This window comes from Salmo salar, chromosome 01, assembly GCF_965601325.2.
Source record: "Salmo salar chromosome 01, fSalSal1, whole genome shotgun sequence".
NCBI lineage: Eukaryota > Metazoa > Chordata > Actinopteri > Salmoniformes > Salmonidae > Salmo > Salmo salar.
In genome coordinates, this window is record NC_138291.1 from 71,008,332 (window position 1) to 72,108,907 (window position 1,100,576).

Consider the following 1,100,576-nt stretch of genomic DNA (forward strand, 5'->3'; position numbering starts at 1 on the left):
TAGCAGTAAAGCTAGCTAGCGGTCGGTCCAATCTATCAAAAAATGTAAAAACACTGTTAAAAAGAAATACTGCAGTGTACTACAGTCATGTCCGCTAAAAGACTACAGTAAATACTGCAGTGTACTACAGTATGTCCGCCAAAACACTACAGTGAATACTATAGTATACTTCAGTCATGTCCGGAAAAACACTACAGTAGTTTTGTATTTATTATGAATCACCATTAATTGCTGCCAAGGCAGAAGCTACTCTTCCTGGGGTCCAGCAAAATTAAGGCAGTTATACAATTTTAAAAACATTACAATACATTCACAATAAATTTCACAACACATTAAGTGTGTGCCCTCAGACCACTACTTGACTACAACACAACATCCATGTGTTTGTGTGTATATTGCTTATGTTATCGTGTGTGTTTGTATGCATGTGTCTGTGCCTGTGTTGGTGTCTCTTCATAGTGAATACAACAGTAAAGCCTGGAAAAACACTACACTGAATTCTATAATACATATATATTTATTTCAACCATAGTATACTATAGTATTTTTTCATATGGGTTAGCTGTTAATATGTAACACATTTGATGTTTGAACTAGCACTGCAATTGAAATACATTTTAATTTTTTTAAATTATTCTCAACAATATTTTTTATTTATTATTCTCTACAAATTTCTAAATGCATTGCATCCACATTTGTGGTTGTATTGGGTTTTTAAATAGTCAAATTAAATCAATCAATCAATCAATCAAATCAATCAATCAATCAATCAAGGGATTATAGTATTCTACAAAACTCTCCTTCCGGCCCACAGAGACAAGGCTGGGTGTGTTCCTGCATGGCTTCCTTAGCCAACCCTATCCTGAGCGCTGTTTTTTTTTATCCACCCCCATCAACAAGGAGGTGGAGACCTGTAACATGCAGGAGGGCACAGTCATCGCCCAGAGACTGGTGTGTGATTATGTCACAGTCTGGGGGGGAGCTGCTCTACTCTGTAAAGTCAAAATACAGAGCACACCTGGACCAGGAGAAGAGGGAGAGGGAAAGCGCTGTGCAAGGACAGAAGAGAAAAGCTGCAGAGGACCACAGCGTTACAGATACCTTGACCGTTTCAACATTTTGTTACAACCTTGTACTAAAATTGCTTAAATTGTTTTTTTCACTAATCAATCTACACACAGTACCCCATAATGACAAAGCAAAAACAGGTTTTATACATTTTTGTAAATGTATAAAAAAAAAACAGATATGACATTTACATAAGTATTCAGACCCTTAACTCAGTACTTTGTTGAAGCACCTTTTTTCAGCAATTACAGCCTCGAGTCTTCTTGGGTATGATTCATATACACACAAGTGTAAAGGAATGAATAAGAATATGTACATAAAAATATATGAATGAGCGATGGCCGAACGGCATAGGCAAGATTCAGTAGATGATATAGAGTACAGTATATACATATGAGATGAGTAATGTAGGGTATGTAAACATTATATAAAGTGGCATTGTTTAAAGTGGCTAGTGATACATTTATTACATCAATTGTCATTATCAAAGTGGCTAGAGATGAGTCAGTATGTTGGCAGCAGCCACTCAATGTTAGTGATGGCAGTCTGATGGCCTTGAGATAGAAGCTGTTTTTCAGTCTCTCGGTCACCGCTTTGATGCACCTGTACTGACCTCGCCTTCTGGATGATAGCGGGTTGAACAGGTAGTGGCTCGGGTGGTTGTTGTCCTTGATGATCTTTTTGGCCTTCCTGTGACATCGGGTGGTGTAGGTGTCCTGGAGGGCAGGTAGTTTGCCCTGGTGATGCGTTGTGCAGACCTCAATACCCTCTGGAGAGCCTTACGGTTGTGGGCGGAGTTGCCGTACCAGGCGGTGATGCAGCCCGACAGGGTACTCTCGATTGTGCATCTGTAACAGTTTGTGAGTGTTTTTGGTGACAGGTTGAATTTCTTCAGCCTCCTGAGGTTGAAGAGGCGCTGCTGCGCTTTCTTCACCACGCTGTCTGTGTGGGGGGACCATTTCCACCTTCTCCACTACTGTCCTGTCGATGTGGATAGGGGGCTGCTCCCTCTGCTGTTTCCTGAAGTCCACGATCATCTCCTTTGTTTTGTTGACATTGAGTATGAGGTTATTTTCCTGACACCACACTCCGAGGGCCCTCACCTCCTCCCTGTAGGCCGTCTCGTCGTTGTTGATAATCAAGCCTACCACTGTAGTGTCGTCTGCAAACTTGATGATTGAGTTGGAGGCGTGCTTGGCCACGCAGTCATGGGTGAACAGGGAGTACAGGAGAGGACTGAGAACGCACCCTTGTGGGGCCCCAGTGTTGAGGATCAGCGGGGGGGAGATGTTGTTACCTACCCTCACCACCTGGGGGCGGCCCGTTAGGAAGTCCAGGACCCAGTTGCACAGGGCGGGGTTGAGACCCAGGGTCTCGAGCTTAATGACGAGTTTGGAGGGTACTATGGTGTTAAATGCTGAGCTGTAGTCGATGAACAGTATTCTTACAAAGGTATTCCTCTTGTCCAGATGGGTTAGGGCAGTGTGATTGCGATTGCGTCGTCTGTGGACCTATTGAGGAGGTAAGCAAATTGGAGTGGGTCTAGGGTGTCAGGTAGGTTGGAGGAGATATGGTCCTTGACTAGTCTCTCAAAGCACTTCATGATGACGGAAGTGAGTGCTACGGGGCGATAGTCATTTAGCTCAGTTACCTTCGCTTTCTTGGGAACAGGAACAATGGTGGCCCTCTTGAAGCATGTGGGAACAGCAGACTGGGATAGGGATTGATTGAATGTCCGTAAACACACCAGCCAGCTGGTCTGCGCATGCTCTGAGGATGCGGCTGGGGATGTCGTCTGGGCCGGCAGCCTTGCGAGGGTTAACATGTTTAAATGTTTTACTCACGTTGGCTGCAGTGAAGGAGAGCCCGCAGGTTTTGGTAGAGGGCCGTGTCAGTGGCACAGTGTTGTCCTCAAAGCGAGCAAAGAAGTTGTTTAGTTTGTCTGGGAGCAAGACATCGTGGTCCACAACGGGGCTGGTGTTCCTTTTGTAGTCCGTGATTCACTGTAGACCCTGCCACATACCTCTCATGTCTGAGCCGTTGAATTGCGACTCTACTTTGTCTCTATACTGACGCTTAGCTTGTTTGATTGCCTACACTGTTAGCTACACTGTTTGTATTCGGTCATGTTTCCGGTCACCTGGCCCTGAGTAAAAGCAGTGGTTCACGCTTTCAGTTTTGCGCAAATGCTGCCGTCAATCCACAGTTTCTGGTTGGGGAATGTTTTAACCTCTTACATCTAGACGTTCCGCTAGCGGAACACCTGCTCCAATATCCAATGATAGGCGTGGCGCGAATTACAAATTCCTCAAAAATACAAAAACTTCAATTTTTCAAACATATGACTATTTCACAGCATTTTAAAGACAATACTCTCCTTTATCTAACCACACTGTCCGATTTCAAAAAGGCTTTACAGCGAAAGCAAAACATTAGATTATGTCAGCAGAGTACCCAGCCAGAAATAATCAGACACCCATTTTTCAAGCTAGCATATAATGTCACAAAAACCCAGAAGACAGCTAAATGCAGCACTAACCTTTGATGATCTTCATCAGATGACACACCTAGGACATTATGTTATACAATACATGCATGTTTTGTTCAATCAAGTTCATATTTATATCAAAAAACAGCTTTTTACATTAGCATGTGACGTTCAGAACTAGCATACCCCCCGCAAACTTCCGGGGAATTTGCTAACAATTTACTAAATTACTCACGATAAACGTTCACAAAAAGCATAACAATTATTTTAAGAATTATAGATACAGAACTCCTCTATGCACTCGATATGTCCGATTTTAAAATAGCTTTTTGGTGAAAGCACATGTTGCAATATTCTAAGTACATAGCCCAGCCATCACGGGCTAGCTATTTAGACACCCGGCAAGTTTAGCCTTCACCAAAATCAGATTTACTATTATAAAAGTTTGATTACCTTTTGTTGTCTTCGTCAGAATGCACTCCCAGGACTGCTACTTCAATAACAAATGTTGGTTTGGTCCAAAATAATCCATCGTTATATCCGAATAGCGGCGTTTGTTCGTGCGTCCCAGACACTATCCGAAATGGTAAATCAGGGTCGTGCGCATGGCGCAATTCGTGACAAAAAAATGCTAAATATTCCATTACCGTACTTCGAAGCATGTCAACCGCTGTTTAAAATAAATGTTTATGCAATTTATTTCGTAAAAAAGCGATAATATTCCGACCGGGAATCTCCTTTTCGGCAAACAGAGGAAAAATCACAAAGACGGGGGCGGCCAGGGCACGCGCCTAAGCCCACAGTCCCTTGATCGGCCACTTGAGAAAGGCGATAATGTGTTTCAGCCTGGGGCTGGGATGACGACATTCAGGTTTTTCCCGGGCTCTGAGCGCCCATGGAAGACGTAGGAAGTGTCACGTTAGAGCAGAGATCCTTTGTAAAAGATAGAGATGGCAAAGAAGTTCAAGAAATGGTTCAGACAGGCCACTTCCTGTAAAGGAATCTCTCAGGTTTTGACCTGCCATTTGAGTTCTGTTATACTCACAGACACCATTCAAACAGTTTTAGAAACGTTGGAGGGTTTTCTATCCAAAGCCAATAATTATATGCATATTCTAGTTACTGGGCAGGAGTAGTAACCAGATAAAATCGGGTACGTTTTTTATCCAGCCGTGAAAATACTGCCCCCTAGCCATAACAGGTCAATAGACGCTGTGGGTAAAACATCACCGATGCACTTGCTAATAAACTCGCTCACCAAATCAGTCAATCACCAATATTCATCAATGTTATTGTCCGACGCTATGCGGAACATATCCCAGTCCACGTGATCGAAGCAATCTTGACGCATGGAATCCGATTGTTCGGACCAGCATTGAACAGACCTGAGCACGGGCGCTTCCTGTTTTAGTTTCTGTCAAAAGGCTGGGAGCAACAAAATGGAGTCGTGATCAGATTTTCCTAAAGGAGGGCGGGGGAGGGCTTTATATGCATCGCAGAAGTTAGAATAACAATGATCCAGGGTTTTGCCAGCCCGGGTCGTGCATTCGATATGCTGATAAAATTTAGGGAGCCTTGTTTTCATATTAGCCTTGTTAAAATCCCCAGCTACAATAAATGCAGCCTCAGGATATGTGGTTTCCAGTTTACATAGAGTCAAATAAAGTTATTTCAGGGCCGTCGATGTGTCTGATTGGGGCGGGATATACACGACTGTGATGATGATTGAAGAGAATTCTCTTGGTAGATAATGCGGTCGGCATTTGATTGTAAGTAATTCTAGGTCAGGTGAACAAAAGGACTTGAGTTCCTCTAAGTTGTTATGATCACACCACGTCTCGTTAATCATAAGGCATACACCCCCGCCCTTCTTCTTACCAGAGAGATGTTTGTTTCTGTCGGCGCAATGCATAAAGAGGCCGGGTGGCTGTACCGACTCTGATGACGTATCCCGAGTGAGCCATGTTTCCGTGAAACAAAGAACGTTACAATCTCTGATGTCTCTCTGGAAGGCAACCCATGCTCAGATTTCGTCTACCTTGTTGTCAAGAAACTGGACATTGGTGAGTAGTATGCTCGGGAGCTGTGCGTGATGTGCCCGTCTACGTTGTCCTGTTACAAGGTGAAAGTTCACAACCGGGTTCATACCGCTCTGGAGCAGGTTATCATCAAGGATCTCTCTGTACTTTGCTCTGTTCCCCCCTACCCTCAATCCTGACAAGTCTCCCAGTCCCTGCCACTGAAAAACATCCCCACAGCATGATGCTGCCACCACCATGTTTCACCGTAGGGATGGTGCCAGGTTTCCTCCAGACGTGGTGCTAGGCATTCAGACCAAAGAGTTCAAGCTTGGTTTCATCAGACCAGAGAATCTTGTTTCTCATTGTCTGTGAGTTTTTAGGTGCCTTTTGGCAATCTCAAAGCGGGCTTTCATGTACCTTTACTGAGGAGAAGCTTCCATCTGGCCACTCTAACGTAAAGGCCTGATTGATGGAGTGCTGCAGAGATGGTTGACCTTCTGGAAGGTTCTCCCATATCCACAGAGGAACTCTGGAGCTCTGTCAGAGTGACCATCAGGTTCTTGGTCACCTCCCTGACCAAGGCCTCTCTCCCTTCGATTGCTCAGTTTGGCTGGGCGGTCAGCTCTAGGAAGAGTCTTGGTGGGTCCAAACTTCTTCCATTTAAGAATGATGGAGGCCACTATGTTCTTGGGGACCTTCAATGCTGCAGAACTTTTTAGGTACCCTTCCCCAGATCTATGTCTCGACACAATCCTGTCTCAGAGCTCTAGGGACAATTCCTTCGACATCAAGGCTTGGTTTTTGCTCTGACATGCACTATCAACTGTGGGACCTTATACAGGCAGGTGTGTGCTTTTCCAAATCATGCCCAATCAATTGAATCTACCGCAGGTGGACTCCAATCAAGTTGTAGAAACATCTCAAGGATGATCAATGGAAACAGAATGCATCTGAGCTCAATTTCGAGTCTCATAGCAAAAGGTCTGAAGACTTATATGAATAATGTATTTCTGTTTTTTATTCATTTGCAAACATTTCTTAAAACCTGTTTTCACTTTGCCATTATGGGGTAGTGTGTTTAGATTGATGAATTGTTTTAAATATTCAATCAATTTTCGAATAAGACTGTAATGTAACAGAATGTGGAAAAAGTCAAGGGGTCTGAATACTTTACAAATAAATTGTAGATGAGCTGGGAAAAAAAACTCTGCTGGGGGTATCTGCCAGCCTGGGGAAGGATGCGGACAAATTTGCAGAGCAAGCAGAGTTCAAATCCGGCACCTTGATGGCTCAGCTCATCAGCAAGTCCAACACCCTCAGGAGAAGATATAAGGAGAAAATATTAAAATTAAACAAGTTGAGGCAGAGTTGGAGAGTAAGGCTACAGAACTAAGACCATTACCATGATACAAGAGAGTGAGAGGAGAGCAAGTCAGAGAGGTTCTATTCTTATCGCTGCAGAATGCTGCAGAATGCTCTGGTATCCATGCTGGTTAAGTGTGCCTTGAATTTAAGATAAATCACAGACAGTCACTAGCAAAGCACCCCTACACCATTATACCTCCTCTCCCATGCTTCACAGTGGAAACCACACATGCGAAGATCATCTGATCACCTACACTGCATCTCACAAAGACATGGTGGTTGGAACAAAAGATCTCAAATTTGAACTCATCAGACCAAAGGACAGATTTCCACTGGTCTAATGTCCATTGCTCGTGTTTCTTGGCCGAAGCAAGTCTCTTCTTCTTATTGGTGTCCTTTAGTAGTGGTTTCTTGCAGCAATTCGACCATGAAGGCCTGATTCACCCAGTCTCCTCTGAACAGTTGATGTTGAGATGTGTCTGTTAAATGAACTCTGCAAAGCATTTATTTGGCTGCAATTTCTGAGGATGGTAACTCTAATGGACTTATCCTCTGCAGCAAAGGTAACTCTGGGTCTTCCTTTCCTGTGGCGGTCCTCATGAGAGCCAGTTTCATCATAGCGCTTGATGGTTGTTGCGACTACACTTGAAGAAATTTTAAAAGTTCTTGAAATTTTCCGTATTGACTGAACTTCATGTCTTAAAGTAATGATGGAGTGTTGGTTGAGCAGTTATTGCCATAATATGGACTTTGTCTTTTAGCAAATAGGGCTATCACCCCTACCTTGTCACAACACAACTGATTGGCTCAAATGCATTCTGAAGTTAAGAAATTTCACAAATTAACTTTTAACAAGGCACACTTGTTAATTGAAATGCATTCCAAGTGACTACCTCATGAAGCTGGTTGAGAGAATTCCAAGAGTGTGCAAAGCTGTTATCAAGGCAAAGGGTGGCTACTTTGAAGAATCTCAAATATAAAATCTAATTTGATTATGGATAGGGGGAAGCATTTTCACGGCCGGATGAAAAAACATACCCGATTTAAACTGGTTACTACTCTTGTCCAGAAATGAGAATATGCATATTATTAGTAGATTTGGATAGAAAACACTCTGTAGTTTCTAAAACTGTTAGAATGGTGTCTGTGAGTATAACAGAACTCATATGGCAGGCAAAAACCTGAGAAAAAGTCAACCAGGAAGTGGAGGATCTGAGAATTGTAGTTCTTCTTTCTAGTCCCATTCAAAACTACAGTATCTGTGCTGTTACGTTGCACTTTCTAAGGCTTCCATTGGCTGTCTAAAGCCTTCAGAATGTGGTTTGAGCCTTCTCCTGTCTCTGGGCAGAGTATAGGAGCTCAGTTACTGAGTGGTCTGCCTGGCAACAAAGGGATTGGATATGCACGTTCCCGCGAGCACGCTGTTTTTCTTTTTCTCCTTGAATGAATACGCTATTGTCCGGTTGGAATATAATCTCAATTTTACATAAAAAATACCTTAAATTTATTTTAAAAAGCGTTTGACATGCTTCTAAGTACAGTAATGGAACATTTTGACTTTTTGTGTCTCGAATTGCGCTCACGCATTACCCTTTGGATAGTGACCTGAACGCATAAACAAAACGGAAATATTTGGACATAACTATGGATTATTTCGAACAAAAACAACATTTGTTGTGGAAGTAGCAGTCCTGGGAGTGCATTCTGACGAAGATCAGCAAAGGTAAGAGCATATTTCTAATACTAATTCTGAGTTTAGGTTGCCCTGAACTTGGCGGGTGTCTGAATAGCTCACACGCTGAGCTATGTACTCAGAATATTGAAAAATGTGCTTTCTCCGTAAAGCTATTTTAAAATCTGACACAGCGGTTGCATCCAGGGGTAGTCTATCTATCATTCTTTAAATGATTCTTATATATATTGTCAACGTTTATGATGAGTATTTTTGTAAATTGATGTGCACATTCACTGGACGTTTTGGTGGGAATACATTTTCTGAACATCACGCACCAATGTAAAAAGCTGTTTTTGGATATAAATATGAACTTGATTGAACAAAACATACATGTATTGTGTAACAATGTCCTAGGAGTGTCATCTGATGAAGATCATCAAAGGTTAGTGCTTCATTTAGCTGTGTTTTGAGTTTTATTGACATATATGCTTGCTTGGAAAATGGCTGTGTGGTTATTTTGGTCTATGTACTCGCCTAACATAATCTAATGTTTTGCTTTCGCTGTAAAGCCTTTTTGAAATCGGACAATGTGGTTGGATTAAGGAGAACTGTATCTTTAAAATGGTGTAAAATAGTCGTATGTTTGAGAAATTGAAATTAATGGATTTTTGAGGTTTTTTGTATTTCGCGCCACGCTGTTCCATTGTATATTGGCTAGGCGTTCCGCTAGCGGAATGTCTGTCCTCAACAGGTTTTAACACTGTTTTGGTTACTGCATGATTCCATATGTGTTATTTCATAGGTTTAATGTTATCACTATTGTTCTACAATGTAGAAAATAGTAAAAATAAAGAAAAACCATGGAATGAGTAGCTGTGTCCTTCAGTACGTTTTTTGTAGTTTTTTTTGTAGTGAAATTGGTCTTATGTTGCATTCCAAGTGGCATTAAAAAGGTCTTAAAACTTTTTAGGGCTAGTCGTCGAACAAGTTCAGGTGAAACTGGAGGGTGCGCAATTCAAATAAATAATCAATACAATTATGGATATTAAACATTTAGGTAGATACAAGCATCTTATATCGGTTGAAAGCTTAAATTCTTGTTAATCTAACTGCACTGTCCGATTTACAGTAGCCATTACAGCAAAAGCATGCCATGCGATTGTTTGAGGATGGCGCCCCACATCAAAATATTTTTCCACCGGCACAGGTTTCATAAATTCACAAATAGCGATGCAATATTCACTTACTCTTTGAAAATCTTTCTCTGATTTGTCATCCAAAGGGTCCCAGCTATAACATGTAGTGTCGTTTTGTTAGATAAAATCCTTCATTATATCCCAAAAACTCAGTTTAGTTGGCGCCATCGATTTGAGTAATCCACTCTTTCAACATGCAGAGAAAGGAATCCAAAAATCTACCGCTAAACTTTGTTTCAACAAGTCAAAATACGTTTCTACTGACTCCTAAAATGTAATCAAACTATAATGTTTCATCCGGAAAGAAGTATGTTCAATAGGAAACCGATTTTAGCAGGTGCGTCTTGTCTTCATCGTGCGCCCGAACACGAATTTCCAAGATTGTCCCAGTACTAAAACTAATTTCTTACTAATTTTGGAAGAAACACGCCTGAAACCTTGAACATAGAGGGCTGACACCCTGTGTAAGCCATAGGAATTGCATACTGGGAGCTAGATGTCATTATTTCCCTATACTTTCCATTGTAAGACCATGGGCTGAAAACAAATAAATCTGGTTGGTTTTTCTTTGGATTTTCTCTAGCCATATCTATTGTGTTGTAGTTTCCTACATTATTTTAACATTTCTACAAACTTCAAAGTGTTTTATTTCCAATGGTACCAATTATAGTCATATCCTGGCTTCAGGGCCTGAGCAACAGGCAGTTTACTTTGGGCACGTCAGTCAGGCGTAATTTGAGAAAAACAGACCCTAGCCCTAACAAGAAAAAGTCTTAAATATAACTTTCTGAAAGCTGCAGATACCCTGAGTATACAGTCATGAGTGCAGCTTACTTTTCTGTGCTCTGGAGAGATCGCAGGTAGTTGGTCAACAAGCTCTGGAGCACCTTGGAATATTCTCTCTGTAGCACCTGTATAATTCTGCCTCTATTTCTCTGTTACTTATAAAAGTAATATATTGCTGTAAGTAACTATTACTGGCAACACTTGTCCCAAGTGATTCTCTTGCAATTTGTATATTTTTCCACCTTAAAACTTGGAGATGGAACTTATGCTGTGTATTGTTTTGGTATAACTGGCATCATCATTGCTTAAATGACAAATATGAGAAAGTACAGACATGCTACTGTAAATATACACATTTCTGATATTCTGAGAATATGGCAACCATGTTCTGGGTGGGTTTCTATCAGAAGCACTACTACCACCTGGACCATGTTTCGGCAACAAATTAGGAACGTTACAGATAGAAATGCAATGACAATAGCTGACGTGATTCCTTATCAGAGACACATTTGTTCTACGTGGTATATGTGAAGTAGATTTAAAAAAAAACACTCAAAGAGTGTTCTCTTGTAGATGGTCATCTATCTAGAATTCTACCGATTCCCATCTTTCAATGAGAAACACATTTTAATTAGATCAGATAGGTGTGTTGTAACTGTTGACAAATAATGACTTTAACATACATTGCTAAGAATGTGTGATTAGGGTGACTCCCTTAACAGGTCTCGAACCCTGTCCACCATAACCAATGACTAACACCCTAACCACTGTCCCAATAAGGGATATTTCTGAAGTATGTGCTTATTGGGCCCTGTCCAGAAGAAGCCCTAACCTCCCTTGGCACTTGTGTAGATCTGAAACAACTTGATAGGTGTAAGCAATAGGGTGAATACACTTTGAAGTAAATCTCAGCTCTGTTAAAAGTACACTCAAGAAAAACGTTTATTTCTTATAGTGATTCAGGAGTATCATTATAACAGGTTAATGTGCCCCACCAACATTAGATAACTATACAGAAAGCCCTTAAATTGTTGAAATAAGTTAATCAAATCAGTGATGAGGGCATAGTCAAATTAACTTATAACTGGTGTACAGCAATCTAAGTTATACCACAGATTCTGAATTGGATTGAGGTCTGGGCTTTGACTAGGCCATTCCAAGACATTTAAATGTTTCCCCTTAAACCACTGGAGTGTTGCTTTATCAGTATGCTTAGGGTCATTGTCCTGCTGGAAGGTGAACCTCCATCCCAGTCTGAAATCTCTTGAAGCAGGTTTCCCTGAAACAGGTTTCCCTCAAGAATTTCCCTGTAATTAGCGCCATCCATCATTCCTTCAATTTTGACCAGTTTCCCAGTCCCTGCCGATGAACAACATACCCACAGCATGATGCTGCCACCACCATGCTTCACTGTGGAGATGGTGTTCTCGGGGTGATGAGAGTTGTTGGTTTTGCGTCAGATATAGCATTTTCATTGATGGCCAAAAAGCTTCCATTTGCTTGGGGAGTATCCCACATGAATTTTGGCTAACACCAAACGTGTTTGCTTATTTCTTTCTTTAAGCAATGGCTTTTTTCTGGCCACTCTGCCGTAAAGCCCAGCTCTGTGGAGTGTACGGCTTAAAGTGGTCCTATGGACAGATGCTCCAATCTCTGCTGTGGAGCTTTGCAGCTCCTTCAGGGTTATCTTTGGGCGCTTTGTTGCCTCTCTGATTAATGCCCTCTTTGCCTGGTCTGTGAGTTTTGGTGGGCGGCCCTCTCTTGGCAGGTTTTTTTGTGGTGCCATATTCTTTCCATTTTCAATTAATGGTTTTAATGATGCTCTGTGGGATGTTCAAAGTTTTGGATTTTTTTTATAACCCAACCCTGATCTGTATTTCTTCACAACTTTGTCCCTGACCTGTTTGGTGAGCTCTTTGGTCTTCATGGTGTCGCTTGCTTGGTGTGAACCCTTGCTTAGTGGTGTTGCAAACTCTGGGGCCTTTCAGATGAGATGTATATATATATATACTGAGATCATGTGACAGATCACCTGACACTTAGATTGCACACAGGTGGACTTTATATAAGAAATTATGTGACATCTGAAGGTAATTGCTTACACCAGATCTTATTTAGGGGCTTAATAGCAAAGGGGGTGAATATATATGCACATTTTGAAACAATATATATTTTTTAATTTCACTTCACCAATTTGGACTATTTTGTGTATGTTCATTACATGAAATCCACCTAAAAATCTATTTAAATTACAGGTTGTAACGCAACAAAATAGGAAAAATGCCAAGGGTGTTAAATACATTTGCAAGGCACTGTAAGCACTGCTGCATGGATTCCACCTGGTGATCTGTTCACCGTCTGCCCTGGCCTGTCTCCCCGTCTGGTACAGGTACCTCCACCACACTCAACCCTCTCTCTCTCTCTCTCTCTCTCTCTCTCTCTCTCTCTCTCTCTCTCTCTCTCTCTCTCTCTCTCTCTCTCTCGAGCTTTCGCTCGCCTCCAGCACACACACACACTTTTGGGGAGAATGACTCTGAACTTAAAATGGCTAGCCCCAAGTCATTATATATTTTATTTTTTTATTGTGCATTTTGCGATTTGCCTCATGACTCCTGCATACTTTGTTGACTACAAACTTTCTTTACCCAACCGTGGGACAGACTATATTTGTTCCCACTCTCGGGACTCTGACTCGCTATTGGTTACACTGACTTTTGACCTCCCATCCTATTCTCACCACGTCTTGTCGGCTTTGAATTCATGTCAACTGATGGAATTGCTGTACAATATGTTCTTGCTTCTATCTGATGCACATTCAGATGTCATAAATCAGCACTGCAGAGCTCTCCCTGTACTATGCCGTGCCTTAATTGTATTACTGTTGATGATATATGGAAATATGCATGGACACCCTGGCCCACATACTGTTGCTAGCCCCAATTCTGACATGTGCTCTGATATCTGCTTCACTGATTTCTGCTCTCGTAAAAGTCTGGGTTTTCTGCATGTTAACACTAGAAGCGTATTACCTAAAATAGATCAATTGAAAGTTCACAGCTCCAATCCAGATGTGTTGGTTATTACTGAGACGTGGTTAAGGAAGAGAGTTTTGAATACTGATGTTAACTTTTCTGGTCATAACCTTTTTCGACAAGACAGAGCTTCCGAAGGTGGGGGAGTGGCAATCTTTACCAAGGATCAGCTTCAGTGCTCGGTTGTCTCCACCAAGTCTGTCCCCAAACAATTTTATTTGCTGGTTTTAAGAATTAAACTTTCAAATAGCTCTTGTTGACAGTTGCTGGGTGCTATCGTCCTCCATCAGCACCGGCCTGTACCCTACCTGCCCTAAGCTCTCTCCTGGCCCCTTACACTAAGTCTGAATTTGTCCTGCTAGGTGACCTAAACTGGGACATGCTTAAACCATCAGACCAGGTCCTAAAGCAATGGGACTCCCTAAATATTTCTCAGATTATCACCAATCCAACAAAGTATGACTCTAAACACCCAGAAAAGGCTACTTTCCTCGACGTTATCCTCACAAATAATCCTGATCAATCTGGTGTTTTCTGTAATGACCTTAGTGATCACTGTTTCACTGTTTTACAGCCTGTGTTCGTAATGGCTGTTCAGTGAAACGACATGTCTTGAGATGTCATAGACGCTTGCTAAAAAACATGAACTGGCCTCTGTAAAATGGTATAGAATCAGCTTGATCCCCTCTGCCAAAAACACTTGGACCTTCTTTTTTTATATTTTCAATGGTATTGTTAAAAAGCACACTCCCATAAAGAAAATTATAATTAGAAACAGGTTCAGCCCCTGGTTCGACCGTGATCTTGCAGAGTTACTCCACCTCAAGAATTGTATTTGGCAAAAGGCTCGGCACACGCATACTCAGGCTGACTGGCTATCGTTCAGGCAAATGAGAAATATGTGCACTCAGGTATATCAGGAAGGCCAAAGTTAGTTACTTTAAGGAGCAGTTTTCTCTCTGTGGGTCTAACCCCAAGAAGTTCTGTAAAACGGTTAAAGACCTGGAGAATAAACCCTCTTCACAGCTGCCCATATCCCTTAATGTTGACGATGTGGTTGTTACTGACAAGAAGCACATGGCTGAGCTCTTTAATCACCACTTCATTAAGTCAGGATTCCTATTTGACTTAGCCATGTCTCCTTGCCCGTCCAACATTTCCTCATCTCCCACCCCTTGTAATGTGACTATGCTCGATGCTTCTCCCTCTTTTTCCCCTGTCTCCCTGCAGGCGGTCACTGAGTCTGAGGTGCTAAAGGAGCTCCTTAAACTTGACCCCAAAAAACATCTGGGTCAGATGGTTTAGACCCTTTCTTCTTTAAGGTTGCTGCCCCTATCATCGCCAAGCCTATCTCCAACCTTTTAAACCTGTCTCTCTTTTCTGGGGAGCTTCCCATTGCTTGGAAGGCAGCCACAGTTCGTCCTTTATTTAAAGGGTCGAGATCGAGCTGATCCTAACTGTTATAGGCCTATTTCTGTTTTGCCCTGTTTATCAAAAGTGTTGGAAAAACTTGTCAATAATCAACTGACTTGGCTTTCTTGATGTCTATAGAATTCTCTCGGGTATGCAATCTGGTTTCTTCTCAGGTTACGGATGTGTCACCGCAACCTTAAAGGTCCTCAATGATGTCACCACCGTTTAGAGCTTGAGGTATTCACCTCATACAAGTACTTGGGAGTATGGCTAGACGGTGCACTGTCCTTCTCTCAGCACATATCAAAGCTGCAGGCTAAAGTTAAATCTAGACTTGGTTTCCTCTATCATAATCGCCCCTCTTTCACCCCAGTTGCCAAACTAACCCTGATTCAGATGACCATTCTACCCATGCTAGATTACGGAGACATCATTTATAGATTGGCAGGTAAGGGTGCTCTCGAGCGACTAGATGTTCTTTACCATTCGGCCATCAGATTTGCCACCAATGCTCCTTATAGGACATATCTCTATACTCCTCTTAGGCCTCACTCCCCCCTACCTGAGATATCTACTGGAGCCCTCATCCTCCACATACAATACACATTCTGCCAGTCACATTCTGTTAAAGGTCCCCAAAGCTCACACATCCCTGGGTCGCTCCTCTTTTCAGTTCGCTGCATCTAGCGACTGGAATGAGCTGAAAGAAACACTCAAACTGTACAGTTTTATCTCCATCTCTTCATTCAAAGACTCAATCATGGACACTCTTACTGTCAGTTGTGGCTGCTTTGTGTGATGTATTGTTGTCTCTACCTTCTTGCCCTTTGTGCTGTAGTATGTGCCCAATAATGTGTGTACCTTGTTTTGTGCTGCTACCATGTTGTGTTGCTACCATGTTGTTGTTATGTTGAGTTGCTACAATGCTGTGTTGTTATGTTGTTGTCTTAGGTCTCTCTTTATGTAGTGTTGTCTCTCTTGTTGTGATGTGTGTTTTGTCTTATATATATATATATATATATATTTCTATCCCAGGCCCCCGTCCCCGCAGGAGGCCTTTTGCTTTATGGTAGGCTGTCATTGTAAATAAGAATTTGTTATTAACTGACTTGCCTAGTTAAATAAAGGTTAAATAAAATAAAATAAACATATAAACATGGAAATGTTCTTGCAACGTTCCCATGAAACGTGTCTAGAACATTAATATTTCATATTCTGAGAACCCTGCATAATGGGCAGGGCAGTCTCACTGTCTGGAGGGTCTGGCTGCTATGATTTGATAGAGCACGCGCAGCTGATTGAGCGCAATCAGCAAAGCTGCTTCTCTCTTGTTAGTGTACACTGGGCAAGTGGGCATGAATGTAATCCATACCCAACACTACATTAAGTCTTGACAAACTCACTTACAAAACTCAGTTTTGAACTAGAAAAATTATCCTATTTACACTTTGTAGTCAACTTTGACACTATAATTAATGTTTCTGGCTCATATCGATGCTACATAGGCCATTTAAAACCAGATAAGTTGGTTCTAAGGGGCAGTTGACTTTTAAAGTTGGTAAGCCATACTCTCTCCCAGCTTACACAACCAAAAAATGGTGTCAATGCTGCGTCTCGCAGACAGCGGTGATTACTTCTCAAAACAACGTTGAACATGTCACTAAAACACAAATTATTGTTCTACATAGCTGTCATATACTTTAGCAAGCGGTAAAACATTCACAGAGGAAGAAACAAAAGTTAGCTTAGCCAAAGTTCGCCAAACTTTCACAAACACAGCCAACGCGTCAACAGGTAATGTGCACCGTTCCCTAACCTCCGGGGCGGAACAAATGTTCAAACCTTTACACCTGAGGTAAATATGCAAACTGCTCACCTCAGATCATAGCAGCCGCTAGGTGCCACTGGCTACAAAATAATGGAGGATCTTCTCTATTGATTGGAAGAAGGGGATGGGCTTGATGTCCCTCTTGAAGTTTTGATGGGGTCCGGAATGTCTGTGTTGATTTGTGGCTCACCTAGTAGAGTATAGTATAGGTGTTGTGGAAGGTGTCAGAGTGTGGAAGGTGTCAGAGTGTATTAGGAGTGTGATCTAGAGGTAAGAACTCTAGCTCTGTTTGTGCCTCTTTTAGAAACACACAATGCCGTGAGGATAAACCTTTCCTTACACGGCAAAGAGCTCTACCGTCCCTGGAACATCTAACCAAATGTTTCAGATTCTGAAAATGATCTTGTTAACAATGACAGTCTGTCTCGTGCTCGCTTTCCCCTTCACACTGTGCTCACCTGAGGCCTTACTAGAGCAACAGGTAATATAGTTATCAGTAATCACACTCCTAATACACTCCGACACATTATACAACACCTCTAATATCCTCTACTGGGTGAGCCACAAATCAACAGATAGACTTTCCCTCCATTATCGCCTAGGTAAAAGGAGAAAAGATATTGGGTTGATGGGATGTTGGAATACTATTGTATTTAGATTTTACCTGATTAGATTATTGTCAGTTTATGATTTTTGGGAGTATATTAATACCACTCTTAAATCACAGTTTATTCCAATCCTATCTAGTTGCTCAGGTGTGGTCAAATAACTATTTCCATTTGTGGCTTCCCCAGGCTTCCATTGAATGTGTTGATGAGGTAGAAACATCAGAGGGTGAGACAGGTTGACATGTTGTGAACAGAGCCCAGAGAAGAATGCAGACCACACAGTATTTAATTGAGGGGAGTATCTTCTCTTCTATTGATTTGGAAAAGTAGATGGTATTGACTGCACCTCCAAATCAATGTCCCTCTGGGAGTTTTGATGTGGCTCAGACTAGTATCCAAAATGGACAACAAAAATACAAAGAAAACTGCCGGTGTTACTTGAACGTGTGAAGAGAGAATAGATACATTACATGACCAAAAGTATGTGGATACCTGCTCGTCGAACCTCTTTCCAAAATCATGGGCACTAATATGAAGTTGGTCCCCCCCTTTGCTGCTATAACAGCATATACTCTTCTGGGAAGGCTTTCCACTAGATGTTGGAACATTGCTGTGGGGACTTGCTTCCATTCCGCCACAAGAGCATTAGTGAGGTTGGGCGATTAGGCCTGGCAGACGGTGTACCAATTCATTCCAAAGGTGGACGATGGGGTTGAGGTCAGGGGTCTGTGCAGGCTAGTGAAGTTGTTCCACACCAATCTCAACTAACCCTTTTTTTACCCCCTTTTTCTTACCAATTTCATGATATCCAATTGCGATCCAATTACAATCTTTTCTTATCATTGCAATTCCCCAACAGGCTCGGGAGAGTCGAAGGTCAAAACATGACCCGCCAAACTGCTTCTTAACACCCGCCTGCTTAAACCAGAAGCCAGCTGCATCAATATGTCGGAGGAAACATCGTCCATCTGACAACAGAAGTCAGCCTGCAGGCGACCGACCCGCCACAAGGAGTCGCTAGAGTGTGAGGAGCCAAGTAAAGCTCCCCCGGCCAAACCCTCCCCTAACTCCGATGACACTGAGCCAATTGTGTGCTGCCCTATGGGACTCCCGGTCACGGCTGGTTGTGACACAACCTGGGATCAAACCCAGGTCTGTAGTGACACCTCAAGCACTGTGATGCAGTGCCTTAGACAGCTACGCCACTTGGGAGGCTCAACAAACCATTTCTGTATGGACCTCGCTTTGTGCGTGGGGGCATTGTCATGCTGAAACAGGAAAGGGCCTTTCTGAAACTGTTGCCACAAAGTTGGAAGAACAAAATTGTCTAGAATTTCATTGTATGCATTAGAATTATGATTTCCCTTCACTGGAACAAAGGGGCCTAGCCCAAACCATGAAAATAGCCCAAGACCATTATTCCTCCTTCACCAATCTTTGCAGTTAGCATTATGCATTGGGGTAGGTAGCGTTCACCTGGCATCCTTCATACGGACTGCCAGATGGTGAAGCGTGATTCATCACTCCAGAGAATGCTCCAGTCACTCATTTCCACTGCTCCAGAGTCAAATGGTGGTGAGCTTTACACCACTCTAGCCGATGCTTGGTATTACGTATGGTGATCTTAGGCTTGTGTGCGGCTGCTCAGCTATGGAAACCCATTTCATGTAGCTCCCAATGAACAGTTCTTGTTGCTTCCAGAGGCAGTTTGGAACCTGTTAGTGAGTGTTGCAACCTAGGACAGAAGATTTTTAAGCTCTACGCGTTTCAGTACTCGGCGGTCCGGTTCTGTGAGCTTGTGTGGACTACCACTTGAGCCGTTGTTGCTCCTAGACGTTTCCACTTCACAATAACAGCACTTACAGTTGACCGGGGCAGCTCTAGGAGGGCACACATTTTATGAACTGACTTGTTGGAAGATGGCATCCTATGATGGTGCCATGTTGAAAGGCATTGAGCTCTTGGGTAAGGCCATTCTACGGCCAATGTTTGTCATTTGAGATTGCATGGCTCTGTGGTCAATTTTATACACCTGTCAGCAACGGGTGTGGCTGAAACAGCCAAATTCACTTATTAGAAAGGGTGTCCACATACTTTTGTATTTATAGTGTATATATTAGTGTGCCTGCGTGTGTGAGAAATACCAACTACAATGTATGGGCAAGGTAGTATGCTTGTACACTCCATAGTTTTTTTGTAAATACCTCTGCAGGTCCAGCAAATGTAGCAAGTTTGTGCTTGTGCATAAGCAACCCACTACCTATGACACTACCAACTGTTTGACAGTGAGTCTCCCTCCGTTTTTTTGGGAAGTAAAATAAATATGGTGCATAGCCCAGTCTGACCTCTTAGCTTCCTCAGTAGCTCCAGGTATAAACAGTAGATAAAGCAGTGTCCACAGGGCCTGGCTGTACATCCTGTTTAACAGAGTTCCAGCAGCCTGCTCCAGCCCTGACCCGCAGTGTCGGTCTGTCTATCACCCGACACGGTGAGCTCCAGCTGGGGTCAGCAGTAATAGAGGACACTGGGAAGTCTACAAAGCGCCACAGGAAAGATGACGTAAACATGTCTGGGTCTGATACTTCTGCCACCTTACTGAGCCTGTTCTACCTGTGTGGACAAATGTGATAAACATAAGACTTAGAGATAAAACATTTTAGTATCAGTATGGCCAGGAGCGGTGATATTGGAGAAGAGCTTACTATTTTCTTGCAAGAAATGTTGATACTCTGGGCAGTTTTAATCCTAGAAGATATCAATATATGTTTTGCTCTGTAGTTTCTCATTTATGATATAGACTAGAAGGCACACAATAATACAACCTTTGTCATGATTTAATTATGTTTAGAGAGGAGCATTCCTTGTAGCTATTTATGATATCAAGTCAAGATGGTCATAACAGGGAAACTCGAAATTATAGTTTGGCCTCTCCCATCCTTTTCTCTCCACCAAGTGCAGTTGCCATGCAGATGTAGGATCTTCATTTGATCACCCTGTTGCAGGAGAACTTTCCTATTTGAGGTTTAAAAAGGCTTCTGAAGTCAGTAATTTCCACTTTGATATGTCTGACTTGATTTCCCCTTACGGAAAATGTATCAACCCCTACAAAAATGCAGATTTAATTATAATTCACATAATAATTCACATTTCATGCTGCTGCAGGATAATTTTCCTTCTTTAGTAAACTGGCTCAAATTAAGGTCCTATACCTGTAGAAACCTTGTATTCTTCAACATAACTTGGTAACTGACACGATCAAATGGTCTCATTAATCATAAGCACCAACAGCGAAAAGAGGTTGACCAACCGGTGTGATTCAACAAAAACAAAAACTATTTGAAAGGGATTATAGGTTGTGTATTACAAGGACATTTGTGGTGTCAATTTGCTCGGACTTCTTGATGTGAAAACACTGTCTTGTGTCTTTTAAACTCAAGGCTCTACCCATCAATCCTCTCATTCTCACAAAGGTGAGACACAGAGACTCTCATGGTCGCAGTCGGCTTTGCCAAATGAGGCAGATACAATAGACTCTCAAGGTATATGTCATAAAATGCCAGGAAGAATGATGGCAGATAAACTGAGATGGAGCTACAGTGTTGACAACATTTCACAAGTATGTTTTAATCGTCTATGCTTCTTGCAATTTTTTTTATGTACTCCTATCAGTAATGTAATTATTACAGTGGTGATCAGATCTGGACTGCCTTATTCATGACAATGTAAACGGCCACAGTCTTTCAGAAGGCCATTTCGATTCGTCCTACCTATTGAGAAGCTGTAGAAGTGCTGGATCTGATGTGTACACAGGACACTTGGGTACGTTGAAGTCATGGAAGCACAACTTTTCATCCTTCAATTCAAACCATAGAAAGACACATAAAAGTGTGATAATTCTGTGATTCAACCTGTCTCAGCCTACATTTCAACATTTCAGGGCTACTGTCTCAAAACCATTCTCAGCAGGTGAGGGATACTGAAAGTAACCCTTTTCTCAGAGTGTTCCTGTGTGCGTGCTTTCACTCATTCATCTGTGAACGACCCCCTACTGGTCCAGGCCTGCTTTTAAGAGCTTCTGTGAAAGTCAGACAAATGTCAGGCAGTCAGAGTGGAGAAAAGTGTGAGGCTACACTGAACTCATTTATGTAAATACAATAAATACACGTGTCATCATTAAGAAATCCATCCAGACATTCTACTGAACTCAATATGACAACCGATACAATTCCTTTAGAGAGCATTCACAACTCTTGACCTTTTCCACATTTTGTTGTTACAGCCTGAATTTTAAACAGATTCAAATTCATTCAGATTCACACACAATACACCATAACGTCAAAGTGGAATTATGCTTTTCGAAATTTTTATTAATTCAAAATTAAAAGCTGAAATGTCTTGAGTCACTAAGTATTCAACCCCTTTGTTATGGCAAACCTAAATAATTTCAGGAGTAAAAATGTACTTAATAAGTTGCATGGACTCACACTGTGTGCAATCATAGTGTTTCATTTCTAATAATTATTTAGATTTTTTTTCTCCCCAATTTCATGATATCCAATTGGTAGTTACAGTCTTGTCCCATCGCTGTAACTCCCTGTGGACTCGGGAGAGGTGAAGGTCGAGAGCCGTGCGTTCTGCGAATCACGACCCCGCCAAGCTGCACTGCTTCTTAACACAATGCTCGCTTAACTTAAAAGCCAGCCGATCAATGTGTCGGGGGAAACACCGTAAACCTGGCAACCGTGTCAGCATGCACTGCGCCCAGCCCGCCACAGGAGTTGCTAGAGCGCGATGGGACAAGGACAACCCAGCCGTCCAACCCTCCCCTAACCCAGGTGATGCTGGGCCAATTGTGTGCCGCCTCATGGGTCTCCCGGTCGAGGCCGGCTGCAACACAGCCTGAGATCGAACCGGGATCTGTAGTGACGCAGCTAGCACTGCGATGCAGTGCCTTAGACTGCTGCACCCTTCTGGAGGCCACAATAATAGTGTTTAACATGATTTTTTATGACTACCTCATCTCTGTACCCACACATACAATTATCTTAACCCTTGTGTTGTCTTAAGGGTCAAAAATGATCCGCCACTATGTTTAACAGCAGAGAAAACCCCCTAAATTATATTTTTTCCAAAATAAATTTGATGACTTTTCCTAGAGTGACCCCAACATTAGAAAAAGTGAAACATCGCCCATGTTCATATTTCCATGAAAGCTGTACAAAACCAGGGTACAAAGATTGTCTTAGGGTCATTTTTGACACGGCAGTTACAAAATAGTGTACTCACCACACACACACACACACACACACACACACACACACACACACACACACACAATGAGAAATTGAGATGTGTGCTACTGATTGAACTTTCTTGTGCACGTGCAGCATCTCCCCTCCATGACCCCACACAACTCAAGTTCACAGACTAAATAAAAACAATTTCAGACAAAATAAACATTTCTTGAAAGAATTGTTTACTAATGGGGAAGGCAGTCAGAGGCTATAAAGGTGCTGCAGATGACAGTCCCCCCAGTTCTCTCTTTGCTGAAGCCATGAGTGCACGTTTCAGTGCCCAACAGGTTGTAGATCAGATGTTTTTCAGATGTCCTGGAGGAACAAGAGAACAATGATTTAGAAGAGGAGGATGTATCTGAAGAAGATGGGGAAGAATACAACCTAGAGCACGATGCATCTTCAGATGAAGAAGAAATCCTCCAAGCTGAAAGAGGATGAGATTGACCTGCGGGCCTACATAAGGCTGCTAATCTTAGCGGGTGTGTATAGGTCCCGAGGCGAGGCTACATGTAGTCTCTGCAAATTATAGCTCTGGGTTTGACATCCTTGTTCCACGCTAGTCACTCACCTATTAAAAACTTCTTAATGGATCAGACCCTTTTTTTCCCTTCAACTTTCGCCTAAAATTACATAACCAAATCTAACTGCCTGTAGCTCAGGACCTGAAGCAAGGATATGCATATTCTTGATAGCATCTGAAAGAAAACACTTAATCCATTCTTTACTTAGATTTACGTGTATTTTGGGTATATCTTCTGAAACTGTTAGATATTACTTGTTAAGATATTACTGCACTGTCAGCGCTAGAAGCACAAGCATTTCGCTACACCCGCAATAATATCTGCTAAACATGTGTACAGTTGAAGTCGGAAGTTTACATACACCTTAGCCAAATACATTTAAACTCAGTTTGTCACAATTCCTGACATTTAATCCTAGTAAAAAGTCCCTGTCTTAGGTCAGTTAGGATCAAATCAAATCAAATTACTTGTTCACCACTTTATGTTAAGAATGTGAAATGTTAGAATAATAGTACAGACAATTATTTATTTATTTCATCACATTCCCAGTGGGTCAGAAGTTTATATACACTCAATTAGTATTCGGTTGCATTGCCTTTAAATTGTTTAACTTGGGTCAAACGTTTCGGGAAGCCTTCCACAAGCTTCCCACAATACGTTGGGAGAATTGTAGCCCATTCCTCCTGACAGAGCTGGTGTAACTGAGTCAGGTTTGTAGGCCTCATTGCTCGCACACACTTTTTCAGTTCAGGCCACAAATGTCCTATAGGATTGAGGTCAGGGCTTTGTGATGGCCACTCAATTACCTTGACTTTGTTGTCTTTAGGTCATTTTACCACAACTTTGGAAGTATGCTTGGGGTTAATGTCCATTTGGAAGACGCATTTGCGACCAAGCTTTAACTTCCTGGCTGATGTCTTGAGATGTTGCTTCAATATATCGACATAATTTTCCACCCTAATGATGGCATCTATTTTGTGAAGTTCACCAGTCCCTCCTGCAGCAAAGCACCCCCACAACATGATGCTGCCACCCCCGTACTTCACAGTTGGATGGTGTTCTTCAGCTTGCAAGCATCCCTCTTTTCCCTCCAAACATAACGATGGTGATGATGGCCAAACAGTTATATTTATCGTTCATCAGACCAGAGGACATTTCTCCAAAAAGTACGATCTTTGTCCCCATGTGCAGTTGCAAACCGTAGTCTGGCTTTTTTCTGGCGGTTTTGGAGCAGTGGCTTCTTCCTTGCTGAGCGGCCTATCAGGTTATGTCGATATAGGACTCGTTTTACTGTGGATATAGATACTTTTGTACCTGTTTCCTCCAGATTGATTTGCACTTTTCGCATCAAAGTACGTTCATCTCTAGGAGACAGAACACGTCTCCTTCCTGAGCGGTATGACAGCTGCGTGGTCCCATGGTGTTTATACTTGCGTACTATTGTTTGTACAGATGAGCGTGGTACGTTCAGGCATTTGGAAATTGCTCTCAAGGATGAAGCAGAATTGTGGAGGTCTACAATTCTTTTTCTGAGGTCTTGGCTGATTTCTTTTGATTTTCCCATGATGTCAAGCAAAGAGGCACTGAGTTTCAAGGTAGGCCTTGAAATAAACCCACAGTTACACCTCCAGTTGACTCAAATTATGTCAATTAGCCTATCAGCAGCTTCTAAAGACATTACATCATTTTCTGGAATTTTCCAAGCTGTTTAAAGGCACAGTCATCTTAGTGTATGTAAACTTCTGACCCACTGGAATTGTGATATAATGATACAAGTGAAATAATCTGTCTGTAAACAATTGTTGGAAAAATTACTTGTGTCATGCACAAAGTAGATGTCCTAACCGACTTGCCAAAACTATAGTTTGTTAACAAGAAATGTGTGGAGTGGTTGAAAAATGAGTTTTCATGACTCCAACCTAAGTGTATGTAAACTTCCGACTTCAACTGTATGTGACCAATAATTTAGATTTGATTTGACTTTGAAGTTTGTGGAATTGTGAAATTAATGTATGAGAATATAACACATTAGATCTGGTCAAAGATAATACAAAGAAAACATTTGTTTTATTATTATTATTTTGTTCCATCATCTTTGAAATGCAAAAGAAAGGTCACAATGTACTATTCCAGGTTATGCGCAATTTAGATTTGGGCCACTAGATGGCAGCAGTGTATGCACTATGTTTTAGACTGATTCAATGAACCAATGCCTTTCTGTTCAAAATGTTGTATCAAGACCACCCAAATGGTCCTAACTGGTTTATTAATACATTTTCAAGTTCATAACCGTGCACTTTCCTCAATCAATAGCATGGTATTCTTTCACTGTAATAGCTACTGTAAATTGGACAGCACGGTTAGATCAACAAGAACTTAAGCTTTCTGCCCATATCAGATATGTCCTGGGAAATGTTCTTGTTACTTACAACATGCTAATCACATTAGCCTATGTTAGCTCAACCATCCCTCAGGGTGGACACCGATCCTGTAGAGGTTAATTATAAGCCGTTTAAGATAAATGTGTGTTATAGTTTCAAGTTAGAGCGGTGTGTGTGCATGCGTTTAAATGTCAATATGCATGTGTTTTCCTTTTTATACCTGTGCTATGTACCTGTGTATGAGTGTAAATGGGTGTGTTTAAGTGTGTATAGCTAGGGCTATGTCAAATAAACCAGTCGCCGACATATGGAGATTTGGTCGGGCTCTGTAATTGGTCCATGCTCCACCCGTGCGATTGGATGAGCTACCATTGGCCGAAATAAGCACATTTAACCTGTTGGGTCTAGGGGGCAGCATTTGCACGTCTGGATAAAAAAAATGTACCCGATTTAATCTGGTTACTAATCCTACCCAGTAACTAGAATATGCATATACTTATTATATATGGATAGAAAACACTCTAAAGTTTCCAAAACTGTTTGAATGGTGTCTGTGAGTATAACAGAACTCATTTGGCAGGCAAAACCCTGAGACATTTTCTGACAGGAAGTGGATACCTGATGTGTTGTATTGACTTTAAACCTATCCCATTGAAAAACACAGGGGTTTAGGGATATTTTGGCACTTCCTATTGCTTCCACTAGATGTCACCAGCCTTTACAAAGTGTTTTGAGTCTTCTGGAGGGAGATCTGACCGAACAAGAGCCATGGAACGATGATGTCCCATTAGACACCTGGCGCGCTAGTTCATGTTGGGTACCCTCGTTCCAATACGTTATAAAAGAGTATGCATTCGTCCACCTTGAATATTATTCATGTTCTGGTTAAAAAAGGCCCTAATGATTTATGCTATACAACGTTTGACATGTTTGAACGAACGGAAATATATTTTTTCCCCTCGTTCATGACGAGAAGTCCGGCTGGCTTACATCATGTGCTAACGAGACGGAGATTTTTGGACATAAATGATGAGCTTTTTTGAACAAAACTACATTCGTTATGGACCTGTGATACCTGGAAGTGACATCTGATGAAGAGAATCAAAGGTAATGGATTATTTACATAGTATTTTCGATTTTAGATCTCCCCAACATGACGTCTAGTCTGTATCGCAACGCGTATTTTTCTGGGCGCAGTGCTCAGATTATTGCAAAGTGTGATTTCCCAGTAAGGTTATTTTTAAATCTGGCAAGTTGATTGCGTTCAAGAGATGTAAATCTATAATTCTTTAAATGACAATATAATATTTTACCAATGTTTTCTAATTTTAATTATTTAATTTGTTACGCTGACTTGACTGCCGGTTATTGGAGGGAAACGATTTCCTCAACATCAATGCCATAGTAAAACGCTGTTTTTGGATATAAATATGAACTTGATAGAACTAAAAATGCATGCATTGTCTAACATAATGTCCTAGGAGTGTCATCTGATGGAGATTGTAAAAGGTTAGTGCATCATTTTAGCTGGTTTTATGGTTTTGGTGACCCTGTCTTTGACTTGACAAAACATTACACACAACTCTTGTAAATGTACTGTCCTAACATACTCTAAATTTATGCTTTCGCCGTAAAACCTTTTTGAAATCGTAAAACGTGGTTAGATTAAGGAGATGTTTATCTTTCAAATGGTGTAAAATAGTTGTATTTTTGAAAAATTTGAATTTTGACATTTATTTGGATTCAAATTTGCCGCTCTTGAAATGCACCTGCTGTTGATGGAGTGCACCACGGGTGGCACGCTAGCGTCCCACCTAGCCCCAAGAGGTTAATTAACCATAGGTAATGGAGTCACGATTGACTGCAGGCCAAACACACTTGGGAATGTGTAAATAAACAGAGTGAGTTACAGTAAGTACCCTATGGAGAGTGTATTGTATCCCTTAGTACAGTGGTAGTTGCTTATCCACCTCTCCATTCTCCCTTCTGTCACCCCCATCATCATCCTCATCATCCTAGCTTACAAATTACATCTCATTACATAAACCCAGACTCTTCAGTGCTTTTGGTCAGAGTTTAATGGGAAATATGCTCATGCAGAACATAGGACTTAATCAAAGTTGTTTGATCATTGGATTTAGAATATGAGGGATGAGAATGTCTGATGACATAAAAGAAGGTATGACCAAGTTTAAGAAAACAAGGTAATCCTACAATTCTGAACAATCGCTGTGTGATGTGGGGTGGGCATTCTATGCCAGTCTATGTTTTCTATTTCTTTGTATTGAGCCGAGTATGGTTCCTAATCAGAGGCAGCTGTCTATCGTTGTCTCTGATTAGGAATCATACTTAGGCAGCCCTTTTCCCTCCTTCTGTGTGGGATCTTGTTTTTGTATTGCTCAGTGAAGCCTGCTGAACGTGACGTTCGTGTTTCCTTGTTTATTGTTTTGTCTAGTGTTCTGAGTATAATAATAAATTACCATGAGCACTCACCACGCTGCACCTTGGTCTACTCCTTTTGACAAGCGTTACAGAAGATACCACCTCAATATGACAAGTGGACTTTTGAGGAAATTAGGAGGAATATATCGTGGACTTTGGAAGGAATAGTGGCAGGAGACAAGAGCCTGCCAGGGAAGCAGGTGGAAGCAGCGAAGGAGGGACAGCTACGAAGTCGGGAAGGAAGGCCACAGAAACCCCAATAATTTTTTGGGGAGGAGGCACATGGAGCAGTCGGCAGAGCCGAGGAGGGAACCAGAGCCAATCCAGGAGAAGAGAGATATGGGAGAGTTGTTGAGTTGGTGGAGGAAGCACAGATTCTTCCCAAAGGAACGTGTTATCAGTTTGGTGCCACCTGAGTCAGCTCCCTGTACTCGCCCTGAGGTGTGAGTTACCAGTCTGGCACCACCTGTTCCTGCTCCACGCACTCGGCCTCCAGTGAGTCTCTCCAGTCCGGGGTGTCCTGTTCCTGCTCCCCGCACTCGCCCTGAGGTGCGTGCTACTAGTCTGGCGCCACCTATGCCAGCCCCACGCATCAGGCCTCCAGTGCGCATTCCCAGTCCGGAGCTTCCGGCGACAGTTCCCAGTCCGGAGCTTCCGGCGACAGTTCCCAGTCCGGAGCTTCCGGCGACAGTTCCCAGTCCGGAGCCTCCGGCGACGGCCTGCAGTCCGGAACCTCCGACGACGGTCTGCAGTCCGGAACCTCCGGCGATGATCCCCGGTCCCCGGGGGAGACTGACAAGCCCTGACCTTAGATTGCCGTTTATTTGTCATTTTTGGGGGTTAGGTCAAGGTGTGATGTGCGGTGGGCATTCTATGCCAGTCTGTTTCTATTTCTTTGTGTTGAGCCGAGTATGGTTCCTAATCAGAGGCAGCTGTCTATCGTTGTCTCTGATTAGGAATCATACTTAGGCAGCCCTTTTCCCTCCTTCTGTGTGGGATCTTGTTGTTGTATTGCTCAGTGAAGCCTGCAGAACGTGACGTTCGTTTTTTTCCTTTGTTTATTTTTTTGTCTAGTGTTCTGAGTATAATAATAAATGATCATGAGCACTCAGGACGCTGCACCTTGGTCTACTCCTTTTGACGAGCGTTACACCTGGAATGCATTTCAATTAACTGATGTGCCTTGTTAATTTGTGGAATTTCTTTCCTTCTTAGCCAATCAGTTTTGTGACAAGGTAGTTGTGGTATACAGAAGATAGCCTTTCGAGTTAACTGCACATCTGATTGCAGCCCAAATAAATGCTTCACAGAGTTCAAGTAACAGACACATGTCAACATCAACTGTTCAGAGGAAACTACGTGAATCACCTTCATGGTCGAATTGCAGAAAAGAAACCACTACTAAATGACACCAATAAGAAGACAAGACTTGCTTGGGCCAAGAAACACGAGCAATGAATATTAGACCAGTCCAAGTATGAGATTTTTGGTTAGGTGAGTAGGTGAAAGGATGATCTCTGCATGTGTGGTTCTCTCTGTGAAGCATGGAGGAGGAGGTGTGATGGTGTGCTTTGCTGGTGACACCATCTGTGATTCATTTAGAATTCAATGCACACTTAACCAACATGGCTACCACAGCATTCTGAAGCAATATGCCATCCCATCTGGTTTGCGCTTAGTAGGACTATCATTTGTCCAGAATGTCCCCAGAGATCTGAGTTTCAGTCAATACCAGAATGTCTGGATTCGACTACATAGCCCAGATCTTGATATAATCTAGTTTCGGAAGTAAGCTCCTAAAGTTCAGATGCATCAACCCAAGTCCTTTACGATTTGTAAAATCACATGGTCTCCAACTCAAACAAGCTATGTTCAATAGGCGGTTGCAGGCGTTGTCTAATGGTTGATATTGATATAGTTAGTATAGCTATACGATTGCAAAGAACTGGCCCATTTGGTCCATCCCTATTAGTAATAGAGGAAAGAGTATAAATTGGAATTACTTTTCCAAAGTTGGAAATGGTCTATGTTGGGTGAATGGAAGTGTTCGTCGGGGTGAAGGAAAGGTTGAAAACAGCCAGACTCCACTCTTCCACTTAAGACCATGGCTAACATGTCTAAAAAGTGTACACACCAATTATTTACAGGAATGACTAATTGCATTATGTAGTTGATATATCGATTTGAATGAACAGGACATTTTGCCACAGAGAATCCCCTGGAGAAGGCCTTATTTCATTCCCTAGGATGTGTACAGAGATTTGATGTTATACAGCATGCCAATTGAATCCAAAAGTACAACAAATGACATTAAACTTGGGCTAGGATTCAATTAGATCAGCGGTAACCTGCGGTAACCGACAAACACATATCTTATCATTGGTTTCGCTTAGGCGGTGTTTGAGGTGTAACTTCCTTGGAGCTGTCAAATCCACAAGAGGCTCCCGGCGTTATACTGTACCCATCATAGACATTGCCATTGGATGCCATTGGAGTTGTATTAGTAGAAATCCCATCCAGCCGTGTAAATAGAGCGAGATCATTTTTTGTTTGTTAATTGGCAGTTAAGCACTTATCATCATGTCACTAGCATACAAATGTATATTTATTGTAAAGGAATATCAAGGTCATCACTTTCCCCACCCTGTAGCGGTAGCCTAAACTGTGCAACAATTGGATAATTCATTTTACAGACACAAAGAGATCCCACCATGTCGAACTAACAAATTTGACATTTACAAAATTGTACCTACACTTCCTTTTTCCATCACACTTTTTTATATGCCATGACTTACTCGCATAAAAACTAAGGATGGAAAAGGGGCTAGGAACATAAATCTTTCCAGTCTCCACTCACCCTCTACAGTCATATCACTTACAAGAGGCCTTGTGTTTCTGTGTCAGTGTTGACTGTGAGTAGAACTGTTTCTAACCACTTAGAACATGTTTTCTGCCAGAGAGGTCTTTGTCTCAACAGCCTATCTGTCCTCCCTAGGACATTAATGCAATGGAATCTGTGTGTGTCACCTCCAAAGTAGGCCTTTGACTAGGACTGGGGAGCTAATGCTAATACAGGGCAAACTTGCCATAGCCTTTCTTTCTGATAAGTGCACGCACTCCAGAATGGGCACAGATCTGGTCCCTCAGGCATTGGGGGCATGTCGCTATGTCACTTATTGATTTTGCACTTCATTCACATTCAAATGAGCACCTAGATCCATAATTGTTCCCCCTGCATCTCTTGGATCAATCCTTATTTTGTAATGGCTCACATGTTTATTGAAGAATAAGCATTGTAATGCCTTAGGATTGTAATCCAAAAGCCTTGAGTCAGAGCGGACTGCTGACAGTGGCAAAGCACGGTAACAGTGCCATGGAAAAATGTATAGATCCATTTTGATTTACTTGTTAGAACTTGGTGTGTTGCATTTAAAAAAAAAGCTTTTAGAAAACAATTTAACCCTGCGCTCATAGTAATGTGCTAATGACAGATTATATTATGTTACTGAATCAGGTCTCCATATAAATAATAGAACCAAATGTGCAACTCAGCTCTTACTAAACTGGAGTGAGTGTGTAATGTTTTCACTCCACTCATGTGGGCATTACATTTCATGTGAGCACTTAGATTTAACTAGATGCAATAAGCCGGTTGTCGAGTGTTTTCTGTTGGCCAAGGTAATTTCTGTTATGCTGTACAAATGGCTGTGTAGCGATAGAGACAACTGTGCTGATATCCCCAATTGCATTTGGGTTACCATCTGTAAGAGGAAATGGATCAGAGCCTTGGAATCGGAGGCTCATGCATGCCAAACATGAAAACAAGTCATGTATAACATGCTCCAGTGAGTGGTCTGATTGAAATTTCACATGCACAGGGGCTCCCATGCAATGTAATAGATGTTTCACACGTAAATGAGGACTACCCTTGCACACTAACACACACACACACACACACCCTGCACACAAACTAGCCAGGTCCCTGTGAACGGATGTCAGGAGATAATGTGGAAACCGTCCACTAGGGGCAACCGTTAGCGCTGTGACTTTGAAATAGGTTTCTGTTTTGCAAGGGCGATGGGGATGGCAGATTGGCGTAAGCATCTGCCTCTGGTGCAAAAGATTGCATGTTTGAATCCAGCGATAAACTTTTGTTTTTGAAAAAAAAATGTTTTAAGCCTATCCAAAACCTTAACCCTTACCTTAACCCTTTGGAGTTAATGCCTAAACTTAACCCTAACCTTAAAAATGTGGAGTTAATGCGTAAAGTTAACGTTAAACACTTAGAAATTTGACATTTGGAACAACTTAGAAATTTGATGTTTGAGAAACATGAATGAACGTCTAATTCTGACATGAGACTGTGAGAGCTTGTAGCACACACACACGCACGCACGCACGCACGCACGCACACACACAAAGACACATCCCTTTCCCTCTCCTGAGGTGTGATAAAGGTAATCTGATGTTATCCCTAATGACTGTCGCTTGGCTCACGTGTGTCCCTTTCATTCGCATGGAGGTACTGTATGTGGTGGCGATAGCTGACTGAAGCAGCATGTGTGGGGCCAAAGAGAGCAGAATTAAGTATTTTTAAAAGCCCTGTTTCTGAGATAAATGTCACTGTATCTGTATCATGTGACCTTACTTGATACTAGGCTCTCTCCTCACAGTGATGTTTGATAGGCTGTCCTAATTGTGTCTCTGAAGGAGAGTGCAGAACGCTGTCCTGTCACCAACTTGCCCTTTCCCACACGCAAACCCATCTCTCGCTGTCTGGCTATGACCAAAGTCCACAAAGCAGGCATTTTCTTCTCCATGTCTGACAGAGCGCATCAAAGACAATACTGTTAATGCTTTTTGAGTTATTTCACATACAATTCATTTTGGGCTCCAGGAGGAATTTGTCAATGAAACAGGTCTAAAGAAATACCCAATTTCAAGTTATTATTATTCAGCTTTAATGCATTGTCTCCTTTTGTAGCTTCAGTGTGTGCCTTTCCCTTCATTTGTACCAGCTGCCATGCTCTCCAGAGGCTTACAGAATAACACTGTAGTATTGAGTATAGTGGTCAGTTCCATTCCCACGGCACACTTCAGACTGTTAGGAAGTGGCAGTTAGCCAGCCAGCTTCATCCTCTGATATTTCCCCCCAAATATGTGATGTCTTTCCAAAAGAATGGTGAGAATTACTTGTTGTCCTTACATGGAACAGGTACTAACTTGTACTCTCTGACCTCATTATACACTGCGAAAAAGATCACGATAATATCCTCCACAGGGAAAAACAGGGTATTTCCCTCTAATTTGGAATAGAGATATTTCAAGCAGTGTGGCATTGCCTTCTTCATTTGGATTGGAGATAAGATGAGATGTATCATAGCCTAAGGGAAGTATACGGCATCACATTGCCTAAGACTCTTATCATCAGCCTGCAGTCCCTCCTGCTCTGCAAAATCGATAATAACCTGTTAGGAAGGAACCGGTTCATAAAAAGTGCTGAGTGTGAGTATGTTGCTCATGCGTATTAATGTGTTTGCCTGGATGAAGGCATACACATTTGTGTGTGTGTGTGTGTGTGCATAATTGGACATGTTTAACTATACTTGTGGGGACCAGAAGTCACCAACTGGAGACATTTTATTAGTCCCCACAAGGTCAAATGCTATTTCTAGTGGGTTTAGTGGTAAGGTTAGGATTAGGGTTAAGGTTAGGTTTTGGGGTTAGTGTTACGGTAAGGGTTAGAGTTAGGGTTAGGGGTGTCACACCCTGATCTGTCTCACCTGTCTCTGTAATGGTCTCCACCCCCCTCTACCCCATAATCCCCTGTGTATTTAAATCAAAGCAGCCGAGCGGAAATGGAGGAAAACTCGCCTCCCTGCGGACCTGGCATCCTTTCACTCCCTCCTCTCTACATTTTCCTCTTCTGTCTCTGCTGCTAAAGCCACTTTCTACCACTCTAAATTCCAAGCATCTGCCTCTAACCCTAGGAAGCTCTTTGCCACCTTCTCCTCCCTCCTGAATCCTCCTCCCCCTCCCCCCCCTCCTCCCTCTTTGCGGATGACTTCGTCAACCATTTTGAAAAGAAGGTCGACGACATCCGATCCTCGTTTGCTAACTCAAACGACACCGCTGGTCCTGCTCACACTGCCCTACCCTGTGCTTTGACCTCTTTCTCCCCTCTCTCTCCAGATGAAATCTCACGTCTTGTGACGGCCGGCCGCCCAACAACCTGCCCGCTTGACCCTATCCCCTCCTCTCTTCTCCAGACCATTTCCGGAGACCTTCTCCCTTACCTCACCTCGCTCATCAACTCATCCTTGACCGCTGGCTACGTCCCTTCTGTCTTCAAGAGAGCGAGAGTTGCACCCCTTCTGAAAAAACCTACACTCGATCCCTCCGATGTCAACAACTACAGACCAGTATCCCTTCTTTCTTTTCTCTCCAAAACTCTTGAACGTGCCGTCCTTGGCCAGCTCTCCTGCTATCTCTCTCAGAATGACCTTCTTGATCTAAATCAGTCAGGTTTCAAGACTGGTCATTCAACTGAGACTGCTCTTCTCTGTGTCACGGAGGCTCTCCGCACTGCTAAAGCTAACTCTCTCTCCTCTGCTCTCATCCTTCTAGACCTATCTGCTGCCTTTGATACTGTGAACCATCAGATCCTCCTCTCCACCCTCTCCGAGTTGGGCATCTCCGGTGCGGCCCACGCTTGGATTGGGTCCTACCTGACAGGTCGCTCCTACCAGGTGGCGTGGCGAGAATCTGTCTCCGCACCACGTGCTCTCACCACTGGTGTCCCCCAGGGCTCTGTTCTAGGCCCTCTCCTATTCTCGCTATACTCCAAGTCACTTGGCTCTGTCATATCCTCACATGGTCTCTCCTATCATTGCTATGCAGACAACACACAATTCATCTTCTCCTTTCCCCCTTCTGATAACCAGGTGGCGAATCGCATCTCTGCATGTCTGGCAGACATATCAGTGTGGATGACGGATCACCACCTCAAGCTGAACCTCGGCAAGACGGAGCTGCTCTTCCTCCCGGGGAAGGACTGCCCGTTCCATGATCTCGCCATCACGGTTGACAACTCCATTGTGTCCTCCTCCCAGAGTGCTAAGAACCTTGGCGTGACCCTGGACAACACCCTGTCGTTCTCCACTAACATCAAGGCGGTGACCCGATCCTGTAGGTTCATGCTCTACAACATTCGCAGAGTACGACCCTGCCTCACACAGGAAGCGGCGCAGGTCCTAATCCAGGCACTTGTCATCTCCCGTCTGGATTACTGCAACTCGCTGTTGGCTGGGCTCCCTGCCTGTGCCATTAAACCCCTACAACTCATCCAGAACGCCGCAGCCCGTCTGGTGTTCAACCTTCCCAAGTTCTCTCACGTCACCCCGCTCCTCCGCTCTCTCCACTGGCTTCCAGTTGAAGCTCGCATCCGCTACAAGACCATGGTGCTTGCCTACGGAGCTGTGAGGGGAACGGCACCTCCGTACCTTCAGGCTCTGATCAGGCCCTACACCCAAACGAGGGCACTGCGTTCATCCACCTCTGGCCTGCTGGCCCCCCTACCTCTGCGGAAGCACAGTTCCAGCTCAACCCAGTCAAACTGTTCGCTGCTCTGGCACTCCTATGGTGGAACAAGCTCCCTCACGACGCCAGGACAGCGGAGTCAATCACCACCTTCCGGAGACACCTGAAACCCCACCTCTTTAAGGAATACCTAGGATAGGATAAAGTAATCCTTCTAACCCCCCCCCCCCCCCTAAAAGATTTTGATGCACTATTGTAAAGTGGTTGTTCCACTGGATATCATAAGGTGAATGCACCAATTTGTAAGTCGCTCTGGATAAGAGCGTCTACTAAATGACTTAAATGTAAATGTAAATGAAATTGTATTGGTGACATACACATGGTTAGCAGATGGTAATGCGATTGTAGCGAAATGCTTGTGTTTCTAGGTCTGACCGTGCAGTATCCCCTGTGTATTTGTACCTGTGTTCTGTTTTTCTGTTGCCCGTTCGTTTTGTTTCGTCAAGCCTACCAGCATTTTTCCTTCTGCTCCTGTCTCTCGTTTGTTCTTGTTTTCCCGGTGTTGAGCCTGCCTGCTGTCCTGTACCTTTTCCCCACCTCTCTGGATTACTGACCCCTGCCTGCCCTTGACCGACATTTTGCTTGCCCTTTTTGGATGAATAAACTGTTGTTACTTCGACGTTGTCTGCATTTGGGTCTTACCTGAAACGTGATAAGGGGTTAGGGAAAATAGGATTTTGAACTGAAGTTGTATGTATTAGCATCCGTGTGTGTGTGTTAGAGAACAGCTTGACGCTGAGCTGGCTGAACAGGAGTGCAGGACTAACATCTTGTTATTTACATGCAAATTAGATAAGGCTGGCTCTGAGTAGAGTGCACCTTTCATTTGTAATGCTGCAGCTGAACGCTGTTGCAGTTCAAACTTGCGTGATGGTTTTGGATCCGGTATCAGGTTTGACAAGTTTGGGGGGTACCCCCCCCCCCCCCCTAAAAAATGTGTCCGAAAATATAAAGTGACTCTGCCCTTTGAAAATGTCTGTGTTCCTATTGGAATCGTATTGGAATTTGTGCACATTTAGAGCCAACATTAGGAAAAATATCAGATTTGTTTTCTTAAATGTATAATACTTTTGGAACAGTAATTGGTGACATATTTGATTTCAAACCTACTTTCAAAACCTTATGTATCCTATAGAGTTTCCATTTTCTATCAATATTAAATTATCAAATGGTTTAATGTGCTCTGGTGTATGAGTTTAAGCCTGTGTTAGTTTCCCCTAGGGAGGATACTATGTGAGAATGTGGGATCCTCTTGCATGAATGTGTCTTTAATGTAGCACTTTAGAGATGCCATTGTGTAAAGACCAATCTCTTCATGTCAAGTTGTGACTACTGGTGTGTGCATAGTGAGTAATGTGATATGAATTTGTAACTCGACTTCATACCGTCTTTACATTTTGCAGAGGTCTGCCATTGTGCTGGGTGATAAGAGCATAGTGTGTTCAGTGTTATGGAATAGACAGATTATTTATTCTGTGTCTAATATGTTGACCATGAAAATGAAATAAATTAACTACAGAATGCAATTTTTACAAAAGTATTTGAAACTAAACGTTGCTCAACAAGTGCTCGTTTTTCATTAAAGCTATTTGCTACACCCGTAAGAGATTAGCCTTAAATGGAGGGATGTGGATCCCATATGAAGAGCTGATATTCACATAAATGAGCCAACTGGGGAGTGAAAACGACACCCAATCCACACACAAACACCATCTGGAAGCCATCTTTTTAGAGCAAGATGGCTGAGTGGGAAGTATCATACTGTAGGACTAGAAATCAGTGTGGGAGGGGTTGGGTGAGTCTGTCTATGACAGTCTGTAAGAGCCATGAACCCATATATGGATCTCTGAAAGGAGAATGAACAAAGGCAGCCCTTGAGAGAGAAAGGAGGGACATTCGTGACTTTTTTCCTGGAATCTGGTCTAAACGTTATCGTATACGTTAGGTGGAAGTCCTTGAAGCTCTTCTTATTACCAGCTTTCATATGCTCTAGTCAGACAAACCCCTCACTTTCGCCCTCGCTCCTATTCTCCGTCTTTGTATCTCTCTCCCTACACTCTCTCAAATGAAAATACATCTGTCACCAGTTTCAAAAGCCATCCAGAGATTAAATGTGACTCGGATGTCATGATGAGGAAATGAAAATTCAATGGATTAAAGATAACCTTTTATATGGTGCAGCCATATTATCCTTCTAACAACATATAAGAAAGGTCTATATCACTGACATTCTAATTGTTTAAAATCAGAGGGTCATCTTAGACCAATTGCTTTCTTCCTGTCATTGTCTCACTTTTATTGGAAACTCATTGTGTATCTTAATTCACATCACAATTAAGTTGTCTGCTGCAATCTCTGTTTATGTACTGTATTTTCCTGTGATCGATATGGGGCATATGCCTCACCTGAAACAATGAGAAAAGTCATAAGTGCCAAAGGCTGAGAGCGAAGAATGAGTGATCAAGAGGCTGGAGAACAGCCTGTCTGTATGAGATTGGCGACTTACCAATAATGTGGAAGGAAAGTATGCAGTGGACTCCTGCTGCAGGAGAGAGTCATATTCACATGTTCCAATTTTACACACATGTAATCCTTTTGAGATTTGTTTTAGGTTGTTACATATTGTTATTGTTTTAGGTGAAAATTTAAAAAAGGGGTCTTTTAAGGATAAGCCCCTTTTTCCCCCATTTTTGCCTAAAATTACATACCCAAGTCTAACTGCGTGTAGCTCAGGCCCTGAAGCAAGGATATGCATATTCTTGGTACCATTTGAAAGGAATAACTTTTATGTTTATGGAAATGTGAAAGGAATGTAGGAGAATATAACACAATAGATCTGGTAAAAGATAATACAAAAAAACAACCGTTCTTCTGCATTTGTTTTGTACCATCATCTTTGAAATGCAAGAGAAAGGCCATAATGTATTATTCTAGCCCAGGTGCAATTTAGATTTTGCCCACTAGATGGCATCAGGGTATGTGCAAAGTTTTAGACTGATTCAATGAACCATTGCATTTGTGTAAAAAAAATGTATCAAGACCGCCCAAATTTGTTTATTAATACCTTTTCATGTTCAAAACTGTGCACTCTCCTCAAACAATAGCATGGTATTATTTCACTGTAATAGCTACTGTAAATTGGACAGTGCAGTTAGATTAACAAGAATTTAAGCTTTCTGCCAATATCAGATATGTCTATTTCCTGGGATATTTTCTTGTTACATACAACCTCATGCTAATTGCATTAGCCTACGTTAGCTCAACCGTCCCGTGGAAGGGACACCGATCCCGAAGAATAGCTCTTTGATGGTTAAGACATTACATGTCACCATGACACTGTCAGATTCCACATTAGCATATATTCATTATTTAGACTGGATGGCAGTGTGGGGTAAGGCAATGCCAGAGTGTGTGGTTACACACATTTCTCCTTTGCCAAGATAATCTATCCACCTGACAGGTGTGGCATATCAAGCAGCTGATTAAACAGCATGATCATTACACAGGTGCACCTTGTGCTGGGGACAATAAAGGCCACTCTAAAATGTGCAGTTTTGAGGGAGCGTGGAATTGGCAGCTGACTGCTCGAATGTCCAACAAAGCTGTTACCATAGAATTGTATGGTAATTTCTCTACCATAAGCCACCTCTAATGTCGTTTTAGAGAATTAGACAGTACGTCCAACCGGCCTCACAACCGCAGAACACGTGTAACCACGCCAGACCAGGACCTCCACATATAGCTTTCTTACCTGCAGGATCATCTGAGACCAGCCACCCGGACAGCTGATGAACCTGTGGGTTTGCACAACCAAAGAATTTCAGCACAACCTGTCAGAAACTGTCTCATGTTAGCTAAGTGGCTAAGTAATGAATATATGCTAATGTTGAATCTGACAGTGTCATGTCCCATGCATTAGTAGGCAAGTTGTATATGGTGACATGTCATGTCTTAACCATCAAAGAGATATGCAAGCAGATGATTATAACTATCATGCCCTCCAGCTTACAGAATGCTGAATGATGACTTCTTAAATTGCAGCATATCTAATATATCTTCAGTGATTTGTCAAGTTGACAGATATCTGCTTAACATGTAACAAGGTAGCAACCTAGCTTCAGCTCTAGAAATCCATCTGCCTGTAGTGTTTGCCATACATATATGTTGTCCCTGGATACTGTGTCTCAGTGCCCAGCTCTCTATCCCAGTGCCAACTCTTCTAACTGTGTACAGGATGATGCCACTGAATAATTCAATGTGGGCCTCTGTGTGTCTGCATTCAGACAGTAAAATAGCAGCCCACTGCAGTTCCATCAACATGTAAATAGCACGCCTTCCCATCACTTCTGACTCATTAATCTTAAGCGGGTTACGGCATTTGTGATCAATATCAGCTCCACTTGAGTGTTTAATCAACGTCGCCGCATTACCGGCTTGCATCATTCAGAAAGGCCCCTTGATAGCCCTCCACATTTTTAACCAGAGAGAAGAATCTGGATATTGATGACGTTCCCCTGGTGAATATTCTTCCATAAGAAAACACAGACTAATAAATGACGTTAAATGAAAACACATGTCCTAAGGTGATGTGTGGTGAGGAATTGGAAGCAGCCCCAGGGTGGGTCCCCTATAGGCAGGCCTTGGTAGGCTAAGCTAGCTGCACTTTATTGAGTCTCAATGTAGTAGGCTAATACTCAAGTAACAAAGCTATCTACATGACATTTGACCACATCTAACTTTAATAGCTGTATACTGAAGGTGAAAATCACAACAACCCTTCAGTGTGTCATGACATAGTATTGAGGGGGGAGAAAGAATTGGTGGGGGGTTGAGAGCTCACGCCCTATTGTAAATCAAGGGCCGAACATTCAGCTATCTTCCTCTCCAAATTCACCAAAGGAATGTGCCTTTGTCTACACAGACATTTTCCCGCTGAAACTCTAACACGTTCTAAAGCGAATACTGGAACAACATTTCTAACATAGAACGTGTGGAATGGGCAGAGATGACCTAAAAAAACACTGATGTCGGTTTGGTTACTATTTTGTGATTTCATCAAAAAAGATTTAGGTGGAAATACTGGAACTGAAAAGTATACACACTACATGTACGAATCCATCCTCTATGTTGTGTAAGAAATTATTTATATAACTTTGTACAAGTAAGTAGTCACCTCCCCTTGAGTGAGGTCAGAGAGTGCCAGCCTCAAGCACTGCCCCTTTTTGAACAAACTGTATAAAACAATGGGTTAAGAATTAACAAGTCAGACCAGAGAGACGTGGAGCTGCAACTCACGTCCAAAGTGGTTTGAACTCTGAATATCAACACGAGGAAGAGACAATAATGTCACCTGGCACGGCTGACTAGCTGTCCTAAGTAAAGTATCTAGAAAAGTGGGACCATTCTACTACTTTTCTCAAATCACCGTAGTACGCTACCTCATCACCACAATGGGAACCATCGACACGGCTGGCTAGCCTATCTTCAAAGAGGCAACTTCAGGAGCGAAAGGAAGGGAAATCAACTTTACACGACAAGTCACAGGATACCGGATGATGGCAGATGAGAACAACAGTAGAAGATGGGTGGGGACCCCTTTCGAACAATCAGAACCTTAAATGCGTGCCGGGGAAAGTCCCAACACCCTTTCCAAGAAGGCCTGGTTCAGACAGAAATACACGAAGAGCCAAGACATTTACACGTAAATACATTCATGATTTCTTACTCCAAACAGGCGGCGGTTCATGTGCAAAGTATATGATTACTGTGAGAGTAGTTTCTAAATTTACCAAAGTATTATGTCTTTGTCTGTCACAGCTGTCGTGGAAGAGAGAATGGGTCCAAGGCGCAGCGGGTTGCGTGCTCAACATATTTATTATACAAAAATGCGAACACCACGGAAAAACAAACAAACTAACGACAGGAACAGAGAAGCAGGCTCAACAAAAGCAGTGCTCACAAACAACTACCCACAAGTGACACACAAAAACACACACCTATTTATAGGACTCCCAACCAGAGGCAACTAGAAACACCTGCCTCCAATTGAGAGTCCAGCACCCAATCTACACATAGAAAACTACCCTAGAACAAACACAACACTGGGTTTCTGCCACGTCCTGACCAAAACGAATACAATTACTCCCTCTACTGGTCAGGACGTGACACTGTCCATCTCTCTCTCGCCCTCTCCATCTCTTCTGTAACAAGCCACCATATTGTCTCAGTCCACTAGGGCCTTGTTTCTAATGTATTAATGTGTTTGTTTATCCTGTGTTACCACTAGCTCCGGTTTTTGCAGATGCAGGAGGTTACGAATGTTCAGAATGATGATATGATACGAGGTTATGATTTGATTGATAAAACAGTACATTTATTAATCATATTTATTCATAAAGCCCTTCTTACATCCACTGATGTCACAAAGTGCTGTACAGAAACCCAGCCTAAAACCCCAAACAGCAAGCAATGCAGGTGTAGAAGCACGGTGGCTAGGAAAAACTCCCTAGAGAGGCCGGAAAGTGGATGTGGTAGGTAAAGACCTTTAGATTTTAATTTGGGAGATGGTAACTCTTTAAAGAACCACTCTCGTGGTGCCCCAAATCCTAATGAGTTAATTGTTACATGATTAATTTAATTGGGTAGCAATTAAACATAGTTAGTTGATTAGATAAATAACATTCATCAGATTAATTAAAGTCATGACAATACATACCAACAATTAGAGCCACATTCAATAAGACTCATTCTACAAAGTATCAGAGTGCAACCTAACTCCAAGACCCAAAATCCTGGTTAACATAAATGTATGAATGCGCGAAGGACCATCGAGACATGGATTCTACAAAAGTCTTTACAGGGGTATGGTTGAGCATCTTTCTTTCAAAATAAACTACAAATAAGATGCCCAATATTTTCCTCACGTTTGACATCTTAAGTTGAAATTAAAAATCCAATCTAATAACTGTAAACAGGTTAGAAAAATATTTTTGAAGTCAAGTCAATTGGAATTCTATCCAAAGAAGCCCACTACTGCCTTTTACTAAATCAATCAGGGATGGGCAGCTCCAGTCTTTGGGGGCCTGATTGGTGACACACTTTTGTCCCAGCCCCTGTTATCACACCTGATTCCAATCATCAACTAATCTTCAGTTTAGAATGCAATTAGTTTTATCAGGTATGTTGGCTACAGGGCTGGGGGGAAAGTGTAACACCAACCAGTCCCCTGAGGACTGGAGTTGCCCATCACTGAAATAAATGATAATAATTAAGATCAACTCGTTTTTGGTATGTAATTCTCACTTGCTGAGTGTGGGTCTTCCCAGTCTGTTTGTGGCTGCAAGAAGAAGCACAACTACACACATTCAATGGAGCGTTGATGGAGCTGCCACTAACATCTTTTTTTCAGTTGGAATATTGATTTTCTTTTTCCTTTTTTCAAATTCCTTTTACTTCAATATTCAGTCACTGTTATAGCCTCAGGCCTTTTTAATAGCAGCTTTATGGCTGTGTTTTTGGTGAACATGTTTTATTTAAACATAATCTATTAAATTTCACACAAATGCTGCTTTAGAAGCTCAGGGACATACTTATCAAGCGATGCATTTGAAGCTGCATTTGATGCCACTAATGAGTAAGAGCTGCAGTGATCATTGCGTGCGCGTGACAATTCTTCCTTCTTCTCCACATTTGATGCACATGCATTGGTAATGACTGTCCCCACTGCAATTAATTTATTCTCCACCCACAATAAAACATTGTGTAGGTATAGGATCTCATTTTACTGTAAGTGAGGGAAGATACGTGATTGACATAATAATGACTCACTAAATTATATCCGCAATGTCGCTGTCTCAAAAATATGAATTCTACATCTCAGAGGTCACACATGCATGCGTGCACACAGAAAACATGTCCCACACACACACACACACACACACACACACACACACACACCCTGTCAGAGATATTTTTGTCTGAGAACCCAGATGTGTCCCGGGTGGATATCTGTCAATGGAGAGGAAGCTGCAGGTGTCCTCCCTATCCCATCACTTCCATCGACGTGTCGTTCCTCCTGTCACCTGCTCAGAGACTTGCTCAGAGTCTCCCCTGCAGAAACCTGCTTTCTCCCCGCTGTCCCCTGAGTGAAAAGATGCATAACATAGAGTGTGGAGAAATGTATGATGCAGCCCAGCATTGCCTGAGGGCTTGGTGTCAATGACTTTTCCCCTTCACTTGGAAGGCATTACCCTGACAGGCAAATATGCAGATGCTGAATTGCACACAAATAATAAATAAGTGAATAAAGGAGAAAAGCCCGGGTAATGTGACCCAGAAATAATAATAGCAAATGTATGACACCTACTTTCCAGAGACAAAAAATTATGAACCCCCAGCGTTTTTAAGAAGCTGTGGCGGTTTGGATTTCATCAGAAAAAGCAAATTCCCCTCATCTCCTCCGCTTAAGTCTTCACCACAGGGGATAGCTTCAGCGTTTATATCTGATTGAGATTTAGGGCTGGATCCAATCCGTATAGCAAAAATATTGCGGAAGAGCCGCATTATACCTCGATTGAAATTTAAAGACAACGTTCCCGCTGATACAGTATGCAGTGTTTACCTTGAACGCAGTATGTCTGCTCAATCAGAAATTACCTTTACATTTTAACGCTGATCTTCCGCGATACTTCCGCAATACGGATTGAATCCAGCCCTTAGTCACCGTGCTGGTTGAACTTTTCAGGGATGGACGCTTTCTTCTGCATACTTTCTGTGTGATAGTCAAGGTTGGTGATGCTAAGATTCTCACTGAGAACAAAGATTACTTAAAGTACAAATATTTCTTAAACCAATTTATTTACAGGCCTACATTTTCTGATTTAAGTAAAATATGATTGCTTGATTTAACTCAGAGTAAAGCCTGTGAATGACCCTGCTTCTCCAGTTGGTCTACTTACCAAAACAAATCCTAGTTGCCAATTAATTTCTTAACCCTTTCACGCGTGAGTTCCAAATATCTCTAACGGTCGCCCCAGCGTGAGTTTTTTTATGCACGTGATGTTCGAACGTTCTCTCCAGTCCAGGATGTGATTGTTACATAAACAACAACACTGAATGGCTCAGAGTGGGAGTGAGAGGTTACCGTGATTGACTGCCTAAACGCGCAATTTGTATCAATAAATCACTATCAGAAAATGTTTTGTGTGGTATTATTGATATATTTACTATTTTATTTACGTTTTTCAATTACCCGTGATAAATCATGCGTTCCGATTTTTGCATAAATTGTAAAGGGCGCATAGTATGTGTGTAAAATAATGTTTTGAAGGTTGTACTGATTATGATGAGCTAAGCTAATTCCAGCTTTGTGTATGGAGCCATGTTTGTTGACATACAATGCCTTCTGGGTTTCACTTGATCGTCTGTCGGACCAAAGATGCTATAACAAAATGAGGTGAGTAAGGGTTCACTCATTTTTTGAGAACTTCAGGAAGTGAATGTGGGATGTGAATGATGGTAGACCACACCCCTTCAACAACTCATCTTGTCTTCTCTTATTATCTTTGGTTTCTGTGAGGTAAAAAAGCATGGCTGCGCGCTGAAACTAATCGTCGGATTACTTTCGATTTCTAGAAAGTGTTTTACTCAATTATTTTGATCAACGGTGAGCTCACCCGTGATGTGATTAATTGTACATAGTAATTGCTATTAGCTAATTCATAGTGTAGTTTATGTCAGCCGAGAGTTAGAAAATATGACCGCTTGTGTTGCGTCAATCTTTCCTCAGCGCTAGGACAAATGTAGCCTACATTTTTCCGGTTAGGATGATTGTGTTATGATATAGATACTTCTGTGAATATCTGAACATTGCATCCAAAAATAAACTGCTCACATTCTGGACATAACTTTGTAAGGACTGTGTTTGTGTAAATAGTTTCTGAAAAAAGTGTGGCCAGCTCAAATGTTGATTGTTGCGTCATTCGAAACTGGCCGTTCTAAATGAGCGTTCTAAATGAGTGTTCTAATCACACGGTGTGTGATCGTACGCTTCAGGGACCGCTGTAGAACGATCACACCCCGTGTGATGGTACGTGTGAAAGGGTTAAAACCTGAGAATCCCCCAAAAAACACGTAAGCATTAGCTCGTTGTGTTCTTAGATATCTCATTACCTTTAACTTTTATTCTACCCCAAATCTCAATCAAATGTATATGTTCACTGTTTTCTGCACAATGAAATAGTGACCCTTCTGAAGACCAGCTTAAATCCCATTGGCAACACTCTTGGGTTTGTGGAATGATTGGATATCTGTTGACTGTGTTACTCCTGTAAAGACTTTTTCATCCTTAGTGGACCAGAGTCATTTTGAAGTGACAGCCAGGCCTGCAACACGCAAATCAAAAGGTCTACGTCTAGACATAACAACAATAACAGGACAGTGAGAAAAGAAAAAACAATGCAGAAGAAAAAAAAATCCCATCCTCAAGCTTATCTTTCTTGTTCTGTCAGTGAATTGAAGAGAATGGGGCTGACCTAGCCCATTCATAGACGCTAACTACCTTTAGCATCTATTCATGAAGGTATCTTCTGACCAGGGGGAGTGTTGTTAAGAGCCCCGACACTCGTTCTGAATGTTAACATGCATCAGGTTTTTTTAAGGTTAAATTACTACACACTTTTATAGGGTTATAGTTCCCACACGGCCATATCTCCATGTTACAGCGCTTGTTTACGGAAGACAGATGGAAGACATGCTCGAACACGTGTGTAAGCTTAACTGCAGATGAAGTGTAGTTCGTTGGCTGGAGGCACACAGATCCATATGTTTCAAAAACCGTGTCGCAAGCGATGATTATTGACATTTCCAAACGTTAAAACAGTGTTGGGATTCTAGTTCACATGGTCCCAACAATAAGCAGTGCTTATAGCTGAGAATCTTTGGGATAAGGCAGAATGTGTTGGTTTCTTGAGAGCAAGGGCTGACCAATAGCTCAACACAATCCTCATCAGGATGTTGGCAGGATGGAGGGAGAAATAGCGTGAGTGGACAGGTGGATATGTGGTTGAAATTACTGCTAGAAGAAAAGAGCATCAGGTGAAAAGGGTAAGCTGAGGGCTAAAGCTATAGTAGGTCACTGATTTCACCAGACTAACAGACACAGAACAACAAATGCTCATGGCGGGCTGTCAGTCACGACAAGGCATTCCACCTAGAAGACCTGTGGTGATCTTGCCCTGGGCACTCACACCTCATGCCAAGAGGGAACATGAATTATATTGCCCATGCTACAGGTTAACCTCTATGGGCTAGGTGGGACGCTAGCGTGCCACCCGTGGTGCACTCCATCAACAGCAGGTGCATTTCAAGAGCGGCAAATTTGAATCCAAATAAATGTCAAAATTCAAATTTTTCTAAAATACAACTATTTTACACCATTTGAAAGATAAACATCTCCTTAATCTAACCACGTTTTACGATTTCAAAAAGGTTTTACGGCGAAAGCATAAATTTAGAGTATGTTAGGACAGTACATTTACAAGAGTTGTCTGTAATGTTTTGTCAAGTCAAAGACAGGGTCACCAAAACCATAAAACCAGCTAAAATGATGCACTAACCTTTTACAATCTCCATCAGATGACACTCCTAGGACATTATGTTAGACAATGCATGCATTTTTAGTTCTATCAAGTTCATATTTATATCCAAAAACAGCGTTTTACTATGGCATTGATGTTGAGGAAATCGTTTCCCTCCAATAACCGGCAGTCAAGTCAGTGTCACAAATTAAATAATTAAAATTAGAAAACATTGCTAAAATATTATATTGTCATTTAAAGAATTATAGATTTACATCTCTTGAACGCAATCAACTTGCCAGATTTAAAAATAACCTTACTGGGAAATCACACTTTGCAATAATCTGAGCACTGCGCCCAGAAAAATACGCGTTGCGATACAGACTAGACGTCATGTTGGGGAGATCTAAAATCGAAAATACTATGTAAATAATCCATTACCTTTGATTCTCTTCATCAGATGTCACTTCCAGGTATCACAGGTCCATAACGAATGTAGTTTTGTTCAAAAAAGCTCATCATTTATGTCCAAAAATCTCCGTCTTGTTAGCACATGATCTAAGCCAGCCGGACTTCTCGTCATGAACGAGGGGAAAAAATATATTTACGTTCGTTCAAACATGTCAAACGTTGTATAGCATAAATCATTAGGGCCTTTTTTAACCAGAACATGAATAATATTCAAGGTGGACGAATGCATACTCTTTTATAACGTATTGGAACGAGGGTACCCAACATGAACTCGCGCGCCAGGTGTCTAATGGGACATCATCGTTCCATGGCTCTTGTTCGGTCAGATCTCCCTCCAGAAGACTCAAAACACTTTGTAAAGGCTGGTGACATCTAGTGGAAGCAATAGGAAGTGCCAAAATATTCCTCAGCCCCTGTGTTTTTCAATGGGATAGGTTTAAAGTCAATACAACACATCAGGTATCCACTTCCTGTCAGAAAATGTCTCAGGGTTTTGCCTGCCAAATGAGTTCTGTTATACTCACAGACACCATTCAAACAGTTTTAGAAAATGTAGGGTGTTTTCTATCCATATGTAATAAGTATATGCATATTCTAGTTACTGGGTAGGAGTGGTAACCAGATTAAATCGGGTATGTTTTTTATCCAGCCGTGTCAATACTGCCCCCTAGCCCTAACAGGTTAAATTGGGTACGTTTTTTATCCGGACGTGAAAATACTGCCCCCTAGTCCAGACAGGTTAAAGGTTGCGAGCTTGCACCGTGGGTCTTTGAGGTACCCAGCGTCATGGCTTCATTTCTCCAGACCACCACAAGGGGGAGTTAGAGCACTCATTATGCATTTGGGTCCCAAGGTTATATGACCAATCATATTGAGTGGTTCCAATGACGAATTTTGATGCGAGCCACCCGTCCCTGGGTGAACATGGCTGACAAAAAGTACAATTCAGAGACAAATGTTTGTGCATATTTTTTTGTCATTAAGTTCATTTACGAATATCGCTATTTAGCAAGTTAGCTGCTGGGAGAATGAATTTGTAATTCATGTTGTTTAATGTTTTAGGTACTCCTGAGAAAACCAGCAAACCAGGCTGTCGTCTTGTGAAACAGTGGATGTAAAGAATCTAGCTAGCTAAAGCATTTACTGCAAATTGAATGTACAATTGTGTAAGCTTGCCTTGCAATGCAGCTGTAGTAACATAGCTAACTATTTTCTTGCTTATTGTGTAGTTTAGTATAAAAATAACTATGTCTGTGGATGTGTTGCTAGCTACAGTATGTAGCCGATCTGCGTATGGACCCTAAAACGTTTGGTATGAATATTAGTTCAGAACCTAGCTATGAACCTCAGCTATCATAGTTGTTTTATCAACTTCAAGACTGAATGGCATTAATGAAGCCTATGTGTGTGACGATCGTTGTAAGAAGTAGACCAAGGTGCAGCGTGTTGAGTGCTCATGATAAATATTTATTATTATACTCAGAACACTATACAAAAACAACAAAGAAACACGAACGTCGTGTTCTGCAGGCTTCACTGAGCAATACAAAAACAAGATCCCACAACACCAGATGGAAAAAACCCTATTTAAGTATGATCTCCAATTAGAGACAACGAGGACAAGCTGCCTCTAATTGGAGATCATCCCAAACAAAACCAACATAGAAATACAAAACTAGAACATGAACATAGAAATACAAAACATAGAAAAACACCCCCTGTCACACCCTGACCTACTCTACCATAGAAAATAACATCTTACTATGGTCAGGACGTGACAGTACCCCCCCGTAAACAAAAACAACAACCCCCCCCCAAAAAAAACAAAAAACAAAAGGGAGGGTAGGGTGGGTAACTAATGTCTATGGCGGCTCTGGTGCAGTACACAACCTTATCCCGCTGATCCCTCTGCTTCTGTGCCACCGGAAATGGATCATTGCCGGAGGTTCTGGGCTGCAGGCCGCCGCTGGAGGTTCTGGGTTGCAGGCCGCCGCTGGAGGTTCTGGGCTGCAGGCCGCCGCTGGAGGTTCTGGGCTGCAGGCCGCCGCTGGAGGTTCTGGGCTGCAGGCCGCCGCTGGAGGCCGGGTGCGCAGAGCAGGCACAGGGGATACTGGGCCGTGGAGGCACACTGGAAGTCTGGAGCTTATGGCTGGCACAACCCGTCCTGGCTGGATGCTTACTTTAGGCAAGGGCGGGTCGCTGGCACAGGACGAACTAGGCTGTGCAGGCGCACTGGCAACACAGTGCGTAGAACTGGCGCAGGATATACTGGGCCGTGAAGGCACACTGGAGGTCTGGAGCTAATGGCTGGCACAACCCGTCCTGGCTGGATACCCCCCGTAGCCCGGCAAGCGCAGAGCGTTAGAACAGTTCGCACAGGTTTGTGCTGCCGAACTGTGGTTACCGTGCGTAGAGCTGGCGCAGGATAACGTGGGCCGAAGAGACGCACCGGAGACCAGGAACGCTGAGCCGGCACAATCCTTCCTGGCTGAATGCCAACTCTAGCACGGCAACTGTGGGAAGCTTGCACCGAGCGCACTGGCTGTAGCTGCGCACTGGCGACACCATGTTATGCGCATCCCCGCATAACATGGTGCTTGCTCGATCACTCGCTCCCCACGGTAAGCACAGGGAGTTGGCTCAGGTCTCCAACCTGACTCTGCCAATCTCCCCGTGTGCCCCCCCCAAAAAAATGTTTTTGGGGCTGGCTCTCGCACTTGCCTCGTGGTTGGTATAGTGCCTCATAATAACGCCGCTCTGCTCTTGCTGCCTCAATCTCCTCCCTCGGGCGGCGATACTCCCCAGCATGACTCCAGGGTCCTTTTCCGTCCAGAATCTCCTCCCTCGGGCGGCGATACTCCCCAGCCTGACTCCAGGGTCCTTTCCCGTCCAGAATCTCCTCCCATGTCCAGTTGTCCTGACCACGCTGCTTGGTCCTTTTGTGGTGGGATCTTCTGTGACGATCGTCGTAAGAAGTAGACCAAGGTGCAGCGTGTTGAGTGCTCATGATAAATGTTTATTATTATACTCAGAACACTATACAAAAACAATAAACAAAGAAACACGAACGTCATGTTCTGCAGACTTCACTGAGCAATACAAAAACAAGATCCCACAACACCAGGTGGGAATAACCCCTACTTATGATCTCCAATTAGAGACAACGAGGACCAGCTTCCTCTAATTGGAGATCATCCCAAACAAAACCAACATAGAAATACAAAACTAGAACATGAACATCAAAATACAAAACATAGAAAATTACCCCCTGTCACACCCTGACCTACTCTACCATAGAAAATAACATCTTACTATGGTCAGGACGTGACAATGTGTAACCGGTGTGAAATGGCTAGCTAGTTAGCGGGGTGCGCGCTAATAGCGTTTCAATTGGTGACGTCATTCGCTCTGAGACCTTGAAGTAGTTGTTCCCCTTGCTCTGCAAAAGCCGCGGCTTTTTTTTTTTTTTTAATTAAATTTTTAAATTTTTTTTTTTTTTTATACACATGATCAGTGAATATATTCAATGTACAGGCTACAATGTGGGAATCTCATGCGTGGTAATAACTACAGTACATGTATATAGGACTTGCATCCCTGGCACAAAAAAGTTATTATATTCTACTCTATCCATATGTAACAGTATGGCTTCCGTCCCTCTCCTCGCCCCAACCTGGGCTCGAACTAGGGACCCTCTGTACACATTGACAACAGCCGCCCTCGAAGCATCGTTACCCATCGCTCCACAAAAGCCACGGCCCTTCTAGAGCAAGGGGAACAACTACTTCAAGGTCTCAGAGCGAGTGACATCACCAATTTGAAATGCTATTAGTGTGCACCCCGCTAACTAGCTAGCCATTTCACACCAGTTACACCCGACTTGAAATAAACAAAATATACACAGTGAGATATTTGACGAAATGCCTCTCCATAGGAAAACAATGGGGGGAGCTCAGTGAAAAATATTTTGGGGCTAGCATTTGATGACAACCGAACTAGCTGCCCAGGCTTACATAATTAGAAAGAGGAGATTCTCATGATTAAAATGGCGTCCGACTTGAAATAAATCAAATAAATCAAAATATTCACATTGCGAGATATTTGGCAAAATAGACAGACATGCCTATATTTCCCCCATAGGAAACAATGGGAAGACCGCGGAGTTCCAATATTTTTTGTTGTTTGCATTTTAACTATAAAACAACGTGAGCAGGTCTCATTGCCAACAATAGCGAAGCAGGCATTGTGACGTTGAATAATAAGCTGGGAATAGAACGTTCAGAAGGCGAGTTGGTGCCACGGTGCTCAATAGAACTAATAGGAGCTGGCAGGGTGAAAAATGCACTAAAATAAGGCCTGTTTTTTCACGATTACTTGAAAACGATGGAAAGCAGCTGGGAAATATGGTCATATCATGAAACTGGGCTCCACGGCGGATGCAATGAACTAGTTTTCATCAGAAAAGAACGTTGTTAAAATGTAATGTTTCCAGCCTACTATCTACATAGATTTCAGAGCACTCTCGTCTGAGTGTACCAGAGCACAGAATACCAGAGCACAGTAGCCTAATAAACAAATAACCACATTTCGTTAATAAAATAAAGATAAAGAAAATACTTTCAAATTTCAAAATGCAAGATGTTGATTTAGTTATGGATCCATCACAAATTACTATGGGATTAAATATCACTATTTTACAGAAATATTGGAACAAAGTTGTCTAATGAAGGCAAACAATTTAGAATCCTCCAATCCTGTAGCCTACTCCTGACAATCACGTTGTACAACGCCATATTTTTCATTCCATCCTAACGGAAACCCTTAGGCTTTCGTTTTTCTCTGAATGGAAACACCATAATATTAATCAAATTAATTAAGCCAAATTTCTTAAAATCATTTCCATATACTATGTTATTACAAAAAAGGTTTTAAATTCTCTGGTAACGCCAACACGGAATACTATCAATATCATTACACAAGGCGAGACCCAGATGTAGACACAGGAGGCAGATGGTTGGAGTCTTACAATGTTTATTAATCCAAAAGGAGTAGGCAAGAGAATGGTCGTGGACAGGCAAAAGGTCAAAACCAGATCAGAGTCCAGGAGGTACAGAGTGGCAGACAGGCTCATGGTCAAGGCAGGCAGAATGGTCAGCCAGGCGGGTGCAAAGTCCAGAAACAGGCAAGGGTCAAAACCAGGAGGACTAGAAAAAGGAGAAATGCAGGCGAACGGGACAACCGCTGGTTGACTTGGAAACATACAAGACGAACTGGCACAGAGAAACAGGAAACACAGGGATAAATACACTGGGGAAAACAAGCAACACCTGAAGGGGGTGGAGACAATCACAGGGACAGGTGAAACAGATCAGGGCGTGACAATCAAATGCTTCTCAAAGATACCCTCTGGTGATCAAACTAGCAATAACTTGCAGTAACAGAAGAAATGTCTGAGAATTAAATGACGTGCCACAGATTTCTGCAGCAGCACGCAGGGTGTGCCGCAGTACGACACAACTTTTAAAGGAGGAACCACTGTATTACTTTTTAGCTACTTTGCAACTGCTTAGCATGTTAGCTAACACTAAGCCTAAACTTAACCCTTTTAGGTTACCCTTCCCATAACCCAAATCTTAATCTAACTGGTAAACTTAACCCAAACTTTAACCCTAGCCTAGCTAACGTTAGCCAACTAGCTAGAATTTTCAACATATTGTATGTTTTGAAAAATCGTAACATATAATACAAATTGTAATTTGTAACATATCATACAAAATGTGTGCTGGCCATCCACAATATAAAGATACACTATATATACACAAAAATATGTGGACACCCCTTCAAATTAGTGAATTCGGCTATTTCAGTAACACCTGCTGCTAACAGGTGTAGAAAATCGAGCACACAGCCATGCAATCTCCATCGACAAACATTGACAGTAGAATGAAGAGCTCAGTGACATTCAACGTGGCACAGTCAAAGGATGCCACCATTCCAACAAGTCAGTTCATCAAATTTCTGCCCTGCTAGAGCTGCCCCGGTCAACTGTAAGTGCTGTTAATGTGAAGTGGAAACATCTAGGAGCAACAACGACTCAGCCGCGAAGTGGTAGGCTAAACAAGCTCACAGAACGCGACTGCCGAGTGCTGAAATGTGTAGCGTCTGTCCTCGGTTGCAACACTCACTACTGAGTTCCAAACTGCCTCTGGAAGCAATGTCACTACAATAACTTTTCTTCATGAGCTTCATGAAATGGGTTTCAATGGCCGAGCAGCTGCACACAAGCCCTAAGATCACTATGCGCAATGCCAAGCGCGGGCTGGAGTGGTGTAAAACTCAGACGGACAAATCTGGGTTTGGCGGATGCCAGGAGAACATTACCTGCCTCAATGCATAGTGCCAACTGTAAAGTTTGATGGAGGAGGAATAATGGTCTGGGGCTGGATTTCATGGTTTGGGCTTGGCCCCTTAGTTCCAGTAAAGGGAAATCGTAACGCTGCAGCTGTGAGCCAGGCCTAATCGCCCAACATCAGTGCCCAACCTCACTAATGCTCTTGTGGATGAATGGAAGCAAGTCCCTGCAGAAATGTTCCAACATCTAGTGGAAAGCCTTCCCAGAAGAGTGGAGGCTGTTATAGCAGCAAAGGGGGGACCAACTCATATGAATACCCATGATTTTGGAATGAGATGTTCGACGAGCAGGTGTCCATATACTTTTGGTCATGTAGTGTTCCATACGAAATGTAAAATATACCAAATGGAGTGTCTCAGATTTACGAATCCCCACCTTGAAGGATGAGACTGCACTTTTTTAAAGATTAGATGTGAATCCCCATGTAAGATGTTTTGCAAGTCAAGCTAAAGGTAATGAGAATACTTCCTGTGGTGTATATGATGAACAGACTCATTATTCATTTTAAGGCATGTGAGCAGTGGGAGTATTGGGATTTATCTCAGGGGTTGTCGTGGAATTATAATATACAAACTCCCATTTTCCAGAGGAACATTTCAGCACTCCAACAGAGAGAGATCCATACAAAGTTGTTCACATGAGGCCAGAGGGATTGCGTTTATTTAACTATTTGAAGCCCAGATGAGAAATATATTCCTAAAATCTCAACGCTAAGTAAGCGTTGAGGCACCCTGGCAATAACTGTACACAGAGTTTGGTTGTCATCAATATTCTACCACCATTAGGGTTATAATTGAACATGCAGCTTACACTTGGCTGGATTACAACCCTAACCATTGATCCTCTTGCAGTTTGTTATTTAACAAGGATGTAGTGAATGTTGGTTGGGTGAGCATTAAATCTAGCAGAGGCCTGAGTTTATTTTATTCGGTTTGAAACAGAATATTAAAAAAATGTAATTATCCTGGATCCATAAAAGATTACCCCTTTCTCTACAATTATACCATACTGATATATGAACTATGGAGCACTCTCCTGTGTGTGTGTGTGTGTGTGTGTGTGTGTGTGTGTGTGTGTGTGTGTGTGTGTGTGTGTGTTTGTACGTATGTGTGTTTGTGTACACGCACATTAACACGTACTGTATTTACACTTGTCAAAGTTTGTCTCATTACCCATGGTCATCTAATGTGTCTAATAAAAAGCATCACAAAAAAAGATTGTGGGCAAAAAATACATGCTGATAACGACAAGGCTTTGACCTAATCTATCCTTTTAAAATCCTGCTGGGTTGGTTAGACTTTGTTTTGTTTCTATTTCTTTAGTTTTTCTGTTGATAAAATCCTGTTATGGGATTGGGTTGTGTTATCCACATTAGCACGATCATGAATACATTGCAGATGTTAATGCCAGAGAAATTATGGTTTGGCCCTTAGTTCTCTTATTAGCTCTGAATAAGATCTTGGCGGCCTGTGACAGATCAAAAGTCTGGCCAAATCTGGCTTTAAAAAGGGATGTCCAGAAATTCCTCTATTCCTGATTTCAAATAAAATTATGCAACGCAATGGGCATGATGCCCCAAGCGAATCAACAAAAATGATGCCATCTGCATTGCTGAGTTACTTCCACCCACTCTGTGTTTTACATGATTAGCCAGACTAATCCCCGATTATGCTGGCTGCAGAGCTCTATCACCATAATGGAAGTTTTGCTGAACAAATGGCTGGAAGAGCCCAGAAGCAGAAGTGGACATATTTTAGGAAAAATGCATGGGTTTTTCTGGTTCACTTAATTCAAGCGTACAGTGTGTAGTCAAAAGTCATGAAAGCAGCTGGAAGATACATCTTTGAATTGTAAAATATAACATCATGGACCATTTATTAAAAGGGTGGCTATTAAATAAATAATACTTTAAATTGAGAGACATTTTGTTTTTTATACACAAAAACCCTGGCATAACCATTAGTCTACACTGAGTATACAAAACATTAGGAACACCTGCTCTTTCCATGACATTGACTGACCAGGTGAAAGCTATGATCCCTTATTGATGACACTTGTTACATCCACTTCAAATCAGTGTAGATGAAGGGAAAGGGGGATACCTAGTCAGTTGTCCAACTGAATATATTCAACTGAAATGCGTCTTCCACATTTAACCAAACCCTTCTGAATCAGAGAGGTGCAGGGGGCTGCCTTAATCGACATCCACGTCTTTGGCGCCCGGGGAACAGAGGGTTAACTCCCTTGCTTTACCTTGTCAGCTTGGGGATTCGATCCAGCAACCTTCTGGTTACTGACCCAATGCTCTAACCACTAGATGAAGGGGAACAGACAGGCTAAATAATGATTTTTAAGCCTTGAGACATGGATTGTGCATGTGTGTATTCAGAGTGTAAATGGGCAAGATGTAAGTGTCGTTGAACGGGGTAGTAGGTGCCAGCCACACCGGTTTGTGTCAAGAACTGCAATGCTGCTAGGTTTTTCTGTAGCAAGAATGGTCCACCACCCAAAGGACATCCAGCCAACTTGAAACAACTGTGGGAAGCATTGGAGTCAATCTAGAAAAAAGAAACGCACACCTTTAAAGGCGAGGTGCTGGCTAGCGGAGTAGAACACTAGAAAATAAAGGAAAGCCGCACACTCTAAGCCGCGCACTCTCAACAATGATCAGATTAATATTGCCATTGAGAAAATTCAAAACAAAACGAGACATGACCTTTTTCAAGGTCAGTCTCGCAATAAGACGCATTCTTGCGTTCTCACTACCCGCTATTCAAAGTGCTCTGAACAAATTAAAGGAATCGTTCACAAACATTGGCACATTCTGAAATATGATGATAGTCTCGTTAATGTGTTTTCTGATCTTCCCCTGGTCGTATTCTCGCGGGGAGGAAATCTCAGAGACCAATTGGTACATTCTGATTTACCACCCCAAGATATTCCTGAACAACGTCTATTTGCGCCCATACTGGATGGAAATTACAAGTGTAATGGCTGTGCTCAATGCAATGGCACTTATAAATGTAGATCCTTCAAACACCCCCAAACAGGGAAATCTATCCCAATTAAAGGTGTTATTACGTGTTCCACTAAGGCAGTTATTTATCTTATAACTTGTCCTTGTGGTAAAAATTATGTGGGTAAAACAAAGCGTGAATTAAAAGTACGTATCTCAGAGCATCGTAGCACCATTAGGTGCAAAAACTTAACTTACCCAGTTGCGGCCCACTTTTTGGAAGCAAACCATCCGATTTCGTCTCTGCGTTATATTGGTATCGAACATGTCACCCTCCCGAGGAGAGGGGGTGACCTTGATAATTTATTGTTGAAACGAGAGGCTGCCTGGATCTTTAATTTAAAGACCCTTGCTCCCTTCGGTCTCAACATAGACTTTGATCTGAAGCCATTCTTGTGATAATTGTTATTTTGCCATTGTAATTGTTTGTTAGATACATTTTAGACTACAAATGCTATGATTGTATGCTATCCATTTGTTTGTCTTTTTGTATGTTCTTTGTATGCCATTTTTTTTAATATTTGAGTTAACCAATGATATTAGGCCATACTTGGCCATGATTACAAACACCTGTGTGTCTCTTGACACTATATAAATGACTCATCTCGCAGTGTTTGATGATACCCTGATGAAGACAGCTTCGCTGTCGAAACGTTGGTGATAAAATTTTTGCATCTGAGCTCTTAGAGTGTGCGGCTTTCCTTTATTTTCTAGGAAGCATTGGAGTCAACATGGGCCAGCATCCCTATGGAACGCTTTTGAAATCTTGTAGAGTAACTCAATATTAGGAAGGTGTTCCTAATGTTTGGTATACTCAGTGTAAAAAAGCCTGAATTCACTACCAGGAGGACAAAAGTGGGCTGTGGCTACACAACCATATTAATCATCAACATTTCTGTTCACTTGAATGAATGTCAATAGACAAGTAATTAACTGAGAGTGGAAAAAAAGGGTTGGGAATGAAATGAAGCAAGCCTAGTACCATTATTCATCAAAATGGATACTTCCGGTCCTGCCTAATTCAGAATTGCAGTTTGATGTCAGAATAGTAAACTGGGGAATGCAAGCAAACACAATGTGTCCACTCCCATCTGGGCATGTCTGTCCTCAGAGCTGCCTGACCTGCCTGCTAGTAAACGTTTAATTACAGCTCTGTTGGCTTTTTACAAGCCTTAAAATGATCATTTGTGCATATACAGATGGCTTATGAGTATCAGTTTATATTTACATGTGGTTAAGAGATAGGATATAAGACTCTGGATGAAAATGGTGTGTGGGGGCACATGGTGCAGATACCATTGTTAGTATGAATGTGCCAGCTGGTTAGGTAAAAAAAAATCACATTCTATGATTCAAATATCTAAATCCACTGAAACGTATTAAAGTTCCCATAAATGGGCAGATTCCTTACTCCATTGAAAACTGGCAATTTCTTGGTTAAACTCGGTGTCCCGCCCTCGGGACGGTTGAGCTAATGTGCACTAATGTGATTATAATGACGTTGTAAGTAACAAGAACATTTGCCAGGACATAGACATATCTTATATGGGCAGAAAGCTTCAATTCTTGTTAATCTAACTGCACTGTCCAATTTACAGCGGCTATTACAGTGAAAACATACCATGCTATTGTTTGAGGAGAGTGCACAGTTATGTACTTGAAAATGTATATATTGACCAATTAGGCACATTTGGGCAGACTTGATACAACATTTTGAACAGAATTGCAATGGTTCATTGAATCAGTCTAAAACTTTGCACATACACTGCTGCCATCTAGTGGCCAAAATCTAAATTGTGCCTGAGCTTGAATAGTACATTATGGCCTTTCTCTTGCATCTCAAAGATGATGGAACATAAAAAAAATACAAAAGAACGCATGTTTTTTTCTTTGTATTATCTTCTACCAGATCTAATGTGTTATATTCTTCTACATTAATTTCACATTTCCACAAACTTCAAGGTGTTTCCTTTCAAATGGTTCAGGTCCTGAGCTACAGGCAGTTACATTTGGGTATGTCATTTTGGGTGGAAATTGAAGAAAAGTGTCCAATCCTTAAGAGGTATTAACATGAGACTTTTGCAGAGGATATACTCTGATGACAATGCTGTCAATTCATTAGTGTCTGAATGCCTCAGTCCCTCCTCTTGGTCCTGTTGGTGGTCATGAATCATCCTTTAACCTCTGCCACTTTCTGTTTTAACCCATTGCGTGGGAACTGTACTATTTTCCTTTATAGATTCATAATTATTAAGCACTCCTCTGCAGAATGGTGCTGACAGGATTAGTCATTGGTTGATGCAATAACCTCCCGTTGTCTCCGATAATCTGACAAACACAGAGTTATGTTTAGTGGCAGATGCTAGCGTCTCCGTGGCAACCTCATCACTTCTCATCTGGACTGACACCATGGTACAGCACCAGGATGAAATGTGAAATTTCCCTTTGCCAATGGCTCCCAGTCCTGTTATTCTACTGAAGGCCTCTACTAGTGATTTCCTCCAAAACATGTCTCCAACTGTTCCCATCTGTACTACTAGACTACAGTAGTCTACCGAGGTCTACAAAGTATCTACCCTGGCCTGTGAGGCATATCATTCCTCTGTATGCCTCCTCAGTACACTGTACTATACTATTAATGTCTTAGCCTTTTCATGAACCTATTGTGTAAGTGTAACTACAGTAGTGTCCCCTTATATATTTGTAAAAGTAAGTGTGGTGACAGGTCGAGGACACTAAGGTTATTATAGGAGCATAATATATAACTGTGTTCCTAGATCTGTTCAACGTGCATTAGGAAAGTGGATTTAAAGTGGATTTGCAATTAAAACTGTAGGCAGATGGTTTGAGTCTTGATATTTATTAAACAATCCAAAAGAGGTAGGCAAGAGAATGGTCATGGGCAGGCAAAAGGTCAAAACCAGTTCAGAGTCCAGGAGGTATAGTGTGGCAGGCAGGCTCGAGGACAGGGAAGGCAGATGGGTACAAATTCCAGAAAACAGGCAAGGGTCAAAAAAGTGAGGGAAGTGATCACCGACAACAACGAGACAGACTATAGGGAGGAGGTCAGAGACCTGGCCCTGTGGTGCCAGGACAACGACCTCTCCCTCAACGTGATCAAGACAAAGGAGATGATTGTGGACTACAGAAAAAAGAGGACCGAACACGCTCCCATTCTTATCGACGGGGCTGCAGTGGAGCAGGTTGAGAGCTTCAAATTCCTTGGTGTCCACATCACCAACAAACTAACATGGTCCAAGTACACCATGACAGTCGTGAAGCGTGCACAACAAAACCTATTCCCCCTCAGGAGACTGAAAAGATTTGGCATGAGTCCTCAGATCCTCAAAAGGTTCTACAGCTGCACCATCGAGAGCATCCTGACTGGTTGCATCCCTGCCTGGTATGGCAACTGCTCGCCCTCCGACCGCAAGGCACTACAGAGGGTAGTGCGAACGGCCCAGTACATCAGCGGGGCGAAGCTTCCTGCTATCCAGGACCAGTATATTCCAGGCAGTGTCAGAGGAAGGTCCTAAACATTTTCAAAGACTCCAGCCACCCTAGTCATAGACTGTTCTCTCTGCTACCACACGGCAAGCGGTACCGGATCACCAAGTCTAGGTTCAAGAGGCTTCTAAACAGCTGCCACTCTCTGTTGTCATCTATGCATAGTCACTTTAATTAACTCTACCTACATGTACATACTACCTCAACTAACTGGTGCCCCCGCACATTGACTCTGTACCGGGACCCCCTGTATATATTGTTATATTTTATTGCTGCTCTTTAATTACTTGTTACTTTTATCTCTTATACTTATCTGTATTTTTTTAAATTGCACTGTTGGTTAGGGGCTCATAAGTAAGCATTTCACTGTAAGGTCAACACCTGTTGTATTTGGTGCATGTGACTAATAACATTTGATTTGAATTTGATTTGATTTGAGTCCATGGCCCCATCCTTCCTGGTGTAAATGGTATAGGCTGATGGCGGTAGTGTAATGGTGTGGGGAATGTTTTCCTGGCACACGTTAGTTCCCTTGATACCAATTGAGCAACGTTTCCATGCTCCAGAGACTTCAGGATGTTCTGGAGGCAAAGAGGGGTCCGACCCACTCCTCGATGGGTGTACCTAATAAACTGGCCACTAAGTGTACATAACACCGGGAAAATCATGTTTTTGACTGCACTGGGCCTTTAAATAAAACCAATAATTCAGTTTTTACTCTCACTCCGTTCGAGCACTGCGGTCATGCCAGTTTCAGTTGAAAACTTTGTAGATCACAATCATGGAAAACACTTCCGCAAATGGTTTCAATATTTGAATGTATGTCCACTCCTGTCTTCTGTGAAATTGGAATGCAAACCCAAGGAAGAATGAAAAAAGGGGGACCTTGAAATGTATCTCTACGTTACCTCATCTCAGAGACAATGGGACTATAGAGTTATTGGAAAAGTGAATTATCTTCAGAATATGAATTGGATTCAGCTTAAAAGGATCCTAAGTAAAGGCTCAGTCAGTCTGGAGTATAAAATGTGCTGGACATGATGGCTAGATACAGGGGTGGAATTAGTAATTTGGAGGCCCCAGGCAGAAGCCTGTCTGTATCTGATGCTGTCTGGCCAAAAATAGGGTGACTTGCCTTCTTGGCCAGTGTCGTGTCTTTGGCTATGCCGGATTAAGTGATATGACATGCTATTCTATAAAATCCTTTCTCTGTAATTAATATTACCTGATTAAGCTAATCATGTAAATGTAATTTACTAGAAAGTCTGGGCACCACGAAAGAGTGTTTATAGAGCTGTTATCTTCCGAATAAACTCTTAAAGACCTAGTAATATTTTACATCAATAGTAGTCAATATTAATCGGCACCTTATTTCAGTCTCATCTGAAAGTTGTAAATTCTTGGTTATCTTCACGAACCCTTGCTAACAAGTTTAATCAGCAATACAAACTTTGGTTTAATTATTTATTTACTAAATACCTAAATAATCACACAGAATTACATATACACAGAATGCAAATTATGTCATACAGAAAACGTCCCTGGTGGACGGAGCCGAGATGACGGCTGGTTACACAAGGGAAAGGGGTTTGGGTTTGAGTAAAAGAGCGGGAAGACTGGGGAACAAAGGGAGAAGCTAGGTCTCTATCGGGCCGTAGGCAGCTATGCTATCGTAAATACAGAATCTTATGCATTCTAAATAACTGCCCATTTGGAAAAGGAAAATGCAATAAATATTTACTCTGAGCTGTGCTTCGGTAGGTTGGTCGTAGATGCTGGTCGTGTTGTCCAACAAAGATCTTCCTTGTCCTTTTAAGAGTGTTTCCTGTGGTAAACTGGATACTTGGCAGTGTTTGTTAGAAGAGATCCTTTGGCCGTCCTTTCCTAGCCCACATTTACAGCAGCCGCTGCTAACTCAACGGCTAGGAGGTATCACTTCTGTAGTGAATAAGAGTGTAAAGTTCATACCATTCGCAACCAAAGCTCACGCTGAGGTTGGCTTGTTTCTGCAGTTGACATGTTAGTCCTTTAACGTGGAACCGTCGTCCTCACGTCCTCGGAACAGCTTATTATCTGAATCCTTCTGACATCGGACTGTCGCCCTAATGTACCCGGAACAGCAAGTTATTTGCCCTTTTAACGCAGAGGCTGCAGGCCTCGCGTACTCAGAACAGGAGGTTACATTTTCGTCAAGGGCTTATATAGTGGAGGGAGAGAAGGGTGTGTTTCATAGTTTATAACCAATGTCTCTTCACAGGGGCGGGCCACTGATTGAGCAGAGCTCTAACCTTATGAAAACCCAATTCTCTCATTTGGAAGCTAAGATTACATTTCATCTTTTCAGAAATAGTTTCATATTTAAACATTTAAATTGCACAACAATTCCATGTGAATCTGATAACTAGAATGTGTAGACCTTCCCAGATACAGTTTATGTCGTCCTGTCATCAGTCAGAATGTCTCAGATGACAACCGAACTGGCATCATATTCATTAAGTACCAACGCATATTCTCCACTGGTTGGATTACCGAAATATGGTTCCTTTCCCCCCCACCGTTTGATGTTCCCAGACTCTCTATGTTTAACAAAGGCTATTTAAGAGTCCATCAGTAGAGTCGAGAGAGAGGGAAGGGAGAAAGGTATTTATGGGGGGGTCATAAACCTTACCCACAGGCCAACGTCATGACACCAGACAGCATCACATACTGTACATGGGTTACGCTACACATACATGTCCTCTGCCTCTGCCCCTGCCTTGACAACGATGGCAGTATTATCTAGAGCACCTGCCTTTTTACTAAAGAAATGCTTATCGTATCCTTCTAGAGCAGGCCTGGGCAATTATTTTCCATGGAGGGCCACATTAGAATATATTTTTGCCATCGCAGGCTAGAATCATATTATAGGATTACACATCATGTATGACTGTGTTGACAGATATATCTACTGTAAATCACGTCCAGATATGCTACTTACTTTACTTTTTTAACATACACAGAAATAAACCACATCCATGGTCTCCTTTTGGTAGGTATTTTCATTATTAAACATGCAATGAATTACATGGAGGGAAAAATACACTGTGCATTCAGCACCACGGACAGAACTCTTGTTAATGGGTATGCACAAAAACACAAGAACGAGAGAGAGCTCAACATTATATTTAAACTACTTAATCAGTGTGAGGAGTGAAGAATCTAATGGGCATTGACTAGAGCAGTGAAGTCAGGTATAATTTCTGACGTTGCTATGGGCAGGATTGCTGAGAGGTGAGAGTCAGTAAGAGATGCTCTATGCCGTGACCTGTTACATTTCATCACTGAAAATGTCTGTTCACATACATAAGTTGACCCAAAAAGTACAAACATCTTCTGAGCATGACTCCTAATCTTTGGAAAGTTTTGTTCATCGAGAGTTGCATAGAACCTCATCAGTGATATTGTTTTGAATAGTTCTCCAATCCCTGCATCAGACTGAAGATCGATAAACTCAAGTTGCAGGTCAGTGGGAACGTTATCCACATTGAAGGTGAAAGGAGAGGAAACCAACAGCATGTCATTTTCTAACACTTTGAAATCCTCAAAATGACGAGAAAACTCACTGTTCAAAGCATGCAGCAGCGACGTATACTTCTCTCGCTGGTCATCTGATAGGGAACAGACTAGTAGTGTCGGAAGTTGGGTGAGATTGTTGGCTTCTACTTGGCGGGTCAGGATTAGTAATTTTCCCTTGAAGGCTTTGACTAGGCTGTACATCTGAAGTGCAAAAAGGCCCTTCCCTTGTAGTTTGGAATTCAGTTCATTCATGAGGGCCATGATGTCCATGGTGAAAGAAAAATCAGCCAACCATTCTTTATATTGCAGTCGAGAGAAATCCACATATTTTCCTTTCATTTGCAAAAACTCAGTAATCTCCGACTTCAGGTCCCACACCCTTTTAACCTGTTGGGGGTAGGGGGCAGTATTGACACGGCCGGATAAAAAACGTACCCGATTTAATCTGGTTACTACTCCTGCCCAGTAACTAGAATATGCATATAATTATTGGCTTTGGATAGAAAACACCCTAAAGTTTCTAAAACTGTTTGAATGGTGTCTGTGAGTATAACAGAACTCATATGGCAGGCAAAAACCTGAGAAGATTCCATACAGGAAGTGGCCTGTCTGACAAGTTGTTGTTCATCTTGGCTCTTTTTATTGAAGACTGAGGATCTTTGCTGTAACGTGACACTTCCTACGGCTCCCATAGGCTCTCAGAGCCCAGGAAAAAGCTGAATGATATCGAGGCAGGCCCAGGCTGAAACACATTTACGCTTTTGGCAAGTGGCCGATCAGAGGACAATGGGCTTAGGCGCGTGCCCGAGTCGACCCCATGCTTTATTTTCTTTCGTCTGTTTACCTAAATGCAGATTCCCGGTCGGAATATTATCGCTTTTTTACGAGAAAAATGGCATAAAAATGGATTTTAAACAGCGGTTGACATGCTTCGAAGTACGGTAATGGAATATTTACAATTTTTTTGTCACGAAATGCGCCATGCTCGTCACCCTTCTTTACCCTTTCGGATAGTGTCTTGAACGCACGAACAAAACGTCGCTATTTGGATATAACAATGGATTATTTGGGACCAAACCAACATTTGTTATTGAAGTAGCAGTCCTGGGAGTGCATTCTGACGAAGAACACCAAAGGTAATAACATTTTTCTTATAGTAAATCTGACTTTGGTGAGTGCTAAACTTGCCGGGTGTCTAAATAGCTAGCCCCGTGATGCCTGGGCTATGTACTTAGAATATTGCAAAATGTGCTTTCACCAAAAAGCTATTTTAAAATCGGACATATCGAGTGCATAGAGGAGGTCTGTATCTATAATTCTTAAAATAATTGTTATGCTTTTTGTGAACGTTTATCGTGAGTAATTTAGTAAAATGTTAGCGAATTCCCCGGAAGTTTGCGGGGGGTATGCTAGTTCTGAACGTCACATGCTAATGTAAAAAGCTGTTTTTTGATATAAATATGAACTTGATTGAACAAAACATGCATGTATTGTATAACATAATGTCCTAGGGTTGTCATCTGATGAAGATCATCAAAGGTGAGTGCTGCATTTAGCTGTCTTCTGGGTTTTGGTGACATTATATGCTGGCTTGAAAAATGGGTGTCTGATTATTTCTGGCTTGGTACTCTGCTGACATAATCTAATGTTTTGCTTTCGTTGTAAAGCCTTTTTGAAATCGGACAGTGTGGTTAGATTAACGAGAGTCTTGTCTTTAAATAGCTGTAAAATAGTCATATGTTTGAGAAATTGAAGTAATAGGATTTTTAAGGTTTTGAAAATCGCGCCACAGGCTGCCAGTGGCTGTTACGTAGGTGGGACGCAAGCGTCCCACCTAGCCCATAGAGGTTAATCTAACTGCACTGTCCAAATTACAGTAGCTATTACATTGAAAGAATAAACAAATTAGGCATATTTGGCAGTCTTGATACAACATTTTTAACAGAAATGCAATGGTTCATTGGATCAGTCTAAAACTGCACATACACTGCTGCCATCTAGTGGCCAAAATGTATATTGCACCTGTGCTGAAATAATACATTATAGCCTTTCTCTTGCATTTCAAAGATGCATGACCCGACTCTGTCTCTTCAAACTGCCTGTGGTTTAAAGATTTTGCTCTTATGAAGTTTACCACTTTAGTGACTGTATCCACAACATGGCTCATTTTCAGAACACATTTATATAGCACCTCATGATGAATAATGCAACATTTTCTGATCTGGGTTCAACTCATCTACTTGATCTTGTATCCTATTCAAAAGGCCAATGTTTTTTCCTGTCAAGTTTGGGCACCCATCTCTGGCCACACTCGATAACTTTTCAAAACTCAGTCCCAGCTTTGCCACACACTTAGTAACCTCCTCCAATAAATCTTTCCCTGTTGTTGTGCTCTTCATTGACTGCACTGAAACAAGCTCCTCTGGAATTTCAAAGTCTAGGGTTATGCCAGTAAGAATATCAACAACTGCGCCGTGTCACGTGCATCACTGCTCTTATCCAGGGCCATGGTGAAATCCTTTACCTTGTTCCATATTCCATATTCTCTGCGATGTCCTCAACACGCAGTGTCACTGTTCGTCTTGACAGGGAAACATTTTCAAACAGCTCTTTCTTGTCGGGGCAAAGTATTGCTGCAGAGTCAATTAAACATTCTTTAATGAATTCGCCCTCAACGAATGGTTTGCTATGTTTAGCAATTTTGTGGGACAGTACATAGCTACTCTCGCAATTCCATCGTTTGCTGAATGCAGTTTTGTGAAAAGTCTTTGCTGCTTTTGCAACTGAGAAATCAACTCTTTTGATGCACTTGCCCCGTGCTCAGAATACATATTCCTATATTTCTCTGCATGTTTCGTCTGGAAGTGTCGGGCAAAGTTGTAATCTTTCAAGAGAGCGATGCTCTATTTGCACACTAAGCACACAGCTTTCCCTGATACCTCAAAAATAAATATTTCGATGTCCACTCTTGCTGGAACACCCTACATTCATTGTCTACATTTTTTGAAATCTTTAAAAAACAAATTTTTGAACATTTCTAGATAGATACTATTTGTAGCTGAGACGTGTGTCAGCCTGTCAGTCACTGTCTGTCCTCATGCAGTTGTTATTTATACGTGCCTTCAAAATAAATGCCCCACGAGCGATGGGAGTGAAACCATTACACAAAGCCGAGTATTCATTGGGCTTTTAATTTGAATATCAAATATGTTTTTCAAAACTTTACAATCGCAAATTCTTTATGTGATCTGAGCATGATTCAGCGGGCGGTATTGAATCAGGTTGCGGGGGCTGGGTTTATACTAAGTGAACATATGGAATTGTTTTAAGATGGTCATACCAAGGATAATTTAGCTATTTGATTTGGAATTTTTTGGACCCCCGTAAGTATAAAAAAATAAATATATAAAAAGTATTTGATGAAACGTTGAATTTGGCCTTGTTGCTCTTAGCCCATCGAAACGTACTGAATAACAGATTCATACATGGAAAAACAGATCGATTAATTTGTCTTTTTCCTTCATCGAGCTACACACATTAACTCCATAATGATGACGCAAAACAGTTTTTTTTTTATATTTGCACATTTATTATCAAGAAAAAACGGAAATATCACATTTACATAAGTATTTAGACCCTTTACTCACTACTTTGTGGAAGCATCTTTGGCAGCGATTACAGCCTCGAGTCTTCTTTGGTATGACGCTACAAGCTTGGCACACCTGTATTTGGGGCGCTTCTCCAATTCATCTCTGCAGATCCTCTCAAGCTCTGTCAGGTTGGATGGGGAGCGTCGCTGCACAGCTATTTTCATGTCTCAGAGACGTTAGATCACGTTCACGTCCGGGCTCTGGCTGGGCCACTCAAGGACATTCAGTGACTTGTCCCAAAGCCACTCCTGCATTGTCTTGGCTGTGTGCTTAGGGTTGTTGTCCTATTTGAGGTCCTGAGCACTCTGGAGCAGGTTTTCATCAAGGATCTCTCTGTACTTTGCTCTGTTCTTTAATCCTGACAACACTCCCAATCCCTGCCACTTAAAAACATCCCCACAGCATGATGCTGGAACCACCTTGCTTCACCGTAGGGATGGTGCCAGGTTTCCTCCAGACGTGACGCTTGGCAGTCAGGCCAAAGAGTTAAAACTTTGTTTCATCAGACCAAAGAATATTTTTTTATCATGGTCTGAGAGTCCTTTAGGTACCTTTTGACAAACTCCGAGCGGGCTTTCATGTGCCTTTTACTGAGGAGTGGCTTCTGTCTGACAACTAAACCATAAAGACCTGATTGGTAGAGTGCTGCAGAGATGGTTGTCCTTCTGTAAGATTTTCTGATCTTCACAGAGGAACTGTGGAGCTCTGTCAGAGTGACCATCGGGTTCTTTGTCACCTCCCTGACCAAGGCCCTTCTCCCTCGATTGCTCAGTTTGGCCGGCTGGCCAGCACTAGGAAGAATCTTGGTGGTTCCAAACTTCTTTCATTTAAGAATGATGGAGGCCACTGTGTTCTTGGGGACCTTTTTTTGATGCAGAAATTTTTTTGGTACACTTCCCCAGATCTGTGCCTCAACAAAATCCTGTCTTGGCTTCACGGCTTGATTTTTGTTCTGACATTCACTGCAAATTGTGGGACCTTACATAGACAGGTGTGTTTCTTTCCAAATCATGTCCAATCAATTGAATTTACCACAGGTGGACTCCAATCAAGTTGTAGAAATATCTCAAGGATGATCAAAGGAAACAGGATGCAACTGATTTCAATTTCGAGTCTCATCTCAAATGTCTGAATACTTCTGTAAATTATTATGGGGTTTTATGTGTATATTGATGAGGAAAATGTTTTATTTAATCCAATTTAGAATAAGGCTGTAATTTAACAAAATGTGGAAAAAGTGAAATGGTCTGAATACTTTCAGAATCCACTGTTTATACAGAAGTGTATGTGGACACCCATTCAAAATGTGTGGATTCGGGCACACACCCATTGCTGACAGGTGTATAAAATCGAGCACACAGCCATGCAATATCCATAGACAAACATAACCGTCATAGGATGCCACCTTTCCAACAAGTCAGTTTGTCAAATTCCTGCCCTGCTCGAGCTGCTTGGAGCAGTGGAAACGCGTTCTCTGGAGTGATGAATCACGCTTCACCATCTTACAGTCTGACACATGAATCTGGGTTCGGCGGATGCCAGGAGAACGCTACTTGACCCAATACATAGTGCCAACTGTAAAGTTTGGTGAAGGAGGAATATCAGTGTGGGGCTAGCTCCCTTAGTTCCAGTAAAGAGAAACCTTACCGCTACAGCATGCAATGACATTCTAGACAATTCTGTGCTTCCAACTTTGTGGCAACAGTTTGGGGAAGGCCCTTTCCTTTTTTAGCATGACAATGCCCCCGTGCACAAAGTGAGGTCCATACATAAATGGTTTGTCGAGATCATTGTGGAAGAACTTAACTGGCCTGCAGAGAGCCCTGACCTCAACTACTATATATCAAACACCTTTGGGATGAATTGAAACACCAACTGCGAACCAGGCATAATCGCACAACTTCAGTGCCCGACATCACTACTGCTTGTGGCTGAATGGAAGCAAGTCCCTGCAGCAATGTTCCAACATCTATTGGAAAGCCTTCCCAGAATAGTGGAGGCTGTTATAGCAGCAAAGGGGGACCAACTCCATATTAATGGCCATGATTTTAGAATGAGATGTTCGATGAGCATGTGTCCACATACCTTTGGTCATGTAATCTCTAGCTTAAACAGACTGATTTTAATAGGGATTTTTAAATGTATTATCCCTCGAGCAGAGCATGGAGGGGGGCTCAAGCGGAGAAAGTATTTCAATATTTAAAGAAAAAAAAAGAAAAAAATGATTATGTCCAGCTGACGAATACCCTTGATGATGTAAGGCCTGAGGCAATTCCTTATTCTGCCTAATGGTAAGTTCGCCAGTGGCTGGATAACATCCATCCACATATTGGTGCTTCAGCTCAAGCCTTTGGCCCGATAAGGGTTACATTTTATCTCTATTTTGAGTTTCCTCTCTACCTGTTCTAGTTGAATCTGGGGATTGAACATAAGGTGCTTGATAAGGGTAGCGCTTTCGAAGGGAAATGGTTGGAGCCCTGTAGGGCTAAGGGGAAGGAGAGCTGAGGTGGGGAGGGGGGGGGGGTGTGTGAGTGTGCTTGTGAAAACTATATGGTTGAGATGGTAACATGCAGAGCCATAAATAGAGATATAATCTAATATACAGTGAGGGAAAAAAGTATTTGATCCCCTGCTGATTTTGTACGTTTGCCCACTGACAAAGAAATTATCAGTCTATAATTTTAATGAAGGTTTATTTGAACAGTGAGAGACAGAATAACAACAAAAAAATCCAGAAAAACGCATGTCAAAAATGTTATAAATTGATTTGCATTTTCTTGGCGGTGAGACAGTGTTAGTTTCTTGGCGGTGAGACAGTGTGCAGGATCAGCTGACTCTGTGTGTGCACAGATGTCTGGACACCTGACCCTGGTGCACTGGGAACCTCATAGGCTGTCGCATAATATCTTGTCATTAGCTGGCTGCTCCATGTGGTTATTAACAAGCCAGGGTCTTCAATTATCAGCGGCAACCCTTGAGCAATTAAGGTTAAATGCCTTGCTCAAGGGCATATCGACAGATTTTCAATTTGTCGGCTCCGGATTACTGGCTTAATGCTCTAACCACTAGGCTACTTGCTGCCATTTGTTTGCTGGCTGTAGTTGCTGGAATTAAATCAGTTGCATTATCATGAACACAGGTAGGCTACAAAGATTATGGAAAAAATACTTGGCAGCCAGATATAATGAAATACATTTCTCTTAACCTTAGCTGACTGTTCTCTCTTATTGTGAAATTAATCCATTAAGAAATATAAGCCTGAGGCATTTCCATGGTTTTATGTCAGGGGGTGCAACAGGCAGTCTGAGTTGTACATCTATCACCCTGACCTAAACCCTGTATTGACGTGCTACTGATGGAGGCTCAACTGCTGTTATATGTGACCGACCGCCTCAAATCGGTTTTATGTAGCAACATTTGAAATTGTGTTTTTTTTACAATAAAAGTAGAGACTCATAGCTACAAATTGGTATATTCAACGGGTGTTGAGGGTTCGTAAATTCATCAGTTATTCTGCACTCTGGCACACTCAGATGAGAGTGCTCTGAAATCGGAGTAGATTGCAAAACTAAATTTATGAAGACACCCGAAATGGTAACTTGCATAGTGGAGTCTTTTGTTAACCTCTATGGGCTAGGTGGGACGCTTGATAAACGTTCACAAAAAGCATAACAATTATTTTAAGAATTATAGATACAGAACTCCTCTATGCACTCGATATGTCCGATTTTAAAATAGCTTTTCGGTGAAAGCCCATTTTGCAATATTCTCAGTAGATAGCCCGGCATCACAGGGCTAGCTATTTAGACACCCAGCAAGTTTAGCACTCACCAAAGTCAGATTTACTATAAGAAAAATGTTATTACCTTTGCTGTTCTTCGTCAGAATGCACTCCCAGGACTTCTACTTCAATAACAAATGTTGGTTTGGTCCCAAATAATCCATTGTTATATCCAAATAGCGGCGTTTTGTTCGTGCGTTCAAGACACTATCCGAAAGGGTAAAGAAGGGTGACGAGCATGGCGCATTTCGTGACAATTTTTTTTTAAATATTCCATTACCGTACTTCGAAGCATGTCAACCGCTGTTTAAAATCAATTTTTATGCCATTTTTCTCGTAAAAAAGCGATAATATTCCGACCGGGAATCTGCGTTTAGGTAAAAAGAGGAAAGAAAATAAAGCACGGGGTCGACTTGTGCACGCGCCTAAGCCCATAGTACTCTGATCGGCCACTTGCCAAACGCGATAATGTGTTTCAGCCAGAGGCTGCCGCGATATCATTCAATTTTTTCCCGGGCTCTGTGAGCCTATGGGAGCCGTAGGAAGTGTCACGTTATAGCAAAGACCCTCAGTCTTCAATAAAAAGAGCCAAGATGAACAACAACTTGTCAGACAGGCCACTTCCTGCATGGAATCTTCTCAGGTTTTTGCCTGCCATATTAGTTCTGTTATACTCACAGACACTATTCAAACAGTTTTAGAAACTTTAGGGTGTTTTCTATCCAAAGCCAATAATTATATGCATATTCTAGTTACTGGGCAGGAGTAGTAACCAGATTAAATTGGGTACGTTTTTTATCCGGCCGTGTCAATACTGCCCCCTAGCCCTAACAGGTTAAGACATGTAGCTAGCTAGGTAAACAATGACCTATAATCCCAACTCATGACGTTACTACCCTGCATGCATCTGCAGGTTGCTAACCAACCAGGTTCAATGATAGCTAGCAAACATTAGGCTATAGCTAGCCAAGCAAATGGCTCTGAGATACGAATAATAAGATCATACATGTAACGTTAGCTAGCGAGCCAGCCAGCTAACGTTAGCTAGCTAACTAACAGTACACTTGAACTTGAAATGAAACCACTTTCTGTCAAAATTAGGAACGTGTATTATCTGAAAATGTAGCTAGCTAGACTATCTTACCCATATACATAATTCATGGATGACTGCATCTCCTGTCAGATACCATGGTTGCCCTTAGTTTGAAGATGTAATCCGGAGACAGGTGTTTTCTGTATTTAGCACCATCCATCATTCCTTCAATTCTGACAAGTTTCCCAGTCCCTGCCGATGAAAACATCCCCACAGCATGATGCTGCCACCACCATGCTTCACTGTGGGGATGGTGTTCTCGGGGTGATAGGAGGTGTTGGGAGGCGCCTGACAGAGTTTTGCTTGATGGTCAAAAAGCTCAAGTTTAGTCTCATCTGACCAGATACCTTCTTCCATATGTTTGGGGAGTCTCCCACATGCCTTTTGGCGAACACCAAACGTGTTTGCTTATTTTTTTCTTGAAGTGATGACTTTTTCTGGCCAGTCTTCCATAAAGTCCAGCTCTGTGGAGTGTACGGCTTAAAGTGGTCCTATGGAAAGATACTCCAATCTCCCGTGTGGAACTTTTCAGCTCCTTCCGGGTTATATTTGGTCTCTTTGTTGCCTCTCTGATTAATGCCCTCTTTGCCTGGTCCGTGAGATTTGGTGGGCTGCCCTCTCTTGGCAGGTTTGTTGTGGTGCCAGTTCTTTCCATTTTTTAATAATGTATTTAATGGTGCTCCGTGGGATGTTCAAAGTTTCTGATGTTTTTTATAACCCAACCCTGATCTGTACTTCTCCAACTTTGTCCCTGACCTGTTTTGAGAGCTCCTTGGTCTTCATAGTGTCACTTGCTTAGTGGTGTTGCAGACTGTGGGGCCTTTCAGAACAGGTATCTATATATACTGAGATCATGTGACAGATCATGTGACACTTAAATAAAGTCCAGCTGTGTGAAATCTAACTAATTATGTGACTTCTGAAGGTTGCACCAGATCTTTTTAGAGGCTTCATAGCAAGGGGGTGAATACATATGCATGCCCCACTTTTCATTTTTTTTATTTTTTGAATTTTTTGAAACAAGTATTTTTTTTCATTTCACTTCACCAATTTGGACTATTTTGTGTATGTCCATTGCATGAAATCCAAATAAAAATCAATTTCAATTACGGTTTGTAATAAAACATAATACGAAAAACGCCAAGGGGGGTGAATACTTTTGCAAGGCACTGTATGAGGCTAACCATTAGACAGATTTTCTACATTATTTTTCTGACATGAAATTGATTAGTGCAAATCCAACCCTTGTATTCTAGGTTTGGTACTGTACCTGAAAATAAGGAGTTGGCAATTTGTAGACTAAAAGGAAAATAATCAGGCGTGGGGAGTGTTGTAATTATATCTTGTTTGTTTGCTGAGAACGATTTTAGAATACCGAGACAAAATCAGAAGGTCAATGGCATGGAGGTGGATTCCAGAGATGTTGATGTTGATTGTGGGTAAATAAATATTTGCACAACAATGTTTGCATGTCAAAGCCACAATTTCCCTTTTCTAAATGTACCAATTCATCTGCATGTATGTCTCGCCCTGGCCATAGAGAGGGTTTTATTCTCTATTTTGGTTAGGCCAGTGTGTGACTAGGGTGGGCATTCTATGTCCTTTTTTCTATGTTTTTGTATTTCTTTGTTTTGGCCTGGTATGGCTCTCAATCAGGGACAGCTGTACATCGTTGTCGCTGATTGGGAGCCATACTTAAGGAGCCGGTTTTCCTTTGGGGTTTTGTGGGTAGTTGTTTTCTGTCTTGTGTGTTCACCTGGCAGAACTGTTGGCTTTCGTTTTCTTGTTTTATTTAAAGTGTTTCATTATAATAAATTATGACCACTTACCACGCTGCATCTTGGTCCCCTCTTTCAGATGATCGTTACAATGTAGGCCCAGGTATTTTACAGGAAATTAGCTATAATCATCACTGTCATGACACAAGTATATTGAAAGAGCCATAAGTTATAATATATGTCAATCATAATGTTAAGAGCCAATCGGTAGCATATTACATGGGAAATAAATCCTTAGTGTATAATTTACAATATTATAATATGTGTTACTTGTGATTCACATTTTTTGATGGGTCAAATTAGCAATTTCATTTACTCAACATGTTCACAAACTATGTTTAAAACTGTTGGGGCTACAGGTTAGCAATGAACCCCGAGCCGGGATTGCTAACAAGGCTGGAAATTCAAAACATCAAAATTGTAATAATTTCAATTTCTCAAACAATCAACTATTTTACACAATTTAAATGATAAACATCTCCTTAATCTAACCACATTGTTCGATTTTCAAAGAGGCTTTACGGCAAAAGCATAAAGTTAGATTATGTTAGGACAGTACATAGCCACAAAAGTACAAACATCCATTTTCAATTCAAGGTCAGGCGTCACCAAAAGCAGAAACCAGCTTGAATTATGCACCAACTTTTGTCAATCTCCATCAGATGACACTCCTAGGACATTATGTTATACAATACATGCATTTTTTGTTCCATCAAGTTCATATTTATATCCAAAAACAGCATTTTACAGTAGCGTGAAATTCAGATTTTTTTCTTCTCTGAAATGCTTCCGGTGAACATAACAAAATTACTATTCGAAAACATTGGTAAATTATAATATTGTCATTCAAAGAATAATATATTATCATCTCGTAATTGCTACCGAATGGCCAGATCTCAAAATAACTTTACTGGGAAATCACATTTTGCAATAAACGGGGTGCTATGCTAAGAACAACAGGCTATGCTATACAGTTAGCATCATCTAAAATCGATAATAACATTGTAAATATCCCCTTACCTTTGATTATCTCCATCAAAAGACTGGCATCCCAGGTCCGGAAGGCATCACAGGTCCGGAACAAATGTGGTTTCTTTTGACAAAGTTCATAATTTATGTCCAAATAACACCAAGTACTTAGCGTTCATTATGCTCCCACAAAACGTGGTGGGGGACTGTAAAATCACGCCGAAAAGCTAAAAAAAACCTAGTAAATAATCTATTTATGTTCGTTCAAACATGTCAAATGTTGTTTAGCATTAATCTTTTGGTCCATTTTTAACGTTAAACATCAGTAATATTTTCACACAACCTATCCTATGTCGAGATAAACAATGAAGACAAAACTCACGTTTCTCAGATTTATGCGCAGGCGCAAAAAAATGAAGTGATGACATGTCAACTTCCTTGGATTCTAATTTGCTCTCTGTTTATCATAGACGCTTCAAACAACTTTATAAAGATCGTTGCCATCTAGTGGAAGCCGTAGGTGTTGCGAAATGAATCCTTTCTCACTATGGTATCTATAAAACAATGACACTAAATAGTACAGTCACAAAATTCACATTTTTTTAAATCTATTTTTCACAGGTTTTTGCCTGCAATATGAGTTTTGTTATACTTACAGACACCATTCAAACTGTTTTAGAAAATTCAGAGTGTTTTCTATCCGAATGTGTTAATAATATGCATATCCTAGCTTCTGAGTTGGTGTAGGAGGCAGTTAAAAATGGGCACATATTTTTTTCAAAATGTCTCAATAATGCCCCCGAGCCCCAACAGGTTATTAATGAACGGAAGATTTTCAAGCAAACATCTGCTCATCACCTGATTGGTTAACGGCAACGGTGGCCGCATGCAATTGACATAAAGTAGAGCAGAGCTTAACTTTTTATATTCCTCCGCAAGCAGGGTTCACACTGCTCATCTTCCCACAATCCCCTGCACATTTTTCTGCATGCTCCCAGTGAACATGAACGGGGGCAGAACTTTGTCTGACGAATTCAGAAGTGGTTGAAACCCTATGTAAGGCAGAAAAGGAACCAGGTGCTACTAATGGAAAGTGATGACTTCTGTTGGCTGCTCCCTGTGGCAAGCTAAAGCTTTGCTAATTTCCCTCCATCTTAATTCAGCTCCGTGCACTGCTCGCTGTCTTTAAGATATTTAAAATTGGGTATAGGCAGGTGTTAAGTAGAGAGCCAAGGAGAGTCGTTATACAGTACACAAGAGAGGGGCATTTGGCAGAGTGACAGGTCCAGAAGGTGTCTGTCTTAATGATTCCTCCTCAACGTTAGTGCTGTCTTTGGACAATTCTTATCAGACATTTGTCACCTTTGTTTTCCTCTTTAAATCTTCTCCCTAAGTGGTTAATGTCAGCGTCAACATCGGTCTCTCTGGCTGCTTAGCTGGGTTCTGCTGGTGATTTGGAGTGACACATTTAGCTGGTGCCTGTCACAGCAGCAAATAGACACACTCACACAAGAGTATCAACAGCCCATCCCCCGTTCCTCCTCTGAACACCCATCTAAGTTCTCGTCAAGAATTACTGTACCTGATCCACCTTCCTGTGTCCCTATCTTGCCAACCGCCTCCTTGTCAATAGAGAACGACTGGGAAAGCCGCATGAGGAGAGTGGCGGTTGGCTTTCACCTTTCACGTCACCTCAGTGACAGCTCTCATCACGCACTGCCAGGAGGTGAGGCTGTACCGTTCCAAGAGTTGACTTCCTATGGGAGTGGGACGAGAAGGAGATATTTACTCTAAATGCAGTGTGCTTTTCTTATGAGCTCAGTAAAGTAGACTGGAAAAGTTGTGCTACTCTGAGTTAGTCATCATCTCTCTGCCCCTCAGCACTTCTGGTCTTGGTCTCTGAACAATTATATAAAAAAGAACAAAGGGTCCACAGGGGGGATGGGGGATGGGGAGCCCATTTCAAACTAATCTATTCTGAGGAGCGCCCATGGTCAAATTCTAAGTTGACTTTGTGCCTTGGCCGTATGCAAGAAGTGTCTCAGCCGTGATAGCGGTTTTATTTTTATCCAATTCAAAATCTTCAATTGTGTTTGTATTTGTCTGTCATGATTTAATACTCTCCATTTGGAAAGCAAAACAGGTTTTTTAGAATTTTTGCAAATGTATTAAAAATAAAAAACGTACATATTACATTTACATAAATATTCAGACCCTTTACTCAGTACTTTGTTGAAGCACCTTTGGAAGCGATTACAGCCGTGAGTCTTCTTAGGTATGACGCTATATGCTTGGTAAACCTATATTTGGGGAGTTTCTCCCATTCTTCTCTGCAGATCCTCTCAAGCTCTGTCAGGTTGGATGGTGAGCGTTGCTGCGCCGTTATTTTCAGGTCTGGCTGGGCCACTCAAGGACATTCAGAGACTTGTCCCAAAGCCTCTCCTGCACTGTATTGGCTGTGTGCTTAGGGTCATTGTCCTGTTGGAAGGTAAATATTTGTCCCAGTCTGAGGCCCTGAGCACTCTGGAGCAGGTTTTCATCAAGGATCTCTCTGTACTTTAATCATTTCATATTTCCCTCGATCCTGATTAGTCTCCCAGTCCTTTCCACTGAAAAACACCCCCACAGCATGATGCTGCCACCATCATGCTTCACCGTAGGGATGGGGCCAGGTTTCCTCCAGAAGTGACACTTGGCATTCAGGCCAAAGAGTTCAATCTTGGTTTCATCTTACCAGATCATCTTTTTTCTCATGGTCTGAGAGTCCTTTAGGTGCCTTTTGGCAAACTCCAAGTGGGCTGTCATGCCTTTTACTGAGGAGTGGCTTCTGTCTGGCCACTCTACCATAAAGGCCTGATTGGTGAAGTACTTCAGAGATGGTTGTCCTTCTGGAGGGTTCTCCCATCTCCACAAAGGAATTGTGGAGCTCTGTCAGAGTGACCATTGGGATCTTGGTCACCTCCCTGACCAAGGCCCTTTCCTGGCAATTGCTCAGTTTGGCCGGGCGGCCAACTCGAGGAAGAGTATTGATGGTTCCAAACTTCTTCCATTTAAGAACGATGGAGGCCACTGTGCTCTTGGGGACCTTCAATGCTGCAGAATATTTTTTTGTACCTTTCCCCAGATCTGTGCCTCTAAGGAGTTCTACAGACAATTCCGTTGACCTCATGTGAAACCTTATATAGACAGGTGTAAGCCTTTCAAAATCATGTCCAATCAATTGAATTTACCACAGGTTGACTCCAATCAAGTTGTAGAAACATCTCAAGGATGATCAATGGAAACAGGATGCACCAGAGCTCAATTTCGAGTCTTATAGAAAAGGGACTGAATACTTATGTAAAGAAGGTATTTCAGTTTTTTATATTTAATACATTTGCAAAAACTTCTAAAAACCTGTTTTTGCTTTGTCATGGGGTATTGTGTGTAGATTTATGAGGACATTTTTTTATTTAATCTATTTTAGAATAAGACTGTAGCATAACAAAATGTGGAAAAAGTCAAGGGGTCTGAATACCTTCCGAATGCACTGTATTGACAGCATCAAATTCAAGTTTAGGGCTTCACTGACAAGGTATCTCTATTATGAAATGTGTGCTGAGTTTATACCTGGTTTCCATCTTTAGTTGGAACAATGATTAGGAGTGTCACACCCTGATCTGTTTCACCTGTCTTGTGATTGTCTCCACCCCCTCCAGGTGTCTCTTATTATCCCTGATGTATATATCCCTGTGTTTCCTGTCTCTCTGTGCCAGTTCGTCTTCTTTGTTTTTCAAGTTAACCAGCGGTTTTCCCGTACTCCTGCTTCTATTCTCTTTTGCTAGTCCTCACGGTTTTTGACCCTTGCCGGTTTTTGACCCTTGCCTGTTTTGTGGACTCCGTACCTGCCTGTCCACGACCATTCTCTTGCCTACCCCTTTTGAATTGTTTAATAAGTATCAAAACTCAAACTATCTGCCTTCCGTGTCTGCATCTGAGTCTCGCCTTGTGCCCTTATAAGAACCTTAGCTTATCCAAAACGTATCTTCATTGGCCTTTACAGCTTCATGCTCATTATGTAAAGCTCAGATATAACTCAATAATACTCTCAATAACCATTCCATTCAGAGTGAGACATCTATGAAAACAAATATTCTGTCATATCTCTGAAGCAATTCACACAGTTACTTCTGTCTTTGGATGTTTTGGTCCAAAATGTGTTTTTCTTTTTGACTAGATATTCCTTGCCAAGGTTTTTTTTTACCTCTAGCTGGAGGATTGAAAGGTTGGAGTGGCCCCAGTCAAATAGATGTATGTTCTTGACTAGAATGTTTTATTGAGCTGTGTTTTTTACCTGCTGTGCTGTCAATAATCGGAACTTTTGAAGACTGCCCTTGATTTCCTCACTCCAGTGACATTGCTTTGACCTATTATTAAGAGGAGTGTGCGTGCGTGTGCGTGCGTGTGCGTGCACGCGTGCGTGTGTGCATGTGAGTGCGTGTTTGTTTACTTTCCAACTCTCTTTGTGACATGTACATTTCAGCTTTTGTCACATAAAAATGTCAGAGTGCAGTTTTAAATACTGTGTTTGATTGTACATGGAATGGTAATGATGAACTTATGAATCCCCATTGGTAATTACATAGTTGAAACCCCATTAATGACATTTGTAAAAGCAAATGTATTCCACTAGCAACATTTATGCAACATGTTTCATTTCTTTAATCAACTCTAGAAACATTTCTTTAAACTCCTTGTCTTATCATCTTTAACGTCTCTCTCTTTATATTTTACTTTCCCCACCTCTTAGACCCATAGATCCAATACATTCAAACAGCTCGCCATTTCAAGAGTTTGCTACTGATTAATTCAACATTTACAGTAAGTGCAGTAACAGTTTCATATCTACTGTAGTGTTATTGAAACGGACATTCTATACATGTTTTCTGACTTGCCTCTTCCTTCTGTCCCGCTCCTTAAGTGTGTCCATATGTACTCTCCAATCAGCATGCATACCATATCCTGGTTAGTGCCTCTTAATTCCAGCCAACATGGTGTCGAAAATGTAGCCGTTTGGCTAACCTATGTTACACTACATGTATCTGTTCATGCTTGAAACTGATGTTGAAACTTGAATGGGTTAGTCAGTAGAAGTGCATAACATTTTCCAAAACCTAAATGCACGTTGTTCTAATTGTGGCAGGTTGTATGAACACTTCCCTCGTAATTCATGGTCATTCAACGTCACATTTCCATTGGCCTTGTAAACAAAATAAAGACATTTGTTTGATTCCATTCTGTAGCTGCAGCTTGCCTTCCCCCGCATAAGCCCCATCTATATCTAGTGCTAACATGCATCCTTTGTCGTGATCTTGTCCATATTCTGATTGTGCCGTTTCTACAGAAATGTTTGTTGATCAACAAGGAATGCTATCAACCGGTTGGTCACCACTGCTATATCATATTTTCACGCAACTACAGCCATTTTGTTAATGGGTTTTGTATAGGAGAGCCGTTTTGGCACAAGTAAATCTTCTCACATCAGACTTTACTATATACATGTCCTCCATAGCTCTGGGTGGTAAACGATAGAACAGGAGTGTCAGTGACAGTGACAACATGTCAATGCCTTCCCTGTAGCTCAGTTGGTAGAGCATAGTGTTTGCAACGCCAGGGTTGTGGGTTCGATTCCCACGGGGGGCCAGCACAGAAAAAAAAAAAAAAAATGTATGAAATTGTATGAAATGTATGCATTCACTACTGTAAGTCGCTCTGGATAAGAGCGTCTGCTAAATGACTAAAATGTAAAATGTAAATGTAATAGATCACCTGTAGGATGTTGTCCTCCACAGCCCTGGGCGGTAAAAGGAGCATCAGTGACAAAGTTACAACATGCCAATAGATCACCTGTAGGATGTTGTCCTCCACAGCCCTGGGTGGTAAAAGATAGAACAGGAGGGTCAGTGACAAAGTGACAAAATGCCAATAGATCACCTGCAGGATCTTAAGGTGCTTTGTAGAAGGAGGGGACAGGCTGTCGTTACTGAAACACCTGGGTCAATGGTGTCAGCAAAAGAAAGAGAGACAGACAGACAAAGGTGGTAGATACGTATTGTACAGTGAGGGAAAAAAGTATTTGATCCCCTGCTGATTTTGTACGTTTGCCCGCTGACAAAGAAATGATCAGTCTATAATTTTAATGGTAGGAGAATTTGAACAGTGAGAGACAGAATAACAACAAAAAAATTCAGAAAACGCATGTCAAAAATGTTATAAATTGATTTGCATTTTAATGAGGGAAATAAGTATTTGACCCCCTCTCAATCAGAAAGATTTCTGGTGTCTTTTATACAGGTAATGAGCTGAGATTAGGAGCACACTCTTAAAGGGAGTGCTCCTAATCTCAGCTTGTTACCTGTATAAAAGACGCATGTCCACAGAAGCAATCAATCAATCAGATTCCAAACTCTCCACCACGGCCAAGACCAAAGAGCTCTCCAAGGATGTCAGGGACAAGATTGTAGACCTACACAAGGCTGGAATGGGCTACAAGACCATCGCCAAGCAGCTTGGTAAGAAGGTGACAACAGTTGGTGCGATTATACGCAAATGGAAGAAACACAAAAGAACTGTCATTCTCCCTCGGCCTGGGGCTCCATGCAAGATCTCACCTCGTGGAGTTGCAATGATCATGAGAACGGTGAGGAATCAGCCCAGAACTACACGGGAGGATCTTGTCAATGATCTCAAGGCAGCTGGGACCATAGTCACCAAGAAAACAATTAGTAACACACTACGCCGTGAAGGACTGAAATCCTGCAGCACCCGCAAGGTCCCCCTGCTCAAGAAAGCACATATACAAGCCTGTCTGAAGTTTGCCAATGAACATCTGAATGATTCAGATGACAACTGGGTGAAAGTGTTGTGGTCAGATGAGACCAAAATTGAGCTCTTTAGCATCAACTCAACTCGCCGTGTTTGGAGGAGGAGGAATGCTGCTTATGACCCCAAGAACACCATACCCACTGTCAAACATGGAGGGGGAAACATTATGCTGTGGGAGTGTTTTTCTGCTAAGGGGACAGGACAACTTTACCGCATCAAAGGGACGATGGACGGGGCCATGTATCATCAAATCTTGGGTGAGAACCTCCTTCCCTCAGCCAGGGCATTGAAAATGGGTCGTGGATGGGTATTCCAGCATGACAATGACCCAAAACACACGGCCAAGGTAACAAAGGAGTTGCTGAAGATGAAACACATTAAGTTCCTGAATTGGCCTATCCAGTCTCCAGACCTTAAATAGAAAATCTGTGGAGGGAGCTGAAGGTTTGAGTTGGCAAACGTCAGCCTTAATGTGTGTCAACCTCAATGACTTGGAGAAGATCTGCAAAGAGGAGTTGGACAAAATCCCTCCTGAGATGTGTGCAAACCTGGTGGCCAACTACAAGAAACGTCTGACCTCTGTGATTGCCAACAAGGGTTTTGCCACCAAGTACTAAGTCATGTTTTGCAGAGGGGTCAAATACTTATTTCCCTCATTAAAATGCAAATCAATTTATAACATATTTGACATGTTTTCCTGGATTATTTTTTTTTGGTTATTATGTCTCTCACTGTTCAAATAAACCTACCATTAAAATTATAGACTGATCATTTCTTTGTCAGTGGGCAAACGTACAAAATCAGCAGGGGATCAAATACTTTTTTCCCTCACTGTATGACTCAAAAGTAATGTTTCTCTCAACAAACAACAGAACAAACTGTCAATAGAAAGAGCAGAGAGAGTAGATACTTATTTGCTAAGTGGCATCAAAGTATATTTGGTCTGTTTTTTTGTGAATACTGAGGTGGACATGACATGAGACTGCATGTTTTCTTTCCATTTGGCGGTCTGGCAAATCAACAGATTCTGATTGAACAAAAATTCTAGTAGAGCTTCACGACTATGAGAGAAGAAACATCTAAAGTGTCTTCAAAGAAAATGAAGGTGGCATCAGAAGCAATGGCTAAAGTACCAGCCTATATTGGAGGAGGAGAGTGCCTTTGGGTTCACCTAATGTTGTTCCAGCTGAAAATACAGCCAGTGCCTGAAACAAAAACAAATACGTTTGAAACAGAGCTTTTCTACTGAGCCAGGTGGGCAACTCACTCTGAAATAGTTACAGCTATCCTCCTGAAGTTAGTGGAAACAACCAATGTGATGTCGGCCAGACTAAGACAAAGCTTGACTCTGGGTAATAGATTTTAGGTGGTAAGAAATCAAAAGCATTTGTCAACATCAACAGTTGTGATGGCAGTAAAACTAGGCTACCCACAACATGCAGTAATGACTTAAGATGAGCTCTGCAACACACAGGCCTATTTTAAATGTTGAGGCAGATTTTACAAGTCCTTTTTAAATGCAGAGCAAATTTAGAGTGATTATACCTTACAAAAGCCAAATCGTGTTACGTTTCTGAAATATGGAGGCTGGGGGTGCTGTCCATGGTGCTGGACACTTGCGCTTGAGTGTTTTGAAACTCTGCTGTTGTGAATGTTTTCATGTCTGTGCATATAATAGATATTTTATTGACAGTTGATTTACCACAATTATCACAATTCAAAACCTATGTCAAAAAAATACTAAACTGTGAATTGCTCGGTATGTAGTCATTCTTATTGAAACAATGGACATTTTTTCGAACCATAGCTTAACTTATATGATATTATACTGTATGTAAAGATTACCTCACTGAACAGAGTGTGGATATATTGTTGAGGGCTTATTAAGTTGCAGAAACCATAAGAGTAGACCATTTGCCACAGCTTTAACCCACCCCAATTACCCACTAGAATATCAGACAGGTCTAGCATTGAACAAAAGTAACATCAATGTGATCCGATTAACAAGGGTTTGCTCAAACGATCTGAATCCTAATTAGGTTTTGTTGAACAAGGTAAAGCTTACTTGAAGCTGAAGTGATCAAGATTAATCAAAGACTGATGCTGCCAAAGATGGTGGTGTTTGGGCCTTTTTAATCCAATGTTAAGTATTTTCAACACACTCAAGCATGTGGGAGAGTTAATAAGATAGTATGCTCAATGTGCTAGCCTTCTAATGTGTAAGATGCCCTAGGGAGTGGTACAAGCTTTTACATAAATGTATTTATTACAAAAACAGGTTTAGGGGAAGCTTTTGAGGATTTTAGGGGGAGCTTTTCAGGCTTGTACGATGCCATTGCCTGATGCCCTCAAATGTGTATTTGTTATATTAGCCGAATACCACAGGTGTAGACGTACCGTGAAATACTTACAAGACCTTAACCAACAATGCAGTTTTAAGAAAATAGAGTGAAGAAAATATTTACTAAATTAACTAAAGTTAAAAATATATATATTTTTTAAAGTAACACAATAAAATAACAATAATGAGGCTATCTACAGGGAGTACTGGTACCGAGTCAAAATGCGGGGGTACAGGTTAGTCGAGGTAGTTTGTAGGACGGGGTAAAGTGACTATGCATAGATAGAAAACAGCGAGTAGCAGCAGTGTGAAAACAAAGGGGGAGGGGTTGTCAATGCAAATAGTCCGGGTGGCCATTTGATTAATTGTTCAACAATCTTATTGCTTGGGGGTAGAAGTTGTTAAGGATCCTTTTGGACCTAGAGTTGGCACTCCGATACCGCTTACCGTACGGTAAGAGAGAACAGTCTACGACTTGGGTGACTGGGGTCTTGGACAATTTTTTGGGCCTTCCTCTGACACCTAGTATATACATAGGTCCTGGATGGCAGGCAGCTTGGCCCCAGTGATATACTGGTGTGTACGCACTACCCTCTGTAGCGCCTTATGGTCAAATGCAAAGCACTTGCCATACCAAGCGGTGATGTAACCGGTCAGGGTGCACTCAATGGTGCAGCTGTATACATTTTTGAGGATCTGGGGACCCATGCCAAATCTTTTCAGTCTCCTGAGGGGGAAAAGGCATTGTTGTGCCTCTTCACGACTTTCTTGCTGTGTTTGGACCATGATAGTTTGTTGGTGATGTGGACATCAAGGCAGTTGAAACTCTCAACCCGCTCCACTACAGCCTAGTAGATGTGATCACATTGAGGGAGAGGTTGTTATCCTGGCACCACACTGCCAGGTCTCTAACCTCCTCCCTATTGGCTGTCTCATCGTTGTTGGTGATCAGGCCTACCGCCGTTGTCATCAGCAAACTTAATAATGGTGTTGGAGTCATGCTTGGCCACGCAGTCGTGGGTGAACAGGGAGTAGAGGAGGGGACTAAGCACGCACCCCTGAGGGGCCCCCTGTGTTGAGGATCAGCGTGGCAGATGTGTTGTTGTCTACCCTTACCACCTGGGTCGGCCCGTCAGGAAGTCCAGGATCCAGTTGCAGAGGGAGGTGTTTAGTCCCAAGGTCCTTAGATTAGTGATAAGCTTTGTCGGCACTATGGTGTTGAACGCTGAGCTGTAGTCAATGAACAGCATTCTCACATAGGTGTTCCTTTTGTCCAGGTGGGAAAGGGCAGTGTGGAGTGTGACTAAGATTGTGTGATCTGTTAGGCCAGTATGCAAATTGGAGTGGGTCTAGGGTTTCCAGGATGATGATGTTGATGTGAGCCATGACCAGCCTTTCAAAGTACTTCATGGCTATCGACGTGAGTGTTACTAGGCGGTAGTCATTTAGGCAGGTTACCTTCGTTTTCTTGGGCACAGGGACTATTACAGACTCGGTCACACTCTCACGCTCTCTCTCTCTTGCTGTTTCTCTCTCTCTCACACGCTCTCACACACACACATACACACACACACGCTCATATTGCACATAGCATGCTTGTACACCATTTCCACCTTCATGCTAAATAAATATTTTTTAAATTATAGATGTGCTGCCTGGGCAATCATCCATTATCCTCTGCATTGTCAAGAAATGTGGAGGGATTATATATCGCAGTCAGAAGATCTCCTTATTTTGGCAAAAATTGAGACCCGAGTTATGCATGTGTAAATGCAACATAATTCCCTTTTTATTCTCCCTATACGTATTCTGACCTTAAACTTAAGTATGAGAATATGCTATTCACCTGCTATTTGTTTGAGGTGGAGCTCGAATAAATTAAGGTGTGGCAGAGGTGTGTCTACAGATCTGCCGTAATCTGTCATTTATTTCATTCCCTAATAATTCTACCACCTTTACACACGAGGAAACGATGAACAAGGTCTAGCAAACCTACCGGTTCCAAGTGGAAAGAGCGTCTACTTAATTCTTTCCGAAATAAATAACACAATTCTCCATGTACTGTCATTTACATCTTGATAAGATCTATTGATAAGATCTCGGTAAATGACTAATCAATTTGAAGAAGGGGATTGTAAAGACACATAGCAATTATTTTATATTATTTTTCCATATAATCCCTGGAGACAAAGGTGAAACCAGCCATATGGAAACAGGCTCTGTTCCCTGATGGCGACAATGTTGCAGTAGAGGGACAGCATCCTCATGGGGAGCCTCTACATTTTTTATTTTTTATTTAACCTTTATTTAACGAGGCAAGTCAGTTATGAACAAATTCTTATTTACAATGACGGCCTAGGAACAGTGGGTTAACTGCCTTGTCCAGGGGCAGAATGACAGATTTTCATCTTGACAGCTCGGGAATTTGTTCTAGCAACCTTTCGGTTACTGGTCCAACGCTCAAACCACTAGGTTACCTTCCGCCCCCATGTCCTCAATTTGCTGGACATGGCCTCAATCTGCTGGACTCCCCAGTCCTTCTCTTCACGCCAGTGTGTGGCCTGGTCTGAGGCATGACATGCGGCATGAACTGCATCCTTTCACTAGTGGTCATAGTCCAGGACAATTGCACCTATTCGGATCGAAGGACCATGAAAAAGAGCATCACCATGTTGTGGTCTCTGATAGAGGTGCCGGTTTAGATATATGTGCAACTGTCCCGGCGTCTCCCGGTAAGAGGATGGAAATGATCAGTAGGGAACAGGGATACAATTCACACTTTATTTCCATACATCAAACACACACACACACACACACACACACACACACACACACACACACAGCAAAGAGAAGGAGGACTGATAGTAGTGAATAATGATAGTAATAGTGGTTTTATGTTCAGTGACGCGCTAACACATGGTTGGGGAAGTCCAGGGAAGGCCAGAGAGAAGGTTAAGGAGAAAAAAGTTTGTTCTGCTTTTGATATTTTATTCATCCTTGGAACTAACAGATCTGCAAAACAATTGTAAACCGTAAATACTTAAGCTGTCCCCAAGTATTAAATGATGTGACGCACATGTAGAATAACTTTACTGTAGTGCTAATAGAGAGTAGCATGTAAGCACTTTTGATGGGAGTAACCAAATACAATAATTTTTTTAATGAAAGTGCTTGACGTTTTTTTCATCATATTTTATAAATGAATGATAATCTAAATCCTTCTGAGTAGCTCTCTGCTTCAGCTCTAACCACATGCATGCAGTACTTGCTCAGTAAGGCCACAATCTCCAATCAGATTTTCCCAAGCCTCATTCGTATGAGTGTTCCTCAGTGCACAGTGTCCTTCTATTTCATTCCTCCCCCTAATTGTCAATCATCCTTATCGCTCCGTGAGCAGCGAGGCGAGCCGCTATTTCTTCCCCTCCTAGTTTCCTGTGTCTCATTATCCCTATTGCATCTGTGCTTTCATTTGGTTAGATGTGAGGAGGTCTGATTTGGTCTCTTGCTCACTATCTCTCTCTCTCTTGCTCAGTCTTAAAGTGTGAGCATGTCTGTCTGTGTATTACTGCTTGCTTGATTCAGTCTAGCCTGAATTGTAGTATTTACGTAGTAGATTTAGGGAAAACTGTGGTCAAATAAAGCCACAAAATGGTTTGACTGTAATAACCTTTTCCTCTTTTCCGCCTCCTCCTCATCTTCCTCCTCTACAACAAAGCTTTCTTAGTGCCCTTAACCTTGTTCTGAACACCTCCAAAACAAAGGTAATGTGGTTTGGTAAGAAGAATGCCCCTCTCCCCACAGGTGTGATTACTACCTGTGAGGGTTTAGAACTTGAGGTAGTCACCTCATAGAAGTACTTGGCAGTATGACTAAACGGTACACTGTCCTTTTCTCAGCACATATCAAAGCTGCAGGCTAAGTTTAAATCTAGACTTGGTTTCCTCTATCGTAATCGCTCCTCTTTCACCCCAGCTGCCAAACTAACCCTGATTCAGATGACCATCCTACCCATGCTAGATTACGAAGACGTAATTTATAGATTGGCAAGTAAGGGTGCTCTCGAGCGACTAGATGTTCTTTACCATTCGGCCATCAGACTTGCCACCAATGCTCCTTATAGGACACATCACTGCACTCTTTATTCCTCTGTAAACTGGTCATCTCTGTATACCTGTCGCAAGACCCACTGGTTGATGCTTATTTATAAAACCCTCTTAGGCCTCACTCCCCCCTATTTGAGATACCTACTGCAGCCCTCATCCTTCACAAGCAACACCCATTCTGCCAATCACATTCTGTTAAAGGTCCCCAAAGCACACACATCCCTAGGTCGCTCCTCTTTTCAGTTTGCTGCAGCTTGCGACTGGAATGAGCTGCAAATAAACACTCAAACTGGACAGTTTTATCTCCATCTCTTGATTCAAAGACTCAATCATGGACACTCTTACTGACAGTTGTGGGTGTTTTGCGTGATGTATTGTTGTCTCTACCTTCTTGTCCTTAATGCTGTAGTCTGTGCCCAATAATGTGTGTACCATATTTTGTGTTGCTACTATGTTGTGCTGCTGCCATGTTGTGTTTCTACCATTCTGTGTTGTCATGTGTTGCTGCCATGCTACGTTGTTGTCTTAGGTCTCTCTTTATGCAGTGTTTTGGTGTCTCTTGTCTTGATGTGTGTTTTGTCCTATATTTGTATTACATTTTTTTTTTTATTCCCAGGAGGACTTTTGCCTTTTCGCAGGAGGCCTTTTATCTTTTGGTAGGCCATCATTGTAAATAAAAATGTGTTGACTAGTTAAATAAAGGTCAAATAAAAAATAATAAATACTCCTTCTACTAGCCTACTCATCCTGGTCATCCTCCTCCTTCTACTACCACTACTACTACTACTACTACAACTACTTCTTTCAGGTTTCTAAATAAGTGAGTGTACAGTACAAGAGCAGTAGTTTGCAAACAAAGACACTTTGTAAACATTGCTATGATGTGTTCGATTGATTTTCCACCAGAGTGTAGCTGTTGTCCTCTCTCACATATTAAAGGCCATGTTGCAAGTTACATTTGTCAATATAAATATAATATATTGGGTATTTTTTCCCTGGGGTGGTATGTGTGAAGAACGTGCGCTTAAAAGAAACGGCCCTTCAAGTGCATGACGCAGCCTGTGATTTTGACTGTGATGTTCATACAGGTGAAGACTCAGGAGTGGACTGGAGACAACATCTGGTGATGACGCCGGTTCTACAAACAAGTAGCTATTACTCCTCGGTCTGAATTCCTAGAATAAAACTACAATGATCTGCTTGTCTCTTTTATACGTGTACATGATTTTTGTTGGTAAAAGGCATGAACTTGGCATTGCTAGCTGGCTTCTAACTTATTTATCCTACTTTACTAGCACTGGCAAGCTGTATCAGGCAGCTTTAAATAAGAGGGAAACACTAATAGCTATATTTGCTAAGCTATCCATCTGATTGATAACGTTAATAAAAATGCCATTAGCTAGCTAGATAGCTTGAACCTGCTGGGAGAAAGTTAGCTAACGTTAGCCAACTCCCACCATCAGTCTGAGTTCACCACCACTAGCTAAGTGGACTATAGCTTTGTTTCTAGAAAATAACAACTATGTATTTGATAGCTATAATATTGATTTTTGTGAAATGCTTTTTGTCAAACTACTTCGTTCCCCTACCCGTTTATTGACGCACTGGTGACTGAAAAAGGTGGCAAGAGAAATGCCCCTCTTGATTTCACTGCAAATAGGCTGTTGTTTTTGTGTAATTTGGCTGAATATGCTTGTGCACATTTACATGAGTGTTTCATTAGATAACTACATTACTGACTTACTAGTCTAATTCTTATTCATGTTTTTGGTGTTGTTGCATTTCAGATTAAGAGGAAGTTAGAGCTCTAGAAAGCAGCATGCAGACAGACCAGGGCCCGTATTCACAAAGCATTTCAGAGTAGGAGTACTGATTTTAGGATCAGTTTTGCCTTTTATATCACAATGAATGATTACATTGACAAGGGGGAGCTTGTCCTAGATCACTATTCCCACTCTGAAGATGCTTTGTGAATATGGGCCCGAGAAGAAAGCTGTTGCCAAATACCTTGCACACCATTCTTTCACCACAGGACCCTAGAGTGGTTCCGGAAGCAAAGCCCTTACTTGAGAGTACAGCAACAGTCTCTGTCTCGCAACTATCCTGTCAACATGTACTGTATGTAAAACACTCAAATTCATACAAACTACTATGGACCCAAGCACCGACTTATATTCACTTTGTCCCATTGTTTAATCTTGTCTGAGACATACATTTTAGTTGAGACACCTGTATGATATACATTAATAAAAATGTATTCACTCAGACTTGCATTTATTTATTTGAAACATAGCTTTCAAGTATTCTATTCAATATGGCACACTCAAATCTCACAAATATAATGACTATAATTACTATTTATGATAACAATAATTGTCATTTTTGAACAGGTACAGTGAGGGAAAAAGGTATTTGATCCCCTGCTGATTTTGTACGTTTGCCCACTGACAAAGAAATGATCAGTCTATAATTTTAATGGTAGGTTTATTTCAACAGTGAGAGACAGAATAACAACAAAAAAATCCAGAAAAACACATGTCAAAAATGTTATAAATTGATTTGCATTTTAATGAGGGAAATAAGTATTTGACCCCCTCTCAATCAGAAAGATTTCTGTCTCCCAGGTGTCTTTTATACAGGTAACGAGCTGAGATTAGGAGCACACTCTTAAAGGGAGTGCTCCTAATCTCAGTTTGTTACCTGTATAAAAGACACCTGTCCACAGAAGCAATCAATCAGATTCCAAACTCTCCACCATGGCCAAGACCAAAGAGCTCTCCAAGGATGTCAGGGACATGATTGTAGACCTACACAAGGCTGGAATGGGCTGCAAGACCATCGCCAAGCAGCTTGGTGAGAAAAGGTGACAACAGTTGGTGCGATTATTCGCAAATGGAAGAAACACAAAAGAACTGTCAATCTCCCTCGGCCTGGGGATCCATGCAAGATCTCACCTCGTGGAGTTGCAATGATCATGAGAACGGTGAGGAATCAGCCCAGAACTACACGGGAGGATCTTGTCAATGATCTCAAGGCAGCTGGGACCATAGTCACCAAGAAAACAATTGGTAACACACTACGCCGTGAAGGACTGAAATCCTGCAGCGCCCGCAAGGTCCCCCTGCTCAAGAAAGCACATATACATGCCCGACTGAAGTTTTCCAATGAACATCTGAATGATTCAGAGGATAACTGGGTGAAAGTGTTGTGGTCAGATGATACCAAAATGGAGCTCCTTGGCATCAACTCAACTCGCCGTGTTTGGAGGAGGAGGAATGCTGCCTATGACCCCAAGAACACAATCCCCACCGTCAAACATGGAGGTGGAAACATTATGCTTTGGGGGTGTTTTTCTGCTAAAGGGACAGGACAACTTCACCTCATCAAAGGGACGATGGACGGGGCCATGTACCGTCAATTATTGGGTGAGATCCTCCTTCCCTCAGCCAGGGCATTGAAAATGGGTCTTGGATTGGTATTCCAGCATGACAATGACCCAAAACACACGGCCAAGGCAACAAAGGAGTGTCTCAAGAAGAAACACATTAAGGTCCTGGAGTGGCCTAGCCAGTTTCCAGACCTTAATCCCATAGAAAATCTGTGGAGGGAGCTGAAGGTTCGAGTTGCCAAACGTCAGCCTCGAAACCTTAATGACTTGGAGAAGATCTGCAAAGAAGAGTGGGACAAAATCCCTCCTGAGATGTGTGCAAACCTGGTGGCCAACTACAAGAAGCATCTGACCTCTGTGATTGCCAACAAGGGTTTTGCCACCAAGTACTAAGTCATGTTTTGCAGAGGGGTCAAATACTTATTTCCCTCATTAAAATGCAAATCATTTTATAACATTTTTGAAATGCGTTTTTCTAGATTTTTGTTGTTGTTCTGTCTCTCACTGTTCAAATAAACCTGATCATTTCTTTGTCAGTGGGCAAACGTACAAAATCAGCAGGGGATCAAATACTTTTTTCCCTCACTGTAAATAATATGTTTTTGTTCTCTAAAAAAGCTTGTCAAAATGTAACAAATTAAACTAAAGCCTCCTCATCAAACACAAGTGTTAATTACTGTCCTCTTCAGAAAATCACAAGGTAATTAAGAGCTAAAACATGATGGGAATGCAAAATCAAAATGGAATACATTTCAACTATATCTGACATGGTACAGGTGTCTTCTTTTTAAGCCCATAACCATGTGTATGAGGTGTATACTTTTGTTTCAAAGTAGATTTGTTTAAATTCCTGACTACTTTGTGCAACACAATGCCACAAAATCTTCCAGAGATTTTTCTCATTTTCATAGCCTCCTTGCGGGTGCCTAATGTGCCTTAACCAAAGTGGCATTTAAAAACAGATATTTCTATTCACCTCAACCCAAGTCAATTGTATGAGCATGTAATGTTCTGGGACTTTTAAACAATTTATTTTTCAAGTTCCAGTATTTCTACACTGCTTAATTATTGTATTGTTTTTGCTTTGAAACCTCCCGTTTGGTATTCCAAGATTGAAAGTCTTCTGCCTCCTTTTATGAAATTGTCTTTTACATGATTTTATTAGCTAGCATGCGCTGTCCAATTACCAGCCTGCTCTGTCACTTGAGAGCGGGGATTCCAAATCAAAAAGGCAAAGGAGGCCATGTTGTTAAGCTGATGAATCCAACAAGAGGGAGGCCAATTTCCTAGCCTATCAGACTATCAGGAGAGGGGTAGACAAAGACCCGAAGAGAAAAGGGGGATTGGGGGTTAAATGTGGTTAGATGTGGGGGAACTATAGGCCTATGTACTCTATTATCACTTTCCAAATCTGCTGTTTTTACCCTATGTTTGGTTCAAGTAGCGGGAGTCTCACTGCAGGGAAATTCCCCTCTTAAATTCTGATTTGCCTTCTGGAATGTGCAAGAACGAAATGTGTTTCTTGGAGGACTTTACAGAAGGGTTTTGAAAATTATCCAGCCCTTCACCCCCTCCCTCTCACATGCTGGCAGTTTAGCACCAATCCCCCCCCCCCCACTCCACCGAGCGTACAACTCACTTCCCAGTAGCAGGGGGCGTGTGAGCTGCTTTGATGGGACCTCATCACACTCTCTCTGTGTCAAATCATATCCCTGACCTCATTACTCAGTTGCAGTGAGCACACGGAATAGAGGAGTAGGAGGAGGGTGGATTAGAGAGGAGGTGGGATGGAGAAAGATGAGAGAGAGGAGGAGAAACCCTCTCTAAACCTAAAACACAGGCTTTCTTTCCTGATCTGCCCATCATCCTGGAGCATGTTACAGATTCCAGACGAAAGGCTGCATCTCAGCCCACCATCACCCTCTCGTTGACCCAGTCTAGGAGGAGAGCAGACATGGGTGGCCTGGGTGATTATTCTACTCCCTCCTTTTACGGCTGTTTCTGTGACTGGACTGGTGTGGAATGAGAGGGATGCCACGTCCAGAGCCAAGAGAGAAAGTGATGGAGGTTGTGATGGAGATGGATAAAGAGGGAACATTGAACAAGGAAGCAGGGAGTGATAGAGAGGCTCCCTATAGTGAGACTGAGTGTCATTATGGCCATTCCTGGGACCCTCGCCTGTAATTACAGCACTGTTGTGTGTGTGTGTGTGTGTGTGTGTGTGTGTGTGTGTGTGTGTGTGTGTGTGTGTGTGGTGTGTGTACATTCACAATGTGCCCAAAAACCTGCCCAAATCATTGATTTCTGAAGATTTTATGATAAAAAATTGCAATATTTAATCTTCAAACAACAAATGTATATTTACATAGTCATTGATGTGAGCTATTTAAAATTATATACAATGTCACCCTATTAACTGTTTTCATAAAACAGAGGACTAGAATCTTGTAAAATGCCATATGACTGCCAATATGTTTTAACCATTACACATAGTTAGTTTAAATTAAGATGTATTCTTACTATGGGGCCATTGCAGATTGGTATGTTACTAGAATACTAAAAGTATCAAGGGACACACGTTATTTGGATAGTCTGAATAGTCCGTCTGTAGATGCTCTACAGATGGTCATACTATCAACAAACTATCTGTTGATATGCAACTGCTTGCTAAGCTCACGGTTAGGGTTAAAATTAGAATAAGGGTTAGGGTAAGGTTTAAGGTTAGGGTTAGTGCTAGGGTAAGGATTAACTTTACGTTTAGGATAAGGTTGAAGGTTAGGGCTAGGGTTAGTAGATAGTTCGTTGAAATGTTACTGATAGTCTGTAGAGCATCTAAAGATGACTATCCAAATAAAGTGTTACAATTGGCCTCATCATGCACAACATCAGATTTTACTACATTGCAATGGAATGTAAGGGGCAGGTTTATAGTCCTCATAATGAAAACAGTTAATAGGATAACATTCTATATTTTAATCAGTCCATGTATAAATCTATTTTAAATGTTTGAAGATGAAATAGGATTGAAACATATTCAGAAATCAGCAATTCAGACAGTTGTTTGGGCACATTCTTACCACAATTCTGTAAATAATTTAACATCTTTATATATTTGGCAGGCCTGTATTTGGAACACTCATTTGGTTGTGTATTCGACATCACTATGAATATACTACAATTATATTTCATACACATATGATCATGCGAAATTGATCCAATAAGATGCACTTGAGGGAGTATTTTTCTCCGCTCGTAATGGAGTAATAAAAGCCTAGTTCACAAATGTTTTTGTTGTTGTTTTTGTTGATATATTATTATTATTTGATTTATCAGGGGGTGCTGCAGCTTCCCGCGGCTATAGTCGCGTGGAATGGTTTGGGCAACAAACTATGACCCTACTATCGAAAGCTGAGACTCACGAACACACGAACAGTTTTGCTCAATGACACCCCAGAAGCTTCACGGGACTCGTCTGAAGTCGGTACCACCAATGTGTCAACTTCTGTCTGTAGCGTGCAAACGGTTTGGGCTACAAATTAATATGACCCCACTGTTGAAAGCTGAGACTCTCACAAATGCCCATACGATGCCCACTAACCTAACAAAACTCATTTGAAGGTAACCCAGTACAAGTTTAAAACTTGAATGAAAGTTTGGGAAAAAATTGGTAAATATGGGTAAAGAAATACAGTATATAAATAATTTCCTGAGCTTTCTTATATCTCATAGATTTAGGACACACATTTCAAAACATACTTCCTTTTGATTTATTTTTTGATGATCTTTTTTGCCATTTCTATGGGCTAATAGCAGTAGCAGTCCAAATTCAATGTTAAATCAAATATGTCTTTTTTTTTTTTTAAATGCATATCGGCAAGGGTCCTAAAATTCCAAATCAAATAGCTAAATGATCCTTGGTATGTCCATCTTAAAACAATTCCATATGTTAGCTTAGTAGAAACCCAGCCCCGGGCCCTTGGGCCCTTAGACTCTGTGCTGTGCTTGCTAATACCTAATTGCTGTAGGCTATGGCATGTTCTAGAATGTATGTCCCTTATTGACTGAGAAAAATGAAGCTACAGCAGCCACGGTGATAAATAAATACATTTTCAACACTAGGTGATAAAAGTACATTTTCAACACTAGGTGATACAATTTGCTGATTTCCCATGGCTACCAATGACTGGTTCTTCGTCCTCCATAGGCCACCCCATAAAACAAATCCTAGAATCGCACTGCCCTGCAGATGACATGGAGCCCACAGGAGTGTTGATTAAGTGATTTTGCTGAACAGCAGCAAACAAAACAGCTCAGAAAGAGGAGCCTAGCAGGTGATAGGATTTTGTAGCCATTATAGCCTAAGCACTGGCAAAGAGAATATTATTATAGATTTTTATCTTGAGTTACAGGCTATTGAATGCACCTACTTGTTTTTCTATAGCTAACAACAGGACTGGGAGCTATCGCTCAGGAGTAATGATGTCATTTGCAAGGAGCTTCTCTTTTGCATGGGCCATAAATGCCTTCTTGGGAGGAGATTATCCATCCAAATGATTTGCTACAATGAATGCTGTGTATCATGTTCATGTATTATGTGATGTGTAAATTAAACACATTTTACAATCTCTGTCACAATTTAAAAATAGCAACAAAAAAAAAGTGTCATGTCTTAATTTATTAAAATACATGAGGATTATGAAAAACATTTGTTGGTATTGGAGATGTTCTTTTAGATCTGCTTACGCAAGCCCCACCTGTCCTTTCTTTTTCACCTGGCGGATGCTCTTTTGTTTCCCCTCATTCTCTTCCTATTCCCAGAGAGATAATCATGTATCATGTACAATTTCTATTTCAGGAAATGCTTTTCTATTTCCAGAATGAACACATTTAGATTCAACAAACTCTAGGGAGTTTTTCCTAGCTACCGTGCTTCTACACCTGCATTGCTTGCTGTTTGGGGTTTTAGGCTGGGTTTCTGTACAACACTTTGAGATATCAGCTGATGTAAGAAGGGCTTTATAAATACATTTGATTTGATTTGACATTGGAGGTTGTGTAAGCAACAAAAAACGGATTAAAAAAAAGACTGACAACTCACGTGAAATCTTTTAGCCCTAATCACCTGTAGTTGTGTTTCCTGATACCTGTACTATTTTATGTGAATCAGAATGCAGCTTAATAATGAATTCCATCCCTTGAAACACACACAATTCCTCAGAATCCACCTACAGTGCACTTATGAACTCTGTGTGTGCGCATGCATGTTTAAGAATAGTAAACAAACAAAAATTTGACCAACTGGGGACATTTTGTTGGTCTCCACAAGGTCAAATGCTACTTCTAGGGGGGGTTAAGGTTAGAATTAGGTTTAGGGGTAGGGTTAGTTTTAGGGATAGGGATGGGAGCTAGGGTTAAAGTTATGTTTTTGGGTTAAGGTTAGGGTAAGAGTGTGGGTTAGGGTTAGGGTTATGGCTTGTTAAAAAAATTACTATATTTGGGAGATTATTTCATTTTCAAATAACCAAAAGTGAGGGTTTGTAATTGGGATAAAAGGCATTCTTGAACATGGGGTGAGACATACTTACTAATTTGCTAGAGAACCAGTTCGGGTTTAAGTACAACTTTTGTATGACTCCTTTAGTAAGAGCTTTAATAAATGCTTTAATATTTAATCCTTTCTGCCCTCCAATGTTTTCTTTTCCTTTCCATGGTAGCAAGATTGTATCTATTTTTGCTACATTTCTATTACAATGTATTGAAGTGAGATTAAAAAAAAATATTCGGGATATGTATACCGAGTATGTCCACATCCCCGACAAACTATTTTATTGGTAAACTACTGTCCCGGCCGTCGTTGAAGAGAGAAGGGAACCAAGGCGTAGCGGGTTGCGCGCTCATAATTATATTTATTTTATAGCGAACACGGAAAAAACAATAAACAAAGAACGACAGCTAACAGATTTGCAGGCTAAACAAACAGCAGTGCAAATACAACTACCCACAAAGAGGCAGGTGAAAACAAGCTCCCTAAGTATGACTCCCAATCAGGAACAATGATGTACAGCTGTTCCTGATTGAGAGCCACACCAGGCCAACAAAGAAATACAAACCTAGAAAACCTAGAAACCCAAAACAAGAACATACACCAAAAACCCCGGAACACATAAATACAATACCCCTCTACATACACATAACCCCTGAACGATATAAAACAAATACCCTCTGCCACGTCCTGACCAAACTACCATAACCAATAACCCCTATACTGGTCAGGACGTGACAGTACCCCCCCCCCCCCCCCCCCAAAGGTGCAGATCCCGGATGCACCTCACAACAAAAAAAACCAAAATAAACCCCTAACTAAAGGGAGAGAAGGGAGGGTGGCTGCCGTCACCAACGGCTCCTGTGCTACACCCCCCCTCCCCAAACCTCCTACAATGGAGGTGGCTCCGGCTCAGGCCTCAGTCCCCAACCTGACCCATCCACCCCCACTGAAATCCTCTGCCTGAGGCCATTCACTGATGACCCTGGACTGTAGGGCGACTCTGGGAGCTCCGGGCTGTAGGACGACTCACTCGGCTCACAAATATAAACCCACCGAAATCAGAAAAACAAGACACAGGTGTGTAAAACCAGACAGAACTAAATGAAAAGGAAAATGGGATAGTAGGCCGGTGACGACGACCGCCGAGCACCGCCCGAACAGGGAGAGGAGCCACCGTCGGTGGAAGTCGTGACACTCAGCCATGTATATCTCACTAGGTCAGGATATTTAAGCCACCATATATCCACAAATTCCAATATATCCATGACATTCATGATTTCCTTAAGTGCATGAGGGTGATAGTTTGGAGTGTGATTTCCTTTACGGTCCATAGAGGTATTTAAAACCGTCTTATAATCTCCCACCATAATAATAGTCTTGCATTGCTTGTAGGTTTGATAAATTATTATATATATTTTCAAAGAAGCGTTAATCACCATTATTTGGACCATATAGGTTAATGAGCCATATCTATTTATGGTCCAATAACATATTTAAAATCATCCATCTACCTTGAAATCTCTTTGGACAATTTGCATATTTGGATCAAAATTACTGTTTATTAATATCATCACCCTTTTGAATTTCTTTGCCCATTGGAGAAATATATTTTGCCCCCCTTAGTCCTTTCTCCACACAACTTCATCTAAAATTGTTAATGAGTTTCCTGTAAAAAAATTGATATTATATTCCTTCTCATTTTGCCAGGTAAATACTGACCTTCTTTTGTTATCTGCTAAGCCATTACAATTATAACTGGCTATACTTATTTCACCATTTACCATAATAAAATAAAAGTTGAACTTGTTATGGATAGGGGGCAGTATTTTCACGGCCGGATAAAAAAACGTACCCGATTTAATCTGATTATTACTCCTGCCCAGAAACAAGAATATGCATATAATTATTAGCTTTGGATAGAAAACACTCCAAAGTTTCTAAAACTGTTTGAATGGTGTCTGTGAGTATAACAGAACTCATTTGGCAGGCCAAAACCTGAGAAGATTCCAAACAGGAAGCGCCCTCTCTGATCATTTCTTGGCCTTCTTGATCATCTCTATCCAAAACAGGGGATCTCTGCTGTAACGTGACATTTTCTAACGCTCCCATAGGCTCTCAGAAGGCGCCAGAACGTTGAATGATGACTTTGCAGGCCATGGCTGAAAAACAGTAGCGCATTTGGATAGTGGTCGATCTGAGAACAATGAGACTGGCGTGCGCGTGCACGAGAAGAGTCCATTTTACTTTCTCTGTCTTTGAACGAAAACAACGACTCCCGGTCTGAATATTATCGCTTTTTTTACGAGAAAAATTGCATAAAAATAGATTTTAAACAGTGTTTGACATGCTTCGAAGTACGGTAACGGAATATTTTGAATTTTTTTGTCACGAAACACGCCGGGCGCGTCACCCTTCGTTACCCTTCGGATAGTGTCTTGAACACACAACAAAATGCCGCTATTTGGATATAACTATGGATTATTTGGAACCAAACCAACATTTGTTATTGAAGTAGAAGTCCTGGGAGTGCATTCTGACGAAGAACAGCAAAGGTAATAACATTTTTCTTATAGTAAATCTGAGTTTGGTGAGTACTAAACTTGGTGGGTGTCAAAATAGCTAGCTAGCCATGATGTCACCCTATCTACTCAGAATATTGCAAAATGTGCTTTCACCGAAAAGCTATTTTAACCTCTCTAGGCTAGGCGGGACGAATTCGTCCCACCTACGTAACAGCCACTGCCAGCCTGTGGCGCGATTTTCAAAACCTTAAAAATCCTATTACTTCAATTTCTCAAACATATGACTATTTTACAGCCATTTAAAGATAAGACTCTCGTTAATCTAACCACACTGTCCGATTTCAAAAAGGCTTTACAACGAAAGCAAAACATTAGATTATGTCAGCAGAGTACCAAGCCAGAAATAATCAGACACCCATTTTTCAAGCCAGCATATAATGTCACCAAAACCCAGAAGACAGCTAAATGCAGCACTCACCTTTGATGATCTTCATCAGATGACAACCCTAGGACATTATGTTATACAATACATGCATGTTTTGTTCAATCAAGTTCATATTTATATCAAAAACCAGCTTTTTACATTAGCATGTGACGTTCAGAACTAGCATACCCCCCGCAAACTTCCGGGGAATTCGCTAACATTTTACTAAATTACTCACGATAAACGTTCACAAAAAGCATAACAATTATTTTAAGAATTATAGATACAGACCTCCTCTATGCACTCGATATGTCCGATTTTAAAATAGCTTTTTGGTGAAAGCACATTTTGCAATATTCTAAGTACATAGCCCAGGCATCACGGGCTCGCTATTTAGACACCCGGCAAGTTTAGCACTCACCATAATCATATATACTATTATAAAAATGTCATTACCTTTTGTTGTCTTCGTCAGAATGCACACCCAGGACAGCTACTTCAATAACAAATGTTGGTTTCGTCCAAAATAATCCATCGTTATATCCGAATAGCGGCGTTTTGTTCGTGCGTTCCAGACACTATCCGAAATAGTAAAGAAGTGTCACGCGCTTGGCGCAATTCCTGACAATAAAATTCAAAGTATTCCATTACCGTACGTCGAAGCATGTCAACCGCTGTTTAAAATCAATTTTTACGTAATTTTTCTCGTAGAAAAGCGATAATATTCCGACAGGGAATCTCCTTTTCGGCAAACAGAGGAAAAAATCCCAAAGGCGGGGGCGGTCGGGGTCACGCGCATAAGCTAGTGTCTCTTGATGGGCCACTTGAGAAAGGCGATAATGTGTTTCAGCCTGGGGCTGGAATGATGACATTCTGTTTTTTCCCGGGCTCTGAGCGCCTATGGAAGACGTGGGAAGTGTCACGTTAGAGCAGAGATCCTTAGTAAATGATAGAGATGGAAAACAAGTTCAACAAATGGTCAGACAGGCCACTTCCTGTAAAGGAATCTCTCAGGTTTTGACCTGCCATTTGAGTTCTGTTATACTCACAGACACCATTCAAACAGTTTTAGAAAATTTAGGGTGTTTTCTATCCATATGTAATAAGTATATGCATATTCTAGTTACTGAGTAGGAGTGGTAACCAGATTAAATCGGGTATGTTTTTTATCCAGCCGTGTCAATGCTGCCCCCTAGCCCTAACAGGTTAAAATCGGACACCGCGATTGCATAAAGGAGTTCTGTATCTATAATTCTTAAAATAATTGTTATGTTTTTTGTGAACGTTTATCGTGAGTAATTTAGTAAATTCACCGGAAGTGTTCGGTGGGAATGCTAGTTCTGAACGTCACATGCTAATGTAAAAATATGTTTTTGATATAAATATGAACTTGATTGAACAAAACATGCATGTATTGTATAACATAATGTCCTAGGAGTGTCATCTGATGAAGATCATCAAAGGTTAGTGCTGCATTTAGCTGTGGTTTTGTTTTTTGTGACATTATATGCTAGCTTGAAAAATGGGTGTCTGATTATTTCTGGCTGGGTACTCTGCTGACATAATCTAATGTTTTGCTTTCGCTGTAAAGCCTTTTTGAAATCGGACAGTGTGGTTAGATAAAGGAGAGTCTTGTCTTTAAAATGGTGTAAAATAGTAATATGTTTGAAAAATTGACGTTTTCGGATTTTCGAGGAATTTGTATTTCGCGCCACGCCCATCATTGGATATTGGAGCAGGTGTTCCGCTAGCGGAACGTCTAGATGTATTAACATCCATTTATCGTAATATATGTTTGTAAACTCAACATTAAAAAGTACCATAGTGATATAGTTAGTGTCCATATAGCACTCTCATTTGTTGACTTCTGTAACCGAAAAAGCCTTTGTTTCATGCATCAGAAGCTTCCTCCCTAAGTTTGTTTTACTCACTGCTTTAGCACACTCCGCCAAGCCTGATATCCTTGCCGTGTCTAAATCCTGGTTTAGGAAGGCCACCAAAAATTTGGAGATTTCCATCCCCAACTACAACATTTTACGTGAAGATAGAACTGCCAAAGGGGGAGGAGTTGCAATCTACTGCAGAGATAGATTGCAAAGTTCTGTCATACTTTCCAGGTCTATAATTAAAAAAAAATATCTCTCCAGAAATACATCTCTCATTGTTGTCGCCTGTTATAGTTATAGACCCCCCTTAGCTCCTAGCTGTGCCCTGGACACCATACGTGAATTGAATGCCCCTCATCTATCTTCAGAGTTTGTTCTGTTAGGTGACCTAAACTGGGATATGTTTAACCCCCTAGGCAGTCCTACAATCTAAGCTAGATGCCCTCAATCTCACACAAATTATCAAGGAACCCACCAGGTACAACCCTAAATCCGTAAACATGGGCACCCTCATAGACATTATCCTGACCAACTTGCCCTCCAAATACACCTCTGCTGTTTTCAATCAGGATCTCAGCAATCACTGCCTCATTGCCTGCATCCGCTATGGGTCCGCGGTCAAACGACCACCCCTCATCACTGTCAAACGCTCCCTAAAACACTTCTGCGAGCAGGCCTTTCAAATCGACCTGACCCGGATATCCTGGAAGGATATTGACCTCATCCCGTCAGTCGAGGATAACTGGTTGTTCTTTAAAATTAATTTCCTCACCATCTTAAATAAGCATGCCCCTTTCAAAAAATGTAGAATTAAGAATAGATATAGCCCTTGGTTCACTCCAGAACTGACTGCCCTTGACCAGCACAAAAACATCCTGTGGCGGACTGCAATAGCATCGGATAGTCCCCATGATATGCAACTGTTCAGGGAAGTGAGGAACCAATACACGCAGTCAGTCAGGAAAGCAAAGGCTAGCTTTGCAAACAGAAATGCGCATCATGTAGCTCTAACTCTAAAACGTTTTGGGACACTGTAAAGTCCATGGAGAACAAGAGCACCTCCTCACAGCTGAGGCTAGGTAACACTGCACTGAGGCTAGGTAACCCTGTCACCACCGATTAATCCACAATAATCGAGGATTTCAATAAGCATTTCTCTATGGCTGGCCATGCTTTCCTCCAGGCTACCCCAACCCCGGCCAACAGCTCCACACCCCCCGCAGCTACTTGCCCAAATCCAGATAGCAGATGTTCTGAAAGAGCTGCAAATCCTGGACCCGTACAAATCAGCTGGGCTAGACAATCTGGACCCTCTCTTTCTAAAGTTATACGCCGCCATTGTTGCAACCCCTATTACCAGTCTGTTCAACCTCTCTTTCGTATCGTCCGAGATCCCTAAAGATTGGAAAGCTGCCACGGTCACCCCCCTTTTCAAAAGGGGTGACACTCTAGACCCAAACTGTTATAGATCTATATCCATCCTGCCCTGCCTTTCTAAAGTCTTCGAAAGCCAAGTTAATAAACAGATCACTGACCATTTCAAATCACACAGTACCTTCTCAGCTGTGCAATCCCGTTTCCGAGCTGGTCACGGGTGTACCTAAGCCACGCTCAAGGTACTAAACAATATCATAACCGCCATTGATAAAAGATTGTACTGTGCAGCTGTCTTCATCGACCTGGCCAAGGCTTTCGACTCTGTCAATCATCGTATTCCTATCGGCAGACTCAACAGCTGTCACGATTTACCAGGAGCAGTAGAGAGGCAGAGTCAATTGCAGGAGACATAGGTCTGTTAGTGCGATAGCGTTTAATAACAACCCAAAAACAACACAAGAAGCCGAAAGGCATAGGGCGCACACTATACCCAAAGAGGGAACACGTTCCCAAAACAATTGACGCACGGGGCGCAGCCTGGCCAATACTAGAATAGGGAGCAGCGCTTACTAACGTCTGTCCTGAATAGACATAAAACAATCTCGCACGAAATCCTGAACTGAAAAGACACACTAAATACCCCCCCCCCCCCCCCCAATAATGACAGACAAGGAACAGGTGCGGATCAGACAGACAAAACCAAAAGACACAGAAACATGGATCGGTGGCAGCTAGTAGGCCGGCGACGACGACCGCCGAGCGCCGCCCAACCGAGGAGGGGCACCACCTGCTGTGGATACTGTGACAACAGCCTTAGTTTCTCAAATGACTGCCTCACCTGGTTCACCAACTACTTCTCAGAAAGAGTTCAGTGTGTCAAATCTGAGGGCCTGTTGTCTGGACCTCTGGCAGTCTCTATGGGGGTACCACAGGGTTCAATTCTCGGGCCGACTCTTTTCTCTGTATATATCAATGATGTCGCTCTTGCTGCGGGTGATTCCCTGATCCACCTCTATGCAGACGACACCATTCTGTATACATCTGGCCTTTCTTTGGACACTGTGTTAACAAACCTCCAAACAACCTTCAATGCCATACAACACTCCTTCCGTGGCCTCTAACTGCTCTTAAACGCTAGGAAAACTAAACGCATGCTTTTCAATCATTTGCTGCCCGCACCCACCCGCCCGTCTAGCATCACTACTCTGGACGTTTCTGACTTAGAATATGTGGACAACTACAAATACCTAGGTGTCTGGCTAGACTGTAAACTCTCCTTCCAGACTCATATTAAAAATCTCCAATCCAAAATCCACAACAAAGCCTCCTTCACTCACGCCGCCAAAAATACCCTAGTAAAACTGACTATCCTACCGATCCTCGACTTTGGCAATGTCATTTACAAAATAGCCTCCAACACTCTACTCAGCAAACTGGATGCAGTCTAACACAGTGCCATCCGTTTTGTCACCAAAGCCCCTTATACCACCTACCACTGCGACCTGTATGCTCTAATCGGCTGGCCCTCGCTACATATTCGTCGCCAGACCCACTGGATCCAGGTCATCTATAAGTCTTTGCTAGGTAAAGCTCCACCTTATCTCAGCTCACTGGTCACGATAACAACACCCACCCGTAGCACGCGCTCCAGCAGGTATATCTCACTGGTCATCCCCAAAGCCAACCCCTCCACTGCCAATGACTGAAACGAATAGCAAAAATTGCTGAAGCTGGAGATTTATATTTCCCTCACTAATTTTAAACATCAGCTATCCGAGCAGCTAACAGATCGCTGCAGCTGTACATAGTCCATCTGTAAATAGCCCATCCAATCTACCTACCTCATCCCCATATTGTTTTTATTTACTTTTCTGCTCTTTTGCACACCATTATTTCTACTTGCACATCATCATCTCCACATCTATCACTCCAGTGTTAATTTTGCTAAATTGTAATTACTTGCTACTATGGCCTATTTATTGCCTTACCTCCTAATTGCACACACTGTATATTTACTTTTTTTCTATTGTGTTATTGACTATGCTTGTTTATTCCATGAGTAACTCTGTGTTGTTGTTTGTGTCGCACTGCTTTGCTTTATCTTGGCCAGGTTGCAGTTGTAAATGAGAACTTTTTCTCAACTAGCCTACCTGGTTAAATAAAGGTGAAATGAAATAAAATAAAAATAGCATGATATTTGCGTTGCTACTAAGTAAACTTCCAGTTGTTCCCCACTATTCCACCCGCTAAAACCCCTCCCCATCCCAAGTTTAGCGGTTATCCCAGTGACCGGCAGACCACCCCCGTCCCCCCGGATCCCAGGGCCACCGAGAGACCGGGACCCATCCTTCAAAAAGAGCATACAGTGCCACCCACAGAACCGAAGCAGATGAACCACCAAAAGCATTTCCATCACCCTCACCTCGATTTGTATTATATATAGCACCGGTTAAAAGTTTTAGAACACCTACTCATTCAAGGGTTTTTCTTTATTTTGACTATTTTCTACATTGTAGAATAATAGTGAAGTCATCAAAACTATGAAATAACACACATGGAATCATGTAGTAACCAAAAAATGGTTAAACAAATGAAAATATGATTTATACTTGAGATTCTTCAAAGTAACCACCCTTTGCCTTGATGACAGCTTTGCACACTCTTGGCATTCCCTCAACCAGCTTCATGAGGTAGTCCACTGGAATGCATTTCAAATAACAGGTGTGCCTTGTTAAAAGTTAATTTGTGAAATTCCTTTCCTTAATGAGTTTGAGCCAATCAATTGTGTTGTGACAAGGTGTGGGGGTAAACCGAAGATAGATCTATTTGGTAAAAGACCAAGACCATATTACGGCAAGAACAGCTCAAATAAGCAAAGAGAAATGACAGAACTTTGATATTTTCTTCAGTGCAGTTGCAAAAACCATCAAGCGCTATGATGAAACTGGCTCTCATGAGGGCTGCTACAGGAATGGAAGACCCAGAGTTACCTCTGCTGCAGAGGATAAATTCATTATCACTGTGTGAATCAGGCCTTCATGGTCGAATTTCCGCAAAGAAACCACTACTAAAGGACATCAATAATAAGAAGAGACTTGCTTGGGCCAAGAAACATGAGCAATGGACATTAGACCGGTGGAAATCTGTCCTTTGGTTTGATGAGTCCAAATTTGAGGTTTTCGGTTCCAACCACTGTGTCTTTGTGAGACGCGGTGTGAGTGAACGGATAATCTCCACATTTCCCACCGTAAAGCACGGAGGAGGAGGTGTTATGGTGTGGGGGTGCTTTGCTGGTGACACTGTCTGTGATTTATTTAGAATTCAAGGCACACTTAACCAGTATGGGTACCACAGCAACAGTTGTGGGAAATGTACACACACACTCATACACTCATACACACTCAACCCCTTTCCCCCGCAAACAACCATAAACTTAGATGCTCAACAGTCATTCCATCCCAGAGCTTAACTCAAGAAAGGACTTGATTAACGAATGCATGCAAAATTTAGCAAAAACGGGCAAACATGGGGAGATTTGATTAACCATTGTCAAGTACTAGGTGATGGAGATCAGATACACCACCTTCCCCTGAAACACCCACACGCTGGTCACATGTTGTGACCATATACCCAAGCATCTATAAGCAGTGAGACCTTTGATGATTTTGTGCCACCAAGGCCACAATAATGTGTACCCTCTCTGAATGTGTGACCCCCCTCCCCATGGGATACTGCAGCTAGTGTTGCCAGCACTGCCTGGGTGGGGGCACCCTACCGGAATCCCCACCGGCTGGGTACAAGGTCGTCAAGGTTCGCATTAGCAGCTTTGAGAATTTACTTGTATATTATGCTCTCCCCTCAGGGGGCTTTGGTTTTGTAGAACCAACCCTGCCAGGCAGGCTCAGAATCTTGAGGGGGCGTTGCTGCTTTAGTAGGTCTCCGACCACATTCATCTTTCTGATTTGGCTGCGTATAGGCTACTTACAGTAAGTCAATAAAACATATAAGGACTTCTCCTTAATGTATGGGTTGCTCAGGTGGGTGTCTAGGGTATAGGGTGGGGACCATTCCATCATGATAGGACAGTAAATAAATAAACTATATTCATCATTTATTTTAAAATGTATATCCCATATCTGCACAAAATTGAAAGCTCTCTCTCACAACCCCTGCTCACAAACACACATGGGCTCTGGGATTTGCAACCCATATCTTTTTTCACTCACTTAACTTAACACTTTTCCAAACACAAAAACACACACCCGACCTTCCATCACAATACATTCACACATACCCACATACTGTGCCTTCTATGTCCTCTGTGTTTTATCTATACCATGTTGATTGAGTACTTTTGTGTTCCAGTTCCTTATATTTGAAGATGTATTATTTTGCTAATTATCCTTTCTTCTAATGCTGCCTTATCAATTTATGAAATACTATAAATGGAAAGTCTAAAACTAATTATTTTCCAACATTCCCTATCTAGAATGTTATAGTGTAATTGTAGTTTATTTCTTTAACCATTGTTGTATTTTATAGCTTTTCTCTATATATTTTTTTATTACAATCCCTACCATGGCTAGTATTGTGTGTTCCATTATTCGACTCCTCTATGGGAACTTTCTAATATTTAGAATAACCATGGAGTGGTCTTTGTGTCTTGGAAAATGTGGTTATCAATATACAGTTTATCAACTACGAGAGCTACACGTTTCACTGTTAATCTATTTTCCTTGAAAATTGGGAACAAAACTTTGCGTAGTTGTGCAATTTCCTTTGGGAACTGATCATTCATGCTTATTTTCATGCCAGCAAGTCTTTCACCCAGGCTTTTAACCATTATTGTATTTTTAAAGAAAGCAAATTTGTCCAAAACGGTGCTCACGATTGAGTTGGATTTTGTCGACAGCTTCGTGTGGGATTTGAAGCTCTGCAAGGAGGAACACTCTACACGCTCAGGAACTTCTCCTTCTTTCTCTTGGATACCAGTAAGTACCAGATTCTCTCTCATGGATCTAGTCTGTATGTCAAGTAAGGCTTCTCTCAGAAAGATGTTCTCCTTTTTAAGTTCATTAACATCGGTTTCAATCTTATTGACTGTCCCTTTTAGCTTGTTTGTTTCTTTCTCCAATGTCGCAGCTTTTTCGTCACTCATCTTGAGGCTTGCCTTTAACTCCTTTATAGGCTCACTGATTCATTTGAGTATGCCCAGTATTGTCATTTATCGATTTTAACAGATCGGTCTCCACCCTTACCATTCCGGGTGGTGAAAAGCTTAAATTGTCTGTGTCAGTCGAAGAGTCGTGTTTTCTTTTCGGGATTGGTTCTCCATTATGTTTGGGTGTTGCTTGTTTTCATAATATTTGTCGATACATTTCTCCAGCCTTATGATTTGTTTTGTGTTGTTATCCAGATTTAAGGTTATTACCCACCAGTTTGTGAAGTGCTAATATTTAGTCTAACTTACTGATATTGAATATTACATGCTTATCTTGAGGTGCTCTACACTGCTGTGTTCAGTCCACCATCTTGCTGACCGGGACTATTGTGTCTTCGAAAAACCCATATTGCAGTGCTCTGTGGTTTTGGCAAAGGGAACTGATTGGTCAGGAGTAAAAGGTCCTACTCCCAGAGCTGCTCAAATCAAATGTTTTCATTGAAAATCTCTTTCTACAAATGTAGAAAACTTTTTACAGGCTTACGAATATCTTGGTAATGTGACAACGGTGACAGATCACTGAGCATGTGCAGATTTAAAATCTGCAAGTGTATTTTTGATTCACAGCAGAATAGTCATACTTGTAAATGGATTTGCAATAATTTTGAAAATAAATTATGCTAGCAAATCTTATTGAATGGATACAAATGGAAAGTTACAAGTTTGCGACCATTGTTAAATCTTTCACACATCATGATACAAGCTTGCAAAATGCAATAGCTAATTTACGAATCGTACTTGCAACCACGAATCTCAATATACAAACTTGCGTAGTTCTGTCATCATTATAATCCCATCTAGGAGAGAGTGGTTTTGTCAATATAGCACATTCTGAGCTGGATTTAAAGCTAACTTTATGAAAGTAATCTAAAATAATTGATCGATTTTTTTATAGATTTTAAACAAAAAACACTTTCTGTTTGTCAAGTATGGACAAGATTAATATGTGCTGAAAAGTGAGTTACTAAAGAGTTCAGGAGTTCTGTTTGACGTTCACAGTGGTGGGGGCAGACGTTTTGATCAAGAGAGACCTTTAGAAAATATGCATATTTTCTCTAACATTAAACATACAAATATGTATTTTCAAGTTATAAAGATTTTGAAATCTTATAGTTAGTAATTGTATACTTTTGATTGTACTATATTAATAAAGCATATGTCATTTAAATTCCTATTTGTACAGTTTTCTTAAATAGGAAATACTGTAGCTCTGGGCCATTACACCGGCTCATTGCAGCTAGCTAGCTACAACCGAGTGGCAACTGCTGGCTAACGCCTCTGTCCCGAAGCAAGCACCAGTTAGTCTTGAGCTAGCCTCCAGCTAGGCCCATCTCCCGGCTAGCTGAAGAGGTATACCCGCTAATTCGTCGGCTACAATACCTCATTTGCCAATTGGCCTGGACCCTTTATTGCCGACACGGAGCCCCGCCGATCCATTACGACTGGTCTGCCGACGTAATCGCCCATGTGGTTTCAACAGGCTTTTCCGTTGCGATGTCGCCGGAGACCCATCTGCTAGCCCCGGCAAGCTAGCTTTCTGAACATTGATCCTCCCGCTCGCCTAGCATAGTAGCGATTACCGAATGGCTCCCTGACTCACCTATTGCTGCTCATTGGACCCTATGATCACTCGGCTACACATGCCTCTCTCTAATGTCAATATGCCTTGTCTTCTGCTGTTTCGGTTAGTTATTGTTTTATTTCACTGTAGAGCCCCTAGTCCAGCTAAGCATGCCTTAGATAGCTCTTCTGTCACACACCCCACACATGGGGAGACCTCACCTGGCTTAGCTGGTGTCTCCAGAGATCCAAGCTCTCTCATCATCACTCAATGCCTAGGTTTACCCTCACTGTACTCACATCCTACCATACCCTTGTCTGTACATTATGACCTGAATCTATTCTACCACGCCCAGAAATCTGCCCCTTTTATTCTCTGTTCCCAATGCACTAGACGACCAGTTCTTATAGCCTTTAGCCGTACCCTTATCCTTCTCCTCCTCTGTTCCTCTGGTGATGTAGAGGTTAACCCAGGCCCTGTAGCCCCCAGCATCACACCTATTCCCCAGGGGCTCTCATTTGTTGACTTCTTTAACCGTAAAATCCTTGGTTTCATGCATGTTAACATCAGAAGCCTCCTCCTTAAATTTGTTTTATTCACTGCTTTAGCACACTCCGCCAAACCTGATGTCCTAGCTGTGTCTGAATCCTGGCATAGAAAGGCCACCAAAAATTCTGATATTTCCATCCCCAACTACATTTTCTGTCAAGATAGAACTACCAAAGGGGGCGGAGTTGCAATCTACTGCAGAGTTCTGTCATACTATCCAGGTCTGTGCCCAGTTCGAGCTTCTACTTTTAAAAATCCACCTTGCCAGAAATAAGTCTCTCACTGTTGCCACTTGTTATAGACATCCCTCAGCCCCCAGCTGTGCCCTGGACACCATATGTAAATTGATTGCCCCCCATTTATCTTCAGAGTTCGTACTGTTAGGTGACCTAAAATGGGATATGTTTGGCACCCCGGCAGTCCTACAATCTAAGCTAGATGCCCTCAATCTCACACAAACTATCAATGAACCTACCAGGTACAACCCTAAATCCGTAAACATGGGCACCCTCATAGATATCATCCTGACCAACTTGCCCTCTAAATACTTCTCTGCTGTCTTCAACCAGGATCTCAGCGATCATTGCCTCATTGCATGCGTCCGTAAAAGCCCACGGTCAAACGACCACTCCTCATCACTGTCAAACGCTCCCTAAAACACTTCTGCGAGCAGGCCTTTCTAATCGACCTAGCCCGGGTATCCTGGAAGGATATTGACCTCATCCCGTCAGTAGAGGATGCCTTTTTTGATGCCTTGTTCTTTAAAAGTGCTTTCCTCACCATCATAAATAAGCATGTCCCATTCAAAAAATGTAGAACTAAGAACAGATATAGCCCTTTGTTAACTCCAGACTTCACTGCCCTTGACCAGAACAAAAACATCCTGTGGCATACTGCATTTGCATCGAATAGCCCCCGCGATATGCAACTTTTCAGGGAAGTCAGGAACCAATATACACATTCAGTTAGGAAAGCTAAGGCTAGCTTTTTCAAACATAAATTTGCATCCTGTAGCACTAATTCCAAGAAGTTTTGGGACACTGTAAAGTCCATGGCGAATAAGAGCACCTCCTATCAGCTGCCCACTGCACTGAGGCTAGGAAACACTGTCACCACCAATAAATCCACGATAATCGATCATTTCAATAAGCATTTTTCTACGGATGGCCATGCTTTCTACCCCGGCCAACAGCTCTGCATCCCCTGCAGCAACTTACCATGCAGTAGTAAATGAGAACTTGTTCTCAACTGGCCTACCTGGTTAAATAAAGGTGAAATAAAATAAAACTATACTGAACAAAAACATAAACACTACATGTAATTTGTTGGTCCCATGTTTCATGAACTGAAATAAAAGATCCCAGAAATGTTCCATTTGCACAAAACTATTATTTGAATACATCACTGATAGTTAGCATTTCTCCTTTGTCAAAATAATCCATCCACCTGACTGGTGTGACATATCAAGAAGCTGATTAAATTATGATTATTACACAGGTGCATCTTGTGCTGGGGACAATAAAAGGAAACTCTGAAATGTGCACTTTTGTCACACAACACAATGGCACACATTGCTCAAGATTTTATGGAACGTGCAATTGATATGCTGACTGCAGGAATGTCCACCAGAGCTGTTGCCAGAGAATTTTATGTTAATTTCTCTACCAAAAGCTGCCTACAACTTCATTTTAGAGAATTTGGCAGTATCCAAATGACCTCACAACCGCAGACCACGTGTAACCACGCCAGCCCAGGACCTCCACTTCCGGCTTCCTCACCTGCGGGATCGTCTGAGACCAGCCATCCGGTCAGCTGATGAGACTGTGGGTTTGCAGATTTTCGACACAAACTGTCAGAAACCGTCTACGGGAAGCAAGTTCATCTGCGTGCTTGTTGTCCTCACCAGGGTCTCGACCTAACTGCAGTTTGGCGTTGTAGCTGACTTCACTGGGCAAATTCTCACCTTCGATGGCCACTGGCACACTGGAGAAATGTGAACTGTAACTCAGTAAAATATTTGAAATTGTTGCATGTTGTGTTAAAAAAAATGTTCAGTGTCATTTTTGTTTATGGCCCTTTCATGATAATTACCTTTGGACATTACGTGAATTACATTTTAGATTACATTTAGTTACATTTAACTGGTTTCAACCTTTGTGTGTTCCTATTGTATTTAGATTGGGATCAACCGTATATCAGTGATCCACAAACAGTAATCAAATGATCACATAATCCAGTGATGATTTATCCGTGAGGCACGCATGCACACACATATAATGGCCATGTGTTTGGTCATTTTCATATCCTATTCAATCATGTCCACTAAACAGATTTGCTTTCATTAAACAGAAAATAGCATAGTATGAGTATGTTATTAACTTTTGTATGCAGACTATAGGTAAGCCTAGGTTTGGTTAGCCTGTAATGTAATGTCTGAGTAAATCCTTCTGCATCTCTCCCCGTGTCTCTCTCTCATAGCCATTAACTAGTCTCCTGTGAGTTCCTGCATCCACCCACATCCTCCCCCACACTCTCCCAACTCCAGGTTGACCTCACCAGGAATCTTCAGATATTATGACTATTCTTTATATTCTATGGATCCCTGAGCTGTGCTTTATTTAACTTTATTAGATTTCATGAATTCTCAAGCACATGCATGAAAACGATGATGAATGATGAGCTGTAAGACTTTCTGTAGCTGATCGTTATTTTGGATCAAGCCCAAAGCATGGCAGGTCGTTCTATAATTTGCTGAATTTTCCATACTCTCCAAAAGATACACATTATTTTCATTTTCTTTGGATGCACTGAAATAAATAAGGCGTGCAACACTGAAGACTCATTTTTATTGAAAAAAATAATAAAAGAAACACAAACGAGAAAAAAAATCCATTATATCATTTTTTTAGGGGTATCACTGAAATAAGGTTTTTCACTACCATGAATAAAAATAAGACTGTTTTTCATATCACAACTGTAATATGTTTTAAATTAGCCAGGATCTTGTTGGAAAACTCTATAAGTTAACACACACACACTCGCATGGAACATCTCTTGAGTTAAAAACGTGGATTTCAAGACCCATTTTAGACCCATTCTTATTTCAAACATGAACATTTGCAGTGACATGATATGAAGCTAAAGGATAATGTATATATAGCCTAAATCATATAGTTGTCTGACCAGCCTGTCATAGAATGACTGGGTAATTCACACACATTGAGGCAACAGGGGGTCAAAAAACCTTAGTTCACACTTTATGTCCGGATGCTAAATCATCATGTAACTGCATGTCAATTGTATGTAATCATTGTGCAACAACCTCTTGTCACATACTTATAACAATGAAAAGGCTATCGGTTCAATTATCTATGATATTATTTTAGGGACACTTGGCTGAAACCAAGGTTATCATATCTGGTCTGACATTTTACATTACAAATCCATCTAGCTATAATCCCATGCTTATCTCAAATCTAGCTCTGCCCTGATTATTTTCATTAGAATGTATGTAACAGTTTTGTTGATTGGTTATTGTAACACTTTTACCATTTGAACACCTCTAAACCTTAATATTTGCGTGCAACAGTCAATTCAATATGTGACCTAGTCATTTCTGAATGAATAACTGAGTAATCAGAACATCCTGTGACTGAAGATGAGTTCCAGCACCAATAATGCATACATTGGTACACTGAGCCTGACGAACATTACTAATGCAGTTCACACTCACTCACACATGCACACACACTCGCACACAAACACACACATACAGTACACAGACTCAAGCACACAAGCGTTATCAAATGAGATGCAAACACACACTCAATAGGTAAAAGTACAGCCATAGTGGATTGTGTCTTTCCTTGCTCCGTCACTCTATTTTTAAAGGCAGATCAGCTTTACACAAAGGTTTACCCATCCACTGGCTCAGAATCTTCACAAAGGATTCATTTTTCTATATGCCTCACAGCACTGAACAAACTTTAGAGTAAGAAACACAGGCCTTTTGAAATGGAAATGAGCAATGATCAATAATTTTCCTGCTGTGAGATTGCACCTTGGACCCCCCCCCCCCCCCCCCCAACCTGGATTTGTCTCAGAAGAACAAACCTGATAAGGTATAATTTCACAAAAAACTCTCACAAAAACTCAGATTACACCCCCACATTTATCAGGGTATGGGATAAAAGGCCCTGCATCACTGGCGTTGGCTGTAAACTGCTCTAGCGATTTGTGGGGACAGTAGACAGTGTTTATGGCCTCCCAGTCTCTGATAGGCATGCAGTTCACACAGCCACGCTCTGATGGGGTTGCTTTCCCTGGCAGTCAGAGGTCTTTGTGGATCAAGCTAGACTCTTATCTGTCTGGCCCGTATGGTCTAACCCTGCCATCAACATCTAACCTCTCTACTGCTGTCTGTCCACTACTTAAACATACACTATGAGCCCACGTATACACTGTATTAACTCATATAACCACATGCATGCAAGGAGTCATGCGCACAAACACACAGACACACACACACTTACACACACACACACACACACGCACGCACGCACGCACATACCAATAAGCACTCTGGTTTGGAGAAGAAAAAAAACACACACACCCAGAAATGCATAAGCATACACATAGATTCACAGACATACAAATGTCTAGAGAAACTTCAAAAGTGAGGAACTCTAATATAGAAAGCCTGATGTGTTCACGCTAGTCTTGAATCATTTGCAGAAAAGGGCAATGAGTTTTTTTATAATTTCAAGACAGGCGGTTATATGGCTGGCCCTTTTTATTTAAAGTTAACGGAAATAAGTGGAGTGTAGCAGACAAGTGTTCAATTATTGGCACATGTAATGTAGTGTTCAGATGATCAGAGTGGAAACGAGAGATGCCAGACTTAAAATTAGTTTTCATGATTGCAAAACCCATTCAGCAGGGTGGATGTACATTAGCGCATGTATGATTTCAATACCCACCATTGAAAATGGATTGCAAATGGTTGCAGGTAAAGTAATAAGCTTTAGAGGTTTATAGATAATGGCACATTTCCACTTGATGTCTGATGACCAAAATGGGACTGTTGGTTGCCAATGCTTGAAGTACACCATGCAGCATGATTTACGTTCAGTTTGTTAAACATCAAATGGATATGCCCTACACATAAATCACTCGCTTTTATCTGTAAACCTCCAATGGTTATTATTACTGCTATGTCTCGCTTGACCTCATATCGGGAGATCCCTAGCAATAATATAACTTTAAAATAACATTTAAAAAACTTCTGTAAGGGTTGTTGGCTGTATGAAACCCTACCCCCTGCATCTACCAAAGCCCTGGACAACTATGACCTGCTTAAAAACCTCTCTGATAAGGGAATATTTGATATGAATGTGAAATTCCAGGCATCGTGAGCTAGATCAGTAACTCACTATGGAATATTGGTGTTAATCTGAAAACAAATAGTATCTGCATGCACAATTTCATGGGTCGGGGAGGGTAGGGGGGTAGAACCATTGAAAACAATCAAACAATCAACAGCTACAGAATCTCCATCATTATTCTTTTTTTTTTTTAAACATTTGATTGTAAATGAAACATTTTTATTCACGTCCGCAATCCATAGGTAGCACAGAAACGTTTTTCATTAACACCCCTCTCCAGGCTTCCCTTACCCCAGAAAGCAGCTGATTGTTCATCACGAACAATATGAAAAGAAAACACAGAAACTCCTCCACTTCCTCTGGCGTGTTGTCCTTGGTCCCTCCATCGCTGTGTACCCCCAACACACTGGTATATGTTGTTATGTGGTGAGGGAATGTGTTTGTGTGTGTACTCAGGGTTGTGTGGGGTTAAACAGAGGAAATAACACCCATGCTAAACATACGACGTGGTCAGCAGAGACGGAAATCCACTCACATACAAAAAAGGAATAAGACACCAAACTATCCAACCGTGTTACTATCAGGTTTGTCTTATCAACACTGGGTACACCTGGAGTAGTTTATCTGCAAAAGTCTCTTTATATCAGTCTGTAATGGTTCCTCAATGTACTGCTGTGGTATATCCAAGTCAAAGGAGGACTGTTATAATCCTTAGCTGGGTAGACTCACAATAGTAGTTAAAAGTTTGTTTTAGAGTAGACACTGTTGCTCTGGCAGCCATGTTTATCAGCATCTTCGGTTCACAACAGGTAGCAAAATGGAGGGGTAAGGCTGCATGGGGTACATACAACCTTGCTCAAAGCCTGTAAAATGTGGAGGAATTCTTACAAAAAAAGGAAAAAGGTACATCATTCCTGTATTCCTCAACTGAACTTGGTCACCTTTTAAATTCCATATATTTATAACCATATATATATATATATATATATATATATATATACTACCAGTCAGAAGTTTTAGAGCACCTACTCATTCCAGAGGTTTTCTTTATTTTGACTATTTTCTACATTGTAGAATAATAGTGAAGACATCAACACTATGAAATAACACATATGGAATCATGTAGTAACCAAAAAGGTGTTAAACAATATATTTTATACTTGAGATTTTTCAAAGTAGCCACCGTTTGCCTTGATGACAGCTTTGTACACTCTTGGCATTCCCTCAACCAGCTTCATGAGGTAGTCACCTGGAATGCATTTCAATTAACTGGTGTGCCTTGTTAAAAGTTAATTTGTGGAATTTCTTTCCTTCTTAATGAGTTTGAGCAAATCAGTTATGTTATGACAAGGTAGAGGTGGTATACAGAAGATAGCTCTATTTGGTAAAAGACCAAGTCCATATTATGTCAACAGCTGAAATAAGCAAAGAGAAATGATAGTCCATTACTTTAAGAAGGTCAGTCAATGCAGAAATCTTCTTCAAGTGCAGTCACACAAACCATCAAGCGCTATGATGAAGCTGGTTCTCATGAGGATCGCCACAGGGAAGGAAGACCCAGAGTTACCTCTGCTGCAGAGGACAAGTTCCTTAGAGTTACCAGCCTCAGAAATTGCAGCCCAAATAAATGCTTCACAGCCACATCTCAACATCAACTGTTCAGAGGAGACTGCGTGAATCAGACCTTCATGGTCGAATTGCTACAAAGAAACCTCTACTAAAGGACATCAATAATAAGAAGAGACTTGCTTAGGCCAAGAAACACAAAAAATGGATATTAGACTGGTGGAAATCTGTTCTTTGGTCCAAATTTGAGATTTTTGGTTCAAACCGCCGTGTCTTTGTGAGACGCAGAGTAGGTGAACGGATGTCTCCACATGTGTGATTCCCACCGGGAAGCATGGAGAAGGAGGTGTGATGGTGTGGGGATGCTTTTCTGGTGACACTGTCTGTGATTTATTTAGAATTTAAGGCACACTTAACCAGCATGGCTACCACAGCATTCTGTAGCGATACGTCATCCCATCTGGTTTGCGCTTAGTGGGACTTTCATTTGTTTTTCAACAGGACAATGACCCAACAAACCTCCAGGCTGTGTACGGGCTATTTGACCAAGAAGGAGAGTGACGGAGTGATGCATCAGATGACCTGGCCTCCACAATCACCCAACCTCAACCCAATTGAGATAGTTTGGGATGAGTTGAACTGCAGAGTGAAGGAAAAACAGCCAACAAGTGCTCCGCATATGTGGGTACTCCTTCAAGACTGTTAGAAAAGCATTCCAGGTGAAGGCGATTGAGAGAATGCAAAGAGTGTGCAAAGCGGTCATCAAGGCAAAGGGTGGCTACTTCGAAGAATCTCAAATATAAAATATATTTTATGGTTACTACATGATTTCATATGTGTTATTTCACAGTTTTGATGTCTTCAGTATTATTCTACAATGTAGAAAATTGTAAAAATATAGAAAAACCCTTGACAGAAAATATAGAAAAACCCTTGTCCAAACTTTTGACTGGAACTGTATATATACAGTTGAAGTTGGAAGTTTACATACGCTTAGGTTGGAGTCATTAAAACTCGTTTTTCAACCACTCCACAAATGTCATGTTAACAAACTATAGTTTTGGCATGTTGGTTAGGACATCTACTTTGTGCATGACACAAGTAATCTTTCCAATAATTTTTTACAGATGGATTATTTCACTTATAATTCACTGTATCACAATTCCAGTGGGTCAGAAGTTTACATACACTAAGTTGACTGTGCCTGTAAACAGCTTGGACAATTCCAGAAAATTATGTCATGGCTTTAGAAGCTTCTGATTGGCTAGTTGACATCATTTAAGTCAATAGGAGGTATACCTGTGGATGTTTTTCAAGACCTACCTTCAAACTTCGTGCCTCCTTGCTTAACATCATGGGAAAATCAAAAGAAATCAGCCAAGACCTCAGAAAGAAACAGTTTGACCTCCACAAGTCTGGTTCATCCTTGGGAGTAATTTCCAAACGCCTGAAGGTACCACGTTCATCTGTACAAACAACAGTACGCAAGTATAAACACCATGGGACCAGACAGCCGTCATAGCACTCAGGAAGGAGATGCGTTCTGTCTCCTAGAGATGGATGTACTTTTGTGCGAAAAGTGCAAATCAATCCCAGAACAACAGCAAAGGACTTTGTGAAGATGCTGGAGGAAACAGGTAGAAAAGTATCTATATCCACAGTAAAACGAGTCCTATATCGACATAACCTGAAAGGCCGCTCAGCAAGGAAGATGAAACTGCTCCAAAACCTCCATAAAAAAGCCAGACTACGGTTTGCAACTGCACATGGGGACAAAGATCATACTTTTTGAAGAAATGTCCTCTGGTCTGATGACAAAAATAGAACTGTTTGGCCATAATGACCATCGTTATGTTTGGAGGAAAAAGGGGGGGGGGGGCTTGCAAGCCGAAGAACACCATCCCAAAGCCATCCCGAAACATTTTACCCAAGTTAAACCATTTAAAGGAAATGTTACCAAATATTAACTGAGTGTATGTAAACTTCTGACCCACTGGGAATGTGATGAAAAAAATAAAAGCTGAAATAAATTATTCTCTCCACTATTATTCTGACATTTCACATTCTTAAAATAAAGTGGTGAACCTAACTGACTTAAGACATGGAATTTTTACTAGGATTAAATGTCGGGAATTGTGAAAAACTGAGTTTAAATGTATTTGGCTAAGGGTAATGGAAACTTCAGACTTCAACTATATATATTTTTTTTTAACAATTAAAAACACCATGGAGATGACAGACTATTTGGTTTATTTTGTCTAAGAAGAAGCATTAAATAAATGCATATACATAATTGCTCTCTTCATAACTTCATAGACCATCCCTCTGTTCATTCTTCCATACACATAGTTTTTTTTCATTATATTTTTTCTCTATTGAGTTTCATCTCATCCCTTTGATGAAGAAGTCTCTGCAGTCTGGATTTCAAGACACCAGGGTGGTTTTACTGTAGATCCAGACAGGACGTTAGGGCTTAAACAGTCTCATTGGCAGGGCTGAGTTGAGTCTGTGTGGGGTTCTCTAGGGCTCAGTAACTGGGTCTCAATAGGTCCATTAGGGATCAAACCCCTCACTCCTCCGCCATTGAGTGTCAGGAAGCACACAGTCTCTCTGGGTGTTGAAGGGGAAAAGCCGCCGCTTTCTTCCTGCTTCCTGTTGGCCAGAGTCAGAGCCCTGAGATGCTCCTGGGCCTCCTCCAGGATAAGGGCCATCTCATCCTGCTGCTGGCCCCCCGTAGAGGAGGAGCAGGAGGTGGAGGCGTGGTGCAGCGTGATGAGGGAGCATCCTCCTCCTACTTCCATACTGGGCGTGGCGCTGCAGGTGGCTGAGCCTGTGGTGGTCGTTTGCAAACAGGAGACCTCATCCTGGTTGCCCTGGACTGAGGGGATGATGGGGATGGAGCAGGTCTGAAATGGAGAAGGTGATGAGAGGCTGGGATGTCTGGGGCACCTGAGGGTCCTGGTAGAGGTGGAGATATCATGGTCCTGGCCCTGGTTCAGAAGACTGCAGCGCACCTCCACCCTGCTCTCCCATGACCGCTCAATCAACATGGGGGGTTGCATATTTAGAAAGGCATCCTGTTGCGGGTCGCTCCCAGCCCTCACAATCTGGTACCTGAAGGAGGGAAGAGTGGCAACACAGACAGACAGACAGACAGACAGACAGACAGACAGACAGACAGACAGACAGACAGACAGACAGACAGACAGACAGACAGACAGACAGACAGACAGACAGACAGACAGACAGACAGACAGACAGACAGACAGACAGACAGACAGACAGACAGACAGACAGACAGACAGACAAAGAGAAGGAAATTACAATTGCTGTCAATTCCCACAAGTGTACTCATTTCACTTCAAGAAAAGGTCATTGCTTTGAGTTTCATTTTAACTCTAGCCTTTAAAGCAACGCCCAAACAAAACAAGGATACTCAGGGAGACAAAATTCACCTTGCCATCTCAGAGGCATGAAGAGCACACAAAGGAAAAGATGAGCTTGACATTTCTCTTTCATGTCTTTATCTAGCCAAACTCTCACAAAGTATGAACTGGATTATTAGTTGGGAGAGGTAAGAGGGAGTTCAGACACTACATTATTCATTTGACACATGAAATGGGGATACTTTAATAAATGGAGCAACCATGAATATTTAATTCAGCAAGAATGTGTTTGACACATCTGAGTATCTAGAATTATTAATAAAGTAATCAACGTTCAATAATATCCCATTAATATCGCCATTTGTTCATGACTTCACAAAACACTTTCAAAGTGATTGTGTTGTGGATATCTAATATAGATTTTTTTTGCTCTCTCTTCTTTTTCTCTTTGTGACGTGGCATAAGCTACCTCACAATAGAGCAACACATCCTCTCTGTAATATCAGTCTCAATCGAGGAACAGTCTATGACTCCCAGCTCATTATCTTTGTATACACTCTTAGAAGAAAAAGGTTCCATATAGAACCAAAAAGAGTTCTATCACTTGCTTCATATCTGAAAACCTTAAAAGTTCTATATAGAAGTCTTTCATAGGGTTCTTTGGTCAGAACCCTAGGTGTGCTTCTTCACTGAACCAAAAATGGTTCAATATAGAAGCCTGTGTGGTGCAATTGATAAATTATGGCTACTAACAAATATAAATATTTCTATGAATATAATATATTAAACTATTAAATAATGGACAAAATAATGCCAGCATAGTTTTCAGAATGTATTGTCATTATATGCAAACATAGTTAGGAAACATGCACAGGTGGCCAGGGAGGAATCTTTGTTTGAATGCTGGACCTTTATGGAACAGTATAGTAGCCTATGGGTTGTTGCCTGGCTGGTTCCTGAGAAGAACAAAAAAAGAGCAAAAAACATGAGTGAATCTTCAGAAATAAACATGAGCTAATCTGCCAAAATAAAGACAAAAATGCTATGCAGACATATAATTATTATCAAATCAAATGTTATTTTTCACATGCGCAGAATACAACAGGTGTAGACCTTACAGTGAAATGCTCACTTACAAGCAGTTTTAAGAAAAATAAGTGTTAAGTAAAAAATAGAGAAGTAAAAAATAAAAGGAACAAATACTTAAAGAGCAGCAGTAAAATAACAAAAACGAGGCTGTATACAGGGGGTACTGGTACAGAGTCATTGTGTGGCGGAACCGGTTAGTCGAGGTAATTGAGGTAATATGTACATGTAGGGACTACGCATAGATAATAATCAGAGAGTAGTAGCAGCAGTGTAAAAGGGGGGTGATGCAAATACTCTCCGTAGCCATTTGATTAGGTGTTCAGGAGTCTTATGACTTGGGGGTAGAAGCTGTTAAGAAGTCTTTTGGACCTAGACTTAACGCTCTGGTACCGCTTGCCGTGCGGTAGCAGAGAGAACAGTCTATGACTAGGGTGGCTGGAGTCTTTGACAATGTTTAGGGCCTTTCTCTGACACCGCCTGGTATAGAGGTCCTGGATGGCAGGAAGCTTGGCCCCAGTGATGTACTGGGCTGTATGCACTACCCTCTGTAGTGCCTTGCGGTCGGAGGCCGAGCAGTTGCCATACCAGGCAGTAATGTAACCAGTCATGATGTTCTCGATGGTGCAGCTGTATAACTTTTTGAGGATCTGAGGACCCATGTAACATCTTTTCAGTCTCCTGTTGGGGAATAGGCTTTGTCGTGCCCTCTTCATGACTGTCTTGGTGTGTTTGGAACATGATAGTTTGTTGGTGATGTTGACACCAAGGAACTTGAAGCTCTCAACCTGCTCCACTACAGCCCCATCGATGAGAATGGGGGCATGCTTGGTCCTCCTTTTCCTGTAGTCCACAATCATCTCCTTTGTCTTGATCACGTTGAGGGAGAGGTTATGATGTACAAGAACAACTTACAAGCAGTTGTTGTCAGAGATCCCCAGTTGGTTAATACCAAACTGAGCTAAATATAGATAGTGTTTTAAAAGTAACATAATGATTAAATTGGCTATTGAATCACCAATACTTATTACAAATAATGTATTATAAATAATTTTCATAGCTACATACTGTTTCAGTCAGCCCACTTAACATCATGTGCATTCAACAGAGGTCAGCAACAAAGGTCTTCTAACTGCTTCATGAAACATAGTCCCCTCATCTGACTCAATGAAATACAGAAATAAAGTGACAATTAGCCGATTTTGTCAGGCTGTAGTCTATAGCTTTATTTGCCATATTCAATCAGAAAAATGCACATTTATTTGTAAGCGTTAGCTACCTAGCAAGCTAGCTTGTAAAGTGGTTAATTAAAGTAGCCTAACCTTTTTCCTGTCCAACGTTAGCTGATTCTGAAACAAACGTATCTAGCCTACACTCTCAGAAAAAAAGGGTTCCAAAAAGGTTCTTTGGCTGTCCCCACAGGATAACCATTTTTGGTTCCAGGTATAACTCTTTTGGGTTCCATGTAGAACCCTCTGTGTAAAATGTTCTACATGGAACCAAAAGGGTTTTACCTGGAACCAAAAAGGGTTCTTCAAAGGGTTCTTCTATGTTGACAGCCGAGTAACCCTTTTAGGTACTAGATAGCACCTTTTTTTTCATCATGTGATTATGGCTTAATATGTTTGAATTAAATAATCAACTTTGCTTACCTTAATAAATTGAAAAATAACATGCTAATTGGTAGAATATTTGCAAGCACAGTCCTCTTGCGTCTTCATGCAGGAATGGCAATTGATGCCGGGTGGAACGATAGAATTTAAATATTTTAATTGACCAAAAAGGTTCTATGTAGAACTCCTTTTTTATCTAACAGTGTATGCTTTTATTGAACTCATTATTTCCTTGTTCTTCTAGCTAGCATTTAGGAGGTTTGTATGAACCCTATTGTTTGCCATTTCGACCTCGGCAACAGTGTTGCAAAATACGAATTTGATCTCACCCTAACGGTGTCGGACGAAACAGCTAGCCATTTTTCTGACCAAACAAAATCATGCAGCACCATAATTAATATGCATATAAATGTTAATGCAAAAAAGCTAAACCAAATAAAAATGGTTCAAAAGGGGCGTGGCAAAATTTTTACATATCTTTTTTAGGGCCTGGAGTTTTTCCAGATCTAATGACCTGGTCAGGTAAAACTCTGGGTCCTATTTGTAGGCAATGGTCAAATATTATTATTATTATAGATAGCTTCCCTTTTCATTCAACCTTGTTATTATTGATTCTGAATCTGATATCAAAAAAGCCAGAGACAACAACTTCAATAGACAACATACTCTGTAGTTTAGTGAACTACTATAGAATGGCTGAGCTTTATGCAAAGAACAGTGACAATGTCTTTAAATATTAATTTCACTCCATACACACACACACACACACACACACACACACACACACACAGACAACATTAAGCAGTGGACTTTGAAACCTGTCTTTTTTATTTTTCAATGTAGAAAAGTATTTTAATTTTATCTCATAACTGACTTCTGTGGCAGCTGGTGGGTGGAGCTATAGGAGGACAGGCTCATTGTAATGTCAAGAATGGAATAAATGGAACGGTATAAAACACATCAAACATATGGAAACCACGTTTGACTCTGTTCCAATTATCCCATTCCAGAGGAGCTCTGGCCCACCAGAGGTTGGTTCTCTGCCACTGAACTGTAGGAACGAATTTCCTGTAAAATTGATATATTGAATGATTACATCAACTACTTTTAAAAAGTGAATTGAAATTAATATCCCCTTTCCATGAAGTAGAATTAATTTAATGTCACTCATTCTATTGCACTGTATTCTAACTAAGCCTGAATTACCAGTTCATAACTGTAGGTTTTACTATGCACTAGCTAGTTGAAAAAGACAGACACCCTGATGGCTGCTTGTCTCTGTATTTGTGAAAGTTATGATGGTGCTAGAATCCATCAATTCTCTCTTTACAGTGAGGGAAAAAAGTATTTGATCCCCTGCTGATTTTGAACGTTTGCCCACTGACAAAGAAATGATCAGTCTATAATTTTAATGGTAGGTTTATTTCAACAGTGAGAGACAGAATAACAACAAAAAAAATCCAGAAAAACACATGTCAAAAATGTTATAAATTGATTTGCATTTTAATGAGGGAAATAAGTATTTGACCCCCTCTCAATCAGAAAGATTTCTGGCTCCCAGGTGTCTTTTATACAGGTAACGAGCTGAGATTAGGAGCACACTCTTAAAGGGAGTGCGCTCCTAATCTCAGTTTGTTACCTGTATAAAAGACACATGTCCACAGAAGCAATCAATCAATCAGATTCCAAACTCTCCACCATGGCCAAGACCAAAGAGCTCTCCAAGGATGTCAGGGACAAGATTGTAGACCTACACAAGGCTGGAATGGGCTACAAGACCATCGCCAAGCAGCTTGGTGAGAAGGTGACAACAGTTGGTGCGATTATTCGCAAATGGAAGAAACACAAAAGAATTGTCAGTCTTCCACGGCCTGGGGCTCCATGCAAGATCTCACCTCGTGGAGTTGCAATGATCATGAGAACGGTGAGGAATCAGCCCAGGAGGGTCTTGTCAATGATCTCAAGGCAGCTGGGACCATAGTCACCAAGAAAACAATTAGTAACACACTACGCCGTGAAGGACTGAAATCCTGCAGCGCCCACAAGGTCCCCCTGCTCAAGAAAGCACATATACATGCCCGTCTGAAGTTTGCCAATGAACATCTGAATGATTCAGAGGACAACTGGGTGAAAGTGTTGTGGTCAGATGAGACCAAAATGGAGCTCTTTGGCATCAACTCAACTCGCCGTGTTTGGAGGAGGAGCAATGCTGCCTATGACCCCAAGAACATCATCCCCACCGTCAAACATGGAGGTGGAAACATTATGCTTTGGGGGTGTTTTTCTGCTAAGGGGACAGGACAACTTCACCGCATCAAAGGGACGATGGATGGGGCCATGTACCGTCAAATCTTGGATGAGAACCTCCTTCCCTCAGCCAGGGCATTGAAAATGGGTCGTGGATGGGTATTCCAGCATGACAATGGCCCAAAACACATGGCCAAGGCAACAAAGGAGTGGCTCAAGAAGAAACACATTAAGGTCCTGGAGTGGCCTAGCCAGTCTCCAGACCTTAATCCCATAGAAAATCTGAGGAGGGAGCTGATGGTTCGAGTTGCCAAACGTCAGCCTCGAAACCTTAATGACTTGGAGAAGATCTGCAAAGAGGAGTGGGACAAAATCCCTCCTGAGATGTGTGCAAACCTGGTGGCCAACTACAAGAAACGTCTGACCTCTGTGATTTGTAAATGACTTGTAAATGTTGTACTTGTTCACGTAATTCGAATCCCTTTCTAGTGAACACATGAGTTCCAATACCAGTAACCATTAATGATAGAAACATTGTTGAAAAATGGAAACCAAGCTATCTCGCTAGATACAGTACCTACCAAAGTTTTCCACTGCTGTTGGGAGGCACCGACTCGACACCGAAAAGTTCGGAACGCAAGATCTAGGATCCCTGTGTCAACACATGCTACCAGCTAGCCAGCTAGCTAGTTGCAATGGAGCCCGCTACGCTTGGAATAGCTAACGGACATTTCCAGCACACTATAAGCTGTGTTTATTACGGGGGACTACAGGAGTGAGATTGCTATGCTTAGCAAACAAACCTGAATTTTGCACAAACTTATGGGTTAAACGCAAATTGGAACTTTCTTGTTCTCAACTCCTAGGAAGGACGCTGCTCGGGCCTAATGGATGTTTTCCCCCTTGTCATCTGTCCCTATCCGAATGGCTTGTGCTACCTGGAACTAGCCTGCAAAGGAAATCATCTCCATCTGCTTCTCCTCCTCCATCCTGTAGTGAAGTAGACGGAGAACAGCAAGAAGAGTGTTCTAATCAGCGCTGGTCCCATGTCACAAGTCGTGGAAACCGAAGGCAGCAACATGCTGCTAAGTGGATGGGGGTGACTGCGAGAGGTTTTAGAGGAAATTGGCAAAAGAAATAGCTTCGCTGCACTCGTGCCTAATCTACCTGCTCCATCATCGCTGGGACTGCTTGTGTCTTGCGATGACGGTGCTAACTCCAACTACGCTGACTCCAGCAGCGGCTTCGTCGTCGAGTTTGGTTCCTTTCCCTCTTTCTGGATCTGACAGGGCACTGCCTGTTGTGGGAGGGTCTGGACCTATCACCGGGAGCAGCGGGCGTACGCTATTCTGCTTCTTGTCGGCCCGTGATAGGCTCAACGAATTGTGTGAGGGGTGGGAATGGGCGGATTTCTCAATTCCCTTCACTGGCCGTTGTATAGGGCAGTTCAATTGTGAGAAATGTCTCAGTCCCTGGAGCAAAAACTTTGTGCTATCCAGGAGCATGAGTACAGGACATCAATAAGCTGCTCGCAAACATTTTAAACCAGCATCAGGAAATTGAGTCTATCATAGTTCATGTGGGATTCAAATACATTATGAAGGGCAGCTCAGAACAGCTGAAGATGGATTTTAAAGAGCTGATTGGGTTACTACTTGACACCAACAAACGTCCCATAATATCTGGCCCCCTGTCCTCCCTAAATCGTGACATTGAATGGTTCAGCAGACATTGATCCCTCCATAACTGGCTACGAGACTTTTGCAGCTCTGTGGGTGTAACATTTATTGACAAATTTGATACCTTCTGGAAACAAAGATCTTATTAAGGAGGATTGGATCCACCCAAATCATTTGGGATCCTGGATCCTTTCACAGCATTATAAGGCTGCCTTGAAACAATGAGTTTGGACACACCTACTCATTCAAGCGTTTTTCTTTATTTTTACTATTTTCTAAATTGTAGAATAATGGTGAAGACATCAAAACTATGAAATAACACATATGGAATCATGTTGTAACCAAAAACGTGTTAACAAAAATCAAGATATATTTAATATTTTAGAATCTTAAAAGTAGACACCCTTTGCCTTGATGACGTCTTTGCACACTCTCTCCACCAGCTTCACCTCGAATGCTTTTCAAACAGTCTTGAGTTCCCACATATTCTGAGCACTTGTTGGCTGCTATTCCTTCACTTTGCCGTCCAACTCATCATCTCAATGATCATCTCAAACCATCTCAACTGGGTTGAGGTTGGGTGATTGTGGAGGCCAGGTCATCTGATCCAACATTCCATCACTCTCCTTCTTGGTCAAGTAGCCCTTACACAGCCTGGAGGTGTGTTGGGTCATTGACCTGTTAAAAAACAAATGATAGTCCCACTAAGCGCAAACCAGATGGGATGGCGTATCTCTGCAGAATGCTGTGGTAGCCATGCTGAATAAGTGTGCCTTGAATTATAAGTAAATCACTGACAGTCTCACCAGCAAAGCACCCCCACACCATCACACCTCCTCCTCCATGCTTCATGGTGTGAACCACACATGCAGAGATCATCTGATCACCTACTCTGCGTCTCACAAAGACACAGTGGTTGGAACCAAAATTCTCAAATTTGGACTCAGACTAAAGGACAGATTTCCACCAGTCTAATGTCCATTGCTCGTTTTTCTTGGCCCAAGCAAGTCTCTTCTTCTTATTGGTGTCCTTTAGTAGTGATTTCTTTGCCACAATTCAACCATGAAGGCCAGATTCACACAGTCTCTTCTGAACAGTTGTTTTTTGAGATGTGTCTCTTACTTGAACTCTGTGAAGCATTTATTTTGGCTGCAATTTCTGAGGCTGGTAACTCTTTTTTATTTATTTCACCTTTATTTAATTAGGTAGGCAAGTTGAGAACAAGTTCTCATTTACAACGGCGACCTGGCCAAGATAAAGAAAGCAGTGTGACACAGACAACAACACAGAGTTACACATGGAGTAAACAATAAAAAGTCAATGACACAGTAGAAAAAAAAAAGTCTATATACAGTGTGTGCAAAAGGCATGAGGAGGTAGGCAATAAATAGGCCATAGGAGCGAATAATTACAATTTAGCAGATTAACACTGGAGTGATAAATGAGCAGATGATGATGTGCAAATAGAAATACTGGTGTGCAAAAGAGCAGAAAAGTAAATAAAATAAAAACAGTATGGGGATGAGGTAGGTAGATTGGATGGGCAATTTACAGATGGACTATGTACAGCTGCAGCGATCGGTTAGCAGCTCAGGTAGCTGATGTTTAAAGTTGGTGAGGGAAATAAAAGTCTCCAACTTCAGCGATTTTTGCAATTCGTTCCAGTCACTGGCAGCAGAGAACTGGAAGGAAAGGCGGCCAAAAGAGGTGTTGGCTTTGGGGATGATCAGTGAGATATACCTGCTGGAACGTGTCCTACGGGTGGGTGTTGTTATCGTGACCAGTGAACTGAGATAAGGCGGAGCTTTACCTAGCATAGACTTATAGATGACCTGGAGCCAGTGGGTCTGGCGACGAATATGTAGCGAGGGCCAGCCGACTAGAGCATACAGGTCGCAGTGGTGGGTGGTATAAGGTGATTTGGTAACAAAACGGATGGCACTGTGATAGACTGCATCTAGTTTGCTAAGTAGAGTACTGGAAGCTATTTTGTAGATGACATCGCCGAAGTCGAGGATCGGTAGGATAGTCAGTTTTACTAGGGTAAGTTTGGCGGCGTGAGTGAAGGAGGCTTTGTTGCAAAATAGAAATCCGATTCTAGATTTGATTTTGGATTGGAGATGTTTAATATGAGTCTGGAAGGAGAGTTTACAGTCTAACCAGACACCTAGGTATTTATAGTTGTCCACATATTCTAGGTCGGAACCGTCCAGGGTGGTGATGCTAGCCAGGCGGGCAGGTGCGGGCAACGAACGGTTGAAAAGCATGCATTTTGTTTTCCTAGCGTTTCAGAGCAGTTGGAGGCCACGGAAGGAGTGTTGTATGGCATTGAAGCTCGTTTGGATGAACTTATACTCTGCAGCAGAGGTAACTCTGGGTCTTCCTTTCCTGTGGTGGTCCTCATGAGAGCCAGTTTCATCATAGCACTTGATGGTTTTTACAATTGTACTTAAAGAAACTTTCAAAGTTCTTGACATTTTTCTCATTGACTGACCTTAATATCTTAAAGTAATGATGCACTGTCATTCTCTTTGCTTATTTGAGCTGTTATTGTCATAATAAAAAAAAAGTAAACAAGCGCGAAAAAACACTCACAAAAATATACAAATGTATGACAAATACATACAACGGGTCAAAATACAATACCCATGGGAAAACCAGTCTAGCGTATCACACTAAACACGTAACAAAACAATTCCACACAATGACATGGGGGAGGAACAAATACATGCAGTGTGATTTGGGAATGCAAACCAATTGTGCAGGGAACAAGACAAAACAAATGGAACAATGAAAAAGTGGAGCGATGGCTAGAAAGCCGGTGACGTCGACCGCCGCCCGAACAAGGAGACGAGCCGACTTCGGCGGAAGTCGTGACAATGTCTTTACCTAAATTATGCATTTCCTCATCGTCTGATTCATTTCAGAATCAAAGTCAGCAAGGAACAATCGTCCTCCAGAAAGTGGTCCATCACAACTGTTTCCTTTGTCGATAGCATTATTAACTCCAGGGCAGCAATGTTGAGAGCAGTAGCAAAACTTTTTCAGTTCTTCATGATATCTTTCAGAAGAAGCTGCGGTAGAAAGGATTATCCACACATACTGACCAGCTCATGTTATAGAAAGAATCATGCTACATGGCAGACCAATCCGAACTCATCTCTCGGCATATCCAGCCCATCCATTATCTCAGCCAATCATGATGACATACAAGTGTGTTACTAAGGCACATGAAAGTCCAAATGTTCCAGAAGGCATTTCTGCCAAAAAAAAACAAATGTTCATAAAAAATACATTAAAATGCCTCTCCTGTGAAGTAGTGACGTGTTTTTTTTATAGTTTATTTTATATTTGGATTCCACTTTGTATTATGATCTATATAGATTTATAGAGATATCTATATGGGTGTTATGGATATTTAGATAACACTGTGGTGTTTAATTATGGTTTCTGAATGCAAATGACAAAGAGCTTGGGATAATAGAGCCTGAGATAGTAGTGATGATTTTCCAAATTGAACTGATGAATGAACAAGCTATTGCAGCAGTCAGACAGGAGCGTTCCAGAAAATTCTGGGACAGACTATTGGCCGGTTCATTCAGGGGTAATATCCTGAGTAAATGAATCCCTAAATAATTAGAAGACCATTAAAGATAGACAGAATAGTGTATTAGAATGCTATTGACCAGTGATGTGTAGGCCCGCGGAGGGTGAGGGACTTACGACCCAGTCTGACGGGGCCAGAACAGCCAAGGTCGATCATCAACGCTTCCTTATACTGTATAAGTGACCTTGTCAGAGGAATCAATTACAGTGATAATGACCTTGTAGAAAGGAGCCAAGTTACAGCTAAGGCAGGTACTTTGATATCTGATTTATGCTGAAGTATCTCTACACTCTGTCTGCAACACTTTCACTGCAATGACAGACAGGTATTTGCATATTTCAACTTTGCCTCTGTGAATTCTTCACCTGGGGGATTCAGAGAAAGCCACTGAGAAACCTGACAGGTTTATCTAAAAATACTAGTAACAATAGAACACAAGTGCAGTTCTGTGTCCGTGTAAGTCATTTTGGAGAGATAACGGCAGGTTTTCTGACAGGCATGGAAGAAGAGGGATAGCACTTCTTCCTGGTTTGTTTGACTATTGTATGCAAAACATGTAGTTTCTACATCCCTCCTCTCACTCTCTTTATCTCTCTCTATCTCTCCCTCTTCTCTCACACTATCATTGTGCTCTCACATGTCTCCCTTTACCGCAGAGTCTCCATGGCAACTCAAGCTTGCACTTGAACAGGGATTCTCTATCTCTCTACGCTCATTGTCTGTAATCTGGAAATAGGTCAGTCTTTCCAACTAATCATGTGCTTCTGCCTTCGGGCCAGCTGGAGCCCATGTCTAGCACCTGGTATGTCAGCAGAGTTAGGCAGTTCCCCTGTAATTGCTTATTCTACAAGCACTTGACAGTGGTCTGGTCACCAAGTTGTAGAGTACAAGACATACGTACAATATCAACCAATTAGTTGACTGGAAGAGTCCCTGTAACATGTGACCAACCTTATCCACATTTCTAAAGCATTGCCCTCTATTTAGAAGTTCCTGCTCAGATGGAACACCCCCAGAGCCTGTCTGTTTTAGTGAGTCATGCCTGGTGTCAAGGTCTCGCTGTTCAGCTGCCCACTGAATCCCTCTCCTCTGTAAGGCACTGACAAACTAAGAGAGAAGAATGGCAGCGCATGACCATCATTAAAAAGACAATCCACAGCCGACAGGCCAAACACTCCCTTTGAACTAATGACATTTTACTGCTGATCATAACATAACCTTATATGTATCTTTGCTCAGCACATTGAAAAACAAAGAGAAGGAGCAAAAAACTTGTGTGCAGAGGGTCCCCTCCTTTATTCAGTTCTTAAAACAAGCTGCCTCTGAAATTTCTCCCCTTGAAATGAAATCTAAAGCTTTGTCGGAGCCGAGGCAACAGCGTTCCACATAATTTTTTTAGAATGACTCGGCGAGGAGAGAAAGAGAAACAAAGAGAGAAACAGAGAGCGAGAGAGTGAGAGATAATACGGGAGGAAGAGAGAGAGAGAGAGAGAGAGAGAAAGAGAGAGTGACTTGAAAAGGAGAGAATTAAATGGAGAGGGAAGGGACTTGAGAAGAGAGCTAGAAAGGAAACAGGATGGAGAGAGGGAGCGAGACAGAGAGGCAGACAGAGAGAGAGAGAAAGAGTGACAAAAAGAGAGAGATAGAGCGAGAGAGAGCTAGAGCAAGTGAAGGAGAGAAAGCAGCCATCGCCCTGTGGGATTTGGAGAAAGGGACTCTTGTTAAAAGAGTACAGGTGGATCCATAAATCAGAGATGAAAGCTGTCGGAGGTGTGATGACGGAGGCAAACAGAAGGGCCGCACAGCCTGGGATAAGAGCCCGGGATAGGCTGGGCTCATTATGCACCATTCCTCCTCTCCAAAACAGCCACAGCAGTGCTTTCTTTCTGCTACAAAATAATGACTCCGACACCACTGCAGCGAACGGAAACAATCTGAATGTACAAGTACCTAAACTCTGGGAGTCTGAGGCTGTGTGTAATCCATTTTGCTGTTATATGTTGCTCTGTCAAAAAAAAACATTGTTTTATATGTTTTGCTTGGCACACTTGTTGGTAGACAAAATTTACAAACACATGATTTCTGAGTTAAGTCATGGTTGCAGAAGTATTATTCAAGGTGAAGGACATGATGTACATGTTTCCACTATTACTGCTAAATTGAGTGACAATTGACATGTAGTCATTACTAAATGTATCTGATAAACCAATAGTTTAACTTACCCTTTCAATAATTCAACCTCCCTCTCAGACGACTCCAATTCCTGGAGGTGTTGGTAGGCGGGGCCAGAATTTTTGGATCCTCCAATTGGATTTCGTCTTCCTCTGGGTATGGGCGGAGTTTTACGAGGTACTGACCAATGGGTGGCTTTACTTATCTGGTCTGGACTATGAGACAGGGAGCTGCTTCTAAAATCAAACACAGGGACAAGGATCAAAAGTGATTTGTCACTTAAAAGTATTCTGTATGATACATCACATTAACTGTAGCCTACCATGGTTATGTTACTATCTCTATTGTGAGCCATCACATGGCTGTGGATGAGAAGATTTAACACCAGGAGTTCCATCGTCCAGAAAATGAACAACTGAAAATTCACATCAAAACTGCCACAAGGCAACACACAGCTAGAAGGCCCTCGCTGTTCAGAGGAACAACATAAACTACTAAAGACAGATTATTGAACAAGTGTGGCTGATTGCCACTCCATCTAGGGATAAAATTAATCATGCCATTTCTTCAGTCAATTAAACTAGAGTTTCCCTTGTCACACAACTTTTTTGTCCCTCTGATAACATTTCCTGTTTCCTGCTGCAGTGTGGGTTTCTGGGTTTCTGCTGTGTTTTGACATGATTGAGGTTTTGGGTGTGAAGTGATTGATTTATCATGTGCAGTGAGGACTTTGAAGACTTCTCTCTGTGTGCCAGATCATATCTTTATCGGTAGTTTATCTCCAGTGCACATAAAATGCTTATAGACAATTAAAGCCTATGTCATTTGATTTCAGATAAGCCTTGCAACTAACCAGCTGCCAAAGGAGTGAGGATAGAACAATGTGATGCACAAATAGTTCCTAGACACAAAATCCACTTAAGAGCTTGTCAAGTTTCAAGCTGTTTTGGAAACATATCTTCACTTCCATTTGCTGAAAACTGTATCCAAATCCCCCCTAAGCCGACACAATTGCAATCATACAAACTGAGATGATCCTTTAAAGTCCACTTATGGCAAGGTCAAGGACTGTAAGCAAACAATATACAATCCAGCCACTGAAAAAAAAGGGGAATCAAATTGTTGTCGGATCTTAAAACGTAAAAAAGAGCCGGGTGTGGATTAAGCCAAACAAACATAAAAGGATTTGTTTATCTGTAATCCCAACAGACACGAATGGAAGGCAAGGCACATACACACACACACACACACACACACACACACACACACACACACACACACACACACACACACACACACACACACACACACACACACACACGGAAAGGTAGATCTCTAGAGCCACCATAATGACCTTGTAATTATGCAGGCAGGTTGGTGTGCTGGCGAAATTCACAATGCGATATGAGTGAGTGCGGTTTCCCTAGTCCTGAAGTCATGTAAAGTCAATAGCATTCCCTGGGTCCCGACTCGCATGCAGCTCACTGAATACAAATGGAATACGAAAGCAGAGGATAGCAGGAAATACCACTGAGCAGTTAATGATGGATATCGGGCCTTTGAGTGAGAGAGATCAGCTTGACTGTGATTGGACTTCATTGTAATGCTAAGGACTAGCTGTTCCCAGAGCTTTATATATGGCTAGCACTGACATTTGAATCATATGGGATTTTGAATAATGTAAGTCTACGCAGTTATACATCTATAGCCTACATGTGGTCTTCCAGTAAGCTAATGTCGTATAATGATTTAAGCCACAACAGATCATTCCATTAGCGCATTATTCCGCAATGTGGAAATTAGCTCAATGTAATACAGCAGTTGGCTCATAAAGAACATTTAATGTAGTTGGAGTCAGATCTCTGACCCTTTGCTGGCATGTTCAGCCCGGTTACAGATATGCACATTAAAATGTTTATCAACAATTAGAATTACTATCATTCATTAAAACATTCAATAAATCCACAATTATCTCCGGCTGCACTGTAATGTGGTTAATTTGATTTCTCTCTTCACTGCGTCTCTGTGAATTACTGTAAGGGGCACAGAACCAATCCTCATAGCACATTATTATGATAATCATTATGATTTTTGTCCTTGTAAGATGTTGTTCCACAGAGAAGTATTCATCATTCAGACCACTGAATTCTATGTGTGGACATCATACCTGTAATGTTTTCCTGTGCCTGGACCTCTGGAGTAGTTGGTAGGGGTGGCGTTGCACTGGGAAAAGCTGGACTTACAAACAGCTCCCTCATGTGGCTGGGAGGACCTCTTACAATACTGCAAAATAAACAAAGACATTTAAATATATATAACCTATTACTGTATTAGCATTAATCTATATTGATTAGACTGATCATATTGCTTGTTTATGCATACAATAAAAATACGTTTGGACTATGCAAATAGTTAAGTACAGGTAAGCACAGATGTTTTCTTTTTAGCACTCCATTTCCAGAGTCAGTATGGAATGGCCATGTTCTTTTGGAGGCATATCTAAAAATGTACATCACTTAACATAACCCAGTGTGCTCACACACAATCCCCCTTTGACTGCCACAGCGTGAGGTAGACCATTACGTGAGTAGAGAAGAATGATTACAGGAATCTAAATGGCATTCCTCTGATCTATTCCACTCTCCTTCCGCTATTTTGCTGTGTCAATGAGGGAGAACGGAAGAGAAATTGAAATTGAAGTAGAACTATACATCTCAAGTGTAGCATAGGAATGCTGATAGTTGATAAAGGAGTGGTATAGAGGAGGAGAGCCACTATAATTGGATATTACGCCTGGACAGACAGCAGGAGACCCAAGGAGGTTCTTGGTACCACTATCCCTGATAGCAACCATGCATTAATCCAAGATAAGATTATATTAAATAATTTCTCAGATTTCTTTTATTATTGTCGCCCAGAGCCTAGAGCACGAGCATGATTTAATAGGAATTCCTCACACTGAAAGCCATTACTGATAATGGAGCTCCAATAATGAATTCACTGACACAATAGAAATAATACTAGGTCAAATATAAATGGTGCCAATAAGGGTGTAAGAATCTGGGTTAAATAGATGGACTCATGCAGCAATTTGCCATCCAACCAGTTTAACTTGTTGGTGAGCTCATTTAACAGTACACGCAGACAATGATATTCTAGAATTACAGAAAAAGCTATTGGTGTAAGGACAGACGCTTGGAGACAGGAAGCAAGTACAGGAAGTGAACATTTAATAAATAACTGACAAGAAACAAACAAGGACAGCGTCTGAACAGGGGAAACATAATGACAATAATGCTGACACGGGGAACAAACTGAGGAACAGACAGATATAGAAGGGACAATTAACAGGTGAGTCCAATATTGCACTTATGCGCTTAATGATGGGGACAGATGTGCATAATGATGGGCAGCCTGGTGCCCTCGAGCGCCAGGGAGGGGAGCGGTAGCAGGCGAGCCTGACGGGCCGGTCGAAACATAGGAGTCGGACGAGCCGTCTGAGGCGTGGAAGCCCGACAAGCCGGCTAAGGCGTGGGAGCCCGACGAAACGGCTGAGACGTGGGAGCCCGACGAGCATGACGTGGGGTGGGAGCCTGCCGAGCCAACCGAGGCAAGGAAACCTCTTGAGCCTGCTAAGGCGTGGGAGCCCGATGAGCCAGCTGAGGCACCCCCGGTTCCTTTGGCAGAGGCACCCGACGTCACCAACAAAACAAAAAACTCCTTGATGCTTCAAATTGTGGTGTCAGCATTCTGTAAGTACAGACGCTTGGAGACGAGAAGCAAGTACAGGGAGTGAATATTTAATTAATAAAACAAGTACAGGGAGTGAATATTTAATTAATAAAACATGAAACAAGACAGGACAGCTTCTGGACATGAAAAACATAATGACAATAATGCTGACACAGGGAACAAACTGAGGAACAGACAGATATAGGAGGGGCAATCAACAAAGTGAAGGAGTCCAGGTGAGTCCAATATTGTGCTGTTGCGTGTAATGATGGTTACATGTGTGCGTAATGATGGGCAGCCTGGCGCCCTCGAGCGCCATGGAGGGGGAGCGGGAGCAGGTGTGACAATTGGAGGTATTTCAACAGAGACCTGGATGACTCCTTGAACTTAAGACTAGACAGGTCTCTGAGTCTGAACCACCTTTTAAAGTATCCAGTGTGCACATTGGCATGACCAAAATGAGAGATGTGTAACTTTTTTCTTAAAACCTCTCTGGGGTAGGGGGCAGTATTTTGAGTTTTTATGGATATAAATAAGGACATTATCGAAAAAAGGACCATTTGTGATGTAACTGGGACCTTTTGGAGTGCCATCAAAGGTAAGGCATTTTTATATCGCTATTTCTGACTTTTGTGTCGCATCTGCCTGGTTGAAATATGATTTTCATGTGTTTGTATGCGGGGCGCTGTCCTCAGATAATCGCATGGTTTGCTTTAATCTTAAAGCCTTACTGAAATCTGACACGGCAGCTGGATTAACAAGAAGTTAAGCTTTATTTTGATGTATAACCTGTTGGGGCTAGGGGGCAGTATTTGCACGGCCGGATAAAAAACGTACCCGATTTAATCTGGTTACTACTCCTGCACAGTAACTAGAATATGCATATACTTAGTAGATTTGGATAGAAAACACTCTAAAGTTTCTAAAACTGTTTGAATGGTGTCTGTGAGTATAACAGAACTCATATGGCAGGCAAAAACCTGAGAAGATTCCATGCAGGAAGTGGAAATCTGATTTGTGGAATCACCTTCAACACTTTGCCTATGAAACACACCATGAGTTAGGATTCATTTAGCACTTCCTAAGGCTTCCACTAGATGTCAACAGTCTTTACAAAGTGGTTTGAGTCTTCTCCGGTAAAAACTGACCGAACGAGAGGCCTGGAAAGTTGGTCATAGGGGGAGGGCCAGTACTACTATGACGCAGGCGCCCGTGGGTACCCTTTCGTTCCGAAACGTTTAGTAAGACAATGCAATCGTCCGCCTTGAATATTATTGAAGCTCTGATTGAAAAAGGCCCTAAAGATTTATGTTATACAATGTTTGACATGTTTGAACGAACGTAAATATATATTTTTTGCACATTCGTGATGACAGGCGCGGGCGCCTCGCACATTATGAGTAGCCTTCGGAACGAGCTAACAAGAAGGAGCTATTGGGACATAAATTATTAACTTTTTCGAACAAAACTACATTTGTTGTGGACCTGGGATTCCTGGAAGTGCCTTCTGATGAAGATAATCAAAGGTAAGGGAATATTTACAATAGTATATTTGATTTTAGATGGTTGCAAGATGGCGCTAACCTGTATCGCCTAGCCTATTTTTCTGAGCATAGCACCTCGTTTATTGCAAAGTGTGATTTCCCAGTAAAGTTATTTTTAAATCTGGCAATGCGGTTGCATTCACGAGATGTTAATCTATAATTCTTTGAATGACAATATTATATTTTAACAATGTTTTCGAATAGTCATTTTGTAAATTGTAGTGCTGATTCACCGGAAGCATTTGAGGGAAAATATTTTCTGAACATCACGCGCCGATGTAAAATGCTGTTTTTATATATAAATATGAACTTTATCGAACAAAAAATCCATATATTGTGTAACATGATGTCCTAGGAGTGTCATCTGATGAAGATTGTCAAAGGTTAGTGCTGCATTTAGCTGTGTTTTGGGTATTGGTGATGCATGCTAGTTGCTTTGAAAATGGCAGTGTGACTATTTTTGGCAGGGTACTCTCCAAACATAATCTAATGTTTTGCTTTTGCTATAAAGCCTTTTTGAAATCGGACAACGTGGTTCGATTCAGGAGAGGTGTATCTATAAAATGGTGTAAAATAGTCATATGTTTGAGAAATTGAAGTTATAGCATTTATGAGGTATTTGTATTTCGCGCAACGCGATTCCACTGGCTATTGACTAGGGTGGGATGCAAACGTCCCAGGTTCCCAGACAGGATAACACATATATTTTCAAGAATGTTAAATATTTGAATTTAGTATTTTTGAATTTCGCACTCTGCAATTTCACTGGATGTTGGCCAGGTGGGACGCTAGCATCCCACCTACCCTAGAGAGGTTTTAATAGCAAGAAGATGACCAAGGGTTTCCTGCAGATCTATGGCATTCTCATTATATTTACACCACATCTATGGTGCCTACTACTGTGCCCTGTCTACCCTCTTCCTGTCCACTGCTGCCAGGGCTGACTTTGTCATTTTGATGGGGAAACAGCATGAGCCCTGACTAAGTAAAGGAGATATCATCATGACTTCTCAGCTGTATGACTAATAGCAGGATAGTGAGCTCATTAGGTAGACTCTTGCTATCTATTCCTTGTCCTAAGCTGATCTTCCATTTGGATACTTGGATCTTGGACAAATATGGATCCTTGACTTGTACCTGGTTCTTTCAGAACAATCAATACCGATACATTCATCACGACATTAATAAGGAGGCATGGATTTCAAATACACAACATTAAATTAATGCAGCCAGATTAAAAAGGTTACTATAATTCAAATGTGATTTTGAATTAATAAAGCCAAATTAATGTATTATTCAGGGTAGCAACTTTGGTTTTAGAAGTGTGGGGGGAGGGGGGGGGGGGCATAACCTGGCAGGGGGTCTTCCCTCAGAATTTTTTTTGGGGCATCTAAAGCTAATTTCCTGCATGAGTAGTCTTTTCTTTCAACCAATCGATTGGTCGAAAATTTTAAACGTGTATTTTTCCATATATAGAAACACCCTATGTGTTTTAATAAAATCAACTGTAAGTATTGAACTTGTCTGATGCATTAAGCACGCCGTTTGATTAAATAATGAAGACACACAAATGAGATCAAGATAGCTGAACCAGAAGAAAAAAGCCTTTTCCCGACCTTCCTTCTCCCGCTGCTGCTAGCCTTCGTAGATTCTGCTCTCATGACTCTCTCTCCTGGGTGAGGATCAAAAGGGCCCATCAGCAAGGCCAATGGCTGACAGACTCTTTCTCCTGGGGGAGTTGGCCCGGTTTTATGACTTAAAACCCTCATCGTAAATACCTGGCATAAACTCTCCCTTTAGCTCTGCAGTATTGAGAATGGAACGTCTGAGTGTTACAGAGAGACTCTTGCCAAAGAACTTAAACATCAAACATGGGACATTGAAACAATATAATTCAACATCCAAATGTTGGTAATGATGAGAAATGGAAAATGTATGTATATTTTGTGAGTCATAAAAAATATCCGAAAGACTGTATAACAACATAACTGTATCTCTGAGGGTGTACACATTCTAGTTAGGTTTGCATCTAAATGTTGTATAAAATAAATGATTAAGTACAAGAATACTTTTGTGGAGATAACAATGTGATTTTAGCCATCTAAATAACAATTGTTTTTCATATCAACTTTTGCTCAGTCAGTAACCACGCCCCAGTGAGTATAGACATTGTGTCGGCGTGATGGAATGCCCCCTTTTTACCCAAGGAAAAAAGGAGTCGTAACCAAATGTACATTAGACCAGAGAAAGTGAGGACGTGGTCCACACGCTGAAGTGGTTGAAATTTAAATACAGACCAGACAGCGTGGAGCGGTAGCTACACAGCTGACAAATGGTTTAAAACTACAACACCAGAAAATGGTAAGACCCTCCGAAACTCTCGAGTGAAGAAGATAAAGACTACACCAGAACATTCAGTCTGCAGCTGTTTAAGTACAGGTAGTCTAGTAAACTCGACCAAAGACCACCGCGTGTGTAACAGCTGGATTATTCATTCTAACGAGCACTCAGACAAAGAAGCCTACATCTGCAAAGAACAGTTTCCTCTCACCACCATTGGTACTCTGAAGGATACTTTCTAAGATCAATTTTAAAGGACACTCTAACACGGAACCCAAACCGGCTGAGCGTGTGCGCCATCGTGCGCTATCGTGCATACATTTATTTTGTCCCTCTACACCAAACACGATCACGACACGCAGGTTAAAATATCAAAACAAACTCTGAACCAATGACATTAATTTGGGGACAGGTCGAAAAGCATTAAACATGTATGGCAATTTAGCTAGTTAGCTTGCACATGCTAGCTAATTTGTCATATTTAGCTAGCTTGCTGTTGCTAGCTAATTTGTCCTGGGATATAAACATTGAGTTGTTATTTTACCTGAAATGCACAAGGTACTCTACTCCGATAATTAATCCACACATAAAATGGTCAACCGAATCGTTTCTAGTCATCTCTCCTCCTTCCAGGCTTTTTTATCTTTGAACTTATATGGTGATTGGCATCTACACTTTCATAGTATTACCACGACAACTGGCAAAACAGTTTGTCTTTCACCCACGTGGGTATAACCAATGAGGAGATGGCACGTGGGTACCAGCTTCTATAAACCAATGAGGAGATGGGAGAGGCAGGACTTGCAGCGCGATCTGCGTCAGAAATAGGAATGACTTCTATTTTAGCCCTTGGCAACGCAGACGCTCGTTGGCGCAATAATTGAATAACATATATTCCTAAATTTATTTTGCAACGCTCGGCGCACGCGACGCGAGCTGTGTAGTCAGGGTATTACGATAAAGAAGCCTACTATAGCAAAGAAGAACATTGTGACCTCTGGTGGACAACCAGAGACTTACACAACCAGAGATACATCGAACCACTTCCCATAGACGGATTGAATTCAACAGAGAGACGACAAAGACATCCACACGTAACTATATACATTGCAATTATTTTCTGAATGAGCGGTCATTCATGTGCAAAGTATCCATTCCCATGAGCATAACTTCTACATGTATGTACGATAAGTCACTCTTTGTCTCTCCCGCTCTTTCTTTCCCCACACCCTTTCCGTTGTGTAACAAGTCGTCATTTCATTGCATTATGTTAGTAATCAATATAACCTATACCATGTGTGTTTATGTAATCCTGTGTGATTATTGAAGTTAGTTAGTAAAATAATTAAGCCAATTTGTGTACCGCTGATTCATGACTTAGGCTAGGGTTCGTGCAGATTTACGAGGTAGGTCAACAACGTTCAGAATGAGACTGATATGAGGAAATTATTAATTGATGACTGTTATGATGTCGATATATTCTGATATATTCTTGTGTTAATTTGGGAAATGTTAACTCATTAAACAAACTTTTCCTGTTGTGCCCCAGATTCCTAATGAGTTAATTGTTATATGATTAATTTAATCGGGTAATAACTAAACATAGGAGGTAATTATTTGATGAATAGCAGTTATCACATTAATGTAGTCACGTCACGACACTGCCATTATTCTCCTGACGTTGCCGGTAATAGGCTACACCAGCGGTCAGCAACCTTTTCCAGTTGGAGTGCCAATGTATCTTACCATTTATACCAATCTGGGTGACAGTGATGATTTTCATATGCACATGTTCGTGGAACAGTTTAATTTCATTTAGAATAGTCTTGTATTTCAAAATCATTGTCTGTGGTTAATATAAATCTAAATGAAAATTATTCAAATCTAAAAGTAACTTTTATTGCCATTGCCAACTATGTAATAATAATCTACATAAAGCCACCACATAAAAACATTGCAGCGTGCAGGTAGAAAATATCAGAATAAAAATAAATATCCTATAAATCACATTGGCTACTCATGGCCTGTCTGCAATGATCAACTGGGTCACCCCAAAACTCACGCTAGCAAACATGAAACATATTTTTCAGTGTTTTACACTTACAGCAGAGGAATTACATTTCTGAGTGCATGATATTCAGTTTCACTGGCATATAGTATGTTCTATGGATGGTCTTAAACTGCAGTAATTTATGTCTGAGATTATATGAACATGACTGGGCATTCAAACAAATCTGTATCCATTCATCATCATAAATATTGTGCTGTGTACTGACTGTGCACCATGACAGTGTAGTCTGTAGAGCTGTTTATATTATGACTGTGTGAAAAGTAGGGAATTAGCTACAAGTAGTATCTAGCCAGTTAGCTTTATTGAATTACTATGGGTTTATGTCCTACGCACACTTCAGTGGGTATTGTAGGCAGGTAACCATGCCAAAATGAAGATAAAATATTGTAGACAGGCAACATATGTGAATAGACAACATTTCATTCTGAAATCAGAGTCTATTTTCTCTCGCTTCAGCTCAAATAAGGACCACCATTGATTAAGAACATTTGCCTAATTGTACATGGTTGCATGCTGCATACATAATTGTGCATTCTTTGCATACTGTCTGTTGAAGCTTGCATCGATAAATGCTTCAAAATATGTAAAAATGGAGTACGCATTCGAGAAGTGCCCTCTGTGCTCCATTTCACATACTTCAATTTGGACTCATTTGCGTGCTCGTAGTACGGTAGTATGCATTTTGAGAAACACCCATTAGCTAACATTACACGTCAGTTACAATACTAGCGCAGCACTGGGAATAAATACTCAAACAGCAGTTGCCTTGCCAGCTAGATCAGTCAAATAACCTGTTGGGGCTAGGGGGCAGTATTGAGAATTTTGAAAAAAATATGTGCCCATTTTTAACTGCCTCCTACACCAACTCAGAAGCTAGGATATGCATATTATTGTTCAGGTTTGGATAGAAAACACTCTGAATTTTCTAAAACTGTTTGAATGGTGTCTGTAAGTATAACAGAACTCATATGGCAGTCAAAACCCTGAGACAAATTCTGACAGGAAGTGGATACCTGATGTGTTGAATTACCTTTAAGGCTATGCCATTGAAACACACAGGGGCTTATTAATTTTTGAGCACATCCTATGGCTTCCACTAGATGTCACCAGTCTTTAGAAAGTGTTTTGAGTCTTATACTGTGAGAACTGAACGAACAAGAGCCTTGGAACGGTGGTGGCCGATTAGACTCTGGCGCGCGAGTTCATGTTTGGTACTCTCGTTCCAAAACGTTTTAAAAGAGAATGCAAACGTCCGCCTTGAATATTATTCATGTTCTGGTTAAAAAAGGCACTAATGATTTATGCTATACAACGTTTGACATGTTTGAACGAACGTCAATATTTTTTTTCCCCTCGTTCATGACAAGAAGTCCGGCTGCCATAGATCATGTGCTAACAACACAGAGCTTTTTGGACATAAATTATGAGCTTTTTCGAACAAAAATACATTTGTTATGGACCTGGGATTCCTGGAAGTGACATCTGATGAAGAGAATCAAAGGTATTGGATTATTTACATAGTATTTTCGATCTCTCCAACATGGCGGTTAGTCTGTATCGCAAAGCGTATTTTTCTGGGCGCAGTGCTCAGATTATTGCAAAGTGTGATTTCCCAGTAAGGTTATTTTTAAATCTGGCAATCCGGTTGCGTTCAAGAGATGTAAATCTATAATTCTTTGAATGACAATATAATATTTTACCAATGTTTTTGAATAGTAATTATTTAATTTGTTGTGCCGCTTGACTGGCGGTTATTGGAGGGAAACGATTTCCTCAACATCAACGCCATAGTAAAACGCTGTTTTTGGATATAAATATGAACTTGATAGACAATGTATGCATTTTTTGTTCTAACATAATGTCCTAGGAGTGTCATCTGATGGAGATTGTCAAAGGTTAGTGCATCATTTTAGCTGGTTTAATGCTTTTGGTGACGCCTGTCTTTGAATTGGCAAAACATTACACACAGCTATTGTCAATGTACTCTCCTAACATAATCTAACTTTATGCTTTTGCCGTAAAGCTTTTTTGAAATCGGACAACGTGGTTAGATTAAGGAGATGTTTATCTTTCAAAGGGTGTAAGATAGTTGTATGTTTGAGAAATTTGAATTATGACATTTAATTGTTTTCAAATTTGCCGCTCTTGATATTTCACCTGTTGTTGATTGGGTGTACCAGGGGTGGGACGCTTGCGTCCCACATAGCCCATAGAGGATAAAAAGCATCCAGTTTCTGCTCTGCTTGTTTTTACAACTTTGAGAAAAAATGCAACACACATAGACAGCAGTAGCAAACAGCAGCACCGTGCTGGTCAGAAGCTTTGCCTTCATACAGCCTGTCCGCAAACTCGGTGGTGTCTGTGTGGTCCTAAATAATCCAGCCCGGTTGAAACCGCCAAACAGTCTACCTGACTGCTCTGAGGCCTCCACGTATTCCTAAAGCACACCGATGCCACTTTTTTTAAATTTAATTTTTATAACAGTGCAATGATAAAACTGAGGAGACAAATTCAATTTTAGAATGTTGGGGGGGGTCATGTCCCCCCCATCCCCATTGAAAGTTGCGCCCCTGTTATTATTGTTTGCTGAATGCAATATTTATTTTCAAGTTGATGGTAATAAAGTGTTAAGACATTTCAGAAATCTCTAAACTAGAGGGAGGGAGGAAGGAAATTAGGATGCATGAAAAAATGTGACACGCTCCCACACAATGGGACTATGAAATGTCTTATTTTCAAAATAGACAGCTTCAAGGGATAAATATTACACAAGGAAGAGTTGCACCATGTCTGCTTTGTAAAAAATAGAGAGAGAAGCTCATGGTTTTAAAGCTTTTAAAAGAGAGTTAGACATGGCTGCAGACAAGCATCACCTCACTGTTAAGTTTAGGATTAACTCCACATTTTTAAGGTTAGGTTTAAGTTTCGGCATTAACCACTAGAGTCAATTGACACACTGGTGCATCAGTCTAAATTACATAACAAAAAAATCCCCATCAAAATCAGTCAGTTTAAGCTAGAGAAATCTTGTTGTTTTGCATTGGATGCGTCTCAATCAACCGCATCTGCCAGTTTCGCACTTCCACATCTGCGGTGAAAGGTGGCAGACCATGAGACATCCCTAAAATCGGTCTTCTCACAAAAATGGTCCACAAGTGTCACGGGACTCGTCTGAAGGTAACCGGTATCGGTTGTAAAAAAAAATGTATGAAGGTAGTTTTATGCCTAACCCAAAAAATGGTTGAAATACGTGTCAAATAAATAAATATATATATATATATATATATATATATATATATATATATATATATATATATATATATATATATAGTATCAGTCAAAAGTTTGGACACACCAACTCATTAAAGGGTTTTTCCAACAGTCTTGAAGGAGTTCCCACATATGCTGAGCACTTGTTGGCTTCTTTTCCTTCACCCTGCAGTCCAACTCATCCCAAACCATCTCAATTGGGTTGAGGTCGAGTGATTGTGGAGGCCAGGTCATCTGATGTAGCACTCCATCTCTCTCCTTGTTCGAATAACCCTTACACAGCCTTGAGGTGTGTTTTGGGTCATTGTCCTGTTGAAAAACAAGTGATAGCTCACTAAGCGCAAACCAGATGGGATGGTATATAGATTCAGAATGCTGTGGTAGCCATGCTGGTTAAATGTGCCTTGATTTCTAAGTAAATCACTGACAGTGTCACCAGCAAAGCACCCCCACACCATCACACCTCCTCCTCCGTGCTTCACGGTGAAAACCACACATACCGAGATCATCCATTCACCTACTCTGCGTCTCACAAACATACGGTGGTTGGAACCAAAAATCTCAAATTTGGACTATCAGACCAAAGGACAGATTACCTTGTTTCTTGGCCCAAGCAAGTCTCTCCTTATTATTGGTGTCCTTTTGTAATGGTTTCTTTGCAGCAATTTGACCATGAAGGCCTGATTCACGCAGTCTCCTCTGAACAGTTGATGTTGAGATGTGTCTGTTACTTGAACTCTGTGAAGCATTTATTTGGGCTGCAATCGGAGGCGCAGTTAACTCTAATGAACTTATCCTCTGCAGCAGAGGTAACTCTGGGTCTTCCTTTGCTGTGGCGATCCTCATGAGAGCCAGTTTCATCATAGCGCTTGATGGTTTTTGTGACTGCACTTGAAGAAACGTTCAAAGTTCTTGACTGACTGACCTTCATCTCTTAAAGTAATGATGGACTGTTGTTTTTATTTGCTTATTTGAGCTGTTCTTGCCATAATATGGACTTAATAGGGCTATCTTCTGTATACCACCCCTACTTTGTCATAACACAACTGATTGGCTCAAATGCATCTTAGGGCAAGGCCCTTTTTTTCTCAATTGCGGCCTGAATGACGTGCACAAAGTAAACTGCCTGTTGCTCAGGCCCTGAAGCCAGGATATGCTGTGCGTTTTGTTGCTAACCTTACTTAGCTACCTGACAACATACAGTTTTTACTTTGTAGATAATTGGCCCTCTTTCTGGGACTCACCCACAAACAGGACCAGGCCTGGCCTGTTGAGGAGTGACGTACTCCACCCTAGCTGGAGGGTGCTCTCATCTTATCTACGAACATAGACAGGGCTCTAACTCCCCTAGCTCCACAATGAAATAGGGTGCAGGCCAGGCAGCAGGCTGTTAGCCAGCCTGTCAGCTTAGTGGAGTTTGCCACTAGCACATTCAGTGTAGTCAGCTCAGCTATCCCCATTGAGACCGTGTCTGTGCCTCGACCTAGGTTGGGAAAAACTAAACATGGCGGTGTTCGCCTTAGCAATCTCACTGGAATAAAGACCTCTCAAAATAGGGCTACTTAATGTTAGATCCCTCACTTCGAAGGCAGTTATAGTCAATGAACTAATCACTGATCATAATCTTGATGTGATTGGCCTGACTGAAACATGACTTAAGCCTGATGAATTTACTGTGTTAAATGAGGCCTCACCTCCTGGTTACACTAGTGACCATATCCCCCGCGCATCTGCAAAGGCGGAGGTGTTGCTAACATTTACGATAGCAAATTTCAATTTACAATAAAAAAACAACGTTTTCGTCTTTTGAGCTTCTAGTCATGAAATCTATGCAGCCTACTCAATCACTTTTTATAGCTACTGTTTACAGGCCTCCTGGGCCATAAACAGCGTTCCTCACTGAGTTCCCTGAATTCCTATCGGACCTTGTAGTCATAGCTGTTACGAACCGGCTCAGAGTTCGCAACAAAAGGGAGACAACGTGGAGACAAGGAAAATCAAAATATATATTTATTAAATCAAGTAAGGTAAGAACAATGAACAATGGTGTGTGTAATCAGTAATCAGTAGTGTAAGTGAGTGTTTTGCATGCCTGAACGTAATAATGCAGGGTGTTGAAAGGTGCCAAAGCAAATAACCAAAAAGCCACAAAACTACCACAACAGAAATCAAGCAAGGTGTCTGCATGGAGAGAGTCTCCCCAATCAATGTGGAATAGGTCTATTTATCCTGGGAGACACCCGGGCTCAGGTGTTTCCCATGTAGCTGACGACCCTCCCAACTCCGCCCACCAGCATCCTAATAATGAAACAAGAGCAAAGAGGGAGAATACGGAGGACAAAGTGGGAGGGTCGTCACATAGCAGATAATATTCACATTTTTGGTGACTTTAATATTCACATGGAAAAGTCCACAGACCCACACCAAAAGGCTTTCGGAGCCATCATCGACTCAGTGGGTTTTGTCCAACACGTCTCTGGACCTACTCACTGCCACAGTCATACTCTGGACCTAGTTTTGTCCCGTGGAATAAATGTTGTGGATCTTAATGTTTTTCCTCATAATCCTGACTATTGGATCACCATTTTATTACGTTTGCAATCGCAACAAATAATCTGCTCCGACCCCAACCAAGGATAATCAAAAGTCGTGCTATAATTTCTCAGACAACTCAAAGATTCCTTGATGCCCTTCCAGACTCCCTCTGCCTACCCAAGGACATCAGAGGACAAAAATCAGTTAACCACCTAACTGAGGAACTCAATTTAACCTTGCACAATACCCTAGCTGCAGTCGCACCCCTAAAAACTAAAAACATTTGTCATAAGAAACTAGCTCCCTGGTATACAGAAAATACCCAAGCTCTGAAGCAAGCTTCCAGAAAATTGGAACGGAAATGGCGCCACACCAAACTGGAAGTCTTCCGACTAGCTTGGAAAGACAGTACCGTGCAGTATCGAAGAGCCCTCACTGCTGCTCGATCATCCTATTTTTCCAACTTAACCTGTTGGGTCTAGGGGGCAGCATTTGCACGTCTGGATAAAAAAAATGTACCCGATTTAATCTGGTTACTAATCCTACCCAGTAACTAGAATATGCATATACTTATTATATATGGATAGAAAACACTCTAAAGTTTCCAAAACTGTTTGAATGGTGTCTGTGAGTATAACAGAACTCATTTGGCAGGCAAAACCCTGAGACATTTTCTGACAGGAAGTGGATACCTGATGTGTTGTATTGACTTTAAACCTATCCCATTGAAAAACACAGGGGTTTAGGAATATTTTGGCACTTCCTATTGCTTCCACTAGATGTCACCAGCCTTTACAAAGTGTTTTGAGTCTTCTGGAGGGAGATCTGACCGAACAAGAGCCATGGAACGATGATGTCCCATTAGACACCTGGCGCGCGAGTTCATGTTGGGTACCCTCGTTCCAATACGTTATAAAAGAGTATGCATTCGTCCACCTTGAATATTATTCATGTTCTGGTTAAAAAAGGCCCTAATGATTTATGCTATACAACGTTTGACATGTTTGAACGAACGGAAATATATTTTTTCCCCTCGTTCATGACGAGAAGTCCGGCTGGCTTACATCATGTGCTAACGACACGGAGATTTTTGGACATAAATGATGAGCTTTTTTGAACAAAACTACATTCGTTATGGACCTGTGATACCTGGAAGTGACATCTGATGAAGAGAATCAAAGGTAATGGATTATTTACATAGTATTTTCGATTTTAGATCTCCCCAACATGACGTCTAGTCTGTATCGCAACGCGTATTTTTCTGGGCGCAGTGCTCAGATTATTGCAAAGTGTGATTTCCCAGTAAGGTTATTTTTAAATCTGGCAAGTTGATTGAGTTCAAGAGATGTAAATCTATAATTCTTTAAATGACAATATAATATTTTACCAATGTTTTCTAATTTTAATTATTTAATTTGTTACGCTGACTTGACTGCCGGTTATTGGAGGGAAACGATTTCCTCAACATCAATGCCATAGTAAAACGCTGTTTTTGGATATAAATATGAACTTGATAGAACTAAAAATGCATGCATTGTCTAACATAATGTCCTAGGAGTGTCATCTGATGGAGATTGTAAAAGGTTAGTGCATCATTTTAGCTGGTTTTATGGTTTTGGTGACCCTGTCTTTGACTTGACAAAACATTACACACAACTCTTGTAAATGTACTGTCCTAACATACTCTAAATTTATGCTTTCGCCGTAAAACCTTTTTGAAATCGTAAAACGTGGTTAGATTAAGGAGATGTTTATCTTTCAAATGGTGTAAAATAGTTGTATTTTTGAAAAATTTGAATTTTGACATTTATTTGGATTCAAATTTGCCGCTCTTGAAATGCACCTGCTGTTGATGGAGTGCACCACGGGTGGCACGCTAGCGTCCCACCTAGCCCCAAGAGGTTAATTGAGGAAAATAAGAACAATCCAAAATGTATTTTTGATACTGTCGCAAAGCTAACTAAAATGCAGCATTCCCCAAGAGAGGATGGCTTTCAATTCAGCAGTAATAAATTCATGAACTTCTTTGAGGAAAAGATCATGATCATTAGAAAGCAAATCACAGACTCCTCTTTAAATCTGCATATTCCTCCAAAGCTCAGCTGTCGTGAGTCTGCACAACTCTGCCAGGACCTAGGAGCAAGGGAGACACTCAAGTGTTTTAGTACTATATCTCTTGACACAATGATGAAAATAATCATGGCCTCTAAACCTTCAAGCTGCATACTGGACCCTTTTCCAACTAAACTACTGAAAGAGCTGCTTCCTGTGCTTGGCCCTCCTATGTTGAACATAATAAACGGCTCTCTATCCACTGGATGTGTACCAAACTCACTAAAAGTGGCAGTAAAAAAGCCTCTCTTGAAAAAGCCAAACCTTGACCCAGAAAATATAAAAAACTATTGGCCTATATCGAATCTCCCATTCCTCTCAAAATTTTTTGAAAAAGCTGTTGCGCAGCAACTCACTGCCTTCCTGAAGACAAACAATGTATACAAAATGCTTCAGTCTGGTTTTAGACCCCATCATGGCACTGAGACTGCACTTGTGAAGGTGGTAAATGACCTTTAAATGGCATCATACCGAGGCTCTGCATCTGTCTTCGTGCTCCTAGACCTTACCGCTGCTTTTGATACCATTGATCACCACATTCGTTTGGAGAGATTGGAAACCCAAATTGGTCTACACGGACAAGTTCTGGCCTGGTTTAGATCTTATCTGTCGGAAAGATATCAGTTTGTCTCTGTGGATGGTTTGTCCTCTGACAAATCAACTGTAAATTTCATTGTTCCTCAAGGTTCCGTTTTAGGACCACTATTGTTTTCACAATATATTTTACCTCTTGGGGATGTAATTCGAAAACATAATGTTAACTTTCACTGCTATGCGGATGACACACAGCTGTACATTTCGATGAAACATGGTGAAGCCCCAAAATTGCCCCTGCTGGAAGCCTGTGTTTCAGACATAAGGAAGTAGATGGCTGCAAACGTTCTACTTTTAAACTCGGACAAAACAGAGATGTTTGTTCTAGGTCCCAAGAAACAAAGAGATCTTCTGTTGAATCTGACAATTGATCTTAATGGTTGTACAGTCGTCTCAAATAAAACTGTGAAGGACCTCGGCGTTACTCTGGACCCTGATCTCTCTTTTGACGAACATATCAAGACTGTTTCAAGGACAGCTTTTTTCCATCTACGTAACATTGCAAAAATTAGAAATTTTCTGTCCAAAAATGATGCAAAAAAACTTAATCCATGCTTTTGTCACTTCTTGGTTAGACTACTGCAATGCTCTACTTTCCAGCTACCCGGATAAAGCACTAAATAAACTTCAGTTAGTGCTAAATACTGCTGCTAGAATCCTGACTGGAACCAAAACATTTTATCATATTACTCCAGTGCTAGCCTCCCTACACTGGCTTCCTGTTAACCTGTTATGGCTAGGGGGCAGTATTTTCACGGCTGGATAAAAAACGTACCCGATTTAATCTGGTAACTACTCCTGCCCAGTAACTAGAATATGCATATAATTATTGGCTTTGGATAGAAAACACTCCAATGTTTCTAAAACTGTTTGAATGGTGTCTGTGAGTATAAAAGAACTCAAATGGCAGGTCAAAACCTGAGAGATTCCTTTACAGGAAGTGGCCTGTCTGACCATTTCTTGAACTTCTTTGCCATCTCTATCTTTTACAAAGGATCTCTGCTCTAACGTGACACTTCCTACGTCTTCCATGGGCGCTCAGAGCCCGGGAAAAAACAGAATGTCGTCATCCCAGCCCCAGGCTGAAACACATTATCGCCTTTCTCAAGTGGCCGATCAAGGGACTGTGGGCTTAGGCGCGTGCCCTGGCCGCCCCCGTCTTTGTGATTTTTCCTCTGTTTGCCGAAAAGGAGATTCCCGGTCGGAATATTATCGCTTTTTTACGAGATAAATTGCATAAAAATTGATTTTAAACAGCGGTTGACATGCTTCGAGGTACGGTTATGGAATATTTAGACATTTTTTGTCACGAATTGCGCCATGCGCACGACCCTGATTTACCATTTCGGATAGTGTCTGGGACGCACGAACAAAACGCCGCTATTCGGATATAACGATGGATTATTTTGGAAAACCAGCTTTTTACATTAGCATGTGACTTTCAGAACTAGCATACCCCCCGCAAACTTCCGGGGAATTCGCTAATATTTTACTAAATTACTCACGATAAATGTTCACAAAAAGCATAACAATTATTTTAAGAATTATAGATACAGACCTCCTCTATGCACTCGGTATGTCCGATTTTAAAATAGCTTTTTGGTGAAAGCACATTTTGCAATATTCTAAGTACATAGCCCAGGCATCACGGGCTAGCTATTTAGACACCCGGCAAGTTTAGCACTCACCATAATCATATTTACTATTATAAAAGTTTGATTACCTTTTGTTGTCTTCGTCAGAATGCACTCCCAGGACTGCTACTTCAATAACAAATGTTGGTTTGGTCCAAAATAATCCATCGTTATATCCGAATAGCGGCGTTTTGTTCGTGCGTCCCAGACACTATCTGAAATGGTAAATCAGGGTCGTGCGCATGGCGCAATTCGTGACAAAAAAAATCTAAATATTCCATTACCGTACTTCGAAGCATGTCAACCGCTGTTTAAAATCCATTTTTTATGCCATTTTTCTCGTAAAAAAGCGATAAGATTCCGACCCGGAATCTCCTTTTAGCTAAACAGAGGAAAGTAAACAAAGCTTTCGGTCGACGCGGGCACGAGCCTGAGTCTCACAGTACTGTAACCAGCCACTACCCAAACGCGCTACTTTTTTTCAGCCAGAGCCTGCAAAGCCACGATTCAGCTTTTTACCGCCTTCTGAGACCCTATGGCAGCCGTAGGAAGTGTCACGGGACAGCTAAGATCCTCACTCTTCAATAAACAGAGACAAGAAGAACGACACCTTGTCAGACAGGCCACTTCCTGAATGAAACCTTCTCACATTTTTGCCTGCCAAATGAGTTCTGTTATACTCACAGACACCATTCAAACAGTTTTAGAAACTTTAGGGTGTTTTCTATCCATATGTAATAAGTATATGCATATTCTAGTTACTGGGTAGGAGTGGTAACCAGATTAAATCGGGTACGTTTTTTATCCGGCGGTGTAAATACTGCCCCCTAGCCCTAACAGGTTAACATTAAGAATACTATTTACAGATAGAAAATAACATAGCTGTTTGTTGACCAATGATTCAAGTATTTTTGCAAGACAAGGGAGCCTAGAAATGGATAGATACAGTGCATTGGGAAAATATTTAGATCCCTTGACTTTTTCAACGTTTTGTTACGTTGCAGCCTTATTCTAAAATGGATAAAAGTATTTTATTTCCTCATCAATCTACAGACAATACCCCATAATGACAAAGCAAAAAAATATTTTTGGAACTCAGTACTTTGTTGAAGCACCTATGGCAGCGATTACAGCTTTGATTATTCTTGGGTATGATGCTACAAGCTTGGCAAACCTGCATTTGGGGAGTTTCTCCCGTTATTCTCTCTTCTTCTTCCTCTCAAGCTCTGTCAGGTTGGATGGAGAGCGTCGCTCCACAGCTATTTTCAGGTATATCCAGAGATGTTCGATTGGGTTCAAGTCCGGGGTCTGGCTGGGCCACTCAACGACATTCAGAGACTTGTACCGAAGCCACTACTGTGTTGTCTTGGCTGTGTGCTTAGGGTCGTTGTCCCGTTGGAAGGTGAACCTTCACCCCAGTCTGAGGTCCTGAGAGCTCTGGAGCAGGTTTTCATCAAGGATCTCTCTGTACTTTGCTCTGTTCATCTTTCCCTTGATCCTGACTGGTCTCCTAGTCCCTGCCGCTGAAAAACATCCCCACAGCATGACACTGCCACCACCATGCTTCACCGTAGGGATGGTGCCAGGTTTCCTCCAGAGGGGATGCTTGGCATTCAGGCCAAAGAGTTCAATCTTGGTTTCATCAGACCAGAGAATCTTGTTTCTCATGGTTTGAGTCCTTTAGGTGCCTCTAAGCAGGCAGTCAACTACCTTTTCCTAAGGAGTGGCTTCCGTCTGGCCACTCTACCATAAAGGCCTGATTGGTGGAGTGCTGCAGAGATGGTTGTCCTTCTGGAAGGTTCTCCCAGCTCAGTCAGAATGATTATCGGGTTCTTGTTCACCTCCCTGACGAAGGCACTTCTCCCCCGATTGCTCAGTTTGGCCTGGCGGCCAGCTCTAGGAATTATTTTGGTCGTTTCAAACTTCTTCCATTTAAGAATTTTCTTGGGGACCTTCAATGCTGCAGAATGTATTTGGTATCTTTCCCCAGATCTGTCTCGACACAATCCTGTCTTGGAGTTCTACGGACAATTCCTTCGACCTCATGGCTTGCTTTTACCTTATTTACACAGGTGTGTGCCTTTCCAAATCCTGTCATATCATTTGAATTTACCACAGCTGGACTCCAATCAAGTTGTCAAAATATCTCAACAATGATAAATTGAAACATGATGCACCTGAGCTCTGATTTTGAGTCTCAAAGAAAAGGGTCTGAATAGTTATATAAATCGCTATTTCAGTTACATTCTTTATAAATTTGCAAAAGAATGTAACTTTTTTCACCTTTTCATTATGGGGTATTGTCTGTAAATTGATGAGGAAATAAAATACTTTTATCCATTTTAGAATAAGGCTGTAACGTAACCAAATGTGGAAAAGATCAAGGGGTCTGAATACTTTCCGAATGCACTGTGATTATCAAGATCACTACAATCCCCACACGTATGGAGTGGTAGTACAAAACCTGCTTTCCACACTTTTGGAATATTTCTTGATACTGAAGTTAAATACAAAATGTGTGTTACTGAGCCAGCATTGAGGGGTGCTGCATACTTAAGCAAAGACGGGCCAAATTGTCAGCCCCTAATGACTTCTTGCTGTCAATAGCTAATAAGGCAGCGAGAACAGCTGTTTCTGTGAGTTACCAAAAATTAAAAACCCTGACTTCTATTTCCCATGTCACGTGAGGTTGACTGATCATCGATCGAGGCAACTGGAGGCTGTCTGTGGGAAGAACAGTCAACTGGCTGGCCAAGAACAGTATGACGACCATTTTATTTTAAAAAGGAAACCAGCTGAGATAAAATGATTAAAATAATCACAAATCTTGACTTTTTCAGTAATGATGCAGGAGTCTAAAACTACTTGCTTAGGCAAGGAAGTAGAGGAATTACCCCACTTCAACGAATTCATAGTTTTCCAGAATTTAGAGGGCTCACTAACATAATCTGTCATAGTGCTAAGGATGTAGTTTGATTTGGCCTATTTAAGCAAGGCAGTGCACCTATTTCTCAATTACCTAAATAGCTGCCAATAAGCTAACGAGCCAGTTTGTCTGACCTTGGCCCAGGCTAGATTTCTTGTCAAGAGGAGGCCTGAGAGTACAGGAGAGTACCATGGGATCGTTTGTTTTTTGGCTCTGAGTCGCTTGGAAGGGGTATGTTTATCAGCAATAGAGGTAAAAATGCATGAGAAAAATGTAAGCGCCAAAACAGGGTCTGGTCCGCATCTAGTAGAAAAAAGCTCTGAATAATATACATCATGAAGGAACACCTGTGGAGTGAATTTGAGAAAGAAAAATCCCAATTTTACGAGGGACACAGATTTTCAATTTGGTATCTGAAATGCAAGCAATAGGGCAGTGGTCGCTGATATTGTTTGCAAAAACACTACTCGCCAAATACTTATGGGGACGGTTAGTCAGGATAAGTTCAATCAATGAGGAGTTTGCTCGATTTTTTATATTCATCTGAGTTGGTTTAAATAATCAGAAATACTGCCAACAGCCTCCGCCGAAGCTGCTGGGTGGCGGTAGACCGCAGCAATATATATATGCATATGTTGGCTTACGGCAACTTTTATAACCAACAGCTCACTTATTTTAGGGACAGAAATGCTAAGAGAGCATGATGCCATAAGAGAAAATCTTAGATAAATAGCCACCCCTCCCCCACCTTTTCACATGTGAAAAAGTCCAGACTTATAAATGCTTTTTTATTAAAGGGGTACTTCAGGATTTTGGCTTTATCTACCTCCCCAGAGTCAGAATTTGTACCATTTTTATGTCTCTGTGCAGTTCGGAGGAAGTTGCTAATTAGCATGAACTCAATTACTAACTAGCGTTAGTGCATTGTCTAGAAGTCTATGGGAACAGCTAGCATGCTATCTGTTCCTGTAGACTACCAGATATTGTGCTAACACTAGTTAGCATTGGCTTGCAAAACTACCTCTAACATCCTTCATACTGGACGCAGATACATAAAAATGGTATCCACAAGTTCATCTGACTCATCTGGGGAAGTAGATAAAGGGCTTCTTTTTCCAAAATCCCAAAGTATCGCTTTAAATTTACTGAGGGAAACCCCATGAATTCAGTACTCACAACAAATATACTGTTAATCCTTTGGACTTCAGACCAAAATGAGGACAGTCTATACACAAGACTGCTCATCTAATACCAATATGCTTTTCTCTAGAACTAATCTAATGGATAAAAGAGTACCAGACACTGGTAGCAGATGTGTCCTGCAGTCAGTCCAGTAGTTTTGCTCTTTTTAAGAACCAATCAGAGACTTTGCACATAGCCCAATACATCAGCACTGTTTCATGAAATCAAGCCAGGTATTCATCTCAATAAAGAGAGGAGTAATGCAACATGTAATAGATGTGGCGCGCACGGCGGTGACTGTTATGGCACAGCGGGGAGCGTGTTAGTGTAATGGATGTTTTAATCTAGGTGAGATAGTGGCCGCCAGCAGGTTTCAGCTGCGACCACCCAGAGCAGAAACAGCTTTTATGATTTTGTGAAGACGTCAGGAACATCTAATTGTTTTCTTTCACCCTAGCAGACTGCTGTAGCCAGAGTGGTTCTGGGGGAGAGAGTGAGCCATCATTTAGCCTAGTACCTCCACAGAGTGCTGCTGCAGGTAGGGAGAAAAGGGTGACCTTGTAATTGTTTTAAAATCAGACTGCGAGACGCTAGATCAATTGTATCATTTGACGGAAAGTAGGTGGTTGGGAGGGCGGGTCGAGGTGTGTGTGTCTGTCTGCGTGTGTCTTACTATCACTGACCCACCCCCAGCAGCGGGCAGGCATGTTGTGAAATCCTGGTAACTGATAGCTTGCAGACACAAATCAACATGAATATTTGCATGAAACAAATAGCCCACATTAGCATAAATTCCCAATAGATTCCATTGGAAAGAAAACAGTCTCAGAAGATGCATGGAAAGTGGAACAGCCATACTCTGTTATTAAAACAAATTACAATAGTATCGACTTGAATCCCAAGGTAATATAGCGATACCTAAATTCTGTGACGAGATGTGTGTTGTGTTACATGTGTGCAATGTTGAGTATTTATGTTACCAACATCTTTGGTAATTTAGGTAATTAACAGAAAATCTATGGCAATCTATGGTAGTTTTGGTAATTTATTCTTGAATAACTTGAATAAAAATCTATATTCATATATTGTTGTCACGTCCTGACCATAGAGAGCTCTTATTTTCTATGGTAGAGTAGGTCAGGGTGTGACTGGGGGGGTTTATCTAGTCTATTTAGTTCTATGTTGTTTGGTTCTAGTTTCTGTTTTTCTATGTTGGGGTTTTTGGATGATCCCCAATTAGAGGTCATCGTTGTCTCTAATTGGGGATCATATTTAAGTAGTTGTTTTTCCCACCTTTGTTTGTGGGAGATTATTTTGAGTTAGTGCATGTTGCACCGCTGTCGTCACGGTTTGTTGTTTTGTTTATTGTTTCAAATATTAATAAAGATGTGGAACGATACGCACGCTGCGCCTTGGTCTCCTTCCTACGACGAATGTGACATATTGTATTCATTTTCTATATCTGTGTCCATATTGTCCATGAGTTTCTAGTAGACACACCATATGGTTCAAGAGAAAATAGCCTAATTGATACCAAAAAATGCATCTAATCAACAATGGTATTATTTTCAATTAACTCTGCAACAAGTCCAACTATTGACTTTTTTCACATCTGCCACCAGTTTGACGCGAAAACATTGACAATAAATACTTATTGACATAGTAAAATAAATAAGTGTGTTAAAAAATACAATAAAAAATAGTTTCATGCTGAAACCCTCATATCAAACACCAATGGTATTCACTAAGTTGATAGTTTATTAAGGATGATGTTTTACAGCTTTGTCATTACATTTTTCTATTTTAAAATCATCTTATTTAATGATTTCATATAATGTATTTTACATGTTATAAGGCCACACAGAGGGACAGCAATAATTACAGACACCTGTGATAATCTGAAGTACCCAAAAAGGCCAAAATATGTTTTCTTATAAAATTCCAAATAAATCTTGAAAGTTACACACATTCTGGTAGTTTACTGGTAAACTTAGGTTTTCCGTAATATACCCTCCCTTTGCAACCCTACGCGTATCACATTAAAACAATGCCTTCATTAGTGGCTAGATCTATAAGAAACCTTGAGAGCCATATCCTCAGGACTTAGTTGATGGTGAGTCTGAATGGAGCAGATCTATGGAGTGGTGTGTGCTACCCAGACATCCCCCATCTTTCTCCCGTGCACAGGCACTAACTTCGACAGATATTCAAATGAACGCAGTGTTTGCATGAAAACGGCTCAGATTGGAATATTGGACATAGATCTGTTGACAGAGGCTGATGCAGATGATAGCAGATGATGAATGACAACAATACACAGCCTAGGGTCCCAAATGACTGAGCAGTGTTCTCTGAAAGACTTCTCTGCTAACAGCGCTAACTCTGAACAGTTTGGGTTGGGTGGAAGGGGTGGAATAGGCAGTTGTTTAGCATGCCAAACTTCAAAGACTGCTTGCTGCTGCAGCCCTGAGCGAACAACATATCTCCAACAGTTCTGCAGGAAAAAGACACTCTGCATAACTGGGTTATGAGATGTAAGCCGACAGCATGATCAGTCACCCTAGATACATGAAGGATGCAGAGGAAAAGGAGAATCCCCTCAGCATACTCACATTCTGCAGCTGCAGGCCCGTGTCAGGCCTCAGGCTGGATTTGGACTCCAAAGCAGAGGCGTTGCCGCTGTAGTTTTTGAGGCTGCGACTCTCTTTCAAGTGGGCCTGGAGTTTTTCTCTGCATCTCCTGAGGGGGCGGGGGAGTACATATACGTGACATGTTAACTAAATCACGACATTGCCTTGACCTTTAACCCTCAGACCCCACTCTGTGCCTCTTCACCCCTAGTCGTTGCTGTGAAGAAGTGTAAATTGAGCGGCTCTGATGAAGCTGATAGGTTCCTGTGCTGTAACTCCATTATAGATTCCTTCCAAATGGCACTAGATCATGGTGTTATCCGATTATCTTGTTGTCAGGCTGCTCACTCACTCACATCATTATATTACAGACCCTATAAAATTACAATGCAATTTATCAGAGGGCTTTCTGCTCCGTATACCATGAATGACAGTTTGCCATTACAGCTTTGATGTTTGGCCCAGCGTGCTGGATGAATATATAAAGGATATACATACTAGACAGGTGCTTTCAGGCGTAAACAGGATGTAAAACATACATAGACAAATATTGTGTGCAGGGCCCATACCAACACAATAAAACAAATTGTCAAGAGCTTTCTTTCCTTATCGGTTCCTTAAAATGATGTACATGTATTAATGTTAATTGGAAGGATACAATTGTGAATCCAGACTCTTACAGTAGGCTCTTTGACATGGAGTGGCAGTTGAAGCTAGATCAATAGCCAATTGCCTGTGGTGTGTGCTATGGGTTTAGGTGTATGAACTGAAATCCGACCCTATGGGTGCTCGTGTCCACCCACTTGTTCCGACAGTAGAGAGCCATACAGAGAATGCCCAGAACACTGATCCCCATGGTGATGCAGGTGATTGACAGCACTTGTCTCTTGTACACCTCCTTGCTCTCTGTTGAAATGAAGAGAAGAGGAAGAGCTGACATTGACAGAGGAACAAAGAGCACAAAATAGGAAAAACTGGGAGAGAAGTTATGGAACACATGTCCATAAGGAGATGATCACAGAGAATAAAACATAGCTCTTAGCTCGCTGTAATAATAATGTCTTATTTTCAAATGCCACTTTACAAACCCAAACTACCCCCCAGTTACTCTTAACGTCATATCATCAGCCCCATTGGATGCAAAGCCTTGTCATAGATGCTAGTTGTAATGTAGCCATGTCTGATTACAGAAAATAAGAGTTATAGCTGTAATGGGCCTCGAGGAACCCCCCCTTAAAGCTCATGAGCAGTCATTCTGATTGCAACATACTAACAGTGTAATTTCATATAAGTTATTGCAAAAATAATCATTTGGTTGTGTTTATGAAGGTCTTAGGTAATATTAGAATACAGAAAATATATATATATTTCAAATAACATGAAGCATTTTCATTAGTTTATTTTACTGTAGGCTATATGAAAAAAACTAAAAAACACAAAACACCACAATTCATGTGTTCAATAAATTATATTAGTGGAGTGCCTTTGTTACAACTATGAAACAGAAAGCATATGTGTTGGAACATGGTAACAGCTTCTTTTTATAAAGACACAATAAATAAAAAATACCCCAACCACCAAGACTCACGGTCAGCAAGACGAGCGGACAAATGAACATCATTAGACTAAACATCATTATAAGAGCCAAGTGTCCTACATAAATTGTGAAAATCAGTACCAAAACAGTAATGGCATTATAACGAATATACTGTACAGTAAGTGTCTATATGACAGCAGTAAAATATTTTTCATTATTGTCAGCTTGTGCTCACATGGTGTGGGTCTTCACAGAATGGCATCAGTTGGAGCATGTTCATGTCACATAAACAGCGAAAGCTGGTGAGTGCATTGCTGATGTTTTTTGCTTGAGATGTAGGGTCTGCTCTCTCAGTGATGACATTTTGTGCTGATAATCGGCCTGTAGCATTGTCACCGGCTTGCTCTATCCAAACAGTGCTGTCTCCTGTCTCACCGTTTCATTTGGTACCACGGGCACCTGCTCAGTGTGTGCTTTTCTGGATTTTTTTGCACTTAGGCCACGAAGGTTTAGGCTGAGGCTCTGAATAAGAAGAAAAATCATCAGAGATGTCATGATTCATTTCTTCCCCACCATCTGAGTTATTCATTCAGATTTTGTAGCAACGCTAACGCAGAATCTGCATCCATTTGTCTTGGACTGTGTCCATTCGTCTTTCACTATGTACTTCAAGTGGGCCAGAATAGACTGATAAGACCGCTTGGATTTGGTGGTCTGATATAGAGTACATACCACCTTGAGATTATAATTAGAATAGACAGTGTGAATTACACCGTAATTATAATAAATACATAATTTATAACACACTGGTTGTGTTAATGTGGCATTAAATAGACATCTCTTACAAAACACCAAAAAGTGTTCCTAATGACATTGGGCCATTGATTAGGACTACATTAATTGATGCGTCTTGCTGACAAAATGTACCTTTTTTGTAGCTTGAAAAGTCGGGACACCTGAAATGGGGCTGAAACTATCTCGTGAAAAATGGGATAGTCACCCTAACACACATGGTCAATTTACTAGACTAGGCTACAATGTGCAGGCCTATTACTATGAACTTCAAATAGGTCTACCGGTAGACAGTGATCTAGTAGCAAAAAATAATAATAATAGGTGTCACGTCCTGACCAGTAAAGGGGACATTTGTAATTGTAGTATGGTCAGGGCGTGGCAGGGGGTGTTTGTTTTGTGTGTTTTTTTGGTTCTAGGGGATTTTGCTTCTAGTTTTCTATTTCTATGTTTCTTTTTCTATGTGTGGCCAGGTATGGCTTCCAATCAGAGGCAGGTGTCTTTCGTTGTCTCTGATTGGAAGCCATACTTAGGCAGCCTGTTTTTCCTGTGTTTTTATGGGTGGTTATTTTCTGTATACCCTGTGTGCCTTATGGAACTGTTTTGTCATCTGTTTATTTTGTTTTGAGTGTTCTTTCTAATAAAGTAAGAAGATGAGCACTATAACCGCTGCGCCTTGGTCTGTCCCTTACGACGCTTGTGACAATAGGTTGGTAAACTCTGATTGGCGGTTGTGGTGAAAAAAGTAACACTGCCTATATTTCAATGCATTTTTCTGAAAAAGGCCTACACCACTGCCGGTAGCCTACCCTCTCAGCCGAGGCAATTTTACACACAGATTAACACACGCAGAGCAGGAAGCCTACATTCAATAGAATACACAAGTTTAATCAAATTGTTTACACCCTAGTTCATGAGTTGTCAATAATTCATGAGTTAAATAGTTTGAGTCTTCACAGATCGTGTTACATAAAACAGTACCTTTATTTCCTTACATTAATGACAGTGTTCTTTGTAATTATTAAGCATATAACAATTTAATTAGAACATTGAATTTAAACCCTGTACTATTCCTGGATCATGGAGATTTCAGAAAATGCACTGTAATTGTAACTATACCTATGTAACATTTCATTATGTTTTGCCACAAAAACAGTTCTCATGAGTACACAAATCCCAAATAATGTAGGCCTATGCCAACGCAAAATCAAATGCTTCTAACCGAAAGAGTCAACTATAGGCCTACTGTCATAAATATTGGATGGATTGGATGTGCATTGGTGTCACATTCTTCACCTTCATCTGAAGATATCTCGAAATCACTGTCAGACCAATACGCAGCGGGTTGCGTGCTCCACATAATTTTATTTAAATATGATGTACACGAAAAAAACTATAAACATGACAGATGACAGTTTCACAGGCTGAACAGACAGCAATGCAAAAGATAACTACCCACAAACTACAAACCAAACACACACCTACTTATAGGACTCTCAATCAGAGGCAACTAAAAACACCTGCCTCCAATTGAGAGTCCAGCACCCAAACCGACACATAGAAAAACTAACCTAGAACATACTAACCCAGAACATACACCCAAAACCCAGGAACACATAAATAAAACACCCCTCTACACCACACACAAAAAACCCCACCATACAAAACAAACATACCTCTACCATGCCCTGACCAAATATAATACAAATAATACCTAAATACTGGTCAGGACGTGACAATTGGTGTCTAGCTGTAGGCAAGTAGTCAAGTGATATTGGCGACCATCATCAGCTAATCCAGGAAGGAAAACATATATTGCTAGAAAATAATAACGCCAAATAAATGGTCTATTTTTTCTGACCACGGACGGCACAGAGAACATCAATACCCGCGAGCACCTGAAAAAGAAAGCAATGAGTGCTCCGAACAGCTGACTGACAAAAGCAAACAATGATAAATCAACGGATAAATCTAATGCATTGGAATAAAGGCATAGGCTATTTTTATCAAGGGCGCATGGCAAGAAAATGGCGAAAACGAGAAAGTAGCCCTCAAAGGAAAATCTATGAGTTGAAAGGAGCTCAGCTGAGGCCGAAATTCAGCACTACTGCGCTGTGGACAGGGAGGCGGTTTGTGCTGCCACACAGAACTAAATGGTTTAAACTATGATATGAGAGGTGGGGTTGTTCGTTTCATTTGGAAGCTTTTATTTTCATATTTACCACTGTAAAACATATATACCACTGCATTTCAAACAAATAGGATAATGACATTTTTTTTATTTTTTACTTTTGCTACATTTAGGTGACTAATGTCTCATTCAGGGGAGCTGAGTACCCCCTGGCTCCCCCGTATTTCGTACCCTGAGAATAGATCAATACAATAGAATGGCACACCCTGTTCTTCATTCATAATTGGTGATAATATAATTATGCATAGTTTGCTTCCCCTCTCTCAACCCATTCTCCCCCTTTCCCTCCCATCATTTACTTCATTTATTAAATCTTATATGTGTGAAAGTAGTTTCGGTATAGTTTAGGTTCAGTTGTGAGGCAATTATCAGTGTGATTATCACCTGGGCACGGCATCTTCAACTATCAGGAGAAGGAGCAGAATAAGAAAAGGCAATGGGGGAAAACCATTCAAAATATGAAATGCCCTCCTAAAACTGGGTATAACTCCAGTTCTGTTTGTGATATTAAGATTCTAACAATGACAGTGTGTTATATAGACTTATTTAGGAAAGGTCAGGGACAGATGGGGGCATGACTTTAAGAATGGCTGAGTAATATTTATTTATTTATTCATGAGCAGTCCAAATGACTGTTTTAGCGGTTCTACTGTTAAGGGTGAAAAATTGCAGCTGCCTCTTTTCATATGAAAAACTAAATCATAGTTGCCTTCAGAAGCATTTATAGGCAATCAATCAGATATTGGCCGCACATTCTGTAAGATGGATTGTCCTTTTGATCAATTTAAAAGTAAATGCTATGTCCTGCCTTGGTATAGAATCTGAAATTAGATAGGCTAGGCTATTACAGTCCTACACACAACAAAATGTGGGTTCTTCAAGGGTTCTTTGGGAAGGGTGATGGTTCTATCTGGAACCATACTGACCAAAATAACCCTTTGTGCCCTTCAATGGTTTGTTGCAGTTCAATAAAGGGTTCTGTCCTCTTTTAGTAATAATGTAGGGGTGGCGGATCATTCAAATATTTTGGGGAGTGGTTTACTGACAGATCTTTTTGTGCAACCATGAGTGAGAGTGTCATTCCAGTTTATCTAATGTTGGGTGTTATGTTATTAAATATGATATATGAGTATAGTTACAGTGTATTGTGAAAGACTCACATATGGAATGTGTCAATTGAGAACAGTTGACTAAGTCAGTAGTTCTCAATTCTCTCCTCAGGGACGCCAGCTGTTCCAGAGCTAGCACACCAGATTAAACTTGTTAATAAACACAGTAATAAAACCTAGGGAATTTTAACAATATAATAAAGCTATTAAACCAGAATAAATAACCCTGTATGGTTCTACAACGAACCTTTTGAGATTGAGAAAGTTTCTTTATAGAGCCATTCTACATAAAGGTTCTATATGGAACCATAAACAAGTGTTTTATATAGCCCGCAAAATGGCTGTAACCATGGCGAAACCCTTTTTTGGTGCTTTATAAAACCTTTTTTTAATGGTTCTTTATAGAACCTTAGGAAAAGGTTCTTTAGAGCACCATACAGGTTCCATTTAGAATTGTATGAGCATGGTTCTTTATAGAACCTTAAAAAAAAGGTTCCATAGAAGCACCAAAAAGGGTTCTGCTATTGTTACAAGCCAAATAACCCTTATTTGGCACTATATACACTGTAGAACCATTTGTTTTTAGTGTGTATCAAACAGGAATAAGCCTACTGTAGCCAACCCATACTGTCAAGGCTCACTGCCTATTTACTTACGAGCATGCTTGGCTATTGAATGGATGATTGAAAAAATTGTAGTCTACTATTTGTGTAGCCGGAATAATTTGAACCAGTTATGTCAGAAAAGGAGAGACATCCTGTAGATTATGATTTAGGTCTATAAACTAAAACTTATTTTTACTTTTTGTATTATAATTCCTGTGCATCAAACACCTCCCATTTTACCCAAACGAACAATAAGCCTATTTGCTTGCAATACAGTTGATCAACCTTTAACAAGTTGTTTGCACGCATGGTTTGAGATTTGTCTGGAGATACACATACTTTCCCATCCAGTTAAACATTTCTAAATACCAATCTTTGCGGGAAAACTGTTTAGAGGTTTAGAGTATTTTTTGTGCGAACGTGCCTTTGATAAATAGAGCCTCGGGCTCCTATTGGCCTTTGCAGCCAACTGTAGAACACGCCACACATGAACCAGTAATACATTCATTTACTTTATCTTATCAAAATCAATATCGAAGCCAAAAGACGAGAGCTAGGCTAATTAACCAACCTCTCCCTCCCTCCCTCCTCCTACCCTCCTCCCTCCCCTTCCTCCTCCCACCAGTAGTTTCCAGGGTCAGTATTGTTGTTTTGATGTCTCTCAACCGGAGTCATCACATCACCACATTTACTGTAATTAGAAGAGAAGAAGAGAGGAACACTGTTGTAGACGTAGGTAAGTGGCATCTGTAATTCCATGACAGCTAACACTCCATGTCACTCACAATATTACCATGCTACCAAACAACCTCACTGATCGTGGTCTATTTTATGTCCATAATTTCCCTGCATAGTATTATGATACACCAATGGGAAAAGGTTTTACGCTCTTCCTCTGATGCACGTCATAAATGCTGTGTGTACAAGCCCTGCTTGGAGGTAATTAAATTCTGTTGTCAAGGTCAGCCGACATTACATGAAGATGTAGCCTACAGTACACAATCCCCTGTGCTCTGATTCACTGATTCAGAAAAATATTGTATTTATTTGCAGGCGTACAAGGCAATCATTTGTTTTCATTCCACTTTGAAGAACAAATGTGACTCGTTTCAGGAAACTACTTCACAGGAGAGTCATTTGAACGTAAAATGTTTTTAAATCAAAATGTGTATTTTGGCAGAAAATGCCTTCTGGAACAAATTGTTAAATTACAAGCCTAGTTGGTTTAGCCACAGAAATATATCACGTAGTAGAACTGCATAAGTGTTGCTCTCCATTTTCTGGAGGACCAAGTTTTGAAATCAGTAGAATTAGAGTATGATAGCTAAGATGGAGAAAATTCTGGCGTTTGATTGCAAATATGCAGACGGAGTTAAAAAGAGAACACACAGAAGGCTGTGTTGTATAAAACACCTATCTCCGGATTACATCTTCAAACTAAGGGCAAACATGGCATCCATGACAGAGGGAGAAGAGTCCATTCATGCATATGGGTAAGAGAGTCTAGTTAGCTACATTTTCAGATATTACACAATTCTAATTTTGTCAGAAAGTCATTTTCATTTCAAGTTAATGTGTACTGCTAGCTAGCTAGCTAACGTTAGCTGGCCGGCTAACGTTAGCTGGCTGGCTAGCTGGCTGGCTTGCTAACGTTACATATATGATCTGTGTAGTAATATTATTTTTACCTCAGAGACATTTGCATTGCTAGTTATAGCCTAATGTTAGCTACCTAACATTGAACCTGGCTGGTTAGTTACCTGCAGCTTCATGCAGGGTAGTAATGTTATGAGTTGGGATTATGATTAATTGTTTAGCTAGCTAGCTACATGTCTAAACAAAAGACTCCGCTTAGCAAAGTAACTATTTCAATGTCACTGAGACAACTGTCGATAGACATAGCTGGTAAATATGCTCTGGCAATCGACTCCGATTTCAGAGCACTCTCATCTGAGTGTGCCAGAGCGCAGAATAACTGAAGTATTTACGAACGCTCAACACCCGTTGAATATGGCTGGTGTCAGTAAATGTTGGCAAAAAAGCTAAATTAAATTGTTGCCAGCAGCACAGGTGCAGTCACCAACGCTCTGGATAACATAAAAACAGCCTAACCAGATCTGCTACGGCGAGTAAAATGGTCAGAGTAAGCTGTTCTCTCATTTGTGTCTGAATGTAGCTAGCCAACATTATCAAGTTAGCTTGGGTGCTTGACTGCTGTTGTTAGGTCAGAACGCTCAGATCAACCCTACTTTTCGGCCAGAGTGTCCAATGTGTGCTCTGAACACTCCGAGATCGAAACACTCTGAATTTACGAATGGCCAATCTGATGCTCTGAGTTTACAAACACCCAGAGTACACTCTGGCACTCAGATTAAATTTATGAACTAACCCATAGTACAAGCTAGCATTTAGTCTTGAAATATTTGGTTGTTTAGTACATATCCTCACATGTGAATCATGTGAATCATTAAAGACATAGGTGAAGCTAAAGCTTAAAAGGGTGTGAATGATGCTGAATGGTTGTAGACAAAGAAGAGCTCTCCAGTATGCACTCAAACAATTCAAGGGCCATTTTCTCAAAAGTGAGGTTACAACTTTATCAACTTTCAAAGCAGAATTACTTTCCCATATGTTCCTCAACTACGTATAGTGTATGAAATATATATTTCTAGCTCTGAGGCTGTACTTTTATCCAATGTAAAAAACACAGTTTCAAATTTTGATACATAAGACCGAATCGAGCTGGTCGGTCACAAATTAGCAATGTGGTTTAACAGGGAAATGCCAAAACCATGCAGTAAGGATTATGTCAAGTAAGAGTGACAGTAAATATGCCAAAATAAAATAATTGCTTGAGTAAATGAGGTATACAAAGTATATTGAAAGCAGATGCTTCCACACAGGTGTGGTTCCTGAGTTAATTAAGCAATTAACATCCCATTATGCTTAGGGTCATGTAAAAAAATGCCCAGTTGCCTGTTATTTTGGCTACCAAGGCTGGAAGAAGAGATCTCAGTGACTTTAAAAGAAGGGTCACAAATGAGCATAGGAGGATTAAAGGGTGTGTGTGTGTGTGTGTGTGTGTGTGTGTGTGTGTGTGTGTGTGTGTGTGTGTGTGTGTGTGTGTGTGTGTGTGTGTGTGTGTGTGTGTGTGTGTGTGTGTGTCTTTGTGAGAGAGAGTCATTCAGTCACCAGATCTCATCCCAATTGAACACTTTTGGGAGATTTTGGAGCGGCGCCTGAGACAGCGTTTTCCACCACCATCAACAAAACACCAAATGAGGGAATTTTTTGTGGAAGAATATTGTTGCATCCTTCAAATAGAGTTTGAGACAAATCTTTGCAAAGGTGTTTTGAAGCTGTTCTCGCGGCTCATGGAGGCCCAACGCAAGATTAAGACACTTTATGTTGGTGTTTCCTTTATTTTGGCAGTTAGCTGTATATATCTACATGTATTTTATTTATATACTGTACATAAATATAAAACGCAACACGTAAAGTGTCCCATTTTTCATGAGCTGAAATAAAAGAGCCCAGAAATTGACCATATGCACAAAAAGCTTATTTCTCACAAAATTTGTGAACAAATATTTTTACATCCTTGTTAGTGAGCATTTCTCCTTTGCCAAAATAATCCATCCACCTGACAGGTGTGGCATATCAAGAAGCTGATTAAACAGCATGATCATTACAGCATGCATCTTGTGATGGGGGCAATTAAAGGTAGCTCTAAAACTGGCATGCTCACTGCAGGAATGTCCAATAGAGCTGATGCCAGAGAAGTCAATGTTAATTTCTCTACCATAAGCCGCCTCCAATGTCGTTTAAGAACATTTTGGCAGAACATCCATCCGGCCTCACAACCACAGACCAAGTGTAACCACGCCAGCCTAGGACCTCCACATTTGGCTTCTTCACCTGCGGGATCGCCTGAGGAGAGGATGGGGGTGGGGGGTTCTGAGGAATATTTCGGACTTTAATAAAGTGGGGAAAAACTCATTTATATTGGCTGGGCCTGGCTCCCCAGTGGGTGGGCCTATGAACTCCTAGTCCCACCCATGGCTGTGTCATGTGAGATTCATAGATTAGGGCCAAACTAATTTATTTAAAATTAACTAATTTACTTTTGTGAACAGTTAACTAAGTAAAATCTCTTGAAATAGTAGTATTTATATTTTTGTTCAGTATATATACAGTACCAGTCAAACGTTTGGACACACCTACTCATTCCAGGGTTTTTCTTAATTTTTTTGTATTTTCTACATTGTAGAATAGTAGTGAACACATGAAAAATATGAAATGACTCACATGGAATCATGTAGTAACCAAAAAATTGTTAAACAAATCAAAATATATTTTATATTTGAGATTCTTCAAAGTAGCCACCCTTTGTGACACTCTCCCAACCAGTAACATGAGGTAGTCACCTGAATGCATTTCCATTTTTATTTAACTAGGCAAGTCAATGACGGTCTACTGGGGAACTGTGGGTTAACTGCCGTGTTCAGGGGCAGAATGACAGGTTTTTACCTTGTCAGCTTGGGATTCGATCCAGCAACCTTTCGGGTTACTGGCCCAATGCACTAACCCCTAGGCTACCTGCTGCCCCAATTAACAGGTGTGCCTTGTTAAAAGTTAATTTGTGGACCGTCTTTCCTTCTTAATGCATTTGAGCCAATCAGTTGTATTGTGACAAGGTAGGCATAGCCCTATTTGGTAAAAGACTAAGTCCATATTATGGCAAGAACAGCTCAAATAAGCAAATGAAACGACAGTCCATCATTACTTTAAGACATGAAGGTCAGTCAATCAAGTTTCTTTAAGTACAGTCGCAAAAACCATCAAGAGCTATGATGAAACTGGCGCTCATGAGGACCAACACAGGAAAGGAAGCCCCAGAGGTACCTCTGCTGCCAAGGATACGTTCATTAGAGTTACCAGCCTCAGAAAATGCAGCCCAAATAAATGCTTCACAGTTGGTAGAGCATGGTGTTTGCAACGCCAGGGTTGTGGGTTCGATTCCCACGGGGGGCCAGCACAGAAAAAATAAAAAATAAAATGTATGAAATGTATGCATTCACTACTGTAAGTCGCTCTGGACAAGAGCGTCTGCTAAATGACTAAAATGTAAAAAAAAAATGTAAGTTCAAGTAACAGACACATCTCAACATCAACTGTTTAGAGGAGACTGTCTGAATCAGGCCTTCATGGTCGAATTGCTGCAAATAAATCACTACTTGAGGTCACCAATAAGAAGAAGAGACTTACTTGGGCCAAGAAGCACGAGCAATGGACATTAGACCGGTGGAAATCTGTCCTTTGGTCTGATGAGTCCAAATTTGAGATTTTTGGTTCCAAGCACTGTGTCTTTATGAGACGCAGAGTTGGTGAAATGAATTATCTCCACACGTGTTTCCCACAGTGAAGCATGGAGGAGGAGGTGTGGGGTGCTTTTCTGATGACACCGTCAGTGATTTATTTAGAATTCAAGGCACACTTAAGCAGCATGGCTACCATAGCATTCTGCATCGATACGCCATTCCATCTGGTTTGCGCTTAGTGGGACTATCATTTGTTTTTCAACAGGACAATGACCCAACACACTTCCAGGCTGTGTAAGGGCTATTTGACCAAGACGGAGCATGATGGAGTGCTGCATCAGATGACCTGGCCTCCACAATCTCCTGACTTCAACACAATTCAGATGGTTTGGGATGAGTTGGACAACAGAGTGAAGGAAAAGCAGCCAACAAGTGTTCAGCATATGTTGGGAACTCCTTCAAAACTTTTGGAAAAGCATTCCAGGTGAAGCTGGTTGAGAAAATGCCAAGAGTGTGCAAAGCTGTCATCAAGGCAATAGGTGGCTACTTTGAAAAATCTCAAATCTCAAATATATTTTGATTTGCTTAATACTCTAAGTTACTACATGATTCCATGTGTGTTATTTCATAGTTTTGATGTCTTCACAATTTTTCTACAATGTAGAAAATAGTAAAAAATAAAGAAAAACCCTTGAATGAGTTGGTGAATCCAAACTTGCCCATGACATGGCCATCTTAACCCCCCCCCCCCCCCCCCCCCCCCCAGCTTAGACTTTTAGAGAAAACTCTGTATGTATAGCATGTGGTAGGGTGCCACCAGAAAACTCTGATTCTGTTACATGATTCAGTGCATTATTTTAATATGAATATATTACTCTTCCTCTGTAGCTTGTGCAGGAACTGTAATCACAAAGAAGGAGCCCCTTAATCACATACAGATGTTGCTGAGAATTTTTGTGCAATGCAGGAAATGCAGATGAACTTCATGATTCACATAAATTAACTGAAAATCCACACTAACACACAATTACATTACCTGTATTGCACTTTTCATGTAGCCTACGTTTGGCCAGCTAATATCCTAACCACCAATCAAGCAACATTATGGAGTAAACATTTATTTAGCTGTGACAAAGGTCAAATTAAGATCCTACATCTGTAGCTTATGCCTATATGTTTGGAAACAAATCAAATCAATTTGAGAGAAACACATTACAATTTTGACATTATTATAGACCATTATTCTACTAATAAAATGCAATTACGCTGGAATAACTATGTAGCTAACAACTATATATACCTCCTGATGCATGGGAACGAATATGAATGGTAAAACTTGTATCTGTGTCGATTCTCTCCACTGTGTCTGATACCGTTCCCTATGACTGTGAAACAGACAGAAAACCCAAAACAACGTTTTTATCACAGAGCCCCTGCTGTTCCTAGTTTCAGCTGACAGACAGCAGCCTTCTCCACCTTGCCATTAAAGGACTTGATTTACGGGAAGAACAGAAAGCTATATCCCTATATAGATGAAGATTTGAGCCAGATTGCTACAGCAGGAAAATAATCCTGGAGCAACAGGAAATTTGAATTATTATGTTGATTAATTGATATAAAAAAACATTTATTTTTTGGGGGGGGTTATAAATATTTTGTTAGGGCAAATCAAGTCTGACATTTTAAAGTGGAAATGAAAACTTTAGATGCCTTTTTAAACCTTAAATACTCTACAAGTTTGCATTTCCTGCAGTACATCAGTGCGAGTACATTGTTTATTTGACCTGCCATGCCTTGGAGTAGAGGCTTTGGTGGGGAAATAATAAAATAATGCTTGTGTGCACGTACAGGACTGTCCAAAAGTCAGTGCTATTTATGGACATTGGCCTTGGATGGTATCAACTCCTCTATCTTACAGATAACTTTCTTTAACTGGATAATGACAGAGGAGACTGATATTTCACTCTCACTCCAGGAATCACATCAAAGAACATAACCCCCTCAATACATGCACACAAACAAGCGCGCCTACACACACTCTCTCTCTCTCTCAGAATAATTCTGCTTTCTTTTTCTTCACAGGGTCTCTTTGCAGACAGCATTCGACTTGCAAATGCAGTGTGAGTGATTGTAATCAAAATTACAATACCAGAGCTGTAGGAGCCAGGCAGTCTCCTCATTCCTGTGTCCATTGTGAAGCTGTACCTCAGAGAGCAACATGACATTCTCTTCCCAGTTATCACTTTGAGCCCCTTGCATATGCATGGCCAGGATCAAGCAAACAAACCAAGCAAACAGAAGAAAATGCACAATGAAGCAAACTGTCACTTCTTCAGTCCTGCCAGTTGGAATGCATGCCTCACAGTGGACGTAGGTAACAGTCTGCTGAGGGAATGACGTGCGTTGACAAGCAAATACTTTTTATTGGCCAACAAAATCAAACATTATTACTCTCCCTACTGACGGAGGGCCTGGAGCAGCACACCTCTTTTATCTACTTGAGATCTCTCTCCACCTTCAACTGTCACTGCCCCTCTCATTCTGTTTCTCACACCATTCCTCTACATCCCTTTTTCTATCCTCTCATCTGGAACTTCCCTCATTCTTTTTTCTCTCTCTTTCTGCAATATCTCTGTTCCCTTCAAACAGAAAAACAATTAGATTTCCCCCCATTGTATCACAGACGTATGTTAGCCAGCAATACACAGTATGGGTTTCAGTAGATACACTAAAGTTAGCTAGCTAGGTGGCTTGCAGGAAAAATAACCTAGGTAGGCACCATACTTGTCATCTGCCCTCTTGGAGCTGGCATCGGCTTAGCTACCTGAGTTTCTAACGTTAACTCTTTGTTTGGAATCCTCTTCGCTATATTCCGACTGAGACATGAATGGTTAAATGTCACCCCACCAATCATAGGGTGTATCATTCAGCGCCTGATGCCCAGACCTGCCTTCCTCTTGGGCAATTATGTGTGAAACACATCTCACTGTCCTAGAAATGTCTCGGACATGATGAAAACATCCCTAGATTCCCCCAGGGTGAAATTCCCATTTAAGTAGAGTGCATTGCAGTGGACTAGATTGGAAAGGAGATGTTATAGAATCTCCCTGCCGAGGGCACTGTAGGACTATTTTCCAGTGTGTGTTGTTTATTTGTCCGGCCGGCGCCACAGAGTCTAGCTCTCACTCACCCTCACCCTTTCTCCCCATCACATGAGAGAATCAACATCACCTCCAGCTCGTGGCCCCAGCCAATCAGACTGTCCCCCATGCACCCCACACTCTGGCCATGCACCGGTCATACATCCTCTGATTGGCCAGATGCTAGCTAGCGTTGCACTGGCAGGACAGATCCATGGCGAGCTTTGGTATATGTACATCGGATGCATGACTACAAAGTAAGTTGATGTTGTTTAGCTTGGCTTTGTATATCTCTACCTAGCTATTACTTTGTTATATGCTGGAGTTGTTATTAGTATTGGCTATTGTTACCTCTAGTGTCATTTCTATGTGTAATACTTGCTATTTATGTTGCCCATTTGAACAGCCTCATTGTATGATATTAGGTAACATGTTTACACCAACTCTGTTGTTGTTATTATTGTTAGCAATCATGCTAGTAATATTTCCTATATTACTATGTAATACCTGGTTATTAGATACAGTCCTTACTAGGGCTGTGGCGGTCATTACATTTTGTCAGCTGGTAATTGCCATGCAAATGACTGCCGGTCTCACGGTAATTGACCATCAATTAACAAACACGTTTAACATCTCCAGGCCTGCACGCAAACACGCTGCTGATGCGCGCCTTTGGAACATCGACATTTAAAAAAGTGTTATAAATCAATATAATATACATCACAATAAATCCATTATTTATTTCAGGCGGATCTTAAGAAACATTATGATATGAAGATGTAATTCAGAAGAACAAAATTTGAGTCAGCCTACTGTATGTTATCTAACTACAGTTGAAGTCGGAAGTTTACATACACTGAGGTTGGAATCATTAAAACTCGTTTTTCAACCACTCCACAAATTTCTTGTTAACAAACTATAGTTTTGGCAAGTTGGTTAGGACATCTACTTTGTGATTGACACAAGTAATTTCTCCAACAATTGTTTACAGACAGATTATTTCACTTAAAATTCACTGTATCACAATTCCAATGGGTCAGAAGTTTACATACACTAAGTTGACTGTGCCTTTAAACAGCTTGGAAAATTCTAGAAAATTATGTCATGGCTTTAGAAGCTTCTGATAGGCTAATTGACATAATTTGAGTCATACTTTGGTGCGAAAAGTACTTTGTTGCGAAAAGTGCACATCAATCCCAGAACAACAGCAAAGGACCTTTTGAAGATGCTGGAGGAAACAGGTTCAGGCTGCATGATACGACTATAGGCTATCGATGATTCGAAAAAGTAGCAAAAAAATAGTGCTGTTCCTTGCCTCTCATCAAGTAATCATATTTTCACCCGTCAAACTATTCTCAAATTAACTTTCTTTACTAATATGTAAAATTTGCTTCGATTTAGAATGGCCCATTATCACATGGGGAAGAACAGGAGCAGGGAAAACAATACAGTGAATTGCAAATGGAGGGCTCTTTCCCGCAGTTAGTTTTTTTAATCATGCGGGTAGCCTCCCCTGTTTTTATAGCAGAGCAATGCTTAATATTAGCAGCTGAGAAATAAATACACTGTAAGCCGTGGCATTTCTATAACACCATACAAACACAATCTTTGAAAGTAAGTTTGACATAATATATGCGACTTACAGTAATATGTGCATACATTGTCGTGTTACCAAAGAGCTCTATTTTCATGTCATCCAACAAATGTAAATGTCTGGAGTTTTCTAAATGGCATTGGCACTTGGATTGGAACTAGTGCTTTGGCCATGCACACTAGCAGTTGGTTTGGCGTCGCAATGAGAATGCATGAGCAGAAAAGAACACCATACCTCCTGTAAATTGGCTGCAAGTGGCTCTTCAAGCAAGGCAATAACAGAAGGCACACATCTAAATCCACAAATAAATGGTTAATTGACCACAAAACATCTCCGGAATTGAACCCCATTGAAAACCTGTGGTTTGAATTGAAGAGTGCAGCGCAGATGAAGGATTGTGTAATGAATACTCAGGGAGAAAAAGGTCTAGCGGGAGGTGTTTAATGTGCCTTCGCAGAAGGGAGGAATCGTGGTCACAGGCAGGCAATGGTCATACACAGGTAGGACTAAAGGCTATAACTGGTTCTCACAAACGAGCTAGGAAAAGGCTTAGTAGAGTCAAAACGAACAATATCTCACAAAGGCACAAACAGAACGAACTGAACTAAATAAGGAGCTGATGAGACCAGGTGAGTAACCAACACAGGTGAAATCAATAAACAAAAATGAAAGACAGGGCTACGTCCAAGAACACAACGAAACAGAACACAAGGTTGACTTAGAAAATAAATACAGAACCTTACAGTACCCCCCCAAGGGAGGCTTCTGACGACCCAACGGTACTAGAGGGTGGATTGGGCGGGCGGGGGAGCATAGGCGGCCACCTACATCAAGGGTGAGGTCCGGCAGGCTGGTTCGACAAGGTCGTGGACTGATCCGACGTTCTGCGTCGACGCTGATGTCCAGTGGGCCTTTTCGGGGGTCGACCCCGAGGTCAGGGAGCGGGACGATCCAGACGGTTATGGTGGAATGCCTGAATCATCTCCGGGTCGAGGATGTCCTTATCGGAGTCCCAGGAATGGTCTTCAGGCTCATAACTTTCCCAGTCCACTAGATAGTGGATGCAACCTCTCAGGCGTTTGGAATCAAGGATGGCCTGAATGGCGTAGGCAGGTTCCCCTCCGATGTCCAACGGTGGGGCGCACTGCGGTTTGAGACTGGAGGATGAAGAGGACTGTAGGTGACTGGTTTTAACAGAGACACATGGAAGGACGAGAAGATTTTATACTGACGCGGTAACTGGAGGTAGTACATGTCAGGGTTGATACGATGGGTTATCTTGAAAGGACCAATAAAGCGAGGATAGAACTTTTTGCAGGGGAGGCGGAGCCGGATGTCTCTGGTAGAGAGCCACACGCTGTCCTGGGTGAAAGAGTGGCATAGGTCAGCGGCGTCTGTCGGCAAAGCGTTTCTGGGTATTAGAGTCTCCCATACCGCTCACTATGCCGAAACCAGTCGTCGACAGCTGGAACGGTACCAGGCTCCGCCTTCCAGGGAAACATGGAGTGGTTGGGAACCAAGTACACACTGAGCGTATTTGGCCCAGGCCATATACCGACTCCAGTCGTGTGGAGAGGCAGAACATTGTTGGCAGAGGTACTTCCCTATTTCTTAATTCAGGTGTTCCATCTGCCCGTTGGTCTGGGGATGGTACCCGGAGGAGAGGCTGAGGGCGACCACCAGTCAGTCACAGAAGGCTCGCCACACCCGGGAGACAAACTGGGGCCCGCGGTCAGAGACGATGTCCTCCAGAATCCCATACAGAAGGAACACATGTTGCAACAAAGACTCAGCCAATTCCATGGCATTAGGTAAGTGAGGAAGAGGAACCAGACGACACATTTTTGAAAAACGCTCTACTAAGACAAGGATGGTGGTGTTACCAGAGGATTCAGGAAGGTCTGTGATGAAGTCAACAGCTATGTGGGACCAGGGTCTGTGAGGGATTGGCCAAGGTTGAAGCTTACCGGAAGGGAGATGATGAGGGCTTTTGGTTTGGGCGCAGACTGGACAGGAGGCTACATAATCCCCTTACGTCGGATGCCAGTGAGGACCACCAGAATTTACGGGCTAGAAGTTCGGTGGTTCGTGTAATGCCCGGATGTCCTGACCCCAAGGACGTGTGACACCATTGCATCAGTTGGGGTCTAACAGCTACTGGTACATAATTCTTCCCAGCTGGTGTCTCAGGAGGAGCCGGGGCATGAGGTTAGGGCTGCTTGTATGGCAGAGTGAACCTCCCACTGTACCAGTCCTATAATGCAAGAGGAAGGAAGAATGGGTGTATGGTCTGAGTTACTGGTCGGAAGGTCAAACTAGCGGGAGAGAGCATCAGCTTTTCCTTTTTTTTTCCAGGGATGTATGTAACATGAAAATGGAAGCATGTGATGAAGACAGCCCAGCGGGCTTGTCTGGAGTTTAACCTCTTGGCTCCTCTGATATATTCCAGATTACAATGATCTGTTAGGACGAGAAAGCGATGTGCGCCCTCCAACCAGTGGCGCCACTCCTCGAGGGCCAGCTTGATGGCGAGGAGTTCTCTGTTCCCCACATCGCAATTCCTCTCAGTGGAGGATAACTTCCTGGAGAAGAAGGCACAGGGATGTGATTTTGGAGGGGTTCCCACCCACCGAGAGAGTATGGCTCCTACTCCTACTTCGGAGGCATCCACCTCCAGGGTGAAGGGAATGGTCGGATTAGGTTGGCGAAGGACAGGAGCTGAGGTGAAGTGGCGTTTCAAGTTGTTGAAAGCAGTCAGGGCGGTTTCAGTCCATTGAAGGGTCCGGGTCTTTTGGCTGGTAAGGGCAGTGAGGGGAGTGGCAGTAGACCTGAAGTTCTGAATGAACCGGCGATAGTAGTTGGAGAACCCAATGAAACATTGGAGTTCCTTAATGGTGGTGAATTTGGGCCAGTTACTGACAGTGGTGACTTTGTTCTCATCCATGCTGACCCCTCCAGGTGTCAGTACGAAACCGAGGAAGTTTACCGAGGTTATATGGAAGGTGCACTTTCAGACTTCACATAAAGGTTATGGTCAAGGAGCCATTGAAGAACCTTTTGCACATGCTGTATGTGTTCCTTCAGGGATTGGGAGTAAATCAGGATGTCATCAATGTAGACGATGAGAAAGCAGTTGATCATATCCTGGAATACCTTGTTCATAAAGGATTGGAAGACGGCGGGGGCATTAGTAAGTCCGTAGGACATGACCAGGTATTTGTAGTGCCCTCGTGCGGAGATAAAGGCCGTCTTCCATTCGTCGCCTTCACGTATACGGATAAGGTTATATGCACTTCGCAGGTCGAGTTTTGTATAGATGTTGGCACGGCCCACTTGTTCAAGGGTCGCAAGGATCAGAGGAAGAGGGAAACGGTTCTTGACCGTGACGTCATTCAGGGAACATTAATCAATACATGGACGGAGACCACCGTCCTTTTTTCCAACAAAGAAGAAGCTGGACGCAGCCTGGGAAGAAGAAGGACGAATGAAACCGTTTGTGTGTTTCATCAATGTAGTTCTCCATTGCCTCATTTTCCGGGATAGATGGGGGTAAACATGGCTCTTCAGTGGGGACACTCCAGGGAGTAAGTCAATAGCACAGTCCCCTGGGCGATGTGGTGGCAGAGTGGAGGCCTTGATTTTACTGAAGACATTGCTGTACTGGGCGTATTCAGATAGTATGGTGGGTGGCACTGGAGGCAGAGTCCTCAATGGTGGTTGCTCTGCAGGGTAGGCTGAGACAACCGGTGAAGCAGGTAGAAGACCAGGACAGAAGTTCACCTTGTTGCCACGAGATGGCAGGGTCGTGACGACAAAGCCAGGGGTGTCCAAGGATGAGTGGCTGTTTGGGGGATGAGAGTTCCATGAGTTTTATGGTTTCGGTGGGGAAGACTCCAATCTGGAGAGTGACGCTCTGTGTCTGGTGCGTAATGAAGCCTGTGCCCAATGGCTGCCCGTCCAGGGTGTTAATCCTTAAGGGAGGGGTGACAGGTGTTAGATCAATGTCAAGCTCTTGTACTAGCTGGTGATCAATAAAATGACCTGCTGCTCCCGAATCTATTAAACCCTCTACGTACTTAGTAACACCCTTCACGGTTATCAATACTGGGATGGAGGATTGCTTCTGGGAGATATTTAGAAATAAGGACACGCCTACCTGCATGGCAGAGGAGGGAGCCTTCTCATCTCTCCGTGGAGAACAGGGCAATGGCTGAGTAGATGATCTTTCCCTCCACAGTATTGGCAGAGCCCTTCTTGGATCCGCCTTTGACGTTCGATACACGGGAGAGGAGCATGGCCCAACTGCATGGTCTCTGGAAGACTTGGACGGGACGGCAGGAATCATGGAAAGAGAAGGTTTCGGGTGGTCAATGAGTTCTTCAGCGGTGAGGTGGTCAATGGAGATGGACATACGAATGTATTGATTTAAATCCTGAAGAACACCTCTACAGGAGGTCTCCTATAGGACGACCGGAAGGAGAGGGATCGAATACCTCTTTGAAGAGGGTGGAAATGGGTCTCGGATCCGAGTTCTGTGCTAGTGGCAGTCCATATGGAGGTGGCCCAATCCAAGGCTTTGCCTGTGAGTAGAGACACAACAAAATCCACCCTGCTCTTGTCGGTGGCGAAGTTAGTGGGGTTGTGCTCAATGTATTTGCTGCATTGCATCAGAAGTCCCTGACATTTCCCAGGTGAACCGTCATATTTTCCAGGCATGGATATGAATGAAGGAGGGCTATGGGTTACGATACCTGGCACCGGAGGAGTAGGAATGGGCTGGTGGAGAAGATGGCAGATTTCCTCCATACACTCCTCTTGCTGGGTTAGGCGCCGCTGTAGCTCTGCTGAATCCATTCTGTTTTTTGGGTGAGGTATTCTGTAGTGAATACTCAGGGAGAAAAATGTGTAGATTCACGCGCAGAGTGCGGCAGGTGTTTAATACACTTTCGCAGAAGGCAGGAATCGTGGTCACAGGCAGGCAATGGTCATACACAGGTAGGCAAACAGGCAGGTGAATCAAAATAAGGAGCTGATGAGACCAGGTTAGTAACTAACACAGGCGAAATCAATGAACAAAAATGAAAGACAGGGCTACGTCCAAGAACACAACGAAACAGAACACAAGGTTGACTTAGAAAATAAATACAGAACCTTACAGATATCAAGGATCTGGAAATATTCTGTATGAAGGAATGGTCCAAGATCTCTCCCAGTGAGTTTTCCAATCTCATAAAACATTTTAGAAAAAGGCTCAGTGTAGTTATCCTCTCAAGGGGATAACAACACTGGGGATACAACACAGAGGGGATACAATATTTTTGTTAAACAAAATATATTTCTCTGAGTAATTAAATTGGCAAAAAATAACATTTTTTTTATATATATATATATATTTTTTATTATTATTATTATTATTTTTTTATGTACAATTATACAACATAGTATTTGTATTTTATTTAAATTTGTTGCTAATCTCTATCAGGGGATCCAATAATTCCGGACCCCACTGAATATAGGGTCTCCCGAGTGGCGCAGCTGTCTAAGGCACTGCATCTCAGTGCTTGAGGCGTCATTACAGACACCCTTGTTCGAATCCAGGCTTGGGAGTCCCGTAGGGTGGCGCACAATTGGCCCAGTGTCTGGCCGGTGTAGGCCGCCATTGTAAATAAGAACTTGTCCTTAACTGACTTGCCTAGTTAAAAATCAGGTTAAATTATATATATATATATATATATATATATGTATAATGATCCTGATGGTTGATAATTTGTGGGTAGATATGTCTATTTCCCAGGTATCTATGGTCATGTGTTTCTAAGGAGAGTCATTAACAATGTCTCGCAGTACATCGTCATTAACTACAGCTGATGTGCCAAACGGAGAGAGGCTGGCAGAATGGGGACACACTCTCCCTACAGACACACGTACAGGCAGTGTCAGTGTGCAAGGATGCTGGTAGTTACTGTGCCAACAGTAATAAATCTCCCTCACTGTCTCCTGCCTCTCTGTTCTCTGCTGTTTCCAAGGAGACGAGAGAGAGGAAGGGGAGTTGCCATATCCCTCTGTGTAAAGGAAATTGCCTCCCTGTCCTCTAAATTACATTACATACATTATGGGATAGTGAAAAGTTCCCATCAAAACTAACTAAAAAGGTAAGTTATGTATAAAATAGAAATGTGATTTATAATTAAAAAGGTGAAAAACAAACTAACAAACATGAAGGGTATGCACGACATACCAATATGGATCATAAACATTATACACATCTCGTGGTTGCACAACCTGATTTCAGTAAACATGACTCATAGCAGTAAAAAAAAGAAGCTTTCTTACCCATAAACTCAATGCCCAAGTGATCTGCTGTTCCGGTGAAGAGAAGAGAGGAGGGGAGACAAGGACAACGGAGGGAGGGAGGAAGAGAGACAGAGATAAAGCTATTAGAAACAATGCACTTTAACATCCTGTCACAGCATATAGTAACAATGTCTGTGACTTGTTGTTTCATGTAAGGAAGCTCCATAGCCTTCTGTATTCACGTCACATAACTTCAGTAGACACATGCTCTGGGCATAATCGGAGCTGACACTCAGCATGACTGCACCAAGAGACTCTGTGGCTCATTTTCCATGCTCGAAAAACACACCGTGCATGAGTTGAATTCTAGTCAATGACATGTATAAACCCTGGATGACTTACAATGTGCACTGTATTGAAGCCACGGCACAGCCATCTTGGTAATCCTCCTCCTCCTCCTCAAGACATCTTGGTAATCCACCTCCTCAAGATATGTATTCTATTACAGATCTCACTCTCTCTCTCTCTCTCTCTCAGGACCTGAGCCCTAAGACCATGCCTCAGGACTACCTGGCCTGATGACTCCTGGCTGTCCCCAGTCCACCTGGTCGTGCTGCTGACCCAGTTTCGGCTGTTTTGCCTGTGACTATGGAACCCTGACCTGTTCACCGGACGTGCTACTTTGTCCCAGACCTGCTGTTTTCGACCCTCTCTCTCTCTCCCTCTGTCCCTCTCTCTCTCTACCACTCCTGCGGTCTCGACCTCTGAATGCTCAGCTATGAAAACCCAACTGACATTTAGTCCTGAGGTGCTGACCTGTTACACCCTCTACAACCACTGTGCTTTTTATTTGAACCTGCTGGTAATCTATGAACTTTTCAACATCTTGAAGAACGATCTGGCCTTAATGGCCATGGACTGTTATAATCTCCGCCCGGCACAGCCAGAAGAGGACAGGACACGCCTCCAAGCCTGGTTCCTCTCTAGCATGTCTTCCAAGGTTCCTGACTTTCTATGGAGTTTTTAGTAGCCACTGTGCTTCTACATCTGCATTACTTGCTGTTTGGGGTTTTAGGCTGGGTCTCTGTATAAGCACTTTGTGACATCTGCTGGTTTAAAAATGGCTTTATAAATACATTTGATTTGGATGTTACTGTCCCCACTACAACAAAACACATAATTTAATACATGTAATTTTGTCCTTGAATCAGTTAATTGAAATACTGTAGAACGCTATTCATTCTTATTGAGGACTGGTCGACAAGGGAGTGACCATATGGCCGAAGGGTGACTTCAAAGCCTCTCAATGGCCAATACATAGCATCAGCAATACAGGGTTTATATATGTCATTGGTTCTAGTGTGTTACAGTTTGGAAAATAAATCAGTGCGTAGTGAGATATCCTGGCATAAGACCTTGCATACATCTTTGTTTACAGAAAGTGGAAGTTTCTTTACACAGTTTTGTTGCCATTTAATATACAATTCTGTTTACATTCTTTATGTTCTACAGTGCATTCGATAAGTATTCAGACCCCTCGATCATTCCCAAATTTTGTTAATAAGTTAGTCTTATTCTAAAATGGATTAAATCGTTTTTTTCCCCTCATCAATCTACACACAATACCCCATAATGACAAAGCAAAAACAGGTTTTTATAAATTTTAGCAAATGTATTAAAAATAAAACTTCATCACATTTACATAAATATTCAGACCCTTTACTCAGTACTTTGTCGAAGCACCTTAACCAGTGATTACAACTTTGAGTCTTATTGGGAATGATGCTACAAGCTTGGTACACCTGTATTTGGGGAGTTTCTCCTATTCTTCTCTGCATATCCTCTCAAGCTCTGACAGGTTGGTTGGGGAGCGTCGCTGCACAGTTATTTTCAGGTCTCTCCAGAGATGTTAAATCTGGTTCAAGTCCGGGCTTTGGCTGGGCCACTCAAGTACATTCAGATACTTGTCCCAGAAACCACTCCTGCATTGTCTTGGCTGTGTGCTGTCATGACTGGCCTGTGCGGGTCAGGTTACTGTGGACCATAAACCTACGGAGATATCTCTCACATCCACCAGCGGGTAAGAGATCGAGTGGTATGGAGATGGGTGGGGGGGGGGGGGGTTTATGACACCTACCACCCATTGTAAATCTTAAGGCAGCAGACAAAATCCCTTTGTCCTCTTAGTATGGAGGAATGGAATGGATGATGGGCCTATGGAGAACCTACCTCTGAACAGTAACATGCAATAAATGGACTTTGGGACAATATGTTTCGTCAGCCAACATATTGATGGAATATGAAAATTAAGGTTGTTTTTTGTTATGTTATTAAAAGTTAAATGACAACGTTATAATGAAAACATTGTAACTTGAAGAGTTTTCACAATATGTACTTGATGTTTGCCAACTGTACATTGTGTGGAAAATGTCCAGATCAAAGAGAATGTGTTTGTGAAGATAAAATGTGAAATTGGTTGTCTAAATTGGATCTGAGTAAAATCCAGACCTTGCCTCGTAACTAGTTACACCCAGAGAACTTGCCCTAAAGGCGGAAACGCCCATTTCTGACCAGAGGGTATAACACATGTGAGTTAAGAATTAACATTATGACTAAGTGACCACGAGCTGCAGCCAAGGTCCAATTAGTTGTAACCCCAAAACACAACACGAGGTTGAAGAAGACAAAGGAACCTCTTATTCTATGCTACGGATGAGTAGCTGTGTCTAAGAGGGTGAATTCAAGCAAGACCACCCAGTTACCGCTCTTCAAGGAATCATGTGTCTACACTGTTTTCATTCCCACGCTGGAACCATCTACACAGCTGATTAGCCGTCCTCAGAAGACCCCTCTTTCAGAACAAGGGCGAGGAAACAGACCACTAAGAGAAAGGACACTGACATTGTGAGGACAAACAGAGAGTTACACCCGGTAATCAAAGACGTGCCACTATCAGAGAAGAGGTCGGAACCCGGTCCATGAAGAGACACCCCATTGGAGACCTTCGACACGTAATTACATCATTATATTCTGACCCATAAGAGCAGCAGTTCGGGCCAAGGTTAGGGTTAAACTAAGCATAGTTTACAAATGTAGTGTTCTTTTCTCTCTCTCTCTTTTGAAATCCCTATTTTGTTTAACACGTGTCATATTGTGTTGGCCCGGTAGGGACCTGTTTCAATGTACTAAGTTCTAATCAATAGCCTAGACTGTGTGTTTGAGTATGTGTATCTTATATTATCATTTTAGCTTGTTAGTAAATAAATAATCAACTCAATTGGTGTGGTACGGACTAATTTAGTGAGACTCAGGTTTGTGAAGATTCCCAGATTATGCAACGTTCTGAATGAGACTGTAGAGAAAATTAATTAATTAGCGACTGTTGTAAAATCGATATTCTGATATTCTTTGAGTTCATTTGGGAAATCATTCGATGAACATCAGTCGTCACATTAATCAATACAACGTTACAACAGTGCTTAGGGTTGTTATCCTATTGGAAGGTGAACCTTCACCCCAGTCTGAGGTCCTGAGCACTCTAGAGCAGATTTTCATCAAGGATCTCTCTGTACTTTGCTCCGTTCATCTTTCCCTCGATCCTGACTAGTCTCCCAGTCCCTGCCGCTGAAAAACATCCCCACAGCATGATGCTGCCACAACCATGTTTCTCTGTAGAGAGGGTGCCAGGTTACCTCCTGGTGCGACGCTTGGCATTCAGGCCAAAAAGTTTAATCTTGGTTTCATCAGACTAGAGACACTTGTTTCTCATAGTCTGAGAGTCCTTTAGGTGCCTTTTGACAAACTCCAAGCAGCTGTCATTGACCTTTTACTGAGGAGTGGCTTTTGCTACCCTTCCCCAGATCTGTGCCTCGACACAGTCCTGTCTCTGAGCTCTACGAACAATTCCTTCAACCTCAGGACTTGGTTTTTGCTCTGACATGCACTGTCAACTTTGGGACCTTAGATAAACAGGTGTGTGCCTTTCCAAATCATGTCTAAACAATCACATTTACCACAGGTGGACTCCAATCAAGTTGTAGAAACATCTCAAGGATGATCAATGGATACTGTGTGCAGTCTCATAGCAAAAGGTTTGAATACTTATGTAAATAAAGTATTTTGTTTACTCTCTGAAAATGTGGTTGGTTATTGCTCTGAGTTTGGGAGATAATGAGAGGTAGACAGGGGAAATTAAAGGATGCAGTGGTGCGTCAGATCCATTGAACACTAATGAGGAGACCTCTCCATCTCTCCCTTCAATACACAGTGGACGGGAGAGGAACGCAACAGAATATGTATTCTATGAAAATACTGTCGATGTACTGTATTGTACTTGTGAATAGAGAGAAAGGGAAAACTGTACTGCAGCCCTATCTGGATATACTTTTCGTTTTTCATAAACTATGGTTATTCATGATCTGTCATTGCCTGTGATCTCGTGTTTAAGTTTGAAAATAACAAGTGTGTACAACAACATTTATCTAAATCCAGAGGTGTGGCAGTAAGGCAACAGACAGCGCAAACATATGGTACCATTCACCCAGTTTGAACTGAACTGAGAGCTGTAGAACATGTTGTACAAATCTAAACTAGGTGTGCTGTAACAGTGCGAGAAGCAAGTAGTATAAGAATGGTCCTACACGGTAACCATAGCAGCCATGCCAAAGGGAAAAATAATCTATATTTTTCCAAAATCTTTATTATATCAACGTCATGTGTTCTACACCGTAGTGTCTGAGGCAGAAGAAAAGTTAACTTTGTTATTCGACTGGAGGTGACATTTGCGAATGCCATCTCCCCTGAACCAGTGTGGGCGGGACGACGCAGAGCCCCAGGTAGAACAATATGGCAGTGTTTAGAACAGTGTATGTTTGATTGTGGCCAGACGGAGAGGCAGGTGCAGCCGGTGGGGTACCTGTGACGGCAGGTAATCCTGCTTCCCTTCCACCCCCCGTCTCCCTGAAGAACATCACTCACCATGCCAACATAGCCCGTCCACCTGTATGCAGGTTAATGTGTACTTAGGCAAAAGCCACTAAAAAAGCCCAGAAAACAGCATCAAAATACAGACTCCCTAAAGCGGATCTTCTTGGAAAAAGCACCTCTGTGATGGGTTTGAGCCCTGGTTGGCTGACATGTTGTCCCATGGTGCATTTGCATTTTCCTCATTTTTCTTCTTGTTACTGCTTCCCCCATCCACCAAGGTAGCCAGAGTAGCCTGTCAAGGCCAAGCCTTTGCGAGTATTATTTAGCCTGTCAAGGTCAAGCCTTTGTGGTGAACCCTATCACGTGGTGAAAGAATGCTGAAGTACAAATACAGGAAAAGTAAAGTATTAATAGCAGTTTATTTTTTATTGGCAATTCATTGTAACTATTCACTATAATTGTCTTCTAATGGCAATAATATCTAGAGAAAGTCCCTATGTCTACTTGCAAAGGTGTTTAAAGTTCATTACCTGAACTGTAATTAAGAACAGCAAACACGAGGAACAAGCAAATACCGTCTCTTAGACTACATCAGTACCTGTGAATTGCCCTTCTGCCCATAGTGAAGAGACGCTATACAGTCATTATTTCAACAACTGTACTTAATAATTCCAGAGGCTGCCCCGCACTCTCAGTTGACGTTGGGTAGAGAGAAGTGATCTGCTAAAGTCACAACTTCTCTGGTTTAGATCTCAGGTCAGGCAAAGCCTCTGTTGCACCCTTGACCTTGAAACTTCAGATGTCATTGTCTACTGTAGCAGGATAAATGGATTCTGCTTCTTTCATAACTTTGGTATTTTGGATACCCCCCCCCCCCCGTTGATATGGTACCATCAAATAAGTTACTACATATTCAGAGTGCAGTTCATGGGAAGTTTTGTTTTACCGTTTTATCTTTGAGAGGTGAATACTTCTTTAGTATGAGTTCTCATCAGGTGAAAGCGAGACAGCTGACTTTCTCCAAGTCAATAACCTTCCTCTATTGTCCGCAGACTGTGAATCTTCGAGTTTCTAGAGTTGCTATCAGCAAGGGAAAACTCCAGCCCTGACTCTCTTATTCTGTCTGACAAAATAAATTACTGTATCAACGTGCATCATGTTCAGATTTTCAGAATACAAATGGTACGAGTATATGGTTTTTGACATAAAACTGTTTTCAATTGAAGTGTTCTAATTTCTAGCAAAGAAGTCAATGTGTTGATAGACAGCCTCCTCTTATAAGCTGAAATTACTTGAATTGATAGGTGATCCGGGGTAATACTCTAGTTTAAGACGTCACTCTGAGGTAAAAAAAATATCTTTGAGATTAAAGATGGATAGACTAGATAAAAGAAACACATTGGCTTTGACTATTTCTCTTTCACACACGCACATCCATTCTTTCTCTCTCTGTCAAGGTTTCTGACGCCATTGTGCGGGTCGTTGAGACTAGCCGTCCTTCAGTGTACTGATGCCTGGAGGCTAGCATGTCCTTGCCTATGTCTCTCTCTGTTTCCATCTCTTTCTCTGTTGTGTCTGGAGGTGTTGCTATGGGAACCTGGTCCGCCTGAGAGCCTGCACACACCTTGTTTTGCCAGAGTCTCTCTGACACCCATTCCCCACATCATAAATAAGTCAAACCCTAACTCAGGCTTTGAGACCTATGTATTTTACAGTGCGTCCACATCCTTTGAAACTTCTGTCACATTTTGTCCCAGGAGCATATGCAATTTAAAGTACTGAGTCTAGAGATTATTATTTTATATGTTTAAAAAAAAAAATGTTCTGGCCCAATTTGTCAGAGGACAAAAGTAACTTTGTTTTATATACAGTGCCTTCAGAAAGTATTCAGACCACTTGAGTTTTTTCTCATTTTGTTACATTACAGCTTTGTTCTAAAATTTATTAAATTAATTGGTTTCCTTATCAATCTACACACAGTACCCAATAATGACTAAGTGAAAACAGGTTTTCAGATATTTTTGCAAATGTATTAAAAATAAAAAACTGAAATACCTTACATAAGTATTCAGACCTTTTGCTATGAGACTCGAAATTGAGCTCAGGTGCACAATGTATCCATTGATCATCCTTTCTACAGCTTGATTGGAGTACCCTGTGGTAAATTCAATTGATTGGACATGATTTGGAAAGGCACACACCTGTCTATTTAAGGTCCCACAGTTGACAGTGCATGTCAGAGCAAAAACCAAGCCATGAGGTAGAAGGAATTGTCCGTAGAGCTCCATGACAGGATTTTGTAGAGGCACAGATCTGCGGAAGGGTACCAAAACATTTCTGCAGTATTGAAGGACCCCAAGAACACAGTGGTCTCCATCATTCTTAAATAGAAGACGCTTGGAACCACCAAGACTCTTCATAGAGATGGCCCAACTGAGCGATCGGGGGAGAAGGGCCTTAGTCAGGGAGGTGACCAAGAACCCGATGGTCACTCTGACAGAGCTCCAGAGTTCCACTGTGGGGATGGGAGAAACTTCCAGAAGGACAACCATGTCTGCAGCACTCCACCAATCAGGCCTTTATGGTAGTGGCCAGATGGAAGGCACTCCTCAGTAAAAGGCAATCCCGCTTGGAGTTTGCCAAAAGGCACCTAAAGACTCTCAGACCATGAGAAAAGATTCTCTAGTCTGATGAAACCAAGATTGAACTCTTTGGCCTGAATGCCAAGCGTCAGACCTGGAGGAAACCAGGCACCATCCCTACGGTGAAGCATGGTTATGGCAGTAACCCGATTGAACATCTCTGGAGAGATCTGAAAATAGCTGTGCAGCGACGCTCCCCATCCAACCTGACAGAGCTTGAGAGGATCTGCAGAGAAGAATGGGAGAAAGTCCCTAAATACAGGTGTGCCAAGCTTGTAGCGTCATACCCAAGAAGACTTGGCTGTAATCGCTGCCAAAGGTGCTTCAACAATGTACTGAGTAAAGGGTCTAAATACTTATGTAAACGTGATATTAAAGTTTAACTTGTTTTTTATACATTTGCCAAAATTTCTAAAACACCTTTTTCTGCTTTGTCATTATGGGGTATTGTGTGTAGACTGAAGAGGGAAAAAAACAATTGAATCAATTTTAGAATAAGGCTGTAACATAACAAAATGTGGAAAAAAGTCAAGGGGTCTGAATACTTTCAGAATGCACTGTATATATATATTTTTTTACAAATATGGTACATTTATACGCAGTAGTTATCGAATAAATATATAGTTTTTGTGATATGTTGGATAGATAGTAATGAGTTTGAGTCTAGAGTAAGTTGCTGGTGGGTTTGAAGGGGAAGAACGCTAAGAACCACAACCCCCCCACGAACACAGTCTCTTCCCAAACTCTAATCCATCCATTCGATAACTAACAATATTGTGGCCCTCATCATCTTAGTTTGCCAGTGTAACACAGCAGTTTCCCCCTCAGGTTAACGGTTATAGGAGTCAGTGCTACAGGATGTGAGTCAGGACTTGCTGACAGTGCTGAGATTCTGTCTCATTGGCCATGGGTTGGTCGTCCTCTAAATAGAGGATCTGGGGACAGTTATCTATGATGGGGAAGGAGAGAGGGCTTGGTTAGGCAGACAATTATATAAATGTGTTGAAGCAGGAGGAGGACAGAGTGGTTGTGCTACTCTGCTGTGTTCGGTTGTGTGTGTCGGTGCAAGGCTCACATTGTCCAATCAGAAGTGTCATTCTGCAATATTGACTCAGAGCACCTTAACTAGAAATAAGTTAATAATGACTGATGAACTGTCATTTACATTTTAGTCACTTAGCGAACACTCTTATCCAGAGCAAGTGCATGAGAGTGCATGTCCCCCATGGGAATCAAACCCACAACCCTGGCGTTGCAAGCATCATGCTCTACCAACTAGGCTCCGCATGTACGTACTCAGAAAGATAGGCACGCAATGTAGCTACATCAGTTTTCTACATCATGTGCTGTGTATCAGTGTGCTGCTGTTTTAGATGTAATCAACTCAAAAGGGAACCATGACAGCGAGACATGATTGGGATCACACATACTAACACATATGCATGCAAAATGTGGTCTAAGGGCAATTTGTATTATTATCTACGTACTGTGAATCTGTGACACTCCATTTAGTATAATATATTATGTTTGGTTACATTATGAATTGAATAGCGGTTGTACAATATCATACAAATTTTGGATATATAGTATCATATGTCTTACCCGGTCATACAATAGCATACGAATTGGATGACGTACCTTAACATACACCACAATATGTCTTGGCGTATGCATGGTATTACAGTGCCTTACAAAGGTATTCACACCCCTTGGAGTTTTTGCTATTTTGTTGCATTACAACCTGTCATTTAAATGGAATTTTATTTGGATTTCATGTAATGGACATACACAAAATAGTCAAAATTGGTGAAGTGAAATTAAAAAAATATCTGGTTTCAAAAAAAAATCTAAAAAAGAAAAATGGAAAAGCGGTGCGTGCATATGTATTCACCCCCTTTTCTATGAAGACCCTAAAAAAGATCTGGTGCAACTAATTACCTTCAAAAGTCACATAATTAGTTCAATAAAGTCCACCTGTCTGCAATCTAAGTGTCACATGATGTCACATGATCTTAGTATATATACACTGCTCAAAAAAATAAAGGGAACACTTAAACAACACAATGTAACTCCAAGTCAATCACACTTCTGTGAAATCAAACTGTCCACTTAGGAAGCAACACTGATTGACAATACATTTCACATGCTGTTGTGCAAATGGAATAGACAACAGGTGGAAATTATAGGCAATAAGCAAGACACCCCCAATAAAGGAGTGGTTCTGCAGGTGGGGACCACAGACCACTTCTCAGTTCCTATGCTTCCTGGCTGATGGTTTGTTCACTTTTGAATGCTGGCGGTGCTTTCACTCTAGTGGTAGCATGAGACGGAGTCTACAACCCACACAAGTGGCTCAGGTAGTGCAGCTCATCCAGGATGGCACATCAATGCGAGCTGTGGCAAGAAGGTTTGCTGTGTCTGTCAGCGTAGTGTCCAGAGCATGGAGGCGCTACCAGGAGACAGGCCAGTACATGACGTGGAGGAAGCCGTAGGAGGGAAACAACCCAGCAGCAGGACCGCTACCTCCGCCTTTGTGCAAGGAGGAGCAGGAGAAGCACTGCCAGAGCCCTGCAAAATTACCTCCAGCAGGCCACAAATGTGCATGTGTCTGCTCAAACGGTCAGAAACAGACTCCATGAGGGTGGTATGAGGGCCCGACGTCCACAGGTGGGGGTTGTGCTTACAGCCCAACACCGTGCAGGACGTTTGGCATTTGCCAGAGAACACCAAGATTGGCAAATTCGCCACTGGCGCCCTGTGCTCTTCACAGATGAAAGCAGGTTCACACTGAGCACGTGACAGACATGACAGAGTCTGGAGCTGCCGTGGAGAACGTTCTGCTGCCTGCAACATCCTCCAGCATGACCGGTTTGGCGGTGGGTCAGTCATGGTGTGGGGTGGCATTTCTTTGGGGGGCCGCACAGCCCTCCATGTGCTCGCCAGAGGTAGCCTGACTGCCATTAGGTACCGAGATGAGATCCTCAGACCCCTTGTGAGACCATATGCTGGTGTGGTTGGCCCTGGGTTCCTCCTAATGCAAGACAATGCTAGACCTCATGTGGCTGGAGTGTGTCAGCAGTTCCTGCAAGAGGAAGGCATTGATGCTATGGACTGGCCCGCCCGTTCCCCAGACCTGAATCCAATTGAGCACATCTGGGACATCATGTCTCGCTCCATCCACCAACGCCACGTTGCACCACAGACTGTCCAGGAGTTGGTGGATGCTTTAGTCCAGGTCTGGGAGGAGATCCCTCAGGAGACCATCCGCCACCTCATCAGGAGCATGCCCAGGCATTGTAGGGAGGTCATACAGGCACGTGGAGGCCACACACACTACTGAGCCTCATTTTGACTTGTTTTAAGGACATTACATCAAAGTTGGATCAGCCTGTAGTGTGGTTTTCCACTTTCATTTTGAGTGTGACTCCAAATCCAGACCTCCATGGGTTGATAAATTGGATTTCCATTGATTATTTTTGTGTGATTTTGTTGTCAGCACATTCAACTATGTAAAGAAAAAAGTATTTAATAAGATTATTTCTTTCATTCAGATCTATGATGTGTTGTTTAAGTGTTCCCTTTATTTTTTTGAGCAGTATATATACACCTGTTCTGAAAAGCCCCAGAGTCTGCAACACCACTAAGCAAGGGGCACCACCAAGCAAGAAGTACTATGAAGACCAAGGAGCTCTCCAAACAGGTCAGGGACAAAGTTGTGGAGAAGTACAGATCAAGGTTGGGTTATAAAAAAATATACAAAACTTTGAACATCCCACGGAGCACCATTAAATCCATTATTAAAAAATGGACAGAATAGGGCACCACAACAAACCTGCCAAGAGAGGGCGCCCATCAAAACTCACGGACCACGCAAGGAGGGAATTAATCAGAGAGGCAACAAAGAGACCAAGGATAACCCTGAAGGAGCTGCAAAGCTCCACAGCGGAGATTGGAGTATCTGTCCATAGGACCACTTTAAGCCGTACACTCCACAAAGCTGGGCTTTATGACAGAGTGACAAGAAAAAAATAAGCAAACATGTTTGGTGTTCACCAAAAGGCATGTGGGAGACTCCCCAAACATATGGAAGAAGGTACTCTGATCAGATGAGCCTAAAATTGAGCTTTTTGGCCATCAAGGAAAACGCTATGTCTGTGGCAAACCCAACACCTCTCATCACCCCGAGAATACCATCCCCACAGTGAAGCATGGCAGCATCATGCTGTGGGGATGTTTTTCATCGGCAGGGACTGAGAAACTGATCAGAATTGAAGGAATGATGGATGGCGCTAATTACAGGGAAATTCTTGAGGGAAACCTGTTTCAGTCTTCCAGAGATTTGAGAGTGGGATGGAGGTTCACCTTCCAGCAGGACAATGACCCTACGCATACTGCTAAAGCAACACTCGAGTGGTTTAAGGGGAAACATGTAAATGTCTTGGAATGGCCTAGTCAAAGTCCTGACCTCAATGCAATTGAGAATCTGTGGTATGACTTAAAGATTGCTGTACACCAGCGGAACCCATCCAACTTGAAGGAGCTGGAGCAGTTTGCCTTGAAGAATGGGCAAAAAACCCAGTGGCTAGATGTGCCAAGCTCATAGAGACATACCCCAAGAGACTTGCAGCTGTAATTGCTGCAAAAGGTGGCTCTACAAAGTATTGACTATGGGGGGGGTGAATAGTTATGCACGCTCAAGTTTTCTGTTTTTTTGTCTTATTTCTTGTTTGTTTCACAATAAATATTTTGCATCTTCAAAGTGATAGGCATGTTGTGTAAATAAAATGATACAAACCACCAAAAAATCAATTTTAATTACAGGTCGTAAGGCAACAAAACAGGAAAAATGTCAAGGGGGGTGGATACTATCAAGCCAGTGTATATGTCTTTCTCTGAGACCAGGTTGCTTGTTGCACCATAAGAACAAAGGAAAATTACAGGCAGAATTTATGTTGGTGGTTAGGGGAACTAATAATTTATGTAAAAGGTTATGATACCTAAAATGACAAAGGTATAGAGAATTTACATGAAATAGGTTATTTTTAGAATAAGGGTTAGCTAAAATCCTACAATTGTCTCCAACGTGACTTAAACACGCAACCTTCAGATTGCTAGACGGCCGCGGAATACAACTACCCATCTTCCCCGACCAATCTCCTTTCTTTTGTTCCTGTCTAAAGTAACTAGACCACTGTTTTTTTACGGCACGGAGGCAAGGCTGGCACATATTGTTAACTGTGGGTTGTTCACTGACAATTGGCTTGTGCTGACCACATGTGACACATCTGCCCTGTTACCTATGATAGACTATTGGTAGAGGGAATCAGAAGACTATTTTGTCTGAATGAGATACCTGTCACGACACCTACGGAAGGTGGCGCCCCTCCTCGCCCTGGCGGCGTTCGGCGGTCGTCGTCGCCGGCCTACTAGCTGCCACCGATCCTCTGTTTCACGTTCCGTTAGTTAGGTTTATGATAGGCACGCACCTGTTTTGTATGAGTTGTTAGTGTGTGGGGGGGGGGGGGTATTTAGGCTAGCTAGGTAGGTTTGTGTTTTGTGCGGGATTGTTTTTGTCAGGGCTCATGTTTGGAAGTGAGGGTCTGTGTTTTTCCTCTGCCAGCGTTTTACGCGGAGTTTATATTGGGCTGCGTCCCAGCGTTATGTTTAGAGAGGGTGGTGCGTTTTATTTATACGCCCTGCCCGACCGTGCTTGTATTTTTTTCGTGTGGATATATTAACCTGTTTGGGATAGGGGGCAGTATTTTCACGTCCGGATAAAAAACGTACCCGATTTAATCTGGTTACCACTCCTACCCAGTAACTAGAATATGCATATACTTATTACATATGGATAGAAAACACCCTAAAGTTTCTAAAACTGTTTGAATGGTGTCTGTGAGTATAACAGAACTCATTTGGCAGGCAAAAATCTGAGAAGGTTTCATGCAGGAAGTGGCCTGTCTGACAAGGTGTTGTTGTTCTTGCTTCTGTTTATTGAAGAGTCAGGATCTTAGCTGTAACGTGACATTTTCCACGGCTCCAATAGGCTCTCAGAGCCCGGGAAAAACCTGAACGATGACAAGGCAGCCTCAGGCTGAAACACATTATCGCCTTTTCCAAGTGGCCCATCAGAGGACAATGGAATTAGGCGCGTGCCCGATTCGACCCAGTGATATATTTTCCTTCGGCTGTTTATCTAATTGCAGATTCCCGGTCGGAATATTATCGCTCTTTTACGAGAAAAATTGCATAAAAATTTATTTTAAACAGCGGTTGACATGCTTCGAAGTACGGTAATGAAATATTTAGAAATCTTTTGTCACGAAATGCGCCGTGCGCACGACCGTTATTTACCATTGGGATAGTGTCTGGGACGCACGAACAAAACGTCGCTGTTGGAACATAACTATGGATTATTTTGGACCAAACCTACATTTGTTATTGAAGTAGAAGTCCTGGGAGTGCATTCTGACGAAGAACAGGAAAGGTAAGACCATTTTTCTTATAGTAAATCTGATATTGGTGAGTGCTAAACCTGCTGGGTGTCTAAATATCTAGCCCTGTGATGCCGGGCTATGTACTTAGAATATTGCAAAATGTGCTTTCACCGAAAAGCTATTTTAAAATCGAACATATCGAGTGCATAGAGGAGTAATGTATCTATAATTCTTAAAATAATTGTTATGCTTTTTGTGAACGTTTATCGTGAGTAATTTAGTAAATTGTTAGTAAATTCGCCGGAAGTTTGCGGGGGGTATGCTAGTTCTGAACATCACATGCTAATGTAAAAAGCTGTTTTTTGATATAAATATGAACTTGATTGAACAAAACATGCATGTATTGTATAACATAATGTCCTAGGTGTGTCATCTGATGAAGATCATCAAAGGTTAGTGCTGCATTTAGCTGTCTTCTGGGTTTTTGTGACATTATATGCTAGCTTGAAAAATGGGTGTCTGATTATTTCTGGCTTGGTACTCTGCTGACATAATCTAATGTTTTGCTTTCGTTGTAAAGCCTTTTTGAAATTGGACAGTGTGGTTAGATTAACGAGAGTCTTGTCTTTAAATAGCTGTAAAATAGTCATTTGTTTGAGAAATTGAAGTAATAGGATTTTTAAGGTATTTGAAAATCGCGCCACAGGCTTCAACTGGCTGTTACGTAGGTGGGACGAATTCGTCCCGCCTAGCCCATAGAGGTTAAAGAAGTATTCACGGAATCATCTGTCTCCTGCGCTTGACTCTACCTCTCCTGCTTCCTTGAGCCACACCTTGTGACAATACCTTTACAACCCTAGGATGAAAATAGTACACTGCCAAATCAGTGTGCTAATGTGGCTATTGCTAATAGGCAATGGTAATAGTCATGGTATAAATTATTATAACAGAAGTGATGACACTAATGTTCATCATTTACTAGATTAAGTAGTGAAATTTCATTTAATAAATGACGACGTAATAAATGATGTGCTTTGTGCGCACGTGTACACACAGGCACGCACGCATGCACACACACGCATGCACGCCTCAGTGTCTTTATTCTCTCACATTACATTAGTCAGCTAGTTTCTCTACTGCTGAGGTCTCTCTTTGCCGGATAGCACTGTACAAATATAGTGTTTGAAAAAAGGGTCCCAGTAGAGTAGGAGGTATAGTAACACTGTCTCAGAGTGCACTGCCTGAACCCACCACAACCCCACTCTCCTGAGACGCAAATGGAAAAATGCATCTTTCATTCTCATCCATTTGCAATGTGGGAATAAACAGTGGAGCTGACCCAGCACTACGTACAATAGCAAGTTCCTCTGTGAGGGGGGGAAGAGGCAGCTTTTGAGTTCAGCAAGTGCATGCTCCTTTGCTATAGAATCACAATCCCATATAGTCTCCATCGCTTTCCCAGTCTCAGCTGCAGCAGATAAGGCTACAAGAGGCAACCATTTTGAAGGCTGTGATTCTTTGTGACTGGCTGAGGCGAGGAGGAGGAGTAAATGAAGCCCACTGAGACAGGTGTCTCTGCAATGGGGATCTACCCCAAGCTTCAACCATGCACTGAGCCCCTGCTACCACTTACACACACGGACAGTGTCAAGCCCACTGGCACAGCCAGATTGTCTCTATGTGCAGCACGTGTGTAACTGTGCTTGTTTGAAGTGCTAAGTTAATGGCAGTGCATTATCCTCAATACTCAGCAAGAGGCATTTATTTTCCATTGTCTTTACTTGCCCTCTGTGAATACCCATACAATCACATTTGTATTTGGTGTCATCAAAAGTCTGAATTAATTAGCATCCTGCTTTACCAATATGCTTCTTCTGCAATTCAGAATATTGTCTATACACTGCATCACTATCATACCACCATTTCAACCACAATTACAAGTACTGTAAGATGCGTAGTAATATTTACCAGTAATAATACAGTGCACATGACCTCAGCCATAACAGCCATAAAGCAAAACACATGCGCACACGCACATGCACATCACTGGGGCCGAGCTCCCTGCCATCCAGGACCTCTCTACCAGGTGGTGTCAAAGGAAGGCCCGGAAAATTGTCAAAGAACACAGCCACGCAAGCCATAGACTGTTCACTCTGCTACCATATGGTAAAGATGTCGCCGAAAAACATGGCTGACGTTTTACATTCTCCCAAACAATTGTACTTTTTTTGTAATTTTTTTGCTTTTTGTATAACTTACTTTTTTTTATTATTGTGTACATAATGTTGCTGCTATCGTCTTTTATAACCGAAAAGAACTTCTGGACATCAGAAAAGCGATTACTCACCGCGGACTGGAAGAAACTCTTCGCTTTAACTTCTTATGGCTTGAGGGCGCTATTTTCACGTCCGAATGAAAAGTGTGCCCAAAGTTTACTGCCTGCTACTCAGGCCCAGAAGATAGGATATGCATATAATTGATAGATTCGGAGAGAAAACACTCTAAGGTTTCTAAAACTGTTTGAATGATGTCTGTGAGTATAACAGAACTTATTTGGCAGGCGAAACACCGAGGACAAACCATCCAGGATTTCTTTTTTTTTTAGGTCACTCTCTTTTCAATGAGGTTTCATTGAGAATCCATAATTCTAAGGCAGTTGCTTGCAGTTCCTATCGCTTCCACTGGATGTCAACAGTCTTTAGAAATTGGTTGATGTTTTTCCTTTGTGTAATGAAGAAGTAGCCCTGTTCAGAATGAGGCTCGAGGGAAGTGTACTGTTTGATAGAGGCACGTGACCTGAAAAGCACTCTCCACTTTGTTTTCCTCCAGTATTGAATGCAGTTTATCCCGTCTTAAATTTTATCGATTATTTACGTAAAGAAATACCTAAAGTTGTATTAGGAAAGTTGTTTGAAATGTTTGGACAAAGATTACAGGTAACTTGAGATATTTTGTAGTCATGTTGCGAGAGTTGGAACCGGTGTTTTTCTGGATCAAACGCGCCAAATAAATGGACATTTTGGATATATAACGACGGAATTAATCGAACAAACGGACAGGAGTTTTGTGTCGAGCCTGGCGGGATGAAATATGATTGTCTGTGTTGTTTGATGGGGTGCTGTCCTCACATAATAGCATTGTTTGCTTTCGCCGTAAAGCCTTTTTGAAATCTGACACTGTGGCTCGATTAGCAAGAAGTTCAGCTTTAATTTGGTGTATTGCACTTGTGAATGTATGAAAGTTAAATATTTTTTATAATTTGTTTTGAATTTGGCGCTCTGCCATTTCACCGGATGTTGTCAAATCGATCCCGTTAACGGGATTTGAGCCATAAGAAGTTTTAACTAGTCTGATGACAAGGATATCCTGCTTTCACAGGAACAGGCCCAGATCCACGTCTTTTGCATAAAGTAAAGACACCGGAAAAGGGGCCGCAGATCGGGCATCTTCTGAGAATCCGGACGCGAGCGAGTAAACTCCAACTGCCTTCCATGGTGCGCGATGGCTAATATTAAAGAAGACTCAAGGTATTGCTCGCCTGAGGTAGAGTATATTATGATAAGCTGTAGACTACATTGTCTACCAAGAGCGTTTTCATCTGTATTATTCGTAGCCATCTATTTACCACCACAAAATGAAGCTGGCACTAAGACTGCTCTCAACCAACTCTATAATGCCATAAGCAAAGAAGAAAATGCTCACCCAGAAGCGGTGCTCCTAGTGGCCGGGGACTTTAATGCAGGCAAACTTAAATCAGTTTTACCACGTTTTTACCAGCATGTCACATGTGCAACCAGGGGGAAAAAATTCCTAGACCACCTTTACTCCACACACAGAGATGCATACAAAGCTCTCCCCCGCCCTCCATTTGGTAAATCTGACCATAATTCTATCCTCCTGATTCCTGCTTACAAGCAAAAACTAAAGCTGGAAGTACCAGTGACTCACTCAATACGGAAGTGGTCAGATGACCCGGATGCTACACTACAGGACTGTTTTGCTAGCACAGACTGGAATATGTTCCGGGATTCATCCAATGGCATTAACCTGTTGGGTCTAGGGGGCAGCATTTGCACGTCTGGATAAAAAAAATGTACCCGATTTAATCTGGTTACTAATCCTACCCAGTAACTAGAATATGCATATACTTATTATATATGGATAGAAAACACTCTAAAGTTTCCAAAACTGTTTGAATGGTGTCTGTGAGTATAACAGAACTCATTTGGCAGGCAAAACCCTGAGACATTTTCTGACAGGAAGTGGATACCTGATGTGTTGTATTGACTTTAAACCTATCCCATTGAAAAACACAGGGGTTTAGGAATATTTTGGCACTTCCTATTGCTTCCACTAGATGTCACCAGCCTTTACAAAGTGTTTTGAGTCTTCTGGAGGGAGATCTGACCGAACAAGAGCCATGGAACGGTGATGTCCCATTAGACACCTGGCGCGCTAGTTCATGTTGGGTACCCTCGTTCCAATACGTTATAAAAGAGTATGCATTCGTCCACCTTGAATATTATTCATGTTCTGGTTAAAAAAGGCCCTAATGATTTATGCTATACAACGTTTGACATGTTTGAACGAACGGAAATATATTTTTTCCCCTCGTTCATGACGAGAAGTCCGGCTGGCTTACATCATGTGCTAACGAGACGGAGATTTTTGGACATAAATGATGAGCTTTTTTGAACAAAACTACATTCGTTATGGACCTGTGATACCTGGAAGTGACATCTGATGAAGAGAATCAAAGGTAATGGATTATTTACATAGTATTTTCGATTTTAGATCTCCCCAACATGACGTCTAGTCTGTATCGCAACGCGTATTTTTCTGGGCGCAGTGCTCAGATTATTGCAAAGTGTGATTTCCCAGTAAGGTTATTTTTAAATCTGGCAAGTTGATTGCGTTCAAGAGATGTAAATCTATAATTCTTTAAATGACAATATAATATTTTACCAATGTTTTCTAATTTTAATTATTTAATTTCTGACGCTGACTTGACTGCCGGTTATTGGAGGGAAACGATTTCCTCAACATCAATGCCATAGTAAAACGCTGTTTTTGTATATAAATATGAACTTGATAGAACTAAAAATGCATGCATTGTCTAACATAATGTCCTAGGAGTGTCATCTGATGGAGATTGTAAAAGGTTAGTGCATCATTTTAGCTGGTTTTATGGTTTTGGTGACCCTGTCTTTGACTTGACAAAACATTACACACAACTCTTGTAAATGTACTGTCCTAACATACTCTAAATTTATGCTTTCGCCGTAAAACCTTTTTGAAATCGTAAAACGTGGTTAGATTAAGGAGATGTTTATCTTTCAAATGGTGTAACATAGTTGTATTTTTGAAAAATTAGAATTTTGACATTTATTTGGATTCAAATTTGCCGCTCTTGAAATGCACCTGCTGTTGATGGAGTGCACCACGGGTGGCACGCTAGCGTCCCACCTAGCCCCAAGAGGTTAAGGAATACACCACCTCAGTCATCGGCTTCATCAATTAGTGCATCGATGACGTCGTCCCCATAGAGACAGTGCGTACATATCCCAACCAGAAGCCATGGATTACAGGCATCATCCTCATCGAGCTAAAGGCTAGAGCTACCGCTTTCAAGGAGCGGGAAACTAATCCGGACGCTTATAAGAATTCCCGCTATGCCCTCAGATGAACCATCAAACAAGCAAAGCGTCACTGCAGGATTAAGATTGAATCCTACTACACCGGCTCTGACGCTCGTCGGATGTGGCAGGGCTTGAAAACTATTACAGACTACAAAGGGAAACCCAGACACGAGCTGCCCAGTGACGCGAGCCTACCAAACAAGCAAAATGCCTTTTATGCTCGCTTCGAGGCAAGCAGCACTGAAGCTTGCACGGTTCTGGATGACTGTGTGATAACGCTCTCGGTAGCCGATGTGAACTAAACCTTTAAACAGGTCAACATTCACAAAGCCGCTGGGCCAGATGGATTACCAGGATGTGTACTCAAAGCATGCGCGGACCAACTGTCAAGTGTCTTCACCGACATTTTCAACCTCTCCCTGACCGAGTCTGTAATACCTACATGTTTCAAGCAGACCACCACAGTCCCTGTGCCCAAGGAAGTGAAGGTAACCTGCCCAAATGATTACCGCCCCGTGGCACTCACATCGGTAGTCATGAAGTGCTTTGAAAGGCTGGTCATGGCTCACATCAACAGCATCCTCCCGGGAACACTAGACCAACTCCAATTTGCATACCGCCCCAACAGATCCACAGATGACGCAATCGCACTCCACACTTCCCTTTCTCACCTGGACATAAGGAACACCTATGTGAGAATGCTGTTCATTGACTACAGCTCAGCGATCAAACCAAAGTGTCCACGAAGCTAAAGCTAAGGACTCTGGGACTAAACACCTCCCTCTGCAACTGGATCCTGGACTTCCAGACGGGCCGCCCCCAGATGGTAAGAGTAGGCAACAACACGTCGGCCTATAGGGAGAAGTTCAGAGAACTGGCACTGTGGTGCCAGGACAACAACCTCTCCCTCAATGTGAGCAAGACTAAAGGAGCTGATCGTGGACTACAGGAAAAGGCGGGTCGGCGGGGCAATAATTGAGCGGGTCGAGAGTTTCAAGTTCCGTGGTGTCCACATCACCAACTAACTATCATGTTCCAAACATAGCAAGACAGTCGTGAAGAGGGCACGACAAAACCTTTTCCCCCTCAGAAGACCGAAAAGATTTGGCATGGGTCCCCAGATCCTCAAAAGGTTCTACAGCTGCACCATCGACAGCATCCTGACCGGTTGCATTACCGCCTGGTATGGCAACTGCTCGGCATCTGACCGTAAGGCGCTACAGAGGGTAGTGCGAACGGCCCAGTACATCACTGGGGCCAAGCTCCCTGCCATCCAGGACCTATATATTAGGAGGTGTCAGAGGAAAGCCCATAAAATTGTAAGAGACTCCAGTCACACAAATTAACCTCTATGGGCTAGGTGGGACGCTAGCGTGCCACCCGTGGTGCACTCCATCAAGAGCAGGTGCATTTCAAGAGCGGCAAATTTGAATCCAAATAAATGTCAAAATTCAAATTTTTCAAAAATACAACTATTTTACACCATTTGAAAGATAAACATCTCCTTAATCTAACCACGTTTTACGATTTCAAAAAGGTTTTACAGCGAAAGCATAAATTTAGAGTATGTTAGGACAGTACATTTACAAGAGTTGTGTGTAATGTTTTGTCAAGTCAAAGACAGGGTCACCAAAACCATAAAACCAGCTAAAATGATGCACTAACCTTTTACAATCTCCATCAGATGACACTCCTAGGACATTATGTTAGACAATGCATGCATTTTTAGTTCTATCAAGTTCATATTTATATCCAAAAACAGCGTTTTACTATGGCATTGATGTTGAGGAAATCGTTTCCCTCCAATAACCGGCAGTCAAGTCAGCGTCACAAATTAAATAATTAAAATTAGAAAACATTGGTAAAATATTATATTGTCATTTAAAGAATTATAGATTTACATCTCTTGAACGCAATCAACTTGCCAGATTTAAAAATAACCTTACTGGGAAATCACACTTTGCAATAATCTGAGCACTGCGCCCAGAAAAATACGCGTTGCGATACAGACTAGACGTCATGTTGGGGAGATCTAAAATCGAAAATACTATGTAAATAATCCATTACCTTTGATTCTCTTCATCAGATGTCACTTCCAGGTATCACAGGTCCATAACGAATGTAGTTTTGTTCAAAAAAGCTCATCATTTATGTCCAAAAATCTCCGTCTTGTTAGCACATGATCTAAGCCAGCCGGACTTCTCGTCATGAACGAGGGGAAAAAATATATTTACGTTCGTTCAAACATGTCAAACGTTGTATAGCATAAATCATTAGGGCCTTTTTTAACCAGAACATGAATAATATTCAAGGTGGACGAATGCATACTCTTTTATAACGTATTGGAACGAGGGTACCCAACTTGAACTCGCGCGCCAGGTGTCTAATGGGACATCATCGTTCCATGGCTCTTGTTCGGTCAGATCTCCCTCCAGAAGACTCAAAACACTTTGTAAAGGCTGGTGACATCTAGTGGAAGCAATAGGAAGTGCCAAAATATTCCTCAGCCCCTGTGTTTTTCAATGGGATAGGTTTAAAGTCAATACAACACATCAGGTATCCACTTCCTGTCAGAAAATGTCTCAGGGTTTTGCCTGCCAAATGAGTTCTGTTATACTCACAGACACCATTCAAACAGTTTTAGAAACTTTAGAGTGTTTTCTATCCATATATAATAAGTATATGCATATTCTAGTTACTGGGTAGGATTAGTAACCAGATTAAATCGGGTACATTTTTTTATCCAGACGTGCAAATGCTGCCCCCTAGCCCTAACAGGTTAAAGACTGTTTTCTCTGCTACCACATGGCAAGTGGTACCGGAGCGTCATGTCCAGGACCAAAAGGCTCCTCAACAGCTTCTACCCCCAAGCCATAAGACTGCTGAACAATTAATTAAATCGCCCCCGGACAATTTACATTGACCCCCCATCCCTTTTGTACACTGCTGCTACTTGCTGTTTACTATCTATGCATAGTCACTTCACCCCCACCTACATGTATAAATTACCTCAACTAACCTGTACACATTGACTCGGTACCGGTGTCCCCTGTATATAGCCTTGTTTTTGTTATTCTTATTGAGTTACTTTTTATTATTACCTTTTATTTTAGTCTACTTGGTAAATATTTTCTTTAACTCTTCTTGAACTGCACTGTTGGTTAAGGGCTTGTAAGTAAGCATTTCACGGTAAAGTCTACACTTGTTGTATTCTGCGCATGTGACAAAGTTTGATTTGATTTGGTAAGTGATATCGGAGTGCCAATTCTGGGACCAAAAGGCTACGGAATAGCTTCTACCCCAAAGCCATAAAACTACAGAACAGTTAATGAAATGGCTACCCAGGCTTTCTTTGCTCTGACTCTATGCACACTCAATGGACTCTACCCACGTACACACACACACACACACACACACACACACACACACACACACACACACACTGTTACACTCTTCGCTTATGCTGCTACAACTACTCTGTTTATTACACTGAACAAAAATATAAACGCAACATGTAAAGTGTTGGTCACATGTTTCATGAGCTGAAATAAAAGATCCCAGAAATTATCCATACGCACAAAAAACATATTTCTCTGAAACGTTTTGGACAAATTTGTTTACAGCAGAGTTAGTGAGCATTTCTTCTTTGTAAAAATAATCCATCCACTTGACAAGTGTGGCATATCAAGAAGCTGATTAAACAGCATGATCATCACATAGGTGCACCTTGTGCTGAGGACAATAAAAGGACACTGTAAAATGTGAAGCTTTGTTACACAACACAATGCCAGAGATGTTTCAAGTTTTTAAGGAGTTTGTAATTGGCATGCTGGCTGCAGGAATGTCCACCAGAGCTGTTGCCAAATAATATAATGTTCATTTCTCGACCATAAGCCGTTTTAGAGAATTGGGCAGTTCGTCCAACCAGCCTCACAACCGCAGAAATTGTGAAGTCAACGTTGTGAACAGAGTGCCCTATGGTGGCGTTGCGGTTATGGTATGGGCAGGCATAAGCAATACATACAGACAATGAACACAATTGTATTTTATTGATGGCAATTTGAATGCACAGAGATACCGTGACAAGATCCTGAGGCCCATTGTGAGGCCCATTTTTTTTATGGTATCTGTGACTAACAGAGGCATATCTGTATTCCCAGTCTTTGGAAATGCATAGATTAGGGCCTAATTCATTTATTTAAATTGACTGATTTCCTTATATGAAATGTAATTCAGTAAAACCTTAAAAAATGTTGCATGTTGCTGTTACATTTTTGTTCAGTATATCTATTCTGTTTGCCTAGTCACTTTTACCACTACTTACATGCTCGTTGGATGTGGCAGGGCTTGAAAACTATTATTGACTACAAAAGGAAACCCAGTCGCGAGCTGTCCAGTGACGCGAGCCTACCAGATGACCTAAATGCCTTTTATGCTCGCTTCAAGGCAAGCAACACTGAAGCATGCATGAGAGCACAAGCTGTTCCGGATGACTGTGTGATCACACTCTCCGTAGCCCTCCCTTTATTTTTACAGTGCTGCTACTCGCTGTTTATTATCTATGCATAGTTACTTTACAAATTACCACGACTATCATGTACCCTGCACATTGACTTGGTATCGATACACCTGTTGTATTCAGCGCATGTGACAAATAAAATTGTATTTGATTTGATAATTTTTTTTTGTCCACAGACCTGGAGGGATGAATGAGTTATGGCTTTACATGGTTCCTTTTCGAATGTAAAACATTTAAAGTGTGGTATTTCACAATGGGGCTGCCTTCGCCTTTCCCACTGGGCATAGACGTCAATTCAATGTCTATTCCACGATGCTTCAACGTCATTTCATTGAAATGATGTGGAAACAACATTGATTCAACCAGTGTGAGCCCAGTTGGTTTACTGTACTCTATTTTTACTAATGATCTAGCACTAACCTTAAATAAAGCTTGTATGTCTATGTACACAGATGATTCAACACTATACATACACCCACAGCTAGTTGTAAAATTGGTTGCTATGAATAAACAGGTCCTGAACATAACTAAAACCAAAAGCATTGCATTTGATACAAATCATTCCTTAATTACTAGACCTCAGCTGAATCTGGTAATGAATGATGTGGCTGTTGAGCAAGTAGAGGAGACTAAATGTATTTGTGTTACCTTAGATTGTAAACTGTCATAGTCAAGGCATATTGATTATATTGTTGTAAAGATGGGAAGAAGTCTGTCTGTGGTAAAGAGGTACTCTGCATTTTTAACTGTAACGCCCTGGCCATAGAGAGGGGTTTTTTGTTCTTTATTTTGGTTAGGCCAGGGTGTTACATTATTCTATGTTCATTTTCTATGTTGTCTGTTTCATTGATTTTGGCGTTGTGGCTTCCAATCAGGCACAGCTGTTGTTGGTTGTTGCTGATTGGGAGTCACACATAAGTGCCTGTTTTTCCGTTGGGGTTTTGTGGGTAATTGTTTCTGTTTAGATTATTTCCGAACAGGACTGTTTTGCTGTTGGTAATCTTGTTTTTGTAAAGTGTTCTTACGTTAATTAAATACAATCATGATGAACACTAACTCCGCTGCGCCTTGGTCTACTCTCTCTCCCGACAGCCGTTACATTAACACAACATTCGACCAAACAAGTCCTGCATGCTCTAGTTTGATCACATCTTGACTATTGTCTGGTTATATAGTAAGGCACTGCAACAAAAAAAGGACCTTGCACATTCTGCTCCTCACTTTAATCAGAGGGCAAATATCAGCAAGATGCATGCCAGTCTCTCCTGGCTCAAAGTAGAGGAAAACTGCACCGCTTCTTGTTTTCATCAGAAATGTTACTGTGTAGAAAATCCCAAATTGTCTGTAAAATCAACTTACATATAGCTCTGACAGACATAATTACCCCACCAGACATGCCACCAGGGGCCTCTTCACAGTCCCCAAGTCCAAAATAAGAGTGTGAACGTTTAAATGTTCAAACAAAATTGGGAGCCTTAACAAAAAATCCCTAACGGAAAAACAATTACTTTTTATATATTTTTACAACAATATTTAAATCATGGTGCAGCTGGCTCACATGCTCTTTCTCTTCGCTAATGATGCAAGTGTGTTCAGTCTTCGGTCTGTTGCGTGTAGAATATCCTAGCCAATTCATTGATAGGCCCTGCTTTACTGAAGTTGTGAGACAATGCAAGCCAAGAAATGGTAAAATACAGTATTCCATTGCAAGATACAGCTTTTGATTGCCTATAGATAGGCCTAGTGCACGGTTCTGACTCTGTCTGCCTGGTGGCCGACCTGCCTATACTGTGCCCTTCCCTATCTCTCTCCATCTCTCGCTAGCTTACTATGAAAGATGCAAGTGTTTGTGTTCCTCAGAAGTACAGCAACTAATCAGTCTCCTCAGTTCCAAAAATACTGAATCTTTCAGAGCTTAAATGGCAAAAATGATTAGTCACAGGAATCAGGACTAATAAAGCCAATGCAACTGCCTGTTTACAAACTGTAGGCCTACCACATGGATGGGTATTCATAAAATTCCATTGCAGCCGATACTGTAGGCTACATCCCAGTAAGCACGGGCTGACGCTGACGTTTTTTTTTTTTTTTGTGCCTTGATTTCAACATCTATGGACCGGACCAAATCTAAACCAATCATAGACGTCTATATTTGGTTCAGATTATGTCCGGTATGGACCGGCCTTGATTTCAACATCCACAGACACCCAGTCCGGACCGGCCTATATTTGGCCCAAACATAGAAATCAATTATTGGTTCTGATTTGGTTCAGCACTACACAGCTGAATCAAATAATCAAAGCTTGCTGATGAGTTGGTTATTTGAATCAGCTGTGTAGTGCTAGGGTAAAAACCAAAATGTTCACCCAGGGGGGCCAGGACCGAGTTTGGGAAACCCCCAGGACTGTACATGCTCGTTATCTTGCTCCCGGCTGGAGGACCACTCTCAGCCAGAACAAATCTCTGCCACCATGACACACAGCACTGATCACCCTTTGCCCAAAATAACATCTAATGCCTATCAGTTATCAGTTGTTGATGCTGCTTAACACACTAGTGTTTAATTAATAGGGTTGTTTTATTTAGGTGTTCCTTCCTGTCAGCTCGGATCTATCAGAATGGGCAGTGAACTGGGATTATCCAGATGCCTCGTTGACAAGGATGGGAGTGTAACTGCCAGAGTCGGTCTCTGATTTACATTTAGAGGGGTGATGTAAGCCTGTTCACCGGTTCTTTTCTTTAAACCCTGCTCTTACTTTATCCGGCAGATTAAATCTGACTAGTGATGTGTGTACAAGGCTTAATAGCCCCTGAGAGAATGTCCTTAATAAGGGCCTGCATTGTCCTTCTCTTCTTTTATTCTTCCCTCTCTTTCTTTCTCTTGCTCTCTCTTTCACAATTTCTCTCCCCCACTCTCGCTCCCCCACATCTCTATCAATTCAATTCAAGGGGCTTTATTGGCATGGGAAACATATGCTAACATTGCCAAAGCAAGTGAAGTAGATAATATACATAAGTGAAATAAACAATAAAAATGAACAGTAACATTACACTCACAGAAGTCCAAAAGAATAAAGACATTACAAATGTCATATTATGTATATATACAGTGTTGTAACAACGTGCAAATGGTTAAAGTACAAAAGGGAAAATAAATAAACATAAATATGGGTTGTATTTACAATGGTGTTTGTTCTTCACTGGTTGCCCTTTTCTTGTGGCAACAGGTCCCAAATCTTGCTGCTGTGATGGCACACGGTGGGAGTTTATCAAAATCGGAATTGATTTCGAATTCTTTGTGTATCTGTGTAATCTGAGGGAAATATGTGTCTCTAATATGGTCTTACATCTCTCCCCCATCTCTCTCTCCCCATCTCTCTCTCTCTCCAACATATCTCTCTCTCTCCCCCATCTTTCTCTCTCTCTCTCCCCCATCTTTCTCTGTCTACCCCTCTCTCCCTCTTTCTCTTTTTGTCAGTAAGACTGGAAATTCTCCATAATCGTTCTGCCCTTGTTCTGTGGGCACAGCTGGACTTCAACAATGTTTTACTGCCACCACTTCTGTAAGTCAAATGGTTGGCACACAATGTACATTTATATCCCGACTAATCATCCTCCCTATACACCTGCTTAATGCATAAATGGAAATGCCATCACTAACTGAAGATGCCTAAGTGTAAAGGACAGCCCAAAGCTTGGTAAGCGAGTACTGCTTCCTCTTGATTTGGCTCATACTGTGGCTAGAACCCAGGACCTCTCCCTCGCAAACACACGTCTTAGCCAGTCCCGCCCTCAAAAAGCTAGCTCTTCGGCAGTGCAAGTAGAGACACTTGAGGCTAAGGAGTGAGTTACACACCTCCCCATCTGCTACACCAGCTCCAAGATGTCAGAGGGGCAGGCATGACATCCTAAACATGGTGGAACCCACATTTTCACCTCACCTTTTACTTTCTCCATCCTTATTTTTCAAGTCAATTCAAACAAAATATTACTTTTTGAGGTAGAAATAATACATTTTCCCATAAATTGAGGAGCATGAGCTCTTCAGCTCCTTTTTCTCTAGGACTTGTGACTCTATCTCACAGAGGCTTGAGGCAGGTGTCAATCATCATCAGAATAATTCCTCTACAGACAACCATCTTCGACCCAAGCAACCCCATAGGTCTTGTGCACACACCATAGGGTCATCAAAACACATTAGTTACAAAGACATGGCTAGAGACAGTACATGTGACTCAATAGTCCGACATCTATGGTCATCAACTGTCGTCTCTATTAATGCAGAGAGAAGATATTATTATGATGACACCTGACTGAGGTTAGTCCTACTCCCATTGAAGAGATCTGAAGACGGTTTGAACCCACATGGAAAAGATATAGAATAATTTAGCAACATTCCTGCATGTTCTACCCGGAACTTGTAAGTAATACATATGGCAGCAAATACACATACATGGTTCATAGAAGATTCTTGTATCTAATTTATATGAGTGGGTAACATTTAGACCTAACAGAAATATTGCATCTATTGTATAAAATAACATACAAAATACATTCTCACGATAGCACATTGGTAGTAATCAGTGACAAATATTAAAGCTGGGTTTGGTTAAAACGCTGGATGGGAGATCAAAGGCATATCTGTCAATAAATCAACTGTCCAATAGGAGGTACTGCCCAGCCTTAACCATAGAAACTCGAAAATGAAATATTGTATTTCTTAGTTGTTTTATCTGTTAAATTATGAAAACAGTGTGAAACCTAGATGGAAATAATTTCTTTTGTAGAAGTTATATTATCAGAACATACACTTTTCTTATAATATTCATAGATATATCATATAATTAATATATTTTCCTTCAAATATGTCATAGTATATCTATGTAGGAAATTCACCACAGTCATGTAGTGAATTGTGCATGTCATATAAGGCATATAAGTTAACATATACACAAATACACTACTGACATACAGTACCAGTCAAAAGTTTGGACAACCAACTTATTCCAGGATTTTTCTATATTTTTACTATTTTCTACATTGTAGAATAAGTGAAGAACTATGCAACTATGAAATAACACATATGGAATCATGTAGTTACCAAAAAAGTGTTAAGCAAACCAACATATATTTTAATGTAGCCACCCCTTGCCATGATGACAGCTTTGCACACTCTTGGCATTCTCTCAACCAGCTTCATGAGGTAGTCATCTGGAATGCATTTCAATTAACAGGTGTGCCTTGTTAAAAGTACATTTCTGGAATTTCTTTCCTTCTTAATGAGTCTGAGCCAATCAGTTGTGTTGTGACAAGTAGGGATGGTAGTCAGAAGATAGCCCTATTTGGTAAGTCCATATTATGGCAAGAACAGCTCAAATAAGCAAAGAGAAACGACAGCCTTTCATTACTTTAAGACATGAAGGTCAGTCAACCCGGAAAATTTCAAGAACTTTGAAAGTTTCTTCAAGTGCAGTCGCAAAAACCATCAAGCGCTATGATGAAACTGGCTCTCATAAGGACCACCACAGGAAAGGAAGACCCAGAGTTTCCTCTGTTGCAGAGTATACATTCATTAGAGTTAACTGCACCTCAGATTGCATCCCAAATGAATGATTCACAAAGTTCAAGTAACATACACATCTCAACATCAACTGTTCAGAGGAGACTGCGTGAATCAGGCCTTCATGGGTAAATTGCTGCAAATAAACCACTACTAAAGGACACCAATAACAATAAGAGACTTGCTTGGGGCAAGAAACACGAGCAATGGACATTAGAACGGTGGAAATATATGTCTTTGTGAGATGCAGAGTCGGTGAACGGATGATCTCCACATGTGTGGTTCCCACCGTGTAGCATGGAGGAGGAGATTTGCTGGTGACACTGTCTGTGATTTATTTAAAATTCAAGGCACACTTAACCTGTATGGCTACCACAGCATTCTGCAGCGATAAGCCATCCCATCTGATTTGTGCTTAGTGGGACTATAATTTGTTTTTAAACAGGACAATGACCCAACACACCTCCAGGCTGTGTAAGGTCTTGACCAAGAAAGAGAGTGATGGAGTGCTGCACCAGATGACCTGGTCTCCACAATCACCCAACCTCAACCCAATTGAGATGGTTTGGGATGAGTTGGATTGCAGAGTGAAGGAAAAGCAGCCAACAAGTGCTCAGCATATGTGGGAACTCTTTCAAGACTTTTTGAAAAGTATTCTCCATGAAGCTGGTTGAGAGAATGCCAATTGTCTGCAAAGCTGTCATCAAGGCAAAGGGTGGCTACTTTGAAGAATCTAAGATATTACATGTATCCTTGTGTTATTTCATAGTTTTGATGTAAAAAAAAAGAAAATCTTTGAATGAGTAGGTGCGTCCAAACTTTTGACTGGTACTGTATATGGAAAAATATACAATATTTTATCAGATACTAATTAGAGGATTTATTATACTTTTTTATGTAATCTTCTTCAGCCATACAAGAGTCTTATTTATTTTTCATTAATCTTTTCCATATGGGAAGACCGTTTGAAGTATTTGAGCAATTTGAAAGGCATACGAAAAGGTGTGAAAATTACGTGACCACAGAGATATCTTCACATTTCAAAAAAATGTATTAAGATAACTCTCTGGTGACTTGTTCAACTTACTTGCTTCAAATTCACTGAACAAAGACACTTGCTAATTGCAGTGTGTCTCATTTACAGTACAAATACACTGGTGTTTGCTTCAAGCAAATTGACTTCTGACATTAAACAAATATCATCTCTCTCAGTGAGTGTAAAGTGCCATAAAGGGATCACGTGAATTATATTTTAATTGGCAAGGATAACTTCTACATAATGGGAGCTGCTTGAGGCATAATGTTCCATTTCAATCCAAAACAGTTGTCTCACAGCCCTTTGCAGTCACTGACTCCCCTTTGAACAATCTGACAGCATTTGATAGGTGAAAACAGTAGAAGTTATATTAAGGACCTTTGGTAGGCTAGAACTTACCCCTTTGTTTTAAATCCATGAACAAGAGTAAACAAGGACAGAAGAGAGGGGACAACTTTTTGGATTGGAATGCAGCCCCTGAGTCAACTCCTTACGTATTCCCTCATCCAAGTATGTTAGTTTGGCCCATGTGAGAGTGATAATGATAGACAGGCTGGCCGCTCCAGCAGCCCTGTGCAGGGTGAGAGGGAGGGAGGGTGATTGAACGGTGAGTTGGGCGGTGACTGCCCGCCAAGCCTGTGAGACTGTGTGCCTGTACCTGCAGGGCAGTGGGACCTGGAGGGAATCCAGGAAGACTATTAAATGAGCTTCCCTTAATTCAGTAAGACACCAGTCTGTCTGAGTGGAACCGTCTGCAAGGAGAGGTGGAGAATGCCGGATTCAGCCTGAGGTATTAGAGATTGAGGTAGAGGCCTTTCAAAGAGAGCTGCTCACTTCAAGTTGGTTTGAGGATCCATGTTAAGTCCCAGCTACTGTATGAGCAAGGAGAAACAAATGGGTGTGACGATGTAGCTATACTCATATCTATAACTTAAATTCTATACTCCGGATCATATTGAGTGACGGGGGGAGTAATGTGTTCTTACATATTGACATGACAGCTGATAATGTCATATAGTGTAGGTGACCAGCAGTGTTGGGGGTAACGCAAAGTTACAAAGTAACGCGTTAAAGCAATAATATAATTTTTTTTGTGGTAATATAGCAGAGTAATATAACAGAGTACACTTAAAAGGGGTTATTCAGCTGTCTTTCCTCCCAAGGTCTTATCTGGAACCGGAAAAGCTTCTACCTGGACCAAAAGGGTTCTACCTGGAACAAAAAAGGGTTCTCTTGTGGGGACAGACAAATAACCCTTTTTTTAAAGTGTGCTCCGTTATATTACTCGTTACTGCAAAAAAATTATATTATTACTGTAACATTATTATTACTGAAAGAGTTCTACCTGGAACCAAAAAAAGGTTCTTCACAGGGTTCTCCTACCTTTTTATCCATTTCAAGAAGTGAAATAGGCAAAGGCTGGCGTTTCAGATTAGAAAAAAAAGACTACATTATAACCTCCTTAAGTTAATCAGTAAAACATAGTGCTCACGATCACCATCCCTGAGTGCCGAAAATACGTAACTCAACCTTCCCTCTCTAGTCTTATTTGTCTCAAAGCCAAACAGCTGCCTCCTATTCTCCACTGATTCTCTTCCACTCTAAACTCTTACTTCAACTCCCACACTGCAGCCTCTGGGAGCAGCCTGCCTCCTGAAGCTATTGGCCAATAATGTAACAGTGAGTTGGCTTGGAGCAGCAGAGGAGGATAGAGAAACACATCTGACTACAATCATTACCACAGAGCTGTGTGGGGCAACTCAGGACAAGAACAGAGGCCTGGATTTCTTTTTTACTGAAGTCCCTGAGGCTTTTTTTTATCACTCATTTGGATAGCCATGTTCCCCCAAAGTACTGCAAAAGCAAGTGATTGCAGACAATTGCTAAATAGTTTAATTTAAAGGAGATAGTTTAATTATATTAAATAGCTTACTATGCAGCTCTTTGCTCAGCTGACATGTGTACTTACAAAGGTACACTCTAATGATAATCACACCCCAGTCCTCTATAAGAAACTAACAATGGTACCACAGTGTCAACTTGTAAAACTTCTAAAGAAAAGCATTAAAAGGCTATTTTGATCTATACTGAACAAAAATACAAACGTAACATGTAAAGAGTTGGTTCCATGTTTCATGAGCTGAAATAAAAGATCCCAGACATTTTCCATATGCATAAAAAGTTTAGTTCTCAAAAATGTTGTGCACAAATGTGTTTACATCCCTGTTAGTGAGCATTTCTCCTTTGCTAAGATAATCCATCCACCTGACAGGTGTGGCATATCAAGAAACTGATTAAACAGCATGATCATTACACATTACACAGGGCCTTAATAAAGCCCCTTTGTGGGGAAAAACTCATTCTGATTGGCTGGGCCTGGCTCCCCAGTGGGTGGGCCTATGCCCTCCCAGACCCACCCATGGCTGTATCCCTGCCCAGTCATGTAAAATCATAGATTAGGGCCTAATGAATGTATTTCAATTGACTTATTTCCTTAAATGAACTGTAACTCAGTAAAATCTTTGAAATTGCTGCATGTTGCATTAATATTTTTGTTCAGTATAAAACTATGCAATTCTCTGTAGCATTCCTAACCATTCACATATCCCAGCCATGCAAATCACAGAGCCAGACAATTATCACTGTTTTCACCAGTCGACCTGGCAGGCTGTCATTATTACTTTGCAGCTTCTGACTGCTGTGGTTTTTACTGGGGACACGCACAACAGTGGATAAGAGAGGAGACAGTTATAACACAGCCAGGGGTGAAAGTAAACTGATACTGTCCAGTACGGCATCCCGGCAAAATAAATAGTGGGCTATGCCATACCGGTAAAACATGAGCCTATCACAATAAATAAATCAAAATGTCAAGAAAACTGCAGGCTTTTACAACATTATTTACCATGGCTGCATGTCAGCTGCATGAAAAATGTGCGAATGGACTTGAAAACGGGTGGTAGAGACTACGCTCCAAAATGTGGTGTGGTTTGATGAGAACACTGACCTTTTTCCAAGGCAGAGATGACTGGCCGAGACTGACGCACGTGGACGCATCAATTCAGGCAACAAGTGTTAAGTGGTGGGCCGTAGATCGATCCCCATCGAGGGAGGAGCGGATTTCTTGTATATGACAGTAAAACATTCTTATGATAACTATAGCAATTGTTGGTACGTTCAATTATAATCATGTTTTGGCATGATTATATGCCTAATTTCAAGTAACTAGCTGCAGGCTTAAAGCTGCAATATATAACTTTTTGGGTGACCCGATCAACTCAATTGCAAGCAAGTCTAAGAAGCGGTAGATATGTTCGATGTGCACTATTTCTATGCTTCCCGTCTTTTACTTTCAGTTTTGAACACCTGCTTCAAACAGCTGAACATACAATATTTTTGGTTATGGAAAATATATTTCACAGTGGTTTAGATGGTACAATGACTCTCTACACTATGCTTGCTTGTTTTGCCACATAAACTGAAATTAGGTGAACTATTAGAATTTTAGCAACTAGGAAATGGTGGAGCGATATCTGCATAGTGCATTGCTAAAGAAACATTCAATCCTATACTGTGCATAAATCCCCCCAAAAAGCATTTAGTTCCGTTTTAGGACCACTATTGTTTTCACTATATATTTTACCTCTTGGGGATGTCATTCGAAAACATAATGTTAAATTTCACTGCTATGCGGACGACACACAGCTGTACATTTCAATGAAACATGGTGAAGCCCCAAAATTGCCCTCGCTAGAAGCCTGTGTTTCAGACATAAAGAAGTGGATGGCTGCAAACTTTCTACTTTTAAACTCGGACAAAACAGAGATGCTTGTTCTAGGTCCCAAGAAACAAAGAGATCTTCTGTTGAATCTGACAATTAATCTGGATGGTTGTACAGTCGTCTCAAATAAAACTGTGAAGGACCTCGGCGTTACTCTGGACCCTGATCTCTCTTTTGAAGAACATATTAAGACTGTTTCAAGGACAGCTTTTTTCCATCTACGTAACATTGCAAAAATCAGAAACTTTCTGTCCAAAAATGACGCAGAAAAATTAATCCATGCTTTTGTTACTTCTAGGCTGGACTACTGCAATGCTCTACTTTCCGGCTACCCGGATAAAGCACTAAACAAACTTCAGTTAGTGCTAAATACGGCTGCTAGAATCCTGACTAGAACCAAAAAATTTTATCATATTACTCCAGTGCTAGCCTCCCTACACTGGCTTCCTGTTAAGGCAAGGGCTGATTTCAAGGTTTTACTGCTAACCTACAAAGCATTACATGGGCTTGCTCCAACCTATCTTTCCGATTTGGTCCTGCCGTACATACCTACACGTACGCTACGGTCACAAGACGCAGGCCTCCTAATTGTCCCTAGAATTTCTAAGCAAATGGCTGGAGGTAGGGCTTTCTCCTATAGAGCTCCATTTTTATGGAATGGTCTGCCTACCAATGTGAGAGACGCAGACTCAGTCTCAACCTTTAAGTCTTTACTGAAGACTTATAATTTTCCCCCACGTAGGTATTTCATTTGGAACAATACAGATATTTGTTTAGAAACATGTCTTTATTTTTTAAGAACTGGTTTAATAATCATATCCTGCTGGTGAGTCAACTTTTTAATGCAGAAGGCTTGTTACTAAATTATTAGGAATGTTTATCTCATTACAATATCCCTTTTACACCTAGAGAGTTAGCCAGGTCTTTGATGCTACTCCATCTGGAACTCTCATATTGTTTAGAAGTGTAACCATACCTCACCTCACTTTTTTAATTGAACCTTTATTTAGCTAGGCAAGTCAGTTAAGAACAAATTCTTATTTACAATGACAGCCTACCAGGAAACAGTGGGTTAACTGCCTTCTTCAGGTGCAGAATGACAGATTGTTACCTTGTCAGCTCGGGGATTCGATCCAGCAACCTTTCAGTAACTGGCCCAACTCTCTACCCACTAAGCTACCTGCTGCCCCATTTAAGCCTGTTGACTCTTCAATAGGAAAAATGTGTTTCTCCTTGCTCCCTCAGAACAACAGATCTATATGTGCTTTATTTCAAAGGGATATTGTACCCATTCCTTATGTCACAACTTACTGGAATACATTTGTCAATAATATCTGTTAGAAAAAAGTCTGATTATTATCACACAAATACCTGCTTGTTAACAAGGTCAAAGAGGTCTCTTGCAGAATGATCCATAAGTATTACCCTGTGAATCATTACCTGACGAAACTTAAAAAATACATTAACATTAACTGTACTTTTTCTGTTGAGCATCCAGGAACAGTTTTGCATTCATTTTGGCATTGTCTACATGTAAAGAAATGATGCCAAGATATTCATAGTTTTATAATTGTTAATATTCTTGATGGCTTTTGTTTTTTTTTATGGGAGAATGTGCTGCTCAGTTTCCTTAACTATAATAAGGATAAAGAAAAACCATTATACCTAATACATCTAAATGTGCCAATGGAGAGATTTCCTATTCATAAATGTAAATTCACCAAAAAAACTCTTCTGTGTTTTCTGTAAGGATTTTGAGCAGTACATTAAGACCATTCTACATTATTCTAATAAGAAAGCTGTTAAAACAATCAATACATGTGTATCTTTAAGGTCTTTGTATAATGTGTAATTTGTTGTACCCCCTAGCATATGTTATCATTGTCTGTTTGTATACCTCTTGTATGTATACTGATTTTTCTGCAAAAAAAAAATATTACAAAAAATAAGATTGACAGAAAGGGAACGCTGCTATCGGATCAGCTTTATCCATTCAAATCTTACCTTAACATTAGAATTATTTCACAACACTGACAAAGGATCAGCTGCTGGAGAGATATTACCACCAAGGACTGCAAATATTGAGGTGGCTTATTCTAATGCTTAACCAAAAATAAATGACTAAATCAGGAATTTGGCACATCATTGCGCGCATGTTAGGCTACACATCATGAAATATATTGAGACAAATCACAGGCAGTAGCCTAGAAGTCGCAAAATAGAACTCAATTGATTTAACATGAAATATATTTCAATATGACTGAATAAATAGGCCTATAGCCAACTGTTTATATTTTAATGCAGTCATCTCGGTTTTCATTTTAAACATATTTTTAAACATCACTTGTTTGTATCAACTGCAAAGACATTGGCAACTTTGTATTTGTAGTCAACTTTGTTCTGAATTTATCGCTGGTCAGAGACGATGCTCCTATGAAGGTTCTAACGATAAACTTAGCCTTAAGGTGCTTTTGGGAAACTGGGCCCAGATGAGTTCTCAAATAGCAGCTGCCCAATACCATGGTGGGCATGCATCATTTTTTACTCTACCTCAGGGAAGCAAAACCTTGAGACTTCCTTGATATTAGCACCAGCTGTTATTAAAAAATAAACACAGACAACCACCCATCGTCTTACCTGAAGTAGCTGTTCTGTCGTGCCAATGCACAGAAAACCCAGCCAACTTTATATTATCCATGTTGTCGTTCAACCATGACTCGATAAGACATAAGTTAATACAGTTAATGTCCCGTTGGTAGGATAGTCTCCAAAGGAGCTCATCCCGTTTATTTTTGCACGTTGGCCAATAGAACGGATGGTAGCGGCAGGTTACCCACTCACTGACAAATTCTCACAAGGCAGTTCTGCGGCGCATGTATCGGCGTCTCCTCTTCATGTGAATAATGGGGATTTGGGTCTTGTCCAGGAGCAGCAATAAATCCTTTGCATCATTAAAGTAAAAATCTTCATTCAGTTCGAGGTGAGTAATCGCTGTTCTGATATCAAGAAGCTCTTTTCGGTCATAAGAGACGGTGGCAGAAACATTACGTCGAAAATAAATTACACACAAAATAGCAACATTTCTTTGGAGCCCGTAAAACAGCAGGCATCCCCTCCGCCGCGTCAATCTAAGTAACCTAATAAAAAAGTCCCCATCAAAATCCGTAAATTTAAGCTAAAGATACACTATATATACAAAAGTATGTGGATTCGGCTATTTCAGTCACACCTGTTGCTGGCAGGTATATAAAATCAACTTTCCAACAAGTTAGTTTGTCAAATTTCTGCCCTGCTAGAGCTTCCCCGGTCAATTGTCAGTGCTGTTATTGTAAAGTGGTGTCAAGTGGCAGAAGAGAAGTGTGTGTTTTGATTGTTTCGTTTATTTTGGCCGTGTGACTTCCAATCAGGCACAGCTGTAGAGGGTTGTGGCTGACTGGGAGTCACACATAAGTAGTCTACTTTTCCTTTGGGGGTTGTGGGTAATTGTTCTTGTTACAGTGTTTGCACCTGACAGGACTGTGTTGGCTGTCAGTTTATTGTTTTTGTAATTGTATAGTGTTCCGTTTCATTAAATATATCATGAACACTAACTCCGCTGCATTTTGGTCCAGTCTCTCTAAAGGCAGCCGTTACAGAATTACCCACCAACAACTGACCAAGCAGCGGAGGAAGGAGAAGCGACAGGAGTACAGCTTGATGGACTCGTGGACATGGGAACAAATCCTGGACGGAGAGGGACCATGGACTCAGGCTGGGGATTATCGCCTCCCGCAGTGGGAGATTGAAGCGGCGAGAGCGGAGAGGCGATACTATGAGGAGAGAGAGCGCAACGAGCACGAGGGCAGCCCCAATAATTTTTTTTGGGGGGGCACACGGGACAGTCGGCGGAGCCGAGGTCGGAACCAGAGCCAGCCGGGTTGACATTGGAGGTGAGCGAGGGGTACGAGGCAGAGACTGTGACGGAGTTAATGGGAAAATTAAAGGAGAGAGAGATGAGAGAGCTGCTAGTTTGGTGCATAAGGCACGGCATTCGCCCTACGAAGTGTGTCGTGGAAATGATGTCACCTGAGGCAGCTCTCCATACTCGTCCTGAGGTGCGTGCTGGTTGTCTGGTGAAGACTGTGCCTGCGCCCAGAAACAGGCCTCCTGCATGTCTTCCCAGCCCTGCACGTCCTGTGCCTACGCCCAGAACCAGGCCTCCTGCATGTCTTCCCATCCTGGTCAAGCCCGTGCCTCCTCCACGGACCAGTCCTCCAGTGGGTCTCCCTATCCTGGTCAAGCCCGTGCCTCCTCCAAGGACCAGTCCTCCGGTGGATCCCTCCACCGTGGTCTCTGCTGTGTCGCCTCCTCAGACCAGGCCTCCAGCGGGTCTCCCCAGCCTGGTGAGTCCAGGGCCTGCACCCAGAGCCAGGCCTCCCTCATGTCTCCCCAGCCTGGTGAATCCTGCCCGGAGCTGCCAGAGTGGCCCGTCTGCCCGGAGCTGCCAGAGTGGCCGTCTGCCCTCCGGCCCAGCCCGAGTGGCCCGTCTGCCCTCCGGCCCAGCCCGAGTGGCCCGCCTGTCCTCCGGCGCAGCCCGAGTGGCCCGCCTGTCCTCCGGCGCAGCCCGAGTGGCCCGCCTGTCCTCCGGCGCAGCCAGAGTCGCCCGCCTGTCCTCCGGCACAGCCAGAGTCACCTGCCAGCCGGGCGCAACCAGGGTCGCCCACCAGTCCTCCGGCGCGGCCAGGGGCGCAACCTAAGTGGGCGACGCCAAGGGTGCAGCGGAGGCCACGTCCCGCACCTGACCACCTCCAGGTTAGGTGGGTTGGGGAGGGGGGGTGTAGCACAGTGCCGTCGTTGATGGCAGCCAGCCTCCCTTCCCTCCCTTATTGTTTAGGGGGGAGAATAATTTTTTGGGGGGGGGATTTTTTTTTTGTTTCAGTGTAGGTGCATTCGGAGTATGCACCTTTGAGGGGGGGTACTATCACGTCCTGACCAGTAGAGGGTGTAGTTGGGTGAGGACGTGGCAGAAGAGAAGTGTGTGTTTTGATTGTTTCGTTTATTTTGGCCGTGTGACTTCCAATCAGGCACAGCTGTAGAGGGTTGTGGCTGATTGGGAGTCACACATAAGTAGCCTACTTTTCCTTTGGGGGTTGTGGGTAATTGTTCTTGTTACAGTGTTTGCACCTGACAGGACTGTGTTGGCTGTCAGTTTATTGTTTTTGTAATTGTATAGTGTTCCGTTTCATTAAATATATCATGAACACTAACTCCGCTGCATTTTGGTCCAGTCTCTCTAAAGGCAGCCGTTACAAGTGGAAATGCCTAGGAGCAACAACGGCTTAGCCGTAAGCTCAAAGAACGGGACCGCAGAGTGCTGAAGCATGTAGTACATAAAAATCGTCTGTCATCTCAATACTGAGTTCCAAACTGCCTCTGGAAGCAACATCAGCACAATAACTGTTTGTCGGGAGTTTCATGAAATGGGTTTCCATGGTCGAGCAGCTACACACAAGCCTAAGATTACCATACTCAATGCCAAGCGTCGACTGGAGTGGTGTAAATCTCACCACCATTGGACTCTGGAGCAGAGGAAACTCGTTCTCTGGATGATGAATCACCATCTGGCAGTCCGACAAACGAATCTGGGTTTGGCGGATGCCAGGAGAATGCTAAATGCCTGAATGCATAGTGCCAACTGTAAAGTTTGGCGGAGGAGGAATAATGGTCTGGGGCTGTTTTTCATGATTCAGACTAGGCCCCTTAGTTCCAGTGAAGGGAAATCTTAACGCTACAGCAGACAATGAAATTCTAGACGATTCTGTACCTCCAATTTTGTGACAAAAGTTTGTGGAAGACCCTTTCCTGTTTCAGCATGACAATGCCCAGTGGACAAAGCGAGGTACATACAGAAATGGTTTGTTGAGATCAGTGTGGAAGAACTTAACTGGCCTGCACAGAGCCCTGAACTCAACCCCATCGAACACCTTTGGGATGAATTGGAACGCCGACTGCGAGTCAGGCCTAATCACCCAATATCAGTGCCCAATGTCACTAATGCTCTTGTAACTGAATGGAAGCAAGTCTCCGCAGCAATGTTTCAACATCTAGTGGAATGCCTTCCCAGAAGAATGGAGGCTGTTATAGCAGCAAATGGGGGACAAACTCCATATTAATGCCCAGGATTTTGGAATGAAATATTTGACGAGCAGGTGTCCACATACTGTTGGTCATGTAGTGTATCTGCAAATTTGTGACGTAGTAGTATGCAATTTTAGGGGACCACTTTTGGCTCGTGAGCACTACTTTCAGAACAACTGTCTAAAAAGTATATACAAATACTGGAGAATCTCGTTATCACAGTCATAGTAAGTACATTTTTCCTCAATAAAGAAGTTATCAGCAAAGTCAGTGCTATTATGAAAAGACAAGTACATTTACTCACATTTCTATTTATATAAGCTTGACAACACTGGATCTCCATAATGCAGCATTCTCAGTGCATGGCACTTGCTTTATGTGTGCTACAGTACAACAGCTTTGAGCTTTCAGATTCTCTGAATCACATACATAGAAAGAAACATTCTATATTGAACCAAAAGGAACATTCCACATAAAACGTACAAATACATTAATACACAGTAATAGACAATAACAACATAAGATACTACATTATATTCAAAATAATACATTAAATAACAGTTATATATAGGAAAGACAGCAAGAGACAACAAAAATACTATTTACACACTATTCATATATATATATATATATATTCATTTTATTGTATACCCTACAGTTACATTTGATCTTTAGAAAGAGGAGAGGCACTGTGATACAGTAAGTTTTTTAACTTTTTTTTTAAGCTAAACTTGCTTTTTGCCTGAGTGACCTCTGGTGGCAGAGCATTCCATGACTACATGACACTATACATAACTGAGTGCAGGCTAAATGTTGAGCTAACCCATACATTATCTAAAACAGAAATTACTACTACTGTATTACTGGGTCCTGCAAAAATCACTGGTGGATTTCAAGACATTAGAACACTGTGAACATTGGCTTCAGTCTTCCTCCACTGGTTAGCTCTCCACCATCAGAGAGCGAGAAGGAGGGAGAGAACAACCTCCCATCCTCACTCATCCCAGCTTTAATGGCCCATCACTTGGGAGAGCGCAATCCCCATGCAGCAAGCCGTTACAAAGCCCTAGTACCATCTGCATAGAACTCCCATATTCTTCATTACAGTCCAGATGACAATATCCATATGTCACTGTAAATGGCCCATCTAAAACCATTACCATGAACTTGTATAAATATTTTACAAGTATGAACAAGCAGAATCGCACAGAGCCTCGCCAGATGAATTGCCGCAATCAATATGAATTTACTTGTGCGCCTGTGTTATTCTTTTCCCATGCAGAAAAGGTAAATTGGCTTCAGCAATTGCAATCCATTAAGCCTATTGCATCAACATTCTATATTTACCAATGGGGGAGGAATGTGATTTATAGGACATAGATGCCTGGCTTGTTTTGGTCTAATTCTATACAGGCATAATAGATTTGGTCATCGGAAGCACATAATTCTCATATGGGGACATTAAGGTATTATCTAATACTTTGCTGACCTTGCTGGAAAGCATCTCCTGAGGAATGATTCATGTGAGTAACTACTTATTTTGTATCCTCAGGAATCTTAAAACTGATCCAAGACTGTGCATAACACAAAAATGAATATGTTGCATAAGCTTTTCTCTAACATTGTAATTTGATTGACTTGAAGGATTACTGTACAGATGAAATGCTCTTTCGGAGGGATTATTCCTTTGTACAGCCTTAGCCCACCTTTGTTGTTTATTATTAATACTGCAGCTCATTTTTATACACCACAGGCCTACCATTCATCAAGACACATTTTAATTGTGACAGCAATTTCTGGGAGTTTTGCTTTGTAGTCTGTTGAATTTCAATGGCCTTCTATTATGGGATCTGTCCTCACACCTTCCAATGTTCATAAATGTACTTGCTGCTAATGTATAGTGATAGGGTTACATACAAGTAGAAAGTTACTCAGATGCTTGTCTCTCTGAAAAGGTGGGAGTACATAATAGTAGGAAGGCAGGAATACAATGGGCGGGGGTTTTGACAGAACGGTGCTGAGTGCTGCTAAACCACCTCTTTCCATTCTTGACAATTTGAACGCGGCATGGCGACGTCTCCAGAGATCAGCCTTTACACTTTTCACTCCTTTGTGGGAGAGGTGAGACTGTGCTTAAAGGAGTCTGCAGACATGCGGGGCCCCTTGCTCTATTTCAGGTGAATGAAAGGGGATAGAAGCGTTCTGCTGCAGATAGAGGACTGTTCAGTTTAGAACATGTGTTTGATATGAAACAGCACAGTGTCATAAAGTAACATGTGGCATTCACCTGTTACTGAATCCTCAGGTTCATCTAAAGTGGAGTATGTTGTAGAACCTGACTGAATATATAGTAGTTAAAAGACCACGAATACATACGTTAATTGTAACATAAAAAATGTTAACATCTGGACTGAGACTGATAGGCTATGAGAGCACCTTGTGGTGGGGACAATAAAAGGCCACTCTAAAATGTGCAGTTTTGACACACAGCACCATGCCACAGATGTCTCAAGTTTTGAGGGAGCATGCAATTGTCATGCTGACTGCAGGAATGTCCACCAGAGCTGTTGTCAGAGAATGTATTGTTAATTTCTCTACCATAAGCCACCTCCAATATAGTTTTAGAGAATTTGGCAGTATGTCCAACCGGCCTCACAACCGCAGACCACGTGTAACCAAGCCAGCCCAGGACCTCCTCATCCGGCTTCTTCACCTGCGGGATCATCTAAGACCAGCCACCCGGACATCTAATGAAATTAAGAATATTTCTGTCTGTAATAAAGCCCTTTTGTGGGGAAAAACTAATTCTGATTGGCTGTGCCTGGCTCCCCAGCGGGTGGGCCTATGCCCTCCCAGACCCATCCATGGCTGCGCCCCTGCCCAGTCATGTGAAATCCATAGATTAGGGCCTAATGAATTTAGTTCAGTTGACTGATTTCCTGTAAATCATTGAAATTGTTGCATGTTGCATTTATATTTTTGTTCAGTTTAGATATGGATTACAATGCGACTCAGGGCTCAAATGGCTGTGAGAGGTGGAGCCCCAATGTGGTAGGAGTGCAGTGGTGCACTAACGACTGACCACTAGGAGTTGAGACTCCATAGTGAGCTCACCCTTGAAGTCATCTGAAAGCCTATTCTCTACAACCTAATCGGCCCAGTTGATTTATACTTTGCCTTTTCCATTATGGGAACGTGGGAATTAAACACATGAAGGCCTTTCTGCATTCAGACATGACTTTAAGGACTTTTTATTCATTCGTAACCTGCAATCAAATATGCAAGTTGTATTCTTCGAAATGGGAATTGTGCTGTGCTACAGATTTACTCTACATGGCCAAAAGTATGTGGACACCTGCTTGTCGAAAATCTCATTCCAAAATCATGGGCATTAATATGGAGTTGGTCCCCCATTTGCTGCTATAACAACCTAAATTCTTCTCGGAAGGCCTTCCACTAGATGTTGGAACATTGCTGCAGGGACGTGCTTCCATTCAGCCACAACAGCATTAGTGAGGTCAGGCGCTGATGTTGGGTGATTAGGCCTGGCTCGCAGTCGGTGTTCCAATTCATTCCAAAGGTGTTCGATGGGGTTGAGGTTAGGGTCAGGGCTCTGTGCAGGCCAGTCAAGTTCTTCCACACTGATCTCAACAAATAATTTCTGTATGGACCCCACTTTGTGCACTGGGCATTGTGATGCTGAAACACGAAAGGGCCTTCCCCAAATTGTTTCCACAAAGTTCGTCTATAATGTCATTGTCTGCTGTAGCATTAAGATTTCCCTTCACTGGAACTAAGGGGCCTAGCCCGAACCATGAAAAACAGCGCCAGACCATTATTCCTCCTCCACCAAACTTTACAGTTGGCACTATGCATTCAGGCAGGTAGCGTTCTCCTGGCATCCGCCAAACTCCGTGCTTTTGCTGTTCATTAGGCCTACTCATCTTGTTGGCTGACGAAAAGTAAATGTGTACAGTTATTCCAATATCTTCAATGCGCACCTCGGAATAGGATGAGGACATGCGCAGTTGCATCCCTGATGTGTCTGTCTTCACTTGTAGCCTGTGATAAAGACCCGATCACATGATGGAAAGCTATGTGAGCGAGAGGTGATTCTGGCCGCAAAAGGCATGGATTTTTTTAAGGTGCATTAAGGCCACACAAAAGGGATGCCGCCATGAAATAGGCATTATCAAGTGCATGTCAAATTGTGAATGAGTGACTGATGTAGTATGTGCAGCCTGCGCAAAAAAACAAAGCAGAGCTCATGCCTTTCAACCAACTTTTTTCAAATCATCATTAGTTATATCATGCAGCCTTACAATGTATTAAAAATCAAAACATATAGCCCAACATTTGTAGAACAACCAAAGTTACATTAATAACTCTAAATTAGACATATAGCAGTACCTATTTCTTTGTTTACCACTAAACACAGAATAGCCGCATGTGCCCACTCCCTCAAATCGTTTGGAGAAAATATCCTTTCTTTTTCATTCAGCTTTGTTCAATTGTATTCTTCATACTATTATATAATGCCATGGAATTCTAAGCAAATCTTGTCTGCTAAATGAACTAGCGTAGCCCACAGTCATTTGGCATAGAGAGATCAGTACCTAACATAAGGACAACTCAGAGCATGCTATTTTGTTCTTCTGAAATAGATTACATTTTCTTCATATCTTGCTTCTTAAGACCTGTGTAAAATAAATAATAGATTTATTGTGGTGTATGCTATATTACATGGATTTATTAGACTTTTAAAATGTACAAGTTCCAAAGGTCTGGATCAGTGGCTTGTAGACTGTGTGGAAGCCAGGAGATGCTAAATCTGTATGTTAATTAACGGTCAATAACCGTGAGGTTGACAGTTATTTGCTTGACAATCACCGGCTGACAAAATTTCGTGACCGCCGTTGCAACCGAGGACAGACGACGTTTACGCGCTTCAGCACTCGGAGGTCCAGCGTTCTGTGAGCTTGTGTAACCTATCATTTTGCTGCTAAGCTGTTTTTGACCATTGCGCCAGCGGTCAGAAATTTGAAGAACTGAGTTGTTGGAAAGGAGGCATCCTATGACGGTGCCATGTCTTCAGTACCGGCCATTCTACTGCCATTGTTTGTTTTTGGAGATTGCATGGCTGTGTGCTCAAATTTTATATACATGTCAGCAACAGGTGTGGCTGAAACAGCCAAATCCACTAATTTGAAGCGATGTCCACATACTTTTATATAAAGTATATTGTGTATCATAGGCCTGCAGTAGCTAAAGCTGAACAATATCCAAACCACACCAAACCTTCACAAATGTTTCTAAACTTTATTAGGGTCATATCAAAAGTAAGTCAAGCCATTGTTTATATGGAAAATACGAGCAGAAGAGCAAACGTAAACCAGAGAAAAAACGCATTACCCTCCGCTGTGACCCTACACCCCAAAAAAACTCAATCCTCCCCAAAGCAACCAAAAAAATTGGACAACCCTCCCCTATTTTGGACCACCCCTCCCCCCAAGTACATTTTGATATGTCCCTTAGAGCCATGCAAATGAGTGTGTCTCAACAGCCCAGCCTAGAGTTTTCCTCAGCAATTTACCAGGTTGAAATGTTATTCTGTACCCAAGACACTGGGAGCGGAGGAGTGCTGGAGATGAAAGGAAGGGTGTTTAACATGGAAGGATAGAGAAACGGATGGTGATTACATTCCCTATTCAAACAGAATACATTTGGTTTCACTTGACTCCTGCATGGCACATTATACTGTGAATGTTCCTACAAATAGAGTGTGCCAAGCAGTGAGATATTCTTTTCACAAACAAATAAAGTATATGTTAAAGCATATCTATTCTGTTCCCTTACTGGAAGAATTTTGGCTGAATATAATACTGCACTGGGAACTAACCTGGGCCAATCTGTTATTATCACTTTTTGGCCAAATGACAGGAGAAACCCAATAACCCAAGAACTTAGATCTAGAGTAGCAGAGTAAAACTATCAGCAGTTTGAAGCCATATTCCTGCAACAGATAATGGGTCTAATCAGTGAAAGGCTCCTTGAACTTGTAGTAAGATTTGTCTTGGCGGGCAGAGTTATCCGAGGATCCCAACAGGCTAGTTCCAGAGGGAGACTTTGTCCTGCTTTGATGGAGAGATTAAGCCATGACCAGCATCTCAGTGGAGCTTTTGAGGATGATGACAGTTCTTTTGAAAGCTTCCACCTCTCTCAGACCCACTGTGCCACTCATGACAGCCTTGGTGAGCCAAAGGCCTTGGCAGAATCAACCTGGCCTACCAGTGAGGCCCTGTATGTAGTATTAGTTTACCTGGGGCACAGTGTGTGGAGGAAAGGAAGGAGAAGGAGGGGAGAGGCTGGGACAGTTTGAGCTGTAGGGGGCTGTTGGGGCAATGGAAGCCCAGTTAATTTCTAATTGGGAGAAGGAGAATAGGGGTGAATAATATAACTGTTTAAACTGCATGGTCCAAATGCCATGGTTGACAATAAAACACACCCTGCGCTTTTGGCTGAATGGATTTGGACTTCTGCAAGGATTGTCGGTGCCAGTTTAATTTGGGCAATAACTTACACTCACTCTGTCAAATGACCACTCTTATGAATCTGTCACAGCTCTCAAACTAATCTTTTTTGCATTAAGTTTATTTATGGTCAAAAAGCCAAACAAGATATAATCAATTGAAATCACTTCTCGGTAGATGATGTCTTTAATTAACGTCTTTATTAAAAGCCGTGAGGAATAAAAGTTACACAACGATTCAAGATGAATCTGTGGCTAAAGGTCTTAAAGCGATGAAAGAGACAATTGGAAAGGGATATAATGGAGAGGATGGTGAGATAATAGCCGAGCTCTATACTGTGCACAATCTGTCCCTCACTTTTGATCTCACAATGACAAAGTTCACAGAGATAGGAGGTGGCCCCCCCTCGATACCATGATCAATACGGAAAAAGACAATATATCAAATTACTTTTAAGAACATGACACCCATGGAGCTTCCTTGGACAAACTCAATTAAAATCTCCGTAGACAGACACTTAAAATGGCCGTGCATATGGACCAGGTGGATTTTGATGCTTTCTTCTAATTTCCCCTCAAAACAAGTAAAAAATGCAACATATGGACACCAGTCTGTAGTACTGCTGAGCCTAGTAGGCTGACTCACTGAGGTTAGTGAAAGAACCAAGACATCAATGGCCCGGTATTGTGAGAGGCAGTATGACCCTAACATAGGGTTGTTGCGGTCATGACATTTTGTCAGCTGGTTATTGTAATGGAAAAGACTGCCTGTCTCACTGCAATTGACCGTTATTTAACATAAACACAGAAGAAACACAGTAGGGCGGCAGGGTAGCCTCGTGCTAGTAACCAAAAGGTTGCAAGTTCGAATCCCTGAGCTGACAAGGTACAAATCTGTCGTTCTGCCCCTGAACAAGGCAGTTAAAATAAGAATTTGTTCTTAACTGACTTGCCTAGTTAAATGAAGGTAAAATATATTTTTTTTAAAGAACAGAATATGAGTCGGCCTACCGTATGTTATCTGACTATGCGCCATGCCATAGGCTGTAGGCTTGTTCATTCAGCAGACAAGACAGGCCTATTGCTTACAAGTTCCGTGCCATTATTTTATATGATTTTATAGTAAGTAGAATGTAATTGAACTTAGCTGAATAAAATAGAAAGGAATTTTTCCCATTCTGGAGCAAGTGCGCATATGAAGTGACTATGTTGTGTGTAGAAGTGATCATCGAAACAGGTCACAAACACTAGATTTACAGTTATTTGGCAACTTTAGTTGTGGATGATACAAACCTTAGAATGTCTTATAAATCAAAACATATATGGCTGCATGGTGCAACTATAGGCTATTTGTAACGTCTGCTATCAATCACACTATCAAACACATAGATCCCCTGAACGCAGCTCACTCTCCAGATCCCAATCACCTGAATTCTGATCACCTGTTCACACACCTGTATGTCATTATCACACACTATTTAGTTCAGTTCTTTGCACCCTATCATTGTGAGGTATTGTTTGTTTTGTGACACACTTCTATTCGGAGCTCTGTTTTTCCCGTAATTTACTCCTCCCGTGTATGATAGTTTTTGCCTGCCTCACTTACGAAGCCTTTTGCCTATTCCCTGCCTGTACTTTAGCCTATTGGATTTCCTGTTATCACCCTATTGCCTGATCTCCCGGACGACGTTACTAGCCTTTTCACTGCCTGTACTGTTGCCTTTTTGGACCCCCTGTGTATGACCTTCTGCCTGCCCCTGGACCCAGCTACCTGCCTCCTCCTGTGGTCCTTTACAATAAACTCCTACTCCGCACCCTGCGCTTGAAACCAGCTCTCTGTCTCCCATCATGTTCATTACACTATTGATGATTTAAGAAAGTCGCAAAATAAGCTTGAGCTCTGTTCCTTGCCTCAGGCTGCACAGCTGTTCTCTCATCAAGTGATCATATTTTCACCCATCTGACTATTCTCAATTTAATATTGTCTTTATTAATATGTGACCCGTTTCAGGAAACTAGGCGTATGTACTACTTCACACAAGAGCCATTTGAACGTAATATATTTTTTTCTTTTTTTGGCAGAAATGTCTTCTGAAACATGTGAACTTTCATGTGCCTTAATAACAAAGACAATGAGTGGCATGGACATGCCCAGAGATGAGTTTGGATTGGTCTGCCGTATAGCCTGCTTCTGTCTGTTTGAGCTGGTTAGTATATGTAGGTAATCCTGTCAAACGCGGCTTTAAAAAAATATACACTGCTCAAAAAAATAAAGGGAACACTAAAATAACACATCCTAGATCTGAATGAATGAAATAATCTTATTAAATACTTTTTTCTTTACATAGTTGAATGTGCTGACAACAAAATCACACAAAAATAATCAATGGAAATCCAATTTATCAACCCATGGAGGTCTGGATTTGGAGTCACACTCAAAATTAAAGTGGAAAACCACACTACAGGCTGATCCAACTTTGATGTAATGTCCTTAAAACAAGTCAAAATGAGGCTCAGTAGTGTGTGTGGCCTCCACGTGCCTGTATGACCTCCCTACAACGCCTGGGCATGCTCCTGATGAGGTGGCGGATAGTCTCCTGAGGGATCTCCTCCCAGACCTGGACTAAAGCATCCGCCAACTCCTGGACAGTCTGTGGTGCAACGTGGCGTTGGTGGATGGAGCGAGACATGATGTCCCAGATGTGCTCAATTGGATTCAGGTCTGGGGAACAGGCGGGCCGTCCATAGCATCAATGTCTTCCTCTTGCAGGAACTGCTGACACACTCCAGCCACATGAGGTCTAGCATTTTCTTGCATTAGGAGGAACCCAGGGCCAACCGCACCAGCATATGGTCTCACAAGGGGTCTGAGGATCTCATCTCGGTACCAAATGGCAGTCAGGCTACCTCTGGCGAGCACATAGAGGGCTGTGCGGCCCCCCAAAGAAATGCCACCCCACACCATGACTGACCCACCGCCAAACCGGTCATGCTGGAGGATGTTGCAGGCAGCAGAACGTCCTCCACGGCGTCTCCAGACTGTCACGTCTGTCACATGTGCTCAGTGTGAACCTGCTTTCATCTGTGAAGAGCACAGGGCGCCAGTGGCGAATTTGCCAATCTTGGTGATCTCTGGCAAATGCCAAACGTCCTGCACGGTGTTGGGCTGTAAGCACAACCCCCACCTGTGGACGTCAGGCCCTCATACCACCCTCATGGACTCTGTTTCTGACCGTTTGAGCAGACACATGCACATTTGTGGCCTGCTGGAGGTCATTTTGCAGGGCTCTGGCAGTGCTCCCCCTGCACCTCCGTGCGCAGGAAGGCGGAGGTAGCGGTCCTGCTGCTGGGTTGTTGCCCTCCTACGGCCTCCTCCACGTCTCCTGATGTACTGGCCTGTCTCCTGGTAGCGCCTCCATGCTCTGGACACTACGCTGACAGACACAGCAAACCTTCTTGCCACAGCTCGCATTGATGTGCCATCCTGGATGAGCTGCACTACCTGAGCCACTTGTGTGGGTTGTAGACTCCGTCTCATGCTACCACTAGAGTGAAAGCACCGCCAGCATTCAAAAGTGACCAAAACATCAGCCAGGAAGCATAGGAACTGAGAAGTGGTCTGTGGTTACCACCTGCAGAACCACTCCTTTATTTGGGGTGTCTTGCTAATTGCCTATAATTTCCACCTGTTGTCTATTCCATTTGCACAACAGCATGTGAAATTTATTGTCAATCAGTGTTGCTTCCTAAGTGGACAGTTTGATTTCACAGAAGTGTGATTGACTTGGAGTTACATTGTGTTGTTTAAGTGTTCCCTTTATTTTTTTGAGCAGTATATATTGCTTAGTAGAACTGTATAAGTGTTGCGCTCCACTTTCTGGAGAACGGGGTTTTGAAATCAGTGGAATTACAGTATGATAGGGCTAGGCCCCATTTTTGTCAATTCCCGCCTGAATGATGTGTCCAAAGTAAACTGCCTGTTGCTCAGGCCCTGAAGCCAGGATATGCATATAATTGGTACCATTGGAAAGAAAACACTTTGAAGTTTGTAGAAATGTTATAATGTAGGAGAATATGCACGTGACCATATTTTAGCACCCCAAAAATGAACACTTCCAGGTCAACTGTAATATGAATACCATTGTAAATCACAATTTCTCCGCTTTCCAGCTAAATCAATGACGTGACCTTCATGCTGCCCTTCTCTGCACGACTGAAGAAGGCAATGGCGCTCCGCCTGATTTTTTTTTAAATTGAGGGGGAAGCGAAGGCTACTGAGTAATAGTGACATGGGGAGATATGTCCAACTTATCACCTCTAAAATGTTAACAAAACACTATAAAGAGCTGATAATGTGTCATTACATACCTATTTGAAGGTTTGTGTTGAATTTGAATAGGGTTTTTAGGTTGATGCTAAAGTTATCTTCACAAGTATACCGCGGCTGTTGCGGCTTTTGAGAGTCATGATGGCTTGCAGTGATGACACAAAATATGTATGCATCAGTTGTACAATTGACTAGGTATCTCCCTTTCCCTGTCCCTTGGTAGAAAGCACTACCCCTGGTAGAAAGAAGCTGTATGGCACACAATGTGTTGAGTAATGAGTGCCGTATGTGACGTCGTTATTTGTCACAATGTATCGTAAGGGTCAGCGGGGTCAGTTTGTTCAACTTTTCTCTAATACTATTGGTCTGTTACCATGTCAATCAACGCTTGAATAGAAACGTAGTTTACACCCAACACAGTCGCTACAGTCCCATTAGTTTTCATCGCAGCCTCGTTTGAATGCTGCGGGAACACAAAAACTGTACCGAACAGTGTTAGCTACCGTTACATCTTCAAACTAAGGGCAACCATGGCATCTGTGATGTATACGGGTAAGATAGTCTAGCCAGCTACATTTTTAGATATTATACATTTCTAATTTCGACAAAGTTGTTTTCATTTCAAGTTAAAGTGTACTGTTAGCTAGCTAGCTAACATTAGCTGGCTGGCTCACTCTCTAACATTACGTGTATGATCTTATTATTCGTATCTCAGAGCCATTTGCTTGGCTAGTTTTAGCCTACTGTTAGATTGCTAATATTCAACCTGGTTGGTTAGCTCCCTGCAGATTCATGCAGGGTAGTAAAGTCATGAGTTGGGATTGTGGTTCATTGTTTAGCTAGCTAGCTAGCTACATGTCTTAACAAAAGACTCCACTATGCAAGCATGCATTTCAATAGAATGTCACAACGACAACTGTTGATAGATGTAGCTGGTAAATTCGCTCTGGCTATCTACTCCAATTTCAGACCACAGGTAAGATAGTCTAGCTAGCTACATTTTCAGATATTACACGTTTCTAATTTTGACATAAAGTCTTTTAATTTCAAGTTAAAGTGTACCGTTAGCTAGCTAACATTAGCTGGCTGGCACATTAGCTAACATTACATGTATGATCTTATTATTCGTATCTTTGAGCCATTTGTTTGGCAAGTTATAGCCTAATTTTAGCTAGCTAACATTGAATCTGGTTGGTTGGCTACCTGAAGATTCATGCAGGGTAGTAACGTCACGAGTTGGGATTATGGTTCTTTGTTTAGCTAGCTAGCTACATGTCTTAGCAAAATTCTCCACTATCCAAGTATCCATTTCAATAGAATGTCACAAAGACAACTGTTGATAGACGTAGCTGGTAAATACGGTCTGGCTATCTACTCCGATTTCAGACCACGGGCAACACAGTCTAACTAGCTACATTTTCAGATATTACACGTTTCTAATGTTGACAAAGTCTTTCATTTCAAGTTAAAGTGTACTGTTAGCTAGCTAGCTAACATTAGCTGGCTGGCAAGCTAGCTAAAGTTACGTGTATGATCTTATTATCCGTACCTCAGATCCATTTGCTTTGCTTGTTATAGTCTAATGTTAGCTAACTAACATTGAACCTGGTTGGTTTGCTACCTGCAGATTCATGCAGGGTAGCAATGCCATGAGTTGTGATTATGGTTAATTGTTTAGCTAGCTAGCTAGCTGCATGTCTTAACAAATGACCACTATGCAAGTGTCCATTTTAATAGAATGTCACTGTGATAACGGTTAGCCAGTTAGCTTGGGTGCTTGATTGCTGTTGTCAGGACAGAACGCTCGGATCAACCCTTAAAGAGATTGGTGGAGTTAACGATGGTGTGAACGATGGGTGTGAACGATGCTGAAAGGGTGTAGACAAAGAAGAGCTCTCCAGCAGGTACCAAAATATTCAAAGGCCATTTTCTCACAATTGAAATTGATCAACTTTCAAAGCAGAAATACTTTCCCATTGCTCCTCAATTGCAGTTTATGATATAACTTTTTGTAGCTAGGTGTCTCTGCTTTTATACAATGTAAAAAACACAATTTCATATTGTGCTACAAAAGACCGAAACAAGGCGGTTGGTCACATATGTCAAATTAGTTTTGATTGAGAATGGCCTATTATCAAATGGGCAGGAACAGGTGCAGGGGAATAGCTCGAAAAGCTAATTGAGGCCACTTTGCCACCTGTTCGTTTTCCAATAATATGCTTGCTAGGCTTATTTCACTCAGCATCAACCACTGTTTGGTGAGCATGCATCCTCTTGCTGGACGACAGGTGATATTCCGCCCCAAACTCTGTATGCTATGGGCTCTCCAACCGTGTTCCTGCAGACACCTAGTGCTTAATTTGGGAAATCTTTTTGTGAACATCGATAGGAACATGTTTTCACAACAAAATATATTTAAACAACTGTTGACAGCCCCTCTCTTTGCACACTCAAGAGAGGAATGAAGGAGAGAGGGGAGGACATGGAAATGCACGGTCGTGAGATATTCTGTAGCTAAAGGTAATGTGTCAGACCATCAATTATGCAAATATAAAAAAATCCCATATTACTAGGCTATTCAAAATCAAATAGAAGGGAGGCTATCTTTGTAAGCCTGCACATCAATGAACCAACAACATCAGCAAGGCCTATACGTTCTCTCCCAGACTCATGGATACAAACTTTGGAGCGTAGTATAAGGTAACCAGTCCAGCCAGTATGCATTATAATACAGTCCACACTCAAAGGTGATTACTAGAATTTGTACAATTTTGGAGTATAGGCTAAACCAATTATGTACCAAAGAGATCTTAATTCATTTTTTCTTTTAAATATTTTTCTGCCATGTGTAATATGTGGTAGGCTTTGTATTGTATATCGGCACCAGTGGTGACCCGTCATTCAGGGCAGGGAGCTTGGGGCTTGGGCCCCACCTGTTTTGAACCCCACCTTTTGGGTTGCCTGTTTTGCATGTTATTTTGACATTAATATGTGTCACATATCAGTTTGCAAACAATGTAATAAAAAATGTTAATAAAGCCGCATACAAACTTGGTCTCTTTTTTGCTTTCTTGAGTAAGGCACCTCCAAAATGCAGGTGTTTCAGCCTACCTCAGTGCTTTCTGTGGTGGTGGGGAAGTCAGTGGAAATACGAAGCGGGGGGTTGGTAATGTTCTCTAGTTGCGCCGTGATTTGGTAATGTTCTCTAGTTGAGCCGTGATTGGCTCAGTGTTCTATCACTCATGGGGACACTACGTCACCGCCAAATGTAAGGGTAGAGCTTGAAAATTCAAGCTCCTTGGGTGCTGCCATAGAGTTACATTAGAAGTGCCCATCTAAGAAAGCTCAAGGTCATTGGCCACAGATAAAATTACGTCAAATCACGTTATATCTATAATAGCTTTGATTGGACTGATCATGTCAACATCATTCTTTCAAAATATTAGCTAGCAAGCTAGCAGACATCATCATGAATAAAGTCAACAATCGAATGTACTGGCAAATGCTTTTTAATCCATGTTATATGAAGAGAAATAATGAAGAGAAATTATAGATAAAACATATCAGTGCTCATCGACCATTGAACATAAACATTACACAACAAGTTGGAAATAGCAAATTCAACAATGAGTGGTTTAGAAGGAATTAGTGGTTAACTGCAAGCATTGCAAAGCAATCACAAGCCTGCTATTCAGTGGAGTGGGTGTGTGTCCACGGTCCGGAACCCCCTGCGACGGTCCACGGTCCGGAACCTCCTGCGACGGTCCACGGTCCGGAACCTCCTGCGACGGTCCACGGTCCGGAACCTCCTGCGACGGTCCACGGTCCGGATCCTCCTGCGACGGTCCACGGTCCGGAACCCTCTGCGACAGTGACCAGTCCAGGCACAGCGTCCAGTCCAGCTCCAATGCCAGAGGCTTCATCTGCGCCGGTGCCCAGTCCAGGCACGGAGGCCAGTCACGCTCCATGGCAGGAGCCTTCCTCTGCGCCGGTGCCCAGACCAGGCACGGTGGCCAGTCCCACTCCATGGCGGGAGCCTTCCTCTGCGCCGGTGTCCAGTCTAAACATGGCGTCCAGTCCTGCTCCATGGCCGGAGTCTTCTTCTGCGCCGGTACTCAGTCCAGGTACGGCGTCCAGTCCCGCTCCATGGCAGGAGCCTTCATCGGCACCGATGTCCAGGCCAGGGCTGGTGTCCAGTCCCGCTCCATGGCGGGAGCCTTCCTCTGCGCCGGTGTCCAGTCCAAACATGGCGTCCAGTCCTGCTCCATGGCCGGAGTCTTCTTCTGCGCCGGTGCTCAGTCCGGGTACGGCGTCCAGTCCCGCTCCATGGCAGGAGCCTTCCTTGACACCGAGGTCCAGTTCAGACACAGTGTTCAGCCAGGGTCCATGGCTCAATCCGCGGGATGAGCGGGTTCTTCGGCTCGCACCAGAGCCGCCCCCGATGCTGGTGGATCTGCGGGATGATCGGGTTCTTCGTCCCGCACCAGAGCCGCCACAGATGCTGGCGGATCCGCGAGCTGAGTGGGTACTTCGCCCCGCACCGGAGACACTAGTCACCCCCCCACCCTCCCCATTTGGTTTCAGGTTTTGCGGCCAGAGTCCGCACCTTTGGGGGGGGGGGGGGGTACTATCACGCCCTGACCATAGAGAGCCATTGTTTCTCTATGGCGTAGTAGGTCAGGGCGTGACTAGGGGGTGATCTAGTATATCTATGTCTGTTGTGTTCTAGTTTCTTTTTCTATGTTGGTGTTTTGTATGATTCCGAATTAGAGGCAGCTTGTAATCGTTATCTCTAATTGGGGATCATATTTAAGTAGTTATTTTTCCCACCTGTGTTTGTGGGATCTTGTTTATGTGTAGTTGCCTGTGAGCACTCCATAGCTTCACGTGTTTGTTTGTTCTTTAATGAGAGTTTCATTTTATAAATATGTGGAACCCAGATCACGCTGCACCTTGGTCCGCTCATTACAACGATCGTGACACTTATCCGCTCGTTGTCCCCTTATGCCATAGTTTGTACATCGCAATTGTCATTAGAACCCACATTTGTTTAAGCAAGTCAGCCATGTTTTTTTTAAAGGCTGTAAATTAGGCTGAATGAACTGTTTCGCTGCCAGACAAGGCTCCACTGATAACTAGGTGTGTTAGGTGTTATGGTGTTGGGACAGCTTTATATAGGCACATTGTTTGTCACCGTTATAGAGCATTTAATGTATTCTTTATAGTTGAGTTGTGGAATTTTTTATTTATTTTTATTTTACTAGGCAAAACAGTTAAGAACAAATTCTTATTTTCAATGACGGCCTAGGAACAGTGGGTTAACTGCCTTGTTCAGGGGTAGAACAACAGGTTTTTACCTTGTCAGCTCAGGGATTCGATCTTACAACCTTTGCAGTTATTAGTCCAACGCTCTAACCACTAGGCTACCTGCCACTTTGCTGACATGCATATTAAAAGAAAATGTTGCCGGGTTTGCACCACCAAGATTTACATGCTGAAATCGCCACTGAACGGCACAATCATTATTTGAATTCAGGTTCTTGTTTTTTTGGGCTTGGGCTCATATATATAGGCCTATGCATATGTATACACTCTAATATGCCTATGGGGGTTTTGAATTAATCATCACCTTAGAAAGTGCTGTCCATTTCGTTGTTAGGCTTCGAAAAACAACATCCATAATGACAATGTTTTTCAATCAGGTTCAACCTTTTGTTGAATTTCTTTCTTCAAATTGATCAAGCACATTGAGGGTAGTTTAAAAGCAAGATACTGATTGTGATTTTCAATTGTATTTGCATTGATGTCAGAGTGGTTAGAGGGACAATAGAGCCATGAGTACCAGGCCATTAGTGACCTGATGGTTGTTAGTGAGTTGTGTACTACCAAAGCATGTCCAAAGTGCATAAAAGGAGATTACCGTGCCTTAACGGTCACGTGGTATTTTACTGCGGTCATGACTTGTGACCGCCAGTGCGGCGGTAATACGGTCACCATAACAGCCCTACTCATGACTACCGGCGTGGTGGTAATATTGTCAACGCAACAGCCCTACTCTAGCACACATACTCAAATGAAAGAAACAACTCTGTTCCTTTCAAACTGTTTTTTAACTTTTCTTTTATCTCACTGTACAGTACAGCCACCCACACATTGTGCACTCACTAATGAAAGGAGATAGACAGCTATTGAGAATAAATGTAATATTTTTCAAGGACCATTTTCCTGTGCCTCTGTTATATTCCAGAGGGCATTTTATCACTTCATCATGAAGGCAGGACATATCTGCTTTGATAGGACTGTACTAGCGTAACTATTATGTTCTGTTGGGGGGAGTTTCAACCTGGTCTCAGAGCATTTCATATTATTCTGAATGTAAATCGGTAACACTCCATTTAGAATGATAGATTACGTTTCGCATGGTATGTATTAATTTGTGGATGTCCATCCCCTATTACATGTTATGTTACAAATTTGCAAAACATACAATATGTTACAAATTTGCTAAACATTTGAAATTTTATGAATTCTAGCTAGGTGGTTAACTTTAGCTAGCTGGCTAACATTAGCGAGGTTTTAGGGTTAGGGGTTAGAGTTACGTTTAGGAGTTAGTTTAAAGGATTAAGGTTAGGGGAAGGGTTAGCTAAAATAGTTAGGTGAAGGGTTAGCTAACATGCGAAGTAGTTGCAAAGTAGCTAAAAGTAGTAAGTAGCTGAAAAGTTGATATTTTGCTAAAATGCTAAAATTATCCATGATAAGATTCAAATCCGCATCCTTTGGGTTGCTATACATTTGCATTATATGCCCCCCATCCCCCCAACCAACCACCCTACTTTCATTTTTGCCTTATGTCACAATATGTCTTATGTAACCATACCAAACGTAACATGTCACACTAATTTAAGTGTCCCAGATTTACATTTACAATGTTAAGTCTAGTCTATAAAACCAGGCTGGGAGTTTAGGTGTGATGAATAGAGAGACCATCCACAGTTAGAGACAGATTGATTTCTTCAGAAACTGGCAATGAGATGGTTTTATTAATGTGTTTTTTTCCCCCTAATCATGGCAAACATGAGCATACTGTACATAGAGCATCAGTGGGGACCCACAGTCAAAGTGTTTCTATTACAACACGGTAATCAAACTGAGAAAGATTACTGATTAGAACCTTCCCTCTAAGTACAGCCTATGCACTTTTGATACTTGAGAAGAGACAATGCCGTTTAATGTTCATGTTTATCGTATCTGATATGAATGTAGACCTGAAACCATGAAAACAAATAGGTGCAATGACTATCTCCGGAGTTTGTCTTTATTTCTCATTAGATGATTAAGGAAAGGTTCTTACTCGGATCAGATAAGATGGAGTCGGTCTTCGGCAGGAACTGGTCGCACCGTATACCTTGGTAGCCTTCTTTACACCTGTAAATAAAAATACATGTCAGTCAACACATTGTGAACTTGGGGTGAAGCAGGGTTTGAGAAATTTGGTTAAAGGTTATAGTAGATTGCTGGCAATTGAATATGCTGTTTCATGATACAAGTATCGTTCAAGCTCAACTATATCTGTGTCAGATGGCCAGGAGCAAAAAAAAAATATGCATTGAATCCATCTTCCTTTTCTATTTGCTCACTCTTTCCCTCTTGCTCTTCCACTTCTCAGAAGCTCTCAGCCCCAATCCCGGTGTCAGGCAGTAACTTACTATAGAAACATGTCCTCAGGACCAACCTCTGAAGCACACACAGATTGCACATAATGCATGACCTTTCCACACAGAGCATAACAACTGCATATATGCTAAGGAGCTTACACCAGGTCTAGGTTTGACATATCCAAGCTCGAGCAATCCTCCAAAGACTCAGAGCTCGTTTAAACTCAGCTTCTTTTGTCTCGATTTTTCTGTTGGTGCTAAAGCTTCATTTTCAATCATTAAGCAGACATGCTATTTCACACATAGTCATGCATTAAACCTATGCATTGATAAGTATGAGCATTGCTGGAAAATGTGCCCACACCAAGACTGAGTAAAGCACGATTCATGAACATTTATTTAAAGCTATATGTAAATGAAGTCAGGGTTGTGGCCCGATCACATATATTATATGAGTCATATTTGTTCAGCATTAGACATTTCCCATAGTCCAGGAGGCAGACGGAGGTTCATTTTCTGAAGCCACATAGTGATGGAGACTATCCCCAATCAGAAAGTACAGTCCTACCAGGATCAGAGAACATAATATGAAACTTGCAAACCGGTGACTTTTAACGAAAATGTATTTTTCATTCTCTGGAATCTCTGTCAATCAGCAGTTCCCCTGACAGCCATTAGGACCAACTGTGCAAGCGAGGGAGCAAGACGCTGTGATTAAACAGTCTAAAAAAAACAGGGGGTGGTAAAGAGGAGAGACAGAGAGCTTAATACACACTCACGCACACACACACCACGGTGCACACGACTTTGACAGATTTAACATGTTACCATTCAGAAAAGTGTGTCCACTCCGATTCCTTGAGAGAGGTGCAACACAATAAAACAGCAGGGTGTTTCAAATGGGCACAGCAGGTTGCTTAGCAAGCAGGTGTATCTACGTAATTATTATCTCTCTCTATCTTTTCTAATGTCTGTCTGTTTTGGACCCAAGACCAAACAATGTAAATGTTTTCTCTGGTGAATGCATGAGAAAGTTATAAGAATCGGTATCCTTTGAATGTATATTTGTGTATGGTCATTGTATTTATTTGTATAATGGGAAATGTATGTGCATATATTTTTGTGGATTATGTAAATGTATTTTTCCTTGGCCATAATTACATTTTCGGCCCGTCTCCTGCCTGTGTCTTTGTCAAGTTGCCACACTCTCTCCCACTCCCACTTGGCACAGTTTCCTGCCACTGCGTTTCTCGCCTGAAAACCTGCACCAGAATATTCATTAGGCTCTGGGACAAGTAAATGGAAATGTGAATGTTTCTCTGAAGGAGGCAGAAGGTATTGAGAGCAGCTCTGGTTTTAATTAGTGTCACAGTCATTAATTAGCAGGAACAAATAGGGGAGGGGGTTTGTAGAACGAGGTGTAGATATCACTAACCAATGGAGCCTGATGCACAAAGCTCAGTAGACAGGAAATAAATATAAATACAAGGCCTCAAGCTGTCGGGTTTAGCCGAGGATGTGGAGAACACACACATCACAACATATGCAGGGCATCAACAGACTCAAGGAGCACCGCAAGTCACACTGAAATGGAAAAGTTCAGATGTTGACATATGGAAAACAATTTTGTGTAGTATGAAACAATATTCTTCAGTCTACTGTACTATCATATTGTATTACAGTGTATAATTTCTTGTTGTTCAGATATTTTCATGACTTTAGAGACAAACATCAAAATGGTATGACAATATTGCATTTTATCATTGCATAGCCTACAATTATGATTTAGCCTATTAAAGCACAAAAGTGCATTCATTGCATTGGTAGTATACTTGTATTTAATTTTCATTACGAAATGGTGGACACTGGGAAATGTCAGTTTAGTGCCTTAAGTTTGATCTGGTGAAAAGAACATTTAGCCTGGTTAGCATCTGAGAGCTTTGTGCTGCTTTAGGCAGTGGGCCTTTAATTAGGCTGAGGTGGTATAATCCCAGGGGGCTGAGAGGTGTTACCTTTGAACACTGATTTAAGGAGATAATCTTGTTACAGCCAGGTAGCTACACATAGTAACAGATACAAGTTAGGAAGATCTGCTAATAGCTGTCGGATTCAATCAAACCCGCCTTAGTAATGCTTACACTATAGCACACAAGTATACATGCCATATTTCCAAAACTGAAGCATCTGGAGGAGAGGCCGCCTAGTGTATGAGTGTGTGTGAGACCGAGAGAGAGAGAGGGAGAATGTGCATGCGTGCAAGAGAGAGAGAGAGCAGCAAATTACTTTCTGGCTACTCGTGTACTTTATGCTCTGTATTTTGGTCAATAATTCTTCCTCTTTATTGTTTAAGTGCTATTCTGGGTTTGTGTGCCTTTAAAAGACAGTAGACATTCATCGTGCCCCATGATTTAACATCAGATGTTAAAAATCTCAGTGCCAAGCAACACAAAATAGATTATGGATCTAAACCATTTCCACTCATGTTAGCGTCTGGACATTTTGTCTGCAGTCGGATGTACAGCAACTGCCCTGAGTCAAGAGTGAAGGTCTATATAAAGACGGGGCACTACAATACATTTCTACAACGTTGACAGGACTTTTCAATGATGGTGTAACCTATCAGATTGCAGGCCAATTTTTGAGAATAACATTTCATTTTGGGCAAAGTGGGCAATGGATATATAGTATATTGTCTTGACTCTGTCCTCTTAGCCGCTTCACTTCACAAAACCTTATACTGCATGACCAAGTGGGCTTGACCCAGCGCAAGGGTAGCAATAACTGTTAGCCACAAGACTAGTGTTCATTCCCCCTCAGGTTAGGAGACCTACTGGAACAGTTGGTGCCGAAGAAGCACTCTCAGAGAGTCATTTTCTCAAGAGTGGACGAGCCATCATGCTCAACGGGGAAGCTTGACACCTACACAGGGATGACAAGAGTGAAGACAATGACCCCAGCATGAAAGCCGGAGGTCCCACGCCTAGTGGTGGGGAAGAAAAAGTGGCACACCAAGATGATAAATTCTACGTTCCTATCAGAGAATTTTGCCTTTCCAACAGTGAGAGGAGACATTTAACGTTCTATAGACGGCTTGCAGTTGCATCACAAATCACCTAGCAACCGCACCAGGCGCCATGTTAGAATACCAGAGACTACTGTCTAGTGGAAGTCCTCCAATTGTCCACATGGCTGGCTGCGTTCCGCTTCCACCGGAAATATTGGGAAGAGGCAGTGTTTACTTACCTATTCAAGTAAGTAAACATATTTTGAAAATGATCAAAAACAATGTATTATTAGCTAGCCAGCTAGCTAGCTAACAGCCATGGAAGAGGGTGATAGGATTAACTAGCAGTTCGAGCTGTCCGAGAAGGGAGAGTAGGCTCCTCTGGATAGGGTTGGTACCTTTGTGGGAGGACATTAGGAAAATATTATCCAGTACCAGCCCTTGGCGAGAAAAACTATGAGGAAAGAGATATATAGCAAAATAATATTTAGTGCTGTCTAATTTTAGTATAATGCAGCCTGTTTCTTTGTGATGTTTTCTGTCCTCAGATACAGAGAGACGTGAAACCTTGAATGCAGATAAAAAGGTCCCAATGAATGTCCCAAGAGAATAAGGGCACAACCTTGTGTACCATGTATTATATGTGTACCTATGTTAGCAAAGTTTATAAACAAAAATGCAGTTTAAAAGTCACACACAATGTATAAACCTATTACAACTGGAGCAGGCCAACCCTGCTGGGTGTACAGGCTTCTGTTCCAGCCCAGCAATAACACACCCGATTCAATTTATCAAACCTAATTAGTTGTTAACCAAGTGTGCTATTGCTGTACTGGAATAGAATTCTGCTCACCCAGTAGATCAGGGATCAGTGCAGTGATGTTGGCCACCTCTGGTATTAACTTTTTTTGTTCACCTAAAACTATGCTTCAGTAATAATAGCCTACTTGTTACTAAGACATCTAATCTTTACATATTAGTTAGCTTACTTGTACACTTTGAAATTATATGAAATAGTGTTGATTCTTTGAAATTACTAAGTGTTTAAACTTGTTTTCATTGTCAACTTAAAAGTATTATTCAAGCTGAATTAGTGTCGATATTGATTAATCACAGATCACAATCCTGCAATAATGAGGGGAAGGGAATCTGTCTCTAATTTTTCTGTGTTTCTGTGTTATATTCTCAAATGAACATGACCTTTTTGTTCAGTCATAAGGTCTCCAATTAGTTTTATTTGATTGCAACTCTTTTTTTAGGATATCAGCCATGTGAACCAATTTTGCTGTTGATAATGGAATGCAACGCCAATGCACCCATAGGCCTACAGCAGTGGTTCAAAACTCCAGTCCTCGAGTACTCCAACAGCACACATTTGTGTCGTAGCCCCGGACAAAAATGCCCGATTCATCTCATTGAGGGCCTGATGATTGGTTGACAAATTTAATCAGGTGGGCTTGTCCGGGGCTACAATATAATGGTGTACTTTTTTTGTACCCGAGGACGGGAGTTGGGAACCGCTGGCCTACAGTATGATGGCATTAGCCTTATGGGCATTTGCAATGCACCCCTTGACATTGTGCATCTGTAGCAGATAATAGCTTAATTCACACAAATGAATGATACCATTAGACAATGTACAGTGCATTCGAAAAGTATTCAGACTCCTTCCCTTTTTCCAGATTGTTACATTTTAGCCTTATTCTAAAATTAAATACATTTTTTTCCTCATCAATCTACACACAATACCCCATAATGACAAAGCAAAGACAGGATTATAAAAAATATATACAAAATAAAAAACTGAAATACCTTATTTACATAAGTATTCAGACCCTTTGCTATTACACTCGAAATTGAGCTCTGGTGCATCTTGTTTCCATTGATCATCCTTGAGATGTTTCTACATCTTGATTGGAATCCACATGTGGTAAATTCAATTGATTGGACATGATTTGGAAAGGCACACACATGTCTATATAAGGTCCCACAGTTGACAGTATATGACAGAGCAAAAACCAAGCTATGAGGTCGAAGGGATTGTGCGTAGAGCTCCGAGACAGGATTGTGTCCAGGCCCAGATCTGCGGAAGGGTACCAAAATATTTATGCAGCATTGATGGTCCCCAAGAACACAGTGGCCTCTAACATTATTAAATGGAACAAGTTTGGAACCACCAAGACTCTTCCAAGAGCTGGCCGCCCAGCCAAACTGAGCAATCAGAGAGAAGGGTCTCGGTCAGGGAGGTGACCAAGAACCCGATGGTCACTCTGAAAGAGCTCCAGAGTTCCTCTGGTACAGTTGCCAGACGGAAGCCACTCCTAAGTAAAAGGCACATAACAGCCCGCTTGGAGTTTGCCAAAAGGCATCTAAAGGACACTCTGTCCAGGAGAAACAAGATTCTCTGATCTGATGAAACCAACATTGAACTCTTTGGCCTGAATGCGAAGCGTCACGTCTAGAGGAAACCTGGCAGGGACTGGGAGACTAGTAAGGATCGAGGGAAAGATGAATGGAGCAAAGTACAGAGAGATCCTTTGAAAAAAACCTGCTCCAGAACACTCAAGACCTCAGACTGATGCGAAGGTTCACCTTCAAACAGGACAATGACCCTAAGCAGACAGCTAAGACAACGCAGGAGTGGCTCCAGGAGAAGTCTCTGAATGTCCTTGACTGGCCCAGTCAGAGCCCGGACTAAAACCTGATCGAACATCTCTGAAGAGATCTTAAAATAGCTGTGCAGCAACCATCCCCATCCAACCTGACATTGAGAAGATCTGCAGAGAAAAATGGCTGTAATCGTGCCAAGCTTGTAGCATCACACCCAAGAAGATTTGAGGCTGTTTTCGCTGCCAAAGGTGCTTCAACAAAGTACTGAGTAAAGGGTCTGAATAGTTATGTCAAATTTACAATGTGATGTTTCAGTTTTTATTTTTTATGAATTTGCAAAAATGTCTAAAAACGTGTTTTTGCTTTGTCATTATGGTGTGTTGTGTGTAGATTGATGAGGAAAATAAATCATTTAATACATTTTAGAATAAGGCTGTAACATAACTAGATGTGGAAAAATGCACTGTTTATGGGGCCAATCATCATACTAGATTTTGTACATGCCTTTTGTGCCTACTGAAATGAAATTGTTTAGCGCAAATCCAACCCTTGTAATCTAGGTGGTGAAATGTCTGGAAGTAGGAGGTAATGGGATCCTTAGCTTAAAACATTCACACAACTACTCCTACCAAATTCAATGCCAGATACCTTTCTCCCAGATTGTCTGAGTGGCACTTGGAGGTGCCATTGTGATAAGACTACCACAACAATGACATTGTCTATGCTAAATGTTTTTACATTTTAAAATAAATAAAGATTAGATAGGCGATACGAAATACATATTACTCAATGGGGCAAGGCAAAGCAGAGATGACACACAAAAATACTTTTAATTTCATATAACAATATAGCTTATTACTAAAGTACAGTATGTTTACATGTTGTTCCAAATTACATTTTATATATTCATATGGTTTAAGGGGGCACTTTTGTCATGGTGACAAGGTGAAGGTACTCTCTACTCCAATGGCACAACAGAATCAGATTGACCAAAGCACAGCATAATGACAACCATCTTGTATAACAGAGGGATGTCTCTTTTATACTGTATCTGGAAAAGGACAAAGTAGTAGAAGTAGAAACTGATGGTACTACAGCATTGTTCATCTTTACAATGGGAATCCAGTCGACATGGGTGTCTTCATAGAGGTCAGCTGGTGAACCTACAGTACATAAACAAAATTAAAAGCACACCTGATATTAGAATATCACTTCTTCAGGTCACCTATACCATCACGGCACTGTAATTGTTTGGTTGTGTTTAATTCATTCAGGTGTTTTAGTGCTATACAAAGATTAAATATATTGTTGGGCTGGAACAACCAATAGTCAACACAGGAGGTTGTCCTATCCCATTGAGGCCTTTGTCCTATGATGTAATGCCCATACATTTTCACTTCTCTTATGAATAAAGTTCTCAGTAACACTTTACTTGACACCCAGCGTCATAACACATTCTAACACTGTCATAACCATGTATAACAGCTGACATAACTTGTCATAACCAGTCATAAAATGGTCATAACACTGTCATGACACTTATATTTAGACCTGTTGTGTCACATATTGCATTATTTTATTCACCTACATAAGAGTGTCAAAACCCACAAAACCTACCATGGTAGTTATTTTGTGGCTGATTATGACACCTACATAAGAGTGTCAAAACCCACAAAACCCACCACACAAGACAAAACATTACATTACACCGTAGCCTACAGTACTTGTTAACAGTATGTTATGTTTAAAAACATTTTCTAAACTTGACCATTTTAAATTATTATTGCAATTGCGCACACATTGACGTTACTTTTATTTAATATTTTTTATTTATCTATTTTTTACTTAACACTTATTTTTCTTAAAACTGCTTTGTTGGTTACGGGCTTGTAACATGCACCTACTCCAATGCTTTGTTTCTGATGACTGGGATGAATGCAGGAGCAGATTTCAGGAGCAGGACAAGACACCATCTTTTTGACCTAAGAAACAAACTTTCAAACGAAAGGAAACTTCTTGGCAGGGAAAAAAACTTTGACACTCTTACAGTATGTAGGTGTCATAACCAGCCATAAAATAACACAATATATGTCACAACAGGTGTAAATATACAGGTCATGACAGTGTTATGAACATATGACAGACTATGACAAGTTATATCAGCTGTTATGACAGATTATGATATGGTTATGACCGTGTCATAACATGTTATGATGCTTGATATCAAGTAAAGTGTTACCAAGTTCCCCCAAAAATATAATTGGGTCAGTACCACGGGAGTTCTTTGGGACAATAATGTCCTACAACTATATGGACGTCATATTGTACAATTTTTATCTCCCCTTTTCGTGGCTAGAAGGGATCCAGCTTTTGTCAAATTAAAGTCATATTTGAATTTTCGCAGCATATTAGAAGAACTTATGCAGCAGGTTAAGAGAATTAACATAGCAGCTTAGGAGAATTAGATTAAGGTTAGGAAAAGGGTTAGGGCTAGCTAAAATGCAAAAAACTTTGAAGTTAATTTGACAAAAGCTGGATCCCATCTAGCCATGAGCCCTTTTCATACACCTAGATTGCATGGTTGTATTCAAGACAAGGTTGTTTTTAGTGATCTGTTGTCAGTGTCAGCAGAGTAGACCTAGGCTACCATCAACTCTGCTAATGTCTCCAGTCACAAAGTGTAGTAAAATTGCATGAAATGTTTATTATAGGCCACATTTTTCCCATGCAAAGGAAAGAAACGTCTCTGATATAGCCTATAGGCCTTTGCCACTACGCTCTCATTAATAGCCTAAATTATGACTATCCAATCTACTAATCACATTAGGAATAGTAGGCTTACATTAGTCTGTAAATGCGATGATAGATGCATGCAATCCTTTGTTATAAAGGTGCAATTTCATGGTGAACAAAATAGCTTTCCCAAAACTTGAAACTCACGTGACACATGCTAATAGCTAGACTACAAGCTATCTAGCTAGCTAATGTTGACTAACTTAGTCTTGTTGTTAACACCTGATTAGAATAACAGCTAAACTAAACTTGAAATCGATCAGACTTACCGGTGATGAAATGATTGGAGCAGACCCTGTACTGATAGCCGTCTGGGTTCAGGTCTTGACGGGCAAAAAGGTTTCTTACCTTTTCTGACAGTTCTTGAGTCTTAACGCATTGGTGTTTCAGGTGATCTGTAAATACATTTGTTTCCAATTGTCTTTCCTGCCTTGTTAAAGCAAATACTTCAGAGAAATTGACCACAGTGATGAATCATCATGCAGCTTGGCGTAGCCACTCAGGGGTTATTGTCGAAAGAGTTGATACGGTGGTCTTTCAACATGGCTGCCAGGAGGTGGCAACCCTCTATAGTTGCAGGAAGTCACCAACAAATGCCACTACTTGAGTTCATTATTAGAAGCTGTATGATTATATCCCATTGTGAGGTTAAAATGCCATTAAAGTAGAAATTAATTATTTTAAATTCAGCCCTTATCTCTCCTTCATTCTCTCTCCCACTCTCCTGCCTATTAACACCTTATCAGTAGACCTCTTATCTTTGTGCTTAATATCACCCTCCTGCCTAACTTACTTTGATTCAATTTACCTTTTTTAAAATCTGTTCTATTAATCGAGTCGTTTATGGAAAGAGGGATATCTTTGGAGGCGACGTGCAACAAGCTAATAGTCTCTGTCTGAAGTGGTCTAGACCTTATCATGTTTCACCTATGCTGCTCCTAAACATTATCTAGTAGACCATTAGTATAGTGCAGTTGTCACAAAGGCGACAGTGGCTATTAAATACTATCCTAGGGAAGAAAAAAACTTTCAGAGGAACCTGGCTCTACAGAGGAAGCCAGTCTTTTTAAGATGCACCGCTTAAGAACATATTCTCTTCCTGGCACACACTGGTTCTGAGTAATACTCAGAAGGAGGTGTCAATAACCCAAAATATCTCCTCTGTCCATGAAGGCTCCAGCTGCAGTTTACAACTTCCCCAGGGGCAACTAGAAAAAGAACATACACATTCAGCCAAGAAGCAAAATAAATAAAATACATTTACATTCACCAAGACCCACCTCCTGAATTTACAAACAAGTGCAGGGGCAGCACTTTTCAGTTACAGGTTGCACTTTTAAACATACTTCATATCACACCCTCAGCTCAGTCAGAAGTGTTTGATGCTAACCCACTGGGCATACATTGTTTCCATGTCATTTCAATGAAATGATGTGGAACTAGGTGCGCAACTTTCACTGGGGAAAGTTGCGCACCCCCCCACATTCTGAAATGTCATTTTTGTCCCCCCCAGTTTTATTATTGCAATGTGATACAAAAAGCGTCAATGGTGTGCTTCAGGATCATGCGGACGCCTCAGAGTGGTCAGGTAGGCTGTTTGGAGTGTTCCGATGGCTGGATTTAGGACCGCGTGGACACCACAGAGCGGGCAAGCAGGCTGTGTGAAGGCAAAGCTTCTGGAAGGCTGGCTGAACCAGCACGGAGAGTGGAACATAGTTCAATGTGTATGTGTTGCGCAGAGCAGAAACTGGCTACTCTTTAGATGACTGATATAGCTGGCAAAGTAACTGCTGTTTAGCTGAAAGTAGTGTTTATTTGCATTGCTGAGCTAGTATTGTAACTGACATGTAATGTTAGCTAATGTTTAATCTCCTCTCAACTGAGGTGAATGAATTACCTACGCTAGCTAGTAGCTACCACAGCCATGGCAGTTCTAGCCACTAGCTATCTGTCAGATAGATAGTAGTTATAGCCACCTCATATTGCTAACAGCTGTTGTTTGTATGGACATATTTTGTAGCCTTTGTTTTGTCACATTTCAACAGAAGTACATGAACTTGGCTAGCTTTCACCAGTTATTGTACAGTTAGAGAGTTGGCCAAAAGTTGGCAAACGTTATAATTTTTTTTTGCCTCAATCACACTAGACCTGATTCAAACAATGAAACCATTGGCTAAACGATAAAATATTGTGACGTTTTGTCAGTGAAATGTGAGTTTGTATTAGTCAAGTTTGGCAATGTAATGTAAGTTTCCCTAGCTAATTCCCCACTTTTCACACTGACACAGTAATACACAGATCTAATGTTACAGTCTTCACTGTCATGGTGCAGTGTAGAGGTTTGCGCCAGATTTATTTCTTCATCCTGCTCCTGCGGCATCCGCAGCTTTTCATACTGCACCCTGCCCACACCTGCTGGCTTTCTGTCCGACTCCCACAAGAACTGGTCCCAATCCCAACCGCAGTCCCGCAATGTTATTTTAGTCTTATGTGACGCAGCTCACTTGCCAGCCATGGTCCCAGCCATTTTGCGCTCTATAGGTAATATCAAATGCCAAAAATAACTTAAATAGGTTAAATTAACAGAGATTATCACATGGCCCTTATATTAGGCTGTCTGTACTATTGGGCTAGATCAGCCAATATGCTGAATGTAGTTTGAAGAGAGCAAAGTAGGAGAGACTTGCACTTTCTCTTGAGCTGTTTTTATAGCCTACCTTTTAGGAGTGGGAAGGTTTTCAGATGTTTAAATATGGGTGATCAATATTTAGGCCATAAAGTAAACTATAGCATAATCTTAGGCCTATTTAGGAAGTACATTTTCTTGGAAAGATAACTGCCCCATGCTTCTCCGGCCATGGATAGGCTATATCCTACTCTATTTAAATGAGACCAAAACACGCACCTGATCACGCAGGTATGGCTACTGAACTTGAAGCAGCAAGAATAATGACAGCGACATTTGCATAGGCCTATAGGATATAGCCTACCTTTTAGGAGGACGATTTGCAGGCAGAGACACATAAATGGATAATCAGTACTTATTGAAAATTAAAAGGTGCAACGCCCGCTCGCAACACCCGCTCGCCATAGCTAACACGTGCACGTTGTGCCTTTTCCCTTTGAATGATCAAATAGATTTTTTGATTGTACTTCATCTCAAGTTGATTGAGCACCCTCCACTTCTTAATTCATAATCAATATTTATTTACAGACACTGTAGTAAAATACAGTCTAATCATATTTAAGTTAATTTCATATTTAAGTTAACTACCACGTCAATATCCACCCATGTCGGCAGCCTACTCTATTTCAATGAGACCACACATACTAGGCGCACTTGAACTCTCACGACCAACTGGAAGAGGAAGGCTACAGAAGTTGAAGTGTATGAATAATGTAAAAAATATGTGCTTTTAATACAATAGGTAGGCTAACGCATACAAAGCAGAAAGAGGTCCGTTTCCAAATAATCTGTGGGAGACAAATATACAATATTTTTATCCTAAAGTCATCTGTCTGACCGCCAGCTCCCACCCGCAGACCATGCTGCAATGATCTTTGTCAGGATCCACAGGTCCCGCAGGCATCCGGCAGGAATTCAGCCCTCTAGTGCATAGTCAGTACACAACACTATACTCATCATGCCTTAGCAGGATCAGACGGTGATAGGGGTCTCAGCAGGGTCAGGCAGCCTGGAAAGACCAATCAGTAATAGAGTTGAGGTGAATTCCTGCAGATACAACACTTTATTTTCTCTGTGCAGCAAACACTGGACAAGCCAGATGCTATTTTAAGGCAGTCTGAAAAACCTCCAAAGTTGATTTACAAACTGTATCAAGGGTTGATAGAGACTTTCCCCAATGACATAAAACATGTAAAACAGAAACGTGAGAAACACCTGGTAGAAGCTATTGATGATGATGAATGGACATAGATATGTGTGAATGCCCAGTCATGTTCATATCATCTCCGATATAAATTACTGCAGTTTAAGACCATCCATAGAGCTTACTATATGCCAGTGAAACTGAATTACATGCACTCAGAAATGTAAAACAGAAAAGAGGACACAGTTGAAGTCGGAGGTTTACATACACTTAGGTTGGAGTCATTAAAACTTGTTTTTCAACCACTCCACAAATTTCTTGTTAACAAACTATAGTTTTGGCAAGTCGGTTAGGACATCTACTTTGTGCATGATACAAGTATTTTTTCGAAAAATGGTTCACATATAATTCACTGTATCACAATTCCAGTGGGTCAGAAGTTTACATACACTAAGTTGACTGTGCCTTTATCATCATTTGAGTCAATTGGAGGTGTACCTGTGGATGTATTTCAAAGCCTACCTTCAAACTCAGTCCCTCTTTGCTTGACATCATGGGAAAATCAAAATAAATCAGCCAAGACCTCAGAAAAAAATTGTAGACCTCCACCGGTCTGGTTCATCCTTGGGAGCAATTTCCAAACGCCTGAAGGTACCACGGTCATCTGTACAAACAATAGCACGCAAGTATAAACACCATGGGACCACTCTGCCGTCATACCGCTCCGCAAGGAGACGCATTCTGTCTCCTAGAGATGAAGGTACTTTGGTGCGAAAAGCGCAAATCAATCCCAGAACAACAGCAAAGGACCTTGTGAAGATGCTGGAGGAAACAGGTACAAAAGTATCCATATCCTCAGTAAAAAGAGTCCTATATGGACATAATGTAACGAGGGTCGTCTAATGGGGACCAAGACGCGGCGTGTGACGTGCTCATAATTACTTTTATTTAACTCTCAAACAACAAAACAACAAAACGACAAAACGACCATAAACAGTCCTGTCAGGTGCAACATCCACAAAACAGGAAACAACCACCCACAAAACACAGGAAAAAACACCCCTACTAAATAGGACCTTCAATTAGAGGCAACGAGGAACAGCTGCCTCCAATTGAAGGTCAACCCAAGAAACTAAACATAGAAATAGACACACTAGAACAAACATAGAAATATACTAACATTGAACATAAACCAAAAACCCCGAAACACATTCATTTATTTATTTTGCTCCTTTGCACCCCATTATTTCTACTTTGCACTTTCTTCTACTACAAATCTACCATTCCAGTGTTTTACCTGCTATATTGTATTTACGTTGCCACCATGGCCGTTTTGCCTTTACCTCCCTTATCTCACCTCATTTGCTCATATTGTATATAGACTTATTTTTCTACTGTATTATTGACTGTATGTTTGTTTTACTCCATGTGTAACTCTGTGTTGTTGTATGTTGTCGAACTGCTTTGTTTTATTTTGGCCAGGTCGCAATTGTAAATGAGAACTTGTTCTCAACTTGCCTACCTGGTTAAATAAAGGTGAAATAAAAATAAAACACCCCCTGCCACGCCCTGACCAAACTACAATAACAAATAACCCCCTTTACTGGTCAGGATGTGACACATAACCTGAAAGGCCGCTCAGCAAAGAAGAAGCCACTGCTCCAAAACCGGCATAAAAAAAGCCAGACTACGGTTTGCAACTGCACATGGGGACAAAGATCGTACTTTTTGGAGAAATGTCCTCTGGTCTGATGAAACAAAAATAGAACTGTTTGGCCATCATGACCATCGTTATGTTTGGAGGAAAAAGGGGGAGGCTTGCAAGCCGAAGAACACCATCCCAAACGTGAAGCACGGGGGTGGCAGCATCATATTGTGGGGGTGCTTTGCTGCAGGAGGGACTGAGGCACTTCACAAAATAGACAGCATCATGAGGCAGGAAAATTATGTGGATATATTGAAGCAACATTTCAAGACATCAGTCAGGAAGTAAAAGCTTGGTCTCAAATGGCTCTTCCAAATGGACAATGAGCCCAAGCACACTTCCAAAGTTGTGGCAAAATGGCTTAAGGACAACAAAGTCAAGGTATTGGAGTGGCCATTACAAAGCCCTGACCTCAATCCTATAGAAAATGTGTGGGCAGAACTGAAAAAGCGTGTGTGAGCAGGCCTACAAGCCTGACTCAGTTACACCAGCTCTGTCAGGAGAATGGGGCGAAATTCACCCAACTTATTGTGGGAAGCTTGTGGAAGGCTACCCGAAGCATTTGACCCAATTTAAAGGCAATGCTACCAAATACTAACTGAGTGTATGTAAACTTGTGATGAAAGAAATAAAAGCTGAAATAAATCATTCTCTACTATTATTCTGAAATTTCACATTCTTAAAATAAAGTGGTGATCCTAACTGACCTAAAACAGGGGATTTTTACTAGGATTAAATGTCAGGAATTGTGAAAAACTGAGTTTTAATGTATTTGGCTAAGGTGTATGTAAACTTCCAACTTCAACGGTATTTGCATAGGTTATGGTCTTCTGAAGGCTGGTTGAATTCTGGCAAAGAGTATGTTCTTTTATGTCAGCATGTCTACATATTCTCCCTTCTCCCTGTTTTTGTTTGCTTGGAATTGTTGATACTGGAGACTTATCTGAAGAAATTGTGTAACCAAGCATTTATAGCAACAAAGAAATGAATTGCCATTAATTGGAAGTTTGGTTATCCTCCCACAATGTCAAGTTATGTATCACCAGCATTGAATTACTATCAGACTAAGGGTATACTGAGCAACTTTCATAAGGTCTGGATGCCTTATATGGGAACATGGCCACATCAGGGGAGATACCTATTTAGCTGCTGGGCTGCTCAGTCCTGGCCCTGGGGGTCAGCCATTCTTTGGGTTGTCACTCTGGTCTTGGCCTAACACACTCAACACCAATAATGAATGTTTCACTAAGATCCTAAAGTTGAGTGGGGTGTGTTGGGGTACTGCAGGGTGGTATCCCCCTAGGGACAGGACGGGGCGACCCAGCTATATTGTGTTCAAGTAAAAAGAGCTCTAGAGTACTATTAAGCCTATGAGATTAATTATATGGAGGATTTGCTATTTCTGTGTGTTAATGTATATTTGAGGTTTGTGTGTTTTTTTTTGTTTCCAAACCTTTCCCTTGGGAACAAAAAAAATAAAAGGTCAGAACTGGGAAGGAACTTGTGTTGGGAGAGAGTTTAGTTATTGACTAGACTGGTTGGGGTCGACCGTGCAGGCGGCTCGGGATAGCTGGTCCATCTAGCTGAAATTTGATATAGAAGATGTCCTAATAAAGACAATCAAAATTATTTGTATTTTTTCAAGAGTTGTTCATTTGTTAGGCTATTGGTTAAAGGTGCAACACAATATTTACTGTTGCCTTTGATCTAGTTCCGTCATTTTAATCACTTAAACATATTTAATAATGATCCCTTACCTAGCTTGATGACTGTGGGCATTTTTGCTTATTTTATGTTCTAAATGGAGACGGCATATTGGGTTGTGTAAAAATGCAGGAAATGAGCTTTAGATGCCCCAGAAAAGACCCTCGGTAGGTTATGTCCCCCTCACTTCTAAAACCAAAGTGGCACCCCTGCGTGGAACCAACATGTAGATGTTGAATTGAGATCTGTGCCCAGTGGGAATCCACTAGAATATTTTACAACGCTCCCTCCCTCTGATGTGTATCAAGGTGATGCTTGTAAAAGCAAGTCAGATATGGTCTTCTATCACAATGCTATGCATGAATCAAAACGTGTTTTTGCCACACTTTTAAATAACTCTAATCAGTGGCGTGTGTAAATTGCACACTCCAAATTGCTTTTCATTGCACTGAAATTACATATTCTTCTCTCAAGAGATGTAATGAGTTATTGGACCACAATGATTCAGATCAATAGCCACACAAGTTCATGCTTTACATTAGATGTATGTTGGAACCAGCAGACAAGGGAAATGGAATTACTTTCATTTATTTAAAAAATGTTTGGAATTACTTTAATCTGAACTAATTATTTGTATTGAATAAGCATGTGTATGTGGATAATGTGAGGACACATATTAAATAATTTTATTTCGATTTTTTGTTTTGTTTACTTTAACCAATAATGGCCTTAGCTGTCTGAGACTTGTGCTTTAGTGCAGAAATGGTCCATTAAAGCACATTTCGTCATCCATGTAGGCTACTTTTAATAAAGTATATTGTAAGCAGGTGCTTCCGAACAGGTGTGGTTCCTGAGTTAATTGAGCAATTAAAACATCTCACCATGCTTAGGGTCATGTTTAAAAATGCACAGTTGCCTATTATTTTGGTTACCATGGCTAGAAGAAGACATCTCAGTGACTTTGAAGGAGGGATCTTGAAGGAGGTTTAAAGGGTGTGTGTGTGTGAGAGAGACAGAAATTGCTCTTTGCTAAAAAAGCTATTTTTGTTTATTTTTCACAATTTTAATTTAAAACAATCACCGTAAGGTACTTAATTGCTACCCAGAAATTATTTGACATTGAGATAAAAACGACTGCATTGGACCTTTAATTATACAGGTGAAATGACTCAACTCACTAGTGTCATTACTGTGTTAATTACACCAGTCTATTTTGCCAGGGAGCACCAATCTTGCATTTGTCACCATGATGAGGTCAATGAGAAAAAGAGAGTGTGTGAGAGAAAGAGAGCTAGGCAGAGATAGGGAGAGATATGGAAAGAGAGGGAGACAGTGAGAAGCTGTGGGAAAGTGAGAAATATTCACAAGAGAGAGGGGGGAGCTCTCACCTCATCTGGGACCTGTCTCTTGTCTCTGACAGTGCCAGGCTGCAGCAGCTCCATCTGGCCTGTTAGCACTTGGTGCTCAGGGGTTCTTCAACTAACAACGCAAGCCTTCAGGACAGGTTGAGAGCTGCTGCCCATGGCTTAGTGTCAAGACAGAGCCCTCATCATCTCACTGAGGATGTCCACATTACCAGGTAGGTACATGGGGAGCCACAATTTGGAGTGGAAGAGGTAGCCTAGTGGTTATAGCGTTGGGCCACTAACCGAAAGGTCGCTGGATTGAATCCCTGAGCTGACAAGGTAAAAATCTGTTGTTCTGCCCCTGAACGAGACAGTTAACCCACTGTTCCCTGGTAGACTGTCATTGTAAATAAAAATTCTTAACAGACATGCCTAGTTAAATAAAGGTTAAAAAAAATACATTGAGTGTACAAAACTGCTCTTTCCATGACATAGACAGACCAGGTGAAAACTATGATCCCTTATTGATGTCACTTATTAAATCCACTTCAATCAGTGTATTTTTTAAATCTTTATTTAACTAGGCAAGTCAGTTAAAACCTGTTGAGGATCCCTGCCCGGTATTGGGATTTATTGTCAAGAGACCATGGCGGGAAATTCAAAACTGCAAGAATCTAATAATTTCAATTTCTCAAACAATCAACTATTTTTCACCATTTGAAAGATAAACATCTCCTAAATCCAACCACATTGTCCGATTTCAAAGAGGCTTTACGGCGAAAGCATAAAGTTAGGTTATGTTAGGAGAGTACATTGAAAATAGCTGTGTGTAATGTTTTGTCAATTCAAAGACAGGCGTCACCAAAAGCAGATAACCAGCTAAAATTATGCACTAACCTTTGACAATCTTCCTCAGATGACACTCCTAGGACATTATGTTATACAATACATGCATTTTTTGTTCAATCAAGTTCATATTTATATCCAAAAACAGCATTTTACAGTAGCGGTGAAATTCAGAATTTTTTTCCCCTCAAATGCTTCCGGTGAATCAACGTTACAATTTACAAAATTACTATTCGAAAAAATTGGTAAATTATAATATTGTCATTCAAATAATTATAGTTTAACATTTCGTAAATGCTACTGCATTGCCAGATTTCAAAATAACTTTACTGGGAAATCACACTTTGCAATAAATGGGTGCTGTGCTAAGAACAATAGGCTAGGATATACAGGTTAGCACCATCTAATATCAATAATACTATTGTCAATAATCCCTTACCTTTGATTATCTTCATTCATTGGCACTTCCAGGAATCCCAGGTCCACAACAAATGTGGTTTCTTTCGACAAAGTTCATAATTTATGTCCAAATAACTCCAAGTTATTCCATGTTGATAGCGCTTCGGTAGGCTCCTCAAAAGTAGGGCGGGGGGGGGAAAGTCACGACGAAAAGTAAAAAAATAATCTATTTATGTTCGTTCAAACATGTCAAACGTCGTTTAGCATTAATCTTTAGGCCCATTTTTAACGTGAAACATCATTAATGTTTCAACCCGACCTCTCCTGTGTCTTGAAAAACGTTTTTGAAAAATGTCTCGCCTCACATGAACTCACATGAATGCGCAGGTGCGGGCAATAATGAAGTGACGACATCCCAGGGACGTCAACTTCTCTTCCTTGTCATCCGGTCTCTGTTCATCATAGACGCTTCAAACAACTTTATAAAGATCGTTGACATCTAGTGGAAGCCGTAAGAAGTGCGAAATGAATCCTTTGTCACTGTGTGATCTATTAGCAATGACTCAAAAAATAGTACAGCCACAAAATTCTTTTGTTTTTCTCAGGTTTTTGCCTGCCATATGAGTTTTGTTATACTTACAGACACCATTCAAACAGTTTTAGAAAATTCAGAGTGTTTTCTATCCAAATCTGGTAATAATATGCATATCCTAGCTTCTGAGTTGGTGTAGGAGGCCGTTAAAAATGGGCACATATTTTTTTCAAAATTCTCAATACTGCCCCCTAGCCCCAACAGATTAAGAATAAATTCTTACTTACAATGACGGCATACACTGGCCAAACCTGGACGACGCTGGTCCAATTGTGTGTCACCCTATGGGACTCGGACGGATGTGATACAGCCTGGGTGTATATGAGAATGAGAGAGTTTAAAAACTTCTTAGGCTAGGGGGCAGTATTCGGAAGTTCGGATGACTGACATGCCCAAAGTAAACTGCCTGTTACTCAGGCCCAGAAGCTAGGATATGCATAGAATTGGTAGCATTGGATAGAAAACACTGTTTCTAAAACTATTAAAATAATGTCTGTGAGTATAACAGAACTGATATGGCAGGCGAAAACCCGAGGAGAATCCATCCGGATTTTCTTTTGAGATCACAGTCCATTAAATTGCTTGTCTATGGGATATTCAAAGGAATTCCTCCCAGATTGCAGTTCCTATGGCTTCCACTAGATGTCAACAGTCTTTAGAAAGGGTTTCAGGCTTGTTTTTTGAAAAATTAGTTAGTAGTTGTAGTTTTTCAAGGTGGCTCTCATTTTGTGTCTTGTGGCGCGACTGGATGAGGGTGCGCACTTCGTTATTTATCTCCGGTATTGAACATACTACATTCCATCTTAAATTGTATCGTTTATTTACATATTAGGGTACTTGAGGATTGATTAGAAATGTTGTTTGACTTGTTTGGACAAAGTTTATTGGTAACTTTTGGGATTCCTTTGAATGCATGTTGAACGAGGGGAATGGGTGGATTACTGAATCAAACGCGCCAACTAAACTGACTTTTTTGGGATATAAAGGAGGACTTTATCGAACAAAACTACCATTTGTTGTGTAGCTGGGACCCTTGGGATTGCAAACAGAGGAAGAGCTTCACAGGTAAGTGATTTATTTTATCACTATTTCTGATTTTTGTGACACCTCTGCTAGTTTGGAAAATATTTTTAATGCTGGTGTATGCGGGGCGCTGTCCTCAGATAATCGCATGGTATGCTTTCACTGTAAAGCCTTTTTGAAATCTAACAAAGTGGTTGGATTAACAAGAAGTTAACCTGTTGGGGCTAGGGGGCAGTATTTTCACGGCTGGATAAGAAAACGTACCCGATTTAATCTGGTTACTAATCCTACCCAGTAACTAGAATATGCATATACTTATTATATATGGATAGAAAACACCCTAAAGTTTCTAAAACTGTTTGAATAGTGTCTGTGAGTATAACAGAACTCATTTGGCAGGCAAAACCCTGAGACATTTTCTGACAGGAAGTGGATACCTGATGTGTTGAATTACCTTTAAGCCTATGCCATTGAAACACACAGGGGTTGATTAATGTTTTGGCACTCCCTATTGCTTCCACTAGATGTCACCAGCCTTTACAAAGTGTTTTGAGTCTTTTACTGTGAGATCTGACCGAACAAGAGCCATGGAACGGTGATGGCCGATTAGACTCTGGCGCGCGAGTTCATGTTGGGTACCCTCGTTCCAATACGTTATAAAAGAGAATGCATTCGTCCACCTTGAATATTATTCATGTTCTGGTTAACCTGTTAGGGCTAGGGGGCAGCATTGACACGGCTGGATAAAAAACATACCCGATTTAATCTGGTTACCACTCCTACTCAGTAACTAGAATATGCATATACTTATTACATATGGATAGAAAACACCCTAAATTTTCTAAAACTGTTTGAATGGTGTCTGTGAGTATAACAGAACTCAAATGGCAGGTCAAAACCTGAGAGATTCCTTTACAGGAAGTGGCCTGTCTGACCATTTCTTGAACTTCTTTTCCATCTCTATCATTTACTAAGGATCTCTGCTCTAACGTGACACTTCCCACGTCGTCCATAGGCTCTCATAGCCCGGGAAAAAAGAGAATGTCGTCATTCCAGCCCCAGGCTGAAACACATTATCGCCTTTCTCAAGTGGCCCATCAAGAGACACTAGCTTATGCGCGTGACCCCGACCGCCCCCGCCTTTGGGATTTTTTCCTCTGTTTGCCGAAAAGGAGATTCCCTGTCGGAATTTTATCGCTTTTCTACGAGAAAAATGACGTAAAAATTGATTTTAAACAGCGGTTGACATGCTTCGACGTACGGCAATGGAATACTTTGAATTTTATTGTCAGGAATTGCGCCAAGCGCGCGACACTTCTTTACTATTTCGGATAGTGTCTGGAACGCACGAACAAAACGCCGCTATTCGGATATAACGATGGATTATTTTGGACCAAACCAACATTTGTTATTGAAGTAGACGTCCTGGGTGTGCATTCTGACGAAGACAACAAAAGGTAATGACATTTTTATAATAGTAAATATGATTATGGTGAGTGCTAAACTTGCCGGGTGTCTAAATAGCGAGCCCGTGATGCCTGGGCTATATACTTAGAATATTGCAAAATGTGCTTTCACCAAAAAGCTATTTTAAAATCGGACATATCGAGTGCATAGAGGAGGTCTGTATCTATAATTCTTAAAATAATTGTTATGCTTTTTGTGAACGTTTATCGTGAGTAATTTAGTAAAATGTTAGCGAATTCCCCGTAAGTTTGCGGGGGGTATGCTAGTTCTGAACGTCACATGCTAATGTAAAAAGCTGGTTTTTGATATAAATATGAACTTGATTGAACAAAACATGCATGTATTGTATAACATAATGTCCTAGGGTTGTCATCTGATGAAGATCATCAAAGGTGAGTGCTGCATTTAGCTGTCTTCTGGGTTTTGGTGACATTATATGCTGGCTTGAAAAATGGGTGTCTGATTATTTCTGGCTTGGTACTCTGCTGACATAATCTAATGTTTTGCTTTCGTTGTAAAGCCTTTTTGAAATCGGACAGTGTGGTTAGATTAACGAGAGTCTTATCTTTAAATGGCTGTAAAATAGTCATATGTTTGAGAAATTGAAGTAATAGGATTTTGAAGATTTTGAAAATGGCGCCACAGGCTGGCAGTGGATGTTACGTAGGTGGGACGAATTCGTCCCGCCGGTCCCATAGAGGTTAAAAAAGGCCCTAATGATTTATGCTATACAACGTTTGACATGTTTGAACGAACGTAAATATATTTTTTCCCCTCGTTCATGAAGTGAAGTCCGGCGGGCTTAGATCATGTGCTAACAAGACGGAGATTTTTGGACATAAATGATGAGCTTTTTTGAACAAAACTACATTCGTTATGGACCTGTGATACCTGGAAGTGACATCTGATGAAGAGAATCAAAGGTAATGGATTATTTACATAGTATTTTCGATTTTAGATCTCCCCAACATGGCGGCTAGTCTGTATCGCAACGCGTATTTTTCTGGGCGCAGTGCTCAGATTATTGCAAAGTGTGATTTCCCAGTAAGGTTATTTTTAAATCTGGCAAGTTGATTGCGTTCAAGAGATGTAAATCTATAATTCTTTAAATGACAATATAATATTTTACCAATGTTTTCTAATTTGAATTATTTAATTTGTGGTGCTGACTTGACTGCCGGTTATTGGAGGGAAAAGATTTCCTCAACATCAATGCCATAGTAAAACGCTGTTTTTGGATATAAATATGAACTTGATAGAACTAAAAATGCATGCATTGTCTAACATAATGTCCTAGGAGTGTCATCTGATGGAGATTGTAAAAGGTTAGTGCATCATTTTAGCTGGTTTTATGGTTTTGGTGACCCTGTCTTTGAATTGACAAAACATTACACACAGCTATTGTCAATGTACTCTCCTAACATAATCTAACTTTATGCTTTCGCCGTAAAACCTTTTTGAAATCGGACAACGTGGTTAGATTAAGGAGATGTTTATCTTTCAAAGGGTGTAAGATAGTTGTATGTTTGAAAAATTTGAATTTTGACATTTATTTGGTTTCAAATTTGCCGCTCTTGAAATGCACCTGCTGTTGATGGAGTGCACCACGGGGGGGACGCTAGCGTCCCACCTAGCCCATAGAGGTTAAGCTTTTAAACGATGGAAGACACTTGTATTTTCATGAATGTTTAACTTGTTATGGATAGGGGGCAGTATTTTCACGGCCGGATAAAAAACGTACCCGATTTAATCTGGTTATTACTCCTGCCCAGAAACTAGAATATGCATATAATTAGTAGCTTCGGATAGAAAACACTCCAAAGTTTCTAAAACTGTTTGAATGGTGTCTGTGAGTATAACAGACTCAAATGGCAGGCCAAAACCTGAGAAGATTTTGTACAGGAAGTACCGTGTCTGACCATTTCTTGGCCTTCTTTGTCATCTCTATCCAAAACAAAGGATCTCTGCTGTAACGTGACATTTTCTAAGGCTCCCATAGGCTCTCAGAAGGCGCCAGAACGTTGAATGATGACTTTGCAGCCCATGGCTGAAAAACAGTAGCGCATTTGGTAAGTGGTCGATCTGAGAACAATGAGACGGGCGCACGTGCACGTGAAGAGTCCATTTTAGATTATCAGTCTTTGAACGAAAACAACGACTCCTGGTCGGAATATTATCGTTATTTTATGAGAAAAATCGCATAAAAATTGATTTTAAACAGCGTTTGACATGCTTCGAAGTACGGTAATGGAATATTTTTAATTTTTTTGTCACGATACGTGTCCGCGTGTCACCCTTCGTTACACTTCGGATAGTGTCTTGAACGCACGAACAAAACGCCGCTATTTGGATATAACTATGGATTATTTGGAACCAAACCAATATTTGTTATTGAAGTAGAAGTCCTGGGAGTGCATTCTGACGAAGAACAGCAAAGGTAATCCAATTTTTCTTATAGTAAATCTGAGTTTAGTGAGTACCAAACTTGGTGGGTGTCAAAATAGCTAGCCCGTGATGGCGAGCTATCTAATCAGAATATTGCAAAATGTGCTTTCACCGAAAAGCTATTTTAAAATCGGACACCGCGATTGCATAAAGGAATTCTGTATCTATAATTCTTAAAATAATTGTTATGTTTTTGGTGAACGTTTATCGTGAGTAATTTAGTAAATTCACCGGAAGTGTTCGGTGGGAATGCTAGTTCTGAACGTCACATGCTAATGTAAAAAGTTGGTTTTTGATATAAATATGAACTTGATTGAACAAAACATGCATGTATTGTATAACATAATGTCCTAGGAGTGTCATCTGATGAAGATCATCAAAGGTTAGTGCTGCATTTAGCTGTGGTTTTGTTTTTTTGTGACATTATATGCTAGCTTGAAAAATGGGTGTCTGATTATTTCTGTCTGGGTACTCTGCTGACATAATCAAATGTTTTGCTTTCATTGTAAAGCCTTTTTGAAATCGGACAGTGTGGTTAGATAAAGGAGAGTCTTGTCTTTAAAATGCTGTAAAATAGTCATATGTTTGAAAAATTGAAGTTTTGTATTTCGCGCCACGTTTGTATTTTTGTTTGTATTTCGCGCCACGCCCATCATTGGATATTGGAGCAGGTGTTCCGCTAGCGGAACGTCTAGATGTAAGAGGTTAATATTACGATTTTTGTATTTTGAATTTCGCGCTCTGCAATTTCACAGGATCTTGTCGAAGTGGGTCTTTTGCGGCACGCCTAGCCCAAAGAGGATTTATTAAAGGATTTTTAAGCCTTGAGACAATTGAGACATGGATTGTGTATGTGTGCCATTCAGAGGTTGAATGGGCAAGACAAAATATTTAGGTGACATTGAACAGGGTATGGTAGTAGGTGCCAGGCGAACCGGTTTGAGTGTGTTAAGAACTGCAACATGCATGTGTATGCCTGAGTACACTGCCTATACTCAGCAGCACTAAAGCATCTGTCACATGGTCCTAGATCTATAAAACGGCGAGACCTTCCATAGCTTTACTGAACCATGCTCTTCATATATTGATTGGTCTATAGGGGATAACAATGCCACTAATGATGGTGGCTCGGTCACACAATGATCTTCCTCTGTATTTTCTTATGGCAGTTGAATTTGCAACAAAACATGAGGCATAGGGGACCGCTGTGGCCCGTGGCACTGTCAAACAATGTTTATGGTTAGGGATGTGTGGCACTGTGTTTTGGGCTTTATTGCCATCCTCTTCCTTGATAACAGCCCTATAAACAGGCACAGAACAGATGGGGGCACACAACCCCAGAAGCCCAACACAACTTGTCTGCACAATTCTCTCCATTATTCCCATCCAAAGTCCAACAGTGGTGAAAGAGGGCATTGGAAGTGCAGGAATCAAGGGTGTCAAGGATAAGTGAAATTATAGAGCAGCAGTTCCCCCAGGGAGGTTTTGAATGGTTTGCGTTACATTTTGTAGTTTTTTTTGTGTTTGTGTGTGAGTGCTGTAAAAATATATATACTGTATATATAACAATATTATTTATTTATTTATTATTGATTCATTTTTTTTATTCTCCGGTCTGAACTTAAACGACTAAAAGTGTGTAGAAATGATAATGAACATGTATTTATTTTTTTATAATTTAACCTCAGAACAATTTTTCTTCATCAAATCTAAATATTTGTATAGATACTGTAGAGATAGTAGCAGCGCTATTTAGCAGATTTGGTTGATTTTGTGGTCTCAAACCAGTGAGCATAACATTATTCATCAAGAATATGGCTAAAATTGAATTATTGACAATGAAAAAGGTGGGACTGTATATACTAACAATATAGCATTAAACAAACAGTAGTTTTTACAGATTGAATTTTTGAAAAAAACAAAAAACACGACGCAAACATTGGGTCGCTGTCACAAGCGTCGTTGTATGTGGCCCAAACGCAGCGGGTATATGAATCATCTACAATTTATTAGAAGAAGAAAAAAACTTAAACAAAATAACGACGATAACAGTCCCAGACTATACAAGGAAATAACCACCCACGAACACAAGAGAAAATTAACCCACTTAAATATGGCCTCCAATTAGAGGCAACGACAACCAGCTGTCTCTAATTGGAGGTCGTTCCAAAACCCCAACATAGAAATAGAAAACCCAGATAAACACACAGAAATAGACAATATAGAACATACACCAAAAAACCCGAAACACACAAAACAAACACCCTCTGCCATGCCCTGACCACTCTACAATAACAAACAACCCCTTTTACTGGTCAGGACGTGACAGTCGCAACTGAGACAACCTGGTTCAATATGGCAAAACCAGTTGAGAACCACTGCTATAGAGTTCACAACCAAACAGCATTCCAGTGCATTCAAACCACGTGCACCACAACATTCCCACACTCCCAAAATCTATGTGAAAGAAAGGAAAATGATTAAAATCTATCCATTTAGAATCAAACCACACATTGCAGTTAATTCAATGTCAAGGGTTGTAATACAAAACGCATACATTTAAACAATCTATGTAATAACGTGAAGCTCAATAGATATGCACCAGTAGCTAGATGATTGAATGTAAAATATACAGCATCATTACATGCATATTTATGTGATTATTCTGGATATGCTGCAATCATATCCCCTCTGTGCTTTGCTAAGCCTGTTTTGCTCTAGGCATTGTATCACTGGTTTACTTGAATATATTGGTGTTAAGAAGACCTATATCTTTAAATAAAAATATCTTCAATATAATCTGTGTCCTAAACACTTGTTTTTTCCACTCAATCCACTGCAAGGATGATCTATGGATGATCTATGTTGTTTTTACATTGTTCCCACGCTTTTGCTGCCCATTGAAAGCATGATATGGCTAATTTAAAGCAGAAGACCCTCACTTATTGGTTGTAAATGTATTGCTCTGACATGGATGAAGGGGCATTATAGTATTATGGGCTCAGTTTGGGAGTTGTGCCAGTAGGTATAATTGTGGTCTACAGTCAAGCAGGCTCTCAAACTCTCCTGAAAGGCCTCATATTTACTGCCAGTTTCATTATCTTTATGGATGTACTGTAGCACCGCAGTCATTAGAGAAGCATCAGATCGCAAATTCTAACTCTCTGAGCACCTGCAACATCAGGATGTCTGACCTCCAATATTATGTACTTGATAAAATAAGAGTCCTTTATAAACTAGTCATGTGTTCATCAAAGTGAAGTCAGTTAATTTCATGTTTTGCTCTCAATGTCAGATTTCTGAAGCTTTTTTTTGCTATTTAGGGTACTGGATTTTTGGCTGCCATTGGATCAATTGCAAACAAAATGTATGCGTCATAACATCGCAATGATATTTGCATTTTTGTTTTATTATGTTACACCCTAAAAAGGAACAGTATGGTAGTAGTAGTAAAGCCATGTGTTTAGGATTTGAACACATAACTAAACACATTTCTGTAATACTTTTTAAATGTGTCAAGGCATTTAGAACTTCAATGAAAATGCATCAAAATGTTTAGAATGTAAACACCAAAACATTTTTTATTCGCTGTAACACTTTTTAAAGACATTAACACGTTTATTCAAGACAATGCGTTTAGGTTTTAAACACTGAACACTGGGGGTGTTGTTTTAACACTAAGATGTAAAGCTGTATTTGTATATTTCTCAGCATACATTTCGAGTGAATGTGAGACTGTGTTTGTTTGTGACAGAGATGTGGTTGTTCCTATCTGAATCCATCCAGAAGGAAAAAACACCAATTGGAATATTTTATCACCCACAACCTGCACTTAGAATGACTGCTATAGTAAAGGACTAAACAAGAAATACTACCTAAACTATATAAACTGCACCGACCATGTCAGTAGTGGGTGCAATAAATCCAACCCCTTCCAGATTGGATTTGTTTAGACTGTACGTTATTTATCTTTGTAAAGTATAAGATCAATTAATCAATTTGCATGAGGAATCATACAGTAGATATTAAAACAAACTATTCTAAAAATCAACCTGCAACAAAGCATGCTGGGAAATATGATAAAGTGGCCCCTCCCATGTCTCTTTCACTCTGAGTTAAAGGAAATTAAATCAACACAGTCGAGTAACAACAACAATACCACGCGACTGAAAATAACCAAATGTCCTGTTTTAGGCTGAAATGTAGGTAAGTTGACACTGCTAACACTGATCTGAATGAAACGCATTGAAAGTCACATGAATGTCGATTGACTAAATGCGTTCTAAACAGGGCGATGAGAAAGTAAACACTAGTGTTTAAAATCTGAACACTTAGGAGATATACAGTAGGTGTTCTCCAGGTTGGAAACTGAGTGGAAAAAGCTGACTATCATGTTTAATCTTGCATTCTAAACGCCTGTGTTGAAGATGAGAACACTTATTGTCAAATCTAAATGCCTAATGTTTAAGTTTTAAACACTAACGTTTAGCTTATAAATGTGTCACACGTTTCATGGTTTTACAGTGTAGTAGTAGTAGTAGTTGTAGTAGTATATAATTGGTCTTAGGAGGATAGCTCAGAGTATATCTGGAACACATCTGACAATGTTCCATGAAAAATCATTGCCCTATTACATTTTTTTCAGTAGGGCAAGAAGCTTAAATATGCATGTGATGAGAACTCCCACTGCCCCTCCCAAGTAGGTTTACAGTTTTTCTTCCAAGCTCATTAATGCTAGATGCAGCAATTGTTTCCATGGAAACCATTTAAGAACACTGCTTTTATACAGGTTCTAAATGATAAGAATAATATGTTCCGTCTTATTATGTCTTTGTGAGGTTGAATTTTGTTACGCCTAAAGCCCCTGGACCCTGAGCTGTTTAGGAGATGTCGGCTTTAATCCGGTTTAGGTTAAAATTAAACATGATGTGAACATTGCATCACTTGTTGATAGACACAAGCTATTGCATCAAGGACAGCAACTTCCCATATGTATAATTATCATAGATATTCTCTTTCCTAAAGGGTTTGAGAAATGATTAAGAAAGAATATTGATGTTCTTTTCTAGTATTGTTCCACTATCTTCCTTACATTATGAGAGATATATCATGTATTTTATTTTTATTTCACCTTTATTTAACCAGGTAGGCTAGTTGAGAACAAGTTCTCATTTACAACTGCGACCTGGCCAAGATAAAGCAAAGCAGTCTGACACAGACAACAACACAGAGTTACACATGGAATAACATGGAATAAACAATAAACAAGCCAATAACACAATAAACAAGTCAATGACTCAGTAGTGTGTGCAAAAGGCATGAGGAGGTAAGCAATAAATAGGCCATAGTAGCAAAGAACTACAATTTAACACTGGAGTGATAAATGAGCAGATGATGATGTGCAAGTAGAGATACTGGTGTGCAAAAGAGCAGAAAAGTAAATAAAAACAGTATGGGGATGAGGTAGGTAGATTGGGTGGGCTATTTACAGATGGACTATGTACAGCTGCAGCAATCGGTTAGCAGCTCAGATAGCTAATGTTTAAAGTTGGTGAGGGAAATATCAGTCTCCAGCTTCAGTGAATTTTGCAATTCTTTCCAGTCACTGGCAGCAGAGAACTCTAAGGAAAGGCGGCCAAATGAGGTGTTGGCTTTGGGGAAGATCAGTGAGATATACCTGCTGGAACGTGTGCTACGGGTGGGTGTTGTTATCGTGACCAGTGAACTGAGATAAGGCTGAGCTTTACCTAGCATAGACTAATTGATGACCTGGAGCCAGTGGGTCTGGCGACGAATATGTAGCGAGGGCCAGCCGACTAGAGCATACAGGTCGCAGTGGTGGGTGGTATAAGGTGATTTGGTAACAAAACGGATGGCAATGTGATAGACTGCATCCAGTTTGCTGAGTAGAGTATTGGAAGCTATTTGTAGATGACATCGCCGAAGTCGAGGATCGGTAGGATAGTCAGTTTTACTATGGTAAGTTTGGCGGCATGAGTGAAGGAGCCTTTGTTGCGAAATAGAAAGCCAATTCTAGATTTGATTTTGGATTGGAGATGTTTAATATGAGTCTGGAAGGAGAGTTTACAGTCTAGCCAGACACCTAGGTATTTAAAGTTGTCCACATTTTCTAGGTCAGAACTGTCCTGGGTGGTGATGCTAGTCAGGCAGGTGGGTGCGGGCAGCGAACGGTTGAAAATCATGCATTTTGTTTTACTAGCGTTTAAGAGCAGTTGGAGGCCACAGAAGGAGTGTTGTATGGCATTGAAGCTCGTTTGGAGGTTAGTTAGCACAGTGTCCAAGGAAGGGCCAAGAGTATACAGAATGGTGTCGTCTGCGTAGAGGTGGATCAGGGAATCTCCTGCAGCAAGAGCAACATCATTGATATATACAGAGAAAAGAGTCGGCCCGAGAATTGAACCCTGTGGTACCCCCATAGAGACTGCCAGAGGTACGGACAACAGGTCCTCCAATTTGACACACTGAACTCTGTCTGCAAAGTAGTTGGTGAACCAGGCGAAGCAGTCATTAGAGAAACCAAGGCTATTGAGTCTGCCGATAAGAATACAGTTATTGACAGAGTCGAAAGCCTTGGCCAGGTCGATGAAGACGGCTGCACAGTACTATCTTTTATCGATGGCGGTTATGATATCGTTTTGTACCTTGAGCGTGGCTGAGGTGCACCCGTGACCGGCTCGGAAACCAGATTGCACAGCGGAGAAGGTACGGTGGGATTCGAAATGGACAGTGATCTGTATATTAACTTTAGAGAGGCAGGGCAGGATAGATATAGGTCTATAACAGTTTGGGTCTAGAGTGTCACCCCCTTTGATGAGGGGGATGACCGCGGTAGATTTCCAATCTTTAGGGATCTCGGGCGATACGAAAGAGAGGTTGAACAGGCTGTAAATAAGGGTTGCAAAAATGGAGGCGGATAGTTTTAGAAAGAGAGGTTCCAGATTGTCTAGCCCAGCTGATTTGTATGGGTCCAGGTTTTGTAGCTCTATCAGAACATCTGCTATCTGGATTTGGGTGAAGGAGAAGGTGGGGAGGCTCAGGCGAGTAGCTGCGGGGTGGGGGCGGAGCTGTTGGCCGGGGTTGGAGTAGCCAGGAGGAAAGCATGACCAGCCGTAGAGAAATGCTTATTGAAATTTTCAATTATCATGGATTTATCGGTGGTGACCGTGTTACCATGGACTTTACAGTGTCCCAAAATCTTTGGGAGTTAGAGCTACAGGATGCAAATTTCTGCTTGAAAAAGCTAGCCTTTGCTTTCATGACTGACTGCGTGTATTGGTTCCTGACTTCCCTGAACAGTTGCATATCGCGGGGACTATTCGATGCTATTGCAGTCCGCCACAGGATGTTTTTGTGCTGGTCAAGGGCAGTCAGGTCTGGAGTGAACCAAGGGCTATATCTGTTCTTAGTTCTGCATTTTTTGAAAGGGGCATGCTTATCTAAGATGGTGAGGAAATGACTTTTAAAGAACGACCAGGCATCCTCGACTGACGGGATGAGGTCAATATCCTTCCAGGATACCCGGGCCAGGTCGATTTGAAAGGCCTGCTCACAGAAGTGTTTTAGAGAGCGTTTGACAGTAATGAGGGGTAGTTGTTTGACCGCGGACCCATAGCGGATACAGGCAATGAGGCAGTGATCGCTGAGATCATGATTGAAAACAGCAGAGGTGTATTTGGAGGGCAAGTTGGTCAGGATAATGTCTATGAGGGTGCCCATGTTTACGGACTTAGGGTTGTACCTGGTGGGTTCCTTGATGATTTGTGTGAGATTGAGGGCATCTAGCTTAGATTGTAGGACTGCCGGGGTGTTAAGCATATCCCAGTTTAGGTCACCTAACAGAACGAACTCTGAAGCTAGATGGGGGGCGATCAATTCACATATGGTGTCCAGGGCACAGCTGGGAGCGGAGGGGGGTCGATAACAGGCGGCAACAGTGAGAGACTTATTTCTGGAGAGATTAATTTTTAAAATTAAAAGTTCTAACTATTTGGGTAAAGATCTAGAAAGTATGACAGAACTTTGCAAGCTATCTCTGCAGTAGATTGCAACTCCTCCCACTTTGGCAGTTCTATCTTGACGGAAAATGTTGTAGTTGGATATGGAAATCTCAGAATTTTTGGTGACCTTCCTAAGCCAGGATTCAGACACGGCAAGGACATCAGGGTTGGTGGAGTGTGCTAAAGCAGTGAGTAAAACAAACTTAGGGAGGAGGCTTCTGATGTTAACATGCATGAAACCAAGGCTTTTTCGATCACAGAAGTCAACAAATGAGGGTGCCTGGGGACACGCAGGGCCTGGGTTTACCTCCACATCACCCGAGGAACAGAGGAGGAGTAGGATGAGGGTACGGCTAAAGGTTATCAAAACCGGTCGTCTTGAGCGTTGGGGACAAAGAATAAAAGGAGCCGATTTCTGGGCATGGTAGAATAGATTCAGGGCATAATGTGCAGACAGGGGTATGGTGGGGTGCGGGTACAGCGGAGGTAAGCCCAGGCACTGAGTGATGATAAGAGAGGTAGCATCGCTGGACATGCTGGTTATAATGGGTGAGATCACCACATGTGTGGGAGGTGGGACAAAGGAGGTATCAGAGGTATGAGTGGAACTAGGGGCTCCATTATAAACTAAAACAATGATAACTAACCTAAACAACAGTATACAAGGCATATTGACATTTGAGAGAGACATAAAGCGAGGCATAAAGCAATCACAGGTGTTGATTGGGAGACCTAGCTAAGACAACGGGTAAGACAACAACAGCTAATCAGCTAAAACAACAACAACAGGTAAAATGGCAATGAATGGGCAGAGAGGGTCGGTTAACTACACACGGGGCCGACAGATAAACAAAAATAAACAGAATGGAGCACCGTGATTAATGGACAGTCCAGCAGGCATCAGCTATGTAGCCAAGTGATCATAGGGTCCAGGGGACAGCAATAGATGGAACAGGGAAGCCGCGGAGTAGTCGCTACTACTCTAGCACACGGGCGACACAGCGTTTAAAGTTAGCAGCTCGGGGCTAGTAGAAGCGTCTGCTCCGACGTCCAACGGAGGCCGGTTGAAGGCACAGCGGGATGGAGTATTCGTCGGCAGACTAGTCGTGGTGGTGCGGCGGGGTGTCGACAAAGGATCCAAGCCAGATGGCGAAAGAGGTATTGTAGTTGTAGTAATTTAGTTTGCTAGCTGGGAGATGTGCCTGGCTCACGGCTAACTGGTGCTAGCTTCGGGGCAGGGGAATTTGCAACTGTAGTAGCAGCGGTGATCCGGTGCCAAGGTCCAGAGCTTACAGCAAGGATCCGGTGGAGTAGTGGACTCTAGTCGTGTTTGGGTGGAGTCCGGGTGAACAACTGAGTAGGCTGGGAGGTGGGCCTGGCCTGGCTCAGGGATAGCTTCGGTACTGGGTCACTCGGTGGCAGCTAGCTAGCTGTGAAGATCAGGAGTAATGGTCCAGGGTTTACGGCAGGAATCCGGCGTCGTAGTGGAGAAACAGTCCGATACTGGTAGGCTGGCGAGTATTATCGAGGCTAAAAAAAAGGGCTGGTATCTGTGCAGAAGGAAAAGGCCGCTAGCAGTGGCTAACAATGACTAAATAGCTTGTAGCTAATTAGCTGGTTAGCTGCTGATGGCTAGGTGGTTCTGGCTGTAAGGTCTAAAAATAAAAAATAATAGCGGTTCCGTATCACATTGGGTGAGGCAGGTTACTGGAAGGTATAATTGAATTAAAATGGAAAACATTGAAAATAAAGAGATTGAAAATAAAATTGAAATATATACAAAAAAGGACGAAAATACAAAAGTACACGAGAGGACGAACAAAACACGTAAAATAATCATTTTTCTTTCCCCAGATTTAAGGTCTCCGTGATTGGACTGTTTCTCTCGCTCCTCGATCTCTTTCTCGTCTTGTGAATTTATCGCTTCTCGGTGGGCCTTTGAAACAACCTTCTGCCTAATGAGCCCACGTGACCTTGGCTGGCTTTAGTTGAATAATAAATTACCAGATCTTATCGAATGCTCCGCTTGAGAAGCCTTGCTTTGGATAGGCATAGAAAGTGGACATGCAGGCAGACAGAAGGTGAGGCAGGGCACCTTCTATGACTGCTTATTAGGAATGGAGGGTGACTAACTCTCAGAGAGCACCTAAACCGTGTATTAATGTCATTTAAAGTGTGAGTGTTGATATCGTTATTATCATCATTATAATGCTGTGGTATAGGTAGTAGAAACAGTATATTATGCAGTAGTGTGAGGGGAAGCAGTATCTTATTTGTCGTGACGAGAAGAAAAAAGGCAGGAAAATGTAGACCATTTTTTCTTCTGCAGCAAAGAAAAAATGCATAGATTTTTGTGAGCAGTCACCCCCCACTGATTCAGCGACATACAGTACATACTGTAGATATGGTGTGCACATATCAAACATAGGCACCAGACATAATGGTCTGAAAACCCTGACTTAGCCAATCAGTGTTTGTCTTTCTCTCTTATCAAACCGACAACGGTGCAGATTTGTATTGTATGTAGGGCAAGCTACCGTAGATTTGGGAATGTCCAGTCCAAGCACTTGAGTGAGGATGGGAGGGTGAATGAGAGATGGCCAGTTAGCACTTAAAGGAGGGGAATTGGAGGGATCCAGTTTTATTTGAGCAGCTCAGAGCCTTATTACAGCCCCATAACTGGATTTCCAGTCCCAGCTCAACTAAATGGATGGATGGGGGCTTTCATCACTTCTCCACACATCTTTTAGTGCTGTAAGCTGACCGGGCACAACACATACACACTATTCAGGGACACAAACAAAACCTGATGCTAAGAGAAGTGTTGCAATTTTGAAAAGCGAGGGGGGACCAGACGGCTGAGAGTTTCAAGGAGGCTTGGCATTAACATCACTGATGCTACTCGCCATGGGGTGTCTAATTCCCTACAAAAACCAGACCCAAAATCCTAAGGCACACACTCAAGGACAACAGTGACTTCTTGTGACGCACTTCTGAGATGTTCCCTTATTAAAACTGGACAGTGCTGCTCCGATAGAGGGGGATATTCCCTTATAATGGCCAATGCCAGATGTGTAGCCCCCAGCATTGCTGTTTGCTTTCATAAAGTAGCATTTCATTTTTGCCCAAAACAACTCAGAGCAAAAAGCAGCGTGGGACTGTCCAGGTCACATGTCCAGTTGCCAAGAACGATAACCTTTGACCCTCAGATGCACACACAGTGACCCAGTCATAGTAGCACAGCTTTGGACCAACTCCCTTAGGAAACATTACTGGTTTTTGAAGTAGTGCATCTTAAATTTGTACTGATGGTTAGGGGTCATACCCCATCTACCAACCATCAAGGTTATGTGCTGTACAAGGTACAAAGACGTAACATGGACCACCTAACTTTTCTTCCTTACCTCTGTAATCTAATGGTGTTTCAATTCATTCCAATCTCAGAAGCAGCAGGCCTTGAAATCAATTAAATCCCCATTATTCACAGTAGCTTCATCATCAGCACTACATATTAAATGCATTAACTCTGAGTTCTGGAACAAAGTCTTTAGATAATCCCCCCTCCTCCCTTTGGAGCAGTGAATCTCCCACCTAGTTACCATAGCAACTAAATGTCAATGTGTCTGTAGGCGGATCGGCTACACTTACTTCCTCCCCATCTTTTCTGAGAAGTGTCTGTTAATGTCCTGCGAATACAAACAGCAGTAGGAAACTGTGACAGCGATCAACTCTCAGTCAGCTGATACTACTGAAGACTAAGGGCCCCAGTCCACTGTACCCGCTCCTCCGCTCTCTCCACTGGCTTCCAGTTGAAGCTCGCATCCGCTACAAGACCATGGTGATTGCCTACGGAGCTGTGAAGGGAACGGCACCTCCATACCTTCAGGCTCTGATCAGGCCCTACACCCAAACAAGGGCACTGCGTTCATCCACCTCTGGCCTGCTGGCCCCCCTACCTCTGAGGAAGCACAGTTCCCGCTCAGCCCAGTCAAAACTGTTCGCTGCTCTGGCACCCCAATGGTGGAACAAGCTCCCTCACGACGCCAGGACAGCGGAGTCAATCACCACCTTCCGGAGACACCTGAAACCCCACCTCTTTAAGGAATACCTAGGATAGGATAAAGTAATCCTTCTAACCCCCCCCCCCCCCCCCCCCCTTAAAAGATTTAGATGCACTATTGTAAAGTGGTTGTTCTACTGGATATCATAAGGTGAATGCACCAATTTGTAAGTCGCTCTGGATAAGAGCGTCTGCTAAATGACTTAAATGTAATGTAAATGTATCAGCCAGCACAGCTGGCACTGATCTCTCTAATTATGATCAGAGGCTTTAACCCATATCCTTGTCAGCATTCAGTAACGGAATCAAAAGCATTACGGATTGATTTGTATCTTCACACACTGCATTTACAAACACAGGTAAAAAAAAAACCTTACACACATAACACATAAATAGCTGAGATTTGCATTGGTAAAAGCATCTGACACACAACAGTGGAATGCATATACAGTATAGAGTAATGAGTCAAAGACTCACAACATGCATTATGAAAACACACATATACACATGCGGACATTCTGGGCTGGTACAGGCTATATATTGGCCTAATTTTCCAAACGTTGTTTGGCCTTATGGCATATTCACTAACAATGATGACACTATGCTGTCATTGTAATGAAACATCTATTAAGATACCTAAATATGAGCTCTTGCACAGCATGACCTGAATGTAGTATAGACATGCTATGGATATACACTGACTGTACAAAACATTAAGAACAACTTCCTAATATTGAGTTGCACCCCACCTTTGCCCTCTGAAAAGCCTCAATTTGTCGGGGCATGGACTCAAGGTGTCGAAAGCATTCCATGTTGACTTCAATGCTTCCCATAGTTGTGTTAAGTTGGCTGGATGTCCTTTGGGTGGTAGACCATTCTTGATAGACACAGGGAACTGTTGAGGATGAAAAACCCAGCAGCGTTGCAGTTCTTGAACCAAACCGGTGCGCCTGGCAGCTACTACCATACCCCATACAAAGACACTTAAATATTTTGTCTTGCCCATTCACCATCCAAACAGCACACATACACAATCAATGTCTCAAATGTCTCAATGCTTGAAAATCCTTCTTTAAATCTGTCTCCTCCCCTTCATCTACACTGATTGAAGTGAAATCAATAAGGGATCATAGCTTTCACCTAGATTAACCTGGTCAGTCTATGTCATGGAAAGGGCATGAAAAAGTGTTCTTAATGAAATACTCAGTGTATTTTATTAACCTTTAATAATGCGGTTGGGACCTGTTATAACATGTTCATGAAATGCTTATAGATGTGTAATACATACGTTATGAATATGTAGTCAAAGTAAATCATTACTGATGTAATGACAGTGCTTATCAACACTTTCTTTGCATCACGTTACCCAAACTACAAAGACGTCCTCTGGAAATAACATGACACTCAAAATCCATTCTCTCCCTCAACAAAACAACAGAACAGTGTGCACTTAGCTCTCCACACGAACATAATCATTATCCTTCATCATTTTGGGAGCTTTTTCATTTTTCATTCAGCCCCCAGGTTGAGGGGCTTAAAACCATTATTCCATCAACCAAAGTTATTGTAAGTAAATGTATAATATCAAAACACAATGCAAGAAACTCGAGACAAAAGTCCACTTGAGAAAGAAAAAAGTAAAGATGAGTTGGCTGGGGTTTGTGGCCAGAAGTCAGGTAAAGAGTTTAGTGCATTTAAAAGACTGGTACCAATACAGTGAGGTCAGATAAGTGGGGACACAGTGCAAGTACTGAAGGCCTGGACAGCTAGGTCTTGATGATTCTGAAGGTGGTTTTAGTGTGACAGCCCTCTACCACTTTGAAGAGGGGTCTGCTCAAAACAAATTACCCTGGTGGTTGTTAGGTATTGTAGGGTAAGAAGTGAGAGATCGAATCAGGTTAGTGTACTGGCCACAGGCTCAGGAAGAAATATAGGAAAGATGGGTATTACATAACTGGTGTAATACAGGGTTGGGGTAGTCTACTTTGTGATTGAATTCTGTCAATTCAGGAAGTGGATACACCTCTTTAAGAATTACTTTTAATTGGCTGATTGATCCTAAACCGTATACTCTCTGTAACTGGTCCTATACCATCTCCCATACACTTTACATATGATGTATATAAGCTCCTTGGATCCACAATATGAACTTATCTGTAGAGCTCTCAATATAAATAATATTGGCAACAGCAAAGCTGTTTTAACGTGAAATGTTATGTGTAATTGTGGGATTTTCAGTAAGGGTGACTTCTACATGAACACATATCACTGGTCCTATACCATCTCCCATTCATTTTACAACATTAAATAAGAGTACAGCATGCCCTATGAAGCCTATGATGTGCCAACACGGACATCATGTGACCCAGAAAGAAATCATGTTACTGATCATGCGTACGAAAATCCTCTCTGCAGCAGGAGATTACTGCACAGCCAGGGTATCTATTAACATGCAAATGTCCAGGGAAAAGGCCCCCTCTCCTTATCTCTGTTTACTTGGTTTAGCTGTCACTACCGTGGGGCAGAGTGTAGAGCGGGCAGAGCTTGTCTTTTCACGGCTTATTCAAATTAGATGCATTTCCGCATGAGTTACAGTGAACAGATCCACTTGGGCAACAAAGGCCCGTTGAAGGAAGGAAGGCCTCTGGGGTTGGAATATCTAAGGAGAGTAATGGGCTTAGTTCATGACATCAATGGGTTCGTAGTGTGATGTAGGGCTTCACTGACTGGGTGGTTGGTGTTGACTTTTCATGGGTGACTGCAGTGAATGGTGGTCTGTCTGTCATCGTGTTATATTATAGTACAGTAGCCGGCGCTGCAGTGTTTGGATCACCATGATTTCTGGGCCAGTGGGCTAAAACAGTTGAAATGGGTTGGAAGATTGGTAAGGATAGGCAGGGTGAGGATAGAAAGATGTACCTCAATGGCACCTACTAGTGGGCTTGAGACTTTTACTTTTATCATCATGTTGTAGTCATGGAAACAAACTATTATCCAACTAATTATATAGCTAATATAGGCCTACTGTCTACTGATTATCATATGATGGGAGACAGGCCCTATGATTACACACAATTGAAGAGTGTGTATTTATCTTTGGCTGCAGGCGCTTCGTTAGCAATAAGTACATAGAGCCCAGGAACTACTAATTAGCGGATTCATTTTTATTCATTAGTAAACGGTGTATGTTCTCGACGTAGGTTTGACACACCAGGAACCATAGCATGAAAGTGGATTACTCTTGTTTAAGCAGCCATGCTAGTGTTAATCTGCTAACATTGTCAGATGTAATAGGAGTAACACTGGGTCTTAGGCAGCCCAAGATTAGGCCACATTTTTTGCCACAATTGCATGGAGAAAGCCATTATCCTCTTCATAGTGTGTGTGTGTGTGTGTGTGTGTGTGTGTGTGTGTGTGTGTGTGTGTGTGTGTGTGTGAGAGTGAGAGAGAGAGAATGTGCATGCGTGCAAGACAGCGTGAGCAGCAAATCACTTGCTGGTTACTCGTGTACTATATGCTCGGTATTTTGGTCAATGATTCTTCCTCTGTATTGTTTAAGTGCTATTCTGCGGTTGTGTGCCTTTAAAAGACAGTAAACCGTCAACATGCCCCTTGATTTAAAATGATGTCATTGTACAGTGTAGCTTACTTGAATAGCATACATCCTTATCATAGGCTAGCTTGTCATATACACAACGTGACTGCAAAAGAGACAGGTTGGAATGTAAATTCTCATTAAATTAATGGGAAGTCTAACTGAAATACGTGATAAATCAACCTTATTTTGTAAATTAGTGGTGTTTTAAGTTGTTGATAAAATGCGGTACATGACTATTTGGTTGCGGGATGCGGGACAAAAGGCAAAAATGCGGAACTGTTCCGCACAACCTGGGACATGTGGTCACCCTACTTTAAAAATCTAAATAAATATTTAAAGCAACAATTAAAAATGGAGAATAGTGCATATTTTAGTGAGTTCCATGACAGGCAATTCTCCCGAAGGTCTAGGGAATACAATTTTGTAGGGCTGTGTCACAGTGATTTACTATCATACTACTCTCTTCAAAAGTTATGTGATGGTCACAGTCCACTATAAGTTGTTTTTAGCCTGGAGTGCAATCCTTCTGATCAGTACAATACGAATCACCTGTCATATCTCTAAGATCTCAATCACACAAATTTGACCGTACTGGTACATGTACTGTACGCTCATTATTTAACTTTCCTCCAACAGATGTTTCTCTCCAATCTTGATGTAACTGGAACTTAACAGACCACGTCAGGAAATGAAAGTAAACATTCCTACATTGTAATCACCTCTTGAACATCTGTAGTGGCTTCACGGTTGGGCACCAACAAGCTGAGAAACACAGGGATGATCACACCCAAGCACTTCTCAGGAACACGGCAAAGGTAAACAAAGAACTAGAGATGGTCTATCTAAGAAACCATGTAACCGTCAAGTGGAGGAAGATGACTGATATTATGAGCATTGTTGCCATTCACAATGGTGTTGATAGACACAATATATTAATGCAAAATAAATCATAGAGAAAAGCAGATACATGATGGAGAGCCAACATGCCAAGCCTGTTGCGCTCCTGGATGACAATGTCTCATTTAGCTGACGTAGTCCTTGTGGGCTGAAATGTTTTTTGTTCGATCTAAAGAAAATAAAAACATCATTGTGTGTGAGAGTATTGCCTATTTATCTTCTAAAATGTAAAACTCAACTTCAGCAGATCACTCGGATCAAGCTGCTACTCTTCTGTGATTCATTTCTAGGGGTCTCCTGTCAACCGTAGGGTGTTTGCGTATGTTCATTTGTTTTCCCCCATCAGGGGCCACTGGAGAAGCATGGAGCATCCCTGACATGTCTCCTTTTAAGAAGTTGTGCCTATCACGTCTCTTTCTTTCTCTCCTCCTCCGCTCTCTCGTTTCATACAGCCAGAGAGGCCAAGTTCAATAATTCAGACCAAGGAGCATTCTCAGAGATCAGACCAAAAAAAGAGAGAAGAAAGAAGCAAAAAAAGAAGTTGCTGAATTCTTGAAGCACAAATGAATATTTCAAGGAGGCGCTAACTTAGCTGTGCCCGGCCTCAATTTATTTATTTGATCTGCTCCAGCAAGCGCTGGCATCATGACGGAAATAACGGTGGCACTCTCATGCAAATTTTGCATTAACACTCTCTGCAGCCCTCCTCGTCCCGTCTGAATTCATTATAGCTTCTGTTGCCAGCAGTTCAAAGTCACCAGTCAAGCTTGACAATGTGGTCAGCACATTCAAAACACTGTGCTGGGGGATTCAATTTCCATCACAGAGCCAGCACTCATTGCAAATGCAGTTAAAGGAGTGTGGTGCAGCAATAGAACAGCACACTCATTCCCTCTCCACAAAGCCAATTATATGTTTAGCGTCAGGTGTGACACTACAGGTAAAATACAATCAAATCTAATTTTTATTTGTCACATGCGCTGAATACAACAGGTGTAGATCTTACAGTGAAATGCTTATTTATAAGCCCTTAACAAACAATGCAGTTTTAAGAAAATACCAACAACAGAGAAAAGCAGAAAGTCTGTTGTAGAACATGTCACCTCTTTTTCTTAAACTGAATCAGCCCCAAAATAATTTGTCATTTATATTTTATTGAACCTTTAATTAACTAGGCAAGTTAGTTAAGAACAAATTCTTATTTACAATGACGGCCAAACCCGGATGACGCCAATTGTGCGCTGCCCTATTGGACTCCCAATCACGGCCGGTTGTGATTCAGCCCGGAATCAAACCAGGGTCTGTAGTGACGCCTCTAGCACTGAGATGCAGTGCCTTAGACTGCTATGCCACTCGGGAGCCCAATTAAACTGAGGCAAGCACTGCCTCAGAAGTGGGACAGAGAGGAGGGCCAATGAAGCACTACCTTAGTCCACGCTTAGCTGAGTCGATATTACTGCATGTGGGGTTCATCCCCCCTTACCCCCTCCCCAGCTCTCCCATTTTTAATTTTGAAAATGATAAAGTGCCCAGACAGCTCCACCAGGGCTAAGTGCTGGCCAGGGCCATATACGCCTGGATGAAACATTAAAATACATTTTAAAATCACTCCTATCTGATCAGGTTGGGAGAGCTCAGACCAGGGGATGAACTAAAAGTACCCACCTCAGCACCTTTAGGCTGGCAGATGACCCATAAACCATAATATAACTTAAGATTACTGGGAGTTTCATTTTTCCATTTGCAGTGATGAGACTGCAGTTCTGATCAACAGCACCCCCCTTTGAAACAGTTCACACTTACACAGTTCAGATATCTAACTTGCATACCCTCATACTTTAGGCTACTCATGGCGAATAATTACTTCATACCAAATATTTCAGAATTCAATCAACTGCATTAACTGTATTATATCAATCCAATGGCTATTTTCATTCAGTCCAACCTTACCAACTTCTGTTGTCCATAAAATGTAGCCTACATTTTGCACTGCAGCACAAGGGAGTTTTGAATATCTGATCCATAGCCTGAGTCCCTAAATCTGAAAGAAATTGATTTGTAATTTCTCGCATTGGTTATACAAACGACTGAGGGCAGCTGATTAGTAAACAGGGTATTTGGGTGCTTGGCGTTGCAAAGCCTGGGGGAGTAGGTGGTGGGAGGCAACAGAGCGAGGCTTAGCCCAGCCTAAGCAATCACTCAGCCAGCAGGACCTTCATTACATGGCCCCTTAACAGCAACACACATCAAAACTGTAGTGTAACCAAGGCCGCTACGCACTCCCATAAACTCTTAAATCACACACCCCTGATGGGTGCTTATTTACAGTGCAACTATCACTTAGTTCTATGACTTGTCATCTATACTGGCTGTAGAGAGATAAAATATTGGATAGAGGGTGTTATAAGTTGTTTATTACAGCATTATGTCAGCATTAAAAAGGACTTGTATTGTATAAGGTTTCCAGACCTTAAATTCATTATGAGTCTGGTGCTGACATCAAAAGCCTTCTCCTTTTGAGACGGAATTTTATGTGACGTGCAAATAATGCATTAGAGTTATTCACAAAGATAACTAGTACTAAATATTAGCATATTATGCAACATCTTTGGGGATGGGTTTGATCATTTTATCACAATATTTTTGACAGTTTGAAGGAAAGCCATGGGTTTAGCTTCAAAGCTGTTTTAATTATTATTTTGAAATGTAAGGAAAAAAGATCTGACATTATGTCACCAGCGTGAAATAAATGTATATGGAGTCCATTAAGTTGAGAAGTCATGGAGGGAGAAGATAGCAACATCAAATATGAAACAACTCACCTATGTTGAAAACAAAATTGTATTTGATCCTTGTCAAAATTCTGCCTTTGGCAGAGCTACTTCTTCCAAAATCGGGCCAAGTTGGCCATGACGGACTGGAGATGCAAAAGGTCATGGCGTCACATTGGAATACGGTGTGTGTGTGTGTGTGTATGTGCGTGTGTATGCGTGTGTGCATGTGTGTGCGTGTCGGGGGTGTCAATGAACCATGACCCCCAATGAACAGTCTCAACAGGACACTTAGTTGAGATTTGATTTATTGACCCACAGAAACTATCAAACAGGCTTTGTTTTGTCCACAACACAGGGGTCAAATCAATTGGCATGGTTGGGAGATAGAGCTTACTGTATGAGGCTACATGGAGGACGAAGTCATTGGGGACAGCTGACTGTGAGCTTGCAGATTAATTGACTGACACTAAAACCTGGCCAGGAAGGGTAACCCACTTAAACTTTTGTTCTTATGCTTGAAAAGGACAGCATTTTTTTAGGGTGTTATATTTGAAAAGTTTATTACCAAAACACTATATCCACCAATTTTTCACAATTGTGTTTTTTCCATCAGAAATGATTGCTTGTGCATCCCTTCATGTGTGTGTAAAATATTACTGTTCTCAGATTTTGTATTAATATATTTTAGATGTGTATGAATATATATATTTTTGTGAAAAACGCTATATATAGTACATTGTTAAGCTGGAATTTAATGTTTGTGTCCTGTATATTTGACTGTGATATGTGGTTGTTTCACATAGATATCTTAAGATGAATGCACATTCTTTAAGTCGATCTGTACAAGATTATCTACAAAAATGTCAAATATTAATGTTTTACATACAGATCTCATATTACCGTATTGCATTATTATTTGTTTTATTTAATTTAAATATTGATGTTGAAAATGTATCATTTGTACATTTCTGTATTACAAAATACAGAACAATGACAGTATGAGTTTAGGTGAGAGCTGTTGAGAAATACGTTTGCTGAGCTCATTCGATCAGTGGTATAACAGCTGTAGACTGAGCCAGACACATCAAATATTTTGCTTGCAAACCCCAGCCCTACCCACACACATTGTTGGTTTTGGTATACTCTCCTCCTCATTCCTAACACACACACACTAACTCTCTCTTTTACACCCACACCCACATATGCATTCAGGCACGTACACAGGCACGCACTTAGCCAGGCAGGCAGGCAGGCAGGCACACTCACATACACACAGTAAGTCTATATACTGTATTAACGCCAGCTTCCACATTGCCACTGCTCATGATCTTTGGCCTCACCAAGTCCCATGAACATTGTATGTTGTCATGGTAACCCCCATTAGCGATGGTCCAGAGTAGGATAATGGGTCAGGCAAATCCCTCCGGTGCAACTATGTGCTACTACATAAAATTAGTTGAAACTCTGCTTTACTAAACAGCCTAGGATGGAGCGTTCACAGTTATGGTTTGCACACCGTGAAAAAACAAAACACTAGTAAAAAAATCACAGACAATTGGATTGGTTTGACTATCCCGAACTGGTCAGTAGTGAAAAACCGCTAAGGCATTTTGGCCTACGTCTTACATGCCCGGCTTACTGCTGTTTCAATGCTTCAGGTGGCGGGACACTGCTGGGGCTGCTTCCTTTTTTCCCTGCCTGATTTTAATTACAGTGTCACTGAGTCTGCAGAGAGCAGTAGTGTATAGCTCTGACCCCAACTCGCTATCGGTGGCTTGGGACTTGCATACTCTGTTGGGCTAACTTCCTCTAACTGCATATACCCAAGGCAGCACCCTGTGGCAATGCCATCAGGGGGGACTGCCAAGGGGACGACTCTGCCATGGCAGGATAATTGGGAGCAGGCAAATTAGAAGCTGTAATGAATAATCTAGTGGATTAAGTAATCTAGTGGAAGACAAAAGGAAGAGAGTACATACCTAGTGACAAATTGGACAGTATAGAGAGAGAGGTAGGGAGGGATGTTCTGAAGAGAAGAATATAGAGAAACAGATATAAGGAAAACAGAGTTTTGTTTACATGACAGGAGGGTGAAGAAAGAAGGAACAGCGGAGAGAGGAAAAAAAACAGCGGAGAGAGGAAGAATAGAATTGCTGATGGAGATAAAGTGTTTAATGGGGAAGGGGTTAAGAGAATATTAAATTAGCCCCAGCCTATCGATCGCTGGATTGCAGCTGTATTGGACGTGTTGCATATCAGAGGGATTCAATTACAGTCCAATAATCAGCTCTGATTCCCAGGACCCTGAACCAGAGATGGCTGGTTTGCTGGGCCAGGCTAGTGCTGAAACAGCCTCTGCTGCAGTGCATTCGGAAAGTATACAGACCCCTTGACTTTTTCATTACAGCCTTATTCTAAAATTGATTTTTTTAAATCTACACACAATACCTCATAATGACAGTGAAACAGGTTTTTAGATATAAAATGTATTAAAGATAAAGTACAGAAATATCTCATTTACATAAGAATTCAGACCTTTTGCTTAGTTGCATCCTGTTTCCATTGATCATCCTTAAGATGTTTCTACAATTTGATTGGAGTCCACCTGTTGTAAATTCAATTGATTGGACATGATTTGGAAAGGCACACACGTCTATATAAGGTTCCACAGTTGACAGTGCATGTCAGAGCAAAAACCAAGCCATGAGGTACAAGGAATTGTCCGTAGAGCTCCGAGACAGGATTGTGTCGAGGCACAGATCTGGGGAAAGGTACCAAAAAATATCTGAGGCATTGAAGGTCCCCAAGAACACAGAACCATCAACACTATTCCTAGAGCTGGCCGCTCAGCCAAACTGAGCAATCGGGAGAGAAGGGCCTTGGTCAGGGAGGTGACAGGAACCAGAGTTCCTGTGTGGAGATGGGAGAACCTTCCAGAAGGACAACCATCTCTGCAATACTCCACCAATCAGGCCTTTATGGTAGAGTGGCCAGATGGAAGCCACTCCTCAGTAAAAGGCACATAAATAGTTCACATGGAGTTTGCCAAAAGGCACCGAAAGGTTTCTCAGACCAGGATAAACAAGATTCTCTGGTCTGATGAAACCAACATTGAATTCTTTGGCCTGAATATCAAGAGTCACATCTGGAGGAAGCCTAGCACCACCCCTACGATGAAGCATGGTGGTGGCAGCATCATGCTGTGGTTGTGTTTTCAGAAGCAGGGACTGGGAGGCTAGTCAGGATTGAGGGAAAGATGAACGGAGCAAAGTACAGAGAGATCCTTGATGAAAACCTGCTCCAGAGCGCTCTCGACCTCAGACTGGGGCGATGGTTCACCTTCCAACAGGACAATGACCCTAAGCACACAGCCAAGACAACGCAGAAAGTCACCAAATAGAGGTGTGCCAAGCTTGTAGCGTCATGCCCAAGAAGACTCAAGGCTGTAATCGCTGCCAAAGGTGCTTCAACAAAGTACTGAGTAAAGGGTCTGAATACTTATGTAATTGTGATATTTCAGTTTTTGATTCTTAATAAAATTAGGAAACATTTCTAAACCTGTTTTTTCTTTGTCATTATGGGGTATTATGTGTAGACTGATGAAGGAAAAAAAACGATTTAACCCATTTTAGAATAAGGCTGTAACAAGACAAAAATTTGAAAATATAAAGGGGTCTGAATACTTTCCGAACGGACTGTATATGGTGATCCATTCTGTTTTCTCTCCACAAAGCTATTCATCTCCCTCTCTCTCTCTATCCAGCTCCCTTACTCTCTTCCTTTTCATCTTTCTTTCTCTCCATCTCTAATGTCACAGTCAATCTCTTTAAATCTCTTTCAATTCTCTGTCCCCTCTCTTCTATTTATGTATTTATGTCTATTCCCTGCTGTTTTATTCTCTCCTTCAGACTGGAGTGGAGTATTATGGCCATTGGTTCTTATTCTTTCTATCCTGTTTTTCATCAACACAATACTCCTCTCACTCCAAAAGCAATGTGTGCATGTTATTTTCCATTGGTCACCCCTCTCAACGCTTCCTTGCAATCATTTCAGACTTTTTCCTTCCTCTTTTCTCTCTTTGCTGTTATCCACCAGTTACAGTCACTACTGAATACACCTAATTATGTTCTCTGTTAAGACAGATTGCTCTTTTTTTCACCCTAAAGGGACACATTCATAGTCATAGGTTTAGCTCCAACATGATTAACTTTTAATTGACAGATGACTAAGTGTAGGCTACATCAGCGTGTATAATGCCATCCAATTAATCCCCTGCATGTGGTAGAATTGGCTTTGATACTACCCTTAACAAGATACAGTCTGCGATAGGATATATGCATAATGAATGGACCCACTCCAGGTTGCCTACAAATTGAATAGGTCCAATGACACTACAGGACTGTTTTGCTAGCAGACTGGAATAAGTTCCGGGATTCATCCAATGGCATTGAGGAGTACACCACCTCAGTCATCGGCTTCATCAATATGTGCATTGACAATGTCGTCCCCACAGTGACTGTACGTACATATCCAACCAGAAGCCATGGATTACAGGCATTATCCACATCGAGCTAAAGGCTAGAGCTGCCGCTTTCAAGGAGAGGGAGACTAATCCGGACACTTATAAGAAATCCCACTATGTCCTCAAATGAACCATCAAACAAGTAAAGCGTCAATACAGGATTAAGATTGAATCCTTCTGCACCAGCTCTGACGCTCGTCGGATGTGGTAGGGCTTGCAAACTATTACGGATTACAAAGAGAAACCCAGACACGAGTTGCCCAGTGACGCGATCCTACCAGACGAGCTAAATGCCTTTTATGCTCGCTTCGAGGCAAGCAACACTGAAGCATGCACGAGAGCACCAGCTGTTCTGGATGACTGTGTGATAATGCTCTCGGTAGCCGATGTGAACTAAACCTTTAAACAGGTCAACATTCACAAAGCCGCTGGGCCAGACGGATTACCAGGACGTGTACTCAAAGCATACGCGGATCAAATGTCAAGTGTCTTCACTGACATTTTCAACCTCTCCCTGACCGAGTCTGTAATACCTACATGTTTCAAGCAAACCACCATAGTCCCTGTGCCCAAGGAAGCGAAGGTAACCTGCCTAAATGATTACCACCCAGTGGCAGTCATGTCGGTAGACATGAAGCACCAAGTCTAGGACCAAAAGGCTTCTCAACAGCTTTTACCCCCAAGCCATAAGACTGCTGAATAATTCATTAAAATGCTACCGGACAATTTACATTGACGACCCCCCCCCCCCCCCCTTTTTGTACACTGCTGCTACTCGCTGTTTACTATCTATGCATAGTCACTTCACCCCCACCTACATGTACAAATTACCTCAACTAACCTGTACCCCGCACACTGACTTGGTACCAGGGCCCCTTTGTATATAGCCTCATTTTTGTTATTCTTATTGTGTTACTTTTTATTATTACTTTTTATTTTAGTCTACTTGGTAAGTATTTTCTTAACTCTTCTTGAACTGCACTGTTGGTTAAGGTATTTTTACTTTTACTCCAGTATGACATTTGAGTTATTTTTTCACCACTGCATCTCGGGAGACCTCAGTTATGGTTTTTAAATATGCTGACGACACCACCAGAATCAGCCTCATCATATACAATAATGAAACACAGTACCACCATGAAGTGGCTCGGGTTGTGACGTTTGAAGCTCAACGCCTCAAAAACCACGGACATAGACTAACAGAAGAACCCCGACAGATTCTTTCAAATTCCTTGGCACTTACATCAGCGACTCATTAAAATGGGACATCAACACCAACCACATCATCAAGAAGGCCTAGCAGTGACTGTACTTTCTAAGGCAACTTAAAAGTACAGGGTCATACAACAGCTGCTGGTTCGTTCAGTTTTACACAGCCATCATCCAGAGCATTCTCACACCATGCATTACAGTTTGATATGGGAACACGGACAGTCACACTAAGATGAGACTAGAGAGGGTTGTGTTGAAATCCTAAATGATCACTGGCTGTGACCTTCCCACTGTGAGCTCTCTGAACACAAAGCACACCTTGCTTTGTGCACAGGCCATTGTCATGCTCAAACTGGAAAGGGCCTTCCCCAAATTGTTGCCACAAAGTTGGAACCACAGAATCGTCTAGAATGGCATTTTATGCTGTAGCGTTAAGATTTCCCTTCACTGGAACTAAGGAAAAACAGCCCCTGACCATTTTTCCTCGACCAAACTTTACAGTTGGCACTATGCATTCAGGAAGGTAGCGTTCTCCTGGCATCCAGCATACCCAGATTCGTACGTAAAACTGCCAAATGGTGAAGCATAATTCATCACTCCAGAGTCAAATGGCGGCAAGCTTTACACCACTCCAGCCGACACTTGGCATTGGTGATCTTAGGCTTGTGTGCAGCTTCTCGGCCATGGAAACACATTTCATGAAGCTCCCGACAGTTCTTGTGCTGATGTAGCTTCAAGAGGCAGTTTTGGAACTCTGTAGTGAGTGTTGCAACCGAGGACGGACAAGTTTTACGCTCTACGTGATTCAGCACTCAGTGGTCCCGTTCTGTGAGCTTGTGTGGCCTACCACTTCGCGGCTGAGCCGTTGTTTCTCCTAGACAATAACAGCACTTACAGTTGACCTGGGCAGCTCTAGCAGGGCAGACATTTGACAAACTGACTTGTTGGAATGATGGCATCCTATGACGCTTCCTATGACGGTGCAATGTTGAAAGTCACTAAGCTCTTCAGTAAGGCCATTCTACTGCCAATGTTTGTCTATAGAGATTGCAAGGTTGTGTGCTCAATTTTCTACACCTGTCAGCAAAGGGTGTGGCTGAAATAGCCAAATCCACTAATTTGAATGGGTGTCTTCAAACTTTTGTATATATAGTGTACGTACACTATATATATATATATATATATATATATATATATATATATATATATATATATATATATATATATACAAAAGTATGTTGACACCCCACTCTTAAAACGGGACTGGAAGACATAATTCATATATTTTTAGTGTCCCTGTATGTTAACTGGTGAATGGGTAACTGCTAAGATTCAAAGCTACAGCACCGTTTTTGCCATGTCTTTCTGTTTCTCTCTCTTTTTCTTTCAGTCTTTTCTCCAAGCTGCGTACCGGGATTCAATTACTACCATATAATCGCTTTTCATCCCCAAGGCTTGACGTGTCCCCTGGTCTGGAGAGAGAAAAAAAGAATTATTCTCTGACCTTGACACTCTCTCGCTCTCGCTCTCTCTCTCACACACACACACACACACACACACACACACACACACACACACACACACACACACACACACACACACACACACACACACACACACACACACACACACACACACACACACACACACACACACAAATATTTAAATTGTGTAAATATTCCATAATAAATAATACATTGATAAATTAATAAATGTATTATGTTAAAATAAGTCATAGGAAACCTCAGAACATCGAATTTAAATTGTATCAGGCAGAAAATGTATTGATTGATCGAGATGCGCATAGATGAGCATGTAAATTCTAAAATATAATGATAGTGCATTTTCTGACTGTAAGACAACAGTTGCCTGTCCAGCTGGCTTGTCCAAACGAAATCTAAAGTATTTTTAAACTAATTTCACACATATAATAATAATGCTGTTTCCTGAAGTCCCCAATCAGCTCCTTCATTTTGTTGACATTGAGAGAGAGGTTATTTTCCTGGCCCCACTCTGCCAGGGCCCTCGCCTCCTCCCTGTATGCTGTCTAGTCATTGTTGGTAATCAGGCCTACTACTGTTGTGTCGTCTGCAAACTTGATGATTGAGTTGGAGGCGTGCGTGGCCACGCAGTCATGGGTGAACAGGGAGTACAGGAGGGGGCTGAGCGCACACTCTTCTGGGGCCCCTGTGTTGAGAATCTGCAGAAGTGGCGGTGTTGTTTCCTACCTTCACCACCTGGGGGCGGCCGGTCAGGAAGTCCAGGACTCAGTTGCACAGGGTGGGGTTCAGACCCAGGGCCCCGAGCTTAATGATGAGCTGGAGGGTACTACGGTGTTGAATGCTGAGCTATAGTCAATGAACAGCATTCTGACGTAAGTATTCCTCTTGTCCAGATGGGATAGGGCAGTGTGCAGTGCAATGGCAATTGCATCATCTGTGGATCTATTGGGGCAGTAAGCAAATTGGAGTGGGTCTAGGGTGTCTGGTAAGGTAGAGGTAATATGATCCTTAACTAGCCTCTCAAAGCACTTCATGATGACAGAAATGAGTGCTACAGGGAGATAGTAATTTGGTTGTTATATTTGCTTTCTTGGGTACAGGCACAATGGTGGACATATTGAAGCAAGTGGGGACAGCAGACTGGGATAGGGAGAGTTTGAATATGTCCGTAAACACTCCAGCAAGCTGGTCTGCGCATGCTCTGAGGACGTGGCTTGGGATACTCACGGAGAACGAGAGCCCACAGTCCTTGGGAGCGGGCAGCGTCGGTGACACTGTAGTATCCTCAAATCGGGTTAAGAAGGTTTTTAGCTTGGCTGGGAGTAAGACGTTGGTGTCCGTGACGTGGCTGGTTTTCCCTTTGTAATCCGTCATGCATACGTCTCGTGTCTGAGCCGTTGAATTGCGACTCCACTTTGTCTTTGTATTGACGTTTTGCCTGTTTGATTGCCTTAGGGAGAGAATAACTACACTGTTTGTATTCAACCATTTCCCAGTCAGCTTGGTGGTTCGCGCATTCAGTTTTGCGTGAATGCTAACATCTATCAACGGTTTAGGGTTTGGGTAAATTTTAATAGTCACCGTTGGAACAAGACATACACTTCCTGATGAACTCAGTCACCCTGTCAATGTTATTCTCAGAGGCTACCTGGAACATATCCCAGTTCGCGTGATCAAAGCAATCTTGAAGCATGGATTCCGATTGGTCAGGTACTTCCTGGTCAGGTACTTCCATGGGTACTTCCTGTTTGAATTTCTGCCTATAGAAAGGGAGGAGCAAAATGGAGTCGTGATCTGATTTGCCGAAGGGAGGGCGTGGTAGGGCCTTGTAGGCATCTCGAAAAGGCGAGTAGCAATGATCTAGTGTTTTCCCTAAACGAGTACTACAGTCAATGTGATTATAAAACTTCAGTAGCGTTTTCCTCAAATTTGCTTTGTTAAGATTCCCAGCTACAATAAATGCGGCCTCGGGATATGTGGTTTCCAGTTTGCATAAAGTCCAGTGTAGTTCCTTGAGGGACGTTGTGGTATCGGCTTGAGGGGGAATATACACGGCAGTGACTATAACCGAAGAGAATTCTCTTGGGAGGTTATACGGTCTGCATTTTATTGGTATTCAAGGTCGGGTGAACAAAAGGACTTGAGTTTCTGTATGTTATCACAATCACACCATGAGTTGTTAATCATGAAGCATACACCCTTGCCTTTCTTCTCCCCGAAGAGTTCTTTATTTATACCTCATCTCCGCCGGCGGCGATTTGGAGCAGACTCTGGGATAAGTTCAATTGCCCTGGGGGGTACGAACAAAGGATTCAATTCAGGAAAGTCGTATTCCTGGTCGTAATGCTGGTAATACTGGTGAGTTACCGCCGCTCTGATATCCAAGATGTTCTTTCCGGCTGTACGTAATAACACAAAAAAAAACGTTCTGGTCTAATAATGTAAGAAATAATACATTAAAAAACAAAATACTGCAAAGTTGCTTAGGAGCTAGAAGTAGAGTTGCCATGTCTGTCAACTGATGTTGATTTGTTTTGTAAAGTGTAGGCATACTGTCTTTATAAGCACATCAATATGATATTTACAGCTAAATATGTTTTGTCTTTGAAACATGAACACATCCATACATTTTAGTTGGTGATGTTTGTGCAATGTCCACATGTATTCTACACACGCTCTGGGATTTGTCTCCTGAGAAAGATCTAACAGTGGACATAAGGAGAAACGACTGAACAACTGAAGACAACTGAAGACCACAGGCATTCAACTCACAGTAGTTGATATCTTTTCCATGGTAACATGTAAAACATTGAAACTTTCTTAGCAAGGCATTGTAGAATAAGTGTCTTGTGAAACACATTCCTGACATTTATACAGTAAGACACACGAATATGGGTTCAAAAGGCACAGCCATGTTTACATTATATTCTCCTGAGAATATAATACTATGGTGTTCAAGAATGAGTGGATTATGCTCTTACCATAAATGATTTGACAGAGAAATATCAGTAAGATTAGACAGCTAGCTACCAAGCTATGCTACTGTAGCTAGCTGCTGTCAGCGTGGCTAAACACAATGTCAGCACAGGCTTTAGGCTACACATAAAACTGAATTAACTGACCATCTTGAGATGGCAAGTCATTCAGGAGGGGAGAAGTCCTCAACTTCAAAATGTAACGTTATGACTATAACTACTGTTCCCTGAAGGAGGGAGACAAAGTGCAACATACTATGGGGAGTCGGACTCATGCTACTTCGGTTGAAGGCTCTTCAATCACGCCTGACAAGGCCAATCCGCGCATCACTGGAAGCCCCGCCTTCCACGGGTGATAAGCGTGAGGCTCGCGTTCATTCATTCAAGTGGAAAATGCACATTCATTGGCAATTTCGACCTGTTAAATCCAGCGCTCTGCTATTTTCAAACTGTTGCGTAAGTATTGGTAATTTACCTGTCTTATATCAGCTCGCTTGTACTCATATTGGAGGGTTGGAAATATTTCAGGTGTGTCCTTATAAACATGATCCAAAGTGCTAATTTCAGGCAGCACTTGTAGGGATATTTAAGACCCATTAAAAGCTGGTTTTAACGGTAACGCGGTTGGTTATGGCATGAATATTGACAGCAGAAACGCAGTCTATCCAGCCATGATGCACACTGCCCATATGAGCATGGAACAAGAGTAATGTGCTTTAGGTGCCTGCATACTTTGTATTTCCCATTAATTTTTATTTGAATAAAAACCAAACATAGTCTCCCCTCCTCTCAATGAAGTTTGTTTTCTTTTTGTCCTGCCCAATGCAATCAAGTAATCAATACCGTGGATAAAGCATTTGGCTCATCAGAACGCTTGGAAATAAATCTTAATCACCAAAGCTTTATTAAAACAACAATTCTGAGAGAAGCAAAATAGTAAACTGATATTGGATTTTATCTATGTATTAGTCAGGACATAGATTATTTTAGCCATGCAGCTCCCATTTTCAACATGCGTAAAACCCCTTCCATGATGCAGTCTACATATGTCCATGCCCATCATGAAACAAATGTTGTATTTAAGTTTTTTTCCTGTAACAGTTGCTTGTTTTCTGTTTCATATGTTCAAAACCCAAGCGCTCTATATGCTACCCTTACCATAGGCCTACTAAAACAAAGGATGGTTCAACAGCAATGCCTTGTGTCTTTTTTATCCTGAAGATTTTATGATATATTCACATTTTACATTTCTTTATTGTTGTTGTTTTAAAAAAAAAATGATTGCTTGCTTTTTGTAGAATTTTATTAAAACCAAACTTATTTGAACAATTCACCGTCCCGGTTTTATGGTGAGACCGTCTGTGGTGAGCATGCAATGCAACTTCTGGAGAAGTGTGAATGCGATCTGTAAGATGTCTCCAATATCTTTATAAAACATTATATTTGGAAGCAGTACAACGGTGAGTGGACATTCTCCCTTTCTCTTGGTATTGGATCTTTGTCCAGTTACTAAGAAAAGTTTGGATGTGCATAAAACCCTCCATGGTCTGCATTTTGATATTATACTGTGTGCCCATGGGGAGCAATTATGGTGCCTGTAAATGTACTTCGACATAGCTTATTTATATGTTGTTTTATTTTGTTTAGAATTTGATTAGAATTATTCACTCGCTCTTTTTAGGCCTAATCAATAATGAATTTAATCTTGCTTATTGACAATGTTTGGATGCAATTTCCAGTAGGCCTTAGCCTCTATATCAGTGCGAATTCTATGTATATACACTGCTCAAAAAAATAAAGGGAACACTTAAACAACACAATGTAACTCCAAGTCAATCACACTTCTGTGAAATCAAACTGTCCACTTAGGAAGCAACACTGATTGACAATAAATTTCACATGCTGTTGTGCAAATGGAATAGACAACAGGTGGAAATTATAGGCAATTAGCAAGACACCCCCAATAAAGGAGTGGTTCTGCAGGTGGCGACCACAGACCACTTCTCAGTTCCTATGCTTCCTGGCTGATGTTTTGGTCACTTTTGAATGCTGGCGGTGCTTTCACTCTAGTGGTAGCATGAGACGGAGTCTACAACCCACACAAGTGGCTCAGGTAGTGCAGCTCATCCAGGATGGCACATCAATGCGAGCTGTGGCAAGAAGGTTTGCTGTGTCTGTCAGCGTAGTGTCCAGAGCATGGAGGCGCTACCAGGAGACAGGCCAGTACATCAGGAGATGTGGAGGAGGCCGTAGGAGGGCAACAACCCAGCAGCAGGACCGCTACCTCCGCCTTTGTGCAAGGAGGAGCAGGAGGAGCACTGCCAGAGCCCTGCAAAATGACCTCCAGCAGGCCACAAATGTGCATGTGTCTGCTCAAATGGTCAGAAACAGACTCCATGAGGGTGGTATGAGGGCCCGACGTCCACAGGTGGGGGTTGTGCTTACAGCCCAACACCGTGCAGGACGTTTGGCATTTGCCAGAGAACACCAAGATTGGCAAATTTGCCACTGGCGCCCTGTGCTCTTCACAGATGAAAGCAGGTTCACACTGAGCACATGTGACAGACGTGACAGAGTCTGAAGACGCCGTGGAGAACGTTCTGCTGCCTGCAACATCCTCCAGCATGACCGGTTTAGCGGTGGGTCAGTCATGGTGTGGCATTTCTTTGGGGGGCCGCACAGCCCTCCATGTGCTCGCCAGAGGTAGCCTGACTGCCATTAGGTACCGAGATGAGATCCTCAGACCCCTTGTGAGACCATATGCTGGTGCGGTTGGCCCTGGGTTCCTCCTAATGCAAGAAAATGCTAGACCTCATGTGGCTGGAGTGTGTCAGCAGTTCCTGCAAGAGGAAGACATTGATGCTATGGACTGGCCTGCCCGTTCCCCAGACCTGAATCAAATTGAGCACATCTGGGACATCATGTCTCGCTCCATCCACCAACGCCACGTTGCACCACACCACCACCGCCACCTCATCAGGAGCATGCCCAGGCGTTGTAGGGAGGTCATACAGGCACGTGGAGGCCACACACACTACTGAGCCTCATTTTGACTTGTTTTAAGGACATTACATCAAAGTTGGATCAGCCTGTAGTGTGGTTTTCCACTTTCATTTTGAGTGTGACTCCAAATCCAGGCCTCCATCGGTTGATAAATTGGATTTCCATTGATTATTTTTTTGTGACTTTGTTGTCAGCACATTCAACTATGTAAAGAAAAAAGTATTTAATGAGATTATTTCATTCATTCAGATCTAGGATGTGTTATTTTAGTGTTCCCTTTATTTTTTGGAGCAGTGTATTTCCACATTGACGCCATGCAATTACTTAGAACAATGTGGACTGCAAACAGGATTAAGTTAACATATTTATCAAAGATAAAGATAGGTAGGTCTACATTTTGTTATTTCGTTTCTGTAAGCTATTTAACAAACTATAATGGACAAATATTAGTATTGGAGTTGATTCCAAGGCAATACATAAAAGACTGAATACAAAACTTGAAGCAACCACATACATGCATTTAGCCATAGAGCACATTCTGATTGGCCAGTGAGGGGCCAAGCCTCGACACACCCAAACGTGTTTATTCCTCCAACATCCAGCCCTTTCACACCACCGCCAGCACTGCACTCATCATTAATGGTTGTGAAAATAGCACAAATATTTATGACACACCCCCGAAACCTAAAGCACTACCGCCAGTGCTTAGATTTACCATTGCGTTAGGTTTGTTAAAATAGAGCCCATAGTCTACTATCCATCGATTTTGTCAGCTAATTCCTTCATTCACCATGGACTTCTTAAATATCTCAGTGTCAGTGAATGGCTTGGTGTGTTAAGTTAATACCCTGGCTCGAATTGAGGGGGTATGTGATGGTATTGTGGCTTTTGTTACAGAAAAATGGTTAAACGGTTAGTTTAAGATTTTGAAAAGTAAATAGACCTGATTATTTAAAGCCGACGATAATGACTCTTTAGTCCGCAATGCTTTATGGTGGAAACAAGCTGTAAAATGCTGGGGAAAGATGTGACTCCGACACATATGGGATATCGTTGGTTTGTCTCTGACATTCAGAGGCTGCGCTACAACGGAGGAGCTAAAAAATGTACTTTGCTTGGGAAGTAATGTGTGATTACATCACTATCAATTGATTTCCAACATTTCAACAGGGTATTATTCAACATACTAACTCTAAATCAGTCAGGAGCAGGCCAGGTAGCCTAAGAAGGAATGAAAATGAATTATTTAGACTATATTATTAATATTTCAAGGCTATAGCCTGCCATTTAGAGACAAATTGTGAAGCATTTGTGACACGGTACAAGTTGGCACGAGAGCTCAGTATTTAAACAACACATCAACAAAAGCACTTCAACAACATGCCTATACATTTTGCATTTAGGCTGTATAAAATGAAATGTAAAAACAATAGTTACTTATAACTAAATAGTAATTAAACAAAAAAATGCCTTATTAAGCTACACAGTGCCTTTACACAAACACGAGTTTGGCCTGTCTTTTTTGAGAATCATGTGGTAGCCTATACATGCCTAGTTTGTCAATTTAGCCTTGTAGGAGCTGTTATATTCCCATGCCTTAATCACAGTCAATACAAATGTATGTTGTAACAACAATATCATTCAATAAAATAAATTAGAAAATTATAGCTTCCCAAATGAAAAAAGTTGCAAGTACATACAGTTGAAGTCGGAAGTTTACAAACACCATAGCCAAATACATTTCACAATTCCTGACATTTAATCCTAGTAAAAATTCCCTGTCTCAGGTCAGTTAGGATCACCACTTTATTTTAAGAATGTGAAATGTCCGAATAATAGTAGAAAGAATTATTTATTTCAGCTTTTATTTCTTTAATCACATTCCCCATGGGTCAGAAGTGTACATACACTCAATTAGTATTTGGCAGCATTGCCTTTAACCTGTTAGGGCTAGGGGGCAGCATTTGCACGTCTGGATAAAAAAAATTTACCCGATTTAATCTGGTTACTAATCCTACCCAGTAACTAGAATATGCATATACTTATTATATATGGATAGAAAACACTCTAAAGTTTCTAAAACTGTTTGAATGGTGTCTGTGAGTATAACAGAACTCATTTGGCAGGCAAAACCCTGAGACATTTTCTGACAGGAAGTGGATACCTGATGTGTTGTATTACCTTTAAACCTATCCCATTGAAAAGCACAGGGGCTGAGGAATATTTTGGCACTTCCTATTGCTTCCACTAGATGTCACCAGCCTTTACAAAGTGTTTTGAGTCTTCTGGAGGGAGATCTGACCGAACAAGAGCCATGGAACGATGATGTCCCATTAGACACCTGGCGCGCGAGTTCATGTTGGGTACCCTCGTTCCAATACGTTATAAAAGAGTATGCATTCGTCCACCTTGAATATTATTCATGTTCTGGTTAAAAAAGGCCCTAATGATTTATGCTATACAACGTTTGACATGTTTGAACGAACGTAAATATATTTTTTCCCCTCGTTCATGACGAGAAGTCCGGCTGGCTTAGATCATGTGCTAACAAGACGGAGATTTTTGGACATAAATGATGAGCTTTTTTGAACAAAACTACATTCGTTATGGACCTGTGATACCTGGAAGTGACATCTGATGAAGAGAATCAAAGGTAATGGATTATTTACATAGTATTTTCGATTTTAGATCTCCCCAACATGACGTCTAGTCTGTATCGCAACGCGTATTTTTCTGGGCGCAGTGCTCAGATTATTGCAAAGTGTGATTTCCCAGTAAGGTTATTTTTAAATCTGGCAAGTTGATTGCGTTCAAGAGATGTAAATCTATAATTCTTTAAATGACAATATAATATTTTACCAATGTTTTCTAATTTTAATTATTTAATTTGTGACGCTGACTTGACTGCCGGTTATTGGAGGGAAACGATTTCCTCAACATCAATGCCATAGTAAAACGCTGTTTTTGGATATAAATATGAACTTGATAGAACTAAAAATGCATGCATTGTCTAACATAATGTCCTAGGAGTGTCATCTGATGGAGATTGTAAAAGGTTAGTGCATCATTTTAGCTGGTTTTATGGTTTTGGTGACCCTGTCTTTGAATCGACAAAACATTACACACAACTCTTGTAAATGTACTGTCCTAACATACTCTAAATTTATGCTTTCGCCGTAAAACCTTTTTGAAATCGTAAAACGTGGTTAGATTAAGGAGATGTTTATCTTTCAAAGGGTGTAAAATAGTTGTATGTTTGAAAAATTTGAATTTTGACATTTATTTGGATTCAAATTTGCCGCTCTTGAAATGCACCTGCTGTTGATGGAGTGCACCACGGGTGGCACACTAGCATCCCACCTAGCCCATAGAGGTTAAACCATTTTGCCACAACTTTGGAAGTATGCTTGGGGTCATTGTCCATTTGGAAGACCCATTTGCAACCAAGCTATCGCTTCCTGACTGATGTCTTGAGATGTTGCTTCAAAATATCCACATAATTTTCGCACAGTGTGGTTAGATTAACGAGAGTCTTGTCTTTAACTTCTCTAGGGCCGGCGGGACGAAATCGTCCCACCTACGTAACCGCCAGTGGAATCCTGTGGCGCGTTATTCAAATACCTTAGAAATGCTATTACTTCAATTTCTCAAACATATGACTATTTTACACCATTTTAAAGACAAGCCTCTAGTTAATCTAACCACACTGTCCGATTTCAAAAAGGCTTTACAACGAAAGCAAAACATTAGATTATGTCAGCAGAGTACCCAGTCAGAAATAATCAGACACCCATTTTTCAAGCTAGCATATAATGTCACAAAAACCCAGAAGACAGCTAAATGCAGCACTAACCTTTGAGGATCTTCATCAGATGACACACCTAGGACATTATGTTATACAATACATGCATGTTTTGTTCAATCAAGTTCATATTTATATCAAAAACCAGCTTTTTACATTAGCATGTGACGTTCAGAACTAGCATACCCCCGCAAACTTCCGGTGAATTTACTAAATTACTCACGATAAACGTTCACAAAAAAACATAACAATTATTTTAAGAATTATAGATACAGAACTCCTCTATGCACTCGATATGTCCGATTTTAAAATAGCTTTTCGGTGAAAGCACATTTTGCAATATTCTAAGTAGATAGCCCGGCATCACAGGGCTAGCTATTTAGACACCCAGCAAGTTTAGCACTCACCAAAGTCAGATTTCCTATAAGCAAAATTTACATTTTACATTACATTTAAGTCATTTAGCAGACGCTCTTATCCAGAGCGACTTACAAAATGGTGCATTCACCTTATGATATCCAGTGGAACAACCACTTTACAATAGTGCATCTAAATCTTTTAAGGGGGGGGGGGGGGGGGGGGGTTAGAAGGATTACTTTATCCTATCCTAGGTATTCCTTAAAGAGGTGGGGTTTCAGGTGTCTCCGTAAGGTGGTGATTGACTCCGCTGTCCTGGCGTCGTGAGGGAGCTTGTTCCACCATTGGGGTGCCAGAGCAGCGAACAGTTTTGACTGGGCTGAGCGGGAACTGTGCTTCCTCAGAGGTAGGGGGGCCAGCAGGCCAGTGGTGGATGAACGCAGTGCCCTTGTTTGGGTGTAGGGCCTGATCAGAGCCTGAAGGTATGGAGGTGCCGTTCCCTTCACAGCTCCGTAGGCAATCACCATGGTCTTGTAGCGGATGCGAGCTTCAACTGGAAGCCAGTGGAGAGAGCGGAGGAGCGGGGTGACGTGAGAGAACTTGGGAAGGTTGAACACCAGACGGGCTGCGGCGTTCTGGATGAGTTGTAGGGGTTTAATGGCACAGGCAGGGAGCCCAGCCAACAGCGAGTTGCAGTAATCCAGACGGGAGATGACAAGTGCCTGGATTAGGACCTGCGCCGCTTCCTGTGTGAGGCAGGGTCGTACTCTGCGAATGTTGTAGAGCATGAACCTACAGGATCGGGTCACCGCCTTGATGTTAGTGGAGAACGACAGGGTGTTGTCCAGGATCACGCCAAGGTTCTTAGCACTCTGGGAGGAGGACACAAGGGAGTTGTCAACCGTGATGGCGAGATCATGGAACGGGCAGTCCTTCCCCGGGAGGAAGAGCAGCTCCGTCTTGCCGAGGTTCAGCTTGAGCTGGTGATCCGTCATCCACACTGATATGTCTGACAGACATGCAGAGATGCGATTCGCCGCCTGGTTATCAGAAGGGGGAAAGGAGAAGATTAATTGTGTGTCGTCTGCATAGCAATGATAGGAGAGACCATGTGAGGATATGACAGAGCCAAGTGACTTGGTGTATAGCGAGAATAGGAGAGGGCCTAGAACAGAGCCCTGGGGGACACCAGTGGTGAGAGCGCATGGTGCGGAGACAGATTCTCGCCACGCCACCTGGTAGGAGCGACCTGTCAGGTAGGACGCAATCCAAGCGTGGGCCGCGCCGGAGATGCCCAACTCGGAGAGGGTGGAGAGGAGGATCTGATGGTTCACAGTATCAAAGGCAGCAGATAGGTCTAGAAGGATGAGAGCAGAGGAGAGAGAGTTAGCTTTAGCAGTGCGGAGAGCCTCCGTGACACAGAGAAGAGCAGTCTCAGTTGAATGCCCAGTCTTGAAACCTGACTGATTAGGATCAAGAAGGTCATTCTGAGAGAGATAGCAGGAGAGCTGGCCAAGGACGGCACGTTCAAGAGTTTTGGAGAGAAAAGAAAGAAGGGATACTGGTCTGTAGTTGTTGACATCGGAGGGATCGAGTGTAGGTTTTTTCAGAAGGGGTGCAACTCTCGCTCTCTTGAAGACGGAAGGGACGTAGCCAGCGGTCAAGGATGAGTTGATGAGCGAGGTGAGGAACGGGAGAAGGTCTCCGGAAATGGTCTGGAGAAGAGAGGAGGGGATAGGGTCAAGTGGGCAGGTTGTTGGGCGGCCGGCCGTCACAAGACGCGAGATTTCATCTGGAGAGAGAGGGGAGAAAGAGGTCAAAGCACAGGGTAGGGCAGTGTGAGCAGGACCAGCGGTGTCGTTTGACTTAGCAAACGAGGATCGGATATCGTCAACCTTCTTTTCAAAATGGTTGACGAAGTCATCCGCAGAGAGGGAGGAGGGGGGGGGGAGGGGGAGGAGGATTCAGGAGGGAGGAGAAGGTAGCAAAGAGCTTCCTAGGGTTAGAGGCAGATGCTTGGAATTTAGAGTGGTAGAAAGTGGCTTTAGCAGCAGAGACAGAAGAGGAGAATGTAGAGAGGAGTGAGTGAAAGGATGCCAGGTCCGCAGGGAGGCGAGTTTTCCTCCATTTCCGCTCGGCTGCCCGGAGCCTTGTTCTGTGAGCTCGTAGTGAGTCGTCGAGCCACGGAGCAGGAGGGGAAGACCGAGCCGGCCTGGAGGATAGGGGACAGAGAAAATCAAAGGATGCAGAAAGGGAGGAGAGGAGGGTTGAGGAGGCAGAATCAGGAGATAGGTGGGAGAAGGTTTGAGCAGAGGGAAGAGATGATAGGATGGAAGAGGAGAGAGTAGCGGGAGAGAGAGAGCGAAGGTTGGGACGGCGCAATACCATCCGAGTAGGGGCAGAGTGAGAAGTGTTGGATGAGAGCAAGAGGGAAAAGGATACAAGGTAGTGGTCGGAGATTTGGAGGGGAGTTGCAATGAGATTAGTGGAAGAACAGCATCTAGTAAAGATGAGGTCAAGCGTATTGCCTGCCTTGTGAGTAGGGGGGGAAGGTGAGAGGGTGAGGTCAAAAGAGGAGAGGAGTGGAAAGAAGGAGGCAGAGAGGAATGAGTCAAAGGTAGACATGGGGAGGTTAACCTCTATGGGCTAGGTGGGACGCTAGCGTGCCACCCGTGGTGCACTCCATCAACAGCAGGTGCATTTCAAGAGCGGCAAATTTGAATCCAAATAAATGTCAAAATTCAAATTTTTCAAACATACAACTATTTTACACCCTTTGAAAGATAAACATCTCCTTAATCTAACCACGTTTTACGATTTCAAAAAGGTTTTACGGCGAAAGCATAAATTTACAGTATGTTAGGACAGTACATTTACAAGAGTTGTGTGTAATGTTTTGTCAATTCAAAGACAGGGTCACCAAAACCATAAAACCAGCTAAAATGATGCACTAACCTTTTACAATCTCCATCAGATGACACTCCTAGGACATTATGTTAGACAATGCATGCATTTTTAGTTCTATCAAGTTCATATTTATATCCAAAAACAGCGTTTTACTATGGCATTGATGTTGAGGAAATCGTTTCCCTCCAATAACCGGCAGTCAAGTCAGCGTCACAAATTAAATAATTAAAATGAGAAAACATTGGTAAAATATTATATTGTCATTTAAAGAATTATAGATTTACATCTCTTGAACGCAATCAACTTGCCAGATTTAAAAATAACCTTACTGGGAAATCACACTTTGCAATAATCTGAGCACTGCGCCCAGAAAAATACGCGTTGCGATACAGACTAGACGTCATGTTGGGGAGATCTAAAATCGAAAATACTATGTAAATAATCCATTACCTTTGATTCTCTTCATCAGATGTCACTTCCAGGTATCACAGGTCCATAACGAATGTAGTTTTGTTAAAAAAAAGCTCATCATTTATGTCCAGAAATCTCCGTCTCGTTAGCACATGATCTAAGCCAGCCGGACTTCTCGTCATGAACGAGGGGAAAAAATATATTTACGTTCGTTCAAACATGTCAAACGTTGTATAGCATAAATCATTAGGGCCTTTTTTAACCAGAACATGAATAATATTCAAGGTGGACGAATGCATACTCTTTTATAACGTATTGGAACGAGGGTACCCAACATGAACTCGCGCGCCAGGTGTCTAATGGGACATCATCGTTCCATGGCTCTTGTTCGGTCAGATCTCCCTCCAGAAGACTCAAAACACTTTGTAAAGGCTGGTGACATCTAGTGGAAGCAATAGGAAGTGCCAAAATATTCCTCAGCCCCTGTGTTTTTCAATGGGATAGGTTTAAAGGTAATACAACACATCAGGTTTCCACTTCCTGTCAGAAAATGTCTCAGGGTTTTGCCTGCCAAATGAGTTCTGTTATACTCACAGACACCATTCAAACAGTTTTAGAAACTTTAGAGTGTTTTCTATCCATATATAATAAGTATATGCATATTCTAGTTACTGGGTAGGATTAGTAACCAGATTAAATCGGGTACATTTTTTTATCCAGACGTGCAAATGCTGCCCCCTAGCCCTAACAGGTTAAAGTCACCCAGAACTGTGAGAGGTGAGCCATCCTCAGGAAAGGAACTTATCAAGGCGTCAAGCTCATTGATGAACTCTCCAAGGGAACCTGGAGGGCGATAAATGATAAGGATGTTAAGCTTGAAAGGGCTGGTAACTGTGACAGCATGGAATTCAAATGAGGAGATAGACAGATGGGTCAGGGGAGAAAGAGAGAATGTCCACTTGGGAGAGATGAGGATAGGATTAGTAACCAGATTAAATCGGGTACATTTTTTTTATCGAGACGTGCAAATGCTGCCCCCTAGCCCTAACAGGTTATGGTAGGCCTTGAAATACATCCACAGGTAAACCTCCAATTGACTCAAATGATGTCAACTGGCCTATCAGAAGCTTCTAAAGCATAGCATCATTTTCTGGAATTTTCCAAGTTGTTTAAAGGCACAGTCAAATTAGTGTATGTACACTTCTGACCCACTGGAATTGTGATACAGTGAATTATAAGTGAAATAATCTGTCTGTAAACAATTGTTGGAAATTACTTGTGTCATGCACAAAGTAGATGTCCTAACCAACTTGCCAAAACTATAGTTTGTTAACCTGTTAGGGCTAGGGGGCAGCATTTGCACGTCTGGATAAAAAAAATGTACCCGATTTAATCTGGTTACTAATCCTACCCAGTAACTAGAATATGCATATACTTATTATATATGGATAGAAAACACTCTAAAGTTTCTAAAACTGTTTGAATGGTGTCTGTGAGTATAACAGAACTCATTTGGCAGGCAAAACCCTGAGACATTTTCTGACAGGAAGTGGATACCTGATGTGTTGTATTACCTTTAAACCTATCCCATTGAAAAACACAGGGGCTGAGGAATATTTTGGCACTTCCTATTGCTTCCACTAGATGTCACCAGCCTTTACAAAGTGTTTTGAGTCTTCTGGAGGGAGATCTGACCGAACAAGAGCCATGGAACGATGATGTCCCATTAGACACCTGGCGCGCGAGTTCATGTTGGGTACCCTCGTTCCAATACGTTATAAAAGAGAATGCATTCGTCCACCTTGAATATTATTCATGTTCTGGTTAAAAAAGGCCCTAATGATTTATGCTATACAACGTTTGACATGTTTGAACGAACGTAAATATATTTTTTCCCCTCGTTCATGACGAGAAGTCCGGCTGGCTTAGATCATGTGCTAACAAGACGGAGATTTTTGGACATAAATGATGAGCTTTTTTGAACAAAACTACATTCGTTATGGACCTGTGATACCTGGAAGTGACATCTGATGAAGAGAATCAAAGGTAATGGATTATTTACATAGTATTTTCGATTTTAGATCTCCCCAACATGACGTCTAGTCTGTATCGCAACGCGTATTTTTCTGGGCGCAGTGCTCAGATTATTGCAAAGTGTGATTTCCCAGTAAGGTTATTTTTAAATCTGGCAAGTTGATTGCGTTCAAGAGATGTAAATCTATAATTCTTTAAATGACAATATAATATTTTACCAATGTTTTCTAATTTTAATTATTTAATTTGTGACGCTGACTTGACTGCCGGTTATTGGAGGGAAACGATTTCCTCAACATCAATGCCATAGTAAAACGCTGTTTTTGGATATAAATATGAACTTGATAGAACTAAAAATGCATGCATTGTCTAACATAATGTCCTAGGAGTGTCATCTGATGGAGATTGTAAAAGGTTAGTGCATCATTTTAGCTGGTTTTATGGTTTTGGTGACCCTGTCTTTGACTTGACAAAACATTACACACAACTCTTGTAAATGTACTGTCCTAACATACTCTAAATTTATGCTTTCGCCGTAAAACCTTTTTCAAATCGTAAAACGTGGTTAGATTAAGGAGATGTTTATCTTTCAAAGGGTGTAAAATAGTTGTATGTTTGAAAAATTTGAATTTTGACATTTATTTGGATTCAAATTTGCCGCTCTTGAAATGCACCTGCTGTTGATGGAGTGCACCACGGGTGGCACGCTAGCGTCCCACCTAGCCCATAGAGGTTAAGAAGAAATTTGTGGTGGTTGAAAAACAAGTTTTAATGACTCCAACCTAAGTGTATGTAAACTTCCGACTTCAACTGTAACCAGGTGCCCTCCAATATCTACAGTCCTTCAGTCCCTAGCTGATTTACAATGCATCATCAAAGGCAATATGTTACTTCTGTTCCACCGGCGCAACATATCGATAAGCTCCTTATCTTCATAAGCCACGCTGCCATTCACTAATAGGCTGTTATAAAGTAACTTTGTGACCCTAATAAAACCTTCAGGTCTGGCTCTTTATCTCACCACCCTGCTTAATTCTGGCCCATTGGCACCTCCACACTTATGCAAACAAGCCTCTTTGTTCTTCATTGTCAGTCGTAAATACACAATTGACCCTGAAGAAGTGTGCCTGACCCTGGTCATGGTGTATGGTGCCTTCCATGTGACCTGGGTCGTCCAAATCACAGCCCAGCGCAATGACATAATTACAGCAGCATCACAGCAGCCAGCAACACAGGCTTTACCAGGCCACACAATTACCCCTAATTACCCTGCCTCTGTCTACTCAATTACTGTGACACAGGCTCGTCAGGCCCTAACAGCCTACTAACAACCAATGTCCTCTAGGTAACCTGTCGCTTGTGTATGTGTGTGTGTGTGTGTGTATTTGTTAGTACAAGGTAAGCAGAGCATGGTGTGTTTGTGCGCACGCATGTGTGTGTGAGAGTATGCTGCCATTATACTGAAGGGATGTGGTTTATTTTCATTTCTCTGGGAAGCCAAGTAATAGTCAAGGAGACATCCTAATAGCATGCAAGATCTTAACCACAATACTGATGTGGTTTCACTAGGAAACACAGCCTTGTCAGGTTAGCTAATAAATAATCAAGATGTACATTATTTTCTCCTGGCTATTTTTGGCAGACTGAAGGGCAAAATGCAATTAACATGTTTTTGGGCTTCTCATTTCCTCTTTGATTCAAGTACAGTGAGGGAAAAACGTATTTGATCCCCTGCTGATTTTGTACGTTTGCCCACTGACAAAGAAATGATCAGTCTATAATTTTAATGGTAGGTTTATTTGAACAGTGAGAGACAGAATAACAACAAAAAAATCCAGAAAAACACATCAAAAATGTTATAAAATGATATGCATTTTAATGAGGGAAATAAGTATTTGACCCCTCTGCAAAACATGACTTAGTACTTGGTGGCAAAACCCTTGTTGGCAATCAGAGAGGTCAGATGTTTCTTGTAGTTGGCCACCAGGTTTGCACACATCTCAGGAAGGATTTTGTCCCACTCCTCTTTGCAGATCTTCTCCAAGTCATTAAGGTTTCGAGGCTGATGTTTGGCAACTCGAACCTTCAGCTCCCTCCACAGATTTTCTATGGGAATAAGGTCTGGAGACTGGCTAGGCCACTCCAGGACCTTAAATGTGCTTCTTCATGAGCCACTCCTTTATTGCCTTGGCCGTGTGTTTTGGGTCATTGTCATGCTGGGATACCCATCCACGACCCATTTTCAATGCCCTGGCTGGGGGAAGGAGGCTCTCACCCAAGATTAACGTTACATGGCCAAGTCCATCGTCCTTTTGATGCAGTGAAGTTGTCCTGTCCCCTTAGCAGAAAAACACCCCCAAAACATAATGTTTCCACCTCCATGTTTGATGGGGAGGATGGTGTTCTTGGGGTCATAGGCAGCATTCTTCCTCCTCAAAACACGGCGAGTTGAGTTGATGCCAAAGAGCTCCATTTTGGTCTCATCTGACCATAACACTTTCACCCAGTTGTCCTCTGAATCATTCAGATGTTCATTGGCAAACTTCAGACAGGCTTGTATATGTGCTTTCTTGAGCAGGGGGACCTTGCCGGCGCTGCAGGATTTCAGTCCTTCACGGCGTAGTGTGTTACAAATTGTTTTCTTGGAGACTATGGTCCCAGCTGCCTTGATATCATTGACAAGATCCTCCCGTGTAGTTCTGGGCTGATTCCTCACCATTCTCATGATCATTGCAACTCCACGAGGTGAGAACCTGCATGGAGCCCCAGGCCGAGGGAGATTGACAGTTTTGTGTTTCTTCCATTTGTGAATAATCACACCAACTGTTGTCATCTTCTCACCAAGCTGCTTGGCGATGGTCTTGTAGCCCATTCCAGCCTTGTGTAGGTCTACAATCTTGTCCCTGACATCCTTGGAGAGCTCTTTGGTCTTGGCCATGGTGGAGAGTTTGGAATCTGATTGATTGATTGCTTCTGTCGACAGGTGTCCTTTTTACAGGTAACAAGCTGAGATTAGGAGCACTCCCTATAAGAGTGTGCTCCTAATCTCAGCTCGTTACCTGTATAAAAGACACCTGGGAGCCAGAAATATTTCTGATTGAGAGGGGGTCAAATACTTATTTCCCTCAATAAAATGCAAATCAATTTATAACATTTTTGACATGCGTATTTCTGGATTTTTTTGTTGTTATTCTGTCTCACACTCTTCAAATAAATCTACCATTAAAATTGTTGACTGATCATTTCTTTGTCAGCGGGCAAACGTACAAAATCAGCAGGGGATCAATTACTTTTTTCCCCTCAGTGTAGCACAGCCAAAGAGGAAACGATTTCAGCCAAGGTGTCACGCCCTGACCATAGAGAGCCTTTCTATTTCTCTATTTGGTCAGGTCAGGGTGTGATTTGGTGGGCAATCTAGTTTTCTTAATTCTTTGTTTGGCCGGGTATGGTCCCCAATCAGAGGCAGCTGTCTATCGTTGTCTCTGATTGGGGATCATACAGCCCTTTTCATACCTGTGATTGTGGGATCTTGTTTTTGTGTAGCTGCCTGTGAGCAGCCCAGAACGTCACGTTTTTCATTTTTTTTTGTGAGTTTCATCTTAATTAACCTCTATGGGTGCACTCCATCAACAGCAGGTGCATTTCAAGAGCGGCAAATTTGAATCCAAATAAATGTCAAAATTCAAATTTTTCAAACATACAACTATTTTACACCCTTTGAAAGATAAACATCTCCTTAATCTAACCACGTTTTACGATTTCAAAAAGGTTTTACGGCGAAAGCATAAATTTAGAGTATGTTAGGACAGTACATTTACAAGAGTTGTGTGTAATGTTGTGCCAATTCAAAGACAGGCGTCACCAAAACCATAAATCAGCTAAAATTATGCACTAACCTTTTACAATCTCCAACAGATGACACTCCTAGGACATTGTGTTAGACAATGCATGCATTTTTAGTTCTATCAAGTTCATATTTATATCCAAAAACAGCGTTTTACTGTGGCGTTGATGTTCAGGAAATCGTTTCCCTCCAATAACCGGCATTCAAGTCAGCACCACAAATTAAATAATTAAAATTAGAAAACATTGGTAAAATATTATATTGTCATTTAAAGAATTATAGATTTACATCTCTTGAACGCAATCAACTTGCCAGATTTAAAAATAACCTTACTGGGAAATCACACTTTGCAATAATCTGAGCACTGCGCCCAGAAAAATACGCGTTGCGATACAGACTAGCCGCCATGTTGGGGAGATCTAAAATCGAAAATACTATGTAAATAATCCATTACCTTTGATTCTCTTCATCAGATGTCACTTCCAGGTATCACAGGTCCATAACGAATGTAGTTTTGTTCAAAAAAGCTCATCATTTATGTCCAAAAATCTCCATCTTGTTAGCACATGATCTAAGCCCGCCGGACTTCACTTCATGAACGAGGGGAAAAAATATATTTACGTTCGTTCAAACATGTCAAACGTTGTATAGCATAAATCATTAGGGCCTTTTTTAACCAGAACATGAATAATATTCAAGGTGGACGAATGCATTCTCTTTTATAACGTATTGGAACGAGGGTACCCAACATGAACTCGCGCGCCAGGTGTCTAATGGGCCATCATCGTTCCATGGCTCTTGTTCGGTCAGATCTCCCTCCAGAAGACTCAAAACACTTTGTAAAGGCTGGTGACATCTAGTGGAAGCAATAGAAAGTGCCAAAATATTCCTCAGCCCCTGTGTTTTTCAATGGCATAGGTTTAAATGTAATACAACACATCAGGTATCCACTTCCTTTCAGAAAATGTCTCAGGGTTTTGCCTGCCAAATGAGTTCTGTTATACTCACAGACACCATTCAAACAGTTTTAGAAACTTTAGGGTGTTTTCTATCCATATATAATAAGTATATGCATATTCTAGTTACTGGGTAGGATTAGTAACCAGATTAAATCGGGTAATTTTTTTTATCCAGCCGTGCAAATACTGCCCCCTAGCCCCAACAGGTTAAAATATGTGGAATTACATGCACGCTGTGCCTTGGCTTATTTACGACAGGGAGTTTGAAGACAGCAATCGTGACACAATGGATATTGTTTCCTGTCTCGTTCTCAAGAACCCCTTTGATTCCACAGCCACCCTTCTGACCCTCCCCTGGTTTAAAAAGGAAAATTGATTTCTTTGGGCCCTTCTATTCTCATTATCATCTGAGAATTAGAGCAAAAAACACAGCCTCACAAAAATAAGATAAACAAAGGAAAAACATACAATACTGTTCAAAAGTTAGAAATGTCCTTGTTTGTGAAAGACAAGCACGTTTTTTTGTCCATTAAAATAACATCAAATTGATCAAAAATACAGCACCGACATTGTTCATGTTGTAAATGACTATTGTAGCTGGAAACGGCAGATTTCTTATGGAATATCTGCATAGGCGTACAGAGGCCCATTGTCAGCAACCACCTCTCCTGTGTTCCAATGGCACGTTGTGTTAGCTAATCCAAGATTATAATTTTAAAAGGCTAATTGATCATTAGAAAACCATTTTGCAATTATGTTTGAAGCAATAGAACTGGCCTTCTTTGGACTAGTTGAGTATCTGGAGTATCAGCATTTGTGGGTTCAATTATAGGCTCAAAATGGCCAGAAACAACGAACTTTCTTCTGAAACTTGTCAGTCTATTCTTGTTCTGAGAAATTAAGGCTATTCCATGCGAGAAATTGCCAAGAAACTGAAGATCTCGTACAACGCTGTGTACTACTCCCTTCACAGAACAGTGCAAACTGGCTCTAACTAGAATAGAAAGAGGAGTGGGATGCTGCGATGCACAACTGAGCAAGAAGACAAGTACATTAGAGTGTCTAGTTTGAGAAACAGATGCCTCACAAGTCCTCAATTGGCAGCTTCATGAAATAGTACCCGCAAAACACCAGTCTCGACGTCAACAGTGAAGAGGCGACTCCGGGATACTGGCCTTCTAGGCAGAGTTGCAAAGAAAAGCCATATCTCAGACTGGCCAATAAAAATAAAATATTAAGATGGGCAAAAGAACACAGACAATGGACAGAGGAATTCTGCCTAGAAGGCCAGCATCCCGGAGTCGCCTCTTTACTGTTGACGTTGAGCCTGGTGTTTTGCAGAGGAACAAACTCCACTGGAGAACAAACTGGATGAGCTCTGTTTGAGACTCTCCTATCAACGGGACCTGAAGAACTGTAGTATCCTATGTCTCTCAGTAACTTGGCTGAACAAGGACATGGTTAATATTCTAGCTGTATTTCTATGCATTGGGTAAACTCAAGGGGGGTGATGTGTCTCTTTGTTAACAACAGCTAATGCGCAATCTCTAATATTAAGGAAGTCTCGTGGTTCTGCTGGCCTGAGTTAGACTACCTCAACATAAGCTGTAGACCATACAATTTACAAAGAGAGTTTTCATATATATATTTCGTAGCTGTCTAGTTACCACCACAAATCGATGATGGCACTAAGACCGCACTCAACAAGTTTTCTAGGGCCATAATCAAACAAGAAAATGCTCATCCAGATGCGTTGCTCCGAATGGCCGGTGATTTTAATGCAGGAAAACTGAAATCAGTTTGGCCTAATTTCTGACAGTATGTCACCTGTGCAAGTAGAGGTGAAAAAACATTCACCTTTACTCCATACATAGATGCATACAAAGCTCTCATTCACCCTCCATTTGGCAAATCTGACCATAACTCCATCCTCCTGCTTACAAGCAAAGACTCAAACAGGAAATACCAGTGACGCGCTCAATACGGAAGTGGTCCGATGAAGCGGATACTAAGCCACAGTACTGTTCCACTAGCACAGACTGGAATATGTTCCGGAACTCATCCGATGGCATTAAGGAGTTTACCACATCAGTCACAGCTTCATTAATAAGTGCATCAACGATGTCATCCTCACAGTGACTGTACGTACATATCCCAACTAGAAGCAATGGATTACAGGTAACATCCGCACTGAGCTAAAGGCTAGAGCTGCTGCTTCCAAGGAGCGGGACACTAACATGGACATTAACCTCTATGGGCTAGGTGGGACGCTAGCGTGCCACCCGTGGTGCACTCCATCAACAGCAGGTGCATTTCAAGAGCGGCAAATTTGAATCCAAATAAATGTCAAAATTCAAATTTTTCAAACATACAACTATTTTACACCCTTTGAAAGATAAACATCTCCTTAATCTAACCACGTTTTACGATTTCAAAAAGGTTTTACGGCGAAAGCATAAATTTAGAGTATGTTAGGACAGTACATTTACAAGAGTTGTGTGTAATGTTTTGTCAATTCAAAGACAGGGTCACCAAAACCATAAAACCAGCTAAAATGATGCACTAACCTTTTACAATCTCCATCAGATGACACTCCTAGGACATTATGTTAGACAATGCATGCATTTTTAGTTCTATCAAGTTCATATTTATATCCAAAAACAGCGTTTTACTATGGCATTGATGTTGAGGAAATCGTTTCCCTCCAATAACCGGCAGTCAAGTCAGCACCACTAATTAAATAATTAAAATTAGAAAACATTGGTAAAATATTATATTGTCATTTAAAGAATTATAGATTTACATCTCTTGAACGCAATCAACTTGCCAGATTTAAAAATAACCTTACTGGGAAATCACACTTTGCAATAATCTGAGCACTGCGCCCAGAAAAATACGCGTTGCGATACAGACTAGACGTCATGTTGGGGAGATCTAAAATCGAAAATACTATGTAAATAATCCATTACCTTTGATTCTCTTCATCAGATGTCACTTCCAGGTATCACAGGTCCATAACGAATGTAGTTTTGTTCAAAAAAGCTCATCATTTATGTCCAAAAATCTCCGTCTTGTTAGCACATGATCTAAGCCAGCCGGACTTCACTTCATGAACGAGGGGAAAAAATATATTTACGTTCGTTCAAACATGTCAAACGTTGTATAGCATAAATCATTAGGGCCTTTTTTAACCAGAACATGAATAATATTCAAGGTGGACGAATGCATACTCTTTTATAACGTATTGGAACGAGGGTACCCAACATGAACTCGCGCGCCAGGTGTCTAATGGGACATCATCGTTCCATGGCTCTTGTTCGGTCAGATCTCCCTCCAGAAGACTCAAAACACTTTGTAAAGGCTGGTGACATCTAGTGGAAGCAATAGGAAGTGCCAAAATATTCCTCAGCCCCTGTGTTTTTCAATGGGATAGGTTTAAAGGTAATACAACACATCAGGTATCCACTTCCTGTCAGAAAATGTCTCAGGGTTTTGCCTGCCAAATGAGTTCTGTTATACTCACAGACACCATTCAAACAGTTTTAGAAAATTTAGGGTGTTTTCTATCCATATGTAATAAGTATATGCATATTCTAGTTACTGGTAGGAGTGGTAACCAGATTAAATCGGGTATGTTTTTTTATCCAGCCGTGTCAATACTGCCCCCTAGCCCTAACAGGTTAAAAAGAAATCCCACTACGCCCTCCGACAAATCATCAAAAAGGCATAGCGTCAATACAGGACTAAGATCGAATCCACTGACGCTTGTTGGATGTGGCAGTTCTTGCTTGGAAACCCAGGCGTGAGCTGCCTAGTGACGTGAGCCTACCAGATGAGCTAAATGCCTTCTATGCTTACTTCTTTTGAAGCAACACTGACCCATGTGTAACAGCACCAGCTGTTCTGGACGACTGTGTGATCACGCTCTCTCTGTAGCCGATGTGAGTAAGACCTTTAAACAAGTTAACATTTAAAAGGCCACAGGGTCAGACGGTTTACCAGGATGCGTACTCAGAGCATATACTGACTAGCTGGCAAGTATCTTCGCTGACGTTTTCAACCTCTCCCTGACCCAGTCTGTAATACCTACATGTTTCAAGCAGACCACCATAGTCCCTGTGCCCAAGAAGGTCAAGGCAGCCTGTCTACATGACTATCACCCCGTAGTGCTCACATCTGTAGCCATGAAATGCTTTGAAAGGTTGGTCATGGCTCACATCAACACCATCATCCCAGACACCCTGGACTCACTCCAATTTACATACCGCCCCAACAGATCCACAGGTGAGGCAATCTCTATTGCAAGCCACACTGCCCTTTCCCACTTGGACAAATGGAACACCTTTGTGAGAATGCTATTCATTGACTACAGCTCAGCGTTCAACATCATTGTGCCCTCCAAGCTCATCACTTAGCTAAAGACCCTGGGACTGAACACCTCCCTCTGCAACTGGATCCTGGACTTCCTGACGGGACACCCCCAGGTGGTGAGGGTAGGCAACAACCCTCAACACGGGGCCCCTCGGGGGTACGTGCTTCGTCCCCTTCTGTACTCCATGTTCACTCATGACTGCGTGGCCTTGCATGACTCCAACATGATCATTAAGTTTGCCGATTACACAATGGTGGTAGGCCAGATCACCGACAACGATGAGACAGTCTTTTGGAGGAGGTTAGAGATCTGGCCATATGGTGCTAGGACAACAACCTCTCCCTCAACGTCAGCAAGAGAAAGGAGCTGATCGTGGACTACAGGAAACGGAGGGCTGAGCACGCCCCCATTTACATCGAAGAGGTTGTAGTGGAGCAGGTCGAGAGCTTCCAAGTTCCTCTGTGTCCACATCACTCAGGATCTACCATGGTCCAAATACACCAACACAGTCGTGACGAGGGCACAACAACACCTCTTCCCCCTCATGGGGCTGAAAAGATTTGGCATGGGCCCTCAGATCCTCAAAAAGTTCTACAGATGCACCACTGAGAGCATCATGACTGGCTACTTCACTGCTATTTGACCAAGAAGGAGAGTGATGGAGTGCTGCATCAGATGACCTGGCCTCCACAATCACCCAACCTCAACTCAATTTAGATGGTTTGGGATGAGTTGGACCGCGGAGTGAAGGAAAAGCAGACAAGTGCTCAGCATATGTGGGAACTACTTCAAAACTGTTGGAAAAGCATTCCTCGTGAAGCTGCTTGAGAGAATGCCAAGAGTGTGCAAAGCTGTCATCAAGGCAAAATGTGATTACTTTGAAGAATCTCAAATATAAAATATGTTTAAAACACTTTTTGGTTACTAGATGATTCCATATGTGTTACTTCATAGTTTTCATGTTTTCACTATTATTCTACAAGATGTGTCCAAACGTCTGACTAGTACTGTACATATCTACCTTAATTATCTTGTACCCCTGCACATCGACTTGGTACTTGTACCCCTTGTATATAGCCAAGTTATCATTACTCATTGTGTATCTATTATTACATGTTTTACTTTTCTATTATTTCTCTATTTTCTTTCTCTCTGCATTGTTGGGAAAGGCCCATAAGAAAGCATTTCACTGTTAGTCAACACCTGTTGTTTACGAAGCTAATGACAAATATTTGATTTAATTCCAGAAATATAATTTATAGCAACTGGTCAGGGAATGTAGCAGATCACCAGGTCAAACGGAATCAGATTAACAAAGATAATTCTCATTCAGGTTGTCATTGGTTCTCCAATTATGTCCATGAGCAACTTGTGGATCATAATATACTGTCTGACGTGTGGCTGCACAATACCATTAGCACCACTAATTGGTCATATCTCTCTCTCTCTCTCGTTAGCTGGAGAGAGTGATAGAGAACACAGAAAATTGTTAACAGATTGATGCCGTCTCAACCATTTTGGCATTTATAGCTAGGTTTACATCCAATTGGTGACAGATTTTCAAGCGAAAATTCAAAAATCTTTATAAAACATGATGTGCGTGTTTCCATTAAATTGACTTGTTTTGGATAAAAGGTTGTGCGTGATGACACAGTGCACATAAAAATAACTTTTCTGTTAAATTCCCATGTACCGAATAAAAAATACAAGTTAAATGGGTTTATCACATTTTCAACTCTACTGATGGTTTTGTAAAAAAATTGTTTTGCTTTATATAGCGAATGTGCCCACTCCAGTATTGGCACATGCACACTACGCAACAGCTTGCATAAACAGTGTGGGTATAGCCTGCATGTTGAGATTATTATAGACAAAAGAGCAAGAATATTTGTTTGTCAAATGGCAGCCAAGCACCGACCATCATCTCACCAGAATAAGACCCTCAATATTTATTGGAAAGGAGCATCAAGCTCAATGCCTTGCACTTTCCCCACCCTGTGAAGTTCATAACTTCTTTCATCAGTAGCCTAATAAACTACATAGTTTCCCAAGTTGTAATGGGAGAACCACACAACATGTCATCAAGTGACTCCAAGTTTACTTTAATATGATGGTTATTATATCAATATTTGCACAAAAAAGGCGTTTCAACCGTCATTTCTATAAAAATTTTACAGACACAAAAAGATCCCACCTTGTCTAACGTATTTCGTTTTTCAACATTTGGAAAGTTTACAGCCAAATCTGCTGTTTCTATCATGAAGGACTGTCGTAACATTTTTTATCCAACATGTACTTTACTCACATAAAAAGGTTGGATGTGTTGGATTGTAGTTTGAAATACTTGATATGCTAGAAGTTAATGGTTACATGTATGAGGAATGTACAGTTGAAGTCGGAAGTTTTCATATACACCTTAGCCAAATACATTTAAACTCAGTTTTTCACAATTCCTGACATTTAATCCTAGTAAAAATTCCCTGTCTCAGGTCAGTTAGGATCACCACTTTATTTTAAGAATGTGAAATGTCAGAATAATAGAAGCGAGAATGATTTATTTCAGCTTTTATTTCAAACATCACATTCCCAGTGGGTCAGAAGTTTACATACACTGAAATATACTGCTCAAAAAAATAAAGGGAACACTTAAACAACACAATGTAACTCCAAGTCAATCACACTTCTGTAAAATCAAACTGTCCACTTAGGAAGCAACACTGATTGACAATACATTTCACATGCTGTTGTGCAAATGGAATAGACAACAGGTGGAAATTATAGGCAATAAGCAAGACACCCCCAATAAAGGAGTGGTTCTGCAGGGGGTGACCACAGACCACTTCTCAGTTCCTATGCTTCCTGGCTGATGTTTTGGTCACTTTTGAATGCTGGCGGTGCTTTCAATCTAGTGGCAGCATGAGACGGTGTCTACAACCCACACAAGTGGCTCAGGTAGTGCAGCTCATCCAGGATGGCACGTCAATGCGAGCTGTGGCAAGAAGGTTTGCTGTGTCTGTCAGTGTAGTGTCCAGAGCATGGAGGTGCTACCAGGAGACAGGCCAGTACATCAGGAGATGTGGAGGAGGCCGTAGGAGGGCAACAACCCAGCAGCAGGACCGCTACCTCCGCCTTTGTGCAAGGAGGAGCAGGAGGAGCACTGCCAGAGCCCTGCAAAATGACCCCCAGCAGGCCACAAATGTGCATGTGTCTGCTCAAACGGTCAGAAACAGACTCCACGAGGGTGGTATGAGGGTCTGACGACCACAGGTGGGGGTTGTGCTTACAGCCCAACACCTTGCAGGACGTTTGGCATTTGCCAGAGAACACCAAGATTGGCAAATTCGCCACTGGCGCCCTGTGCTCTTCACAGATGAAAGCAGGTTCACACTGAGCACGTGACAGACGTGACAGAGTCTGGAGACACCGTGGAGAACGTTCTGCTGCCTGCAACATCCTCCAGCATGACCGGTTTGGCGGTGGGTCAGTCATGGTGTGGGGTGGCATTTCTTTGGGGGGCCGCAAAGCCCTCCATGTGCTCACCAGCGGTAGCCTGACTGTCATTAGGTACCGAGATGAGATCCTCAGACCCCTTGTGAGACCATATGCTGGTGCGGTTGGCCCTGGGTTCCTCCTAATGCAAGACAAGGCTAGACCTCATGTGGCTGGAGTGTGTCAGCAGTTCCTGCAAGAGGAAGGCATTGATGCTATGGACTGGCCCGCCCGTTCCCCAGACCCGAATCCAATTGAGCACATCTGGGACATCATGTCTCGCTCCATCCACCAACGCCACGTTGCACCACAGACTGTCCAGGAGTTGGCGGATGCTTTAGTCCAGGTCTGGGAGGAGATCCCTCAGGAGACCATCCGCCACCTCATCAGGAGCATGCCCAGGCGTTGTAGTGAGGTCATACAGGCACGTGGAGGCCACACACACTACTGAGCCTCATTTTGACTTAATTAAGGACATTACATCAAAGTTGGATCAGCCTGTAGTGTGGTTTTCCACTTTAATTTTGAGTGTGACTCCAAATCCAGACCTCCATGGGTTGATAAATTGGATTTCCATTGATTATTTTTGTGTGATTTTGTTGTCAGCACATTCAACTATGTAAAGAAAATTATTTATTTTGGTGAAGGCTAAACTTGCCGGGTGTCTAAATAGCTAGCCCGTGATGGCTGGGCTATGTACTTAGAATATTGCAAAATGTGCTTTCACCATAAAGCTATTTTAAAATCGGACATATCGAGTGCATAGAGGAGTTCTGTATCTATAATTCTTAAAATAATTGTTATGCTTTTTGTGAACGTTTATCGTGAGTAATTTAGTAAATTGTTAGCAAATTCCCCGGAAGTATGCTAGTTCTGAACGTCACATGCTAATGTAAAAAGCTGTTTTTTGATATAAATATGAACTTGATTGAACAAAACATGCATGTATTGTATAACATAATGTCCTAGGTGTGTCATCTGATGAAGATCATCAAAGGTTAGTGCTGCATTTAGCTGTCTTCTGGGTTTTTGTGACATTATATGCTAGCTTGAAAATGGGTGTCTGATTATTTCTGGCTTGGTACTCTGCTGACATAATCTAATGTTTTGCTTTCGCTGTAAAGCCTTTTTGAAATCGGACAGTGTGGTTAGATAAAGGAGAGTCTTGTCTTTAAAATGCTGTGAAATAGTCATATGTTTGAAAAATTGAAGTTTTTGTATTTTTGAGGAATTTGTAATTCGCGCCACGCCTATCATTGGATATTGGAGCAGGTGTTCTGCTAGCGGAACGTCTAGATGTAAGAGGTTAATCCTTTCACGCGTGAGTTCCAAATATCTCTAACGGTCGCCCCAGCGTGAGTTTTTCTATGCACGTGATGTTCGAACGTTCTCTCCATTCCAGGATGTGATTGTTACATAAACAACACTGAATGGCTCAGAGTGGGAGTGAGAGGTTACCGTGATTGACTGCCTGCACGTGCCATTTGTATCAATAAATCACTATCAGAAAATGTTTTGTGTGGTATTATTGATATATTTAGTATTTTATTGACGTTTTTCAATTACCCGTGATAAATCATGCATTCCGATTTTTGCATAAATTGTAATGGGCGCATAGTATGTGTGTAAAATAATGTTTTGAAGGTTGTACTGATTATGATGAGCTAAGCTAATTCCAGCTATGTGTATGGAGCCATGTTTGTTGACATACAATGCATTCTGGGTTTCACGTAATCATCCGTTTGATCAAAGATGTTATAACAAAATTAGGTGAGTAAGAGTTCACTCATTTTTTGAGGACTTCTGCAAATGAATGGTGGGATGTGAACGACAGTAGATGACACACCCCTTCAACATGCATACTGTAAACAGACCAAACTTGTCTAGTCTTCTCTTATTATCTTTGGTTTCTGTGAGGAAAAAAAGCATGGCTGCGCGCTGAAACTAATCGACGGATTACTTTCAATTTCTAGAAAGTGTTTTACCTAATTATTTTGATCAATGGTGAGCTCACTCGTGATGTGATTAATTATACATAGTAATTGCTATTAGCTAATTCATGGTATAGTTTACGTCAGCAGAGAGTTAGAAAATATGACCGCTTGTGTTGCGTCAATCTTTCCTCAGTTAGCGCTAGGACAAATGTAGCCTACATTTTTCCAGTTAGGATGATTGTATTATGCTATAGATACTTCTGTGAATATCTGAACATTGTATCCAAAAATAAACTGCTCACATTCTGGACATAACTTTGTAAGGACTGTTTGTGTAAATAGTTTCTGAAAAAAGTGTGGCCAGCTGCGCGCTGAAACTAATCGACAGATTACTTTCAATTTCTAGAAAGTGTTTTACCTAATCATTTCGATCAATGGTGAGCTCACTCGTGATGTGATTAATTATACATAGTAATTGCTATTAGCTAATTCATGGTATAGTTTACGTAAGGACTGTTTGTGTAAATAGTTTCTGAAAAAAGTGTGGCCAGCTCAAATGCTGATTGTTGCGTCATTCGAAACTGGCTGTTCTAAATGAGCGTTCTAAATGAGTGTTCTAATCACACGGGGTGTGATCGTACGCTTCAGTGACCGCTGTAGAACGATCACACCCCGTGTGATGGTACGTGTGAAAGGGTTAAAAAGGCCCTAAAGATTGATGCTATACATCGTTTGACATGTTTCTACGAACGTAAATATAACTTTTTTTGACTTTTCATCGTGAAATGTTCGGCGTGCTTCCTACATTTGGAGTAGCTTACTGAACGCGCTAACAACAAGGAGGTATTTGGACATAAATTATGGACTTTATCGAACAAAACAACACTTATTGTGGACCTGGGATTCCTGGGAGTGCATTCTGATGAAGATCAAAGGTAAGTGAATATTTATAATGCTATTTATGATTTTAGATGACTCCAAAATGGCGGGTATCTGTATTGCCTGCTATTGTTTTCTGAGCGTTGTATTCAGATTATTGCAAAGTGTGCTTTCCCCGTGAAGCTTTTTTGAAATCTGTCACAGCGGTTGCATTAAGGAGATGTTTATCTATAATTCTTTGAATAACAGTTTAATATTTTATCAACGTTTATGATGAGTATTTCTATAAATTGATGTGCTCATTCACCGGAAATTTTTGAAGGAAAAACATTTCTGAACATTACGGGCCATTATAAAAATGGGGTTTTTGGATATAAATATGAACTTTATCGAGCAAAACATACATGTATTGTGTAACATGAAGTCGTATGAGTGCCATCTGATGAAGATCATCAAAGGTTAGTGCTTAATTTTAGCTGTATTTCTGGTTTTTGTGACGCCTTTCCTTGGTTGGAAAATGGCTGTGTGGCTTTTATTTTTTAGGCGCTGTCCTAACATAATCTAATGTTTTACTTTCGCCGTAAAGCCTTTTTGAAATCAGACAATGTGGTTGGCTTAATTAACGAGAGTCTTATCTATAAAATGGTGTATAATACTTGTATGTGTGAGAAATTTGAATTGAGAATTTTGTCGTTTTGAATTTGCCGCCCTGCTATTTCACTGGCTGTTGAATAGTGTGTCCCGCAGGTGGGACAGTCACGTCCCAGCTACCCCAGAGAGGTTAACCTGTTAGGGCTAGGGGGCAGTATTGACACGGCTGGATAAAAAACATACCCGATTTAATCTGGTTACCACTCCTACCCAGTAACTAGAATATGCATATACTTATTACATATGGATAGAAAACACCCTACATTTTCTAAAACTGTTTGAATGGTGTCTGTGAGTATAACAGAACTCAAATGGCAGGTCAAAACCTGAGAGATTCCTTTACAGGAAGTGGCCTGTCTGACCATTTCTTGAACTTGTTTTCCATCTCTATCATTTACTAAGGATCTCTGCTCTAACGTGACACTTCCCACGTCGTCCATAGGCGCTCAGAGCCCGGGAAAAAACAGAATGTCGTCATTCCAGCCCCAGGCTGAAACACATTATCGCCTTTCTCAAGTGGCCGATCAAGGGACACTGGGCTTATGCTCGTGACCCCGACCGCCCCCGCCTTTGGGATTTTTTCCTCTGTTTGCCGAAAAGGAGATTCCCTGTCGGAATATTATCGCTTTTCTACGAGAAAAATGTCGTAAAAATTTATTTTAAACAGCGGTTGACATGCTTCGAAGTACGGTAATGGAATACTTAGAATTTTATTGTCACGAATTGCACCATGCGCGTGACACTTCTTTACTATTTCGGATAGTGTCTGGAACGCACGAACAAAACGCCGCTATTCGGATATAACGATGGATTATTTTGGACCAAACCAACATTTGTTATTGAAGTAGCAGTTCTGCGAGTGCATTCTGACGAAGACAACAAAAGGTAATCAAACTTTTATAATAGTAAATATGATTATGGTGAGTGCTAAACTTGCCGGGTGTCTAAATAGCGAGCCCGTGATGCCTGGGCTATGTACTTAGAATATTGCAAAATGTGCTTTCACCAAAAAGCTATTTTAAAATCGGACATATCGAGTGCATAGAGGAGGTCTGTATCTATAATTCTTAAAATAATTGTTATGCTTTTTTTGAACGTTTATCGTGAGTAATTTAGTAAAATGTTAGCGAATTCCCCGGAAGTTTGCGGGGGGTATGCTAGTTCTGAACGTCACATGCTAATGTAAAAAGCTGGTTTTTGATATAAATATGAACTTGATTGAACAAAACATGCATGTATTGTATAACATAATGTCCTAGGGTTGTCATCTGATGAAGATCATCAAAGGTGAGTGCTGCATTTAGCTGTCTTCTGGGTTTTGGTGACATTATATGCTGGCTTGAAAAATGGGTGTCTGATTATTTCTGGCTTGGTACTCTGCTGACATAATCTAATGTTTTGCTATCGTTGTAAAGCCTTTTTGAAATCGGACAGTGTGGTTAGATTAACCTCTCTAGGCTAGGCGGGACGAATTCGTCCCACCTACGTAACAGCCACTGCTATCCTGTGGCGCGATTTTCAAAACCTTAAAAATCCTATTACTTCAATTTCTCAAACATATGACTATTTTACAGCCATTTAAAGACAAGACTCTCGTTAATCTAACCACACTGTCCGATTTCAAAAAGGCTTTACAACGAAAGCAAAACATTAGATTATGTCAGCAGAGTACCAAACCAGAAATAATCAGACACCCATTTTTCAAGCCAGCATATAATGTCACCAAAACCCAGAAGACAGCTAAATGCAGCACTCACCTTTGATGATCTTCATCAGATGACAACCCTAGGACATTATGTTATACAATACATGCATGTTTTGTTCAATCAAGTTCATATTTATATCAAAAACCAGCTTTTTACATTAGCATGTGACGTTCAGAACTAGCATACCCCCCGCAAACTTCCGGGGAATTCGCTAACATTTTACTAAATTACTCACGATAAACGTTCACAAAAAGCATAACAATTATTTTAAGAATTATAGATACAGACCTCCTCTATGCACTCGATATGTCCGATTTTAAAATAGCTTTTTGGTGAAAGCACATTTTGCAATATTCTAAGTACATAGCCCAGGCATCACGGGCTCGCTATTTAGACACCCGGCAAGTTTAGCACTCACCATAATCATATTTACTATTATAAAAGTTTGATTACCTTTTGTTGTCTTCGTCAGAATACACACCCAGGACTGCTACTTCAATAACAAATGTTTGTTTGGTCCAAAATAATCCATCGTTATATCCGAATAGCGGCGTTTTGTTCGTGCGTTCCAGACACTATCCGAAATAGTAAAGAAGTGTCGCGCGCATGGCGCAATTCGTGACAATAAAATTCTAAGTATTCCATTACCGTACTTCGAAGCATGTCAACCGCTGTTTAAAATCAATTTTTACGACATTTTTCTCGTAGAAAAGCGATAATATTCCGACAGGGAATCTCCTTTTCGGCAAACAGAGGAAAAAATCCCAAAGGCGGGGGCGGTCGGGGTCACGCGCATAAGCCAGTGTCCCTTGATCGGCCACTTGAGAAAGGCGATAATGTGTTTCAGCCTGGGGCTGGAATGACGACATTCTGTTTTTTCCCGGGCTCTGAGCGCCTATGGACGACGTGGGAAGTGTCACGTTAGAGCAGAGATCCTTAGTAAATGATAGAGATGGAAAACAAGTTCAAGAAATGGTCAGACAGGCCACTTCCTGTAAAGGAATCTCTCAGGTTTTGACCTGCCATTTGAGTTCTGTTATACTCACAGACACCATTCAAACAGTTTTAGAAAATGTAGGGTGTTTTCTATCCATATGTAATAAGTATATGCATATTCTAGTTACTGGGTAGGAGTGGTAACCAGATTAAATCGGGTATGTTTTTTATCCAGCCGTGTAAATACTGCCCCCTATCCTAAACAGGTTAACGAGAGTCTTGTCTTTAAATGGCTGTAAAATAGTCATATGTTTGAGAAATTGAAGTAATAGGATTTTTAACGTTTTGAAAATCGTGCCACAGGCTTGCATTGGCTGTTACGTAGGTGGGACGAATTTGTCCCGCCTAGCCTAGAGAGGTTAACGTTAAATGGGGAAAATCTACAATTCCATAAAATTGGTATTTTGAATCCTGCATCGTTAATGCCGTTGCCTGGGGAGGGTGAATCGTATACATGTGACTCAGATCAAATTACTCCAAAGCCTAGGCCCTATTTGCAAGAGACAGCATTGGAATGGGAACAAGTATTGTATACAGATGGCTCTAGCTACATGACCATAGAAGGGAAGAGAGTAAAAAAGTACACTGTGTGTGATGACAGGGGTGTAGTAAAGACTGGCCCACTGCCAGCCTCTGTGTCAGCCCAGGGGGTGGAGTTATATGCATTAGCCGAGGCCTGTAGGTTGTCGGAAGGGGAGAATTTTACAATATACACTGATTGTCGATATGCATTTGGGGTAGTTCCTAATTTCGGAACATTGTGTTCCCAACTGGGAACGTTAACAGCGACAGGAACACCAATAAAACATGTACATGAGGTAGAGGCATTATTACAAGCATGTCAGCTACCCAGTAAATTAGCAGTGGTGAAATGAGAAGCTGAAGGTCAGTCGATAACTTTCAGACTAATGCAACCAGAACTAAAAACATTTCAGGAGGTTGAAAACGTTGACACAACCATTGCTGACGAAATAGCAGCAAAGGATAGTGTGGGGGAAGTGCTATTGCGTAAAATAAGGTTTTATTCACCAGTAATGCCCTTTAGTACTGCAACTAAGGGAGTGAAGTGGTCAGGGAAAGTTTAGACACCAGCAGACCACGAACCTGGGGAAAGATAGCTTGTTGGGGTAATTATACTCTGGACAACATCCTAAAGTGTGAATATGGGAACAAAATTATTCTTACGGTCAAACGTCAAGGGGAAGAAGAGGCATATGAGCAGATGAAGGCATATTTACAGACTCATTTAGGGACTGAACTAGTGACTGAGAATTATACATTATTTGCATGTATAATTAAGCACATCTTAACGTATTATTAATGCTTGTTATGTTTTGTGTTTATTTTTGCTTTACAAGTCTTGTGCTATCACTCTCTTAAGAACCCAAAGGAGGAAATGGATAAAGTCAAAAGCTCTAGCTGAAATGTAATTATTAGTTGTACGATGAGAGGGGGGAAAAAGAGTGTGCATAGTATGATGATAGATCAGAGGCCATAAGTCTCGGAGGTGTAAACATACTAATCAACTGTAGATTTTTGTTAATGTTCCATTTACTGTTAACCTCTATGGGCTACGTAACAGCCACTGCCAGCCTGTGGCGCGATTTTCAAAACCTTAAAAATCCTATTACTTCAATTTCTCAAACATATGACTATTTTACAGCTATTTAAAGACAAGACTCTCGTTAATCTAACCACACTGTCCGATTTCAAAAAGGCTTTACAACGAAAGCAAAACATTAGATTATGTCAGCAGAGTACCAAGCCAGAAATAATCAGACACCCATTTTTCAAGCCAGCATATAATGTCACCAAAACCCAGAAGACAGCTAAATGCAGCACTCACCTTTGATGATCTTCATCAGATGACAACCCTAGGACATTATGTTATACAATACATGCATGTTTTGTTCAATCAAGTTCATATTTATATCAAAAACCAGCTTTTTACATTAGCATGTGACGTTCAGAACTAGCATACCCCCCGCAAACTTCCGGGGAATTCGCTAACATTTTACTAAATTACTCACGATAAACGTTCAAAAAAAGCATAACAATTATTTTAAGAATTATAGATACAGACCTCCTCTATGCACTCGATATGTCCGATTTTAAAATAGCTTTTTGGTGAAAGCACATTTTGCAATATTCTAAGTACATAGCCCAGGCATCACGGGCTCGCTATTTAGACACCCGGCAAGTTTAGCACTCACCATAATCATATTTACTATTATAAAAGTTTGATTACCTTTTGTTGTCTTCGTCAGAATGCACACCCAGGACTGCTACTTCAATAACAAATGTTGGTTTGGTCCAAAATAATCCATCGTTATATCCGAATAGCGGCGTTTTGTTCGTGCGTTCCAGACACTATCCGAAATAGTAAAGAAGTGTCGCGCGCATGGCGCAATTCGTGACAATAAAATTCTAAATATTCCATTACCGTACTTCGAAGCATGTAAACCGCTGTTTAAAATCAATTTTTACGACATTTTTCTCGTAGAAAAGCGATAATATTCCGACAGGGAATCTCCTTTTCGGCAAACAGAGGAAAAAATCCCAAAGGCGGGGGCGGTCGGGGTCACGCGCATAAGCCCAGTGTCCCTTGATCGGCCACTTGAGAAAGGCGATAATGTGTTTCAGCCTGGGGCTGGAATGACGACATTCTGTTTTTTCCCGGGCTCTGAGCGCCTATGGAAGACGTGGGAAGTGTCACGTTAGAGCAGAGATCCTTAGTAAATGATAGAGATGGAAAAGAAGTTCAAGAAATGGTCAGACAGGCCACTTCCTGTAAAGGAATCTCTCAGGTTTTGACCTGCCATTTGAGTTCTGTTATACTCACAGACACCATTCAAACAGTTTTAGAAAATGTAGGGTGTTTTCTATCCATATGTAATAAGTATATGCATATTCTAGTTACTGGGTAGGAGTGGTAACCAGATTAAATCGGGTATGTTTTTTATCCAGCCGTGTCAATACTGCCCCCTAGCCCTAACAGGTTAATTTATAAGTCACTTCAAAGTGTATGTAATGTTGAACAGTATGGAGGAACTATTCAAAAAGGGGGGACTGTTGAATTGAAGTTTGAAATACTTGCTATACTATAAGTTATTAATGGTTACATGAGGAATGTATATGGTGGGGTCAATGGAGGTTGGATAAGAAGTAGGGGTTACTAAGTGAGGGAAAAGGCAATCACTTGGTTGCGGTCACTGATAAGGTTGGATAGCTGTGGATTAGTGAGGAATGTGGGCCTTAGGTCAGGTCAAGTTAGATGAAAGGAGAAGGAACAGTTTTATTACACACATCAATTAACTTCCTACCTAGCAACAAAGATGTACTGTTTAGAGGTGCAAGGAGAAGACTCTCCCATAAGGAGGGTATAAATACTTGTGCTGGTGGAAACATGTCTTTGTCTTTTCAGCTGTTTGATCCAGTGGGTGGATAAACTTGGTTTGAGCTTTGACTAGTTGTCTGTTAGTTTTCACTTTGTCTGAACCTAACAGACTGAAACCTGCTTACTGTCATCACTCAATCACAATAACAGCCCCCATTGTTTGTCCACGCACACAAATAACCTGGGGCTACGTCAAAAAGCTCCCCCACTTGTATTAAGCCCAAAATGAAAAATAATCATGCAATTATGACAATGTTTCTGGAGAAGATTATTATCTAATCATAGTGTAAACAATGCCAGGAGTTGTTTTGCTCCTGTTTGATCATTTCCCCAACTCCAATTGAGGTGATTCTACTATCATCAATCACATACTAGAACCTGCATAATTGCAGCAATCAGTGATAATAAGTAGAAAGTCCTTAAAACATGTTGGGGATAGGGGGCAGTATTTGCACGGCCGCATAAAAAACGTACCCGATTTAATCTGGTTATTACTACTGCCCAGAAACTAGAATATGCATATAATTGTTTGATTTGGATAGAAAACACCCTAAAGTTTCTAATACTGTTTGAATGGTGTCTGTGAGTATAACATAACTCATATGGCAGGCAAAAACCTGAGAAGATTCTGTACAGGAAGTGCCCTCTCTGACCATTTCTTGGCCTTCTACACTCTCTTTATTGAAAACAATGGATCTCTGCTGTAACGTGACACTTCCTAAGGCTCCCCCATAGGCTCTCAGAAGGCGCCAGAACGTTGAATGATGACTTTGCAGCCCATGGCTGAAAAACAGTAGCGCATTTGGATAGTGGTCGATCTGAGAACAATGAGACGGGCGCGCGCATGCGCGTGAAGAGTCCATTTTAGATTTTGAGTCTTTGAACGGAAAGGACGTTTCCCTTTCAGAATATTATCTCTTTTTTACGAGAAAAATCGCATAAAAATTTATTTTAAACAGCGTTTGACATGCTTCGAAGTACGGTAATGGAGTATTTAGAATTTTTTTGTCACGATACGCATCCGCGCGTCACCGTTCGGATAGTGTCTTGAATGCAAGAACAAAACAGAGGGTATTTGAACATAACTATGGATTATTTTGAACCAAAACAACATTTGTGGATGAAGTAGAAGTCCTGGGAGTGCATTCTGACGAAGAACAGCAAAGGTAATCCAATTTTTCTTATAGTAAATCTGAGTTTGGTGAGTGCCAAACTTGGTGGGTGTCAAAATAGCTAGCCCGTGATGGTGAGCTATCTACTCAGAATATAGCAAAATGTGCTTTTGCCGAAAAGCTATTTTAAAATCGGACACCGCGATTGCATAAAGGAGTTCTGTATCTATAATTCTTAAAATAATTGTTATGTTTTTTGTGAACGTTTATCGTGAGTAATTTAGTAAATTCACTGGAAGTGTTCGTTGGGAATGCAAGTCACATGCTAGTCACATGCTAATGTTAAAAGCTGGTTTTTGATATAAATATAAACTTGATTGAACAACACATGCATCTATTGTATAACATAATGTCCTAGGAGTGTCATCTGATTAAGATCATCAAAGGTTAGTGCTGCATTTAGCTGTGGTTTTGGTTTTTGTGACATTATATGCTAGCTTGAAAAATGGGTGTCTGATTATTTCTGTCTGGGTACTCTGCTGACATAATCTAATGTTTTGCTTTCGTTGTAAAGCCTTTTTGAAATCGGACAGTGTGGTTAGATTAACCTCTTGGGGCTAGGTGGGACGCTAGCGTGCCACCCGTGGTGCACTCCATCAACAGCAGGTGCATTTCAAGAGCGGCAAATTTGAATCCAAATAAATGTCAAAATTCAAATTTTTCAAAAATACAACTATTTTACACCATTTGAAAGATAAACATCTCCTTAATCTAACCACGTTTTACGATTTCAAAAAGGTTTTACGGCGAAAGCATAAATTTAGAGTATGTTAGGACAGTACATTTACAAGAGTTGTGTGTAATGTTTTGTCAAGTCAAAGACAGGGTCACCAAAACCATAAAACCAGCTAAAATGATGCACTAACCTTTTACAATCTCCATCAGATGACACTCCTAGGACATTATGTTAGACAATGCATGCATTTTTAGTTCTATCAAGTTCATATTTATATCCAAAAACAGCGTTTTACTATGGCATTGATGTTGAGGAAATCGTTTCCCTCCAATAACCGGCAGTCAAGTCAGCGTCACAAATTAAATAATTAAAATTAGAAAACATTGGTAAAATATTATATTGTCATTTAAAGAATTATAGATTTACATCTCTTGAACGCAATCAACTTGCCAGATTTAAAAATAACCTTACTGGGAAATCACACTTTGCAATAATCTGAGCACTGCGCCCAGAAAAATACGCGTTGCGATACAGACTAGACGTCATGTTGGGGAGATCTAAAATCGAAAATACTATGTAAATAATCCATTACCTTTGATTCTCTTCATCAGATGTCACTTCCAGGTATCACAGGTCCATAACGAATGTAGTTTTGTTCAAAAAATCTCATCATTTATGTCCAAAAATCTCCGTCTCGTTAGCACATGATGTAAGCCAGCCGGACTTCTCGTCATGAACGAGGGGAAAAAATATATTTCCGTTCGTTCAAACATGTCAAACGTTGTATAGCATAAATCATTAGGGCCTTTTTTAACCAGAACATGAATAATATTCAAGGTGGACGAATGCATACTCTTTTATAACGTATTGGAACGAGGGTACCCAACATGAACTCGCGCGCCAGGTGTCTAATGGGACATCATCGTTCCATGGCTCTTGTTCGGTCAGATCTCCCTCCAGAAGACTCAAAACACTTTGTAAAGGCTGGTGACATCTAGTGGAAGCAATAGGAAGTGCCAAAATATTCCTAAACCCCTGTGTTTTTCAATGGGATAGGTTTAAAGTCAATACAACACATCAGGTATCCACTTCCTGTCAGAAAATGTCTCAGGGTTTTGCCTGCCAAATGAGTTCTGTTATACTCACAGACACCATTCAAACAGTTTTAGAAACTTTAGAGTGTTTTCTATCCATATATAATAAGTATATGCATATTCTAGTTACTGGGTAGGATTAGTAACCAGATTAAATCGGGTACATTTTTTTTATCCAGACGTGCAAATGCTGCCCCCTAGCCCCAACAGGTTAACGAGAGTCTTATCTTTAAAATGGTGTAAAATAGTCATATGTTTGAGAAATTGAAGTAATAGCATTTCTAAGGTATTTGAATATCGCGCCACGGGATTCCACTGGCTGTTGACTAGGGTGGGACAACAAACGTCCCACTTAGCCCAGCGAGGTTATGTTCAAGTGTTTCATATTATTAAAACTTCAATATGAACACTCACCACACTGCATCTTGGTCCCCTCTGTCAGACGATCGTTACACTAAGAAAGTCCAGCAAGCACCAGGACCGTTGTCGTGGAAAACTGCAAGCTTATGTTATAATGCTTGTATTGCATAATATGTTTATGTGATATACGTGTCTATTAGAATGTATTTCTAATAGACTAGTGTTGGCAGTTGCATTTCATCCCTCAGCTGGGGCTCAGTCACTTGGGGCCCAGAGAGGGGAGAGGTCAGTCTTGTCTTTCACATGTCCCTGGTGCTATGCAGAATATCAGTATGGGAAAATGACAGGATGGAACATTGTCTTCATATGTGAATGTATCTGTTAAACCATGTGAAGGGATGGCGTGATTAACCTCTCTGGGCTAGGTGGGACGAAATCGTCCCACCTACGCAACAGCCAGTGTAATCCCGTGGCGCGATTTTCAAATACCTTAGAAATGCTATTACTTCAATTTCTCAAACATATGACTATTTTACACCATTTTAAAGACAAGACTCTCATTAATCTAACCACACTGTCCGATTTCAAAAAGGCTTTACAACGAAAGCAAAACATTAGATTATGTCAGCAGAGTACCCAGCCAGAAATAATCAGACACCCATTTTTCAAGCTAGCATATAATGTCACAAAAACCCAGAAGACAGCTAAATGCAGCACTAACCTTTGATGATCTTCATCAGATGACACACCTAGGACATTATGTTATACAATACATGCATGTTTTGTTCAATCAAGTTCATATTTATATCAAAAACCAGCTTTTTACATTAGCATGTGACGTTCAGAACTAGCATACCCCCCGCAAACCTCCGGTGAATTTACTAAATTACTCACGATAAACGTTCACAAAAAACATAACAATTATTTTAAGAATTATAGATACAGAACTCCTTTGTGCAATCGAGGTGTCCGATTTTAAAATAGCTTTTCGGTGAAAGCACATTTTGCAATATTCTGAGTACATAGCCCAGCCATCACGGGCTAGCTCTTTAGACACCTACCAAGTTTAGCCCTGACCAAACTCCGATTTACTATTACAAAAGTTTGATTACCTTTGGTGTTCTTCGTCAGAATGCACTCCCAGGACTGCTACTTCAATAACAAATGTTGGTTTGGTCCAAAATAATCCATAGTTATATCCAAATAGCGGCGTTTTGTTCGTGCGTTCAAGACACTATCCGAAGTGTAAATAAGGGTCACGAGCATGGCGCATTTCGTGACAAAAAATGTCTAAATATTCCATTACCGTACTTCGAAGCATGTCAACCGCTGTTTAAAATCCATTTTTATGCCATTTTTCTTGTAAAAAAGCGATAATATTCCGACCGGGAATCTGCGTTTAGGTAAACAGACGAAAGAAAACAAAGCATGAGGTCGACTCGGGCACGCGCCTGAGTCTCACAGTACTGTAACCAGCCACTATCCAAACGCGGTACTTTTTTTCAGCCAGAGCCGGCAAAGCCACGATTCAGCTTTTTGCCGCCTTCTGAGAGCCCATGGGAGCCGTAGGAAGTGTCACTTAACAGCAGAGATCCTCTGTAATGGATAGAGATAATCAAGAAGGGCAAGAAATTGTCAGACAGGGCACTTCCTGCATGGAATCTTCTCAGGTTTTGGCCTGCCAAATGAGTTGTGTTATACTCACAGACACCATTCAAACAGTTTTAGAAACTTTGGAGTGTTTTCTATCCAAAGCTAATAATTATATCCATATTCTAGTTTCTGGGCAGGAGTAGTAACCAGATTAAATCGGTACGTTTTTTATCCGGCCATGTCAATACTGCCCCCTAGCCCTAACAGGTTAATGAGGAACGAATTACTTGTCTCCACAATGTCTGTGCGCAAGTCACTCCCTCCTTTTGCATTGGGGGGAGGTGTATGGAACCATTGTATGTCCTCTCTGATGTTGCACTTATCCTGCGATAAGGCTCACTCCCCTCAGTGAGCTTGTCCAGGAGTGGGGTCAAGAGGGGGTTTACTTGAGATCTGAGTATCTAGAGTTGACAATTGATTTATGCCATTGGATGAGATTGTGTTTTTGTGCTATGAAGTACCAGAAATGGGATTAGAACCTCGTCTTAGGGACCAAACTGAACGATAATTTATAGCGAATGCTATCTGGCTATGGAACACTCATCGCTCAAGTAAAAGTCTTTCTTTGTGAACTGTTCCTAAGATCTGTTGTTCGTCATGTAGGTTGAGAGGGGTGTATCCTGGCTATAAAAGATCTTTGTACTTTTGTGTTGTCACTTTCAAATGGTTCATTAGAAATGGTGCATCATTGAAAGTCAGTGCTAATGCAAAGCTCTTATTATTAAAGATGTAGTTTAAGTATAACTCTGACTGGTGTGTGAAGTTTGTAACTCTCCTCATTTGGTAATGCAGAAATTAGCCACCACATTTGGCGACGAGGATGGGATGTGAATCTTCACTCGGTGACCGTCCTGACGACCTAGGTAAATCATGCACGAGGGATCCCTCAAACTTGGGATCTCAGGGAAACCACACTTCGGGAACGAAGCAGATGGACCCACCTTTGATCTGAGAGGCAGCGAGCCGAGTGGATACCACATCTCAAACTTAGTTTTTTTTAAAGAAAGAGGTGAGCAAACCACACTTGAAGTCGAGTTTTTAGAAAAGCCTCTGTTACGTAGGCTCTGAGTGTGTATTCCTTTGTGAGGGGGGCACCTTGGAGACGTAGAGTAATCTGAGAGTTTGCGGACTCAAAGATACTCTGCCACTGGTTGGTTGCGGGCGACCTAGAGCCGTCCTGACACTGAACTGATCACAGTGGGGATTGGTGCGGTCTGTGGGGGTGAGGGGCCAAGGTGACTGTGTGTTCTGTGTGAAACACGGTACTTGGTGAAGCCCTATTGGAAGAAGGACCTCGTTCAGAAAGTGTCTGTGTGACTGTCTAAGTGACTCTTAGAGGTGGCGAATTCCAATTATTTAAAATGTGCTAGCCAGGTATGCCCTGGGTTACTCTGTGAGTATTTTGTTTTGGGACCTCTAGGTAATATTTTGATTACATTATGGGTTTCCCTGTTCATATAGACAGGATTTGAAATCCCGTGTAGGTAATCTTTGTAGGAGCGTTCTGTGTGGGCACGGTAGGTTGACTCTGTGTGGGTAACCTTTCAATTATGTTCTGGTGTTTTGTGTGGACATCTGACCAGTTCTGTGTGGGTGATCATTAAAGTTCTGTGTGAGTACCTAAGAATTTCTAACGTTTTATATGGATTCTGTGGATATATGAAAATATGATCAATTGTATGTGTCTATAATCGATTGCTAGAGATTTGATAAAGTAATGCTGAGAATATAATTAGATACAATTTAAACCACCATTTCATAGACATACGTAGGTTTTGAGTTGGTATCTTTAATGGATAATTTGATAAAGATGAAGTTTTAAGCACTATTAAACTGTTTACAAAATCTGGGCACTTGTGCTCTAGAAACTGATTGGAGTGTGTCCACTTTTGGTTATCTTACCCTAACAATGTAACTATAAATGCTTTTTGGATTATCTCCTTCTGGGTACAACAGTTGAAATAAAACTGCCCTTAAGGTTTGAAACTGTTTTATTTTTTCTTCCCAGTATGAGATGAGTTGCTGGATTTATTGAATAAACCTTTTTACATAAAGTTAGAGCGAATTAAGATGGAATCTCGACGTAATTTATAATGTCGTACAAAACCTAGGGTATACATCAAACTAATTATTATTGCGTGATTAATGTGATGTAGTAAAGTAATTGAAATACGTTGCATGAGAAAACAATCTACTGTTATTAAAAGGCGCAAGATCTGTTTCCTAGTCAATGAATGGCGATTTTACGCTGAGTGCTAATCAATTCATTTGGCATGTGAGAATCATCGCCAGAGTAACGCTTGGACCTTTAAATTAGGACTATTTTCTGGGAATTGTCTCGGTAGTACGTGCCTGATTTTACGACTACAGACAATTGTAAATTGGTTTATTTGCGGGGAGTCTTTGTCATTTAAATAGCATTGGTGGTTCAGTGGTAGAATTTTCACCTGCCATGCGGGAGGCCTGGGTTCGTTTCCCGGCCAATGCACTAATTGACTAAAATCTGGGTTTCTGATTGTAATTCAACTATTGATATGTTTCGCCTGAAAAGATACAATCGTTAGTGTTTGTTTAAGATATAAACTGAATGTTTTAATAGCTGGCTTAGTTTAAATTGAAAGACTAATTCATTCAAAATAATAGCGAGTCGAATTTTGATGTAATACGTTGTCTGTTGCCTAAATGGTCTGCTGAAATAACATATTGAGAATAGGAGTCGTATTTAAATAACTGAATCAAAAAAGAGACAGTTAGCTAAATCTAATGAATTATAATAATAAGCGGATAGGTAACTGCGATAGAGTTGTGCCCACCGAAATGTGTTTTTTATTCTTCTGGGTTGACTGATGTATTTTATAAATTTGGCTCTTTACATGTTATTTTTAAAGTCTTGGACATTTCATAAGTGTGAAGCTGAAAGAGAAGAGAAAGTTGTAAAGTTTGTTTTTAATCTTATGATAGAGGTAAGGCAGAACGTTGTTTGAGTAGGGGTTATGTTTTTGCCTACTGGTAAGGATAGGAGAGTTGGTTGTGTGCGCAGTGCTATGTTGGACTGTAAGGGATTCAGGTGTAAATAAAGAAACATTTTGTGATAATGTATTCTGATGATTGTTGCTTGGTTTATAGTTTAGGTAACACCAGTGAATTTGAGCAGGAAGTTAATGTATTCTAACATTATAATCTGTTTCCATTACGTGGAACAATGTCAGGTCATAATAGTGGATTGCAGTATGAGTTTATTTTTACAGGGACAGTGCAAATTAATCACAGTTGTGTGTGTGTGTCTAATGGCAGGGTATTCCAGACATGGGAAGCTCTCACACTGAAAGCAGATTGACTAAAAGTGCTTTTCCTTAAGGGAACTATACAGTCATCTCTCATGGCGGACCTTGTGGATCTGCTGCCATAAGGTTTGGGTTTTCTGTTTAACAAAAGTACTGAGTGGAGGGGGAGCCTGGACACAAGATTTTTTCCAACTCAGAAGCTCATGCTTTCTGAAAATGTAACACTGATGATGGTTACTGGGCTTCCTATCAAGCACTTTGAGAGCCTGTTTGCAAACAGACTGAATGGCTTTCAATGTTATAAAGCAACCTTGGGCCAAACTAGTATGTTTAGTGGGGGAGTATCATAGATTAGAAGTATAGTTTTGTTACCTCTGTAGTCAAACAATTTCATATGTTTTGGAAGTTAGCTAGGTTGAATTTGGTTATTTGAGTTCTCTTTTTCATTTGCTTTTTAAAAGAGAGATTGGAATCAAGTATGATGCCATGGTTCTTAAAATCGGACACCACCTGGAGCTTTTCCCCTGATACATAGACGTCTCTCTCAGGGGCATCAGTTGTTTTCTTTGTGAGCAACATGCAGACTGTGTTTATTTTTATTTTTTATTGAGATGCAAACATGAGTCCCTGAGCAACTTTGTCATCTGAATCATTACAGTAGTGAGTTCTTGTGTAGCTTGTTGTTTGTTATTTGCATGCATTTATCACTGTATCATCTGCATACATTGGAACTTTCAGACCCTGTACAGACAGAAGGAAGATCATTAATGTACGAGCTGAACAGTATTGATCTTTGGGGAATGCAAACATTGTAGATATGAGTGGAAAAAAGTTAGTTTTGACTCTTACGCTGATGAGACAACAGCAACTTTTTAAAGGTTTTAGATTTGTTAAACAGATTGAGGCCGTAAGCTATGAAAATTGAAAAGGCCTGGAAATGTTGTTTGTTTTTACCTTAAGGTTTGCAAATACCCACACACACAACACATTTGTTATAACTATTTGTTGGTGTTTTTAAAATACTGTGTTTGATTTGTTTTTCTATTTCCTTTGGGTTTGGTGAGTTTTCCATTTGACTTAGTGCAAAGATATCTTAACCTGTTGGGGCTAGGGGGCAGTATTTTCACGGCTGGATAAAAAAACGTACCCGATTTAATCTGGTTACTAATCCTACCCAGTAACTAGAATATGCATATACTTATTATATATGGATAGAAAACACCCTAAAGTTTCTAAAACTGTTTGAATGGTGTCTGTGAGTATAACAGAACTCATTTGGCAGGCAAAACCCTGAGACATTTTCTGACAGGAAGTGGATACCTGATGTGTTGAATTACCTTTAAGCCTATGCCATTGAAACACACAGGGGTTGATTAATGTTTTGGCACTTCCTATTGCTTCCACTAGATGTCACCAGCCTTTACAAAGTGTTTTGAGTCTTTTACTGTGAGATCTGACCGAACAAGAGCCATGGAACGGTGATGGCCGATTAGACTCTGGCGCGCGAGTTGATGTTGGGTACCCTCGTTCCAATACGTTATAAAAGAGAATGCATTCGTCCACCTTGAATATTATTCATGTTCTGGTTAAAAAAAGGCCCTAATGATTTATGCTATACAACGTTTGACATGTTTGAACGAACGGAAATATATTTTTTCCCCTCGTTCATGACGAGAAGTCCGGCTGGCTTAGATCATGTGCTAACAAGACGGAGATTTTTGGACATAAATGATGAGCTTTTTTGAACAAAACTACATTCGTTATGGACCTGTGATACCTGGAAGTGACATCTGATGAAGAGAATCAAAGGTAATGGATTATTTACATAGTATTTTCGATTTTAGATCTCCCCAACATGACGTCTAGTCTGTATCGCAACGCGTATTTTTCTGGGCGCAGTGCTCAGATTATTGCAAAGTGTGATTTCCCAGTAAGGTTATTTTTAAATCTGGCAAGTTGATTGCGTTCAAGAGATGTAAATCTATAATTCTTTAAATGACAATATAATATTTTACCAATGTTTTCTAATTTTAATTATTTAATTTGTGACGCTGACTTGACTGCCGGTTATTGGAGGGAAACGATTTCCTCAACATCAATGCCATAGTAAAACGCTGTTTTTGGATATAAATATGAACTTGATAGAACTAAAAATGCATGCATTGTCTAACATAATGTCCTAGGAGTGTCATCTGATGGAGATTGTAAAAGGTTAGTGCATCATTTTAGCTGGTTTTATGGTTTTGGTGACCCTGTCTTTGACTTGACAAAACATTACACACAACTCTTGTAAATGTACTGTCCTAACATACTCTAAATTTATGCTTTCGCCGTAAAACCTTTTTGAAATCGTAAAACGTGGTTAGATTAAGGAGATGTTTATCTTTCAAATGGTGTAAAATAGTTGTATTTTTGAAAAATGTGAATTTTGACATTTATTTGGATTCAAATTTGCCGCTCTTGAAATGCACCTGCTGTTGATGGAGTGCACCACGGGTGGCACGCTAGCGTCCCACCTAGCCCATAGAGGTTAAAGGGGCACGCGCACACATGGAATTGTTATTTTCTGAGTTTTAATTAAACACTTGCATTCTTTTGATAAAGAAATGTTCTGGGAACCTGGGATACAAAATGTAGGAAATGTTTGATGGTTTTTCATTCATTTGTCTAATATATTAAGAAACACCTCTTTGAAGGGGTGGTATGACTTTTGACCTTTGTCAGGGCTTTCCTTTGTGGTCTGATCAGCCTCATTGGAAAGCCATTTGGATAATGAATTTAAGGTCATTTGTTATACTGATTTCAAGGTAATTCGTGAAATTGATAATTATGATGGAGTTTATAGTTCTTAGACATATTTGTAATTTGGACCAATGTGAAGAAGGAGAGGGCATTGCTTTTAACTAAGGGTAGGCTGCTTTAAGTCTATTTTCCTATGACAAAATGGGTACAACAATTTTTCTTTGTGGGGTTTTTCAGAGTAGTGATTTTAATTTGATTAAGTTATTTGAAATGTTGTTTCATCTTCTGACCAGTAGTAGTGTTGTTTTATACATTACTCTCATGGAGAGTTATGTGTTAAAAATGGGGGAGGATACAGTCCTTTGAGGTTTTGGATTCAGTTCTTTGAGGTTTTTGGATTGAAGTTTACACACCTTGAGTGATATGTGAAGGAGTGTATTGTTGTGTTGTTTGCTCTGTTCTATTCCCGATGGGTTATAGGTCTAACTTCCTGATTCTGTGGCTCTGCGATGGAGTTGACAGTGTGATGCGGAGTATAAGCCAATTTGAAAGAATAGTTTCAATAGAATGTGTTGTTATTCTCTTTGAAATATGTTTAGACATTTGTATTAAGAATAATTGCCAAAAGTAATAATTTATCATATAGTTAACCTCTATGGGCTAGGTGGGACGCTAGCGTGCCACCCGTGGTGCACTCCATCAACAGCAGGTGCATTTCAAGAGCGGCAAATTTGAATCCAAATAAATGTCAAAATTCAAATTTTTCAAAAATACAACTATTTTACACCATTTGAAAGATAAACATCTCCTTAATCTAACCACGTTTTACGATTTCAAAAAGGTTTTACGGCGAAAGCATAAATTTAGAGTATGTTAGGACAGTACATTTACAAGAGTTGTGTGTAATGTTTTGTCAAGTCAAAGACAGGGTCACCAAAACCATAAAACCAGCTAAAATGATGCACTAACCTTTTACAATCTCCATCAGATGACACTCCTAGGACATTATGTTAGACAATGCATGCATTTTTAGTTCTATCAAGTTCATATTTATATCCAAAAACAGCGTTTTACTATGGCATTGATGTTGAGGAAATCGTTTCCCTCCAATAACCGGCAGTCAAGTCAGCGTCACAAATTAAATAATTAAAATTAGAAAACATTGGTAAAATATTATATTGTCATTTAAAGAATTATAGATTTACATCTCTTGAACGCAATCAACTTGCCAGATTTAAAAATAACCTTACTGGGAAATCACACTTTGCAATAATCTGAGCACTGCGCCCAGAAAAATACGCGTTGCGATACAGACTAGACGTCATGTTGGGGAGATCTAAAATCGAAAATACTATGTAAATAATCCATTACCTTTGATTCTCTTCATCAGATGTCACTTCCAGGTATCACAGGTCCATAACGAATGTAGTTTTGTTCAAAAAAGCTCATCATTTATGTCCAAAAATCTCCGTCTTGTTAGCACATGATCTAAGCCAGCCGGACTTCTCGTCATGAACGAGGGGAAAAAATATATTTACGTTCGTTCAAACATGTCAAACGTTGTATAGCATAAATCATTAGGGCCTTTTTTAACCAGAACATGAATAATATTCAAGGTGGACGAATGCATACTCTTTTATAACGTATTGGAACGAGGGTACCCAACATGAACTCGCGCTCCAGGTGTCTAATGGGACATCATCGTTCCATGGCTCTTGTTCGGTCAGATCTCCCTCCAGAAGACTCAAAACACTTTGTAAAGGCTGGTGACATCTAGTGGAAGCAATAGGAAGTGCCAAAATATTCCTCAGCCCCTGTGTTTTTCAATGGGATAGGTTTAAAGTCAATACAACACATCAGGTATCCACTTCCTGTCAGAAAATGTCTCAGGGTTTTGCCTGCCAAATGAGTTCTGTTATACTCACAGACACCATTCAAACAGTTTTAGAAACTTTTGAGTGTTTTCTATCCATATATAATAAGTATATGCATATTCTAGTTACTGGGTAGGATTAGTAACCAGATTAAATCGGGTACATTTTTTTTATCCAGACGTGCAAATGCTGCCCCCTAGCCCTAACAGGTTAATGAACTGAACTAAACTGTTGTTTTGATCTGTTCTTTCGAGGTTATCATAAAAAGTGACATCAGACGGTGTCTTAATGCATGGAAGAGATAATTGGACCGAACAGTGTGTGTACCTCAAACCCCCTCTAACTGGCTGAAGAAAAGTGACAAAGGCGTCCGCACCACTTCTACCGAGAGAAAGGAGCCGAGCCAGAAATCGGTTTACAGTATCAGATCTAAGCTATCAACTGCTTTTCTCTCATGTTTGTCTCGGTAGTGTGAGAGGAGTCCACGTGGAGTTAGCATGGGGAAAGGTGCTGTTCTAAACTTCTCTTATGTTGCTGGTATACTGGTTGACGAATGGACAAGATATAAAGGTGATGGTGTCTAAGGTGAAACATTGAAATTGGGACATTATCATGGGCAATCCACTTTGAACTGTAAAGCTATCTGAAGAAGAATGAAAAGGACGCCAGAAGAATCAGTGCCTGAAGGAGGGGGTTGGTCAACTGTGCCCAAAAATAAAAATACATGTTTTAGACTTTTGGGGTATCAGGTTGATTGTAGAGGTCTACACCACGTAAAATTATAGTAATTTAGATTAAGAATGCATTGAGATACTGTGTTTTACCAACAGTAAAGCATCCTGAGACCATTCATGTGTGGGGTTGCTTCTCAGCCAAGGGAGTGGGCTCACTCACAATTTTGCCTAAGAACACAGCCATGAATAAAGAATGGTACTAACACATCCTCCGAGAGCAACTTCTCCCAACCATCCAGGAACAGTTTGGTGACAAACAATGCCTTTTACAGCATGATGGAGCACCTTGCCATAAGGCAAAAGTGATAACTAAGTGGCTCGGGGAACAAAACATCGATATTTTGGGTCCATGGCCAAGAAACTCCCCAGACCTTAATCCCATTGAGAACTTGTGGTCAATCCTCAAGAGGCGGGTGGACAAACAAAAACCCACAAATTCTGACAAACTCCAAGCATTGATTATGCAAGAATGGGCTGCCATCAGTCAGGATGTGGCTCAGAAGTTAATTGACAGCATGCCAGGGTGGATTGCAGAGGTCTTGAAAAAGTAGGGTCAAATATTGACTCTTTGCATCAACTTGTAAATAAAAGCCTTTGACACTTATGAAATGCTTGTGATTATACTTCAGTATTCCATAGTAACATCTGACAAAAATATCTAAAGACACTGAAGCAGCAAACTTTGTGGAAATTAATATTTGTGTAATTCTCAAAACTTTTGGCCACGACTGTATGTGTGCCATTCAAAGGGTGAATGGGCAACACAAAAGATTGAAGTGCCTTTGAACTGGGTATGGTAGTAGGTGCCAAGCGCACCGGTTTAAACGTGTCAAGAACTGCAACGCTGCAGGGTTTTTCACACTCAACAGTTTCCTGTGTGTGTCAAGAATGGTCCATCACCCAAAAGATATCCAGCCAACTCGACACAACTGTGGGAAGCAATGGAGTCAACAAGGGCCAGCATCCTGTGGAATGCTTTCGACACCTTGTCCATGGCGCGACTAATTGAGGCTGTTCTGAGGGCAAAATGGGGTGCAATCCTATATTAGGAAGGTGTTCTTAATATTTTCTACACTCAGTGTACATACAGTACATTGATTAGCTGGAATGGAATGTTTGTATACTGTATATTGGACTGTGAAATGTGGTTGTCTCACCTAGCTATCTTAACTTCTATGGGCTAGGTGGGACGCTTGCGTCCGACCTACTCAACAGCCAGTGTAATCCCGTGGCGCGTTATTCAAATACCTTAGAAATGCTATTACTTCAGTTTCTCAAACATATGACTATTTTATACCATTTTAAAGACAAGACTCTCGGTAATCTAACCACACTGTCCGATTTCAAAAAGGCTTTACAACGAAAGCAAAACATTAGATTATGTCAGCAGAGCACCCAGCCAGAAATAATCAGACACCCATTTTTCAAGCTAGCATATAATGTCACATAAACCCAAACTACAGCTAAATGCAGCACTAACCTTTGATGATCTTCATCAGATGACAATCCTAGGACATTATGTTATACAATACATGCATGTTTTGTTCAATCAAGTTCATATTTATATCAAAAACCAGCTTTTTACATTAGCATGTGACTAGCATGTGACTAGCATTCCCACCGAACACTGCCGGTGAATTTACTAAATTACTCACGATAAACGTTCACAAAAAAACATAACAATTATTTTAAGAATTATAGATACAGAACTCCTCTATGCACTCGATATGTCCGATTTTAAAATAGCTTTTCGGTGAAAGCACATTTTGCAATATTCTCAGTAGATAGCCCGGCATCACAGGGCTAGCTATTTAGACACCCAGCAAGTTTAGCACTCACCAAAGTCAGATTTACTATAAGAAAATTTTTATTACCTTTGCTGTTCTTCGTCAGAATGCACTCCCAGGACTTCTACTTCAATAACAAATGTTGGTTTGGTCCCAAATAATCCATTGATATATCCAAATAGCGGCGTTTTGTTCGTGCGTTCAAGACACTATCCGAAAGGGTAAATAAGGGTGACGAGCATGGCGCATTTCGTGACCAAAAAATTCTAAATATTCCATTACCGTACTTCGAAGCATGTCAACCTCTGTTTAAAATCAATTTTTATGCCATTTTTCTCGTAAAAAAGCGATAATATTCCGACCGGGAAAGCCTGTATACGTACAAAGAGAGAGAAAATAAATACATCTCGTTCCCTCGTGCATGAGCGTGAGTCTCAGAGTACTCTGACCAGCCACTATCCAAACGCGATAATGTGTTTCAGCCAGAGGCTGCCTCGATATCATTCAGCTTTTTCCCGGGCTCTGAGAGCCTATGGGAGCCGTAGGAAGTGTCACGTTATGGCAAAGATCCTCAGTCGTCAATAAAAAGAGCCAAGATGAACAACTTGTCAGAGAGGGCGCTTCCTGTTTGGAATCTTCTCAGGTTTTTGCCTGCCATATGAGTTCTGTTATACTCACAGACACCATTCAAACAGTTTTAGAAACTTTAGGGTGTTTTCTATCCAAAGCCAATAATTATATGCATATTCTAGTTACTGGGCAGGAGTAGTAACCAGATTAAATCGGGTACGTTTTTTATCCGGCCGTGTAAATACTGCCCCCTAGCCCTAACAGGTTAAATGTAAACTGTAAATGTTTTACATACAGTTCTCATAATACTGTATTGATTAATAAAAAAATTGATGTCACAAATGTTTCATTTGTACAGTTCTTTATTAAAATTGAGTTATGTGTTACATTTAACTGTGTAAAACCAAACAGTACTACTTATTTCTGAGAGTGAGGCGGGTACAGTTGCAAGAAAAAGTAAGTGAACCCTTTGGAAATACCTGGATTCTGCATAAATTGGTCATAAAATCTGATCTGTTCTTCATCTAGGTCACAACATTAAACAAACACAGTCTGCTTAAACTAATAACACACAAACAATTGCACGTTTTGATATCTTTATTGAACACACCGTGTAAACATTCACAGTGCAGGGGGGGAAAAGTATGTGGACCCTTGGATTTAATAAATGGTTGACCCTCCTTTGGCAGAAATAACCTCAACCAAATATTTTCTGTAGTTGCTGATCAGACCTGCACAACAGTCAGGAGGAATTTTGGTCCATTCCACTTTACAAAACTGTTTCAGTTCAGCAGTATTCTTGGGATGTCTGGTGTGAACTGCTCTCTTGAGGTCATGCCACAGCATCTCAATCGGGTTGAGGTCAGGACTCTGACTGGGCCTCTCCAGAAGGCTATTTTCTTCTGTTGAATCCATTCTGTTGTTGATTTACTTCTTTGTTTTGGGTCATTGTCCTGTTGCATCACCCAACTTCTGTTGATCTTCAATTGGCAGACAGCCTAACACTCTCCTGAAAAATGTCTTGATAAACTTGGGAATTCATTTTTCCGTCGATAATAACAAGCTGTCCAGGCCCTGAGGCAGCAAAGCAGCCCCAAACCATGATGCTCCCTCCACCATACTTTGCAGTTGGGATGAGGTTTTGATGTTGGTGTGCTGTGCCTTTTTTCTCCATACATAGTGTTGTGTGTTCCTTCCAAACAACTCAACTGTAGTTTCATCTGTCCACAGAATATTTTTCCAGTAGCGCTGTGGAACATCCAGGTGCGCTTTTGCAAATTTCAGACGTGCAGCAATATTTTTTTGGACAGCAGTGGCTTCTTCCGTGGTGTCCTCCCATGAACACCATTCTTGTTTAGTGTTTTACGTATCGTAGACTCGTCAACAGAGATGTTAGCATGTTCCAGAAATTTCTGAAGTCTTTAGCTGACACTCTAGGATTCTTTTCAACCTCATTGAGCATTCTGTGCTGTGCTCTTGCAGTCATCTTTGCAGGACAGCAACTCCTAGGGAGTGTAGCAACAGTGTTGAACTTTCTCAATTTATAGACAATTTGTCTTACCGTGGAGTGATAAACATCAAGGCTTTTAGAGATACTTTTGTAAACCTTTCCAGCGTTATGCAAGTAAACAATTCTTAATCTTAGGTCTTCTGAGATCACTTTTGTTCGTGACATGGTTCACCATCAGGCAATGCTTCTTGTGAACAGAAAACTCACATTTTGTGAGTGTTTTTTATAGGGCAAGGCAGCTCTAACCAACATCTCCAATCTCGTCTCATTGATTGGACTCCAGGCTAGCTGACTCCTGACTCCAAATAGCTTTTGGAGAAGTCATTAGCCTAGGGGTTCACATACTTTTTCCAACTTACACTGTGAATGTTTAAATGATGTATTCAATATAGACAAGAAAAATACAGTAATTTGTGTGTTATTAGTTTAAGCACACTACGTTTGTCTACTGTTGTGACTTAGATGAAGATCAGATCAAATTTGATGACCAATTAATTCAGAAATCCAGGTAATTCCAAAGGGTTCACATACTTTTTCTTGGCACTGTACATAGCTTTTTGCAAAAAGAAACATTATTATTTGTCTCTCTGAAATGAAACCATCAAGTGATAGATTTCAAACAAACACATGTCTGTCATTGAACAATCCCATGACATTATTAGATAGTGAAAAAAACAGCACTCTCTCGTAAATTCTTTAAACAATAAAAGCAAAATTACCAACATTTCTGAAAATGGATATATATTGTTCTGGAATTCAACTCTTCATATGTTTTGGGGGGAAAAGAGCTGACTTCCTACAATTCTACACATTTTGCCATGGGGCAGATGTGCAGTTTTATATCTAACCTTATGCTATTGTACACATTTTGCCATGAGGCAGATATTTGTTTTTGCTGTTTTAACCTCCCTGGGCAAGGTGGGACGCTTGCGTATTCCAACCGGGCGACGTTGTATTCATTCAAAGACTGAAAGAAAAACATGGAGTCATCTCGTGGACGCGCATCTCCAGTGTCATTGTTCCCTGCCTGACCACTCACAAAAACTCCTGCTGTTTTTCGCCCAGAGACTGCAGAGACGTCATTCCACTTTCTGGCGCCTTCTGAGAGCCAATGGAAGCCTTAGAAAATGTCACAGAGATGCTGTATTTTTGATAGAGATGCCACAGAAGGAGAACAAATTGTCAGACAGGGCACTTCCTGTATGGAATCTTCTCAGGTTTTGGCCTGCCATATGAGTTCTGTTATACTCACAGACACCATTCAAACAGTTTTAGAAACTTTAGAGTGTTTTCTATCCAAATCTACTAATTATATGCATATTCTCATTTCTGGGCAAGAGTAGTAACCAGTTTAAATCGGGTAAGTTTTTTATCCGGCCGTGCAAATACTGCCCCCTAAGCCCCAACAGGTTAAAGCTAATTTCCTGCAATTCTACACAAACTGCCATAGGGCAGAGAGCAAAAGGTGCCATTTTATTGCTAGTCTCATGCTATTCTATACATTTTGCAATGAGGCTGAAAGAAATTTCCTGTAATTCTATAAAAAGAAATCCATGGTTTATCATATGTTATCTGCGGAGGGGTGGGTTGCGACCTCAAGGTTAGAGAGGAGGGGGAGATGAAGACTCAGAAACACAGAGTAATGGATCTATTAATCAATGAAGTCCACACAATAGAAATAAGGATCTTGTGAGATGAGAAAATTAAATCCAAGAGCAAAACATATGCCTATATATACATTTTAAATCCCTGGAACAGATAGTCTCTTTTTCCCAGTCTTAATAGCCTGGGAAAAAGCCTGTCAAAATTTGATTTGATTTTGATATCCAAGGACCTTGACTGGTGATTTTGCCCAGGTTAAACCCCGCTTAGTGTATCTGTGAGAGTTTGGTCTAAACAACTTCTACAACTCTAACATCTGTAGCCGGCCAACATTACAACCCATAAATGAAAGGCACAAGACACTTTCAAATGACCTCCACAATGTGCTGTTTGTCTGAGACTAATAATAGAAACTAACTCTCCTCTCTGGTGCTCTTTCTCTTATTTTTATTTGTTGTGTTTGTGTATGCACAGTTGAAGTCGGAAGTTTACATACACTTCGGTTGGAGTTATTAAAACTAATTTTTCAACCACTCCACAACAAACTATAGTTTTGGCAAGTCGGTTAGGATCTACTTTGTGCATGACACAAGTCATTTTTCCAACAATTGTTTACAGACAGATTATTTCACTTACATTTCACTGTGTCACAATTCCAGTGGGTCAGAAGTTTACATACACTAAGTTGACTGTGCCTTTAAACAGTTTGTCAGCCTGTCAGGAGGAATGGGCCAAAAGTCACCCAACTTATTGTGGGAAGCTTGTGGAAGGCTACCCGAAACTTTTGACCCAAGTTAAACAATTTAAAGGCAATGTTACCAAATACTAATTCAGTGTATGTAAACATCTGACCCACTGGAAATGTGATGAAAGAAATAAAAACTGAAATGAATCACTCTCTCTACTATTATTCGGACATTTCACATTCTTAAAATAAAGTGGTAATCCTAACTGACCTAAGACAGGGAATTTGTACTAGGATTAAATGTCAGGAATTGTGAAAAACTGAGTTTAAATGTATTTGGCTAAGGTGTATGTAAACTTCCGACTTCAACTGTCAGTATTCAGACCCTTTGCTATGAGACTCGAAATTGAGCTCAGGTGCATCCTGTTTCCATTGATCATCCTTGAGATGTTTCTGGTAAGTTCAACTGATTATACATGATTTGGAAAGTCACACACCTGTCTGTATAATGTCCAACATTTGACAGTGCATTTCAGAGCAAAAACCAAACCATGAGGTCAAAGGAATTGTCCGTAGACCTCCGAGACCGGATTGTGTTTACATTTACATTTTACATTTAAGTCATTTAGCAGACGCTCTTATCCAGAGCGACTTACAAATTGGTGCATTCACCTTATGATATCCAGTGGAACAACCACTTTACAATAGTGCATCTAAATCTTTTAAGGGGGGGGGGGGGGGGGTTAGAAGGATTACTTTATCCTATCCTAGGTATTCCTTAAAGAGGTGGGGTTTCAGGTGTCTCCGGAAGGTGGTGATTGATTCCGCTGTCCTGGCGTCGTGAGGGAGCTTGTTCCACCATTGGGGTGCCAGAGCAGCGAACAGTTTTGACTGGGCTGAGCGGGAACTGTGCTTCCTCAGAGGTAGGGGGGCCAGCAGGCCAGAGGTGGATGAACGCAGTGCCCTTGTTTGGGTGTAGGGCCTGATCAGAGTCTGAAGGTATGGAGGTGCCGTTCCCTTCACAGCTCCGTAGGCAATCACCATGGTCTTGTAGCGGATGCGAGCATCAACTGGAAGCCAGTGGAGAGAGCGGAGGAGCGGGGTGACGTGAGAGAACTTGGGAAGGTTGAACACCAGACGGGCTGCGGCGTTCTGGATGAGTTGTAGGGGTTTAATGGCACAGGCAGGGAGCCCAGCCAACAGCGAGTTGCAGTGTTGAAGGAACAGATCTGGGGAAGGGCATCAAAATATTTCTACAGCATTGAAGGTCCAAGAACACAGTGGCCTCCATCATTCTTAAATGGAAGAAGACTGAAACCATCAAGACTCTTCCTAGAACTGGCCGAAAGGCCAAACTGAGCAATCGTTGGAGAAGGATCTTGGTCAGGGAGGTGACTCCTAAGTAAAAGGCACATGACAGCCCGCTTGTAGGTTGCCAAAGGCACCTAAAGACTATCAGACCATGAGAAACAAAATTCTCTGCTCTGATGAAACCAAGATTGAACTCTTTGATTCAGATTCATGCCAAGCGTCACGTCTGGAGGAACGTGGGAAAGATTAACAGAGCAAAGTATAGAGAGGTCCTTGATGAAACCTGCTCCAGAGCGCTCAGGACCTCAGGCTGGGGCAAAGATTCACCTTCCAACAGGACAACGATCCTAAGCACACAGCCAAGACAGTGCAGGAGTGGCTTCGGGACAAGTATCTGAATGTCCTTGAGTGGCCCAGCCAGAGTCCAGACTTGAAACAGATCGAACATCGCTGGAGAGAACTGAAAATAGCTGTGCAGCAACGCTCCCCGCATGAGAAGATCTGCAGAGAAGAATTTGGAGAAACTCCCCAAATACTGTGGTGGAAATTACAACATCATGTAATTCACATTACTTTATATTAGAATGTATTCTTATATTAGTACTTTCACACCCTGTCTGTTCTTCTGAGAGGAGCCTCTGAGGCTTAACTCCGACAGTTGATTTACGATGCCTTGGTGATAAAACCCAAAGACTGCATTCCATTCCATGATTAGTGTCTGTGAAATGTTGGCCTGTCTGCCAGTGCCAGGCAAACCTTCCCTCCAGTTTATTTCTCCCACATTGCAGATGAACACTGGACTTCATAATTTGAGGGAAGGACCTAGTGTCCTATGTTACATTAGTATTTCTGTATAAACAATTAGTACATGACCTAGAGACATACATTTGGTACCATGTAAATGTTGCTGTCTGTTGCATGAGAGCACAATGCACCCTTGTATAATTTTACATATCTGTTTTAGTCATGGAGACTCAGGAGGACTATAAAGAGTTGTAACCTTACCCTACTTATTTGGGCTATTGACAATCACCATTGGGTGACCATTAATGCTCCATTATTGCAATAATTATCTATAAAGTTTGATGGATTTAAGAAAATCTAAAAGTCTTTCTTTTGGTTAGAATAATTCCATGACAATACAGGTGTGTGAAGCTTGTAGCGTCATACCCAAGAAGACTAGAGGCTGTAATCGCTGCCAAAGGTCTTTCAACAAAGTACTGAGTAAACCTGTTTTTGTTTTGTCATTATGGGGTATTGTGTTTAGATTGATGAGGGGATTTTTTTTAATCAATTTTAGAATATGGCTGTAACGTTAAATTTTTTTGGAAAAAGTCAAGGGGTCTGAATACTTTACGAATGCTTTAGAACCCTCTGAGGAAAGGGTTCTACTTGGAAACAAAAGGGTTAAACCTGGGACCAAAACGGGTTCCTCAAAGGGTTCTGCTATGGGCACAGCTGAAGAAGCATTTTAGGTTCTAGATAACACCTTTTTTCTAAGAGTGTATAATGGAACAAGTCCACTCAGAGAATGGGCCCCAGTTGAGGTGTTAAAGGGAGAGTTTAGCGTTAGCACAATGACTGGCTTGTGAAACGACCTTTAACATCCTTTATACTTAGACGCAGATACATACAAATTGTAACCACGAGTTCATCTGACTCTGGGGAAGTAGATAAAGTCAGATGAACTCGTGATTACAATTTTTATGTATCTGCGTCCAAGTATGAAGGAAGTTAAAGGTAGTTTCGCATGCCAATGTTAACTAGTGTTAGTACAATGACTATAGACTTCCAGTCATTGTGTTAATGCTAGATAGCAACTGCTCTAACGCTAGTCAGCAACTTACTTCATACTGTACGCAGATACATAAAAATGGTGTCCACAAGTTCATCTGACTCATTGTCAAAATCACAAACTGTCCTTTTAAATTCAAATAAGCGCTGACAATAAAAATTATGAAAAAAAAGGTATGACTCATCACACTGGAGTGTGTTGATCTAACCTTGTACAGAAGGCTGATTAAAATTGGCAAGTGAACACCAGGTCTTTAACCTGTTATGGCTAGGGGGCAGTATTTTCACAGCCGGATAAAAAACGTACCCGATTTAATCTGATTATTACTCCTGCCCAGAAATTATTAGCTTTGGATAGAAAACACTCCAAAGTTTCTAAAACTGTTTGAATGGTGTCTGTGAGTATAACAGAACTCATTTGGCAGGCCAAAACCTGAGAAGATTCCATGCAGGAAGTGCCCTGTCTGACAATTTCTTGCCCTTCTTGATTATCTCTATCCATTACAGAGGATCTCTGCTGTTACGTGACACTTCCTACGGCTCCCATGGGCTCTCAGAAGGCGGCACAATAGTGGCTGGTCACAGTACTGTGAGACTCAGGCGCGTGCCCGCGTCGACCCCATGCTTTGTTTTCTTTCGTCTGTTTACCTAAACACAGATTCCCGGTCGGAATATTATCGCTTTTTATGAGAAAAATTGCATAAAAATGTATTTTAAACAGCGGTTGACATGCTTCGAAGTACGGTAATGGAATATTTAGAAATCTTTTGTCACGAAATGCGCCATGCTCGTGACCCTTATTTACCCTTTCGGATAGTGTCTTGAACGCACGAACAAAACGCCGCTGTTTGGATATAACTATGGATTATTTTGAACCAAACCAACATTTGTTATTGAAGTAGCAGTCCTGGGAGTGCATTCTGATGAAGAACAAAGCTAATCAAACTTTTCTAATAGTAAATCTGACTTTGGTCAGGGCTAAATTTGGTGGGTGTCTAAATAGCTAGCCGTGATGGCTGGGCTATCTACTCAGAATATTGCAAAATGTGCTTTCACCGAAAAGCTATTTTAAAATCGGACACCTCGATTGCACAAAGGAGTTCTGTATCTATAATTCTTAAAATAATTGTTATGTTTTTTGTGAACGTTTATCGTGAGTAATTTAGTAAATTCACCGGAGGTTTGCGGGGGGTATGCTAGTTCTGAACGTCACATGCTAATGTAAAAAGCTGGTTTTTGATATAAATATGAACTTGATTGAACAAAACATGCATGTATTGTATAACATAATGTCCTAGGTGTGTCATCTGATGAAGATCATCAAAGGTTAGTGCTGCATTTAGCTGTGGTTTTGTTTTTTGTGACATTATATGCTAGCTTGAAAAATGGGTGTCTGATTATTTCTGGCTGGGTACTCTGCTGACATAATCTAATGTTTTGCTTTCGCTGTAAAGCCTTTTTGAAATCGGACAGTGTGGTTAGATAAAGGAGTGTCTTGTCTTTAAAATGCTGTGAAATAGTCATATGTTTGAAAAATGGAATTTTTTGTATTTTTGAGGAATTTGTAATTCGCGCCACGCCTATCATTGGATATTGGAGCAGGTGTTCCGCTAGCGGAACGTCTAGATGTAAGAGGTTAATTACCAATAATTGTATTTGATTTAATCAGGTGCCTCTGATATTCAAGGCTATGAGCATATGCTCCGCAAGCATTACCATACCTAAATCAAAACACAGAGAAAGCTGATCCTCCCCTCTATCTGTCTATTCCCATCCTGGGCATCTCTCCCTTTTCCATTTTGCTGGCATAGTGAATGTCCTTAATCACATCTGTGGGGGTTCATTAGCAGACTCTCTGCCTAGATACAATATTTGGACTCTTATCCTAATTTTCTCCAACCTCGAAAACATGCATCTGCATCAGAAGCACTCATTATTCACAGAGAGGGCTCGTGTGAACCCCACTGATACACAATCAATTTCACACGCTGATGGTATTCAATACAGGCAGGAAAAAGAGGGGAGATATTTCAATTTTTTACTAAAGCAGATGGGTTTTTTAGGCACCTGAGATACAGACAACAGGGAGCAGAATGGATCTGCTGTTTGTTTACCGTACATGGCGCGCACACACACACACACACACACACACACACACACACACACACACACACACACACACACACACACACTTGGGATCAATCTACACAACACAAACCTTTATCCCCAAGGCTTCACCCGTGAAGGCTGAGTATATGAAATCACAGGGTGTCAAAAACAATACACCAGATAATACAATTGTCCCCCTCCATATACAGTACCTGACGCACCTGTGCTCAGGTGCATTGTGGGTACTCAGGAGCTGTGGACATTCTCAGGTGAGAGAAAGAGAGGTTATATATTGAAAGGCAGCAGCTTCACTCAACGTCCTCTAGCCTGGCGTCAATTCCAGTGTTATGGCAAGTGGAAAGTAGAAATGTTGGGAGAAATGGAACTGAATCCCTTTTTGTGTCTACGACAACAGTTTTCTATGGTGTGCCACAGTCAGAAAACCATTAGGAAGGAAGATCTGAACACATATGCTTTCCTTCCCTCCCTCTTCCCCCTGTACTCTCTGATCTTTGGTGTTTTCCAGAACAGCAGTTTGCTGCAAGAGTTACTCTGCTTTTTATCTAATGCAAATGTCAATCAAGATGAAGGGAAAAATGCAGTCGCACATGACTGAAAGGAGCCCAAACTGCCTCTGAAAAAAGTACTTCACCATCTGATAGAGAATGCAGGTCATACAAGGACATTTTGGGGCTTAAAGGGCCAATCTGCAGCTGAAACAATAAGTGAATGGCCACTCCACCTATTTGTTTGTTAAAAGCTGAGGGATGGGCCTGGATGAATGTAACCAATCTCAAATTCATAGACAGAGATATGGACTGACCATCCATGATATCAACCTTTTGTTTAAACCATGTTTTGAGGCTTTACAGTGTTTGTTTACATGTTCAATGTTTATAAACAATGGAGGAGAAAAAGCTGTTTGTAAACTAACTCTAACACTTGACTCCGCCCCCCCTGATAGCTACCTTATTGAGGAAAATGTACTTACTATTATCTGTGATATGTGGTTGTCCCACCTAGCTACAGTATCTTACGATGAATGCAGTAACTGTAAGTCACTTTGGATTAGAGCATCTGTTAATGACTAAAATGTAAATGTAAAATGAGTAAAACAAACGTAGATTTTGGGTTCTGACGGGGTACGACAGTTGAACAAAGCTCATGAGGCATTTATAAGTTATATTCTTCAAGAATAAATGGTTATATATCATTAATTTATAAGTCCAAAAATGGATGCAGCAACTGCAAATTGCCACTTTAAGAGGCTGCACACAGTAAATTACCTTATAGGACCTCCTCAGGGCATAGGATATGTCTTGGATATAAACCTTCACAATGCACCAACTATTTGACTTAAATTAAACTAAGGCTTCAAATGCCTAGCTCTGGGAAATTGATATTTGCAGCCCTTTCATCATGGACACAAACTCCTCAACACCACCGCCATTCCAGTTCCCCACATCAGTCTAACATGAGCAATTAGAACTCTTAGTAGTAGGCCTAGTTACTTTGTCTAAGCCCAAGACACCAGACTACTGCCAGACTACTGCTATTCCTCAGTGCAACTGATCAATGAATAACAAATGGCATGATGAGGCAATATAAAAGGCATTGATCTAAATTATTAGCCTGGCCCCAGATTTGTTTATGCTTTTGCAAATCTCATTGTCAAAGTCAGGCATGACAGTTCCATAAGGAGTTTCAGATTCATTTCAGATAACACCCTTATTCCACCAGGGAAAAGCAAACATCCCCAGCTGCGTGCACGGCGTCTCAGTCTCAATAATATTGACAGGGGCTTTGCATGGATCTCAGCTCTCGTTTCCAACCTGCACTTCCGCACAGAGACAGATGGGATTGCCTTTCTCCATTTCCACAACGGCGAGGAAAGGCTTAACGTCCCCTTGTTACTAACTAGATGGAGGCCCTTACAGTCGGTTGCAAAAAATAAATTGAATTCCTTCCCAACAGATAGAATAAATAAACGTGGTAGTGTGTTCAAGCCCTGTGTCTCTCTGGGAAGACCAAGCCTGGCCTGGTTGACACAATTAGGGATAGATTTGTATTCAAGTAACCACTAGAATACAGGGAGATGGAGAGAGAGAGAGGGGATGTAGAGAAAGAGAGAGAGAGTGATAGAGAGAGAAAAGGTAACAGAAAGAGAGAGTAAAACAGAAGCTATCTACGCAACCAGAAGCGATCTTCAAAACAAAACATTAGCCTGCAAAAATGTTGTATTGAAAAAATGTATTATTTAAATATTGAAAAAATGTGGGCTACAGAAAGAAACAAAATAGTACAATTTGAAGCCATATGGCATTAAGTATTACAAGCAATAGAAATGTCCATAGGATGAACAAAACTTGATTTGTTTTTATTATGAGACAAACAAGATGGGTATGAATTTGGTGTATGATGTCATCAAGGTTTGTTGAAATGTATGTAAGTCTGAGTTGGTGTTTTTGTCTTTACTCATCTTTTTTCTTCATGTTGAAGGTTGGGCATTAAGTCCCAGCCGACCTCATCTCTAGTTTAATGTATCTACGTTTGTGAAATGTTAAGTTGCCTATTGTCTTTGTATACAGTGTATGTTTGTATTGTCTAAAACCCAAATTAAAAATACATTTAAAAAAACTGAATTGCAAAGAACAAATACAGTTGCAGTACTTAACTCAAATTAGAGGGGTAATTTGAAACAAAATCCTGTGCTATAATTACCATAATCAACGTAGACCACTGAACTCCAAATAGCCATGTGTAAGTGTATATTCTCCAGTGAGTGCCTAGGGGTTTTGTTATGCAGATTTGTTTTTATATAACAGTACTGACTAATTTAGTGGTTAGATGAACACAAATGTTTTTGATAGTATGTTGCCCAAAGCAAGACGCTATTGTATGTTTCTGTTAGGGAGCACCCTCAGGTAAACAAACAATGTCCTTGTTTACTAAGAGTAGTAAACAGTGATTTGATAAACTGAATTAATAGTTTGGGAGGCAGTTTTCAGCTACTTGAGACTTGTAGGGAAAGGGACTTGATTCATGATTTATGATTCTATGGAAAATCGTTGAGCAGAGGATCAAGATTCATCTGAACATAAAAATGATGCATTCTGAGACAAACTGCATCTGGAATAACATACATTTGTCCCCGTTAATACAACGATTGATGATTAGTCTCAATTCTGTGTAAACTGAAATTGAATTAAACATGCATCGATCCAATGTTTCATGTGAAACTTGTCATTCTTTGTTGATTATTTGTATTTATTTTACCTCGAAGCATGCCAATAGAAAATACATTCTCATAATTCTTCCCTTTCAGATGCACTGCAGTGTTTTATCACTGATAGCCTCTCAGTCTGCTGAGGCTTTTGCCTGGAGATCATTGAATGATATGCCCTTACCCGTGCAGTTAGGCGAGGCATCATTAACCACGTAGAGAGATGAAACTGAACCGGTATTATCATTTCCAAAAAGCTCTCACAGTCTCAAATCAGAATTAGATGTTAATCCATGTTTCTCAAAAGTCAAATTTCTAAGTTGTTCCAAACTTCAGATTTCTTCTAAGTGTTGAAGGTTAAGTTTAGGCATTAACTCCGAAGTCTTAAGGTTAGGCATTAACTCCAAATGGTTAAGGTTTGGGATAGGCTTAAAATAAAAATAGATATTTTTTTTTGCGCTGGATTCGAACATACAATTTTTTGCCCATCCACCATCCCAGTCCACAATGCCCTCACAAAACCGAAACCTAAAAGGCTCCTTAACAGCTTCTACACCCAAGCCATAAGACTGCTAAACAAACTATTCGCATTGACCCCCTTTTTACGCTGCTGCTACTCGCTGTTTATTATCTATGCATAGTAACTTTTTCCCTACCTACATGTACATACAGTACCTCAATACCTCATACCTCGACTAACCTGTACCCCCACACATTGACTCGGTACCGGTGCCCCCTGACCTGGCTGATTATTTCATAGTTTTCCGGACATTTTACTGGAAACCATGACTGATTGTTGGGGTGACAGGTAGCCGAGTGGTTAGAGCGTTGGACTAGTAACCGGAAGGTTGCAAGATCGAATCCCTGAGCTGACAAGGTAAAACAAAATCTGTTCTTCTGCCCCTGAACAAGGCAGTTAACCCAGTGTTCCTAAGCTGTCATTAAGAATTTGTTCTTAACTGACTTGCCTAGTTAAATCAAGGAAAAATAAAATGGTTGAGAGTGCTTTCATTTCTAAGGCTAATAACAACCAACCATTTTCTGCTATGTTCCCAACAATCAAATCAGCCCTCTCTCACTTATTGTGTCATATAAATCATTCACACTCAATATTTCTAATCACTGCCCAGTGCCCAGTATAATCCACAACACCGTCAAAAGAGCTGCATTTCTGTTTGAGGCAAGGGTAAATCCCGAAGTATCCCGTTAATGCTGCGAAGAGTACTGCATACACACACAGTCATGCACACATCAAAGGGAATCTAAGAGAGCAGTGTATTTATTTAACCTTTATTTGGTCATACTGAGACCAAGGTCTATTTTACAGATGAGCCCTGAATTACATAAATTACAGAAAATACAAAATGCAAGCAGAAAGAACAACATGGTCATAAAAAACTAACACATTCATCAGTAATAAGGTCCTCAATCAGCCTTCTGAATTACACTACATTATTTTCAAGACCATTCAAGTGGTGGTTGTTCTTTGTTGCTGCCTGTTGCCATGGCAACACCATCTGAAAGGACTGTTGGAGGCTAAGGTTGCATTGCAGGCTGCTTGGCCTTGAACAAATTGATACAAGCGGAAAGAAAAGGCTGGAAAATACTAATTCTTCACACCAGATGTGTGTTAGGTTCCTCCGCGAAGCACCCGGATTGTCTTTGCGAGTTCGATGAGGCATATGGAATGAGGCATAGTTATCAAAGAAAGTTACTATTTGGCTTGCGGGGATGTCCCTTGGCCCTAAATGTATAAAACAACCCCCACTTGAATGGTCTTGAAAATAATGTAGTGTAATTCAGAAGGCTGATTGAGGACCTTATTACTGATGAATGTGTTAGTTGTTTATGACCATGTTGTTCTTTCTGCTTGCATTTTGTATTAATATTGATGTGTGTATTTTCTGTAATTTATGTAATTCAGGGCTCATCTGTAAAAGAGACCTTGGTCTCAGTATGACCAAATAAAGGTTAAATAAATACACTGCTCTCTTAGATTCCCTTTGATGTGTGCATGACTGTGTGTGTATGCAGTACTCTTCACAGCATTAACGGGATACTTCGGGATTTTGGCAATGAAGCCTTTTATCTATTTCCCCATATTCAGACGAACTCATGGATACCATTTTTGTGTCGCTGTGTCCAGTTTGAAGGAAATTAGAGGTAGTTCCAGGAGACAATTCTAACTAGTGTTAGCTCAATGACTGGACGTCTATGGGTATCTACTGCAGATACCCATAGACATCCAGTCATTGCGCTAACGCTGGTTAGCAAATGTGCTAGCTCTAGATAGCAACTTCCTTCAAAATCTACGCATAGACATAAAAATGGTAACCCCGAGTTCATCTGACTCTGGGGAAGTAGATAAAGGGCCCCATTGCCAAAATACCAAAGTTTCCCTTTAATCCTGTGTAAAACACATGTAACAGAGTTAAAAATGTAGTCTTGGTTATATGCGAGTTTCACCAAAATGAAGTTGTCTACCAGTGTTGATGGAGCCTCCTAGAGGTGTTACTGCAGATCTGGTACAACGTGTGTTGCTGATGTTCTCCAGCAGACAAAGCTTTTCCTATACTAGAGGTACATGTACATATCCTGAAACATGCTGTCTGCAATATTTCATACGATTTACAATAAATAATGTTTTCTAAGTTGAAAACGCTAATGCATTATAATTATTATCCATGTTGGGATGTGATGGTTCATGTCCAGTTCAGCTTGCTAACAATAACTTTATGGACTTTTTGCTCTACGCCACGTTTTTGTAAGCTAGATAGCAAGCTAGCTAGTGAGTGTTTGAAATCGGCACATTTCTGATGCAAGCTGCATATGTATGATGATTGTGCATTAAGTGATATATGAAAAGTAAATGTTTTATTTTATTTTACAAATCCAGATCCTGTCACGTTTGCAGTGACCCTTGGGCATGTGTGAAGACATTCACACATTGTGTCTGTCTTCCAGGTATGTTTTTAATATGTGTTGTGCATGCTTGTTGGTTCTCCTGCAGAGCTCACGGTTACTCTCTCACTCTCAATGCAAAGCAATGCAGTCGTTCTGATTTGGAATTCTGGTTGAATGTAATTGAATTGTTTATAAAATGTAGAAAATGCCTTTGACTTTAATTGGATAGAATTTAATTGGATTTATATTGTACTAAAAATATATGATCATTTGTTTAAATGTGTATTGTGGATTATGTATTAATTAATGTTAATATGTAAAGAACATTTTATTATGAGAAATGTGCTTTTAATTGTATAATAAAAATATACAAATCTAAAGCTATTCCTACGCTGGAGATCCTGTCATGTTTGCAGTGACCTTTGTGCATGTATGAAGACATTCATACGTTGTGTCTGTCTTCCAGGAATAAATAAGACCCGAAAGCAAGTCCTGTGTCTGTCATCCATCTGACCAGCCAAACAGAGTTACACATACTTTCACAGAATTCCATGGCTGACACATTTACCACTACTCAGCATTAAAACATCAGGCCTTCAGTGACCTTGTCCTTCCAGAGTGAGGCTACATAACAGAAGTCTTTGAACAGCCAGCCAACTGAAGTCCTCAGATTATGATTTGGAAGGAGTTTGTTCTAGGACGCAATTAGAGAGGCTCAGTGTTTGAACAGGCTAAGTAGTCAAATAAGTAGGATGACAAACTACTTCACCAATTACCACCGTTCAAACGAAGACACTTGGTCTCATGTTTTCTTGGCTCATTGGTTAGGATTATTAACTTATTCATTCCTCTACTCCATTGTAACATGGTGTGGGTAACTTGTAAAGAACCTGTTGCATTAATCACTCAGAAATGGTCCCGTGTGGCTCAGTTGGTAGAGCATGGTGTTTGCATTGCCAGGGTTGTGGGTTCAATTCCCACGGAGGGCCAGTACGGGGGGGAAAAAAATGTATGAAATGTATGCATTCACTACTGTAAGTCACTCTGGATAAGAGTGTCTGCTAAATGACTAAAGTAGAAATGTCTTCACTGAACTGCACAATAGGTCTAAGATGTCAACCTTTTAATCACAAGTGTTGCAAAAGATTACTATAACTTTTACTAAGACCACCCTGTGGGGACAAACTTCTGTAAAACTGACACTTTAAATCCGACTAGTAGAGTCACCATCAAACTAACTATCTGACAGAATACTGTTACTATCTGTCAATAACAGTAGACTCTTTCAATCTTTCCTCTGTTAAAGATGCACTCTGGGATCTTAAGCAAAACAAATTCATAACATATTGCACGAATTGGATTCATAACATATCACATGAAGTGCAAAATACGTATGATATCATACAAATTGCAAAATCATATCACACGAAATGGATGACATAGTACACAATTGGCTGAAATAGTACACAACAAACAGGGACCATTTTTGGCTCGTGAGCACCATTTTCAAAACTACTGGCTGAAGTTATACAAAAGTTTGAGAGTGCATCTTTAAGCCTCTTTCACACACATACACAGTCATCTTACCTGCAATGTTTGTGTGGGCCACTCAGCGTCTCGATGACAAAGCATTCTCCATCATTCAAGCAGTAGGCCAGGTCCTTCACGTGACATTGCTTGAAATGCTCTGAGCGCATTTGAGGAATGGTGGGTGACGCTGCAGAGAAAATATCAAAATTACAGAAAAGGGAGACAGAGAAAGAGAGAAAAAAGAAAGAGATCTTAGTTAAAAAAATAACAAGGAACACATTTCATCAGTTCATATTCAAATCATAACGATAAGACATATTTCTTACGCCTATCTACAACTAAGTAGTAAGCAACATTTAAGGCTCAAAAAGGTACTCTAAGAACAGAAAAAATCTAAATCAAATAAAACTCCCAACAGATTCCCCAGAAATGCACAGTAAGACCACACCCTGCACTGCTGCAGCAGGAGTAGCCATGTGTGTTTTCCTATTAGTCTCCTTTGCAGGTTTCATTACTGTAAAAGTGACAGTGGACGTGCTGTAATACACTGTATGTAAAGTTAATACAAAGCCCAGTGTTTGTTTAGCTCCTGGTACATCACTGAGAGAAGATGAATGAGGGATGCTGATAATCTGTCCTGCTATGATTAATACTGGAAGGTCTGCAGTGTTCAGGAACTTGACTCCTCAAAATGATTAATAACACCAAGCCTGCTGTACACAGAGCCTACGGTGTGGTGAGAATATCAACTTTGCCTAACTGATGACAGTCCTATTAAAACGCTAGACCATGCCTCAATGGTCCTTCATACATGGGGAGTTAGCCAGACTAAACCGGGGTTGAGCCATGCCTTTGTGTTTTTCATTTCACGTATGCTGACAGTACACATTCAGTACAGAGAACCCTGACTCGCACAGGTATGTGGTGCCAAACTTGATCACAACATCTACTGCTTTCTCAGTCAGTTTCTCAACCTCAAAAAGCATCTTGCATCAATCAGTGTATTCCAGTTCAGAATAAAAAGGATTACTTGTGTTTTAACAGCAACCGTTATCTTCCATCTTCATCTGTACTGTTACTTAGGGTTGCACTAGAAGCAAGATAGCTTGCTTTGGCTAACGTTAGCTAGCTAGCTATTGGCTGTGTACAAGGGGATTGTTTGAAAGAGAAACTCACATCGATTACTATGAGAGATGGTACTCCCTTATTTCTGCTTATCTTCACCTGTTATAAAAATCACAAAAATGCTTTGCGAGCTGACTTACTTTCCGCTGTCGAAGCACTGTTTCCTGAAGCATTCTGCCCTGTTCTGAAAGAGCTCCCTGGGTTTACTGTCATGCTGTGGATGTTTGGTCAGTTAATTTGTTCGTTTTGGGAGACTCATTACTAAGCACTTCCCTGCACAAAACACATTGTGGGCACTGTCTTGTTTTGCACGCTTTGTTCAAAATAATAAAATGCAGTACTACAGGAAATTTCTTAACGTTGCTCTTTATTAGCTAGCTACAACTGGCATGTTCACGTATCTCCAACCATGATCAACTGACCATGACCTAACCATCTGGGTGGTCTTAACCAATCATAGCACAGTATGATACGGTGGTAAAATGCATCCAATTATAATTCAGTATGTTTACACATATGAATATTACATCCCCCTTCTTTTAAAACAAAATAAAAATGTTTTACATATTCTAAGCGTTTCTTTTGAATACATGCTCTGTAGTTTGAACTCAAGGTAAGAAATCATTTATATTGCATACTACACCAACTGAATCAACATAGACTCTGAAATAATGATCCAACATACTGTTACTTTCCGAACAAGGGATTCTCAGCAACTCAGCTTTCACTGTAGAAATTACATCTTAACATTTCAAACAAATACAATACCAAAGCATTTCAAGTGAACTTTCAATAACAAGTTTACAGTCTGGAACTCTTTTAGGGCAGCGATCCGCCTACACCCTTTGACATTTCACAGGTCTAGGACAGCTCTGGGCTTGACCTCTCTTCCTGACCTTGTGCGATATGATGCTGAGCATGCTTCTGTGTCAGTCAACAGTTCTTGTGGTGTTGCAGGTAAGTATGGTGTATGTTGTGCTGTGTGTGTGTTTAGTCCATCACGTTCTCTTTCAGGGGAACAGTTCATCTCATCAGTGTGTTGTTATTTTGTGTTCAGTAGGTGACGACGATTGCGGTGGTACACCGTTCCTTCTGCGGTGCGGACGTGATATGAACGTTCAGTGTCAGCTGGCTGGATGACGACTGCTGGCTTCCAGAGGCCATGCTCCTGGATTCTAACTGACTCTCTGTCGATCAGTGGTGGCAGTGGTCTAGCTGACCTGTCATAGTATCGCTTTTTTTGATGTTGTCTGTGCACGTTTTTCATGCATTTCCTTTTAGCTGACGACTTCAGGTTGCAGCTGCTGGTTGGTGCTGGGAAGGATTGAGCGAAGTCGGCGGCTCATCAACAGCTGGGCTGGTGATTTGAAGTTGTCAACTGGAGTGTTGCGGTATTCAAGAAGACTGAGGTAGGGGTCTCGCTTGTCTGCTTTTGCTTTGTCCATGAGTGATTTAGCAATCTGCACAGATTTTTCAGCAAGGACATTACTTTGAGGGTAATGTGGGCCTGTGGTGACATGTGTAAACTCCCATGCTTTTGTGAAGGATTCAAACTAATTTGATTTGTAACAGGGCCCATTGTCAGATATTAAAGTCTCTACAATGCCATGCCTGGCAAAGGCTGCTTTCAGCTTGTGTATCACAGCTGCAGATGTGGTGCTGTGAAGCTTGTCGAGTTCGAAGTATCTGCTGTAGCAGTCCACTGTTATGATGTAGTCCTCGTTGTTCCAGGTGAACAGATCGGTTGCCACGACCTGCCAGGGTCTGTCTGGGATACAGTGAGGTAACATTGGCTCTTTGGTGTTTGAGGGGTGTCGTTCAAGACAGATGGCGCATTTACCAACAATGTCCTCTATTTGTTTGCACATTCCGGGCCAAAACAAAATGTCCCGTGCTCTCTGTTTGCACTTTTCCATACCCATGTGTCAGCATGGATCTTTGTCAAAATCTCTTCTCTGAGACTGGTAGGAATAATGATTTTCTCTCCTTTGAAAATTATTCCGTTGATCTGTGATAGTTCATCACGATGGTTCCAGTATTCTGAGACGCCCTGAGGGCATTTTCTGCTCTCCTCAGGCCATCCATCCTGTATGACTTTCCTCAGCTGTGTGAGTTGTGAGTCCTTTTCTGTTTCTGCTTGGATCTCCTTCAGTTTTGTGTCACTAACTGGTAAGTTGCTGTACACAGTGTGCACTTGCTTGTCCATGCCTTCACTGAGGCTGCTGTCCTTGTAGGTAAGAAACTTCCTGGGGAGTGTGTCTGCGACAGGGATGTCTTTGCCTGGACGGTGAGTGATTATGAAGTCGTATTTTTGTAGTTGAAGGATCATTCTCTGTAGCCTTGGCGGGGCTGCGGCTAGTGGTTTCCTCATGATTGACTCAAGGGGCTTGTGGTGATGTACTGATGGAAATGTTTACATCTGAACAGAATGGCATAGAGCTCCTTTTTGATTTGAGCATAGTTGATTTCACAGTCTGTGAGAGATTTGGAGGCGTAGCCGATGGGCTTTCCTTCTTGCAGTAGCACTGCACCAAGTCCATACTTCGACGTGTCCACTTGGAGTCTGAGCTCTTTGTTGGGGTCGTAGTAGGCAAGGATTGGTCCTGGTTTTCTCGTGATCAAGTCTTTCACATTCTGGAAAGCAATGTCGTGTTGCTTGTCCCAGAGAAACTCACTGGACTGCTTTAGCAGTTGACGCAGGGGTGCATTAGCATTGGAGAGGCTGGGTGTGAACTTGGCTAAGTAGTTGACCATGCCAAGCACTGTTTCCAGCTCTGCACGGTTCTTTGGTGGCTACATTTCTTTTATGGCTGAGATCTTCTGTGGATCTGGCTTGATTCCATTCACAATGAGAAGATATCCGAAGTAGCTGACCTCTTTAGCGCTGACTGTGCTCTTCTCGGAGTTGAGCCGGACTCCTCTCTCGCGGGACCTTTGCAGCATCGCAGAGGTTTCGGTCGTGCTCCTCTTTGTTTCAACCATAGACAAGGATGTTGCCCACAATTCCGTCGAGGCCTTCATACACTTCGTTGATCTTTCGCTGAAACTCGTCTTGGGCTGAGATAATCCCAAAAGGCAGGTGACGGAACCTGTAGCGTCCAAACGGTGTGTTGAATGTTGTGAGCCTAGATGACTCTTCTGTGAGCTTGATAGCCCAGTAGCCTAATCTAGCGTCCATGACACTGAAGTAGTGTGCTCCCGCTAGCTTGTGTGTGATGCCATCTAGCGTCGGTAAAGGGTAATGGGGGCGTTTGATAGCCTTGTTCACGTCTCTTGGGTCGAGACATATTCGGAGCTTGCCTGTGCATGGTTTCTCCACCACCACTCACGCGTTTACCCAGTCAGTCGGTTCTGTAACCTTGGTGACTATGTCAGATTGCTCCATGCTCTCTAACTCTTTCTTCAGACGGGCACGGAGAGCAAGGGGAATCTTTCTTGGTGGGTAGACCACAGGGTTTCCGTTTGGGTCAAGGTGAATGGTACATTCTCCTGGGAATAATCCTATTCCTGTAAAAACATCAGCAAACTCCTCCAGTACATTTTCTGTCTCTACTGGTGCTGTCACTGATAAAACTAGCTTGATGAGGTCCATGTCTAAACATGCTTTAAGACCTAGCACTGCAGGTGCTCTAGTGTCAACAACATAAAAGTCCAACATCATGTCACTTTCCTTGTATTTGCATTTGAAAGTGCATGTGCCTTTTACTGGGAGCTGTTCACCACCATAACCAGTCAGTCTGCGCATGGTGGGCTGTAGCTCACACTCAGATGTCAAGCTGCGGTACTTATTCAGAGGAATAATGTTTACTTGTGCACCAGTGTCTAGTTTGAACTTTAGCTCTGTGCCTTGTGTTCCTATCTCAATGTCAGCAATGGCTTGCTGTCTCTGATATTTGACTTTTCTGTGTCACTGAATCAATAAACAGTTCATCAGCGTTTGACTCTTTGATTGACATTTCATCTTCACTCACTGCGTGTACTATTTTTCCACGGTAAGCTCTGCACACTTTTGCAAACTGATTCCATTTACCACATTTAGTACACTGTTTGCCTTTCGCTAGGCAATTTCCTTGTTCACCATGCACTTTGTAACCACAATATCCACGTGTTTTGGGGCGTTTTGAGTCTGTGTCACTCTGTTTTGGAGTTATGTCTCTCTCCGTTCTAAAACGCCCTCTCTGGGCAACGGAGGTGTGCTTTGATGTCAGCCTGGCTGTGTGTTCACGTGATGCGCTCGTGCTGCCGCGCGAAATGGTTTTCATCTGAGCCTGTGCTAACTCGTGAGATCTGGCTATGTCGATAGCTTTGTCCAGCGTTAGCTCAGACCCAACATTCAAAAGTTTCTGTCTCACTCGCAGTCAGTGTATTCCAAATACAATACGGTCCCTGACCATCTTATCCTTGTTTGCATAATCACAGTCTTTCACAAGCAGACGCAGCTCAGTCACAAACTGTTCAAAAGACTCGCTTGCTCCTTGTACTTTCTCATGGAATTTGTACCTAACGAAAATCGTATTGGTCTTCGGCACAACATATGCTTCAAAACGATTGTAGTATGTTTTCAGTACCTTTCATTCAGCCTCGGTAAGTGTCCATGTGTTGTAAATATCTCTCCCTTTTTTACCGATCCAGAGGAGCAGGTAGCTGCACTTTTCCTCTTCTCCTCTTTCCTTCAGAGGACACGTGAACATTAGCTCCACATGCTGTTTGTACTTACGCCATGCATCGGGTAAGTTTGTAGACTCCCAGTCCATTCGAGGTGAAGGAACTCCAGAATAATCCACCTTTTAAGACCTTTTACTCTGACACCATGTCTTGTTTTGCACGCTTTGTACAAAATAATAAAATGCAGTACTACAGGATATTTCTTAACGTAGCTCTTTATTAGCTAGCTACAACATGCATGTTCACTTTTCTCCAGCCATGATCAACTGACCATGACCTAACCATCTGGGTGGTCTTAACCAATCATAGCACAGTATGATACGGTGGTAAAATGCATCCAATTATAATTCAGTATGTTTACACATATGAATATTACAGGCACTCCTCATTATTTCTCAAAGTTTGTATTAAACCAAGAGAGAGAAACTCATCGCTGTATTTGGTTTCATGACAATTGAGCTCAGTCAGAACTTGTTGCTATCTTCAGTCCATTTGATGACAGCAGTGAGTGATGGCGAGTAGGAGTTACAAGCCAGTGGCTGACAGCACATCATCTGCTGCTGAACAACAGCATTGCAGCGTGTGGGTCGCGTAGTAAAAAGATCCGTTAAACCATGAAGCACACGGGCATCTTCCACCCCCTCGCACAACTGCCAAACTGAGCAGAGCCACTGCTGCTAAGCAGAAAGTGCACTGAACAGAGAGTGCAGTTGCAGTAATTAATGCAATAAATGTACTCTGACACGTCGCGACCCACCATTAACAGGTCTGTGACCCACTGCGACCCATACTTTAAGAAAGGCTGGTCTAGACCTGTTGTTTAGAAAGCATGGGATGGATCACATTTGATTATGTGGACCTCTGGTTGAGTGTCTCTCTGCATGCAGAGTGTATGCCATCCAGAGGAACTGGGGCTAATTTCACTGGGTGTGTTGTTACAGAGAGGGGAACATCTCCAGTAAGAGTGCCTCTCTATAGCTGGCACAAAAAGGGAAGTGCTCTTCACCCACTATTAAATCTCTTTTTACGCCAGGGAATCCAAGTATAACACAACCAGAGCCAATGGAAAGGACTCTCAGGCAAGTTCCAGGGGACAGACGGTCACCATGATGTTGGAGCACCACCAAAGCATTGCTTTTAAAAGGACATGGATATGTATGCTGGCTGTCGTTATAAGCTTTATTCAGTGTTAATGACAGCCCTTTCTAAATCTACCCGGTTCTACTCCTTCTCCTATAGAACAACAGCAGTATTTGTGACCCCTCGGAAACTCATGTAAAATACAGGAACAGATTCTTTGACCTCGGACCCTTATGTATAATTACCACCATTGTTTGCGTCACTACTGCCTCCCCTACCAGACCTAATCCCCACGCGCACACACTCACACACTCACACACACACACACACACACACACACACACACACACACACACACACACACACACACACACACACACACACACACACACACACACACACACACACACACACACACACACACACACACACCACCTCAACTCCTCCACTCCTTTCCTTAATCAACCAGACCTGATGTGATGAGCTCTAGCCTTTGGAGTTGTTTTGTTTCAAATACTTTGAGTGTTTAAGGCTGCCTGAAGTGCAATATGGGTGGGTTTTGCACTTTTTGGACAAATTCATTGGTTATATAGCACCACACAAGCTCAATCAAGTGCAGTGAAAGTAATTGAACGAAAACAAATACTATTTGAACCTAGGTCTACTATCAACTGACAATGAATTGCCGGACTAAAGATATAAATTAGCTCCAGAGATACGTAACTCCAGTGCATTTACATGGATTTATAAGCTGAAGTGTTGGTTAAGAAACAAGTACAGAAACAGACTCGATGCTGAGCATGACCTCATGGTTGCACTGTCAGAAACTGATGCCAGAATAGACCTGCTTGTTGAAAGCTTGAACCTGTCACACACCTATCATTAGGACTGTGTGTGTGTGTGTGTGTGTGTGTGTGAAAAAATATTTATTGCATTTTAATAGCAACAGTTCCAACCTAGACTTGTTTTCAACAATAATTTCTACAGTATGATGTACTGTAGGTCTGATAATTTTTCATCTTTACTGTTGCTATTTTATTTCAATTTTATTTACTTAACCTTTATTTAACTAGGCAAGTCAGTGAAGAACAAATTCTTATTTACAGTGACGGACAACCAAAAGGCAAAAGGCCTGCAGGGACAGGGGCTGGGATTAAAAATAAAAATAAATTAATACCAATATAGGACAAAACACACATCACGACAAGAGAGACAACTCAACACTACATAAACACTCAACATCATATGTTTGGGGAGTCTCCGACATGCCTTTTGGCGAACACCAAACATGTTTGCTTGTTTTTTTCTGGCCTCTGTCGTAAAGCCCAGCTCTGTGGAGTGTACGGCTTAAAGTGGTCCTACGGACAGATACTCCAATCTCCGCTGTGGAGCTTTGCAGCTCCTTCAGTGTTATCTTTGGTCTCTTTGTTGCCTCTCTGATTAATGCCCTCCTTGCCTGGTCCGTGAGTTTTGGTGGGCGGCCCTCTCTTGGCAGGTTTGTTGTGGTGCCCTATTCTTTCCATTTTTTTATAATGGATTTAATGGTGCTCCGTGGGATGTTCAAAGTTTTGGATATTATTTTATAACCCAACCCTGATCTGTACTTCTCTACAACTTTGTCCCTGACCTGTTTGGAGAGCTCCTTGGTCTTCATAGTACCGCTTGCTTGGTGGTGCCCCTTGCTTAGTGGTGCTACGGACTCTGGGGCCTTTCAGAACAGGTGTATATATACTGAGATCATGTGACACTTAGATTGCACACACCTCTTTTCCGTATTTTATTTTTTAGAATATTTTGAGTTAGTTATTTTTTCCCCTGACACACCGAGGAACTTGAAGCTCTGGAGCCGCTTCACTACAGCCCCACCGTTGTGAAGGGGGGCGTGCTCTGTGTTGAATGCTGAGTCGTAGTCATTGAACAACATTCTTAAGTATGGGTTCCTCTTGTCCAGGTGGAAAAGGGCAGTGTGAAGTGCAATAGAGATTGCGTCATCTATGGATCTGTTGAGGCGGTATGCGAATTGGAGTGGGTCCAGGGTGTCTGGGATGATGGTGTTGATTTGAGCCATAACCAGCCTTTCAAAGTATTTCATGAATACATCCGCGAGTGCTATGGAGCGGTAGTCATTTAGACAGGCTACATTGGCGTTCTTGGGCACAGGGACTATGGTGGTCTGCTTGAAACATGTACAGTACCAGTCAAAAGTTTGGACACACCTACTCATTCAAGGGTTTTTCTTCATTTATACTATTTGACCAAGACAGAGTGATGGAATGCTGCATCAGATGACCTGGCCTCCACAATCACCCGACCTAAACCCAATTGAGATGGTTTGGGATGAGTTGGACCACAGAGTGAATGAAAAGCAGCCAACAAGTGCTCAGCATATGTGGGAACTCCTTCAAGACCGTTGGAAAAGTATTCCAAGTGAAGCTGGTTGAGAGAATGCCAAGAGCTTGCAATGCTGTCATCAAGGCAAAGTGTGGCTACTTTGAAGAATCTCAAAAGAAAAAATATTTTGATTTGTTTAACACTTTTTTGGTTACTACATGATTCGATATTTGTTATTTCATAGTTTTGATCAATTCACTATTATTCTACAATGTAGAACATAGTAAAAATAAAGAAAACCCTGGAATGAGTAGGTGTGTCCAAACTTTTGACTGGTAATACAGATATTACAGACTGGGTCAGGGAGTGGTTGAAAATGTCAGTGTAGACACACCAGCTGGTCAGCGCATGCTCTCAGTACACGTCCTGGTAATCCGTCTGGCTCTGCGGAGAGCGTGATCACACAGTTGTCAGAAACAGATGGTGCTCTCATGCATGGTTCAGTGTTGCTTGCATCAAAGCACGCATAGAAGACATTTAGCTAGTCTTGTAGGCTCACTTCAATAGGCAGATCGTAAGTGTCACTGTGGGGACACCTTCGTCAATGCACTTATTAATGAAGCCGGTAACTGATGTGATAAACTCCTCAATGCCATTAGAATAATCCCAGGACAGTCTGTGCGAAACAGTCCTGTAGCTTAGCATCCGCTTCATCAGACCACTTCGGTATTTAGCGCTTCACTGGTACTTCCTGTTTGATTTTTTGCTTATAAACAGGAATCAGGAGGATAAAGTTACGATTAGATTTTCCAAGGGTGAGCTTTGTATGCCTTTCTGTGTGTGGAGTAACACGTGACATGCTGGTAGAAATGAGGTAAGATTTCAGTTTTCCTGCATTAAAGTCACCGGCCATTAGGAGCGTCGCTTCTGGATGAGCATTTTCTTGTTTGCTTATGGCCTTGTACAGCTCATTGAGTGTGGTCTTAGTACCAGCATCAGTTTGTGGTGGTAAATCGACATCTACAAAAAATATAAATGAAAACTTTCTTGGTAAAAAGTGTGTTAAATAGTATGGTCTACAGCTTATCATTCAGTATTCTAACTCTGGCGAGCAGAACTTCGAGACATCCTTAATATTAGAGATTGAGCACCAGCTGTTGTTAAAGGGATACTTCGGCCTTTTGGCAATGATGCCCTTTATCTACTTCCCCAGAGTCGGTTGAACTCATGGATACCATGTTTATGTCTTTATGTCCAGTATGAAGGAAGTTAGAGGAAGTTTCACGAGCCAATGCTAACTACCATTAGCACAATGTCTAGAAGTCTATGGTATCTTCATCCAAATCGAGGTTAGTGAATGCTGTTCTGATGTCCAGAAGATATTTTCCGTCATCTGAAACGATGGCGTAAACATTATGTACAAAAATAGTTAAGAACGGTGCAAGAAAACACACAATATAGTGGTCAGGAGCCCGTAAAACAGCTGCTCTCCATTGCAGCGCCATTCTATTGCTTAAGTAGCCAACATCCATGAAGCACACTTGAGAGCCTCTACTGTTTTAATCGAAATAGACCTTTTAATTTAATACTTGGCTTGTTGGGTATTCAGCATGTCTAACTGCCAAGCATGATGGCAGTTCTGGAGTTTCTTTCCATCTTTCTAATGAATTATAGAGATGTCACGACTCTTTGAAAGAAAGTTGGGCATTCAAGGACAGATGATTTCATAAGGAGACAGCTGCCTGTCAATCCCAGAGGAACCCAGGCATCATCTGGGAAATCTGAGGAGAGTCCCTCCCAGCAGATCAATAGACCACTACTAGGTCATGGATAACACAGATTTCCACTCTTGCTTCCTATTTGTTTTCCCCTTTAGCGAAAGGCACAGCTCCTGCTCTAAAGTTACTCTACAGTATGTCACTGTGCTAATGATTGAGGCAGAGTGATGTCATGATGGCAGGGTGGGAAGGACAATTTAGGACATTGTGCTTTCTCAGGTGAGAAATTGACCTTATGCTCTCTGTCGCATCCTTCAGTCTCGATTTCTGTTTTTCTGGGAGTGTGTAAGTGTTGTGTGAGGACGTGTTGGAGGAGGTTAAGGGATGAGATCCTGTGGGCGCCATGGTAATAGTGTCCTTCAAAAGTAACGTTCCCCCAGAGTGCATTGCTTGGCAGGCTGACTGATAGAGAAGGTCGCTGAGTATTGATCGACCAAGGAACAGAGAGCAGAACAACAACACAGAAAGAACTAGGACAACAAACCAAACAGGATACAAGGTCTCCTGCAGTGAAATACTTTTTATAGCAGGAATAACCTGTACTATACTCTCAGAACGTTATCCTCTTCTATGACACACCAGAGTCAGTGATGTATATGAAAGGTATTCATTCTGTGTGATGATGCACGTTGCCTCCATCTAAAGAGATTACAGTACATCCGTAGGTGATACCAGCACACAGAAACTCATGCAGCTTTCATTTAAAAAAGGGGATGGTTAGATGGGTGTCCCCTGAGGGCACAGGAACAACCTATATTACATCTGTTTTAGGCTGTTTACTGTTTAGTTTTGTAACAGTAGAAAACGTTAATGGTTATGGTTTTGGTCTAAACCCCTTTCATGACCCATGAGTCTCATTGTATCAAATACTTTCACACTTCAAAGGACAACATTAGCTGAATAGTCTCAAGACAATGACTCAAGTAAAAACTAATATTTCACTTTTTTTTTTACAAAAATGTTACATGATACACAATGTGGGTTTAGGGTTCTCACATGGCCATATCTCCATGTTACAGCGCATTTGCGGAAGACCGACGGAAGACAAAGGCACCACCTGTGCTAATTAGCTATCTAGCATGCTCTGAACACCTGTGTGTAATGGAAGAAGGCCGCCAGAAATGTGTTGTCACAGAAAAATATTGTTTTTATGTGATATGAAGGTAATGGTCTTTATGTTTGTAGAACCGTATTGCAATTTAGAATTGATTCACGTTTAGATGGAGTATTTGGCTGTTTTGGCTGCCAGAGCCAGTCTACCTCTGAAGATATCATAAGGTCCTTGGACCTTACAGTTTTTCCCCAATTGTTTACGCACTAAAATTGGAACTTGAAACTCAATCACGAAACCTGAAACTCTTGTACTAAATCCCTAAACCAAGTCTGCAAAATTGCAAGCGCAATTCCTGCTCAACACTCAGTTTTCAATTCTATGTCACACTTTTTGCAAAACACTACACACAGTTCTCTACATTAGGCACAACATTCAAAATTAAAATCTCTTTAGTCCTTTTCGAAAGCAACGCCAATCACAATTCCAAGCTCTATAATTGGCAACACCCACAACTCACAGGTGTAAATACTAGTTGCTGAATTGTTCACTTACAAATCAGAGCTTTAGCACTATAAAGGCCACAGATGAGCTCTCCTGTTTTGGAGGAAAATGGAAGTCTATGGTGAAGCAAGAGCTAGAGGTGAAGGAGTGAGAGGAGTGGGAGGAGGAGGAAGAATAAGGTGGAGGAGGAGGAGGAGGAGGAGGAGGAGGAGGTTGTTGTCTCAGATGAGATCAGGGCCACATTGGTTGACAATGTGCTCGGCCATGGATTAAGTATGAGGGAGGCTGGGCAGAGTTCAGCCCAACCTGAGCCGCTACACTGTTGCATCTATCATCTGTACATTCAGAAATGAGAACCAGTAAGTTACTTACCATCTACACTATGCTCTTTAAGTAAGTATACCGCAGTCTGACATATCAATAGGCCTATGTTACTCATTGATTGTTGGCCAATGTTTCAGTAGTGTCATTTCATATTGAAAGAAAATAGATGATTTTAGCTTACTGTAACAAATCATATCATATTTGTGGATCTTCTGCAGAACTGAGAGACGGCCAGGCCATGGTGGAAGACACCGGCTGTCACACCAGAACAGGAGACCGCTATTGTGAATATGTTTGTGGCAAATAATACCATTGGACAACAAGAAATCCAGAACCACATAATTGCAGACAACAAAATATTCAATAACATTCACCAGGTGGGCTTGTCTACATTGGACTGTCTATTATAGTGCAACCGACTCCGGATGAAACAGGTCTACAGGGTGCCATTTGAGCGAAACTCAGAGGGTTAAGGAACAGCGCGATGAATATGTGCAGGTAAGTACTATACTGTGAATGTACTGTCATATCAGCACTGTATAGACACATTACATTACTATAATCCAGTGTATTGTGCCTCACCATATTGACTGCTCTAGGTCTATGTCACATTGTCTTGTCTGTTTCAGAGACAATATAAACGTGCAATTCAGCACGTTTATATTTACATTGAGGACGCTGGCTTCAACCTAGCCAAAAGAAGGGGTCGGGAACCAAACATTATTGGCCATTGTGAATGTCCCTGGACAGCGTGGAGGAAATATCACCATGTGTGCAGCCGTTAGCCAGCAAGGCGTCCTCCATCACCATGCCAACCTTGGTCCCTACAACACCACCCTTCATCACATTCCTGGACACACTACATGGAATCCTCATTCCAGCCAAGCAGAGGGGTGGACCAGAGCAGCACAGGTATGTTGTCATCTGAGACAACGTGAGTTTCCACCGAGCTGCTCTGGTCCGTAACTGGTTCATTGACCACCAACAATTTATTGTTATATACCTCCCACCATATTTCCCATTCCTAAACCCAATTGAATCGTTTTTTTTGGCATGGCAGTGGACGGTGTATGACCGCCATCCCCTCGCACGCATGCCTCTTCTCCAGGCAATGGAGGATGCATGTGGTGAAGTTGATGTGGGGCCTTTCGGCAGCTGTATCCGTTACTCCAGAAGATTATTTTCCTGTTTAGCCAAGGAGAACATCGCTTGTGATGTAGATGAGGTGCTGTGGCCAGACCAAAATAGGAGGCAGGATGTAGCCTAATGTCTTTCTTGCATTATGCATGTGTTTTGTCTTTTTGTGTTTAGAGTTTTGAAAGAATGAGCCACTTTCATTTTTTATTTTTGTAAAGAAAACCCTATCTTAGTGAATGTTTTCTCATTTTGGGTATCGAAAGTGTTACATACCAAACACAAGTTTTCAAAAATACTGCATTTTGGAATTAAATGAGAATGTTTTTGTTACTGTATTGCATGTGTGTTTATTTATGTAAACTAAAGGTTTAGACACTGTCTCCCATGTTTGTTCAATGAACCATAAACAATTAATGAACATGCACCTGTGGAACGGTTGTTAAGACACTAAGGCAATTAAGGTCACAGTTAGGAAAACTTATGATACCAAAGAGGCCTTTCTACTGACTCTGAAAAACACCAAAAGAAAGATGCCCAGGGTCCCTGCTCATCTGCGTGAATGTGCCTTAGGCATGCTGCAAGGAGGCATGAGGACTGCAAATGTGGCCAGGGTGTAACACCCTGGCCATAGAGAGGGGTTTTTTGTTCTTTATTTTGGTTAGGCCAGGGTGTTACATTGGGTGGGCGTTCTATGATCTGTTTCTATGTTTTTGGCCATGTGTGGCTCCCAATCAGGCACAGCTGAAGTTCGTTGTTGTTGATTGGGAGTCACACATAAGTGCATGTTTTTCCGTTGGGGTTTTGTGGGTTATTGTTTCTGTCATTGTGTTTCACCTGACAGGACTGTTTGGCTGTCGTTTTTTTTCTTGTTTTGTTTGTATAGTGTTCTCTCGTAATTAAATATGACGAACACTAACTCCGCTGCGTTTTGGTCCACTCTCTCTCATGGCAGTCGTTACAGAATTACCCACCAAACAAGGACCAAGCAGCGGAGGAAGGAGCAGCACCAGGAGAGCAGCATGATGAACTCATGGACGTGGGAACAAATACAGGACGGAGAGGGACCATGGACTCAGGCTGGGGAGTATCGCCTCCCGCAGTGGGAGATCGAAGCGGCGAGAGCGGAGAGGCAATGGTATGAGGAGAGAGAGCGCAACAGGCACGAGAGGCAGCCCCAAGATTTTTTCTGGGGGGGCACACGGGACAGTCGGCGGTGCCGAGGTCGGAACCAGAGCCAGTCGGGTTGACGTTGGAGGTGAGCGAAGGGTGCGAAGCAGAGACAGTGAAGGAGTTGATGGGGAGATTGGAGTGGAGAGAGATGAGAGAGCTGCTGGTTTGGAGCATAAGGCACGGCATTCGCCATACGGAGCGTGTCAGTGAATTGATGTCACCTGAGTCAGTTCTCCATACTCGTCCTGAGGTGCGTGCTGGCCGTCTGTTGAAGACTGTGCCTGCGCCCAGAAACAGGCCTCCTGCATGTCTTCCCAGCCCTGCACGTCCTGTGCCTGCGCCCAGAAACAGGCCTCCTGCATGTCTTCCCAGCCCTGCACGTCCTGTGCCTACGCCCAGAACCAGGTCTCCTGCATGTCTTCCCATCCTGGTCAAGCCCGTGCCTCCTCCTCGGACCAGTCCTCCAGTGGGTTTCCCCATCTTGGTTAAATTCTCTAGGGCAGGTGGCACCAAATCGTCCCACCTACATAACAGCCAGTTGAATCCTGTGGCGCGATTTTCAAATACCTTAGAAATGCTATTACTTCAATTTCTCAAACATATGACTATTTTACAGCTATTTAAAGACAAGACTCTCGTTAACCTGTTAGGGCTAGGGACAGTATTGACACGGCTGGATAAAAAACATACCCGATTTAATCTGGTTACCACTCCTACCCAGTAACTAGAATATGCATATACTTATTACATATGGATAGAAAACACCCTAAATTTTCTAAAACTGTTTGAATGGTGTCTGTGAGTATAACAGAACTCAAATGGCAGGTCAAAACCTGAGAGATTCCTTTACAGGAAGTGGCCTGTCTGACAGTTTCTTGAACTTCTTTTCCATCTCTATCATTTACTAAGGATCTCTGCTCTAACGTGACACTTCCCACGTCGTCCATAGGCGCTCAGAGCCCGGGAAAAAACAGAATGTCGTCATTCCAGCCCCAGGCTGAAACACATTATCGCCTTTCTCAAGTGGCCGATCAAGGGACACTGGGCTTATGCGCGTGACCCCGACCGCCCCCGCCTTTGGGATTTTTTCCTCTGTTTGCCGAAAAGGAGATTCCCTGTCGGAATGTTATCGCTTTTCTACGAGAAAAATGTCGTAAAAATTGATTTTAAACAGCGGTTGACATGCTTCGAAGTACGGTAATGGAATATTTAGAATTTTATTGTCACGAATTGCGCCATGCGCGTGACACTTCTTTACTATTTCGGATAGTGTCTGGAACGCACGAACAAAACGCCGCTATTCGGATATAACGATGGATTATTTTGGACCAAACCAACATTTGTTATTGAAGTAGCAGTCCTGGGTGTGCATTCTGACGAAGACGACAAAAGGTAATCAAACTTTTATAATAGTAAATATGATTATGGTGAGTGCTAAACTTGCCGGGTGTCTAAATAGCGAGCCCGTGATGCCTGGGCTATGTACTTAGAATATTGCAAAATGTGCTTTCACCAAAAAGCTATTTTAAAATCGGACATATCGAGTGCATAGAGGAGGTCTGTATCTATAATTCTTAAAATAATTGTTATGCTTTTTGTGAACGTTTATCGTGAGTAATTTAGTAAAATGTTAGCGAATTCCCCGGAAGTTTGCGGGGGGTATGCTAGTTCTGAACGTCACATGCTAATGTAAAAAGCTGGTTTTTGATATAAATATGAACTTGATTGAACAAAGCATGCATGTATTGTATAACATAATGTCCTAGGGTTGTCATCTGATGAAGATCATCAAAGGTGAGTGCTGCATTTAGCTGTCTTCTGGGTTTTGGTGACATTATATGCTGGCTTGAAAAATGGGTGTCTGATTATTTCTGGCTTGGTACTCTGCTGACATAATCTAATGTTTTGCTTTCGTTGTAAAGCCTTTTTGAAATCGGACAGTGTGGTTAGATTAACGAGAGTCTTGTCTTTAAATGGCTGTAAAATAGTCATATGTTTGAGAAATTGAAGTAATAGGATTTTTAACGTTTTGAAAATCGCGCCACAGGCTGGCAGTGGCGCAAGCGTCCCACCTAGCCCATAGAGGTTAATCTAACCACACTGTCCGATTTCAAAAAGGCTTTACAACGAATCTATTTTGTGTATGTCCATTGCATGAAATCCAAATAAAAATCCATGTAATTTACAGGTTGTAATATAACAACAAAAAAACACCAAGCGGGATGAAAAACGCCAAGGGGGATGAATACTTTTGCAAGACACTGTATGCTGGCGGTCCTCATGAGAGACAGTTTTCATCATAGCACTTGATGGTTTTTGCGACTGCACTTGAATAAACTTTCAGAGTTCTTGAATGTTCCAGATTTACTGACCTTCATGCCTTAAAGTAATGATGGACTGTCATTTCTCTTTGCTTATTTGAGCTATTCTTGCCATAATATGGACTTGGTCTTTTACCAAATAGGGCTATCTTCTGTATACCACGACTACCTTGTCACAACACAACTGATTGGCTCAAACGCATTAAAACCTGTTGGGGCTAGGGGGCAGTATTGAGAATTTTGAAAAAAATATGTGCCCATTTTTAACTGCCTCCTACACCAACTCAGAAGCTAGAATATGCATATTATTGTTCAGGTTTGGATAGAAAACACTCTGAATTTTCTAAAACTGTTTGAATGGTGTGTGTAAGTATAACAGAACTCATATGGCAGTCAAAACCCTGAGACAAATTCTGACAGGAAGTGGATACCTGATGTGTTGAATTACCTTTAAGCCTATGCCATTGAAACACACAGGGGCTTATTAATTGTTGAGCACTTCCTATGGCTTCCACTAGATGTCACCAGTCTTTAGAAAGTGTTATACTGTGAGAACTGAACGAACAAGAGCCTTGGAACAGTGGTGGCCGATTAGACTCTGGCGCGCGAGTTCATGTTGGGTACTCTCGTTCCAAAACGTTTTAAAAGAGAATGCAATCGTCCGCCTTGAATATTATTCATTTTCTGGTTAAAAAAGGCACTAATGATTTATGCTATACAACGTTTGACATGTTTGAACGAACGTAAATATTTTTTTTCCCCTCGTTCATGACGAGAAGTCCGGCTGGCATAGATCATGTGCTAACAACACGGAGCTTTTTGGACATAAATTATGAGCTTTTTCGAACAAAACTACATTTGTTATGGACCTGGGATTCCTGGAAGTGACATCTGATGAAGAGAATCAAAGGTAATGGATTATTTACATAGTATTTTCGATTTTAGATCTCTCCAACATGGCGGTTAGTTTGTATCGCAAAGCGTATTTTTCTGGGCGCAGTGCTCAGATTATTGCAAAGTGTGATTTCCCAGTAAGGTTATTTTTAAATCTGGCAATCCGGTTGCGTTCAAGAGATGTAAATCTATAATTCTTTGAATGACAATCTAATATTTTACCAATGTTTTCGAATAGTAATTATTTAATTTGTTGTGCTGCTTGACTGGCGGTTATTGGAGGGAAACGATTTCCTCAACATTAACGCCATAGTAAAACGCTGTTTTTGGATATAAATATGAACTTGATAGAACAAAAAATGCATGCATTGTCTAACATAATGTCCTAGGAGTGTCATCTGATGGAGATTGTCAAAAGTTAGTGCATCATTTTAGCTGGTTTTCTGCTTTTGGTGACGCATGTCTTTGAATTCACAAAACATTACACACAGCTATTGTCAATGTACTCCCCTAACATAATCTAACTTTATGCTTTTGCCGTAAAGCCTTTTTGAAATCGGACAACGTGGTTAGATTAAGGAGATGTTTATCTTTCAAAGGGTGTAAGATAGTTGTATGTTTGAGAAATTTGAATTATGACATTTAATTGTTTTCAAATTTGGCGCTCTTGATATTTCACCTGTTGTTGATAGGGTGTACCAGGGGTGGGACGCTTGACTTTTTTGGTTTCTACATGATTCCCAATGTGTATTTTGTAGTTGTGATGTCTTCACTATTATTCTACAATGTAGAAAATAGTAATATTAAAGAAAACCTTTGAATGAGTAGATCTGTCCAAACTTTTGACTGGTACTGTATACATTTAAAAAAAATACCAATCACAAATGGGATGCTGCCCCTAACGCCCTTATCGATGAGACACTGCTGATGAGAATACTTCTCATTGGAGATTGCCATATCAATTGAAACTGCCGCAAAAGATGCACCCGACGTCAATAGAAATCACAGGCATGCTTTCGGTGTGACAAATAGTTACATGACCCTGCCGATTGCTGGTTTAAAGTCAAAGACTGTAGACCAGGGGTAGGCAACCCTGTTCCTGGAGTGCCGCAGGTACTGTGGGATTTTGCTCCAACTACACACCACACCTGACCAACTGAGCTAATTGATCAGTTCAATGATTGCCAAATTCAACACCTGGTCTTCCAGGTCGGTTAAATCAACAACATGAAGTGCCAACGGCACTCCAGCACCAGGGTTGCCTACCCCTGCTGTAGACAATGTAATACAATTGGACACATACAGAACATTTGCAAATCATAGCAGAGTGATAAAAAGTCACACAAAACAGGAAAGAAAGACAGAAATGTCGATCAGATTACTGAAACTGATTCAAATGACTGTGACAAAGAAGACTTTTCTCTCTTAAAGAGACAGATCGCAAAATAATCTGGGTGACACCTGAGGTGGAGCTAAAACATTTACTAGACACAGGATCAGCTTTGTCTGTCATCTCAACCAAGGACTACAAGTGACACTTCCCAAATAAAAACATACACAGGTGCGAAAATCTTTCCAATGGGAAAACTCAAAGTGAATGTGTAACATGACAACAAAAGACACACTTTGGAGTTATATGTGCTACAAAGAGGAGGTTTACCTTTGCTTAGATGGAAATGGTTCAGGAGCATTTAGCTTAACTGGTCTGACTGGGCCACACATATTGTGCCCATAATCAAAAAGACTGGCACCTTTTGCGCATCTTTGGGGATTTCAAGGTCAAAGTCAATCCTGTACTGCAGGCAGAACAGTACCCGCTGCCACAGATAGAGGAAATCTTTACATCACTGACAGGTAGCAAGCGTATCTCAAAGAATGATCTGGCTCAAGCGTACCTGCAGATGGAAATGGAGGAGTCATCACAAAAATGATCTCACGATCAACACACAAGTGTCTTTACCAGTACAACCATCTAGTTTTTGGAGTCTCGAGTGCCCCAGCGATATGGCAACGAGTCATGGACCAAGTCCTCCAGGTCATTCCCAGCACACGAGTGCTATCTGGATGATATCATCGTGACAGTAGCTGCTGACGACGAACTTCTGGCGAACCTACACACTGTAAAATCGCAAGAGTTAATTCAACTCCTATAGAGTCAAATAAAACACTATTTTGGGGTTTATATTGTCCCACCCCCATGTTGTGTCAAATCTATTCTGGTCATGGTGTTGGTATTTTGGGAGTTAAAAAGACACTAAATTGAGTATATATGCAACTCACAAAAATGTGCTTAAATTTAACTCCAATTTACATTTTATAATTTCCAATGTAGTTTTTAATAAACACCCTTGCCATTTTACACTTTCTGTGTTGTTTTGAATTAATGATCAACTCCAGCAGAGTAGATTTCTCTTTAGGGTAACTTAAGGGTGTTATATTGAATACTTCTTAATGTGTCCCATTACAGTGGTTTGCAATTTGATATCCAATCTCTGTTAGATCCAACTTGCAGGAAGATATCCAGCACTTTCACATCCCCCACAACCTGCATATAGAATTCCTGTCAGAGTAGGGGGGAAAATACAATACATGGAGACTACCTACACCATGTAAACTGGAACAACTATTTCATTAACAGTTTTATAAATCCAACCACTTACATTTTTGATTAGTTTAGAAAAATGTATGTTGCTTATATTTGTGTAGCAAAAGATAAAAAACAATCGATGTACATGCGAAAACACAGATATTGAAACAAACAATAAAAATAATCTAACTACAGCAAAGCATTCTGGGAAATATTGACAATGAGGCCCCTCTCACATCTGTGGGTAACTCCATAGATATAACTCCCCATCTATGGTTACTGTTAATGGAGTTAAAAGTACTCCTTCCAAATCAACTCCAGTTATCAACAGTAATTGAGGGTTAAGATAACTCCCAGTAGAGTCAATTTAACACTACTTTTTTAACACTGTGAGTTCAACTATCCTTGATTTACTGTGCAGGTGGTTTTCACACGACTGGCAGAGTATGGCTTGAGAGCAAACGAGCGAATTCGAGTTCTTCAAGGACTCGATCGAGTACTGCAGACATTCAATTGACAGACATGGCCTTCACAAATGTCAGGACAAGATCGACGCTGTTCAGAAAGCACCAAAGATGTAAAATGTGAACCAGCACCGCACATTCCTGGGTTTTGTCAATTACTACCACAAATTCCTACACAACCTCTCCACTGTGTTGCACCCTCTGCACTGTTTGCTGCAACTGGAAAGCAGAATGGAAGTGGTCAAAAGACTGTGAACAAGCGTTCAAGAACGCAAAACAGCTGATCACTTCAGATCAGATATTAACACATTAAAACCTATCCTACCACTACGCCTAGCCTGCAATGCTTCTCTGCATGGCAGAGGGCTGTACTGTCCCACAAAATTAGTCTGTTATGGGGGGTGAAGTGGTTCAATCAGTAAACACTTAATTTTACAGTTCACCAACCCCTGGTCTCAATCTTCAACCCGCAGAAGTGTGTTCCAGTTATGGCAGCTGCACACTTACAGTGGTGTGCATTGTTCCTAGGCACTCAAGACTACACCATTGAGTCCAAGGGGACTGAACAACATGGAAATGCATATGGACTCTCAAGCCTTCCACTGGAGTTACTTCAAGCTGAGAGTGCTGCAGACCCAGCTGACTCAGATGGAGCCTATGCCTGTCACAAAAAGAGACTAACAGATACCCAACACTGGCTAAAGTCTACGAGGTGACTGTGAAAGGTTGGCCAGCACAAGGTGATATGTAGCTTCCTCAGTTCTCCACCCGACGTGACCAGTTGTCACTGAGTCAAGGCTGTGTCGTGGGGTGCACATGTCATTGTGCCACCAAAGATACATTCAGGAGTGCTTGAAGCACTCTCAAGATGGACACTTGGGAGTGGTTAAGATGAAGAGCTTAGCCAGAAGCAATGTCTGGTGGCCTGGAATCAACCATCAAATAGATGACCTGGCCAAGACATGCAGTGGATGTCAACAGAAAGAGTGACAGTCACAGACAGCACCCCTCCACACATGGCAACATGTTCACATTGACTACGTGTGACCGTTCCTGGAGAGGATGCTCCTCATCATGGTCAACGCTCACTCGAAATGGCCTAAGGTCTTCACTGTTAAAACCTCTACAGGATCGGTGTCCCCCCCCACGGGACGGTTGTGCTAATGTAGGCTAATGTGATTAGCATGAGTTTGTAAGTATCAAGAGAATTTCCCAGGAGATAGACATATCTGATATGGGCAGAAAGCTTAAATTCTTGTTAATCTAACTTCACTGTCCAATTTATAGTAACTTGAAAATTTACCAATAAACCAATTAGGCACATTTGGGCAGACTTGATACAACATTTTGAACATAAATGCAATGGTTCAGTCTAAAACTTTACACATACACTGCACAGAACTCACTGAAATTGCGCATAACCTGCAATAATACATTGTGACCTTTCTCTTGCATTTCAAAGAAGATAAAAAATATATATTAAAAAAATATTAAAATGTATTAGCTTTCACCAGATCTAATGTGTTATATTCTCCTACATTCATTTCAAATTTCCACAAACTTCAAAGTATTTCCTTTCAAATGGTTTCAAGAATATGCATATCCTTGCTTCAGGTCCTGAGCTACAGGCAGTTAGATTTGGCTATGTCATTTTAGGCAACAATTTTTAAAATGGGTCCGATCCTTAAAGAAAATGCAACATCAAGCAAGATGGTGAAAGTCCTTTGCACCCTGTTCACTCTCACAGACCTGCCTGAGCAGTTGGTTAGCAAAAATGGGTGTCAGTTCACTTCGGCGTGAACTAACACTCATTGTGTCAAAGACAGGAAACCTGACATACACTGTGAATGTAGGCCCCAACATGATCTGGCACAGCCAATTATCAGATGAAACAGTTTGAGGAGTCACAGCACAGGACAAAGCTGCTGGTGGCTTTTATCTCATCACAGAACTCAGATGAGGTGTTACCTGTTACGAGCGACACTAAACCTGAAGAGACTGTTAGACCCATAAGTTCTCAGAGTCCCACAACTACTGACTCTGGTTCTCAAGCTAAACAATACTCTAAGAGAAATCATAGAGCACCTCATAGAATTGACTTATAGTTGTCATGGTTGACAAGTGAAAAAGAAAACCTGAAGTACAGGTAAGTGTTGTTTTGATGAAGAATTGAACAGTGCCTTTTTTCTGTTATTGTTAGTTGTTGAATTGACATGCATATATATCTCTTTTGATGTTGACAGAGTACAATATAGCTGGAAGGGAGGAGTTGTTATGTATGATATAATGTGATACAAGTATACTGTACAGCATTTATCATAGGCACTACTTTGTTACCTGGAGCATTAACACTAATTGAGTACTGCATTTGCAAATTATTGTACTGTGCTTGAACATGATTTTTAACAATAAAGTCATGTCATCATTCTCTGTTTCAAGTATAATTTATTACAGTTTGCATAGTAGTAACAACACAACAGAATTGGTAACGAGTCTAATGAATCCCTACCATTCAATGGACACCAGAATCGGGCAGAAAATGGACTAAAATACCTTATTTGCTTGATATTGAGGAGTAGTAAGAACACAACCATAGCAATCAGTTACACTTACAGTATATTGAACTGTATGTTTCTCAAATTAAGTGTTGATAATTCAAACTATGTCAATTGTTGAGAAAAAATAACCAAGATACCTATTGAACATGGCAAACTCCAAGTAAAATGTAGATCTAATAAATGAGGACTGTATCTGCCATCTCTCCTATGACCAATAGCCCCTTTGGCTCACTTCAATTAAAACTAATGTGCTAATGTACTTAATGACATCATGATATTATACAGTTCTACTTTAGAGTGCAGCCCATAGAGATAATATTAAACTACTAGAGGGCCTGTATCATTAACCCTCAAAGTTCAAGAATAAGGTGAAAATGGCAGCCGTATTGGTCAGGGACAAATCCAAACCAGTCTAATTGAAATGAATAGCAATAGAGACATAATCCTGATTTTACTAATGCAGGAAAATAAAAGTAGGGTATATCAGATTGTGTAATAGAATTATTGTCAACCTAAAATATTGTCATATAATTATAAATACAATTTATATGGGTTTTATACACATTTTCTGTATAAATAGCCTCTCAAATATACACTGAGTTTACAAGACATTAAGAACACCTTCCTACTATTGAGTTGCACAGCCTCAATTCTGGACATGGACTGTTCAAGATGTCGAAAGCATTCCACAGGGATGCTGGCCCATGTTAACTCCAATGCTTCCCACAGTTGTGTCAAGTTGATGAAATATCCTTTAGGTGGTGATAGACACGGGAAACTGTTGAGCGTGAAAATCCCAGCAGCGATGAACCAAACCAGTGTGCCTGGCACCTACTACCATACCCTGTTCAAAGGGACTTCAATATTTTGTCTTGCCCATTCACCCTCTGAATGGCACACATGCACAATCCAAGTCTCAATTGTCTCAAGGCTTAAAAATCCTTCTTTAACGTGTCTCCTCCCATTCATCTACACTGATTGAAGTGGATTTAACAAGTGACATCAATAAGGGATCATAGCTTTCGCCTGGATTCACTTGGTCAGTCTAAGTGATAATGCCAGAGAAGGAGGATGTATTGGCACCTGATTTGAGGGCATTTTTCACTTTTATACAATGGGTTACCAACATATTCAAATAATTATTGACATATTTTCATTAAAATCGTTATTTTTATTAAATTATTCATACTATTTCATCCTTCTACAATATATAGTCCGAAACAAATCTAGGTATGCTACCCAAGCCGGCTGGTCGTTCGTTCTACTGGTTCGGTTGCCAGAGATGCAACCCAGTCGTTCAGTCTTTTTGTTCTGTATCTATGGATGGGACCCAGTCGTTCGTTCTAAATGTTCCATTGCCATACTGGCTGTCAACGTTCTTATCCCTTGCTTGCTAGCTAGCCAACCACGGCTAATTTACAGTCACGTTGTCACGACTTCCACCAAAGTCGTTTCCTCTCCTTGTTCGGGCAGCGTTCGGCGGTTGGCGTCACCTGTCTTCTAGCCATCATCGATCTTTTCATTTTCCATTTGTTTTGTCTTGTTTTCCTACACACCTGGTTTCCATTTCCCTCATTATTTGTTGTGTATTTAACCCTCTGTTCCCCCCATGTCTTTGTGTGGGATTGTTTGTTGTAAGTGCTTGTTTACTGCTGCACGTTGGGTTTTTGTACCCATATTCTGTTGTATTTTTATGCCGTTGGTTTTTGGATTAAACTGCTCCGGCTACTACCTAGTTCTGCTCTCCTGCGTCTGACTTCCCTGCCACCAGTTACGCACCCCTTTACACACGTCAAACAGTGCAGAAAGAATAATGACAGTAGCTGCATTTGTTTAAGCTGTTTTCTAGTGACATTTATTTGGATACATCCATAACAATGAGCTATTGAGGCACGATTTTGCCTGGCATTGAAAATGTGCTCTCTTATTAGGGCACTGTTGTTGAGAGGATCTAGCCAACAACACAGCTAACAAAATAACTTCAAACTGATGCTGAAAAGACTGAAAACGTTGTTTTGTTTACCTTTTTGCAATTTACATTTCTTTGTATACATCCATAAAAATGATGCCAGCTGATTCTTGATTTAGACTGGCTGAGAAACGCTGCCTGCCCCTCTCTCTCTCGTCCCGACTCCCGACCCCTACACCTTCGTTACTATGGGACAGTTGGTAACTTGTAACCAATCAGCATTCAGGATTAGACCCACCCATTGTATAAAATGTTTTGTCTACTTGGTGTAAGTAAACAGACCATAAATGTGTCAATTTGTTGTCTTTGAAAGCTGTGAGTGCTATTACTGTAAATGATACAATATCAGTACTTGTTGCATTAACCTCTTGGGGCTAGGGGGCAGTATTTTCACGGCTGGATAAAAAACGTACCCGATTTAATCTGGTTACTAATCCTACCCAGTAACTAGAATATGCATATACTTATTACATATGGATAGAAAACACCCTAAAGTTTCTAAAACTGTTTGAATGGTGTCTGTGAGTATAACAGAACTCAAATGGCAGGTCAAAACCTGAGAGATTCCTTTACAGGAAGTGGCCTGTCTGACCATTTCTGGAACTTCTTTGCCATCTCTATCTTTTACAAAGGATCTCTGCTCTTACGTGACACTTCCTACGTCGTCCATGGGCGCTCAGAGCCCGGGAAAAAACAGAATGTCGTCATCCCAGCCCCAGGCTGAAACACATTATCGCCTTTCTCAAGTGGCCGATCAAGGGACTGTGGGCTTAGGCGCGTGACCTGGCCGCCCCCGTCTTTGTGATTTTTTCCTCTGTTTGCCGAAAAGGAGATTCCCGGTCAGAATATTATCGCTTTTCTACGAGAAAAATGGCATAAAAATTGATTTTAAACAGCGGTTGACATGCTTCGAAGTACGGTAAAGGAATATTTAGAAATTTTTTGTCACGAAATGCGCCATGCGTGCGACCGTTATTTACCATTTCGGATAGTTTCTGGAACGCACGGACAAAACGACGCTATTCGGATATAACGATGGATTATTTGGGACCAAACCAACATTTGTTATTGAAGTAGAAGTCCTGGGAGTGCATTCTGACGAAGAACAGGAAAGGTAAGACCATTTTTCTTATAGTAAATCTGATTATGGTGAATGCTAAACTTGCTGGGTGTCTAAATAGCTAGCCCTGTGATGCCGGGCTATGTACTTAGAATATTGCAAAATGTGCTTCATCCGAAAAGCTATTTTAAAATCGGACATATCGAGTGCATAGAGGAGTTCTGTATCTATAATTCTTAAAATAATTGTTATGCTTTTTGTGAATGTTTATCGTGAGTAATTTAGTAAATTGTTAGCGAATTCCCCGGAAGTTTGCGGGGGGTATGCTTGTTCTGAACGTCACATGCTAATGTAAAAAGCTGTTTTTTGATATAAATATGAACTTGATTGAACAAAACATGCATGTATTGTATAACATAATGTCCTAGGGTTGTCATCTGATGAAGATCAAAGGTTAGTGCTGCATTTAGCTGTCTTCTGGGTTTTTGTGGCATTATATGCTAGCTTGAAAAATGGGTGTCTGATTATTTCTGGCTGGGTAGTCTGCTGACATAATCTAAATGTTTTGCTTTCGTTGTAAAGCCTTTTTGAAATCGGACAGTGTGGTTAGATTAACGAGAGTCTTGTCTTTAAATAGCTGTAAAATAGTCATATGTTTGAGAAATTGAAGTAATAGCATTTCAAACGTTTTGAAAATCGCGCCACAGGATTCAACTGGCTGTTACGTAGGTGGGACGAATTCGTCCACCTAGCCCAGAGAGGTTAACAACTTGTCTGTCCTAACATCAACTGATTTCAGGCAGTGTATGGATGGATTGATTGCGTTGTTTGAATGTAATGTTGGCATATTGGCAGTTAATTTGAAAAATAGATGGAATCATTCCTATATAACTGGCTGGCTAGGTTGCCAACAAACATACCGTGCAGATAAATTCTTCAAATTCATTATTTTACACAATATATAATCACAGCACTGGCAAACCATGGTTGACCAAAATGGTTTACCTTAATTCTATGGTGCAGCCTCTGTTTTACTGATGACAGTAGTCTGTCCTTGCCCACTCAGAGGTCATGCCAATCACTGATGTCACAAAGAGGCAAACGCTCAGGGAGCCAGAACATTACCAGCAAGCACTGGGGGAGACTTGTTTGTTGTGTGCGCTTTGGTGCTTCTTTTTTCACCCTCCACCCTTCCTGCCGTCATCCCTCTTTCCACCATTTCCCCCCTGCTATTCTGTTCACCTCACTCCAGCCTCCGATTTGAACTGAGGGGGTCACTGGCAATTTCCTGACACGAAAGAAAGGGCATCTCTCATCCCCTCTCTCCCCAGGCCACACGGAGCAGGTGGCCCACTCTCTCCAGATTGGCCCCCATCCTGTTTATGTAACTAATGATGTATAAAAGAACAGCAATCTCCCCAGCACAATGTTCTGGTCTATAGAATACCAACTTTGCCTAACTTATAACAGTCCTATTAAAACGCTAGACCATGCCTCAATGGTCCTTCATACATGGGGAGTTAGCCTAACTAAACCGGGGTTGAGCCAAGCCTTTGTGCTTTTCATTTCACGTATGCTGACAGTACACATTAACCAACATTTCAACGTACAAATCCATATAAATGCGCTGGAATTTACGTATCTATAGAGCTAATTTATATCTTTAGTCCGGCAATTCGTTTAGTCCGGCACTTCAGGCAGCCTTAAACACTCAAAGTATTTGAAACAAAACAACTCCAAAGGCTAGAGCTCATCACATCAGGTCTGGTAGATAAAGGGAAAGAGTGGGGGAGTTGAGTTGAGTTTGTGTGTGTGTGTGTGTGTGCGTGTGCGTGTGTGTGTGCGTGCGTGCGTGCAGGATGTCTGGGAGAAAGCAGTGCATACAGCTTTTTGTTTGTTTGAAAGCAGAGCCAACGATAACGCAGTGGAAAGAAGGTTGCAGAAGGGGCAACTTCAGTAGAGACGTGAGTGCACTGGTGAGGGAGTCTGGTATAAGGACTTTATTACTGCACAGCATGATCCAATAAAGATAGCATCGCACCTTCCTTGCCTCCGCTCAGAACCTTATATATCTGGCCGATACATTTCCAGTGAATCACCTTCCCAGAAATTGGGTCTGCTCATTTAAGCTGACCAACCTGGCCTGTATCTCTCTCTATATACTGAACCTGGCTTTCAACTTACAGGCACGCAGAGGAGCACACTCATCAAGTCCATTTTATATTCAGATCAATGCGAGCCAGGCAGCGTGGTAAAATGGGTCGATAGGGTAGAGAGAGACTTGAGAAAGGGGGAGATAAATAGAGAGAGAGATCACATGGGGCTAGGGGAATGGGCTGAGAGGTGAAAGCCTGTGGTGTCTCAGTGAAAACAGAAAGAACAACAGGACCTTCGTAGAGATGGACAGAAAACAGCAGGCAGAGAGAGAGAGAAAGACAGAGAGTGAAAGAGAGAAAGAAAAGGAGTATGTTGGCAGTAGGAGAACCAGCCTCTGTGCTGACTTAGGGTGCCCTGCCTGAAGACTGTCCAGAGGCTGTGTGTGTGTGTGTGTGTGTGTGTGTGTGTGTGTGTGTGTGTGTGTGTGTGTGTGTGTGTGTGTGTGTGTGTGTGTGTGTGTGTGTGTGTGTGTGTGTGTGTGTGTGTGTGTGTGTGTGTGTGTGTGACACTGCTCAGGCGAGTAGGGGGAATTAAATTACAAAGAGGCAGTGAAAAGCCATGGCTTCTACTGCATTGCAGATGTTTGGCCAATTGCATGAGAGGGACCTTGAACAAATCAATACATATAAGGAAATACACATCTTCAACAAATACAGTATATACAATTACTGACAATCACATGCACACGCTTTTAGCGACTCGGTTCCAAGCTCGCTTTGAGAACATCTGGCAGGTAGCGATAGGCTGACTAACTGCTTAATCTGTCTGTCTGTCTGCCCAGTCTAGCCACAAAGCTGACCTATCTCCTCTCTCTCTCTCTCTCTCTCTCTCTCTCTCTCTCTAATCCACCCTACTGACTATATATCCACCTGCACAGCCACAGCTAAATGTCCTTTAGCATTGCTCTATCCTTGTTCTCATCACCAGTCTTCATACATATCCCAAGCCTTTAGGCAAAGCACCTGTAAATATGCCAAATGCTCCATAATGCCACCATAAAGCCACATATGTTGTCAGAATCCACCTCTGGTCTCCTTTTATCTGACAGCTTAGTCCCACCTGGCTCATGCCATCAGGCCAAAGATTAGTGAGGGGAAAGGGGATAACTCTTTCCTTTTATCACGTCTGCCTCCCGTACGCCACTGTATAGAGGCCAACGTCCCAATAATACTGGCCTCGGCCTCAGAACCACTGTTTGGTTGTTCTGGAATAGTGGTCAGTTTGGGAGATGGGATTTACGAAATGGCTTTAATTTTGAGTGTTGTCCAAAGATCTTGTTTAGGTAGAGTGCAAAAGACCCTAAAGCTAGATACAGGGGTGTCAACACCAACAAAAATCCTTTGAAATTGATAAAACCAATTGAAGTTAAATCACATAAGTCAAGAGGCCAAGAGCTAGGAGGAGGTCAAACAATCTTAGGAAAGTTGTCTTCATGATGCAAGAGCACAGTTCCAACCCAGTTTGAGCAAACAGCCACTTGTCTAGTTAAATAAAGGTTACATTCTGAAAATGTGGAAGTCTTATCTTAGAAATGTTCTTTCTTAACATTTTCAATTCTTATCTTAGAAATGAAGGTAATGATTCTCAGAACTGTTCTAGGGAGTTCAGAACATCTGCTACCACATTTAATTTGTTTATGTCATCCATCTCCATTGTAACAGTACTGCAATGCTAACGTGTCAATTTGACATGGGGTTCCTCTGTTATTATATAGCTCCAACATCTTGATAATGTCTTGATAGTGTCAGCATTTGTGATGTTGGCATTGCATTGGGGATACTGATTGAAGAAATATTCCACTGAGATTCTACAAGCAAAAGTTTTTATTAGCTTAATCATTGCTAGAGGAAGCTGTGTTAGTAGTCTGCCTGTCAGTTCCTCCTCCGTAGCTTCAACCAGAATCATTAGATCATCAGTTGAAGGTTCTTGTAAAGATACAATTCCTCCTGTTTTTACTCTATTCTATCCCGCTATCGATTAAATGGACTAAGTATACTGGACTAAGTATTTCAGACTGAAAGTCACCTTCCCCTGAGTGTTAGTGGAACTTATCTGTTTCTAATTGGCAAATGATCACCTGATATGCATCTGGGCAATATGTAGCCTTTACTGTAGCTACATTACAAACCCAGAGAGACCTGGAGACCACTGATTTAATCAGACAGATTTAATTAGCGATGGGATGAGGATAAAGAGTGGACATTTCTACCCATCAACCTTCCTCGACTGTGTTTTCAAAGCAACAGATACAAATCTAACAGTCACTAGCTGTGTTTAAATACTCATACGAACCGCAGAGAGAGATTATATCACACTATTGAGAAAGAGAGAGAGTTTATAATCACACTATCGAGAGAGAGAGAGAGAGAGAGTTTATAATTACACTATCGAGAGAGCGAGAGAGAACGAGAGAGAGTTTATAATCACACTATCGAGAGAGAGATTATAATCACACTATCGAGAGAGAGAGAGAGAGAGCGAGAGAGAGTTTATAATCACACTATCAAGAGAGAGAGAGAGAGAGAGCGAAAGAGAGTTTATAATCACACTATCGAGAGAGAGAGAGAAAGAGAGAGAGAGAGAGAGAGATTATAATCACACTATCAAGAGAGAGAGAGAGTGCTTGTAATCACACTATCGAGAGAGAGATTATATCACACTATCGAGAAAGAGAGAGAGTTTATAATCACACTATCGAGAGAGAGACAGATAGAGAGCGAGAGAGAGTTTATAATTACACTATCGAGAGAGCGAGAGAGAGAGAGCGAGAGAGAGTTTATAATCACACTGTCAAGAGAGAGAGCGAGAGAGAGTTTATAATCACACTATCGAGAGAGAGATTATAATCACACTATCGAGAGAGAGAGAGAGAGAGAGAGAGAGAGAGAGCGAGAGAGAGTTTATAATCACACTATCGAGAGAGAGACAGAGAGAGCGAGAGAAAGTTTATAATCACACTATCGAGAGAGAGAGAGAGAGAGAGCGAGAGAGAGAGTTTATAATCACACTATCGAGAGAGAGAGAGAGAGAGAGATTATAATCACACTATCGAGAGCGAGAGAGAGAGAGATTATAATCACACTATCGAGAGAGAGAGAGAGAGAGGGCGAGAGAGAGAGATTATAATCACACTATCAAGAGAGAGAGAAAGAGAACAAGAGAGAGATGATATCACACTATCGAGAGAGAGAGAGAGAGAGAGAGAGAGAGCGAGAGAGAGAGAGTTTATAATCACACTATCGAGAGAGAGAGATTATAATCACACTCTCAAAGAGAGAGAGAGAGAGAGTTTATAATCACATAATTGAGAGAGAGAGAGTTTATAATCACACTATCGAGAGATTATAATCACACTATCGAGAGAGAGATTATATCACACTATCGAGAAAGAGAGAGAGTTTATAATCACACTATCGTGAGAGAGAGAGATTATAATCACACTATCGAGAGAGAGAGAGAGATTATAATCACACTATCGAGAGAGAGAGATATTAATCACACTATCGAGAGAGAGAGACATTATAATCACACTATCAAGAGAGAGAGAGACATTATAATCACACTATCGAGAGAGAGAGAGAGAGAGATTATAATCACACTATCGAGAGAGAGAGAGATTATAATCACACTATCAAGAGAGAGAGAGAGACATTATAATCACACTATCGAGAGAGAGAGATTATAATCACATAATTGAGAGAGAGAGAGTTTATAATCACATAATTGAGAGAGAGAGTTTATAATCACACTATCGAGAGATTATAATCACACTATCGAGAGAGAGATTATATCACACTATCGAGAAAGAGAGAGAGTTTATAATCACACTATCGAGAGAGAGATTATAATCACACTATCGAGAGAGAGAGAGATTATAATCACACTATCGAGAGAGAGAGATATTAATCACACTATCGAGAGAGAGAGATTATAATCACACTATCAAGAGAGAGAGAGACATTATAATCACACTATCGAGAGAGAGAGATTATAATCACACTATCGAGAGAGATTATAATCACACTATCGATAGAGAGAGAGATTATAATCACACTATCAAGAGAGAGAGAGAGACATTATAATCACACTATCGTGAGAGAGAGATTATAATCACACTATCGTGAGAGAGAGATTATAATCACACTATTGAGAGAGTTTGTAATCAGACAATGAAGAGAGAGAGAGTTTATAATCACACTATCGAGAGAGAGAGAAAGATTATAATCACACTATCGAGAGAGAGAGATTATATCACACTATTGAGAAAGAGAGAGAGTTTATAATCACACTATCGAAGGAGAGAAATAGAGAGCGAGAGAGAGTTTATAATTACACTATCGAGAGAGCGAGAGAGAGAGAGAACGAGAGAGAGTTTATAATCACACTGTCGAGAGAGAGAGCGAGAGAGAGTTTATAATCACACTATCGAGAGAGAGATTATAATCACACTATCGAGAGAGAGAGAGAGAGAGAGAGAGAGAGAGAGTTTATAATCACACTATCGAGAGAGAGAGAGAGAGAGCGAAAGAGAGTTTATAATCACACTATCGAGACAGAGAGAGAAAGAGAGAGAGAGAGAGATTATAATCACACTATCAAGAGAGAGAGAGAGTGTTTGTAATCACACTGTCGAGAGAGAGAGATTATAATCACACTATCGAGAGAGAGAGAGAGAGATTATAATCACACTATCGAGAGAGAGATTATATCACACTATCGAGAAAGAGAGAGAGTTTATAATCACACTATCGAGAGAGAGAGACAGATAGAGAGCGAGAGAGTTTATAATTACACTATCGAGAGAGCGAGAGAGAGAGAGCGAGAGAGAGTTTATAATCACACTGTCAAGAGAGAGAGCGAGAGAGAGTTTATAATCACACTATCGAGAGAGAGATTATAATCACACTATCGAGAGAGAGAGAGAGAGAGAGAGAGAGAGAGAGAGCGAGAGAGAGTTTATAATCACACTATCGAGAGAGAGACAGAGAGAGCGAGAGAAAGTTTATAATCACACTATCGAGAGAGAGAGAGAGAGAGAGAGAGAGAGAGAGAGAGAGAGAGAGAGTTTATAATCACACTATCGAGAGAGAGAGAGAGAGAGAGAGATTATAATCACACTATCGAGAGCAAGAGAGATTATAATCACACTATTGAGAGAGAGAGAGAGATTATATCACACTATCAAGAGAGAGAGAGAGATTTTAATCACACTATCGAGAGAGAGAGAGTTTATAATCACACTATCGAGAGAGAGAGAGAGAGAGCGAGAGAGAGAGATTATAATCACACTATCAAGAGAGAGAGAAAGAGAACGAGAGAGAGATGATATCACACTATCGAGAGAGAGAGAGAGAGAGAGCGAGAGAGAGAGAGTTTATAATCACACTATCGAGAGAGAGAGAAAGAGAACGAGAGAGAGATTATATCACACTATCGAGAGAGAGAGAGCAAGAGAGAGAGTTTATAATCACACTATCGAGAGAGAGAGAGAGAGAGATTATAATCACACTCTCAAAGAGAGAGAGAGAGAGAGAGAGAGAGTTTATAATCACATAATTGATAGAGAGAGAGTTTATAATCACACTATCGAGAGATTATAATCACACTATCGAGAGAGAGATTATATCACACTATCGAGAAAGAGAGAGAGTTTATAATCACACTATCGAGAGAGAGAGATTATAATCACACTATCGAGAGAGAGAGATATTAATCACACTATCGAGAGAGAGAGATTATAATCACACTATCAAGAGAGAGAGAGACATTATAATCACACTATCGAGAGAGAGAGAGAGATTATAATCACACTATCGAGAGAGATTATAATCACACTATCGATAGAGAGAGAGATTATAATCACACTATCAAGAGAGAGAGAGAGACATTATAATCACACTATCGTGAGAGAGAGATTATAATCACACTATCGTGAGAGAGAGATTATAATCACACTATTGAGAGAGTTTGTAATCAGACAATGAAGAGAGAGAGAGTTTATAATCACACTATCGAGAGAGAGAGAGAAAGATTATAATCACACTATCGAGAGAGAGAGATTATATCACACTATTGAGAAAGAGAGAGAGTTTATAATCACACTATCGAAGGAGAGAAATAGAGAGCGAGAGAGAGTTTATAATTACACTATCGAGAGAGCGAGAGAGAGAGAGAACGAGAGAGAGTTTATAATCACACTGTCGAGAGAGAGAGCGAGAGAGAGTTTATAATCACACTATCGAGAGAGAGATTATAATCACACTATCGAGAGAGAGAGAGAGAGAGAGAGAGAGAGAGAGAGTTTATAATCACACTATCGCGAGAGAGAGAGAGAGAGCGAAAGAGAGTTTATAATCACACTATCGAGACAGAGAGAGAAAGAGAGAGAGAGAGAGAGAGAGAGATTATAATCACACTATCGAGAGAGAGAGAGTGCTTGTAATCACACTGTCGAGAGAGAGAGATTATAATCACACTATCGAGAGAGAGAGAGAGAGATTATAATCACACTATCGAGAGAGAGATTATATCACACTATCGAGAAAGAGAGAGAGTTTATAATCACACTATCGAGAGAGAGAGACAGATAGAGAGCGAGAGAGAGTTTATAATTACACTATCGAGAGAGCGAGAGAGAGAGAGAGCGAGAGAGAGTTTATAATCACACTGTCAAGAGAGAGAGCGAGAGTTTATAATCACACTATCGAGAGAGAGATTATAATCACACTATCGAGAGAGAGAGAGAGAGAGAGAGAGAGAGCGAGAGAGAGTTTATAATCACACTATCGAGAGAGAGACAGAGAGAGCGAGAGAAAGTTTATAATCACACTATCGAGAGAGAGAGAGAGAGAGAGAGAGAGAGAGAGAGAGCGAGAGCGAGAGAGAGAGTTTATAATCACACTATCGAGAGAGAGAGAGAGAGAGAGAGAGAGATTATAATCACACTATCGAGAGCGAGAGAGATTATAATCACACTATTGAGAGAGAGAGAGAGATTATATCACACTATCAAGAGAGAGAGAGAGATTATAATCACACTATCGAGAGAGAGAGAGAGAGAGAGAGCGAGAGAGAGAGATTATAATCACACTATCAAGAGAGAGAGAAAGAGAACGAGAGAGAGATGATATCACACTATCGAGAGAGAGAGAGAGAGAGAGAGAGAGCGAGAGAGAGAGAGTTTATAATCACACTATCGAGAGAGAGAGAAAGAGAACGAGAGAGAGATTATATCACACTATCGAGAGAGAGAGAGCAAGAGAGAGAGTTTATAATCACACTATCGAGAGAGAGAGAGAGAGAGATTATAATCACACTCTCAAAGAGAGAGAGAGAGAGAGAGAGTTTATAATCACATAATTGATAGAGAGAGAGTTTATAATCACACTATCGAGAGATTATAATCACACTATCGAGAGAGAGATTATATCACACTATCGAGAAAGAGAGAGAGTTTATAATCACACTATCGAGAGAGAGAGAGATTATAATCACACTATCGAGAGAGAGAGAGAGATTATAATCACACTATCGAGAGAGAGAGATATTAATCACACTATCGAGAGAGAGAGAGATTATAATCACACTATCAAGAGAGAGAGAGACATTATAATCACACTATCGAGAGAGAGAGAGATTATAATCACACTATCGAGAGAGAGAGATTATAATCACACTATCGATAGAGAGAGAGATTATAATCACACTATCAAGAGAGAGAGAGAGACATTATAATCACACTATCGTGAGAGAGAGATTATAATCACACTATTGAGAGAGAGAGAGATTATAATCACACTATCGAGAGAGAGAGATATTAATCACACTATCGAGAGAGAGAGATTATAATCACACTATCAAGAGAGAGAGAGACATTATAATCACACTATCGAGAGAGAGAGATTATAATCACACTATCGAGAGAGATTATAATCACACTATCGATAGAGAGAGAGATTATAATCACACTATCAAGAGAGAGAGAGAGACATTATAATCACACTATCGTGAGAGAGAGATTATAATCACACTATCGTGAGAGAGAGATTATAATCACACTATTGAGAGAGTTTGTAATCAGACAATGAAGAGAGAGAGAGTTTATAATCACACTATCGAGAGAGAGAGAAAGATTATAATCACACTATCGAGAGAGAGAGATTATATCACACTATTGAGAAAGAGAGAGAGTTTATAATCACACTATCGAAGGAGAGAAATAGAGAGCGAGAGAGAGTTTATAATTACACTATCGAGAGAGCGAGAGAGAGAGAGAACGAGAGAGAGTTTATAATCACACTGTCGAGAGAGAGAGCGAGAGAGAGTTTATAATCACACTATCGAGAGAGAGATTATAATCACACTATCGAGAGAGAGAGAGAGAGAGAGAGAGAGAGAGAGTTTATAATCACACTATCGAGAGAGAGAGAGAGAGAGCGAAAGAGAGTTTATAATCACACTATCGAGACAGAGAGAGAAAGAGAGAGAGAGAGAGATTATAATCACACTATCAAGAGAGAGAGAGAGTGCTTGTAATCACACTGTCGAGAGAGAGAGATTATAATCACACTATCGAGAGAGAGAGAGAGAGATTATAATCACACTATCGAGAGAGAGATTATATCACACTATCGAGAAAGAGAGAGAGTTTATAATCACACTATCGAGAGAGAGAGACAGATAGAGAGCGAGAGAGTTTATAATTACACTATCGAGAGAGCGAGAGAGAGAGAGCGAGAGAGAGTTTATAATCACACTGTCAAGAGAGAGAGCGAGAGAGAGTTTATAATCACACTATCGAGAGAGAGATTATAATCACACTATCGAGAGAGAGAGAGAGAGAGAGAGAGAGAGAGAGAGCGAGAGAGAGTTTATAATCACACTATCGAGAGAGAGACAGAGAGAGCGAGAGAAAGTTTATAATCACACTATCGAGAGAGAGAGAGAGAGAGAGAGAGAGAGAGAGAGAGAGAGAGAGAGTTTATAATCACACTATCGAGAGAGAGAGAGAGAGAGAGAGATTATAATCACACTATCGAGAGCAAGAGAGATTATAATCACACTATTGAGAGAGAGAGAGAGATTATATCACACTATCAAGAGAGAGAGAGAGATTTTAATCACACTATCGAGAGAGAGAGTTTATAATCACACTATCGAGAGAGAGAGAGAGAGAGCGAGAGAGAGAGATTATAATCACACTATCAAGAGAGAGAGAAAGAGAACGAGAGAGAGATGATATCACACTATCGAGAGAGAGAGAGAGAGAGAGCGAGAGAGAGAGAGTTTATAATCACACTATCGAGAGAGAGAGAAAGAGAACGAGAGAGAGATTATATCACACTATCGAGAGAGAGAGAGCAAGAGAGAGAGTTTATAATCACACTATCGAGAGAGAGAGAGAGAGAGATTATAATCACACTCTCAAAGAGAGAGAGAGAGAGAGAGAGAGAGTTTATAATCACATAATTGATAGAGAGAGAGTTTATAATCACACTATCGAGAGATTATAATCACACTATCGAGAGAGAGATTATATCACACTATCGAGAAAGAGAGAGAGTTTATAATCACACTATCGAGAGAGAGAGATTATAATCACACTATCGAGAGAGAGAGATATTAATCACACTATCGAGAGAGAGAGATTATAATCACACTATCAAGAGAGAGAGAGACATTATAATCACACTATCGAGAGAGAGAGAGAGATTATAATCACACTATCGAGAGAGATTATAATCACACTATCGATAGAGAGAGAGATTATAATCACACTATCAAGAGAGAGAGAGAGACATTATAATCACACTATCGTGAGAGAGAGATTATAATCACACTATCGTGAGAGAGAGATTATAATCACACTATTGAGAGAGTTTGTAATCAGACAATGAAGAGAGAGAGAGTTTATAATCACACTATCGAGAGAGAGAGAGAAAGATTATAATCACACTATCGAGAGAGAGAGATTATATCACACTATTGAGAAAGAGAGAGAGTTTATAATCACACTATCGAAGGAGAGAAATAGAGAGCGAGAGAGAGTTTATAATTACACTATCGAGAGAGCGAGAGAGAGAGAGAACGAGAGAGAGTTTATAATCACACTGTCGAGAGAGAGAGCGAGAGAGAGTTTATAATCACACTATCGAGAGAGAGATTATAATCACACTATCGAGAGAGAGAGAGAGAGAGAGAGAGAGAGAGAGAGTTTATAATCACACTATCGCGAGAGAGAGAGAGAGAGCGAAAGAGAGTTTATAATCACACTATCGAGACAGAGAGAGAAAGAGAGAGAGAGAGAGAGAGAGAGATTATAATCACACTATCGAGAGAGAGAGAGTGCTTGTAATCACACTGTCGAGAGAGAGAGATTATAATCACACTATCGAGAGAGAGAGAGAGAGATTATAATCACACTATCGAGAGAGAGATTATATCACACTATCGAGAAAGAGAGAGAGTTTATAATCACACTATCGAGAGAGAGAGACAGATAGAGAGCGAGAGAGAGTTTATAATTACACTATCGAGAGAGCGAGAGAGAGAGAGAGCGAGAGAGAGTTTATAATCACACTGTCAAGAGAGAGAGCGAGAGTTTATAATCACACTATCGAGAGAGAGATTATAATCACACTATCGAGAGAGAGAGAGAGAGAGAGAGAGAGAGCGAGAGAGAGTTTATAATCACACTATCGAGAGAGAGACAGAGAGAGCGAGAGAAAGTTTATAATCACACTATCGAGAGAGAGAGAGAGAGAGAGAGAGAGAGAGAGAGAGAGCGAGAGCGAGAGAGAGAGTTTATAATCACACTATCGAGAGAGAGAGAGAGAGAGAGAGAGAGATTATAATCACACTATCGAGAGCGAGAGAGATTATAATCACACTATTGAGAGAGAGAGAGAGATTATATCACACTATCAAGAGAGAGAGAGAGATTATAATCACACTATCGAGAGAGAGAGAGAGAGAGAGAGGCGAGAGAGAGAGATTATAATCACACTATCAAGAGAGAGAGAAAGAGAACGAGAGAGAGATGATATCACACTATCGAGAGAGAGAGAGAGAGAGAGAGAGAGCGAGAGAGAGAGAGTTTATAATCACACTATCGAGAGAGAGAGAAAGAGAACGAGAGAGAGATTATATCACACTATCGAGAGAGAGAGAGCAAGAGAGAGAGTTTATAATCACACTCGAGAGAGAGAGAGAGAGAGATTATAATCACACTCTCAAAGAGAGAGAGAGAGAGAGAGAGTTTATAATCACATAATTGATAGAGAGAGAGTTTATAATCACACTATCGAGAGATTATAATCACACTATCGAGAGAGAGATTATATCACACTATCGAGAAAGAGAGAGAGTTTATAATCACACTATCGAGAGAGAGAGAGATTATAATCACACTATCGAGAGAGAGAGAGAGATTATAATCACACTATCGAGAGAGAGAGATATTAATCACACTATCGAGAGAGAGAGAGATTATAATCACACTATCAAGAGAGAGAGAGACATTATAATCACACTATCGAGAGAGAGAGAGATTATAATCACACTATCGAGAGAGAGAGATTATAATCACACTATCGATAGAGAGAGAGATTATAATCACACTATCAAGAGAGAGAGAGAGACATTATAATCACACTATCGTGAGAGAGAGATTATAATCACACTATTGAGAGAGTTTGTAATCAGACAATGAAGAGAGAGAGAGTTTATAATCACACTATCGAGAGAGAGAGAAAGATTATAATCACACTATCGAGTGAGAGAGATTATATCACACTATTGAGAAAGAGAGAGAGTTTATAATCACACTATCGAGAGAGAGAGAGAGAGAGATAGAGAGCGAGAGAGAGTTTATAATTACACTATCGAGAGAGCGAGAGAGAGAACGAGAGAGAGTTTATAATCACACTGTCGAGAGAGAGAGCGAGAGAGAGTTTATAATCACACTATCGAGAGAGAGATTATAATCACACTATCGAGAGAGAGAGAGCGAGAGAGAGTTTATAATCACACTATTGAGAGAGAGAGAGAGAGAGAGAGAGCGAGAGAGAGTTTATAATCACACTGTCAAGAGAGAGAGCGAGAGAGAGTTTATAATCACACTATCGAGAGAGATTATATCACACTATCGAGAGAGAGAAAGAGAGGTAGTTCATAATCACTATCGAGAGAGAGAGAGATTATATCACACTATCGAGAGAGAGAGATATTATAATCACACTATCGAGAGAGAGAGAGAAAGCTTATAATCACACTATGAAGAGAGAGAAAGAAAGAGAGAATGAGAGAAAGGGAGAGGACAGCTGGAGAAAGAGAGAAACAGACTGCTGCATAACTGCAATTAACCCCCTCTCCATTTTCTTACAAAACCCATTTTTCAAATCGGTCTAGAAACTAAGCTCTAGCAAGATCTACGCTTAGTCCTAAACAACCGGTGGCCAAATACAAAAAGATAGCTAAGTAAAGCAAGGCATTTGGGGAATTAGGAACATATTGAGTACAAGTAATGAAATGTAGTGTGGTGAGGTCTGAGTCCGAGTAGGCACTTTCTATTGAGCCCCCCCCCCCCCCCCCATCTCTCACTCATGCACACACACATATATATACACACACACACACACACTCATATCGCGCCACGGGATTACACTGGCTGTTGAGTAGGTGGGACGCTTGCTAGCCCATAGAGGTTAATAAAGCGCTGCTTTGCCTTCTTAACAACGCTGTCAACAAGGCAGGTCCTACAGGCCTTAGTTTTGTTGCACCTGGACTACTGTCCAGTTGTGTGGTCATTACAATTGGCCTAGAACAGGGCAGCACGGCTGGCCCTTAAATGTACACGGAGAGCTAACATGAATAATATGCATGTCAATCTCTCCTGGCTCATAGTAGAGGAGAGATTGACCTTATCACTCCTTGTATTTGTAAGAGGTTGAATACACCGAGTCTGTTTAAACTACTAGCACACAGCTCAGACACCCATTCATACCCCACAAGACATGCCACCAGAGGTCTCTTCAGAGTCCCCAAGCCCAGAACAGACTATGGGAGATGCACAGTACTACATAGAGCCATGACTACATGGAACTCTATTCCACATCAAGTAACTCATGCAAGCAGTAAAATCTGATGGAAAAAACAAATGCAAATACACTTTATGGAACAGCAGGGACTGAAAAGACACACACACACAGGAAATGACACCCCCATACACACAAACGATAGCATACACACTATACACACACATGGACTTTTGCTCACATCAATACCATTATCCCAGAAACCCTAGACCACTCCAATTTGCATTCCGCCCCAACAGATCTACAGATGATGCAATCTCTATTGCACTCCACACTGCCCTTTCACACCTGGACAAAAGGAACACCTATGTGAGAATGCTATTCATTGACTACAACTCAGCATTCAACACGATAGTGCCCTCAAAGCTCATCCCTAAGCTAAGGACCCTGGGACTAAACACCTCCCTCTGCAACTGGATCCTGGACTTCCTGACGGGACGCCCCCATCTGGTAAGGGTAGGTAACAACTCATACGCCACACTGATCCTCAACACGGGGGCCCCTCGCTATTGTTATTTTACTGCTGCTCTCTAATTATTTGTTACTTTTATCTCATACTTTTGTTGGTTAAGGGCTTGTAAGTAAGCATTTCACTGTTGTATTCGGCGCATGTGACAAATACAATTTGATTTGATTTGATTTAGTGTTCAAATCCAGAGTCCATGGCCAGGGTCTCACCGTCCCAGTCATCTGGAGTTTTCCTCATAATCCGGTACAGTGCACGTAGATCAGATTGGTAAAGGAGTTCCATCTGGTTGCCATGGCATCTGTTTCACCACCTCGTCTAGTAGATGGGTGCGTTTGGATCATTTGTTTAAAAATGTGACCCTAAACTGTCTTCAAAAATCTTTACACTCGGGAATGAATTTGGCAGACAGAGAGCACCAAGTTCAACTTGTGGGCATAACAATGGGTGAATGAGGCTTCAGGTACTCTCTCTTTTATCGTCGCCTGGACCCCATTCTGCTCTGATGCTATCACAGAGGCTACATTATAGGTTTGAGCTACCAATTTTTCAATGCAGTTTTAATTGCCCCATATATCCAAACGTATCCTCCAAACGTTGCCGCTGCAGGCAGGGGAAGCAGTAGAGTCGGCAGCTAGCAGCGCAGCCACAGAGCCAGTCTTTCCATTGATACCACTCAGATTGAAATTATTGTGTTATTTTCCATCCCTTCCTTTGATGTAGGTCCCTAAGCTCAACTTTGAAAACTGCTTCAGATGCAATATGTTAGCCATCCTGATATTTTTTTGCTAGCAGTAAAACGAGCCGCCTTGGCAGATGACATGTGTGGTCCATAGGCAGGAGCGAGCTCAGCCTATACCATTACTTTTTTCACTCCAATACACAATTTGTGTGCGCATTAGCTGGCAGTATAATGTACAAACACACATGCGCAAGTCATGTCAATGTCACGCATTGAGTTTGAAGGGCGAGAAAGGCACACGGCGGGGCTGCTTTTCTCCTGGCCTCCTTGCTCATGTTGTACCCCATCACCGCAAATTTGGAAAGTAGTACTAGAAATCGATTTTATAATGCAGAAAAAACATGAAGCAGACAAAATTATTATTGATAAATTGTGGCCTATATTTATTTATTTGTCATCACAGTTGTTATCATACATTTTCACAGGGCACTGCCTATCCTGAGTGCACATCACTGACATGTAGTCTCCAACATCCTTAAAGTTGGTGGAGTTGGGGCCTTTAGGGCAATTTATGTGGATGTTAGATGGGGTTTTTTTTACTGAAGAATGTGTTTGTTTCATATGATTGTATTTTTCTTTTCGTGCTTTTGTGTTTGTTTTTCATGTATTGTGTAGTTTATGTGTATATACTGTAGATATACTGTATAGTGAAATTGTTTTCTGCGAAAGAGGCTGTGTTCTCCCTGCTTAAATAAAGGTACAAATAAAATACAAATGCAGGCTGTCTATTTATTTGTCCTTCCTCATCTCCGTCACTATGTGATGTGTGGTGTGATGTCAATGAATGTCGACACATCATGTGTGTCACCCACTGATATAATTCATCTCCCTGTATGAGGTGGCCCAGACCCCCAAATCCAGAGCACAGAGGGCATAATCCTGCACACTATCTATAAACCTGTAGACAGGTAACAGGGAGAAGGCAGACAGAAAATCACATGAGAGCACGAATGCATAAGTACAGACGCTCATAGAGGTATAAATAAAACATCAACATTATGTGTACTACTATATAGAGTTGAAGTGGGAAGTATACATAAACTTAGGTTGGAGTCATTAAAACTCGTTTTTCAACCACTCCACAAATTTCTTGTTAACAAACTATAGTTTTGGCAAGTCGGTTAGGACATCTGCTTTATAATTTTTCCAACAATTGTTTACAGACAGATTATTTCACTTATAATTCACTGTATCACAATTCCAGTGGGTCAGAAGTGTACATACACTAAGATAACATGGCTTTTGAAGCTTCTGATGGGCTAATTGACATCATTTCAGTCAATTGGAGGTGTACCTGTGGATGTATTTCAAGGACTACCTTCAAACTCAGTGCCTCTTTGCTTGACATCATGGGAAAATCAAAAGAAATCAGCCAAGACCTCAGAAAAATTGGAGACCTCCACAAGTCTGGTTTATCCTTGGGAGCAATTTCCAAACACCTGAAGGTACCACGTTCATCTGTACAAACAATAGTACACAAGTATGAACACCATGGGACCACGCAGCTGCTTCATACTGCTCAGGAAGGAGACGCGTTCTGTCTCCTAGAGATGAACGTATTTTGGTGTGAAAAGTGCAAATCAATCCCAGAACAACAGCAAAGGACCTTGTGAAGATGCTGAAGGAAACAGGTACAGAAGTATCTATATCCACAGTAAAACGAGTCCCATATCGACATAACCTGAAAGGCCACTCAGCAAGGAAGAAGCCACTGCTCCAAAACCGCCATAAAAAAGCCAGACTACGGTTTGCAACTCCACATGGGGACAAATATCGTACTTTTTGGAGAAATGTCCTCTGGTCTGATGAAACAAAAATAGAACTGTTTGGCCATCATGACCATCGTTATGTTTGGAAGAAAAAGGGGGAGGCTTGCAAGCCGAAGAACACCATCCCAACCGTGAAGCACGGGGTGGCAGCATCATGTTGTGGGGGGTGCTTTGCTGCAGGAGGGGCTGGTGCACTTCACAAAATAGATGGCATCATGAGGGAGGAAAAGTATATGGATATATTGAAGCAACATCTCAAGACATCAGTCAGGAAGTTAAAGCTTGGTTGCAAATGGGTCTTCCAAATGGACAATGACTCCAAGCACACTTCCAAATTTGTGGCAAAATGACTTAAGGACAACAAGGTCAAGGTATTGGAGTGGCCATCACAAAGCCCTGACCTCAATCCTATAGAACATTTGTGGGCAGAACTGAAAAAGCATGTGTGAGCAAGGAGGCCTACAAACCTAACTCACTTACACCAGCTCTGTCAGGAGGAATGGGCCAACATTCACCCAACTTATTGTGGAAAGCTTGTGGAAGGCTACCCAAAATGTTTGACCCAAGTTAAACTATTTAATAGGAATGCTACCAAATACTAATTGAGTGTATGTAAACTTCTGACCCACTGGGAATGTGATTAAAGAAATAAAAGCTGAAATAAATCACTCTACTATTATTCTGACATTTCACGTTCTTAAAATAAAGTGGTGTTCCTAACTGACCTAAGACAGGGAATTTTTACTAGGATTAAATGTCAAGAATTGTGAAAAACTGAGTTTTAATGTATTTGGCTAAGGTGTATGTAGACTTCCTACTTCAACTGTACATGTTATCTTTGGTACAGTATCTTTATGTTTTGATGCTACACTTAGAAAAAAGGGTTCCAAAAGGGTTATTTGGCTGTCCCCATAGGAGAACCCTTTTGGTTCCAGTTAGAGCCCCTACTGGTTCCAGATAGAACCCGTTTGGGTCTGTGGATAGGTTACCTACCTGGAACCCAAAACGTTCTAGGTAAGGGGTTTACCATTCCTTAGCTGCTGAGAAGAACATCAAAACTAGCCAGTGTTAAAGGAAAATCCTCATTGACACCATGGTATCGTACATTTTATTTGATTTTTAACTTTAATATATCATACACATCATGCATGAAATGGGATCTCGTGTCAATATTAGAAGGGTGTATGACCGTACTATGTCTACATCGACTTTCAATATTTCCCCACACATATAGATATTCCTCTACACTTACACAAGTCTCCAATAACACTTGATGAGATTTTCCCCTTCGTATTGTCTCCACTTATCATGAGATGCTATTCATGCCTCGTCTCGTCTCTCACGCTCCTGGTGCCAGCACACACACACACACACTGTTAAACAGGGAAACGTACTCAAGCTCTTTTTCACCTCCCCTCTTCCTGCCCCCCATTATTACAGAGAAGGGCTGACTTGCTCAACCTTTCCAACAACCTCTACTTCCCATTCGTATACTGCTGCAAGGATGCAAGAACACGATTGAGCTATTTTATCCCATCACACACACTTGCACATTTAGATTTGACATTTTAGTCATTTAGCAAACTTTCTTATCCAGAGCGACTTACAATAGCGAGTGGATACATTTTCATATTTATTTCAGGAATGGTCCCCCGTGGGAATCGAACCCAACCCTGGCGTTTCAAGCGCAACGCTTTACCAAAACATACAGACAGTCACTTGCCTGGGCGTGTACATAAGTGTATGAGTCATTATGTGTATGTAGTGTTTGAAATGTGCAAATCTTTCTGTCCGTGCACAGTATGTGTTTGAATGTACAGTAGCACGTGTATTTTTGTGTGCGGGAGAGACAGACGGAAAAGAAAGGAGAGGGATGTAAAGATTTTCTTCCATTTCTCCCATAATGGCTGTCATCTGCAGAATCCCCGCAGAAGAACTGGCTCTGCTTCCATCAGTCAGAGAACACACGCCACAATTTATTTTACAGCGTGGCTGTTTCAGGGAGAATACAGCACCACTATAAATATACCTTCCCATGAACATAGCAATATAGTCGACAGTCGCAACAAACAGAAAACTGTAAATGTAAGAAACACTGAACCCATCACGATAACAGGTCCAGGAATATCATTATCTGAATCGCCTGGAAGGTGTTATATGGTATAGGAGGGTCTAAAGTACACTGTAAAAAGTAATTAGTTCTACATCTATTTTGTGGGAACCCGTTGCCTAGAACCCTTCGAGTAACCCAACTGAAAATATTTCAGTGTTCAATACTTAATAAAGTGATATCACCACGCATATGGTTATCTTTTTCAGTTGTAAATACTTAACCGTTTTGTGTTTAATTAACTTTTTAACATTAAATTGAATGATGTATTCTGAACTATAATGATGGAAGTTACTTGAACATTAATGTTTGTGGTAATGAAAATAAAAATGTAGGGTCCCTTCTAGTTAAAATATACTTCATAACTCATTTTTTTCCAGTATGTACTTCTGATTACTCATTTTTAGTGATTGTGACTTAATGACAATTTGGCATTTTAACCCACCTATGCAGGCGTTGTTCAGCACAATGCTCATTAATCTAGCAGTAACTGGAAGTAGAGCTGTAAGAATTACAGGATGCTGCATTAGCTTCTGTCATTAAGTTTGGTACACATTAGCTTTTTGATGGTGGGAATGACTATTGAATGTCAATTTGGCAAACAGTTTTGATATCCATTCATCATGACCAATTACACCTCATAGCACAACAAACTGCTGAATACTATTTTAGAAATATACTTTTCTTATTTCAAAAACGCGTACAACATTGTATAAAATAATTATAAAGTCTAAACATTTTGAATTATCCACAATCCTCTAAAAACAGAGCAACGTGGTGCTATTAAGTATTCATACCTTGCGAAATTGTAATAATTCTCTCAGCACAACACAGTTTTCACTCAAATATCAATGTGCCTAACTACATTTTATTATATTAAAGACTTAAAACATAATAAAATCACGTAAAAACAACTTGATTAAAATATAAAATAATCATAACTTGTAAAACTCTAACTTTAGAGTCCCAGTACGGGATTTTTTTTTTTTTATGAAATCTATGCATTCACTACTGTAAGTCGCTCTGGATAAGAGCGTCTGCTAAATGACTAAAATGTAAAATGTAAATGTGCAGAAATATCTAACATGTAATCTCACAATTCCACAACAACTACCTAATACACACAAATCTAAGTAATATATACATATAAATATATGGATGAGCAATGGGCAAGATGCAATAGATGGTATAAAATACAGTATATACATGTGAGATGAGTAATGCAAGATATGTAAACATTATTAAAGTGCCATTTTTAAAGTGACTAGTGATCCATTGTCACGACTTCTGCCGAAGTCGATGCCCCTCCTTGTTCGGGTGGTGCTCGGCGGTCGACGTCACCGGTATTCTAGCCATCACTGATCCATTTTTAATTTTCTATTGGTTTTGTCTTGTTTTCCTACACACCTGGTTCCAATCCCATTCATTACATGTTGTGTATTTAACCCTCTGTTTTCCATCATGTCCTTGTCCGAGAATGTGAGCTACGGGTATTTTTTTACCCATGTTATTTTATGTACGTTGGTTTTGGATTTCGTGTTTGTTTATTATTTATTAAACAACTCTAGCTATACCAAGTTGGTTTCTCCTGCGCCTGACTTCCTTGCCACCTACACACACGACGATGACATCCATTTATTAAAGTGGCCAATGATTTCAAGTCTGTATGTAGGCAGCAGCCTCTCTGTGTCAATGGATCAGTGTCACCAAGATGGCTAATTGATGGTTGGAGACATGAAGCTGATGTCTGGATTCGGCTCTTAATCAATAGAACAAGTAGGTAGTTACAAGACTTTAATCCAATAACGTATAGCAGTACATGCATGTGGTTAGCCTGCCAGCATTTATTATAGCGAAAAGTTCTTTGAGCGTATTCATATCCCTTCCTAGGTTACTTGACCTCTCCCAAACCCCCTCTGGCCCTCTTCTCCTCGTTCCCGTCAGTCAAGACGCTTTTGTTAAATCAATCAAAACATTGCGAATGGCATTCTGCTGACAATCCATACCACTTACTTGAGTTGACAACAACGGATTTGTTATGATTTAATTTATTGATTCCTTTCTTTCTCTGCACCTGCAGCAGAATCCTTAAGGTATCTGCGGGCTCACAGGGAAAGAGGCATTCATCCATGGCTGACATGTGAAAGGAAAAAGCAGGGTCCTCTTGACAGTCTGTCTGAGTCACGTGTGTGATGAGCCTGACATGTGCAAGCATGCGGAAGACGGGATAGAATAGGTGTGAGGGGGCATCATACTGCGCTTTTCTCTGAAACCAACAGGCCTGTATTGGGCAGAGGTGAAGTCAATGGCATCAGCAGGAAAAATGGGTGAATTAATCGTGGATCAGAATTTTCTTACAGTATCTGTCTCCAAAAAGCTGTGTGTGCAACTGTGTCAAAAGCCAAGATCAATGAAAGCTGTGAGATTGTGTTTATAGTTTTTCCATCAGTTAGTCAGTCAGTCGTCCGTCTATCCTGGTCTGCATACACAGGAATTATGCATCACTATATAATTCACTTACCAGCCTCCATTATAATAATTGCATTAGATTGGAACATTTATATATGTTTGACATCTTTGTGAAATGTTGCTGGTGGGATTTTGAGCGTGATATGTTCAACACCAACCTGCTCTCTCTCACTCGGCTTCCTACGTTCTCAGTTAATTCAGTCCAATCAGCCATGTGTGCTCAGTGTTCCTGCCATCCCAGCAGCACAGCACAGTTAATGATACGCTGCCAAGCTCTTGTGGCTGAGGAGCCAGTGCTGATTCCATCATATTCACACATAATAATGATATCTTTGATTCAATATAGATGGGAGTGGGATTCATAGTCTGGAAGATATTCATGTTTTCAGATCAACCAAATTGAGAGTTAAACATTTTGCCAAAAAGTATCGCTGGATGCAGCTGTGCCATCTTAAGTAAGCTCATTGTTATTCTTATCACATACGTGCCGGCCCTAACCATCATCACTTTGTAAGTCAGTGGATCTGTATCCTTACCTAGGAAAAACGCTGCTAATCTCCCAGTATAGATCTGAATCTAACCATCAATTCAATATTTTCTCACTATTGTTGGGCTAGGTAGGAGCCTCAAAGCAAGCATAAACAATTTACATGAAACAAATATGTCTTTGTATGTGTGCACATGTGCTTTCAAGGTTTGCCACTGCTTGGTTAAGTGATGTTTACGCTGGAAGGTTCCTCACAGATCAACACTATTTCAAAACACTTTGTATGATCGCAATACTTGCTTCCAGAAGCTCGTCATCTGTATTCTTCAGATGAATGATCCATGAAAGTATAATAATATAGTTAAGTGCAGGATACTACATGTACATGTCATCATCAACACACAGTGACAACATACAGTACAACACAAAGATTAGAAGAATCTTTGAAACAAAAGGTGCACCAATGCACGAGAGGTCTTGAGACTCCTCCACTCAGAGTCTGGAATGCCTGTTCAACAGGATTAGGCTGGAGTATTTTTAAGGAGATAATGTTTAATGAGCTAAATCTTGACATAGTGGTGTGACTAATTTGGCCAGCAGATTAACTAATTCATTTTAGCGATCTCCATGACAATGTTTTACCCTGGCAGAAACTCAAACATACATATGATCATGTGGAAGCACATACAAAAGTGGGAAAAGTACTGGACAATTGTCAGGATGAAAACATATTGTCTTCTTTTAAGTCCTCCTACGTTTTTAGAAAGCAGGAGAGCTAATTTAGCCTTGATCGATTGGGAAAGAAATAAGACCAAAATTGCTCAGTTGGTAAAATGCAATGAACAAGAAAAAAAAGAAAAGGGAATGAGAGAAATATTGAAGATAAGAAAAATTTGGCCATAGAGAATGACAGAGGAAGACATATGAACGGAAAGAGAGCGATGGAGTTACTGTAGGTGTAAAATTGAGAGTAGTAAATTAGAATGTCTGTGTTATTGCTGAATGTCGGGCTCACTTCAAATGATCTAATTTACACTTGGTGGGATTACAGTGACTGAAATACGATATGATGTTGGATAACTCCCCGTTCAGAGCTCTATTTTTAGAGGTTCTGGAATAACAGTGGCATTGAACGTTGGCATATGCAGCGACAACCATCTGTGGTTATACTGATCCACGTTGGGGAGTCAACTGACCACAGACGCAAGGCCCTGGGCCTGTGTCAAGAAGTACTGCTTAATAAAACATTTGCATGCCCAGACCATCAATTCTACATCAGTCTTTGGGCAGCACTGTGTATGCAGATATCTGATTCAGGTTTACCACACTCACCCAGAACTCTGGGCAAGTAGAATAAGAATGAATAAAGTCAATCTATGCTAGTCCACACTCTGCACATGTGATTCACAATGCTTGGTAAAAGCCAAATGAAATGCTTGTCAAAGCAATTAATGGGGATTTTACAAGAGAGCAGAGAGTTCAAATGCTTGACCACAAGTCAAGGAAAGGGCTGAACCACCACACAAAGATCAAGAGAGTAGAGATGCGGAGAGAGGAGAGGGAGAAAGAGAACCTTTTCCTATCTAGACTTTGTAAGCAGGTTTTGTTTGCTATGTTTTAGGAATGTGTCCCATTGAGAAAGAAAAAAATATGGAATTTCAGTGACATCCACAGTTTGAGAGAAAAGAGAACCATCTGCTATTGAACAGACTCCCACAAAAGAAAAGGTGAAGGTAAGATACTACAGACCTAGGTACCTCATACCTCATACCTTGTTTTAGTATGACACACATCTTGCTCTGTGCTCCCACAGAGCTCAAATAAATGAAACAAATTACAAAGACAAAAAGATGACAAGGAACAAAACCAGTAAGGCAAAAAAAACTAAAGAAACATCTTCATTGACAATCAACATCGACACACAGCAAGGAGAGACCTTGTTACTTGTGAGTGTTAAATATATTGCATTTATATAAGAAACAATGTATGAAATCCCAGTGTAAATGCCAAACATTGGTCTTGACACATCCCAGGGAATGAGTTCAGATGGCCCGAGCCGAATCTCCCAGAGGCAGGCAGCAGTCTAAGGTCATGTCCACTGGTCTCGTCACTGATCTTTTAAGACTTCAACCAGGAGTCCCCTGGCCATTTTTCTAAGGCCTGTCTATTCTCTTTAGCCCTCTGTGACCTGGACAGCCCCACATATCACAGCCTACTGTCACTGGAGAGCCCTGTTTGGCTGGGGGTCACATGGCCACTGTAGCTCTCACACATTCGACCAGACCACACACAATCACAGATACACACAAATGGATATGGCAAAAACACACAAAGAGAGTGTGTCTACGGTTGTGTGTCTCTACCACTTACAGTCTCTATCAACCCAATTATAAACTTTATTATCTCTGTTACGCACATGCACAAGCGCATGGCACACACACACACATGCACAGTCACATGCATGCGTATCTCTCATACATTTATATCTCATCTCTCATGTCATGTATATTTTTTAGCAGGATTAGGTTTGATTCCTCTACTAATGGGGTCTAGTCTTGCCAGACGAATACATCTTAGTGTGGCGGGTTATGCGCGTGCGTGTGTGTTGGGGTGAGTGTGGTTGGTACTGGGCCACAGCACACAGATACACAGCACTTCCAGACTGCTCTATTAGCCCCTATTGTCACACTCTCCGCCGCAAAATCAGAAAGAATGGCCCCTGTTTTCTGTGCACTGGACCACAACACCATGGGTCTGGAATGAGTGCCTCTCTTTTCATCTCTACTCTTTCTTCTTTTCCCTTTCACCTTCATCACCCCAACCCCCTCTCTCTGTCTGCTGTGCTCTCTTTCTTTCCTTGTCTATCACCTATTCTCTCTCTCCCTCATTTTTCTGTTCTGTGAACCCAATATATTTCTCTGAGGTGGACAGCAGACCAGAGCTGTAGATTACAGATGAGCTAAGGTTAGATGGGAGGACACATTGCAGATCCTGGCCCATGGAGCTTTCATCAGACCAAGCTGGGAATTAGGGAAAAAACAGCCAGGCTTAGCTTGACTGTTGGTGCACAGTTAAATTACTATGTTACCCTTTTTCTACCAGGTGTTGTGGTCAAGAGAGGGACACAAATACTATAACCATTTTCTTTTACTGCTCAGTAGTTTAATTTCCAAGTGCTGGCAGGCTTGAATTAGAATGACAAGATAACTTGAAAGTCTGTGTGACAAACTTAAAATCCTGTCAGAATATGAGAAGAGTTTATTTCCAAAAGTTCTGGACATTTGTGTTTTTTAATTAGAAATGATTGCTTAGGCACCTTCATGTGTGTGTAAAATATTACTGTTCTCAGAATTTGTATTCATCGTTTTGGATGTGTATGAAAATGTGTATTTTTGCAAAACGCTATATATCCATTGTTTGCCGGAATGGAATGTTTGTAGCCTGTATATTTGTCTGTTATTTATGGTTGTCTCACCTAGCTATATTAAGATGAGTGCACTTACTGTAAGTCGCTCTGGATAAGAGCATCTGCTATATTCCAAAATGTCAAATTAAAATATTTTACATACAGATCCAATATTACTGTATTGAATTTTTTAATAATAATATTGATGTCACAAATGTATCATTTGAAGAGTTCTTTATTAAAAAGTATGTTTTTTGTTACATTTGACTGTGTAAAACCTAGAAGTACTACTTATTAAGGTGGATATATAGCATTTTGCAAAAAAACATGATTATTTGTCTCTCTGAAATGAAACAATCAAGTTATAGATTTTAAACAAATACATGTCTGTCATTGAATAATTCCATGCCATGATTAGATAGTGAAAAGACACACTAATCTCTTTCATACTTTCTTTAAACAATAAAAGCCAATTTACCAACATTTCGGAAAATTGATATACAGTGCATTCGGAAAGTATTCAGAGCCCTTGACTTTTTCCACATTTTGATATGTTACAGCCTTATTCTAAAATGGAATCAATAAACAATTTTCCTCATCAATCTAAACACAATACCCCATAATGACAAAGCGAAAAAATGATTTTAGAAATTGTTGCAAATTTCTTAAAAATAAAAACCTCAAATACCTTATTTACATACTGTAAGTATTTAGACTCTTTGCTATGATACTCGAAATTGAGGTCAGGTGCATCCTGTTTCCATTGATCATCATTGAGATATTTCTACAACTTGATTGGAGTACACCTGTGGTAAATTCAATTGATTGGACATGATTTGGAAATGCACATACCTGTCTATATGAAGTCCCACAGTTGACAGTGCCTGTCAGAGCCAGGAGGTCGAAGGAATTGTCCGTAGAGCTCCAAGCCAGGACTGTGTTGAGGCACAGATCTGGGGAAGGGTACCAAAACATTTCTGCAGCATTGAAGGTCCCCAAAAACACAGTGGCCTCCATTATTAAATGGAAGAAGTTTGGAACCAGCATGATTCTTCCTAGAGCTGGTCGCCAGGCCAAACTGAGCAATCGGTGGAGAAGGGTCATGGAAGTGACCAAGAACCCGATGGTCACTCTGACAGAGCTATAGATTTCCTCTATGGAGATGGGAGAACCTTCAAGAAGGACAGACAATCTCTGCAGCACTCCACCAATCAGGCCTTTATGGTAGAGTGACCAGACGGAAGCCACTCCTTAGTAAAAGGCACATGACAGCCTGCTTGGAGTTTGCCAAAAGGCACTTGAAGACTCTCAGACCATGAGAAACAAGATTCTCTGGTCTGATGAAACCAAGATTGAACTCTTTGGCCTGAATGCCAAGTGGGGATCAAGCTGTGGGGATGTTTTTCAGTGGCAGGGACTGGGAGACTAGTCAGGATCAAGGGAAGGATGAACGGAGCAAAGTACAGAGAGATCCTTGATAAAAACCTGCAACAGAGTGCTCAGGACCTTAGACTGGGGCAATGGTTCACCTTCCAACAACGCAGGAGTGGCTTCGGGACAAGTCTCTGAATGTCCTTGAGTGGCCCAGCCAGAGCCCCTGACTTGAACCTGATCGAACATCTCTGGAAAGACCTGAAAATAGCTGTGCAGCGACACTCCCCAATCAACTTGACAGAGTTTGAGAGGATCTGAGAATAATGGCAGAAACTTCCCAAATACAGGTGTGCCAAGCTTATAGCGTCATACCCAAGAATACTCAAGGCTGTAATCACTGTCAAAAGTGCTTTAACAAAGTACTGAGTAAAGGGTCTTAATACCTATGTAAATGTAATATTTACGTTTTTTTGTTTTTATGAATTTGCAACAATTTCTAACAACCTGTTTTTGCTTTGTCATTTTGGGTTATTGTACGTAGATTGATGAGTGGGAAAAAAATGATTTAATTCATTTTAGAATAAGGCTGTAACGTAACAAAATGTGGAAAAAGTCAAGTGCTCTGAGAACTTTCCGAATGCACTGTATAGCCTTTTGGAATGGAACTCTTGATGTACAAACAGAATCCTATAATGGGCAAAGCATTGATTTCATCATAACATCAAAGCACATGGAGGGTATACAAATGGAATGCGACTGGACATATTTTGCTTGCAACACGTTGTTTAATATTTGTGCTGGAAAGACCGAGGAGGGGAATGGAGAGGCAAGACTGATGCAGGATTGGAGAGCAGTGTCTCACTTTCAGCCTGTGAGATGCCATCCTCCATTTCATCCAAAAATCCATGTATGCTGGGCAGTCGAAATGACCATCAAGCTAACTATTTAGTCTTTGTTCCACAGACTTTGTCTTAGTTACCCATAATTATTTTTTTAGAGGGGCCTGTATGAGTAACATACTCTGACTCTTATTGTCCTCTCTAACTCAGTGCGGTCTTCTATAGCTCAGCTTGTAGAGCATGGCACTTGCAATGTGAGGATAGTGGTTTCGATTCCCAGGACCACCCATATGTAAAATGTATGCACGAGTGTCTGCTAAATGGCATATAAAAGAAAAATGTTCTAAAGAGCTGCACTGTTCCGTTGTCTTGCGTAATTAGTCAAAATGCAATTAGTGTCATGTCTTTACAGTTGAATGGTGTGGCAATGTCCTCTTTTATTTGCAACAAAATGGAGGAGCCAAAGTGGAGCAACAGGGGCCCTCCCCTGCAAATATCAGCCTTTGCAGGGGAGGGGAGCAAGAGACATAGAGGTTAGACAGACACACATCTGCAATCGGCTCACTTATTGTCACTGGAGAGTGAGATCACGGCAGTAGTAAAGTTCAAGTGCTGTATCTAATATATTAGTGTTGCATGTGTAATGTACATATTATCAGGGGCACTATGAGATGATATCTAAAATAACTAATAAGCTCTCTCTATCTCTTTTCATATATATTTTCTTTGAGTTTTCATTCCCTCTTTTCCTTGGCACTCTCAATCTCAGTGCAACCCCTCTTCCTACATTCTGTTTTGTATTCTGCTTTCATACAGATATGACGACGGACTATATCTCTGATTGTCCATGAGCCTATATCAGGAAAAAAAAGGCAATTCTAAGGCAGGGCTCACCACACAGAGGTTTAGTCAAATGGATTCCCCTCTTTTCCTTACTGATTCATTTTTTTTATTTATTGCATCCATGCTTATTTATTACCAGACCCCCAATCCCCTCTCTCATATATATCGCTTTCAGCTACATAATTTACCTGTTAAGATTGGCAAGCCTGTAAGCTATCATGTCCAATTTCACGCTAGGCAGAGGAGGAGAGATGAAAACATTTGTTGGTCAATCAGGGAGCTACGTAAAAAAAAAAGACACCGCCAGGGCCTTTCATAGCTGTCGCCTTCCAATCAACCACAACCAAACTCCACTTCCACTTTCCACCCCCATACCATACACATCTTCATCCTCTACACCATGGGATACCCTTTTCATGAAAAATTACCGGCATTAAGCAGAGCTGCGGAAGTATAGGCAATGATGCACCTCAGCCACGCTCAAGGTCCTAAACGATATCATAACCGGCATCGATAAAAGACAATACTGTGCAGCCGTATTCATTGACGTGGCCAAGGCTTTCGACTCTTTCAATCATCGCATTCTTATCGGCAGACTCAACAGCTTTGGTTTCTCAAATGACTCCCTCGCCTTGTTCACCAACTACTTCTCAGACAGAGTTCAGTGTTTCATATCGGAGGGCCTGTTGTCCGGACCTCTGGCAGTCTCTTTGGGGGTGCCACAGGGTTCAATTCTCGGGCCGACTCTTTTCTCTGTATACATCAATGATGTAGCTATTGCGGATGGTGATTCTCTGATCCACCTCTACGCAGACTACACCATTCTGTATACTTCTGGCCCTTTTTTGGACACTGTGTTAACTAACCTCCAGACGAGCTTCAATGTCATACAATTTTCCTTCCGTGGCCTCCAACTGCTCTTAAATGCAAGTAAAACTAAATGCGTGCTCTTCAACCGATCACTGCCTGCACCTATCCGCCTGCCTAGCATCACTACTCTGGACGGTTCTGACTTAGAATATGTGGACAACTACAAGTACCTAGGTGTCTGGTTAGACTGTAAACTCTCCTTCCAGACTCATATTAAGCATCTCCAATCCAAAATTAAATCTAGAATCGGCTTCCTATTTCGCAACAAAGCATCGTTCACTCATGCTTCCAAATATACCCTCGTAAAACTGACTATCCTTCCGATCCTTGACTTCGGCGATGTCATTTACAAAATAGCCTCCAATACTCTACTCAGCAAATTGGATGCAGTCTATCACAGTGCCATCCGTTTCGTCACCAAAACCCCATATACTACCCACCACTGCGACCTGTACGCTCTCGTTGGCTGGACCTCACTTCATATTCATCGCCAAACCCACTGGCTCCAGGTCATCTATAAGTCTTTGCTAGGTAAAGCCCCGCCTTAGCTCAGCTCTCTGGTCCCCATAGCAGCACACACCCGTAGGACGCGCTCCAGCAGGTATATTTCACTGGTCACCCCCAAAGCCAATTCCTACTTTGGCTGCCTTTCCTTCCAGTACTCTGCTGCCAATGACTGGAAATAATTGCAAAAATCACTGAAGCTGGAGACTCATATCTCCCTCAATAACTTTAAGCATCAGCTATCAGAGCAGCTCACAGATCATTGCACATGTACATAGCCCATCTGTAAAAAGTCTATCCAACTACCTCATCCCCATATTGTTATTATTATATTTTTTTCCCCTCTTGCACCCCAGTATCTCTACTTGAACATTCATCTTCTGCACATCTATCACTTTAGTGTTTATTTGCTAAATTGTAATTATTTCGCCACTACGGCCTATTTATTGCCTTACCTCCCTAATCTTACTTCATTTGCACACACTGTATATAGACTTTTCTATTGTGTTATTGACTGTACGTTTGTTTATTCCATGTGTAACTCTGTGTTGTTGTTTGTGTCACACTGCTTTACTTTATCTTGGCCAGGTCGCAGTTGTAAATGAGAAGTTGTTCTCAACTAGCCTACCTGGTTAAATAAAGGTGATTAAATAAAAATAAAAATAAAATTATGGTTGTGTGCAATAGCCAGGTCTATTGCCTTTGCTAATGAAATCTGGTCCTAAAAACAACAATTATGCATGAGGTTTTAATAATTTAGTTAGCTATCTCCACAGAGGAAAAATCTATGTATGCTGTGGATGAGGGGACCAGGCGATCACGTTGGATATGAAGCCCTGCTTCACTTGTTACTGCTAGTTTTAGAGTATTTGCTGGCATTATATCAAAATAATTTTCTTAGCATTGTGTTTGGCATTGTCTAGCTGCAATGTACATCAGCAGAAAAAGTATCTGACTCTTCTCTGCCAACCATTGCCTTAGGCTGCAAAAACACAGCCTTCAAGAATGAAACCTTCAGGGTGTCAAGATAGATACTGAAGCTAGTGGACAAAGACCGATGTTGCTACATAGTTCTGTTTCTTGGAGAGGCACAATGAGCAACCACTAAACCCACCAACATCATAGCCCTTAAATCTAATAGTGTGAGAAAGGGCTGTGAGTGACACACAGGAAGCCGGATGACTTGATTAGAGGAAGTTGCTTGATTTACTGAGTTGATACGCTGACATTTATATGACATTTATATCTCCAATCGATCCTTTCATGATAACTGAATTCCACCACTTTGTAATGTAGCAGATGAGTGGACGATACCATAAGGAAAAGTACAACAGAAGCTTATTATTCCCCTTATCATCCTCATCATTATGCTTGTTATCGTTATGGTAACCTTTGGGAGCGGTTGGGGAAAATAGTGGTTTGTGTTTTTAATTGCATCTGCTGGGACTTAGGGGCTGGTACCGTTGCAGAATTCCCTTAATAGTCACGCTCCCTAAAGCTCCACTGTCTCACAAGTAATGGACCGTGAAAACCCGCTAACACACATACACAGTCTTATCTTCCATGTCTCCAACTCTTTGTGTTATCTTGGTCCCCCCTCCCATGTCTATACATATATTTCCATAGGTGTGTTGATTAAGGTGGTTAATCTATGGTTTATTTAAAGTGATGTACCACCCACTGGTTTACAGGTGTATACACTCATTCTTCAGTCCTGCTTTAAATGAGGTTCAGCTCATAAAGGCTTCATTAAGCCTTCATAATGCCCTCATAAGCACTACATAAATGTGTTAAAGCGTCTATAACTGTATGTCATGCTTTATAAAGGGTTCATAAATGTGGCAGAACTGTGTGACATAACCCACTATGTCAAATATGACATAAATATGTGCTCTATATAAAGGGTGACATGTTGTGCTGAAGGATGGCTTATGCTCTAAAGTGATGTCATGTTAGTCACATTACACCTAATCTCAATCCCAGACAACTCTGCTCAAATGCGCGGAAGGTCTGGTGGACCAACGCATCAAACTTGGCCTTCATTAGTTAGGGTTAGGTTTAAAATCTAATTTTAAGAAGATCAATTGTGTAAATGGGTATGGTTTAGCAATAACTATGACTTTTTGACTGTGTTAAGTAGTGATGATGACCAATACTTTACTCGGTAAGGTCACCCCTATAGAAGTCTATGGTCACTCCCACTAAGGTCAACTTTGAATGGTTGATATCCCAGGCTTACAGTGAGGGAAAAAAGTATTTGATCCCCTGCGGATTTTGTACGTTTGCCCACTGACAAAGAAATGATCAGTCTATCATTTTAATGGTAGGTTTATTTGAACAGTGAGAGACAGAATAACAACAAAAAAAATCCAGAAAAACGCATGTTAAAAATGTTATAAATTGATTAGCATTTTAATGAGGGAAATAAGTATTTGACCCCCTCTCAATCAGAAAGATTTCTGGCACCCAGGTGTCTTTTATACAGGTAACGAGCTGAGATTAGGAGCACACTCTTAAAGGGAGTGCTCCTAATCTCAGTTTGTTACCTGTATAAAAGACACCTGTCCACAGAAGCAATCAATCAATCAGATTCCAAACTCTCCACCATGGCCAAGACCAAAGAGCTCTCCAAGGATGTCAGGGACAAGATTGTAAACTACCACAAGGCTGGAATGGGCTACAAGACCATCGCCAAGCAGCTTGGTGAGAAGGTGACAACAGTTGGTGTGATTATTCACAAATGGAAGAAACACAAAAGAACTGTCAAAAGAACTGTCAATCTCCCTCGGCCTGGGGCTCCATGTAAGATCTCACCTCGTGGAGTTGCAATGATCATGAGAACGGTGAGGATTCAGCCCAGAACTACACGGGAGGATCTTGTCAATGATCTCAAGGCAGCTGGGACCATAGTCACCAAGAAAACAATTGGTAACACACTACGCCGTGAAGGACTGAAATCCTGCAGCGCCCGCAAGGTCCCTCTGCTCAAGAAAGCACATATACATGCCCGTCTGCAGTTTGTCAATGAACATCTGAATGATTCAGAGGACAACTGGGTGAAAGTGTTGTGGTCAGATGAGACCAAAATGGAGCTCTTTGGCATCAACTCAACTTGCCATGTTTGGAGGAGGAGGAATGCTGCCTATGACCCCAAGAACACCATCCCCACCATCAAACATGGAGGTGGAAACATTATGCTTTGGGGGTGTTTTTCTGCTAAGGGGACAGGACAACTTCACCGCATCAAAGGGACGATGGATGGGGCCATGTACCATCAAATCTTGGGTGAGAACCTCCTTCCCTCAGCCAGGGCATTGAAAATGGGTCGTGGATGGGTATTCCAGCATGGTAATGACCAAAAACACATGGCCAAGGCAACAAAGGAGTGGCTCAAGAAGAAGCACATTAACCTGTTAGGGCTAGGGGGCAGTATTTACACAGCCGGATAAAAAACATACCCGATTTAATCTGGATATTATTACTACTGCCCAGAAACTAGAATATGCATATAATTATTGCCTTTGGATAGAAAACACCCTAAAGTTTCTAATACTGTTTGAATGGTGTCTGTGAGTATAACAGAACTCATATGGCAGGCAAAAACCTGAGAGGATTCTGTACAGGAAGTGCCCTCTCTGACCATTCCTTGGGCTTCTTGAATCTCTTTATTGAAAATTTAGGTTCTTTGCTGTAACGTGACACTTCCTACGGCTCCCATAGGCTCTCAGAACCCGGGAAAAAGCTGAATGATGTCGAGGCAGCCCCTGGCTGAAAAACATTAGCGCCTTTGGTAAGTGGTCTATCAGAGGACAATGAGACTGAGGCGCGTGCACGAGGCGACCCCATGTTTTTATTTTCTCTCTCTTTGAACTAAAACACGGTTTCCCGGTCGGAATATTATCGCTTTTTTACGAGAAAAATGGCATAAAAATGGATTTTAAACAGCGGTTGACATGCTTCGAAGTACGGTAATGGAATATTTAGAATTTTTTTGTCACGAAATGCGCCATGCTCGTAACCTTGATTTACCATTTCGGATAGTTTCTTGAACGCACAAACAAAACGCCGCTGTTTGGATATAACGATGGATTATTTGGGACCAAACCAACATTTGTTATTGAAGTAGAAGTCCTGGGAGTGCATTCTGACGAAGAACAGAAAAGGTAATAACATTTTTGTTATAGTAAATCTGACTTTGGTGAGGGCTAAATTTGGTGGGTGTCTAAATAGCTAGCCCTGTGATGCCGGGCTATCTACTCAGAATATTGCAAAATGTGCTTTCACCGAAAAGCTATTTTAAAATCGGACATAGCGAGTGCATAAAGGAGTTCTGTATCTATAATTCTTAAAATAATTGTTATGTTTTTTTGTGAACGTTTATCGTGAGTAATTTAGTAAATTCACCGGAAGTTTGCGGGGGGTATGGTAGTTCTGAACGTCACATGCTAATGTGAAAAGCTGGTTTTTGATATAAATATGAACTTGATTGAACAAAACATGCATGTATTGTATAACATAATGTCCTAGGGTTGTCATCTGATGAAGATCATCAAAGGTTAGTGCTGCATTTAGCTGTCTTCTGGGTTTTTGTGACATTATATGCTAGCTTGAAAAATGGGTGTCTGATTATTTCTGGCTTGGTACTCTGCTGACATAATCTAATGTTTTGCTTTCGTTGTAAAGCCTTTTTGAAATCGGACAGTGTGGTTAGATTAACGAGAGTCTTTGGCAGCAATAACCTCAACCAAACGTTTTCTGTAGTTGCAGATCAGACCAGCACAACAGTGAGGAGGAATATTGGACCATTCCTCTTTACAAAACTGTTTCAGTTCAGCAGTATTCTTGGGATGTCTGGTGTGAACTGCTCTCTTGAGGTCATGCCACATCGTCTCAATCGGGTTGAAGTCAGGACTGACTGGGCCACTCCAGAGGGCGTATTTTCTACTGTTGAAACCATTCTGTTGTTGATTTACTTCTTTGCTTTGGGTCATTGTCCTGTTGCATCACCCATCTTCTGTTGAACTTCAATTGGCAGACAGATAGCCTAACATTCTCCTGCAAAATGTCTTGATAATCTTGGGAATTCATTTTTCCGTCGATGATAGCAAGCTGTCCAGGCCCTGAGGCAGCAAAGCAGCCCCAAACAATGATGCTCCCTCCACGATACTTTACATTTGGGATGAGGCTTTGATGTTGGTGTGCTGTGCCTTTTTCTCTCCACACACAGTGTTGTGTGTTCCTTCCAAACAACTCAACTGTAGTTTCATCTGTCCACAGAATATTTTGCCAGTAGCTCTTTGGAACATCCAGGTGCACTGTTGCAAACTTCAGATGAGCAGCAATGGTTTTTTTTGGATAGCAGTGGCTTCTTCCGTGGTGTCCTCCCATGACCACCATTCTTGTTTAGTGTTTATCGTATCGTAGACACATCAACAGAGATGTTAGCATGTTCCAGAGGTTTCTGTAAGTCTTTAGCTGACACTCTAGGATTCTTCTTAACCTCATTGAGCATTCTGCGCTGTACTCTTGTTGTCATCTTTGCAGGACGGCCACTCGTAGGGAGAGTAGCACCAGTGCTGAACTTTCTCCATTTATAGACAATTTGTCTTACCGTGGATTGATGCACATCAATCCTTTTAGAGATACTTTTTGTAACCCTTTCCAGCTTTATGCAAGTCAACAATTCTTAATCATAGGTCTTCTGAGATCTCTTTTGTTAGAGGCATGGTTCACATCAGGCAATGCTTCTTGTGAATAGCAAACTCAAATTTTGTGTGTGTTATTTATTGGGCAAGGTAGCTCTAACCAACATCTCCAATCTCGTCTCATTGATTGGACTCCAGGTTAGCGACTCCTCGCTCCAATTAGCCTAGGGTTTCACATACTTTTCCAACTTACACTGTGAATGTTTAAATTATGTATTCAATATAGACAAGAAAAATACAATTTGTGTGTCATTAGTTTAAGCACACTATGTTTGTTTATTGTTTTGACTTTGATGAAGATCAGATCAAATTTGATGACAAATTTATGCAGAAATCCAGGTAATTCCAAAGGGTTCACGTACTTTTTCTTGCCACTGTATTGGCAAAGAGCCAGAATTATTCTGGGTGCCGTGGTAAACGTATTGTAGGGAATACTCAGTAGATTCTGTAGAATGTATATATGGTGTCGTTTCATGGGGCTCTGAATAATGTTGCTGACATTTCACTCCACCCATTCCATTGGCGGCCAAATCACATCACATGTCCACTTACTGCACTACCGAAAACCCGCTAACCAAATAACAGTACAGGGCATGCTCACTGAATTAAAGGGCAACATCACTTTCCCACACCTCAAAATTCATCCCCTGATGTGGTTTAAGCATTGTTGTGAACACAGAAAATTCACATTTAGTTGTTTTTCTATGTAAAAAATGTGGGAAATCCGAAACCTGGAAAAACAAAACCCAGAAAAAAACAAACAGGCAAATAATTTAAACAGATTTTAAAAGGCCCTACCAATGTTTTTTCTGTGCATGACTGCACTTTAGAGTTTGTGTCATCCTGCATGGAAGTTTTGGGGGAAGTTGAGGTCAGGTTCGATATTGACTATGCACCCAAAAGGGAAATAGGTTGGGACATCCTAGAAATGTTTTAGTGAAATATATTATATACAATTTAGCAGATACTTTTATCCAAAATGACTTACAGTCATGCGTGAATACATTTTTACGTATGGGTGGTCCCAATATCCTGCCATTGCAATGCTCTACCAAGACGCATGACACGGTTATAAACGCTTTGTGAAGCCTCAATTTAACATGATTTATATGGCCTTTACTAAGCAGTGCTTATGCCACTCTTTCTAAAGCACAGGTTTATGTCATATTTGACATTGGTGATTATGTCACACAGTTATGCCACATTTATGAAGCCTTTATAAGCTGCACATCATTTAAAGCGAGACCCACGCTTCCATTCATTCACTTCCTCGGTTCCTTCTTTATCATATTGAGGAAGCTACTCAATATCAAAAGTGTACTTCAGCTTGTGAAGTAAAATAAAAAAAAGTCAATTATTTTTACTGTGAAAGTAATGAATGGTATCAAAAAGAAAATGAGATGTTTCAGCATCATGGATAGCGTCACTAATATAATGCAGAATTTCAGCTTCATGGACCGCTCCCCTAACACAGTGCTGCGTTTTAGCACCATGGATAGAGTACCTAACAAAGTGCATTATTTCAGCACTATGGCCCCTGCCTCTGTGTGAACAAGCCGATTCAGCACTTGAGAATTAGGATATTTGGAATGGAAGGGGACACAGCAGTTTCATGGTTAGATATATACAGTGCTCTACTTAGAGTACAACACGTCTGTCATGTAACGACATCACTGGCCATTCAATCATCAGTAATACCTTTTGCATAGAATTGCTCTGTAAAGAAATCAACATGGACAACATCCTTCCGTTTGACTGCACTATGAAAGCTGTTAGATTCTGTCAGTCCATGTACAGAGCTGATTAGCGTGGAAGGGCATGCATAGGCATTGATGCTTACAACCATATGTTTATATATAGACACAGCCTAATGTAAACACATCACAACCTATTCCTTACCACCATCCAAGCATGAAAGTAGACTGACCTAGACACTGCTGAGAATTACACATGGCCACCAGAGAGCCATTTAAGAAGAGGCGCAGAAATCTCACAGCTCAAGTGACTAGCATCAATGACAACTATCCCTCCTAGGTAAATGGACCTCAACACTCAACGTGCTAGTGAGGAGCTAATAGTTTCAACGGGCATGATTGAGCCACGGTTCAGCCAGGCAGATTGTTTTTATGCACATGAACAACAATCCGTTGAAATCGATTCAGATTACCACAGTGCATTCATCATCATTATTACCGCGACCTTAGCAAGGTTGGTTTTAGCAGCGTGGTCATTTGAAATGACTGAAAGTATATAAGGCATTGTTAGCATGGTCTATCTTAGTAATGGTGCCATTAAGAATGAATGAATGGCGCTAACGATACTGATAGCATGTTGTATTATATGATGATGAATTTGCCATGTGGAGAGATCATTCATAAATGTATTACATAGTCTCATTGCTGACATGAACAGAGTCGGCACATTTTATATTCTGCTTGTCAATTCAATATCCTGTCCCTGAACTACATACTAAAAATAAAAGCAGTTCTAGTACAAATGTGTGTTGGAGACATCAAGGCCTCTAGCGAAGCTTGCCACATAAAAACAAATTACCAGTTGTATACCCAATTAAGCTGGGCGCTAAGTTGGGGCTTAGAAATACTCATACAGCGTTTTCCATTCTGACAGAGAGAGGAAACATGATGTGTTAGCTGAGGTTGCACATCCTCAGACTGTGTTGAAATTCTATTTTGTTAAAACCGTTTACATTTATCCAATCGTGCTGTATTCTTTGGTTCAATAGCCAGAAATTGTATTGTAGTCTCATTTTTTTACCTTGTCTTCTTTTCTTGCAGAGCTTTATAATAATAGGGGTGCGATATATATATCGTATATATCGTATCGTATATATCGCACCCCTTCTCAAAAAACCTACACTCGATCCCTCCGATGTCAACAACTACAGACCAGTTTCCCTTCTTTCTTTTCTCTCCAAAACTCTTGAGCGTGCCGTCCTTGGCCAGCTCTCTTGCTATCTCTCTCAGAATGACCTTCTTGATCCAAATCAGTCAGGTTTCAAGACTGGTCATTCAACTGAGACTGCTCTTCTCTGTGTCACGGAGGCTCTCCGCACTGCTAAAGCTAACTCTCTCTCCTCTGCTCTCATCCTTTTAGACCTATCTGCTGCCTTTGATACTGTGAACCACCAGATCCTCCTCTCCACCCTCTCCGAGTTGGGCATCTCCGGCGCGGCCCATGCTTAAATTGCGTCCTACCTGACAGGTCGCTCCTACCAGGTGGCGTGGCGAGAATCTGTCTCCGCACCACGTGCTCTCACCACTGGTGTCCCCCAGGGCTCTGTTCTAGGCCCTCTCCTATTCTCGCTATACACCAAGTCACTTGGCTCTGTCATATCCTCACATGGTCTCTCCTATCATTGCTATGCAGACGACACACAATTAATCTTCTCCTTTCCCCCTTCTGATAACCAGGTGGCGAATCGCATCTCTGCATGTCTGGCAGACATATCAGTGTGGATGACCGATCACCACCTCAAGCTGAACCTCGGCAAGACGGAGCTGCTTTTCCTCCCGGGGAAGGACTGCCCGTTCCATGATCTCGCCATCACGGTTGACAACTCCATTGTGTCCTCCTCCCAGAGTGCTAAGAACCTTGGCGTGACCCTGGACAACACCCTGTCATTCTCCACTAACATCAAGGCGGTGAGCCGATCCTGTAGGTTCATGCTCTACAACATTCGCAGAGTACGACCCTGCCTCACACAGGAAGCGGCGCAGGTCCTAATCCAGGCACTTGTCATTTCCCGTCTGGATTACTGCAACTCGCTGTTGGCTGGGCTCCCTGCCTGTGCCATTAAACCCCTACAACTCATCCAGAACGCCGCAGCCCGTCTGGTGTTCAACCTTCCCAAGTTCTCTCACGTCACCCCGCTCCTCCGCTCTCTCCACTGGCTTCCAGTTGAAGCTCGCATCCGCTACAAGACCATGGTGCTTGCCTACTGAGCTGTGAGGGGAATGGCACCTCCGTACCTTCAGGCTCTGATCAGTCCCTACACCCAAACGAGGGCACTGCGCTCATCCACCTCTGGCCTGCTGGCCCCCCTACCTCTGAGGAAGCATAGTTCCCGCTCAGCCCAGTCAAAACTGTTCGCTGCTCTGGCACCCCTATGGTGGAACAATCTCCCTCACGACGCCAGGACAGCGGAGTCAATCACCACCTTCCGGAGACACCTGAAACCCCACCTCTTTAAGGAATACCTGGGATAGGATAAAGTAATCCTTCTACTCCCCCCCCCCAAAAAAGATTTAGAAGCATTATTGTAAAGTGGTTGTTCCACTGGATATCATAAGGTGAATGCACCAATTTGTAAGTCGCTCTGGATAAGAGCGCCTGCTAAATGACTTAAATGTAAATATAAATGTAAATATACAGTTCTGCAGTGATGAATCACCTGTTTTCAGAATTTAACTGTTAACATTTCAAAATCCATGTGGAACAAATCAATTTAACAATATTGGTCCCTTTGGATAGGAGCGACATGGCTTTTATTTCTAATTCATGCTTAAATTCCCCATAGTTGTGGAGCATTGTTGTCTTGAACATGTGTGAGAGTGTATACTTTGGAGGCCAGGATGAAAACAAATATTTAATCTATCCAGTGTATTTATTCTGTGTCCCAGATTAGTGGATTTAGAAGTGGTGTAACACACAATCTCCCTGGACCCCATTCTACAAGCAGAAACTGTCAAGCAAAAATTGTCCATCAACTAATACACTAATACTGGGAGGGGGGGGGGGTGGGGGGACTGAATCACTCACTGACTCACTGAACACATAGACAGCTTTATTACATAGAGCAGAAGACTGACAGGATAAATATAGAACTATTAACTCCAAGAAAATAAACTACATGGGTAGAACCACTGCGATAATATCACTGGGCCTCTGTTCATCCCTCCATGGATCAGTGACACTAACACCAGCCTGAACCCCCCGGACTGAAACGGGTAGGAGAAGATGAGAGGGAAGATGAGCTGAAAAACATGGGCAGTTGGAGAGTGTCGTGAGAGATTTTGTCACTCACGACGACTGGAGTCAAAGCGTAGGTGGATGCTTCCTGTCAGCCTCATAGGACAGAACAGACTAAGAGCAGCCAAGTGTGCTGAGACTGCTGGTCCTCACAAGGCTGTCAGGGATCCTCAGAGGTCGATAGCTCACATTCGACTAATGCTACATTAAGCACTAATGGTACATTACCATGTGGATACTATGTGATATCCGCCATGTAGTCTGGGCAGGAAAGGAATTGTGACTGTATGTATTGGAGATGATGATCTGAAATGTAATGTTATGACAATTATACTGTTCCTTGAGAAAGGGAAACGAGATACAAATCAACTATGGGGAGTTTCACTCTCGCAACTTCAATTGAAGAACTAGAATCACACCTGACAAGGCCAATGAAGTCCACACCTCGCTGGAAGCCCTGCCTTGCACCTGAGGCTCGAATTCATTCCTTTACCGAGCCCAAAACCTGGAGGCACAGGGTTAAACAGGTGTTGAACCTGATTTCTCTCCTTCAGGGATAGGTAGTTATAGTCATAATGTTACATTCCGTTTCAGTCATTACTCTCAGTACAACACAACTATAGGGAATTGGAATCCTGCCCCAAGCCAACCCCAATGGATACTAAATGAAATGGCCCATGGCAGACCACCCAGACCTCCACCCAATAAGATGCAATTGTCTGGGTATTGCGCACACTGCATGCTGCAGTGTCTCGGCACTGGGAGCAGTGACATCCAAGTGATAAAACCTCACAAAAATGTGTGGCGATGCCAAACTCGCAGCAGCACAAATATCCCCTACAGTCAACCATTTAAAAATGGCCCAAGATACTTCCAGTCCCCTGCTGGAGTTGGCATGTACATCACTAGGTAACCCTTGCCCCCTTGCCACTATATGCCAGGGAGATAGCCTCCACAATCCAGTGGGAGAGATGCTGCTTAGAGAGGGCCCTGCCGCAAGCTGGATTAGCATAACAGACAAAAAGCTGGTCACACGACCGGATATCCCAGGTCCGTTCAATGTATGTGCGTAAATCTTGTACAGGACAGAGGGCATGCAATCGCAGTTGCTTCTCAGAGGCAAATGGAGGAGGTGAAAATGGAAATAGCTCAAAGTTAGAATACAGTAATTACTTTTGGAGCAAAGGCCGCAGTAGGACACAACTTCATCTTAGAGTTTTCAGGGGCGAATTGAGTAAAGGAATGCTGTAAAGGAACCTTGAGTAAAGGAACCTTCTCGCCACATGCGAGAAGGTTTTGTAGGAGACAATCATCAGATCCGCAGACTCCAGGGGTTCAAAAGGGAGCCTCACACAGAGCATCCAAAACCAATCCTTTAAAATCAAGTACATTTGTATTTGTCACAAGCTCCACATACAACAGGTGAAGACACTACAGTGAAATGCTCACTTACAAGCCCTTAACCAACAATTCAGTTTTAAGAAAAAAAGTGTTAAAAAGTATTTTCTAAAATAAAGTGAAGTAACAAATAAATAAATAAATATAGAAAAAGAGTGATATGGAGCGGTTGTCATTTAGGCAGGTTACCTTGGTATTCTTGGGAAAAGGAAATATGGAACTATGGTAGTCTGCTTGAAACATGTTGGTATTACAGACTCGGTCTGGTTGAAAATGTCAGTGAAGACACACTTGCCAGTGCATGCTTGGAGTACACGTCCTGGTAATCTGTCTAGCTGGGAATGTTGACCTGTTTAAAGGTCTTACTCACATCGGCTACGGAGAGCGAGATCACACAGTCGTTGGGAACAGCTGATGCTCTCATGCATGCTTCAGTGTTGCTTGCCTCGAAGTGAGCATAGAAGTTATTTAGCTCATCTGGTAGGCTCGTGTCACTGGGCAGCTCGCGGCTGTGCTTCTTTTTGTAGTCCATAATAGTTTGAAAACCCTGCCACATCTGATGAGCGTCAGAGCCGGTGTAGTACGATTCAATCTTAGTCCTGCATTGATGCTTTCCCTGTTTGATGGTTCATCAGAGGGCATAGCGGGATTTAATATAAGTGTCCGGGTTAGAAAAAATAAAAAAGCTCCTTGAAAGCGGCAGCTCTACCCTTTAGCTCAGTGTGGATGTTGCCTGTAATCCATAGCTTCTAGTTGGGGTATGTACGTACAGTCACTGTCGGGATGACGTCATTGATGGACTTATTGATGACGCCAGAGACTGTGCTCCTCAATGCCATCGGAAGAACCCCGGAACATATTCCAGTCTGTGCTAGCAAAACAGTCCTTTAGTTTAGCATCTGCACCATCTGAACACTTCCTTATTAGGTGAGTTGCTGGTACTTCCTGCTTTAGTTTTTGCTGGTAAGCAGGAATTATGAGGATAGAGTTATGGTTAGATTTGCCAAATGAAGGGCGAGGGATTTGTGGAATTCCCAAGTGGCTGGGTCTACAGGCAATCACGGACTACAAAAGGAAAACCAGCCATGTCACGGACACCGACGTCTTGCTCCCAGAAAAGCTAAACACGTTCTTTGCCCACTTCAGGATAACACAGTGCCAGCAACGCAACCAGCTAACAAGGACTGTGGGCTCTCCTTCTCCGTGGTCGAAGTGAGTAACACATTTAAACGTGTTAACCCTCGCAAGGCTGTTGGCACAGACGGCATCCACTGAGCATGTGCAGACCAGCTGGACATATTCAATCTCTCCCTATCCCAGTCTGCTGTCCCCACATGCTTCAAGATGGCCACCATTATTCCTGTACCCAAGAACGCAAAGGTAACTGAACTAAATGACTATCGTCCCGTTGCACTCACTTCTGTGATCATGAAGTGCTTTGAGAGACTAGTCAAGGATTATATCACCTCCACCTTACCTGACACCCTAGACTCACTTCAATTTGCTTACTGTCCCAATAGGTCCACAGACGACGGAATCACCATCACACTGCACACTGCCCTATCCCATCTGGACAAGAGGAATACGTATGTATGAATGCTGTTCATTGCCTATAGCTCAGCATTCAACACCATAGTACCCTCCAAGCTCGAGGCCCTGGGTCTGAACCCAGCCCTGAGCAATTGGGTCCTGGACTTCCTGACGGTCCGCACCCAGGTGGTGAAGGTAAGGAACAACATCTCCCCTTCGCTGATCCTCATCATTGGGGCCCCACAATGGTGCGTGCTCAGCCCCTCCTGTACTCCCTGTTCACCCATGACTGCGTGGCTATGTATGCCTCCAACTCAATCATCAAGTTTGCAGACGACACAACATTAGTAGGCTTGATTACCAACAATGACGAGACAGCCTACAGGGAGGAGGTTACGGCTCTAGTAGTGTGGTGTCAGGAAAATAACATCTCACTCAACGTCAACAAAACAAAGGAGATGATCGTGGACTTTAGGAAACAGCAGAGGGAGCCCCCACCTATCCACATCGACGGGACAGCAGTGGAGAAGGTTGAAAGTTTTAAGTTCCTCGGCGTACATATCATTGACAAACTGAAATGGTCCACCCACACAGACGGTGTGGCTAAGAAGCCGCAACAGCGCCTCTTCAACCTCAGGAGGCTGAAGAAATTTGGCTTGTCACCTAAAACCCTCACAAAGTTTTACAGATGCACAATTGAGAGCGTCCTGTCGGGCTGTATCACCGCCTGGTACTGCAACTGCACCGCCCACAAGCGCAGACCTCTCCAGAGGGTGGTGCGGTCTGCATAACGCATCACCGGTGGCAAACTATCTACCCTCCAGGACACCTACAGCACCCGATGTCACAGGAAGGACAAACATATCAAGGACAACAACCACTTGAGCCACTGCCTGTTACCCCACTATCATCCAGAAGGCGAGGTCAGTACAGGTGCATCAACGCTGGGACCGAGAGACTAAAAAACAACTACAATGCAAAACACTACAGTGCAATACTACAGTAAATTCCGCAAAAACACTACAGTGAATAGTATACTAAAGTCATGTCCGCAAGAACAGTACACTAAATACTACAGTATGTATACTACAGTAAAATCCACAAAAGCGTTACAGTAGATACTGCAGTATACTACAGTAAAGTCTGCAAAAACACTAAAGTGAATACTATAGTATATAAATACAATAATACTACAGTATTTAGACCATAGTATACTATAGTATTTTTTTCATGTGGGTTAGCTGTAACGTCTTTGATGTTTGATCTAGGACCACAATGGATTGTGTACTTTTTTTTTTATTCTTGAAAAATGTCTAAATGCACTGCATTCACATAAATAGTAATATAACATTAATCAATCATGTGATACTACAGAGTGGAGTATAGTATTCTACAGTATACTACAAAAGTAAATACAGTACTACACAACCAAGGGGGAACCTCAGAGGAAATCCCTGGCATGAGCTCCCCAAGGACAGCACATTCAAATCAAAAGAGCATCGACAAAGTTAGCAGTCAGCAGTTAAGCTAGCTAGCAGTCCAATCGATCTAAAAATTCTAAACTAAGCACAACTTGATCGAGGGATACCACAGTGTGTAGCATAGTATTCTACGGTATACTACAAAATGCAAAAGTAAGTATTACACATGATCAGGGGATAGTACAGTGTGTAGTTTTCTACAGTATAATACAAATGTCTATAGTAAGCACTACACTATCGAGGGATACTACAGCATGGAGTATTGCATTCAACAGTATACTACAGTTTACTACAGAATTAAACTATAGTATTTTTTATGTGGGCATGTACAGTACAGTAATGAGCCTTCACACAAGACAGTGTCTATGAGGCTTGCTATCTAACTAGTAAACACTGAAGAATGTTGATTAGACCAAATGTACTGTTTCCTTTGTTATGCCTACTGTTTGCCTTACAGTTCTCCCTCCATCATTAGATAGATGACAGTAATGGTCAAGTTTGAATGAAGCTCAAGACAACTGTCAAGTCAGGACGTGTCAGAGCTAGACAGTCATATATACTGAATCATGGTGTAGGAGTGTGTATGTGTCTTTGTAAACCACATTGTCTGAGTAAGTGATGTCACCACTTCCATACAAACCCACTATTGTCTCTTGTCACTGTCACTCATCCAGGCAGTAAAATGAGCTGATCACTAAGTGTTCATGGTCAGCAGCCAGTAATAATACACACACCCATCTCTCAGAGACAAGCCAGCAACTCACATACTTACTCACTACATACACACCTGTCAATCCCTCACTAGCTAATTACAGATAGGCATTCTCTTCCTCTACTTTAAGCAGGTATTCATTCACTGACCGTCTGGTCACCAACATATCTCCCTTATGAATATCACAGAGATTTAAGAATAGTTATGGCTCTCATTGCATCTGAGAGACTAGCCTTACATCAGTGTTGAACCACTGTGCCAATCCTCGCCGGCTCATCTCTATCTATTCCCCAGAGCTAAACATCCTAGAAGCAGGTGTGGGAATAGAATACAGTTCACCACAGAAAGCTCATTCTACAAATGTCATTTTCAGCGGGTGGATGGATGGCTGGTCATCAGCATCATGACGGTTTAAGCTTGCTGTTGCATGTGCCTCCAGCATGTACATATGTGCTGGCCTCAGCTGGCCTGTGTTTCACTGGTTGGTGCAGGGGTTATAATGAGATGTGTGCAGCGGTCATGCTCTATTGCCGCTTCCCCCATTCAGTTAGTCTCTCATCAGATTCATTTAAGTGAACAGAGTAGCGAGGAAGGGAGGGATGGAGGGGGTTCCGCTTGGCAATCCCAGTCACCCAAGGGTAAAAGTGACTTCCTTAACTATTTTAATAAAGTGGGACATTTTAATCAGGTACTGTAGCTTGTTCTGCTGCAGAAGCAGCAAGTATTGGCTAATTAAATCCTTTTCCATCTCTGGGAGCTCTAACCACGTCGACATTGTGGCTGCAGTGGAAGGAGAGGGATGCTGGGTGGACTGAGGAATATCAAAATATCCCAAAATACTACAAAGTTGCCTTTATATTATCTTCCTGGGTTACAGATACTGTAATACAATAAGGGGTATATGAGCAGGAAAATGGAACTCCATATATTATCCAGAGCTTGAAAGAGACATGGTGGGAATATTAGATAGCATACTGCTATTCAGTCCAAGAAGGAGACTGAAAAGAAGGAATAATTTGTATCACTTGATTCATTATCAACCACTTTTTGGACAGAGAGAGTTGTTGTGGTTGTCTATTCTGTGTGTCTTGGTGAGGCAGAGATTTCTCTGATGAACTAAGGATAAATACAGTGTTTATAGATTTATGTGCAATGTATTTCCAAATAAACATCTCTCATGACACTGGCTATACAATATCACAATTCTTTCCTAACAAGTATTTTTTATGAATCAATTGATTGCAGGATATATCTCCACAAAACAAGGCTGGAGAACAGTTAAACCAGATGAGAAAAGAGGACCTTTTTTTTTTCTTCGATGAGATGGATAAAGCTGACTGCAACTTTCAAAATCAGGGAGACTTTCTCGGTGATCTGACCAGTTCTAAGAAAAGATAGCTTTCAACTTCTCTCACCAGCCTGAGCACAGACCTCGCACCAACATCCCCACTTCACCACCCCAACACAAACACACATGAATGCAAGCACACACACAGTGGAGGTCACCTGCAGATTGCACTATCAGGAGTGGAGGAAGGGGGAGTTGGTATATTTATAGAGCTAAAGAAAGAGATGGAGCACACTGTAAACCTCAAGGCATTTTTAACTCAAATACTTCTAGTAAGTTGTACTCTAAATCAATTAAAAGTCCTTATTACTTCAAATGTTTATGTGGTACTGACTCAAAACTAAATGAGAAGTCACACCAACAATATTTTTTAAAGCTAAGATAAAAAATTGAATTATTTTTAGTATCTGTTTTTTGCATGTACATTGAGTGATTGCTACACAAAGATATGTTTTTTTCCTAAACTAATCCAATCATTGAATGTTTGCACCTGTCACTGAAATGGTTGTTCCAGTTTAAATGGCTTAGAGTCCCACTGATCTTAACACTGGCAGGCATTATGAATGCATGTTGTGGGTGAATACAAATGTCAACTGTTGGATAGCCTAACGCTGGCTAGATTGCAATAGGATTTACACATCACTTTGCAAGCCAGTATAATGTGATTAACAGGTAGGGTTGCAAAATTCTGGTCAATTTCCCAGGTTTCACTGTTTGGAAAAGTACTGGGGATTTTTGGGGGGAATTCTAGAATTTTGCAACCTACAAGTGCAGCCTCGATGTGGCCTGTGTACTATGAGTTTCAGGCCACTGTAAAAGGCCTTATGATATATGTAATGCTTCAATTTTAATGATAATATTCACCTTGGAACTCACTTGGTGAAGGCCACAGGATTGATAATGAATGAATTCAACAACCATGTCTCTGTCACTAACAAATAAAATCTTGGGTGGTAACTCCACAATTCAGTTGAAAAGGCAGGGCACACTGGGAAATTATTGGAGGCATGGCTTAGTGAAAATGTAAGTATACCTTATAAAAAAAACGACATTTGTATACTCATATGAAGGTAGTACTGCTCACTTCAGCTATTTAAGTTTCTTAACTTTTTGGGGGGTATTCGGTTTCCTCAAAATGTTTGAGTAGCCAGAACTATTCAGTTGTACAGTGCAAGAGGGAGAGAGAGGGGAGACTTTCATCTGAAAGAGTGAAGATTAATGTTGCCTTCAGAGTGGAGTGGGACTGGGAGTGCCAGCATTTCAATCCATCTTTGGCGGTGACTGCTCCATTTGGCCCCAGCCTGCTCTACCGAGAGGGAGAGGGGGAATGGGAAATGGAGGAGGACAGCCCAAAGAAGCAGCTCAGAGAGAGGCTAGTCACATACAGTTTTTTCCACATTTTGTTACCTTACAGTCATCAGTATTCTAAAATGGATTAAATCATTTTTCCCCCTCATCAATCTGCACACAATACCTCATAATGACAAAGCAAAAACAGGTTTTTATAAATTTTTGCAAATGTATAAAAAAAATATAAAACTAAAATATAAAAATTACATAAGTATTTAGACCCTTTACTGAGTACTTTTTTGAAGCACCTTTGGCAGCGATTACAGCCTCGAGTCTTCTTGGGTATGACGCTACAAGCTTGGCAAACCTGTATATGGGGAGTTGCTCCCATTCATCTCTGCAGATCCTCTCAAGCTCTGCCAGGTTGGATGGGAAGCTTTGCTGCACAGCTATTTTCAGGTCTCTCCAGAGATGTTCGATCAGGTTCAAGTCTGGGCTCTGGCTGGGCCACTCAAGGACATTCATAGACTTATCCCGAAGCCACTTCTGTGTTGTCTTGGCTGTGGGCTTAGGGTTGTTGTTATGTTGGAAGGTGAACCTTTGTCCCAGTCTGAGGTCCTGAGTGCTCTGGAGCATGTTTTCATCAAGGACCTCTCTGTACTTTGCGCCGTTCATCTTTGCTTTGATCATGACTAGTCATGTGCCTTTTACTGATGATTGGCTTCTGTCTGGCCACTCTATCATAAAGGCCTGCTTGGTGGAGTGCTAGAGAGATAGTTGTCCTTCTGGAAGTTTCTCCCATCTCCACAAAGGAACTCTGGAGCTCTGCCAGAGTGACCATCTGGTTTTTGGTCAACTCCTTGACTAAGGCTCTTCTCCCCCCATTTCTCAGTTTGGCCTGGGTGGCCAGCTCTAAGAAGAGTCTTGGTTGTTCTAAACTTATTCCATTTAAGAAAGAAGTTCATTGTGTTCTGCAGAAAAGTTTTGGTACCCTTCCCCAGATCTGTGCCTCAACACATTCCTTTCTTGGAGCTCTACAGACAATTCCTTTGACCTCATTGCTTGGTCAACTGTGGGACTGTATATAGACAGGTGTGTGCCTTTCCAAATTATATCCAATTAATTGAATTCACCACAGGTGGCCTCCAATCAAGTTGTAGAAACATCTCAAGGATGATCAATGGAAACAGGATGCACCTGAGCTCAATTTTCAAGTCTCATAGCAAAGGGTCTGAATAGTTATGTAAATAAGGTATTTCTGTTTTTCTTTTTAATAATTTGCTAAGATTTCTAAAAACCTGTTTTTGCTTTGTCATTATGTGGTATTGTGTGTTAAGGACAAAAATGTATTTAATACATTTTAGAATGAGGCTGTAACATAAAATGTAGAATAATGAAAGGGGTCTGAATACATTACAAATGCACTGTAGACCTGATCACAATGTCTCTGTTGAGGGAGACCTTATCCGGGCTCTTAGCGCTCCCCCTCTGGCCTCCCTTGGCCCGTACCAGCCCCTACTGGGCCCTGTGCAGATTAAAAGTCACAGCATTAGTGTTTCTTCTCCTCTCCTCCCTCTTATCCCTATACTGTCTTTCCAGTTATATTTCCCCTACTCTCTCTTCTTTCCTCACTCTTATCCCTCTATACACTTTCTGCATCTCCTTTCCTATTTCTTAGCCATTTCCCGCTCACATTTACATTTACTTCCTCTGAACTAGTCTCTCTCTTCTCATGTTAGCATGTCACAATGAATATTCCCATTCCAGACTGGGGGCCTGAGGGAGAGAAAAACAACTAAATATAAGACAGTTCCTCTCACTAATTATATTCCTGGTCTGAGGAAACCAACTGGGATCAGTACAACACTGTAGATTCGGCTTTAATAATATAAAGGCTTGAATAATAAAATAAAATAAATGCTTCCCTTGATATTAGATCGAATTCCCTGAGCTGTTGGTCAGTTGAGAAACTTTCTGGGTCCCCTTTGTCAGGGTTCTGAAGACAACTCCACTGTATAGGTTAGGCATTACAGGTGGGGAAAATAGGTCTGTTTTACTTTTGATCCCAGTTGAGCCCCCTTTTGGCACTGACAGTGGGTATTCCCCCTCTCACACTCTTACCTGAGTGTCATAGATCATGTGATGCACTGGCATATGAACCATTGTGAGTGCAATCTGTGAGACATGAGAACCTGCATGACTGACCTTTCTCTGAATGACAGCAACTAGCACATGGGTGGGGTGTACATTAACGTGTTATCAGCTCTTGAACCTCTCCCTGTCTCATTTATATTACCAAGCCGTGTGCACATGGCTCACTAACCCATTATTGTTGTGGATTAATTAGGGAGCCACTGATGATTCCCCCATGGATGCCACAAGGAAGGAGGCTCCAAATTAATTTCACGAGAGAGAGAGAGAGAGAGAGAGAGAACAAACAAGGTCAGATGGATATTTTTTATCAATCCATATCTCTTTGTTTATTTACATCCCTAAATCTATATCTGTCCCAATCGTTCCATTTTTCCTTTGCGTGTCTTTCCATCCCTCTTTCACTTCACTGAGTGTGGAGGAGGAGATCGAGTTTAGGTCCAAATCGACTTCATCAATAAGGTGTCACCCAGTAAGAGATGTGATAAAAGGCCATTGGGTTAGCTAGTCTTCGTGTCCTCCTACCAGGGTGAACTTTTAAATTAATCTCAATGGATTACACATACACATGCACAAACCCACGCACAGACACACTTGCACACACAGACACACACGCGTGCACACATACTGTATGCACACAGGCACTTCACACACAAAGACAGACATGAATACTTCTGTTCCTTGTTGAGAAAGATCCATGTGAATTGAGACCGGTGGGAGAGGGAGACAAGATCAGCTTGCACTTCAAGAGGCCTTCAGCGACGTATATAAACATATCAAAGTGAATCTCAAGGTCGAATTTAGTTGTGTTTTTTTTATAAATCAAGCTGATGAAAAGAGATAAAGAAATAAAGAACAACACATGAGGGTAAACCCCATCTATTCTCAAATATCTCTGACTAGCTGAATGTTAAATGGTGTTTAAAACCCAGTGCAATTACTGACAAGACAGTGCTATGTTAGAGCGGGGTAACCTCCTACCTTATCATACTCCAGCAGTTGGCACACACCATGAGATAGACTCCTGTAAAGAGGCTTGTCTATTCTTTGTCTACACTGTTTACTTAATCTTGACATTCACACCGCAAAACAAGTTCTCAATATTGTATGGCAGTTGTGTTGCTGTTATGGATTCTCTTTATCTCTGACAACTTTGAACAACTTGTGTGTGTATTCACGAAACAATTTGAAAATAAAATGAAACACATTCACATAGTCTTGTTGACATTATTTCTAGTATCTCTAGACAATGTTCTAGTTTAGTTTCAGAGAAGCTTTGTAAAGTGTGATAGATTTGCCAGGCCAGCATGTCAACACAATGTAATGGTTATGTCCTCGATGGCGAAATGTCAGTTTCCTCCCTATGAGAAGTGTGAGAAATGTCAGATCGCAATCAAAGTCTTAGCAGTGGCCTAGCAACACTCTGTATGGGTGCAGTGGAATGACGACACCTGTCGTTTGCATATGGACCAAACTCCTTAAAAGTATATCAAAACGTATCTTGCGTAACCAACCGCACATAATAAAACATGCAACATCCCGTAAAACACAATCTACTACAAATTAAAATAGTACATTACAGAATGATCGCTTGACAAATGTACACTTTTCTCAATGTTGGTAGTGGCCAGGACCCTCTGCTTTTCCCCCACATAACATCCTCTGCCCACATGGGATGGTGACGTGACAACCTGCCTGGCCCTGCCTCTAAGTTAGTCAACAGCTAACACTAACTGTATCCAACAGTCTCCTGAACCTCATACTGTCCAGATGCATGACTGAATAATAACACACAAGGCAGGCCGATTTTAAGTCTATAAATAATTATTCTATAAAAATGAGTGCAATGTGCACACACTTACCTGCAGAATGCCACGGAAAAGGTTGAATTGACATCACAATGCAAGCCACCGCCCAAGAAAACAGTCCCAGAAAACAAAAGAGAAAGAGAGAAAAAAGAAAGAGAAAAAAAAACGGTTAGGCAGAGTTAAGACCTGAGGAATGAATAATTGAAAGGTTTTACATAAGACACACAAAGATGGTTCTTAAAATGGCATTTCATGAAAGAATCACCTCCAGGTGAATAATTGAGGGAGCTGAGGTTGTTGAGCAGTGCAGCGAGGTGGGTGAGGGTCTTGGTCTGCAGTGCCATGACTGTGTAGACTGCTTTAACTGACAGGGGTCAGGAGCAGGGGAGAGGTTTATGCGGTGTTCAAAAGCTCTGTTGTCTTAGCACATGCAATTTCCAAATATCACACAGACACGACCCCAGCAGAGAAGAAGATTATGGGATGCTAAACACTGTCTACCAGCTGCCAATACACATGTCTGACTGCCTGCTTCCCAAGAAAATAAGAGAAAACAGATTTCTCTTGCTCTTTATTCAAGGCTAATAGCTTTTGCCAGTCTTGTCCTGGGTGCTAGCATAGCACAGCAAAGCATAGTACTGCATTACAACCAGGATCAGCTGTAGGTATGTAAAACAGAGAATAGTACTGTACATTGTGTTGTGAGGATGATGATGGGTGAGTGTTTGGAAATGTTTTACATCCCGAAGGAGTATCAAACAAGACAGAGTAGCCTTGCACTATCATATAGTTTACAAAGAGTAATGAGCTACTATGCCACACCAGATATGTTTAACCTAATCTGAAATGACACTAGGCAGGTTTACAGGTTCTCTCTTTTGTCTAACTTTATCTATCTTGTGACAAATGATGGAAACTTTGTTTTGCTAAAAAATTATGATTGCTGTATAATTTTTAAGGTACACGGGGCACTGGATGTCATCACATTACTATAATGCTCCACTCCACATTTCATTGTAAATGCCTACTTCTTGCAAAGTAAATATTTTAACCTCTAAAATGTATGTTTCTTTTCAGGTCAAGGGTTGTCCTGACTTTCAAGAATGCCTGAAGTGCTTTGCCTTGATTTTTTGGTTGACTAGAATGTTTGCAAAAACTCAACATACCCAGTTGAAGTCCACTTTTTGGAAGTGAACCACTATATTTCATTCCTTTACTATATATCAATCGAACATGTCACACTGCCTAGGAGAGGGGGTGTGACCTTTACAATTTATTGTTAAAATGAGAGGCTGCCTGGATCTTTAAATTAAAGACCCTTGCTCCCTTCAGTCTCAACGTAGACTTTGATCTGAAGCCATTCTTGTGATTATTGTGATTTTGCGATACATTGTAAATGTTTGTAGGCCTTTTTAGCCAAATTGTATCTATGATCATATGTTATCCATTCATGCTTTTTATATGTTGTATTTATATCTGTAAATCAAACAATGACATCAAGCCACACCCGGCCATGACTACAGAAACCCGTGTGGCTGTAACGCCCTGGCCATAGAGAGGGGTTTTTGTTCTTTATTTTGGTTAGGCCAGGGTGTTACATTGGGTGGGCGTTCTATGTTCATTTTTCTATGTTTTTGTATTGGGCCGTGTGTGGCTCCCAATCAGGCACAGCTGTAGTTCGTTGTTGCTGATTGCGAGTCACACATAAGTAGCCTGGTTTTCCTTTGGGTTTTTGTGGGTGATTGTTTTCTGTTTAGTGTGTAACCGGACAGAACTGTTGCTGGTCGTTTTGTTTATTTTATAGTGTTCATGTGATTCATTAAATCCTTTATGATGAACACATCCTCCTCTGCACCTTGGTCTCTTTCTGACGACGGCCGTTACAGTGGCCTTCCAAACTATATAAATTAACATCCCGCATTGTTTGTCATTATACCCTGATGAAGACAGCTTGTCTGTCAAAACGTTGGTTATAAAATTATTGAGTATGAGGTTTTCCTTTTCTTTTTCCAACTGTTCTACTCTGCTAGCCAGCACCTCACCTATAGGTGTGCGTTTCTTTCGCCTCCAGTTTGGCTGGCAAGTTTCACCATCCAATTATTTCAGATATACAGGAGAGCAAGTTTCACGGATCGTCGCAATACGTAAGGAAACTCTTAAAACAACTTTTAAGCTGTTTTTAACGACACAAGATAGTTAAATGGAAATGCAGAGTAGCATTCAATTGTCACAACTATTTTATATGCAAACGCTCTAAATGTCGACAAATTAATGGAAACATAACTAATGTTGCAAAGCATTAATATCCCAAACCTGACACATATTTGGTTGAAAACAAGTCTCATCATAAAACAGATACAGTCCCTTGCCCAGAAAAACTGGTGGAGGAATCAAGGGCAGAAGTCTTTCTAGCCCAGCCCTGCCTCAAGATCCTGCATCTGCTAAATTTTAGCAGACAATGTGCTGGGCAGCTATCCAGGGGCCTGATCAATGAATAAGTAGGCCCAGTCTGGCGGCTCCAGGAAAATACAGACTAATTGAGGAGCTGGAGCGGAGCCAGACCCAGAAATGTGCAGAGTGATGAGATATTCTCTGCCATGATTATCACAATTGCTGTTGGCGGCTGGGCAGCAAGATTGAATGATATAGCGTAATGAACACGGCACCTTTTGTGTATTATCCAGTAACGTCTTCTTTTTATATACCAGCTGATTTTCTCCTATTCACTTATTTGATGTTGCATGGACCAATATATTGTTCCTGTGACTAAAGCTACTTAATTTAGTAAAATGATTACTTTCAGGTATAAAAGTCAGAGAGAAAGAGAGAGAGATAGACAACAAGAAGAAGAGCGAAGGTGGTGAAAGCGGTGTAGATGCAATCAAAGTCTGAATGCCGTCAAATAAATAACTCACAGAATGAACAGATTAGAGATGAACTTGATGCACAGATATACAGTATATACTCTCCAGCGAATGTTTATCCCTGTCAGATACAATACGTTGGCAGCCCGCTGAGAGCATAATAACTTACTTTCCATCTATTGGAATCTTGAAAGCAAGAAAGAATCCAGTGGGGTAAAAACACATAATAAGGTTCCAATAAGGTTCCAATTTCATACATATGTTCATCCTTAGCACGCAGATGCAGAGAGCCATATAGAGACAAAAATAGAAAAAGTGAAATAGAAAGACTACAAAAAGATAAAGGGAAGAAGGGAGGAGGAAGGGAGAGGTTTCCTCTCATATTCTGGACAGTGTGTCCTAGTTCCTCATCTTACCACCGTAATTGCCTATAAACCATTAATTTCATTATTCCAGCAATATGGTTGTGAGCAACCCATCTGAGGGGGGTGAGATGGAAAGCAAGATAGATCACTCTACCGGACAAAATCAAATACACGCACCACACACACACACACACACACACACACACACACACACACACACACACACACACACACACACACACACACACACACACACACACACACACACACACACACACACACACACACACAATTATGACTGGCAGAAAATGGCATCTTGAAAAACTTCTCTTTCAGATCTGAGATCATAAACAAATACAAGCTATCATTGGCAACCATGTACTGTATGCCTTTACAAACATGGCAACTGTCTTTTGCTAACTTAATTTCACAATTTCACAAATTTGTTTCCCCTGGAGGACCTTGTACAAAAAGGTTTACTGAAGTGAAGACATTTTGGGTTATCTTCGACATTTTGAGTGAGAAAAGATGGTGCAGAGTCAGAGGGGAAGGAGGAGGGTGAATGAAAAGAGGAGAACAAGAGGTGATAAGGACATGTAGTATATGGAAACTCCCAGCTCCTCTCTTAGTAAAGCCTTGTGAATCAGCCTTCCATTCAGTGGTCTCAGCTGAGTTGTTGTTTTGGGAGTAATTGTGTATTTCGGAGGCGCATCCCAGAATCCTAATTATGTTAATGTTTTAATTAGCGTTGGTTAGATAAGCCCCAGCTCTGCTGCACTGAAGAACTACACACTTAAACAAAGGCTTCCCCATATGAGCATGGTGTGTTGTGTGACCAAAGTAAGCAATCCCAGTCTACACATGTCTACAAGATACCAATATATATTTTTAAAAGTATTTCAACACCACATGGCATCAACAAAGTCACAGATCTTGGTTGTCAGCAGACATTGCTGATGCATTTCAGTCCTACAGATGTAGGATCTTAATTTGACCAGTTTCTCACAGCAGGAAAGTAATCCTGCAGCATCAGGATATTATTTTGTGACTTTAATTCAGGACAATTTTGTAGTGATTGATACATTTTTAGTTGGCGCAAATCAAGTCTGACATTTTAAAGTGGAAATTACAAACTTTAGAAGCATTTTTAAACCTTGAATACACTACAAGTTTGCATTTCCTGATCAAATTGATCAAATTAAGATCCGACAACCTCTTGGATATGTTGACCCAAGAGGATTTTTGGCTAATGATGAGTGGGCAATTATTCAGTTATCTCTAGGTCTCTTGTACACAGCCAGCCAAATGTAGATCTTTTTTTCACTAATTGGTTTTCTGACCAATAAGATCAGCTCTGAAAAAGATCTGATGTGAAAAAATCTAATGTGATTGATCAAAATACCAATTAGTGGAAAAAATATCAGAATTGGGCTGCCTGTGTAAAAGGAGCCTTGGTCAGCAGGGAAGTTCCTCCTTATTCCACATTGTGGATTGTCTGGAATATTCTTGTAACGTCTGATTCCAACTCACACCCTCAAACACGTAGATCCCCTGAACGCAGCTCACTTTCCAGCCCACTTTCCAGCTCACACTCTCAAACACATAGATCCCCTGAACGCAGCTCACTCTCCAGATCCCAATCACCTGAATTCTAGTCACATGTTCACACACCTGAATATCATTATCACACACTATTTAGTTCAGTTCTTTGCACCCCATCGCTGTGAGGTATTGTTTGTTTTGTGAAACACGGCTTTCAGAGTGCTGGGTTTCCCTGTGATGTACTGTCCTGTGATAGAAATCTAGATCACTTTGTTGAAAACTGTATCCAAAGAATCTAGGCAGACTATTTAAGGTATAATAGTGAATCATTAATACAAGCAGCTGCAAAGTAAATCCGTCTCTGAACGCAGTTAGGGAAGGAGCTCGAAGAGTAAATGATTACATGTCCCTTATATAGTGGGAGCTGATAATACATTCATATTGTTTACACAACAGTTCTTTATACAAGCAACAGTGCCAGAACACAATTGCCTTGTGTTAGGGTGCAGACATAACCGGAGTCTATGAAATGCATAACATCACAGTTAAAACACAAATCAGAGCATAGACCTTGAAGTTACAACAGCTCACCCCAATTCTGCTACCACAGCTTCAACTGATATTTAACAGAATCCTGTGGAGTGCATTACAATGGAAATACATCACACCCGTCTCTGTGTTTAACTCTACCTTTAACCCGAACTGTGAGAGTACATTACATCAGACGGAGGGGTGGAGAGCTGAGGGAGCTCTTGGTAGCATGCACAGTGGATGCAGTTTATGCAGATTGGGGATTAACATTAGAACTGTGAAGATCGGTGTGGAAGAACTTGACTGGCCTGCACAGAGCCCTGACCTCAACCCCATCAAACACCTTTGGGATTAATTGGAACGCTGCCTGTGAGCCAGGCCTAATCGCCCAACATCAGTGCCCAATGCCATTAATGCTCTTGTGGCTGAATGGAAGCAATGTTCCAACATCTAGTGGAAAGCCTTTCCAGAGGCTGTTATAGCAGCAAAGGGGAGACAAACTCTGTATTAATGCCCATGATTTTGGAATGAGATGTTCGACGAGCAGGTGTCATTGGTAATGTAGTGTACATGATTACATTATGCATGTTCAATTAATCAGTAATTACTATTCACCATGTCCTCACCTGGGATATGAACTCACAATTTATTGGTTCATAGTGAAATAATGTCTGTAAACAATTGTTGGAAAAATTACTTGTGTCATGCACAAAGTAGATGTCCTAACCGACTTGCCGAAATTTGTGGAGTGGTTGAAAAATGAGTTTTAATGACTCCAATCTAAGTGTATGTAAACTTCCGACTTCAACTGTAGGAAGTACTGGGGTCTGAATGGATAGTTCAGAGCCTCTGATCTCTTCTGTAACCCGTAGAGAACACAACATGGTATATACTTGGCATGTAGGTTTCTTATTTATGGATGGCACAAATTGTGATATGGGGGACTTAAAAAAGTGTAGTGTTTTTAAGGACTGTAGAGTTTATGTGGACATTACTGTATTATTTACTACAGTGCCTTTTGGTGAATGCTGAAGTATTTACTGTAGTATTCTACAACATTCTATAGTAAGTACAACACATGATTGAGGGATACTACAGTGTGCATTATAGTATTCTACAGTATAGTACAGGTTACTATAGAATTACATAGTATGTACTGTAATTTTTTTCATTTGTTGTGTCTAGAACATTAATGTTGTACAGTATATTCTGAAAACATTGTAATCACATTCTAGATATGTTCTGTTTGACGTTAAGGGAAGGTTCTCCTAACTTTAATACCAACACATTCTAAAAGGATTCTCAGAAGGTTTTTGCTAACATAGATTGTTCCCCTAACTAACAGAAAACTGGATTCTCAAACATTAGGGTAACATTACGGGGAACATTAGAAAAACCTTCTCTCTCCCTAGAATTGTTAGCTGGGAGCCCACCCTCTTTTCCCGATGTCAATCATGTCTTTAGGAGGCACTGTAACTAGCTAGCTTGAGTATGTTGATAAATAAATAAGCTAAATACAAAAAAAAATCAATAGAAATCGCTACAGAGGCAGTTTGTATGTTATGAATTTGGAGATATGAATACTGAAAGTATTTTTTAAGCTGGGGAGGGGGGTGCCCTTTTTTCAGTTTGATCACCTGCCCACTGAATGGTCTGTGCACTGCCATGTATGTGTAGGATGGAGAAAGAGTATGTTTTGATGTGGTGGAGCTGGATGGGCAGGACATACACATATTCAATTAGTCTACTGTGGTGTCCTTTTAATTCTCTCAATACATTTATAGCCAATTTGTCTCTTTTATACAAAGACAAATGTAGCCACTTGGAAAGAGCTGTGACTCACTCAAGAAGTGACTATTTGAACACCAGTCTACTAGTTAAGGCCCTGATATCGACAAGTTGCTCTGTCTTGCCCTTGTTGAAATGAGACTGGAGCCTCTGTAATGTAGCTTCCAACTCTTATGTTGAACATCACACATGAAAATATGTGATACTCTTACATGCAGGTAAATGCAGTGCCTACATTTTATTTTATCGTTAGATCAAAAGAATATTAAGAAAGCGATTATCTATGCGTGCTTCTCTGGAGCTCAATGCCGGCTTGGGAGAGTGGAGTCATTACCCTGTAGAGCAGATGGAGGAGGTGTCAGTTCAGACACAGGAGAATACATAGATGTTGCTTGGTGGATGGATGAGTTGATCAATTAGAATGTGGCAATGAGGCACCAAGTAGGCCTATACTGTATTTGCACCAATATTTCCCCTCTTGTAAGGCCTTCCTTAGAGAGGGCAGCACTCATAAAGCCCAGGCCCAGGAATGAGTCACCAAAGCGCCCTGAAACATTGGCCATCACTGCTGACGACCTTGTACCTAATGAGATTATTTGCAACACTTAACAAATGTGTTTTATTAAGATTGCATCTGACACCAGTGCAGCAGGATATGATGCGCTGCATGCTGCCCTGGGTCTCACTGGGAGGGGCAGAGAGGTAAAGAGAGGGAGAGAGACAAGGAGGGGGACGGATGGAAGGAGAGGTCAGAAGTCCCGGGGAAAAGGTCTGTCTCAAACTGAGCCAGTCATCTGGTCCCTGTGCCGCCACCTGCCCCCCTCTGTTGCTCAGTGAAGGGATGTGGAGAACCTGAAAGGTTAATTAGCCTCCATGGGGCAGGGCTCCCAGGGGTTCATCCCTCTTCTCCTCTTGCTCTTCCTCTCTCTCCCTCCCTGCATCTCTGTCTCTCTCTTCCTTTCTGGCCCTGTGAGCTCTGTGAATAAAGTTCGAGGGGAAGCCAATTTGTAATCTAAATTATAATAATAATTGTTTAATTTTCATTGTTGGGACATACACAAATGTAAAAATACCAGGAAATCAGCTCCAATCTGTTCCCAAGTATTTCCACGCATAATAGAGAGACACATGATCATATACAAATGTAAGCAATGTTTGAAAGTATTCTGTTTTTGTCAAATATAATATCTGTTTGGGCAATCCGCACAAGAAAGAAATTGGTCCGTGGCTGAATATAGTTGATGAACCCTACCGAGTGTGTTTTTTAATGAAATTACCCACGCATGCATTGAAGGCACACACACGCACACACACACACACGCAAACACATGCATGCAAACTTGCACGCACATACGCACACTCCCTCACAGACATTCAAAAACACTGTTAATGAGAGATGTTACTGTCTATAAGCCATGCAGAGGAGACAGCAGCCAGTGCTCTCCTTTCATCCCAGACATGTCTCATCCAGACACCTGTCGTCTGTCACTGCAGGATCTCCATGCTGTAGGTCCCTCAAGCTGGCTGCTCTCTCCTCACTCCCACCTGACAGCATGACACCACTCTCAGTTTACCATCTAGACAGCCTATCTCACAGAAATCACTCCACTTCTGTCTATGCCACCTACTTCAGAAACATAGAAAGATGGTTTGACTCCCAGATAGTTCAACTACATTGTTTTAATTACTTATTCATCCAAAACACGGAGCATGAAGGATAACATCTTAGCCTAATCATGCTGTTTGCTTGAGTCGTCAATCAGTTGCCTCACTAAGGAATGGTCAGACATTCAGGCCCAGCGATTGTAGGTGTTTTAACAAGGACACATTGAGAGTATACTCTATAAATCAAATCAAATGTTATATGTCACATACACATGGTTAGCAGATGTTAATGCGAGTGTAGCGAAATGCTTGTGCTTCTAGTTCCGACCATGCAGTAATATCGAACAAGTAATCTAACAATTTCATAACAACTACCTTATACACACAAGTGTAAAGGAATGAATAAGAATATGTACATAAAAATATATGGATGAGCGAAGGCCGAATGGCATAGGCAAGATGCAGTAGATGGTATAGAGTACAGAATATACATATGAGATGAGTAATGTAGGGTATGTAAACATTATATAAAGTGACTAGTGATACATTTAATACATCCAATTTTTTATTATTAAAGTGGCTAGAGATTTGAGTCAGTATGTTGGCAGCAGCCACTCAATGTTAGTGATGTCTGATGGCCTTGAGATAGAAGCTGTTTTCAGTCTCTCGGTCCCAGCTTTGATGCACCTGTACTGACCTCGTCTTCTGGATGATAGCGGGGTGAACAGGCAGTGGCTCGGGTGGTTGTTGTCCTTGATGATCTTTTTGGCCTTCCTGTGACATTGGGTGGTGTAGGTGTCCTGGAGGGCAGGTAGTTTGCCCCCGGTGATGCGTTGTGCAGACCTCACTACCCTCTGGAGAGCCTTATGGATGTGGGCAGAGCAGTTGCCGTACCAGGTGGGGATACAGCCCGACAGGATGCTCTCAATTATGCATCTGTAAACATTTGTGAGTGTTTTTGGTGACAAGCCGAATTTCTTCAGCCTCCTGAGGTTGAAGAGGCACTGCTGCGCCTTCTTCACCACGCTGTCTGTGTGGGTGGACCATTTCAGTTTGTCCGTGATGTGTACGCCGAGGAACTTAAAACTTTCCACCTTCTCCACTACTGTCCCGTCGATGTGGATAAGGGGCTGCTCCCTCTGCTGTTTCCTGAAGTCCACGATCATCTCCTTTGTTTTGTTGACATTGAGTGTGAGGTTATTTTCCTGACACCACACTCCGAGGGCCCTCACCTCCTCCCTGTAGGCCGTCTTGTCGTTGTTGGTAATCAAGCCTACCACTGTAATGTCGTCTGCAAACTTGATGATTGAGTTGGAGGCGTGCATGGCCACGCAGTCATGGGTGAACAGGGAGTACAGGAGAGGGCTGAGAATGCACCCTTGTGGGGCCCCTATACTGCACCACACTTAGTGGATTCACCTCAGCAACTTAAGTATTCTTAATTGTACTATTTTTATGTAATTCATTCTTAGGGGGAAAATGATGTGTTTATTTACTAACTTTGGGAAATGTTAATCCTTTTGATGTGTATTGTCTCTTCCAACTGCATAAGTCTCCTGACTCTATCGGAACACAACGGTACAGTATGTCCTCCTGACTTGTTTTCCCTTATTGACTCTTCTACCAACATTTACATTCATTTGCCTAGACGGTTCTGTCTATTTACTGTATGCTTTCCTTAAATGATCAACATTGTACATTTTGGTATAGAAGGAAGTAAATCAACCAAATCCATGTCATCTAAAAAAAGTTACTTTTCCCAGACACGTAAGACAGTCTCTGTGGTCGGTCATCCCTTATAGGAATGGACACATGGAGACATGGCAGGGGAATGTCATTATAAAAAGGAGTCTCTATCAGGCTCTTACAGAAGGGCTAATAATCTCTTCCCAGACTGTTTCAGGGATGAGAGAATCTCCAGAACTGACCCACTGCTTTATGGTCTGTCTCCATTGCGTGGCCCACTGGTGGAAACACAGGCATTAATTCCAAGGCCAGAGAAAACTTCTCTGTGACTGAGCTCAGGTTGAAAGATGATACAGTTGATGGGATAATAGGGTCTAAAGTATAACTTTTTTAAAGTCTCAGCAATGTGGTCCAGAAATATGGTGGAATAAAAGGAGGTTTAGAGATGTATTGAATAAATTAACCCATGCAGCACCGAAACTGAGAGAGCTAGCACATATAAATATACGTACACATACTCTCACACAAACACACGCACACACACGCGCACACACTCACAAAAGTGTTTTTCTGAATGTGTTTGGAAGCAGAAAACAAATTCCAAAGGCTGAGACCTTCTCAGCTTGTCATTTGATGGATTAAATGACATAAAATGGAAGACAAAAGAATGACACTGCATGTGTTGAAGATATGTGTTTTGGTTACATTTTTGCATTCCAATGGCTTAAAATTGTTTCTCCCTTCGACGGATCCACTCTTTCACACATTCCTCCTATGTGTTGTTGTGTGTTAGCGATTCATATTATTTTTGTTTCAGTATTGTTCCTAGGGGAGGCTCTGGTGTGAGGGCAAGAAAAGCCACTAGATAAGCAGATCTGTCCTCTGTGACCAAACAAGCTGAACAATCTCTCCCTCCAAGTATCCAGACAGAACAGGAAGATGTTCAGAACCATGTTAACATGCACACTACTAGAATAGATACAGTATAGCAGCTTCAGTAACATGGAAGATACTGGCCTGTAAAACTGCCCTGTTCACATACAGAGCAAATACTAAGAATTGTTTTACAGTTTTTTACAATCGCTAGGACCTTTCTCAATACTTAGGTCACTATTTCAAAACTCTTCACACAGTTCTCCTAACCAACTTTGAGCTTGGCACAACAGTTCATTTCACATCCAAAATGCACTAAAACTGCCAAAACACTTCATACATGTCTCAAATCAACGTATTCTTCCATAACACTAGCAAAGGTTGTCACCCAACAAGCACACTTTGTCACTCATAAAACAATGACCTAAAAAACACTAACAACAGGTAGCATTACACAATGTTTCCTTTTGTAACATTTCTTTACAAAACAAGAATGACACCTCTCTACTGTTTATAATTCACTACAGTACATATTTTTTATTTTACTAGGCAAGTCAGTTAAGAACATATTGTTATTTTCAATGACAGCCTAGGAACAGTGGGTTAACTGCCTTGTTCAGGAGCAGAACGACAGATTTTTACCTTGTCAGCTCGGGGATTCGATCTTGCAACCTTTCGGTCACTCGTCCAGCACTCTAACCACAAGGCTACCTAGTGAAAAGAGTATGTAAACATGTGCAAATTGGCCTGTAGGTACATAGGGTTTTGGTGGTGAGTGAGAAAATAATTCATGAAATTTGAAAGATGTAGTCATTGAATGCATTTTGTGCCAAAGCAATGAAAAATTATCCACAGTTTAGCACACACAGACTGCTGTTGTGCTCACCGTGTGAAGAATTTTGAAAAAGTGACCTAAGTAGCGATTGTAAAAAGACTGTAAAACATACTGGATGATTTTATGTTTTTATATGATGGAAATCCTTAGTCTTAAGTTAGCCTACAACCTGTATTGATATCTGTGATTCCTTTACTGAGATGGTCTTGGTTGGGGTCACTTGTCTCACTCTCCCCTTCACTGACTACTTTTCCTACTCCCGACTTTGTCCCCTAGCATCTCTGTGTTCCCACTCTGTTTTCAGTGCCACCTCTCTCTGAACAGGCTAGATTTGAGAAAGGCTCCATCGGTATGACATATCATGTCCTTCTCTGCAGCCTTTGGACACCTCATCCGGAGCCTCAGGGTCAAAGCAATTACAGAGTACAGCGCACAGGGAGGGAGGGGGAGGAGGACAGTTAGGAGGGGAATGAGGGGGAAGGAATCTGTCCTTATTCTGAACTGTCTGTGACCCGCTCTATCACTCCTATTGAGGTGATTTTTAAATGCTATTTTTGCCTGTCCCCCTTATTGGATATATCCGTAGTTCACACACAGTCTAGTCCTGGGGGGTGTTGGAAATATTCCCACTTATTATAATTCATGAAATCAATCTTTTACTGCATTGAAAATGTCACTATGGGAATATGACCAGATTATCCTACTGCCTCCAGAAATATGACTGAGATGATGATGCTGACAAAATGGTTACATTCTCAGGTAAATAACTAGCTACTTATTTGCAAAACAAAAATGCATTGCATGGAAAGAGATTGAGCTGATAGTTCTGAATCCGAGTGATTGTGCTATCTGTAGCTATATTCTGCCTTTGGTCTTGTTGACTGTATGTACTCCGTTCTGTCTTGGTGGCCTCCTTCAGTTTACAGCTGCATAGCTGGAACAAAAGGGCAGACGGGCGGCCTGAGCATTAACACAACTGATTACCATCCCCCACACACACCCTGGCACCTAATCCATAAAGCAAAGTGTCTTCATCGAGAGAGAGAGAGAGAGATTCTTCCCACCTACCTCCTGCTGTCTGATATCTTACTCTGTCACACTCACTCTCTCTAATGCTGTACACAACCACACATATAATATTCATATCAGTTAATACTATAATTGGAATGCCTGCAGATCTGTCCATATCTCAAACCCTGTATCTCTCGATCTCTCAAACCCTATGTGTCTGTCTGTCCATCCATCTGTCCATTCATCTCTTCACTGCCCTCTCCCACATGGACAAGAGGAACACCTACGTGACAATGTAGTTCATTGACTATAGCTCAGTGTTCAACACAATAGTGCCCTCCAAGCTCATCACTAAGCTGACACTCGACATGTGGGCCTCTCATGGATGAGTGCTTAGTCCCCTCCTGTTCTCCCACGACTGCATGGCTGCGCACAACTCCAACACCATCGTTAAGTTTTCTGATGACACGTCAGTGGTTGGCCTTATTACCGATGATGAGACAGTCTATAGGAAGGAAGTCAGTGACCTGGCAGTGTGGTGCCAGGACAATAACCTCTCCCTCAACGTCAGCAAGACAAAGGAGTGCCAAGCACATCCCTATCCACATCGACAGGGCTGTAGTGGAGTGGGTCGAGAGCTTAAAGTTCCTTGGTGTCCACATTACTAAGGAATTATCATAGTCCTCACACACCAACACAGTCGTGAAGAAGGCACGACAAGACCTCTTCCCCCTCACAAGGCTGAAAATATTTGGCATGGGCCCTCAGATCCTCAAAAGGTTATATAGCTGCACCATTGAGAGCATCTTGACTGGCTGCATCCACACTTGGTATGACAATTTCTTGGCATCCGACCTCAAGGCGCTACAAAGGGTAGTGCTTCCGGCCCAGTACATCACTGGGGCCGAGCTCCCTGCCATCCGGGACCTCCATACCACACGGTGTCAGAGGAAGGCCCTAAAAATTGACAAAGACTTTAGTCACCCAAGTCATAGATTGTTCTCTCTGCTACAGCATGGCAAGTGGTACCAATTCACCAAGTCTGGAACCAACAGGACCCTGAACAGCTTTTACCCCCGAAGTCATAACACTGCTAAATAGTTAGTTTAATAGTTTGGGAAGCTATTGGCTAACTATCTGCATTGACCCTTTTTGCACAAACTATTTTGACTCATCACATCCGCTGTTGCTATTATCTATCCTGTTGTCTGGTCACTTTATACCGTCCTATATGTACACATCTACCTCAATTACCTCGTACCCCTGCACATCGACTTGTTACTGGTACAAAGCCACAGCTGCATTTGAGACAGATCTAAATTTAGCTCGCGCTTCAGTGCAGGTGACATGCGACAGTCTTCCCATACGCAAGCATACCACCAGTGAGGGAGACTCAGCTGTTTTTCTTTTGGCTGTGGAGCTGCAGCAAAGTGAAATGCTACCTCAATCCTGAATGCCCTGCTAGGCATCTCAGTTCATTATTCACCACCAGATGGAACGGTTAGGGGCAATGGTTTGGCTTTATTGAGCATAATTTAATCTTCAATCTCCCCTATTCACAATCTGTTTACTCATTTGTCTGGTTCACATGTCGCTGTGTCACATACAGACATGTATGAAAAAAGCTCTGTTTGTGGGTCAATGATAAAATAAAGGAAAATAATGAAGACATTTTCATCCTCGAGAGTCTTCAATATGCCATAACTTTACCCTGCATCTCAAAAGGTAACAACGCCGCTGTCTTCTCTCTAGATTCTTCTGATTGAAAAATGTTGTGTGGTTACAAAGAGCTGGTAAGATGATTTGATGAATGCCTATTTATTTATATATTCATGACTATTTCCTGGACTCCATTAAAAATAAATAATTTATTTAAGTGAAGTTGTGATGAAGTTCGCTGCAGGCGCCTGTTTTTAAAAATATTTTTTAAACCATTCCAATTTGAGAGGATATGACAGATTATGTCCATCTGTGAGTGCAGCTTCATATGAAGGCTTTCATAGTGAACTCATATGAAATCTGGTTCAAATGTGACAATCATACAATATTGAGAGAGAGAGAATGTGTGAGAGTAAGAAAACCCATCACCTACATAATGCATATGGCAGAGTAAACTTGGTACCTCTGCAAATACCTGAAAGTCTTTACACGGAGTCTGTTGCGATTCATGGAGAATGCAGGAAACAGATGGTTCTCTAATAGCTAGATGGGCTTGAACTCTGGAGCATCTTTTGCACTCGTGTTTGTTTTTGTTACATACCTTTGTCACTTCCCTCCAGCTCTCATTTAGTCTGAGTGCTGTTTTCATCTCGTTACTGAATGAAAGGAGGAGAAAAAAGAGGCAGAAAATGCTACTTAGCCAGTGTACAAGTTGTTGATTGTGGGCATACAACTGTTTGACTCAGCACACAGCTCAATGGCACTGAGTCATGGAGAGTTGTTTTTTGTTTACACAGCTGTGTAACATGGGATATCCTCTTACGTCTGTGAGCTGAGCACCTAAAGCCCTTCTGGAATCGACAGTACATCCCCCTCTCTGGAATCGTCCCAAGCTCACAACTACCCAACAGCATCCGCAGGCTGATATACATACGTCTACAGAGCCCTTAGCTTGACAGCTCAAATATTTCCATTCAAAGCCTGCTGTGTGAAGTGTGAAGCCCTCAAGAGCTGATGTAGCAAGCTATACTGTTTGTTGTTTTGTTTTTCTACTAGTCCAGACATTATATAAAAGCTCAGCCTAAAGAACACACCCTCAATACTGTGCTTGCTGGTCCATATCCCATATATGAGCCCAGCATGAATAACTCTGTAACACTGATCTTTATTGCATTCACTGCAACAAAAGCTATTGATTTAAACATACGCAATATCTTCAGAGAAATTATTAAAACACCAAAGAAACTGACCCATACCTTCTGGTCTACTCCAAAAATCTGATAATTCACATTGTCCCTTATATTAGCAACAGTCATCAATATTGTTAAAAGTTTTTAAAAACAACATTCACTGGACAGTTTTGGTACACCCATCTAGTACTGGGATGGAACCCCCTTTGCCTCCATAACAGCCTGAATTCTTTGGGGCATTCTATAAGGTGTCGGAAACGTTCCACAGGGATGCTGGTCCATGCTGACGTGATGGCATCACGCAGTTGCTGCAGATTGGATAGCGGTACATTCATGCTGTGAACATCCCGTTCCATCTCTATTTGGTTGACGTCTTGGGACTGTACAGGCCACTCAAGTAAACTGAGCTCGCTGTTATATTCCAGGTGAGGTTTTCCACTCCTCAATTATTCATTGTTGGTGACTGCGTGCCAACTGGAGCTGCTTCTTCTTGTTTTTAGCTGATAGGAGTGGAACCCGGTGTGGTCGTCTGCTACAAGCGCCCATCCATGACAAGAACCGATGAGTTCTGCGTTCCGAGATGCCGTTCTGCACCGTTATTTGTCTATTTTTTTGGCCTGCCTGTAAGCTTGCACGATTCCTGCCATTTTCCTTTGACCTCTCTCATCAATTAACTGTTTTTGCCCACAGCACTGCCACTGACTGGACGTTTTTTGATCGTCACATCATTCTCTGTAAACCCTAGACACTGCCGTGTGTGAAATGCCCAGGAGGGCGTTCGTTTCTGAGATACTAGATCCGGCGCGTCTGGTACCGACAATCATGTCACGCTCAAAGTTGCTAAAGTCCCTCATTTTGCCCATTCTAACGTTCAATCGAACAGTAACTGAATGCAATGGTGCCTGTCTGCCTGCTTTATATAACAAGCCACAGCCACGTGACTCACTGTCTGTAGGAGCAATCTATTTTCGTGAATGGGGTGGTGTACCGAATAAAATAGATTTTTTTTGGGGGGGGGTTGTATGTTTTATTTACACAACATGCCTACCAGCAATCTGTAAGGGCTGACGCCGGACAGGAGAAGCAGGTACGGGGAGTCAGACAAGGAAACAAGACAGGAACAGCGTTGGAACACGGGTAACACAGACATGAGACAGTTAATCCCGAAGCAGGGAACAGAGCTTGGGAACAGACAGATATAGGGAAGGTAATGACACATGTAATTGAGTCCACATGAGTCCAATGATCGCTGATGAGCTTGACGGGGGAAGGCAGGTGTGCGTACTGATGGTGGCTTGAGTGCATAATGCTGGGGATCCTGGCGCCCTCAAACGCCAGGAGGAGAAAGAGCGGGAGCAGGCGTGGCACAATCTTTAAGTCATACCACAGATTCTCAGTTGGATTGAGGCCTGGCTTTGACTAGGCCATTCCAAGACATTTAAATGTTTCCCCTTAACCTGTTAGGGCTAGGGGGCAGTATTTGCACGGCTGGATAAAAAAATGTACCCGATTTAATCTGGTTACTAATCCTACCCAGTAACTAGAATATGCATATACTTATTATATATGGATAGACAACACCCTAAAGTTTCTAAAACTGTTTGAATGGTGTCTGAGTATAACAGAACATATTTGGCAGGCAAAACCCTGAGACAGATTCTGACAGGAAGTGGATACCTGATGTGTTGTATTACCTTTAAACCTATGCCATTGAAAAACACAGGGGCTGAGGAATATTTTGGCACTTCCTATTGCTTCCACTAGATGTCACCAGCCTTTACAAAGTGTTTTGAGTCTTCTGGAGGGAGATCTGACCGAACAAGAGCCATGGAACGATGATGGCCCATTAGACACCTGGCGCGCTAGGTCATGCTGGGTACCCTCGTTCCAATACGTTTTAAAAGATTTTGCATTCGTCCGCCTTGAATTTTATTCATGTTCTGGTTAAAAAAGGCCCTAATGATTTATGCTATACAACGTTTGACATGTTTGAACGAACGTAAATATATTTTTTCCCCTCGTTCATGAAGTGAAGTCCGGCGGGCTTAGATCATGTGCTAACAAGACGGAGATTTTTGGACATAAATGATGAGCTTTTTTGAACAAAACTACATTCGTTATGGACCTGTGATACCTGGAAGTGACATCTGATGAAGAGAATCAAAGGTAATGGATTATTTACATAGTATTTTCGATTTTAGATCTCCCCAACATGGCGGCTAGTCTGTATCGCAACGCGTATTTTTCTGGGCGCAGTGCTCAGATTATTGCAAAGTGTGATTTCCCAGTAAGGTTATTTTTAAATCTGGCAAGTTGATTGCGTTCAAGAGATGTAAATCTATAATTCTTTTAATGACAATATAATATTTTACCAATGTTTTCTAATTTTAATTATTTAATTTGTGGTGCTGACTTGAATGCCGGTTATTGGAGGGAAACGATTTCCTGAACATCAACGCCACAGTAAAACGCTGTTTTTGGATATAAATATGAACTTGATAGAACTAAAAATGCATGCATTGTCTAACATAATGTCCTAGGAGTGTCATCTGTTGGAGATTGTAAAAGGTTAGTGCATAATTTTAGCTGATTTTATGGTTTTGGTGACGCCTGTCTTTGAATTGGCACAACATTACACACAACTCTTGTAAATGTACTGTCCTAACATACTCTAAATTTATGCTTTCGCCGTAAAACCTTTTTGAAATCGGAAAACGTGGTTAGATTAAGGAGATGTTTATCTTTCAAAGGGTGTAAAATAGTTGTATGTTTGAAAAATTTGAATTTTGACATTTATTTGGATTCAAATTTGCCGCTCTTGAAATGCACCTGCTGTTGATGGAGTGCACCACAGGTGGGACGCTTGCGTCCCACCTAGCCCATAGAGGTTAAACCACTCGACTGTTGCTTTAGCAGTATGCTTAGAGTCATTGTCCTGCTGGAATGTGAACTTCCGTCCCAGTCTCAAATCTGTGGAAGAGTGAAACAGGTTTCCCTCAAGGATTTTCCAGTCTTTAGCTCCATCCATCATTTCTTCAATTCTGACCAGCTTCCCAGTCCCTGCTGATGAAAAACATCCCCACACCATGATGCTTCCACCACCATGCTTCACTGTGGGGATGGTGTTCTCGGGATGAAGGGTGGTGTTGGGTTTGCGCCAGACATAGCGTTTTCCTTGATGGCCAAAAAGCTCAATTTTACTCTCATTTGACCAGAGTACCTTCTTCCATATGTTTGGGTGTCTCCCACATACCAAACGTGTATGTTTATTTTTTTATTTAAGCAATGGCTTTTTTTCTGGCCACTCTTCTGTAAAGTCCAGCTCTGTGGAGTGTGCGGCTAGTGTGGTCCTATGGACAGATATCCAATCTCCGCTGTGGAGCTTTGCAGCTCCTTCAGGGTTATCTTTGGTCTCTTTGTTGCCTCTCTGATTATTGCCCTCCTTGCCTGGTCTGTGAGTTTTGGTGGGTGGCCCTCTCTTGGCAGGTTTGTTGTGGTGCCATATTCTATCAATTTTTTAATAATGGATTTAACCTCTCTGGGGTATGTGGGACATGACCGTCCCACCTGCGGGACACACTATTCAACAGCCAGTGAAATAGCAGGTCACCAAATTCAAAATGACAAAAATCTCATAATTCAAATTTCTCAAACATACAAATATTATATCCCATTTTAAAGATAAGATTCTCGTTAACCTGTTTGCGCTAGGGGGCAGTATTGAGAATTTTGGAAAAAATATGTGCCCATTTTTAACTGCCTCCTACACCAACTCAGAAGCTAGAATATGCATATTATTGTTCAGGTTTGGATAGAAAACACCCTGAAGTTTCTAAAACTGTTTGAATGGTGTCTGTGAGTATAACAGAACTCCTATGGCAGGCAAAAACCTGACAAGGTTTCATGCAGGAAGTGGCCTGTCTGACAAGGAGTCGTGCGTCTTGCAACTGTTTATTGAAAAGTAAGGATCTTAGCTGTAACGTGACAATTCCCAGGGCTCCAATAGGCTCTCAGGACGCGGGAAAATCATGAAGGTTGACGAGGCAGCCTCAGGCTGAAACAGATTATCATCTTATTCAAGTGTCCCATTAGGTGACAATGGAGTGAGGCGCGTGCGCGATTAGCCCCCGTGGAGTATTTTAATTCGGCTGTTTAGTTTATTGCAGATTCCCGGTCGGAATATTATCGCTTTTCTACGAGATAAATGGCATAAAAATTGGTTTTAAACAGCGGTTGACATGCTTCGAAGTACGGTAATGGAATATTTAGACATTTTTTGTCACGCCATGCGCTATGCTCGTGACCGTGGATTACCATTCTGATAGTGTCTAGAACTCACGAACAAAACGTCGCTGTTTGGATATAATGATGGATTATTTGGGACCAAACCTACATTTGTTATTGAAGAAGAAGTCCTGGGACTGCATTCTGACGAAGAACAAGAAAGGTAAGAACATTTTTCTTATAGGAAATGTGATTTTGGTGAAGGCTGAACTGCGTGGGTGTCTAAATAACTAGCCCTGTGATGCCGGGCTATGTACTTAGAATATTGCAAAATGTGCTTCATCCGAAAAGCTATTTTAAAATCGGACATATCGAGTGCATAGAGGAGTAATGTATCTATAATTCTTAAAATAATTGTTATGCTTTTTGTGAACGTTTATCGTGAGTAATTTAGCAAACTGTTAGTAAATTCCCCGGAAGTTTGCGGGGGGTATGCTAGTTCTGAACGTCACATGCTAATGTAAAAAGCTGGTTTTTGATATAAATATGAACTTGATTGAACAAAACATGCATGTATTGTATAACATAATGTCCTAGGGTTGTCATCTGATGAAGATCATCAAAGGTGAGTGCTGCATTTAGCTGTCTTCTGGGTTTTGGTGACATTATATGCTGGCTTGAAAAATGGGTGTCTGATTATTTCTGGCTTGGTACTCTGCTGACATAATCTAATGTTTTGCTTTCATTGTAAAGCCTTTTTGAAATCGGACAGTGTGGTTAGATTAACGAGAGTCTTGTCTTTAAATAGCTGTAAAATAGTCATATGTTTGAGAAATTGAAGTAATAGGATTTTTAAGGTTTTGAAAATCGCGCCACAGGCTGCAAGTGGCTGTTACGTAGGTGGGACGAATTCGTCCCGCCTAGCCCAGAGAGGTTAATCCAACCACATTGTCCGATTTCAAAAAGGCTTTACGGCGAAAGCATAGCATTAGATTATGTTAGCACATCACCTTGACAAGAAAAACCACACAGCCATTTCCCAAGCAAGGAGAGGCATCACAAAAAACAGAAATACAGCTAAAATGAATCACTAACCTTTGATGATCTTTATCAGATGGCACTCATAGGACGTCATGTTACACAATACATGTAAGTTTTGCTCGATAAAGTTCATATTTATATCCAAAAACCCCATTTTACATTGGCGCGTGATGTTCCGAAAATGTATTGCCTCCAAAATATCCGGTGAATGAGCACATTAATTTACAAAAATACTCATCATAAACGTTGATAAACTTTACAACAGTTATTGAAAGAATTATAGATACTCTTCTCCTTAATGCAACCGCTATGTCAGATTTCAAAATAGCTTTACGGTGAAAGCACATTTTTCAATATTCTGAATACAGAGCTCAGCCATCAAAGCAAGCTATACAGTCACCCGCCAAGTTCTGGAGTCAAAAAAAGTCAGAAATAGTATTATAAATCTTCACTTACCTTAGCTGATCTTCATCGGGAATGCACTCCCAGGACTCCCACTTCCACAAAAAATGTCCGTTTCGTTTGCGCGTTCAGTCGAGTTATCCAAATGCGCCATGCTCGCGCATTTTGTTGGGTCCAAAAAGTTATACTACAGTTTGTATAAACATGTCAAACGATGTATAGCATCAATCTTTAAGATGTTTTTATCATACATCTTCGATAATATTCCAACCGGACAAATCCTTTGTCTTCAGAAAGGAAAATGAAATCACCTCCCGCTGACGGCCACGCGCATGAATGATCTAATGGCACTCAGCCAGACACCTGGTTGAAATTACTGTCATTCCCTTCCAGGTCACAGTAGAAGCCTGTAACAACGTTCTAAATACTGTTGACATCTAGTGGAAGCCTTAGGAACTGCAAAATGACCCCTAAGTCACTGTAGTTTGAATAGAGAATCAATTGAAAAAACTGCAAGCCTCAGATTTTCAACTTCCTGGTTGGATTTTTCTCAGGGTTTTGCCTGCCATATGAGTTCTGTTATACTCACAGACATCATTCAAACAGTTTTAGAAACTTCAGAGTGTTTTCTATCCAAATCTACTAATAATACGCATATCTTATCTTCTGAGTCTGAGTAGCAAGCAGTTTAATTTGGGCACGCCTTTCATCCGAACGTCAAAATACTGCCCCCTACCCTAGAGAAGTTTAATGGTGCTCCGTGGGATGTTCAAAGTTTCTGATATTTTTTTTATAACCCAACCCTGATCTGTACTTCTCCAAAACTTTGTCTGTGACCTCTTGGAAGAGCTCCTTGGTCTTCATGGTTCCGCTTGCTTGGTGGTGTTGCAGACTCTGGGGCCTTTCAGAACAGGTATATATATACTGAGATCATGTGACACTTAGATTGCACACAGGTGGACTTTATTTAACAAATTATGTGAATTATGAAGGTAATTGGTTGCACCATATCTTATTTAGGGGCTTCATAGCAAAGGGGGTGAGTACATAAGCGTGCACCCCTTTTCCCTTTTTTATTGTTTTGAATTTTTTGAAACAAGTTATTTTTTTCATTTCACTTCACCAATTTGGACTATTTTGCGTATGTCCTTTGCATGAAATCCAAATAAAAATCAATTTAAATTACAGGTTGTAATGCAACAAAATAGGAAAAACGCCAATGGGGATGAATACTTTTGCAAGGCACTATAATATCACTATAATCCGAGTGTTCATTTTTGGAAGTTGCTTTCATTTCAGCGCATATACACTGAGTGTACACACATTAGGAACACCTTCCGAATAGTGAGTTGCACCCCATTTTGCCCTCAGAACAGCCTCAATTTGTTGGGGCATGGATTCTACAAGGTGTCAAAAGCCTTCCACTGGGATGCTGGCCCATGTTGACTACAATGCTTTGCACAGTCGTCCTTTGGGTGGTGGACCATTCTTGATATATATTCTTGATATTCATCTTACTCCAAGATGGCATAGCAGTCAGACATCCTCTGTCCTCGTCTTGTCGTGTCCCGTGTATATATATATTTACATCGCATATCTTTTTACATATTTTTTTCTAAAAACTCAACTTCAAAACACTCTACTGTTAACCGCCTCATCAATTTCAAAAAAAGTATTATTTACCTCAAATCTGAAATCCACAACTGAAGCTAGCCAGAAGTTAGCCAGAAATTAGCCAGTTCACTAGGTAACGTTAGAACTCAGCTAACCACGGTTGGCAGTCATCAGCTATCCCTTTGCTCGAAAAGCTATCGGCAGTTTTGTACAACGCAACTCAGACCAGAGCATACCGGACCTATTTTCTCTCCATATCCCCGGATTTCTACTGCAAGCTCTGGACATTTACACCTGGATCTTGCAGCTACCTAGCTGCTATCCGATTGACTATTGGCTAACGTTGGTCCCGGAGCTAACATCAATTATTCCGGAGCTAGCCAGCTGAAGAGTTCCATCAGCCACTCCTGGGCTACAATCCCCTATCCGGACCCATTTTACTGCCAATGCGGAGCCCCATCGGGTCTTCATGACTGGACTACCGACGTTATCTGCCCGAGGGAGTTATCCAACTGGCCCCACCGTCGCGACGTAACCTGAACGCTCATCTTCAGCCATCTAATTGTTAGTTGTCTTATCGGCTGCTATCTGAATAGGTGTATCGGCTAATTTTCTTTTTCCACTATAACTATAACTATTTTGCCAATTGGATTGGTCCCCTCTACCACACGGAACCCCACTAATCTACCGACGGAAACGCACGAGGTGGCTAAAAACAGACCATCTTCTGCCAACTTGCTACCCATGGCCCGGCTAGCTGTCTGAATCGTCGTGACCGCAACTGACCTCACTACTCACTGAACCCTTTTGATCACTTGGCTAAGCATGCCTCTCCTTAATGTCAATATGTCTTGTCCATTGCTGTTCTGGTTAGTGTTTTTTTGGCTTATTTCACTGTAGAGCCTCTAGCCCTGCTCATTATACCTTATCCAACCTCTCAGTTCCACCACCCACACATGCGATGACATCACCTGGTTTCAATGATGTTTCTAGAGACAAAATCTCTCTCATCATCACTCAATGCCTAGGTTTACCTCCACTATATTCACATCCTACTATACCTTTGTCTGTACATTATACCTTGAAGCTATTTTATCGTCCTCAGAAACCTGCTCCTTTTACTCTGTGTTCCGGATGTCCTAGATGACCAATTCTCATAGCTTTTATCCGTACCCTTATCCTACTCCTCCTCTGTTCCTATGGCGATGTAGAGGTAAATCCAGGCCCTGCAGTGCCTAGCTCCACTCCTATTCCCCAGGCGCTCTCTAGTGATGACTTCTGTAACCGTAATAGCCTTGGTTTCATGTATGTTAACATTAGAAGACTCCTCCCTAAGTTTGTTTTATTCACTGCTTTTGCACACTCTGCCAACCCGGATGTCCTAGCCGTGTCTGAATCCTGGCTTAAGAAGACCACCAAAAACTCTGAAATCTCCATCCCTAACTACAAAATTTTCAGACAAGATAGAACGACCAAAAGGTGCACTGTTGCAATCTACTGCAGAGATAGCCTGCAGAGTTCTATCCTACTGTCCAGGTCTGTACCCAAACAATTTGAACTTCTACTTTTCAAAATCCACCTCTCTAAAAACAAGTCTCACCGTTGCCACCTGCTATAGACCACCCTCTGCCCCCAGCTGTGCTCTGGACACCATATGTGAACTGATTGCCCCCCATCTATCTTCGGAGCTCGTGCTACTAGGTGACCTAAACTGGGACATGCTTAACACCCCAGCCATCCTACAATCTAAGCTTGATGCCCTCAATCTCACACAAATTATCAATGAACCTACCAGGTACCACCCAAAGCAGTAAACACAGGCATCCTCATAGATATCATCCTAACCAACTTGCCCTCTAAATACACCTCTGCTGTTTTCAACCAAGATCTCAAATGACCTCCACTCATCACTGTCAAACACTTCAGCGAGCAGGCCTTTCTAATCGACCTGACCCTGGTATCCTGGAAGGATATTGACCTCATCCCTTCAGTAGAGGATGTCTGGTTTAAAAAAAAGCCTTCCTCACCATCTTAAATAAGCATGCCCCATTCAAGAAATTTAGAACCAGGAACAGATATAGCCCTTGGTTCTCTCCAGGCCTGACTGCCCTTAACCAACACAAAAACATCCTGTGGCGTTCTGCATTAGCATCGAACAGCCCCCGTGATATGCAACTTTTCAGGGATGTTAGAAACCAATATACACAGGCAGTTAGAAAAGCCAAGGCTAGCTTTTTCAAGCAAAAATTTGCTTCCTGCAACGCAAACTCTAAAAAGTTCTGGGACACTGTAAAGTCCTTGGAGAATAATAGCACCTCCTCCCAGCTGCCCACTGCACTGAGGATAGGAAACTCTGTCACCACCGATAAATCCATTATAATTGAGAATATCAATAAGCATTTTTCTACGTCTGGGCATGCTTTCCACCTGGCTACCCCTACTCCGGTCAACAGCACTGCACCCCCGACAGCAACTCGCCCAAGCCTTCCCCATTTCTCCTTCTCCCAAATCCAGTCAGCTGATGTTCTGAAAGAGCTGCAAAATCTGGACCTCTACAAATCAGCCGGTCTAGACAATCTGGACCCTTTCTTTCTAAAATTATCTGCCGAAATTGTTGCAACCCCTATTACGAGCCTGTTCAACCTCTCTTTCATGTTGTCTGAGATTCCCAAAGATTGGAAAGCAGCTGCGGTCATCCCTCTCTTCAAAGGGGGGGACACTCTTGACCCAAACTGCTACAGACCTATATCTATCCTACCCTGCCTTTCTAAAGTCTTCGAAAGCCAAGTCAACAAACAGATTACCGACCATTCCGAATCCCACCACACCTTCTCCGCTATGCAGTCTGGTTTCAGAGCTGGTTATGGGTGCACCTCAGCCACGTTCAAGGTCCTAAACGATATCATAACCGCCATCGATAAGAAACAATACTGTGCTGCCGTATTCATTGACCTGGCCAAGGCTTTCGACTCTGTCAATCACCACATCCTCATTAGCAGACTCAATAGCCTTGGTTTCTTAAATGATTGCCTCGCCTGGTTCACCAACTACTTCTCCGATAGAGTTCAGTGTGTCAAATCGGAGGGCCTGTTGTCCGGGCCTCTGGCAGTCTCTATTGGAGTGCCACAGGGTTCAATTCTTGGGCCGACTCTTTTCTCTGTATACATCAATGATGTCGCTCTTGCTGCTGGTGAGTCTCTGATCCACCTCTACGCAGATGACACCATTCTGTATAATTCTGGCCCTTCTTTGGACATCGTGTTAACTACCCTCCAGACGATCTTCAATGCCATACAACTCTCCTTCCGTGGCCTCCAACTGCTCTTAAATACAAGTAAAACTAAATGCATGCTCTTCAACCGATCGCTGCCTGCACCTGTCCACCCGTTCAGCATCACTACTCTGGACGGTTCTGGCTGTAACCGGTTAGACTGTAAACTCTCCTTCCAGACTCACATCAAACATCTCCAATCCAAAGTTAAATCTAGAATTGGCTTCCTATTTCGCAACAAAGCATCTTTCACTCATGCTGCCAAACATACCCTCGTAAAACTGACCATCCTACCGATCCTCGACTTCGGCGATGTAATTTACAAAATAGCCTCCAATACCCTACTCAATAAATTGGATGCAGTCTATCACAGTGCCATCCATTTTGTCACCAAATCTCCATATACTACCCACCACTGCGACCTGTATGCTCTCGTTGGCTGGCCCTCACTTCATACTCGTCGCCAAACCCACTGGCTCCAGCAGGTATATCTCTCTGGTCACCTCCAAAGCCAATTCCTCTTTCGGCCGCCTCTCCTTCCAGTTCTCTGCTGCCAATGATTAGAACGAACTACAAAAATCTCTACAACTGGAAACACTTATCTCCCTCACTAGCTTTAAGCACCAGCTGTCAGAGCAGCTCACAGATTACTGCACCTGTACATAGCCCATCTATAATTTAGCCCAAACAACTACCGCTTCCCCTACTGTATTTATTTATTTATTTTGCTCCTTTGCACCCCATTATTTCTATTTCTATTTTGCACTTTCTTCCACTACAAATCTACCATTCCAGTGTTTTACTTGCTATATTGTATTTCCTTCGCCACCCTGGCCTTTTTTGCCTTTACCTCCCTTATCTCACCTCATTTGCTCACTTTGTATATAGACTTATTTTTCTACTATATTATTGACTGTATGTTTGTTTTACTCCATGTGTAACTCTGTGTTGTTGTATGTGTCAAACTGCTTGCTTTATCTTGGCCAGGTCGCAATTGTAAATGAGAACTTGTTCTCAACTTTCCTACCTGGTTAAATAAAGGTGAAATTAATCAAAAAATGTAAAAAATATACACGGGAGACTGTTTAGCATGAAAAAGACAGCAGTGTTGCAGTTCTTGACACAAACCAGGGCGCTTTGGACCTACAACCATTCTCCGTTGAAAGGCACTTCAATCTTCTGTCTTTCCCATTCACCCTCTGAATGGCACACATGCACAATCCATGTCTCAGTTGTCTCAAGGCTTAAAAATCCTTCTTTAACCTGTCTCCTACCATTCATCTACTTTGATTGAAGTGGATTTAAAGTGACATCAATAAGGGATTATAGCTTTTACCTGGATTCACCTGGTCAGTCTATGTCATGGAAAGAGCAGGTGTTCCTAATGTTTTGTACACTCACTGTAATTTGCAAACATTTTAACTGTATTAAATTATAACTTTTTTCAACTCCTAAAAAATTAACACCAATCAACATAAAGTTAGCTTTCTTCTCTTTCTTGTGATGTAAGTGTCACGTATACTCCCTCTTCGGCCTAGGTCATCAGGCTGCTGATTATCCCGCACACCTGTCACCATTGTCAAGCGTACCAGCGCCTCATGAAACTCACCTGGATTCCATCACCTCCTTGATTATCTGTCGCTCCCCTTGGTTCTTTCCTCAGGTGTTATTGACTATGTTTCGTGTCGGTGCGTTGTTTGTGTTTCGGGGTTATTGTTTTGTTTATTTATTTATTAAAATACTCACTCCCTGTACTTGCTTCCCGACTCTCTGCCCACTCGTTACAGTAAGTGTCAAGACAATGTGTTAAATCCCTGACACAGTTTTAGTTCTCTTATAGATACAACGGAAAGACAATGTATTCCACTGAGACCATTTAAGCCAATATCGGGGTGTGTTTGACAGGCTATTATGAACATTTACACGGTCGTAACATTAACGAGAAAAAGCGACAGGCACAAGCTAGAGTATGAAAGAGTCAGAGGAGTAAAATGAAAGCAATCAATCCAGCTATATTTAAGTGACAAGTGGATTTTGCCCCCCTCAAACACAGGAAGTAGATGGCTGAAAAAGACAGATCCTCAGGTGGGCGGGGCATGCACGTTGCTACATATCTCTAGACACAACCACACTACTTGCACACCCAGACAGACAATCTTGATCCTGTGAAGGTACAGGGAATTACACAAAGAGGTCGATGAAAACTGCATCAATGTTGTAGTCTCTCTCTCTCTCTCTCTCGTGAGAAGAAAGAACATACAGGGTGGTTAACACATCGGTGGAGGGGTGGATCGATGGTTTGTGATGGAGGGAGGGTGTGTCCACCTGGGGAGGCAGGAGAACAAGCGGAAAACACGCCTAAAACGCTGTGCCTCTCCTTCTCCCAGTGAGAGTGTCAGTAGTGGGAAATGGTGTAGAACAAACCTGTGATTACCACAGCAACAGGAGGCCTGTTCACTATAGTCACAATTAATCTACAGTACATGCTGAGAATATGGTAACGAATCTATGGGTTGCCATTGTTACTATGACACCTACAGTGAGCAGTAATGCATCCATTCAACCCACAACCAACAAGGGGTAGCAAATAGCCTAGTGGTTAGTATTGGGCCTGTAACCGAAAGGTTGCTAGACCGAATCCCTGAGCTGATAAGGTAATAATCTGTTGTTCTGCCCCTGAACAAGGTAGTTAAACCCTCTGTTTCTAGGCTGTCATTGTAAATAAGAATTTGTTCTTTATTGACTTGCCTAGTTAAATAAAGGTCAAATTTGAAAAAAAGTGCATCTATAGGAGTTACCTACAGTATGAAAGCTTCTCAGACATAGTTCCGTACTTCACCAAACTGACCAATGCACACACCATATAGCCCAGGGGCATAATACATGCAATGCCGAGAGCTCAATATTAGAGCCAATGTCTGTTTTAAATCTGCAACCCCATATTGTCATTGTGGTATTATTGTTTTGTATACACTGAATGTACAAAACATTAAGAACATCTTCCTAATATTGCATTTCCCTCAGACAAGCTTCAATTCATTGAGGCATGGACTCTACAAGGTGTCGCAAGCGTTCCAGAGGGATGCTGGCCCATGTTGACTCCAATGCTTCCCAGAGTTGTGTCAAGTTGGCTGGATATCCTTTGGGTGGTGGACCATTCTTGATACACACGGGAATCTGTTGAGCGTGAAAAACCCAGCAGCATTACATATCCTTGACACAAACCAGTGCTCCTGGCACCTACTACCATACACTGTTCAAAGGCACTTAAATCTTTTGTCTTGCCCATTCACCCTCTGAATGCACAGATACACAATCCATGTCTCAATTGTGTCAAGGCTTAAAAATCATTCTTTAACCTGTCTCCTCCTCTTCATCTACATTGATTCAAGTGAATTTAACAAGTGTCATCAATAAGGGATCATAGCTTTCGCCTTGATTAACCTGGTCAGTCTATGTAATGGAAAGAGCAAGTTTTTAATGTTTTGTATATTCAGTGTATATTGGATATTTTAACATTGATCATATTGAAATTATTGTGCAAATTTAGGATTGTATTATTTTATGATAATCTGTGATTGTAAATTGGTGTACAATTCAATCCATGGGAAAAGGGGGATACCTAGTCAGTTGTACAACTGAACACATTCAACTGAAATGTGTCTTCTGCATTTAACCCAACCCCTCTGAATCAGAGAGATGTGATGGGCTGTCTTAATCGACATCCATGTCTTCAGTGCCCGAGAAACCAATTAAATCCACTACTTCTACTGTTTGAGTGACATTACAGATAATGTGACACCTTTGTCAAACCACGTCACATATTGCATGTGGTGTAACATAAGCCTATACAGAAGTAAATAATATGAGATGGAGCATAACCTCTGGGCAAATAACAGTAGTGTTGCCCTGTGACTTGTCACACTCCCCTCAGTTTACAGGGTTGTTACAGCACCCAAATATTCCCCTGATGAAATACTACCCTGGCTTACTAGGTAGAAGGAGGAGAAAAAGGTCAAATCACTGATTTGAAAATTCAAATTTCTAAGAATAGTATTGGGAACGGTGGGATAAGGGAAGTTAGATATTTGTTCAGTGTCACACCGTAAGCAGATTTGGGAGTGACATTATTTATGGATGTATTCCTCTGTCCTTACAGAGGGACAAAAGATTAGGCTATTAATATGAATGGGAACATTGTTGGATTGAGAGACAAATATGACTGCCAGAGACAATGTAAACAATGTTAGACAAGCACTCACTCCCAAAACAAACTTTACTGACCCCTCTTCTAATTTTTTGACGCTTGTGCCATTAGGCTATCCTCTGCAGTGGAAGGAAATCCAATAGCTACAGTACGACATGATTCATAGAGGCAATTTCATTTCAAGCCAAATGGTTGGGAGGAATTCAATGGACCAGCACGCTACAATAGAACAGGGCTGTTCCAGTGTCCCAGACATTCTCAGATCAGTACCTATTCTTATTCCACAATGGGAGAGTTGTGAATCCAGCCAGCGATACTTTACATTTAGATGGTCCTATATAACGGCATTCTTATGTCCATCCGAGTATTAGACATATGGACGTTAAGAGCCACAGCTTGGAAGCACTGGCTGGCACGTACCATATGTGATGTTCATGACCTTTCTGTACAGACGCACATGTGAACAACTTGGATGAGATCCAGCGATTTGATTGGCTTTAACAAAAACATCAGAAGCCTTGGGTTATTACACCACATGACTGCCTCAGCCTGACTGTCATCTCAGGTCAGCTTGGAAGTTGCTGGTCTCACAATGTTAAACGTCATACATGACAACACCGGTAGTCATGTCAACACCAGGTACACTGTTTGACGAACCTGACAAATCACAAGTTTACACCAGGTTGAAGCCACATGTCACTCGAATGTGGGGAAATATGGATGTGAGGAACACAATTGAGGACAAGATACTGGTAGAATCACAGTTTAGCCTCAGTGCTCAACATGGCACATACGACAGATTCAATGGGGTGAAGTAAACAAACGGTCCAAGTGTGAACAAGGCTTTATCCCCTGTCTGAACATTGAAAGGCTCTAACATTATGACCTTTTGTGCATCTCCATATTGTGAACAACTCCACAGTTCAATCTTTCGAATGGAGAACTCGGTGAAGACTGTATATTCCTATAGGGGAAGTACTCAGGCCTCAGATTCCAACCAATGGGGACATACAGTACTAAAGCCTAATTACTGTATGTCCACAGGGGAAACAGTAAAGCTGGTCTCCACCTCCTCTTACAGGGAACAAAGTAAAGTCAATTTCTATATGTTCCTGCAGGCTACACAGCAAAGCCAGTCTCTGTCTCTACCCATGGGTGACACAGTAATCCTTGAGCTCTTCACACATAGGGGGATATTGCAGTGTCTCTCTTATTACACTGTCTCAGGGGATAGGGGATACAGTTCAGTATATGGGAGCTCTCTATGACTTCCATAACTCCCAGTTGTGGTTTCAGAGGTAGGGGGGCAGCAATATGATGCTTTCATATGGAGATGAGCATCAGCAGGGGGTCCCTGTTCCTCACACTGACTCTGTTTCCTCTACCCTCTCTTCCTCGCCCTCTCCCTCTCTCACCCCGACAAGCATATACGGTAGCCTCAGTGCATAATGAAGCCCCAGTCAGAATAGTAGTACATGCAGCAAATTAATTATGTGGAAGACAGCAGGATGTCGATGCATCAGATTCATTTGGATAATTTGAAACCATGTTCTGTGGCATTCACTAACCCTGCTTATTCTGACACTGCTTGGTATATGAGGATATATGCAGTATAAACTGTGACAAGGCAAAACGGCAGGCGAAACAGATTAGTAGACAGATACAACACATGCATTGACACAGATACACAGATCACACACACACACACACACACACACACACACACACACACACACACACACACACACACACTACTGAAGGCACGCACACGCACACACACACACACACACACACACACACACACACACACACACACACACACACACACACACACACACACACACACACACAACTTGTGGGGGGTACAGGGGGGTCATGACACCCTCCCCCCTATATTAGAGACAGGCCAATTTGACCCCCTCAATAATATGCTATGATGAATTTAATGGTTTAAAAATAATTATCCCACCATAGCTACTGGTAGAATTGTTGGATGTTCCCCCATGATGAAAGCGGGCCATGACTGAAAAAGTTTGGGAAGCACATTACATATGTTGTACAGAAGAATCACAGGGGTTTCTATGGCTGAGCATAATGACTTACACAGTGCATTCCACATCAGACATTTCTGTACATCATACATCTTTCAGACGGCGTCCCAGGCCCACTGCACTATAAGCAGTCAGCACGGCATCCATGCCAGACTCCAGGTTAGGAAGGTCAATTCCTCTAGGCCTCCTAATGTTCAATAATCTCCTAACCCATACCACAAGCCACACTTTTCAGCGACTCAGCAATCTCACTTTTACCATATATGACCTACCTTCTATCGCCTGAACTCTACTGGGAGGCCCCTATCCTTAAAGCAATTTTGTATACCCATTTTTCAGAGTGAGGGGGACTTTAGCCGATGCCATGCGATCCAAGACAGCCCACGGTGTAGAATTGAACAGATTGGAGTGCAACAGCTTCTCTATGTGTCGTGTCACTCAACATTTACTCAGGGCTGACTGGCTGTTCTGTCCTAGAAGCATTAATGACGCCCATACTATAGAGTACTGGGCCATGTCATCGCCATGGTGATGGATTGGCACAGACAGTGCGTGGGGAGCATTCTGGGAAGACTGCCCCTCTCTTCCTGGTGTGACATGGATGGCCCTTACTTCCTGTGTATTGTTATGTGTTGTTACTCTGCTGGGATCCCACCATACTGGCTGCCTGACAAGCTGTAAGTACACACACACACACACACACACACACACACACACACACACACACACACACACACACACACCACACACACACACACACACACACACACACACACACACACACACACACACACACACACACATACAAACTCACAAAATACAGTGTAAAGAAATTAAGAAAGATAGAAAGGATTTTCTTTTCAAAGTCTTAGAATAAAAACCCATGGACAGGAACTTTAATTAGTGCATTCTGGGCTCTGCAACTGCTGTCCTCAGACACTCCTGACTCCTACACATTGCCTCAGTAGCCTCTGTATCACCCAACTCACTCTCAACATGCAGTCGTGGCCAAAAGTTTTGAGAATGACACAAATATTAATTTCCACAAAGTTTGCTGCTTCAGTGTCTTTAGATATTTTTGTCAGATGTTACTATGGAATACTGAAGTATAACTACAAGCATTTCATAAGTGTCAAAGGCTTTTATTGACAATTACATGAAGTTGATGCAAAGAGTCAATATTTTCAGTGTTGACCCTTCTTTTTCAAGACCTCTGCAATCTGCCCTGGCATGCTGTCAATTAACTTCTGGGCCACATCCTGACTGATGGCAGCCTATTCTTGCATAATCAATGCTTGAAGTTTGTCAGAATTTGTGGGTTTTTGTTTGTCCACCCGCCTCTTGAGGATTGACCACAAATTCTCAATGGGATTAAGGTCTGGGGAGTTTCCTGGCCATGGACCTGAAATATCAATGTTTTGTTCCCCGAGCCACTTAGTTATCACTTTTGCCTTATGGCAAGGTGCTCCATCATGCTGGAAAAGGCATTGTTCGTCACCAAACTGTTCCTGTATGGTTGGGAGAAGTTGCTCTCGGAGGATGTGTTGGTACCATTCTTTATTCATGGCTGTGTTCTTATGCAAAATTGTAAGTGAGCCCAGTCCCTTGGCTGAGATGCAACCCCATACATGAATGGTCTCAGGATGCTTTACTGTTGGCATGACACCGGACTGATGGTAGCGCTCACCTTGTCTTCTCCGGAGAAGCTTTTTTCCGGATGCTCCAAACAATCGGAAAGGGGATTCATCAGAGAAAATGACTTTACCTCAGTCCTCAGAAGTCCAATCCCTGTACCTTTTGCAGAATATCAGTCTGTCCCTGATGTTTTTCCTGGTGAGAAGTGGCTTCTTTGCTGGCCATCCACCAGGCCATCCTCCCAAAGTCTTCCCTCTCACTGTGCATGCAGATGCACTCACAGCTGCCTGCTGCCATTCCTGAGCAAGGTCTGTACTGGTGGTGACCCAATCCCACAGCTGAATCAACCTTAGGAGACGGTCCTGGCGCTTGCTGGACTTTCTTGGTTGCCCTGAAGCCTTCTTCACAACAATTGAACCGCTGTCCTTGAAGTTCTTGATGATCCAAGAAATGGTTGATTTAGGTGCAATCTTACTGGCAGCAATATCCTTGCCTGTGAAGCCCTTTTTGTGCAAAGCAATGATGACGGCACGTGTTTCCTTGAAGGTAACCATGGCTGACGGAGGAAGAACAATGATTCCAAGCACCACCCTCCTTTTGAAGCTTCCAGTCTGTTATTCAAACTCAATCAGCATGACAGAGTGATCTCCAGCCTTGTCCTCGTCACCACTCACACCTGTGTTAACGAGAGAATCACTGACATGATGTCAGCTGGTCCTTTTGTGGCAGGGCTGAAATGCAGTGGAAATGTTTTTTGGGGGATTCAGTTCATTTGCATGGCAAAGAGGGACCTTGCAATTAGTTGCAATTCATCTGATCACTCTTCATAACATTCTGGAGTATATGCAAATTACCATCATACAAACTCAGGCAGCAGACTTTGTGAAAATTAATATTTGTGACATTCTCAAAACTTTTGGCCACGACTGCACACGTGCTACTCTACCTCCCTATACAGTAGCAGAAGCGGGAGAACAATAAGTATGAATCAATCACTCATCCTACCCATGACACCATCTGGCAGTACAGTACAGTAGAAGCCATCCATTCTCGCTCATTACCTCACCTCAATGATAAAGAGGAAGTGTGCTGTCTGTTCAAGACAGAAAATACAGTAGCTCTCCATAGGTCGAGTGTTCATCAGCTCCAGGGCACAAACTAACAACATCTTGTTCTAATCATCTAGACATTGAATTACATACATTAGATCTTGGATATAACATCAATATCCTTAGCATAAGACAGCTGTAGCTCCACTTACAGTACAACTCTCAGTCCTATACAGTAGATTTCCCAATAGTATTGTGAGAATAGGTGTTTGATTATGGACAATAAAACAGGTGATAATGAGCCTTTCCTCACCCCAAGCTAGGCCTTTAGTCAGCCTGGGCCTAGATTTGCATTGCCACCCACTCCCCCATGCAGATAATGCTGAGTGTTGGAGGGAGATGAACAGGGAATCGAGGATCTGGCATCCTACAGTGAGAAATTCCCCAGAATCAATTTCCCGGCAGAGTGGGTGTGTGTGGCTGAGCTGAGTGCCTATTACTGCAGGACAGGGAATATATCCAGGCCCATGCCCTGCATCCACCGGGTGTGCAGAGCTCTTGTTGAAACCACTTTCACGGCCATGGATGGGCCCAGAGGCTAAATTAGTTCTGTAAGGATGGTATTGAGACAGTAGAATGCTCCAGGAGTCTTCCCTTCACTGACTTGGAGCCAAGGAGCAGTGCTGCTGGGTCCCAATTTCAACAGCAAGGAGGCCGTGACAGACTGTAGCCCCCCAACCTGGGTCACAGGTTGTAGAAACACTCTAGTCTAGACTCCTGATACGATGTGGGGCCCAAGATTTACAGTCCCTTAAATTCTATTCAATTATATCTCCCCATCTGAGGACCTAGCGATGCTTAAGAAAGTATTTCTTTGTCTAACTCAGCATAAAGGCCTTAGAGTTACCTTTACCCACTTTTCCCTACGATTATACAAAGTCAACACCTGAAGAGCTTGATCTCCAAAACACACCAATAGCTGGGGTCCAGGAGATGCAAAGACACTGTTTTCATCAGGTGGCACAGACACAGTTTCAGCGAATGGGGACATAAATAAATTGTATAGCGTTGTAAAAACACTATAGATACTCTTTTAACTCTTCAGAACCCATAGTGAACGGCCTTGTTTTTCCAACAATATTATCTGTGTCAGTATTGAAAAATTAACTTGCGAAGAACCTGTTGTCGTATTCACGTGGCTGAGGCCACAGAAGGAGTGTTGTATGGTGTTGAAGCTTGTTTGGAGGTTTGTTAGCACAGTCTCCAAAGAAGGGCCAGATGTATACAGAATGGTGTCGTCTGCGTAGAGGTGGATCAGAGAATCACCAGCAGCAAGAGTGACATCATTGATATATACAGAGAAAAGAGTCGGCCTGAGAATTGAACCCTGTGGCACCCCCATAGAGACTGCCAGAGGTCCGGAAAACAGGTCCTCCGATTTGACACACTGAACTCTGTCTGAGAAGTAGTTGATGAACCAGGCGAGGCAGTCATTTGCAAAGCCAAGGCTATTGAGTCTGCCGATAAGAATGTGGTGATTGACAGAGTCGAAAGCCTTGGCCAGGTCGATGAAGACGGCTGCACAGTACTGTCTTTTATCGATGGCGGTTATGATATCGTTTAGGACCTTGAGCGTGGCTGAGGTGCACCCATGACCAGCCCGGAAACCAGATTGCATAGCGGAGAAGGTACGGTGGGATTCAAAATGGTCGGTGATCTGTTTATTAATTTGGCTTTCAAAGATTTTAGAAAGGCAGGGCAGGATGGATATAGGTCTATAACAGTTTGGGTCGAGAGTGTCTCCCCTTTGAAGAGGGGGATGACCGCGGCAGCTTTCCAATCTTTGGGGATCTCAGACGATATGAAAAACGTTGAATAGGCTAGTAATAGGGGTTGCAACAATTTCGGCGGATGATTTTAGAAAGAGAGGGTCCAGATTTTCTAGCCCAGCTGATTTGTAGGGATCCCGATTTTGCAGTTCTTTCAGAACAAGTTGCTGCAGGGAGTGCTGAGATGTTGGCCAGAGTAGGGGTTGCCAGGTGGAAAGCATTGCCAGCCGCGAAAAAATGCTTATTGAAATGATTGGTTATCGTAGATTTATCGGTGGCGACAGTGTTTCCTATCCTCAGTGCAGTGGGCAGCTGGGAGCTGGTCCTCTTATTCTCCATGGACTTTACATTGTCCCAACACTTTTGGGAATTAGTGGTACAAGAAGCAAATTTCTGTTTGAAAAAGCTAGCCTTAGCTTTCCTAACTGACTGAGTATATTGGTTCCTGACTTGAGTATAACAGAACTCATTTGCCAGGCAAAACCCTGAGACATTTTCTGACAGGAAGTGGATACCTGATGTGTTGTATTACCTTTAAACCTATGCCATTGAAAAACACAGGGGCTGAGGAATATTTTGGCACTTCCTATTGCTTCCACTAGATGTCACCAGCCTTTACAAAGTGTTTTGAGTCTTCTGGAGGGAGATCTGACCGAACAATAGCCATGGAACGATGATGGCCCATTAGACACCTGGCGCGCGAGTTCATGTTAGGTACCCTCGTTCCAATATGTTATAAAAGAGAATGCATTCGTCCACCTTGAATATTATTCATGTTCTGGTTAAAAAAGGCCCTAATGATTTATGCTATACAACGTTTGACATGTTTGAACGAACGTAAATATATTTTTTCCCCTCGTTCATGACGAGAAGTCCGGCTGGCTTAGATCATGTGCTAACAAGACGGAGATTTTTGGACATAAATGATGAGCTTTTTTGAACAAAACTACATTCGTTATGGACCTGTGATACCTGGAAGTGACATCTGATGAAGAGAATCAAAGGTAATGGATTATTTACATAGTATTTTCGATTTTAGATCTCCCCAACATGACGTCTAGTCTGTATCGCAACGCGTATTTTTCTGGGCGCAGTGCTCAGATTATTGCAAAGTGTGATTTCCCAGTAAGGTTATTTTTAAATCTGGCAAGTTGATTGCGTTCAAGAGATGTAAATCTATAATTCTTTAAATGACAATATAATATTTTACCAATGTTTTCTAATTTTAATTATTTAATTTGTGGTACTGACTTGACTGCCGGTTATTGGAGGGAAACGATTTCCTCAACGTCAATGCCATAGTAAAACGCTGTTTTTGGATATAAATATGAACTTGATAGAACTAAAAATGCATGCATTGTCTAACATAATGTCCTAGGAGTGTCATCTGATGGAGATTGTAAAAGGTTAGTGCATCATTTTAGCTGGTTTTATGGTTTTGGTGACCCTGTCTTTGAATTGACAAAACATTACACACAACTCTTGTAAATGTACTGTCCTAACATACTCTAAATTTATGCTTTCGCCGTAAAACCTTTTTGAAATCGTAAAACGTGGTTAGATTAAGGAGATGTTTATCTTTCAAAGGGTGTAAAATAGTTGTATGTTTGAAAAATTTGAATTTTGACATTTATTTGGATTCAAATTTGCCGCTCTTGAAATGCACCTGCTGTTGATGGAGTGCACCACGGGTGGGACGCTTGCGTCCCACCTAGCCCATAGAGGTTAAGATGGAGAGGAAAGCACTTTTGAAGAGCAACCAGGCATCCTCTACTGACGGGATGAGCTCTATATCCTTCCAGGATACCCGGGCCAGGTCGATTAGAAAGGCCTGCTTGCTGAAGTGTTTCAGGGAGCAGTTGACAGAGATGAGGGGTGGTCGTTTGACCACGGACCCAGTACGCATGCAGGCAATGAGGCAGTGATCTTGAGATCCTGGTTGAAGACAGCAGAGGTGTATTTAGAGGACAGGTTGGTCAGGATGATATCTAAGAGGGTGCTCATGGTTATGGATTTAGGGTTGTACCTGCTAGGTTCCTTGATGATTTGTCTGAGATTGAGGGCATCTAGCTTAGATTGTAGGACAGCGGGGGTGTTAAGCATGTCCCAGTGTAGGTCACCTAACAGTACGAACTCTGAAGATAGACGGGGGTGATCAATTCACATATGGTGTACAGGGCACAGCTGGGGGCCGAGGGGGGTCTATAACAAGTGGCAACGGTGAGAGACTTGTTTCTGGGAAGGTGGATTTTTAAAAGTAGAAGCTTGAATTGTTTGTGCACATATCTGGATAGTAAGACAGAACTCTGCAGGCTATCTCTGCAGTAGATTGCAAATCCGCCCCCTTTGGCAGTTCTATCAGTTCTAGGGATGGAAATGTCAGGATTGTTGGTGGCCTTCCTAAGCAAGGATTCAGACATGGCTAGGACATCCGGGTTGGCGGAGTGTGCTAAAGCAGTGAATAAAACAAACCTAGGGAGGAGGCTTCTAATCTTAACATGCATGAAACCAATGCTTTTACGGTTACAAAAGTCAACAAATGAGAGTGCCTGGGGAATGGGAGTGATGCTGGGGGCTGCAGCCTGGGTTAACCTCTACATCACCAGAGGAACAAAGGAGGAGTAGGATAAGAGTATGGCTAAAGGCTTAACCTGTTTAGGATAGGGGGCAGTATTTTCACGGCCGGATAAAAAACATACCCGATTTAATCTGGTTATTACTCCTGCCCAGAAACTAGAATATGCATATAATTGTTTGATTTGGATAGAAAACACCCCAACGTTTCTAAAACTGTTTGAATGGTGTCTGTGAGTATAACAGAACTCATATGGCAGGCCAAAACCTGAGAAGATTCCATACAGGAAGTGCCCTCTCTGACCATTTCTTGGCCTTCTATAGCCTCTTTATCGAAAACAGAGGATCTCTGCTGTAACGTGACATTTTCTAAGGCTCCCATAGGCTCTCAGAAGGCGCCAGAAAGGGGAATGATGACTCTGCAGTCCCTGGGCGAAAAACAGTAGGGCTTTTGGAAAGTGGTCATTCTGAGAACAATGACACGGGTGCGCGCGTGCATGTGAAGACTCCATTTTCTATTTTCAGTGTTTGAACGAAAACAAGGTCTCGCGGTCGGAATATTATCGCTATTTTACAAGAAAAATCGCATAAAAATAGATTTTAAACAGCGTTTGACATGCTTCGAAGTACGGTAATGGAACATTTAGACATTTTTTGTCACGATACGCGCCGGCGCGTCACCCTTCGGATAGTGTCTTGAACACAAGAACAAAACTGAGCTATTTGGATATAACTATGGATTATTTGGAACCAAAACAACATTGGGTGTTGAAGTAGAAGTCCTGGGTGTGCATTCTGACGAAGAACAGCAAAGGTAATCCAATTTTTCTTATAGTAAATCTGAGTTTGGTGAGTGCCAAACTTGGTGGGTGTCAAAATAGCTAGCCATGATGGCCGGGCTATCTACTCAGAATATTGCAAAATGTGCTTTCACCGAAAAGCTATTTTAACCTCTCTAGGGTAGGTGGAACGAAATCGTCCCACCTACGTAACAGCCAGTGGAATCCCGTGGCGCGTTATTCAAATACCTTAGAAATGCTATTACTTCAATTTCTCAAACATATGACTATTTTACACCATTTTAAAGACAAGACTCTCGTTAATCTAACCACACTCTCCGATTTCAAAAAGGCTTTACAACGAAAGCAAAACATTAGATTATGTCAGCAGAGTACCCAGCCAGAAATAATAAGACACCTATTTTTCAAGCTAGCATATAATGTCACATAAACCCAAACCACAGCTAAATGCAGCACTAACCTTTGATGATCTTCATCAGATGACAATCCTAGGACATTATGTTATACAATACATGCATGTTTTGTTCAATCAAGTTCATATTTATATCAAAAACCAGCTTTTTACATTAGCATGTGATGTTCAGAACTAGCATACTTCCGGTGAATTTACTAAATTACTCACGATAAACGTTCACAAAAAACATAACAATTATTTTAAGAATTATAGATACAGAACTCCTTTATGCACGGAACGCGCTGAGTGATATGGCGGCTGCGTGGTCCCATGGTGTTTATACTTGCGCACTATTGTTTGTAAAGATGAATGTGGTCCCTTCAGGCATTTGGAAATTGCTCCCAAAGATGAACCAGACTGGTGGTGGTCTACATTTTTTTTCTGAGGTCTTGGCTGATTTCTTTAGATTTTCTCATGATTTCAAGCAAAGAGACCGAGTTTGAAGGTCGGCCTTGAAATACATCCACAGGTACACCTCCAATTGACTAAAAGTACGTCAATTAGCCTATCAGAAGCTTCTAAAGCAATGACATCATTTTCGGGAATTTTCCAGGTTTTTTAAAGGCACAGTCAACTTAGTGTATGTAAACTTCTGACCCACTGGAATTGTGATACAGTGAATTATAAGTGAAATAATCTGTCTGTAAACGATTGTTGGAAAAATTACTTGTGTCATGCACAAAGTAAATGTCCTAACCGACATGCCAAAACTATAGTTAACAAGAAATGTCATTCATCTTCCTCTGTCCTCTGACTAATCTTTGTTGTTTATCGGATGCTGTTATGGAATTGGATGTACAGCCAGGTGAACAGAGGGTGTGATCTGAATTGGAAGCTGTAGCAGCATCCAAATCACTCCCCTGATCCAGAAAACTTGTGTGCGGGCTTGTCTGCAGTGGTGTAAAATACTTAAGTAAAAATACTTTAAAGTACTACTTAAGTTGGGTTTTTTGGGGTATTTGTTCTTTACATTGCTATTTATATTTTTGACTACTTTTACTTCACTACATTCCTGAAGAAAATAATGTACTTTTTACTCCATACGTATTCTCTGTCACCCAAAAGTACTCGTTACATTTTGAATGCTTAGCAGGACAGGAAAATAGTCAAATTCATGCGCTTATCAACCAAACATCCCTGGTTATCCCTTCTGCCTCTGATCTGGCAGACTCACTAAACACACATGCTTTGTTTGTAAATGATATCTGAATGTTGGAGTGTGCCCGTGGCTTTCGGTAAATAAAAAAAAACAGAAAATGGTGCCATCAGGTTTACTTAATATAAGGAATTTGAAAATATTTCTACTTTTTCTTTTGATACTTACGTATATTTTAAACCAAATAGTTTTACTCAAGTAGAATTTCACTGGGTGACGTTTACTTTTACTTGAGTCATTTTCTATGAAGGTATCTTTACTTTTACTCAAGTATGACAGTTGGGTACTTTTTCCACCACTGGTGATGGTGAGTAAAATACAAATAAAAATTCTGTAAGGACACACAAGCATGGGAACATGAGTTGGATGATTTAGTCTTCTCTCAATTTCCTCTGACCTCTGACTAATCTTTGTTGTTTATCAGATGCTGTTATGAAATGGGATGTACAGCCAGGTGAACAGAGGGTGTGGTCTGAATTGGAAGCTGCAGCAACTGTAGCATCCAAGTTACTCCCCTGATCCAGAAAACCTGTGTGAGGGCTTGCCTGTCTCTCGTCTCTGGGTATGGGGTGGTAGCTGGGGGAAGGGGGTGGGTGCCTAAAATGGATTTGGAAGTGCTTTGATGCAAACATATCATTAAGACTTTAATTCAAGGCAAGGTCAGAGATGCACCTTCTGATTCTGTAATCATCTGCCTCGCTTCTCAACTCTACTTGGCACCTTTGATAATCTCACTGGCACAGCGGTCGCTCTGCCTGTGAAGTATCAGACTGCAGAGTGTCATCAGGGCAATGATTTACTAGACATTTGGGGGAGGGGTGGTGCTCTTTTTTGAGTAAGCCGAGAAAGGAGAAAGGTGCGAGGAGTGAGCGGAACTGTTGTATCGTGACTGACAAACCCTCTGTGTGCTTGTTAGCGCTGAATTCATATCTCTCTCTCTCTGTGTGTGTGTGTGTGTGTGTGTGTGTGTGTGTGTGTGTGTGTGTGTGTGTGTGTGTGTGTGAAAAAGACAACAAGTGAGAAATTGAGGGTTAGAGAATGTCTGTGGTTATCAGTTAAATGACTTATTGTTGGTGTAGATCTGATTAGAAATATTGTATTTTTAGCTGTTTGAAGCTGGTGAACAAAATCGAAAGTACAAAACGCAAAACAAAACTTATGTATGGGAAGCATATAAATAAGCACATAGAACAGACTTACCGCTTCTTAGACTTGCTTTCAATGAGAATGACAGATCTATTACTCACATATTTATGTTAATTTGGTCAGGTTGCCCAAAAAGTTACATGGTGCAGTTTTAATGTTGCCCACACACAATATTGTATAGTTCATCTCCCTTCACCCCTGATTCCCTCCTCATAAGAAAAACATCACGATTCCCTTAGAAACTCATAGAAAGAAGGAGGAGGGAAGACTTGGGGAGATTCTTGGGAAGACAAGATACAGAACACAGTGAGAGCTTGAAAAACAGAGGTTTAGAGCTATACCACACACACACACACACACACACACACACACACACACACACACACACACACACACACACACACACACACACACACACACACACACACACACACACACACACACACACACACACATCTATGAATTCAGCACTAACAAACACAAGGAGTGGGGACAGTCACGATGCAACAGTTATGCTCACACCTCACACCTCTTTCCTTTCTCGGCTTCTTGGCATACTCAAAAAAGAACACCACCCCTCCCCCAAATGTCTAGTAAAACGTTGCCCTGATGACACTCTGCAGGCTGACATTTCAAAGGCAGATCGACCACGGTGCAAGTGAGATTACCAAAGCTGCCTGTGGAGTTGAGAAGCGAGGCAGATGATTACAGAATCAGAAGGTGCATCTCTGACCTTGCCTTGAATTAGAGTCTTATCAATGTTTGCATCAAAACACTTCCAAATCCATTTTAGGATCTTTGCCCGCCTCCCCCAGCTACCACCCCTTACCCAGAGACGAGAGACAGACAAGCAGTGGTGGAGAAAGTACCCAATCGCCATACTTAAGTAAAAGTAAAGATACCTTAATAGACAATGACTCAAGTAAAAGTAAAAGTATTTGGTCTTAACAATTACAGTTGAAGTTGGAAGTTTACATACACTTAGGTTGGAGTCATTTAAACTAGTTTTTCAACCACTCCACAAGATTCATGTTAACAAACTGTAGTTTTGGCAAGTTGGTTAGGACATCTACTTTGTGCATGACACAAGACATTTTTCCAACAATTGTTTACAAACAGATTATTTCACTTATAATTCACTGTATCACAATTCCAGTGGGTCAGAAGTTTACATACACTAAGTTGACTGTGCCTTCAAACAGCTTGGACAATTACAGAAAATGATGTCATTGCTTTAGAAGCTTCTGATAGGCTAATTGACATAATTTTAGTCAATTGGAGGTGTACCTGTGGATGTATTTTAAGGCCTGCCTTCAAACTCAGTGCTTCTTTGCTTGACATCATGAGAAAATCAAAAGAAAATCAGCCAAGAACTCAGAAAAATATTTTTAGACCTCCTCAAGTCTGGTTCATCCTTGGGAGCAATTTCCAAATGCCTGAAGGTACCACGTTCATCTGTACAAATAATAGTATGCAAGTATAAACACCATGGGACCACGCAGCCGCCATACCGCTCAGGAAGGAGACGCGTTCTGTCTCCTAGAGATTAATGTACTTTGGTGTAAAAAGTGCAAATCAATTCCAGAACAGCAGCAAAGGACCTTGTGAAGATGCAGATATAAAAGTATCTATATCCACAGTAACACGAGTCCTATATCGACAAAACCTGAAAGGCCACTCAGCAAAGAAAGAAGCCACTCCTCCAAAACCGCCATAAAAAAGCCTGACTACGGTTTGCAACTGCACATGGGGACAAAGATCATAGTTTTTGGAGAAATGTCCTCTGGTCTGATGAAACAAAAATAGAACTGTTTGGCCATAATGACAATAGTTATGTTTGGAGGAAATGAAGCACGGGGGTGGCAGCATCATGTTGTGGGGGTGCTTTGCTGCAGGAGGGACTGGTGCACTTCGCAAAATAGATGGTATCATGAGGAGGGGAAATGATGTGGATATATTGAAGCAGCATCTCAAGACATCAGTCAGGAAGTTAATGCTTGGTCGCAAATGGGTCTTCCAAATGGACAATGACCCCAAGCATACTTCCAAAGTTGGGGCAAAATGACCTAAAGACTACAAAGTCAAGGTAATTGAGTGGCCATCACAAAGCCCTGACCTCCATCCTATAGAACATTTGTGGGCAGAACTGAAAAAATGTGTGCGAGCAACGAGGCCTACAAACCTGACTCAGTTACACCAGCTCTGTCAGGAGGAATGGGCTAAGATTCACCAAACTTATTGTGGGAAGCTTGTGGAAGGCTACCCAAAACGCTTGACTCAAGTTAAACAATTTAAAGGCAATGCTAGCAAATACTAATTGAGTGTATGTAAACTTATGACACACTGGGAATGTGATGAAAGAAACAAAAACTGAAATAAATCATTCTCTCTACTATTATTCTGACATTTCACATTATTAAAATAGTGTTGATCCTAACTGACCTAAGACAGGGAATTTTTACTCGGATTAAATGTCAGGAATTGTGAATAACTGAGTTTAAATGTATTTGGCTAAGGTGTATGTAAACTTCTGACTTCAACTGTACTTAAGTATTAAAAGTAAATATAATTGCAAAAATATTCAAAAAGTATCAAATAAAAAAATATGCAAAAAGTATCAAATTAAAAAGAATATCATTTCAAATTGCTTATATTAATCAAAACAGATGGCACAGTTTTCCTGTTTTTAAAATTTACTGATTGCCAGGGGCACACTACAGCATGCAGACATCATTTATAAACAAAGTATGTGTTTAGTGAGTCTGCCAGATCAGAGGCAGTAGGGATGACCAGGGATGTTCTCTTGATAAGTGCGTGAATATGACATTTTTCCTGACCAGCTAAGCATTCAAAATGTAACGTGTACTTTGGGTGTCAGGGAAAATGTATGGAGTAAAAAGTGCATTATTTTCTTAAGGAATTTAGTGAAGTAAAAGTAGTCAAAAAAACCTACTTAAGTGGTACTTTAAAGTATTTTTACAACACTAACCATCACAATTTTAATTCTATCTCTGCCATTGTTTTGGCTTGGTGGCCCGAAAAAAAGATCTTCATTGATCAATATGTAAAGAGTAATTTCAGAATCCGAATTCGGAACCACTTTGGCCTCCCTGTAGACTAGATGTCATAGCCATGCATTTCTGGAATATTGTCAGCAAAGATGCAAATGTGTGGTCAGGTGCAACATAGAGGGACTTTTGAAATTGGCTCAGAACAGGGCAGCATGACTGGCCCTTAGATGTACACAGAGAGCAAATATGAATAATATGCATGTCAACCTCTCCTGACTCAAAGTGGAGGAGAGATTGACTACATCACTATTAGTATTTGTGAGAGGTATTGACATGTTGAAAGCACCGAGCTGTCTGTTTAAACGACTAGCACACAGCTCAGACACCCATGCAATCCCCACAAGACATGCCACCAGAGGTCTCTTCACGGTCTCCAAGTCCAGAACAGGCTATGGGAGGTGCACAGAACTACATAGAGCCATGACTGTCATTGTTCCACCTGTCACCAGAGGGCAGCAGAGACCATCCTAGAGACATTAATAACACTCAGGTGTGTCCTACTACTCATTATGAGTTCCCTGTTGAAAGAGTTGTGTTTTCTGGTTTCCTTTGCAGAAGCTTGAATTGTTTACTGTATGCGTTTGACTGAGGTTTTGAGACATAGTGGTGTTTTTCCAGTGTTACTGTGATTCTTCGGCTACCATTTCTCAGTAAAGTATTTATGTTTATCCTTAACCACTGATTCCTTGTCTGGTATCTTCTCTGCACCTGGGTCCAACCTCCCCACGTCGCAATGACTACATGGAACTCTATTCCACATCAGCTAACTGATGCAAGCAGTAGAATCTGATTTTTTTTAATATACACCTTATGGAACAGCGGGGACTGTGAAGCAACACAAACATAGGCGCAGACACAGATAACTTATGCACTATACACACACACGTACACATGGATTTTGTGTCATAGATATGTGGTATTGGAATAGGGGCCTGAGGGCAAACACTTAGTGCGTTGTGAAATCTGTTATGAATGTATTGTAATGTTTTTAAAATGGTATAACTGCCTTAATTTTACCAGACCCCAGGAGGAGTTGCTGCTGCCAAGGCAGCAGCTAATGGGTTTCATAATAAATACAAATCTCCAGAATTTATTTCAAATACACTCAAATACACTGAGTGGACAACATATTATTACACATTCCTAATATTGAGTTGCACCCCATTTTGCCCTCCAAAAGCCTCAATTCATCAGGGCATGGACTCGTTCCACAGGGACGGTGGCCCATTTGGATTCCATTGCTTCCCACAGTTGTGTCAAGTTGGCTGGATGTCCTTTGGGTGGTGGATCATTCTTGACACGCACCGGAAACTGTTGAGCCTGAAAAACTTCAGCAATGTTGCAGTTCTTGACACACTCAAACCAGTGTGCTTGGCACCTACTACCATTCCCTGTTAAAAGGCACTTAACTTGTCTTGCCCATTCATCCTCTGAATGGAACACTCACATAATCCATGTCTCAATTGCCTCAAGTTTTAAAAATCCTTTAACCTATCTGCCCTTCATCTACACTGATTGAAGTGGATTTAACAAGTAACATCAATAAGGGATCATAGCTTTCACCTGGTCCGTCTATGTCATGGAAAGAGCAGGTGTCACTAATATTTTGTACACTCAGTGTATATGGACATTTTTCTTTTTCCGTATGGGTGCTATGTGTGTATGTTCATGGTGTGTGTGCTTGTCTTAACAAATGTAATATCTTTGGTCACCCTGTTGCAGGAAAACCTGAGGTTTTAAAAGGCTTCTGAAATTTGTAGTTTCCGCTATGAAATTTCAGACTTGATTTTCCCTTACGGTAATGTATCACCCCTATAAAAAATCCATTAATTGTAATTGATATTTCCTGTTGCTGCAGGAGTATTTTCCTGCTCTAGCAAACTGTCTCAAATTAAGATCCTACATATGTATTTGTGTTGAATTGAATGTTTGTACATCACCCACATTTGTAAACATTTTAGCAAGGGAATATACCAATTTATGGAATGTTTGTATCTCTGTGTGTCACGCCCTGACCTTAGAGAGTCTTTTTTATTCTCTATTTTGTTAGGTCAGGGTGTGACTTGGGTAGGCTTATCTATGTTTCTACTTCTTTGTTGGCCTAGTATGCTTCCCAATCAGAGGCAGCTGTTTATCGTTGTCTCTGATTGGGGATCATACTTAGGCAGCCCTTTTTCCCACCTGTGATTGTGGGATCTTGTTTGTGTGTAGTTGCTTTCTGCACTGCATGTAGCTTTACGTTTGTGTTCGTATTTTGTTGTTTTTCCTGGTGTCATTGTAAATAAAATAAAATGTATGCCTACCACGCTGCACCTTGGTCCATTTATAACAACGAGCGGAACAGAAGATCCCTCCACCAAGTGACCAAGCAGCGTGCCCAGGAGTGGAGGACATCCTGGACCTGGGAGGAGGTAATGGCAGGGGACAAGACCCTGCCATGGAAGCAGGCGGAGGCAGCAAGAGAGGAACGGCGACGAGACCAGGAATCAAGGATACGACGGAAACCCGAGAGGCAGCCTCAAAACAATATTTGGGGGGTGGGGCACACAAGGTGGCGAGCGGAGCAAAGGTGGGAACAAGAACCAACTCCCTGTAATTACGATGAGGAGTTGGTCACGTTTCAGATACCATGCTTTGCGGAGATACGCAATGTGTCTCCAGTATGCATCCACAGCCCGGTGCGTTCTGGGCCAGCTCCTCGCACTTGCCGTGCGAAAGTGAGCATCCAGCCAGGACGGGTTGAGCCGGCTCAGCGTTCCTGGTCTTCAGTACGCCTCCTCGGTCCAGGATATCCTGCACCGGCTCTACGCACTGTCGCCAGTGCGGCTTCACAGCCCAGTGCGTCCTGTGCCAGCGCCCCGCACTTGCCGGGCTAAAGTGAGCATCTAGCCAGTGTCATGACGTTGGCCTGTGGGTAAGGTTTATGACCCCCCCCATAAATACCTTTCTCCCTTTCCCTCTCTTTCTGACCCTACTGAAGGACTTGAATAGCCTGTGTTAACCTGTTAGGGCTAGGGGGCAGTATTGACACGGCTGGATAAAAAACATACCCGATTTAATCTGGTTACCACTCCTACCCAGTAACTAGAATATGCATATACTTAATACATATGGATAGAAAACACCCTAAATTTTCTAAAACTGTTTGAATGGTGTCTGTGAGTATAACAGAACTCAAATGGCAGGTCAAAACCTGAGAGATTCCTTTACAGGAAGTGGCCTGTCTGACCATTTCTTGAACTTCTTTTCCATCTCTATCATTTACTAAGGATCTCTGCTCTAACGTGACACTTCCCACGTCGTCCATAGGCGCTCAGAGCCCGGGAAAAAACAGAATGTCGTCATTCCAGCCCCAGGCTGAAACACATTATCGCCTTTCTCAAGTGGCCGATCAAGGGACACTGGGTTTATGCGCGTGACCCGACCGCCCCCGCCTTTGGGATTTTTTCCTCTGTTTGCCGAAAAGGAGATTCCCTGTCGGAATATTATCGCTTTTCTACGAGAAAAATGTAGTAAAAATTGATTTTAAACAGCGGTTGACATGCTTCGAAGTACGGTAATGGAATATTTAGAATTTTATTGTCACGAATTGCGCCATGCGCGCGACACTTCTTTACTATTTCGGATAGTGTCTGGAACGCACGAACAAAACGCCGCTATTCGGATATAACGATGGATTATTTTGGACCAAACCAACATTTGTTATTGAAGTAGCAGTCCTGGGTGTGCTTTCTGACGAAGACAACAAAAGGTAATCAAACTTTTATAATAGTAAATATGATTATGGTGAGTGCTAAACTTGCCGGGTGTCTAAATAGCGAGCCCGTGATGCCTGGGCTATGTACTTAGAATATTGCAAAATGTGCTTTCACCAAAAAGCTATTTTAAAATCGGACATATCGAGTGCATAGAGGAGGTCTGTATCTATAATTCTTAAAATAATTGTTATGCTTTTTGTGAACGTTTATCGTGAGTAATTTAGTAAAATGTTAGCGAATTCCACGGAAGTTTGCGGGGGGTATGCTAGTTCTGAACGTCACATGCTAATGTAAAAAGCTGGTTTTTGATATAAATATGAACTTGATTGAACAAAACATGCATGTATTGTATAACATAATGTCCTAGGGTTGTCATCTGATGAAGATCATCAAAGGTGAGTGCTGCATTTAGCTGTCTTCTGGGTTTTGGTGACGCAAGCGTCCCACCTAGCCCATAGAGGTTAAATATAGAGAGTCTGGGAACATCAAACAAATGGGGAAAAGGAACCATATTTTGGTAATAAAACCAGTTGGAAATATGCTTGGGAACGTAATGAGTATGGATGTCAGTTCGGTTGTCATCTGAGACATTATGACTGATGACAGGACGATATAAACTGTACCTGGGAAAGTATACACCCTCTAGTTATCAGAGTCACATGGAATTGTTATGCAATTGAAATGTTTGACATTGAAATTGTTTGTTAGGAGATTAAATGTAATTTTAGCTTCCAAATGAGAGAATTGGGTTTTCATAAGGAAAGTGCCCTGCTTGATCAGTGGCCCACCCCTGTGAAGAGACAGGGGTTATAAACGATGAAACACATCCTTCCCCCTCTCCACTATATAAGCCTTTGATGAAAAGATACCCATGTTGTTCCAGTACGTGAGGTCTGCAGCCTCTACGTTAGAAGGACACACATGTCAAGTACAGAACTAAGCCAACCTCGGCGTGAGCTTGGGTGGCGAATGGTATGAACTTTGAGCTTATTCACTACAAAAGTGATACTTCCTAGCCGTTGCGTTAGCAGCGGCCGCTGTAGACGTGGGCTAGGAAAGGACGGACGACGGATCCAGTCTAACAACCAGACGAAGATACCACCACGTATCCAATTTACCACCAGAGACATTCTTCCGAGGACAGGAAGATCTGTTGGCCAACCCGGCCAGCATCTACGACCAATCTACCGAAGCGCAGCTCAGAGTAAATATTTATTGCATTTTCCTTTTCCAAATGGGCGGTAATTTAGAATGCATAAGATAATGTATTAACGATAGCATAGCTGCTGTTTCTTCGTTCCTAAGTCTTCCCGCTCTTTCATTCAAGCCCAACCCCCTTTCCTTTGTGTAACCAGCCATGATACAGGTTCCGTCCACCAGGACGTTTTCTGTATGACATCATTTGTATTCTGTGTATATGTAATTCTGTGTGATTAGTTTAGGTATTTGGTAAATAAATAATTAAACCCAATTTTGTATTGCTGATTCAACTTGTTAGCCAGGGTTCGTGAAGATAGCCAAGAATTTAGAACTTTCATTATGAGACTGAAAATAAGATAAGGGTTAATATTGACTGCTATCGATGTAAAATATGACTAAGTATTTTAAGAGTTTATTCGGAAGATAACGGCTCTATAAACGTTCTTCCGTGGTGCCCCGACTTTCTAGTTAATTACATTTACATGATTAGCTTAATCAGGTAATATTAATTACAGAGAAAGGATTTTATAGGTTAGCATGTCATATCACTTAATCCGGCATAGCCAAAGACACGACACCAGGACAGGTTGTGCCAGCTCTACGCTCCAGACCTCCAGTGCGCCTCCACAGCCCGGTACGCCCTGTGCCTGCTCCACGCACCCAGCCTCCTACTTAGGCAGCCCTTTTTCCCACCTGTGATTGTGGGATCTTGTTTGTGTGTAGTTGCTTTCTGCACTGCATGTAGCTTTACGTTCGTTTTCGTATTTTGTTGTTTTTCCCGGTGTCATTGTATATAAAAGAACATGTACGCCTACCACGCTGCACCTTGGTCCATTTCTAACAACGAGCGTAACACTGTGTGTCTGTCTGAAAGAGCAACATTATGCGAAATCTGTGTTTGTGGTTTTAACCATATCCCATCAACTTTCTGGAAAAAATACAGTAATATCCTAATTGATTTCCAGACCCTCTTCCAAAGCTCCACTCTCAGACATGCAAACTGTAAATAGGTGTGTGTGTGTGCATCTGTCCTAATCTTCCTGTAATCCTCTGAGAAGTGGAGATTACAGGTCCCGAATGCCTTATTCACTCACACACACACACACACCAAACAAATAATAACATACACACACATTGACCCCTGTCCCGAATCTATGAGATTTATCCTCACAGCTGTTTGTCTCTGTCTGTTGTGGTGGCTCTCTTCTCACCGTAGACAGCCAGTGGTTGACTCAATCATAACAGACATGTAGCTAGAATACAGTGGTATGGATTAAATAAGTAAAAATGAACTGATTATGGTTGCCTTAAATTACAGTACCAGTCAAAAGTTTGGACACAACTACTCATTCAAGGGTTTTTCTTTATTTTTACTATTTTTTTACATTGTAGAATAATAGGGAAGACATCAAAACTATGAAATGACACATCAAATCATGTAGTAACCAAAAAATTGTTAAACAAATCTAAATATATTTTAGTTTTTAGATTCTTCAAATTAGCCACAGATTCTTCAAATTTGCCTTGAAAGCTTTGCACACACTTGGCATTCTCGCAACCAGCTTCACCTGGAAAGATTTTCCAACAGTCTTGAAGGAGTTCCCACATATGCTAAGCACTTGTTGGCTGCTTTTCCATCACTCTGACATCCAACTCATCCCAAACTATCTCAATTGGGTTGAGGTTGGGTGATTGTGGAGGCCAGGTCATCTGATTTAGCACTTCATCACTCTACTTGGTCAAATAGTCCTTACACAGCCTAGAGGTGTCTTGTTGAAAAAATAATGATAGTCTCACTAAGCACAAATCAGATGGGATGGCGTATCGCTGCAGAATGCTGTGGAAGCCATGCTGGTTAAGTGCATCTTGAATTCTAAATAAATCACTGACAGTGTCACCAGCAGAGCACCATCACACCTCCTCCTCGCTTCACATATGCGGAGATCATCCGTTCACCTACTTTGCGTCTCACAAAGACAGGGCGTTTGGAACCAAAAATCTCAAATTTGGACTCATCAGACCAAAGGACAGATTTCCACCGGTCTAATGTCCATTCCTCGTGTTACTTGGCCCAAGCGTTTCTCTTATTATTATTGGTGTCCTTTAGTAGTGGTTTCTTTGCAGCAATTCAACCATGAAGGCCTGACTCACGCAGTCTCCTCTGAACAGTTGATGTTATTAAGATGTGTCTGTTACTTGAACTCTGAAGCATTTTTTGGGCTGCAATTTCTGAGGCTGGTAACTCTAATGAACTTGGGTCGTCCTTTCCTGTGGTGGTCCTCATGAGAGCCAGTTTCATCAAAGCGCTTGATGGTTTTTGCGACTGCACTTGAATAAACTTTTCAGTATTGACTGATCTTCATGTCTTAACCTTACCACATGTGAGTTCCAAATATCTCTAACGGTCGCCCCGGCATGAGTTTTTTATGCACGTGATGTCAGAATGTGCTCACTGTTCCAAAATTGCGCAACAGGACAGTTAATCCGCGCTGCCCTCAAACAGCTTATATTTATAGGCTGTTTCAATTTATCAATTTGAAATGATTTTCTAACAAGTTTTATTTTCTAACAGTTTGAATTGAGGTGTGTTCCACCTCTGGATTAATTCACATAAAAGTAGGCCATTTTACTTTGCTGACAATGTCACGAGTGCTATCTTCGAATTCCCTGTCATAAATCAGCCAAGGCGCAGCGTGCCGGTAGTTCCACATATTTTATTGGCGAACCCGAACAAAACAAGAAACAGGTGAAACTGAAACAAACATGACGTTCTGGGGCTGCTCAAACACAGCTGCACAAAAACAAGATCCCACGAAAACACAGGGAAAAACAGGCTTCCTAAGTATGGCTTCCAATCAGAGACAACGAATGACAGCTGCCTCTGATTGGAAACCATACCTGGCCAAAACATAGAACACAAAACATAGAATGCCCACCCACCTATCACACCCTGACCTAACTAAACAGAGAAAACACAGCTCTCCTAGGTCAGAGCGTGACAGACAATTTATTTTTCAGGTAAACTTCCCCGAGCACTTCCTCATTGTTTCTGCAGATCAAGTACGCAGACATTTGCGCATCTCCAGTTAGAACAGGACGTTTTGGTGCCTGCTTTGCCTTCAGTGTTGTTTTCATTACTACATGACAGCAACTTTGGACATGTGTGCATTTCTATCAAAGTGCCTTATTACATTAAAATAGTTTATCTATGTCACATTGTCATTTCTACTGTAGCTCACTATGTATGGAGCATAATATATTTGTATGTATTCCTTATAAATGTGGACACGCGAGGTTATGTTACTAATTTCGTAACCTTTATGGTGTTATACTCAATCTTGCTTATGTAGCTAGCTACATTCTTCTTTTAGCTCTGTAAAACAACGCTAATTGCTTCAGAGAAGTATAAGCTTGTGTTGTCTTTTGAAGCTACCCTGGTCTTATGACCATGATTTGTTTTTATTTGGCCTGTATAGCATAACTCTGTTCTGCCCTGCCCTGCCCCCTTGTGAAGCTCAACAGTTATTGTTTGTTACTGTTATATAACTCATGTGATTTTTGTCAATGCAATATACTATTTTAATAGCAGTGTTATGTTACTTCTTTGTAATATTGTTTTATTGCAATATCCTGATATTGTATTCTAATTACTAATACTTCCTCTTTATTGTGTACTTTCAGAAACCTCACACACAAACAGTATTGAACATTATTTGCCAATATCATAACTGGACATCTTCAAGCTGAATATTGAGGCCAGCTTTTGTATGTTAGCGTACACTCCTTAACAGTTTTACTGGATGAAAACACAGAAAGAAAACACACAGGCCAATATGAAATAGTCATCTGTTTTATTGAAGTATTGGTGGTGGTTGAACAACAACAACAAAAACTTGTTTTACTAGAGGGAAAAAAACTGCAAGAAAAGACTGACAACTTATGAATATGCATAACCCATATTTCATATTCATGCAGTGATTGAACAATAACTGCATTTCCACCCCCTACTTCTAAAGGTATAGAATCATGGTAGATCACAGGTCAAGTCAGTCAGTCATTAGTTGCTGCAGATTTGCTCAATAGTGCTTGAGCACATGGTACTCCCCAAAGCATGTGTGCGATAACAGTGAGCAGCGGCTTGACGGACTTCGCAGGGAAAATGCCGTGCAGTGAGGCGTAGAGAATTGTCTGCAGCAGGACGTCCCCCAGTGGATGGGCGCCGAGGGGTATGGTACTCCTCCAGCAGCTCTCTCAGGTTTTCTCTGTACTTTTGGTAGGTAATTACTTTACCTATGAGGGAGTGGGGAGGATGAGGGAAGGGAGAGGATGATGAGGCAGTGGGTAGGTAGGTGAGATATTGTCACTATAATTTTATTATGGAACTGTATATGATTTGTATGTTAAATGTACGTCCAATTACAAAAAAATACCTTATTCAGTAATCATCTCACCTGTTAGTTGACGGTGAACTGTGTGGCCATTGAAGGCCGCAGTGTCGATTAGATGGAAAAATATCTTCTTATACCACTTGGTGGTTTCCGAGCGCATTCCACAAAGCTGTTGATCATGTCCACCTTATCCACTGCCCCCATTTTGGCATAATTGTCAAGCACGCAGTCTAGTTTGATCTTTCTCTCTCCCGTCCGGTGGTCCACCTTCCCTGTGGCCGACATGGTTGCTGTATGGACAGTGGAGAGGACATGGATGTTTCATTTGTCATGCCACTTTATTGCCAGCTGTTGACCATTCTCCTTGAACTCCACTTCCCTCTCTTTATCCAAATGCCGGCATCCCCTTCCTGTTTGACCTGACTGTGTCACAGCCCCCTGTGCTGTTGGAGAGCAGATACTGGAAGAGTGGGTGATTGCTGTACCAATTTGTGCACATACAAATTGTGTCCCTTTCCGAGATGAGGAGCCAGCATGGTCATCACCATGGACCCAGACACCCAAAGCCCCTCATAATGTTGGATGTCAGTGGTGTACCCTGTGTAGACTATAATGTCCTGGAAAAATCCTGTCTTCACGTCGCACATAACAAAGAACTTGACCCCAAACCTGTGCCTTTTGGAGGGAATATATAGACGGAACGCCAGCCAACTTCAGTGCATAGGTCCTTGTATGGCACAAAGACCCGACCAAATGCTGATGTGAGGCTGGTAAGAACATTTCTTATTTTATGTAATGGGTCATTTAGGTTGGCAGTAGCATTGTGGATGAAATGCAGACAATGCAGCCGAACTAGGAAGCGGTCTTTAGAAAAGAGGGTGACAAAGAAGGGAGTTGCAAACATGGGATCTGTGCTCCAGTATTCTCTCAGGGAATTCTTCTTTACTCTTCCCATGGAAAGGACTGTTTATCTTTTCCTGTAGCTCCAAGGCGTAGAGATTGATCTCCTCTACTATGTCTCCCACCAGCTCCTTTGTCAGAAACAGCTTGAAGCACACTGCTTCAGAGGGAAATAGCACTCCAGACTGAGACTCATCAAAGCAAATATCAGGACCAGGAGGGATGAAATGGCTGGTGGCCTTCTAGCTACCACAGACCACCTGTACTTCCTCCACTGTCAGTCTGTGTCAATAAATCACTAGCAGAAAATATTTTGTGTGGTAATTATTTATTTATTCATATTTTCGAGTTCTGGTGACAAATCATGCATTCCAATTCTTGCATAGATTGTAATGGACACATATTATTTGTGTAAAATACTTTTTTGAAGGTTGTAGTGATTATAATGAGCTAAGCTAATTCCAGTTATGTGTGGAGCCATGTTTGTTGACAAACAATGCATTCTGGGTTTCATGTAAACGTCTGTCGGACCAAAGATGTTGTAACAAAATAAGGTGAGGGAGGGTTCACAAATTTTTCGAGTAAACTTCCGGAAGTGAATGATGGGATATGAACGATGGTAGACGACACACCCCCTTCAACATGCGTACTGAAAACAGACCAAACTCATCTCCTCACAAGCATTTCGCTACACCCGCAATAACATCTGCTAAACACGTGTATGTGACCAATAAAATTTGATATCTTTGGTTGACACAAAAACAAACATGGCGGCGCGCACAAACTACCCATCGTCAGTTTACTTTCGATTTCTAGAAAGGGTTTTACTCAATTATTTAGATCAATGGTGAGCTCACCCGTGATGTGATTAATTAGAAAGTAATTGCTATTAGCTAATTCATATTGTAGTTCCTGTCAGTCAAGAGTAATCTAAATATGACTGCTTGTGTTACATCAATCTTTCCTCAGTTAGCGCTAAGATAAATGTAGCCAACATTTTCCAGTTTGGATGACTGTGTTATGCTGTAGCTACTTCTGTGAATGTCGTAACATTGCATCCAAAAATGAACTGGTCACATTCAGGACATAACTTTGTAAGGACTGTGTTTGTGCAAAAAAACAGTGTGGCCAGGTAAAATGCTAACTTCTGCATCAATCGAAACTGGCCATTCCAAATAAGCGTTCTAATCACACCAGTTTGAGCGTACCCTGAGAGCTAGTTTCATTATAGAGCTTGATGGTTTTTGCGACAGCACTTCAAGAAACTTTCAAAGTTCTTGAAATGTTCTGTATTGACTGACCTTCATGTCTTAAAGTAATGGACTGTCGTTTCTCTTTGCTTATTTGAGCTGTTCTTGTCATAATATGGACTTGGTCTTTTACCAAATAGGGCTATCTTCTGTATACCACCTCTACCTTGTCACAACATAACTAATTGGCTCAAAGGCATTAACTTCTATGTATCATTGGGACGCTACCGTCCCACCTGGCCAACATCCGGTGAAATTGCAGAGCGCCAAGTTCAAATGACAGAAATCGTAATATTAAACATTCATGAAAATACAAATGTCATACATCATTTAAAAGCTTACCTTCTTGTTAATCCAGCCACGTTGTCATATTTCAAAAAGACTTTACGGCGAAAGCACACCATGTGATTATCAGAGGACCGTGCCCCGCACACAAAAGCATTACATACATTTTCCAACCAAGCAGAAATAGCGATAAAATAAATCACCTACCTTTTGAAGATCTTCATCTGGTTGCAATCAGAAGGGTCCCAGCTACATAACAAATGGTCCTTTTGTTCGATAAAGTCCTTCTTTATATCCCAAAAAAGTAAGTTTCAATGTCGCGCCTGACTAGGTAATCCACCGGTTTCCCTCATTCAAAATGCATACAAAATGAATCCCATAAGTTACCAATAAACTCCTTCTAAACAAGTCAAACAACATTCCTAATCAATCCTCAGGTACCCTAATATGTAAATAAATGATAATATTTAAGATGGAGAATACCGGAGACCATTACCGGAGATAAATAACGAAGTACGCGCACTCACCGGAACGCACTACAAACACTACAGCCAAAATGGGAGCCACTTAGAATTTTTTTTTTTCAAAAAACAAGCCTGAAACTCTTTCTAAAGACTGTTGACATCTAGTGGAAGCCCTAGGAACTGTAATCTGAGAGGACTTTCTTTTATATTCACATTCCCAGCCATTGTAATCAGAGGTGAGCATAAAAACAATTATTCTGGATGGATTGTCCTGGGGTTTTCGCCTGCCATATCAGTTATGTTATACTCACAGACATTATTTTAACAGTTTTGAAAACGTTAGAGTATTTTCTATCCAATACTACTAATTATATGCATATCCTAGCTTCGGGTCTGAGTAACAGGCAGTTTACTTTGGGCACCTCATTCATCCAAACTTCCGAATACTGCCCCCTAGCCCGAAGAAGGAAAGAAATTCCACAAACTAACTTTTACCAAGGCACACCTGTTAATTGAAATGTATTCCAGGTGACTACCTCACAAAGCTGGTTGAGAGAATGCCAAGAGTGTGCAAAGCTGTCCTCAAGGCAAAGGGTGGCTACTTTGAAGAATCTCAAAAAATATATATTTTGATTTGTTTAACACATTTTTGCTTACTACATGATTCCATATGTATTAATTCATAGTTTTTGTTTTCACTGTTTTTCTACAATGTAGAAAATAGTAAAAATTAAGAAAAACCCTAGAATGAGTAGGTGTGTCCAAACCTTTGGCTGGTACTGTATATTTTAAGGTCTTATAACTACTGAAGCAACTCCCACATGTTTTACATCATACTGGCCATGTCATCTCAAGCCCACTAGTTTGAAATACTTGTTCCTTGTCTTCTCTTTTGCATTGTAATATTATCTCTGTATTCATATGAAATGGCTGTGTGTAATATTGATGTTGTTTGTTATATAAGACATATATAAGCGTTGTGCCCAGTGACACTGTTCGGGCTGGGCTGTTCCATATGAGACATATGACTTGGTAATTTCCCCCAAACTTGCTTTAAAAAAATGTACAGAGCAAGAAAACAAACAACATGCAAACTGTGGTAAATTGAGAACTGTCTGGCCTACCACCTGCAGTGTTTCACAGTGTGTGTGTGTGTGTGTGTGGGAGCGTGCGTTGAACTAGCCTGTCAGCAAAAAAAGCATGCGGTCTCCATCGTTGACTGTAGTGCTCACTCTGGAAAAACACTGGTCCACTGCTACTCCCCCTGTCGGGATGCCTTCGGCAAATCAGATCATGACTCCATTTATCCCTTCCTATAGGCAGAAACTCAAACAGGAAGTACCCTTGCTAAGGTCTATTCAACGTTGGTCTAACCAATCGGATTCCATGCTTCAAGATTGTTTTGATCACGAGTACTGAGATATGTTCCGGGTAGCCTCTGAGAATAACATTGATGTACAGTTGTTCCTCCTTTAACCTGTTGGGGCTAGGGGGCAGTATTTTCACGGCTGGATAAAAAAACGTACCCGATTTAATCTGGTTACTAATCCTACCCAGTAACTAGAATTATTTACATAGTATTTTCGATTTTAGATCTCCCCAACATGGCGGCTAGTCTGTATCGCAACGCGTATTTTTCAGATTATTGCAAAGTGTGATTTCCCAGTAAGGTTATTTTTAAATCTGGCAAGTTGATTGCGTTCAAGAGATGTAAATCTATAATTCTTTAAATGACAATATAATATTTTACCAATGTTTTCTAATTTTAATTATTTAATTTGTGGTGCTGACTTGAATGCTGGTTATTGGAGGGAAACGATTTCCTGAACATCAACGCCACAGTAAAACGCTGTTTTTGGATATAAATATGAACTTGATAGAACTAAAAATGCATGCATTGTCTAACATAATGTCCTAGGAGTGTCATCTGTTGGAGATTGTAAAAGGTTAGTGCATCATTTTAGCTGGTTTTATGGTTTTGGTGACCCTGTCTTTGAATTGACAAAACATTACACACAACTCTTGTAAATGTACTTTCCTAACATACTCTAAATTTATGCTTTCGCCGTAAAACCTTTTTGAAATCGTAAAACGTGGTTAGATTAAGGAGATGTTTATCTTTCAAAGGGTGTAAAATAGTTGTATGTTTGAAAAATTTGAATTTTGACATTTATTTGGATTCAAATTTGCCGCTCTTGAAATGCACCTGCTGTTGATGGAGTGCACCACGGGTGGGACGCTTGCGTCCCACCTAGCCCATAGAGGTTAACCTGTTTAGGATAGGGGCAGCATTGACACGGCTGGATAAAAAACGTACTGACTATTTCTTGCCCTTCTTGATTATCTCTATCCATTACAGAGGATCTCTGCTGTTACGTGACACTTCCTACGGCTCCCATGGGATCTCAGAAGGCGGCAAAAAGCTGAATCGTGGCTTTGCAGGCTCTGGTTGAAAAAAAGTAGCGCGTTTGGGTAGTGGCTGGTCACAGTACTGTGAGACTCAGGCGCGTGCCCGCGTCGACCGAATGCTTTGTTTTCTTTCCTCTGTTTACCTAAACGCAGATTCCCGGTCGGAATATTATCGCTTTTTTACGAGAAAAATGGCATAAAAATTGATTTTAAACAGCGGTTGACATGCTTCGAAGTACGGTAATGGAATATTTAGAATTTTTTTGTCACGAATTGCGCCATGCGCGCGACCCTGATTTACCATTTCGGATAGTGTCTGGGACGCACGAACAAAAGCCGCTATTCGGATATAACGATGGATTATTTTGGACCAAACCAACATTTGTTATTGAAGTAGCAGTCCTGGGAGTGCATTCTGACGAAGACAACAAAAGGTAATCAAACTTTTATAATAGTAAATCTGATTTTGGTGAAGGCTAAACTTGCCGGGTGTCTAAATAGCTAGCCCGTGATGGCTGGGCTATGTACTTAGAATATTGCAAAATGTGCTTTCACCAAAAAGCTATTTTAAAATCGGACATATCGAGTGCATAGAGGAGTTCTGTATCTATAATTCTTAGAATAATTGTTATGCTTTTTGTGAACGTTTATCGTGAGTAATTTAGTAAATTGTTAGTAAATTCCCCGGAAGTTTGTGGGGGGTATGCTAGTTCTGAACGTCACATGCTAATGTAAAAAGCTGTTTTTTGATATAAATATGAACTTTATTGAACAAAACATGCATGTATTGTATAACATAATGTCCTAGGGTTGTCATCTGATGAAGATCATCAAAGGTTAGTGCTGCATTTAGCTGTCTTCTGGGTTTTTGTGACATTATATGCTAGCTTGAAAAATGGGTGTCTGATTATTTCTGGCTGGGTACTCTGCTGACATAATCTAATGTTTTGCTTTCGTTGTAAAGCCTTTTTGAAATCGGACAGTGTGGTTAGATTAACGAGAGTCTTATCTTTAAAATGGTGTAAAATAGTCATATTTTTGAAAAATTGAAGTAATATCATATCTAAGGTATTTGAATAACGCGCCACAGGATTCAACTGGCTGTTGAGTAGGTGGGACGCAAGCGCATAGAGGTTAAGTTGATACAACTGTTTCACAAGACTGCTGGTTTTCTCAGGAGTCCCTAAAACATTAAACAACACAAATGACAAATTCATTCACCCAACACTAGTTAGCTGGCTAATGTTAGCTAGTCAGATAACTTGCTAAATAGCGATTTTCGTAAATTAACTTAATGACATTTGTCTCTACATTAACATATTCCTTTCAATTGTAAATGTTTTGCTTGACTCGTTACGACATTATAACAACTTACATTTGGTTCCACTGTAATGTTTTGTCAGCCATCTTTGTTGAAGAACTCCACTAGAACACGGGTGGCTCGTGTCAAAATTCATCATTGGGACCACTCGATATGATTGGTCATATAAAAACCTTGGGACCCAAATGCATAATGAGTGCTCTAACTCCCCCTTGTGGTGGTCAAGAGCAACACCATAGTACCCTCCAAGCTCATCATTAAGCTTGGTGCCCTGGGTCTGAACCCTGCCCTGTGCAACTGGGCCCTGGACTTCCTGACGGGCTGCACCCAGAAGCTGAAAGTAGGGAATAACATCTCCACTTCGCTGATCCTCAACACAGGGGCCCGACAAGGGAGCGTGCTCAGTCCCCTCCTGTTCTCCCTGTTTAACCATGAATGCGTGATCATGCACACCTCCAAATCAATCATCAAGTTTGCAGATGACAACAGTAGTAGGCCTGATTACCAACAATGATGAGACTTCAGGAAACAGCAGAGGGAGCACCCCCCTTTCCACATCAACAGGACCTCATTGGAGAATGTGAAAGCTTCAAGTTCCTAAGGCTTACACATTACTGACAATCTGAAATGGTCCACCCACACAGATAGTGTGGTGTGCCTCTTCAACCTCAGGAGGCTGAAGAAATTTGGCTTGGCCCCGAAAACCCTCAAACTTTTACAGATGCACAACTGAGAGCATCCTGTCAAGCTGTATCACCGCCTGGTAACCACAGGGCTCTCCAGACGGTGGTGCAGTCTGCCCAACGCATCACTGGGGGCACACTACCTGCCCTCCAGGACACCTACAGCACCCGATGTCACAGGAAGGCCAAAAAGATCATCAAGGACATCAACCACCCGAGCCACGGCCTGTTCACCCTGCTATCATCCAGAAGGCGAGGTCAGTACAGATGCGTCAAAGCTGGGACCGAGAGACTGAAAACAGCTTCTATCTCAAGGCCATCAGACTGTTAAATAGCCATTACTAGCCTTCTACCACCTGGTTACTGAACCCTGCAACTTAGAGGCTGCTGCCCTACATACATAGACATGGAATCATGGAATAATGGAACACTAGTCACTTTAATAATGTTTACATACTGCTTTACTCATCTCATATGTATATACTGTATTCTACTGTGTTTTAGTCAATACCACTCCGACATTGCTCGTCCTAATATTTCTTAATTCCATTCTTTTACTTTAAGATTTGTGCATATTGTTGTGAATTGTTAGATACTAGTGCACTGTTGGATACACAAGCATTTTGCTACACCCGCAATATCATCTGCTAAATATGTGTATGTGACCAATACAATTTGACTTAATGCAGTACAATCACTCTTTGACCCTCAATTCACGTTCCTGCTCCTCAAACATGTACCCACACACACACACACAAATATTATATACACCTGCATGAACAAATACACCCTGATCCCTCACACACACATGTGCAAAGTAACTCATTAAGCAGACAAATGTATCAATATGATGGATAAATGCAGAAATCATTCAGACTCCACCTCTCTCACTGACCATCTCTCTCTCACTCACTCACCGACCATCTCTCTCACTCACTATGTGGCTGACGTTGCCCAACTGCTCATCCACATCCAGCATCCTTTATCGCCTCAGGCTCCGAAATCCAGCCCTGTTCTATTTATGAGCTCCCTTTTTAGGAGAGAACGAGATCAAGAGAGAGAAAGAATGAGAGAACGAGTGAGAGAGAGAGAAAATGTGTACCCCTTTGGGTCCCCGGGACCAGGAGTTGAGAAGTATTTCCTTCTAACAATGAAAAAATGTTCTTGACCCATCTAAATATATCTGACTGTATGAAGTAATCTGATATTGTAAACCATAAAATATTTGTGAAATATTAAAGATGAAAAAACAGAATAAATATACACTGCTCCAAAAAATAAAGGGAACACTAAAATAACACATCCTAGATCTGAATGAATGAAATAATCTTATTAAATACTTTTTTCTTTACATAGTTGCATGTGCTGACAACAAAATCACACTAAAATAATCAATGGAAATCCAAATTATCAACCCATGGAGGTCTGGATTTGGAGTCACACTCAAAATTAAAGTGGAAAACCACACTACAGGCTGATCCAACTTTGATGTAATGTCCTTAAAACAAGTCAAAATGAGGCTCAGTAGTGTGTGTGGCCTCCACGTGCCTGTATGACCTCCCTACAACGCCTGGGCATTCTCCTGATGAGGTGGCGGATGGTCTCCTGAGGGATCTCCTCCCAGACCTGGACTAAAGCATCCGCCAACTCCTGGACAGTCTGTGGTGCAACGTGACGTTGGTGGATGGAGCGAGACATGATGTCCCAGATGTGCTCAATTAGATTCAGGTCTGGGGAACAGAGCGGGCCAGTCCATAGCATCCAACCGCACCAGCATATGGCCAACCGCACCAGCATATGGTCTCACAAGGGGTCTGAGGATCTCATCTCGGTACCTAATGGCAGTCAGGCAACCTCTGGCGAGCACATGGAGGGCTGTGCGGCCCCCCAAAGAAATGCCATCCCACACCATGACTGACCCACCGCCAAACCGGTCATGCTGGAGGATGTTGCAGGCAGCAGAACGTTCTCCACGGCGTCTCCAGACTCTATCACGTCTGTCACATGTGCTCAGTGTGAACCTGCTTTCATCTGTGAAGAGCACAGGGCGCCGGTGGCGAATTTGCCAATCTTGGTGTTCTCTGGCAAATGCCAAACGTCCTGCATGGTGTTGGGCTGTAAGCACAACCCCCACCTGTGGACGTCGGGCCCTCATACCACCCTCATGGAGTCTGTTTCTGACCGTTTGAGCAGACACATGCACATTTGTGGCCTGCTGGAGGTAATTTTGCAGGGCTCTGGCAGTGCTCCTCCTGCTCCTCCTTGCACAAAGGCGGAGGTAGCGGTCCTGCTGCTGGGTTACTGCCCTCCTACGGCCTCCTCCACATCTCCTGATGTACTGGCCTGTCTCCTGGTAGCGCCTCCATGCTCTGGACACTACGCTGACAGACACAGCAAACCTTCTTGCCACAGCTCTCATTGATGTGCCATCCTGGATGAGCTGCACTACCTGAGCCACTTGTGTGGGTTGTAGACTCCGTCTCATGCTACCACTAGAGTGAAAGCACCGCCAGCATTCAAAAGTGACCAAAACATCAGCCAGGAAGCATAGGAACTGAGAAGTGGTCTGTGGTCACCACCTGCAGAACCACTCCTTTATTGGGGGTGTCTTGCTAATTGCCTATAATTTCCACCTGTTGTCTATTCCATTTGCACAACAGCATGTGAAATTTATTGTCAATCAGTGTTGCTTCCTAAGTGGACAGTTTGATTTCACAGAAGTGTGATTGACTTGGAGTTACATTGTGTTGTTTAACCTGTTGGGTCTAGGGGGCAGCATTTGCACGTCTGGATAAAAAAAATGTACCCGATTTAATCTGGTTACTAATCCTACCCAGTAACTAGAATATGCATATACTTATTATATATGGATAGAAAACACTCTAAAGTTTCCAAAACTGTTTGAATGGTGTCTGTGAGTATAACAGAACTCATTTGGCAGGCAAAACCCTGAGACATTTTCTGACAGGAAGTGGATACCTGATGTGTTGTATTGACTTTAAACCTATCCCATTGAAAAACACAGGGGTTTAGGAATATTTTGGCACTTCCTATTGCTTCCACTAGATGTCACCAGTCTTTACAAAGTGTTTTGAGTCTTCTGGAGGGAGATCTGACCGAACAAGAGCCATGGAACGATGATGTCCCATTAGACACCTGGCGCGCTAGTTCATGTTGGGTACCCTCGTTCCAATACGTTATAAAAGAGTATGCATTCGTCCACCTTGAATATTATTCATGTTCTGGTTAAAAAAGGCCCTAATGATTTATGCTATACAACGTTTGACATGTTTGAACGAACGGAAATATATTTTTTCCCCTCGTTCATGACGAGAAGTCCGGCTGGCTTACATCATGTGCTAACGAGACGGAGATTTTTGGACATAAATGATGAGCTTTTTTGAACAAAACTACATTCGTTATGGACCTGTGATACCTGGAAGTGACATCTGATGAAGAGAATCAAAGGTAATGGATTATTTACATAGTATTTTCGATTTTAGATCTCCCCAACATGACGTCTAGTCTGTATCGCAACGCGTATTTTTCTGGGCGCAGTGCTCAGATTATTGCAAAGTGTGATTTCCCAGTAAGGTTATTTTTAAATCTGGCAAGTTGATTGCGTTCAAGAGATGTAAATCTATAATTCTTTAAATGACAATATAATATTTTACCAATGTTTTCTAATTTTAATTATTTAATTTGTGACGCTGACTTGACTGCCGGTTATTGGAGGGAAACGATTTCCTCAACATCAATGCCATAGTAAAACGCTGTTTTTGGATATAAATATGAACTTGATAGAACTAAAAATGCATGCATTGTCTAACATAATGTCCTAGGAGTGTCATCTGATGGAGATTGTAAAAGGTTAGTGCATCATTTTAGCTGGTTTTATGGTTTTGGTGACCCTGTCTTTGACTTGACAAAACATTACACACAACTCTTGTAAATGTACTGTCCTAACATACTCTAAATTTATGCTTTCGCCGTAAAACCTTTTTGAAATCGTAAAACGTGGTTAGATTAAGGAGATGTTTATCTTTCAAATGGTGTAAAATAGTTGTATTTTTGAAAAATTTGAATTTTGACATTTATTTGGATTCAAATTTGCCGCTCTTGAAATGCACCTGCTGTTGATGGAGTGCACCACGGGTGGCACGCTAGCGTCCCACCTAGCCCCAAGAGGTTAAGTGTTCCCTTTGTTTTTTTGAGCAGTGTATATATAAAGAAAAAACAATGATACATATACATTTACTGTATATTCCGGACTCTGACATTGCTTGTTCTGATATTTGTCAATTCCTTCTTTGCATTTTGGGGATTTGTGTGTATTGTTTGGTGTTGTTAGGTATTACTGCACTGTTGGAGCTAGAAACATAAGCATTTCGCTGCACCTGCGATAACTGCAAAATATGTGTAAGCGACTTGATAGAATGTTGTAGTCCACATATCTATCAGACTAATCTCCAACATGTTTGTATTCATTCTTTGTACTGGCATAGTATATGTCTGCTATCTATTTTTAGCTGTGCTGCTGTCTTTTGAGAACACTGCAGCCAGCAGAGATACGTGGCACTGAGGCAGTATGTCACTATGGAAGAATGCCAATGAGTAGGGAGCATCTCATAGGACCCCACAGAGCCACACTGGAGTACACTTAAACCTAATACAAACATGCTGCTGTCTTTTGTGGCTTCATATCACATTAATGTAATTCTGTTTCATGACTCTGAATCATGGGAATAATGTTTGATGGTGAGCTCTCAGGGTTGGTGGATCAGCTCCCTCTACAGTTGAGCTGATCCAGTTTGTTTTGCTGGGGGGTACGCTGGGAAGATCGGTCTCTCCCTGCACATTTCCTTCAAGGAGCTGGGCCCAAAAGACAAGAAACCATGACAGAGCTAACAAAATCACCTGACGGGTGGCATACTCCCTCAACCCCCCCAACCTTCCCATGTAGGGATGCCACCCTTGATTCTCAGCCCTCTATTCTCCAAACCAGATCACATCAGACTGCATAGTATTTTATTTTGGTCTTAATTCCCTCATTATCTGACACAAATCAATTATGAATGAAAAACGGTCAGAAGATGCATAGGCACTCATGCCTGCTTGATACTCAAAAAAAGAGAGGTGGGAGAGAAGACAGAGGAGACTGTAGGGTTTGTGTTTTTCTCTCTCTCCTCCATCCTTCCTCTCATCCATCCTCATTCTCTCCCCTCCCTTTTTCCATTGGACCCTCTCTATCTCCCAGCACTGGAGATCTGATTGCGGGCAAGCATGGTGAGCTCCACGGGGAGGGGCAGGGGGCGGGGCTGACAGGCAGGTGGGCGGGCAGACATTCATGCATCCCATCTCGCATTGGCTGCACTCTAGAGTAACACCATTCTCACATTAACACACTGACTGCACAGTACAGTAATAGAATAGCATAATGTTTTCTGCAGGTTTCCTCATAGGTCTATATAAAGTCATGTTCTCAGAACATTCAGAGAACATTAACCTGTTGGGTCTAGGGGGCAGCATTTGCACGTCTGGATAAAAAAAATGTACCCGATTTAATCTGGTTACTAATCCTACCCAGTAACTAGAATATGCATATACTTATTATATATGGATAGAAAACACTCTAAAGTTTCCAAAACTGTTTGAATGGTGTCTGTGAGTATAACAGAACTCATTTGGCAGGCAAAACCCTGAGACATTTTCTGACAGGAAGTGGATACCTGATGTGTTGTATTGACTTTAAACCTATCCCATTGTAAAACACAGGGGTTTAGGAATATTTTGGCACTTCCTATTGCTTCCACTAGATGTCACCAGCCTTTACAAAGTGTTTTGAGTCTTCTGGAGGGAGATCTGACCGAACAAGAGCCATGGAACGGTGATGTCCCATTAGACACCTGGCGCGCTACTTCATGTTGGGTACCCTCGTTCCAATACGTTATAAAAGGCTATGCATTCGTCCACCTTGAATATTATTCATGTTCTGGTTAAAAAAGGCCCTAATGATTTATGCTATACAACGTTTGACATGTTTGAACGAACGGAAATATATTTTTTCCCCTCGTTCATGACGAGAAGTCCGGCTGGCTTACATCATGTGCTAACGAGACGGAGATTTTTGGACATAAATGATGAGCTTTTTTGAACAAAACTACATTCGTTATGGACCTGTGATACCTGGAAGTGACATCTGATGAAGAGAATCAAAGGTAATGGATTATTTACATAGTATTTTCGATTTTAGATCTCCCCAACATGACGTCTAGTCTGTATCGCAACGCGTATTTTTCTGGGCACAGTGCTCAGATTATTGCAAAGTGTGATTTCCCAGTAAGGTTATTTTTAAATCTGGCAAGTTGATTGCGTTCAAAAGATGTAAATCTATAATTCTTTAAATGACAATATAATATTTTACCAATGTTTTCTAATTTTAATTATTTAATTTGTGACGCTGACTTGACTGCCGGTTATTGGAGGGAAACGATTTCCTCAACATCAATGCCATAGTAAAACGCTGTTTTTGTATATAAATATGAACTTGATAGAACTAAAAATGCATGCATTGTCTAACATAATGTCCTAGGAGTGTCATCTGATGGAGATTGTAAAAGGTTAGTGTATCATTTTAGCTGGTTTTATGGTTTTGGTGACCCTGTCTTTGACTTGACAAAACATTACACACAACTCTTGTAAATGTACTGTCCTAACATACTCTAAATTTATGCTTTCGCCGTAAAACCTTTTTGAAATCGTAAAACGTGGTTAGATTAAGGAGATGTTTATCTTTCAAATGGTGTAACATAGTTGTATTTTTGAAAAATTTGAATTTTGACATTTATTTGGATTCAAATTTGCCGCTCTTGAAATGCACCTGCTGTTGATGGAGTGCACCACAGGTGGCACGCTAGCGTCCCACCTAGCCCCAAGAGGTTAAGAAACAACGTTCTTCTTGGGGAATTTCAGTACTCAGACACCAGCTGGCAAGAGCCCCTGTTTTAATAGAAACAATGTTTTTCTGTAGGAATTTCCGTACTTCAGCAGGTTTTCCTCATGTTTCTATTTAAAGTCATGTTCTCAGAACGTTCAGAACAGGCTACATTTTCACTTCCGTTCTCATAACATTTAAAAAACGTTCAGTTTTACCAGTCAGGAAACAGGTGGCTTCAATCCCAGAACCAATGGGAAACCAAAAACGCAGGTTCCCACAACTTCCAAGGAACCAAATGTGCTAGCTGGGACTGCAGATGCGTTGACTGGTGTACACATGGGGTAGGAAACCCTAATCACGGAGAACCAAATAATGTACAGGCTTTCTTTCCAGCCAAGCTAAAAACAGCCGATTCAGTTGATCAACTAATGATGGTATTCACATACTGTAAAGACTGTAATTACAATGGGTAAATCAGAGGTTTTAGTGTTATTCTGTATAGATTCTTATTCGATTACAAAATGTCTGCACAGGATCATAGAGAGGGAGGTTAACATCCACTGGTCCTTTCATACTAAAAGCCCTCTCTCCTTCCACTTCAAACACAACAGAGCCAATCTCTTCCCCGGCTACACAGTAGCCACCAGATGGCCAGAGCCCCTGTTTCAATAGAAACCTGTGTAGCCCATAGAACACTGGTGTGACTGATGGTGTAGGAACAGAAGGGGTAGATAGGGAGGGGTAAAGGCCAGGCCTCGTGACAGCCACACAGCACTGCCAGTGATGGTGATCAGTGACATACACACTCCAGGGTCACATGTAGCAGCTGCATTCAACCAGTGGGATCTTCCCATGATGCTCGTGTTGTAACAGAATACTGACTCATTTGAAGTGAGGAACAACACATTCATTGATGCCTTTTAAAACAGCTACTGGTCTACCAGACTTAAAATAACAGTAGAATAATAATAGTGGAACTTACCTGCAGGACAAAACCCAAGGCAGAGAGTGAATCAACACAGGACCGGAAAGAGAGAGAGAAAGAGAAATTAGAATGATCACCTAGCACAGTAGCAATGCAGTTAATATATTGCATATGATGCAATGTCAGTGAGTTTAATCATATTCAAACGAATACTCAGAATGAGTCACTGTTGTATTTACATACAGCACTCTTGTATTTACTATACATAGACAAGAAGAACAGGTATATAGTTGTAAAAATACATGGTAATAAATAACTTTAAATATTGTAAATAAATGTAATAAAGCATATAGATTTTTAAATCAAAGACCCCTTCTCTATTCCTTTGTGATTTATTTTTAAAAGTTTGTGGTTTGTTGTTAAAAAGTCTCCATTCAGCAAACTGTTAAAACGAAACAATAATGTGGTAGAATATAACATATTTTTTGGGAAAACAAATAACATTGTTCATTTCTAGGGGTCGAACCTCATATTGAGTAAATGCATCATGGTCCATTCTTTTTTCAATTATATTCACAGTCACAGTGGATCATTGAGTAGAATGCATCTGCAGGATCAGCACATTGTGACAATGTCTGAACAAACAAATGGATGCTTAGAAGAAATTACTCTCCAAAATTCTAACTAACTTCACGTTGTCACGTCCTGATCCTAGTAAGATGTCATTTTTTATAGTAGAGTAGGTCAGGGCGTGACAGGGGGTGTTTTGGGTTGTTCTATGTTTTCTATTTCAATCTTTAAGTTCTAGTTTTTCTATTTCTATGTTGGGATTGTTTGGGTTGATCTCTAATTGGAGGCAGCTGATCCTCTGGGTTTTGTGGGTAGTTGTTTTCTGTTTAGTGTATGTCACCTGACGGAACTGTTGTCGGTCGTTTTGTTAAAGTCTTTATTAAAAGTATATATGAGCACTCTACACGCTGCGCCTTGGTCCACTTTAGATGACCCACGTTACACACGTAATGCAACAGAACCTGCCTTTATGTTCTGTATGACTCAAACATGCATCAGCACGCAGACGCACACATACAAAAAACGCTCACACCCTTAATAGAGGACACTGTCTTGTGGCATATTTTCTAAGTGACGTGTTAGATTGGAAAGAGAAGCAGACAACAAAACCAAGGCTATTTTCAAGGAGAACGAATTACTAACTACCATTGAACTACTGATGCTACCGAACCATACAGACACTGGAGGAAGGAGCAGTGGTTACTAAGTAATTACAGTTGGACAGCCAGATAACCCTTTTGGAACCCTTTTTTCTAAGTGTAGCATCAAAACATAAAGATACTGTACCAAAGATAACATGTACAGTTGAAGTGGGAAGTCTACATTCACCTTAGCCAAATACATTTAAACTCAGTTTTTCACAATTCCTGACATTTAATCCTAGTAAAAATTCCCTGTCTTGGGACAGTTAGGATCACCACTTTATTTTAAGAATGTGAAATGTCAGAATAATAGTAGAGAATTATTTATTTCAGCTTTTATATCATTCATCACATTCCCAGTGGGTGAGAAGTGTACATACACTCAATTAGTATTTAGTAGCATTGCATTTAAATTGTTTAACTTGGGTCAAACGTTTCAGGTTGCCTTCCACAAGCTTTAGGATTTTCTATAGGATTGAGGTCAGGGCTTTGCGATGGCCACTCAAATACCTTGACTTTGTTGTCCTTAAATTTTGCCACAACTTTGGAAGTATGCTTGGGGTCATTGTCCATTTGGAAGACCCATTTGCATCCAAACTTTAACTTCCTGACTGATGTCTTGAGATGTTGCTTCAATATATCCACATAATTGTACTACCTCATGATGAAATCTATTTTGTGAAGTGCACTAGTCCCTCCTGCAGCAAAGCACCCCCACAACATGATGCTGCCAGCCCCGTGCTTCACAGTTGGGATGGTGTTCTTCGGCTTGCAAGCATCCCCCTTTTCCTCCAAACATAACAATGGTCATTATGGCCAAACAGTTCTATTTTTGTTTCATCAGACCAGAGGATATTTCTCCAAAAAGTACGATCTTTGTCCCCAAGTGCAGTTGCAAACCGGAGTCTGGCTTTTTTATGACAGTTTTGGAGCAGTGACTTCTTTGTTGCTGAGTGGGACTTGTTTTACTGTGGATATAGATACTTTTGTACCTGTTTCCTCCAGCATCTTCACAAGGTCCTTTGCTGTCGTTCTGGGATTGATTTGCAGTACGTTCATATCTAGGAGACAAAACGCATTTAATTCCTGAGTGGTATGACAGCTGCGTGGTCCCATGGTTTTTATACTCGCTTACTATTGTTTGTACAGATGAACGTGGTACCTTCAGCCATTTGTAAATTGCTCCCAAAGATTAACAAGACTTGTGGAGGTCTAGAATTTTTTTTCTGAGCTCTTGGCTGATTTCTTTAGATTTTCTCACATGAAGCAAAGAGGCACTGCTCTGAGTTTGAAGGTTGGACTTGAAATACATCCACAGGTACACCTCCAATTGACTCAAATGATATCAATTACCCTATCAGAAGCTTCTAAAGCCATGACATAATTTTCTGGAATTTTCCAAGCTGTTTAAGGTTCAGTTAACTTTGTATGTAAGCCTGACCCACTGAAATTGTGATACAGTGAATTATAAATGAAATAATCTGCCTGTAAACAATTGTTAGAGAAATTACTTGTTATGCACAAAGAAGATGTCCAAACCGACTTGCCAAAACTAGTTTGTTAACAAGAAATTTTGAAACACGAGTTTTAATGACTCCAACCTAAGTGTTTGTAAACTTCCGACTTCAACTGTACATTTAATAAAATACTCACAATTACATTTTTATAATGTTAAGGTTGGCAGAGGAAAGAAAATGGAGTTAGGGAGTTACACATTAACCCTTGCCCTTGACCATGCCACCCTGCAATAAAATACCATAATTTCCCTCTCTAGAACCAATACAAGGATAGACAGACAGACATGGAATATTAGGTTTAGCTGTGGTCCAAGACAAACAACAAACCTCAGAGACAAACACATACATCAACACTCACGTCCCCCGTGGAGCATCAGCAGGGAGGCAGGCACCATGTTGTGAACAGGGAGCAGTATGGAGGGAAGATTAAACCTGCATTGAGATATGCATTGCCATGGTGTGCCAATGAAAGAGGGAAAAGAAGTTCCCTCCTTGCCGCTGCTCATTTGCACAGACAAATCTGAGAATCACACATCCCCACATCCAGAAAATAAAGAAATCTGATTATTTCCTCCTTTAACGCTAGTCAAACATGCATCTATCAGCCCCTCGGGAACACACACACACACACACACACACACACACACACACACACACACACACAGAGAGATAAACTTTGGGGAGGAGACGTTTGCATAAGCTGCGTCCTCGAAGGAGAGTCTGGGGGAGAAATAGAAAGCTGTGGAGAGCTCAGCAGCAGGCAGCCAGATGTGACGTACGGTACAGTAGAAGCGTTTTTCAGTCTGTTTGTAGATGCATCCTAGGAGTGTTATATTCTGTTCTTTATTCTTCTACACATGCAGGACCCTATTATTGTGCCTGTATTTGCCATGATCTATCAATAAATCAATCAATTTTATTTTAGAAAGCGCTTTTTACATCAGCAGTTGTCACGCAGCGCTTTACAGATACCCAGCCTAAAACCCCAAAGAGCAAGCAATGCAGATGTAGAAGCACAGTGGCTAGGAAAAACTCCCTAGGAAGACATGAACCTAGGAATAAACCTAGAGGAACAAGCCTCAGAGGAGTGGCCAGTCCTCTTCTGGCTGTGCCGGGTAGAGAATAAGAGTACATTGCCATTTAGGCCAGATTGTTCTTCCATACGTTCAAACATCTACCATACTGTATAGCTTGATCACAGAAGACCAGAGGGATGCAGATATAGGCCCACATTGACAGTTAACGGTCAGAGTTCAATCCCTATCATAATGCTACATAGTAAAGAACAAGACAATGTATTGATTTTCTACAGGTTTTCTACAGCTGAGTATATGTATGCATGTCATATGTAATATACTGTACGTATGAAACGTGAATAACATGAGTAATGAGGTATTTCTAAATGTGGCGATTGACTATCCAATCATCGCTTCAAGTATAATATGTTTATTTTACGGGTGGGTTGTGGCTAGTCCAACTTCAAAGCTTCCTCCCGTCTTCACAAGATGGCAGTCAATAGCAGCCGTCTGAAGTGGTCAAGGCAGGATAACGGTGGTAATTCCCACTGTGATAGATGTGTGTCTGGCTCCTCAGCGGGACTGCTCTTGTGATGGACAGTGACAATTACAGCGTTTATATTCTCTCTGATAACTTTTTAATCTGGCAACCTAATCGTCCAACATAATTGTGACTGCATGGGAACCAGTGGGATTGTAATTTCCCCTCCTGCAGTTGGAATGTTTTTATGATGATGAAGTCTGGCCTGGTTTCGTACTGCTTTCACTCCATTTCTATATTTTCAGATATTTTCCCCCCTCAAGCTTCCATGCCTGCGTGGATGCTGCAATCCTTTGAAATCCCTCAGAGAGGAGGATGGGATGTCATTGGTGCATATGAGTGGGGAGCCTATCCTGTTTTCATTTGGAGATAGACAACTCCCCGTGCTCATCCTATAATGTTAGAAGACCTCACACACACACACACACACACACAAAGTCGAGGTGCCAGCATTGGAATTTCTGTCCCACTTGATCAGATTAGCAGGGGGATGTATCTGTTATGTCTACCAAGATGACTAGACTGGGGATCTTGTACCAGATTCCTGATAAGAGCTTTGATATTAGGCATAAGGCTTATCACAGTAACAGGCCTATAGCTTGCTGGCAGGGGGACACAGTATTCTGTGTCTGTGTGAGTCTCCCCGGTCATGAGCTTTAGTCTCACTGTGGTAAAGTGAGTGTAACAATGTGTCTCATTTGCTAGACGGATTAGTGTGGAGGTCCTGAGATGGGGTCCCAGCAAGATCTTTCTGGGCTGATGTAATTGGCCAGGGTTCCCATGTTTAAGCACTAATACCTCACAGGGATGGCCCTGCCCGGTGATAAATAACAATAGCCCTGAACACACTCACCGGTGCTCTATCAAACACACAACGTCAGTCACTCGGCTGCAAGTCCGCAGAGGACAACACCTTAGAGCAGATATTAGAGAACGTGGGTGTGTTTGTGCGTGTGTGTTTGTGTGTGTGTGTGTTCTTGTCTATGTGTGTTTTGTGCCAGCTCGTGAGAGCTTGTGCAAGAGCGTGTGTTCGTGTTCCAGTGTGTATGCGTGCATGTGTGTGTGTTTAAGCAATTGTGTATCTCTTTCAGCATACTGTACTTTCAACAGTGTGTTTTATATAAGTGAGTTACTCTCCCTCTCTTTTTCTCTACCCAGGTCTTCCAGAACATTGAATCTGGCCATGGATCAGTGGCTCTGAGATAAGGCAGCCGGAGGATGCAGGCATAAGCAGGATCGGCCCGGATTCCCTAAATCTCAAACACACCGGGTCACGCGTCAGTCCACAGCATGCCAAATACACTTCTGCTCATTTTATCCATGTCCCTGAGGACCACTGTGCTAAAGCCCTATCTATGACTTTAGCACTATTTTAACTAAAGGACATCGCTGTCATTCTTCCACACCACTGGCTATGTTTAGCATACAACGTCTTATACTGTATTTTGGGACGACTGTTGATGCCACTGGGATGGATGACTATGACCAAGACAAGCGCATGTATAGTATGACAATGAACAAAACAAGTATGCAGGTAAGTGAGTGCTTGTGAGAGTGCATCAGTCCTTATGGGTGTCTGTGTTCGAGTGACAGAGACTGTGGGTACACATGGCCTAATATACACAAGGTATCATGTAGGCATTTTATGAGTTTTAAATAGATGCATCCCACTGGGCACACACTGGTTGAACCAACGTGGAATAGATGTCTGTGCCCAGTGGAATATGACCATATGTGAAAATTCATTTTTCCCATATCTCTCAGTAAGGTAAGTGCCTCTATACCTCCTTTGATTAATGAATGTATATGTGTGTGCTGCCTTTGGTGGAGCAGGGGTAGTGTGTGTGTGTGTGTGTGTGTGTGTGTGTGTGTGTGTGTGTGTGTGTGTGTGTGTGTGTGTGTGTGTGTGTGTGTGTGTGTGTGTGTGTGTGGATTCGAGACACATGTCAGAGACAGTGAAAGTAAATGGACCATATGCAGATATGGGACTGTGCTTGTTCTGGAACAAAAATGCTTGTCACGGCATGGGAAGCACCTCAGCTTGTGTTCACACACGTATACTCTAACAAATTGTCCAAGACACAGAGAACTTACAGTACTGCACAGACAAACACATAGGACAGAAACAAAACAGGACACAGACACACACACTCACACAGAGACTTTCACCGACACCCACACCAATGGCTTCCATGATGACAATGTCCTGGTTGATGTGTATTGCTTTTAATGCAAGTGCCAATTGCCCTGTATAACTGCCCGTGTGCACATCTGGGACTGGAAGGCTCTGGCTCCTTGAACAGGACTACAGAGTAATAGGGCTGATCCATGGGTCAAGGATTTAGTAGTCATTGACTCCTCTCTCTGTTCTCTCTCTCTCTCTCTCTCTCTATTTTGCTCTCTCATTCTCTCCCCCTTCACACCAATCCCTTCCCCTCCATCCCATTTCCCTTACCTCTCAGCCATACATACAGACATAAAACCCTCTCATCCATAAAACCATTCACTATCTCCCCTTGACTCTCATCGAACCTTCCCTCTCTGCCCCTTTCCTTCTCATGTATTGTTCATGTGCTCCTGCAGGTTTCAAGATACTCTGGGGACAGGCAGTCAGATAGGTGTCTGGTCTAGCGCTGATTCCAGGTGGAGTGTGTTCCTTTGATCAGGCATCAAACAGATAGCAGAGGCGGTGATAGAGCACACACACACACTTTCCTGCACATACATTACCCTGCTCCAAAGGCAGCCAAGGAACATGTGTGTGATTGGAAATAAAGGCCTTGTCAGGAAATGATGGCCCAAAAAAGGAAGAAATTGCACACTTCTCCTAGGAACAGATAAAACAATGCACAATACAATGGATTGTGCTGTGGATAAGGGATAGGACATTCTTTTCCTATCAGCCACTAGACAAAAGTAGGCAGATGTTGGTGTCTAAAGTTTTTGTTTGTATTTCAGTCTATATTTGCTGTGCATCAGTCTCTTCATTCACAATTGATATTGTCACCCATCAGATAATTCTTAATTTAATCTTGTTTTTAGGCTACATCTATTATTATATGTGTGAAACTAGTTTCTAGTTTAGGTGTAGTTTCTATGGGCCATTATCAGCTGGGCTGGCAACTGTAAGAAGGAGCAGGGGAGGGATAACATGTCCTCTTAACTGCGTATAACACAATGTCTGTTTGTGATATAAAAATTCTAACAACGTGAGTGTGTTAAATAGACTTATTTAGGAAACATCAAAGCTGGAATGGGGACTTCAAAAATGGCAGAGATATTCACATTTTAAAGCTGCAAATGTATCTTTTTGGGTGACCTGACCAAATTCACATAGATATGTGAGTTATAGATCTGTCACTCATTAAAAGCTAGTCTAAGTATATCTGTTCTCAGCACGTTCCCTGTGCTTCCCATTCTTAATGAGTTTTTGCGTCTTTTACTTTTTGTTATGTACACCAACATCAAACAGCTGAAAATACAATATTTTTGTTTAAAATATATTTCACAGCGGTTTAGATGATATAGTGATTCTCTACACTATACTTGCTTGGCCACATAAACCAACATTTACAAACTATTTGAATTTTAGCAACCAGGAAATGCGATTCACATCTTTAAAGTCACATGACATTAAAAAGACATACTTGACGGTTAATTATTTTCTGAGTCACACAGCTCAATTGAAAAGTGATATTGAGAGCTAAACATATACTGAACAAAAATATAAACACAACATGCAACAATTGAGGATTTTACTGAGTTACAGTTCATATAAGGAAATCAATACATTTAAATAAATAAATTAAGCCATATTCTATGGATTTCACATGACTGGGCAGGGGTGCTGCCATGAGTGGGCCTGGGAGGGGATAGGCCCACCCACTTGGCAGCCAGGCCCACCCACTGAGGAGCAAGGCACAGACAATCAGAATTAGTTCCCCCCCCCCCCGTAGGTTAAGAAGCCGAATGTAGAAGTCCTGTGATGGCGTAGTTACACGTGGTCTGCGGTTGTAAGCCGGGTTGGACGTACTGCCAAATTCTCTAAAATGACATTGGAGGCAGCTTATGGGAGAGACATGAACATTCAATTCTCTGGCAACAGGTCTGGTGGACATTCCTGCAGTCAGCATGCAAATCGCATGCTCCCTCAAAACCTGAGCATCTGTAGCATTGTGCTGTGTGTCATAACTTCACATTTTAAAGTGGCCTTTTATTGTTCCCAGCACATGGTGAACCTGTGTAATGATCATGCTGTATAATCAGCTTCTTGATATGCCACACTTGTCAGGTGGATGGATTATCTTGGCAAAGGACAAATGCTCACTAACAGGGATGTAACAAATTTGTGCATATGGAACATTTCAGGGATTTTTTTTTGGAGCACATGAAATATGGGACCAACACTTTACATGTTGCGTTGTATTTTTGTTCAGTGTACATCCAGCTTAATTTCTTCACAGCCTCAACCAGGACACAAAGCACAACAGTCTTCTGTTAATACTGACAAAGCCTGCTCTTTCAGAATGATGTGTCAAAGGGGCCAACATGATCCTTGTTGTGATTTCAAAGTAAAGTGAAATGGTCAGTTTTGTATGAATATCGACAGACATCAACATGATGGATAAGACAGTGATTAATAATTTGTGTGTGTGTGTATGCATTGTGTCGACCTTCCCCACCAAACTTCTTGTGTCTTATCAGGTCCCTGGAAACAGGCTTGTGCGTGTTTCAACTAGTAAGCTGCTCTCTTATCAGCCTGTAGGGAGACATAAAACACCCTCCCTCACTCTGTTTCAGTGTGAATGAGGAGGACCATGCTAATTCCTGCACTGTCTGGTGGTTTACAAATGGACACTGGAGCATTCCTTTCTCACAAATCAATACAAGCTGAAAGTCACGCTCTTTCACAGCTTCTCCCTTCCATCTCCTCCATGGGAGTCTGAATGGAGGGAATATCAGTACAAGGCCACAATGTGTTCACACAGACACTACGGCCTTCTTGGCTGGATTGGGCATTTACTGTCACTGCTAGCACAACGCCAAGTCACTGTTATCACAACAGGAGAACAACAGTGGAAAATATAGAGGAGGATCTACCATCTGGGTAGCAGTGTTAAGCTCTTGCTTTGGTTTGTTTCAGATGAGATAGACTCAGTCATGTGTCCGTGAGAGAGATATGGAGCACAAATGTGCACTGCACTTTGGGTGTGTATGATTGCACTTGTCACGACTCCTACCTAGGGTGGCTCCTCTCCCTGTTCGGGTGGCGCTCGGCGGTCGTCGTCACCGGCCTTCTAGCTGCCATCGATCCCTTTTTCCTTTTCTGTTTGTTTTGACTAATTAGTTTCACCTGTTTTCGTTTAGGCTAATTAGTTGGGCTATTTAAGCCAGTAGGCCCGCCTGCTCTGTGTGCGGGCTTAATTATTTCCTTCCACTGTGTTGTGTGTGTTGGATACGTGCACTTTGGGCATTTTGTGTTTCGTGCACCCTGCATTTTGGCGTATACGTTTGTGCGTAATAAAATGCTGTATTGAACTTTTCTGCCTCCTGCGCTTGACTCTGCACCCCCTACGCCCAAAGCGTGACAGCAATGTACAGTATAGGCCTTTGTAATCAAGTGTGTGTGTGTGTGCATGCTAGGTGCCATAAAAAAGCAGTCCATTCTTCCATCACCCATGAATATCTAAGCATTCTATTTTTTCAAAAATTGATGATTGACCATTTGCCGCTAACTCGCAGTTGTCCATTTAATGTTGAGGTTTTGAATGTAGCTTGCTCTTGTGATCAATTATTTGTGACTACAGACCTTCAAGGTAGATGATGTCTGGCAGCTTCAATCTGAGGTGCTAGCATATGAGTTCAGTTTTTTCCTTTTGTTGTTCTCTCAAGGGAGGAAGACACCATGTTTTCTATTAGACCTGAAGGCATCTGTATTCATCAGCTGCTGCCAAGATGGGTATTGAGACAGACTTGATCTGGAAGAAAGAAATGCTTACACAACTCTCCCCCCCCCCCCCCCCCCCCCCCCCCCTGTGAAAAGCAGGTGGGTGGTATATCATTACAAATGGAGATCATAATTTGCTCTCACGATTATTTGCCTCAAGGGAGTGAACAAAACTAAATGTATAAAGTTAAGCTTAAAATAGAAACAACAAGGAACAACTGTAATATACTGTATAAACTTTTGAGTGGTAACTTATTACAACCCATGGCAGGGCCACCATACATGGCTTATGCAATGCCTACTGATTTTTAATTCATCATGAAAAGCTGGCACTGTAGCTCTATTCATGTCATTGTTTGGTCCTGGCGCTGCCTACACAGTGTTCAGAGCGAGCGTTCATTCAGCCCCACTACAGTCCTGCATTAAGAGAACACTTCTGTGGAGTAAAATCACAGTCGGCTGTCTATGCCACATTGGAGCTTTCAAGAGAAAGAAACAAAGTTTTGTTTTTCTTTCCTCTAAAAGTGTGACGTAATCAATTCTCTAACTTTAGGCCTTTAAATATTAACAGGCTTACGTCACAACTGCTCTTTTTTGTGTTCCTCTAAACCCTTTTTCTTTTGACATCATTTCAGTTATTTTCCCTCTATTTCATTATGTTTTATTTAATAAGAGAAGATATATTGCTTAGTCCGGCCGGCGTGGAACAATAAGGTGTTTTTGCTGAGTCAGATAGGAGGGCTGCAGTGCATGGGATGGGCTAGGCCAGTCTAGCGTGACTCACCCAGGAGAGAGCACTTTTACATGGCTATTTTTGTAACTTCACATGGATTTCTCTTTTTACATAAATACTGTATAGCAGCTCTCCCCTTTTATCGTATTTGTTCAAATTCAGACAACTTTGGGTCTGTAAGAACAGTACTGATGTCAGATTACATACATATAATATTGCTACCCTGAGGGCCAGGATTAAAACGTAGTACACTACATGGAGAAAAGTATGTGGACAACCCTTCAAATTAGTGGATTCGGCTATTTCAGTCACACACCGTTGCTGACAAGTGTATAAAATTGAGAACACAGCCATGCAATCTCCTTAGACAAACAGTGGCAGTAGAATGGCCCATACTGAAGAGCTCAGTGACTTAACGTGGCACCGTCATAGGATGCCACCTTTCCAAAAAGTCAGTACAGTTCGTCAATTTTCTGCCCTCTTAGAGCAACCCAGCCAAATGTAAGTCCTTTTATTGTGAAGGAGCAACAAAGGCTCAGCTACGAAGTGATAGGCCACACAAGCTCACAGAATGGAACTGCCGTGTGCAGAAGCGCATAGCACGTAAAACAAAAGTGTCTGTCCTTGGTTGCAAGACCACAGAGTTCCAAATTGCCTCTGGAAGCAATGTCAGCACAATAACTGTTCATCGGGAGCTTCATGAAATTGGTGTCCATGGCCGAGTAGCCGCACACAAGCCTAAGATCACCATGCGCAATGCCAAGTGTCGGCTGGAGTGGTGTAAAGCTCACCGCCATTGGACTCCGGAGCAGTGGAAACACGTTCTCTGGAATGATGAATCGCGCTTCATCATCAGTCCGATGGTTGAATCTTCTGAAAATAAATTTCAGTAGTTGTCTTTTTAAAATAAAAAAGTTCCAGTGAAGGGAAATTTTAACGCTACAGCAAACATTCTAGGCGATTCTGGCCAATGTGTTCTTGGTGATCTTCAATGCTGCAGAAATGTTTTGGTACCCCATTCCTTCGACCTCTTGGCTTGCTCTGACATGCACTGTCAACTGTGGGACCTTATATAGACAGCTGTGTGCCTTTCCAAATCATGTCAAATCAATTGAATTTACCACAGGTGGACTCCAATCAAGGTGAAGAAACATCTCAAGGAGGATCAATTGAAACAGGATGCACCTGAGCTCAATTTCAAGTCTCATAGCAAAGGGTCTGAATGCTTATGCAAATAAGGTCTTTCTGTTTTTTCTTTTTAATAATTTGCAAACATTTCTAAAAACCTGTTTTCACTTTGTCATTATGGGGTATTGTGTGTAGATTGATGGGGTAAAAACTAATTAAATCAGTATTAGAATAAGGCTGTAATGTACTAAAAGTGAAGGTGTTTGAATACTTTCTGAAGGCACTGTATATCTGAGCCTCTATTTAACTGTGTTTCTTTTCAAAATAAACATGGTAAAAGGATATGTGGGATTGAACCTGCAATCTTCTGACCTGCAGCCAGATCATAAAACCCTCTGCACCACCAGGGATTGGCCTTGTTTTTTTCCAGTCTGGTCAATCAACACACAGAACACAATTTTGGAGTTATTAAAATGTTCCCATCCTTTTTATATGCTGTGGACTTGTAACACTGAATTGTATGTGTCTGTCCTATATCTAGGAGATATAAGAAAGCACAGGAAATATTTTTGTTGTTTGGAGACATATTTAACCCAATTTCTTTGCTGACACAAATCTACCTCCATACTTCCATATTAGTTAGTAGGCCAAACCATTCAGACGCTAGACATTTTTGTGAGAAAACCGATTTTCAGGATGTCTCCTGGTCTGACAAATAGCGCTGTAGCTCTGCCACTTTTCACTGCAGATGAAAACATAGGCGGACGAGGTGGATTGAGACGCAGTCCGTGCAATAAAATGTACATCTCTGATTTGTTGTATTATGTTAATTAAATTAACACATGGGGTCACATCAATAGACTTATTATTTTCATCCGATATTAATAAAAATCCCCTTAAATTTAAAGCTGACAGTCTGCGCTTTAACCTCATAGTCGTTGTATCATCCAAAGTGCTGGAGTACAGAGCCTAAACAACAAAACATGTACTTTTAGAGCTCTCTCTCTCTCTCTCTCTCTCCCTATATATCTCTCTCTCATCTCTCCCTATAGATATCTCTCTCTCTCTCCCTATATATCTCTCTCTCTCTCTCTCCCTATATATATCTCTCTCTCTCTCCCTATATATATCTCTCTCTCTCTCTCCCCTATATATATCTCTCTCTCTCTCTCCCTATATATATCTCTCTCTCTCTCTCCCTATATATCTCTCTCTCTCTCTCTCCCTATATATCTCTCTCTCTCTCTCTCTCCCTATATATCTCTCTCTCTCTCTCTCTCCCTATATACTCTCTCTCTCTCTCTCTCCCTATATCTCTCTCTCTCTCTCTCTCCCTATTAATCTCTCTCTCTCTCTCTCTCCCTATATATCTCTCTCTCTCTCTCCCTATATATCTCTCTCTCTCTCTCCCTATATATCTCTCTCTCACTCTCCCGATATAATCTCTCTCTCTCTCTTCCCTATATATCTCTCTCTAACTCTCCCTATATCTCTCTCTCTAACTCTCCCTAACTCTCTCCTATCTCCTCTAGACTCTCCCTATCTCTCTCTCTCTAACTCTCCCTATCTCTCTCCCTATCTCTCTCTAACTCTCCCTATCTCTCTCTCTCTCTCTCTCTCTCTCTCTCTCTCTCTCTCTCTCTCTCTCTCTCTCTCTCTCTCTCCCTATCTCTCTCTCTCCTCCCTATATCTCTCTCTCTCTCCCTCTCCCTCTCTCTCTCCCTCTCTCTCTCTCTCATCTCTTCTCCCTCTACTCTCTCTCTCCTAACTCTCCCTATATCTCTCTCTCTAACTCTCCCTATCTCTCTCTCTCTAACTCTCCCTATCTCCTCTCTACTCTCCTATCTCTCCCTCTCTCTCTCTCCTCTCTCTCTCTCTCTCTCTCTCTCTCTCTCTCTCTCTCTCTCTCTCTCTCTCTCTCTCTCTCTCTCTTCTCTCTCTCTCTCTCTCCTCTCTCTCTCTCTCTCTCTCTCTCTCTCTCTCTCTCTCACTCTCCTCTCTCTCTCTCTCTCTCTCTCTCTCTCCCTATACTCTCCTCTCTCTCCCTATATATCTCTCTCTCTCTCTCTCTCCCTCTCTCTCTCTCCCTATATATCTCTCTCTCTCTCCCTATCTCTCTCTCTCTCTCTCCCTATATATCTCTCTCTCTCTCTCTCTCCCTATATCTCTCTCTCTCTCCCTATATATCTCTCTCTCTCTCTCTCCCTATATATCTCTCTCTCTCTCCCTATATCTCTCTCTCTCTCTCTCCCTATATATCTCTCTCTCTCTCTATCTCTCTCTCTCTCTCTCTCCCTATATATCTCTCTCTCTCTCCCTATATATTCTCTCTCTCTCTCTCTCTCCCTATATATCTCTCTCTCTCTCTCTCCCTATATATCTCTCTCTCTCTCCCTATATATATCTCTCTCTCTCTCCCTATATATATCTCTCTCTCTCCCTATATCTCTCTCGCTCTCTCTCTCTCTCTCTATCTCTCTCTCTCTCTCTCCCTATATCTCTCTCTCTCTCTCTCTCTCCCTATATATATATCTCTCTCTCTCCCTATATATCTCTCTCTCTCTCCCTATATATCTCTCTCTCTCTCTCTCTCCCTATATCTCTCTCTCTCCCTATATATCTCTCTCTCTCTCTCCCTCTCTCTCTCTCCCTATATATCTCTCTCTCTCTCTCTCTCCCTATCTCTCTCTCTCTCTCCCTATATATCTCTCTCTCTCTCTCTCTCCTATATCTCTCTCTCTCTCCCTATATATCTCTCTCTCTCTCTCTCCCTATATATCTCTCTCTCTCTCCCTATATCTCTCTCTCTCTCTCTCCCTATATATCTCTCTCTCTCTCTATCTCTCTCTCTCTCTCTCTCCCTATATATCTCTCTCTCTCTCCCTATATATCTCTCTCTCTCTCTCTCCCTATATATCTCTCTCTCTCTCTCTCCCTATATATCTCTCTCTCTCTCCCTATATATATCTCTCTCTCTCTCCCTATATATATCTCTCTCTCTCCCTATATCTCTCTCGCTCTCTCTCTCTCTCTCTATCTCTCTCTCTCTCTCTCCCTATATCTCTCTCTCTCTCTCTCTCTCCCTATATATATATCTCTCTCTCTCCCTATATATCTCTCTCTCTCTCCCTATATATCTCTCTCTCTCTCTCCCTATATATCTCTCTCTATCTCTCTCTCTCTCTCTCTCTCTCTCTCCCTATATATCTTCTCTCTCTCTCTCCCTATATATCTCTCTCTCTCTCTCCCTATATCTCTCTCTCTCTCTCTCTCCCTATATATCTCTCTCTCTCTCCTATATATCTATCTCTCTCTCTCTCCCTCTCTCTCTCTCTCTCTCCCTATATATCTCTCTCTCTCTCTCTCTCTCCCTATATCTCTCTCTCTCTCTCTCTCCCTATATCTCTCTCTCTCTCTCTCTCCCTATATCTCTCTCTCTCTCTCTCTCCCTATATCTCTCTCTCTCTCTCTATATATCTCTCTCTCTCTCTCTCCCTATATCTCTCTCTCTCTCTCTCTCTCCCTATATATATCTCTCTCTCTCTCTCTCTCTCTCTCCCTATATATCTCTCTCTCTCTCTCTCTCTCTATATATATATATCTCTCTCTCTCTCTCCCTATATATCTCTCTCTCTCTCTCTATATATCTCTCTCTATATATATATATATCTCTCTCTCTCTCTCCCTATATATCTCTCTCTCCCTCTCTCTCTCTCTCTCTCTCTCATTGCGTGCGTGAGCGTTACAAAATACATTTTGAAATCTATATTATTCAATTATTGCACCCACACTGCTCGCGCGCCAATAAGCGTCTGCGTTGCCAAGCGCTAAAATAGAAGTCAGTTCTATCTGTGATGCTGAACGCGGTGCAAGGCCTGCCTCTCCCATGTCCTCATTGGTTTATAGAAGCAGATACCCACGTGCCATCTCCTCATTGGTTATACCCACGTGGGTGACTGAAAGACGAATGAGGTCGGTGCTGGTAATGCACCTAATTTATGAAAGTTGCCAATCGCAATATAAAGTCCAGAGAAGAAAAAGCCTGGAAGGAGGAGAGATGACTTGAAACAATATGGTTGATCGTTTTATGTGTTGATTAATTGTCGGAGTAGAGGACCTTGTGCATTTCAGGTAAAATAACAATTCAGTGTTTATATCCCAGGACAAATTAGCTAGCAACAGCAAGCTAGCTAAATAGGACAAATTAGCTAGCAAGTGCAAGATAGTCTTTGAAGACGTGTCAACAAGCAGCATGACAGATGCACATCCTGTAGAGCATGCCAGCACAACCATGCCAATGGGTAGACAAGAAGTGGGACTTTTAATAATGGTACTTATCAAAATACACAAGTTGAGCCGGGATAAGGGAAGAGTGTGTGAGGTAAACCCCTATGGCAGATGAAGCGACCATAAACACACAAAAAATGAAAGAGAACTGCATGAAAGATTCAGACAGAAAAACAATTTTCAATACACAGACTGTTTAAAAGAATTTACAAAACGTTGTTTGAGCAAATGGAGTGTGATAATGGTCCGTCTGCTCGGGGCAGGGATTAAAAAATGAATGCAACGCCTCCACGTGCTCAGGGTCGACATCTGCCAAGGCTTATGTAAAGCACAAACAGAGAGAAACACAGACCTGGTTATGGTGAACTCAACAGTCCTCCTCTCTGCCCATGAGAGTCATGGATGTGCATGGATTACTGACATGTTAATGGAAGTGTCACTCTTTTATCAAGAAAGTAATAATTGATCCATGCAGATGTCAACAAGAGATGCTCTTTTCAGGTGAGAAAATGCAAGGAATGATGCTGCATTTACAGTATATAATGTGTACAGTGAATAGGCCTAGTTGCAGGGACTAAGAAACATTCTCGGATTAATGGTCTGTACAGGAAAGTCTGAAATATGCTGAAGCCCGGCACCAAGGGCGTTGACAAAGGGCTACTTTCTTAAAGCCAAAAGAGAATGTGTGACCAAGATCTAATTTGCCAGTTTTTGGTACCAAGTTATCGCCCTTATCAATTACACACTTAAGAGGGAAAGACACAAAAAAAGACACACTTGCTGACACATATGGACAGACACACACATACACAAATTACATTTGAATAAACAGTTTAAGGATAGGAAAGTAAACAATCACAAGCTGCTGAGTGCACAGTGTTTTTTTATATTATGTATTCACAGGGTTGTGCTTCCTCTATGATAAATGTCAGAAAAATCTGTGCCTGACTGTGTGATGACAGTAGTTTTAGTGGGTGAAGGAAGTGGGCATGACGTGGAACACCACATAAATACATCTCTGAATGAGGGGAGAGAAAGGGTGCACTTTGCCTGACTGCTGCTATGACTACACCTGTCAGGTGACTGGAGAGCAGATTGCGAGGTCCAAATACAGAACCGATATGTGGCACCTGAGAGAGAGTGAGCGCACCACAACCTGGGCCAGGAGCCCGGCGGTGAGGCAGCTGGCCATTGGTTCTCTCCCAAAGTCAAGCTCCTCTGTGTGTCTGTGTACACAGAAGGCTCTGGTATACTGGAATAGTCAGCACATTTGAGGGAGTGGGGAAATGTAATGGGCATGAGCTGGGTTCGGTATGATTGGCAGTGTGGGAGTGAGACTGTTGCAGGATGTGGGGAGACTAATGCCCATTTTCCATTGGCACTTTGAAGTAAACCCGGGTTGGGTTGGGCTGGAGGTGTCAAAAAAAGTCCCCAAAAAATTCACATCACCCTCCCCTGTACTGTAAAACATTTTTGCACACCTCCCCATCATAAAATTAACCCCCAAAAATATGATTACCACCAGAAATAACAATAACAGTAGCAACCATCTGTTTATAACCTGTTTAGGATAGGGGGCAGTATTGACACGGCTGGATAAAAAACGTACCCGATTTAATCTGGTTACCACTCCTACCCAGTAACTAGAATATGCATATACTTATTACATATGGATAGAAAACACCCTAAAGTTTCTAAAACTGTTTGAATGGTGTCTGTGAGTATAACAGAACTCATTTGGCAGGCAAAAACCTGACAAGGTTTCAGGCAGGAAGTGGCCTGTCTGACAAGGTGTCGTTCTTCTTGTCTCTGTTTATTGAAGAGTGAGGATCTTAGCTGTCCCGTGACACTTCCTACGGCTGCCATAGGGTCTCAGAAGGCGGCAAAAAGCTGAATCGTGGCTTTGCAGGCTCTGGCTGAAACAAAGTAGCGCGTTTGGGTAGTGGCTGGTTACAGTACTGTGAGACTCAGGCGCGTGCCCGCGTCGACCGAAAGCTTTGTTTACTTTCCTCAGTTTAGCTAAATGGACATTCCCGGTCGGAATATTATCGCTTTTTTACGAGAAAAATGGCATAAAAATGGATTTTAAACAGCGGTTGACATGCCTCGAAGTACGGTAATGGAATATTTAGATTTTTTTTGTCACGAATTGCGCCATGCGCGCGACCCTGATTTACCATTTCAGATAGTGTCTGGGACGCACGAACAAAACGCCGCTATTCGGATATAACGATGGATTATTTTGGACCAAACCAACATTTGTTATTGAAGTAGCAGTCCTGGGAGTGCATTCTGACGAAGACAACAAAAGGTAATCAAACTTTTATAATAGTAAATATGATTATGGTGAGTGCTAAACTTGCCGGGTGTCTAAATAGCTAGCCCGTGATGCCTGGGCTATGTACTTAGAATATTGCAAAATGTGCTTTCACCAAAAAGCTATTTTAAAATCGGACATATCGAGTGCATAGAGGAGGTCTGTATCTATAATTCTTAAAATAATTGTTATGCTTTTTGTGAACGTTTATCGTGAGTAATTTAGTAAAATGTTAGCGAATTCCTCCGGAAGTTTGCGGGGGGTATGCTAGTTCTGAACGTCACATGCTAATGTAAAAAGCTGGTTTTTGATATAAATATGAACTTGATTGAACAAAACATGCATGTATTGTATAACATAATGTCCTAGGGTTGTCATCTGATGAAGATCATCAAAGGTTAGTACTGCATTTAGCTGTCTTCTGGGTTTATGTGACATTATATGCTAGCTTGAAAAATGGGTGTCTGATTATTTCTGGCTTGGTACTCTGCTGACATAATCTAATGTTTTGCTTTCGTTGTAAAGCCTTTTTGAAATCAGACAGTGTGGTTAGATTAACGAGAGTCTTGTCTTTAAATAGCTGTAAAATAGTCATATGTTTGAGAAATTGAAGTAATAGGATTTTTAAGGTTTTGAAAATCGCGCTACAGGCTTCAAGTGGCTGTTACGTAGGTGGGACGAATTCGTCCCGCCTAGCCCATAGAGGATAAACGTGGATATTGACTTGGACCCCTTCAACATAGTTTTGTGGCACAGTCGATGCCACGCCAACCACCACGGACGAGCTCACTCTCCCTGCCTGTCTCATTACACTACGATCAGAGCCGGATGCAGACAAATAAGATGTTTAGCATGTTAATGCTATATTTTTAATTATACTGAGCAAAAATATGAACGCAACATGTAAATTGTTGGTCCTATGTTGCATGAGCTGAAATACAATATCCCAGACATTATGTGTGTACAAATATGTTCAGATCCATGTTAGTGAGTATTTCTTCTTTGCCAAAATAATCCATTCACCTGACAGGTGTGGCATATCAAGAAGCTGATTAAACAGCATGATCATTACACAAACCTTGTGCTGTGGACAATACTAGAGGACTCTAAAATGAACATTGAATGTTCATTTCTCTACTATAAGCCGCATCCAACATCGTGTTAGAGAAATTGGAAGTACATCCAAAGGGACTCACAACCGCAGATCAAGTGTTACCACTCCAGCCCAGTACCACCACGTCTGGCTTCTTCACCTGTGGGATCATCTGAGACCAGCCACCCGGACAGCTGATGAAACTGTGGGTTTGCACAACTGCGTCATTTCTGCACAAACTGTCAGAAACTGTCTCAGGGAAGCTCATCTGCGTTCTCATCGTCCTCACCAGGGTCTTGACCTGACTGCAGTTCAGCATCGTAACAGACTTCAGCGGTCAAATGCTCACCTTCACTAGCCACTGGCATGCTGGAGAGGTATGCTATTCACAGATGAATCCCTGTTTCAACTGTACCTGGCAGATGGCAGACAGCGTGTATGGGGTTGTGTGGGCGAGCGGTTTGCTGATGTCAACGTTGTGAACAGAGATTCCCATTGTGGCGGTGGGGTTATGATATGGGCAGGCATAAGCTACGGGCAACGAACACAATTGCATTTTATAGATGGCAATTTCAATGCACAGAGATACTGTGACGAGATCCTGAGGCCCACTGTTGTGCCATTCATCCACCTCCATCACCTCATGTTTCAGCATGATAATGCACGGCCCATGTCTCAAGGATCTGTACATAATTCCTGGAAGCTGAAAATGTCTCAGTTCTTCCATGGCCTTCATACTCACCAGACAAGTCATCCATTGAGCATGTTAGGGATGCACTGAATTGACATCTACGACAGTGTGTTCCAGGTCCCGCCAATATCCAGAAACTTCACACAGCTAATGAAGAGGAGTGGGACAACATTCCACATGCCACAATCAAGAGCCTGATCAACCCTACGTGTCAAACTGCATGAAGCAAATTTTGGTCACATCAGACACTGACACTGTTTTCTGATCCACGTCCCTACCTTTTTATTAAGGTATATGTGACCAACAGATGCATATACATTTAAAGTCGGAAGTTTACATACACCTTAGCCAAATACATTTGAACTCAGTTTTTCACAATTCCTGACATTTAATCCTAGTAAAAATTCCCTGTCTTAAGTCAGTTAGGATCACCACTTTATTTTAAGAATGTGAAATGTCAGAATAATAGTAGAGACAATTATTTATTTCAGCTTTTATTTCTTTCATCACATTCCCAGTGGGTCAGAAGTTTACATACACTCAATTAGTATTTCGTAGCATTGCCTTTAAATTGTTTAACTTGGGTCAAACATTTCGGGTAGCCTTCCACAAGCTTCCCAAAATAAGTTGGGTGAATTTTGGCCCATTCCTCCTGACGAAGCTGGTGTAACTGAGTTAGGTTTGTAGGCCTCCTTGCTCGCACAAGCTTTTTCAGTTCTGCCCACAAATTTTCTATAGGATTGAGGTCAGGGCTTTGTAATGGCCACTCCAATACTTTGACTTTGTTGTCTTTAAGCCATTTTGCTACAACTTTGGAAGTATGCTTGGGGTCATTGTCCATTTGGAAGACCAATTTGCAACCAAGCTTTAACTTCCTGTCCTGACATTTTGCTTCAAAATATCCACATAATTTTCCTACCTCATGATGCCATCTATTTTGTGAAGTGCACCAGTCTCTCCTGCAGCAAAGCACCCCCACAACATGATGCCTCGACCCAAGTGCTTCACAGTTGGGATGGTGTTCTTCGGCTTGCAAGCCTCCCCATTTTTCCTCCAAACATAATGATGGTCATTATGGCCAAACAGTTCTATTTTTGTTTCATCAGACCAGAGGACATTTCTCCAAAAACTATGATTTTTGTCCCCATGTGCAGTTGCAAACCATAGTGTGGGTTTTTTATGGCAGTTTTGGAGAAGTGGCTTCTTCCTTGCTGAGCAGCCTTTCAGGTTATGTCGATATAGGTCTCGTTTTACTGTGGATATAGATACTTTTGTACCTGTTTCCTCCAGCATCATCACAAGGTCCTTTGCTGTTGTTCTGGGATTGATTTGCAGTTTTCGCAGCAAAGTACGTTCATCTCTAGGAGAATGCATCTCCTTCCTGAGTGGTATGACAGCTATGTGGTCCCATGGTGTTTTTACTTGCTTACTATTGTTTGTGCAGATGAACATGGTACCTTCAGGCATTTGGAAATTGCTCCCAAGGATGAACCAGACTGGTGGAGGTCTACCATTTTTTTTCTGAGGTCTGGATGATTCCTTTTGATTTACCCATGATGTCAAGCAAAGAGGCACTGAGTTTGAAGGTAGGCCTTGAAATACATCCACAGGTACACCTCCAATTGACTCAAATGATGTCAATTAGCCTATCAGAATCTTCTAAAGCCATAATTTTCTGGAATTTTCCAAGCTGTTTAAAGGCACATTCAACTTAGTGTCTGTAAACTTCTGACCCACTGGAATTGTTATATATTGAATTATAAGTGAAATATTCTGTCTAAACAATTGTTGGAAAAATGATTTGTGTCATGCACAAAGTAGATGTCCTAACCAACTTGCTAAAACTATAGTTTGTTAACAAGAAATTTGTGGAGTGGTTGAAAAACTGGTTTTAATGACTCCAACGTAAGTGTGTGTAATGTGGTAAACCTTGGGGTGTTGGGTTGAGCGGGCAGAGATTGACACAGAGACAGGGAGGCTTTAGTCCGCAAAAACAACTTTACTAAGACAGAAAATAAACATAACAAAGAAAATCACTAAGGTTTGGCTTGGTCCTTCTCTCCTTTTGCTTTGTGTCGATCTCTCCCCATTCTCCCTCGCAGTGTGCTACCGTGCTCCTTTTATTTGGCCTCCATGGCTGGTTGGCACTTTCCTCTAATTACCTCCAATTAGAGCTGTCCGTGTCGGGGTGCCCAGCTCCCGTATTCCCAGCAAAGGGAGCCAACGTTGCCTCGCGTACCTCCCCTCTATTACCATCCCCTGGGGTAGACCTCCTGAGCTACCACAGTAAACTTCTGACTTCAACTCTAAATACATTGTTAGATTATTTTTTCCCTACACAGAAGATCTCCGCTAAACGCAAAATCAAGCTGTTAATCTGTCTTTCTGTGACTGCTGGTAACTTCAGAACGAATGTGACAGTGACTATTAACACAAAGTTGCCAATTTCTTTGCATAACAAGTGAAGGATATGGAGATGCTTCAAATTAAAACAAAGGATGACTGTATTAAATAAAAAATACAGTATAGGCTACATAGATCCATATATTTGAATGACATTGAAATAAATGTCATGTTAATTAAATAGAGTTTTAGCAAATTGTAAACTACTGTCACCATTTTGACTCAATATATTTCATGATGTGTAACATGTGCGCAATGATCATGATTTAGTGCATTATTATAGGGTAAGCATGAGAATAAGCTGCCTCAATATCTATAGCCATAGGTGATACTATCTGATAATATCTCTTTAGGAGCTGATCTTACATTAGTATTGTGGAATCATTCTAATGTTCAGGTAAGATTGGAAAGGGAGCTGCCTTTCTTTTGAGCCTATCAGTATCGACACATGGCTCAATGATGCGCTAGCGAACATTCTCTCTGTGTGGTGTTTTGAGAAATGCATGTTACATCTTCTGTCGTTGCAGGAAAGAGTTATCATTAAAACATTCGTAAGCCTATGTTCCATTGTTATCGGGAAACCGGGCCTTGGTCAGCATAAACTTCCTACTGTCTCACGTTAGCTAGCTAGCTATTTAGTTTCAACTCTGATTTGCAAGCTAGTGTTAGGTAACGTTAGCTAGCTAGCGTTCAAGGGCTGATTACAAGTTTATTGTGTAGCGCAAAAATAAATGAATGATCCAGCCATGTCTGGCTACTGCAGAACTGCTTGTCCATGTGCTAGGTAACAGCAACAGGCCGAAATTCGAATCGGGGTGGCACCAGTTGTGAAATTGGGCTGCGCTGGTTTCCCTCGCCCCAGCTCGAATTTGAGAATTCCATTCGAGCCAGCTCGAATTTGGGCCTAATTTGTCCTTAATTAAAAATGCCAGTTGAAATGGGGTTTAAAAGCATTGCAGGCTGTGCCTTTGGTCAGATCTGGACCCAGATAATGCGTGGTCCATTTATCAGACTTTCTCTCAATAGGACTCTGAAGAACTGTATGGAGAGCAGGAAGAAAACTGGGGGCAGAGAGGGGACAGAGGAAGACTGAGTACGGAGCTGTGAAGGGAACGGCACCTCCATACCTTCAGGCTCTGATCAGGCCCTACACCCAAACAAGGGCACTGCGTTCATCCACCTCTGGCCTGCTGGCCCCCCTACCTCTGAGGAAGCACAGTTCCCGCTCAGCCCAGTCAAAACTGTTCGCTGCTCTGGCACCCCAATGGTGGAACAAGCTCCCTCACGACGCCAGGACAGCGGAGTCAATCACCACCTTCCGGAGACACCTGAAACCCCACCTCTTTAAGGAATACCTAGGATAGGATAAAGTAATCCTTCTAACCCCCCCCCCCCCCCCCCCTTAAAAGATTTAGATGCACTATTGTAAAGTGGTTGTTCCACTGGATATCATAAGGTGAATGCACCAATTTGTAAGTCGCTCTGGCTAAATGAGCGTCTGCTAAATGACTGTAAATGTAAATGTAAGACAGGCAGGACAGAACAGAAAAGCAACACAGAAGTGAGCTGAAGAGTTGCCTATCAGCTATTTCCTCAAAACATTGTCAAAATCAATTAAATTATACTAAACTCATGAAATACTTACCAGTTCCCCTGACAGCAGCCAAACCTTTAATTACACGGATACCCTACAAAGACATTATAAATGTTTTCGAGTTCAATTGGAAATTGCACAGTGGTCATATGGTGGCTTCCAACACCATCCCAAGGCCAGTGACACCAGCTCTGGTTCCATCTGCAGAGCAGGATGTGTCTCATTACGGGAACCATCATTGAGACTGCTCGGCAGTGCCCGCTCCATCAACCCACCTCACAAAGTTCACTTCTAACGACGGCCCAGATATCATACAGGGCATTTCTGACTTAATTACTTTATGCTAATGGAGCAATTGTTGCTAGGCAGCAAGCAGATATGATTTGACCAGATATGGTTCTGTTTTTCTGTCTTTGTTGCAGTTGCAGTATGCCATTTTTGGGGGGTTTCAAAATCTACCAAAGAAAGTTGACATACAGATGCACAAACAATCCCCATGTCTGGGACTGTGCTTTTACTAAACATTTTGCCAGCCTATTTATCAAACACTCTCCCAACTTCACTCCAACAAAGGAGACACCAGAAGGCTAAGGAGTCTGTGAGTTGGTAATACATTTGCTCAAACGAGAGCTATTACCACTCCCGCCAGGAGTGTTTATTTTCATTCAAACTGCTTCCTCGATAGGCTTCTGCCCATTTGGTTTCTCCCTCCTTGGCACAAATGACTCACCAATCGGTATAAAAAATGTGATATAAACAGCATCTATTGTACAATAATGAGCAAAGGAATCTCAGGCATTCATCTCACGTATAATAACTGTCTATCACTTCTCAATGTGATAACTGTAATTACTCTGCAGATTTCAATCCTCGATAAGATCACTTTGTCTTGCTATGCAACACTAATTGCACTATCACCATAAAGAGCCACCTTTTGTAACAACTGTACAGTAAAGGTACGTATTTGGATATGAAAATGTACCAGGTTGGAAGGTGTAGATCTTCAGTTCAGGATTCAGTTTGCAGTCCGCTCATGGAATCTACTCTAGGGCAGAGAACAAAACCAGCATTGCCATTATAATCCAAGACAAATGAGTGATACCCAGGATTCAATCTTTCTATGGAATGCATAATGATCCCTCTGCCAGAGTCTGGACCAATGTAATCTTGGAAACCCAGAACTAAAATCTTGCATAATTGCATCAGATGAATAACAATAGTCCACGCAAAAACTATTGTTTGGTATTGTTTTCATTAGTCCATGGTTGATACAGTCCCAAAATGTTTTGCATGTTAGCCACCAAGTGTTCAAGATATAGGGCTTTCAAAAAGCCAATTGTCATGATTATGATGATGAATTTTGCATCATATGATGTATTTTGCATCATCATGATGACGTGGCAAGTGACAATTAGCTTTTTGAAAGACCTATATCTTGAAAACAGAATTGTTGACATGCAAAAAATGTTTTGTCCCAAATACAATGCTTTTAGTTAAACAGATATTTTGGGCTAACTTATTCAATGCCACACACTCTGACACTAACTACAACTCTTTGTTAAGTGTTGCGGTCATTTCAGTCACTGTAGTAGTTGACATGTATCGTGTTGAGTCATCCGCTTTACCCAAAGCCAGTGGCATGTCATTAGTAAAGATTTTTAAAAGTAATGGCAGCTGCCCTGGGGAATTCCTGATTGTACCTGGATTGTGTTGGAGAGGCTTCCATTAAAGAACACCCTTTATGTTCTGTTAGACAGGTAGCTCTTTATCTTCCCTGTAGCTCAGTTGGTAGAGCATGGTGTTTGCAACGCCAGGGTTGTGGGTTCGATTCCCACGGGTGGCCATGTATGAAATGTATGCATTCACTACTGTAAGTTGCTCTGGATAAGAGCGTCTGCAAAATGACTAAAATGTAAATGTATCCACAATATAGCAGGGGGTGTAAAGCCATAACACATACGTTTTTCCAGCAGCAGACTATGATCGATAATGTTAAAAGCTGCACTGAAGTCTTAACAAGACATCCCACACAATCTTTTTATTATCAATTTCTCTTAGCCAATCATCAGTCATTTGTGTAAGTGCTGTGCTTGTTGAATGTCCTTCCCTATAAGCATGCTGAAAGTTTGTTGTCAATTTGTTTACTGTAAAATAGCATTGTATCTTTTCAAACACCATTTTTTCCAAAAGTTTACTAAGGGTTGGTAACAGGCTGATTGGTCGGCTATTTGAGCCAGTAAAGGGGGCTTTACTATTCTTACGTAGCAGAATGACTTTTGCTTCCCTCCAAGCCTGGGGGCACACACATTCTAGTAGGCCTAAATTGAAAATATGGCAAATAGGAGTGGCAATATTGCCCGCTACTATCCTCAGTAATTTTCCATACAGGTTGTCAGACCCTGGAGGCTTGACATTTTTTTTAACCTCTACCACACTCACTTTACGGAATTCAAAATTACATTGCTTGTCTTTCATAATTTGGTCAGATATGCTTTGTTGCTGGCATGTCACGCCTAAATTTGCTAATCTTGCCAATGAAAGTTGACAATATCAGTGGGTTTTGTGATGAATGAGCCATCTGATTCAATGAATGATGGAGCTGAGTTTGCCTTTTTGCCTAAAATTTCATTTAAGGTGCTCCAAAGCTTTTTACTTTCATTCTTTAGGTCATTTATCTTTGTTTCATAGTGTAGTTTCTTCTTATTTTTTATTCAGTTTAGTCACATGATTTCCCAAATTGCAATACGTCTGCCAATCGGTTGTGCAGCCAGACTTATTTGCCATATCCCTCTCAACCATACTATTTTTCAATTCATCATCAATTCACAGGGATTTAACAATTTTTACAGACATGATGCTCTTATCCAGAGGAATAATTAGGGTTAAGTGTAAGTGCTGGGCACGTCAACCAATTGTTCATCTAGTTGGCTCAGGGATTTGAACCAGTTACCTTTCAGTTACGGGCCCAACCCTTTAAAAGCTAGGCTACCTGCCGCCCCGATACTTGCGAAGTCTCCACCCCACCTACACTACCTTCTCCTTCCGAAATTTGAAAGATGCAAGTACCTGCAAAATCATGACTTGACCTCGTTCATCGTCACATCCCACAGAACGTACAGTGTAAAATTTAGTGACAACTCTCCTTCAACAGAGAGGGAGAGTTCAAATGCACAGCATCAAACACTAAGATGAAAGGTCTCTCAAAGGCTGACAATCAAAAGATTGATTGTTCTGGCAATTCATTTTTATTTCTTTGCAGTGCAGAAAGATTGCAGAATATGCCGTGCACTCTGTTGTATCATTTTCTCATGCCTCAGTTTTTGATTTCAATGCACACAGTCATCCCACTCCTTCCTCTCTCATTCTGACTTCTCCCCCTTCCAAAACTCAACTAAGCTACACCTGGATGGTACATTAATGGACTGATGTCATCCATTCATAGATGATATCATTACACCTCTTCAGCACATTGATTCAAATTCCAACAAAGTCATAGTCATGGACACTAGTGTGAAATACACTTCATTCAATTGGGTCTCAGAGCTGGGACAAGAGCATAGTGTTCCTAGTAACTGACGCTATTCCTGGACGCTATTCCTGGCCAATGTCAGACACCCATCTCCTATTGTTGGCAGGTGTGGAGGCATGGTTAAAAGAAACATAATGTACAACTCCCCTAATCCCAACTGTACTTCTGTTTCCACTGGCCTAATTGACCCATAGGGATAAGACTGGCTAGCTCTATTGCAGCAGTGAATCCAAAACACAGCACGACTTCTGCCAAGGAGAAAAAAATGCCATAGACTCTAGAGTAATTGGACTGGATTAGAGTGGACATACATGCTGTGCCTTCCTCTCTCCACAGAGCTGACACAATGTGGCAGCTACAGTGCTTGGCCTCACACTACCCTCTTGCTTTCGTAAAGTGTAACCTTATTAGTCCAGCAGATAGGTGAAATAATTGCTCCATTTTATGATCAAACTTAGTACACTATGGGAAGCATGTCAGTCAACCAGGGTGGCCATTTAAATGTCCTGTTATAAGAAATAGGGTAAAATCATTCCAAACAATATATAAATAACTTTGTAATGTTATCTAACCAGTAAATAAACCCACATATAATACACTACCGTTCAAAACTTTGGGGTCACTTAGAAATGTCCTTGTTATTCAAAGAAAAGCAATTTTTTGGTCCATTAAAATAATATCAAATTGATCAGAAATACAGTGTAGACATTGTTAATGTTGTAAATTACTATTATAGATGGAAATGGTTTATGGAATATATAAATAGGCGTACAGAGGCCCATTATCAGCAACCATCACTCCTGTGTTCAAATGACACGTTGTGTTAGCTAATCCAAGTTTATCATTTTAAGAGCACTCAACATGCACTTCACTGACACAGGACTGATGATTGGTTGAAAGAAATTGATAATAAGAAGATTGTGGGACCTGTACTGTTAGTTTCATTGAAGCCTTTGATATTATTGACCATAACCTGTTGTTGAAAAAACATATTTTCTACAGTATGGCTTTTCTACCTCTGCCATTTCCTGGATTCAGAGCTATCTATCTAATAGAACATAGAAGGTTTTCGTTAATGGGAGCTTCTCTAATGTTAAACATGTAAAGTGTGGCGTAATGCAGGGCAGCTCTGTTGGACCTCTAATCTTTTCTATTTTTTAACAGTGACCTGCCAGTGGCATTAAACAACGCTTGTGTGTCCATGTATGCTGATGATTCTACACTATATGTGTCAGCAACCACAGCTAGTGAAAACACTGCCACCATAAACAAAGAGTTACAGTCAGTTTTAGAATCGGTGGCCAGTAATAAACTAAGAGCATTGTGTTTGGTACAAATCATTCCCTAAGTTCAAGACCTCAGCTGAATCTAGTAATGAATGGTATGACTGTTGAGCAAGTTGAGGAGACTAAATAACTTGGTGCTACCTTACAGCGCAAACTGTCATGGTCAAAACATTGGATGTAAATGGATGTAAAGATGGGGAGAGGTCTGTCCATGGTAAAGAGATGCTCTGCTTTTTTGACACCACAATCCACAAAGCAAGTCCTAAAGGCTCTAGTTGCATCTTATCTTGATCATTGTCCAGTCATATGGTCAAGTGCTGCAAAGAATGACTTAGTTAAGCTGCAACTAACCCAGAAAAGAGCAGCACGTTTTGCTCTTCATTGTAATCAGAGGGCTAATATCAATGCTATGCATGCATGTTTTCTCTTGACTAAGAGTTGAGGAAAGACTGATTGCATCGCTTCTTGTTATTACAAGAAACTTTAATGAGTTGGAAATTCCAAATTATTTGCATAGTCAACTTACCCACCAGACATGCCACTACAGGTATTTTCACAGTCCACAGGTCGAGAACAAATTCAAGGAAATGCACAGTATTATATTGTACATCTCATATAGCACAAGTGAACAGCAAACCTGGTTTAAAAAAATGAATAAAGCAACAACTCACGGCACAATGCCTCTCCCCCACACACACACGCACACTACATGATAATGTTTTTAAATTGTAAAGTGTTTTACGTTATGTGTTGGACCCCAGTAAGACTATCTTTCACCATTGGCGTTGGCTAATGGGGATCCTAATCAAATCAAAATGTGTCGATAAGTTAATAGGCTATTAAATATTGCAAAAGTGATATTGAATTGTGTTTGGTTGTCAACGCAACCAAATATCAACATTTGAAGGAGATGTATCTTTTGTGCCACGGACTACTAAATCTAATCAAACTTAATTTAAAGCACATTTAAATTTGAAATTGATTTAGTACTATTCTTTAACTTAGATTTTTTGGTTGAGATAGAGATGTGAATCCAACATATCAATTACTAATTTGTAGACAAACTGGAATGAAAACCAGACTAAGTCAGTGGCACTGATGGAAGTATACAAGCAGAAGATATATCTCCTTCAAATGTTTATATTTGGTTGCGTTGACAACCAAACACAATTCAATATCCAGTCTGTCAACAAATTAACCAATTGATATGTTGGATTCAGGTCTCCACATCAACCAAAACTCTAAGTGAAAGAATAGGACTAACTCAAATTCAACTTTAAATGCACTTTAAATAGGGCGGCAGGTAGCCTCGTGGTTAGAGGGTTGGACTAGTAACCGAAAGGTTGCAAGATCCCTGAGCTGACAAGGTAAAAATCTATCATCCTGCCCCTGTTCCTAGGTCATCATTGAAAATAAGAATTGGTTCTTAATAACTGACTTGCCTAGTTATATAAAGATACAAAAATAAAGTTGTATTATTGTTTTTGGTTGAGATGGAGACCTGAATCTAACATATTAATCATTACATAATTCCATATGTGTTATTTCTTAGTTTTGATGTCTTCACTATTATTCAACCATGTAGAAAATAATAAAAATAAAGAAAAACCCTTGAATGAGTAGGTGTGAAAACTTTGGACTGGTACTGTAGATCAACTCTCCAGTAGGAGTTGCTGCCCAGCCTATTCTTTTTTTCTGATAGTGGAAATAACGTTGAAGATCTGATGTTCTTTCAAGTGTACAAATTCAACATCTTTAATACAATGTTTGTCTATGTTGAAAATTGGTTACCATGATGACATAATCCTGTGGTTGAAATTTCACCATCAGAACAGCAGTTTACGTTGATTACTTTTTGCATTTTCTAAATAGATTCCACATCACAATACGTTGACAAATTACATTGAAACAATAGTGATTCCACCAGTTTGTGCCCAGTGGGTAGTATGTGTCACAATGAGCAGCAGGGTCTCACAGGGAACACGTTAATGCCAGCCACATTAGAACAAGATAATGCTATTAGGAACACAAATACAGTATATGTTCTCTATATCTACCCAGGCAGCCAGAATGAGTTGTCTTGTAGTTTATAGCCAGGCAGTCTACAGTACGCTTCAGGGATAGTTGTTGTGAGAGTGTTGCAGTGTTTCTATTGCCTGCAAAAGAATCTGAAATGTTTTCACATGGCTGAGCTGAATCAGTCTGAGACAGTTACAGTGATATACTGTAGACATAAACGATTGCAAACCAAGTACTGTTGCCACTATCCCGGCTGCTTTTTCACAGTCTTTTCCTTCTTATCCAAACTCTGCAGTCAGGACTCTAATTGCCGCTGTATTCTGTGAGAAGGGAAAGTGTTTGATGGCTGTAGTTTAGTATTTAGGATCAGCAACCTTTTACCTTTAGGTCTATTCATGGTGGAAGCTAGGAGCTTGCGATTGAAGTCACTTAAATCCAACAAATCGGATTCATCTTCTTTGTTGGGCTCAGTTGCCAAAAGCTGTGTTCATTATCAGACTCCATCTTTTCCTCTCAGATGGCTAAAATTAATTTAACATACTGGCCACTTCAAATCAGCGTGTCTGTTGAGTGCCTTTCAGTCTAACCACAAACCAGACACAGGATTGTTTCTGAGACTGATACTGCTGTCTAATTCTGGGACGTTTCTCTTATTCTCCCTCCCTCCCTCTCCCTTAAAAAAGTAAATCCTGCATGTATGACTGCGATCTACTGTACATAGTCCAGTGGATAAGAACCAAATATACCTGAGATCGTTTGACTTTATTCTACATATATGATACTTTGTACACTAACACTGGATACCTTAAGGAACATTGTAAAGACTGGAGGCAGTCTGGGAAGCATGTCAGTCAACCAGGGTTGCCTTTTTAATGGCTGAAATTCGGATTTCCTCTTAGAAGAAAATAGGGTCATTCCAAACAACCTAAAAATTTCTTTTTAAAGTTATAAACATAATAAATAAACTCCACAGATAATTTAGACAATACTTATGATCATAAAACACTCTTAAGACCTTCATGGGGACAAATTTAGGTCATTTTGACTGAAGTCTAGGCGTTACGGGCAAAAATTTGACTTTGTGATAGAGACACCAAATTTCACACACAGCTGTCTAAAGGAGTATTTTGTCTGTAGCACCATCACAGATTTTATCCATAGAGAGAAATAGTAATGGTGTCTTTTTGTAGACACTAACTCCGCAATGGTTCGTTGAACAAAGCCTATTGAAAAATGAATGACGTCTTGTAGGGTTTTTGGTTAAAATACGGTCTGTGTAAACAATGGCTCAGTAGATATTATACGTTTTGTTATATGAGATAGTCTTCATCATCAGCTAAAGTATCTTTTAGTATTCTTTTTTTTAATACATTTTTCCTCATCACAATACCCCATAATGACAAAGCAAAAACAGGTTTTTACAAATTTTTGCAAGTGTATTACAAATATAAATATAAATACCTTATTTACACAAGTGTTCAGACACTCAGGTATATGCTGTTTTCATTGATGATCTTTGAAATGTTATGTTTCTACAACTTGATTGGAGGCCACCTGTGGTAAATTCAATTGATTGGACATGTTTTGGAAAGGCACACTTGTCTATATAAGGTCCCACAGTTGACAGTGCATGTCAGAGAAAAAAAACAAGTCATGAGGTCAAAGGAATTGAACGTAGAGCTCTGAGACACGACTGTGTCGAGACACAGATCCGGGAAAGGGTAATAAAACATTTCTGCAACACTGATGGTTCTCAAGAATACAGTTTCCGCCATCATTCTTAAATGGAAGACGTTTGGAACCTCCAACACTGGCCGCTGGACCAAACTGAGTAATCGGGGGAGAATGGTCTTGGTCAGGGAAGTGACCAAGAACCCAATGGTCACTCTGACAGAGCTCCAGAGTTCCTCTGTGGAGATGGGAGAACCCTCCAGACAGACAACCATCTCTGCAGCACTCCTCCAAACAGACCTTTGGTGAAGCATTGCGGTAGCAGCATCATGCTGTGGGGATGTTTTTTTAGCGGCAGGGACTGGAAGACTAGTCAGGATCGAGAGAAAGATTAACAGAGCAAAGTAGAGAGAGATCCTTGAGGAATACCTGCCCCAGAGCACTCAGTAAGTCAGACTGGGGCAAAGGTTCACCTTCCAACAGAACAACGACCCTAAGCACACAGCCAAGACAAGGCAGAATTGGCTTGGGGACAAGTCTCTGAATGGCCTTGCGTGGCCTAGCAAGAGTCTGGACTTGAACCCAATTGAATATCTCTGGAGAGACCTGAACATTGCTGTGCAGCAACGCTCCCCATCCAACCTGACAGAGCTTGAGAGGATCTGGAGAGAAGAATGGGAGAAACTCCCCAAATACAGGTGGGCCAAACATGTAGCCAAGAAGAGTCGAGGATGTAATCGCTGCCAAAGGTGCTTCAGCCAAGTACTGAGTAAAGGGTTTAAATACTTATGTAAATGTGATATTTCCGGTTTTTGTTTTATATAAATGTGCCAAAATGTTGAAAAACCTGTTTTTGCTTTGTCATTAAGGGGTATTGTGTGTTAATTGATGAGGGGTAAAATCTATTTAATCCATTTTAGAATAAGGCTGAAACGTAGCAATATGTGGAAAAAGTCAAAGTGGCTGAATACTCTTAGAATGCACTGTATACATATCCTTTAAACTTTTAGTACAAAAATTGTGAAAGCATTTGCCAAATTATATATATATATATATATTTTTATGGCTAGTTCCACTCTAAAATGTAATATGGGAGTTCTCTGAAGTCTACTGATTGCAATGATATAGAGTACATTAGGAAAGTATTCAGACCCCTTGACTTTTTCCACATTTTGTTACATTACACACTTATTCTAAAATGGATGAAAAAATGTATAAACAATGTAAAACATCCGAATCAAATAAAAAATCTCTTTGTCACATACACATGGTTAGCAGATGTTAATGCGAGTGTAGCGAACTGCTTATGCTTCTAGTTCCGACAATGCAGTAATAACCAACGAGTAATCTAACCTAACAATTTCACAACAACTACCTTATACACACAAGTGTAAAGGAATGACGAATATGTACATAAAAATATATGAATGAGTGATGGTACAGAACGGCATAGGCAAGATGCAGTAGATGGTATCGAGTACAGTATATACATATGAGATGAGTAATGTAGGGTATGTAAACATTATATGAAGTAGCATTGTTTAAAGTGGCTAGTGATACATTTTTCATACATTTTTATATTATTAAAGTGGCTGGATTTGAGTCAGTATGTTGGCAGCAGCCACTCAGTGTTAGTGGTGGCTGTTTAACAGTCTGATGGCCTTGAGATAGAAGCTGTTTTTCAGTCTCTCGGTCCCTGCTTTGATGCACCTGTACTGACCACGCCTTCTGGATGATAGCGGGGTTAACATGCAGTGGCTCGGGTGGTTGTTGTCCTTGATGATCTTTATGGCCTTACTGTGACATCGGGTGGTGTAGGTGTCCTGGAGGGCAGGTAGTTTGTCCCCGTTGATGCGTTGTGCAGACCTCACTACCCTCTGGAGAGCCTTACGGTTGTAGGCGGAACAGTTGCCGTATCAGGAGGTGATACAGCCCGACAGGATGCTCTCAATTGTGCATCTGTAAAAGTTTGTGAGCGCTTTTGGTGACAAGACAAATTTCTTCAGCCTCCTGAGGTTGAAGAGGCGCTGCTGAGCCTTCTTCACCACGCAGTCTGTGTGGGTGGACCATTTCAGTTTGTCCGTGATGTGTACGCCGAGGAACTTAAAATGTACTACCCTCTCCACTACTGTCCCGTCGATGTGGATAGGGGGGTGCTCCCTCTGCTGTTTCCTGAAGTCCACGATCAACTCCTTTGTTTTGTTGACGTTGAGTGTGAGGTTATTTTCCTGACACCACACTCCGAGGGCCCTCACCTCCTCCCTGTAGGCCGTCTCATTGTTGCTGGTAATCGAGCCTACCACTGTTGTGTCGTCTGCAAACTTGATGATTTACTTGGAGGCGTGCATGGCCACGCGTCGTGGGTGAACAGGGAGTACAGGAGAGGGCTCAGAACGCACCCTTGTGGGGCCCCAGTGTTGAGGATTAGCAGGGTGGAGATGTTGTTACCTACCCTCACCACCTGGGGGCGGCCCGTCATGAAGTCCAGTACCCAGTTGCACAGGGCAGGGTCGAGACCCAGGGTCTTGAGCTTGATGACGAGTTTGGAGGGTACTATGGTATTAAATGCTGAGCTGTAGTCGATGAACAGCATTCTCACATAGGTATTCCTCTTGTCCAGATGGGTTAGGGCAGTGTGCAGTGTGGTTGCGATTGCATTGTCTGTGGACCTATTGGGGCGGTAAGCAAATTGGAGTGGGTCTAGGGTGTCAGGTAGGGTGGAGGTGATATGGTCCTTGACTAATCTCTCAAAGCACTTCATGATGACGGAAGTGAGTGCTACGGGGCGGTAGTCGTTTAGCTCAGTTACCTTAGCTTTCTTGGGAACAGGAACAATGGTGGCCCTCTTGAAGCATGTGGGAACAGCGGACGGATAAGGATTGATTGAATATGTCCGTAAACACACCAGCCAGCTGGTCTGCGCATGCTCTGAGGACGCGGCTGGGGATGCCATCTGGGCCTGCAGCCTTGCAAGGGTTAACACGTTTAAATGTTTTACTCACGTCGGCTGCAGTGAAGGAGAGTCCGCAGGTTTTGGTAGCGGGCCGTGTCAGTGGCACTGTATTGTCCTCAAAGCGAGCAAAGAAGTTGTTTAGTCTGTATGGGAGCAAGACCATCCTGGTCCGCGACAGGGCTGGTTTTCTTTTTGTAATCCGTGATTGACTGTAGACCCTGCCACATACCTCTTATGTCTGAGCTGTTGAATTGAGACTCTACTTTGTCTCTATCCTGACGCTTAGCTTGTTTGATTGCCTTGCGGAGGGAATAGCTACACTGTTTGTACTCGGTCATGTTTCCGGTCACCTTGCCCTGATTAAAAGCAATGGTTTGCGCATTCAGTTTTGCGCAAATGCTGCCATCAATCCACGGTTTCTGGTTTGGAAATGTTTTAATAGTTGCTGTGGGTACGACATCGTCGATGCACTTGCTAATAAACTCGCTCACCGAATCAGTGTATTCGTCAATGTTGTTATTTGACGCAATGCGGAACATATCCCAGTCCACGTGATCGAAGCAATCTTGAAGCGTGGAATCAGATTGGTCGGACCAGCGTTGAACAGACCTGAGCACGGGAGCTTCCTGTTTTAGTTTCTGTCTATAGCCTGGGAGCAACAAAATGGAGTCGTGGTCAGCTTTTCCGAAAGGAGGGCGGGGGGAGGGCCTTATATGTGTCGCGGAAGTTAGAATAACAATGATCCAGAGTTTTACCAGCCCTGGTTGCACAATCGATATGCTGATATGATTTAGGGAGTCTTGTTTTCAGATTAGCCTTGATAAAATCCCCAGCTACAATGAATGCAGCCTCAGGATATGTGGTTTCCAGTGTACATAGAGCCAAATGAAGTTCGTGCAGGGCATATGATGTGTCTGCTTGGGGGGGAATATATGCGGCTGTGATTATAATCGAAGAGAATTTTCTTGGTAGATAATGCGGTCGACATTTGATTGTGAGGAATTCTATAGCGTGTCTCGAGTGAGCCATATTTCCGTGAAGCAAAGAACGTTACAGTCTCTTATGTCTCTCTGGAATGATACCCTTGCTCGGATTTCATCTACCTTGTTGTCAGGAGACTGGACATTGGCAAGTAGTATGCTCGGGAGGGGTGCTCGATGTGACCGTCTCCGGAGCCTGACCAGAAGGTCGCTTCGTCTGCCCCTTTTACGACGTTGTTGTTTTGGTTCGCCGGCCATTGTCCTGGGTGTTGGGCAAAACAGAGGATCCGCTTCGGGAACATCGTATTCCTGGTCATAATGATGGTAAGTTGACGTAGCTCTTTATATCCAGTAGTTTCTCCCGACTGTATGTAATAAAACCTAAGATTCCCTGGGGTACCAATGTAAGAAATAACACGTAAAAAAACAAAATACTGCATAGTTTCCTAGGAACGCGAAGCTAGGCGGCCATCTCTGTCGGTGCCGGAAGTATCATGTTGCTGCCACCACCACGCTTCAACTTGAACATAGAGTTCAATCGTGGTTTCATCAGACCAGAGAATCTTGTTTCTCATTGTCAGAGTCCTTTAGCTGCCTTTTGGTGAACTCCAAGCGGGATGTCATGTGCCTTTTACTGAGGAGTGGCTTCTGTTTGGGAACTGGAACGTTCTCCCATCTCCACACAGGAACTCTGGAGCACTGTCAGTGTGACCATCGGGTTCTTGGTCACGTCCCATGGTTCTGATTTCTATTGTTTGTGTGTGTGTGTGTGTGTGTGTGTGTGTGTGTGTACGTTGAAAAAGATGAAATATATATCATTTAATGTTTATTCATTTTTTGGGGAGGCCTGGTTTCCCTTGACATTCATGAATACACACCACTGATCTACACAGAATACCCCATAATGACAAAGTGAAAACATGTTTTCAGAAAACTTGCAAATATATTGAAAATTAAATACAGATACACTGAACAAAAATAAAAACACAACATGTAAAGTGTTGGTTCCATGTTTCATGAGCTGAAATAAATTATCCCATACATTTTCCATACACACAAAAAATGTTATTTCTCTCAAATTTTGTGGACAAAACTGTTTACATCCCAGTTAGTGAGCATTTCTCACTTGCCAAGATAACCCATTCTTCTGAAAGGTGTGGCATACAGTATCATGAAGCTGATTAAATCATAATCATTACACAGGTGCACCTTGTGCTGCGGGAAATAATGACTAGGTGGGACAACCACATATCCCAAGCATGGAAAGTACATTCTTCCTCAATAACGTAGCTATAAGTAGAGTCAGAGCTAGAAGGGAGTGGAGTGGGTGAGGGTGGGTCAAGTGCAAGTGGTGTTTTTTTGGCATGCTAACTACAGGAACACCCACCAGAGCTAATACCAGATAATTTAATGTTCATTTCTCTACCTTATACCACCCCAAATGTCGTTTTCAAGAATTTGACAGTACTTCCAATCTGCCTAACAACCGCAGACCACGTGTATGGCGTCCTGTGGGTGAGTGGTGTGCTGATGTCAACGTTGTGAACAGAGGGCCCCATGGTGACGGTGGAGTTATGGTATGGGCAGGCATAAGCTATGGACAACGAACACAATTGCATTTTATCTATGGCAATTTGAATGTCGTGACGAAATCGTGAGGTCCATTGTGAGGCCCATTTCTTTAAGGTATCTGTGACCAACAGATGGATATCTGTTTTCCCAGTCATGTGAAATCCATAGATTAGGGCCTAATGAATGTATTTACATTTTGAATGATTTCCTCGTTAGAGCTGTATCTCAGTAAAATGTTGGAAATTGTTGCATGTTGCGTTTATATTTTTGTTCATAATATATATCAAATATCTCCAAATTGAGCTCAGTTGCATCCACTTTCCTTTGATCATCCTTGATATGTCTCTACAACTTGTTTGGAGTCCACCTGTGGCCAATTCAATTGTTTGGACATGATTTAGAAAGAAATACACCTGTCTATATATATATATATATATATATTATATATATATATATATATATATATATATATAAGGTCCCACAGCTGACATGAAGTCCAAGGGACTGTCCGTAGATCTCCGAGATAGAAAGAATTGTGATGAGGCATACACTACCAGTCAAATGTGTTAGAACACCTACTCATTCAAGGGTATTTTCTTTATTTTTTACAATTTTCTACATTGTAGAGTAATAGTGAAGACATCAAAACTATGAAATAACACACATGGAATCATGTAGTAACCAAAAAAGTGTTAAACAAATCAAAATATATTTGAGATTCTTCAAATAGCCACCCTTTGCCTTGATGACAGCTTTGCACACTCTTGTAATTCTCTCTACCAGCTTCATGAGGTAGTCACCTGGAATGCATTTCAATTCACAGGTGTGCCTTCTTAAAAGTTAATTTGTGGAATTTCTTTCCTTCTTTTAGTTGTTTTGTGACAAGGTAGTGGGGGTTATACAGAAGATAGCCCTATTTGGTAAAAGACCAAGTCCATATTATGTCAAGAACAGCTCAAACCAAAGAAACGGCAGTCCATCATTACTTTAAGACATGAAGGTCAGTCAATACGGAACATTTCAAGAACTTTGAACATTTCTTCAAGTGCAGTCGCAAAAACCATCAAGCTCTATGATGAAACTGGCTCTCATGAGGGCCGCCACAGGAATGGAAGACCCAGAGTTACCTCTGCAGTAGAGGATAAGTTCATTAGAGTTACCAGCCTCAGAAATTGGAGGCCAAATAAATGCTTCACAGAGTTCAATTAACAGACACATCTCAACATCAACTATTTCGAGGAGACTTTGTGAATCAGGCCTTCATGGTCGAATTGCTGCAAAGAAACCACTACTAAATGACACCAATGTGAAGAGGAGATTGGCTTTGGCTAAGAAACCGAGCAATGGATATTAGACTCGTGGAAATGTGTCTTTTGGTCTGGAGTTAAAATTGTAAATTTTTAGTTCCATCTGCCGTGTCTTTGTGAGATGCGGTGTGGGTGAACGGATGATCTCCACATGTGTATTTCCCATGATAAAGCATGGAGGAGGAGGAGGTGTTATGGTGTGGGGGTGCTTTGCTGGTGACACTGTCTGTGATTTATTTAGAATTCAAGGCACACTTAACCAGCATGGCTACCACAGCATTCTGCAGCGATACGCCATGCCATCTGGTTTCAGCTTAGTGGAACTATCATTAGTTTTTCAACAGGACAATGACCCAACACACCTCCAGGCTGTGTAAGGACTATTGGACTAAGAAGGAGAGTGATGGAGTGCTGCATCAGATGACCTGGCCTCCGCAATCCCCTGACCTCAACCAAATTGAGATGGTTTGGGATGAGTCAGACCTCAGAGTGAAGGAAAAGTAGCCAACAAGTGGGACCTCAGATCCTCAAAAGGTGCACCATCAACAGCCTCCTGACGGGTTGCATCACTCCCTAGTATGGCAACTGCTCGGCCTCCGACCGCAAGGCACAACAGAGGACAGTGCATACGGCCCAGTACATCACCGGAGCGTGAAGTCTAGGTCCAAGAGGCTCCTAAATAGCTTCAACCCCCAAGCCATAAGACTACTGAACAGTTAATCAAATGGCTACCCAGACTATTTGCATTGCCCCACCCTATTTTATGCTGCTGCTACTCTCTGTTTATTATCTATGCATAGTCACTTTAACTCTACGTACATATATATTACCTCAATTACCTCGACACCGGTGCCCCCGCACATTGACTCCATACCGGTACCCCCTGTATATAGCCCCGCTATTGCTATTTACTGCTGCCCAGAAAACACATCATCCAAATGCAAAGTTTGCCTATGCCTACACACATTGACTTAAATAAATGTTTGTATTCTTTATTCCCTCAAACATCAAATTAGGCCTACCTAATTTAAATTAAAAAAACTTGACCATTCAGCACAATCATGCATAAATATCATAAGACATTAGGTGGGGTTGTTAGTCTTACAGTAACGTTATAGTACGCTATTATATTCAGCCTGTTATGCAGAATACTAATTCATATTTCATTAAGGGATCTTGTGAGACATTGATTTGTCGCTCTGATGCATTCTGGCAGCTTTACCCCATCTATACAACATTTTCAAAAATGACCACCAACCAGCTCGAGGGCCATGGAAAGGATTCACTTGCCCATTTCTCCATAAATAATTGGTACATAGAGCTCAATGATGGCTTGAAATGTTCGAGAGTGTCCAAGTATGCCATATACAATATATTTATCCTTTAAATATTTTGTAGAAAAGTTGTGAAGAAGTGCCCAAAAATCTACCAAAATGACTGATTCTTGAACATACTTTCATACTCATTTTCAGTACTTTTCACTTAAAACTGTCAAATGGGTGTTCCCCAAAGTCTACTAATAACAATGATATAAAATATGATAGTGTATTTTGTCATTTTCAAGAAATTGTACAAGAAAACTTCCCTGTACTCACAATAGAATACTGAAAATGGACCCATGGACATGAAGCCATTCCAAAAGATCACTACCTTTGTATGTATGGGACACAATACTAAGGCTATCATTACTTATTATGCAAGCACTGTTTTGGTACATGTTATACACTGAGTGTACAACACATTAGGAACATCTTACTAATATTCAGTTGCACCCACTTTTGCCCTCAGAACAGACTTAATTTGTTGTGACATGGACTCTACAAGGTGTCGAAAGTGATCAAAACCGGGAAAGACTAGAGAATAGGTGCAAGAAACAGGCAGGAGCAGGGAATAAAACGCTGGTAGGTTCTACGAACAAAACGAACTGGCTACAGACAAATAGAGAACACAGGTATAGATACACAGGGGATAATGGGGAAGATGGGCGACACCTGGAGGATGGTGGAGACAAACACAAAGACAGGTGAAACAGACCAGGACATGACAGTACCCCCCCCCCCCCCCCCCCCCCACTGATAAGGGAATGTATATGTTTAAAGTAATGACTAAAGAATTCCACCCTGAAACGTAATTATTAGACTATGTAAAATGTATTAGAATGATTAGACTAAAATCCAATAAGGTTTGGTCGAGACAAGGGTGAGAAATGTGTGACTGAGAAAACACAGAGGACAATTGAACTATACATGACCTGACCTGGTTGGAACTCTGAAAAACTTATGACAGGAAAGAGGCCCTGTCAAGGCCTCTCTAATCTAGGGAGGAAGGGAACGGCGAGGAACTGCCAGGCGGGTAGAACAGTGATAAACGAGGAATGTGAACAGTGGGAAAAGATACAGCCCACCTAGTGTGTGTGGGCTGGGTGTGTGTGTGTGTGTGTGTGTGTGTGTGTGCGTAGGCGGGGGTGAGAGTTATAAAATGACATGTCTTTGCATTTTTTACTTTAGAAAGTTCTCTGAATAAAGCCTACCAACCTTTTGCAGAATCTGAGTCTTTGCCTAATTATTATTAAACCCAGGGTCTTACAAACCTCGGGGATTGGTCAAAGCTAAAATAATTGTTTAGTTATCATCATTGGGATTGAAAATTCCCATGACACCCATGACACCCAGCCCTCAGTTACAAATAAGAGTTTATATTGGACAAATTCAGGTATGTTTATCCCCGTTTAGTTCCATTTAAGAAATGTTTTTCAACAGACTCTGAAAAATGAATACACCCCTGATGACAGGCAAACACAGTTCCCTTTCATAGCAGCCACATACAAACAGCATGATCATTTTCTCGTTGTAGAATTCCTTCTCGCATCTATGCACTCTCCTCTACCTTTTCCCTTTGCTTTCGCACTTCAGTGCACAATACATCAGCTGTTTTTGACCATGTTCATATCATAACTCTAAACGCTACACACAGCCTACATCATTGTCACCATATTAGCTAACGTCATAGCTAGTCAACATAGCTACTAGAACTAACGCATTAGTAAACCCGCTACAATCATGCAGTACAATGTACAGTCAGCAAGCAGTTTAGCAGTTACACCGGCAGACCCCGGTGGCAATAAATTAATAAAACCAAAAGCTTACCTTGACTTGAATGCGTTCCAGTGTTGCACAGCCATAGCCAGCTAGCAAACATAGCATCCATCTCCGTTTGAGACAGATGTTTTGAGTAGGCTAAACTAGCCATTGAAAAGAAATGCAAGGAAATATAGGTCTCCCTCTCTCTTTCACTCTCTTGCTCCTCCTTCATTTTTAAATAAATACATTTGTTCAAAACTGTTCAACTATGGTCTTTCTCTCTCTTTGAGTCAATTACTCATGCATACCCCACAAGACATGACACCAGAGGTCTCTTCACAGTGCCCAAGTCCAGAAAAGACAGTACTACATAGAGCCATGACTACATGGAACTCTTTTCCACATCAAGTAACTCATGCCAGCAGAAAAATGTGATTTAAAAAATGAAAAAAATACACCTTATGGAACAGTGGGGACTGTGAAGCAACACAAACATACAAACACACAACATACGCACTATACACACACAGTGATGAATAAGCCATCTGATTTCATGAAAGATGGAGTTAAATGTCTTTCTGCTCATAATTTCATTTAAAGTTCTCACATTTTTTCAGCATTCTTTATATCATTGATCTTGGCTTCCTAATACAGTTTATTCTTCTTTTTGTTGAGTTTAGTCACATAATTTCCCAATTTGCAGTAAGTCAGCCACTCAGATATGCAGCCAGACTTATTAGCCACTCCTTTTGTCCCATCACTTCAACCATAGTTTTTCAATTGCTCATCAATCCATGGACCCTTAACAGTTCTAACAGTCTATTTCTTAATAAGTGCATGGTTATTAATAATTGGAAGAAGAAATTTCATAAATGTATCAAGTGCAGCCTCTGGATGTTCCATATTCATCACATCAGACCAATACATATTTTTTACGTCATCCACATAAGAGTCACAGCTTAACCTCTATGGGCTAGGTGGGACGCTAGCGTGCCACCCGTGGTGCACTCCATCAACAGCAGGTGCATTTCAAGAGCGGCAAATTTGAATCCAAATAAATGTCCAAATTCAAATTTTTCAAACATACAACTATTTTACACCCTTTGAAAGATAAACATCTCCTTAATCTAACCACGTTTTACGATTTCAAAAAGGTTTTACGGCGAAAGCATAAATTTAGAGTATGTTAGGACAGTACATTTACAAGAGTTGTGTGTAATGTTTTGTCAAGTCAAAGACAGGGTCACCAAAACCATAAAACCAGCTAAAATGATGCACTAACCTTTTACAATCTCCATCAGATGACACTCCTAGGACATTATGTTAGACAATGCATGCATTTTTAGTTCTATCAAGTTCATATTTATATCCAAAAACAGCGTTTTACTATGGCATTGATGTTGAGGAAATCGTTTCCCTCCAATAACCGGCAGTCAAGTCAGCGTCACAAATTAAATAATTAAAATTAGAAAACATTGGTAAAATATTATATTGTCATTTAAAGAATTATAGATTTACATTTCTTGAACGCAATAAACTTGCCAGATTTAAAAATAACCTTACTGGGAAATCACACTTTGCAATAATCTGAGCACTGCGCCCAGAAAAATACGCGTTGCGATACAGACTAGACGTCATGTTGGGGAGATCTAAAATCGAAAATACTATGTAAATAATCCATTACCTTTGATTCTCTTCATCAGATGTCACTTCCAGGTATCACAGGTCCATAACGAATGTAGTTTTGTTCAAAAAAGCTCATCATTTATGTCCAAAAATCTCCGTCTTGTTAGCACATGATCTAAGCCAGCCGGACTTCTCGTCATGAACGAGGGGAAAAAATATATTTACGTTCGTTCAAACATGTCAAACGTTGTATAGCATAAATCATTAGGGCCTTTTTTAACCAGAACATGAATAATATTCAAGGTGGACGAATGCATACTCTTTTATAACGTATTGGAACGAGGGTACCCAACATGAACTCGCGCGCCAGGTGTCTAATGGGACATCATCGTTCCATGGCTCTTGTTCGGTCAGATCTCCCTCCAGAAGACTCAAAACACTTTGTAAAGGCTGGTGACATCTAGTGGAAGCAATAGGAAGTGCCAAAATATTCCTCAGCCCCTGTGTTTTTCAATGGGATAGGTTTAAAGGTAATACAACACATCAGGTATCCACTTCCTGTCAGAAAATGTCTCAGGGTTTTGCCTGCCAAATGAGTTCTGTTATACTCACAGACACCATTCAAACAGTTTTAGAAACTTTAGAGTGTTTTCTATCCATATATAATAAGTATATGCATATTCTAGTTACTGGGTAGGATTAGTAACCAGATTAAATTGGGTACATTTTTTTATCCAGACGTGCAAATGCTGCCCCCTAGCCCTAACAGGTTAATATGTAGTATGATCTTATACACTATTTTAGGCCCATCTTTGGGAACTTTGGCTTTCCTGGATATAGCCACTATGTTGTGATTATTAATAAAATATAATCAATACACGTGGATGATATAGTTCCTGTAGTGTTTGTAAACACCCTGATAGGTTGATTAATAAATAAACTGAACAAGATTACAGGCTGTGGTTACAGTGAGAAGCTTCCAATAGAGCGGACAGGTTGATTAATATATTTAGGTCCCCAAGAAAGTAGACCTCTCTGTTTACACCACATACACTATCAAGCATTTCACACACAATATCTAGATACTGACTGTTAGCACTTGGTGGCCTATAGCAATACCCTGAAAGAATAGGCTTTAGATCCGGCAGATCAACTTGCAACCACATCACTTCAATAATACTTGACATTAGATATTTTCAAAGCATTACAAAGACACAGTTCTGAATATATACAGCAACACCTTCCCTATATGCATTCCTGTCTCTTCTGTAGATGTTATATCCTTGTTTTGCTTGCTACTGCTGTATCATTAAATGAATTATCTAACTGAGTCTCAGAAATGGCTAATATATTAATGTTATCTGATGTTAGCATGTTAATGATTTCATTAAGTCTACATATTTTAACATGGACTATCTTCAACCCTTTCCTGGGTAGTTTATCAGAGATAGACATAATATGGAAAAGAACAAACAAAGCAAGAGAAAAAAAACATTATTCAGCAATCCATCAATCAGTTGGTGTGTGTAAGTGTGTGTGTGCTGCGGGACTGAAGCTATATGATGGATTCACCTCTCCAACTAAACCAATAATAAAAGTTAGAGTAGGACTAAGCCAGTGCCTCTGATTAAAGAATCCAAGCATTGGATAGGCCTACATGTCCTTTAAATGTTGATATTTGGTTAAGTTGTCATCCAAACACACTTCAATATCATTTTTTTTACTATACAGTAAATAGCTTAAGGCTATCTTACAAACTAATGTAACAGTATTTATTCAACCTTAAAATGAGTAACACAACCATGGTCACATTTTGAGGTTACTGTAACTATGAATGTTTTCTTATGTAATCATAGAAAGCATGCATGTTCAAGGTAACATGCAAATGTTGCAGGTCTGTGGAGATCTTCACAATTGCTATAATAATATGTGCAAAATCTCGACTAAGATTGATCACTTTCACTATATATACTGTTAATGTATTCTCAATTGAATTCCAGGTCATTTGGTTGTGCTAGATGAAGCACAGTGGTTACACTTTAACTTCTTTGGGCTAGGGGGCAGCATTCGGAAGTTTGGATGACTGAGGTGCCCAAAGTAAACTGCCTGTTACTCAGGCCCAGAAGCTAGGATATGCATATAATTGATTCATATAATTGGTAGTATTGGATAGAAAACACTCCAAACAGTTTCCAAAACTGTTAAAATCATGTCTGTGAGTATAACAGAACTGATATGGCAGGTGAAAACCCGAGGAGAATCCACCAGGATTTGTTTTTTTTTAGTTCACCACTCATTGAAATGGCTGTCTATGGGAATATCAATGGAATACCTCCCAGATTGCAGATCCTGGGGCTTCCAGTAGATGTCAACAGTCTTTAGAAAGAGTTTCAGACTTGTTTTTGGAAAAATGAGCTAGAATTTGTAGTTTTTGTAGGTAGCTCCCATTTTGGCTATAGTATTGTGACGCGTTGGATGAGAGCGCACATTTCGTTATTTATCTCCGGTAATGAACATACTATTCTCTGTCTTAAATTTTATAGTTTATTTACATATTAGGGTACCTGAGGATTGTTTAGAAATGTTGTTTGACTTGTTTGGACAAAGTTTATTGGTAACTTTCGGGATTCATTTGTATGCATTTTGAATGAGGGAAACCGGTGGATTACTGAGTCAAGCACGCCAAATAAACTGACTTTTTTGGGATTTAAAGAAGGACTTTGTTGAACAAAATGACCATTTGTTATGTAGCTGGGACCCTTGGGATTGCAAACAGAGGAAGATCTTCAAAGGTAAGTGATTTATTTTATCGCTATTTCTGACTTTCGCGACGCCTCTGCTTGTTTGGAAAATGTTTGTGATGCTTTTGTATGAGGGGCGCTGTCCTCAGATAATTGCATGGTATGCTTTCGCCATAAAGCCTTTTTGAAATCTTTCAAAGCGGCTGGATTAACACTAGTGTCCCACCTACCCCAAAGAGGTTTTAAGTAGTTGTATAAATAAAAATGTCTGATATTGTATTCCCATTTGAACTTTATTGTGATTTTAAATGGTCGAACGCACAGTGATAACACATTTAGAGGACAATTAACCAAAATTCAGACATTGTTTGGAATTTGCAGGTGCTTTTAGATGGTTGAAAGCGCAGTGATAACACATTGGAAATTCAACAATCTCCCAGCTTCTTTTTGCCCTTGGGTTTGTGTTTTGCATTTGCGTTACATTCCTTGGGGAATTCTGTTTACAATTCGCAGCCGCTGGGTTTGTTGATGAATCAACGTGCACGTACAGTATCAAATGTTATTTTTGTTTCTTCCAAATAATTAATGGTAATGGTTGAAATCCCCACAAAACAACAATATTTGTGTGTGTCTGTGTGTGCTTGCATGTGTGCCCTCATAAGTTTATATAGGCTATGCACTAAAACAAGAAAGCCTTCCTTTCAACCTACCTAGAAGTCAGCCCTGTGTTAAGTCCGTCTTTGATTGAAGCACAGTAGGACACCCTTATCAAACAAAACACATGAAAAATTCCATGTGAAAATAACACAGTTTTCACGAGTCAGATATGGTCTTCGGACAAGTGACATTTTACATGAATTTTTCACGACTCAGGTGTAGTTTCACAACATTTCACATGTGATATTATATGTTTCACTGGAAGGATTAGAAAGCAGGTCTCCCACAGGAGAAGCCAATGTCTTCATTTTGAAGTCGCAGTGGGGTAAACCTCATCACGTGACCATGAGCAACCATGACCGCTACACTTTCACTAGTATTTCACATTCTGATGTCAACTAGGGCTGTCAAGCGATTCACAAATGCAATCGAGTTTATCGAAGGATTTGCTGTGATTAATCATGATTTATTTTGCTGAAATTGAGTTGTAATTTTTATTTTTTTATACAAAAAGCATTACAAGAATATTACCGTATTGATTTTGTCCAAAGTAACGATTAGAAAAATCAAGTAAATTGATAAACACACATTCGTTATCCTCAAAGTCAACTTGTTTTGACATTGCATTGTTGTTTTTAGCTGTTTAGATTATGTATTTTGGAAGAGCTCATTTTAAAATTCTAAGAAGAATACATAAGGAGACACGGATCACTACTTTCTCTGTTCTTTTCACTGGGATTATTCTAACGGTCATTGACCAACCTACGAAGAAGAGGTGTGCGCCTGCAGTATTGACAATCCGAATGGATGACTCAGAAATGATAAATCATTATTTTTAACACACTTTAATTATTATACTCAGGTAGGCTGAGTTACCTTTTTATGGAATAGCATTCTAGAATTTGACATTGCTACTGCAATATGTTAACACCATCTTTTCACATGTGAAGAGAAGAACACTATTTCGCCACCAATTCACATTTGAATGTTTCTTACATGTGAAACTGACAATTAGATGATCACATGTTAATGGTTTTCATATGTGAATTTGCAATTCCACATGTGAAAGTGAGACTTTCATGTGGTTTGAACTCTAAATTTCATACATGTGAAAATAAGGTTTCACGTTAAATTGAATCTGAACATGTGAAAACAGCTTTTTTACATGTGAAGACAGCTATTTCACCTGTGAAAATACGATTTTCACACATTAAACCTGCTAATTTGACGTTTTTTTTTTTTTGTAAGGGCAGCCACACTTTTTATACACCTGCATAAATAACCCTGGTGTTCTAAACAGCGAATGTAATCCACATTCTGCAGTTTATTACAACCTACAGGCCAACACCGTGAAAATGGTTTTCGACTCTGTAGGGAGAGACAGGGATCAGAGTGATGAAATAGAGCTGTACCACACTGCACCCTGGGCTCCCATACTGCAAAGCCCTGGCGTCCACGCAGGTCCTCCCAGACCCATCCACAGTGAGTTACAAATGGCCATACAGGGGAACAAAGTCGAGGCAATCATATAGAGTGGAGGTTACAGACGGGTCAGTAGGTTGGACAGAATAGTACAGACACATTTTTGACAATGCTTCCTTTTGACAACAGAGCTCCATTTTTTATGGAATGGTCTGCATATCCATGTGAGAGACGCAGACTCGGTCTCAAACTTTTAAGTCTTTATTGAAGACTCATCTCTTCAGTAGGTCCTATGATTGAGTGTAGTCTGGCCCAGGAGTGTGAAGGTGAACGGAAAGGCACTGGAGCAACGAACCGTCCTTGCTGTCTCTGCCTGGCTGGTTCCCCTGACTCAAACCCTATTACAGGGGCTGAGTCATTGGCTTACTGGTGCTCTTCCATGCCATCCCTAGGAGGGGTGCGTCACTTGAGTGGGTTGAGTCACTGACGTGGTCTTCCTGTCCGGGTTGGCGCCCCCCCCTGGTTTGTGCCGTGGGGCAGATATTCGTGGGCTATACTCGGCCTTGTCTCAGGATGGTAAATTGGTGGTTGAAGATATCCCTCTAAGTCGTGTGGGGGCTTGGCAAAGTGGGTGGGGTTATATCCTGCCTGTTTGGCTCTGTCCAGGGGTATCTTCTAATGGGGCCACTGTCTCCCGACCCCTCCTGTCTCAGCCTCCAGTATTTAAGCTGCAATAGTTTGTCGGGGGGCTAGGGTCAGTCTGTTATATCTGGAGTATTTCTCCTGTCTATCCGGTGTCCTGTGTGAATTTAAGTATGCTCTCTCTAATTCTCTCTTTCTTTCTTTATCTCTCTCAGAGGACCTGAGCCCTAGGACCATGCCTCAGGACTACCTGGCCTGATGACCCCTTGCTGTCCCCAGTCTACCTGGTCATGCTGCTGCTCCAGTTTCAACTGTTCTGCCTGCGGCTATGGAACCCTGACCTGTTCACCAGACGTGCTATATGTCCCAGACCTGCTGTTTTCAACTCTCTAGAGACAGCAGGAGCGGTAGAGATACTATGAATGATTGGCTATGAAAAGCCAACTGACATTTTCTCCTGAGGTGCTGACCTGTTGCACCCTCGACAACCACTGTGATTATTATTATTTGACCCTGCTGGTCATCTATGAACATTTGAACATCGTGGCCATGTTCTGTTATAATCTCCACCTGGCACAGCCAGAAGAGGACTGGCCACTCCTCTCTAGGTTTCTTCCAAGGTTCTGGCCTTTCTAGGGAGTTTTTCTTAGCCACCGTGCTTCTACACCTGCATTGCTCGCTGTTTGGGGTTTTAGGCTGGGTTTCTGTACAGCACTTTGTGACATCAGCTGATGTAAGAAGGGCTTTATAAATACATTTGATTGATTGATTGATTGACAATGCTTGACATTCACCACTATGCCATATCCAGGACCCGTTAACCCATTTCACGTCATTGCTATGGATGTGACTTGACGGTCCCATTAAAATCAACTGTCAGGGCAAACAAAATTGTGGTGATCCTCATTCTCCACTAAAAGTTTGTGCCCTTCTGTCATTGCCATCAACTACCACCCCTCCCCATTCACACACACACACACGTCATTGCCTAAGAAGACCTTTGCGGGCGGCAGCACAATCCCACTTTAATGATCAGTTGTTGAGATTCAATTACAAGTCCTGTCAGAGGGGTTGGCGGGCCACGGACAGCGTGGCTACTGGCCCTCTCTCTTCCTCCTCTTTCTCCTATTTTCTTTCCTCCTCTGCCTCCTGAGGTGTAATTATCAAAATGTCTGCCAAGGGAGCCAGGGCTTCAGAGCATCAGGGACAGGTGGCAAGGACTCACAGTGCGTCACACTAACAGTTACTGCTCTTTTAAAGGGGAACACGCAGGAGAACATGTGTAGCCAGGGGTAGGTATCCATATGGAGAAGATACAGCAGGAGACTTGTTCTACATGGTAGTGTCTGGGAGCCTGGGACTGGGAGTGTCATTACTTTACAGCTACTGTCAGCATGGAGGTGGAATGGGGATTGAGAGTATAGTTTACATACACCTTAGCCAAATACATTTAAACTCAGTTTTTCACAAATTCTGACACTTAATCCAAGTAAAAATTCCCTGTCTTAGGTCAGTTCACCACTTTATTTTAAGAATGCAAAATGTCAGAATAATAGTAGAGAAAATTATTTATTTCAGCTTTTATTTCTTTCATCACATTCCCAGTGCGTCAGAAGTTTACATACGCTCAATTAGTATTTGGCAGCATTGCCTTTAAATTGTTTAACTTAGGTCAAATGTTTCGGTTAGCCTTCCACAAGCTTCCCACAATAAGTTGGGTGAATTTGGCCCATTCCTCCTAACAGAGCTGGTGTAACTGTGTCAGGTTTGTTGGCCTTCTTGCTCGCACACGCTTTTTTTCAGTTCTTTCCACAAATGTTCTACAGGATTGAGGTCAGGGCTTTGTAATGGCCACTCCAATACTTCCTTAAGCCATTTTGCTACAACTTTGGAAGTATGCTTGGGTCATTGTCACTTTGGAAGACCCATTTGCGACCAAACTTTAACTTCCTGTCTTGAGATGTTGCTTCAATATATCCACATAATTTTCATTTCTCATGATGCCATCTATTTTGTGAAGTGCACCAGTCCCTCCTGCATCAAAGCACCCCCACAAGATGATGCTGCCACCCCCGTGCTTCACGGCTAGGATGGTGTTCTTCGGCTTGCAAGCCTCCCCCTTTTTCCTCCAAACATAACGATGGTCATTATGGCCAAACAGTTCTATTTTTGTTTCATCAGACCAGAGGACATTTCTCCAAAAAGTACGATCTTTGTCCCCATGTGCAGTTGCAAACCGTAGTCTGTCTTTCTTATTGTGGTTTTGGAGCAGTGGCTTCTTCCTTGCTGAGCGGCCTTTCAGGTTATCTGGACATATCGGATTCTTTTTACATGTGGATATAGATACTTTTGTACCTGTTTCCTCTATCACCTTCACAAGGTCCTTTGCTGTTGTTCTGGGATAGATTTGCACTTTTCGCACCAAAGTACGTTCATCTCTAGGAGACAGAACGCGTCTCCTTTCTGAGCGGTATGATGGCTGCGTGGTCCCATGGTGTTTATACTTGTGTACTATTATTTGTACAGATGACCATGGTACCTTCAGGCATTTGGAAATTGCTCCCAAGGATGAACCAGACTTGTGGAGGTCTACCATTTGTTTCTGAGGTCTTGGCTGATTTCTTTTGATTTTCCCATGATGTCAAGCAAAGGGGCACTGAGTTTGAAGGTAGGCCTTGAAATACATCCACCGGTACACCTCCAATTGACACAAAGTATATCAGTTAGCCTATCAGAAGCCATGACATAATTTTCTTTAATTTTCCAAGCTGTTTAAAGGCACAGTCAACTTAGTGTATGTAAACTTCTGACCCACTGGAATTGTGATACAGTGAATTATAAGTGAAATAATCTGTCTAAACAATTGTTGGAAAAATTGCTTGTGTCATGCACAAAGTAAATGTCCTAACCGACTTGCCAATACTATAGTTTGTTATCAAGACATTTGTGGAGTGCTTGAAAAATGAGTTTTAACCTGTTAGGGCTAGGGGGCAGTATTGACACGGCCGGATAAAAAACGTACCCGATTTAATATGGTTACTACTCCTGCCCAGTAACTAGAATATGCATATAATTATTGGCTTTGGATAGAAAACACCCTATGGTGTCTGTGAGTATAACAGAACTCAAATGGCAGGCCAAAACCTGAGAAGATTCCATGCAGGAAGTGGCCTGTCTGACAAGTTGTGTTTCATCTTGGCTCTTTTTATTGAAGACTGAGGATCTTTGCTCTAACGTGACACTTCCTACGGCTCCCATAGGCTCTCAGAGCCCGGGAAAAAGCTGAACGATATCGAGGCAGGCTCTGGCTGAAACACATTATCGCTTTTGGCAAGTGGCCGATCAGAGTACTATGGGCTTAGGCGCGTGCCCGAGTCGACCGAATGCTTTATTTTCTTTCGTCTGTTTACCTAAACGCAGATTCCCGGTCGGAATATTATCGCTTTTTTATGAGAAAAATGGCATAAAAATTGATTTTAAACAGCGGTTGACATGCTTTGAAGTACGGTAATGGAATATTTAGAATTTTTTTGTCACGAATTGCGCCATGCTCGTCACCCTTATTTACACTTCGGATAGTGTCTTGAACGCACAAACAAAACGCCGCTGTTTGGATATAACTATGGATTATTTTGAACCAAACCAACATTTGTTATTGAAGTAGAAGTCCTGGGAGTGCATTCTGACGAAGACAGCAAAGGTAATAACATTTTTCTTATAGTAAATCTGACTTTGGTGAGTGCTAAACTTGCTTGGTGTCTAAATAGCTAGCCCTGTGATGCCGGGCTATCTACTGAGAATATTGCAAAATGTGCTTTCACCGAAAAGCTATTTTAAAATCGGACATATCGAGTGCATAGAGGAGTTCTGTATCTATAATTCTTAAAATAATTGTTATGCTTTTTGTGAACGTTTATCGTGAGTAATTTAGTAAATTCACCGGCAGTGTTCGGTGGGAATGCTAGTCACATGCTAGTCACATGCTAATGTAAAAATCAGTTTTTTTTATATAAATATGAACTTGATTGAACAAAACATGCATGTATTGTATAACATAATGCCCTAGGGTTGTCATCTGATGAAGATCATCAAAGGTTAGTGCTGCATTTAGCTGTGGTTTGGGTTTATGTGACATTATATGCTAGCTTGAAAAATGGGTGTCTGATTATTTCTGGCTGGGTACTCTGCTGACATAATCTAATGTTTTGCTTTCGTTGTAAAGCCTTTTTGAAATCAGACAGTGTGGTTAGATTAACGAGAGTCTTGTCTTTAAAATGGTGTAAAATAGTCATATGTTTGAAAAATTGAAGTTTTTGCATTTTTGAGGTTTTTGTATTTTGCGCCACGCTCTTCCATTGGATATTGACGAGGCGTTCTGCTTGCGGATCGTCTAGTTGCAACATAAAATGTTGTTGTTATAATCTCGTGTATACATATACATACACTACCATTCAAAAGTTTGGGGTCACTTGGAAATGTCCATGTTTTTAAAAGAAAGCACATTTTTTGTCCATTAAAATAACATCAAATTGATCAGAAATACAGTGTAGACATTGTTGATGTTGTAAGTGACCATTGTTTTTGGAAAAGGCAGATTTTTTATGGAATATCTACATAGGCATACAGAGGCACATTATCAGTAAACATCACTCCTATGTTCCAATGGCACGTTGTGTTAGCTAATCCAAGTTTATCATTTTAAAAGGCTAATTGATCATTAGAAAATAATTTTGCAATTACGTTAGCACAGCTGAAAACTGTTTTTCTGATTAAAGAAACAATAAAACTGTCCTTCTTTAGACTAGTTGAGTATCTAGTGCATCAGTATTTGTGGGTTCGATTACAGGCTCAAAATGGCCAGAAACAAAGCACTTTCTTCTTAAGCTCGTCAGTCTATTCTTGTTCTGAGAAACGAAGGCTATTCCATGTGAGAAATTGCCAAGAAACTGATGATCTCGTACAATGCTTTGTACTACTCCCTTCACAGAACAACGCAAACTGGCTCTAACCAGAATAGAAAGAGGAGTGGGAGGCTCTGGTGCACAACTGAGCAAGAGGACAAGTACGTTAGAGTGTCTAGTTTGAGAAACAGATGACTCACAAGTCCTCAACTGGCAGCTTCATTAAATAGTACCCGCAACACACCAGTCTCAACATTAACAGTGAAGAGGCGACTCTGGGATGCTGGCGTTCTAGCCTGAAACAGTTTTGTAAAGAGGAATGGTCCAAAATTTCTCCTGACCGTTGTGTAGGTCTGATCCACAACTACAGAAAATGTTTGGTTTAGGTTATTGCTGCCAAAAGGAGGGTCAACCAGTTATTAAATCCAAGGGTTCACATACTTTTCCCACCCTGCACTGTGAATGTTTACACGGTGTGTTCAATAAAGACATGAAAACATAATTGTTTGTGTGTTTTTCATTTTAAGCAGTCTGTGTTTGTCTATTGTTGTGACCTAGATGAAGATCAGATCAAATTTGATGTACAATTTATGCAGAAGTCCAGGTAATTCCAAAGGGTTCACATACTTTTTCTTGCAACTAAGTGTGAAAACAGGTACACATGTCAAATTGGGGGATATCCACTTTTAAATGGCGGAGTTGCTCTTTGCTCAAAAACAAACTTAAAGTAGGTTAAATGGGGTTTATACACACCATTTCTTGACAAATCCTACTTAATCAAATAACTGTTTTACAAACATCGATACAATAGGTGTCAGAAGTGTTCTTAATAAATAATTACAGTTACCAGCACACCCATTGACTATACATTAGAATTAGCTTATTATCATTACCGAAACGGGCCTGAAAATTGTGTGGTAATGAGAAATGTGTGTTTTGGTAATGAAAGGCCCTTAGCTAAATGTGCAAATAATTAGAGACACCCATTATGAGTCAGCAAACAATTAACAACATCACTAAAGCCCATGCATGCCTCCATGTTGGTAAGGTAATGGTTCTCTTAGTATTTCCCAATTTCATTCTGAAGGCATATTATCAAATACACTTAAATTGTGCTCACCTAAGGACTGCTCCTCTAGATGATGCATCATGGGTGAATAAAGCTTTATTCAAAAACTGATTGGAGTTTTTACTGGAAATTGAAAAGGTATAATGGTAATGAGTCACGATCGTCAAAAGGAGTAGACCAAGGTGCAGCGTGGTGAGTGTTCATCTTTGTATTTATTTTAAATCAGAACACTACAAACAAAAGCATAAACAATGCTAATGACCGTAATGTCTTGCAGGCTTAACAAGCAGTACAAAAGTAAGATCCCACAACTACAGGTGGGGGGAAAGGCTGCCTAAGTATGATTCCTAATCAGAGACAACGATAGACAGCTGCCTCTGATTAGGAACAATACTCAGCTCAACACAAAGAAATAGACTCCATAGAATGCCCACCCCACACCCTGACCTAACCACATTGAGAAACAAACCGTCTCTCTCAGGTCAGGGCGTGACACACGTCCCGGGGCTCTGTGTTTTTACGTAATAAATATTAAAGTCTAAAGTAAACTTTAATGTAAATGTTTTATGATTTATGGACAAACTACAGCAACATATGTGGTGTTTAAGTTAAATGGTATGAAATGACCCGAGAATTTAAACCAGACGTATTTTGGGATTGAGCATTTTGAGTGAAAATTTACAAAATTCGAGCCAAAATTGTATGTATTATTGTATTAAAAATAAGACACTTTGCCAAAAACTAGGCATCTTACTCTTCAGAATGATAGTTGATTTTAACTCAAAGCTAAATACATGGTTAAAACTTGTTTCATAAGAATAACCCATATCAGCACTTCACAAGAGGCCATCCCCACACTGCAGATTAGTGTGCTGTCAGCTAAATGTAAATGAGAGCTGAGCTCCAGATTAGAGATGCATTCTCTTGGGTTAGCTTAGACTCAGGGAGCAGAGCCCAGACAATAAGGTAGAATGCATAACAAGCAGCTCTCCACCACCACACCATGGGGGGCAAAATACTGTACACCTGAACTTTGGTTGGAAATGAAGACCTCAATATTGCATCGGTCAATATAGAGGTACCAGTGAATATCAAAGTAGAAAGGTCAATAGCACACTAATCTGCAGTGTGGGGATGGCCTCTTGTGAAGTGCTGATATGGGTTATTCTTATGAAACAAGTTTTAACCATGTATTTAGCGTTGAGTTAAAATCAACTATCATTCTGAAGAGTAAGATGCCTCGTTTTTGGCAAAGTGTCTTATTGGTTGTTTATCAACAAAACCGAAGCGTATACAACTATGGGGCAAAACAGATGGGGTTGGCTTAGATTGTTGACAACATATTATTTAGTCTCCAATGTTTATTGAAAACAAATACATTTACACAATGAGCAAATGTAGATCGTTATAGTTGTTGGTTAGCACGCACATTTTTGACGTATTAGCATAGACGTGGTATCAGTTAAAACACCTCAAATGACAAGAAACTTCCATGTGGGGAATCATGACTGTTTCAACTAGTTTCATCTCGTTCTTGATACCATGGCTTGTTTTGAGATGTTTGGACAGATTTAAACAACTGTAACAATTTATCTGAGAGAGAACAAGTGCTCATTGTGCAAATGTATTTATGTTTTCAATAAACATAGGAGACGAAATATATACTGCTCAAAAAAATAAAGGGAACACTTAAACAACACAATGTAACTCCAAGTCAATCACACTTCTGTGAAATCAAACTGTCCACTTAGGAAGCAACACTGATTGACAATAAATTTCACATGCTGTTGTGCAAATGGAATAGACAACAGGTGGAAATTATAGGCAATAAGCAAGACACCCCCAATAAAGCAGTGGTTCTGCAGGTGGAGACCACTTCTCAGTTCCTATGGTTCCTGGCTGATGTTTTGGTCACTTTTGAATGCTGGCGGGGCTTTCACTCTAGAGGTAGCATGAGACGGATTCTACAACCCACATATGTGGCTCAGGTAGTGCAGCTCATCCAGGATGGCACATCAATGCGAGCTGTGGCAAGAAGGTTTGCTGTGTCTGTCAGCGTAGTGTCCAGAGCATGAAGGCGCTACCAGCAGACAGGCCAGTATATCAGCAGACGTGGAGGAGGCCGTAGGAGGGCAACAACCCAGCAGCAGGACCGCTACCTCCACCTTTGTGCAAGGAGGAGCACTGCCAGAGCCCTGCAAAATGACCCCCAGCAGGCCACAAATGTGCATGTGTCTGCTCAAATGGTCAGAAACAGACTCCATGAGGGTGGTATGAGGGTCAAACGTCCACAGGTGGGGGTTGTGCTTACAGCCCAACACCGTGCAGGACGTTTGGCATTTGCCAAAGAACACCAAGATTGACAAATTCGCCACTGGCGCCCTGTGCTCTTCACAGATGAAAGCAGGTTCACACTGAGCACGTGATAGACGTGACAGAGTCTGGAGACGCCATGGAGAACGTTCTGCTGCCTGCAACATCCTCCAGCATGACCGGTTTGGCGGTGGGTCAGTCATGGTGTGGGGTGGCATTTCTTTGGGGGGCCGCACAGCCCTCCATGTGCTCGCCAGAGGTAGCCTGACTGCCATTAGTTAACGAGATGAGATCCTCAGACCCCTTGTGAGACCATATGCTGGTGCGGTTGGCCCTGGGTTCCTCCTATTGCAAGACAATGCTAGACCTCATGTGGCTGGAGTGTGTCAGCAGTTCCTGCAAGATGAAGGCATTGATGCTATGGACTGGCCCGCCCGTACCCCAGACCTGAATCCAATTGAGCACATCTGGGACATCATGTCTCGCTCCATCCACCAACGCCACGTTGCACCACAGACTGTCCAGGAGTTGGCGGATGCTTTAGTCCAGGTCTGTGAGGAGATCCCTCAGGAGACCATCTGCCACCTCATCAGGAGCATGCCCAGGCGTTGTAGGGAGGTCATACAGGCACGTGGAGGCCACACACATTACTGAGCCTCATTTTGACTTGTTTTAAGGACATTACATCAAAGTTGGATCAGCCTGTAGTGTGGATTTCCACTTTAATTTTGAGTGTGACTCCAAATCCAGACCTCCATGGGTTGATAAATTGGATTTCCATTGATTATTTTTGTGTGATTTTGTTGTCAGCACATTCAACTATGTAAAGAAAAAAGTATTTAATAAGATTATTTCTTTCATTCAGATCTAGGATGTGTTGTTTAAGTGTTCCCTTTATTTCTTTGAGCAGTGTAGTTTACATGTTGTCAACAATCTAAGCCAACCCCGTCTGTTTTGACCCATAGTTGTGCACATGTTGGTTTTGTTGCTAAACAACCAACCCATCTATAGAGACTTGTTAAAAAGACTTTTAAATATTCCCTGTGTTGCTCTCTTGTACAGTATGTATTGGTCTGCCTCTGCAAATATGTACGTCTCACTGTGTTGTATTTTTCTCTGTTGAGTATAGGTCTACATGATGTGTTATTGTGTCCTTCGTTAGTAACATGGTGTGCTCAGGCTGGAATTTCTATTATTACATGTCTCCAGCGACACTCATTGCTTTATCTGATAAGACCAAAGCATTGTTTCTACAGAAATGCATCAGGTTTTTTTTTACCCTGAGAAAATAATCTTTACTACATTCTATAGCTCCCATGATGTAATTATTTAACAGGGAGAAGTATTTAAAGTTGCCTGCTACACAACACACATACACCTTTTGCATACTGTGATTGCCCTGAATTTTTCTGAAACGTCTCAGTGCTTCTCCTCCCAATAGGGCGCTTTCCCTTTAATTCCCAATTAAATAGTGCTTCTCCTTCCAATAGGGCGCTTCCCCTTTAATTCCCAATTAAATAGCCAGCATCAGCTGCGCAGAAGTGGGGTTGTGATGGAGACGTGAATGAGGATGTGGTCAACCCTCAGTTCTGAAGCGGTTCTTTTCCATTTGTTTTGTTGCATTTAAAAGTGTGCTTTGTGTAGCCTAATAGCAAGTTTACCCAGGATCGGATCCACTGCGTCCGTGGACTACACCTCTCCGTTGTTCTTCTGCTGGAGATCTGTCGGTGGATTGGCTTGTCTGACTGCCCACAACCTTTTTGTATACAGTATTTCATTTGTTTTGATGTGTTCTGTGATGATTTATGTAGTTAGTTGTGAGGACGTATTAAGATGTAATACGCTTTATAGTTGTAGAGTAAAATATTTGTTATTTTGATTGATACTGGGTTTACGTTACACTTGTATGAAAGGACAAACATTGCGTGACTATGGCCACTTGAGTCCCCTGAACTTCTTTACTGGGCTGGACTCTTTTTAGGCCCGAGGTACAGGACATTTCTGGAGGAACCAGAGTTCATTATTTGTTATATTGTTATGTGTGTGTGTGATCATTTATGTTGGTAATACAACCCACGCAAAAGAATACAGTTGTTTTTGAAGTTCTTTCCAATGTTTTAAGGGTTTATGAAAAGTGTATTTCCATCCTGACTTTTACATGAGTCCTTTGTATTGGTGTAGACATGACGGATCAGATGGGACTCATTCCCTCCCAAACCAAAAGGAGAAACCAATATTTTCTCTGGTAGGCACAACCTACCTGGCACCCCTATAAACAATAACCTCAAGTCAAAACAGTTACAATACGCACAAACATATGCCAGTAAATCCCTACATTTATCCTTGAACAACTATAATTTTCTTGAACAGAACAACTATTACTTTGACACAGTTGTGCATAATCAACGACCCAATTCAGAGTCAATACTGTTGTTAAACACAAACATGTTGCACTGTATTGTACATTGACACAAAATGGATGCATCATTATTTTAACAACAGTTATTTTTCTGTGTAGCTACAGTACACTAAAGTATGACAGCTGTGTTTTTGTCCCACCTTGCCTATGACACACTGCCATATTCCAATGCCACGCCCAAACCCAGGGAAGAGAACGACAATATGAAAAGGAGATGAGAGTAAAAATGTGACAAAAGAGCATGAAGACGATTGTAGGAGAGTGAGTGACGCTCATCAGGGTGAAAAATGATGGGTGCAGTGATTGAGTCGCTCTCTGTGAGACAGACAGCAACATAAACAGATAAGTGGCAAGGAGAACAACAAAACATTGTTGCACTGGGGGAGAAAGAGAGAGAGAGACAGGGGGAGGGCATGGCATTAAGACTGAGGACTGAGGATCTGTCAGGGACCATTGAAGTGAAGGAGACATTCATCAGCTGCATCATCCCCAATTGTTTCGCACCCACAAATAACATGCAGCATAAAGCATAGCGTGCTACAGCAAGCCTGCAATTCAAACAAAGTGATCACAAATACTGTATGTTCTTGCCAGAATACCAAGTATGCAATGTATCTTTGGGTGATTATGAGTACACTTTGAGAAGTAAACACCTCAATGTGAGCTTGGCCTGCCAAGCATTAAAGTCAGGAGGCCACACTGAAGAACAAATAACACTCAACTACTGTGGACAGGGGATGTGTGTTTGCAGAACTGAATCAATGTTTTTCTTATGAGATGGCTGTCCTATTGGTGGCCACACACTACAGATACACCATAAAACTATTAACTAATGCAATCAACTCAATTAATTAAGCACAAAGAAGCACTTAAAAGACATGAAGCACCACATCGTCACAGTCAAATTGTTATGCATCATTAAACACTTGATCATTTAAATAGCAACAATAGTCTTTACGCAATGCAAAAAATTATTCAACTTTTTAAGCTTGCACAAGATTTCTGTCAATATATCCAAAATAATGTAACTCTTACTTGTTGTCACTGACTTTGCAAGATAAAACATGTTTTTTTTACGACATTTTAGATCTGTTTGGTCACGTCTCTGTTTGGCTCACATTAATATATTTGGGATATAGTTATGAGAGCAGAGTAAACTACAGAAACATTAATGGGTTTCAAAACATTTGAAGAGCATGGTAGGGGAGCATTAGCATTCAAATAGCTGTAATCCAGTCATTATGGGAACACATGCAGCTATTCAAACTAAGATTAAGAAAAGTATGGGAATGTTGAGTCCCAGTTGAATTTGGCACAGGACTTTAATTCTAATTTTGTTTTGAATTCCTTTTAAAAGTGTCAGTGTGAACTTTAGAATTTTTGATTTCTGAACAGTGCTTCGAATTACTGGTTGATCTACAATACATTTGCTATCCAGTAATCCATTACTACAGGTGGGACTGGCTCTGTGGGCTTTCACTGTCTGGTGTGGTTGTGAACGCTCTAACATGGGAAAATCCAGAGTAGGAACTTCGTTCCCTGTATTTTTACCTTGTCCATATAGGCTCTGGAACACAGGCATGGTCACAGTGAGCGGGTAGACAGCGTCTGGCTCCCACTGACTGACACACACAAACATACAAACACACTGCTCGCTGTAGAAACATGGCAGATGGACGCTCCGTGCTGAATCGGAGGCATATCGTGCCCATGTGACCCCAGCAGCCTGGGTTCCGGAATATGACTGCGTGGATCCAGAGGTAACACACACCACCTGGCTGCTTGGACCACTATTCTGGGCTGAACACAGACACCTGTCTTATCATACTCCTACGTTAACACTAGTGATGTAATCAGAACCTACAGAAAGGGAAAGAGGCCATGTTTGAATGAGCCACTCTCTTACTTTTCAGTGTGTTGGTGTGTGTATGAGCGAGAGTGATTGCGCGAGAGTGTTTGTGTGTGTATGAGAGAGAGTCTGTTTGCCCCGTGTTTAAAATTAGATGTGGCATGATAGTGACATTTGCGAGCCCATTTGTTATTGATCTCGCCTTTGCCTAGGGCTGGGCGATATATCAAATGAATTTGATTAATTAAAATGCATGTTTTAGTGCGATGTTCCCAATACCTGTATCGCAAGAATCTAGGTTTTATTTTTTGTTTGTTTTGTGAGCGTTCTGTCTTTTTGGTCACGTCTCTTTCGCTCCTTCTGTGCTGTGTGCACTGTGTACCTTCCCACTTGCACACAGACATCAAGACCCTCTCCCTGCCACTCACAACAAAGACTAAATTTAACTTCTTCCTCCATGACAACACTATTTGCATTTGAGGTTTGGTCCAACAGAATCGGTCACATGAACATCGAAACGCTTAGACATTATTTTACTGTAATGGACGAGAACTTAACCTATCTAATGATACCCTTTCAACGTCTCAACTCCCAAAGTGTAGAACAGAGCAGACCCTACTAAAACGAGAACATCAAAGAACATGCTGTGTAAAATGAATGCTACGTTTTTAACGCTCACATACCGCTAATAGCATTTAGCCAAAGACTGTTATGTGCTAGCTGTCTAGTTTTATAAATGAGCATAAAAATATGCATTTATATAAGGAATAGGTAACTTGTTCTCATTCTGAGAAATAAGCATCTTCTTATCCAGGTAGGCCACTTGATTTCCACATCTAAACAAAGTGAACAGGCTATGTTGTTCAAACAGTTGGAGATGGACAGGAGGTACTATTCATAAGTTCAACTGTTGTACCTTGTTAGCATGCAAAGAGATCCAAGTTGGCTAGACTTGAAATATAAAGATTAGCTAACTACTCACGAGCAGGTGGCCTTGTGCTTTAGAGAGTGTATATGAGACCTGTGTTAATTTTCTATAATGCCTGCTAAATTAAGTTTGTGCCATGCCTGCTCCCGCTCTCCCTCTCTGGCGCTCGAGGGCGCCAGGCTGCCCTTCATTACGCACACCTGTCACCATCATTACTCGCAGCAGTGCTCATTGGACTCACATGGACTCCTTCCCTTTGTTGATTGCCCCGTCTATAACTGTCTGCTCCCCCGTTTGTTCCCTGTTTATGCATTAATGTCATTATGTGTTCTTGTCCAGACGCTGTCCTGTCCCGTTCCATGTCCGTTGATAATTAAATGTTCACTCCCTGTACCTGCTTCTCGTCTCTACCAGCGTTGATCCTTACAGTTCATCATTATTAGTGGATGTGCATGTTTTTTTATTTCACCTTTATTTAACCAGGTAGGCAAGTTGAGAACAAGTTCTCATTTACAATTGCGACCTGGCCAAGATAAAGCAAAGCAGTTCGACAACATACAAAACCACAGAGTTACACATGGAGTAAAACAACATACAATCAATGATGCAGTAGAAAAAAAGAAGACTATATACAATGTGAGCAAATGATGTGAGATAAGGGAGGTAAAGGCAAAAAAGGCCATGGTGGCAAAATAAATAAAGAATAGCAAGTAAAACACTGGAATGGTAGATTTGTAGTTTGAAGAAAGTTCAAAGTTAAAATATAAATAATATGGTGCAAAGGAGCAAAATAAATAAAATAAATAAATACAGTAGGGGAAGAGGTAGTAGTTTGGGCTAAATTATAGATGGGCTATGTACAGGTGCAGTGATCTGGGAGCTGCTCTGATAGCTGGTTCTTAAAGCTAGTGAGGGATATAAGTGTTTCCAGTTTCAGAGATTTTTGTTGTTCGTTCCAGTCATTGGCAGCAGAGAACTGGAAGGAGAGACGACCAAAGGAGGAGTTGGCTTTAGGGGTGACCAGAGAGATATACCTGCTGGAGCGCGTGCTACAGGTGGGTGCTGCTATGGTGACCAGTGAGCGGAGATAAGGGGGGACATTACCTAGCAGGGTCTTGTAGATGACCTGGAGCCAATGTGTTTGGCGACAATTATGAAGCGAAGGCCAGCCAACGAGAGCGTACAGCTCGCAGTGGTGGGTAGTATATGGGGCTTTGGTGACAAAACGGATGGCACTGTGATAGACTGCATCCAGCTTGTTGAGTAGGGTATTGGAGGCTATTTTGTAAATGACATCGCCGAAGTCAAGGATTGGTAGGATGGTCAGTTTTACGAGGGTATGTTTGGCAGCATGAGTGAAGGATGCTTTGTTGCGAAATAGGAAGCCAATTCTAGATTTAACTTTGGATTGGAGATGATTGATGTGAGTCTGGAAGGAGAGTTTACAGTCTAACCAGACACCTAGGTATTTGTAGTTGTCCACAAATTCTAAGTTAGAACCGTCCAGAGAAGTGATGCCGGACAGGCGGGCAGGTGCAGGCAGCGATCGGTTGAAGAGCATGCATTTAGTTTTACTTGTGTTTAGGAGCAGTTGGAGACCATGGAAGGAGAGTTGAATGGCATTGAAGCTCATCTGGAGGGTTGTTAACACAGTGTCCAAAGAAGGGCCAGAAGTATACAGAATGGTGTCGTCTGTGTAGAGGTGGATCAGAGATTCACCAGCAGCAAGAGCGACATCATTGATGTATACAGAGAAAAGAGTTGGCCCAAGAATTGAACCCTGTGGTACCCCCATAGAGACTGCCAGAGGTCCGGACAGTAGGCCCTCCGATTTGACACACTGAACTCTGTCAGAGAAATAGTTGGTGAACCAGGCGACGCAATCGTTTGAGAAACCAAGGCTACTGAGTCTGCCGATGAGGATGTGGTGATTAACCTCTTGGGGCTAGGTGGGACGCTAGCGTGCCACCTGTGGTGCACTCCATCAACAGCAGGTGCATTTCAAGAGCGGCAAATTTGAATCCAAATAAATGTCAAAATTCAAATTTTTCAAAAATACAACTATGTTACACCATTTGAAAGATAAACATCTCCTTAATCTAACCACGTTTTACGATTTCAAAAAGGTTTTACGGCGAAAGCATAAATTTAGAGTATGTTAGGACAGTACATTTACAAGAGTTGTGTGTAATGTTTTGTCAAGTCAAAGACAGGGTCACCAAAACCATAAAACCAGCTAAAATGATACACTAACCTTTTACAATCTCCATCAGATGACACTCCTAGGACATTATGTTAGACAATGCATGCATTTTTAGTTCTATCAAGTTCATATTTATATACAAAAACAGCGTTTTACTATGGCATTGATGTTGAGGAAATCGTTTCCCTCCAATAACCGGCAGTCAAGTCAGCGTCACAAATTAAATAATTAAAATTAGAAAACATTGGTAAAATATTATATTGTCATTTAAAGAATTATAGATTTACATCTTTTGAACGCAATCAACTTGCCAGATTTAAAAATAACCTTACTGGGAAATCACACTTTGCAATAATCTGAGCACTGTGCCCAGAAAAATACGCGTTGCGATACAGACTAGACGTCATGTTGGGGAGATCTAAAATCGAAAATACTATGTAAATAATCCATTACCTTTGATTCTCTTCATCAGATGTCACTTCCAGGTATCACAGGTCCATAACGAATGTAGTTTTGTTCAAAAAAGCTCATCATTTATGTCCAAAAATCTCCGTCTCGTTAGCACATGATGTAAGCCAGCCGGACTTCTCGTCATGAACGAGGGGAAAAAATATATTTCCGTTCGTTCAAACATGTCAAACGTTGTATAGCATAAATCATTAGGGCCTTTTTTAACCAGAACATGAATAATATTCAAGGTGGACGAATGCATAGCCTTTTATAACGTATTGGAACGAGGGTACCCAACATGAAGTAGCGCGCCAGGTGTCTAATGGGACATCACCGTTCCATGGCTCTTGTTCGGTCAGATCTCCCTCCAGAAGACTCAAAACACTTTGTAAAGGCTGGTGACATCTAGTGGAAGCAATAGGAAGTGCCAAAATATTCCTAAACCCCTGTGTTTTTCAATGGGATAGGTTTAAAATCAATACAACACATCAGGTATCCACTTCCTGTCAGAAAATGTCTCAGGGTTTTGCCTGCCAAATGAGTTCTGTTATACTCACAGACACCATTCAAACAGTTTTGGAAACTTTAGAGTGTTTTCTATCAATATATAATAAGTATATGCATATTCTAGTTACTGGGTAGGATTAGTAACCAGATTAAATCGGGTACATTTTTTTTATCCAGACGTGCAAATGCTGCCCCCTAGACCCAACAGGTTAACAGAGTCAAAAGCTTTGGCCAGGTCAATGAATACGGCAGCACAGTATTGTTTCTTATCGATGGCGGTTACAATGTCGTTTAGGACCTTGAGCGTGGCTGAGGTGCACCCATGACCAGCTCTGAAACCAGATTGCATAGCGGAGAGGGTGCGGTGGGATTCGAAATAGTTGGTAATCTGTTTGTTGACTTGGCTTTCGAAGACCTTAGAAAGGCAGGGTAGGATGGATATAGGTCTGTAGCAATTTGGGTCAAGAGTGTCACCTCCTTTGAAGAGGGGGATGACAGCTGCTGCTTTCCAATCTATGGGAATCTCAGACGACACAAAAGAGAGGTTGAACAGGCTCGTAATAAGGGTTGCAATAATTTTGGCAGATACATTTAGAAAGAAAGGGTCCAGATTGTCAAGCCCAGCTGATTTGTAGGGGTCCAGATTTTGCAGCTCTTTCAGAACATCAGCTGAATGGATTTGGGAGAAGGAGAAATGGGGGAGGCTTGTGCGAGTAGCTGTGGGGGGTGCAGTGCTGTTGAATGCAGTAGGGGTAGTTAGGTGGAAAGCATGGCCTGCCGTAGAAAAATGCTTATTGAAATTCTCAATTATAGTGGGCTTATCGGTGGTGACAGAGTTTCCTATCCTCAGTGCAGTGGGCAGTTGGGAGGAGGTGTTCTTATTCTCCATGGACTTTACAATGTCCCAGAACTTTTTAGAGTTTGAGTTGCAGGAAGCAAATTTCTGTTTGAAAAAGCTATCCTTGGCGTTTCTAACTGCATGTGTGTATTGGTTTCTAACTTCCCTGAAAAGTTGCATATCGCGGGGGCAGTTCGATGCTACTGCAGAACGCCACAGGATATTTTTGTGTTGGTTAAGGGCAGTCAGGTCTGGGGAGAACCAAGGGCTATATCTGTTCCTGGTTCTAAATTTCTTGAAAGGGGCATGCTTATTTAAGATGGTGAGGAAGGCATTTAAAAAAAATAACCAGGCATCCTCTACTGACGGGATTAGGTCAATATCCTTCCAGGATACCAGGGCAAGGTCGATTAGAAAGGCTTGCTCGTTGAAATGTTTCAGGGAGCGTTTGACAGTGATGAGTGGAGGTCGTTTGACCGCTGACCCATTACGGGTGCAGGCAATGAGGCAGTGATCGCTGAGATCTTGGTTGAAAACAGCAGCGGTGTATTTAGAGGGCACGTTGGTTAGGATGATATCTATGAGGGTGCCAGTGTTTGCGGCTTTGGGGTTGTACCTGGTGGGTTCATTAATAATTTGTGTGAGATTGAGGGCATCAAGCTTGGATTGTAGGATGGCTGGGGTGTTAAGCATGTCCCAGTTTAGGTCACCTAGTAGCACGAGCTCTGAAGATAGATGGGGGGCAATCAGTTCACATATGGTGTGCAGAGCACAGCTAGGGGCCGAGGGGGGTCTATAGCAGGCAGCAACGGTGAGAGACTTGTTTTTGGAGAGGTAGATTTTTTAAAGTAGAAGTTCAAATTGTTTGGGTACAGACCTGGATAGCAGGACAGAACTCTGCAGGCTATCTCTGCAGTAGATTGCAACACCGCCCCCTTTGGTCGTTCTATCTTGTCTGAAAACGTTGTAGTTAGGGATGAAGATTTCAGAGTTATTGGTGGACTTCCTAAGCCAAGATTCAGACACAGCTAGGACATCCGGGTTGGCAGAGTGTGCTAAAGCAGTGAATAAAACAAACTTAGGGAGGAGGCTTCTAATGTTAACATGCATGAAACCAAGTTTATTACGGTTACAGAAGTCATCAAAAGAGAGCGCCTGGGGAGTAGGAGTGGAGCCAGGCACTGCAGGGCCTGGATTCACCTCTACATCCCCAGAGGAGCAGAGAAGAATAAGTATGAGGGTACGGCTAAAAGCTATAAGAATTGGTCGTCTGTGACGTCCAGAATGGAGAGAAAAAGGAGCAGGTTTCTGGGGGCGATAAAATAGCTTCAAGGTATAATGTACAGACAAAGGTATGGTGGGATGTGAGTACAGAGGAGGTAAACCTAGGCATTTAGTGATGATGAGAGAGATATTGTCTCTAGAAACATCATTGAAACCAGAAGATGTCATAGCATGTGTGGGTGGAGGAACTGAGAGGTTGGATAAGGTATAATGAGCAGGGCTAGAGGCTCTACAGTGAAATAAGCCAATAAACACTAACCAGAACAGCAATGGACATTGTGCAGAGATCTGGTTAATAAAAAAAGGGCACTGTTAAAGAAAAAGCAGGTTAAACTATTTTAATAAAATAATGAAATTATTAGTGGGTCCTATGGTTGTGAAATAATTAAATTTAGCATAGGTATAATTTGACATGCCCTGAATTAATTTGATTATTCCTGACTGTTTGAAATGCAGTGTATTGACCTTTAACTCTGCAACAAAGCTTATTTAGAGAAAAAGTTGTAAAAAAATGTTTTTGTTATATACAATGAATCGCCCATAAGTTTGAAAAAAATCTAGATTTTTAGGCCATATCGCCCAGCCCTATCTCTGCCACTGAAACAGCCTCTGTCAGCATTAAATCTCTCTGGCTGTCACTTTAACCAGGGAAATAGCAGTGTTCCGACAGAGTCGTTCCGTGGCAGGAATATTCATGAAGCCCAAACAAGCATACAGAAGGATAAGAACTCTGGGTAATCAGTCAATCAACATGGAGGAGTGAAGAGTGAGTTCTGCGGACACCTTGAGGTCACTCCCTGCATTGACATTCTGAAGATAAAGATTTTATATGTCAAGTAGCTTGTTTATTACATTATTGAAGGCTTTTTTTGCTGCAGGTACAACTGTGGATTGGTACTGTAAAGGGATTTACTTTGTATGTACTTTTGGAGGTTCATAATCATATTCTAGGCATGTCCGGCAGCTTGCAGATTATAACCTGAAATTCTACACAAAGACATTTAAGACGTAGGAATTTTCTAAACAGAACACTTTTTGTTACACGTGACCTTTTCTGAAACACCCCTGTGAATGTAGTGTTTTAAACCCAGGTTATGGTCTGCCTTGATCAATAAAGGAGCAAAGGTGTCACTTTTTCTCTCCCATAACCACATTCCTTACTTAAAGATTTAGAAACATTTCCCGATGGCATTTAGCCATTCTGCCACCAACACTTGCTGGCGAAAGGTCACATCCAAAACCATCACCCCGTCCCTCATTCTCTCTCTCCCTCCCTCACTCATTCATGTTTTCTTGTATAAACATGCAGTATTCAGACTTCATGGCCTGAGGCTAGCCTGCACCAAGTAAAGCCACCACTTACAGCTAAGCCTGGTCAATGTAACAGCCCTACTCCCTACCCTACACTCTCGTCCACCTATTAGAGTGGTGTACATGGAAAACCACGCGTAGGAACGCAATAGTAAACCTTTATACAAAGTGGACCCAGACGCTAACAGGGCATAGAGTAAATTAACTGTTGGCACCTTAGAGAGGTTGGGGAGGAGTCTGTAGTGCCCCAGGGATGGCGAGACGGCTTTCAAGTTGACACAGTGGCACAGAAGATACAGGGGGGAGGGTGGTGAAGAGGGAAAGGTTCAGAGTGTGCTGTCGGGATGTAGCGGGTGATCACCAGTGGCAATGGCAGGTGTTGCATGGGGGTGGCAGGTGTTGGAGGGGAGGTGGGGGCGGGGGTCAAGGGGAGTTAATTGAATACCGTCAGCAGACATTTATGCAGACGATATCTTTGAGACCATCCACTCAGGGCTTAGGAGCGACTCTGACATTTGGGGGGGGGGACATTTTGCTTTGAAAAACATGTTTTAAATGCTAATTGCTAGTGACTTTTGAGAAACGGACACTGACAAATCTTAACTTAAAAATTGGCAATTTACAAGACTAACGAGAGCCTTGCAGAGATGCACTTACCCTCGTACAGTCTTAGGGCCATGACCATTCATACTGTACTGAATACCAGTGTGACTGTTAACGTGGTTATATTCAGTTAAACAACCATTTTGTACTCTTTCTCTTCTACTGTTTGATTCATTTCCTAGTATTTTTCTCACTTCCCCTAAATCAGGTTGTTACTACTGCTGTAACCTAATGTAGCCGGCGTAAAAGAAACGCCTGAAACTAGATCCCCTACATACTGGTCTTCACGAGAAGAAAAAAAACTGTCAGGGGAGGTTCTCTTCTGCACTATTCAACCAATCCAGTAAATGTGGAGGAGGAGTTAAGATGGCGTGTCGCCTTATTAACTTCCAAAAGCGGATGTCGAGTCACAGGCTCACTTTCCATTTCCCCTGAAAACCGGAACATCCTGTTGTTGGGGACTTGGCAGAGGCTACTACTGCTGCTCTATATACTGTAGGCCCACGCCTACGAAGCGAACAATTTTTTTGGTCAAAACGTAAGGTCAAGTTCCAGCAGCTAAGGACCTTTCAAAATAAAAGTCCCTCAATGAATCTGGTGACTAATGTTTATAAATAAAAGTCTCCTATGCCCTTGCATCTACTCCCTTTCTGCTGCGTTTGTTGTCCCCATTGATATGTGTTCCTTTGTTAGGCGGATTTGACAACATTAAGATTTGGCTCCTTGCTCCCATCATTCTTCCATTTTCAATACCGAAAGCATACATCCTACCGTAATAAGATCAAACAGGGTATTCTCAAAATCTACAGTACATAGAAACCTATATTTGACTGACTGGCTCTCCCATGCACTTTCAATTTCTTTTCATAAATATTGTAATTGGGAAGTCGGACAAAAACATCTAGTTTCTTCCTCCATTTGGCAGAGGGATAAGGTCAAAACAGGCTCTTTTCATCCATCAGGTCATTCATCTTCATAGGAATATTCCAGTGATGTGCAAGGACTGTTTCAGTCCCTTAACGTCAACCAGAACGTGGTTACCATGTATTCCGAATATTCAATATTAATCTTCTATGTTTGGTGTGACGTTGATGGAATGTTCTCCTAATCTTCAGAAACTGGACACAGGAATATTATTTTAACCTGCCAATGAAACGTGTCCAGAACATGAATATTGGCTGCCCTGAGTACATGTAACAAATTGACATAAAGGGAATGTTCTCCTAACTTTAAACGCTAAAACATGCTAAATAGGTTCTCAGGGGATTTTGATAACATACTGTGCATAGAATGTTCCCCTAACTAATGGAAAACTGGACAGAAACATCAAGGGGACATTACAGGTAACAAACTATCTCCCTAGAATTGTTAGCTGGGGAGAGAGTGAGCCATCCAGATACTATACATACATGAGCTCAGCAAACCTGTGTAAAAGCCAAATACCACGCAAACCAATCTCCCGGGGGGCCCTCAGCTCCTGCCACCTTGGCTTGAGGAAATGCCATTGCAAATTGAGATCGCTAACAGTTTTTACGCTGCTGACATTTCCCAACCTCCTTCACAAAGGTCAAGCTCATAGCTGAAGGCTAGAGTTGGGGATAGGGACGGCCAGTTGGAGATTAAAACCTCTTAAATGTAACAAAAGGTAATCTAAAATGTAGAGCCATGAGAGCTATAAACATAACTAGTAATGCTGCATACTAAAAGAAGATCCCACCTTTCTGGTAAAAATTATTATAAATTGCTTAGGTGTAGTTACTTTTGAGGACACAAGCTCAAGTACACTGAATACATATGATACAAATATGAAAATGTGAAATATTTTATATGATGTATTTCCTATTCAACAAAACTATGAATAAGGCTTGTAATGACTTATATGCTTTCTAAATATAGCATAATTAAATGATACAACAACTAACTATAAGATTTCATCTTTCTTAAAACTGTAAAATAGATATTTGTATGTTTAGTGTTAGAGAAAATGTGCATATTTTCTAAAGGTCTCTCTTGATCAAAATGTCTGCCCCCACTGCTGTGAAGTTCATGCAGAGCTTTAGCTTGGCTTCCTGAACTCGTTAGGAACTTGCCTTTCATCTCATATTAATCTTGTCTGTCTAAAACAAACATAAAGGTTTTTTGTATAAAATCAAATTCATTATTTAAGATTACTTTGATTAATGTAGCTATAAATCAATCTCTGAATGTGCTAGAGCGACAAAACCACTCTCTCCTGCTGCGCTACAATGTAAGGATTCCAGGCATGTGCTGTGGCATAGGGTTCAGCCAGGAGTTGATGGACAGTCGGAAGGGCAAATTAAATGGTAGTAGGGACATCCAAGCTTTAAGTGGTGTCAGATTACACATCCTATGTCACACATGCGGAAGAGATACAGCACACTCCTGAATCTATGAGAACCAGGGCTACCGTTCAATGCAAGCCATTTTAATCTGTGGTGTACAACAGATTGATTTATAAGTGGAAATGTCAAGCGGAACCGGTACCAGAACCACACAGATCCTCTATACAGGGGACTTTACATCTACGACGTTGCGCTATGCGGGTACAGGGTTAGTACAGTAGGTTCCATTGAGGGTACAAATCAAATGGAATATAAGAAGTTTGATGCATAGTTCCTTCTTCACAAGCAGCAAGTAGGCAAACTGTTGTTAACTGATTGTAGCTCTCATTTTAGGTTCGCATCAGTGATCAAAGAAACTAGAACTTCTCCAAAGGCATCTTTTATGCACTCCTGCCTGATAAAACTTACCCACAGTAAACACACATCTAATACACAATACAGTAGCTTCACATAGCAAATAAAAACCAGTGGATGACACCCAGGGCATTTGACTGAAACAGTATTAGATGCAGTATGCCTTAAATTTGTTTGGTTTCTCCTACCGATCTACACAACCTTCATCACATTTTCAAAGTAAAAAAAAATATATAGAAAATGTTCCAAATTATTTACAACTTAAACATGAAGATGTATTGTTTGTGTATGTCTTCACACCCCAGAGTTAATACTTGGCGAAAGCCCCTTTTGCAGCCATTACAGCTGTGAATAATTTTGAATAAGATTCTATCACTCTCTTAGGGCAACATATATTCATGGCTCAGTACATTTTGTTTGGAGTCTTTGATGGACAGTAATATTCAAACCTTTTCTCTATTTTCCAGCAGATTTACGTCTGGACAATTCAGGAACACTCACCACCTCTTGGAAAGCCATTGTAGTTTGTCTTCAGTATTACAATTTGTTTAATTGTCCTGCTGAAAATAAAACTATGCCAGGCTTAGGTTAACCTGGGCTCCTTTCATATTTATTTTGGCCCTGACAAGCATACCCATAACATGAGCATACCAGCACAATACTTAAAAATACAGAGGATCAACAACAACATTGACTTCACTCCACATTACAGGCCTGTATGACAAAGTAAAAATAACAAGCCTGTGTCATAAAAATCCCCTCCAAATCATAATTTCTGTTTGCAACAAGGCTGTTAAGTAATACCGCAAGATAACATGGCAAATAAATTCACTTTCTGGCCTAATTTAAAAACTACAGGTTTGTATGAAATCCAATTCAACGCAACAGAGTGAAACCTTATATATTTTCAACTATTGTGGTCAGCATAATGCTATGGATATGCTTTTCACTGACAGGGACTGGGGAGTTTATCAGGAGCAAAAGAAACATGAAAGTAGCCAAGCCCAGTTAAAAAGTTAGAGGAAAACATGCCTCTGTTTTCTGAAAGTTGGAGTTGTATTTTTCAGCTGGGAAATTATGCAAATATTAATGCCAAAGACACAACAGAATGGCTTTCCAATAGGTCCAGTTTCAGTCCTGACTTTAATTTGTTTGAAAATCAGAGACAAGGTTTGAATATTGCTGTCCATCAATGATTCCCAACCAAATTTACTGAGCTTGAGGAATTTTAACAAAAACAATGGATATATGTTGCCCTAAGAGTTGTGCAACGTTGGTAGAAGCTATTCAAAATGATTCACAGCTGTAATGGCTCCCAAAGGTGCTTCCACCAAGTAAACTCTGGGGTGTGAAAACATACACAATCAAGACATTTTTGGTATTTTTATTTCATTTGAAAAGTTTCTATAATTTTCTTTTACTTTGAAAATGTGGAGTAGGTTGTGTAGATCTGTTGGAAAAAAATCAATTTCATCAGTTTTTAGACTTAATTATAAGTCAACGAAATGTGAAGACTGTGCAAGGGGAGTGTAGCTCTATGGCACTGTACATACACACACGTAAGAAAACACACATGCATGCAAGACACACACATTACAACCACACACACACACACAAACACGCACACAAACACAATGTTATAAGAATGAAAAGGGCAAAGATGTACACATAAGCAGGCACCCAACCACAAAGATGGACAATTTGTACTTTTTGTTAAACAACAAGTTGATAGGATGCTGTTTCAAGGGTATTTTCTGATTCTGAAGAATGGGCTGTTAGCCATCAGGTATATCACAGAGGGTAATGTAATTTGTCCCACTCCAACAAAACCATCAGCAAAGTAATAGAGGCAAGGAGTTTCAATGTAAAACAGAGCCTACTAGGAGTACAGGAATCTAGAAAGAGAGGGGAGAAATAGGGGGAGAGTGCTAAGTGGAATAAAGGAGGAACAAGAGAGGAGATAAAAAGAGAGAGAGTGAGAGCAAGAGAAAAATATAAAAACAAGTGTGTGAAATTGTGTGGGGGCGAGAGCAAGGGAGAGAGACTGTGTGAGAATTAAAGTAGCTCTTTATCGGAATTCAATCAAGTAGAGTGGTCAAATGTGTGTTTAACGGTATTTTCAAACAAAGTGAACTGGATCCTTCACACCATGCAGACACCTATCAAAAGATGTCTTGCAACTTGACACAGGGCTCAGGTATCAATCCTGATTGACCTTGCTGATATTCTGTAGCCACGACTGATAGAGCTGCTGTGCAGGGCATGACAAAGTCCCTCTCTCCTCCCTCTGCTGTGAGTTGTGACAGGACCCAGGCAGGCCTATGAGGTGGCTGACAGAATTCCCATGCTCTGCAAATGACTAAACAACAGGGATATAATGTCATGCCCTTACAGCTAAATACATTGAAATAAATGGGCAGCGCTGTACAGAATTCTGCATCCTACATTTGTCTAAACACCAGATGATTCCTCATAGCCCTGGGGAGCCACAGGGCGACATCATTTCCTTCAATATGGATGAAACATACATAGGCTGAGATAGCCTGCAACATGTGTTGAGGGTGGATTTATGTAAGCTTTTAGGCTGTTGTTGATAGTGTTGCGAGAGTGGACGGGGAGGTTGTTGAGATACCAATCGTTCTAAATTAATATTACACATATTTCCATCTATTAACTTGTCTGATTTGAATAAACCCAGTGACTCTGCCCTGCACCAGATACAACATGCATATTTGCCATGTTAGTAAATGTCAGTGTACTGTAATGATGGTGACATGATGCTAGGCTTAACTCATCTGATCTGTTCACATCTGATCTGCTCAAAGTTAATAAACACTTCTCCCCAAACTCCACTCAGCTGTATATAACAGATGTCTGCTGAAAGAATGCAGTGTCAGCTGTGATACAGCACCTTGAGTTTGAAAAAATCTCTTTTGGTTACTGAACAACAGTAAGTGAAGTGGATTTACACCCGGTAACGGAATTACGGTAATGGGTTTACATCATGGGTCTCTGATCTGTACTACACAGAAATGCATCATTATGGATATGAATGTAATTTCCTCATGTTTCACAAGTTTGGACATCACAGCGCAGCACAGCAGATCACGGTAGAGTACAGTGCAGTACAATACAGAACAGTAGAGTATGGTAGACTAGATTAGAGTTCAGTAGAGTAGGGTATAGTAGATTAGAGTTCAGTAGAGTAGAGCAGATTAGAGTTCAGAAGAGTAGAGCAGAGTAGAGTACAGTACAATACAGCAGAGTAGAGTAGGGTAGAGTAGAGCAGAGTAGGGTAGAGTTCAGCAGAGTAGAGCAGGGTTCAGTAGAGCAGAGTAGGGTAGAGCACAGTAGAGTGTGTTAGAGTACAATAGAGTAGGGTAGAGCTGAGCAGAGAAGAGTACAGTACCGTAGAGTGGAGTAGAGTAGAGTAGAGTTCAGTAGAGTAGGGTAGAGTACAGTAGACAACAGTAGAGTAGGGTAGAGTAGAGTTCAGTAGAGTAAGGTGGAGTACAGTAGAGTACAGTACAGTAGAGTAGGGTAGAGTAGAGTGCAGTAGAGTGCAGTACAGTAGAGTACAATAGAGTAAGGTAGAGTAGGGTAGAGTGCAGTAGACTAAAGTACAGTACAGTAGAGAAGGGTAAAGTAGAGTGCAGTGCAGTAGAGTGCAGTACAGTAGAATGCAGTACAGTATGGTACAGTAGAATAGGGTATAGTAGGGTAGAGTAGAATAGAGTAGAGTAGGGTAAAGTACAGTACAGTAGAGAAGGGTAAAGTACAGTGGAGTAGAGTAGGGTAGAGTAGAGTTCAGTAGAGTAGTGGCTAGGAGTTTTTCCTAACCACCATGCTTCTACATCTGCATTGCTTTCTGTTTGGGGTTTAAGGCTGGGTTTCTGTATAGCACTTTGTGACATCGGCTGATGTAAAAAGGGCGTTATAAATACATTTGATTGATTTATTGATTGATTGATAACAGTACATCAGGACCAATGTGAGGAGTATTATGACAATGAAACTGACATTACGGGGGACACCTTTCCCAATGCGTAAACTCCATCAAGGGGAAAGCTTTAGTCTCACACAGAGTTGTCACATCAGCAGCAACAGCAACAGTATCTCGACCAAGCCAGGGACGTCGGCTCACTGGTCTCTCTGTTGCTTGGGACAAAGTGTTCACAGGATCATGTCCCCAAACATCAACAAATGAAATAAATGTCTGAAATACTACTACAAATTGTTTGCTTATGTCACACACAATGGAAATGTGATTCAGTGGCTAGTGTGTGTTCGCTGGGGGGAAGTGGTATTTTGGACAAACGCAACCCCCAACTATCCAGATGGCAGTCAAATCAAATCACAATTTATTTTTCAGATGCTTCATAAACAACAGGTGTAGACTAACAGTGAAATGCTTACTTAATGCCCTCCTGACAATACACAGAAAACAATTCAATTAATAATAGAAAGAGAACACAAGGAATGAATATACAAAGACTAACGATAACTTGGCTGTACAGGGTACCAGTACCAGGTACGAGGTAATTGAGGTAAAGGGGTAAAGTAACTAGGCAACAGGATAAATGATAAGCAGTAGCAGCAGCATATTTGTATTTTTGGTATTTATTAAGGATCCCCATTAGCTGTTGCCAAGGCAGCAGCTACTCTTCCTGGGTTCCAGAACTGGATAAGGCAGTTATATACAATTCAAAATATTACATGTCATAACAATTTTCATAATATATTAAGTGTGTGCACTCAGGCCACTACTCTACTACCACATATCAACAATATAAAATCCATGTGTATGTGAGTGTGTACGTGAGTGTGTGTTATCATGTGTATATGAGCAGCTCCTTTATCTTGCTGATGTTGAGGGAAAGGTTGTTGTCTCGGCACCAAACTGCCAGGTCACTGACCTCTTCCCTCTAAGCGATCTCATCGTCGATCAGGCCTACCACCGACGGGTCATCAGTAAATTTAAGGATTCTGTTGGAGTCGTGCACGCCCATGCAGTCGTGGGTGAACGGGGAGTACAGGAGGGGACTAAGCACGCACCCCTGAGGTGCCCCCGTGTTGAGGGTCAGCGTCGCGGACGTGTTGTTGCCTACCCTCACCACCTGGGGGTGGCCGTCAGGAAGTCCAGGATCCATTTGCAGAGGAAGGTGTTCAGTCTCAGGGTCCTGAGCTTAGTGATGAGCTTGGAGAACAATATGGTGTTGAACGCTGAGCTGTAGTCAATAAACAACATTCTCACATAGGTATTCTTCTTATCCAGGTGGGAGAGTGCAGTGTGCAGTTCAATAGAGATTGCGTAATCTGTGGCTCTGTTGGGGCGGTACGAGAATTGGAGTAGGTCCAAGGGTTCTGGGTTGATGATGTTGATGTGAGCCATGATCAGCCTTTCAAAGCATTTCATGGCTACAGATGTGAGTGCTTCAGGGCGATAGTGACATCTGAAGCAGCAGATCTGGTAACTGCTCTGGCCTTATATAAGAGGGCAGTGACGCAAGAGGGAAGAGCAGAGACAAAGGGATATGTGACAGGGGCTTTATCAGCCAAGGAGGAGGGAGTACAGTGAAGAGTATCCAGGATAATCTATCCTCCCCCTCCTCCCTCCCCCTCTTCCTATACCTCTGGTTACCTCTCATAGCAACCTCATCATCCTATACCGTTAGCAGCAAGGGAAAAGCTATGGTGCTCCACAGAGATACCAAGTACTTATATAGGATTGAATCAACACAGTCAACATTGTTTACTTTCAATTCATTTTCAAAAACTGTGTACTTATCTATTTGAGAGCCTCTCTGTTTCAATAAATGCTGAAGTGGGAAATCAATAGTCCGGCTGCAAAGAAAAACTATTTCCTTTTAATACTTATATTTAGTTATGAATGTGACCAACTGTTCTCCAAGGAGAAGAAGGCTATCTTGAAAAATGCATTTGAGTCTGTGTAAACAAATATTTTAGTGCTGCTCACTTGCCTGCTATTTATTCAGTTATAAACAATAAGAGGGGCTCTACATTTGCACCAAGGGCCAAGAGAGGAGAACAGAGGAGGGGATTTGACAACAACAGAAATTGTGCTTGATTAGACATGAGTGAGAGGGAATACCATATTTGATGGAAACCTTAAAAAAACTCAATGTGCAACCTGAGTCATTCTCGTGTTGGGTGGTTGGGAAAATGTAAGTGTAGCCTACAAGCGTAAATGTAACCTTTATAAAACCAGGCAAGTCAGTTAAGAACAAATTCTTATTTACAATGACAGTCTTCCGGGGAACAGTGGGTTAACTGCCTTGTTCAGGGGCAGAACGACAGATGTTTACCTTGTCAGCTTGGGGATCCGATCCAGCAACCTTTCAGTTACTGGCCCAACACTCTAACCACTATCTTATCTAGGAGTAGCACAGTCTATGAAACTCTTTAGTGCCATCTCCATCTTCTCTCCCCAGGATTGAGAAGTGCTTTTGTGGCCTGCCCAAGTGGGTTACCCTTACGACAGTGAATGTGTGTGGGTATTTGTGCGTGTGCATAGCCTATGTGTAATACAGAACCATGTTCTCTATCCCCACTCTGTTAGTGAAGCTTCATGGCTTCTCCATGGCACAGCTATGGGCTTGGCAAGCCATCTGAAGGGGATCAAAAAGAGGGGTCAGCACGGGTCAGTTGTGACAGCGCCGATCGGATGCCCATGGCTCTGTCAGAACCAACTCAGCCATTACCACGAGCTGGCTACACTGGGCTGAGGGGACAGACGCCACAGCCAACGAAAACATCATTAGTGACCATAAATGTTCCACACAGAAGACACGACCACCTCAGGCAGAAGCAGTGTTAGAGTACCACTGGTACCAGCCAGCCGGCTCTCCAGGGTAGACAGAATTTAGACTGACACGGGAATTATCTGATTTGGAAGATTGTTGTTTTACCTTTCTAATATAAAAAAAAGTATGTTGGGAAAGTAGGACAGAGAGACCTTGAAATCAATAGCAGATTTTCCCTTAATTTGCTCGGTAACTCCTGCAGCAGACTGAAGTCAGTGTCAATATGGCAGAGTGTATGACAAGTTGCTCCGAGGTTAGTCTCACGTTGCCATACCTCCAAAATCACGTCGTTGTCACGCCTCCCTTGGAGGTCTGGAGAAGTTTGTATTGCAAAAATGGTTTGAATGATCCACTGGGAGCTCCCAGCGGCAACGTTTTGATTGGATGGTACGTGTGATGTACCTCACTGTTTTCCAACATTTTGTAGAAAGTTGTTCCGTACGCTAGCTAGTTTGCAACATTTCAGAAAAGTGGAAGAATATGGAAGAAAAATGTTATTCTGTTTTGCCAGAAGTGTGCTTTATACACAAAATAGAGTCGATGAAGGCAATACAACTCCTATGCTTGAACAGAAGTTTTTGCGTGTCTACCCTGACTATGGTAAAAGTTTAGTGTATCAAGTGTTGCCGACAGTCTGCGATTTATTGAAATTAAAGTGGAGAAATCAATGGTGATACTAGTTTCTCCTCTGATATCAATAATCGAGGATCAGGTTCTCAAAGAATCGCTGGATCATCCGTGGGTCAAAATGAAATGCTGGATGAGAAAATTGCCAAGGGTTAAAACACGATTATCTTCGGGACTGAAACTTGTTGGATTAGAGAAATGGCGATGCCTACATCAAACGTCATTGTTCCGCAAGCGTCTCATTGAAATGACTGTCAATGAGGTCCACACCGTGGTTCAATAGTGAGTTATTTGTGTTTAACTAAAATGTGTTTTGAGCATCTTTTTGGCTAAGTTGACTAAAACTGTCAGAGATATAGGGAGAGAGAGGGGGGTACGGCTATGTGGGGAGAGAGAGAGAGAAGGTGGTTCCAGCGAGAAGGGGTGAGGGGCATGCCATGTGTTTTTATTGCCATGTGTATACGTTAACATTTTTGTCATTTAGCAGACGCTAAAGCGATTAACAGGAGCAATAAAGGTTAAGTGTCTTGCTCAAGGGCACATAAGCAGATTTTTTCACCTTGTCGGCTCGGGATTCAAAACAGCAACCTTCCGTTTACTGACCCAACGCTGTAACTTCTAGGCTACCTGCCGCACAGCACATGTTAATTGCCCTTATATGATTTGATATGCCCTGGTATTATTTGACTTGTAAAACGAGTGTCTGATGCGTGAAATCTGCTAATTCTTTGATCAGTTGTGTTCCTGTGCATTTTAGTATTTAATTATTTTTTTTAATTATGTTGGGTCTACTTTCAAAATGACACTCATTTAAATTAACACAAAGGCCACGCTCTACCTTCAACATTTTTTTATTTTTTAATTTTTATTTTATTTCACCTTTATTTAACCAGGTAGGCTAGTTGAGAACAAGTTCTCATTTGCAACTGCGACCTGGCCAAGATAAAGCATAGCAATTCGACACATATAACAACACAGAGTTACACATGGAATAAACAAAACATAGTCAATAATACAGTAGAACAAAAGAAAACAAAATGTCTATATACAGAGAGTGCAAATTAGATAAGATAAGGGAGTTAAGGCAATAAATAGGCCATGGTGGCGAAGTAATTACAATATAGCAATTAAACACTGGAATGGTAGATGTGCAGAAGATGAATGTGCAAGTAGGGATACTGGGGTGCAAAGGAGCAAGATAAATAAATAAATACAGTATGGGGATGAGGTAGGTAGATAGATGGGCTGTTTACGGATGGGCTATGTACAGGTGCAGTGATCTGTGCTCTGACAGCTGGTGCTTAAAGCTAGTGAGGGAGATATGAGTCTCCAGCTTCAGAAATTTTGGCAGCAGAGAACTGGAAGGAAAGACGACCAAAGGAGGAATTGGCTTTGGGGGTGACCAGTGAGATATACCTGCTGGAGCGTGTGCTACAAGTGGGTGCTGCTATGGTGACCAGTGAGCTGAGATAAGGCGGGGCTTTACCTAGCAGAGACTTGTAGATAACCTGTAGCCAGTGGGTTTGGCGACGAGTATGAAGCGAGGGCCAACCAACGAGAGCGTACAGGTCGCAATGGTGGGTAGTGTATGGGGCTTTGGTGACAAAACGGATGGTACTGTGATAGACTGCATCCAATTTGTTGAGTAGAGTGTTTGAGGCTATTTTATAGATGACATCACCGAAGTCGAGGATCGGTTGGATGGTCAGCTTTACGAGGGTATGTTTGGCAGCATGAGTGAAGGATGCTTTGTTGCGATATAGGAAGCCGATTCTAGATTTAATTTTGGATTGGAGATGCTTAATGTGAGTCTGGAAGGAGAGTTGACAGTCTAACCAGACACCTAGGTATTTGTAGTTGTCCAACATGACAATGTTGTCTTTGAACCAGTATTGTTTAATGCATAATTAATGCTTATTTTCTTGTTTTTATCCCATTTTCTCTAAAGGGGTAAGGCACAGGGGAAGGAGGCTGCTTTGTCGATAGTGGTTGGGAATTGTTGGTGAGCTGCGGTCATTCCTACCAGTTCCAGTTCCTGTATTGGCTATCACAACTACAGCTTCCAAGTCTACATCGAAGAGCATAATGAAGCACCTGAGCATGCAACAGTGTGAGGTGATGAAAAGTCCTGACAGGAAGAATGTCAGGCTAGTGGTAAAGAAGTTGTCTTCCGACTCTGTAGAGACGTTTTCATGGTTGCTCACAGAGTTGGAGTCAAAGGGGCCTGAGATCCCAAGGACAGTCATATACTGTAAGAGAACTGAATACTGTTCTTTCCTGTAGAACAAGGTTTTTCAGCATTTCCTTGGGGAGAAATCTGTGCAGCCAGCAGGAGCAGAGGACAGACTGGAAAACAGGCTTTTCGACATGTACCAAACAGAAACACCGGAGCACATAAAGCTGCACATCATCGCAGCCATGAAAGATGAGTAATCTAATTTCAGATTTGTGATGGCTACTTCAGCACTGGGAATGGGGCTAGACTTTAATCCTTCAGAGTCTATTGACACACCTGTGTGCCAATCTAAGTAACATAAAAAAAATCCACATCAAGATCTGTCAGTTTAAGCTAGAGATATACAGTTGAAGTCGGAAGAAGACATACACGTAGGTTGGAGTCATTAAAACTCATTTTTCAACCACTCCACAAATTCCTTGTTAACAAACTATAGTTTTGGCAAGTCGGATAGGACATCTACTTTGTGCATAACACAAGTCATTTTTCCAACAATTGTTTACAGACAGATTATTTCACTTATAATTCACTGTATCACAATTCCAGCGGGTCAGAAGTTTACATACACTAAATTGACTGTGTCTTCAAACTGCTTGTAACATTCCAGAAAATTATGTCATAGCTTTAGAAGCTACTGCTAGGCTAATTGACATCATTTGAGTAAATTGGAGATGCACCTGTGGATGTATTTCAAGGCCTACCTTCAAACTCAGTGACACTTTGCTTGACATCATGGGAAAATCAAAAGAAATCAGCCAAGACCTCAAAAAATATTGTAGACCTCCACAACTCTGGTTCATCCTTGGGAGCAATTTCCAAACGCCTGAAGATACCACGTTCATCTGTACAAACAATACACGCAAGTATAAACACTATGAGACCACGCAGCCGTCATACCGATCAGGAAGGAGACACGTTCTGTCTCCTAGAGATGAACTGACTTTGGTGCAAAAAGTGCAAATCAATCACAGAACAACAGCAAAGGACCTTGTGAAGATGGAGGAAACAGCTACAAAAGTATCTATATCCACAGTAAAACAAGTCCTATATCGACTGAAAGGCTGCTCAGCAAGGAAGAAGCCACTGCTCCAAAACGGCCATAAAAAAGCCAGACTAAGGTTTGCAACTGCACATGGGGATAAAGATTGTACTTTTTGGAGAAATGTCCTCTGGTCTGATGAAACAAAAATAGAACTGTTTGGCCATAATGACCATCGTTATGTTTGGAGGAAAAAGGGGGATGCTTGCAAGCCGAAGAACACCATCCCAACCGTGAAGCACGGGGGTGGCAGAATCATGTTGTGGGGGTGCTTTGCTGCAGGAGGGACTGGTGCACTTCACAAAAGAGAGAAAGGAAAAATATGTGGATATATTGAAGCAACATCTCAAGACATCAGTCAAGAAGTTAAAGCTTGGTCGCAAATGTGTCTTCCACATGGACAATGACATCAAATTGTATTGGAGTGGCCATCACAAAGCCCTGAAAACGTCAAGCAACCTTCCCGCTAGCCATGATTGGCTGAGATACTGAGTGGGCTGGACATGCCGAGAGATGAGTTTGGATTGGTCTGCCATATAGCATGCTTTTGTCTATTAGAGCTAAGCCGTATGTCTAGGTAATCCTGTCGAACGTGGCTTTTTTTATGTATCACGTAGTAAAACTGCATAAGCCTAACGTCAAGTTAAAGTATACTGTTAGCTAGCTAACGTTAGCTGGCTGGTTCACTAGCTAACGTTACGTGTATGCTCTCCACTTTCTGGAGGACCAAGTTTTGAAATCAGTGGAATTTGAGTATGATAGCTAAGTTGATGGAGAAAACACCGGTCTCCAGATTACATCTTCAAACTAAGGGCAACCACGGCATTCAACAGGAGACGTGTCTATCGATGACACTAAATACTTTTTCAGACATTACAAATTTTTAATTTTGACAGAAAGTCTTTTCATTTCAAGTTAAAGTGTACTGTTAGCTAGCTAACGTTAGCTGGCTGGTTCGCCAGCTAACATTACATGTATCATATTATTTGTATCTCAGACCCATTTGCTTGATTTAGTTATAGCCTAATGTTAGCTAGCTAACATCGAACCTGGTTGGTTAGATACCTGCAGATGATGCAGGGTAGTTACGTCATGAGTTGGGATTATGGTTCATTGTTTACCTAGCTAGCTAACTACATGTCTTAACAAAAAATCTCATCTGAGGGTGCCAGAGCGCAGAATAACTAATGAATTTACGAATGGCCATATTGGGGTTGAAAGGTGTCAGTAAATGTCGGCAAAAAAGCATAATTAAATTGTTGCCAGCAGCACAGTTACAGTCACCAATGCCAACGGATAACATGAAAACAGCCTAACCAGCTCTGCTAGGGCAAGTAAAATGGTCAGTGGAGTGTTTTCTCATTATGTGTGTACTCTGAGGAAGCACAGTTCCCGCTCAGCCCAGTCAAAACTGTTCGCTGCTCTGGCACCCCAATGGTGGAACAAGCTCCCTCACGACGCCAGGACAGCGGAGTCAATCACCACCTTCCGGAGACACCTGAAACCCACCTCTTTAAGTAATACCTAGGATAGGATAAAGTAATCCTTCTAACCCCCCCCCCCCCTTAAAAGATTTAGATGCACTATTGTAAAGTAGTTGTTCCACTGGATATCATAAGGTGAATGCACCAATTTGTAAGTCGCTCTGGATAAGAGCGTCTGCTAAATGACTTAAATGTAAATGTAATGTAAATGTGTCTGGAAGTAGCTAGCAAGCTAGCCAATGTTAGCCAGTTATCTTGGGTGCTTGACTGCCGTTGTGAGGCCAGAATGCTCGGATCAACCCTATTCCTTGGCCAGAGCGTCCAGTGTGAGCTCTGAATGTTCCGAACGGACAATCTGACAGCATAGTTGCAGTCACCAACTTTAGGGACTGCGGTTGAAAATTAGCCGGCTGGCTAAAACCGGCACTTTTACTGAAACGTTGATTAATGTGCACTGTCCCTGTAAAAATAAAATAAACTCAAACGCTCTGGATAACATAACAGCCTAACCAGCACTGCTAGGATGAGTAATGTTCAGTGACCTGTTCACTCATTTGTATCTTGAGTGCCTGACTGCCTTTTAAAAATATTTTTTATTATTTTTATGAACAAAACAATGAAAAAATCTGAAATATACAAACAAGAGTACATTAACCTAACAGACAGGGGTATTACATATCTAGATACATATTCAATTTTATGGTACATATTGTTTTTTTGTTTTTTCACTTAATGATCATTTCAAAACAGTATTTCAATTCTATCTCAAACAATGTGAAGAGGGGTTTGTTTACGCCCACTTCATTTCATGGATGAAAAAACTCAGAAAAAGAAACAATTGAAAAATGAAGTTTAAATCAGGGTCCATATAATTTGGATCAAAATAAAACATTATATCAGAGTCTTTTAAATTATCATTAATAGTAGTTTATTTTAAAATAAAATCTTCTAACTCACTTTAAAAACTTCTGGCATAAGAACAGTCCCAAAATAAATGGTCAAGAGTCTCTGGGTCACAACCACAAAATACACATTTGTTATCAATAGCTATTTTGAATCTGTGTATAATAAAGGCTTGACTGATGTTGTTAGTACAGAACGTTCACATCAACCCTTAAAGAGATGGGTGGAGCAAAAGCTTAAGAGGGTGTGAACGATATTGAATGGGTCTAGACCAAGAAGGGTTCTCCAGTAGTATTACCAAAACATTCAAAAGCCATTTTCTCAAAAGTGAGTTTACAAGTTTATCAACTTTCAAAGCAAAATTACTTTCCCATTGTTCCTCAAATGTAATGTATGATATACTATTTGTAGCCCTGAGTCTCTACTTTTATCCAATGTAAAAAACACAATTTCAAATTTTGCTACATAAGACCGATTTGAGCCTGTCGATCACATTTGACCATTGTTCAGTTTAGAGGGTCTCTCCTAGGATCCAGGGAATGGGCTGTCAGGAAGAGCTTTGATCCCTGACATTAAAGCTGGCCCTGATGATTGTAAACTGTGGCAAAGACATCCAAAACCGTTATCAGATTAAATGAATGCAGCAAATATACATACTGTAGACACATAATGCATTTTCTAAAGGACAGCTACTGGGAGTTGCCATGTATAACACCACACTGTGTGCATACTATTCCAGCACTGCTGAGATGAAAGGTCTCTCTTCAGATCCAGGGGATGGGCTATCAGGAAGAGCTCTTCCTGATAGCCTTTTAGCTGGATCTGTTTGCTCTCAAGCATTGGATTATAGATAGTGACATAGATAGAGAAAAGAGGTCATAACAGGTTTTATATTAAATTAATGCAGCAATGCTGACGTCGTGGCTTAGCGGTAACGCGCCAGACATTAAGACATATGCAATTAGCGCAACTCAAAGTCCCTCTGTCGAGCAGTGAATTTCCAAAGCAGATGAAACCACAAAGCCCAGGAACGTTTTCCCATGCCTCGCAAAGAAGGGCACCTATTGGTAGATGGGTAAAAGATGAGAAAAAAGCAGACATTGGAACATTCCTTTGAGCATGGTGAAGTTATTAATTACACTTTGGATGGTGTTCCATATAGAACAGTCTATGACTTGGGTGGCTGGAGTCTTTGACAATGGTTGTCTAGCAATGATCACCAACCAACTTGATAGAGCTTGAATAATTTTGAAAATAATAAAAAATGAGCAAATGTTGCGCAATCCAGGTACAGTATGGAAAGACTTACCCAGAAAGACTCACAGCTGTTATTGCAGTTAAAGTTAATTCTAACATGTATTGAATACTTATCTAATCAAGATATATTAGTTTCATTATTCATTATTATTTTACAATGTTAGAATTTTTATTCTGCTTTGACATTAGAGTATTTTGTGTAGATCATTGTCAAAGAATGACCATTAAATCATTTTTAATCCTACATCCCAAAATGTGGAAAAAGTCCAGGGGTGCGAATACTTTCTGAAGGCACTATACATACCAATAGATCATCGTTATGTTGGTTGTGTTGTCAGGACAAGCTACACCCCCTACAGTCTGGACCTGAACACTCTCCATATCCCTCTTCCACTGGAGGCATTTCTCATCCCATGACTTGCCAATCTGTTTAAATGTTGTCATTGTACTGTTCCTGGACACACAGACACTGAGCCTGGATTGTCAGTCAAAAGATCATATTTTGGGTCAACCATGATGCATGAAATCTCTTTCAGTGCTGAAGGACTGGTGTTTCGCAGTATTGAGTCCACGTTTTTACTGGCCAATCCTCTCTAACAACTTGTGACAAACCAGGAACTTGCATCAAATACTTTGGTTTTTCACTGGGCCGATTAACTTGGAGACATATACCTACTCTTTCCAAAGGACCTCTAAGTATCTGTGACTTTGTACCAGAAGGAGTTGTAACCGTACTTTAACCTGTTTGGGATAGCGGGCAGTATTTTCACGGCCGGATAAAAAACGTACCCGATTTAATCTGGTTACTACGCCTGCCCAGAAACTAGAATATGCATGTAATTAGTAGATTTGGATAGAAAACACTCTAACGTTTCTAAAACTGTTTTAATGGTGTCTGTGAGTATAACAGAACTCATATGGAAGGCCAAAACCTGAGAAGATTTCATACAGGAAGTGCCCTGTCTGACAATTTGATGTCCTTCTGTAGCATCTCTATCGAAAATACAGCATCTGGCTGTAACGTGACATTTTCTAAGGCTTCCATTGGCTCTCAGAAGGCACCAGAAAGTGTAATGGGGTGTCTGCTGTCTCTGGGCGAAGAACAGCAGGAGAATTTCTTAGTGGTCAGCCTGGGAACAGTGAGACTGAGAGGCGCGTTCACGAGAATTCTCAATTCTTTTCTTTCAGCCTTTGAATGAATACAAAGTCGCCCGGTTGGAATATTATCGCTATTTTATGAGAAAAATAGCATAAACATTTATTTTAAACAGCCTTTGACATGCTTCGAAGTACGGTAATGGAATATTTTGAATTTTTTGGTCACAAAATGCGCTCGCGCGTCACCCTTCGGATAGTGACCTGAACGCACAAACAAAACGGAGGTATTTGGATATAACTATGGATTATTTGGAACCAAAACAACATTTGTTGTTGAAGTAGAAGTCCTGGGAGTGCATTCTGACGAAGAACAGCAAAGGTAATCAAATTTTTCTAATAGTAATTCTGAGTTTGGTGAGCCCCAAACTTGGTGGGTGTCAAATTAGCTAGCCTGTGATGGCCGGGCTATGTACTCAGAATATTGCAAAATGTGCTTTCGCCGAAAAGCTATTTTAAAATCTGACACCGCGATTGCATAAAGGAGTTCTGTATGTATAATTCTTAAAATAATTGTTATGTTTTTTGTGAACGTTTATCATGAGTAATTTAGTAAATTCACCGGAAGTTTGCGGTGGGTATGCTAGTTCTGAACATCACATGCTAATGTAAAAAGCTGGTTTTTGATATAAATATGAACTTGATTGAACAAAACATGCATGTATTGTATAACATAATGTCCTGGGAGTGTCATCTGATGAAGATCATCAAAGGTTAGTGCTGCATTTACATTTGACATTTAAGTCATTTAGCAGACGCTCTTATCCAGAGCGACTTACAAATTGGTGGATTCACCTTATGATATCCAGTGGAACAACCACTGGATAGCTGTGGTTTTGGTTTTTGTGACATATATGCTTGCTTTGAAAATGGCTGTGTGATTATTTTTGGCAGGGTACTCTCCTGACATAATCTAATGTTTTGCTTTCGCTGTAAAGCCTTTTAGAAATCGGACAATGTGGTTGGATTAACGAGAGTCTTGTCTTTAAAATGGTGTAAAATAGGGAACCCAGCCCCAGAAATAGAAGTTATAGCATTTTTGAGGTATTTGTATTTCGCGCCACGCTCTACTATTGGATATTGGTGAGGCATTCCGCTAGAGGAACGTCTATCCTTATTAGGAGACCGTCATCTGAGACTGTCATCATACAACACATTTACAATGATAAACTTTGTGTACAGTATGTGCACATAAAATAGGCTTCATCAGTTTCTTCATTGTCAAGGAAAAAAACAAACTATGTATAAATGATCAAGACTACAGTTGTCACTATGATCAACTGAAAATATTATTAACCTCTATGGGACCGGCGGGACGAATTCGTCCCACCTACGTAACAGCCACTGCCAGCCTGTGGCGCGATTTTCAAAATCTTCAAAATCCTATTACTTCAATTTCTCAAACATATGACTATTTTACAGCCATTTAAAGATAAGACTCTCGTTAATCTAACCACACTGTCCGATTTCAAAAAGGCTTTACAACGAAAGCAAAACATTAGATTATGTCAGCAGAGTACCAAGCCAGAAATAATCAGACACCCATTTTTCAAGCCAGCATATAATGTCACCAAAACCCAGAAGACAGCTAAATGCAGCACTCACCTTTGATGATCTTCATCAGATGACAACCCTAGGACATTATGTTATACAATACATGCATGTTTTGTTCAATCAAGTTCATATTTATATCAAAAACCAGCTTTTTACATTAGCATGTGACGTTCAGAACTAGCATACCCCCCGCAAACTTCCGGGGAATTCGCTAACATTTTACTAAATTACTCACGATAAACGTTCACAAAAAGCATAACAATTATTTTAAGAATTATAGATACAGACCTCCTCTATGCACTCGATATGTCCGATTTTAAAATAGCTTTTTGGTGAAAGCACATTTTGCAATATTCTAAGTACATAGCCCAGGCATCACGGGCTCGCTATTTAGACACCCGGCAAGTTTAGCACTCACCATAATCATATTTACTATTATAAAAATGTCATTACCTTTTGTTGTCTTCGTCAGAATGCACACCCAGGACGTCTACTTCAATAACAAATGTTGGTTTGGTCCAAAATAATCCATCGTTATATCCGAATAGCGGCGTTTTGTTCGTGCGTTCCAGACACTATCCGAAATAGTAAAGAAGTGTCGCGCGCTTGGCGCAATTCCTGACAATAAAATTCAAAGTATTCCATTGCCGTACGTCGAAGCATGTCAACCGCTGTTTAAAATCAATTTTTACGTCATTTTTCTCGTAGAAAAGCGATAATATTCCGACAGGGAATCTCCTTTTCGGCAAACAGAGGAAAAAATCCCAAAGGCGGGGGCGGTCGGGGTCACGCGCATAAGCTAGTGTCTCTTGATGGGCCACTTGAGAAAGGCGATAATGTGTTTCAGCCTGGGGCTGGAATGACGACATTCTCTTTTTTCCCGGGCTCTGAGAGCCTATGGACGACGTGGGAAGTGTCACGTTAGAGCAGAGATCCTTAGTAAATGATAGAGATGGCAAAGAAGTTCCAGAAATGGTCAGACAGGCCACTTCCTGTAAAGGAATCTCTCAGGTTTTGACCTGCCATTTGAGTTCTGTTATACTCACAGACACCATTCAAACAGTTTTAGAAAATTTAGGGTGTTTTCTATCCATATGTAATAAGTATATGCATATTCTAGTTACTGAGTAGGAGTGGTAACCAGATTAAATCGGGTATGTTTTTTATCCAGCCGTGTCAATGCTGCCCCCTAGCCCTAACAGGTTAAATATAGCCTACACATGTGTGCCTGTAGGACTTGTGCAACACTGTTTTCAACCTATATGATAAGGCTTTGAAGACTGTAATGATTAATACTGGGATAGTAAACAAACAAACAATCATGCAAAAGTTAACCTGTCGCTGCATGGCCTATTGCATTGACAAAAGTTAGCTGTAGATAGCTGTTGTTCGAAGGTAGAGCGCTAACTTTAACTATGTAGTGATAACTTTCGTTGTTGTCACCTACAGCCGATGATGCAGCAAAAATCGGTGCTTGTAGCAGTTGAATTCCTATATGTGGCGGCTGGTCAACTGCCTCTAGAGCTGGGGCTGGGTTCCTGAATAAGCCTTGTCTCGCCGGACTCTCTGTACCTTCCTGAACAGACACTCTTTTGGTGGTTCAAGACCGCCACCACACATCTTTTCATTCTAACTCTAGAATTTGTTCTTTCTCTCACAAATCAGCCGGTTCTTTCCACGTCACTGGTACTTCTTTTATATTTCTGCAGAAGATTGAGATAGGAGCCACATACTGCTTTTGAAAACCCATCACTCAGCGTGACAGATCCCTTTATCTCTTCTAATGCCAGCGTGTAGTCAGGTCACAATAAAGACAGTTTGCCTTGCAAAAGGTTATGTTTGCTCCTGTTACAGTCTTATGGTTCACCACAAACATCATACCCTAACAGCATACCCTTAGTGAGCACCTTTGGTGCTCTGCCCAAGCAAGGCATTTGATTGGATTTGACGTATTGCGAGGCGTCACTGATTTACACCGGGTTTCCACCACTTTTTAGCAGATTTTGTGCCATGGATTTCGCCGGGCTTCCTGTTTTAGGGAAGCCTGGTTCTCGACTTCAAGGTTAACATCACTGCCACATACTGTAGTTGTAAACGTGTCAAACTCTCACAATATTTCACCTCGGTACAAATGTTAGCTTTTCCAACAACATCAGACTCCTTTCCCTCAAGGCACCTGAAGCACACACAGAGACTAGGGTGTCCAATCAAAAACAAATATTTTGACCAATGGGTAAAATAATATGTTAATTGTGTAAATACTCCTCTAAGAAAACCAAAGGTCTAAACATCATGTCTCAATCATAATCAATTCAAAGGTTATTTAAGTTGTTACCATTGTAGAATGGCAAAAATTAGGGTAACTAAATCAATGGAGGCCAGAGAAAAAAAGGAAAATAGCATTGCATCAGCTACCTGTAGGTGGATTATGTGTGTGTCACACCCTGATCTGTTTCACCTGTCTTTGTGCTTGTTTCCACCCCCTTCCAGGTGTCGACCATCTTCCCCATTATCCCTTGTGTATTTATACCTGTGTTCTCTGTTTGCATGTTGCCAGTTCGGCTTGTCATGTCAGATGTTACCAGCAGTCTTTCCCGCCTCACTGTTGATCTAGTTCTGTTTCCTAGTTTTTCTCAGTTCTGACCATTCCTGTACCTGCCTGACTCTGACCTGATCACAAACCTCTAACCTGCCCTCAACCTGCCCCGTGTTTATAATAAATCGTCTGAGAGCTGTACTATCCGCCTCCCGTGTCTGCATCTGTGTCATATCCTGAGTCGTGAAAGTGTGAGAAATAAGACTTACAGGGTCACCGTTGAACTCGTCATCTTTCTTCTCGAATTCAGACGACGTAAGATAGATATCGATTGAGACATGACAGTATATTCATATTTTAGTATAAACTTTTCATATTAATGCAAATTTCCAGTTCTTTTTTTGAAGATTTCTCACAAAAACAAGCGTATCTCTGAAATGTCAACAGAGCAGAGAGCGTACCATAAGCTTTTTTATTTTCAAAGCCTTTTACATTTAATTCAACTCGTGTCATGCGTCCCACCACAGAAACAACTTTGCAGACGACCACCACAATCCTGGGTAAAAGTTGATGTGAGAAAAATGGGCATGGGGGATGGGCATGTGGGTGGGATAGCGAGGGCTCGGGCAATCAAAGGGATTTGTGTATTTGGATTTGCATTAAAATGTGTTTTAAAGATGCACTATGCAGATGACGCTCCACCATTTCCTGGTTGCTAAAATTCGAATAGTTTGCCAAATTTCAGTTTGACAAAACAAGCAAGTATATTGTAGAGAAACATTGTACAATCTAAACCACTGTGAAATATATTTTCCATAAGCAAAAATATATTTTCAGCTGTTTGAAGCTGGTGTTCAAAATTCAAAGAGGCAAAACAAAACTTATGAACGGGAAGCATAGAAATAGCGCACATAGAACAGATCTACTGCTACTTAGACTTGCTTTCAATGAGAATGACAGCTCTAACACACATTTCTATTTGAATTTGGTCAGGTCATCCAAAAATGTAGGTATTGTAGCTTTAAATTGTATAAAGCACTGAGCCACGTCTGGAAGTATATCACATGAGAGGAGTATATCCCTACACTTTTGTCTCACAAAGGTAATGGAGTTTTCCCCTGACCTTGGACAGGGGTAAATCCTTGCAGTTCAATGTAGCTACATACAGTATGAGATCAAGCCTCCAATTGTCACGTTGGCATAAATGGTCGGGAGACAGGCGCAGGAATGCGTAAAAGTTTTTTTTAATTGCACCCAAATTACGGTGTGCTGTGTAAAGGCACGGGGATGAAGACCAAACAAACACTATACAAAATAAAGGGTAGAAATCCAAGCAAAAGAGCGAGGAGTACCTTGAATAAATAACACAAGCGCACGATGATTAACACATGGGACGAGACCCATAATCATCTGCGCAATCCACAATGGCACGAAAGCCAAAACACACATAGAACAGGTACTCACACGAACCAACGGACATTGTAACAATAATCGACAGGACAGTGGTTAACCAAGGACGCACTTCTGTAATTATTAATCACTGGGAATAGGGGCCAGGTCTGTGTAATGAAAGTGCCGGAGGGATCCGTGACACCAATAAAACATCAATACCACAAAAATCGAATTGATATTTTCAAAAACTGACACCACCAGTAGTTCCAATGACCACTACCATAGAGCATACATAATGTCTCATTTGACTGCTTACAGAGTCTTCTTGTTTGGTAGAAAATACACACAGCTTTGGTTTAGTGTTTTTACCAACAACTTCAGTTTTTTCAAATGCTGTTGCATCAATATGCATGAGATGCATAAAACGCCTCTAAAAATGTTGCATGCATTAATAAGAAAATGCTTGAGAACAGCTGTATATGCGTTTGTGCCTTGGTGGGCTCCCAAATACATTTGCATAGCAAAATTGATTTTTCACACAGTTTGTTCTGATACTGTTTAATTTCAGCAGCATGTCATGTCTGTATTCTAGTCTAAGTAACATGTGTCCTTAGAGTGACATGCTGGCTAACAACAATTCCCATCTAAAAGCTGCTTTCAGGCTGCTCAGAATTTGCTGTGTCTGCCTCCTTCTGTTCTTTGTGGCTATGACAGATCATGGTGCTTGGAAACACTCAGTGGGAGGTGGTTAAATGTTGAATTAACCCATCAGGTGTTTCTGGCCAATATATTGTAGATCAACTAGCTAGGCCATCTGGAAGGACCACCTGTTTGTTGGGTGTGGAGATCAGTTACCTAAGACCAGGAAAAAGCCTTATGGAAAAGGACAAACGGGCAAGTGGGAGAAGTTTCTGGTCCCTCAGTAAGGAACACAGGCGGAGTGCTAACTCTATCAGAAACACACTCGGTTGAGTACAAGTGAAATACGAATGGAAAGTAGCAATTGAAATACTATTAGTAATCATGGGACTCTGTCTGCATCTTGTGAAAGTAACAGAAGTTAAGAAAAAGTCTTGACAACAATGCTCTACACAAATGCCATTTTGAGAGCACCTAGCACATTTACCACCGTTAAACAAGTACATTATGCCCAGACTCGTAATAATTGCTTTTTGTTGAGGACAAACGTGAAGGAGCTGTAGATCTGGAAAGAAAGATAAGTGTGAGAGGAGTGGCAAGAATGCTAGCCTGCCTCTCGACTACTGCTTTCCAGGATAAGGGGCTGAACATTTGTGCCCTGGTCCCACTGTCTACGGGCACCATGCAGACCACTCCACATTACATTAGGATGGACAGTGACAATCATAACAAAACGATATGTAGCTAGGTACTGCAATCTCTACCAGTAGGCCCTACAATTGCCATATGTAGTGGTGATATCAAGTGCTAATGTAAGTAGAAAGAGAGCATACTGAGCTAAATAGTGAAAAAATTAATTAATATCCCATTGACATTTGGATGGTGCATCATTATCAAGCCAGGCTATAGCCAGGGCTATCTATAAAAAATGGGTGCATTGTAGTTCAGTACCCTCAAGCTACCCTGTTAAAAAAAGTGGGTGCACTGTATATAGTATGGTGCACTCAATTCCTGTCGCTGTGAGACCACAAGGATACAGCTCTCATGTTCCCACCTCATTGGCTTCGCACATCGAGAGGACTACTCCTATTGGTGGGCATGGCCTTGTGTCAAACACGCTGGAAGTACAAAACCGTTGTATATTATTTACGACATTGGCAAATAATGGAGGAGTAATGGTCTGTTGCAGGGAGACAAGCATCGCTCGTCTTTTATTCACAGAGGTGAACACAAAAATACACCACCATTTAGTGCTCATAAAATGGCTTTCGCCTGGTGGCACAGGCAAAGAGTCAAGACCAAAATAGAGATGGGGATTTCATAAAATCTCTGGTCATCCAAGCACAGTTTCAGAGTTTGTCCATAGGTCTTTCTTCCCTTTTAGTAGCTAGTCTCAGATATCCTAGACCTTGGAGCAACAGTACAAGGTCTGGGAGGATGTTGGATTCTCCTGGACATCTGGAAAGGGGGAAAAATGTGTTCCGTGGAGGGTCCTCTTCAGACAGACAAGGGCTTAAAATGCGTCTGGGAATTGTGCTCATGTCTGGTTAGGGCAACAAGCGGATACAACAGTGACATCACCGGCACCAACTTACACCGGAACTTTTACAGACATGTTGCTGGAGCATTGGTACATTGTGGGAGGCAACCCGTCTGACTCGAGAGACTGTCTAGTAGCTGCTGTTAAAATGGGCTTTACATTTGTATGAGTGAACCAGCATTGATTTAACATTTCTCATTTTCTTATTAGAGAAAATTGTTAATGGAATCAGGATCATTAGTATTCAAATGGTGGAAGATATATTCTCATCTTGGTCTAGTTCTCCCAGCTCTGCAGTTTGAATGATTTGTTTCTCATCACCTGCAGAGGAACTGAATAGGGAGGAAAACACTGTACTAACAGTTTTTACTAAGTCATTGGTAAGGTGCATAGATTTGCCTCTGCCACGAATTGAGACTAGTGTGTTTTTCATACAAACTGTCTTTTTCAATTTACAATGTAAATGTAAAGGATGCAGAACAGAAAGAAACGTCAAGGACATATTTATTCTGTACGTCTTTTCAACATACATAATAATTGTTTTCAATTGTATATGAGATTGGTGGGTAGAAGAAACGTGACTCAAAACTGCAGTCCCCTTGGTCCCAATGTAAACTACTGTAGTTTTCTAAATGGTTACTCCCTTGTCCAAAACTGTATTTTCATGATTATAATAAAGGGTTTCTCAAATATTTATTCTATTTCATAAATGTTTTATAACTAACCAATACATTGATATTTCTTCAAGACAGCACTAACTTTTATTTTTTTACCTTTATTTAACTAAGCAAATCAGTTAAGAACAAATTCTTATTTTCAATGACAGCCTAGGAACAATGGGTTAACTGCCTTGTTCAGGGGTAGAATGACAGATCTTTACCTTGTCAGCTCGGGGATTCGGTCTTGCAACCTTTTGGTTACTAATCCAACGCTATAACCACTAGGCTACCTGCTCTACCCTATCTATCATGCTCAGAATGCGCAACAAGTCTCTTAGCCACTTTACATTTATAAACTTAGCTAAAAAAGAATTTCCCTTTCTCATGACCCTGTCTTTCAAAGATAATTTGTAAAAATCCAAATAACTTTTTTAGATCTGCATTGTAAAGGGTTTAAACACTGCTTGTTCAATGAACCATAAACAATTAATGAACATGCACCTGTGGAACGGTCGTTAAGACACTAACAGCTTGAAAACTTAGGACACTAAAGAGGCCTTTCTACTGACTCTGAAAAAAACTAAATAGAAATGCCAAGGGTCCTTGCTCATCTGCGTGAACGTGCCTTAGGCATGCTGCAAGGAGGCATGAGGACTGCAGATCTAGCCAGGGCAATAAATTGCATTGTCCATACTATGAGACGCCTAAGACAGCGCTACAGGGAGACAGGACAGACAGCTGATCATCCTCGCAGTGGCAGACCACGTATAACAACACCTGCACAGGATCGGTACATCCGAAAATCACAACTGTGGGACAGGTACAGGATGGCAACAACAACTGCCTGAGTTACACCAGGAATGCACAATCCCTCCATCAGTGCTCAGACTGTCCACAATAGGCTGAGAGAGACTGAACTGAGGGCTTGTAGGCCTGTTGTAAGGCAGGTCCTCACCAGACATCACCGGCAACAACGTCGCCTATGGGCACAAACCCACCGTCGCTGGACCAGACAGGACTGGCAAAAAGTGCTCTTCACTGACGAATCACTGTTTTGTCTCACCAGGGGTGATGGTCGGATTCGCGTTTATCACCAAAGGAATGAGCGTTACACCGAGGCCTGTACTCTGGAGCGGGATCGATTTGGAGGTGGAGGGTCCGTCATGGTCTGGGGCGGTGAGTCACAACATCATCGGACTGAGCTTGTTGTCATTGCAGGCAAACTCAACGCTGTGCATTACAAGGAAGACATCCTGCTCCCTCACGTGGTACCCTTCCTGCAGGCTCATCCTGACATGACCCTCTAGCATGACAATGCCACCAGCCATACTGCTCGTTCTGTGCGTGATTTCCTGCAAGACAGGAATGTCAGTGTTCTGCCATAGCCAGCGAAGAGCCCAGCTCTCAATCCCATTGAGCATGTCTGGGACCTGTTGGATCGGAGGGTGAGGGCTAGGGCCATTCCTCCCAGAAATGTCTGGGAACTTGCAGGTGCCTTGTTGGAAGAGTGAGGTAACATCTCACAGCAAGAACTGGCAAATCTGAAGCAGTCCATGAGGAGAAGATGCACTGCAGTACTTAATGCAGCTGGTGGCCACACCAGATACTGACTGTTACTTTTGATTTTGACCCCCCCTTTGTTCAGGGACACATTATTACATTTCTGTTAGTCACATGTCTGTGGAACTTGTTCAGTTTATGTCTCAGTTGTTGAATATTGTTATGTTCATACAAATATTTACACATGTTAGGCTTGCTGAAAATAAACGCAGTTGACAGTGAGGAGGTTTATTTTTTTTGCTGAGTTTATTCATATTCATGGACATCTGTTTTCACTATCTTCTCCTCTGGGTACTTATAATATTATCATTACTCAACATGCTTTTCATTACTTTTGGTGCTGTGTAGTTGTGATTATGTTGTATGTTCTTGTATGTTGTTTTTACATATCTGTACTCCTGTCTACAGAATTGCCATTTGTGGGATAAATAAAGTATTTTGAATTGAATAGATAGGGAGGAAACCACTGCCAATGCCAAACTTTTCCAGCTCACCGCTCTGAAACACAAGCCAACACTACAATTAAGATTCCCTAAGAGATTCTTAAAACAGTGAAGGTCCCAACTTTATCTCTTGATTTGGTAAGGTCAATAGATAAATATCTTTTCCCAATTTGAGACTAGTGTTTTTATATTTAAACAGTCAACTCTGATTTAACTCTGTTTTCTCATATGTGAAAGGATGTCGGCACTATGTTTGCGTCAAATGAATTTGAGTCTAAAGCAGTACAGTGAGGAACAGAAGGTCAAGGACTTGGGTACAAAAGCATAGAGAAATCTAGTTATGGGTCTTTCTATAAACTAGGGTAACAGTGAAGATTTCCACTGCTGGACAACTTGTTACAGTTGTTGATAAGTCATTGACAATAATCTGGCAGTTTTTTTAATGTCATTACATTAACATATAAAGGGGGATCATAGCTATATTCAATAAAATTCACAAATTGATTTAAAACCCTTTATCATGTTTGGTGTCTTGAAAGATTTGTCCAAAATTGTGTGACATAAAACATAACTTTTCTGTCCTAGCATTTATGAAAGTGTAAATTGTCGTTATATCATATTTTAAGCATGAATCAGTTACATTTAACGTTGAACTTAAACCCTGTAAGAATCCTGGATGTAACTGTTGGATGCTTTTTTTATAGAGTTCTCAGAAACATTTTGTGTCTCCTTACAGTATGTTAGAGGTTGAAAACAGTTTTCATGTGCACACAAATCCCAAATTATGTATGCGATTGCAAAATGGAATGCTTCTAACCTAAAGTCACCTTACCTTGATATATTAAAACCTAAATTGATACTGTCATTAATGTGGTTGTTCAATAATTATGCATAATACTTGTTGGATGCGCATCTGGTGCCCAGCTGATTAGTTATGCTGTGATATTTTCACACATCATCATCTGATCGAGGAAGGAATTTTCCGAATGACAGTCAGGTGACAAACAGCTGTTGTGATAGTGCATGTGATGCAACAACAGCCAACGTGCTGGAAAAAAAGGTGTTCGCGAGGCATGTCCACAATATTTTGGTGTCTCATTCGTTACACCGGTGAAGACAGTTGTCTGCTTGATTTACAGCAGGGTCTCATTAGATTTTACAGAGAGAGCATCAAGGTAATGAGTTCATGTTTTCATATGTTTTTGTGCTTCGGATTTGACACCGAATCTACTGTGCGCAGTTGTATAGGGTAGACTATTGCGCAACCCCAAATGCTTTTGATTATTCTGGAAATAATGACAAATTACATAACCTAGTGGGCTTATTCACAATATGATCTGGTTATTAAATAACATGACAAATACATTTTGCTTCCATGTTACACCTGCAATTTTAAAGAATACAAGGTGCTTGAAGTAGCCTATTTGAATTTGGAACTCATAAATTCAAGTACGTGAATAGGTCTACCTTGTAAATTAGCCATTTTCTCAATTTGGTGCTTGAAAAGTCATTGTAATTATTGTAGCCAATTTAAAAGTTAGCCTGCTCACCTAATATTTCTCTGTGATTACATTTTTGTATCTGTTTTTGTGAGAGAGAACTTATATACTTTTTGTGAGTGGACACTTTTGTTTGTTTCCCGCCACTTCCAAGAAGGGTGTTGCTCTACTCTGTTATGAGGTCGATAACATCTAACGCTGGCTTCAACTTTCCATACAAATCCTTCCATAAAAAAATGACCTGGCATGTGGAACTGCATGACAATCCTTTTATTTTTGTTTCAAACCATTTTTACATATTTATTTCTAGAAATACCGTTATGTATTGTGGGTGTTTTTTTTGTGTTATTGGTTGCGATTAGGTAGGTGGGGGTGTTCACAAGTGTAGATGTAACTGCTAAAATAATGAATGTTTCGACATTGCTAACTTAGGAGCATCCTATTCTCCATCTCTACATGACACTAGAAGTACCTTGACTTTTTGAAAGTGACTGGATGTACGTACATTGCCTTGGACTGACAGTGTACCATGTAGGCACAGAACGCATCCTTGTCAGCTCAAGTGGACGGCACATTATTTTTAATTTGCTGCAATTAAACAGAATTCTGAAAATAACTTCACGTTGTGAGGACAGCTGTGAAGGCCAAACAGTTGCCAACAACACCTTCTTAATGGAGGAAGACGAGTGTCTTTGCTGAATTACCATGGCAACTGCAGAATCAATCGCAAAAAGCACTGACACGACTGTCAGTATGACATTTGGAGCTATGTTGTTAGCTTGCAGATCCCCCGGTTCTGATCATCTCCTACCTGATGTCCTAATATAGGGCTGGCTGTCCTTACCGCAGCAGTACTTACAGCTCATATTCCTTCACAGGTGTGGATTCATTACTTAACTTTGAATATTGTTCTTAAGCTAGTTAGCTTATTTGATTAAATTCATCACATTGAGTGGGTGTTACAGATGTGTCTCTCTTTCCCTTTCTCTGTTGTTTTCGCTCTCTCTCAGTAGAGAAAATAATTGACTATAAACGGTTGAGGGCTCAGTTTGTGAAGCAAAATAAACTGACAGGGTTTCATTGCTGTGAGAGAGAATAAAATAGACGGCACGCGCCAAACGTTTGATTTATGACCCGGACCAGGCAACTTCAAAGGAATAGATGTAATATATGCGTAAATTAACACACGCTCTAACACGTGACAACAGGAACAGGATGCCCTTATATGGGCATTACCATGTGATAAATTCCCGCCAGGATGTCCATATTTGGGCACGCCCTAGAGCACGTGATAACTTCCCGCCAGGATGTCCTGACCGGATGCCCATATTTGGGCATGCACACGGCATCCGGACATCCGGGTAAAAAATCAAAAGTTTGACGCGTGCCGTCTACTTTATTCTCTCTCTGCTGTGCAATTTGTTCAAGTGAAGACACGCTCTAGCTTCAACTGGGTAAGATTAAACACACACTCCAGCGGGATGACAGAATGGTCAGCATATCAGCTCTTGACGTACGGGTTGAGGTTGAAAGGCCCTTTATTGGCCTGCCAGAGGCGGATGCCCTAGGCTAACTGCAAACGGGCAATCTTGGAGCGGGCAAGATCGATGTATAAACATATTATTGATTTAATCTCTAATGGAGAGCCATTGGTTTTGCCTCATCTTGTGGTGGGAACCATTAGGATCAGGCCTGGATGACTCCTTCCTCATCCGGGAGTAATGGTCTATAATCAGCTGTATCTCTTCAAGTGATGGCTCCTTCTCGAAGGCTGTGGGCCTTGACAGTTCTATCTCTCTCGCTTTCTCTCTCCTTCCTCTCCATCTAGGATTTAAGCTATCTTATAGAACTGTCTGCAGGGAAAAAAGTTAAATTCTGTCTTTATCTGTGCTAATGAAAACTCTCTCTCATTAACATATCACACCAGCCACTCCTGGTGACTCTCTACTCAACTTCATCTTCCCGATTCCTTTACAGTATCCCTTTCTTTCTCATCATTCCCTCTCCCTTATATGATAGGGCACATCTTTTTAAGCTCTGTTGCATACGTAAAACACACAAACACACTTATGAATATATAGTAAGCCATTTAAGCATATACAGTTAGGGCACACATATGCATGCCAATATTCATAAAGAAGCAGAGTCAGCATAATTTTGTTTGACAGAAAAGTAATTAAAATCAACCAAGCACACGTTGCATACCAAACCACCAGGAACAGCAGCACAACACATGCTCCAACCCCTAACAAAATGTATTAAAAGTTAATTTGTTTTGAGAATGGTGCTCTCAGACAGGCCCTTCATGCACAATGAATTTTGTGGCACTGGATGCATATACAATTTGTATAGGGATACACACACACAAACATATACACACCTCCCACGAACCGAGATGAGCACAATTCAGTGAAGCAGGCATTAGCAAAGCCACCCACTCTGGAGTCATGTTTTTCCCACACAGGCTGTGGCTGTCGAGCCAAACTGTACTGCTAGCACAGTTAGTGTATTGCACTACAGCACCCAGAAGAAGTGGTGTGTGAAGGGGTGAATTATGCGGATTATCACCCAGGAGAGAGGGTCCCTGTGCGGTGGTATAATGCAGTAACCAACTACATATTCGTGTTAGGCATCAGTCAACTCATATCTTTCTCTTTTCTATTCACCTATGCCATGGGGACCAACCCTCACCAATAGATTTTGTTCTGGATGTATGAATCAAATACATACATGGCTGGAAACAGGGACCAATAAAAGGTAGTTACTCACACTACCCCAATCACTCTCTGTTTCTCAGTGTGTAGAGACACTCTCACTCTCTCGCTCTCTTTTCCTCCTTTCACCCTCACTCACTCTCTTGTGGGATGGAGGGAGCAGATATGACGTGCATAGCACATCTGGGTTACTCATGTGGCACAGCGATTGTCTTGCCGTGGGGCCTTGGTTGCCGAGCCACCCCCTCAGTATTGTCTAAAAGCTGCTTAACCTGCAGCTCTCAAAAGCTTATTGTTGCGTTAAAGCTCTCAACAGTGTTGCCTTGGTGATAAGTGGACACACACACACGCAGGAGGGAAAAGATTGGTGCTTTACCCCTTATTGGCAGACATACAGTCAGAGACTAGTACAAGTCTATCATATTTACCTGTGTGTGTGTGTGTGTGTGTGTGTGTGTGTGTGTGTGTGTGTGTGTGTGTGTGTGTGTGTGTGTGTGTGTGTGTGTGTGTGTGTGTGTGTGTGTGTGTGTGTGTGTGTGTGTGTGTGTGTGTGTGTGTGTGTGTGTGTGTGTGAATGTGTGTGGACGAGTTTAACTATACTTGTTGGGCCAGAAGTCCGAACTGGGGACATTTTGTTAGTCCCCACAAGGTCAAATGCTTTTTCTCGGGGGTTTAGGGTTAAGGTTAGAATTAGTGTTAGGGTTTGAATTAAGTTTAGGATTAGTTATAGGGTTAGGGTTAGGATCTAGGGTTAGAGTTAAGGTTAGGTTCTGGAGTTTTACTGAGCCTGCCTATCGAGAGACTGTACGGTATTTCAGCTTTGTTTGAGCTTTTAAAACAATAATAGTCCCACAATTAAAATAGCAGAGACATATACATTCACCAGGAGCTGTTTAAGAAAATGGGTAGTTTTTATTCCAACAGCTGCAAACAAAAGTCGGTAACACTATACTTGACATCGAGAGTCATAACATGTTATGACACGGTCATAACCATGTAATAATATGTCACAACAGCTGATATTACTTGTCATAACCTGTCATAAAATGGTCATAATATTATCATGACACATACATTACCAGTCAAACACTTTGAAACACCTACTCATTCAAGGTTTTTTCTTTATTTTTACTATTTTCAACATTGTAGAATAATATTGATAACATCAAAACTATGAAATAACAAGTATGGAATCATGTAGTAACCAATTTTTTTTTAAACAAATAAAAATATACTGCTCAAAAAAATAAAGGGAACACTTAAACAACGCATCCTAGATCTGAATGAAAGAAATAATCTTATTAAATACTTTTTTCTTTACATAGTTGAATGTGCTGACAACAAAATCACACAAAACTAATCAATGGAAATCCAATTTATCAACCCATGGAGGGCTGGATTTGGAGTCACACTCAAAACTAAAGTGGAAAACCACACTACAGGCTGATCCAACTTTGATGTAATGTCCTTAAAACAAGTCAAAATGAGGCTCAGTAGCGTGTGTGGCCTCCACGTGCCTGTATGACCTCCCTACAACGCCTGGGCATGCTCCTGATGAGGTGGCGGATGGTCTCCTGAGGGATCTCCTCCCAGACCTGGACTAAAGCATCCGCCAACTCCTGGACAGTCTGTGGTGCAACGTGGCGTTGGTGGATGGAGCGAGACATGATGTCCCAGATGTGCTCAATTGGATTCAGGTCTGGGGAATGGGCGGGCCAGTCCATAGCATCAATGCCTTCCTCTTGCAGGAACTGCTGACACACTCCAGCCACATGAGGTCTAGCATTGTCTTGCATTAGGAGGAACCCAGGGCCAACCACACCAGCATATGGTCTCACAAGGGGTCTGAGGATCTCATCTCGGTACCTAATGGCAGTCAGGCTACCTCTGGCGAGCACATGGAGGGCTGTGCGGCCCCCCAAAGAAATGCCACCCCACACCATGACTGACCCACCGCCAAACCGGTCATGCTGGAGGATGTTGCAGGCAGCAGAACGTTCTCCACAGCGTCTCCAGACTGTCACGTCTGTCACATGTGCTCAGTGTGAACCTGCTTTCATCTGTGAAGAGCACAGGGCGCCAGTGGCGAATTTGCCAATCTTGGTGGTCTCTGGCAAATGACAAACGTCCTGCACGGTGTTGGGCTGTAAGCACAACCCCCACCTGTGGACGTCGGGCCCTCATACCACCCTCATGGAGTCTGTTTCTGACCGTTTGAGCAGACACATGCACATTTGTGGCCTGCTGGAGGTCATTTTGCAGGGCTCTGGCAGTGCCCCTCCTTGCACAAAGGCGGAGGTAGCGGTCCTGCTTCTGGGTTGTTGCCCTCCTACGGCCTCCTCCACGTCTCCTGATGTACTGGCCTGTCTCCTGGTAGCGCCTCCATGCTCTGGACACTACGCTGACAGACACAGCAAACCTTCTTGCCACAGCTCGCATTGATGTGCCACCCTGGATGAGCTGCACTACCTGAGCCACTTGTGTGGGTTGTAGACTCCGTCTCATGCTACCACTAGAGTGAAAGCACCGCCAGCATTCAAAAGTGACCAAAACATCAGCCAGGAAGCATAGGAACTGAGAAGTGGTCTGCAGTTACCACCTGCAGAACCACTCCTTTATTGGGGGTGTCTTGCTAATTGCCTAGAAATTCCACCTGTTGTCTATTCCATTTGCACAACAGCATGTGAAATTTATTGTCAATCAGTGTTGCTTCCTAAGTGGACAGTTTGATTTCACAGAAGTGCGATTGACTTGGATCTACATTGTGTTGTTTAAGTGTTCCCTTTATTTTTTTGAGCAGTATATATAACTTTCAAGATTCAGAAATTACATTTACATTACATTACATTACATTTAAGTCATTTAGCAGACGCTCTTATCCAGAGCGACTTACAAAATGGTGCATTCACCTTATGATATCCAGTGGAACAACCACTTTACAATAGTGCATCTAAATCTTTTAAGGGGGGGGGGGGGTTAGAAGGATTACTTTATCCTATCCTAGGTATTCCTTAAAGAGGTGGGGTTTCAGGTGTCTCCGGAAGGTGGTGATTGACACAACTGTCCTAGCGTCGTGAGGGAGCTTGTTCCACCATTGGGGTGCCAGAGCAGCGAACAGTTTTGACTGGGCTGAGCGGGAACTGTGCTTCCTCAGAGGTAGGGGGGCCAGCAGGCCAGTGGTGGATGAACGCAGTGCCCTTGTTTGGGTGTAGGGCCTGATCAGAGCCTGAAGGTATGGAGGTGCCGTTCCCTTCACAGCTCCGTAGGCAATCACCATGGTCTTGTAGCGGATGCGAGCTTCAACTGGAAGCCAGTGGAGAGAGCGGAGGAGCGGGGTGACGTGAGAGAACTTGGGAAGGTTGAACACCAGACGGGCTGCGGCGTTCTGGATGAGTTGTAGGGGTTTAATGGCACAGGCAGGGAGCCCAGCCAACAGCGAGTTGCAGTAATCCAGACGGGAGATGACAAGTGCCTGGATTAGGACCTGCGCCGCTTCCTGTGTGAGGCAGGGTCGTACTCTGCGAATGTTGTAGAGCATGAACCTACAGGATCGGGTCACCGCCTTGATGTTAGTGGAGAACGACAGGGTGTTGTCCAGGATCACGCCAAGGTTCTTAGCACTCTGGGAGGAGGACACAAGGGAGTTGTCAACCGTGATGGCGAGATCATGGAACGGGCAGTCCTTCCCCGGGAGGAAGAGCAGCTCTGTCTTGCCGAGGTTCAGCTTGAGCTGGTGATCCGTCATCCACACTGATATGTCTGACAGACATGCAGAGATGCGATTCGCCGCCTGGTTATCAGAAGGGGGAAAGGAGAAGATTAATTGTGTGTCGTCTGCATAGCAATGATAGGAGAGACTATGTGAGGATATGACAGAGCCAAGTGACTTGGTGTATAGCGAGAATAGGAGAGGGCCTAGAACAGAGCCCTGGGGGACACCAGTGGTGAGAGCGCATGGTGCGGAGACAGATTCTCGCCACGCCACCTGGTAGGAGCGACCTGTCAGGTAGGACGCAATCCAAGCGTGGGCCGCGCCGGAGATGCCCAACTCGGAGAGGGTGGAGAGGAGGATCTGATGGTTCACAGTATCAAAGGCAGCAGATAGGTCTAGAAGGATGAGAGCAGAGGAGAGAGAGTTAGCTTTAGCAGTGCGGAGAGCCTCCGTGACACAGAGAAGAGCAGTCTCAGTTGAATGCCCAGTCTTGAAACCTGACTGATTAGGATCAAGAAGGTCATTCTGAGAGAGATAGCAGGAGAGCTGGCCAAGGACGGCACGTTCAAGAGTTTTGGAGAGAAAAGAAAGAAGGGATACTGGTCTGTAGTTGTTGACATCGGAGGGATCGAGTGTAGGTTTTTTCAGAAGGGGTGCAACTCTCGCTCTCTTGAAGACGGAAGGGATGTAGCCAGCGGTCAAGGTTGAGTTGATGAGCGAGGTGAGGAAGGGGAGAAGGTCTCCGGAAATGGTCTGGAGAAGAGAGGAGGGGATAGGGTCAAGTGGGCAGGTTGTTGGGCGGCCGGCAGACACAAGACGCGAGATTTCATCTGGAGAGAGAGGGGAGAAAGAGGTCAAAGTACAGGGTAGGGCAGTGTGAGCAGGACCAGCGGTGTCGTTTGACTTAGCAAACGAGGATCGGATATCGTCAACCTTCTTTTCAAAATGGTTGACGAAGTCATCCGCAGAGAGGGAGGAGGGGGGGGGGGGAGGAGGATTCAGGAGGGAGGAGAAGGTAGCAAAGAGCTTCCTAGGGTTAGAGGCAGATGCTTGGAATTTAGAGTGGTAGAAAGTGGCTTTAGCAGCAGAGACAGAAGAGGAGAATGTAGAGAGGAGTGAGTGAAAGGATGCCAGGTCCGCAGGGAGGCGAGTTTTCCTCCATTTCCGCTCGGCTGCCCGGAGCCTTGTTCTGTGAGCTCGTAGTGAGTCGTCGAGCCACGGAGCAGGAGGGGAGGACCGAGCCGGCCTGGAGGATAGGGGACAGAGAAAATCAAAGGATGCAGAAAGGGAGGAGAGGAGGGTTGAGGAGGCAGAATCAGGAGATAGGTTGGAGAAGGTTTGAGCAGAGGGAAGAGATGATAGGATGGAAGAGGAGAGAGTAGCGGGAGAGAGAGAGCGAAGGTTGGGACGGCGCAATACCATCCGAGTAGGGGCAGAGTGAGAAGTGTTGGATGAGAGCAAGAGGGAAAAGGATACAAGGTAGTGGTCGGAGATTTGGAGGGGAGTTGCAATGAGATTAGTGGAAGAACAGCATCTAGTAAAGATGAGGTCAAGCGTATTGCCTGCCTTGTGAGTAGGGGGGGAAGGTGAGAGGGTGAGGTCAAAAGAGGAGAGGAGTGGAAAGAAGGAGGCAGAGAGGAATGAGTCAAAGGTAGACGTGGGGAGGTTAAAGTCACCCAGAACTGTGAGAGGTGAGCCATCCTCAGGAAAGGAACTTATCAAGGCGTCAAGCTCATTGATGAACTCTCCAAGGGAACCTGGAGGGCGATAAATGATAAGGATGTTAAGCTTGAAAGGGCTGGTAACTGTGACAGCATGGAATTCAAATGAGGAGATAGACAGATGGGTCAGGGGAGAAAGAGAGAATGTCCACTTGGGAGAGATGAGGATTCCAGTGCCACCACCCCGCTGGCTCGATGCTCTAGGGGTATGCGAGAACACGTGGGCAGACGAAGAGAGAGCAGTAGGAGTAGCAGTGTTATCTGTGGTAATCCATGTTTCCGTCAGCGCCAGGAAGTCTAGGGACTGGAGGGTAGCATAGGCTGAGATGAACTCAGCCTTGTTGGCTGCAGACCGGCAGTTCCAGAGGCTGCCGGAGACCTGGAACTCCACGTGGGTCGTGCGCGCTGGGACCACCAGGTTAGAGTGGCAGCGGCCACGCGGTGTGAAGCGTTTGTATGGCCTGTGCAGAGAGGAGAGAACAGGGATAGACAGACACATAGTTGACAAGCTACAGAAGTGTTGTTTCCTGTATTATTGTCTCCTGTGTCTTTAGAGAACTGTTTCACTTTGATATCCTTTTTCTTCTGTCCTGATTTTCTCTTTCTTTTCTTCTGTTAACTAGATATTCTTTGTTGTTCTTCGTTAGCTAGCTAGCTTCTTCCAAAAGAGTCCCTAGCAACTGCTTAGCAACTGGTAAACAATTCAGCTTGCTAAGATAACTACAATTTTATGAAAAATAGTTATTTTTCAAAAGCCTATCTTCTTTGTTTGTTGCTTGTTTTTTCTCCTATTCAGTCTTGCAGTTTTCTTTAGCTTTTTTCTGATGTACTTCACTCTAAAAACCATGTAAATTTCAATATTTGTAGGAGCTCATTTTTCAGCTGCTGCTGCTCAAATTGGAGTTCCGGAAAGACTAAAAAGAAATACCATATGATGCAAAACGCAACATGATATGATAGAAAATGCAACATACCTGCTATATTTCTGTATTTTGAAAGTTATATACCATAGCTTGAAAACTTGATTACTGACATGCAAAAATGTTGGGACTATATCAACAATAGAATAATGAAACGAATACGAAAATATAGTTTTGGAGTGGAATTCTCCTTTAAGTCTTCCACTCACAAGGACATTCATGAAATGGTTTTGAGGAAATGTAAGGCGTATACTTACACTCATTATAATATGTCCTCTTTATGACTTGCAATCTGGATAACTCTAATAAACACCAGCCAGTTTCACTGTTAACATACTGTATCTTACACTGTGCTGCTGAGTGTCTGGTTCTTCGCCTGTAGTCAGAGCAGTGACTAATTTGGGAGCTTGTTAGCACTATGCCCAGTTAGTACCGTAGGGGTTAGCATGGCATGCTGGAATGATGTGAGATGATGGGTTAGTTAGCTAAGCTGTGCCTGGTGCTTTGCTGGGAGTTGGTAGTTGGTATAGGAAGTGAAGCAGAGAGATTCCCTAGTGTGTCCGCAGGACGGCCTGTTTATCTGGTGTGACCACTGCTACTGCTGCCCCCAGGGCAGTGCCAAAAGAGAGGACCAAGAGAGAGGACAGGCTGTGTCCAATAATGACTGAGTACAGAGTACTCTGTAAAGGATTGATGACAGAGAAACATGCACACAGAGAATGAACATGTGCAGATGAGCAAAAGCACACACAGAAGTGCATGCAGGCACACACTAACACACACATACACACAAACACCACCCTCCTGTCCATACCCACCAACAGCTGGCCTGGCCTTCAACCCCCTCCTCCCTGTCCTCCTTCCTGCTTTAGTAAACCCAGGTGGCCTGACACAGCACCCTGTCTGAGTAATGGCCCCAGAGGAGCAGCAGCACAGTGCATTCATCATAGTCTTGACTCTCCACACACACACACACACACACACACACACACACACACACACACATACAATGTAGCCATGTGCCAAAATCAAGCTGTTAAAAATAGTAACAATTATCACGTCTAAATGTGATGATCTCTCAACTAGTATATAAATGATTCTTGCATTGGTGTCAAATAGTGTGTTGATGAGCTCCAACATCCCTACAAGTTTATCATGTTGTTGATTCATTAACAATGCCAAACATAATGTGAAGTAAACTACTTTTCCATTGTAGATTTAGCGACACACAAAAACACCATAACTGTCAAACAACGTGACTAAACCTCTAAAGGTATAAAATATGTGCATGATCATTGTCTGGTCCTTTCCTGTAGGCAGCTTGGCTGGGTGCCGGGCGGGTGTATATCTGTGGATGACGTGCTGTCCGACTACCTGCTCTGTCTGTGTTTATCTGTTTGAGCGGTGTATTTATGGCCCTTTGCTCGTTCATTAGATGGCGCCGAGGCCATATATTACATTGCATTGTCAGTCAAGTCCCAAACCCCTGCCATCTATTTCCTTCCCAATGACAGTGGATCCTTCTCTCCCTGCATTGCTGTATGTTTAGCATACCAATCAGCACGGAGATGAGAGTCCCCCTACTCTGTATTCAGCACACCCAGCTACAAGGCATTCTAATTTTTCTATTACTGTTTATACACATTGCGTATTTATATACTGGATTCTTGACATAGCTCACTGTAATATATACGTAGTATCTACTACTGTACATATCGTTCTTACTATATTTTTTTGGTGTATATACGCATAGATTGCATTTGGATTACTGACACAGTGTTATTTGGGTTGTTAATTGAATTCATTCTGATAACCTTGATTTTTGTTTCTAGTTTTTAATTATTCATTATTTGTGTACTTGTTTAACATGCACTATTAGGAGATAGTAACAAGCATTTCACTTCACCCGCTATAACATTTACTACTGTGTACGGGACCAATAAACATTTATTTGATTTGATTTGATTTGTGAGGGGAGAGAGAGTGTGTGAGAGTCTGTGAAAGAGAGTGGGTAAGAGAGGAAGAGAGAGAGGAGGTGAGACTGGCAAGGAGAGGAGAAAGGGAGGTATAGAGACTGATAGAGAGAGAAGAAAGACAGAGGGAGAGAGGAATGAGGAGAGAGAAAGTGGGGAGGGAGGGGCGAATTGGGGTATAGAATTTTTTTCCATCCAAAAACAGATGGTAAATAGAAGGAGCAACAGGAACTACTTGTTTTGGATCTAGCTCTGACACTGTTTGTTAGGGTGAGAGAGAGAGACTAAGCTTTTTAGAGGATACAAAAGAGCAAAGTAAGCAGACATCAGAAAAGCACAAACACTGTGAGACAGAATCAATGGTGCATAATCTGAGTTTTCTGGAGTCGAACACTCAAACAACCCCTTCAATAGTAAGGGTATTTTTATGTTTCTGCTACAAAACTGAGAAGTCAAAACCTTAGGCTATAGTGTCCCAATAGAGATAAAAGAAAAACAGTGCTCAGTGCAGTCATAAAGAGAGCATGCCAGACTCCTCTGTCCCAGAAAGGCTTGACATAGGCCTATTGTATGAAGACACCAGACATAGAGGCACCTCAGACATCTTGCTGGACATTACCAGGGGGTTATGGGCTAGCAAATCCTCCAACCATAGTCTACATTGGCCAGAAGCTTCGAGGAAGGGAAGAGAGGAGGGAGGCATTGGGTTCATCTTCCTTTTCTTAGCATAATTTGTTGTCTTCTCTGCTCAAACACAGATTCATCACTACATTAACCAAGCTGCTAAAAACAAAGGTCCTTTAATTTGTATGTCATCAGCTGGGCCAATTCAGGTCATCAGCACAAAGAACACTGAGGCCCCATCAAACACAAATGCGCACACACACTTAGGTGAATAGGCACACACACACATTTCCCCAAGAACATACAGTCCTATAATGCCTTCTTATAGCTTTCGAAATGGCCATATTTTCTGCAAACCTTGGAAAACTATGGAGTATCTGCTGAGAAGTCATTATTAAATGATTGAACCAGTCAGGGTATTTAAAGTTTCAAGACCAGCAATTAGCATCTTAGACTGCAGACCTTGTACACTGGCTGGGGGGAGCAAAAACCCAGGAGAAGCAAAATCAAGGCCACTGGGTATTCTGAGAATAAAATGTCAGCCTAGGAGCACGTTAGCCACAACAGTCCCACATGCCTGCCAGATTCACATACAACAGCAGGGCCAATAGAAGGGACCATATATGTAGTGAGGGGTGTTGATAATGAATGTATGCATGTGCATGTATAGGGACAGTGGCGGACAGTGAAGCTATTTCCATCTTTAATGTGTTGAGGTCTGGATGCCTTCTCCAGGCTGTGACCTCACTCATGGATGCCTTCTCCAGGCTGTGACCTCACCTGCCCTCATGCTCCCCAATGTTTCAGCACTTAAAACTTCTTAGGGATAGGGGGCAGTATTCGGAAGTTTGGATGACTGAGGTGCCCAAAGTAAACTGCCTGTTACTCAGGCCCAGAAGCTAGGATATGGATATAATCGGTAGTATTGGATAGAACACAATCTAATGTTTCCAGAACGGTTACAATAATGTCTGTGAGTATAACAGAACTGATATGGCAGGCAAAAATCCGAGAAGAATCCATCCGGATGTTTTTATTTGTTGAGCTCACCACTCATTGTAATGGCTGTCTATGGGAAAATCAATAGAATACCTCCCAGATTGCAGTTCCCATGGCTTCCAGTAGATGTCAACAGTCTTTAGAAAGAGTTTCAGGCTTGTTTTTTTTTAATTAGCTAGAATATATCGTTTTTATTGGTGGCTCCCATTTTGGCCGTAGTATTGTGGCACGTGTTGATGAGGGCGCACACTTCGTTATTTATCTCCTGTAATGAACATACTATTCTCCGTCTTAAATTTTATAGTTTATTTACATATTAGGGAACCTGAGGATTGATTAGAAACGTTGTTTGACTTGTTTGGTCGAAGTATAATGGTATCTTTTGGGAACGAGGGAAACCGGTGGATTACTGAATCAAGTGCTCCAACTAAACTGACTTTTTTGGTATATAAAGAAGGACTTTATCGAACAGAAGGACCATTTGTTATGTAGTTGGGACCCTTGGGATTGCAAACAGAGGAAGATCTTCAAAGGTAAGTGATTTATTGTATCGCTATTTCTGACTTGCGTGACGCTTGTTTGGAAAATGTTTGTAATGCTTTTGTATGCAAGGTGCTGTCCTCAGATAATCACATGGTGTGCTTTCACCGTAAAGCCTTTTTGAAATCTGACAAAGTGGCTGGATTAACAAGAAGTTAAGCTTTTAAACAATGTAAGACACTTGTATTTTCATGAATGTTTAATATTACGAATTTTGTATTTTGAATTCCGCGCTCTGCAATTTCACCAGATGGTGTCAAGGTAGCGGCACGCCTAGCCCAAAGAGGTTTTAATAATTCTCTCTCCTCTCTCTCTCTCCTCTCTCTCTCTCTCTCCTCTCTCTCTCTCCTCTCTCCCCTCTCTCTCCTCCCCTCTCCTCCCTCTCCCTCCCTCCTCTCTCTCTCTCCTCTCCTCTCTCTCTCTCTCTCTCCTCTCTCTCTCTCTCTCTCTCTCTCTCTCTCTCCTCTCTCTCTCTCTCTCTCTCTCTCTCTCTCTCTCTCTCTCTCTCTCTCTCTGAGAAGTTTCAAATTGTGCTCTGAAACTTATACAGGTCCCGTTCCAGAGGGCTCTCAGATGGTCACTGTGGTTATGTTCCCTTAATAACCTCTGACACAATCTCCCTTCAGCCTGTCTCTCTGCAATGGTATGCAATACTCTGACTTGGCCAATGTTAGACTAATCAATCGTGTGAGCCCACATTGGTCCAACCTTTGACCCTTACACTTTGATGATTTGTAAGGTTTCCTATACAACAATACATGACAAATGGCTGTACCATACCGAAAGCACCTCTTACTAAAGCAATCAGGGTTATTTGTCTTTTCAGAATATTTTCCCCATCAAATTTTCTTTCGGTTTTGACAACAATTTTTGCTCAGAGGAATAACGTTAGGGTTTAACGTTTCTGGCGCAGGCGTTCCGCTAGCGACCCACCTTCGACAACATCCGGTGAAATTGCAGAGCGCCAAATTCAAAATACAGAAATAGTCATAATAAACATTCATAAAAAATACAAGTGTTATACATCGGCTTAAAGATTAACTTCTTGTTAATCCATTGTCAGATTTCAAAAAGGCTTTACGGAGAAAGCATACCATGCAATTTTCTGAGGACAGTCCCCGCTTACAAAAGCATACAAACATTTTACAACCAAGTAAAGGAATTACAAAAGTCAGATATAGCGATAAAATTAATCACTTGCCTTTGAAGATCTTCATATGGTTGCAGTCACAAGAGTCCCAGCTACACAATAAATGTTCGTTTTTTTCAATAAAGTCCCTCTTTATATCCCAAAAACTCCGTTTTGTTGGCGCGTTTTGTTCAGTAATCCATTGGCTCAAAAGGCGGTCAAAACATGCAGACGAATACATCCTAATAGTACCGGTAAAGTTTGTCAAAACATGTCAAATGATGTTTATAATTAATCCTCAGGTTGTCAATTGTCTAAATAATCGATAATATTTCAACCGGACGATAGCGTATTCAATAGAAAGAAAAACAACGAAGGGTGCACACTCGGTCACGCACGCAAACCAGCACTGCATGATTCTACAGTCCACTGAGAGAAAGGTCTCATTCTTCTTCATTTTTCAGAAAACAAGCCTGAAACAATGTCTAAAGACTGTTGACATCTAGTGGAAGCCATAGAAACTGCAATCTGGGTCCTAACCCATTAGATACTCTATAGGCATTCAATAGAAAATACCCACATCAAAAAAATCCCACTTCCTGGATGGATTTTCCTCAGGTTTTCGCCTGCCATATCAGTTCTGTTATACTCACAGACATTATGTTAACAGTTTTGCAAACTTTAGAGTGTTTCCTAACCAAATCTACAAATTATATGCATATCCGAGCTTCTGGACCTGAGTAAAAGGCAGTTTACTTTGGGCACGCTTCTCATCCAGATGTCGAAATACTGCCCCCAAGCCATAAGAAGTTAATGCAATTAAATCCACAGGGGAGATATCATGTGACCAATGACAGGCAAAGGAGATGAAGATGTCAGCTCTGAGGGGATATGTGTGGTTGTTAAACTATTTTTTTGCCTGCAGCTACGGGAGAGATGCAATAATGGCCTGTCAGCAAATAGTAAAGGAAGGCTATTAGAGAACCGTCTGCAACTTCATCAATATTTCAATGCATGTCAAGCGCTCGGCTCCACACTCTGTGTGCATATGGTTTCTTTATGCTGTAAGGGGTGCCAGGTGGGTGAAGTTGACCACTAGGGAGAGCAGAGCACCACTGCCAACAGCCCAGCAGTTCTAAGGAGTCCAGAAAGTTCAGTCCTGCTGCTTCACATTCTTTCTTCGCCACATGCTCCAGCGTTTGCCCCAAGGTTATTTCTGACGATGCGCTCGTACTGACCACAATCCTCTAGGACTCAGTGCCTTGACTTGAACTTCTCTTTACCTAAAGTGAAATATCTCTTGACCCCTTTCTATTTTGCTTGAGTTTTTCAAATTTCCCTCTGAATCATGCATGGAAACACACACACACACACACACACACACACACACACGACACACACACACACACACACACACACACACACACACACACACACACACACACACACACACACACACACACAACCCTGACTTGTTGTAGGGTCTCTTGGTTTAAGATGGATCAATTAGCCTCCAGTCACTTTCAGATTAGCCCCAATCCAGTGAATGAGAACAATTACCTACAACACTGGGCAAATTAAACAGTAATTTGCTTCTAAAGCCAGGCTGAGCAACAAATTCAAATCTGCTCACCCTCAACACAAGCCATTTATTTTTCCCTCTCTCTCTTTTTTTCTCCCTCTCCCCCGAAAGGAAAGATAAACACCCACACTAACACTGTGTATGAGTCTACCAAACCCCATCAAGCCCTGTCTCGGAGGGGATTGGGGATAAGGCTGTCAATCCCTTCTAATTGACCACACATGCACTCAGGAAGACATGGCAGGTATTGGGAGGTAAAGGGAACTTTCACCATGTCATGTTATTATTGCTCTAACTTAATTAAGGGTTGGCAAAGTATTGGCTTCTTGGTGAAGAGGAAACTCCAGCATGCAGCCAAGCACCAAGCAGCTAGATCATAGCACCCATGCGATTGGACTCTTTGGCAAGTAGTAGGGTTTAGAGGGACAACAGCCACTCATGGCTGATACAACTGAGAGGAGAGTCGATGTTGATACTAGGTCAAAGCCTCTTAACATGCAGTTGGAATTAATACCATGAATGGATTTTGAGTTTATGACATACCAGCCATGAATTGTCCCCAACTGAACAGAAAGCTAATAACAAATAGCAATCAGTCCTTGCAGTCCCAGTTTTGTAAGTTCAAATATATGGTTGTAAAACAATAGTTATCTCAGTAGTCCACAAAATAGCCAATCAAAATGTGTTTGGGCACACAGTCAGCTGCAAAAAATTAATTAATTTACTACACAGCCAACAGTTCAGCACCACCCTCAATGGACAGCTCCAATAGATGCAGGACAGACCTGTATGTTCCTGTTACCGACTACATCGGACAGCTCCCTGTGACTCTCATCTCACATTCAGCATCACTCTATTCTCTGCAAAGACACTAAAACTAACTCAAGCCAACATACAAACACACAAGAAAACAAGCACATGAACACTAGCTAACACACAAATTAGAGACTCACCCAAAAAACAAATTGGTTGCGCTGCACAGTTTTCATGGGCCTTGTTTCATGTCTCATAATGTCTCTGAAGCAGTTAAATGGTATGGTCTCTCTGAAAAAGTCCACCTCATACCTATCAGACCAATATGTCTCTTTCTGCCATTTGCCCTCATGGACATACAAAAGTACAATAAATGCTTTGAGTTCATCCATAGACAAGTCTCACATACTGTTTCCTTTTCTGTGCGCATGATCAACAGTACAATCTCTCATGTGCTGCAACATCTGCATGTCACATAACTCATCACTCTTTTCTACCCAAACTAAGCCGTCCCTCCCAGACTCCTGTCTCACTGTGGCAGTTGGGATCACCATCTCAGTTGGCTCTGTTCTGGTTTTTCTGCGGTGAGGCTCAGGCATCGGAGGCGGAGGCTCGAACTCAACATCAGAATCAGATTAAGACTCTTCATCAGCGACGTTGATTTCAAGCTCAATATCCGATCCTCCATCCAACTTCAACTTATCTAAATTCTGCAGCATTTGCAATGCTGTCAGTGCGTCCATTTGTTTGGGTTGGCTTGCCATTGTGAATTACACACATTGTATGTTGTACTCGGTGTCTGATTTGACTCTCAGAGGGGAAATGATATACCATTTCCAGCCTTTCATAATAAAATAAGTAGACTGCCCACATTTCTTCATCATTACACTATTGTTCTAAATTCAATCACCCTCTTCACCCTCCTCATCATCCTCATCATTCAGGTCATTGAAGTCACATGCACCATTATCAGTTTCTATCTGGCTTTTAGCGCCCATTCAGCCATTTACAACAGAATAGCATATTTTAATTTTAAGTTTATTATGTTACTAGTTTTTGCTTAGTAGCCAGAGCAATGCTGCCACTTGAGTGGTCATGTGCTGAATGCATGGACAGCACAGATATTCTTGGAAAAAGTTACATTTGGAAATTGCGCTGCACCTCCTGAATTTTGAGAGTTATTTGACAAAGGTAAGTGTCATAGAAACCGCGGATTATACTCTTTCAGATACTATATAGAAATCACAATGTTTCACCTGCATGTGACTCTGAAGGAGGATTTGATTAAGTGATGCTTATTTCCCTGCATCTGTCAATTATAACATGTGCCTATTTCTTCACGTACAATTTGATAGGCCTAATATTGCCACTCGGATTATTGTCAATTTAATCTTCTCTATAGACTCTTATTATGTGTGAAATTAGTTTTGGTAGTGAAGTTTGGGTGTTTTGATGGGCCAGCTGTGCAGGCTGACAGTTTTCAATTGTTTCCCACTCATCAACTTGAATAGAGTGAAGGATATGTTTTGCATTATACTGCTACACGTAGCATGTTTACATTTCCCTTACAATACATTTGATTAGTAATAGAATTACAGTAAATTAAACAGTCCCATAACAACTTATTTTTACAAAGTAAAATGTAAAAGAGAATGGTATCAACCTGCAGGGTGCGGGTTCATTAACGTGAGCGCCAATGCTGATCAATAGACATAACACAAACTCATCATTGCACTATTGTTGTTATAAATTAAACCAACCTCTTCACCCTCATCATTCAGTTAGGCCTAATTTAAATTTGATTGTGAAGTAACTTGCACAATTATCACCCACTTGGATAGAGTCAAGGAGACATTTGCATTATTCTTAAGGCCTCCTGCAACACGTTGCATGTTTTCATTTCATTTTAATTTCCCATTTCCCAATAAATATGATTAATAATAGTTATTGTAAATAAAACAGTCCCATAACAGCTATTTTTTACAAAGTAAAATGTAAAAGAGAATGGTATCAACCCGCAAGGCATGCGGAAAAATTATTTGCTGCTGATCAATAGGCATAACACAACCTCATCATTACACTATTGTCTTTCTAAATTAAATCAACCTCTTCACCCTCCCTATCATTCAGTTAGGCCTAATTTATATTCCATTGTGAAGTAATGCGCACAATTATCTCCCATTCATCCATTTGTCATTTATTCCGTGAAGGGAGAGAGATTCATTAGCACCTGGCTGGGTACTAACGTCCTACAGCACAATGTCTTGGCTGGTTAAGTGGGAATAGGTGTGAAAAAAATAGGTAAAAAGGCTCTAAATCATTTTTTGGTTGTGATAAAAAAAATCTAGTAAAATACAAAAAAAATTTACAGCTCGGCGAAGAAGCATGACATCGCTTTTTTGGGGGCATATTTTTTTTGTTATTTACAAAATCAAACGTCATTGGCTGTTGGCCTATGGCAGTTCTAATGTTAAGAAAAATAAATCACACACTCTTACACATGAAAAGACACACACACAAACAGACATACATGCACAGAGTGTTTTGACTGGGCCAGGGGCTAACAAACACAGCACATAAGACCTGCAAGCAGCAGCATCATTAAGGAGCGCAACAATCAAGGAGAAAAATTTTTAGAGAATAGAGGAAAGAGGAAAGAACTAGGGATCTGACAAATGTAAAAACAATCATTTAAACTGCTTTTTTTTATCATTTAATGGTTTAAAAAAATACATTAAATGACGTGAATTCACAATTCAGATATGGTTCTGCTAGGGGGCAATGCGGTTCAATCTACTGCAATCCTGGCTACCTACCTACGTCACTAGTTACCATAACCTCAAAGTCATAAAGCACGCCTATTTCAACAATTTCTCTTCTTAAAAGGGGATTTTCAACCTAACCCTAACCTCAACCAAACCTTACGCCTAACCCTTATCTTAAATGAAAAAAAATATCATTTTTGTTTTCATGAAAAAAATCTGAGCGGTAGATTTCGGCTTGCATTTTGACTCAGAAAGTAATCTTAATCAGAAAAGGTTGGTGACCACTGTTCTAGATTTTTCCCTGTTAACACTATCAACATTTCCCTTTACTGTGGTAATTGTGATCAAATCAACGCAATATTAGCCACTTCCAATACAACATACCGAAACAAAACTAACTATGCAAGAGATTTTGTTGTAGGAAGAACACATCGGAGTAGGATTATATTGCATATATGGATCTGTGTCATTTACCTTGAACTGGACTGTGTTTTAGCATGAGCGGTTGTGAGTAGATGTGCTTGTTTTGAGATCAAGGCGTAAGCTGCTTTTAGCCACGTGTGCACATTTTTCATATCCTTTGCTAGTCAATGAGTTATTAGCCCAGTTATAGATATTTTGTAGTCAGCAATAGGGGAATGATTGCTTCCTACAAGAGCACAAAACGTGTGCATTTCTAGACATCTTTGAAAAGCGAGTCAGGTAAAGAGCTTTTTTTGTCTTAAAGGGGCAGTGTTGTATTTTGAGACAGGCTTGGACAAGCTAAGTAGCCAATTGGCAGAGGGTTTGCATAATTTGTCTGATTCTCTATAATAATGGTATTAGAATAATAATGCATTTTTTTTGTAAAGTGGTTTTCTTGCATTAAACACAGCATTTTCAGTCACCTCCTTGTCTGAAGGACAATTGGATAAACAAGTTAACGTCAAGCCCTGCATGTTTTTTTTTTTCAAAAGTAGGACTATATTAAACACCACACATTGGCTGCTACTGTAGGCTAGAACAGCTATTTCCATGTTAAAATGTTAAGGGATGCTTTTTCTCCAATGTTTTTGATGGTTGGCCACTCTGGTAGGCCTACATTATGATCAAATAACCACAGTAACCTACATGGCCACTGTTAAAACTGTAACTTAAAGCAGGTTTAGCCTCACTAAATGCACGCTGGAATTCGCACCAAATTTTCAAAAAGTTAAAGTTTGCGCTCAGCAGACCTGAAATTTGCTCAGTGCTGGAACAAATTGGATGGAACATTGGTTGCAAGCTGTCAGACGTATTTAACAAAATACGCTGAGCCTTTATCATTATATAGAGAACATGCAAGACAAGAGAGATGAAGAGAGGACCAAGCAGGATGAGCGAGATGGAGAGAGGATAGAGAACAGCAGAAAGATATATTTCCACTGGGAGCGAGGGAAAGTCAGAGATAGAGAGAAAGAGAGTGGCACATAGAGCAGAGACTTGACCTTGAGAACATGGTAAATGGAGTAGGGAGCACAGGAGATGAGATGGGAGGCTATTTAATCCGCGATTGAAACAAGGGCTACTCACCCTCTTGGCACCATCTCCCACAGCTAAGTACTCAGAGAAAATCCACCAAGCCCAAAGGCCTGTTTCTCTCTTACCTATACACAGTATTCCCCTCCCTTTCTCGCTATACACTACATGACCAAAAGTATGTGGACACGTGCTCACCAAACATCTAATTCCAAAATCATGGGCATTTTTTGGAGTTGGTCCCCCGTTTGCCGTCATAACAGCCTCCACTCTTCTGGGAAGACTTTCCTCTAGATGTTGGAACATTGCATCAGGGACTTGCTTTCATTCAGCCACAAGAGCACTAGTGAGGTCGGGCACTGATGTTGGCAGATTTGGCGTTACAATTCATCCCAAAGGTGTCCGATGTCACGGCTCTGTATAGGCCAGTCAAGTTCTTCCACAACAATCTTGACAAACCATTTCTGTATGGACCTCGCTTTGTGCATGGGCGCACTGTCATGCTGAAACATTTAAGGGCCTTCCCCAAATTGTTTCCACAAAGTTGGAAGCACAGAATCGTCTAGAATGTCATTGTATGCTGTAGTGTTAGGATTTCCCTTCACTGAAACTAAGGGACCTAGCCCGAACCATGAAAAACAGCCCCAGACATTACTCCTCCTCCACCAAACTTTACAGTTGGCACCATGCATTTGGACAGGTAGCATTTTCGTGGCATCCGCCAAACCCAGATTACTCCGTCAGACTGCCAGATGGTGAAGCATGAATCTTCACTCAAGAGAACGTGTTTCCACTGCTCAAGAGTCCAATGGTGGCGAGCTTTACACCTCTCCAGCCGACGCATGGCATTGTGCATGGTGATCTTAGGCTTGTGTGTGTCTGCTCGTCCATGGAAACCCATTTCATGAAACTCCCGATGGACAGTTCCTGTACTGACGTTGCTTCCGGAGGCAGTTTGGAACTTTTTAGTGAGTGTTGCAACCGAGGACAGATGATTTTTACGTGCTTCAGCAGTCGGCAGTCCTGTTCTGTGAGCTTATGTGGCTTACCGCTACGCGGCTGAGCCGATGTTGCTCCTAGAGTTTTCCATTTCACAATAAAAGCACTTATTGTTGACCAGGACAGCTCTAACAGGGCAGGTATTTGATGAACTGACATGTTGGAAAGGTGGCATCCTATGACTGTGCCACATTGAAAGTCTCTGAGCTCTTCAGTAAAGTCATTCTACTGCCAATGTTTGTCTGTGGAGATTTCATGGCTGTGTGCTCGATTTTATACACATGTCAGCTACAGCTTTGTTGAAATAGCCGAATCCACTAATTTGAAGGGGTGTCCACATACTTTTGTATATATAGTATATATTTCTTGTACTCTCTCTCAAAGCCTTTTACCAGCTTCCAATCTTGATTGATAGAGCAGCAGTCATTGACAGAGCAGCTGTCAATACAGAGCAGAACAGATTAGATTAGACCATTAAATTCTAAGCATTTGTTCCTGTCATTGCAAAGTCAATAGATTCAAGATACCATTATCAGATTAATTAAAATAAGTATTCGCTATCGACAGCCAACAGGCACAGATGCACAGGTAAATGTGAAGTCAAATGTGAACCATCACATACTGTATGATGCAAAATACAGGAGATATTATTCAATTTTTACTAACATCCAGTGAATTATTGCACCAAAATACATAGTATAAAATAAAAATTGCCTTAGAGCGTTTCTATCACACAAATATGACAACAATAGAACACGTTTGCTTCAATAGTGGGTGGCACATTGTCGAACTCACATAGCACGGTATTGCTGAATCACCCCCTCATTAACAGACGATTAACCTTGCCACACATACCATTTACTTGTGTGCTATATTTCTTCGGCACTGTGTGCTGTTTGCTGCCTACTGTATAGATGTACCAGTTTCTTCTTTCTTATTTCCGAGAGAACGACTAATAACTTTTTTCAGCTGGGAGTTAATGCTTGAAGCAGAGGGAGTGAAGAGGGATCCCATCTCCTCAGTATCACCCCGTCACCCACATCTCCTATGCCTATGAGATGACATTGTACATGCTGGGTACCACACTGCTTCACACCATGTAATCCCGAGCTCTGAGCAACACTGCCACTCAATATTCTGTCACTCTGCTTTCTTCTTCAACTGGTGGTTGTAGCTGTAGTCGAGGGAAGGACTTTGAAAGGTTTGCAAACGACAGTTGGTCTGTAAAAATCATGTTCTATTCTATTTTGCTGTTGCCTGTGTAATACGTTGTATTCTCTTCCATCCCTCTGGCAAGGTTGCCATGACACGTAAACAAACTAACAAATCAATAACAGTAAACAAAAGATGGATTCTTAGCACCAGTACCTAGTGACCTAATAATTCTTATACAAATAGAGATATAAATGCACATTAATAAATTATGGAATGAAAGACATCAAGCTGAGCTACAGTAAATATAGCTCTATCTATGCTCCCCGTCCTGCTTCTCCTGCTGTCAGTGTGGAAACACACACCAGGAGCCCTTAACTTAATGCCTCCACAAATAGGACAACAACACGCTTCTTAACACCCGGCTTGTTTCTAGGGCTAACACTCTGTCATTGGAAACACGGCATTGCTATAGTGCCACATTTATACAAAATCCCCCATTGTCAAAAAGGTATTTCATTTTTATTGACTTCAACACCCAGAAATGCTGTTTTTATTCTATGTTCTGGCAGCACAACAGCAGTCTAAAGTGCAATAACATTGTCCCTCAGCTTCAGACCCCATACCTCCTAATGAAAATGTGTTATGCACTAGTGGATCTCTCAAGTTGCAACTTCCATATGCACTGCAATATGCACTAATATTGGATGAATCACATTCCATATGATTTAAATTATGTCACAGTACTTACAGTTGAAGTCGGAAGTTCACATACACCTTAGCCAAATACATTTTAAACTCAGTTTTTCACAATTCCTGACATTTAAAGATTCCCTGTCTTAGGTCAGTTAGGATCACCACTTTATTTTAAGAATGTGAAATGTCAGAATAATAGTAGAGAGAATGATTTATTTCATCTTTTATTTCTTTCATCACATTCCCAGTGGGTCAAAAGTTTACATACACTCAATTCGTATTTGGTAGCATTGACTTTACATTATTTAACTTGGGTCAAACATTTCGGGTAGCCTTCCACAAGCTTCCCACAATAAGTTGGGTGAATTTTAGCACATTCCTCCTGACAGAGCTGATGTAACTGAGACAGGTTGTAGGCCTCCTTGCTTGCACACGCTTTTTCAGATCTGCCCACACATTTTCTATGGGTTTGAGGTCAGGGCTTTGTGATGGCCACTCCAATGCCTTGACTTTGTTGTCCTTCAGCCATTTTGCCACAACTTTGGAAGTATGCTTGGGGTCATTGTCCATTTGGAAGACCCATTTGCAACCAAGCTTTAACTTCCTGACTGATGTCTTGAGATGTTGCTTCAATATATCCACATCATTTTCCATCCTCATGATGCCATCTATTTTGTGAGGTGCACCAGTCCCTCCTCCAGAAAAGCACCCCCACAACATGATGCTGCCACCCCTGTGCTTCACGGTTGGGATGGTGTTCTTCAGCTTGCAAGCCTCCCCCTTTTCCTCCAAACATAATGATGGTCATTATGGCCAAACAGTTCTATTTTTGTTTCATCAGACCAGAGGACATTTCTCCAAAAAGTACGATCTTTGTCCCCATGTGCAGTTGCAAACCGTAGTCTGGCTTTTTTGTGGTGGTTTTGGAGCAGTGGCTTCTTCCTTGCTGAGTGGCCTTTCAGGTTATGTCGATATAGGACTCGTTTTACTGTGGATATAGATACTTTTGTACCTGTTTCCTCCAGCATCTTCTCAAGGTCCTTTGCTGTTGTTCTGGGATTGATATGCTCTTTTTGCACCAAAGTCCGTTCATCTCTAGGAGACAGAACGCGTCTCCTTCCTGAGCGGTATGATGGCTGCGTGGTCCCATGGTGTTTATACTTGCGTGCTATTGTTTTACAGATAAGCGTGGTAACGTCAGGTGTTTGGAAATTGCTCCCAAGGATGAACCAGACTTGTGAGTCAACCATAATGTGAGTCATTGCTGTCACCTCCAATTGACTCACATTATGTCAATCAGAAGCTTCTAAAGCCATGACATCATTTTCAGGAATTTTCCAAGCTGTTTAAAGGCACAGTCAACTTAGTGTATGTGAACTTCTGACCCACTGGAATTATGATACAGTGAATAATAAGTGAAATAATCTGTCTGTAAACAATTGTTGGAAAAATGACTTGTGTCATGCACAAAGTAGATGTCCTAACCGACTTGCCTAAACTATAGTTTGTTAACAAGACATTTGCGGAGTGGTTGAAAAACTAGTTTTAATGACTCCAACCTAAGTGTATGTAAACTTCCGACTTCAACTGTAGCTATAAAGTACCATCCTGAAAACGTTAACATTAATTATTTTGGTAATTTGCATGCATACACACCTTTTCATATACAATCCCCCTCATCCGGGGTGAAAACTATAAGCATTGCTACCCTGTTACCTATGGGGAACAATTTCTGAAGCAGAGCCATGAATATGAGGGCACCATGTGTGTGTGACTAAAACCATTTCATCCCTGTTCAAAGAGCACATCGACCCAGAGACAGAGAGGAGCAGCGCCTTTTGCTCAATACACCTTTCTGATTCTAAATATGAGAACACCTAGTATGGTGAGTTGGGTATTATCAATATGGTAACTACAAGGCTATACATGGTAAGCTACACAGGGCTTAAACAAAGGACATGGTAGACCAAACCATTTAAAGACCACATAACAAGACGAGATTACTTTGAAATGTCCATGTCCAATTGAACATAATTATGTTCCCATATGTGCCGATATGTTCAACATTCACATTCATACCTACCCCCACACACACACACACACACACACACACACACACACACACACACACACACACACACACACACACACACACACACACACACACACACACACACACACACACACACACACACAAATCATAGGGTAGGTGTACCTATTAAGCCCTCCAAAATCTAATTTTAGACATTTCTAATTCATACAGCCCTGATTTCGTTAAAAATAAAATTAGATAAAATGAAAGATTCATCTGTCATGTGAAGTTTTATGACTTTACTTACACAATTTTTTATGAGAGATAAATATTTGTACAGCACCATTATGGCTATTAGCAGGACTGTTAGCACGACAATAGACTTTCCTAGAAGGAAGGTAGGGGGAGAATTATTTTGTCAAATGTATTTCTTAGTTAAGTTGGCTGTCTGTGAATGGTAACTGTCTGTGAATGGTAGCAATATCATTTTAATCCACCAGAACAGACAGAACAAATAATACAACAAATAGTGTGGTTAAACTCAAATACACTAATTGATTAAAAAAAAACGTTATCAATTGGAACCTTTAACATGTGTGGGAAAAAGTATTATTATTATTAACCCTGTTTTTCCCAAGTGTAGCAGGCTGTGAATTCTTACAACAACGTTTCTAGGATGGGCTTTTATTTGGACAATATATTGGTCATATTGGTCATGGCTCCTGAGTGGCGCAGTGGTCTAAGGCACTGCATCTCAGTGCAAGAGGCATCACTATAGCCTCTTGTACGAATCCAGGCTGTATCACATCCGTCCGTGATTGGGTGTCCCATAGGTCGGAGCACAATTGGCCCAGCGTCATCCGGGTTAAGGGAGGGTTTGGCTGGCCGGGATGTCCTTGTCCAAAAAATAGTCAAGGTGGGCTAATAGGTTTCTCTCCCTCTAAAAACAGAAATAAATATGTTAACCTTTATTCAGATTACAATCACTCACTTTAATTTTTTTGAAAACAATATAATTATATATAACCTGAGACTTTGTTTAAGGCAATTGAGACCCACCGGGAGACCCATGAGGTGGCTTTTGGTTCAAAAACATAAAAAATAACAAAATGGATTTATTTACAAATGAGTGAGAATGTCTCACCCCATGTTCAAGAATGGCCTTTTTCTCACTCACTCTAGGTTAAATGAGGTTAAATCGCCAAAATATCCTTATTTTTAAACAAAGCGATTATTATTATTATTTAGAATTATATCATTTAGAATTATTTAAAAGCCCATTACATATTCTCACAGATCAGATTTGCCCTAACAAAAAATATCTCCTTAGATATTAATTTGGAATCCTCCAATCCTCTAAATGTAATTATTGGAGGACAGTCACGTCATTGAAAAAAATATTTTTCGATATACTGTAGGCCTACCATAGGTGACATGAGTCTCACTAGTGTTGAGTAATGTGCTGTTAAAAGTGGTGTAGGTCTTATTTATTTAAAAAGCATATTGAAGTTAGTACTGCTCTTAGCACTGTTTCTTACTCCCGACCGTCACGTTGTTCCATCCTAACGGAAACCCTGAGGGTTTCGTTTTTCATTTTTCTTGGAATAGAAACACCATAATATGAATCAAATAAATGAAGCAACATTTCTTAAAATCAATCCCATATACTATGTTCTTACAAAAAAGGTTTTAATTCTCTAGTACAGCCACTATTGAAGGCTATCAAATGCTTCACAAAGATGCCCTCTGGTGGTCAAACTAGCATTAACTAGCATTAATGGGAACAATGGCTGACAATTAAATAACTTGCAATAGAATTCAGCCCACCTCTTAAAACCTGTTAGGGCTAGGGGGCAGTATTGACACGGCTGGATAAAAAACATACCCGATTTAATCTGGTTACCACTCCTACCCAGTAACTAGAATATGCATATACTTATTACATATGGATAGAAAACACCCTCAATTTTCTAAAACTGTTTGAATGGTGTCTGTGAGTATAACAGAACTCAAATGGCAGGTCAAAACCTGAGAGATTCCTTTACAGGAAGTGGCCTGTCTGACCATTTCTTGAACTTCTTTTCCATCTCTATCATTTACTAAGGATCTCTGCTCTAACGTGACACTTCCCACGTCGTCCATAGGCGCTCAGAGCCCGGGAAAAAACAGAACGTCGTCATTCCAGCCCCAGGCTGAAACACATTATCGCCTTTCTCAAGTGGCCGATCAAGGGACACTGGGCTTATGCGCGTGACCCCGACCGCCCCCGCCTTTGGGATTTTTTCCTCTGTTTGCCGAAAAGGAGATTCCCTGTCGGAATATTAACGCTTTTCTACGAGAAAAATGTCGTAAAAATTGATTTTAAACAGCGGTTGACATGCTTCGAAGTACGGTAATGGAATATTTAGAATTTTATTGTCACGAATTGCGCATGCGCGCGACACTTCTTTACTATTTCGGATAGTGTCTGGAACGCACGAACAAAACGCCGCTATTCGGATATAACGATGGATTATTTTGGACCAAACCAACATTTGTTATTGAAGTAGCAGTCCTGGGTGTGCATTCTGACGAAGACAACAAAAGGTAATCAAACTTTTATAATAGTAAATATGATTATGGTGAGTGCTAAACTTGCCGGGTGTCTAAATAGCGAGCCCGTGATGCCTGGGCTATGTACTTAGAATATTGCAAAATGTGCTTTCACCAAAAAGCTATTTTAAAATCGGACATATCGAGTGCATAGAGGAGGTCTGTATCTATAATTCTTAAAATAATTGTTATGCTTTTTGTGAACGTTTATCGTGAGTAATTTAGTAAAATGTTAGCGAATTCCCCGGAAGTTTGCTAGTATGCTAGTTCTGAACGTCACATGCTAATGTAAAAAGCTGGTTTTTGATATAAATATGAACTTGATTGAACAAAACATGCATGTATTGTATAACATAATGTCCTAGGGTTGTCATCTGCTGAAGATCATCAAAGGTGAGTGCTGCATTTAGCTGTCTTCTGGGTTTTGGTGACATTATATGCTGGCTTGAAAAATGGGTGTCTGATTATTTCTGGCTTGGTACTCTGCTGACATAATCTAATGTTTTGCTTTCGTTGTAAAGCCTTTTTGAAATCGGACAGTGTGGTTAGATTAACGAGAGTCTTGTCTTTAAATGGCTGTAAAATAGTCATATGTTTGAGAAATTGAAGTAATAGGATTTTTAAGGTTTTGAAAATCGCGCCACAGGCTGGCAGTGGCTGTTACGTAGGTGGGACGCAAGCGTCCCACCTAGCCCATAGAGGTTAAATAATACATTTATTTCCAAATCTTGAAAACTTACAAACTGACATTCATATGTAAGTTTCAATTATAATCATCTCCCTAAAGTTATTAAATGATCATTACTATTCATCAAGCAGCATTCATAACAGGGGGTGTACAGTATAATCTTATCTGCAGAGATCAATTTGGCCCCAGCTTTTCTTCTTGCCAACCAGTACACATCTGATTCAACTAATCAACTAATCATAGACTTCAATCAATACTTGATTAGTTGAATCAGGTGGTTTGCTGCTTGGTTAGAGCAAAAACATGAATCCACACCAGCCCTCTTTGTATAAGAAGCCATGCACAAAGACCATATCCCAACCAACATTTAATGAATTATCTGAAAGCTGGTTCACGTTTGATGTACTTGTATTATTTTTAATTAGTTCAATGTGTTTCCCTAAAGCCTGCCTGAAGACAGTTTCAAATCCCCCTCTCTACACTCTTATAAATAAAGGGTTCCAAAAGGGTTCTTTGGGATGTCCCGATAGGATCCATTTTTAGTTCAAGGAAGAACCCTTTTTGTTTACAGGTAGAACTCTTTTGGGTTCTATGAAGAACCATCCGTGGAAAGGGTTCTACATGGAACCCAAAAGGGTTCCACCTGCAACCAAAAAGGGTTCTTCAAAGGGTTCTCCTATGGGGACACCTGGATGAATGACGTTTCCCCAGCCCTAACTGCATGAGTAGTTGTCCAATATTCATCTTCTTGTCCCTCATTTGTTTCCATTTTTGTCCATTACTTGTATTTCTGCTATCCCTGATATCCTTCAACCCTGATTGTATTCTTCTCTCTCTGCATCAATGACTATCTGTCCACCCCAAACCAGTGGAGTGTATTCATGGATGTGAAGGGAAGCTGGGCTTCCCCAAATATTTGACCAACAAAAAAATGTAAATGATGAAATAATTGATCTTTTGTCTCTGTGTTTTCATAATTTTCCATCAATTCACAAGTGTCTGAATCTCACGGGAGAAATCATCCAAGTGAGAGAAATAGCGCCCCTCTGTCTCAGTATGTGTAGCCCATGTATCTGATGCTGTCTGGACCAAAAGGAGTATGGCATGTTGCCGCTGTTGCATTTGATTGAAATAATTATGAAATAATTATCCAATTAGCGTTGAACTGAGCTCATCTGTGGGTTGTTCTAGTGAAGCAAAACGCCCCCCCAAGGGAGACCAGTTTGGATTTGGCATCACACCAATGGTCTGCTTACATTGATGAAAAGGGGACCATCGCACTCTCCCAGAAGCTTGGCTGGTGCATAAAACCCATGAATTCAGACAAACAAAAGATGTGATGGGTTCGCACTCAAAAAGATGTTAAAGCTTACATCATATCTTCAATGATATATTTTTTCGCTAAGTCAGGGATAGAGTACATAGACATTTCAGCTTTGCAGCCTTCTTCAGTGTGTAGTCAAACAGCTTTTAAATTCAAAACAGCATTTGTAGGGAACACAGGTGAGCAACCAATGAGCAGCAGTTGCTTCTAATCAGGGTTGCCACTAATCTGCCAATCAAGGATGTGGTTTCTCTGGTCTACCTGTATACAAGTTAGTCACAAAGAAATACAGAATTATAGGGTATGGGAGCAGGCATGAAGGGCAATTGAGTGCGTCAAGCGTGAACCACTCATGAATAAATTGCTTTAGGTGTCTGCTCACTTGGATACATTATATCAATTCATGAGATAACTTACCTTAAAGGACATTAATATTAATACATAAATATGTGGTGCTAACTCATAAACAATATGCAAAATCTGCTTGTGTTTATGTCCTGCAGTAGCTAGCTAGCTAAATTAGCCCTTTCCTAAGCCATGATGGTGATGGAGATTTGGAGTTGTGGTTTTGACTTAATTCTCTGTACACTGTTAGAAAAAAAGTGCTCTCTAGAACCTTAAAGAGTTCTTCGGCTGTCCCCATAGGAGAACCATGTGAAGGACCCCTTTTGGTTGCAGGTAGAACGCTTTTGGGTTCCATGTAGAATCCAAAACAGTTCTACCTATGGGGACAGTCAAATAACTATACTGCTCAAAAAAATAAAGGGAACACTTAAACAACACATCCTAGATCTGAATGAAATAAATAATCTTATTAAATACTTCTTTCTTTACATAGTTGAATGTGCTGACAACAAAATCACACAAAAATAATCAATGGAAATCCAATTTATCAACCCATGGAGGTCTAGATTTGGAGTCACACTCAAAATTAAAGTGGAAAACCACACTAAAGGCTGATCCAACTTTGATGTAATGTCCTTAAAACAAGTCAAAATGAAGCTCAGTAGTGTGTGTGGCCTCCACGTGCCTGTATGACCTCCCTACAACGCCTGGGCATGCTCCTGATGAGGTGGCGAATGGTCTCCTGAGGGATCTCCTCCCAGACCTGGACTAAAGCATCCGGCAACTCCTGGACAGTCTGTGGTGCAACGTGGCGTTGGTGGATGGAGCGAGACATGATGTCCCAGATGTGCTCAATTGGATTCAGGTCTGGGGAACGGGCAGGCCAGTCCATAGCATCAATGCCTTCCTCTTGCAGGAACTGCTGACACACTCCAGCCACATGAGGTCTAGCATTGTCTTGCATTAGGAGGAACCCAGGGCCAACCGCACCAGCACATGGTCTCACAAGGGGTCTGAGGATCTCATCTCGGTACCTAATGGCAGTCAGGCTACCTCTGGCGAGCACATGGAGGGCTGTGCGCCCCTCCAAAGAAATGCCACCCCACACCATGACTGACCCACCGCCAAACCGGTCATGCTGGAGGATGTTGCAGGCAGCAGAACGTTCTCCACGGCGTCTCCAGACTCTGTCACGTCTGTCACGAGCTCAGTGTGAACCTGCTTTCATCTGTGAAGAGCACAGGGTGCCAGTGGCGAATTTGCCAATCTTGGTGTTCTCTGGCAAATGCCAAACGTCCTGCACGGTGTTGGGCTGTAAGCACAACCCCCACCTGTGGACGTCGGGCCCTCATACCACCCTCATGGAGTCTGTTTCTGACCGTTTGAGCAGACACATGCACATTTGTGGCCTGCTGGAGGTCCTTTTGCAGGGCTCTGGCAGTGCTTCTCCTGCTCCTCCTTGCACAAAGGCGGAGGTAGCGGTCCTGCTGCTGGGTTGTTGCCCTCCTACGGCCTCCTCCATGTCTTCTGATGTACTGGCCTGTCTCCTGGTAGCGCCTCCATGCTCTGGACACTACGCTGACAGACACAGCAAACCTTCTTGCCACAGCTCGCATTGATGTGCCATCCTGGATGAGCTGCACTACCTGAGCCACTTGTGTGGGTTGTAGACTCCGTCTCATGCTACCACTAGAGTGAAAGCACCGCCAGCATTCAAAAGTACCAAAACATCAGCCAGGAAGCATAGGAACTGAGAACTGGTCTGTGGTCCCCACCTGCAGAAGCACTCCTTTATTGGGGGTGACTTGCTAATTGCCTATAATTTCCACCTGTTGTCTATTCCATTTGCACAACAGCATGTGACATTTATTGTCAATCAGTGTTGCTTCCTAAGTGGACAGTTTGATTTCACAGAAGTGTGATTGACTTGGAGTTACATTGTGTTGTTTAAGTGTTCCCTTTATTTTTTGGAGCAGTGTATTTTGGAACCCTTTTTTCGAATATGAAGGCATTTCTGATCTAACCATAAATTAACATGTTTTGCCACTGGCCTGTGATGATTGAAGTTCAATATGTAGCCTAGTCCTTTCAAGCTCACATAAACTAGCTAGCTATCTTAGCTGGTTCATTGTTGCCCATGCGAGAAAGTTAGGCTAGCAAGCATTTTAACTAGGTAGCCTAATGATAATAAAAATAAAAGCATACTGTTTGACACTCATAGACCATTTTGCCAACATGAAAGAGCAATTAGTCTACAACGAGGTTGAGTCCCCCAAAATGTTGTGCACGCGAGCACACACACAGAAATCAGTACCATGGACAGCCACATGATATTGAGCAACAATGATTGGACTAAATTGTTTTTAGTATCTTTAAGTTTGTTTTCAGCGTGTTAAACACTGATTTGATTATGTTGAAATATTTGAGTTTAAATGGTGCTGAAATAGCGGAGGTAGTGCTCCTGTTGTCTCTGTGCAGTGGATGTTTAGTAAACTATCATTAACTTGCTTGACCATGTTGCTGGTCATATAACTGTTTGTTACAAGCAATATTTTCTGTGTGGACTTCACCGGACAGATGTTGCTCTCTGGTTTTGTGCTGAAACAAATTTATGTGAAGTAGAATTTATTCTGCCACTGTGTGACTGTTGTCTTTTTTTCATGGACTTATTGTATATCACGCTGGCATATGAATTAATGGATTATAGAGCAAACAATGCAATTTCACAACACGTTGTAATATGGATTTTTTACTAGCTTGGCTTCCTCAGTGATTTTTACCCACGCACCGCTACTGCTACAAACATCTTTTGGAGAAAGTACAGAGTCTTTTAATTCCTCTTAATTGTTTTAAAGGCAGGATGAATATACATAACTGTAGTTTGAGTATTTTAATCAAAAAACACATTTATTGAATATTAGGGATACCAACACACAATCTCTATGTGTTGCAATGAAAACTGGGCTTAGTATGAGCATAATGGCAAAAATTGGAAAAGTAATGATTTATGGTAAAATAGAGAGACTAGCCGAGTTTGGAAACCAATGGTGTGGGGTAAGAATATACACCATATACTACAATATTATAAAAAGTAAGTATTGATCATATTGAGCAATATTTATTTCCATTTAGATTCTGTAAGAGGGGGTGCTTTGTGTGCTACTGTACCCTTCAAGCCCACTCTGAGATACATTTTGATTTGCATTCTGAAAGTATTCAGACCCCTTGACTTTTTCCACATTTTGTTTTACGTTACAGCCTTGTTCTAAAATTGAATAAATTGTTTATTTTCCTCAATCTACACACAATACCCAATAATGACAAAGCAAAAACAGGTTAAGACATTTTTGCAAATGAATCCATTTTTAAAAACTGAAATATCACATTTACATAACTATTCAAACCCTTTACTCAGTATTTTGTTGAAACACCTTTGGCAGCGATTACAGCCTCGAGTCTCATAGGTATGACGCTACAAGCTTGGTGCCCCTATATTTGGGGAGTTGCTCCAATTCTTCTCTGCAGACCCTCTCAAAGCTCTTTCAGGTTGGATGGCGAGCATCGCTGAACAGCTATTTTCAGGACTCTCCAGATATGTTCGATCGGATTCAAGTCCAGGCTCTGGCTGGGCCATTCAAGGACATTCAGAGACTTGTCCAGAAGCGACTCCTGGATTTTCTTGGCTGTGTGCTTGGGGTCTTTGTCCTGTTGGAAGGTGTACCTTCGCCCCAGTCTGAGGTCCTGCACGCTCTGGAGCAGGTTTTCATCAAGGATCTATCTATACTTTGTCCCGTTCATCCTACCCTCAACCTTGACTAGTCTCCTAGTCCCTGCTGCTGAAAAACATCCCCACAGCATGATACTTTCACCACAATGCTTCACCGTAGGGATGGTGGTAGGTTTCCTTCAGACGTGACACTTGACATTCAGGCCAAAGAGCTCAACCTTGGTTTCATAAGAACACAGAATCTTGTTTCTCAAGGTCTGAGAGTCCTTTAGGTGCCTTTTGACAAACTCCAAGCGGGCTGTCATGTTCCTTTCACTGAGGAGTGGCTTGCGTCTGGCCACTCTACCATGAAGGCCTGATTGGTAGAGTACTGCAGAGATGATTGTCCTTCTGGAAGGTTATCCCATCTCAACAAAGGAACTCTGGTGCTCTGTCAGAGTGACCATTGGGTTTTTGGTCACCTCCTTGACCTAGGCCCTTCTCCCCCGATTGCTTTGTTTGGCCAGGTGGCCAGCTTTTGGAAGTCTTGGTCATTCCAAACTTCTTCCATTTAAGAATGATGTAGGCCACTCTGTTCTCAGGGACCTTCAATGCTGCAGACCCTTCCCTAGATCTGTGCCTCGACACAATCCTGTCTCGCTTAGTTTTTGCTCCGACATGCACTGTCAACTGTGGGACCTTATATAGACAGGTGTGTGCCTTTCCAAATGTCCAAACAATTGAATTTACCACAGGTGGACTTCAATCAAGTTGTAGAAATATCTCAAGGATGATCAATGGAAACAGGATGCACCTGAGCTCAATTTAGAGTTTCATAGCAAAGGGTTTACAAAAAAATGTCAGAAAATCTGTTTTCGCTTTGCCATTATGTGGTATTGTGTGTAGATAGTTGCGATTTTCTAATTTATTTAATCCATTTTAGAATAAGGCTGTAACGTAACAAAATGTGGAAAAAGGGAAGGAGTCTGAAAACTTCCCAAATGCACTATATGTATACTGTAGCAATGCAAGTTTAAATTAACAGTTAAATAAGACAAAATGCATTTAAAAAAATGAGTTATTAGTGCTTGAGATCTACTATATTGTTGTGGTTCACCATGTCGTGTTGCTACTTTATTGACTGTGACATGTGGTACGAATGCTAGCATGAAAACCCCATATTTTTAAGAAAGAGTGATTAACACCCATGTAGAATGAAATCATGTGCCTTCAGAAAGTATTCACACCCCTTGACTTTTTCCACATCTAGTTGTGTTACAAAGTGGGGTTAAAATGCATTTGTCATTTTCTGTCAATGATCTACACAAAATACTGTAATTTCAGCTTTTCATGAATTAGAAAAAATTACAAAACATAGAGTACCAGTCAAAAATGTTGACAAACGTACACATTCAAGGGTTTTTCTTTATTTTTACTATTTTCTACATTGTAGAATAATAGTGAAGACATCACAACAATTAAATAACACATGCGGAAACAAATCAAAATATATTTATATTTGAGATTCTTCAAAGTAGCCACACTTTGCCTTGATGACAGCTTTGCACATTCTTGGCATTCTCTCAACCAGCTTTATGAGGAAGGCTTTTCCAACAGTCTTGAAGGAGTTACCACATATATGCTGAGCAATTGTTGGATGCTTTTCCTTCACTCTGTGGTCCAACTCATCCCAAACCATCTCAATTGGGTTGAGGTCAGCTGATTGTTGAGGCCAGGTCATCTGATGCAGCACTCCATCACACTCCTTGGTCAAATATCCCTGACACAGCCTGGAGGTGTGTTTCGGGTCATTGTACTGTTGAAAAATAAATTATAGGTACCACTAAGCACAAACCAGATGGGATGGTGAATCACTGCAGAATGCCTTGAATTTGAAATAAATCACTGACAGTGTCACCAGCAAAGCACCTCTACACCATCACACCTCCTCCATGCTTCACGGTGTGAACCACACATACGGAGATCCTCTGTTCACCTGCTCTGCATCTCACAAAGACATTGTGGTTGGAACCAAAAATCTCAAATATGGACTCATCAGACCGAAGGACAGATTTAAACCGGTCTAATGTCCATCGTGTTTCTTGGCCCAAGCAAGTCTATTTTTCTTATTGTTGTCCTTTAGTAGTTGTTTCTTTGCAGCAATATCGACCATGAAGGCCTGATTCACGCCGTCTAAACTGAACAGTTGATGTTGAGATGTTTCTGTTATTTGAACTCTGTGAATCCTTTATTTGGGCTGCAATTTCTGAGGCTTGTATCTCTAATGAACTTACCCCTGCAGCAGAGGTAACTCTGGGTCTTCCTTTGCTGTGGCGGTTCTCATGAGAGCAGGTTTCATCATAGCGCTTGATGGTTTTAGCGACTGCACTTGAAGAAACTTTCAAAGACCTTGACATTTTCCAGATTGACTGACCTTAATTTCTTAAAGTAATGATGGACTTATTTGAGCTGTTCTTGACGTCATATGGATTTACCAAATAGGGTTATCTTCTGTATACCAACCCTACATTTTCACCACACATCTGATTGGCTCAAACGCATTAAGAAGGAAAGAAAATCCACAAATTAACGTTTAACAAGGCACACCTTTTAATTGAAATGCATTCCAGGTGACTTCCCATGAAGCTGGTTGAGAGAATGCCAAGACTGTGCAAAGCTGTCATCAAGGCAAAGGGTGGCTACTTTGAAGAATTTCAAATATAAAATATATTTAGATTTGTTTAACGCTTTTTTGGTTACTACATGATTCCATATGTGTTATTTCATAGTTTTGATGTCTTCACTATTATTCTACAATGTAGAAAATAGTAAAAATAAAGAAAAACCCTTGAATGAGTAGGTGTTCCAAACTGTACTGTAATTCCACTGCGACATTATGGGGTATTGTGATTAGGCCAGTGATGAAATATCTAAATTGAATTAATTTTCAATTATTTCTGTAACACAACAACTTTTTTTAAAGTCAATGGGTGTGAATACTTGCTGAAGGCACTATATATCAACACATCAATTTCTTCATTTTGCATTAAGTATGATCACTTATTTAAGATTGTATAAAAAATATCTCAAAAATTTGTTTATCAGAGAGTCGCCTCCACACAAACAAATTATTGCAGCTTTGAAATTGTAGACGAGTAGGAGCTTACACATAACTGTCAATAACTTATTAAAAAAACATCTAATTGGCTTAGAATAAAAACTCGTATGGATACAACATCCACATGAACTGGTATTTTTGGCGGCAGGTAGTCTAGCGGTTAGAGTGTTGTGCTAGTAAACGAAAGGTCACTAATTCGAATCCTAGAGCTGACAAGTTCATCATCTGTTAATGTGCCCTTGAGCAAAGCAATTAACCCTAATTTCCTAACCCTAATTTCTCCATGTTCGCAGTTGATAATGTCAGACCCTGGTCGTGACCCTACTCTCTGAGGGTGTTCAGAAAGGGTTGGGATTTTGAAAAGAAACATTTCCAGTTCAAACAAACAAACAAAAAAAATCAAACTCAAACACTTGAACATGTGTGAAGTAGGACAAACATAAACACCCACCAAATTATTATTACATAAAAACCTTTCTTTTTTAAAAATGTTTTTAAATCCAACGATGGAAGTGGGCTAATGGGTTCACTTACCCTACACACACTCACCTACAAGAGATAGAAGATTTCTGCAGGAAGGTGAAACAATTAAACACAAAGTGGAAATTAAACATTATGTCTGGCACAGCTGAAAGGCACTTTCTGCAATTGATTAAATCAATCTGCATATTCATGCAACACTGCTAGCATTACACAACTCATCAGAACTGGCAGGTAAAAATGAACCAGGCTTGTACAGTAGATACAGTATGAGTTGATTCCAATCCCACCAAAAATCTTTGCAGATTAGATCTAAACTCTCAACACCGACGCAGGGAGGAGAGAGACATATGCTACTGTTATTCAAAATGGTGCTGCATCATCCTTCATGTACAGTTGAAGTCGGAAGTTTACTTAGGTTGGAGTCATTAAAACTCGTTTTTCAACCACTCCACAAATTTCATGTTGACAAACTATAGTTTTGGCAAGTCGGTTAGGTCATGTACTTTGTGCATGACACAAGTAATTTTTCCAACATTTGTTGACAGACAGATTACTTCACTTATCATTTACTGTATCACTAATCCAGTTGGTCAGACGTTTACAGACACTAAATTGACTGTGCCTTTAAACAGCTTGGAAAATTATGTCACAGCTTTAGAAGCTTCTGATAGGCTAATTGACATAATTTGAGTAAATTGGAGGTGTACCTGTGGATGTATTTCAAGGCCTACCTTCAAAGTCAGTTCCTCTTTGCTTGACATCATGGGAAAATCAAAAGAAATCAGCCAAGACCCCAGAAAAAGAAATTTAAGACCTCAACAAGTCTGGTTCATCCTTGGGAGCAATTTCCAAACACATGAAGGTACCATGTTCATCTGTACAAACAATAGCACGCAAGTATACACACCATGGGACCACGCAGCCATCATACCGCTCAGGAAGGAGACGCGTTCTGTCTCCTAGAGATGAACGTACTTTTGTGCAAAAAGTGCAAATCAATCCCAGAACAACAGCAAAGGTCCTTGTGAAGCTGCTGGAGGAAACAGGTACAAAAGTATCTATATCCACAGTAAAACAAGTCCTATATCGACATAACCTGAAAGGCCGCTCAGCAAGGAAGAAGACACTGCTCCAAAACGGCCATAAAAAGCCAGACTACGGTTTGCAACTGCACATGGGGACAAATACTGTGCTTTTTGGAGAAATTTCCTCTGGTCTGATGAAACAAAAATAGAACTGTTTGGCCATAATGACCATTGTTATGTTTGGAGGAGAAAGGGGGAGGCTTGCAAGCCGAAGAACACCATCCCAACCGTGAAGCACGGGGGTGACAGCATCATGTTGTGAGGGTGCTTTGCTGCAGGAGAGACTGGTACACCTCACAAAATAGATGGCATCATGAGGATGGAAAATGATGTGGATATATTGAAGCAACATCTCAAGACATCAGTCAGGAAGTTAAAGCTTGGTCTCAAATGGGTCTTCCAAATGGACAATGAACCCAAGCATACTTCCAAAGTTGTGACAAAATGGCTTAAGAACAACAAAGTCAATGTATTGGAGTTGCCATCACAAAGCCCTGACCTCAATCCCATAGAACATTTTTGGGCAGATCTGAAAAAGCGTGCGAGCAAGGAGGCCTACAATCCTGACTCAGTTACACCAGCTCTATCAGGAGGAATGGGCCAAAATTCACCCAACTTATTGTGGGAAGCTTGTGGAAGGCTACCTGAAACCTTTGACCCAAGTTAAACAATTTCAAGGCAATGCTGCCAAATACTAATTGAGTGTATGTAAACTTTTGACCCACTGGGAATGTGATGAAAGAAATAAAAGCTAAAATAAACCATTCTCTCTACTATTATTCTGACATTCTTAAAATAAAGTGGTGATCCTGACTGATCTAAGACAGGGAATTTGTACTAGGATTAAATGTCAGGAATTGTGAAAAACTGAGTTTAAATGTATTTGGCTAAGATGTATGTAAACTTCCGACTTCAACTGTCCATGCACTCTGAAAATACTATGTCTACATTTAAAAAAAATAAAAAACAAACTGTGGCAACCAGGGTGCCAGCAGGGATCTACATCGGAAGGAGTAGGACCTTGGTCAGCTCCAGAGGGCTAGATAGTTTCCAAGGTGAGTCAGCATCATGGACAGCTCTACAGGCACCAAATGTGGCTGCTGATTCAACACCAATACTACCCAGTCCAGGTGCTGCAACTAATTGGCACCTGGAATTGGTCCCACCTGTCCCTCGTGGGACATGGCTTTACATGCACGTACACCAGTAGAGCGAGAACTACTGCTATCAGATGTCACATAAGCTACATATTCAACGTAGTTCCAGGGCGAAGATTCATTTTGACATGAAAGCCAATAGTCCAAATGTGAAGAGTACCTGCTCCTGGTGAAAATGTGCAAGTGATTTTACTGACCTGGGCTTCTCTGGGGATTGTCTGATCTCTGAATGAGTTGTGTAAACATAACATTTACCACCCTTGCACGCAACAAGCGATATCCTGGATTTTGTTGTTGAAGATATATTCATCGTCATCAATTTTCACCACTATATACCTCATCTTTGTTTATTTTGGTTGATGTGTGGAATTCTCAGTAAACTGAAGGCCTCTGATTATTCATGGTTGTCTGTCAATCATTCCCTTCATAGTAATTTCAGCACTCGATAAAACTATTTTGATAGAGCTATCTACAGACCATCAGTAACTTTTGAACTATCTTCTAACCTTTATCCTAAATTTAACCCTTACCCTAAACCTTATTCTAAACCTAACCTGACAGTCACCTTAGCAAGCAGTTGCTTATCAACAGATAGTATGTCTATCTGTAGAGTTGAATGGAAAATCCAGACTATCCAAATAACATGTAACCCAGCAATCTTCTCTCAAACAACATTCAATTCTAAAGCTGAACTTGGCAGGTGAGTATTTTTCTAATTTATTTAAGAACAATCACAACCAGAGGAAGTGAAGATGAGACAACAATATGTAATCGTTCTAATAAAAGAGTGAGGGAGAGAGACTAAAATATGATAACATAAGGGAAACTAGAAAGAGGATAGATAGCTAGACCAGGAGAGTGTGTATGGAAAACCAGCAGGAACAATCTGCAGTCTGTAGACGTTCTAATCAAAATTCACTGTAAATCGCTAGATTTTTTTTTTATTATGCCGCTGTGCCAAGGCTGTAATGGAGTGAACGCTGTATGCATATTGATTACTTCTTCCTACATGCCAGTCCGGCTATAACTCTCACAGCAGGGGCCCACTGACAAGCACCAAACTATGGGACACTGCAGCCGCAGCAGGAACCGCTCCACCCCCAACACATGCACACAGACGCATGCACAAGCGCACAGATGCCTGCAAACACACACATAGACACACACAACCAGGGGTTTTGGATGTACGCCCCTTGGTCACAATTCCATTAAGAAAAGCATTACCAATGCAACAGAGGGGTATTATCCCATGCACACTGCCTATATGACAACAGCTCCAGCAATATTTCACCCATACTGTGAACAGATAACACCCTGTTAACACCGTAAGGCATTCAGGCTTGAATGGTTGATGATGCTAGTTGGAGGTATCCTAAGAGCGGTCTACAGCTCCCATCAAGCCCTGACAATGTCAAAACAGAGGTGTTAGTGTGGGGATGGAGGCCTGTGTAGTAAATTATTACCATCAGTCACATATACCCAATATTTAAGTGCAATGGAGTTTTAGGCCAACCCATCCATTATCGGTTATCACAGAGTCAACTATTTGATGTGTGGGAAGAAACAGTCAGATCTCTCTCTCTCTCTCTCTCTAACGTTCATTTGCTTTCCCTCCCTGAGTGATAATTTGTGCCACATTCATAGAAGGATGAGATGTGCAATGATGATGTGCCTGGCGGTGGTAACTGTGACTGTTAAACATGCACTCCTAATGCACTACTGCCGCCCACGCTTCACCAAACACTGCAAGCATCCTTGCAAAGACACATACAGACACACAAAGACATACACACACGCTCATGGTCCAAATTACTTTACTGACCAGTGGTTTGGTACATCAATAGAAATACAGTACAATGAATAGAAAGGGATTGGAAGCTCTAACCCTGGCAATTTCTCTGGTAAACTCAAGGGTACACTTGCAATGGCTGCCTGGTATTGTGATGCCAAAATGTCGATGATATTTTGTAATGTTTACTCAACAAATCACAGCACAGATTGAAGGGTACACTTCCTGCTTTTACTTGCTGGCATTAATATCTGCTAAATATGTGTATGCGATTTTGATTTGAACATGGGAAGGTTAATACAATGGCATCACAATAACGCGGAGGTTCTACCGCTCTGAATCAACCATGGGACCAGCTCAATCGTTGTAGCTACACTGCCTAGGAAGAAAGCAGGAGGTCTGATGCAGATCATAAGATTAGTGAAAAATATATAATTTTAAGCTTATGCCAGAAAAAAGACAACCATCTAGCCAGCTTGCTAACATCTAGGTTGAAGTTTACAAGGTTAACACAACAGGGTTCTAATATCACATAACACTTTTCAATTCATGGGACCAGCATTGCTAGTTAGCAGTGGCACAAGTAGTTATCAATGGCGCTGGTCCGATGAATTTGTTTATTTTCTAACTCTTCCACATGGAACTATTATGTCTTAACCTAGTATTTTTTTACCTACAGTGGCTTGCGAAAGTATTCACCCATTTGTTGCCTTATAACCTGGAATTAAAATTGATTTTTTTTTGTGGGGGGGGGTTTATATCATTTGATTTACACATGCCTACCACTTTGAAGATGCAAAATATTTTTTGGTGAAACAAACAAGAAATAAGACAAAGAAAAACTGAAATCTTGAGTGTGCATAACTATTCACCCCCCATAGTCAATACTTTGTAGAGCCAACCCCCATAGTCAATACTTTGTAGAGCCACCCCCCATAGTCAATACTTTGTAGAGCCACCTTTTGCAGCAATTACAGCTACACGTGTCTTGGGTTATGTCTCTGTAGGCTTGGGATTTTTGCCCATTTTTCAAGGCAAAACTGCTCCAGCTCCTTCAAGTTGGATGGGTTCTGTTGGTGTACAGCAATCTTTAAGTCATACCACAGATTCTCAATTGGATTTAGGTCTGGGATTTGACTAGGCCATTCCAAGACATTTAAATGTTTCCCCTTAAACCACTTGAGTCTTCCTTTAGCAGTATGTCCTGCTGGAAGGTGAACCTCCGTCCCAGTCTCAAATCTCTGGAAGACTGAAACAGGTTTCCCTCAAGGATTTCCCTGTATTTAGCGCCATCCATCATCCCTTCAATTCTGACCAGTTTCCCATGCCACCAGCATGCTTCACTGTGGGGATGGTATTCTCGGGGTGATGAGAAGTGTTGGGTTTGCACCAGACATAGCGTTTTCCATGATGGCCAAAAAGCTCCATTTTAGTCTCATCTGAGCAAAGTACCTTCTTCCATATGTTTGGGGAGTCTCCCACATGCCTTTTGGCGAACACCAAACATGTTTGCTTATTTCTTCTGGCCACTCTTCCTTAAAGCCCAGCTCTGTGGAGTGTACAGCTTAAAGTGGTCCTATGGACAGATACCCCAATCTCCGCTTTGAAGCTCCTTCAGGGTTATCTTTGGTCTCTTTGTTGCCTCTATGATTAATTCCCTACTTGCCTGGTCTGTGAGTTTTGGTGGGCGGCCCTCTCTTGGCAGGTTTGTTGTGGTGCCATATTCTTTCCATGTTTTAATAATGGATTTAATGGTGCTCCGTGGGATGTTCAAAATTTCAGATTTTGTTTATAACCCAACCCTTATCTGTACTTCTCCACAACTTTGTCCCTGACCTGTTTGGAGAGCTCCTTGGTCTTCATAGTACCGCTTGCTTGATGGTGCCCCTTGCTTAGTGGAGTTGCAGACTCTGGGGCCTTTCAGAACAGGTTGCAGACAGGTTGCAGACTCTATACTGACATCATGTGACAGATCATGTGACACAAATAAAGTCCACCTGTATGAAATTTAACTAATTATGTGACTTCTGAAGGTAATTGGTTGCACCAGATCTTATTTAGGGGCTTCATAGCAAAGGGGGTGAATAGAAATGCACGCACTACTTTTCCGTTTTTTATTATTTCGTAATTTTTTTCATTTTGCTTCACCAATTTGGACATGTCCATTACATGAAATACAAATAAAAATCCATTTAAATTACAGGTTGTAATGCAACAAAATAGGAATAACACCAAGGGGGGTGAATAATTTTGCAAGGCACTGTAGGCATGGGTCCACTCAAAATGGCTGCCAGTCTACCCATTATGCCATCATTGACTTAATTGGAGACACCCTTTCTATTTGTTCTATTTCTATGGGTACCGTAGTATAGTCCCAGTCGGTATTAAATAGAATGGTTGCGGCCCTGCCCGGCTTTGGGGAAAATCAACGCACGGTCATCCCATTGGTTCACAGCAAAAACAACCTTTTTCAAATGCAATGCGTCTTGTTTTCTGCTTGTTTAAGTCAATTACAAAACTACATTTAAGAAAAGTACAACATGTCTAGAGATTACTTTTCAACATCCCCTGCTCCCGAGCATTCTTACTACTTATAAAAATAAGTAATATTGTAGGGCTTCCCTCATGCTACTTTTCATGATGGTGCTAGCAGCCACATGAGGGAGTGCTAGCTAGCTACCAACCAGTAAGCTAGCCAAGACCAACAACAAAAACATACAGATTATAAAGATGCAAGTAGTGAGTGGAGTTAAAAACGGACTACAAAAAAACTGATGAAATGTTTTGCACATACATAGCTACTTGTCACCACAATTTTCAATGTTGAATAGCCTGAAGCCACAGGGCTCTTCTCACAGGATCGATTTCCCTAAGTGGGAGCATTGCGAACCATAGGTGGGGATTTTAGACCTGGTTACATGAACATTGAACAACACAGCAGGTTTTCAACATGTTTTGTTATTTATGTAAAACAAAAAATTGCCAACGATGTTGGCTCTATTACACTGGGGGTTATTGGGAAAGTGGGCGTGGTTGAGGGGAATTCATTATTACGTGAATATCGACCAGGAATATTGAACAATAAGTAGTTGCAGTGGTCAGATCTAGCCAATCATAGTCAAGGGCAGCCTTCATTGCTTGCAGTTGACTTGAGAGTACAAATATTAAAATAATTCTGGATGTTTTTATTGGAATTTCTATAGTTCAGTGTGAGACTGTAACGTCTTGTCTGTAGTGTGGCGGAAAGAAGCGCAGGAAGCAGCGAACACTGTGTGGTAATTTTAATGGAACCACCTGTACAAAATAAAAGGTCTCCCAACAACAGGGAAAAATACAATAGACAAGCGCAGTCGAACAAACGCAGTCGACACACAGAAAAACAATCCCGCACAATAGGGTGCGGGCCAGCTGAACTAAATAGCCCTCTTAATTGCCTAACTCAGGGCAGGTGAGAAAACATAAAAAAAGGGGAAAACAAAAAGGGAATCGGTGGTAGCTAATAGGCCGGTGACGACGACCGCCGAGCGCCACCCGAGCAGGAGGGGGCGCCACCGTCGGTAGGAATCGTGACAGTACCCCCCTCCTGACGCGCGGCCCCTGCAGCGCGCCGACACCGGCCTCGAGGCCGACCCGGAGGATGAGGCGCAGGGCGATCCGGACGGAGGCGGTGGAACTCCTTCAACATGGATGGGTCCAAGACGTCCTCCGCCGGCACCCAGCACCTCTCCTCCGGACCGTACCCCTCCCAGTCCACAAGGTACTGCAGGCCCCCCGCCCGGCGTCTCGAGTCCAGAATGGCCCTTACGCTGTACGCCGGGGACCCCCCGATGTCCAGGGGGGGTGGAGGGACCTCCGGCACCTCATCTTCTTGTAGGGGACCAGCCACCACCGGCCTGAGGAGAGACACATGAAACCAGGGGTTAATACGGTAATAGGAAGGGAGTTGCAACCGATAACACACCTCGTTTATCCTCCTCAGGACTTTGAAGGGCCCCACACACTGCGGCCCCAGCTTCCGGCAGGGCACGCGGAGAGACAGGTTCCGGGTCGAGAGCCAGACCCTGTCACCCGGTGCGAACACCGGCGCCTCACTGCGGTGGCGGTCAGCACTCCTTTTCTGCCTAGCACTGGCCTCCTTCAGTGAGTCCTGTACTGCTTTCCAGGTCTCCTTGGAGTGCTGAACCCAGTCCTCCACCGCAGGAGCCTCGGTCTGGCTCTGGTGCCATGGGGCCAGGACCGGCTGGTACCCTAGCACACACTGGAAGGGTGACATGTTAGTAGAGGAGTGGCGAAGTGAGTTCTGGGCTAACTCTGCCCAAGGAATATACCTCGTCCACTCCCCTGGCCGGTCCCGGCAATACGACCTCAGGAACCTGCCCACCTCCTGGTTCACCCTCTCCGCCTGCCCATTGCTCTCGGGGTGATAACCGGAGGTTAAACTGACCGAGACCCCCAGCCGCTCCATAAACGCCCTCCAGACCCTGGATGTGAACTGGGAACCCCGATCAGAGACAATATCCTCCGGCACCCCGTAGTGCCGGAAGACGTGGGTAAATAGGGCCTCCGCAGTCTGCAGGGCCGTAGGGAGACAGGGCAAGGGGAGGAGACGGCAGGACTTAGAAAACCGATCCACAACCACCAGAATCGCAGTGTTCCCCTGAGAGGGGGGAAGATCTGTCAGGAAGTCGATAGACAGGTGCGACCATGGCCGTTGCGGAACGGGGAGGGGCTGTAACTTCCCTCTCGGTAAATGCCTAGGAGCCTTACTCTGGGCACACACCGAACAGGAAGAGACATATGACCTCACGTCCTTAGCCAAGGTGGGCCACCAATACTTCCCCCTTAGACTCCGCCCTGTCCTCTCTACACCAGGATGACCCGCCGCAGGTAGCGTGTGCGCCCACCGAATCAACCGATCGCGAACATCGAGCGGCACATACATGCGCCCCACGGGCACCTGCGCAGGCGCAGGATCCAACACCAGTGCCCGCTCGATGTCCGCGTCCACCTCCCACACCACTGGTGCCACCAGCCTAGACGCTGGAATGATGGGAGTTGGATCGATGGGGCGGTCATCCGTGTCATACAGACGGGACAGCGCGTCGGCTTTAGTATTAAGGGAACCCGGTCTATATGAGATGGTAAACCTAAACCGGGCGAAGAACATGGCCCACCTTGCCTGACGTGGATTCAGTCTCCTCGCTGCCCGGATGTACTCCAGGTTTCGGTGGTCGGTCCAGATGAGAAAGGGGTGCTTAGCCCCCTCAAGCCAGTGTCGCCACACCCTCAAGGCTTTGACTACCGCTAGCAACTCCCTGTCCCCCACATCGTAGTTACACTCCGCCGAACTGAGCTTCCCTGAGAAGAAAGCGCAGGGGCGGAGTTTCGGTGGCGCACCCGAGCGCTGTGATAGCACGGCACCCACCCCAGCCTCGGATGCGTCCACCTCTACTACGAACGCTAAAGACGGGTCCGGGTGCGCCAACACGGGCGCGTCGGTGAACAGGGTCTTCAACTTCTTGAAGGCTCCGTCCGCCTCCGTCGACCATCTCAAACGCGCCGGCCCCCCCTTCAGCAGTGAGGTAATGGGAGCCGCTACCTGGCCAAACCCCCGGATAAACCTCCGGTAGTAGTTGGCAAAGCCCAAGAACCGCTGCACTTCCTTCACCGTGGTTGGAGTCGGCCAATTACGCACGGCCTTAACGCGGTCACACTCCATCACCACCCCCGTGGTGGAAATGCGATAACCCAGAAAGGAGACGGCTCGTTTGAAAAACTCACACTTCTCAGCCTTAACGTATAGGTCATGCTCCAGCAGTCTACCAAGCACCTTTCGCACCAGGGACACATGCGCAGAGCGGGTGGCGGAATATATCAGAATGTCATCGATATAGACAATCACGCCCTGCCCGTGCAGGTCCCTGAGAATCTCGTCAACAAAGGATTGAAAGACGGCTGGAGCATTTTTCAACCCATACGGCATGACGAGGTACTCATAATGGCCTGATGTGGTACTAAAGGCGGTTTTCCACTCATCTCCCTTCTTGATACGCACCAGGTTATACGCGCTCCTGAGATCCAATTTTGTGAAGAACTGTGCTCCGTGAAATGATTCCACCGCCGTAGCGATAAGAGGTAGTGGGTAACTAAACCCCACCGTGATCGCGTTTAGACCTCTATAATCAATGCACGGACGCAGACCTCCCTCCTTTTTCTTCACAAAAAAGAAACTCGAGGAAGCGGGTGAGATGGAGGGCCGAATGTACCCCTGTCCCAAGGATTCTGTGACGTATGTCTCCATAAAACACATGACCAACAGGGGGTTCTGGGCGAATCTGGTGCTGACTCACCTGAGGTGACCGAGAAGTGTTCTGCCTGCCTTCTCGACTCCCAGACTGGCTCCTCCAGCACCGGTCGGCCGTGTGTCCTCTCCAACCACAGCTGGTGCAGGAGGAGCCACCTCCTCCGGTGCCCCTTGGCACGGCCCCCCCTACCTCCATAGGGGTAGGGGCGGGGGTGCACGGGGGTGGAACGGGCAGGACCCTCTCCGAACGCCCGCGGGCAGCCAGCAAATTGTCCAACCGTATGGACATGTCAATGAGTTCGTCCAGGGATAGATTGGTGTCCCTACAGGCCAGCTCCCTGCGGACGTCCGCCCGGAGACCACACCGGTAGTGGTCTATGAGGGCCCTGTCATTCCACCCCGCTCCAGCAGCCAAGGTCCTAAACTCCAGCGCGAAGTCTTGAGCGCTCCTCGTCTCCTGCCTGAGGTGGAACAGCCGTTCACCCGCCGCTCTACCTTCGGGGGGGGGTGGTCGAAAACAGCCCGAAAGCGGCGGGTGAACTCTGGATAGTGGTCCCTCGCCGAGTCTGGAGCGTTCCAGACCGCATTAGCCCACTCCAGAGCTCGGCCCGTCAGGCAGGAAACGAGGGCACTTACGCTCTCCTCTCCTGTAGGAGCAGGTCTGACGGTGGCCAGGTACAACTCTAGCTGGAGAAGAAACCCCTTGCACCCAGCCGCCGTCCCATCGTACTCCCTCGGGAGTGCCAGGCGAAGCGCGCCAGAGCCAGACGTCGTAGGAGGAGGAGATGGTTGTGTCGGGGGGGGGTGTAGGTGGAGAGAGGATACCACTCCTCTCCCATCGGTCCATCCTCTCCATCATCTGGTCCATGGCGGATCCGATGCGATGCAGGACCGATGTATTGTGCTGGACACGTTCCTCCATTGAGGGTAGTGGAGTGCCCGCTGCTCCCGCTGATTCCATGCTCCTTCTGGTGGTGCGGGATTCTGTAACGTCTTGTCTGTAGTGTGGCGGAAAGAAGCGCAGGAAGCAGCGAACACTGTGTGGTAATTTTAATGGAACCACCTGTACAAAATAAAAGGTCTCCCAACAACAGGGAAAAATACAATAGACAAGCGCAGTCGAACAAACACAGTCGACACACAGCAAAACAATCCCGCACAATAGGGTGCGGGCCAGCTGAACTAAATAGCCCTCTTAATTGCCTAACTCAGGGCAGGTGAGAAAACATAAAAAAAGGGAAAAACAAAAAGGGAATCGGTGGTAGCTAATAGGCTGGTGACGACGAAGGCCGAGCGCCACCCGAGCAGGAGGGGGCGCCACCGTCGGTAGGAATCGTGACAGAGACTCAGTGTACGCTACACAGTTGAAGTCAGAAGTTTACATGCACTGGGGTTAGAGTCATTAAAACTTGTTTTTCAACCACTGCACAAATTTCTTGTTAACAAACTATAGTTTTGGCAAGTCGGTTAGGACATCTACTTTGTGCACACAAGTAATTTTTCCAACAATTGTTTACAGACAGATTATTTCACTTCACTCACTGTACCAATTGCTAAAGGCAATGCTGCCAAATACCAATTGAGTGTATGTAAACTTCTGACCCACTGGGAATGTGATGAAATAAATAAAAGCTGAAATAAATCATTCTTTATGCTTTTATTCTTACATTTCACATTCTTAGAATAAAATGGTGATCCTAACTGGCCTAAGACAGGGAATTTTAAGTAGGATTAAATTTGGAAAGGCACACACCTGTCTAAATAAGTTCCCACAGTTGACAGTGCATGACAGAGCAAAAACCAAGCCATGAGGTCAAAGAAATTGTCTGTAGAGCTTCGAGACAGGATTGTTTCGAGGCACAGATCTGAGGAAGGGTACCAAAAAATTTCTACAGCATTGAAGGTCTCCGAGAACACAGTGGCCTCCGTCATTCTTAAACGGAAGATGTTTGGAACAACCAAGACTCTTCCTAGAGCTGGCCGCCGAGCCAAACAACGCAATCGGGTGAGAAGGGCCTTGGTCAGGGAGGTGATCCGATCATCGCTCTAACAAAGCTCCAGAGTTCCTCTGTGGAGATGGGATAAGCTTCAAGAAGGACAACCATCTCTGCAGCTCTCCACCAATCAGGTCTTTATGGTAGAGTGGCCAGATGGAAGCCACTCTACTGTAAAAGGCACATTGCAGCCCACTTGGAGTTTGCCAAAGGGCATCTAAAGGACTCTAAGACCATGACAAACTAGATTCTCTGGTCTGATGAAACCTGGCTCTCTTTGGCCTGATTGCCAAGCGTCATATCTGGATTAAACATGGCACCATCCCTGCGATGAAGCATAGTGGTGGCAGCATTATGCTTTGGGGGATGTTTTTCAGTGGCAGGTACTGGAAGACTAGTCAGGGTCTAGAGAAAGATGAACGGAACAAAGTACAGAGAGATCCTTGATAAAAGCCTGCTCCAGAGCGCTCAGGACCTCAGACTGGGGCGAAGACAACAACCCTAAGCATACAACCAAGACAACACAGGAGTGGCTTTGGGACAAGTTTCTGAATGTCCTTGAGTGGCCCAGCTAGAGCTTGCACTTGAACCGGATCAAACATCTCTGGAGATACCTGAAAATAGCTGTGCAGTGATGCTCCCCATCCAACCTGACAGACCTTGAGGATTTGCAGAGCAGAATGGAAGAAACTCCCCAAATACAGGTGTGCCAAGCTTGAGCATACCCAAAAATACTCAAGGCTGTAATCGCAGCCAAAGGTGTTTTGTCGTTATGGGGTATTATGTGTAGATTCATAAGGGGGACATTTAAAAAAATCAATAATAATAGAATTAAGCTGTAACGTAACAACATGTGGAAAACGTCAAGGGGTCTGACTACTTTCCGAATGCACTGTATATGGAATTGTTTTCAAAAGGTAATACCAAGGATCTGTAACGTCTGCTTCCAACTCACATCCTCAAACATGTAGATCCCCTGAACGCAGCCCACTTTCCAGATACCAATCACCTGACAATGTTTCTAGCTTTTTCCCTGCCTGTACTGTTGCCCTTTTGGACCCCCTGTGTATGAACTTCTGCTTGCCCCTGGACCCAGCTACCTGCCTCCTCCTGTGGACCTTTGCAATAAACCCCTGCTGCGCTCTGCGCTTGAAACCAGCTCTCTGTCTCCCCTTGTGTTCATTACAGGATAATTTTGTTATTTGATTTAGAATTTTAAGACCCCTTGAAGAATCCCTAAAATATCAGAAAAAAATATCTGATGAAAAAATATTTTTGCCGTTATTATTATTATTAGCCAATTCAAATGCATTGAATGACAGATTCACTACATGGAACAACAGATAGTCCCCAAAACAAAATCTAAATGAAGTAAGTGTCTGTCCTACATCTGAAAGATATAAGGAAACATTATTATTATTATTATACGTACAATTGTGGCCAAAAGTTTTGAGAATGACACAAATATTAACTTCTACAAAGTTTGCTGCTTCAGTGTCTTTAGATATTTTTGTCAGATGTTGCTATGGAATACTGAAGTATAATACAAGCATTTCATAAGTGTCAAAGGCTTTTATTGACAATTACATGAAGTTGATGCAAAGAGTCAATATTTGCAGTGTTGACCCTTCTTTTTCAAGACCTCTGCAATCCGCCCTGGCATGCTGTCAATTAACTTCTGGGCCACATTCTGACTGATGGCAGCCCATTCTTGCATAATCAATGCTTGGAGTTTGTCAGAATTTGTGGGTTTTTGTTTGTCCACCCGCCTCTTGAGGATTGACCACAAGTTCTCAATGGGATTAACTTCTGTGGAGTTTCCTTGCCATGGACCCAAAATATCTATGTTTTGTTCCCCGAGCCACATAGTTATCGCTTTTGCCTTATGGCAAGGTGCTCCATCATGCTGTAAAAGGCATTGTTCGTCACCAAACTGTTCCTGGGTGGTTGGGAGAAGTTGCACTCGGAGGATGTGTTGGAACCATTCTTTATTCATGGCTGTGTTCTTAGGCAAAATTGTGAGTGAGCCCACTCCCTTGGCTGAGAAGCAACCCCACACATGAATGGTCTCAGGATGCTTTACTGTTGGCATGACACAGGACTGATGGTAGCACTCACCTTGTCTTCTCCGTACAAGCTTTTTTCCGGATGCCTCAAACAATCGGAAAGGGGATTCATCAGAGAAAATGACTTTACCCCAGTCCTCAGCAGTCCAATCCCTGTACCTTTTGCAGAATATCAGTCTGTCCCAGATGTTTTTCCTGGAGAGTAGTGGCTTCTTTGCTGCCCTTCTTGACATCAGTCCATCCTCCAAAAGTCTTCGCCTCACTGTGCGTGCAGATGCACTCACACCTGCCTGCTGCCATTCCTGAGCAGGATCTGTACTGGTGGTGCCCCGATCCCGCAGCTGAATCAACTTTGGGAGACATTCTTGGCGCTTGCTGGACTTTCTTGGGCGCCCTGAAGCCTTCTTCACAACAATTGAACCGCTCTCCTTGAAGTTCTTGATGATCCGATAAATGTTTGATTTAGGCAGCAATATCCTTGCCTGTGAAGCCCTTTTTGTGCAAAGCAATGATGATGGCATGTGTTTCCTTGCAGGTAACCATGATTGACAGAGGAAGAACAATGATTCCAAGCACTACCCTCCTTTTGAAGCTTCCAGTCTGTTATTCGAACTCAATCCGCATGACATAGTGATCTCCAGCCTTGTCCTCGTCAACACTCACAGCTGTGTTAACGAGAGAATCACTGACATGTCAGCTGGTCCTTTTGTGGCAGGGCTGAAATGCAGTGGAAATGTTTTTGGGGGATTCAGTTCATTTGCATGGCAAAGAGGGACTTTGCAATTAATTGCAATTCATCTGATCACTCTTCATAACATTCTGGAGTACATGCAAATTGCCATCATACAAACTGAGGCAGCAGATTTTGTGAAAATTAATATTTGTGTCATTCTCAAAACCTTTGGCCACGACTGTATATATTTTATACATGTATTTAACCCCTTGTATTTGGAACTAAACAGTGTCCATATATACTTCCATAATTTTTTTCAACTGGTACCGAGGGACCTTTAGACGAGTCTTGTGAGGCCTGTGGGCATCCTAAGGCAAATAGTGTCACCTTTCCACATAGGGGTCATTTTAGTGTGTAGCCGAAACTGTTCGGACGCTACAGACAGAAGTTGGCAGATCAGCTGTGCCAACTTCAGACATGTCTCAAGACCCTTGTGGGGGCCGTAGAGCAAAATGGAGAACACCATCGTGTTCGTGAGAGTCTCATTGGTCCAAGCGATTTTGTGGGAAGACCGCTTTTCAGGATGTCTCATGGTTTGACAAACTCTGCTTTAGCTCTGTCACCTTTCACCACAGATGCGGAAGTGCGACATAGGCAGATGCGGTAGATTGAGACGCATCCAATGAAAAACAAAACAGATATCTCTAGCTTAAACTGACAGAATTTTATGGGGATTTTTGTATTATGCTAATTTGATTTCCGCAGGGGCGAGAACATCGACCATAGGGGGTTAAAACCTAAAACACAAAGACTCAGACATTCAAACAAAATGGTAAGTCATATCTGAAGGCAAACATAATAATACATATGAGAACACCACACATGTAAACATAACAATTTTATAATTTCAGTCGGAAAACATAGGGTGTTCTCACTGAGGGTCAATTCCAGTTCAATTCAGTCAACTCCCATTCAAGAATTACTTAATTCCATTATTTCTGATGAGGATCATACAACTCAATTCAACTACCACCTCAATCATCTCAAATGCATTAACTGAGGCTAATTAGAACCACTGTTTCATTGCAAGTCATCATCAGTAACTCACGGTTCATTGAAGTGCACTATACGGCATTTACCTTGTCTCCTCTCTTCTCTGAGTGGTTCCTTTGTGTCTAGCAGAGAACTCATGTGCCCCAATTTTCAACAGGAACAAACACGTCAGATATTACACTATGTGAAAAATAGAAGCTTTCAAGGCCATGTCTCTCAGTGTTTCTTTTAGTGAATGAAATTAAAGAATACACAAGTAACCAGTCTATTCGCCAGGTTACATTTCATGGCACAAAACATCATGAATAGCTTGCCCAATGGAGATGAGTAGTGCACCCAAGATGTTTTACACCCCATAAATCCTGGCATGTGGACGTGGGCCCCTGCCGTCAGAGCCACTTCCTGGGGAAAGGGGAGAGATTTGTGTGTTCTGCTTCCCTGCCGAGGGTGCGAGAAGAAGTGATGAATTGGCCTGCAACACCAAACTGTGTCCAAATACATCAAAATCCCTGGTTTACTAAGAAGGTGGAATTACTTCCATCCAGAAAATGGGCAATGCCCTGAAAAGTCAAATGCATGCACATACACCCATACCATATACACGCACACATGCAAGCAGAAAAATGTAAAAGCTTTGCCTGCAAAGTTCCCTGCAAACCTAAAATTGCTTGCCGACCAGGGCTAGCCTAAAGCAAGTGCGTGGTGACATTTAAAACAGAATGGCTGATGAGCAGGAGAATTGTGAAAAACATCTCTAATGGAAAGAAAGAGATCCTAGCGTTTCAGCTGCAGGAGGCTGCTGAGGGAGGACGGCTCATAATAATGTCTGGAATGGAGTGAATGGAATGGTATCAAACACATGGAAACCAAACCACGTGTTTGATACCATTCCATTAATTCCGTTCCAGCCATTACTATGAACCCGTCCTCCCCAATTATGGTGCCATGGCCCGCCTGTGGTTTCAGCGGAAGGTAGAGCATTTCATTAACCTCATCTCTGACCCTCTCAGAGCTAGTCTTGGTCTAATGTAGCAGACAGAGCAGGAGATTGCACAGAGAGACAGAGGGTAAGGCTGGAGATGTAATGTACTGGGACCCAAGAGGGTCCACCTCCACTGCTCTCTGTGAAATAACTCAGCTTCCTGATGCTTTTAGTTAATCTCAGAGAGAATGGCTGAAAACAAGTGTGTTGATAGACTGGAAAATGCTGGAGAATGGGGTAGTTCCTTGTCTGGATTGTTAGTATTGGTAATCCCTTGACCATCCACGCCACGTACTTAGATTGAATGTACTCACATGCGCTGACACACACACAAACATTTTGTGCAGTCAACATCCAAGGGAGTGTGTGAGTTACGTGTTTGCACAAGATTATATTCCCCCACCCCCAAGCTCTCTCCAGAATAGTGAGTGTGTTCTTTGATGTGCGATTGGAGGCGTTGTAATGAGACTACTGCTCTGCTACAGTAGCTTTGCCTCCTGGTCCCTGGAATCAGTTGGTCATAGATGCCTTCACTGGATTATCCCATGTCCTCAACAACCCCCATGAGTATGTTTGTGTGTTTGTGATAGTGCATACACACCACGTGTGTACAGGGGAGGGACCACACGGGAACATCTGTGTTGGGGGTGGGGTCTTTCATAAGGGAAGCTAAAGTGAAGGCAAGTGGCCACGTATACTAAGCCGCTTAACCTTGGATTTACATGATACTAGAGCAAAGCCCTGACATGCGTCATATGTGTCTCAGCCACCACTGCTGAGTGATTCCTGACTGATCTGCCCATGTAGAGTAAGCCTTAATAGGGAGCCATGATACACCATACATCCTGACTACATCCCCCAACATCCATAACCACAGCTAAAAGAACCACAACTGCTGCAGGAGCATCAGGGAATATGGCTCAATATGGATCCTATCACGGTCATCTCACTATGAACAAGAGGGAGAGGACGGGATTGAGTGTCCTGCTCTGTTAGGTTAAAGCATGCAGGCTATGTTGGATGAGACTTCTCCATTGTCTCTAATGAATGCTAAATCTCTAATGATCATTGATCAACCTTTAGAGCTTTTATTCTAGTCCTGACTGCAGAGCTGATATAGTTGTCCTAGCTAATGGAGGGAAGGTTTTGCCGACCTGTGTTTGAGTGCCTGTCAAGAGAGCCGAACGTTGTTTCTGATTCAGTAGCTTCTTAAGACGGTCTTTAACAAACCAAAGAATTATTAAAACAGAATGAGTCAACAGCAGAGAGATGATTCAGGCACACAATGCCTGTCGGCTCAAAATTGTAATGATTGGATAATTTGAGAAAATACAGATTGGTCTTTCCAGATAGAGGGGCTCTAGAAAATGGGAGAAACATGACAATCAACACTTAAGATAACAGAAAACGTTGACAGAGGGAGTCTTTCTGATAGGGAATAATCATGGTGGAAATTGAGTTTGAGTTTATTTTTACAGGGACAGTGCACATTAATCAATGTTTCAGTTACAGTTTTAGCCAAACGGCAAATTTTCAACCGCAGTCCCTGGGCAGGTTATTAAAAACAATTACAATAACAATACAGACAAACACTGAGCAGAGAGCACATGCAGAACAACATAGGACAAGCAACACGGAGCGTGCAGACAGAAGAACATAGAAAAAGCAACACGTAGCACGCAGACAGAGCAACATAGAACAAGCAACATGTAGCGCGCAGACAGAGGAACATAGAATAAGCAAGAAGTAGCATGCAGACAGAGAAACATAGAACAAGCAACACGTAGCACGCAGACAGAGAAATAGCACAAAAAGCATAAATAGCACAAAAATAAAAGCAACAAAGTTTCCACACCTCACAAGCTACAGACAACATGGAAAGCGGCAATACACATCTAGGGATTATGTTCACAAGTCTGATTGGCCTTTAGCCTTGTCTTTATGTTTTTTTGTGAAGGTGCGACAGGTGGTGCAGTTATGTGTGTCTGATGGCAGTGTGTTCCATACATGGGAAGCTCTCACAGAGAAAGCAGATTTAGTAAAGGTGATTTTCCTTAAGAACTATACAGTCACTTCTCATGGCAGACCTTATGGATCTGCTGCCATAGGTTTGGGTTTTCTTTTTAACAAAAGTACAAAGCGGAGGGGGAACCAGGCCATTTAGGATCTTGAATACAGGACATGCGTTGGTGTATTGCACAAGATTTTCCCAACTCTGGAGGTCATGCTTCTGAGGATGTAACAGTGATGATGGATATTGGGCTTTCTATCAAAAACTTTGAGAGCATGTTTGTGGACAGACTGAATGGGTTTTACTACTACACAGCACAATAGCTTGTTTGTTGCCATGCTGCTTCCATTTTCCTATTTTCCTTCCCTAAAATTAGCCTAATTGTGGGCTCTGAGCCAGACAAGTAGATAAACCAGCTACCTGTCTTCCAGTCCACTGCAACAACAAGGAGTTTCATGCATTCACCTCATTGAAAATACATAATGGCACATTCAAAAAGACATCAGTGTCCATGATGGTCACATTGATTTAGGGTTAGAGATAGCCATCGTGGATATGATATGTACACTGAGTGTAGAAAACATCAGAAACACTATCTTAATATTGACTTGCACCCTCCTTTGCCCTCAGAACAGCCTCAATTCGTTGGGGCATGGACTCTACAAGACGTCGAAAGCGTTCCAGAGTGATGCTGACTCATGTTGACTCCAATGCTTCCCACAGTTGTGTCAAGTTGGCTGGATGTCCTTTGGGTGGTGGACCATTCTTGATACACGCGGGAAACGGTTGAGCGTGAAAAACCCAGCAGTGTTGCATATCTTGACACACTCAAACTGGTGCACCTGGCACCTACAACCATACCCCGTTCAAAGGCACTATAATCTTTTGTCTTGCCCATTCCCCCTCTGAATGGCACACATACACAATCCATGTCTCAATTGTATCAAGGCTTAAAAACCAGCCTTTAATCTGTCTAAACCCTTCATCTACGCTGATTGAATTGGATTTAACAAGTCACATCAATAAGGGATCATAGCTTTCACCTGAATTCACTTGGTCAGTCAATGTCAATGTTCCTAATGTTTCCAACAACAATATGAGATTATAAAATGCTGAACAAGGGTCTTTCATCCAGCCTGCTGGTGTCAAATTGGATAGACCAAATCAGCTACTGTGCAAACACACGCAAACGCACACAAAGCTCATGCAAACACAAACACATGCACAGTCATCTCCAGTGACACACAGGAACAATATGAGAACGCACAGTGAGGCACTGATACACAGTGAGATGCTAATCAGTCTCCAGTTCACTCCACTTGTTACCCAATCTCCAACCGAGCCTCTTCAGCTCAGTGTTTGTATACTCACGCAGCACTCCTATTAAGTTTTTTACTCACTTTGCTGTCGTGTTCTAGTAGCATAATAGTGTGTAAATGTATATATATATAATATATACAGTTGAAGTCGGAAGTTTACATAGACCTTAGCCAAATACATTTAAACTCAGTTTTTCACAATTCCTGACATTTAATCCGAGTTCAAATTACCTGTCTTAGGTCAGTTAGGATCACCACTTTATTTTAAGAATGTGAAATGTCAGAATAATAGTAGAGAGAATGATTTATTTCAGCTTTTATTTCTTTCATCACATTCCCAGTGGGTCAGAAGTTTACATACACTCAATTAGTATTTGGTAGCATTGCTTTAAAATTGTTTAACTTGGGTCAAACGTTTTGGGTAGCCTTCCACAAGCTCCAACAATAAGTTGGGTGAATTTTGGCCCATTCCTCCTGACAGAGCTGGTGAAACTGAGTCAGGTTAGTAGGCCTCCTTGCTCGCACACGCTTTTCAGTTCTGCCCACAGATTTTCTATGGAATTGAGGTCAGGGCTTTGTGATGGCCACTCCTTTACCTTGACTTTGTTGTCCTTCAGCCATTTCGCCACGGCTTTGGAAGTATACTTGGGGTCATTGTCTATTTGGAAGAACGATTTGCGACCAAGCTTCAATATATATACATAATTGTCTTTCCTCATGATGCCATCTGTTTTGTGAAGTGCACCAGTCCCTCCTGCAGCAAAGCACCCCCACAACATGATGCTGCCACCCCCGTACTTCATGGTTGGTATGGTGGACTTCGGCTTGCAAGCCTCCCCCTTTTTCCTCCAAACATAACGATGGTCATTATTACCAAAAAGTGGAGTTTTTGTTTCATCAGACCGGACGATCTTTGTCCCCATGTGCAGTTGCAAACCATAGTCTGGCTTTTTATGGCGGTTTTGGAGCAGTGGCTTCTTCCTTGCTGAACAGCCTTTCAGGTTATGTCGATATAGGACTTATTTTACTGTGGATAGAGATACTTTTGTAACTGTTTCCTCCAGCAGCTTCACAAGGTCCTTTGCTGTTGTTCTGGGATTGATTTGCACTTTTCGCACCAAAGTATGTTCATCTCTAGGAGACAGAAAGTGTCTCCTTCCTGAGCGGTGTGACGGCTGCTTGGTTCCATGGTGTTTATACTTGCGTACTATTGTTTGTACAGATGAGTGTGGTAGATTCAGGCGTTTGGAAATTGTTCCCAAGGATGAACCAGATTTGTGGAGGTCTACAATTTTTTTCTGAGGTCTTGGCTGATTTCTTTTGATTTTCCCATGATGTCAAGCAAAGAGGCACTGAGTTTGAAGGTTGGCCTTGAAATACATCCACAGGTACACCTCCAATTGACTCAAATTATGTCAATTAGCCTATCAGAAGCTTCTAAAGCTATGACATAATTTTTTTGAATTTTCCAAGCTGTTTAAATGTACAGTCAACTTAGTGTATGTAAACTTCTGACCCACTGGAATTGTGATACAGTGAATTATAAGAGAAATAATCTGTCTGTAAACAATTTTTGGAAAAATGACTTGTGCCATGCATGACTTCAACTGTATACATATATAACTGTATGCATATATATATATATATCCACACACATATACACATATACAGTGCATTCTAAAAGTATTCAGACCCCTTGACTTTTTCCACATTTTGTTACGTTACAGCCTTATTCTAAAATTGATAAAATTCATTTTTTCCCCTCATCAATTGAAAGAAAATACCCTATAATAACAAAATGAAAACAGGTTTTTAGAAATTTTTGCATTCAGACCCTTTAATATGAGACTTGAAATTGAGCTCAGGTGCACCCTGTTTCCATTGATCATCCTTGAGATGTTTCAACAACTTGATTGGAGTCCACATGTGGTAAATTCAATTGATTGGACATTTGGAAAGGCACACACCTGTCTATATAAGGTCCCACAGTTGACAGTGCATTTAAGAGCAAAAACATTTCTGCAGCATTGAAGGGCCCCAAGAACACTGAAAGGATCGAAGCAGGAGATGAGAAGCAGGTACAGGGAGTGAAGTTTTAATAACTGACGGACATGAAACAAAACAAGAACAGCGTCTGGGCAGGAACACATAACAACAATTAATGCTGACACAGGGAACACTTCAGAGGAACAGACAGATATACAGGGGCAGTCATCCACGTGAAGGAGTCCAGATCCAATGAGCTCTGCTGTACGTATTGATGGTGACAGGTGAGTGTAAAGGAAACCTCTTGAGCCAGCTAGGGCATGATAGCCTGACGAGCCAGCTTAGGCACCCCCGGTTCCATCGGTGGCGGAATCCAAGCCCGATGTCACCAACAAAACAAAAAACTCATGAGGCATAGGGGCCCGTCGAGCCGGCTGAAGCATGATGTGGGATGGGAACCTGCCGAGCCAACGGGAAACGAAACCTCTCGAGCCAGCTATGGCATGACAGCCCGACGAGCCAGTTTAGGCACCCTCCGTTCCATCGGCTGCGGCCCCCGGGTCCGACAACACCAACAAAACAAAACCCTAAAAAACTTCCTGATGCTTCTTCAAATCAAACTTTACTTGTCACATGCGCTGAATACAATTGTAGACTACCATGAAATGCTTACTTACAAGCCCTTAACCAACAGCGCAGTTCAAGAAGAAGAAAATATTTACCAAGTAAACAAAAAAAAGTAACACAATAAGAATAACAATAACGGGGCTGTATACAGGAGGCACCAGTACCGAGTCAGTGTGTGGGGTACAGGCTAGTTGAGGTAATCTGTATATGTAGGTGGGGGCGAAGTGACTATGCAGTCACTATGAAGTGACTGTGTGGCACGTCTTTTCCTGTAGTTCACGATCAGCTTCTTTGTCTTGCTCACATTGAGGGAGAGGTTGTTGTCCTGGCACCACTCTGCCAGTTCTCTGACCTCCTCCATACAGGACATCTCATCGTTGTCGTTGATCAGGCCTACCACTGTTGTGTCGTCAGCAAACTTAATGATGGTGTTGTGATTGGCCACGCAGTCGTGGGTGAACAGGGAATACAGGAGGGGACTAAGTACACACCCCTGAGGGGCCCCAGTGTTAAGGATCAGTGTGGCACCTGGGGGCGGCCCGTCAGGAAGTCCAGGATCAAGTTGCAGAGGGAGGTGTTTAGTCCCAGAGTCCTTAGCTTAGTTATGAGCTTTGTGGGCACAATAGTATTGAATACTGAGCTGTAGTCAATGAACAGCATTCTCACATAGGTGTTTCTTTTGTCCAGGTGAGAAAGGGCAGTGTGGAGTGTGATTGAGTTTGTGTCATCTGCGGATCTGTTGGGGCGGTATGCGAATTGGAGTGGGTCTAGGGGGCCCAGGAGGATGCTGTGGATGTGAGCCATGGGCGGTAATCATTTAGGCAGGTTACCTTCGCTTCCTTGGCCACAGGGACTATGGTGATCTGCTTGAAACATTTAGGTATTACAGACTCGGTCAGGGAGAGGTTGAAAATGTCAGTGAAGACACTTGACAGTTGGTCCGCGAATGCTTTGAGTACTCGTCCTGGTAAATCGTCTGGTGGGGGAGCGGGAGCAGATGTGACAAACACAGTCTCCTCCATCATTCTTCAGTGGAAGAAGTTTGGAACCACCAAGACTCTTCCTAGAGCTGGCCGCCCAGCCAAACTGAGCAATCGGGGGAGAAGGGTCTTGGTCAGGGAGGTGACCAAGAACGCGATGGTCACTCTGACAGAGCTCCAGAGTTCTGGGATGGGAAAGGACAACCATCTCTGCAGCACTCCACCAATCAGGCCTTTATGGTAGAGTGGCCAGTCGAAATCCACTCCTCAGTAAAAGGCACATGACAGCCAAAAAAGGCACCTAAAGACTCTCACCTAAAGATTCTCTGGTCTGATGAAACATAGATTGAATTCTTTGGTCTTGATTGCTAAGTGTCACGTCTGGAGGAAACTTGGCACCATCCCTATGGTGAAGCATGGTGGTGGCAAAAGTCATGCTTTGGGGATGTTTTTCAGCGGTGGACTGGGAGACTAGTAAGGATTGAGGGAAATATGAACGGAGCAAAGGAAGGAGAGATCCTTGATGAAAACCTGCTACAGAGCTCTCCGGACCTCAGACTGGGTGAATGTACACCTTCCAACAGGACAACGACCCTAAGCACACAGCCAAGACAATGTAGGAGTGGCTTCGGGACAAGTCTCTGAATGTCCTTGAGTGGCCCAGCCAAAGCCCGGACTTGAACCCAATTAAACATCTCTGTAGAGACCTGAAAATAGCTGTGCAGCGACGCACCCTATCCAACCTGACAGAGCTTTGAGAGGATCTGCAGAGGAGAATGGGAGAAACTCCCCAAATACAGGTGTGCCAGCTTGTAGCATCATATCCAAGAAGACTCGAGGCTGTAATCGCTGCCAAAGGTGCTTCAAGAATGTACTGAGTAAAGGGTCTGAATACTTATGTAAATGTATCATTTCAGTTTTTAACTTTTAATAGATTTGCAAAAATGTATAAAAAACTGTATTTGCTTTGTCATTATGGGGGATTGTGTTTAGCTTGATGAGAAAAAAGAACAATTGAATCAGTTTTAGAATAATGCTGTCACGTAACAAAATGTGAATAAAGTCAAGGGGTCTAAATACATATATACAGTACCTCTCAAACATTTTAGAGTGTGCAAAGGGTGGCTATTTTGAAGAATCTCAAACACAACTTTTTGGGTTACTGCATGATTCCATTTGTGTTATTTCATAGTTTTGATGTCTTCACTATTGTTCTACATTGTAGAAAATAGTCAAATAAAGAAAAACCCTTGAATGAGTAGGTGTGTCTAAACTTTGGACTGGTACTGTACAAACAATTTATTCCATTTAGCAGACGCTTTAATCGAAAGCCATTTATAGGCATCATGCATACATTTTTACCACAGCATCCTTAGGCTTAAAAATACCGTTTAGTTCCTCCCATATCCCTAACCTGTACCCATAGGGATGGATAAAAAGGAAGAACACTAAAGGGGCGGTTTGAATGAAGCAGTAAAATTCCTACAACCAATAATAGGAAGGGTTGATAATTGAACAGAAATGCATTGTTTCCATGCTAAGCAGTCCATGACATTTGTTATTCTACTCATTACGCAATAAAACTGTCAAACACAGTCTAATGTAAATCTGCAGTGTTCTCGGTCCATTAATTTTAATGCGCTAATCACAAAATACAAAGGGGTCTGAGGATGTTCTAGCTCATGGAACAATACATTTAGCTGAGAATTGATGGCTGCTTTGCACTGTGATACTGTGAAAGCAAGTATGTGTGTCTTTGTGCAAACAAAAGAAGAAAGAAAAAACACACTAGGTACCTGGAAATGATCCAGGATTTGTTTCCCCTCACTGTGAAATTGTAAATCACCTTCACATTTGAGAAAACCTCTGTGCTTTATTCTGTCAGATTAGGGCATTGGCGGAATAACCTGGGCCTCCTTTTTTCCTGAGTTTCCTCAGGTTATACTGATATCATGTTGCAACCCATTACCGGTAAAGCTGGGCCCAGGGGTGGGGAACGGGCATCCGTCCTGCCATCCATCTCACCATGGCCCCTGGCCCTTCCACTGCCACGCAGAAAAACACTCACAAATAAGGATTGTATAGAGGCATGGCCACGCCCGAGGTAGGGTCAGTTTAACCTGACACAGGAGAGGAGTTGGGGGGGCTCTCCTCTGGAGGATTTTAGTCCATTACTGTCCAGTATGAGAGTTCCATCTCCACAGTCCAGCCCAGAAGACAGTGATCAAGCCAGCTTAGATAGAGCCGTTTAACTACAACTCAGGAATGTAACACTGGGAGCGGAATATCGGCGACAAATGCACTGCATCAAAAATACCTTGAAATCCTTAATATCTGTTGTTAAAAAACATGACAATTTACAGTGAGAACAACAAGCTGGTTAATTAGCCTCTAGTGCCTCCAGGCGTTGGATAAATTACTGTTGTAAAACATGGTTGTAGCAGTTTAAACAGTGTCCTTTGCTAAAGTGTTCCCAATATATCTTGAATGGATTTAAGGCAGGTTCCTAATTTCTTCTACTCAATCAGGACTAAGTTGGAATAATGCCAGTGTAAACAATGACTCTGGTTTTAAACCTCATTTATCTCCTTGCAGAAAACCCAGGAGGGGAGCTGGTTCACACTGCACCAGTAGTAATCCTTCATATTCAGGACCAAACATCCTCACCAATTAGAACTTGGGACTTCTCACCTAGATCCATACTATAACCTTATATCTACTGAAACTAGTTTCTTCTAAGCTGCCTAGACAGGTTGCATAAATTCCTAAGAGCAACATCTACATCTACTACTCTCGTCTTTGACTAAAAGCTCTCTTCATCTTATTGCCTGTAAATGTTGTTGATCTACAGGTAACTGGCAAAATAAAGGAAACACCAACATAAAGTGTCTCAATAGGGCATTGGGCCACCATGAACCAGAACATCTTCAATGAACCTTGGCGTAGATTCTACAAGTGTCTGGAACTCTATCGGAGTGATGCGAGACCATTCTTCCATGAGAAATTCCATAATTTGGTGATTTGTTGATGGTGGTGGAAAACCCTGTCTCAGGCACCTCTCCAGAATCACCCATAATTGTTTCATTGGGTTGAGATCTAGTGACGGAGATGGCCATGGCATATGGTTTACATCATTTTCATACCATTCAGTGACCATTCGTGCCCTGTGGATGGGGGCATTGTCAACTTATGGGGCATAGACATGGTAGCCAAAATAACTCGAAGCATGATGGGATGTTAATCACGTCCATCTGTGTGGAAGCAACTATTTTCAATATACTTTGTATCCCTCGTTAACGCAAGGGTTTCCATTATTTGGACAGTTGCCTGTAGCTAGGACCCCACCATAATTGCCTATAGGGTGTTCTATGTAACAAAGACACATAACCAGAGACAATCAGCACTTAAGAACATATCTAAATGATGAGAGAGTTGCCTAGTTGGAGCAAGCCAATTAGAATGGGTGATGCACACCATACACGAGACTGCAAGATGTCCTGCTGGGATCAACGGCAAGTATTAGCTTTCTGTGTGAACAGATCCAGCCACAAGGCACACAAGGCACACAATCTGCTCCTCAAAATGGAGGATGGAGAGGCAGATAGGCCCACTGTTTTCCAATCAGTTAGAAAGGATGGACAAGGAAAAATAATATGTATAAGCAATTTGGATGGTACAACCAGTGTAGTGTACAACATAACAAAAATAAATGTAAAGTCTTCATAGCATTTAAATAGCAATTAAAATGGTTTATGTACTCTAACCCACATCCTAAACCCAATGAGAGCCTTACAATTATGCACACCTCTATGCCCATATACCATTGTCAACTCATTATTTATAAATGTGTTGTCCTGAGATATGGGCACACTCTGAGCTGTTTTTTCCCCACTCTGTCAAAAAGGAGCAATAACTGCCACTGCTCGGCCTGTATGCAGGGCCATACATCACGCACCCTGAAATCCCAAAATAATTATATCTGTCACCGAATGGATGTGGAAAAACGCAGCAAATTAGAAGCTTGGAAGAAAGCATTTCGCTAAAGGTTAATATGTTTTTGGATCTGGACGCCTGAGGGTCCGGCCGCATTAATGAGGTTGAGAAGGTTCCAGAAGCGGATGGCATTTGCCATGAATTCTAATGGCAGATGAAAACAGTCCAGTACTGAGAGGGAGAGGGACGAGAAGTCCATTACAAAGTCCACTGCACATTGATAGTTTAGGATAGAACAGTCAGTCCACTCAGATGAAGTAAGGGAGGCAAGTCTATTCAATGATAGAGAGATTGTGGAAGCCCATCTTACTTACTGACAGCATGGTAGAGGAAAGAGTTCTGTGACATAGTGACAGATGTTATAGGGGGGAGTCTAGAGACTGAGAAACTCCCCAAACTATTCTGTGGGTTCAGCTTTGAGAGAATGAGTTGACTGAAAGAAAGAGAGAGAGAGATCTGCCTGTCTCTTCCCACACATCAAATAGTTCCCTCTGTGATAACGAATAATGGTTGGAGAGAGGGCAAAATAGTCTAAATGACATTAATCCCATAGAGACCCAAGCCTGCGGGTTAATGGCCTTTCTCTCTAGTAAGAGGGTTGCGTCATCCCAGACAAAAGTCATGTCCAGTAGAAGGGAGAGGCCACGACAACAAGGTCGCTTTCCTCTATTGCTGCTCCTATTAACACTTCCCTTCCTCGTTAGTCATGACACAAAATATACTGCACGTCTCTCTGAAACCCCAGTCTATTCCTTCTCTAACGATGGCCTTTTTATATCTATCAAAGCAGAGAGAGAGAGAGAGAGAGCTGTACACCACCCTCTTAAAAGAACATCCAACAACTTACACACATACAATAGGGCACGCACACGCACACACACACCACACGCAGATGCATGAACGCACACACAGTATAACACAAACTCGCACGCAGACACGCACACACACACACACACACACACACATAGCACAAAAAATAAATAGACCTAAGATGCTGTCCATCTCTCTCAGAAGTACTTTATCAGCACAGCTACCGTTTTGAAGAGAACAGCAGTGTGTAGTATGTAACCTTTGTGTGCGCTCTGATGCACGTCACAGAAGTCCATTTCATCTTACAAGGGCATGATTTCCTAATAGCACATAATAGCAGAGTGCCAGGGTTGTAATTCACATCTGTCGTGACATGATTGCTATCGCTCCATCACTTGCCTGCAATACTTTCATTGATATTGTTGCATACCATCTACATTATAAGATCTTTCTCATGTATTATATTCTAAGACATGCAGTTCACCTGTACAATACCACACTTCACGGGTGTAATATCATTTATTAACAAAGCGTTATCAAATGTGAAAAAAGGTATTTGTCTAAGCTGTGCCCAGAACATTTTCTATATAATTCAGATTGGGGTGCTACAGGCAGTGAGTCAAGAATCGGTCTCTCAGGTATCCGTGAGCTTTCTCCTACAGTAGATGGGATGGGAGCAATGCTGATATTATAGGCTAGGTATGGCAGGTTCTCCTTTAGCTCAGTCAAAAAGCTAGAGATTTACTTCACCTTGGGCAGAGCTGTCTTCACACCTGCTTCAACAGCTGAGATCACACCACAATTAGCCCACAGCTACCTTGACCTGACTCTAGAACAGGGTCAGCAATATCTTACTTGTGATTATGCATGAAAAAATACAGTGGGAAACATGAGACAACAGCCAAGCACAGTCCTAGGTGAGGTACTGTATAGCCTTGAGTTGAGACACATCCCAACATATGCTTTTGGTAAAAGATTGAGGTACTTCAGACTAAACTGGGGCCTTGACTCCTATTCTGTGTCCTCCACTAAGTGTGCCTGTATGCAGAGCTGTCAAAGCAGGTGTCAATGTTTACAGCTTCAATGAGAGGATAAAGTGGAACTATCCTTCTCGTCACGAAAAGAGAGAAAAAAAACACCATGAGAGTGAGTTGCGGGAACAGCAATCAGGTTAACTTGTGTTCTCTCTTCTCCAATTTTGATGTCAGCAAATAACAGTAACGTTAAAATGATGTGCTAGCTTGCAGTGCATCTCTCTCTAGTCTGTCTGTCTTGCTAACCTAGCTGGGCAGTGCATCTATGGGTCTGTCTATGTTTTGCTTGCTTGCCAGCCACTTCCAGGGCTGTGTTCTGTGACTTTGTGCCTGACAAAAGTGAGAGTGAAATACAACTATTTATGAAGTTTGATAAACGCTAACGGGCAACGGTGTTTATAAACTGCAGCTCGGGAAAGATAACCGCGTTGCGTGTGAACATGCGTTCATATGCGCATGCATGAAATGAATCGCACACTTTCCAGCAGTAGCCTCTATGGGGACCTGTCCAGACAATATATGGGCGTGATGGCACTCCTCATAGACGCACATAATTTTAAAACAAGACAAAAATTATCTAGCATCAGATACAAGCAGCTCAGACCCTAATAGAACAGTTGCTGCTCCACCAAATGACCCAGCAGACTGGCCCCCAGTCTAAACAGACTTTATGAGGACTGAGTTGTTGCGCAGAGGTCCATTCAAACCAGGACTGGATTTTTCTTACCCTAAAGACAAGTCTAGAAGAGTTTTCCATTCAAGCTTATTACAGAGACAGCTGTCAAATGGGGAAAAGATTAACAGGAGCTGGCTTTCATACTCAATCAAAAACAACACAGTGTATTGTTTTTGCTGTAAGCTCTTTTCTACAAAAGACTACAAAATAATAAAGGAAGGCGTGAATGACTGGTCAAATATCAACGCCATTCTGAAACACCATGAGGGTAGTCCTGAACATACAAACAATATGATTAAGTGGAGAGAACTTGATCTGCACCTAAGTCGGGGACAGACTCTTGACCAGATACAAATGACAATTTTGGAGGCTAAAAGAAAGAGATGGCGGGATGTCCATACACGTTTAACCTGTTGGGGCTAGGGGGCAGTATTTTCACGGCTGGATAAAAAAACGTACCCGATTTAATCTGGTTACTAATCCTACCCCGTAACTAGAATATGCATATACTTATTATATATGGATAGAAAACAGCCTAAAGTTTCTAAAACTGTTTGAATGGTGTCTGTGAGTATAACAGAACTCATTTGGCAGGCAAAACCCTGAGACATTTTCTGACAGGAAGTGGATACCTGATGTGTTGAATGACCTTTAAGCCTATGCCATTGAAACACACAGTGGTTGATTAATGTTTTGGCACTTCCTATTGCTTCCACTAGATGTCACCAGCCTTTACAAAGTGTTTTGAGTCTTTTACTGTGAGATCTGACCGAACAAGAGCCATGGAACGGTGATGGCCGATTAGACTCTGGCACGCGAGTTCATGTTGGGTACCCTCGTTCCAATACGTTATAAAAGAGAATGCATTCGTCCACCTTGAATATTATTCATGTTCTGGTTAAAAAAGGCACTAATGATTTATGCTATACAACGTTTGACATGTTTGAACGAACTTAAATATATTTTTTCCCCTCGTTCATGACGAGAAGTCCGGCTGGCTTAGATCATGTGCTAACAACACGGAGCTTTTTGGACATAAATGATGAGCTTTTTTGAACAAAACTACATTCGTTATGGACCTGGGATTCCGGGAAGTGACATCTGATGGAGAGAATCAAAGGTAATGGATTATTTACATAGTATTTTCGATTTTAGATCTCTCCAACATGGCCGTTTGTCTGTATAGCAAAGCGTATTTTTCTGGGCGCAGTGCTCAGATTATTGCAAAGTGTGATTTCCCAGTAAGGTTATTTTTAAATCTGGCAAGTTGATTGCGTTCAAGAGATGTAAATCTATAATTCTTTAAATGACAATATAATATTTTACCAATGTTTTCTAATTTTAATTATTTAATTTGTGGTGCTGACTTGACTGCCGGTTATTGGAGGGAAACGATTTCCTGAACATCAACGCCATAGTAAACCGCTATTTTTGGATATAAATATGAACTTGATAGAACTAAAAATGCATTTATTGTCTAACGTAATGTCCTAGGAGTGTCATCTGATGGAGATTGTTAAAGGTTAGTGCATCATTTTAGCTGGTTTTATGGTTTTGGTGACACCTGTCTTTGAATTGACAAAACATTACACACAGCTATTGTCAATGTACTCTCCTAACATAATCTAACTTTATGCTTTCACCGTAAAACCTTTTTGAAATCGGACAACGTGGTTAGATTAAGGAGATGTTTATCTTTCAAAGGGTGTAAGATAGTTGTATGTTTGAAAAATTTGAATTTTGACATTTATTTGGTTTCAAATTTGCCGCTCTTGAAATGCACCTGCTGTTGATAGGGTGCACCACGGGTGGCACGCTAGCGTCCCACATAGCCCCAAGAAGTTAATAAGTATCTCTAGCTGAAAGAAACCTAGCATTCAGGGGTCCATCAGACAAACTCTTCCAACCAGATAATGGAAACTTCCTAAAAAAGGTTAAATTACTGGCAAAATTTGACCCCGTTATGGAAAATCATCTCAGAAAAATTAAAGATGGAGAGACACGTGCTCATTACTTTGGGAAGTGCACACAGAATGAACTGATACAGATTGTGAGTGACAAGATTCTGGAAGCAAAGTGACTCAAGTAAGAGACTCAAAGTAATTCTCCATTATCTTGGACTGTACACCTGACATTAGTCACCAGGAGCAAATGTCCATTATTCTGAGAAGCGTGGATTTAAAGGGAAAGCCAGAGATCAAGGAGCACTTCCTCGGCTTTGTGAATGTTGAGGTTACAACAGGCTTGAATCTGTCTACTGTCATTTTAGATAAGCTGAACGAGCTGAAGATTCCATTTGAAGATGGCAGAGGGCAAGCTTATGATAATGGGCCAACATGAAGGGCAAGCACCAAGGAGTACAAGCCAGACTGCTCCAAAAAAAAAATAATCCCAGAGCCGTGTTCGTCCCATGTGGAGCACATACTGTCTTGTCATTGCAGATGCTGCCAAATCTTCAAAAAATGCAGTTGGGTTTTTTGGGCATGTGCATAAGCTCTTCACCTTCTTTTCAGCTGGCACACAAAGATGGAGTGTTTTGAAGAAACACATGAACATAACTGTGAAGTCATGGAGTGACACAAGATGGGAGAGTAGGCTCCAAAGTGTTCATTCAATCAGGTATCAGGCTTCTGAGGTTCAGGAGGCATTACTGGAAGCCAGACAGACGATCAACGATCCTGTGACCAAAGTGGAGGCACAAGCACTTGCAGAGGAAGTTGGGTCCTACCGCTTCTTGATTTGCTGTGTCGTATAGTGTGAGATACTGACAATGACAAACAAGGTGAACAAGCTCCTCCAATCTGCCTTAATGCAGTTGGATATTGCAGTGAATTTAATCTCAAATGCAAAGGAGCTTGGATTCTGGAAACTGGATTCTCTGAGGCCCAGACAAAAGCAAAAAGCATTTGTGAAGAAATTAATGTGGAGGCTGATCTGAAAGTGAAGAGACTGAGGAACAGCAATAGGGACTTCAGCTATGAGGCTCCTGATGAACCAGTGACTGATGCACTGAAAAACCTTGAAGTCAACTACTTCAACATTGTGGTCGACTCTGCTGTTACATCCATGGATGAGAGATTTGAAACACTCAACCAGGTAAAAACCAAATATAGAACGCTGCTGAACTTCATCACTGCCTCGCAGATGTCCAGTGAATCTTTAAAGGCTCACTGCATGGAAGTTGAAAACACTCTAACCTTCAGAGATGACTGTGATGTCAGTGGAATGGATCTGTCACACAAGATTCAGAATTTACCTGATCTGCCATCAGATAAGATGACTGCCTTTGAGCTGCTTTCCTTTCTCTATGAGAAAAACCTGGAGGAACACTACCCTAAGCTTTGGATAGCCCTAAGAATTGCAGTCACCCTACCAGTAACAGTAGCATTGGCAGAAAGGAGCTTTTCAAAATGAAAGGTCATCAAAATCTACCTGAGGTCTTCCATGTCACATGAACGTTTGAGTAGTCTGGCCATCATGAGCATAAATCATGACGTGGGGAAACACATGTCCTATGATGACATCATTGACGGTTTTGCCTCAAGAAAGTGCAGAAGACGAATATTTTGATGGTAAGAATTTAATTCAAACATTCTAATGTTTACACACTTAGTAACATTTAAGATTGCATGGCAGAAGTGCATTTGTGTAAATGACTGCTTAACTATGTGACATACTTTGTCAATTTCTTCCAGACATTCCAGAAAGACTGGTGCCCATGTTGATGCTGAAAATGCCCAGGCTGTAGAGAGAACCAAAGTTAATCACACAGCTGTATATGTTTCATTTGACTATTTTGAGACATACTGTATAGCTGCAGCCATAGTCTATAGGCTTATGTTTACATTGTATCGCCAAAGTTAGTCACACAGCTGTATAGGTTTTATTTTACTATTTTAAGACATATAGCTGCAGTCATAGCTTATAGGCTTATGTTTACATTGTATAGACAAAGCTAATTGTATAATATGGTGATGGCTGGACTAATTACAAGGCAGCAGAGCCAAAGCTCAGTGTTATATTTAATTTATTTTCTACATTTTATATTTTCTACAATGTCTTATATGTTAATGTTAATATTCACTTATCTTAAGATTCTATAGAAAATATTATATTCAATAAATATTGTTTGTTTATACCTCATTCTGTTCTGTATAGGTCTACTTATTCTTAGACTGACAGATGGAGCAAACTGTTTTAAAGGAGGGAGGATTGTAGTGGGAGCACTGGGGTGTCAATGGCAAATGGTTTACATGGCTCACGGGTCAGGTAGGACGGACCCTTAGCAGAATTTTGCTTAGGGCCCTAGGGAGGTCAGGACTGGCTCTGCCTGTATGTCCGTTCCTAGGCTAGAGAAACAGAGAGGCATCAGTCACTCTTGACAGGTGGCGGACAGGCCTATGACAGCTTCATCACTGACATGTTCATCACAGCGTAAACCAAACACATCGGAGCGGAAGCTGCCACCTTTGGCTTATAAAGGAGGCTTCCTTCCGCAGTGGCCAGCCCCGCGTTTCTCACTGCACTAGCCACCAAACAGCTGAGCATGCTTCTTCCTATCCTACAACAACAAACATCCACTATTCATCACCCTCAATCTAAACACCTTCTGGTGGGTCTCCCGAAGCAGGGACAATGTAAATGTATTGAGTCGACTGTGGCAAAGATGATGAAGGGATGGTGTACAGTCTAGATGGATGACTCTGCCTCTCCTCTCAGTGGCTGTGTGGAGTCACTCTCCCATAACCCCCATCTAAGCTCTGCCATGGAGCAGAGAGCCACAGGGCTGAGGCCTGTCACAACCAGACAGTGGTGTAAAGTACTTAAGTAAAAATACTTTAAAGTACTACTTAAGTAGTTTTTTAGGTGGTACTCATTACATTTTGAATGCTTAACTGGACAAGAAAATGGTCCAATTCACACACTTCAAGAGAACATCCCTGGTCATCCCTACTGCCTCAGATCTGACGGACTCACTAAACACAAATGCTTCGTTTGTAAATTATGTCTCAGTGTTGGAGTGTGCCCCTGGCTATCCTAAAAATAATAAATGGTTTGCTTAATATAAGGAATGTGAAATAATTTTTACTTTTACTTTTGATACTGAAGTATATTTTAGCAATTCAATTTACTTTTGACACTTAAGTATATTTAAAACCAACTACTTTTTGACTTTTACTCAAGTAGTATTTTACTGGGTGACTTGTACTTTTAATTGAGTCATATTCTATTGAGGTATCTTTACTTTTACTCAAGTATGACAATTGGGTACTTTTTCCACCACTGCACACAGTGTCTCTCTGAGACATTTTCCACCGTATATAAGCATGGAGGGGACAGAAAGGGAGAGAGTATGGGGGAAGAATGACAAAAAGAGAGAGATGGGAGTGAAAGGTGAAGAGGTAGACAGAGAAAGAAAGAAACAGAGAGAGGTTGAAAGAGTGCTGACCGAGGATGGGAAGCGTTGATATCCTAAAGTTGCACTCTGTAAGAGTACCCTGGCAAGCACACTGAGCGGGTTGTTCCATGTCATGACAGGAGAGAAAAGCAGTGTAACAGACTGCCCCAAAGGCAGGGCCCTCAGTCAGTCCAACTGTGTAGCAGAGCACTGCACTTATTGAGCATTTGGTGAGTTTGTGTCTCTTTGTGATACTGTGGGGGTTCCATTAAGGTTGCATTGCCCTTCTGTGAAATTTTACAACAGCCATTTCAATGACAACACCAAGAGAGTAGAATGCATGTGTCTATGGGGCCCAGACTGATCGCTGACATACCAACCGTTTAACCTACTTTTGAATCAGCTCAACACACAGATATCAAAATGTCTTACAGTAATAACCATTGAGAAATAATACGCACTTATCAACCCAGTTTGCTCATCAGGACAGTCTTAATGGGTTTTGGCTGACAGAGACAGCTCTCTATGCCAATAAGAAAGGGTGATGTGGGGTAGAGAGAAAGGAAAGGAGCCCTGTGCGAGAAAACCAGGCCCCCACCGCATGCACAGCTCAAATGGATCTTAAATGCTAAAAATAACAGCAGCAAAACGCTCTGCACTCATAATCAGAGCCTACGCATGAACACAGGGCTTTGCTAAACTGCTGAGAGGCAAAAGGCCAAAGACACAAGAGGGCCCTTCACTTCCTCAGGTGACTCACATAATGTATATGAACACACACCCAAATGTGTGTATGCACCTACAAGCACTGGCTCACACACACACACAAGTATGCTTACACACTGGCAAACACACATTCAATTAATGGAATATATTTATCTTAAAGAAAACAGCAATTTAATCTGCATGATTAAAATTAGTTAGTGTAAATATTGGCAGCAAACACATTTAACGATGACTCTCAATAGCTCAAGGTATGTTTTGCACATTGAAAACATGTGGTGTCCAGGGAAGATTATGATGATAGGGAAACAGGGAGAATGGGAATACAGAATTAAAATATGAGACAACACAGCGTGAAATGGGGAAACAGAAGGGTGAGAGAGCCATCCTCCAGAAGACTGCCACTTCAGCACAAATACGCCGCTACAGTGGCAAGAAAAAGTATGTGAACCCTTGGGAATTACCTAAATTGCTCATCAAATTTGATCTGATTTTCATCTAAGTCACAACAATAGACAAATATGGTGTGCTTAAACTAATAACACGTACATTATTGTATATTTTTTGTCTATATTGAATACATGATTTAAACATTCACAGTGTAGGTTGGAAAAGCTATGTGAACCCCTTGGCTAATGAACCCCTAGACTTCTCCAAAAGCTAATTGAAGTCAGGAGTCAGCTAACCTTGAGTCCAATCAATGAGACGAGATTGGAGATGTTGGTTAGAGCTGACTTGCTATATAAAAAACCCTCACAAAATTTGAGTTTGCTATTCACAAGAAGCATTGCCTGATATGAACCATGCCCCGAACAAAAGAGATCTCAGAAGACCTAAGATTAAGAATTGTTGACTTGCATAAAGGGTTACAAAAGTATCTCTAAAAGCCTTGATGTTCATCAGTCCACGGAAAGACAAATTGTCTATAAATGAGCACAGCGCAGAATGCTCAATGAGGTTCTGTGGACAGAAGAAACTACAGTTGAGTTGTTTGGAAGGAACTCACAACACTATGTGTGGAGAAAAAAAGGCACAGCACACCAACATCAAAATCTCATCCCAACTGTAAAGTATGGTGGAGGGAGCATCATGGTTATGGGGCTGCTTTGCTGCCTCAGGGCCTGGACAGCTTACCATCATCGACAGAGAAATGAATTCCCAAGTTTATCAAGACATTTTGCAGGAGAATGTAAGGCTATCTGTTCACCAATTGAAGCTCAACAGAAGTTGGGTGATGCAACAGGACAACAACACAATACACAGAAGTAAATCAACAATAGAAGAAAATACGCCTTCTGGAGTGGCCCAGTCAGAGTCCTGACCTCAACTCGATTGAGATGCTGTGGCATGACCTCAAGACAGCAGTTCACACCAGACATCCCAAGAATATTGCTGAACTGAAACAGTTTTGTACAGAGGAATGGTCCAAAATTCCTCCTGAACGTTGTGCAGGTCTGATCCGCAACTACAGTAAACATTTGGTTTAGGTTATTGCTGCCAAAGGAGGGTCAACCAGTTATTAAATCCAAGGGTTCACATACTTTTTCCACTCTGCACTGTGAATGTTTACACGGTGTGTTCATTAAAGACATGAACACATATCATTGTTTGTGTGTTATTAGTTTAAGCAGACTGTGTTTGTCTATTGTTGTGACCTAGATGAAGAGCAGATCAAATTTTATGACCAATTTATGCAGAAATCCAGGTATTTCCAAAGGGTTCACATACTTTTTCTTGCCATTGTAATTAGTGATCATTCAAATGTGCACACTTACTCTCTCGTGCACCATGCCAAAACATTCCATGCACACTCCCAGACACGCACACCAACACTCTATGGGAAATTGAAAACAAAGTAGAGCAAGCTCAGCACTAAAGCAATTACTCCAGTCAGGTAATATTTTACTCAGTGGTGGAATCAAATGAAACAGAACTGAATCATAAATGGACCTTGAGGGACATACTGAATCAATGCAGAGCATAGATGAACTTGCCTTTGACTTGAATCAATGAAATAATGTTTAAGATAAATAATGATGGCTGCAGCCCTATTCTTTATTGAGCCGCATAGTTATCAGCCAGGATGGACAGAACATTCTACTGTGCCATGTTTTGCCTTGATGAGCTCTACCGAGACTTGTGTATTCCTGTTGGGGTGTATTTTGGGGTAAAGTCTGGTCGCCCCCCAAGAGGATCTTCCTCCTCCTCAGTAGGCTATTTCTCTGGTCTGAGCTTGGCCAGTGTCCCATGACAGACAGGCCAGGCTGCTAGTTGTTTAAGGCCCGTATTTATAACGCTGCCTGCTTGGATTCTCAAAGCCGTTACAGAGTAATAGGCTACAAACCACAGCACCAGCTACTGACCGTGGCTAGAATCAAAACACTTTGACATTTGTTTGCTCACTGATGTTAAACAGTTTGCAGCCAACTTAGAAGAGGATATAGAAAGGTGTAGGAATTGTAAAAGTGAAGGTGAGGTATAGTTTAAATCAATTTGCGTGAATGCATATTGAACATATTCGAGAACATACAGTATTTAGGTCATGTATATGCTACATTTCTAGGAATATTGATAGGCCTAGTAGAACATCTGTACATTAAGTTCCCTGGATGTCTTGTTCATTCATAAGAATGATTGAATTGCAGGACGAGGAAAACGTCAGATATCAAAATATCTGCAAAATAACACATAATGGAAATGTTATACTGCCAATAATGATCCAGTGCAAGGGATATTTTTGAGTGCAGCTTTGACATTTACTGATATTGAAGACACAGTTCCTAAGGAAAGCCTCCATTCTACACATTCTGATGAACCTATACAATCTCGTTAAGAGCCTGATAGAGGTATTTAAGCTAGGAAGATGGGCTGCTCAAACAAATCACAATAAGTACTACACCAGAAACAGCAGCATTTTATTATTCATAATGCCTACGATAGATAATAGGGCACTACCTCATAATTATCACCCTCACTTCTGTGTAGGCAATGGGACATGTTTTAATGGCGATCAGCATTTGAACGAGTTCAAACAGTGCTTCTGATGTCCAAGAAAAATACAAGGTAGACTGCAGTATGGTTGCTCCAGAAATTAACATTCCAGGAATGTTAGACAAATTGTTTCTTTCTGCAACCTCGCAAAGTGGCAATTACTAATGTTAGCCTATAATACAATCACGAGGCTGGGGCATTGCATCATTTCTGCAATGTCTGTATACTGTCATCAGTAAGGACTAACACTTCTTTGTTGTCCCTGTTCGGAGTAAAGTGGCAATCCATCTCTGGAGGACAAGTGGAGCTGGGGTCTGCAATCCAAAACATATTAACTGATCTCACATCTCGCAGCCATAGACATGCAGGGAACCTCATCTAATCAGGCCTGCTTAAAACGGAATTCATTATCAAAAGCCCCTCTGATAAAAAGGATACATCTCTAGCATTCAGCCGCTTTGTAGTCCATCATCTTTGGGAGCAATGGGATTGCTAGACATGTTACTGGGCAGAGGAAGGTCGTTTCTCTGTTCAGTTAAGGCTACCCTGGGTTGCCCTGCTTTAAAGAAGCAATGGAGCATCTCCTGGTGAAACATCTTTAGAAAACACCTTGTCAACTCTCAGACAATTGAAATGTTCCACTGTGTCATATTGTCTTGCTTATATCCATATCTCTTCTATCCGATTTATAAACCATAAGCCATTTTTCAGTCTTTATTTTGTTGTTGTCATAGGGCCTCGTCAATTATTCAAATTTTCCTCTACTTATTGAACATGTTTCCTTTTCTGCACATTCATATTTAAAGGCTCTTCCCTCCTTAGGACATTTCAGCAGGATAAATCAATGTGACATGAAGCTTTATTGAGACAGCTTCAGAGAGGAATTTAATCTAATGGCACTGCATGAGAGTGCATTTCAGCATGCTGTTAGAGATGCAGGGTGAGAAGTATTCAAATTGATTGAAATGCAAATTCAAATCAGCTTAATGAGAACCCCTGCTTGACTATTCATGATAAATCATTTGATTTGGTCATTGTTACTGTTACAGGGGAACCATTTTCAAGACTTGGTGATTGAGCAAACCTTAATACAATATTTTAATGGAAGCACTCCTTGAGCTTGGCCTATAACCAACTATCAATAACTGATGAAGATCAAATTGTATTTGTCACATGCTTCAACAGCTGTAGACGAACAGTGAAATGCTTACTTACGGGTTATTTTCCAACAATGCAGAGTTTAAGATAACGATAAAAAATAGAAATAGTGACATGAGCAAAAAATACAAAGTGAATAACGAATAACAATAACAAGTGAAAATAATATGGCTATATACAGGAAGTACCAGTACTGCATCGATGTGCAGGGGTACAAGTTACTTGAGGTACTGTAGCAATGTACATCTTGGTAGGGATAAAGTGACTAGGCAACAGGATAGATAATGGAATAATGGACAGCAGCAGCAGCGTGTGTGTGTGTGTGTGTGTGTGTGTGTGTGTGTGTGTGTGTGTGTGTGTGTGTGTGTGTGTGTGTGTGTGTGTGTGTGTGTGTGTGTGTGTGTGTGTGTGTGTGTGCGTGTTATTTGTGTGTGGGCATATGCAATATGTGTGCATGTGTGTGTTGGGGTGTCAGTGTAAGTAAGTGTGAGTGTGTGGGAGAGTGCAAAAAGGGAGACAAGTTAAGAATCACATCTTGTTAGTCTAACTAACTGATGAACGAGCTCAATGATAGATGAGTCTGGAGCCATGTCTGATCACCCAGCTTTGATTCAGCATGTACTTTGATCTAATTCCCAAATCTCTTAGCATGTTAAAATTCACAGCATGTCATATATTGGAAAACAGTCTGGGAAGAATCTCAGCATTCTGACTTTGGCAATGACTTTAACCATGCAATACTTCTTTCAACATCTCCATCTTAACATTGCAATACAAGCAATTGCATTGATATTTAATACCAAGGACTAAAATAGTTTAGGTTATGATTCTAGGAATATACTGAACAATATGATGATTTGACCACCAATCTCCAAAAAAGGGACATGTCCAGGAGATGCCTATAAATCCTCTTTGAGATGGGGGGCAATCTGATTTCAAGGATGAGCCATTCATCTCAGATTTCACGAGTCTGCGGGTCACAACTGAGTCACAACTAGATCACCCCATCCCCACCTTGTCGGCACACATTCAAGCCGGCACGCATACACAAGGTACAGTTGAAGTCGGAAGTTTACATACACCTCAGCCAAATACATTTAAACTCAGTTTTTCACAATTCCTGACATGTAATCCTAGTTAAAACTACCTGTCTTAGGTCAGTTAGGATAACCACTTTATTTTAGGAATGTGAAATGTCATAATAATAGTAGAGAGAATGATTTATTTCAGCTTTTATTTCTTTCATCACATTCCCAGTGGGTCAGAAGTTTACATACACTCAATTAGTATTTGGTAGCATTGCCTTTAAATTATTTAACTTGGGTCAAACGTTTCGGGTAGCCTTCCACAAGCTTCCCAAAACAAGTTGGGTGAATTTTGGCCCATTCCTCCTGACAAAGCTGGTGTAACTGAGTCAGGTTTGTAGGCCACCTTGCTCGAACATGCTTTTTCAGTTCTGCCCACAAATTTTCAGGGCTTTGTGATGGCCACTCAAAAACCTTGACTTTATTGTCCTTAAGCCATTTTGCAACAACTTTGGAAGTATGCTTGGGGTCATTGTCCATTTGGAAGAACCATTTGCGACCAAGCATTTAACTTCCTGACTGATGTCTTGAGATGTTGCTTCAATATATCCACATAATTTTCCTACCTCATGATGCCATCTATTTTGTGAAGTACACCAATCCCTGCTGTAGCAAAGCACCACCACAACATGATGCTGCCACCCCCGTGCATCACGTTGGGGTGGTGTTCTTAGGATGGCAAGCCTTCCCCTTTTTCCTCCAAACATAACGGTGGTCATTATGGCCAAACAGTTCTATTTTTGTTTCATCAGACCAGAGGACATTCATCCAAAAAGTACGATCTTTGTCCCCATGTGCAGTTGCAAACCATACTCTGGCTTTTTTTGTGGCGGTTTTGGAGCAGTGGCTTCTTCCTTGCTGAGCGGCCTTTCAGGTTATGTCGATATAGGACTCGTTTTACTGTGGATATAGATACTTTTGTACCCATTTCCTCCAGCATCTTCACAAGGTCCTTTGTTGTTGTTCTGGGATTGATTTGCACTTTTCGCACCAACGTACGTTCATCTCTAGGAGACAGAACGCGTCTGCTTCCTGAGCGTTTTCACGGCTGCGTGGTCCCATGGTGTTTATACTTGCGTACTGATGTTTGTACAGATGAACGTGGTACCTTCAGGTGTTTGGAAATTGCTCCAAAGGATGAACCAGACTTGTGGAGGTCTACATTTTTTTTCGGAGGTCTTGGCTGATTTCTTTTGACTTTCACATGATGTCAAGCAAAGAGGCAGTGCGTTTGAAGGTAGGCCTTGAAATACATCCACAGGTACACCTCCAATTGACTCAAATGATGTCAATTAGCCTATCAACAGCTTCTAAAGCCATAACATAATTTTCTGGAATTTTCCAAGCTGTTTAAAGGCACAGTCAAATTAGTGTATGTACATTTCTGACCCACTGGAATCGTGATACAGTGAATTATAAGTGAAATAATCTGTCTGTAAACAATTGTTGGAAAAATTACTTGTGTCATGCACAAAGTAGATGTCCTAACCGACTTGCAAAAACTATAGTTTGTTCAGAAGAAATTTGTGGAGTGGTTCCAAAACAAGTTTTAATGACTCCAACCTAAGTGTATGTAAACTTCCGACTTCAACTGTATACTGTTATACACCCTTATTCAATCTGACCTAAAATCAAACAGACAACACATCAGTTAATGTCAGTTGATGATAAGGTTAATGTTCACTCTTCCGGTACTGTAGCTGGATCTGTGGTTCAGTATATTGAATTGCCTGAGGCCTCATGAGGAGGAATATGCCCACCAAAAATGGGAATGGGCTCCCCTTCCTCTTAGACTAGAGGCGCGAGAGGATTGAAGAGATCCTAATAGATCTTGTTTATAGCACCCATCAGATCATAAAGGGCTCTGATTCCACTTTGGACTGTCAAATCAATAGAATAAAGAAGCAGTAAATTACATCTGTGAAACATAGGCTAATATGTTTGTGTTTTACTTCAAAAACAACACACACGTTTGATGGGTAGACCTATTGTATACTGCTCAAAAAAATAAAGGGAACACTTAAACAACACATCCTAGATCTGAATGAAAGAAATCATCTTATTAAATACTTTTTTCTTTACATAGTTGAATGTGCTGACAACAAAATCACACAAAAATAATCAATGGAAATCCAATTTATCAACCCATGGAGGTCTGGATTTGGAGTCACACTCAAAATTAAAGTGGAAAACCACACTACAGGCTGATCCAACTTTGATGTAATGTCCTTAAAACAAGTCAAAATGAGGCTCAGTAGTGTGTGTGGTGTTGGTGGATGGAGCGAGACATGATGTCACAGATGTTCTCAATTGGATTCAGGTCTGGGGAACGGGCGGGCCAGTCCATAGCATCAATGCCTTCCTCTTGCAGGAACTGCTGACACACTCCATCCACATGAGGTCTAGCATTGTCTTGCATTAGGAGGAACCCAGGGCCAACCGCACCAGCATATGGTCTCACAAGGGGTCTGAGGATCTCATCTCGGTACCTAATGGCAGTCAGGCTACCTCTGGCGAGCACATGGAGGGTTGTGCGGCCCCCCAAAGAAATGCCACCCCACACCATGACTGACCCACCACCAAACCGGTCATGCTGGAGGATGTTGCAGGCAGCAGAACGTTCTCCATGGCGTCTCCAGACTCTGTCACGTCTGTCACGTGCTCAGTGTGAACCTGCTTTCATCTGTGAAGAGCACAGGGCGCCAGTGGCGAATTTGCCAATCTTGGTGTTCTCTGGCAAATGCCAAACGTCCTGCACGGTGTTGGGCTGTAAGCACAACCCCCACCTGTGGACATCGGGCCCTCATACCACCCTCATGGAGTCTGTTTCTGACCGTTTGAGCACACACATGCACATTTGTAGCCTGATGGAGGTCATTTTGCAGGGCTCTGGCAGTGCTTCTCCTGCTCCTCCTTGCACAAAGGCGGGGGTAGCGGTCCTGCTGCTGGGTTGTTGCCCTCCTACGGCCTCCTCCACATCTCCTGATGTACTGGCCTGTCTCCTGGTAGCGCCTCCATGCTCTGGACACTATGCTGACAGACACAGCAAACCTTCTTGCCACAGCTCGCATTGATGTGCCATCCTGGATGAGCTGCACTACCTGAGCCACTTGTGTGGGTTGTAGACTCCGTCTCATGCTACCACTAGAGTGAAAGCACCACCAGCATTCAAAAGTGACCAAAACATCAGCCAGGAAGCGAGAAGTGGTCTGTGGTCCCCACCTGCAGAACCACTCCTTTATTGGGGGTGTCTTGCTAATTGCCTATAATTTCCACCTGTTGTCTATTCCATTTGCACAACAGCCAACAGCATGTGAAATTTATTGTCAATCAGTGTTGCTTCCTAAGTGGACAGTTTGATTTCACAGAAGTGTGATTGACTTGGAGTTACATTGTGTTGTTTAAGTGTTCCCTTTATTTTTTTGAGCAGTGTATATTATAGAATCTAATAAGTGACAGCGTCTCAATGACGTCTCAATGAACACAGTCTTATACAGTACTAAACACTGTATATCAATACAATCCCACCTACAGGGATGCTTGTAACCGCATCACGGGTGTGACTGATAGGTGTGCAATTCTGTTGAGCTGCTCCTCCAGAGTGATAAGAAATTCATCTGAATTAAAGTTGGCTTGGGTGAAATGCAATCTAGCAGAGTGCAGGCGAATGTTGCCAAAGCAGGTCTGCTTGACACCCTGATCCAATATTCAATGCCTAGGACAAAGTAACATCCCTTTCAACCTGCATTACTGCTGAAAGGCCAGCTGAACATACGCTCTCTCCATGGCAGAGGTCATCCGGCCGACAAGTGGACAAGTCATCCTTAGCAAATATACACTTACACACCTTCTAGTCATTAGAAACATGTGTTGTCTTTCTGGGGGTAGAACATCCTTCTAGTACTGGAAAATAACCAGATAAAGACTTGTGTAGGAACTGCACTGACTTTTTTGTTGATAGTATTGATAGTTTTATGTACATTTGCGTTCAGAATGTATTATCTAAAAGGATAAAAGTATTGCGTGGAGTGGAAGTTCTCAGTGTAAGCACCTTCCGTTTAAATTAATGAATATGTGATAAGATAGGCACTACATTAATTAGGATAATTCAGTATATACAAAAAGCATATCTAAATATTAAGGAAAAGATGCACTTTTGAAATTGCGAACAATGTGTGGGAGGATGGAAGATAGGACGAAGGGCAAGTGAGATTACAGTTGGCTGCTGCAGCATACTGCAGAAGTTACATTTTCCTTGGGAAAATGACTGGGCATAACTGGGGCATAACGGTTTTCGGGAGCACTTGTTCGCGAAATGGTATTCTTAAAATGGTTAATTAATACATTAATGTTTAATAATACAACACCAGCAGTAGACAGGCAAGGGAATTGATGCAGGCTCAGCTTTGTGTAAGGATCAAAATAGACAACGTGATGGGGAAATTATATCTATCATTGGACTAATGCTTATGATTGCCTTTGAGCACAATGGAATCAATGTAATAAATACCATAACAACTGTGTCTCAATAACATCGGTCAACACTAAGATATACTGGATGACATCTGCTGTCGAATTCTCATCGTACCGCTATATCTACAGCTGTAGCTATGCTGTCTGGGTAATTACTAGGAGTGTATATGTTTGTATGGCAGAAGGAAGAGTGCACATCAGAGAATGAAATTCAACACAAACTCAACACTTTTTGCAAAATGATTTACTCTTGCAGCCGACACTTTGAGATGCTCCAGCATTAACATAAGGCCTGCAGTCATAGGTACAAAGTTGATTGATCACTGCGAGAAAATTCCTCTTGCACAAATCAATAGGCTATGGTGATCCAACGACCGGAGTCAAGGACAGCAGGGTGGATAGAAATTGGAGAGCATATCATTGTTGTTTACCAATTGATCCAGTCTTATTACAGTAAATAGGCTAATTGACTGTGTTATACTGAACATGCATACTGGAGGCCTTGCTCATTGAAAGCTTGGCAAAGGTAAGTCAATCCAGTCCAGCCTTAGTAATTCAACAAAATGTGAATTTATAGTCTTCAAATAGCAATCCCTTTAAATTCAGCTTGCCTGCACAACTAAAAACACTTCTCCCTTTTTATTCCTTCAAACCTCATTTGGGTTTTCTCTACTGGAAGCCATTACCAATAAATTCTGGCAATCAGACACATGAAAACATATTTCCTGCTTAGGGGCAAAGTCGCAGAATATTACGCCATTCTAGTGCATTCATCATGACACATGGAATGGTACTTTGTTTCTCCTGTATTCATTTAGCAGTGGCGCACCGCTGCTGCTAAATTGTTGCCGCCACACGCGGGGGACATTTCGGGAAGGAAAACGCTTTCAGTGTAAACTTAAATGACTAAAATCACACAAAGTTTGTAGAAAAGATAATTGACCACTCTTTTATGCCTGCTACGTTAGGTTAGCTTAATGGCATCATGTGTAGAATTGCAGAAAATGTACTTAAAAATTGCAGCATTTTCTCTAAGCTCCATGAAAAGAAAATGTGCTTATTGCTAATAGCACATCTGCCCTGTTCCTGGAGTGCCGCAGGTACAGCAGGATTTTGTTCCAACTACAACTCGGCAACCAACTGAGCTAATTGACCAGTTCAATGCCTAAATTGAACACCTGGTTATCTAAGTCGGTTGAATCAAAAACATGGACCAGGTTTGCCTACCCCTGGGCTATGGTCAAATATTTTTTGAATGTTTATGCATTTTAAAAAGTCACTGGAGAGGACCTTCTCAACGTCCTTCTACAAACAATCCGGGGGGGGGCATGCCTCCGTGACCCCCCCTTCTTCTGCAACCTTTTCCACCGCAGCAAAAAGATTATCTAGAGGAAAGACAGCTTTTAAAAGAGAATATGGAATCTGGCGAGAATGCTTAAAGTAAACTTCCCTGAAAACCAAACGATACAGATGCCCCTCAATAGATCAATCCATTACACTGGATCATTAATTCCTGCAGCTTCTACCCTTCCATAGGGGAGTTACCAGCCACAACCACAACAGCAGTATATCCGTCTTTTATCCAAAAAGAATGTTTCCCTTTGTGAATTTCACGTCGTAAAAACGGCTATAGAACACATGACCATACTATACAACAATTCTTCTCAGGATTAAGCTTCTATTACACAGGTTTTTTGTGTCTTGATTAAAAAAGATACAGATAAACCGATGTTAATCACCCAACGAAGGCACATTTTACCTTTATGCTACATTTGAAACACAAAAACAGCCAATGTCTGTGAGTAATCACACATTAAACTAAATAGTGATCAGTCACTAGCTTTTTCCAAAACCAAGCCGGAATTAGCGATTGCTGTGACTTACATGTTTTTCGGTTCACATGGGTCCGTGTGGGGTTGGTGGCAGGCCTCTCCGTGGAGTGCTTGTGCGTCCACATTTCTGTGGAGTCATGCAGCACGGTGGGGTTAAAAGGAGAGGGGCTGGAGGTGGTAAAAATGACAACTGGCGCAGCGGTGGTTGTGGTAATAACGGGGCCTTGTGGTCTTCCGCCCCCGGAGTTGCCTTGGCGTTGTGTGGTGCTGCGAGGTGTAACTTGGCTGCCTGATGCACCACCCACCTTAGCGGTAGTAGTGGTGCCACTGGGGTGGTGTGCGACAACAGTTCGAGTTCTGCCCCTCACCGCTGTGACGGTGGTTGAGGTGGGGTTTGCCATGGTAGTAGTGGTTGTAGTGGTAGTGTCTGAGTTCTTGGGGAAGGTGCTGGGCTTGGAGAGATGGGGGGGAAACATGGGGTCCTGTCCTATACCCTTAGCGTCCACCAGGTCTGTAGGCACGTAGTCCCTAACAGAGCCCACCACAATCCATTTGAGCAGCATCAGGCTTAGTCCCAAGCCAATGAAGCCTATGAGCAGAGGGACCACACATAGCCATGTCTGCTGGCGGGGCCACACGGTGCAGCCTCCACAGCGCAGGGGCCCTGGCTCTTGGCCTTGGTCCTGCTCTCGCTCCCTACTCCCCTCTGGACACTCCTCCAGGATCACCACCCCGGATGTGACTGCTCCGGAGCTCTCGCTCATCCTGAGCACGGCTTAGCAAGGGTTAATCTTGGGGCCAGGTGCATGACAGGCATGGGAAGCACGAGCCAGAATGGCAGCCGGCAATGCCGGACATCGAGAAAGAAACACACACAATGAGATGGTCACAAACACATACATACACAGAAACGTACAGACAAACACTCAGACAAACTCAGACGCACAACAGAGGTGGAACAATCTGATGTAGATGTGGAATGATCTTTTGTCCAGTTTGAGTCCTGTCCAAAAGCAACCCAGATGTCCAACTCCAAGGACAATCCAAAAATAATTGATGAAGAGGAGAATAGAAAGGAGACAGTGAGGGACAAACAGCTGTAAATCCGTCTGTGAAGACACCTTGTCGCAGCACCTGCACACTCATCTGTTGGCACTGATCAAACCCAGACCTCTCTATTTCGCACCCTTTCTCTTTTCCACCGTCAATATTCCAAGATGGGGCGTTTTAGTTATGGATGCTGTTGAGGAAAACTTGCAGGGGTGGTTCTGATTCCCACCTCTCAGCAGGCAAGGCAGATAGGATCCTGGGTTTCTCTCACCTTAGCTGAGTCAGCTAGCCAGCCCCAGAAACATGTCCCTCCCATCAGAGAGAAGAGAGATCAGCCCTGGCTGTGTCGTTGCTCCCTCTCCAGACCCCCGCTGTCTACAACATCCCCCCTCACAAGGGATTCTCCTTTTATGTTTTGGAGAAAAACCAAGCCCACTCCCAGCACTCAGTTGCTTGCTATTCTCCAGTAGGGAAAAATACAAAATCCATTGATGGCAACAAGAAGAAAAAATAACCCTGGAGCTTAGAGATACAGAGAGAAAAGGAGGGGTGGGTGGTGGAGGTAGAAGGGTGGATAAATCTGTCGTTTGCAATGCTTTATCCCGTTCCTCAGGTTCCCCAAGCTGTCCGCTCAGCGCCCTGCTGTCTCTGTGCGCTGCCTGTTAATGTAGCAGAGACCTAGAAACCTTCCCTTATCCGCCAGCTACATTCCCGTACTGAGAGAAAGAAGAAGAGAGAGAAAGGATAAGGATCCTCTCAGAAAAAGACAGTAAAGATAGAGGGAGCAGTTGAAAATCACCCTGTACAGGTCTTCTCCCGGCTCCTCTACCTCAGGTTCCTCTATGAGGAATTGCAGCCCTCCAGTCAATGGTGTGATTTGTTGCAGTTTTGGCTGGTTTCTGTCCCATCAGGGACTGCTACCGGATGATTAGAGATCTCCACCGCAGACGCTGCAGCTTTACAGCCTGACACTCTTGTGGTTTTAGACGATGATGCTGATCTAGCAGACCAGTGGCTTTGGTATTCTAGTCAGGTAGACAGCTGCTATCCTGTGCTGCTGCTGCCGATGCTGAGAGAGAGCGAATGCAAACGAGAGAGAGAGAAAAAAAGCATAGATGGAGCACAGTGCACACTGGAAGAGGGAGAGAGAGACAGAGAGGGAGGGGGAGTGAGAGAGAGAGAGACGAGGTTGCACCTGCTAGCTCCGCCAGCATTGGGAAGATTCTCTCTGTGTGTTAGGAGAGAGAGACAGAGAGAGAGAGAGAGAGAGAGAGAGAGAGAGTGGGAGAGCGCAATGAAGAATGCATGCACAAAATAGGGAGTGGAAGAGTGCAGAGAGAATGAGAGATTGAGAGAGAGCCTGATCCTAGGCAAATCTCTGCAGTATTAGCAGAGGCAGTTACAGAACAGGCTGCATCTTAGCATTAGCAACACCGGCAGAGCAGAGTCACAAGGAACTGTCACTCACTCATATGGTGCCTCCCAGTTATGTATCTGGAACAGAGAGAGAGGGGAGAAGGATGAGGCTGAGAGGGTAAGAGAAGGAGGACAAGATAAAAGGAAGGAGGGTAAATCTAGCTCAAGAGAAAAACATTGAAGTGAGGGGTTGTGACATGAATGAAAAAATCTAACATTCATCAGTGTTTAACAGGGAAATGGTGGTTTGGGGAATAGACCAGAAACTGACAGTTAGGCCCATATTGTCAAGCTGTAAACCCTGTCTGTCCTGCTATCCCCATCATCATGCCTCCTGTTTCACAGGGCAAAGATAAAAATCCGCCAAAGATAACAGGGCATGGGAGGGTTAGTTGAAAAGCCCACCTACAGTATTGGTCCCCAGGGGAAAGTAGAGCTAAGTTTTGCACCCCTCAGAAATGCAGATACATCACCACATTGTCTAACAAAGGCTGTTAAACGCCACTGCAGAGACAAATTAATTAAAAATATATATATTTTAAGTGAAATAATTAGCTTTTCTCTGAAAAATACAGGAAGCTATTTTGACAAAGTTAACAAAGTTTTTCAGCATTTGCAGCTTTGACACCTGCTACAGTACTGTAGCTGTATTTATCTACTGTTCTTCAACAACAGACGTACTCACAAGCCTGATAGTCAAGGTTCCAGCGAGGTCAGAAAGACACAGAGCAATGCTCACCTGCATATCCCCTTTTCCAGTAGCATTTTGGTTTGCATCCACATCACCCACACCATGTTGACTGTAAAGGGTAAGTTTACACACACGGTGAGACAAACACGGAACCAAACGGGGAGGGACCTACCTACATGCCTGGTCACAAGAGGAATCACAGACATACATCAATACATGGATGCATTAACACATTTCTCAAAACTGCATCTGTGTGAGATTGTATCTATGAGAAAACACAATCTCATTTGTTCATCCACACATACACACACACACACACACACTCTAACATCTCTCTAAGACATTCCTTTCCCCAGAGTGCCTGGCTCCTCTACACCCTCCCAGAGTTCCAATAGGAGCCACCTGCTGTCTAATAGGCTGCCGCTCTGCTTTCTTTGCCGACCACAAACACTTAGATATGAAAGTATTAAATGGTTTTTAAGAAGTTTGAGAGATGCTACAGTTTGAAAACAATTTTTATGTTTTTCAGGGGACCATGGTGACAGTCTATCACAGGGATGGGCATCTCCAGTCCTTTGGGCTTGATTGTGACACACTTTTGCTTTTAACACACTTGTTTCATCAGGTGTGTTAGCTATAGGGCTGTGGAAAAAGTGGGACCCCAATCAGGCCCCTGAGGGCTGGAGTTGCCCATCCCTGGTCTACCACGATGAGGATGACCCGATCCAGTCAACAGGCTCCGACTCAATGCAAGACCCAGCTTAATTCTAACAATCTGTTCCCTTATAGCCCTCTCTGTTGCGTGTGAGTTGCTGTTGTGCATTACTCAATTACTCAATTACAATCATGTTATTAAGGTTGACTTGAGTGAAAGATTGTTATGTTTTGGTATCATAATACTTTATGTAACTGGTCTCATCACCTGTGTCGTGTCTTTGGCTATGCCGGATTAAGTGATATGACATGCTAACCTATAAAATTCTTTCTCTAATTAATATTACCTGATTAAGCTAATCATGTAAATGTAATTAACTAGAAAGTCGGGGCACCACGGAAGAACGTTTATAGAGCCGTTATCTTCCGAATAAACTCTTAAAATACTTAGTAATACTTTACATCGGTAGCAGTCACTATTAACCCTTATCTTATTTTCAGTCTCATAATGAAAGTTGTAAATTCTTGGCTATCTTCACGAACCCTGGCTAACAAGTTGAATCAGCAATACAAAATTGGGTTTAATTATTTATTTACTAAATACCTAAACTAATCACACAGAATTACAAATACACAGAATACAATGATGTCATACAGAAAACGTCCTGGTGGACGGAATCTGTATCATGGCTGGTTACACAAAGGAAAGGGGGTTGGGCTTGAATGAAAGAGCGGGAAGATTTAGGAACACAGAAACAGTAGCTATGCTATCGTAAATACATTATCTTATGCATTCTAAATTACCGCCCATTTGGAAAAGGAAAATGCAATAAATGTTTACTCTGAGCTGCGCTTCGGTAGATTGGTCATAGATGCTGGCCGGGTTGGCCAACAGATCTCCCTGTTTTCGGAAGAATGTCAATGGTGGTCAATTGGATACGTGGTGGTATCTTCGTCTGGTTGTTAGACTGGATCCGTCGTCCGTCCTTTCCTAGCCCACGTCGACAGCGGCCGCTGCTAACTCAACGGCTAGGAAGTATCACTTCTGTAGTGAATAAGCTCAAAGTTCATACCATTCGCCACCAAAGCTCACGCCGAGGTTGGCTTAGTTCTGTACTTGACATGTGTGTCCTTCTAACATAGAGGCTGCAGACCTCCCGTACTGGAACAACATGGTTATCTTTTCGTCAAAGGCTTATATAGTGGAGAGGGGGGAAGGATGTGTTTCATCGTTTATAACCCCTCCTCTTCACAGGGGTGGGCCACTGATCAAGCAGGGCACTTTCCTTATGAAAACCCGAATCTCTCATTTGGAAGCTAAACTTACATTTCATCTCCTAACAAACAATTTCAATATCAAACATTTCAATTGCATAACAATTCCATGTGACTCTGATAACTAGAGGGCGTATACTTTCTCAGGTACAGTTTATGTCGTCCTGTCATCAATCATAATGTCTCAGATGACAAGCGAACTGACATACATACTCATTACGTTATCAAGCATATTTCCAACTGGTTTTATTACCAAAATATGGTTCCTTTCCCCATTTGTTTGATGTTCCCAGACTCTCTATATTTAACAGGACAGCAGTCCTTCAGTAGGGTCAGTAAGAGAGGGGAAGGGAGAAAGGTATTTATGGGGGGGGGGGGGTCATAAACCTTACCCACAGGCCAACGTCATGACAGTCCCCCCATGTTGGGTTCAATCTTGCGATTAAACTGCATGTTGTAAACCAACATAAAAATGAACGTGGGTTGTCCTGGTTGTGGATCATCGTTGTGGTCCCCATCTGGCGGTCGACCCGGGTAGGATGTCTGCAAATGAAGAAGTCCGCTCCAAGGCTGGGCAGCAGATGTCCAGTTGGTGGTTGCTATTGCAGTCCCCCCTCTGGTGGTCGACCCGGGTAGGGTCTCTGCAAATGAAGATGTCCGTTCCATGGCTCGGCAGCGGATGTCTGGATTGGGATCGCCGTTCCGGACCCGTCGTCTGGTTGTCCAGACTGGAATATCTGGGCAGTAACTTAGGCAGATGTTAACAACGCACACACACTCATGAAATATATCATTACATTTCCTCCCAAATGAGCGGCGTTGTGGCACTAACTGATGGTTGTATGGGGGAGTTGTTTATGGCTCTATCACTTTCTATGTGCCAAAGAAAAATAAACAAAATTAATGAAAGCATAAACAAAACAAAATAGTTATGCCACCTTAAATCATCTAATTGGACTGTATTCTATCTACGTCCATGGTCTTGGCAAAATGACCCTATCATGGCATTGTCTAATGTCACATCTAGGGCTTTCCTAATTTGCGGGGTGGCGCTTAGGGTACTATCCTAAGTTGACAACTATACGATAAGTCTACAGCTGTAAGGCACTCGTTTTGGGCAGTCTACAGGATGACCTATGGACTTCTGGTTAGAAAACTGGTGAGTGCTGTAGAGTCAAAGGCCTAGAAGTAAATGTTCAACTTTACTAAGGCTGGTATTTTGCTTGGACCCTTAAGTGATCCTAGCATAAATCCTAATTGGATGTTCTGTTGTGCATGTGCGTTTATGCTTACACAATCGCGCATGTCAAGGGAAGAAAACCAAGTATCCTGGCAGATTATAACTTGTTCAGAATGAGTCTGAAAATAGTCAGGTAATTTTCAGGTCAATGCCTGGAGGTCAGTCAGAATTGGTGTCAAGGGAGTCTGTAGTAGTTTTCTACAAGTCACTGTGTCTTCCACTATTGTAGTGGCAGTAGGTATGAAGTCAATTTCATAGCTATGTTATCCACGGAGGAGCTAACCTCACGACGGAAGTACTCTAAGTATTAGACCAGTCGTACGTGGTGTGATCATGGTTCATGACTTCTAATAATTTTCTCCTGAACGGAGGGTTCTATTTATTAGTGGCATGTGTTAACCATTGGAAGAGTGCAATGGAGATTCCCTTCCCCGTGTTGTTTGTGCTTCAACACCCTCAGTGGCTGTCGAGGTCTGTCAGTCACCACCGTGTCCGCGTGTGGCAACCTCTTCAGTACCTGCAAACTGAGACGAGGATATCGGTCTGTGATATCGCAAAGTGTTTCACCAGTGGGAGTCATCGGGTCAGTTGCTGGACTGACGCCATTAGTGTCATTGTAAGGGGTGACAGTCCCCAACAAAGCAGAAGGTGTATCATCGGAAGCAGAGTGTACTCTGCGCATCAATGTTTTTCTTGCTGAGACGGCCGCAGTGCTTGTGGAAGTGTCCGAAGGGCAAGAGAAGTTCATCTCAACTATCGTATTGCACGACTGCAAGGAGGAGGGAAGTTGCTCATTCACAGAGACAGCTGGCTCGAAATCATGAAAAGAATGGTCAATCAGATTGGCTGATGGAATGTGTCGAGATATCGTAATATCTCCTTGGATCGGATTCTGCACCAAGAGGTTTCTAAACGTCTTTTTCCCAAGGGGTGCTTTCGACAGATACCCCTCGTGAAGGACTGCGTTGCAGCTAGCGTTAGGGGAAGACAGTGTGGTCAGTGGAGAAGGCACTGTGGCCTGTGACCATACCTGGTTGGTTTTCCAATCCATCAATGGGAGTAACCGATCCATCAAGTCTGCTCCAAGTAGCAGGGTTACAGTTTCGAGGCTGGTAACATACACAGGGTGAACGAGCGATACGTCCTGGAAGTGTAGTTTCAGCATGACTCTCAATGTGAGAGGCGAGGTAGTCTGAGTGACCCCTCGAAGTTTAGTGTCGCATCGATCCACTTTTAACCAACGTTTAGTTGGCTTCAAAGCCCTTTTTAGATCATCAAACAATGTTTGAGAGATGAGTGATATTGTCGCACCCGAATCAATTAGCGCATGACAAGCTAAGCAGTCCTCCAGGACTGTTTCCAGGTATGGCCGTTTAGATTCGTGGTTAGTAGACATATTCCCCACAAAGTGGAGTGGTCGTTCGCAACGACGTGATGTGCCATGTCTGTTCAAGATGGAAGCAGATTGACTTTTCCGATTTTGAGTGGGCTTGGCTTTAACGAAGCGTTTGACCTTTTTCTTCGCAACTTTTGTATCAGAGTCTATAGACAGAGCCCGGGGGCTTGTTTCTTGATCAAGCGGGCCCTGGATAGGGTCTTGAATGAGAGCGGGAGAAATTTGAACTTTAACGTCCTTGCTATGGGTGTTAATTCCTGCGGACCTGGTGTCCGGTAATTCCCCGTCTAGTCCTTGTGACTTATCTTTTACCCTTTTCTCAAATTGTTCTCGCTTAAGTTCTTCCCGTAGTGGGACTTCTGGAGAACATTGGTCTACGTTTTGATCGTCCTTCAACCCTTTGTTACCCTTGTGCTCTGACACTTTTTGTGGGTTGGGTGCAGGAACATAGCGAACGGGTCGATTGTAGCGGTAGTCATGTTGATGGCTACGTACTTTACAGTTATTTCGACCGCGGAGGTTATTGGAATCATGGTTTCGAGGTAGAAACTGTTGTTGTGCGTCATCTCTCGATGCTCCAATACCTGATAATGCACCCTCTAACTGGAGTGAGTGCTCCTGGTTAAACTTCAAAACCGAGTGGTCAGGGCTCTTAGTGTTGCGAGCTTTTGATGCCTCAAAAGCTGTGCTTGCAAGCTCTCTGAGTTGTAAGATAGGCAAGCCAACGTGTGCTGCAGGGCCCAAGTAGGTAATGAGGTGGGATACATGTTCGACAGAAACATTTGTTTGAATGGTAACAGCTCTTCCATTCCTGTTTCTGTGAGTAGGCCAAAGTAAGCTGAACGAAGCCTATGATAGTAAGCTTGTGGGTGTTCGTTCCGAGCTTGTTTGATTGTGTTAGCCAGTGAGCTATCGTGTTTGCGAGTCGCAGAACCACTGAATTCTAATTTCAAAGCTGTGGCAATTTTAGCGTAGTCATTTAGCACGTGTTGCTGTTGTAGGCGAATGAACCTCGTCACGTGTCTATTCGACGTTCGCTTCAACAGGTAAACCCTGTCAGAACCCGTAGCATTCGGGTAGCCACCCAACGCGTCCTCTATGTCAGCTAGGAACGTCTCAGTATCGTTTGGCTGACCTGGAACGGGGTCAAAGGTGGGGAAATTCTTGACGAGTTTGTCAAGGTATTCCACGCCAAGCGGGCGGAGAGGGTTGGCTTCATCCTGTGGAGAAATTGGGGCCGACAGGCCAAGAGGAGAAGCCAAGCTTTGGCTTTGTTGGCCAAGAGGCTCCATATTACTCAGTGCCGAATGGCCAAGAGGAGAAGACTGAGGGACACATGATGGAGGCAATGTCTGAAACCTATCGTCTTCACTCCTTTGAGTACCGGACTCCGGTTGCTTGGATGGGTAGTCATGCTGTAGAACGTGACCATTCTGGACTTCCTCCAGATGGTACCTAAGGGTGGTCTTCTGCTGCATTGCAGAGTCCACTTGAACACTTAGAGTACCGATTTTGGACACGTGAGTGTCACCTCTGCTCCTTTCCGTCTCAAACTTATCTGTCATGGTTTGCAGATAGAGGTCTCGAGTACGGAGCGAGAGATTCAGTGATGAGATTTCCTTTGCTTGCTTAGAAATCAATATTTCCATCCTCATCACCTGAGTTCTCTCATCATTCATTTGGTCAGCAACTTCAATAAGTTCTGCTGATTTGTCATCCAACTTAGTCATTGTGTTCATCAACTGATCGTCTTTGGTCTGCAGAATTTGGAGTAGAACATTGTTACCTTGAGTAACGTTCAACAAAACTGCCTGCATGTTATCAAATTGCGCGTTCCTGTTTGTAGATAACTCGACAGATTTATCTAGTTTGGAGTGGACTACATCGTATTTAGTTTTGGCTAAATCGAGTTGTTCCTGCAGATTACGATTTTGTTGGAGAGTTTGTGCTCGTTCATCGTCATAAGTATTTGCAATTACTTTTAATTCTTCCGATTTCAAACGAAGTTCCTCGGCTAGCAGAATGTTTTCATTTCCTGCTTTTGTCAATAGTTGCTCAGTTCTCTCCACCTGTGCCCTCATGTTAGCCATGTCTTGCACGTGCTTCAGCTGTGCACTGTGGTATTGGACCGATGCCAACCTTTGATGGCGATACATAAGTGCTAAAGTGGAGAGAACAGTCACAAAGCCTGTATTTGATGGTTGATTTTGGAGAGCTTTCGCAATTTCGGCTGTTGTTTTTCTAATGGCATAATTAGGGTTGGTATCACTGCTGAGGTCAGAGATCAATCCTTTTATGGGTGGAGGTTCACTAATTAGCGGAGGAGTGGTGACCACCTCCTTTGGTAGCTTGCACATTATTAGAAAAATTTAGAGGAAAATGTTCCTATTTTTTTTCCAATGTTTGGGATTCATTGGAAGCTGCAAAGACAAGTTTTAATCTATTTATAGATGTTGACGAACCATCAGTACTGTACCAGTAATGTGGAAGTTGGACGTGAATGAATTTGCAAAAGCAAATTGAATTAATTAATCAATGCCAATGATTAATCCTACCTGGGTAGGCTATCTGGGTATTAAACTTGAATTAACCTGAGGTTGCTTCATCCAGGTTAATATGGGAAGTTTAACCTGTTAGGGCTAGGGGGCAGCATTGACACGGCTGGATAAAAAACATACCCGATTTAATCTGGTTACCACTCCTACTCAGTAACTAGAATATGCATATACTTATTACATATGGATAGAAAACACCCTAAATTTTCTAAAACTGTTTGAATGGTGTCTGTGAATATAACAGAACTCAAATGGCAGGTCAAAACCTGAGAGATTCCTTTACAGGAAGTGGCCTGTCTGACCATTTGTTGAACTTCTTTTCCATCTCTATCATTTACTAAGGATCTCTGCTCTAACGTGACACTTCCCACGTCTTCCATAGGCTCTCAGAGCCCGGGAAAAAACAGAATGTCGTCATTCCAGCCCCAGGCTGAAACACATTATCGCCTTTCTCAAGTGGCCCATCAAGAGACACTAGCTTATGCGCGTGACCCCGACCGCCCCCGCCTTTGGGATTTTTTCCTCTGTTTGCCGAAAAGGAGATTCCCTGTCGGAATATTATCGCTTTTCTACGAGAAAAATGTCGTAAAAATTGATTTTAAACAGCGGTTGACATGCTTCGACGTACGGTAATGGAATACTTAGAATTTTATTGTCACGAATTGCGCCATGCGCGCGACACTTCTTTACTATTTCGGATAGTGTCTGGAACGCACGAACAAAACGCCGCTATTCGGATATAACGATGGATTATTTTGGACCAAACCAACATTTGTTATTGAAGTAGCTGTCCTGGGTGTGTATTCTGACGAAGACAACAAAAGGTAATGACATTTTTATAATAGTAAATATGATTATGGTGAGTGCTAAACTTGCCGGGTGTCTAAATAGCGAGCCCGTGATGCCTGGGCTATGTACTTAGAATATTGCAAAATGTGCTTTCACCAAAAAGCTATTTTAAAATTGGACATATCGAGTGCATAGAGGAGGTCTGTATCTATAATTCTTAAAATAATTGTTATGCTTTTTGTGAACGTTTATCGTGAGTAATTTAGTAAAATGTTAGCGAATTCCCCGGAAGTTTGCGGGGGGTATGCTAGTTCTGAACGTCACATGCTAATGTAAAAAGCTGGTTTTTGATATAAATAAGAACTTGATTGAACAAAACATGCATGTATTGTATAACATAATGTCCTAGGGTTGTCATCTGATGAAGATCATCAAAGGTGAGTGCTGCATTTAGCTGTCTTCTGGGTTTTGGTGACATTATATGCTGGCTTGAAAAATGGGTGTCTGATTATTTCTGGCTTGGTACTCTGCTGACATAATCTAATGTTTTGCTTTCGTTGTAAAGCCTTTTTGAAATCGGACAGTGTGGTTAGATTAACGAGAGTCTTATCTTTAAATGGCTGTAAAATAGTCATATGTTTGAGAAATTGAAGTAATAGGATTTTTAAGGTTTTGAAAATCGCGCCACAGGATAGCCGTGGCTGTTACGTAGGTGGGACGAATTCGTCCCGTTTAGCCTAGAGAGGTTAAAAGTGTCTCATTTGATTGCAAGAACATTAAGGTATGTTCAACAATTTAACTTATTAAATTGAATGAGATGATAATCCATACAATCTCCATTGATTGGATATCATAAGTGTAAACAGTAGATCAAATGTTGGGAACACTCCCCACTATGGTACACTTCTTCCTTGGGCCGAAGCCACATGGGATTCCCGCTGGGGTAGGACTTCTGTCAGTACTGGATTACTGAATGGGTTTTGCAAAAACCAAATTTTACTGATTGATCCATTTTAATGATGAATCAAACCTGTATAGGCTATTTGGGATTTAAACTTTAATTAACCTGAGAGGTTTATTCATCTAGGTTAATGTGGAAAAAGATTACAATGTCTCATTTAGAAAACTCATCAATTTGGATATTATTTAAACTTGAGAATGTAAATCTGGCAATTTCACTTATTAGTTCAATTGAAAAAGACATCGATATCCGTCTGGATAACACGAGTAACAACTTGAGTGTCACCTGACTAATTATTTGAAGGAAAGTACTGGTGACTTCTTCAGAGGTCCCTGCTGGCACACACTGAAATCAAACGGAAGTACCCAGGGCGGAACTTTCGTTCCGCAAGTCGGATGAATTACAATGTAGCACAAACAAAATGTCTGTTTTCCCTTTTGTTAGCTTAGCATCTCGAGCAAGCTAATGCTACTTGATGCCTGAAAAATGCTCAACATAGGATTCCCTTGGCAAGGGAAAGGTTTTCCTTATAACGTATTATGTTCAAACCCTTTTCGGCGATATTTGACGATGTTTTAACCGGAACTCGCGGGAAACAACGAAATGCACCGTGGTCTACTCGCATCGAAACGCGAGAGACAGAGAGATACTTATCGCTGGTCAAGCTAATCTCTCCTAAATTTCAATCGGCTGGCTCTTTGTCCTCGCTCGAGAAATTAATAATGACCTAGCCAACACGCGTCTGAAACGCGCGAGGCACAAATACTATTTCTCAGATAGCTTTATCAGTCCTCATACAGAACTGTATAGTTTATGCTACCCACTGACTACGTCAGAGCACAACACGGAGGCGATTCTCCAGAGCACACACGCACCAATAATTCCAGTCTACAATTCCCATAATGTAATCATAAACTTGGTATATTATGTAATCTGCGTTTCAATTTTGTTTAGGCTGAATCAAAATGAAAGCTTCATCCTATTTTAGATTCCTCGCACGGGGGCTCCAATATGTCGAAATTACCCAAACGTGCGACCTAGTTTTAGAGTCCACACAGGGTGCGCCAAATATGTCTGTTCAGACACTTTTCGGATCATTGAACAATGTTAAATTCTTAGGAAGCAGAGTATACTCTTGCTAACAAGTTGAATCGGCAATACAAAATTGGGTTTAATTATTTATTTACTAAATACCTAAACTAATCACACAAAATTACAAATACACAGAATACAATGATGTCATACAGAAAACGTCCTGGTGGACGGAACCTGTATCATGGCTGGTTACACAAAGGAAAGGGGGTTGGGCTTGAATGAAAGAGCGGGAAGATTTAGGAACACAGAAACAGCAGCTATGCTATCGTAAATACATTATCTTATGCATTCTAAATTACCGCCCATTTGGAAAAGGAAAATGCAATAAATATTTACTCTGAGCTGCGCTTCGGTAGATTGGTCGTAGATGCTGGCCGGGTTGGCCAACAGATCTCCCTGTTTTCGGAAGAATGTCAATGGTGGTCAATTGGATACGTGGTGGTATCTTCGTCTGGTTGTTAGACTGGATCCGTCGTCCGTCCTTTCCTAGCCCACGTCGACAGCGGCCGCTGCTAACTCAACGGCTAGGAAGTATCACTTCTGTAGTGAATAAGCTCAAAGTTCATACCATTCGCCACCAAAGCTCACGCCGAGGTAAACTTAGTTCTGTACTTGACATGTGTGTCCTTCTAACGTAGAGGCTGCAGACCTCCCGTACTGGAACAACATGGTTATCTTTTCGTCAAAGGCTTATATAGTGGAGAGGGGGGAAGGATGTGTTTCATCGTTTATAACCCCTCCTCTTCACAGGGGTGGGCCACTGATCAAGCAGGGTACTTTCCTTATGAAAACCCAAATCTCTCATTTGGAAGCTAAACTTACATTTCATCTCCTAACAAACAATTTCAATATCAAACATTTCAATTGCATAACAATTCCATGTCACTCTGATAACTAGAGGGCGTATACTTTCTCAGGTACAGTTTATGTCGTCCTGTCATCAATCATAATGTCTCAGATGACAAGCGAACTGACATACATACTCATTACGTTATCAAGCATATTTCCAACTGGTTTTATTACCAAAATATGGTTCCTTTCCCCATTTGTTTGATGTTCCCAGACTCTCTATATTTAACAGGACAGCAGTCCTTCAGTAGGGTCAGTAAGAGAGGGGAAGGGAGAAAGGTATTTATGGGGGGGGGGGTCATAAACCTTACCCACAGGCCAACGTCATGACACCTGCCTATTACATTTCAATTAGTTGTTTATGACACATAATTGCCAGAGTGTGAGGATAAGTCAGGCTAAGGACCTCACTGTTGTTAAATGCAAAATGTGTCAACAGCCTTGTCGTGCAGAACAACATTGCCTGGACACTTGCCTATGTATTGTTTTGTGATGACAATCTGTGATGAGAATGTTGGCGATATGTCCAAGGAGTTAGAGCACCTAGTACCAATGATGAAGGTAAGTATAGATGTAGCTATAATGTTCTAATTGTGTTTGCTAAAACAGTCACAACATTATGCTATTGTATGTAACTTTAGACAAGCATATACACTGCTCAAAACTTAAACAACACATCCTAGATCTGAATGAAAGAAATAATCTTATTAAATACTTTTTTCTTTACATAGTTGAATGTGCTGACAACAAAATCACACAAAAATAATCAATGGAAATCCAATTTGTCAACCCATGGAGGTCTGGATTTGGAGTCACACTCAAAATTAAAGTGGAAAACCACACTACAGGCTGATCCAACTTTGATGTAATGTCCTTAAAACAAGTCAAAATGAGCCTCAGTAGTGTGTGTGGCCTCCACGTGCCTGTATGACCTCCCTACAACGCCTGGGCATGCTCCTGATGAGGTGGCGGATGGTCTCCTGAGGGATCTCCTCCCAGACCTGGACTAAAGCATCCGCCAACTCCTGGACAGTCTGTGGTGCAACGTGGCGTTGGTGGATGGAGCGAGACATGATGTCACAGATGTGCTCAATTGGATTCAGGTCTGGGGAACGGGCGGGCCAGTCCATAGCATCAATGCCTTCCTCTTGCAGGAACTGCTGACACACTCCAGCCACATGAGGTCTAGCATTGTCTTGCATTAGGAGGAACCCAGGGCCAACCGCACCAGCATATGGTCTCACAAGGGGTCTGAGGATCTCATCTCGGTACCTAATGGCAGTCAGGCTACCTCTGGCGAGCACATGGAGGGCTGTGCGGCCCCCCAAAGAAATGCCACCCCACACCATGACTGACCCACCGCCAAACCGGTCATGCTGGAGGATGTTGCAGGCAGCAGAACGTTCTCCACGGCGTCTCCAGACTCTGTCACGTCTGTCACATGTGCTCAGTGTGAACCTGCTTTCATCTGTGAAGAGCACAGGGCGCCAGTGCCGAATTTGCCAATCTTGGTGTTCTCTGGAAAATGCCAAACGTCCTGCACGGTGTTGGGCTGTAAGCACAACCCCCACCTGTGGACGTCGGGCCCTCATACCACCCTCATGGAGTCTGTTTCTGACCGTTTGAGCAGGCACATGCACATTTGTGGCCTGCTGGAGTTCATTTTGCAGGGCTCTGGCAGTGCTCTTCCTGCTCCTCCTTGCACAAAGGCGGAGGTAGCGGTCCTGCTGCTGGGTTGTTGCCCTCCTACGGCCTCCTGATGTACTGGCTTGTCTCCTGGTTGCGCTTCCATGCTCTGGACACTACGCTGACAGACACAGCAAACCTTCTTGCCACAGCTCGCATTGATGTGCCATCCTGGATGAGCTGCACTACCTGAGCCACTTGTGTGGGTTGTAGACTCTGTCTCATGCTACCACTAGAGTGAAAGCACCGCCAGCATTCAAAAGTGACCAAAACATCAGCCAGGAAGCATAGGAACTGAGAAGTGGTCTGTGGTCACCACCTGCTGAACCACTCCTTTATTGGGGGTGTCTTGCTTATTGCCTATAATTTCCACCTGTTGTCTATTCCATTTGCACAACAGCATGTGAAAGTTATTGTCAATCAGTGTTGCTTCCTAAGTGGACAGTTTGATTTCACAGAAGTGTGATTGACTTGGAGTTACATTGTGTTGTTTAAGTGTTCCCTTTATTTTTTTGAGCAGTGTATTTGATTAGCAGCTAAAGTAGAGAGGTCGGGTTGATGCAATTTCTATTTGTAGCACTATGAATGTTTGGAGCTGATCTGCTCATGCATGTGTCATAGTTCATCTGCATTGCATTGAGTTGTGAATATGACTGAGATCATTAAACGAAATAACTATGTTGAGGGTCAATGTTGTCAAGTTATTGCTAGCTAGCCATCTTCTGCCATGGCTGTTCCTGAGTGTTTTTTTTTCAACATCCTCTCTTTGGTGAGAGGTAGGGCTGCTTAGATGGGACGTGAACCCTGGAGCTTGGCTAGCAACTACAACATCAACTAATAATGCAGGCTATCTGACTTGAAATAATTTTTGAAATTGTCTGATATATGGCTGAGAACAAAAATACATTGACCGTTAACCTCTTACATCTAGACGTTCCGCTAGCAGAACACCTGCTCCAATATCCAATGATAGGCGTGGCGCGAAATACAAAGTCCTCGAAAATCCGAAAACTTCTATTTTTCAAACATATGACTATTTTACACCATTTTAAAGACAAGACTCTCCTTTATCTAACCACACTGTCCGATTTCAAAAAGGCTTTACAGCGAAAGCAAACATAAGATTATGTCAGCAGAGTACCCAGCCAGCAATAATCAGACACCCATTTTTCAAGCTAGCATATAATGTCACAAAAAACAAAACCACAGCTAAATGCAGCACTAACCTTTGATGATCTTCATCAGATGACACTCCTAGGACATTATGTTATACAATACATGCATGTTTTGTTCAATCAAGTTCATATTTATATCAAAAAACAGCTTTTTACATTAGCATGTGACGTTCAGAACTAGCATTCCCACCGAACACTTCCGGTGAATTTACTAAATTACTCACGATAAACGTTCACAAAAAACATAACAATTATTTTAAGAATTATAGATACAGACCTCCTTTATGCAATCGCGGTGTCCGATTTTAAAATAGCTTTTCGGTGAAAGCACATTTTGCAATATTCTGAGTAGATAGCTCGCCATCACAGGCTAGCTATTTTGACACCCACCAAGTTTGGTACTCACCAAACTCAGATTTACTATAAGAAAAATTGGATTACCTTTGCTGTTCTTCGTCAGAATGCACTCCCAGGACTTCTACTTCATCACCCAATGTTGTTTTGGTTCCAAATAATCCATAGTTATATCCAAATAGCGGCGTTTTGCTCGTGCGTTCAAGACACTATCCGAAGGGTAACGAAGGGTGACGCGCCCGGCGCGTTTCGTGACAAAAAAATTCAAAATATTCCATTACCGTACTTCGAAGCATGTCAAAAGCTGTTTAAAATCAATTTGATGCGATTTTTCTCGTAAAAAAGCGATAATATTCCGACCGGGAGTCGTTGTTTTCGTTCAAAGACAGAGAAATTAAAATGGACTCTTCTCGCGCACGCGCGCCCAGTCTCATTGTTCTCAGATCCACCACTATCCAAATGCGCTACTGTTTTTCAGCCATGGCCTGCAAAGTCATCATTCAACGTTCTGGCGCCTTCTGAGAGCCTATGGGAGCGTTAGAAAATGTCACGTTACAGCAGAGATCCCCTGTTTTGGATAGAGATGATCAAGAAGGCCAAGAAATGGTCAGAGAGGGCGCTTCCTGTTTGGAATCTTCTCAGGTTTTGGCCTGCCAAATGAGTCCTGTTATACTCACAGACACCATTCAAACAGTTTTAGAAACTTTAGGGTGTTTTCTATCCAACGCTAATAATTATATGCATATTCTAGTTTCTGGGCAGGAACAATAATCAGATTAAATCGGGTACGTTTTTTATCCGGACGTGAAAATACTGCCCCCTATCCATAACAAGTTAATGTTGTCAGGATATAACTTTAGCTAGCTAGCTAAAAACTTGTGTTACTAGCTAACTAGCTACTGCCAACAAGTAGCTACTAAAGACGAGAGAGTTGTGGCTAGGTTTCAGTTTGGATACGTCACAGCTTGGAATAAAGAACAGATAGATATCAAGACCCGCTTCATTCTCACTTTGAATGAGACTGTATGACCTGTATTACTAATTCTGTCTGTCTTTTTCTGTTTCTCCTTCAACAACGACAAATTATTAGCCGGTATTGTGCCTTTCCCCATGTAATGAGCTAGCTTTCCTTCATGTTCAATGTAAAAATCTAAACTAGAAGATTGGTTTTACTTAGATCAACAACCACTTTCTTGAATATTTAAACGGAAGTTGAATTCATCTTTCTCTGTGATTTGAGCATCACTGTTGACAACTTTGTCGAATTTCTCTAAGGTTTTCTGAAAAGTAATCTATGGAAAATGCTAATATTTCATCCCCTCTTGCTGCAAGAAAACTAGCAAAAGGATTGAGGCGGTATCTGGTGACCATTTTATCCGCTGGTATGCGCATTTTCATTAGGGAATATGAAGAATTGACAGAGAAATTAGGAGAGGAAAAAGTTAATTTAACATGCATTGGTCGATGAATATGTGACCGACCGGCTCGATCTTATGAAGTAAAATTTGAAATTATGTTTTTGACATTGGATAATGACATAATGACAAATGTTTTCAAATGTATTACAAATGAAAAATGAATTATTACATTTACCTACAGTAAGTATTCAGACCCTTTACTCAGTACTTTGTTGAATAACCTTTGATAGCGATTACGGCCTCAAGTCTTTTTGGCTATGACACTACACGTTTGGCACACCTGTATTTGTGGAGTTTCTCCCATTCTTCTCTGCAGATCTTCTCAAGCTCTGTCAGGTTGGATAGGGAGCGTCGCTGCACAGGTATTTTCAGGCCTCTCCAGATATGTTTGATTTGGCTCAAGTCCGGTCTTTGGCTGTGCAACTCAAGGACATTGGCTGTGTGCTTAGTGTCGTTGTTCTATTGGAAGGTGAACCTTCACCCCAGTCTGAAGTAGGTTTTCATCAAGGATCTCTCTGTACTTTGCTCCGTTCATCCTTCCCTCGAGCCTAACAAGTCTCCAAGTCTACCAGCATTCTGGCCAAAGAGTTCAATCTTGGTTTCATCAGACCAGAGAATCTTGTTTCTCACGGTCAAAGTTCTTTAGGTGCCTTTTGGCAAACTCCAAGAGGGCTGTCATGTGCCTTTTACTGAGGAGTGGCTTCTGTCTGGCCACTACCATAAAGACCTGATTGGCGGAGTGCTGAAGAGATCATTGTCCTTCTGGAATGTTCTCCCATAGTGACCATCGGGTTGTTGGTCACCTCCCTGACCAAGGCTCTTCTACCCCAATAAGCCCAGTTTGGCTGAGCGGCCAGCTCTAGGAAGAGTCTTGGTGGTTCCAAACATCCTCATGAAGATGTTTGAGAGAACGCCAATACTGTGCAAAGCTGTCATCAAGGCAAAGGGTGACTGCATTGAAGAATCTCAAATATACTTTGATTTGTTTAACACTTTTTTGGTTACTACATTATTTAATGTGTTATTTCATAGTTTTGATGTCGTCACTATTATTCTAAAATGTAGAAAATAGTAAAAATAAATAAAAACCCTGGAATAAGTGGGTGTGTCCAAACCTTTGACTGGTATTGTAGCTGACAACGTCTTAACTTTAGCTCACTTATATTCATTATTACAGGAAAATAAACTCACAGCAAGATCATTATTTACAAGTTAATGACGAGCTAATTACATAAAATAGCTTATGGTTGTGAGAGTGACGAAATAAAAGTAGGGCATTCTACCAGGTAATTTTAGAACTTGAACACCATCATTGGTCTAACGTTATATCCTAATTTGACTTTGGTGCAGGTCATGTTGTTCTTCACATTACCGTCCCTGGTAGACACACACTATATCAAATAAAATGAACGTTTATTTGTCACATGCACAGGATACAAATAGGTGTAAATGGTACAATGAAATGCTTACTTGCGTAGTGGAGTCTTTTGTTTAGACATGTAGCTAGTTAGCTAAACAATGAACTATAATCCCAACTCATAATATTACTACCCTACATTGATCTGTAGGTTGCTAAAACTAAACAACTAGGTTCAATGTTAGCTATCTAGCTAACATTATGCTATAATAAGCAATGCAAATGGCTCTGAGATAAAAAAAATATATATATATTCATACACGTAACATTAGCTAGTGAGCCAGACAGCAGTACACTTTGACTTGCAATGAAAACAACATTTTCAGACAAAACTTGAAACGCATAATGTCTGAAAATGTAGATAGCTAGTCTCTCTTACCCGTATACATGGATGAATGCTTCTCCCTCTCTGTCACGGATGCCATGGTTGCCCTTAGTTTGAAGGTGTAATCCGCAGACAGGTGTTTTATACAACAGCCTTCTGTGTGTTCTCTTTCGACTAACTCTGCATATTTGCAATCAAACGACAGAATTTTATCCATCTCCTTAGCTATAATATTCTGCTTCCACCAGACATTCCTCTGATTTAAAAAAATCGGTCCTCCAGAAAGTTGAGAGCATTAGCAACACTTTTGCAGTTCTTCATAATACATAAAAAAATCTGTGTTAGAAAGGATTACCTACACATACTGAGCAGCTCATGTTATAGACAGAAGCGCGCTACATGGCAGACAAATCTGAACTCATCTTTCGGCATGTCCAACCTATACATTATCTCAGCCAATCATGGCTAGCGGAAAGGTTCCTGTCTTTTTTCGTGGCTAAACCAACTAGGCTCGTAATTTAACATTTCTTTCGTATTTACAGATGGCATACAAGTTTGTTATTAAGGCACATGAAAGTTCACATGTTCCAGAAGGCATTTCTGCCCAAAAACGTATTGATAGAAAAATAAATGCTTATGTTCAAATGCCTGTCCTGTGAAGTAGTGACATGCGACATATGCCTAGTTTCCTGAAACTAGTCACAGATAGATGTGACTATCGTTGCATCTAAAATGTCAATACTGACAGTGTCATAAATAAAACAGACACAGCACTGCACAATACAAGCCCATAAAAAAGGGGGTAATCCAACTCTTAAATAATTATAAGCACATTTCAAAGCTGTCAACCCTAGCGAAAATACTTGAAAGCCTTGTTAGTGAACAGCTAAAATAATATGTATATACTAACTATTTTATCAATGTACCAATCGGGCTTCAGGAAGAAGCATAGCACAATTACAGTAGCCATGAAGGTATTAATTGATATCACTGAGGCCCTTGACAAAAAACAGCACTGTGTCTCACTTTTTATAGATCTCTCTAAGACTTGTGATATTGTTGATCATGCTATACTGAGGCAGAGATTGTCGAGCGTAGGTCTTTCGGAGCATGCAGTTGCATGGTTTGCTAACTATCTGTCTGATAGAACCCAATGCACTCAATTTGATGGTCTGATGTCTGTTAAATTGTCTGTCTGTAATGGTGTGCCCCAGGGCTCTGTACTTGGTCCCCTTTTATTCACTATTTATATAAATAATTTAGACAAAATTTGCAAAATGCGCAACTTCACCTTTATGCTGATGATACTGTTATTTATTGTTGTGCCTCATCTCTCACAAAAGCTTTCCAGAACTTGCAAACTGCTTTTTATACTGTTCAACATATCTTGTGTCAATTGAAGCTTATTCTCAAAGCTGACAAAACTAAACTAATGGTGTTTTCTAAATCAAGAAATAGACCTCTGAACCTTTCACCTATTACTACCTGTCAGGGCAATGAGATTGAGGCTGTAACCTCATATAAATATCTTGGAATTTTAATCGATGACGGCCTCTCTTTTAAATTGCATAGTCAACTACTTACAAAAACATTGAAGCTGAAGTTGGGATTTTATTTCAGGAATAAGGCTTGTTTTCTTTTAAAGCCAGAAGGTGGCTAGTATGAGTTACATTTATGCCTATACAAGACAATGGTGATATTTTATATATGAATGCTTCTGCTTAGTGTTTGAGATCAATGTACACCCTTTACCATGGAGCATTGAGATTTATTTTCAACTGCAAAACCCTTACGCACCACTGCACTTTATATACCAAGGTTGGCTGGCCTTCTCTAGTTAATCCTAGGCTCAGTCAATGGTATACTTTTATTTACAAAGCCATTTTGGGTTTACTACCATTTTATTTGGGCATCTTTATTGTTCAGAAATGTGGTGGGTACTCTCTTCGTTCGCAGGACTTTATCCTGCTAACTGTTCCATATGTCCAAACTGAATTTGGTAAAAGGGCTTTTATGTACTCTGTGCCATCGGCTTGGAACGCCTTACAAACTGCTTTTAAACTGGAAGAAGTTGTCCCGTTTGGTGTTTTTAAATCATTGATGAAGGATTGAGGCTGATTCCTTGGCCTGTCAATGTTTTTAATTTTGTGTTTTATGATATACTCCTGTGAATTCTGTTTTTTTTACTAGATTACCTGTAGTTTTTCATGTCTGTAATTGTGTAATGATGTAACGTGTGCACTGAGAGTCAGGAAGCAAGTTCAGGGAGTGAGTGTTTTAATAAATAAACGCAACTTAATGCAAAACAAGAAACACGAACAGACATGACATTGGAACAGAAACAGGAATAATGACGACTGGGGAAGAAACCAAAAGGAGTGACATAAAGGGCAGGTAATCAAGGAGGTGATGGAGTCCAGGTGATTGTCATTATGCGCCTTACGCTGGTGACAGGTGTGCGCCACAACGAGCAGCCTGGTGACCTAGAGGCCGGAGAGGGAGCACACGTGACAGTACCCCATCCCCGACACGAGACTCCAGCCACAGGACGCCGACCAAGATTACGATCCCGGGGATCAGGAGTGGACCGGTCACCTTTCCTAAGGTGTGGGAACCTGTCGATCCGGCTGAGGCGCGGGAGCATGATGACCTAGAGTGCCGGAGAGAGAGCATACGTGACAGTAACCCCTCCCCGGCACGTTAGGCTCCAGCCGCAGGACGCCAACCACAGGGACGGTCCTGGGGCTCCAGAGCAGACCGGTCCGGCTGAGGCGTGAAAGCCTGATGAGCTGGCTGAGACCTCCCCGGTTGCCTCGGTCGAGGCCCGGAAACCTGTTCACCAGCTGAGGCATGGGAGCCTATCGAGCCAGCTGAGGCATGGAAGCCTATCGAGCCAGCTGAGGCATGGAAGCCTATCGAGCCAGCTGAGGCATTGAAGCCTATCGAGCCAGCTGAGGCATGGAAGCCTGTCGAGCCAGCTGAGGCATGGAAGCCTGTCGAGGCAGCTGAGGCATGGAAGCCTGTCGAGCCAGCTGAGGCATGGAAGCCTGTCGAGCCAGCTGAGGCATGGAAGCCTGTCGAGCCAGCTGAGGCACGGGAACACAACAAACCAGCTGAGGCCTACCAGGTAGCTCCGGTCGGACGCCTGGACCCGACATCACCTCCAACACCAAAATAATCAAAAGAAAACACTCCCTGATGCTTCCCTTTGGTGAGTCGTCATTCTGTAATGATAGGGTGGTGAGTCGGAAGCAGGTGCAGGTGAAACATTTTAATAAAACAACAAAACCATGAACACGACACTAACATAAGGCAGAACACCGATACACAATAACAATACCAACTGGTGAGTGAACCTGGGAGAGTGACATAGAAAGGGGAGGAAATGTTGAAGGTCATGGAGTCCAGGTGTGAATCATAATGATTGATTGTGAATCATAATGATTCACATGTGCGCGTAATGATGAACCCCAGGACCGGTGGTTAGTACTCTGGCGACGTAGTACGCTGGAGGGGAGGATCAGGAGCAGACGTGACAAATGACTTGGTGCGGCTCATCTTGGCCAGGACGCTCTTGAAAAAGAGATTTCAAATCTCAATGAGCCCTTCCTGGTTAAATAAAGGTGAAATAAATAAATAAATAAAAACACTTTCAGGTGATAAAGAATACTGAATTATTCATGAAACTATATGACTACGACGTAAAATGTAGGTTGACGTAGGTAAGGTAAAGTTGATCGATTATATAGTGCCCTGGGTGTTGATTAAAAAAAGTCTGCATTCTTTCTTTTATTTCTGTCTTAAGTTGATGAGTCATTCTAACAGTACATTTTATCCTCCACATAGTGTCCGTCTATTGTTTTAAATTCAGGATATATTTTCAACTGTATATCTGAATTTTATCATTTAAATGTCCAGTAATAACAACAGTAATCTTGAATTAACAAAACAACCTAACAATCCCGTAAGTTTCCTGCATTCTGTACTGTTAGGGCAATTTAACATCATGGGAGAGAAATATGTGAACGTATTGGTTACATTTGTTGAAGCGTGTTTTGTTGCATTACAATTAGATATGCTGATCTGGGTAAGATGAAATACCACGTGAGTGGACAATAAAGTCATCTTATCACATTTTATCGTATTACATTGCAGCTAATGTCCAATTAAGTCTCTTTAGGGTTTGACTTTCCACAAAAATAATTTGGACACAAAAAAAAGATGTATCTATCCAGTATAGGCTAATGGACCTGTCAAAATTAAGTACAAAGTGGCACTGCACAGCTTTAATGTATCAATAATTTGCAAAAATTGTTCTAGAAAGATATTTAAGAAGGTTGGTCCCTAAACCCAATCCGCCTCTGTGTCCATTGTGAAAGCAGAGATCCAATGGGAGAAGCCAGGGGTTAAATTGAGCTCATTTCTCATTCTAAACATGAGTTTGTGCAAACCCTCCCAGCGTCTGTTTATTCATTACTCATGTATATAACCTAATGCTGCTCATTAATGGCTGACAGTACACTGCATATTTGTACCTGCCTGATTTAGGACCCATCAAGCTGCCAGTTTACATCAACTCTATAATTAACCAGCCCTGCCCGGTCTTCTGTAACTCTCATACCACACACATGCTAGTGTGTTCACACGCACACACAAAACACATCCTATACACACACACACACACACACACACACACACGCACACACACACACACACACACACACACACACATATACTTTTTCTACCCACACTCTGACACATGCACCAACCCTGTCACCCCTCACCCGATGTTCTTGAACCCTCAATTCAAATCCAATTTTATTTGTCACATGCGCCCAATACAATGATATAGAAGTTACCATGACATGCTTGCTTACAAGCCCTTCCCAACGATGCAGTTAAAAAATAATAAATACAAGTAAAAATAGTACACACAAGAGGAATAAAATACACAAGAATTAAGCTATGTACAGGGAGTACCAGTACCAGATCAATGTGCAGGGATACGAGGTATTTGAGGTAGACACAGTACTGTACATTCTGAAAGTATTCAGACCCCTTCACTTTTTCCATATTTTGTTACAGCATTATTATAAAATGTACACACAATACCCCCATAATGACAAAGAAAAAATAGGTTTGTTGAAATTTTAGCTTATTTTCTAAAGGTAAAAAACAGAAATACCTTATTTACATAAGTATTCAGACCCTTTGATATGAGACTTGACATTGAGCTCAGGTGCATCCTGTTTCCATTGATCAGCCTTGAGATGCTTATACATCTTGATTAGAGTCCACCTGTGGTAAGTTCAATTGATTGGATTTGGAAAGGCACACAACTGTCAATATAATGTCCAACAGTTGACAGTGCATGCCAGAGCAAAAACCAAGCCATGAGGTCGAGAGAATTGTCCGTAGAGCTCCGAGACAGGATTGTGTCGAGGCACAGATCTGGGGAAGGGTTCCAAAACATTTCAGCAGCATTGAAGTTTCTCAAGAACACAGTGGCATCCATCATTCTTAAATGGAAGAAGTTTGGAACCACCAAAACTCTTCCTAGAGCTGGCCGCCCGGCCAAACTGGGCAATCGGGGGAGAAGAGCCTTGGTCAGGGAGGTGACCAAGAACCCGATGGTCAGTCTGACAGAGCTCCAGAGTTCCTCTGTAAAGATGGGAGAACATTCCAGAAGGACAACCATCTCTGCAGCACTCCACCAGTCAGACCTTTATGGTAGAGGGGCCAGACCGAATCCATTTCTCAGTAAAAGGCACATGACAGCCCACTTGGAGTTTGCCAAAAGGCATCTAAATGACTATCAGACCAGGAGAAACAAGATTCTCTGCTCTGATGAAACCAGGATGGAACTCTTTGGCCTGAATACCAAGCGACACATCTGGAAGAAGCCTGGCACAATCCCTACAGTGAAGCATGGTAGTTGCAGCATCATGCTGTGGGGGATGTTTTTCAGTGGTAGGGACTGGGAGACTAGTCAGGATTGAGGGAAAGAGCAAAGTACAGAGAGATCCTTGTTGGAAACTTGCTCCAGAGCACTCAGGACCTCAGACTGGGGCGAAGGTTCACCTTCAAACAGGACAACGACCCTAAGCACACAGCCAAGACAACTCAGGAGGGGCTTTGGGACAAGTCACTGAATGTCCTTGAGTGGCCCAGCCAGAGCCCGGACTTGAACCCGATTTAACATTTCTATAGAGACCTGAAAATAGCTGTGCAGTGACGCTCCCCATAGAAACTGACAGAGTAGGAGAGGATCTGCAGAGAAGAATGGGAGAAACTCCCCAAATACAGGTGTGCCAAGCTTGAAGAGTCATACCCAAGAAGAATCGAGGCTGTAATCGCCGCCAAAGGTGCTTCAACAAGGTACTGAGTAAAGAGTCTGAATACTTGGGTGAATATGATAGATGTCTTTTTGTTATTAATTTCTAAACATTTCTAAAAACCTGTTTTTGTTTTGTCATTATGGGCTAGTGTTTAGATTGATAAGGGGGAAAAAACAATTGAATCAATTTTAGAATAAGGCTGTAACGTAACAAAATGTAGAAAAAGTCAAGGAGTCTGAACACTTTCCAAATGCACTGTACATACATGAAGGCAGGGTAAAGTGACTTGTCATCAGGATAGATAATACTAAGAATAAAAATAATGAACAGAGTAGCAGTAGCATATGATGAGTGAGATGTGTGTGTTGTGTCAGTATGTGTGTATGTACTGTAGTGTATATGAATATGTGTGGGGTTTGTGTGAGTGTCAGTGTAATGTGTGTGAGTGTGTACATATAGTCTTGTGAGTGTGCATTGAGTGAGTGCAACATACATGTAGGCTATTAGCTGAGGTAGGCTATGAGGCTGTATTTTCAGCACCAGCCACTATTCACCTCCGATTGATTGCGCTGCGGTTCAATTGAACCTTTATTTAACTAGGCAAGTCAGGTAAGAACAAGTTATTATTTACAATGAAGGCCTACCCCGGCAAACCCGGATGACACTGGGCCAATTGTGCACCGCCCTATGGGACTCCCAATCCCGCTCCCAATGTGATACAATCTGAATTCAAACCAGGGACTGTAATAAAGCCTCTTGCACCGAGATGCAGTGCCTTAGACCTCTGCGCCACTTGGGAGCCATGACCAATATATATATATATATATATAAAAAAATATAAAAAATAAATCAATATATATATATATATATATATATATATATTATTTTTTTTTTTTATATATTTTTTTATATATTTTTTCCCAGAACATTAACCGCGTGTAGGTAGATACGTGTGTGGGTAGATGTGGAAAGATGGATACAAATGATTTGTTGCAAGTTGGGGGGTTGGGTGGGTTCACACCTAGCTCAAGTTGGGGAGGGGTGGGGTTCACACCTAGCTCGGCTATTAGACAAATCTTTAGGAAAGTTTGAATAGTCTATTGTTCAGCTAATAGCCCACCCTGCTACTCTTGTGAAAAACAAATAATACTTTTTACCCTTTCCACATGTTAAAGATTCCAATTGATAAAGTGTTTTTAGCCACAATCGGCCCCAACCCCAATTAATACATTTGGGCACAGTCGATAGCGTGCTGGACTTCGGGCTAGAATGTTGAGGGTTCGAAAACCTGCTCCCTGCTTGATTCATTACATTATTATGCCGGTCTCAGAGCAAATAGCCTGGATTATTACTCCCATATCGTTCCTCGCTCTCTTCCACACATCATTAGCACACTTGTGGGCGTGCTAGCAGGATGTACTGTTTTTTATTCTGTATATGAATTACAAATCAGCCTTTACTTGAATCATGTTTATAGTCTATTGCATAGTTACAATGTGTAAACATTGATGTCCCAGGATCAGGAGTGTAAACACTGGTAAAGTGTATCATTGTAATACATACATGCAGACACAGCATCATTAAAGAATGGAGTTTGATACACCTGGTATTGGATATGACTGAAAAAAAACTTGCTAAATAGCGATTTTCGTAAATTAACTTTATGACAGAAAAATATGCACAATCGTTTGTCTCTACATTAACTACCATATTCCTCTCAATTGTACATTTTTTGCTTGACTCGTTATGACGTTATAACTAACATTTGCTTCCCCTGTAATGTTTTGTCAGCCATCTTTGCTGAAGAAAGTCACCAGGGACGGGTGGCTTGCGTCAAATTCATCATTGGAACCACTCGACATGATTGGTCATATAAAAACCTTGGGAGCCAAATGCATAATGAGTGCTCTAACTCCCCCTTGTGGTGGTCTGGAACAATGACGACGTGACGCTGGGTACCTCTAAGTCCCGCAGTGTAAGCTCGCAACTTTTAAAGGACGAACCACTGTAGGGTCAATGCAGATGCAGATAGGTAACCATTTAATTAACCTGTTGGGGCTAGGGGGCAGTATTTTCACGGCTGGATAAAAAAACGTACCCGATTTAATCTGGTTACTAATCCTACCCAGTAACTAGAATATGCATATACTTATTATATATGGATAGAAAACACCCTAAAGTTTCTAAAACTGTTTGAATGGTGTCTGTGAGTATAACAGAACTCATTTGGCAGGCAAAACCCTGAGACATTTTCTGACAGGAAGTGGATACCTGATGTGTTGAATTACCTTTAAGCCTATGCCATTGAAACACACAGGGGTTGATTAATGTTTTGGCACTTCCTATTGCTTCCACTAGATGTCACCAGCCTTTACAAAGTGTTTTGAGTCTTTTACTGTGAGATCTGACCGAACAAGAGCCATGGAACGGTGATGGCCGATTAGACTCTGGCGCGCGAGTTCATGTTGGGTACCCTCGTTCCAATACGTTATAAAAGAGAATGCATTCGTCCACCTTGAATATTATTCATGTTCTGGTTAAAAAAGGCACTAATGATTTATGCTATACAACGTTTGACATGTTTGAACGAACGTAAATATATTTTTTCCCCTCGTTCATGACGAGAAGTCCGGCTGGCTTAGATCATGTGCTAACAACACGGATCTTTTTGGATATAAATGATGAGCTTTTTTGAACAAAACTACATTCGTTATGGACCTGTGATTCCGGGAAGTGACATCTGATGAAGAGAATCAAAGGTAATGGATTATTTACATAGTATTTTCGATTTTAGATTAAGGAGATGTTTATCTTTCAAAGGGTGTAAGATAGTTGTATGTTTGAAAAATTTGAATTTTGACATTTATTTGGTTTCAAATTTGCCGCTCTTGAAATGCACCTGCTGTTGATAGGGTGCACCACGGGTGGCACGCTAGCGTCCCACATAGCCCCAAGAAGTTAACTATTTAGCATTCTTATGGCTATTTAGTGGTCTTATGACTTGGGGGTAGAAGCTGTCTCGGAGCCTGTTGGTCCGAGAGCCTATGATCCAGTACCGTTTGCCGGATGGTAGCAGAGTGATTAATCTATGGCTTGGGTGGTTGAAGTCTTTGGCAATTTTTCGGGCATTCCTCAGATACAGCCTGATACAGAGGTCCTGAATGGCAGGGAGCTAGGCTGCAGTGATGAACTGGGCCATCTGCACCACCCTCTGTAGCGCTTTGCGGTCGAGGTTGGTGCATTTTCCATACCAAGTGGTGACGCAGCCAGTCAAGATGCTCTCGATGGTGCAGCTTTAGAACTTTTTGAAGATCCGAGGGCCCATGGCAAATCTTTTCAGCCTCCTCTGGAGGAAAACGCACTGTCGTGCCCTCTTTGCGGGTGTGTTGCGGACCCTGTTAAGTCCTTAGTGATGTGGACGCCAAGGAACTTGATGCTCTCGACCCTTTCTACTACAGCCCATCAGACTAGCAGTCCAGCAGCAGACACACACACAGCCCACTGGGCACACCACATCCTTTCAAATTGGATAGTTGGGTAATATTTGTGTTTATAGTTACAGTAACTTTAAAATGTGGCCATGGATGTTACTCATTTTAAGGTTGAATGTTACATTAGTTTGTAAGATAGCCTTAATTGTGTTTGGTTGACAATGCAACCAAATATCAACATTTGAAGGAGACTGCTTGGATAGTACCATCTGAGTGTAACGATCGTCTAGAAGAGGGGACCAAGATGCAGCGTGGTAAGTGGTCATAATTATTTTTAATGAAACACTTTAAAACAAACAGGAAAACGAAAGCCAACAGTTCTGCCAGGTGAACACACACAAGACAGAAAACAACTACCCACAAAACCCCAAAGGAAAAAAGGCTGCCTAAGTATGACTCCCAATCAGCGACAACGATGTACAGCTGTCCCTGATTGAGAGCCATACCAGGCCAAAACAAAGAAATACAAAAACATAGAAAAAAGGACATAGAATGCCCAAAACCCCAAAACACACAGAAAAACACCCCCTGACCAAACTACAAAATAACCCCTTTTACTGGTCAGGACGTGACACTGAGCCACTGACTTAATCCAATTTTTTTTTCTGTGTGAAAGTATAGTCACATCTCATTTGCTCTATTAAACCTACACTTTGAAATGACTTCCATAGCAACAATGAATCTATTGAGTTTGTAAGTCGTGATCTCTCAACAATAATTTTCAATTTAGCACATTGGTAATAGTCAGTGACAAATATCATAGCTAAACAGGGCTGGGCTTGGTTAAAACTCTGGATGGGAGCTGTAGATAAATCAATACTCCAGTAGGAGGTGCTGCTTATAGTGGATTTAACATCGAAAATCTGACGTTGTTTTAAATGTACAAATTTAATATATTTAATACAAGGTTTTCTATGTTCAAATTTGGTTACCATGATGACATAATTCTGTGGTTGAAATTTCACCCTCAAAATAGTAGTTTACGTTGATTACTTTTTTCAAATCCAAAGTTTTCTCCAAAATAGATTCAATGTCACAATACGTTGACAAATTACGATGAAACAATAATTCAACCAGTATGTGCCCAGTGGGAGGCATTTTACACAAGGTCCTGAGTCCGCTGATACCTGGATGTCCTTTAGCAATTCACATAAACACATTGCTAGTGCTCTCAAGTGGAAACATGCCCCAAATCAAAAGCCGACAAGGAACATCTTCCCCCAAGCAGAGATCTCAAGCAACCTTCAGCTCTCCAAAGTTATTTGTCAGAACATACAGTATACTGAACAAAAATATAAATGCAACATGCAACAATTTCAAAGATTTTACTGAGTTAAAGTTCATGTGAGGAAATCAGTCAATTGAAATCAATTCATTAAGCCTTAATCTATGGATTTCACATGACTGGGAATACATAGTGTATTCGGAAAGTATTCAGACCCCTTGACTTTTTCCACATTTTGTTTGGTTACAGCCTTATTCTCAAATGTATTAACCTGTTATGGCTAGGGGGCAGTATTTTCACGGCTGGATAAAAAACGTACCCGATTTAATCTGGTTACCACTCCTACCCAGTAACTAGAATATGCATATACTTATTACATATGGATAGAAAACACCCTAAAGTTTCTAAAACTGTTTGAATGGTGTCTGTGAGTATAACAGAACTCATTTGGCAGGCAAAAACCTGACAAGGTTTCAGGCAGGAAGTGGCCTGTTTGACAAGGTGTCGTTCTTCTTGTCTCTGTTTATTGAAGAGTGAGGATCTTAGCTGTCCCGTGACACTTCCTACGGCTGCCATAGGGTCTCAGAAGGCGGCAAAAAGCTGAATCGTGGCTTTGCAGGCTCTGGCTGAAACAAAGTAGCGCGTTTGGGTAGTGGCTGGTTACAGTACTGTGAGACTCAGGCTCGTGCCCGCGTCGACCGAAAGCTCTGTTTACTTTCCTCTGTTTAGCTAAAATGAGATTCCCGGTCGGAATATTATCGCTTTTTTACGAGAAAAATGGCATAAAAATGGATTTTAAACAGAGGTTGACATGCTTCGAAGTACGGTAATGGAATATTTAGATTTTTTTGGTCACGAATTGCGCCATGCGCGCGACCCTGATTTACCATTTCAGATAGTGTCTGGGACGCACGAACAAAACGCCGCTATTCGGATATAACGATGGATTATTTTGGACCAAACCAACATTTGTTATTGAAGTAGCAGTCCTGGGAGTGCATTCTGACGAAGACAACAAAAGGTAATGAAACTTTTATAATAGTAAAGCTGATATTGGTGAGTGCTAAACTTGCCGGGTGTCTAAATAGCTAGCCCGTGATGCCTGGGCTATGTACTTAGAATATTGCAAAATGTGCTTTCACCAAAAAGCTATTTTAAAATCGGACATATCGAGTGCATAGAGGAGGTCTGTATCTATAATTCTTAAAATAATTGTTATGCTTTTTGTGAACGTTTATCGTGAGTAATTTAGTAAAATGTTAGCGAATTCCCCGGAAGTTTGCGGGGGGTATGCTAGTTCTGAACGTCACATGCTAATGTAAAAAGCTGTTTTTTGATATAAATATGAACTTGATTGAACAAAACATGCATGTATTGTATAACATAATGTCCTAGGGTTGTCATCTGATGAAGATCATCAAAGGTTAGTGTTGCATTTAGCTGTCTTCTGGGTTTTTGTGACATTATATGCTAGCTTGAAAAATGGGTGTCTGATTATTTCTGGCTTGGTACTCTGCTGACATAATCTAATGTTTTGCTTTCGTTGTAAAGCCTTTTTGAAATCGGACAGTGTGGTTAGATAAAGGAGAGTCTTATCTTTAAAATGCTGTGAAATAGTCATATGTTTGAAAAATTGAAGTTTTTGTATTGTAGAGGAGTTTGTATTTCGCGCCACGCCCATCATTGGATATTGGAGCAGGTGTTCCGCTAGCGGAACGTCTAGATGTAAGAGTACTTTTTTCCCTCATCTACACACAATACCCCATAATGACAAAGCAAAAACTGTTTTGTAGAAATGTTTTGAAATGTTTTAAAATAAAAACTGAAATATCACATTTATATAAGTTTTTAGACCCTTTACTCAGTATTTTGTTGAATCACCTTTGGTAGCGATTACAGTTTCGAGTCTTCTTGGCTATGACGCTACAAGCTTGGCACACCTGTATTTGTGGAGTTTCTCCCATTCTTCTCTGCACTCCTACGTTGTCTTGGCGGTGTGCTTAGGGTTGTTGTCATGTGGGAAGGTGAACCTTCGAACCCAGTCTGAGGTCCTGAGCACTCTGGAGCAGGTTTTAATCAAGGATCTCTCTGTACTTTGCTCCGTTCATCTTTCCCTCGATCCTGACTAGTTCCCCAGTCCCTGCCACTGAAAAACATTTATTTTTATTTATTTATTTTACCTTTATTTAACCAGGTAGGCAAGTTGAGAACAAGTTCTCATTTACAATTGCGACCTGGCCAAGATAAAGCAAAGCAGTTCGACATATTCAACAACACAGAGTTACACATGGAGCAAAACAATTATACAGTCAATAATACAGTAGAAAAATAAGTCTATATACAATGTGAGCAAATGAGGTGAGATAAGGGAGGTAAAGGCAAAAAAAGGCCATGGTGGCAAAGTAAATACAATATAGCAAGTAAAACACTGGAATGGTAGATTTGTAGTGGAAAAAAGTCAAAAGTAGAAATATAAATAATAGGGTGCAAAGGAGCAAAATAAATAAATAAATACAGTAGGGGAAGTGTAACGGCCGTCGAAAGGAGTAGACCAAGACGCAGCGTGGTGAGTGCTCATAATTAACTTTTAATAGAACACTTTCAACAAAACAAGAAAACGAACGACAGCTAAACAGTTTTGTCAGGAACATGAACTAAACAGAAAGTAACCACCCACAAAACCCAAAGGAAAACAGGCTGCCTAAGTATGGCTCCCAATCAGAGACAACGATATACAGCTGTCCCTGATTGAGAACCATACCCGGCCAAAACAAAGAAATACAAAACATAGAAAAAAGGACATAGAATGCCCACCCTAGTCACACCCTGGACTAACCAAAATAGAGAATAAAACCCTCTATGGCCAGGGCATGACAGTACCCCCCCCCCCCGCAAAGGTACGGACTCTGGCCGCAAAACCTGACTCTAAAGGGGAGGGTCCAGGTGGGCCTTCCTTATGGTGGCGGCTCTGGTGCGGGTCGTGGCCCCTACTCCACCTTCAGCTTGGCCCACTTAGGTGGCGCCTCTGGAGTTGGGACCCTCGCAGCGGGCCCCGGACAGGCGGGCGACTCTGGCTCTGGAGATCTGGTGCGTAGGCTTGACACCACTCTTCCAGGCTGAATGCCCACTTTCGCCCAGCTGAGCTGGCACAATCTGCCCTGGCACGATGCCCACTCTCGCATGGCACTTGCGGGGGGCTGGCCTATAGCGCACCAGGCTATGAGCGCGTACTGGAGACATCGTGCGCTTCACCGCATAACACAGTGCCTGACCAGTACCACGCTGCTTCTGGTAAGCACGGGGAGTTGGCTCAGGTATATCGCCTGACTCCGCCAATCTCCCCATGTGCCCCGCCCCCCCCCCCAAAAAAAAATTGGGGGCTGCCTCTCAGCCTCCTGTAGCGCCCTTAACTTATCCTCCCAGAGTTGACGTTCCACCTTCCACGTCCATCCTTCTCCCCGGTGCTCCAATCCACGCTGCTTGGTCTTCTTTTGGTGGGTAGTTCTAAACGTTCGTCTGTGGAAGAATGAGTAGACCAAAGCGCAGTGTGGTACGTGTTCATGATGTTTATTATCACTTGAACACTGAAACAACAAAAACAAAGTGGAATTAAACGCAACAGCTCTGTCAGGTGAACACACCAAACAGAAAACAACTACCCACACCAACCCTGTGGGAAAAGGCTACCTAAGTATGGTTCCCAATCAGAGACAACGATAGACAGCTGTCCCTGATTGAGAACCATACCCGGCCAAAACAAAGAAATACCAAAACATAGAAAAAAGGACATATAATTCCCACCCTAGTCACACCCTGGCCTAACCAAAATAGAGAACAAAAACCTCTCTATGGCCAGGGCGTGACAATCATGGCCAAACAGTTTTATTTTTGTTTCATCAGACCAGAGGACATTTCTCCAAAAAGTACAATCTTTGTCCCCATGTGCAGTTGCAAATGTAGTCTGGCTTTTTTTGGTGGCTTTGGAGCCGTGGCTTCTTCCTTGCTGAGTGGCCTAACAGTTTATGTCAATATAGGACTCTTTTTACTGTGGAAAAATATATTTTTGTACCTGTTTCCTCCAGCATCTTCACAAGGTCCTTTGCTGTTGTTCTGGGATTGATTTGCACTTTTCGCATCCAAGTACGTTCATCTCTAGGAGACAGAACGCGTCTCCTTCCTGAGCGGTATGACAGCTGCGTGGTCCCATGGTGTATATACTTGCGTACTATTGTTTGTACAGATGAACGCGGTACCTTCAGGCATTTGGAAATTGCTCCCAAGGATGAACCAGACTTGTGGGGGTCTACAATTTTTTGTTCTGAGGTCTTGGCTGATTTCTTTTGATTTACCCATGATGTCAAGCAAAGAGGCACTGAGTTTGAAGGTAGGCCTTGAAATACATCCACAGGTACACCTCCAATAGACTACAATGATGACAATTAGCCTATCAGAAGCTTTTAAAACCATGACATCCTTTTCTGGAATTTTCCAAGCTGTTTAAAGGCACAGTCAACTTAGTGTATGTTACCTTCTGACCCACTGGAATTGTGATAATGTGTTATAAGTGAAATAATCTGTCTGTAAACTTCTGCTGGAAAAATTACTTGTGTCATGCACAAAGTAGATTTTCTAACCGATCTGCCAAAACTATAGTTGTTAATAACAAGATATTTGTGGAGTGGTTGAAAAACGAGTTTTAATGACTCCAACCTAAGTGTATGTAAACTTCCGACTTCAACTGTATGTACTGTCCCACAAAGTTACTCAACATAGCAAGCCATTCACTGAGGGCGAATTCATCAAAGAATGTTTAATTGACTCTGCAGCAATAATTTGCCCTGAAAAGATAAAGCTGTTTTAAAATATTTCCCTGTCAAGACGAACTGTGACATGGCGTGTTGAGGACATCGCAGAGAATATGGAACAACAGTTGAAAGACAAGGTAAAGGATTTCACCTATTTCTCCTTGCCCCTGGATGAGAGCAGTGATGCAGGTGACATGGCGCAGTTGTTGATATTCTTTCGAGGCATAACCCCAGACTTTGAAATTACAGAGTAGCTTGCTTCAATGCAGTCAATGAAGAGCACAACCACAGCAAAATATTTATTGGAGGAAGTTAATATGTGTGTGGCAAGGCTGGGACTGAGTTTTGAAAAGTTATCCAGTGTGACCACTGATGGGTGCCCAAACTTGAAAGGAAAAAACATTGGCATTTTGAAAAGGATACAAGACCAAGTAGCTGAGCTGAACCCAGATCACAAAATTATTTTCCTGCATTGCATTATTCATCAGGAGGTGCTATATAAATGTGTTCTGAAAATGAGCCATGTTGTGGATACAGTCACTAAAGTGGTAAACTTCATAAGAGCAAAATCTTCAAACCACAGGCAGATTGGCTCACTGTTGGAAGAGAAAACGTTGGGTCATGCAGATCTCTCCTACCACAGAAACGTGAGATGGCTTAGTTTGGAGAAGGTGCTTAAAAGGGTGTGGAACCTGAAGTCAGAGATTGCTGAGTTTTTGCAACTGCAAGATAAAGAATGTTTGTCTGATTTTGACTTCACCATGGACATCATGGTCCTCACGAATGAACTGAATTCCAAACTACAAGGGAAGGGCCTTTTTGCACTTCAGATGTACAACCTTGTCAAAGCCTTCAAGGGAAGATTACTCCTCCTGACTCAAGTAGAAGCCAACAATCTCACCCACCTTCTGACACAACTAGTCTGTTCCCTATCAGATGAACAGCGGGAGAAGTATACATTGCTGCTGCGTGCTTTGAACGGTGAGTTTTCTCGTCGTTTTGAGGATTTCAAAGTGTTGTAAAATGACATGCTGTTGGATTCCTCTCCTTTCACCGTCAATGTGGGTAACGCTCCCAGTGACCTGCAACTTGAGTTTATTGATCTTCAATCTAATGCAGTGATTGGAGAACTATTCAAAACAGTATCACTGACAAGGTTCTATGCATCTCTCAATGAACAAAACTTTCCAAAGATTAGGAGTCATGCTCAGAAGATGTTTGTACTGTTTGGGTCAACCTATGTATGTGAACAGACATTTCCAGTGATGAAATATAACAAGTCAAGGCACAGATAATCTCTTACTGACTCTCACCTCTCAGCAATCCTGCCCATAGCAACGTCAGAATCTATACCTGACTTCACTGCTCTAGTCAATTCCCATCAGAGACTTCACTCCTCACACTGATTGAGTAGTTTAAATGTAATGTTGAGCTCTTTCTTTTTTGTGTTTTTGTGCAAACCCGTTAACAAGAGTTCTGTCCGTGGTGCTGAATGCACAGTGTACTTTCCCCTCCATGTAGTTCATTGCATTTTTAATAATGAAAATACCTAACAAAGGAGAACATGGATGTGGTTTATTTCTATAAATGTTAAAAAAGTAAAATAAGTAGCATATCTGGACATGATTTACAGTAGATATCTGTCAACAGTCATACACATGATGTGTAATCCTGTAATATGATTCTGGCCCTCTGTCACAGGGCTCGTTGAATGGAGACCAAGGCGCAGCGTATATAGTGCTCATTCTTAGATTTTAATGAAAACACTTCAACAACAAAACAACAAAACGACCAACAACAGTCCCGTCAGGTACACTAGAGTAAACGGAAACAACCAACCACAAAACCCCATGAAAAACAGGCTGCCTAAGTATGGCTTCCAATCAGAGACAACGATAGACAGCTGCCTCTGATTGGAAACCATACGTGGCCACAACATAGAAAATGACAACATTGAATGAAACTCTAGACAACCCACATAGAAAACCCAAAACACATAGACGAAACACCCCACTGTCACGCCCTGACCAATCTACTAGGGAAAAATGACCTCATACCAGGGTCAGGACGTGACACCCACAATGTCAAAAATGTTTCTAACGTGGCCCTCCATGGAAAATAATTGCCCAGACCTGCTCTAGTTCCTCAACGGAAAATCTTGGAGAGCTCGAAAAAGCACCTTGTAGTTGAAGACTCTTCTTTGAGTAATAACAGTGGATTGGAAAAACTTAGAAACTATGCACACTTTGGAGAGGTGTGGCCACTTGTAGACACCAGTTTGACTCCTCACTCAAACTTTTTTTCAGTTTATGTTGCACCTACTCCAAATTATCCAAGAATATTCTTATCATCTTACTGAATGTATCCAGAGTATCTTTTGATTTTGTTATCAACCAATTCAATGAAAAAAGAACATAAAATCAACAGTGTAATGTTTGGATTCTGTTTTGTGTCAGGTGAACTGTTGTGTCCTCACCTTTAGTCTAATCATTTCCCCATAATCTCCAAATTGGATGGTTATGCATAGGCTTTCCATATTTCTTATGTAAGAAACCTTTCAATTTAGCCCTATCCATATTTGATTTGATTTGATTTATTAGGATCCCCATTAGCCAACGGCAATGGCGACAGCTAGTCTTACTGGGGTCTGACATGTAATGAAAAAAATGACATTACAGACAAAATACTTTACAATTTACATACAGTACATTTAAAAACATTAACATATGTGTGTTCATCTATCAATTACACACGTCAGTACATACGCACAATAAGTAGGTCACATGGGGGAGCAGCGTTGTGCCGTTAGGAGTTGCTTTATTTTCTTTTTTAAACCAGATTTGCTGTTCACTTGCGCTATATGAGATGGAAGGGAGTTCCTTGCAATCATGGCTCTGTATAATACTATATGTTTCCTTGAATTTGTTCTGGACCTGTGGAATGTGAAAATACCCCTGGTTGCATGTCTGTTGGGGTAAGTGTGTGTGTCAGTGCCGTGTGTAAGTTCACTATGCAAACATATGGAATTTCCAACACATTAATGTTTCTTATAAAAACAAGAAGTAATGCAGTCAGTCTTTCCTCAACTCTTAGGCAAGAGAGACTGGAATGCATAGTATTAAAGACATGCCTCTGTTACGGGCCAGCTGTAGCTTAATTAACTAGGTCTTTCTTTGCAGCACTTGGCCATATGACTGGAAAATAATCAAGATAAGATCAAACTAGAGCCTGCGGGACTTGCTTTTTGGAGTGTGGGGTCAAAAAAGCAGAGCATCTCTTTATGACGGACAGATCTCTCCCCATCTTTACAACTATTGGATCTATATGTTTTCACCATGACAGTTTACAATGCAAGGTAACACCAAGTAATTTAGTCTTCTCAACTTGTTCAACACCCACACCATACATTACCAGATTCAGCTGAGGTCTAGAACTTAGGGAATTATATGTATCAAATACAAGGCTCTTAGTTTTAGAGATGTTCAGGACCAGTTTATTACTGGCCACCCTTTCCAAAACTGACTGCAACTCTTTATTAAGGGTTTCAGTGACTTCATTAGCTGTGGTTGCCGACGTGTATATGGTTGAATTATCAACATACATGGACACACATGCTTTGTTTAATGCCAGTGGCAGTTCATGTAGGCCAATTCCCAAGAGTTTTATGGGTTGCCTGCCTCTGGCTTAGAAGATCCCGCCACCAAAAACACAAATGCACAACCAGACATTTATTGGAGACAGCTTGTGTCAATGAAATAATATTTCCTAGGATTTTCTAGCTGCAGCAAACCTAGTGGATCATTCTAGAAATACTAGTAAAAGCAAAGTGCCTCAAAAATAGCCCCAAAAGCGTGGCCCTAGTCACCATAGATCAATCTCTCCCTCTCACACACACAGTGTCAAGAACTGACCACAGTATTTCTTCTGCAATCAAAAACTATTTCTCATAATGGCTTTAAGGCCAAAACCCTGGAGCGTGTTTGTGTGCGTGATGTCTTTGCAGATGTGTGTGGGTACAACTTGAGGCCTTATTGGACATTTAATATTGTAGAGCTACAGTTTCCCTGACCTACAGTAGCGCTTGTCAATATGTAGTTATGATACTGAAATACCTTTCAGCCAAAGGTTTACTTTAAGGTGACAAGCTTTTTGAAAGCAGACACGACGCAGGGGTCTCCTCCTCCACACTTACTCACGTATGTCTTTACAGACAAACTGCATAAGGAGCAAATGGAAGGCATATGGTAGAAAGAAGAGAGAGAAGTTGAGGTGATAAGGAGTATAGTAAGAGCAGAGAAATACAGCCAGGTACTGATGTTTTGCTAACAGCTATGAGTGGGAAAAAAAACTACAATGACCCACAGGGACATTTGGACCATATCATTTAAAATCTAATTATATGATATGGACCGTATCCAATAAATGGGTAATATGAGAGAGAAGTATATAAATACAGGCATGTTTCTCTATAGCTTCCATGTGCTCTGAATCCAAACACCTAAGTCACAGTTTATGTAAAGGAGTTTAGTAAATGTATCAGACATAGAAGGCTGGTTAGCCTAGTCTTTCCACAGGAAAAATACAATTGAATTGCACATTGAGGATATCTTTCCAGGAACTGTAGGTTTTCAAGGTGTAACAGAATTGAAGGCCATTACCAGTTTCTAGAGCACTGAAATAAACAGTATAAAGTAGAAACCCTGCTCAGTCACCAGCAGGTTATTCTAACAGCAGTCTCACATTCCTGCCTACTAGAGACACATACCAGCAACAGCTCAGACAAATGCAATGGTACTGCAATAACAACAGGGGTCAGGCTTTTTCACCCAGCCTCTGTTGAATATCAATTATATTTTTTTAACACTCCAACATCTTTGTGGTGCAGAATAATTACTTTAGGCTTATGTGTTAATCATTCATGGTTGATGTAGGGCAACCTATCTTGAAGAATTTGTGACCATTGAGTAACCACACACCAGATTTAAAGCACAGTTCTCTAGCTAAGGAAATGGATATCAATATTATTTAACATAATGTCATATCTGTTCCATGCTGCGTAGGAAGTCTAGCGGTTAAGAGTGTTGGGCCAGTAACCAAATGATTGCTGATTCGAATTCCCAAACCCGCAAGGTGGAAAAATCTGCAAGGCAGTTCACTCCCAACAACTGCTCTCCGGCGCTGATGATGTGGACATCAATTTAGGCAGCCCCCCGCACCTCTCTGATTCAGAGGTTGGGTTAAATGTGGAAGACACATTTCAGTTGAATGTATTCAATTGCGCAACTGACTAGGTATCCCCTTTCCCTTTCCCCTATATATATATATATCTCCTTTGTGCAAAACAAATATCAATGAAGTTTCACCACCATGTACTGCAAACCTCAGCATTGATATTATACACCACACTGCTCTATGCAATGGCTCAAGAAACATACATCTGACCGATAACTATACTGGGTAGACACTAGAGAGAGTGACATGAGGACAAGGTTGGAATGTAGTAATGAGGGTTGATGGCTGGACTACCACAGTAGTAGTTTAATTAACATCACAGAGACTCCTGGCATTTGGTGATGACTGATTGCTGCTATTGATCAGTGGAAGAATCCTCATAGGTAGTCAATTAACTATTTCCTATCTCTCTTTGGTCCTCTCCCTCTCTCTCATGCGACACACACTCTGGTGTGCTGCTGTGGTTGCCATAGCACCCTCAGTTTCAACATGTGGATAATGAGAGGCTTGAAATGGCTTGGCTGTTTTCATTGACACTGATAGCCTGCCAATCTCTTTAATCAATGTCAGAAATGTTTTTCATTCAGATTTAGGACAGCCTAAACTGCAAGTCACACCAGCGGGGTATATAAAAAAAAAAAACAATGTTTTAAGTGAAATATACAGTTGAAGTCAGAAGTTTACATACACCTTAGCCAAATACATTTAAACTCAGTTTTTCACAATTCCTGACAATTAATCCTAGTAAAAATTCCCTGTTTTAGGTCAGTTAGGATTACCACTTAATTTTAAGAATGTGAAATGTCAGAATAATAGTAGAGAGAATTATTTATTTCAGCTTTTATTTCTTTCATCACATTCCCAGTTGGTCAGAAGTTTACATACACTCAACTACTATTTGATAGCATTGCCTTTAAATTGTTATACTTGGGTCAAACGTTTCTGGGTAGCCTTCCACAAGCTTCCCACAATAAGTTGGGTGAATTTTGGCCCATTGCTCCTAACAGAGCTGGTGTAACTGAGTCAGGTTTGTAGGACTCCTTGCTCACACATGCTTTTTCAGTTCTGCCCACACATTTTCTACAGGATTGAGGTCAGGGCTTTGCGATGGCCACTACAATACATTGACCTTGTTGTGCTTAAGCCATTTTGCCATAACTCTGGAAGTATGCTTGGGGTCATTGTCCATTTGGAAGACCCATTTGCGACCAAGATTTAACTTCCTGACTGATGTCTTGAAATGTTGCTTCAATATATCCACATAATTTTCCTGCCTCATGTTGCCATCTATTTTGTGAAGTGCACCAGTCCCTCCTGCAGCAAAGCACCCGCACAACATGATGCTGCCACCCCCGTGCTTCATGTTGGGGTGGTGTTTTTCGGCTTGCAGCCTCCCCCTTTTTCCTCCAAACATAACAATGGTCATCATGGCCAAACAGTTATATTTTTGTTTCATCAGACCAGAGGACATTTCTCCAAAAAGTACGATCTTCGTCCCCATGTGCGGTTGCAAACCATAGTCTGGCTTTTTTATGGCGGTTTTGGAGCAGTGGCTTCTTCCTTGTTGAGCGGCCTTTCAGGTTATGTCGATATAGGACTCGTTTTACTGTTGAAATAGATACTTCTGTACCTGCTTCCTCCAGCATCTTCACAAGGACCTTTGCTGTTGTTCTGGTATAGATTTGCACTTTTTGCACCAAAGTGCAATCATCTCTAGGAGACAGAACACGTCTCCTTCCTGAGCAGTATGACGGCTGCGTGGTCCCATGGGGTTTGTACTTGCGTACTATTGTTTGTACAGATTAACGCGGTACCTTCAGGCATTTGGAAATTGCTCCCAAGGATGAACCAGACTTGTGGAGGTCTACAATTTTTTTTCTGAGGTCTTGGCTGATTTCTTTTGACTTTCCCATGATGTCAAGCAAAGAGGTACTAACTTTGAAGGTAGGCCTTGAAATACATCCACAGGTACACCTCCTATTGACTCAAATTATGTCAATTAGCCTATCAGAAGCTTCTAAAGCCATAAAATAATTTTCTGGAATTTTCCAAGCTGTTTAAAGGCACAGTCAACTTAGTGTATGTAAACTTCTGACCCATTGGAATCGTGATACAGTGAATTATAAGTGAAATAATCTGTCTGTAAACAATTGTTGGAAACATTACTTGTGTCATGCACAAAGTAGATGTCCTAACCGACTTGCCAAAACTATAGTTTGTTAACAAGACATTTGTGAAGTGGTTGAAAAACAAGTTTTAATGACTCCAACCTAAGTGTATGTAAACTTCCGACTTCAACTGTATATAGCCTTTTTCTGAAGCCGAAAAAGACAGTACATTTGAAAGCTAATTTCACATATATATTAACAAGGCTTTTCTGCATAACTGCATGACTACTGCTAAAGTACTGTATATTTATTGATCTATTGTCCTTCAACAACATATGTACTCACATTGTATGGGTTAGAGTAGGTTTACCCCATTAATATACTTGGTATGTAAACATGTTTTTTCATGTAAAACACACATGCAATCTGGGAATCTGTTCAATGTTTCTAATCTTGATATATACCCATTGGTTCTTAAAATGGGGGCAATCTGCAGTTTAAACAACAACAATTACATAACTGAACAACCATTTTCAGGTCTTGCCACTGACTTTCAAGAAAATTAAAGAAAAAACTGTAAGTCGGCCACTCAGGAATATTCACTGTCTTCTTGGTCAGCAACTCCAGTGTAGATTTGGCCTTGGTTTTTAGGTTATTGACTGTGCTTAGCTCCATTTGGTTTCTTTTTTATCCTTAACTATTACAAGCATACCCATAACATGATGCAGCCACCACTATGCTTGAAAATATGAGGAGTGGTACTCAGTAATGTGTTGTATTGGATTCACCCCAATTATAACACTTTGTTTTCAGGACCAAATGTTAATTGCTTTGCCACATTTTTTGCAGTATTATTTTAGTGCCCTGTTGCAAACAGGATGCATGTTTTGGAATATTTTTATTCTGTACAGGCTTCCTTCTTTTGATGTGTAAATTAGGTTAGTATTGTGGAGTAACTACAATGTTGTTGATCCAGACTCAGTTTTCCCCTATCACAGCCATTAAACTCTGTAACTGTTTTAAAATCACAATTGGCCTCAGAGGTTTCCTTCCTTTCCGGCAACTGAGTTAGGAAGGACGCCTGTATCTTTGTAATGACTGGGTGTAATTAATAACCTCACCATGCTCAAAGGGATATTCAATGTCTGCTTTTTTTGTTTTACCCATCTACCAATTGGTTGCTCTTCTTTGCGAGGCATTGAAAAATTTCCCTGGTCTTTGTAGTTGAATCTATGTTGGAAACACACTGCCCTGCTAAGGTAGCTTACAGATAATTGTATGTGTGGGGGACAAAGATGAGGTACAGTAGTCATTCAAAAATCGTTTTAAACACTATTATTGCACACAGAGTGAGTCCATGCAACTAATTATGTGAATTGGTAAGCACATTTTTACTCCTGAACTTATTTAGTCTTTCCATAACCAGGGGTTGAATACTTGTCACGTCCTGACCAGTATAAGGGGTTATTGTTTATTGTAGTTTGGTCAGGACGTGGCAGGGGGTATTTGTTTCATGTGGTTCGGGGTTTAATGGTATATGTATTTATGTAAGAGGGGTATGTGTTCCGCGGTTTTTGGGTAATGTTCTTGTTTTGTATTTCTATGTTTTTCTATGTTGTGTATTTCTTTGTTGGCCTGGTATGGCTCTCAATCAGGAACAGCTGTACATCGTTGTTGCTGATTGAGAGTCATACTTAAGTAGTCCTGTTTTCACCTGTGCCTTTGTGGGAAGTTGTTGTTGTACTGCTGTGTGTTAGCCTGCAACACTGTTCGTTCGATCGTTTTCTTGTTTCGTTTGTGTTCAATAAAAGTCATTATGAGCACTCAACCCGCTGCGCCATGGTCCACTACGTACGACGACCGTTACAGAACTTCGCACCACCAACGGACCAAGCAGCGGAGGAAGGAGCATGATGAAGAAGGATGGACATGGGCGGAAATGAGGATGAGCATATCCAGGGCTATGGAGGAGTTAAGGGAGCCTGAGAGGCAGCCCCAATAAAACAATTGGGGGGGCACACGGGTAGTTTGGCTGGGCCAGGGTTAAGCCCCAAGCCAACTCCCCATGCTAATCGGAGGCAGCTTGTTACTGGGCAGGCCCCATGCTATGGGGTGATGCGCACGGCGTCGAGGCCGAGCATTCACAGGCCGGTGTGTGCGGTGCCAGCGCCCCGCATTTGCCAGGGGGAAGCGGGCATCCAGCCAGTAAGGGTGGTGCCAGTACTGCGCTCAAGACCGCCAGTGCGCCTTCACGGCCTAGTGTATCGTGTTCCCGCTCCTCGCACTAGCCCTGAGGTGCGTGTTTCCAGTCGGGCACATCCAAAGCCAGCACCACACACCAGGCCTCCAGTGTGTCAGCCCAGTTACAACTCGTCCTGTTCCTGCTCCCCGCACTAGCCTTGGGGTGCGTATATCCAGTCTGGCATCTCCAGTACCAGCCCCACGCACCAGGCCTCCAGTGCGTCAGCCCAGTCCAACTCGTCCTGTTCCTGCTCCCCGCACTAGCCTTTGGGTGCGTGTATCCATTCTGGAATCTTCAGTACCAGCCCCACGCCTCCAGTGCGTCAGCCCAGTCCAACATGTCCTGTTCCTACTCCCCGCACTAGCCTTGGTGCGTGTATCCAGTCTGGCATCTCCAGTACCAGCCCCACGCACCAGGCCTCCAGTGTGTCAGCCCAGTCCAACTCGTCCTGTTCCTGCTCCTCGCACTAGCCTTGGGGTGCGTGTCTCCAGTCTGGTACCTCCACTACCAGCCCCACGCATCAGGCATTCAGTGTGCAGTCCCCGTCCAGAGCTTCCGACGACAGTACCCCGTCCAGAGCTTCCGACGACAGTACCCCGTCCAGAGTGTCCGGAAACAGTGCCCCGTCCAGAGTGTCCGACGACAGTGCCCTGTCTAGAGACGGCCCACAGTCCGGAACCGAGTGAGACGGCCCACAGTCCGGAACCGAGTGAGACGGCCCACAGTCCGGAACCGAGTGAGACGGCCTACAGTCCGGAATCGGCGCAGCCAGAGTCGCCCTACAGTCCGGCGCTCCCAGAGTTGCCCTTCTGCCTGAGGTCTACAGCGAAGTGCTTCAGCCCGAGGTCTACAGCGACGTGTCTCAGCCAGAGGTATTTAGCGGGGGTGGACAGGTTAGGTGGTAGACTAAGGCCAGAGCCTGAGCCACCTCCACAGTAGGAGGATTTGGGGGGGAGGGGGGTATAGCACGGGAACCGTCGGTGACGGCAGCCACCCTCCCTTCCCTCCCTTTAGTTTAGGGGGTTTATTTTGTGTTTATTTTTGTGTGGTGCACATCCTGACCAGTATAAGGGGTTATTGGTTATTGTAGTTTGGTCAGGACGTGGCAGGAGGTATTTGTTTTATGTGGTTTGGGGTTTAATGGTATATGTATTTATGTAAGAGGGGTGTTTGATTTATGTGTTCCGAGGTTTTTGGGTAATGTTCTTGTTTTGTATTTCTATGTTTTTCTATGTTGTGTATTTCTTTGTTGGCCTGGTATGGCTCTCAATCAGGAACAGCTGTACATCATTGTTGCTGCTTGAGAGTCATACTTAAGTAGCCCTGTTTTCACCTGTCCCTTTGTGGGAAGTTGTTGTTGTACTGCTGTGTGTTAGCCTGCAACACTTTTCGTTCGATCGTTTTCTTGTTTTGTTCCGTTTGTGTTCAATAAAAGTCATTATGAGCACTAAACCCGCTGCGCCTTGGTCCACTACGTACGACGACCGTTACAATACTTGTTGACTCAAGACATTTCAGCTATTCTAATTTTTATTATTTATTTTAAACTAGAGGTTTTCCCTCTTAGTTAACACTTTCAGCGTTTCCCTTTACTGTTGAAAATGTGATCGAACCCACGCAATATAAGCAAATTTCAATGCAACATACTGAAACAAAATTAACTCTGCAAGACAGGAGCTGAGAAACAAACCACAGGTTGACATGAAAAACTGCCAACAGACAAACAGAGAACATAGGTATTTAATACACAGGGGAAGATGGGCGACACTTGGAGGGGGGTAGAGACATCACAAGGACAGGTGAAACAGATTTGCAACTGAAAATGTGTTTTGCGCTCTGGGGTCAGGACCTTTCACTTCTGACCAATCAGTTCCCTCTGCCAAAACCACAACCGCCTAACCATTGGCGGGATTGTTCCATCAATCAAATATCAGGAAGTAGCTCCCCACATGAGCAAGAGAGGATAAGGTAAATGAAACGAAATCTACAAGTAGCGGAACATCTAGATGTAAGAGGTTAAAACCTCTTTTGGCTAGGGGGCAGTATTTTCACTTCCGCATGCCCAAAGTAAACTGCCTGCTACTCAGGCCCAGAAGCTAGGATATGCTTATTTGATTTGGATAGAAAACACTCTGAAGTTTCTAAAACTGCTTGAATAATGTCTGTGAGTATAACAGAACTGATTTGGCAGGTGAAACCCCGAGCACAATCCATCCAGGGAAAAAATATTTTGAGCTCAATCTGTTTTCCATTAGTTTCTATGGCAATCCCTTTTTAATAGAAATATGCTTGCAGTTTCTTTGGCTTCCACTAGATGTCAACAGTCTTTAGAAATTGGTTGATGTTTTTCCTTTGAGAGAGTCAAGCCAAGTGTACTTTTTTGTTTGGTGCGCACGACCTGGAACTCACTCCAGTTTCATTTTATCCTCTATTGAACACAATATATTCTGTCTAAATTTGATATATTATTTACATTTTAAAATACCTAAAGTTGGATTAGGAAAGTTTGAAATGTTTGGACAAACTTTACAGGTAACTTATTAGATACTTTGTAGGCATGTTGGGCGAGTTCGAACCGGTGTATTTTCTGAATCAAACGCGCCAAATAAATTGACATTTTGGGGATATAAAAAAGCAATTTATCGAACAAAATGACCATTTGTGATGTTTATGGGACATTTTGGAGTGCCAACAGAAGATCTTCAAAGGTAAGGCATGAATTATATCGTTATTTCTGACTTTTGTGTAGCACCTGCCTGGTTGAAATCTGATTTTTCATGTGTTGGTATGCTGGGCGCTGTCCTCAGATAATCGCATGGTCTGCTTTCGCCGTAATGTCTTTTTGAAATCTGACACTGCGGCTGGATTAACAAGACGTTAATCTTTAAACCGATGTATAACACTTGTATGTTTCATGAATTCTTATTATGAGTATTTCTGTTTTTGAATTTGGTGCGCTGCAATTTCACTGGGTGTTGTCAAATCGATCCCGCTAAAGGGATTCGCGCGCGAAGCGATCCATAAGAAGGTTTAAATGGTCAAATTTGGGGGATGACCATCAAATGCAATAAAGTTTTGTATAAACTACTCATAAATTTTTTTTATAGGTTACAAAACAATACCTGTTTCTGAGCAAAAATGAGAACAGGCTCACTACCATGGTAACTTAAACATCTGACAACATGCAGACTTTCTCCATCAAGACAACTCTTACAGCTTATGATTCCAACAGGTCTAAAATCAATGCAGTCTCATATACAGGGTGAATACATTTTTAGTCATGTATAAAAGGACATCACACAGGTGTGCCAACTAAATATATATCCCAGATAAGACTGAAGAATAGGACAAATAGTTTGCGTTTAGATCTTTTTTTCACAAATTGGTATTTTCACCAATCAGATCAGCTCTGAAAAAGAGCTGATGTGAAAAGATCTGATGTGATTGGTCAAAAGACAAATTAGTGGGAAAAAAATAATAATTGGGCTGCTTGTCTAAATGCAGCCAGGGACAAGTGAATATAATTCCGTTCTTGTGTTCATAGCAGTTATGAATTTCAGTGGTTACATACAGTACATGTTAAATGGCTGTGAGATAGAGATAAGGAGACTCTTGCTGTAATCAAAGGGAAGGTACCACTGTATGCCCCAGTATTCAGGCAGGCAGCTGGAAGCAGATGTGTGTCACCATCCAGGCCCTTGTCACAGCATGCAGTGGCCTGATAGGGAGATGACAATAAATACATTATGGAAATTTCACAACCCAAGCCGTGTTAGCATTTAATGCACGTTGTGTCATTGATATAAATGGGCAATTCAAATACAATACCCAGTTCATAAGCATTGACTAATACTTCCAGGGTCCTTTGGTGGTCTGACAGCATTATGCTTTCTAGTGATCTTCCTCTCGCCACCAGAAATGCAATAACAACAAAAACATGAATAACAATAATCCTAGTCAGTCAGTAACTTGGCTAACTAGTCTAATTAAACACTCATGTAAATGTGCACACTCATGTAAATGTGCACATCAGCCACATGATACCCAACCAGCCTAATAGTCTAATTGCAGTGAAATTGAGGGGCATTTTTCTTGCCAATGTTTTTGAGTCACCAATTAATCAGTAGTCTTTAAAATATAGCTTGAAATACACTAACGTTTTAAAGTTTGGTGTCACTTAGAAATGTCCTTGTTTTTGAAAGAAAAGCAAAAAAATGTGCCCATTAAAATAACATTCAATTGATCAGAAATACTGCGTAGACAATGTTAATGTTGTAAATGACTATTGTAGCTGGAAACGGCTGATTTTTAATGGAATATCTACACAGGCGTACGGGGGCCCATTATCAGCAAACGTCACTCCTGTGTTCCGATGGCACGTTGTGTTAGCTAATCCAAGTTTATAATTTGAAAGGCTAATTGATCATTAGAAAACCATTTTGCAATTATGTTAGCATAGCTGAAAACTGTTGTCCTGATTAAAGAAGCAATAAAACTGGCCTTCTTTAGCCTAGTTGAGCATATGGAGCGTCAACATTTGTGGGAGGCCCTGGTGAACAACTGAGCAAGAGGACAAGTACATTAGTGTCTAGTTTGAGAAACAGACGCCTCACAAGTCCTCAACTGGCAGCTTCATTAAATAGTACCCACAAAACACCAGTCTCAACGTCAACAGTGAAGCGGCGACTCTGGGATGCTGGCCTTCTAGGCAGAGTTCCTCTGTCCAGTGTCTGTGTTCTTTTGCCAATCTTAATCTTTTATTTTTAATGGTCAGTCTGACATATGGCTTTTACTTTGCAACTATGCAAAGTGTGTTTAAAGCCAAGGTTGGCAATTTACTGTCACCTGTAGTTATGGAATGTTTGCTCATGAGTTAAATTCATTGGCTGATACCTCCTGATCACCTGGATGGAATTATGGGATCCTTCTCTAACCCATAGGAAGTTCCACCCAGTGGTGAAAGTTCTCCATCCATGGGATACGCACCGCTCCTTAATTGGTTTGTCCCTTTTAAGAGGTGTTTATCAGAAATGCTAATGTTCATGCAAATGATGTCTTTGCTTTCATTAACATGTTAAATATAAACCATTGTAATGTTAAGATGCATTAGTGGCCTATTGCCTATTGCCTGTAAAGTGTATTGCAACTGTTCATTGAAAATTAAAGTACATGATGTGAATGGTTTATACCAGGTTAGGGCAGGTTCTGTTTAGGATGCCCTCTCTCTAGACTACTTTTCCTCGCATGATTTGAAAATAAAGTTGCGAGTGAAAATGTTGTGCTTGGTTATGTCAGTAACCTTCGGTAGCTGCAAGATGCGGTTGAAATATACAGAGCGGTTTCTGTTTTCTTTCTACAATTGTGGCTCTTTCTTTCTATGGTTTAAGCAACAAAATATTATGACCCTATCACTGAAAGATACGACTTTGAGGAACACCTACGTGTCTTATTTTTCCCTCTGCAATGCCCACAAGGAATCATTAGAACAAAATGGAGACCAGGCAGACCAGGCACTAATTCAGACTGGGGGAAAAATATGTATATTTTTTTCTACACAGAAGATCAAAAACTCAGAAAAAAAATAAATGTCCCTTTTTCAGGACCCTGTCTTTCAAGGATCATTAGTAAAAATCCAAATAACTCCACAAATCTTCATTGTAAAGGGTTTAAACACCGTTTCCCATGCTTGTTCAATGAACCATGAACAATTAACCTGTTGGGGGTAGGGGGCAGTATTTGCACGGCTGGATAAAAAACGTACCTGATTTAATCTGGTTATTACTACTGCCCAGAAACTAGAATATGCATATAATTGTTGCCTTTGGATAGAAAACACTCTAAAGTTTCTAAAACTGTTTGAATGGTGTCTATGAGTATAACAGAAATCATATGGCAGGCAAAAACCTGAGAAGATTCCTTACAGGAAGTGACCTGTCTGACAAGTTCTTGTTCTTCTTGGATCTCTTTAATGAAAACTGAGGATCTTTGCTGTAACGTGACACTTCCTACGGCTACCATAGGCTCTCAGAAGGCGGGAAAAAGCTGAACGATGTAATTCCAGCCACTGGCTGAAAAACATTAGCGCTTTTGGTAAATGCTCTATCAGAGGACAATGGGACGGAGGCGCGTGCACGAGTCGACCCCATGTTTTTATTTTCTCTCTCTTTGAACCTAAACACGCTTTCCCGGTCGGAATATTATCGCTTTTTTATGAGAAAAATGGCATAAAAATTGATTTTAAACAGCGGTTGACATGCTTCGAAGTACGGTAATGGAATATTTAGAATTTTTTTGTCACGAAATGCGTCGTGCGCGTCACTATTCTTTACCATTCGGATAGTGTCTTGAACGCACGAACAAAACAAAGGATATTTGAACATAACTATGGATTATTTTGAACCAAACCAACATTTGTTATTGAAGTAGAAGTCCTGGGAGTGCATTCTGACGAAGAACAGCAAAGGTAATAACATTTTTCTTATAGTAAATCTGACTTTGGTGAGGGCTAAACTTGGTGGGTGTCTAAATAGCTAGCCCTGTGATGCCGGGCTATCTACTTAGAATATTGCAAAATGTGCTTTCACCGAAAAGCTATTTTAAAATCGGACATAGCGAGTGCATAGAGGAGTTCTGTATCTATAATTCTTAAAATAATTGTTATGTTTTTTGTGAACGTTTATCGTGAGTAATTTAGTAAATTCACCGGAGGTTTGCGGGGGGTATGCTAGTTCTGAACGTCACATGCTAATGTAAAAAGCTGTTTTTTTATAATTGTTGTTTTGCTTTCGTTGTAAAGCCTTTTTGAAATCGGACAGTGTGGTTAGATTAACGAGAGTCTTGTCTAAAATGGTGTAAAATAGTCATATGTTTGAGAAATTGAAGTAACAGCATTTCTAAGGTATTTGAATAACGCGCCACGGGATTCAACTGGCTGTTGAGTAGGTGGGACGATTTCGTCCCGCCGACCCTAGAGAGGTTAATGAACATGCACCTGTGGAACGGTCGTTAAGACACTAACAGCTTACAGACGGTAGGCAATTAAGGTCACAGTTATGAAAACCTAGGACACTAAAGAGGCCTTTCTACTGACTCTGAAAAACACCAAAAGAAAGATGCCCAGGGTCCCTGCTCATCTGCGTGAACGTGCCTTAGGAATGCTGCAAGGAGGCATGAGGACTGCAGATGTGGCCAGGGCAATAAATTGCAATGTCTTTACTGTGAGACACCTAAGACAGCGCTACAGGGAGACAGGACGGACAGATGATCGTCCTCGCAGTGGCAGACCACGTGTAACAACACCTGCACAGGATCGGTACATCCGAACATCACACCTGCGGAACAGGTACAAGAAGGGCAACAACAACCGCCCGAGTTACACCAGGAACGCACAATCCCTCCATCATTGCTCAGACTGTCCGCAATAGGCTGAGAGAGGCTGGACCGAGGGCTTGTAGGCATGTTGTAAGGCAGGTCCTCACCAGACATCACCGGCAACAACGTCGCCTATGGGCACAAACCCACCATCGCTGGACCAGACAGGACTGACAAAAAGTGCTCTTCACTGACGAGTTGGGGTTTTGTCTCACCAGGGGTGAAGGTCGGATTTGCGTTTATCATCGAAGGAATGAGCGTTACACCGAGGCCTATACTCTGGAGCGGGATCGATTTGGAGGTAGACTGTCCGTCATTGTCTGGGGCGGTGTGTCACAGCATCATCGGACTGAGCTTGTTGTCATTGCAGGCAATCTCAAAGCTGTGCGTTACAGGGAAGACATCCTCCTCCCTCATGTGGTACCCTTCCTGCAGGCTCTTCCTGACATGACCCTCCAGCATGACAATGCCACCAGCCATACTGCTCGTTCTGTGCGTGATTTCCTGTAATACAGGAATGTTAGTTTTCTGTCATGGCCAGCGAAGAGCCCAGATCTCAATCCCATTGAGCACGTCTGTGACCTGTTGGATCGGAGGGTGAGGGCTAGGGCCATTCCCCCCAGAAATACCCGGGATCTTGCAGGTGCCTTGGTGGAAGAGTGGGGTAACATCTCACTGCAAGAACTGGCAAATCTGGTGCAGTCCACGAGGAGGAGATGCACTGCAGTACTTAATGCAGCTGGTGGCTACATCAGATACTGACTGTTACTTTTGATTTTGACCCTCCCTTTGTTCAGGGACACATTATTCCATTTCTGTTAGTCACATGTCTGTGGAACTTGTTCAGATTATGTCTCAGTTGTTGAATCTTGTTATGTTCATACAAATATTTACACATGTTAAGTTTGCTTAAAATAAACAGTTCACATTGAGAGGACGTTTCTTTTTTGGCTGAGTTTACATAATTATTGCCTGATGATCTTCTGAACTTCCCAATACCTTTCTTGTGCATTTCAGTCACTTCAACCCATACTTCCTTCAGATTGAAATATTGTCAAGAAATATTGTCCGACTGATTTGTAACAGACTGTCATTGTCACATTCGTTATAATAATAATCGAACCAAGGCGCAGCGTGAGTAGCGTTCCACATTTATTAGGAAGTGAAACTTTAGAAAAATACAAAACAAATAAAGAATAAACTAACCGTGACTACAATGAATCTACACATAAACAATATCCCATAACCCACAAGTGAAAAACAAGCTACTTAAGTATGATCCCCAATTAGAGACAACGATTACCAGCTGTCTCTATTTGGGAATCATACAAATCACCCAAACATAGAAAAACTAAACTAGAAACCCACATAGAAAATAATAACTATATAAACACCCAGTCACGCCCTGACCTACTCTATCATAGAAAATAAGAGCTTTCTATTGTCAGGATGTGACAGTACCCACCCCCCCCCCCCCCCCCCCCCAAAAAAAAAAAAAAAAAAAAGGGGAGGGTTGTGGGGGGGTGTCTAGTGTCGGTAGCTCCTATCTAATCCATTCTAGCAAGGAGTCATGTAGGGTCAGGGACGTCTCTACCCCAAATACAAATGCACCCAAGCAAGCACATGCGTACACACACTCACACACACATATTATTCCTTTCTAAAGATTTACTATCCTGGAGTTTATTTCAATGAAAGCCCTTTCAAGTCACACAAAGTGTATAAACAAAGAACATAGTGTGCCATCAAACACATTTATCCACTTTGATCTATGAAACCTCTGGGCAATGCAAGAAAATCGTTCTGCACAGTCTCCATTTCAGTTTACAGAAATAGAGCCACTTTAAAACTTCCCAAACCTAAAAAAGGAGGACACATCATTTTACCCTACACCTTCCATTTCCCCTGCCACATTGACCGATTCCTGAAAACAGTGTTAATATTTAATGTCAATGCAGCTCCCTTTCTGGCGCCCTCTGTAGAGATGCTGGCAATAATGCAAGGGGACAGTCTAGACAGGCTGAAATGGGAGAGCAGCCATTTCCAAGGTCTACTGTCTGAACCCGTCCTTCAGGTGTTCACTGAGTCCTAATGAACGCCCAAAAAGGCCCCATCATTGTGACTCTCAAATCGTTCATGCTATACAATTATGTAATGTATTTCAATAAGGCATTTGAAGTCAATACTGAGATTTTGACTAACTCCAGCTCTACTTCACGGTCTTACCGTTATGAGGGGCTGTCTCTTTAGATCTAAAGTTCTTCAGTTACATGTTAAACAGAGCATATCTTAGAAAGACTTTAGAAAGGTTTCAAAAAACCTATTTAAACCCCTTTACAGATGCTTCACAAATCAATGACAGAATAAGACAATAACAAAATCTAGGCATTTCTGCTGGTCATGTACTGCATGTACAGTATTGTCCAGTATTGTCAAGCTAGAGTGTAGTGGCAGAAAAAGCAGACAATCTTATCCACCGCGATTTACAGTAGTGTGTGCAAACATTTTAACATACTGGTCCGCCATGGGAATTGAACCCACAACCTTGGTGTTGCAAGTGCTATGCTCTTCCATCTGAGCCACCCAGGATAAACAGGCAGCTTTATGCCCAGTGACAACAGCAGGGTTCTCTGGCTCCATAGCCCTGATTGGCAGATCGTCCGAGGGCGAGACAGGGCCTATATGCCACTCTCACATTGGCCTGTCAATCAAGCAGGCACAGGGCAGCACAGCAATATGGGGACTGAAAATTGACTCTCCTCTCCAGAGCCCTTGCTGGTACATTCAGGTACACAGGAGTGGGGCTAAGTTCCCAAAAGGAAAGAAAGAAAAGGTAAGAAATAAAGCTGATCATGCTACTGTTAGGAACTGTACTCTTCTATGATTGCTGCACTGTTATTCTGTAGACATGCCTACATACACTGAGGGGAAAAAAGTATTTGATCCCCTGCTGATTTTGTACGTTTGCCCACTGACAAAGAAATGATCAGTCTATAATTTTAATGGTAGGTTTATGTGAACAGTGAGAGACAGAATAACAACAAAAAAATCCAGAAAAACGCATGTGAAAATGTTATAAAATTATTTGCATTTTAATGAGGGAAATAAGTATTTGACCCCTCTGCAAAACATGACTTAGTACTTGGTGGCAAAACCCCTGTTGGCAATCACAGAGGTCAGACGTTTCTTGTAGTTGGCCACCAGGTTTGCACACATCTCAGGAGGGATTTTGTCCCCACTCCTCTTTGCAGATCTTCTCCAAGTCATTAAGGTTTCGAGGCTGACGTTTGGCAACTCGAACCTTCAGCTCCCTCCACAGATTTTCTATGGGATTAATTTTAGGGACAGACGTTCCGCTAGCGGAACGCCTCACCAATATCCAATGGTAGAGGGTTCAAACATATGACTATTTCACACCATTTTAAAGACAAGAATCTCGTTAGTCTAACCACATTGTCCGATTTCAAAAAGGCTTTACAGTGAAAGCAAAACATTAGATTATGTCAGGAGAGTACCCTGCCAAAAATAATCACACAGCCATTTTCAAAGCAAGCATATATGTCACAAAAACCAAAACCACAGCTAAATGCAGCACTAACCTTTGATGAGCTTCATCAGATGACACTCCTAGGACATTATGTTATACAATACATGCATGTTTTGTTCAATCAAGTTCATATTTATATCAAAAAACAGCTTTTTACATTAGCATGTGATGTTCAGAACTAGCATACCCACCGAAAACTTCCGGTGAATTTACTAAATTACTCACGATAAATGTTCACAAAAAACATAACAATTATTTTAAGAATTATAGATACAGAACTCCTTTATATAATCGCGGTGTCAGATTTTAAAATAGCTTTTCGGCGAAAGCATATTTTGCAATATTGTTGAGTACATAGCCCGGCCATCATGGCTAGCTAATTTGACACCCACCAAGTTTGGCTCTCACCAAACTCAGACTTACTATAAGAAAAATTGGATTAACTTTGCTGTTCTTCATCAGAATGCACTCCCAGGACTTCTACTTCAACAACAAATGTTGTTTTGGTTCCAAATAATCCATAGTTATATTGAAATACCTCCGTTTTGTTCGTGCGTTCAGGTCACAATCTGAAGGGTGACGTGCGAGCGCATGTCGTGAGAATTTTTTTTGAAATATTCCATTACCGTACTTAGAAGCATGTCAAATGCTGTTTTAAAATCAATTTATATGCTATTTTTCTCATAAAATAGCGATAATATTCCAACCGGTCGACATTGTATTCATTCAAAGGCTGAAAGAAAAAAATGGAGTCGTCTCGTGGATGCGGATCTCCAGTGTCACTGTTCCCAGCCTGACCACTCACAAATACTCCTGCTGTTTTTCGCCCAGAGACTGCAGACACCCCATGACACTTTCTGGCACCTTCTGAGAGCCAATGGAAGCCTTAGAAAACGTCAGGTTACAGCACAGATGCTGTATTTTTGATAGAGATGCCACAGAAGGAGAACAAATTATCTGACAGGGCACTTCCTGTATGGAATCTTCTCAGGTTTTGGCCTGCCATATGAGTTCTGTTACACTCACAGACACCATTCAAAGTTTTAGAAACGTTAGCGTTTTCTATCCAAATCTACTAATTATATGCATATTCTAGTTTCTGGGCAGGAGTAGTAACCAGATTAAATCGGGTACGTTTTTTATCCGGCCGTGAAAATACTGCCCCCTATCCCAAACAGGTTAAGGTCTGGAGACTGGCGAGGCCACTCCAGGACCTTAATGTGTATCTTCTTGAGCCATGGAATACCCATCCACGACCCATTTTCAATGCCCTGGCTGAGGAAAGGAGGTTTTCACCCAAGATTTGACGGTACATGGCCCCGTCCATCGTCCCTTTGATGCGGTGAAGATGTCCTGTCCCCTTAGCAGAAAAACACCCCCAAAGCATAATGTTTCCACCTCCATGTTTGACAGTGGGGATGGTGTTCTTGGGGTCATAGGCAGCATTCCTCCTCCTCCAAACACGGTGAGTTGAGTTGATGCCAAAGAGCTCCATTTTGGTCTCATCTGACCACAACACATTCTCCCAGTTGTCCTCTGAATCATTCAGATGTTCATTGGCAAACTTCAGGCGGGCATGTATATGTGCTTTCTTGAGCAGGGGGACCTTGCGTGCGCTGCACGATTTCAGTCCTTCACGGCGTAGTGTGTTACCAATTGTTTTCTTGGTGACTATGGTCCCAGCTGCCTTGAGATCATTGACAAGATCCTCCCGTGTAGTTCTGGGCTGATTCCTCACCGTTCTCATGATCATAGCAACTCCACGAGGTGAGATCTTGCATGGAGCCCCAGGCCGAGGGAGATTGACAGTTCTTTTGTGTTTCTTCCATTTGCGAACAATCGCACCAACTGTTGTCACCTTCTCACCAAGCTGCTTGGCGATGGTCTTGTAGCCCATTCCAGCCTTGTGTAGGTCTACAGTCTTGTCCCTGACATCCTTGGAGAGCTCTTTGGTCTTGGCTATGGTGGAGAGTTCGGAATCTGATTGATTGCTTCTGTGGACAGGTCTTTTATACAGGTAACAAACTGAGATTAGGAGCACTCCCTTTAAGAGTGTGCTCCTAATCTCTGCTCGTTACCTGTATAAAAGACACCTGGGAGCCAGAAATCTTTCTGATTGAGAGGGGGTCAAATACTTATTTCCCTCATTAAAATGCAAATCAATGTATAACATTTTTGACATCCGTTTGTCTGGATTTTTTTGTTGTTATTCTGTCTCTCACTGTTCAAATAAACCTACCATTTAAAATTATAGACTGATCATTTCTTTGTCAGCGGGCAAACGTACAAAATCAGCAGGGGATCAAATACTTTTCCCCCCCACTGTAGCTAAATGCTTGTGTTCCTAGCTCCAACAGCGCAGTAATATCGAACAAGTCACAAATCTAAAAGTAAAAGATATCCCTCACTGTATATGCTGTCTTGACAACCTGAGAGCAATACAGACCAAAAAGGACCTCCTCAATGTCCATTGTCTAGTACAAAGTCTTCTTTCGTCTGAGCATTTGGAGTATCCTCTCAATAATGATTCCTGGTGCATATCAGCAACCCAGGGGTGTCTATACTACAGTTCTGAACTCTCCATGATCCTCTCTCTTAGCCTATGATCATTCAGACAGTGTATGCATGTACAGTTATCCTGTTGGGGCTCGGGGGCAGTATTGAGACATTTTGAAAAAAATATGTGCCCATTTTTAACTGCCTCCTACACCAACTCAGAAGCTAGGATATGCATATTATTAACACATTCGGATAGAAAACACTCTGAATTTTCTAAAACAGTTTGAATGGTGTCTGTAAGTATAACAAAACTCATATTGCAGGCAAAAACCTGTGAAAAATAGATCCAAAAAACTGTACTATTTAGTGTAATTGTTTTATAGATACCATAGTGAGAAAGGATTCATTTCGCAACACCTACGGCTTCCACTAGATGTCAACGATCTTTATAAAGTTGTTTGAAGCGTCTATGATAAACAGAGAGCAAATTAGAATCCAAGGAAGTTGACATGTCATCACTTCATTTTTTTGCACCTGCGCATAAATCTGAGAAACGGGAGTTTGTCATCATTTTTTATCTAGACATAGGATAGGTTGTGTGAAAATATTACTGATGTTTAACGTTAAAAATGGACAAAAAGATTAATGCTAAACAACATTTGACATGTTTGAACGAACATAAATAGATTATTTACTAGGTTTTTTTAGCTTTTCGGCGTGATTTTACCAGCCCCCCTCCACGTTTTGTGGGAGCATAATGAACGCTAAGTACTTGGTGTTATTTGGACATAAATTATGAACTTTGTCAAAAGAAACCACATTTGTTCCGGACCTGGAATGCCTTCCGGACCTGGGATCCTGCCTTCTGATGGAGATAATCAAAGGTAAGGGGGTATTTACAATGTTATTATCGATTTTAGATGATGCTAACTGTATAGCATAGCCTGTTGTTCTTAGCATAGCACCCCGTTTATTGCAAAATGTGATTTCCCAGTAAAGTTATTTTGAGATCTGGCCATTCGGTAGCAATTACGAGATGATAATATATTATTCTTTGAATGACAATATTATAATTTACCAATGTTTTCGAATAGTAATTTTGTTATGTTCACCGGAAGCATTTCAGAGAAGAAAAAAATCTGAATTTCACGCTACTGTAAAATGCTGTTTTTGGATATAAATATGAACTTGATGGAACAAAAAATGCATGTATTGTATAACATAATGTCCTAGGAGTGTCATCTGATGGAGATTGACAAAAGTTAGTGCATAATTCAAGCTGGTTTCTGCTTTTGGTGACGCCTGACCTTGAATTGAAAATGGATGTTTGTACTTTTGTGGCTATGTACTGTCCTAAAATAATCTAACTTTATGCTTTTGCCGTAAAGCCTCTTTGAAAATCGAACAATGTGGTTAGATTAAGGAGATGTTTATCATTTAAATTGTGTAAAATAGTTGATTGTTTGAGAAATTGAAATTATTAGATTTTTGATGTTTTGAATTTCCAGCCTTGTTAGCAATCCCGGCTCGGGGTTCATTGCTAACCTGTAGCCCCAACAGGTTATGCTCTTTCACATTTGATAACCATACAGTGGAGCACTTTATAGCTCTTCTAGCCAACAATAAGAGGCAATAATACACAAAGCAAGGATCTTGAACGTTATGTCAAAATGTGTATTTCCGCCTAAACAGACATAACCAAAAGTAATTATTTTTCATGAGATGTCCATAAAAAATTACTAGTAATGCTGCATAGTTCTAGAAAGGTTTGGAATTAAACATCCAGGTAGTAATCATTATAAATTGCTGAGGTGTACTCACTTATGAGGACACAAGCTCAAGTACATAGTAAATATATCATTAAAATATAAAAAAGCAGGGTTTGAAATGACTTTAATGCTTTCTAAATATAGTAAGAATCAAATTACAAACAACTTACTTGAAGATTTCCCCTTTTCTTATAACTGTAAAATAAATATGATCATATTTAGTGACGGTACAAATCTGGCCTCATTTCATATAACTGACAGAGCATTTTATGCCAAGCCTCCTTTGAGTGATGCAGACAATTCGAATGTCTGCAGACTCGTTTCAACTTCGGCTTGTATTTTTCATGTTGAGCTCTAAATCCAGCTGAGAATATCTCAGCGAGATGAGACCACGATTGCTGAAATCGCTAGCATGTCACCTTTCATATGCCGTCTCCCTGTTTGGGCTCCGTCAATCAGAGGGGGAGAAAATCGATTATTTGTCTCTATAGGACATAAAATGTGACATGTCAGTCCCTATACAAATGTTTGGTGTGAAACCTGACACTTCAAGTTAGTTTCATTGACAGAGTGGTGGCGGTAGGTAGACGGTAGGTAGGCGGTAGGTATATTTGGCTTTCTGGGACTATAAGGAACTGGGCCCTGTGACGTTCACAGAGTGCTTTGTATACCAACATGTAAATATTCCACTTTATATACAGTGCATTTAAAAACAATTTTTTTGCTTTGTCATTATGGGGAATTGTGTGCAGATTGATGAATGATATATATTTTTTTATCCATTTTAGACTAAGACTGTATCATAACAAAATGTGAAAAAGGTGAAGGGGTCTGAATACTTTCTGAATGCACTGTACATCACAGAAGACTGATATATAACAAAACATAGAAAAACTGGATTTTCAACGGGTTTTTCAGCCCCCTCCTGTACTCTCTGTTCACCCATGACTGGCCACGCACGCCTCCAACTCAATCATCACGTTTTCAGATTGCACAACAGTAGTAGGCCTGATTACCAACAATGATGAGACAGCCCACAGGGAGGAGGTGAGGGCCCTGGTGGAGTGGTGCCAGGAAAATAACCTCTCCCTCAACGTCAACAAAAACGAAGGAGCTCATCGTGGACTTCAGGAATCAGCAGAGGGAGCACCCCCCAATCCACATCAACGGGAATGCAGTAGAGAAGGTGTAAAGCTTCAAATTCCTCTGCATACACATCACTGACGATCTGAAATGGTCCACCCACACAGACAGTGTGGTAAAGGTGCAACAGTGCCTCTTCAACCTCAAGAGGCTGAACAAATTTGGCTTGGCCCGTAAGACCCTCAAACTTTTACAGACGCACAATTGAGAGCATCCTGACAGGCTGTATCACCGCCTGGTACGATAACTGCACCGACCTTAACCCCAGGGCTCTCCAGAGGTGGTACGGTCTGCCCAACGCATCACCGGTGGCACACTGCCAGCCTTCCAGGACACCTACAGCACCCGATGTCACAGGAAGGCCAAAAAGATCATCAAGGACATCAACCACCCGAGCCACGGCCTGTTCACCCCGTTATCATCCAGAAGGCGAGGTCAGTACAGGTGCGTCAAAGCTGGGACCGAGAGACTGAAAAACAGCTTCTATCTCAAAGCCATCAGACTTAATAAATAGCCATCACTAGCCGGCTACCAACCAGCTACTCAACCCTGCACCTTAGAGGCTGCTGCCCTATATAGACATGGAATCACTGGCCAGTTTAATAATGGAACACTAGTCACTTTAATAATGTTTACATACTGCTTTACTCACCTCATATGTATATACTGTATTCTATTCTACTATATTTTACTCAATGCCACTCCGACATTGCTCGTCCTAATATGTATATATTTTTTTATTCCATTATTTTATTTTTTGATTTGTGTATTGTTGTGAATTGTTAGATACTACTGCACTGTTGGAGCTAGGATCACAAGCATTTCGGTATACCCGCAATAACATCTGCTAAATTAGATTTTGATTTAAATAATCTTTATTCATATTGAAATTATGAAACATATTAATTACATTGCACCCATGAGGCCACTGGGTCAACTGATTGCAGGAAAGGGCTACATTATACATTCTGAAAGCTTTCCGTGCGAAAAGCAAGCAATTTGGAAAGCCATATTCAATCAATCAACAATCTGATAATAGGAAAAATAGTCATCATTAACTTCCAATCTGTGGATACTATATGATTAGAAGGGTCCAAATTTCAGCACAGTTAAAAAATACACTATATATACAAACGTATGTGGCTTTGACTATTTCAGCCACACCCGTTGCTAATAGGTGTATAAAATTGAAAGCACAGCCATACAATCTCCATAGGAAAACATTGGCAGTAGAATGGCCTTACTGAAGAGCTCAGTGACTTTCAATGTAACAACCGTCATAGCATACCACCTTTCCTAATTCTGCCCTGCTAGAGCTGTTATTGTGATGAAGAAACATCTTGCAGGAAGAACGGCTCAGCCGCAAAGTGGTTGGCCACACAAGCTTGGGACCGCCGAGTTCTGAAATCATCTGTCCTTGATTGCAACACTCACGACCGAGTTCCAAACTGCCTCTGGAGGTAACGTCAGCACAAGAACTGTTCGTCGGGAGCTTCACGAAATGGATTTTCACGGCCGAGCTGCTGCACACCAGCCTAAGATCACCATGTGCAATGCTAAGAGTTGGCTGGAGTAAAGCCCATCACCATTGGACTCTGTAGAAGTGGAAACGCGTTCCCTAGAGTGGTGTGCCTCAATGCATAGAGTCAACTGTAGAATTTGGTGGAGGAGGAATAATGGTCGGGCTAGGCCCCTTAGTTCCAGTGAGAGGAAATGTTAACTCTACAGCGTACAGTGACATTCTAGATGATTCTGTGCTTCCAACTTTGTGGCAACAGTTTGGGGAAGGCCCTTTTCTGTTTCAGCATGACAATGCCCCGTGGACAAAGCGAGGCCCATACAGAAATAGTTTGTTGAGATCGGGGTGGAATAACTTGACTGGCCTGCACAGAGCCCTAAACTCAACCCCATCGACCACCTTTGGGATGAATTGGAAGGCCGACTGCGAGCCAGACCTACTCACCCAAGATCAGTGCTTGACTTCACTAATACTCTAGTGGCTGAATGGAAGCAAGGCCCCGCAGCAATGTTCCAACACTTAGAGGAAAGCCTTCCTAGGAGAGTAGAGGTTGTTATAGCAGCAAAGGGGGGGACCATATTAATGCCCATGATTTTGGAATCAGATGTTTGACAAGCAGGTGTCCACATACCTTTGGTCATGTATTGTATAAGGCAGGGGGTATTCAAAAGAAGATTGTAGCATGTAAATCTTGGTGGGGCAAACAAAACAAACAAATTGGGGATGCATGCCAGCAAAGCCACTACAGAACACAACACTAAACAATACATGAATTGCACTATAAAGGTGGCAAACAGTGCCCACAAACTGTTAGGGCCTACATAAAGCTGTTCCAACAGCAGTCCCAACACCTTACCACTGCTACACCTGGTTATCAGCGGAGCCTTGTCTGGCAGTGAAACAGTTCATTCAGCATCAAACATAGCTGATATGGCAGAATTGCTTAAAAAATGTGGTTTCTACTGACAATTGAGATGTACAAACTATGGCATAAGTGGACAATGAGCGGATACCAGGCAATCCGAAATTTCAATTAAGACATTAATGAGTGAGCTAGGACGGACATAGTCAATATAAATATTTGTTCAGCACTTTTGAAATGTACAGCGACAGAATTCCATTCTTGCAGTGTTCTCCCTGTACACCAAGTCAAAACCGTAGGATAAATAAAGGGGGCATATAAGCAGACAATGAAAGCTCTTATAATATTCAATGATTACATTTCTCTAAAACAGGTTATAGGCAACATGTGCACCACCAAGTCATAACTGTAGGCAAAATTAAGAGGGGAAAATAGACCAAATGAATAGGGTGAGGCACATGGGTAACTAACAGCTTACTACACAACATACACTTAGTATTACTTTCTTAGCTACAGTATACATATCTCCTTGGCATATTACATCATTTATGCAGCAGCATACAATACATTTTTGGACCTTGTTGTGCTGTGCTCACTTGAACAGGAAGGTGGTGCGGTGGTCCGTCGTGGTCAAATTTTGTCATCAAACTTTGTCATCAAAGTCTGGTATTCTTTAGATTTATGGTGCTTTGAAGACAACTGGGAATTCAGAAAAAAGGTTGAATCATGATGACGTCAGTGATCTTCAGGCCATAGCTCAAGAAAAAGACCTGAGTTCCCGACTTACAATTCCGAGTTGGATGACTGTTCAAAACTTATTTTCCCAGTCTGAGATAATTTTTTCCTGAGTTCCCAGTTGTCTTGAACTCACTGAAGTCAGATTTCCCAGTTCTGAGTTTCCAGTTGTTTTGAGCACGGCAAAAATCATGCTGGATTGACGTCATAGCCAATGTTGAATGTTTATAATTTTATACCTTTAACCTTAAACCGAGAATTGGGACCACACATCAACTCCACTGAATAGCAGGCTAGTGATTGCTTTGCAATGCTTGCAGTTAGCCACTGATTCCTTCCAAACCACTCATTGTTGAATTTGCGATTTCCAGCGATTTCAGCATGGTGATTTCTATGTTAATCCTAGTGACAAGGATTAAAAATGATTTGCCGGGCCTCCCGGGTGGAGCAGTAGTCTAAGGCAGTGCTAGCTGTGCCACCAGAGACTCTGGGTTCGAGCCCATGCTCTGTCGCAGCCGGAAGCGACCGGGAGGCCCATGGGGCGTCGCACAATTGGCCTAGCGTCGTCTGGATTAGGGAGAGTTTGGCCCGGCAGGGATATCCTTGTCTCATCGCGCACTAGCGACTCCTGTGGCAGGCCTTTCGCAGTGCACGCTGATCAGGTTGCTAAGTGTACGGTGTTTCCTCCGACACATTGGTGTGGCTGGCTTCCGGGTTGGATGTGCGCTGTGTTAAGAAGCAGTGCAGCTTGGTTGGGTTATATTTTGAAGGACGCATGGCTCTTGACCTTCGCCTCTCCCGAGTCCATGAGGGAGTTGTAGCGATGAGACGAGACAGTAACTACTAACAATTGGATACCACAAAATTGGGGAGAAAAAGGGGGTCTAAAAAAAGATTTGCCAGTAGATTGTCAACTTGATTCATGATCACTGCTAGCTAAGACTTTGATAGTATGATGTTGACATGATCAGTCCAATCAAAGCTACTGTAGATATAACGTGATTTGACGTCATTTTCCCTAAGGCCAATTACCTTGAGCATTCTTGGATGGGTACTTCTAATATATATGGCTAATATGGCAGCACCCAAGGGGCTTGAATTTCGAGCTCTACCCTTAGATTTGGCAGTGATGTAGCATCCCCATGAGTGACAGAACACTGAGTCAATCGCGGCACAACTAGAGAACACTACCAACCCCTACGCTCTGTATTTTTCGCTGGCTGCCGCACCACCACAGAAAGCAATGAGTTAGGCTGAAACACCTGCATTTTGGATTTGCCTTACTCAAGAAAGCAAAAAAGAGACCATGTTTGTATGGAGGCTTTATTAATGCAATGATTCATTTATTTTTTACATTGTTTGCAAACTGATATGTGACACGTATTAATGCCAAAATAACATACCAAACAGGCAACCCCCCAAATACTATTATTATTATTTATTTTTTGCAAAGAATCTGGGGATCAAAACAGGCTCTGCCCCTCCTGCAATGAATGACAGGTCGTCACTGCGTCTACGGAGATACTGTAGGTGGGATGGGCTGAGAGTAGCAGAGGGGTGGGATTAAAAAGTTAATGATCGGTAATAGTTATTACTGAAAACAATATGTTGATGTGTGAGTACTATCTACCCAAAATGTAATGTGATGGGCCACTAAAAATATTACATCTGTACAGATGACAAATCTATACAGATGTGTCTGGAGGTGGTTTGGTTTGCATCACTTTCTCCTACCCTGCAATACACTTTTTACCTGCATTTGTTTTTTTCTCGATTCTGAATATATTTTCAGATGTTCTCGGTCTTGGCTAAGTCATGGCAAATGATTTCCTCCTCCGCGAGGTGCCATCCACCTCTGATAAATGTCCTTGGAAGGCCATTCACTCAGCATCTTGCATATGAAGAAATAGAAAATGTTTTCTATCCTTCCATTTCACCTGCATTGATCCTCTTTTCTTATCTTCTAGCTAGTGGAGCTTAGCCTATACACCTGAGTGCTATTGCAAAACCGCAACTAAGAATCTCCTTTTGGAACACAAAAGAACAGAGAATGTGCTCTGTTGATGGCTTTGCTAGAGCTCTGCTTCCCATTCAAATCAACAGAGCATTACAAATATATGTTATTCTTTGCTGACATTGTCTTTGCAGTTCTTGTTGTCAAGCTAAGACTTTATGCCAACACTTTTGTTTTTGTCTTTTTGGATCTTTACTTTAGGATAGCAACAAAAAGGACAAACGCTCAGAATGTTCCCCAACTGCTTTTCAAATATTTTTTACACATTCATATTTTTACTGGGCTCACCTCTCTTTAGCTCTTTCTATCATCATTGTCTTGCTAATCTCTTTCTATCATCATTGTCTTGCTAATCTCTATCTCTTGCTTATCAATTCTTAGATGATAATCAAATAAAAAATATTATTCCAGATAAGGCTGGTATGAACTATGAACACATCTCTATAATCATTAACACTGACAAACAATTGATATGCTGTACATGAACAATTGCCATGGAAGAAAAATCCATGCACAGGTTTAAGGTATAAAATCCATCCAAAATGACAGTGATGGAAGTAACGAATTACAAATACTCTTGTTACTGTAACTGAGTTTTTTGAGCAGTGTATTTGGTTAGATCACTCAGATGATGTAGTCTATGAATGCATAGAATAGTCAAATATGACATAATTCAATCATCTTTCCATAGAGGGGTCATAAAAGTTTGTAGACTAAACTGTTCGGATGCTACAGACGTTTTTGGGAAGTCTCATGGCCTGACAAACACCACTCTAGCACTGCCACCTTTCACTGCAGATGCGGAAGGGCGACATCAGCAGAAGATCTGGATTGAGACGCAGACAATGCAAAAAACATATCTAGCTTAAACTGATGGATTTTAATGGGAATTTGTTTTATTATGCTAATTTAATTTTCGCTAGGGCACGGACATCGACTGTAGGGGGTTTAACCTCCAGTGTCTATTTTCAGACTCAGAATTTGACAGTTGCTCTATGAATAATGTAGAGACAGCAAGTCAGTGATATAATTACACACAATATGAAGAATTAGGGATTCATGTTAATGAACACATTTTATTTTCATTGGGAACTAGCTAGCTAAATTATACAAAATAGTAACTTACACTGGCTGGGATCTATCCATAGGCAGTTTAGGCTCCAAACGAGAAGGATCCACTGAAAGGAAAAATATGATTATTTTTGGCAAGAAATAATCTAGCTTGCTAGCCAATCTTTGCTAGCTTTATTGTTGTCAGATAAACCACAGATAGAACAAGGAGCTAGGGTTAGATGAACAAATTATTTGGAGAAACCCAGCCCTCACTCTAAAGCTAACTAGCTAGTAACAAGCAACACATTGCTTGGCAAGCATCATTAACATTAACTTTGGCAATGAAATTATTTCTAACACATACAGTTGAAGTCGGAAGCTTACATACACATATGTTGGAGTCATTAAAACTCGTTTTTCAACCACTTCACAAATTTCTTGTTAACAAACTATAGTTTTGGCAATTCGGTTAGGACATCTACTTTGTGCATGACACAAGTCATTTTTACAACAGTTGTTTACAGACAGATTATTTCACTTATAATTCACTGTATCACAACTCCAGTGGGTCAGAAGATTACATACACTAAGCTGACTGTGCCTTTAAACAGCTTGGACAATTCCAGAAAATTATGTCATGGCTTTAGAAGCTTCTGATAGGCTAATTGACATCATTTGAGTCAATTGGAGGTGTACCTGTGGATGTATTTCAAGGCCTACCTTCAAACTCGGTGCCTCTGCTTGATATCATGAGAATATCAAAAGAAATCAGCCAAGATCTCAGAAAACAATTGTAGACCTCCACAAGTCTGGTTCATCCTTGGGAGCAATTTCCAAATGCCTGAAGGTACCACGTTCATCTGTACAAAAAATGTACGCAAGGATAAACACCATGGGACCACACAGCCGTCATACCGCTCAGGAAGGAGACGCCTTCTGTCTCCTAGAGATGAATGTGCTTTGGTGTAAAAAGTGCAAATCAATCACAGAACAACAGCAAAGGACCTTGTGAAGATGCTGGAGGAAACAGGTACAAAAGTATCTATATCCAGAGTAAAACGAGTCCTATATCGACATAACCTGAAAGGCTGCTCAGCAAGGAAGAAGCCACTGCTCCAAAACCGCCATAAAAAAGGCAGATTACGGTTTGGAACTCCACATGGGGACAAAGATCATACTTTTTGGAGAACTGTCCTATGGTCTGATGAAAGAAAAATATAACTGTTTGGCCATAATGACCATCGTTATGTTTGGAGGAAAAAGGGGGAGGCTTGCAAGCCGAAGAACACCATCCCAACCGTGAAGCATGGGGGTGGCAGCATCATGTTGTGCAGGTGCTTTGCTGCAGGAGGGACTGGTGCACTTCACAAAATAGATGGCATCAAGAGCATGGAAAATGAGGTGGATATATTCAAGCAACATCTCAAGACATCAGTCAGGAAGTTAAAGCTTGGTCGCAAATGGGTCTTCCAAATGGACAATAACCCCAAGCATACTTCCAAAGTTGTGGCAAAATGGCTTAAGGACAACAAAGTCAAGGTATTGGAGTGGCCATCACAAAGCCCTGACCTAAAATCCTATAGAGAATTTGTGGGAAGAACTGAAAAAGCGTGTGCGAGCAAGGAGGCCTACAAACCTGACTCAGTTACACCAGCTCTGTCAGGAGGAATGGGCCAACATTCACCCAACTTATTGTGGGAAGCTTGTGGAATGCTACCTGAAACCTTTTACCCAAGTTAAACAATTTAAAGGCAATGCTACCAAATACTAATTGAGTGTATGTCAACTTCTGACCCACTGGGAATGTGATGAAAGAAATTAAAGCTGAAGTAAATCATTCTCTCGACTATTATTCTGACATTTCACATTCTTAAAATAAAGTGGTGATCCTAACTGACCTAAGACAGGGTATTCTTACGAGGATTAAATGTCAGGAATTGTGAAAAACTGAGTTTAAATATATTTGGCTAGGGTGTATGTAAACTTCCGACTTCAACTCCATATCCTACCAACAGGACATTAAAAACTGTAATATCTTATGTTTCACCGAGTCGTGGCTGAACGAAGACATGATTAACATACAGCTGGCAGGTTGTAAGCTTTTTCGGCAGGATAGAACAGCGCCCTCTGGGAAGACAAGGGGTGGCTGCCTATATGTATATTTGTAAACAAGAGTTAGTGCACGAAATCTAAGGAAGTCTCAAGGTTTTGCTCGCCTGAGGTAGAGTATCATGTGTCGTAGCGCTGACTATCATTAAATGTGAAGACTGTATATTATCAATTCTCTATCTGTAATTATTCCGTCATTCAACGAATCACAGAATAGTAATTAACTAGGAAGTCTGGACACCACGGAAAATGTTGTTTATAGAGTGTCAATTTCCCGAATGTAACTCTTCAGATATTTTCATATCTTATTGATTACAATCTTCTATTAATGTTTTATTACCTCATCAGTCATGTTCTGAATGTCGCAAACCCTTGGATATCTGCATGAACCTGCAGATCATGAATCAGCGATATACAAATTGGTTTAATTACTTATTTACTAACTAACTCAATCACAGAATTACATAAACACACACCCAATAGGTCATATATTGGTTACTGACATGATAGAATAATCCGTAGTGGGCTAAGCCGATATGAAGGCTTGGTAGACAAAGGAAAGGGGTGGGGACAGTTCAAGAGCGGGAAACTCAGAGTGGATTCATTACATACTACAGAAGGTTGAATATTTCAACGTAAATATGGACATTTGGCACTCTAACAACCGCTCATTTTGATTTTAGAAATGCAATTTACATGTGTCAGGAAAATAACCTCACACTCAATGTCAACAAAACAAAGGAGATGATCGTGGACTTCAGGAAACAGCAACTGATAACTCGACTCCTAGTATGTATTTTTTTCCTTAGTGAATAAGAGTTCAAAGTTCATACCAAGTTGCCATACTAAGATCGTGCTGTATTCTGTCTGGTCTTGGCGAAATTCATCCTTCCAGCGTGGCGATCGTCACCTCCACGTTGTAATTAGCCCTTTAAAACGTATAGACACCAGTCCCAACTGAGTTTGACTTCCATCAACGGGCTTTTGTAGTGGGGCAGAGAAGGGCGTGCTTCATAGTTCTCAACCAATGTCTGTTCACTTGGGCGTGGCCACTGAGTGAGCATAGTTTACTTATGAAAACAATTCTCTCATTTAGAAGCTAAAATTACATTTAATCTTTTCACAAATAGTTTCATATTTAAACATTTAAATTGCACAACAATTCCATGTGAATCTGATAACTGGAATGTGACTTTCCAAGATACAATTTATACGATCCTATCATCAGATATAATGTCTCAGACACCACTGATCTGACATCATATTCTTTGAAGTACCAACAGATACTTTCAACTGGTTGGATTACAGGAATATTGTTCCAATCCCCAACCTTTTCATGTTACCATACTCTCTCTATGTTAACAAAGGGCTTTCCAAGAGTCCATTCTGTAGAGTGGAGAGAAAAGGGGAAAGGTATTTATGGGGGCCATAAACCTCACCCAACAATGCAACGTCATGACACTACTACAATAAACAAGTTACATAATCTTATTTTGACTTACAACTGTGATAGAGATTGTGTGTGCAGCCCTTTTTTGATTATTGCCTTCCACCAGTATGCCTGTGGGGGTGCCATACCTTCTCTGAGGAGATGTGGGCGCTGTGCTTTTCTCCTCCTCCTCTGACCCTCCTGCGGCAGCACCTCTGGGATCTCCATGGATGAGCGCTCTAATTCTAAAACCTTTTGATGTATGAAGAGAAATTAATTACAGCACTCTCTCGATGGAAAGTGGAGAGAAAGAAGAAAGAGAGACAGGAGGGAGAAGTAAAGTGGCAATGTGACAAAATATCTATAAAAGGGAGAAGGAAGCTGGAAACTATGAAAGTGTGATCATGAGGAGGAATGGAACCTACAGTATATGTACAGTGCCTTCAGAAAGTTTTTTTTTTTCACCTTTATTTAACCAGGTAGGCTAGTTGAGAACAAGTTCTCATTTGCAACTGCGACCTGGCCAAGATAAAGCAAAGCAGTTCGACACATACAACAACACAGAGTTATACATGGAATAAACAAACATAAAATCAATAATACAGTAGAAAGATCTATATACAGCATGTGCAAATGAGCTAGGACAAGAGAGGTAAGGCAATAAATAGGCCATGGTGGCAAAGTAATTACAATATAGCAATTAAACACTGGAATGGTAGGATGTGCAGAAAATGAATGTGCAAGTTGAGATACTGGGGTGCAAGGGAGGAAGATTAATAAATACAGTATGGGGATGAGGTAGATTGGATGGGCTATTTACAGATGAGCTATGTACAGATGCAGAGATCTGTGAGCTGCTCTGACAGCTGGTGCTTAAAGCTAGTGAGGGAGGTAAGAGTCTCCAGCTTCAGAGATTTTTGCAGTTCGTTCCAGTCATTGGCAGCAGAGAACTGGAAGGAAAGGCGGCCAAAGGAAGAATTGGCTTTGGGGGTGACCAGTGAGATATACCTGCTGGAGCGCGTGCTACGGATGGGTGCTGGTATGGTGACCAGTGAGCGGAGATAAGGCAGTGGGTTTGGCGACGAGTGTGACGTGAGGGCCAGCCAACGAGATCATACAGGTCGCAGTGGTGGGTTGAATATGGGGCTTTGGTGACAAAACAGATGGCACTGTGATAGACTGCATCCAATTTGTTGAGTAGAGTGTTGGAGGCTATTTTGTAAATGACATCGCCGAAGTCAAGGATCGGTTGGATGGTCAGTTTTACGAGGGTATGTTTGGCAGCATGAGTGAAGGATGCTTTGTTGTGAAATAGGAAGCCGATTCTATATTTAATTTTGGATTGGAGATGTTTAATGTGAGTCTGGAAGGAGAGTTTACAGTCTAACCAGACACCTAGGTATTTGTAGTTGTCCACATATTCTAAGTCAGAACCTTCCAGAGTAGTGATGCTTGACGGGCGGGCAGGTGCGGGCAGCGATTGGTTGAAGAGCATGCGTTTAGATTTACTTGCATTTAAGAGCAGTTGGAGGCCACGGAAGGAGAGTTGTATGGCATTGAAGGTCATCTGGAGGTTAGTTAGCACAGTGTCAAACGAATGGCCAGAGGTATGCAGAATGGTGTCGTCTGCGTAGAGGTTGATCAAAGAATCACCAGCAGCGAGAGCGACATCATTGATGTATACAGAAAAGAGAGTCGGCCCGAGGAATTGAACCCTGTGGCAACCCCATAGAGACTGCCAGAGGTCCGGACAACAGGCCCTCCAATTTGACATACTGAACTCTATCGGAGAAGTAGTTGGTGAACCAAGCGAGGCAATAATTTGAGAAACCAAGGCTGTTGAGTCTGCCAATAAGAATGTTGTGATTGACAGAGTCCAAAACCTTAGCCAGGTCGATGAATACGGCTGCACAGTAATGTCTCTAATCGATGGCGGTTATGATATCATTTAGGAACTTGAGCGTGGCTGAGGTGCACCCATGACCAGCTCTGAAACCAGATTGCATAGCGGAGAAGGTACAGTGAGTTTCGAAATAGTTGGTAATCTGTTTGTTAACTTGGCTTTCAAAGACCTTAGGAAGGCAGGGTAGAATAGATATAGGTCTGTAGCAGTTTGGGTCTAGAGTGTCTCCACCTTTGAAGAGGGGGATGACCGTGGCAGCTTTCCAATCTATGGGAATCTCAGACGATACGAAAGAGAGGTTGAACAGGCTAGTAATAGGGGTTGCAATTATTTTGGCAAATAATTTTAGAAAGAGAGGGTCCAGATTATCTAGTCCGGCTGATTTGTAGGGGTCCAGATTTTGCGCTCTTTCAGAACATCAGCTATCTGGATTTGGGTGAAGGAGAAGTGGGGGAGGTTTGGGTGAGTTGCTGTGGGGAGCGCAGGGCTGTTGACCGGGGTACGGGTATCCAGGTGGAAAGCATGGCCAGCTGAAGAAAAATGCTTCTTGAAATTCTCAATTATAGTGGATTTATCGGATTTATCGGTAGCGACAGTGTTTCCTAGCGTCAATGTAGTGGGCAGCTGGGAGGAGGTGCTCTTTTTCTCCATGGACTTTACAGTGTCAGAACTTTTTTGAGTTTGTACTACAGGATGCAAATTTCTGTTTGAAAAAGCTAGCCTTAGCTTTCCTAACTGCCTTTGTATTCCTAACTTCCCTAAAAAGTTGCATATCAAGGGAGCTATTCGATGCTAATGCAGAACGGCACAGGATGTTTTTGTGCTGGTCAAGGGCAGACAGGTCTGGAGTGAACCAATTCCTAGTTCTACATTTTTTGAATGGAGCATGCTTATTTAAGATGGTGAGGATAGCACTTTTAAAGAATAACCAGGCATCCTCTACTGACGGGATGAGGTCAATGTCATTCCAGGATACCCCGGCCAGGTCAATTAGAAAGGCCTGGTCGCAGAAGTGTTTTAGGAAGCGTTTGACACTGATGGGGGTGGTCGTTTGACCGCAGACCCATTACGGATGCAGGCAATGATCGCTGAGATCTTGGTTGAAAACAGCAGAGGTGTATTTGGAGGGCGAGTTAGTTAGGATGATATCTATGAGGGTGCCCGTGTTTATGGATTTGGGGTTGTACCTGGTAGGTTCATTAATAATTTGTGTGAGATTGAGGGCATCAAGCTTAGATTGTAGGATTGCCGGGGTGTTAAGCATGTCCCAGTTTAGCTCACCTAGCAGCACGAGCTCAGAAGATAGATGGGGGGCAATCAATGCACATATGGTGTCCAGAGCACAGCTGGGGGCAGAGGGTGGTCTATAGCAAGCGGCAACGGTGAGAGACTTGTTTCTATAAAGGTTAATTTTTAGAAGTAGAAGCTCGCATTGTTTTGGTACAGACCTGGATAGCAAAACATATAGAACTCTGCAGGCTATCTCTGCAGTAGATTGCAACACCGCCCCCTTTGGCAGTTCTATCTTGCGGAAAATGTTATAGTTCGGGATGGAAATTTCAGGGTGTTTGGTGGTTTTCCTAAACCAGGATTCAGACACGGCTAAGACATCCGGGTTGGCAGAATGTGCAAAGGCAGTGAATAAAGCAAACTTAAGGAGTAGGCTTCTAATGTTAACATGCATGAAACCAAGGGTTTTACGGTTACAAAAGTCAACAAATGAGAGCACCTGGGGAGTAGGTGTGCTAGGCACTGCAGGTCCTGGATTAACCTCTACATCACCAGAGGAACAGATGAGAAGTAGGATAAGGGTCAGGCTAAAGGCTATAAGAACTGGCCATCTAGCACGTTCGGAACAGAGAGTAAAGGGAGCAGGTTTCTGGGCACGATAGCAAAGATTCAAGGCATAATGTACAGACAAAGGTATGGTAGGAAGAGAGTACATTTGAGGTAAACCTAGGCATAGAGTAATGATTTGATTTTGATTTTATTTTATTTGGATCTCTTTTAGTCCCCATTTGGACTAATCTTCCAAGAGTCCTTAAATATTAAAATACAATTTATATACGAACACAATTTCACATATAACACACTATTACAAACATACATAATATACTAACGTAATAAACCAATAAATAATCAATCTAAAAAATATGAATTCTTCATCTACTGTAATCCCACAACATTTCTGTGTATTATATTTAAATTGTTTTAAAAGAATGTTTAAATTTATATATTGAAAGGTTTCTGAGTTGCTCAGTTAATTTATTCCATTTCTTTATTGCTCTAAATCGAAATGTTCTTTTGCCTATTTCTCTTTTCTGTCTGGATAACGCATAAATGGTGGACAATCTATTCCTAGTATTTATGGAATGTCTGTCTCTTACCAACTGATTACCGTTGTGAATAGAACTTGGCCGTTATAAATGATGTATATTATGAAATAAAGAAAAGGAAGAAGCTAGCTAGCTAACGAAGAACAACAAAGAATATCTAGTTAACAGAAGAAAAGAAAGAGAAAATCAGGACAGAAGAAAAAGGATATCAAAGTGAAACAGTTCTCTAAAGACACAAGAGACAATAATACAAGAAACAACACTTCTGTAGCTTGTCAACTATGTGTCTGTCTATCCCTGTTCTCTCCCCTCTGCACAGGCCATACAAACGCTTCACACCGCGTGGCCGCTGCCACTCTAACCTGGTGGTCCCAGCGCGCACGACCCACGTGGAGTTCCAGGTCTCCGGCAGCCTCTGGAACTGCCGGTCTGCAGCCAACAAGGCTGAGTTCATCTCAGCCTATGCTACCCTCCAGTCCCTAGACTTCCTGGCGCTGACGGAAACATGGATTACCACAGATAACACTGCTACTCCTACTGCTCTCTCTTTGTCTGCCCACGTGTTCTCGCATACCCCTAGAGCATCGAGCCAGCGGGGTGGTGGCACTGGAATCCTCATCTCTCCCAAGTGGACATTCTCTCTTTCTCCCCTGACCCATCTGTCTATCTCCTCATTTGAATTCCATGCTGTCACAGTTACCAGCCCTTTCAAGCTTAACATCCTTATCATTTATCGCCCTCCAGGTTCCCTTGGAGAGTTCATCAATGAGCTTGACGCCTTGATAAGTTCCTTTCCTGAGGATGGCTCACCTCTCACAGTTCTGGGTGACTCCCCACGTCTACCTTTGACTCATTCCTCTCTGCCTCCTTCTTTCCACTCCTCTCCTCTTTTGACCTCACCCTCTCACCTTCCCCCCCTACTCACAAGGCAGGCAATACACTTGACCTCATCTTTACTAGATGCTGTTCTTCCACTAATCTCATTGCAACTCCCCTCCAAATCTCCGACCACTACCTTGTATCCTTTTCCCTCTTGCTCTCATCCAACACTTCTCACTCTGCCCCTACTCGGATGGTATTGCGCCGTCCCAACCTTCGCTCTCTCTCTCCCGCTACTCTCTCCTCTTCCATCCTATCATCTCTTCCCTCTGCTCAAACCTTCTCCAACCTATCTCCTGATTCTGCGTCCTCAACCCTCCTCTCCTTCCTTTCTGCATCCTTTGATTTTCTCTGTCCCCTATCCTCCAGGCCGGCTCGGTCCTCCCCTCCTGCTCCGTGGCTCGACGATTCACTACGAGCTCACAGAACAGGGCTCCGGGCAGCCGAGCGGAAATGGAGGAAAACTCGCCTCCCTGCGGACCTGGCATCCTTTCACTCCCTCCTCTCTACATTCTCCTCTTCTGTCTCTGCTGCTAAAGCCACTTTCTACCACTCTAAATTCCAAGCATCTGCTTCTAACCCTAGGAAGCTCTTTGCTACCTTCTCCTCCCTCCTGAATCCTCCGAACCCCTCCCCCCCCCCCCTCCTCCCTCTCTGCGGATGACTTCGTCAACCATTTTGAAAAGAAGGTTGACGATATCCGATCCTCGTTTGCTAAGTCAAACGACACCGCTGGTCCTGCTCACACTGCCCTACCCTGTGCTTTGACCTCTTTCTCCCCTCTCTCTCCAGATGAAATCTCGCGTCTTGTGACGGCCGGCCGCCCAACAACCTGCCCACTTGACCCTATCCCCTCCTCTCTTCTCCAGACCATTTCCGGAGACCTTCTCCCCTACCTCACCTCGCTCATCAACTCATCCTTGACCGCTGGCTACGTCCCTTCCGTCTTCAAGAGAGCGAGAGTTGCACCCCTTCTGAAAAAACCTACACTCGATCCCTCCGATGTCAACAACTACAGACCAGTATCCCTTCTTTGTTTTCTCTCCAAAACTCTTGAACGTGCCGTCCTTGGCCAGCTCTCCTGCTATCTCTCTCAGAATGACCTTCTTGATCCTAATCAGTCAGGTTTCAAGACTGGGCATTCAACTGAGACTGCTCTTCTCTGTGTCACGGAGGCTCTCCGCACTGCTAAAGCTAACTCTCTCTCCTCTGCTCTCATCCTTCTAGACCTATCTGCTGCCTTTGATACTGTGAACCATCAGATCCTCCTCTCCACCCTCTCCGAGTTGGGCATCTCCGGCGCGGCCCACGCTTGGATTGCGTCCTACCTGACAGGTCGCTCCTACCAGGTGGCGTGGCGAGAATCTGTCTCCGCACCATGCGCTCTCACCACTGGTGTCCCCCAGGGCTCTGTTCTAGGCCCTCTCCTATTCTCGCTATACACCAAGTCACTTGGCTCTGTCATATCCTCACATGGTCTCTCCTATCATTGCTATGCAGACGACACACAATTAATCTTCTCCTTTCCCCCTTCTGATAACCAGGCGGCGAATCGCATCTCTGCATGTCTGTCAGACATATCAGTGTGGATGACGGATCACCAGCTCAAGCTGAACCTCGGCAAGACGGAGCTGCTCTTCCTCCCGGGGAAGGACTGCCCGTTCCATGATCTCGCCATCACGGTTGACAACTCCCTTGTGTCCTCCTCCCAGAGTGCTAAGAACCTTGGCGTGATCCTGGACAACACCCTGTCGTTCTCCACTAACATCAAGGCGGTGACCCGATCCTGTAGGTTCATGCTCTACAACATTCGCAGAGTACGACCCTGCCTCACACAGGAAGCGGTGCAGGTCCTAATCCAGGCACTTGTCATCTCCCGTCTAGATTACTGCAACTCGCTGTTGGCTGGGCTCCCTGCCTGTGCCATTAAACCCCTACAACCTTCCCAAGTTCTCTCACGTCACCCGCTCCTCCGCTCTCTCCACTGGCTTCCAGTTGAAGCTCGCATCCGCTACAAGACCATGGTGATTGCCTACGGAGCTGTGAAGGGAACGGCACCTCCATACCTTCAGGCTCTGATCAGGCCCTACACCCAAACAAGGGCACTGCGTTCATCCACCTCTGGCCTGCTGGCCCCCTACCTCTGAGGAAGCACAGTTCCCGCTCAGCCCAGTCAAAACTGTTTGCTGCTCTAGCACCCCAATGGTGGAACAAGCTCCCTCACAACGCCAGGACAGCGGAGTCAATCACCACCTTCCGGAGACACCTGAAACCCCACCTCTTTAAGGAATACCTAGGATAGGATAAAGTAATCCTTCTAACCCCCCCCCCCTTAAAAGATTTAGATGCACTATTGTAAAGTGGTTGTTCCACTGGATATCATAAGGTGAATGCACCAATTTGTAAGTCGCTCTGGATAAGAGCGTCTGCTAAATGACTTAAATGTAATGTAATGTAATGTAATGTAAATAAAATAAGCATGTTTTTTTCAATTATCTTGTCGGTTGATGACCAACCAAGAACATTGCGTATGACTGCAACAGAAAAACCATATCTCCACCGTAAAACAATCCTTGCTGCTTTGTTCTGTGCAATCTGCAGCCTCCTAACTTCACTTGATGATGCATTTCCCCAGACCACAGAACAGTAGTTCACTTGACTCTCAATTAAAGCTTGTGTTATTTGCTTAAGAATTTTTCCTGGTAAATATTTAGCTATCCTTCTGATTATGCATGCTGTTTTAATAATTGTTTTACATAGATTAGTTATTTGAGATGACCATGATAAAATAGTTTGGTTTCTGCCACTTCTTCAATTTGTACTCCTCCCATACTTAATTGTATCCCATGCTGTTTTGGCCTTTTCCTAGTGGAACAGACCAACATAAATTTGGTTTTCTTGGTGTTTAAAACAAGTTTATTCTGGCAAACCCACTCCCTAATATTCTCCAAATCTCCTTGTAAAGCTTGCTGTACCTGTTGAACCGATTGTCCTGCTGCATAAATTGTAGTATCATCTGCAAATATAGTAGCTTGAGTTTCAGCTAGGGCATAGGAAAGGTTGTTGGTATATATTAAATAAAGAAGTGGCCCAAGGCAGCTGCCCTGCGGTATTCCACAGTTTAAAGCATGAGGGGAAGAAAAAGAACCATTGATATAGGTGGACTGTTTCCTGTCAGTTAGATATGACTGTACCCAATTCAATGCTACCTCCTTAAAACCATAATGCATTAATTTTGTCAAAAGTATCTCATGATCCACTAAATCAAATGCTGCACTGAAATCTAAAAATAGTAATGAAGAGAGAGATATAGTCTTTAGAGACGTTTAAACCAGGTGATGTCATCGCATATGTGGGAGGTGGAACAACATGGTTGGTTAAGGCATATTGAGCAGGGCTATAGGCTCTACAGTGAAATAAGACTGTAATCACTAACCAGGACAGTAATGGACAAAGCATATCGATATTAGGGAGAGGCATGTGTAGCCAAGTGATCGTATGGGTCCAGTGAGGGGTTGGGCTGGCTGGGGACACGGCGATTCAGACAGTTAGCAGGCCGGCACTAGCAAACTAGCAGTTAGCAGGCCGGGGCTAGCAAGCTAGCATAAGGGTCTTAGAGGGACGTCGCGATGGGGGACCCCTTGACATATTCCACATTTTGTTGTATTAAAGCCTATATTCAAAATGGATGAAATATATTTTTTTCTTATTTCAGAAATGTAATCTTTTCATTCATAAACCTATTATGCCAAGACTAAATACTGTACGTTCAGGAGTAAACATTAGCTTAACAAGCCACATACATTTCATGGACTCACTCTGTGTGCAATAATAGTGTTTCACATGATTTTTTAATGACTACCTCATCTCTGTACCCCACACATACTATTCTCTGTAAGGTCCCTCAGTTGAGCAGTGAATTTCAAACACAGATTCAACGACAAAGACCAGGGAGGTGAAGTTATTAAGTACACTTTGGATGCTGTAGCAGTACACCAAGTCACTACAAAGATACAGGCGTCCTTCCTTACTCAGTAGGAAGGAGCAGGAAGGAAACCACTCAGAGATTTCACCATGAGGCCAATGGTGATTTTAAAACAGTTAGTTACTCCACAATGCTAACCTAATTGACAGAGTGAAAAGAAGGAAGCCTGTATATAAAAAAAAACATGCATCCTGTTATTTCCTGAATACAAAGTGTTAGGTTTTGGAACACATTACTGAGTACCACTCTCCATATTTTCAAGCAGTGGTGGCTGCATCATGTTATGGGTGTGCTTGTAATAGTTAAGGACTTAGCGTAAAATCCTAGAGGAAAACCTTGTTTCAGTCTGCTTTCCACCGGACACTGGAGGAGGAGTACACCTTTTAGCAGGACAATAACCCAAGGTCAAGTCTACACTGACCTAACAAGAAGACAGTGAATTATCCGGGGTGGGCGAGTTACAGTTTTGTCTTGAATCTGCTTGATTATCTATGAGAAGACTCAAAAATGGTTAGCAATGATCTACAACCTATTTGACAGAGCTTTGAGAATTTTGAAAAAAGGTATCGCCAAATATTGTACAATCCAGATGTGCAAAGCTCTTACAGACTTACCCAGAAAGACTCACAGCTATAATTGATGCCAAAGGTGAGTCTAACATTTACTGACTCAGAGGTGTGAATACTTATGTCACTCGGATAATTCTGTATTTCATTTTCAATACATTTGCAAACATTTCTAAAAACATTTTCACTTCGCATTATGGGGTATAGCGTGTAGATGGGTGAATATATACATTACCAGTCAAAAGTTTGAACACACCTACTCATTCAAGGGTTTTTCTTTATTTTTACTGTTTTCTACATTGTAGAATAATTGTGAAGATATCAAAACTATTAAATAACACATTTAGAATAATGTAGTAACCAAAAAAGTGTTAAAAAACTGAAAATATGTTTTATATTTCAGATTCTTTAAAGTAGCCACCCTTTTCCTTGATGACAGCTTTGCACACTCTTGGCATTCTCTCAACCAGCTTCACTTGGAATGCTTAACCAATAGTCTTGAAGGAGTTCCCACATGCTGAGCACTTGTTTGCTGCTTTTCCTTCACTCTGTGGTCCAACTCATCCCAAACCATCTCAATTGGTTTGAGGTCGGGTGATTGTGAAGGCCAGGTCATCTGATGCAGCACTCCATCACTCGCCTTCTTGGTCAAATAGCCCTTACACAGCCTGGAGGTGTGTTGGGTCATTGTCCTGTTGAAAAACAAATGATGCTCCCACTAGGCACAAACCAGATGGGATGGCGTATCGCTGCAGAATGCTGTGGTAGCCGTGCTGGTAAAGTGTGCTTTGAATTCTAAATAAATCACAGACAGTGTCAACAACAAAGCACCCTTACACCATCACACTTCCTCCTCCATGCTTCACGGTGGGAAACACACATGCGGAGAACATCCGTTCACCTACTCTGCGCCTCACAAAGACATGGCGGTTGGAACCAAAAATCTCACATTTGGACTCATCAGACCAAAGGATAGATTTCCACCAGTCTCATGTTCTTCTTTGAACGTCATCATGCAACATACGTCATCAGAGCGCACAACAGAACCTTGTACTGTCTACACTCTGTTTGTTGTTTATATTAAACATTTTTCATTAAATCGATTTTATTCAGAACAAAAGTTTTTGTTGCTAAGGATTCCACGACACGGTTAGTCTTTACGGCTGGGACTGCAAATTTGTGTTCCAGTTTTTGCGTGGATTCCGTGAGTTCTAGCTGGCTGTCGTCGTGGGAAAGACTCATTATCTTTTCATAAAACAACCAACCTGGATACTAAGGAGATCCTGAGGGAAATAGCTTTACGCTATGGATGAACAACATACTCCATCATGGAAAGATCCAACTACCTCACAAAATAACTTTAACTCGACAAAAAAAGAGAAACAGATTCATCTACAGACACGGACGATTTACTTACCATTGAAGTAGAGGCTAATGCTCTGGCTGGAATCCATGTAACACTGGAAAGGTTGTGTAAGGAGGTAGCAGAGGGGGTGATTGGAGTTTAGCCAGAGTGAAATTCTCACACTCCAAGAGAGAACAAGGCACTCACAACCAAGGTAAAAATCCATGATTCCAACATGGATTGTCTACTCAGGGAAAACAGGGTGATGAAGGAGTCGCTACTAGACATACAAAGTCGTTGCATGCGTGAAAATCTATTTTTTTCTGGGATTCCTGAGGACGCATCCAATAATCCAGAGGGTGCGATCAGAGAATTCATGCAATCCGTCTTGAAACTTCATATAGAGACTGTAAGGTGGCTTTCCACTGAGTACACAGACTTGGAGCTCGGAGCATCAAGACCAAGGGTCCCCGACCGATCATTGTAAAATTTGAACACTACCAACAAAAGGAGATGATCAAAAGCACGGGAAGGGAGGGAGCTTAACCTGTTGGGGCTAGGGGGCAGCATTTGCACGTCTGGATAAAAAAAATGTACCCGATTTAATCTGGTTACTAATCCTACCCAGTAACTAGAATATGCATATACTTATTATATATGGATAGAAAACACTCTAAAGTTTCTAAAACTGTTTGAATGGTGTCTGTGAGTATAACAGAACTCATTTGGCAGGCAAAACCCTGAGACATTTTCTGACAGGAAGTGGATACCTGATGTGTTGTATTGACTTTAAACCTATCCCATTGAAAAACACAGGGGCTTAGGAATATTTTGGCACTTCCTATTGCTTCCACTAGATGTCACCAGCCTTTACAAAGTGTTTTGAGTCTTCTGGAGGGAGATCTGACCGAACAAGAGCCATGGAACGATGATGTCCCATTAGACACCTGGCGCGCGAGTTCATGTTGGGTACCCTCGTTCCAATACGTTATAAAAGAGTATGCATTCGTCCACCTTGAATATTATTCATGTTCTGGTTAAAAAAGGCCCTAATGATTTATGCTATACAACGTTTGACATGTTTGAACGAACGGAAATATATTTTTTCCCCTCGTTCATGACGAGAAGTCCGGCTGGCTTACATCATGTGCTAACGAGACGGAGATTTTTGGACATAAATGATGAGCTTTTTTGAACAAAACTACATTCGTTATGGACCTGTGATACCTGGAAGTGACATCTGATGAAGAGAATCAAAGGTAATGGATTATTTACATAGTATTTTCGATTTTAGATCTCCCCAACATGACGTCTAGTCTGTATCGCAACGCGTATTTTTCTGGGCGCAGTGCTCAGATTATTGCAAAGTGTGATTTCCCAGTAAGGTTATTTTTAAATCTGGCAAGTTGATTGCGTTCAAGAGATGTAAATCTATAATTCTTTAAATGACAATATAATATTTTACCAATGTTTTCTAATTTTAATTATTTAATTTGTGACGCTGACTTGACTGCCGGTTATTGGAGGGAAACGATTTCCTCAACATCAATGCCATAGTAAAACGCTGTTTTTGGATATAAATATGAACTTGATAGAACTAAAAATGCATGCATTGTCTAACATAATGTCCTAGGAGTGTCATCTGATGGAGATTGTAAAAGGTTAGTGCATCATTTTAGCTGGTTTTATGGTTTTGGTGACCCTGTCTTTGAATTGACAAAACATTACACACAGCTATTGTCAATGTACTCTCCTAACATAATCTAACTTTATGCTTTCGCCGTAAAACCTTTTTGAAATCGGACAACGTGGTTAGATTAACCTGTTAGGGCTAGGGGGCAATATTTGCACGGCTGGATAAGAAAATGTACCCGATTTAATCTGGTTACTAATCCTACCCAGTAACTAGAATATGCATATACTTATTATATATGGATGGAAAACACTCTAAAGTTTCTAAAACTGTTTGAATGGTGTCTGTGAGTATAACAGAACTCATTTGGCAGGCAAAACCCTGAGACATTTTCTGACAGGAAGTGGATACCTGATGTGTTGTATTACCTTTAAACCTATGCCATTGAAAAACACAGGGGCTGAGGAATATTTTGGCACTTCCTATTGCTTCCACTAGATGTCAAAACAAAGAATATCTAGTTAACAGAAGAAAAGAAAGAGAAAATCAGGACAGAAGAAAAAGGATATCAAAGTGAAACAGTTCTCTAAAGACACAGGAGACAATAATACAAGAAACAACACTTCTGTAGCTTGTCAACTATGTGTCTGTCTATCCCTGTTCTCTCCTCTCTGCACAGGCCATACAAACGCTCCACACCGCGTGGCCGCTGCCACTCTAACCTGGTGGTCCCAGCGCGCACGACCCACGTGGAGTTCCAGGTCTCCGGCAGCCTCTGGAACTGCCGGTCTGCAGCCAACAAGGCTGAGTTCATCTCAGCCTATGCTACCCTCCAGTCCCTAGACTTCCTGGCGCTGATGGAAACATGGATTACCACAGATAACACTGCTACTCCTACTGCTCTCTCTTCGTCTGCCCACGTGTTCTCGCATACCCCGAGAGCATCTGGCCAGCGGGGTGGTGGCACTGGAATCCTCATCTCTCCCAAGTGGACATTCTCTCTTTCTCCCCTGACCCATCTGTCTATCTCCTCATTTGAATTCCATGCTGTCACAGTTACCAGCCCTTTCAAGCTTAACATCCTTATCATTTATCGCCCTCCAGGTTCCCTTGGAGAGTTCATCAATGAGCTTGATGCCTTGATAAGTTCCTTTCCTGAGGATGGCTCACCTCTCACAGTTCTGGGTGACTTTAACCTCCCCACGTCTACCTTTGACTCATTCCTCTCTGCCTCCTTCTTTCCACTCCTCTCCTCTTTTGACCTCACCCTCTCACCTTCCCCCCCTACTCACAAGGCAGGCAATACGCTTGACCTCATCTTTACTAGATGCTGTTCTTCCACTAATCTCATTGCAACTCCCCTCCAAATCTCCGACCACTACCTTGTATCCTTTTCCCTCTTGCTCTCATCCAACACTTCTCACTCTGCCCCTACTCGGATGGTATTGCGCCGTCCCAACCCTCGCTCTCTCTCTCCCGCTACTCTCTCCTCTTCCATCCTATCATCTCTTCCCTCTGCTCAAACCTTCTCCAACCTATCTCCTGATTCTGCGTCCTCAACCCTCCTCTCCTCCCTTTCTGCATCCTTTGATTTTCTCTGTCCCCTATCCTCCAGGCCGGCTCGGTCCTCCCCTCCTGCTCCGTGGCTCGACGACTCACTACGAGCTCACAGAACAAGGCTCCGGGCAGCCGAGCGGAAATGGAGGAAAACTCGCCTCCCTGCGGACCTGGCATCCTTTCACTCACTCCTCTCTACATTCTCCTCTTCTGTCTCTGCTGCTAAAGCCACTTTCTACCACTCTAAATTCCAAGCATCTGCCTCTAACCCTAGGAAGCTCTTTGCTACCTTCTCCTCCCTCCTGAATCCTCCTCCCCCTCCCCCCCCCCCCTCCTCCCTCTCTGCGGATGACTTCGTCAACCATTTTGAAAAGAAGGTTGACGATATCCGATCCTCGTTTGCTAAGTCAAACGACACCGCTGGTCCTGCTCACACTGCCCTACCCTGTGCTTTGACCTCTTTCTCCCCTCTCTCTCCAGATGAAATCTCGCGTCTTGTGACGGCCGGCCGCCCAACAACCTGCCCACTTGACCCTATCCCCTCCTCTCTTCTCCAGACCATTTCCGGAGACCTTCTCCCCTTCCTCACCTCGCTCATCAACTCATCCTTGACCGCTGGCTACGTCCCTTCCGTCTTCAAGAGAGCGAGAGTTGCACCCCTTCTGAAAAAACCTACACTCGATTCCTCCGATGTCAACAACTACAGACCAGTATCCCTTCTTTGTTTTCTCTCCAAAACTCTTGAACGTGCCGTCCTTGGCCAGCTCTCCTGCTATCTCTCTCAGAATGACCTTCTTGATCCTAATCAGTCAGGTTTCAAGACTGGGCATTCAACTGAGACTGCTCTTCTCTGTGTCACGGAGGCTCTCCGCACTGCTAAAGCTAACTCTCTCTCCTCTGCTCTCATCCTTCTAGACCTATCTGCTGCCTTTGATACTGTGAACCATCAGATCCTCCTCTCCACCCTCTCCGAGTTGGGCATCTCCGGCGCGGCCCACGCTTGGATTGCGTCCTACCTGACAGGTCGCTCCTACCAGGTGGCGTGGCGAGAATCTGTCTCCGCACCATGCGCTCTCACCACTGGTGTCCCCCAGGGCTCTGTTCTAGGCCCTCTCCTATTCTCGCTATACACCAAGTCACTTGGCTCTGTCATATCCTCACATGGTCTCTCCTATCATTGCTATGCAGACGACACACAATTAATCTTCTCCTTTCCCCCTTCTGATAACCAGGCGGCGAATCGCATCTCTGCATGTCTGTCAGACATATCAGTGTGGATGACGGATCACCAGCTCAAGCTGAACCTCGGCAAGACGGAGCTGCTCTTCCTCCCGGGGAAGGACTGCCCGTTCCATGATCTCGCCATCACGGTTGACAACTCCCTTGTGTCCTCCTCCCAGAGTGCTAAGAACCTTGGCGTGATCCTGGACAACTCCCTGTCGTTCTCCACTAACATCAAGGCGGTGACCCGATCCTGTAGGTTCATGCTCTACAACATTCGCAGAGTACGACCCTGCCTCACACAGGAAGCGGCGCAGGTCCTAATCCAGGCACTTGTCATCTCCCGTCTGGATTACTGCAACTCGCTTTTGGCTGGGCTCCCTGCCTGTGCCATTAAACCCCTACAACTCATCCAGAACGCCGCAGCCCGTCTGGTGTTCAACCTTCCCAAGTTCTCTCACGTCACCCCGCTCCTCCGCTCTCTCCACTGGCTTCCAGTTGAAGCTCGCATCCGCTACAAGACCATGGTGATTGCCTACGGAGCTGTGAAGGGAACGGCACCTCCATACCTTCAGGCTCTGATCAGGCCCTACACCCAAACAAGGGCACTGCGTTCATCCACCACTGGCCTGCTGGCCCCCCTACCTCTGAGGAAGCACAGTTCCCGCTCAGCCCAGTCAAAACTGTTCGCTGCTCTGGCACCCCAATGGTGGAACAAGCTCCCTCACGACGCCAGGACAGCGGAGTCAATCACCACCTTCCGGAGACACCTGAAACCCCACCTCTTTAAGGAATACCTAGGATAGGATAAAGTAATCCTTCTAACCATGCTGGCTTGAAAAATGGGTGAAAATGGGTGAAAGGCTGGTGACATCTAGTGGAAGCAATAGGAAGTGCCAAAATATTCCTCAGCCCCTGTGTTTTTCAATGGGATAGGTTTAAAGGTAATACAACACATCAGGTATCCACTTCCTGTCAGAAAATGTCTCAGGGTTTTGCCTGCCAAATGAGTTCTGTTATACTCACAGACACCATTCAAACAGTTTTAGAAACTTTAGAGTGTTTTCTATCCATATATAATAAGTATATGCATATTCTAGTTACTGGGTAGGATTAGTAACCAGATTAAATCGGGTACATTTTTTTTATCCAGACGTGCAAATGCTGCCCCCTAGCCCTAACAGGTTAACATGAGGTTCTAAGTAACAAGAACATTTCCCAGGACATAGACATATCTGATATTGACAGAAAGCTTAAATTATTGTTAATCTAACTGCACTGTCCAATTTATAGTAGCTATTACAGTGAAATAATACCATGCTATTGTTTGAGGAGAGTGCACAATTTTGAACATGAAAAGTTATTAATAAACATATCAGGCACATTTGGGCAGTCTTGATACAGAATTTGAACAGAAATGGATCAGTCTAAAATGTTTTACATGCACTGCTGCCATCTAGTGGCCAGAATATAAATGGCACCTGGGCTGGAATAATACATTATGGCCTTTCTCTTGCATTTCAAAGATGATGGTACAAAAAATACAAAAGAATGGTTGGTATTTTCTTTGTGTTACCTTTTACTAGATGTTATATTCTCCTACATTCCGTTCACAGTTCCAAAAACGTGAAAGTGTTTCCTTTCAAATGGTACCAAGAATATGCATATCCTTGCTTCAGGGCCTGAACTACAGGCAGTTAGATTTGAGTATGTCATTTCAGGCGAAAATGGAAAAAAAGGGGTGGATCCTTAAGAGGTTTAAAGGTAATTATGATGCAACTATGACGATGATACGAAATGGATTACAATTATCATCATGAATATTAACCTGTTAGGGCTAGGGGGCAGTATTGACACGGCCGGATAAAAAACATACCCGATTTAATCTGGTTACTACTCCTGCCCAGTAACTAGAATATGCATATAATTATTGGCTTTGGATAGAAAACACCCTAAAGTTTCTAAAACTGTTTGAATGGTGTCTGTGAGTATAACAGAACTCATATGGCAGGCCAAAACCTGAGAAGATTCCATGCAGGAAGTGGCCTGTCTGACAAGTTATGTTTCATCTTGGCTGTTTTTATTGAAGACTGAGGATCTTTGCTATAACTCGACACTTCCTACGGCTCCCATATGCTCTCAGAGCCCGGGAAAAAGCTGAACGATATCGAGGCAGCCTCTGGCTGAAACACTTTATCGCGTTTGGCAAGTGGCCGATCAGAGTACTATGGGCTTAGGTGCGTGCCCGAGTCGACCCCATGCTTTATTTTCTTTTGTCTGTTTACCTAAACGCAGATTCCTGGTCAGAATATTATCGCTTTTTTTATGAGAAAAATGGCATAAAAATTGATTTTAAACAGCGGTTGACATGCTTCGAAGTACGGTAATGGAATATTTAGACATTTTTTGTCACGAATTGCGCCATGCTGGTCACCCTTATTTACCCTTTCGGATAGTGTCTTGAACGCACGAACAAAACACCGCTATTTGGATATAACAATGGATTATTTTGAACCAAACCAACATTTGTTATTGAAGTAGAAGTCCTGGGAGTGCATTCTGACGAAGACAGCAAAGGTAATAACATTTTTCATATAGTAAATCTGACTTTGGTGAGTGCTAAACTTGCTGGGTGTCTAAATAGCTAGCCCTGTGATGCCGGGCTATCTACTGAGAATATTGCAAAATGTGCTTTCACCGAAAAGCTATTTTAAAATCGGACATATCGAGTGCATAGAGGAGTTCTGTATCTGTAATTCTTAAAATAATTGTTATGCTTTTTGTGAACGTTTATCGTGAGTAATTTAGTAAATTCACCGGCAGTGTTCGGTGGGAATGCTAGTCACATGCTAGTCACATGCTAATGTAAAAAGCTGGTTTTTGATATAAATATGAACTTGATTGAACAAAACATGCATGTATTGTATAACATAAAGTCCTAGGGTTGTCATCTGATGAAGATCATCAAAGGTTAGTGCTACATTTAGCTGTGGTTTGGGTTTATGTGACATTATATGCTAGCTTGAAAAATGGGTGTCTGATTATTTCTGGCTGGGTACTCTGCTGACATAATCTAATGTTTTTCTTTCGTTTTAAAGCCTTTTTGAAATCGGACAGTGTGGTTAGATTAACGAGAGTCTTGTCTTTAAAATGGTGTAAAATAGTCATATGTTTGAAAAATTGAAGTTTTTGCAATTTTGAGGAATTTGAATAACGCGCCACGGGATTACACTGGCTGTTGAGTAGGTGGGACGCAAGCATCCCACCTAGCCCATAGAGGTTAAGGCTATATGTACTACATGTTACACACATAGACACTCAACCATGCAAATTGGCAGAGTTATAATTTATTTGGACAGCACACATTATAGTCTTACTCTTATACAGACATCGTATACACTCTCACTAAATCACATCCAATATCATCCACATGAACCTACTCAGATTTACTACTCACATAATGTCTTCTCTCAATTTTCTAACATCTGTGGCATTGGCTCACAGACAAACAGGCAAGGGAATAAAACAAATATTGCTGTAACCTATTTCTTGAATTCTAATTATTAGACATTTGAAAGTTCTAATTATGACCATCATAATACCTCTGATGGCAGTAACTTTACAAGCACAAATTATGGTCAATTTAGACTGAGAATCGTATCTAGTTATTGTAACGGGTGAAATAAGTATAGCCAGTTATAATTGTAATGGTTTAGCAGATTATAAAAAAAGAAGAACAGTCTTTACGTGGCCAAAGAAAAGGAATATAACATATACTGTTTACAGGAAACTAACTGTACATCCTTAGATGAAAAAGGAATGGGGTGGTGAAATCATTTTCTGTCATGGACAAAAGAACTCAAAAGATGTGATGAAATAAATTAACATAAATTTAGAACTGAATGGGCAAATAGTCAAGAATGATTCACAAGGAAAGTGGATCTTTTTGAATATGAAAGTGGATGAAAAAGAGATTTGTCTCATTAATCTATATGATCCAAATTAGGATGATCCACACTTCTTTGAAAACATTTAAACCAATTTATTGAATTTACAGGCAACAAATGATCAAATCATTATGGTAGGAGACTATAACACAGTGTTAATTACCTCAATGGACCGTAAAAGGTAATCTCTCTACAAACTATCATCATTGTGGCCTTAAGAAAATCACTAATATTATGAAAACATTAGAAATAGTCGATATTTGGAGACTAAAAAACCCCGACCTAGTGAGATATACAGTTGAAGTCGGAAGTTTACATACACCTTAGCCAAATACATTTAAACTCAGTTTTTCACAATTCCTGATATTTCATCCTGGTAAAAAATCCCTGTCTTAGGTCAGTTGGGATCACTACTTTATTTTAAGAATGTGAAATGTCAGAAAAATAGTAGGGAGAATGATTTATTTCAGCTTTTATTTCTTTCATCACATTCCCAGTGGGTCAGACGTTTACATACACTCAATTAGTATTTGGTAGCATTGCCTTTAAATTGTTTAACTTGGGTCAAATGTTTCAGGTAGCATTCCACAAGCTTCCCACAATAAGTTGGGTGAATTTTGGGCCATTCCTCCTGACAGAGCTGGTGTAACTGAGTCAGGTTTGTAGGCCTCCTTACTCGCACATGCTGTTTTAGTTCCACCCACACATTTTCTATAGGATTGAGATCATTGCTTTGTGATTGCCACTCCAATACCTTGACTTTGTTGTCCTTAAGCCATTTTGCCACAACTTTGGAAGTATGCTTGGGTCATTGTCCATTTGGAAGACCCCCTTTTTCCTCCAAACATAATGATGGTCATTATGGCCAAACAGTTATATTTTTGTTTCCTCAGACCAGAGGACATTTCTCCAAAAAGTACAATCTTTGTCTCCATATGCAGTTGAAAACTGAAGTCTGGCTTTTTTATGGCGGTTTTGGAGCAGTGGCTACTCCCTTGCTGAGCGGCCTTACAGGTTATGCGGATATAGGACTCGTTTTACTGTGGATATAGATACTTTTGTACCTGTTTCGTCCTGCATCTTCACAAGGTCCTTTGTTGTTGTTCTGGGATTGATTCGCACTTTTCACACCAAAGTACGTTCATCTCTAGGAGACAGAATGTGTCTCCTTCCTGAGCGGTTTGACGCTGTGTGGTCCCATGGTGTTTATACATGTGTATTACTGTTTGTACAGATGAACGTGGCAGGCGTTTGGAAATTGCTCCCAAGGATGAACCAGACTTGTGGAGGTCTACAATTTTTTTCTGAGGTCTTTGCTGATTTATTTTGATTTTCCCATGATGTCAAGCAAAGAGTCACTGAGTTTGAAAGTAGGCCTTGAAATAGTACATCCACAGGTATACCCCCAATTGACTGAAATGATGTCAATTAGCCTATCAGAAGCTTCTAAAGCCATGACATCATTTTCTGGAATTTTCCAAGCTGTTTAAAGGCACAGTCAACTTAGTGTATGTAAACTTCTGACCCACTGGAATTGTGATACAGTGAATGATAAGTGAAATAATCTGTCTGTAAACAATTGTTGGAAAAATGACTTGTGTCATGCACAAAGTAGATCCTAACCGACTTGCCAAAACTATAGTTTGTTAACAAGAAATTTGTGGAGTTGTTGAAAAACGAGTTTTAATGACTCCAACCTAAGTGTATGTACGCTTCCGATTTCAACTGTACATGGAGGAGACTTAATCAAACTAATCGTCTTGACTTCTTTCTTGTCTCTTTCTCTCTTGCGTCACAGATTAAAAAAGTTTCAATAGTAGACAGAATGTGATTGGATCATCATCTAATTGGCATTCACATAACTCCACGTGGACGGGGACATTGGAAATTTAATCAAAGTTTACTGGAGGACAACTTATTTTTAACTAAGACAAAATCATTTTTAACTGAATTTGTCCAGTTTAATATAGGTTTAGCAAATCCCCTTATTGTTTGGGATACCTTTAAATGTACCTTCAGAGGTCATTCGAATTAAGATTCATCAATAATAAAAAAAGCAGTTTCTGGCTGAAGAGACTAACAAGGGAAATCCATGAACTAATAGATAGATAGCAATAAAAACAATACTACAGAGATACAAAATAAGTTAGAGGAAAAACAAAAAGAACTTGAGTAACTTATTCAAGAACGATCTTATATACAAAAATAAAGCAAACTGGATGGAATATTGAAAAAAATTCACAAAATTCTTCCTGAAGGAACAATAATTTGCCGAAACTCATTACTGAAGACAGAGTTATCTGTGATTCTCAGGATGATATTTTAAAAGAGGAAGCTAATTATTTTAGGCAGATGTTCTCTTTTCCATCCCATCCTCTCACACTGAATGAAGATTATGGTAAGGAATTCTTTACGAATAATATAAAAAAATGAAAATTAACAAATGTACAAAAAGATCAGTGCTAACGCCAAATTACAGAGGAAGACTTTTGAGGCTATTAAATCTTTTCAGTCTGGAAAAATCCCAGGTGTAATAAAGTCTATGTGAGCTGGTGTGGAGGAGTCAGGCTCAGGACAGCAGATATGAGTAAAAAACATATTTACTCAAAATGCAAACAAATACAATGCAATAATGTGAGCCCACAATAACGGACCGTATTACATACAAACAATTACTCACAAACAAACATTGGGGAACAGAGGTTTAAATAATGAACAAGTAATTGGGGAATTGAAACCAGGTGTGTAAGACCAAGACAAAACAAATGGAAAATGAAAAGTGGATCGGCGATGGCTAGAAGGCCGGTGACGTCGACCACCAAACGCTGCCCGAACAAGGAGAGGGACCGACTTCGGTGGAAGTCGTGACACCAGGGCTTGATGGCATACAGGTAGAGGTAAATCAAGCCTTTTTTGATATACTAAAAGCGCCATTGTTAGATTGTTTTAACTACTCCTATAGAAATGGTAGTCTGTCAGGTACTCAGCAGGAAGGTCTGATTTCTATATTATTAAAACAAGACCGAGATGGAAAATATAAAGACCCAGTCTATCTAAAAAAACTGGAGGCCCCTTACACTTCAATGTCGTGATGCAAAAATACTAGCGAAATGCAGAGCACTCAGAATTAAAAGGTTTTACCAGATATTGTTTATCCTGATCAGACAGTTTTTTTTACATGGACGATACATTGGAGATAATATACAACAACTACTATAAATAATAGAACATCATATAAAACATCGTATAAAATATTAAATAATGGCTACTTCTCAGAGAGTTTTGAATTGTCAAGAGGAGTTAAACAAGGGTGTCTTCTGTCACCATATCTATTTGTCATGGTCATCAAAATGCTACCTATTAAAATCAGATTAAATAACAACATTAGAGGATTAGAAATCCAAGGCTTAAAAACAAAGGTGTCCATGTTTGCCGATGACTCAAGTTTTATATTAAGTCCGCAAGCTAGATCCCTGCAATGTCTCATTGAAGATCTAGATCATTTTTCTGTACTCTCTGGACTAAAACCTAATTATGATAAGTGTACAATATTACATATTGGATCTTTAAAAAAATACAACTTTTACATTGCCCTGCGGTTTACCTATAAAATGGGCTGATTGTGAAGTAGACATAATTGGTATTCATATCACAAAAGATATAAATAAGCACTCCACAATGAATTTCAATAGAAAATGTGTAAAAATAGACAAGATCCTGCAACCATGGAGAGGTAAATACCTGTCTATTTATGCAACATTTTCCCTAATTAACTCACTTAGTGATGGCACTGCCTACTCCTGATGAATCGTTTTTCAAATCATATGAGCAAAAAATATTTTGCTTTATCTTGGATGCTAAACCAGACAAAATAAAGCATTCCTATCTATATAATTAATATGATTTGGGTGGGTTGAGATGATTAAATATAAAAGCACTAAACCTCTCTCTAAAGCTTCACTTATTCAAAAGTTTTACTTGAACTCTAAATGGTTCTCAAGTAGATTACTAAGAAAAGCTCATCCATTGTTTAGAAATGTCCCTTTTGGCAGATTGCCATGTTTAATTTTCGATTAATTGAAAATAATACTTTTTTCAAAGTATCTCTCTTTTTCAAACAAGCCTTGCAGAGCTGGCTACAATTTCAATGTCATCCCCCTGAAAAGATAGAACAAATATTACAACAAATATTATGGCTGAACTCAAATGTGCTGGTTGATAAAATACCTGTATTTATGGGAAAGATGTTTGAAAAGGGTATTTTGTTCTTAAATGTTATTGTAAATTGGAATGGTAGAGTTATGTCCTTCATGGAATTATCAGAATTGTACGGGAAGGTCTGCTCAATCAAAGCGTACAACCAATTGATTACAGCATTACCCCAAAAATGGAGGAGGCAAAAGGCAGCGGGAGGAGGTAGGGAACTGGTCTGTCTGCCAAATATAAAGGATACAAATTTGCGGAGGAATAAAACTAGCATAAATAGGAAAGTATACCAGTTTCATTTGAGGACCAGGATATTGACAACTGTGCCATACAGATTGCAAAATAGTTGGGAAGATATTTTTGATGTACCGATTCCATGGTCAGGGTGTATGAGTTGATATATAAAACAACGCAAGATTCAAGACGTCGTGCATTTAAGGTAAAATTATTATATAGAATTCTTGCCTCCAACAAAATGTTGAATATTTGGGGTATAAAATCATTGAAGCTCTGAAGATTTTGTTGTGAGGATACAGAATCAATAGACCATTTATTTTGGTATTGCCCTCAGGTATCCTGTTTCTGGCTTCAGGTTCAGGAATGGCTGAAAAGGCATAACATTGATCTAAAATTGACCCTAGAAATAGTACTGTTAGGAGATCTGGAGAGACCGGGTAAGTCAATGACTAATATACTAATACTCTTAGTAAAAGTATTTATCTTCAACTTGCAATCTGTGGATTCTATTTGATTAGATAGATTGAAATTGTACGTTAAACATCACAGCATAGTTGAAATATATATGTTGCGTAGAAATCCGAAGAGGGTGGCCAGCAGAGATAGGTGGGATGGGCTGTGGGAAGCTGAGGGTTGGGATGTGGAATTGGAGACAAGTGGGAGTGGAGTTGCTGTGCGGAAGATAGAACGATGGTCAAAGATAAAAGATAAAAGTAAAAAATAAAGTCAAAATAATTAAAGTATGTTTGAATGACACTGAAGGGTAGTGTTTTTACAGCTAATGCCGGTTTGCCTGAGGCTGATGCCTTGCAGGTGTACACGTGCATATACACACACTCTCATTCAAATAAACGCATACAAGAACACACACATGCAATAGTGCCAGACATGCACACAAACATATACAGTTGGCATTGCTGCTATGATTTTAGTTGTCCTTGATGTCCTTCGTTTATTTAAAAAAAAATTATATATTTTTTGCATTGTTGTTTTCTTCTGTCTTTTTTTCTCTTTAGTTCATTCTCTTGGTTGTTGGTGCATTGGGGGGTTCTGGGGTTGGGGAATGGAATTAATAGTATTTTTTTCTTATTATTTTTCTTCTTGGGGGTGGCAGTGGGAGGGTTCTCGAATGGTTGAGGGACAGCTATTGGGGAACTGTGGGTGGATCTTGGAGCGTTCGGGTTCACGCTTTTTAGCCTGGTGGGAGATCTGTCAACGTGTCCTTGAGCAGGGCATTGACTGTGGATGCTTCTGTGTGTCGCTCTGAATGGGAGTCTGTTGAATGACTGGTATGGTGTAGTTGTTGAGCGGCTTCACTGCAAGTATATTGCATTTTTCAGATATTCAATAAAAACATGTTTTTAAAGTATCGTCTTCTTATTGATGTCCTTTAGTAGTGGTTTATTTGCAGCAATTCAACCATGGAGGCCTGATTCACACAGTCTCCTCTGAACAGTTGATGTTTAGATGTGTCTGTTACTTGAGCTCTGTGAGGCATTTATTTGGGCTGCAATTTCTGGGCTGGTAACTCTAATGAACGTATCCTCTGCAGCAGAGGTAACTCTGGGTCTTCCTTCCCTGTGGTGGTCCTCATGAAAGCCAGTTTCATCATAGTGCTTGATGGTTTTTGCGACTGCACTTGAAGAAATGTTCAAAGTTCTTGACATTTTCCGTACTGACTGATCTTCATGTTTTAAAGTAATGATGGACTGCCATTTCTCTTTGCCTATTGGAGCGGTTCTTGCCATAATATGGACATGGTCTTTTACCAAATATTTTGTATACCACCCCTACCTTGTCACAACAACTGATTCACTCAAATGCACTAAGAAAGAAAGAAATTCCACAAATTAACTTTTAACAAGGCACACCTGTTAATTGAAATGCATTCTAGGTGATTACCTCATGAAGCTGGTTGAGAGAATGCCAAAAGTGTGCAAAGCTGTCATCAAGGCAAAGGGTGGCTACTTTGAAGAATCTCAAATATAAAATAGATTTTTATTTGTTTAACACTTTTTTGGTTGCTACATGATTCCATATGTGTTATTTATTAATCATTTTGATGTCTAAACTATTATTCTACAATGTAGAAAATAGTAAAAAAATAAACCCTTGAATGATTAGGTGTGTCTAAACTTTTGACTGGTACTATATATATATATTGTGTCTAAAAAACACATATTTCCTGAGATTTTTTATATCTCCTAGATAGAGGACAGACACTTCAAAACCTTATTCCTTATGATTATATTTTGACAGTCAGTTTTGCCATCAATGAATGTGTTATTCAGTGCGGTTCTATGGGCTATAGTAGTAAAGACCAAATTCAATATTTAATCAAATCATTTTTACATACTTAAAAAAATACCTACGGGGGGTCCTACAATTCCAAATCAAATAGCTATATGATCCATTGTATGACCATCTTAAAACAATTCCTTATGTTAGCTTAGTATAAACTCTCAAAAGGCTTAGACTTTTAGAAGGCACATAATGTGCGAACTGGGAAAAACAAAATTACACACACCTATAAAATTTCAATTTTCTGTGTATTTCCCTCGCTGTTAGCTCTCTATACAGCCCTGACTAATGTATAGAGAGAGAGAAAACGTATCGCTTCAAGTCTCGTAATGGTGTGTTGTACACATGCTCAAACCATTATTGTAAGAATCAAACCCCTGAATAAACATACTGTCTGTACAATACTACACGTTACATTTCCCAACATTAACAAATAGGGAGGCTCATTGCTTGAGGTTTAATGAAGTCACACCTTGGGTTGGAACCTGAGCAGATGCCACATGCAGCAGAGCCTTGGCCAGCAGGAGCAGAGAAGAGCAGGGAGATGGAAATCACTTCTACAGGCCTGCTGTTACCCATGGTCCTGTGGGGTGGAACAGCAACCTGCAGCTCCAGAGTTAATGGGACAGCACCAGGGCTGCTGATCAAGCACAGCCCCACCCTCTGCAGAAGAGTGAGACCAAGCCAACCAAAACAATCCGTAAAATAGTCTACCACAGCCTCAAACAGATATACATTAGTTTGTGTTTCTGGAGATGAAAATCAGTGTTTGTTTAATGGATGTTTTAGGACACTGAGTTGAGTAGCTCATCACATATTGAGAGATACACTATACTGTAAATACAAAAGTATGTGGACACAGCTTCAAATTAGTGGATTCGGCTATTTCAGCCACACCCGTTGCAGACAGATGTATAAAATCGAGCACACACCCATGAAATCTCCATAGACAAACATTGGAAATAGATTGGCCTTACTGAAGAGCTCAGTGACTTTCTACGTGGCACCGTCATAGGATGCCACCTTTCCAACAAGTCAGTTCGTCAAATATCTGCCCAGCTAGTGCTGCCCCTGTCAACTCTAAGTGCTGTTATTTTGAAGTGGAAATGTCTAGGAGCAACAACGGCTCAGCTGCCAAGTGGTAGGCCACACAAGCTCACAGAACAGGACCGCAGAGTGCTGAAGAGCATAGCGCGTAAAAATCGTCTGCCCTCGGTTGCAACACTTACTACAAACTAACTGTCTCTGGAAGCAACGTCAGCACAATAACTGTTTGTCTGGAGCTTCATGAAATGTGTTTCCATGGCAGAGCAGCCGCACACAAGCCTAAGATGATCATGTGCAATGCAAATGTCGGCTGGAGTGGTGTAAATCTTGCCGCCATTAGATGGACGAATCTGGGTTGGGCGGATGCCAGGAGAACACAACCTGCCTGAATGCATAGTGCTAACTGTAATGTTTGGTAGAGGAGGAATAATGGTCTGGGGCTGTTTTTTATGGTTCAGGCAAGGGCCTTTACTGTAGTTCCATTGAAGGGAAATCTTAACACAACAGCATACAATGACATTCTAGATTATTCCAACTTTGTGGCAACAGTTTGGGGAAGGCCCTTTCCTGTTTCAGCATTACAGTGCCCCTGTGCACAAAGCGAGGTCCATACAGAAATATTTTTGGAAGAACTTGACTGGCCTGCACAGAGACCTGGCTTCAACCTCATCAAACACCTTTTGGATGAATTGGAACGCTGACTGGGGGTCTGGCCTAATCGCCCAACATCAGTGCCTGACCTCCCTAATGCTCTTGTGGATGGAATCAAGTCCTTGCAGCAATGTTCCAATATCTAGTGGAAAGCCTTCCCAGAAGAGTGGAGGCTGTTATAGCAGCAAAGGAGGGACCAATTCCATATTCATGCCCAAGATTTTGGAAGCAGATTTTCAATGAGCAGGTGTCCACATACTTTTGGTCCTGTATTGTACTTTGACATAGTATAAAGATTGTTATCGTAGTCATATTTCACTGTATCATGTCCTATACAGGCCTTGTCATTTATTTCAAAATGAATTAGGAAGGCATCGTTTCTTGACTGAATAATGCATCATCTGTCTGCATTATTACATCATAAACCTGCAGCAATTATTGTTGCCCTGCATGGATGTCACAGAATTGGCATTATAAGAAATTCCACTACAACCACAAGCCACGCCCTCAGAGCATATGCAGACCAGCTAGCGGGAGTGTTAATGGACATATTCAATCTCTCCATGTCTAAGTCTGTTGTCCCCACTTGCTTCAATATGTCCACCACTGTTCCTGTAATCAAGAAAACGAAGGTAACTGACCTAAATAACTATCACTCACTTCTGTCCATAGCAGTCACTTCTGTCAACATTAAGTGCTTTGAGAGGCTATTTAACCTGTTAGGGCTAGGGGGCAGTATTGACACGGCTGGATAAAAAACATACCCGATTTAATCTGGTTACCACTCCTACCCAGTAACTAGAATATGCATATACTTATTACATATGGATAGAAAACACCCTAAATTTTCTAAAACTGTTTGAATGGTGTCTGTGAGTATAACAGAACTCAAATGGCAGGTCAAAACCTGAGAGATTCCTTTACAGGAAGTGGCCTGTCTGACCATTTCTTGAACTTCTTTTCCATCTCTATCATTTACTAAGGATCTCTGCTCTAACGTGACACTTCCCACGTCGTCCATAGGCGCTCAGAGCCCGGGAAAAAACAGAATGTCGTCATTCCAGCCCCAGGCTGAAACACATTATCGCCTTTCTCAAGTGGCCGATCAAGGGACACTGGGCTTATGCGCGTGACCCCGACCGCCCCCGCCTTTGGGATTTTTTCCTCTGTTTGCCGAAAAGGAGATTCCCTGTCGGAATATTATCGCTTTTCTACGAGAAAAATGTTGTAAAAATTGATTTTAAACAGCGGTTGACATGCTTCGAAGTACGGTAATGGAATATTTAGAATTTTATTGTCACGAATTGCGCCATGCGCGAGACACTTCTTTACTATTTCGGATAGTGTCTGGAACGCACGAACAAAACGCCGCTATTCGGATATAACGATGGATTATTTTGGACCAAACCAACATTTGTTATTGAAGTAGCAGTCCTGGGTGTGCATGGCTGTAAAATAGTCATATGTTTGAGAAATTGAAGTAATAGGATTTTTAAGGTTTTGAAAATCGCGCCACAGGCTGGCAGTGGCTGTTACGTAGGTGGGACGCAAGCGTCCCACCTAGCCCAGAGAGGTTAAAACCTCTCTGGGCTAGGTGGGACATTTGCGTCGCACCCTAGTCAACAGCCAGTGGAATCCCGTGGCGCGATATTCAAATACCTTAGAAATGCTATTACTTCAATTTCTCAAACATATGACTATTTTACACCATTTTAAAGACAAGACTCTCGTTAATCTAACCACACTGTCCGATTTCAAAAAGGCTTTAAAACGAAAGCAAAACATTAGATTATGTCAGCAGAGTACCCAGCCAGAAATAATCAGACACCCATTTTTCAAGCTAGCATATAATGTCACATAAACCAAAACCACAGCTAAATGCAGCACTAACCTTTGATGATCTTCATCAGATGACACTACTAGAACATTATGTTATACAATACATGCATGTTTTGTTCAATCAAGTTCATATTTATATCAAAAACCAGCTTTTTACATTAGCATGTGACTATCATTCCCACCGAACACTTCCGGTGAATTTACTAAATTACTCACGATAAATGTTCACAAAAAACATAACAATTATTTTAAGAATTATAGATACAGAACTCCTTTATGCAATCGCGGTGTCCAATTTTAAAATAGCTTTTCGGTGAAAGCACATTTTGCAATATTCTGAGTAGATAGCCCGGCCATCACAGGCTAGCTATTTTGACACCCACCAAGTTTGGCACTCACCAAACTCAGATTTACTATAAGAAAAATTGGATTACCTTTGCTGTTCTTCGTCAGAATGCACTCCCAGGACTTCTACTTAAACAACAAATGTTTGTTTGGTTCCAAATAATCCATAGTTATATCCAAATAGCGGCGTTTTGTTCGTGCGTTCAAGACACTATCCGAAGGGTAACGCAGGGTGACGCGCCCGGCGCGTTTCGTGACAAATTTCAAAATATTCCATTACCGTACTTCGAAGCATGTCAAACGCTGTTTAAAATCAATTTTTATGCGATTTTTCTCGTAAAATAGTGATAATATTCCGACTGGGAGTCGTTGTTTTTGTTCAAAGACTGAGAAAGTAAAATGGACTCTTCACGTGCACACGCACACCCGTCTCATTGTTCTCAGATCGACCACTTACCAAATGCGCTACTGTTTTTCAGCCTGAAACTGCAGAGTCATCATTCAACGTTCTGGCGCCTTCTGAGAGCCTATGGGAGCCTTAGGAAGTGTCACGTTACAGCAGAGATCCTTTGTTTTGGATAAAGATGACAAAGAAGGCCAAGAAATGGTCAGAGAGGGCGCTTCCTGTTTGGATTCTTCTCAGGTTTTGGCCTGCCATATGAGTTCTGTTATACTCACAGACACCATTCAAACAGTTTTAGAAACTTTAGGGTGTTTTCTATCCAAATCAAACAATTATATGCATATTGTAGTTACTGGGCAGGAGTAGTAACCAGATTAAATCGGGTACGTTTTTTATCCGGCCGTGCAAATACTGCCCCCTATCCCCAACAGGTTAAGGACCATATCACCTCCACCTTACCCGATACCCTAGACCCATTACAATTCACATATCGTCCCAACAGATCCACGGACAACGCAATAGCCATTGCACTGCCCTATCCCATGTGGACGAGAGAAATACCTATGTAAGAATGCTGTTCCTCAACCACAGTTCACCCTTCAACACCATAGTGCCCTCTAAGCTCATCACTAAGCTCAGGGCCCTGGGTCAGCCCGTCAGGAACAACACCTCTGCCATGAGGGCCCCACAGGGGTGCCTGCTCAGCCCCTCCTGTACTCCCTGTTCACCCATGACTGCGTGGTCATGCACGTCTCCTACTCAATCATTAAGTTTGCTGACAACACAGCATTGGTAGGCCTGATTACCAACAATGGTGAGACAGCCTACCATGGTGAGAGCCCTGGAGTGGTGCCAGGAGTGGTGCCAGGAAAATAACCTCTCCCTCAATCTCAACAAAATTAAGGAGTTGATCGTGGACTACAGGAGAGAGCAGAGAGCGCACACCCCCCCATCCACATTGGCAGGGCCAAAGTGGAGAGTATAAAAAGCTTCAAATAACTTGGCGTGAACATCATTGAAATGGTCCCTTCACACAGAGCATCCTGTCAGACTGTTTCACTGCCTGGTATGGCAATTGCACCATCCGGAACCACAAGGCTCTCCAGAGGGTGGTGCGGTCAGCACCCTGCCTGCCCTCCAGGACATCTACAGCACCTGGTGTCACAGGAAGTCGAAGAAGATCATTAACTTCATTAGCATACTGTTTTTTTGTCCGGAATTTCGAATGACTGACGTGCCCAAAGGAAACTGCCTGTTACTCAGGCCTAGAAGCTAGGATATGCATATACTTGGTAGCATTGGATAGAAAACACTCAGTTTCTAAAACTGTTAAAATAATGTCTATGAGTATAAGAGAACTGATATGACAGGCAAAAACCCAAGGTAAATCCATTCAGATTTTTTTTTGAGGTCACAGGCCATTTCAGTGTTTGCCTATGGGAAATACAAATAGATAGGACCCAGATTGCAGTTCCCATGGCTTCCACTAGATGTAAAAAATCTTTAGAAAGGGTTTCAGGCTTGTTTTTTGAAAAAATGAACAAGTAATTGGAAGAACTACAAGGCGTCTCTCGTTAGAAAATTGGTCTTGTTGGTGCTTGAATAAGGTGGATGCTCTTCATTATTTATCTTCTCTATTGAACATACTATTCTTCGTCTTAAATATTATTGTTAATTTAGATATTAAAGTACCTGAGGATTAATTAAAAACATCGTTTGACTTGTTTGGACGAACTTTACTGGTAACTTTTTGGATTAGTTTGTATGCATGTTGAAAGAGTGGATTACTGAGATCATTGGCACCAACTAAACTGACTTTTTCTGGATATAAAGAAGGACTTTATAGAACAAAACGACCATTCATTGTGTAGCTGGGACCCTTGGGATTGCAAACAGAGGAAGATCTTCAAAGGTAAGTGATTTATTTAATCGCTATTTGTGATTTTGTGACGCCTGTGCTGGTTGAAAAAGTATTTTGGTGTGGGGTGCTGTCCTCAGATAATCGCATGGTATGCTTTCACCATAAAGCCTTTTTGAAATCTGACAACGCGGTTCGATTAACAAGAAGTTAAGCTTTTAAATGATGTATGACACTTGTATTGTCATGAATGTTTAATATTACGATTTTTGTATTTTGAATTTCGCGCTCTGCAATTTCACCGGATGTTGTCGTAGGTGTCCCGCTAGCGGTTCATGCGCCAAAAGGACCTCAGCCACTGAGCCATGGCTTGTTCACCCCCCTACTATCTACAGAACCTTCAGAAAGTATTCACACCCCTTTACTTTTCCACAATTTGTTGTGTTGGAGTCTGAATTTAACATTTATAAAATGTAGATTTTGTGTCACTGAACTTCACACAATAGCCCGTAATGTCAAAGTGGAATTTGGTTTGTGGAACATTTTTTAAATGGATTAAAAAAAAGCTGAAACGTCTTTAGTCAATAAGTATTGAAACCCTAAATAAGTTCAGGAGCAAAAATGTTTTTAACAAATCGCATAATAGGTTGCATGGACTCATTCTGCGTTCAATAATGTGGTTAAAATTATATTTGAATAACTATCCAATCTCTGTACCCCACACATACAATTATCTGTAATGTACCTCAACTGAGTAGTGAATTCCAAGTACAAATTCAATTACAAAGACCAGGGAGGATTTTCAAAGCCCTGCAAAGAAGGGAACCGATTTTTATATCTATATATATTTATATATTTTTATAAATCGTTGAGGTATATAAATATATATATATAATTCAATTCAATTACAAAGACCAAATATATATATATATATATATATTTATATACCTCAACGATTTATAAAAATATATAAATATATATAGATATAAAAATCGGTTCCCTTCTTTGCAGGGGTATATATACAATATTTATATATATATAAAAATATAGATTTATATATAAATAAATATATATATATATATATTTATATATATATATAAATATATATTTTTATATATTTATATAAATATATATATATATATAAATAAATATATATATATATATTTGGTCTTTGTAATTGAATTGAATTATATATATATATTTATATACCTCAACGATTTATAAAAATATATAAATATATATATATATAAATATATATATATAAATATATATATATATTATATATATATATATATACACATTTTTATATATATATATATATATATATTTTTATATATATATATATATATATATATAAATAAATCGTTGAGGTATATATATAGTTGAGGTATATATATATATATATATATATATATATATATATATATATATATATATATATATATATATTAGCAGATGCTGAACATCCCTTTGCTTGGTGAAGTTATTAATTAGGCTTTGGAGGGTGTATCAATACACCAAGTCACTACAAATATACAGGCGTCCTTTCAAACTCAGTTGCTGGAGAGGAAGGAAACTGCTAAGGGATTTCACCATGAGGCCAATAGTGATTTTAAAACAGTTAAAACATCTTAAGGATCGGTGTCCCGCTTCCGGTGAAACTGGAGGGAGCGTAATACAAATAAATTCTAATAAATATTATGGATTTGAAAAATGTTGGTACATAAGTGTCTTATATCAGCTGAAAGCTTAAATTCAGGTCTCTTCACTGGGCAAGTGGCTATGTAATGCCCTACAGCACCACAATACAGACAACTATTGGAGCTTAGCATGCTTAAACGTTCCCTAAGTGATAATCGAACTCTTCCCGGTTGCATAGGTTCCGGTTTATCCAACTCACCCGTCGTCGATGATTCTCGAGGGAGCTCGGTTGTAGCATCATTTTATGGGTATGCTTGTCATCGGCAAGGACTAGGGAGTTTTTTAAGGATAAAAAGAAACGGAATACAGCTATAAGCACAGGCAAAATCCTAGAGGAAAACCTGGTTAAGTCTGCTTTCCACCAGACACTGGGAGACAAATCCACCTTTCAGTAGTACAATAACCTAAAACACAAGGCCAAATCTACACTGGACTTGCTTACCAAGATGACATTGAATGTTCCTGAGTGGCCTAGTTTTAACTTAAATCAGCTTGAAAATCTATGGCTAGACACATTCCAACAATTCACATTTATGAACCTACAGCTAAGTACATCATTTTTATTTGTTCTCTGTGTGCACTGTATCCAGGGTTATTAACAAAGAGAGGTTAAATTCTCTCTCAGTTGGTCCCCTTGGAACAGGATAGAGTTGCACTTAAGGCTCCGTAGTCCCAGCTCTTACCCAGCCGCTGCCCCACCATCTCCCAATCTCCCACCTTTGTCTCTCTTCTCCTTTAATGGATGGAGCATGACATGCCAATGTCAGAGCTGGTAGCTACTAATGACTAGAGATGTGACATTCAACTGGGCTCAAATCACTACACCCTGAGTGCTTGGTGTGAATGGGGAAAGTGAGCTTCACACACACGCATGTATGCACGCACATGCACATAATGTGGACACACACACACCATGGCAAGAGTCCCAGCGTGATGGCTTATTCTGGCAACTCTCCTCACACCTTTCTGTTTGTCTGTAGCATGGGAGAGCAGCCACTGTCACCATAATATGACCTGATAACAATGACTCACCTCAAATTTCACATCTCACCTGTCATATGGTTGGTGTCCTGGAAAACCTTGTATCCCAAAAACAGTTCATGTTTCAGAAATTGGAAAAAAATCTGTTTATTTTCATATATATTGTCATGTATTAATGGAAGTTCACAAGGCATGTTCAATTTATTTTACTATTCCTAGTAATTAAACTTTCACATAAAATGCAGGGCAATTACTGCTTTCAATTTATTTAAAAAATATAAAAAATATATATGTATTTATTAGTTTAGTACAACTGGACAATGCTATCTTCACACATCACCTGTATGTAAGGATTATGACTCAATGAATAAAAATGAAATAAAATCACACATCAAAAGTGATGTAAGGTGATTACTTTCTCACAAGTTCAACATGATAGGTTACGTCGCTAAAGTCCGTTCAAATAACAAGGAATCTATGTTGACTAAATCTTATTTTGCCTGAGGGTAGGGTTTGTATGGCAGTCACAGTCGAAAGACAAACAAGATGATAACACAGCTGTGACTACTGACAGGTGTGGCCAGGAGGGGCAATTTGCAGAGGGAGTATTATTTCACTGAGTCTTCTCTGGTGAATACAGGTGGACAGGTGCAGACATGGGTTCAAATACTATTTTTAGGTAATTTAAATTATTGAAAGTAGTTGAAGTCTTTGGATATAACATTTTTTGAAAACACAAGTAGTTGAATATTTGAATGCATTTGGGAATACACTTGAAAAATATTGGTATGTATATCATACTCAAATGCACGGACAATTGTATTTTCAAATACAAATATTTAAATATACCCAGGTCTGTTTGGTATTTGAAATAATGTATTTGGTAAATATTCTCAAATATTAGGCTATTTATTATTTCAAATACTTCCAATAGAAGTAATTGATTTGCGCCAATTTTTTATATGTACACTACACAGAAAATAAGTAATTAAATAACAAATAAATTCCAGGTCTGGACAGGTGTATATAACATGGTTTATCCTTGACAGACCTGGGACTCATGTTCACCTGCTGTGCTCTGGTACAAGATGATGTGTGTGTCAACTTGTTGTGCTCTTTATGCTTTAGTAAACAGGGTGTGTGTGTGTGTACTACTACTTCTGGTTTTAATCTGAAATAATTTGATATGATGAAAAATCTATCTTCCTCAGCTCGTCCCCAAGAACTTGGAGAATGGAGATGTGAATGACATTGCAGAAGATGAAGTACCAGGCCTGTACATACATGTACATTATATTGCTCTCTACAGTATCTATCTATCTATCTATCTATCTATCTATCTATCTATCTATCTATCTATCTATCTATCTATCTATCTATCTATCTATCTATCTATCTATCTATCTATCTAATCTATATATCGATCTATTTTTAGGCCTATCTATCTGAACATCACGCATGCCAAGGAGAAGTTCCTAGAGGTTAAAAACGAGGGAGGAGGCAAACTCCATGTCTCTTGTTGATTAGCATCGTGGTTTGGACCTGGGCCCCCCCAAAAAAATATTTCATAGCTTATTTGTTAATACCAACTTTAAAAAAAAAAATAGCTTGGGTCTAATATAATCGCTGAAAGGAGAAAAATTACTTCATATGATAGTATCATGTGATATTATATGATAAAAAGGGTCTGAAAAAAATATGTTTTGAAATTTGAATTCAAATGCATGTAGTTACTTCTTTTGAAGTAGTCACTATTGGAATCTGTATTCAAATATTTGTAGTAAATTCCAAATTGTATTAAATATTTTTTGTTGTTGTTTTATGTTGCTGATATAATGCATCCCAGTGTAGTGATTCAAAAAAGTAAATAAAAAAATAGTTACAGATATAGTGCAGTACTTTGCAGTTATACTGTAATCACTGCGTCCAAAATATTACAGTTGGTGCACTGTAATGGCAACTTCTTAAGTACAATTTCTTTTAAGGTCATAAAAATCAGCATAATGGGTGATGAACGACCAGAATGGGTCTACGTATGATCTCTCCATATGGAATCAACATAACTATCATGACATGCTGACCACACCGCTCGCGTGCAAAATAAATGTACACATACATGTTATTCAATCATTACACCTACACTGCTCGTGAGCGCCTTCCATAGCAAGGCGCTAAAATAAAACTTGGTTCTATTTGTGACAATTAACGTGTTACAAGTCCCGCCTCTTGCATCTCCTCATTGGTTTTTAGGAGCATATAGCCACGTGGGTGATTGAAAGATGAACTGAGGTTTACACTCCAGTCCAGTCATTAGTGGTAATGCACCTTAAAGTTGGTTGCCAACCACCATATAAAGTCCAAAGAAGAAGAAGAAGCCTGAAGTAGGAGATATTACTAGAAACGAACTCGGGTTTACCGTTTCATCCGTGAATTAATTGTCGGAGTAGAGGACCTTATCCATTTCTGGTAAAATAACAACCCAATGTTTATATCCCAGGACAAAAGAGCTAGCAACAGCAAGCTAGCTAGCTAAATTGCCATAAATGTTTGCTTATCGACCTGTCCCCGAATTAATATAATTGGTTGAGAGATTGTTTTGATATTTCAACCTGCATTTCCTGATCACGTCTGGTGTGGGGGGACAAAATCAACATGCACACGATGGCGCACGCAGAAGCTCGAACACGTGCAGTCTGGTCAGCATGTTAGCCTACAAATCCCTATGTAATACCCTTGTTTGAACCAGGTATTGAGTTTATTTGTTATAATTAATTGGTTATATATTTGAAAGATAAGTGAATAGTTTGTTTTACTTTGAATTGTAAGTTTTGACCAATAAGGTCGCTCGTTAAGTTGTGGCCAATGGGAGTTGACCTGGTTAACGGGAGGTCTGGGAAAAAAGAGAGGGAAAAAGGACGTTGATGAAGAGAATGGACGTTTTTACATTAGGATGGTTGGTAAAGAAATTATAGAAGAAGACGACAGAACTAGAACAAAACCCATACCTACTAGGATATGAAGGGAAATACATGTTTTATTTTATAAAAGAGTTGTTATAATTTTGTTAAAACTTAGTACAGACTGAAGCTACCGTCTCGTCGTGGAGGTATTTGTCAGCATTGAGGTTAGCCTAGCATCGTGTGACACGGGGAGATAATTGCTTGGGAAGCTTAACGAGTTCGTGTTCCCATGGGATATCGGTTACGGCTAAGGAGTACTGTCTGCATGGGTAGCTGTGCTTGCCTTGGACTTTGTGAGGAAACCTGCATGGAACTGCCATACTTCGCTGAGGGAATATCTACCAAGCAGTGAGTAACCACCACGTGAGGTGCTTCAGGATATTTTTGGGTGTCATCATTTTTTGAGCTCCAACACGCGCCAACGGTTTATTTAAGCGAACTTGAAATAATTTGGACTCATTGGGGTTTATTATTTTCTATTTCTTTTGTTGTGTCTGAAAATGTATTTATGTTTGAAAATGTTTTAATACACATATGGAACGTTATGTATATTGAGTTGGTGGAGTCATTGATTGTCTCAATTTAATTTAATGCATGGGATGGTCCATCCTGATTCAATAACAGAAACCTATAATAATTTATTCTGAAGTTAATACCCTATTGTCATAACCCTAGATAGTTTACAATAGGAATTCTTATTGGAGATGTCCTTCTCACCTAACATCCCATGCTGCTGAGATACTCTGCATAAGTTAATATTGTGAGAGTCATATTCGAGCCTGGTGAGAGGGTTACACCTACATCCATCCATGCATAAGAGTACATTTTGTTTCACTCAGTGGCACAATGTTAACATGACCATACAAAACCACACACGATGCACCTCTTGTTACGGAACCACCTACCCAGCCCATGACTATGCCTGCTCTTGCTAGGGCTATTGCAGTGTTGATAGCGTAAATACGTTTTAGCCTTCAAAATGGGTTTACACAGACATTTAGCACTTGGGTTTTACAGTGGACCTCTGTCATACTTTGATTTCAATGGCAAAAGTTTATTTGTATTTGTCCGGATTGTCATACTATTAACAATCTGTTGATAAGCAACCGCATGCTCAGGCTCCGATTAAGGTTAGGTTTAGAATAAGGGTTAGGGTAAGGGTTAAGGTTAGGGTTAGAGTAAGGGTTAAGTTTAGGGTTAGGATAAGGGTTAACCTGTTGGGGCTAGGGGGCAGTATTTGCACGGCCGGATAAAAAACATACCCGATTTAATCGGGTTACTACTCCTGCCCAGTAACTAGAATATGCATATAATTATTGGCTTTGGATAGAAAACACCCTAAAGTTTCTAAAACTGTTTGAATGGTGTCTGTGAGTATAACAGAACTCATTTGGCAGGCCAAAATCTGAGAAGATTCCTTACAGGAAGTGGCCTGTCTGACCATTTCTTGCCCTCCTTGATCATCTCTAACAAATACAGGGGATCTCTGGCATGACGTGACACTTCCTACGGCTCTCATGGGCTCTCAGAAGGCGGGAAAAAGCTGAACGATGTAATTCCATCCCCAGGCTGAAACACATTAGCGCGTTTGGCAAGTGCTCTATCAGAGGGCCATTAGACTGAGGCTCGTGCATGAGGGGATAGCATGCTTTTACTTTCACTCTCTTTGTAATAAAAAACGATTTCCCGGTCGGAATATTATCGCTTTTTTACGAGAAAATTAGCTCTTCCTTGCACAAAGGCGGAGGTAGCGGTCCTGCTGCTGGGTTGTTGCCCTCCTACGGCCTCCTCCACGTCTCCTGATGTACTGGCCTGTCTCCTGGTAGCGCCTCCATGCTCTGGACACCATGCTGACAGACACAGCAAACCTTCTTGCCACAGCTCGCATTGATGTGCCATCCTGGATGAGCTGCACTACCTGAGCCACTTGTGTGGGTTGTAGACTCCGTCTCATGCTACCACTAGAGTGAAAGCACCGCCAGCATTCAAAAGTGACCAAAACATCAGCCAGGAAGCATAGGAACTGAGAAGTGGTCTGTGGTCTCCACCTGCAGAACCACTCTTTTATTGGGGGTGTCTTGCTTATTGCCTATAATTTCCACCTGTTGTCTATTCCATTTGCACAACAGCATGTGAAATTTATTGTCAATCAGTGTTGCTTCCTAAGTGGACAGTTTGATTTCACAGAAGTGTGATTGACTTGGAGTTACATTGTTTTGTTTAAGTGTTCCCTTTATTTTTTTGAGCAGTATACTTTCTTTCTCTATTCAGTAGCAAATCTATGGTCTTACTTTAAAACTCCTGGCATCCATTACATCTATAAAATGCATAATATGATTTTGGGTTGTAGTGAACTGTGGCTGTCATTGTAGCACACTATTATATTCACATCCCAAATCAATTTCCGCTTTCAATTGAGATGCTCAGGAATCAGTGGCCTTAAAATCTCTTTATAAGAGGAACTAATGTTTTTGTGGAAAATAATATGCTCGAGGCTGAATGCAGTTTGCACAAACTTACCAATACAAAAAAGCTCCACTAAAGTAAAAACCACAATTAAAATCTAAATCAAAGTTTATTGGTCGCATACACAGATTTGCAGATGTTATCACTGGTGCAGCAAAATGCTTGTGTTTCTAGCTCCAACAGTGCAGTAATCAAAAGAAAATAAACAATAATAAATGCTAACAAAATCAAGAAAAATAAATTAAGAAATATCATAACGAGCAATGTCAGAGACCGGAAGAAAATTATATTGTATATAGAGTTGAAGTCGGAAGTTTACATACACTTAGGTTAGAGTAATTAAAACTAGTTTTTCAACCACTCCGCAAATTTGTTGTTAACAAACTATAGTTTAGGCAGGTCGATAAGGACAAATACTTTGTGCATGACACAAGAATGTTTCCAACAATTGTTTACAGACAGATTATTTCACTTATAATTCACTATATCACAATTCCAGTGGGTCAGAAGTTTACATACACTAAGTTGACTGTGCATTTAACCTCTTACATCTAGACGTTCCGCTAGCAGAACACCTGCTCCAATATCCAATGATAGGCGTGGTGCGAATTACAAATTCCTCAAAAATTTCAATTTTTCAAACATATGACTATTTCACAGCATTTTAAAGACAAGACACTCCTTTACTCCCACACTGTCCGATTTCAAAAAGGCTTTACAGCGAAAGCAAAACATTAGATTATGTCAGCACAGTACCCAGCCAAATATAATCAGACACCCATTTTTCAAGCTAGCATATAATGTCACAAAAACCCAGAAGACAGCTAAATGCAGCACTAACCTTTGATGATCTTCATCAGATGACAACCCTAGGACATTGTTATACAATACATGCATATTTTGTTCAATCAAGTTCATATTTATATAAAAAAACTGCTTTTTACATTATCATGTGACGTTCAGAACTAGCATACCCCCCGCAAACTTCCGGGGAATTTACTAACAATTTACTAAATTACTCACGATAAACGTTCACAAAAAGCATAACAATTATTTTAAGAATTATAGATACAGAACTCCTCTATGCACTCAATATGTCCGATTTTAAAATAGCTTTTTGGTGAAAGCACATTTTGCAATATTCTAAGTACATAGCCCAGCCATCACGGGCTAGCTATTTAGACACCCGGCAAGTTTAGCCTTCACCAAAATCAGATTTACTATTACAAAAATGTTGTTACCTTTGTTGTCTTCGTCAGAATGCACTCCCAGGACTGCTACTTCAATAACAAATGTTGGTTTGGTCCCAAATAATCCATCGTTATATCCGAATAGCGGCGTTTTGTTCGTGCGTTCCAGAAACTATCCGAAATGGTATATCAGGGTCGCGAGCATGGCACAATTCCTGACAAAACAATTCTAAATATTCCATTACCGTACTTCGAAGCATGTCAACCGCTGTTTAAATTCAATTTTTATGCAATTTATCTCGTAAAAAAGCGATAATATTCCGACCGGGAATCTCCTTTTCGGCAAACAGAGGAAAAATCACAAAGACGGGGGCGGCCAGGGCACGCGCCTAAGCCCACAGTCCCTTGATCGGCCACTTGAGAAAGGCGATAATGTGTTTCAGCCTGGGGCTGGGATGACGACATTCTGTTTTTTCCCGGGCTCTGAGAGCCTATGGAAGACGTAGGAAGTGTCACGTTAGAGCAGAGATCCTTTGTAATGGAATGAGATGGCAAAGAAGTTCAAAAATGGTCAGACAGGCCACTTCCTGTAAAGGAATCTCTCAGGTTTTGACCTGCCATTTGAGTTCTGTTATACTCACAGACACCATTCAAACAGTTTTAGAAACTTTGGAGTGTTTTCTATCCAAAGCCAATAATTATATGCATATTCTAGTTACTGGGCAGGAGTAGTAACCAGATTAAATCGGGTACATTTTTTTTATCCAGACGTGCAAATGCTGCCCCCTAGCCCTAACAGGTTAAAGAGGTGGGGTTTCAGGTGTCTCCGGAAGGTGGTGATTGACTCCGCTGTCCTGGCGTCGTGAGAGAGCTTGTTCCACCATTGGGGTGCCAGAGCAGCGAACAGTTTTGACTGGGCTGAGCGGGAACTGTGCTTCCTCAGAGGTAGGGGGGCCAGCAGGCCAGAGGTGGATGAACGCAGTGCCCTTGTTTGGGTGTAGGGCCTGATCAGAGCCTGAAGGTATGGAGGTGCCGTTCCCTTCACAGCTCCGTAGGCAATCACCATGGTCTTGTAGCGGATGCAAGCTTCAACTGGAAGCCAGTGGAGAGAGCGGAGGAGCGGGGTGACGTGAGAGAACTTGGGAAGGTTGAACACCAGACGGGCTGCGGCTTACATTGGTTACATTATTGGTTACTTACATTATTACATTGGTGTGGGGGTTCCAGGGAGGGATGGGAGAAGTAATAGCCAGGTACACACTTGGACATGTATATGCACACAAACACATACACACACAGTTGATATTTGCAGAACTTTTTGTCATACAAGGATTTACCAGCGGAGATCAGAGGGAGAGCAAGCGAAAGAGGACATTTTGTTGAATCCAATTATTAAACCACACGCAGTAGTAGCTGGGATGTACCAACTACACCCACAGAGGGGAGAGCACTTACCATAGAGAGAGGGAGTGTCCATCCTGACTAGTGTATAAAAGTAGAGGGAGGCAAACAGCATCTAATGATAAAGGCAGCTGCCGTATCATCAATTACGGATGTGTTCTGCACCATCTCCCAGACAGAGGCGGTAATAATATACATTAAGCCACCACACGGTTGGGAGGAAAATTAGTGTTACCCAATTTACACTCGGCCCAATTGGCGTTCATTTGCATACTTGGGAGGGCCCCGTTCCACAAAGCGGCCCTGTGCAAAACAGATAAGGACATTAAAAAGCCAGAGAGCCAAGGTTCTTCTCCCTCTCCGCACATAAATATTTCCTGGCCTTTTCATTTCCTGACTGAAGCATGTGTCTGGGGTGAGGGGTATTAAACGTATCTCCACAATTACCACTGCACCCCTGAATTGTGTAATTTCTCAGAGTAATAGAGAGTAGGCACAGGAACTCTCTAATGATGTACATGAATCCTGGATTGCGGATGCTATGTATTGGCCTTTGAGAGGCTTTGAAGCCACCAGTCAGCAATATTGGCATTCCCCAGAAGGAGCAGTCTTCCATAGGAATGAATGGATTGTACAGTATTTCACTTAAATGTTTCAAGGACAAAATTACATGTATTTAAGTATTTTTGTTGTTGTAGCACGAGTTTTTACTCACCAAAGTAACTTGGTGTAGTAATTTTATTTTTATTTCACCTTTATTGAACCAGGTCGGCTAGTTGAGAACAAGTTCTCATTTGCAACTGTGACCTGGCCAAGATAAAGCAAAGCAGTTCGACACATACAACAACACAGAGTTAGTTACACATGGAATAAACAAACATACAATCAATAATACAGTAGGAATATCTATATACAGCATGTGCAAAGAGAGGTAAGGCAATAAATAGGCCATGGTGGCAAAGTAATTACAATATAGCAATTAAACACTGGAATGGTAGGATGTGCAAAGGATGAATGTGCAAGTGGAGATACTGGGGTGCAAAGGAGCAAAATAAATAAATAAATACAGTATGGGGATTTGGTTGATTGGATGGGCTATTTACAGATGAGCTATGTACAGGTGCAGTGATCTGTGAGCTGCTCTGACAGCTGGTGCTTAAAGCTAGTGTGGGAGGTAAGAGTCTCCAGCTTCAGAGATTTTTACAGTTCGTTCCAGTCATTGGCAGCAGAGAACTGGAAGGGAGGCGGCCAAAGAAAGAATTGGCTTTGGGGGTGACCAGTGAGATATACTTGCTGGAGCGCATACTACGGGTGGGTGCTGCTATGGTGACCAGTGAGCTGAGATAAGGCGAAGCTTTACCTAGCAGAGACTTGTAAATTACCTGGAGCCAGTGGGTTTGGCGACGAGTATGAAGCGAGGGCCAGCCAACGAGATCATACAGGTCGCAGTGGTGGGTAGTATATGGGGCTTTGGTCACAAAACGGATGGCACTGTGATAGACTGCATCGAATTTGTTGAATAGAGTGTTGGAAGCTATTTTGTAAATGACATCGCCGAAGTCGAGGATCGGTAGGATGGTCAGTTATACGAGGGTATATTTGGCAGCATGAGTGAAGGATGCTTTGTTGCGAAATAGGAAAACGATTCTAGATTTAATTTTGGATTGGAGACATTTAATGTGAGTCTGGAAGGAGAGTTAACAGTTTAACCAGACACCTAGGTATTTGTAGTTGTCCACATATTCTAAGTCAGAACCGTCCAGAGTAGTGATGCTGGACGGGCGGGCAAGTGCAGGCAGCGATCGGTTGAAAAGCATGCATTTAGTTTTACTTGCATTTAAGAGTAGTTGGAGGCCATGGAAGGAGAGTTGTATGGCATTGAAGGTCATCTGGAGATTAGTTAGCACATTGTCCAACGAAGGGCCAGAGGTATGCAGAATGGTGTCATCTGCGTAGAGGTGGATCAAAGAATCACCAGCAGCAAGAGTGACATCATTGATGTATACAGAGAAGAGAATCGGCCAAAGAATTGAACCCTGTGGCACCCCCATAGAGACTGCAAGAGGTCCGGACAACAGGCCCTCCAATTTGACATACTGAATTCTATCGGAGAAGTAGTTGGTGAACCAAGCGAGGCAATCATTTGAGAACCCAAGGCCGTTGAGTCTGCCAATAAGAATGTTGTGATTGACAGAGTCGAAAGCCTTAGCCAGGTCGATGAATACGGCTGCACAGTAATGTCTCTTATCGATGGCGGTTATGATGTCGTTTAGGACCTTGAGCGTGGCTGAGGTGCACCGATGACCAGCTCTGAAACCAGATTGCATAGTGGAGAAGGTACGGTGAGATTCAAAATGGTCGGTAATCTGTTTGTTAACTTGGCTTTCAAAGACCTTAGGAAGGCAGGGTAGAATAGATATAGGTCTATAGCAGTTTGGGTCTAGAGTGTCTCTTCAAAGGGGGATGACCGCGGCAGCTTTTCAATCTATGGGAATCTCAGACGATACAAAAGAGAGGTTGAACAGGTTAGTAATAGGGGTTGCAACAATTTCGGCAAATAATTTTAGAAAGAGAGGGTCTAGACTGTCTAGCCCGGCTGATTTGTAGGGGTCCAGATTTTGCAGCTCTTTCAGAACATCAGCCATCTGGATTTGGGTGAAGGAGAAGTGGGGGAGGTTTGGGCGAGTTGCTGTGGGGAGCCAGGTGGAAAGCATGGCCAGCCGTAGAAAAATACTTCTTGAAATTCTCAATTATTGTGGATTTATCGGTAGTGACAGTGTTTCCTAGCCTCAGTGCAGTGGGCAGCTGGGAGGAGGTGCTCTTATTCTCCATGTACTTTACAGTGTCCCAGAACTTTTTTGAGTTTGTACTACAGGATGCAAATTTATGTTTGAAAAGGCTATCCTTAGCTTTCCTAACTGCCTGTGTATATTGGGTCCTAACTTCCCTGAAAAGTTGTATATCTTGGGGGCTATTCGATGCTAATGCAGAACACCACAGGATGTTTTTGTGCTGGTCAAGGGCAGACAGGCCTGGAGTGAACCAAGGGCTATATATTCCTGGATCTACATTTTTTGAATGGAGCATGCTTATTTAAGATGGTGAGGAAGGCACTTTTAAAGAATAACCAGGCATCCTCTACTGACGTTACGAGGTCAATGTCATTCCAGGATACCCCGGCCCGGTCGATTAGAAAGGCCTGTTTGCTGAAGTTTTTTAGGGAGCGTTTGACAGTGATAAGGGGTGGTCGTTTGACCGCAGACCCATTACGGATGCAGGCAATGAGGCAGTGATCGCTGAGATCTTGGTTGAAAACAGCAGAGGTGTATTTGGAGGGCGAGTTAGTTAGGATGATATCTATGAGGGTGCCCGTGTTTACGGATTTGGGGTTGTACCTGGTAGGTTCATTGATAATTTGTGTGAGATTGAGGGCATGAAGTTTAGATTGTAGGTTGGCCGGGGTGTTAAGCATTTCCTAGTTTAGGTCACCAAGCAGCACAAGCTCAGTAGATGGGGGGCAATCAATTCACATATGGTGTCCAGGGCACAGCTGGGGGCAGAGGGTGGTCTATAGCAAGCGGCAACGGTGAGAGATTTGTTTCTGGAAAGGTGAGTTTTTAGAAGTAGAAGCTCGCATTGTTTTGGTACAGACCTGGATAGCAAAAATATAGAACTCTGCAGGCTATCTCTGCAGTAGATTGCAACACCACTCCCTTTAGCAGTTCTATCTTGGCGGAAAATGTTATAGTTAGGGATGGACATTTCTGGGTTTTTGGTTGTTTTCCTAAGCCAGGATGCAGACACGGCTAAGACATCCGGGTTGGCAGAATGTGCTAAAGCAGTGAATAAAGGAAACTTAGGGAGTAGGCTTCTAATGTTAACATGCATGAAACCAAGAGTTCTTCAGTTACAGAAGTCAACAAATGAGAGCACCTGGGGAGTAGGAGTGGAGCTAGGCACTGCAGGTCCTGGATTAACCTCTACATCACCAGAGGAGAAATAGTAATGAGTAATGATGAGAGAGATATAGTCTCTTGAGATGTTTAAACCAGGTGATGTCATTGCATATGTGGGAGGTGGAACAACATGGTTGGTTAAGGCATATTGAGCAAGGCTAGAGGCTCTACAGTGAAATAAGACAGTAATCATTAACCAAGACAGTAATGAACAAGGCATATTGATATTAGGGAGAGGCATGCGTAGCCAAGTGATCGTATGGGTCCAGTGAGTGGTTGGTCTGGCTGGTTAGACAGTTAGCAGGCCGGGGCTAGCAAGCTAGCAGTTAGCAGGCCGGGGCTAGCAAGCTAGCATAAGGGCCTTAGATGGACGTTGCGATGGGGGAAGTCTGTATTTGCCTCCTCGTGCGGTGACGTCGATAGACCAGTCGTGGAATTAGTAGGGTTCCAAGTAGCAGAGGGGTCCAAGTCCAATTGGCAAAATGGGTATAGTGGTCCAAGAAACTGGCCGATGTATCAGCTAACAGTCCAGTATGCTCTAGATACCTAGCAGGCCGCGGTTAGCAGGATGGGCCTTCAGGGGACGTTGCACCTGAGGGGCCTGTTGGGATCCTCGGGCAGATTATGTCGTTATTCTAGTTGTGTTGGATCGGCGGGGTTCTGTGCCCCGTACTGGAAGTAGAAGGTGTCCGGATATTGTAGCCGAGGAGTGGGCTTCAGGAGTAGCCCAGGAGCCCTAGCCGGGAGATGGGTCTAGCATGGGCTAGCTCCAAGCTAATTGGTGCTAGCTCCGGGACGGAAACGTTAGCCAGGAGTAGTCAACCCGGGTAGCAGTGATGATCCAGATGAAAAGGTTCAGAGTTTGCGGTAGGAATCCGGGGATATGGAGAGAAAAATAGGTCCGGTATGCTCTGGTTTGAAACGCGTTGTACGAACTGGCGAGAGCTTTCCGAGCTAAAGGTCAGCTGATGACCGCTAGCTGTGGTTATCTGACTGATAGCTGGTAGCTAGTTAGCTAGCTAGCTTCAGTTGAGGTATTCCAGTTCGGAGGTAAATAAAAATACTTTAGAAAAAAAACAGATCCACACCACATTGGGTGAGGCGGGTTGCAGGAGAGTTTTTTGAAGTTGCGAAGAAAATATATAAAAATATATATACATGGGACGAGACAAGACAAAGACAAAGAAGTCTGACTGCTATGCCATCTTGGATCTTGGTAATGATCTGGTTACCTATAACGACAAACATAGTTATTTTTTGGGGTTATTACATATGTATTAACTTATTTCTGGATATCTTCTAAACTACCCACAATGCACTATTTATTAACGTTACATGGAGAATATACTCTGTGTTACCGAGTTTGTATGCTAGCTCGGTAGCTAGCTCAAGCTGGCTAACATTAGCATCCTCATGCTCTTCACGGACTTTGTGGCTGTGTTATCTAGAGGGAACCCATTAGCATGTCAGGCTCTGATGCCTTCTTGTCATGGGCCCAAAACGAAAAAGAAAATCATACCTGTTTGCTCTAATTGTGTAGTACCTTATCGGTTCTCCTTTTTGTTTTGTCACTTTTCGACATGTTCTCTGTGAAGTAGGCTACGAGAGTTTCATAACTTTTCCCACCTTGGCAGAGTGCTAGCGTGCTAGCTATATAATAGACATCTGGACAAAGGAACATGATGCCATTTGTAACCCCCCACCCTAGCCTGGGCTTGACCAATCAGAAGTCCTTGTAGTACAACTGGTCCAATGGCCAAATTACCAGTATCCTGATCCCGACTCAATGTACAGACCAATGAAAACGTGGCACACGTAGCTCTGACTTCAAAAGTGACATTCCACAGATTCCAAACAGATGTTGAACTGAATCCTAACTCCTATTAACAATTCGCTATTGACCATCAGTACTCTAGTTTTAGTCCTCTCATCCTCGTTGTGTATTTATCTTCAAAATATTCTTATACTAACATCCTTTGATATTCTTTGATAACTGGTTAGATGGCGTTATGAATTTCCAAAACTTTGGTTTACTTGAATGTATCTGTAAGCCAGGTGTTAAAATAGCAACACAATATATTCATAATGTTTTTGCTTTTAAGTTGGCTGAAAATTAAATTGAATATTACATCACATCCTCGAAAAACTGTTTCCGACATGACTTCAGCATTCTTCGGAATTCTGATTGGTTTTATGGAATAACATGAAAAATAGAAAAGTGAGGTGTAACTTTTTATTGGGACTTTTGATGAGTATTCTAATGCAAATCCATATGTTACATTTGGTTATGTTTATGCTACCTACTTACTCTTTAACCCTAATACCTTGCAGCCTCTCCAGATCACACAGGAGTACTGAGGGGGAGCCAGGCCTTGTATTTATGCTAGTTTCCCCTCTCCCAGCATGTTGTTCGTGTAGGTTGCTTATTTTGACAGACATTTATCCTGCAGATGTTTTACTAAGCTCGCTGTGGTATTTCTTTAAATTCCCATTATACATTTGCAGAGCTTCTGAACATGTTCAAGCTCTAGGAATTCCATCGACTTTAATAGTCAAATTTTTAAGTTTGGTATCAGTGCAAGCCCTGCAAACAAAAATAGTCGTTAGGACATCCACGTCACAAAATGGTCGCCTACAGTCTTTCGGATGTTGTGTCATGGTCTTGTAATAAATATTTAGGGGACTTCTGAGAACTCTATAGTTTTTGTGGCGTCCGCAGAAAGATCAGCGTACTCCAAATCTAGAGGTTGTGAGTTCCCGGGTAGGGTCTTATTGAAAAGTCAGTACAATAAAAGTGATAATGTCAAATGGAATCATAGTATCATTGTTGAATTTTTTTACACTATTTTAGCTGAACAGTGTCCGACTTACCTTAAAACCCCCATCACATTTCATTACATTACTTATACTGAACAAAAATAAATGCAACATGCAACAATTTCATTGATTTTACTGAGTTACAGTTCATATGAGGAAATCAGTCAATTGAAATAAATTAATTAGCCCTAATCTATGAATTTCACATGACTTGGAATACAGATATGAATCTGTTGCCATCGATAAAATGCCATCGATAAAACCTTGGCCTCCATGAACATGGGATCCTTCAAGCATGCTCCACTCGGTGGAACTCCACTCTCCAAATGCTGTAGAGATTGCTGGAACAGAAGAGCGCACTGAACCTCTACGTGGGGGAAAATAGAGGCTTCACAAGCCTGAAATCTGATCAATGGAGCCTCGTTGCAAAACTAGTCGAAACACTGACATCAATAGAGGAGGTTATTCTAGATATGAGCCACTACGAGTCCTCCACCTACTGCATCATTCAGAGCTTCCAAGAAGCGGTCACTTTTGATGATGGTGTTTTCAGCTAATGGAACATTCTATCATGTGCGCATTGCTGTGCTTATGAAGAAATAGTCTAATATTTTAGCAACATTTTAAGCTAAACATTCTGATCTGTTGCGTCAGCCACATTGCATAAAAAAGGTTTATATTAATTTGGGATCTATTGCGTCCCACAACTGTCCCAGACTATGTTCGGAATATTTATTTCTCGCACAAAATAGAATAGGTTGACTGTGGGGATAGTAGATTGACATAGGCTAGTGCTTTTCCTGTTCGTCAGGCCTACTCATCTTGTTGGCTGACAAATAAATATCTTCAATATGCACCTCGGAATTGGATAAGGACGCACGCGGTTGCGTCCCCGATGTGTCTGTCTTAACTTGAATCCCTTGAGAAAGACCCGATCATGTGACAGAGAGCCATGTGAGTGAGAGACCCTTGGGCAGCACACACAGTGAGAAGTGCACAATGTAGCACTTCGGCTGCAAAAGGCATGGATTTTTTTTAGGGTGCATTGTGGCTACAAAGGGGATGACGCGGTGAAATTTGAGGCATTAGCAAGTGCTTGTCAAATTGGGAATGAGAGACTATTGGAGTGTGTACAGACTGCACAAAAAACAGAGCAGAGATCATGCCTTTCAAGTGACTTTTCAAATCATCGTTAGAGTCTCATCATGCAATCCACTGCACCACTTGGGGCTCCCGAGTGGCCCGGTGGTCTAAGACACTGCATCTCAGTACAAGAGGAGTCACTGCAGTACCTGCTTCAAATCCAGGCTGCATCACATCCGGCCATGATTGTCCCATAGGGCGGCGCACAATTGGTGCAGCGTCATTCGGGTTTGGCTGTGGTAGGCTGTCATTGTAAATAAGAATTTGTTCTTAACTGACTTGCCTAATTAAATAAAGGATAAATAAAATGCAGCCTTACAATGTATGAAAAATGAAAACATATAGCCCAATGTTTGTAGAATAACTAAAGTAACATTAATAACTCTAAATTAAGCATTTAGGAGTACCTATTTCTTTGTTAACCACTTAACACAGAATAGCCACATTTGCGCACTCCCCCAAATCTTTTGGAGAAAAATATTTATATTTTATTCAGCTATGTTCAATTGTATTTTAAATACTATAAAATAATGCCAAGGAATTCTAAGCAAATCTTGTCTGCTAAATGAACTAGTGTAGCCCACAGCCATTTGGGATAGCCACATCAGGACCTAACATAAAGACAACTCAGAGTATGCTATTCTTTTCTTCTGAAATAGACTACATTTTCTTCATATCATGCTTCTTTAGACCTCTCTAGGATATGCTAAATGTGTTTATGCTAATTCACAGTCAATTGCCGTGAGACCGACAGTTATTTGCTTGACAATCACCGGCTGATGAAAATTTGTGTCCGCCACAGCCTTAGTCATAAATATTTCCAAAACTGAAAGCATTGTATTTGGGACAAATCATTCACTAAACCCTAAACCTAAACTACATCTTGTAATGGGCTCCCGGGTGGCGCAGTGGTCTAAGGCACTGCATCTCAGTGCTAGAGGTGTCACTACAGACCCTGGTTTGATTCCAGTCTGTATCACAACCGGCTATGATTGGGAGTCCCATAGGGCGGTGCACAATTGGCCCAACTTTGTCTGGGTTAGAGTTTGGCTGGGGTAGGCTGTCATTGTAAATAAGAATTGGTTCATAACTGACTTCCCTGGTTAAATAAATGAATTATGTGGAAGTTGAGGTGACTACACTGCTTGGAGTAACCCTGGATTGTAAACTGTCATGCTCAAAACATATTGATTCAACAGCAGCTAAGATGGGGAGAAGTCTGTCCATAATAAAGTGCTGCTCTGCCTTGTTATCATCAAGGCAGGTCCTACAGGCCCAAGTTTTGTCGCACCTAGTGTTAGGTTCTTATTATTCAGAGTAAATAACTCACGGACACTATAGAAGCTTTAACCAAGTTTAATCATTCCCCAAAGGTTCTGTACAGTTGAAAACATACAGCAAAAGATTTCAGACTTCACAGTTTATATTCATCCTACATAAGACACTCCCCTTTCTCTCCAATCCTTACATTTTATGTCTCTACAGGAAGCTAATAAAGAGGGTAACAGGATTCCACCTTTATTACTCTCTTAAGAGAATATGTCCTCACCTCCTGACCTCAACCCCTCTTTCATCTAATACACAGATGTCCATCTGTCTCCCTTGTATCAACACATCATTCTCGTCTCCTCCATCAAACACATTCCAAAGCCTTCTGTCTTTCTTCTGAGAACCATTCACTTCTAACATAACTCAGTCTCTTTCATTTCCTATCATTCATTTAATATCTCAATATTCAAAGTTTAGCCGATCCCAACACTAGACTACTGTTAAGTAGTGTGGTCAGGTGCCACAAAGATGGACTTAGGAAAATTGCAGTTTGCTTTGCACATGAACGACCGCTCATTCGAAAATAATTGCAACGTATATATTAACGCTTGTATGTCTTTGTCGTCTGTGTTGAAATTACCCGGTCCTTCTTTGGGGAGTAGTTCGACAGAAGTCTGGTTTGTCCACCCTAGGTCACAATGTCCTTTGTAGATGTAGTTGTAGTTTTCTTTGTCTCGGAGCGTTTGCTAAAATGGTTACATCAGAGTACCACACAGTGGTGAGAGAGGTCTGTTCTTCCTCCAGGTCATTAGAATAGATACCTCAAAGGTACCTATGGTGGTGAGAGGAAACTGTTTTTTGTTGTCCGTCTTCGGTCGAGTTTCCTAGACTATTTTACATATACAGCTGCAGACTGTGAATGTCTAGTCTTCACCTTCACTCGGCGAGAGTTTTAAATTGCAACCATTTCAACGTGTGGACTGTGTCATCACGTTCTTGGGTCTAATATGTTAATTCTTCAGCGAGTCCTTTTAATCACTCGCCTTGGAGGGCGGTTCCATTACGTTGCCATAATGTCTTTGTTCACGTGGGCGTGGTTACTGACTTGGCAAAAGTTTATATGAAAAACATTTATCCCATTTAGAAGGCTAAAATCACATTGCTATCTTTTCACAAATAGTTTCATATTTAATCATATATTGTATAAAACATTTATACAACATACAACATGTTTACTTTCAGAGTTACAGTTATCTTGTTAGTGGTGTGGGGGCTGTGCTTTGGCAAAGTGGGTGGGGTTATATCCTGCCTGTTTGGCCCTGTCCGGGGGTATCATCGGATGGGGCCACAGTGTCTTCTGATCCCTCCTGTCTCAGCCTCCAGTATTTATGCTGCAGTAGTTTATGTGTCGGGGGGCTAGGGTCAGTCTGTTACATCTGGAGTATTTCTCTTGTCTTATCCGGTGTCCTGTGTGAATTTAAATATGCTCTCTCTAATTCTCTCTTTCTCTCTTTCTGTCTTTCTCTCGGAGGACCTGAGCCCTAGGACCATGCCTCAGGACTACCTGGTATGATGACTCCTTGCTGTCCCCAGTCCACCTGGCCGTGCTGCTGCTCCAGTTTCAACTGTTCTGCCTGTGGCTATGGAACCCTGACCTGTTCACCGGACGTGCTTGTTGCACCCTCGACAACTACTATGATTATTATTAATTGACCATGCTGGTCATTTATGAACATTTTAACATCTTGACCATGTTCTGTTATAATATCCACCCTGCACAGCCAGAAGAGGACTGGCCACTCCTCATAGCCTGGTTCCTCTCTAGGTTTTTTGGCCTTTCTAGAGAGTTTTTCCTAGGGAGTTTTTCCTAGCCACTGTGCTTCTTTCACATGCATTGCTTGCTGTTTGGGGGTTTAGGCTGGGTTTCTGTACAGCACTTTGAGATATCAGCTGATGTACGAAGGGCTATATAAAAAAATTTGATTTGATTTGATAACATCTATAATGACATCACAAAATGCTAAATGATATGACAGGATTATTGTTTGGATCACCACCAACCATTCCAAAAGTTTGGATTCCAAAACTAATGTTCATGTATCCAATCTTCTGATGTTGAAGTTTTGGCGACATGGTCTCTCTGTGTAACATTCAAACATTCCATTCTCAATACTGCAGAGCCCCAAAGAGAGAAAGTTTACGACCGGCGTTAAGTCATAAAACTGGCCCAACTCCACCCCTTCCTCTCTGGTGGGGGGGGGGGGGGGTATCTTTGATCCTCACCCAGGAGAGAGAGTCATGACAGCTAACATTAATGATATGCATGTCAATCTCTCATGTTGGAAGAGAGATTGACATCATCACTACTTGTGTTTGTAAGAAGTGTTGACAAGCTGAATGTACCAAGCTGTCTGTTTAAACTACTAGCACACAGCTTGGACACCCATGCATACCCCACAAGACATGCCACCAGAGGTCTCTTCACAATCCCCAAATCCAAAACAGACTATGGGAGATGCACAGTACTACATAGAGTCATGACTCTATTCCACATTAGGTAACAAGTAAAAATACATCTTATGGAACAGCGGGGACTGTGAAGAGACACAGACAAAGCTACAGACACACGCATACATTGTAATATTGTTGTATGGTGGTAGAATACATTTTGTATTGCACATTTTGTATTGTAGATTTGTGGTGGTGTAATAATGTTATATAATGTACTGTTTTATCTTTTGTTTTATATGTAATGTAAGTGGTTTAATGTGTTGGACCCCAGGAAGAGTAGCTGCTGCAAGGCAGCAGCTAATGGAGATCCATAATACATTTAAATACAAATACTTTGAACAAGGCCAAGGAATGGCTAAAAGAAGAGGTTGGCCAAGGAGAACAGGCTGCCTCACGGGAGGAGGGGAGAACAAGACAGAGACACAGGAGGAGACAGAGGAGGAGACACCAGAGAAGATGGAGGCACAGGAGAAAGGGTAGGGACCCAAAAAAGATAATGGAGAGAACATGGTCAGTCTAGTCGGGTTCTCATTGACAGAATGTACCAGACTCTACTTGGACCCCACACCCAGCCAGCTATGAGTGGAGTTGTGGCCCGCCTTGAGGCTGAGGTGGAACTGTATCTCAACGAGCCAGTGATAGACTGAGAGGCAAGGGTGATAGACTGAGAGGCACCACTTGAGTGGTGGAAGTACAATGAGGCACGCTTCAGGCTGCTTGCTCCTCTTGCAAGACAATTCCTCTGTCCTCCACCTTCCTGTGTTCTAAGTAAACGGGTCTTAATTGAGTTTTACATGCACAGCGTTTGGAAAAGAAATGGTGTCCTGGTAACCTGTCTATTATTGTACTATACTGTATGTTCATTATTATACAAACAGGGTATCTCTACAGATTCATCTCATATTCAAATCAAATCCAAATGTATTAATCATATGCACAGGTTACAGCAAACGAGAGAGAGAGCTCGGTTTGTTGTTTTCAACATTTCTGGATACGTTTTTCCTCAGTTGCTGGGACCGCTACTATCTGTCCCGGGATACTGCCAAACCCTAAATTCTAAAGAGCTGTTGTCTGGCAAAGAAGCTAGCTTAGTTGCTAGCTATCAAGTTCTTTTGAACACAGCCCTTGTGGCTGGGACCGTGGATAGTCCCGGGCTTGTGGCTGTATAAATCCCTCCTGTTTGTGGCTGGAATTGCATGGAGTAAGAGCGTTAGCCTACGTTGCTACCATCATGCCACCCAAAGTTAAAGAAGGTTGGAGTAATGGAGAGGACAGTGTTTCGCTATGACGTGTGTGATCTTTTAAAAGTATAGATATTATACGAAGTGTATGCTAAGTGAAAACTCTACAAGTTTATACTTGGGCAAAGTTTGTACCTGCTATTTCTAGAGGTGAATAACAGCCTAAAACAAGCTCAACATGTCTATTTTTTACTTTACTTAAAGGTATTTTCCATCTGTATTCCAGAAACCTCTTCTTTTATTTTATAATCCTTCAGGATAATAAATGGTGCAAACCGCACTGGTATGAGCACTTTATAAATCAGGCCCAATGTGCACCACACCAAGCCTATCAGTATGAGGGAGCATCACTTACATTCCTGTAACATATGCAATGCCTGACAATGTGCATCTACTATGCTAAAGTGATCACATTGCAATTTTGTGTTAGATAAATGCCTTTTTTTGATAGCACAAAACAGGAAATAAAGTAATGAGAGACATGGGCCTCTGTGCACAGTACACTATGTGCCCCACTACAATGATAAATGGCATATATTATATTATATTACTCCAAAACCTTTCTAGAATGGCCCAACCTCTTTCCCTCTAGGTTGCACAGCCAGTACTGGACTTGCCCTCAACTTTCCCCAAAATGCTGTGCTGCAGAATGACACAGGCTCTAAAGTGCAGTCGTGCACAGCAAAAAACGTTGGTTGGGCCGTTTTAAATCAGTTTACATCCCCCAGTTTTTTTCTGTTTTTCCTCCAGTTTAAAAAAAGTAATAATTATAGACAACAACAATGCTTACTCATAAAAGTAGTGCACTGGGCCTTCACTAGTCCTGTATTAGCGGACCCCCACCCCAACATGCAGTACCTCCAGCAGGAAGAGAGGCATGAAACATTTGTCTGACAGCTCAGGGACAAGATACACTATTCACCGCCCTGTGTAATGTAATTGCATTGCTGGCCGAAACTTTATGTATTTCTTTTATGTAAAAATATAGGGAAATGTATGGTTTAGACTTGTCTTTAATGTTGATTTGTTTTATCTTTTAGTGATAATTCCTTTTAGAGTTAATACATGTTTATATCGTTATGAATTTGTGCATGTGTAATGAATAAACAAAGGTGTCTGACTTTATAGTATGTATAGCATCATATGACATAAGGCATTTACAGTATGTACTGTTGAAGTCGGAAGTTTACATACACCTTAGCCAAATATATTTAAACTCAGTTTGTCACAATTCCTGACATTTAATCCTAGTAAACATTCCCTGTCTTAGGTCAGTTAGGATCACCACGTTATCTTAAGAATGTGAAATGTCAGAATAATAGTAGAGAGAATGATTTATTTAAGCTTTTATTTCTTTCATCACATTCCCAGTGGGTCAGAAGTTTACATACACTCAATTAGTATTTGGTAGCATTGCCTTTAAATTCTTTAACTTGGGTCAAATGTTTGGGGTAGCCTTCCACAAGCTTTCCACAATAAGTTGGGTGAATTTTGCTGATTCCTCCTGACTGAGCTGGTGTAACTGAGTCAGGTTTGTAGGCCTCCTTGCTCGCACACACTTTTTCAATTTTGCCCACTGTCACGTCCTGACCAGTAAAGGGGTTATTTGTTATTGTAGTTTGGTCAGGACGTGGCAGGGGGTGTTTGTTTTATGTGGTTCGGGGTTTGTTGGGCTATGTTAGTGTACTTCTATGTTCCGTCTAGTCTATCTATTTCTATGTTTAGTTCATTGGATTGACCTTCAATTGGAGGCAGCTATTCCTCGTTGCCTCTGATTGAAGGTCCTATGAATAGGGATGTTTTTGTAATGGGATTTGTGGGTAGTTGTTTTGTGTCTGTGCACCTGATAGGACTGTTTAGTGTCTGTCGTTGTTTTGTACATTTAACATTTACATTTAAATCATTTAGCAGACGCTCTTATCCAGAGCGACTTACAAATTGGTGCATTCACCTTATAATATCCAGTGGAACAATCACTTACAATAGTGCATCTAAATCTTTTAGGGGGGGTTAGAAGGATAACTTTATCCTATCCCAGGTATTCCTTGAAGAGGTGGGGTTTCAGGTGTCTCCGGAAGGTGGTGATTGACTCCGCTGTCCTGGCGTCGTGAGGGAGCTTGTTCCACCATTGGGGTGCCAGAGCAGCGAACAGTTTTGACTGGGCTGAGCGGGAACTGTGCTTCCTCAGAGGTAGGGAGGCGAGCAGGCCAGAGGTGGATGAACGCAGTGCCCTTGTTTGAGTGTAGGGCCTGATCAGAGCCTGAAGGTACGGAGGTGCCGTTCCCCTCACAGCTCCGTAGGCAAGCACCATGGTCTTGTAGCGGATGCGAGCTTCAACTGGAAGCCAGTGGAGAGAGCGGAGGAGCGGGGTGACGTGAGAGAACTTGGGAAGGTTGAACACCAGACGGGCTGCGGCGTTCTGGATGAGTTGTAGGGGTTTAATGGCACAGGCAGGGAGCCCAGACAACAGCGAGTTGCAGTAATCCAGGCGGGAGATGACCAGTGCCTGGATTAGGACCTGCGCCGCTTCCTGTGTGAGGCAGGGTCGTACTCTGCGAATGTTGTAGAGCATGAACCTACAGGATCGGGTCACCGCCTTGATGTTAGTGGATAACGACAGGGTGTTGTCCAGGGTCACTCCAAGGTTCTTAGCACTCTGGGAGGAGGGCACAAGGGAGTTGTCAACCGTGATGGCGAGATCATGGAACGGGCAGTCCTTCCCCGGGAGGAAGAGCAGCTCCGTCTTGCCGAGGTTCAGCTTGAGGTGGTGATCCGTCATCCACACTGATATGTCTGCCAGACATGCAGAGATGCGATTCGCCACCTGGTTGTCAGAAGGGGGAAAGGAGAAGATTAATTGTGTGTCGTCTGCATAGCAATGATAGGAGAGACCATGTGAGGATATGACAGAGCCAAGAGACTTGGTGTATACGTGATTTGTTTGTTTTTCCTTCTTTTCATTTAATAAAGAAGATGAGTATACACGTTCCCGCTGCACCTTGGTCTAATCCTTACGACACCCGTTACACCCAAAAAAAATATATTGGATTGAGATCAGGGCTTTGTGATGGCCACTCCAATACCTTGACTTCGTTGTCCTTAAGCCATTTTGCCACAACTTTGGAAGTATGCTTGGGGTCATTGTCCATTTGGACTGATGTCTTGAGATGTTGCTTCAATATATCCACATAATTTTCCATCCTCATGATGCCATCTATTTTGTGAAGTTCACCAGTCCCTCCTGCAGCAAAGCACCCCCACAACATGATGCTGCCAACCCCGTGCTTCACGGTTGGGTTGGTGTTCTTCGGCTTGCAAGCCTCACCCTTTTTCCTCCAAACATAATGATGGTCATTATGGCCAAACAGTTCTATTTTTGTTTCATCAGACCAGAGGACATTTCTCCAAAAAGTACGATCTTCATCCCCAAGTGCAGTTGCAAACCGTAGTCTGGCTTTTTTATGGCGGGTTTGGAGCAGTGGCTTCTTCCTTGTTGAGCGGCCTTTCAGGTTATGTCGATATAGGACTCATTTTACTGTGGATATAGATACTTTTGTACCTGCTTCTTCCAGAATATTCACAAGGTCCTTTGCTGTTGTTCTGGGATTGATTTGCACTTTTCGCACCAAAGTACGTTCATCTCTAGGAGACAGAACGCATCTCCTTCCTGAGCGGTATGACGGCTGTGTGGTCCCATGGTGTTTATACTTGCGTACTATTGTTTGTACAGATGAACCTGGTACCTTCAAGCGTTTGGAAATTGATGAACCAGACTTGTGGAGGTCTACAACTTTTTTTCTGAGGTCTTCACTGATTTCTTTTGATTTTCCCATGATGTCAAGCAAAGAGGCACTGAGTTTGAAGGTAGGCCTTGAAATACATCCACAGGTAAACCTCCAATTGACTCAAATCATGTCAATTAGCCTGTCAGAAGCTTCTAAAGCCATGACATAATTTTCTGGAAATTCCCAAGCTGTTTAAATGCACAGTCAACTTAGTGTATGTAAACTTCTGACCCACTTGAATTGTGATACAGTGAATTATAAGTGAAATAATCTGTTTGTAAACAATTGTTGGAAAAATGACTTGTGTCAGTGCACAAAGTAGTTGTCCTAACCAACTTGCCAAAACTATAGTTTGTTAACAAGACATTTTTGGAGTGGTTGTAAAATGAGTTTTAATGACTCCAACCTAAGTGTATGTAAACTTCCGACTTCAACTGTATGTGTTATGGGGTCTGATTTTAATGTACGTACAGCGTCATGAGATATAGCGTTTTTATGGATGTGTTATGAATGACTGAAAGTGTCTCACTTAAAATTAAGAATTACAGGACACTACAGTGTGTCAATAAATAGGTTATGAACGTTCTGCTGATTTATGAAGGTTCTCTCATGATCCACAGGTTACTATAGGGTGTGAGAGGGATTCAGATGGGTTGATGTATCTGCAAAGCTTGCATTTGTGTGTGTGTGTGTGTGTGTCAGAGTCTACATGATTTGGAGTAGGCCTTGTCCGACATGGAGACCAGGACTGGAATACAACCTGTTACAAAGGTGCCAATATTTTGTGGCTGATCATTCAGTGGAGTAGAGGGGGAATGTTTCTCAGACCTGACTGGGCTCAGCATCTCATTGGTATGGCTCTTTATATTGTAGTGGTGTCCTATTTTTCATAAATTATTTTTCACCATTGACCCTGTTCACAAGATCTCCAAGGTAACCTGCCTAAATGATTATTGCCCTGAAGCACTCAAATCTGTAATTACGATGTGCTTTGAAATGCTGGTCATGACACACATCAACACCATCATCCCAGAAACAGTGGACCCATTACAATTTACATACTGCCCCCAACAGATCCACTGATGACGCAATCCCGTACAAGAGGGGAAATATCTATGTGAGAATGATGTTCGTAGATTACAGCTCAGAAATCAACACGATAGTCCCCTCCAAGCTCATGATCAAGCTCAGGACCCTGGGACTGAACACCTCCCTCTGCAACTGGATCCTGGACTTCCTGAAAACCCTTAAATGAGTAGGTGTGTCCAAACTTTTTACTGGTACTATATGTATACAGTTCAAGTCGGAAGTTTACATACATTTAGGTAGGAGTCATTAAAGCTTGTTTTTCAACCACTCCACAAATATCTCGTTAACAAACTACAGTGGGGGAAAAAAGTATTTGATCCCCTGCTGATTTTGTACGTTTGCCCACTTACAAAGAAATGATCAGTCTATAATTTTAATGGTAGGTTTATATGAACAGTGAGAGACAGAATAACAACAACAAAAAATCCAGAAAAACGCATGTTAAAAATGTTATAAAATGATTTGCATTTTAATGAGGGAAATAAGTATTTGACCCCTCTGCAAAACATGACTTAGTGCATGGTGGCAAAACCCTCGTTGGCAATCACAGAGGTCAGACGTTTCTTGTAGTTGGCCACCAGGTTTGCACACATCTCAGGAGGGATTTTGTCCCACTCCTCTTTGCAGATATTCTCCAAGTCATTAAGGTTTCAAGGCTGACGTTTGGCAACTTGAACCTTCAGCTCCCTCCACAGATTTTCTATGGGATTAAGGTCTGGAGACTGGCTAGGCCACTCCAGGAACTTAATGTGCTTCTTCTAGAGCTACTCCTTTGTTGCCTTGGCTGTGTGTTTTGGGTCATTGTCATGCTGGAATACCCATCCACGACCCATTTTCAATGCCCTGGCTGAGGAAAGGAGGTTCTCACCCAAGATTTGACAGTACATGGCCCCGTCAAATGATGCGGTGAAGTTGTCCTGTCCCCTTAGCAGAAAAACACCCCAAAGCATAATGTTTCCACCTCCATGTTTGACGGTGGAGATGGTGTTCTTCGGGTCATAGGCAGCATTCCTCCTCCTCCAAACACGGCGAGTTGAGTTGATGCCAAAGAGCTCCAATTTGGTCTCATCTGACCACAACAATTTCAACAGTTGTCCTCTGAATCATTCAGATGTTCATTGGCAAACTTCAGACGGGCATGTATATGTATTCTTGAGCAGGGGGACCTTGCGGGCGCTGCAGGATTTCAGTCCTTCAAGGCGTAGTATGTTACCAATTGTTTTCTTGTTGACTATGGTCCCAGCTGCCTTGAGATCATTGACAAGATCCTCCCGTGTAGTTCTGGGCTAATTCCTCACTGTTCTCATGATCATTGCAACTCCACGAGGTGAGATCTTGCATGGAGCCCCAGGCCGAGGGATATTGACAGTTCTTTTGTGTTTCTTCCATTTGCGAATAATCGCACCAAATGTTGTCACCTTTTCACCAAGCTGCTTGGCGATGGTCTTGTAGCCCATTCCAGCCTTGTGTAGGTCTACAATCTTGTCCCTGACATCCTTGGAGAGCTCTTTGGTCTTGGCCATGGTGGAGAGTTTGGAATCTGATTGATTGCTTCTGTGGACAGGTGTCTTTTTTACAGGTAACAAGCTGCAGTTAGGAGCACTCCCTTTAACCTGTTGGGGTTAGGGGGCAGTATTTTCACGGCTGGATAAAAAAACGTACCCGATTTAATCTGGTTACTAATCCTACCCAGTAACTAGAATATGCATATACTTATTATATATGGATAGAAAACACCCTAAAGTTTCTAAAACTGTTTGAATGGTGTCTGTGAGTATAACAGAACTCATTTGGCAGGCAAAACCCTGAGACAGATTCTGACAGGAAGTGGATATCTGATGTGTTGTATTACCTTTAAACCTATGCCATTGAAAAACACAGGGGCTGAGGAATATTTTGGCACTTCCTATTGCTTCCACTAGATGTCACCAGCCTTTACAAAGTGTTTTGAGTCTTTTACTGTGAGATCTGAACGAACAAGAGCCATGGAACGGTGATGGCCGATTAGACTCTGGCGCGCGAGGTCATGTTGGGTACCCTCGTTCCAATACGTTATAAAAGAGAATGCATTCGTCCACCTTGAATATTATTCATGTTCTGGTTAAAAAAGGCCCTAATGATTTATGCTATACAACGTTTGACATGTTTGAACGAACGTAAATATATTTTTTCCCCTCGTTCATGAAGTGAAGTCCGGCGGGCTTAGATCATGTGCTAACAAGACGGAGATTTTTGGACATAAATGATGAGCTTTTTTGAACAAAACTACATTCGTTATGGACCTGTGATACCTGGAAGTGACATCTGATGAAGAGAATCAAAGGTAATGGATTATTTACATAGTATTTTCGATTTTAGATCTCCCCAACATGACGTCTAGTCTGTATCGCAACGCGTATTTTTCTGGGCGCAGTGCTCAGATTATTGCAAAGTGTGATTTCCCAGTAAGGTTATTTTTAAATCTGGCAAGTTGATTGCGTTCAAGAGATGTAAATCTATAATTCTTTAAATGACAATATAATATTTTACCAATGTTTTCTAATTTTAATTATTTAATTTGTGGTGCTGACTTGACTGCCGGTTATTGGAGGGAAACGATTTCCTCAACATCAATGCCATAGTAAAACGCTGTTTTGGATATAAATATGAACTTGATAGAACTAAAAATGCATGCATTGTCTAACATAATGTCCTAGGAGTGTCATCTGATGGAGATTGTAAAAGGTTAGTGCATCATTTTAGCTGGTTTTATGGTTTTGGTGACCCTGTCTTTGAATTGAAAAAACATTACACACAACTCTTGTAAATGTACTGTCCTAACATACTCTAAATTTATGCTTTCGCCGTAAAACCTTTTTGAAATCGTAAAACGTGGTTAGATTCAGGAGATGTTTATCTTTCAAAGGGTGTAAAATAGTTGTATGTTTGAAAAATTTGAATTTTGACATTTATTTGGATTCAAATTTGCCGCTCTTGAAATGCACCTGCTGTTGATGGAGTGCACCACGGGTGGCACGCTAGCGTCCCACCTAGCCCATAGAGGTTAAGAGTGTGCTCCTAATCTCAGCACATTACCTGTATAAAAGACACCTGGTAGCCAGAAATCTTTCTGATTGAGAGGGGGTTGAATACTTATTTCCCTCATTAAAATGCAAATCAATTTATAACATTTTTAAGATGCGTTTTTCTGGATTTTTTCGTTGTTATTTTGTCTCTCACTGTTCAAATAAACCTACCATTAAAATTATAGACTGATCATTTCTTTGTCAGTGGGCAAACATACAAAATCAGCAGGGGATCAAATACTTTTTTCCCCAACTGTATAGTTTTGGCAAGTCGGTTAACCTCTATGGGCTATGTGGGACGCAAGTCCCACCCCTGGTACACCCTATCAACAACAGGTGAAATATGAAGAGCGCCAAATTTGAAAAACAATTAAATGTCATAATTCAAATTTCTCAAAAATACAACTATCTTACACCCTTTGAAAGATAAACATCTCCTTAATCTAACCACGTTGTCCGATTTCAAAAAGGCTTTACGGCGAAAGCATAAAGTTAGATTATGTTAGGAGAGTACATTGACAATAGCTGTGTGTAATGTTTTGTCAATTCAAAGACAGGCATCACCAAAAGCAGAAAACCAGCTAAAATTATGCACTAACCTTTGACAATCTCCATCAGATGACACTCCTAGGACATTATGTTAGACAATACATGCATTCTTTGTTCTATCAAGTTCATATTTATATCCAAAAACAGCGTTTAACTATGGCGTTGATGTTGAGGAAATCGTTTCCCTCCAACAACCGCCAGTCAATCAGCACAACAAATTAAATAATTACTATTCGAAAACATTGGTAAAATATTATATTGTCATTCAAAGAATTATAGATTTACATCTCTTGAACGCAACCGGATTGCCAGATTTAAAAATAACCTTACTGGGAAATCACACTTTGCGATACAGACTAACCGCCATGTTGGAGAGATCTAAAATCGAAAATACTATGTAAATAATCCATTACCTTTGATTCTCTTCATCAGATGTCACTTCCAGGAATCCCAGGTCCATAACAAATGTAGTTTTGTTCGAAAAAGCTCATCATTTATGTCCAAAAAGCTCCGTGTTGTTAGCACATGATCTATGCCCGCCGGACTTGTCTTCATAAATGAGGGGGAAAAAAATATTTACGTTCGTTCAAACATGTCAAACGTTGTATAGCATAAATCATTAGTGCCTTTTTTAACCAGAACATGAATAATATTCAAGGCGGACGATTGCATTCTCTTTTAAAACGTATTGGAACGAGAGTACCCAACATGAACTCGCGCGCCAGAGTCTAATCGGCCACCACCGTTCCAAGGCTCTTGTTCGGTCAGATCTCACAGTATAAGACTCAAAACACTTTGTAAAGACTGGTGACATCTAGTGGAAGCCATAGGAAGTGCTCAACGATTAATAAGCCCCTGTGTGTTTCAATGGCATAGGCTTAATGGTAATTCAACACATCAGGTATCCACTTCCTGTCAGAATTTGTCTCAGGGTTTTGACTGCCATATGAGTTCTGTTATACTTACAGACACCATTCAAACAGTTTTAGAAAATTCAGAGTGTTTTCTATCCAAACCTGAACAATAATATGCATATTCTAGCTTCTGAGTTGGTGTAGGAGGCAGTTAAAAATGGGCACATATTTTTTTCAAAATTCTCATTACTGCCCCCTAGCCCCAACAGGTTTTAAGGCATCTACTTTGTGCATGACACAAGTCATTTTTCCAACAATTGCTTACAGACAGATTATTTCAATTATAATTGTCACTACTTCCGCCGAAGTCGGTCCCTCTCCTTGATCGGGCGGTGTTCGGCGGTCGACGTCACCGGTCTTCTAGCCATCACTGATCCACCTGTCATTTTCCATTTTTTTTGTCTTGTCTTCCCACACACCTGGTTTCAATTCCATCATTACATGTTGTGTATTTAACCCTCTGTTCCCCCCATGTCCTTGTCCGGAATTGTTTATTGTAGTGTTTGTGCACGTTATGCTGGTGTGAAATGCGTTTTTTTTACCCATTGATTTATTGTTCTGTTAACTGTGGCTTTATGTTTTATACTGCGCCGTTTTAAATCAGTTTTTGCTCTTCTGCACCTGACTTCTCTGCCGCCAGTACGCACCCCCTACAATAATTCACTGTATCACAATTCCAGTGGGTCAGACGTTTACATACACTAAGTTGACTGTGCCTTTAAACAGCTTGGAAAATTCGAGAAAATTATGTCATGGTTTTAGAAGCTTCTGATAGACTAATTGACATCATTTGAGTCAACTGGAGGTGTACCTGTGGATGTATTTCAAGGCCTACCTTCAAACTCAGTTCCTCTTTGCTTGACATCATGGGAAAATCTAAAGAAATCAGCCAAGACCTCCACAAGTCTGGTTCATCCTTGGGAGCAATTTCCAAACGCCTGAAGGTACCACGTTCATCTGTACAAACAATAGTACGCAAGTATAAACACCATGGGACCACACAGCCGTCATACCGCTCAGGAAGGAGATGCGTTCTGTCTCCTAGAGATGAACGTACTTTGGTGCGAAAAGTGCAAATCAATCCCAGAACAACAGCAAAGGACCTTGTGAAGATGCTGGAGGAAACAGGTACAACAGTATCTATATCCACAGTAAAAGGAGTCCTTTTTGGTTAAATGTCTTCAGGTCTGATGAAACAAAAATAGAACTGTTTGGCCATAATGACCATCATTATGTTTGGAGGAAAAAGGAGGTGGCTTGCAAGCCGAAGAACACCATCCCAACCGTGGCAGCATCATGTTTTGGGGATGCTTTGCTGCAAGAGGGATGGCATGATGGAAGATGAGGTGGACATTTTTTTTTTTTTTTTTAAATATTATTTCACCTTTATTTAACCAGGTAGGCAAGTTGAGAACAAGTTCTCATTTACAATTGCGACCTGGCCAAGATAAAGCAAAGCAGTTCGACAACATACAAAAACACAGAGTTACACATGGAGTAAAACAACATACAATCAATGATGCAGTAGAAAAAAAATTAAAAAAATATAAAAAAATAAGACTATATACAATGTGAGCAAATGATGTGAGATAAGGGAGGTAAAGGCAAAAAAATGCCATGGTGGAAAGGTAAATAAAGTATAGCAAGAAAAACACTGGAATGGTAGATTTGTAGTTTGAAGAAAGTTCAGAGATAAAATATAAATAATATGGTGCAAAGGAGCAAAATAAATAAAATAAATAAATACAGTAGGGGAGGAGGTAGTAGTTTGGGCTAAATTATAGATGGGCTATGTATGTACAGGTGCAGTGATCTGTGAGCTGCTCTGACAGCTGGTGCTTAAAGCTAGTGAGGGAGATAAGTGTTTCCAGTTTCAGAGATTTTTGTAGTTCGTTCCAGTCATTGGCAGCAGAGAACTGGAAGGAGAGACGACCAAAGGAGGAGTTGGCTTTAGGGGTGACCAGAGAGATATATCTGCTGGTGCGCGTGCTACAGGTGGGTGCTGCTATGGTGACCAGTGAGCGGAGATAAGGGGGGACTTTACCTAGCAGGGTCTTGTAGATGACCTGGAGCCAATGTGTTTGGCAACGATTATGAAGCGAAGGCCAGCCAACGAGAGCGTACAGGTCGCAGTGGTGGGTAGTATATGGGGCTTTGGTGACAAAACGGATGGCACTGTGATAGACTGCATCCAGCTTGTTGAGTAGGGTATTGGAAGCTATTTTGTAAATGACATCGCCGAAGTCGAGGTTTGGTAGGATGGTCAGTTTTACGAGGGTATGTTTGGCAGCATGAGTGAAGGATGCTTTGTTGCGAAATAGGAAGCCAATTCGAGATTTCACTTTGCATTGGAGATGATTGATGTGAGTCCGGAAGGAGAGTTTACAGTCTAACCAGACACCTAGGTGTTTGTAGTTGTCCACAAATTCTAAGTTAGAACCGTCCAGAGAAGTGATGCTGGACAGGCGGGCAGGTGCAGGCAGCGATCGGTTGAAGAGCATGCATTTAGTTTTACTTGTGTTTAGGAGCAGTTGGAGACCACGGAAGGAGAGTTGAATGGCATTGAAGCTCGTCTGGAGGGTTGTTAACCTCTTGGGGCTAGGTGGGACGCTAGCGTGCCACCCGTGGTGCACTCCATCAACAGCAGGTGCATTTCAAGAGCGGCAAATTTGAATCCAAATAAATGTCAAAATTCAAATTTTTCAAAAATACAACTATGTTACACCATTTGAAAGATAAACATCTCCTTAATCTAACCACGTTTTACGATTTCAAAAAGGTTTTACGGCGAAAGCATAAATTTAGAGTATGTTAGGACAGTACATTTACAAGAGTTGTGTGTAATGTTTTGTCAAGTCAAAGACAGGGTCACCAAAACCATAAAACCAGCTAAAATGATGCACTAACCTTTTACAATCTCCATCAGATGACACTCCTAGGACATTATGTTAGACAATGCATGCATTTTTAGTTCTATCAAGTTCATATTTATATCCAAAAACAGCGTTTTACTATGGCATTGATGTTGAGGAAATCGTTTCCCTCCAATAACCGGCAGTCAAGTCAGCGTCACAAATTAAATAATTAAAATTAGAAAACATTGGTAAAATATTATATTGTCATTTAAAGAATTATAGATTTACATCTCTTGAACGCAATCAACTTGCCAGATTTAAAAATAACCTTACTGGGAAATCACACTTTGCAATAATCTGAGCACTGCGCCCAGAAAAATACGCGTTGCGATACAGACTAGACGTCATGTTGGGGAGATCTAAAATCGAAAATACTATGTAAATAATCCATTACCTTTGATTCTCTTCATCAGATGTCACTTCCAGGTATCACAGGTCCATAACGAATGTAGTTTTGTTCAAAAAAGCTCATCATTTATGTCCAAAAATCTCCGTCTCGTTAGCACATGATGTAAGCCAGCCGGACTTCTCGTCATGAACGAGGGGAAAAAATATATTTCCGTTCGTTCAAACATGTCAAACGTTGTATAGCATAAATCATTAGGGCCTTTTTTAACCAGAACATGAATAATATTCAAGGTGGACGAATGCATACTCTTTTATAACGTATTGGAACGAGGGTACCCAAGATGAACTCGCGCGCAAGGTGTCTAATGGGCCATCATCGTTCCATGGCTCTTGTTCGGTCAGATCTCCCTCCAGAAGACTCAAAACACTTTGTAAAGGCTGGTGACATCTAGTGGAAGCAATAGGAAGTGCCAAAATATTCCTAAACCCCTGTGTTTTTCAATGGGATAGGTTTAAAGTCAATACAACACATCAGGTATCCACTTCCTGTCAGAAAATGTCTCAGGGTTTTGCCTGCCAAATGAGTTCTGTTATACTCACAGACACCATTCAAACAGTTTTGGAAACTTTAGAGTGTTTTCTATCCATATATAATAAGTATATGCATATTCTAGTTACTGGGTAGGATTAGTAACCAGATTAAATCGGGTACATTTTTTTTATCCAGACGTGCAAATGCTGCCCCCTAGACCCAACAGGTTAACACAGTGTCCAAAGAAGGGCCAGAAGTGTACAGAATGGTGTCGTCTGCGTAGAGGTGGATCAAAGATTCACCAGCAGCAAGAGCGACATCATTTATGTATACAGAGAAAAGAGTTGGCCCAAGAATTGAACCCTGTGGTACCCCCATAGAGACTGCCAGAGGTCCAGACAGTAGGCCCTCCGATTTGACACACTGAACTCTGTCAGAGAAGTAGTTGGTGAACCAGGCGACGCAATCGTTTGAGAAACCAAGGCTACTGAGTCTGCCGATGAGGATGTGGTGATTAACAAAGTCAAAAGCTTTGGCCAGGTCAATGAATACGGCAGCACAGTATTGTTTCTTATCGATGGCGGTTACGATGTCGTTTAGGACCTTGAGCGTGGCTGAGGTGCACCCATGACCAGCTCTGAAACCAGATTGCATAGCGGAGAGGGTGCGGTGGGATTCGAAATGGTCGGTAATCTGTTTGTTGACTTGGCTTTCGAAGACCTTAGAAAGGCAGGGTAGGATGGATATAGGTCTGTAGCAATTTGGGTCAAGAGTGTCACCTCCTTTGAAGAGGGGGATGACAGCAGCTGCTTTCCAATCTATGGGAATCTCAGACGACACGAAAGAGAGGTTGAACAGGCTAGTAATAGGGGTTGCAATAATTTCGGCAGATAATTTTAGAAAGAAAGGGTCCAGATTGTCAAGCCCAGCTGATTTGTAGGGGTCCAGATTTTGCAGCTCTTTCAGAACATCAGCTGAATGGATTTGGGAGAAGGAGAAATGGGGGAGGCTTGGGCGAGTAGCTGTGGGGGGTGCAGTGCTGTTGAATGCAGTAGGGGTAGTTAGGTGGAAAGCATGGCCAGCCGTAGAAAAATGCTTATTGAAATTCTCAATTATAGTGGGCTTATCGGTGGTGACAGAGTTTCCTATCCTCAGTGCAGTGGGCAGTTGGGAGGAGGTGTTCTTATTCTCCATGGACTTTACAATGTCCCAGAACTTTTTAGAGTTGGAGTTGCACGAAGCGAATTTCTGTTTGAAAAAGCTAGCCTTGGCGTTTCTAACTGCCTGTGTGTATTGGTTTCTAACTTCCCTAAAAAGTTGCATATCGCGGGGGCAGTTCGATGCTAATGCAGAACGCCACAGGATATTTTTGTGTTGGTTAAGGGCAGTCAGGTCTGGGGAGAACCAAGGGCTATATCTGTTCCTGGTTCTAAATTTCTTGAAAGGGGCATGCTTATTTAAGATGGAGAGGAAGGCATTTAAAAAAAATAACCAGGCATCCTCTACTGACGGGATGAGGTCAATATCCTTCCAGGATACCAGGGCCAGGTCGAATAGAAAGGCTTGCTCGTTGAAATGTTTCAGGGAGCGTTTGACAGTGATGAGTGGAGGTCATTTGACCGCTGACCCATTACGGGTGCAGGCAATGAGGCAGTGATCGCTGAGATCTTGGTTGAAAACAGCAGAGGTGTATTTAGAGGGCACGTTGGTTAGGATGATATCTATGAGGGTGCCAGTGTTTGCGGCTTTGGGGTTGTACCTGGTGGGTTCATTAATAATTTGTGTGAGATTGAGGGCATCAAGCTTGGATTGTAGGATGGCTGGGGTGTTAAGCATGTCCCAGTTTAGGTCACCTAGTAGCACGAGCTCTGAAGATAGATGGGGGGCAATCAGTTCACATATGGTGTCCAGAGCACAACTAGGGGCCGAGGGGGGTCTATAGCAGGCGGCAACGGTGAGAGACTTGTTTTTGGAGAGGTGTATTTTTAAAAGTAGAAGTTCAAATTGTTTGGGTACAGACCTGGATAGCAGGACAGAACTCTGCAGGCTATCTCTGCAGTAGATTGCAACACCGCCCCCTTTGGTCGTTCTATCTTGTCTGAAAACGTTGTAGTTAGGGATGAAGATTTCAGAGTTTTTGGTGGACTTCCTAAGCCAAGATTCAGACACAGCTAGGACATCCGGGTTGGCAGAGTGTGCTAAAGCAGTGAATAAAACAAACTTAGGGAGGAGGCTTCTAATGTTAACATGCATGAAACCAAGGTTATTACGGTTTCAGAAGTCATCAAAAGAGAGCGCCTGGGGAGTAGGAGTGGAGCCAGGCACTGCAGGGCCTGGATTCACCTCTACATCCCCAGAGGAGCAGAGAAGAATAAGTATGAGGGTACGGCTAAAAGCTATAAGAATTGGTCGTCTGTGACGTCCAGAATAGAGAGAAAAAGGAGCAGGTTTCTGGGGGCGATAAAATAGCTTCAAGGTATAATGTACAGACAAAGGTATGGTGGGATGTGAGTACAGAGGAGGTAAACGTAGGCATTTAGTGATTATGAGAGAGATATTGTCTCTAGAAACATCATTGAAACCAGAAGATGTCATAGCATGTGTGGGTGGAGGAACTGAGAGGTTGGATAAGGTATAATGAGCAGGGCTAGAGGCTCTACAGTGAAATAAGCCAATAAACACTAACCAGAACAGCAATGGAGAAGGCATATTGACATTAAGGAGAGGCATGCTTAGCCGAGTGATCAAAGGGTCCAGTGAGATTCAGACAGCTAGCCGGGCCATAGGTAGCAAGCTGGTGGAAGATGGGAGGGAGGTCTGTTTTTAGCCACCTCGTGCGTTTCCGTCTGTGGGTTAGTGGGGTTCCGTGTGGAAGGGGGGACCAGTCCAAGTTGGCAAAATAGTTAGTTATAGTGGCCCAAGAAAAGTGTCCGATAGACCTATTCAGATCGGACATATTTGTGACCTATTAAGACATATTGAAGCAACATCTCCAGACATAAGTCAGGAAGTTATAGCTTGGTCACAAATGGGTCTTCCAAATGGACAATGAGCATACTTCCAAAGTTGTGGCAAAATGGCTTACTGACAACAAAGTCAAGGTATTGGAGTGACCGTCACAAAGCCCTGACCTCAATCCTATAGAACATTTGTTGGCCGAACTGAAAAAGCAAGTGCGAGCAAGGAGGCCTGACTCAGTTGCACCAGCTCTGTCAGGAGGAATGGGCCAAAATTCACCCAACTTATTGTGGGAAGCTTGTGGAAGGCTACCTGAAACGTTTGACCCAAGTTAAACAATTTAAAGATAAAGCTACCAAATATTAATTGAGTGTATGTAAACTTCAGACCCACTGGGAATGTGATGAAAGAAATAAAAGCTGAAATAAATCATTCTCTCTGCTATTATTCTGACATTTCACATTCTTAAAATAAAGTGGTGATCCTAACTGACCTAAGACAGGTGTCAAGGCTGTTAGAAGGAGCGGACCAAGATGCAGCGTTTTCGTAGTTCCACATGTTTATTAAAAGTGAATCTGAAAGCAAATACAGAAAACTTGAAATACCAAAACAACAAAACCGTGACGCAGAGAGGACGACACTACTCAAAGACAATAACCCACAAACCACAATGAGAAAAACCCCTACTTAATAAATATGATCTCTAATCAGAGGCAAATGAGGATCAGCTGCCTCCAATTAGAGATCAACCCCAAACAATCCAACATAGAAATAGAGAACTAGAAAACATAGATCAGCCCAAAAACACCCCCTGTCACGCCCTGCCCTAAACTACTATAGAAAATGACATCTTACTAGGGTCAGGACATGACAACAGGGAATTTCTACTAGGATTAAATGTCTTGTGAAAGTTTGTAAAAAACTAAGTTTAAATGTATTTGGCTAAGGTGTATGTAAACTTCCGACTTCAACTGTATATGTGTGTATGTATTTATGTGTGTATTTATGTATGTAAGTATGTGTATGTATGCATATATACTGTATATCTTCTGATCATTTCCTCATAATCTCCCATATGTCTTTTTTCCAAAAATATTTGTTTTTTTTTCATGTCAGAATCATGTAATTTAACATGAATAGCAGTTTATTTAGGTGGAAATCTACATTTTACCATTACATTTAAGAGTATATACAGTGCCTTCAGAAAGTATTCACAGCCCTTTGCTTTTCCCATATCTTTTTCATCGCTGGCCTAAACACACAATACCCCATAATGTTAAAGTGGAATTACATTTTTTGAAGCTGTGTCTTGAGTCAATAAGTATTTAACCCAATCCTAAAAAAGTTCAGGAGTGCAAATTTGCTTAACAAGTCACATGGACTCACTCAGTGTGCAAGAATAGTGTTTAACATGATTTTTTTATGTCTACCTCATCTCTGTACCCCACACTTACATTTATCTGTAAGGTCCCTCAGTCAAGCTGTCAAGGCTCAGGAGAAGACCCAGATGCAGACAGTTTCAAAGTAGCAAAAGTTTATTACAAAAACAATGTAATAAACTTTTGGTCAAAAGGTCAAAAGGGGGCAGGCAAAGGGGGCAGGCAATTAACAAGTCAAGGGCAGGCAGAAGTCAGTAATCCAGAGCAGAGTCCGAAAGGTACAGAACGGAAGGCAGGCTCAGGGAAGGCAGAGTGGTCAAATCCGGGAAAACTAGAATACAGGAACTAGAGAAAGACAGGAGCATGAGGAAAAATTCTGGTAGACTTGATGAAACAAAACGAACTGGCAACAGACAAACAGAGAACACAAGTATAAATACACTGCAGATAATGGGGAAGATGGGTGACACTTGGAGGGGGGTGGAGACAAGCACAAAGACGGGTGAATCCGATCAGGGTGTGACATGAGCAGTGAATTTCAAGCTCAGATTCAACCACAAAGACCAGGGATGTTTTCCAGTGCTACGCAAAGAAGGCCACCTGTTGGTAGATGGGTAAAAAAAGCAGACATTGGATATCCCTTTGAGCATGGTGAAGTTATAAATCACACTTTGGATGGTGAGTCAAACTCAAAAAAAAGAGTGTCCTTGTCACGCGTGTAGAGGACCAAGACGCAGCGGGAAAATGTACACTCATCTTCTTTTATTAAAGTGAAGAAGGAAAAACACCAAAAAACGTATACAAAACACAAAACAAACTTGACAGTCTTGTCAGGCAAACATAGCTAAACAAAAACAATCTCCCACAAAATACTAATACAAACACATACCTATTTATAGGACCCTCAATCAGAGGCAACTAGAAAACACCTGCCTCCAATTGAGAGTCCAACCCCCAATTAACCAAACATAGAGAAACAAAATAACTAGACTAAACATAGAAATACATTAACATAGAACAGAGCCCAAAACCCGGAATAATAAATCAAACACCCAACTACTAACACAACCAGCCCAAACCACATAAAACAAATACCCCCTGCCACGTCCTGACCAAACTACAATAACAAATAACCCCTTTTACTGGTCAGGACGTGACAGTCCTCCCTAACTTAGTTGCCAGAGAGGAAGGAAACCGCTCAGGAATTTCACCATGAGGCCTATGGTGACGTCAAAACAGTTACAGTGTTTAATGGCTATGATCGGAGAAAACTGAGGATGAATCAACAACATTTTCGTTGCTCCACAATAATAACCTACAGTACCTTTAAAAAAAATGGGCCTCACAATGTGCTTCAGGATCTCGTCACGGTATTTCTGTGCATTTAAATTGCCATCGATAAAATGCAATTGTGTCATTGTCCATAGCTTACGCCTGCCCTAACAATAACCCCACCGCCACCATGGAGCACTCTGTTCACAACGTTGACATCAGCAAGCCGGTCACCCACACAACGCCATACACGTGGTCTGCGGTTGTCAGGCCGGTTGCTCATACTGCCAAGTTCTCTAAAACAATGTTGGAGGCGGCTTATGGTAGATAAATCAACATTCAATTATCTGCCAACAGCTCAGGTGGACATTCCTTCAGTCAGCATGCCAATTGTACACTCCCTCAAAACTTGAGACATCTGTGGCATTGTGTTGTGTGACAAAACTGCACATTTTAGAGTTGCCTTTTATTGTCTCACGCACAAGGTCCACCTGTGTAATGATCATGTTGTTTAATCACTGTCAGATGCATGGATGAACTTGGCAAAGGAGAAATGCTCACTAACAAGGATGCACATTTGTTCACAACATTTTAAATAAATTAGCTGTTTTGTGCATCTGAAAGATTTCCGCAATCTATTATTTTAGCTCATGAAACATGGGACCAACACTTTAAATGTTGCGTTTATATTTTTGTTCAGTGTAATGCAGCTGCGGTGATGTTACAAAATGTGAAATATACACAGTGCGTCCAACATTTCAATCCATTAAAAGCTTGTATCAGTTTTTAAGTTGTTAAAATGTTAACGCTAATATGAAATAAGACGAATGACATTGCAGTTCATGTAGTATATCTCAGTATCAACTATGCTCCCCTTCAAGGTGTATGACATCACAATAAGATAAACCTGATCATTGAATTTGTGAACCTGTGTGAGCAAGTATACCCCTTTTACGTGGTCTACAGTCACCTTTTTTGGAAAGATGGTCATTTCATTAGAGAAAGGGCAAAGAATAAGGTATTTTATCTGGAATGGCAAAGATACTTGATCTGGAATGGCAAAGATATGTATTACAATGAACATATTTAAGCTAAAGGGGAGAAGATAATTCCATATCCTTGAAGTTTTAACCCTGAACCCTGAAGGTGAGAAATTAACACTATCCAGCTCCACTGTGATCTATCTCTGAAGTCAGGTCTATTCATGACATGGTCACAGAGGTCCAAGGCCCAGAGGACACTGAGGTAACTGCCATGGCTCTGTAGGTGGACATAAAGAAGATGGACGAGAGACAAGAGGTCATAGGTCATCATTCTATACTTTTTAGGCTTTCTTTTGCACTTTTCTTTTACAATTATTTCCAGCATTATCCACTAGGTTTGCTGCAGGTAGAAATGTTCCTTAATGTTCAATTGATCAATCAATATCTGGTTGTTTGTCTAAGTCAGGGGAGGCGTAGCTCTGCGAATCTTAATCACACAAAGCCTATTATTTGCAGGGAACATTATTTGTAGATCAGTAATTCTTCAACTATTTTCCTCTCCATTGTACTAGGAGGTTATAGCTAAACATGGATACATTAGTGGCAGTTAAAAAGGAGAGTCAGTTAAACCAACCATGGAAGTATATTGTAGTGAATTCGGGGGATAGCTCCCAACCTGGACTTGAACAGAGATCCAGTGACAAGCCAACACCTTAACCGTACGCCAAGAGGTTTGGACGTATTGGCATAACGGTTAAGGTGATGGCCAAAAGGTTCGGAACTCTTGGAGTAACAGTTAAGTTGTCATTTTATAACATTTTTGACATGTGCTTTTCTGGATTTTTTGTTGTTGTTATTGTCTCTCACTGTTCAAATAAACCTACCATTAAAATTATAGACTGATCATTTCTTTGTCAGTGGGCAAACGTACAAAATTAGCAGGGGATCAAATACTTTTTTATCTCACTGTACGGGCTGAGTGGCTGTACAGTAACACACTATACATGATGTCAGTTCTTAGGGTCTCCACTTCACAGCTCTGTATGGGTTTTGACTGACAGCCGCGTGCGACAAGAAGTTGCCCCCATCCCTCCCGCTAATTGGGCAACTTTTGCAAATGTTTTGTCTTCTGAGTGAGGGAAATGCTGTAAATTAAGAGGACTCGATGTATTTAGAATAAGTCTTAAGAGTATTAGAATAAATATCGCTTTGAAGTCATACAAGCAAGCCAAATACCCGTGTCTCCAAATGTGCACTTCACAATTTCATATCATAAAACTCATGTAATATACAGTGTGAACATTTATAATCATTATGTTTGATTTACAATTACAAGATGAAATGGCGTTATACCCTGGGTTGTCCACACATCTAAATGCACTCATGACTCCTTTCTATGCGCACCAAAATTACAATCGTATTTGCCTTGTGAAAGCCTAACACTGTAACATCGTATTGTATAATTTAGCTATTCATGTTGGCAATAGAACAAACTTTCAAATGATGACCACCTGACCCAGATTGCGATTTATAATGGACCGTTTTTGGATTGCGTAAACAACAACAGTAATTGTGTGATGGCGGGGATGTAGGGCTGTGTTGCAAAAAAAACAACTACAAGTGTGCTTGCTCTAGTTCCTCAACAGCTCAGCTAAGAGAGCTCAGAAAAGCACCTTGTAGTTGAAGACACTTATTTGAGTCATAAAAGTGCATTGAAATTACTTATTAATGATGGACACTTTGGAGAGGTGTGTGGCTACTTATAAAAACAAGAAGTGATGCAGTCAGTCTTTCCTCAACTCCAAGAGACACTGGAATGCATAGTTTTTATATTAGCCCTCTCATTGCAATGAAGAGCAAGATGTGCAGCTCTATTCTGGGCCAGCTGCAGCTTAACTAGGTCATTCTTTGCAGCACTTGACTATATGACTGGACAATAATCAAGATAAGATAAAACTAGAGCCTGCAGGACTTGCTTTGTGGAGTGTGGTGTCAAAAAAGCAGAGCATCTCTTTATCAGACAGACCTCTCCCCATCTTTGCAGCCATTGAATCTACAGTATATGTTTTGACCATGACAGTTTACAATCTAAGGTAACACCAAGTCATTTAGTCTTCTCAACTTGTTCAACACCCACACCATTCATTACCAGATTCAGCTGAGGTCTAGAATTTAGGGAATGATTTGTACCAAATACAATTCTCTTAGTTTTAGAGATGTTCAGGATCAGTTTATTACTGGCCACCCTTTCCAAAACTGACTGCAACTTTTTATTAAGGGTTTCAGTGACTTCATTAGCTGTGGTTGTCAACACATATATGATTGAATCATCAGCTTACATGAACACAGATGCTTTGTTTAATGCCAGTGGCAGGTCATAAAGGCAAGTTCCCACAAGTGTAATGAGTTACCTGCCCCTGCCCCTCAAAATAAGCTTGTTCGACCATAACACTGGCAACAATTCTCACTCAGAAAGTATACCATGTCACTCATACCACACTGATGTAAAAAAAAAACACTAAAAAGAGGGAGCATTACATAAATGAACTTTTCTCGTTGAAATTTGAATGATTTTTCACATAAATCAGTATTTCATCATAGAATAAGAATAACACCTTTTCACTTTGACTGTACTAAAGTATATGTAACAAGAATGAATCAGAATTGCAGCAATTTGCTTCAATAGCCTTTATATTTTCTATATCTTTGCATATAGTAATTTACTTGTGAAAAATAAAAAGTTTAAACAAAAAACAAATTCCTGAAATTCCAGGGCTGTGACAATAATAATAAAAAAAACATCAACAGCATGTATAGTGTAATTACAAAACTCATCTATGGGGTTTAGCAAGGTGTATGGAGGCAGGAATAGTACTGACATCCTGGGATGTGCAGCAAACCAGTCTGTGACTGCAGCAGAGTGGTGGAATGCCACATAATTTTATTTAACCAGGTCGGCTAGTTGAGAACAAGTTCTCATTTACAACTGTGACCTGGCCAAGATAAAGCAAAGCAGTTCGACACATACAACAACACAGAGTTAGTTACACATGGAATAAACAAGCGTACAGTCAATAACACAATAGAAAAAAAAGAAAGTCTATATATATATATATATATATATATATATATATATATATATATATATATATATATATATATATATATGTGTGTGTAAATGGCGTGAGGAAGTAGGCAATAAATAGGCCATAGTAGTGAAGTAGTTACAACTTAGCAAATTATCACTGGAGTGATAGATGAGCAGATGATGATGTGCAAGTACAAATACTGGTGTGCAAAAGAGCAGAAAAGTAAATAAAAACAATATGGGGATGAGGTAGGTAGATTGGGTGGGCTATTTACAGATGGGCTATGTACAGCTGCACACAACAACGAAGGTAGGGGAGTTTCTTGCTCCTCTCTCCTCTGCTGGCACAAGTCGATTATGCAGGTCATCCAGAAAAGAAATGAGCCTCTCTGTATTGTAGGGGCCAATGAGTGGTTTGTGTAACAGCAAACCATCATTGAACAGTGCTGCACACATTGTGATGTTAGCTCCTCTCTGGCCTGGGACATCCACGGTTGCTCTCTGTTCAATCACATTTCTTCCCCTGCGGCGTGTTTTTGCCAGGTTGAATCCAGCTTCATCCACAAAGATGAATGTATGTGCAGTTTGCCTGGCTTCCATCTCTATTACTCTCTAAAATACAGTACATCCACAGTTTTACAGTACTTTACATTACGCATAGCTGTGTATGTACCCTGTTTGGTTATTGAACAGACATCTTACCTGGACATATTGATATTGAAGTTATTTTACACGTTCACCATTTCTCTCAAAGGGTACAGTGCTTCATCCTTATTTTATATTTCTCTAGGACTCTGGCAATTGTCGTTGTGCTCACATTCCCAAAAGTGATATTGTCTGCCAGCACTCTGTCCTGAATTTCCCGCAGTTTTATTGCATTGTTGCCAATTACCATGTCAACAATGGCAATTCCCTGCGCATCTGATAATATTCTGCCTCTCCCTCCTGTGGGAGGTAACCTTTGGATCCTACTGAAAAACACAAAACAATCAATAGATTTCAAAATGTCAGTACATGTAAAAATGTTTAACATATTCTATTGTACTGTAATATGTAGTTCAATTATCATTGAAGGATACACATCTCACCTGTTGTTTGCCGGAAAATGTGTACTATTTGTAACAGACGTCGTAAGGAGTGGACCAAAATGCAGCGGGTATATTTATCATCTTCTTCTTTATTGAAGGAAAAACACTTAAACAAAACAAACGACGAAAACAGTCCCGTAAGGTGCACAGACTATACAGGACACAACCACCCACAAAACACAAGTGAAACAAACCCCAACTAAATATGGCCTCCAATTAGAGGCAACGACAACCAGCTACCTCTAATTGGAGGTCCTACCAAAACCCCAACATAGAAATAGAAAAACTAGATAAACACATAGAAATAGAAAATGTAGAACATAAACCAAAAAACCCGAACCACACAAAACAAACACCCCCTGCCACACCCTGACCAAACTACAATAACAAATAACCCCTTTTACTGGTCAGGACGTGACACTATTGTTGCAACTGTTGAACGCTGCAGATTTGGTTGCACCCTTAAACCGGCCTCTCTCAAAGAGACACCATGGTTTACAACATGGTCAATAATTGTGGCCCTTATCTCAGAGACCACCGCTCTTGGTCTTCCTCTCCTTTGTCCTCCACACATTCTCCCTCTCCCTGACACTTCTTTCCCTACCAACCTGTCTTCCTTGAGCCATGTTTTCAAATTAAATCATTCCGAAGCCGTCCTCTTTTGTATGTTTGGTAACAAGACTAAAAACAGGACACTTGGGTAGGCTTTCAGCTGAAATTGCAATCAGCTTGGTTTGCAATGATTAAATATTCTGCTGAGATTTTCCATTTGTTTCAATCTGGATACTGCAGAAATGCACGACATTTGCCATCATTCTGTTTTGAATGTGTTTTTAACAGTTTTGGAAACCGTGTGTTAGCATTTGAAAACGTGCAACAAATATATAGTTTTGCAGGTGGTGTAGTATGAATGAGAAAAGAGTTCATGGATTTCAGAGAATTTGGTCATTGAATGCACTTTGTGTGAAAGAAATGAACAATTATTCACACTTCTGTTTCGCTGACTGTGTGAAAAGTTTTGACAATGTGACTTCAGTTTTGACCAATGCATGTTAGCAATTGAAAAAAAACTGTAATACAACTTCTGAGTCCATTGGAGAGGATCAGCTTGAGCAAAGTGAGGTATAGAACCACTGATCTACAAATAGTATTCCCTGCCCTTGTGTGATTAAGATTAAGATTCACAGAGCTACGCCTCCCCTGGCTCAGAATATCAGGCCACCAAAAACACAAATGCACAATCAGACATTTACTGATTGATTAGAACATTTCCTAGGATTATAAGCAAACCTAGTGGATCATTCTGGAAATACTGGTAAAAACAAAGTGCTAGCGGAACACCTGCTCCAATATCCAATGATAGGCGTGGCACGAATTACAAATTCCTCAAAAATACAAAAAGCGAAAGCGAAAGCAAAACCTTGAAAAACAGCCCCAGAACATTATTTCTCCTCCACCAAACCTTAAGAGCTTTTCACACCTAAATTGTATAATATTTGCAAATTATTGAATCATGCTTCACCATCTGGCAGTCCAACGGACGAATCTGGGTTTGGCGGATGCCAAGAGAACACTACCTTCCCCAATGCATAGTGCAAACTGTAAAGACTTACCCAGAAACACTCTGTCACGTCCTGACCATAGAAAGCTGTTATTTTCTATGGTAGAGTAGGTCATGGTGTGACAGAAAAACTCAACTAGAAAAAAAAACCTATGTTATCATGTTCTAGTTTTGTATTTCTATGTTGGGTTTTGTTTGGGATGATCTCTAATTAGAGGCAGCTGGTCATCGTTGTCTCTAATTGGAGATCATACTTAAGTAGGTGTTTTTTCAACCTGGGTTTGTGGGAGATTGTCTTTGAGTGAGTGTATGTTTCACTGCTGCGTCACGGTTTGTTGTTTTGTTATTCAGTTTATTTATATGTATTGCATAGTTTCACAGTGAAAATAAAATGTGGAACGACACACACGCTGCACTTTTGTCCGCTCCTTCCTACGACAACCATGACACACTCACAGCTGTAATTGCTGCCAAAGGTGATTTTAACATGTATTGACTCAGGGGTGTGAATACTTATGTAAAATATATATATATTTGTATTTAATTTTCGATAAATTAGCAAACATTTCTAAAAACATGTTTCACTTTGTCATTATGGGGTATTGTGTACATGACTGAGAATTTTTTTTCTTTAATCCATTTTGAATTTAGGCTTGTAACACAACAAAATGTGGAATAAGTCATGGGGTTTGAATACATTCTGAAGGAACTGTATTTTCTGCATATGCATTGTTCTTTCGAAGGCCAAACCACCGCTGGTGTGCTTGGCCAATAACTTCTATTTTCGTGTGATATGATTTTATTTGTATTACTTGTCAAACAAAATCTATTTTTCTGAGCAATTATAGTAGTATAAAATATTATACATTTTTACTTTTTTTGTGCATACAATATAGCTCAGTATTTATATTATTTATTTCATACAATCTTTTTTGCTCATCTTTATCAAGGGTTCCAATAATTCCAGACCCCAGTTTGTATAGAGGACAACAACGTTCTCCTCAGAGAACTAGGATGGATGAAATATAAGTATTCTAAAACACATTAATGGTGGTAGTTACTGTTAGAGAGTTCAAGAGACAACATTGTAGAGTCTATCATTTGGCCATTTTACATTTAGCCCCAGGTCAAAAGAGCACATGTATGTAGGTGGAGGGACGCCTACAAGCGACCACCTGTTCTACAAGCGACCACTTTACGACAATCACACTGTAATTATCCCTGTGTAAACATCACTGTACTAATTAAAGATTGATTGAGGGTCAAAAACAAATATGCCAGCTTAACGTAAATGAGCTGAGTGCTAGGTTCAGCATCAGCAGAAGATAAAAAGGTGTATTGGTATGGAGTCCATGTTGTTTACACATAGATCTTCTTGCCTCAAATCCTCCTCTAGATCCTCATCTAGAAAGAAACAGGGCTGTTAATTAAGGCTTAATCTGAGCAGCTGTGACTGGCCTAAAACGATCCCCCCTCTGCCTCTCAGCTTCAAATGAGAGCCTCGGAGTCGAGCGATTGATCTCAGGCAGAGCGGCAGCTAATGATGAACTCAGAAAACACAACAACTTCCACACCACCATCGGCTCATAAAATATCACCCCCACGAAAGGCGGAATTACAATGTGTAAAAGTATTACTGGAGAAAAAAATGAATCTGTCCTACAGAAAATTAGAAGCAGAGAATTCGAACCCCTGATAGCTCAGTAAAGAGCCTGGACACGAAAAGAGTAACATATCCCAAATGATTGTTTAAACAGAGCACAAGGATGAGCTGTGAATGCTGAGGGCCAGAGACTCACGCATTAGCTAAGAGGCTGCCGACAAAAAAATGTCAGTTAGTCTGTTGTTAATTAGGGAGGGGTGCACACGTCCCAAACAGTCTGAACTGCTACAGCTCTGAGAGAGAAAGAGTTGTCTCTGTGATAATTAGAGGGTTTGATAATGAAGCAGTCACAGATCCAACAGGATGTGGAGCAACAAACAGGAAACACTTTGAACTATACGCTTGTCTTCCCCGGGTGCCCCTTGCCTGTTTAATAGTCATGGCCTTAATACTGTATTTCCTGCTCTGTTGTTATATAGCTGTGATTTTATCTCAATAGGCATCCTGTTGTCCACTAAAATTGAGTAACGTCTTTGAGCATCTACCCAGAATTCCGTCTGTCCTTGAGCCACTTGTAACAACAGACAAATGAATTCAATACTTGTGTATTCACCCTATACATACTGTAGCAATGTATAACCGTTTGCCTTGTCTTTTCCTTAAATACTTGAAGGGGTTATAAATACAGGAAGACATTTAGAACACCTTTATGAAACCAGTCATACACCTTCATGAGTATTTCAGTATAATTCATAACAACCTTCATATCAAATTTTTTTTGTCATCCATGAGGAGTTTTCTATATAAAAGCCACCCCTTCTATTACAGAACTAAAAGTTATCAGTAACACTGAAACAGATCTTTATTTATCCATTGTAGAACAGAAATGTGTACACAATCACAGTACACAATCCACTGGGAACATACATGCGAACCCTAGCTTAAACCTAAGATTTAAACCTTCTGTCTAACTTCTATGGGCTAGGTGGGACGTTACTCAACAGCCAGTGTAATCCCGTGGCGCGTTATTCAAATACCTTAGAAATGCTATTACTTCAATTTCTCAAACATATGACTATTTTACACCATTTTAAAAGACAAGACTCTCGTTAACCTGTTAGGGCTAGGGGGCAGTATTGACACGGCTGGATAAAAAACGTACCCGATTTAATCTGGTTACTACTCCTGCCCAGTAACTAGAATATGCATATAATTATTGTCTTTGGATAGAACACACTCCAAAGTTTCTAAAACTGTTTGAATGGTGTCTGTGAGTATAACACAACTCAAATGGCAGGTCAGAACCTGAGAAGATTCTGTACAGGAAGTACCCTGTCTGACTATTTCTTCCCCTTCTTGATTATCTCTATCCATTACAAAGGATCTCTGCTGTTACGTGACACTTCCTACGGCTCACATGGGCTCTCAGAAGGCGGCAAAAAGCTGAATTGTGGCTTTGCAGGCTCTGGCTGAAACAAAGTAGCGCGTTTGGGTAGTGGCTGGTTACAGTACTGTGAGACTCAGGCTCGTGCCCGCGTCGACCGAAAGCTTTGTTTTCTTTCCTCTGTTTACCTAAAAGGAGATTCCCGGTCGGAATATTATCGCTTTGTTACGAGAAAAATGGCATAAAAATGGATTTTAACCTCTTACATCTAGACGTTGCGCTAGCGGAAGACCTGCTCCAATATCCAATGATAGGCGTGGCACGAATTACAAATTCCTCAAAAATACAAAAAGCGAAAGCAAAACATTAGATTATGTCAGCAGAGTACCAAGCCAGAAATAATCAGACACCCATTTTTCAAGCGAGCATATAATGTCACAAAAACCCAAACCACAGCTAAATGCAGCACTAACCTTTGATGATCTTCATCAGATGACACACCTAGGACATTATGTTATACAATACATGCATGTTTTGTTCAATCAAGTTCATATTTATATCAAAAAACAGCTTTTTACATTAGCATGTGACGTTCAGAACTAGCATACCCCCCGCAAACATCCGGTGAATTTACTAAATTACTCACGATAAACGTTCACAAAAAACATAACAATTATTTTAAGAATTATATATACAGAACTCCTCTATGCACTCGATATGTCCGATTTTAAAATAGCTTTTCGGTGAAAGCACATTTTGCAATATTTTCAGTAGATAGCCCGGCAGCACAGGGCTAGCTATTTAGACACCCAGCAAGTTTAGCACTCACCAAAGTCAGACTTACTATAAGAAAAATGTTATTACCTTTGCTGTTCTTCGTCAGAATGCACTCCCAGGACTTCTACTTCAATAACAAATGTTGGTTTGGTCCCAAATAATCCATTGTTATATCCAAATAGCGGCGTTTTGTTCGTGCGTTCAAGACACTATACCCGAAAGGGTAAATAAGGGTGACGAGCATGGCGCATTTCGTGACAAAAAAAATCTAAATATTCCATTACCGTACTTCGAAGCATGTCAACCGCTGTTTAAAATCAATTTTTATGCCATTTTTCGCGTAAAAAAGCAATAATATTCTGACCGGGAAAGCCTGTATACGTACAAAGAGAGAGAAAATAAATACATCTTGTGCCCTCGTGCACGAGCGTGAGTCTCAGAGTACTCTGACCAGCCACTATCCAAACGCGATAATGTGTTTCAGCCAGAGGCTGCCTCGATATCATTCAGCTTTTTCCCGGGTTCTGAGAGCCTATGGGAGCCGTAGGAAGTGTCACGTTACGGCAAAGATCCTCAGTCTTCAATAAAAAGAGCCAAGATGAACAACAACTTGTCAGAGAGGGCGCTTCCTGTTTGGAATCTTCTCAGGTTTTTGCCTGCCATATGAGTTCTGTTATACTCACAGACACCCTTCAAACAGTTTTAGAAACTTTAGGGTGTTTTCTATCCAAAGCCAATAATTATATGCATATTCTAGTTACTGGGCAGGAGTGGTAACCAGATTAAATCGGGTACGTTTTTTATCCGGCCGTGTCAATACTGCCCCCTAGCCCTAACAGGCTAAATATGCTAGGTGTTTGCTTTTCTCATTGGAAAAACAAATCAACCAATCAAAGACAATAGATAGTAGTAGCCACCAATCAATTACCTTTTTGTAATATGCGAAGTGTCAAAATTGCATGATGCATCCCTGACTAGGCTACTAGACAAAATTCAAAAGGCACGTTTTCCCATATATGACAAAATTCTATGTTTTTTCCATGTGCTTTTACATAAAAAAAGATGTAGGAGGATTAGACAACATGTAACTTTATATTTGTACATTAGTAGTCCTTTCAATGACCAAAAGCGGGTGGGTGGACTCCGTATGAACTCTGGCATGGGTGGAATGTTAGTCATATTTTTCATAATTTCAAGAAGACAGTGAATGTTCGAGTGGCTGAGATACAGTTTTGACTTAAATCTATTTGAAAATCTATGGCAAGACCTGAAAATGTTTGTCTAGCAATGATTAACAACCAATATGACAGAGTTTAAAGAATTTTGGTGATTCTAGCATGTATTGACTCAGGGGTGTGGATACTTATGTAAATGAGATATTTCTATATTTCGTTGTCAATGAATTTACAAAATGTCTAAAAACATGGTTTCACGTTGTCATTATGGGGTATTGTGTGTAGATGGATGAGAAATAATATGTATTTAATCCATTTTGAATTCAAGCTGTAACACAAAATGTGGAATAAGTCAAGGGGTATGAATAGTTTCTGAAGGCACTGTATAAAAGTGTGACGACTGGTTTCATGAAGGTTTTATAAATGAAAGGCCTCATGTATACCTGCTTCAAGTAAAGTATTACCAAACAATCTAACCACCCCTTCTAACACCACCACTGATATACACCGAAATACAGTGCCTTGCGAAAGTATTTGGCCCCCTTGAACTTTTCGACCTTTTGCCACATTTCAGGCTTCAAACATAAAGATATAAAACTGTAATTTTTTGTGAAGAATCAACAACAAGTGGGACACAATCATGAAGTGGAATTGAAATTTATTGGATATATCAAACTTTTTTAATAAATAAAAAACTGAAAAATTGGGCGTGCAAAATTATTCAGCCCCCTTAAGTTAATACTTTGTAGCGCCACCTTTTGCTGCGATTACAGCTGTAAGTCGCTTGGGGTATGTCTCTATCAGTTTTGCACATCGAGAGACTGACATTTTTGCCCATTCCTCCTTACAAAACAGCTCGAGCTCAGTGAGGTTGGATGGAGAGCGTTTGTGAACAGCAGTTTTCAGTTCTTTCCACAGATTCTCGATTGGATTCAGGTCTGGACTTTGACTTGGCCATTCTAACACCTGGATATGTTTATTTGTGAACCATTCCATTGTAGATTTTGCTTTATGTTTTGGATCATTGTCTTGTTGGAAGACAAATCTCCGTCCCAGTCTTAGGTCTTTTGCAGACTCCATCAGGTTTTCTTCCAGAATGGTCCTGTATTTGGCTCCATCCATCTTCCCATCAATTTTAACCATCTTCCCTGCCCCTGCTGAAGAAAAGCAGGCCCAAACCATGACGCTGCCACCACCATGTTTGACAGTGGGGATGGTGTATTCAGGGTGATGAGCTGTGTTGCTTTTACGCCAAACATAACGTTTTGCATTGTTGCCAAAAAGTTCGATTTTGGTTTCATCTGACCAGAGCACCTTCTTCCACATGTTTGGTGTGTCTCCCAGGTGGCTAGTGGCAAACTTTAAACAACACTTTTTATGGATATCTTTAAGAAATGGCTTTCTTCTTGCCACTCTTCCATAAAGGCCAGATTTGTGCAGTATACGACTGATTGTTGTCCTATGGACAGAGTCTCCCACCTCAGCTGTAGATCTCTGCAGTTCATCCAGAGTGATCATGGGCCTCTTGGCTGCATCTCTGATCAGTCTTCTCCTTGTATGAGCTGAAAGTTTAGAGGGACGGCCGGGTCTTCGTAGATTTGCAGTGGTCTGATACTCCTTCCATTTCAATATTATCGCTTGCACAGTGCTCCTTGGGATGTTTAAAGCTTGGGAAATCTTTTTGTATCCAAATCCGGCTTTAAACTTCTCCACAACAGTATCTCGGACCTGCCTGGTGTGTTCCTTGTTCTTCATGATGCTCTCTGCGCTTTAAACGGACCTCTGAGACTATCACAGAGCAGGTGCATTTATACGGAGACTTGATTACACACAGGTGGATTCTATTTATCATCATTAGTCATTTAGGTCAACATTGGATCATTCAGAGATCCTCACTGAACTTCTGGAGAGAGTTTGCTGCACTGAAAGTAAAGGGGCTGAATAATTATGCACGGCCAATTTTTCAGTTTTTTATTTGTTAAAAAAGTTTGAAATATCCAATAAATTTCGTTCCACTTCATAATTGTGTCCCACTTGTTGTTGATTCTTCACAAAAAATTACAGTTTTATATCTTTATGTTTGAAGCCTGAAATGTGGCAAAAGGTCAAAAAGTTCAAGGGGGCCGAATACTTTCGCAAGGCACTGTACATCTTTATTTATACATTGCTCAACAGAAATTGGTATTTTCATAGGTTTATCTTGGCAGGTAACACGCTGTTGTAATGAACACGAGGGGAAACAGAGAGCTGGTTTCAAGCACAGGGTGCAGCTGGTGTTTATTGCAAAGGACCACATGAGGAGGCAGGTAGCTGGGTCCAGGGGCAGGCAGAAGGTCATACACAGGGGGTTCAAAAGGCCAACAGTACAGGCAGGGAGAAGGCTAGTAACGTAGTCTGGGAGATCAGGCAATAGGTAGATAACAGGAAATCCAATAGGCTAAAGTACAGGCAGGGAATAGGCAAAAGGCGTCGTTAGTGAGGCAGGCAAAAACTATCATGCACGTGAGGAGTAAATCACAGGAAAAACAGAGGTCTGAAAGACATGTCACAAAACAAACAATACCTCACAGTGATGGGGTGCAAAGAACTGAACTAAATAGTGTGTGGTAATGACATAAAGGTGTGTGAACAGGTGATTAGAATTCAGGTGATTGGGATCTGGAGAGTGAGCTGCGTTCAGGGGATCTATGTGTTTGAGTGTGTGAGCTGGATAGTGGGCTGGAAAGTGAGTTGCGTTCAGGGGATCTATGTGTTTGAGGGTGTTGGAAGCAGACGTTACAGCTGTAGGCCTAACATGACATTTACAGTGGGTGCTCAGCCTGTTACGTGAATAGTGTATCAGAGAATTGGGTACTGTGACAATAAATATCTACATTACCACTGTACAATAAATTAATAAAGATGTATTTTAAGTGACGTTTATTTTGAAAACATCTTATGAATGTGTTATAAAGATTGTTATGAATGATACTGCAACACACACAAAATAGTTATTATTATGAATGAATGGCCTTATGTATACCCGCTTCAAGTAAAGTGTTATCACACTTTCTAACCACCCCTGTAGTAGAGCACCAGACAGTGGATGGGAGTGAGATTAGAGACCCTTTATTTCAAGCCATCCTATTGTTGGAGGAACTGTAAACAAATGCCAGCTGTTAATTTGCAGTATGCTGATGATATAATCAGGGCTGTGATGAACAATGATTAGAGCAGCCATTTTTAGATTCTTGCAGATACTTACTGGTCCTATGTAACTTATGGGATGGTATTGACACGTTCTTATGCCATGTCCCTTGCACTGCTTCCTTGTTTGAGTGTACTGTCTGTATGTGCTTATTTCACCACAGAGCATAACTGACTGACTAAGGGATAAGGTGACAGATGGCATCCATGCATCGACATTAGGGCAGCCGTGAAGTCAGGGCATCTGTTCATATAATGCATGTGTGTACAAACCTGTGAGCCAGATACCTGCCTACTTCTCCAATGGGCCTAAGTTTCAAACATGCTGTTAGGGGGCCCTGATTTGATCACGTAACCACAGAGAGTTGGGGCCAACCATTCCAAATGAGTGTTATGCATGGCTATCGCATCTGCTTTGGCACAGGCTTCAAACCAGTGAGGTCAAAGCACCTGATCACAGTGCCACCAGTCTGCAGCTAGTCTTCTCCAACGTGCTTCACCTTTCCAACGTGTCTCACCTCTGTGCCGCATCGGACGCTGAGCAAAATGTTAATGAAGTGAAGCAGAGTGGTGAGGAACAGAGCAGAGCGTCCAGTCCCGGGGCTTAGAAAGAAAGAGGGTTGGGCATATGGAGAGCTGGGCTGGCAGTGCCAAGAACAGCTCTCTGCCAAGCTGTAAATCAAGCCGACACTCCAGTGGTAACCTTCAGTGGCTCAAGAACACCGACTCAATCTGTATACATGAATTCTTTATTGTTACTCAGAAATCAAATCATTCTGTCTGTGGTTGACAGGAAAATTGCAAGGCGAATACACACACTATTCTTCTTTGTGCATTCTCCTTCACTCTCCCTCTCATCCTCTATTGCCTTTCACTGACAATTCAACTAGTAATTTTAATAAAGGCTTATCAAGGCTAGGAAAGTGCCATTCAGATGCAGCCCGCTCACCGGATCTGTCGTCAGTCTTGTTTTGAGATTCTCAAGGTCAAATTACTCATTTACTGAAGCCACAGTGATTGCATCACAGGCAGTGACATAGCAACCACCAGGGCCATACACAATTACACAAATAACATTTCTCAAAAATAATTGTCCTCTTATTTTCACACCCTCCCCTTTACACAATCAAACATACATTATTACAAGAAACCCCCTCAAGCAGAGTAAGTATCTGTTGAAAACAATACAGTTCCAGCAGGCAAACCACCACAACAATACTTATTCAGTGACACCAATACTAATACAGTAACTAAAACCTAATTCCAGTTCACAGGGAGTCAAACTCAGCAGTTCAAATTTAGCTCAGTCATCAGGTTTCAGCAGAGCAAAGAAGGGAGGAAATGGATCATAACGCTAAGTAAATCTCAGTGCCCTAGACAGAGAGCGAGAGAGAAAGAAAGAGACAGACTGCGGGGAGAGAGAGAGAGAGACATACAGTAAAGCGGGGGAGGAACTGAAACTCCGTATGAACTCTGGCATCTGTGACGACTGATTTACAGCCCTGCTGTAGTAAATGAACCGCACAGCTAATGGCTTTCACTGATACTTTTTAATGGACATGCCCACAGAGCACTGTGCACCCAAGCTGAGCCTCTGCACTAGAGGAGAGACACTGCGAAGAGACCGAGAGAGAGGCAGAGAGGGAGAGTGTTGGGGAGAGAGAGACCACAGCTCAAAAAGAGAGCGAGGTGGGAAGGAGATAGAGGGAGAGAGAATGAACCTCAGCACTGCAGGTTTCAGCAACCTTCCCATCCGTGCTAAATTGAAGATGGAAGGAGGGTAGCCTCAGCCATTACTGTCTTTTTTCTATGTAAATGTAGTCCGTTACTGCCTGTGATTTTGTTTGCTCTCCCTCTATCTCCCTTTCTCTCTTTCACTCTTTTTTTTCTCTCTTTTTCTAAACAGTTAATATACAACACCATGAGAGAACAGGGACATAAACAGGGACATAAAATGGCAGCCTTAAATACTTAATCTGATTGAACACCAGGGCAGATTTTTTTTAGTCTGATGGTAATGACCTAAATGAACATCGAGCTGCTTGGTTAGCTGATGTTACAGTACAAAGGAAAAGGCATATCTCACATTCCCATATGCTGCCCTGTGGACACAGGAAAGGTGTTACGTATTGACACTGACCTGTTGTGATTTAAGTTATGAACATCATTTTTGAGGTTTATTAATGTGGTAAAAAAAATAATGTTTTTTGTTCATTTTATTTAGCCTTTATTTAAATAGGCATGTCAGTGAATAACATATTGTTATTTACAATGACGGCCTACCAAAAACCAAAAGGCCTCCTGCGGGGACAGGACTTGGATAAAAAAATAAATATATATATATATATAATATAAATATAGGACAAAACACACATCACGACAAGAGACACAACACTACATAAAGAGATACCTAAGACAACAACAAGATATATTCACATCAGTGAATACCACATCAGTTCCCTGACTTGTCACAGAGCATTTTGAAGCAAACAGACATAGCCTGACATTTCTCAAAGACAAAATCTATCTTATTTAAGACAAATATATGGTCAATCCCTTGGAGGCTTTCAATTAATCCTCATAAAGGAGGCTCCTGTCCTGTGACATTCAGCGATGTATTTAGCACAGGGATCAGTCCAGACACCCTCATCATGGTCCTCAAAATGTCACAAGCATCAGCAGCAGACAGAAAGAGAGAGTGTGCCACTAAGGGGCTGGAGAAAGAGTGATAGACTGATGGGGAATATTGATCACACAGGAATAGGGTGCAAAGGGAGGGTATATTACAAAATGTACCAGTAAACTAGCAACATTTTGGTATCTTTCAAGGATTTTATGTAATCTATCACAGGACATCTAGTGGCCATTTTGGGTACTTCAGATTATCATTGGAATCTGTAATTATCTTTGGCCCTCTGTGTGGCCTTATCACATGTAAAATAGATGAAATAATTAAATAAGATGATTTAAAAATAAAACAGAATGACAAAGCTGTAAAACTTTATCCTAAATGTAAACCATCAATTTAGTGAATACCATTGGTGTTTAAACTGAGGGTTTCAGCATGAAATAAAAATATATATATTTCTATTTTATTATGTCTACGTATTTGTTGTCAATGTTTTGACATCAAACTGGTGGCAGTTGTGAAAAAAGTCAATAGTTGGAAGAGTTGCAGAGTTCATTGAACATAATACAATTTTTGATTAGATTATGTTCTCTTTAACAATGGTCTACATACTAGAATATATATATTTTTAAAAGTTATTCAAGTATAAATGACCAAAATTCCATTAGATTGACATAGATTTTCTGTGAATTACAAGAATAACTGAAGCTTTCATTAACTTTGGTAAATGATCAGAAGCTTTGCAACCCTACACAGCATATCATGAATCATGTTCCAGAACTTTATACATTGTCCTTCATTTGTATTTTTATTGCTTCTTGCTGTTTGTGCTTGTCAACTCATGTTGAACTCACTTCTATCTGTGCTGTGTGTGTGCGTCCACGTGTGTGGGAGTGTATGTATGTGTGTGTGTGTTCTACGTCTATACTGTGTACAATATGCATCTGTAAGACTATAAGAGATCACTACAATTAGCCACCACACACAGCTAGCGTGACATTGACGGCGGGGCCTGCGGCACCAGGGCCATGCATTATTCATCTCAACGAATCACCATGATTAATGTTCAGGAGCATGTCCACTCTTACACTCCTACTGAGCCTCCATCTTTAAAGAGGCTCCCCTGCTGGATGACCTGGAGATGTTGATTTGCGTGGAGGCTCAGAAAAAGACTCTACATTCGTGAGACACTTTTATTTTATTTATTTCACCTTTATTTACCCAGGTAGGCTAGTTGAGAACAAGTTCTCATTTACAACTGCGACCTGGCCAAGATAAAGCAAAGCAGTCCGACATAAACAACACAGAGTTACACATGGAATAAACAAACATACAGTCAATAATACAATAGAGAAAGTCTATATACAGTATGTGCAAATGAGGTAGGATAAGGGGGGTGAGGCAATAAATAGGCCATAGTGGCGAAATTATTACAGTATGACAAATTAAACACTGGGGTGATAGATGTGCAGAAGATGAGTGTGCAAGTAGCGGTACTGGGGTGCAAAGGAGCAAAATAAATAACAATATGGTGATGAGGTAGTTGGATGGGCCATTTACAGATTGGTTATGTACAAGGCAAATGTCAAAAGAAAAAATAACCGTCTGAAGATCACTGTAAACTGTTTGTGAGGGCATGTCATTTGAGGCTTGTCTGTCTTTCTGCGTCTCTCTACAAGCCTCAATATATCCTGTACCACTGGCTACTCACTGATTTAAATTGTTCTAGATTACAGTGTACAGTATGTTGCATAGGTGTCACTCTTCTTAATCATGTAAGATTCCTCATTACTCCCTATTGTATAATTAAGCAGTTCGTAACATACTTGAATCCTCAGCCCTTAAAGCTGTGTGTGTTGTTAATTTCAAGAAAACTTACCATTAAAGAAAGATGCCACAACTAAGGTGCCTCACTATCAGGTTGTAACAGCCCAGAGCTGTGAAGACACAGGTGTGAGTGAGGTTTTCTAGCACCATAAAATAGCGCTTTAGGCGTGATGGGCAGCATGCTAACCATCCTGAGAAGCAACAGAGCCACCAGAGTCCCTCGTTAATGGACCCCTGTCATGACCAGACCTGGTGTCAACGGCAAGGGAGGCAGGGCAGAAGAAGACAGAGACTTTGAATGTGAGGCATGTGCAGAGGAAGTGGATCTGTCAATCAAATAAGTCTGAACAAGACTGAACACAAAGGAATGAGTTTTAACACATCACTACATGATTGAGAATGTGAAGAGGAACAACTGGAGCGTTTTGTGGTAGAATGAATGTCATGATGACTTGTCCTCCCCTCCACTTTCTGAATAACCTGTTAGGGCTAGGGGGCAGTATTGACACGGCTGGATAAAAAACATACCCGATTTAATCTGGTTACCACTCCTACCCAGTAACTAGAATATGCATATACTTATTACATATGGATAGAAAACACCCTAAAGTTTCTAAAACTGTTTGAATGGTGTCTGTGAGTATAACAGAACTCAAATGGCAGGTCAAAACCTGAGAGATTCCTTTACAGGAAGTGGCCTGTCTGACCATTTCTTGAACTTCTTTTCCATCTCTATCTTTTACTAAGGATCTCTGCTCTAACGTGACACTTCCCACGTCGTCCATAGGCGCTCAGAGCCCGGGAAAAAACAGAATGTCGTCATTCCAGCCCCAGGCTGAAACACATTATCGCCTTTCTCAAGTGGCCGATCAAGGGACTCTGGGCTTATGCGCGTGACCCGACCGCCCCCGCCTTTGTGATTTTTTCCTCTGTTTGCCGAAAAGGAGATTCCCTGTCGGAATATTAATGCTTTTCTACGAGAAAAATGGCGTAAAAATTGATTTTAAACAGCGGTTGACATGCTTCGAAGTACGGTAATGGAATATTTAGAATTTTATTGTCACGAATTGCGCCATGCGCGCGACACTTCTTTACCATTTCGGATAGTGTCTGGAACGCACGAACAAAACGCCGCTATTCGGATATAACGATGGATTATTTTGGACCAAACCAACATTTGTTATTGAAGTAGCAGTCCTGGGTGTGCATTCTGACGAAGACAACAAAAGGTAATCAAACTTTTATAATAGTAAATATGATTATGGTGAGTGCTAAACTTGCCGGGTGTCTAAATAGCGAGCCCGTGATGCCTGGGCTATGTACTTAGAATATTGCAAAATGTGCTTTCACCAAAAAGCTATTTTAAAATCGGACATATCGAGTGCATAGAGGAGGTCTGTATCTATAATTCTTAAAATAATTGTTATGCTTTTTGTGAACGTTTATCGTGAGTAATTTAGTAAAATGTTAGCGAATTCCCCGGAAGTTTGCGGGGGGTATGCTAGTTCTGAACGTCACATGCTAATGTAAAAAGCTGGTTTTTGATATAAATATGAACTTGATTGAACAAAACATGCATGTATTGTATAACATAATGTCCTAGGGTTGTCATCTGATGAAGATCATCAAAGGTGAGTGCTGCATTTAGCTGTCTTCTGGGTTTTGGTGACATTATATGCTGGCTTGAAAAATGGGTGTCTGATTATTTCTGGCTTGGTACTCTGCTGACATAATCTAATGTTTTGCTTTCGTTGTAAAGCCTTTTTGAAATCGGACAGTGTGGTTAGATTAACGAGAGTCTTGTCTTTAAATAGCTGTAAAATAGTCATATGTTTGAGAAATTGAAGTAATAGGATTTTTAAGGTTTTGAAAATCGCGCCACAGGCTGCAAGTGGCTGTTACGTAGGTGGGACGCAAGCGTCCCACCTAGCCCATAGAGGATAAACAAAAACTTCCATAAAAATATACAGTGAATGTGTCATGTTGATTTATAATGGCCCTTTGGCCAAGTTGATATGCAATATGGAATCAGGACTGTGTCCTTCAGACCTCATTATGTACCGTAGTTTAGAAAAGTGAGTAATTCTTGGGTATATTCCTTGCCCTGATTCTACACTCACTATGGAACAAATAGCTAATATTTATGACAACCATATCAGTGAAGGAGAAATAAACCTGAGAAACTAGGCCAGTAAAATAGTTGACCGCAAACAATAACAATTTCAACACCTGTAGGCTACATACAGCCAATGGAGAGAAAATCCCTGAACATTTTAATGACAGCATGACATCTGAAGTCCTTTCAAATGCTTGCCTCAGACTGCAGACTAAAGTCTACAAAAGCCCAGAAGAATATTTCATCCATGCTGCTGTACCGGTTTCAAACATGGCTTTGGTCTAAAATGAGCAGAGTGGCTGGGATATGTGCTGTTTTTGTCTGACTGTGTAAAGTTAATGAAGCGGATCATGTATAGTACATTATTAATGGACAAAACCATTTTCAATTATATTAATTTGAAGGGAATGCTCAATCACAAGATGTACTGTACACTCTGCTGGTTTGTTTACTTTCTCTCTGGTGTATCTGAATGGATTCTGTGTCTTTCTACCTGTTTCATATTGTGTGTGAACTCAGCATTGTCAGTCTCCTGAGCTCTATTTTATTGTACCTGTAGGCTATAGACAGTTCATTATTGTGGAAAAAGACACTCTAGGTAGTCTGTGAAGAAAGTGATCATCTCCCTCTCTGTCTGCAGTCCACTCACACGACTGCATTATGGTTATTTCTCTGGATTAGCAAACATCCTTCATAGACAGACTGCTGCTGGGTACTGTGGCCGATTCTGACGGAACAAACAGGGCTAAAACGTAACCCTATCAGAAATAAAAACAATACCAGCGAAAAGAGAATGCTTTCAGAATGACCTCTCTGGGGCATCTGCGACGCTAGAGTCCCACCCGCGGTACACGCTATCAACAGCCAGTGAAATAGCAGGGCGGCAAATTCAAAACAACAAAAACCTCATAATTCAAATTTCTCAAACATACAAGTATTATATACCATTTTAAAGATAAGATTCTCCTTAATCCAACCACAGTGTCCGATTTCAAAAAGGCTTTACGGCGAAAGCATAACATTAGATTATGTTAGGACAGCGCCTAAACAAGAAAAACCACACAGCCATTTTCCAAGTAAGGAGAGGCATCACAAAAACCAGAAATACAGCTAAAATGAATCACTAACCTTTGATGATCTTCATCAGATGACACTCATAGGACTTCATGTTACACAATACATGTATGTTTTGTTAGATAAAGTTCATATTTATATCCATAAACCCATTTTACATTGGCGCGTGATATTCAGAAAATGTATTCCCTCCAAAACTTCCAGTGAATGAGCACATCAATTTACAAAAATACTCATCATAAACGTTGATAAAATTTACAACAGTTGTTGAAAGAATTATAGATACACTTCTCCTTAATGCAACCGCTGTGTCAGATTTTAAAATAGCTTTACGGCGAAAGCACATTTTTGAATATTCTGAGTACAGAGCTCAGCCATCAAAGCAAGCTATACAGTTACCCGCCAAGTTCTGGAGTCAACTAAACTCAGAATTAGTATTATAAATCTTCACTTACAATTTGCTGATCTTCGTCGGAATGTACTCCCAGGACTCCCACAAGAAATGTTCGTTTTGTTCGATAAACTCCATATTTATGTCCAAATACCTCCGTTTTCTTCGCGCATTCAGATCTCTAATCCAAAGGCATAATGGGCGAGCGCCAAACCAGAGACGAAAAGTCAAATAGTTCCATTACCGTTCCTAGAAACATGTCAAACGATGTTTACAATCAATCCTTGGGGTCTTTTTAAGATAAATCTTCGATAATATTCCAACCGGACAATAGCGTATTCATTACAGAGGAAAAAGAAGGAAGGGCGCGCCTGCGTGAGTGCGCAGTAAACAACTCGTTGGTCCCAGGCTTGAGTCAGCTCCTATTCTCTGCCCAGTAACAGTAGAAGCATAAAACAAGGTTCTAAAGACTGTTGACTGACATCTAGTGGAAGCCTTAGGAAGTGCAAAATGACCCCACAGACACTGTACTTTGAATAGGGATTAGATAGAAAAACTACAAGCCACTTACTGGTTGGATTGTTTCTCAGGTTTTTGCCTGCCATATGAGTTCTGTTATACTCACAGACATCATTCAAACAGTTTTAGAAACTTCAGAGTGTTTTCTATCCAAATCTACTAATAATATGCATATCCTACCTTCTGGGCCCAAGTAGCAGGTAGAAATCGGACAGTGTGGTTAGATTAACGAGAGTCTTGTCTTTAAATAGCTGTAAAATAGTCATATGTTTGAGAAATTGAAGTAATAGGATTTTTAAGGTATTTGAAAATCGCGCCACTGGATTACACTGGCTGTTGGGTAGGTGGGCCGAATTTGAATGGTGTCTGTGAGTATAACAGAACTCATATGGCAGTCAAAACCCCGAGACAGATCGAAACAGGAAGTGGAATTCTGAATTGCGAACTCAACTTCATCACGTTGCCTATTAATCACACCGTGAGCTATGGTTCATTGAGCACTTCCTATTGCTTCCACTAGATGTCCCCAGTCTTTACAAATTGGTTTGAGCCTTCTACTGTTAAAACTGAATGAATGAGACGCTGTGGAACGTGGTCACACGGAGAGGGCCATCACCATTATGACGCCGACGCCCCTGGTTACCCTCCCCTTTCGAAACGTTTTGAAACACAATGCAATCGTCCCCCTCGAATCTTATTGGCTCTCTTGTTGAAAAACGCCCTGAAGATTTATGTTATACAACGTTTGACATGTTTGAACGAACCTAAATGGGAAAAAAATGCATTTTCTCAAAATGGCTGTCCCGTGGCCGACGGAAGTTTTGGAGCAGCCTTCAGACGCGCTAACAAGAACAAGCTCTTGGAACATAAAGGAGTATTTTTTTGGAACGAAAATACATTTGTTGTGGACCTGGGAATTCCTGGAAGTGCTTTCTGATGAAGACAACCAAAGGTAAGGGATTATTGACAATAGTATACAAGACTAAATGTGATATGCGATTGTTCCAAGATGGCGCTGACCTGTAACATTAGCCTATTTTTCAGAGTATCGCATCCCCTATTCATCGCAAAGTATGATTACCCAGTAAAGTTAATTTTAAATCTGGCATTACAGGTGCTTTCAAGAGATATTCATCTATAAATCTTAGAATGACAATATTACATTTAAAAATGTTTTCGAATAGTAATTTAGTAAATTGTAGCTCTGTTTCATCGGATGCATTTGAGGGAAAATAGTTAGTCAACGTTACGCACCGATGTAAAATGCTGTTTTTATATATAAATATGAACTTTATCGAACAAAAGAATGCATGTATTGTGTAACATGATGTCCTAGGTGTGTCATCTGATGAAGATTGTCAAAGGTTAGTGCTACATTTAGCTGTTTTTGGTTATTTGTGATGCATGTGGTTGGTCGGAAAATGGCTCTGTGGCTACTTTTACGATATACTCCTCTAACATAATCTAATGTTTTACTTTTGCTGTAAAGCCTTTTTGAAATCGGACAACGTGGTTCGATTCAGGAGAGGTGTATCTATAAAACGATATAATTAGAATTTTTATTTTTTTTATTTTTTTATTATAAAATTTTGTTATGCTAATGGCGATATGATTTTTCGCTGGATGTCCGTCCGCATACGGGACGGAGGCCGCACAGGGGTTAAACAGCGGTTGACATGCTTCGAAGTACAGTAATGGAATATTTAGAATTTTTTTGTCACGAAATGCGCCATGCTCGTCACCCTTATTTACCCTTTCGGATAGTGTCTTGAACGCACGAACAAAACGCCGCTATTTGGATATAACAATGGATTATTTGGGACCAAACCAACATTTGTTATTGAAGTAGAAGTCCTGGGAGTGCATTCTGACGAAGAACACCAAAGGTAATCAAACTTTTCTAATAGTAAATCTGACTTTGGTGAGTGCTAAACTTGCTGGGTGTCTAAATAGCGAGCCCTGTGATGCTGGGCTATCTACTGAGAATATTGCAAAATGTGCTTTCACCGAAAAGCAATTTTAAAATCGGACATATCAAGTGCATAGAGGAGTTCTGTATCTATAATTCTTAAAATAATTGTTGTGCTTTTTGTGAACGTTTATCGTGAGTAATTTAGTAAATTTTTTGTAAATTCACCGGAAGTTTGCGGGGGGTATGCTAGTTCTAAACGTCACATGCTAATGTAAAAAGCTGGTTTTTGATATAAATATGAACTTGATTGAACAAAACATGCATGTATTGTATAACATAATGTCCTAGGTGTGTCATCTGATGAAGATCATCAAAGGTTAGTGCTGCATTTAGCTGTCTTCTGGGTTTTTGTGACATTATATGCTAGCTTGAAAAATGGGTGTCTGATTATTTCTGGCTGGGTACTCTGCTGACATAATCTAATGTTTTGCTTTCGTTGTAAAGCCTTTTTGAAATCGGACAGTGTGGTTAGATTAACGAGAGTCTTGTCTTTAAAATGGTGTAAAATAGTAATATGTTTGAGAAATTGAAGTAATAGCATTTCTAAGGTATTTGAATAACGCGCCAAAGGATTCCACTGGCTGTTACGTAGGTGGGACGATTTCGTCCCGCCGGCCCTAGAGAAGTTAAACAGGTCAACATTCACAAGGCAGCAGGGCCAGACGGATTACCAGGACATGCACAGTGAGCATGCGCTGACCAACTGGCAAGTGTCTTTACTGACATTTTCAACCTCTCCCTGTCCGTGTCTATAATACCAACATGTTTTAAGCAGACCACCATAGTCCCTGTGCCCAAGAACATTAAGGTAATCTGTCTAATTGACTACCGACCAGTAGCAGTCATGTCTGTAGCCATGACATGCTTTGAAAGGCTGGTCATGGCTCACATCAACACCATTATCCCAGAAACCCTAGACCCACTCCAATTTGCATACTGCCCAAACAGATCCACAGATGGTGCAATCTCTATTGCACTCCACACTGCCCTTTCCCAACTGGACAAAAGGAACACCTATGTCAGAATACTATTCATTGACTACAGCTCAGTGTTCAACACCATAGTGCTCTCAAAGCTCATCACTAAGCTAAGGACCCTGGGACTAAACACCTTCCTCTGCAACTGGATCCTGGACTTCCTGACGGGCCTCCCCCAGGTGGTAAGGGTAGGTAACAACACTTTCGCCATACTGATCCTCAACATATGGGCCCCTCAGGGGTGTGTGCTCAGTCCCCTCCTGTACTCCCTGTTCACTCATGACTGCACGGCCAGCCACAACTCCAACACCATTGTTAAGTTTGCCGATGACACAACAGTTGTAGGCCTGATCTCCGACAACAACGAGACAGCCTATAGGGAGGAGGTCAGAGACCTGGACGTTTGGTGCCAGGACAACAACCTCTCCCTCAACGTGATCAAGACAAAGGAGATGATTGTGGACTACAAGTAAAAAGAGGACGGAGCACGCCCCTATTAAATAGTACCCGCAAAATACCAGTCTCAAAATCAACTGTGAAGAGGCGACTCCGGAATGCTAGCCTTCTAGGCAGAGTTGCAAAGAAAAAGCCATATCTCAGACTGGCCAATAAAAATAAAAGATTAAAATGGGCAAAAGAACACAGACACTGGACAGAGGAACTCTGCCTAGAATGGCAGCATCCCAGAGTCGCCTCTTCACTGTTGATATTGAGACTGGTGTTTTGCGAATACTATTTAATGAAGCTGCCATTTGAGGACTTGTGAGGCGCCTATTTCTCAAACTAGACACTAATGTACTTGTCCTCTTGCTCAGTTGTGCACCGGGGCCTCCCACTCCTCTTTCTATTCTGGTTAGAGCCAGTTTGCCCTGTTCTATGAAGGGAGCAGTACACAGCATTGTACGAGATCTTCAGTTTCTTGGCAATTTCTCGCAGGAAATAGCCTTCATTTCTCTGAACAAGAATAGACTGACGAGTTTTAGAAGAAAGGTCTTTGTTTCTGGCCATTTTGAGCCTGTAATCGAACCCACAAATGCTGATGCTCCAGATACTCAACTACTCTAAAAAGGCCGTTTCTTGCTTCTTTAATCAGGACAACAGTTTTTAGCTGTGCTAACATAATTGCAAAAGGGTTTTCTAATGATCAATTAGCCTTTTAAAATTATAAACTTGGATTAGCTAACAACATGCCGTTGGAACACAGGAGTTATGGTTGCTGATAACGGGCCTCTTTATGCCTATGTAGATATTCCATAAAAAAAATCTGCCGTTTCCAGCTACAGGAGTCATTTACAACATTAAAAATGTCGACACTGTTTTTCTGATCAATTTGATGTTATTTTAATGGGCAATTTTTTTTATTTTCTTTCATAAACAAGGACATTTCTAAGTGACCCCAAACTTTTGAATGGTAGTGTAAGTGAACCCAAATCAATGTAGTTCTCATCATATTTGCACCTCTTAATTGTGCAACCTCCCTGTCCGTTGTACGGTGCTTTCCCAGGTAAGGAGGAAGTAGTCCTTCGGCTGCATCAGATTCACAACTGTCAGTGTCCATGCTAGCTGGGCTAACATCAAATGTAGAATTACTGATGCTAGCACTGGATGTGCTTGTGGAAGCAGAACAACTTGTGTCGTCGACAGGTGAAGGTGTAGTACTGCTGGGCAGTAGCAGTTCTACCATTAGAGCTGGTTTGTGTCTCTATGGCCTTACTTTTTATAACTATTTATCAATTTTCGAGAAAATGGAATGAGCAGCAGCTATGTTTGGCTACATATGGACCATTAGTCGAATTCCTGCAAAAAAGTAATGGTTAATGTGATTGGATGTTAATTATTTGACTAGGCTACCTGTATTTGACATTGTGTTGTTATTTTGCTGAACACTAGATAGTTTAATTACATTTTTGGCAGCGAAACGAGGATACTCAGGCGAGGAAAAAAAACTGTATAGCCCCATTGGAAAATATAAATGGACTGTTTGGAAATGTGAAGAATAATTGTATTATGTCAATCACATTTTTATTTGGTATACCCCCAACATCATTGTGCTTACCCCAGTTTGGGAATACCTGCTCTAAGGGAAAACCTAGTCAGTTGTACAACTGAATACCTTCAAATGAAATATGTCTTCTGCATTTAACCCAACCCCTCTGAATCAGAGAGGTGCGGGGTGCTGCCATAATCGACATCCACGTCTTTAGCACCCAGGGAACAGTGGGTTAACTGCGTTGCTCAGGGGAAGAACCTTTCGGTTACTAGCCAAATGCTCTAACCACTAGGCTACCTGCCACCCCACCTCTACTGACTATTTACCGACAATCAGTAAAATTTCAACTAACTATCTACTAACCCTTTTCCCTTACCTTAACTCTTATTCTGCCAACTGCCAACTGACATTTACTCCTGAGGTGCTGACCCTCGACAACCACTGTGATTATTGTTATTTGACCCTGTTGGTCATCTATGAACATTTGAACATCTTGGCCATGTTCTGTTATAATCTCCACCCGGCCCAGCCAGAAGAGGACTGGTGTCACGTCCTGACCAGTATAAGGGGTTATTTGTTATTGTAGTTTGGTCAGGGCGTGGCAGGGGTGTGTGGCTCAGTTGGTAGAGCATGGTATTTGCAACGCCAGCATGGTGTGTGCAACGCCAGGGTTGTGGGTTTGATTCCCATGGGGGGGCCAGTACAATTATTTATTTTTTTTAAATGCATGAAATGAAAATGAAATGTATGTATTCACTACTGTAAGTCGCTCTGGATAAGAGTGTCTGCTAAATGACGTAAATGTATGTAAATATGTGTTTGTGTTGTCAGGGTTTTTGGGTATTGTTCTATGTTTTGTATTTCTTTGTGTTGGCCGGGTATGGCTCTCAATCAGGGACAGCTGTACATCGTTGTTGCTGATTGGGAGCTATACTTAGGTAGCCCTTTTTTCCACCTGTGTTTTGTGGGAACTTGTTTTTGCACTGCTGTGTGTAGCCTGCAAAACTGTTTAGCTGTCGTTCGTTTTTTGTTTTTCTTGTTTTTGTGTAGTGTTCTAAATAAAGTAAATATGAGCATTCACGTACCCGCTGCATTTTGGTCTACTCAATACGACGGCCGTGACAACTGGCCACCCCTCATAGCCTGGTTCCTCTCTAGGTTTCTTCCTAGGTTCTTGCCTTTCTAGGGAGTTTTTCCTAGCCACTCTGCTTCTACACCTGCATTGCTTGCTGTTTGGGGTTTTAGGCTGGGTTTCTGTACAGCACTTTGAGATATCAGTTGATGTAAGAAGGGCTTTATAAATACATTTGATTTGATATTCTAACCTTAACCCATACCCTAGCCCTAACGCTTATTCTGAACCTAACCGTAACCTTAGCGAGCAGTTGCTTATCAACAGATAGTTTGTTGATAGTATGACCATCTGTAGGACATGTCTTCGGACTATCCAAATAAAATTTGAATTTTGGTTTGAAATGGTATTCATTGTCAACCGCTCAGACTTCTTGTGGCAGTCTCATACAAGCCACTCTCAGACAACTTCTAAAACATTAATTTACATTCCAGTCGACAGCTGACACTGCTATTCAGAGCAATTCTTGTCTCGTAATTTGACTATGAAGAATTTACCTCTTCTCTCTCCTCATTCATCTTGACAAGATTGCAGAATTTTCCCCTCTAACACAACCATTCAGACAATAGAGTCAGTTTGAGTGAAAACAGTCCACACTCGGGCCAGAGCAGATTGCTCTCCCTTCTGCTTTTGGATTTAATGAAATGATTTCGCTTTGTCAATGCAGCGATAAGATATGTATTGGCAAATCCTCTCAGACCAGAATAGCAGTGTTTGGCCACTATTTAAACATCTATAACTGGCAACAGTATATTCAGTGGCTGCTGGTCAGGGGAAGGAGTCTGACCTGGCTCTCATACCAATGTGTGTGTGCTTTTATACCGTTATGCATTTGAGTGGGAGGGGATGTGGCTCAAGAGACCAGTAAATATTTAAGTTAATGGGATTCTCAATAATTATATCAACTCTACGACCCACAATGACCCCTCCATTACCTGAACCTTGACCGTAGGCCTCGGGAGGCCACTAGGGTTTTTTCCCCTATTTAATGCCTGTTAGCACGGTTATGAATGGCAATTAATCTAGCGCTGCACTGCCGAGGTATTATATCCCGACACAGCCAAGGCCAATCAAAACACTATATGGTTATTAAGAGGTTAGCTAGCACCTTCTAAAAAATAGACCCTTCAAACGAAAAGTTAAAAAGACACATTTTAACTGTGAGTTGCTGGTTTTCCAAACTTTCCTGGTCCTTTGAACATTTTGAGGTGGAAAAACCCAATCTCATCCACTCATACTTGCTTCCATCTATTTCACTTAAAGATGCCAACATCTACTGGCCACGGAGTGAGAAGGCAGAGAATTTATGGTGAGATGCTCACTGCCTCAAGGTGAACTAGTCAGTAATAAGGGCACCTCTCTTATCTCCAACACCATAATGTCCAGGCTGCTGAGGGTTAAGGATGAGCAATGGTTACACACACTCCCCGTATTTTCATATGACATGTACCATTTTTTTGATCTCTTTATAAAGGTGCCTTTGAATTGATCTGCACTCCTTTCAAACATCTTTCAAAGATCTACTTAAATCACAAAGCGAATCTGGCACAAAAGCAAGATTCCTTGTTGATAAGAAGGAAAGACATGAACATGAAAAAGCTGCCAGAGTCCAGCTCATCAGAATATATTTTTGTAAAGAAAATGTTGTACCTCCCTCTGTCTATCTGTGTGTATATTTACATGGATGTGAGTATGTGTGTCACAGGAGGTTGGTGGCGTTTCCAGCTACAGGAGTCATTTACAACACTAACAATGTCTGCGCTGTATTTCGGATCAATTTGATGTTATTTTAAATGGACAACATTTTTTTGTTTTCTTTCAAAAACAAGGACATTTCTAAGTGACCCCAAACTTTTGAACGGTAGGGTATATTTCACGATTTTTTTAATATATCCTTGATTTAATTGAGACACTTACAAACCTTGTTTTTGATTTTTTTCACTGTACTTTTGCCATTTATGAAAGTGTTATTGTCACATCCTGACCAGTAAAAGGGGTTATTTGTTATTGTAGTTTGGTCAGGGCGTGGCAGGGGGTGTTTGTTTTGTGTGGTTCGGGTTTTTTGGTTTATGTTCTACATTTTTTTTCTATTTCTATGTTGGGGTTTTGGTAGGACCTCCAATTAGAGGCGATTGGTTGTCGTTGACTCTAATTGGAGGCCATATTTAGTTGGGTTAGTTTTCACTTGTGTTTTGTGGGTGGTTGTTTCCTGTATAGTCTGTGCACCTTACGGGACTGTTTTTGTCGTTTGTTTTGTTTAAGTGTCTTCTCGTTAATAAAATAAAGAAGATGATCAATATACCCGCTGCATTTTGGTCCACTCCTTACGACACCAGTGACAGTTATTCAATGTGTTTCTATGAGCTTTAGTGGTAAAGGCCAAAATCTATATTTGATTTTTTTTTTAAATTATATACTGTATATATTTTATATATGTAAAGGGGTCCTAAAATTCATCCAAAGTCTTAGATTCTAAAGAATTAAGGGCTCATAAGTAAGCATTTCACGGTGAGGTCTACAGCTGTTGTATTCGGCTCATGTGACAAATAGCATTTGATTTGAATAACAAAGTAATGGATTTATTAAGAAGCATATCCATGTAAACAAGTGTACAAACAGGATTGTGAACTCACCTTGTTACATAAGGCCTTATAGGCCGAAGACAACAGTACCATATACTTAAACAAAATTAACAAATAAAAAACAATATAAAATTAATTAAAAGGGAAAGAAAATAACAGGCATGAAGTGTAATGAAATGTTGAAATTGCACGTTTCTTTTGAGTCTGATAGCTTATGCGTTAATCATATCCAATCTGACATTTCTTAATTTGTATACTAGACTAATATTTAGAGGTAATAGCTTGAACAATAATGAAATGCTACTAACAGTATAATAACTAAGAGTAATGGCAATTGTGAAGTTGTAGAAAAAAGCCACATGATTCGTTTGATTCTGATATGGGCCACTGCTGCTAAATGAATATAGGGTAAACACTGGTGAAATAAACACATAGTAGTAAACACCCTCACCTGCAGCACCAAAACAATTTAAACCCCATATCAGCAACTGTGCAGTCACACAGCTCCACAACACATCAAGGCAACTGCTTCTTATGCACTCCAGTTTGCTATTTAGAAGCCTTGAGGGGGGAAAAGTGCGTTCCATGAGTAAAGAAATGATATAATACGATAAATAGCCCTTTCATTTCATCGACCTTTACAAATCAAATCAAATTGTATTTGTCACATACACATGGTTAGCAGATGTTAATGCGAGTGTAGCGAAATGCTTGTGCTTCTAGTTCCGACCATGCAGTAATATCTAACAATAAGTAAATAATCTAACCTAACAATTTCACAACAACTACCTTATACACACAAGTGTAAAGGAATGAATAAGAATATGTACAAGAAAATATATGAGCGAGTGATGGCCGAACGGCATAGGCAAGATGCAATAGATGGTATAGAGTACAGTATATACATATGAGATGAGTAATATAGGGTAAGTAAACATTATATAAAGTGGCATTGTTTAAAGTGGCTAATGATACATTTTTTGGCTAGAGTTGAGTCAGTATGTTGGCAGCAGCCACTCAATGTTAGTGATGGCTGTTTAACAGTATGATGGCCTTGAGATTGAAAAACAGCTTCTGTCCCTCAATCCCCGCTTTGATGCACCTGTACTGACCTCGCCTTCTGGATGATAGCGGAGTGAACAGGCAGTGGCTCGGGTGGTTGTTGTCCTTGATCTTTTTCGCCTTCCTGTGACATGAGGTGGTGTAGGTGTCCTGGAGGGCAGGAAGTTTGCCCTCGGTGATGCGTTGTGCAGACCTCACTACCCTCTGGAGAGCCTTACGGTTGTGGGTGGAACAGTTGCCGTACCAGGCAGTGATATCGCCCGACAGGATGCTCTCGATTGTGCATCTGTAAAAGTTTGTGAGTGCTTTTGGTGACAAGCCCAAATTCTTCAGCCTCCTGAGGTTGAAGAGGCGCTGCTGCGCCTTCTTCACCACGCTGTCTGTGTGGGTGGACCATTTCAGTTTGTCCGTGATGTGTACGCCGAGGAACTTAAAACTTTCCCCCCTCTCCACTACTGTCCCGTCGATGTGGATAGGGGGTGCTCCCTCTGCTGTTTCCTGAAGTCCACGATCATCTCCTTTGTTTGTTGACATTGAGTGTGAGGTTATTTTCCTGACACCACACTCCGAGGGCCCTCACCTCCTCCCTGTAGGCCGTCTCGTCGTTGTTGGTAATCAAGCCTACCACTGTAGTGTCGTCTGCAAACTTGATGATTGAGTTGGAGGCGTGCATGGCCACGCAGTCATGGGTGAACAGGGAGTACAGGAGAGGGCTGAGAACACACCCTTGTGGGGCCCCAGTGTTGAGAAACAGCGGGGTGGAGATGTTGTTACCTACCCTCACTACCTGGGGGCGGCCCGTCAGGAAGTCCAGGACCCAGTTGCACAGGGCGGGGTCGAGACCCAGGGTCACGAGCTTAATGACGAATTTGGAGGGTACTATGGTGTTAAATGCTGAGCTGTAGTCGATGAACAGCATTCTTACATAGGTATTCCTCTTGTCCAGATGGGTTAGGGCAGTGTGCAGTGTGATTGCGATTGCGTCGTCTGTGGACCTATTGGGGCGGTAAGCAAATTGGAGTGGGTCTAGGGTGTCAGGTAGGGTGGAGGTGATATGGTCCTTGACTAGTCTCTCAAAGCACTTCATGATGACAGAAGTGAGTGCTCCGGGGCGATAGTCATTTAGCTCAGTTACCTTAGCTTTCTTGGGAACAGGAACAATGGTGACCCTCTTGAAGCATGTGGGAACAGCAGACTGGGATAAGGTTTGATAGAATGTCCGTAATCACACCAGCCAGCTGGTCTGCGTATGCTCTGAGGACGCGGCTGGGGATGCCGTCTGGGCCTGTAGCCTTGCGAGGGTTAACACGTTTAAATGTTTTACTCACGTTGGCTGCAGTGAAGGAGAGCCCGCAGGTTTTGGTAGCGGGCCGTGTCAGTGGCACTGTATTGTCCTCAAAGCGAGCAAAGAAGTTGTTTAGTTTGTCTGGGAGCAAGACATCGTGGTCCGCGACGGGGCTGGTTTTTCTTTTGTAGTCCGTGATTGACTGTAGACCCTGCCACATAACTCTTGTGTCTGAGCAGTTGAATTGCGACTCTACTTTGTCTCTATACTGACGCTTAGCCTCTCTAGGGTATGTGGGACGAAATCGTCCCACCTACTCAACAGCCAGTGGAATCCCGTGGCGCGTTATTCAAATACCTTAGAAATGCTATTACTTCAATTTCTCAAACATATGACTATTTTACACCATTTTAAAGACAAGACTCTCGTTAATCTAACCACACTGTCCGATTTCAAAAAGGCTTTACAACGAAAGCAAAACATTAGATTATGTCAGCAGAGTACCCAGCCAGAAATAATCAGACACCCATTTTTCAAGCTAGCATATAATGTCACATAAACCCAAACCACAGCACTAACCTTTGATGATCTTCATCAGATGACACCCCTAGGACATTATGTTATACAATACATGCATGTTTTGTTCAATCAAGTTCATATTTATATCAAAAACTAGCTTTTTACATTAGCATGTGACGTTCAGAACTAGCATACCCCCCGCAAACCTCAGGTGAATTTACTAAATTACTCACGATAAACATTCACAAAAAGCATAACAATTATTTTAAGAATTATAGATACAGAACTCCTTTGTGCAATCGAGGTGTCCGATTTTAAAATAGCTTTTTGGTGAAAGCACATTTTGAAATATTCTGAGTACATAGTCCAGCCATCATGGCTAGCTATTTAGACACCCACCAAGTTTAGCCCTGACCAAACTCCGATTTACTATTACAAAAGTTTGATTACCTTTGATGTTCTTCGTCAGAATGCACTCCCAGGACTGCTACTTCAATAACAAATGTTGGTTTGGTCCAAAATAATCCATCGATATATCCAAATAGCGGCGTTTTGTTCGTGCGTTCAAGACACTATCCGAAGTGTAAATAAGGGTCACGAGCATGGCGCAATTCGTGACAAAATTCGAAATATTCCATTACCGTACTTCGAAGCATGTCAACCGCTGTTTAAAATCAATTTTTATGCAATTTTTCTCATAAAAAAGCGATAATATTCCGACCGGGAATCTGCGTTTAGGTAAACAAACGAAAGAAAACAAAGCATTCTGTCGACGCGGGCACGCGCCTGAGTCTCACACTACTGTAACCAGCCACTACCCAAACGCGCTACTTTTTTTCAACCAGAGCCTGCAAAGCCACAATTCAGCTTTTTGCCACCTTCTGAGAGCCCATGGGAGCCGTAGGAAGTGTCACGTAACAGCAGAGATCCTCTGTAATGGATAGAGATAATCAAGAAGGGCAAGAAATTGTCAGACAGGCCACTTCCTGCATGGAATCTTCTCAGGTTTTGGCCTGCCATATGAGTTCTGTTATACACAGACACCATTCAAACAGTTTGAGAAACTTTAGGGTGTTTTCTATCCAAAGCCAGTAATTATATGCATATTCTAGTTACTGGGCAGGAGTAGTAACCAGATTAAATCGGGTACATTTTTTATCCAGCCGTGTCAATACTGCCCCCTAGCCCTAACAGGTTAATCTAACCACACTGTCCGATTTCAAAAAGGCTTTACAACGAAAGCAAAATATTAGATTATGTCAGCAGAGTACCCAGTCAGAAATAATCAGACACCCATTTTTCAAGCTAGCATATAATGTCACATAAACCCAAACCACAGCTAAATGCAGCACTAACCTTTGATGATCTTCATCAGATGACAATCCTAGGACATTATGTTATACAATACATGCATGTTTTGTTCAATCAAGTTCATATTTATATCAAAAACCAGCTTTTTACACTAGCATGTGACTAGCATTCCCACCGAACACTTCCGGTGAATTTACTAAATTACTCACGATAAACATTCACCAAAAAAAAAATTATTTAAAGAATTATAGATACAGAACTCCTTTATGCAATCGCTATGTCCGATTTTAAAATAGCTTTTCGGTGAAAGCACATTTTGCAATATTCTGAGTAGATAGCCCGGCCATCACAGGCTAGCTATTTTGACACCCACCAAGTTTGGTACTCACCAAACTCCGATTTACTATTAGAAAAGTTTGATTACCTTTGCTGTTCTTCATCAGAATGCACTCCCAGGACTTCTACTTCAATAACAAAATGTTGGTTTGGTTCCAAATAATCCATAGTTATATCCAAATAGCGGCGTTTTGTTCGTGAGTTCAAGACACTATCCGAAGGGTAAAGAAGGGTGACGCGCCCAACGCGTTTCGTAACAAAACATTTGAAAATATTCCATTACCGTACTTCGAAGCATGTCAAACGCTGTTTAAAATCAATTTTTATGCTTTTTTTCTCGTAAAAAAGCGATAATATTCCGACCGAGAGTTGTTGTTTTCGTTCAAAGAGAGAGAAAGTAAACATGGTGTCGGCTCGTGCACGCGCCTCCAGTCTCATTGTTCTCAGATCGACCATTATCCAAATGCGCTAATGTTTTTCAGCCATGGCCTGCAAAGCCACCATTCATCGTTCTGGCGCCTTCTGAGAGCCTATGGGAGCGTTAGAAAATGTCACGTTATGCCAGAGATCCCCTGTTTTGGATAGTGATGATCAAGAAGGCCAAGAAATAGTCAGAGAGAGCGCTTCCTGTTTGGAATCTTCTCAGGTTTTGGCCTGCCAAATGAGTTCTGTTATACACAGACACCAATCAAACAGTTTTAGAAACTTTGGAGTGTTTTCTATGCTAATCAAACAATTATATGCATATTCTAGTTACTGGGCAGGAGTAGTAACCAGATTAAATCGGGTACGTTTTTTATCCGGCCGTGCAAATACTGCCCCCTATCCCCAACAGGTTAACCTCAAAAGTGTCCCTATGGTGATATGATATACTGAGTGTACATGCTCTTTCCATGACATAGACTGACCAGGTGAATCTATGTGAAAGCTACAGTATGATCCCTTATTGATGTCACCTGTTAAATCCACTTCCATCTGTGTAGATGAATGGGAGGAGACAGGTTAAAGAAGGATTTTTAACCCTTGAGACAATTGAGACATGGATTGTGTATGTGTGCCATTCAGAGGGTGAACAGACAAGACAAAATATTGAAGTGCCTTCGAACGGGGTATAGTAGCAGGTGCCAGGTGCACCGGTTTGAGTGATGGGTTTCCCACACGCTCAACAGTTTCCCATGTGTATCAAGAATTGTCCACCACCCAAAGGACATCCAACCAACTTGAGAAGCATTGGAGTCAACATGGGCCAGCATCTTTGTGGAACGCTTTCAACACCTTGTAGAGTCCATGAGGCTGTTCTGAGGGAAAAAGGGGGTGCAACTCGATATTAGGAAGTAATGTTTTTATTATGTTCCTAATGTTTTGTAAACTCAGTGTACATGGCGACTGTTGATCTTTCCACTCGAGGCCCCCATGCACCTTTGACTTGCCTCCTGCATATAACCATTTCTTTTTTTTTTTGGTGGGGGGGGGGGGGGGGGGGGGAGTGGTGGCCTGTTTTGCATGTTATTTTGACATTAATACGTGTCACATATCAGTTTGCAAACAATGGGAAATACAGAGCGTAGTGGTTGGTAATGTCCTCTAGTTGCGCCGTGATTGGGTAATGTTCTCTCGTTGCGCCGTAATTGGCTCAGTGTTCTGTCAGTCATGGGGACACTACGTCACCGCCAAATCTAAGGGTAGAGCTTGACAATTCAAGCCCACAAGTAAAATTATGTCAAATCACTTTGTATATGTACAGTAGCTTTGATTGAACTGATCATGTCAACATCATACTTTCAAAAATTTAGCTAGCAGTCATCATCATGAATCAAGTCGACAATCTATTGGCAAATGCTTTTTAATCCTTGTCATATGAAGATAAATAATGAAGAGAAATTATCTATAAAATGTATCGGTGCTCATCGGCCATTGGACATAAACATTACAGAAGTTGGAAATCGCAAATTAAAAAATGAGTGGTTTGGAAGGAATTAGTGGCTAACTGCAAGCATTGTAAAGCAATCACTAGCCTGCTATTCAATGGAGTGGGTTTGTGGTTCCAAGTTTGGGTTTAAGGGTCTCTTTTCCAAGCTTAAAAGGATAAACATTCAACATTGGTCATGCTGTCAATCCAGCATGACTTCTGCTGTGCTCAAAACAACTGGAAACTCAGAACTGGTAAATCTGACTTCAGTGAGTTCAAGATAACAGGGAACTCAGGAAAAAACGATCTCTGACTGGGAAAATACGTTTCAACTGTCAACCAACTCGGAATTGCAAGTCAGGAACATAAGCCTCTTTCTAGAGCTACGACCTGAAGAGCCCTGATGTCATTATGATTCAACCTTGTTTTTTCAGAGTTACCAGTTGTCTTGAAAGCACCATAAATCCAGAGAATGCAAGACTTTGATGTCAAAATGTGCCCACGAAGGACCACCACACCACCTTCCTGTTCAAGTGAACACAGCACAACAAGGTGAGTCCAAAATTGTATTGAATTCTGCTGCATAATTGATGTAATATGCCAGGGAGATATGTATACTGTAGCTAAGAAAGTAATACTAAGTGTATGTTCTGTAGTAAACTGTTAGTAGCCCATTTGCCTCACCCTAATCGTTTTGTCCCTTTTCCCCCTCTCAATTTTGCCTACTGTTCTGACTTGGTGGTGCACATGTAGCCTATAGCCTGTTTTAGAGAAATGTAATCTAATGTTGTAGGAGCTTTCATTGTCTGCTTATATGCCCCCTTTATTTATCCTATGGTTCTGACTTGGTGTACATGGTGAATACTGTAAGAACGGCCCATGTTCTGAATTCTGTCGTTGTACATTTTAAAAGTGCTGAACAAATAGTTATATTGACTACGTCCGTCCTAGCTCGCTCATTAATGTCTTCATCGATATTACGGATTGTCTCTTATCCGCTTGTCCCCTTATGCCATAGTTTGTACATCTCAATTGTCAGTAGAAACCACATTTGTTGGGGCTACAGGTTAGCAATGAACCCCGAGTCGGGACTGCTAACAAGGCTGGAAAATCAAAACATCAAAAATCTAATAATTTCAATTTCTCAAACAATCAACTATTTTACACAATTTAAAAGATAAACATCTCCTTAATCTAACCACATTGTTCGATTTTCAAAGAGGCTTTACGGCAAAAGCATAAAGTTAGATTATGTTAGGACAGTACATAGCCACAAAAGTACAAACATCCATTTTCAATTCAAGGTCAGGCGTCACCAAAAGCAGAAACCAGCTAGAATTACGCACTAACCTTTGTCAATCTCCATCAGATGACACTCCTAGGACATTATGTTATACAATACATGCATTTTTTGTTCCATCAAGTTCATATTTATATCCAAAAACAGCATTTTACAGTAGCGTGAAATTCAGATTTTTTTCTTCTCTGAAATGCTTCCGGTGAACATAACAAAATTACTATTCGAAAACATTGGTAAATTATAATATTGTCATTCAAAGAATAATATATTATCATCTCATAATTGCTACCGAATGGCCAGATCTCAAAATAACTTTACTGGGAAATCACATTTTGCAATAAACGGGGTGCTATGCTAAGAACAATAAGCTATGCTATACAGTTAGCATCATCTAATATCGATAATAACATTGTAAATATCCCCTTACCTTTGATTATCTCCATCAGAAGGCACTGCCAGGAATCCCAGGTCCGGAACAAATGTGGTTTCTTTTGACAAAGTTCATAATTTATGTCCAAATAACACCAAGTAGTTAGCGTTCATTATGCTCCCACAAAACGTGGTGGGGGGGGGGGGGGGGGGGTGTAAAATCACGCCGAAAAGCTAAAAAAACCTAGTAAATAATCTATTTACGTTCATTCAAACATGTCAAACGTTGTTTAGCATTAATCCTTTGGTCCATTTTTAACGTTAAACATCAGTAATATTTTCACACAACCTATCCTATGTCTAGATAAACAATGATGACAAACTCACGTTTCTCAGATTTATGCGCAGGTGCAAAAAAATGAAGTGATGACATGTCAACTTCCTTGCATTCTAATTTGCTCTCTGTTTATCATAGACGCTTCAAACAACTTTATAAAGATCGTTGACATCTAGTGGAAGCCGTAGGTGTTGCGAAATGAATCCTTTCTCACTATGGTATCTATAAAACAATGACACTAAATAGTACAGTCACAAAATTCACATTTTTTTAAATCTATTTTTCACAGGTTTTTGCCTGCAATATGAGTTGTTATACACAGACACCATTCAAACTGTTTTAGAAAATTGAGTGTTTTCTATCCGAATGTGTTAATAATATGCATATCCTAGCTTCTGAGTTGGTGTAGGAGGCAGTTAAAAATGGGCAAATTTTTTTCAAAATTTCTCAATACTGCCCCCGAGCCCCAACAGGTTTTAAGCAAGTCAGCCATATCAGCAATAAATGAGGCTGAATTAACTGTTTCGCTGCCAGACAAGGCTCCGCTGATAGCCAGGTGTAGCAGTGTTAAGGTGCTGTTGGGACTGCTGTTGGTTCAACTTTATGTAGGCCTTAACAGTTTGAGGGCACCATTTGTCACTGTTATAGTGCAATGAATGTATTGTTTAGTGTTGTGTTGTGTAGTGGCTTTGCTGGCATGCATCTCAAGAAAATTATCATTTGTTTGCCCTATCAAGATTTACATGCTTAAATCACCACTGACAATAGGTACAGCTAGACATGGACATCTCAACATTAGACTACTTCTTAGGTCTGAGAACATCTCACAAACTCACTTCAGTATCTGAGAATAACAAGTATGTAAAGTCTGTGTTTAGGCTATTGTAATGTCACTGATATGAGCCAAGTTGCCACATAAAGCAGAATTTTATGAAACGTTCAATATGTGTATGTTGTGTATTTGCCACTATACAGGTTTGGTCTACCTGAAGCAGCATCTTTATACAATGACAGAGGATCAGACAGAGCAACAGAGGCAGCATTCATCTGATGAAGATGATTTCTTCTCAACACTGATATCCAAAAGGTCACAAGGTACAGGGGAGCTGGACGGGTGTGAGAGACAAGACTTGCTTCATTCCTTTCCATACATAAAGGAGCTGTCCTTCAAACTGAACACAGGCCTGCCTGTGGACATCTTTTTAGCTGTTCTGGACTGCTGTTCACTGCAAAGCGAGCCAGGTTAGACTCGATTCACTTTGAAAGTCACCTCCTGCTGAAACTGAACAGCAAGTTTAGAGAGAAGTAACCTCGTCTTCAGGCTTGAATTTCTGGCACATAGAACAAAGTGGAACTTGAAAGGGGTGTGTTTAAAATTGACGCAGGAGAGAGAGCGAGCCTGCTACAGCTGCTAAATTGTCAATCAATATAAATATTCTGTCACATTGACAATATTATTTTTGGGAAGCCCAAAAATATGCCTATTTCTAAGATTCATACTTTGATTTTCCGAAGTCACTTCCTTGTTTAAATTACTTGCGCTGCTCACACTTTTAAGTCCACAATGTAGGCGGGAGGTTCTAAGGGTTATGCTAGATGGTGATGGACTGAGAGATCAGCCAATTAAAACCAGAAGTTATTTCGTCCACTCCTGCCATAGACTTCCAGTCAGGTTCCATTCTGAGGCGCTGTGAAACCAGACAGTTCAACAGCTAGACAGCCGGCTGGTGGACGAGATTAAGAGAATGAGTCATTAGAGATTCTATATGTTTTTTCCCATTGAGGACTACTTACATTTTTTTGCATTACATAAAGTAGAATAACTTAGTTCATACTATTTTTTTTTTTTTATCATTGTTAATTTCTTTTTTCTATATATTGCATGGAAAAGATCTTGTTTAATTAACAACGTTCAGGTAATCATAGCGAAATTAGCTAATTATCAAAAGCAGTGTTTTTATTTTAAAATGAACTCAATTACTTTTACTCTGAGTATTTTTTAAATTAGGTACTTTTTACTTTCACTTGAGTAGTTTTTTTACACCAGTAGTTTTACTTATACTTGAGTAAATTTTCATCAAAATAACAGTACTTCTACTTGAGTAGGATATTGCAGTACTCTTTCCACCCCTGGTTGCAGGGTAGGTACAGTAGGGAGGTTGGTGAGGACGATAGGTCTGAGTCATGCTGAACTTGTTCCTTCTTCTTCTCTAAAATGATGTATTCAAAGTGTGTGGGCTTCACTACCCTTATGCTTGTGCTAGATCTGTCACTCCTTGTGTCGTCCATGATGGTTTCTGTGCTTGATAGCCTATATTCTCCCCCACACACTGATTTGAAATAATTAGTCAGTCACAGTCAAAGACATTCCAATTCATTCTACCAGGGATTCACAACATCTTCTGAACCTCTGAACAAATAGACATATAAAAATGCCCAACATAGAGTTCAGGAGTGAAAGTGTGCTGTTTTATCTCACACTCAAACCTTCAACTCCCACCCTACTCTCTCACTTCATGGTCTTTCTTTTCCTCCAACTCCCTTTGTGTCAAACTCCTACTGTTCAGAGACAGTAAATGGGATGCTGAGAATGTCTTGCAAATTAGCAACATGATAAATGATGGAATGGAGGCATAGTAACTAAGGACAGGCCTTCAGTTTCCATACCCCAGATCTATTTATCCCCATGGAGATTAAATACAGTAGGAGATGTGTCCACAGATAAAACTGTGTTTTGTATTTTGTTAGGAGCCCAACTCCAAATGTAAACACAGTTTACATCATGTTCACCTGCTTATAGCTGCTTTCCTGGCCTGGCAGACTGGATACTTGGCTTTTCTCGTGATTTGGTTATCTAACACGGAACCAGACCTAAAGCAGATTGAGAGAGGAAGACAAGGGTGAGTGCTATGAAAGACACAGGGAAGGGATTACTATGCTCAGAGGCATGCCTGCATACACACACACACACACACAGAACGGTTCATTTTTATTTGATGGATTTCAGAGGAGGATGAAGCCATGCATTCCCCTGGTCAGGGATTTGAGTGATCAGAAAGTCAGAAAGGGCATTGGAAACAAGGGCTGTTTTATTCATTTTCTCCTTTGAGCTAGAGAGCGCTACATATAGATGGCAGAGATTCTCCCTAGAGCCTAATGTCAATACCCATAAAAAAATTGAGCACAACACCATGGAGACGTGTACATTTTCTTGATACATTTAACCGTGAAATGAAAATAGCCCTCACACAATGCTCTACTGTACTTTATGTGCTACTGTATGTATATTTTTGTATATTTTATTAGAAATGTTGATGTCCTCTATCATTCCTCCTGTGTTTTGGTTTAGATACTAAGCATTTGTTCGCAAAACACAATTCCTGTGACCAACAGACAATAAAGATATAACCTAATCTAATGTAAATAGTGGCAGTGATTTGACAAGGCATGTTAGTTGAGAAACAGTGGTTTAGACACACCCTTGTACATTTAGTCGGTATTGCTTCATAAAGAGGTGCAGTAAGAAGTTGTATCGTGTTCTGTACAATGGATGTCATGTACATGGATTTGGGACACATGAATCAAATATGTGGCACAACTTGGATTTTGGCTGCATTCACACCGATGTGGCAGAGCTTGTTGTAAATGCTAAGCATATGAACATGCGATTTTAAACTCTAAACATGCGATTTCAAACTGTACTCTAAGTTATACGTTAATTGAATTGGTGGAGAAGGTAAACACAAACAAAGTGAGTGCATTGGGATTACCCTAGTGAGCTTCCATAGTTCTCATGCTTCACCGCTCTCCTCCCTCTCGATAATTGTGAATTCACCCATGTGTTCTCTGAACTGCTGGCTATAATCTGTGATTGATTACCAGACCAATAAGCAGATGAGCTGCATCTGTTTGGTGGTTTGGAGCATCTGCGGACAGATGTTTTCAGGGCGCAGGGTTGTTGATGCTTTCCTAACCATTTCCTGTGCAGCTTCAAAGTCCCTGTTGCATCAGCCGAGCACCTTGTGTTCACTTAGATCTCACCTCCACTCTCTCCACTCAACCTCCATGGTAACCAGACCAGCAGGGGATATACTGTATGTGCGGTACATTACATACAGTATGGTTCTATATGGGAATGATAGCTAAACATACCATATTAAAATCATTTAGAGCAAAACATATTTTCAATGCTGGTTTCTGTTGAGTAACCAAAGATGATCTTGCTATAGAAGTATGTGAATTAGATTGACAGGTTGCTAATTTGTGTGGTGGTAAAGATGGGCAGCTTCTTACCCATTAAAATGCATAGGCAATATACACTGAACAAAAATGCAACATGTAAAGTGTTGGTTCCATGTTTCATGAGCTGAAATAAAAGATCCCCTAAGTGTTCCATACACACTAAAAGCTTCTCTCTCTCTCAAATGTTGTGCACACATTTGTTTACATAGCTGTCAGTTAGCATTTCTCCTTCGCTAAAATAATCCATCCACCTGACAGGTATGGCATATGAAGAAGCTGATTAAACAATATGATAATTACACAGGAGCACCTTGTGCTGGGGACAATTAAAGGCCATTCTGAAATGTGCAATTTTGTCACACAACGCCACAGATGTTAACATTTTTGAGGGAGCGTGAAATTGGCATGCTGACTGCAAGAATTTCCACCAGAGCTGTTGCCAGATAGAGAAATTAACATTTAATTACCATAAGCCACCTCAAACATCATTTTAGAGCATTTGGCAGTACGTCCAACCGGCCTCACAACCGTAGACCACTTGTAACTATGCCATCCCAGGACCTCCACATTCGGCTTCTTCAGCCATTGGATTGTCCGAGACCAGACACCTGGACAGCTGATGAAACTGTGGGTTAGCATAGCCAAATAATTTCTGCTGTCAGAAACTGTCAGAAAACCGTCTCAGGGAAGCTCATCTGCGTCGTCCTCACAAGGGTCTTAACTGCAGTTCGGCATCGTAAACGACTTCAGTGGGCAAATGCTCACTTTCGATGGAGAAGTGTGCTCTTCACAGAAGAATCCCGGTTTCAATTGTACTGGGCAGATGGCAGACAGTGGGTACGGCGTTGTGTGGGCAAGTGGTTTACTGATGGCAACGTTGTGAACAGAGTGCCTCATGGTGGTGGTGGAGTTATGGTATGGGTAGGCATAAGCTACGGACAACGAACGCAATTTCATTTCATCGACGGAAATTTGAATGCACAGAGATACCGAGACAAGATCCTGAGGCCTATTGTTGTGCCATTCATCCACCGCCAACCCCTCATGTTTCACCATGATAATGCATGGCCCCATGTCGCAAAGATCTCTACACAATCCCTTGAAGCTGAAAATGTCCCAGTTCTTTCATGGCCTGCATACTCACCAGACATGTCAGCCATTGAGCATGTTTGGGATACTCTGGATCGACGTGCACGGTAGCGTGTTCCAGTTCCCGGCAATATCCAGCAACTTCGCACAGCCATTGAAGAGGAGTGGGACAATATTCTGCAGGCCACAATCAACAGCCTGGTGCAAAAGGCTTTGTATTCATTTTGACAATAAATATTCTGCCGGTTAACATTAGAACCACCTGGCCTTTCAGGCTAAAAATACCCGCTAGAGAACGTTGCCAGGCGTCCGCTTTAGCATATGCATCAGATGCATATCAACCCACAAGGTGCGCCTACATTGAAAGGGAAAGGGGGAAATCTAGTCAGTTGTCCAACTGAATGTATTCAACTGAAATGTGTGTAACCCAACCCCTCTGCATTTAACCCAACCCCTCTGAATCAGAGAGGTGCGGGGGGCTACCTTAATCGACATCCACGTCTTCGGCGCCCGGGGTACAGTGGGTTAAGTGCCTTGCTCAGGGGCAGAACAACAGATTTTTACCTTGTCAGCTCAGAGATTCAATCCACCAACCTTTCAGTTACTAGCCCAATGCTCTAACCACTAGGCTACATGCGTAAGTACCAACGCTTGATAAATAGTGCATAAACTATTGTAAAGGATTAATTGCATGAAGAAATATTCATGGAAATATATACATTTAAAAAAAATAACAATAGTAATTTGTTTAGATAGATTTAAGGATATGTTTTGTATAATGCTAAAGTCCTTGAAAAAAAGTTGTATCAGACACTGTATTGTGCACTTATACCCGTGCCTTCAGTCATGAATCAATCTCGTCTTCTCTTTATGCTTCGGGTCCACAGTCAGCACACATCTTTGGGGCTTTGTGTGAGCAAGCCCCATAAACAAATCAGTTGCACTGCACACAGTTTTCATGGGCCTTGTTTCGTTTGCACCTGCCAACTTGACATTGTGGCTCCTTTTTCCCGAGTGGGAGCTGTGGTGCTTGAGGAAGAGGGAGGGCAGGACGTGCTGCTGCCTTGGCGGACTGTTTGGCGGCCTACTTGGCGGCTGTAATTGCTTTCTTGGCATTCCTGTGGTTCTCACGAAGCTCACATGCCAGATCCATGATGAAATCTCTCCTGCTGACTGTCTTGTCAAGGCAGTGCTTGTACAACACGTGCACGTTGATAGCAGCCATGTCGAGCACGTTGTAGAACACCGTAACGAATTGCATAAAATAGAAAAGGTTAGAATAATAATACTAATAACAATAATATTAATGTAATATTATTTTTTAAATATATATTATTAATTTAATAACATTAAAAGGAGGTAATATTTGTAATATTTTTTAAAAAAATGTATTATTAATGTAATAACATTAAAAGGAGGTCATATTTGGTGTTTGGCAGATGGAAAGGCTATCTGTATATAGCAGAAATATATACTTTTGTGTGATTGTCTGTTCCGTCTCCGGTTTCTTCTTTCGATCACTGCCGATGGCAACAGTGGGATGCACGGTGCTGAGGATGCAAACAGTCATTTCTCTTACATCTCTACACCGTGAGTGTTGCTTTAACATTCTCCATCACTGATGTGGAGTACAGCACAGCTGGTATGTTGGTTGGCGCAGGGGGGGGCAGCTCCCGTCTTTGTTTGTTCACTGTTCCGAGCCGGCTAGTCTGCCAGAGAAATTGATGTGAAGAAGTTGTCCATGGTCACATTTCTGCCTTTGCGCATGTAAGGCTCCATGAGTCTCAAAACCACAGTCTCAGACAATCACTCAACCGCTGGCCTGGTTTCATCTTTCCCCAGATATGAAAAGCCTTTGAGCAAGTACTTGGTTTCAACATCGGCGGCTAACCAAAACTTAATTCCACATTTGGCTGGTTTGTTGGCCATGTATTGTGTAAAACGGCACCGAGCTTGTGTTGGGAACAGTTGCTCATTAACAGTTACGTTCTCTCCTGGCTTGTAACAAGCAATGCAATTTTTCACAAAACTTTTCCAGGTGTCTAAAACGGCAGAAAACTTGTCTGTCTGCACGCATATTGCTCTTGTCTCCTTCTCATCAAAATGCAAGTGTTGCATAATCTCTCATGCATGGCATGTACTCTTGAAAAAATTCCACACCATACCTATCAGACCACAATGACTCCACATCCATGCTCTTTCTGCCAAATGCCTCGCAGACATACAAGAGTGCAATAAATGCTTTGAGTTCATCCATAGACATATCCCACGTACTGTTTCCATTTCTGTGCGCATGAGCAACCATACAATCTCTGATGTGCTGCAACATCTGCATGTCACATACTGTAAACAAAGAAAACTGTTGAGTGCACTAGCAATGTGTCTCTTTGAATGAGGTGTAGAGCCTACTCTCTCTCTGAGAATATTCTGGGAAGGCCACATTCCTGTTGCGCTCTCATCATTACATTAGCAATGTAAAATACAAACATTTAGGAAAAGTCAGGGAAGGAGGACATTGCTTTTTTGGCAGATTTGTTTACTATGGCTGAGGGTTTCGCGTATACAGTTATATTAATGTTAATGAAATTGGAGACAATTCCTATATGTTCATAGACAGACCAAAGATATGACCATTCTAGTCTAACAAAAGTGTTTTCTGCGTTGAGAGATAAAACAGCTCAATGAATTGTTGATTCTGTTGAAGCATTTAAGATATGTAATAGTCGGAGGTTATCCGAGGATAAACATCTTAACAAAACCGCTTTGGTCCGTGTGGACCAATTTGTGTATCTCAAGACTGGACAACAACATTTTTGAAAAAGGTTTAACAGCTGTGTTAATCAAAGATAGTTAGAACACTGGGTGGCATCCTTACCTTTTAAAAACAAAGAAAAGAACATTTGTGCTGTATCCACCTCTTCAAAATGAACCTTAGTGAACGGCTGTGTTAAACATTTAGAGCAGGGGTAGGCAACTCCAGTCCTCAAGAGCCTGATTGGTGTCACACTTTTTCTCCATCCATAGCAAACACAGCTGATTAATCAAATTGCATTCTAAACTGAAGATCATGATTAGGTGATTATTGGAGGCAGGTGTGTTAGCTGGGGCTGAGGCAAAACTGTGACACCAATCAGGCCCTTGAGGACTGGAATTGCCCACCCCTGCTCTAAATGATTAACACAGCCATTCACTAAGGTTCATTTTGAAGAGATGTGGATAGAGCACAAATTTCATCGATTTAGAGCAATAATTAACCTAATTGTTTCAAAATATTTAAACCTCAGGAGGAATACTGTCCCATCCAGGTGATTTGCCTTAATTCATACTTTCCAATGTCCTTTTGAGTTCATTGATAGAGATTTGGGCTCGCAGCAAGGCATCTACCTCTGTTGAGAGAAGATGAGTTCTTAATTCTTTGATAAAACACTTAGTCTGGCTTGGTCTAGATTTCCAATCAGAGGTGTACAGTTCTTTACAGAAGCAGGAGAATCTTTGATTGATTAATTTGGGTTCTAATAGTAATTCCTCTGCTTCAGATTCAATAGGTGCTACAGTATATCAGCTAATTGATCATTACTGCGTGTTAGCCAGTTAAAGACTAGGGCGATTACCATGGAAATAATGGTTGAGTCTAAATTCATGAGTGGCAAATTCTGCTCTCTGTCTTATTAATAAATGAACTTCTGTCTTGACTTTGGAAAGAGTAATAGTTACTTGGTCTGAAAAGTGTTTGTTGAGAACGCTCTAACGTAGTTAACAACATTTCCAATTCTGACAGCTTCTTTAATTGTGATTTATTCAACCTAGATACAAATACAGTTGCACCACTTTTTATAAAACCTTTGGTGGCATCCCATAGAATGCAGGGGTCATCGAATACATGTTTATTGATCATTATGAATGAATCTAGTTACATTTCAAATTGATCACAAAATGTAGGTAGGATTTTGTGGTAATGAAATGTTGAAATGCCATCTTGTGGCTCTTTTAGGATATTCTGAAATGTGTAGTTTGCAGCAGTGGGCCTGGTGATCAGACAAGCTCATATGTTGAATTTCTATTTTCTTGAATAAAGAAAGGTGTAGGTAATGTTCTATGCCTGTTTGAGTAGAAAGTCTACTATTTTGCTTTAGGATTATTTGCTCGTAGTTGGTTTTATTAGATTTGTCCAGAATGTCCAAAATGGCATTCATGTCTGTCCCAATAACCAGATGAATCTCAGTTAAGTCTAACAATATGTCACGCCTTGATCTGTTTCACCTGTCCTTGTGCTTGTCTCCACCCCATCCTGGTGTCGCCCATCTTCCCCACTTATCCCCTGGGTATTTATACCTGTGTTTTCTGTCTGTCTGTGCCAGTTCATCTTGTTTGTTCAAGTCAATCAGTGGTTTCTCAGCTCCTGTTTTTTCCCCAGTCTCTCTTTCGTGTCCTCCTGGTTTTGACCCTTACCTGTCCTGACTCTGAGTTCGCCTGCCTGACCACTCTGCCTGCCCCTGAGCCTGCCTGCCGTCCTGTACCTACTCTGGATTATCAACCCCAGGCTGCCTTGACCTGTCGTTTGCCTGCCCCTGTTGTTTCCCATAAACATTGTTACTTCTACATAGTCTGCACTTGGGTCTTACCTGAAACCTGATAGAATATGCTGTTCAGAGAATTAAACGTATGATCATATGAATTTGGAGAACACATTAATAAAGGACATTTTATTTCCTTCTTGGGCTTTGCCTTCACCCAAGATGGTGATTTTGAGTGTCTTATGTATCACTATAATTAGGCCTTTAGTTTTGTTTGGAGCCGATGAAAAAGCAACCAGTTTGTACAAATGGTTCTGTATTATATGTGTGTACTTTTGGAGCGGGTGTGTTTCTTGGAGCATTGCTCAATTTATATAGTTTCTTGCTTGAATATCAAGACAGCTGGAAATTTTGATAGGACGATTAAGGCCTATCAAATTCCACGTGAGAATAGCTAACATTGCCATTGTTAATAATGATGTAATTGTTACCTTTAGTATTGATAAGCCCATGGATGGGAAATCCACCCGTTGGATGTTCTCCATCCAGAAAACCACCTATGTAAACCATTCACCCCTTCGCTCCCTGCCCCTCTTCCCGAGCCAAGCCCCTTTTAAGCCCCCCCCCCCCATGCACTATCATTACAGGGTTGCAGCATAATGGTGAGTGGCAGCCTTACTCATGGAATCTCTTAAGCACCATATTTATTAGGTCTTAAAGGATAATTTTCCTATTTCTGAAGTAAATCTCTCAAATCCCTGAGCTGACAAGGTAAAAATCTGTCTTTTCCAATGTTCCCTGGTAGGCCGTCATTGTAAATAAGGATTTGTTCTTAACTGACTTGCCTAATTAAATAAAGGTTAAATAAAAAAAATTCTAATGACATCATTGAACGATATAGAACTAGTATTAAATGCAGAAGGCTTTCACTTCTCTTCACAAAGATTGAATGGTTATGGGTCTGAATAATTTACTGCTATAATCTACCGCCATCGCATGTTCACCCTTCTTTCAAACTAGCTGTGAGCTGGTTTTAACATTCAGCATACAACAGCTCGCGTCCCGCTTTGAAGAGTCTGTTGATATCAGAAATGCTAAAACAATTATGACCAGCAAGCTATTCTAGTATATTCTAGTCCTGCATGGGAAACCAATAGCTAAGGTAAATGTTTTAAGGAGAGAGGCCAGCGGAGCACAGATGGGTGCATATTGCGCAAGAGACCGAGGTTATAAATTAGAAGCTTATTATACATAACCCATTATGAATTAGCTAAATATAAGGCTAATATTGCATTGAATGTATTAACATCTTATAGATCCCGTGCCCTCCCGTCGACACCCAGTGAAATTGCAGCGCACCAAATTCAAAAACAGAAATACTCATAATAATATTTCATAAATCATACAACAAGTGTTGTTATACATCGGTTTAAAGATGAACTTCTTGTTAATCCAGCCACAGTGTCAGATTTCAAAAAGGCTTTACGGCGAAAGCAAACCATGCAATTATCTGAGGATAGCGCCCAGCATAGCAACACATGAAAATCTGATTTCAATCTGCCAGGCGCGACACAAAAGTCAGAAATAACGATATAATTCGTGCCTTACCTTTGAAGATCTTCTTCTGTTGGCACTCCAATATGTCCATTAAACATCACAAATGGTCCTTTTGTTCGATAAATTCCGTCATTATATCCCCAAAATGTCCATTTATTTGGCGCGTTTGATTCAGAAAATACACCGGTTCCAACTCGCCCAACATGACTACAGTGTATCTAATACGTTACCTGTAAACTTGATCCAAACATTTCAAACAACTTTCCTAATCCAACTTTAGGTATTTTAAAATGTAAATAATCGATAAAATTTAAGACGGAATAAACTGTATTCATTAGCAGACACTTGGCTCTACTCCCAGAAAGGAAAGGGCTACTTCTTCATTTCTCAAAGGAAAAACATCAACCAATTTCTAAAGACTGTTGACATCTAGTGGAAGCGATAAGAACTGCAACCAGGTCCCTCAAATCTAGTTCCCTAAAGAAAACCAATTGAAAAAGACAGTGACCTCAAAACAAAATGTTTCTGGATGATTTGTCCTCAGGGTTTCGCCTGCCAAATAAGATGTTATACTCACAGACATAAATTTAACAGTTTTAGAAACTTTAGAGTGTTCTATCCAAATCAACCAATTATATGCATATCCTAGCTTCTGGGCCTGAGTAGCAGGCAGTTTACTTTGGGCACACTTTTCATCTGGACGTGAAAATAGTGCCCCCTAGCCTTAAGACGTTTCAACTGGAAGAGGTAAACTAGGACATCTTTATATACAGCGCCTTCAGAAAGTATTCAGATCCCTTTACTTTTTCATAATTTTTTTAATTACTGCCTTATTCTAAAATGGATTCAATAAAAAAATCCTCAGCAATCAACACATAATACCCCACAATGACATAAGTATTCAGACCCCTCGCTATGAGACTCAAAATTGAGCTCAGGTGCATTCTGTTTCTATTGATCATCTTGATTGGAGTCCACCTGCGGTAAATTCAATTGATTGGACATGATTTGGAAAGGCACACACCTGTCTATTTAAGGTTCCACAGTTGACAGTGCATGTCAGAGCAAAAACCATGCCATGAGGTCAAAGGAATTGTCCCTAGAGCTCAGAAATAGGATTGTGTCGAAGTACAGATCTGGGGAAGGGTACCAAAAAATGTCTGCAGCATTGAAGGTTCCCAAGAACACAGAAGCCTCCATCATTCTTAAATGGAAGAAATGTTGAACCACCAAGACTGTTCCTAGAGCTGGCTGCCAGGGCAAACTGAGCAGGGGCAAGAATCAGTAAAAGTCATATGACAGCCCGTTTGGAGTTTGCCAAAATGCACCTAAATGACTCTGACCATGAGAAACAAGATTCTCTGGTCTGATGAAACCAAGATGGAACTCTTTGGCCTGAATGCCAAACGTCACTTCTGGAGGAAACCTGGCACCATCCCTATGGGGAAGAATGGTGGTGGCAGCATCATGCTGTGGGGATGTTTTCAGTTGAAGGGCCTGGGAGACTAGTCAGGATCGAGGGAAAGATGAACAGAGCAAAGTACAGAGAGATCCTTGATGAAAACCTACTCCAGAGCGCTCAGGACCTCGGACAACAACCCTAAGCACACAGCCAAGACAACGCAGGAGTGGCTTCGGGACAGATCTCTGAATGTCCTTGTGGCCTAGCCAGAGCCCAGACTTGAATCTGATCGATGATCTCTGGAGAGACCTGAAAATAGCTGTGCAGCGACGCTCCCTATCCAATCTGACAGAGCTGGAGAGGATCTGCAGAGAAGAATGGGAGAAACTCCCCAAATACTGGTGTGCCAAGTTTGTAGTGTCATACCCAAGAAGACTCGAGGCTGTAATTGCTTCCAAAGGTGCTTCAACAAATAACTGAGTAAAGGGTCTGAATACTTATGATATTTCAGTTTATTGCTATAATTTCTAAAAACCTGTTTTTGCTTTGTCATTATGGGGTATTGTGTATGGATTGATTAGGGGAAAAAACAATTTAATCCATTTCAGAATAAGGCTGTAACGTAAAACCACACTGTGTGCATACCATTCCAGTGCTACTGAGAAAAGAAGGTCTCACCTCGGATCCAGGGGATGGGCTATCAGGAAGAGCTTCAATCCCTGGTAGCTGGACTTTTTTACTCTCAGGCAGTTGAAGTCGGAAATTTACATACACCTTAGCCAAATACATTTAAACTCAGTTTTTCACAATTCCTGACATTTAATCCTGGTAAAAAATGCCCTGTCTTTGGTCAGTTAGGATCACCACTTCATTTTAAGAATGTGAAATGTAAAAATAATAGTAGAAAGAAGGATTTACTTCAGCTTCACAAGTTTACATACACTCAATTAGTATTTGGTAGCATTGCCTTAAAATTCTTTAGCTTGGGTCAAACGTTTTGGGTAGCCTTCCACAACCTTCCCACAATAAGTTGGGTGAATTTGGCCCATTCCTCCTGACAGAGCTAGTGTAACTGAGTCAGGTTTGTAGGCCTCCTTGCTCGCGCACACTTTTTCAGTTCTGCCCACAAATTGTCTATGGGATTGAGGTAATTTGTGATGACCACTCCAATACCTTGACCTTGTTGTCCTTAAGCCATTTTGCCACAACTTTGGAAGTATGCTTGGGGTCATTGTCCATTTGGAAGACCCATTTGCGACCAAGCTATAACTTCCTGACTGATGTCTTGAGATGTTGCTTCAATATATCCATAAAATGTTCCATCCTCATGGTGCCATCTATTTTGTGAAGTGCACCAGTCCCTCCTGCAGGAAGCCCCCCCACAACATGATGCTGCCACCCCGTGCTTTATGGTTAGGATGGTGTTCTTCGGCTTGCAAGCCTCCCCCTTTTTCCTCCAATCATAACAATGGTCATTATGGCCAAACAGTTCTATTTTTGTTTCATCAGACCAGAGGACATTTCTCCAAAAAGTACAATCTTTGTCCCCATGTGCAATTGCAAACCGTGGTCTGGCTTTTTGTATGGCGGTTTTGGAGCAGTGGCTTCTTCCTTGCTGAGCGGCCTTTCAGGTTATGTCGATATAGGACTCGTTTTACTGTGGATATAGATACTTTTGTACCTGTTTCCTCCAGCATCTTCACAAGGTCCTTTGCTGTTGTTCTGGGATTGATATGCACTTTTCGCATCAAAGTATGTTCATCTCTAGGAGACAGAACGCTTCTCCTTCCTGAGCGGTATGACGGCTGTGTGGTCCCATGGTGTTTATACTTGGGTACAATTGATTGTACAGACGAACGTGGTACCTACAGGCGTTTGTAAATTGCTCCCAAAGATGAACTAGACTTGTGAAGGTCTACCATTGTTTTCTGATGTCTTGGCTGATTTCTTTAGATTTTCCCATGATGTCAAGCAAAGAGGCACTGAGTTTGACGGTAGTCCTTGAAATACATCCACAGGTACACCTCCAATTGACTCAAATTATGTCAATTAGCCTATCAGAAGCTTCTAAAGCCATGACATCATTTTCTGGAATTTTCCAATCTGTTTAAAGGCACAGAACTTAGTGTATGTAAACTTCTGACGCACTGGAATTGTGATACAGTGAATTATATGTGAAATACTCTGTCTAAACAATTGTTGGAAAAATTACGTGTCATAAACAAAGTAGATGTCCTAACCAACTTGCCAAAACTAAGTGTGTGTAAACTTCCGACTTCAACTGTAGTTAGTGACATAGTGGCAGAAGTCATAACACATTTTTTTATATTAAATTAACACAGCAATGCTGATGTTGTGTCTTAGAGGCTACCCAAGGACACAGGTTCGCCGCCCTGTCTCCCTGTCACTCTCTTTTTGTACTGTCTTGGTAATTGTTCTAAATTCAAATAAAAATGAGGTTTAAACATTTCATTAAAACACTGCAAACATACAGTTATAGTGGTTGTATTTAGAATGAACATAAACCATCAACACATTTCAATAGCTATATACTGTACATAACATTCGATCATTGTTGTGTTGCTTTGTCAGGACAAGCTACACTCCCTGCAGTCTTGACCTGGACACTCTCCATCTCTTTTTTCTACTGGAGGCATTTCTCATCCCATGATTCACTAATCTGGAACTTGCATCAAATATTTTGGGCTGATTACCTTGGATACATACAGTACACCAATTCTTTCCAAAGGACATCTAAGTACAACATTGTAACAGGGACCTTAAAGAAAAGGCCTGTCATCATGTATTATGTGATACATTTGCAGTGATAAACTTTATGTGCCACATAAATGGACTTTATCAGTTAATGTCAAGGGAAAAAACTATTTATAAATTATCTAGGCTACAATTGCCACTATGATCAACTGAATATATTATTAAATGGGTCTACAAATGTGAGCCTGTAGGACTTGTGCAACACTGTTTTCAACCTATATGATAAGGCTTGGAAGAGTGTAATGATTAATACTGTGATAGTAAACAAACAAACAATCAAGCAAAAGTTAACCTGTAGTTGCATGGCCTATTGCGTTGACAAAACTTAGCTGTAGATAGCTATGTTGTTTGAAGGTAGAGCGCTTACTTTAACTATGCAGTGCTCACTTTCGTTGTTGTCACCTACAGCCGATGATGCACCAAAAAAAACGGTGCTTGTAGCAGTTAAATTCCTATATATGACGGGTGGTCATCTGTCGCTGGGGCTGGGTTCCTGAATAGGCCTCTACTCACCGGACTCTCTGTTTTCATGAACAGACACTATTTTAGTACTTCTGGGGTTAAAGACAGCTGTGGCACATCATTTCGTTCTATCTCTAGAATTTGCTTGTTCCCTTGCAAAACACCCAATTCTTTCCACATCATTGGCACTTGTTTTATATTTCGCTAGAAGATTGTGACATGAGCCACATACTGCTTTTGAAACCCTATCACTAAGCATGACAGGTTCGGTTATCTCTTCTGAAGCCAGTGCGTAGTCATCAACATATTTTGATGGGGTTTTAATCGGCGATTTCACGGCCTTCCTCACGCACTGTTGCACCTACGACACTAATCTAGTGAGCACCTTTTATGCTCCGCCAAAGCAAGGCATTTTATTGGTTTGACGTGTTGCGAGCCATTCCGATTTACACCTGGTTCATACCCCTTTTTAGCTGATTTTGTGCCAAGGACTTCCCCAAGCTTCCCGTTAAGGGAAACCTGGTTCTCGACAAGGCTAACTCCCCATAAACACTGGGTTTAGTGGTCTGTCTTATCAATAGGCCCAGCTTTGCACGACGGCCCCGCTCTCCACCCATCTAAACAACCACACTTTCCACAGAGTGGTGGTGGTGGTGGTGGTGGTGGTGTGGGGGGTGACAGCTCCAGGCGCTGTGCTGACAGATACCCCACTTTGGGGATCAGGTGCTGGGACAGCAATAAAGGAACATTAGAAGGGGAAAGGAACAGGTAATTGTTCTAGAGGTGCTTAGCAATTGTTTTGAGCTATTACACACGACTATTGTAGACTCTACAACCTGTGGCAGAGTCAAATAAGCATGTTTTGAAATTATTTTTCTTTGAACAGGGAGTCATAATAAGATCAAGGTCTCTTTTAAAGATGAGCCTTGAATTATAGAAATACACACATAATATAAATATACTGCTCAAAAAAATAAAGGGAACACTTAAACAACACAATGTAACTCCAAGTCAATCACACTTCTGCGAAATCAAACTGTCCACTTAGGAAGCAACACTGATTGACAATACATTTCACATGCTGTTGTGCAAATGGAATAGACAACAGGTGGAAATTATAGGCAATTAGCAAGACACCCCCAATAAAGGAGTGGTTCTGCAGGTGTGGACCACAGACCACTTCTCAGTTCCTATGCTTCCTGGCTGATGTTTTGGTCACTTTTGAATGCTGGCGGTGCTTTCACTCTAGTGGTAGCATGAGACGGAGTCTACAACCCACACAAGTGGCTCAGGTAGTGCAGCTCATCCAGGATGGCACATCAATGCGAGCTGTGGCAAGAAGGTTTGCTGTGTCTGTCAGCGTAGTGTCCAGAGCATGGAGGCGCTACCAGGAGACAGGCCAGTACATCAGGAGACGTGGAGGAGGTCGTACGAGGGCAACAACCCAGCAGCAGGACCGCTACCTCCGCCTTTGTGCAAGGAGGAGCAGGAGGAGCACTGCCAGAGCCCTGCAAAATGACCCCCAGCAGGCCACAAATGTGCATGTGTCTGCTCAAACGGTCAGAAACAGACTCCATGAGGGTGGTATGAGGGCCCGACGTCCACAGGTGGGGGTTGTGCTTACAGCCCAACACCGTGCAGGACGTTTGGCATTTGCCAGAGAACACCAAGATTGGCAAATTCGCCACTGGCACCCTGTGCTCTTCACAGATGAAAGCAGGTTCACACGGAGCACGTGACAGATGTAACAGAGTCTGGAGATGCCGTGGAGAACGTTCTGCTGCCGGCAACATCCTCCAGCATGACCGGTTTGGCGGTGGGTCAGTCATGGTGTGGGGTGGCATTTCTTTGGGGGGCCGCACAGCCCTCCAGAGGTAGCCTGACTGCCATTAGGTACCGAGATGAGATCCTCAGACCCCTTGTGAGACCACATGCTGGTGCGGTTGGCCCTGGGTTCCTCCTAATGCAAGACAATGCTAGACCTCATGTGGCTGGAGTGTGTCAGCAGTTCCTGCAAGAGGAAGGCATTGATGCTATGGACTGGCCCGCCCGTTCCCCAGACCTGAATCCAATTGAGCACATCTGGGACATCATGTCTCGCTCCATCCACCAACGCCACGTTGCACCACAGACTGTCCAGGAGTTGGCGGATGCTTTAGTCCAGGTCTGGGAGGAGATCCCTCAGGAGACCATCCGCCACCTCATCAGGAGCATGCCCAGGCGTTGTAGGGAGGTCATACAGGCACGTGGAGGCCACACACACTACTGAGCCTCATTTTGACTTGTTTTAAGGACATTACATCAAAGTTGGATCAGCCTGTAGTGTGGTTTTCCACTTTAATTTTGAGTGTGACTCCAAATCCAGACCTAAATGGGTTGATAAATTGGATTTCCATTGATTTATTTTTGTGTGATTTTGTTGTCAGCACATTCAACTATGTAAAGAAAAAAGTATTTAATAAGATTATTTCTTTCATTCAGATCTAGGATGTGTTGTTTAAGTGTTCCCTTTATTTTTTTGAGCAGTGTATATATATCAATACAAAATGCATGCAGAAATAAAAGTCATAAAAAACAAATACATTCACCAACCTTTTCTGAGTCATGATTACTTTCGCAGTCAAAAAGCAAGCCGAGATCTACAGCTCATATTTTTTTTTAGAACTTGACTTAAAAATGTAATATTGACCTAATAAAAACAGTTCTGTAGGAATTATGTTTCGGCAGTAGGCCTAGTTAGGGCTCTTACAGTGACCCTATTACCGCCACACCGGTGGTCAAGAGTCATGACGGCAGTCAAATTCTACGTGACCGTTTAGTCATGGTTATTAGGTTTCTCCAAGCTCTGATGCTGCTGATGGTCATTAGTTTCCTGCCAAACTTGCTAACTGCCTGGTACTCAGCCCTCTGTTGTCCCTTTAATCAATCTGACATCAATTCAAATGTAATCAAGAGCCCATGAGCTCATGTTGCATAACATTTCTAAAGTCTATGGAATAGCGTGAGAAAACAGAGTTTGATGGCCTCTATTAAAAAGAGGAGGATCCAATCAGCTTTCTATAGGTTAGGCCTACTATATTTATTTATTTATCAACTTTCCTAATATTAAGCACATTGCTTCGCTATACAACAGAAGAATAGCCTACCTGGCTGGCAGTAAAATTAACAATGGTTAAAGCATCCATTAGCTATTTAAGTGCATAGTCCTCCCTTCGCTATTTACGTGCATATATGACATGCATTTTATTTCCCATGCCCCTGTTCCAAGACAGGTGAATGATAATGGTCCATTCTAAATCAAAAGTAATATCACACGTATTATTTAGTGTAATTAAAGACAACATCATTTTGAGAATAGTCTGATGGGTGACAATATTTGGATATCACTTGTGAGTTATGTATTATAACTTATTTTTTGGTGACTACTCAAATCATAGTCGCACACATCATGTATACTAGCCCATAGGCCTATATGTTTTGATGTTTGTATCACAACTAAAGTGGCCAAATGCATTCTTAAAATTAAGCACATTAATCCGCTTTATAACCGGTGTAGAGCCTCACTGGCATATAGTGCATTCGGAAAGTATTAAGAACCCTTGACTTTTTCCACATTTTGTTACTTTACAGCCTTATTCTAAAATATATATTTTTCCTCATCAATCTACACACATTACCCCATAATGACAATGCAAAAACAGGTTTTCAGAAATACCTTATTTACGAGCCTTTGCTATGAGACTCAAAATTGAGCTCGGATGCATCCTGTTTCCATTCATCATCCTTGAGATGTTTCTACAACTTGATTGGAGTTCACCTGTTGTAAATTCAATTGATTGAACAACATTTGTTCAAGGCACACACCAGTGCATGTCAGAGCAAAAACCAAGCCATGAGGTCGAAGGAATTGTCCGTAGAGACAGGATTGTGTCGAGGCACAGATCTGGGGAAGGGTACCAAAACATTTCTGCAGCATTGAAGGTCCCCAAGAACACAGTGGCCCCATCATTCTTAAAGGGAAGAAGTTTGTAACCACCAAGACATTTCCTAGAGTTGACCAACCGGCAAAACTGAGCAATCGGGAGATAACCAAGAACCCATGGTCACTCTGAAAAAGTTCCTCTGTGGAGATGGGAAAACCTTCCAGAAGGACAACCATATCTGCAGCATTCCACCAATCAGGCCTTTATGGTAGAGTGGCCAGACTGAAGCCACTCTTCAGTAAAAAGAACGACAGCCTGCTTGGAGTTTGCCAAAAGGCACCTAAATTACTCTCAGACCATGAGAAACAAGATTCTCTGGTCTGATGAAATCAAGATTGCACTCTTTGGCCTGAATGCCAAGTGTCAAATCTGGAGGAAACCTGGCACCATCCCTACAGTGAAGCATGGTGGTGGCAGCATCATGCTGTGGGGATATTTTTCATCGGCAGGGACTGGGAGACTTGCCAAGATTGAGGGAAAGATGAGTGGAGCAAAGTATACAGAGATCCTTGATGAAGACCTGCTCCTGAGCGCTCAGGAACTCAGACTGGGGCAAAGGTTCATCTTCCAACAGGACAACAACCCTAAGCACACAGCCAAGACAACACAGGAGTGGCTTCGGGACAAGTCTCTGAATGTCCTTGAGTGGCCCAGCCAGAGCCCAGACCTGAACCCGATCTAACATTTCTGGAGAGACCTGAAAATAGCTGTGCAGCGACGCTCCCCATCCAACCTGACAGAGCTTGAGAGGATCTGCACTAGAAGAATGGGAGAAACTCCTCAAATACAGGTGTACCAAGCTTGTAGCATCATACCCAAGAAGACTCAAGGCTGTAATCGCTGCCGAAAGTGCAAAGTACTGAGTAAATGGTCTGAATACCTATGTAAATGTGATATGTTTTTTTTCTAGACTAGCAAATATGTCTAAAAAACAGTTTTTGGTTTGCCATTACGGGGTATTGTGTTTCGAGTGGGGAAAAAATGATTTCATCCATTTTAGAATAAGGCTGTAACGTAACAAAATGTGGAAAAGGTCCAGGTGTCTGAATACTTTCCAAATGGCTGTGCCTGAGTTTCACATTTTGAGAAGATAATTTTCACCATAAAGCTACACCTTTATAATAAAGCATTTGATGCATAATCACATTTGCCATCACTTTCGACAACAGTTTTTTCCAACTAATTGATTGCATTTTGGAACATTCACTCTTATGCCTACTGACATGTGTGCATTGCTGCGCTCCTGATGTGAAAAAAAATTGCTTAATAGTTAATCAACATTTTAAGCTAAACGATCAGCCTCATTGATTTTAAGAGGTTTTTTTATGCGAGTGGTTGTATTAATTTGGGATCTATTGCATCCTACAACTGTCCCAGAGTATGCTTGGAATATTTATTTATTGCACAGAAGGACAAGTTGACCAATAAAATAAGTTAACTTTGTAATATGGGGGATAGTAGATTGACATAGGCTAGGTCTTTTGTTGTTCGTTAGGCCTACTCATCTTGTTGGCTGATGAAAAGTAGGTTAAATGTGGACTGTTCTAACATATACAATATGCGCCTCAGAATTCGATAAGAGGGTCGCTCGCAGTTGTGTCCCTAATGTGTCTATCTTCTTTCACTTGTAGCCTACTTTTTAGCTGAAATAACCTAGCTTTATCTGAGAGAGCCATGTGAGTGAGAGGTGCATCGGAGCACGACAGCCGGGTGAAAGGAATTACAATTAGCCTATTATATTCAGCCCAAGGGTAGAATGGCCACTTTACCCGCAAAAGGCACAGATTTTTTTGGGTACATTACGGCCACACAAGGGGGGTGCAGAAATTCGAGGCCTGGTGAGAATATTATCAAGTGCTTGTCAAAGTGTGAATGTGTCACGTCCTGGCCAGTATAAGGGTTAATTGGTATTGTAGTTTGGTCAGGACGTGGCAGAGGGTATTTGTTTTATGTGGTTAGGGGTGGAGTTTTTCTAAAAAGGGCATTTGATTTAAGTATTCCGGGGTTTTTGGGCACTGTTCCTTGTTTACGTATTTCTATGTTGATCTAGTTAGTTGTATGTCTATGTTTGGTTAATTGGGGTGGACTTCCAATTGAAGGCAGCTGTGTGGTGTTGCCTTTGATTGGAAGTCCTATATTAGTTGGGTGTGTTTGTCTGTTTAATTGTGGGAGATTGTTCTGTGTTTAGCCTTGTGCCTTGCCAGACTGTTTTGTTCATCGTTTGTTATTTTTGTACGTTCATTCTGAGTTTATTAAATGTCAAGATGAGCTTACACATACCTGCTGCGTTTTGGTCCTCCATTACCAACGACAACCGTGACAGAATGAGAAATTGTGAATGAGATTTATTTTTAAATCATCATTCGAGTCCCATCATTCAACCTCAGAATATATTCAACATCAAAACATATAGCCCAACGTTTGTTTCACAACTAAAGTTGCATTAATAACTCTAAATTAAGCATATCGGAGGACCAGTTTCATTGTTAACAGCTCAACTCAGAATTGCTCCATGTACGCACTTCGCTTGGAGAAAATATTTTTTCTATTTCATTAAGCTATGTTCAATTGTATCCTTCATACTATAAAGTAATAAAAAAGAATGCCATGGAATTCTGAGCAAATCTTGTCTGCTAAATGACCCAAAGTAACCCAAAGTCACATGGAATAGCCATATCAGGGCCGAACTAGGGCTGTGGCGGTCATTACATTTTGTCAGTTGGTGATTGTCAAGCAAATAACTGCCAGTCTCACGGTAATTGACCGTTAATTAACAGAAACACATTTAGCATCTCCTGGATTCCAAGCGTAGACTACAAGCCACTGATGCAGACCTTGGAACATCTACATTTTAAAAAGTCTAATAAATCCTTGTAAAATAGCCTAAACCATAAGAATGAATCCATTATTTATTTTAGACAGGTCTAAAGAAACATTATGAAGAAAATACAGTCTAATTCAGAAGAACAGAATAGCATACTCTGATTTGTCCTAATGTTAGGCTGTGATCAGACTATACCTTATGGCTGTGGACTACACTAGTTCATTTAGCAGACAAGATTTGCTTAGAATTCCATGGCATTATTGTTCTCTCATTTGTGTCTGGAAGTAGCTCGCAACCTAGCCAACATTAGCCAGTTAGCTTGGGTGCCTGACTGCTGCTGTTAGGGCAGAACGCTCAGATCAACCCTACTCCTCGGCCAGAGCGTCCAGTGTGCGCTCCGAGAGCGAAACGCTCTAAATTTACGAACTGACAATCTGACAACGCTCTGAGTTTACGAACACCCAGAGCACATTCTGGCACTCCAGATTAAATTTACGAACACACCTGTAGTATAAACCAGCCTTTAGTCCTGAAATCTTTGGTTGTTTAGTACATAGCATCACATGTGAATCCTTAAAGAGATGGGTGGGGCTAAAGCTTATGAGGGTGTGAAAAATGCTGCATGGGTATAGTCAAAGAAGAGCTCTCCAGTAGGTACAAAAAATATTCAAGGGCAATTTTCTCAAAAGGGAGGTTACAGGTTTATCAACTTTCAAAGCAGAATTACTTTCCCATTGTTCCTCAACTGTAGTGTATGTTAACCTCTCTGGGCTAGGCGGGACGAATTCGTCCCACCTACGCAACAGCCAGTTGAATCCCGTGGCGCGATTTTCCAATACCTTAGAAATGCTATTACTTCAATTTCTCAAACATATGACTATTTTACAGCATTTTAAAGACAAGACTCTCGTTAATCTAACCACACTGTCCGATTTCAAAAAGGCTTTACAACGAAAGCAAAACATTAGATTATGTCAGCAGAGTACCCAGCCAGAAATAATCAGACACCCATTTTTTCAAGCTAGCATATAATGTCACAAAAACCCAGAAGACAGCTAAATGCAGCACTAACCTTTGATGATCTTCATCAGATGACACACCTAGGACATTATGTTATACAATACATGCATGTTTTGTTCAATCAAGTTCATATTTATATCAAAAAACAGCTTTTTACATTAGCATGTGACGTTCAGAACTAGCATACCCCCCGCAAACTTCCGGGGAATTTACTAACAATTTACTAAATTACTCACGATAAACGTTCACAAAAAACATAATTATTTTAAGAATTATAGATACAGAACTCCTTTGTGCAATCGAGGTGTCCGATTTTAAAATAGCTTTTCGGTGAAAGCACATTTTGCAATATTCTCAGTAGATAGCCCAGCCATCACGGCTAGCCATTTACACACCCACCAAGTTTAGCCCTGACCAAAGTCAGATTTACTATTACAAAAGTTTGATTACCTTTGTTGTCTTCGTCAGAATGCACTCCCAGGACTGCTACTTCAATAACAAATGTTGGTTTGGTCCAAAATAATCCATCGTTATATCCAAATAGCGGCGTTTTGTTCGTGCGTTCCAGACACTATCCGAAATGGTAAATCAGGGTTACGAGCATGGCGCAATTTGTGACAAAAAAATTCTAAATATTCCATTACCGTACTTCGAAGCATGTCAACCGCTGTTTAAAATCAATTTTTATGCCATTTTTCTCGTAAAAAAGCGATAATATTCCGACCGGGAATCTCCGTTTAGGTAAACAGAGGAAAGAAAACAAAGCATTCGGTCGACGCGGGCACGCGCCTGAGTCTCACAGTACTGTAACCAGCCACTACCCAAACGCGCTACTTTTTTTCAGCCAGAGCCTGCAAAGCCACGATTCAGCTTTTTGCCGCCTTCTGAGAGCCTATGGCAGCCGTAGGAAGTGTCACGTAACAGCAGAGATCCTTTGTAATGGATAGAGATGGCAAAGAAGGCCAAGAAATGGTCAGACAGGGTACTTCCTGTACAGAATCTTCTCAGGTTTTGACCTGCCATTTGAGTTCTGTTATACTCACAGACACCATTCAAACAGTTTTAGAAACTTTGGAGTGTTTTCTATCCAAAGCCAATAATTATATGCATATTCTAGTTACTGGGCAGGAGTAGTAACCAGATTAAATCGGGTATGTTTTTTTATCCAGCCGTGTCAATACTGCCCCCTAGCCCTACCAGGATATACCATTTACTAGCTCGGAGTGATACGAATGTTGGGCTATATGTTTGGTTTTTAATGCGTTCTAAGGCTGCATGATGCGATTCTAATGATGATTTGAAAAAAGTTGCACGAATGGCATTAGCTCTGCTTTGTTTTTTGCGTAGGCTGTACACACTTCATCAGTCTCTCATTCACATTTCACAAGTGCTTGATAATGTCGCGAATTTCCCAGCTGCATCCCCTTTGTGTGGCCATAATGTCCCCTAAAAAATGGTATGCCTTTTGCGGCCAGTGGCCGCTGTGCCCTTGGGCTGAATATAATAATTATAATTCCCTTCTCCTGGCTGCATGCCGAAGCACCTCTCACTCGTGGCTTTTAGTCATGTGATCGGATCTTTCTCAAGGACTACAAGTGAAGACAGAAACATCGGGGACGTAACTGCGCGCATCCTTATCCAATTCCAAGATGCACATTTAAGATATTGGAAGAACTGTCCACGTTTACTTTTCATCAGCCATCAAGATGAGTAGTCCTAACGAACAGCAAAAGTCCTAGCCTATGTAAATGTACTATCCCCCATTGAACAAAAGTTGATCGATTCTATTCTGTGCGAGAAATAAATATTCCAAACATAATCTGGGACAGTTGTGGGATGCCATAGATCTCAAATTAATACAATCACTAGCATCAAAAAAACTATTTTAAGCAATGAGCCTGACGTAACAGATGAAAACATTTAGCTTCAAATGTTGATATACTATTAGGCTATTTCTTCATATTATAAGAGCAGAAATGTGCACATGGCAGTAGGCTACAAGCACGTATGTTCCATTATCAGGAAAACACTATTCTCAAAAGTGATAAGTGACCACAAATGTGATTAGTCATGTAATGCTTTTATTATAAAGGTACATTTTTAAGGTAAAAATGTTCTTCCCCAAACTTGAAATTCATGCACTGCGTATCTACGCCAGTTAGAATCTACACTCCTTATAAAGCAGATTAAAGTGCTTAATTTTAAGAAGTTATTTGGCCATTTTAGTTTTGATACAAACCTTATCAAAACATATGGACTAGGCTACATGAGGTGTGAGACTATGATTTGCATGCCCTGTTTGCCTTAAGCTGGGTATCATTAACCTGTTAGGGCTAGGGGGCAGTATTTGCACGGCTGGATAAAAAAAATGTACCCGATTTAATCTGGTTACTAATCCTACCCAGTAACTAGAATATGCATATACTTATTATATATGGATAGAAAACACTCTAAAGTTTCTAAAACTGTTTGAATGGTGTCTGTGAGTATAACAGAACTCATTTGGCAGGCAAAACCCTGAGACATTTTCTGACAGGAAGTGGATACCTGATGTGTTGTATTACCTTTAAACCTATGCCATTGAAAAACACAGGGGCTGAGGAATATTTTGGCACTTCCTATTGCTTCCACTAGATGTTACCAGCCTTTACAAAGTGTTTTGAGTCTTCTGGAGGGAGATCTGACCGAACAAGAGCCATGGAACGATGATGGCCCATTAGACACCTGGCGCGCGAGTTCATGTTGGGTACCCTCGTTCCAATACGTTATAAAACAGTATGCATTCGTCCACCTTGAATATTATTCATGTTCTGGTTAAAAAAGGCCCTAATGATTTATGCTATACAACGTTTGACATGTTTGAACGAACGTAAATATATTTTTTCCCCTCGTTCAATAAGTGAAGTCCGGCGGGCTTAGATCATGTGCTAACAAGACGGAGATTTTTGGACATAAATGATGAGCTTTTTTGAACAAAACTACATTCGTTATGGACCTGTGATACCTGGAAGTGACATCTGATGAAGAGAATCAAAGGTAATGGATTATTTACATAGTATTTTCGATTTTAGATCTCCCCAACATGACGACTAGTTTGTATCGCAACGCGTATTTTTCTGGGCGCAGTGCTCAGATTATTGCAAAGTGTGATTTCCCAGTAAGGTTATTTTTAAATCTGGCAAGTTGATTGCGTTTAAGAGATGTAAATCTATAATTCTTTAAATGACAATATAATATTTTACCAATGTTTTCTAATTTGAATTATTTAATTTGTGATGCTGACTTGACTGCCGGTTATTGGAGGGAAACGATTTCCTCAACATCAATGCCATAGTAAAACGCTGTTTTTGGATATAAATATGAACTTGATAGAACTAAAAATGCATGCATTGTCTAACATAATGTCCTAGGAGTGTCATCTGATGGAGATTGTAAAAGGTTAGTGCATCATTTTAGCTGGTTTTATGGTTTTGGTGACCCTGTCTTTGAATTGACAAAACATTACACACAACTCTTGTAAATGTACTGTCCTAACATACTCTAAATTTATGCTTTCGCCGTAAAACCTTTTTGAAATCGTAAAACGTGGTTAGATTAAGGAGATGTTTATCTTTCAAAGGGTGTAAAATAGTTGTATGTTTGAAAAATTTGAATTTTGACATTTATTTGGATTCAAATTTGCCGCTCTTGAAATGCACCTGCTGTTGATGGAGTGCACCACGGGGGGGTACGCTAGCGTCCCACCTAGCCCATAGAGGTTAACAAGTGATAGGCTAATATTGTCACCCATCACAGTATTCTTTATTTAATCTTCTTTACACATACTAAATAATATATGTGTGAAATCAGTTTTTATTTTGAATGGACCATTATCATGCACCTGTCTCAAAACAGGGGTGGTGGAAGAAAATACATGTCATCTATGCACTTAAATAGCGAATTGAGAACCATTTTCCCATGGTTCATTTTCATACCAGCCAGGTAGGCTATATTCCTGTTTTAAATAGAAGCAATGTGCTTGATATTAGGAAAGTTGAGAATGAACTTCTTTGGGGTATCCCCCCTTCTCAATTTCCGCCTAAAGACATACCCTAATCTAACTGCCTGTAGCTCAGACCCTGAAGCAAGGATATGCATATTCTTGGTATCATTTGAAAGTAAACACTTTTGTGGAAATGTGAATTGAATGTAGGAGAATATAACACAATAGATCTGGTAGAAGAAAATACAAGGAAATAAACATACATTTTCTGTTTTGCATTGTTGCAGCATCATCTTTCAAATGACCAAGAACAGCCAAACATTCAGATAGGATGCTGGGGATGATTTGAATGAAGAACATAAGATGGCAACAATAGCTGAGCAAAGTTTTAGACAGATAACTTCAACAATGAGTGAGCTACATGACATTGAGCATGAAGTCACCCGGGTGTCCCACACAAATGTACCCAAATGTACCCAAGTGGCCAAATTGGTACAGTGATACATTTTGAAGGAAAGAACTATATACAAAATACATAAATGCCATTCTAACACCCCCCCCCCCCAAAAAAAAAAAAAATACTAATCTAAAATAACAAGGGTAACTATTTACACATTTTCTATTTACAATATTGTGAAGACCCTCAGTCCGCTACACAATATTGTGCTGCTGGTGCCATGGGCCATAGCAGTCTCTTTCTGCTGTAAAGCATAGGCTTACTGAGCAGGTGGTGCAGGTGATGGGGCACTTCCTGTGACAAAGGGCACCACGACGCCTCCCTACTGTGCCCTTTTTGCCCTGAGACACATTCATGCCTGCAGAGATGAATCTGGGCAGGTGAACACCACTGGTTGGAGCAGAGGGGACAGAGGTAGAGGGGACAGAAGGTGCTGCAGTGGACTTGCTGTAGCTAGCAAGCTCCTGGATGAGCAGCTCCCTGAAGGCTAGCTGTGAGTTGGGGGGCTGACAACAGCTCTTGGCCATTTCCTTCTGGAGGATGAAGGAATTCACCACAGCAATGTCAATGAAATTATAGAAAAATGTCTTGTACCATTTCATGGTCTTGTGGAGAACATTGTAGTATCCTATCAGTGCATCTGACAGGTCCACACCTCCCATGCCCTTGTTGTAGTCCTTCACAGCAGCTGTAATGGGGACATTTTTTGTGGTCCATGCCCCGTGACCGTCCTTCACACGCCTGACGACGTGATCGCCACTGAAGGACTTGTGGATAGTACTGCACATGACTACATCTCTGGTATCCATCCACTTCATAAAGAGCAGGCTATCTTCACGAATCCATCGCATGGTACCCGCTCAGCCCGCTTAGGCATGTCGTTCTCCTTTGTTTTTGGAAAGCCCACTCTGTTGGTCCGAATGGTGCCACAAGCCCACACATCCCGCTTCCTCAGCTCTGTAAACAGGAAAGGGCTTGTGTAGAAGTTGTCTACAAATAGTTTATAGCCCTTCCCCAGCAGTTGAAAATCTAATAACTCCATAACGGAATCATAACTCAGTCCATTACCGGTAGCAAAACTGTTTTTCCCCTCATAAACAAAAGAATTACAAGTGTAGGCACACATAGAATCAGCCAAAACAAACAGTTTGTATCCCCATTTGGTTGGTTTGTTCCGCATGTATTGTTTGAGGCTGATTCTGGCCTTTGAGGCTACCATCCTCTCATCGATGGACAGGTTCTGGGCAGGCTGAAAATAGGTCTTGCAGGCCTCAACGATGTTGTGTAGAGAGGTTTGATCTTGCAGAGCCTATCAAACCTTGGTGTGCCTCTCTTCTTGTCATTCTCCCCATCAACTTCTGGGTCACTGATGTGAAGCGCCCGTGAGATTGTCAGAAACCTTTTACAAGACATGACAGTCATGGGGAAAGGCAGTTGATAGAGAGCTGACGTTTTCCAGTAGTCCCTCAGAGTTTTCAACTTCACCAGCCCCATGTAAATGACCATTGAAAAGTAGCAGAAAAGGTCTGACATGGAAATGGGCTGCCATGCCTCTTTCTTTCCTACCTGCTTCTTAGCCCTGTACTTATTGGTGTTCGATACCAGGGAATCAACAACTGACGAGGTGAAAAAAAGTTGAAAAAGTTGAAGGGGGCTGTACTTTGCGGTCATGTCGAGTTGAGGTCCTGGCTGCCTTTTTGGTCTAAAAACCGGTGGAATTGGTTCCACATCATCTTCTAACACAGAGTGCCAACGACCCTCTGGCACTCTGACTGCAGGTTTCTCTCTTCCCCACCTCCGCTTCTTTGTCACTGACTTCACACCTGTAGATGGCCGGGTAGGTGTGGAGCCGGAGACAGCAGGGGTCCGGGTTGGGATGGACACCTAGTCATTGATGGCTCATAATCAGAATCACTGCCACTGTGAATGAAAGACAAAAATCAGTAAGAATACTTTCACGTATGAGCCCTGTATCAACACGTAAAATAAACATATGTATTATATAGAGTACAGGGAACATAATCACTATAGTGAAGTGCTGTTCCATTCCACATTTATGTAAATAAAAAAATAATAACAATAATAATATATATATATATATATATATATATATATATATATATATATATAAAACACACACACACACACAGTATAGCCAATGTGTACTTTACACATTTCATTACTGATGATATTTTTATATATTGCAAATAAAATAAGAAAATCTCCCAAAAAATCTCAAATGAATAATATTTGATATTATTAATTTCAAACAACGACATTAGCATTAGAACTTACTTGTCCAGCATGGCATCCTGTCCATGAAGAAACATGTCTTCCGCCTGGGAGTCAAAACTAGCTTCGCTGAAAGATTCATCTTCCTCTAGCAACTCGGTCTCACTTTCTCTGTCAATTTCCTCTATAATTTGGGTTAAATCTGTATACCTAGACTTTGTTTTAGATTTTCCTGATTTACTAGCCATAATTACAATATATAAACTTGCTGAAAATGCTATTGACTATGTACTGCTATGCATAACACTCGTGGCTCCGTCAAGGAGGATTTGCAATGGCGAATGAACCTCTTTTACGCCAGAGTTTATGACAAAGGCTGGTCTTCGAATGTATAACCATTACACATTGTCGTTTACCTTAGCTCATTGGCTATCTTCCAAGCTAGATTTCAAGATGATCAGTGGTCATTGGGCCAAAATACAGTCAATCAACGATAGACCGGTCCTACCATTGATGCGCAATGAGGTCATTGATTGCTGTCTTCAAATCGGTTTGTTTCGGTCAATACGTCCTGGGAAAAGAACCATCAAGTATAGTTGTGTTAGTAACAAACAGAGGATTGCAATGAAACCAACCATGACTGGATAAACGTTTGTTTTGTATGTGTAATTACCACGAATGTTTCGTCCAAAGTTGAACGAGACGAAAATCACGACGCAAGCGGTTTACAAATGTTTCGTGTTAGGCTATAAAAATTCATTTTATCAAACAAAATGGACATTCACTAAGTAGTTAGGACACTTGGCATTGCCACCAGAGGAAGATCTTCAAAGGTAAGTGATTTATTTTATTGTTATTTCTGACTTTAGTCACGCTAATGCTTGGTTGGAAAATGCTGGTAATACTTGTGTGTCTGGGGCGCAGTCCCCAGAAAATCGCATGGTATGCTTTTGCCATAAAGCTTTTTGAAATCTGACACAGCGGCTGGATAAACAAGAAGCTAAGCTTTTAAATGATGTAATATACATGTATTTACATAAATGTTTAATATTACGAATGGTGTATTTAGAATTTTAAAGGTATGCATTTTCACCGGATGTTAGCAAGGTGGGACGCTACCGTCCTACCTACCCTAGAGAAGTTAAATAGTAGGCCTAGCCTATAGAAATCTGATGGGTTCTTCCTCTTTCTAATAGAGGCCATCACTCTGTTTTCTCTCGCAATTGCATAGCCTATAGAAATTTTGCACAACATGAGCTCATGGGCTCTCATGAAGTGTTTGATTAGATTTTAGATTACATTTGCATTAGAGTGATTAGAGGGACAATAGAGTGTGGGATACCAGGCAGTTAGCAAGTTTGGTGGGCTACTACTGACCATCAGCAGCATCAGAGCTTGGAGAAGGTTAATTACTGTGACTAAACGGAAGCCAGGAGATGCTAAATATGTTTATGCTAATTAACAAATCACCGGCTGACAAAATTTCATGACCGCCACAGCCCTAGGCCTAATACATTATCACAGTATACTGGCTATATGCCTGGTCTGCTAATTTTGTTATTCTCAGACCATATTATGTTTCAAAATTCGAGCTTTGATAAAAAACATGATTTGCTTTTTTATATTGCTGGACTGATTGTACCTGCATCTGATGGTCATGGTGCTTTCAAAACAACTGGGAACTCGAAAAAAACGAGGTCAAATAATGACGCCAGTGATCTTCAGGTCGGAAAGTTGGAGCTCTCTGTAGAAAGATGCCAGAGTTTCCGACTTGGAATTCCGATTTGGGTGACCGTTCAAAGCTAATTTTCCCTGTCGAATCTCAATTTTTTTCTGAGTCCCCAGTTGTTTTGAACACAGCATTTGTCTCAGCGGAGTGAGGTAGATTGCGGCAGAGGGTCTTCCTCTCATGGTCCCTGCTCCCTCCTTCCTTTCCTCCGGTGAAACTGACCAGAAGGGACTCCTCTTCCACCTGATGACAAAACTTGAGTAGCACTGCATCTTCCTCAGTCATGCACAAATTCATGTTTAGGTTTAATTTATTTGCACCAAAGAAAATAAGTGATAAACAACAAATAAATAAACACAGTGTGCAGGTGTGGTTGGAAGCCCAAGGGCTTATATAAAAACCACACCACAAAAAAGCAATATACAATACATAAGTACAAAAAAATAGATTTGTTAAAACAGAAAACAAAACCCACTAATCAAAAATGTACAAATGAACCGATCAGCAATCACCCCCCAAAAATGTACAGTAAATGTTTCATTTAAATGTGTTTGTGCATGTGTGGAGATTACTGAGTGGTTTGGTTCATCAGGCTGACCCCCAGTCTTCGCTTGAAGTTATTGATGGATGATGAGGTTTTGGCAATGTGAAGATAAGAATTCCAGAGTATGGTACCTCTGTATCTGATAAAGAATTTACTATGTGAGGTGCGGCAGTGGGGAGGGTGAAGGTTATCACAGTGTCTTGTGCTATATAGATGGATTTTAGAATGAACCTGGAAGAATCAATTGAAGGGTTTAGGTAAACTGTCTGGGAAGTATGAGTGTATGTAGATGAAAATGCATAATTGAAGTACATTAATGTTCTAAATAGTCAAGATATTGAGTTTTCTTAAATAAAGGTGCAGATATAGCCAAGTAATTATAGGTGGTTGCTAGTCTTGCACATTTACTTTGTATGGTGAGTAATTTGTGTAGGTAGGAGGCATATGTACTGGCCCAGGCAATATTACAGTAAATTAAGCTATAGTAAAGAGTTAAGGAGCAAGCCTGATGAACCTAACCACTAATCTTTCTGATGATACTAACATATTTCATCACTTTGCTGCATACAAATAGAATATGATCTTTCCAGGACAACTTTTCATTAACTAGAACTCAGAGGAATCTAAGGGATGTGACTTGTCCCATTTAATTCCCACCAATTGAGTTTCTTTCTATCCCTTGTTTTACAATATTTCTTATTCTTACTAGTGAATACAATAAAGTTGGATTTTTTTAAATGGAAAGATAATTTGTTTATCTGGAAACATTCAGAAAATTTGGCCAAGCCGGAGTTGGCTTCATGAATTAGTGAATCTAAATTATTGTGTGATAAGAATTTTGAGACTTGTTTTGGTAGTCAGTGGCTGTATTGGAGGGGGAGTGGTTTCGTCTCTTTTCTGACTGTAAAGTATATGTATATACAGTAAATTCCGGACTATAAGCCGCAACTTTTTTCCCAGGCTTTGAACCTCGCGGCTTAAACAATGACGCGGCTACTATATGGATTTTTCCCGCTTTCAAACATTTTTTTATTGAAAAAACACATTCTGTGACATGCTCAGTTTTTTGGCTGCATGAAGCTTTCATTAGACCAATGAAATTGCCGAACGGGTTACGGTCAAACAACTTTTTTGTTTACTGTTTAGATTAAATCGAGCGCTCTCAAACTTCCCATTATTCTGATTACGGTAGTCATTTTGTCACCCTCATCATGGCAAAGACATGGAGAAATGCAAATGATGCATCTTTCAAGTTGAAGGCGATTGATCTGGCTGTTGGAAAAGGAAATAGAGCTGCTGCACGGGAGCTTGGTCTTAATGAGTCAATGATAAGACGTTGGAAACAGCAGCGTGAGGAATTGACTCAGTGCAAAAAGACAACTAAAGCTTACTGCTAATTTTTTATTTTTTGTTACAAGCCGTGTTTCGTTAATAAAGCCTATTTATTTTTGTTACAAGCTGTGTTTCGTTAAAGCCGGTGTAAAGTTCATTTGTTTCAATGTACCGGTAGGCACCTGCGGCTTATAGACATGTGCGGCTTATTTATGTTCAAAATAATATATATTTTTTAAATTCAGTGGGTGCGGCTTATATTCAGGTGCGCTTAATAGTCCGGAAATTACGGTAACCAGTTTCTCAGGCTCCATCTCATTGTGCTTCATTCTTTAGCTAGGGGACTTTTGATATCTCCAGGATTGATAAGTATACTTTCTTGTGTCTTTATCTGTTGTGGTTTAGTACTGTCTTTTTGCTAGCTAGGGCCATCTACTTTAAGTGCTGCCTGTCTTCCCAGTGGCCTACTTGGTGTGTGAATTCCTGACTCCTCATAATTTGCAGATAGTTGTTGACACATCAATCAGGATCTAAGGGCAGGGCAATTTGTGTTTTGGTAATCAGTGGCTGTATTGGAGGGTGAGTGGTTTCACTTCTCCTAGGCAATCAACAATTAGTACAGGGAGGTGTGCTCTCCACCTCTGCTAGACAATTAGCAATGAGTGTTAGTTCTTCAGTCTCCCCTGGTTTCTCAGTGGCAGCCATAGGCGGCGGTCGTGTCGCAAAACTAAGACCGTTCTGCGGAGTTGTTTGAGGAAGGAAAGCTCCACACAACTCTCTCACCTGAGTGTCTTACCTAGTTATTTACAACAACGTGTCTGTTTTCTATACCTGTTCGCACCTCTCCCTGTAGTTTTTACAGATGCTCCCCACCACTTGACTGCAACCCATGTTGAATTCCGGGTCTCTGGCAGTGTTTGGAACTGTCAATCTGCAGTCAAGAACGCAGAGTTCATCTCAGCCTGTGCGGCCCTTCAGTCCCTTGACTTTTTGGCCCTGGCGGAGACATGGATCACCCCAGTTAACACTGATACTCCAGCTGCTATTTCGTCATCTGACTATGTTTTTTTTCATAGTCTGAGAACATCTGGTTGCAAGCTTACAGAACAGGGCAGCTGATCGAAAATGGAGGAAAACTAAACTTCCGGAGGACCTATCATCCTTTCTCTACCTTCTCTTCCTGCTGTTAAAGCCACTTTCTACCACTGAGTTTCAAGACTCCGCCTCTAACCCTAGCAAACTCTTTCCACCATCTCCTCCCTCCTTAATCCTCCAACCCCTCCCTACTCCCTTTCTGTGGACGACTTTTGTCAACGACTTTGAAATTTCACCACATCTGCTACTCATTCATTCAACCTATTGAGTCCAATGGTCTCACTCACACAGAACTACCCTAAGCCTCGACCTTTCTCCTCTCTCTCTCTCCAGATGACATCCTGTGACCAGTGAGGTCTGACCGCCCAACAACCTGCCTGCTTGACCACACCCCCCTTCTCCAGACCATCTCTGGAGATCTCCCATTCCACACTTCCTCATCAACTCATCCCTGACTACTGGCTGCGTCCCCTTTGACTTCAAAATGTCCCGAGCCTGCTGTCTCAACTTTCTCGTTCTCTCTCTCAGAACGATCTTCTTGACCCTAACCAGTCAGGCTTCAAGACGGGTCACTCAACTGAGACTTCCTTTCTCTGTGTCAAGGAGGCTCTACGCACTGCCAAAGTCGACTCTCTCCTCTGTTCTCATCCTCCTCGATCTATGCGCTGCCTTCGACACCGGGAACCATCAGATCTTCCTCTCCATCCTCTCTGTGCTGGGGTTCTCAGGCTCTGCACATTCTGTGCATTGCATCCTACCTGGCAGGTTGCTCCTACCAGGTGACGTGGAGAGGATCTGTGTCTGCACCACGTACTCTCACTACTGGTGTCCCCCAGAACTTCTAGACCCTCTTCTCTCTATACATGAAGTCACTCGGGTCTGTCATATCCTTACATGGCCTCTCCTATCGTTGCTATGCAGATGACACTTATCTACTCAGCCCCCCCCCCCAGTTGACAACTCCGGTGTCGCTCCTGTGTCCCAGAGTGCAAAGAACCTTAGCGTGACCTTGGACAACATCCTGTTCTTTGCAAACATCAAAGCAGTGACCCGCTCCTGCAGGTTCATGCTTTACAACATCAGAGTACGACCCTATCGCACACAGGAAGCGCCGCAGGTCCTAATCCAGGCGCTTATCCTCTTCCATCTGGACTACTGCAACTCGCTGTTGGCTGGGCTCCCCGCTTGTACCATCAAACCCCTGCAACTTATCCAGAACGCTGCAGGCCACCTGGTTTTAACCTTCAAGTTCTCTCATGTCACCCCGCTCCTCCGCACACTCCACTGGCTTCCAGTCGATATTCGCATCCAATAGAAGACCATGGTGCTTACCTACAGAACAGCAAGAGGAACTGCCCCTCTCTACCTTCAGGCTATTTTCAAACCCTACACCCCAACTCAGGTCTCTTGGCCCTCCACCGCTACGGGAGGGCCGCACCCACTCAGAATAGCTTGGACTGGGCTATCTCCTGGAACCAGCTTCCCCCTGAAGCTAGGACAGGGTCCCTGCCCATCTTCTGAAACCTACCTCTTCAAACAGTATCATAAATAATCCACCTCCCCCCATTTAAAAATAAAATAACTTGTACTTGACCCTTCTAGCTCTGACTCTACTGATGGCTACAATATTGTAATGTACTTTCTATGCCTGTGATATGTGGTTATCCCACCTAGCTCTCAAATTGATGCACCAACTGTAAATCGCCCTGGATTAGACAGTCTGCTAAAATGTCAAATCAAATAGGTATCATCAGCAAAGGGAATTGGAAACTTGGACACAGCAGCAAGGTCATTGTTATAGATTTGGAATAACAAAGGTCCAATTATTGAACCCTGTGGGGTGCCACAGGTTCTTGGCCCTGGTAGATGCACAACCATTTGCATAAATAAATTGTTCTATTATAAACACAAATTTAATCATAAACTGTAATAATGCATTTTAGAAATAAATATTTCATGATCAACTGTGTCAAACTTTGCCAAGAGCGTATTCATTGTTAAGGCCTATAAATATTTCATCCACAATCTGCAAAAGAGCCACGTGGTAGTTTTTACAAAAACACATATTGGTGCTCATATAGAATAGTGTTGATTTAACCTCTATGGGCTAGGTGGGACGCAAGCGTCCCACCCGTGGTGCACTCCATCAACAGCAGGTGCATTTCAAGAGCGGCAAATTTGAATCCAAATAAATGTCAAAATTCAAATTTTTCAAACATACAACTATTTTACACCCTTTGAAAGATAAACATCTCCTTAATCTAACCACGTTTTACGATTTCAAAAAGGTTTTACGGCGAAAGCATAAATTTAGAGTATGTTAGGACAGTACATTTACAAGAGTTGTGTGTAATGTTTTGCCAATTCAAAGACAGGCGTCACCAAAACCATAAAATCAGCTAAAATTATGCACTAACCTTTTACAATCTCCAACAGATGACACTCCTAGGACATTGTGTTAGACAATGCATGCATTTTTAGTTCTATCAAGTTCATATTTATATCCAAAAACAGCGTTTTACTGTGGCGTTGATGTTCAGGAAATCGTTTCCCTCCAATAACCGGCAGTCAAGTCAGCACCACAAATTAAATAATTAAAATTAGAAAACATTGGTAAAATATTATATTGTCATTTAAAGAATTATAGATTTACATCTCTTGAACGCAATCAACTTGCCAGATTTAAAAATAACCTTACTGGGAAATCACACTTTGCAATAATCTGAGCACTGCGCCCAGAAAAATACGCGTTGCGATACAGACTAGACGTCATGTTGGGGAGATCTAAAATCGAAAATACTATGTAAATAATCCATTACCTTTGATTCTCTTCATCAGATGTCACTTCCAGGTATCACAGGTCCATAACGAATGTAGTTTTGTTCAAAAAAGCTCATCATTTATGTCCAAAAATCTCTGTCTTGTTTGCACATGATCTAAGCCCGCCGGACTTCACTTCATGAACGAGGGGAAAAAATATATTTACGTTCGTTCAAACATGTCAAACGTTGTATAGCATAAATCATTAGGGCCTTTTTTAACCAGAACATGAATAATATTCAAGGTGGACGAATGCATTCTCTTTTATAACGTATTGGAACGAGGGTACCCAACATGAACTCGCGCGCCAGGTGTCTAATGGGCCATCATCGTTCCATGGCTCTTGTTCGGTCAGATCTCCCTCCAGAAGACTCAAAACACTTTGTAAAGGCTGGTGACATCTAGTGGAAGCAATAGGAAGTGCCAAAATATTCCTCAGCCCCTGTGTTTTTCAATGGCATAGGTTTGAAGGTAATACAACACATCAGGTATCCACTTCCTGTCAGAATCTGTCTCAGGGTTTTGCCTGCCAAATGAGTTCTGTTATACTCACAGACACCATTCAAACAGTTTTAGAAACTTTAGGGTGTTTTCTATCCATATATAATAAGTATATGCATATTCTAGTTACTGGGTAGGATTAGTAACCAGATTAAATCGGGTAAATTTTTTTTATCCAGCCGTGCAAATACTGCCCCCTAGCCCTAACAGGTTAAATGTTTCAACATTCTCTTATACACCAATTTTTCTAGGATTTTAGAAAAACATGGTAGAACAGATACTGGGCAATTAATTTGTAAAGCTCTTGGATCCTCAGAATTATATAGGGTGATCACTTTGGCAAGCTTCACATTTTTAGGAACAATATGAGTTTGCATAGATTTGGTGAAGATATACAGTACATTAGTCTCAGTGACCGAGGAAGACATTGATTTCACAAAAGAGGCAACAATCTCATCATGCCCTGCTGCTGATATCTTTAAGTTACCAATTACCTCCGTTACATCAGGAAGATCAAACTTGTTAGGTTCTGAACAGAGTAAAAACTTACCCAAAACTAGTAAAAATATCAAAGCAAGTTTATTCACCCACTGGTTCATACAACTGCAAAAGACCAAAAACATGATTATACAAGCACATATATGTATACCCTCCTTCTAGGCAGTCAACTCCTTGGACATCTATACAGCCAATACATCTCTGCTAGTCAGGAACTTAATTGGTTCCTCTCACTGGTGTAGTCATAGCCCTGCCTGATGCTAGAACCTTTGTGAGCATGGAAGTAAATGTGTGTGTAATAGGACTGTTTCTTCTCACTTCATCTGACCTGACCTCAGGCCGATTCCTCACTCCTCCCTACTCCACGACTGTCCTGCCTTATCAGTGACTGAAACCTGACTGTTGCCCTTTGCCTCCCTCATTAGGAGCCATGATATTTAACAATAACATGTTTGACAGAATGTAAACTTTCCCCCTTGTCTCAGTCAGTAACTTTCCATACACCTAGGTTCTATCCACCTTCTATTGACCCCAATATATATACCTTCATTATACTTGTAAAGTAATCAATACATTCTAGTATGGTAACATGAATAAGTATAATTCCAAGTAGAACCCAACAGTCCCTCCTTTTTGAATAGTAACTCCATGCTGTTAACCTTTTTGGGCTACCCCCCTTCTCTCAATTTCCGCCTGAAGACATACACAAATCTAACTGTCTGTAGCTCAGGCCCAGAAGCAAGGATATGCATTTTCTTGGTATCATTTGAAAGGAAACACTCTGAAGTTTGTGGAAATGTGAATTGAATGTAGGAGAATATAACACAATATATCTGGTAGAAGAAAATACAAGGAAATAAACTTATGTTTTCTGTTTTTTATTGTTGTTGCATCACCTTTCAACTGAACAGGAACAGCCAAACATTCAGATAGGATGCTGGGGATAATTTCTATGCAGAACATAAGAGGGCAACAGTATCTGAGAAAAGTTTCAGACACATATCTTCAGGAATGAACGAGCTACATGACATTGAGCATGAAGTCACCCAGGTGTCCCACACAAATGTACCCAAATGTACCCAAGTGGCCAAATTGGTACAGTGATACATTTTGATGTAAAAAACTATATACAAAATACAAAAAATATATTCTAACACACCCCTAAAAAAAAGTACAAAAAAAATAAAAATATGAAATTTTGAAAAAAAATTAAATAACAAGGGTAACTATTTACACACATTCAATGTACAATGTACAATGTTGTGAAGAGCCTCAGTCCTCTACACAATATTGTGCTGCTGGTGCAATGGCCCATAGCAGTCTCTTTCTGCTGTAAAGCATAGAGTTACTGAGCAGGTGGTACATGTGATGGGGCATTTCCTGTGACAAAGGGCACAACATCGCCTCCCCACTGTGCCCTTTTTGCCCTGAGGCACATTCATGCCTGCAGAGATACATTTGGGCAGGTGAACACCATTGGTTGAAGGAGCAGAAGCGACAGAGGTAGAGGAGACAGAAGGTGCTGCAGTGGACTTGCTGTAGCCAGCAAGCTCCTGCATGAGCAACTCTCGGAAGGCAAGCAGTGAGATGGGGGTCTTTCCACAGCTGTTGGCCATTTCCTTCTGTATGATGAAGGAATTCACCACAGCAATGTCAATGAAATGATAGAAAAAAGTCTTGTACCATTTCATGGTCTTGTGGAGAACATTATAGTAGCCTATCAGCGCATCTGACAGGTCCACACCTCCCATGCTCTTGTTGTAGTCCTTGATAGCTGCAGGAATGGGGACATTTTTTGTGGTCCATGCCCCAGTAGCGCCCTTCACACGCCTGATGACGTGATCGCCACTGAAGGACTTGTGGACACTGGAACACATGACCACCTCTCTGGTATCCATCCACTTCTCAAAGAGCATGCCATCTTGGCAAATTCATCTCATGCTACCCCGCTCAGCCTGCTTAGGCATGTCGTTATTCTTTGTTTTTGGAAAGCCCACTCTCTTGGTCCGAATGGTGCCACAAGCCCACACATCCCGCTTCCTCAGGTCTGTGAACAGGGTAGTGCTTGTGTAGAAATTGTCGACAAAAAGTTTGTAGCCCTTCCCCAGTAGTTGAAAATCTAATAATTCCATGACGGAATCATAGCCGAGTCCCTTACCGGTCGCAAAACTGCTCTTCCCCTCATAAACAAAAAAATTGCACGCGTATGCACATGCAGAATCAGCCAAAACAAACAGTTTGTAACCCCATTTAGTTGGTTTGTTACGCATGTATTGTTTTAGGCTGATTCTGGCCTTTGAGGCTACCATCCTCTCATCGATGGAAAGGTTCTGGGCAAGCTGAAAATAGGTCGTGCAGGCCTCAACCACACTGTGGTAGAGAGGTTTTATTTTGCAGAGCCTATCATACCCTGCTGTGCCTCGTTTCTTCTCGTTGTCCTAATCAACTTCTGGGTCACTGATATGAAGCGCCCGTGAGATTGTCAGAAACCTTTTGCATGACATGACAGTGGAGGGGAAAGGCAGTTGATAGAGGGGAGCAGTTTTCCAGTAGTGTTTCAGAGTTTTCAGTTTCAGAAGACCCATGTAAATGACCATTGACAAATAACAAAAAATATCTGACATGGAAATGGGCTTCCATGCCTCTTTCTTGCCTGCCTGCTTCTTAGTACCATACTTGTTAGTGTTCAAGACAAGGGAATCAATAACTGATGATGTAAAAAACAGCAGAAAAAGTTGCATAGGGCTGTAGTTGGAGGTCATGTCCAGCTGAGGTCCTGGTGGCCTGAATATTGGAGGTGGTACGGTAAATGGAATATTTAGAATTTTTGTCACGAAACGCGTCGGGCGCGTCACCCTTCTTTACCCTTCGGATAGTGTCTTGAACGCACGAACAAAACGCCGCTATTTGGATATAACTATGGATTATTTGGAACCAAACCAACATTTGTTATTGAAGTAGAAGTCCTGGGAGTGCATTCTGATGAAGAACAGCAAAGGTAATCCAATTTTTCTAATAGTAATTCTGAGGTTGGTGAGTACCACACTTGGTGGGTGTCAAAATAGCTAGCCTGTGATGGCCGGGCTATCTACTCAGAATATTGCAAACTGTGCTTTCACCGAAAAGCTATTTTAAAATCGGACATAGCGATTGCATAAAGGAGTTCTGTATATATAATTCTTAAAATAATTCATGTTTTTTGTCAAGATTTATCGTGAGTAATTTAGTAAATTCACCGGAAGTGTTCGGTGGGAATGCTAGTCACATGCTAATGTAAAAAGCTGGTTTTTGATATAAATATGAACTTGATTGAACAAAACATGCATGTATTCATTAAACCTTATAATGAATATATATATTTCTAATCTGTAGTCCAGGATCCTACAAATGTAGTGGGGGAGGGGTCTTATATCCCTTCTATTAATACAACATAAGCATAATCAATTATTATAATACATCAATCATTTGATCATGACCCTAAGGTTAACCCCATCTGATGCTGCAGCACCCCTACTTCCCGCAGCTATGTTTTAGCTCATAAAACGTAGTAATTAACTACAATGACCATAATCCATTGCGCATTTACTTGTCCGGTCTGTTTTCTTTTATGCCTGCTACAGAAGAGGCAGAAGAATGAGCGGATATCGAGAGCAGCTGTTGCTTCGTGAGGTATCTCTACCTTAAAATACATCATCTACGTGATTGATAGTTGGTATTCAGCAACTTTATTTACTTTGAAGAATTACATCACAGACACCATTCAAACAGTTTTAGAAACTTTAGGGTGTTTTCTATCCATATATAATAAGTATATGCATATTCTAGTTACTGGGTAGGATTAGTAAGCAGATTAAATCGGGTACGTTTTTTTTATCCAGCCGTGAAAATACTGCCCCCTAGCCCCAACAGGTTAAAGGGAGTGCTCCTAATCTCAGTTTGTTACCTGTATAAAAGACACCTGGGAGCGAGAAATCTTTCTGATTGAGAGGGGGTCAAATATTTATTTCCCTCATTAAAATGCTAATCAATTTATAACATTGTCCACAGAAGCAATCAATCAATCAGATTCCAAACTCTCCACCATGGCCAAGACCAAAGAGCTCTCCAAGGATGTCAGGGACAAGATTGTAGACCTACTGGAATGGGCTACAAGACCATCGCCAAGTAGCTTGGTTTGAAGGTGACAACAGTTCGTGCGATTAATCGCAAATGGAAGAAACACAAAAGAACTGTCAATCTCCCTCGGCCTGGGGCTCCATGCAAGATCTCACCTCGTGGAGTTGCAATGATCATGGGAACGGTGAGGATTCAGCCCAGAACTACACGGGAGGATCTTGTCAATGATCTCAAGGCAGCTGGGACCATAGTCACCAAGAAAACAATTGGTAACACACTACGCCGTGAAGGACTGAAATCGTGCAGCGCCCGCAAGGTCCCCCTGCTCAAGAAAGCACATACACATGCCCGTCTGAAGTTTGCCAATGAACATCTGAATGATTCAGAGGACAACTGGGTGAATGTGTTGTGGTCAGATGAGACCAAAATGGAGCTCTTTGGCATCAACTCAACTCGCCGTGTTTGGAGGAGGAGGAATGCTGCCTATGACTCCAAGAACACCATCCCCACCGTCAAACATGGAGGTGGAAACATTATGCTTTGGGGGTGTTTTTCTACTAAGGAGACAGGACAACTTCACCGCATCAAAGGGACGATGGACGGGGCCATGTACCGTCAAATCTTGGGTGAGAACCTCCTTCCCTCAGCCAGGGCATTGAAAATATGTATTCCAGCATGACAATGACCCAAAACACACGGCCAAGGCAACAAAGGAGTGGCTCAAGAAGAAGCAGATTAAGGTCCTGGAGTGGCCTAGCCAGTCTCCAGACCTTAATCCCATAGAAAATCTGTGGAGGGAGCTGAAGGTTCGAGTTGCCAAACGTCAGCCTCAACCTTAATGACTTGGAGAACATCTGCAAAGAGTAGTGGGACAAAATCCCTCCTGAGATGTGTGCAAACCTGGTGGCCAACTACAAGAAACATCTGACCTCTGTGATTGCCAACAAGGGTTTTGCCACCAAATACTAAGTCATGTTTTGCAGAGGGGTCAAATACTCATTTCCCTCATTAAAATGCAAATCATTTTATAACATTTTTGACATGCGTTTTTCAGGAATTTTTTTTGTTGTTATTCTATCTCTCACTGGTCAAATAAACCTACCATTAGACTGATCATTTCTTTGTCACTGGGAAAACGAACAAAATCAACAGGGGAACAAAAACTTTTTTCCCTCACTGTACTCTGCGTTTCACAAAGACACGGCGGTTGGAACCAAAAAAATCTAATTTGGACTCATTAGACCAAAGGACAGATTTCCACCAGTGTAATGTCCATTGCTCATGTTTCTTGGCAGAAGCAAGTCTCTTCTTATTGGTATCCATTTTAGTATCCTTTAGTAGTGGTTTGTTTGCAGCAATTCCACCATGAAGGCCTGATTTATGCAGTATCCTCTGAACAGTTGATTTTGAGATGTGTCTGTTACTTGAACTCTGTGACGCATTTATTTGGACTGCAATCCGATGTGCAGTTAACTCTAATGAACTTATCCTCTGCAGCAGAGATAACTCTGGGTCTTTCTTTCATGTGGCGGTCCTCATGAGAGCCAGTTTCATCATAGCGCTTGATGCGACTACACTTGAAGAAACTTTTAACTTTTCCAGAATGACCTTCATGTCTTAAAGTGATGATGAAATGTCGTTTCTCTTTGCTTATTTGAGCTGTTCTTGCCATAATATGGACTTGGTCTTTTACAAAATAGCCATATCTTCTGTATACCACCCCTATCCTGTCACAACACAACTGATTGGCTCAAACGCATTAAGAAAGAAAGACATTACACAAATTAACTTTTAACAAGACACAGCTGGCAATTGAAATGCATTACAGGTGACTACCTCATGAAGCTGGTTGAGAGAATGCCAAGAGTGGTTAAAGCTGTCATCAAGGCAAAAGGGTGGCTACTTTGAAGAATCTCAAATATAAAATACATTTTGATTTGTTGAACTTTTTTTTTGGATACTACGTGATTCCATATGTGTTATTTCATGGTTTTTGTCTTCACTATCATTCTACAATGTAGAAAATAGTACAATAAATAAAAACCTTGGAATGAGAGGTGTGTCCAAACTTTTGACTGGTACTGTAAGTATTCACTCCCTTTACTCAGTGATTTATTAAAGCATCTTTGGCACCGATTACAGCCTCAGTCTTCTTGGGTATAATGCTACAAGCTTGGTGCACCTGTATTTGGGGAGTTTCTCCCATTCTTCTCTGCAGATCCTCTCAAGCTCTGTCTGGTTGGATGGGGAGCATCGCTGCACAGCTATGTTGAGGTCTCTCCAGAGATGTTTGATCGGGTTCAAGTCTGGGATCTTGCTGGGCCACTCAAGGACATTCAGAGACTTGTCCCGAAGCCACACCTGCATTGTCTTGGCTGTGTGCTTACGGTCATTGTCCTGTTGGAAGGTGAACCTTCACCTGTGCCTGAGGTCCTGAGCGCTCTGGAGCAGGTTTTCATCAAGGATTTCTCTGTACTTTGCTCCATTCATCTTTCCCTCAATCCTGACAAGTTTCCCAGTCCCTGCCACTGAAAAACAATCCCCAAAGCATGATGCTGCCACCACTATGCTTCTCCGTAGGGATGTTGTCATGTTTCCTCCAGTAATTACTCTTGGCATTGAGGCCAAACAGTTCATTCTTGGTTTCATCAGAACAGAGAATCTTGTTTCTCATGGTTTGAGAGTCCTTAGCTGCCTTTTGGCAAACTCCAATCGGGCTGTCATGTGCCTTTTGCTGAGGAGTGGCTTCCGTCTGGCCACTCTATCATAAAGGACTGATTGGTGGAGTACTGCAGAGATGGTTGTCCTTCTGGAAGGTTCTCCCATCTTTACAGAGGAACACTGGAGCTCTCTCAGCACCTTGACCAAGCCCCTTCTACCCCGATTACTCAGTTTGACCGGGCAGCCAACCCTAGGAAGAGTCATGGATGATCAAATGAAACAGGATGCACCTGAGCTCAATTTCGAGTCTCATAGCAAAGGGTCTGAATACTTATGTAAATAAGGTACTTCTGTTATTTATTTTCAATAAATTTGCCAACATTTCTAAAAACCTTTTTTCCCTTTGTCATTATGTGGTATAGTGTGTAGATTTATCTATTTTTTTTTAACCCATTGTAGAATAAGGCTGTAACGTAACAAAATGTGGAAAAAGGGAAGGGGTCTGAATACTTTCTGAATGCACTGTAACTCTGCACCCTGGGCTGACACAGAGGGCTGACACCAGTGCCATGCTTTTTTTCTCTCACAGAAACCAAAGATGATAAGAGAAGACAAGGTGAGTTTGGCCTGTTTACAGTATACATGTTGAAGGGGGTGTGTCGTCTACCATCGTTCACATCCCACCATTCATTTCCGGAAGTTCTCAAAAAATGTGTGAACCATTACCCACCTCATTTTGTTATAACATCTTTGGTCTGACAGACGATTACGTGAAACCCAGAATGCATTCAGTATGTCAACAAACACGGCTCCACACACAGCTGTAATTAGCTTAGCTCATCATAATCAGTACAACCTTCAAAAAAGTATTTCACACACATGCCCATTACAATCTATGCAAGAATCGGAATGCATGATTTGTCACCGGTAATTGAAAACATGTGAATAAAACAGTAAATATATAAATAATGACCACACAAAACATTTTCTGATAGTGATTTATTGATACAAGTGGCGCGTGACGGAACTCAATCATATAATCTCTCACTCCCACTCTGCGCCATTCAGTGTCGTTGTTTATGTATGTAGCTAGTGAGCTAAGCTGTAGCACTAGCATTGTCTTTCAAAAGGAGACAACTCACAAATTGTCAAATTCTGACAGTGAGTCTGAGTATGAAAGTCAGGAATCAGATTCTGACAGTGAGGAGCTGCCCCACAACCTTTTAGCCATTGAGTACCCTGAATCTGAGGACCCCTTCTCCACTGACAAAGTCCCAGGTCCCTTTGAAGATACTGGTGGTGATGGAGGCAGACAGACATTGGATGAAGTACAGGAATTCTGTGGTAGCTGGCCATTTCACCCCGCCTGGCCCTGCTGTTTGCTTTGAGTCCCAGTCTGGAGTGCAATGCCCCTTGCCATTTCCATCTGAGGCAGAGTGCTTCAATTTGTTTCTGACAGAGGAGCTGTTGGGAGACATAGTTGAGGAGACTAATCGCCTTGGAGCTACAGGAATATAGAGAGCCAGGAGTGGGGGGGGGGAAACTCACTAAATGGGTGACAACCACAATTAGTGAAATATAAATATATATATATATATATATATATATATATATCCTCATGTTGACAGTCCTTCTCATAGGGATAGTAAAGAAGAACTCCCTAGGAGAATACTGGAGTACAGATCCTATGTTTGCAACTCCCTTCTTCTTTCACCTTCTTTTCCCGAGACCGCTTCCTAGTTCTGCTGCGATGCCTGCATTTAGTCAACAATGCTACTGCCATCCTAAATGACCCGTTATACAAAATAAAAAATGTTCTTACCAGCCTGACATCAGCATTTGGACGGGTCTTTGTGCCATACAAGGACCTATGCATTGATGAGTCCCTGATGTTATGGAAAGGTAGGCTGGCGTTCCGTCAATATATTCCCTCCAAAAGGCACAGGTTTGGGGTCAAGATCTTTGTCATGTGCGATGTGAAGACAAGATTTGTCAAGGCCATTATAGTTCACACAGGGTCCACCACTGACATCCAACATTATGAGGGGCTTGGGGTGTCCGGGTCCGTGGTGATTACCATGCTGGCTCCTCATCTCGGCAATGGACACACTTTGTATGTGGACAATTGGTACAGCAGTCCCACACTCTTCCAGCATCTTCTCTCCGACAGCACAGGGGCCTGTGGCACAGTCAGGTCAAACAGGAAGGGGATGCCGGTATTCGGATGCAGAGAGAGGATGTGGAGTTCAAGGAGAACGGTCAACAGCTGGCAGTAAAGTGGCATGACAAACGAGACACCCATGTCCTCTCCACTGTCCATAAGCAACCATGTTGGCCACAGGGAGAGAGACAAATCAAACCAGACTGTGCTTGACTATAACCTCAAAATGGGGACAGTGGATAAGGCGGACATGATAAACAGCTTTGTGGAATGCACTTGGAAAATGACCAAGTGGTATAAGAAGATATTTATCCATCTGATCGACACTGCTGCCCTCAATGGCCACATAGTCCATCGCCAACTAACAGGTGAGAGTTCTGTTATAGTGACAATATTTCACCCACCTCCCCACTGCCACATCATCCTCTCCCTTCCCTAATCCTCCCCACTCCCTCATAGGTAAAGTAATTACCTACCAAAGGTACAGAGAGAACCTCATGAGAGAGCTGCTGGAGGAGCACCACACCCCTCGGTGCCCATCCACTGGGGGTCGTCCTGCTGCAGACAATCCCCTACGCCTCACTGCACGGCATTTTCCCTGCAAAGTCCCTCAAACTGCTGCTCAAGGTAGTCGCACACGGAGGCACTGCAAAGACTTCCTGTCTGGCACCAGGAGAAGGAAGCAGAGGAGGTTGACAAAATACATGTGTTTAGCTTGTGATACACCTCTATGTATTTCACCATGCTTTGGGGAGTATAATATGCTCAAGCACTATTGAGCATCTCTGCAGCAATTAGTGACTGACTGACCTGACAGGTGACCTGCCATGATACTATGCTTTTAGAGGTGGAGGGTGGAAATGCAGTTGTTGTTCAGTCACTTCATGAATATGAAATATGGGTTACGCATATTCCGTTTTTCTTCCTCTAGTAAAACACGTTTTTGTTGTTGTTCAACCACCACCAATATTGCAATAAAATAGACGACTATTACATATAGGCCTATGTGTTTTCTTGCTGTGTTTTCATCCAGTAAAACTGTTAAGGAATGTACGCTAGCATACAAAAGCTGGCCTCATGTCACGACATCTGCCGAAGTCGGTCCATCTCCTTGTTCGTTCGGCGGTCGACGTCACCGGCCTTCTAGCCATCGCCGATCCACTTTTCATTTTCCATTTGTTTTGTCTTTGTCTTACACACCTGGTTTCAATCCCCCAATTACTTGTTCATTGTTCTACCATGTTTGTTTGTGAGTAATTGTTTATTGTATTGCTGTCCGTATGTGTGGCCTTGTATTTATACGACGTGTATTGTGAATTATTTGAGTAAAATTGCTTTCATTACTCATATTTGCTGTCCTGCGCCTGACTCATCTCACCAGCTACACACAGACGCTTTACACCTCAATCTTCAGCTCAAAAGATGTCCAGTTCCAGTTATGATATTGGCAAATGCTGTTTGTGGTTTCTGAAAATACAGAATAAAGAGGAATTATTAGTAATTAGAATACAATACAAGGATATAGCAATAAAACAATTTTACCAAGAAGTAACATAATAAACATTCTATAAAAATAGTATATTTCATTGAAAAAAATCACATTTGAGTTATAACAGGAAGAAACAGTAACTTCTGAGCTCCACAAAGGGGGTAAGGCAGGGCAGAACAGAGCTATGCTAAATAAGCCAAATGAAAACAAACCATGGTCATATGTTTTTTTATTTTTTATTTCACAACAAATTATTATTTATGACGGCCTACACCGGCCAAACTCGGACGACGCTAGGCAATTGTACGCCGCCCAATCAAATATATTATGCTCCATACATACAGTAAGCTACAGTAGAAACGACATACAGAAACTATTATAACGTACAGTGGTTCCTCCTTTAAAAGTTGTGTTATACTGCGATACACCCTGCGTGCTGCAGCAGCACTCTGTGGCACATCATTTAATTCTCAGCCATTTCTTCTGTTACTGCAAGTTATTGCTAGTTTGACCACCAGAGGGCATCTTTGAGAGGCATTTGATAGTATTCGGTATTGGCATTACCAGAGAATTTAAAACCTTTTTTGTAATAACATAGTATATGGGATTGATTTTAAGACATTTGGCTTAATTAATTTGATTAATATTATGGTGTTTCCATTCAGAGAAATTGTTCGTTTTGTAAATTCAGACCGTTTAGCTCTCGGAGTGCACACTGGACGTTCTGGCCGAGGAGTAGGGTTGATTTGAGCGTTCTGGCCTTACAACGGCAGTCAAGCACCCAAGCTAACATTGGCTAGCTACTTCCAGACACAAATGAGACCACTCTGACCATTTTACTCACCCTAGCAGAGCTGGTAAGGCAGTTTTCGTGTTAACCAGAGCGTTGGTGACTGTAAATATGCTGCTGGAAATGCTTCGAGGGTCGCTGTGGTCTATCTGTGCAAAGGGTCCCTGGTTTGAGCCCAGGTAGGGGCGAGGAGCGGGACGGAAGCAAAACTGATACACGGGCACCATTTTAATCAGGAGAATCTCCTCTTTGTAGTTAAAATGAGATACATTTTTTTATGGAATTCTAATCATCACTCAAAACAGGCTCTGCGAACATTCAATTCCATTAATTTGCTATGGGCTCACGCTAGTGTTCCAGTTTAGCCAACGTTCTTAAGCCGTTTTTCAGCCTTGGGTGAATTTTGACTCATTCTATTGTCCAGCCTATAGATAGCCAGAGCGAATTTACGAAAGCACCCGAATGTTCATTGAGAAAGCACAACGACTACAACAACAGTACTCTGTAGCCACTTAGTGTGGACACCAGGTGAGACCACACACACACAATAACAGTCTCTCTTCTTCACTTCATTCCTCTCCCCCTTCTCCCTAAATCCTCTAGGTTATATCAGCTGTTTTGGTGAACCCTTCCCGCATCTGAACTGGCTGACACAGAGGGCATAACCTGATCATAGGTGAGATGTCACTTGGTCGGGTCAACAGGAAGTATTATTAAAGAGATGCTTTACATTGAAATACAGACAGAGATGTAGTAGTCCCAGAGTTAATGATCCAAGGTCAGTTTTGCAGTTCACCTCCTGATTTAAGATGACTGACCGTGTTAGAATAAACAAAACAAGGCTTAATCATGCTCTCTCTCTCTACCCATTTGTCACTCGTCTGCAGGTATGTTTTGATGTGACAGAGGAAGCCAGTCCCGTCATCGACACCTTACCCGCTCTTAAGATCACGTTTGGGCCAACTGGGGGCCCAAGGCTGGTTTGGAGACACCGCAATTGTGATGAACTGAGAGAATATTAGGGTAGCACTGTAATTCATGAATCACATGCTGTCTGCCACTGTTCTTACCTCTTTCCCCTCTGTCTTCTACACCTCTCTCCCTACCTCGTCTTTCTTCCTCATTTTATAATGCACACCATATGTGCATTGAAGTACAGATTGAACTTGTATTTATAATATTACAATTATCAAAAATATAATGCGTTTATGTATTTATAACACCTGGATAATTAACTTCTTTCAACAAAGCGTTTCACATTCCCCACTGGTTGAAATTAAGTATCTCATTGAAATACTTTTCTGTGTCTTCAGATGAAGGAGTTAGATATGCATAGTTTTTTTCTGTATATATGAATTACAAATCAATCATGTTTCTAGTCATAGTTACAATGTGTAATCATTGATGTCCTAGGAGCAGGAGTGGTAAACACTGTTGAAGTGTATAATTGTAATACATACATGCAGACACAGCATCATTCAAATAATGTAGTTTGATATGACTGAAAAATAATGTCTCAGTGATTCATACCTGAACCGCACATTTATTTGCCAAGAGTACATGATCAGTGAATATATTCAATGTACAGGCTACAATGTGGGAATCTCATGCGTGGTAATAACTACAGTACATGTGTATATAGGACTTGCATCCTTGGCACAATAAAGTTATTATATTCTACTCTATCCATAGGCTTCATTAACTTCCCTGGGCTAATCAACAGCCAGTGGAATCGTGTGGCGTGAAATACAAACACCTAAAAAATGCTATAACTTCAATTTCTCAAACATATGACTATTTTACACCATTTTAAAGACAGGACTCTTGTTAATCTAACCACATTGTCCGATTTCAAAAAGGCTTTACAGCGAAAGCAAAACATTAGATTATGTCAGGAGAGTACCCTGCCAAAAATAATCACACAGCCATTTTCAAAGCAAGCACATATGTCACAAAAACCAAAACCACAGCTAAATGCAGCACTAACCTTTGATGATCTTCATCAGATGACACACCTAGGACATTATGTTATACAATACATGCATGTTTTGTTCAATCAAGTTCATATTTATATCAAAAACCAGCTTTTTACATTAGCATGTGACGTTCAGAACTAGCATACCCCCCACAAACCTCCGGTGAATTTACTAAATTACTCACGATAAACGTTCACAAAAAACATAACAATTATTTTAAGAATTATAGATACAGAACTCCTTTGTGCAATCGAGGTGTCCGATTTTAAAATAGCTTTTCGGTGAAAGCACATTTTGCAATATTCTGTGTTCATAGTCCAGCCATCACGGCTAGCTATTTAGACACCCACCAAGTTTAGCCCTGACCAAACTCCGATTTACTATTACAAAAGTTTGATTACCTTTGGTGTTCTTCATCAGAATGCAGTCCCAGGACTGCTACTTCAATAACAAATGTTGGTTTGGTCCAAAATAATCCATCGTTATATCCAAATAGCGGCGTTTTGTTCGTGCGTTCAAGACACTATCCGAAGTGTAAATAAGGGTCACGAGCATGGCACATTTCGTGACAAAAAAATTCTAAATATTCCATTACCGTACTTCGAAGCATGTCAACCGCTGTTTAAAATAAATTTTTATGCCATTTTTCTCGTAAAAAAGCGATAATATTCCGACCGGGAATCTGCGTTTAAGTAAACAGACGAAAGAAAACAAAGCATGAGGTCGACTCGGGCACGCGCCTGAGTCTCACAGTACTGTAACCAGCCACTACCCAAACGCGCTACTTTTTTTCAGCCAGAGCCTGCAAAGCCACGATTCAGCTTTTTGCCGCCTTCTGAGAGCCCATGGGAGCCTTAGGAAGTGTCACGTAACAGCAGAGATCCTATGTAATGGATAGAGATAATCAAGAAGGGCAAGAAATTGTCAGACAGGGCACTTCCTGCATGGAATCTTCTCAGGTTTTGGCCTGCCAAATGAGTTCTGTTATACTCACAGACACCATTCAAACAGTTTTAGAAACTTTGGAGTGTTTTCTATCCAAAGCTAATAATTATATGCATATTGTAGTTTCTGGGCAGGAGTAGTAACCAGATTAAATAGGGTACGTTTTTTATCCGGCCGTGTCAATACTGCCCCCTAGCCCTAACATTTCCAAAGTTACTATTAGTAACGAAAACAACAATGACTGCGATGCGGGCAACAGACGGAAAATGTGAACACATATGTGCAGATCCTGTTCTGATGGGAGATGCGCAAATGTCTGCAGACTTGAACTGCACAAACAATTGGGAAGTGCTTGGGGAATTTTGTCCAGGTCAGAAATGTAAAAAAAAAAATATTGTCCACAAAAGAAAAAATATTTTTTTTGATGTGAATGAATGAGGAGGCGGAACACACCTCAATTCAAACGGTTCTTAGAAAATAAAAACATGTTAGATAATAATTTGAAATTGACAAGGTGAAACAGCCTATAAATAAAAACAGGCAGTGTGCCTTGGTTTGAGGGCAGAGCAGATTAAATGTACTGTTGCGTAACAATCACATTCTGGAATGGAGAGAACTCACGCTGGGGCGACTGTTAGAAAAGGGTTAATGAAAGGGTTAATGAGGTATTGTTTCATCGGTGGCAGCGCCTCAACCCCTCCACCACAACGGGCTTAGAACCTTTAATCAGATCACAATCTAATGCGTCTTTTGCCGATGTTCGATGATCCTGAAACAACAGTTACTCGGCTTTCGCTGTTCGTACTGCCAATTTTAATTTGTTACCTTTAGAATCCACTCTCCTGGCATCTTGCAAAGATTATCCAACCCCAAAATCAGTTCCACACCCATTGCCATGTAACATGATCCAGGTATTGTTACTGGTCCTATGGTCAAAGACATGAGTAGTAGTTGTATTGCGTTCTATTCTGCCCCTGTTACCCCGCTAAATGTGATACTTTTTCCTGTTGCAAATGTAGCCATTTCTCATCTTAAGGAATAAGTGATATTTGAGTGCAGGTATCTATTAGATAGTTGTGTGAGACGTGGCCTCCTACATCCATCTCCACATAGAAACCTTCATCTCGCCGAACCACAATCGACCGCATAGAGGCCAGACACCCCTATGTGTAGTTCCCCTGCTCTGCTTCTCTCAAGAGGGTCTGCTGCTGCTCTTTTGTTAATGCGGCAAATGCCTGCATCGCAGCACTTCCTCCAGAGGGAACAGGTGTAGTAGACGCCAGTACTACCGTACACTCATTCTTCCAATGACCGACAGTCCCACATGTAAAACAATGTTCTTATCGACCTGAGGCTTAGCATAGGTTCGCTGCCCTTTCCTCTCTGTTTCGTCTTACCTTGGCCGTTGAAACCACTGTTAGTGACTTTCACTGTGGCTGTATTAACCACAAGCACGGCTTTGAAGTGAGCAGAATTAGATTCCACTGTCAAGGCCACCTGCACTATCTCATCCCAGTGAGAATGTTGGTCCACTACCCCCGGCAATATCTTTTGATAACAGGTTTCAATCCTGCCATCAAAGCAGGCGTACAAATTCCTGCATTATGATCATACCTATCCCCCATTATCAGATCAGTTCATAACACATCATCCATTAGATCCATATAATCGCTCATTACTTCTTTCGGACCCTGAGTACAGTTACTAATTTTACTCGCATCCGGTCAAAACAATATATTCCCAACTGTAGTTAAGAATCTCTCAATTTCGTAATTTGCTGTCGCTAGGTCACACTCTTTGTATCCGGAGACCAAGCCGACATTCGATATCCCTGTGTGAGTGTTGGCAACATTACCCTTGGCAAAAGCGAACGTACAACATGATCGTAATCACCAGCACAGAATCCAAAAACTCTACCCTGTTTCCTCAGGAAACGTATAAATTCCTGTCCCTTCTTTACTGGGTCAGGTGCCTCTTTCATAATACTACGCATTTAGCTCACGCATAGTGGCTGATGGGGATTCTGAATTTGGATCCATGCTCATCATCGGGAATAGGGTTGTCCTCGGCTGGTACTATTTGTCCGGGAAAATATGTAACCGGGGTCGCATGCATTCGTACTGGGTGCACATCTATATGATTATCTGTGTCATGCTGATCCACTGTCCAGTCCGGGACTACTATGTACGGACACGGAATGTGCCTGTCCTCTGCCTCTCGCAACCCATATCACTATTTTTCCTCTTTAGGAGATGGGTATACTGGTGGCACACCAGATGTGACTTGTTTCACTTTGTAGCCTGTGGCGAACGGCAGAGGAGTGGCATTGGCATATTCTCCTCCACAAGTATTTTGATACTGCTGGAGCGCAACCATGAGTTATTTTATTTGCTTTTGTCTATCCTCAAGGGCTCCTTCTAATTTATGGTTTAGTTTCTGACTCCTTTCTAGCACAATAGCCAATTCCTGCTTCTGTTCATCTAATCTATGCACACGCCCTTCGGATATGGCTAGTTTTTTATTTGGCGCTTCATTCTTATCCACTGCCTGCTCCATTTAACGTCATGTCTTTATTTTTTTATTTTTCCGTCTTTATCTGCTGCTGGTAAAATGCCGTGGTTAGGATGCCTGTGTATTGTGGATTGGACCGTGCTTTTATTTCAGTGATCCACATTATGATTGCATGCATACACTCTTGGCTGGATTAAAACTTATCTACGGGATAATGTGTACCATTTTTGTCAAATGTTCCCCACCATTTATTTGCTTCTTGATGCTGTTCATATGCCTTTTTAGTGCCTCTAATGCTTTGGTAACATTTACCCCTTCTACCCCTCCCGCTCCGGGAGACTCCTGGCCTCTAGAAGCCATATTAGTCATTATTGGCTCGGCGCCACCCCTGACGGCGTTTATGTTTCTGAACCCATAGTTCTAACACTAGCCAACTTTCCCCAGGTATTGATACCCACTCTCCTGAAAAGTAGTAACAGAGTAAGCACTCCATTTTGTCACTCATCTGTACACGTTGGTGCTGGATGACACTGTAGTGTATGCCAATTCTCCACAGGCGATTGTGGACGCCTAACGTGTAGAACGGGAAAGGGTTTCAATCCAGTCTCTCGACGTAAATACCATTGTTCCTGACAAACTTCATTACCAAAATTACACAGGTGTCCTCCTATTTCCACATAATCTGTCACGGTTCTCCACCCCAATAGGGCACACAAGAACCTCTTTCTTTATTGCTTCTGCTAATACACAAAAAAATGATGTTCAAACAACATTCAAATATATATTTTATTTTCCAGCCATGGATGAGGCTCTCTTCCAGAACTTATAGGAAACTTTCTATCACCATCCACATTCCCCCTTACTGACGTTTCATATTTAAGCACTGATATCCTCGGATATCTCCAATTCTCCACTGAATGCACTTTCTGCCTTTGTCCCTCTACATGTACTACTTCTCTACAACCTATCATACTATTACACCAGCAAGCCAATTTATCCATACACTATGCAGGTAATAACAAATGATTAAACAGACTTGTTGTAGGGATGGCCACTTCCCCCGACACTCCTAAGGGACTTCCATCACCTAGTCTAACCTTCTAGTGGCTAAACCCCTCCTAGGCACAGAGTGCCTAGTCTAACCTTCTGGTGGCTAAACCCTCCTAGGGGCTCCAACCCCTAGGTTAACCGGAAGTATATATAGTGGGCCATCTGAATAAACTCAGGTTTTCTTTGTCCGTATCCTATAATTTGTATTCAACCTAAAACTCTCATCTCCCAAAGATGTCATAATGAGTGGTAACAGGTGTAGGAACTGTGCCTACCTTGTTTTTGGTGCCAGCTCCTGTTCCACTGATTCAGACTCTCCAGGTCGACTGTAAATCATGGTGAATCTTGCCGACAACGCCACCTGTTAGATTCTTAACAAACAAAGTAAAACTCACAAACTAGAAAAAACTCAAACCAAGTATATTCACCCACTGGGTCATACAGCTGCAAAAGAAAAAACATGATTACACAAGCACAGTTGAAGTCGGAAGTTTACATTAGGTTGGAGTCATTGGAACTTGTTTTTCAACCACTCCACAAATGTCTTGTTAAACTATAGTTTTGTGCATGACACAAGTAATTGTTCCAACAGTTGTTTACAGACAGATTATTTAACTTATAATTCACTGTATCACAATTCCAGTGGGTCAGAAGTTTACATACACTAAGTTGACTGTGCCTTTAAACAGCTTGGAAAATTCCAGAAGATTATGTCATGGCTTTAGAAGCTTCTGATAGGCTAATTGACATCATTTGAGTCAAGTGGAGGTGTACCTGTGGATGTATTTCGAGGCCTACCTTCAAACTTAGTGCCTCTTTGCTTGACATAATGGGAAAATCAAAATAAATCAGCCAAGACCTCCACAAGTCTGGTTCATCCTTGGGAGCAATTTCCAAACGCCTGAAGGTACCACATTCATCTGTACAAACAATAGTATGCAAGTATAAACACCAAGGGACCATGCAGCCATCATACCGCTCAGGAAGGAGACGCGTTCTGTCTCCTAGAGATGAACGTACTTTGGTGCGAAAAGTGCAAATCAATCCCAGAACAACAGCAAAGGACCTTGTGAAGATGCTGGAGGAAACAGGTACAAAAGTATCTATATCCACAGTAAAACGAGTCCTATATTGACATAACCTGAAAGGCCACTCACCAAGGAAGAAGCCACTGCACCAAAACCGCCATAAAAAAGCCAGACTCCGGTTTGCGACTGCACATGGGGACAAAGTTCGTACTTTTTGGAGAAATGTCCTCTGGTCTGATGAAACAAAAATAGAACTGTTTGGCCATAATGACCATCGTTTTGTTTGGAGGAAAAAGGGGGAGGCTTGCAAGCCGAAGAACACCATCCCAACCGTGAAACACGGGGGTGGCAGCATCATGTTGTGGGGGTGCTTTGCTGCAGGAGGGACTGGTGCACTTCACAAAATAGATGGCATCGTGATGTTAGAAATGTATGTGCATTTATTGAAACAACATCTCAAGATGTCTCATCTCTCACACAGTCAGGAAGTTTAAGCTTGGTCGCAAATGGGTCTTCCAAATGGACAATGACCCCAAGCATACTTCCAAAGTTCTGGCAAAATGGCTTAAGGACAACCAAGTCAAGGTATTGGAGGGGCCATCACAAAGCCCTGACCTAAAATCCTATAGAAAATTTGTGGGCAGAACTGAAAAAGCATGTGCGAGCAAGGAGGCCTACAAACCTGACTCAGTTACACCTGCTCTGTCAGGAGGAATGGGCCAAAATGTACCCAACTTATTGTGGGAAGCTTGTGGAAGGCTACCCAAAACGTTTGACCCAAGTTAAACAATTTAAAGGCAATGCTACCAAATGCTAATTGAGTGTATGTAAACTTCTGACCCACTGGGAATGTGATGAAAGAAATAAAAGCTGAAATAAATCATTCTCTACTATTATTATGACATGTCACATTCTTAAAATAAAGCGGTGATCCTAACTGACCTAAGACAGGGAATTTTTATTAGGATTAAATGTCAGGAACTGTGAAAAACTGAGTTTAAATGTATTTGGCTAAGTTGTATGTAAACTTCCCACTTCAACTGTATATTTAAGCAGTCAACTCCTTGGACATCTATACAGCCAATACATCTCTGCTAGTCAGGAACTTAATTGGTTCCTCTCACTGGTGTAGTCATAGCCCTGCCTGATGCTAGAACCTTCGTGAGCATGGAAGTATATGTGTGTGTAATAGGACTGTTTCTTCTCACTTCATCTGACCTGTCCGAATTCCTCACTCCTCCCTGATCCACAGCTGTCCTACCTTATCAGTGACTGAAACCAGACTGTTGCCCTTTGCCTCCCTTCTTCGTAGCCATGATATTTAACAATAACATGTTTGACAGAATGTAAACTTTCTGCACTCCCCCTTGTCTCACTCTGTAACTATCCATACACCTAGGTTCTATCCACCCTCCATTGACCCCAATATATACATTCATATTACATGTAAAGTAATTAATAAGTTCTAGTATGGTAACATGAATTGGTATATTTCAAGCTAGAACACAACAAACTGAAGTAGAGAAGGTAAATGTGCCTTAATGTAATGCAAGGGATTTCCATCAGTATTCTACATTTTCTTTGACAGAGAGAAACCCACATTCATAAAAAAGTTATTCAATTGACATGAAATAACACCAGGAGCATTATAGATCTTATTTCCAACAATAAATTAAGATGGGATAGAAATTAGATGCCTTTTTCTTTTCAACAGGTGATTGATGATTTTTTTTTCAGCTTGACTTTGTTATTTAATAAGGATTATTGATATTTCTTAGTAAAATATTTTGAGTACGTTTGTTCTTATAATTTTTGTAATTTGCACAGTTCAGGGGAGATGGATTTGTGATAAACTTTTTATACAACTTGTTTTTTTCAACTGAGGATTTTTTGAGACCGGTTGTAAACAAAGGTTTCCAGAACCCTTCTGCTGCTCTCTAATGTGATTTAAGTAAGGGAACGCAGTGCTGAAATACAGAGTTGAAAGATGTGAGAAAAGTCAGGTAAGCAGATTCTACATTGGCCTGATTATAAACATGAAATATCATCAATCAATCTTAAAGTGCTCACAATTACTTGTGTTAAAACCTGTTGGGGCTAGGGGGCAGTATTTTCACGGCAGTATTTTCACGACCGGATGAAAAACGTACCCAATTTAAACAGGTTACTACTCTGGCCCAGAAAATAGAATATGCATAGTATTAGTAGATTTGGATAGAAAACACTCTGAAGTTTCTAAAACTGTTTGAATGGTGTCTGTGAGTATAACAGAACTCATATGGCAGGCAAAAAAACTGAGAAAAATTGAATCAGGAAGTGGGAGAAATTATAAATGTCGTTTTTCTTTTGAATCCCTTGAAAAACTACAGTGACATAGGATTTACGTTGCACCTCCTAACTCTTCCATTGGCTGTCAACAATCTTTAGGAACTGGTTTCATCCGTCACCTGTTACCGGGCAGAAAATTGTGGCTCAGTCAATCACTGGCCAGTCTGAGGACAGGTGTCTTATGACGCGCATGCACGTGACTTCGTTGTTTTTTATTTTTCTTCTGGGATGAATACCTATTGCCCGGTTGTAAAATTATCGCAATTTTACGTTAAAAAATACCCTAAAGGATTGATTGTAAACTTCGTTTCACGTGTTTCTACAAACGGTAATGGAACATTTGACCATTTCGTCTATGGATTTGCGTCCACGCCACATGGCATTGTAAAGTGTTCTGGATGGGTCTACAAAACAGACATATTTGGACATAAATGATGGACTTTGCAGAACAAATGAACATTTCTTGTGGAAGTGGGTGCCCTTCCGAGTGCATTCCGCCGAAGATCAGCAAAGGTAAGAAAATATTTCGAACATATTTTTAGAGATTTGTCAACGCCGTGGTTGTAGGCTAACTGTATAGCTTAGCATTGAAGGCTAAGTTCTGTACTCAGAATATTGAACAATGTCCTTTTTCCGTAAAGTTATTTTGAAATCTGACAAAGTGGTTGCATAAAGGAGTAGATTCTCTAATTCTTTTAAATAATTGTTATAAATTCTGTCAACGTTTATGAGTTCTTCTGTAAATGTATGTGCCTATTCACCGGCTGTTATGGGGAGAAAACATTTTCTGAACGTCATGCGCCAATGTAAAAATTGGGTTTTTGGATATAAATATGAACTTGATCGAACAAAAAATGCATGTATTGTCTAACATGATGTCCTAGGAGTGTCATTTGATGAAGATTGTCAAAGGTTAGTGTGTAATTTTAGCTGTATATCTGGGTTTTTTTTTTTTTGCTAAGGTGCTATGCTAAAATAATCTAATGTTTTGCTTTCACCGTAAAGCCTTTTTCAAATCGGACAATGTGATTGGATTAACGAGTAGAGTATCTTTAAAATGCCGTATAATACTTGAATTTTAATTTTGAGATTTTTTATTTTTTTTTCACGCTGTGCTATCTCACTGGTTGTTGTCCAACCAATCCCGTTAACGGGATTTTATCTCGAAGGGGTCCTCTAGAGGTTAAATATTCTACATGTAATGCTACTAATCATTCCCATCTGTTAAATATTCTACATGTAATGCTACCAATAATTCCCATCTGTTAACCTGCTGGGTCTAGGGGGCAGCATTTGCACGTCTGGATAAAAAAAATGTACCGATTTAATCTGGTTACTAATCCTACCCAGTAACTAGAATATGCATATACTTATTATATATGGATAGAAAACACTCTAAAGTTTCCAAAACTGTTTGAATGGTGTCTGTGAGTATAACAGAACTCATTTGGCAGGCAAAACCCTGAGACATTTTCTGACAGGAAGTGGATACCTGATGTGTTGTATTGACTTTAAACCTATCCCATTGAAAAACACAGGGGTTTAGGAATATTTTGGCACTTCCTATTGCTTCCACTAGATGTCACCAGCCTTTACAAAGTGTTTTGAGTCTTCTGGAGGGAGATCTGACCGAACAAGAGCCATGGAACGATGATGGCCCATTAGACACCTTGCGCGCGAGTTGATGTTGGGTACCCTCGTTCCAATACGTTATAAAAGAGTATGCATTCGTCCACCTTGAATATTATTCATGTTCTGGTTAAAAAAGGCCCTAATGATTTATGCTATACAACGTTTGACATGTTTGAACGAACGGAAATATATTTTTTCCCCTCGTTCATGACGAGAAGTCCGGCTGGCTTACATCATGTGCTAACGAGACGGAGATTTTTGGACATAAATGATGAGCTTTTTTGAACAAAACTACATTCGTTATGGACCTGTGATACCTGGAAGTGACATCTGATGAAGAGAATCAAAGGTAATGGATTATTTACATAGTATTTTCGATTTTAGATCTCCCCAACATGACGTCTAGTCTGTATCGCAACGCGTATTTTTCTGGGCGCAGTGCTCAGATTATTGCAAAGTGTGATTTCCCAGTAAGGTTATTTTTAAATCTGGCAAGTTGATTGCGTTCAAAAGATGTAAATCTATAATTCTTTAAATGACAATATAATATTTTACCAATGTTTTCTAATTTTAATTATTTAATTTGTGACGCTGACTTGACTGCCGGTTATTGGAGGGAAACGATTTCCTCAACATCAATGCCATAGTAAAACGCTGTTTTTGGATATAAATATCAACTTGATAGAACTAAAAATGCATGCATTGTCTAACATAATGTCCTAGGAGTGTCATCTGATGGAGATTGTAAAAGGTTAGTGTATCATTTTAGCTGGTTTTATGGTTTTGGTGACCCTGTCTTTGACTTGACAAAACATTACACACAACTCTTGTAAATGTACTGTCCTAACATACTCTAAATTTATGCTTTCGCCGTAAAACCTTTTTGAAATCGTAAAACGTGGTTAGATTAAGGAGATGTTTATCTTTCAAATGGTGTAACATAGTTGTATTTTTGAAAAATTTGAATTTTGACATTTATTTGGATTCAAATTTGCCGCTCTTGAAATGCACCTGCTGTTGATGGAGTGCACCACGGGTGGCACGCTAGCGTCCCACCTAGCCCCAAGAGGTTAAATATTCTACATGTAATGCTACTAATCATTCCCATCTGTTAAATATTCTACATGTAATGCTACTAATCATTCCCATCTGTTAAATATTCTACATGTAATGCTACTAATCATTCCCATCTGTTAAATATTCTACATGTAATGTTATTAATCATTCCCATCTGTTAAATATTCTACATGTAATGCTACTAATCATTCCCGTCTGTTCATTTCCAGCTGCCAAAGAGAAGTGGAAAATTGGAAAGTGATCAAAAATGTCAGTATAAAGTATACCTGTATTAGCCACATTATTCAAAGAATTAGTAAAAATATTATCAATGAATGTGCCAGATGAACTGGTCACTCTTGTGGGCTTCTAGATGAGGGCATACATATAGCTGTCACATCCTGACCAGTATAAGGGTTATTTGTTATTGTAGTTTGGTCAGGACGTGGCAGAGGGTATTTTGTTTGTGGTTCGGGGTGGTGTTTTATGTAGTAGGGTGTTTGATTTATTATTTCCGGGGTTTTGGTCTATGTTTTGTATTTCTATGTTCTTTCTGGTTTGTTGTATTTCTATGTTTAGGTTGATGGGGGTTGGACTCTCAATTGGAGGCAGGTGCTTTCTCATTGCCTCTGATTGAGAGTCCTATATATGGGTAATTGTTTGGTGTAGTGGGAGATTGTTTCTTGTTTTGCCTGTGTGAGCATGACAAGACTGTTTTGTTGTTCGTGCGGTCTTCATTTTGTTATTTTGGTGTTCTCTTTATTTAAAAATAAATACAAGATGAGCATCCACATTCCTGCTGCGTTTTGGTCCTCTATTCCCGACGAAAACCGTTACAGAATCTCCCACCACAAATGCACCAAGCAGCGGAGTAAGGAGCAAGGGGAATTCGATATGGACTGGCGGGAGAAATGGACGTGGGAGCAGATTCTGGCCGGAGAAGGTCCATGGAGGAAGTGGAGCGATGACAGGGAACGCTACAGGGGAACACGACTGGCGTTTAAGCCCGAGAGGCAGCCCCAATCATTTTTTGGGGGGGGCACACGGACAGATCGGCGGAGCCGAGGATGGAACCAGAGCTAGTCCGGGTAAAATTGGAGGTGAGAGAAACAGAGACTATAAAGGAGTTGATGGGAAAATTGGAGGAGAAAAGGATGAGAGAGCTACTGTGTTGGTGTATTAGGCATGACATTCACCCTACAGAGCGTGTCCTAATGATATCACCTGAGTTAGCGTTTTATACTAGTCCTGAGGTGCGTGCTACCAGCACCACGCATCAGGCTTCCAGTGCGTCAACCCAGTCCGACTCGGCCTGTTCCCGCTCCCCGCACTAGCCCTGAGGTGCGTGTTCCCAGGCTGATACCTCCAGTACCAGCACCACGCATCAGGCTTCCAGTGCGTCAACCCAGTCCGACTCGGCCTGTCCCCGCTCCCCGCACTAGCCCTGAGGTGTGTGTCCCCAGACTGGCACATCCAGTACCAGTACCACGCATCAGGCTTCCAGTGCGTCAGCCCAGCCTCGAGAGTTCGGCAATAGTGTGCAGTCCAGAGTATCCGGCACCAGTGTGCAGTCCAGAGTATCCGGCACCAGTGTGCAGTCCAGAGTATCCGGCACCAGTGTGCAGTCCAGAGTATCCGGCACCAGTGTGCAGTCCGGAAACGAGGGAGACTGCCTGCGACCCGGAACCGAGGGGGTCGGCCTGCGACCCAGAACCGAGGGGTCTGCCTGCGACCCAGAACCGAGGGGTCTGCCTGCGACCCGGAACCGAGGGGTCGGCCTGCGACCCGGAACCGAGGGGGTCGGCCTGCGACCCGGAACCGAGGGGGTCGGCCTGCGACCCGGAACCGAGGGGGTCGGCCTGCGACCCGGAACCGAGGGGGTCGGCCTGCGACCCGGAACCGAAGGGGTCGGCCTGCGACCCAGAACCGAAGGGGTCTGCCTGTGACCCAGCCTATGACCCGGAACCAAGGGAGTCTATCAGCAACCCGGAACTGAGTAAGTCTGTTGACGATCCGGAACTAAATATGAGTAACTGTATATTAAATGAGTCTACCTACAGTGTGAAATGGAAGAGGTCTACCTACGATCCGGAACGAGGGGAGTCTGCCTACGGCCCGAAACTGAGCAAGTCTGTCTGCATTCTGGAGGACAGTAGGCCGGAGCCAGAACCACCTTCTGTATAGGTGGGTTGGGGAGGAGGGGGTGTAGCACAAGTGCCGTCGGTGACTGCAGCCACCCTCCCTTCCCTCCCTTTAGTTTAGGGGTATTTTTTATTTTTTATGATTATTTTTTTTATGAGGTGCATCCGGGTTCTGCACTTTTAGGGGGGGGGGGGTACTGTCACGTCCTGACCAGTATAAGGGTTATTTGTTATTGTAGTTTGGTCAGGACGTGGCAAAGGGTATTTTGTTTATGTGGTTCGGGGTGGTGTTTTATGTAGTAGGGTGTTTGATTTATTATTTCCGGGGTTTTGGTCTATGTTCTGTTTTGTATTTCTATGTTTCTGGTTTGTTGTATTTCTATGTTTAGGTTGATGGGGGGTTGGACTCTCAATTGGAGGCAGGTGCTTTCTCGTTGCCTCCTATATATGGGTAATTGTTTGGTGTCGTGGGAGAATGTTTCTTGTTTTGCCTGTGTGAGCCTGACAAGACTGTTTTGTTGTTTGTGCATTCTTCATTTTGTTATTTTGGTGTTCTCTTTAATTTAAAATAAATACAAGATGAGCATCCACATTCCTGCAGCGTTTTGGTCCTCTATTCCCGACAAAAACCGTTACAATAGCTGGAGTATAAAGTAGTCAAAATGTCAGTGAGTGGTTCTCAATTTTAAATTAATGTATGTTGTAATCACCCCATAGAAAACACATTGTCTTTATTATTAATCAAATCCATGGTTGATGCCAGGATACAAATGAGACTACCAATGTCAGAATTGGGTGGCCGATAGATGCATCAAATAACATTTTTTTACCGGCCAAAAAATAACAGGAGGGAATTTCCTATGAAAAGAGATTCAATATCCGTGTTATCAGATGTAAGTGCAAGGTCCTCTCTTACAAAGAACTGAACATGTTTATGAAACAAAATGGACACTCTTCCCACTCTTGAGGTTCTACAGTGGTGGACAGCATTATAAGGAGACATGTCATATAGAATGGTTGTCTCTTCAGTCAACCATGTTTCTGAAAGGGCAACAATGCAAAATTGATGACTGAGAGAAGACAGATAATGAACAAGGTGGTCAAGATTTTTAGGAAGACTGCGAACGTTCAAATGAAAGGTAGAAAATAAGCTTGTCTTGGAATAAGATAAACTGCTTAACATTATAGTAATCACAAGTGATAGACTTTCTGGTAAATTTCAGGGAATTTGAATCTGGATCAACACAATCATTATATTTATCATTCGCTTCATTAATACAGTGCCTTGCGAAAGTATTCGGCCCCCTTGAACTTTTTGACCTTTTGCCACATTTCAGGCTTCAAACATAAAGCTATAAAACTGTAATTTTTTTGTGAAGAATCAACAACAATTGGGACACAATTATGAAGTGGAACGAAATTTATTGGATATTTCAAACTTTTTTAACAAATAAAAAACTGAAAAATTGGGCGTGCAAAATTATTCAGCCCCTTAAGTTAATACTTTGTAGCGCCACCTTTTGCTGCGATTACAGCTGTAAGTCGCTTGGGGTATGTCTCTATCAGTTTTGCACATCGAGAGACTGACATTTTTGCCCATTCCTCCTTACAAAACAGCTCGAGCTCAGTGAGGTTGGATGGAGAGTGTTTGTGAACAGCAGTTTTCAGTTCTTTCCACAGATTCTCGATTGGATTCAGGTCTGGACTTTGACTTGGCCATTCTAACACCTGGATATGTTTATTTGTGAACCATTCCATTGTAGATTTTGCTTTATGTTTTGGATCATTGTCTTGTTGGAAGACAAATCTCCGTCCCAGTCTCAGGTCTTTTGCAGACTCCATCAGGTTTTCTTCCAGAATGGTCCTGTATTTGGCTCCATCCATCTTCCCATCAATTTTAACCATCTTCCCTGCCCCTGCTGAAGAAAAGCAGGCCCAAACCATGATGCTGCCACCACCATGTTTGACAGTGGGGATGATGCGTTCAGGGTGATGAGCTGTGTTGCTTTTACGCCAAACATAACGTTTTGCATTGTTGCCAAAAAGTTCAATTTTGGTTTCATCTGACCAGAGCACCTTCTTCCACATGTTTGGTGTGTCTCCCAGGTGGCTAGTGGCAAACTTTAAACGACACTTTTTATGGATATCTTTAAGAAATGGCTTTCTTCTTGCCACTCTTCCATAAAGGCCAGATTTGTGCAGTATACGACTGATTGTTGTCCTGTGGACAGAGTCTCCCACCTCAGCTGTAGATCGCTGCAGTTCATCCAGAGTGATCATGGGCCTCTTGGCTGCATCTCTGATCAGTCTTCTCCTTGTATGAGCTGAAAGTTTAGAGGGACGGCCGGGTCTTCGTAGATTTGCAGTGGTCTGATACTCCTTCCATTTCAATATTATCGCTTGCACAGTGCTCCTTGGGATGTTTAAAGCTTGGGAAATCTTTTTGTATCCAAATCCGGCTTTAAACTTCTCCACAACAGTATCTCGGACCTGCCTGGTGTGTTCCTTGTTCTTCATGATGCTCTCTGCGCTTTAAACGGACCTCTGAGACTATCACAAAGCAGGTGCATTTATACGGAGACTTGATTACACACAGGTGGATTCTATTTATCATCATTAGTCATTTAGGTCAACATTGGATCATTCAGAGATCCTCGCTGAACTTCTGGAGAGAGTTTGCTGCACTGAAAGTAAAGGGGCTGAATAATTTTGCACGGCCAATTTTTCTGTTTTTTATTTGTTAAAAAAGTTTGAAATATCCAATAAATTTCGTTCCACTTCATAATTGTGTCCCACTTGTTGTTGATTCTTCACAAAAAATTACAGTTTTATATCTTTATGTTTGAAGCCTGAAGTGTGGCAAAAGGTCGAAAAGTTCAAGGGGGCCGAATACTTTCGCAAGGCACTGTATCTAATGGGTTAAAAATCATGTTGTCAGGGTTGATATCCTGCCCAAATAAGAGATATGCACATTTGGAATCATACAGAAATAAATATTCCTCTATATTAAAGTAGACATGACGTGCTGCTAGTAATAGTATCAAACTTTGCTGTGGCTGAGGTCGTGGAAGCTCTGTAGGAAGGGTGATTTGAGCTATCCAATTGGCTAGCGAAGTAGGCGCACTCGATTTAGCCACAGATCTCCTGATTCACCAGGTAGATGGAGTTGATCTTTTCAGACAAATAAAATGTGCTTCCCTGGTGTGCAGGGCTTCTGAAGCAAGAGCACCTACTGCCAACAGCTTTGCACACTAAAATATTGAGTGTGTAAAGCTGTCATCAAAGCAATGGTGGCTACTTCAAAGAATCTAAAATATATTTTGATTTGTTTAACACTTTTTTGGTTACTACATGATTCCATATGTGTTATGTCTTAGTTTTGATGTCTTTGCTATTATTCTACAATGTAGAACATAGTAAAAATAAAGAAAAACCCTTGAATGAGTCGGTGTGTCCAAACTTTTGACTAGTACTCTATAATGTTAATTGAAAAATAAATCGATATATAGCGGGATCCCTGATATGATTTTTTTTATTACCAGAAGCACTAAATGAGGGTCATAGCTTCCATGGCAACCTCTTGACACTTGTAGTGATACTACAGGGATGTGACAAGAGTCTCAGGCTGTGATGCAGTTGACAACTGGTAGTGGAGGTGTGTGTGTGTGTGTACCTGTTTAACTAAAATTGACCAACTGGGGACATTTTGTTTGTCCCCACAAGGTAAAGTGCCATTTCTAGGGGGTTTAGGTTTAAGGTAAAAATTTGAGTTAGGGTTAGAATTAGGAGCTAGGTGTCACGTCCTGGCCAGTATATAAGGTTAATTGTTTTGTAGTTTGGTCAGGGCGTGGCAGGGGGTATTTGTTTTATGTGGTTCGGGGTGGTGTGTTCGTGTAAAGGGTGTTTGATTTAGTAATTCCGGGTTTTGGTTTATGTTTAGTTAATTCTATGGTTAGTCTAGGTTGTGTGTTTCTATGTTTGGTTGATTGGGGTTGGGACTCTCAGTTGAAGGCAGGTGTTGTCTATCTGCCTTTGATTGAGAGTTCCATATATTAGGGTGTGTTTGTATGTGTGATTTGTGGGTGATTATTCTGTGTATAGCCTTGTGCCTTACCAGACTGTTTATTTGTCGAGTGTTCGTTTTTCGTGTTTTGTTATTTTGTATGTTCATTTTTGAGATGAATTAAAAATCAAGATGAGCATTCACGTACCTGCTGCGTTTTGGTCCACATTTTCTGATGACGATTTCGCATTATCGTCAGAAGACGAAAACAAATGTGACACTAGGTTTATGGTTAGGGTACAGATTAGGGAAAATAGGATTTTGAATGGGACTGAATTGGGTGTCCCCACAAGGTAGTTGTACAAGACTGTGTGTGTGTGTGTGTGTGTGTGTGTGTGTGTGTGTGTGTGTGTGTGTGTGTGTGTGGTGCGCAGGGGGGATAAGGAGCTTATCAGACAACTGGGCTGTCTTGTCCAAGGTTGCCTCTCTGTAGGGCACAGTCCAGATAATCACACACAGAGCTGTGTCCTTTCTCTCCACATACTGATTAGAAAGACAATATTGTATTGGTAACCTCACCTTCATGATTTATTTTTCAAATTAACTATATCATTCTACATATGCATTGCCTGCTGTTTGGGGTTTTAGACTGGGTTTCTGCACAGCACTTTGTGACATTGGCTTTATAAATACTTTTGATTGATTGAATATGCTAAAGATTGCAGAATGTATGCATCTGGCAAATGTTTCTAGTTGCTATCACATTAATAATCAATTGTTTTCATATTTGTAAAGCACAATGCACAGGACATGTTCTGTATTAACACTCCATATATTTTTTTTTCTCTATGGTATTTGGTTCAATATGGAGGGCAATTGATGGAGGGACTCACTACAAAGAGGATATCATTATTTAGAATAATTTAAATACAAGATGTGTGAGGGAGAACGTTTATGTGGTGGTAACATGTGACACTAGACATGCAGCTATCAAATAGCTTTATGTTGAGCTAGTAAAAGATAACATAGACTTCCAGTCATTGCGGTAACGCTAGTTAGCATTGGCTCGCAAAACGACTTCTAACTTCATCTCCAAAATCTCGAAGTATCCCTTTAACTGCTCATTTTTAACCATTTAACCTCTTGGGGCTAGGTGGGACGCTAGCGTGCCACCCGTGGTGCACTCCATCAACAGCAGGTGCATTTCAAGAGCGGCAAATTTGAATCCAAATAAATGTCAAAATTCAAATTTTTCAAAAATACAACTATGTTACACCATTTGAAAGATAAACATCTCCTTAATCTAACCACGTTTTACGATTTCAAAAAGGTTTTACGGCGAAAGCATAAATTTAGAGTATGTTAGGACAGTACATTTACAAGAGTTGTGTGTAATGTTTTGTCAAGTCAAAGACAGGGTCACCAAAACCATAAAACCAGCTAAAATGATGCACTAACCTTTTACAATCTCCATCAGATGACACTCCTAGGACATTATGTTAGACAATGCATGCATTTTTAGTTCTATCAAGTTCATTTTTATATCCAAAAACAGCGTTTTACTATGGCATTGATGTTGAGGAAATCGTTTCCCTCCAATAACCGGCAGTCAAGTCAGCGTCAGAAATTAAATAATTAAAATTAGAAAACATTGTTAAAATATTATATTGTCATTTAAAGAATTATAGATTTACATCTCTTGAACGCAATCAACTTGCCAGATTTAAAAATAACCTTACTGGGAAATCACACTTTGCAATAATCTGAGCACTGCGCCCAGAAAAATACGCGTTGCGATACAGACTAGACGTCATGTTGGGGAGATCTAAAATCGAAAATACTATGTAAATAATCCATTACCTTTGATTCTCTTCATCAGATGTCACTTCCAGGTATCACAGGTCCATAACGAATGTAGTTTTGTTCAAAAAAGCTCATCATTTATGTCCAAAAATCTCCGTCTCGTTAGCACATGATGTAAGCCAGCCGGACTTCTCGTCATGAACGAGGGGAAAAAATATATTTCCGTTCGTTCAAACATGTCAAACGTTGTATAGCATAAATCATTAGGGCCTTTTTTAACCAGAACATGAATAATATTCAAGGTGGACGAATGCATACTCTTTTATAACGTATTGGAACGAGGGTACCCAACATGAACTAGCGCGCCAGGTGTCTAATGGGACATCACCGTTCCATGGCTCTTGTTCGGTCAGATCTCCCTCCAGAAGACTCAAAACACTTTGTAAAGGCTGGTGACATCTAGTGGAAGCAATAGGAAGTGCCAAAATATTCCTAAACCCCTGTGTTTTTCAATGGGATAGGTTTAAAGTCAATACAACACATCAGGTATCCACTTCCTGTCAGAAAATGTCTCAGGGTTTTGCCTGCCAAATGAGTTCTGTTATACTCACAGACACCATTCAAACAGTTTTGGAAACTTTAGAGTGTTTTCTATCCATATATAATAAGTATATGCATATTCTAGTTACTGGGTAGGATTAGTAACCAGATTAAATCGGTACATTTTTTTTATCCAGACGTGCAAATGCTGCCCCCTAGACCCAGCAGGTTAACTAATAACTCATATTTATCCACCTTTTAGAAATGTCATCTACCTTTCCTCCACCATAGTTTCTCGCCTTCATTGTGAGGTTTACGTTAAAAACTCACTGCAGTCTGATACAGTACAGTATGTCTAATTACGAGTACAGACCAAGGTAGAACTAATTTGTTTAGAATGGGAGAAAAACAAGGCGCTTCTCAGCTGACTGGATCCTGATGTATTCCACTATGACACCGCCACCCCTGGTTGGCTCCCTCTTCGCCACTGTTCATCACTACCAAGTATTGCCAACCCACTTTTTAAAGCTGTTGGTTGAAACGTTTCATATAATTTTTATAGAGTGAACCCCACTGTCGCTCTGCATTAATTAGCCCAAATGTCACTGTGCTTTGCTGAAATCAATGTCCGTAGGGGATGCGTTCTCTCTGACTGTTGTCTAGTGGCCCTCCTAACGGCCTGGAAGAGCACTACAGGGGCCACTGTGACCAAACAGGAGACTGCAGGGGCAGTTGGCACGATGCAATCATCAACTACCACTCATCATATTGTTTGAGTCAACATACTGGTAGAAAGGCGCTGTATAAATCCAATCCATTGTTGTTGTTGTTGTTATTATTATATATTCTGGAACTGAGTCATAATGTATTCCAAACCAGAGGAGTTTGAGTGCTGTGAATGTTATAGGTAATGCAAGTGGTATGGTACAGTAATAAGGGGCACGGTATTAAATTGTATATTCTACATCACTGGCCATCAAAATGTGTTAGGATGACTCATAATTCATAGTCCTGTTCCAATCAGCTGGACTAGTTTTTATAAGTGTCTAGATAGATTCTGGTCTAAACACAGTGCAAAGATACAGTGCAGGGCCCGAAGGACAATGGAGCAGATATAGGACAGGAAGTAGAAACATATAGGAGAGGATGGATAGATTCATAATGCACAGGGCCGGGAGGTTCTCCAATCAATTACAGCAAGACACAGAGGTCACGGTCAAACAAACCCATTGAGACATAACTGAGGGATGTCAACCGTATTGATACTCCATGTAGTAACGGCTGCTTCCTCCTTCCTGGTGCACTACTAAAGATGACAAAGGCCACAGGCTTGGAAGGGTAATCCACGTGATGGGGAGAGAGGGGTCTGTGTTTGGCACACTGGTGGAAGGTGATAATACACACACACCCTGGAGAGAGCAACCAACAGCTTAATAACCAAGCCTGCAGCCCAAGGAAAGCCCATATTTACACTCAAAGTGCTGCTGGTGGGAAAGGTCAAGTAATGTAGAGTGTATTATCACTAATCTCTATCTTCTGCCTCTGATCGCCTCTTCCAGCTTTGGATCAGAGTGAATAAAATGGCCTTGTTGAGAAATAATACATTGAAGCACATTCGTATACAGTGCATACGGAAAGTATTCATACCCCTTGACTTTTTCAAATCAAATGATTGTTATTTGTCAAATGCGCCAAATTCAACAGGTGTTGAAACAGTGAAATGCTTACAAGCCCTTAACACGTTTTTCTTAACTTATTAAAGCATTTCTGGTTTAGTGAAAAATAGATAAGAAAATAAAAGTAACAAATAATTAAACAGCAGCAGTAAAGTAACAATATCAATAGTTAGGCTATATACAAGGGGTACCAGTACAGAGTCAATGTGCAGGGGCACTGGTTAGTCCAGGTAATTGAGGTAATACAGTATGTACATGTTGGTAAAGTTAAAGTGACCATGCATAGATAATAAACAGAGAGTAGCAGCATCGTAAAAGAGGGGTCTGGGTAGCCCTTTGAATAGCTGTTCAGGAGTCTTATGGCTTGGGGGTAGAAGCTGTTAAGAAGCCTTTTGGACCTAGACTTGGCGCTCCGGTACCGCTTGCCATGCGATAGAGAGAACAGTCAATGACTAGAGTGGCTGGAGTCTTTGACAATTTTTAGGGCCTTCCTCTGACACTGTCTGGTATAGAGGTCCTGGATGGTGGGAAGCTTGGCCCCAGTGATGTACTGGGTCGTACGCACTACCCTCTATAGTGCCTTGCGGTCAGAGGCCGAGCAGTTGCCATACCAGGCAGTGATGCAACCAGTCAGGATGCTCTCGATGGGGCAGCTGTAGAACCTTTTGAGGATCTGACGACCCATGCCAAATCTTTTCAGTCTCCCGAGGGGGAATTCAGTGGTTTGTCTATAAAGTTGCAGCGAACTACAGCACAGCTTGCATGGTGCCGCAGAATTCTATGGCACGTTATTTAAGTGTCAGTCATTGTAACTAATAAAACAAGTTAGTGCTAGTTTGACCACAACAGGGCATCTTTGAATTTTTTTTTTGTAAGAACATAGTATATGGGACTGATTTTAAGAAATGTTGCTTAATTTGCTTAACTTCTCTAGGGCCAGTGGGACGAAATCGTCCCACCTACGTAACAGCCAGTGGAATCCTGTGGCGCGTTATTCAAATACCTTAGAAATGCTATTCCTTCAATTTCTCAAACATATGACTATTTTACACCATTTTAAAGACAAGACTCTCGTTAAAACCTGTTGGGGCTAGGGGGCAGTATTGAGAATTTTGAAAAAAATATGTGCCCATTTTTAACTGCCTCCTACACCAACTCAGAAGCTAGAATATGCATATTATTGTTCAGGTTTGGATAGAAAACACTCTGAATTTTCTAAAACTGTTTGAATGGTGTCTGTAAGTATAACAGAACTCATATGGCAGTCAAAACCCTGAGACAAATTCTGACAGGAAGTGGATACCTGATGTGTTGAATTACCTTTAAGCCTATGCCATTGAAACACACAGGGGCTTATTAATCTTTGAGCACTTCCTATGGCTTCCACTAGATGTCACCAGTCTTTACAAAGTGTTTTGAGTCTTATACTGTGAGATCTGACCAAACAAGAGCCTTGGAACGGTGGTGGCCGATTAGACTCTGGCGCGCGAGTTCATGTTGGGTACTCTCGTTCCAATGCGTTTTAAAAGAGAATGTAATCGTCCGCCTTGAATATTATTCATGTTCTGGTTAAAAAAGGCACTAATGATTTATGCTATACAACGTTTGACATGTTTGAACGAACGTAAATATTTTTTTCCCCCTCGTTTATGAAGACAAGTCCGGCGGGCATAGATCATGTGCTAACAACATGGAGCTTTTTGGACATAAATGATGAGCTTTTTCGAACAAAACTATGGACCTGGGATTCCTGGAAGTGACATCTGATGAAGAGAATCAAAGGTAATGGATTATTTACATAGTATTTTCGATTTTAGATCTCTCCAACATGGCGGTTAGTCTGTATCGCAAAGTGTATTTTTCTGGGCGCAGTGCTCAGATTATTGCAAAGTGTGATTTCCCAGTAAGGTTATTTTTAAATCTGGCAATCCGGTTGCGTTCAAGAGATGTAAATCTATAATTCTTTGAATGACAATATAATATTTTACCAATGTTTTCGAATAGTAATTATTTAATTTGTTGTGCTGATTGACTGGCGGTTATTGGAGGGAAACGATTTCCTCAACATCAACGCCATAGTAAAACGCTGTTTTTGGATATAAATATGAACTTGATAGAACAAAAAATGCATGTATTGTCTAACATAATGTCCTAGGAGTGTCATCTGATGGAGATTGTCAAAGGTTAGTGCATCATTTTAGCTGGTTTTCTGCTTTTGGTGACGCCTGTCTTTGAATTGACAAAACATTACACACAGCTATTGTCAATGTACTCTCCTAACATAATCTAACTTTATGCTTTCGCCGTAAAGCCTTTTTGAAATCGGACAACGTGGTTAGATTAAGGAGATGTTTATCTTTCAAAGGGTGTAAGATAGTTGTATGTTTGAGAAATTTGAATTATGACATTTAATTGTTTTCAAATTTGGCGCTCTTGATATTTCACCTGTTGTTGATAGGGTGTACCAGGGGTGGGACGCTTGCGTCCCACATAGCCCATAGAGGTTAATCTAACCACACTGTCCGATTTCAAAAAGGCTTTACAACGAAAGCAAAACATTAGATTATGTCAGCAGAGTACCCAGCCAGAAATAATCAGACACCCATTTTTCAAGCTAGCATATAATGTCACAAAAACCCAGAAGACAGCACTAACCTTTGATGATCTTCATCAGATGACACACCTAGGACATTATGTTATACAATACATGCATGTTTTGTTCAATCAAGTTCATATTTATATCAAAAACCAGCTTTTTACATTAGCATGTCCCCCGCAAACTTCCGGTGAATTTACTAAAAATGTACTAAATTACTCACGATAAACGTTCACAAAAAGCATAACAATTATTTTAAGAATTACAGATACAGAACTCCTCTATGCACTCGATATGTCCGATTTTAAAATAGCTTTTCGGTGAAAGCACATTTTGCAATATTCTAAGTAGATAGCCCGGCATCACAGGGCTAGCTATTTAGACACCCAGCAAGTTTAGCACTCACCAAAGTCAGATTTACTATAAGAAAAATGTTATTACCTTTGGTGTTCTTCATCAGAATGCACTCCCAGGACTTCTACTTCAATAACAAATGTTGGTTTGGTCCCAAATAATCCATAGTTATATCCAAACAGCGGCGTTTTGTTCGTGCGTTCAAGACACTATCCGAAAGGGTAAAGAAGGGTGACAAGCACGACGCATTTCGTGACAAAAAAATTCTAAATATTCCATTACCGTACTTCGAAGCATGTCAACTGCTGTTTAAAATCAACTTTTATGCCATTTTTCTTGTAAAAAAGCGATAATATTCCGACCGGGAATCTGCATTTAGGTAAAAAGACGAAAGAAAATAAAGCATGGGGTCGACTTGTGCACGCGCCTAAGCCCATTGTCCGTTGATCGGCCACTTGCCAAAAGCGCAAATGTGTTTCAGCCTGGGGCTGGAATTACATCATTCAGCTTTTTCCCGCCTTCTGAGAGCCTATGGGAGCCGTAGGAAGTGTCACGTTACAGCAAAGATCCTCAGTCTTCAATAAACAGAGGCAAGAAGCTCAAGGAATGGTCAGACAGGCCACTTCCTGTAAGGAATCTTCTCAGGTTTTTGCCTGCCATATGAGTTCTGTTATACTCACAGACACCATTCAAACAGTTTTAGAAACTTTAGGGTGTTTTCTATCCAAAGCCAATAATTATATGCATATTCTAGTTTCTGGGCAGTAGTAATAACCAGATTAAATCGGGTACGTTTTTTATCCGGCTGTGTAAATACTGCCCCCTACCCCCAACAGGTTAATATTATGGTGTTTCTTTTCCAAAAAAAAACTAGAAACCCTCAGGGTTTCTGTTAGGATGGATCAGAAAATGTGGTGCTGTACAACGTGACGGTCGGGAGTAGGCTACAGTACTAAGAGCATAACATTTCCACACCCTAATTGTATAGTTGTAGTCTAACCAATACCCAAAAAGAGATTCAGTGAAAATAAAATGTCATTGATTCATCAAGACCAGTCCCCATGCTTGTCTCAGAGCAGTGTGAAACGGTGCTAAAATAGTTGACCACAGTGGGTAGGCTGTTGCTTAAAATCCTATTGCTTCTAACTTCAATATGCTCTTTAAATAAATAAGACTTACACCACTTTTAACAGGCCATTACTCAACACTAGTGAGACTCATGATGCCTACGGTAGCCCTACAGTATATTGAACAAAAACATTTTTCAATGACCTGACTGCCAATAATTACATATGGGTCTCCCGGTGGCGGCCGGCAAGGGTATCGAACCTGCATCTGTAGCAACACATTTTGCACTGTGACGCAGTTGCTTAGATCACTGCGCCAATTGGGAGGCCCCATCCACAAAGTATCAAAATAAAGAGAGGTGTTGGTAAAGGTATGTTGTCCTGCTAACAGCCCATAATGGGCTATTATAATATTATACACGGTGTCCAGGTCAGGATCTTTATTAAAGACTATCACAAAAAATGTTGGTACTTATTTTGATCCAAAGCCATGAATGACTGAGTCACTCAGCTTTATGTACTATAGGTGCCGGGCTATATGACTGTGCCATCAACTTGATAATATATAACGATATTTTGTTTCATATAACGTTATTTCATAAAAAATAAAAAAAAAGTGAGAGATTGTAATCTGAGTAAACACAGCAGACAAAATCCCATTATCCTCTCAGTATGGAACGTATGATGAGCCTATGGAGAACCTACCTCTGAACAGTAACATGCAATAAATGGACTTTGGGACAATATGTTTCGTCAGCCAAAATGGTAGTAATGTCGATAGATGGAATATAAAAATGAATGTCGTTTTTGTTATGTTATTAAAAGTTAAATGACGTTAAAACGAAAACATTGTAACCTGAAGAGTTTTCACAAGATGTACCTGAAGTTTGCATATTGTGCGTTTTGTGGAAAACGTCCAGATCGAATAGAATGTTTTTGTAAAGATGAAATGTGAAGTTAGTTGTCTAAATTGGATCTGAGTAAAATCCAGACCTTGCCTTGTAACTAGTTACGCCCAGAGAACTTGCCCTAAAGGCATAAACGCCCATTTCTGACCCAAGAGTGTAAACATGTAAGTTAAGAATTGACATGATGACTAAGTGACCACGAGCTGCAGCCAAGGTCCGAATTAGTTGTAACCCCAAAAGGCAACAGGAGGTCGAAGAAGACAAAGGAACCTCTTATTCTATGCTACGGATGAGTAGCTGTGTATAAGAGGGTGAATTTAAGCAGGACCACCCGGTTATTCTGTCAAAGGAATCGTGTATCTACACAAGCTTTCATTCCCACGCTGTAACAATCTACAATGCTGATAAGCCATCCTCATAAGAACCCTTTTTCAGAACAAGGGCGAGGAAACCACTTAGACAAAGGACACTGACATCGTGAGGACAATCAGAGAGTTACACCCGGTAATCAAAGAAGGGCCATCATCAGAGGAGAAGTTGAACCCGGTCCACGAAGACACCCCATCGGAGACCTTCGACACGTTAATTACATCACTATATTCTGACCCATAAGAGCAACAGTTCGGGGAAAGTTTAGGGTTAAAATAAGCATAGTTTACAAATGTACCCAAGTGTGCTTTTCTCTTGTGCACTCTCTCTCTCTCTCTTTCTCTCTCTTTTGAAATCCCTATTTTGTTTAACCTCTATGGGCTAGGTGGGACGCAGGCGTTGTGTTGAGGATCAGCGAAGTGGAGATGTTATTCCCTACTTTCAGCTTCTGGGTGCAGCCCGTCAGGAAGTCCAGGGCCCAGTTGCACAGGGCAGGGTTCAGACCCAGGGCACCAAGCTTAATGATGAGCTTGGAGGGTACTATGGTGTTGCTCTTGACCACCACAAGGGGGAGTTAGAGCACTCATTATGCATTTGGGTCCCAAGGTTTTTATATGACCAATCATATCGAGTGGTCCCAATGATGAATTTTGACACGAGCCACCCGTGTTCTGGTGGAGTTCTTCAACAAAGATGGCTGACAAAAAATTACAGTGGAACCAAATGTAAGTTGTTATAATGTCGTAACGAGTCAAGCAAAACATTTACAATTGAAAGGAATATGTTAACCTCTATGGGCTAGGTGGGACGCAGGCGTCCCCCCCGTGGTGCACTCCATCAACAGCAGGTGCATTTCAAGAGCGGCAAATTTGAATCCAAATAATGTCAAAATTCAAATTTTTCAAACATACAACTATTATACACCCTTTGAAATATAAACATCTCCTTAATCTAACCACGTTTTACGATTTCAAAAAGGTTTTACGGCGAAAGCATAAATTTAGAGTATGTTAGGACAGTACATTTACAAGAGTTGTGTGTAATGTTTTGTCAATTCAAAGACAGGGTCACCAAAACCATAAAACCAGCTAAAATGATGCACTAACCTTTTACAATCTCCATCAGATGACACTCCTAGGACATTATGTTAGACAATGCATGCATTTTTAGTTCTATCAAGTTCATATTTATATCCAAAAACAGCGTTTTACTATGGCATTGATGTTGAGGAAATCGTTTCCCTCCAATAACCGGCAGTCAAGTCAGCATCACAAATTAAATAATTAAAACTAGAAAACATTGGTAAAATATTATATTGTCATTTAAAGAATTATAGATTTACATCTCTTGAACGCAATCAACTTGCCAGATTTAAAAATAACCTTACTGGGAAATCACACTTTGCAATAATCTGAGCACTGCGCCCAGAAAAATACGCGTTGCGATACAGACTAGTCGTCATGTTGGGGAGATCTAAAATCGAAAATACTATGTAAATAATCCATTACCTTTGATTCTCTTCATCAGATGTCACTTCCAGGTATCACAGGTCCATAATGAATGTAGTTTTGTTCAAAAAAGCTCATCATTTATGTCCAAAAATCTCCGTCTTGTTAGCACATGATCTAAGCCCGCCGGACTTCACTTCATGAACGAGGGGAAAAAATATATTTACGTTCGTTCAAACATGTCAAACGTTGTATAGCATAAATCATTAGGGCCTTTTTTAACCAGAACATGAATAATATTCAAGGTGGACGAATGCATACTCTTTTATAACGTATTGGAACGAGGGTACCCAACATGAACTCGCGCGCCAGGTGTCTAATGGGCCATCATCGTTCCATGGCTCTTGTTCGGTCAGATCTCCCTCCAGAAGACTCAAAACACTTTGTAAAGGCTGGTGACATCTAGTGGAAGCAATAGGAAGTGCCAAAATATTCCTCAGCCCCTGTGTTTTTCAATGGCATAGGTTTAAAGGTAATACAACACATCAGGTATCCACTTCCTGTCAGAAAATGTCTCAGGGTTTTGCCTGCCAAATGAGTTCTGTTATACTCACAGACACCATTCAAACAGTTTTAGAAACTTTAGAGTGTTTTCTATCCATATATAATAAGTATATGCATATTCTAGTTACTGGGTAGGATTAGTAACCAGATTAAATCGGGTACATTTTTTTTATCCAGCCGTGCAAATACTGCCCCCTAGCCCTAACAGGTTAACACGTGTCATATTGTGTTGGCCCGGTAGGGACCTGTTTCAATGTACTAAGTTCTAATCAATAGCCTAGACTGTGTGTTTGAGTATGTGTATCTTATATTATCATTTTAGCTTGTTAGTAAATAAATAATCAACTCAGTTGGTGTGGTACGGACTAATTTAGTGAGTCTCGGGTTTGTGCAGATTCCCAGATTGCTACTTTCAGGATGAGACTGTAGAGGAAATTAATTAATTAGCAACCTTTGTAAAATCGGTATTCTTTGACTTAATTTGGGAGAGAAAAAAACCTTTCCCATGGTGCCCCAGGTTACTGAGTTAATAATTACCTGATTAATTGAATCACATAATTATAAACAGTTAATCATTCAATGAGCAGCAGTCGTCACATTAATCAATACAACGTTACAACACTGGTGAGCAGTTGGTCAAGTTTTGTTGTCACAAGAGGAATGGAAATGTCAGGGTGACCTGACGAACCCGCCAGGTATGTTGACTTTGCCTGTTGGAGGTGGAGTTCCAGAGCTCACAGGTGTGCCTGTCATGGACTGTGACTCCATCTCGTTCCTCGCCCTCTTCAACGTGTCATTTTCCGCCTGACTCTCCGCAAATGCCGCCTGGCTCTGGACCAATGTATCAGCTGTTGCCTGTATCTCTGCCCTCAGATAACGTTTCTCTTTCTGCTGGTCTTGACTCGATCTCAGTCTTCAGTTTGAATCTGATCCATGTGCACCATCAGATGAGCAGAATGGTATCGCCCTGAGCCCCCATCGATTACAGTGGCCTATGATAGAAATGGTAGATCAATTAAGAATTAAAAGTGGCTCCAACACACAAATGCTGCGTACACATTTTAAGAATCTAGCAAAACTAACCGCTTCTTGGCAACCATGTGTTTTTTCAGTGCGGCCCGTTGTCCAATCCTTTGTCGCATGGTTGTATGCTCTGCAAAAACACATTCACATTTTTAGTGAACAATAATTTCGTTTTTTTTTTTTTTAACCTTTATTTAATTATCGATTTTATTACACAGTATGCTGACACATTGATGGGCTATATATATATATTTTTTTAAGAAAATGCACTGAAACCAAAATACCTTTAGTTTTGGTGATCCTCTCAGCTCCGGCTCATTTTCAAGTCCTCTTGTGGTTACGGTCCTAACTCTGGAACGGGAAGCACCATAGAAAGAAGCTGGCTTGATGAAAGTTATGTCCATTTTGTCTGTTTTCTTTGGTCGCAATGTCATTTTTTATTTAAATGTTTTTATATATAATTATTGATTGCAAAAAAACACAAGGAAGGGGTAACATTAAAGTATTAGAACATGAAGGACAAACACTACAGCATCAAGACACTATCAAACATGTATCAGTCTTTCTGCAACAGAGCCATCCTTATGTGTGCATTTCAGTGATATAAAATATATGTCATAGTTTCCTTTTTCATGATCACAATCTTGTGAAACCTGAACCCTCCAAGATCCCCCCCCCCCCCACAGTTCCCCAATAGCTGTTCCTCAACCATTCGAGACCCCTCCCACAGTCCCCGCCCCCTCCCCAGAAGAAAAAAAATAAAAAATACAATTAATTCCATTCCCCACCCCCAAGAACTCCCCAATGCACCAACAACCAAGAGAATGAACTAAAGAGAAAAAAGGAAAAGACAGAAGAAAACAGCAAAAAAAAAGAAAACATGCAACAACAAAAAATAATAAAAAAGAATACATTTAAAACAAAGAATATCAAGGACAACTGAAATCATAACAGCAATGCCTATTTTATATGTTTGTGTGCATGTCTGGCACTATTACATGTATGAGTGTGTTCTTGAATGTGTTTATTTGAATGAGAGTGTGTGTATATGCATGTGTACAAACACCTGCACGGCATCAGCCTCAGCCAAACCGGCATTAGTTGTAAAAACACTGCCACTTAGTGTCATTCAAATGTGCTTTTATTATGTTTTATTTAGACTTTTTTTCCCCTTTATCTTTTGACCATCATTCTCTCTCTCACACAGCAACTCCACTCCCACTTGTCTCCAATTCCACATAACAACCCTCAGCTTCCCTCAGCCCATCCCATCAATCTCTGCTGGCCACCCACATCATTCAACTATGCTATGATGTTTAACGTACAATTTAAATCTATCTATCGAATAGAATCTACAGAAGATAAATACTTTTTCTAAGAGTATTAGTATACTGCTCAAAAAAATAAACGGAACACTGAAACAACACAATGTAACTCCGAGTCAATCACACTTCTGTGAAATCAAACTGTCCACTTAGGAAGCATCACTGATTGACAATAAATTTCACATGCTGTTGTGCAAATGGAATAGACAACAGGTGGAGATTATAGGCAATTAGCAAGACAACCCCAATAACGGAGTGGTTCTGCAGGTGGTGACCAAAGACCACTTCTCAGTTCCTATGCTTCCTGGCTGATGTTTTGGTCACTTTTGAATGCTGGCGGTGCTTTCACTCTAGTGGTAGCATGAGACAGAGTCTACAACCCACACAAGTGGCTCAGGTAGTGCAGCTCATCCAGGATGGCACATCAATGCGAGCTGTGGCAAGAAGGTTTGCTGTGTCTGTCAGCGTAGTGTCCAGAGCATGGAGGCGCTACCAGGAGACAGGCCAGTACATCAGGAGACGTGGAGGAGGCCATAGGAGGGCAACAACCCAGCAGCAGGACCGCTACCTCCGCCTTTGTGCAAGGAGGAGCAGGAGAAGCACTGCCAGAGCCCTGCAAAATGACCTCCAGCAGGCCACAAATGTGCATGTGTCTGCTCAAACGGTCAGAAACAGACTCCATGAGGGTGGTATGAGGGCCCAACGTCCACAGGTGGGGGATGTGCTTACAGCCCAACACCGTGCAGGACGTTTGGCATTTGCCAGAGAACACCAAGATTGGCAAATTCGCCACTGGCGCGCTGTGCTCTTCACAGATGGAAGCAGGTTCACACTGAGCACATGTGACAGAGTCTGGAGACGCCGTGAAGAACGTTCTGCTGCCTGCAACATTCTCCAGCATGACCGGTTTGGCGGTGGGTCAGTCATTGTGTGGGGTGTCTTTTCTTTGGGGGGCCGCACAGCCCTCCATGTGCTCACCAGAGGTAGCCTGACTGCCATTAGGTACCCGAGATGTAATGCAAGACAATGCTAGACCTCATGTGGCTGGAGTGTGTCAGCAGTTCCTGCAAGAGGAAGGCATTGATGCTATGGACTGGCCCGCCCGTTCCCCAGACCTGAATGAAATTGAGTACATCATGTCTCGCTCCATCCACCAACGCCATGTTGCACCACAGACTGTCCAGGAGTTGGCGGATGCTTTAGTCCAGGTCTGGGAGGAGATCCCTCAGGAGACAATCTGCCACCTCATCAGGAGCATGCCCAGGCGTTGTAGGGAGGTCATACAGGCACGTGGAGGCCACACACACTACTGAGCCTCATTTTGACTTGTTTTAAGGACATTACATCAAAGTTGGATCAGCCTGTAGTGTGGTTTTCCACTTTAATTTTGAGTGTGACTCCAAATCCAGAGCTCCATGGGTTGATAAATTGGATTTCCATTGATTATTTTTGTGTGATTTTGTTGTCAGCACATTCAACTATGTAAAGAAAAAAGTATTTAATAAGATTATTTCATTCATTCAGATCTAGGATGTGTTATTTTAGTGTTCCCTTTATTTTTTTGAGCAGTGTATATTAGTAATTGACTGACCCGGTCTCTCCAGATCTCCTAACAGTACTTTTTCTAGGGTCAATTTTCGATCAATGCTATGAATTTTCATCCATTTCTGAACCTGAAACCAGAAACAGGCTACCTGAGGGCAATACCAAAATAAATGGTGTATTGATTCTGTATCCTCACAACAAAATCTGCAGAGTTTCAATTATTTTATGACCCAAATATTCAACATTTTGTTGGTGTCACGAAGTCTTGAATCTTGCGTTGTTTTATATATCAACTCATACACCTTGTACCATGGAATCAGTACATCAAAAATCTCTTCCCAACTATTTTACAATCTGTATGGCACAGTTGTCAACATGCTGGTCCTCAAATGAAACTGTTATACTTTCCTATTTATGCTATTTTTATTCATCCGCCAGTTTTGATCCTTTATATTGGGCAGACAGACCAGTTCCCTACCTCCTCCCGCTGCCACCCGCCTCCTCCATTTTTGGGGCATTGCTTGGATTGGTTGTACTCTTGGATTGAGCAGACCTTCCCGTACAATTCTGATAACTCCATGAAGAACATAACTCTACCATTCCAATTTACAATATAATTTAAGAACAAAATACGCTTTTCAAACATCTTTCCCATAAATACAGGTATTTTATCAACCAGCACATTTGAGTTCAGTCATAATATTTGTTGTAATATTTGTTCCATCTTTTCAGAGGGATGAAATTGAAATAGAAAAAGACAGATAGTTTGAAAAAAGTATAATTTTCAATTAATCGAAAATGAGACATGGCAATATGCACAAAGGCAAAAAGGCAATTTTTAAACAATGGATGAGCTTTTCTTATTAATCTACTTGAGAACCATTTAGGGTTCAAATAAAACTTTTGAATGAGTGAAGCTTTTAGAGAGAGGTTTAGTGCTTTTATATTTAATAATCTCAACCCACCCAATTCATATTCATAATTAGGTTTTAGTCCAGAGAGTACAGAAATGTTATCTAGATATTTAATGAGACATTGCAGGGATCTAGCTTGCGGACTTAACATAAAACTTGAGTCATCGGCATACATGGACACCTTTGTTTTTAAGCCTTGATATAGTGACAGCAGACACCCTTGTTTAACTCCTCTTGACAATTCAAAACTCTCTGAGAAGTAGCCGTTATTTACTATTTTACACCTGGGGTTGCTATACATTTTTTTACCCATTTTATAAGAGAATTACCGAAATTGAAAAAATCCAGGCATTTATTGTCACGTCCTGACCAGCAGATGGAGCTATTGTATTAGTTTTGGGGTCAGAACGTGGCAGGTTTTTGTGTGTTTAGTGGTGAGCTGGTGATTGGGACTCCCAATTGAAGGCAGGTGTGTTGAGTTGCCTTTGATTGGGAGTCCTATATAGTAGGGTGTGTTTTTCTTTGGGGTTGTGGGTAGTTGTTTGTGTGCACTGCGTTTGTTTTAGCCTGCCAAACTGTTGCCGTTGTGAGTATTGTTTTTTTGGTTTTCCAGTGGATACTTTACTTGTTTTTTTTATCAATAAACATGAGTATCCACATTCCCGCTGCGCCTTGGTCTTCTCTCCACTACGAATCTTGTGACATTTATAAATAAAATCCAGTATTACTTTATCAAATGCCTTTTCAAAATCTGCTAAAAATACCATTCCTGGCTTCTTGTATGTTTCATGATGTTCTATTATTTCTAGTAGTTGTTGTATATTATCTCCAATGTATCGTCCATGTAAAAAACCTGTCTGATCAGGATGAACAATACCTGGTAAAACCCTTTTAATTCTGAGTGCTTTGCATTTTGATAGTATTTTTGCATCACAACATTGAAGTGTAAGGGGCCTCCAGTTTTTTAGATAGACCGGGTCTTTATATTTGCCATCTGGGTCTTGTTTTAATAATAGAGAAATCAGACCTTCCTGCTCAGTACCTGACAGACTACCAATTCTATAGGAGTAGTTAAAACAATCTAACAATATATAAAAAAATACTTGATATACCTCTACCGGTACTCCATCAAGCCCTGGGGTTTTTCCAGACTGAAAGGATTTAATAGCCTCAAAGTTCTTCCTCTGTAATTTGGCCTTCGCACTGATCTTTCTGTACATTTGTTAATTTTTCATTTTTATATTATTTGGAAAGAATTCCTTTCCGTAATCTTCAGTCAGTGGCAGAGGATGAGACGTAAAAGACAATATCTGCCTAAAATAATTAGCTTCCTCTTTTAAAATATCATTCGGAGAATCAAAGATGACTCCGTCTTCAGTAACAAGTTTCTGCAAATTATTTTTGTTAGCGTTCCTGTATTGGAGATTCAGGAAGAATTTTGTGCATTTTTCTCCATATTCCATCCAGTTTGGTTTATTTTTGTAATAGATTACATTAGATCGTTCTTGAATAAATTCCTCAAGTTGTTTTTGTTTTTCCTCTAACTTTTTGTATCTCTGTAGTATCATTTTTATTGATATGTACCTGTACTATTAGTTCATGGATTTCCCTTGTTAATCTTGTTTCTTTAGCCAGAAACTTCTTTTTATTATTGATGAATATTGAATTGAATGACCCCTGAAGGTACATTTAAAGGTATCCCAAACAATAATTGTCACGCCCTGACCATAGAGAGCCCTCGGTTCTCTATGGTGTTTAGGTCAGAGCATGACTAGGGGGGTGTTCTAGTCATTGATTTTCTATGTGGCTGGGTTGTATGGTTCCCAATTAGAGGTAGCTGGTAATCGTTGCCTCTAATTGGGGATCATATTTAGGAAGCCCTTTATTCCACCTGCTTTGTGGGATATTGTTTTGTTGAGTGCTGATGTGCGCTCTGTTCATCACTTTCGTTATATGTTTATTGTTTTTGTTCTAGTTTCACGGTAATAAATATGTGGAACCCAACACACGCTGCGCCTTGGTAAGTCAATCATAATGACCGTGACAGAATATCCCAACAACACAGGACCAAGCAGCGTGTTATGGAGGTTAAGGAGTTTAGGACATGGGAGGAAATCATGTCCGGATGTGAGACCCTTCGTTGGAAGGTGACACCAAGGAAGGTGGGAAGGACAGCGAAGACGCCAGAGACCGTGGCCACAGAAACCAAGATTTTTTTGGGTGGGGGGGCACGAGGGGTGGTCGGCGGAGCTGCGGAGAGTGGAGGAGCGGGTCATCAGTCTGGTGCCAGCTCCCCGTACTCACCCTGAAGAGCCAGAGACCATCAGGGAGGCAATGGAGAAGTTGGGAGAGAGAGATGTTGGTCAAGTGTGTTCTGCTCAACATTCGACCTGAAGAGTCTGTCAGCAGTCTGGTGAAGTCTGTGCCGGCTTCACGCATCTGGCCTCCAGTGCGCCTTCCCAGTCCGGTTCATCCTGTGCCAGCTCCCCGCACCCACCCTGAAGTGCGTGTCACCAGTCCGGTGCCACCTGTGCCGGCTCCACGCACCAGGCCTCCAGTGCGCCTTCCCAGTCCCGCTCCTAGGCCGGAGCCTTCCTCTGCGCCAATGCCCAGTCCAGGCACGGTGTCCAGTCCCGCTCCATGGCAGGAGCCTTCCTCTGCGCCGATGCCCAGTCCAGGCACGGTGTCCAGTCCAGCTCCAAGGCCGGAGCCTTCCTCGGCACCGGTGCCCAGTCCGGATGTGGCATTCAACCCAGCTCCATGGCCGGAGCCTTCCTCGGCGGCGGTGCCCAGTCCGGGTGTGGCGTTCAACCCCGCTTCATGGCTGGAGTCTTCCTCGACGCCGGTGCCCAGTCCGGGAGCGGCCAACCCAGCTCCATGGCCGGATCCGTGGTCGGGGCGGGGGCTACTACCCGCACTGGAGCCGCCACCAACACTAGTCACCCCCCCACCCTCCCCATTTGGTTTCAGGTTTTGCGGCCGGAGTCCGCACCTTTGTGGGGTGGGGGTACTGTCACGCCCTGACCATAGAGAGCCCTCGGTTCTCTATGGTGTTTAGGTCAGAGCGTGACTAGTGGGGTGTTCTAGTCATTGATTTTCTATGTGGCTGGATTGTATGGTTCCCAGTTAGAGGCAGCTGGTAATCGTTGCCTCTAATTGGGGATCATATTTAGGAAGCCCTTTCTCCCACCTGCTTTGTGGGATATTGTTTTGTTGAGTGCTGATGTGTGCTCTGTTCTTCACTTTCGTAATATGTTTATTGTTTTTGTTCTAGTTTCACGGTAATAAATATGTGGAACCCAACATACGCTGCGCCTTGGTCCTTCAATCATGACAATAATGGGATTTGCTGAACCTATATTATAGTGGAAAAATTCAGTTATAAATTCTTTTGTCTTAGTTAAAATTAAGCTGTCCTCCAGTAAACTTTGATTAAATTTCCAATATACCCATCCACGTGGAAAATCTATAAGAGTTATGTGAATGCCAATTAGATGATGATCCGATCGCTTTCTGTCTCCTATTAAAACTTTTTTAACCTTTGAGGATGCAAGAGAGAAAGAGACAAGAAAGTAGTCAAGACGACTAGCTTGATTAAGTCTCCTCCATGTATATCTCACTAGGTCGGAGTTTTTTAGTCTCCAAATATCCACTATTTCTAATGTGTCCATAATATTTGTGATTTCCTTAATTAAGGGCACGGTGATGATAGTTTGTAGAGTGATTACCTTTACGGTCCATTGAGGTACTTAACACTGTGTTATAGTAACCTACCATAATGATTAGATCATTTGTTGCCTGTAAGTTCAATAAATTGGTATAAATATTTTCGAAGAAGTGTGGATCATCCTGATTTGGACCATATAGATTAATGAGCCAAATCACTTTTTCATCCAGTTTCATATTCAAAAGGATCCACCTTCCTTGCGAATCATTCCTGATTATTTGCACATTCAGATCGAAATGTTTGTTAATTAATATCGTCACACACTTTGAGTTCCTTTGTCCATGACAGAAAATTATTTCACCACCCCATTCCTTTTTCCACGCAACTTCATCTAAGGATGTAGAGTGAGTTTCCTGTAAACAGTATACAGTGAGGGAAAAAAGTATTTGATCCCCTGCTGATTTTGTATGTTTGCCCACTGACAAAGAAATTATCAGTCTATAATTTTAATGGTAGGTTTATTTGAACAGTGAGAGATAGAATAACAAAAAAATCCAGAAAAACGCATGTGTGTGTGTGTGCAGGTGTGTGTGTGTGTGTGTGTGTGTGTGTGTGTGTGTGTGTGTGTGTGTGTGTGTGTGTGTGTGTGTGTGTGTGTGTGTGTGTGTGTGTGTGTGTGTGTGTGTGTGTGTGTGTGTGTGTGTATGTATGTATGTATAAGTCCGTATGTGTAAGCAATCATGTAGTTGAGAACGTGTGTGTTCATATCCACTTCATAATGTTCAGATATTTTAAACAGTTCCCATACCTTCTTTTTTTTCATAACCTGAAGTCCCTGTAGAATGTCGTTTTTGAATGGTAACTGTGTTAAGTGTGTAGTTTGGGGCGGGGTGAGGAGTACTGAAAAGGTGTGACTTTCGGGTTTACAATAGGCCATAAGTATACAGCAGATCGCCGGTTGTCCTCACTTTGATTATGCTGCTAATCGGGCTACAAGTGTTTGAAAACCTGTTCTCAAAATGCCACCAGCTGTCCATCACTACTGTAAATTAAAACACAGCATCTTGTTTACATCTTGTTTACATTCTTTATTGTAACCACAGCGCCAAGTCTAGGTCCAAGAGGCTTCTGAACAGCTTCTACCCCCAAACCATAAGACTCCTGAACATCTAGTCAAATGGCTACCCAGACTATTTGCAGTGACCCCCCCCCCCTTCTCTTTACACCACTGCTACTCTCTGTTGGCATCTTTGCATAGTCACTTAACTCTAACTACATGTACTTACTACCTCAAATAACCAGTGAATTCCTTGTTACTTTTATCTCTTACTCTTATCTGTATTTTTTTTAAACTGCATTGTTGGTTAGGGGCTTGTAAGTAAGCATTTCAGCGCATGTGACTAATAACATTTCATTTGATTTCATTTGATGTCACAAATAATTTGTATTTACCTTTACAATTACTTTTAGAGTTTAGGATTTGCAAATGTGTGCTTTTCATGTCATTTTTCATTAAATCCAATTCGGATTTAAGTATAACTTTTGACTGACGCCTTCAGTGAGAGGCATAATGCTTTAATATTGAATACTGTCTGCCCTCCGAATCCATATCTAAGGGGCACTTTTCACGCCATTATTAGTTACTTTGCTTTAGTTTGAACGTGCAGACTTACACTAAGAACAGAGGGAACGTTTCCTTAGTCAGTGCCATTATTAGTGCAATGGCCCTTAAAGTGTTGCTCTGTGCTACCCAGTGGGGCGGGGTGTTCGTTCAACCCCCCTCCCCCTCCTCCTCCTCCCCATGGGCTAGGTCCGTCTTCTGTGGGCGGCTCTGCGGCCCATCCCGTGCCCCCTGCCCTCGTGCCTTGAACCTCGCGCCCCCACCGCTATTTCAGTGCATACAGCTTGAGAACTGCAAGGCAATCAATCCCATTGTGCGCCACTTGGGAGCCATGACCAATATGACCAATAAATATTGTCCTGCTAATAACAGGGTTAATAACATATCTGTGAGAATGTCCAAGGGGCTTTTATATAATTCTAAATTAATAAAAATAATAATTGCTTTGTTTAAACAATAACAATATTTTGGAGATGATTTCGTTTTCAAATAACGTAAAATGAGCGAGAAAAAGGCCATTCTTGAACAAGCTGTGAGACATTGTTACTAATTTGAAAATAAAGCCAGTTTGTTATTTTGAATGATTTATTTCTGTTTTTAGAGGGAGAGAAAACAAAAACCTACAGTCGTCTCATGGGTCTCCCAGTCGAGGCCGGAAACACATTAGACAACACATTAGACCACTGCGCCGCTCAGGCGCTGTACATTGTGACCGGTCGGGAGTAGGCTACAGTACTACAGTAAGAGCAAAATAATCCTAACATTTCCACACCCTAATTGTAGTCTAAGTTTCTCTTAGAATAAAAACCTTAGTGTAACAACAGGTTTAGGAAGTTATACTGAAGTCATGCACAATTATCAGTTCCTATTTAGGATTATGTCACCCACTCATTCATTGCTTAAATTGTAATTAATCCGCCACTATGACTTATTTATTGCCTTACCTCCCTAATCTTACTAGATTTGCACACACTGAATATAGAATTTTCTATTGTGTTATTGACTGTACGTTTGTTTATCCCATATGTATCTCTGTGTTGTTTGTGTAGCACTGCTTTGCTTTATCTTGGCCAGGTCGCAGTTGTAAATGAGAACTTGTTCTCAACTGGCCTACCTGGATAAATAAAGGTGAAATATTTTTTTTTTTTTTAATTGTCAGTTAGAGACACAGTAGCGCCTTGGGACCCAAAAGCATAATCAGTTCTCTAACTCCCCCTTGCGCTGGTCTGTAGCAATGAAGTACTGACACAGGTCATCGAACTAAATCACCTCTAAGTCCCACAGCATAATCGCAAAACTTTTAGTGGAGCAACCACTGTAGGCTTTGTCATGCCCTCTTCACGACTGTCTTAGTGTGTTTGGACCATGACAGTTTGTTGGTGATGTAGACTCCAAGGAACTTGAAGCTCTCAACCTGCTCCACTGCAGCCCCATTGATGAGAATGGGGCGTGCTCGGTCCTCCTTTTCCTGTAGTCCACAATCATCTCCTTTGTCTTGATCACGTTGATGGAGAAGTTGTTATCCTGGCACCAAATATAGTTACGTTACATTCTACAATGTATTGAATTGTTCATTTTTTCACTCATCAATCTGCACACATTACCCCATAATGACAAAGCAAAAATTGTTTTTTAGAAATGTTTGCAAATTTATTACAAATAAAAAACTGAAATACTTTATTTACAGAAGTATTCAGACCCTTTGCTATGAGACTCAAAATTGACCTCAGGTGCATCCTGTTTTCATTGATCACCCTTGAGATGTTTCTACAACTTGATTGGAGTCCACCTGTGGTAAATTCAATTGATTGGACATAATTTGGGAAGGCACACACCTGTCTATTTAAGGTCCCTCAGTTGATAGTGCGTCAGAGCAAAAACCAAACCATGAGGTCGAAGGAATTGTCAGTAGAGCTCTGAGACAAGATCGTGTCGAAGCACAGATCTGGGGAAGGGTACCAAAAAATGTCTGCAGCATTGAAGGTCCCCAAGAACACAGTGGCCTCCATCATTCTTAAATGGAAGAAGTTTGGAACCACCAAGACTCTTCCTAGAGCTGAACCCAATCAAACATCTCTGGAGAGACCTGAAAATAGCTGTGCAGCGATACTCCCCAGCCAACCTGACAGAGCTTGAAAGGATCTGCAGAGAAGAATGGGAGGAACTTCCCAAATACAGGTTTGCCAAGCTTGTAGCGTCATACTCAGGAAGACTTGAGGCTGTAATCGCTGCCAAAAGGTGCTTCAACAAAGTACTGAGTAAAGGGTCTGAATACTTATGTAAATGGGATTTTTCTGTTATTTATTTTTAACTAGTTTTTGCTTTGTCATTATAGGAAATTGTGTGTAGATTGATAAGGGGTGAAAACAATTTAATCCATTTTAGAATAAGGCTGTAACCTAACAAAATGTGGAAAAGTGGTCTGAATATTTTCCCGAATGCACTGTACGTATAACCATTAGCATTTTTATGATGATGCATGCCTTCTCCCCCGCTGCACCTACAACTTTTACAATTCCTATTCATATAGTACAATATTACCTCTAGAGTGTGTGTAGGCTATAGCTTTGGGCTGGAAGCAGGATGGGGGTGGAGGGATAGGGTACTCCACTGATCAGGGTCAAAATCTAACCCTTGGCATCGTAAAATCAAAGGGCCTAATGAAACCACCCTGTCGATTTAATTGCATCTACAAACCCAAAGGCAGGATGAATTGTCCTCCACTTAGGCTCTAGGCGACAGCAATGGCTTAATATAGCATTGTAAGGGTAATGGTCTGTAATGGCTTTAGTGGCAGGGTTAGCATCTTTGGAGAAAGAGCCAGTGCCTGCAGTCACTGGATGTAATACTACTCCATCAACTTTGACAGGGCTTTGAAGAGCTCCTCTTTCTCTCTTTTGAGAGGTGAACTACAAGCCTTTGGTCAAATGTATACATTTCTCATGACTCACTCCAATTGGAGTGAATTTACTTCAGAATCACTGGCTGGATTTGTCTGACTCTTCTCTAAATCTAAATTGGCTTTAAAGAAGGTTAATACATTTGGGTGGCATGCAGTTAAACCATTACCTGGTAGCATTTTATAATAACTCCATGTAATAAAGCATTTATAATGGATTATTACATATTGTATTAATCATTTCTTAATCATTACTCCATACATAAGATGTTTAATATAGGTCCTTAAACATTTACTAAATATTTGTCTTTTTGCGTGGCCTCATGTAAAGTGTGGGCTATTTATACTCAATATATACTTTATTTAATATTTTGGTCATTTAGCAGACACTCTTATCCAGAGCAACTTACAGAAGCAATTAGGGTTAAGTGCCTTTTCACCTAGACAGCTCTGGGATTCGAACCAGCAACTTTTCGGTTACTGGCCCAACGATCTTAACCACTATGCTGAATGTTTTTAGTGACCAGTGTAATTTCTCACAAAAATATGCCGTTGGTAGACATTCCAGCAGTACCTGATGCTCCTTAAGGTCTCAAAATAGCCTAGAACAGTGGTTTGTCATGACGTTGGGGGAGGTTTATGACGCCCATAAATACCTTTCCCCTTTTCTCTCTCCCAACTCTACAGAGTGACTCTTGGAATGTCCTTTGTTAACATAGAGAGAGTCTTATAACATCGAAAGGGTGGGGAAAGGAACCATATATCGGTAATCCAACCAGCTGAAAATATGCGCTCGTACTTAAAGAATATGATGTCAGATCAGTTGTCATCTGAGACATTATTACTAATGATAGGATGACATAAACTGTATTTTGGAAAGTCTACACGGTATAGTTGTCAGATTCACATGGAATTGTTGTGCAATTTAAATGTTTAAATATGAAACTATTTGTGAAAAGATGAAATGTAATTTTAGCTTCTTAAGGAGAGAACGGTTTGTCATAGAGTAAACTCTGCCAACTCAGTGGCCCCTCCCATGTGAACAGACAGTGGCTGTAAACTATGAAACAAGGCCCTCTCTCCCAACCCTATATAAGCCCCTTTACAAAAATGTAACTTCCTGTTCCAAGGATGTGAGGACTTACCATCCCCACGTTGAAAGGACAAAGACCACCTACAGAACTAAGCCAACCTCAGCAAGAACCTAACGACATTAGCATCGAATTTCAATGTGAAGGTGACGACCTACACGCCGGAAGGATAAATTTCAACTATACCAGCCAGAATATAGCATGAGCTTAAAGTATGGCAACTTGGTATGAACTTTGAACTCTTATTCACTAAAGAAGTGATACCTCCTAGCCGTTGCGTTAGTGCAGCAACTGTAGACGTGGGCTAGGAGAGGACGGACAGAGTATTTATTCTACCACACGACGATGGTACTACCAATTATCCATTCTACCACCAGACATTCTTCAAAGGATAACCCGGCCTCCCATCTACGATCAACCTATCGAAGCGCAGCTCAGAGTAAATATACTGCTCAAAAAAATAAAGGGAACACTAAAATAACACATCCTAGATCTGAATGAATGAAATAATCTCATTAAATACTTTTTTCTTTACATAGTTGAATGTGCTCACAACAAAATCACACAAAAATAATCAATGGAAATCCAATTTATCAACCCATGGAGGTCTGGATTTGGAGTCACACTCAAAATTAAAGTGGAAAACCACACTACAGGCTGATCAACGTGGAACGTGGCGTTGGTGGATGGAGCGAGACATGATGTCCCAGATGTGCTCAATTGGATTCAGGTCTGGGGAACGGGCGGGCCAGTCCATAGCATCAATGCCTTCCTCTTGCAGGAACTGCTGACACACTTCAGCCACATGAGGTCTGGCATTGTCTTGCATTAGGAGGAACCCAGGGCCAACCGCACCAGCATATGGTCTCACAAGGGGTCTGAGGATCTCATCTCGGTACCTAATGGCAGTCAGGCTACCTCTGGCGAGCACATGGAGGGCTGTGCGGCCCCCCAAAGAAATGCCACCCCACACCATGACTGACCCACCGCCAAACCGGTCATGCTGGAGGATGTTGCAGGCAGCAGAACGTTCTCCACGGCGTCTCCAGACTCTGTCACGTCTGTCACGTGCTCAGTATGAACCTGCTTTCATCTGTGAAGAGCACAGGGCGCCAGTGGCGAATTTGCCAATCTTGGTGTTCTCTGGCAAATGCCAAACGTCCTGCACGGTGTTGGGCTGTAAGCACAACCCCCACCTGTGGACGTCGGGCCCTAATACCACCCTCATGGAGTCTGTTTCTGACCGTTTGAACAGACACATGCACATTTGTGGCCTGCTGGAGGTCATTTTGCAGGGCTCTGGCAGTGCTCCTCCTGCTCTTCCTTGCACAAAGGCGGAGGTAGCGGTCCTGCTGCTGGGTTGTTGCCCTCCTCCACATCTCCTGATGTACTGGCCTGTCTCCTGGTAGCGCCTCCATGCTCTGGACACTACGCTGACAGACACAGCAAACCTTCTTGCCACAGCTCGCATTGATGTGCCATCCTGGATCAGCTGCACTACCTGAGCGACTTGTGTGGGTTGTAGACTCCGTCTCATGCTACCACTAGAGTGAAAGCACCGCCAGCATTCAAAAGTGACCAAAACATCAGCCAGGAAGCATAGGAACTGAGAAGTGGTCTTTGGTCACCACCTGCAGAACCACTCCGTTATTGGGGGTGTCTTGCTAATTGCCTATAATTTCCACTTGTTGTCTATTCCATTTGCACAACAGCATGTGAAATTTATTGTCAATCAGTGTTGCTTCCTAAGTGGACAGTTTGATTTCACAGAAGTGTGATTGACTTGGAGTTACATTGTGTTGTTTAAGTGTTCCCTTGATTTTTTTGAGCAGTGTACATCACCCAGATAGGCCAGTCATGTGAGAAACTCGTCATCACGCAAGCGGTCAGACAAGTGAATATCATGGTCAGTAAAGAAAACTTTAAGCTCATCTCTCAATTCCCAAAAATGTGTCAATACTTTGTCCCTTGATAACCAGTGCACTTCTATATATTGTAAAAGCGTTTTATGGCTGCTGCACATAACATTTTATAGTGCAGAAAATACATGAGAGTTCAGGGGCCTTGCTTTAATAAAGTTAACCATTTTCACTGTAGTGTCAAAAATGTCTTTCAAGCTGTCAGGTATTCCCTTGGCAGCAAGAGCCTCTCGGGGATACTGCAGTGTACCCAAGTGGCATCGGGAGCAACTGCTTGCACGCGCGTTACCTCTCCACTATGTCTCTCTGTCATGGCTTTTGCGCCATCAGAACAGATACCAACATGAGCAGCAGCTACCGTAAGTGGAATTCCCACGAGAGAGTAACGGTTAATGTGATTGGATGTTCATTATTTGACAAGGCTACTTGTATTTTACATTGTGTTGTTATTATTTCAGTGAACACTAGATGGTTTAAGTTTGGCAGTGAAATGAGGCTACTCTGGCGAGAAAAAAACCTCATCCAAATGTATAGCCCCGTTGGAAAATATAAACGGACTGTTTGAAAATGTGAAGAAAATTAAATGTATTGTTGATTTTTTTAAATGTGAATCACATTTTTATTTGGCGTACCCTCGACGGCATTGCACCCCAGTTTGGGAATACCTGACCTAGAACATATCAATGGTAAAATAATAAGCACACAACACAGGATGTGTTGCTTTAGCTGACAGTGTCCTTTTGCGAAGATGGAGTATTCGCTAACCGGAACTTCCAAATGCGAGATTTTAGTTCTGGGTTAACCGAAATTAGATTGCTCTATGGAGTGACTGCAATCCACACTTTGGTTTTGGTTAAAAAAAAATCACTGCCAAGAAATGCTTATGTTAGCGTTTTTGGACCAAAAATGTTATTTTACTCAGTTCAGAGTGTGTCTGAAGTTACAGATCACACTATTACAACATTGTGAATGTTTTGGAATAGCATTTTCAATATATTGTCTACAACATCCTCTGAATTGTGTGCTTATTGTTTAACCATTGATATGTTCTACACTCTTAGAAAATAGGTGCTGACTAGAACCTTAAAGGGTTCTTCGGCTGTCCCCATAGGAGAACCCTTTGAAGAACCCTCTTTGGTTGCAGGGAGAACCCTTTTGGGGTTCCATGTAGAACCCTTTTTTACAGAGGGTTCCACATGGAACCCAGAATGCTTCTACCTGGACACAAAAAGGGTTCTACCTGGAACCAATAGGGGTTCTCCTATCGGGACAGCTAAAGAACACTTTTGGAAGTGCGTAGGAGCCATTTTGAAACATTAAGGAGTATAACATGGCATGTCCATCTTTTTGTGAGAAATTACACTGGTCACTTAAAACATTTATAAGGTATTTATAAAGTATACATAGCCCATGCTTTAGATGAGACCACGCAAAATAACTTAACTAATAATTAGTACAATGTTTACAAGGAACTATAGTGAGCTGACATCTTAGCATTTGACCGAGCCCACCTGGCCCCAGGGCAATCGGCAAGTGGGGCGGGGACAACTTTAAAAGCATAGTTCCACCCTTGCTGCGTCATTGTCCCTCCAACTACTATTCAACCCCCAATCTTCAGAAGGCTGTATCTCACCAGGGCCTAAGAAACAGGGTGCCGGAGAAGAAGGCTGACGTTTTACGCGTCCCTAACCAATTGTGTTTTTTTGTTAATTTCGTTGCGTTGTTTGTAACTTATTTTTTGACTTATTTTGTACATAATGTTGCCGCTACCGTCTCTTATGACCGAAAATAACTTCTGGACATCAGGACTGCGTTTACTCACCACAGACTAGCAAAATCATTTTTTTCCTTTAATGAGTCTGATGAGCCAAACGTGAATGATATACTGCTCTCCCAGGAACAGGCCCAGATCCCCATGATTTGCGTGAAGAGAAGGCGGACAAAAAGGGGCCAAAGGGCGGGCTGCCTTCTGAGAATTCGTAGGTGATCAAATAAACCCCCACTTCCTTCCATTCTGCTAGCAAACGTGTAATATTTGGAGAATAAAATAGACGACCTACGCGGAACATTAAACTACCAATGGGACATTCAAAACTGTAATATCTTATGCTTCACGGTGTCGTGGCAACTGCTCGGCCTCTGACCGCAAGTCACTACAGAGGGAAGTGCGTAAGGCCCAGTACATCACCCTAGTCATAGACTGTTCTCTCTGCTACCACAAGGCAAGCGGTACCGGAGTGCCAAGTTTAGGTCCAAGAGGCCTCTAAACGGCTTCTACCCCCAAGCCATAAGACTCCTGAACATCTAATCAATTGGCTACCGAGACTATTTGCATTGACCCCCCCCCCCCCCCCCCCCCCCCTTTTACACCACTGCTACTCTCGGTTGTTATCTATGCATAGTCACTTTAATAACTCTACCTACATGTACATATTACCTCAACTAACCGGTGCCCCCCCACATTAACTCTGTACCGGTACCCCCCTGTATAGTCTCGCTATTGTTATTTTACTGCTGCTCTTTAATTACTTGTTACCTTTATTTGTTATTCATTTCCATATTTTTTTAAACTGCATTGTTGGTTAGGGGATCGTAAGTAAGCACTTCACTGTAATACCTGTTGTATTCGGCGCATGTGACTAATAAAATTTGATTTGATTTGAAATCCCTCCCCGAGGTCAATGAGCAACTTACCTGCAGTCTCTGCCTAGATACCAGTATGAGCAACCCATCCAGACCTCATGGACCTCTACGCCCAAGCCTGGACATGGTCTGCACCCGACACTGCTGTGGGACCTACCTTCGGAGAGTCACTGCTCGGCAAGTGCCCTTTCAGGGGATACTTCTTCACTACTCTGCCCCAGCTTCTGGTTACTCAGCTCTTCCCCCATCGCCAATCTACCCGGAACTGGCTACTCAGCTCCAGCTTACTGGACTACAGGTTACCCAGTCCCAGATTTTTCGGCTCAGGAGTACTAACAGCCCTCAAGGTACTACTCAGGGCCGGACTCATGGGTGTACTCTTACCATCTGGACATGGCCTCCACGTACCCATATCAGCAGTCAGTATAGCCCCTGAGCCAGCAGCTAGCCCGGCAGAGACGGCCAGCACAGCCCCCGAGCCATCAGCTGTATCCAGGTGCCGCCATGTACACGTACCTTCCCCAGCCTCAGCCCTAGTCAGGGCCTCGGCAGTATATGCCACGGGACGGTGCCCTCATGCACCTAGAGAAAATGTTGCTCCCTGACTTCACCGAAGACGACAGTTGGGAGTTTGCTCCCATCAAGATGGCCTTCAATAACCTGTTGTCCCCAACAAGGATGAAACGGTCAACTTTCACCACTTACTTGACCACCTCAAGCTGCCGGATGCCCTTCTTATGGCCATGTCACATCTCCATGACCCAACGCCATACACCGCAGCCATGGTAGACCTCGGGCAGCAATGGGGCCATCCGCATAACCTTGCCCTGGAGGAGATCTCCGCCATCATGGAGTTGCAAGACATCCCGCCAAGGCACACACACAAGGCTTCTGTCAGTTCTCTCTTCACATCAATACCTTAGTGAGCTGTCCTGCAGATTACACGTTGAGCATCTCCTATGAAAGCTCCCCTCCGAGTACAGGGCCAACTTTAAGGCCATATGTACACTACATACCCTCAAGCTCCTCACACCCTTCTGTACCTAGTACAATGGCTAATACCTCAGCAGGTGTGAGAGATTCACCTCAATGACTGTCGTGCGCAGGCTCAAGTGGCTGAAGGATAAGAGAAACTGTCAATAGTTTGGCTGAGCTCACCCTGAGGCCCAGTGCAACCTCAGGAGACTGTGCGACAGGTGAGACCACCCTTCAAGGCTCAACTGTCAGCTTCAGGCTCCAACCCTTGGAGAGACCCAAGAAGGACCCAGGCCCTTCTCCATCAGAAGCAGATTTACTGCAATGGATTTAAGCGAGGCCAGCCAGTCCTGACCTGGTGAGGGACTGCAAAGGCAACACCGCAAACTCAGGGGACTGCCACTCCAGACCCCACAGGTCTGCCTTTGCAGGACCCTGCCCCTCACCAGTGTCTGCTAACCAGACTCCAAAGACGGATGATTACATCCACCAAACAGGGATAACTCATAGCAGATGCAGCACACCATACTGCCCTCTCACGGGGCAGCTAGCCAGGCAATGGGCACCAGCCTATGGTAACCCCGATCACACGGAATGGCGCAGCGCTTCCAGAGACACAGTCAAGTGACATTGTCGGATTTCATGCATTAGAAAGTACAAATTTGGGGCGGCTCTAGAAAATCCTCATTCTAGTCAGGGATTGTTTATTCTTTTGCGGTGCAAGGCCTGTTAGAGGGGGGGGGGGCTGCTCCAAGAACATGTATGTCTCCCCAGTGATCCCTTACTGAAACTTTTGATCTGTCCATCACCACGTTTGACCCAGCCCACCTGGCCTCAGGACAATCGGCAAGGACAACTATAAAACCATAGTTCTACCGTTACCGGTCCTTTGTGCAGAGTTCTTCCAAGAGTCATGTGGATACTTTCAGTTAAGTGAATTGCACTGTATCTGAAAAGTGCATACTGGACTGCAAACTTTGGACACTTTTTCCCAAAAATTGTGTGGTGCTAGTGCGTCAATGCAATGTAAATGGCTTGTTCCAGCCAACCATTGTCATTCTTGAAGTGTTTATACACGTGAAATTAGCCTAATACTATGCCATTTACTGCACTTTATATTCCATTTATGCGTCTTTTTTTCCCCCGACGCAGTTAAGCCAAAACCAGAATAACGGGCCGTTCTACTACGCTCCCATTGGCTAGCTAGCGTTGTCTCACTCACAGGCCATCAGTGCAGAGACAGTAACCTTCCAAGGTAAGCACGGAAAGTGTAATTTAACCTGTTGGGGCTAGGGGGCAGCATTTGCACGTCTGGATAAAAAAAAATGTACCCGATTTAATCTGGTTACTAATCCTACCCAGTAACTAGAATATGCATATACTTATTATATATGGATAGAAAACACTCTAAAGTTTCTAAAACTGTTTGAATGGTGTCTGTGAGTATAACAGAACTCATTTGGCAGGCAAAACCCTGAGACATTTTCTGACAGGAAGTGGATACCTGATGTGTTGTATTGACTTTAAACCTATCCCATTGAAAAACACAGGGGCTTAGGAATATTTTGGCACTTCCTATTGCTTCCACTAGATGTCACCAGCCTTTACAAAGTGTTTTGAGTCTTCTGGAGGGAGATCTGACCGAACAAGAGCCATGGAACGATGATGTCCCATTAGACACCTGGCGCGCGAGTTCATGTTGGGTACCCTCGTTCCAATACGTTATAAAAGAGTATGCATTCGTCCACCTTGAATATTATTCATGTTCTGGTTAAAAAAGCCACTAATGATTTATGCTATACAACGTTTGACATGTTTGAACGAACGGAAATATATTTTTTCCCCTAGTTCATGACGAGAAGTCCGGCTGGCTTAGATCATGTGCTAACAACACGGAGCTTTTTGGACATAAATTATGAGCTTTTTTGAACAAAACTACATTCGTTATGGACCTGTGATACCTGGAAGTGACATCTGATGAAGAGAATCAAAGGTAATGGATTATTTACATAGTATTTTCGATTTTAGATCTCCCCAACATGACGTCTAGTCTGTATCGCAACGCGTATTTTTCTGGGCGCAGTGCTCAGATTATTGCAAAGTGTGATTTCCCAGTAAGGTTATTTTTAAATCTGGCAAGTTGATTGCGTTCAAGAGATGTAAATCTATAATTCTTTAAATGACAATATAATATTTTACCAATGTTTTCTAATTTTAATTATTTAATTTGTGACGCTGACTTGACTGCCGGTTATTGGAGGGAAACGATTTCCTCAACATCAATGCCATAGTAAACCGCTGTTTTTGGATATAAATATGAACTTGATAGAACTAAAAATGCATGTATTGTCTAACATAATGTCCTAGGAGTGTCATCTGATGGAGATTGTCAAAGGTTAGTGCATCATTTTAGCTGGTTTTATGGTTTTGGTGATGCCTGTCTTTGAATTGACAAAACATTACACACAGCTATTGTCAATGTACTCTCCTAACATAATCTAACTTTATGCTTTCGCCGTAAAACCTTTTTGAAATCGGACAACGTGGTTAGATTAAGGAGATGTTTATCTTTCAAAGGGTGTAAGATAGTTGTATGTTTGAAAAATTTGAATTTTGACATTTATTTGGTTTCAAATTTGCCGCTCTTGAAATGCACCTGCTGTTGATAGGGTGCACCACGGGTGGCACGCTAGCGTCCCACATAGCCCCAAGATTAACTCACTGTTCCCCGGCGCCAAAGATGTGGATGTCAATTATGGCAGCCCCCCGCACCTCTCTGATTCAGAGGGGTTGGGATAAATGCAGAAGACACATTTCATTTGAATGCATTCAGTTGTACAACTGACTAGGTATCCTATATAAATCAAATATTATTGATCACATACTCATATTTAGCAGATGTTATTGCAGGTGTAGCGAAATGGTTGTGTTTCTTGCTCCAACACTATCTAACAATTCACAACAATACATCATTCTAAAAGTAAAATAATCAAATTAAAAATATGTAAATATTAGGACGAGCAATGTCGGAGTGGCATTGACAAAAATACAGTAGATACATATGAGATGAGTAAAGCTGTATGTAAACATTATTAAAGTGACTAGTGTTCCATTATTAAAGTGGCCAGTGATTCCGTGTCTATGTATATAGGGCAGCAGTCTCTAAGGTGCAGGGTTGAGTAGCAGTGTGGAAGCCAGTTGGTGATGGCAATTTAACAGTAGGATGGCCTTGAGATAGAAACTGTTTTTCAGTCTCTCGGTCCCAGCTTTGATGCACCTGTACTGACCTCGCCTTCTGGATGGTAGTGGGGTGAACAGGCCATGGCTCAGGTGGTTGATGTCCTTGATGATCTTTTTGGCCTTTCTGTGACATCAGGTGCTGTAGGTGTCCTAGAGGGCCAAAAGGATCCACAGTGTGCCCCCAATGATGCTTTGGGCAGACCGCACCACCCTCTGGAGAGCCCTGTGGTTTCGGGCGGTGCAGTTGCTGTACCAGGCGGTGATACATCCCGTACCAGGCGGTGATACAGTGCATCTGTAAAAGGGTCTTAGGGGCCAAGCCAAATTTCTTCAGCCACCTGAAGTTGAAGAGGTGCTGTTGCGCCGCTTCAGATTGTCAGTGATGTGTACTTCTCCAATGCAGTCCCGTTGATAGGGATAGGGGTGTGCTTCTTCTGCTGACGTTGAGGTAGAGGTTATTTTCCTGGCACCACTGTGCCAGGGTCCTCACCTCCTCCCTGTAGGCTATCTCGTCATTGTTGCTAATCAGGTCTACTTCTGTTGTGTTGTCCTTAAACTTGATGATTGAGTTGGAGGCATGCATGGCCACGCAGTCATGGGTAAACAGGGAGTACAGGAAAGGGGCTGAGCACGCACCCTTGTGGGACCCCTGTGTTGAGGATCAGCAAAGTGGAGGTGTTGTTTTCTACCTTCACAACCTGTGGGCGGTCCGTCAGGAAGTCCAGGACCCATTTGCACAGGATGGGGTTCAGACCCAGGGCCCTGAGCTTATGATGAGCTTGGAGGGTACTATGGTGTTGAAGGCTGTGTTATAGTCAATGAACAGCATTCTGAAGTACAGTTGAAGTCGGAAGTTTACGTACACTTAGGTTGGAGTCAATTAAACTTGTTTTTCAACCACTCCACACATTTCTTGTTAATAAACTATAGTTTTGGCAAGTCGGTTAGGACATCTACTTTGTGCATGACACAAGTAATTTTTCCAACAATTGTTTACAGACTACAGATTATTTCACTTATATCACAATTCCAGTGGGTCAGAAGTTTACATACACTAAGTTGACTGTGCCTTTAAACAGATTGGAAAATTACAGAAAATGATGTCATGGCTTTAGAAGCTTCTGATAGGCTAATTGACATCATTTCAGTCAATTGGAGGTGCAGCTGTGGATGTATTTCAAGGTATACCTTCAAACTCAGTGCCTCTTTGCTTGATATCATGGGAAAATCAAAAGAAATCAGCCAAGGCCTCAGAAAAAAAATTGTAGGCCTCCGCAAGTCTGGTTCATCTTTGGGAGCAATTTCCAAATGCCTGAAGGTACCACATCTGTACAAACAATAGTACGCAAGTATAAACACCGCAGCCGTCATACCGCTCAGTAAGGAGACGCATTCTGTCTCCTAGAAATGAACGTACTTTGGTGCGAAAGTGCAACTCAATCCCAGAACAACAGCAAAGGACCTTGTGAAGATGCTGGAGAAAACAGGTACAAAAGTATCTATATCCACAGTAAAACGAGTCCTATATCGAAATAACCTGAAAGGCCGCTCAGCAAGAAAGAAGCCACTGCTCCAAAACCGCCATAAAAAAGCCATACTACAGTTTGCAACTGCACATGGGGACAAAGATCGTACTTTTTGGAGAAATGTCCTCTGGTCTGATGAAACAAAAATAGAACTGTTTGGCCATAATGACCATTGTTATGTTTGGAGGAAAAAGGGGGGCGCTTGCAAGCCGAAGAACACCATCCCAAACAGCATCATGTTGTGGGGGTGCTTTGCTGCAGAAGGGACTGGTGCACTTTACAATATAGATGGCATCATGATGATGGAACATTTTGTGAATATATTGAAGCAACATCTTAAGACATCAGTTAGGAAGTTAAAGGTTGGTCGAAAATGGGGTCTCCCAAATGGACAACAACCCCAAGCATACTTCCAAAGTTGTGGCAAAATGGCTTAAGGACAACAAAGTCAAGGCATTGGAGTGGCCATCACAAAGCCCTGACCTCAATCCCATAGAAAATGTGTGGTCAGAACTGAAAAAGCATGTGCGAGCAAGGAGGCCTACACACCTGACTCAGTTACCCCAGCTTTGTCAGGAGGAATGGGCCAATATTCATCCAACTTATTGTGGGAAGCTTGTGGAAGGCTACCCAAAATGTTTGACCCAAGTTAAACAATTTAAAGGCAATGCTACCAAATACGAATTGAGTATATGTAAACTTCTGACCCTCTGGGAATGCGATGAAATAAATAAATCTGAAATAAATCACTCTACTATTTTTCTGACATTTCACATTCTTAAAATAAAGTGCTGATCCTAACTGACATAAAACAGAGATTTTTTATTTGGATTAAATGTCAGGAATTGTGAAAAACTGAGTTTAAATGTATTTGGCTAAGGTGTATGTAAACTTCCGACTTCAACTGTAGGTATTCATCTTGTCCAGATGGGATAGGGCAGTGTGCAGTGCGATGGCGATTGCATCGTCTGTGGAGGCAGTAAGCAAATTCAAGTGGGTCTAGGGTGTTATATGAACCTTAACTAGCCTCTCTATCCAACCAGCTCTTTCCAAGGTACTGTACCACCCCAACGATAATTTGTAACCGCCCCCTCACAATCTCCCGTCAACTTTCACCATGGCTTTTACCCAAAGACTTGCGACATTACTTCATGATTGATGTCATCTAGAATATTAATCAAAAGGTGGAAATGTATTGTACCAAAATAGCACCCACCTGTTGAGAACATCAACATATATCGCTCTAGAATTTTAAGCAATGCATATTTATTTGACAATACAGGAAAGAAATAAAAATTACTTCATTGACCTAGATATGTGGATTTTTCATGACGGCTTGCTTTTCTGAGTGGTGACTTTGTTCTTGTTATCCTCTAATCAAACATTCCCCCACGAAGGGGAACACTTACTGTAAATAGACAGTTTTCTCTTCTCGCTTGTCATTTCAGTGTGTTTAATCCCCATCGATATATCAACGTTGATAAACACGTGGGTTAAAACATTTTTTGCCCCATGTCTATGATTCCCGACGATATCCCCATTCTTTTGAGGCATCATTTAACAATTTTCCCCGAAAGTAAAGTCTAGGAATAATGGTGGTGTGCACATGACAGTTTATATTTTGAAAGCAATCAGTGAAGTGGCAATTAGTTGACAAATGGATTATCCACTTCTCAAATACAGCCAAATGATGGCAAAGAGGGGGTTATTCTCAGATGGTCGTGGCTTGACCTTGCTACTGTCAAAGCTTAACAGGTGAATGAGGCTTCTCGCATGCATGTGAATGCTTTAGAGTGCATAGCTATGTGTACAGTGTATGTGGCCTCACCACATCTCTTCCTGTCTGCCAGCTTTCAAATATGCGTGTGTGTGACTGTGTATGACGCTGCTGCTATAATAATAAATGGTTGTTAACCAGACTGCAGGCTGGTTCTCTAATTGAGACACAAATCCCCCCTCCTCTCATCCTGCACATGCCTTCGGCTCTGGCCCCATAATGTAGTGGTAATGTGGTGTGGGACATGAATAAGTGTCACTCATGTTTGTGAACACTGACTGTCAGTCTGTAATTAATGACATAAACACATCCAGGTGACAGAGCAGCTCCAGGACCAGACACACCCCACTTTCTCTGTGTTTATTAGACACACCTTAACAGGGCATGAAATGGTGAGATAACCACATCCCTACTGAACCTGTTCAACACACACACACACACACACACACACACACACAAACTGCCTCATAAGCAGGCATTGTCTGAAAATATTTAATTTCATTTTATGATCGTCTTACTATCAGATATCTTATCTCCAGACTCCATTTATTAAAGTGCTTTTGGAAGTAAATATGTGAGATATCAACTAAACCTCACTTATACGTACAGATGCATAGGCGCAGAGATGCGTGCAAACAAACATGAAGAGGCACACACAAATACAAATGACAACCCATACCCGTCAACAGTGGGAGAGGACTACAGTGATGGATCTATCAACATTAGACTGTATCTCTCTCCCTAGTCATTGTGTATGCTCCCACCATCACACTCCACTGTCCTGTTTATTGAGCAGATGGTCTTTAGTGCGAGAGGAGAGATGCTAGTTAATTCCTCCATCGTTTATTCCTATATTGATCTTCTCTAAAGCATAGAAGGAAAGTGGAAGCAATTGCCACATCACAAAAACTCCACATCTGACAGCCAGGTATCATTATGAACAAGATGGAATAGAGAAATAAGGGCCCAGGGTGAGACTGCTGCTTATCAATAGCCTACTTATGGCTTCATATTTTCCAAACGTAACACTGTCCAGACATATTAACTAAAGATAGATAAAACTCCTATGTTAGAGATATTTCATAATGACAATATCTTATAATGAAAAATTAACACATTACCTTTGACTTCTCTCAGTGAGTGGATGAGTGTTGATGAATGAGCCCATTTCTCATCATCGGGACAAAACCAAATTGAGAGATTCTGACATGATTTATCAGGTTAATTTGACGTAACCGATTTAGAGTGTCAGAGCGGGGAATGATTTATAGGGCCATCTTGACAACCCTGGAAAATGGTGAAATACACACATCATCCATCTCTAGAGCAGTGACAGCTAGCTCTTCTGCTGCCCGTAGCCCCATCTCACCATACCCATCGCAGCGTGTACGTGTTAGGTTGGAGAATGAGAGAGGTGAGAACAGATAAGAGGGCATATTGTATCTCAGAGCTTAACCTCTTTTAAACCGTTTTCCAGTGTAGCGAGTCTAGTTCAACCATCCCACTAGGTGCAGACTGAAAGATTAGGTGCTAAAACAGAGTATAACTTACTGTAAGAGTCAAAGCATCAGAGACCTAATCATCCAAGTTCCTCAATACCGATTCTTAGGGTAATAGCCAGGCATTAACTATTAAATACACAGCTAATCATCCTCTAGCCGATGAAGACATCAAAAGTCTTCCTCAATGACATTACAGTACAAATTGGCCAGAAAATGGCGCTGGAAGAAATGGCAGCAGTTTTACGAGCGCCCAACCAATGTGTTTTTTTACGCGTTATTTGAAACTTATTTTGTGCGATCACTCACATCGGATTAGACAAAGATTTTTTTCTTCAACAAGCAGGAAGCACAGGACATTCTCTAAACACCCGACAGGGCCAACATCCCCGTTATTTGCAAGAGGAAGCGATGCAGGTATAGAGGACACAGAGCGGGATGCCTCGTGAGGACCCGCAGGAGGCGAGTGGGAAAGCTGCCATTACCGTCAATATTACTCGCCAACGTGCAATCTTTGGACAATAAATTAGACGAGGTACAATCACGAATATCCTACCAACGGGACATCAAAAACTGTAATATCATATGTTTAACGGAATCGTGGCTAAATGACGACATGGATATACGCTGCACCGGCAAGATAGAACAGCACACTCCGGTAAGACGAGGGGGGTGGTCTGTGCATATTTGTAAACAACAGCTGGTGCACGAAATCTAAGGAAGTCTCTAGATTTTGCTCGCCTGAAGTAGAGTATATTGTGATAAATTGCAGACCATACGACTTGCCTAGAGCGTTTTCAGGTATACTTTCGTGGCTGTTTATTTACCCCCACAGACAGATGCTGGCACTAAGACTGCACTCAGTCAGCTGTATAAGGAAATAAGCTAACAGGAAACCACTCACCCAGAGGCGGCGCTCCTAGTGGCCAGAGACTTTAATGCAGGGAAACTTAAATCAGTTCTACCAAATTTCTATCAACATGTTAAATCTGCAACCAGAAAGAAAATAATTCTAGATCACCTGTACTCCACACACAGAGACACGTACAATGCTCTCCCTCACCCTCCATTTGGTAAATCCAACCACAACTCTATCCTCCTGATACCTGCTTACAAGCAAAAATTAAAGCAGGAAGCACCAGTGACTCGGTCTATAAAAAAGTGGTCAGATGAAGCAGATGCTAAAGTACAGGACTGTTTTGCTATCACAGACTGGAACATGTTCCGGGATTCTTCCGATGGCATTGAGGAGTACACCACATCAGTCACTGGCTTTATCAATAAGTGCATCGAGGACATCGTCCCCACAGTGACTGTACGTACATACCACAACCAGAAACCATGGATTACAGGCAACATTCGCACTGAGCTAAAGGGTAGTGCTGCCGCTTTCAAGGTGCGGGACTCTAACCCGGAAGCTTACAAGAAATCCTGCTATGCCCTGCGACAAACCATCAAACAGGCAAAGCGTCAATACAGGGCTAAGATTGAATCATACTACACCGGCTCCGACGCTCGTCTTATGTGGCAGGGCTTGCAAACTATTACAGACTATAAAGGGAAGCACAGCCACAAGCTGCCCAGTGACACAAGCCTACCAGACGAGCTAAATCACTTCTATTCTCGCTTCGAGGCAAACGACACTGAGGCATGCATGAGAGCATCAGCTGTTCCGGACAACTGTGTGATCACGCTCTCCATAGCCGGCGTGATTAAGACCTTTAAACAAGTCAACATACACAAGGCTGCGGGGCCAGATGGATTACCAGGACGTGTGCTCCTGGTATGTGCTGACCAACTGGCAGATGTCTTCACTGACATTTTCAACATGTCCCTGACTGAGTCTGTAATACCAAAATGTTTCAAGCAGACCACCATAGTCCCTGTGCCCAAGAACACAAAGGCAACCTGCCTAAAGGACTACAGACCCATAGCACTCATGTCCATAGCCATGAGTGCTTTGAAAGGCTGGTAATGGCTCACATCAACACCATTATCCCAGAAACCCTAGACCCACTCCAATTTGCATACCGCCCAAATAGATCCACAGATGATGCAATTTCTATTGCACTCCACACTGCCCTTTCCCACCTGGACAAAAGGAACACTTATGTGAGAAAGCTATTCGTTGACTACAGCTCAGCATTCAACACCATAGTACCCTCAAAGCTCATCACTAAGCTAAGGATCCTGGGACAAAACACCTCCCTCTGCAACTGGATCCTGGACTTCCTGACGGGCCGCCCCCAGGTGGTAAGGGTAGGAAACAACACATCCGCCATGCTGATCCTCAACACTGGAGCCCCCCAGGGGTGTGTGCTCAGTCCCTTCCTGTTCTCCCTGTTCACCCACGACTGCATGGCCAGGCACGACTCCAACACCATCATTAAGTTTGCAGACGACACAACAGTGGTAGGCCTGATCACCGACAACGACGAGACAGCCTATAGGGAGGAGGTCAGAGACCTGGCCGGGTGGTGCCAAAATAACAACCTCTCTCTCAACGTAACCAAGACTAAGGAGATGATTGTGGACTGCAGGAAAAGGAGGACCGAGCACGCCCCCATTCTCATCGACGGGGCTGTAGTGGAGCAGGTTGAGAGCTTCAAGTTCCTTGGTGTCCACATCACCAACAAACTAGAATGGTCCAAACACACCAAGACGGTCCTGAAGAGGGCACGACAAAGCCTATTCCCCCTCAGTAAACTAAAAAGATTTGGCATGGGCCCTGAGATTCTCAAAAGGTTCTACAGCTGCAACAGCGAGAGCATCCTGACTGGTTGCATCACTGCCTAGAACGGCAATTGCTCGGCCGACAGAGGGTAATGCGTACGGGCCAGTACATCACTGGGGCTAAGCTGCCCCCCATCCAGGACCTCTACACCAGGCGGTGTCAGAGGAAGGCTCTAAAAATTGTCAAAGACCCCAGCCACCCCAGTCATAGACTGTTCTCTCTACTACCGCATGGCAAGCGGTACCGGAGTGCCAAGTCTAGGACAAAAAGGCTTCTCAACAGTTTTTACCCCCAAGCCATAAGACTCCTGAACAGGTAATCAAAGGGCTACCTGCACTATTTGCATTGTGTGCCCCCCCAACCCCTCTTTTACGCTGCTGCTACTCTCTGTTTATCATATATGCAGTCACTTTAACTATACATTCATGTACATACTACCTCAATTGGCCTGACCAACCAGTGCTCCAGCACATTGGCTAACCAGGCTATCTGCATTGAGTCCCGCCACCCGCTACCAGCCACCCACCACCCACCAACCCCTCTTTTACGCTACTGCTACTCTCTGTCCATCATATATGCATAGTCACTTTATCCATATCTACATGTACATACTACCTCAATCAGCCTGACTAGCCGGTGTCTGTATGTAGCCTTGCTACTGTTAATTTTCACTGTCTTTTTACTGTTGTTTTTATTTCTTTACTTACCTATTGTTCACCTAATACCTTTTTTTGCACTATTAGTTAGAGCCTGTAAGTAAGCATTTCACTGTAAGGTCTACACGTTGTATTCGGCGCACGTGACAAATAAACTTGGATTTGATTTAACCTCTTGAGGATACCGTAGGATAGGGGGCGCCACAGCGCATTTTGAAAGAAAATCGTTCCCATTTTCAACGGCCTACTAATCAAACTCAGAAGATAGGGCATGCATATACTTATTATATATGGATAGAAAACACTCTAAAGTTTCTAAAACTGTTTGAATGGTGTCTGTGAGTATAACAGAACTCAAATGGCAGTCAAAACCCCGAGACCGATTGAAACAGGAAGTGGAATTCTGAATTGTGGACTTGACTTCTCATCTTTCCTTATTAATCACACCGTTAACCATGGTTCAGTGAGCACTTCCTATTGCTTCCACTAGATGTCGCCAGTCCTTTCACAGTGGTTTGAGCCTTATAGAGTCAAAACTCAGTGAATGACACGAGTTTGAAATTGGTCACAGGGGATGGGCCATCACCATTATGACGCCGGCGGCCATGTCTGCCCCCACCTTTGGATACGGTTTTAAAGGCCATGACATCATCCCCCTCGAATCTTATTGGCTCTCTTGGTGTTAGAGGCCCTGAAGATTTATTTTATACAACGTTTGACATGTTTGAACGAACCTACATGCGCGAGCATTGCATTCATTCTGAACTTCAGAGCTGCGCTTCGAGAGAGCCATAGGACGCGCTACCAACATCAGGCTAATGGAACGTGAAGTATGGACTTTTTGACCGAAAATACATCTGTTGTGGACCTGGGATGCTTTCTGATGAAGACAACTAAAGGTAGGCGATTATTGACAATATTATACAAGATGAGATGGTTCATGCTATTGCGTCCAAGATGGCGCCGAGCTCTGTATATTAGCTCATTTTCTGAGTATCGCATCTCCTTTTATTGCAAAGTGTGATTACCCAGTAAAGTTAATTTAAAATCTGGTATGACAGGTGTTCTCAAGAGATATTCATCTATAAATGTTAGATTGACAATATACATTTAAAAAATCGTTATAGTATAGTAATTTAGGGAATTGTAGCATTGTTTACCGGGACGCTTTTGAGGGGAAAATATGTAGTCAACATCAGACAGAGATGTAAAATGCTGTTTTTATATATAAATATGACCTTTATTGAACAAAAGAATGCATGCATTGTATAACATGATGTCCTAGGGGTGCCATCTGATGAAGTTTGTAAAAGGTTAGTGCTGCATTTAGCTGTTTTTTGATTATATGTGATGCAAGTGGTTGGTCGGAAAATGGCTATGAAGCTGCTTTTTACGATGGACTCATCTAATATAATCTAATGATTTGCTTTTCCTGTAAAACCTTTTTGAAATCGGACGACGTGGGTCGATTCAGGAGAGGTGTATCTATAAAAAAAAAAATATATATATTATTATTATTTTTTTTTAATTATGACTTTTTTTTAATGCTAATTGGCGATATGATTTTTCGCTGGATTTTGATCCCGCTAACGGGATCAGACGCTGAAGAGGTTTTAAACTCCTCCAAAAAGAAACCAACACGCTTGTGTTCAGTTTATTTCTGTATTCAAATGGCTTTAAAATGACTGTGCGAGTGTTGACCGTCAATTTGGCAAGCTTGGATGCTGGTACCTAATTGATATGAAATTACCACATTGGGCACATCTGTGTAACAAATGCCCTTTTCCCAGAGTGAATAATGGCAGAAAAACAACTAATGAGACAAGCCTATCAAACATTTTCCAATAGAGAGACAACTGTAGAGAAGTGTCCAATCTGCCAATCGATCTATCCACTTTTATTATCTCCTTTATTCAACAGACTCATTTCCCAACTAGCACATTTGGTTCTTTAGAAGTTGTGGGAACATATGTTTTTGGTTTCACATTGGTTGTGGGACTGAAGCCATAGGTTCCTGACCAGTAAAACTAAAAAAAAATTCAACGTTCTGAGAACAGAAGTTAAACTTTTGCTTGTTCTCGGAAGGTTTATTTTTAGGTTGCGTGGAGGTTCTGAAAACGTTTGACTCTGGTTCCTTGAAAGTTTTCCTATGAGGATTTATTAAAGCTCTGAGAACAGACATTTTTGTCTATTCAAACAGACCCTATTAAAAAGGAAACAAGCACTCATTAAGATCAGGTGTGGCCAATTAGTTGGCACAGCAAACACACTTATCAAGAGAGGATAGAGAGAGTTTTGTTGATGCTGCAAATGGAATGTATATGTTTTTAAATAATAGTCTTAAATGTTTTCTTGTGGTTTTTATGGAACGTTTTCTTCATTTGACAACATGACTTTAAAAAGAACCATGAGGAAACATTATGCCGAAATACCTAAATTCCCATAGAAGAATGTTGTTTCTTAGCATTCTTCGAACAATTTGAGATCCTGACTTTGAATTGAACCATGAGTAAACCTGTAGGAAGTATTATGCTGAAGTACTGAAATTCCCACAGAAGAATGTTGTTCCATAAGAGTTCTGTGATCTATTTGAGAACATTCCCAATGTCAAACCAGTTGGAGAACATTCGTAGAACATTACCAACATGACAGACTGAGACCACATTCTCATGGCAGACAGGCAGAAAGAACTCTGTGTATGTGAGAGTCCATGTCAGACTGATCCTTGTCTAACTGCTGTGTGGGAGTAGTTTCAGGGAAAGCATCACAGAGGAAACCAAAAAACAGCGTCTACTGTAAGAGGTTCCGAAATAGCAGGGATGTATTTTTAATGACATCTAGTCGCTTCTCTGGGGGTTCACACTGCATGGCCTTCAGTGCGACTGAGCTCCTGACAGTGACACCCCTGGGAAAGTTATGTGAAATCGGACAGCGAGGTCTAATAGCTCTAGCTTCATGAAGGTAGTCATCAAGGTGATGATTTTTACTCTGTGTCCTGAAGGTCTGCAGACCTGCCAACAATGGCACTGGGAACATCTATTTTCAAAGGCTTAAGCAATTCATTAAGGCAATTAACTCAATAACTGAATAAATTAAGCAGGTTGTGAGCTTGAACTGAGTGGGTTACAAAGGGTCTCCGGGGCCAATGCCACCACAGAATCAGAAGAGGCACTTGGTGGTTCCAGTTAATGGTACCTTTTCTCGCATTCTGACAGAAGCAAACATTAATTACCACTCATCTGTTACCTGCTTTTGTGATTACTCCATCAACATTCAGATTTATTCATTAGACACTCTCTGGGGACCTCTCTTTCTCCATGTCTATGCTCTTCTGAACATGCTCTTGTGCCATGGTGTTTTTGGATGGCATCGTGGTGGGTGAGACAACCAAATCTGTCCCCCTTGTGATGGAGGTAGAGTTTAACGTCTTAAAATACCCTCTAATTCCGTGACTGCAGGGACAGTTGGCAGAGTTAATAGATCTGTCTTTGACTCAACTGAGAAAGAGGAATTATACTACTGTTGCAGCAGCTGGCAAGCTCTCCTTACCAGAGTTTTTAAATATGGCTTCCCAGCCTGGCGTGCTCGCACACACACACTCACGGGAAGGCACACATTCACGATGTGCCACACACGATGGGCACACTGCAGACTTTCCAGGTTTTGTCTCTCTCTCTCCATTTCTCTCCCTCTATGTCTCCAAGTGGGAATTGTATTTTATTTGAATATATTGCAAGTATACTAAAGTAAACTTAAATATACAAAAACATCTAAAAATATACTAAAAATACGATATGCACTTTTCTAGAATATCTTAAGTATACTATAAATACAGTGCATTTGGAAAGTATTCAGACCTATTTCACTCTTTCCACATTTTGTTACATAACAGCCTTATTCTAAAATGTATTAAATAGTCTATGCCCCTCATCAATCTACCCACAATACCCCAAAATGACAAAGCAAAAACAGGTTTTTAGACATTTTTGAAAGCTCTGTCAGGTTGGATGGGGAGCATCGGAACGATTTGACTAGTGTAGTGTTAGCTAGCTACATAGTTGTCTTTGTCATTGTTTGATAATTGTGTAGATTAGAGTAATTATCGAAGCTAGCTAGCCAGCTATTTTCGTCCCCCGCGATGCCATCTTCCAAACCTAGCCAACTATTACCGACGAGCAGCATTGTAGAAACTAAATACATTACAAAGGAACGTCTTGATTAGTGTTATCTTAGCTAGCTACATAGTTGCCTTTGTATCATGATAATGGTGTAGTACTGAAACTATCGAGGTTACCTAGCCAGCTACACTTTCAAACAAAGTCAACAACGCAGCCACTGCTAGCTAGCCTACTTCACCAGCCAGCAGTACTGTATCATTTTAGTATTTTTAGTCAATAAGATTTTTGCAACGTAAGCTTAACTTTCTGAACATTCGAGACGTGTAGTCCACTTGTCATTCCAATCTCCTTTGCATTAGCGTAGCCTCTTCTGCAGCTTGTCAACTATGTGTCTGTCTATCCCTGTTCTCTCCCCTCTGCACAGGCCATACAAACGCTTCACACCGCGTGGCCGCTGCCACTCTAACCTGGTGGTCCCAGCACGCACAACCCACGTGGAGTTCCAGGTCTCCGGCAGCCTCTGGAACTGCCGATCTGCGGCCAACAAGGCAGAGTTCATCTCAGTCTATGCTACCTTCCAGTCCCTCGACTTCTTGGCGCTGACGGAAACATGGATTACCACAGATAACACTGCTACTCCTACTGCTCTCTCCTCATCTGCCCACGTGTTCTCGCACCCCGTTAGCATCTGGCCAGCGGGGTGGTGACACTGGAATCCTCATCTCTCCCAAGTGGACATTCTCTCTTTCTCCCCTGACCCATCTGTCTATCGCATCCTTTGAATCCCATGCTGTCACAGTTACCAGCCCTTTCAAGCTTAACATCCTTATCATTTATCGCCCTCCAGGTTCCCTTGGAGAGTTCATCAATGAGCTTGACGCCTTGATAAGTTCCTTTCCTGAGGATGGCTCACCTCTCACAGTTCTGGGTGACTTTAACCTCCTCACGTCTACCTTTGACTCATTCCTCTCTGCCTCCTTCTTTCCACTCCTCTCCTCTTTTGAACTCACCCTCTCACCTTCCCCCCCACTCACAAGGCAGGCAATACGCTTGACCTCATCTTTACTAGATGCTGTTCTTCCACTAATCTCATTGCAACTCCCCTCCAAGTCTCCGAAGACTACCTTGTATCCTTTTCCCTTTTCCAACACTTCTCACTCTGCCCCTACTCGGATGGTATTGCGCCGTTGCAACCTTCGCTCTCTCTCTCCCGCTACTCTCTCCTCTTCCATCCTATCATCTCTTCCCTCTGCTCAAACCTATCTCCTGATTCTGCCTCCTCAACCCTCCTCTCCTCCCTTTCTGCATCCTTTGACTCTCTATGTCCCCTATCCTCCAGGCCGGCTCGATCCTCCCCTCCTGCTCCGTGGCTCGACGACTCATTGCGAGCTCACAGAACAGGGCTCCGGGCAGCCGAGCGGAAATGGAGGAAAACTCGCCTCCCTGTGGACCTGGCATCCTTTCACTCTCTCTACATTTTCCTCTTCTGTTTCTGCTGATAAAGCCACTTTCTACCACTCTAAATTCCAAGCATCTGCCTCTAACCCTAGGAAGCTCTTTGCCACCTTCTCCTCCCTCCTGAATCCTCCTCCCCCCACTCCTCCCTCTCTGCGGATGACTTCGTCAACCATTTTGAAAAGAAGGTCGACGACATCCGATCCTCGTTTGTCAAGTCAAACGACACCGCTGGTCCTGCTCACACTGCCCTACCCTGTGCTTTGACCTCTTTCTCCCCCCTCTCTCCAGATGAAATCTTGCGTCTTGTGACGGCCGGCCGCCCAACAACCTGCTCGCTTGACCCTATCCCCTCCTCTCTTCACCAGACCATTTCCGGAGACCTTCTCCCTTACCTCACCTCGCTCATCAACTCATCCTTGACCACTGGCTATGTCCCTTCCGTCTTCAAGAGAGCGAGAGTTGCACCCCTTCTGAAAAGACCTACACTCGATCCCTCCGATGTCAACAACTACAGACCAGTATCCCTTCTTTCTTTTCTCTCCAAAACTCTTGAACGTGCCGTCCTTGGCCAGCTCTCTTGCTATCTCTCTCAGAATGACCTTCTTGACCCAAATCAGTCAGGTTTCAAGACTGGTCATTCAACTGAGACTGCTCTTCTCTGTGTCAGATCAAACAGCAGATTTCTTTGTTTCTTGGGACCTAGAACTAGCATCTCTGTTTTGTCCGAGTTTAAAAGTAATACATTTGCCGCCATCCACATCCTTATGTCAGAAACACAGACTTCCAGGGTAAGCAATTTGGAGGCTTCACCATGTTTCATCGAAAAGTGCAGTCTCAGTAAAAGTACAGTATCAGTACTATGATGGGGTCTAAAACCAGACTGGATCATTTAGAATATATTATTTGTCTTTAGGAAGGCAGTGAGTTGCTGCGTAAAAGCTTTATCTATCATTTTTGAGAGAAATGGTTGATTCTATATAGGCCAATATTTTTTACAATTTTCCGGGTCAAGGTTTGGCTTTTTCAGGAGAGGCTCTATTACTCTCACTTTTAGTGAGTTTGGAACACATCCAGAGAATAGGGAGCCATTTATTATGTTCAACATAGGAGGGCTAAGCACAGGGAGTAGCACTTCAGTAGTTTACTTGGAATAGGGTCCAGTAGGCAGCTGGAAGGTTTAGAGGCCATGAATATTTTCACGAATGTGTTGAGAAATACAGGATTCAACAATTGAGAGCCTCCATTGATCTTAGGTCCTGGCAGTTCTGTGCAGACTCAGGACAACTCAGTTTTGGAGAAATACGCAGATTCAGAGTCCATCATTTGCTTTCTAATGATCATGATCTTTTCGCCGAAGAAGTTCATTCATCACTGCTAAAGTGAAGGCCATCCTCTCTTGGGGAATGTTGCTTTTTAGTTAGCTTTGCGACAGTGTCAAAAATAAATGTTTGACTGTTTTTATTCTCCTCAGTTAGGTTGGAAAAGTAGGCTGATCGAGCAGCAGTGAGAGCTTTTTGATATTGCACGGTACTGTCTTTCCAAGCTAGTCGGAAGACTTCCAATTTGGTGGAGCACAATTTCAGTTCCAATTTTCTGGAAGCTTCAGGACTCAAGTATTTTCTGTATACAAGGGAGCTAATTTCTTGTGACAAATGTTTTTTTGTTTTTAGAGGTGCTACTGCATCTAGGGTATTACGCAAAGTTGAATTTAGATCCTCGGTTAGGTGGTTAACTGATTTTTGTACTCAGAGGTCCTTGGTTAGGTGGAGAGAGTCTATTGCGATTGCAAAAGTAATAAGATGGTGGTCCGACAGTCCAGAATTATGAAGAAAAGCATTTATATCCACTATATTTATTCCACAGGACAAAACTAGACCCAGGGTATTACTGTTTTAATGCGTATGTCCAGAGAAATGTTGGACTGAGTCGATGATGACTAAGAAAGCCTTTTGGAGTGTGTCTGTGTATTTTTCCATGTGAATATCACAAAAAATGTGAATATTATCTCTGATGACTACAATGTCCGATATTAATTCAGGGAACTCAGTGAGGACCGCTGTATATGGCCAAGGAGGCCAGTAAACAGTAGCTATAAAAAGTGATTGAGTAGGCTGTATAGATTTTATGACTAGTAGCTCAAAAGACAGAAACACAATCTTTTTTCTTCAGGAATGGAGGTCTTTTTTCCAGTGAGATTGCTAAGGCAAACACCGCAATTTTGAGTTTTGCCCGACCTAGATTGAGCCACAGACATGTTTTCAATGGGGAAAGCTGAGCTGACTACACTGACTGTGCTAGTGGCAGACTCCACGAAGAGGGCAGGCTGACTATCAGCCTACTGCCTGGCCTGCACCCTACCTCATTGGCCCACATATATCCTGTGTGCCCGGCTGCTGTAGTTGCTGCTACCCTATCTCATTGGCCCACATATCCTTCCTGCCTGGCTGCTGCTGTTGCTGCTAACCCTGGGGAAATACACTGCTCAAAAAAATAAAGGGAACACTAAAATAACACATCCTAGATCTGAATGAATGAAATAATCTTATTAAATACTTTTTTCTTTACATAGTTGAATGTGCTGACAACAAAATCACACAAAAATAATCAATGGAAATCCAATTTATCAACCCATGGAGGTTTGGATTTGGAGTCACACTCAAAAGTAAAAGTGGAAAACCACACTACAGGCTGATCCAACTTTGATGTAATGTCCTTAATTAAAACAAGTCAAAATGAGGCTCAGTAGTGTGTGTGGCCTCCACGTGCCTGTATGACCTCCCTACAACGCCTGGGCATGCTCCTGATGAGGTGACGGATGGTCTCCTGAGGGATCTCCTCCTAGACCTGGACTAAAGCATCCGCCAACTCCTGGACAGTCTGTGGTGCAACGTGGCGTTGGTGGATGGAGCGAGACATGATGTCACATATGTGCTCAATTGGATTCAGGTCTGGGGAACGGGCGGGCCAGTCCATAGCATCAATACCTTCCTCTTGCAGGAACTGCTGACACACTCCAGCCACATGAGGTCTAGCATTGTCTTGCATTAGGAGGAACCCAGGGCCAACCGCACCAGCATATGGTCTCACAAGGGGTCTGAGGATCTCATCTCGGTACCTAATGGCAGTCAGGCTACCTCTGGCGAGCACATGGAGGGCTGTGCGGCCCCCCCAAAGAAATGCCACCCCACACCATGACTGACCCACTGTCAAACCGGTCATGCTGGACGATGTTGCAGGCAGCAGAACGTTCTCCACGGCGTCTCAGCATAGGAACTGAGAAGTGGTCTGTGGTCACCACCTGCAGAACCACTTGTTTATTGGGGGTGTCTTGCTAATTGCCTATAATTTCCACCTGTTGTCTATTCCATTTGCACAACAGCATGTGAAATGTATTGTCAATCAGTGTTGCTTCCTAAGTGGACAGTTTGATTTCACAGAAGTGTGATTGACTTGGAGTTACATTGTGTTGTTTAAGTGTTCCCTTTATTTTTTTGAGCAGTGTACATCCCACCTGGGTTCTGGCAGTGTGGTAGTGTGGATGAGGATGCCTATCAACAGGGGCTAGCAGGGCACACCCCACTTACTTTTCATCCCTGAGAGAAAGACATGAGAGGAACAGGACCAGCTGTCCTGGCCACTGTGTGTCTGAGCACTGAGTGGGATCTCCTCCTCAATTGGCCATGTTTAGCCAATATGATTCTAGAGCTAAACAGAATACCATGCTGCTATTCCAGAGACAGAGTTCTAATGAGAATATTGCAAGAGAGATGACTTATCCAAACCCTTTACCACCAAATATAGGAAACTAATGTTATAACAAGCAGTGTCATACATGTCTCATTGCTAGAGACCCAGGTGAAGCAGACTGCAAGTCATAGCGATTATCCAAAAATACTTAATTATTCATCCTGCATTCAGAAGTTTCCTTGTCAAATCCCTTCCTATATTAAACAATTTAAGTGCCATTGAAAGTAACATAAAAATAATGCTAGACTACTCGGCTTTGATGGCCCTGATGATGGATCAGTCCTGGATGACGAAGCGCAGTAAAAATTAAATATCTATTATCTGTATTTGCAAGGTCTGTTGGCTTCCAAGAAAGGGGAGGAAGGGATTTCATATATAGCCTTGCAGGATATTGAGGGAAATTGGCACCAACAGTAACAAAACTTATTTTCTACTTAACAGTGAATTTAACAGTGTGTGTAAGCAGCCTGGTACAAACTAGACGTAACATGGTAAACATAAATCCGGGACACTCAAATTAGTATGATATGTTACGTTTAGTATGGTTATATAGATCAGAACGTTATTTAAGGCCAAAATGGAAGTAGGGTGGTTGGTCGAGGTGGATGGGAGAACGTATGCCCCAAAGGTTGCATGTCACGGACAGCTTTAGCATTTTAGCTAATTAGTAAATTTGCAATTATTTACAACTTTTTAAGTACTATGCAACTACTTAGCATGTTAGCTAAACCTTCCCCTAACCATAACCTTAACCCTTTAACCTAACTCCTAGCCCTAACCCCTAGCCTAGCTAACGTTAGCATTAGCCACCTAGCTAACGTTAGCCACAACAAATTGAAATTCAGTACATATCATGCGTTTTGCAAATTCATAACATATTGTACGAATTGCAATTCATAACATTTTGTATGAATTTAAATGCGTAAAATATCATACAAATTGTAATTTGTAACATATCATACTAAATGGATGATGGATATCCACAAATTAAAACATACCATAGGAAACATATCATTCTAATTGGAATGTGCCGGATTTACTTTTACTAAGTTACGTCTATCCGAGTCCAGATTTGCATAAGAGAGATACGCTATATATACTCAAAAGTATGTGGACACCCCTTAAAATGTGTGTATTCAGCTATTTCATGCACACCCGTTGCTGCCCGTTGCTGACAGGTGCATAAAATCAAGCACACAGCCATGCAATCTCCATAGACAAACATTGGCAGTAGAATGGCCTTACTGAAGAGCTCAGTGACTTACAACGTGGCACCGTCATAGGATGCCACCTTTCCAACAAGTCAGTTCGTCAAATTTCTAACCTACTAGACCTGCCCCGGTCAGCTGTAAGTGCTGTGAAAACATATAGGAACAACAACGGCTCAGCTGCGAAGTGGTAGGCCACACAAGCTCACAGAACAGGATCACCAAGTGCTGAAGCGCATAGCACGTAAAAGTTGTCTGTCCTTCGTGCAACACTCACTACCGAGTTCCAAACTGCCTCTGAACAGTTCTTGTGTTGACATTTCCTCCATCGGGAACTTAATGAAATGGGTTTCCATGGCAGAGCAGCCGCACTGAAGCCTACAGCCTGTATTTAAAATGTATTACGTTAGATTTTTTTGGGTCACTGGCCTACACAAAATACCCCATAATGTCAAAGTAGAATTATGTTTTTTTGAAATGTTTACAAAATGAAAAGCGGAAATGTATTCAGTCAATAAGTATTCAACCCATTTGTTATGGAAAGCCTAAATAAGTTCAGGGGTAAAATGTTGCTTAACAACTCACATAATAAGTTGCATGGACTCACAAAACATGCATCCTGTTTGCAACACAGCACTAAAATAATACTGCAAAAAAATGTGGCAAAGCAATTCACTTTTTGATCCGGAATACAAAGTTTTATGTTTGGGACAAATCCAATACAACAAATTACTCCATATTTTCAAGCATAGTGCTGGCTGCATCATGTTAAGGTTATCGCTTGTAATCGTTAAGGTCTTGGCAGTTTTCAGGATAAAAAAGAAACGGAATAGAGGTAAGCACAGGCAAAATCCTAGAGGAAAATCTGTTTGTCTGCTTTCCACCAGACAGTGGGAGATGATGTCACCGTTCAGCAGGAAAATAACCTACAACACAAGAGTTGCTTACCAAGAAGAGAGTGAATGTTCTTGAGTGGCTGAGTTAAAGTTTTGACTTAAATCTGCTTGAAAATCTATGGCAAGACTTGAAAATGGTTGTCTAGCAAAGATCAACAACCAATTTGAGCTTGAAGAATTTTGAAAATAATAAAGGGGCAAATATTGTACAATCCAGGTGTGGAAAGCTCTTAGAGACATTCATAGAAAGAGTCACAGCTGTAATCTATGCCAAAGGTGATTCTAACATTTATTGACTCAGGGCTGTGAATTGTTATGTAAATGAGATATTTCTTTATTTAATTTTCAATACATTTGCAAACGTTTCTTAAAACATGTCTTCACTTTGTCATTATGGGGTATTGTGTGTAGATGGCTGAGAAAAACAAATCAGTTTAATCCATTTTGAATTCAGGCTGTGACACAACAAAATGTGCAATAAGTCAAGGGGAATGAATACTTCTGAAGGCACTGTACTTAGGGAAGAGCTCAGAGGGATGATGAGGAATTGTTGGACGGTTCAGATGTGTTTAGCACGCGTCTGGAGGGCTGTGTCTGTGTGTGTATTATATGTGTATGTGTGTGTGTGTGTGTGTGTGCAAGTGTGTGTGTGTGCAAGTGAGTGAGTGTGTGCATTCTGATTACACTCCTGTTCTGTTCTGCAGCAGGCGGCAGCAAGGTGACGTTTCTATCAAGTCATTTTCTTTCATAACTTAATTCCATTCTTGAATTTGTAAGAGCAAGAAACTGTAAAAACTCTCTAAGCCAGGTGTGCTCAAAAATGTTGGCTGGAGGGCCACACATAGGAGAGCCAAACACAAAGCAATTTGTGGGCCAGAAAAAGGGCAGTTATTTGAAAACCTATAGGTTTATAATAATTTCTACATACTTTATATTTAGTTTAAGATGTTCAAGAGTGGACTTTTTTTTTTTACTCAAACCTCCCGTGAGCCAGATGAAATGGGCTTCTATGTTGCCCACCCCGGTTCTAAGGGGGGTTTCCATTAAGCTAACATATTGTTTTAAGATGGTCCTACCACGGATAATTTTGCTCTTTGATTTTGAATTTAAGGACCCCTGTAGGTATCCCCCAAAAATATTTGGATGTAACATTTCATTTGGCCTTACTGCTTTTAGCCCATAGAAACGCATTGAATAACACATTCATACATGGCAAAACAAATGGAAGTATGTTTTGACAAACACTGCCTTAGCTATGCCACCTTCCACCGCAGATGCAAAATGCCGACAACCGCAGATGTGGTGGATTGAGACGCAGTCCATGCAAAGAAAAGATACTCTAGCTTAAACAGAAGGATTTTGATGGGGATTTTTGTATTATGCTAATTCACTTTTGGTGCGGCTGCGGGCATGGACATCGACTCTAAGGGATTTGAAGGCAGTGGTGCTGAAAACTAGAAACCCACATTAGCCGTTACCATTGGAAAATGCATTTATAAATCAGTCTGTCTTTCATTTGTGAAGCTTGAGGGATTATCAATCTTTTTCTGGTGTGAAACTCCAGCCCCAGTGTGTGTGTGAGAGTGTGTGTTTGCATACCGTTATGTGTTTGAGGGGGATTCCAAATAAAGTATTTAAAATGTGTTTGATCAGGATAGGGCAATTAGACGAGAAAACAGAATGTGTTGTTTAACATTTACGTGCCAATGTCCACTCTAAGTGATATAAAGGATGATATAATACTTCAACATCATTGTCTCTCTCGTTTCTCTGCTCTCATTCCCATCTCTCTATATCTCACTGCCTCTCTTGCTCAAACTGACACACTGGAGAGGTAAATTGGAATGTTCCAGTGATGACAGGGCTTTTGTATTGATGTAGTACTCTACTGCCATCCGTCACAGCGCCCACATGGGAATGCCAAACAAATCCCAGATGGAGCCCAGATCTGCCCAGACCCAACCATTCTACAGCCTCACTGACAAATTGCATAACGATGATGGACCACTGCACTACAGAGGGCCACTGTGTTAGACTAAAGAATCCTTTGTGAAACACCTCGAAAATACACACCATCGAGTAGTTCCAAAGTCAGTTTTCCGACCTCCAGTTTGCAAAATGTAGGACAAGATAGATTGTTGTTTTTTTATTGGGAAGGACTGCTTAGACGCAGTTGAACCAAAATGGAAGAATGAACAGCTTTCTTTCTCTTCTTTTTTTGTAAATATATTTTTCTTTAAGTTAATTTCTCTTTATTTTCTATTATTTAACCTTCTAGTGACTAGTCTAAGCCTTGGGGGGGTTCTACTAAGCTAACATATGGAATTGTCATATCAAGGATAATTTAGCTATTTGATTTTGAATTTTAGGACCCCTTTACATATAAATAATTTGTTTTTATGAAACATTGAATTTTGCCTCACTGCTATTAGCCCATAGAAACATTCATTAACAGATTCATACATGGATGTGAGAGACTTAAGAAAGATCAGAAAACATATATTTTTTTAGGCACTAAACTACTTCCATATATGTGACTCACCACCTGGATTTGGTCTCATGTAGCAAAATGTGAAATGGTGTTTTGTTGGCAACAATTTTATTCCGCTTTTTTGCAGACATTTACTGACACCGGCCATAGTCAACGGGTGTTGTACACAACAAGTTCATTGTTAAACAACAATGAACAAAGTGCCAACACTGCCTAACATTAGGCTCCTACTAGAAAAGCAAACGGCTCTGGGAAACAAAACATAACATCAGCTAGGGAGCCAGCCAGCTAACGTTAACTACCTAGCTAACGGTACACTTTAGCTTGAAATGAAACCACTTTCTGTCAAAATTAGAAATCTGTAATATTTGAAAATGTAGCTAGCTAGCGCTAGACTATCTTACCTGTATACATAAACATAAATCATGGACGTGTCTCCCTGTCAGGAATGCATTACCACGGTTGCCCTTAGTTTAAAGATACAATCCAGAGACAGGTGTTTTCTCCATCTCTTTAGCTATCATATTCTAATTCCACTGATTTCAAAACTTGATCCAGAAAATGGAGAGCAACGTTAATGCGTTTTTTTTTTAAAGCCGCGTTCGACAGGATTCCCAACACAGACTGATGAAATCAAATAGACAGACACCTTCAATATGACAGACCAATCAGAATTCCTCTCTCGGCATATTCAGCCCACTCACTATCTCAGCCAATCACAGCTAGTGGGAAGGTTGGTCGTTTTTCTGTGGCTTAACCAACAAGGCTTGTAATTTAACAATTTTATTCATATTTAGAGATGGCAAACACGTTTGTTATTAAGGCAGATGAAAGTTCACGTTTGAGAAGGCATTTCTGCCAAAAAAAATGCATTTTGATAAAAATAGTAAGTACGTTCAAACGGCTCTCCTGTGAAGTCTTGACTTGCAACATACGTCTAGTTTCCTGAGTTGGGTCACATATACAGTGCATCCCGAAAGTATTCAGAACCCTCAACTTTTTCCAAATTTGTTACGTAATAGCTGTCATGATGTGACTTTCATTAACGTGATGACTGTTATTTATCGAATCAACTAAATATGTTTAATTGTCACTCGATTAAATTAATCATGTAACAATTAACTCATTAGGAATTTGGGGCACCACGGGTAAAGTTGTTTAACGAGTTACCATCTCCCTCATATCAGTCTCATTCTGAACATTGCAGACTTCTTGAATCTGCAAGAACCCCTCCCTTTATGATTAAATATGATGCCATCTATTTTGTGAAGTGCACCAGTGCCTCCTGCAGCAAAGCACCCCCACAACATGATGCTGCCACCCCCGTGCTTCACAGTTGGGATGGTGGTCTTCAGCTTGCAAGCCTCCCCCTTTTTCCTCCAAACATAATGATGGTAATTATGGCCAAGCAGTTCTATTTTGGTTTCATCAGACCAGAGGTAATTTCTCCAAAAAGTGCGATCTCTGTCCCCATGTGCAGTTGCAAACCATTTTCTGGCTTTTTTTATGGTGGTTTTGGAGCAGTGGCTTCTTCCTTGCTGAGCGGCCTTTCAGGTTATGTCGATAGGGTATAGGACTCGTTTTACTGTGGCTATAGATACTTTTGTACCTGTTTCCTCCAGCATCTTCACAAGGTCCTTTGCTGTTGCTCTGGGATTGATTTGTGCTTTTGCACCAAAGTATGTTCATCTCTAGGAAACAGAATGCATCTCCTTCCTGAGTGGTATGAAGGCTGCGTGGTCCCATGGTGTTTATACTTGCATACTATTGTTTGTACAGATGAACGTGGTACCTTCAGGCATTTGGAAATTGCTCCCAAGGATGAACCAGACTTGTGGAGGACTACAATTTTTTTATGAGGTCTTGGCTAATTTCTTTACATTTTTCCCATGATGTCAAGCAAAGAGGCACTGAGTTTGATGGTAGGCCTTGAAATACACCCATAGGTACACTTTCAATTGACTCAAATGATTAGCCTATCAGAATCTTCTAAAGCCATTGCATAATTTTCTGGAATTTCCCAATCTGTTTAAAGGCACAGTCAACTTAGTGTATGTAAACGTCTGACCCACTGGAATTGTGATACAGTGAATTATAAGTGAAATAATATGTCTGTAAAAAAAATTACTTCTGTCATGCACAGAGTAGATGTCCTAACCGACTTGCCAAAACTATAGTTTGTTAACAACAAACTTGTTGAATGGTTGAAAGACAAGTTTTAATGATTCCAACCTAAGTTTATGTAAGCTTACGACTTCAACTGTACATTTTACAGACCCCGTATGATTTATATTGGTTCTCTTGTTATTAGTCCCACCCTTCAGCTCCGTTCAACCTCTCTCATCTATCTCTTAACACAATCCATTTTGGATTTCTATTTGCCATAGATTTTTCAACAGTGCTGTGATGCTTCACAAAAGTACTGAACCTTTCTATTATTATAGCTTCTACAGATTTTAAATTAAAGATAAACATTTTTGCTAAAATAATGATTATATTATTGATTGACTATAACTTTTCAAAATAACCCAGTATTGCTATCTGCAGTGTTAGTTCTAGGCAAATGTTGCAATTTTTCAGCTATTCCTGGACCTGTGACCAGAAACGAGCTACATATGGACTGTACAAAAATAAATGATCTAGTGACTCTGCCTCCTCACTGCAAAATCTTCAGAGCTGGGAAGATTGTATCCCGCATATGTATAGCATTCTATTGGTTTGAAGTTTTTTGAAGTTTTGAATCCGGTGTTGTTTTGCATGTCAATTCATAAATCATGCTCCATGAAATGGGTACATCGAAAATCTCTTCCCAGCTATTTTGCAATTTATCTGGCACAGCTGTCAATTGTTTGGTCCTTAACTTCACTAGGGGGCAGCATTCGGAATTTTGGATGAAAAGCGTGCCCAAAGTAAATTGCCTGCTACTCAGGCCCAGAAGCTAGGATATGCATATAATTGGTAGATTTGGATAGAAAACACTCTAAAGTTTCCAGAACTGTTAGAATAATGTATGTGAGTATAACAGAACTGATATGGCAGGTGAAAACCTGAGGAAGATCCATCCAGGAAGTACTATTATTTTGAAAGGCTGTTTTTCCATTGAAAGCCTATCCACCATACAAAGACTTAGGACCCAGTTCACAATCTCTATGGCTTCTTCTACATGTGGCCAGTCTTTAGGCATTGTTTCAGGCTTTTACTCTGAAAAATTAGGGAGATACAGCACTTTCAATGAGTGGACATTTCCAGACATGAGTCCAGTGCGCGATTGGGAGCATGCCTTTCTTGTTTCTCCTTTTCTATTGACGAAGCTTTTGTCCGGTTGAAATATTATTGATTATTTATGACAAAAACAACCTGAGGATTGATTTTAAACATCGTTTGACATGTTTCTACAAACCTTTATTTGTTCCAATGGATTGCTGAAAAAAACGGAGGTTTTTGGACATAAAGAGGGACATTATCGAACAAAACTAACATTTATTGTGTAACATGGAGTCTTCGGAGTGCAACCATATGAAGATCATCAAAGGTAGGTGATACATTTTATCGCTATTTCTGACTTTTGTTACTCCTCTTCTTTGCTGCTAACTGTTTGTAATGATTTGTCTGCTGGGCGCTGTTCTCAGATAATCAAATGTTTTTCTTTCGCCGTAAAGCCTTTTTGAAATCTGACACATCGGTTGGATTAACAAGAAGTTTATCTTTAAGCTGGTGTTTATCATTTGTTTCTTTTATGTATGTTTATTATGAGAATTTCTGTTTTGTTGAGTTTCACGCTCTACATTTCACCGGATGTTGTTTGAGACAGTGGATTATTGAACAAAACGTGCTAACAAAACGGAGGTTTTTGGATATAAACATGGACTTTATCGAACAGAACTAACATTTATTGAGTAAATGGGAGTCTTGTGAGTGCAAACATTTGAAGATCATCAAAGGTAAGTGATTAATTTGATCACTATTTCTGACTTGTGTAACTCCTCTACTTGGCTTGTTACTGTTTGTAATGATTTGTCTGCTGGGCGCTGTTCTCAGATAATCGCATGCTATGCTTTCGCCGTAAAGCATATTTGAAATCTGACACCGTGGTTGGATTAACAAGAAGTTTATCTTTAAACCCATGTATAACACTTGTATGTTTCATGAATTTTTATAATGAGTATTTCTGTTTTTGAATTTGGGGCTCTGCAGCTAGCGTCCCACACCCCCTAGTGAGGTTAAATGAAATTGGTATATGTTTTTATTTATCACAATTTTCTTTAACCATGTATGGTCTTTAATGCAGGGCCGACAGACAAGTTCATTACTTTTTCCCCCTTTTACTTGCCTCTTCCATTTTTCTGGTAATGCTGCAATTAGTTGGTTGTAATTTTGGGTAGAGCAGACATTTCCATATGTCTGTGTTAGCTGCATGTGTGACATAACTCCACCAGTCCTATTTATGATATCATTTGCAAAAATTGTACCTTTTTCAAATATTGTATCGATTTTATTTTTTTAATCAATTAGTATATTTGAGTTTAACCACAATATTTGTTGTATTATTTGTTCTGTCTTTTCAGGTGGATTAAACTGAAATTGCAACTAACTTTCTAAGGCTTCTTTAAAAATATATATATATTTTGGAGATGATTTAGTTTTCAAACAACCGAAAGTGAGGAGTTGTAATCTGAATAAAGGGAAAAAGGCCATTCTTGAACATGGGGTGAGACATTCCTACCAATTTACTAGAGAACCATTTCGGATTTAAGTATAACTTTTGTATGACTGATGCCTTTAGTGAGAGGTCTAATGCTTTAATTTTTAATCATTTCTACCCTCCGAATTCATATTAATTATATAAATAGGCCATGTTAATTTTGTCTGCCTTGCCATTCCAAATAAAATGGAATATTTTTTGTTCATATAATTTAAAAAGCAGGTCACTAGGTGTAGGCAAAACCATAAGCAAATAGGTAAACAGTGATATGACTAAAGAGTTAATCAGGGTGATTTTTACACAAATAGACAGGTATTTTCCTTTCCATTGTAGCAAGACCTTATCTATTTTTGCTAACTTTCTATAAAAATGTATTGGAGTGAGAGAATTTCTTTATTTCGGGATTTGTATACCGAGTATGTCCACATCCCCGTCAGACCATTTTATTGGTAAACTACACGGTAATGTAAAAGTTGAATTTTTTTGTGATCCAATACTTATCATAATTTGGTTTTAATCCAGAGAGGTTAGCGAAAGTATTTAGATCCTCTATGAGGCTGTGGAGGGATTCTAATTGTGGTTTTAAAAGAAAACATGAATCATCAGAGTACAATGACATCTTTGTTTTTAAGACACAGATTTCTAATCCCTTAATATACTGCTCAAAAAAATAAAGGGAACACTTAAACAACACATCCTAGATCTGAATGAAAGAAATAATCTTATTAAATACTTTTTTCTTTACATAGTTGAATGTGCTGACAACAAAATCACACAAAAATAATCAATGGAAATCCAATGTATCAACCCATGGAGGTCTGGATTTGGAGTCACACTCAAAATTAAAGTGGAAAACCACACTACAGGCTGATCCAACTTTGATGTAATGTCCTTAAAACAAGTCAAAATGAGGCTCAGTAGTGTGTGTGGCCTCCACGTGCCTGTATGACCTCCCTACAATGCCTGGGCATGCTCCTGATGAGATGGCGGATGGTCTCCTGAGGGATCTCCTCCCAGACCTGGACTAAAGCATCCGCCAACTCCTGGACAGTCTGTGGTGCAACATGGCGTTGGTGGATGGAGCGAGACATGATGTCCCAGATGTGCTCAATTGGATTCAGGTCTGGGGAACTGGCGGGCCAGTCCATAGCATCAATGCCTTCCTCTTGCAGGAACTGCTGACACACTCCAGCCACATGAGGTCTAGCATTGTCTTGCATTAGGAGGAACCCAGGGCCAACCGCATCAGCATTGGTCTCACAAGGGGTCTGAGGATCTCATCTCGGTACCTAATGGCAGTCAGGCTACCTCTGGCGAGCACATGGAGGGCTGTGCGGCCCCCCAAAGAAATGCCACCCCACACCATGACTGACCCACCGCCAAACCGGTCATGCTGGAGGATGTTGCAGGCAGCAGAACGTTCTCCACGGCATCTCCAGACTCTGTCACGTCTGTCACGTGCTCAGTGTGAACCTTCTTTCATCTGTGAAGAGCACAGGGCGCCAGAGGCGAGTTTGTCAATCATGGTGTTCTCTGGCAAATGCCAAACGTCCTGCACAGTGTTGGGCTGTAAGCACAACCCCCACCTGTGGACGTCGGGCCCTCATACCACCCTCATGGAGTCTGTTTCTGACCGTTTGAGCAGACACATCCACATTTGTGGCCTGCTGGAGGTCATTTTGCAGGGCTCTGGCAGTGCTTCTCCTGCTCCTCCTTGCACAAAGGCGGAGGTAGCGGTCCTGCTGCTGGGTTGTTGCCCTCCTACGGCCTCCTCCACGTCTCCTGATGTACTGGCCTGTCTCCTGGTAGCGCCTCCATGCTCTGGACACTACGCTGACAGACACAGCAAACCTTCTTGCCACAGCTCGCATTGATGTGCCATCCTGGATGAGCTGCACTACCTGAGCCACTTGTGTGGGTTGTAGACTCCGTGTCATGCTACCACTAGAGTGAAAGCACCGCCAGCATTCAAAAGTGACCAAAACATCAGCCAGGAAGCATAGGAACTGAGAAGTGGGCTGTGGTCCCCACCTGCAGAACCACTCCTTTATTGGGGGTGTCTTGCTAATTGCCTATAATTTCCACCTGTTGTCTATTCCATTTGCACAACAGCATGTGAAATTTATTGTCAATCGGTGTTGCTTCCTAAGTGGACAGTTTGATTTCACAGAAGTGTGATTGACTTGGAGTTACATTGTGTTGTTTACGTGTTCCCTTTATTTTTTTGAGCAGTGTATTATAGTTGGATCTAATTTTAACAGCTAACACTTTGATAATAAATAGATATGCCGATAGTGGACAACCCTGTTTTACTCCTCTTGATAGTTTAAAACCTCTTGAGCATCTGATCCCGTTAGCGGGATCAAAATCCAGCGAAAAATCATATCGCCAATTAGCATTAAAAAATTATCATAATTTTTTACAAAAATAAAAAAAATATATTTTTTTTTTTTATAGATACACCTCTCCTGAATCGACCCACGTCGTCCGATTTCAAAAAGGTTTTACAGGAAAAGCAAATCATTAGATTATATTAGATGAGTCCATCGTAAAAAGCAGCTTCATAGCCATTTTCCGACCAACCACTTCCATCACATATAATCAATAAACAGCTAAATGTAGCACTAACCTTTTACAAACTTCATCAGATGGCACCCCTAGGACATCATGTTATACAATGCATGCATTCTTTTGTTCAATAAAGGTCATATTTATATATAAAAACAGCATTTTACATCTCTGTCTGACGTTGACTACCTAATTTCCCCTCAAAAGCGTCCCGGTAAACAATGCTACGTTTCAATAAATTGCTATACTATAACGATTTTTTAAATGTATATTGTCAATCTAACATTTATAGATGAATATCTCTTGAGAACACCCGTCATACCAGATTTTAAATTAACTTTACTGGGTAATCACACTTTGCAAGGAGATGCGATACTCAGAAAATCAGCTAATATACAGTGCTCGGCGCCATCTTGGACGCAACAGTATGAACCATCTCATCTTCTATAATATTGTCAATAATCGCCTACCTTTAGTTGTCTTCATCAGAAAGCATCCCAGGTCCACAACAGATGTATTTTCGGTCAAAAAGTCCATACTTCACGTTCCATTAGCCTGATGTTGGTAGCGCGTCCTATGGCTCTCTCCAAGCGCAGCTCTGAAGTTCATAATGAAAGCAATCCTCGCGCATGTAGGTTCGTTCAAACATGTCAAACGTTGTATAAAATAAATATTCAGGGCCTCTAACACCAAGAGAGCCAATAAGATTCGAGGGGGATGATGTCATGGCCTTTAAAACCGTTTCCAAAGGTGGGGGCAGACATGGCCGCCGGCGTCATAATGGTGATGGCCCATCCCCTGTGACCAATTTCAAACTCCTGTCATTCACTGAGTTTTGACTCTATAAGGCTCAAACCACTGTGAAAGGACTGGCGACATCTAGTGGAAGCAATAGGAAGTGCCAAAATATTCATAAACCCCTGTGTTTTTCAATGGGATAGGTTTAAAGTCAATACAACACATCAGGTATCCACTTCCTGTCAGAAAATGTCTCAGGGTTTTGCCTGCCAAATGAGTTCTGTTATACTCACAGACACCATTCAAACAGTTTTAGAAACTTTAGAGTGTTTTCTATCCATATATAATAAGTATATGCATGCCCTATCTTCTGAGTTTGATTAGTAGGCCGTTGAAAATGGGAACGATTTTTTTTCAAAATGCGCTGTGGCGCCCCCTATCCTAGGGTATCCTCAAGAGGTTAAAACTTTCTGAGATGTAGCCATTATTTACTATTTTACACCTAGGGTTACTATACATAACTTTAACCCATTTTGTAATAGATTCTCCAAAATTGAAATATTCTAGGCATTTATATACAAACTCCAGTCGTACTTTATCAAAAGCCTTTTCAAAATCAGCTATGAAAACCTGTTCTGGTGTCCCCAATATTTCATAGTATTCTATTGTTTCCAGTACTTGTCTTATATTATCTCCAATGTATCCTCCATGTAAAAACCTGTCTGATTAGGATGAATAATATCTGACTGAATAATACCTTTTTAATTCTATGCGCCAAGCATTTAGCCAGAATTTTTGCATCGCAACACTGAAGTATAAGAGGCCACCAATTTTTTGAATTGACTGGATCTTTATATATACCACTTGAAACCTGTTTCAGTAATAATGAAATCAGGCCTTGTTGCATGTCTGATAATCTACTATTTATATAGGAGTGGTTATATCAAAAAAAGTTTGGTATACTTCCACTGGTATGCCATCCAGCGCTGGAGTTTTCCCAGCCTTAAAGGCTTTAATTGCATCAAGAAGTTCCTCCTCCTCCATATGTTAATTCTTAGCGAGTCTCTTTAAGCACTGGTCGGAAAGGCAGTTCCATCACACTGACATGCTCTTCTGACCTCATTAGGGGCGTGGCTTAGTTAATGTGCAACGGACATGAAAAACCATTATCTCATTAGAAAACCAAGATCACATTCCTATAGTAAGAAAAAAATTGTTTCATCTTTCATCATATTGTATTAACCTTTTCACATGTACCAGCAAATGTGTGTGATCATTCTATAGTGGTCCCTGCAGTGTACGCTCAAACCGGTGTGATTAGAACGCTTATTTAGAACGTCCAGTTTCGATTGACGCAACAATCAGTATTTGAGCTGGCCACACTGTTTTTTCACAGAAACATTTTGCACAAACACAGTCCTTACAAAGTTATGTCCAGAATGCAATGTTCAGACGTTCACAGAAGTAGCTACAGCAGAACACAAGCATCCAAACCGGGAAATGTAGGCTACATTTGTCCTAGCGCTAACTGAGGAAAGATTGACGTAACACAAGCGGTCATATTTTTTAACTCTCGGCTGACAGAAACTACAATGTGAATTAGCTAATAGCAATTACTATTTATAATTAATCACATCACGGGTGATCTCACCATTGATCGAAATAACTGAGTAAAACACTTTATCCTCTCTAGGGTACGTGGGACGGTAGCGTCCCAACATCCAGTGAAATTGGAGAGCACGATATTCAAACTACAGAATTGTAAATATTTAACATTCTTGAAAATACACATGCAATATGTCAAATTAAAGCTTGACTTCTTGTTAATCCAGCTACGGTGTCAGATTTCAAAAAGGCTTTACGGTGAAAGCAAATCATGTGATTATCTGAGGACAGCACCCCATGAAACAAACACAGACAATCATATTTCATCCCGCCAGGCGCGACACAAAACTCAGAAATAACGATATAATTCATGCCTTACCATTGAATAGCTTCTTCTGTTGGCACTCCAATATGTCCCATAAACATCACAAATGGTCATTTCATTCGATTAATTCCGTCGTTATATCTCCAAAATGTCAATTTATTTGGCGCGTTTGATCCAGAAAAACACCGGTTCCAACTCGCGCAACATGACTACAAAATACCTAATAAGTTACCTGTAATCTTTGTCCAAACATTTCAAACAACTTTCCTAATACAACTTTAGGTATTTTTTAACGTAAATAATTGATCAAATTTAAGACAGGATAAACAGTGTTCAATACAGGACAAAAACATAGTGGAGCGAGCTTTCAGGTCACACGCCCCAACCACAACAGTACACGAGACTCGACCCTCGTTCTGAACAGGGCTACTTCTTCATTTCTCAAAGGAAAAACATCAACCAATTTCTAGACTGTTGACATCCAGTGGAAGCGATAGGAACTGCAAGCAAGTGCCTTAGAAATCTAGATCCCCATAGAAAACCCATTGAAAAGAGAGTGACCTCGAAATAAACAATGCTGGATGGTTTGTCCTCGGGGTTTCGCCTGCCAAATAAGTCACAGACATCATTCAAACAGTTTTAGAAACTTCAGAGTGTTTTCTATCAAATACTACCAATTATACGCATATCCTAGCTTCTAGGCCTGAGTAGCAGGCAGTTTACTTTGGGCACCTTAGTCATCCAAACTTCCGAATACTGCCCCCTACCCCGAAGAAGTTATAGAAATCGAAAGTAATCCGACAATGGGTAGTTTGTGTACGCTGCCATGTTTGTTTTTACACATCAACCAAAGATAATAGGAGGAGACAAGATGAGTTTGGTCTGTTTATAGTATGCATGTTGAAGTGGGTGTGTCGTCTACGATCATTCATTTCCCTTCATTCACTTCCAGAAGTTTACCCGAAAGATGAGTGAACCCTTACTCACCTCATTATAACATCTTTGGTCTGACAGATGTTTATGTGACACCCAGAATGCATTGTATAATGTCAACAAACATGGCGCCACACATACACATAGCTGGCAAATAGCTTAGCATTAGCTCATTATAATCAGTACAACCTTCAAAAAGTATTTAACACACATCATAGGTGTCCATTACAATCTGTGTAATAATCAGAATGCATTATTTGTCACCAGTACTTGAAAACATGTGAATAAAACTGTAAATACATTGTGCTCCATACATACACACATCCATACTGTATGTGCCTACAGTAGAAACAACAACACGATATACAGAAAATAAGGAACTTACTTTGATAGGAATGTCCAAAGTTATTATTTGTAAGGAAAACAACAAGGCAATGCGAGCACCAGCCAGAAAATGTTCCAGTTCGTGCAAGACTGCACAAATATCTGCATACTTGATCTGCTCAAAAATTGGTGAAATGCATGGGCTCTCCTCGAAGAGAGAAGTTTATCCGGCTCAGTAAATCCTCAAACATAAATTGTACGCAACGATGAAATGGGCTACTTCTATGTGAATAATTGAGCAGGCGGAACACACCTCAATTCAAACTGTTGTTAGAAAATACAACTTGTTAGAAAATAATTTGAAATTGACAAGTTGAAACACTATAGATACTTAGCAGGCCGCGCGTGTTAACTGTCCTGTTGCGTAATAATCACATTTTGGAACAGTGAGTGCATTCTGACATCACGTGCATAAAACAACTCATGCTGGGGCGACCGGTAGAGATATTTGGAACTCACGTATGAAAAGGTTAACATCATATTGGATGGACACTTTACTGCTAGAATGTTTTTCCTTCCTAAGTTACAGTATTTTCGTTATAGAGTTTTTAATGGCATCACAAAATGAAAAGTAATATGACAGGATTATTCTTTAGATCCCCACGGACCATTCTTAACATTCCTATCTTATAAATATTGTTCCTATATTCAGTTTAATGACAAAAAGGTTTTGGGCAGCAAAATGTCTCTGTAACAAAGACATTCCAATCTTGCTACTAGAGAGCCAGAGGGAGAGTTCTCTCTCACTTGATTTACGACAGGGTGTGAAGGTGTCATAAATATGGCCCAGGGCCTGGCTATCTGTAAGCCATTTGCCAAGCTGATCTGAGGCCTTGTATCCTCAACCAGGATAGTCATGACATAGCCTTATTCTAAAATTGATTAAATAGTTGTTTTTCCTTCATCAATCAACTCAAAATGCCCCAAAATGACAAAGCAAATACATATTTTTTTATAAACTTAAAAATCACATTTACAAAAGTATTCAGACCCTTTACTCAGTACTTTGTTGAAGCACTTTTGGCAGTAATTACAGCCTTGAGTCTTCTTGGGTATGACACTACAAGCTTGGCATAGCTGTATTTGGGGAGTTTCATCCATTCTTCTCTGCAGATCCTCTCAAGCTCTTTCAGGTTTGATGGGGAGCATTGCTGCACAGCTATTTTGAGGTCTCTCCAGAGATGTTCGATGAGGTTCAATAAGAATAAGAGATAAAAGTAACAAGAAATTAAAGATGAGCAGTAAAAAATAACAGTATATACGGGTGGGGGTGGCGGTACAGAGTCAATGTGCGGGGGCACCGGTTAGTTGAGGTAGTATGTACAGTACATCTAGCTAGAGTTAATTAAAGTCACTATGCATAGATGACAAAAGAGAGTGGCAGTGGTGTGGAGAGGGGAGGGGGGGCAATGTGAATAGTCTGGGTAGCCATTTGACTAGATGTTCAGGAGTCTTGTGGCTTGGGGGTAGAAGCTGTATAGAAGCCTCTTGGACCTAGACTTGGCACTCCGGTACTGCTTGTCGTGTGGTAGCAGAGAACAGTCTATTACAAGGGTGGCTGGACTCTTTGACAATTTTCATGGCCTTCCTCTGACACTGCCTGGTATAGAGGTCCTGGATGACAAGAAGCTTGGTCCCAGTGCTGTAAAGGGCCATACGCACTACCCTCTGTAGTGCCTTGGCGGTCGGAGGCCGAGCAGTTGCCATAGCAGGCAGTGATGCAACCAGTCAGGATGCCCTCTGGTGCAGCTGTAGAACCTTTTGAGGATCTGACGACCCATGCCAAATCTTTTCAGTCTCCTGAAGGGGAATAGGTTTTGTCGTGCACGCTTCACGACTGTCATGGTGTACTTGGACCATGTTAGTTTGTTGGTGATGTGGACATCAAGGAACTTGAAGCTCTCAACCTGCTCCACTGCAGCCCTGTCGATGAGAATAGGGGCGTGCTCAGTCCTTTTTTCCTGCAGTCCACAATCATCTCCTTTGTCTTGATCACGTGGGGCAAGAGGTTGTTGTCCTGGCACCACACAACCAGGTCTCTGACCTCCTCCCTATAGGCTGTCTCGTTGTTGTCAGTGATCAGGCCTACCACTATTGTGTCATTGGCAAATTTAATGATGTTTTAGAGTCATGCCTGGCAGTGCAGTCATGAGTAAACAGGGAGTACAGGAGGGGGCTGAGCACGCACCCCTGAGGGGCCCCTGTGTTCAGGATCAGTGTGGCAGATGTGTTGTTACCTACCCTTACCACCTGGGGGCGGCCCGTCAGGAAGTCCAGGATACAGTTGCAGAGGGAGGTGTTTAGTCCCAGCTCTGGCTGAATCCACTCTTGTGTTGTTTTGACCTTGTGCTTAGGGAGGTTGTCCTGTTGGAAGGTCAACCTTCACCCAAATCTGAGGTCCTGAGTGATCTGGAACAGGTTTTAATCAAGGATCACTCTGTACTTTGCTCCTATCATCTTTCCCTCGATCCTGACTAGTCTCCCAGTCCCTGCCGCTGAAAAACATCCCCACAGCAAGATGCTACCACCACCATGCTTCACCATTGGGATGGTGCAAGGTTTCCATCAGATGTGACGCTTGGCATTCAAGCCAGAAAGTTCAACCTTGGTTTCATCAGACCAGAGAATCTTGTTTCTCATGGTCTGAGAGTCTTTCAGGTGCCTTTTGGCCAACTCTAAGCAGGCTGTCATGTGCCTTTTACTGAGGAGTGGCTTACGTCTGGCCACTCTACCATAAAGGCCTGATTGGTGGAGTGCTGCAGAGATGGTTGTCCTTCTGTAAGGTTCTCCCATCTAAACAGCGGAACTCTGGAGCTCTGTCAGAGTGGCCATCAGGTTCTTGGTCACCTCCCTGACCAAGGCCCTTCTCCCCCGATTGCTCCATTTGGCCAGGCTGCCGATTCTAGGAAGAATCTTGGTTGTTCCAGACTTCTTCCATTTAACCTGTTGGGGCTAGGGGGCAGTATTTTCACGGCTGGATAAAAAAACGTACCCGATTTAATCTGGTTACTAATCCTACCCAGTAACTAGAATATGCATATACTTATTATATATGGATAGAAAATACCCTAAAGTTTCTAAAACTGTTTGAATGGTGTCTGTGAGTATAACAGAACTCATTTGGCAGGCAAAACCCTGAGACATTTTCTGACAGGAAGTGGATATCTGATGTGTTGAATTACCTTTAAGCCTATGCCATTGAAACACACAGGGGTTGATTAATGTTTTGGCACTTCCTATTGCTTCCACTAGATGTCACCAGCCTTTACAAAGTGTTTTGAGTCTTTTACTGTGAGATCTGACCGAACAAGAGCCATGGAACGGTGATGGCCGATTAGACTCTGGCGCGCGAGTTCATGTTGGGTACCCTCGTTCCAATACGTTATAAAAGAGAATGCATTCGTCCACCTTGAATATTATTCATGTTCTGGTTAAAAAAGGCACTAATGATTTATGCTATACAACGTTTGACATGTTTGAACGAACGTAAATATATTTTTTTCCCCTCGTTCATGACGAGAAGTCCGGCTGGCTTAGATCATGTGCTAACAACACGGATCTTTTTGGATATAAATGATGAGCTTTTTTGAACAAAACTACATTCGTTATGGACCTGGGATGTAAATCTATAGAGAGATGTAAGAGATGTAAATCTATAATTCTTTAAATGACAATATAATATTTTACCAATGTTTTCTAATTTTAATTATTTAATTTGTGGTGCTGACTTGACTGCCGGTTATTGGAGGGAAACGATTTCCTCAACATCAATGCCATAGTAAAACGCTGTTTTTGGATATAAATATGAACTTGATAGAACTAAAAATGCATGCATTGTCTAACATAATGTCCTAGGAGTGTCATCTGATGGAGATTGTAAAAGGTTAGTGCATCATTTTAGCTGGTTTTATGGTTTTGGTGACCCTGTCTTTGACTAAACAAAACATTACACACAACTCTTGTAAATGTACTGTCCTAACATACTCTAAATTTATGCTTTCGCCGTAAAACCTTTTTGAAATCGTAAAACGTGGTTAGATTAAGGAGATGTTTATCTTTCAAAGGGTGTAAAATAGTTGTATGTTTGAAAAATGTTTGAAAAAAAACACCTGCTGTTGATGGAGTGCACCACGGGTGGCACGCTAGCGTCCCACCTAGCCCATAGAGGTTAAACCATGTGAAGGGATGGCGTGATTAATGGGGAACCAATGACTTGTCTCCACAATGTCTGTGAGCAAGTCACTCCCTCCTTTTCTTTATTGTGGGGAGGTTTATTGCAGTGTCTGGGACCATTGTATGTCTTCTCTTAGATCTCGCACTTATCCTGTGATAGTATATGGCCTAGAAGTTCACTCCCCCCCAGTGAGCCTGTCCAGGAGTGGGGTCAAGAGGGGGTTTGCTTGAGATGGGAGTATCTAGAGTTGACAATTGATATATGCCATTGGATGAAATTGTGTTTTTGTTCTATGAAGTACCAGGGACGAGATTAGAACCTCGTCATTAGGGACCAAACTGAATGATAATTTATAGCGAATACTATCTGGCTGTAGATACTCCTCTCTAAAGTAAACAGTCTTTCTTTGTGAACCGTTCCTAACTATCTGTGGTTTGTCATGTCAAAAGGGGGTGGATCTTGCTATAAAGATCTCAGTAGCCATTGTGTTCAACACTCTCAACGGGTCATTAGAAATGGTGAATCGTTGAAAGTCAAGTGCTAATGAAAAGCTCTTATAATTAAAATTGTAGTTTAAGTATAACTCTGACTGGTGTGTGTGAAGTTTGTCTCTCCTCATTTGGTAATACAGAAATTAGCAACCACACTGCCCCAACAGGTCCACAGATGAGGCAATCAACATCACACTGCACATTGCCCTATCCCGTCTGGACAAAAATAATACCTACAGTATGTAAGAATGATGTTCATTGACTTCAGATCAGCATTCAACACCATAGTACCCTCCAAGGTCATCATCAAGCTGGAGGCCCTGGGTCTCAAAACCACCCTGTGCAATTGGGTCCTGGATTTTCTGTCAGGCAGCCCCCAGGTGGTGAAGGTGGGAAACAACATCTCCACTTCGCTGACCCTCAACACTGGGGCACCACAAGGGTGTGTGCTCAGCCCTCTCCTGTACTCCCTGTTCACCAACGACTGTGTGGCCATGCACGCCTCCAACTCAATCATCAAGTTTGCAGACGACACAACAGTAGTGGGCTTGATTACCAACAACGACGAGACAGCCTACAGGGAGGAGGTGAGGGCCCTCGGAGTGTGGTGTCAGGAAAACAACCTCTCACTCAACGTCAACAAAACAAAGGAGATGATTGTGGACTTCAGGAAACAGCAGAGGGAGCACCTATCCATATTGAAAGGACAGCAGTGGAGGAAGTGGAAAGTTCCTTGGCGTACACATCACAGACAAACTTAAATGGTCCACCCACATAGACAGTGTGGTGAAGAAGGCGCAACAGCGGATCTTCAACCTCAGGAGGCTGAAGAAATCTGTCTTGTCACCCAAAACCCTGACAAACTTTGTCAGATGCACAATCAAGAGCATCCTGTCAGTCTGTATCACAGCCTGATACGGCAACTGCACTGCCCTCAACCGCGAGGCTCTCCAGAGGGTGGAGCGGTCTGCACAACGCATCACCGGGGGCAAACTACCTGCCCTCCAGGACACCTACAGCACCCGATGTCACAGGAAGGCCAAAAAGATCATCAAGGACAACAATCACCTGAGCCACTGCCTGTTCACACCTCTACCATCCAGAAGGCGAGGTCAGTACAGGTGCATCAAAGCTGGGACCGAGAGATTGAAAAACAGCTTCTATCTCAAGGCCATCTCTTGGGGCCACCCCTTCCCGTTCTGATCCCTGTGACGGGATTGCTTGACAAGATACATGGCGCGAAATTCAAAACAGCAAAAATCAAATAATTTAAATTTCTCAATCAACTATTTTACAACATTTGAAAGATAAACATCTCCTTAATCCAACCACGTTGTCCGATTTCAAAGAGGCTTTACGGCAAAAGCATAAAGTTAGATTATGTTAGGACAGTACATAGACAAAACATTACACACCACCATTTTCAAAGCAAGCATATATGTCACAAAAACCAAAACCACAGCTAAATGCAGCACTAACCTTTGGTGATCTTCATCAGATGACAATCCTTGGACATTATGTTAGACAATACATGCATTTTTTGTTCAATCAAGTTCATATTTATATCCAAAAACAGCATTTTACATCGGCGCGTGACGTTGAGAAAATGTATCTCCCCCAAAACTGCCGGTGAATTTACAAAAATACTCATTATAAAACGTGGATAAAATATTAAACTGTTATTCAAAGAATTATAAATTAACATCTCCTGAATGCAACCGCATTGACAGATTTCAAAATAACTTTACTGGGAAAGCACACTTTGCAATAATCTGAGTACTCTGCTCAGAAAAATACACTACGCAATACAGATAGCCGCCATGTTGGAATCATCTAAAATCATAAATAACATTAGAAATATTCACTTACTTTAATAATCTTCATCAGAAGGCACTTCAAGGAATCCCAGGTCCACAACAAATGTAGTTTTGTTCGATAAAGTTCATAATTTATGTCCAAATAACTCCATGTTGTTCCATGTTGTTAGCGCGTTCAGTAGGCTTCTCAAAATGTAGGGCGCGGGAGGGAAAAGTAAAAAAAGAAATCTATTTACGTTCGTTCAAACATGTCAAACGTTGTTTAGCATCAATCTTTAGGGCCATTTTAACGTGAAACGTCAGTAATATTTCAACCGGACATTTCCTGTGTCTTGAAAAACGTTTGGAACACAAGGTCTCATCTCACATGAACGCGCAATAATGAAGTGACGTCATCCCAGGGACATCAACTTCCCTTCCTTCTCATCCGGTCTCTGTTCATCATAGACGCTTCAAACAACTTTATAAAGACTGTTGACATCTAGTGGAAGCCTTAGGAAGTGCAAAATGAATCCTTTGTCACTGTGTGTTCCATTGGCAATGACTCGAAAATAGTACAGCCACAAGATTTTAATTTCCTGCTTGTATTTTTCTCAGGTTTTTGCCTGCATTGTGAGTTCTGTTATACTTACAGACACCATTCAAACAGTTTTAGAAACTTCAGAGTGTTTTCTATCCAAATCTACTAATAATATGCATATTCTAGTTTCTGGGCCAGAGTAGTAACCTTTTCAAATTGGGTATGTTTTTCATCCGGCCGTGAAAATACTGCCCCCTAGCCCCAACAGGTTTTAAACAGCAATCACTCAGAGAGGCTGCTGTCTACATTGAGACCCAATCACTGGCCACTTTAATAAATGGATCACTGGTCACTTTAAATAATTAAACTTTAATAATGATAATTTACACATCTTACATTACTCATATCACATGTATTTACTGTATTTTATACCATCTTTTGCACCTTGCCTATGCCGCTCGGCCATCACTCATCCATATACTTATATGTACATATTCTCATTCACCCCTTTAGATTTGTGTGTATTAGGTAGTTGTTGGGGAATTGTTAGATTACTTGTTAGATATTACTGCACTGTCAGAACTAGAAGCACAAGCATTTTGCTACACTCACATTAACATCTGCTAACCATGTGTATGTGACCAATAACATTTGATTTGATGTGGCTAGTAGCTCTGCACAACACCTTGCCTTTGTCTGACCGGACACACAAGACCAAAGCTGTTGAGCCACTCAGATGGAAAGATGACAGGGACCACCGTAGGCTGGGAATCTCAGGTACTAGATGGGGAATACCTGGATCTGGGAGGAAAGGACTCATCACGCCCAGCAGGCATGCAACTCCTCCTCACACAAAAAAGGCACACACTGCATGGCTCTTTCCATAGAGCTGGGAATAAAATGAAAAGGATATAGTCTACATACACTGTATCTCCATGGTTATTTCACTGTTTCAGGCAAATGCACACTTTAGTGTACAGATGCAGCTGTCTCTTGTGTCCACCTCACATATTATCCCCAATCCTCTCCTTATCACACACACACACACCACACACACACACACACACACACACACAACTACACACAAAACAGAAAATCAGCCAAATTCAAGGGTCCACAGATGATCAGCAGGTTGAGCTGTCCTGAGATGTAAAGTCGGAGCACAATGATTGCTCTATTGAGCATGCAGCAGTGTGATGAGGACAAGGGCTTTCGGCTGGTTGAGGAAGAGCTAGCATTGGGAACAGAGCAGAAGATCCAGATGTTTAGAATTCAATCAATCATATGTATTTATGAAGCCCTTTTTACATCAGCCAATGTCACAAAGTGCTGTACAGAAACCCAGCCAAAAAACCCAAACAGCAAGCAATGCAGATGTAGAAGCACGGTGGCTAGGAAAAACTCGCTAGAGAGGCCAGAAAGTAGGAAGAAACCTAGAGAGGAACCAGGCTCTGAGAGGTGGCCAGTCCTCTTCTGACTGTGCCGGGTGGAGATTATAAAAGAACATGGCAAAGATGTTCAAACGTTCATAGATGACCAGCAGGGTCAGATAATAATAATAATCACAGTAGTTGTAGAGGGTGCAACAGGTCAGCACCTCAGGAGTAAATGTCAGTTGGCTTTTCATAGCCGATCATTCAGAGTTAGAGACAGCAGGTGCGGTAGAGAGAGAGTCCAAAACAGCAGGTCCGGGAAAAGTTAGCACGTCCAGTGAACAGGTCAGGGTTCCATGGCCGCAGGCAGAACAGTTGAAACTGGAGCAGCAGCATGACCAGGTGGACTGGGGACAGCAAAGAGTCATCAGGCCAGGTAGTCCTGAGGCATGGTCCTAGGGCTCAGGTCCCCTGAGAGAAAGAGAGAGAGAAAGAGAGAGAGAAGGAGAAAGAGAGAAGTAGAGGGAGCATACTTAAATTCACACAGGACACCGGATAAGACAGGAGAAATACTCCAGATATAACAGACTGTCCGTAGCCCTGCGACACAAACTATTGCAGGATAAATACTGGAGGCTGAGATAGGAGGGGTCGGGAGACACTGTGGCCCTGTCCGATGATACCCCCGGACAGGGCCAAAAAGGCAGGATATAACCCCACCCACTTTGCCAATGCACAGCCCCCACACCACTAGAGGGATATCTTCAACCACCAACCTACTACCCTGAGACGAGGCCGAGCATAGCCAATGAAGATCTCCCCCACGGCATGAACTCGAGGGGGGCACCAACCCAGACAGGAAGATCACGTCAGTGAATCAACCCACTCAAGTGATGCACCCCTCCTAGGGATGGCATGGAAGAACACCAGTAAGACAGTGACTCAGCCCCCGTAATAGGGTTAGAGGCAGAGAATCCCAGTGGACAGAGAGGAACCGGCCAGGCAAAGACAGCAAGGGCGGTTCGTCGCTCCAGTGCCTTTCCGTTCACCTTCACACCCCTGGGGCAGAGTACACACAATCATAGGACCTACTGAAGAGATTAGTCTTTGATAAAGACTTAAAGGTCGAGACCTAGTCTGTGTTTCTCACATGGAAAGGCGGACCATTCCATAAAAATGGAACTCTATTGGACAAAGCCCTGCTTCCAGCTGTTTGCTTTGAAATTCTAGGGACGGTAAGGAGACCTGCATCTTGTGACTGTAGCGTCCGTGTAGGTTTGTACGGCAGGACCAAATCGGAAAGATAGGTAATGCTCTGTAGGTTAGCAGTAAAACCTTGAAATCAGCCCGAGCCTTAACAGGAAGCCAGTGTAGAGAGGCTAGCACTGGAGTAAAATTATACATTTTTTTGGTTCTAGTCAAGATTCTAGCAGCTGTGTTTATCATTAACTGAAGTTTATTTAGTGCTTTATCTGGGTAGCCGGAAAGTAGAGCATTGCAGTAGTCTAATCTAGAAATGACAAAAGCATGGATACATTTTTCTGCATCATTTTTGGACAGAACGTTTTTGATTTTTGCAATGTTACGAAGATGGAAAAAAGCTGTCCTTGAAATATTCTTCATATGTTCATCAAAAGAGAGATCAGGGTCCAGAGTAAAGCCGAGGCCCTTCACAGTTTTATTTGAGATAATCAAAATTAATTGTTAGATCCAACAGAAGATCTCTTTGTTTCTTGGGACCTAGAACTAGCATCTTAATTGCATTCAGCTGCCAAACAGGTTTTAGATTATATGAAATTCATTGAATTGCGGTCTGAGTGGGTGCTTGCTTTCCTAAGTGTGGGTGTCTGTCTCTGCTTGTTCAACACTGTGACTCAGCCAGTTTGAAAGTGATGTATAAGGAATAACACACTTGTTAGAAAGTAATGGTTATTTGTGTGTGAATAAATGCAGCTACTTTGTTTAAACCACTGACGGTGCAGCCTCCCCACTTTATATCAGCTGATGTAAGAAGGGCTATATAAATACATTTGATTTGATTCTGTTAACCTGTTGGGGCTCGGGGGCAGTATTGAGACATTTTGAAAAAAATATGTGCCCATTTTTAACTGCCTCCTACACCAACTCAGAAGCTAGGATATGCATATTATTAACACATTCGGATAGAAAACACTCTGAATTTTCTAAAACAGTTTGAATGGTGTCTAAGTATAACAAAACTCATATTGCAGGCAAAAACCTGTGAAAATTAGATCCAAAAAAATGTGGATTTTGTGACTGTACTATTTAGTGTCATTGTTTTATAGATACCATAGTGAGAAAGGATTCATTTCGCAACACCTACGGCTTCCACTAGATGTCAACGATCTTTATAAAGTTGTTTGAAGCGTCTATGATAAACAGAGAGCAAATTAGAATCCAAGGAAGTTGACATGTCATCACTTCATTTTTTTGCGCCTGCGCATAAATCTGAGAGACGTGAGTTTGTCATCATTTTTTATCTAGACATAGGATAGGTTGTGTGAAAATATTACTGATGTTTAACGTTAAAAATGGACCAAAAGATTAATGCTAAACAACATTTGACATGTTTGAACGAACATAAATAGATTATTTACTAGGTTTTTTTAGCTTTTCGGCGTGATTTTACCAGCCCCACACCACGTTTTGTGGGAGCATAATGAACGCTAAGTACTTGGTGTTATTTGGACATAAATTATGAACTTTGTCAAAAGAAACCACATTTGTTCCGGCCCTGGAATGCCTTCCGGACCTGGGATCCTGCCTTCTGATGGAGATAATCAAAGGTAAGGGGGTATTTACAATGTTATTATCGATTTTAGATGATGCTAACTGTATAGCATAGCCTGTTGTTCTTAGCATAGCACCCCGTTTATTACAAAATGTGATTTCCCAGTAAAGTTATTTTGAGATCTGGCCATTCGGTAGCAATTACGAGATGATAATATATTATTCTTTGAATGACAATATTATAATTTACCAATGTTTTCGAATAGTAATTTTGTTATGTTCACCGGAAGCATTTCAGAGAAGAAAAAAATCTGAATTTCACGCTACTGTAAAATGCTGTTTTTGGATATAAATATGAACTTGATGGAACAAAAAATGCATGTATTGTATAACATAATGTCCTAGGAGTGTCATCTGATGGAGATTGACAAAAGTTAGTGCATAATTCAAGCTGGTTTCTGCTTTTGGTGATGCCTGACCTTGAATTGAAAATGGATGTTTGTACTTTTGTGGCTATGTACTGTCCTAACATAATCTAACTTTATGCTTTTGCCGTAAAGCCTCTTTGAAAATCGAACAATGTGGTTAGATTAACCTCTATGGGCTAGGTGGGACGCTAGCGTGCCACCTGTGGTGCACTCCATCAACAGCAGGTGCATTTCAAGAGCGGCAAATTTGAATCCAAATAAATGTCAAAATTCAAATTTTTCAAACATACAACTATTTTACACCCTTTGAAAGATAAACATCTCCTTAATCTAACCACGTTTTACGATTTCAAAAAGGTTTTACGGCGAAAGCATAAATTTAGAGTATGTTAGGACAGTACATTTACAAGAGTTGTGTGTAATGTTTTGTCAAGTCAAAGACAGGGTCACCAAAACCATAAAACCAGCTAAAATGATGCACTAACCTTTTACAATCTCCATCAGATGACACTCCTAGGACATTATGTTAGACAATGCATGCATTTTTAGTTCTATCAAGTTCATATTTATATCCAAAAACAGCGTTTTACTACGGCATTGATGTTGAGGAAATCGTTTCCCTCCAATAACCGGCAGTCAAGTCAGCGTCACAAATTAAATAATTAAAATTAGAAAACATTGGTAAAATATTATATTGTCATTTAAAGAATTATAGATTTACATCTCTTGAACGCAATCAACTTGCCAGATTTAAAAATAACCTTACTGGGAAATCACACTTTGCAATAATCTGAGCACTGCGCCCAGAAAAATACGCGTTGCGATACAGACTAGACGTCATGTTGGGGAGATCTAAAATCGAAAATACTATGTAAATAATCCATTACCTTTGATTCTCTTCATCAGATGTCACTTCCAGGTATCACAGGTCCATAACGAATGTAGTTTTGTTCAAAAAAGCTCATCATTTATGTCCAGAAATCTCCGTCTTGTTAGCACATGATCTAAGCCAGCCGGACTTCTCGTCATGAACGAGGGGAAAAAATATATTTACGTTCGTTCAAACATGTCAAACGTTGTATAGCATAAATCATTAGGGCCTTTTTTAACCAGAACATGAATAATATTCAAGGTGGACGAATGCATACTCTTTTATAACGTATTGGAACGAGGGTACCCAACATGAACTCGCGCGCCAGGTGTCTAATGGGACATCATCGTTCCATGGCTCTTGTTCGGTCAGATCTCCCTCCAGAAGACTCAAAACACTTTGTAAAGGCTGGTGACATCTAGTGGAAGCAATAGGAAGTGCCAAAATATTCCTCAGCCCCTGTGTTTTTCAATGGGATAGGTTTAAAGTCAATACAACACATCAGGTATCCACTTCCTGTCAGAAAATGTCTCAGGGTTTTGCCTGCCAAATGAGTTCTGTTATACTCACAGACACCATTCAAACAGTTTTAGAAACTTTAGAGTGTTTTCTATCCATATATAATAAGTATATGCATATTCTAGTTACTGGGTAGGATTAGTAACCAGATTAAATCGGGTACATTTTTTTTATCCAGACGTGCAAATGCTGCCCCCTAGCCCTAACAGGTTAAGGAGATGTTTATCATTTAAATTGTGTAAAATAGTTGATTCTTTGAGAAATTGAAATTATTATATTTTTGATGTTTTGAATTTCCAGCCTTGTTAGCAATCCCGGCTCGGGGTTCATTGCTAACCTGTAGCCCCAACAGGTTAATGAACAAGTGATTCGTGCCTGTAAAACAACACATTTGTCTGCATCTGGTGTGACAATAATATGTAGGACAGGGTTCCCCAACTGGCATCCCGCGGGCCAAATTTGGCCTGCAGGGGGGGTTTATTTGCACCCCCGCCCCAAGTTTTCTGAGCAAAAAAATAAATATATATTTTTTGTCACATTTTCATTGTTGGACAAAAAAACTGTAAAAACATAAGATAATCAGCTCCAACTGATTTTAATTTGGGAAATCTGTTCCCAAGTATTTCCACACATAATAGACGTGATCATATACAAATTCAAATTATACTGAACAAAAATCTAAATGCAACATGCAACATTTTCAATTCGTATACAGAGTTACAGTTCATATAAGGAAATCGGTAAATTTAAATAATTTCATTAGGCCCTAATCTATGGTTTTCACATGGCTAGGAACATTGATATGCATCTGTTGGCCACAGATACTTTAAAACAAGGGTGTGAAAAAGAAAACCAGTCAGTATCTGGTGCGATCATCATTTGGCTCATGCAGCGCGACACATCTCCTTCATGTCGAGTTGATCAGGCCATTGATTGTGGCCTGTGGAATGTTGACCCACTCCTCTTCAATGGCTGTGCAAAGTTGCTGGATATTTGCGAGATCTGGAACACGCTGTTGTTCATGTCGATCCAGAGCGGCCATGAAAAAACTGGGACATTTTCAGCTTCCAGGAATTGTGTAAAGATCCTTAAGACATATGGGGCTGTTCATTATCATAAAACATGAGGTGATGGGGGCGGATGAATGACACAACAATGGGCCTCAGGATCTCATCACGGTGTCTATGTGCATTCAAATTGCCACAAACATTTTTTTAAAGGATGAATGTCGCTGCACAGCTATTTTCAGATCTCTCCAGAGATGTTCGATCGGGTTCAAGTCAGGGCTCTGTCCAGGCCACTCAAAGACATTCAGAGACTTGTCCCGAAGCCACTCCTGAGTTGTCTTGGCTGTGTGCTTACGGTCATTGCCCTGTTGGAACGTTCGCCCCAGTCTGAGGTCCTGAGTGCTCTGGAGAAGGTTTTCATTCGATCTCTCTGTACTTTGCTCTGTTCATCTTTCCCTCAATCCTGACCAGTCTCCCAGTCCCTGCCACTGAAAAATATCCACACAGCATGATGCTGCTGCCACCACCATGCTTCACCGTAGAGATGGTGACTGGGTTTGGCATTCAGGCCAAAGAGTTCAATCTTGGTTTCATCAAACCAGAGGTTCTTGTTTCTCGTTGTTTGTTAGTCCTTTAGGTGGCTTTTGGCAAACTCCAAGCGGACTGTCATGTGCCTTTTACTGAGGAGTGGCTTCCATCTGACCACTCTACCATGAAGGCCTGATTGGTGGAGTGCTGCAGAGATGGTTGTCCTTCTGGAAGGTTCTCCCATTCCACAGAGGAACTCTGGAGCTCTGTCAGAGTGGTGATCGGGTTCTTGGTCACCTTCCCCCGATCTGTGCCTCGACACAATCCTGTCTCGGAGCTCTACGAATTCCTTCGAACTCATGACTTGGTTTTTGCTCTGACATGCACTGTCAACTGAGGGACCTTTCCAAATCATATCCAATCAATTTAATTTACCACAGGTGGACTCCAATCAAGTTGTAGAAACATCTCAAGGATGATCAATGGAAACAGTTTTGGCTCTGTGGCCAAGGAGGTCTCTAAAATTGTAGCTAAAATGTTCAGTCGGAGACCACGCCATTGGCCAAGCCCACGACAACGAGTAAGTAGCCATTTGCCCTTCAATGTCATATTTTAAGTATGTAATCAACTCAGGAGTAATTGAATACGTGGTGAGCATACCGAGGGGAGGGAGAGGAAATGGAGATGTAAGTGATAATGCACATCTGAAGCTATACCCCGGCCTTTGTTATAATGAGGAGAAGCAGATTCTGTCTGTTTTCAAAACTCGAGTACTGTTTCATTTCCAATTGTTAATTTAAACAACATTATGTGCCCCACACACAGCCTCACTGACACACACACAGGAACATGCTAAAGGTACGGTAAACAGTGCTCGCGCCAGCTATCATAATTACGGCTATCGATAATGATGAGCGCGGAGGTGTTCCTTTCGGTGTGATGCTCAACATCTTCTTAAAGATGGAGGCAGAAACACAGGTAATTATCGTATAGTTTTCAGTACAAACAAATTGCCTTTCCTCTCGTACACTGCCATATACTAGAGCAGAGAGGAAGCTACTCTACCGGAAAAGTGAAACCCTATCCATGTCAGGTTAGTGGAACACTTCTGATTCTGTGTCAGCCTAGTAGAACACTATCCATGCATTAGAAGACTGGTAGAAATAACAATGCAGATGGTCTTCCAGGCAAAATAACCCACTACCCACTGGGCACACACGGGTTGAATCAACGTTGTTTCCACGTCATTTCAATGAAATTACGCTGAACCAATGTGGAATAGTCGTTAAATTGATGTCTGTGTCCAGTGGCTACCCATGCTCTTCTAGACAGGTGACGATCTACCGTACCCATGCTCTTCTAGGCAAGGGAACCACACTACCCTATCGGTTTGATATGCAGAGGGTGATACATGACCAAGATAAGCCCACTAACTCTTATCACTACTGTGTGAGCCCTACTGTTTGTACGTATTCTGTAATTTGAGGACCTCTCCATCTTCAGCTTGTTTAGCTATGATTCATTAACCTGGCTGTTAATGTAAAGAGGGATGAACTAGAACAAGCTTCACTCAATGAACAAAGTAAAACCCACAAGAGCCATTATGCTCACCGACAGGTTTTACAGTGCTTTCAGTTATCAATTTCTCAATGATGTTATGAAGAGTGAAGGTAAACAGCAAGGTCTGGTTGAAGAGCAGCAAGAGGGCTGGGATTCTGAAGAGGTTGGCTCAATGCCATAGCTATACTCTTCCTGACCAGAGGAGCTGTCTGTACCACCACCCCCATCTACTGGACAAGCACTGCAATGTCCACTTTGGCCAAAGCCATGCTTGTATAACTGAACCAGCAGCATTGCAAATAAACAGAGAAAGTCTTGTATGCATTCTGAAATGATACATCCTCGCAGCCAGCATCTGCCCCAATGGGACAGCAGAGTTTGTCCGTCTCGTGGTGTGATTTACATGTGACCCATATTGATGCGCTAGTTCTCTACCATAGTGAGCTAATTTTTTTGGCTGACACACCCCACCACTGCCAAGCCCCCAGCCTCTCATCCATTAAAAGGGGATAAATTCAAGAGATTCTGGCAGAGACAAGATTTATTTTCTGCTAAAATGTATTTGCTGGAAATTTGGCTTTCTTTCTCTTTCTCCCTCTCTCCCTATCCCCATCTCTCTCTCAGTCTCTCCCTCCCAGCTTCCTGTGAGCACAGGGCAGGTTTTTCAGCATGGCTCATAATGGCTTGGTCGATACACACTAATGAAAGCTGTTTTTATGAATATGTCAGCTGTTTCCCAGGGAGAGCGGGCAGCTTTAATTCGAAGTAATGGCTATTGGCTGGCGGATTGATTTATTGGTCGGGTGATTGGTGCATTGTATCAGCACAATAATGGAAGAAAGGAGACCTGTGGCAGGGCATGGTGTTAAAACAACCACCCCTATCCTACACATGTAATGTCTGCCCTTACAAAAGCATTGGAATTCACTATTACCACTAAACCACTGAATCTGCATCTACAGTACCTGCTTCATGATAGTGATTAAACACACGGTGGGTTGTTACAGAAGTGTAGGTCACAGGCAGCCTGTGACACCTTAATTGGCGAAGACGGGCTCATAATAATGGCTGGAATGGAAAAAATGGAATGGTATCGAACACATCAAACACGTGATTTCCATGTGTTTGATACCATTCCATTCACTCCATTCCAGCCATTATTATGAGCCGTCCTCCCCTCAGCAGCCTCCTGTGGTGTATGTTAAGTAAGCATGATGCAAAAGGAGGCTCTGCAGCCCTGGTAAAGGAGGGGTGGTTATGAGCTGAGCTCCTGACTGTGTGTATCTCTACCAGTGAAGCGAGGTATGCCCATTATGCCCGATCTTGAGGCTCCATCAAGTACATAGTGTATCTATCTGATCCTAGGGATGTAAGTCTGGCTCCAGCTGTGGGACAATGAGTGGGCACTGGATCAAAGTGTGTGGTGGTGGCAGCACCAGCCCCAGCCAGCTGTGACCATATGTCTGCTCATTGTCACCTCTCATCAACGCCATGTCCCCGGCCATTCCCTGCTAATCCAATGAAATGCAAACTGAGAGTCATTAGACACAGTGGCCAGCATACGGGAAAAGATAGCCCGAGCCATCTAAACGAGAGAGGAAACTAATTGAAATGTGGATTGGCTGCTGATGAGGGGGTGGGGGGAGTGCTGGTGTTCCAATGTGCTGTTGTGAGAAGTTAAGATGTGTTTGACATAGTGCCTATGAGTGAGTCCATGAATTTGAAGAATGCATTTTGAGTATACATTATCATTTTAGTCCACAGGAGATATACTATCAGAATAAATACAATTACACAAAAAGCAATAGCTATGTGGGGGACGAGGGTGTGGGGGAAGTGCTCAAAGTGACAAGCAGGTTGACGTTTATTGTCATGAAACTTGCCCTGGGGCAGAGCTGGGCGATTTCTGCTAGATGGGCCAGCTAGTAACCACTCTGCAGAGCTGCCTTCAGAACAAGATTCATGACGAAAACACTAACCTGCTCATTACAATGCATATGAATCTCCTTTGTCAGCATGGAATATCTTTTGTTTCTGTCCACAGACACTGCCACGGTTCAGGAACTGTGCTGATCATATCTCCTCTCTAAAGTTTCTGCCAACTTCACCACCAGCTACTGGAGCAACTGGAGGAAAATGAAACTCTGTTTTGGCTTATCAACTCACTGAATAATATAGCCTACTCTATGCGTTTTACTCTATCTACAGTAATAACAAAGAATGGTATTATATCAGTGATAAAGCTGAAAGAATCCATGATTGGAAAGACTGACTGAAGGAGTATAATGCTATGTGATGGTAAAATAATAGCCCTACCCATATCCCAGAAGATATGCATTTTATCCTAGTCAGCTGCTTTTCATACACATCCATATTAATCAGTTATAGGCCTGTTCCCTACAAGATTTCATAGCAAAGTGCCCTCCCATCTCACTGATCAACTGTATCATAATCTATCCTATCAATCTGGCTATAAACAAGATTAGCATGAGACATGAAATAGAATTAAGAATGTATTATAAAACAACATGTATGCACTTATTTGTCCAAGTCCATTACTGAGTATTATCATACAGTTGTTTACACTCTTCATCTTGTGAATGCCAATAGTTGTATAAAATATGGAAATATAGATATGCAAAATCATTCTGAATAATGTTTAGTGCTTTGAATACAACAAAGCTCTGAGAGCGGCACAGTTTTTGTCTCTCTTTGTTCAGTCCCAACTGCTGAGAAATGTAATAGCCCAGATAAGATTGGATGAAAGAAGGAAGTAAGAGGGCCACTTTCAGTCCTGGGCTGTCCCACTGGTTACACAAATTGACTTGCTGAGACAGGGGATCACAGGCTGATGGGAGTAACTAATGAATTATTAAAAAGTCTAATCATAAGCAGAGACAAGAAGGTATGATGAGGGAGAGTTGGGGACATCCTTGATGAAGAGTTGATTATATAGACACGAAAGGTGAAATTGCTGGGAAGCTTCTGAAATAGGGCTAATAAACTGCAATAAACTACACTTATAGGCTTAGGCTAGACATTTAACTGGGTTTGAACACTGTGGAGCATACTATAGGCTCCACACCGAGTTGAATGAAAAAAAGAAAGGCACAAATGCACAAACATGCACTACAACAGATTCAATACCTGTGCTTAAGATCTAAGACCCACTTCCGCTTCTTCTGAGCACAAACAGTATACACTCCACATGGGTTACACAATGCAGTTCCTTCTATTCAATACATTCTCTGAGGACTGATGCTGCATAACATCCTATCCTCAAAGCCCATCTCCAGTCTATATGATATGACCACACCATAGAGAGGCTACAGCTCCCTCTTGTGCTGGAGCATACCAGCTAATCCAAGACAATCTGTTCTGTTCCCTCCTGGCGACAGCACAGGAACACTCTCCCCCACCTCTGTCTCACACTGTAGCTGCATAGCCATTTTTATCCTCTCATTCCAACTGTGAAATGGCTTACTTCAGGACTTCACAATCACAAATCCTTTCTCTCACCCTCTCCCTCTCTGCTGTAGTGAATCAGACATGGCTGGAGAGACAGAAGGACCTCACATTGCGTCAGGATATCAGGTTCCCTTTTGAGTTTAGGATGTTCAGTTCCACAGTACAGATGTTACACAAGCGTTTTCCTTTCCCCTAGGCAGCTAAAGCTGCTAGATACAGTCTGACCATCTGCCCACATGTTTGGCCAGATGTTCCACAGGGTGCCTATCTTTAACATGTGCCCAGGCTATCAAACAGAGCAAAGGGTCAGAATCATTGATCTCCTCCCTTAAATTATTTACGCTCACATACAATACATCACATACAGTGTATTGGTGTAAATGGTCAGTCATGCAGACGCACACACAAGTACATTTAAGTAAAGACAAATATTTAATAATTATTCAATAGCCCACAGACAAATTCAGCCATTAGGCTCTCTATTCAAATTACTTTGATAAAGACATACTTAGAAGAACATTAATAATAGTTAAGAGAATAATATACAGTATCAAGTACAATTTAATTGCACCCACAAAGAAATCATACATTCCCATTAACAATCATCTCTTTCTCTTTAAAAGTGACAGCTGTAATTTGTTCCGTTACATTTCAAAGAAGCCCCACTGAGCACTTAATTGAGACACAAACGTAATTTATAATGGCACACTGCTCATCTGCATGCCTGGGTATTTGGCAGTAGATACCCACTACTAGTACAATCAAATTAGAGTTGAGTGCACCACACATCCAAACTGTTGTCATCCTCTTTTGAGTGTGTTGGAGTGGCCTAAATATAGTGCATGGAAATGCTAGATTAACATGCGCTGTGTTCTCATCAAGAGGTTGGCTCTAGTCCTAATACTGTACTGGCTCATTTGTCTGGAGCAGCTCCAACAGTCATGACACCTCAGAGTCCCATTCTAAACTGTCGGTGTTCAATAAGCAATTTAAGAGATACTGACTGGTATAATATTTAAATGGATAGTCACATAGGGCATCCAGAGACTATTGATCATAATAGCCTAACATACCTGTGCATGTACAGCATAAGCTACATGCCTCAATGCAACTGCCGTCCACACTTCAGTATCGAGTGTCCACGAACAAACGCTGTTATTACCACCTCAGACAGATTGGGGTAGGTGGCAGGTTCTTATCAAACATACATAAATATTACTTGTTAAAGAATGGAAGTGGCAGTGTGCTAGTGTGACAATATGCTGCTGATAAGGCTCTGTACACGTTCCCTACAAAGTTAAGAAGAAATTCCCAAGATAATCTTGGAGAAGTTGAGAGAGAGATTTAAAGCCCTTTCTGTATGTGTCCTGAGGCGGTGGCATTTCTGGTGGACAGGGTGTAAAAACCACAGGGGACAACAGTGATAGAACATCCCATCCTCAAAGCCCATCTCCAGTCTATCTGTTATGACCACATCACAGAGAGGCTGCAGCTCCCTCTTGTGCTGGAACACACCAGCTAATCCAAGACAATCTGTTCTGTTCCCTTCTGGCATCCCCTTGCTTCCTGACGACAGCACAGCAACCATATAAATACGAATGAATAGAACAGGCTTGGAAACTCTAAACCTGGCAATTTGTCTTGTAAACTCATGGGTACACTCGCAATGGCGGACCTGGTATTGTGACGCAGGATTATATAACACCGGGGTGGCAGGTAAACTAGTGGTTAGAGCGTTGGACTAGTAACTGGAAGGTTGCAAGATCGAATCCCCGAGCTGACAAAGTAAAAAAATCTGTTGTTCTGACCCTGAACAAGGCAGTTAACTCACTGTTCCTAGGCCGTCATTGAAAATAAGAATTTGTTCTTAACTGACTTGCCTAGTTAAATAAAGGTTAAAAAAAAGGATTTCCACAGTTACCAGGCTTTGGCTATCTCCAGGCATCTGAGTCTTGGATGGCATGAGAGTCAGAATGAGCTTGCTAATGAATGAGTTGATAAAGTTGAAAAAAATAACCAGACCCATTTTTAATGAGTCTACTCTTCTTTGCGTTTTGCTAAAATGGACCGATGATCTAAAAAATAGTTGAAGTCATTGATTTAAGAAGCTAAACGCAAACATACATAGCTGAGCAGGTAGCAGGTCATGCAATCTATAAATCTTTACTCACCGTAACAACATTAGCTACCTAGCTAAACTTGCTAACGGAAATGTTCGTCAGTCTTCTGCACTGACATAAGAATGGCATTGATTATAGCAGGCCTTCAGCAATGTAATGCCAGATGCATGCAATTAATGAATAACTATTAATCAAATAGTGACTTATTATACATAATTTTTTTATGAAGATAGCAATAATAAAGGGTGAAGAAATGTCAAAAATTAACCAGAGGAGTGGAGGCAAACTCAATAATTACCTTCCTTAGGTATAAAATTTTTAATTAGTGTTCATTAGTTGTAACATCAGAGAACTAGAGTGAGATGTAATTTATATGAGTAACACATACTTTCCTAATCAAAACTCAAGGTGCATTCAAATGAAATAAAATATGTTTATTATGAAACATATGTTTTAAGTTCCCAAATGATCCTACTAGGAATGAGAAATGGTAGTCTACTTATGCAGCAGGCATTTGAAATGTTAAAGAATCAGACACTAACACTTAGGGGAAGCTGCATTCCCTACAGAATTTGAGGTATAGAGTTACATATTACATAGAAGAACAGATTCGCTACAGAGAGGGGTGTTATATGTTTTAGCAACAGGATTTAGACTGAGTCGTTAACCTCAGCATATCTATGTATTTGAAGATATGTTTTTTTTTGCCATGTTTTATGTCAAGACATTTAGCTTGCATCCACTAGCCCAACACCATTAGCTTACCCAAAGACAGTCTGCTGTGTAAGCATCCAGGACAAGCAATCTACTACATCAATGTGGATTCAGTCATAATGCAAACACAGTTTGCAGGATGATCTTTTTTTATGAACATGTTGCTTTGTAAACAGGGGGACCATGACTATGCTAATATGAGTCCTAGCAAAAGTTCAGAGACACTCATTCGCAGCCTGGATAATGACTTGCAAAACCCTATCCATGAGCTGCAAGACCCTACCCTTGACCTGCAAGACCCTATACATGACTTGCAAGACTCTATTCCAAGTCCTACACCATCAACTCCCTAAGGAACTGCATACCATGGAAGCACTCCATAGCTGCCCATTACACATTCTAAAATTAAGATTTGTAGAGAGCTATTTCAGCAGGGTGTTGACACTGTGGAGCATAGGAAATACAGTAGTAGGAAATTAGGAAAGGAAATGTTCCAGTTATGGAAATTAATGGGCATAGCAGACAAGTGTGTGAATGGCATGATTCTTCAATACACAGGCTTATTGTACAAGCTTCTCACCAACTTTGCCACCATATAAAGAGTTGTTGGCAAAGACACCAACACAGAATATAAAGCATTTAACAGTACATCACTTTTGTCAATTACAATAGCCGTCTCACAAGGTGTGGGGTGAAGGCAGGGGTGATGGGCAATATGTGGTCGGCCAGGACTGCACTGACTTCATCCGCCTGGCCTCCAATAGAGCAACATCACCAGCCATCGGGGATGAGGAGGTGAAGTCCCCCTTCACCAACGAGCCTGGCCTGGTAACTGCCGCCACCACCACCAACAATCAGATGAGGAACCAAGGGGGGTTGATGATCCCACCCGAGGGCACCGTCACTGTGGTCCTGGCAGCGGAGTGGGCTCTTCGACAGCACAGATGTCCTAAAGATAGAAAAGGAGTGTCCCCTCCGGCTCCTACAAAGCACAGTTGTAGCAGAGAGGGAGAGGGACATCTTTAAGTTAAAGCAGCGCATTACTGACAAAAATGGCTTTAAAAACCACCATTACACACTAATCACACTCATCACCGACATCTACTCCAAACTCAGGAACCACCAAATTACACAACAAAATCTACAAAAATAACATCAGACACAAATTTCAGAAGACCGTAATCTTTCAGGTCCAGTATTTGAGGCCAAGTCATAAGCAAGTCACTATTAGGCTCCTTGTGGAGCCTACTCCCCGAGCCATAATAAATGCATTTGTATATAGTGTCTTTTGTGCATTATTGATTTGGCTAACATCAGTGGTGCCTACAACATTACATAATCTGCCTGCAATTGTTGTTCATTAAAATGTGTACCTAGCTACAGGTTAGCTAGGAGCTAATGTCTTGTGTCTCTGAGGAATTCATTTCCACCCTACAATTGTCCCAAGGACAAACTCATTGCACCACATAACATTAGCCTACTTCAACGCTGTCCTCCATATTAAGCAAGTTAGCTAGGTTGCTCCACCATTGAATTTTAAGTCTGGTTTAATGTTACTTTTATTCCCAGGCATTATTGAGGGTAATTTAATCAGTAACGTTACCTAGACAGCTCTAGCTAGCTAACTGGATAAGGCACTCACCCCATAGCTAGCTAGCAATCAACCTAACCCAAGCTAATATTATCTACATCTTATCTAGCTAAGTTAACATTAGCTAGCTAGCTACATTAGTGATAACTTAGCTAACATTATTTAGACAGTTATCATTATTAATTTATCATAATTAATAAGCTGGCTAGCTAATATGACTAACTCAATCAACATATCAATGCTGTCTGGCTTACTAGCAAGGTATGTTAATTAACTCCTGTTTTAAGTAAATATCTTAACTTTTACTGATTTGATTCAAGTCAAGAGAGGGAAAAAAGTGAATTTTAGTCAAACGTTACATTTTCTTAAAAACGTGGGTTGAAGATGCACTATGCAGAAATTGCTCCGCATTTACCAGGTTGCTAAAACTCAAATAGTAAATCTAACTTCAGTTTATGTGACAAAACAAGCAAGTATATTGTAGAGAATCATTGCACCATCCAAACTTCTGTGTAACATCTTTAACATAAACAAAAGCATTGTATTTTCAGCTGTTTGAAGTTGGTATACAAAATTAAACTTAAGCACTGGAAGCATAGAAATATATTAGTTTTCATTGAAAATGATATGTGAATTTGGTCGGGTTGCCCAAAAAGTTACATATTAAAGCTTTGATAAATAAACTAGACAAACAAACTGCTGTAACAAAAACCACAACAATCTCAGTCCAGACATTTTAAGTGTATGTTGTCAAAAAAGCAGGAAGTATAAAGGGTACACTTCCCCTAGAACGTCCATAATTCTTCCGGTTTATAAGTCATGGATAGACTTGCAATTGCCACCATTGACTTGAATGGGAACACCCGTTCAATGAATTCTTATTTCTATGACAGCAACACTCTCAACCCACCTCTGTCTTACACTGCAGCTGTACAGCCATGTTTAGCCTATTTTTCCAACGGTGAAATTACTTACTTCAGGACTTCACAATCACAAGTTTTTTATCTCCCTCTCTCCCTTCCTCTCCCTTTCTCTCTTGCTCTCACTCTCTCTCTGTGCTATAGTGAATCAGACATGGCTGGACAGACAGAAGGACCTCACATGATGTTAGGATGTGAGTTTTGGAGCCAGGTTCAGTTCCTCAGTACAGATGCTACAAGAGTGTTCTCCTTTCCCATAGGCAACTAAAGCTGCTAAATGCACACTATTAGAAAACAGGTGCTATCTACAATCTAAAGTGTTGTTTTCATTGGCACTTGAACCCAGGTTGGACTGGATGGGCATAGCTCGAATTGCGTTTTCATTCCATCTGTTTGGTCCACTATATTTACAAGTGATGTCAACGTTGCTAAGCAACCAGTGTATTCCATATGCAAGATCTCTGTGACCTGAAAAATGTATAACGTCGGGGGAACTGATCCTGTTGGTACTATCTTCATTGTATTTCATTTTACAAAGAAGAACTCAAAATCGACAGTGCAGGCATCTACAGTTAGCAGAGTTGGATATTCGCAGATTGACGACCAGAGCAAGAGTAAGAATAGCCATTAAACAATCTAATAACATTTTATTGGTCACTTACACATATTTAGCAGATGTTATTGTGGGTGTTGCAAAATGCTTTTGTTCTGAGCTCCAACAGTGCAGTAGTATCTAACAATTCAAAGAAATATTAGGACGAGCAATGATGGCATTGTATAAAATAATGTAAAATAGAATACTGTATTTACAGTATGGTAAAGCTGTATGTAAACATTATTAAAGTGACTAGCGTTCCATTATTAAAGTGACCAGTGATTCCATCTCTAAGGTGCAGGGTTGAGTAACCAGGTGGTAGCCAGTTAGTGATGGCTATTTAACAGTCTGATGGCCTTGAGATAGAAGCTGTTTTTCAGTCTCTCGGTCCCAGCTTTGGTGCACCTGTACTGACCTCGCCTTGGCAGCGGGGTGAACAGGCCGTGGCTCAGGTGGTTGATGTCCTTGATTATCTTTTTGGCCTTCCTGTGACATCGGGTGCTGTAGGTGTCCTGGAGGGCAGGCAGTGTGCCCCCGGTGATGCGTTGGGAAGACCGCACAACCCTCTGGAGAGCCCTGCGATTACGGGCGGTGCAGTTGCCATACCAGGCGGTGATACAGCCTGACAGGATGCTCTCAATTGAGCATCTGTAAAAGTTTGTGAGGGTCTCAGGGGCCCTGTCTGTGTGGGTGGACCATTAACAGATTGTCAGTGATGTGCACACCGAGGAACTTGAAGCTTTTCACCTTCTCCACTGCGGTCCCGTCGATGTGGATAGGGGCATGCTCCCTATGCTGTTTCCTGAAGTCCACGATCAGCTCCTTCATTTTGTTGACGTTGAGGGAGAGGTTTTTTTCCTGGCACCACTCCGCCAGGGTCCTCAACTCCTCAAGTCTGCCTCGTCATTATTGGTAATCAGGCCCACTACTGTTCTTTCGTCTGCAAACTTGATGATTGAGTTGGAGGCGTGCATGGCCACGCAGTCATGGGTGAACAGGGAGTACAGGATGGGGCTGAGCACGTACCCTTGTTGGGCCCCTGTGTTGAGGATCAGCGAAGTGGAGGTACGGTTTCCTACCTTCACCACCTGGGGGCGGCCCGTCAGGAAGTCCAGGACCCAGCTGCACAGGGTGGGGTTCAGACCCAGGACCCCGAGCTTAATGATGAGCTTGGAGGGTACTATGGTATTGAAGGCTGAGCTATAGTCAATCAACATCATTCTTACATAGGTATTCCTCTTGTCCAGATGGGATAGGGCAGTGTGCAGTGAGATGGTGATTGCATCGTCTGTGGCTCCATTGGGGCAATATGCAAATTGAAGTGGGTCTAGGGTGTCAGGTAAGGTAGAGGTGATATGATCCTTAACTAGCCTCTCAAAGCACTTCATGATAACAGAAGTGAGTGCTATGGGCGATAGTCATTTAGTTCAGGTACCTTTGCTTTCTTGGGTACAGGAACAATGGTGGACATCTTGAAGCAAGTGGGGACAGCAGACTGGGATAGGGAGAGATTGAAAATGTCCGTAAACTCTCCAGACAGCTGGTCTGCGCATGCTCTGAGGACAAGGCTCGGGATGCCGTCTAACAAGGGTAACATTAACTAGCTACTGTAGCTAGCTAACAATACTGGTTAATTGTCTGTAACTGTAGCTAACTTGTTACTGTAACTTTAGCAAGCAAACCATATCTAGTTAACGGTAACGTTAATGTTCACTGTTGCAACAGTAACAGTTTACATTTTCAATGAAGAGGGGTTACATTTTTTCATGTAGCCCACTTTACTGGCAGTGGATTGTCAACTTCAGGATGTCACAGAAGATGTTTATTACACCAACTTCATCCTCAGTCAGAGGTTTGTCAACTTCAGATGTCACAGGAGATAATTAATTACATCTGTGGTAAAGTCCGGTCGGCGTTGAAGAGGTGGGAAACCCAATTCTGCCAGTGTGTGTCGATGGAGAAGCAGGTGGCTCTTTGGAAACTTGCGAACAACTTCGAATACAGGACAGTGGGCCACCTGCAATTCAGGAAACGGAAATATTGCTTCCTGCCCATGTGAGGTTTCCGACAACCGAAATGGCTTGGTTCTTTGAGCAGCGGGGGCGTGTGCCGCAGTGTGTCGGGACGATAGATGGGAGTCAGTGGCAGTCAGTGCCGTTTAAGATGAGGGAGGACGATTCTTTTTTTTATGAGCATGGCCTTATTTCTATTGCAGCATATTAGATGACTATCATTCATATTCCATTCACCCAGCTCAATGTAATATCGATAGGTTTAGGATATTACATGATACTCAAATTTTCCCTACACCCATCATGAGGTTGCTACAACATGGCCTATGAACGAAAGTTTACAACGCAGGTGCAAAGTCAAGAGAAATTTGAGTACTCAAGGTGACAGACAGTGAGTGACACATTCAATACCGTCTTGCACACTCTTGCCTACATTTAGCTGATCTCGGGTTTAATTATTAGTCTAACAGTTGCAAACAAGAGTTTCTATTGGTCAAATTCAGGCATGTTTATCCCCGTTTCATTCAGTTTGCTTCCGTTTAAGAAACTTTTTTCAACAGAATCGTAGGAATCAATACACCCCTGATCACATGCAAACACAGTTCCCTTTCATAGCAGCCACATACAAACAGCATGATCCCTTTGATCGTTGGATAATTCCTTCTCGCATCTACGCACTCTCATCCTCTCACCTTTTCCCTTCACTTGTGGGCCAGTACAGAACGCATCAGCTATATGTGACCAGGCAAAAAAGTACTTTACGAGCCAAACCTTCATATGATAACCCCTAACTGTTACACACAGCCTACATTGTTGTCACCATATTAGCTAGGGTCAAGTTAACATAGCTACTAGAACTAATGTGTTAGTAAACCCGCTAGAATCATATACTACAGTGTACAGTTAGCAAGCAGTTTAGCAGTTACACAGGTGGGCCCTGGTGACAATTAATAAAACCAAAAGCTTACCTTGACTTGGAAGAGTTCCAGTATTGGATAGCCATAGCCAGCTAGGTAACATAGCATACCTCTCTGTTTGAGCTGGGTGTTTGAGTAGGCTAAACTAGCTAGCTGCATTGGCTAGCTAAGTAAGTGAGGAAGATGGAACTCCCCTTCCTCCTTTGAGGAGCCTCCACTGATGGGAGTCATATTCCAATCATAGCCCCACCAGATTTCCACCATGATTTCTTTAGCCGAAAGGGCTGGCACTCTACGATCCTGCAAGCTGTGGTGGATGGGAAGGGGCTGTTCTGGGACCTGTTCACCAGGATCCCAGGCAGTGTCCATGATGCCCGGGTCCTCAGGCAGTCATACATGTGGGAGAGGCTGAGTGAAGGTCTGCAGGAAGGAGATAGGCTGCTACATCATTGTGGATCCAGCCTACCTACTGCAGCCATGGCTGATGAAACCGTTCAGATACACAGGCCATCTGACTCTGAAACAGCAGAACTGTAATAGTTCGATATCTGGGGCCAGGGCTGTTGTGGAGAACACCTTCGGGCAAGTGGCGCTGCCTCCTCAAGAGAAACAACATTAGTCTCATGCTCACAAAGAAAATGCTGTGCCCTCCACAAACTTTGTGAGGAGAATCGGGACCACTACAGGGAGGAATGGAAGCCTGCCCCATCGGAGTTGCAGCCTTCCAGACAGGCTGCTTCATAAAAGGGTTCTTTGGCTGTCCCCATTGGAGAACCCTTTGAATAATAATTTTTGGTTCCAGGTAGGGATATACCTAGAATCAAAAAGGGTTCTACTATGGGGTCATCCGAATAACCCTTTTGGAACCCTTTTTTCTAAGAGTGCAGTCTGAACATCTGCCCACATGTTTGGCCAGATGTTCCACAGAGGGCCTATCTTTAACATGTGTCTGGGCAATCAAACAGAGCAAAGGGTCAAATCGCTGAGCTCTTCTCTTCAATTATTTACACTCACACAAAATACATCACACCTGTATTGATGTACAGTGCCTTCAGAAAGTATTCATATCCCTTGACTTATTCCACATTTGTGACCCGATTCAGGAAACTAGGCGTATGTCGCAAGTCACGACGTTTGAACCAAAAAAAAATGTTTGATCAAAATGCGTTTTTGGGCAGAAATGCCATCTTGAACATGTAAACGTTCATGTGCCTTAATAACAAACTTTTATGCCATCTGTAAATACGAATAAAATTGTTGGTTAAGCCACAGAAAAAGTTGGCAACCTTCCCACTAGCCATGATTGGCTGAGATAATGAGTGGGCTGGACATGGTGATAGAGGAGTTCGAATTGGTCTGCCATAGAAGCTTGTCAGTCTGTGTTAGTAATCCTTTCAAACGCGACTTTTAAAAAAATGAATTGTGCAGTGGAGCTGCATAAGTGTGGCACTCCACTTTCTGGAGGATTAAGTTTTGAAATCAGTGGAATTAGAGTATGATAGCTAAAGAGATGAAGGAAACTCCTGTCTCCAGATTACATCTTCAAACTATGGGAAACCGTGGCATCTGCATTCCTGACAGAGAGACGCATCCATGCATGATGATGTATACAGCCAGGTAAGATAGTCTAGCATTAGCTAGCTACATTTTCAGATATTACACGTTTTCAAATTTTGACAGAAAGTGGTTTCATTTCAAGCTAAAGTGTACCGTTAGCTAGCTAGCTAACATTAGCTGGCTGGCTCCCTAGCTGATGTTCTTATTTGTTTCCCAGAGCCATTTGCTGTTCTAGTTAGAGCCTAATGTTAGCTATCTAACATTGAACATGGTTGGTTAGCTCCCAGCACTGTGGCATTGTTGGCACTGTTCATTGTTGTTTAACTAGCAAACGTTAGCTGGCTGGCTCATTAGCTAACATTATGTGACGTATGTGAACGTACACTTTGTTTACCTAGCTAGGTACATTTCTTACCTAGCTAGCAAGATATATGTCTTAAGCTAAAGAGTACTGTTAGCTAGCTAGCTAATGTTAGCTGGCTGGCTTCCTAGCTGACATTATTAGTTGTTTCCAGAGCCATGTGCTGTTCTAGTTAGAGCCTAATGTTAGCTAGCTAACATTGGACATGGTTGGTTAGCTCCCAGCACTGTGGCACTGTTGGCACTGTTTATTGTTTAACTAGCTAAAGTTGGCTGGCTGATTGTTAGCTAATGTTACGTGACCTGTGTACAACAACCGTTGAATATGGCTGGTGTTAGGAAACGTCTGCAAAAAGGCGTAATGAAATTGTTGCCAGCAGAGCTGGTTAGGCTGTTTTCATGTTATCCAGAGGTAAACAAATCATCGGCCAGAGCGTCAAGTGTGCGCTTCGAGAGCGAAACGAGATGGGTGGGTTTTAAAGCTTAGGGTGAGGGTGGGAACGATGCTGAATGGGTGTAGACAAAGAAGAGCTCTTCACTAGTTAGCAAAACATTCAAAGGTGATTTTCTCAAAAGTGAGTTTACAAGTTGATCAACTTTCAAAGCAGAATTACTTTCCCATTGTTCCTCAACTGCAGTGTATGACATACCATTTTGTAGCTCTGAGTCTCTACTTTTATATTATGTAAAAAAACACAATTTCAAACTTTGCTACATAAGACCGAATCCAGGTGATGGTCACATTTTGTTGTGTTAGCCTGAATTCAAAATGTATTAAATATATATGTCTCACTAATCTACACACAATACACCAGAATGACAAAGTGAAAACATGTTTTTAGACATTTTTGCAAATTTATTGAAGATAAAATACAGAAATATCTAATTTACATAAGTATTCAAACCCTTGAGCCAAAACTTTCTAGAAGCACCTTTGGCAGCGATTACAGCTGTGAGTCTTTCTGGGTAGGTCTCTACGAACTTTCCACACCTAGATTGTGCAACATTTGCCCATTATTCTTAAAATAATTATTCAAGCTCTGTCAAATTTGTTGTTGATTATAGCAAGACAACCATTTTCAGGTCTTGACATACATTTTCAAGTAGATTTAATTCAAAACTGTAACTCAGCCACAAAGGAACAATCACTTCTTGGTAAGTGTAGATTTGGCCTTGTTTTAGGTTATTGTCCTGCTGAAAGATAAATTAATCTGATGGAAAGCAGACTGAACCAGGATTTTCTCTAGGATTTTGGCTTAATTTATTTTTTATCCTGAAAAACTCCCCTGTCCTTAAGCATACCCATAACATGATGCAGCCACCACTATGTTTAAAAATATGTGACCCATTTCAGGATACTAAGCATATGTCGCGGGTCACTACTTCACACGAGAGCCATTTGTGTTTTTTGGCAGAAATGCCTTCTGGAACATGTGAACTTTCATGTACCTTAACCTGTTGGGGGTAGGGGCAGTATTTACACGGCCGGATAAAAAACGTACCCGATTTAAACTGGTTACTACTCTTACCCAGAAACGACAATATGCATATAATTATTGGCTTTCGATAGAAAACACCCTAAAGTTTCTAAAACAGTTTGAATGGTGTCTGTGAGTATAACAGAACTCATATGGCAGGCAAAAACCTGAGAAGATTCCATACAGGAAGTGACCTGTCTGACAAGTTCTTGTTCATCTTGGCTCTTTTTATTGAAGACTGAGGATCTTTGCTGTAACGTGACACTTCCTACGGCTCCCATAGGCTCTCAGAACCCGGGAAAAAGCTGAATGATATCGAGGCAGCCCCAGGCTGAAACACATTAGCGCGTTTTGATAGTGGCCGATCAGAGGACAATGGGCTTAGGTGCGTACACGAGTCGACCCCATGCTTTATTTCCTTTCGTCATTTTACCTAAACGCAGATTCCCGGTCGGAATATTATCGCTTTTTACGAGAAAAATGGCATAAAAATTGATTTTAAACAGCGGTTGACATGCTTCGAAGTACGGTAATGGAATATTTAGAAATGTTTTGTCACGAAATGCGTCGTGCTCGTCACCCTTCTTTACCCTTTCGGATAGTGTCTTGAACGCACAAACAAAACGCCGCTGTTTGGATATAACTATGGATTATTTGGGACCAAACCAACATTTGTTATTGAAGTAGAAGTCCTGGGAGTGCATTCTGATGAAGAACACCAAAGGTAATAACATTTTTCTTATAGTAAATCTGACTTTGGTGAGTGCTAAACTTGCTGGGTGTCTAAATAGCTAGCCCTGTGATGCCGGACTATCTACTTAGAATATTGCAAAATGTGCTTTCACCGAAAAGCTATTTTAAAATCGGACATATCGAGTGCATAGAGGAGTTCTGTATCTATAATTCTTAAAATAATTGTTATGCTTTTTGTGAATGTTTATCGTGAGTAATTTAGTACATTTTTAGTAAATTCACCGGAAGTTTGCGGGGGGTATGCTAGTTCTGAACGTCACATGCTAATGTAAAAAGCTGGTTTTTGATATAAATATGAACTTGATTGAACAAAACATGCATGTATTGTATAACATAATGTCCTAGGTGTGTCATCTGATGAAGATCATCAAAGGTTAGTGCTGCATTTAGCTGTCTTCTGGGTTTTTGTGACATTATATGCTAGCTTGAAAAATGGGTGTCTGATTATTTCTGGCTTGGTACTCTGCTGACATAATCTAATGTTTTGCTTTCGTTGTAAAGCCTTTTTGAAATCGGACAGTGTGGTTAGATTAACATGAGTCTTGTCTTTAAAATGGTGTAAAATAGTCATATGTTTGAGAAATTGAAGTAATAGCATTTCTAAGGTATTTGAATAACGTGCCACAGGATTCCACTGGCTGTTACGTAGGTGGGACGATTTCGTCCCGCCGACCCTAGAGAGGTTAATAAACAAATTAGGCACATTTGGGCAGTCTTGATACAAAATTTTGAACAGAAATGGGTCATTGGATCAGTCTAAAACGTTATAAATACACTGATGCCATCTCGTGGCCAAAATCTAAATTGCACCTGGGCTGGAATAATACATTATGGCCTTTCTCTTGCATTTCAAAGATGATGGTACAAAAAATACAAAAGAACAGTTGGTTTTTGTTTGTATTATCTTTTACCAGATCTATTATGTTATATTCTACTACATCCGTTTTACATTTCCATAAATGTCAAAGTGTTTCCTTTCAAATGGTACCAAGAATATGCATATCCTTGCTTCAGGGCCTGAGCTACAGGCAGTTAGATTTGGGTATGTCATTTTGGGCAAAAATTGAAAAAAAAAGGGGCAGATCCTTAAGAGGTTTTAATAACTTTTCATGTTCAAAATTGTGCACTCTCCTCAAACAATAGCATGGTATTCTTTCACTGTAATAGCTACTGTAAATTGGACAGTGCAGTTAGATTAAGAAGAATTTAAGCTTTCTGCCAATATCAGATATGTCTATGTCCTGGGAAATGTTCTTGTTACTTACAACCTCATGCTAATCGCATTAGCCTACATTCCACTATGCTCAACCGTCCCGTGGAAGGGACACCGATCCCGAATAAGTTAACCTGTTAGGGCTAGGGGGCAGCATTTGCACGTCTGGATAAAAAAAATGTACCCGATTTAATCTGGTTACTAATCCTACCCAGTAACTAGAATATGCATATACTTATTATATATGGATAGAAAACACTCTAAAGTTTCTAAAACTGTTTGAATGGTGTCTGTGAGTATAACAGAACTCATTTGGCAGGCAAAACCCTGAGACATTTTCTGACAGGAAGTGGATACCTGATGTGTTGTATTGACTTTAAACCTATCCCATTGAAAAACACAGGGGCTGAGGAATATTTTGGCACTTCCTATTGCTTCCACTAGATGTCACCAGCCTTTACAAAGTGTTTTGAGTCTTCTGGAGGGAGATCTGACCGAACAAGAGCCATGGAACGATGATGTCCCATTAGACACCTGGCGCGCGAGTTCATGTTGGGTACCCTCGTTCCAATACGTTATAAAAGAGTATGCATTCGTCCACCTTGAATATTATTCATGTTCTGGTTAAAAAAGGCCCTAATGATTTATGCTATACAACGTTTGACATGTTTGAACGAACGGAAATATATTTTTTCCCCTCGTTCATGACGAGAAGTCCGGCTGGCTTAGATCATGTGCTAACAAGACGGAGATTTTTGGACATAAATGATGAGCTTTTTTGAACAAAACTACATTCGTTATGGACCTGTGATACCTGGAAGTGACATCTGATGAAGAGAATCAAAGGTAATGGATTATTTACATAGTATTTTCGATTTTAGATCTCCCCAACATGACGTCTAGTCTGTATCGCAACGCGTATTTTTCTGGGCGCAGTGCTCAGATTATTGCAAAGTGTGATTTCCCAGTAAGGTTATTTTTAAATCTGGCAAGTTGATTGCGTTCAAGAGATGTAAATCTATAATTCTTTAAATGACAATATAATATTTTACCAATGTTTTCTAATTTTAATTATTTAATTTGTGACGCTGACTTGACTGCCGGTTATTGAAGGGAAACGATTTCCTCAACATCAATGCCATAGTAAAACGCTGTTTTTGGATATAAATATGAACTTGATAGAACTAAAAATGCATGCATTGTCTAACATAATGTCCTAGGAGTGTCATCTGATGGAGATTGTAAAAGGTTAGTGCATCATTTTAGCTGGTTTTATGGTTTTGGTGACCCTGTCTTTGACTTGACAAAACATTACACACAACTCTTGTAAATGTACTGTCCTAACATACTCTAAATTTATGCTTTCGCCATAAAACCTTTTTGAAATCGTAAAACGTGGTTAGATTAAGGAGATGTTTATCTTTCAAAGGGTGTAAAATAGTTGTATGTTTGAAAAATTTGAATTTTGACATTTATTTGGATTCAAATTTGCCGCTCTTGAAATGCACCTGCTGTTGATGGAGTGCACCACGGGTGGCACGCTAGCGTCCCACCTAGCCCATAGAGGTTAATAGAACTGCATAAGTGTTGCTCACCACTTTCTGGAGGACTGAGTTTTGAAATCAGTGGAATTAGAGTATGATAGCTAAGGAGATAGAGAAAACACCTGTCTCTTAATTACATCTTCAAACTCAGGGCAACCATGGCATCCGTGACAGGGAGAAGCATCCGACCATGGTGTATACGGATAAGATAGTCTAGCTAGCTACATTTTCAGATATTACACGTTTCTAATTTTGACAAAGTCGTTTTTTTTAAAATCTACTGTTAGCTAGCTAACGTTAGCTGGCTGGCTTGCTAGCTAATGTTACATGTATGATCTTATTATTCATATCTCAGAGCCATTTGCTTGGCTAGTAATAGCCTAATTTTAGATAGCTAACATTGAACCTGGTTGGTTAGCTACCTGCAGATTCATGCAGGGTAGTAACGTCATGAGTTTGTATTATCGTTCATTGTTTAGCTAGCTAGCTACATGTCTTAACAAAAGACTCAACTATGCAAGTAACGTTAGCTAACTCCATTCCATACACATGTGGGCAACCGTGGCATTAACCTCTTGACGGTCGCCTAGGATAGGGGGCGATACAGCGATTTTTTTAAAAAATTCGTGCCCATTTTAAACGGCCTCCTACTCAAACTCAGAAGCTAGGATATGCATATAATTAATACTTGTGGATAGAAAACACCCTAAAGTTTCTAAAACTGTTTGAATGGTGTCTGTGAGTATAACAGAACTCATATGGCAGTCAAAACACCGAGACCGATCGTAACAGGGTGTGGAATTCTGAATTGCGGACTCAACTTCATCACTTTGCCTATAAATCACACTGTGAGCAATGGTTCATTGAGCATTTCCTATTGCTTCCACTAGATGTCCCCAGTCTTTACAAAGTGGTTTGAGTCTCCTACTGTGAAAACTGACAGAATGAGAGGCTGTGGAAAGTGGTCACATGAGGAGGGCCATCCCCATTCTGACGCCAGCGCCCCTGGCTACCCTCCCCTTTCGAAACGTTTAGAAAGACAATGCAATCGTCCCCCTTGAATCTTATTGGAGCTGTGGTTGAAAAAGGCCCTAAAGATTTATGTTATACAACGTTTGACATGTTTGAACGAACCTAAATTAAAAAAAATGCATTTTATTGAAAGAGGAGTCCCGCGGCCGACTGAACTTTTGGAGCAGCCTTCAGAACGCGCTAACAAGAACAAGCTATTGGGACGTAAAGGATTAACTTTTTCGAACGAAAATACATTTGTTGTCGACCTGGGATTCCTGGAAGTGCTTTCTGATGAAGATAATCAAAGGTAAGGGATTATTGACAATAGTATACAAGAGTAGATTTGATATGCGATTGTTCCAAGATGGCGCTGACCTGTAACGGTAGCCTATTTTTCTATCGCATCCCTTTTATCGCAAAGTGTGATTATTAAATCTGGCATTACAGGTGCTTTCAAGAGATATTCATCTATAAATCTTAGAATGACAATATTACATTTTAAAAATGTTTTCGAATAGTAATTTAGTAAATTGTAGCGCTGTTCACCGGATGCATTTGAGGGAAAATAGTTAGTCAACGTCACGCGCCGATGTAAAATGCTGTTTTTATATATAAATATGAACTTTATCGAACAAAAGAATGCATGTATTGTGTAACATGATGTCCTAGGAGTGTCATCTGATGAAGATTGTCAAAGGTTAGTGCTGCATTTAGCTGTTTTTTGGTTATTTGTGATGCATGTGGTTGGTCGGAAAATGGCTATGTGGCTACTTTTACGATATACTCCTCTAACATAATCTAATGTTTTGCTTTTGCTGTAAAGCCTTTTTGAAATCGGACAACGTGGTTCGATTCAGGAGAGGTGTATCTATAAAACGATATAACATAGTCCTATATTTGAAAACAATTTTTATTAAATTTCGTTATGCTAATGGCGATAGGATTTTTCGCTGGATGTCCGCTGGAGAGTCTTGAGAGCCCACCCAGAGGTTAAAAACCTCTTACATCTAGACGTTCCGCTAGCGGAACACCTGCTCCAATATCCAATGATAGGCGTGGCGCGAATTACAAATTCCTCAAAAATACAAAAACTTCAATTTTTCAAACATATGACTATTTTCCAGCATTTTAAAGACAAGACTCTCCTTTATCTAACCACACTGTCCAATTTCAAAAAGTCTTTACAGCGAAAGCAAAACATTAGATTATGTCAGCAGAGTACCCAGCCAGAAATGATCAGACACCCATTTTTCAAGCTAGCATATAATGTCACAAAAAACAAAACCACAGCTAAATGCAGCACTAACCTTTGATGATCTTCATCAGATGACACACCTAGGACATTATGTTATAAAATACATGCATGTTTTGTTCAATCAAGTTCATATTTATATCAAAAACCAGCTTTTTACATTAGCATGTGCCGTTCAGAACTAGCATACCCCCCGCAAACCTCCGGTGAATTTACTAAATTACTCACGATAAACGTTCACAAAAAACATAACAATTATTTTAAGAATTATAGATACAGAACTCCTTTGTGCAATCGAGGTGTCCGATTTTAAAATAGCTTTTCAGTGAAAGCACATTTTACAATATTCTGAGTAGATAGCCCAGCCATCACGGCTAGCTATTTAGACACCCACCAAGTTTAGCCCTGACCAAACTCCGATTTACTATTAGAAAAGTTTGATTACCTTTGGTGTTCTTCGTCAGAATGCACTCCCAGGACTGCTACTTCAATAACAAATGTTGGTTTGGTTCAAAATAATCCATTGTTATATCCAAATAACGGCGTTTTGTTCGTGTGTTCAAGACACTATCCGAAGTGTAAATAAGGGTCACGAGCATGGCGCATTTCGTGACAAAAAAATTCAAAATATTCCATTACCGTACTTCGAAGCATGTCAACCGCTGTTTAAAATCAATTTTTATGCCATTTTTCTCATAAAAAAGCGATAATATTCCGACCGGGAATCTGCGTTTAGGTAAAAAGACGAAAGAAAATAAAGCATGGGGTCGACTCGGGCACGAGCCTGAGTCTCACAGTACTGTAACCAGCCACTATCCAAACGCGCTACTTTTTTTCAGCCAGAGCCTGCAAAGCCACGATTCAGCTTTTTGCCGCCTTCTGAGAGCCCATGGGAGCCGTAGGAAGTGTCACGTAACAGCAGAGATCCCCTGTAATGGATAGAGATAATCAAGAAGGCCAAGAAATTGTCAGACAGGGCACTTCCTGCATGGAATCTTCTCAGGTTTTGGCCTGCCAAATGAGTTCTGTTATACTCACAGACACCATTCAAACAGTTTTAGAAACTTTGGAGTGTTTTCTATCCAAAGCTAATAATTATATGCATATTCTAGTTTCTGGGCAGGAGTAATAATCAGATTAAATCGGGTACGTTTTTTATCCGGCCGTGAAAATACTGCCCCCTAGCCATAACAGGTTAAAACAAGGCTGCAATGAAAACTATTAGGACTGTAGCTACTGTGTTGGCATCAAAATCTGGGGTGTGAACTAAGTTTCTATTGAGTGTTGACTGAAATGGTAATAGACCAATATTATTGGAGACAAGTTGAAAAAACTGACCCCTTTGACGCTGTAGCTTAAGGCATTATTCAACTCGTTCTGTGCCTTATAGCCTCTTTCCACCAGGTGTAGCGCTTCTCTCACAGATTAAAAACAAGAAATGTTCAATGGTGAGTGTAAAGTGAATTACTTGTGAGTTCATCAATAGTTAATTAAATCAATGTTCATTTTTTGCATAGTCCCTGCAAGCCATCATGATTCTCAAAAACTGTGACAGCAGCAGTTTAATTGTGAAGATAAATTTAGCAACGCCCTAAAAACACTATTCAAATTCAACACAAACCTTCAAATAGTTATGTAATGAGACATTATGTAAACTCTTTATAGTGTTTTATTTACATTTTAGAGGCGATAAGTTGGACTAATCGGGTGAAAAAAGCAATTTCCCCACACGACATATCTCCCCCAGTAGATTTTGCTTCCTCACCCGTCATTTTTTAAAAGACACGGCGGAGCTCCATTGCCTTCTTCAATCATGCAGAGATGGGCAGCATGAAGGTCTCATCATTGATTTTGCTGGAAAGGGGAGAAATAGTGCTTTACGATGGTATTCATATTACAGTTGACCTGGAAGTATTATGTTTTTGGGGCGCTAAAATCAGGTCAAATGTACGGAACAGCGCGATGTACAAAAGCCAGTTAGCTAACGTTAACCATTTCGGGTGCGTTCGTAAATTCAGTCTGGCCATCTACTTCGATTTCAGAGCACTCTCAACTGAGTGTGCCAGAGCGCAGACTAACTGATGAATTTACGAACACTTAACACACGTTGAATATGGCCTGTGTCAGTAAACGTTGGAAAAAAAAGTAATTAAATTGATGCCAGCTGCACAGTTACAGTCACTAACACCCTGGATTACATGAAAACAGCCTAATCAGCTCTATTAGGGCGAGTAAAATAGTCAGAGTGGGGTGCTCTCTCATTTGTGTCTGGATGTAGTTAGCAAGCTAGACAATGTTATCCAGTTAGCTTGGGGGCTTGACTGCCATTGTGAGGTCAGAACGCTTGGATCAACCCTACTCGTTGGCCAGAGCGTCCAGTGTGCGCTCTGAACGCTCCGAGAGCAAAACGCTCTGAATTTACAAACGGACAATCTGACAGCACAGTTGCAGTCACCAATGCTGTGGATAACATAAAAACTGCCTACCAGCTCTGCTAGGGCGAGTAATGTTCAGTGAGCTGTTCTCTCATTTGTGTCTGGAAGTAGCTAGCAAGTTAGCCAGTTAGCATTGGTGCTTTACTGCTGTTGTTGGTACAAAACGCTCAGATCAACCCTTAAAGAGATGGGTTGGGTTAAAGCTTAAGAGGGTGTGAACGATTCAGATTCTGGGTGTAGACAAAGAAAAGCTCTCCAGTTGGTACCAAAACATTCAAAGGCCATTTTCTCAAAAGTGGGGTTACAAATTAATCAACTTTCAAAGCAGAATTAATTTCCCATTGTTCCTCAAATGTTGTATATGATATACCATTTTGTAGCTCTGTTTCTCTGCTTTATCCAATGTAAAAAACACAATTTCAAATTTTGCTACATAAGATTGAATCAAGGCGGTCGGTCACATATGGAGAGTGGTACTCAGTAATTTTTTGTGTTGGATTTGCCCCAAACATAACACTTTGTGTTCAGGACAAAATGTTAATTGCTTTGCCACATTTTTGGCAAAACCCTTGTTGGCAATCACAGAGGTCAGACATTTCTTGTAGTTGGCCACCAGGTTTGCACACATCTCAGGAGGGATTTTGTCCAATTCCTCTTTGCAGATCTTCTCCAAGTCATTAAGGTTTCGAGGCTGACGTTTGGCAACTTGAACCTTCAGCTCCCTCCACAGATTTTCTATGGGATTAAGGTCTGGAGACTGGCTAGGCCACTCCAGGACCTTAATGTGCTTCTTCTTGAGACACTCCTTTGTTGCCTTGGCCGTGTGTTTTGGGTCATTGTCATGCTGGAATACCCATCTTCAATGTCCTGGCTGAGGGAAGGAGGTTCTCACCCAAGATTTGACGGTACATAGGCAAACTAACTTGAATTCAATGTGAAATCAACCAAAAATCTCCCCAACATTGTTTCCATATCATTTAAACAAAAAAAATTAAATGTGATGACATTGGAATCAACATGGAAAACTGAGTGAATTTGAAAAAAGGCATCAACGTAAGGGAATTTAGTATTTTTTTCACCGAACTTTTAACCCAAATCCAATGTCATGGGTCAACAAAAATATGAAATTCCCTTACATTGATGACTTTTTTTCAAATCAAATCAGTTTTCCAAGTGGATTTAACGTCATCACATAGAATTTTTGGATCGAAATGAAGTGGAAATACTGTACTCCCTTTCTGTATGTGTGCTGAGGTGGTGGCATTTCTGGTGGACAAGGTGTAAAAACAACAGGGGACAACAGTGACATTTAAAAATAATGAACCTAACTTGGTGACTTGAAGCATCTGGTGACATGCACTGGTGTCAGCAGGTATTTTCTCTCCCATGCTGGTTCACATTTTAGCGAAATCATGTCTGACACGCAATTCACTTGTCTTTTGCCGCTTTGCATATTTTCACAGAGTAAAATGCTAAACCTCAGGTTTGCCTGCTGGTGTTTTGAGTCATATGCAAGCTGTATTTGACACAAAGTTTAGGGGCAAGAGTCAAAATAACCACAGAGTCACTTCATAAAATCAATATTAAGAGCAAAACAGTGGTGAAAGTTAATTAGTGCAAGGAGTTCAGTTGATTTAAGTCCTTGATTAGACTTACATAATACATTCTAGTGCACTGTGTAGTGTAGATGTCTTTCAACCTGTTCAACATACAGTACAACTTGAACAAGCTTCAATGGGGTCTAAAAGCTGGCAAAGACAGTAATTATAGTGTGTTGGGACCTGGCCCTGCCTTGACAGTTTCCACTCCTTCTCTGGTCTAGAGCATGTAACCCACAATATTAACAATAACAACAGAATGACTCACACATGGTAAATACTAAGTTAAAGCACTTAAGACACACAAAAATAGCTATGCTACAGCCAGTTCACATCAGCTGAAACAAGACAGTTTAAAAAGCTGAGACTTTTTAAAGTTAAGACTTTATAAACATGGTTGTGCAGTGTGACTGGGTCTTGTTGGACACAGAGTATAGATCTGCATAAATGTTCTCCCTCTGTTAAGAGCTCTGGCTATAAATAATGGTGCCCCCTGGTGTGACTGATGTAGGACAGATTAAAGCCCGGGACCCCTTTTAACAACAGGGATCCCTTTTACAGGCAGGCAAACCATAAAAAAATCACCACCATAAGCCCTATAGACACTCCCCTTCTGACAAGCCCTCAACCTCTCTCACAAACTCTCACCTCTTTTATGCATTCCTCACATGGAAGCACAGACATCTGATTCAATATTAATGATTGTTTTTATAAATTGGATTGAGATTTTCCTCACTGATGTGCCATGAGTCTCTAGTTTTGATCCCTGCCCACCTCCTCTACTCTGTCTGCCCCTACATATGTCTCTGTCCTTCTCAAACTCTCACTTTCTATCTCTCTCCCTCTCTCTCATACACACTTCTTCCCCAGCCTTCAAGGCATATTCATATTGAATCAACTCTCCCCTATTCATTAGCAGACCATGCTTGCCTGTATTAGAGTAAGTTATTAACCAGCGTTGTGCCCCATCCTCTTCTCGAAAAGCCCAGGAGGGAGTACCACGCTCAAAGTTGCGTCGGTCACTCGTTTTGCCCATTCTAACATTCAATTGAACTGTAACTGAATGCCTCGATGACTGTCTGCCTGCTTTACAGACAGTTGAAGTCGGAAGTTTACATACACCTTAGCCAAATACATTTAAACTCAGTTTTTCACAATTCTTGACAGTTAATCCTAGTAAATATTCCCTGTTTTAGGTCAGTTAGGATCACCACTATTTTAAGAATGTGAAATGTCGGAATAATAGTAGAGAGAATGATTTATTTCAGTTTTTATTTCTTTCATCACATTCCCAGTGGGTCAGAAGTTTACATACACTGAATTAGTATTTGGTAGCATTGCCTTTAAATTGCTTAACTTGTGTCAAACATTTCGGGTAGCCTTCCACAAGCTTCCCACAATAAGTTGGGTAAATATTGGCCCATTCCTCCTGACAGAGCTGGAGTAACTGAGTCAGGTTTGTAGGCCTCCTTGCTCCCACACGCTTTTTCAGTTCTGCCCACAAATTTTCTATGGTATTGAGGTCAGGGCTTTGTGATGGCCACTCCAATACCTTGACTTTGTTGTCCTTAAGCCATTTTGCCACAACTTTGGAAGTATGTTGGGGTCATTGTCCATTTGGAAGACCCATTTGCAACCAAGCTTTAACTTCCTGACTGATGTCTTGAGATGTTACTTTTTCAATATATCCACATACTTTTCCATCCTCATGATGCCATCTATTTTGTGAAGTGCACCAGTCCCTCCTGCAGCAAAGCACCCACAGAGCATGATGCTGCCACCCCTGTGCTTCATGGTTGGGATGGTGTTCTTCAGCTTGCAACCCTCCCCCTTTTTCCTCAAAACATAATGATGGTCATTATGGCCAAACAGTTCTATATATGTTTAATCAGACCAGAGGACATTTTTCCAAAAAGTACGATCTTTTATCCCATGTGCAGTTGCAAACCATAGTCTGGCTTTTTTTTATGGCAGTTTTGGAGCAGTGGCTTCTTCCATGCTGAGCAGCCTTTCAGGTTATGTCGATATAGGACTCGTTTTACTGTGGATATAGATACTTTTGTACCTGTTTCCTCCAGCATCTTCACAAGGTCCTTTGCTGTTGTTCTGGGATTGATGTGTACTTTTCGCACCAAAGTAAGTTCATCTCTAGCAGACAGAACGCGTCTCCTTCCTGAGCGGTATGACGGTTGCGTGGTACCATTGTCTTTATACTTGCGCGCTATTGTTTGTACAGATGAACGTGGTACCTTCAGGTGTTTGAAAATTGCTCCCAGGGTTGAACCAGACTTGTGGAGGTCTCCAATTTGTTTTCTGAGGTCTTGGCTGATTTCTTTTAATTTTCCCATGATGTCAAGCAAAGAGGCACTGAGTTTCAAGGTCGACCTTGAAATGCATCCACAGGTACACCTCCAATTGACTCAAATGATGTCAATTTGCCTATCAGAAGCTTCTAAAGCCATGACATCATTTTCTGGCATTTTCCAATCTATGTAAAGGCACAGTCAACTTAGTGAATGTAAACTTCTGACCCACTGAAATTGTGATACAGTGAATTATGAGTGAAATAATCTGTCTGTAAACAATTGTTGGAAAAATTACTTGTCTCAAGCACAAAGTAGATATCCTAACTGACTTGCCAAAACTATAGTTTGTTCACAAGAAATTTGTGGAGTGGTTGAAAAATGAGTTTTAATGACTCCAACATAAGCGTATGTTAATCTCTGACTTCAACTGTAGCAAGCCACAGCCACGTTACTCACTGTCTGTAAGAGCGATCAATTTTCGTGAACGGGGTGGTGTACCTAATAAACTGGTCACTGAGTGTATAAAACCACTTGCATCTAGGTACAGTAGGCATAGGGGGCAATAAGCATAGGGTCAATTCCAGAGAGGATTTATCATGTTAGATGTTGATTTTGTCTAAATATATGGGTATGTAGTGCAGAGCTTATTTATTTATTGTGTAATCATACATATTTAATGTAAATGCTGATGTAAACATGAAGTGACCTCAAGTCTAAATAAAGAAAATGTTATATTGGATGTGTAGGGTTTTTCCTTTAAATAATTGTACGTAAACACAATAAGAAACAGCGTGGACCTTCTCATGACCTAACCCTACATTAAGTAAAAAATCTAAAAACAAATATGTATCTTTCTGAGCATAAAGAATACAACCTCTGATGTGTATTTATGCTCTACTTGTCACAGTGGATCCCTTAAGCTGCTTCATCTTCTCTCATGAATCAGAGTTGGAATCTAATATGGAAGAGACCTTAACAAGATTCTCTAGCCTGGCACTTTCATGAGGCGTTGTGGTTTATTCAAATGAGTTCATTTACAGCAATATAAAAATGTGAATTAAACCGATAACTCACACACCCCCGTGGAGGTAAAACACAGTACTGGGGTATTTATAGGTATTTGTTTAATCATCCCAGGCTTTTCACTTGACTACCCTGCTGCACAAGACTCAATGCTAACATGGGCAAAATGTTGGTACATATTAAAAATAAACTATACATTTTCTATCGCTCATTATCAGCCAACTGACACACATTAAATACACACACTGTAATGTACAGTGATTTGAAATCTTCAACATCAACTTGAACTGCAATTGGTGTTAACTTTGTATGTTTTCCTTTCAGCTAAAATAAATACTTCTAAAGCCAACTTTTTGGACTAGTGGTAGCCTCCAGCTACAGTGGCTATATAAGCCTACTTTTCAACATTCATCTGAAAATCTTTTTTGTCCCACATTAGCATCAATATTCTCATGGCTATTAGCCAATTAAATCCTCGTATTGCACTGAGATGATAGAAGTCCCCATGATCATGAGCCTGTAGATGCTTGGCGATCCCCAAGACCAGGTAAAAAAAGCCACGCAAAAACACACATGATATGAAGACATACTGTGCTATGACATGTCTATACTAAGCTTGAATTATGGCAGCCACACTAGCTATATTATGCCATTCAATTTCTGCTGGAGAGCACAATGAACTCATCTACCATTTCTTTAATTGGCAATGACATACTCTGTGTAAAGTCAATTCTCCACAGTAAGTAGTTGACATGCAGACAATCAATGTGGGTTCAATGTGAACAGCTATGGCAGAAGACACCTGTCAGTCTGGCCTCGATGAATAGCTGTGCCTGCCAGTGTTCTAGGAACACTGATTCACACTGAATAATAGAGATCTTTCCTTTTATCTGTGCTTTCTTTCTTTGCTTCCTGGACTGTAATATTTATCTGGTTAGCAACAGCAAGCACATGACTCTAGAGACTACCAGGGGAAAATGTTATATTCTGATTTACATCTTAAAAATATTTCAGAAATAAATTGATGTTTCATCGGCTTGTGGATTTGAGTGCTTGTACATTTCTAAGTGCATGTTTCCAAGGTGTTTACTAATCTTCTGCATACTGGTGACTGCCTGTATGTGCTGAGTGTTTGCTGAGGGAAAGATGAATTCAAGGCTCTTCTTTTAGAATGTGTTGTTTTCCCTTCGCCTTAACCCTATCAGTCCTGAGACCCCAGCAAAAATAAAAAAAACTGCCTCAAAAGCAACTCCTGACATGGGCTGTTCTGAGGCCCAAGGCGAAGCCACGGGCCAGGATACAGCCCTTGGAGGGATTTGTCACAGGATCACTCCCAGGTTCGAGGGCATTATTGCTTTTATGAAATGGTTTTCAACATATTTATACAAATATTTATTAAATGTTTTCATTCAAAACATTATTTTAACAAGAAGATGTGTTTTTGCATTCTGAAGTTGCTACACAAGCAGGCTGGTCTTTTTAGTTATTTTCTACTGTTTTGACCCAGTCGTTAGTTCTAATCATTCAATTCATTTGGCGTTGCTATTCTAAACAAATCATTGACCTGTAGCTAGAGATTCAATAATGATGAGAGACAACAACTTTAATAAATGATGATTGAATAAATATCCAATAGGCCTACATAGGCAACAACTATGTTTGCCGAGTCTGAGCTAACCAACTATCAGAATTCGACGTTCATCGATGTTTATCAAACGTCAAATTTCAAAGTGTTTAAGGTTAAGTTTAGGCATTAACTCCGAATTCTTAAGGTTAGGAATTAACTCCGAATGGTGAAGTTAAGGGTTAAGGTTTGGGATAGGCTTAAAACAAAAATATAAAAAACAACTTTCCATTATTGGATTCAAACGTTTAGAATCAGAGGCATATGCTTACACTCATCCTCCATCCCCAATGCCCTAGAATAACTAAAACCTACTTGAAGGTAACAGCACTCGCTGTTGCCCCTAGTAGCAGGTTTCCATGTCATCTCCCGATGTCCTCAGACATGGATGGATGTCAAAAACGGACTTTTATCATGGGTGACCTGCCTGGATGGCACACGAGTGGAAGAACTGTCCATGGTCCTGGCATTGGTTGGTGAAAGCCAATGTTTTCCTCTTCTTTGCTGGCAAGGGAGCGATCATATTTGTAAAATGATACACTGTTGCACAGGTTGTAAAGGTAGATAGGTAGGTTTATACAACCCCCAATTGTTGCAAACCAAAAAGTAGCATGTAAAAATAATGTGAAGATACTTTTTCCCAAGGGAGATGAAGTTTATGAATTTCCTGCCTGGACTGCGGACAGTGGAATTACAACATTATGACACAACTCCCTAAATATCAACCAATCAGCATCCATGATCCAAACAATTTGTTTCATAATATCGAATAATGTGTTGCCGTGTTTGAACTTTCCCTTGAGGCGCTAGTCCAGACAACGCATAATCTCCACCATAGGTGTCAGCAGCTTGAATATCAATTAGCTCATTCTTGGAAACTAGAATTAATCCATGTGAGTCATTTGACAACTAAGCTGCCTTTTCTGACACTTCGGTAATTTAATACAATAACGATGAAGGAGTGGTAGAATCCTGGGAGAATGTCATTGATATTTGAAAAAGGTTCAACAGAAAAAAGGGACCCTGTTATCTCAACCATTCATCACAGTACTGACACCGGTCACAGGGGCATAGCAGTGTGTGCAATGGATGATCAGATTTTTATGACAATAAAACATTTCTGATGTCTATCCAGCCTGCTACTATTCATAGAATTGTGTAAACTTATAATTCGAATTATAATTATATGTGTGCTACATTCACTCTCTGCAGTGATTTACAGTTTATTGTTGCATTTTTTGTCATAAATGTGGTATATACTATACTGATTGCAATTTACAAGACAACAAAAGTAGGCCATGAAAAAAAAGATGAATGTATTGCATTGCCAGTAAATGCAGTAAATATAACGTCAAATAGTCAACAATGTGAAAAGTTGACAGCTTGTGTGACAAAGATGAATGCTTGTCAATTGTATTTGAATAACTTAGATTTTTGATCAAATCCAACAAAACCCACTTTCCGTCTTAATGAGCTCAATTTTATTTCCAAAAGTCTAAATTATGAATGTTTCCCTGATCATCTCCATACATAATGAATGTATCCCTGATCATCTCCATCCATAATAAATGTTCCCCTGATCATCTCCATACACAATGCATGTTTCTCTGATCATCTCCATCCATAATAAATGTTTCCCTGATCATCTCCATACACAATGAATGTTTCCCTGATCATCTCCATACATAATGAATGTATCCCTGGTCATCTCCATCCATAATCAATGTTTCCCTGATCATCCCCATGCATAATGAATGTTTCCCTGATAATCCCCATGCATAATGAATGTTTCCCTGATCATCTCCATCCATAATAAATGTTTCCCTGATCATCTCCATACACAATGCATGTTTCTCTGATCATCTGCATACATAATTAATGTATCTCTGGTCATCTCCATGCATAATGAATGTTTCTCTGATCATCTCCATACATAATGAATGTATCCCTGGTCATCACCATGCATAATGAATGTTTCCCTGATCATCTCCATACATAATGAATGTATCCCTGGTCATCTCCATCCATAATGAATGCCACCCATACTTATTAGTCAGTCAATCATGCTTTTTGACTCAACCAGTCCCTTTGGCCACTGTGTAGAATGGTAACATTATGCATCACTGAGTGATCTCACAGATCCATGTGCAGACAGGGACACAAATGGGTCTTTGAAATCTTACAGCAACATTCACTCAACTGAAACAAAATAACTAGAGGGTGAATGTATTTTCTGAAAAGAATGAAGCATTATCATAAGTTTAAAATAACAACTGCCTGCATCAACAAATGTAAAGTGATCCGTTGACAATGTGAAGTAAAAAAACATGCAGTAACAGTGCCCCCATCAGCTCAGTAAAGGAATTCACTCGAACATTTACAGTGTAAATTGATTATAACTCATGGCCAGCTAATATAATGCTGACAAAAACATAATCCAAAACAAGCAATGACATCTCTGTGAGAAATTGTTCCAGTGTGAACAAAAATGAAGAAATGAGCTTAATTGTACAACATTTCTGAACAATTGCGAAATCTGTGAATTCCCGATAGTCCATGGTCTGGCCCATGACTGGGAAATTGGTCAGCAGCAACAAACTTTGTACCCTTCCCAAATTCCAGTCAGTTGTTAAATACACCAACGTCGGTTACAACTTAGACTGAGGGAAGAAACAACATTGACAACATGACACAAGCTACAACAAGAAGAGTTCTACTTTGCTTTTGCTCACTGACAGGTAAGAAGGCAAGCCATGATGGGGGTAGAAACTTAATTGAGCCTTCATATTCATTGTATGTGTTTGAGTTTATGGTAACAATGTATTTAAACACAGTAGGCCTACATGCCGAGTATCAACCTGTCACATCATGGCACTCATTTTTCAATCAGAAGAACAACTATGCATTGGCAGAGACAAGGTTGAGACTGTTGTGTGATTCGGAATGTTTTTTTTGTGTCTGCCAGCTGTCCTCTCATATGCTGTTGCTCAGGAGGAAGATGTTGGGAACAATAGCTGCTCCTCAACCACCTTGATGTTTAAACAGCTCTCTACTCAGCTTGCAGTATGGATAACTTCATCACTGAATTTTGTCTAAAAACTGTTAAATCTGTGGTCAGCTTTTACCAATAATGCAATGCGGATCAGTTGCTCTGGCTAAATCTAACTTGAAGTTGACATGTTTTGGTACTTGGATTTCAAACAGATGTATGACATCTCTTTCCACTATCTGTCAACAGGATGTAGCACAATGTGCAGAAAACATGACTAGCCAGTTGAGCGTTGACCAGACTGCTGTTGTGATTAACTCCCTACAAACACTGACAGTCATTCTACAGAAACATCAAAAAACAGGTAAGAGTCCTGAGCAAAAAAACAGATCTGTGTACAATAAGAGTTTGTTGCTGACAAATACTTTATTGGCCCCAAATAAGCTATGGCAGAGCAAAGGGTCTCTTTTAGTGTAACCCATAATTACATTGGCTTTACTTTGTGTCTTTCTAAATGTATTACCTAAGTAATTATTGTGTTTCTGTGTGTTTTCCTTGTATAGTTTACCAGGAGGTTAAGCCCAAACAGTGTCCAGCTGCAGTAGCCCAGAGTGAAGGAGGACTTGTGTGTGTCACCATCAACAAGAGGCGTTACTGTAAACCCATGTGCAATGAGGTACTCTTTCCTGCAACATCACAGGCATATGAGCTAAAAGCCTCTTATAATCACACTGTATGGTGGCACAAAGAGTAAATATGCAGTTTTCTACAATAGGCTATTCCATTATATGAAACACAAACAGTTTCTGCAAAAAAAAGAGTTTCTGCAGAAAATGGGGGAAAGTAAAATAAAATAAAAATGTTTGGTCTTTAAAGGGATACTTCAAGATTTTGGCAACGAGGCCCTTTATCTACTTCCCCAGAGTCAGATGAAATCGTATGTCTCTGTGTCCAGTTTGAAGGAAGTTAGAGGTAGTTTTACGAGCAAATGCTAACTAGCGCTAGCACAATGGCTGGAAGTCTATTGGTATCTGCTAGCATGCTAGCAAATGATCAATTATTTGCCATATTTGCCTCATTAATTGTAATTTATTCACTACACAGGGCTTTGACTTTGCGTTCTTGAGGAAAAGTCGTCTGTATGAGGAATGCAGTGCAGGCACCAAATTCCAATGGACAACCCAATACATCGGAGGTAACAGGCTGGCCGTTTGCAACAGTAAGTGCCCTCTGTAAATCATCTGTAAAGTCTCTCTGTACCTCCACAGAAAGGCCATGGTGGACAGCTTGTAGAGCTGTAATATGTAATACTGTAACTAAAACATCCTCTAATTCTGTTGTAAAGGATTAAGTCATATTGAAATATTGATGAAATGTTTCAAAGTCAATGCTGTTCAAAAGTGGTAAGAATGTGTGTCTCTTTGTAAATGCAGAATCCTCAAGCTCTATTGCAGGAGCTACAACAGCCTACTTCCCCAAGGACCAGGACTGCCTGACTACCAAGAGTAACAGTGATCTTGAGGCTAAGATCCTTAATGAGTTCTACAATGAGCTGAAGAACATCGAGGGACAGAAAGAAAACGCCTGTCTCGTCTGTGGATAAACATAACAGAGAGGAGTGAGACTAGAAGGGAAAGCTATAAGTGGAAATTAATGTGTACAGTTTGCAATAAATCCACCCAATCTGTGTGACACCTAAACCTGAGTTGCTGGTTATTAATATAAATATCGACACACAAAGTAATGTTGCTACAGAAACATGACATGTATTACAAACACAATCCACAAGTCAGAAAAAGAAAGTGATGACAAAAGAAAAATAAGCACATTTGACATTAAACCATTTCTTCCATACTTCAGTTCTGCTGAGCACAAAGATAACAATCTTCTTCATTATTCTCCTCATTAATGTTGAGAGTTTTAGCAGCTAGTAATAGTGCAAGGATTATCATAGCAGAGTAAAATAAATCTTATCTCTGTCAACTTGAACGACATATGAGGTTTAAGATCCTACTAGCTCTGAAGCGTTAGATGCCCAACGTTCTTCATGCAGGTTGCATATTTCTTATTTGATGTCCTTCAAATACAAAATGCAGTTGTTAAATGATCAGACTACTATAATCTCAAAGGATATATAATAAGCATTCTAAAATCCCAAGTGATGTGAGGATTAGCATAATACTGACAGTTCAGAAGCTGCAAACCACTTTGTAAAATGGCCTGATTTGAATAAATCCGGGTCATAATCTGAAGTCAAGGTCAGCAAAGCAAAGACTGATTTGAACTCATTAACTATTATATCATAAATCAATCAATTAATGGTCAATCAAATTCAGGGATGACATGGAAATGATCTAGAGAAGATACACACTAGACACAAAAGTATGTGGACACCCCTTCAAATTAATGGATTCGGCTATTTCAGCCACACCCGTTACTGAGAGGTGTATAAAAACAAACACACAGTGATGCAATCTCCATAGAAAAGCATTGGCGGTAGAATGGCCCTACTATAGAGCTCAGTAACTTTCAACGTGGCACCGTCATAGGATGCTACCTTTCCAACAAGTCAGTTTGTAAAATTTCTGCCCTGCTAGAGCTGCCCCTGTCAACTGTATGTGCTGTTATTGTGATGTGGAAACATCTAGCAGCAACAACGGCTCAGCCGCAAAGTGGTAGGCCACACAAGCTCACAGAACGGGACCGCCGAGTACTGAAGCGCAAAGCATGTAAAAATCGTCTGTCCTCGGTTGCAACACTCACTACCGAGTTCCAAACTGCCTCTGGAAGCAATGTCAGCACAAGAACTGTTTGTCGATAGCTTCATGAAATGGGTTTCCATGGCCGAGCAGCTGCACACAAGTCTAAGATCACCAAGCGTAATGGCAAGTATCGGCTGGAGTGGTGTAAAGCTCGCCACCATTGGACTCTGGAGCAGTGGAAGCGCGTTCTCTGTAGTGATGAATTACGCTTCCTTATCTGGCAGTCCGACAGACTAATCTGGGTTTGGTGGATGCCAGGAGGATGCTACCTGCCCCAATATATAGTGCCAACTGTAAAGTTTGGTGGAGGAGGAATAATGGTATGGGGCTGTTTTTCATGGTTTTGGCTGGGCCCCTTAGTTCCAGTGGAGGGAAATCTTAACGCTACAGCACACAATAATATTCTAGACGATTCTGTGCGTCCAACTTTGTGGCAACAGTTTAGCGAAGGCCCTTTCCTGTTTCAGCTTACAATGCCCCCGTGCACAAAGCGAGGTCCATTAAGAAATGGTTTGTCAAGATCGGTGTGGAAGAACTTGACTGGCCTGCACAGAGACCTGACCTCAACCCCATCGAACACCTTTGGGATGAATTGGAACACCGGCTGCCAGGCCTAATCACCCAACATCAGTGCCCGACCTCACTAATGCTCTTGTGGCTTAATGGAAGCAAGTCTCTGCAGCAATGTTCCATCATCTAGTGGAAAGCCTTCCCAGAAGAGTGGAGGATGTTGTAGCAGCAAAGGGGGGACCAACTCCATATTAATGCCCATGATTTTGGAATGAGATGTTTGACGAGCAGGTGTCCACATACTTGTAGTGTATGGGATCCCATAATCGTCAATTATATAAACGAGTCATTGTGTTGGTACTACAGTACTATACTGAACAAAAAAAGCAATGCAACATGTTTTCAGGGGCTGAAATTAAAGATCTCAGAAATGTTCCACACACAAAAAAAACGTATTTCTCTAAAATGTTGTGCACAATGCTTTTTAAATTGTATTATTTTTTATTATGGGGAAGGTCAACTTTAATATTGCGGATAGATTGTGGCTTTCATCAATGTAGTTGTCTTCATCATTTCCAATCCCCCATACATTTTTTTCTTAAACATATACTGTATATAAAATATATATTTTGTAATATATTTTCCTTTATTATTTTCCCCATAACCCCTCCCCTAATTGGAGTAAACTACTGGACAACAACACTTACTGTAGGCTTCTACTTCCAGATTATACATACTATATACTATATACATTTCACAGACACAGTGTATTTTACAATAGTTGTCTTTAGTTTGTTTTTAGTCCCATTCTTCAGCTACCCTCAACCCCTCCCATCTATCTCTGAAGACCATCCAATTTTGAGTTCTATTTGCCATATCCCGCTTCTTTACCTGTGGGATCGTCTGATATCAGTCACCCAGACAGCTGATGAAACTGAGGAGAATTTTTGTCTGTAATAAAGCCCTTATGTGGGGAAAAAGTCATTCTGATTGGCTTGGCCTGTGTCTTCAGTGGGTGGGCCTGGCTCCCAAGTGGTTAGGTCTATACCCTCTCAAAACCACCAGTGGCTGCGCCCCTGCCCAGTCATGTGAAATCCATAGATGAAGGCCTAATTGATTTATTTAAATTGACTGTTCCATGTTGCGTTTATATTTTTGTTCAGTATAGTTGAACAAGAGCAACCTTGTCTGGTTTGCCACCATGTGTGGTGTCAAATGGCCTCTAGAGGGCAGCAAAGAATACAACTAGCAATCTCTGCAAACATTTTACAGTTTTAATGGACTTCGCTCTTTAGGGACATTTTTGACCATTTAATACAATTATAGCCAGGGATCATGTTGGGATTTTGTAGGTGTAAAAGTAACTCCTGCTATATTTCCTATAAATTCAAAATAAGAAACCTCAAGAAATATCACTGACATGAGTAATTCATTCCTCTGATCTGGCTACTTTGAAGTTGAAAACTGCTTCTGCAACTGGAAACAGAGACCATTAACCAACATCAAATCAAAAACATATACATGTACACTCAGTGTTGGGGAGTAGTGATCTACATGTAGTTCAACTAGTAGTTTTACTACATTTTGCAGTAGCTTGGTTGTAGTTGAACTAAAGTCAAACCTAGGTCATGATTTCAGTAGTTAATTACTTTTTTTGCCATGTAGCAGTGTAGCTAACCACTGGAACCTACACCCTACTTTTTTTGCAAAAATAAAATATATGTGAAGTAGGCAAGAATTACACATTCTGTTAACATTTGACTCCAGAGTGATCTGTTCCTGTAATTTTTTGTCTATGACATTTCAGATTTGGATATGATAATTTATCACAAAGTAGTTTGAATGGGGTGAACTGCTTTTTCAAAGTAACTTTAGTTAAGTAAACTATATTTTCCTTAAGGGTATCTTTAGTGTAGCTTAACTTCTTCCAGTAATTGGTAGCTTGGTAAACTATATTTTCAGAGTAGCTTCCATAATTTAGGCCTAAACCATCAACTGATTAATTTGTATTTTCATGGAAAAACAAACATAAAAGTCCTCCTTACAGTGGAGTACAGTAACTCTACTGAATATGTTTTTGGTTATTCCTGTTCTCTGATTCTAACTGATATGTTGCTTCTTTCTCATTATTTTTTTAGTGCATATAAAGATATTTAATGTACAGCCCAGTTCAGTCAGATTTACTGTACAATATGATACTGCAACTACAATAATTTCCACTAGAGGTCAGTTTCCAATCATTTTCAGGGGTAAAGAATTAACACAGGTTGGTAAAACAAATGCATGGGATTTGCTCTTGTCCTCTCTATCACACAAAAAAATATCATCCTGTCTCAATACCTAATCTATGGCTAAAATCCTATCATGTCTTGGTAACAACATGTTTAGTGGGTAAAGCCAAGACCTTCAATGAGCTGACAGTAAACACAAAATAAGTACTTTGACGAGAACTGTGAATATTTTCAAATAGAAAAATAGTAAAATACACAAGAATTATGTTTTTTTGATTTGTCTAAAGGTTTGTAAGGCTTTGCTGGTATTTGGACACTGTGTGAAATTCCATGAGTAATGGGAACTCTTCTGAGACAGTTTCTGCAATAAAAAAATGGCCTATTACAATGAAAGCAATTGACTTAATTTGAGCCTCATAGATTTGAATATGTCAGACGTGATTACCGATTGCAGGAACAGGATTCAAAGCTTAGGGCTTCTCACAGCAGCTTCAGCTCTCCTTCTTTGTGCATCTCCAGCTCCTTTTTTAGTCTAAGACACGTTTTGAATGTTAAGCCCATGAAAAGCTAGTTTCTCATTACACACGCACATTAAATTTAACATAAAAAATTGTCTGACCAATACTACAACCAAATGTTGACCGTGCCAGCATATTGGAAATAGAGATTGGCTTGCACACCTACACTTTTAAAAGACAGCACTCATTAAATTGACATGCATTCAATTTCAAACAATCAATAGGTGAGTAAAAACTCCATTTGGGCCAGCGTTTGAAGAATGATTAATGAACACCCCCAGGAGGAATTATCATAACAGTGAGTGCAGCTTCCCCCAAACCCCCATCCTCAGCACATCCTGTGGACTAATCAGGCCGTCAGTAATGAAGGAGATTTGTGGGGACAGAGGAACAGAACATGCTTCCCCCACGTATGATTTAAAAGCAGGGGGAGGCAAACACTGCCTCCCTGGGACAGATTCTGTAGCAATCCATCCTTTTCATTAAGCTCTTCACATGTGAATCGGAGCTTGTTCTTCTTTTGACCGAATAATACGGGCAACATATCAAAGTCTTAATTAATGGGATTGGAGTAATGCTGCTTTATTTACACATCCTGGTCTGAAGAGTACCCGAGAGGCAGGTTGAGTGCATGTTCATTCAACGCTTCTCAAACAGAACCATTAACAAAATTATACAGGAAGACAATACATGTGCAACAATTTATGACTCACACACCAAATACCCAGAGCCTTGCTGTTCTGTCAGCATTGCTGATATGATCCTGGGTATATCTGTAAAACACAGTCCTCACATATTTATTGTATATGCTTCCAAGCACATTTGTGATCTAAGTTCTGACTCCATACTCCAGGATAAGCCTTGATTTAGCAGTAATGGACCACTCTCCCCACGCAAACGCTATACACGCAATGTATAGTCAGTGAGGTTCCAAGCAAGGTACTGGAATCTTCAGGCATCTTTACATGTCTCTCATGGGTACAGCTGGCCAGTTTTGATGTGCAGTTAATTACCTTAAGCAAGTGCTTTCTGTGAGGGGCTTCTGGCTGACCATCAGAATCTCTGCTCTCAGTGACACTGTCATTGATTAAGCTTTATTCAGCTGGCTCTCCAGGTCTAAAATAAACAATGATTAACAACATTACGCATACCTGTCAGTGTGTCCCTTAATAAGAAAGGGGATAGATTCAATTCAGTCTGCATTTTATTATTTTAAAAAAAATTTTACCCCCTTTACTCCCCATTGTCGTGATATCCAATTGGTAGTTACAGTCTTGTCCCATCGCTGCAACTCCCGTACGGACTCGGGAGAGGCGAAGGTCGAGAGCCATGCGTCCTCCGAAAGACGACCCCGCCAAGCAGCACTGCTTCTTGACACAATGCTCGCTTAACCCGGAAGCCAGCCGCACCAATGTGTCAGAGGAAACATCGTACACCTGGCGACCGTGTATTGCGCCCGGGCCCGCCACAGGAGTCGCTAGAGCGCGATGGGACAAGATCAACACGGCCGGCCAAACCCTCCCCTAACCCAGATGACGCTGGGCCAATTGTGCGCCGTCTCATGGGTCTCCCGGTCGTGGCCGGCTGCGACACAGCCTGGGATCGAACCGTCTGCACATTTTCTACAGTACGTTGTCTTTCAGATTGTTTGCTTTATCTGGTGGCATGGCCTTCAAATATTTAGCTGACAACAGATCTGGATCAAATATGTACCTCTCATAATACGTTCCAGTCCTTGTCACTCCAAATGGAGACATCTCTTTTCTGCTTACATGGACTCCATCTCTTAGACAGGAAGGAAAATACAGTACAAGGGGTCACCATAAAGCCTCAGGGTTGGCCAGAACAGTGCATGGTTAGTGTAGCATCAGGTTATATAATGTAAATAAATGATTAATTCATAAGCTAGCCATACCCAATGGAAAATAAAATTACCAAACTTCACATATTAACAGAAACAGTGGCTCATTTACCTTTGTTTAAATAGTTAACCTCCTCTAAGTTAACTTTCTCAGATTGGGTTTGGCTCTCAAACACAGTCTCCCATGAAAGGCAAATGGTACCATTCAGGTAATTACATACTACCTGGCTTCAAATGATATAAGACATTATGAAGGTTAATTGTGCTTGTGGAAAGCATAAAAATGTACTGTCTAAAAGGCATGGTATTCAGGACAATTGGTTCCTATGAGCGTTAAAAAAGTCAAAAGATAAAAATAAAGCATTTAACCTTTGTGAGGGGGAACAGTTAAAGAGAGCTTGAAAGTACTGTGGCAGTGTCCGAATACCCATACTAGCGTACTACATACTTAAACTGCATACTATATACTCATCGTCGCATACTATTTAACACGTATCGTTTAGTAAAAAGTATGCCGTATGCCACGGTCGCAACGCAGTAGTGGCTCCTGACTGGCTGGGTAGGTGGGGCGGGGCTGAGTTCAGATGGATTTTCAAATTTCAAAACACGCATTGCATTAATCAGCCTGATAATAGCTCATTTCCAATTTCTCTGAACTCTGAATAGAATAGGAATGGAGTTATAGGCCTACCCAGGCTGGTTATAGGCAGACTATTACATAAGCAAAATACCGTTGCCCATATAGCCCATCGACCACATTTAAAAAGGACTAAAGACAGAAACAAATCATTTCATTTCATTTCAACATACTGTATTCAGACCCCTTCCCTTTTCTCACAATTTGTTACGTTACAGCCTTATTCTAAATTAGATTAAATAAAAACAGTTCCTTATCAATCTACACACAATACCCGACAGGTTTATTGAATATTTTGCAAATGTATTAAATATAAAAAACAGAAATACCTTACTTACATAAGTATTCAGTCCCTTTACTATGAGACTCGAAATTGACCTCAGATGCATCCTGTTCCCATTGTTCATCCTTGAGACGTTTCTACAACTTGATTGGAGTCCACCTGTGGTAAATTAAATTGATTGGACATGATTTGGAAAGGCACACATCTGTCTATATAAGGTCCCACAGTTGACAGTGCATGTCAGAGCAAAAAAACAGGACATGAGGTCGAAAGAATTGTCCATAAAGCTATGAGACAGGATTGTGTCAAGGCACAGATCTGGGGAAGGGTACCAAAAAATGTCTGAAGCATTGAAGGTTGCCAAGATCACAGTGGCCTCCATAATTTTTTAATTAAAGAAGTTTGGAACCACCAAGACTTTTCCAAGAGCTGGCCGCCCGGCCAAACTGAGCAATAGGGGGAGAAGGGCCTTGGTCAGGGAGGTGACCAAAAACCCGATGCTCACTCTGACAGAGCTCCAGAGTTTCTCTGTGGAGATGGGAGAAACTTCCAGAAGGACAACCATCTCTGCAGCACTCCACTAATCAGGCCTTTATGGAAAAGCGGCCAGACGGAAGCCAATCCTCAGTAAAAGGCACATGACAACCCTCTTGGAGTTTGCCAAAAGGCACCTAAAGGACTTTCAGACGATGAGAAACAAGACTTTCTGGATTGATGAAACCAAGATGGAACTCTTTGGCCTGAATGCCAAGCGTCGCATCTGGAGGAAAACTGGCACCATCCCTACGGTCAAGCATGGTGGTGGCAGCGTCATGCTGTGGGGATGTTTTTCGGCGGCAGGGACTGGGAGACTAGTCAGGATTGAGGAAAGATGAACGGAGCAAAGTACAGAGAGATCCTTGATGAAAACCTGCTCTAGAGAGCCCAGGACCTCAGATTGTGGTGAAGGTTCACATTCCAACAGGACAATGGCCCTAAGCACACAGCCAAGATAATGCAGGAGTTGCTTCGGGACAATTCTCAATGTCCTTGAGTGGCCCAGCCAGAACCTGGACTTGAACCAAAACATCTCTGGAGAAACCTGAAAATAGCTATGCAGCAACACTCCCCATCTAACCTGACAGAGCTTGAGAGGATCTGCAGAGAACTAGGGCCTATCACTCCCAGCCCACCTCTTCCAATGCATTGTGGAACAGTTTGAATCAAATTTTACTGCATGAAGGGTCGAAGTTAGTAAAATATTCTGGAATTTAAACCATAATAGATTTTAGAAAATTCACATTCTATAAAACATTCTATTTGCGTTGTTTCCTGCTATTTGTTGATTTCGGTAGCACATCCCCATATCTAATTGATCAGCTGTTGTCAAAGCCGAAATTAGTATGACATCCGGGCATTTAATGAAAGTATACTTGATTTTCAAAATGTTGCATACTATTAAACTTCCCTTTTTTCCCATCATACTCAAACAACCTACTATTTAGGACGTAAGCATGTGTATTCAGACAAGGTCACTGTCTGGATGACAACAAATTGATGATTGGGAAAGGCAAGTGTAAAAAAAGGCAATGCCTGTGCACGTGACTTTCCCCAGAGTCCAGTTAGGGTGATTTTTCCCCTTCTCAGCTGTCTATCACAGACTCCTGGTTTCAGCCAATCGGTGTGCAAAAGTGGACGTTTGGACTTAGGCCCCTCCCACCCAAGCTCACAGTGGTTATCTTCTTCAGCCAATGAGGACGTAAAGTTTAGTTGGGGACCGTTTTTTAGACTGTACTGGAACGTTCAACCACAAAGGCTCCACCTGCCTTTCCCGCTCCTGGCCTGGATCCCAAGCCAGCAGTGGATTCTTCGCCTGCTCCTAGGATGAAGCCACAGCCTGTAGCTACTGCAAATGTCAAGTGCAGCCAGGACGTAGGGGCCTTTCAAACCACACCTGCGAGCACCGTGCTAGTTCCAGCACGAGGGTGCTGCTACCTCCAGACCTTCCAGACCTCGCCTCATGGTACTGGCCAGACATGCCACCGGTGACCCTCCAGGAGTCACCCCTGATGTCCCCCCTTCCCTGCCACCACGGTAGGGACAGAGTTGCCTGCCTCCATGGTAGGGTCAGAGTCAGAGTTTCCTGCCCCCGTGCTAGGGTTAGAGTTCCCTTCCTTCCTGGTAGGGTCAGAGTTCCCTTCCTTCCTGGTAGGGTCAGAGTTCCCTTCCCTCCCAGTACTGTCAGAGCTCCCTTCCTTCCTGGTAGGGTCAGAGTTCTCTTCTCTCCCGGTAGGATCAGAGTTCCTTTTCTTCCCGGTAGGGTTAGAGTTCAGTTTCCTGCCTACTTGGCAGGTGTAAAGTGTCCAGTCTTTGGGTCTAGCATGGCAGGGGACTCTAAGTTAGCCGCCCTGTTTAATGGTTTGTAGTCTCCTGCCCTGCTGAGTTCTCAGCACCCTGCCTTAGTTGGTAGGCAGTTGCCTAGCATGCCAGGTTTAGAGCCTCCTGCCCTACTAAGCCCAGAGTTAGCTGCACAAGGCTTTCTGTCTCCAGACCTATTCAGCCTGCAGCTCCCTAGCCCACCAGGCTTTCAGCCTCCTGCCATGCTAGGCCACAAGCTACTTGCAATAGGCCCTCAGTCCCTAGCACCAGATCCTCAGCCCACAGCTGTACTAGGTCCGCTGTCTCCAGCCCTAGTCGGCCCTCAATCCCTAGCCCATGTGGGTTATCGGACTCCTACTCCACTAGGCTCAGAGTTACCTATTCCTGCAGTAGGCTCAGAGCTCTACCACTATCCTAGCTCTCATTCGTTCTCCCTGGCAGGTCCAGAGCCAGTTTTTCTGTCAGATCCAAAGCCAGCCCCCAGCCTCACATGGCACCCTGTCGCCTGATAGCTTCTGATAAGCTTCTGCTCAGCAAGGAAGAAGCCACTGCTCCAAATCTGCCATAAAAAAAAAACAGACTACGGCTTGCAACTGCACATGGGGACAAAATATCGTACTTTTTGTAGAAATGTCCTCTGGTCTGATGAAACAAAAATAGAACTGTTTGGCCATAATGATCATCGTTATGTTTTGAGGAAAAAGGGGAGGATTGCAAGCCGAAGAACACCATCCCAACCGTGAAGCATGGGGGTGGCAGCATCATGTTGTGGGGGTGCTTTGCTGCAGGAGGGACTGGTGCACTTCACAAAATAGATGGCATTATGAGGGAGGAAAATGATGTGGATATATTGAAGCAACATCTCAAGACATCAGTCAGGAAGATATAGCTTGGTCGCAAATGGGTCTTCCAAATGGACAATGACCCCAAGCATACTTCCAATGTTGTTGCAAAATGGCTTAAGGACAACAAAGTCAAGGTATTGGAGTGGCCGTCACAAAGCCCTGACCTCAATTTTATAGAAATGTATGGGCAGAACTGAAAAAGCGTGTGCGAGCAAGGAAGCCTACAAACCTGACTCAGTTACACCAGCTCTGTCAGGAGGAATGGGCCAAAATGCACCCAACTTACTGTGGGAAGCTTGTGGAAGGCTACCCGAAATGTTTGACACAAGTTAAGCAATTTAAAGGCAATGCTACCAAATACTAATTGAGTGTATGTAAACTTCTGACCCACTGGGAATGAGTATATTCTGAGTATGAGGTTAATTTTACTATTACTGGAAGAGAGTGTGTTATACACCAGCTAAAGTTAGTAAGTTAATAGAAGATTCTAGACAGCTTGGCCATAAATTGTGACTAGCAGCAGCAATTAGCCTCTCTCTCTGCTGAGATGTTTACATCTTGTTTGTACTAATGTGTGAATAGGCCAATGTTCCTCTAATGCTATGCTATCTAGGCTATGTACAGTTCCAGTTGTATAGCTGCATTACCAATGTAAATATTATTTATATTTCCTTTTTAGAACCACAAAGATGACCTCTATGGTGTGTGTGTGTGTGTGTGTGTGGTGTGTGTGTGTGTGTGTGTGTGTGTGTGTGTGTGTGACCAAAAGATGATAAAACTCCGGACAGACTGTAGTGAGTCAGTACCTTAACAATCAGCATTAAGTACTAGCGGGTGAGGGCATTCACAGGCGACCGCTCAGACAAGCTCCAGCTAGCAATTTTTTCAGCAAGTGTCATAGGCTATGGAACAAAAGGCACAACATTTGAGCTGTTTCATTATGATAGTGTGCTGAAAACACTTAGTCATACCTGAAAAATCATGCACATAGTTTTAGCCAGCTCCACAATAGAACATGATTTCCAGTGGAAGTGTATCTCCCAGAAACAAACTTGCAGTGAAAGGTCACTGTAATCGGCCTGTGTGTAGCTGGTGTAGAGAGTCAGGCGCAGGACAGCAGATATGAGTAATCAACGTATTTACTCAAGTAATCACAATTACAACACAATATACCGATCCCACAATAACGGACCGTATACAAGACAAACAATTACACAAACAAACATGGGGGAACAGAGGGTTAAATAATGAACAAGTAATTGGGGGATTGAAACCAGGTGTGTAAGACAAAGACAAAACAAATGGAAAATGAAAAGTGGATCAGCAATGGCTAGAAGGCCGGTGACGTCGACCGCCGAACTCTGCATCTCCTTCACTCCATACGGCGTTGGCCCACTCCAGGGCTTTGCCTGAGAGGCAGGAGATGAGGGCGGACACGCTCTCACGTTCCAAAGGAGCCGGGTGGACGGTCACCAGGTAGAGTTCCAGCTGGAGTAGGAACCCCTGCCATCCGGCAGCCGTCCCATCATACTCCCTCGGGAGCGCGAGTCGAATCCCACTGGGACTGGGTGAAGGAGGGGTGGACAGTGGGGCCTGCTGTAGTGGGGCTGGTGGAGGCGCTGGAAGACCTCCTCCTCTCTCCCAACGATCCATCGTCTGCAGCACGCAATCCATTGCGGTGCCCAGATGTTGCAACATGGTTGCGTGCTGCTGGACGCGCTCCTCTACCACCACAGGCAGGGCGTCTGCTCCTGCTGACTCCATTTGACAGGTGAGTAATTCTGTAACCGGCCTGTGTGTAGCTGGTGTAGAGAGTCAGGCGCAGGACAGCAGATATGAGTAATCAACGTATTTACCCAAGTAATCACAATTACAACACAATATACCGAGCCCACAATAACAGACCGTATACAAGACAAACAATTACTCACAAACAAACATGGGGGAACAGAGGGTTAAGTAATGAACAAGTAATTGGAGGATTGAAACCAGGTGTGTAAGACAAAGACAAAACAAATGGAAAATGAAAAGTGGATCGGCGATGGCTAGAAGGCCGGTGACGTCGAACGCCGAACGCGACCCGAACAAGGAGAGGGACCGACTTCGGCGGAAGTCGTGACAGTCACAAACTAGTATGCAGGCTGAAATGCATCTTGCCCTTATCATTGCATTTGTTGACATGATTAAGCAAGTTGATATCTAGTGAAAAAATGTATGCTGTTACAGCTGCTCAATTTAGCCTAATCATAAATAAATATGGAGCATATTGACTCAAGGTATATGTGATATTCAGCAGCAGCCTATAATTCATCTCTTATTGCATTTTATCTCAATGAATGACCCTTTGAATTTGACCCCTGTAATTGCCAATCTTGTTATGTTCCTTTTTGACATGTACAGGAAGAGCTCAACATTATGAAAGGCTGATGAATCTATCTTCCGCATATAATTCAAGCGTGTTAAAAGGTTTCTTACAATAATACTAATGTAATCCGGCGGAAACTAGGAATTGATTTTGTAGCGCCACTTGCAATTGATCCATTCAGTCTCTGATGAAGCCCCTCTACTAGATTAAGGGTTTTAATCATACAACAGATCACCTCTTAAAAGTGAGTCAATACTGCACTTCATCTGTCAACACACTGTAATTCATGTAGCTATTTGACTATTCACTGTACAACTCTGTGCATTCACTGCTCAATGAAGTGTCTGTTATTATCTCTGTCACTTTAACAATATTGTCACACCCTGCTTTAATAATTTTAAGGTTTGCTCTTTCACACACATAATGATAACAGCAGATATACCTTTTCATCAAGTTGCTTGGAGACACATTTCAAATATTTCTGTCAATGACTTGATCTTGTTTTGACATCTGGCAATAGCCACCTTGATGGAAATAACATTGAAACAGAATAGAAAATACACAAGTAAACTTCAGGACAGACCCAACCAGTTATGCTCTTTAGGCATCCCAATTCCCCAAAACAGTCAATTGAAAATGAAAAATAGACTAATTTAGCTAACATTGCATCAATAACAGCTAGCAAACTGTTAAGTAGCTTGCTAGCTGAAAAGAAAATTCTGGCTGGCAGCTCACGCTCTTGAGATTGTGGTGTTTTCTCTGATATTTGCTGTTAGGTACATAGAATTTGTTTTAAAAGAGTATCCAAACTCATATATTTATCAGAAGAAATTAATATCTATATGATCTTTTAAATGATTTATTAAACATGAGGTTAGCCAGGGCAGCAGTAAAGAATATGCTGAGTGTGTTGAGATTCCAGTCAGAATTCCCGCCAACAAATGTGCATGTGTTCTATAGCGTGCAAGTGCATTTGGCAGGACTCACTCTGATCAACGTTGTCCAGGCTGGTTGCATTTTGTTGGCTTGAAGTCAGTGTACTTTTAACAGAAAACATACTAATATAGTGGAAAATGTCAAATTCAGTATGTCCCCACCCAAACATGGCCTACAGAAATGTTTTGAACATAGGGTAGTCTGGGGGTAACCTATAGGCCTACCACCATGAAGACATTATGTAATCATGGTCAGAAATGTTCCAGTGCAGCCATTCTCTCTAGACCTCTTCATTCATCAGAGCTCCTTCAATTAACTATTAGTTCTCATTATTGTTTGACATTTGTAAGTACAGTCAGCAATCAACTTTAATTCAGTGCTTTTTTTCTCCTTCAAGGTTTGTCAAATACCAGTAGGCTTATAGAGGCTAATTCTTTACTTTAACCAATTTTCTCCTAAGCACTGCTGGAACGAATGATTTTAGCCGGTGCCATGAAGAAGCACGTTAATTAAGTGAACGCCTGCTCGTTTATATGACCAGGACTAGCCTATATCATTCTGACATTCATTTGCTAAATTAATAGTAAATATTAATTGAGGCATTTCATAAATCCCAGATTGATGTTGCTCACCTTCATAAGGTTGGTTAAAATAGCAAAGTCATCAAATTATATACAGTTGAAGTCGCAAGTTTACATACACTTAGGTTGGAGTCATTAAAACTCGTTTTTCAACCACTCCACAAATTTCTTGTTAACAAACTATAGTTTTGCCAAGTCGATTAGGACATCTACTTTGTGCATGACACAAGTCAGTTTTCCAACAATTGTTTACAGACAGATTATTTCACTTATAATTCACTGTATTACAATTCCAGTGGGTCAGAAGTTTACATACACTAAGTGGCCGGTGTGGCTCAGTTGGTAGAGCATGGTGTTTGCAACGCCAGGGTTGTGGGTTCGATTCCCACGGGGGACCAGTACGCAGAACAAAAAGTATATAATGCATGCATTCACTACTGTAAGTCGCTCTGGATAGGAGTGTCTGCTAAATGACTAAAACATGTAAAATGTTGACTGTGCCTTTAAACAGCTTGGTAAATGATGTCATGGCTTCTGATGGGCAATTGACGTCAATTGGAGGTGTACCTTTGGATGTATTTCAAGGCCTACCTTCAAACGCAGTGCCTTTTTGCTTGACATCATGGGAAATCTAAAGAAATCAGCCAAGACCTCAGAAAAAAAATTGGAGACCTCCACAAGTCTGGTTCAGCAATTTCCAAACGCCTGAAGGTACCACATTCATCTGTACAAACAATAGTACGCAAGTATAAACACCATAGGACCATGCAGCTGTCATACCACTCAGGAAGGAGATGCGTTCTGATGAATGTACTTTGGTGCGATGAATGTACTTTGGAAGGAAGGAAGGAGGCCTACAAACCTGACTCAGTTACACCAGCTCTGTCAGGACGAATGGGCCAAAATTAAACTTATTGTGGGAAGCTTGCAGAAGGCTACCTGAAACGTTTGACACAAGTTAAACAATTTAAAGGTAATGCTACCAAATACTAATTGAGTGTATGTAAACTTCTGACCCACTGGGAATGTGATGAAAGAAATAAAAGCTGAAATAAATAATTTTCTCTACTATTATTCTCACATTTCACATTCTTAAAATAAAGTGGTGATCCTAACTGACCTAAAACAAGGAATTTTTACTAGGATTAAATGTCAGGAATTGTGAAAAACAGAGTTTAAATGTATTTAGCTGAGGTGTATGTAAACTTCCGACTTCAACTGTAGGTTACCCAGACAATATACACTACATTTTTTTCTCTCTCAACATGCTTTTCAGCTAGCATATTTCATTCTAATATCCATATGTTTATTAGCGCTTGGTGAGAGCATTGTTTTCCTGTGTTTATTTTGCATACAACCTTCCCAAAATTTACCAGAACATGATATTTGCTTTGCTTTGGAACATTCTCAGCACATTTAAGGAACTTCACAAAAAAACATAATTTTCTTGGTATTTCATTACTTTAACAGAACGTTTCCTAAAAGTTCAAACATTGTTACATTTAGTTAAAATGTTGGTAATGTCATAGGAACATTCTCCAACTGGTTTGACATTGGGAATGTTCTCAAATTGCGGGGTAAAGAAATTCCCATTGGGCAAAGAAATTCAAAAGGGGTGATGATATTCATTAACAATAATCCGAATGTGCAAACTTTTCAAACAGAGGTAGATGGATTATTTTAAATATACACTGCTCAAAAAAATAAAGGGAACACTTAAACAATACAATGTAACTCCAAGTCAATCACACTTCTGTGAAATCAAACTGTCCAGTTAGGAAGCAACACTGATTGACAATAAATTTCACATGCTGTTGTGCAAATGGAATAGACAACAGGTGGAAATTATAGGCAATTAGCAAGACACCCCCAATAAAGGAGTGGTTCTGCAGGTGGGGACCACAGACCACTTCTCAGTTCCTATGCTTCCTGGCTGATGTTTTGGTCACTTTTGAATGCTGGCGGTGCTTTCACTCTAGTGGTAGCATGAGACGGAGTCTACAACCCACACAAGTGGCTCAGGTAGTGCAGCTCATCCAGGATGGCACATCAATGCGAGCTGTGGCAAGAAGGTATGCTGTGTCTGTCAGCGTAGTGTCCAGAGCATGGAGGCGCTACCAGGAGACAGGCCAGTACATCAGGAGACGTGGAGGAGGCCGTAGGAGGGCAACAACCCAGCAGCAGGACCGCTACCTCCGCCTTTGTGCAAGGAGGAGCAGGAGAAGCACTGCCAGAGCCCTGCAAATGACCTCCAGCAGGCCACAAATGTGCATGTGTCTGCTCAAACGGTCAGAAACAGACTCCATGAGGGTGGTATGAGGGCCCGACGTCCACAGGTGGGGGTTGTGCTTACAGCCCAACAACATGCAGGACGTTTGGCTTTTGCCAGAGAACACCAAGATTGGCAAATTCGCCACTGGCGCCCTGTGCTCTTCACAGATGAAAGCAGGTTCACACTGAGCACGTGACAGACGTGACAGAGTCTGGAGATGCCGTGGAGAACGTTCTGCTGCCTGCAACATCCTCCAGCATGACCGGTTTGGCAGTGGGTCAGTCATGGTGTGGGGTGGCATTTCTTTGGGGGGCCGCACAGCCCTCCATGTGCTCGCCAGAGGTAGCCTGACTGCCATTAGGTACCGAGATGAGATCCTCAGACACCTTGTGAGACCATATGCTGGTGCGGTTGGCCCTGGTTTCCTCCTAATGCAAGACAATGCTAGACCTCATGTGGCTGGAGTGTGTCAGCAGTTCCTGCAAGAGGAAGGCATTGATGCTATGGACTGGCCCGCCCATTCCTCAGACCTGAATCCAATTGAGCACATCTGTGACATCATGTCTCGCTCCATCCACCAACGCCACGTTGCACCACAGACTGTCCAGGAGTTGGCGGATGCTTTAGTCCAGGTCTGGGAGGAGATCCCTCAGGAGACCATCCGCCACCTCATCAGGAGCATGCCCAGGCATTGTAGGGAGGTCATACAGGCACGTGGAGGCCACACACACTACTGAGCCTCATTTTGACTTGTTTTAAGGACATTACATCAAAGTTGGATCAGCCTGTAGTGTGGTTTTCCACTTTAATTTTAATTGTGACTCCAAATCCAGGCCTCCATGGGTTGATAAATTGGATTTCCATTGATTATTTTTGTGTGATTTTGTTGTCAGCACATTCAACTATGTAAAGAAAAAAGTATTTAATAAGATTATTTCTTTCATTCAGATCTAGGATGTGTTGTTTAAGTGTTCCCTTTATTTTTTTGAGCAGTATACTATTGGACAATTAACAGATGTGGCTCTGTAATCTATACAGTCCAAATAATGATGATCGACGCTTCTTTGAAAATATATATAATAATTTATCAAGCCTACAAGCAATACAAGACTCAATTATTATGGTGGGAGATTATAATATGGTTTTAAATACCTCAATGGACCGTAAAGAAAATCACACTACAAACTATCACCCATATGCACTTAAGGAAATCACAAAAATCATGGACATAATGGAACTAGTGGATATATGGAGGCTTAGATATCCTGACCTAGTGAGATAATCATGGCAGAGCTTCAATCAAGCTAGTCATCTTGACTACTTCCTTATCTCATTCTCTGTGACACCAAAAGTTTTTTAAAAAGTGTTGATATGGGACAGAATGTGTTCAGACCATCAAATAATTGGCATCTACATTAGTCTTACAGAATTTCCACGTGAGCGAGGATATTGGAAATTGAATCAAAGCCTATTGGATGACAACTTGTTTATATTTTTTATAATAAAAAAAAAACAAATTACCCCCTTTTTCTCCCCAATTTCGATCTTGTCTCATTGCTCCAACTCCCCAACGGGCTCGGGAGGCGAAAGCTGAGTCAAGCGTCCTCCGAAACATGACCCGCCAAACTGTGTTGGAGGAAACAGAGTTAAACTGACATCCGAGGTCAGCCTGCAGGCACCCGGCCTGCCAGAAGGAGTCGATAGAGTGCGATAAGCCAATTAAAGCCCCCCCGGCAAAACCCTCAACCAGGTTGGAGGACGCTAGGCCAATTGAGCGCCACCCTATGGGACTCCCGATCATGACCTGTTGTGATAAGGCCCAGGATCAATCCTTAGAACGCTGTGCCACTTGGGAGGCCGGGCAACTGTTTTTAACCAGGACAGAAGAATGTATAACAGATATAGCAGATCCCCTTAGTGTATGGGACACTTTTAAATGTGCCTTTAGAGGTCGTACAATTCAATACTCATCTTTAAAACAAAAGCAATTTAAGTAACAATTATCCATATTAAGAAAAGAAATAGAGGGACTAATAGTACAGATAGGTAGCAATAAAAACAGTACCATAGAGGCACCGAAAACATTAAACGAAAAACAAAAATAACTTATTCAAGAAAAATCAAGTGTAATATATTATAAAAATAAAGCAAAGTGGATGGAATATTGGGTAAAAATGCACCAACATTTTGTTTAATCTTCAACATAGAAATGCTACCAAAAATAATTTACTGAAACTTGTTACAAATGACTAGTAACCCATGATTCACCAAAATATATTTTGAAAAAGGAAGCAAAGTACTTTAAGCATATGTTTTACTTTCAGTCTCCTCCATCTCCACCAACCGAAGTTAATTTTAAGGATTTTTTTTCTATTAATAAAATTAACAGCTATAAAGCAAGACTCATGTGAAGGCCAAATTACAGAGGAGGAACTTCTTGATGCAATTAAGGCTATTAAGTCCAGGAAAACTCAAGGGATGGATGGCATACTAGTTGAAGTATACCAAACCTTTTTTGATGTACTCAAAGGGCCGCTATTAGCATGTTTTAATCACTCCTATAAAAACTGTAGATTATCAGATACTCAACAAGGTCTGATTTCATTATTAATGAAACAGGACCCAAGTGGTAAATATAAAGATCCAGCCCATTCAAAATTCTAGCAAAATGCATAGAAAATGCATAGAGTTAAAAAGGTATTGTTGGATATTATTCATCCTGATTTTTTTTTACATCGATGATACATTGGAGATAATATAAGGCAAGTACTCTAAATAATAGAACACTGAAAAATCTGGGAAACCAGGCCTGGTTTTGTCACACCCTGATAAGTTTTACCTGTCTTTGTGATATATCTCCACCCCCCTCCAGGTGTCGCCCATCTTCCCCATTATCCCCTGTGTATTTATTCCTGTGTTCTCTGTTTGTCTGTTGCCAGTTCTTAAGTCAACCAGCGTTTTTCGTCTTAGCTCCTGCTTCTCCCCAGTCTCTCTTTTTCTAGCCCTCCTGGTTTTGACCTTTGCCTGTCCCATCTCCGAGCTCGCCTGCCTGACCACTCTGCCTGCCTCTGAGCCTGCCTGCCGTCCTGTACCTTTGCCCCACCTCTGGATTACCAACCTCTGCTTGACCCGACCCTGAGCCTGCCTGCCATCCTGTACCTTTCCCCCACTACTCTGGTTATCGACCCCTGCCTGCCTTGTCCTGACGTTTGCCTGCCCTGTTGCCATAATAAACATTGTTACTCCAACACAGTCTGCATCTGGGTCTTACCTTCAAACCTGATAGGTATTCATAGATTACTTTGAAAAGGCTTGACTTGAATTTATATATAAAAGCCCGGAATATTTCAATTTTGGAGAATCTCTTATACAATGGGTTAAAGTTATGTATAGTAACCCTAAGTGTAAAATAGTAAATAACGGCTAATTCTCAGAAAGTATTAAACTGTCAAGACGAGTTAAACAAAATTCTCCAATATTGGCATATCTATTTATTATGGCCATCAAAATGTTAGCCATTAAAATCAGATGCAACAATAATATCAAGGGCCTAGAAATCTAGGGCTTAAAAACAAAGGGGTCATTGTATACTGATGATTCTTGTTTTCTTTTAAATCCACAATTTGGATCCCTCTACAGCCTCATAGATGATCTAGATACTTTTTCTAACCTCTCTGGATTACAAACAAATTATGATAAGTGTACTATATAATTTATTGGATCACAAAAAAAACTTTTACATTACAGTGTAGTTTACCAATAAAATGGTCTGATGGTGAAGTGGACATGCTCGGTAATCATATCCCAAAAGAAATAAATTATCTCATTACAATACATTTGTATAGAATGTTAGCAAATATAGATAAGATCTTGCTACTGTGGAAAGGAAAATACCTGTCCATTTGTTGAAAAATCACCCTGATTAACTCTATAGTCATATCCCAGTTGACCTATTTGCTTATGGCCTTGCCTACACCTAGCGACTTGTTTTTTAAAATTATATAAGCAAAAAATATTCCATTTTATTTGGAATGGCAAACCAGAAAAAATTAAATGGGCCTATTAATATAATTAATATGAATTCAGAGGGAAGAAATTATTCTATATTAAAAGCATTAGACCTCTCACTAAAAGCTTCAGTCATACAACAGTTATACTTAAATCCGAACTGGCTCTCTAGCAGATTAGTAAGAATGTCTTACCCCATGTTCAAGAATGTCCTTTTTCCCTTTATTCAGATTACAACCTCTCACTTTCGGTTATTTGAAAATGAAATCTTCCCTAAAATATCGCTATTTTTAAACAAGCCATAGAAAGTTGATTGTAATTTCAGTTTAAGTACTCTTTTATTTTCTATTTTTTACTTAACACTTATTTGTATTGTTTTTCTTAACTTCTTAAAGCATTGTTGGTTAAGTGCTTGTAAGTAAGCATTTCACTGTAAGGTCTACACCTATTGTATTCGGCACATATGACAAATAGGATTTCATTTAAATTGCAATATTTACATTGAGCTAACACTGCAAATAGCACTGCTGGGTGATTTAAAAAGTCATAGTCAATCGATCAATGATATAATCATACTCTTAGAAAAAAATACTGATCTTTAATTTACAATATGTAGAATCTATGAGAATAGAAAGGTTCAGAACTTTTGTGAAACATCACAGTACAGTTGAAAAATATATGGCAAATAGAAACTGAATGGTGTTAGGAGATAGATGGGAGGGGTTGAGTGAAGCTGAAGGATGGGACTAAATACAAACAAAAGATAACTATAGTAAAATATATATACATAAACAAAAATATATATGGGAGATTGGAAATGATGCAGACAATGACATTGAAGCCACAAACTATCTGCAATATTAAAGTGAATCTACCCCCCCCCCCCAAAAAAAACCCCACATTATTCTGTGAGAATTTCAGTACTTCAGCTTAACGTTTCCAAAAGGTTTCCTCATAGTTCTATTTAAAGTAATGTTCCCAAATTGTCAGAGAACGTGAAGAAACAACGTTCTTCTGTGGGAATATCAGTACTTAAGCATAACGTTTCCTCTAGGTTTCCTCATGGTTCTATTTAAAGTCATGTTCTTAAAGTGTTACGAGGACGTTAAGAAAACTTTCCATAAAAAACAAGAACACTTGTAACGTTCTAAGATTGATATTTAAATACATGTACATTGCGTTTCTCAGAATCAATAAAAAGATCTTCTTCTTATATGAGGTTCAACGGCGGTTGGCATCCAATTTGTTGCATTACCGCCACATACTAGACTGGAGTACAAATCCCTTATACTTTACTTGAAAAAGAAAAACGTACTAAATAAATACCCTACCATCTAACCCTATACTCACCAATCTCAAAATTATATAAAATAAAATGAACACCCCCCTACTCCACTAATGAAATGTATTTATTCCTACCTCATGCCATCTACAAAACTATCTCTATCCTCTATCTTGCTAAGTGTGTTCAGGTGTGTTGGCCAGACACACTAATTGGCCGCACCTGATCTAAATGAGTGCTTGTTTCCTTTGAAATAGGGTCTGTTTGAATAAACTAAAACGAACAGCTTTGTATGAGTAAAAAAAAACAACATACATGGCATGCTAGCTCCATCATGGTAGCACAGTGGACTAATTCTCTGGATGGAGAACAGAATATCATAGGTTTGAATCTCGATGATGCCGAGCCACAATGAAAAATAAATGTGTTTGCATGATTAGTGCTTAAGCAATGTGTCTTATCTGCTTGTAGTTCAAAACACTTAACCTAAGATGGCAGTCTTATTGAAACATGTTCTCAGAATGCTATTTACTTACCTTCAAACGTTAATAAAACCTCCCAGGAAAACTTTTAGGGAACCATAGTAAAACGTTCTCAGTACCTCCCTGCAACCTAAAAATGAAAGTTCCCAGAACAGACGAACTTATCACTTCTGTTCTCAGAACGTTTAAAAAAAACGTTCAGTTTTACTGGTCAGTAAACACATGGCTTTTTCCCGGAACCAATGGGAAACCAAAAACGTATGCTCCCACAACTTCGAAGGAACCAAATGTGCTAGCTGGGTTGTAATTTGCTCAAGGAGAACACAGATTATATTTTATCTGAAAAAAATATAGGCATAATTTGAAAGCTCCCATTGAAAAGCCAATTAATTGGACTTTCATTGACCTTTGCGGTTTTGCACATCAGGCCTTTGTATGTTCCCCTTTATGCATTTACCTATTTTATGTTGCTATTGTGCTGTAGAATTACCCTAGTAGCCCCCCCCCCCCCCCCCCAAAAAAAAGATATAGATGTACTATTGTAAAGTGGTTGTTCCACTGGATATCATAAGGTGAATGCACCAATTTGTAAGTCACTCTGGATAAGAGCGTCTGCTAAATGACGTAAATGTAAAATGTAAATGTTACAAAATCCCCAATGTCACTTTGTACGTAATAGGCCTACAAGAAGATAGGCATATGCGCACTTAGTTCGCTTCTGTGTTTGTTAAACCATCATCTATGTCTAGCCTACTCTCAGACAATCATTTGGTTTATGAAACTTTTTTCAGCAGTTTACATGGTCAGTTAATAGTTATGCATGTTGTACTTCAGGTCCTAAGGGTAGGCAACGCACCTGCTTGGTGCCCATTAAAGCCCAGTTTGGTGGCGCCAATTTTGGCTCAGTGGTTTAGTTTCTCCCTATTCGTTTTAGGGAGATCATTTAGGTGACATCAAAGGGAAAGGGGGATAACTAGTCAGTTGTACAACTGAATGCATTCAACTGAAATGTGTCTTCCGCATTTAACCCAACCCCTCATTAATGTATAGTCTCTGTCCCATTACAGTTGATTAAGCCATTTTTTTCTATACTTATTAATTTATTAATGTAATTTCATATTAGTGTATCAAATCTAGGTTTTTCTTATTTTCTTATTTTTCTGGATCCATTTTTAGGCCTATATATTAGCGTCAACTGCTGAACATTATTACCTTGCTGTAAAAACTCCTGACGACACCTGAAGACTGTTGTCCAGCTAGTGCCAATTCCTGACATCTCCCTTGGCCTTGAGACACCTTGTCTATTCTTTCACACCATCTGTATAAATGTTTATGGCTCTGGTCTCTCAGCTTCCCATTTGTGTATTAAAGGATTCAGTCCAGTTGATATAGTGAAGTTGAGTGGAGCATTTGTTGTTGGTTGATTCGGTCCAATATGGCATGGATTATATCTCACTTATTAATGGACTGTCTATCTCTGTGTTATTCAATGCCCACAGTTAAAAATATCTAATATGGAAAAGTATGTCAAATTAAGCTAATAGGCCTAATGAAATGTTAACATTTTAATGATCATAAACCACTAAATTTGAATGATTTGAATAGCCTTCAAATTAATTCAGATAGTTTCATTTTACATTAGCCACGTCTAGGGTTAGGCATATAGTGATTGTGGCTCAGTTGGTAGAGCATGGTGTTTGCAATGCCAGGGTTGTGGGTTCGATTCCCACGGGGGCCAGTACGGAGAAGAAAAAAAAATGTATGAAATGTATTGATTCACTACTGTTAGTCGCTCTGGATAAGAGCGTCTGCTAAATTACTAAAATGTCAATTTATAATCAGGTGCATATTAGTTTTTTTTTTTTAACCAACAGATGGCGATATTCACCCATGCTCACCATTTTATAGGCTACTCGATGTCAACAGTGGATTGACTGGCTGAACTGACGGCTCTACACTGTTCTCCAATTATGGAATGCCTAGTGTATGGTTTGCTCTGTGATCAGCACAGCATATAGACAATGTAGGCTCCGTCTCATTT

The 1,100,576-nt window shown here is 41.5% G+C and overlaps 2 protein-coding genes across 3 annotated transcripts; one reads left to right on the top strand and one right to left on the bottom strand.

The window, feature by feature from the left end:
- Positions 1 to 120,492: 120,492 nt before the first annotated feature.
- LOC106607935 (pro-neuregulin-3, membrane-bound isoform) lies at positions 120,493 to 703,811 on the bottom strand. 2 transcript variants are annotated; one of them, XM_014205430.3, is made up of 9 exons: positions 701,618 to 703,811; positions 363,105 to 363,234; positions 242,067 to 242,140; positions 183,242 to 183,265; positions 161,423 to 161,525; positions 160,602 to 160,728; positions 136,217 to 136,332; positions 134,100 to 134,285; positions 120,493 to 121,373 (listed from the first exon to the last, which is right to left on the bottom strand). In XM_014205430.3, the coding sequence occupies exons 1-9, from the start codon at positions 702,327 to 702,329 to the stop codon at positions 120,743 to 120,745; spliced, it is 2,103 nt and encodes a 700-aa protein (XP_014060905.1). In that variant the 5' UTR covers positions 702,330 to 703,811; the 3' UTR covers positions 120,493 to 120,742. The 2 variants fall into 2 exon arrangements, with proteins under 2 accessions (XP_014060905.1, XP_014060896.1); XM_014205421.3 differs by having other exon boundaries at positions 183,242 to 183,268.
- Positions 703,812 to 1,074,195: 370,384 nt separating this feature from the next.
- si:ch1073-126c3.2 (uncharacterized) lies at positions 1,074,196 to 1,076,304 on the top strand. The gene is made up of 6 exons (XM_014206967.3): positions 1,074,196 to 1,074,353; positions 1,074,581 to 1,074,678; positions 1,074,854 to 1,074,968; positions 1,075,168 to 1,075,280; positions 1,075,709 to 1,075,823; positions 1,076,038 to 1,076,304. Exons 1-6 carry the CDS (start codon positions 1,074,302 to 1,074,304, stop codon positions 1,076,205 to 1,076,207), a joined length of 663 nt encoding a protein of 220 aa, XP_014062442.1. The 5' UTR covers positions 1,074,196 to 1,074,301; the 3' UTR covers positions 1,076,208 to 1,076,304.
- Positions 1,076,305 to 1,100,576: the final 24,272 nt, after the last annotated feature.

Coding starts and splice junctions, on each gene's coding strand:
- si:ch1073-126c3.2 (XM_014206967.3), top strand. CDS start 1,074,302: ATGACACAAGCTACAACAAGAAGAGTTCTACTTTGCTTTTGCTCACTG. Junction 1,074,354..1,074,580: donor TTGCTTTTGCTCACTGACAG/GTAAGAAGGCAA, acceptor TGTGTCTGCCAG/CTGTCCTCTCATATGCTGTT. Junction 1,075,824..1,076,037: donor CAGGCTGGCCGTTTGCAACA/GTAAGTGCCCTC, acceptor TTGTAAATGCAG/AATCCTCAAGCTCTATTGCA.
- LOC106607935 (XM_014205421.3), bottom strand. CDS start 702,329: ATGAGCGAGAGCTCCGGAGCAGTCACATCCGGGGTGGTGATCCTGGAG. Junction 242,141..363,104: donor GGCCCACACAAACATTGCAG/GTAAGATGACTG, acceptor TTTTATTTACAG/GTGTAAAGAAGGCTACCAAG. Junction 121,374..134,099: donor GAGGTTGAATTATTGAAAGG/GTAAGTTAAACT, acceptor TCCCTCCTTCAG/GTACCAGATTGTGAGGGCTG.